This window comes from Prionailurus bengalensis, chromosome D4 (genome assembly GCF_016509475.1).
Source record: "Prionailurus bengalensis isolate Pbe53 chromosome D4, Fcat_Pben_1.1_paternal_pri, whole genome shotgun sequence".
NCBI lineage: Eukaryota > Metazoa > Chordata > Mammalia > Carnivora > Felidae > Prionailurus > Prionailurus bengalensis.
Genome location: NC_057359.1, coordinates 28,620,847 through 29,774,279, shown reverse-complemented (window position 1 = coordinate 29,774,279; position 1,153,433 = coordinate 28,620,847). Strand labels below are relative to the sequence as shown.

The 1,153,433-nt window shown below is 41.7% G+C and overlaps 6 protein-coding genes, 2 long non-coding RNA genes and 3 other non-coding genes across 28 annotated transcripts in view; 5 read left to right on the top strand and 6 right to left on the bottom strand.

Moving 5' to 3' along the window:
- Window positions 1-58, top strand: part of TRNAQ-UUG — an 85-nt gene extending 27 nt beyond the window's left edge. Inside the window, exon 1 of the tRNA in view lies at window positions 1-58. This exon is cut by the window's left edge and continues 27 nt beyond it. This is a non-coding gene — a tRNA (tRNA-Gln).
- A 213,268-nt stretch (window positions 59-213,326) lies between these two features.
- PTCH1 (patched 1) lies at window positions 213,327-277,490 on the top strand. The gene is given in 25 exon segments (XM_043566731.1): window positions 213,327-213,524; window positions 215,145-215,223; window positions 215,226-215,336; window positions 234,281-234,470; window positions 237,561-237,630; window positions 237,733-237,824; window positions 239,230-239,428; window positions 239,720-239,841; window positions 240,616-240,763; window positions 241,595-241,726; window positions 242,135-242,290; window positions 242,948-243,046; window positions 243,806-243,931; window positions 249,950-250,068; window positions 250,738-251,140; window positions 251,561-251,870; window positions 256,480-256,622; window positions 258,683-258,866; window positions 260,281-260,561; window positions 262,306-262,443; window positions 267,539-267,681; window positions 271,029-271,128; window positions 271,680-271,934; window positions 273,517-274,072; window positions 274,604-277,490. Coding segments are annotated over 24 exon segments (4,353 nt in total). The 3' UTR covers window position 274,072; window positions 274,604-277,490.
- Window positions 277,491-363,712: 86,222 nt separating this feature from the next.
- Window positions 363,713-627,413, top strand: FANCC (FA complementation group C). 2 transcript variants are annotated; one of them, XM_043566836.1, is made up of 16 exons: window positions 363,713-363,904; window positions 389,220-389,280; window positions 460,457-460,698; window positions 462,280-462,364; window positions 467,868-467,962; window positions 537,711-537,824; window positions 538,708-538,772; window positions 557,971-558,135; window positions 578,312-578,468; window positions 589,102-589,154; window positions 590,575-590,674; window positions 598,661-598,736; window positions 601,263-601,344; window positions 603,815-603,989; window positions 608,142-608,348; window positions 623,390-627,413. In XM_043566836.1, exons 3-16 carry the CDS (start codon window positions 460,462-460,464, stop codon window positions 623,642-623,644), a joined length of 1,866 nt encoding a protein of 621 aa, XP_043422771.1. In that variant the 5' UTR covers window positions 363,713-363,904; window positions 389,220-389,280; window positions 460,457-460,461; the 3' UTR covers window positions 623,645-627,413. The 2 variants fall into 2 exon arrangements, with proteins under 2 accessions (XP_043422771.1, XP_043422772.1); XM_043566837.1 differs by lacking the exons at window positions 598,661-598,736; window positions 601,263-601,344; window positions 603,815-603,989.
- Window positions 627,414-631,151: 3,738 nt separating this feature from the next.
- LOC122475130 lies at window positions 631,152-637,069 on the bottom strand. Its single transcript, XR_006295099.1, has 3 exons — window positions 634,798-637,069; window positions 634,069-634,291; window positions 631,152-631,264 (listed from the first exon to the last, which is right to left on the bottom strand). It is a non-coding gene; the product is annotated as an uncharacterized LOC122475130 (long non-coding RNA).
- A 2,916-nt stretch (window positions 637,070-639,985) lies between these two features.
- LOC122475127 (aminopeptidase O (putative)) lies at window positions 639,986-983,863 on the bottom strand. 15 transcript variants are annotated; one of them, XR_006295097.1, is made up of 18 exons: window positions 983,764-983,859; window positions 947,063-947,982; window positions 931,897-932,063; window positions 912,176-912,329; window positions 904,532-904,777; window positions 793,214-793,403; window positions 789,102-789,208; window positions 765,287-765,389; window positions 764,544-764,651; window positions 753,286-753,329; window positions 742,588-742,648; window positions 716,370-716,432; window positions 715,877-715,951; window positions 664,050-664,166; window positions 646,104-646,190; window positions 643,827-643,971; window positions 640,923-641,169; window positions 639,986-640,538 (listed from the first exon to the last, which is right to left on the bottom strand). XR_006295097.1 is itself a non-coding variant. In XM_043566826.1 (17 exons), the coding sequence occupies exons 2-16, from the start codon at window positions 947,848-947,850 to the stop codon at window positions 643,831-643,833; spliced, it is 2,451 nt and encodes an 816-aa protein (XP_043422761.1). In that variant the 5' UTR covers window positions 947,851-947,982; window positions 983,764-983,859; the 3' UTR covers window positions 639,986-641,169; window positions 643,827-643,830. The 15 variants fall into 15 exon arrangements, 13 of the variants coding, with proteins under 13 accessions (XP_043422761.1, XP_043422760.1, XP_043422762.1 ...); XR_006295098.1 differs by lacking the exons at window positions 639,986-640,538; window positions 640,923-641,169; window positions 643,827-643,971; window positions 646,104-646,190 and adding exons at window positions 652,778-652,894; window positions 653,289-653,418; window positions 654,924-655,022; window positions 657,015-657,156 and having other exon boundaries at window positions 983,764-983,862; XM_043566826.1 differs by having other exon boundaries at window positions 639,986-641,169.
- LOC122475544 lies at window positions 933,285-933,391 on the bottom strand. Its single transcript, XR_006295228.1, has one exon. It is a non-coding gene; the product is annotated as a U6 spliceosomal RNA (small nuclear RNA).
- On the bottom strand, window positions 974,405-974,549 carry LOC122475538. Its single transcript, XR_006295224.1, has one exon. It is a non-coding gene; the product is annotated as a U4 spliceosomal RNA (small nuclear RNA).
- A 59,433-nt stretch (window positions 983,864-1,043,296) lies between the features above and the next one.
- On the bottom strand, window positions 1,043,297-1,077,126 carry LOC122475278. Of its 3 annotated transcripts, none has more exons than XR_006295135.1 (4): window positions 1,077,013-1,077,126; window positions 1,074,876-1,075,169; window positions 1,062,644-1,062,753; window positions 1,043,297-1,043,802 (listed from the first exon to the last, which is right to left on the bottom strand). It is a non-coding gene; the product is annotated as an uncharacterized LOC122475278 (long non-coding RNA). The 3 variants fall into 3 exon arrangements; XR_006295134.1 differs by lacking the exon at window positions 1,043,297-1,043,802 and adding an exon at window positions 1,053,691-1,053,847; XR_006295136.1 differs by lacking the exon at window positions 1,043,297-1,043,802 and adding an exon at window positions 1,060,971-1,061,917.
- Window positions 1,077,127-1,077,293: 167 nt separating this feature from the next.
- Window positions 1,077,294-1,104,968, top strand: FBP1 (fructose-bisphosphatase 1). The gene is made up of 7 exons (XM_043567087.1): window positions 1,077,294-1,077,609; window positions 1,089,963-1,090,125; window positions 1,092,454-1,092,546; window positions 1,098,080-1,098,220; window positions 1,101,683-1,101,820; window positions 1,102,888-1,103,007; window positions 1,104,639-1,104,968. Exons 1-7 carry the CDS (start codon window positions 1,077,440-1,077,442, stop codon window positions 1,104,828-1,104,830), a joined length of 1,017 nt encoding a protein of 338 aa, XP_043423022.1. The 5' UTR covers window positions 1,077,294-1,077,439; the 3' UTR covers window positions 1,104,831-1,104,968.
- A 9,347-nt stretch (window positions 1,104,969-1,114,315) lies between these two features.
- Window positions 1,114,316-1,143,547, top strand: FBP2 (fructose-bisphosphatase 2). The gene is made up of 7 exons (XM_043565253.1): window positions 1,114,316-1,114,602; window positions 1,119,216-1,119,378; window positions 1,121,460-1,121,552; window positions 1,132,611-1,132,751; window positions 1,134,892-1,135,029; window positions 1,141,549-1,141,668; window positions 1,143,132-1,143,547. The coding sequence occupies exons 1-7, from the start codon at window positions 1,114,433-1,114,435 to the stop codon at window positions 1,143,324-1,143,326; spliced, it is 1,020 nt and encodes a 339-aa protein (XP_043421188.1). The 5' UTR covers window positions 1,114,316-1,114,432; the 3' UTR covers window positions 1,143,327-1,143,547.
- A 4,163-nt stretch (window positions 1,143,548-1,147,710) lies between these two features.
- LOC122474608 (procathepsin L-like) lies at window positions 1,147,711-1,151,845 on the bottom strand. The gene is given in 9 exon segments (XM_043565580.1): window positions 1,147,711-1,148,029; window positions 1,148,031-1,148,082; window positions 1,148,558-1,148,675; window positions 1,149,312-1,149,474; window positions 1,150,159-1,150,383; window positions 1,150,560-1,150,706; window positions 1,150,808-1,150,930; window positions 1,151,227-1,151,362; window positions 1,151,671-1,151,845. Coding segments are annotated over 8 exon segments (1,002 nt in total). The 5' UTR covers window positions 1,151,353-1,151,362; window positions 1,151,671-1,151,845; the 3' UTR covers window positions 1,147,711-1,147,981.
- Window positions 1,151,846-1,153,433: the final 1,588 nt, after the last annotated feature.

The following is a 1,153,433-nucleotide window of genomic DNA, read 5'->3' as shown; positions in this document are numbered from 1 at the left end:
CTGACTTTGGCTCAGGTCATGATTCCACGGTTTGTGGGTTCAAGCCCCGCGTCAGGCTCCGTGCTGACAGCTCAGAGCCTGGAGCCTGCTTCTATTCTGTGTCTCCCTCTCTCTCTGCCCCTCCCCCACTCATGCTCTGTCTCTGTCTCAGAAATAAAAATAAAAAAACATTAAAAAAAAAAAGAAATGCAAGGAAAAAGTGTGTCTTTCTGTTACCATCACCATAAGGCTCCAAGAACGTCCCTAAGTATATCATGGACTTGGAAAAAATTCTGAGCCTTCTGTTGATCTGGAGTTACTTTTTATTACTTTTATCTTAGACTCTTTTCTTTTGCACAGGATTTTACTGGGAAATCTTTAAAAATATTCAGACTTAAAGTCATAATTTGCAATGAGGTTAAGAGAAAGTATTGCGATAGTAAAAGTAAAAAAATTTTCAATAAAATTCCATCAACCATTCTTTTTGTGCTAATGTATAGCATATATGTCTTTTTTTTCTGGCCCTATGTTATCTTATTGTAGACATTCATTGATGTCCTATCATTATGGACAGTAACTTGTTTCTAACTTTTTGCTATTGCAAACAAATCTGGATTGAACAATTTGTTCATAAGATGAATCAAATCAATTAATTGCTTTAAAACCATTATTGGCTATGACCCTGTTGCCCTTTGGAAAACCCATCCTCTTAAATCTGGCACGTGAAGCTCTTTATAATCCAGCCCCAGTTCACCTTAGAGCCTCCTCTCCAGCCAGGCTTTACACCCCCAGTGCCTCCAGACTCAGCTCAGATGTCCCTTCCTTTGTAAAAAGCTCTCCCACCTTTTCCCAGGTCAAGTGTTATTTCCTTTCTCTGAAGAACCACAGATCTTTATTCCCACATCGATAAAAACTGGCATCATAATTATTTTTCAGGATACTTCTCTTGCCCCAGAGTCAGAGTTTAAGGCTAGTAAGTGGATTTACATTCCTGTTGTATAGCCAGTCTTGTTCACAGGGCCTGACACAGAAAAATAGTTGCTCAGTAAATGCTTGTTGAGAAAATGTATGATTATTTGATGGAGTTTTGTTAAATCACTGAGATTTTTGGCTGAAGTTTAAATTTTCTCTTGGGTTTACCCCTTTTTAAAAGTCAGTAGACTATCATCCAAGAGTAAACAGAGAAAATGAGACTGTAACATCAGTAACAGTCCTCTTATAGCTGCCTAGAGTGTTATAAAACCATCTCAAAGATCCCCTAGTCATGGTTTGGTGGGTTGGGCTAGACAAATGAGAGAGTGTGCTGGAAGGAAAAGAAAAAAAAGCCCGAAGTTTTTCTATGAGATCAGTCCCAGAACCATGTCTGCAACAGTTTCCCAGACAAAAGAATCCAAAGTCTACTGTAGGATGTACCACAGCATGTATCTAGGTAATATATTTTCTGAGGCCTGTCATCTTAGCAGGAAGTAGGAGTGTGGTGCTAGTTGGGGGACAGCAGCACTTTGGGACATGGAATTAGGAGTGGAAATGTTTTTGAGAAACTGGAAACATGGGGACATATAGGACCCTGAAATCTAGCAGGGCACCTGACACCAGCCCATGAGGCCAAGTCTTCATGGCAAAAACTTGCTTGTGAGTTTAAGACTTTGCTTTTCAATAATTTAGTTCAGTGGCTTCAGAACTTTGCAGTGATCCACAATAAGAAATACATTTTATGCCCCAAGCCAAAACAAGCATACAGAAATAGGCATAACTAAAACAAAGTTCTCATATTTATTTTCATATATGCAACATAGTCTGACCTATTCTATTCTATTCTATTCTATTCTATTTTAATTTTTAATGCTGGTCATGGCACATTGCATTGATTTCAGGACCTGAAGTGTGAAAATCAGTGCCCAAGGATAATGGAAAAAAGAACAATATCTTAATTTCATGACATTAGGAGTGGTTAGCTGCCAAATGGGAGGTCACTACACAAGGACGACTGTCATGTGTCCCATGACCATTAACCTTAAGTAAGTGATGAAGGCTCAGAATCCTCAGTTGTTAAGAAAACACTGGCCATAACTTGTAATGTTTTAATTGCGTGTTGGGAAGAGACAAAGAGATTGAGAAGGAGAGAGGAGGCGCACACTTGGAGAGAAGAAAGACCCTTTCAGAAAGTCCGTGTCTTTCACGAGTGGAGTGGCTGATGCAGTAGGAGGAAGACATAAAAGACAGAGCAGAAGGTCAAAAGAGTCTTTCTGAAGAAGAAATTACTCATACTCATCTTTTTGCTAAGCACACAAAATCACAATCTGCTAGTTGAGTTAATCTGGACATCGAAGCTCATTCCTGGTCCAGAGAAAGGAGGAGATTATAGGTAGGAGCTAAGCAGACAGCATGAACTTTTTAATAACAGAAAGTTCACAAATATTTTTTTCCCACTCCTGGGAAAGTAGAAGGAAATAAATTAGAGGCACATGCCAGGACCTTCAACCTCCCTGCCTCCCACTAACATCTAGAACAACTAAACATCAAGCATCCCTTAGTGGTTTCCTCTTTGTGTGAACATGCATGAGCGATGGGAAAGAGATATACTTGAGGCCAGTACATTTTTAACTCCCTGGGAGGTATTTTTTTAAAACTAAACAAGACTTCATTTGGACCTTCAAAGATGAAATAATGAAGCAACTTTCCTTGAGTGCCGTATCTTATTCTATCAGCAACTTTTTGTAGACTTGAACACTACATCAATTAACACCTTTTAACTCAGGATAAACTCCTCCTCTGGGAATAGTTCTATCCTAAAGGAATGCAGATATAGGAAGGGCCAAAGGTGTACTGTAGTTGTGGATTTAGGCATTATCCTCTATTCCAAGCAGCAACAGTAGAGTTTGCTGTGTTTAGAATATCCCACTGCCAAAGGCAAGTGTGCCAAAAACAAAAACAAAAGCAAAAACAAAAAAACAAGAAACAAAACAAAACAAAAACCCCATACACAATTTATTTTTTTAATGTTTATCTATTTATTTGGGGGGAAGGGGCAGAAAGAGAGGGAGAGAGAATCCAGGCAGACTCTACCCTGTCATTGCAGAGCGCGACGCGTGGCTCGAACTCATGAACCATGGGATCATGACCTGAGCCAAAACCAAGAGTTGGACACTTAACCCACTGAGCTACGCAGGGGCCCCTTATTATTATTATTTTTTTTTACATAAAACTTTATTTCTATTTGAAACCCTCATTCTACCACCTGGCAGAAGCGTAAAGTGCAAAATTCTTTTCAGCATTTTCCAGTTTCCCGTCTCTCTCTTGGGTTGTACCTTACATTCTGGAGGCCTTATGTTGGATTCCTGGCTGTCAGGGATGACAGCCTGCCATTCCCTGAGGCGCCACAGGCCCACCCGCCTACAGCTGGGCCGGCCACACACTCCTGCTCCCTGCTGCACACGCTCAGCTGAACAGCCAGTCCTTAGCAAGTCCGTGTGTCCCACTTTCTCCAACATCCTTTTGGTGTTTCAGGAATATCCACCTCTCCACTGAGGTGGAAATTCTCATAAGGTCCCAGAAAAACATACTTGAAGCTCCAGGATGCGAACTCCAAGTCTGATTTCCTTTCACTTGAAAATATGTGAAATGTAATAAGCAGGGAATATGCTACTTCCTTGGGACCGAGTCAGTGTGGTTGCTTCTGGCCAACAAGCACTTCAGGGTGAGGAAAGTGAGGGTGCTGAGTGTGATCTGCTCTGACCTCCTGCGTCCCACCGTGCTCTGTACTCTGCCATATCTTCCCTCGGGGCTCTGTCCCTGGCTCCAGCAGCTTCAAGCAGACAGGCACTGGCAATAGATCAAAGGGCAGGAGGAGGGGGAGAGGGAGGTACTGATCTCCCTGGCTCCTTTCTTTCTGAGTCACAGGTGGGCAGACACTGTATTCCTCTCCTGAAAGCCGTGTGGTTGTTGTGTGGCCGTCTCCTGCAGACACAGCCACTGTGATGGCTATAGCTCTCTCCAGGCCCCGGTGACCTAAAGATGGCCGTGGGTCTCCAACGTGTCACCACTTTATCCTGCCCACCCACAGCTTTGTAAACAGTTCCTTCACTGAACTCTCTCTAGTCACCCTGCTCGCCTGTTTCTGTTTCATCTGTTTTCTTCTGGAACCTGACAGAATGAGTTCATTTTACAGATATTCAGCAGTGGGAGGACCCTGCTTTCTGTAGTTCTAGAGCAACCCTTCTTGGATCCGGGGTGGGACAGGTGTTGGGTGACGGAGAACAGAGAGACTGTTCACACCCCATGGTACTATACCCAACACATCCATCCTGGTGACTGCCATATTTATAGCCCCTTCAAAGGGACCACCCTGTCCTCAGCCCCTGATGCAGAGACAGCCCTGGGTGGCCATTTCTTTCCCCATGTGTCTCTGTGCTTTTTTTTTTCTTGTCCCCATCTGTGTCCCTAAAGCTGGCTCAAGACCTCATACCTGGACCAAAGACAGTAAGGTCTTAGGCTCGTGGAAAGCTATGCCATACTCAGCTTGAAAAGTCAAAGCAGACCTATCAATATCTTCCTTCCAAAAACTGAATCTGAAAAAATATAAAGTGATTGGCAGCTGCACCTGAAGTGGAGAGGTGGACAGAGAGTCATTGGGCAAAACAAAGTCCACATGTTAGGGAGGCCAGCCTGGTCCTGCCAACCTGAGCCTCTGAGGAAGGTAGGAGGTGGTGGAGGGGAGTGGGGGGAAGCTGTGTATAGTAGAGGGAGACAGAGTGCAGGTAGGGGGTGTTGGAGGCCACAGAGTGACTCTGCTGAGCGGGGTAAGAGCAGAGCCCTTGAGAAGAGAGTCTTCTGAGCCTTTCAGAATGTTTGTCTAGAAGAAGCAGGGGTGGCCTTCCGGACTGCTCCTCATGAGGCCTGTGTTTACATGGGAACAACGCTGTTCTTACCTGGAACGTTGTGTCTATTTAGAGTGACTTCAGAGGACCTGATAGTGGAGGACCTCAGTGGGCCCAGGTATGGCCCCTGAGACCCCAAATTCCTCATGCTCCTACAGCTCCAGATCTTCTTGGAACAGTTGTCCTGGTTCCCCGGGGACTAGTTTCCTGGGAGATTGCCGAGCAAGGTCATTATGAGCGTGGCCTCTGGAGCCAGTCTGTCTGGGTTTCTAGCCCAGGTTTGCCACTTAACTACGTGGCCTCTGGGCAAACTGCTAACTTCTCTGTCTCTGTTTTCTCATCTGTAAAATGAGGATAATAATTGTATCCCTCTCATGGAGTCAGTGTCAGGATTAAATAAGTTAATACATACAATAGTGATTAAGACACGATGTTTCCTAAAATTGTTATTAGTATTACTTGCACAACCCCGATTCCCCTCATTCATTAGATGGTAGTGAAGGTGGGGGGCGAGGGGGTTGGGGGAGGGGTGGTCAGTGGTGATCAGCGGCGGGGGGCTGGTTGGCAGCAATGGTGCGGTGGTTAGCACTGGTGAGATGTAGAGGCTTCAACATTAGCCTGCCAGTTCACCATCTGTATTACTAGCTGCATGACTTTGCAATTTACCTCATTTTCCATTTCCCCACCTACAAAATCAGAATAATAATGCCACCTTGAAAGGTTGTTGGACGGGCCCAGTGAACAATGTACAGGGAAGGAAATGCATTGCCAGAGAAGGGCCCAACACACAATAAATGTGGAGGAAAACTGAAGTGTTCTTATTGCTCCAGTGAGAGTATGTGAACCTCTCTCCATTAAAGCGGTCTGTCTAAAACAGGACTATTCCACTTACATGGTGCTTTTTAGCCTAAGGTGTATCTTTGCTTTGTGGTAGTTCTAAAAGTGAGCTTACATTAATACTTACCTTCCAAAATATAGAAAACATATGTAAGTTATTAGTGATGTCAATGTCTAGATGCCTTCAAAATCTAAAATAATGAAATCTACTTATCAGACCCTAGAGTTGAATACATGCCTTCCTGTCCTATTTATTGAGCACCCATTGGCCTTGACCCAGAATAAAGATGAATAAGATCTTACCCCTGACCGTGAGGAGTTCATAGTTTAGGGAAGGAGATGGGCATGTGAGCACATAGTTCCCGTATGACATGATACTTCCTCTGAAAGAGAAATTCACAAAGGGGTAATGACAGCTCAAAGGAAGGAGTAATTGACTCTGTCTGCAGGTAGTGTTGGGAGCAACCTCTAGGAAACCTTAATATATCACATTTCAATTGGGTCATGAAGGCTGCACAGGAGTTCACCGGAAAGCCAAGGAAGTGAAAGGAATGCATTGCTAGAGAAGGAACAATGTGTCCGCAGACCTGAAGCTATCTAGGAAGAGATAGAGAGAGAGGAGGGGAGGGAAAGAGAAGAAGATGGAATGAGGTCAGAGCTAACTCAAGAAGGGCCGCCTAAGAGTGCAAAGGAATTTGGAGCCCATCTGCAGACAGTGGAGAGGAGGTCAGATGTTTTTAAAGACAGTGTGACCACTTTCTTGTTTCACTCTGGCAGTAAATATGGTGGACAAGAGACTAGAGCAGAAGAAGGTAAGAGAAGGAGGCATGGTGTGCAAAAATGACCTGATCCCAGCACACCTGAAATGCATATGTGGAAAAGTTTAAAAGCATAGATCTTTTCCATGGGATGTTTGGGAGCCAGTCCAATGTGAAATGTCTCACTCTCATGAACAAGAATCCACTTTGGGCTGATGGAGTTCAGTGATGCATTCTAAGGAGGAGGAGAGAGAAGGATGGGTGAGGTCCCCATTCCATGGCCTTAATTTGGTCAGGAGCTCTGTTATCACACTGCCATCAGGTGGTGATTAACTCAACCCAAGTTCAAAGACACCCACCACAATCCCAAGAAGACAAACCCTTGGACCTTCTTTCTCAGGTGTAGTGGATGCAAATCTTCTCCACTGTTCCCAATAGACATGTTTAAGAGTTTCTGGGTCAGCCGAGGGCTGGGCAGCCATGGAGAAGGGAGGAAAAGCTTTGGGACCACAGGGAGAGTCATGAGAAGGGCAGCTCTCCTGGGATTCACCAAAGTCAGAAGAAACAAGGAGAGCACTTTGTGAGAAGGCAGCCTCAGCTCCGTTCACTAGAAAACCAGCCAACGTAACTACAGTCAGCGTTAAATGATTTTGGCAGGTGAACACAATGAAATCACAGAGGAAAAGGCAAAACCCCAGAGACCTCTGGCCCAGGTGCAGATTTTAACCAGGCCTTCACCACAAGAGGGGTCCCCAGATGCTGCCCAGAGGAACTTGAACATGCCCACTCCTTTCCTTCTTCATTCTTCAAATACACCACAGGAAACATGATGCTAATTTTTCAGAGGAAAATTGCACCATACTTTACTGATCAAAATGGTACAAAATTGTGATAAGCTCTGTGTACAATCAGATTCTAGTAGCTGTTGTTCTCATAGCAATCTAACTGCTAGAGATCAGGGGCCCCTAGGCTTATTTGCGTGTTTGTTTTTTTAGTGCACCTATATACAGGTAATCAATTTAAGACCTACCAGGTCATTTCCAATTCCTGAACTGCAAACAACCATTTTAAATTGGAAACAGCCCACAACCAGCAAAATGGACCCCACATTTAGCTTTGGACCTCTCACCAAAGGCTCCGCCTGGGCACCACACACATACATCTGTGTCCCCATATTACAGCTGCATCAACAGAGGCACGCGGTTAAGGGACAGCCCCGGGATCGCCCAGAAAGTCCCTGTCTGAGCCAAGAATAAGATCTGGGCCTCCTGACTCCTGCTCAATTCCCTTAATGCTCTCTGCCCTTATAAGGTGATTAAATGGTCCTTTTTCTCCTTAAAAGGGGGGGAGTGGTGGGAAGTGGGGAGGGGGAAGAAGAAGGGGGCAAAATTAATTTGAATGCAACTATTTTGCACAAGCCTCAGAACACTGTAGTTCTTTTATTCGTTTGGAAGGAGTGGGTATACAGAACAGCTTTGTTTTTCAATTCATTCACTTCCACAGAAAAAGGCCACCCTTTCTGTTTATACTAAAGGGACTGGATGTCGGAGCCATCGCCATGTGTGTGGTGTAAATAAGAAAGGCCACCGATGGAGATCCGTCCCTTTCAGGATGGGAAAATAAAAGTTAGTTACTTGGGATCCAGGGGAAGTTTCTTCCTTACCAGATGTCAGCTTTTATTTTGTGTTTTCCAGTAGGTAAAAGAGCTGTGGTTTTAAATTCATTCCCTTTAATTTTTAGAGCCCTGGTGACTTCTAAAGCACTTCTACAGACATAAATGCTTTCATGGAAAAGGAAGGCATCCAGAAAATGCGCCCTAGATGAGAGACATCCAGAGAACAAAGTACTCAGGGTTATCATGGGATAATTACATCCCTGCAGCCTTGAGCTCAGAGCTGGGTGTTAGTAATTCCTCAACCAAGATAACCAGGCCCCCAAGGAGCTTGGTTATTACTGCTGTAACATCTCGGTGGGAAAGGGATGCAAGATTTGTGTACATCTGTTGCAAGAAGATAAATCTAGTTGTGCACGTGGGCCAGAGGTGACATGGGGATATCAATAACAGATCTGGACTTTTCAAATGCTCCATCTGTACAATTTGCTCCAGTCCAGTTCTTTAGAGCCCTTGCCCCAAACAGCAATTCTTGACAAGGTTTGCAACGAACACGATGGGGTCACTCATTTCATCGTCCAGCCCTCTCTCCAAACAAAACTCTTAACTACAGCATGTTTATTATTCATCTCCAGTTATACTCGCATAATTAAAATATATAGCAAAGAAAACATTTTGGTAATGTCAGTGTTGACCTTTGAACTTGTGCTTTGCTCCATCAGTGTTGTTTGATTTACAAGGAAGTGACAGTTTGTTTCTGTCTTAAGCTTGTAATTTTCACTCGAGTTCAGCAGTGACCTCCAAGGCACAGGCCAACTCTTGTGATCAGGGTGGGTCAGTGACTCAGAAAACAGGCTTCATGTCCAAGTAGTAACGCAGGGAGTTTTGAGGAGGCTAAACTTCACAAACTTCCAGGCTGGAGGTTTGAAGGCTGAGGTGGTTAATTATGTTTGAATAAGTTTGGAATAAGTTCCCAGTCCCTTGAGTCCCAGGATTGCACACCACCTAAGACAGGTGTGGACTTGAGAAACGAATCTCCTCCCTCACCTTCATAATGCCATTCTTTTCACCCTATCATTTCCTGTCTCGCCCTGGTGGCTCTGAGCCGGCAGGATGGCTGATAAACTGGCATATGCCCTTGTTAGCTTGGTTAAGGAGCAAATGCTGGAAGAACCTGGTCTGAGAAACCCATCTTAATTGTTCTGTGACTCTTCACTTTGATCCTACACAGGAAGATTGAAGCCTCATTAGCATTCAGAACCCCTTGTCCCCTATGGGTTGAGGCTCCCACAGCTAGTCCCCAGAAACAGGGTCTCCTGGTCAGTGTGCTCAGTGTTAATCATTCTACCCAGAATTCTCCCCTCTGCCTGATGCCCCTACATCCAGCTCTTATCCAAGACGCCTCAGTTCTACCTCCACTGTCTGTCCTTGACCATCTGTCCCCTGCCCCTGCGCTGAGAACTGCCTCTCGCCGCATCGCCTCAGGCCCTACAGCCAGCGCTCTCTACGCAGCAGGCAGCCGGGGGTGATCTTTCGGAAACATAAATCAGATGGAGCCAACCCCCCACTTAGAATCTTTTAATGGCTTTCTGTTGCACCAAGAATAAAGCACAATTTTCAACATGACTCCTAAAACTTCCGGTGATCTTGTTCCTTCCTGCCTTCCCAGCCTAGCTGTGGGCCTCTTTCCCCTGCCCACACTCCAGGCCAACAAGGCCGGCCTGTATTCGGCTGCTGGACCATGGCAGAGCCAAACTCTCCTGGACCCCTGGGATTTGCCAGTGCTGCACTCTCTGCTGGGAATGCCCTTCCTCCTGCTTCTGTGCCTGGATGATGCCTACCCACCAGTCACACTCACGATCAGAGTCGCTCTGCAAGAGCAGGGCTTCCTAAACACTCCTACCCTCCAAACATGGGCTTTGACTCACTCCGGTAGTTCTTTTCTTGTGCTTCTCACAGCAAATCATTATATTTATCACTGTTAGATTAATAGCCGTCTCTCCCTGTGGATGAGTGGATGAGCCTTTTCATTAAGGATGAAAAGTCTGCATTTCACACTCTTCCCTGTGGCTGGCTGTGGACAGTTAACTAGGTTCTGGATAATGACCTGTTCCCTTCCCCTTCCATTTTCTTTTTTGTGGCTGGAATGTGGTGGCAGAAGCTTGGGTGGCCATCTTGGACTTTGAGGTGAAAGTCAGAGGCTTACAATGCTGTCACAAAAGGAAAGAGCCTGGATCCCTGATGATACCAAAATAGCCTCTGTACCAGCCTTGGATTGTCAGATTTCATTACCCCCTTCATCTGAGAGAAGCAAGCTTCCATCTTGTTTAAGCTGTTTTTTTTTTTTTTTAATTTTTTTTTTCAACGTTTATTTATTTTTGGGACAGAGAGAGACAGAGCATGAACGGGGGAGGGGCAGAGAGAGAGGGAGACACAGAATCGGAAACAGGCTCCAGGCTCTGAGCCATCAGCCCAGAGCCTGACGCGGGGCTCGAACTCACGGACCGCGAGATCGTGACCTGGCTGAAGTCGGACGCTTAACCGACTGCGCCACCCAGGCGCCCCAAAGCTGTTTTTGTTGTTGATCTGATTGAATGAATATCTACAGAAAAGTGAATGCTCTATAGTGTGAAGGATAGGCTAATAATTGAGCCCATCTCATATCTTCTCTGGGGAAAGAAAGGGGAGCAAGGTTCTAGATCTTTAGAACTTTGGGGGTCTTTCATGTGCCATGGGTTTTAGATCTGTTCAACGTCTTTTTTACAGTCTCACACATCTTTGACAAAGGTTTCTTTTCTCTCTTTGAAAAGCTGAAATTTCACTTTGTTTCTTACCATAATCTGCTTGTAAATTAGGTCACAATATTTATTGAGCCAGCTTTTTTTAGAATGTATGTGAGTTAAGATTCTCAGATCTATGTTATATAGGAATATGTTCTAAATATAGCTTCATTTTAACGAATAAGTGAATTTGTAAAGAGAACACCTGCAGATCATATGTCTCAATAAGGTCCTGACATCCCTGAAAAGGAAACTGGCGTCCAGAGAGGCAACAGACTTTGTCCAAGGTAAGGCTCATGTTGGCTCAAACACAAATGCTCAAGGTCAGTCTGAAGTCGACATAACATAGTGCCTATAGAGTTGTCATCTACAAGCTTCTTAAGTTAATTTCTAACACCAATAAAAAAAGGGACTAGTGCTTTAGAAGATTGTATCAGGGCTTGGCAAACTATGACACACGAACCAAATCCAGCCAACTTCCTTTATTTGTAAATAAAATTTTATTGGAACACAGCCACACCCACTTGTTTATGTATTATCTGTGTCTATGCTGGGACTTTAATGTAAGTAGTTGAAACACAGACCGTGTAGCCCACGAAGCCAAAAATATTTACTATCTGGCACTTTATGGAAAAAAATTGTCAACCTCTGGTTTATGTGATAGGGACATGTCTTTCTCAGCTACGTTTTTATTGCTCTAATTAATGAGAAAATAGAATGTTCTCCCAGAAGTACACCTCACATGCCCAAGTGACACCCTATCCATGCCTGCTGTATGTACTTTGGATTTTTGAACTCCATCCTGTGGGGGGTCTCTCAGTTTGTTGTGTGTGGTACATCTCTAGCCCCTTCTGTAGAGACAGAAGGAAGGTGACCTTAGTCCTTCTCAGGAGGGGTCCTCCCTGCCCTCCCTATTTGGGGGCTGCTGATGTCCAGGGAGGAAGAACTTCTCCCTACCTATCCTAGGAACGGCCCCACCCCTTCCCTAGACTAAATCCACGTGGTGGAAGGTGGAAATCATTCTTTGCTGAAGAGTAAGACTGTGTGGATGCCCTTTAAAGGTGCCACCAAGGACAGAGTCCCTCTCCAGCTGTGGTCTTTCCTGCAGGGGTGAGGCCTCTCCCCTTGGTCCCCAGGAGGTCTCCAAAAGCCAGGACTCCAGCCTGGAGGATGGCTCATGTGGAAGTGCTCCTCTTGTCTTTGGTCTCCCCTCTCCTCAATCTCAGGGTGCATTTCCTCTGAGCTCTCCTACCTCTCCTACCCCTACCTCCTACCTTTCCTACCTCCTCTTTCTGGTAAAGCATGAGTTTGTCACTCCCACAGAAACTCCTCTCCTTGTCTCTTGGCGTGTTTTATCTTCAGAGGCTGCTGGTATGAGGTAAAAGGTTAGCACTGGCACCCCTGAAAGCTTCTATTTGGTTCAATGGTTTTTGAGACTCTATTTCTGGGAAAGGTTTGCAATGAGCCTTTCCAGGTTAGGGGGTAGAACAGTCTTTTTTATACCTCCCTCTCAAACAAGTCCTGTCCATACAAGCTTTTCCCAGTCATTGCCAGTCTCTCTGACCTCAGCAGATGGCCCTGGAAGAAATGTAGAAGCCAGGTTTATGAATCATTTGGCATTTAAAGACCCTGGGATTAGTGCTGAGCATGAAGGAAAAATATAATAACAATAATAATAATAGTATTAATAGCTGACATTTGTTAATTATTTACCATTTCAGGCTTTACATATATCCTGTTACTTGATAAACAATTTCATGTGGTAGGAACTAGTATTATCCCATGTTACAGAGGCACCAAGATTAATCTTCCAGGGTTGACTCAAGCACAGGAAATCTCCCTGCGAATTCCACCTGCACCCTGTGCTGCTGCTGCTGCTGCTGGCCCATAGGCGTGTAACTTTCCCAGGAGATTCATTACTGCCATGTTTCAAAGCCTTGGACCTGGCTTTTCTACATTCTGGAACTTTTCCAAACCAAACCAAAGATGTGGGCAAATATGTCTGTATAAGAATGCTCATAAAAATGTTTGTCATTCATGTAAACAATTAATAATAACCTGAATATCCAACAATAGGGCATTAATTAAGGAAATTGAAGAATATATTTATGATAGATTATCACAAAACTATTAGCAATTATGGTGTACAAAGATACTTATGGAAATGAAATACCTTTTATTCTATGTTGGGAAGGGAAAGCATCAGATTATAAAACAGTATCCCATAATCCTAAGAAAATGAGCACATAAGGACAAACAAACTGGAAGATCTCCAAAAATTAACAGTGTTTAACTCTGGGTGGGGTATTTTGATGTTGTTTCTTTTTTTTTTTTTTAATGACAGTCGGTAAAAAAAAGTTAACAGCAAAATTTTGACACTTACCTATGTAGAGGTCTATTCTCAAATCTCACACACTAAAAACGATTTGTTCTATCTCTCACTTTTATTTCCATTAAGCTACTACACTGTCTGGAAAATGAAATTCTCTGGATTCTGCATGGGCAATTATCTTTTCATCTCAACTCTGAAAAAAAAAACAAAATAGATTTTTCACTGGTGAAATTCCTTCATAACTGGAATCGAAAAATAATACCAAATAGAGTCTATCAGCAAAGACATATAATATACCCATCTATTCTAGCCTACCTCAGCCAGAACCAGTTATTCAAGACTGCCTTAATCTATTTATACAAAATTTAATTTATGCAAAAAAAGGGGGGAAGAAATTGCAGAAAAAATATGCATTTAACTGTTTGCAATGCCTCTGGCTCTCTAAGGTTTATTTGATAAATAAATATTAGTGCCACCAACCTAGATTTCATGAAGAAAAGCTATAATAACAAATGTTTGGGAAGATGTCTTTTGAGATGATTGAACTCAAAATACAGCTGGCAGATGGGAGGAGGAGGGAAGGAGAAGGAAAGACAAGCAGAGGAGGGAGAGAGGAGCAATGGGAGAGGGAGAAGGAGGAAGAGGAGGATAGGATAAAAAGAAATATGGACCCAGCTAGGATGAGATGTAAGCTCTATTTTCTATAAGGAAGCTGAATTGAGGCAATGTTCCATCTGGAGATCTTGAGCTCTTCCTGAACAGCCAGTACTGTAGCACCAACAGCATCATCATCATCACCTGGGAGTCTGATGGAAATGCAGAATCTCAGACCCCACCGTAAAACTACTAGGTCAGAATCTGCACAAAATTCCCAGGTTATTCATACACACATTAAAGTTGAAGAAGCACTAATCTGCATGTTGTCCAAAGCCCATGGCTATTCTGGAATACTTAGAAAAAATTGAGACTGTCTCCCATCTCTCTTTAGTGACCCCTAGTGGTAAACCCAAAAGATCTGTATAACAGAATGGCTGAATTTTGATCTCCAGCATAAACTGAAAGGTGTCCAACTTTCTGCCAGTTGATCTACCCAAGGTCTCAAGAATGTGGAAGATTAGAATCCTGGCCATCCTGGTGGAACATCGGATGTAGTCCAATGCAAGCTGTGACAGTAATACTTTTCTGTATATCGCTGCTGTTGGAATTTAAAAACAACATTCCTGAATGAGATTATTCTCTAGGAGTATCTGTAAAACACTGATAACTAACTTTGGGTCTCTTGACTGCAGACGCATCCATATAATCCATATTTTTATACTACCGAGTGCATCTTATATACTGCCTCTTGAATTGGCCCAGTGAAGTCTTTAAGAATAAAAATATGGGCAAGGCCTGGGTGGTTCAGTCAGTTGAACATCTGATCCTTGATTTGGGCTCAGGTCGTGATCCCAGGGTTATGGAATCAAGCCCCGAGTTGGGCTCTGTGCTGAACGTGGAGCCTGCTTAGGATTCTCTCCCTCCCTCTCTCTCTCTGTCTCTGTCTCTGTCTCTGTCTCTAAAATTAAAGAAAAAATTTTAGAAATTAAAAAAAATAATAAAAAAACAGTCTCCTTTGTGGCTCAGTCGGTTAAGTGTCCAACTGTTGATATCAGCTCAGGTTGTGATCTCTCAATCTTGAGAGTGAGCCCTGTGTCAGGCTCTGTGCTGAGCACGGAGCCTACTTGGGATTCTCTCTCTCTCTCTCTCTCTCTCTGCCCCTCCCCCACTTGCACACACATGTGCTCTTGCTTTCTCTCTCTCAAAATAAACTTAAAAAAACTAAAAGTATAAATTTCCAGGTTGATCAATGTTCAACTAGCCATAGAATTTATGTTATGGTTTCAGTTTTATGAGAAAAGTAGGTAAGTTCAAGGTCTTATAGAGGTGAAAGAACTACCTATACATCATCTGAAGCATTTCTCAAAGTGTATTTCATCTGCAGAATATTAATAGACATTACAAAAAAGGGGTTCAGGGTCAAATTAGTTTGGGACACATGGGGTGAATAAGAGTGGAAAGGTTTCTTTACTGTAGGAGTTCTCAGAGCTTTTATTAAATTAAGATGCCTTGTAGGTCTCCAAAGCAATTTTTTCATAGAACACACACACCTCTGTTTGTTTCTTTCTTTGCTTGTTTTGTTTTGTTTACTCTTGGGGAAATTTGGATATCTGGAGCCTCTGAGCTGTTGACTAGTTCACTGTCAGTCATCATACTGATAACAGTGCCCACACCTTCTGATTCACAGTCATTGCCCTTTGCACTGTATTATGTATGCTGCACCCTAAAATTGTTTCCCATTATTATCAGTTCTGATCTTATCCATCAACCTATCCACCATTTTGTGTTCTATGGTTAAATGCAGAAGTGTGGAGGAGAAAAAAAGTAGCAGGGATAAAAGAAAGGAAAGAAAAAGAAAAGAGAGGAAAAAGAGGAAAAGGTAAAATGAGAAGTTTGCATCAATTTGGAAGTGAGGATTTGGAAGCAAATCAACCAAATGGAGACTGACTTTCTTTGATGTTTTCCTCTCAAGCAATGAGCTGCTGTGAACTGGTCACAAAAATTCACATGAGACCACTAGTGCACGGTTCAAGTAGTCCAAACTGCTACCCCATGTTGATGAACACAAAATACCTTTTCTTCAGTTCACAAGGAGCCTGTAGACATCGCTCCCATACATGTCACTGCTGGATCCTTCAGTACTCTCGTGGCATGTCTTTACTGGTAGCTTCTGCTTCTTCAGAGGAAGTCTGTGTACCATAAGTATGCTCCAAAAGGATTCTTAGAAGTTATCTGGCATTGATGCCTTTTATTTGACTTGATTCCCACCAGATGATTTCAGATCTGCCCACTGTGTACTGGATTGTTCTATTGTTAACTGTGTGTCCTTGAATTCTCTTCTCTTTATGGTTCCAAGTTAGAGTTGACCAAAAATGTCTCTGCACAAGACTTGGGGTACAGTAGTGAAATAGTACTTTTGTTTCCTGAAGGTCATTGCTCAATGTGGAGCAAGCAGTGCCAGTGGGTTCCAGTTTCTCCTCACCCCTCCCCAACTCCATATCTATCTGTCCTTCCCAACTGCTGCCCTGATATCCAATGGCAGTGTCAGGTCCTCCACCAAATGCACTGCCATGAACTCACATTTCCATTAGCCTCAAGGGACCAGGGACTCCCCTTCTCAGTCCCAGTGCAGGACCTGAATGTGCTTCGCTTCAAGATTTCCTGAAAACTCTGACTCATTCGCCAGCATCAGGGCTTTTCACCAAACCTTCAACTCCCATTTTCAGATTCTTGCTTCTTCATCTCTGCCCACAACTGCATAAAGTCCAATATCTACACTAAATTCTTCATTCCATGATATTCATCATCGTTCAGCTTCTCTAAGCCCTGGCTGATAAAACCCTGAACCCTGGCTCTTGTGTTCTTCTGCTCAGATTTTGATATTTCCTATTGGCCTGCCCTAATATTAGAGTCCAGTTCACTCTGGTTTTCTTTCACAGGCCATTATGCTTATTCCCAGCCTTCACTTTTGCTTTGAACATCCTGCCCTGAAAATGGCATCTTTAGATACTGCCTCCTGCCACAAGTCCAAGATTTTTTCTACTTCTCACCCTCTCACCAGTGTCTGACAAAGGTCTCTAGTCAAAAAGAAAGCGAGTAACTTAACACTACATGCATACTACTAAAGAATCTAAAGACAATATAAAGGTTTACTTTCTGTGACTGAAAACTTCAAGTCAAAGATTTGTAGTAGAAATAAAGATAATAAATGTGGTTCAATGAGCAGAGATCCTTCTAGTTGGTGCTGTGAGAATAATTCATTGTAGGTTATAGCCTAACTGCTTCAAGTACTAATTTCTAGTCCTTATTAATATGTGATATCTGAACACTTCTCTTCAATCTTGGTGCAATAGCAGAATGCTAGTTTTTAACATCAGACTTGAGGTGATCATCTGATCATCAAATCCTTGGGAATAAATGAGTGCTCTGACTTCATCAGAGTTAATACCCTAGAATACAATGTTTAAAAAAGCAGGGGGATTATAGGCTGTTCTATCAGTGCAGTGCTACTGGGCATGTCCCTTTGGCTTCCCATTGACTAGACTATTTTACAGCTCTGTAGGAAAAGAGATTAACTTGTAGAACACTGATAGCAATGAGAAATGATTCTTGTTTGAGGGCAATGCAAATGATTCCTACGTATTACAACACAAATGAATTGTGCTCAGTAGAGATGCATTCAGTTTCCATCTAATGGAAAGGATAGCCCCAATCAAACCCCAGACATTACAGTTTATTACTTTGTAGAATACTAGTTTCACTCTGTTAGCAAGTTTATTTCAGCATTTTTTAGTCTGAATATATAAAGCTGTTCTTCACAAACTCCTTTGAACAAGTCTTAATATTCTACTGGTTCCCTCACCAATTAATGAGTTATATACAATTTTTAATGTATATAATTTATATTTGAATAAAAGAGTCATCATGTTTTTAACTTTTTGAAAAGTACATTGTATCAATAGCCCAAGTTCTAGTCATTATTTCATTTATAGTTGCTTGTGGTATTTATATCATGTTAATATAAACCAAGCTTGATGTTCTGACATCTGGGTGGCTGGTTTCAGGGACATCTGGGTGGCTCAGTTAGTGAAGCATCCGACTCTTGATTTTGGTTCAGGTCATGATCTCATGTTTTGTGGGTGGATCATACTCTGCACTGTCAGTGTGGAGCCTGCTTTGGATCATCGAGCTTATAAGAGGGAGCTCTCTCTCTCTCTCTCTCAAAAATAAATAAATAAACATAAAAAAAATAATTTCAAAGGGAAGGGCAGCTCTTCTGATCTTAACTTCTCTTCCCATACATTGTAAAATACTTGGATGCCTTATAGCCTAGTCTATCTCAATATTCCAAGTATTCCAACAATATGAAGTTTCCTCAAAAAAATTTTAAATTTAAATATCATACAATCCAGTAATTCCACTACTGGGCATTTACCCAAAGAAAACAAAAGCACTAATTCACAAAGATCTATGCACCTGTATGTTTATTGCTGCATTATTTACAACAGCCAAGAATGGAAGCAACTTACATATCCATCAATAGACGAATGGATAAAGAAGAGGTGCTGTATATATACAATAGAATATTACTCAGCCTATGAAAGAATGAAATCTGGGGTGCCTGGGTGGCTCAGTCGGTTGAGCGTCCGACTTTGGCTCAGGTCATGATCTTACTGTTCGTGGGTTTGAGCCCCGCGTGGGGCTCTGTGCTGAGAGCTCAGAGCCTGGAGCCTGCTTCAGATTCTGTGTCTTCCTCTCTCTCTCTCTCTGCCCCTCCCCTGCTCACGCTGTGTCAATCTCTCTCTCAAAAAATAAATAAACATTAAAAAAAATTTTTTATAAAAAGAATGAAATCTTGCCATTTGTGACACATGGATGGACCTAGATGGTATTATGTTAAGTGAAATAACTCAGAGAAAGACACATACCATTTGATTTCACTTATTGTAGAATCTAAAAAAAAAAATGAACAAACAAACAGAAAACAGACTCATAAATACAGAAAACAAACTGATGATCACCTGAGGGGAGGGTGTTGGGGGGAGGGAGTGAAATTGGAAGAAAAAAAATGTCAAAGGGCAGCTCTCCTGGTCTTAACTACTCTTCCATATATTCTAAAATACTTGGGTGCCTTACCACCTACCTAGCCTGTCTCAATATTCCAAGCACCATAACATACCTGGAGAGGTTAGAGACCCACCCAAGGTAGATTGGGCCATCCATCTTGACTCAGTTATCAATTACACTGATGAGAACATGTAGAAACCACTGGAGTTTGAAATGTCCAAATCTCTTAGTTCTTTTAGGATAAGATGATAAGAAGAGGATTCCAGGCAACCACAACTGAGTAGACTCAAGAGTTAAGAAGTATCACAGTATTTATTTTACCAAAACAAATAAGTGAAATAAACAAATCAAGCACACAAATTGTACAAGGCAACTAAAACCATAGGAATTCACTTAAGTTCCTCTTGTACTTTACCTCTGTAATGGCTCTTACCATTCAATTCTTTACTAGATTCATTTACAGTTGGATGTTACCCAATCGTTTCTGTATCAAGCCCCTTGATGTTGGGGAATGTGTCCCACAAGACCTTTCCTCCTGGCTTTCTTGCATTCTTTGCTCCTCCCTTCTTCCACATTCTACCCTGCTTCTGCAGGATACATGCTCTTTCTCTACTATCTGGAAAGTCCTGTGTGTATACACACACACACACACACACACACACACACACTCCATGACTCCTCCTCATCCTTCTGCTCAGCATTTCTCAAGGAAGTTTTTGTAGCCATTGCTGACCAGAGCAGACTGTCCCATTTTACACCCTCACAGACTGTGCTTTTCCTTCCAAGCTCTTGTATGTGATTATTTGTCTCTCTCCCTCATTGTCAATAAAATCCGGGATCATTGTATCACCACTGTATCCCCAGGCCTGGCAGAATGCCTGGTACATAGAAGGTGTTCTTGAATGAATTAATAAGGACTCAATGCCTATTTGTTACACGGATGAATAGATGGTTGTTTGGTCTGTTATAGTCCCTAAAAGCAAAAGAAGCTGTTAAAATAGTGTGACTCTGACTTACTGTTAATGTCTGAATAAAAGAGACCATTCAAATTTTAGACTGAGTTTGACAATGTACTCTGTTGGTGAATTGTGAAGAGTCATTCCCCTGCATTTCTAGGGGGAACTGGTAAACTTTTTTGGAGGACAGTTTGGCAAAAGCTTTAATGCTGACAAAATTCTTTTGACCCAATAATTCCACTTTCAGAAATATATTTTCTTTATGTGCTTCACATTCATGAAATAATCTTTCAGTGGTATTTATAAGTGACATCTTATATGATTGAAACAATCTAAATATCCAAGGATAGGAGATTAAAATATCTCATAAGAAATTACATATTATTATGAAATGAAAGTTCCAAGCAACAGAATACTCTGCAGCCATTAAAAAGAATGAGGTAGGTTTGCACATATTGATATGAAATAGTCTCAAGGATTATTATATCTTTAAGCAAAAGAGCAACTCTTATGTATGTGTGCATTTGTGTATGCATGCGATGTTTCTGAAAGTATCTCTAACGGATTGGTCCCAGGAGTTGTTTTGGGGAGGGGAGATGTGTGGCTGAAGGGCAGCAATAGGGAGATTTATGTTTCAGTGTATACACATTTTTAACTTTTAGTGATGTACCATTATCATGCATGATTTACTCCAGCAACTAACAAATACAAGTCTAAAAAATGTTTTTAAAATAATATAATTATTGGTGTAGTAATTTAAAAATGTTAATGAGAGTTAGAGCTAGATTAGGTTTTATTGATGTTTCTTTGACTTTCTCAATCCCAAACTTTCACACATGGACTCTTAACGCATTACTGATGTAAGCGGTTTTTTTCAGTCATTTCTTCTCTCCCTATCTCCCCCAAACCTTTCAGACTTCCCAGCAACCTCAAAGTCTTATCTAATTTGGAAACAGGGGATCCCTTATTTGGGAGGCCCCAAAACAAGACCATGCCTGGATGAACACCAAGGCTCTTGACATAAAATCTCACCACCGTTGTGAAACCTGCCCAGCACATCCTGGCCTACTGTATTGACTTTGGCAATACTTGTTGGCCAGGTCTTGCCAATAATGTTATTGAAACTAAATTGAATGAGCATGTAGCTATGTCCTCCAAATGTTTTCTGATACAGTTAAATGGAAAACTGTAGATTACATTTATTTATTTTGTGATAAACCCTTTGTTTATGTTGCTGGTGATCCAGAAAAAGTGGTCTCTTACAACAGGCTATGACCCAAACAATGACAAGTTGAATTACTATTTCATTTACCATAGGAGACATTCCACCGTGTATTTCACAGAAACGAATTTTGACACAATTTTAGCAATGATAAATTACACCCAACAGAAACAAAAGAGAAACTTGGAGTTTTATAGCAGATGATTGTAAAGAAAACAGTTATTTGCTTCTCTGTCTCCCACATTTTCAAAAAATACTATACTTGAAACAAAAAAGACCCAAGAATAGTAAAAACAATTTCATTTTCCTCTTATAATTGGAAACATTTGGAAATGGCACTTTGTCTACTCAGGCTGCATATTAAGGGCTTAATTGTACATAGGGAGTATTACTAAACCTTTTCCCCTCAATTCATTAGTATTCTAATTTTTACAAATGACAAGTATTATGTCATTGAAACAAATGAAACAAATACATCAGCATTCCCATACATGCACATACCAGCATAGCTGTCTTTTGCATTCCAAGGCATTCTGTTGAAGTATTTACCTAGTCTGCAAGTTCATACAAAAGAAGGAGGCAGGACTAGAAATGCTTTCCACACCCCTATCAGTAATAATAACAATTGTGTGGTCAAGTTGCATGAAAACAACATGAACTTCTGGTCATTGATGCACACACAAAGCTATCATAAAAATCAAGAATGGCATGAAAACACTCACAGGACATCAGGACATCAAAGAATAACTCTGATTTTAAACAGGCTTATGATGTTCTGCATCCTCCTTTTCCTTTAAATTATCTTTTAATTATCTGAAACTGCTTTGGAAGGAACTACATGCATGTTACCTGATTGTCAGACAAATACTTTTATTGTTAAGAACCATTTTATTGTTAAGGAATAGAACTGAGTGCTATTTTTCAGAAATAATGACATTAGAAGTGCATTAACTTTTTGGAAGCTAAAATCATTATATTTAAAAAATTTTTTTAAGATTGTTTATTTTGAGAGAGAGAGAGAGCAGGAGAGGGGTAGAAAGAGATGGGGACAGAGGATCTGAAGCAGGCTCCACTCTGACAGCAAAGAGCCCAATGCAGGGCTCGAACTCACAATCCCTGAGATCATGACCTGAACTGAAGTCAAGAGTCAGACGCTTAATTGACTGAGCCACTCAAGTGCCTCTAAAAGCATTTTCTTTAACAGTGTCCAGAATCAAATCTATTTGTATTTATTAACCTCAAGCTGGAGATGAATCGATTCAGTAATCCAGGGATACATTCTCCAGCCCAATTATCCCAGTAAGTTCACTGAGAAGCCATGTTTTTGTTTTTTTGTTTTTTTCCAAATCAATTGGTTCAAGATAGATATATTGAGGACTTACATGGCTCTAATGGGTGACTAATTATTCCTGTTTTAAAATTTTAGTGATCAAAACCTCTTTAGCCAGGTTTTAGGCCATCATATATTGAGAACTCAATTAAGCAATGATTCCCATACTGTAGTTGGCACAAAATTATTTCCTGAGGAAAATTCTGACTCTACGAATGTCCCATCTCTGTTTGCTTATGAGTTGGCAATCCCTGATTGGACTTTTTATTTTCATAACAGGATACTAACCTCATCAACTGCCTGGTTTTTTTTTTAAGCCCACAGATTATCTCCTCGATTATCTCCTCACAAAGGTTAAAGGTAGAACTGCTTTCAATAGCAAGAAATAGGTAACGCCTCACTGCCAGAAGGATAGACCATATTTATGATTTCTTATTATATTGCTATTACTTTATTGTTTACTTAAGAATCTACTAGTGGTCTGTCTCAAGATTGGACTGACAGCTCAGTGTCAGCTCTCTCTCTTTTCTCAAGGACTTCCTCCACTAGTTGGCTTTTCAGTCTCACACTTTTTGCCCCATGATAGCTACCACTGTGCCAGGCATCACATCCATGTTCAAAACATGAAGAAGAGAAAAGAGGCTTTTATAGAAAAAGACAGGCAAGAGAAATGAGGTTTGGAATAGAGGTTGTGTTAGCCAAGTGATGAGTGGCTGCTTCAATAGGCAGAGAACCAGGACTTCCAGGCTCCATCAGTACTAATCTCTCATCGAGCTTACAAGAGAGTCAGGCATTCTCTCCACTCCTCCAGAAACTCTGAGATCTATCCTTGAAGGTTGCTGAGTCACTAAGGATTACACATTTGTCCTTTGCAGAATCACTGTCACTTAACTGATGTTAGTGGTATATCTTAAATGCTCATGGAATCTCTTATACTATAGGACCCAAGCCCATGAAATCCATTATTGATATTTGCTGTAAAATTGTTCTTGAGGACAATTTCCACGCATTGTTCCTTATTCCCAAAATTAAGCCCTGAGAGATTTCTTTTAGAGCTCAGTGCTGGGAAAGAGTCTCTTGCTGTAGGGAAATTGGCATGCTGTCTTCTTTCAAACACAAATAATGTAAAGCATGGTCCCATCCACATAGCCTTGGGTACCAGGGAGTACAGATCCAATGTTGGACCACAGCTGTAACAGTGCATGGCCCCAGGAGAGGCTTATTTGTCTTCCTGTTCTTCCTGACATGGTTTTCATTTTCTTATTGTTTTATTGACTATATCCTGTTATAACCCACATCAATTTTTCTGTAAAAGGAACAATCGGTAGCTGGGGAAGAGAGAGAATTAATGTGTTCTTATTTCAACACGTTTTATCAAAGCCAACTCAAAAAGCTGCAGTCACCACAATGGTAAATCAAAGGGGCCATCCTCAAAGAATAATTTGACTGAAACACAGCACATTTTCTTACTATGTAAAATACTCCCAGCTTAAATGATTCCTTAATGACCAAGGACTGGGTTCTAAAATCCCTATTTTGAGGATGTGTTAAATAGGTGATGAGGATTAAGGAGGGCACTGGTGATGAGCCCCAGGTGTTGTATGTAAGTGTTGAATCACTAAATTGTACACCTGAAACTGTATGCTAATTATGATTTAAAAACTTTTTTAAAAATCCTATTTTTGTATTGCTTATACTTTTTATACTTTTATGTATTTCATTTCCCTAATTTCTTTCACTAATTTAATGCTTAAAAATCACCAAAAGATTGCTATTAACATCTCTTATCTTTAATTTTACAGGTGTCTGTGTCTGTGAAGGACCACCTAGTTATCTGTCAAAATGCAGCTTCTTCTTCCATAGAAACAGAACCTCGATTTAGTTGGAAGTGCCAAAGTGCCCACCTAAGAAACTGTATTATTTCCCAATTTCCCTTGAAGCTTGGAATGACCACACATCCTGATTCTGACCAATGAACTAGCTGGAGCTTATTAGAAAGGGTTCCTAGGAAAGCCCCTTAAATGGGGTGGACTCAATTGGTATCCTAGTTTGGGTTCTCCCAAAAGATCCTGAGATAAGGACTTAGGTGCAGGTGGTTTACTCAGATAGTGATCACAGGAAACAGAAATGGAAGGTAGAGTAGGAAGGGGAATGCAGAAGGGCAAAGGAAGGAAGCATTAGGGAGCCAGTTGCCAGTGGTGGCCTCAGTCCAACTAGCGACCCTAAGAGGAGCTGTGTAGAACATGCCTCATGACCATCTCACTGGAGGACAAGTGAGTTGGCACCCTTTGTACTCCACTGATTGAGATCTACACTAACCAGTTGTTCTTGCTTGTGGTTGAGTAGTCTTCTGTGACCCCAACAAAGCAAAGAGATGCTGCAGTGTGGCTGGTATGTAATGCTTATAATGTGTTGGCTGGCTGAAATAAAGGGGGCCAAGGGAATGTGGTCAGAGCATCGCAGCATCTACCAGAACCAGCACACATCCATGTGCATTCCACTTTTTCTTTTTCCTTCTGCCCAGATTGTAAACATGACAGCTGGAACTCTAGTCACCATGAGCATGAGACGAGGCCATACCCTTAGAAGGGCTGAGTGGAAAGTTATTAGAAATCTAGGCTCCTGAGTCACCATGGAGCTAATAAAGGCTTGGACCATATAACACTAAGTGTGTTACATGACAGAAAAATAAACTTTGATGCTATTTAAGCTTCAGTTACAGGTTTTCTTGTAAATATTGCTGAACTGAACCCTAAGTGATACACATCCCTAGTACCATCCACACTTACCAAGATCACCTACATGGGTACCATTAATAAACCACTGATTTCTCATTGTGACAAACACCCTCTGATTCAGTTCAACCTGGGTTCCTTCTCAGTGAAATCTACCCAGAGGAATCTTTCCCACTTTAATTTTCCTAAGCTGCCTGGAAATCAAGCAGCATCCTCCCCTCCATGTATAATATTAAAAACATTAAACATCTGAGTTCATGGAATTTCTTCTTTTCAACAGATTTTGTATCAGTCAGCATAGGCTAATTACTGCAACAAAAAATGCTAAACTCTCAGGGGCATAGCAAATAAAGGTTATTTCTTGATCACATTACAGTTCAAAGCAGGTTGGAGGAGGCTTCCCTCTCCCCAGGCATTTGGGGACCAAGCACCATTTTTGTGGTGGCTCTGCCATGCCCTCAGGCCTTGCAGGCCTCCACTGGATCATCCACGCCTGAGCAGGAGGAGAAAGAAGAACAAGAGGGCAGGGGATTCCACAGGTGGTTTCATGGTCTGTACTTACATGTGGTACACACCACACTATGAAGTGAAGGATGTTCCTTCAGCCACATCCTCTGCTCAGAGCTTGGGCCCATGGTCCCACATGTCTGCAGGCGAAATCTGGGAAACGAAGTCTATCTGGGTGCCCAGGAGGAAAAGAAAGCAGAGCTTAATGGACATTTAACGTGCCTCTGCCACAGATGTCAATGTTTACAAAAGGTTCCAAAAGAAGCTTTCCAACAGTGATCAGGGTGAGGACAATCTTGCTGCCATGACTCCAGAGATTTGCATTCATATCCCCCTAAAACTGTGCTCACAAATTGTGTACCCTTTTGCATTTTAAAGTTTGCACCTGAAATTTTTCACCATAAGTATAAAATAGTTGTGAAAGCATATAATCCTAGCATATTATAAATAGGATGTTTGTGATGGTTGCAGTGAGCTGCCACCCAGATCTCCCTTCAAGGAAAGACCTGCTGCCCCCAAACCCCCTGATGCTGCACTACAGCCCAGCCAGGGTCTGTCTCAGCTGCAGAGCTGCCTCATCCAAGATCACATCCTTTCCCAGCAACCTACCACTTCTGGATGATTGTGATAGGCATAGGGCAGGGGCAGGCAATGCTGACAGACCTTTTTAGTGGCAGAGCTCCCTTAGGATTGGCCAAGGCTGCACCAGGACTGTGCCGCAGGTTGACTTTTTCTGCCACTCCTGCTTTCCCCCTCTTCTTTCAATTGAGGTTCCTCTCAAGGGACCCCCAGAGGACATTCTTTCTGCACACAAAACTCAATGTCACAATCCCCTTCCCAGAGATTCAATCACAATGCCACTTCAAAATAAAATGGTCATCCTGGGGAGCCTGGGTGGTTCAGTCGGTTGAGCATCTGACTTTTGATTTTGGCTCAGGCCATGATCTCATGGTTCCTGGGATTTTCTTTCTCCCTCTCTCTCTCTGCCCCTCCCCTGCTTGTACTCTCTCTCTCTGTCAAAATAAATAAACGAATAAACATTTAAAAAATAAAAATAAAATGGTCATCCTATTCCTCTGTGGCAAAAATACATAAATCCAAATTCATTTTTTAAAACATTCCTTATGGGGTGCCTGGGTGGCTCAGTCGGTTAAGCGGCCGACTTCGGCTCAGGTAGTGATCTTGCGGTCCGTGAGTTCGAGCCCCGCGTCGGGCTCTGTGCTGACAGCTCGGAGCCTGGAGCCTGCTTCCGATTCTGTGTCTCCCTCTCTCTGACCCTCCCCCGTTCATGCTCTGTCTCTCTCTGTCTCAAAAATAAATAAACGTTAAAAAAAATTTTTTTTGAAAAATAAAACATTCCTTAGGACCATAAGGTTTCAAGTAATTAAAAATGTAGTCTGGATTGAGTTGTCATTTCATTGTTATTACAATTGATTGAAAGAAATGTTGATATTAATTTTGATGATCTTTAAAAAGAAAAAAGTAACTTTTTGGAAATGAATCTCTTACTGTGATGGAGGGAGATTTTGTTTTTTGGTCCCTAGAATGGAGGATCCACATTAGGAGACACTAATATTTTAACTATGACCTTGGTAGTCACTCTGAAAGTTTTCAGACCTTGAAGCAATTCACTTGAGAATATTCAGGAAGAATAAGGATACGCTTTGCTTTTGTAAAATGGGAGAAGGCTGATTTTAAAAGTAAAGATGAGCAAAGAAAAGCAGTAGAATATCTCCTGATCAGTTTTAGGAAGAGAACAATACAAGTTGACTCTCTGAAAACTATTCAGATCTGGATCACAGATCACACTGCTAGTGTACCTTTTGGAAAATGTGTGAACCCTACTTGAAGACTGCTGTCCACTGCACAGAATTCTACCTCCATTTGTTCTTCCTTTCATCTCTGTTCTAGACATGTTGATCATATCAATAAATTCCAAAGCATGTTCCCAGCGCAACATCCTTTCCATGGCCTTCTGAAATGGCATACCCTGCAATTGTGGTCCCAGGGACACCTGCCACAGCTATAGCACGGGTGGCATCTGATGGGACAAAAGCTAATCTATAGGTGGGCCAGCAATCAAAGGCCTGGCACAAGATGATAAGCTGAGCCCATCAGAGGCTCTCTTTCAAGGGGATTTGAAGAGGAGACATGGGACATGAAGAAAGCCATGCATTTAGAAGACAGAACAGAAGGTAAGGGGGCTCAGAAAGAGAGGACCCCAAGGGCAGACTCATGGCCACAAGGGCCAAAAGGCACAGAGCCTGTGTGGGGCAACTGTAATGCCCTGGATTCTCAGAGCTCTGAGTTCCTGGCCATCCATAGTCATAAGAACTATTCTGGCTCTCTGTTGCTGAGCAACAAACCACCCCAAAATTTAGTGGCTTAAAACAAGTCATTTATTTGGCTTATGAATCTGCAGTTGGGCAGAGCTTGGCAGGAGCTACTGGTCTCTGCTCCATGATGCCTGGGGCGTCAGCTGAGATGACTGGGGGCCCAGGTCACAGAGCCAGTGATCCCAATTCAGATCTCTGAGTTCTAAATTTGACACTCGTGCCATCTTCAGGCTGCTCTCTGGGTGAAAGGTGGACGTCACTGGGATGTACAAGTTGCTGGAGTTCTATCACTCCTTCCTTGTTCTTCCAGGAGCCATTTCCCCTCACACTTCACCTCCACAGCCAGCACAGAGTTGTCCACAGTTTCAAGGATGTAGAATAATAGCTGCAGTTAAAGTCAAATTGTCTGCAGTTTGGACTGAACATTGCTGATTCAGGGCACAGACAGAGATCATGTCCAGTGGGTGGCCTGAGGCACAACCTAGCCAAAAGAGTTCCTACTTCACCTTGGAAGACTTATTAACGGAAGTGCTGGGAGCACCAAGGAAAGAATACAGAAAGAGCACAGTGCTCTACAGAGGGTCCCAGCCAGCCTTTCATCCAGAGGCCTCAGAACAGCTGGTGGCCTAAACAGCCCACAGACATATTTGTTTGGTCCATACTGTACTTAAAAAAAAAACAAAAAGTAATTGCCAACTTTTATTGGGAGAAAATGTAAAACCTTAATATTTTATTGAGAGAATTTGCATTTAAAAATAACTTTCTAGGGGCTCCTGGGTGGCTCAGTCGGTTGAGTGTCTGACTTCAGCTCAGGTCATGATCTCACGGTCTGTGTGTTCAAGCCCTGCATGGGGCTCTGTGCTGACAGCTTGAAGCCTGGAGCCTGCTTCAGATTCGGTCTCTCTCTCTCTCTGCCCCTCCCCTGCTCGCCTCTCCCTCCCTCTCAAAAATAAATAAACATTTTTAAAAAATTAAAAATAACTTTCTAACTTCTCTTTAAAAAACTCAAAGTTGTAGAAACATGGCCTACTTTCTCATACATTGTGTGTCCTCTGGTGCCGAGTGTCCCTGAGTCTCCAAGTGGCCTGGTTTCTCCTCACTAGACCTCCTGCATGGCTCCTTTGAGCTTCCAAGTTTGAGATTCCTGTGTTTTGTAAGGAAACATGAGTTTAGAGAGAAGCACCTCTGTATGGTGAAGTACAAGCTCTCCCTTTTAAATGATGCCTGATGAACTTGTAGCCTGGCAGGTTAATTATGGCAAATCGGGGTCATAGGTCATAGTTTAGCTTAAAGATTATTGTCCAAAGGTTGGGTATGAGGACCCTGCAAGCATGAAAGTGGCACATTTGTCATGAGGCATTAGCTTCTCCTGGCCACATATTTGGACTATTTTTACTGCATTCCTCATAATAATTTTATTACCTATTAAATGCAAATTCCCAGGTCCTAATCTTTTACCCTATGACAACATTTTTGGCACAGCAGGCCATTTAGATCAGTCCCACTGCCTGCTGGAGGGGAGGCCTTTCTTTGTCAAGAACCCTGGAGGCTGTAAGTCTTGCCCTCACTCTGGGCTCCAGCAAAGCCAGGGGGCTTTAGAACTGAGGCTTAAAGCAGAGTGCTCTTGCTGAGTTTGGTCTTGTTTCCTCAGAACATACAAACCTGTGGGGTTTCTCCTACATACTGAACATGTAGCCTTTCAGTAAATTTGCCATCTTCTTCTTAGGATGCTGTTGCTCTCTCGTGGCACCTGCAGTTGAAGCCACTCAAGCTCCCTGGGGGCTATCATGTCCATATGTCCATGCAATGGCACATCTGGCATGCTGGCTACATGTGGCTCCAACAGAGACCCCCAGAGAAAGGACTGTCATCACCCCCAGCCTCACAGCTGCTCTGTCACACAGGGCAGTGAGGCCTGCGCCCCACACTGTGTAGCTCTGAGCTTGGAGGACTATTGCAGCCTCCTTTCCCAGGACTCAGCAATGGTCCCTGGGGCTGGGCTGAGGACAGTGTGAGTAGTTGACATCATGATACATATTCAGAGCCACCCTCCCATCCACCGGCCCATTGTTCTTGAGCCAAAGCTGGGCCCTCAACTGTTTCTGCCACAACATTTCCTCAAGTTCCCTCAGCCCCCACAACTAGTCTGGATACCAGGCCCAAACACAGATCAGGTTTCTACTGGGATCCTGCACATGGGACCACCTGCCTGGGGCTTTCCAGAATACCAACTACATGGGCTGTTTTCCTGACTCCCTCCAGATAAATGTCCCCCCACTTCTCCAGTACCCCCTTTCAGTGTCCTTCTTCTGTTTATGCTTTTCTCCTCATTGCTTCCTGTCATACAATATCTTTCTTTTTGGTTATCTGTTTCCTATCAACTAGAAGATAAGCATCATGAGCAAGGACACTGATTTTGCTGAATGTTGTATTCCTAGCACCTAAACCAGTGCCTAGCACACAGTAGTTGCATAATAAGTACATTGAGTGAAGAATAGAGGGGGATTTCTTTTCCATTCCAAAAACATGATTTTTTAAAATTTATTAGCCACAGTTAAGAAATGGAAGGCATAGAGAGTAGAAGATAGGATAGGAGATACTTCTTTTGTCTACTTTTTACATTCAGCATTGGCCGTAACAATGCCCAACAAGGAAAGGTTAGTATGTTAAGATTCTTCCCAAACTGATGCAGACTTAATCACTTTGGATGGTGATGGTGATCCTTTGTGGATGAGCCTCTGTGGGATGAGGAAAGATTTAGGTCTCCAAACCTGAGTGTAGGGGATTGTCTGTACCCAGTTTGCCTCCTGTGAACACAGACACACCCATATTATTTGCTATTATATTGCGTTGTACGATTTCAATCAATATCTGTGGTAGAATGATAATGTAACCAGCACTGTGCTAGGCCCTGGGTGCAGCACCTGGTGGGAATAGTTGCCTATTTGTGGCAACTTGACTCTGTTCTCAGAAGATTGATCTGATTTGGACTATGGAAGTAAACACTTTAAATTACTTTCTAAAATATCTAAATCCAACCAGGAAACCAAGAAAGCTTGACCTGGAAGCCTTCATAGTACTTACAAATTTACCGAAAATTCACTGGCATATATTATTTTCTTGTTAAAGATGATTTATAGGTCAAATCTGAGTTCATGATTCTATCTCACTTAGCTTACTCATTTCCAATTTTTTAAGAGGCTCTATTCTAATAGGTATTAGAATACTTATTTATTGAGGGTCTGCTCTGTGTCAGATATAGGAGAAAAAGATTCAGAAAGGAGATACATCACGGAAATGAGAGATTCTTCTTGGTGTAGGAGATTGTGCAGGGGCTTTGGAATCGAGCAGATCTGGTTTGGGAACCTGTCTCTTCCTCTTCCTTACTGGTTGCCAAATCTTGCCTCTGAGCCACGTTCTTCTTTTATAAAATAATCATACCCAACTTGTAGAGTTGTTAGCATATTTAAACAAGATAAATCATGTAAAGTACCAACCCCGATGGTATTACATAAAGGATGTTCCATCAAAGGACTCCCTGAAACGCTCTGAAACACTCTGGTTGCTAGGGGCCAACAGAAGTCTAGAGCAATTCAATGGCATTTTATACCGAAAACGGACCTAACATTTTAGGAATTGGTACAACTAGAGACTGTCAAATGTCATCCAGTTTCCCAGAATGGTGGGCAAAGGAAGCCATGGTATTGACTGGTGGTGGTCCATTTTCTGTTCATGGGACATAGACCACTCACCTGGAGGCAGTCAGCTTCTATGAGGGCTTTGCTCCCTTTGGGCACAATTATCATACTTCATGACAATATGGAATATCTAATAATAGTCTTTTTCCTCCCAAAAAGCAGGGGGCTGTTTTGCATAGTTTGAATCCTTTGTAGAGCCCTAAATCACTTTGTAATGTGAAACATGTCTGTGGAGAGCCTTTGTGTTGTTTGTTCTTATGGTTTCATGCAAGGATTGAGCAAGAAGAATTTGTTATAAACAGCTTGCAATTATTTCGTGAAAAAATATAAAAATAAAGTTGGGAGGGCATCAAGCAAACTTCTGGACAAATCCAAGCTCCCTCAACAAGAATGATCAAGTGCGGTGGTACACAGGGTTCTGACCACAGACCTACATTCATCCTACTTTAAAACGGAGGACTGTCTGCTTCTAGAGCCTCTGGTCTATACATGAGTGGCTTGGAACCATGGATGACTGAAAACACCTCCCCAGACCCCATACACCAGGACACATTCACCAACATGGAAAGTCAACCTCAGAAAGATTTGGAAGAGTGATTCTCAGCTTTAGGAGGCCAGAAGTGGGGAAATGAAGAAATTCTGTAAAAGGGATAGTGTGGGACTTCTCATCTACTTTTTTTTCTATATAATTTCTAGTTCAAATTTTCGTGTTTATGAGTTGCAAACTCAGTGTGGCTTTAGACAAGCCATCTGCTCCTTCTGCCACTTACTTCATCACCAGGAATCTCCTGGTGGAAAAAGACAAGCAGGGTGTGTGTGTGTGTGTGTGTGTGTGTGATGGAGAGAGTCTCTTACGGTTCTACTGCTGTGATATTTTTGAGAGTAACTGCAGTAGCAGCAAAAGTCTTGATATATGTGTTCAGTAAGCCATTGTGACAGAAGAATCGCTCAGGGAACTGATCTTTTGAGATGACGGTCAGACTGCCAAGTGCAAAGATATTTTGCTAATTGTGTCCATACCATTTTTGATAAACAGACTCTAGTCTTTGCTCTATCCTGACATAGTTACTGCAATTTGCACATGACATTTCCATGCTTCTGCTGAATTCATTAACTGTGATCGTTATCCTTATAAACTTCATAAACTACTTTGTAAATAACTGTATTAACTAAGAGTGAGCTCTATTTCCACTCTTACTATATCATTTTTCTGATTTCTGCCGAGAATGCTTTATGAACTTTTGATGTCTCCATAGTTCGTACTTAAGAAGAATAGCATGTTCTGCTGTAGATGAAGTTTAACATTTTTCTTTCCACAAATGGAACCTGAGAGGAGCTATTTCCCCTACATTCTTTCTCAAATGGAGCCACTAATGCAGACGATCTAAATGACATAATTGTATGTATGCTGTGTGTGTATGTATATTTTGACTAACCATGGGAATACTGTTCTGGTATTCCTGAGATTGATTACTTCTACTCCAAGATTTTTCCATCAGCTCTGGGCCTTTTGTCAGAGGCCTTTCTGGTCGAGTGAGAAAAGCAAGACAGCGATGCACTCTGCGGAGACAACACGTGCTTTATGTTCATGAGCGGGGAAAGGGTTTGCCAACCCAAGATGACAACGCGAAGATGAAGCAAACAGTCTCCACTTTCCGGATGCAGACAGTAGCTTTGGAAAATGTGTCTTCTGGAATTCCACCTCCCCCACCCCTGCCATCCAAACAAGGGCCCTTTCCAAGAGAAACATCAGCAGCTCCAACTCTGCTTCCATTGTCTTGCAAATGAAGCCTCTCCGATTAATAAAGGTACCTCTGGGTGTGTTTCAAGGTTTCCAAGAATGGAATAAGTCAGTGTGCTGCCTATTAGCCTTATTAGTAGTTGATGACAGCTATTTGTGACCCACAGAGAAAAACACAAGTGTGGAAGAGACCAAAGTTCTTGTGATATTTTAACAAAATCCTGCCACCCCACACCAGTCACACACAGACTTGGTCACCTCTGCATCTGCTCCCAGAGTTCTTCGTTCACACTGCAACTGGGGAATAGACATTTAACATTTCTGCCTGGGCCACTTAGCCATGACCTCCTCAAGCTTAAAGATTTGCTTGCTGACTTTTGATCCTCAGTGCTGAGGGCAACATCTAGGGCATAAAATAGATGCCTGCTGATTGAGTGGCCATATAGAATTTCAACCCTTTTAACACTTACAAGGACTTCCACATACATGAATATATCTGAAGACTCTAGAAGCTCTGTCCTTCCAGACCTCTTCTGGCTTTGGCTGTAGTAGCTTTTTGGGTCAGCCTCAGCCTCGCATTGACCCAAACCAGTAGCTCAGCATGGTGAACACCAAACAACTAATCAGTTAACTGATCTTCCACTATTCAGTTGACTTGATGCTTTGCCTGAACTTTAAAATCAATTAATTTATAAGTACAAAGCAGCTCTAGAATTGCTTTGGTATCTTGGGTTTTATCCCATACATTAACAAGAAAAATAGAATTATCTTTTAAGAAAAGTTACAGAAAAATATTTTTACATGTTTTATATGAACTGAATTTTTCTAGTAAGTGCTTTTTCACCTATGTTGACAGAAATAAAATAAATAAATAAAGCAAATAAATAAATAATAAATTAATTAATTAATAAAATAAAATAAAATAAAATAAAGTGGTTCTCAAACTTTAGTGAACATCAGAACCACCTGAAGTCTCTGTTAAAACACAAGTGGCTGGGTAGGTTGTGAGAATTTCCAGTTCTGGCAAGTTCCCAGGTGATGGTGATGCTGCTAGTCTGGACACCACACTTTGAGGACCACTTGATGTGGAAATGTTGGGGTTCAGAGCCAATGGCCAAGAAAGAATTCTTGAGACGTCTTTGGTGCAAATGGGTGGTTTTCTTAAGGCATGGGAATAGGACCTGTGGGCAGAAAGAGCTGCACTGGGGTTGTGAGCAGTGACTGATTATATACTTTCAAGTTGGGAGGGAGTTAGGGACAGCATAAGTCTCTAAGGAATTTTGGAAGCAAGGTTTCCAGGACCTTGAGGGGGCTAGCTGCTGTTAGGAAAAGGTCATTTTTTATTATCTAATAAAACTTCAGTCATGAGACCCTTCAGATGTGTATCAGTGGGCCATATGCTTGGACAATGATTGCTAACATATATCTTGGGAAGTAGAGATAAAGGAAGTTTCCAAAGGAATTTTATATGTTAAAGTAGACTTACAGGATCCTGGAGGTTGGGATAATGTTAAGCTAAGATTCCCTTTTGCCCCTAGCAAACTGTCAACATGGAGGCAGCTGAACTCTTAGAAGAATGTCACTCTGCCTGTCTCAAGGACTTGTCAATGTGCTATAAGTTGTAAGGAATTTAATTGTTTCTTTTTTGCCTTTGTTTCCCACATCACACTGACCTAGATAAAGAATTCAATCAGGCAGTGATTTTTTTGAGCATTTATTTATTTGAGAGAGAGAGAGCACAAGCAGGGGAGGGACAGAGAGAGGAGAGAGAGAATCCCAGCAGCCTCCGCACTGCCAGCACAGAACCCAACGTGGGGCTCCAACTGATGACACTTAACCAACTGAGCCGTCCAGGCGCCCCTAATCAGGCAGTGATCTTAATGGTTCAGAATTAAGTTTATCAGCTGTTTGACTTGATATAATTGGGTTGATGCCCCATCATTGAATACATAAAGGCCTCATTTTTATTTGTCTTATTTCCTTTCTTCAATGAGGAAAGGAAGGCATGTATTGGATGGACACATGCAATTAGTAGGATGGCAGAATAGTGCAGTGGTGAACAGAAGGCTCTCAGTAACAAGAGAAGCCCTGAATTGTAGCATCTGCCTCCTGTGACATAAATCCCCCTGTGGTGGACAAGCTACCAGCACAAACCCTGGGGTCTGGGGCTCAAAAGGGAACCACACACAGGGCTGGCAGTAGGTGCTCTGAATTGGAGAGGCTCAACCCTGTTACCTACTAGTCATTGACTCTGGGCATGTTGCTTAATCTCTTTAAGCCTCAATGTTCTTACCTGTAAAACAGGTAAGAAGAGCTCCTGGTACTGATGGGAGGGGTAGCAGAGCCTGCCAGGGGCACCTGGCACATGGCACTCCATGGGCAGCAGTCGTGGCATTAAAGGAACTGGCAGGCTGACCCGGTTCTCAGATAGTTATGCTTTAGCTGTCTGGAGTGTGGTCTTGTGTAAGAAGGCTGCTGAGAACCCGAACATCTCCAAGGTGTCTCTCATGTATGAAACCGCCTGTGGGTGTGCCCTAGTCAGGGCTTACCTGTGATTTACTTCATTTGCTCTAAGAGTTTGTTCAGCGACTCTCTCAGCTCTGCAGGCACGGCATTCGTCACAGTAAAAATTTGAGCTGAATGTCCTGTTAATGCTTCTCATTTCCACCTGCATCGTTGATTCGGTTCTTTGTTCATCACCTGGAAGATCTCATCTTCTGGGTCAGCCACAGAAGGATCATTGGGCTTTTAGCTACTTATCCCCTGCCTTTCTTGGGCAAATTTATAATCTGAACATTGGTCTAGTGCTTGGATTGTAAATTATCCTGCATTCTTTCCACACAACAGCATGCTAAGGGGTTGGCAACCTGTAAGCAGTTAAAAGTAGGCATGGGATTTATAATTGTGAAAAAAAAACCCAAAACTGGAAACAGCTCAAAGGGCCAACAATCGGGGATTGGTTAAGTAAAGTCTGTATAGCCACAGGATGCCCACTATGCAACAATTAAAAATGACATTTGTGATGTGTTTCTAAGAATATAGGAAAATGCCATGGCTTATACTGTAACAAAAACAGTACAACACACACGTACTGTGATCTCAACTCTGTACCAGAGACAACAATGCACAGAGAAAAGACTAAAAGAAAATATGTTAACATATTAAAGTTGGCTGTGACTGGGTAGAAAGATGAAGCATAATCCTTGCTCCCCCCATCTTCCTCCTATAATTTCCAGATTTCATGTAATAATATCTCCTGTTTATAGGGCACATGTGTGCCAGGCCCAATGGTAAACCATTTGTGGATATGGTCTCTCATCCCCAGGACAGAAGTCAAGGTCAGTTTGATCCCTCTTGTACAGGTAGGCAGACTTAGGTACAGAGAGATTGGCCACCTCGTCCAAGACGACAGAGCAGTTAATGAGAGAACCAAGATGCGAAGTAACATCTGTTCGACTCCAAACGCCACACTCTTTCCACCACACCATGCTTTGAAGATTATGCGTTGCTTTTATGATGTTAAAGCCATGTAACAAACATTGTTTTTAAAAAGCATAGTATGAAATTTTTGTTTAAATAGCTATGAAAGCCAAGGCTAGCACTCATTTAAAGGCAGAAACATATGGGTGGAGAGGGTTGTACTCAAGGCCACTGCTTAATAAATCTGTATAATTTAGAAAACTGCCTTTCCTTCCCACCAGCAGAGTCAGCCCCGCATGGAGGCACATGGCTCAGGGTGCAGGCTCTGGTTCAGCCGCTTTTCCCTCTTGGCTGAGTGCACTGGTGCAATAAGCAACCTGTGCTACTGCACCAGGCCACCACCCTGGCTGAGCATCACAAGCAACACACCCCTGAGAGATAAAGCCAGCATCTCTTTCATCTGTGTCCTCACTGTTACCTCTCAACATCCCTTTCTCTGAGCTTCCTGTCACCTGGGTTTCTTCCTGGCTGCCCTCCCTCCCTGTTCCTCTCTTTTTCCCTCTCCTTTTTTAGACAACACAAGCTTTATTGCCCTCTCTTTTTTAATGCCTTGTGTGCTGAGAAAGGTGTGTGCTGCTGTATCCTGCTCTTCAATGCTCTTCCTCAGATGGTAGCATCTTCAGCTTGTGTCTCAGACAACAGGTTTACGGGAAGAGGCTTGCAGTGTTTAAGATGATAGTTATTTGCCCTGAGGAGAATGGACTTGTATTACTTGTAAAGCGCGCCTGGGTGGCTCATTCGATTAAGCATCAGACCGGCTCACGTCATGAGCTCATGGTTCATGAGTTCAAGCCTTGCATAGGGCTCTGTGTGGACAGCTGAGACCCTGGAGACTATTTCAGATTTTGGGTCTCCCCCTCTCTGCCCCTCCCCTGCTTGTGCTCCCCCCCCGTCTCAAAAGTAAATAAACTTCAACAAAAATTTTTTAAGAGTATACTGTTAAAACCAATGCACTTAGACCCTAAGCTTAAACCCTCTCCACTATCACAGAGCCTTTCTTTTCTTCTTTCTTTTTTTTTTTTTTTTTCTAATTTTTTTTTCAACGTTTATTTATTTTGGGGACAGAGAGAGACAGAGCATGAACGGGCGAGGGGCAGAGAGAGAGGGAGACACAGAATTGGAAACAGGCTCCAGGCTCTGAGCCATCAGCCCAGAGCCCGACGCAGGGCTCAAACTCACGGACCGTGAGATCGTGACCTGGCTGAAGTCGGACGCTTAACCGACTGCGCCACCCAGGCGCCCCTCTTTTTTTTTTTGAGTGTACTCAACATGTTACATTAGTTTTAGGTATACAACATAGTGATTTAATTTCCCTGTACATTATGCTCGCCGCAAATGTAGCCACCATCTGTCACCATATGATGCGATTTTACAAGGTCATTGACTATATTCCCTATGCTGTACTTTATATTCCTGTGACTTACTCATTCCATAACTGGAAGCCTATATCTCCCCCTCCTCTTCACCCATTTTGCCCATCCCTCCACCCTCCCTCCCTCTGGCACCCATCAGTTTGTTCTTTGTATTTACGGGTCTATTTCTGTTTTTTGTTTGTTTATCCACTTGTTTTATTTTTTTAGATTCTACATATGAGTGAAATAACATAGTATTTGTCTTTCTCTGTCTGACTTATGCCACTTAGCATTATGCCCTCTAGGTCTATCCATGTCACAAATGCAAGATCTCATTTTTTTATAACTGTGTAATATTCTAGCGTGTGTGTGTGTGTGTGTGTGTGTGTTTGTATCATGTCTTTCTTATATCATCCTTTTAGCATCCTCTGGGATCCCATAATTCTTTGCCCATCTCTATTACTGTATACATCACACTTTATTGTGATGATCTGTTTTATGTATGTTTCTGCTGTTTGACCATGAGCTCTTTGAAGGCAGGACTGTGTCTTCCTATCTGTACCCCTGGCACATGGATTTGGTCAGAAAGGATATGAATGACTTCATCTCAAAAAACTAAGAAGCCACACATGACCTTGAGCATGTGTGTCCTAGACAAGAATCACGAATAATTGGGGACAACACAAATCATTGTTCTTAAGGTTGCTCATGAATTTATCTCTTAGAGAGCACAGACCTCTCCATGTCCCACCAAATCCTCCCAGCTTGGATCTCAATCCCTTCCCTTTTTTTCAGTCCTGAAGCCCACAAGGAATATTGATTGGTACTTATTTTGTAAAAACACTCACATATGTATATCTATGTTCACTTGCCTTGTTCCAAGAAAGATTTCAGTTGGCTTATAAGAATATAAAACCTCTGAGGCACGTGGGTGGCTCAGTCAGTTGAGCATCCAACTTCAGTTCAGGTCATGATCTCATTGTTTGTGAGTTTGAGCCCCGCGTCAGGCTCTGGGCTGACAGCTCAGAGCCCGGAGACTGCTTTGGATTCTGTATCCCTCTCTCTCTGTCTCTGCTCACACTCTGTGTCTCTCTCTCAAAAACAAATAAACATTAAAAAAATTTAAAGAACATAAAACCTCCGACATAAGAGCATGAAAGTAGGAAAAAAATAGAAATTAAAGAAAGAGAGAAAAACAAAAGTGGGGATATAATCATTCTCATATTGAAAGGAAAACGTTCTTATGAATATAGTCAGCAGCTTCTTAGCCAAATGAACACTTGTACAGTGTCAACTTTGACCTTACATTGAATTGAGCTGCCCCCACCTGCAGTTAACTATGTCATCTTCCAAAAAATTCAGGCATGGTGGTTCTGTGACACAAATTGAATTTCACCCCATTACCAATTCCCACCAAAACCTGCCCAAAGGACAAGATGACCAGATTTCTCTCAGTCCTGCTGCTGATTGGTTTGAAGCCTAATCTGAGTCATTGTATGCCTTGCTCAGGCCAATGAGTATGATGGTAAGACAAGAATGAGGCCATAGTCTCAGTCCTCTGGCAGGTTCATGTCAGGAAAGGAGGGATGCACAGGTATCGAGTAAGAACTTTCTAAAAATCCACAAGAGGTAGAGATTTCTTAGTTGTTTGATAAGCAGACAGACACCAAGAGGTGACCACAAAGTGTACAGCATTATCCTAAGAACTATGGATGTTTCCATTTTTAAAAGTTCTTTAACATAAAAAGAGTTGTATACCAAAGGAGGGTAGCAAAATATCCCCAAATCCTTGGGCACCAGACATGCACACATTTTAAGTATATAGATAGAGTGGAGTCATAAGTTGGCCTGAGAAACTTTCCTCCCATTTAGGAGAAGACAAATTGTCCTAAGTAACTCTGCATTACTTGGGCAACAGGAGGAGAGAGGGAGGAAACAGTGACCCATTCATCATGAACCTGAGGGACTTTCCACAATGGTTTTGTTCATTATTCCCTTATAATATCACATGGGCGAGAACTTTTATTTCAAAACTTAGAAATTCTCAGATATTCTTGATCACATATCCTGAGAAAGGGAGTTGATGAGGATGGGGAAGTCAAAGGAAACCACTAGATTGGTCAGATCCTTTGGTCATAAGCCACAGGAACCAGTTTAGCTCAGGAAGAATGCAGAATTTATCTCACAGACTCTGCAGGAGAGTTGAACAACCCAGTCATCAGACAGAGAAAGAGCTGGGGCTCAAAAAAACTAGAATATGGGGTGAACCCTGACAAGATTCTTGCACTCTCCCTCTCTTTTCTGCTTCTTTCTGCATTTTAGCTTAAATCATTCAGGTTGGCCTTCTCTACTTGGTAATATATATGTCTTCCAGGCTCTGCTATACCTTTTATCCCTCAGCATCACCATCAGAGAGTGGTCCAACCCTTTTCCACAGCTGCACTTAAAAAACTGCCAGGGAAGGGTACTGATTGGTCAAAACTAGATCAGGTAGTCAATCAGCTATGGCCAGATGTGTGAGAGCGGAGCACTAGGATTGATGAAAAGTTGGTCAGGGGACTTCTTTAGCCCAAGAAATGGCATTGAGTAAAAACTTGGAAGCCCTCACTTGAACCGACAAGCTGGAGAAGTGAAAGCAGCACTTCTCTGAAGAAAGGGAAAAAGAGTTGGACTGACAAAGACATTAGGTGTCCATCACAGCCACCAACCACCAACCTATAGGGCTCACATAAGGTGCCAGGCACAACAGAGTGGACAAGCTTGGCAGATGGAGTAAATATTATAATTTGTTATTAAAGCCATCTATTTGCTGATAGGATCCTCCCTCCCTTTACCTCCAGCAGGATAGACAGAAACACCCTGGGACAGAGAGGGTATGGGACCCTGTAGGTCAAAGACCAGAGTATCTTTATTCACATATGGAGTTCAGGGCATGGACCCAGAAGGGTATAGGAAGTTCTTCTTTCTCAACATTTTTCAGGAAATAAGTACTGGGTAGAAGATCAAAATAAGAAAATAAATTTATGTCCATATTACTTCCTAAATGCTACAGAAATGGTCTGAATGCAAATGACCAAATAATGTAAATGTAGTAATGAAAACATTTTTAAAGATTGCTCTACAGTAAATGGTTTTTTAAGTATTTAACAACAACAAAATACTTAATTGTCTGTAATAACTCTCAGTCTTTGGTTGGGTGTTGTCTCTGTGACCTACGACAGCTCTGCCAGGTATCATAAGACCTTGCTGCTAAAAAGATGGTGGCTTCAGTCATTCATTTGACAACAGTGTCCATGTTCTGGGCCAGCACTGTACTCAGTGCTATGAGACAGAAAGAGCCCTGCCCTCACAGAGTTTGCATTCTGATGGGGAGTACAACTGTAAATGAGCGTAGCAGATGTGATCCTAAGGAGAAAAGGTTCCAGGAACCATGAAAATTTCAAATGGGTGAACCTGCTGTCACACATGAAAAATGTTCATTATCATGGAAGAAAATCACAGGCCTGTCCTGGTCCAGGTTACATATTAGTAGACCTGTCCTCAGAGGACAGGACACCTCCAGGCACACATAGACCATTAAAATAGGGAAATACGGGTTGAAAGTGCCAGATGAGGACTTGTTCTCAGTGGTTCTCTGTATTCTCTCAGTTCCCAAAACTAAAATTAAACCATGGATTGGGGAGTTTTCATCCACTTGCAGCAAAAATGCTTTCCAGGTGGTAGCTGTGTGTTCAATTCATTGACAAATTGCAGGAGAAACAGAAGACAGTTCTTCTGTCTTGGATATGGGACAGTGAGCTATTTGTTCCCCTTCAAATTCAAGATAAAAAAGCCTATGCTTGTTATAAACAAACAACTGAACTCTCTAGACAACTACTTAAGAGAACATGGACATGAGATGTGAGATGTTTTCAAAAATGTCAGACTCAGAGCTTCAAGAAGATAGGTGTTTTTGAAAGATTGTGATTCTGAAGAATAACCATGTATCAGTCAGGATCAGTCTAGGTCGCACTGCGGTGACAATGACCCTCGTGGTCTCAGGGGCTTCAGCAACAGTGAATTGTTTCTTGCTAATGCTACATATACATCCTAAATTGGTGGGTGACCTGGCCCATCGTAATCCCTCAGGGACCCAGGTTGGTGATGCCGCCATCCCATACACATTTCCACAGTCGCTGGGGGTAGGAAAAAAGGAAATGGAAAATCATGTATTGGTTCTTAAAGCTTTTGCCTGGAAATGACATGTCACATTTACGTTTTATTTTATTTTATTTTATTTTATTTATTTTTTATTTTTTGGCCAAAGAAAGTCCCATGGATATACCTAATTTTTTTTCTTTTTTGAAAGGTGGGGGAGGGAGAGGGAGAGAGAGAATCTCAAGCAGGTTCTGCACTGTCAGTGCAGAGCCCAACACTGGGCTTGAACCCACAAACCATGAGATCATGACCTGAGCCAAAATCAAGAGTCGGATTCTTAACTGACTGAGCCACGAAGGCACCCCTATATCTAATTTAAGTGGAACAATAGAGTGCCTTACTTACTAGTGGCTGACTTTATAGAAAATGATAATAAATCAGAATGATACTTCTTAAGGATTGGAAATCTAATTCAGCTATATTTAATGTTCCATATGTTTTAATTTTTAGAAGCCATTTTCCAAGGCTTTAATCATTTTAAGTAGGCACTTGATTAATACATGGAGGGTTGGAGTCTAATTATCCCCTCTTTGAATCTGGGCTGGTTTCAGTAAACTGCTGGACTGACAGAATGCAGCAGCAGTGATGTTATGGGACTTCTGAGGTTATGGCATAAGAAGCTTTGCAGCCCCTACCCAGACAGAGCCTGTGCCAGCTTAGGATGTACATGTAGCATGAGGCATTTGCTCTTGGAGCCCTGAGTTGCCATGTAAACAGCCCAACTACCCCAAAGTCACCATGCTGGGGAGGCCACTGGAGAGACCACATGGAAAGCCCAGAGATTATGTGAGGAAAGAAATGCTCCCAGCTGGACACCAGCTTATTTCTTCAGTTTGAATCTTTTGGATTAATGTATTTCCGCCTTCTAGATGTTTAAAGTATAGGCATCCCCGGGCATAATCATCCATCTAATTGACTTCTTTGGACTCTAATTCCTAAGTATGAATAAATGGATCAGATTTTTTTCTTAGGAGTTTTGGAAGGAATAGAAGTCTTAGTTCTTGAACGGAAGGGAGAAGAAAGAAATAGTTTTGAGGCTTGAACTATTGCCTGTGGCAGGGCATACTTGTGTGGTGAGCTACCAGTAATCAGTTAAAAATGAAGCACACCCAAGAGTGAGATCCTCAGAGGACTTCCCACCCTCACCTCCACCCACGTTATGCTTGGACTGCCCAGAGCTGGCAGCAGGGTGGGCTCTGAGCAGATCTGAGGTGGATCATGGATTCAGTCTTGTCTCCTGGAACCCCCCTGTCACACCATGGAAGCTGTTTGGGTCTTTTGAGGAGAAACAATAAATAGCAGCCCTCTCCCCAACCTGAGCTTAAACCAATAGAGAAAAAATAATCCCCACGCCCCACCACCCAATGTGTGTGAGCCGGGGACTGGAACTTCACATTCCTTCTGATAAAGCTGATGAGGGGGGATGCAGCTTCAGGACTTATATGCTCATGGGCTTATGCTGTGAACCCCAGAATTAGGTAAGCATCATCATCCAGCCAAAGAAAGCACTGGATGACAGGGGGCTCCCAACGTGGTGAAACTTATGACATGGAGGAGCACAGGAAAACACATACTTCTGTGCGCATCTAAAAGAAAAGAGAGGGGCTGAAATGAGCAATCCCAATGTATTCCTCTCAGCTTTATCAAAAAGGTAAGTCCTTGGGGTGCCTGGGTGTCTCAATCGGTTAAGTGTCCGGCTCTTGACTTCAGCTCAGGTCATAATCTCATGGTCTGTGAGTTTGAGCCCTGCATCAGGCTCTGTGCTGACAGATTGGAGTCTGCTTGGGATTCTGTCTCTCCCTCTCTCTCTGTCTCTCACCTGCTTGCTCTCTCCATTTCTCTCTCAAAATAAATTAAAAAATAAATTAAAAAAAAAAGTAAGTCCCTGTATGCCCCTGGACGGAGTAAATAAAGTGGCAGAAAGAGACCAGGAGCCTACACTAACTGTGCACCCTCTATATGGAAAAAAAACAGTAAAAGTGGGAAGGAGCATCTCCCCCAATGGTAGAGTTGACGGTCACCTTGAAACTTGGGCACAGGCTTCATCGCAGCAACAGAGATCTGGAGCGATCACATTGGTCCTGAGATCTGAAATATAGGTTCACTGGATCTTATGCTTGCTTCTCATTTCATGTCAGCAAGCATTCATTAGATGTCTGTATAAACATTAGTCTTTGGTTGTATGATTCTAACTAAGACCTGTGTGAATGAGGGTATACTGCTATAACCAACAAATCCTAAATACAAAGGGTTTATGCCAGACACTTTAACTAGGTTCTGGTAAAAGGAAATAAATAGGACAATATCCTACTGTTCAGGTGTTGTATATTCAGTAAGTGAGATGGGCAGGTATAGAACAATAACACATCCTGGGGACATGTTCATGGCATCACAGAAATAAAGAAACGATCACTTTTGCTTGCTGGGTTGAAGGAGGTGCACAAGGGAGGTGATGGCTGAGCCAAGCCTTGAAAGAAGGGTGGGGATTTTGCCAAGTTAGGGAACAGCTTGAGGGAAGCCATGATAGTAGGAAAGAGCAAGTCATATGCCCAGACTACAGCAGGGTCCTTCACCCAACAGGTGTTTATTAAGTCCTCCTGTGGTTGGTTTTAGGGATTTGATGCTAAATGAAATAGGCACAATCTCTACCCACGGGACATTTATTATTCTACTCTGGAAAAGAGAGAACAGTGGGAGGCAAGACTGGGAAAGTAGGGAGGGGTCAGATTATGTAAGGCCTTGTATATCATGCCATGGAGGTTGGTATTTACCCACAGCCTGTTCCCAGTCCATTATTGCCCACATCATGCTACAGAACAAACTTGTGATGGGGATGCACCACATCCTCCTTGGGTCCAAAGGAGGATGGTGATGAGAAACAGGATTTTCAACAAAGCAACGGCCTTTCATGTTTGAGAAATTCTAGTACGAGGGATCTTTTCATCTTTTTTCTCAAGCCAAACCATAATGACAATGAGTGAAAACACTAGTGAAAATAAATCGAAATTAAAATAAGTACTTGCACCATTATTACATTTAACACTGAAAATCAGGATGTAAAAAATTTAGCAAATCTTTTTAAAGTGCTAAAAGGATTAAATTAACTCTCCATAGTCTCAGAATGTCTTTCTGGCCAACAGAGAAAGAAACAAAGAAAGGAGAGAGTTTTCTCCAAGTTAAAAGTTAAAGAGGGAAAAACCAACTCAACACCAAATTTTTATTGGACACCCATATGCTCTAGGTTTGGTGTTGCAGCATGGGAGAAAAGAACACTGGCTCTTTAATGAATATTTAATATTTAGTGTTCCGAATTTAATGAATAAAATGTCATTATGCTCAGTATAAATATGTTTTAAAAGTAAAGTTCCAGGGGTGGCTGGGTGGCCCAGTTGGTTAAGCATCCAACTCCTGATTTTGGCCTAGGTCATGATCTCATGGTTTGTGAGTTCAAGCCCTTATCAGGCTCTGCGCTGACAGTGCAGAGCCTGCCTGGGATTCTCTCTCTCTCCTTCTCTCTCTGCCCTCCCCTACTTGTGCTCTCTCTCCCAAAATAAATACATAAACTTAAAAAAAAACTTAAAAAAATAATAAATAAATAAGTAGGTTTGGATTTCTATAAGAAGAAAAGAGATATTTTTCACTGAAATTAGTTCATCTGAAACAATTGTGGGAGATACACTGCTGAAGTGTTTTAAGAATACGTGTAATCCCTTCTGAAAATTTCAAGTTTTTTCTGATGCTCCTTTTTAAAAAGAAAATATATTCCTTTCTGATTGGGGACACAAAGATAATGATGGGAATTCATATTGCTGACCTGTAGCTGTACTGTTTGGTGTAACTGTCTCTCTGTTCTGGCTTTTTTCAAGCTGTAGGGAGGGAAAAGTGTGGTCTCTGAGGTTCTCATCCCAGTTGTTAAGCAAAAGCCAGACGTGACTGCATTCATTTCCAACAACTTCCTGGATACGTGGTAGTCGTTAGGATTTTTCACAAATATCTTATTTCGCATCTCTCTTCTACCTCGCTGTAAGTTGGAAGCCTCTTTGAAGTGAGGAGTGGTCATGTGACTTGCTTTGACCAATGAAATGTGAAAGCTCCAACTGCTAGTGTGTGACTCCCCACGTTCCCTTCTCCACACATCCACAACCGTGGAGGCAGAGGGCAAGTTGGCACCTCCATGCCCCAGTTCATTTGATGAGAATCTTTCATTAAGAGCGAGATCTGGGAGTTTGCTATTCCGGTGTAATGGGACCTCTGTTGACAGTTGTCCACTCTGTACCCAGGCTCCAAGGACACCACAGTGGTCACACAGTATCCTTCTTCTGCAGAAACTCCTAGCCCAGGAAGAGAGAGAGAGAGAGAGACAGGAAAACAATTATGAGTATTAGATAGCCACAGGTGAATGGTAAACCCAGCCTCAGGGGAATTAAAAAGTGAAGAAAAGTGGTGAGAGATGTTTCTTCCCTTTAAATGTGAAGGAAAAAGATAAGGAAAATCTTTTATGTATTTAGTTACCACCTGATCTATACTTAAAATAGTCTCTCCAATTATAATAAAATGACAGAATTGTTCATGGAGAAAACTTGATATTCTACTTGATAAGGTTAACTATTTCTATGAAAATTCTAGTTCCAGGATGGCAAACAAGAGCCATATTTTGAATCAATTGCAATAGAAAAGTAGCAGCTGCTGGCATTTTATTTGAGAAAGATTATGATGCTGTATCTCAAGTCAGGAGCAGAGTAATGGGATCAATTAGCAATGTCTGTCTTGTGTTTAGAAGACGGGAGTAGCAACCCATATGTTACTATTTGCAAACCTACACCTAGCTGAAACAGAAGAATTTTCTGACAGCTTGTCATATTTCCCACCTCCATAAAAGAATGCAATAGCCTGGAACACTCACATCCATAAGCTATGGAATATGCCTCTGGAAAATAATAAGGAATATATGATGCAATTTTAGCTCCCTCCCCCCAAGCAACATATCTATATAAACAAGGCTAACATATGAAGAAAAAATACACCTATCCTCTTGGCTGTGCTCTCTTAACTCTATGTACCTGTGATGGAGAATAGGCTAGCTGCTGTGACAGAAAAGACCTCAAATACAGTGGTATTATTTCTTTGATGAAACAGTCCCAGAGCAGCTCTGCCATCCTTGTCCTGTGGTTTAGTCAGGGACAGAGGTGGCAGCTCTAGTCTGCATGGGTGGTGATGGCTCCCAGAGGCAGTCTAGGGGAAAAAGCCCTTATCTCTAATGAGCAGGAGTCATCTCTACTCACATTCCATTGGCCTCACTTTGGTCTAAAGTCACACCTAGTTTCATGGGAATCAGAAAACATAATCCCCGGCTGGACAGCCACATACTCAGCTGCACTTTGGGGTAGTCTATTACTAAGAGGAAGAAAAGAAGGGTTCTACTGGGAAGTCAGCAGTAACATGACTGCTGTTTGAGAACAGAAAGACCACTTTATTTTTTTACTTTTTTTAAACTTTATTATTTTTGTAGGTTTATTTATTTTGAGATAGAGAGAGCACAAGCAGGTGAGGGGCAGAGAGAAAGAGAGAGCTAATCCCATGCAGGCTCTGTGCCATCAGCACAGAGCCCAATGTGTGGCTTAAACCATTGAACTGCGAGATCATGACCTGAGCTGAGGTCAAGGTTCAGATGCTTAACCGACTAAGCCATCCGGGTGCCTCCAGAGAGACCAATTTATACCAAAGAATTCACGGAACGTTTTTATGAAGGGATGAATAAAAGCAATAAAGGATCTAAATTTGTAGAGAAGACAGGAGAGAGGCTCAAAACCAAGATTTTCTAAAATGTTCACCAATGATATTCACCAATTGTTCATCAGTCATCACCAATAATAAGACATATCAGTATCATGTACTTCCTGATACTATGCACTGAGAAAGGCACAACATCCTTCTGTATTCCTGCCAAAAACATATAACAGCAAACTAATCATGAGGAAATATTACATAAACCCAAACTGAGAGAGTTTTTTCAAAACAGCTGGCCAATTGTCTTCTGAAGTGTCAAGATCATGAAACATAAGGAAAGATGAGGAACTGGCCCAGATTGGAAGAGATAAGGAGACGTGAAAGTTAAATACAGTGTGGGATCCTGGAACACAAAAAGAACATTAATGGGGAAAAAACAAAATCGAATGAGGTGTGTAGATCAGTTACTGGTATTTTGTCAACATTAATTTCCTGGGTTTAGAGCTGTACTATGGATTTGTAAGATGTTTACTTTAAGAAAAACTGGGTGAATACTCTATAGGACCATACCTACTATTTTTATAACTTTTCTGTAAGTCTAAAATTATTTCAAGATGAAAAGTTTGAAAATGTCTCTGTCATGTCATATCAACACATTTCACATAAAAGGCTGAGGAAGGCCATGGAGTCAGAGACCCAGGCCCTATGAAGGACATCCGCCTCCTTTCCTTTCTCGGCTATTCGAAAAGTCATTTAACTGATCTGCATGCCTTTATTCACTTCCCAACCCCACAGCCTGAGCACTCTATTTCCAACACAGGTCTGATTATTCCACTGCCCTGCTTGGAATCCCCTATTGGCTCCGTTTGTCTGATGGATTAAACCCACACTCTTCACAACAGTCAAAGGCTGTTAATGTTCAAGCCCAAACCTGCCTCTCCATTCTCAACTCCTACCATTTCCAGACATCCACTGCCCTCTCAACCCCTCAGAACTTCTCATATATTTTCAAATATTCCACTTCTATCCATACCTGCTGAAATTCACACTTACTGTTTTGATTACCTACAATGCCTCCCCCAAGCTCCTCTTCCCCTTTGCTTTCTTATGAATTCCTATGTTTCCTATACCCTCTATAATTTTTCTTAGCAATATTGTTTCTTATCAGTACTTTTCTCCCCCAACTCTTATAGCTTTTATTATTAATGCTGTGATTTATCTATTCTTTCATGGTTAAGTGTTGTTCTTGGTTCTTGAATAACAAAGACGAAGAGCTCTGGATGGAGTGGGTGAGGCTAGTGTATGAGCCAGCAGTCATAGAACAGTGTGATCAATAGTGCGATAGAGGTCAACAGGGAATAGTTCCTCCTAGTAACAGTGAGTCAGGAAGCTTCTCAGGGAAGATTATCTATGAGCTGGGTCTTCAAGGATGAATGTGGATTTCCAATCTTTCCATTGAAAGGCTAGTTCATCCTATATCTTATTGCTTTACTTCTTACTACTTTCCTTATCCAGCTACTCAAATTCTTTTGGACCCATCTAGTTTAGTTGCCAGTTCAACTCAATTCAACAACTTTCCTATATATCCTTTTATGAAAAGCATGAACAATTATGACAAAAATTGACCCATACATGCTTAAATATGGTGGTATTCTCAAAACTATAGGAGACAGACAACTACTTGTCTTGACCCTCCTTACCAATGAGGAAATTCTTTGCTAGACAAGTATTACAGATGATCAAAACATTTAAACTTCAAACAAAATCACAATGAAACACATTATACAGTTTTCAAAATAACTGCTGAAGTATAATAAAAGTTGTCACTGTTAATGATGAACCAAGGGTGTTTATTACTATTGATTGTATCCATGGTTCTCACATTATGTATCAAGGCTACCGTGAACACCAAAGGACATAACAGAATATGTTAGATTTTTGAAGAAAATGTGGAGACACTTGACATCCTTTTGATGGTGCCATATCTTTGCAAAACTGGGTTTTTTGTGGTTTCTATGATTAAAAGCCAGTATTGCATGAAAACCAATGTGGAGGAGGAAATGAGAGGGTGATGGCCAATCTAATTCCAAAGTCTGAGAAGTTATGCAGTATCAATAGCCACACACACCCCAGTAGTAACTGCGGTTATTAAAGAATGAAATAAAATATTTTTTTAATGTATGTGTTTTATTTTTTCAAACAGTTACTAAGTTGTTAGGACATAAATATCTTAAGGTGTTTGGACTCCATAAATGGAATTATTTGTTATTTCTTTTGGCCTAGAGTGCCATGAAAAAGTTACTGTGACATTAAAGGAGCCTTGAACTAAAAAAGTTTGGGTATCTCTGGCCTATTCTGTTATTGAATTGACTGCTATATTGCTCTTTTAGTAACTATTTCATCTGTAGGCCACTGGGTGGATACTTTTGGATTCCAAGGACTTTGTTGGTTTTCTAGTGCAAAGACAAACGTAAAGACCTAACAGAATGAACTCTTTGCAAAAAGGAAATTCAAAGGACCTGTTTTGTTACCTTGGGTTTCACCAGTGGCTTCTTGCAACATAAAATGTCCCCATTCTGCAGTTTCAGATGCCATTCACAAGCCTTATCAGGGAGACACAACAATGGGCTTGGACTATCTTGCCCTGTCTACTTGTGACAAAAACCAAACCAAACCAAACAAAACAAAAACCCACTAGACTTGCCAGGTTTGAGGTCACTTTCTGTGACTGATTAGGATATAGTGAAATTTTTCTTGTTTTGCTTTGCATAAAACTACTTGCCTTGTTCAGGTTTTACCTCACTACCTTGACCTCAACAGCACTCTGATCACTGTGATTACTGTGATTTAATAGATAAAGCCACCAGCTCTCTTTTAAAGCTAACTCTGCTATGCAATTAAACCAGCTGATTGAGTCATTAAGTGAGCATAATTAGTCACAGGAGAGAGTCCAGATTGGGATTCGGGAGAGAAGGGGAAATGCTAAGTGCATTTATTTCAGCAACAATGAGTTAAGAACCTCACCTTTTTCCTATAACAAGAGAAGTAGGCAAAATTACAACTGCAGGGAAATAGTTGACTAATAAATGTACTAATAAAAGTATCAAAAACCTTTTTTTCAATATGTGAATAAAATTTTCAATTAAAGAAAAAGCCTGTGTTCTAACAGATCTTTATTCTTTTAAAGCTGAAACAAATATTTACTAATATTTCAGAATGTACCTAAGTAGGTGGACTAATATAAACAAGTTATTTTTGTATCCTGCGTGCCTCGCAGTACCAGGTGATTTACTTGTTTATTAAGGTCATTGTTGGCCATCCATTCAGCACACTTACTGAGAACCTGCCCTGTTCCAGGTACTGTACAAGGCCACACCACATGCTGACAAATCTGAGATTTGGGAAAGGCATGAATCCAAGTGGATTAGCCTCATCTTTCTTGCCCAATAAGGAGAATGTAGGGAATTACACTGTGGTTACACTAACACAGTGTCCTCTGTAGATCAAAGAAGGGCGTTTTCCCCATGAGGCTGAATGACACACGAATTTGGGCAATGTCAGAAAGACTATGTTCTTCCTTGGCTTAGAGGAATCTGTTCAAATATCATAAGAGTGTTTGTCATGAGTGTCCACCACTGATGAATTATAGAATTGTCCAAATGTTCTTTTTTTCCTGGAACCACATCCTGTTTCTAAAGATTGAGGCAGCAAATTAAATGAAGAGTTCTTCATTTGAGATTCTCCAGACTCTTTTTATTTGTGTTCAAATTAGGAGCAATAGATGTTTATGAATAAATGATACTATCTAAGAAATGCCTTTAGCCCCTTATAAAATGGGTAAAGTATACTATGTCACTCCAGGTTATGGAGACCTAGAAGTGATTTCCTTAGGCCAGCAGCAGGGTTAATACAATACTTCTTACGATATCAGGAAGAAATTACTTGGCAGATTCGTCATGATGCCAATGAATGTTGTTTGGATTGTAGCAATAGAAAACCAAACCCTGAAAAACTTAAATAAAAAGAAAATATATTGGCTCCACATGGAGCCAAACATTCACTACAGAATGAAATTCCCCCTTTCCAAGAAGGACCAGTCATAGAAGGTATCTTCATGGATTGTGAAGTCCATGAAGTAAGTTTTAAAACACAACTCTGTTTCAATTGCTCAAACATTGAAAGAGTAGTGATTCGAGGCAGAGTGTTGGGAAGTGTCGGACAGCCAGCATTCTGGAGAGATGATTGGTAGCATCTGCTGATGTCCATGGTATAAACACTCCTACCATGGCCCATTTCAAGTTACCAACATGGTGCCACTGAGTGTGTTGCCAGCCCTCATGAGCTGGTACAAACCAGTATAAGCTGGTGCCAGCACACCACTGACAATGAGTAATGTTCATAAGAGTTTTGCAAACTGAATACCTTACTTATGCCACCAAAGTGATAGCAAAATACCTCAAAACATACTAAATTAAGTCAGACATGAAGGTTGGGGTAGGGTTGGGTAGGGGAACAGTTACAAGAGGTATCTTTGTCACTTTGTCAAAAATATACATATTTTTAGCTACTTTTGATGGAAACCATGCAGATCCATCATTTGGTTGGTGTTATAGCCACATTAAAATAGCCTTCCTAAGTCTAAATAAAATGTTGGAGAAAAACAGCAATTATGTGGCCACAATCCCCTCTGTCCCTATGAACTGCTGCACAGTCAAGCATTTCTGCACACCATGTCCCCCGAGATGTCACTTACTCCTCAGGGTGGTCTCCTAGGCTCAAAATTTTCTGGCCACAGAAGACACATCTGTTTGTTGATATTTTTCTAGACTGCTAATTACATGAACCCTATGATTTTCCACTCTGGTGAATGAACAAAAACAAGGTTCGCAGTCAACGCTGCAACTCAGAACACTGGTGACTTGTTATGAACGAAGAAATGACCACAATGGCTGAGACTAAGGTAAAACTCTCACTAAGAAAAACCATCTTAAAGGTTTAGGCTTGTTCTTTGCAGTCTGCTCCTCAGACAGCACACTGAGTGGACATGTCCTCAGGTTTGTTTGGGGAATACAAATAAATTCCTCTCTCAAGTTTTTCAGGAAAACCAACTCTCCATGGCATGCTGTGTGTCCAGATCTTACCCATCTGAACCTGAGGGTAGGAGTGACCTCTGGAAAGAAGCAACCACCCTCAGATTGCTTCTTCTTCCATCCTGTTGGGCCCTGCTTTGGGGACATCTGAGTCATAAATACAACCAGTCAGGAGTGATTGGCAGGAGGGATGTATAGTTGGGGGAAAAAAAACTTCTCAAGATTTCTTCTTTCCCCCATCTTTCAACAGGGTTGCATACAATCTGGGGTGTTATCCAAATGTAATAAAATAACACAGTTCCAAATATGTGCTTTTGCATTTCAAATCCCAGAGCACCAAAATAGTGGAAAATCACCTAGTTCTTCCCCAAATGTGCATGTGGTCACACAATTTGCAGTAGCTAAAGTGAAGATTTACAAAAACAAAAACACAAACAAAAACAAAAAGCCAAATTATTTAGTGTGTATCTGAATGCCATCTAGGGTGGGGCATCTGAGTGGCTTAGTCAGGTAAGCATCTGACTTCAGCTCACGTCATGATCTTCCAGTTTGTGAGTTCAAGCCCTGCGTCAGGCTGTCTGCTGGCAGCACAGAGCCTGCTTCAGATCCTCTGTTCCCCTCTCTCTCTCTGCCCCCCCCCCACATTCTCTCTCTCTCTAAAATAAATAAACATTTTTTAAAAATGTCATTTTGGGGCGCCTGGGTGGCTCAGTTGGTTAAGCGCCAGACTTCAGCTCAGGTCATGATCTCACGGTTTGTGGGTTCAAGCCCTGTGTCAGGCTCTGTGCTGGCAGCTCAGAGCCTGGAGCCTGCTTCCGATTCTGTGTCTCCATCTCTCTTGACCCTCCCTGCTTGTGCTCTCTCTTTCAAAAAAATAGATAAACATTTTTAAAAATTAAAAAAAAATAATAATAAATTTTAAAATGTCATTTCAGGGAAGAACTTGAATTGAAATCCTTTTCACCTACTAACAGCAGGATAGTAACAAGCTTCTCAGTGAGTCAAACTGCTTCATAAGTCCAACCCAGCTCTTCCAAAGAATTCAGAGTCGATCTCTAAACGTAGTATTATTAATAATAGTAATAATAGCTAACACTTATTTCAGGCTTCTTTTGTGCCAGACACCAAGATATGCTTTTTATGTGTATACTTTAAATTTTTTTTTTTTTTTTTGTGAGAGAGAGAGAAAACAGGGAAAGGGGAGAGAGAGTGGTGGACAGAGAATCCCAAGTAGGTTCTTCACTGTCAGTGCAGAGCTGGATGTGGGGCTTGAGTTGAAATCAAGAATCTGACACTTAACCCACTGAGTCACCCAGATACCCCATGAGTAAACTTTAAAGAGTGGTTGAAGTAGGTTTACCCCCACAACAGCCCATGGGATAATGTTCTATTATCCTTATTGCATAAAGAAACTGAGGTTTGGGGCACCTGGTCGGTTAAACATCTGACTTCGGCTTAGGTCATAATCTCACGGTTCATGAGTTCAAGCCCCACGTCAGGCTCTGTGCTGACAGCTCAGAGCCTGGAGCTTGCTTTGGATTCTGTGTCCCCTTCTCTCTCTGCCCCTCCCCTGCTCATGCAGTCTCTCTCCCTTTCTTTCTCTCTCTCTCCTTCTCTCTCTCTCTCAAAAATATGCAACATTAAAAAAATTAAGAAAAAAAGAAACTGAGTCTGAAAATATTCAGTGTTTAGATGAAAGGTCATAAAATTAGTACAGCCAGAACCAAAGATTAAAATGAGTTCTGGGGCGCCTGGGTTGGCTCAGTTGGTTAACCTTCCAACTCTTGATTTCGGCTCAGGTCATGATTTCACCATGGTGAGATCTAGCCTGGCAATGGGCTCCGTGCTGAGTGTAGAGCCTGCTTAGTATACTCTCTCTCTCTTTCTCTGTCCCTCCCCCATTGTGTGTGTGCGTTTGCGCTGTCTGTCTAAAATAAAAACATTCAAAAAAATTCAAACTGAGTTCTTAATCGTAGTGGATTTCCAAGTCAATTAGACAAAAACCTGCAAAGTGCATAAAAGAGAAAGGATGAGGAAAAGATATTTGAAGGCAATGCAGCTATAAATACACGGACAAGTTCAACCTTTGGGTTAGAATGATAATAATTAACATTTGCACAGCATGCTTTAATTTGCAAAACATTTCCGTTACATTTGATCTTCATAGCAATTCTGAAACATAGAAAAAGAAGTCTGTGATTTTCATTTTGCAGAGGTGACGTTGAAGTTCAGGAAATGATTTATGACAACAGATCATTGCTCTGCTACTCTAGGTCAGCAGAAAAGTTCCTCCGTTCATTTTGAAGTCTAAGGCCGCCATAATACCAAAATCTGATAAAGATGGACAAATACTACAGACTAATTTCACTCATGAATATAAGTTCTAAATAAAATATTTTCAAATTAGTATAAACACAGAAATTCTAAATAAAATATTTGCAAATAGAATCCAGCAGCATATAAAATAATTACAGTTGACCCTTGAACAATGTGGGGCTTACAGATGCCAACCTTCCACTCAGTTGATAATCCACCTATAATTTTGGATTCCCCCAAAACTGAACTGCTAATAGCCTACTGTTGACTGAAAGCCTTACTGATAATATAGTCAACACATCGTTTGTATGTTACATGTATTATATACTGCATTCTTACAGTAAAGTAAGCTAGAGAAAAGAAAATGTTAGGAAAACTGTAAGGAAAAGAACATACATTTGCAGTACTACATTAAAAAAAATCCGTCTCTAAGTGGACCTGCAGAGTTCAAATCCATGTTGTTCAAGGGTCACTGTATATACTATGACTCCCTTGGTATACACCATTCTGGAATGACTCAACATAAAAAAGCTCTCAATATAGCATATCATACCAAGAAATTAGGGAAAGCATAATACAGTGTCAGCCTCCTAAAGACACATTCGAGGGGCGCCTGGGTGGCTCAGTCGGTTGGGCGGCCGACTTTGGCTCAGGTCATGATCTCGCGGTCCGTGAGTTCGAGCCCTGCATCGGGCTCTGTGCTGACAGCTCAGAACCTGGAGCCTGTTTCAGATTCTGTGTCTCCCTCTCTCTGACCCTCCCCCGTTCATGCTCTGTCTCTCTCTGTCTCAAAAATAAATAAACGTTAAAAAAAATTTTTTAATAAAAAAATGTAAAAAAGACACATTTGATAAAACTCAATAACCATTTCTAATTAGTTGTGTATGGGGGGACCATGATGCTTCTACTCAGTGCTTAGCACTCCATCTCATACTACACAGCAAGGTCTCAAGCATTTGGTAAATCAAGAACACACGCTCTAATATAAGAGAAGAAATGAGACATTTAGACCCACTATCAACTGAACATGAAGGATCAAATACACTATATATCTGACATATATGCTTAACTTATCTGTACAGGAAACGTGCAAAGCCACTAAATTAACAGGCAGCAACCTTGCTCAGCCCTTCCTGGCACAACCACCTGTCTATAGGAAGGTTTGGGGATGCATGCAGCTTTATCACTAAGCAGCTCGTGGTTGGATGAGGCGAAAGTCTATCAGCCATGATCAGTGGGTGCTCTCCCCCTCTATCATGGGATGATAAAGCCCTAATCAGCCCATGGGGAGATGACCCAGGGACATCTTTATTGGAGGGCACGCCAGCAGTCTCCACAGTCACTAGTCCCTAAAATCTAAGGTTGCAGGCAGTAGAAAGAATGGCAGTGACAACCTTCTTTCTCTTTGATGGGGAGTGGCAACAGCCCCAGCCAGATCATGCCTCACCCAGCCACGGAACTAGTACAAGCACTCCCCCACCATGGCAATCTCCGCTGTGCCACAGATCAACCAACCAGCCCCAGGGGTCAATGCACAGAGCCAGTTTTGAGAACAGTGGTGTCCATGCACACGTAGATGTGGCTGCTTGGTTCACGTGAGAGTGAGCATGGTTTGTGCACTTATGGTTTGCAATGAAGCTATAGGTGGAACACATCACTGTGCCATCTGTCTTAGGGGTGCAGAGAGTGGACTGAATGGTGGGTCGTGAGTGGTCTTGAGCCAAAGCCCAAGCTTCTTTTGGGAATCTTGTTAGCTCATCAGAGTGTTCAAGGAATGGGAAGAGCAATTAGTGTAAAATAAGCACTATTTTCTCACCTCCTTCTTCTCCTTCCCCAAGTCACAGAAGGAATACAGTGACCCAGAAAGTTCTACCTGACCTGCAATTTTTATTTCAAGAATGCTGAACAAGAAAACTGTTCATTTCCTCTGAGACCCCCAGAAAGAGAACTGATTATTAGCAGCTGCCTAATTGTTATACTAATGATCAAACTTCAACAAAAGTAAATTATTTTTTAAACACAGGGCTTTTCAAAAATTAAAACTAAACAAAGCAGCATTAGCCTCATAGCTAGAGAATATTATTTCTTTGGACTCCAGCTAAAATACAAGCCTCACATTGCCTTATGCCTTATTTGTTTATAATAATTTTATATAGAAACATCAGGTTCTTTAGCAGGTTTTGAACACTATGTAGAATTTTGTACCTGACCTGCGTGTCAGTATGCCTGTGCCAGTTGAAGTGTTCTAGTTCACTAACTCTTGTGTATCCCCAGATATTTGGTTAGCTGGGTCAAAATTGCAGAGGCCGTTTTAAAATGCATGACCCAAGTGTTTTTGCTCAGCAATATTATAAATCTAAAAAGGCAAAACTGACAATTAGACTAAAATGGATGCATAAAAACGAATCCTTTAACTTCTACATGCTTTTATTTAACCAATTTAAAACATGCTTACATGTTTGAAATGTCCTCAGTAGCAAAATCTTTCTTCCTAATTTTGCAACTTGGATATTCCAAAACAAAATAAATATTCTAAGAACTACTGGTCAATTAATTATAGTCCAATATGAAGAGATACCATTCTACTTTTCTCAGTTAGAAAACCAATTAATTTACTTTAAATATTTCCACTTGCTAATTTTCTCCCTAAAAGATTTGATGTATAGGAAATATACTCTTGTATTTTTTTTGGTTATCACAAAGACCCAAAGTTTCAACAAAATTTCATTCCTTTGTAGAGGGCCAGTATGTATGCTGAAGGGGAAGCAGTGTTTGTTGTGGAATTTGAAATCCCAGCTAATGTAAAAGATTAATAGTAATTATTTGAGTCTTTTCTTGGTTCATCTTTTTCATATCATGAGAGCTCCTCTTATATACACACTATCCATGGGCACATTTATAAAATACTGTATATTTACAGAGTTTAAAAAGCAAGAGGAGTGCAGAGACACAATAGAAAGACTAGGAGATAACCAAGTGGAATAAATCCAGTTAAGTGTTCCCATCAATTCTCATGAATTTGAGAGCAGAATGGTCCAGTTTGGGATGCTTCCATGGTGGCAAATAAGCCAAAGTTCTATGGATAAAAAACAGTCTTATAAAAGTTCAAGAGCCTATGAGTAAAAGGCTAAAAACTTAGTGAAACCTTTCCATTTGCTCTTAATACATTGGAAAGGTACAAGCCATCTGAAAGAAAAAAAAAGCTTCTGTTCACCATACACACAATAGTCTTCAATACGGTCTATTCCCCTCTAAATATCCCATGAGTTATACACAAGTAGGCAGCTAGGAAAGCTTAGCACTCATTCATACTTTTAATCAATATTTGGGCACCTCGTATTACACACACTCTGGCAAGTTCTGGGAAGACAGAGGGAATATCAGGATAAATAGGTAGTCTCTAATGAGGAATGCATGGCAGGTAAACTAATAATCATCACATAACATAATTTACTATCCAATGAGAAAGGAGAGTATGAGAGAGAGAGAATAGTTAACTGTTTCAGAAGAAGAGATGACATCCTAGAAGAAATACACTGAGTTGCACAAGAATGAGGATGCATTAAGGTAGGGAGTAAAAAATGATCACCCTGGGGTCACTCCTTGAATGAAGAGCAGAGAGATCTTAATGGCCACAGGAAATGAGGAGCTCTGTCTTTAACTTCTGGTCCAACAAATGCAGAGCTGAGAAATGGTGGTGACAAATAGATTTATAGACATGAGAGAAGAGTGGTGGCTTAGGATTTGGATGACAGGGCTATAGACTGCAGGGTCAGACAATACAAGTCCAGGCAAATTTGAGGTCGACAGTCTTCTCTGGCTTTCAGTAAAGCACGTGACCACTGTGACACACTGATTAAACTGGTGGTTTTAGCTTGGTGAGGATACAGAGCCCCTCCTCAAGTCCTCACTCACTGTGCCCCATTTGGCACCAATAAAATGGTGGGGATGAACATTCCACATGCAGATCTTTGTAATGATGTTATAAACTACAAAAAAGAAGAAATGAAAGGGAGACTTCACCCAATTGTTCATCCAAAACAATAATGAAATCTCTTTTAAGATCGTAAAATCTTCATAAATTTGATTTTGAAATTTTGCCTTCATCTTACAAGCTTTTGTCAGATTGCAAAATACCATAATATGACCCAATAATAATAACACTTCTACTGGAGTGTTCAGTGTTTATGGCAACATAATTTGTGATGATAAAACATTCAAAACAGCCAATATATAGGACAAATCAGAAATGTTAAATTATAACTAACCGCTGTCATTTAAAAATTATCTTACATTTAATGATATGGGAAACTGTCCATAATATGAAAAGAATTAAAGTTTACATGCTATATATCTCTTTTGGTCCCACTTTGGTAATACGAAAAGAAAAAAAAAATTGGAAAGCAATTGCCTCGGGATCAACAGTGATTCTCTGTAATCAGTGCAATCAGAGGTCAATTTATTTTTTTTCTTTACACTTTTCATCATTTTCTAATTTTTCTGCAATTAACACCTATTCACTTTATAATCAGAGAAATACTTTGCATTTTTAATCAACTGGATAATAATCAGAGAAATACTTTATATTTTTAATTAACTGGATAAGAATAATTAACTGGATAATAATTAAGGAAAACATAGACGCTCAAAACTCTACTTGCAAAAGATGTCCTGGAATTGTAGCGACAAAAGTTCATTTTCTACACTGCTGAAGCATTCATGCCAGGTTTTGACAATAGTAGTGATTAGGGCATGTTATGTGCTATTAGGGGAAGATCCTCCTGTTGACCCATATGATGAGGAAACTCAGTAATCTATGGCTGACAATGATGTTGAGAAAGCAGAGATAGATGACCGTCCAACTAATGTCCCTAGAGTCATGGGGAACCATAATACTTGGACCAAGCAACATGAATTCCATGTACAAACCAAACTTAAATGCTTTAAAATGTTCCAACTTAATGAATTAGAAACCATCTCACAAAATTCAAGCAGTAGCCTCGGACCACCTAAAGGTCCCTAACCACAATAGCAAAACTGCTTCAGCAGCCTTTTTGGAACGCCACAAAGGTATTCTAAGACTAATTTGACAAAAAAGCCTTAACTATGAGGCTAAAGACCAATGAAGCACCACAGAGGGAATTATCTCTAAGTTGGGAATTGTTCAGGAAAGGGTATTAGAAAAATAAAGATACTATATTGCAAGAAGGGAGAAGAGGAGGAAGAGAGGAGAAAAGAGTAGATTATTCAAAATAGTGATTACTTGCATGGTGAAAAAAAATCAACATGGGGAAAGAAATTTGAGTCAGACCCAGAAATGGGACCAGCAGAAACAGACACCAAGAGTGGGGAATCTAGATAGCTAGATGTTAAGTATGAGCAAAGAGTGGAATTTTTTTCCAGAAATCTACAAAAAGAGAGAGAACAAAATTCTATGCATTCAATTTCATTCATTAGCCTTTAAAATGCTCTGTCCAAAATAAAATTTATAGCACTTTCCAACTTCTAATGGTGTTCTGTAAGCCAAGCATGATCAAAGTTGGCTTTCTCCTAGTAGCTGGAAGCCAAGACCAGGTTCAGAGAATGACACAAAAGCTGAAAGCCTCCAGGCAGAAGAGGTGACCCCAGCTCTCTCCCTGAGAGGAGGTCAGACATCTGGCAGCCACAGCTGGCCCCGAGCGAGGCAGCAGAGAACGGTAGAGCCATGTGCAGATGGTTACGAATGAACCTCCCAAGGAGAAGGGCAGTGAAACGGAGCAGAGAGGAGTATCTGGACAGACTGGTTTACAACTCTACAACTCCGAGAGGTCCGAGGTGGCTGCAGCAGCTCCCAAAGAGGAAAAAAGGCCACAGCTTGAGAGTGGAAAAGGGCTCCTGGATCCTAAGAAATCTCATTTAGGAACTAAAATCTGACTCAACTGGTGGTCTTGTTTTAAACAAAACATGTATTTATCTTCCTCCACACACTTTTTAATGTTTTTTTCTTTCAAATACCAAAAAAGGACAATAAAAGACATTTGAATCTTTTTTTTTTTTGAAGTATTTTCCTGTGGTTTTAAACCAACCTTTTGAGTGAGTTTACTGTCATTGTAGATGACGCTCCTGGTTCCCTCGCGTCCTGTGTTCCGCACTCACCGGCACCAGCTCGGAAACCTGTGGTCTGCGTTTCCGGCGCTTGGAACCCCTAAGGTCCAGTGCTGGCAGGTGTAGTGTTGTTGCTCCAGGACTCCACCAGGGCTTACAGTCCACTGGTCTGCCTTCACCGTCCCTTTCTCACACCTCTCTTTAGAACCTAGAATCTAGGATTTGTCATTATGCACACCCCCTTGAATCCCTCCTCGCCTCTCTTGCCCCTGCTTCACCTTATACCCACGAGCTGCAGCGGGCGCTGTGGCCCGCTACCCTTTAGAATGGAGACCATGGTCCCATAGCTGCCAGAATCCCTGCTGCCTGAAGACTCACAGCTCACCTGCTCTCTGGGAATGGCTTTTGGCAATAGGGATTTGTCCTGTCCAATCATCCAAAGCATCACTACCACCACCCCCGCCCCTCTCCAAGGGCAGCTTGCATCCATGACAGGGGTGCAGAAGCCTGGCTCCCTAGCCTTGACCTCAGACAACACTGAACAAGCCCAGATCCAGAGTCTGGTAGGACTGGCTGAGACCTTGGTTGCACCTGTGTCACAGTACCTTCACCCTCTGCCCCATCCTGCTTCCCTTGCTTCTTTGTCAAAGGATTTCCCAATAAACCTTCTGCTCGCAAATGTTCTCTCAGAGTCTCCTTCCAGGGAACCAGACTTAACACCTAGCAAAGCCCAAGTCCGCCTCATCAGTCAGGGTTCTAAAAACAAAAAATGCCCTCACATCCAAGAGGGGTGAAAAGTGAAAGTCAGTTTTACAAAGTCATGAGCAAGGTTGAATGGAACAGGAGTGTTGTTGAAATGGGGGTTGATATAGAAGAAAGAAAAGGATCTTCTTTAGTTCTTTAGCTATTGATTCTAAGTCTAAGTCAATCCCACTTAAATAAAAATGAACATTCATGACAGCAAGGCTTTAGTTTGTTTCCCATTCCAGTTGTATGAAAAATCAATTAAATCCAAGAATATGTACTGAGCATCTACTATGTATCAGATATTATACCAGGCACAGTGCAACACCAGAATAACCAGTTATTAGCAGAAAGAGTCAAACATTCAGCAAATCTGGGTACATGATACTCATTGATTTGAAAATTAAATGTACCGAATCAACACATTCTTTTGGAATCTGGTAAACAAAACCATAAAAATATAATTGGCACACCATTCTCCATACAAGATTAAATTTAATCACAAGGATAAAATTGTCTTGCAGACATTTCTTTAATCCACCAACAAATGTAAATATACCAGCCAGCCTATAAGAGAGAAAACTACCTCTCTCCTCTGCCTTCACCTGTCATCAACTCTGCCTTTTGTTATGTTATACTGTGATGCTATATTCAACCCTTTACTTCTTAATTGATAAATAAAGCTCCTCACTATGTTCATGTTAAAGTTTGGGGGCTTGATTTTAGAGTCCAATAGTTGTGATTTTTAATGAAGACTTTATACTTTCAGAGAAGCTGCAGTATTACTTAACAACGACTTGAGTGTTTTGGCAACATCCAATTCATTAATTTCATTAAAGACTTCAGTCCAGTGTCTAATGGGGATGTCCATTTTCATAAATTTGTTTTCTCAGTGTCACCATTTCACTGCTAGAGGATACTCCTTACCTATTCATCATTCAATGAAGTAGAATTTCTTTTTTTTTTAATTTTTTTTAATGTTTATTTATTTTTGAGACAGAGAGAGACAGAGCATGAACGGGGGAGGGTCAGAGAGAGGGAGACACAGAATCTGAAACAGGCTCCAGGCTCTGAGCTGTCAGCATAGAGCCTGATGCGGGGCTCGAACTCATGGACCGCGAGATCATGACCTGAGCAGAAGTCGGCCGCTTAACCGACTGAGCCACCCAGGCGCCCCTGAAGTAGAATTTCTTGAGTATCTGCCATACTCAAGACTGTGAGGGCACTGTGGGATGTCAATGAATTAGAAACCATGATAGGACAATGACATGGACACTTAAATACTGAATGATAGTGACAAATCCTACACTTTGTACTAGGCTGCAACCCACTGGATGTCTCTTGCTTGTCAAAGGTAACTCACTGGAAACCACAGAAATGACCACATTTTTCTTATATTCATTACTTGATTTCAGGAGAGATATTTGAAATCTGTGCCCTGGAGTCAACATTTTAGGGGGAAGCCCACCAATCTTTGTTAATTGCAAAATAAACATCTTTCCAACAGAAATAGAGCCCACATTGGCATTATCTGTTGGGCATACATGTTCACTCTAGCTAGACTCCATGCTAAGTTTAAAGAGGAGAGAGAAATTTGAAGTGAGATTTGAAAACAAAAAGTGCTCTGGAGGCTCATTAAAGATGCATATGTCATGCTAAAGCAAGTATCCATAAATGGCATCGGACTGAAATCTGACCACAATGGAATTAAATCAGAGATCAATAATATGATGCTTTTAGCAAAGATTGCTAGAAAACATCCAAGTATTTAGAGATTAATGACACATTTCTAAATAACAAATAGTTTTTTTAAAGGAAAGAGTCATCAGAGACCTAGAAAGTATTCGCACTGAATAATAAAAACTCAGCATGTCAAAATTTGTATGTAGATGCAGCAAAAACAATCCTTAGAGAGAAATGTGTTCTTTTAAATGCCTATATTAGAAAAGAAAAATGTTTAAAATCAGTGATTTAACCATCTACCTTAAGAAGCTAGATTAGGAAGGACAAAGGAAAAGAAAGGAAAAGAAAGGAAAGAATATAGATAAAAATGGAAATCAAAGTAATAGAAAAAAAACAATACAGAAAATCAACAAAGCCAGATGCTGGTTTGTGGAAAGACTTACTTTAAAAAAAATGCTTCATCGCACATGTCCACTCTTATGTTTTGTTCAGAGGGGAAAATTGCTCCAGAAAGATTAGCCATTAATATTTATTCCATTAAAAAAGCAGGAAAAAAATCATATTTATGCATGCAATAAATAGTTTGGTTTCATATGTCTGGTCAAATTGAGTAGCCCACAGAAAAAGACCTAAACCACATTTTAAATTGAAACACATACACATACACACCACATGTGGGAATTTGCCCAAAATATTGCTATTTTTATTAGAAAAAAAAATAAGATCCAAGGTTGCTTTTAAAAATAGAGGATTATTTCATTTCTATATTTTTTCATCTCATATATGAAATAGAGCTGTTTGAAATCATTTATAACTACAGTGTAGACACTTTTCTCTCCACCCTTCTGGTAGTTTTCATGCTGCATTATTTTTTAGTATAAAACTCTCTACATAACTAAGAAAACTTTCAGGGTTCCATTAATGGCACACTTGTCAGAAATAATGCACTAAATATATAATTTTTAAAAGCTATAGTTTAAGCTGCTTAGAATTCATCTTGATGAATTACTGCCTATATTCAGTAGGAACAGGAGATCTTGGTACACTAGGGAGCTTTCCAAAAATCCAGGCTAATTGTAGACGAGTGGCAATTGCTCAGCAACATGGGAGGTGATTGTCGTCACAGTGACTGGATGGGCGCCCCAGGCGGTAGAGCCTCCTAGGTTGTGGGCAGAGAGACCAAGAAGGGGAGGATGGGAGTGCCAGGAAGGCCAGCCGTGGCATAGATGAACAAAGAAACAACAGGTCACTGTGAAGACCAGGCTTCCCTGTGCCCTTCTGTCAGCACTGAGGCCAGGAGAAGGCAACAGAAAGAGAAAACACCCAGGGGCCAGAGGAATTCAGGAACAAGTTTCAAGGCAAAGGTAGACTGGACCTGTCTTTACATGGACATGATGTGGGCAGGAACATCCAGGTTTTGACCAGTAACTCCAAATAAAGGACTGAGAAATGATTAGCTAGAAGGTTCTGTCTTGTTGCCAGTTTGCATGAGCTAGGAGAAACAGCAAGTTTACTTAAAACTATGCACAATAAATTCCCTTTTACATTTATTTATTCAATCAACAAATATTTATTGAAGGTCTTACATGTGCCAGCTCCCACACTAGGCATGGAGATAATTAGGACAAGCTTTTGTAAAGTTTACATTCTCGTGATGGAGGCAGACAACAAAAAGAGAAAACAGATTAAAGGGATACTTTTGGAACATAATATTGCTATAAGAGACATAAAATAGGGTGATCCGATATGGTGTGCCTTGCACAGTGTGTATGGAATGGTGCTATTTTAGATCCGGGATCTGAGCAGGTCCCTGAGACAATGCAGTCACATAGGACCCTATGTTCAAAGGGGCCTCCCCACTCTGAGATTAATACCCTGCAGTTGCCATATTAAAATTCTTGGTAATTCTATCTTTAGCTCTGTGTTTTGTAAGTGGCGTCTGATGGGTAATGGAGCATATGCTCGAGGATGGTTTCTCAGGGTCTGTGCCCAGCAAGGGCTGTGGCACCAGCGCAAGGAGGCGCGACGTTAAGCGTGACCCCCCAGGAGCCTGTGAGGGTCTGCACTTGGCCTACAACTTTCTTCATGCCCAAGGAAGCATGACATTAAATAGAAAATAAAAACCCCATGACGCTCAAAGAAGAGACCATAAGAAGAAAGGTACAAGCTTGTTTCCTGCTTTTAAAACCAAGGGACCCACATTTTCATTTTGCACTGAACCCCACAAATTACATCCTTGGTCCTGCTCTGAGAAGGGGCATTTGGAGTAGAGGTTGGATTATTCCAAAGAGGGAGAGCTGCAAGTGCAGAGGTCCTGAGGTGGGCATAAGCTCAGTGTGTTCACAGAACAGAAAGCTGACAATGGCAGGAAACTCTGATCAAGGCAGAGGCTGGAATGAGGGACAAGAAGAAGAGGCACAACCAGGGGCTGAGGGAGGACTCCATGGGGTGGTCCAGGAGGAGTTTTCAGCTCTGGAGAGAGGGGACAGTGATGGGGGAGGGGAGTAGGGGAGGAGCTCAGGTGTAAAGACTGTCCACTTCCCTTCCTGAATTGGCCCCAAAAGTCCCAGGGGGCCTAAATCTTCTGAGATCTGTCACCTTCCTGGGAAGCTGGGAATCCCATATTCTACACCCAAGCTGGCTTTGAGCTATGGGCTGCTTCAGTCGTCCACATTTGTCTCTCCATAACACACACTAAATGATGTGCCCCACCTCTGTGTCACAGCCTATGTTCCGTGTGCTGCTCTCCCCTGCCCCTGCCACTGGATCTTCATCCCAGGCTCCCAGGCCTTCTTTCCGTTTTCAGAAGGGCCACGCTTAACATTGTCCTGGGCTTGCCTCCACTCAATGACTTCTCCTCTCTGCCACACCCAGCCAATTCTGCTCCCCTCCTAAGACTCTGCATAAATGTCCCTTCGGAGTCCTTGTGCAAACCCCCAGCCTGGCTTGGGTCTCTGCATTGTTGGTCCACTTCTTCTGTAGCAGTTGTACATTTATTCATGTGGTCATTTGATTAGTATCTGTCTCTCCAAATGAACTGTGAGGTCTTTAATGGCAGGGAACAGGTCCCTTTTGCCTACACTGGAGTGCTTAGCACCCTGCCCAGGGGAGGCATATGCAGGCTGTCAGTCATGAAGGTCTAGAGGAGCATGGGGTGGGGTATGAGCCCTGCTGCAGAGCTGGTACTTTGAGTTGGGCTTTCAGAAATGCAAAGAAGGGAGTAAGGGATCTGCCTTAAAAAGGGATCTTAAAAAGATCGGCCTAGTTTAGAATGTACTCAACTATGAAGGCAGAGAGGAGGGAAGAAATAACAGGAGAAGACCTTTTCCCTATTGCATGCAAGGTCCTGGAATGTGAGAGGTGGCCAGCAGAGCAGCAGAGGCCTGCCAGCCAGGACAGTCGCCCATCCCTTCCTTCCTAGCCCTTTCAGATCTCCTCAGCAGGCTTTCTGGTCCTGTCTTATTCACCGGCAAAAAGCAGTAAACCAGGTCTCTCCTTGGAACATTTGGGGTGAAAACCCAACACCCTGGGCTGCTCAGAAAAAAAGATTCATGGAGTGCCTTAGGTGGCTCAGTCAGTTGAGTGCTTGACACTTGTCAGCTCAGGTCATGATCTCACAGTTCATGGGTTCAAGCCCCATGTTGGGCTCTGTGCTAACAGATGGGAGCACATCCCATCTGTTAAAAAGATCCCTTTCAAAAATGAATAAACATTTTTTTAAAAAAGAAAAAATGATTCATTGGAAAAGAAGCTTTAAGTATCATATCACTCTGATAAGAATATAAATTAAGGAGAAAATAGCTCTGTGTGGTAGGCAGCCTCTAACAGATCCCTTGGAACGCCCACCTTCACATAGCGACACCCTGTGCAGCTCCTCTCTCCCCGAGTGTGGGCTAGACTTAATGAGTTGTTTCTAAAGACAGAATGACAGCAATGATCAGGTGACCAGGCTGGGATTCGGTTATAAAAAGATTTTGCCTTCTGCCTTATCTATCTTCTTTCTCATGCATGGCTTGCCCTGGGGAAATGAGGCAGCAGCCTCATGGAAAGGCCCACATGGCAAGGGACTGAGGGCTGCCAGCAAACACCTGGGTGGGCTTCAGAGAAGGTGGCCCCCACAGACCTGACCTCAGCCCCAGCCAACAGATTCACAGCAACCTCATGAGAGATTTGCGCCAGAGGCACCTAGTGAAGTCCAACTCAGATTACTAATCCACAGAAGCTATGAGACTAGAAATGTTTGTTGTGTTAAGCCATTAAGTTTTGCAGTAATTCGTCACACAACACTAGATGCCATATACTGCTATGCATCATTTCTGAACTCTACACCTGTGCTGAGGTTTGAGACTTGAGCACCAACAATGTGCTCGGCACACTGCCACGTGGCACAGTGCGAGCTGGAATTTCTGCCCAGTGGGGTTTAGCAAATAGCAAACACAAAAGGAACTATCTTGCTGAGGAGTTTTTATAGTGCTGGTTATGTGAGCAATGTTTAGAAATCCACAATCATTACCGATATCCTTTCCTTAAAAAGAAACTCATGAAAGAAAAAGGAATTTGGGAGTTTTGATTCCCTTTTTAAGAATATATTGAAGCATGTGTCCACAATATGTAATGCTCAGTGGACTGGGCCAGTTCTTTCTCATCCCAAATTCACATTGTGAACAATCCATTGCATACGTGGCCTTTGAAGGTCTTGCCTGTTCCCTCTCTCTCCTTCTCTCTCTCTCTTTTCCCTTCCTTCCTTGCCTCTCTGCCTTCCCTCCTTCCTTCCTTAATATTACAGGTAAAGCATTAGGAGCCCTTTGTCCATTAAATAAAGTATCCCTAAATTATGGCAGCCCTCAACCTAACTTTTTTAACTTGGGCATCTCTCCTAACCCACGTAGACAGAAAAAGTTTAATACAAACAAGAAAAGTTATTACAAATCATATGTTTACTTTAGTACTAATCCGCCTCTGCAATGTAGTGAGCTCCTTAGAGTAGTGCTTCTCAAATCTTATTTATACAGATCACTTGGGGAATCCTGTTAAAACATAGTTCAGTAATTCTGGGAGGGCCCGAGATTTTGCATTTCCAACAAACTTCCAGTCAAAGCCCATGCTGCTGGTCCCTGGCTCACACTTGAAGGAGAAAGGCCACCCCAGATGGAGACATTTTCTTATTTCTGGGCCTGAGTAACTGCCACTGTCAGATGAAGGGTTGCGTTTACTGACCTCTTAAATCCTACAAACTCATGAGCTTCCCCTCAAGTCTGCCCTTCCTTCTCTTCCCCCGTGACCCTCATTGCAGTACTTGGTGCCACCACCTACAGTGCCACTTGTCCCCTCTCAGGTTCCCCTCACCCCCCGGCACACCCACATCTGATCCACGTGCAAGCCCTGTCGCTTTTATGTCCTGTATCCTTCCTTACATCTCCACCTACCTGTCTTTACCTCCAGTTCCAGCCTCCACTCCACCTGAGCCATTTGCCCTCCAACCCAAGCCAATGTCACCAACCCCCAGGGTCTTTGGATAAGGCTCATCTAACTACATCATCTCTCTGCTTAAACCCTTCAATAATTCCTTAAGGTGGCCTATGTGAAGTTCTTTTAATAACTCAAGATCTTTTCAGCTCAGAGGCCTCTGCACAGGCAATCCATTTGCCCTGAAAACACCGTTCCCCAAGTTTGTCATCCTGTGGGTGGGGCTCTTTTGGAAGGCCTGCCAGACCTTCAGAGTAACTTAGGTATCTTTATTATGCAGTCTTTCAACAGGCTGTATTTTTCCTTCATAGCATGTATTACAATTAATTCATTAAATCTCACGTGAGTGTCTGGTCTATGACCGGGCTGACATCCACACTCACTCTGGGTCGCTGATCTATCCTCAGTGTTCAGCACAGGAGTGGCACATGTGGGCATATGATCGAAACTCTTTGAATGAATAATTATTTCCCACCCACATTCAGAATTCCAGATAGATATCTCTATAGCGTATCTATTACGTTCTAATGGGAACTAAAGCGTTAGTTAAAGATTTAATCTTGGCCTCGCAACATGAGGATGTTAGACATGCTGCCTTATAATTATTGTACAGTTTCCTTTCTAGGAAGGTTGTGCATGCTGTGGCTAAGTGTGATAATAATTAGTGGATGGATGCAAGGGGCGTATGGCTCATACTGAAGTTCCAAATAATTGACACAGGAATTCTAAATATTGACACGAACAACGCATAGAGAACACGTGGTTTCCAGGCCTCCTCGTTTAGAACTTTAGTTTGCCTCTGCTTTTTTTTTTTTTTTAACAGTGAATTAAAGAAGTAAATCCCTTGTCTATCAAAACCCCGGACCAGTCGCAGACACAGACAAAATTCATGGCCAAGGGGTGTCTATCTGGGAGGTCTGAGTAGAGGGCTGGGGAGCCCCCCCCCACAACGTGTCCACAGTACCTTCCTAGTCACCTCAGTTCCACCAGAATAAATGTGTTTCTTTAGAATTTGAAGAGCCCTGTTAAAATGCAAATACCCTTTGGATAGCTGAGCCATCCAAGGTTAGAGAAACAGTTTCTCCTCAAGCCAGAGTTATGTGTACACAGACAAAATAGGTGCATTTTCCTAGAGTGTTTGTTTTTTCTACCCTAACAAACCCTAACGTAATTTATATTTTAAACCAAATACAGAAATATTATAGAATAATACCAAAATTTGCGTGAATCTTCAAATGAAAGGAGAGATTCAAGGAAATGTTATGAGGAACACTAATTCAGGCCTGAGGTATTAAGGACCTGTCTTTGGCATACTTACAAAGCACAAACAAGAGTGTTCTCTAACCAAACCAGTCAGCCGGTGGGGTTGGTGGAGGGCGGCATGGGTTTGCAGGGAGGGTGTGTGCTGGGGACTGCTGTTATGTACTGTCCTTTCAGAGTAATAGATTCCTTGTTTTGTTTTATTTTATTTTATTTTATTTTATTATTTTATGTTTTATTTTAGAGAGAGAGAGTGCATGCAAGCAGGGGAGAGGGGAGAGGGAAAAAGAGAGAGAATCTTAAGCAGGCTCCACACTCAGTGTAGAGCTTGACATAGGGCTCGATCCCATGACCCTGGGATCATGACCTGAGCCAAAATCAGAAGTCGGACGCTCAACTAACTGGGCCACCCAGGTGCCCCTACATCCCTCATTTTAACCTTGATCCGTCACCAGCCATGCCCAGTTCTGGATTTCCCAGCCTCCTTTGCAGCTAAGCATGCTTCTGTGACTAAATTCTGGCCAAGGTAACAAAAGATGAATTGTGATGAGACAATTTCTGAAATTTTCCGTAAAGACAACTGGCAAATGGCCCATCTTTCTTTTCCGTCTGCCTTCCTTCTGGCTGACTGCCGATTTCCTGTGGGGCTGAGGCTGGAACAGCCAGACCTGGCAGTGGGAACTCCTTACACTGGATGAGTCAGACAGAAGGGGCAAGACTTGCATGCAGGCCCTGGACAGTCGGCCCCAGACTTTACAAAAAAGAGAAACAGAAGCCAATCCCTTGCTGAGGCCGCTGCTGTTGGGAAAAACAACAAAATCTGGAAACCTAAGCCTAACTAGTACAAAAAGTAAAAAGAATTACAAAGCAATTTATTACCCCACCTGGGACACTTTTGGAGGGAAATGGGCATTGAAACAATTAAAGTTATGTCATTTTGAACTATTTTTTATTGACTAGCATTGGTGTTAACTATTTTGATGGATCTACAAAATAGTTCAAGAACTGTTTTCAAAAATAAACTTTTTAAAATAATAATTAATACATACTTGTGGAGTCAAACTTGAAAACTTCCTCATATTGATTATCTGAGTGCTGGAAAGTAACATAAGTAGAATTATTCTTGGTGCATAGCCCCTTGCTCTAATTAGTTTCTTAGCTAGCTCTCTCTTGAATGTCATGCCACTAATATTTTTGTCTGAAAAATATACTTTCTTCAATTTGGTTTTGGTATTACCTTTTATCTTTTTTATAAAACTGCCAGCAGTCTTCTTCAAAGTCACTTTTTGTGGTTAATAAGTCTTAAAGCATTAGCATCTTCAAGGCATCTCAATAGACCATAATATTTTTAATTGAGAAAACTTTTCTCTACACGTAAGTAGTATATAAATTCTGCTAGCCAGAGAATATTCTCAATTCTAATTTCTGTAATGAAAATGTGTAAATATTTCCACCCAAGCTTTTATAGTCTCTTTTTAACCTCTACTCAAAATAAAGTTTTACTGATTTCCACTTACCAAGGGGCAAGGAGCAATTGGAGAGCTAGTGGAGTGAATTTCACTGTTGCACATGGGAACATAAAGGAAACTTTTTTTCTAGAAGCACATCTTAATCCACAACTCCTACATTGAAAGAATAAACCACTTAAGGTTTTCAAGGTGCTTCAACGGATAAGTCTTCCTCAAAAGGACCAGGTTGGCCTAACTGTCCTCTTATTTTTGTATCACATGGGCCACCTATTATTTGCAATAAATAACATACATGCAGGTAATTCTAAACCACAAATTGGCCCACATCATGTCTGTGCTTAAACTTTTTAGTCACTCTGCAGTGCCTGCAGAAGAAAATGTTAAAACTCCTTAAGCTGACTTTGTATGGAAGCCCCCCTAGCTTCAACCTCTTCTCTCTTCAACCCCCTGCTCTTCTCTTACACAGTTGTGTTTTCTGCACTCTCCCTGCCTCAACATGCCCATCCTTAATCGTGCCCATGAGGCTAACTCCTCCCTGACCTTCAAGATTCAGGCCATGCCTTATTTCATCTTAAAAACAGCTTCCAACGCCTCTTTGCCATCTCCAACCCCTCCCCAGTCTTTCTCCAGGCCCCCATATGCTTGTTGTACATATGTTCACAGTCCTCAGGACGCAGATCTGTGTTAGGTGACTGTCGTGCTTGTCACCCCAGGGCCAGGAACCCCTTGAGGGCTGGCTATCAGGACTGTGTCCCTGGAAATAAACACAGCATCTGGCCAAAGGTGGAGACATTCATGGAGGGTTTGGTGGAGGAGAAAATCTCAATCATGGCTCTCAGCTGGCTTTGGATGCATTAAAGTTCAAAAAACTGAATTTATTCATCACAAGAATCACTTCTTATTTAACTTCAAGATCAAATTTCATTCAAGCTTGAAGCTGTATTTGCTGACATATTTCTTAGTTTAAAGTATGGTTTTATAAATAGTCTTCAGGTCTCTAATCAATCAGTATTGTCCAGCAACTAGAGGATCACCACACCAAATGCCTTCTATTCTCGTGCCTTTGAATGTGTCTAAAATAGAGCAACTTGGGAAACAGGGATGAGGGACCGTTTCTTCCCTTTCCAGCAGAACTTTCTGAGCTTCTGTGTGTTATTGAAATGAGAGACACTGAGAGATGAGACCACAAACCAAAAGTTACACCCTTTTGGTCTGAAAGGTTTGGACAGACACTAGTGTTTCTGGAAGACAAAGAGAATCCGCAAACATGAGAATGTGGGAATGGATGTTTGCACACAAAGGAGGGCACGTTCTGGAAGCATATTTGTAGACCATGGTGTAAAAACACTTAAAACTCACCAGTAAGAATACATGTGAGACAAAGGGCTTTGACTATAGGGAAGGGGCTCGAGCGCACTCAGAAGAAGGCTAGCAGATTCATACTTCCACGGATGAGCAAAACAAAGCATAAAAACGAAACTCCAATAGTCATTTTCCCTATACATTACATCCTGGTAGAATTCCCATCTCTTAAGAGGAAACCTCTGTGACCACATAAGAAAAAAAACGTTTTTAATTTCATTCCAGTTTTTAAACGAGTCCAAACTAAAACAAAGATTTTATGACTCTCTCAGTCTGCCATGCGGATTTCCGCCTCTGACAAATGCCAGGAATCCTTGTGGCTACTTTAGATGTTCAAACCATTTATTAAGAGTAAAAGAGTGCCATGTCGGAAATCGGGTTCCAGAAAGGTAGCTGAGGCCACCACTTTGGACACCAGCCAGAAGAAGATTTCTTGGCAACCAAATGGGCAGTTTTAGGAATTTCACAATTGTTTAAACTCTCCTGTGCAGTTTAAGAACAGTGTTTTCAGTGGCAAGGAGGTGCCATAGAGCTGTGCATACAGATGGAAGTATTTTCTCCAGATCATTGTATTAAGCTGAAAATGAAAACTAAAACACAATAAAATGATGCCATTATCCACCAGAGGCTTCAAGAGGAGCCAATTCTGTTCTAAGAATTATTGGGCCATTGGATAAGCAGAAAAAGAAACTGAACACGAATTTTGAAAAACACAGACTTTGATTTTCAGTCGAATCGACACCAGAATTTTGGTGGGAGGGAAAGGTGTATACTGTACATTGGACACAGCTGTCTTTAAGCCATGCAGTAACTGGACATTGAGAAAATTATCTCCTCCGGATCTATGTGAGTCCAGGATTGAATACCACTGGAATGCATTTGGATGTAGATATAAGGAGGCAGGAAAAGAAGTGAGATCATATGGTTAGCTGCCGGCTAGATGGAAGAAACACTTGGCAGTGATGGAGGCCATTCAGTTATCCAGACAGCCCCTGGAAGCAAGTCTACCACAGTGTCTGAAACGCACACACACGTTCACACACACGCACGCACAATAATGTCTCATTTGGTGAGAAGTAAGGCATATTTTCAAAAATGCAGGTGCAATCTGGTGAAAGCCACATTAGGTCCGCACCTGACTTAATAGTACTGTATCAATGTCAGTTTCTTCGTTTTGCTAATGTACTCTGTTTCTGTAAGATATAATCACTAAGGGAAGTGCAGGAACTCTTTGTACTATTTTTTGCCACTTCCTCTGAGTTTGAAACTATTTCAAAATAAAAAAGCTATATATACAAAAAAGTAAGGTGTAAGATACATTCTTGACATGCCACACGTTGAAGATGACAGTCTCCATCAACTTAGGCCCAGGGTGGCTCTGCTCAGGAGGACTGTCCCACTGCCTCACTGACCAGCCTAGTACCATCATGTGAGTGAGAAATAACTTCCATATTGTTGCCATTACATATTTAGGTATCTTTGTTACCACAGCTTAGCCTACCCAGATTGATATGGTCCCTCCTTCTCCCACTAGTCCATGACTGAGCTCCATCTATCAGAGTTCTAAAAGAAGAGAAGGAAGAAGGACAAACTTTCAAATGAACTAAGCTTGTGAAAAACATTGAAGGCAATTTAAATGTCTTCCTTTAGTTATGTTCATGCAGCAAGAGCTGACTAGGCAGAGCTTTAGCTAGAGGAACTGCAGTTCAAAAGTTGTCTTCTAGGCAGAGGGGCACCTGGGAGGCTGTCAGTTAAGCGTGCAAATCTTGATTTCGGCTCAGGTCACAATCTCATGGTTTGTGAGACTGAGCGCCACATCAGGCTCTGCACTGGGCGTGGAAACTGCTTGAGATTTTCTCTCTCTCTATTTCTCTCTCTCTCTCTCTCTCTCTCTCTCTCTCTCCATCCCTCTCCCTAGATCAAAGCTCTTGTTTTCTCTTTGTCTCTCCCTCTTTCTCAAAAAAACAAAACCAAAAACGGTTGTCTTTTAGGTAAGGACAGGAAGACCCCTCTGAGCAGGACAGAATAATGCGGTCATGGCTGTCTTGGTCTTTCAAATTTAGGGAGTCCCGGCCCCCTTTGCCCTAGGAGGGAGCATGATGGGGCTTTTGTGGCATGGCAGAGACTGCCTCTTCTCCTGTGGTTTGGAGACCTGAAAAACTGATAAACTTGTACTGGAGACCAGGACAAAGAACTCAACCCCCACCTTATTGGATTTGGGATGTTCTCACTGATGTCTGCAAGAAAAGCATGAAGGGCCTTGCAAAAGAATATATCATGAGGGAGGGGAATGTGGCTGGAGATCTGGGCTCACACCAAAGTCTGGGCGATCTTGAGAAGAGAACTCTTTCTGGGCCAAAGTATGGCTGAGCTCAGATGGACCTTCTGACCCAGCCACCCTGGTATTCAGACCACTTTGGACAGTGAATGGCTTAGGAGGATAAATCCAAAGATTCTTACCTTGGAAGACCAAGAATGGAGTATAATGCTTCAGGAGCCAGGACTGTCCATCTCAGAGGCACTGAACTAGCAGAAGAACCATCCCAGCAGTGCACAAGGGTAACAAACTGGTGTGGGAACAAGTGGAGCTAGTGAGTAAATCAGATTCTCCAACAGTGTGTACACCAAACAAAATAGCACCCTGAACTGGCTAAAACCCTGGAAATCTTGAAAAACTGTCACAGGAAGATGGGTTAAGCAAGTATTCCAGAGGAACTGAGTATCCTGCTAATTTAATACATATTTGACTCTGAAAAATAGCCATAAACTTTTTTTTTTTTGCAGTTCTAAGCTATGATGGATCATATCAACTTTGCTTGAAAAACATGTATAGAAGTAGATCTTCCATGGAAACCTATATTGTAATGTTGATGGATGGCAAAAAGCAAGTATGAGTTTGTATTCTCTTTCAAAGACATTACTTTAGCAAAAAGAGTATTGGTTAGAGGGGATTGAACTCTGTAGCACTCTAAGATGAATTCTAGTCTTCTGATCCAGATAAATCATACCTGAGGCTAATGGTAGAATCAATGCCTAGCCATGACCTTGGAAAATAATGAAGACCAGGAGAGGGGCCAAAAGACAAGAAATGGGCAAATGCTATTTCAATTTCCAGAAAGAAGAAAAAGGCATATTCTGAATACCATATGATTTCAATCTCAGGCAAGCAACATGAACAGATTATTTAAAGACCAGTGTGATTGTTATGAGCTTTGATAGGCTCACTGAGAACAAGCCATTTTAGATTAACCTCATTTCCTTTTTTGAAATGGTTGTTAGACTAGTAGCTTAGAGAACTGTGGTTTATGCAGAAAATGTTGATATCAGAAAAAACATTTGACAAAATCATGATAAAATGTGGGCAATGTGGATGAATGGGGATAGTGATGAGTGGGTTGATGTATGACTGAATCAATTAATTCATTCGTTTCATTAGTGATGCGTCACAAGATTCAGACCTGGGAATTGTCTTGTTCAACAGCTTTTATTTATTTTTAATTTTTTAAGTTTATTTATTTACCTTGAGAAAGAGAGAGAAAATGACAAAGAAAAAGGGAGAGAGAGAGAGAGAGAGAGAGAGAATTCCAAGCAGGCTCCACACTGTCAACACAGTGCCTGATGCAAGGCTCAAACTCACAAACCTCAAGGTCGTGACCTGAGCCAAAATCCAAAGTCAGACACTTTAACCAACTGAGCCACCCAGGTGTCCCTAACATTCTTTAATGATGTAAATGAAAACATAGACTATGTATTTATTAAAATCTCAGATGATGGGCAGACTATCAGAGTCCAAAATTATATCAAGTTGAATCAAAGGACCAACTAACAAGATAAGGATTTTAAAAATTATTCAATTTTCTTAATAATCAAGTTTTGATTCCTTTTTCCCCCTAAAAATAGTGAAAGCCAAAGCTAAAAATTTAAAACTGTTTTGTAAACTTAGTAAATCATTTCCAAATTATTCAGGTAAGGATATATTGCCCAGTGTACAACAGAACATAATAGGAAACGACATTCTTTTGAAAAGGCTAATTTCTTCTGAAATCTCTTCTAAATTAGTGCATTTTCATTTCTTGGTAATTCATAAAAGCCAGAAGAACCCTGTATTTTCTTTTTCTTAATCCTCTCAGAAAAGATTCTTTAAATGAAATTTTTTGTGCTAAACCAGATGGATAATTTGTTTCCCAAATGAATAATTTAGAGAACGCTTTTCCATGGAGCTTAATATGGATGGCAAGAAGAAAGTGTTCCACAGGCCAATAGATTGGGAAACCTTGGGTCAAACTTGGCTGATGCATTTCACTTCTGCAGAGTTTTGCAGTCTTGGAATGTGGTTAACTATGCTAATATAAAAAGGAAAGCCCCACCAGAGGCTACAGCAGGATTCCAACCAATCCCATGGTTGGTCTTTCTAGTGACCCGTCCCATCCTGAAACCATCTAGGAGTAACCAGGATTTCCTCATTAGCATAACAAAACACTTCTGAGCTGGGTGAATTCCAAGAGTTTTTGAAGCTCTGAGACAGGAAACAGGGAAAAACACTAGATATATTTGTTTATTATACTACACTCTGCATCCTATAAATTGATAAATCAAATCTAGACTTGACAAAATTTCGGGCTTGAATTTTTGGCAAAAATACTGCATAGGTGGTGTTTCATGCTTCTGTCAGGAGGCACACATAATGTCTGGTGGCTGGAATGGGACATTTTAAAAACCAAAACTAGTAGTCCTATTAGCTACAGAGGAAAGCTTTCTTTCAGCCAAGGTACCAGAGGTTTGTCATCATATTCTCCATCCATGGTGCAGTACCTGCTAAGTACCTCTTACCACCTGTAACTCATTTCCTTTTCTTAGTTACATTTTGCTGTTACCATGTTCAGTTCCAAACTGTGTAGCAGGGGTGTGAGAAATAAGTCCATTGCCACAATCAAAGGGGGGACATGGAGACTCGGACACAGTGCAGCAAGGTTTTAATCAACGTTCCTGCAAGAGCAGGTGTCTCATGGACAGGCATACTCCAGGCCATTACAGCAGGCAATTTATCTCCTAGCATGAAGTCCCTCCCCTGGTTCCTCATTGGCTGAGTACTACAGAGGTTACAGCCTCATCCAGAAGTCACCTATGCCCACATAAGGCCAAAAAGTAGTCTGATTGGAACAAATGTACATTCCTCGAGGTGATGCAGACACTTCAGTTCTTTGGTGCCTACTCATTGCAAAGCCCGTGAAAAATAAGCCCAAGAAATGGAGAGGGGAAGAACCAGGAAGTGAAGTGTCTAAGGGTTTGGGACTCCATTGTGGAGAGGGGGGGGATGGGTTCATACATCTTTCCAATAGGTTGTTTCCAATAGGTTGTTTCCAACCTATTCCAATAGATTGTAAACCTACTATTAACTAGACAGACAGCACAGCTTTTATCCGGTATTTCTGAAAATGAATCATCTCACTTACATCTCACAAAGAATAAGTCTCTTTTAACCCCTGCAGGAGAAACAGCTTATAATGAGAGAGGTGATCTACAGCTTTTCCACTCAGAATGTGTCTTCCTATTTCTTGGGATTTCTGTACCCAGTCAGTCAGAAAAAGAAATGGATGCTTACATCTTGATAAACACCTCCTACCCATAAGTTGGTATCTTAGAGAAGATCTACACAAACGGTCTTTCAGACTAAGTGGAAATACAGGACAGTGCTGTTGAGGTGTCACTGAATGTGGGTCAGCATCAGCAGCAGGGTGGCAGCCTGATGGCACAGAAGACATCAGGAACTCAAGTCCTCTTGAGAAACATAACCAATCACTTGTTTTGAAAGAAGGAAATCAACCTCATCCTTCAATAGATGGTTGATCATTGGGCACTTAGAACCCCTTTGATTTCAGAGATTAGAGGAAATACAGTCTAAGACTGTGCTATTGAGGATAAAGAGTGTCTGCATTCCAGGTGCCTGGGTCACCGACGATGCTCAGTCGGTTAAGCATCCAACTTGGGCTCAGGTCATGATCTCACCATTAGTGAGTTTGAGCCCCACATCGGGCCCTATGCTGACGGCTCAGAGCCTGGAACCTGCTTCGGATTCTGTGTCTCCTGCTCTCTCTGCTCCTTCCCTACTCATGCTCTGTCTCTCTAAATAAATAAATAAATAAATAAATAAATAAATATTAAAAAAAAAAAAAAAAGAATGCCTGCATTCCAAACCAAGATGCCATTCAGGGAATCTAAGCAACAGTAAATGGAGTAAATGAGATGGATGTAAAATTCTTTTTCATTTTCCTCTAATGCAGGTGAGCCATATGTCCACCTGCATGATAAATAATAACCCCTTTTCCCAGACAAGGAAGCCAGAACGCAGGTGAAATCAGCAACAAACACCATGGGAAGTAGGAGGAAGCCAGTAAGGCAGGAGCCCTGTGCAGAAACAGGGAGTTGAAATGCCATCTTGAGGACAGCTGCCACAGCCGGGGAAAGGGAATCCATGGGTAAGCACAAGGCTGCAAAAAGCAGAGTCTGTCCCTGCATGTCTAATACTATTTCAGGGGCTGAGGGGTTCTTTCCCCCAAATACCCCTCTTAACACATTTAGTATCACCTGAAACTCCTTTCAAGAGGAATCATCCCAGAAGAAGACTTTTGAAAGTCACTGCTACACACATATTACATGGCAGAGGTGTTACTACCACAGGTCTGACTAGAGCCATGGTGACCAGGCACTAACCTTGTGGATGTGTAAAGAGGAGAGTTCTTGGGACCAGTGCCTCCAGATCTCCCGACCAGCCCTCAAATTTTCCTCTTCTTTCTTTTTTCCCTCCCTTCTCAGCAGCAGAGGTGGTTTGGGAGGGAGAGAACCAGAGCTGAACTCATCTTCATACCCCCCTTCTCCCATAGCGGCATCTGGGAGGCTGGGGTAACCCAGTGTCACTTCCTAGCCTGGGACTGGGGTGACAGGAATTGCTGCAGTGAGCTGGTGCCATCTAGATCACAGGGCTCAGATGTTTATCCCTGACATTCAAACAGATTCCTCACACTGGTGTTGTGACTGCACTATGAATAGGAGATCACTTATAAACCATCTGTAGGACTTTGGAGAGTCAGCACAAGAATAAAAGCTGTGGCGTTCCCAGCCTCAATGGAACAATTGTTTTCAGCAGAGAATACTACCCTCTGCTATAAGGCTAGTCTTTAGGAGCAATCTAGACTTTTCCAGTCTCATGGCTCATCCCCAGTGTGTCCCCTACAATGCTTGGTCAAGTCTCCCTCCTACACATCCATGTGCATAAGCACACACACGCACACACTCCCACACACGCACGTGCTTGCATACACACTGCTAAAATACTCAGCCTCTCAGACTCCCAGGATGTCAAGTGAGCCATGAGATGTGGAGGTCCCTGGGATGGTCTTACCTTCCTGAATAAAATGTCAGTAGGAAACAACTCTTACTGGTCAGTCTGCCCCACCTTGTTCCGGCCTAGTGTTGCAGTAACAATCCTGTGACCCTGAGGATAAAAACCACACACTAAAGACAGTGAAGCAGCAGACAGAAGGAAACCAGCTCCTGGGGCACATTTGATCACATTTGGCATCAGCCAATTAGCTGCCTACCTACAGACTTCTGCTTATAAAAGAAAAAAGAATCCCTTTGTTGAACATATTCTTAACTGACAGTCCCCTGACACCCTGGATTTCACTGACATGCACATTGGCATCATGTCCTTGGCTGTCATTGAGAGATGCACTAGGCACTCTGCTGTAACTGTTGCTATTGATTCTATTGCACAATATAACTTGTCTCTGTGTCTGGTCTTGACCCCTCCAATCCACTCTCCATTCTGCGGTCAGGATGGCCTTTGTAAAATTCAAACTTGAGCATACCACGACCCTGTTAACAGCTCTCCAGGGGCTTCCTGCAGCAGAAAGAGCTGACTGTCCTCCAAATCCCACGCCCCCTTCCAGAGTGGGGAGATACTGCTGCCAAGTGGCTGCCCAGCCAGGGATTATCTTTCCACTCCCCCCTCCTCCAGCATGTAGGGGAGACTCTGGGACAATTTCTTACCACTTACCAGCGAATTATGTGGAAGCAACAGGAGTCATTTTCAAGGCCAAGGTGATTAAGACATACTTATGTTCTCACGACTTCCCTTTCACCCCCACTATCAGCAGAAGATGGAGGAAACACCCAACAGAGTCACCATCTGAGGTAAAACTGCCCATCTACCAGAAATACAGTGTCAGAGCACTATGAGGGTTCTAAGTACACTAGAGTGTGCACTGAGCCACCAACATCTTGGGTGTTATTCACTACAGCAACTGACAGTACACTAATACACTCTACATAAACCGTAAGGCAAAGTCCAAAATCCTTAACATGGGCACAAGCCTTATCTCCACCTTATCTGGAAACTTCCTTACCTGCTCTTAGACCCCTGTGCCTCGCTGTTCTTCCACTTCTTTGGTACTCACTGCACATGTCAATATTTGCACCCAGTGCCAGACTGTGAGCACCAAAAGCACAGAGGCATTTCTCTCTGGTTTACACCTCTCTTCCTAATTGACTAGTACAGAGCCGGATAGGTAGTAGGCAATCAGTGAATACCTGTTGAATGCATGAGTAAATGACCTGATATTGTTAGAACAACTTTAGTCTCCCTGTTTAGGGAGGTTCCTGGGAAACATCACTCATGTTGCAGGCATTCCTAGCAATTTTTAAAATTCTATTAACAATGTTATTCTTACATGATCATCTTTCCCTCTTTGCTCTTGCCACTAGCAAACTCAGAGACAGAATTACAGCCTACCTTTAAGAATTGCACAAGCCCTAAGCGTATGGCTTTACATATTTTCCCTTGATCTAGTTCCACATAGTAATTCAATCTTATCTCTCTCACTATCCTGAGTTTATTATTCTTTACCTACAAGTTCTTAAAGTACTTTTGTGGAGTCTCTGAATGCTTTTCTGTGCAGAGTGGCATGTAAAAATTTTTGTTTCATTCTTAATGAGAGGGTTGGCTTATAATTCCTCTATGCTTATGTTAACTTGGGAATGGTTAAAATTTATCTCTTCCTTTATTTTGCTGATAAATATTGAATCTTCCCTGATACAACTTAGCACAAAGATGCCTAGAATGGATTTATATTACTTACCATAAAGGTCACTGTGACATAAGGCAGATGTTTAAAAGATATTCTTTATCAAAATCATAAAATGTAAAGATGACAGAGCTCAAAAAGCATGTAGGGACCATATAGTCTAATTCCTTCACATCATAAATGAGAAAAGCTAAAAGCCAGAGAGGTAAAATGACCCTCCAAAGGCCATACATACGGTTCTGGATCTGGGGCCCAACTCAAGTGAGCTAGATCCTAAATTGGTCTTCTTTTTACAGCAGCCCCCAAGCCTCCAGTTACTTTGAACAGGGCAGTGGGAGAATGAACAATGGCCCCCAAGATAGCCACATCCTAATCCTTGGAACCTGTAAATGTACTTACATGGCAAAAGAGACTTTGCATAAATGATTAAGTTAAGCACCTTGAAATGGGGAGAGTATCCTCAGTTACCCAGGTGGACACTAAATGCAATCACGGTGTCCTTGTAAGAGGAAGGCAGAGGGAGATGTACCTACAGAAGAGGAGAAGGCAACGTGACAACAGAAGCAGGGACTGATGTGGCCACCAGCCAAGCCTGCTGCCATAGAATCCAGAAGAGAAGGGAACCCGAATCTCCCCTGGAGCTTTCAGGGTGAGTGCAGCCCTGCTGATATCAGCCTAGTGGTAGTGATTTCCTGCAGTGGGAGAGAAGAAAACTGTGTTGTTTATGTGCCACTAATCTGCAGTAATCCGCTACAATGTTAAGAAGAGACTAATACACGAGAGTTGGCAAATGATGGCTGATGGACCAAATCTGGTCTGTTGCTTGTTTCTTGTAAATAAAGTTTTATTGGAACAGAGCCTTGCCTATTCCTTTATGAAATGTTGCTGATTGTTTTTTGCTACCCTAGCAGAGTCAAGTGGTGTGACAGAGACCACATGGCCTGCAAATCTGAAGCTATTTACAACCTGGCCGTTTACAGAAAAAATTTACTGACCCTGCTTTCAGCTACAAATTATTTCCATCTTTTCTCATATTTTCATTGTCCTCTTGCGCTGGAAATAATGCATGTTCATTATACAAAATTAAAACACTACAGAGTAATGTTTTACCTGGAAAGTAAATTTCCCCTGACAACTCTCATCAAAAGTGTGGGGCATGTTCCCCATTGGTTCAATTTCTCTACACATATGATAACCTTTACCATTACAATTGTGTTATCAGTGTTTGTTACATTGATATATATTCATAAATTACAAAGGACTAAAAACTTAAGAAAGATGATACAGTCGTGACATGTTTTAATACGTGAGCCAGCGGCAAAAAGAATAGCATAAATTTGACAGGTGCCAAAGGTCCGTGCTGGAGATCCACGTGTGATGTCCAACTGGGAGCAAGTGGAGTGAGTGGTTAATGGCTGAGACTTTTCATCTGCCAGACCCAGTCCAGATACCCTCTCCTCCTGTGGGGCTGCCCCTTTGCCTCTCTGTGTATCAACTGCCTCATGGATAAAATGGAGATAGTAAGATACATGGAGCAAGGTCATTAAGTAACAACTGTAAGAGATAATAATGTGAAGCACTCCACACAGTGCCTGGCACACAGTCAGACTAGATACAAAATGTTGCCATAATGTAATAAATATTGCAATGTTTTGGTTTAAAATAGCTAAAGAAAATGATCTTTTAAAAATAACTGCACAGAAGCACCTGGCTGGCTCAGTCAGTACAGCATGCAACTCTTGATGTCAGGGCTCTGGGTTCAAGCCCTATGTTGGATTTGAAGATTACTTAAAAATATAAGCTTAAAGGGGTGCCTGGGTGGCTCAGTCAGTTGGACAACCGACTCTTGATTCAGGCTCAGGTCATGATCTCACCATCGTGAGATCAAGCCCTGCGGTGGGCTGGGCGTGAAGCTTGCTTGGGATTCTCCCTCTGCCTCTCCCCCCAGCCCACCCAAATAAAAAACTTTTTTAAAAACTGCCTTTTTAAATCACTCACTCAATCAATCAAATCTTTAAAAATAGATAAAATCTCAAATAAAGAAATAAAATTCAAAAAAATAAAAATAACTGCGCAAAACTTTTCAAGTTTAGTTTTTTCTAACTATAAAATTATTATTGTAGATAATTTGAACATAAGTGAAATCACAGAAGCATTAAAATTAATCTCATCACCCTAAAATTACTATGCTTACTATTTTATCGTATTTCCTTCCAGTCTTTCTCCTGTGTCTACATATTTATGCCCATTTACAAAAAAAGTGAAATACCGTTATAGGTAAAGTTTGTGCCTGGCTTTTTTCATTAAAACCATTTTTCTCCATGCCATTAGATGTTGTGGGAAAAAAGATTTTAAGACCCAAATACTGACTGAAGTGTTTTCCATGGGTGTATTTCAAGTATTTTAACCATAAGTATGTCCTAGGCACCTACCTATTCCATGTTAGCCTTTCTGGCTGATGTTGAAACATGAAAGAGGAATTAAATGTTTTGCCTGCCTTCAAAGAGCTTATAATTTTGCATATGCAAAAAATTTTTTAGAGAAGCAAGGACATTTGTAGCTCATAATACAAGATAGAATAAGGTAGATAAGCATGAATTTTAAAAATAACAGCACAATGGGCTCAGGGATGAGTACAAAGTAAAGTTTTTCTCCCCCTTTGAATTTTTGCCTACCTAGTTCCTCAGTCAGATTTGAAAAAAAAAATGTTACCATCATTTGAGGGGTCACAGAGCTAGCAAGAACATTTTTTGCCAAGAAAGGAGAATGCTACCCCCCAGTGAGCACTCTCTGGGAGATATTTTGCAAAATGCTACAAGTTCTTTTAAAGAAAAGGAAATGAGGAGATTGTCATGTCTGTCTCACCTTAAATAATAAAAGCTGGGTCGGCATCAGAAATTAGAAACAAATTCTAGGAAACGTCTCTGAAGTTTCCACAAGGTGATCCAATTAAGATATGACTGGCAGCCATGAAAAGCTATGATATTGCCAAACCACAGCGAAATTGTAGATGTAGAAACACAAGAAATATCTTGCTGGATAACCAAATAGTTTTTAGAAGAGCCATATAGTATAGACTTAAACTTCCAAGACATCACTGACTATTTTTCTTGCCCTCCAGCCAAAGATAACCTAAGACAAGGGAAAACACTGGCTATCCCACGAAAGCCAGACAAGTAAACAGAAATTTGCAATGAATCTTTCTTAGCCTCAGCAAAGGCCAGGCCTAAAATCCATCTTCAGCACATTAGAATGGAATCTCTTAGGTCAACTAACAAGACCCCCCTCCTTGCAGGGGTGCTGACATCGAGCCACTCTGGAATCCCCTGCTCCACACACCTCCATCTGCTGTCATAAAGCGCTTTGTAAACTGGGCACCAGATATTCCAGGCATCTCAGAGAGCTACCAGCTCCCCCTGACTCCAGGGAAAAACCAGCTCCCAGCTCAAATAACATCTGGTCCCATATATAGTGAACGCATCAAGGCGGTATCCTTCGAATTGGATCATTCTAGATGACAGGTGATAGCACTAATGAAGGCCGGAAGAAGTAGACATCAAACCCACTCCACAAGCAGGGACATCAATTTTTAAAAAGTCAAAGTTCTCCTGATTCTTTCGTATTCTTGGATGGTCACACTGAAGACCAAGATAAGCAGGATAACCTGGAAACTTAGGAAAATCCCCCCAAAACAGGATACTCTAGTTGGTTGTATAATAAAATCCCATTTTTCTTAAAAATACATCATTTTTATATGATTTCAGCTGTACTCTTATTAAACTTGTCCCATCAGTTAGAACATTTTGAGATCATGAAACATTTTGAGATTATTTGTTGAGTGCCTTTTGAGAAGAATTAGATTCTTTCTGGAATGTGATCAATCAAGCAATACTATGAAGGGCTGGCCTGCTGTGAGTACACAGTAGGCTATTCATTGTGTATATAGGGAAATGGGGCAAAGAGTCTCTATCCTCAAGTTTAAGTTTCTGAGGAAAACAGAACAAACACAAATGTCACTGTAGCAGATATTTTTAATTGCCAACCCAATATCCATCAAGACTGCCATTTCCAGTCTTCTAACAGACATTAATTATGGACAGGTATAAACCCTACAGTATATGCCCATGACTTCAAGGAGAATGGCCCAAGTACCACCCTCAGGGGAAGGGCCTGGTGAGTCTAACTCAACAATGACAGTCCCATTTCCCTTTGCATGTCAGGCCAATGAGATGGCCAAGTGAGGTTTGTTGACTGGTTTCTGAGAAAGATCCTCTTGCTTAAAAAAAGAAAAAAGACAATAAGAAATGGATCTTCATCCTCTAGATTTTTCTTTCTTGATGTGATGCCTAGAGCAGCAGCAGCTGTCTTGAAACCATGAGGTACAACCATGAATAGGAATACTTAATACCTCAGGACAAAGCTGGTTGTGTTGAGAATGGCAGAAAAGGAAGACTTTGATGAATTATTGAGCTGGTAGTGTAACCCATTCTGGACCTGTCTTCTCTGCAAACTTCTCGTAACATGAGATAATACATTTTCCTTAAAGAATATGCCATTCCAGGATGAATTTTTTAATACATACACCTGAAAGCCTCCTGGGTGATACAGATACATAAAGATGCTTTGTCAAAGCGTACTGTCAGCTGATGCAATGGAATAAGAATTCTGAAAAGAGCAACTTGGCCATAAAGGAGAGCATATGCAGAGATGTGTAACTCAGCTGTTAACAATCCAAGTGTTTTAGGGGACATTGTAAGAAATTCCTTTTCCTGTTTTTAGTTCCAGGTTACCAGTTAGGCAGGCCAAGCATCTTATCTAAACAGATATATCTTTGGAGAAAGAAATTTCATAACAAATAAACTAAGAAATCTTTCAATTTACACCAGTTAGAAGAATGTGTAAATTAAGGAAGTAGGTGAAGTAAGATGAGTAACTTCTTTAGGTTCTTCTGATAAAATGGAACCCAGTAGGTGAATTTTAAGAGCATTTTATATTTTAATTATTTTCCTTTTTTTTTTTTATTTTTTTTAACATTTATTTATTTTTGAGACAGAGAGAGAGAGAGCATGAACAGGGGAGGGTCAGAGAAAGAGGGAGACACAGAATCCGAAGCAGGCTCTAGGCTCTGAGCTGTCAGCACAGAGCCTGACGCAGGGCTTGAACCCACAATCTGCGAGATCATGACCTGAGCCGAAGTCGGACGCTTAACCGACTGAGCCACCCAGGCGCCCCTATTTTCCTTTTTTAAAGCATGACTTATACAGTGTAGATGTGCTGATCTTACATGTACCATTCACTTTTGAAAAATGCTTATCAAGACACAGAACATTTCTGTTGCCCCCAAAATGTATCCTCATGCTCCTTCTAACTTACATTATTTTTATGATCTGTGCTTTCTGTATCCTTTCCAGTGCATTTTTGTTTAGCCTGAAGTCATGAAGATATCCCTCTAGGTTTTCTTCTAGTAGATTTATTGTTTTAAACATTACATTGAGATATTACATCTATGTCAAATTGATTGTTCTGCATAAAGTAGGACACACATAATAGGATACACACATAATAGGATATTCATATACGTATGAGTCTCATTGTTCCAGTACCATTCCTTGGAGAGATTTTCCTTTCCCCATTAAATCACTTTAACATTCATATCAAAAACCATTTAGTCATATATTTGTGGATTTATCTCTGGATGCTCTATTCTGCCCCATGGATCTACATGTCCAGCCTGTCATCAATACCACTCTAATCTAATTAATAGCGTGGAAGTCAAGTAGCATGAGTCTACCAACTTGGTTCTTTTTCAAGATTTTTTGGGCTGTCCTTGGTCCTTTGCTTGTCCAAATAAATTTTATAATTGTCTTATCAATTTCTGGATAAAAGTCTTCCAGCAATATATTAAAGGTGATGGAACAAGGCTTTGCTATGAGAAAGATGAAACAAACTTTGAGGTGAATATCCTGGTGGCAAGCATGTGCCCGGGGATAAAGGGAGCAAACAACATGTGTGTCAAGGGCAATTAGAATCTTTTCTTGATTAAAATCTTGCACCATGAGCCAGAATGGGGACTGCTTAGACTGAATCATGTCCCTTCAAAAATCTGTATGTTGAAGCCCTTAACCCTCAGTGTGATGGTATTTGGAAATAAGGCTTTTTTTTTAATGTTTTTATTTATCTTTGAGACAGAGAGAGACAGAGCATGAGCAGGGGAGGGTCAGAGAGAGAGGGAGACACAGAATCTGAAGCAGGATCCAGGCTCTGAGCTGTCAGCACTGAGACCGACACGGGGCTTGAACCACAAACTGGGAGATCATGACCTGAGCCGAAGTCTGACACTTAACCGACTGAGCCACCCAGGCGCCCCGGAAATAAGGCTTTTGAGAGCTAATTAGGTTTACATGAGGTCATGGAGGTAGGTCCCTTATGATGGGATCGGTGCCCTCATAAGAAAAGATACCAGAGAGTTGCTTCCTCTCTCTCTTTCTGCCATGTGAGGACCCAGTGAGAAAACAACTGTTTACAAGCCATGAAGGGATTCCTTCCCAGGGACCCAAATCACCTAACACCTTGATCTGGGACTTCCAGCCTGCAGAACCATGAGAAATAAATTCATTGTTTAAGCCCCCACCCAGTCTATGATATTTCATTATTGCAGTCTGGGCTGGCTGGCACAGAGATCTTAGGGGAAATTATCATGGTCCTTAAAGTTACTGGTTTATTTTAAGTCAAAGGGCCATTATAACTTACAAATGGCAGATTGATTGTATGTATTTATTGCCATTCCCTTCCAAACCCTACTAAAATGACAGGAAAGACAAATATCCAACCCATAAATGCTAGAAGAATGGGAGAGGAGATATGTCAATCGACTTTTTTAAGGTGGAAAGCCTATGGGGAATAACTGACCTAAACAGAGCAGAGGAAGCAGAAGCCGTTGAAACCAAGAGCCTACGCTGGGGAGAAGCAAGTGATTTGCTCTGCATAGCCCAGAAAGGACTGGGAACTGGAAGCAATGGCTCCCATTAACACGTGGGGCTGAAACAGTAACAGTGTAGCCATGGGTCCCATCCCTGCAACCACAGAAGAACAGCTCTGTGAAATAGGAATATAATGCAAGCCACGGATGTGATTTCAAATTTTCCAGCAGCCACATTAAGAGAGGTAGAGCTAATCTTAATAATACATTTTACTTAACCCAATATGTTATTATTTCAATATGTAATCAGTATTTTTAAATGTGTAATGAGATATTTTAGTTTTTTTCATAAAGTCTTTCATGTTTGTGTTTTACTCTCACAGCACATATCACTTCTGACCAGCCATTTTTCTGTGGCTCCATGGCCACATGTAGCAGGGGATGATGGTATTAGACAGCATGGGTCTAGAGCAATGGAACCAAAAACCCCTGAACTCAAAGACACAGGCACAGGGCAGTCTCAGTTCCCAAACTGAACTGAACTGAACAGGAGTTCTCAATAAAAGTCTGCATTCCAGCTTCCTCGTGCTCCAAAACCAGAATATAAGCACCTGTCTCTTGGGGTGCCTGGGTGGCTCAGTTGGTTAAGCAGCCAACTTTGGCTGAGGTCATGATCTCACAGTTTGTGGGTTTGAGTCCTACATCAGGCTCTGTGCTGACAGCCTGGATCCTGCTTCAGATTCTGTGTCTCTGTCTCTCCCTGCCCCTCCCTCACTCATGCTTGGGCTCTTTCTCAAAAATAAATAAACATTAAAAATTTTTTTTCAATAAAAATAAAAAATAAGCGTTGGTCTCTTCTTTGGCCCCAATTCAAGAGATTGGGTCCTTCTTAGGGCCTTGGAAGAAACAAAAGCAATTTAAAGGGCTAAATAAAAACTTCAGAAATCACAAACCTCAGAGAACTAATAGAATATATTGTATCCATAAAGCAATACCAGGATACTGTAAATATTAATAAGAAAAGAATTTTGAAAATTAGAAAATATGGTAGCTAAGTAAAAATGTCCATGGAGAATTGGATAACAAAGACAAAGGAATCCCTTAGATGAGGGTAAAGATAAAGAGATGAACACGAGAAAAGATAAAGAATTTAGAGGATCAACCCAGGGGATTCAATATGCAAGGGAGTTCAAGAACAAGACAGGAAATTCACAAAGAAAATGAGGGAAAATTTCCCAGGAGATATTACTCTTTTTGTTATAAGCCTTATGGTGCTATTTAACTTTCAGAAGTATGTACATATATAACTTTGATAAAAATTTAAAATCATTTTTAAAAAACAAAAACTGTTATAAAAAGGAAAAAGGACTTTGCTTAGGATGGGTCTGACAGAATAATGAACTGTTCATGATGGACACGTGCCTGTTACTAGTACCTGATAAATATTACATGACCAGAGGCAACAAAACCATCAGAGAGGTGGCCTCCTCCCCACCCCATGCCTGGTTTTATAGCACTGTTTTAATGCAATAGCAACAACAAAGGTCTCTAGGCTTCAAACTGACGAAAATCTCAGGTGCCTGGCTGGCTCATTCAGCACAGCATGTGACTTTTGATCTCAGGGTTGTGAGTTCAAGCCCCACATTGGGCATAGAGCCTACTTAAAAAAAAAAAAAAAAAAAAAAACTCTAAAAAAATAATTTAAAAAATTGCAGAAAATCTCATTTGAGCTTCAAGACATTTTCGTTTCGATTCAGAACTTGTGATCTACACATTTCTGTGGCACTTGTCATCATCCTATCAGAGAAAACTCAAATGAAACAAAGGACAGAATATGCCTTGGCATCCCCAGGAAGGGTCTCTGCAGGAAGCGTCCACACCTTGACAGGCAGGGCCTGTCCCCAATGCTGACTGTGCCAAGGCTGCCAAGAATGAGGAAGGCAAAGTGGCAGCCAAGTTCCCATGTTCAGGGGGCCTCAAGGGGCGGCATTCAGGGGTTCAGGGGCAGGAGCATCCACGAGTGCCCTCAAAGGGTCTCCATCTTTGAGAACCAGCCATATCAGAATATGGGGCTGTCAAAGCACAGATTCCTGGCCCCATCCTGGACCTGCTGGATTGATATGTCTGGAGATGAGGCTCAGGAACTGGGTTTAAAAGGACCCCGTACCTCCAACGCTGCCCCCATTAATTTCCATGCATGCCAACCAAAATTAGAGAAACAGCATGCAACTGTGGGAACTCAGCATGGAAAAACCTAGCTTCAGGCTCTGAAGCTTACATTAACCTCAAACTGTGTCTCCATGAGGTCCTTCTGGTGGGCCTCTTGAAGAAAACATTTCAGATGAGATCTACAGGCCAGAGCAACCATCTACTTCATGGGCTAGAAGAACTTGACATGGTAATCTGGGTCCAAATACCCAGATATATCCCAAGCAAACACTCATCCATTGCATCTACACTCATGAGTTTAAAAAAAAGCAAAAAGAAAAAAAGACATGTTGCGAATAGGGCTTGCCTTGGACTTAACTATCAAGTCAGGAACTTTTATCCCATTTCCTTCTTGTTGGGTGACCTTGAGCACGTACTGCTGGGAGAGGAAGTATTTATTCTATCCATTTATTTAAACCATCTCTGCTGAAAAAATAGGCTCATCATATGCTTGGGATCTTCATGTTATGACGGTGGGTGGTACGGCCACATGTGTGAGGGTATGTGCGTGTTTATGCAAATGCCTCTCACACACAGCACTCGGGAATTGGAGCTAAGCCAAGGGCAGATATTAATGAGACACTTGATTAAGATCAAGCCCTGCCCACTCATTTGAAGTGTGTGTTAACAAAGCATCAAGAAAAGGGGCCTGAGTGCCAGTTCTCCAAGAACATGTGGGGGGCAGCCCCAGTCTGTGTGTGTGCTGGCCGGGAGGCAAACATTCACATTTCCAGCTGCTGGGAACCAGATGAGAGAGTGGCCCGTGTCACACCGCTGCTGCGGGTGAGGGAATGGGCCTCTTGAAGAAAACATTTCAGATAAGATCTACAGGCCAGAGCAATGCTCCCGGGAAGTTCAAAGGCCTGGGGAGAGAATGCAGCTCTCTCCAAAGGCGAGTGTTGGCCTTTGCCTCCCTGGGGCACTCTGGTTGAGGCTGTCAGCTCTGCATGGAGAACAGAGACTGAGAGGAATTATAAAAATGACCAGAATGAGGGTGCCCGTTGGTCTCCAAACAAGACAAAGCTGCCTGTGTCTAGGAGCTCTGGCTGCCCTCTTGCCTCCAGGAAGCAGGATGCACCACAGGCTCTCAAACTTGGGCCTTAATTAATCCTTCTGTGTCTCTAGGGCTCTGAGTGTGAGCATCAGGCAAGACTGCGTGCAGAAAATCTTACACCTAGAACATGTGAGGACTCGGATCGTACTCAGGGATGTCTTGGGCGCTAAACATGATCCAAGCCCATCTTTGGCAAGGTTTGTTAATGAGCTCTCACATTCTTCTGGAGAGAAAGTCTATCTGGGAAAGGTAGGTCAGATGATGAGAGATATACGTGGCATTTGGAGGGAGGGGACAGGTAAAAGTTTGCAAGACAGAAAGAGGGAGTGCAGTCTATGATTCGAATTTTGCATCAAGGATATTCTCAATGTATCAAGATTAGAATTTTGCACCAAGGTGATGATGGTGACAATGACACTATTTTCTGAGCACTTCCAATGAACCAAGCCCTAAGTACTTTACCTATATTTACTTTGTTTATTGTTACAAAAGTCCTGGTACCACCTCCCTTTTTTTTTTTTTTTTTTTTTTTTTTTTTGATGAGGAACCTGAGGCCCAGAGAGGTTTAATTACTCATCTAAGGCCACACAACTATTAGAACTGAAGTCGACCTCACACCAGTACCCCTGAGAGATACTATCACCACAGTTCTATCCACATGAAAGATAGCTTATTGTTTTTTCAGTTTTGCTCTTTCTTGGAGAGAAGAATAAAAATGAAAAAACTTAGAATGGTTTTGAGAGAAATCTGGGAGGAGTTTAAATGCAATGAAAGAGTTCTGGATATGCTAAGGAGTGAGAATGATGCAGCGAATCTTACAGGCACTACCTTCCTGGTAAAGGAAAATATTGAGTCAGATTGCTCCAGGGCCTAAACCTCACTCTTGGGAGTAACATAAACCCTTTTGGAGTACTCAGATTAGCCAGAGGAACATCTTTTGCCTATGAGCCTAAATGCCCTGAGACATCACCGCAGACTTCCAGGAGGGGTGTTCCATGCAGAGGCCTCAGCAGGACGACCACAGTGGGCAACTTTCAGCCCAGTGATACATGACTGGAGGGCGTAAATGTTACTTTTCTCAAGGTTGTTTTATGACACCGACTGTCTTCACTGCAGATTCCCACCCCCCTTATTTTTTTTAAAAATTCTGCATGGATTTCTTTGTTATAGAATATCTATTTAAATATTATAGAAGTGCCCCATGGACCATATGCTGGTCTGGGTGCTGTTGGTGGTAACAAACATGAGACAGGCTCTTCCTTCAAGGATCTCACACCCATTTCTGAGACAGGATTGACTCACATCATGCAACCAGAGAACGAAATAAAGAGAGTTCTTCTAGCCCATCAGATGCTCTGTGCAAACTGGAAAACAGAGATGCTCCCTACTCCAAGGGGATTTACTCCTGCTCCCACTGCTTGTGAGCAGAGAGCATGGACTGAATTTTTGTCTCACTTCATCCTCTTAGCCAGGTGCCCTATGTGCAGTGAACAACTTACACAACCTTATATGAAGATAAGACCCAATAAATTAAATTTAATCAAATTTCACTATGATTATCAATAGCTGAAAAGAAGATGACTAGGCTATAATTATCAAAGAGCATTCCACACTTTAACGTCTAAATCTACCAACGTCACTGTGCCTGCCTCTTATGCTCCACCTTCTTTCTGACTTTAACGTATGGATCATCTGGGCTTCTAACTTAAGGTGCAGCTTCATTCTCTGTCACTGACTCAGAGACCACACACCTATACTCGAACAAGGGCCTAGCTCAACAGTTTCCTTTTTCTATTAAATAATTCCAATCAATAAACAAATACTGGGCTATCTTTCAGCTTAAAAAACAAAGGCTGAGCTCATCTTTTTCAACTGTTGCCCCAATTCACTCTGCTCCACTTCTCAGCAAAACTCCTCAAAAAGTTGTCTAAACTCCATCTCCATTCCCCCACCCCCATTTGATTGTTTTCCCCTTTGCAAGCCTGGAACAAACCATGTCCAACCCCTCACTTACAACAGGGTGGTACCTGGCACTTACTGTATCCTCTATCCTTGGCCTTTGGGCTTTAGTCACAGCTGAGATAGAAAGAGTCCCAGTTTATCATCCTAATACAGGACTATCAAGGAGCTCTAAATCTGGGAAGCAATGAGACTCCCTGAGTTTTTCTTACAGCCTTCAAGGTTTTTATTCCTCTTTTCTTCTTTTGTATTTAAATATCTGTTAGATCAGTCTTTCCTTGTCTTAACTGCCTTTCAGCAACTTTGAGTTTGAGGCATAGAAGCCCCTTAGGGCATGACATGCGAATACCCACAGTGTCCAGGCAGGGGGCTTGAATGAATGAGACTTGCTAGGAAGAAGCAGGTAGTAGATAAAGAAGATAGACACTGGGCTTAGAGTTGGGGGTGCAATAAGGAGTAGTGAGACCACAGTCAACTGCAAGGGGACAGCCACTGTCTTATCCAAACGGGAAACCACTCACTAGTTCAAACCAATTATTGCTCTGCTGCTCTGCTAATGTTGCTTCAAATTTTGATTTTTCAAAAGAAGTCGTAAATCTGCCTTTTTACATGAAATCTCCAAGTATTTAGATACTGGCTACTAATTCAGATTGTCTACCCAATGCTGTGTGGACCAACCAACCAGAAGCCCATCAAAATATGTATGGGGACTGGAGCTGGCCTCCAGGTCTTCTGTTTGTAACCTCGATCTGATATTTTCATACTGAATTCAGCCTCTCGTTGTTTATGTCTCTCAAGTTTCCCCACGGTTTTATTATTTCTTCCTCATTCTCTCAAGCTCTTTTCTTGGTTCTTGGAAATTAGAACCAGGAAATGGACAGAAAGCAATGTTTTATCCCACACACCAAACGTAGAGCTTTGTTACTGATTCACATTATACTTGTGAGTCAAGATTTGTTGCCCTTTTTCTTTCTTTAGCTTATTTCTGTTCTCAATCAGAGCACAAAGAATAAAGTTCCAGGGTGACCTACCAGATGACAGAACCACCCAATGGAAATCACTCCCATTGTTTGTGAGCTGAAAAGCCCCAAGCATAAGTCTGACTAGAAAATTAAAAGGCAAATGAGACGAGCTCTGGACCCAAAAGAATGAGTGCCTAGCAGTTTTTCCTTCATTCAACGTATCACCAGTGAAACTTCCTTCTGTGTTGATTTCTTCTAAGAGTGATGGCTCTTCGAGCAAGGGTTGAGTACAGTGCAGCAAGCCATCCTTACATGCATTCGCTTAAATTTCAGGGGCCTGGAAATGAAAAAAACTCCAATGTCAACCAGTAAAGCTAGAAAAAGACCTCTCCCTAATCCCTTCAGGTTAAGAAGTTTAGCCTTCCCTAAAATAAGAAATTTCTGAGGCACCTGGGTGGCTCACTCAATTGAACGTCTGACTCTTGATTTCAGCTCAGGTCATGATCCCAGGGTCTTAGGATCAAGCCCCATGTCAGGCACTGCGCTGGGCATGGAGGCTGCTTAAGATTCTCTCTCTCACCCTCTTCCCCTCCCCTACTCATGCTCTCTCTCTCTAAAATAATTTTTTTTTAATTTTTAAAAAATATTATAAAATTCCTTAGGAAGAGGCCATGTTACTTTTGTACCTTAGTATCGAGTAGGTTTCAAACCGTTCCTGAAAGACTTATTGCAGAGGAGAAGTTTCACCAGGAGTTGAGAGGGACATTTACTGCAGACCTTTCAGAGTGCATTAGTGCTCACTGATATCCACATGCGCCTTCCTATTTCCCCTATTCCTTCATAGTTAAGTTGATTACATGACTAGTTTGGCCAATGAGCTAGCACTTCTGGTTGAAGTGATCAAATATCTGGTATGCCTTTTATCTTCTCTCTTCTGCTCACATGACTAGAAGCATTCGGCCCAGACAGCAAAGTCACGCGATGATTTCGGAGTCACTGCTTTGGAGGACAGCTGCCATGGACTTCACGGAGTGAATAAGAAACAAACTAGTATTAAGTCACTGGAATCTGGGGATATTTGTTACAGCAGCTATCATTACTCTAACTAACACAAAGAGAAAACAGAAAGAATAGTGAAAATTTGCTGCTAACCATTCCAGTAGCCACTATGCTACTGGAGTTCTAGGAAAGAGAAGCTATTTACTATTCCACACATACAGGAAAAAGTGCAACTTATAACTCATTACCCAAGTTCTCAGACCAAGTTATGAGACAAGGTCCATCTTTTCTCTGGGATTGTGTTGTCCAGACTTGCAGGTCCTTGAGACCCATCTCAAATGTGGCTCTCTCCACTGAAAAGCTCATATGGTTACCACAGTTTTTAATTGTTGGAACTTTAACATTGTTTGTAAGCCCCATGCAGTTCTGCTGAGGTAAGTACAGCTCACATCAAGGTTACCAGTGAGCTCAGGCAATGAAAAGTTGTTTTGAAAGAAAAGTGTCTCTCCAAAGCCCAGGTGGAACAAAGGAAGATTCACGCTTGACTGCAAGAAAACTATGCCGTCTGCCATAGGTGATGGAAGAAAGAGAGAGACGCCATGACTTAGGTCCTTCAGCTTGTTTTGTTCAACTGGTTTGACATACTTTCAGCACTGGCTTCAATTCCAGAGAACCTGCTTCAGAATGACGAATTTGGTTTTCAGACTCCAGTTATGGAAGCTGAACCCCTCAAACTCTGATCATCCAGAGATAAACAGAGACCCTTCCCTCAGCTAAATAGATACACTAAGACAAAGAACTGTTGCCTCAAAAAAAAAAGGTCCATCTTTGTCCATTAAAACAAAGAAACAAAAAAGAAAAAGAGGAAAAGGAAGAATAGGAAGAAGAGATTCATGCCCTGTCTTCCTTATTTGACACAAATGCAGAAAGGCGTGTATATTTGGCCATGCCAGAATCCAGTATCCCATTATTTGTTGAGAGTTCTCCCAGTATTTCTGACTCATATTCTCCCTCAGTCCACCACTATTTGAGGATTAACTTGCTCCCCCCAGCTCACCGATTCAGATAGGTAAGAAGAACTCTACTTCCTGCTAATTTAGCATCAGGCCAATAGGAAACATTAACTTTAGTCTTTCTCAGAGTCAAAATGAACAGGAACCATGGCTGCTGGGTGAGGGAGTGCATGTATCAGCTCCAACACATGTCCTCACTCGTGACACTGCTCCAGATTTGACACCTAACAGGGAGAATCCAGCCATTCCAACTTGAACAACAAGCCCACCTCCTGGCTGGGGAGAGTGGGGCACTATGATTGACAGTCTACCAACTCGGGTGAGCTAATTCCCTGGAATGCACAGAATGGGGATGAGGTAATTTCCTGGAAAGGAAATGGGGTGCTATTAGTATGAATGGGGAACAGCAAAAATAACAAATGTCCACCGCACCTCCTCCCTAAGTTAATATATTTGATTTTAACCCAAGGCTCCTGGAGACAGATTGACATCCATGGAAAAGCAGGAAAGCGTCCCTTGGCTTCATCATAAAGGAGAGAGCACCATCCCATAAAACATCCCAACACTGGAAACTTACAAGGTGCCTGTATGTATATTTCCTCCTGGGAAATTATTAGTCTCCTATTTCACAAATGAGGAAAGGCAGACAGGGAAGAGAGAAACCCTGCCCAAGATCATCAGCTAAGCAGAAAGCCTGCCTGCCATGCACCAAAGAACTCAGGCATCTCTTCCTATCGAAGGGAGAATTCATGGGTATCTCTGCAGAGCCCCTCACTACCATTGGAAAAATTTCCCAAGATACACATCCTTTTGGGGGTGGGCTGTGCAGCTGTAAGACAGGCCTCTATGTTGACTGTTACTGCAAGGGTTTGAGGGGTTAGGCAGCGGATGGGGAGGGGAAGGGACCCAACATGAAAATTTTCAAAGGTGAAAATATTTTCCTGAAATACAGTGTCTGTGTGCAGTAGGTGTCAATATAACTGACCTTCTGTCTTGAGCTGGAGCTGGGAATGGATTTTTTTACAGGAAAAAGGAAATGCATGGGTGTGGAGCTGCCAGCAGCAAAGGAAGTTTCCAGGCGACCTGTCATGGCGCAATTTATAGACATAAGTCTCTGAAGGGCTGTAGCGAGGCTGTGGAGAGGGTGTGATTTGTTGGTTGTGGAGCCTGGCACCTGGCATCCGTCCATGCTGACTTAACTCAGCATGCACGTGTATCGCCCCTATGCACAGCAGTATCTGGGCAGTTAGAATGAAAGGAGCAGAAAGAAAACGCACTCATCCAGAGGGAAAATTTAAAATGGAACCCAGAGAGGAGCAAAAATCGTGATTGTGGGGACGGGTTGCTGGAGGAAATGGCTGGAGGGTAATGAGCCTCCCATGGCCTGAGACTTGACTTAAAGCAGCAAATTCAACTTGCCTTTCCATCCCAAAAGACACATAGGACAGATGTTTCAAAGGTCTTCTGAAGAGAAGGCAAGTCCCTCTTAGCTGTTAAGTTAGGTCCACTGGGAAGTGAACAAATGAACAAAGGGACAGAACCAAATAACTTGACGCCCATCACCACCCCCAAAGCTTCCCCACAGAACAAGGGAGTCCAGAAAGAAGCAGCCCGTAGCTCTTCAGCAAGAACCAATTAGGCAGTAAGGCATGACAGTCAACACACGTCCTGGGGGAGAAGCCATGCAGTGTTTACAGAGCCTGGCAGCTGGTGCCAGAGCTAACAACCCACACGCACGGCCCATCTGGGCAAGTTTGAAAAAGTAAACTCGTTTCCTCTGGGTCTCGATGGCTGCGGCTCAAAACATTCTGCACAGCCACATTTGCTTCCCGCCTCTCAGATTCCTTCCAGAAAACCCACACATCTGTATACACACTTTAAAATAAATATGCATAAAAGCAGAATCCAAGCTGAGGGGAGTTGGGGGGGTGAGAAGGGCCTCTGAGGTTCTTCTCTGGGTGGACCCTGACCCAAAGCTGCTTTCCTCCCCAAGGAGAGCCACCCTGGACAGGCTCTAATTGTAGCATTTTCGAGAAGTGTGAGAACTCGTTAGAATATCATACCTGCTTTGTGGTTCCCCATTCAACACAAATACAATTTTGAGGTCTGCAGCACAAATTCCTCCCCCCCCAAGACATCTACAAACTTCTGAACTCAGCTCAGAGGGTAAAAAAAGCCTGAGTTTCTCTTCAAGTTCATTGGAAACTCTCCAACCCAAGACCCATCCCCACCCCATCCCCCCCACTTTACCAAAGGTTTTTCTTCCCACTAAGACAGGAGAAGCCAAAGCTCTGCTCCTGCTCTTTGAGAGCTTATTCTTGTCCATTGTCCAAATCCAGTCTCAGATTGACCCCACAGATCACAGGGATGGAAAATGCCGCCCCGAGTTGTGGAAGGCTGAGGATGAGTAGCTGCTCTTTTGATATACTGTGGGCCCTAAGATTGCACTTGAGGGCAAGAGAAAGAATGAGGTTGGAGCCAAGCTAATTCAGGGCACAGCTGAACAATGAAAAGGTGCTACAGTTTGGCCAACGGGCAGAGAAAGTGGAGAATAATACTTAGCGCATCTGCCAGCATATGGCAGTGTCTCCTGGAGGCTAAATTGTGGACCCATCACTTAACTTCTTCTTTCACTCAGGTCCCTATAAAAGGGCCAAGGTATTAGTTCTCACATTCATGAGGCTCAAAGTTATGGTAATGGGCATACTGGTGAAAATGTCAGGAGCTGGCTTCATGCCCATAAAACATCAGCCTCCCCAGGCTGGCAGCTGCCAAGGGCCCTCCTCCGCCTGGCAGACACCTTCCGCCATCTGTCTAGGTCCATCTCACACATCACTCCCTCTTAAAGCTCCACCCATCTGAGCAGATCTAGTTGCCCCTTGTCTGGCCCCCAAGAGCTGTGGCCTCCTAAGTTTTTGGTTTGCGTGCTCCCCAGAAGCGGTTTGAATATCCATACACCCTCTCACACAGTTTTAAGATGACATAAAAAACTTTTACTGGAAGTTTAAATAGTTCCAGAGGATGTCATTTCCTTAGTATTGTAAATATTAGCATTTTAAAATAAAATTATTACATTGCTCTTTAAATGTTGCCAAAGGGATTTAGGTATCCGAGCAATTCTATACTCCAAAATTTTATCAATTTAAAAAATATGTGAAAAGTCTTCTTTTTTATTATTTATTTATTTTCTTTATTTATTTTTAACCAATCTCTATGCCCAATGTGGAGTTGGGCAAGATCAAAAATCTCACACTCTTCTGACTGAGCCAGTCAGGCGCGCTCATGAAAAGTCTTTATCAACTTATTGGTCCATTTTCTACTTGAACTCACATTTCCATTCTATTTACTCTTTGTACACTTTAGCAATTGTCGTATACTTTCATGTTGGAATGTTTTTTTTCACAAGTGATCATTGTACCATTCTTTTCTGGAACAGAAAATGTAAATACGTTGAAATTTTAATTTCATTATCACTGTAAATAAGTCTGTGAGTTTTAAGCAGCTTTTTCTACACCAACTTATAACTTCAATAATTATTTATAAATAACCATTAAGCACAAAGGTAAATTTTATTAAAAATTCACATCTTAAAGAATTTAAATGGCACTTTTTTTTAACCCAATTAGATGTATCCATGGATGAAAAACATTTATTACTAGGATGAGATAGGGTTCAGAGTCACTTCTATTCCTATTTAATATTTCTTGAGGCACTTCTGGCTGGCTCAGTCAGTTGAGCATCCGACTCTTGATTTCAGTTCAGGTCATCTCAGGGTCATAGGATAGAGCCCTGCATCAAGCTCCACACTAAAAAATAAAGATAATAAAATAATAAAATTTAAAAAGTAACAAGGGAAAAAAACATTTCTAGAGAGGAAACTCTGAGAAACATTGTTCTCCCCAAAATAAGATATGAATGAGAAGTTTTATGACGCCAAAAATTCCATGACAATCTCTAAAGTTAGTAGTGACCTATCACCTGACAAACCAGTCTGATCCTTAAATTTTGTTGAAAGAAAAGAATTAGAAACCATAAGAGCTGAAAATACATTTGTTACGCAGTCATTAGTCATTTGCTTTCCTGATTCTGGGAAATACACCAAAAAGACTGTACCCAAACTTCTCAGATGACTGCTAATTATACCTGCTACTCATTTACTTAGAGCCTTCTTGTTTAAACTGAAAAGGTTGGGAAAATTAAAATACTTGTTATTTCAATACAACTTTGCCAATACAATATTTTTTTTTACTTTTGTTCAATGTTTATTTATTTTTGGGACAGAGAGAGACAGAGCATGAACGGGGGAGGGGCAGAGAGAGAGGGAGACACAGAATCGGAAACAGGCTCCAGGCTCTGAGCCATCAGCCCAGAGCCCGACGCGGGGCTCGAACTCGGAGCGCGAGATCGTGACCTGGCTGAAGTCGGACGCTTAACCGACTGCGCCACCCAGGCGCCCCATACTTTTGAAATTGAAATATAATTCACATATTATAAAACTCATCCCTTTAAAGTGCGCAACTTAGTGGGTTTTAGTGTCTTCACAAAGTTATGCAATCATTGTCAGTATCTAATTCCAGAACATTTTCATCAACCCAATTAAGAACTCCTACACTTTATGAGTACTATTTCTCATTACCCATCCCCCAACTCCAGCCAAAACAATTTTTAATAAAATCTCATGCTTTAAATATATTTGCTTCAAAAGCTTGGATTTTCAGATATAGCTGATTCTGTTCAGGGAAACGTCTCCTGTATAACCTGTCTGGCAAAGTAGTCCACACTGTCAAGCCAAGCAGGCAAACCAGACTTAGTTTCAGTTAGAAAAATGCTGATTTCAATTTCAAATATATGTGTTAGTATGCATCCCTAGCCAACAACCTTACTTCTGAATTTGAATTCTGAAACAAGAGATCAATACATAGGCAAATAAATGATAGACCAGTTGTCCAATCAAGAAGGCACGGCACCATGTCATGAATTATCTTGATGAAATAGGCCTTTGTTATTGCTTATTGGTGCCCCCTTTACTTCATGTTTGAGACTCTTTCTTTAGGAGGTATATATCCTTTGATGTTATTTTGAGGATGGAAGAGGAGAAGTTGTTGAGCAGAAATCCTCATCACTCCCACTGCCTCACTCTATAAAACATCTAAATTCACAGGCCCAAATACTTCCTTTCTGAGCACCACATTTCACCCTTAGCAGAACTGCATACAACACAGCAAAAGTGTGGTAGACATAACGATGCACCATGAAGATCCCCTCCAAGGAAACCCTGGCTGCCCAAGTGTGGGAAGTGAGCCAGCAGATGGCCTGCAACTGTCAGCTCCTTCAGGGCTGGCCTCAGCCTCAAGAAAGCCAGCCTTGTGTGCCTTTCCTGCCCAGTGAGGACCCATCTGGTAGCCAGTGCTTGCTCCAGAGCTCCCCAAGAGTTGCCAAGCCTTTGTCAGGCCTGCATCTCAGTTTGACTTCTTCTGCCCAATCTTGTTTCTTCCCCTCTCCTATGGCAGGTGTTGATTCCTATAAATAGCTGGCATCCCAAACTCTGTTTCAGCTTCTGCTTCTGGAGAACTCAGCTTATAACACAAAGACACTAGGTTCTCTGCAGGTCAGTGGTCTCCAGTTACAGAAGGTTTGCCAACACCAATATGTTGAATCATAATTTTACTGCCCCAAAGACTTTTACACCCCTGTGCAAGACCCCATGGAGAGACTCATAATGAGTAAGAGCCCATACCTCTCTCCGGCCAGGTGAATTGGGAGTTGAGGAAGGTGATAGGCAGCCATTTTTTCAGCCACTGTGGAATTTGAGCATCTGAATTTGATTCCCTTAAAACCAGCTCAGCCCACATGCACCCTGGAAGGCCTTTGGATTTGCAGTTCAAAACTCCTTCCTATACACATTGTTTGCCCTAATAATCACACACTATATTTTATTTTTTTTTTAACGTTTTATTTATTTTTGAGACAGAGAGAGACAGAGCATGAACGGGGGAGGGGCAGAGAGAGAGGGAGACACAGAATCGGAAGCAGGCTCCAGGCTCTGAGCCATCAGCCCAGAGCCCGACGCGGGGCTCGAACTCACCGACTGCGAGATCGTGACCTGAGCTGAAGTCGGCCGCTTAACCGACTGAGCCACCCAGGCGCCCCTCACACACTATATTTTAATTGATCTATGTGAACACCTTTCTTTTCCATTTCACAGAGAGCTTAATGGAAAGCACTGAGCTTCATTCATGCATTCATTCATTCATCCAGTCAATCAGTTACTCAATCAGTCACCAATAACTTTTTTTTCAAACAAACATGTCCTGAGTACTCTCTATGAACTGAGGGTCCATGGGTGAGTGACACCTGACATCTACCTGGTGTAGATGACCATGCTCCCTAGAAGCTCACAGTTTTGTAAGAGAAGGAGGGAAGAATGAGGGAGTGTAAAGAAACCAATGACCCAGAGGCAGTGAGAACGAAGGCAGACTCTAGACTCAGTCACACTGAAAAAGGGAAATGATGATTTTTATTACTTAACTCTTGAAATCTCAGTGTCTCCTTAGATAAAGTAAACATTGTCAGCTGCTTATCAAATAGAATTTTATTTAACTGAAGTAAATACTGGAGAAATATTGGAGCACCTAAATTTTCCCCCTTTAGTTTACACAGATTTGATTTGATTTGATGTGATTTGATTTGATTTGATGTGATTTTATTTGATTTGATTTTTAGAGAGAGAGAGCATACATGCCCATGAGAGGGGGTAGAGGAAAGATTAGAGGGAGAGAGAGACTCAGCACAAAGCCCAACATGGGGATGGATCTCACAACACTGAAATCATCACCCAAGCCAAAACCAAGAGTCAGATGTTTAACTGATTGAGCCATCCAGGTTTCCCAAACATAGATTTTAGTAAATAGTTAATTTACATGAATATTCAAGAGCTTTAGTCTTTAAGAGTTAGTAAAATATGGTCCAATTTACATTTAAATTTATCTCAAACTCCTGATTGTCAATGGTACTTTTCTCCTTTTTGCCAATTTTCACTTCAAATCTCAAAGTACTCTTAAAGAAAGGTAATATTACATAAAAACAATAGTAGCTAATGCTTATTGAAGCTTACTATGTTCAGACACTCAACTAAGTGGTTTTAACCTTCATCGTTATTTACTCCTTGAAATAATCCTATGACTCACATACCATTATTGTCTCTACTTTACAAATGAGGAACCCAGGCTTGAAAAGTTCAAGATGCTGCTGGAGGGAGGTGCTCTGCAGCAGGTTAAGGGGAGAAGAGAGTCACACCCCCACCTGGCTGCGTGCCTCACCTGCCCCTGCCTGAGATGCTCTGTGCAGGTCTCAGGTGTCCAGAGTCCTTCTCTGGCTCTTCAAAGCATCAGGTCCATGCCGCCCCAACAGAATGAAAAGGCACAGGTCAATGTCACCCACAAAGACCCAGGCTAAAAGGAACCTCATCTACAGGCAGGTGATTGGAAGTAAAGTTGTCAGTAGCTACTTCAGCTATAGCTCTGTCTTGACAAACTCATTTCCAAAATAGCAGAAAATGTTCCCCAAGGTCCCCCTCTTCTCTGTGACTTCTCAATGCTGGAGGTGCACAGCTCTTCTCTCGATGACATCCATATGCTACAGGCTGGCCCTGGAACATCTCCAGCCTGAGCCTTGCCCCCAGTCTCCAATCATGTATATCCACTGGCCCTTTCGGACATTCCTACTTGGGTGTTTAAAAGGCTTCTCACACTTAACATGTCCAAAGGGCGTTCAGAGAGTCTCCCAAAATAACCTGTCCTTCCACAGACTTAGTTCATGGCAACCATCTTATATTCTCTGGGGAGATTTTAGGTTCACACCCTACACAAAACCCATCAAGTCTATCAGAACCCAGTCACTGTGATCTCTCCTTTGATTAGTGCCCTGGCTCCCAGACTGTCTTCCTGTTTCTGCCCTTGCCTCTCTTGTGTCTCTTCTCAACACCAGCCAGTGATTATAGAGCACAGGACTCCACTGGTCAAACGCTTAACAGGTTCCCATTTCACTGAAAGGAAAAGCCAGACTCCTCTCAGATGGCCCTTGGGCCCTGAACAATGGGCATCACTGCCCCACTCTGCCTCCATAGCCCTCCCCCCTCGGTCCCAGCAATGTGACTTCCTTGCTGTTCCCTCTGCTGGAATGTTCTACCCCAGGTACTTTCCCGGTTCATCCCTTGCAGTCTCCGTGACTTTACCACATGGCATCCCCTTGGCAGCACCTCTCTGGCCACTCTGCTCCAAAATGCAACTCCTGCTCTTCCTGTCCCTCCTCCCACTTTCCTGCACTTATTCCTCTTCGCAGCACCTACCACCATGTGATACTCCACACTTTTACTTAAAAATCCTGCACCCTTGGGGTGCCTGGATGGCTCAGTCAGTTAAGCGGTCAAACATCTGAGTTTCGCTCAGGTCATGATCTCACGGGTTCATGAGTTGGAGCCCTACCTCAGACTCTCTGCTGCCAGCACAGGACCTGCTTCAGATTCTTTGTACCCCCCTCTCTCTGCCCCTCCTCCACTCACTTTCTCTTGAAAATAAACATTTTTTTCTTTAAAAATCCTGCATCCTTTGCCATTCGGACAGAGAGCTCTTGTCTGCTTTGGGCTCTACTCTTTCCAGATCCCAAGATATCAGGGCTGAGTAAGGAGTCACATGGCAGGAGAGCTGAGAAGGGCTGCCTGACCCCAGTGAGAGTTATAGGTGTGGAGTTTGTTCCCTTAAAGCCAGCACACCTTAACCCAATGCTTTGTGTTTGTTGAGGTTGCCCTTCCCTGAGAGGTGGCAAGTCAGTTACATACCTTCAGGCCACGGAATCACAACTGCTAATCGAGATGCTACCTTTCAAGTAGCTCCAATTCCCCAGCAAAGCTGTTTCATGAGCTCATAAGCTATAAAGGAGGTGAGAACAGGATTCTGCCAAGGGGTACACATACCCTTGGCTGGAGACCCAAACTGCCTGCACCTTGGTGCCATAGATGGGGAGAATGCCTACCTTGTCCACCCCAGGAAGTATTGTGGAATCAGATGGAATGAGGTCTAGGAAAGGATCTGAACTGTTCTCCACACTGTTAATACAGTGATAAGTTCACTTTGCCCCACAAGGTGTGCGTTCTTGCCTTTGAATACAGAGTACAGTTTACCCCAGGAGCTCACCAAGGACTTTAGTAAGCCGCCTGACACTTCTTGATCTTGGTGTGTGCCCCCATGAGCAAGACAGGGAAAAACCATCACAGTTCTTCACTAGCTGAAGAGGAATCCATGCATCTCTCTCTCTCTCTCTCTCTCTCTCTCTCTCTGTCACACACACACACACACACACAGAAAGCAAAAATAAAAGAAAAACTGGCATCCTGTATTCTTGATTTCCTTCTTGATAATCTTTCCTTCTAACAACTCTCGCAGAAATTTCCTAGTGGATCAAATGGAACCTCTCCCAGGGAAGACCCTCTACTCACAGGTGGCCACTGACGAAGCAGCCAAGAGCAATCTGCGGTGATTTTCCTTCCTCACACAGCCCAGCTCGCTCACCCCACTCCCAAACTCTGCCAACAGGAGATATAAAGAACCACCAAGCAAAGCTATTTATTTCAGACTCCCCACTTGGCTAAGACTCCTCCAATCACAGACTTCCTCTTTACCTTTGACAGTTCTCCCACCCAAGCTGTGGGTACAGATATTTTTCTCTTCCTGGTGTAATCCTGTCACCCTGGCACCTTATTGTGGCTACAGCTTTTGGGGGCCAACACCCACTGAGCATACCGCTTTCACTTCTCTCTTTTTAAACATCTCCAAATATCAGGAGGTCTCTAATCCTTCTTATTTAGGTTGGTGGCTTTCACGGGTAGAATGTTTTAGGTTTCTATATGAAAGGTGTTTAGGTTGGCACAGTCACAAATGGCACGCCAACAATGTCAATTCTAAAACTAGTTCTCCCCCTTTTGGGTGGCAATGGGGTCTATGAATTCAGACACTCCCTGAGATGCCAGACAGCCTCCACTGCTCCCTTCCAGTTAAATCCAGATAGCGAGAGATAAGCACCTCCCCTGTCCCATGAGTATCTCCCCCTCATGTTAATACTGCCAAGGGAAATGCCTCTTAGAGCCAAAGCCTGGCCAGTGAAGGAAAGAAGAGACGATACTTGCTAACGACCAATGTCAAGACATGATCCCCAGGGAAGACTCTCATGGGCCCTGAATCACCCACTGACTTGGCGGGGATTTATTTTTTCTCTTCTGGAACTCATCTTTGTACCATCCAAGAGATGTGAACCAAACTCAGTGTCTTTGAAAGAGGAAACTGAGAGCAAGAAAGTTTCCCTGTTCTGTGAGTTTGTTTCCAGAATAGGAGCTCTTTTCAGGAATGGAGAGGTGGCCACCAAAAAAGCAAAAGTAAGCTGAGCAAAGCCAGAAACAGGTAGCCATGCTGTGGTATAAATTAAAATCCAGCAGCCCAGAACCCTGGTTCCAATCTTAGACCTTCAAAACAGCCTGCTCTCTGGCCTGCCTTTCAGCTAAATTATAACACAAAACAGAAGCCAAGTAAAATTAAAAAAAAAAAAGTGTTCTAATCTTTAAAAGGCTTTCCAGAGCATAAATTAACAGGTCATGATAAAAATATGGGGTGAAGGAAGAAATTTAAGTGGCTGTTGAAAATTCCTGTCTGTATGATTCTGAGAGAGTCATCTCTCAGATAGAGCCTTGCTGGACACTGGGTTCTCATCTGCTTGGAGAAGGAGAGAGTTTAGTCTTTTCTGCCTTTCCTAATGAATTCTAATTCATTCATATATAATGTTGATGTGCTAGCAGTGCTGAGATTCTGAAACTTGCAGTGGTGAGATCTGACTCCCAGATCAAGCTGCAAAGCCTCTACATAGAGCTCAAGGAAAGGTTGGAGAGCAGGAAGGCCAGTTTTAGGGGCAGAGAAATGAATTCATTATAAGGCAGGTCACACCTCTGAACCACAACCCTAGATCCAAAGCAAGCAGTTAGAGAGAGTGTGTCTACTGGTTGGGAGACCTTGCTCTCAGATCCATAGAAAATGCTTGTGAGGGCATTTTGTGAGCTCAACAGCACTCTTTGAAATCCAGTTCTTATTTGGTGTTGTGAAAGAAGAACTCCTCTGGAGGCTTGAACCCTTGGAGTGTAAGCAGCTGACATTAAGCTTTGATTGCCAAGGCACCCATTTTAAAGACAACATCTCAAATAAAGGTATTGCCAGCTGTGTGACACAGCTACTAGTGAAACAAGCAGACAAGGAGCCAGGCTGCCCCCATCTGTGAGGTTCCCTGTTTAGAAAGCCTTGGATGAACTAAATAGGAGATTACTTAAGGGACCCCACGGCTTCCCATGGCTTAATTCCACTCTTATGTTTTAAATTCACCAATGAACCTGCAAAACCCTAGACACCAACCCCTCAGCCCCAATAATGGCATAACCCCAGGTCTGTTTGCCCTCTTTCTCTCTCCCTCCCCCACTCCACCCCACACCTCACTGCCCCACAGGCATGCTATGTACCCTCCAGCACTCCCAGGCATTCCTAGTTGATAGCATCTGTATTTATAGGCAGAGACCAACAGGAAACAACCCTTCATGACATCTGCTCAGGTTCCTTCTGCCAAGAAGAGCTTCCGCCAAACATGACCACTCCCTTCAAAATCCATCTCAATTTCCTATCCTTCATGAAGTGGTTTTAAGCTCCCAAAACATTTATCCTTTTCTGAATCCCCCAGAGCCTTTTATATATTTTCAGTAGCATTCATATTCTGTCTTGCATCAGTCGTTTGTGTACTTATTGTGCCCTCAGTAAGGGTTTGTGTCTCTATGTCATTGAGTTATGCTATTCAATCGTGGAAGTGGAGCAAATCAAACCCAGTGTTCTGTGATGGCAGGAGAACCTTCTAGCATGATAGGAACTTCCACTTTCAAAGGTGCTCAATTATACAGAAGGAATGGCATATGTCCTGGGGCAATATGCCTAAAGCAGGTTGGGGGCTTGGGGTGTCCAAGTTCCCTCCACATTGATTGTAAGAACTGAAAAACATTTTCTAGAAGTCCATTCCAATTGCTTTTAAAACTCCAGCATGGAGGCACCTGACTTAGTTGGTAGCGCATACAACTCTTGATCTTGGGGTCATGAGTTCAAGTCCTTTGTTGGGCATAGAGCTTACTTAAAAACAAAACAAAACTGCAACATGATCATTCACATGGAAATTTAGGATGTTGTCCACTTTCAAATTATAATCCTACGTATCCGTTAAGAAGTACTTGTTAATTTGCTCACTCATTTGCATTTCTGAAAAACTAGAGAATCAGAAAATTTACAAACAGCGATTAATGGCAACGCTCTGTGGAACAGTAATTTTCCAAGGCTGTCAATCATGCAATTAGAGAATCCACTGACACCATGCCCTTGTAATAGGAGTCTTTTGTTTGTGCCTGCCCAATATCTATTATCCCTTCTTCTGATAATGACACCCAACCCAGTTCTCCTTAGGATTATCCCCCCAAGCCTCCTTCTGGTTCATGTGAGTTTACCAGTCCCTGGATGCAAGGTCAGACACGCGACCACAGCATGACAAACATAGTCAAATATTCTAGACACAATAATTGGAGTAGAGGTAGGAAGATAATATACCTAAATCATTCACATTAGAATAATATGTGAGGTGCCTGGGTGGCTCAGTCAGTTAAGCATCTGACCTCGGCCTAGGTCATGAAATAGTGATTTTTGAGTTCACGCTCCTTGTCGGGCTCTGTGCTGACAGCTCGGAGCCTGAAGCCTACCTCAGATTCTGTGTCTCCCTCTCTCTCTGCCCCTCTGCTGCTTATGCTCTGTCACAAAAATAAATAAATGTTAACAAAATATTTTTTAAAAGAATAATATGCGAATATGCTAAGCAATTGGAAAACATGTCCTTTTTCTCCCAAGGTTGCTCAACTGTTAGAATATAAATGTGGATCTATTGATGTCTATCTTTGCTCTCACTTGAATGAAGCCAGCTCAAAGGGAAGCAGCCTAAGAGGTGGAGAAAAAGAAAGACTGAGTTCTCATGAAAACCAGTTTGAGCATTTAGATTAAGTCATGCTTGAAATTCTAGACTTTACAGTTAGATAAACCAGTGAAGTCCCTTTTGCTTATGTCTTATTGTGAAAAGGTTGACGTCACTGTGACTATGAATCCTGACGAATGCAGCACAAATGATGATATGTTAATAGTAGCTACCATTTATTGAGGACGTAGTATGTGCCAGGCAGATTAAACATATGTTCTCTCTAAGCTTTAGAGCCATGTAAGATGGCCATTATAAGATTGGTTTTCCTGGTGAGGAAACTGAGGCTCAGAGAGATGAATGTTTTGTCCAAGATCACACCATTAGTTAGTAGGAGAAGTGGGATTCGAACTCAGGTTTTCCTGCCTCCAGAATCCATATTCTTTTCCCTACACCAGGCTATCTCATCAAGGAAAGGATAATTTTTCACCAAATCTTTTGCTGTGTTGTGTGACTTCAATGACAACAAGGAACTCTGGCTGGTCTTACCATTCAGAAGGAAGGAAGGAAGGAAGGAAGGAAGGAAGGAAGGAAGGAAAGGTACATGAGATCCAGACTCCAACACCCTCTGTTAGGCTGTGTGGTTTGGACTCTTGGATTATGAAGACTGGAGCTCTATTACACAGCCAAGGGAGAGGTGAAAATTTTACTCTGACACCAGATCAACTTGCCAACTCCAGGGTCCCATCCATTCACTGGAGTCAGCACCAGAGGGAGACAGCTTATACTTCAGCAGGCATCTGGCTGCCCAAACCTTGATGATGTATGAGTCAACCCCATTGAGGACTGTCATCTTCAGTAGGGAGATTATCTGGGATTATCAGAGATTAAGGGGAAGGGAAAAAAGAGTACCTGTTTAATCCCATGGCTAATGAGTTGAGAAGGAATTCTCTGTTAAAACGAATCTGCCTGTTTTACAGACCACAAGTCTCTTTTCTCCCTGTGGCCTGAGGCAAAGCCAGATTCGAATGCCAGCTATGGGATCACTTGCATAAAACTGGGTTGCCAGTGTCCCAGACTGTGCTCATCCTTTCCTCCAGAATGCCTTCTTTACTCCTTAGTGAAATCTAGATGTGTATGGAAAGGAAGATTCTTTAAGCCTTTACTATTTATTCTTCCTGTAGCAAAACTGGTCAAAGACATTTAAAAATGAGAGAGTAGAAGGAGTAAAAAGCCTGTGAGAAAGCAAGGGGCCACCAACTCTGGGGAAGGACTTCCCTACTTTACTAAGGCTGCTGCTGGCCCAAACCATAAGAGCAATGGGAACTTGGCAGAGCCTCCACCTGTTTTGCTTCAGAGTCAAAGACTGAAGTTACAGAACTGCAGCAAGAATCCTCTGCGCCTCAGTTATTCAGGGGATGGTCAATGCAGAATTGTCAAAATGGCACCCCTCAACCAGTGATCATAGAATGAGCTGCTTTCTCTCTTTTAACCATCATTTTTAATTTAGTGTTTAATTGCAAAAATAACACACAAATCCACTCTACTTTTAACAATTAAAGTATTTGGATATTTCTCCAGCCCACCACTCCAATCCCACCCCCTGAGGTAGCCAGAGTTAGAGAGCAACTCCTTCTAGATACTTGTGTGCACACACGTATACATGCACATGTGTGCACATATATGCTCTCAGAAACCTTATAGCATTTTTGTGTGAATTATATGTCTTTACATAAATGGTATGTTACCCTTCTATGATTTGTCTTTTTCACTCAGAGAAGCATCCTGGGGGTCCATCCATGTTGAAAGCCACTGTACCCTCCACCTGGACTTCTTGAAGCAGAGCCAAGTACCATGACGTTGCATGGCATTAGCTCATCCACTCACCATGTTCCTGCTCTTTCTTTCTCGCTCAGGCCGGGTCAACACTGCTTCAACAGCATTACTTAATCCACATTGGGTCCCAGTTAAGTCCAGATAAAAGGACATGCCCACTGTGGCTCAGGAGTGTCCTCCAGCACCTTTCCACACCTGTGAATACCCACCAGTCTCTCTGCCAAGTGGCCTGAGGAGGTGGGCTTGGGGACACCACAGCCACTCCACAAGAGTCCTCTCTCACCGGCCCATTCCTACTATAGAAGATTCCCAGGGGCTGGGCCTTCCATGAAAGCCAGCATAGAACAGCGAAAAGGACATGTATTTCAGAATTGGCAGATTTAGGCGTAAATGCTTTCACCCAGCCCATTTACTTACCAGCTGTGTGTTCCTGGGCATCTTATTTAACTTCCATAAGCCCCAGTTTCCATGTCTGGAAAATGCAGTTAATTCTAGCTACCTTGCAGGGTGTCTCCTTACACCAGTATCTGAGAAGAGTAAGCTGTTCTTTTGATGACATCATGAGCTGATGCTTCTGCAGGGGGGCTCAAGTTATCCAGTTTAGGGGTCAACCCAGGAACTTTCCAGACCTTGACAGAGGGAACTTTGCAGGCAGAGTTGCAGATGCTTCACGGTTACATCAGGCCTGAGAATTCACCTAATAGGCACCAGGACCCCAATGAACCCCAACCTACCACCAGAGAAGCCTATTGGCCATGCAGCACCCACCACCCATGGCCTTCCAACCAGCCACACTATGGGGACATATGGCCTTGGGTGCCACAGGCCTTCTCTGAAGCATCAGTAGCTCAGGCTTTCTGCCTTTAGCCTCTCTCTGCCCCTTGCCCCTCGTTCATACATTGGTGTCTCGAGGCAAGAAACTCAAGATGAAATGAATCACGCCCTTGGACTTGCCAGTTCAGAAAACAGCCTGAGCTGTGATAGAAAGAAGGCAAAAGTGTTCTTCCCAAATTTAAATTTTTTAATAAATCAGGGGTAGATTTTGGGTTGGGTTTGACAGGCATGGCAATACAGCAGAGTGGTTAAGAAGCCGGCTTTGGAGACTGAGCCGTGTGAGCTCCATCGCAAGCTTGAGCACAGTATCCTCTGATCTGAGCCTTGATTTCCTCCTCCCTCACACCTCTACACACCAGCCCTGGGATTGGTGCATGGTCAGTGCTTGATAACTGGAATCTATTCTTCTTTTTCTCTAACACCCCTGACTCTTTGGTAACATGTGTGTCCATGAGCTGGCTGAACAACCAATTTCTTAAACCCTTTGCAAATGCTTTAATGTGAGTCAAAGGAAGAAAAGAAACAAAATGAACTCCAACCACAGGTTGTCATATTCCAAAATGAGGAGGACCACCTCGGAACCAAGATTTAATTCCACCAAAAAATAATGTTCTGCAAATTGTATGAGCACTGCAGAGTTAAACAGAAATCACAAGAGTGTGTCTTTGCCTGTGAAATTTCTAAAATCAATGTGAAAAGTGGCCTCACTATCCTCATACTGCTAGTATCTTCTCTTATTTACTGGGAATTCTAGTAACACCTTACTCGGGGACAAACCCACCATACACGTTTAATCTTTGGCACAACCTCTGAGATAGAAGTACTATTACCCCTGTTTAATGGATGGAGAATTGGGTGCCAACTCAGTGATTGGACCTCAAGCTCTCAGCCTCTATTTGGGGACTCCTTTCTTAACCAAGGTTCCTTCTCTGTCTCCTTAAGGTGTGTGTGTCCCACTGCCTCACAGCATTGGGACAACTTCATGACAGGAAATGGAGTCAGGGTGAACAGGCTGGGACTCCGCACCCAAAGGTCTGGCTTGTAGTCTATATCCAGTCTTTTGAGCATGAGTAAGCTCCCATCTCAGCCTCCATTTATTAATGTGTAAAATGGGCAAAACCATTCCCCACTGGGCCAGATGACATAATGCATGTAAATTATAGATCACTCCACAAATATAACGCAAGGCATGTAAATTATCAACAGTCCACAAATGTAAAGCTGCCAAGGCCTTGGCAAGAAGTGAGATGAAAACTGGACATCACGAAGTATCTCACCAAATATTTACTGGACCCACAAGACCTGAATCAGAATCTCTGAGGGTGAGGATCAGCATGTGAACAAGACCCGCAAGTGATTCTCATGCACGTTCAGGTTTGAGAGTTGCTAGTTCACAGGTGTCATAGGCCTAGCATACTTTCTGTCAGTCACAAACAAGTAGATTATTAACACACCTCACCAAGATGCAGAAGAGTCTTTAGGTTAAAGTGGACTTAGGGCAAGGATGCGCCTGTGACCCGGGCAGCTGGAGATCACTCACCATGAGGAGCTGGGGTCTGAATTTAGCTTGAGAGAACAAAGGTAGGGAGAAGTTAGTGGTGGGAGACAGCAGTGGGGGAAGCATGGGCCAAGGATTGAGATACTGATTTGAGGGGTGGTCTCCCTTGATAAAACAGCTGTGACTGGCCTCCCAGCAGATTACATGAGGCTGAGTGTCGTTGCAAGAATCATGCAAGGTACTATATGTAAAGCACATGGCAGGTGTTCAGTTAGCTCCTGTGACCTTCATTGTTATTTCCACAACAGCCTCCACTATCCAGCACAGGCTGTGTCCATGCACATCTGTATGAGTCAACTTCTCCCCTTCGTGTGTACCCGTGTTGAGAAAGAGGTCAGGAAAGGGCATTTGCATGTTTTAAAACAGGCCCTTTGATCATTTGTAGAAACGCCTATCGTCAATAGGAACCTCAGAGGGAAATTGGGGTCCTGTTTTGTGCCCTCCAGGCCTCTGCTAAGAGTGACCCCATCATCAAAGGGATCGTGGTAAACCAACTGCAAACCAAACGAAACTGGTTTCTATGAGGAGAAGTGATTCAGAGTGTGTAGCAGCTCATTAAAAAAAAAAAAAAAAAGCATTTGCTAATGAGTGCAGAAAATGCCAGTAAATGAGAAGGACCCCCTCCATTATGATGGTCCCAGAGTTGCTCAAACCTAATTTTGCAACAGCAAGGACAGAATAAAAGCACCGAGAGCCGGTTGTCCTGGGCTCAGAGACAGGATAATCTTGGAGAAACATTTTACGGTGTATCGCTTGAAGAAAAGTGCATTAGTCTTTCCTGAAAAAACATTTGGTTGACCTTGAAAATAAAAGCATTCATGAGAAGTATGAGCAGAAGTTTTCATTCTTCCTTAAGCCCTCGCTTCAGAGGGACAAAAAATTCCACCCTCCATTGCAACGCCACAATGCCAAGTTGCCAAGCAACTGATCTTTTATGGTGGATCGCCACGGAGACCGATGTAAACAAAATCATAAATCCCATTACCCTGCTAAATACTGGGTCTGGGTTAGAAAGGGAGCAAAAAAAAAGCTGCTTTTCAGGTTAAAAGAGATCATATGAAACGGTGAGCAGCGAGATTTTAGTCAGAGTAAATTGTCATGGGTGAGACTGTAATTAATGTAGCTCTTTTTTTTCTTTCAATGGACAACAGCCCTTGATTCTCCTGTATCAAAGAAAGCAGTCATAGTTGGAAGAGTCATTTCCACCTGAAAAATTAACTCCACCACCCCTGGGGCCCAGGCCTAGCCATGGAAGAACCAGTCCATTGTGGCTCTTCTCAGATGGCCTCCAAGTGGACCTTCTCCAATACCCACTCAGATCAGCTGTCAGCCATGACACAGCTCCTTGAAGAAGGCTCTAGAAACTACACTGTGTACTTTGTACCTTTTCAAACAAAGGGAGAGACAAATGGCATTTATGGAGTGTGACTCTGGTAGACACTGTGGCGATGACCGGTTTGTGGGATTTTATTCATTCTTACGACCCTTCTGAGAGGTAGACAGTGCTATTCCTACTGAATCTACAGGAAGCCAGAGGCCCAGAGGTTGAGGACATCTTATCCCAGGTCACACAGTTAATGATCAGAAGAACGGAAATTCTAACTCTCAAGTTGAATTAAAGATTCCATGAGGCCCCCACCAGCTTGGACCTAAGGCCCTCTGTGTGTAGAGTTTTCTGCCTCAAACTGGGCAACAAATCTCACGTTGGGAATATTAATCCCTCTGAAGGCCACAGCTCGTGTCACATTTCCCATTAGAATGACATGGGGCTCTTTAGGGGTATGCTGGTTAATGTCTAACAACAGGCTCCCTGGAGACACAGAGTGAGCTCTAGTCACTGCTGTGTAAATACTTCTACCACAGTCCATTTCAACAAAAGACACACCATGGGCTCTCCTGAGCTGTACAAGCCTACTCTGGCACGCACCAGCTGTCTTAAAAAATATCAGTACCTGGGCCAACCCCAGACAAGTCAAACCAAAATCCCTGGGGATAAGGCCCAAATATTGGTATTTTTAAAATGTTTATTTATTTGTTTTTGAGAGAAAGAGAGAGAAAGAGAGAGAGAGAGAGAGAGAGAGAGAGAGAGAATCCAAAGCAAGCTCCACGCTGTTAGCGCAGAGCCCCATGTGGGGCCCAAACTCACAGTGAGATCATGACCTGAGCCGAAGTTGGAGGCTTAACTGAATGAGCCACCCAGACACCCTGAAATATCTTGGTATTTTTAACAAGTAAGGCCAGGGTTTCAGAACCTCTGGACTAGAGCCTTCATACTCAAGGGCCTGTTGGCCTTTTTGGCTTTGTTCAGTTAAGAAGGTACCAGGCTCCTGAAATAATCATAGTCCATGCATCACCTAATAGCAAGCCCAGAGCTCAGCAGCCCCAACATCACCATTCTTTCAATGTGATTTAGCACAGGGCCATATGCCTTTGCCCCAAGTCTAGGACCCCGGCCATCTCTAGACAGGATCTCCTCAAGCCAAGGAAACCAACCAAACCAGGTCAGTGGAGATGTAGAAACCTGGAACACACAAGCCCCATCTGAAGGGGGCGGCAGCTGCTCAGTTAGGGTGGCTTGTTGGCATGATGAGAAAGTGCTGGCATCATCAGCTGCATCTTCCAACTTTTCCAGACGAGACACAAATGTGGACTTTTATGTGAACTCTTTTGGGTTTGGCAACTAAATCAAGTTCAAAAAATTACAGGGCAAACAAAATCATCCCATGGGCCAAGTCCAATCCAAGGGTCCTCTTCTGCAACCCCTGCATCTGGATCCTTAGGCTGTGCTTCCTGTCCCTTTGGCCTCCAAGAGAGGGGGTTTGCTCTTCTGTGTTCTCAGCAATGACACTGCAGGCCTGCAGGACAGCACAGGTCCTCATGTGCCTCTCTCACCCCTGCTCCTCAGGGTTTTCACTCAGCCAAAGATCTAACCCAGAGCAGCAGTGACCAAGAGGAGATAGCATGCTCTGCTGTCCTGGAACAGACCTCAAGAGAACGATTCCTGTGCTACTGTTTTACTTGGGAGGTAATTCCAAGAGATGCTGGTCGGAAAATGGGGAATCAGTAGAGGAGGCAGTAAAAGGTTTGCTTAAGCCAGCTATTCCAGAAGGCAATCCCTGGGGGAACCTTGGAGGCAGTGTGGAGCATCCTCAGAATTATCCCAACCAAGAGGCAAGAAGCTAGGGCATTTATCCGATGCCTTGTCTGTCTTCTGGAACATCAACTTCACAGCACTTCTGGCCAGTCTTGAGCATGTCCCATGACCAGAAAAAGCTTTCACAGGTGCCTACTATGTGCAGCCTTGGTGCATGGAGATGAATGTCAAGGGGAAGTGGGTGGGGCACGGGCAGCCTCTACTCTAAAAGGAAACCAAAACGTCAGTGTCAAAATCAGAAAGCTGGGTGAGGAGCTCACTCTGGGGTACAGAGAATAAGAAAGTGACCTTGACATCAAGTTTTAACTTACAAGATGGAGAATGAGGACCCCAGGCATGATAGAAGAGATAAGATCAACGGGGTCAGGGTCAAGACCTGCTACACCTCCCCAGTCTGGTTGTGGGGTACCGCCTCTGTTTCCTGGCCCTGCCCTTCCTTAGCCTCTTGGGTGGGCTTCCAAGGGAGGCCAGGACGCAGCACCTGAGAGAGAAATCCTAAAAAAAAAGAAGGCCCCCAGAAAGCTGTCAAGCAGCCGGATGAACCCTTGGGGCCTCTTTCTCTGCTTTCTTCTCTCCCTTTGGACACTCCAGCCCCTGCCTGCAGAATGTTCCAGCTGGGGCCAAAGCCAAGATGGCCAGAGACAACCACAAATTGTGGAGGAAGCGGCAGTTACCCCCTAAGAGGACGTAAGTACCTGTGTTGGTGCAGGTCTGAGAAGCAGATGCTGAGACAGGATGAAACATGCAAGGATTTTGTTAAGGAAACGCCCAGAGAGAAAATTGAGCTGGAGGCGGCTGGGAGAACCAGCAGACGCAAGGCAAGGCAGACTGGTTAGAGAGGAAAGAGGGAAGGAGAGCTGGGTGGGAGCAGCCCCAGGGAGGCAAGGCCCTCGGGGAGTCTTCAAGCCAGTCAGCTGTCCGGCTCTCTCCAGACAGGTCTGCCCTGCAGAGTCCTGGAAGCCACCTCAGCACAACCACTGTGATGGATTTCAGAGCCCAGAGGAGGAGGGTGGCCTTTGGCCAGTTAGCTCCCCCTTCTCCACTGCACACGCAGAATGCTGGGAATACTGAGAAGGGCACTGGATTCCCCCAATTCGAACTGATGAGGACCCAAGTAACTTTCACTCAGAGTTAAAGGAAAGAGGAAAGGATAATTAGGTATATAAAAAGGAACAATTATTATCTCTAAGTTGTGGGATAAATAATTATTTTTCCTTAACCTTCCCTATATTTGTCAATTCCCCTATAGTAAGAATTACTCCTGTAACTAGTGGTAGAAGGTATAGTAACTTGGATCCCATTCGTCAAGCCAGCACACCCACCCATCCCAGCCGTGTCCGCTAACAGCTTACAGCCTTCTCAGCCTGGACGCCAGCCGCTGGCCCTGGGTGTTCGCCCATCTTCCATCTATCTCCCCAGCACCTGACACAGGAGTGGGAAAGGGCGCCCCCTGCCTCAGTGGACCAGTGCTGCTGTGCAAGTCCAGCTCCAGAGTCCCCTGGGGCCGCGATCCTTCCCTGGGCCCTGCTTCCCTAGCCCCCCTCTCCTGAGACCGCCAGGAAACAGATCCCTTGCACAAGAATCTTTGGCTTGGGCTCTGCTTCTAGGAAACCCAAGCTAAGACAGGGAATTATTTGTTTCCATCCCCGCATAGACTCCAGTGAGGCCTTACTCTCAGGTTTACAGCCTTTGGTCTGCTGTACAATTTATTTGTGCTATGAAGCAATTGCTTTAATTTTCAAATTCCCATGCTTGCTTCTTGAAATGAAAGATTACTTTATCTCAAGAGTGGCAAAATCCAAAATCCAGAAGGCAGCGAATGGCAATACAGAAGGCCCCCCTGGTGGGGACTGAGATTGGCTGGAGAGTGATGGCCTCATCTCAAAGGGGCGCCCCTGGCTGCTGCCACACTGGAGTGTGGACTGGAATGCCTAGGCCTCCTGAATTGTTAAGACATTCCAAAATGCAGATATTTATGTGAAATCACCCGATTTTTAAATGTTGGCTCAGAGTTTTCTAAAAACCCAGTATGGGCCAAGCAAAACACGTCTGCGACTGAGTTTGGCCTGAGAGCTGTCATTTCAAGTCCTTTGTTTTCTTGAACAAGTTGGGAAAAAGAAAAAAATCCCCTCTGCCATGTACCCCCACATGCTTACTGAAAAGGGGGATATTTCTTTGCCATTGTCCCTTGTCCTTTCCCCAAACCCGACCAGAAACCTCTCAGGGGAACCCCAGGAGACTCTGATCCATGTAAGAGGAATTCCAAACACACACTCCATCTGCATTTCTGAGCTGACTTGGGGGTTCCAGAGGCTTGCTGTCTCCCCATCTGCACTGAGATGTTTCTAGGGTGTTCACAGAGGCAAGAAATGAACTCATTCCTATTTCCTGATCATAAACTCAGGAAATACTAAAGATTTCCCACACAATCTCCTCAAAATGCTTTTTCAGGTCAAACTTCCCAACCCTGGCCCTAAACTAGGGTTCTTTAGTGCAGAAGGCCCTGCTGCCTTCTAGAGGCTCTATGGGTCGGAAGAAGCCACACACACCCCCCCAAGGGTAGCCCCCACCTCCGCTCTGTGCCTGATGAATACTTTCCCCGAAGTAGTCAAAATTGACTTCAGTGAAGGGATTTTACCACTTCCTTGGGACCCAGTGGCACCATATAATCAGCTTTCCTGTGAGAGCATTTTCCTTTGCTCAATTTCACCCCATTACATGTAGTTATATCCCTCTGAGTTCAGAGACCACCCAGGACCCTCCAGTTGTTTGGGCTAGTTTTTAAAGTACTCCAACTTTGACCAAATATTGTTCCCGTAAAATCAATCTAATTCTATTCATCCCTTTGACTCATTTTCTGCTGTCCCATGCTGAGGCGGCTCCCAGGAGGCCGGGAGGGGAGGTTTTTCACTGATTCAGTCAGCAAACACAGAGCCAGGCACTGAGCTAGGCTCCTGTGACCTCTTGGGTGTCACTTCCAGTTCTGGGCCCTTGTTCTCCCAGGTGCCCTGGGACTTCAAACTGCCCAGGACCCTTGAAGGGTCAGATTGGACAACGTTCCATCCCTCTATAAGCTGGGGTTACAGTGTCAGGGAAGGACTCTCTAAGCCTAGAAGAACTCAGGAAGTGGCCTTGGGAGACCCCAGGACTCGGCCTAGGGGCACCCCCAGCGTTGGGGGTGACAGCATCTGACTCCTGAGGAGGTTGGAAAATTAGATGAGATAGAGGAGAGGAAGTGCTTGGCACAGGTAAGTAGAGTGTCAACATCAGACTTGATGCTGACAGAGGCTGTGTGGGACAAGCTGGATCCATCCCCAGGGCAGAGTGTGACAAACAGGGTGGCATTCACCAGAATACACTTTCCCTGAGCGTCTAGCTCATTCATTCATTTTACAGGTATTTATTGTGTCCCTTCTGCCCTGAGAATATGATTTTTGAGTGAAGACCTGCAAGAAGAAGCGAGGGAGCCACACTGAGTCCTGGGGAAGGAAAGGTATTCCCAGCAGCAGGAACAGCAAGCACAAAGACAAGGCATAGTCCGTGAGAAGCAAGGAGCCCAGCCAACTAAATGAAGTGAGCAAGGGGACGTGGGGATTTGCATATGTCAGAGCAGGAACTTTGTCTTTTGCTGTGAGTGAAATAGGAAGCCGAGGCACGACATATCTGACTTACATCCGAACGGACTCATTCTGTCCACTGTGTTGAGAATAGACTAACAGTGTCCAGGGTTTAAGCAGAGAGATGGTTAGTGGTTCATGGTGGCCTGAGCCAGTGATGTGACCTTGCTTGCAGTGAGAAGTGGTTGCATTCTGGGGCGCCTGGGTGGCTCAGACGATTAAGCGTCCGACTTCAACTCAGGTCATTTTCTCGCGGTTTGTGAGTTCAAGCCCCACGTCGGGCTCTGTGCTGACAGCTCAGAGCCTGGAGCCTGCTGCAGATTCTGTGTGTGTGTGTCTCTCTCTCTGCCCCTCCCCCAGTCGAACTCTGTCTCTCAAAAATAAATAAACCAAAAAAAAGCTATTTAAAAAAAAAGAAGTGGTTGCATTCTGGTTACGTGTTGAACAGAGTCCACATGATTTGTTAACAGATTGAACATAAAGGAGTGAAAGAATGGGAGAAATCAAAGTGGCTCTTTGGTTTTGGACTGAGCAATCAGAAGGATAAAATTTATTTTGAGACAGAGTGAGAAAGAGTGCACACACACAAGTGGGGCAGAGAGAGAGAGAGAGAGGGAGAGAGAGAGAGAAAGAATCCTAAACAGACTCTGTGCCACAACACAGAGCCTGACGTGGGGCTCAAACTCATTAAACTGTGAGATCATGACCTAAGCCAATATCAAGAGTCAAACACTTAACCAACTGAACCACCCAGGTGCCCCAAGGATGAAATTTCTATTCACGAGGATGGAAGAGGAAGCAAGGATTCTTTTGGAAAATTAACATCAGTTCAATGTTGGGCATGCTTAGTGGGTGAGAACTATTATACTTATCAGTAAAGTCCTCAAATTAACAGTTGTATAGGACTGGAGTTCTGAGGACAGCCCTGACTGAAAACTGATATATTTCAATTTGTCAGGTTCAAGATGGGATCTATAGACATGGAATTGAGTGGGATCACCCAGAGGGTGAATATGGAAAGAGAAATAGAAGTCCAGGCACAGAGGCCAAACATGTCGTCACAGGGTGGCTTTAAGAGGTTATTCAAATACCAGTTTACAAAAGAAGTAATCCTTTCTAACAAATCCACAGCCAGAGAGTGAAGAAAAGAAATCAACAAAAACAGCCCACATACACACACACAAACCATTCACTCCTCTCCCAGAAGGTAGTCTTGAGGAATTTAGTCCTGGAGAATATACATAAAATGTTCCTTTTTTTCTCACAGTATTTATTTCATGATTTTAGCTCAGCCGTGAACTTCACAGCCCCATTCATGACTGCTACATTTCATTCCCTCCGGTCCTTGCCAGGCCAGCTTTCTTAGATGGCCATTGCTGAGCCTTAAAAGTTATCCATAAATTCTGTATTATCAGATCTCATCGTTTGCGTTTCTGCATGAACAGTTCTACTGCAGGCCTGCTTGGGTCAACTGGAGACTCCTCCAAGCTACATGGTGAAGCTGTGGCGTGGGCATTCATGCTTTCTTGAGTTGTGTTAATGAAATAAAGGGCACAAATCTCATCTCTAACGACTCTGTGATATTTAACTTTATGTGTCAGCTTGCCTGAGTTAAAGGATGCCCAGATAGCTGGTGAAACATCATATCTGGGAATGTCTGCTAGGGTGTTTCTAGAAGAGATTAGTATTTGAATTCATAGCCTGAGTGAAGAAGATGGCGCTTGCCAATACAGGTGGGCATCTTGCAATCCACTGAGGAAGGGGTGGAACAAAAAGGCTGTGGAAGGGTAAGTTCGCTGTCTGCCTGAGCTGAGCTATCACTCTTCTCCTGCCTGTGAACATTGGTGCCCAGTTCTCAGTTTTTCAGTTTCAGACTGGAACCACAGTATCACGGACTTTCCAGAGCCTTCAGCTTGCAGACAGCCATGGTAGCAGGTCTCAGCCTTTATAATCACCCAAACCAATCCATCATAACAAACCATCTTCTATATATCGATATCTACATTGATATCGATATATAGATATAGATACAGATATAGATATACCTTATTGGTTCTGTTTCTCTCAAGAACCCTGATAGACTGTATCTGTTAGCTTTCTCAGTATCGCTGCAAAACAAAACGCCTCCAGCTGGTAGCTACAACAATAAGCATTTATTGTGCCTTCCAGCTCACATTTTTGTGGTCAGCCAGGCTTTGTGCTGAGCCTGAGTCCAGGCTGCAGATTTGCTTTGGTTCTGCTTCTCACATTTCCTTGTCTTTGGGGATGAACAAGATTTCCAGAGCACATTATCATGGTGACAAAAGAAGCACCAGAGGACAGATCTAATCTCACAAGCGCATTTCAAGTTTTTGGTTTGTTTGTATTATATCTGCTAAATAGCCCACTAGCCAAGCAAGTCACGGGGCCAAACCCTACATCATTTGAGCAGGAGAGCAGTCACCATGTCCAGTCAAAAGGAAAAGGACATACACAGAAGGAGAGGTTAAAAAAAAAAAAAATGGGAACAATTCTGCAATTGGCCATATCGGCTTTTCTTTGACTCTATAGCAATGCCACATGGTGTCAGACATTTCACAGTTGAGAATACACATGCGTTCATAGTCTTTGCAAGTCAGTAACAACAAGATCGAATATGGCCGGGGAACTCTGTTCTTTGGAAGCAGAGCTGCCGCCTTGAACCTGACTTGCTAATGCACCCAGAACGTTTGTGAAGTTGAATAAAGAATTACATCTCCAGGGGCGTCAGGGTGGCTCAGTCCATTGAGTATCTGACTTCAACTCAGGTCATGATCTCACGGTTCGTGGATTCAAGCCCTGCATCAGGTTTGCTGCTGTCAGCAGAGCCTGCTTTGGATTCTCTGTCTCCATCTCTCTCTGCCCCTACTCGACTTGTGCTCTCTCTCAAAAATAAATAAAACAATAATAATAAAAAAAAAGAATTACATTTCCAGATGAGAAAGCTGGGTCACAGAGGTAGACGAGTTTCTTACAGGATGGTTGGATTTCTGCAGTGTGCCGTAGAGGAGGCTGGGATAAGTGAAATAGGGAAACCACTCAAGGTATCCTGTTATGGTTATTAATATAACTTTTCTCACCCGGGTTTTACAAATAGAGGCCATAAGGAAATTGGCCCTGGACATTTCACACCCAAGTGTTTGCTGATTTGACCTTCTAACCACAGGATTAGCAAGACCCATTTACTCTGGCTAGTTCTGCAAATTCTTCCGGTTTCATAATTCAATCAAAGATAGTAGTAAAAAGGATGAAAGGCTGCTCATGGGAAAGCCAAATGCAGAGGGGGAACAAAAATAAGGGGAATCAAAGACTTAAATTTTATGGATGTCTTGAATTGGTTTGGCAACAAACCAAACAGAAAAAATTCCTTCCCCTCCTTAGCTGGCATATTTCCACATCACAAAAGCATTGTGCGGTCAGGTTCAGCTCTGAAGCTTCTTCTCACGGAAGCCCCAGCCTAAGGGAAAGCCCAGATGTGAAACACAACTTTCAGACTGCGGTGTGCAGGAAAACGGGTTGGTGGCTCGCTTCCTGTATCCAGTGATATCCCGTCCCCAGATGAAGAGGCTCCCAGGAACCCACTAGTTAACAATTCAAAGAAAAAAGATGTTGTTTTATGTAAGATCTCCTCAAGTGTAATGGTCAAAAGCATGTGCTTTAGAATTAAGGAAACCTGGGTTCAAACCCTGAAACTGTGATGTTGGGCACGTTACTTAACCTCTCTGATCCCCAATTTTCTCATCTGTACATTGGGGGAAATAATGGAACCTGCCTCGTAGGGTTGTGGTAAAGATGAAAGGAAATGGTGCATGGACAGCATTCACACAGTGCCTGGGTACCTGGCAGTTATTATACCTAGGAAGTTCTGGAGGAAATTTCGTGCAATCACAGGTACTGCTGTCCAAGAATCCTTCCAATTTCCTATCTCCCCTGCTTTTACTGGAACTGAAAACAAAATACAGATCATCTTCATAAACGCCAAAGACATACAAGGGCAATATTCCACCTACCTGTGGAAATCTATCCAAATCAACCCAAAGAAAGCACCCTCGAGGCTGGCAGAAGAGGCAGGCCTGCAGCCAGTTGGGATAGACACCAAGCTGGACACCAGTGGGCCCTGTGCCTCTCACACTTCAAAGGACTCGTTTGGCCCTTCTCTGACCACCCTGAGCCTCCCTGTCCTCCACATGGAGTGAAGAGGCCACAAGCTCAGGACAGGCCCACCTAGAGCCCAGATCTTCTTTTTCTAAACTACACTCTTGGTAACTGGGACCCAGGTTTCTCTGCCCAAAGAGTTTTCATGCCTGCTTCCGGGGCCTGTGGGTCTCTTTCCCTCATTTATCTCCCATGATGACTTTTGCTTCCTGTGCATACATGTTAAGCCCAAGAAATGACCACGAGGTGGCTGTTTGCAGGAGGCACAGATAGGGCTTGAATATGCCAACTGGCATGTTCACCCTCACACATTCAAAGCCCGTGTGGTGGGAACAGCTGGGCTGTGAAGCAAGCAGGGTTTGGGCTGAGGGCTGAGGACTGACTGGTTCTCCCCACTCAGGAACTCCCAGGATCCCAAGAAATCCCAATTCAAATGTAACCTTCCAGGTTGTTATGAAGAGTATTTGACAAAAGGGCAAGATAAGATATTTATTTAAGAATTAGTTCATAAATTTTATAAATACAATGTATGTATTTGTAAATTGTAAATGTTCAGACATCTGGTAGGTAGGCCACCATGTGTACATTTGCTTTGAGCCCTATAAATGTTAGGAGCGGGTCTATCACCTAATAAACCCCAGAAATTTGATGAATATTGACTGGAATCTGACGTTTCTTCCATTTATTCACTTAGAGATCTCTGAAGCAGAACTCTCTGGTAGCTCACCCAAACCCCAAACACCTCCACACCACCCGGGAGCATATGGAGCAGTCATAAATGGTGGTCTCACTTTGGCTGGCTAATTCCAGTGACAAATAATGCCAAGAGGCTCATGAGAGTTCCAGAGTTTGCAGAATCCCTGGAGTTGCACCCCACCCCATAGACCAGGGCCCAGTTAGGAGACCGTGGCACGTTACGTTTTCCAAAAATGGCTGTAACATTTTTTCCTTTCTCATGCTTTTCTAGGACCTTGCAACTAACCCACCAAGAGATGGACAAGCCTTGAACCTGCTCACACTGGTAGAGTCTGTGGAAGTGATGCCGCTTGATTTCTAAAGTTAGATCATAAATGGTGACAGAGCATCTCTGGGGTCTCTCCTTCTGGGGATTTGCCTCTTAGGAGCCCTGAGCCTCTCTCTAAAAAGTCCCACCGCTCTGACATGGACATGCTAGAGAGTCCCCATGGAAAGACCTTGTAGAGATAGAGATGCTTAAGGAAAAGACCCACCCTTAGAGTACTGACATGCAACCCAAGATAGGGCCGCACAGATAGAGGCCAGTGCCAAAACCACAGGAACCTACAATCAGATTTGCTATATTTGCAGAGACTAAACAATTGTTCTGATGATCTTTGATGGTAGCCTGTCCTGCATTCAAGGTGGGAAGGTGAAGTCTATACAAGTGACTGTTGTCACTGGTTTCCATGGCAACTGAGTACTGTGATGCTACTAATAGGTATCCTCAAATCTGTACAAGACCCCCAGCTTGGCCCCCTCTCTGCACTTGTAGGCCCCAGGTCACGCAGTGTCAGCAGATTTCTCCAGCAGACAGCACCACCAAGCCTTGGCCCCAGGCCAGGCCCAGACCAGAGACTTCACACAAGGGCTGGCCTGTTGAGTCCTCAAGTATCTCGGGCTTGGTCATGCAAGTCCGAGGGTCGGTCATGTGAGAAGGGGCCCCAGATCAAAGTCCTGGCCCCTCCTAGGTTTGAGGGAGGATAGAAGGAACTACATATATGATAATAATGGCAAGAGTTTTCAATACTCTCACAAGCCAAGCATGTGCAGGTCATAGCTCTCTGGGGAGAAGTGGGGGAAAAAATCCATTTATATCTTATTTTTCTTTATGCCATTTTTCATGGGTACATCAGGTCAGCCATTACTTATGCACCCTGGGCTGGGAGTTGTGTGGTCTCAGGCAAGAATCACAAATGTAAGCACCCACCAGGGCCATGGCAGAAATGTGACCAAGTGCAGGAGACTGGAAAGAGCTAGTGAAGAACTGGAATATAATCCACTTCCAACAAGTGGAAATGTCAGCCTACTTTTGCCAGATGTTCACATTGCTTCTTCAAGAAACCAGAAATTTGGGGCCCCTGGGTGGCTCAATTGGTTAAGTGTCCGATTTCGGCTCAGGTCATGATCTCACAGCTTGTGAGTTCAAGCCCAGCACCGGGCTCTGTGCTGACAGTGCGAAGTCTGCTTCAGATCCTCTGTCTCTCTGTCTCTCTGCCCTTCACCCACTCTCTCTCTCTCCCTTAAATAAACATTTAATGGGGAGCCTGGGTGGCTCAATCGGTTAAGCATCCGACTTCAGCTCAGGTCATGGTCTCTTGGTCCGTGGGTTTGAGCCCGGAGTCGGACTCTGTGCTGACAGCTCGGAGCCTGGAGCCTGCTTCGGATTCTGTGTCATCCTCTCTCTCTGCCCCTTCCCCTGTTCATGCTCTGTCTCTCTCTGTCTCAAAAAATAAATAAACAAAAAAAAATTTTTTTAATAAATAAACATTTAAAAAAAGAAAAAAAAGAAACCAGAAATTCATATTTTGCATAAAAGCTCTCATTTTTAAAATTTTGGCAACCAAAAAGAAACAATGGGTGCTATGCTCAAATCCTAGGGCCTCACTATTTCAGTGTGTGCAAGCTGACTTCCCAGCTGCCAGTAACAGCATCTCTGGGCCTGGGAGTTTCTCTGAAGCACTGGAAGGCCCTGTTGTCTGTGTGCAGAGGCTGGAATTATCAGGGAGTTAATGTCCCAGGAGCAGGCCTCACCAGCTGATAGGACTTGGTGTATAAATGCCCCAGCTCCCTCTCTCTAGGCTGGGATAATTCCGAGGCCTGTATTAGGATACTGTAGGCAGTGCTTCCCAGACTTTCCACCAGGAGACAGGACCATTACTAAAAAGTTTGATCATGGACCTTAATTGTCTTCTCAACTTTCTCTCTCTTGTGTCCATAATCCTCTGCTGGCGTTTTCTGGAATCACCTCCCATATAAGCTTTATGCACTTGAATCTTGAAACCTACTAATGATTTTTTTAATGCCCAGAGCCACTGTATAAGGTTGTACATCACATCCATTTTTCAAGGACATCCATGAAGGGATAGAATGTGTGGAGGGTAAAATCCAGCCTAGCTTCTCCCACCAAGCCCACTTTAACAGCACTTGAGTGAGAGTGGTGTCAGCCAGAGACCAAAGCACCTTTCTGGAATTCACACATAGATGTCAAATGTACTGCCAGGAGCCAGAGAAACATGTCAGAGGCCAGAATGGCTCCTGGGTGACCAGTCTATACCTTCTGACATAGAGGATGCCTGAGTCTGCCTTTGCCATGGAACAGAGCCCAGTCCTCGTTGCCATAACCCATCCTGCCTCCTCTCCCATGGATGACAGGTACCTTCCAGAGTTTTCTTATTTTCTCCACTATTTCTCATCAAAATTCCGTCTGAAGGAGGTAGTAAATTAACTCCTTTACAGGTAGGTTTATATGATGAGCCAAGGTAGCACTATTGCCCAATGCAGAGGTATTTATGTTTTTTGGAAATGAAAAAGTCAACACAAAACATCCCTGTATTCGTTCATATAGTAAATATTTACTGAGCACCAGGCATTGTTCTATGTGCTTGGAAATAAGTGAGTGAAGAACATAGATAAGGGGGCATCTGAGTGGTTCAGTTGGTTGAGCATCCAGACTCTTGATTTTGGCTCGGGTCATGATCTCACAGTTCATGAGATCAAGCCCCACATTGAGCTCTGCACTGATGGTGTGGAGCCTGCTTGGAATTCTCTTCCTCCCCCTCTCTCTGCCCCTCCCCTGCACTCTCTCTTTCTCTCTCTCTCTCTCAAAATAAAGAAATAAACCTAAAAAAAAAAAGAAAACAGGTAAGGGTCCCTGTCCTCATGTCACTTAAATTCTTATTAGAGGAGACAGTCAATAAACAAGCATACTTTATTTTACAGAGCTTTATTGAGATATAATGCACATACCAAAAAAATCCATTTAAAGTATACAGTTCAATGGTTTTTATTATACTGAGGTTTGTGCAGCCATCATTTTCTTCACCGCAGAAAGAAACCACATTCACATAAGCAGTCAGTCCCCATTCCACGACCCTCCCCCTCACCTCAGCCTCTGACAACCACTAATCTGCTTTCTGTCCCTATGGATTTGCCTATTCTGAATATTTTGATATAAATGGAATCATGTGACATGGGACTTCCTGTGACTGACTTCTTTCAACACTAGCCTAACGTTTTTAAGGTTTATCCATGTTGGGGTATATATCATTCATTCCTTTTTATAGCCAGATAATATTCCAATGTATGGATATACCACATTTGATTTATTCATTCACAAATTAATGTTTATTTGGATTGTTTACACCTTTGGGTTGTCATGAAGAGTGCTGCTGTAAACACTCATATACATGTATTTGTTTGGGGGACATATTTTCAATCCTTTTAGGTATATTCCTAGGGTGTAGGATTGGTAACCCTATGTTTCACTTTTTGAGGAACGACCAAACTATTTTCCATAGTCACTGCACCAGTTTGCATTTCCACCAGCAATGCACAAGCACTCCTATTTCTCCATACCCTTGCCAACACTTACCTTCTTTTCTTTTCTGTTATTGCCATCTCGGTGGGTCAGAAGTAGTATCTCACTGGGATTTTAATTCCTATCTCTGCAATGACTAATGACATTGAGCATCTTTTTTACATGCTTGTTGGCCATTTGTACATCTTCTTTGGAGAAACGGCTCAAGTCCTTTCAGCGTTTTTGAATTGGGTCGTTCCTCTTTTTGCTGCTGAGTTAAAAGAGTTCTGCATATAATCTGGATACTTCTCAGTTGTAGGATTTGATAAATATTTTCTTCAACTGTGTGGGTTGTCTTCTCACTTTCTATATGGCATCTTTTGCAGTACAAACTTTTTTCAATTTTGATGAAATGCAATTCATCTACTTTTCCTTTGCCACCTGTGCTTTTGGTATCATAAATAAGAAAGCTTTGTTAGCCCGAGGTCACAAAGATTCACTGCTCTGCTTTCTTCCAAGAGTTTTATAGCTTTAGCGGTTACATGTAGGTAGAGGTTTAAGATGCATTTTGAGTTAATGTTTTGCATACTGTATAAGGTAAGGGTCCAACTTCAGTCTTTTGCCTGTGGATATTCAGTTGTCTGAATTTTTCTTTCATCATTTAATTGCTTTGGTACCCTTGTTGCAATCAATGGAGCATAGAGGGGTTTATTTGTGGACTGTCAATTCTATCCCATGGATATATACAGCAAAAAAAAAGGGGGGGCAGTTAAAATTCAGATAAAGATTGTATTGTCTATAAATCAATTTGGGGACTATTTTCATCTTAACAGTATGATGTTCTCCAGACAGAAACAAGAGATGCCTCTCCATTTAATTCTTTGAGTTCTATTTTCTGACTTTCAGTGTACAAGTCTTGCACTTCTTTGTTAAATTCATTCTTAAGTATTCTATTTGTTTTGACACTATGTAAGTGGAATTGTTTTTTTAATTTCATTTTTGGATTGTCCAGTACAATTTTTTTACTTTTTAAATTTAAATTCAAGTTAGTTAACAATAATTTTTTTTTATTGATCTGTATCCCACAACCATTGGGATCTGTATCCCACTGAACTCATTTATTAGTTTTCATAGTTTTTTAGTGGATTTCTTAGGATTTTCTGTATATCATGTCATCCTCAAATAGAGATAGTTTTACAACTTCCTTTACTATCTGGCTGCCTTTTGTTTTTTCCTTGCTTAATTGTCCTGGCAGACATAATTTTTATTTATTTTTTTTATTTTTTTTATTCTTTACTTATTTTTGAGAGAGAGAGAGAGAGATACAGAGTGCAAGTAGGGGGGTAACAAAGAAAGAGGGAGACACAGAATCTGAAGAAGGCTCTAGGCTCTGAGCTGTCAGCATAGAGCCCAGCACGGAGCTCAAAGTCACAAACTGCAAGTTTATGACCTGAGCTGAAGTCAGACGCTTAACCGACTGAGCCACCCCAAGCAGACATAATTTTTAAAAAGTAAACAACCCAGTATGTTAGAAAGTGACATGTACAATGGAGAAAAGAAAAGGCGGGGGTGCCTGGGTGGCTCAGTCAGTTCAGCATCTGGCTCTTGGTTTCAACTCAGGTCATAATCTCACAGTTCGTGAGTTAAAAGAGTTAAAAGAGTTCTGTATTGGAGCCCCATGTCCGGCTCTGGGCTGAGAGTGCAGAGCCTGCTTGAAATTCTTTCTCTCCTCTCTCTGCTCCTCTCTGTCTCTCTGTCTCTCTCTCTCTCTCTCTCTCAAAATAAATAAATAAACTTAAAACAAAAGAAAAAGCGTATCCAGGTAAGGAGTATGGGGTTCCTGGGGGTTAGAGTTGTGATTTTTAATTGCTCCTCAGTGAGGAGGTGACATTTGAAGAAAGACCTGAAGGAGGTGATGGAGTTGCAAGGGTTGAACATCCCGGCAGTGGGAACAGCCAGGGAAAGAGCAGAGGCAAGAATGTGACAGGCAGGTTCTCGAGGAACAGCCAGAGCCACTCTGTGGCTGCAGCAGAATAGCAAGGACGTCCCACGTAGAGTCTTGTGATCGGAGGGGCTGGAGCAGAAGAGTGGCCTCACCTGACTTATGGTTTGGAAAAGATCGCTGAGGTTGTTGTGCAGAGAACCTTCCAAAGGGGTAAAGAAAGAATCAGGGAGGTTAGCTGGGGGCTAATGCAGTAATCCTGAGAAAGGTGACAGTGGACCGGGGCAGTATCCAGGGTGGTAGTGATATTGAATTCTACATATATTTTAAAAACAGAGTTGACAAGATTCATTGACAGTGTAAAAAAGAGGAACCAAGATGAGCCCAAAGTTTTTGGCCTAAGCAATTGAAAAGCTAGGGTTGCCATCAGCTCCCTGGTGACAGCTGCAGAAGGAACAAGTTGGGGAAAGACCAAGAGTCACTTGACACGTTGAATTTGAAATGTCTATTTGACTTCCAAGTAGAGCTCTCAGGTAAAGAATTAGATAAACAAGTCTAGATTCCAGAGAAAAGCCTGAGTTTGAAATATAAATCGAGAATCTTTACCAACTAGATGGCATTTGAAGCCATGCAATGGAACATGAGCCCCAAAGGACTGTGTCCATAGAGGAGACAGGAGGCCCAAGGTCTTAGGTGTGGAGTCTTCTGGTGTCAACAGGTTGGGAAGAAGAGACTGAACCTGGAAATGAGGCTGAGACGGAGCTGCCAGTGAGGTAGGAGGGAAACCAGGACTGTGCAATGACCTGAAGATAGGCGAAGAAAGTGTGTGGAGGAAGACCAAGTGATCAATTGTATCAATCACTTCTAAAGGTCAAGAAAGATGAAGGCCAAAGGTCTGACAGCTGGCAAACTGCCCAAGGAGGGAGCTTATCATTTTAGATATCACAACATGGAAAAAGAAGGCTTTTTTCTCTATATTCCTTATTGTTGCAGAGGGGCACAGGTGGGCAGGGCTATGGGACAAGGGTAAGGGCCATAACGAAGCATGCAGCCAGAGATAGTACCTGGTTCTCTGGGGTTTGTTTAGCTTCCTACTGCTGCATAACAAATTACACCCAGCTTAGTGGTTTGAAACAACCTTCTCATCTCAAAGTTTCTAAAAGTCACAAATCTGGGCATGGCTTAGTTGGGTCCAAGATGTAAGAACTGTGGTCTTAATCTGAAGGCTCCCTGGACGAAGGAGCTTGATTGCATGGTTGTCAGCAGGACTCAGTTCCCGCTGGCTGTTGGCCAGGAACAGAGAGCCGACAAGATGGAAGTCAGGCTTTTTGTTGCTTAATCACAAAAGTAACATCCCAGCACTTTTTTGTTTGTATGTCATTTTGTTTTTATGGGGTTTTTTTTTTGACATTCCAGCATTTTTGCTGTATTCTCTTTGTTAGAAGCAAGTCACTAGGTTGAGCCCACACTCAAGGGGAGGGATTACACTGGACCATAAGTACCAGGAGGCAGGGGTCATTACAGGTCATGACAGAAACTGCCCACCACAAGCAGGTCCAGTGCTTCCAAATGGAATTGGGGGGGGGGGGGGAGCCCACACCACATTGACTGGCATTTCTTTAGTGCATATAAACAATGAAAAACAAGGAAGTTATTTCTACTCAGGAAATGAACTTATCAATGAAGCTCTTTGTCAATACTTTTCATGTAAATCCAGGTCTTAATATGCCAAAAAAACTTACCAGAAGGAAATGTCTATCCTATTGATGGTTTTATTCAACTTAAAGCAATGATGCTCATCACGAGCACCACAACTAAATGGAAAGTTCTTTGAGCACAAAGATAATCTTCTTACAACTCAACCAGCACTCCACCTTGCATACAATTTGCATACGTGAATGACACATTTTGCAATGTGGTAATTCTCAAAAACAAGAGTGGCAAATTATAGAAGAGGTAGGTTGGGTCATTCCTGTGAGTCCAGTTCCATGAGGTCAAATTTGGGCTCTGTGACTTATCACCCGTGTGATGTGGAGCAAGTCATTCCACTTCTCTGTGCTACAGGAGCTGCATATATAGAATGCAGGTACTAATCCCCATCCCCCAGACCACTATGTTGGTTAAATGTGATACTGCATGCAAAGATACTGAACACAGTCTTGGACATCTGGTCTACCACAAGTGCTTGATCAAAGAAGGTCATCATTATTACTGCTATTTTAATGAACATAAACTGTATTTTTTTTATTTTTTTAATGTTTATTGTTTATTTTTGAGACAGAGAGAGACAGGGGAGGGGCAGAGAGAGAAGGAGACAAAGCAGTCTCCAGGCTCTAAGCTGTCAGCACAGAGCCCAATGTGGGACTCGAACCCACAAACCGTGAGATCATGACTTCAGCCAAAGTCCTATGCCTAACTGATTGAGCCACCCAGGTGCCCCTAATGAACATAAACTATAATAACTGAAGGCATTTGTATGGAATGAGATGACTAAATAAATTAAAGCATAAAAGTTCCTTTACAGGTATACAGTGTATACCTGGCTCATAGCAAGTGTTTAATAAGTGGACATTAATATTATGACTATTAGCTTTAGGCTGAAAATGATAATTATTGAAGAAATTTGCATGCATGCATACTCATTTACTCTTAACCATATCCATTCTTCAAGAACAGTCCTCAGCACACCTCTTCCTGGTATCCTTCCTGATTGGTCATATCTAGTTTCAGTGCCTTTAATAAAACTTTACCTATCATTTATCTGTAAGGAAAATTTGTCATGCTCTGTGCCTATGTGCCCCCAGATGCTGAATGCTATTCTCAGGCCTGTTCTGGGCATGCCCTATTTCCCTCATTTGGTTGTGGCACCTCAAGAGCTGGACCATGTTTTCTTCCCTCCACACAACCCCAGGACCTGGCCCTCTGTTGTATGCCCAGTCCTGAGCCACCCAATCCACGTGCCATACCGCCCCAGACACGGTCGTTCAGTGGCACAGCCAGATACTACTGCTGGGAGATCATTCGAGCAGGCTGCCCAGAGAGAGGGTGAACAGCAAGGCTGATGGAGGGCTTTAGAGAGGGCAGGAGATAGACGAAGAAACAGAAGCATGCCGCCAAAAGGGCAAAGGCAAGCTTCATGGTCACATTCATCCTTACAGAGAGTGGTGGCCATGGGTAACAGCTGCTCCTGCACCAAAGCCTCCCACATGGCCATGAAGTTGAATGATGGGGATTCAAACACGGCTCTGTCTCAGCCTGCTTCATGAGGTACAGTCATTCCATGGTGAGGGGAGCCTTTGAAAGTGAATTTGGTCAAAAGGAGAGGGAAGGTTCTTGAATCAGCCAGCACAGCTCTGTCAGAACCTGTGTGGCTTTAAGCAGCTAACTTAACCTCTCTGAGCCTCTCAGTTGTCATAATAGCTAATACTAAGAAATTCCCATGTACAAGGCACTGTTCTCAGCGTTTAATATCATGATAAGCCAAGTAGATAAGTATCTATTTTAATAATGAGGAAACTGAGGCAAGGGGAGGTGAAAAACTTACCCTGGCTCATGTAGCTCAGAAGTGATACAGGCAGGATTTGAATCCACATTCCCATTATGGTTCTAACTTCATGCACTAGTGAGGGCTTTCCAGAGAAACAGAACAAATGGGATATGCAAAAAGAGATTTATTATAAAGAATTGAGGCACACAATTAGGGAGACTGACAAGTCCCAAGATCTGCAGAGTGAGGTGGCAAGTTGGAGACTCAGAAGAGCTGTTAGTGTAGTTCTAGTTTGAAGGCCAATAAGCTCAAGATGCAGGAAGAACCAATGTTTCAGTTTAAGTCTGAAGGCTATAAAAAGCTGATGTCCCAGTTTGAAGGCTGTCAGGAAGAAAGAATTCTCTCTTAGGGGAAGGTCAGCCTTTTTGTTCTATTCAGGTCTTCATGATTGGATGAGGCCCACCCCCATTAGGGAGAGCGATCTACTTTATTCAGTTTTAATTTAAATGTTAAACTCATTCAAAACCACCTTCACAGATACACCTAGAATGTTTGATTATATATATCTGGACAGCCCATGAGCGAGGCAAGTTGACCGTAAAGTTAACCATCAGGTCTCACACGTGTTACTTAAGAATTAAATGAGACACTATTTGCAAACGTTTAAAAAAAGGGGGGGGGGGGGGCTGGCAAACAGTGATCAGTAAATGGTAGCTTAAAAAGAAAAGATGAGAATGCAAGCTGGTGTAGCCACTCTGGAAAACAGTATGGAGGTTCCTCAAAAAACTAAAAATAGAACTACCCTACAACCCAGCAATTGCACTACTAGGCATTTATCCAAGGGATACAGGTGTGTTGTTTCAAAGGGACACATGCACCCCCATGTTTATAGCAGCACTATCAACAATAGCCTAAGTATGGAAAGAGCCCAAATGTCCATCAGTGGATGAATGGATAAAGAAGATGTGGTATATATATATATATATATATACACACAAATATATATATATATATATACACACACACACAAATATATATATATATATATATATATATATATATATACACACACACAATGGAGTACTACTCAGCAATCAAAAAGAATGAAATCTTGCCATTTGCAACTATGTGGATGGAACTGGAGGGTGTTATGCTAAGTGAAATTAGTCAATCAGAGAAAGACAAAAATCATATGACTTCACTCATATGAGGACTTTAAGAGACAAAACAGATGAACATAAGGGAAGAGAAACAAAAATAATATAAAAACAGGGAGGGGGACAAAACAGAAGAGACTCATAAATATGGAGAACAAACTGAGGGTTGCTGGAGGGGTTGTGGGAGGGGGGATGGCTAAATGGGTAAGGGGCATTAAGGAGTCTACTCCTGAAATCATTGCATATATTTTCAATGTACCTAAGAGTCATTACATTAGCTAACTAATTTGGATGTAAATTTTAAAAAATAAAAAATAAAGTTAAAAGAAAGTTAAAAAAAAAAGAAATGTAATGACTCTTAGGTACATCAAAAATATATGCATTCATGAGACTGTATGCACACACAACTTTGAGTTGTCCAATTATAAAATTTAAAAATATATATTATATATTAATGTATATGTATTATTAATTATGTATTATATAACTACAGATTTTACTCAACTTATAATGGGGATGCCTCACAATAAATAAGTGCATCATAAGTTGAAAATAAAAAAAAAAAAAAGAGGGGCGCCTGGGTGGCGCAGTCGGTTAAGCGTCCGACTTCAGCCAGGTCACGATCTCGCGGTCCGTGAGTTCGAGCCCCGCGTCAGGCTCTGGGCTGATGGCTCAGAGCCTGGAGCCTGTTTCCGATTCTGTGTCTCCCTCTCTCTCTGCCCCTCCCCCGTTCATGCTCTGTCTCTCTCTGTCCCAAAAATAAATAAACGTTGAAAAAAAAAAAATTTAAAAAAAAGAAAAGAAAAGAAGTTTAAAAAGAGGTGAGTGACTCAGCCTCATTATTAATAAGTAGGTTTGAGGTTCAGGGTTTGGCATGGGTTTTACTCATTTGTTATTAAATGTGCAGCCTGGGATGCCCTCCTAGACCAGAAAAATCCATACAGTGGACATTAGACTTCCAATATTTGGTACGAGAAGGCCATGAGAGAAGGGTCACCCATTCATCCAAACTAAGTTTCAGCGGGCATTTATTAAGTGCTTGCTGCTTGCCAGGCAATGTGCTGGAATCTCATCTGCTCACTTCCTGCAATCTTCACAGTGCCCCATGCACAAGTCGCCATCATTCCCACATGACAGACAGAGACAGAAGCACAGAGAGCTGGAGTGCCTTACTCAGGATCTCTGAGCTGATGAGTGATAGAGTCAACACTTGAGTGCAGATCCGCAAAATATGTCCCTTCATTTCTATGCCAAAGATGTCTACCTGGTTTCCAAGGATCTGGCAAATGCACCCCAAATCAGGGCTAAGATCTTGCCCTAAGACCTTCCACAAACTCACTTTGGTCAAGACGAAATAAATATGCATGGGCTCAGGTTTTAGTAATCACCACTTTGGAACCTACTCAGTCTAGCAGAGGAAAAACATCAGTTATTTCAGTAAAAAACGTTTTTCTTATTCTAGTCCATCAGTGTATCGTCCAAAGTTACAGAGGAAAAAAAACAACCTGAGGTAAGTTCTGTCCCCTTCCTGTATGCTTACTCTACTCCAGAATCAGATGGATGTGCTAGAGAGGTTGACTGTCATACCAGCTGTTTTTAATGGTAACTGCACTGCCTTGCTCCCCACCTAAGAGCTCTCTGTGGGAGAGAAGAAAACCTGAACTCAGAGCTTCTCTGCGAGGCAGCCCACAGCAGGAGTCAGGATTCTGCTCTGCAGAGGAGGACCCAAGGATAGAGAGGAAGAGACCTGTTCCAGGGCAGAAGGTGGACACAGGGGATCTCTAGAGGTGAGCCTTAGACCACAAGTCTTTTAAAGAGATGGACCTTTCAAGGGAAGGGAGTGCAGATGGCCTGACCTATGATGGTGGCTTCCCACTATTCCCTGTGCTGTGAAGCAGCCTCACTGCTGGGTCTGTGTAGCCCTCAGAAGCACATCAAAAGTGCCTGGGGTGAGTTTAAACATTTGGAAACTAAGATAAGAATCAGAGGCAAGCAGCCGATGCTTTTCTCTTCCTCTGGGGTCAGTTCCATTTTCAGAGCCCTCCTGGGTCCAGTGAATGACCTTTGACTGCCTCCAGAGAGGCCAAGACCAGGAGGGCAAGTGGTCTGGCAAAGGGCATGAACCGTCTCCAGAAGTCCTGGGCGTCTTTTGTTACTTTCACACAGCACATGGGGTTAACATTCCTACTGACTCAGGGAAGATTCTCCAAGGATAATGAGTGCAATATGAAACAGGGCTTCCCCCTCCCCCCCCCCCCCCCCCCCCCCCCCCCCCCCCCCGCAACTGGGCTTGAAGGAGGGGAAACAGCAATCAGGACTCACTCAAGTTCCAGGCTTCTCCAAGGAGGGAAGAGCCCCCAGAAGTTTCATTTCTTTTGCTCAGTTTGGAGACATTTTCCCCCAAATCATTCTGTTCAGCCCATCTTCAGCCACAACTGGCAGAACCTACAACATGGTTCTCATGAGCTTTAGGAATCCAGCTTCCTAATTTTTTCCAATTCCAAATATAAAACAAACCAAAAAAGCATTAAAATAATTGTACTTCAAAGACTCTTTCTAATTCCTAGTGGCCACAATGAAATTAAATAAGAATCAGTCTCTCTCTCTCTCTCTTTCTCTCTCTCTCTCTCACTCCCTGTCTCAATCTCTCCCACTCTCTCTCTACTTTTTCTCCCATCTTTAAGGAAAGGAAAATAAAAGCTAAAGGACACAGGGCCCATGCAAGCCCAGGAAATACTTGCATGAAGCTTCTTTAGCTTCTAACTAGCATTTGTAACTGGGGATTAGCAGAGCAGCCTCTTGTAATTACTGTTGTTGCCCCATTTGTGGCTATCTCCGTGAGGCCAGTAAATCTTGAAATTACAGGCTGGCCACCCTGGAGAACTGAGACAGAGTCAGCCACATCTCTCAAAGGCACTGCCCTGGGCGATTCCCACCCCCCTCAGCTGACTTGCTTGCCAGGGAGAGGGCCCCGCCTGGGAGTGACTCCCCAGACCTCACAGTGGCTTGGAAGTAAATAAAACCAGGGTGGGTGGCCCAGGAGGCCCTGTACCCCTTGTGAGTAGAACATGGGGCAGCTGGCTCCTAAGGTCCCCGTCACTTCCATCACCCTGCCCCAGCTTGGACTCCTGGTTAGGGCCCCAGAGATGAACCAGGAGGACAGACACATAGAACTGAGAAGGGGAATGTAGAAATGCCTTGAAAAGGAGACTTTGTCTCTTGAAATACCGTTCCTCTCTGTTGAGGAACATGGTACCTGCAGAGGACAATTAGGTTAACATTACCTGTCATTTTGTATAAATAGAGCTCAACATATGACTTGAGATTTAACCACAATTGTGACCATGACTTTTTTTAAAAATTTATTTATTTATTTTGAGAGAGAGAGAAGGTGCCTGTGCGTGGGGGATGAGCGGAGAGACCAGGAGAGAGCATTCTAAGCCGACCCTATACTGTCAGCCCAGAGCTGGACATGGGACTTGAACCCATGAACCGTGAGCCAAAACCAAGAGTTGGACGCTTAACCACCTGAGCCACCCAGGCGCCCCTTGACCATGAATTTAAATGAGAAGTTATAATGGATCTTCATAACATGTGACTATTCTAAACCTCTAAAAAAATGTCAAAGTATTCAAAATCAAATAGCCAACACCTACTGACTGTTGCTCAGGATGCTGTCTGGGCTATTTTTGAAATGACACTCTTAGTTCACCTTACACCTTCACGAGGGCAAAGATCAGGAATGACATTTACATTTTCTCTCTGCAGGTCTTTTAAAAGGAAACATTTTTTGTTATTTCCGCCTATAGTCTGAGGCCTTAAACACCACATTTAAATACATTAAGACAGGACCAGGATTAGGAGATGGTAAAGGCCCTCCCAATGCCAAGAGCCTATGATAATGAAAGGCAATCTCAGTGTTCTGCGCCTGGCGATTTTGCCCCCTTACATGACGCATTTCATTCAGCTTTTTCAGTTCGGTTACAGATACGTACGAAATCTGCTTTACGACTGCCTCTTTCAATTCTGCCACTTACAAAAGCACAATAGCATATTATTTTGTGTGAATTCGTATAAATAACACATGGAGGTATACATTAAAATAATATTTCCCAAGCCATTTAGCACTTAGTAGTGGCTGGCTGTGCAGATAATCTGTCTTATCTACTCTCAGCTGAGGTCTGCCAGACCCTGCACTCAACGTCCTAATTCCCCACCTACACTCCCTTCAGCATCTCAGAACAGGTGCCACCGGGGGCTCTGAGGAACCCTGCCTGACAAGGCGTCCCGTAGGGCTTGAGTCTTTGCCTTCTTGCGAAGAGAATAAATAAATAAATAAATAAAATGCTTTCTTCCTACTGTCCCTTCTGCTGTCCTCAGAACACTGGAGGTCTGAGAAGCGCCCATTCAGATCTGGATACTGCTGCCTTTTCACTTCAGAGGGGAGATCCATCCACCACACTGATTGCCGCACTACACAAAAGGCTTTCTGTACACAGACAACAGGAAGTTCTGAATTATGATTCTTACACAACGTTGCATTTTAAAAAATGACCGAAAACGAAAAAGAGAGAAAGAGACGAAACAGGGCAAGAGGGTGGAGAGAGATGTAGGAAGGGAGGAAGAAGCGCAGCGGAAGTCCCAGGAAGCTGTTTTGCAAAAGAGGTCACAGGGCAGTCGCTCCAGGAGCTGCTGGGAGGGAAAGGGTGGAAGCCCAAGAATTCCCTGCCGGCCGGGGATCACTTTGGAACTGTTTACCGCGAGAGCCCCCAGGCGGGAGCAGTGCCCCCTGCGGCGCAGACTTCAAAGTGCCGGTCGGACATTAACATACTGATCCTTCCGCCCCTGCCACCCCCAGCCTCAGGGAGCCTCTGGGGGTGGCAATCTGCCGCGGGGAAACTGAGGAAGAAAAAGGAGCCAGTGGAGAAAGTGGGGATAGCTCCGCGACTCTGCCAAGACCCATTACTAACACCAGCCATCAAAGGTTACTGCCCTTTGTCATCAGCCGCCGGCTTGCACGCCCTAGGGCTTGAAAGAGACAGTTCTCTCTGCGGCCAGAGATACAGGAAGTCCCAGGTGAATAATAAAAATCCAGTAGTTTCCAGGCCCCTTCCATTCAAGGCGGGCTGTCTCGGTGGCCCACTTTGATACCGACCCTTACTGAATTCCTAAGGACTGGCAACATCCCGGCATGCCCTCCCGCAGCCCCCCAAATATTTGCATCCATTCAATGCTTGGATTCCCTCTCCGCCTCCTACAGAGAAAAGGCTGCTGGAAACCCAGACGCCCCGTGGAGGGGACTGGTGCCAAGTCGTCTGGGGCCCCCTCCCCCGGGGAAGCAGGAAGCACAGCCAGCCTTGTCACCATGCCCTAAAGTAGGATGGATGGCCCCGGTAAGCCGATCCTCGCTAATGTAACCATAGGTGCTATTTCATATAAATACATCCACCCAGACATTTCCCATCAGCACAGCGCCTTTCCCCGAGGCCGGCTCTCCCGCCTCTGCCCCCTCCACAGCCTCCAACCACCCGGGTTAATGACATGCTCCGGGTGGGGACCCGAGTGTGTGAAGTGTCTTTGCAATGGCAAATAAGGGGCCCCCAAAGCCTTCCTTTTCTTCATTTATCATTTTCTATAATGTACCTATCACATCCCCTGCTCCTCTCGTCTTTGCCAAACTAAACAGCCTTAGTCGGGCTAATCTCTCCTCAGATGGAGACCAGGGCCATAAATCTAATCACTGTGCAAAGAAGGCCTTCCCTGACCATGCCTTGGGCGCTCGGCACAGCACATATTCTAACACACACAGCAGATAATGGTAGAGCCGCTGTCACAGGGCACGTTATAAAATACAGATGTTGCAATAATGCCCCTGTTGTGAAGTTTCAGCTGTAAATTGGCCAGCCCGCTAAAGGGATAAAGGCCATTTAATTTGCTCATCAACCCCACCCTCTCTCTCCTTTGTCCTTTGTCTCCTTTGGCACATTATGTTTGAATGAAATTTGGGGTGGAAACTGGAAAAAGAGGACTCTGGCTCTGGCTGTGTGAGGATAACACGGAATTAAATCCTATTAGCTTCTTGAATTAATTTTAAAAGGTAATGACTTCAGTTAAACATGCTGTCTGGGTGCATTTTTTAAGAAACAGGATACCTTCTCAAGTCCCCAGATCTGATTTAACACTTCCCACACTCCCGTGACGTGCGGAGGCATACTTCCCATTCACCTTTTTCTCCCAGTTCTCCCAGTCATCCAGGCATTGACAAGGGATGTCGTGAACTTATTAATGTCTTTTTCAACAAATACTAAATTTTCCTGGTGTTCTGCTTTCAGAAAGTGAGAGGAAGGGAGACTTTTACACACCTTTAGAGAAGAGCAACAGTGGGCTAAATCTCACAGAACATATCTCAGAGATGCTAATGTAAGGTCTTCAAGGAAGGCAGGTTTACTGAGAGCTTCCCTGAGTCACCAAGGAAACCACATTCTCCTTTCATCTTTCTCCTCTCCCAATCCTCCTCAAAAGAGGCGAGTAGTTCCAAGAGATAGAAAGTACTGGAAAGAGGAAATATGAAGACTTTGTTACTTTTCATGCTTTAAAGGTCTGCCTGGAGCAAAGAGCTGAGTTTGAGACTTGGGAGGAATGAGTTATGGGCCACCACCAACGCCCAAGAAACAAATCACCTGGCTCGGCTTTCCCCACACAGGGCCATGGAACTGAAAAACCCCACTGTTTTGTCTGGCTCTCATCTTGAACAGTAAATAGTCTGGAAAAGACCTAGGTCCCAAGTTACCTGATGACCCAGGATTCCCCAACAGGTCAAGGTGAGAAGCTGGGAACTACCAGAAAACCCTCAATTCTAAGAGTAAGGGTGGACCATCTTATCGAGCCATCAATTTATCTGATGGTAAGCACTTGAAAATATTAACGCATACCTTAATTTTCTGTAAATGTACACACCTAATGTATGTACCTAAAACATTATGCATATATTTATTTTGTATTAAATGTAAAATTCACATAAACCTTTATAGAGAGATGGAACAATGCAACAAATTTTGAACGTATCCCTTTAGAAGTCTCACAGCTGGCAGGTGCATCCCTTCCTCCAGAAGTCAAGTTTGAGAAGCATCTTAGTGGGCCATAGCCCATCCCCTAGAAACACAGAGCCAGGAAGGAGTTGGGGCCTAAAGAAGAAAATTAATGCTAATATTGCAGAGGCCTGGGTGGGGAGTAGCTGAGCAGCACAGGAAGCTGCTCAGAGGAACACAGGTCCAGGATTGGAGTCCAGATGTTCCAAGAATTATCCCGATGAGGTACAGGAGCCATAACAAGATAAATAGCAAGAGCCAGGACCTTTCTTGTAGTAGATCAAAAGAGATCTTGAGAGAGCTTCCTCTCTCTCTTAGTTTGAGCTCCCCCTCCCCCACTGCCCCAAGCACACCCTGAGATAGCAAGCAGTTTACTTAGTAGGGGATCCTAGGAAACACCAATTGGGAGTGGAGAAGTGAGACGGAGTAAGAGAGGCCATCCATTAGGGATGCATAGTCAAGCAAGCTACCACAGTGAACAACTGGAGCTTGATGTCTCTGGGGAATTCTGGAAGATACCATAGAACACATGATTCCACAGCATCTCACTTGACATGCAAGGGCACTGGGGTACTTTACACGCCAACTTCCAGCAATCACTGGTTGGAGGCTGTTGGGGGTGAAGAGTGGTCATGAATTCCCTGCATTTGGGCCTGCTTGAGTAGAGCTCACTCCAGAAGACCAAAAAAAGCCCTCAGGCAAAGAGAGGCCAGGGCTGGCAGTTTGAGATGAACATGCCCTGAAAAGGGTAAGGGTGAGGGGGTATGGGCAAGGTGGACACAGCAACTGCTGTAGCCTCTGCATGGAGAGCTCTGATCCTCCTAATGATTGAGCATCCTACACGGTGGTTGATCTTTAGATAAAATGATGTACCATCACCACCAAAAGCTTTTGTATCAGGCAATGTAGATGCTTTCTATTTGGTTCTCCCAACAAACCTATGGGAAGATGCTGTGATTACAGACAAGCTAATTGGCCATTACAGTTGAGTAGCTTCTGCAGAGTCCTGCCACGGGTAAAGCTGAGATCTCAACCTCAACTCTGTGGTTATAACCTCTGCATATGTGGCCAATATAGAATGCCTGCCCAGTCACACCCTCTTTTGCAGGTTACTGACCTACCCATGGCCCTGCCAGGAGGCACAGTTAGGTTTTTGTAACATGTACCTGAGCTTTCCCACCTTACCTGTCACTTGAGGTCCCTCATACAGTTGTAGCCAGCCTATAGCTGAAGCTGAGTTCATCTGAAATCTTCTCCACTCACCCGCATGGTGCCTGGTCTGAGATGTCTGAAAACGCTTGAGACTGGCTGGGCATCTCTCATTCTCTCTCTCTATGGCCTCTTCATATAGCTAGCTTGGGCTTCCTCACAGCATGGTGATCTTGGAGAAGTTGGAATTCTTCCATGGCTGCTGGTTTCTCCCAGAGTGAGTGTGCCAAAGCATTGCTTTCACTGTATTCTATTTCTCAAAAGTCACCAGCCTGCTCAGACTCAAAGGATAGAATACGTTCCATCTCTCCATGAGGGAATGTATGCATACAGGGAAAGAGCAAATTGAGGGAGGGTAGCCATCTTGGAGACAAACCATCCCATAGCCACTGGCTTTTTACTTCAAGCACTGGCAACTCTATTTGAGACATTTCTGCCTATGGCAGATGGCATTCCAGAGAGTTCACACTCCCAGGAGCAGTTCTTAACTGCAACTCAAAGGGAGTCTAAATGTTCCAACTTCCTCACACTTGACTGAGCTAAATCAGAGGTAGAATCTGCATAGTCCCCAGAGTGATTGAGCCACAATCACCCAGAGTAGACACCTGCTTCTTGCCATACCCACAGTGGTTGCCTTACCCTCTCCAACTCAATTCTCCACTATTCTACCTGCACCTCCTGAGATCTCCTCTCCAAAAAAAACTTCACCAAAAAGACTATTAGAACTAGTACACAAATCCAATAAAGTTGCAGGATACAAAACTAATATACAGAAATCTGTTGCATTTCTATACACTAATAACGAAGTAGCAGAAAGAAAAAATTAAGAAAGCAATCCCATTTACAATTGCAGCAAAGGGGCGCCTGAGTGGCTCCCTTGGTTGAGCGTCCGACTTTGGCTCAGGTCATGATCTCAGGGTTTGTGGGTTAGAGCCCCATGTCAGGCTCTGTGCTGACAGCTCAGAGCCTGGGGCCTGCTTCAGATTCTGTGCCTCCCTCTCTCTGCCCCTCCCCCACTCACACTGTGTCTCTGTCTCTCAAAAATGAATAAAAAAATTACAAAAAATAAAAAAAATTACAATTGCAGCAAAAATAATACAATATTTAGGAATAAATTTAACCAAGGAGGTAAGAGACGTGTACTCTGAAAACTATAACACTGATGAAAGAAATTAAGAATGAGACAAATGGAAAGATATTTCCACCCTTACAGATTGGAAGGACCAATATTGTTAAAATATACATACTATTAACGCAACCTACAGATTTAATGCAATCTCTATCAAAATACCAATAATACTTTTCACAGGACTAAAAAAAAATAATCTGAAAATTTTTATGGAATTACAAAAGACCTGAATAGTCAAAGAAATCCTGAGAAAGAAGAACAAAGACAGAGATATCACAATCCCAATTTCAACATATACTACAAAGGTATTGTACTCAAAGCAATAAGGTATTGACACAAATATAGACACATAAATCAATGAAACTGGTTATAAAGTCTAGAAGTAAACCCATGCTTATATTGTCAATTAATCTTTGACAAAGGGGGCAAGAATATATGATGGAGAAAAGACAGTCTCTTCAATAAGTGGTGCTGGGAAAACTGGACAGCTACATGCACAAGAATAAAACTGGACCACTTCCTCACACCATATATAAAAATAAATTCAAAATGGATTAAAACCCTAAATGTAAGACCTGAAACTATTAAATTTCTAAAAGGAAATACAAGCAGTAATCTCTTAGCAACTTTTTTCTGGATACTTCTTCCAAGGCAAGAGAAACAAAACCAAAAATAAACAAATAGGACCACACCAAAATAAAAACCTTTTGCACAGCGAAGGAAACCATCAACAAAACAAAAAGGCAACCTGATGAATGGGAAAATATTTGCAAATGATATATACAATAAAGGGTTAGTATACAAAATATATAAAGAGCTTATACTACTCAACACCAAAAAAAAAAAAAAAAAAAAAAACCAATGAAAACAAGCAGATGACATTTTAATAAATATACATTTTCCCCGAAGGAAACATTCAGATGGCCAACAGACACGTGAAAAGATGTTCAAAACCACAACGAGACATCACCTCACACCGGTCAGAAAGTCTAGTATCAAAATGACAAGAAATAAGAAGTGTTGGCAAGGATGGGGAGAAAAGAGAACCCTCATGCACTATTGGCAGAAATCTAGACTGTGGTACAGCCACTGTGGGAAACAATATTTGACTATTCGGGGTCTTTTGTGATTCTATAAAAATTTCAGATTATTTTTTCTAGTTCTATTAAAAATACTATTGGTATTTTGATAGGGATTGCATTAAAACTGTAGGTTGCATTGGTAGTATGTATATTTTAACAATATTGGTCCTTTCAATCTATGAGGGTTGAATACCTTTCCATTTGCTTGTCTCATCCTTAATTTCCTTCATCAAAAAATTACTAGAAAATACCGTATAATCCAGTGATTCCACTACTGGATATGTACCTAAAGAAAATTGAGAAAACACTAATTTGAAGAGATATATGCATCCCTGCATCTATTGCAGTATTATTTGCAATAGGCAAGATATGGAAGCAACTTAAATGTCCATTGGTAGATAAATGGATAAAGAGGATGTAGTTTATATACACAATGGAATATTACACAGCCATAAAAAAAGAACAAGATCTTGCCATTTGCAACAACATGTATGGACCTAGAGGGTATTATGCTAAGTAAAATACATCAGGCAAAGAAAGACAAATACTATATAAGTTTAAAAACAATTGAACGAACAAACAAACAAACAAAAACAAAATAGACTCATAAATACAGAGAACACACTGGTGGTTTCCAGAGGGAAGGGGACTGGGGGGATAGGCAAAACAGGTGAAGGGGATTAAGAGGTACAAATTTTCAACTGTAACATAAATAAGTAACAAGGATGAAAAGTACAGCAGAGAGACTATAGTCAATAATATTGTGATAAGGTTGTACAGTGACAGAGGGTAACTACACTTATCATGACGAGCATTAAGTAATGTATAGAATAGTCTAATCACTATATTGTACACCTGAAACATTGCATGTCAGCTCTACTTCAATAATAAAAATTAAAAAAAAAAAAAACTTGCACCCAAATCCTTTTCTCAAAGTCTGCTTCTGAGAGAACCTACCAAACACATACTCCATATTCTCCCCAAATCTTCCTTTCTTGGGTAAATTAACCATAGTTGCTTTCTTTTGCTTTCAAGCAAAGAACCATGAGTGATAGAGTCTAGAAAGGAGACAGAGAGAGAGTATGAGAGCCACAATTGTCTGAGTGCCAGCCGGCATCGTTGAGGGACATAACAGTGAAGCCACAGAGGAGGCTGCTCTGTGGAAGAGATTGGGGCAAGCCCATACAAAAAGAAATGACCCTTCAGGGAGGCCATACTGCAGTTTTGTTCCACTTCTCACTTGTGACTCTCAGTCTCTATGGACTGTCTTGCCCTTGGAATAAGAATGTGATTGGGTTGCCTGGGTAGCCCAGTTCGTTGGGCGTCTGACTCTTGATATCAGCTCAGGTCATGATCAGAGCCCACTTGGGATTCCCTCTCTCTCTCTCTCTCTCTCTCTCTCTCTCTGCTCCTCCCCCTCAAAATAGATAAATAAACATTAAAAAAAAAAAAAAAGAATGTGACTCTGCCTCTTCTCTCCTGTCCCATCCCCTATAGGGATTGGCCTTATGTGTGAGCTCTGTGACTTAAATAACAAATGGAATGTCCTCTTGTCCCAAACATCTCACTAACAGAGACGTAGGAGGATTAACAGAAATAAGGACATTTTGTCACTTTCCTAAGGTATGTCTGGGGACAATAAAGTTGATAAAATTTGACCTTTCATGGGGTATAGTGAGAGATTTAGTGAGGGCTGATGGAAGAGGTTATAGAAGCCCAGAGGACAATCTGGGGGACATTTTGGCACGATTTGTAGGATTTCTGGTCAGAATTAGATGGTAAAGGATTGTGTGGGTATCTAACCAAGGCTTCTATTCTACATTAGGTATTTATATCTGGGGACCCCAAAACTCTAAAAACACAGACATTCCTCTTCCATAGAGGAAAACATTGATTTGAAAAACACGGAAGCACCTGATATAGAAAGGTTCAGTGACTTATCCAAATAAAACCTATGAGACTGGGTTCATAGTAAAGTATCCAGATAATTTATCATCTAAACTGGAACACTTTTGAAAGTGAAACAGGGAACTATGAATAATTAAGCCAGGACAACTGGCACAAACCAGGATGTTCCAGGCAAATTGTGACATGAGTTTAGGAGCCCAGGGCACATTCTGCTTCCCCAACTGGAAGACATGTTTGGCTGCAAGTGAAAGTCTAGGATCTGCAGTTAAATAAAACTGGTAAGTCCCATATTCCTGCTTGGTAGGTATGAAATCGTGGAAAATGTAGGAAATGTGCTGGTCTTAGAACTAAAAAGACCAGCATCCAAACCCAACTCTACACCTCCTTAACTGACAGGACTTGGGCAGATCTCTTTACCTCAATTAACCCAATTTCCTCTTCTGTAAAATTGGGGTGATTCCCCACCATTCACAGGGGGTGTTGTGGAGATCAAAGACTGATGTAAGAGAAAGCACTTTGTAGGCTCTCATCCAACAAATGGGCGGTGGTGTTGTTATTTGTCCATTCCGCAGCAAATCTGGGCAACCTCATTGCATGAAAAAGGTCAGATCTGATACGTGATTTCTAGCAAAGTTATGGGGAAAATTGCCCCCGCATTTCCATTCTGTTGACTTCATCTTGAGGCATGTCCTTTTTCAGACCACCAGGCCCCTCCTTTCACTCAATGTGAAGGCAGTTTTGACCCTTGAACTTTTAGCACCTTCCTCATTGGGGAGAAAGAACAGCTCCACATTTAAGTGAAAACGCATGTATATTCCTTGACTCTCTGCCTGACACCACTCACTTTCACCAAGAACAGGCAACAGGAGTAGCTTGTGTTCAGCACTTGGACGTCTGCGTGGCCAGCTTGAAGGGTAACATGGAAAAACTTATAGGGGCATGAGGAGAATAATATGGAGGTTTTCAGCTGTAAAAGAAGACCACACACATGGTCCCATGTGGATTGCGCCCTGGACCCTCTTCAAAAACATGGAAGTTGCACGCTCTGCAGCCATGCGTAGGCCTGGTTTAATTAACTGTAGGCCACAAACGGGCTGGCAAACACGACGTCGAAAGGCTGTCCATTTCTGTGGTAGAAATTTCCCATTGCTCTGTGTTCCCTGATAAGATAGTATGTGTGGAGAGTACAACCTGAATGCTTGGCAGATGGTTCCATCTGTTTTTCCATCATTTTGAATTTAGCAGGAAAACCCCAAGATGTGTTTTGACACAAGCATGCTTTTTTTCCTTCTCCGAATTTTGAAATGGCTGTGTTTGGAGGCTAATTAAATCCATATGCTTCTGATTCATTTACACTTAACTCATCAAAATGTTGTTTTGTAATAGTCATTTGAAGTCCAAGGCGCCTCTCTTGAGCCTTTTTTTCTAAAAACCAGGAAGCTATGGTTTGCCAGCCAACAGCAGGGTTCTCATACCAAAAGGTTCAAATATGGTTCAAGACAAGACCCTACACCCTGGAGATTCTAGCGGTTAGGAATTGTCCTAAAACATCACTGTCAAGTGTAGGGTGTGACTGAATCTGCTGTTACTCTCCAAAGACACTGTTCAGAATGGTAGAACACAATTTGTGAGAGGGAAAAATTGTGCTAGAATCACTGGGCCCCATAGGGAAATTTAGTTTAAGTGGCAATTGGGTGGTTCTTCCATTTTTGAAGAAGAGTTTTCATTAAGCATCACTAAGATTTATAACTGCAGGTTTCATGCCAACCCGTTAATAGCCTCCCCACCATTGATTTTTGCTATCAAATGTCACTTATGCTTCTTAAAAAAGTATCCATAATGCGGACTTAAAGCAAAATCATAACTCCTATTCTTTCAATGTCATAGCAGAGCATTATCTAACCAGCCCACCTGATTTCTGAAGTTGGTAATCTATGTTTGACTCAATATTTACTACAGTTTGGGGCCTAGACTCTGTAAAGTTGTAGAGTTGAAAATTAGTCTTGTTCACTAAAAAAGCAAATATCTCTATCCAGGAGAAAAGATATCTGCAAAACTTGCCATTTTGCTGGGCTGTAGGACATTAACCAGTTTCGTAGCTAACTTGGCAATATGATTTCAGCACTATTTTCTTTGACTGACTGTATACACCAGTCTTTCCTATCCTCCCTCAAACCTGCTTTACTATCTGCTTGTTTTTCTCATTAACACAAAGATTTATTTAATCACACTCAATGTGTGTAGGAGGGTCCTTTAACTTTTTGAAAATGATACTTTGAAATTTCCTAGGGCTCGATCCTGGCTCATCTCATAGACCCTTCCTTCTGCTGCTGCTAGTCGGAAACCTATGTAAAGCAAATAAGCACTCAAAGAGTTGAAAATTGAACAGATGCAGCACTAGAAAAGGCCCAGAAACTCAGTCTAGAAGGAGGGAAAGGAGAGGGTTTTGAACACTGAATGAGTTAACCTATGTGGTCTCCTTTCAGCCATGTAACAGCTTTGATGCAAAGGCATCAGCCCACTTTCTAGGTGAGAAAATTGAGGCAGGGAGTGGTTAAGTAACTTGCCCAGAATCACACAGCTTTTGGAAATGGCAACACCCAGGTTTGAACAGGGAGCTGTCAATTCCAAACCCATGTGTGCTCGTCCCTCCACATTCCCCTCTGCCATATTGTTAAAGACTTCAAGAGGTGAGGCTGTAAAAGAATCACTGAAGTGGAGAGAAGAAGCAGGCCCCACCAGGCCAGGATGGAGAGCAAGACAAGCGGGGCTTGTTCCACAGAGAAGCAAGTCACGCATGTTCACACTGACAGGAAGTATGCCCAAATGTCCCTGTGATTGGACAGTGGCTCAGAATAAAAATTTTTTTAAACGTTTATTTATTTTTGAGAGACAGAGCAAGACAGAGCATGAGTAGGAGAGGGGCAGAGAGAGGGGGAGACACAGAATCCAAAGCAGGCTCCAGGCTCCAAGCTGTCCACACAGAGCCCGATACGCGGCTAGATCTCAACTGCGAGATCATGACGGGAGCCAAAGTCCAAAGCCTAACGGACCGAGCCACCCAGGTGCCCCAGAATAAATGCTTTAAAAACAAAAACAGGGGCGCCTGGGTGGCTCAGTCGGTTAAGCGGCCGACTTCGGCTCAGGTCATGATCTCGCTGTCCCTGAGTTCGAGCCCTGCGTCAGGCTCTGTGCTTGTGGTGACAGCTCAGAGTCTGGAGCCTGTTTCAGATTCTGTGTCTCCCTCTCTCTCTGACCCTCCCCCGTTCATGCTCTGTCTCTCTCTGTCACAAAAATAAATAAACGTTAAAAAAATTTTTTTAAATAAAATAAATAAAAACAAAAACAAACAAAAAAAAGTCTTACAAACCTAAATGACAACCTGAGTTGTCCCTGTTGGAGTCCCTGGCTCCGGTCTGCAAAGGGTTGGGGTGGGGGAGGGGAAGGGGTTGGTTGGTTGGGAAGAACTGGGCATGCTCGGTGCTGCCCCCCCATCTGCTGGAATTGAAGGTGTCTGCTGGGGCTGGGTTGATGCTCTGCGGCATCTGTGATGCTATCCAGCTCAGTCTAAGGCCAGGTGGCCAAGTTCCATTCTGGGGTGACGTGTAACACATCCAGGCCACAACCTCCCATCTACCTTGTATCAGTTACAGAGCTGACATTTTGATCATCTGTCTGACTCCTGCTTTATCTATACTTGTTAGGTTTTACTGGTGTGAATCACACCTCTCTTCCTTCACTGAGTTTGGAGTACTTGATGCTATAGGAATATGCTACACAAATTAACAAATTATACATAAAAATCTATAGAATTCAAGGTAGCAACACTAATTAACATGATGTGAGAGATGGATTCTGTTGTCTCCTAGACATTAAACCACTGGCGCTCTTGTTGGCATGGTCCCCTAGGGAGCCCCACCCACTCCATCATTCTCTTTCCTACCAATTTGACACTTTCCTTGAAAGGTACACCTTGGTATCATTTTGCCTTCACTGAGTACAAATTCATCATTAATAAGACTACCTCAATTCTTGCCCTATTAACTCAAGGTAATGAAAATATTTCTATTTGGCACTAATATGTCCCCAAACATAAATGCAGACACAGGCCTATACATACACAGTAGTTCTTGGGTTATAAGGTGTTGACCTAGATCATTGTTTCTTGAGTTTTTCATTATTATCCACTCAATGAGCTTCTTGAGACATATTTTTCTCCTAATCCCATCCATGAAATTTTAATACCATAGACATACGGTATATTTGTTATATGCCATATGTATAGTTAAAGATTTTAAAAGATTACAAATTTTTCATCACACTCCTCTAAGAATCAATTCTTACCCTCTAAGGAACAATATCATGCCCTTTGATAATGCATAATCTAAATCAGTGCTGCCCAACAGAACTCTAATACAAGCCGCATAGTGCATATAATTTTTAAATTTTCTATTAGCCATATTAAGCAAATAAAAAGAGACAGCAAATAAAAATATATAATTTCATAATATATTTTATTTAATTCAGTATATCCAAAATGTTATCTTCCAGCAGATAACAAGTACGAAAACTTCCTAATGAGATATTTTATGTACTTATTTCTTACTCAGACTTTAAAATGTGTTCTACACTTCAATTACAACTCAATCTCTATTAACCACATTTCAAGTTCTCTATAGCCATATGCAGACAATGGCTACAGGTATTCACTTAACTCGAAATGATCAACTCATCCAAAAGCCAGGCTTACTTTCAGAAAGCTTGCAAACTGCAGAAGATAGGTGTGTGGACCTCCAGAGACCCATAGATTGCAGTTTGGAGAAGCACTGACTTGGACAGTAAGAGTTTATAAGAACCCATCTAGTCAAACTTCAGTGAGCAAAGGAACCCTGCTCCTGCTGGTCAGCAATTGCAGCAAATCAAATGGTCAAGAGAGACTCTCAAAACCACTTGTCTCCTTACTCAGCTCCTGAGTCCCCACCTCTACTCTCTACTCTCTGTTCCTCGCGTCATACCCCATGCTCCTCTGCCTCATGGCTTCTCATTCTTGTCTTCCTTCCAAGTGTACCCTCCCCATACCCCCCGCCCTTCCACTGGCTGCCTCCAATTCCAGCTCTGATCTGACAGGAGCTGATTGGGTGGGAAGGTGGGCATCTCTCCAGGATATGGCACCTCTTCGAAGTGGAGCGCTCCCTCCACCACCTTGATGGAGGTCCCCTCATCAGAACGGGCTCCAGGCAGGAGGACAAAGTGAGGGAAGAGCCTGCCTACGTTGCCCACTCTAGACCCCCTTTCTTGGAGCCCCAGCCAGCCTTCCTGGCTTTCCAGAGCTGAAGGTGTCTCCAGAGTCTTACCTCGCCAGCCACACTGAGAGGAAAGAGAGAAGGGGAAGTAAGAGAACAAAGAGACAGCCACTATCCTCCTAAAGTTGCAACTCAAAACTTGTCACACACACACACACACACACACACACGCAGTGGTCCCATTTTTTATGATCTTCAGGACTCTACTTTGTCCTTGACCTGTTTTCAGAATGCCACTTGCTTGAACATGGGTTTGGGTAGAAGAAAGGAAGAGAACGGAAATAAGAGAACTTCCAACCATCTGGTTTTGGATTGCATCAGAGAGCTATTTTTGTGGCACAACCCCCTACACACACAGACACACACACACACACACACACGTACATATAGCTACCAGTCTTCGTGTTTAGGAGAACATTAAATGCAGTTTGCATTCCTTTAGGACAGTGATTGGACTCTCCCCTGCCCAAGAGGATATTTGCAATATCTGGAGACATTTTTGGCTGTCATGATTAAGGCTAAGCATGCTGGTAGCATGTAGTGGGGAGAGGTCAGGCATGCTAAGTGTCCTGGAGTACACAGGACAGCTCCCCGTAGCAAAGAATTATCTGACCCAAATGTCAGTAGTGCAAGGTTGAGAAACCCTGAGCTTTAGGGAAAGAAAATTTGTTTCACTGGTGAGGGGTTAGGGAGACCTAAACGCAGAAGAGGGGGAGTAAAAGAATGAGGGGATCTCAAAGCATGTTGGACAACTGAGAGAGAGCAGCCTGCCATTGAAAACACAACCCCCATTTGTATGCTGGAGAGATGTTTTTGCTACGTTATTGCAATAGGGGGAAGACACGGGTTGCTAGGATGACCCAGAAATGGGATGGAATGTAAGCCTCTGAAAGTCTGGGTGCCACGCTTGGGCCAGAATCCAGAACTTGTTGAAAGATGAGAGCTTGTCTACTGCCCCTGATACTCCACAGAAGAAATGTAAAAAATACTGGAGTGGGGTGCCTGGGTGGGTCAGTCCGTTAAGCGTCTAACTCTTGGTTTCAGCTCTGGTCATGATCTCATGATTCTTGAGATCAGACCCTGCATCGGGCTCTGTGCTGGCAGTGTGGAGCCTGCTTGGGATTCTCTCTCTCTCTCTCAAGAGTGACTTCTCATCACACTCTCTCTCTGTCTCTCTCTCAAGATAGATAAACATTAAAAAAAAAAAACAAAATAAAATGATTAAAAAAAAATACCAGGGTGAGAGATGGCCAGCCCATAAAAGAACACAATAGCTTGTGTTAAACTTCTGAACCAGTCACGGGTAAATCCGAGGGGCTCTCCACCCTCTCTTCTCAGGGCACATTGCACATTGTGTGCACACACAGAGCCTTGTGGAGATGGGACTTCACGATTCCTGGTAGTTTCCCCATTTGTTCTTCTATGAGTCCAGCCTTCTTCTAAACTCTTTTCAACATGCTGGGGAAGGCCCTACTGCCATCTTCATCTTGCAGGTGGGAAATCTAAGGCACAGAGAAGTTAGGTCAGTGGCCCACGGCCATACAGCTGGTGAGACGTAGAGGCAGGATTCAAACTAGGTCTGTCTGATTTGATCTGTCCTGGCTTGACACTTGACCACCAGGCCATGATGCCATTCGGCATGGAGATCTCAGTTAATGGAGGCTGACACCTTCAGGTTATTAAAGCCAAGACAAGCAGATGTTTGAATCCACCGAGCATCTCCCCTAAACCGTAGCACTGACAGTTCACTGGGCCCAGGGAGAGCACAAGAGGCCAAGCTCTCACAGACTGCCGTGTTCTTCCCCTTCCCCTCTCCCCTTGTGCCTACTAATTGGAAAGTCCAGGCACCACACTTTATCTGCACGATAGAAAGCAAATTTCAAGGCACAAGAAGGCAAGCTTGTTCCCAAGGACTCTCTCAGTAGTTTTAAGGAGTAATTGAAACTCGTAGTTGACCCCAAGCCTGTGGAGTTGGCACCAGGAGGAACACAAGCATTTCATAAATGCTCTTCCAGGAGGGGAGGTGAGCTCACTTCCTGAGGGAATTACTGCAGGGGGTGTCTGCGGGGGCCAGCCAGGCCCGGCTTTCAAACATCTGAAACGGCCCACGGTGTAATCAGGCATGAATATTGATTCAAATAAATTATGCATGTTTATACACTCGTTTATTATTTTATTCACACGCTCGCTCCATGTAGTTAGCCTGGGCAAGTGCCATGGGGCTAGTCAGCTTTTGGATGCTGTAAAAATCAGTTGCTTTGAAATATTTGGTGGCCAAAAGGAAATCCAAGTCGTTAGTGAAAATTATAAGCAAAATGACAGCAAATTTCTATCATCTGGAAGGGCCTTGGCAAGTCCAAGTCATCGGGGTCAGACATTGCCCTATTCCTCGGGCTTTCATGAGACCATGGAAGAGTGAATATGGACGGCTCCAGAGCATTCTAGCAATTATCATTTTAACAAATAGGGCTCTTTTCTAATATTCACATTCCTTTCGCATGGCCTCATGAAAACACAAACATTCACTCCATCCTCAAAAAATGCAGGCGCTCTGGGAGGAAAGAGCTACCCGCTCAGCCCTGAAGCCAAGCTGGAGGAACCAGAGATTGGTGTCAAGTCTTGGGTTATGAAGCTGATGGTTTCCGACTCAGTTGATAAACTAAACCATACCTCTGGGGGCATTGTCATGCCCTGCTCCAGGGGCCCTTCAAGAAAGAAGACATCTCTTCCAGAAGAGACCCTTGGAGGCACCCTTCCAGAAGCTTTGGCTTACATGGGTGACAGTAGTCGAGAGTGGGCAGACAGGCCTGTCTGCTCCCAGATGGGAAGTAAGGTCACCAGGGAGAGCCAAGGCCCTGACAGTTCTGTGAGTCTAGATGTGCAGACTAAGACCCGAAGGAGACCCTCCACATGGGAGGCTGAGCTCTGATGGTCAGGGTCTGCCCTACAGATGGAGCTTTCCCCCAAGAAGCTGCATTTAAAGCTATTCCCGAAGCCTTGTGTTTTGAGGACTAAAGCTGATACTGCCCTTTTCACCCTCATCTGATTTCTGGTGTATTGTCATTCAGTTACCAGCCCAAAAGGGAAATAGAACAAAGAATTCTGCTTTCCACTCAATACATGATACAAGGAAACTTATATGCTTCTACTTACTGAAAAGTCCCTGAAATCAACCTCAGTACAGTATTTTTTCTCTTGATAATTATTTCAGAAGGTACTCATGCCCCAGAAACTTGCATTATGGGTTATGAATGTTTAAATTAATACATGAATTTACGTCTGTACTTTTTATGGATTGTTTTCAAATTTCATGGTCTGAGAGAATTGAAAGTAAAGTAGATAAAACCCAAGAACAACAAACTCATCTCTGAAAGAGATAAAAGTTTTCACTTTCTATGTTATGTGTTTCTACAGTTTTTTTAAAACAATGAGGTGAATTATTTATGTAATAGGAAAAAAATTGTTTTTAAAGAAATGAAAAAGCAGCAACACTTAATTGTAAACACTTAGACTCTTGGAGAAAAGAAACAGTATCCCAAAGTTGGGAGGGAGAGAAGGAAGGAAGTTTAAAAATTGTGTCACTATAATCCCAAAGTACAATTCTCAATAGTTTTTCACTGAAAAGATTGATCGCTCTGGTGTCATAATGGACCCAACCTCAGAGTTAGAATCCTAAGAGCCTGAGATGGAAAGTGGTCCTTAAGTAAGTGCCCTCAGCGGCACGTGGCTTCCAGGCACTAAATATTAATGGAATGGGCATCTGGACATCTCCGGACACCAGCGGAAAGGAAATTTTCTAATGGAAAATTCTAGGTGCTAATGGAAGAGAAAATGGTAAATGTGAACCAAATTAAGAAAAAAGATCAGCATCGGGCTAGTTACATCAGTAGAGTATATCTCTCTAATCACAGAAAACAGTATGGCCAACAGGCCTTTGAAGTCAAATGTCCAAGCGACAGATTTGAGTGAAATTAATCCCCAAAACTCATTGGCAAGCTACATGTTGCATAGTGTTTCCTCTGTAGCGATACCTCCTAGCGAGACATTTTTCTCAAGCTTTTCTCACAAGGAGATCCTATATTGGCAGATTTATTAGTCGGTGTTATTATCCTTACAGAATGTTCTATACAGAAAGGGAAATCACTTGTTCGTTAGCTTCTTTGTACATTCTTGACTTGGAAATAGTTGTTAAAAGAGTGATGAAATGGAGTGAGTCCTAGAGCAACGTCCCTCTACTGTGTCACTCCTTGGGAGCCCTCCTTCCCCTGGAACCGCCCCCCCCACACAAGTAGGCCAACACAGAGGAGGGGCTGGCATCCACACCCACACACACAGTGCATGCATAGGCAGACCACACGTGTACATGCACCACACACACATACCACATACACATCACACAAACTACACACACCACACACACACTACACACATACACACACACCACATACACGCCACGTATACCCACACCACACAAACTACACACATACACACACACACACACACCACATACACACCACGTATACCCACACCACACAAACTACACATACCACACGTACGCAGCCACACACACTACACTCACATGCCACAAATACATATACATCACAGACACACACTACACGCCACACACACACACACACACCACACACTATATACACTACACATACCACACACATACACACCACACACACCACATACACAGAAATACACCACATGCACTACACACACCACACATATAAACCACACACGTACATACATAACACACACATACCACATACACACATACACATCACACACACGCTACACATACCACACATACACATATACACCATAACACATACCACACAACACCACACATATACACACCACAGAAACTACACACACCACATAGATGCAACCACACACACTCCACACAGCACACATACACAACCCCGCACACAATCCATGCGCATACGCGTCACACACACACACTCCACACACAACACAGACACACCATACACACATATACACCACACACTAAACACACAGCACATATACACACACTGAACACATACCACATATACATACCACACACACACATACCACACACACAGACACACCACTTACATACACCACACACATATATATACCACACACACCCCACACACACCACGTATACACATATACAGCAACACATATACACATAAACACACACATACACATACCACACACACATTCACACACCACACACACACTACATGCCACATATACACGCACACCACACCTACACACACACCGCACACACACACAGGTACACACCACACATACCACGTGTCCACGTATACCACAGACCGCGCACACATACACACACTACACATACCACACATATGCACATGTGCCCATAAGCCCTGATTGCACAGGTAGCAACCCCACTGTGCCAGTCTGTGGTCAGTATCTGAAGAGTGAACAAGGGCTTAGCTAGTGCGGGGCCTAATTTCGGAGACCTTTGTGCCACTGGGTAGCCAAGTGTAACAACATCCTGTGCTACTTCCAAGAGCACAATAGGCTGGGCCTCTTTCAGCTGGGAGGGGTAAAGGGAAGGGGGAAGACATTGTGAGTCACGAATTTTACCAAAACAAAGTGGACTGCATTCCACATTCTAGAAAGTGTGAGCAGCACCGATTGTATGAGTGTGTGAAAAGGAGCAGGAAAGCCCAAAACAAGCTGAGCATTCTTCTCAAGCATTTTTAAAGCAAAACGAACACTTTTTTAGAGAGGCAAGCTGTGATTTGCCATTTTTCTGGGAAGTCCCTGCGTTTCCATCATTAAAGGAAGAGTTAAAAGATGGTAAATACTATGAGCCCTTAAATAAAGTGAGATTCATCTCCAAAATCTAGTGTCCAGCAGGGAAAAAAAATCAAGTGACAAAACCATGCACAGATTATCATCCCACTTCTGAGGAAAGAGAACTTTATTCCATGGCCACATCTATGTGTGTGAATGCACAGAAAAATGACTTGAAGGATCCACCCCAAACTGCTAACTGTTATCTCTGAAAAAGGAAACGGAATCCCCAGTGAGGAGAAGCCAGTGATGAAGAGGCTTTTCACAGTATTCCTAATTCATTTGACTCTCCAAGAAAGAAAAATTCACTCTGGTATTACCTGCAAAATGACAAAGGCAAGAAAAAATAATAGAGGAGGGAAAAAAGAAATTGGATTTACACACGTAAATAAGAATTACAACTTTTTTTTTAAACGTCATGCTTCAGTCGGCAGGATGCCCTGGTATTTTGTGTGTTTTTAAGCCGAAGGCACTTTCAAGGTCACTAGTGGAAAGCAAAAGACTTATAAGACACCGAGAGCTTCATTGTAAGTCTCTTGTGGGTCCCTAAGCTCTGAGACGAGCCTAGGAGCTCCAGGGACTTGATGGCAACAGACATCACTGTAGGCGGAAAGGTTCCAACTCCACTTCGGCCTCTTACTTGCTGGGTGGTCTGGGCTAGTCCCTTCCCCTCTCTAAGCCTCGATTTCCCAGTCTGTAGAATGGAGTTAAAAATAGTATTTACCTCACCAGTTGAAAAGAGTGACAGAGATAAAATTCTGTGATTCAGAGAGGCACTTAATGGGGCACTGAGGATATACAATAGTTGTTCTAGAAATATTGACTACCATTATTAAAGAAACACCATGAGGCATTCCCACCAGAATGCATGATATCATCCCAAATCCAGAATGAACAAGAAGACTCCACTCACACACTCAGCCGTCTACGAGGAGTTATTGAGCACTTTCCATGCACCAAACGCTCCTGGTACTGCACTCCAGGAGTACTCACTCCAGGAAATGAGTGGCAGTTCCAGCAGAAGGAAAGGTGCTAGGTGCCTCAGGAGCACATGGGTGTGGGTGGCGGAGAATTCAGGCCAGTCTTAAGAGAGGGGAATCAGGTCAGGATTCTCAGAGGAAGCAACATCTAAGACTGAAAAAAGTCAGGTAGAATGAGAATATGTCCCAGACAGAACTCAGGAGCAAAGCTTAGCCGTGCAAGCAACTCAGCAGGTAGCCAGCAACACAGATAGTTCAGGTGGAGCAGGCGATGCGAATGCAGGGGAGAAGCTCGGGAGGTAAGCAGAAATAAAAGATAGTGTATATCTAATAAATTCTTCTCCCCGGCACATTACACACCCAGTTATAGGTTTTCCCTGCTGGGCTGAACACTGCAGACTGGCTCATTGCTCTGTCAATGGAAAAACTATGTGTCAGGTCAGGGGAGGAGCCTTTACAGCAACGAAAAGGCAGGACCAGGTTGGGAGATATTGGGGGAAACTAATGCCCACAGGTAAGAAGAGACATCGTCGAGTGTTTGTGAGTGTCAGGTATGAGCCACAGACAGATGAGGGTAACTAAAACCTAAATGATATGAAACTCCCACCTTAGTCTCCCTTTGCAGACACTTGCAGGTCAAGATTTCCCAAGCCTCATCTCAGGGAGTTTCTAACGCAGTGTACTCAGCTGGGCCAACACAGTAGGAAAGTGCCAAGGTGACATGTAGTGGGGAACAGGTTCTGGCTCCTTCCAACAGAGCACTTGTGGTGCCCAAGAGAAAATCAACAGACCTACACTTTGAGTTTGAGCAGATGAGCACGGGGAAGGGTGAATTCTTGGAACTAGAATGAAGTCCAGGAAAATGAAGAGGTTGATCTGATCCCAGATTCTCTAGGTATCGAGAATAAGGTCATCAGTATTCCTACCTTACCTTTTGCTCCCTTTTCGGTTAGGTTAGAAAACTACGGCCCTCTGTCTAGTTTTCTTTTCTGTCACCAACACTGGTCTATGGATTGTTATGGACTCAGCTTCAAAGCAATAACAGGTTGAGGAATCCCAATGTCCAGAGCTCACACAGGCCCCACTGTCTCCAAAGACCTAGGAGCCATATGTTGTATCACAGGCTCCCACCCCCACCACCCACATGATCGGACCTGGGTGTAGCCACTCCTTGGACTAGCCAAGTGAGAAGAGCTGGGCCAGTGAGATTCTCTCACTCTTGCAAACTTTACTTGAGAGACAAGAGAATCCAAACTGAGAACCCGAGCCGAAGGGATGCAGAGAGAGGAGACACATGAAGTACAGTAGAAGCCACAAGAGGCCATAAGCAAACTGAAGTTACAAGGAAGCCACGTTTTGAGGAAGAAGACAACATGAGCTGAATGGTGAGGAGCTGGTTGGTAAACAAAAGAGGAGCAAGAAGACACCATTAGAAGGAAAGGCTGAGAGGGGCGCCTGGGTGGCAGAGTCGGTAAGCATCAGACTTCAGCCAGGTCATGATCTTGCAGTCCGTGAGTTCGAGCCCCGAGTCAGGCTCCGGGCTGATGGCTCAGAGCCTGGAGCCTGTTTCTGATTCTGTGTCTCCCTCTCTCTCTGCCCCTCCCCCGTTCATGCTCTGTCTCTCTCTGTCCCAAAAATAAATAAACGTTGAAAAAAAAATTTTTTTTAATTTTTTTTAAATATTTATTAATTTTTTGAGACAGAGAGAGAGCATGAACAGGGGAGGGTCAGAGAGAGAGGGAGACACAGAATCTGAAACAGGCTCCAGGCTCTGAGCGGTCAGCACAGAGCCTGACGCGGGGCTCGAACTCACGGACCGCGAGATCGTGACCTGAGCCGAAGTCGGACGCTTAACCGACTGAGCTACCCAGGCGCCCCGAAAAAAAAATTTAAAAAAAAAAAAAAAAGAAGGAAAGGCTGAGAGAAAGGCCATGAAGGAGAATGTAAAACACTCACAAAGAGATGCTGGTGCTCTCATGAACAATGCTGCATCAGGGAAGGAGCCCCAAATGTTTCCCAGATCGCCATCTTTCACCTCCAGAGAGGCTGGCTCCTTCACTAACATGGTGGGCTCAATACTTCTCACCTACCTCAGCCAGCCTGAATGCATTTCCTGTCCTGGGGTCCAAAGAACCTGGGAACACAGATGACAGACTCCGAGAGGCCTGGAGGAAGACATACACCCTAAGGACTAGGAGAACATGGGTATTTTCCACCAAGTGTCTGCTACCAATTTCTGAGGAACTGTGAAACATAGGAGTAATGACAAAAATACAGACATAGAAAATCTTTGTCTGGGTTTTATGAGGGTGGGCAGGTCGTGGATCCTACCACCTTGTGAACTTTGACTCTGTTTTGTGCAAGATTCTAGGGCAGAAAAATCAGACCAAAGGAGGTGGTCATAGGAGCCAACAATGGCTTATGAAGAATTGTTTGTGGCGGATTTAACACATCTGCTTTTCTAAAACTGGAATGGAAATTCAAAGAGTTTCTGCTAGACTATGCTTTTAGAGGAGTTGACTTTTTCCACCTTTGCCCCCGTGTGGAAGCCATTCTTTAAAATACAGACTTTAAAAAAAAAAAAAAAATACAGACTTTAGGGGCGCCTGGGTGGCGCAGTCGGTTAAGCGTCCGACTTCAGCCAGGTCACGATCTCGCGGTCCGTGAGTTCGAGCCCCTCGTCAGGCTCTGAGCTGATGGCTCGGAGCCTGGAGCCTGTTTCCGATTCTGTGTCTCCCTCTCTCTCTGCCCCTCCCCCGTTCATGCTCTGTCTCTCTCTGTCCCAAAAATAAATAAAAAGTTGGAAAAAAAATTTTTAAAAATAAAATAAAATAAAATACAGACTTTAAAATCAAACACGTCCCAAAATGTGGTGAATTAGGCACTATGACTCCTCAGTCCTTGAACATTGTGTCCTTCAAGTTTGACTTTCTACATCCAATAACATGTGATTTGTCAGCCTTCCTAAATTCTCCCTAATTACCACTATTTTTGTTAATAAGAGAACATACCAAATATGTACCAGATAGCCAGATAGCCAAATTTATTAGTTTGCTAAGACTCTTCCTCCTGCAAGTCCTCTTTTTTTGAATAGTAAGCAGCTTTTATCAGTAATTTATTTCCGGAAGCCAAAAAGGCTATATATCAACTTTCAACTACCTCCTGTCCCCAGAATCCCCCACTCTCACAAGCATGGAAAAACGAGTTTGTCTTACTGTTTTCAAGGGGCCCAGCCCTGTCTGCCTTCTCCTTGGGCATCCCAACTATGAAACCTGGCAGCAATTCTGGTTTTTGCATCAGTGCCTGATGCAACTCTTCAGTGAAACTGGGTTAGGGTGGGAGGAGATATGTCAGAGCTCAGGTCTTATTGGAAGCTGAACCATGACTAAGACATAGGAAATCAAGACTGAGGCTACCAAAGATCTCTCTTCTGTCTCAATAGCTTTGATCTTCACTGGTCTTATCATTCTTTATGTTTCTAAATCCGATCCAGGATTTCCACTGCCAGCCATGGACCCAGCTCATGAGATGAGCCAATAAACTTGAGCACATTCCTGGTTCAAAAGCTTGAAGTGATCAATAAGACATTTGCTACTGTCCCATCTATCTCATGGAATGAAATTTATGGAGCCATATTGGGATATATGGTGATATTGTCAAACCAGACGTCAGACTCATCCTTGAGGAGATCATGGAGGTATTAATATTTTGAGCCATCAAGATCTTTCTTGGTTGAACTCCAGTTGAAATCAATCGTTGTCCACATAGTCTTGTTCTCTTCCTATCAGATGAGGAAATGCTAGTACTGCTTGAACCACTGCATCACAGCCTCAGCACTGGGGGCTCTGACACAATGGGATACAAGATTTTTTTATTTCTGTCACTGTATTTTTGGTCTCTGACTTATTTTTGTTGTTGTTGCTGTTCCTAAGGATTTCCATCTTTCCACTTCCACCTGTTCTTGCATACTGTCTACTTTATCCATTAGAGCCCTTAGTATAATTTTTTGAAATTCCCAGCTGGATAATTCCAACATCCCTTCCATATGTGGTACTGATGCTTGCACTATCTCTTCATATTGTGTTTTTTGTCTTTTGCTATGCCTTGTAATTTGTTCTTGATAGCCTGACATGGTGTACTGGATGAAAGGAGCTGCCATAAATAGGCCTTTAGTAACATGGTGGTGAGGCACAGGGGGTGGGGGTGGGGTGGGAGGGAAGCATTCTATAATTTTGTGCTTAGGTCTAAGCCTTTTAGTGACACTATGACCCTGGACTGTGAACTTCACAAGTGTTTCTCAGTTTTTTCTCCTTAGATGGGACAGGATGGCTCTAGTGGGCTGGAGTTGGGTATTTCCTTCCCAGGGTCAGGCTCTGGTAAAATAGTTTCCACTGAGTGCAGGCCCTGTTAAGAAGAGCTAAGTGCTCTAGCCTATTTCAGAATGGCTCCTTTTCTCGTCCCCTGCTGGGCAAGGGAATTTTTCCCAGATATTTGATGTTTACTGTGAGGACCTGGTCAAGCTCCTGGAGGTAAATCTCACAAAATTGTGGAGAGTTCTCCCCCTGTAGAGTTTTTAACTCTTAGACTTGTCTACTCTGAGCCCCCCACCATTTACCAATTCCAGTTCCTGCTCTCCCAGGTGGCACTGGTTCCCATACAGCTTCTACTTGGCTCTGCTCTAGTAAGCCATGACCTTCTGTCTCCTCAGCCCTGGAGACAGAGGTTTGCCCTGTGTCCTCACTTCTCTTACAGATCCAAGAAGAGTTGTTGATTTTCCAGTCTGTTCAGGTTTTCACTTGTTCTTAGGATGGAGTGGTGGCCTCAAGCTCCTTCCACGAAGAGCTGGAAGCGGAAAGTCCCAAGAATTTTTTTAAATCCCCTTGTCTCCACCATTATACCATGAAACAAGACAGGGAGCATGACTACCACCATCCACATTTTATGTTATCTTTTTTTTAAGATGTACTTATTTGAAATGTATTGGGGAAGTTGCAGCGAGTGGGGAAAGCATGACTTTTAAAATTATAACAGTTTCATTACAAATAATTATCTCCATTACACTCAACTTTTTTTTGAGTTCATTTATTTATTTTGAGAGAGAAAGAGACAGCACAAGTGGGAGAGTAACAGAGACCGAGAGAGAGAGAGAGAGAGAGAGAGAGAGAGAATCCCAAGCAGGTTCCATACTGCCAGCACAAAGCCCAAAGCAGAGCTTGAACTCTCAAAACCGTGAGATCATGACCTGAGTTGAAACAAAGAGTTGGATGCTTAACTGACTGAGCCACCCAGGCGCCCCTCCATTACACCCAACATTTTATGTTATCTTGGAGTACATTCTAGAAATATGCTTGAGAAATAAAAAATACCCTCTGATCCATGATCTGACCTAAACCAAAAAACCTAACAGAAATCAGGGAAAATAAAGGCCACTGAGCTAAAAGTAAGTGCTTGACCCTTTGGTGTCCAAGGGCCTTTCATGGAAAGTAGGGATCATCAAAGTCTACTGGCTTTACATGGATGCTTAACTGTTGTGCTCTGTGCATAGTGACGCGACTGGTTCTGGCAGAGGGAATGCCTGAAAGGACAATATTTGGGAAATGCAGGCAAGACCCAGGTAAACATTTCTTCTGAATGGAATTAGTGCTGGGAGGAGGAGAATAGTGATCCGAGAAGACCGTTTCTTTTGGTGATTTTGTTAGTTGTCTGCGGCAGATACTGCATATTATTTCAAACATCATCTCCTACTCTGTCTAGTACAGGTCCCTGCTCTATAAAGTCTTAAAAGGGGGAAATCCATCCTTCCCAGACTCCCTGAAGAAGCACTTGTTGCTCTCCAATTGGATCTGATTATTGTCTGCATTTTTATGGGAGTAAGCAAGCGTTCTAGATTATACCAAACAGATGCATCCATGAGAGACTTGGAAAGCGTCAGTGAGTGATGGAAGGCAGCACTCATGAGGGAAGAGGGATCTGTGGCAGCCATGGCCAAGGTTTCCTCTATGGTCCCAGCAGCATGTGGTCTGGTTAGTTGGCAGTGAGGGCAGTGAGGTTTCTGCTAGAAAAGTCTCATTGTGTGGTTGGTGTTTCTTCTGGTTGCTTATTCCTGACTATGTAGTGTCCAAGCTTAGCTCCCTGGTCCTACCAGAAATTCTGTACTAACTCTGTTTGAACTATCTGGGTGGATTCTGTTGTTTGCCTTTGAGAAAACTTGGCCTCCTCATGGTTTCCAGGCAATGAGGTGGCAGGGAATGGCCACACAATCCATTCATATCTTTCTCTCTTCTCCAGTGCTTCCACATGACCAGATAAGGCTCTGAAAGATGAATCATCTGAAAGATGATTCTGATGGGCCAGCTAAGAGACCTGAACCTAATCTTTAAAAGACACTAGAAAGACCAATGTGAAAAGTTCAGAATTTCCTCACAAACTCTATCCTGAAAACACTGCTGATATCTTTATGTTTGAAGGAACCTATCTTGAAGAAATTAATCATATCCTATATTTTATACAGGAAGCCCACTTCAATGAGCTTCATAATAGTTAAAATTTTTTTAAGAAAAAGAACACTTAAAGGAAAATATGCAGTCCAATTCATTAGTGAAGAGTTTGATAAGTTGTTTTTCTTTCCCCTGTCACTTCTTTTACATCTCTGAATTCAGAACTTTTTATTAGCCTTTAACATAGGGTTTCCATGTTTCATTGAGGTTCTCCTCAAAAGATTTTTTTTAAGCAACTGCATTTATTCTGAGAACATATCTATCTCTGCTACCTTCCCTATTAGGGCAGCTTACCCTTATTTAAAATCTGGAAGTTGACCTAGGGCTATAGGTTTACATAATAAAAAGAACTCATGGGGCATCTGGGTGGCTCAGTCAGTTAAACATCCAACTCTGGATTTTTGGCTCATATCATGATCTCATGGTTCGTGAGATCGAGCCTGTATCAGGCTCTACACTGGCAGTGTGGAGCCTGCTTGGGATTCTCTCTCTCTCCCACTCTCTCTGTCCCTTCCCTGCTTGCTCTCTATATCAAAGTAAATAAATAAACTTAAAAAAAAAAACTCATTCACTGAGTCACACGTGAAAACCATGACCCAGAAGCTCTGGGCACAGAGCATATAAATACTCAGTAAATAAATAATAATTATGGAAGAGGGTATGAGTTTGTAAACAAAAACTAGATGCCTCTTATTTTGAGCCTGAGTATAGAACGATGTCAGGAGGATGGGGACAAGAAGGTTTTAGGCACTAGAAAAGGAATTTGATGTCCATAAAAAAGATTTCACCATCTTAGGAAAGGATAGCTCCTCTCGCTCAGTTACCGATGGCAGAAACCTGGTAGTTATTCTCCACTCCCGTCCCTTTCTCACTTCTCATAGATGATCCATCACCCAACTTCTCCGTTCCAGCTCCAACATGTTTCTTGAATTCATCCATGTCTTTCCAAGTCTTCTGGCAACGTCAAAGTCCAGCTGAATATCATCTCTGGCCTGGACAACCGAAGCAGCCTCCTGACCAGCCTGCCTGCTTCCTTGCCAGGCCTCCTACCAGCCATTGTCTTCATAGTAGCCAGAGCCAACGTTAGCCACAGGGCAGCAGGCCACACCTGCCTCCACACCATGCTTGGGTCCTGCCCACCTTGCCAGGTTCATCTCAGTACCATCCACCATGCTTCATCACGTTCCCCTTCCCATTAATTACAGGCCAACCTCCTTTTTTTCTCAGAGCCCACACAGGAGAACATCTTATCTGCCTGGAATGTCCTTCCCTGACCCTTTGTGGCATTCACTCAGCTCTGAGCTAACTGCCACTTTTCAAGCCAGGCTCTCTCCCACCCCCTCCCCCACACCCCCATACCTCACGGTATGTCCCACCCCACTGCCCCTTATACTCTCCCAGCACCTGTTCTTTTCCCACAGATTGTCTCAGAGTTTGTAATCATATATTTACTCGTATCTTATCCTGCTTATGTCACTTCCCCACTAGACTTTAAGCTTCTCAAAGACTGACCTTTCCCTATTTTATTCACCATTGTGTTCCTAGAACGTAACATTGTGCCTGGCACATAGCAGGTTCTTACGTGTATCCATTTTAACTTCTGGACAGATCAAAAAGCTGCTTAGGATATTAATTCAGAAGGATTTAGCAATAAGCAACAAAGGGGGAATTAAACTTAAATGAAGAAAACTCTGGTTGAAAAACGGATCTGGCCAGTACCTCCAGAAGCTGGCGGGAAGAAATGACAACTAATTACATATACTGCTCACTCTGTGTTGTTTCCACCTGCCAGTCTTCAAAAATATAGATAACGGTCCTTGAAATTGGAGTTGCAATAACCAGTTTGTAAAGCAGCTCACATTATCTACTAATGTTACAGATAAGTGTACCCAGAAATCCACTCTTACTGTATAAGCAACAGACGCATGTGCAGGAATGCAGGAATAATACTTCATTATTCGTAACAGTCCTAAACTGGAAACCACCCAGTGACCACCAACAGTAGGCTAGATACATAAATTATGGTTTAGTCATGCAGTATAACACAACTACCACCATAGACGGCAACAAGGATGAATTTCACAAACTCAATGATGAGGAGGCAAAAAAAAAAAGTCAGATGCTCAAGCCACAAACTGTATGATTCCATTTATACAGAACTCAAAAAAACAGACAAAATTAAACTATGGTGTTTAGGGATACAAGCTTAAATGTAAATGTATTGATCCTATTGATCCTAAGAAAGAGCAAGAAAGTGATTGTCATAAAATCGGGGTACTAGTTACCTTTAGGGAGCAGTGGGGCCATGAGGGGGGTCTCTAATTGCTGATAAATTTCTATTTCTTGACCAGGGTGGTAGCTAAATAAGTGTTTGCTTTCGAGTAAATATTGAACGGTGTTTTTAAAAACTAAATATGCATAAGAATCACTTATTTTTGTTTCGGAATAGAGAGAATGAGAGAGACAGTGGGGAAGGGGCAGAGAGAGAGGAAGAGAGAGAGAGAGAATCCCAAGCAGCATGGAGCCCGATGCAGGGCTCAAACCCACGAACCCACAAACTGTGACCTGAGCCGAAGTCAGACGCTTAACTGACTGAGCCACCCAGGCACCCCTAAAAATAACAATTCTCAAGCCCGAGACCCAGAGAGTCTGATTCAAAGAGTATAACTCAGGCCCAGGAAATTACACTTTTTTTTTTAAATTTTTATTTATTTTTGAGAGACAGAGTATGAGCAGGGGAGAAGCAGAGAGAGAGGGAGACACAGAATGCAAAGCAGGCTCTAGGCTCCGAGCTGTCAGCACAGAGCCAGACGCGGGGATCACTCACGAACTATGAGATCATGACCTGAGCCGAAGTCGGACACTCAACCGACTGAGCCACCCAGGTGGCCCCAGGAAGCTACACTTTTAACAAAGGACTTGAGAGATTCTAAGGCAGGTGGTTCTCAGGCCAGACTTGGGAAAATAAAGATTGACAACCTCAAAGTTGGAAAGGACTTTAAGGGACAGTCAGAAAGCTTACCCAGATTCCCAATTTATCGCTTGGCATGAAGGGCTTGGGGGCTTCAAGTTCCTTCCTTCAAGCCCTCCTTTGATCCAGGCATGGAGCCCATTGGTAGGGGACAGAGATACAAAGACCACTTGCAACCCAGCAATGGTTTAAGTAAACTTAGAAACAAAGTGAGGGAGAAGCTCAGAATTGTACTGCAGTGTCTCTAAGGTCACAGCTGTGTGTCTCATGAGAAAATTAACCATTGCAGAGTTTCTCCACTACATTTGATCACTTTTGTAGCTTTTAAAAGAGTGGCCTTATAATCATCACTGGGCTCAGCGTTGCTTATTTGTCAGGTGCGAAGGGCCATGATCTTGCGATGTGCGATATAGAAAACCAGGCCCGTCTTGGTGGAGGTGTTAAATCTGCAAGCACCCATGTCCAGTACAGCTGTGCCCTGCTGGAAAGACTGGTTTCCTAGGGAAATGCAGGCGGATGGAATGTGCAGACCCATTGTTTCCTTGCCTCTTAACAGAGAACTTCCCAGAGCTCTCTCTCTGGGCAGCAGCTCCTGGGCCCCAGGCCTCTCCCAGGTGCCCTCCCCACCCCCACCTGCACCCGCAGGGCTCTGTGCCTCACAGAATGGTATGCAAGCAGTGGTGATAACAGGGAGGCTGCCGATCAACTCTGCTGGGCTGAAGTCACCATTGAAAACCACTCAGCCAGAACTAGCCAAATATACCCATTCATCAGAACCACTTGCCTCTTAAAGTTAGGTCCTAATCCCTAATGCTACTCACCAAAGAAGCCTGTGTTGTGTTGTGTTGTGCTTCAGTTCCCTGGACACTTGTGATAGCTGCACGCGGTGGGGTCTTCCCTTTATTTTTTGCCTGCTCCTCAACCCCTCTTGGGTTCTATGATTTTTCAAGGACCTGTGCTCAGGATTCCTCCAATGTTGACTGGAGCCAGACATGTCTGGGCACATCTGGAATCCCTATCTTTCCTTTCCTGGATGGAGCAGACAGCTTTCTCTGAAAACCCCTCTGCTCTGATGATCCCACCTGCCACCTGGAGTCCTCTCACAGCCAGTCCCCAACCCCAAGCTTCCCAAGCCTTATTGTTGCCCGGATTGTTTCCCACCAGCCAGAGGAGTGTGTTTTGTGTTTCAACCTCACCCTCCCATCTATAACCCCATAAGCAAAGGGAAGCTGCTGGAAAGGGTGTATTCCTAAGCTGGAGAGTTACAATCAGGGTGGGCTTTGAGGAAAATGATCAGGGGGCAGTAAGCTTCCATTGCTTTATTGAATTTGGAAAGTCTGTGAAGGAAAAAGTATTATGCATATGCAAGCATAACCTCTTAACGCATTTTCCAAGGATCTCAAATGAAAAAATTTAATACACAAAATGGGAAGAACTGCAACTTTGTGGGTGGTATCCTGGAAAAAGCTTTGGGCCAGGACGAGAGAGAGAAGGATTCTCTTCTCATTTCTGCCAATAAATAGTTTGAGGCCTTACGCAAATTGCTTGGTCTTCGGTTTCTTTATTTCTACAAGGAAGCATTTGGATTTACCAACAATTTCTTCCAGCTCAGAAATTCTATAAATTTATGGGTACACATTATTCGTATTCTATTACATGTAAGGACTATGTGAGCAAAAACTTGACCTCAAGACTTAGCTGTGCTACTTGTCTCCACCCATCTTTTCCCTCCCTGTCCCAGCCAATATTAAATTTCCAACAATGCCTGCTGGGCCAGCGTCCCACCTGTGCACCACGCATGTATAGTCATTTGTGTCCTCAGTAATTAGCTTATTTCTCTCCCACCTCATCCCTGGATTGCAAAAAAGAACAAGCTATACAGTATAACATAACATAATAGGAGCAATTAGGGTTGGGGCAATGTCAATAAGCCTGGAAACTCCCAACGAGAGAATAAGATATTCAAGTCCCATAAAGTTGTTATCATTCCATCTCAGATTTGGCCCCAAACTTCCTGGAAGCCAAGGAGAAAAAGGAAGCCCCACAGATAGACAATTAGCACCTTAGAACAGAAAGTTCACAAACATATGAACCAGCACTTTCAGGGATGTGCGGCTTCCCTATATCCTATTTCCAAAAGATCTCTGGGGCTTTTCATATGGGAACAAAAATCAACAAAGTGGATCCTGCACTCAGCAGCCGGCCCTCAGTGAAATCGGTGGGAGAGAGCATCTGGCTTATTTTTGTACCATTTCTCATAAAACCTGCAGTAGTCTGACTATAGCTACAAAGTCAGGTGATAACCAGTGCTACACACGAAAAGGAAGAGGCTTAAGGGGGACAATGAGTGATGAAGTTGACCAGAACTGTTTTCATAGACTAGTTAGGCAAGTCCTTTCTGATTTGATGGCATCTGAGCAGAGATCTGGAGGAAGTAAGGGAGAGAGTCTCCAGAATCCCTGAAAAGAGCATTGGGCGCACAGAGAGAGCAGCAAGTGTAAAGGCCCTGAGGAAAATACAAGCAGGAGGCCAGGGTGACTAGAGTCGGGTAGGTGCTGGGACTAATGATGGGGAGATGGCATCAGAAAGGAATAAGGTCAGAGGCAGCATGGAGGACAGATTGTGTGTGGCCAGCAGGGCTTCGGCTTTCACTGTAGGTGAAATGAGAAGACATTGGAGGCTTTCAAGCCCAGTGTGATTGATGTATGTAGCCAGAAATAACTGCAGCAGGGGCATCTGGGTGGCTCAGTTGCTTAAGCCTCCGACTTGATTTCGGCTCAGGTCATGATCTCCGGGTTCATAGAATCGAGCCCTGCATCAGGCTCTGTGCTGACAGCATGGAGCCGCTGAGGGATTCTATCCCTCTCTCTCTGCCTCTCCCTTGCTCGCACTCTTTCTTTCTCTCTCAAAATAAATAAGTAAACATTTTTTTTTAAAGAAATAACTGCTGCAGCTTCTTCTTCCTTCTGAAACCCCAGAAGCTACAGAGAGAGCCAGGACCCCTCCTCTGCCATTGATGGGATCTTCGCAATCCAACCTGAAGATTCAAGGTATGCATAGCCCTGAGAGTGAGCAGCTCCTTAAATTTTGCCTCACCCTGGTCGAGAACTTGGCTCCCAAGACCAGAACCCCAAGAGGGCTAAGACAGTAGTTTCCAATTGGTCTTTGTTCCTTGTATCTTGAGGGTTCTTCAGAAAGATGAACACCCACCCCTGCTTGCTTGAACAAGTATGTTCTGTTTCCATCTGTGTCAGAGCTTCTGTTTTTTTGTTTTGTTTCGTTTTTAAGATTTTATTTTTAAGTAGTCTCTACACCCAATGTGGGACTTGAACTCACAGCCCTGAGATCAAGAGTTGCAAGCTCTGGGGCGCCTGGGTGGCTTAGTCGGTTAAGCCTCCGATTTCAGCTCAGGTCATAATCCTGCGGTCTGTGAGTTCGAGCCCCGCGTCGGTCTCTGTGCTGACCGCTCAGAGCCTGGAGCCTGTTTCCGATTCTGTGTCTCCCTCTCTCTGACCCTCTCCCATTCATGCTCTGTCTCTGTCTCGAAAATAAATAAACGTTAAAAAAAATTAAAAAAAAAAAGTTGCAAGATCTACCAACTGAACCAGCCAGGCGTCCCAGAGCTTACGTTCCCTGTCAGTCAGTTATTGCTTGCAAAAAAATCTGTCTGGGAAAAAGGATTGCAGGATATTCACCAGACTGTCCTTGGTTATCCGTGGTCATCATAGGTGGGTATGGGAGGGAGGATAGAGGAAGCCAGCAGGCAAAGGTAGAAGTTATTCTAAATTGTTGCAACTATGTACTATAACCAGGCATAAATTTTGTTCCTTTTAAGGGAACATGAGGGGCACCTGGGTGGTTCAGTCAGTTAAGTGTCTGACTCTTGATTTCTGCTCAGGTCATAATCTCACAGTTCATGAGGTCGAGCTCCCGAATAGGGCTCTGCACTGACAGTGGGGAGTGTGCTTGGGATTCTCTCTTCCTCTCTCTCTCTGTGCCCCTCCACTGCTCATGTTCTTTCTCTCTTGCTCTCTCCTCTCTCTCAAAATAAATAAATAAAAATTTTAAAGAAATAAAGGAAACATGGTATGAAAAAACTAAAACCTGTAAAATTATTGGAAGATGCTGGGATATGACCATTCTGAGGTGGTCTTTCGTGGGTGCTGTTCAGTCTGGATAAGGAAGAGAAAACTGGAAGGGAGAGAGGACGGGGAGTGCTTTGTCCTGGTGGACACCCCAAAACTTTCTGGATTTAATAGTAATAAAAAGTTGAACTTGATGATTCCACAGGAAGCGTGTTGAATTGGATGGTTGTCTGCCACAGACACAACTAAACAAGAAGAAGGGTATTGAGAAAGCAAGCCTCTTTATTGGTATCCTCAGCCTACCTTAACAAATGCTGCAAACTAAGTGGATTAAAATAAGCAAGTTGTATCCTCTTATCTTTTGGAGGCTGGAGGTCTGAAATCAAGGTATTACTAGGGCTGTGTTGCCTCCAAAGACTCATGGGGAAAAGCCTTCCATGTCTCTTCCAGCTTCCCACAGCTCTGGACATTCCTTGGTTTTTGGTTCCAGTTTCGGCCTCTGGCTTCACATGGCCTCTTCCTCCTTTTCTCTAAGGTGTCTCTGATAAGGATCTTGTGTTGGACTTAGGGCCCATCCTAAACCTAGGATGATCTCCTCTGGACAGCCTTCATTTAGATATGACATTCCAAGATATGACATATCTTTTTGGGAGCCACAATTCATCCCATCCAAGGGACACTTCTAGAGACAACAGCCCACAATAAATGGTAGATGTTACGGCCTCCACCACCTGGGAGAAGCAGGAGTGCAGCCCGAGGGTGTTGCCAAGATAAAGTGAGATGTTGAGCACAAAGTAACTGCACATAGTAAGAATTCAACCCCACACGTGTAAGAAGCAGGGGAGAAGCAGGGGAGAAACAGGAAGGGGCACGAAGCCAGAAAACAAGCAGCTAGATGAAGGCTCTGAAGTCAGGCGAGCAGGTGTGATGGGATCAGCAGGTCAATGAGGTAGCTGGCACAGGGGACAACGTGATGACTGGGTGTGGCACAGCAGTTTGGGCCCTGGCTGCACTTTAGAATCACCTGGGAACTTCTTTAAAAAAAATAAAAATAAAACTCAGTCCCCTCCCTCAAAGATTCTGATTTAATGGGGTTGAATTGGTGCCAGGGCATTCATACTTTTTAATGGTCCCCAGGGGATTCTAACGTGTGGCTCAAGTGGAGGAACACTGGTAGCTGAAAGAGCAGCTGAGGGAAGTTGTCCAAGACCTGGGTTCTTCTCCAGGCTCTGATGCTTTCATTGGACCAGTAAATTCACTTCTCCCTGGTGATGTGGTGTCGCTCAGAGAAAATAACCGAGGTTGCTTTTTTTGTGCTTGTTAAACACTCCCTCCACACGATCATCTTAGCTTTGCTCCTGCTGCAGGGCCAGTTTTGAGACCTTTCGTGAATGCATACTGCTCTGATTTTGCTTTCCATAGGCTTCTGCACAACTGGAGTGATTGCACTATGCTTCGGGACTCCAGCGTGGCCAGCTGTTCAAATTGTTACAAGATTTTAACATCCATGTGATGTGCCTATCTAAGGAGACCTGTATTCTTTCAGAGCGTTCCCCAAATGTCAGCCATGGTTATTTAAAGATCCCCTCCCCATCGACGGCACGGCACCATGGCTCACTCCTTTGTCCCTCTATTCTGAGTACTCTTTCCTCTGGGGTCTGAGGAAACGTCTTTTTTTTTTTTAATGTTTAAAAGAGAGACAGTGTGATCAGGGGAGGGGTAGTGAGAATTCAAAGCAGGTCTATGCTCTGAGATGTTAGCACAGAGCCCATTATGGGGCTCAAACCCACGGACCTTGAGATCATGACCTGAGATGAAGTCAGACACTCAACCGACTGAGCCACCCAGGTGCCCCTAAAAAAAAATCTTTTATTCTCATATCTAGCTTCAGCAAGAAAGAAGACACAAACTCACCAGAGCTCTTTGTATTGCAATACTTACTCATCTCTAGGCCTTAGAGTTTTATTACCCATGTAAAAGTGTTACGGGTGACCATACAATATCTTGAGATACTAAATTAAGTGTATTTTTTTTAACCCTCTCCCCCATGCAAGCAAGTAGTCAGGCCTGTGTTGATCCTCACAATCATGCCCTGGATCCTCAGAGGTCATCTCAAACAGAGCACAGTCTTGGGTGTGCCCTCTTGGGTGTGTTCCCCACGAGAAGCAAGCCCAATGAGCAACATCCAGCATCCTGGGCTTTGAGATAACCCACTGAGTGTGGCCAAGGAGCTCTTCTATTCAGAAGGGGCCCTGCCATCCTGTTTAGACATTCTAAACACCACACCTGAACTGAAAAACTAAGCTACATTGGGAACAGGATAAATAATCTGTCAGGGATTGAGAACTAACATAAGGCTGAAAATAAAGATTAAATGAGCTCCTCCTGGGACAGAGAAGAGGTAGAGGCAGGAGTTTCCTGGGATTGGTATCAGCATAAGATTTGAGTGACTTTTTATTTTTTTTAATGTTCTGAAATTCCACAGTGAAATATACAGGTTTAAAAATAATGCTAAGCCCTCCTAAGAATGCAAGTAACAGAGACAGGAAACAAACAAATCTCCTAAGTTACTGTGCTGTGGTAGAAGAGCACTGAATTGGGAATTGATATAGTTGGGCCGGCCTTCAGTGCTACCTTGTCATTAACTACTTATGCGACCTTGGGTAAGATTCATAACCTTTCCAGGGCACATGTTTTCTCACCTACAAATGAGGAAGTTGAATTACAAATTATTAAAATGGCCTCCTAGGACACCTGGGTTGCTCAGTCAGTTGAGTGTCCAACTCTTGGTGTCAACTCAGATCATGAGCTCATGGTTCGTGAGTTTAAGCACTGTCAGTGCAGAGCTGGCGTGGAATTCTGTCTCTCCCTCCCTCTCTTTCTGCCCTCCCCCGCTCACTCTCTCTTTCAAAACTAAATAAACATTAAAAAAAACTTTTAAAAAATAAAATAAAATGACTTTATACTGGCGCCTGGCTGGCTCAGTCAGTTGAGTACCCAACTCTTGATTTCAGTTCAGGTTATGATCTCATGGTTCATGAGATCAAGCCCCACATTGGGCTATGTGCTGACAGTTTGATGCCAGCTTAAGATTCTCTCTCCCCCTCTCTCTCTGCCCCTCCCCTACTTGCACACATGCACTCTCTCTCAAAATAAATAAATAAACTTTGAAATAAAAAATAAAGTAAAATAGGGGCACCTGGGTACTCAGTCAGTTAAGCATCCAACTTTGGCTCAGGTCATGGTTTCACAGTTCATGAGTTCAAGCCCTCCATTGGGCTCTTTGCTGTCAGCATGAAACCTGGAGCCTGCTTGAGATCCTCTGTCTCCCTCTCTCTCTCTCTCTCTCTGCCCCTACCCCACTTGCTCTTGCACACTGTCTCTAAAATATAAACATTAATAATAATAATAATAATAGATAAAATAAAATGGGTTTATACATTTAGAGGTACAAACTTACTTTATTTACAAGGTAAATAAGTCATGGGGATGAAAAGTACAGTATAGAGATTATAGTCAGTAAGATGGGAGTGGTGTTGTTTAATGACAGAGGATGACTACACTTATGGTGAGCACTGAGTAATGTATAGAATTGTTGAGTCATTATGTTGTATACCTGAAACTAATATAATAATGTATGTTAATTATACTTCAATAAAAATGAATAAATAAGTAAAAGAATTATGTTAGACTCTTAACAATGATAGGTAGATACACACATACATAGAAAGATACATAGATACATAAATACATAAGTAAATAGATAAAATGGCTTTCTACATACACCATAATCCAAATCCATGGGAGTAAGCTAAAAATTAAAAGGGAATTATTATTTGTTTATAGTGAGGACCAGCATTGAGCTGGGTGTTCAGTGAGATCTGTTACCTCAATAAAATTTTACAAGCTATAATGACACAGGTGGTTGCCCCACTCTATATCCCTTCTACAGCTGAGAAAACTGAGGTTTCTTGGCTTAAGTAATTTTTCCCAAAGTCACACAACTTGTAAGAGGTGAAGTTTGGGATTGCCTAGCTAGGTTTATTTGACTCCACAACTCGTTAAAACATGATTCGCTATACTTGCGATTTTGTTTGTGAGTTTTCATTGTTAGTTGGAGCCTAGCACAATCCATGAAACACAATCCATCCAAAAACATGGTTTTTGGGGAACGAATGTTGACTCTATAATCCGTGATCAAACTGGTTCACCAGAAACCCACAGCAGCTAGAATAGTGCCTAGCACACAGTAAATGGTCCATAAATATCTGTTGTTAGTAGACTACTCCCCCAACATATTAGCCCAACATGCTGCTACAGCTAAAAGGACCAACAGGTTCAAATGTTTGGTCTAGAAGGATACCGGAAACCATGAATAAAGCAGAAATAGCATATCCTTAACACAACAGGCTATGTGCTATTCACCATGCATTGTGGCTGGCCCTGCGAGGCTTTATCTCCCTCCACTCTCTACCTGCATAGAGAAGTGAAGGAACTGGAGAAAATTCAGAGTTGAAAGTGCTTTTGTGAGTGAACAACCTTAGACTATGGACTCTTCAGGGATCCTGGGTGCCTCAGGCAGTTAAGCGTCCGACTCTTGATTTCGGCTCAGGTCATGATCTCACGATGGTGGAATCAAGCCCCACATCAGGCTCCACGCTGGGCATGGAGCCTGCTTAAGAAACTCTACCTCTCCCTCTGCCCCTCTCCTCATTCACACTCTCCTTCTCTCCCCACCCCCCCCCCAAAAAAAAAGACTATGGACTCTTCAGTCTCCAATGCTCTCTTCTCAGTCATCATTGTCTCAGCCAATCAACAGAGTTGCTACTTTTTCAATCCGTGGTTTGTCTCTAGTCAGAAAGCTACCAGATGATCTCCAAGGCAATGTTTGTGTTCAAACATTCCAAAAAGCTAAGCTGAAAAAAAGCAATTGTGCTTGACATGACACTTACACTGATTCAAAGATACACTGAATTAGATCACCACAATCTAATTTTAGAATATTTCCAATGTCCCTCAAAGAAACCCTATACACATTTGGAGTCTTCCTGGTCCCTGTTTAGCCATCCCCTTCTCCAGGCATGGATTTGTATAGATGATAGATAGCTAGCAAGCTAGATAGAGATTCATTTATTACATATATGTGTTATGTATGTAATGTACTACATGTATATTTTGTTATGTATACACTACCTATATATTATATATTATATATTATATATTATATATTATATATTATATATATACACAGTTGACAAACAACATGGGGGTTAGGGGTACTCACCACCCACTCAATAAAAAAATCTGGGTATAACTTTTGACTCCCTCAAAACTTAACCACTGATAGCCTGTTGACCAAAAGCCTTACTGATAACATAAACAACTGATTAACACATATTTTATATATTATATATTATATACTGAATTCTTACACTAAAGTAAGCTAGAGAAAATAAAATGTTATTAGGAAAAGCATGAAGAAGAGAAAGTACATTTAGAGTACTATACTGTATTTATCGAAAAAAAAATCCATGTGTGAGTGGATCTGCCCAATTCAATCTTGTGTTCTTCAAGGGTCAACTGTATATTTTCCAGAGAAACAAAGTCAATAGTATATATGGAATGATGTAGAATATATGATATTTACATATATAAGGATATATATTATATGGCATATACAAGGATATATATCCAACATATTGAAATATACATTATATGAAACATATATTAAGATGTAGATGTTTCTCCAACTGGTAATATTTCTCTGAAGAACTCTGGCTAATATACCAATCTTTCCCCTGAACTGATTCATTGTCTGATTCCTGTGTCTTAGGCTGGATTTCTCAGGAAAGACTTCTGGGACTCAGATATATGTGGGCAAGTCAAGGAAGCAGCATACCTTGCTCAGGCAGCTTTCTTGGGCTGACATCAATTCCCAGAGAGCGATTTCCCTGTGAGTTATCAGCAACATTCCTGGCAGCTTGGAGAATGAGGGCCCTGTCTTGAAGGGGGAAATTGGGCAGCATACGACAGCATCCACTCTACCTTAAATGTTCCCATGTTCGCCAAATCAATGTGAAATTTGAAGATGTTTTGACTAAATCAATCGAGAGATAAAAGTCATCCTTTGTAGTCTGTGAAGAGGTCTTCCTTAGCTGTCTAAGAGCTCTAGCAAGCAAAGCTGAACAAGAAACGAAGAAAATTCGTCCTTGCTAAGGGACAAAAGAATTGTACAGCAACTGGCAAGGGCACGGAGAAGCTAGTGTTTAGATATTAAAAGAAAATCTTTACTTACACAAAACACTGGCAGTCAAAATGGAGTCTCACACACAAACACAGGCAGGCTGACAGACCGACAGAAAGACCAGTCGTTCTCAAGGCAAACATCTTAAGTTACAGCAGCTCTTGGCTTATTTATTTTCCCCATTAGGTAGTGCATTCAAAGGACCTTCATGTGATACACTGAAGATCAAAGTACATTTTTTCAGAGGAGAGAAAAAAAAAAAACCCAGAAAGGACCAACTATTCCAAATATACATATGTTCTGAGTTGTGAATATTTTCCATCCTTTGTTGTAGGAAAATAAGTTGAAGACAGGAAAGAACTAGGTGATAGAATCAATTGTGTACATATCTTTGTCAAGAGAGGACGACGCCAGATTCAGCACAATGTGAGCCTGTCTGGAAGCCGAAGCTTTCAGAATGTAAAATAATCAGTGACTCCCTTGCTGGCTATATCGTCTGCTGCTATTACATTTGAGACATTTGTAAAAGTCAATTTTCTTTTAAAGAAAAACAATAGCATATTGTGACTTCTAGATACCAAAGCATTTTCATGGTCTCAACCTTTTTTTTTTTAGCCACAGACAAGAGCTTTTTCTTGCAGAAAGTCCTATTTCCCCTTCTATTTCAAATATAGTATAAATTAAAGGGCCTCTTCTACATTACACTCGTGCTCCCACGAAAAGAAAAATCACACATTACATTCTTGAAAATTCCCCAATAGAAAAGTATTCTAATGTACATTTAGCAGCACAGTTCAACACATATTGATTATTGGCCTTCTGTGTGTCAGATATTACGGTAGGCACTGAGGCTATACTCATTGGCTAAGACACAGTTCTTTTACATATATATATATACACACACATTTATTTATTTATTTATTTATTTAGAGGGTGGGGAGGGGCAGAGGAAGAGGGAGAAAATCCCAGGAAGTCTCCAAGCTGTCAGTGCAAAGCTCGACGCAGGGCTCAAACTCATGAACTGTGACATCATGACCTAAGTCAAAATCAAGAGTCAGGCACTCAACTGACTGAGCCACCCAGGTCCCCCAAGATACAGTTCTTACTTTCAAAACATGAGGAAGACAGGCAACCCCAATGCTCGGTGGGAAGTTTCAAGACAGCACATAAAGGACCGCTCTCATGACGCCGTGGAAGCCACCTGCCCGGTCCTGGGGAGGGAGTTAGAGGACAAGGTAAGGTTTCATGGAAGAAATGGCACATGAGCCTACTCTTAGAGGCTGAGCAGCAGTGATGCATGGGATGCATGAAGCAGGGATGCATGAAGAATCCCGGGAAGGACCTTCTAGGTTTGGGGAATTGTAACCACAGGCCCCTCCTTGTTATTGTCCTTCAAAGAAAGGACAGGGTGGGAGGAGGTGAACTGGAGATGTGGGCAGAAGACAATCGTGGAGGGCTTTGAATGCCACATTAAGGAGCTTAGAGTCATTAAAGAGGATCACAGCCAGATCTGCTTTTAAACCAGTCTTTCAGGCAGTCGCACGGAGGAAGAATTTAAAGGATACAATACAGAATCAGAGAGACCAGCAAGGTAGTTCTTACAGTCCAGGCAAGAGATGGTGAGAGCCAACCAACTTCATTAGGCAGGGGCACTTGGGAGCCAGACAAAAGGGCAAATGTGACAACAATTTTTGAAGCATTAGGAAGACTGGATTACTGACAGGTTTCAGGAGTGAGGGACAGGGAGAAATTAAGGGTGGTTCCCAGGTCTCTGGATTGGGCAACTGGGTGGAAGGATGGATGCACAGGCTGTTGGACAGTCAGAATTCAAGGGAGTAGATAACAGAACAAAAGGATAAGGAGTTTGATTCTAGGTATCTTGAATTTGAGGAATAGTTAGATGTAGATGTGTCTAAATCTTTAAAGAGAAGTCTGAGCTGAGCATGAACTTGGGACTCATTCTCATTTTCAAGCATTTTAAGGGTATGGATTTTTGTCTATTGTTATGTGTTTTATTCACTGCTCTATATCCAGCCCCTGGACCAGTGCACACCATAGGTAACTATCAGGTGAACAGCAGTAAGTTTATGGGAGTGAGGGAATTGTTTAGGTAGAAATGCAGAATAAGAAGTCGCCAGAGGACACACGGTCACATTGAAACAAATACTCATTGGGCATCTCCACTTCTCACACTGCCAACACCAACTTTATATTTCAAGTTTAGTAGAAACTACAAAGGAATTGCCAGTTAAAATTACACATCATAATTTCAGTACTTACTGGGGCACCTGGGTGGCTCAGTCAGTTGGGCGTCTGACTCTTGATTTCAGCTCAGGTCATGATCCCAGGGTCATGGGATTCAGCCCCACATTGGGCTCATGGAGCCTGATTAAGATTCTCTCTCTCCCTCTCCTCTGCCCCTCCCCACATGCTCTCCCCTGCCCGCACACGCACACACTCTCTCTCTCAAAATTAAAATTAATAAAAATTTTAAAAAATAATTTCAGTACTTCTCATCATGCAATTACCTCCAGAGTAATAAAGCACAAGAAAAGAATTTTCTTAATCTACAGTTGGGGAGACAAATCCATTTTATGTATTTCAATGGATTTTTATGAGCTAACATGGATATTACAAATGGATGAGAAATGCACACAAGCCCTTGCAAACACAAACTCCTAGTGTTTCATCTAATTTTTAAAAACTTGGAAAGAACAAATTATATAATAATAAAAATGAACAGTTTGGTTTCCAGATCTATGTATTTGTGCCAGCTCAAGAAATCCACTTAGGTGGCACCTGGGTGGCTCAGTCGGTTAAGCGTCTGATTCTTGGTTTTGATCTCCATTTCGTGAGTTCGAGCCCCGCGTCAGGCTCTGTGCTGGCAGCGTAGGGCCTACTTGGGATTCTCTCTCTCCCTCTTTCTCAGCCCCTCCCCAACTTGTGTGCACACACTCTCTCTCTCTCTTTCTCAAAATAAATAAATAAACTAAAAAAAAAAAACCTTCATTTAGAAGACTCAAATGCACTTCAAAATTATTATGTTGAAGAGCGAATTTATGATCTTGCCCCCAACTCCTGGTGAATGGCACCATTGTGCATGCAGAAACACAAGTCAGAAAACTGGGAGCCATCTCCCACACCTCCCTCCCTCCTGCTTGTCATAGCTACACTATCCCCAAGTCCTGTCAGCTTCACATCTTACCTACCTCTAGAACCAAGTCACTTTCTCCCCCGTCACTCCACGCTACTCCAAGGAACTGCCATCTGTCCCCTGGACTTCCCCCACAGCCTAGTAATTCTCCATCCCTCCCTGTATTGTCTCTGACCTTCCCTCCCTCCACCCCAATGTATTTGGTGCCAATCTGAGTATTTCTGTTTTTTCAAAACACAAACCTATCACATTTCCCTCTTATATGAAGCCCTTCATTGGCTTCCCAAGCCTCACCCAATAAGGACAGATCTCCTTAAATGACCTAGAAAGCCTTCAAAACACAGCCTCAGCCTCTCTCTCCAATCTCAACTGGCCCACTGCCCACACTTGCTCTGGGCTCAGACTTTCCTTCAGGATCTAATTACACCATCCCCCTCCTACCCCAGGGTCTTTGCACTTGCTATTCTCTCCATTTGGAACATTCTCAGCCCCCACTCTGTAACCTAACCCATTTGGGCCTTGGTAACCCTACTATCCTTCATGTCTCAGCACAAACATTCCTTCCTCAGCCTAGGTCAGATTCCACTATTAGGGGATTTCACGGAACTCTACTGCTATTCATCAGAACACGTGTCACTTTATAACTATACACATTCTTCACTATATAATTATACATTCATTTGTTTAATTAAATAATATCTGTTTGTTGGATCATAAGTCTTATGTCTGTTCCTATTTTTTTTTTTAATTTTTTAAATGTTTATTTATTTTTGAGAGAGAGCGAGCACGTGAGCAGGGGAAGGGCAGAGAGAGAGGGAGACACAGAATCTGAAGCAGTCTCCAAGCTCTGAGCTGTCAGCACAGAGCCCCACGCGGGGCTTGAACCCACGGATCATGAGATCATGACCTGAGCCGAAGTCGGACATTTAACCAACTGAGCCACCCAGAAGCCTTCATATCAGTTTCTTGAACCCTACTATACACCCAGCTCCTAGATCAGTGCTTGGAACATAGTAGCTGCTAATAAATATCCACTGAAGTAATAAATGCATGAATGAGTAGGTCTGTGCATTTTTCCCTACAATGTCTACTTTGGATATTTGGGAGGATTGGGAATTATTAACCAAAAAATATCTCCCAAAACATAAGTACCACATGTTTTTGCACCTACCTCAGTTATTATACAAGCTATGCCCACACCTACTCCTTGACAAAAACATTTATTTATTGGTGATTCATCTGACTTAACCTTTCAAGTTGAAGTGAAAAACTAGATCAATACTCATGTAAGAATGTCAGAGTCCCTCCCCTTAAACATTCTGTCACTAAAAAGACGGAATCAACGAGAAATGGCAAATCAAAAGCTAATTCATTCCCTCCTTTACCATAATACATAATATGGACACTTTTTAAAGTCAAAATAAAACAAAAATATTTTTTAATGTTGCTTTGAACAATCCATATAACTTTATGGAAAGTTAATCAGGATATTACTGGTTAAATATAGAATTTTAAAAGTGTTAGGCAAGCTTTGTAAATATGTTTTAAAGAACCCATACCTATATACCTTAGTCAGTGTTTCACATGGTTGTTTTCTCAGCCATAGCGGGAGCAGGACTCACTGATCTTTTTATTGCCAAGGGCTCAGGCCCACATGCTCACCACCCACTAGCAATAAATGCTCCTGGAATAAATAACTGCCAGTTTCAAAACTTTCATTAAATGCTTCCTCTTTTTTCAAAAATAACTAGAAGGCATTCAGTTCAAAATAGTGTCCAGAGATTGAATCTTCAGTGTTTATATTTATTATTTTTCCTATCTTCCTCAAAAAAAAAAAAAAAGATACTCTGTTTAATCAGAGAGAGAGTTGTGATGTTTTTTGCACCACCTTCTGAGGTCAAAGCTGCCTGACAACAGATAACTCTGTTGCAAGGTAAGAATGATGGCAAATCGAACATCAAGAATTACTATGTCAAGAGAACAAATCTGGAAGAGATGGGTAGTCTTTTCACTGCAGCAGCCCCTGGAGAGTTGCCCTTTAGATCATTTGTGCTAATTAAGAAGAAGAAAAAAAAAAAACAATTTATGACTCAATTGGTTAAAAGGCCTCAAATCCTGCTGGCAAGAAGGTTTCTTGTAGAAATTTTGGGACCTGGACCTGTATAAATAGGCATGACTGAGTCCAACATTGACAACGAAAGTCTTTCCTCATGTTCAAGGTGAATGTCTTAATGTATGTTTCCCCAGAAGCAACTCTGAGGAAGGATTTGGGTACAAGTAGCTTATTTAGGAGTGGCAAGTGGAGAAGTGCAGTAGAGAGAAACAGAAGGGAAGACAGCCAGCAAAAGGTCCATTATCAAGAAAGTCATCCCTGTGTTTTACTGGAACTCAGTCCCACTGGGGAATTCCAGAGCCAGGCAGAAGCATGGGATTCTAATTTATTCCAGTCAAAAGGCAGGAGATCTGGGGTATGTATACACCAGTCTGACCTTACTAGAAGGCTACCTCCAGAGTTGTTCATCCCTCAGCTTCTCCAGCCTACTGTGAGGGCAACAGAGCAGGTTTGGTGGCCAGAGAAAGCCCTCTGGCAGAGATAATGCAGCTACCAACAGTTGGATTGGGCTAGCATGTGCTACTGGGGTAGGGACAGAGGATAGAGCAGGGGCACCCGTTCATAGCATCTGCCACGCTGATGAATGGTACAGAAATAATTCCTATGCCTTGAGTGCTTGCTCTGGGCAGAGTCCTTTACATTTATGATTTTGTTTTCCAAAGCAGAGAAGCCCTGGGAGGTAGATATTATTATGATAATTTTACAACTAAAGGGAGAGGGTAGGAACGTCTCCAAGGTCATGCACTAATGTACCGCTCCAAAGTCTAAGTTCCGAATGACTACCCTATGCTGGAGGGATTATCCCTGCACCTCAATAAATATACACATACCACCCATTCCTACACCGTGGAATTCACGCAGACCAGAGTATCCTTCCTAACCGTCGGGCCATTGCACTCTTTGCCTTTACTGGTTCTTTCACGTTGGCATCGAGAGCTGTGCCAATTATTCAACAGTCAGTTGACCAAATACAGGACAACTTTGTGCAGGGTAGCGGAGCTCTATGGGCCTTTCACTGAAACTTCCAAATGAACATTCCGTGTGGCCAAGTGCTCAGCGAGAAAGAAGGTCTAATGAATCTGCATGGCGTATGACTAAAAGCAGCGCCTGAACCACCCGAGCTTGAATACAATTATAAGGGGGTCGTCCCAGTGCTCAGGGCACAAAGTAACTGTTATCTGAAGTTGGAAAGGAATTTCCTGAAATAGCTGGTAATTGTACAATGAATCACATCATAAATGCTTCCTATCCCCCAGTCCCTGATCATGACGACAAAATTGGACCAGTTAGGGCATTGATCTAGACCATGAAATTATTTTCAGAGGCTTTCCCTCCAACAGAGAAAAATCCATGTACCTAAAATAGCCTCCCTTTAATAGACTGTTACAGTAATAAAGGGGTTTATTTGATGGAACTTGCTGTGTATACTCGAAGTGAATTTGAACCAACCAAATTTCCATCCTCCTGAGAAAGTATGATAATAACTTCCTATGCATTTATGCATTAAAGTCATAGCATTTTTATTTTGTTTTGGGAAAAAAGTTGAATTATTCAGAAGTTATACCTCTAACTTCTCAGAATCCTCACTTTTTCTTTTATAATTGCTTAAAGAATCTCCCTAAATTCTTTGACTCTATGGAAAGCCCACTACTAAGAAAAAAATAATAATCTGTCCCATAATCCTTTTTAAAACTACAAAACTATTAAAAAACAACTAAAAAGGTAATCGCATCCAATACAAGATCAAATGTTTAGGAGAAGCAGGAGCTAGGAGCTCAGCTGACACAAGGAATCTTCCAGGTTCTGCCTGATGCTGTTAACTTTCTCTGTCATGCAAAGTTTCTACCACGGTTTGCATTCTCCGGAGGCCAAAAAAAAAAAAAAAAAAGTGTGAACGGACCCCACTGTCTGCGACAATTAATTACTAGAAGTGTTACTGCAGAAAGGCATCTGGAACAACTTGAAAATCAAATTAGATCATGAAACATTAGGGTCTTCTGAATTCCAGCTGATGAGGAGTCCCCTGAGATCACCTCTTCTAGAGGGAATTTGATTTGTTCTTTTAACATAGACGTTGTAAAAAGGCTAGTGTGTAGTAGCATGAAAGAACATTTTAGCTACCCTTGGGAGGAAACCACCAAAACGTGGCCTTAGGAATGACTGTTTCATAAATGCAGTGGTGGGGACTCCTGAGGTCTCTGTGATGTCCTCTCCCATTTAACCAACGACCATCTCCTTTTCTCCCAGCCACAGCAGGCTTCCTTTAGAGACACACTCTTCTGAATACTAATTCAAACACACTGTGGTTCATGCTCATATGTAAAGGATGCCCTTTCTCTACTAAAATGTTCTCCTCCATAAAGCAGTGGAATAGCTCTAATTTTGAGACGAACTGGCTAGGCTTCACATAAAATAATAACTCCTAACTCATAAAAATTCAATCAGAAAAATAAATGTGGATGAAGAGTTTGTGGTATGGGGAAAGTCGCGAGGTATTGGCATCGCCATCATCAATGTTGTCGTCTTGATTGTGACTTGTGCCAGCCAAATACATCACCTGTGCATATCAGCACAGATGTGGCCGTAAAAGCACTAGGCTGTGCTAAAAAAGATGCTAAGAAATAAGAGACTCATTTTTTAAAAAATGAGTGAGGGCAAAGCTGCAGTTTATCTCATACCTAAAGAAAAGCAACTCCCTATCTTCAAGCTCAGCAGATAAAAGATAACACAAAAAATTAGAAACTATGTACATTGATATGGAAAGGAATATTTAAAATTTTTTTAATGTACAAGATAGAGCAGCAGTTTGATACATTACCTTTTGTATAAAAAAGGGGCATATATGTATACAGGCTTAATTATATTTAAAAAAATCCAGAGCCCCTGGGTGGCTCAGTCAGTCACCTGACTTCAGCTCAGGTCGTGATCTCACAGTTCATGGGTTCAAGCCCCACATTGGGCTCTGTGCTGACAGCTCAGAGACTGGAGCCTGCTTCAGATTCTGTGCCTCCCTTTCTCTATGCCCCTCCCCCGCTTACGCTCTGTCTCTCTCTCTCTCTCTCTCTCTCTCTCTCTCTCTAAAAAGTAAGCACTAATAATAATAAAAATAAAAATAAAAAAATTTTAAGAGATAAAATCCTAAAAGGACGTCTGCCTCTGCAGGTAATTTGGAGAATTTGAAGTCAAGAGTAGAACAAGGACATTTTTCATTCTCTCTATAGAGAGCTTTTTATCGTGTCCATATATCTCTTCTTTTTAAATACTGAATATTTGGAAATGCACAGCCTGTTTAGAAAGCAGGAGCAGAGGGGTGTCTGGGAGCATCAGTTGGTTAAGCATCCAACTCTTGATGTTGGCTCAGGTCATGATCTCATGGTTCGGTTCTTGAGCTCAAGCACCGAGTCGGGCTCTCTGATGACATCATGGAGACTGCTTGGGAATCTCTCTGCCCCTCCTCCCCCCCCAAAATAGATAAACTTAAAAAAAAATTCCTTATTATAAAAAAAAAAGAAAGCAGGAGCAGAGAAGCAGAAAATCCAACCTCACACATGTTAGAGTTCCAAAAATTACACAGATTAGAAAGAATAAGTGGCATGGAATTAGTATTCATTTTAGGGAAAATTAAGACCTTGATAAGACACTAATTTGGGGGGGGTTGGTGAAAGGCAGAATACTGGTTCCCCACATCCTAATCCTGAGATTAATAATTGGTTAATATGTTACGTTACCTGGAAAAAAGAGACATTGCCAATGTAATTAAGTTAAGGGTCTGGAGATGGCGAGTTTATCTCTTGGGTGGGTGAGTGATGGGAGAATGAAGCTTAACCCTGCAGGGAAACTCTGGGCACAAAACACAAGCCTCGGAATTATCCAACCCAAGCTGAAATAGCGGGGTGTTGATGCACCATCCTCCTGCATTCTGTCTGAAACAGACGCCTCTTTGATCTGCTACGTGGGTGGGGGTGAGGGTGGGGTTTGATTCCTGGGCGCTGTGGGGCAGTGTGGGTTTGGTTCCTGGGAGGGAGAAGAATCTTCAGGCACAGTACTATGATCTGTTTCTACTCACAACACTTCTGACACAAAATGTGTGCGGTTTCCCCGCCAAGTCTCTCATTCTCCATGGACACTAACTGGGTGTCCTACAAGTTGATTCAGTTTTGACCCTAACTACCCAGAATTAGCACAGATCCCACAGGTTAAGGGCTCAGCCCCACAGGATTGCCCCCCACTTCAGAAGCCAACCACAAGTAGTGGGTCCCCAGGTCATGCACACCTTTGTGAGGGGTTCCTACAGCCCTATCCTCAATTTGTTATAATGACTCTCAGGACCCAGGAAACTGTTTTACTTACTGTTTCCAATTTATTATAAAGAATAAAAATGAACAGCCAGGTGAAGAGGTACATATGGAAAGGTCCAGAAGGGTCTGGAGTACGGGCGTTTCTATTCCCATGGAGTTGGCACATGGATATGTTCACCAACTCAGGAGCTCCCCAAACCCCCACACTTAGGGGTTTTGTAGAGCTTCCATCACATAGGCACATTTGATTACATCATTGACCGTTGGTGAGTGAACTCAGTCCCCAGTCCCTCTCCTCTCCTCGCAGGCTGTAAAAAGCTACTGATACAAATGAAGGCAGGGAGGCGGGTGGTCCAAAACTTCCAGCCTTCTGATCACAGGGTTGGTTCCTCTGGCAACCAGCCCCCTCCCTAATGCCCTCCTGGGGCCCACGGAGAGTCAGCTCATTAGCATAAACTCAGGTGTGACTGAAAGGGGCTTATTATAAGACATTCTTCTCACCACTGTCACTCAGAAAATTCCAAGCGTTCTAAAAGCTCTTGTGCAAAGTCCAAATATGCTCCAGTACAGTATCACACGGAGAGATGCACATTCTAGCAGCTGGAAACTGAAGAACACGCAGATGAGTCATGGAGGTACGACGGAGCACTGCTGGCTACCACTCTTTAAAATTTTTTTTTTTTAATGTTTATTTATTTTTGAGAGAGACAGCGCAAGCGTGCACTTTTGCGCACGAGCAGGGAGCAACAGAGAGAAAGGGAGACAGAGAATTCGAAGCAGGCTCCATATTGTCAGTACAAAGCTGGATGCGGGGCTCGAAACCACAAACCATGAGATCGTGACCTGAGTCGAAAGCAAGAGTTGAGCACTTAACGGACTGAGCCACCCAGCCTCCCCTCCTGGCATCCATTTCTGAGGTCAATGTAGTGACCTACCAACCATCACTGGGTGTCTCTGGCAGATACCTGTGGATGGTTCCTAACATTTCTGGGGCTGCATCTGACCAGGAGCTTTGTTTATGCTTTTACAAGTTGTGACAGTGGGATCCGTGGAAAGCAACACAGGAAATAAAAGAGTTTAAAAAAAGGGTGAATGTTGAGGCCAGAACAGCAGTGGCAAACACGAGGTCCCTGTGCTGTCATCCCACTCATAGAAAACACTACTGATCAGTTATGTCACTCTCCTCTTTGACCTGAACTGACTCAAAGTACTCTTCAACATCAGATGATTGGAAGCCACTCACAGACTATCAAATTTGGCTCTTAAATTATTAGCTACAAACTTACCTAAAACAACACACACGTATTATTTTATTGTCTGTAGATTAGAAGTCTAACTCAAGTCTCACGGGGCTAAAATTTAGTGTCAGCAGGGTTGTGTTTCTTTCTCTAGACTCTGGAGAAAATCTGTTTACCTGCCTTTTCCAGCTCTTGGAAGCTGCCCATAATCCTTGACTTGTGGCCCCTTCCTCCAAAGCCAGCAATGGCAGGTGAGGTCCTTCCCAAATGGCATTTGACCTCTTCTGTCCCCCTCTTCTGCTTTTAAAGACTCCAGTTTGGACCCACCCATCCAAAAAATCCAGGATAAACTCCCCATCTCAAGGCCCTAACTTAATTACATTAGCAATGTCTCTTTTTTCCAGGGAATGTAACATATTCACAAGTTCACAGAATTAGTATATGGACCTCTTCGGGGAACCAATATTCTCCCACAAAATCCTCCCCCCCCCCCAGTGGTGTTTTATCAGTGTCTTAAGTTTTCTTAAAATGAATCCAGATTCTATGCCATCTCACTTATTCTTTCTAATCTTCATAATTTTTGGAACTCTAACATTCATAAAGTGGCATAAAATTTTTACCAAAGCTGTTCTGGGTGAGTAGGCAGAAATACTCTAAAGGTTTGTTAGCTATACATTGTGAAGACTAATTCAAATCGTAAAGTCATCTAAGCGTTTGAAGTAGACAGAACTCCCTCAAATAATGCAGATTGGATCAGAATCTATCTTCTAAAATCAGCTTTATTATGGGGCGCCTGGGTGGCTCAGTTGGTTAAGCATCCAACTTCAGCTCAGGTCACGATCTTGCGTTTTGCGAGTTCGAGCCCCATGCTGGGCTCTGGCTGACAGCTAGGAGACTGCAGCTGCTTCAGATTCTGTATCTCCCTGTGTCTCTGCCCCTCCCCTGCTCATGCTCTGTCTCTCTCTACCTCTCAAAAATAGATAAATGTTAAAAAAAAATTTAAAGAAAATAAAATAAATAAAAAACAAAATTAGCTTTATTATGGAGGAACTGACACCAGCAAACACTGGCTCGACCAAAACTCATATTGATGAACATGTAAATATCTTTGAGCGTACAAAGAGATATTCGCACACCCATGTTCATGTAAGTGTGATCAGTAATAGCCCAAAGGTAGAAGCACCCCAAATGCCCATCAATGGATGCATGGATAAACAAAATGTGGTAAATCCATACAACGGAATACCATTCAGCCTTAAAAAGGTATGAAATTATCACAGGTTACAACACAGATGAACCTTGAGGATATTACGTTAAGTGAGATAAGCCAGTCACAAAAGAACAAATACCGTTTGATTCCACTTAGATGGGATACCTAGAAGAGCCAAATTCGTAGAGACAAGAAGTCAAATGGTGGTACCTAGGGACTTGGAGGAGAGGGGATAAGGAGTTAGTGTTTCATGGGCACAGAGTTTCTGTTTCACAAGATGAAAAGAGCTCTGGGGGTGGATGGTGTGATGGTTGCGCGTCAGTGTGAATGTACTTCATGCCACTGAACCAAATACTTAAAAACGGCTAAAATGGCACGTTTTAGGTTATGTGTACCTTACCACACTTTTAACAATGAAGATCTTTAAAAAGTGTTTAAATATCTGTAAGCCTAATTGTTTTAAAAATTGTTTACAAAACAGCTGCAAGGTTTCCCATGATAATATGAGAATACAGAAAAGTTCTTTCCTACGAGCAGACGCTTTTCAGCAACGCAGAAACTGGAGAGTGAGATTTACATACACTTCCAATGCTTAACAGTCTGGAGAAAAGCTATTACCACATTGCCTCCACCAACTCCTTTGTCCTTTGCACAGGAAGTTACAAAGCCCCAGAAAGTCCTCGAGTTTTGTTTTATTTTGTTTTGTTTTAACCTACAGGCTCTGTGGTGCAATACCCAGGCAGCGATTATTGGTGTCTGGGCATGAGCACAGGTGAGAAAGTAGGTCACCCAGGGGAAGCACCTGGGGTCAGGGCTTCCAGTCAGTGAGCAGGCACTGAGTTAGACAAGGCTGTGGATGGACATTGATAGGAAGGTGCTGGCAGCTAGGCTGGGCATTCGCCTTCCTTCAAAAAGTGATGGGACCAATTGAAGGTTTTTGGCATAGGGCTTGCTTGAAAAACCTGTGCCTGAGGAATGGGATTTTGTCATCATGCATGAGCACCAGCTGGAAGACTATTATAATAGTCGTTGGAGAAGTCCTGAGTGCCGGGGGGCCAAGAGGCACCTATGAGGGAAGAGAATGAGCATGAGCTAAAGGACAGCGGGAGGGGTGGTGGGGTGGAGGGAGCCATGCGACTGCTTGAATGGGGGTAGGGAGTAAGCCGGCCAAGAGAAAAGAATAAAAACAGGAGTGTACATAGAGTGCCGGGCATGGACGGACATTGATGCCTTTTGGGTGGAGGATGGGAGGGAGAGGAGTGATATTTTGGCTAGAGCATGACAACTGAGATAGAGATTATAAAAGTCCTGAGTTATAAAGGAATTGAAGGACCAGAACGTGTGGCCATACAGCACCCACACCCCTGCATGACCAAACTCTGTCTGCTGGAGCTCAGTAGCTGCCGGTCCTTCTGGACAAGACGCAGCAGTTTGCAACACTATCACTCCCTAGTGTTTCCCCTAGAGAAGCTTGTGTTTCTCTGGCCACTTAATTTATTATATTTTTTACCACTCAAAAATATTTGAATTTTTGGGTTAAAATATGTCTTTTTCCCCCCTCTTGTTGACTGAATTTCCTACTTCTCTTAAAAGAGCTTCCTTGATGGGGCGCCTGGGTGGCTCAGTCGGTTGGGCATCTGACTTCGGCTCAGGTCATGATCTTGTGGTCAGCGAGTTCGAGCCCCGCGTCAGGCTCTGTGCTGACAGCTCAGAGCCTGGAGCCTGTTTCAGATTCTGTGTCTCCCTCTCTCTCTGACCCTCCCCTGTTCATGCTGTCTCTCCCTGTCTCAAAAATAAAATAAACATTAAAAGAAAAAAAAGAGCTTCCTTGGGGCGCCTGGGTGGCTCAGTCGGTTAAGCACTGGACTTGAGCTCAGGTCATGATCTCATGGCTCAGGAGTTGAAGCCCGGCGTTGGGCTCTGTGCTACTGTCCCTACCCACCAGCTCCTGGTAACCACTGTTCTGCTCTGTTTCTAGGAGTTCCACTTTTATTTATTTATTTTTTTAGATTCCACATATAAGTGCTACTATGTAGTTTTTGTCTTTCTTTGGCTATTTTACTTAGCATAATGCCTTCAAGATCTGCCTATGTCCCGCATAGCAAGATTTCTTTCTTCTTAATTTTTTTTTTTTTTTAGAGAGAGAGAGCATGAGTGGGGCTGGGGGTAGGGATAGAGAGACAGACAGACAGACAGACAGAATCTCAAGCAGGCTCCATGCTCTGTGTAGACCCAGATGCAGGGCTCAATCCCACGACCTTGGGATCATGCATGACCTGAGCAGAAATCAAGAGTTGGACACTCAACGGACTGAAACACCCAGGCACCACTTTTATTTTATTATTTTATTTTATTTTATTTTATTTTATTTTATTTTATTTTATTTTATGTAGAGAGAGATTTCCTTCTTTTTAAAAGCTGAATAATAATACTCCATTGCTTATATATATACCACATTTTCCTGATACATTCATCCATTAACAGATATTTAGGCTGTTTCCATACTTTGGCTATTGTGAATTATGCTGTAACAAACATGGGGATAGCACAGATGTCTCTTCAAGATAGTGATTTCATTTCCTTTGGACATATACCTAGAAGTAGGATTGCTGGATTATATGGTAGTTCTACCTTTAATTCCTTGAGGAATCCCCACACTGCTTTCCACAGTGGCTGCACTAGCTTGCATTCCCACCAACAGTGCCCAAAGGTTGCATTTTCTCCCCATCCTCTTCAGCACTTGTTATGTCTTGCCTTTTTGAAAATAGCCATCCCAACCCCTCACATATAGGTGATATCTCATTGTGGTTCTGATTTTCATTTCAACAGGTACAAATTTTACATGCTTAAATAAATTTTTAATGTTTATTTTTTTTGAGAGAGAAAGAGAGTGCACATACACAGGTGAGCAAGGGGCGGGGGGGCAGAGAGAGAAGGAGAGAGGACCCCAAGCATGCACAGCACTGTCTGCCGAGCCCGATGTAGGGCTTAAACTCAAGAACTGTGAGATCATGACCTGAGTCCAAATCAAGAGTCGGACACTTAACCGACTGAGCTACCTAGGTGCCCCTAAATTTTGCATGCTTAAAAAAATGTTTTTAGGGGTGCCTGGGTGGCTCAGTCGGTTGAACATTCGACTTCGGCTCAGGTCATGATCTTGCGGATCGTGAGTTTGAGCCCCACATCAGGCTCTGTGCTGACAGCTCAGGGTCTGGAGCCTGCTTCACATTCTGTGTCTCCCTCTCTGCCCCTCCCCCACTTGCACTCTGTCTCTCTCTTTCTCCAAAATAAATAAACATTAACAAAAAAAAATTTTAACGGTTTTAAATTTCTGCCACTTGCTCATGCAAAGTTTTAAAACATGGTAACTGGGAAGAATTTTAAGAAATCATCATTTAAACATCTTGAAGAGACCATTATTTAAACCTTACTCAGAGTCATTTTAGGCATAAAAGCTGACATTAAAAGTGGTATTCATGGAAGGCAGTCCAGATTTCTCAGTCAAACACTTGAAAAAGTTTCATTTGGAAGTTTTATACAAATTTCATATATAATGTTTTCCCTAAATTTTTATTTATTTATCTAGTTACTTATCTTTGTTATAATTGCATAACATAAAAAGATGTAAAAATTCCAAGCCCCCCACAGATAGGTGCCTTCACATCTCCTCCAGTTTATTCCATTGTGTTGTACCAATTCTTTCTATGTGCATCATGGCATAAAAACGTTGGAAAGCACTAGAAACACCAGAAGAGAGAGTATCAAGAAGTGATTGGTGGGGCCAGATAGAATTGTCTGTCTGCAGAAGAGGTGGGGGGCAGGGATATGAGTGGAACACTCAGTGGTGGGTGGGCTGGTAGCCTGTTTCAAATCATGAATGTTAAACAGAAGTGTTCACCTGTATAAGCAAATAATGAACTGCAATCCATAAGCTGCTTTCTCCTTGGCTTCCTCCAGGCCAATGCTTGTTTGTAACTGAATATTTCTTAAGCAGTCTGTCTGTCATTTTACCCATAGCTAAGTCACTTCTTAATAAAACATCCTATCAACATGCAAATTCACAAGGGAAGAGAGTTGAGGTCGCCATTTTATGGATTTTTACTATTACTCACATTTAGAACCCCTCATAGTGTTTATAGTAAATTAATAACATTGCCTTACATACAGAATAACTGAAATGTCATTGTAAGATGATCGCATCAAAGAGTTGGTTGACTTATATAATGCAGCGTGTTTTTTTTTTTTTAATCCAGGTTTGAGCCCATAAAGTGCCATCAACTACACACATTTCCTGACTTTCAGCTTGTATAGCCTCATTCCCCTGGAAAAGATTGCTCGGGTTTCTAGTCTTTACCTAGGGTATCATGTTGATACAGGAAAAGCATGAAGGTGGTAGCTCAGAGCTTAGCCAAGTCGGGGTCCAGAAATAAGGACTTCTAAGAATAGGGTTTTCTTTCAGGTGCCTCTGGTTCTCCCCCTCCCCCACCCCCCAAGAATGCCCTTTTTCTCTTCCTTTGACCCGGTCAATAACCCTCTTCCTTTTCTCAGCATCCCCCTCCCTAGACCCTGCCCTCTCAGGAGACAAGGCTCAGACTCACATTCCCTGTGCTCCTGGGTCCTACACCAGTCATGTTATTCTACAGTTAATTGTTCTTCTTCATACCCTGTTCTGCTATGAGTTTGTCTAGGACCAGGATAATGTCTTTTTTTAATGTTTTTATTATGAAATAGATCATGCATTCGAAAGTATATTTGTCACCTGTATGTACATTTTAAAGAACAATAATAAAATGAAAATTTTTTACAATTTCTTTCAGTAGGCCCCATGCCCAAGGTGGAACTTGAACTCACGACCCTGAGATCAAGAGTCGTGTGCTCTACTGACTGAGGCAGGTAAGCACCCCAAAGTGAATCATTTTTGAAGCTTCCCAATCCCTTTGCCTCCTGCACCCCTAGAGGTAACCACTTCTCTGAGAGGGTTTGTCAAGCTCTTGCTTTTCTAGGTGCTACCTGGTTTTGACCTTTGTATAAATGGAATTTATGTATGCATTTTTATGAGAATTGCATCTGACCTAGGTATTTCACCCAAGATAACGTTTGTAAGATTCATCCTTGTTGCTCTAAGGTAGCTAGGTCTCGTTTATTTTCACCTCTTGGTAGAATTCCATTGTGTGATTTCTCCATAGTTTACCTTTTCTACTTTGATGGACATTTTAGTCATGTCCATTTTATGCTATTACAAACGATGATGCTATGAACGTTCTTGAATGCACCTCCAGGGCCTCATCTTTCTCGTAGAGATATATCTAGGAATGGGATTCAACCTTTCTAGGGGATGCCAAATTATTTTCCAAAAGCAATTTTCCAGCCTGCACTCCAACCAGTGGTGCCCCAAAGTTCCCACTACTCACAGTCTTGGTTAAACTTGATATGGTCAGACTTTTAATTTTTTGGCCGATCTGATGGATATGAGATAGTATTTCATGGCGTTTTTAAGGAAGATGGCTTTTTCATTCCCCAATTCCCAGCACCCAACAGAAGACTGCAGCAGGAGCTCACAAATCTGTTATCTGATGAATCAACAGCAACAATGCAAGGTGACAAGTGCCAGTAGAAACGAGAATGTTAAGAACATATTTGTAAATCTTTCTGCGTATCAGGATCACCCAGGTATCCTTTTATTTTCTCATTGACATTTTATATGAAAAACTTCAAACGTACAGCAAAATTGGAGGATTTTACAGTGAATACCCAACCTGGATCCTACCATTAGCATTTTACCACACTTTCTCTAAGGAGTTTCTTTTGAAGAATGTCAGTTCCCCAGGGCTGAGACTCTGATTCTATAGCTCTGGGATGGGAGCAAAGAATCTCGTTTTGTTTCTTCGTTTCTGTTTTTAAACTCCCCAGGTGATTCTGATGAGCAGCCAGCCTTAGAAACCACTGCCTGAAGGAACTTGCAGCAATAAATAAAGAAGACAGATTTATAATTAGCCTAACAGGGATCATTCTTTGTGGGGGGATTAGAGTTCTGCTGCGTGCCTAAAGCCATTTTCTTAGACCACCAGCATTCCTCGGAAATGTGTCACCCCATGTCAGATTGGCGGAGGTGTGCACAGGTTCCTGGGAAGTGGTGGGTCAGGTCCTCCTCACCCCAGAAGCCAAGAAGCACCCAGGTCCTGTCCACCCTGTTCCCCACTCTGATAGTTGCAGGAACTTGCCCTTCAGATCCAAGCCAGCTCCTTTCAACGTTTGGGTGTTTTTAGGGGCTGAACTATATACCCCCCAAATTCCTGTGTTGAAGCTCTAACCAGTACCCCAGAATGCGACTGTGTTTGGAGTTAAGGTCTTTAAAGAGGTAATTAAATTAAAATGAGGTCCCATATGATGGGTCCCAATCCAATATAACTGATGTCTTCACAAGAAGAGGAAATTTGGGCATAGACACGCACAGAGGGAAGACTACGTGATGACCTAAGAAGATGCCAAAGAGAAAGGCCCCAAAGAAACCAACCTGGACAAGACCTTGATATTGGACTTCCAGCCTCTGGGACTGCGAGAAGATAAATCTGTTGTTTAAGCCACCCAGTCTGTGGTACTTGGTTATGGCAGCCCTAGCAATCTGATACAGGTGTAGATGGGAAGGCTCCAAGCGTGGGGTCAGATGGCAGGGCAGGCACACCCAGGCTCCCACTCCCTTCTCCCACAAAACAGGCCTCCATCAACAACTGGCCATGGTTGCAGGAGAAGGTGCCACTGGCCCCAGGGGCCTCCCCACGGGGCTGCTGGGAAATAGAACGTACCTTCACTCCAGGCCCTTGTTCCTCAGAGGGGTCTACCCCACAAACACAAGGAGGAGAACTGTCTATACGTAGGAGGGGTCTTCAGAGCTACCAACAGTCCCGCCTGCGGCTGGCTGGCCCCCCAGAGCACAGCACCGTGACAGGGCTCAAGAACGTTTCACCCCTTACACGTCAACCCTTCCCCCTAAAAGCTCACCCACACGGAGCCTTGATTCACACAAACTCTCTCACTCACAGCGTGAAAAATGAACTGTGGCTCATGCCCCCAGATTTTGAAGCATGTAGCTTAGGTAAATGCATTTCGGTTCTGTGCCTCTTCCCACCAGTCTCAATCGTGACAAATGATGAATTCTGAGTAGCAATAATGCCAATTGTGTAAAACAGCCCTTTGTGTCAGACAGAGGCTGTTTGTTTGTTTGTCTGTTTTGTATATACCACATTTAATATCTCTTTTAGTCTTCCTAGGTACAATTAGAACCTCATGGTAACTTTTCGGACCTGCTTGATTGCAATCAGCTGTTTCTCCTGGCCCTGACCCACCAGCCACCACCGTCACCCTCCCCACCAGCCAGCCTGGCCACACCTGCCTCCCACAGTTTAAAAATCTCTTTTGGCAGTTCATTTCTTACCACATTCTCCCTTGGCAAGGCTTGTCCCCTGCAGGTCTTGTACATAGGGGATTGTCATCAGGAGTCCTAAGTGGACTCTCTACACGAGCCCTACATGAGCCTCTCCACTCAGTAATGGGGTCCCCTGGAGCCTTTGGTTTCACACTTTGCAGATCTCACCCCACCCCTTTTGTTTCTAAACTGTTTGTTTGGATTCTTCTATTCTGCAATCCCGTTTTACTTCTTGTTGCTGTTTAAACAATTCTCCTTTTACTATTTCAGCATACTCAGCACTGCTATTCAATTGCTCACTCAGTCTCCTAATTCTAACCAACCACCTTTAAATATTCCTTACCCCTCCAGGCTTCAAAGCCCCCGCTCTTCAAGTTGGCTTGGCTGTGGGTATCTTCCTGACAGGAAGGAGGCAGAAGGTGGGGGTGGCTCATTTCAGAATTGGGATCCCTACACTGAACAAAATTGCTTTTTATGAGAGCTTGATCTGTCTATCCAGGATCAAAGAATGGCTGCACCTGAGGTGACTGTGTGCAAGAGTGGTGGATAGCTTCTTAGATGTGGACAAATGTTTCTTCTGAACCCTCAATCAGTCATCTGAAGCATTCCAGTCGCTGGAGGTTGCTCTGAGGGAGGGATTGAGTGAACATGTTTGGCACCCACTTTTAGCGGGAGCCAGGAAAGAGGGGAACACACAGTGAAGAATGTGTCTGGGAGCACCTGGGTGGCTCAGTCAGTTAAATGTCCGACTCTTGATTTGGGCTCAGGTCATGATCTCAGTTTGTGTGATCGAGCCCTGTGTTGGGCTCTGCGCTGACAGCATGGAGCCTGCTTAAGATTCTCTTTCTCCCTCTCACCCTGCCCCTCTCCTTCTCTCTCTCAAAATAAATAAATTTTTAAAAAGTTACAATGCAAGCATTAAAAACTAAAGAATATGTCTGTGTGCATGCATGTGTGTGTGTGTGTGTGTGTGTGTGTGTGTGTGTGTGTAAGTAACAAGGTTAACAACTTAATCTCAAGTAGCGACAGATAGTCACAAAGGCAGAGCCAGGGATGACCTTGCCCATCAACAGATTTGATTACGCCCATGTGATTTGTTTCAGACCTGTTTCAAGAAGTCCCTCTGTTATCTCCTCTTTTGATGTGTCCTTAATGTTCCCTCTGGTCCTGCCTTACTGCCCTCAAATCTCCAACTTTAGAATTACTTCTCTGGATATAGGACCACAAGTCCAAGTTGACTTGCAAAAATATTGCCTAGTAGCCTTGTCAACCATTAACACCTTGATGCCAATTGGCTTATCAGACTCACGGGCTAGAGCTGAACTCTGTTGCCTGGAAGCCTTGTCAGTCATTGACACCTCCATACCAAGTGGGTTATCAGACTGGACAGTGCTAGAGCTGGTTTTGCAGGAAGGGATGGGGCACAAACAACTTTAGAAGGGTGGAGGCAGCTGTTTGGTGACAAAGAGCCTGCCCTTGGTGGGGAGTCTCAGAGAAATGCCAGAAGGTAACAACATATGGGACTCTGGGCCCTGCAGAACACACATATTTCAGACTTGATGATTTAACATTTCTAGCATCTAGGAGTAGAGGGAAGAGGGGGACAGCACCGAGATTATTTTCAAAGGCTGATTTCAGAGGAAGGAAAAGACGGGCAGGGAGTTCTCTTGCTCTTGGGAGAAAGGATTTCCAGTGAGTTCCCTCCTTGCTGACCTTTTAGGTTCCAACACCACAGGCTTTCTCTCCCTGTTTCTTTACATCACCACTGGCCAATTCGAACTATTTACACTCAAACTGTCTTTGCTCCAATTATAAAGCATTTGACTGAAATAGAACATAATATGAACACATTCAGTATGAACTAATGGATGTAAGACCACAAAATCTGGGTAGCTCTGTAATCTCCCTGTTCTGCACTATAAAGGGGGACAGGGGGCTCACGCAGCTTCAGGGCTCTTCCCTGCACAGACCCCATCCAAAGTCAAGGACTGTTATTTTGTGTTTGTAATTTTGAGTCCCTAAAGAAGCACCCCCATCCCAAACTGCATAAGCTCAGGCCCCACCAAACGTGGACCCACCCCTGATTATCAGCCTTGGCCACATGCTCAAGGATCATGTGGCCAAGTGTGCTTGCTGAGGTTGGGGAGAGGGGCTCATTTTAATGAGGAAAGGCAAACTTCACAAGGTCTGCTGGAATTTCTCTGCAAAATTAGCATACCTAGTGACTTGATATTGTGGACCTTTTAAATATCCTTTGCTAAGCTGTTTCTCTTTTTTCTTATTCCCCACCCCCCTTTCTCTTTCAAATTCTAGACTACTCTATTTGGAGACGTATTTATATCTTCCTCTTCCTCACCCCACCCAAGTTTATAGGAGGTTCTGAATAGAGTCTTTTGATATGACACCAAAATGTAGTGTTTCCGGGTGAAACGTTGGTGGGTTTGTTTTTCCAATTATTATGACTCTTAGGATTCCTGCTCAGCTTGGATAAATGGATAATATCTATTTAAGACCATTTTTTACTTAAGTCAATTGGTATGAAGTGACTTTCTGGACCAGCCTAATTCACAGGGCTGCCCAGCATTCCAATGCTTAATTACCTAGTGTGTCTCAAACAGAAGCACTCTGGAAACTCAAATAACCCTGTTAAAGAATGGAATATCATCTTTGGGACAAGGAGACTTGTCCTAGGGACCTAGGGACCTAGGAGACAACTGTGACTCCTAGGTTGGTTGTATGCTTTTTTTTTTTAATAACACCACACACACACACACACACACACACACACACACCCCTCCCTAATCACACTGTCAGCCCAGAATGAGGTGAGAAAAGGCTGGTTTTACCTAAAGGGCAGCTAGTTAACTCTTTATATTTTCAAGAAATTATCTTACCCTCCCCCTCATCTGTAATTCATCTATATTCATAATGTGGACCATTTAAAATAGCACCTTTCATCTGTGTGTGAAACACAAGTGTAGCCTGCAGGTTTGAGCAGATGAAATGTTAAACACTGTAGCAGGGTCTCTCCGGAATAGGACTTTCCATTTAGGGCAAGAGGCTGAGAGCCCTTCCGCATGGAGGCACTTCCGTCTAACCCCATCACCCAAGCTTGCCTCGTTTGGGAAAGCAGCGTGGGTGGGAGCATTTGGGTGGCATACCCCAAAAACCACAGTAATTGGAAGGGGAAAAAAGCAAATATCAATTAGTAATTCCTCAGCCAGCTACCAATCTTGGTTTCCAAGGGACTCCACCTTGGGCTCTTCAGAAGCAGCAGCTTCCCAGGGACCTCGGACAGAAACGACGCGAATCTACATACATCTTGGTGCGCTGAACATTTCCCCAAGGGAGGCTCTTGTTATCTGCCCGGCTTCCCTGGCTCTCTGCCTCCCTGTCAGCCTGTGGGCCTGTCAACCAGAATGATCCCAGCTTCTCAGGGCTTCCGTGGGAATGCGAGCCGGAAAGGGCTTTGAGAATTGAGGACAGGCAAGGTGGTGGTGTTCGGCCGCGCTCTGGGCACCCCGCATTTCCCGGAGCGCTGGGGATGCTGCAGTGAGCTTCCCCACTCCCCTAGCAACCCCCGCCCCCGGGTTCGGGCAAGTGGCTAAAAGTTAGCAAATAAGGTGGGGGTGGGGGCAGAGCACAAGGTGGGGAAGGCGAGGTGGCGAGCCGAGACCCCCCGCCCAGCGGCCCCCCGCAGACAGGGCCGCGGGGGGCGGGGAGGGGGCGGCCGGGGCTCGCAGGAGCTCGCGCGGCTGGGCGCCTCCCAGGAAGGCGGGGAGGGGAGCGCCTGTTTACCCAGGAGGGCTGTGCTGATAGCACGTTCCTCGAGTTTACTTTGCTTTCCTTGAGTTTATTGTAAAGGGGTAAAGTTTTCGGATCTGTCACGTGACCCTGACAGGTCCTGCCTATGGCGCGGCAGACCACCCACGCCGAGGGCCATGGAACTGCTTAATAGAAACAGGCTTGTAATTGTGAGTCCGCGCTGCACTCCGCCGAAAGCCTCCGGCGGCCCAGCGCGCCGGGGTTTTTACACTTTCCGTTCCTTTTGTAAAGACGGAGGAGGAGGAGGAGAAGACGAAGACGAAGACGAAGAAAAAGACGACGACAGGGAAGACAAAGAGACCCGCAGCGACAAGGCTAGGGGGAGACGAGGGAAGACGGGGAGAAGACGGAGGAGCGGAGGACCAGGAAAGGGGGGCGAGGGGAAAAAAGGAATTGATGTGAAATCCAAGCCCAGCGTCCGCGCCATCGGCACCCGCGCTCCGGGCAGGGCTTGACGGCCGGCTATGGTGAGTGCAGCCGGCGCGGCCGCCGCCGCCGCCACCGCCGCCACCGCCGCCTTGCCCTCGCGCCGCGTGCGCCCCCGGGGCCGCGGGGTTGCGGGGCCGGGCGCCTCGCGCGGCGGACAGAGGGCCGGGCGCCGGGCGGCAGGGTGGGGGGCGGCGCGCCGGGGCCGCGGGGCTGGGTGGGCTGCGCCGCCGGGGCGCGGGAGCGCCGGTCCGCGTCTCCACGCTCGCTCGCTCGCTCCGGGCCCCCGCCCCCCGAGGCCGGCCCCGCGGAGCGGGGCGGGGGCCGACGGCGGCGGCGGGCCCGGCCGGGGAAGGGCTCCGGGGGGAGTTCTCACGGAGGGGGTCGCCTGGGATCCCATTTTCACGCTTGAAAGGGTCGCCACCTTGGCTTCCGCTCCGCAGCCTGCTGGTGGCTCCCGACTCGCCAGCGGAGGCAGAGCTGGGTCGGAAGGGCTGGTGCGGAGAGTGACAGCGCCGGGGGGAGGGTGCGGGCCGGGAGCGCGCGCGCATCGGACCTAGTCCTCTCGTCTCGGAGGCGCTGGTGGAGACCTGCTGGAGGGCACGGGCGCACGCTCCCGCACCCACACCCGGACGCCTGGAGTGCGACACCCTGGGCTAGGAGAGAAGCACCTTAAAATCCCGGAGCTCACACATTCCCCCCTCCTTCCGCCGTAGGTGGGAAAAAGGGCCAGAGGTGCTTTTCTGAGTTCAGGAAGGGGGCACGGGTGGGAGAGAGGTACGTGTTGACTCTTGCGCCCACGGAATCGGGCGTTCTGGTGCCTGCCACCCATTAGAGAGGTCGCCGGCTAGCCGGGTGCTGCGTGGCCTCAGGGGAGTCCTGAAGTGGGGTGGGCTGATTCAAACCCCTTTAGACCCGATGCCACACTGGGCCCACAGGACCTCCAGAGATTGTACCTCTGGGATGACATGTGCTATGCCTCCAGGTATTTAAGTTCATGCTAAAAACGACTCCTAGTGTGTGGATGAGCAATCAGTCCAAAGTTTTCAGATGTCAATTTACAACACCTAAGAAGAACCATATGGATTGTTGTCTATGGAAGACACCCAGAGACCAATCTTTTCCTAGACCTGGGAGAGAAGACTACTTTCTTCCGCTTTTATCCTCCCCGGGGAGGGGAAATCTAAAAGGACTAGACAGAAATAAAGACCCACAATGGGTGGCTCTAAATTTTAGTAATTGTGTAACTGAGGTCTTGAACTACAATAGTGCTTTTTCAGGACTATTGCATTCTGTGTGTGTTCCGTTTTTGTTTTGTTTTTCCTCCAGTAGTTCAACATGCAATTAATTGCCTCCACAAAGAAAGACAATGCTTTTTGGTGTCATCCTTTGTTACTGTAACTTATTATTTCTGGGTGGTACCTCAGGATAAATTGTTGCCCCAGGTGCATTGTGCACCCATGTTGTAAAACAAGGGGCTTTCAATTGAGAGTTTGTGTGTGTTCAGTTGTCACCCAGCTTCCTTCCACAAGGCTGTAAAATGCCTTTGAGTCCAAGACCTTTTTATATTAAAATGTTGAATCAAGGTGGACACCAATAGACCCATTCTCAATTTGGGGTATTAGCTTCATTTCAAACTCACTGTAAGAAGTGTATCTAATTTCTGGTTATAATCTAGTCCTAATCTAACAAGGTATTTGAATAGGAGTTCACACCATTTGGAATGATTTTGGGGGGGGGGGCTGTTTTTATATATTGTCTTCAACTTTCTACAGATAGCAAAACAATATGGATTAAAATATCTGTCTTCCCTGTTTTTATCCTCATTCCTCTCTCTCTCTCTCTCTCTCTCTCTCTCTCTCTCTCTCTCTCTCTCTCTCTCTCACACACACACACACACACACACACACCTTTTATTTTCTCCCGCCTCTGCCACAGTGTATAAAGCCCTATTGAGACATGTAGGCGTGATGTGTAAACCGGATTAGCAGTATGAAAGAAAGACACACAATAAGCTGGAATTGTTTTACTTCCCTTTCATTTCTCATGCCTATATCTCTAATAAATTTGTTGCTCCAGCAGTGGGTCAAAGGGATCATGTTGCTCAGCTTCTTTTTCATGCAAGACCCAATGGCAGAGATCACTGAAATGAATGGTGTGCCTTCTGCCAAATGCAAAGCTTGATACAGATATATTAGATGGGGAGATAGAGATGAGGCAAGAGAGAGATGGAGAAAAAAATGTTCAAAGTCTGGGTCTTTCCAGAATACATCTCTATCCACTGGAGCAATGTGGGTAAGAAAGATACTTGAGAAGGGGGGAATCAATACAAGGATCAATGCTGTGTTTTCTTTCAAGTTCATTGTAGGCTCTGGACATTTTCTCTGCTGCATAAAGTCTAATTCCCCTTTTCAAATTAGTATTTGAACCTGGAGTAATAAATGTGGATATTTCTGGGATCTTCTCAGGACATCTCCCCTCTGCCACCCCACCCCAGGCTCACTACAGACTCAAAAAATGCCAGTGTTCCTGGGTTTGTGCTGTAGACCCCTCATTTACTCCTTTGTGGAATTGGGAGCAGCTTCCCATTAAAGGAGATCAGGGGTAATTAGCAGCATTATTTTGACAAGTTGGCTAGAGCTGTTCCCTTTCCTCCAGTCCTGGGGAGGGGGGAATAGGGGAGGAAACAGAAGGTAGAAGGGGAAGGGGAGGGGAGTCATACTTAGGGGTTTCACATTCTGTGGCTGCTGAGTCTTTTTTTTCACTCCCACCCCTGAAACCTTTTAGACTCATTTTTTACCATCACCTTTTAAATAAATACAAAAACTGCCAATGAGAAAATAATAAGGCATTCTTAGGGAGCCAAGAAAATGTGGTGGATGGTGGCATACTTGCTCAAATAGAATAGACTAGTTATCCAAGGTACCTGCTTTGAACTGTTCAGGCTCTGGCCCATCACTCACATCTTGCACCCTGGGCTCCCCACCCAGAAACAGACATTACATCAAATCCCCAGTTCCTCTCCCCATCCCAGCCTCTCAACAGGCATACTGTGGGACTTAATATAATACTTGCACTTCTTTGCATTTGAAAAGAATATTAAACTCAGGCAAAATTATAACATGGCCCAGAGATCAATTGACTGGAATACATTTACCCCTTTATTCATTTCTACTCTGCAAAAACTAGCTAAATCACACTAGATTTTAAAGACCCATTTAGTTGCATCTGAGTAACCAGTGAAAAGTCAAATCTCACTATGGTTTCTCATTACTCAGCCAAGTCCACAATTGCTTATCATTGCAATGTCCAGATACAAAGGGCAGATATTTCATTTCCCAGTGTTATCACTTGGATATTTGGATGTCAATTTTGAGATGTGTGTGGTGTGGCCATGGATATTTGAAGTATTGGAATGGAGAAGGGAAAATATATGAAGGATTCAGATTTTAAAAGTTTAAGAATATCTGTTTGAAAACTACAGACTCCTATGAAGTCTTGGATAATGATGGGGAGACCCAAATGACAATTGATAGATTGAGACGATACATTCCCCTTTACTTGGAAAGGGGAAAGACAGCACTTAACTGTTGCTCCAAAGAGGGCCAGCAATTCCTGCTGGTTGAAAAGGCCCCAAGCTCTCACTTATCTGGTAACTCTCAGGAGGGGAGCCACCCTGCAGAAAGGCCAAAAGAGACTGTCTTCCTAGCAGACACCTTCCCAGGCCTGGCTGCTTCAGCCAGCCTCATTTCAGGTCTGGAGAATCCTTATGGCTAGTTGAAGTTAACAAACCCGGTGTGGCACAGCAGTCCCCTGCACAGGGCATGCATATTAAAGCCGACAACGCTTACAAATGTAAATAAGGGCAGATTGATTAGGAACAACATTATCGCTGGGAATGTCGCACTCGCATGCATCAGCAATGAGGCAAATTGGGGGCAGCCTCAGCCCTGACCACCCAAGTCGAGCAGGCTTTTACACTGGCTCCTCTTCCCTTTCTTAAAACGTTACAGAAACAAGGCCAATTAGATCCTCAAAGTAATTCATCTCTGTGTATGAAAAAAGCAGACCACAGGGGAAGCGGCGGGTGGGGGTGGGGAGATTAAGATAGCGCTTGTTAGAGCCCAGGCTGGGGACTGCGTCCTGGAACCGATGGGTAGAATTTACAGGCCTGGACTATTGTCTGAGATGCTGAAAAGTTAACCTATCAAACAGCGGGTGAGGAGGCTGAGGGCGCTGAAAACCCGGGAGATCAATGTTCAAAACGTTTAGGAATTAAGTCAAACTGAGGGAAATGAGCCCGAGTGGAAGAGGCTTTACCATTGAAATGGTGCACATGTAGAAGCAGTCAGAACGAGAGGATATGCAGCTGCGTGGAGAGAGTAATAAGTAACCATGATGTGTACATAGCCTATAATTTCAGTTTAGAATTCCATAATCCAAGTGGCTATACTAAAATTGCTATAAATAAAAGATTAGGAGGCACAACTAATGTTCTGGTCTCAAAAGCTGTAAAGGAATTTGAAAAGACAAACATAGCAATAGCAACCTATGGCTACATGATTACCTTGCTACATACATACAGCACGACTCAAATATCAAAAGACTGACATGTAAAACTAGGGGCACAACCCCCAACTCTCTGAAAAATAATTTCCAGCGGCAAGCACTTAAGAGTTTGACTTGAAACGTCTGCAGAACCAGTCAGTAAAAAAAGTTAGAATGAATCACCTTTCCTGCTTTATGTTCTTTATCAAACAAAGATCAGGATATCGCTTCAAGATTAAACTTGCTATGTGTCGAGCCCAATCTTCCTGCGATATTATATTTTAAGGTAGTGTCATTTTAATTGCACGGTGCTTGCCTTCCCTTCTGGATTTTAGCAGCCCTCCCAGAGCTGCGCACAAAATCACGTGCTCCTTCAGAGTTTTGAGTTTTGAATTTCCGCGCTAGCCGAGTGCTCCGGTCCTCCTGTTGATCTCGAAAACATCCTCAAGACACTTTTACTGTCTTTGTCTCTATTCTACGAGCCACCCTATTCCGCCCAGGGTCCCCCACACGTTCCGCCGTTTGGGATTCAGGAGACAGGGCCTCCCATTGACACCAGGACGGAGAAAAAGCTAGAAGGAAGGTGGTGAGGCTGGGTAGGGAGGAGAAAGGGTTCACGTGAAAGAGGAAAAAGAAAGGAAGAGGGAAAGGAGGGAGGGGGAAACCGCCAAAGAGGAAGGAAGAGAGCGGGGAGGGCTGCCGACAAGCCCCCCGCAGGAACCGCGTGGGCCGCCCGGGTGGCCGGCGCGCCCCGCTGCAGTCCCCTTCGGGCAGGGGCCGCGGACGCCCGGCAGCTGAATGGGAAGGGAACCCGTGCGCTCGGCCATTGGCCGGCTGCAGGGAGGCCGCGCGGACATTGGGCAACGTAAGGGGGCCGGACCGCCTTCAGGAATGTACTACGGCGCTTTCGGCACGTCCGTCCGCGCCGGCGGGGTGCGAGCCTCGTCTGGGCTCCCGGGAGGCCGCGCTGGAGACTTGGAGTCCGCCCGGCTCGAGCCAAGCGCACCAACTTCCCTACCTGCTCCGCCTGGGCCGCGCGGGTAGTCCCGGAGCTCGGGTGCGCGCGCAGGCGGAGGCACGCGCGCGCCTAGGCCTCCCGGCAGGCGAGTGCGCGCCCTGCTGGCCCGGCCCTGAGTCACGTGGCCGCATGGGCTCCGCCTTCTCCCTGCTCCTCCCCCTTTCCCTCCATCTGGGTTTCTTTCTTTCCTTTCCTCTCCTTTCTTTCTTCTTTTTTTTCAATGAACACACACCGTGTGCATCTTAAAGCCACACTGCTCCAATTCACTGCTGCGGTCGGCTTCTAGCTGCCGTGGGGTCCCCCTCTGCAGTTCAACCACGTTTTTAAAAAAGAAAAATACTAAAAGGAAGCAGAATCGAATTTGCGGGGTCTGGTCCCTATCTCAGGGAGGAATTTAATAACTTGCAAACTTAAGAAAAGCAAATTACACTCTTCAAAATTTCTATTTTGCAATAAAAAGCGGAACTGTGTAGATAGTTTAATTTGTCCATGGCCCCAGGATCTACTTCAGAGGGTCGCGTGTTTTCCTCCCCAACGGGAAGCGAATCCCCGGGATGTCTCGGTGACACTGGCCGCAGTGTCCTGACAAGTCCTCGCAATCAGCGCACAATTTGTTTCGAATGAATCCAACATCAAAGCCTTTATTCTCCCCAACGTCACGCTATTATTAAATATAACAGGATGCGTACCAATTTTTGAAAAAAATAATAAAACTTTAAAAACAGACTTTAAGTAAACAAAGGCACATGAGTAATAAAAGGGGGGCGTCCAAACGAACCCCAAATAGTCAGGAAAACTTTTTTTTCTTAAGGAAACAGTTCCGTTGCTCCGGATTGTTAAAAAGATTCTGTTGTTTCTCTTTTGCATATGTCATATTAAAGATTCAAATAAAAACGCCTCTGCCTCCACAAGACTACTTCGGTGTCTGGATTCCACGTTTTTAAAACACTGACTCCTTCAAACGGCGACTGTGCTGCCGTGGGTTTTGGTGTGGGGTGGGGGGGGAGGATTTTAAGAAAGGGTGGCTTTCCCCAACGTCCTTACTTTCCTCTTTAACTTTCCATTTTGTTTATCTTAATGCGAGGCGTTGTTCCCTGCGAGAGCCTAAGTCTTCTCTTTAGTTAGAAAAGAAAAGAGAGGAGAAAAAAAAAAAATCTGGCACACACTGGCGCACTATCCACCACCCTGTCATTATTGGTGCAGGCCTGGGAATTCAAGCCGGACCTCCCAGTATTTGCTGCAGCTTGAGGCCAAGGTGCCTCTGAAAGGGTTTTCTTTGAGGAATTTCAGAAATTGTTTAAGCGCTTAAAAAAATATTACATTTCCCCCCGTGTCTATCGCGAGGCAAATGCTCGTGGATGTGTGTGTGTGAGAGAGTGTGTGTGCGCGCGCAAAAGGCGTCTTACAAAAAGAAGACACTGTTGAAAAGAAAAGAAATAAGAAAGAAAAGGGAGGGGGGAGCATTCCTTAATGGAAGTATTGCATGCGAGAAGGTTGGCGCTCTCGGAGGCTCCCCCCGAAGCCGGGGATGCACACACTGGGGTTGCCTACCTGGGTGGTCTCTCTACTTTGGTGAGCTGTTGCTAAGCAGCTAATAATAGTCATGTTTGCTGAGTAATTTCTGCCCTCCGCGAGCCAATCGCGTCGCAGAAACCCAAGCCATCTGACAGCCCCGGGGGCGGGAGCTCCAGCCTTTTTCTCTTTCGCTCGGTCTCTCCCCCTCCACCCCCTCCCCTCCTCCTCCTCTTTCTCCAAATGGAGAGAGTTCTTTTTTTTCTTCTTCCATCTCATCTATTGAATCAAGGAGCTGCTGCGGCCGCTGCCCGCTGCACACACACAGAGCGGAGTCCCCAGGTCCCGGGAGCGAGAGAGGCGCGCTGCACTGGGGCAGAATGGTCCAGCGGGTCGGCGAGGAGCACAAGAAAGCAGAGTCCGGGACCGAACAGCCACCGCGAACCCAGCAGCCAGAGCCCGAGCAGCCCGAGCAGCAGCTTCAGGAGCCGCCACCGCCAGCAGCAGCCGCCGCGGGAGCAGCGGCGACGGCGGCTGCCCCGGCCCGGCAGCGCTGAGACCCGCCGGGCACCTACGGACCCTGCGGCAGTGGCTCTGCGCTTACCCTCCGCGGCCGCTCGGGCGACCCGGGAGGCGCCGAGGGAGACTGCGAGGCCGGCGGGAGCGGCGGGGATTTGCTGGCGCTTTCTGCAGTGAAGGGGTCGCGGCGCGGGGCGGGGGGCGGGTAGGGGGAGTTGGGGACCGCGAGGAGCTCCGCGCGAGCGCCCGAAGGACAGGCTGGCTCCGCGCGCCGGCTCTCGCCTTCCCGAGAACTGGATGTGGGCAGCGGCGGCCGCAGGGACCTCGGGACCCCCGCGCAATGTGGCAATGGATGGCGCAGGGTCTGACTCCCCGGCAGCGGCTGCGGCCGCAGCGGCAGCAGCGCCCGCCGTGTGAGCAGCAGCGGCAACAGCAGCAGCAGCAGGTCTGTCAACCCCAGCCCGAACAGCCGGCGGCCAGCAGCGTCCTCGCCAGCCGAGCGCCCGGGCGCGCCGGGAGCCCGCAGCGGCGGCGGCAGCAGCGCGCCGGGCCGCCCGGGAAGCCTCGGTTCCCGCGGCGGCGGCGGCGGCGGCGGCGGCGGCGGCGGCGGCGGCAACATGGCCTCGGCTGGTAACGCTGCGGAGCCCCAGGACCGCGGCGGCGGCGGCAGCTGCAGCGGGGCCCCGGGCCGGCCGGCCGGCGGCGGGAGGCGCAGACGGACCGGGGGGCTGCGCCGCAACGCCGCGCTGGACCGGGACTATCTGCACCGGCCCAGCTACTGCGACGCCGCCTTCGCTCTGGAGCAGATTTCCAAGGTGCATTTCAGACTCTCTCCTCTCCTCCCACTCTCTCTTCCCTCCTCTTCCTCTTTGGGATCGCCCCCGACACACACACACACACACACACACACACCTCCAGGAAAAGAAGCAGACAAGTGGGGATTGAAAAATTCAAACCCTCCCTCCGGTCCTAGGAGGAAAGTGCTGTCTGAGGTCCGCAGGGGGTGGAGGGTGGGTGTGTGTGTGTGTGTGTGTGTGTGTGTGTGTGCACGCGCCCTCCCCGGCAAGCCTTTTCCGGAGCACTGGAAAGCGGTCCACAGAGGACCACCTCGAGGGCGGCCTCAGCGCGGCACAGCCCAGTGCCCCTAGCCCCGTAGCCCCCTGCTCCCGCGCCCCTGCCCCTATTTGCAACCTAAACCCCTGTAATGCTGCCACATTTCTTAACATCTTGGAGGGGGAGGCGGAGTGGAGAGAGGCGGAGAGAGGAAGGGGGGGGAGGGAGCCGAAATAAAGGTGGTTTCCTCTTTTGGCAGCCGGTTTTGCTTTTGTTGAACATGAGATCTCTACCCCCTTAAAAATTATCCTTGGAAGAGGGCATCTCCCCTCTTCCTTTTTAGTTTTTGAGCCACCTCTTCTTAGAGCCTGAGGGGAAAGGGAAAGTTGTAAACAAATTGCCACCTTAAATCCGCGGTACTTGTCTGCCAAGCGGCCGGGTTCATTGTGTTTACGAGGCTCGCTGAAATGTGTGGAATCCAGGGAAGGCGAGCACCCAGACGGGGGCCCGCCGGGGCAGCGGCCAGCGCCGGGGAAACGCCGCCGCCGGGAGCAGCCAGCGCCCAGCCAGGACCCCCGCCTGCGCCGGCCTGGGCCCTTACCCTGTGCACTTGGCTACTTTTTACGTTTAACCAGATGGGAAGGGAGAGGAGGGAAAGATCCATGTGGCTGCCCTCTTCCGATCACAAATGTTGTCGTAAGTTGCAGATGGCTGCCCCACTTCCTAATTCAGCTCACACAGCGTCTCCCAACGCTATGGAAATGCGTCGCGAGTGAGCCCCGGCGGCCGCGCTCACCACGTGGATCCCCACTTACTACCACGCGGGGCGGGGGTCAGGCTCGGGGAGCCCGCAATACATTGTTCCCAGAGCGCGCTCGTCCCCCAGCCCCCATCCCTGCCGGGGCACCCCGAGAGGGGTAAAAGATGGGGCTTGACTTGCGGGGAAGGGACCCTTGGTTTGCTGGTTCTTAAATGGTGGACTCCATCGCAGACATTGAGCAGCCCCTCCCTTCCCGGCTCCGGGGTGAATATTGCCTGTGATGAGTGACTTCTCTCCTCTCTGCCTCGGCTTCCCTTCCCCCTGTTCTTGCAGCCCTTCTCCCCATCGCCCCCAAGACACCTTCGGGGATGTTGCGCGGGTCGAGCGGGGGGCTGCCCCTGCTGTCGCCAAGGTGCAGCTCCCACGCTGCAGCCCCACTTTGATTTATGTCCAGGCGCCCCCCACGCCGCTCGCCTTACCCGGGGCCAGCCTGGGTTCCAGTCCCGAGGGCACCCCCCACCCACGGATGTCGCGGGATCCGCGGGCGGGTGCGCGCAAGCGGGCGTGGGCGCGCGGGCCGCGACTCCCCGGCGCTCACTCCTCCCTTCTGCTTCATCCTCAGGGGAAAGCTACTGGCCGGAAAGCGCCGCTGTGGCTGAGAGCGAAGTTTCAGAGACTCTTGTTTAAACTGGGTTGTTACATTCAAAAAACTGCGGCAAGTTCTTGGTTGTGGGCCTCCTCATATTTGGGGCCTTCGCTGTGGGATTAAAGGCAGCTAATCTCGAGACCAACGTGGAAGAGCTGTGGGTGGAAGGTAAGAGACCTAGCGCCCGCCGCAGCGCCCTCTCGTCCCCCAGCCCAGGCCCCCTTCCCGTCCTCCTTCCAACTGATAAAGATATTTGCCAGCGTACACCTAGAGCCTTTCTGTGGCGAGCGAGAACCCCCTGCCCGCACCAGGGGGAATTGTTTATTGTTTGGGCGCCTGGCTGGGAGCCAGGCCCGCCCGACAAAGGCCGCGCTGTAATCTACTCGGGGCGCTGCGCTTTGCTAGGTGTTGTGGGAGAGAGTGGCGAGGGCGGGCCGGCGGGGGCGCCAGGCCCCTCCACGGGACGGACCACTCCGCGCGGCCGGGGACCCCTGGGGCCTGCCGCCGCCGCTGCTCGCCTCCGCCGCGCCGGAGACGCGGTCGGAGGAAGGCCTCTCGGCTCCTGGCTCTCTTCCTCGGCGTCCTTCCCTCCCCCACCCCCACCCACCACGTCCAAAGAGAAAGAAGGGGGGGGCAGAGAAAGGCCACCCCTCCGGCTGGAGGGAGTGCGCGCGCCCCCGGCGGCCGTGGCCGCCGCGCCGCGGAGGGCGGGGGGCGGGCGCAGCGCGGGCCTGCGGAGGCGGCGGCGTGTGTGGTCCTGTTTTTGGACAGCTTTCAACTCTGGGGGAAAAAAACATTTGTCTCAAGGTACAAAAAAAAAGTGGGGGTGGGGAGGAAAGGAGTTGAAAAAAAACAGTAAAGCATAGACTGGAACGCATGTTTGCAAAGTAGATTAATGTTTCCTCGCGGGTGGGGGCTTTTTAAATGGTATGATTTGGGGGCAAGGGTGCGTTTTGCAGGCTGAAAGAAATGAGTTTTAAGAACGCGGGTTTGGAGGGCGGGGCCACGCGGGAGCTCTCCAAGGCTTTCTGCCAGTGTTTTATACACATTCCTCAATTTGGGGGTTCTCGAAGTGTTTTTTTTAAGCAGTTGCAAATTTAAAATAGATCTTCCCCCCCCCCCGAAACATTTTACATTCTTTTGGTCGCACGGCTTTTTTGTTTCGGGGGGGGGGGGATGTTATTGGTGGTTGTTTTTTAATTATTTTCTGGAAAGTAACAGATTTGCTATTTGGAAACATTTAACCCCTAAACACTGCCTTGGATATCTCTGACAATAGGACGGGAAGGAAGGATTGAGGTAATTATGCAGATTTTTCAAAACAATATCTTGAGTATTCCTAGGGAAAGCTACCTAACCCAAAATTTGGAAGCCTAAGAGTTATATGTGTAATTACGTGAATGATTCCTTTTAGGATGCTGAGAACTAACCTTGGAGAATATTTTGTTAACTATGCCTTGTTTATGAAGATTCAGCTCTCTGTGTTGCAAGCATATGGTGGAGTCTTTAATTGAGAAGTGACAATTAAAATAATAGTCCAAATAATTAAGGCCAGAAAACATTCTTGCTTTAAGTAGCTTGATAATTAATACAAAAGTATTCTTTGGATTGAATCCATGGGGTAATTTACCTCAGTTGAGCACTTCAGCATCATTGGTAGATAAAAGAAGGGTTTTTTGTTGAACACCTATGATATCTTAACACCAAGCTTACTGAGCACCAATAATGTCCCCAGCACGTGTTAGGTACTGTAAGGGTCACTGAAGTCTGTGAGACACTCTCTGTGCACAAATCCACTCACTTACAAAATACTAGAGTTGAATGGGCTTGCAGTAAATTTGAGCTCCTGGTTGAAGTGGGCCATGAAAGTCAAATGGGGAAAAAAAGCTTCTGTGGAAGTGAGGCAAATTAGGGTGAACTGGAGAGAGAGAGAGAGAAGGAGAGAGGGAGTTCTGCACAAGAGCTCAGAAAGGGGGTCAAGCAAAGCCCAAGTGAGTGGAGGCCCCTAGTGTAGTGGGAATAGGGTGCCATGGCTCATGTGTGCCCTGGAGCGCAGGGCTGTAGTTCAGAAATGATGTGATTGGCTAGGCTGTGGGGAGCTGGACGAAACAAGGGATGAGCAGAGGGGCCTCCCAGCTCTGTCCATATGTTCACACTGCACCACTAAGACCAATGAATTTGCTAAGTATCAGTGATGATGACAAAAGATAATTTTTTGCTGTTTTGAGCAAGACTTTTAGGTAGACCTTTAATACATGTAAAGAGAAGTGATGCGATTTATTTTCTTAACATTGTATATTTCTGGAAGCAACTGTGTTTCTGCATTACACACTTCATTTCAAGTCCTGAAAGAAGGAGGAACATGATTAGGGGCAGTCTCCCTGAGCTGCCGCTTAGTGAGAGAGTATTAAGGAGTGATACCTCAGACACTCAGGACTCAGTTTGCCAACTTTGGGCCTCTGAGTTTTGGTATTTTCAGCGTGGCTCACAATTTCTTTAAGCAAATGTTATTTTACTTAATGCTATCACTTGTTGAGCAACTGCCATTACTGTTTTTTATCTATTATCACATGCCTTACAACTCAATAAAGTAGCCATCTATTTATTATATTTATTTTTATAACATGATAGTGTATGTGGTATTTCTGCATGTAATAGCTGAATTCTTGTTCCATGTTACAATGGCAAAATGTCCACTTTGCCTACTAATGATTTAAGTCAACTTGGCCTCTTGATTTGTTGATTTGTCATCACTCATTCATTCATTCATTCATTGGGTATTAGATTCTTCCCGGTAGAAGAAGCAATAGTTTCATAAATGCGAGTAAACCCCACCAGGGATCCCATGAGGCCACCATACCATCTTATAATTTTAACATAAATTCAAAGAAGAGGTAACAGTGAGGAGGACTTGTTTATGATGTAGTGAGCTTGGTGTTCATATCAGCAATAAATAGTGTAAGCATTTGTTTTCAGGAGTTGGAATTTCCTGCTGTCCTACACTGTAGCAGATTAAAATGAGCAGCAACTCAGAATTTAGGTTAATTTGTACTTTAATCTCTTTGATAAATTCTTCATCACTATCAGCACAAGAAGTCTGTTAGATGGTTGTTTTCTTAATGGAGACTGTAAATGTTCTGAACATAAACATGGGTGCTTACTACTCTAAATAAACCAAATGAATAGAGATTGCGTATTTCCCTAGTTAAAAAGCAACAGACTGAGAAAGCATAAGAGATTTTAAGGGGAGGGGAATGCTGAGGGACAGCTTGGAAAAATGCTATTTCCCTTGTGATATTTAAAAATATGACCTACCACACACACTACATAGATAAATATACAAAGGCAACTAGAGATACATATATCTACATACCTACACACGAATACATATTATATACCAGGTGATTCCTGCACAATATGTGGGGTTAGGTGCGCCAACCCCTCCACAATTAAAAATCCGTGTATAACTTTGACTCTCCAAAAACTTAACTACTAACAGCTTGTGTTGACTGGAAGCCTTACTAATAACATAAATAGTCAATCAACACATATTTTGAATGTTACACACATCATTTACTGTATTCTTACAATAAAATAAGTTAGAGAAAAGAAAATGTTATTACAAAAGTCAAGAGGAAGAAAATATATAGATATGGTATTTATATCCCCCAAAAATCTGCATATAAGTAGACCTGCACAGTTCAAACCTGTGTTGTTCATATATCTCCACTTATATTTGTATCTGTGTGTACACATAGACTTACTACATCTATCTTTGTATCTGCCAAGATAATTGTTATCTTTTTAATATTGCCGGCAAATTAAAGGGATCCACTTGATAGGCTACATCACTGATTTGACTTTTATGCTTTTAACATGCTGGGGAAATGTGGCTTTATAAGGACAGTTTGAATACATTGGCCACAATGTGCAGACCAATATAAACTAGATAAGTAAGATTCTGTCCTATTTTTATCTCATTGGTGATAAGAATTTTTTGATTCTCTTGTTAAAATGTTCGTACAACGATTGCTGTCATCATTGTAACAGCAACCAGTTTCTTTTAAGAAACTCAACATACATTAGATGTTAGCTTAGGTCTCAGGGTTAGAGTATTTGCAAGTCAGAAATACCAAATTTAGCTCACTTGTGAATAGAGTCATGAGGTTTAGGAAAAGAATATGTGGAATGATGTTGTGGACATCTGCTGTTACTGAAGCACATGCCAGTGGTGGCAAGGTCCGGGAGAGACTAATTGTTATTTAAAAATAAAAATATTTGGGGCACCTGGGTGGCTCAGACAGTTGAGAGTCTAACTTTGGCTCAGGTCATGATCTCACCGCTTGTGAGCCCTGCATTGGACTCTGTGCTGACAGCTCAGAGCCTGGAGCCTGCCTCAGATTTTGTGTCTCCGTCTCTCTGTCGCTCCTCTCCCCCCCCCCCCCAAATAAACAAACATTTTTTAAAAATTTTTTTAGGGATGCCTGGGTGGCTCAGTTGGTTGAGTGCCCAACTTCGGCTCAGGTCGTGATCTCACAGTCTGTGAGTTCGAGCTCCAAATCAGGCTCTGTGCTGACAACTCAGAGCCTGGAGCCTGTTTCGGATTCTGTGTCTCCCTCTCTCTCTGCCTCTCCCCCGCACATGCTCTGTCTCTCTCTGTCAATATTTATTTAAAAAATTTTTTTTTAACTTTTTAAATAAATAAAAATATTCAGCACATGTTCTCCATGCCTGCTCTGTGCCACGCATTGCATGAAGCTCCAGAGAGATGTTAGTGAAAGGCCACAGTCCCTGCCCTCAGGACCTCCACCCAGCAGGCACATAGACCACTGGCACTAGGGCAGGGATGCCTCCCAGGACAGCCCTGACAGGGGTCTGAGCCAGGCACAGGGGCTGGAGAGGTGGGGGTGCTGCTGGGGCATTCCAGAACAGAGGAACAGCTCCTGCAAAGGCTCAGAGGCTGGGGGTGTGGCCTCCAGGAGAACTCCCAGTGCTTGACTCCAGTTGGGACATCCTGTCTGAGGCGGGGAGCCTTGGGGCCTGGAAGGCCCAGCTGCATGGCAGAATGGTTTCTGCTGTGTGCAGGGCATTTGGCTGAGGGGCTACCAGCTCTTCCTTTTAGTCATTCTTTGCCTGTCTCATTATCTGTACTAGCATATTTGGCCTCTAGTGCCCTCCCCGGGACTGGAGTGCTTCAGCTGGATTTCTCTCTGGGCACAGAAGGGAAATACTTTATTTTTAATCTTGCCCATTTCTCTGTTGGCTTTTCCTTTTTTGCTTAGCACCCATATCTTCCTGTCTCCCTTAATAGCTACTACCCCCCACTCCAACCCTCTCTCAGATGCAAGTTTGTTGTCACAACTCTCCAGTGGCGGAACATTCATTTATCTCTTTGAGATTTGTTTTCCCCTCAAGCTTTGCCCAGCCCCTGGCATCCTTTACTGCAAAGGGTTATAACAGCCTTGAAATGAATCCATATTGCGTTGTGTTTGGTTATTAACATCAAAGGAAGAAGGCACAAGTTGTGACTCTGATTTTTTTTGTTGTTAAGGAAAATTTAAAAGATGTTCTTAATGCCTGCTTGATGCTTATAAGTGCTCTCAAGTTTGTTTCTTGCTGGTATGATGGTTTCATTGTTCTTGGCTTGAACTCAGGCAGTTGTAGGAGATAAATGAGCTTCACCATCCTTTCTTTAAGTTTAGAGCAAGTTTTCTCACTCTTGACATTTTTCTGGATAATTCTGTGTTATGGGGGCTGCCCTAAGCACCCCAGGATGTTTAGCAGCATCTCTGAACTCTACCCACTAGATGCCAGTAGCAGCCTCCCAGTTGTGACAACCAAAGATGTTTCCAGTCGTTGCCAAATGTGGCGGGGGGGGGGGGGGGAGCTGCACAAAATCACCCCAATTGAGAAGCACTGGTTTAGATAATAGATTCCAATTGGAAGACTCATGCTGTGCAAATGGAGGGCTTTTATTATGATGACATTGTGGCTGCAAATACATTGTCTTACATGCAAAGGAATTTTTTTTTCTTTAAGATAATGTCCCGTCCCCATCTCCATATTTACTGATCTAGGTAACTAATTTTTTATGCTAATAATTTAAGTTTTTTGTTTTTCTTAGAATTACATTAAATATCAAATAAAATGCATGACAAGTTGACAGAGGGAGGGAGGCAGGGAAGACACTGTGTGGGTGGGGGCCAGCTATGCAAGGAAGAGAAAGCTTTATATTAGAATAGATTTTCTTCAGGTAAGTTAATTTTGAAGACAGACCTTGTTGCATTTCAAGAAGCGTAGGATGAAGGTTTTATTTAGCATGAAGGTGACTTTGTAAAAAGCAGGAAAAGACACCACTAAACTTAGTTCATATTGAAATAAGAGCTCCTTTTGGAAGCCCGCTCAGTACATTAGCTCTTCGGTGGTCTAGCTCTCCTCCAGATGTTCCTATGACAAACCGCTTTTCCCCGGGTGCCCTTTTGCAGCAGAACCAAAGGGATAGTGAGGGGCTGAGACCTTGAGCCCATATGGGCAATATGAGCTCTGATTTTACTGCCAGTTTCTGCTCTGCAGGGCTGTCAGTTTGGGTGCATTTCACAAGGAACAAGGGACACAAGACCTAATGAAATGCTGCGTATTCTCCTTGGTCCCCTAAGCACTTTGAAAAATTAAGAATATGTTTATTAGCTAGGTATTGATTAGATTGCAGTAGCAGGCGCACACATACAGGTGCAAGGAATTGTGGTTTTTCTTTTACATCAGGAGAAAAATAGCTGAAAAATTTACATCCAACAATAATTGCTTTAAAATACCAAATAGCCTCAGGTGCCTTCTCCCCAGGGCAGCTGACCCTGGGAATCTTCCGCGTCTCTTTACTGCTTGCCACTCTTGACCCTGCCAAGGAGTGTAGAAGCCAGGTTGGGCAATGGGGTGTTTCAGATCCACGGACCGCCGCTTGGAGGCTCCAGAAGATGACAGCTTCCAGATGTACGAACCGCCGGATCCGTTTGTTTGGATTATGCACCACAGCTGATGGCGAGATTAACGCTGGCTGGACAAGCTATGGGAGATTTGTCTGGTTTCCACAATGCTGTGTTTATATTTCATTGGGATTTCTCCTTCAAAGCTGACCTCCCCATGACCCCCAGAGCTCTGTCCACTCAGGCCAAGCTGTAACTTGTCTGCCCTTCTTCTCGTGTTGGGGGGTCACAATTGTGCAGCGGAAGGGGCTGCTTTCATGGTTTACCACCCCCCACCCAGCTCCATGCCAGCTGTTCACCCAGATTTAGCCCCAGAAAAGTACTCCTATTTTATGAGGGGGGGAGGGGGGGAAGTGGAGGGGGGGTTGATTTTAAAAGTCTTTTTGGCTTTTAAAACAAATATGGAAATGTTTTTAAAATACTTAAAAAAAAATTTAAATGTTTTATTTATTTTTGAGAGAGAGAGAGAGACCAAGTGCAAGTGGGGGAGGGGCAGAGAGAGGGAGGGAGACAATCCTTAGCGGTCTCCAAGCTGTCAGCAAAGAGCCTGACATGGGGCTCGAACTCACAAACCGTGACATCATGACCTGAGCTGAAGTTGGCCGCTTAACTGACTGAGCCACCCAGGTGCCCCTAAACTTACTTTAAAGGACACCATATCTAATAGGGGCCGTTTTGCAGAAGTATAGTATTTGACTCAGCACTAGTGTGATACTATTTTGAAAAAAAGACATCCCTAAATAATCGCCATACCTGTGTGATTCTGTTATTATAACACTATTTCCTTTGCCCCTCACTGGCTCCCAGAACCTCTTCTCCCAACCCCCCTTTGCTCCCTCCCACCCTTCTTTCCCCCCACAGACTCCTAAACTGCCCTAATCATTTCTTCCCAGTAGATCTCTGGAGTTACTAGTGTGAAATCTGAAATGGTAGTAAATCTGGTTAATCACAAACTGACAGGAGGGAATTAGAACATGTATTATTTCAAACCAGCTGTGGGAGATACCAAATCCCAAGCTGCCATTTGCATCCTTGAGGTTCTTGTCTTGGTAACGGGTGGTACCCGGACCTCACTCTCTGATTGGGTCTTGTCAGCAGAAGATGTACTTCCCCTGTTGAAGAGTCATGGCATCCTATGGACTTTTGAAGTGCCTTAGAATTCATTGACAAATGGAGTGTTAAATAAGTCTTGGTCCCATGTGTTTAATGTGTTGTATGGAGTATGAAGAATTGGGCCCCTTAGCATTTCTTGAGATGGTAAGTGAAATGTAAGCCAATACATTCCAATCCAGGCACCATACTTCAGGCTTTGCATGGATGGAACTCTCACCAAAGGCAAAAGGAACATGGTGCTTGGGCATAGATGGAAGAGAACAGATTTCCTTATCCAAACTTTGGCCGACTCTGCAGCATTAGATGGTCCATCCCACATGAGAGGTCCCAGAGAGCAGAGGGTTTTGCTCATGAAGGCACTTCCAGCAGTTCATACAGAGAAAGCTCCCTGGGATTTTCTTAGTGGGAAGCTTCCCTGACTACACAGGTACCATCAGGGTCATCAGGATATAAGCACTTTTATTACTTGTTCTTTGCTTTAGAACTTTGAGTTTGGGCCCTTCATCATAAGACCTATTTATTGCATTTGTTTCTCTTAAACTGGATTTAGGATTGTGTTTTTCTTTAAATGGCCGTTTGTTTCCCTACATGTATGTATCTTTAGGTTTGACACAAATTTCATCTTCCAAAACAGTAGAATGCTGCATTGGGAAACTGCTTGACTGTCATAGAGATTTTTAGGAAAGATGCATCCTGTCCACAACCTTTCAAGACTCTGACTATTTTGTTGTATTTGGGTTCAGAGCATAGCTGGAAAAACAGCTGTCATGTGTTAGGGAAACTGTGTCGTTTGTGGGCAGTAAGGCACCTGCTCATGAGTGACAAGTTAGTTGCTGGGGAGATTTATAATGTGGATGTAGGGCCCTATTTCTAGAAACCCAGTTGTGAGATGACCCAGATAGTCCACACTGCATGTGGGTCCCAGAACACCACTGGCTATGAAGGTGAGGCTAGTGAGAAGCAAGTCTCCGTACCACAGCACAAGCTTGATTTATTCTCGTTAGGATAAATGAAAAGAAGCAGTAGATTTCCCCAATTTATCAGCCAACATAGTTTTCAGTTATTGATGAAACACGTACAAAAGCAAGCAAAAGGAACTGGAAGTAGGCTTTGTTAAGTCAGTGTGCATGATTTTTTTCCCCTTAAATCATTGCTTAAGGGCTTCTGGCCCCTAGCTCAGGAATCCTGCCCAAAAATGCCAGATGTATTACACAGTCAAGTACTGCAATGTAAACAGTGCTCTGTGCCATGAGGCAGGGTGGTCCATCTCCTATTAAAGAAGAACGAGACATTGAGAGGGAAAGAGAGGTAAGCCCTCTGCAGTGGCACAGTTGTGGTCGTGTTGTTTGTGTTTTTGGCTGCAGAGTCAAGATTTGGAAGTACAAAAACTTAGATGAATTAATACTTTTTACTGGCAAAGAAAAGCAGCTTGAATTGGGATGCCAAAGAGAGCACGATGTGGCTTGGATAATGTTGCTTCATTGGGTCAGATAAGTTTATAAAATGTTGGACCGAATGGGGAGGGGCTGATAGGAACGAAGCTGTTGTTTTCATAGCAGCATCTGTGAGCATCACCCTTTTCATCTGCTGTGAGCTCAATTGAAAGGTGAGTGAAGTAAGGCAGGGAAAGACCAGCTTCTTTCACCCCCCTCTCCCGTGTATAAGAAAGCCTCCTGGCTTGGTGCACCTTCTGTGTGTAAACCTAAGAGGTATCACAAAGCTTCTCTGGTGTTTTGTAGCGCTGGGGGGAGGGGTAGCCCAAGATCTATGTTGCAGAATAAATGGCCTTCCAGTTTGCTCCCAGTTCCTAGATTTCAGTAAAGCAGCTACTAATGATGTTCATTTGGAGGTAAGAAAGTAACTGGACGCTTTGAGCCACCCCTCCAAGTAGAACTTGTTTTACAGTGCTTCGGACAACCCAAGGAAATTGGAACGCCTAGGCATTAGCTGTACATCCAAATAATCTAATACTAAGCAGTCCTTAGACTTACTAACTTTAGGATGTTTAAACATTAATATGAAGGTATTTTGGGAGTTAGGAGGAAATGGGGTTTCAGTTTGAATTTGGGGAGTTGTTAAAACAACTTGCAACCTGCGATAATATTATCCTGATTTTAGAAATCCATTCTGTAGAGTGATCTGAGAAAATTGCTTTTAGAAACAGGGATGGGAAACAGGCGTTTTGAGATTCAGGAAAATGTAGGCTTCTTGACTCTGGCTCTCCCCCCACCTCCCTCCAGCACTTTTTTTTTTTTTTTTCTGTTTTGAACTCTCCCATCTCCCCACCCCCATTCCCTGATTTCCTTTGCTCCTTTAGTGGGGAAACCAGGAAATTTCACAAAATAGACATAAATATCACACAGTGTCTTTTGAAATAAAAGCATTCTAAGAGAATAACAAAAGAATTTTCCCTAGCTGCCTAAGAAATTATTTCTTCTCTTACCTGACTTTTCTCCATGAGGTTCATACATTGTTGCACTAAGTTTAAAAATGATAAATATGATGCCATCATTTTAGGCTGCACATGATCCAGAAAAAAAAAATTGCACATTTAATATGTTGCTTAATTGCAAACAAAGCTTGCAATTTGAGAGAATTGGGATTAGGGCTAAATATCTATTAACTGCTCTTTCTAGAGATTTGGGGAATAGGATGACCCTTTTTTTTTCTTTTTTTTTTTTTTAAATAGGCTACAGTTTCACATGGCTCCCAAAAGAAATCTCTCTCCCTTTTTGTTTCCCACACCAATTGATTTATCATTTTGCTTGCAAGCAGATCCAGAATGTTAGGGCAAGAACACACTCACTTTTTTCTCGTAACTTTTTTGTTGCGGACCGAAACCAGTTGACTTGAATAAATTTTTCTGAGGCCTGAATGTAGCCAGCAACGTGGAAAAATCTTGCCATTCAGGGCCGTCTGAATGTACATTTCAGCCACACAGTAAGCTGCATTGGTAGGCACTGGACTGCTAAATACAACCATTTTTCGCAGCAGAGAGTTAGACAGGTGATTAGCATAATTAGCACCGAGCAGCTATACATATGGTAATGCTGAGTGTGTAAATGCCAGCTGCGGTGTAAAATTTATGTCAGGGGTCGGCAGGGCTGTGCGAAAGTATTGTGTTCCAGCTGCAGGTCAGGGCCGCCAAAGCTTACCTCCTTTTCTCTTGTTGGTGAATACGCCAAACAGAAGAGAAAGACAGAAATATAACAGATACGGCTTTGATGGAACAGCCCAGTTCTGTGCAAGAAGGACTGTTCTATAAAACACACACATACACACACCCTTGCACACACTTGCAGAAATCCCGTTGCTTTCTCTACAAATTGTGTTTACTTCATGCAGGGTGCACGTAAGCGGCAGCCAGGATGCGGGTTTGGGGAGGTACAAGGACCAAGTGATTTTTCTGGGAGGAAAAGTTTCAGTCACTGAATTTTTACAAGGCGTTAAGAGTTGTTCTGTTTCTTTCCATCCTCTTGCTGACCGCCCCCCCCCACTCCTGCCCACATTGTTTTCCTTCAAATTAAATGGGAACACCCCTACCGCCCCCACCCCCACCCCATGGGATAGGACTGTAATATAAGGTTCCAACAGCAAGACTCTCTTCCCAAATTGCTTGACTGGTTTTAGCAAAGGACTAGAAGTTCCTTTGTGTTGTTTTTCTGAGGCAGCTCTGCTCACCACTTCACTGCCACTATCAGACCCATGACATCCTTTATAGATAAGAAAAGAATCAGTAGGGCTCTTGCAGGAAAGGAGGACAGTCTTGAATGGTTCACACCCTTGGGAATGCATGATGGGGGAATTTATGGCTGTGACGAGTTCATGCATTTTCTCTGCTGTCCCCTCCCCTTTTTTTCAGTTGGTGGCTATAAGGAGCAGTGGTGGTGACAGAATATAGTTCACACCATGCTGACCTGGTGATGAAACTTCCTCGAGGCACCAGGGGGTCCTTATGCATCAGTCCCTAATCCAGCTAATCCTGATGGCAACAAAATCATGAAAGTGGCCCCCAGGGAGGGTGTGGGAGATAAAGCAGGCCAGCGTGATGTTCCTCAGGGCCCTGGGAGCCTGCCTGTGGAGGTGGGGACTCACATTGTCTTCTCCCCTGTGCGTGCTCAAGTAGGAGGCCGGTGCCAAGAGGCCCAGGCCGGATAATGGCAAGAAGACTGTTGAGAGCAGAGAGGTGATGTCAGCCCCACAGAGGCTCAGAGAAGGGAGCTGGGGTTAATGTTATGCAGCAGCCCAAATGCTGGGGTAGAGAGCCCGCAGCCCTGGCAGGCACTTGGCTTTTGTCGTGGTTGTGTTGTGTTCTGTTTTTATTTTTTGAGTGAAGAATTTAGGAGGCCTTAACTAAGGACTTAAAACTTGATAACAACACTGTCTTTGGTCCCTGGGTTCTGCTTCTTGGTCCAGCTTTGCCTCTGAGCATGCTGCTCTGTGTCGAACCCTCCCAGGCTTGCTCAGCTCCTGCAAAAGGACAGGACTTGAGTTTGCATCTACTTGCTTATAGACTGGAGCACTCAGGTGAATCTTGGTAGCGCCTGGGACAGTTCCCAGTAGGGCAAGTGTGCAGTTAGGGATAGAGCAGATCTCCATCCCCTTCCAGCCTGCCGGAAGCCAGGAACATTCTTGAGTCCACAGGCTGTGGCTTCACTCGGCCTGTCTTTGAGGGGGCGGGGGGGGGGGGGGGTTGACCGCAGCCCTCATTTGCCACAGCAGCAAGTGACCAAAGAAGAATGGGTCTCCTAACAGATGCAGTGTGATCTTGGGAGCTGCTGGCCCTGGAGAGAATACCAGGTGGGGGGAGCTGTGGCAGGCAGCAGGTCCGGTGTGGGCACAGTGCTGGGCTGACCTGATCGTGTCCGACAGGGTGAGCGGGCAGCTCCAGGGAAAGCCATTCAGAGAAGCAGCCTGGGCGGTAACAGATGGCACCACAAACAGCTGGTGTGGGGGCTTGTGGTGGGCACATGCTCAGGCCTGCTACCCCTTCTACCACGTTCCGCCCTCCTCACCACCACCACCCCCCTCAAGCTGTCCCTGGGGAGGTGTGGGGATGTGTCCTGCTCTTGTCTTGTTTTTGTGGTTTTCACTCACTGGGCTCACTTCATGAAGGCAAATTCTCTTTGGGCTATCTGATTCTAGCATTTTCCCATGGCAACACCCAAGGGCACAATCCCACGAGGAGAAAAACAGCCCTGAAGCTTAAGCAGCAGTTGGCTAGTCATGAATAAAAGAGATGGCTGGAAGACTGACTAAAACTCACAGCTCAGGAGTTTTCAGCCAATTGCCCAAATTACGGAATCTTCATTTTTTTCAATTTAGAAAACGAGCTGGTGCTAATAATTTTGCAGTTACACCCTTTGGAGATTTGTAGTTTTTCACCCTCACAATAACTAATCGCAACATTGAAAGAAGGACCTGAAGTAACTAAAGGGGAAGAAAAAAAAAATCTCTCTAGAGGCTGTTAGATAATTCATGGGATTAATCAAATGCAAATGCTCCGCTTGCATATACACAGACCCCATTTTCCTAATTGGACTCTGAGTGGGTACTTTTCAGGCTGAAAGGGTCATTTGTTTTGACTGATTGACTTTTTGAGGCTTTGGGGAGAATTAATATCTTATACAGATGACTGCCTGTTCCCAAGGCTCTGTATTGAGGCTGTTCATTCATTTATTCCTCTGACACACTGAGTGTGCGCATGCGCCTGGTGTGCCGAGATAAGTGGGCAGCGGGCGGTGCCTCCCTGAAAGGACTTGGAATTTACTGGGAAAAATACTTCGTTTGGTCCCTCAGATCACCTTTATGTGGATCACAATAAGCTTTTGCTAAAAGTTTTGTGTATGAATGCTGCAGCCGTTTATTAAGCTCTGTGCAAGGGCCATGGTGAAGAATGGTACAAGGTGGGAGAGCATCATGAGGGGAACATCTCTTGTCTACCATGGAATGGAACAGCACTGGCCCAGAGGTATGGACCCCTGGGTGGAATGGTTTCTCACCTGTGCTGGCCCTTCTTCACCTTGGAAAACCATAATGGTTTGATTTAGGGAGGAAAGGATCAGCAGAGCTTGAGCAAGAACTTCTTTGGGGAAGTGATGCTTTTTACCCCAGCTCTTTCAAAGAATTGGTTTAAGCCTCAGATTTCTGGAGAATTTGCAGGTAAAGAGGCCTAAAGCTGTGTACCCTAGTCTCTCTAACCCCCTCCTCCAAATCAGGCCCCTCTGGGGATCCCAAGGAAAATGGGGGGCTGTTACTGCCACCCATGAGGTTCTACTGAAAAAACTATCTCCTCACAGTGGCAGTAAACACTGTGGGAAGCAATGTTGTCCTTTAAGCAACAATGCCAACCGTTGTCCTGTGTAATACTCTGATGCAGGTGCATTCTAAAAGCTCTAGCTATGAGCTTGACACAGTCTGGTATATGGAATTCAGGACTTCTAAAATCCTATCCTCAACTAGTACTCAGAAGCCACAAGGCTCTCTCCAGGCAGTTGGACTAGGGTTGAGGGTCGGTTCCACCTCCTCTCAGCTGGGGGACCTTGGACAATTGCAGCTACTTTTCCTCTTCTGTAAAATAAGGGTGATGATACATGCCCTGTGATGAATAAGCAACCGAATGAGTGGATGAGTTCAGGGTTTGGGAAATTTCACAACACATTGTTAACACTCACACCAATTTATGAGGTTAGTAGTATCATTTTCATCCCATTTCATAGAGAAGATTACTGAAGCCCAATTATGTCACAGGGACTCATCCCAAATCTCAGTGCTGCCTTTCTGGTCCTGGTTCCCACCACCTGACTGTCCAGTCAGCTTGCCCCAGCTTGATGAGGGAACAGCACCGCACTGAGCAAAATATTTATAAATAGGTAAAGAATGAGTGGGAAATGGGTTTGCAGATGAAAAACATACACAAATGTAAAAGGCTATTTCGTGTCCCAGGATCCTGAGATAACATTTTTCATGAGTCTTGTTCAAAGAGTTTGATTGTTATTTTATTGTTAAAAGTTATTGCATTTGGAAGAAGGAAAAGAATATAAGAGGACTTTAGAATTTAATGAATATGCATGTTTTGTTTTGTTTGCGTTGAGCTTAATTCAGATCCCTACCAAGTAGCTTTCTTATTTTTCTCTTTTTGTCACATGGAAGTCTTTAATTATATGGGTTCTTTGCAGAAAAATTAAGTAGTAGTGATAACCCTCAAAAAGGGAAATGGGTAAATATTATCCATAAACCACCACACAGCAGCAGTGGCTGTTCACATGGCTGTCAGCATTCATACATCTACATCACAAATACTGGATCGTACGGTTCATTCTGCTCAGTAGTTGGAAATAATTATGCAGTATTTCATGAACAGATTGTTTTTTAAATAGAAAGGACCTTGACCTTGAACATGGGACAGAGAAGGGAGAAAAACCATCTCCCCCAGACTGCACCTGTAACTTCAGTAGCTTGAAATGGGGTCTGTGGGGCTTCCTGCTGATGGAGCATCACGATGATGTGTGATGAGGAAGACTCACAAGAAAAGGAACAGCTTTGGGCTTTCACCCCGTTGTGATTTAGGATAGGCATTTGCTAGGGTAGCAAAAATCAGGGGAGTCCATAAAGTTGCTCTGTCCAGAGAGGTTTCTGTTTCTGGTAGCTTGCTCCAGAGCACCTTGGGTGAATACTGATGTAAGACCATACGAACGCTGAGCAGCTTATGACACAGGTACACCCGAGAAGGAGCTAAGTCTACCGGTGCAACCAAATGAATGACATAATTATAGTCTCACCAAGCTTCAGCCACACTGGTCTCCTTTCTCTTCCTGCAGCAAGCCAGACATGAGGGCTTAACAGTTGCTGGTTCCTCTGCCCAGACACTGTCCCCCCCCAGCTCATCAAAGTCAGCTTAAATGTTACTTCCATTTAGGTCTCCCCGGGCTACTCCATTTGAAGGGGGCTTCCCCCTTCCCCACCACCCGGTAACTATCCTGGCATTACCATCTGTGTTTCCTCCAAGGCACTTGTCATCCCATGAGATTATCCTATTGATTTGTTTGTCTACTGCTTGTGTGCTTCACTGGCCAGCAAGCCTTTTGGAGCAGAGAACGCACCGGTCTCACCCCGCATAGCACCCCGCTGTGTAGCACACAGCAGGCACCTTCATATGCTCGCTGGGTGAGTGTTAGGACTCTTTGTCAAGTAAAGCGGATGTCCACGAAACTTTTTAAAAAGTTACCAAATAGTTTTGCAAAAATAATAGATGGAATGTTAAATAAAATATGGCCATGTCGTATGTAAAACCGAATTGAACGCTACTGAAAAGTAGGATACGGCATAGGTGCTGGAGGCCATTAAGGGTTTTTGAACTCCAGTTGCTCAGTCTACCTATGATGAGAGTCTTGTCTTGGTTGAAAATGATTGTCACATTAGCAAAATATTACATTTATCACTAGAGCAAAGAAATGAAGGAAGAAAAAAATATTTTCAGTTCCAGAGACATGATAGACACCTTTATTAAAAAATATACATCTTTAAATATACATTTTAAAACATCTAAAAGTGACACTATAAAGCCCTTGAGGTACGTTTTTATATCTTGTAGGAAATAGCATCATTTTTGAAAACCCCTGTAATAAAATAATTGCTCGAATGTGAGGTTGGTCTGGAAGATGTAGACAGTTCTTTTCAGGAGCATGAACCTTGCATTTGATCTCTATTTTTGTGTGTACTCGTCTCTTGGATCCTCACCTTATCGGTTATAGTTAGAGGCAGCTGCTATAAAGCAGGAGAGGTGGGAGGGAGTGTCTGTGGTCCCACTCTGTTGATGTTTGTTTTTACCTCATGGTTGAATTCACCTGAAGCTCTAAGCGTCAGGAAAAATAAAGGAAGTAGGACTTTGTAAGCAGAATGAGGGATCGTGTGCTGTGCCAATGCTTCAGGAGCTGGTAGAAATATAAATGATTTATAGGTGTGGGGTATTGATGTCATATAGCCAGGAGAAAGGAAGGAGTTGAGCTTTTTTTCAAAAAGGCTATTTGGAGATCTTGGCATGGCAGTCTGTAGCTTTTCAGAAGTGACCTCTGGACTAATAATTGGCTTTTTAGCCTCAAACAGCCTTTTTATCTCCAGAGAATGTGGATTGAGTCTAATTCAGTTCTCTAGTTAATTGCTTGAAATAATACATTGTGATTCCTGCCAGAAGGAGCCAGACCCTGCCTGCAGGCAGCTTTAGAAGAGCATCCTGAAAAGGCCTAGGACTTCATGTAAATTTATCCTTTGTTGCAAGTTTCCTATGTTTTCCTGTAGTCTTTCTTTAACTTCAAATTGATTGCAGTATCCTGGGCAATTCCCCAGGGCATTTGTCAAAGTTTTCTGCACAAGGAATCTTAATACTTTCTGTAACTGACTGATAATATCCTTCCCTCTGCCCCTCCCCATTTCTCCTTGCCCCTCTCCGCTCCTTCTTCCTCATCCTCCCCCTCCTCTCTCCTCTTGGACACACCCAACAGTATGTTGGGCCTCACCTCACAGTATTCCGCAGTGGCCTTGGCCATCTGCGTGGACGCACACACATGATCCTGCCAGTCTGTGAATCTGGACTAGCTTTCCTAATGAGGGCATTATTTGCTTTTTAGCCGGCCCCCTTGTTTATAAAATATGCCAAGAGAACTAAACAGCCCGCTGTTCCCAGTACTTCCTTACTTGCCCAAACCAAATGTTTATGTCCTTGAATGCTAAACTTGAAGAAAAAGGATTCCTCCTCGTGGGAAAGCTTACCATGATTGCTGAAGGCTCTTTCTACACTGTAGCTGAAGGCCTGTTTTCCAGTAAACATGAAACTTACCAGTGACTTTAGGAACTCTTCAGACTCACTGTTCAGACTCATCAGCTGGCCTTGGAGTGTGTGTGTGTGTGTAGGGAGGGGGAGAAGGGTAGGGGGTGCTGCTTGCTCTAGGATTGTCTCTCTCCTGCCCTCCCGGGCCCTTCTGGAACAGCCCCTTCCCTGTGACCATATTGGATCAAAGCATGCTCTCCAGAGCACTCCCAACTGCATCCCCCCACACCTACCCTGTTGGGAAGTGACACTCCCTCCCTCCCCCCGCCCCCCATACCTCCCAGCCAGGTCCAGCATTCTGAGCTTGGCTTATTCTAAAGCCATAGTTGAAATATAACCTAAGACCTGAGAAAGAAAACAAAAAGCGTACCTTGTTGCCCTCACCTGTAGCATGCCCCACTGTGGCCAGCCTCCTGGAGGGCCCGGTGCTACTGGGGCAAGGCTTCTGGGCTTGCAGCAGGTTCAGGATCCCTGGGGAGCTTCTGGAACACAGGCTGCCTGCTCACAGGCAACTCAGAACCTGGTACCTTTGTTTCCGGATGCTGACCAGGTGAGTCTGATAGAGCCAGGATCCAGAGACTGGCTGTCCTGGCCACAGCTGAGACATTTGGTTCCTCTCAAGTACATCTGATGTAAATCACATTATTTATCTTCTCCTGGCAAGTTTTCTGCCGAGCACACATTTGCCACCTTTCTTTGTTTCTTTTTCAACAGGGAGAAACATTTCCTTGTTACCTTTACTAGATTATTTAGGAGAAGAGTGTAAATTGAAGCCATTTATCTTGAAATGTGCTGCCCGGTCACATTGTTTACACAAGTGAAAGAAATTGTAACAGGGGAATTTGGTCTGGTCTGCAAGGAAAAGGTGTCTCATGTTTTCCTTCCCCTTCCCCCTTTATACATATGGCACATTAGTTAGAAGGTGCACAAAGCACGTATGCATTAGGTTTGCATATGCAACAGACAGGACAGTTGTTCATGGCCTTAGTATTTTTTCCGTGTTTTTTTTTTTTTTAATTGGTGAAATGAACATTGCCAGTAATAATAAAGTGAACATTATCCCCCAAACATCAGCCCTCTATTTTCATGACCAGAGATAATTTATCCTGTATCCTGTACCTCTTAGTGAGATAACAGAACATGAATTCACAGGGATTTTTCTGTTCTAATTGAAACCTGTACATGTTTGTCAGTTGGTGGACGAGTAAGTCGCGAATTAAACTATACTCGCCAGAAGATTGGAGAGGAGGCTATGTTTAATCCTCAGCTCATGATTCAGACCCCGAAAGAAGAAGGTGCTAACGTCCTGACCACGGAAGCTCTCCGACAACACCTGGACTCCGCCCTCCAGGCCAGCAGAGTCCATGTATATATGTACAACAGGTAAGGTGGCGGGAAGAAGCGGCTGGTTTTACTAAATAAGGTTGTGCTGGAAATATGCTTCCAGTGTTCAAGTAGTTTTCTGATAAGTGGGATTTTCTTAAATCTTGAATTTCATTTCTAGAGTTTGGTAACAGATCAAATACGTTATAATGTATTTTCACTAAGTATCTTGGCACTATATACCCAAATGAGTATGAGTTTTCAAGCAGCCATTTGGGTGGCTATACAGCCATTCTGAGGACCTTTCCTGCTTAAGATATTTTTGGAGCAGTTACATTTTGAATTGCCTTTAGTCAAAAAGACAGAAAAGAGGGGCATCTGGGTGGGGCTCAGTTGGTTAAGCGCCCGACTTCGGCTCAGGTCATGATCTCGTGGTTCGTGGGTTCAAGCCCTGCATCAGGCTCTATGCTGACAGCTCAGAGCCTGGAGCCTGCTTCGGATTCTGTCTCCCTCTCTCTCTGCCCCTATCCCACTCACGCTCTCTCTCTCAAAAATAAATAAACATGAATAAAAATTGAAAGGAATGAGAAAAATGAAAGACTTTACGTATGGTTACTTTGTATTCACTACAGATATTGACAGCATGTGTCACAAAGCATATAGCGGTTGAGTCACTATGGTGAATTCTTACTGATGGGTAGGCAGATATGGTGGAATTATAATACAGCCTCACAAAATATTTCCCTTTAGCTTCAAAACTAACTTAACAGTGCTGTGGATATAATAAAAGCATATGAAGAGTTCTGGAACAAAATTGACAGTCCTTCTTCTCTATTTAAACAGTGCGTTATTCAGGGCAGGGACCACATCGTGTCCATTCTTCCACCCCCAGCATTTAGATCAGAATTTGTTGATTGACTAACTGCCTAGATTGATACATTTGAACTGGATCTTCTCCCTGAACTATTGGGATGACTGTCACTAAACCCTGTTTTCAGGGGACTGCTTACTCAGTTGGCATTTGCCTAACCCCAACCTGTCCCTCACCTCTTAACTGACTGGTTGATGACACAGTTTTTCACAGGGGAGGTGAGGAAGTGCCACTGTACACCTATTCAGAGGCCAGGGAGAGTGAAGGGAGAAAATAAAAGGAAAATCTGTACTTGTCCCTGCTACGGTAACCTCCACTCCCCATGGTCTTCACTGGATTGTCTCTAAGACCCATCTAGCTGGAGGCAGCACCCTAAGGTCCAGCATGAGTCACATATCTTTGACATGCTCTTGTTTCCTCATCTGTAAAGTCAGTTACTGATCAAGTGTGGTCTATTATCCTCAGGAGGTTCTGAGAACGAGATATATAATGTATGAAAAGGAGGTATTCTAGCACTCTTGTCAAGCAAACTTGGCTAGTGAGCACATCCCCAATCTTATCAGCACATCCCTCCCATTCTGCAGTGGAAGCAACTCCCCAGGGCAGTTTTGCAGAACTTTCAAGTAGAGGCCCTGCTGGGAATTTGGAAATAAATAAGTTCCAGGGCCACTGAAAGCATGCTGTGACCCATTCTTAACACAATGGGACCCTACCTTGAAGGACTTGTCACTTAGACACTTAAGGAGATGTGAGTGTCTGTACAATGAAATTATATTCTTAATCTGAGATGGAACCAGAGAACTTTTATGTGTTGGAATGAGCTTTAAAGAACACCTAGTTAAACCCATCTCATTTTTTAGACAAGAAAACCAGGAATTAGATTAACTGGACCATTTGTCCAAGTTCATACAATTTTTAAACACTAGAGACAGTTTTCAAACCCTTCCTTCTGGCTCCAAGCCCAGGGGCTTTTTTAAGGCACAGCCATGACGTCTCAAGCAAGTGTAAATGAGTTCACTGATCAAGTGATATTGACAACCTACTCAGGCTAGATGGTCTGTGTTGATGCTATGTGGAGTTCAATATAAACATACACATAGATACATGAGTAGGTGGGTGGGTGGATGGGTGGGTGAGTGGATGGAAGGATGGATGGATAACTTGGGCCCTGCATTAGGAGCCGATGGTCTAGCTAGAAAGAGGAAAGTATCACACCATAGATGGGCATGTACGAAGCCAAACACAGATACTCCCAAGTCCAGGTGCTCCACTTATCAAACAGATCAGACCAGCAGTATTCTGTGGTTCATGAGAAAGGGGTCATTTTCAATAGCCCTGGGCAAAAAAAAAAAAAAAAAAGCCTAGTGGGAAGGTGTGGCATTTCAGTGAGGACCCTGAGGGATAGATGGGAAGGTTCCACAGGGAAGAGGGCTAAGTCCAGAACATTCCTTTGGGTGACCAATAAAAAAAAAGAAAAAGGAGATGAATAAATAAATTAGAGCAATTTAGAGAGACTCAAAAAAATTTTTTTCTCTTGGATTTCCCATCCCTATACTTTCCAAATTTCTTCTTTTTTCAAGTTAAATTCCCTGATACACTTGGAAAGGCATGTGCTTATAGAGCATTTTTCTAGAGATGTCAGAGTTCTTTAGTATTCTATAGATAGATGATAGATAATAGAGATAATTGGTGATCAGTATATTTAATAACATTTCTATAGAATAAGAATAAAAAACTGTAAAGTAGGAAATCTGTCTACCTGGCAATGCTGTTTACAGCCGTCATGGTTCAGAGCAGAATTCGTTTGGAACACTGTCTGTTAATAAGGACGTTAACTGCCAGTAAAAATGAGTCAGTTACGTTTTCCCACCTAAATATATGTTAATACATTATAAACCTTACTAATTAGTCTCCACGTATTTTGAATTTGTGATAATTCAACTGAATTATCTGCCCTGAAGTTGTTCAGTGTATGTAGAAAAGCAGATAATGGCGTAAACAAGATTATTGGGAGAACACTTAAGAAAACAGGACTTTTCAAGTACTTTGGTAGCATTCATTTACATAAACACCCACATGTTAATTACAATTGAGTATTATCTATTCATTAAATTAAGCTTGTTGAGTCTTTACTTGCCAAAAGTTGTGTTCGTTTTGACAGATACCTAAAAGTGATCAAAATTGCAGTTCTTTCTATATGTTCTGTTGTCCTGATTTTGCATGGATTTCCATACTTTATTACAGTGAGAAATGTTTGTCTCTCCTTTCTATTTTAACAGGCAGTGGAAATTGGAACATTTGTGTTACAAATCTGGAGAACTTATCACAGAAACAGGTTACATGGATCAGGTATATTTTCTTTTTTTGCATACAATTCTCAAAAATTCCTCAATGCTATGCATTAGCCTAATGTGTGGCCTATTTTTGTTTTTTTTTTTTTAACTTTGACAGATAATAGAATATCTTTACCCTTGTTTAATTATTACACCTTTGGATTGCTTCTGGGAAGGGGCAAAGTTACAATCTGGGACAGCGTACCTACTGTAAGTATGTGATATCATTTTCTGATGTCTGATTTCTGAATTTTAGAAGGTTTCTGTGATGTTACTTCATCATTGTTTATTCTGTTTCAGTTTTGAACAAGAAATAAAAACATTGAGATTCCATGGGCATGTTTTGAGTGAATAGTTGGGGGAGAGGGGACTTTAGCAGAATGTTTTTCCTCTTTTCAAAAAAAAAAAAAGTTCTGAAGGCATCATTAAATTTCATTCACTTTTACCAACCTATTTATATGCAAATAAAATGCAAATTATTTCAGAGTATGTATGATTTTTAACTCTTTAATAAGATATTTGCAGTTTTGCTGACCAAGCCCTTCCATAGGTTTAGTTTATTTTTTAAGCAGAGAATTTATTAGTGCGTGCATGTCAGAATTAAACATATTGAGTTAAAGTTCAAGATCTTCCTGTGAAATAAAATACTAACCTTTCTTTGGATCACATTAATGGCATTTAAGGGGGAAATCCGCTATCTTTGAAGGCCGTGGCAGGGGATGCTTCACAGTTTAGCAGTTGGATATTATACATACCACGTCATTTAAGGAATAATTGTTAATTGGTGTAGACATTTTCAGTTAATTATGCAAGAGTTCGTGCTTGGGTTATTGTTTCTGTCCTAGCTTGCACATATCTGCAAAAGCAATTTGCAGTGGCCATATCCTGACCTTCAGTGTACAGTTTTAGATGGGAAATAAGGGGTTTTGTGTTTTCTGGTTGGGAGATTCTGAATAATGACTTCAGCCTGGTTAAGCAGCTACAGTGTGGTTTGAACCACATAACAGGCAGCCAAAAGCCTTTCTGGTCTGTCAACAGCACAAATTCAAAAGTGAGTGTGGGGGGAAGTGGCCTTGATGGTGGTGATGGCAGAGGCAGCGGGGGGCTTTCGGGGTCGACTGCCAGGCTGTCAGAGAGAGCTCATAAGTATGGGATTATTAAAGGTAATGGAGATCAAATATTTTGATTGATGACATTTACAAAGCATTTATTAGGCTGGCAAGTGCTAATTTGACATTGTGATTCCTTCTCCCACCCCCCCCCCACCCCCCCTAATTTTGGATCTCAGTCTTTTGCTAGGAAGTGCCCTTTGGCTAATTCTGAAGTAGGTATTAAATATGACATATCAGCCAGCAAAGATTCTTTGATCGCTTCATTAATTTATAAGCTCTCTGCTTGGCATTTTTGTTCATGAATTACTTTCCTGACTCAGGTTTGCATACAGATACACTGGAAAGGGGCATTTATTTTGTATGCCAGGGTCCCAGAATTGCAGCACAACCAGAAAGCCTCATGCAATCCAGACACAATATATACAATATATGCCGTCTTGGAGGCTTGGAAAAGAGGCTTGGAAGCCTCCTTTCATGGTCTCGCCTCCTAATTTCTTTCACAGAGGTAAGCCTCCTTTGCAGTGGACAAACTTTGACCCTTTGGAATTCCTAGAAGAGTTAAAGAAAATAAACTATCAAGTGGACAGCTGGGAGGAAATGCTGAATAAGGCCCAAGTTGGTCATGGTTACATGGACCGGCCCTGCCTCAACCCGGCTGATCCAGACTGCCCTGCCACAGCTCCCAACAAAAATGCAACCAAAGTGAGTACAGTCCTCGATTCTTCCCTGAGAGAGAAAAACTTGATGTCTTTCCCCCATTTGGAGTTCTATTATTTTCATTTTTAAGATTTGATTCTCAACGACTTTTTTTGTCTATGGAGCTAAGTTTGTTTATAGAGCTAAATTTTGCTGTAAGATTTGCCATACGCCTCTCATTAGCCTTGTTATTAATGTTCTCTCTGAAACAAACAAGCCCTTAAAGCACTGGATTTTAACAAGGCATGTGACCTGCCTACTGATTCCCATAATTATGTGGCTGTCTTTTTATTTTAGCCTCTTGATGTGGCCCTTGTTTTGAACGGTGGATGTCATGGATTATCCAGAAAGTATATGCACTGGCAGGAGGAACTGATTGTGGGTGGCACAGTCAAGAATAGCACTGGGAAGCTTGTCAGGTAATCCAACATATGGAGGAAAAATCCAAGCCGTCTATTTTTTGTCCTTTCCTCAGAAACCACTTCCCTTCTGACATCTGCAAGTGTATTTGCATTAATACCTAACTGTTATCCTAGCTAGCCGCCTGGTGTAATAGAATCTTAGGAAATATTACTGGACCAGACCAGCTTGAAAGAACACCTTGTGGGGAATTTTTCAAGAGGAGATTTGTTGTTTTCATTGAGACTCTAGTTAGTGACTACAGGTTTTTAGAAGACCTGTCAGGTAGAAGATCAGGACAAGTGTAAAGTGGGCAGAAAACATTGGTCGTAGCCAGTGGGGTGAAATGCTGTGACAGCTAAACAAGAATGATCCTCTGTGCACTCGCGGACTCTGCTCCGGCAAGCGTCAGGCTCTCTGTCTGAGATCTGTCCCTTGGGAGAGCCGTCGTCTGGGATTTCTGCACAGGCAAGCATGCAGCGCTGAGCCCAGCATATCTGGTCAAGCTATCTACTCCCCGACCCTTCCTGTTTCACTGAATAGAAACTGAGAAAGGAAATTGCCTATTAATTTAATTTCGGGGTATATCTGTAAAAGGTTCATAAGGTTACACCTTTAATATGGTACATCAATCTATTAAATAAAATAACCATCAGGCCCTGTTTAATGGAAACATGTGCTCACATAGAAGGAGAGAATGGCCACAAGTGAGTTGGGAGTGCTTGTTTGTGATTCTAAGCTGTGAGAACTACTTCCTGGAAATGCTGATGTTGTGTCTTTACCACCCATCACAGTGCCCATGCCCTGCAGACCATGTTTCAGTTAATGACTCCCAAGCAAATGTACGAACACTTCAAGGGGTACGAGTATGTGTCACACATCAATTGGAACGAGGACAAGGCAGCAGCCATCCTGGAGGCTTGGCAGAGGACGTACGTGGAGGTAAATCGCCAGCATTCCGACGCCTACCTTTGAATCTGGGTACAAACCCCTTAGTTACTAAATACTTCATTGTAGCAATGTTTTAAAAGATTTTTTTTTCATTAGAATTTATTTTTAAAGCAAATTGTCATTTTGGGTACTTGGTGGGATGGAAACTTTTCTTCCTTTCCTAGATAGACATTGAAAATCTTAATGTCTGGGTGATGCTAATTCTAATTGGGATGCCTGAAATATTCTGAGTAACCAGTTGTGAACTCCAGAACTAAGGCATAACAGTGTTTAAAACAACAACAACAACAACACTTGGTTAGCAAGAAAAGGTGTCTGGAAAACATTAGCAAGGCATAGAATCTATTCACAGCTGCAGTCCCCTTGGTTAGGTCATATGACAGGAGCTGGCCTTTGTTTCCCAAGCAGTGACCTCTGCTGAGCTGCATGTGACCTTTTAAAAATGGCCAGCAAACAAAGTGGGGAGGAGTCACCACAGGAATAAGTTGTTTTAGATTAGTGGGGAGCCGAGGGGACCCACAGATCAGTTGTACAGTGGCAGAGAGGTGAATAGGTGGAGTAAATAAAGCTTGGAGTGGGCTTCAAGGATTCTGGCTCACCGCAGCACCAGATTCTCACCTGATTAGTAATGGCCTTCATTGTTCCAGGCCCAGGGTCATTTCATGTTAGTCCAAGTTCAAACCTGGATCATGTAGAACTCTTTAATGCATCAGAAAAAAGTGAGGGTTGAGTGGAGGGGGCATGTCCCCCAAGATCTGTGCTGTCAAAGCCCATTGAAGCTTTAATTCCATGTCGGACTTTATCCTTATGTTGTGACCACAGGTAGTTCATCAAAGTGTCGCCCCGAACTCCACACAGAAGGTGCTTTCCTTTACCACGACGACCCTGGACGACATCCTCAAGTCCTTCTCTGATGTCAGTGTCATCCGAGTGGCCAGTGGCTACTTACTGATGGTAACAGTCAATTCAGTTCTCCTGGGGGATGGGGCGGTTGGTTTGGTTTTTAGTTTTTATCTTTCCATGACCGCTCCTGCTTTTTAACTGCTCTTAACACACACGTGCATCCAAGACAGAGAGAGCTCTGCTTCATAACGGTTTCAAAAGTGGTCGTGTAAAGCGTTTTCTCCCATTTGTAGTTTGCCCATTTCTGACTCATATCATTTCATGTGATGTCTGTAATGTAAATTTTTTGTTGTTGTTGGATTCAATAAGTTCTACTTTTTGATTTGGGGTGATGGGTGGGGGAAAACATTAGAATCCTTACACATTCTAATGTTTGGCTTTTGTTTTGTGTCTCCCCCCACCGCCCCCCATCCCCCCTTGTTCCTTCACCTGCCCCCCACCCTGTGGTTCTGCTCGCAGCTTGCCTATGCCTGTTTAACCATGCTGCGCTGGGACTGCTCCAAGTCCCAGGGTGCCGTGGGGCTGGCTGGCGTCCTGTTGGTTGCACTGTCAGTGGCTGCAGGATTGGGCCTGTGCTCATTGATCGGGATTTCCTTTAACGCTGCAACAACTCAGGTACTAAAGGAGACATCCATCCACTATTTATTGACAAACACCCCTCCCCAGGCTTAGCCCTGCGGCCTCCTATGTGTCCCTGTCACCTAAAGAGTCTTCCGTCCTTTGCCACCAAGATGCCACACTTCGGGAGAGGGGGCTGCTGCCTCAAAGTGGAGCTCTTGGCGGGGGGGTGGGGGGGGGTAGGTCTGAGTGGGCTTGTTGCTTGGTTGAGGCACTTCACTTATCAGTGAAATTAAGACCATTTATTAGAGCCATAGTTCCCAAACTTAGGTGTTTGCTAGAGTCACCTGGAGGGCTTGGACAACTCAGACTGCCCGGCTCCACCCCCAGAGTTTCCAGTCATCACTTCTCAGTGATGCCGGTCCAGGGCTCATGCTCTGAGATCTGCTGCTTTCCATGAGTCAGATTCTTTCTCGTTTATTAATTTTAAAAAATATAACGGAGCTTAGAAATAGAAATGCACAAGATCTCCTGTGCGCTAAAACAGCTCGATCTGGGGGATTTAAGCCTCAGAGAAAACTAGATTCAATGGTGTGAGCTGTCCTTTGGGGAGCTTGGTGGGGGGGTGCTCTGGGGGTAATGTTTTCAAGGGCTCGGGAGTGGTCAGAATTGGGCTTCACACATCTAATCTGCTGCCCTTTGTTTTTGCCGCAGGTTTTGCCATTTCTTGCTCTTGGTGTTGGTGTGGATGATGTTTTCCTTCTGGCACATGCATTTAGTGAAACAGGACAGAATAAAAGAATCCCTTTTGAGGTAATAGAAAAGAAAAAGAAGAAAGCTTTGGGGACAGCCAAACTCCCCTCTGTTCTTGAGTTTTTGTCCTCTAATTTTCTGTAATCTGGCCCAATAAATATTTCAGTCCCAAGTCAGTGACGTGGTACTGGCTCTAAATAAGTAAAAGAAATTAGAAGAATCTCAGAACACTTATTCTAAGGCCCAAATTTGCTTTTCTGTTTTGTGTGTGTGTGTGTGTGTGTGTGTGTCTCACTTTGTCCCCATCACACCCTCCCCCACACCTTTTTTTTTTTCAAGTGTATTTATTTTGAGAGAGAGCAATCGAGGGAGGGGCAGAGGGAGAGAAAGAGAGAAAGAATCCCAAGCAGGCTCCACACCTTCAGCACAAGGCCCAGTGTGGGGCTCCAACTCATTAACCTTGAGATCATGACCTGAGCTGAAATCAAGTGAGGACATTTAACTGACTGACCCACCCAGGTGCCCCTCCCCCACACCTTTTAAATCTGAAAATTTTACTTAAATCATTATCTTGCAGCTCTGTGCTTTGGATGTCAGAGCCGTGAACAACACATAACCATGTAGATAATCCTGAGAACTTTCTCAATGCCAGTGTTAGGGGGTAAGGCAGAGATCGCCCTTTCTTTCTTATACCCCAATGTCAGCATTATCGACTCTCTGCTGTCTTACTTTGTCATGTATGTGAATTGTTCACACGGTCTGTGCTCTGAGGGCACCCTGTCCTGTGCAGTTTTCAGCACTGTGGTTTCTCGTGCTCAGGACAGGACTGGGGAGTGCCTCAAGCGCACGGGAGCCAGCGTGGCCCTCACATCCATCAGCAATGTCACTGCCTTCTTCATGGCCGCATTGATCCCGATTCCCGCTCTGCGGGCGTTCTCTCTACAGGTGAGTCTCCAGTGATGAAACCTATGGTGAGCATCCCACGTTGACTTTTCTCCATTAACACGCTTCCAGTACTACTGTAGCATGTACCATATGGAGCTCGTGTGGGTGGGTGCTTCTTTAAGCCATAACCCTCACAGTCCCCCTGAAATACAGCCCAGGGTTCTTCCCTTCCTTTTAGTCCTGTAGCCCAGATGCCTGTGGCCTGGGTGTCCTCAACACCTGGTGCCTTAGGGAGCGGCTCTTTCCTTTACAGTTAAACTAAAATGACACCAGAGCTGCTCCATATAGGATGCCAGGAAGCCCCTGCTCCAGATATCCAGAAGTCCTCTGTTCTCATCCACAGTGCGGCCAGCTTCTGGCCATCCCTGCTTTGAAATCCCACTCGGTTTCTGTGCTTACCCCAACATGCCACCCTCTGTCTATTTCCCTAAAGCAGCCTCAACACAAGGCAGTTGTACAGAACACACTTCATTGACTATGAAGACGAGCTTGCAGTATAGACCAGGCTAGGCGATCACTTAGAATTGAACACATGGGGGTTATAATGGGTGCAGATCCTCCCCCACTCCTGCAGTCCAATCTACATATAACATTTTTTTTTCTGAGAGAGAGAGAGGCAGAAGGAGAGGGGGAGAGAATCTTAAGCAAGCTGCACGTCCAGCGCAGAACCCTTCATGGGGCTCAATCTCACAACCATGCAATCATGACCTGAGTCAAAATCAAGAGTCTGATGCTTAACCTGCTGAGCCACCCAGGCGCCCCTGCATATAATTTTTGACTCTCCCCAAACTTAACTAATAGCGGCTGTTGACTGGAAGCCTTACTGATAACATAAACAGTCAATTAACACATATTTTATGTTCCATGTGTTATATACCGTATTCTTACAGTAAAGTAAACTAGGGAAGGAAATGTTATTAAAATCCTAAGGAAGAGAAAGTACTTTTACAGTGCTGTAGTCTATTTATTGAAAATAGCCTCCAAGTGGACCTGTGTAGTTCCAACTTTAGTTGTTCAAGGGCCGGCTGTATTAGCTTCCACTGTGCAGATGTATTGGCCACCCTCTGCCTGCAGGGGGTTCATTGGTGGGCCCTTGCTTGCCACCTCTCTCCTAGTTCCCCCACAGTCTCTTCTGTCCTCTCCTCTGCCTTCTTTTGGTCTCCTCGTCCCCTCTCAGGCTGCACAAAAAGACTCAGAATTCCTTTCCCTTCCTTATGCGGAGCAGTTTGGCTCCTGCATTGTTCTCCTTCCAAACTAGGCCCTTTCAAAGCACCAAGATATTTTTTGAACAAAGAGCCAGCTTATGTGAACGGTAGGAATGGAGAGCTCCCTGGGCTGGGGCCACAGCAATGGTCCATTCTGTGCTTGGCCTGCAGTGCCGGTATCGCCCTTCAGCTGCTTGAAGCCCCCAGGGATCCGGAAATCGATCAGCACTGCAGGTGAAAGCTCACCGCCCAGTTTGAGATGCGGCCTTCCTGAGCCCGAGATGGTTTTGGGTTTTGATGTCTCAAAGACGTTATTGCAGTTTTGTGAATTAAATTCAAATTTTATCTTTCTTTTTCTCTTACAGTGTGATACGTAATTTATGAGATGGCCAGGTTTTTAAAGGAAACTACCTTTGGTGTCACTTTTTAAGCCTTATTACGTCCGTCGTCTTCATGTTGCTTTACTCTTGTAAATCACCAAAAGGTGATTGTGACCAGGAAGAGAAACGGACAGATGATAAATTATGTTTCTCTTTATACTTTGTCAACACGCTTCGCTCTTCTGTAGTCTTCATATTTGAATTTCACTTCACTAATGGCTAATAAAGACCTAAGCAAGTAATGATGCTACTGCATTTGGGATGCTAGACTTACTTAATATTTAGTGTAAGGCAAGACATGAAAAAAGATTTTTATACCAGTCACTATGACCACCACCCCCAAAAGAAAAAGGGTTTATTACAAAAATATATATAAAAATAGAAGCAGTAAGTGAATTAATGAATAAAGGTAAGCCTTTAATGACCAAAGCACAGGAAAATGAAAATATAAGTGCTCAGTAATGTGGAAGATGAGTGAACATTGCCACTAAATTATGGGTGCAACCAAAGTTCTAGAATGCCTTTTTGCATGGGCATCTGCGCCCCCGCATTTTGTCTTCCGTTCTTATTACATATAGAGCAGATTCTAGTATTGAAAAATTGTTATACTCCTTGGACAGTGGGACCCTGTCTCCAACCTCTCTCCTTTTCTGCTTGCCTTTTTCTCACTGTTCTTTATTTCCGCTCTGCCTCACACTCCTTCTTTTCTTCTTGTGTGTGTCTCTCATTTTCTCCTCTCCTCTCTCAGTATACACTGATGATTCATCAAGACATACTCTCCTTTAATGATATCCTATGGTGTGGTGCTGAAAAGCTACATGAGTTGTCCTTACGTCTTTTAGAAAATCCAGTGCGCTAAATTCTCCCAAGGTAAGCACCTTACCAAGAAGAGAGGAGTACTGTGAGTTTTGTATTTCTATTCTGAGCCACTGGGGTACCACTTTAGAAAATTGAAGACTTCCAGGAGTCTTCATTTATTAAAGACTGGCTCCGCCATAGCACTGGCTCACGCTCTGTCAAAAAACTAACAAAAGCAAAGAAAAGGAAAGAAAAAAGAAGATAATGTAAAAAGAAAAGAGAGAGAATGTGTTTTGCAGTAGCCATCAGAAATTTACATTGGTTTCCTTTTAAATACACTGACATTCAAAATCGACCATTAGGTAGCTTCTTCTCTTTCTTTTAGTGAATAACATTAAGTTGTGCCTCTGGGTATTCATTTGTGTTTATATTTTCAGGATACTACAGATTAAGCCTCAAAAGAGAGAGCTCTACAGTGGTTCGGTCTAATAATAAGTCCATGTTAATTTAGGATTTTTCCCTATGGAAATTTTCCAATTGTCTAACTTTACAAAAATAAATAGAAAAATTTTCCCCAAAGAAACCATCTTAGACTTCCTTGTCAATGTCCATCCATCTGTCCAAATACCACCTCTGTGCCAGAAAGCAGTGGCTTTGGTAACCAGTGCCCCGCACTGGGCTTTGCTGGTAACTGAGTGGTGTTTGTTCTTCAGTGAAAACTCCCAGAACAGAATGTCTTATTGTTCCAGACAGTATGAGGGTTTCAATGAGGGCCCCCCCTAGGCAGGGCCCAGTTGTCTCCGTGTCGCAGCAAGGCCACCATGGGTGCGTTGCAGGGGGCAGGGTGGAACACGGAGGATGGGGACATTTACCTTAAGCACCGGAATTAGAACTGATTGACAGTGCAAATCATCCCCATCATCTTTTCAGATTTTCTACAATTTCTTAAACTCCCCTTTGCTCCAGCGATGACACGTGTCCCTTGCTGAGAGACCTTGCAGTTATTTATTTATTTATTTATTTATTTATTTATTTATTTATTTATTTTTACTATTTTAGTGCACTTGAACAGGGCACTGAAACTGTGTCGTTTTCTTGTCAGAATATGTGCTACCTGTGTATGTAATATGCCACTTGACAGTAAGCATGGGCGAGATGCTACACTTTGGAGTTCTGGGGTTCTTCATTTCCCCCACAGACTCCTCCAGTGGATATGGCTGTTACCAGATGTGTTCCACAGTCACTGTGGAAGCATCGGTGTCATTCGGCCCAGAGCACCTGGGCCACTTGCGTTCCTCATCCTCAGGAACTTCTGTCCAGAGTGAGGCCCAGAGTGTTCAATCTGCATTCCACCCCTGAATTCTGAACATGCCTATCATAGAAAGAAAAGCTGAAGGGATTCCACCTCTGGGACTGAATTTTCCTGAAAAATCTCCTTGAGAATCAAATCCGTTCTTCCCAGCACCCCTGTGGTCAGATTGGTCAGGAGTCCTAACCCCGCCTGCATCCATCCCCTCAGGAGGTGACCAGGTGACAAGAACTCCCAGGTCTCAGGCTGAGGGCTTTGACATCAAGCCTGTATTTAAATTCTGTTTACTCCATAACCTGAGGCAGGTGACCATCCTCTGCACCTCGGACTCTCTGTTAGGTAATAGTGTCAACAGCAGTAATAATGGCTGACCTGGTTGCTGTGAAGACCGGATGAATCATGTGTTAATTCCCTGGTCTCTCATTACTCCCCCTTTTACTCCTTTCTCTTTCCCTCCACAGAATTTTACGTGTCCCCCTCAGACACCGCTTGTCAGTTTCCTCCACGTGGTACATCCTTCCTCCTTCCCCCCCAGAGTCCTATTTTTGTCTTCTACACCTCCCAAGTACCTGCCTTGACCACCCTCTGCCCGCCATCCCCACACGCACCCGCACCTGCACGTTCTTTCCTCCTCTGAGCTGCTCTGAAACCCTGTGCAAGCTTTTACTACTGTATATATCAGCCTGAATCATAATTTGTTTAAGGGTCTGGCTGTGTCGGTCCTTGGAGAGCACCAGGATTTTCTCTTATTTCTCTTTTTGTCTTTAGTACCCAGCTCAGTACCTTGCCTTTTCTTAAAAGTATTTGCCTCTTGGATGAATCCTCCAGGCAAAATAGTGATTTGCTTATTAAAACAAGTCTGACCTTCCATACGTTAGAGTGGTTAAGTCCACAGGTTTCATGTGTTTTGAGTTGATGAGGAATCTCAAAGCAGACTAAGAAGAGAGAAGTTTTGTAATTTTTAGCAGAAGACTTGATAATTTTTTGGTTTTGTAGACTTCACAGGGAATAAATTATTGAAGGTCCCTTTCCAGAACTTACACTTGCTCTCTCGCCTTGAGCATAAATTCACAATTACTATGAAAAGTTTTTTGCAAAGTTCTCTTCTAATTCTGTTAGGTATCAGTTATAATCAGTCAGGTTTTCTTTTCTCACCTGGAGATTTACCCAGTTGGAGAACGTTTTAGAACTAAGTAGTTCTTCAGAAAGCTTCCTAAGAATTTTTAATTTGCAAAAAATTTTCTGATGATTTCTTGGTTACTTAGCATTCCAGTTGCTTTTTTTCTTTATTGTGCCGCTTCTTTCCACGCTTTTCTGAAGGGGAGAGCCCTTTCAACTGTCCTCTGTTGACTTTCCCCTATTAACAGCCCAATTGTGTAATTTTTACTAGGTCAGCAGGAGATTTGCCAAAGCACTACAGAATCTAGCCCCATGTTTATTCTAGGTTATGGAGTGACTTTTGAATCTGTACTTATTTATTCTGCATACTATAATCACACGCAGGAATTTCTTTCTGCCTTACTCTCCTTGACCTTTTATGTTACTGTGCTCACATACCCCACAGGCTGCTCCAGAGGCTATTTGGAATGTGCCTATTAAAAACCTCAGGGGATGTGTTTGAAATTTTATTTCATGTTTTAAAGGTGACATTTTGATATACCCAATCCACTTTACATATAAATATTCTAAATATAAAATCAGAGTTGCGTGAAACTCTTAGAAATGTTCTGAAAGGGGAACGTTTGTTTTAAATTAAAACATCTCAAGTATATTCTGTATTCTGCCTTTGTAAATTTGGTTTGGTTAGGATGCTACCAAGACACTCATTTCATTCCTGTGTTTGTACATCATGGGTTCGTGAAATTCTAAGAGATGGAAAGGATCAGAACGATGGGGCCTGTTCTAGTCAGATGGTCTCTTAATGATGGAAGAGAAGCAAAATGATGAGAAACTCCAACATCTATTTCAACTTTCTTTCATTTCTTTACTGAAGTGTTTATAAAGATGATGTTTAATTTTTTTAAATTTTTTTAATGTTTGTTTATTTTTGGGAGAGAGAGACAGAGCATGAGCGGGGGAGGGGCAGAGAGCAAGGGAGACACAGAATCCGAAGCAGGCTCCAGGCTCTGAGCTGTCAGCACAGAGCCCAATGTGGGGCTCGAACTCACAAACCGTGAGATCATGACCTCAGCCGAGGTCGAATGCTTTACTGACTGAGCCACACAGGTCGCCCAGAAAGATGTTGTTTAAAACATCTTTATTTTCAGAGCAGTCCTCTGGCATATTGGTGACCTCTGCTTTTTTTTTTTTTTCCCCCTGCTTCTAGGCGGCTGTAGTAGTGGTATTCAATTTTGCTATGGTTCTGCTAATTTTTCCTGCAATTCTCAGCATGGATTTGTATCGGCGGGAAGACAGGAGATTGGATATTTTCTGCTGTTTTACAAGGTACAATTTCTGGCTGCTGTGACTTTTATTTGTTGGGTACAAAGTGGTAGGGTTTAGAGAGGTCTTTAGTCTGTGGACTTGGAAGAAAATGTAATCAACAGGGCTTGTACCAGTGTGATGGAGGCAGAGGAGATAATGGACGGAGGATGCTTTTTTAGGGATATCGAAAGACTGGGGCTCTCCCCGCCCCCTCTGCCCCGCCCCTGCCAACAGAAGACGCAATCACAGCCCCAGGGTTGTGATGTGCATGGCCATTATTTCTCCTGTGGATCAGTTTTGCTGATTATCAGGAGTGTGTCATATCTGTATGGATTCAGGCAGAACAAAGGTTTGAAAACCAACCATCCAGAAAAAATACAGCCCTTTGGGTGTTGTGGGATTGAGGGGGGGTGTTTTGGGGCAGTTTTCAGGAATTATGCTTTGAAGGGGTTCATCAGCGTGTAACTTGATTTTGTCAGGCAAATTCAGGTTCAGCCATCCATTTGGCTTCCTTTGACTTACTAGTGTCTATGTCCAGATGGTTAAATCAGGTGACATGTGTGAAGTTGTACGATATTTTCCTCCTAAATCCGAGCTATGTAAAATGGATCTTGTCAGTCATTGGCAAAAATGAAAGCACTTTGTTTCCCTGTTTCAGTTATACCACTGCAACATATTTTTCCCTCTCAGCCCCTGCGTCAGCAGAGTGATTCAGGTTGAACCTCAGGCCTACACGGAGACTCACGATAACACCCGCTACAGCCCCCCGCCCCCCTACAGCAGCCACAGCTTCACCCATGAAACCCAGATCACCATGCAGTCCACAGTACAGCTTCGCACAGAGTACGACCCCCACACGCATGTGTACTATACCACTGCTGAACCACGCTCTGAGATCTCCGTGCAGCCCGTCACCATGACCCAGGATACCCTCAGTTGCCAGAGCCCCGAGAGCACCAGCTCCACGAGGGATCTGCTTTCCCAGTTCTCGGACTCCAGTCTTCACTGCCTTGAGCCCCCCTGCACCAAGTGGACACTTTCATCTTTTGCCGAGAAACACTATGCTCCTTTTCTCTTGAAACCAAAAGCCAAGGTAATCTACCAAAACAGAAGATTCTTGTCTTCAAGAAATGGCAAAACAGTCTCCTTTGGAATTCATCAGGTTGCTTCTTTGGGTGTCGCTTCTTTCAGGCCTTCTAAAGAGTCCATCCATTTAGCATGTGAGGCCATTTTAATGAGCTCATCTTCTACAGCAGTGAATCTCTATGCAGCAAGTGCTTCTGTGAATTTAGTTCAACTTCTTACATTATAAACATTTCATTCTTCATGAGCTTATTTTTAAAATGTGCTTACTATGATTATTTGTTTTTCCCTGCGGGAGAATGACCCCTACATGCTGCATCCAGGCCATTGTGGTGATAAAAGTGAGGTCTAAACCAAACAGCTTGCTTTTGTTGAGGGAGAGTCGATCCCATCCTCTGACTCTGATCTTGTGCTTTTTACTGTGTTACAGGTCGTGGTGATCTTCCTTTTCCTGGGCTTGCTGGGGGTCAGCCTTTATGGGACCACCCGAGTGCGCGATGGCCTGGACCTTACAGACATTGTGCCTCGGGAAACCAGAGAATATGACTTTATTGCTGCACAGTTCAAATACTTTTCTTTCTACAACATGTATATAGTCACCCAGAAAGCAGACTACCCAAATATCCAGCACTTACTCTACGACCTTCACAAGAGTTTCAGCAGCGTGAAGTATGTCATGTTGGAAGAAAATAAACAGCTTCCCAAAATGTGGCTGCACTACTTCAGAGACTGGCTTCAAGGTAAGGTACTGCTAGAGGGCGTTCGCCCTTTGTAAACTCACCCTTTGGCCCTTGGTGTGTTCAGCGTCCACAAGTTCCCTTTGTTCGCTTAATTAAAGTGTTAGATTATAATGTAACACTGACGTGTTTCATTGACTCCTAAGTGTTGCTTAAAATTCTTATGTAGACTGTTTCTGGGGCAGCCTCCCAAATCTGGCTTTCACCTATTAAATGATGCAAACAGTTCACACGGGTGACTCAGGAACTTCCGTAAGAATTTATGGGTGCACATTAGAAAATGGGAAAGTATGTTATAAAATAGGGAGCTGGGTGCTTCTAGTGCTCTTTTTTGGATGGTGGTCAGTTGGATGACCAAGTGAAATCAGAGTGATGGAATTTCTAGACTGACTTCTTGTCAGATTATGGCTTACTATTCCAGCAGATTTTGCATCATTGGTGAATATAATGTAAAATTCCATATTTTGACCGTCTTTTGATTTGGCATATGAAATAAACTTATCAGTGCTTAACCACATCTCACAGTACTTCATACTGTAATAATGAGTCAAATTCTGCTGTAAAATGCCTTTCTTACTTCTTACCTTGTTCTTAGAAACATTTCTAGGAAACGGTAGTCAGCTGAAGAAAAAAAATGGCTTAAATATGCTCCTAACTGCTGACTGAATATGAATGTATTCAGTGATTCAAAGAACATCTGTTCATTTATTCCGTGTTGACACATGCAAAGTGAAGTGGGGAATCAAGATAATTATCCACACAATTCAAGCAAAAATGCTTTTACTGAAATACCCAAATAATTATGGCCCCAACATTTTTTGGCTTAAGTTATCCAAATGACTGTCTTAATTTCCCACTTAATTAGGCTTGTTTAAACACAGATTTGAGTGCCTTTTTTGGTCTTAAGTCAATACACTTGTATGTAAAGATTAAGCAGCCAATTTCCCTGTGAGTTTGCATGGAATGGTAAACAACTTGAGTTTGATTGAAAATTCTTCAGTACAGTTTTTCTGGCCTTGACTTCTGTTCTTACAGTTTTGTTCATACGTGTATACCAGATTTGACCTCTTTTTTTGAGGAAGGCAAAGAGAACCACATGATCTTAATACTATTTTTTAACATGCTCTGAGATTAACTCAAATTTGTTCCAAGTCTTATTTTTGACAGTAGTTTGGGAGGTAGTGTTTTTCAGATAATGGGTCAAAACAGGACCAGACAGTTGAGAGATTCCCTGCTTTTCATTTTTCCTCCGTTGGCCAAAGACATGCAAATAGCTTGCCACGAATGACAAAAGAGTGCACTGCCAGTATCTGAGCAAAGGAGGCTTGTTGTAGAATTGATTTCAGTGTCTTCAGCCATTCCTTTGGAAGCTCAATATGGCATGTTAGGCGGAGCTTGGGAAGAGGGCAGAGGGGTATTGTCTGCAGGCAGTGCTGAGGGCTAACCTTTTTATAGCGTATTGTAAATTATCCCTATGCTTTCATCCATTTAAAGACCTAAAGCAGTTGGACTTGATAATCACACTTTTTTAAAGGTGCCATTGAATCATGTTCTGATTGCTAAGTGAACAGCACCCACCTAAACCAAGTGAGACCTGTTCATGCTCCCAAGTCAGGGTCCCAGCCAGCTCTAGAACTCTGCTTGTGACTCTTAGGAGGTCCCGCAGAGATCACTGGACACAGAATGGCCAGATAATGGGACACTTGGGTTGCCTAGATACTTTTCAGGCCTGTCAAGTGGTTGATTGGGTCTTTGGACACTTCCTGCAAGGAATCAGCTCTCCTTGAATCGTTCAGAACTTACTGTGCGATTGTTAAGTGTTGGGAACCTTGTTGGTTTTTTTAGTGGAATTATCACTAAAAACCATGTCGTGCTGTTAATCTTTATCGACATTCCAGTAGTTTGGGAGGAGTAGTTAACTCATACAAAATACATAATGGTAATACCACATGTTATCTTTAAATGCACGTGCAAGGAAGGCTAAGTTGCAGGTAAAAACCACACTGTACATCATGTCCAAGTGGTGTTCGTTTATATTTCACACTGAATTATGCAGATAAAATTTAAATTAATGTTTTCTTTTTAAGGTTCCATATCAAGGAGAAATTGACAACTGGGATAGTTAGCTCAAAACTCTCACTAGAAAATGAAATTTAGTATAAAATTTAAAATGAGACAGGTTCTAGCTGAAACTTTTACGTTTTGCTATACGATGGCAGTGGAGGCAAAATCCGTGTGCCTCATTTTGTGTATAGAATCATACGTTATACATGCATCTTAGGCCAACTCATTGTTACTCAAGCTTTTTAGTAATTAGTCAGAAAATAAAATAATCTGAGTATACAGACTTAACTTTTCTATGAGGTCAGTGACTAGTTCTCATTGGTGTTTGTACTCCCAAATAGAGTGAATGGCATGGGGAGGCCGGCAGCATGGATGATGAGTTGAGCTGAGTTGCCGACAGGGTTGACCTCCCCAAATCCAATCTCTTTTACTTTGGTTTACTGTAGGGTGTCCCCAGATCCTTAGTGCATAAGTATCTTAAACTTACACTCAGATTTTTGGAACGCCCTGTTTGCCACTAGACATCATCGGTGCCCACGAGAACTCTGCTGATCTTATTCCTGCCTTCAGCAAATAACTTCCTGAGCACCTTACTGTGTTCAGGGCAATTTAGAGCATCCACGGTTCAAGCCAACCCTGGAACTCTGGATCCTGCTGCCTGGATCCAAAGCTTAGCTCCAGCCCTGGTCTGCTAGGTAGCCTTCATCAAGTTGCTTTCCAAGCCTCAGATGAGGAAACTGAGTGGAACCGTAATGCTAACAGGGCTGTCTCATGAGGTGGTTGTAAGAATTACATGAGCAGTGATCAGTGTAAAATACGAGACAGCTCAGTGCTCACTGAGCATGAATGGCTCCCTAGGATTAAAGGATCAAGAGGGAAAGGGTTAAAGTACCACACAGGCCATGAAGTGATGAAGTTTCTATTAAGGCGAGGAAAACAGACCAGGTCTCTTTTCTGGGGAGAGGAGGGGTTGTTTTTCCTCTCCTGTTTATTTTTTTTCAAAAACAAAAAAAGGCTTTAGGTAATAAAATAACATCTGTTCCATACGGCTTGTTGTGTGCATGCCTCACTGTGAAAAACAGTCTGTGTGAGAGTTGGGAGCGCGGCTGCTCCGGTGGTCCCCCCCGCCCACCGCTCCTCCACACTGGGCCTTCTTTCACCACCGAGCCCACGGGCCTCATCCCCACATTGTTCATGTAAAAACAATGCCCACAGCAATGTCAGCAGGAAGGTTTAAAGAGAGAGGCAGGGAGACAGGGTCCTGTGCCGCCCTCTCACCCTACTTCATACCCCAAGAGCTTAATTATTTTGAGCACTAAGGGAGCCGGTATTTTGGGGGGTGGTGTCTTTGAAGTCACTCGAGGCATGTCGTGAAATGAAAGGAACCCTTCTCCCTTCTTACTGGCCATGTCTAACCCGTGCATACGCAGCTTGTTCAAAAGATGTGGTTTCCTGAGCTGCCGGGGCTGGGGAGTTCTACTTGGGAGGGGATTTGGGGGAAGCAGGGCAGTGGGAAGGAGGTGGGGTGTCAGGGGGGTGTGGTGGGGGGAGAGTGTGTGCACACGGGATCACTCAGCCCCTAAGGCCGGGTCACCAGGGCCCTGTTTTCTCTTCCAGCACGCTTATCTCTTTACAGCTGTAGCCAAACCATCAGGTCTGTAATGATGGTTTTGATTACAGAGGCCAAGCACAGCTGTGTGTGGTGGGCTGGTGGGCTCGCCCATCCCCCACCCCCAGAAAGCCCTTTCCTTCCCCTCCCTGTGCTTGCGGTTTGTCATCTGTTCTCACAGAGCCCCCTTGTATTGGCCTGTGGCTTCCTGTTCTCAATCTGATCCAAATTTACCCCGTGAGGCATTTCCCTGTGCACACAGGCGCACCCGAGATCCCTCCCCTCCCCCTCCTCCACACCCCCCTTCTGAGGAAGGGTGGCAAAGAGGAACAGTCGAGAGTGAATAGGTGTTGGCTGTGATCTTTACACAACCTGGCAGCCGATCCCACAGCTTGTATTAGCTCCACAAGTCGAACAGATGGAACAAATTGACAGAATCGTGTTCACTCACCCTGGGCTCGAGAAGCAGCTGAGTTGCTGTTTGAAGTTGGGAGTTTGAATGCGTTTTTCCTTCTCTGAGTGTACTGAAGAACCCACGGCTTCAGCACCTGACCGTGGCATGAAGTGGCCAATGAGCCCATGCGTCATCCTCACCCAGCCAGCCGGCTCTCCCAAGCTCTCTCTCTCACTTTCTTTCCAAATAGCCATGGGGAAGAAGCAGGGGTTTCTTTTTTTATGTAAAGGTAAAACACGTATATTTGATTCCCAGAAATGATTATTCCCCTCTTCCACCTTTGAAGCAGGGATTGTTAGCAACCTGAAGTTCACTCATGAAAAGTCTAATAGTGTCACTTGAACTTGATATAGGAAAACAAGTAGAACAGAGAGTCTTTGAGGTTGACGTCAAGTACTTCCTTGTCCTGCTCAGCGTCCTCAGCCCATCCCATGGATCGTTTTGGTTAAGAAGTGTAATGTGTTATACACGTTTGCCTTTTCTAGGACTTCAGGATGCATTTGACAGTGACTGGGAAACTGGGAAAATCATGCCAAACAATTACAAAAATGGATCCGATGATGGAGTCCTTGCCTACAAACTCCTGGTGCAAACCGGCAGCCGTGATAAACCCATCGACATCAGTCAGGTACTCTCATGGCCTGACACCCTGGGGGTTTCAGAGGGCATCGTTGAGCAGAGCTTTGGGGAAGCTGCTATACTGAAAACTGTTCGACAGCCTACCATCCCAGCCTGCGCTGTCTGGAGACCTGAGGCATCAGGGGCTGAGAGAATACTGAATTGGCTCTAATTCACTTCATCCCATCAGCTAACTGTGTGACCGCAGGCAGAGTGCCTCACTCTGCTCCTCTGTCAAGTGGGGACAAGTGTGTTACCCTCCCTCAGGGGCAGTTGTTCTAACCAAGGACCCTCAAGGCAGTGCAGGCTCTTTCGGATCCTAGAAAAGCTGTGTTGTACTGTTCTCTTTTGAAAATAGTACTTGTTACCATGTTGGTCTTTATATTCCGACTTGGAGGGCTGGTAGCAGTCATTTGAATGAGCAGGATTTGGGGCGGATGTGTAAGTTAGGAGACCAGAGAGGTTACTAGAGGGAAGGATTGGTTGCATTCAACTCCTGGGGTCACCCTGGCCCAGCAGGTAGAGGAGGAGGCTAGGCATGTGGCTCTATGGTGAGGCAAACAGAAATGACGGCTGTTGGACCCTGAGCGCACCCACTGCTCTGATCACCCCGCTAGCTAATAGGAGCTGTTTCAATTTGGCGATCGTATTCTGCAACTGCATCTGCACCTTCGGTGATTGATGCCTGCATCCCTGCATATCCCTTTTGATTCCTCGGGCGTGTTGGGAGTGTGTTCGGACCCTTCAGATTTCACATGAGTCCAGCATTACTACCGGCTCTCCCCGGATCCCATTCCCTCTGCTCCTTGCAGCTTACTTGCTTCCCTCAGGCAGAAAACCGTCATGCTAATGATCTTCCCAGCAGCTCTGTTTATTGTCTCCCCTTTTTTGCTGGCATTAAAGGTGACAGATTTACAAAGTACATTGTTCAGAGTTATTATGGAGTGTGAACTTGGTGCTTTATGGCTGCATGCAGCAGGCTGTCAGGTTTGACAAGGATGTGGGCAGAGGAGCCTGTTGGAGAGATAGCAGGGGGATGCCCAGGGGCTGGGCCAGGCTTTAGGGACCAGGGACAGGGAGGAGCAAACTTGCTTGGGCCAGGCCCCCGGATATCACTTCCTCTGCCTGGGAGGGAGAAAAGCGTGCTGCGTGCACGGAGGCCACGAGCTGTGCTATGTAATTCCAGAGACGGCTTGAAGACATGCATTTGTTACATATCCCGGGGATTAATTGAATCCAGACCCCTGAAATTTCGTTTTCTCGCTCTACTCTTTCTTCCTTCACTCTTTCTCTATTAACTGCTGTCACTGGTGTTTTTCATTTTGTTAAGAAGGCCCAAAGCATTGGAATCAGGCCTGCACCTAAAGTAAACAGGAACAATATATTTGTGTGTTTGTGTATGTGTGTCTCTCTCACAGTGTTTTCACCTAAGCAAAGCCCACAGGACCTAGTATTTGCCATGCCCGGGATGGGGCATGCTAAGCGTGACTACATCCTTCAGAAATCAGGTTACCCAGAAAGAGCGGAGCCATGCACAACCCCTTCCACTCTCTGGCGATGGGCATTTTGTGAATACACAGGTCATAGGAGGCTAGTGTTAGCAAAATTTATACAGATGTTGTTTTATTTTTATAGCTCTCCTCCATTTACTGGGTGGCATTTCCTTCAGTGTTAACAGCAGAGGTTAACTGCACACAGACGTGTATGGGGATTCTTGCCAGGTTTTTTTTCCCCTTCCCCTCCTATAAATATGTTTCTCCAGATTGTTCATTCTCTGCCTTGGCTGCAGACAGTCTTTTAGCATTCAGATTTAATTGGTTCAGTCAATTCCTGGACCATCTGCAGAACTGTGTGTGTGTTATAAACACACCGATTACTGCACCCTCTGATAAGTGTGTTTTGAAAGAAAGCAAAGGTGCTCTGATGGGATTTTCTACATGTTCAAAGAAGGGGCATTCTAGTCATTATTGCAAATGCTGGGGCAGGGTTCTGCTCCCCCCACCCCTCCAGGGAGGAGTATGTTTACCTCCAGCCCCATTCTGAAGGACCCCTGTTCTTCCCGTTTCGCAGTTGACCAAACGGCGCCTGGTGGATGCAGACGGCATCATCAACCCCAGTGCTTTCTACATCTATCTGACCGCCTGGGTCAGCAATGACCCCGTGGCTTATGCCGCCTCCCAGGCCAACATCCGGCCTCACCGTCCTGAGTGGGTGCACGACAAAGCTGACTACATGCCGGAAACCAGGCTCAGAAGTAAGTAGCCCTCCAGTGGGGCCCGCCGGCAAAGGGCCTTACCCTGCTCTCCCAAGCTCTGTCATGGCCCTCATCTGCTGACGCTACCCAGGGTTCAAAAGTGTAAACAGAACAATATATTTCTTTGAGTTTAAAACTCTGGGAGACACATGAGGATGTGTAATGGGATACAACCCGTGCTCTGTCACGTTGGGAAGTGAGAGCCCCTAACCTCCGTTTGTAGCTTGCACTCTAGGATGTCCACCAGGCAGCTCTCTTTAATGCCAGCTGTTCCATGTGAAAGCTGGGGACGCCTCCAGGTTGAGTGGTATTTTACTATTGCAGAGTTTTATCGCTGGGGATTATATGTTTATCTTTACTTTGTCAACTCTGGCGTTGAAGGGATTTTTGGCAAGTTGGGTCATTCCTATAAGCCACCAGGCACCTGTATTCTGTCAAATCTGTTGAAACTGGAGCAGAATAGTTCTGTACACAGCAGCATCCTCTTCCTTTCCTCTCTCAGCCACGACCTAGAGAGGTGGTCCCATACGGATTTAATTTGCATTTATGTTTAGAGGCGTTAGTAGCTTATACCTTGGATATGAGGCCGAGGGAGGATGTGACAAAGAAGACCGGTCCCTTTGCAGACATGGCTGGAGAGGAAGCGGGTTGTGCTTCTCTGTATCTAAACCCCAGAGCCTTGTGGCAAGCAGCCAAGGCTTGTGTTAATGAAAATTTATAGTTGAGATTATAATAGGGCAAATCATGTTTAGCAAGTCAACTGAATGACCCCAAAGGGTCTGGAACACACAACGGCAGTAACTAAATGCTTGTTGTGTGAGGATTTCTTCCCCTGCTGCTGAAGACTTAGCATTGCATTAAAAAAGAAGCATGGAAGGTTTAAGTGTGTTAGATCACTAAAAGGATAAGAAAGTTAAGCGTTTTTCTCAGTAAAGCATGACTTTCGAGTTATTTTGTTCTCATAAGTGATTGAGTAAAACAGTTTGAACTTCGTATTTTCTCTTGTGTCAGTTGAACAAAAAAAATGCTCCCGCCATTGAATTCTTACAAAAGTGACTGCTTCTAGAAGATTAAAATCAAAGGTTAAATAAATACACAGATCCTGGGCTCCTCCTCTCCCCAAGCAAATTAAAAAAAAAAAAAAAAAATCAAATGTTGATTATTAAAACCTTTTTGAACCAAAGATTAAAACTGTAAAGGCCCGAAGACTGCCCTCGGTAGCTCATTAGGGGAGAAGTGCAGTGAGGGACTCTGTTGCACAGTTCCCTGTCTGTTCGTTGTCGTGGTGGAGAATGTGGGATACAGATCTGGGGATGGCCGCCAGCAGGGTTTGCCACGTCTCTTCCATGCCTGGGGCATGCCTGTTGACCAGAGCCTTCAGCCACAGCCCCTTCCCCCTGTCTTGTCTGTCCAGTCCCAGCAGCGGAGCCCATTGAATACGCTCAGTTCCCTTTCTACCTCAACGGCTTGCGGGACACCTCAGACTTCGTGGAAGCAATCGAAAAGGTCAGAACCATCTGCAACAACTACACGAGCCTGGGGCTCTCCAGCTACCCCAACGGCTACCCCTTCCTCTTCTGGGAGCAGTACATCGGCCTCCGCCACTGGCTCCTGCTATCCATCAGCGTGGTGCTGGCCTGCACGTTCCTCGTGTGTGCCGTCTTCCTCCTGAACCCCTGGACGGCCGGGATCATTGTGAGTTCATTCAGAGGGTTTTTGGGGAAGTCGGATTCCTTTCAGCCTAGCTCTTGCTGCAGCCGGGAAGTTGTGTTTATGTCTGGGCCTCTGGAGGAGGGTATAGATTGCATCATTCTTACTATATTTATTCTGCTGGAGGTGGCGAGGTTCGTGGTTAGGTAGTAGAGCCTTTAATGGCCTTCATCTTGTGTCCCTTCTCCTACAACTTTAAACTTTCCATGTAAAGATAGGGGAGTTTTTAAACACATGTTCTATAATAGCTCCTAGCATTTATTAAACACAAACACTCTGAGCATTTATTAAATACAAATGTAATTAACTTTTTTAATTTTTTTTTTTTTTTTTTTACTTAAAGGGCCTTTTTGTGACTATATCCCAGACCTAACATAGAGAAGATTCTTCTAAAACAGGGGAGGGGGAGTAATTAGAGAAATTAGGACCAGGGGTACAGAGGTAAAATGGGTTTTGAGATGGTTTTGTGGGTGGTATGTGTTTCAAACATTGAAGGATAATGATGAACTAGTATTGCTGACCGATTTTTTGGCATCCTTCTTCCAAGTATAATACTCTCAGATTTGAAGTAAGTTTCATAGAGAGTCTAATAAAATCATGGCAGTGTTTAAATTCCATGAACTGTGGTATAGACTTCAAAATGCCAAAATTATAAAAACAGAGACCAGGGCTGGTTTCTGTACCATAAGTCTGTGCAGCAGGTATGTTAAAAGGTAAATGTTTAGTCTGCAGGGGTTTTCATGGTACTTAAGCAATTGATGTTGTCCATCTTTCATTAGCTTACTAAAAGAAAGCAAAGGAAACTTTTATCGTACTTGCTCCCCACCCCCGCCACCACTGTCCACTGCCCCACCCCCAACAAGGAAAGACCTTGTCTTTCCGCCCGGGGAAAGTTTACCATTTTATTTGGATTTTCTCCCCTTTGACTCAAGAAACTCCAGTGTCTACCTCACAGATTTTCTTTCCATCTCTGCGCAAATTTTTACAAGGCAGATGGAAGGCAAATAAAAGCTTTTCCTTGGATTTAACTGTCTGCTGTGTCCACCCGCCTCTCTCCTCATTTCTTCAAAGTGAAGGCGCCTGTAACCTGACCCATGTCAGCTGACCAGAAGGTCCTCTTTTTCCCTAGCCATCCTCTCTTAACCCATGGGCTCTCCAAACAAAAGCAAGGCTGCCTTTTCGTAAAAGAACTTTTATTCACCCGTCCTGTCTGCTTTCTTTAGGATGCAGGGTACAGAAACCCAAAACACTAACGTTTCAACTCTGTTGTAAGTTTGGAAGGACACTTTCTGATGATTAAGATCAAAACAGAAGGAAATACCTTGTTTTAAACTGTATTAGATTTGTAGCTAGTGACGAGTCCATGTTTGTGTAATTCTTATATGCCTCAAATGGAATAATTGTCATTTTTTTTCGCTTTCTAGAGCAGGTGTGTTGGAAAAACAATTCATGGTAGAATACTAAGCGTTGCCTCTATGTACTCCTTGTACAAGCTGATGTCCCAAAGCAGCTGTCCCAAAACTGTCCCAAAATCTCCCTTGTCAGCAGGGACACAGTGAATTAGAAAGTAAAGGCAGGTGTCCAAGTTAAAGCAAGTCAGCGCCTGCCTTCTGTCTGGGTCCCGGGTGTTTGTCCATGCCCCACCTGCAGCGAGCCCCTCCCTCCTTTCTCTTCAGCACCTCCAGTGTGTGTGTGTGCCCATCCACTCATGCTGTGCATCTTCCTGAAGGTGACGGTCCTGGCTTTGATGACGGTCGAGCTCTTTGGAATGATGGGCCTCATTGGAATCAAGCTGAGTGCTGTGCCTGTGGTCATCCTGATCGCTTCCGTGGGCATTGGAGTGGAGTTCACCGTTCACGTTGCTCTGGTATGGGGGACCTCTTCACTGAGAACTTTATGAAGAGGCAGCGTGTTTCCTCTCGCTCTCGTAGTCTCCCAAGTTGGAAACCTTTCCATTTTCTCCAGTGTCAAGGAACACACATAATGACATGTCCTAGTGAAGAGGCTTCAGAGCACAGGCAGTCCTGTGCTGGGACAGGCTGAAATCTAGGCGGTGTCCTTCCCCACTGGGAAGGAGGGAGGCCCACTAAGGAGAAGGGCACGGAAGGTGAAAGAATACTGGGCCAGGTCAGCGTGGGCCAGGAAGGATTCTGCTTATTTGGTGCCCTTAGTGTCAGGTCCATAAGTTGTCACCTTGGTTCCTAAGTTCCATGCTGTGAGTGTGTGTGTGTGTGTGTGTGTGTGTGTGTGTGTGTGTGTGTGCGCGCGCGCGCACGCACACACACACGAATATACATGGGTAAAGTGAGACCACACTCATAGGCCTGGCAGGGATGGCGTGACTGAGGGTGAGGCAGGTCAGCAGCCAAGGAGATACCCTGGGGCCGATAAGGCAGAGGAACTCCTTCTCCCAGCTAAGCCCACCCAGTTCCTTCAACCTCCCGGCCTCCAAATTCATGAAAGGTGAAAGTAAGAGAACTGGGGTTGTTCTCAATGGCATTTCTCCCCACTCTCTCATTCTGTGCCTAGTCCCGTGAATGGTTTGTTGGAGGAAGTTAAACGTCAGGGTCTTTAATCCAAGAGGCAAACCAATTGTGTATATTTCTCAGAAAATGATTCAAAAGCCTCCTAGCAGTGTGTGAGTTCTGTGCACACTCGCACTTATTACACCCTCATCCTTGGGGTTATTGATAGGTGCTCGATAAATAGTTGCTGACTGAGTAAATACTCATGTTTGGAATGCCCTACCTAGGAAACCTAGCATTGAGCTTGGGTCAAAGTCCTTTTGGCCTTGCTTTCTCAGTCACTAGCATTGATTTTCTTTGGGCTCAACACATGGCATATGCATGCGTATATGTGTGCACATCTGCACATATGCTGTGTCTTGTACCTTCTTAGTTTCTCCACAGGAGTCTTTCAGGGCCATTTTTATGCACTTTGGAGACTGTAAACTTTTGTGTTTCACAAAAAATGTTTTGTTGAGGTTGTCCTGTTTTTCCTCAGTGTATAAGGAACAGCTGATAATACAGAAGCAATATTCTCTAAATTTGGAGCCTACCCAAATTTTTTTCCTCCATTGATCTGAGAGGAGGGAGAGGGTATTTTTTTTATGTAATGTTTATTTATTTATTTTTGAGAGAGAGAGAGAGAGACAGTGACAGAGAATGAACAGGGAAGGGGCAGAGAGAGAGAGGGAGACACAGAATCGGAAGCAGGCTCCAGGCTCTGAGCTGTTAGCACAGAGCCTGACACAGGGCTCGAACCCACAAACCATGAGATCATGACCTGAGCTGAAGTCCGATGGGGACTTCCGAGGGGATTTTTTTTAAAAAGAAGAGCCCACTAACCTAGAGCTTAGAATGTAAATATGTCAAATAAATGTCATGTTATTCTGATGTGAATGAAAATCACCTTTTTAAAAAAACTTTTGGCACAAAAACAGACACATAGACCAATGGAATAGAATAGAAACCCCAGAACTAGACCCACAAACGTATGGCCAACTCATCTTTGACAAAGCAGGAAAGAACATCCAATGGAAAAAAGACAGCTTCTTTAACAAATGGTGCTGGGAGAACTGGACAGCAACAGGCAGAAGGTTGAAACTAGACCACTTTCTCACACCATTCACAAAAATAAACTCAAAATGGATAAAGGGCCTAAATGTGAGACAGGAAACCATCAAAACCTTAGAGGAGAAAGCAGGAAAAGACCTCTCTGACCTCAGCCGTAGCAATCTCTTACTCGACACATCCCCAAAGGCAAGGGAATTAAAAGCAAAAGTGAATTACTGGGACCTTATGAAGATAAAAAGCTTCTGCACAGCAAAGGAAACAACCAACAAAACTAAAAGGCAACCAACGGAATGGGAAAAGATATTCGCAAATGACATATCGGACAAAGAGCTAGTATCCAAAATCTATAAAGAGCTCACCAAACTCCACACCCGAAAAACAAATAACCCAGTGAAGAAATGGGCAGAAAACATGAATAGACACTTCTCTAAAGAAGACATCCGGATGGCCAACAGGCACATGAAAAGATGTTCAGCGTTGCTCCTTATCAGGGAAATACAAATCAAAACCACACTCAGGTATCACCTCACACCAGTCAGAGTGGCCAAAATGAACAAATCAGGAGACTATAGATGCTGGAGAGGATGTGGAGAAACGGGAACCCTCTTGCACTGTTGGTGGGAACGCAAATTGGTGCAGCCGCTCTGGAAAGCAGTGTGGAGGTTCCTCAGAAAATTAAAAATAGACCTACCCTATGACCCAGCAATAGCACTGCTAGGAATTTATCCAGGGGATACAGGAGTACTGATGCATAGGGCCACTTGTACCCCAATGTTCATAGCAGCACTCTCAACAATAGCCAAATCATGGAAAGAGCCTAAATGTCCATCAACTGATGAATGGATAAAGAAATTGTGGTTTATATACACAATGGAATATTACGTGGCAATGAGAAAAAATGAAATATGGCCTTTTGTAGCAACGTGGATGGAACTGGAGAGTGTGATGCTAAGTGAAATAAGCCATACAGAGAAAGACAGATACCATATGGTTTCACTCTTATGTGGATCCTGGGAAACTTAACAGGAACCCATGGGGGAGGGGAAGGAAAAAAAAAAAAAAAGAGGTTAGAATGGGAGAGAGCCAAAGCATAAGAGACTGTTAAAAACTGAGAACAAACTGAGGGTTGATGGGGGGTGGGAGGGAAGAGCGGGTGGGTGATGGGTATTGAGGAGGGCACCTTTTGGGATGAGCACTGGGTGTTGTATGGAAACCAATTTGTCAATAAATTTCATAAAAAATAAATAAATAAAAAATAAAATAAAAAAAAAATAAAATAAACTTTGGTAGCTAGCAATGCAAATAAGAGCATTCTAGAACAGGTTGTTACAGTAAAAATGAAAACTGCAGCCTTCAAACTGTTGTGGCACCCTGGGCCTCACACGTGAGGTAGTGTGAACATAAATGTCCATACCGGTGCTGGGTAAACAATTGAGGAATGCTTCTACCAGTTGTATAGGTTTAATTCCAAGAATTTAAGGACTCTCAAGAGCCAACTCAGCTTTGCGAGCAGTAACCCCCCGCTCAGTGCTGGTAGCCCACACTTTCATTGAGACACTCTCTACACTCAGGATATGGTGTTCCTACCTGATCCTGTATGTGAAGATCTATTTAAAGCAGGCAGTTACTGCTCTTCCAAGGTGTGTAAAATTATGGAATAAGGTTGGTGAGGAGCAGTCTTCAGGGAATCAGTGGTTCCTGTCAGTTAGCTATTCCCACAGCCTAAGTTGTACATGAGATGATAAAACCCTGCTTGACCCCTGTGGCCTCATGGTCCAAGTATGGCACAAAATAACATGGTTCCAAACCATCTTGTTGCTTTTCTCCCAAAAGAAGAAAGGTAATTGTGTTGACCCTAAAGTCAGCCCCACTCTGAAAGAGCAGATACACTTTAGAGAAAGTATGGACACTCATAGCACATTTTTGTAAACGTTTCTTTCTCCATCTGCTCAGAAGAACAACCTTAGTGTTCTTCCACAGGCTACCTAAGGGATGGGAATGCCCCCAGTGTGTTATAGACCTTGATTTATTTTTTTTATTTTTTTTAACGTGTATTTATTTTTGAGACAGAGAGAGACAGAGCATGAACGGGGGAGGGGCAGGGAGAGAGGGAGACACAGAATCGGAAGCAGGCTCCAGGCTCTGAGCCGTCAGCACAGAGCCCGACGCGGGGCTCAAACTCACGGACTGCGAGATTGTGACCTGAGCTGAAGTCGGAAGCTTAACCAACTGAGCCACCCAGGCACCCCTAGACCTTGATTTTTAAGGGGCTGTGACCTGCAGTGTGCCCGAGCTGTCTCATCTCAGCATGTCCCAGGGCAGCCCTTAACTTTCAGGCAAAGAAAGGACTTGTGCCAGCCTCAGTCCTCTCTGTTGGGGCCCCGCTGAAAGGCCAGGCAGGGTATAACAGTAACTGACTCACGTTAAAATGGTCCTGGGTCACACTGTCAAGCCAATAGTCTAATTGGTGTCAACAGCATTCTTGACCTAGCAGAGCTTTAGGAAGGTAAAGGAGGTGGGGATATAACCACATGGAGTTAAAATAAGCTTGAATTTCTTTTTTTTTTTTTTAATTTTTTTAATGTTTATTCATTTTTGAGAGAGAGAGAGAGAGTATGAGTGGGTGAGGGGCAGAGAGAGAGAGGGAGACACAGAACTTGAAGAAGGCTCCAGGCTCTGAGCTGTCAGCACAGAGCCTAACACGGGGCTCAAACCCACGAACCGCGAGATCATGACCTGAGTTGAAGTCAGATGCTCAACCGACTGAGCCACACAGGCGCCCCCAAATTGGCTTGAATTTCAAGTCCTGTATTTTTCTTGTGATATTTCCAAGGTGTTTAGAGAACACAGCAACAGAAATGCCACGTCATCCACGAGGAAATACGTACTTAGCACCCAGTTGCATGCAACCCTCAACTAAGCCTACTCGGAAGTAAGATCTTGACCTGCCACAAAATCAGAAAGAATGCTGTCATTCTCACACCACAGCTCTCCCATGTGAATGCTGTGTGCTCAGTCAGGTTGGGGGGGGGGGGTGGGAACCAAGGGGAGTAGCAGTGAATAAAGGGACATTTTGCTCCTTTTTGTATAGTTTTGGTTTGGTTTTTAAAGTAAATATGCTTTCTGTCTTTTGTCGTTGTTCAAGATTTGCGTCAATATCAAATATGATGCAATATCATGAACAGGTCATTTTAGCGTAAGCCTAGATTTAGGTACCTGAGCAGCCCGGATTAAATAGCCCAGGAGCTAAATGGGAAGCTGTGAGGAGGTCCATACAGGTCCATACAGACCAATTAAAACAGCTTGTATGTAGCATGTTGGACCAAGCTGACCATGGACCAGGCCCAGTCCGGACATCTGCTCACCCCACGTCTTCTCCTTGCACAGGCCTTCCTAACAGCCATTGGTGATAAGAACCGCAGGGCTGTGCTTGCCCTGGAGCACATGTTTGCACCTGTCCTGGACGGCGCTGTCTCCACTCTGCTGGGAGTGCTCATGCTGGCAGGATCTGAGTTTGATTTCATTGTCAGGTAAGCAGAAGGGGAGAGAATCCTTATTTTTAAGAATTGTTACCACTGTTAGGATCTCTGTTGCTTACTTCCTTGTGTGTCCGGTAGACAGCAGCATGTCTTCATTGTGACTCTACTCTCCTTCCCCCTAGACTGATGGAGGTATAACTGACAAATCAGAATCGTAGTGTCTGAGGTATACAGCATGATGTTTTGATATGCCAACCAGTACATTGTGAAATGATTACCACAGTCTGTGACTCCACTTTCTCTTGCGTTTATTAACTCAGAGATATGCTGAGAGGTATAAGGAAAAGGTCTTTTTTAGAGGCCTTTTAGGGAACATCTTGGGGAGAAGAGACGGAGAGTCTATGGCCAGCAGCAAAGACAGCTCCACAGCTTGAAACCAGAGGGCCACCCAGCACCCCGGCGTTGACCTGGGTTCCCCTCAACTGCCCAATTTTGACCTTGACTTCTCTTCCAAAACTATAAAAAACTTAAAAATACCTGAAATTGTCACCTACATTTTATTCTTTCAGGAAGCAAAGGTGGCATGCCCAGATTTCACATTCAAGTTCTCACTAAGATTTAGGGAGTCTTGGGTATGTGACTCTGGTGCCATGTGTTTGAAATCCAGGCCTAGTTTGGATACTTCTCCTTGGAACCCAAGGCAGGCAGTTTCTGGTAGATTTATGAAGAATGCGAGTTTGTGAGGTAGAAAAGGAGAGCCAAGGTTTCCTTCTGAAAAAAACTTGACAACTGCAGGGAAAGACCATTTTCTTGTCTGAAGAGCCTCCACAGCATCGTAAAGTAGCTACTCTTGGATGTGACAGTGCTGCTCTGTGGAGGGACAAGGCCAGAATCATCAATAAGTGAAAGGCCAGAATTAGAACCGTGGTAAAGCAGAACCAAATGTGAGACATGACTGCATTGTTTGGGATGCTTCAAATAATCTGGAGAGAGAATAGAAAAAGGCTTTCTTGGTGTGCATGCCTGTAATAGGTCTTTGATTTTCAAGTAAAAAGAAGAGGGTTTAAAGTTTCAGCCCAAGTTCCCTTATTACAGAAAAAAGATCTATCCATTGGTCTGTGGCATACCCCATAACCCGTTGGGCAGTTCGGCAACAGAGAGTTAGCCTTCCTTGAAGGAGTGCCAGAGTTTACTGTGTGTAGTTTAGTACAGGGTAAATGAAGAGGTAAAATAGCTCTTGCATCGTGGACCAGTACTTCTCACACCACAGAGTGCTTATGAATCATCCAAGGCTCTCTGCAAATGCAGGTCGGATTGCACTGGGTGCAGGGAGCGTGTAGAGTGGGATTGGCATTTCCAGCCAGCTCCCAGGTGATAACCCAGGCTGCCAGTCTTCTCTGCACACACTGTTAATCACCTAACAAGCCAATTAGTACATTCTTGTTTGCCAATACCAGGTAGATAGATGTATGCCTAAATTAGATCAAGGTTTTGGCCTGAGTTTTATTTTCAGCTCTTAACTTCACTTTGGCTTTTCCTTTATTTCCTTAGCACACACATATTCAGGCATTAGTAGATGTTTCTTTATGGTATAAAACCCGTGTGTCAAGCAGAGTTTCTTCTGTGTTTTTCCTCACTCGACACAATGCAGTTACAAGCACCTCAGTGCCATTTTACACAACGAATAATGTGGACCCCAACGGCCTCCATGTAGCTTACAGTCTCTGTGGGGAGAGAGAGTTCATAGCACTTCAGAACCATGGGAAACACTGAGTGTGATGGGGTCTCAGAGAATCTTACTTAGCCCTGTGGGGACACTAAGTGAGACACAGAGGGGAAACGTAGCCAGAATTAGAGCAACCAGCTGGGAACCACGATGGAGGGCAGAATCCCAGCTCTCATCCAACCCATAACTTCCTGTTCTCTCCCAGAGATATCAGGGTTCTTGTTTCAAGCACTTAAAAGGGCTTCCCATTTTCTAGAACTGGATGGATTAACCTGATAAAGCCCTCTCTGAGGTCAACTAAATGAGCAGACATTGTATACGCTAAGCCGTCAGAAATCTAATTGGTCTGTTTATTCTACAGTTAGATGGATGGGATGCAAATGTCTTAATGCCTGCTGCTGATATATGCTTCAGCCTAAAGTTCCAGCAGTTTACATTAGAGCAAGACATTGGCGGCTTGGTTTTTACTAATGCAGTTCAGAAGTTTCTAGTGTTTACAATAGCTGCAAGGTATTTGTATTTTTATAGGGAATCTCTCTCCTTTCATCTAATGTCGAAACATATAGAGTCATGGCAAAGTTTGGTGCCTGTTCTGTTTTATGATCAAGAGGACCCTTAACAGATAGATATCTTGCCCTCCCTCTTCCCAGAACATCCTGAGCTCTCCGCCCCCCACCGCAGCCCCTCCTTGCAGCAAAATCACCCTACACTTAGTTCCAGAAATGCACGTTTGTGTGGAGCCCACTCCCTCCAGCTGTGTGGAGTGTCCTCCAGCAGCTCTCCCGGGCTGACAGGTTTACCTTGGTATTCATGAAGGATCCCAGACCTTAGCCCTCAATGGTGGGAAAGCAGGGCCACTTGCGCACTCTCCCCTTCTTCATGGTGCTGCGGCCTTTATGTTTGAATTGGCTGACGCAAAACAAGAGTATTCAGAGATGCTAAATTGTTCAACAAAAGCTTGGCCCGCAGAGCAGCCCCCTCATTGTGGACCGCCCTCCCCCACACAGAATGGGCAGCGTTTTCTCTGCAGAAAGCTGGTTCTTGTGTTCTAAAAAGGTTGCAATTGGAGCTGTTTGGTAAAACTGGAACTCACAGAATTCTAGGCAGAAAGTTGTGATTAATGAAAGCCCAGGGAAAGCCTTACCTGATACGCTAGAGACTTAATTAGAGATTCTGCTCTAAGATGCTGAAGCATTTCACAGTGGATTAGCTGCCTGCAGAAGTGGGCTGCTTTTCCTCCTGAGCTAAATTGTTTAAATTCTACACCCTTCACTTCATTTGTTTGCTTCTGCTGGGTTTTCACGGACGGGGCCCCTCTGCATTGTATTTGTGCTTCCAATCTGCTCAGCCATTCAGCTCACATTCCATATTTTTGTGTTTGTGTAACACATTCATAAATAACATTACATGCCAGGAGATTTCAGCAAATTAACAAACTAATTTTTCTCTCTTCCCTTCACGAACTAACACTTTGGGTTGTGGAATGTAGTCCTCAAGAGTCACAAGGTAAAAAGAGAAAAAAAACTAATGTCGTGCTGAACCACAGTCTTTTAAACTGTGTGGGTTTTGTTAATTTGGGGTTTTGATGCGCTGTGTAATATTTGGGCACGTGAAGGCTTGCTGCTCTTACTTTTGCCACAGTGAATGTTCCTGTGTCCCTTTTATCTTCAAGGTATTTCTTTGCTGTCCTGGCAATCCTAACAATCCTGGGTGTTCTCAATGGACTGGTTTTGCTTCCAGTCCTGCTGTCCTTCTTTGGACCATATCCTGAGGTCAGTAATTATGCCGGGCTGTAATGGACAGTCCCCAGGCCACCTGAATGCTGTTTTTCCTTGTGTCACTGTTCGTTTAGATCTTTAGGCAGACCCACATTGCCGATTGTTTACTTTTTCAAAATATTTCAGTAATTATGAAATGTTTTTCATAGAAAAACTATGGCTTTTTTCCTCTTCAATTTAATAGTTTGGGAGATGCAGGACTAGTTTTGTTTGGGTTTTTTAAACCAACTGATTGGCGGCCTGAGTCGTGTAGTTCGGTATCAGTGAAGCATTTTCCACTCAAGATGAATATCTGGGCTTGAATCAAAGGAAGAGGGGCACAGCCTGCCTTTCCAAAGTGTAAAAGCAGAGGGCAGCTCTTTTGCTCCAGCTGTCAGGCCTGATGGTCCTCGAGGTGGCAGAGTGGGGGAGGGGATAGCAGGAGAGGCTGGGGCAGTCGGGGGATGGGTGCAGAGACCCCTGAACAAATACTGTGCTTTGCACTTTAACTGTGACCAGCAGGTAAATGGATGATCACACTTTTAACATGGAATCTCCTTCAATAGGTGTCTCCAGCCAATGGGCTGAACCGACTGCCCACCCCTTCCCCTGAGCCGCCCCCCAGCGTGGTCCGGTTTGCCGTGCCCCCTGGTCATGCAAACAATGGGTCTGATTCCTCTGACTCAGAGTACAGTTCTCAGACGACAGTGTCGGGCATCAGCGAAGAGCTTCGGCACTACGAGGCCCAGCAGGGCACCAGGGGCCCTGCCCACCAAGTGATCGTGGAAGCCACAGAAAACCCTGTGTTTGCCCGCTCTACAGTAAGTCACCCTAGAGGCCAGCCCCTGCCTCCTCTATGCAGCAAATCCCAGACAGATAGGATTTAAAAATAAAGTATAGGTTAGGTAGAATCCTATGAAATTGCCAATCTTTGACTCCAACTATAAAAACATGAGTTGCGTGTGGTTCTATCTCATATAGATTGAAAAGGGCAGGGGCCAGTAACAGTAGCTACAAAAAGCATTGGTATGTGTCTTGTTTGGGCTAAGTATAATTTGAGTTTAAGGGCCAGAGGTAAAGCATGCTTTGCTTTTTTTTTTTTTTTAAGCCGTATATCATTTTAGAATAATACTTTTTGTTTTTAATGTAGTGGTATTTTTATTGCCAACGGAATTTTTTTTTCCTCTCACTTCTGTTACTTTTAATTGCCCTTGGTACAAAATTATTTCAATTATTAATGTCCAAGATTTTACCAGAAGGAGCTGGAGGGAGCAGAGAAGCTTAGCCTTCAGTAATTCAGGACAGCCATAAGCAGCCTGGGAGCCCCTTCTCGGAGGCTCTAAGAGCCGCAGCCATGCTCCCTAGGATGTCCTTAGCCCCCCAGGCCTAGAGCACAGCACACAAAACCTGAGGAAGGTTCTAAGGCGCGTGCTGCTCCAACTCAGGGCCTCCTGCTGTCCCTCCAGGAAATGGGTATTCCAGTCCCAGGCCAGAGCAGCCCTTCCATGAAAGAGAGAGAGGCCAACCAAATAACCTAAATTTTCCTCCTCTTACCCCCCGTGACGATGCCTGCTGAGCTGCAGTGTGAATCTGGTTTTGTTCAGCGGGAGCCTAAAAATAGGTACAAGCTGAACGACTTTGAAGTTGGTCACGGTCCTTTTGATTGATGTGGCCACTGTGTTGCTCCATGCTTTGTATAGAGACCCAGAAACCAGATTCCTAACAACCGGACAGAGCAGCACTGCCCCATGGAACTTTCTGCGATGATGGAAACACTCCCTCTGTGCTTGCCAGTATAGTAGCCACTCACCACATGTGGCTGTTGAGCACTTGAGATGTGGCTAGTGCCACGAAGGGACTGAATTTGGAATTGTTGTTAATTTAAATGCAAATAGGCATATGCTCCTAATGGCTACCGCCCTCAACAGCATAGGTATAGACAGTCCTGCCGACGTGCTGCATTTGCGCGAGCTGGAGCCAGATGCTCAGCAGTTCACAAAGAGGACGAGCTTGGGATCTGACTGTGCGGCACAGGGTGGAGTGGCAAACCGAGAGGGGGGCAGCCCGGGTGCTCTCCGACCACAGCCCTGCATTTATGGGCAGCAGCTGTATGTGTCTGGCCAGCTGTGCTACAGAAAGCCTAGACATAGGGTCCAAATAAGGCTTCTGCCACGTCGTGGAGGTTCTAAAAGAACAAGTTTTTCTTTTGTGGGTGGAAGGCCCAGTTGGCTCCCGGGGGCCTCTCCCAGCCATTTGTGGGGCTGACTGAGCACTTGGTGAAGAGCTGTGTGTGGGTGGCCAGCGGGAACCGGAGCCAAGAAGGGAAGGCTGGGAGCGGCGGGGGGCGATGCCCCGCCTGGGGTTAGCACCCCGCCTGTTTTAACCTGCCCTCGCCCTCTGCAGGTGGTCCATCCCGAAGCGAGACATCACCCACCCTCAAACCCTCGACAGCAGACCCACCTGGACTCAGAGTCCCTGCCTCCAGGACGGCCAGGCCAGCAGCCCCGGAGAGAACCCACCAGAGAAGGCTCACGGCCACCCCCCTACAGACCGCGCAGAGACGCTTTTGAAATTTCTACTGACGGGCATTCTGGCCCTAGCAATAGGGACCGTGCGGGCCCCCGGGGAGCCCGTTCTAACAACCCTCGGCACCCAGCATTCACTGCCATGGGCAGCTCTGCGCCCAGCTACTGCCAGCCCATCACCACTGTGACGGCCTCGGCGTCCGTGACTGTTGCCGTGCACCCGCCACCTGCCCCCGGGCCCGGGTCCGGTCGGAACCCCCGAGGGGGTCTCTGCCCGGGCTACGGGGACTACTCTGAGACTGACCACGGGCTGTTTGAGGACCCCCACGTGCCTTTTAACGTCCGGTGCGAGAGGAGGGATTCCAAGGTGGAAGTCATAGAGCTGCAGGATGTGGAATGTGAGGAGAGGCCCCGGGGCAGGAGCTCCAACTGAGGTATGTGCGGCTGGTGGGTGGGCCTCGGCAGCAATGGAGGGGCACCCAGGGGCACAGAGGGCAGAGCTCCCTGGGAGTTCTTTAGGCTGCATCCTTGGGGAGCCCCTGGGCATTGGTATGTCCCACAATGAGCCCCAGTGACCTCTCATCTCCCTGGCAAGGATGCCATGTCCAAGCTTTGCCATCCTCGGGGAACCCATGGAGCCCCAAACTGGGTGTCTCACCTCGCTGCTCACCTGTTGAGGGTTAGTGCAAGTTAACAAAGGCGCTAACAGCTGCACTTTTCACCTGGTTTTCAGGCTTTATAAAGCCCCACCACAGGTATGTATGCCACACATACAGCTCGATGCGTCGGTTACACAGTGAACACATCCGTGTCGCCAGGCCCCAGATCAGCCTCTCATGCCCTCCACCCAGCACCCACAGCCTGAGTTCTAATACCACTGAGCAGTTTGCCTACTTCTGTGCTTTCTGAATATACAGACTCGTATACCCATTGCTTAGTTTGACTTCCTTTTTTTTCTTTCAAAGGGTGAGTAAAATCTGAAGCAAAGAGGCCAAAGATTGGAAGCCCCCCCCAACCCCCCCGAACTGCTTGAAGAGAACTGCTAAGAGTTATACAGATGTGCGCACCGGGAGAGCAGTTCAGTGTTACTGTAACCGACTGTATTATTTTGTGAAATAGTTCTATAAATATTTAAGAGGTGTACACATATGTAATATACGAAGGAACCGATGTAAAGTAGTGCGATCTGGGCTCTCTCCACTCCTACCCCCCGAGTGGGCGGTGGGGAGGCCACAGCGGGGCCCCTCCTGATTTGTACATTGGTCTCTGTGCCACAACCAAGCTTAACTTAGTCTTAAATTTCAGCATATGTTGCTGCTGCTTAAATATTGTATAATTTACCTGTATAATTCTATGCAAATATTGCTTATGAAATAGGATTATTTTGTAAAGGTTTCTGTTTAAAATATTTTAAATTTGCATATCACAACCCTGTGGTAGTATGAAATGTTACTGTTAACTTTCAAACACGCTATGCGTGATAATTTTGTTGTTTAATGAGCAGATATGAAGAAAGTACGTTAACCCCGGTGGCTTCTCCAGGTGTAGTTGGATGCGATTCTGTTTGGCTGTGCGTGTGAACACGTGTGTGGTTTCCCGATGTACTGTACTGTGATTTTTTTTTCTTTTTTTGTTTCTTTTTACTGTCTGTAACCCTTTGTGGGCTCCGCCCTAGTTAGGCTAGAAGAGTCAGGATATCTTTATTGCTTGGTGCTGGTGGAAAGCTAGCCCTGAATGTCGCCTTATCCCTCTGCCCGACTTGCTTCAGGTACAGGGCGTCTCTTATGATCATTGGCTGCTATCCAGACACTCCTAGTTCATGCCTCAGAGGAGATGGGCTCCGCTGTGTGGGTCATTGTGGTGGACGTTGGAACCTCAGGGTTTAGAGCTAACATCTGTTCATCTTCATTGGTGTTAAAGAGTTCTAGAACGTGCTTAGTGGTGAGCCTCACCTGAGCCATGAATGTTACTCTAGAGTAGGCAGCATCATTGTACCTCTCGTGACACACACACACACACACACCCACACACCCTCAAACGTTCAAGAGCAGATTGGAAATCTTTTGGAGACAATGATCCTGCTATGAGTGGAAAAACCTGTTGATTCTGGGTCCACAATAAACCTGGAGGTGATGTTTTGAGTTCCTACAATTTAAACTCCCCTCTTCCTAAATTGCACAGTTGGTGGGGCTTTCTAGATCTCTTTGTATCTTCTTTAAAAATAAGTAGTGCGCATCCAGTGTGGTGGTATGGAGTCGGAAGTTCTACAGGATGAGAGCTTCAGAAGGATCCTTCTCAGTGCGTTAATGTTAACATTATGAGTACACGCTTCCTAAATAAACTGTGTCCCTCCTCTCAACCTTATTAGTGTTCTTTCAATGTGACATTGATCGAAGAGCAGGGAGATGTTAATTGCATACACCCCACTGAAGAATGTATACGGAGGCAGATCTGTCAACCAGGCATTATTTTTAAAGATTTGCTTCTGTATCAATTCTGTTGTCTTGCTTTGAGGTTTGGTCCTCCTCAGCTCTTAGCCAGAGACCAGCAACTGTCGGGGAAGCAGTGGATACCCGGACTAAGCTACTGTAGGAGCACAAAAATGGCAGCTTCCATTGTGCCCTCCTGTTTTACACGGAAAATCTCAGTCAAAAGTCAATGGGCTCCCAGTAGTACCGAGCAGTATAGTGACCTCAGACCCTAAAACTTGCCACAAAACTGTAAGATACTAATTGTAAGCCACCTGTGGCCACCAGGTGTGTGTGTTAATGTGCCAGGGGCCCCAACGGGCCCACATCTACTGTTTGGTGCCTCTGTCAGCCACACTGTCTGTCCACCTAATAGCCAGCTCTGCTCAGAAAACTTACGTCCTGCGTTCAGGAGAGAGATGATGCAAAATTCTGAGGTCTGCTTCCCTCTGGCTCGTGGCATGCCCTCCTTGCTCCTTTCCTGAGCCCAGCTTGTGTGGCGCATGACAGTTTGCACAGCCCTGCTTTCTGCACGGTGTAGAACTTTCTCCCGTAGTCACATTGGCAAAGGGAGAACTTGGGGGCTGGCAGGCAACTAGAATTTCTCTCTCTCTCTCTCTCTTTCTTTAAAATAGTTTTATTTTGTCTGTCTTGTTTGTTCATTTGGATGTTTTAATTTTTTTTAAATCTTTGCTGATATTTATAATTTTGTATCATAAGAATGTTTTCCTACAGTATTTGTCATGCCAGTTTATAACAAAAAATGCAGGGATTTTATTTCTATTGGAAACACTATTACAGCTATGTTTTACTTTTGAACAGAATTTTTATTTGTATAGAGTGCTTACTAATGTTAAATAGTTCAGAGTATATAACATCTTCATTAAAGACTCATGGTAGGTTTTAGTGTAAGGAGTTTAAAGGAAATAAATATTCAAACTGGGTCTCATTGTCTGCCAATTTTGGCAGAAATGGGTTTGTGTCATTTCAATTACAAAGATAAAAGTATGCCATATAATTTATTTATATGAAAATTTATTTTTGTAGTGTACATAGTAGTCATCAAGTCTTTTGACAGAAGTATATTTTTAAAGAATTTATATGTGATGAATCCATGATGTCTGGAACTTTGCTGAGACATGAGTGGGGCACGCTTTTCATTGTAAAGTACAGCAAGGAAAAGAAAATGCTTAACAGTGTTAAGAGAGTGAGATGGAGTAAATATTCATGCAATTGTGAAATGTGTATTAGTTACCATTTGTGACCTAGTGTGGTTCTCATTTTAAACCTTGGAAGGCAAAAATGTACAAACTCTCTAAATATTAATGTTCAAACACTGATAGAAATTCTAACATGAATAAAAAATAATATAACTTGTTGGTTATGTCTTTGTTCATGGAATGTTTTTTATTACAGTGTTTTATGTAGGCAGCACGTCAGGCCATCATAAACTTTGTTGATTTGTCTTAGTAACATTGCTAAAGAATCCTTTCTTGTTCTACCTCATGGAGGCATTGTTGATATATGAAAAGTTCTAGGTTTTTATTTTCTGACACCGAGAAAGTTCCTCAATTACCATTCAAAGGGATCCCCTCCTCATCACTTAACATCTTTGTATGTGATGCCTAATAATTAGAGGGAACATTTATAAAGATAAATTTGATGACTATTAAAATAAATGGAGGTGCCATACTTAAATAGGAGGGCTGATGATACGGGGCTGATTGAACCTGATCTAGAATGTTTTCTTCTGAATGTTTATATGATTACATCCCATCTTTACTAGAGCCATGGAGAAAAATAAGACCAGGAATATCCTAGCGATCTGAAAGCAAAGAGCGGTGGGGAAGAACTCAAGACCCAAACTGTTACAAACACATGGTGAGAGGTCGGCAAACTGCAGTCCATGGGCCTCCTCCTGTTTTTTGTAAAAATTTATTAGAAGACAGACACACCCATTGACGTACAGATTGTCTGCCTATGGCCTCTTTCCAGCTACAGTAGCAGAGTTGAGTAGTAAAATAATTTACCGAGTGGCCCTTGGGAAAGAGTTTGCCGATCCATTTTAAGATAGGGTCATCCTAGGCTGATGATACTCAAGAGGGGCTCATGGATCGGCAGCACTGGAGTGTCTTGGAAGTTTTCTAGAAAAGCAGAACTTTCACTGCCACCCCAGACCTACTGAGTCCTGGGAGTGAGGCCAGGAATTGTGCTTTAACCAGCTGTCCATAGTTCTGATGAACGAGCAGAGGCAATCCCTAAATTCCTTCCAGCTGAATGTGACCATGGTTCTATTATTTGACTCAGGCTACACAACCAATGCAGGCCAGATCTGAAAACAGCATAGACATCCCAACTCCTCTGGGTGGTCTTTCCACAAAAACGCATGTTCATCCCCGGGAAACAGTGGAAGAGACCTGTCAACTGCATTTGTGTCTGGGAGGCCAGAGAGAGGAATTCCTTTTTGGTGCTCTACTACTGCTGTGGGGCAGGACGGACCTCAGTGGAGGGTGTAGGCCTCAGACCCTCATCCACCCTTCCTGCTGAGAAGGTAACGGGTGACCAACTCTGACTTGGGCAATTCTCTTGAAACCCTGGAGCTTCTTTTTCCTCATCCGTATATAAACTAAAGATAACGCATATCCTTTACAGACATCTGAAGGTCAAAAGCTGTGATGGTTGTGATGAGGTCTGGCCCAGAGGGGAAAGTAAGAGTCAACTGAAAGAATTGGAACCTCTGTGGACCCTACACTGAATAAGATGCTTGGGTAATACAATGTCTTCCTTGATAGATGCTTTATCTTAAAAAAAAAAAAAAGTCATAAAGTGTTAAGCAGGATTTTCTATCTTATAACCTCATCTTCCTACCATGGGTCTAATCAGCAATCTGTTCCTAAAGCCCTTCAGTGGTAAATTTCATACATAATGCTCATTTGGTTCATTCAAAAGTCATGAGGAGTTGGTACTCCCTAAAACTGGCATGGAAAATATTAATTGCATTAATTGGAATTCAAATTGAGAGACACTGCCTTTAGACATGTTTTATACCACCAAATGCCCATTCATTACCATCCAATTTTATATTCTTTTAAAATTACATATACCTAACTAAGTAAGCTAATTTAGTTTTTCATGTTGGCCTAGGGAGAAGTTTTTAATCAGATTTGTGTCCCAAAATCCACCATATTTATTCAGGACTTAGGTAAACATAAGGCCCCATTATTTTTGGCACGATGGGCATATTTAACAGCTTTGGGAATGCTGCATGCTGCTAAATTTCGGGCAGCAGCCACGTTGATGTAAAGGCAGGTGTTTCATTTTTGGTAACTGGCATCTGACCTCCCAAAAGGAGAAGAGGAGATGGCCTATTAATCATCCAAAAAGAATATTTGCCAAATTTTAATTACTTTTAATGAAGGTTGCACCTAATGAGAACACACCTAGAACATGAATCTGTTTAATCGTTCACATTAGAGCCTGTTGGACGCCATTTTCTGCCTCAGTTCCCTGCCGGGAAATTACAACAACTGCCATTACAGGGGTCTTGAAGGGACATTCCAGTGTGTTAGGAACTCGGTAGACCTCAGGAAAACGGAGGGACCCAGGGGTCTCTGTTCCATGAAGAAGTGATCAGTAGAGATGACCCAAATTAAGTTTGGCCTGGCCAAAGCATGGGCGTTCTACATGGCAGGGTGTTTTTTATCATTGATTCCCACCAACTCTTTAGGAATTTCTTTTCTTGGGGCAAAGAGAACAAGCCTTTCAACTGAGAGGGAGCCTGTGCCCTGACAATGAGACCCCCCCCCCCACACCTGCCCAGGAAGCAGTGTAATCTAGAAGAGGCAACCACAGCCATATCTTTCTCAAAGTCAACCAACCCCTTTACATTCCTTTTTTTCTGGAGTGTGTTCTCTTCATTCATCTGCTTCCTATTTACAGGACTCAAGACTGAGGGCATAGGAGTGTGATGTAAGTTATTGATGAGGCAAAAAGGAAAAAAAAAAGGCAAAATAAGAGTTCACACTAAAGCAAGCCCAGAAAATACCTCTGTCGATAGTACCATCTTTGTACACAGTGGACAACAGCTTGTGTTCTCATGGAAAAGGGGGTGGGGGTAAGAACCGGTTTTATTTTTATAAAGAGAAAAATCATGTAGATGGAGGAGAAATTGATGAGCAAGTTCTGACTGGTGAGTTATTATAGGAGGATTGCAGCCTGAAGCCCACACTAAGATGCCAAAAGAATAATCTTTGTAATTACAAATTTCAATCAGCAGCAGCAGTGGGTAGACTCCTGGTGAGAGCCTCTTTTGCAGCAAGAGGAGAAGCAAGATGAGGCAGGAATGGAGAAAGGCAGGAGGCCCTCTGCTTCGCAGTGGGAGAGAAAACAGCTATCTATCAGAGGGCACGCAGCCAGATGTCCAGAGTGAGGCCAATACCGTGGAAAAGGCCAAAGTGCCACCCAAACTAGGAAAAGACTGTCAAAATGAGGAAGGGGCATGACAAAAGAGAGGAATAGAACACCGAGATACGAAGATCTTCTTCAAAACATCCACGGGCTGCAAGGGCACTTGCCAGCCCATAATACTTCCATTGTGACCAAAGCATCAATGAACACACCTGGCCCTTCCATCCAATGGATGCTTTTTCTTTTTTTATTCAGCTCCCAACTTACGTGGAATCATGGAAGGTTATCATGAATCATGAGAATTTGTCATGGATCATGGAAGGCTAAAGCCATAGGAGTCCTTACCCTCTGGGACTGGAAAAATCTGGAGAAGTGATATGACATTCTTAACATTAGCCAATGCCTTCAGTAGTCAAGTCAGGCTTCGGCCCTAGATCTGGTGCGGTCTGATGTTCTTATTCTCTCCTATTGCCTTCATTTCCCAGCCATTTGTTTTACGTGTTATTTTCAAAGGTATGGGTGACTGCTACACAACTACACAACTACTACAGCAGAAGAGCTTCTGGACACCTCGGCTCCCATGTGTGTGCCCGATCCTGTGCACAGAGAGTATATGTCTGCACTGAAGGCAAACAGCTGCAATGGACGAAGCAATTAGCAAATCTCTGAATTATCCTTCTGATTACACTTAAATTCCAAAAGCTAATTGGCTAAAATGTTCCTCCTTAATTAGAAGCAATTAATATGTGAAGCTAGGTTTGCATTTCACAAGAGAGTTTGCATTTCATGATTGAAATCTCATAGTTCATTTACTAATGGTCTCTAATGGCTCGTAATCATAAGGCACACACAATTAGGGTGGGATTTTCAAAGTGTAAGTAAGGGAGGATGGCTGGATTTATGACCTATTCTTCCACTGCTCAGGACATAGCCCGCATCCACCTGGGACTACAAAACACACATCATGCCTGCACACACTAGCCCAAACACACCCACACATGTAACAAGTCCCGACCTGCCAACTTTGACCCCTTCCGAATTTCCTCCCCTCTCTCTTGTCCTCTCTCCCCTGAGAAGGCTTGTCTTGTCTCCCTTACTTGGTCAAGTCAGACTCTCAACAGCAACGCCAAGAGAAGTCTGGATAGAGTACAGATAGATGCTACTGGTGGAGGCCCAGCCTGGGGAGCAGTAATACTGGTATTCTTGCTCGGCATGTGTCAGGCCATTGGTTATTTCACCAAACAAACCCGATACATATGACATTGACAGAGACTCCGAGTGCACAGCGAAATAGGGGAAATAGAGAAGGAAGAGATAAAGCAGGGAGCTGAGGAGGGAATGAAGCCACAGAGACATGAGGAATGACTGTGGTGAGTTAAGAAAGAGAAGACAGAGGGGCGCCTGGGTGGTTCAGTCATCATCTCACAGTTCCTGAGTTTGAGCCCTGCATCGGGCTCCATGCTGACAGAGCCTGGAGCCTGCTTCGGATTCCGTGTCTCCCTCTCTCTCAGCCCCTCCCTAGCTTGTACTCTCTCTCTCTCTCTCTCTCTCTCTCTCAAAAATAAATAAACATTTAAAAAAAAAAAAAAAGAAAGAAAGAGAAGACAGAGGCAAAGCCTGAGTCAGAAGCGTCATCTGAGGAGTTGAGGCCATGATAGGAGTCCCTCACCCACACCAAAGTAATTTCCTGAGAATAGTGGTGAATCTGAAACCAAGAGAGAAGAGAGAGAATAAAAGAACAGTTCCTTTGTTGTATGTGTTCGTTGTTTCCTCTTCTTTTTACTTTCCAAAATCTTAGAGAGATGTAGTGTAGGCCAACTACAGCCTATAGGCCAAATGCAGACTGTCACTTGTCTTTGTAAGTAAAGTTTTATTGGAACACAGACATGTTCATTCACTTTTCTATTGTCTATGGCTACTTTCATGCCACAGTGGCAGAGCTAAGCAGTTGTCATGGAGACCACGGAGCCTATGAAGCCTAAAATATTTCCTATGTGGCCATTTAGAAAAAGCTTGCCACTCCTGATTTAGAATATAACGCCTCCATATCAAATCAGGTGTCCACTCTGACCACTGGACAGACAACGATGTCAATCCTTGCTATTCCTCAAACAGGCCAGGCACTATTTTGCTTCAGGACATTGGCACTTACTCTTCACCCCACCAGAACTGGACATTTTGTCTCCCAGACAGACACAGGCTCAGTCCCTCATCCAATTCAGTCTTTGTGGAAACGTCACCTTCTCAGGGGGTCCCTGCCATCCACTTTAAAACTGCAAATACACTCCGCACCTCTCCCCCAGCACACCTCTCTCCCTCTTGTGCCTAATTTTCTCCACACCATTTAGTATTTCCTAATATCCTCTATATTTTGCCGACTTATCTGTTTATTGTCTTTCTTACCCTAATAGAATGTTAGCTCTTTGAGGACAGGGATGTTTGGCTCTGGTGTTTCCTACTGTATCCCTGAAGACTAGAACCATGTAAGTACAGTATTTGTTAAGAGAATGAACCCTACGAAGTACCTACTGTAATTACTCCCATTTTATGGATGAGAAAACTAAGTCCCTATGGGGTTACGAGACTTGCTAGAAATTGTAATGCAAGTAATGGATTTCTGAGCCTCCAGGCTTAAGTATGACCAGTGGGAACTCTTTCCATTGCTACTTTTTGCCTCTACTGTGCATTCTTTCCACGACTAGTGACTGAGCCTAATACCCTATCTAGATCCAGGCACCATTCCAGATTCTGGTAGGCCACAGTCCCTGATACAAAGAACCTTAGACTCTATTTCTATTTCCCTACGAATATATATAAATATAATGACACATATACGTGCATTTTTGTTTTGTTTTACTGTACTTTTTATTACAGAAAATGTCAAGTACACAAATATAGCATAGGATAATGAACCCCCATGTATCCAGTTCCAACAACTGGCAACATTTCCCCAGTTCCGTTTTGTCTGTCCTCCTCCAATTTCTCATTGTTTACTGGAGTACTTTAACACAAATCCCAGACATCATCCCATTTCACCTACAGATACTTCATTACGTATCTCTAACCAAGAAGGATTTTTTTATTATTGAAGTGTAGTTGACACGCAACGTTACATCAATTTCAGGTGTACAAAACAGTGATTTGACAACTATACATATTATGCTATGCTCACTACTTGCTAGCTACCGTCTGTCACCATACAACTATATTACAATACCATTGACTCTATTCCCTATGCTGTACCTTTCATCCATGTGACTTATTCATTTCATAACTGAAAGCCCATACCTCCCACCCCACCAGTTTTACCCAACCCCCTCCCTCTCTCCTTCTCTGGCAAACTAACCACCCTGCTATTATTACACCAAACAGAATTGCCAATAATTCCTTTAAGTCACAGAATACCCAATTCATACTAGAGCCCCCTGATTGTCCCAAAGTTGACTTGTGCATGTGTGTGTGTGTGTATTTATTTTCTCGTATGTTTTCATGCAAACCTTCCCATAATTATTCAAAATAAAACAAAAAAAGGTGGAGTGCCTGGCTGTAGTTCATCTGGAGGAACCATCCCTTTCCTGACCCTCAGCCTACTCACTGCAGGTACAGTTGTCCAGGGTCCAGGGTTTATCATTGACTCAGACTATCCAATAAGTGCATAATTACTTGGCCACAGTGGTTGGTTCAAGGACGGGAGCAGGAACCAATTAGGATCTGTTAGATGTTGTGAGACTTCATCTGAAACTTGTAAGAGTAGATGTGCTTTGAGAAGATGTGCTACCCAATGGGAAACATGCACCCATCTTGTGAGTGATGTGGAAGACCGCGTTTCTGAGAAAGGAGCCAGTACAGTGGAAGAAGGCACAGTCAAGGAAATAAGACGATGAAGTCAAAACTGCTTCCATCATTTGAACCCTGGATCAAGCTCTACCTAAAGCTCAACATTTTCAGTTCTGAAAGGCTTTGTGGTCTGGCCAACTGGAGGCAGGGTTTTTTGTCCTGAATGACCTAAACTTAGCATGGCATTGGGCTTGATGAAGGGAGCCACAGATTCACAGGACACTGACTTGGGATTGTCACTAAGAGAAGAGATTGAGGAAGCCAAACGCGATTGACATTGTTGCAGGTTGGATTCCATGAGAAGCAGACTCTGAGAAGGACATGTGTGGGGGGCGGGGGGTGGGGGGGAATGTTCACTGGAGACAGTGAAAGAAGCAAACACTGAGCAGAGGGAGAAGTTGAACTGCCACACAGCTGGTCCTATGGGGACTGAGATGGCCCTTCAGAGTTGGATCAAATTATAGCAAGGAGGCCAGAGCTCTACACTCTCACATTGACCAGTCACTGGATATAGGCTGCCTCCAGAAAAGGGGCATAATATTGGGCCAGGTGTCTTTCTTCCACCAAGTGCAACTCCCAAAGAGAGACTGAGCTGAGCCATCAGCCACCAACAACCCCACAGCTGGGGAAGAGTGCTGAATCTGGGTGCGGAAAGAGCAGCCCAGCATTCATGACATCCAGGTTTCCTGCCCTAGTGTGCAGCTGTGAGGACAGGAATGCCTGCAGTTGAAATGAGGGAGGGAGGAGGAGTTGATGCATCTGGGAGAGGGTGGAGGCAGTTTTGAATTGGTTTAAACCTCTGTTTAACCATTTAAGGAGATGTTCCCAGAGGTCCAGACTGACATCCATCTGGGGAGCACTGGAATAGAAAGCAGAGTTGACAAGCACCTGCCAAGAGAGATTGGAGGTTGAAATGGAGGAGGATGGAGACTGAGGAGTTCCCCATTTAGGGAGAAAGGAGAAGAAAAGGAAACTATGAAGGGAGAAATGAGGAGCAGTTAAAGAGGTAGCAGATTCAGGCAGTGCTGCAAATTCCAAGATAGTCATACTAATAGCAAATACAAATATTCCCTCCGTGCCAGGCTGTGATCATTTGTGGGCAAGGAACTTAAGGTGGTGGCAGACGAGTTGGGTGGGGGTTAATCTGTTGATGAGCAGTTAAATTAAGGAAAGAATCTGGAATCTGGGCATAGGACAAGTGTACTTGAAGCATATGTATTGGCTGACTAAAGTCGTCAGAAACAAGAGTATGTTTTCTGCATAAATTTTCTCTCTACTCTGTTTTCATTTAATAGCTTTATTGGGATAGAATTCACATACCATACAATTCACTCATTTAAAGTGTACAAGTCAATGGTTTTTAGTGTATTCACAGAGTTGCACAACCATCACCATGGTCAACTTTAGCACATTTTTGCTTCCTTTTAGCTGTGACTCCTCTAGAGCCTTCCCATCCCCCTCAGCCTTGAGTAACCATTAACCTATTGTCTGCTCTGTTTTGAACATTTCGTATGAATGGAATCATATAGCATGTGGTCTTTTGTGGCTGGCTTCTTTCACTTAGCGTAGTGTTTTCAAGGTTCCTCTGGGTATTAGTAATCTTCACTCCTTTTTATGGTCAAATAAGATTCCACTGCATGGCTATACCATGTTTGTTTGTTTGTTTGTTTGTTTGTTTGTTTGTTTTTATCATCAGCCAGCTGATGGACATTTGCGTCCTGTTCATTATCTCCTAAAAATATTCATGTACCATTTTTGTATGGACATCTTTTTTCATTTCTCCTGGGTACTGCTGGGTCATGCGGGATATCTGTTTGTTTAATCATTTGAGGAGACATTCATAGGAAGATTGGGAGTGTTTCCCATCCAAAAATGCATGATAATAATAAAACCAAACAAATGACCATCCTAAGGAATGACGACCTCTGAGATTCCAAATCTTCAGTCCTAAAGAGATAACCCCATTTGGTCACAGGGTAGCCATGAATTTAGCTGTTTCCCCACCCTTTCCTGTCACCACCTGTTCTTGGGGGTGGGATGAGTAAAAGAAGAATAGAACAGGTCCTTTGATCCTAATAATGTACATATTTTACTTGCAAAGAGTATTATGCTGCTTATGATAGAGTCTGGAGTTGGAGTCAATCTATCCAGTAGATGCCCTAATCTTTTTAAGTTCCTCTGTGGGAGCTGGGAGGGAGTAAATGATGCATGATACTGTGTATCAGATGAGAAAGGATACTAAATGGCAGGTCAGGTTAAACTTTGGGAAGAGGTAAGCAGAACCCAGAAATTCAGAAGCATGAAGGGTCATTGTGAACTGGCAGGGTCATTTTGGTATTTCTGTGGGAGGCAGGACTGGTTTTTGAGGTCACCGATCTGGCAGAGCTATTGGCACCCTATGAATAAATGTTCGGATCAGATGGGAGTAGAGAGAGTGTCCAAAATAGAGCTGACATATTTGCCAGGTGCTGGGCTTTACATTCCCTCTCTTAGGTAACCCTTAGTGCCAGCCTAGTGTGAAACCGTAAGTCCAATCATGCAATTAATTATACTAAGGCTCAGAGAGTCTGTCAGTTAGGGTCCAACAAGAGAGGCAGAGCCAATAAAAGACATGACAGATAGATGATAGATAGATGGGTAGTTATATAGGTAGAGACACAGGCGGATTTATTACAAGAAATTGGCTTATGCAGTTGTGGGGACTGGCTAAGCAAGTCCAAGGTCCTCCTTAGGGAGGACAGGAAGGGAAGATAGTGATCAGGCTGGAACCCCAGAGGCACGAGCTGAAGAGAATCTCTAAACTCAAGGAAAGCCTGAACCCTCTGTGGAAGGCCTTACAACTGATGGGTCAGGCCCACTCATGATAATCTCCTTTTTAATCAATTTAAAGGTGATCGATTAGGCATTGTAATCACAGCTGTAATACTCCTTCACAGCCGCACCCACGTTAGTGTTTCCTTAAATACTAAGAGAAGGTGCGTGCATGTTACAAAAAGGCCACTGCTTCCTTTCCAACCCCCCAATTCTCAAAGGAGAATAACCCAAGCAGAAACTAATGAAAGAGAATGCTGGGGACTGTAGTTGAGCCTTTACAAGGAGACACATCAGAAGTCACCACAGAAAGGTTAAGGAACTCTGTTGTCTCCATTATGAAGAACAGAATCCATTCTTACTGGTTTAAGCCAAAAGAGATTTCCTACAAGGTAACAAATGATTGAAAATAGTAACAATTACTTAAAAGGCTGGAGAAAAAAACTGGGAGCTGTGTTCTGAGAAGCACTGCCAAAGCCACAGAGGCAGACTACCAAGAGGGTTTCTGCCTCTTTTAGGATCAAGAAGCTGGGGCACCTGGGTGGCTCAGTTGGTAAGCATCCAATTCTTGATTTCTGCTCAGGTCATGTTCTCACAGGTTCATGAGTTTGAGCCCGCATCTGGCTCCTCCCCACATATGACTGTGCAGAGCCTGCTTGGAATTCTCTCACCCTCTCTCTCTGCCCCTCCTGCACATGATCTCTCTCACAAAATAAACACATAAGCTTAAAAAAAAAAAAAAAAAGGTTTTAAATAAGATCAAGAAGCCACCAGTGAAACCGGCCAGTTCTTGACAGCTCTTGACTGAAGCCGCCACAACCATGCTGCCCAGGAAAAACACCAGAAGCAACACAAATATATCCCCAGACTCACTTCTGCTTTCTGTCTTCTTTGCACCAGATGGGCGAGACTAAATCAGATCCTAACTCCTGGCTGCGAGGGGGCCTGGGAAATGCTTTCAGTTCCTCACCTCTGAGATGTAAGATGGATGTTAGGCATCAATCCACCACAATAATACGCAAGGTCCTCCAGCCATTAGAGAGCAAAGCCAGTATCCATGACAGGCTCTTAACCCCCACAGTACACTTCCCATGATCCAGAATGGTCTTTCCTCCCTTTTCAGATTTGGGACTTTTTTTCTGGGCCTTGTCTAGAGGTATTCCTGGTCTTTACTATCTAAATTTGCATTCACCTATTATAGACAGTTTTCATTGTTGTCATTGGCTGCAGACTTCTCTGAAACCACCTATCCAGGAGCAAATAAAAACAACCCACTGTGTTTCTACCTGCTCACATGGCCTCAGGCACTGGGTGAGGCTGCGATTATGTGGAACCCTCTCTTCCTGAGCCAGTCACTCCAAAATCTTCTGTTTATGGAAGCTAGCAAAGGGGTCACTGGGCAATTAAACCTAGTGGTCTTAGTGATACTTGGAATGAGAAGAAGCATTTCAAACAAACAAAAACCCTTCTGGCAACAGTGGAAGGAGAGTCAGGTCTTCTTGGATCTTCTATTTGTGTCCTGGTCATATCACTTCTGCACCCCAAAACTCCTGAATAAATCCCAGTGAACACACCTAGGCTAGCTAGGTGGGCAGTTCATGAATGAGGAAAGATTTACACATGGGTCAGTATGAAATTTAGTTCCTTTGTAGCCATGAGGAATTCAGAAATAGACATTTTAAGGTCTCTAGAGAGAACCAAATCAGCATTCCTGGCAAATATCCCCAATATCAAAGTTCTAGGTAAATGACACATAACTCCATAAATCTAAGCAAAGAGATTTTTCTGGCACAATTGTACAACTTCTTTCTGGGGAGGAATCTCCACAGTAAGTCTTTGTTTAAGGGAAATAACCGTGCTTCATGTGGCTTGTTCAGTAAATACCACACGTATATAATTTGGCTGTATACATATGAGGACTGATAAGTCACACAGCAAGACCTATGTACATATTTATTTGGAACAAGTTGATTTTCTGTAAGATCAGAAAAATCTTTGTGGGTCTGAAGAGATTATATGTTTACTGACACTGAAAAAAACTTCGTGGCCAGTTAAAAAGCAGATTACTGGGGCGCCTGAGTGACTCAGTTGGTTAAGACCTGACTTTGGCTCAGGTCATGATCCTGAGTTTGAGCCCCTCATCGGACTCTGTGCTGACAGTGTGGAGTCTGCTTGGGATTCTCCCTCTCTCCCTTTCTCCCTGTCCCTGCCACCTGCCCCCCACCCCCCACCCCCGCCGCTCTCTCAAAATAAACAACAAATAAACTTAAAAAAAAAAAAAGGAGATTACAGGGGCGCCTGGGTGACTCAGTTGGTTAAGCGCCGGACTTCAGCTCAGGTCATGATCTCACCATTCCTGAGTTCAAGCCTTGTGTCAGGCTCTGTGCTGACAGCTCAGAGCCTGGAGCCTGTTTCAGATTCTGGGTGTCCCTCTTGCACTTTGCCCCTCCCCCGCTCACACTTTCTCTCTCTCAAAAATAATAAAATAAACATTAAAAAAAATTTTAAATAAAAAAGATTACAAAAAAGTATGTACATTATAATCCTTTTTCTGAAAAAAAGTATCTTGACAGCAGAGGCAAAGTCAGAGAGAGAGTACGTTTTCATGATATGATTCTTACAAATAGTTTTCAGTATTATTTCTTGATATTAATGTAATATTATTTAATAATTATTATGTCATTACTTAATGTGTTGCCTTATTCATTGTTTCTTCTGTTATGTCACTTCAGTGTATCATTGTTTCAGGTGATTTTATGTTTTGTGTGAATCTGTATGTCTTAATTACTCTGCAAAAAACAGCTTTCATGTTATGAAGAGAGACTTTATTATTTTCCTTCCTCCCTTGCTTTCCCTCTTCTGTCCCTCTCCCCCACCCACCCATCTTTCCTCTTTTCCCCTTTCAAACTAGCATTTTGGAAACTAGCTTTCTTCAGGGATTGCTCACAAGCACCCATGGATCATCATGGAAGCAAGGAGCCTCCTAGAACTTCGTGATGACCACAGACATGCTCTGGGAGAAACGAAGGCAGCCTGGCCCCTGGGAGATGCAGTGAGGCAGGGCCGGGCTGGGGTCTGCCATCAGACAAAGGGACCACAGCACATGGGAGGCGAGCAGATGCCAACAGACAGCTTTTGTGAGTCCCTTCATGTTAATTAACTTTTGTGAGAACTTTCATGTTAATTAACTTTGCTTGAGCTTTCCCTGGACTTGAAAGCTTTGGAGTGGTTTGTTTTTGCAAAATGCTTTGACTCCAGGGAGAGCCGCTTCAAGAGAGAAAAAAGGAAAAACAAAAGAAAGAAAGGGAAAATTTTTAAGTGGGGTTTTACTTACCAGGAAATTTCTACCCTTGGCTCCGTCTCTCCCCTCCCCCTGCAAGGACTGACTCAACCATCAGAGAGAATTTTAATGGCCTTTTTCTTTCCCTAAAAAATAAACCAGAACCAGACTTCCATGCAGTAAGAACTAGCTTTGCCTCACCCAGGCGAAGACAGGTGTGTGTGTGCGTGCGCGCGCACACGTGTGTGTGTGTGTGTGTGTGTGTGTGTGTGTGTTAAAGGAAGCAATTTCAAAGTATGAAGAACTTTGGCCTAATTTATTTCAAGCTAGAGAAAAAGGAAAACAGAGCTAGATTTGTGAAGGCCAGTTCTGTAGGTGAATAACTTGCCCATCCACAAAGTAGCAGGACCCAGGTGAGAGACAGGTGGTGGTTTCATTCCTAGTGTTTCCAAGATTTTATGTGACAGAATGGGATGGTAGAAGCTAACAGGGGCCAAGTAAAAAGAGAAAGTGTTGGAAAGTGGAAAATCTAGTCAGCCGTCTAGTTATTAAAAAAGTCTACATAACATCAAACTACTTACTTTTCTTCCTTCCTTTTATTATGAACATGTTCAAACATATAGAAAAACAAAGTTGAAAGAATCAGATACCCACGATCTATATTCTATAATGAAAATTTTGCTCTATTTGCTTTTTTTTTAAGAGAGAGAGAGAGAGAGGAAAAGAGAATCTCAAGGAGGCTCCAAGCCCAGTACGGAGTCAGACACAGGGCTCAACACAGGGCTCGATCTCACTACCCACAGTGACATGGTGAGATCATGACCTGAGCCAAAATCAAGAGTCAGACGATTAATCAACTGAGCCACCCAAATGCCTCTGTTCCATCTGCTTTTATCATGTATGAAATCACCCATCCATCCCTCTCACATGTCCATCAGGCCATCTTATTCTATAAGATTCTGAAGTTGCTGACATTGGTATTCTTTACCCGTAAGCACTTCAGTGTGCACCTATTAATTAGAATTCAATATTTGTTTATGGTTTGTGGAATTTTTTAGATAAAATTTATATATGGAGGAATGAATACATCGTAAGTGGACCTTTGGATGAATTTTAACCAACGCATACAAAAAGTGATTTCAAATTTTAAAAAAAAGTTGCAAGAATAATACAAAAACCTCTCATTTGCCCTTTTCCCAAATTCACTACTTATTTTTTAACTAGTCACGAGTAAGTTGCATATGTCATGTACCCTTACTTAATAATTTTGTGTACATTTCCTAAGAGCAAGTCTATTCTTTTATTTAGGAAGTTTGACCTTGATATTACACTTTTAATCTAAACTACAGTCCATATTCCAATTTTGACAGTGATCCCAATTCTTCCTAGCATTTTCCCCTCTAATACAGGTTCCATTCCTCTGTGAATTATGGTTTTAAATCTATTGTGCCTTTCTTTATCTTGCTTAATGTTTTTTGGCCTAAATTCTACTTTGTTTTAAATCATAGTGATGATCCTTGAATTCTTATTGTTTCCATTAGCCTGGTAAATCTTTGTCCATCTCTGTATTTTTACTCTTTTTGATTCACTGTGTTTTAGGTGTGTCTTTTGTTTTTTAAATAATTTTTTAAGTTTATTTGCTTATTTTGAGAGAAAGAGAGAACAACCAGGAGAGGGGCAGAGAGAGAGGGAGAGAAAGAGAATCCCAAGTAGGCTCCCCTCCGTCAGGACAGAGCCCTGTGTGGGGCTCAAACCCATGAACCACAAGATCGTGACCTGAGCCAAAATCAAGAGTCAGACACCCAACTGAGCCACCCAGGCACCCCTAGGTGTGTCTTTTGATCACAGCATGGAGTTGGGTTTTGTTATAGAAGCCAATTTGAAGATATTTTCATATATAGACAAGTTAAACCTATTCACATTTAACAAGATGACCTATGTTTGGTCTCAACTTTGTCATATTTTTAAAGTTGTATTTTTAAAGTTGTATTTGCTATGCTTCTTTCTCTATTAAGTCTATGATCTATATTAATTTTAAAGGTTTTTTGGTATTTAAGAATTTTTGTTCTAACCTTTTTTTTTAAGTTGGCTCTATGCGCAATGTGGGGCTTGAACTCACGACTGAGAGTTCCATGCTCTACTGACAGATCCAGCCAGGTGCCCCAAAGAATTTTTTATTCTAGTTATTACCTTTGTAGTTATACATTTTATAGTTTCCCTAACTCCATTTTTTTTTTTTGCTTATTCTCTTATTATCTGACTCTTCAGTGGTATCTTCTTACTCCCACTCACCACCATACATAACGATTTTATGCTGCTTTCCCCCTCTTTGACCTGTCTCTTTGGATTTTTAGTTGTTTTCTTTCTACTTTGTCAGAACATATAATATTTATGCTTTCCACCCATATTTGCTCTCTAATTTACTCCCAGATCTGCAATTAACTATATTAAGTGTTCATCATTGGTTATTTGGCTTAAGTTTTCTCTGTTACCACTTAGTTGGATGAAGTTCATTCTCTGCTATATTCTTCAGGAAGGGCATATGCAACAGTATTTATTCCACAGTTTGGATAGTCTAGGTGAGTATAAAATCTTTGACTAGCATTTTCTGTCCTTGAGCATCATGAAAATGCTGTTTCACTATTGCCTTACTTCATATGCGGCTCATGAGAAGCCAATACCCTGCCTGATTTTCTAACCTGTAAGTAATTGGATCTTTTTGCCTGGAGCCTCTGAGGATGTCTTCTGTTTTTGTTTTTGTTTGTTTCTTTCTTTTGTTGTCTTAAAGTCTAATGGTTTTACTAGGATATGTCTTGGAGATAATTATCTCATATCAGTTTTCAAAGTTACACTGTGGTTGTATATGTAGACTGAAATGTTCTTTTATTTCCAGAAAATTGTCTTGGATGATAAATTTAAATACTAGTTCAATTACAATGTTTTGTTTGTTTCTTCAGAGATCACATTATCCATGCATTGGACCTTTGTTATTTGCCTTCCATTTTAGCCACTTTGTCTCAGGTCTTTTTAACCTCTTTATCGCATTTTAATTCTCTTGATTGTCTATTCCTTTTTGATATTCCTTAATAATTTTCCACTGAAATTTATATTTCACTGGGATTGTAATTTATTCTTTTTTTTTGTAATTTGTTCTTAATTTCTTAATAATTGCATTTTTTTCTTCAGTATCTTTCAATTAATTCATGTTGCCCTTCTTGTTTTACAACCATTTCTATTCTTAGGGGTTTAATTTCTTTAATTTTATGATTCGAGGATTTAAAAAAATCTATCTCTGGGGCACCTGGGTGGCTCAGTCAGTTAAGCTTCTGACTCTTGACTTTAGCTCAGGTCATGATCTCACAGTTGTGAGACTGAGCCTCATGTTGGGCTCTGCTCTGGGTGTGGAGCCTGCTTGGGATTCTCTCTCTCTCTCCCTCTTCCCTCTGCCCCTCCCCTGTTCACATTCTCTCTTTCTCTCCCTCAAATAAATAAATAAATAAATAAATAAAATTTAAAAATCTATCTCCATGTACGTGTATTTGCTTTAGGATGCTTAATTCAGTTTAGAGAGTAGCGTTAAGTTTTCTTCTGCTTTGTGAATAGTTTTTGTGAGGAGAATTTTCATTAGCTCAAATGTCATGATTAACATGCTCTGTTTTCTTTTTATAACAGTCTCATAGGAAGTCTGCTTGATTTTTTTCAATTTCTAACTACTTGGGGGCAGTTATTTTATTCCAGTTTACTAAAGTGTATCTTCTTTAACAGATGATATTGACAGTTGTGGTGGTGGCGGGGTGGGGTGGAGAACTGATTGGTGCAATAGTGTAGTGATAAATGTTTAACAACCAGATCTCCAGTGGAAGAAATAGTCTGAATTCTAACAGTTGCCAGTTTCTGTGGTGCATGTCCTCCCTCCATGGTGGATTTCAAACTACCAAAGGGATGTTGCTGAACACAGACTTGGGAAGAGATGCTGTCAGTCTTTGTGAGCCATTATATCTCCTGAACATCTTGTTTCTCTTTTATTTTTGCGTGACCTTTAACTTCCCCTCTCATTTCCTTCTTGTCCGTCTTGGCAACATCTTCAGGCACAATTCTCATTTTTCTGTTTGATTTTTTTCCATGGAAGCAGCAATGTATCTTCAATGATGCCACTTCTGGTGCTGCTTATCTTAAGTTTCTCTGCTATAGCTGGTGCTTTGAATTATGAAGTCCCGGACATGTGTTCAGTATTTTGACACTTATTGTTGGACTCCTCAGGAGTGATTTTGCCTATGCTTCAACTGCATTTTTTCCCTCTCTTATTTTTTATGGGTCACTTAAGTCTTCTTTCTAACCACCACAGCAGTGGTGGGAGTATCCTGGAACTTGGTATTTATTTCTTTGTTTACATGTAATTTGAAGGTCAAGGAATTCTCTGCGTGTTAGTAATGCTGAGAGAGTGGGTCATGCATGGTTTTATTTGCATTTCTTAGTAATTTTATATTTTGGGAAATAGATGTATAAGGATAGAAAGAGAGATTTGGATTCAGGCAGCCATCATTACCTCTCAGACATGAGGACTCTTTGGGCTTGACTTTTCATTACCAAATTCATTGACTCTTTCAAAGTCATGTTGATATAAAATGTGGGTTTTTCACTTTACCTCACTTCAGATGAGTTTAGCCCCTTAGACTAAGTCTGTGTGTCCCAGTGAGTAAACCATGATTTTAATAATCAGGCAGAATGTGAGTGGTGGAATCATCCCTACAATTCTGGGTCAGTGGGACTTGAAAATTGATCCAACCAAAACTTCAGATCAAGTCTCATCCAGCAGCTCATGTCAGCCTGACCCCAATGTGTACCAAGTAGGCAGAAATGCTTGACCTTTGATGGCACTAATAGAGGGGGAGAGAGTGAAATATGTCAAAATAATAGTAATTTAAAGCTATTTTGGGGGCGCCTGGGTGGTTCACTCAGTTGAGCATCAGACTCTTGATTTCGGCTCAGGTCATGATCTCAAGGTTCATGGGTTCAAGCTCCACATGGGGCTCTGCGCTGACAGTACAGAACCTGCTTCAAATTCTCTCTCCTCCTCCCCCCGCATGTACGTGCACATGCATGCACTCTCTCTCTCACACACACAAAAATAAACATTTTTTAAAAAGCGCTATTTTTAATTTTGGTGTACAATGGAGTAAGGTAAGTCTTCAGTTACAAGCTGTTCAATGTTCCCATGGCTCTCAGTATTCACAAATGCATTTAATGTTCATTTGTTATTTAATTTCATCGCAACGTGTTCCACACATGAAGATTTATCCATCTTTGTGTTTACAATCTCTGTAAAAAAAAAAAAAGTCTGTGTGCATGGATCCATGAGTAAATTTGTTGATTTGTTGACTTTATATTTTAAAGTTTTTTTTTTTTTTAATTTTTTTTTCAACGTTTATTTATTTTTGGGACAGAGAGAGACAGAGCATGAACGGGGGAGGGGCAGAGAGAGAGGGAGACACAGAACCGGAAACAGGCTCCAGGCTCTGAGCCATCAGCCCAGAGCCCGATGCGGGGCTCGAACTCCCGGACCGCGAGATCGTGACCTGGATGAAGTCGGACGCTTAACCGACTGCGCCACCCAGGCGCCCCTAAAGATTTTTGTTTTTGAGTGAGTGCCACACAGTCATAAAATCAGTGACTCAGCAAAACACATAGGCTACATCAAACAATTTATAGCACAGCCTACAACTCAATGTGCTCGCACACTAATTCACTCATTCATTCATTCAGTCCATCAACAAACATATTCTGAGCACAAGCTCAGGAATTGTTCTAAGGACTATAGGAAGAGGAAGTGACTCTGACATAGGCTCTAACCCGACATAGCTGGACACTCAGTTCCTTGCTGCCTTTCTGCCTCCAATTTCGATTTCAACTGTGGGTACTTACTGTGTCTATATAGCATTCAAGGACTTGAATAAAAAGATGGAAATTCTGAAACTGAAAGAGGGCAACACAAATCAGATGTCCATCCAAGGGATTTTTAAATGTATATATACATCTCCTTTGGATCTTCAACAATGTGATTTTCTTTGCAGAGATTGTCTTGCACATGATATAAGCCACTCTCAGTAAGCAGCTTGCTCTGAAGCAATCCATCATGCTCAACTCCTTCAATCTTGTAATTTTTCTTGCTCATGATACATTTATCAACAGAGCCCCTTAATTATACATGCCACTGCAGGGTCTTATTATGCAGTTCCAGCTTCCTTCACTGACTGGGTGAGGGAGACCCCATTCGATTTCCTAGTTTCATTGAAGTGGAGAAATGCTTCACTACCCCTCATCTTAAATGTACAGCTACAAAGCTCCCTTGGTTGAGTTGTATTAAAAAGTTTATAAAGAAGCAAAATGATTAAAGCTGGAAGGGGTCCACTGGCTTTTGAGATTATGGATGATTTTTTTATACTTCTCCATATTTTCTAATTTTTTTTTTAGTGCATGTGTATTGCTTTGTTCAAAACTGCACAAATTTATTTTAAATGCACACACACTAAAAATTGCAAGGAAATATACCAAAATTATACAGTTGGAGAAATTTTTATATTCTGCATGCTTTTAGTATTTTTTAAATATTATTTTTAAAAATTGGGGCGCCTGGGTGGCGCAGTCGGTTAAGCGTCCAACTTCAGCCAGGTCACGATCTCGCGGTCTGTGAGTTTCAGCCCCGCGTCGGGCTCTGGGCTGATGGCTCAGAGCCTGGAGCCTGTTTCCGGTTCTGTGTCTCCCTCTCTCTCTGCCCCTCCCCCGTTCATGCTCTGTCTCTCTCTGTCCCAAAAATAAAAAAAAAATAAACGTTGAAAAAAAATTTTTTTTAATAAAAATAAAAATAGAACAATTATATACAAAAAGGAGCCCATGAACTACTTTAAAAATTTTTCATGAAAGTCAATGAGCATTATATAGCATACAATCTAGCATTTAGGTTCCCATTGTTTACATACTCTATTTCAGATAACCCTTCTTGATGAATGTAAAGATTTAATTTAAGACCTTCCCAGCCTTATTGACAGTTTTAATATTTTCAATACACCAGACTATTCACTGAATCCCTGAGGCTTTTGAAAAGCAAGCCTATCTCCCCTTCCCTCCAACACACACACGCACATGCACACACACACACACACACACAGGCCACAGTGGTGATCTCTAGGTAGTAGAAATAAGATTTTGGTTTGTTTTTGTTTTTTGTTTATCTCTATTTTCTATTTTCTTCAGTGTTGCTTCCATATTAATAAACAGTTAAAAAAATAAATTGATCATGTAAATAACTGCCTCCCAGGCAATTAAATAAAACATTGCTCCATTTTCTTACCAACATTAATATTATCAGAAGTTTCCATTTCTAGAAATCTGGTGGGTAAGTAGTATTACCCAGAGTGATATTAATTTGCATTTCCTGATTATTAATAAAACAACCATAGGTATATTTGTCTAGCTCTGCACAAAGTTTACACTGTCATAATTACACCACTAAAAAAATAAATTTATGATATATGGTAGAGTAGCATATCTAACCTTGATCTAAATCTGCACTTAAATACAGTAGCCCTTGGGGCACCTTGGTGGCTTACTGGGTTAGGTGACCTACTACAGCTCAGGTCATGATCTCGTGGTCTGTGAGTTCAGCCCGCGTCGGGCTTTGTGCTGACAGCTCAGAGCCTGGAGCCTGCTTCGGATTCTGTGTCTCCCTCTCTCTCTGCCCCTTCCCTGCTTGCTCTCTGTCTCTCTCTCTCTCTGTCTCTCTCTCTCTCAAAAATAATAAACATTAAAAAAAGAACGGTAGCCTTTGAAACGTGGCTGGTTCAAATTGAGATGTGCTTTAAGTCTAAAATACACTTAAGTACAAAGGCTTGGTACCAAAGAAGAATGAAAAACATTTGTTAATAATTGTTATATTGATTACATGTTGAAATGGTAATATTTTGAGTATATGGATTAAATAAATTACATTATTAAAATTAATCATACCTGTTTCTTTTTACTTTTTTAAGTGTGACTACTAGAAAATTTCAAATTACATAGATAGCTCACATTCTCTGGCTCATGTTATATTTCTCTTGGACAGCACTATTCTAGAATAGTCAATTTTTTTCTATTTTTTTAATATCAAAATTAATGTTATACATTTTCTAGAAACATTTCTACCTTGTAGTTTTCAAATGTATTAATGTAGAGTTGTTCATAATATTCTTTTATAATCTTATTTATTTATTTATTTATTTATTATTTATATATTTTTGAGAATGAGAGAGAGAGCACCTACAGAAGGCACAAATAACAAAAATCAGGAATTTTATGAAGAAACATCTCTACAGATGCTGTAGACATGAAAAAGATTATAGGGGGGCCGGGGGAGGGGCAGAGGGAGAGGGAGAGAGAGAATCTTAAGCAGGCTTCCAACACAGAGCCTGACACAGGGCTCCACATGAGGCTCGATCACATCACTGTGAGATCACAATCTGAGCTGAGGTCAAGAGTTGATGCTTAACCGCCTGGGCCCCCCGGCACCCCTATAATCTTTTTCATGTCTACAGCATCTGTAGAGATGTTTCTTCATAAAATTCCTGATTTTTGTTATTTGTGCCTTCTGTCTTTTTTTCTTGAGCAGTCATGCCAGGGATTTGTAAATTATCAATCTTTTAAAAAAACCAACTTTTGATCTTATTGATCCTCATTTTATATGTCTGTTTTGCATTTCACTAACTTCTGCTCCTATATTTATGTCTTTCTTCATGCAAGCCTCTTCATGTTTACTTCACTGTTCTTTTTCAACTTCTTGAGAACGTATACTTCAGTTGTTTATTTTCAGACTTTTTTCTATTTTAATATGTTTTACATTCCCTATGTTTTAATATGTATTATTTTGTTCAGCTTACATATTTCCTAATTTCCACTGTTGTTTCTTATTTGACTCAATACATTTAGGAGTCTTTATCATCATTTCCAACCAAAGAGAAATTCTTTCTTTTTTTTAAAATTTTTTTAATGTTTATTTATTTTTGACAGAGTGAGACAGAGCATGAGTGGAGGAGGGGCAGAGAGAGAGGGAGACACAGAATCCCAAGCAGGCTCCAGGCTCTGAGTTGTCAGCACAGAGCCCGACTCGGGGCTCGAACTCACAGACTGCAAGATCATGACCTGAGCCGAAGTCGGACACTCAACCAACTGAGCCACCCAGGCACCCCTAGAAATTATTTCTTTTAATTATTGATTTAACTTTTAGTGACAAATCTCCAACATAATTTCATTGTGGTCAAAGAATATTCCTCTGTAAAATTTATTGAGACTTGTTTTTATGCCTTACTAGATTGTCAATTTTTGTATGTCTCCAATTTGCTTGAAAAAGACTGTGTACTCTGCAGTTGCTGGGGACAGATTCCATACATAATTTAGGTTGAGTTTGTTGATCATGCTCAAATCTTATTTTTTTAAGATTTTACTTTTAAGTAATCTTTACACCCATCTTGGGGCTCAAACTTACAACCCTGGAATCAAGAGTTGCATGTTCTACTGACTGAGACAGCCCTTTGCTCAAATATTCTATAGCGTGATTTTTTTTCATCTGCTGAGAGATATGTTTTTAAATTTCCTCCCATGATTATGAGTGTGTACATTTCTTATTTCAGTTGCTAAATTTTAGTTAAATATATTGAGTCTATACTATTAAGCATTTATAAATATAAAATTATTCTTGTAAGTCTAGTCTGTATCATTAGGAACTGGCTCCTCATCTCTCAGAGTGCCCTTTGCCTCAAAGTCCATTTTATCTAATATTCATAAAGCTACACCAGCTTTCTTTGGTTAATACTTGTATGGTATATGTTTTTCCATCCTTTATATGTGTCTCTCTTAAACAGCATACAGTTGAGTGTTTTAATATATGACAGACTGATAATTTTTTTCTCTTATCTGAAGAATTTAGTTCATTTATATTTATTATAATTATTGGCATATTTTCACTTAAATATACAACCTTATCATGTGTGTTCTGTTTATCCCACTTTTTCCTGCATATTTTACTGAAATTTCTTCCATGTTTTTCTCATGGACTATTTTTACATCCCTCTCATTTTTCTTCTTTTGCTAGCTTAGACGTTATAGATGTTTCTATTTTATAGTTATATAAAAAATTACAATAAGCGTATTTAATTGATGAAAGATAAAGTTAATAAATACTATTCCAAGCTTTCTCCAGTGTTCCCGGTCTCAGTTAATGATAACTTCCATTTTCCAATTGTTCAGGCCTAAAACCTTGATCAGGGTTGGCTTCACAGGTTTGTGACCTATGCAGTCACACAGGGCCCCACAATAAAAGAGCAGTGAGATTGGTTTAGTGCCTGCTGTGGCTGTCTTGAAATTCTTTATAAATTTTGAAGAGGCAGCCCTGAATTTTTATTTTTCCCTGAGCCCTGAAGATTGTGTAACTAGTCATGACTTTAATATGTTCTTGACTCTTCTTTTTCTTCATGCTTTACATCTATTCCATTATCAATTCCTATTGGCTTCACCACCTAAATATATCCACAACTTGACAGTTTCTCTTCACCCTCCTTCCCACTACCACCATCCTAGTCCAAGTCACAATCATCTTTTGACTGAACTAAGTAATCCTAAGCAACTAAGTAGTCCTCCTCAAACTCAAGTCAGATCACGTCAAACTCTCTGAAGCCTCCTTCTTACTCAGGGTAAACGTTACCAAGTCTTTATCATGACATAAAAGGCCCTACAGGATCTGATTTCCTATTTCTTTTCTCACTTCATTTCCTACTACTCTCCCTCTCTATTCAGATCCAGCCATGCTAGCATCCTTCTTGATCTTTGAGCACTCTAGGCATGTTCCCAATTCAGAGCTTTTGCAGCTTTTCTTCTTTCTACATGGAATGCTTTATTCCTCTATCCACCATCCTCACGTACTCACCCCACCCCACACCCCAGATATCCACATAGCTTGCTTCTCAATTCTTTCAGATTGACTCAGCAGTCACCTCCTTTGTGCAAATATACCTAGCTATCCCATCTGTAATTTAAAAGCCAAGACCCAATATTTTACATTCCCCTGTTCTGCTTTAGTTACTCCTATGCATATCACTTTACAAGATGAATTTTTTGCTTTTATTTCTTTTTCATTTTTTTTTGTTCTAACTAGAGTGTAAGTAAGCTCTATAAAGGTAAGGGATTTGTCTGTTGATCATTACATTCCCAGTGCCAAGAACACTGCCAGATACATAAAAGAAGCTCAAGAACTTTTGTTGAACAAATGAATGAATGAATGAATGATAAGACCAAATTTGAACACTCTGACTTCATGAATTACTCCAATATATTATTGTTGCCTTATATTTTATTCTATTTATTCTTTTTAAAAAGTAGACATTATTGTTGTTTCTTTACCATCAGAATCCATTTATATTTGCCTATATTTTTACCACTTTCTTTGCTCTTCATTCTCTCTTGCATTTTACACCTACCATCTATGATCAATTTCCTTATGCCTGAAATATATCCCTTAGAATTAAAGTTAATAAGTGTGTGCTTGTTATAAGATTTCTCAATTCTTTTCTCTAAAATTGTTTTTTTTCCCTAGGTAATAGTTACCTTCTTTCAGCACATCAAAAGTGTCATTTCTCTGACTTCTGACTTTCATTATTGCAGATGAGCTCTCAGTCTAACTATTAATCCATTGAAAGAAATTGTCTTGATTATTTAGTATGTGTGGTAGGTGGAAAATCACCCCCCAAAACATGTCCATGTCTTAATCTCTGGAATGTGCCCTGTTACTTTATTTGGAAAAAGAATATTTGCATATGTAGTTAAATGAAGGATCTTGAGATGAGAAGATTGTCCTGGATTATTGGGTGGGCCCTAAATGCCACCACAAATTTTCTCATAAGAGAATGGCAAAGGGAGACTTGACATACACACAGGAGAGGAGGCAATCTGACTATGGAGACAGAGATTGAACTGATTTACCTATCAGCCAAAGAACAATGAGTGATGGTAGCCATCAAAAGCTAGAAAACTCAAGAAATAGCTTCTCCCCCATAGCCTCAAGAGGGAGCAGCCCCACTGACATCTTCATTTCAAACTTTTGGTCTCCAGAATTGTGAGATAATAAATTTTTGTTGTTTTATAATTTTTAATTATAATTTATTGTCAAATTGACTAATATACAGTGTGTAAATTGTGCTCTTGGTTTTTGGGGTCGATTCCCATGGTTCATCGCTTACAATACCCAGTGCTCATCCCAACAAGTGCCCTCCTCAATGCCCATCACCCATTTTCCCCTCTCCACCATCCCGCATCAACCCTCAGTTTATTCTGTTTTTAAGAGTTTTTATACTTTGCCTCCCTCCCTCTCTGTTTGTAGCTATTTTTCCCCCTTCTCTTCCCCCATGGTCTTCTGTTAAGTTTCTCAAGATCCACATATGAATGAAAATGTATATCTATCTTTCTCTAACTTATTTCACTCAGCATAATACCTTCCAGTTCCATCCATGTTGCTGCAAATGGCATGATTTTATTCTTTCTCATTGCCAAGTAGTATTCCATTGTATATATAAACCACATCTTCTTTATGCATTCATCAGTTGATGGAGATTTAGGCTCTTTCATTAATTTGGCTATTGTTGAAAGTGCTGCTATAAACATTGGGGTACCTGTGGCCCTATACTTCAGTAATCTTGTATCCTTTGGATAAATTCCTAATAGTTCTATTGCCAGGTCATAGAGTAGTTCTATTTTTAATTTTTTGAGGAACCTCCACACTGCTTTCCAGAGCGGTTGCACCATTTGCATTCCCACCAACAATGCAAAAATTTCCCGTTTCTCCACATCCTCGCCAGCACCTGTTGCTTCCTGATTTGTTCATTTTAGCCACTCTGATCAATGTGAGGTGGTATCTCAGTGTGGTTTTGATTTGTATTTCCATGATGATGAGTGACATTGAGCATCTTTTCATGTGCCTGTTGGCCATCTGGATGTCTTCCTTGGAAAAGTGTCTATTCATGTCTTCTGCTCATCTTCACTGGATTAGTTGTTTTTCAGGTATTGAGTTCGGTAAGTTCTTTAGGGATTTTGGATACTAACCCTTTATCCAATATGTCATTTGCAAATATCTCTTCCCAACCCGTCAGTTGCCTTTTAGTTTTGTTGATTGTTTCCTTTGCAGTGAAGAAGCTTTTTATCTTGATAGGTCCCAACAGTTCATTTTTGCTTTTAATTCCCTTGCCTTTGGAGATGTGTCAAGCAAGAAATTGCCTGCTTTCTCCTCTAGGGTTTTGATGGTTTCCTGTCTCACATTTAGGTTTTTCATCCACTTTGAGTTTATTTTGTGTATGGTGTAAGAAAGTGGTCTAGTTTCATTCTTCTGCATGTTGCTGTCCAGTTCTCCCAGAACCGTTTGCTAAAGAGGCTGTCTTCTTCCACTGAACACTCTTTTCTGCTTTGTAAAAGATTAGTTGGCCATACTTTTGTGGGTTTAATTCTGGGGTTTCTATTCTATTCCATTGGTCTATGTGTCTGTTTTTTGTGCCAATACCATGCTGTCTTGATGATTACAGCTTTGTAGTAGAGGCTAAAGTCTGGGATTGTGATGCCTCCCACTGTGATTTTCTTCTTCAATATTACTTTGGCTATTTAAGGTCTTTTGTGGTTCCATACAAATTTTAGGATTGTTTGTTCTAGCTTTGAGAAGAATGTCGGTGCAATTTTGATTGGGATTGCATTGAATGTGTAGATTGCTTTGGGTAGTATTGACATTTTAACAATATTTATTCTCCCAATCCACGAGCATGGGGTGTTTTTCCATTTCTTTGTGACTTCTTCAATTTCCTTCATAAGTTTTCTATAGTTTTTAGCATACAGATATTTTATATCTATTCCTAGGTATTTTATGGTTCTTGGTGCAGTTGTAAGTGGGATCTGTTTATTTTCTTTCTGTTGCTTCATTATTGGTATGTAAAAATGCAACCAATTTCTGAACATTGATTTTGTACCCTGTGACTTTGCTGAATTCATGTATCAGTTCTAGCAGCCTTTCTGTGGAGTGTTTTTGGGTTTTCCATGTAGAGTATCATGTCATCTGCCAAAAATGAAAGTTTGACTTCTTCTTTGACATTTTTTATGTCTTTTACTTCATTTTGTTGTCTGATTGCTGATTCTAGGACTTCCAACACTATGTTAAACAACAGTGGTGAGACTGGACATCCCTGTCGTGTTCGTGATCTCAGGGGGAAAGCTCTGTTTTTCCCCATTGAGGATAATATTAGCTGTGGGCTCTTTATATATGGCTTTTATGATGTTTAAGTATGTTCCTTCTACCCCAGCTTTCTTGAGGGTTTTTATTAAGAAAGGGTGTTGTACTTTGTCAAATGATTTTTCTGCATCTATTGACAGAATCATACAGTTCTTATCCTTTATTTTACTAATGTGTTGTATCACATTGATTGATTTGTGCATATTGAACCAGCCTTGCAGCCCAGGAATGAATCCTGCTTGATCATGGGGAATAATTCTTTTTATATGCTGTTGAATTTGATTTGCTGGTATCTTGTTCAGAATATTTGCATCCATGTTCATCAGAGTTTTTGGCCCGTAGTTCTCCTTTTTTGTGGGTCTCTGTCTGGTTTGGGAATCAAGGTATTGCTGGCTTCATAGAATGAGTCCAGAAGTTTCCCTTTTATTTCTATTTTTTGGGGACAGCTTGAGAAGGATAAGTATGAACTCTGCTTTAAATGTCTGATAGAATTCCCCAAGGAAGCCATCTGGTCCAGGACTCTTTTTTGTTGGGAGATTTTTGATAACTGATTCAATTTCTTTACTAGTTATGGGTATGTTCAAATTTTCCATTTCTTCTCGTCTGAGTTTTGGTAGTGTGTGGATGTTTAGGAATTTGTCCATTTCTTCCAGGTTGTCCAGTTTGTTGGCATATAATTTTTCATAGTATTCCCTGATAATTGCTTGTATTTCTGAGGGCTTGGTTGTATTAAATACAGTTTCATTCATGATTTTATCTATTTGGGTCCTCTCTTTCTTTTTGAGAAGCCTGGCTAGAGGTTTATCAATTTTGTTTATTTTTTCAAAAAACCAACTCTGAGTTTCATTGATCTGGTCTACTGTTTTGTTTTCTTTTTCTTTTTCTTTTTTTTTTTTTGGATGCTATATTGTTTATTTCTGCTCTGATCTTAATTATTTCTCTTTATTATTCCTTCTGCTGGGTTTGGAGTTTCTTTGCTGTTCTGCTTCTAGTTGCTTTAGGTGTGCTGTTAGATTTTATATTTGGGATTTTTCTTGTTCTTTGAAATAGGCCTGGACTGCAACGTATTTTCCTCTTAGGACTGTATTTGCTGCATCCCAAAGGGTTTAGACTGTTGTGTTTTCATTTTCATTTGTTTCCATATATTTTTAATTTCTTTAATTGCCTGGTTGACCCATTCATTCTTTAGTAAGATGTTCTTTAAACCTCCATGAATTTGGAGGTTTTCCAAACTTTTTATTGTGGTTGATTTTAAGTTTCATGGCATTGTGATCTGAAAGTGTGCATGGTATGCTCTCAATTCTTTTATATTTATTGAGGGATGTTTTGTGACCCAGTATGTGATCTATCTTGTAGAATGTTCCATGTGCTCTTGAGAAGAATGTGTATTCTGCTGCTTTAGGATGAAAAGTTCTAAATACATCTGTCAAGTCCATCTGGTCCAGTATATCATTCAGGGCCATTGTTCTTTATTGATTCTCTGTCTAGATGATCTGTCGATTGTTGTAAGTGGAGTATTAAAGTCCCCTGAAGTTACCACATTCTTACTAATAAATTGCTTATGTTTATGATTCCTTGCTTTATATATTTAGGTACTCCTGAATTCGGTGCATAAACATTATAATCGTTAGCTCTTCTTGATGGATAGACCCAATAATTATGATATAATGCCCTTCTTCATCTCTTGCTACAGCCTTTAGTTTAAAATCTAGTTTGTCTGATGTAAGTATGGCTACTCCAGCTTTCTTTTGACTTCCAGTAGCATGATAGTTCTCCATCCCCTCAATTTCAATCTGAAGGTGTCCTCAGGTCTAAAATGGGTCTCTTGTAGAGAGCAAATAGATGGGTCTTTTTTTATATATATATCCATTTTGATACCCTATGTCTTTTGATTGGAGCATTTAGTCTATTTATATTCAGTGTTATTATTGAAAGATATGGATTTAGAGTCATTGTGTTATCTGTAGGCTTCATGTTTGTAGTGATGTCTCTGGTCCTTTGTGGTCTCTTTGCAACATTCCACTCACAGAGTCTCCTTTAGGATCTCTTGTAGGTCTGCTTTAGTGGTGATGAACTTCTTCAGATTTTGTTTGGGAAAACCTTTATCTCTTCTCCTATTCTGAATGATAGGCTTGCTGGATAAAGGATTCTTGGCTGCATGTTTTTCTTATTCAGCACACTGAAACTTTCCTGCCACTCCTTTCTGGCCTGCCAAGAGAGTCAGTAGATAGGTCTGCTACTACCCTTATGTGTCTACACTTGTAGGTTAAGGCCCCGTTTGCCCCTAGCTGCTTTCATAATACACTCATTCTGCCAGTTTCACTATGATATGTCATGTAGATCAATTCAAGTTATGTCTGAAGGGAGTTCTCTGTGCCTCCTAGATTTCAATGTCTGTTTCCTTGCCCAGATTGGGGAAGTTCTCAGCTATGATTTGTTCAAGTACACCTCAGCCCCTTTCCCTCTCTCTTCTTCTTCTGGAACTCCTATGATACAGATATTATTTCATTTCATTGAGTCAGTTCTCTAATTCTCCCCTTGTGGTCCAGAATTTTTTTATCTCTCTTTTTCTCAGCATTATCTTTTTCCATAATTTTATCTTCTATTTCAGTTATTCTCCTCTGTGCCTCTTCAATCCTCACTGTCACTGCCTCTAGTTTATTTTGAACCTTACTTACAACATTTTAAAATTCATATGACTATTTTTTAGTTCCTTGATCTCTGCAGCAATTGATTCTTTTCTGTCTTCTATGCTTTTTTCAAGCCCAGCGATTAATCTTATGACTATTATTCTAAATTCTTGTTCAGTTATATATTTTTTTATCTGTTTTGATCAATTCTCTAGCTGTCATTTATTCCTGGAATTTCTTTTAAGGAGAATTCTTCTATTTAATCACTTTGGCTAGTTTTCTGTCCCTTAGTGTTTTAAAAGCTTGTTATGTGTCCTGCAACTGTGAGCACTACCATATAAAGGGGGGTCATACACTGTCCAGGGCCTGGCCCTTCAGGATGAGTTTTTTGCAGTGTGTTACTTGCTCTCTGTTGTTGTGTCTTTGGTTGGTTGCTTTATCTCCCTACTTGTAGTGATGTTTTGGACCCTCCACCAGATGTGCTTTGATTTGTTCATTGAAGTAACCCTGGAAAGGAAAACAAACAAGCAAACAAAAACAAAAGCAAACACACAAACAAAAAAACCCAAAAACAAAAAACCAGAAACACCAGCTGCAGCAAAACAACAGGGTGGAGACGTTGTTGATGGAAGAGGCCTTATATGATACAAAAAGAGAAATGACAGGGGCAAGGAAAAAGAAAAGAAAAGAAAATTGAGCAGGCAAAGAAACTCTATCCAGAGAGTTAATGGCTTAATCCAGAGAAAGAGAGAGAGGAAAATAAAGGAGATATAGAACAGGTATAAAGGGAATAGATTAAATACGTCTGCTTAAACAAACCAACAACCAGAATAACCAGACTAGAGGAGGAAAGAAATATGAAAGAGAAAAGGAAGGGAAAATATATATATATATATATATACATATATACACACATATATATATATGTATATACATAATATAATGAGAATTGTCCAGGAATTAAATCCAGAAAATGCAAAACCACTGGGTGCCTTGGAACCAGTGACAAAGCTGTTTGGGAGGAGAGGCTGTCTGGTTCATTAGCATCAATTCCTCTCCAGTAGATACCAGGCACAGAGGGGCATGGTTTGGTGTAGGCAGGTCCTGCCTTCCCTGTGGGCCTGCTGTCCATCCCCTGAGGCCCCACCTGGCGACATCCCAGTCTCTCCTCCACTAACCAGGTGTCCCAAACCACTCTGTTCAGGCTGTCCTCACTGTGCCACAGGCTCGAATGAGTTTTTCCCCGCTCCACTGACTCCCACACCTCCCTAGTGTTTGGCTGGGATTTAAACCCCGATGTCTTTAAGGGTCCTGCTCCATGTGCCCTGGTTGGGGGAAGTGCCACTCCTCGTCCATAAATGGTCTCCAGCTGGTGGGCACAGCAGTCTTTGTCTTTTGAACAGTTACATACCTCTTCCCACAACACTCCAGTGAGGGGATCGCTTTCTCCCACTGTGGACTGTGTCTCTGAACTACTGAGCCCAGGGCTGGATCCCCTACTCCCCAGGTGTGCGAACTGGGCAGCTGGCCCCAGTCCAGAGGAAACCCCACAGAGATTGGATCTTTCTCCATCCTGGTCCGTGGCTTTTCTCTTGTCCAAATACAGTCCTACACTTCCCCAGCCTCTCTTTCTCTTCCCTTTGTCTCTCCGCAGAAGGGGATCCCTCCCTTCCATTCTTACCTGGCCCATTTTCTCTCTCCCAGTTCGCACTCACCCAAGGCCTGCCAGCTTGTCCCGGTGAGTCCCTGGAGGCATCTCTGTCACTCTTGGAATTCAAAGTCCTTTGGCCTCAACACTGCTATGTTTGAGAGACAAGGGAACTTTGGGTCCCCCTACTACTCTGCCATGTTAGATCCCCCTCCTTTGTTATTGTTTTAAGCCACTATATTAGTGATAATTTCTTACAGCAGCCACAGAAAATGAATACAGCATGTTTGAGGTTCAGCGTGCCTCTTAAATATGTGAATACATGTCTTTAGTCAGTTCTAGAAAATTCTTATCCATTATCTTTTCAAATATTGCCTTTGCTATTTCTTTCCTTCTTCCTCTTTTGGAAATTAAATATATGTCAGATTTTTCTCAGTACATTAAGCTCTTAACTTCTTTTCTATATTTTCCATTTTCATATTTTTTCTTTATGTTACATGTTGTTTTTGTTTTTTAATTTTTTTTAACGTTTATTTATTTTTGAGACAGAGAGAGACAGAGCACGAACGGGGGAGGGTCAGAGAGAAGGAGACACAGAATCCGAAACAGGCTTCAGGCTCCGAGCTGTCAGCACAGAGACCGACGCAGGGCTCGAACTCACAGACCGTGAGATCGTGACCTGAGCCGAAGTCGGCCGCTCAACCAACTGAGCCACCCAGGCGCCCCTCTTTATGCTACATTTTGGATATTTTGTTCTGTTCTGTACTGCAGTTCATGGATTCTGTCTTCTAAAGCTAGTAATTTATTTACTGATTTTATTAAAGCATTTTTTACTTCAACGAGTTTTGTTAGACTCATTTTTTACCTCAATATTTATTTATTTTTGACAGAGAGAGAAAGAGAGAGAGAGGGAAGGAGGGGCAGAGAGAGAGGGAGACAGAGGATTTGAAGCAGACTCCATGCTGACAGCAGAGAGCCTGATCTGTGGCTTGAACTCACCAACCATGAGATCATGACCTGAGCCAAAGTTGGGCAGTTTAACAAATAGAGCCACCCAGGTGCCCCAACTCATTTTTGTATGTGTAACATGTTTCCCATGTTTTATAACTTCCTGTTCCATGAAGACAAATAAGTTGGCATCTAGAAGACCCTTTAAGCTAGATAACAGAGTTCCTAGGAGCCCAAAGGGTGCATGGTTCCACAACAGTTTGATGCACCTAATTAACAATAACTCCAGAGAGAAAGATGTACCTCAAAAAGAATTGTGACTTTTGCCACGGAGTGGAATGAAATACATAGAAATCTATAGTGCTTTTAAATTCATATTGGTTAAAGTGATGCCAGCTCAGACTAAAAGAGGAGATTGATGTTATGATCCTCATTTTCATAATAGGTTGTAAGATTTTAACTGGTACTGATAGTCCTCTCCCCACACCAATTCCACTATTCAGTCTATGTTTCCTTTTAATGGAGAGCTTACTTTCCAGGGTTATTTATCCAATGGACTGATCCAAATCTTTATTAACAGAAATGTAAGCCTTTTGTCTCACTGCACAGGGTTTCTGTGGTCTTCCACTAATTTTTTACCATTGAACATGGTCAAACCAGTAGATGGGTCTTCTGACTTTCACTCACACTCTTCCCTATTCCTGTTGTGTGACATAAACCCTATTCCCCTGGAAAATCAGAATAAATCAACCCATCCAATGCTTAATCTAACTATTTCTTGATTACTTAGTGGTTATAGAAGGCTCAAATGATCAAGATGAAAGTCGTAGCTAACAATTAAGTGGTTGTGTACCCATTGGAAGCATTCATTTCTTCAATATTAAGATTCTAAATCAAGAGACCCTAAAGTAGCAGAGCCAATAAACAAACTTTGCAAGTGACAATAAGGGAAAAAAATTGAAGTGGGTGATAAATATAATAGTGAGAGGTGTCATGCCTTCTTCAACTCATTAATTCTGGCAATGGGAGAAACCACACTATTGGTCATTGATTCTGAGTATATAATGTATCCCTTAAGATAACATGTCAACCTCATAAGATGTTGGCCACACACTCAATCTTTAATTGGCTATTTTGTTGTAAAGTGAAATGCTTTTGAATATGTGGGAAGTGAAACCTATTTCATTTTTCCGTTGCCTTACTTCTTTATGGAGTGAGCTTCTTTGTCAAAAGCACAAAGATCATAAGGAATTCAGTAAGACCATGAATGCAATTGCTAGAAGAAACATGGTAGTTGGGAAGCAAACCCAAACCCAAAGTATGTATCTATTTAGACTCATCAATTGTAACAAATGTACTCCTGTGATGGGGAATGCTATTTATGGGGGAGCTATGCTTCTGTGGAGGCAAGGAATACCTGAGAAATAGCTGTATCTTCTGCTCAATTTTGCTGTGATCCTGAAACTGAGCTAAAAAATAAAGTCTATTTTTAAAAAAAAAGGTACCTACTTCATGATCATGCCCCCTTCTCTGTAACCAACTTGCCATGGGTCAGGCTGGCTTGTCCTCCCAGGCATAATTGACTGTTTGTTATTGGGAAGGCTCCTAGTCATCAGCAGGCTATTAGTAGTTACATTTTCTGGAAATCAAAAGGAATGCAACATGGATGAATCTTAAAAATATTATGCTCAGTGAAAGAAGCCAGATTTCCAAAAACACTTTTTATATAAAATTCTAGAACTGGCAAAACATACTCAATTTATTGTGATTGAAATTAAATCAGTGGTTACTTTGAGAGTGTGGGGTGGGATAAACTAGGCAGCAGAACAAGGGAGCTTTCTGGTGGATAGAAATTTATTTATTTATATTTATTTTAAGTTTATTTATTTTGAGAGAAAGAAAGCACAAGTGAGGCAGGGGAAGAGAGAGAGGGAGAGAGAATCCCAAGCAGGCCCCCCATTGTCAGTGTGGATCCTGATGTGGGGCTCAAACTCACAAATGTAAGATCATGACCTGAGCCGAATTTAGACACTTAACTGACTGAGCCACCCAGGCGCCCCGGGGATACTTTCTATATCTTACTCAGAGATATTAATTTGTTAAGTCCTGTGGAGAAATAAAGTTAAGATCTGTGCTTTTTACTGGATGTAAGTGACATCTCAATAAACTTAACACATGATATATGTATGTGTATGTATACAAATATATGTGTGTATGTGTATACGTATATCTGTTCTTTGTCCCACTCCTTTCCATTCCTCCTTTGAGAAGATATAAGATCTAGGATCTAGATAATACAATCCCAGAGAAAGGAAATTCCAAGGCCCAGATGGAGAATAGAGGTCTGCAGGAGGGAATTCTCTAAATAATGGAACAGATAGATCCCTTCACAAGGAAGCCTTTGGACTTCTTGTGGAAAGTTGTACTGAGAGGCAGGTGTGGGAAAGAAAACTAAGGAAAAGAAAATGAAAGGCAATCATTAACTTCAAAAAGGAAAAGTAAGGAAACTACCATGATCAGAGTACTCTATAATACTCAGCTGAGGATATGGGGCACCTGGGTGACTCAGTCGGTTAAGCGTCCGACTTTGGCTCAGGTCATGATCTTGCGGTTTGTGAGTTCAAGCCCCGCATTGGGCTCTGTGCTGACAGCTTGGGGCCTGGAGCCCGCTTTGGAATCTGTAACTCCCTCTCTCTCTGCCCCTCCCCTGCTAATGCTCTGTCTCTGTCTCTCAAAAAATAAACATTAAAAAATTTTTTTAAAAATACTCAGCTGAGGATAATATTTACATAATCATAATAATGTAAATACAACATATTAACCAATCCTAAAATTTGTAACATAATTATATTGGGGGACAGAGGAGGGAAGGCTGAAGGGATGGATCCGCTACAGTAATATGAGGTGAGTAGATAAAATGGATGAATGAAAAGTAGGGTACACACATTAGAATTACATACATGTAAATGCCAGGAAAAAATAGCTTAAAAAGTTGAAAGTAGTTGCTCGGAGGAAAGGAATGGAGCATGAAGAAAGCAGGAAACACCGTGTTTTGGCACAAACTATTGACTATTATTTCTCTTTATGAATATTATACACATGCCACATTGATAAAATAATAATTACCTAAAAACTGTTGTGGACTTTAAATTGTATTTACAAGTAACATTAGCCTTTTCCAACTATAGAGTTCAACCTTCTAAGGATGTTTCTAGAGCAACTTGAAAACAAATCTGAAGCCATTTACTAAGTAAGGTAGTTTATTAATTCAAGAGGCTCTGGAGACACACACAACAGACACTGCAATTTATCTTTACTCATTTATTTGTTTACTTGTTTCAGAGATTCAAACTGAAACCATATACACAAACAAACAAAAACATTGAAAGCAGCTCAGCAGGAAGGAAGAAATGGGAACACTAACCTCCCTGCTGTGAGTGGGAGTAAGGACACTCTCTCCTTAGGCAATTTGCAGACTGGAAGATCCCTTTACCACCATCAACCAGCGATTAAATAGGGTACTTCCTCAATTCTAAGATCATCCATTCTGATACCCAATATTAATTTAATAACAACTTTGAGTCAGGCAGAGGAGGGGTGACTGGCAAGCCTACTTTGGCATGAATTGCAAGATGCATGCCAGGTTCAGAAATATTAATATATGAAGACTGTGCATCTTTCAACTGAGGGAAACTTTAAATACCTTGTTTCTTGATTTTCCACATGTCCCATCTGGGGCCTATTGGTTTCAATATATACATATTTTTCAAATTTTATTTGAGAGAGAGAGAGCGAGAGAGAGAGAGAGCATGTATGAGCAGGGAAGAGGGGCAGGGGGAGAGAGAGAGTCCCAAGCAGGCACCATGCTCAGCATGGAGCCGAATGCAAGGTTCCATCCCACGACCCTGGGATCATGACCTGAGCCAAAATCAAAAGTCAGACGTTCAACCATCTGAGCCAGCCAGGCGCCCCTGGTTTCAGTATTTTTATACAGCTGTTTTACTGGAAGCAGTCTCCAGGGTCTAACTGAGGACCTTGCTCCCTCAGCTGTACTGTCAGCTGCCAACAGCTCTTGACAGAGTCCTTTCCTATGATTTGCCTTTGGCTCAGAAGAGACATTTTCCCCAAGTTCATGCCCCCTCCCCAGAACAGCTCGCATCGCAGAATGGTGGGGGAGGGGTGTGAAAGGCCTTTGAGCCCCAGAGCTGCCTGGGAGTTGGCTGAGGCCTTTGTTGAGACTGCTGGGCACCTCAGCTTCTCCCTCTGCCCAATCCTGCCTGGAGGATCCCCTCCATGCATGTAAATCCCGAGAACACTCCCCAACAGAGCACCAGTATGCAAATCCCTCAGAAACAGCTTCCTGGGAAGCCAACCTGGAACAAAGTCGAAGTCTAATTTCAGATTTTGGCCTCCTTTCATGCCAAAGGTAAGATTCTCTTGGCATGTAAGGTTTTTAGGCCTGAGGACATCATCCGTCTCAGTGTGAAAATGAAAGCATCATACCTGAAGCCTTGATTTACTTCCTAAGGCCCAGGGCTGGTGCTTTTCTGGGCCAAAGCCATTCTCTTAAGTTCCTGAAGATGTGACTCAGAGGCAGGCTACCATCCTGCTGTACCACTGAAGTGACAGAATCTGACTTCTGAAAATTACTGTCCCTGAGCCTTCATGTCCTTTTGTGTAAACTGAGGGTAAAAGAAAGAATTGCTGGAAAGCATTTAGCACAGGCCTAGTGTGTGGCAAGGGCTCACAGAGCATTCTTTCCCATTCCCAGTCATCCGCCCTCACCCATGAGGGCGATTTGCTCTCAACATCCTACATAAGGTCAGGGAAATGGGCTCAGCCTGGCTCAGAGAGGATGCCACTTGGGGCCTTCAGTTAGGGATAGAATCAACCGGACAAGCCTTCCAAGGTGCAGCAGGCCACGGAGGGTGCTGCCTGGGGTCTCACCCCAGCCCCAGGGAAAAGGCCACTGCATTCAATGACCCAAGAGGCATTGAGGAGAGAGCTTAGGCTGCCTCTTGTTCCCTTGGGAACTGGAGGGGGTGTCCGGATGTGTCCCCTTTCTGCGTTCAGCTGGGAATGAGCTGGTGGAGTATTTTCCCCTCCAAGCAGAGAATTATCTGTTCCTCCCCCGCCCCTCCCCCACCTCCTGCCCCATCCACTCGTAGCTCACTGGTTCTCTGGGCAACCCCAGTTAGCAGTTTGGGCCTTTCTTCCTGCACACAATTGACATGGAGCTCCCGAATCTGGTCCATTCAAACATCACATGGAACACTCCGTTTTTGTCACTGAGCTTCTAGAAACGTGATCTTATCCAACCCAGGCAAAATGGAACTGGCTTGTCTTCTCCCAGTGACGGTGTGTTTCCTCCCATGGCATGGCATTTTCTGTAACTTTTAGATTTAACATTTCAAATTATTTTTAATGGGGGCTCCTATAGATGCTAGCTTCTGGTTATTTTTTTTTTCCCCAAATGCTGAAAGGTTTGATTCTTCCATCTATCCATCAACAAATCTCATTGAATGACGGTGCTCAGTGACCCAGGATGCCACCGGAGACAAAACAGACCATACATATTTTCTGGTCTCCCTGGAAAATTAGTGCAAACACTTTCATCACTGCAGAGAAGGAAAATATGCACGGGGAGGTGAAGATTTGCTTTTGTTTTGTCTTGTTTTGTTTTCCTAAGAAGAGACTTCCCCCTCATCCAAACAGTGAAATTCATATTGTTCTTATTTGTCTGCAAATTAACCAGTTAACTAGAATCCCTACATTCACTCATTTTTGCAAGCCAAGGCCCTTTTTTCTCTCCACCTCCTAGTCACACTTATTCTAGGATCACCGTCTTTCTCCCCTCCAGGACTGTTTGGAATTCATTCTGGTTTTGCCCTACCGTGTTAAAAGTAACATTTAAAATATTTTAATTTGATTTCTTATCCCATCTGTCTTCCTTTTTTAACCCCATTTTAAAGAATCCCCTTTACTCTACGAACAGCCTGCTTTTAATTCGGTGGAAAACTGGTTGGATTGCACAGTCCCTTTTCTCTCTCCTGTTAGATTTTCCCTTTTATGAAAGATACAATCTAACCCTCTGGAAATGAAGCAGGAGGAGAAGCAGGGGCTCCTGGCCTCACTGCAGCCCTCACGTTATGCTGTCTGGGAAGTCGTCCCCTCTGTTGGGTGGAGAGGACAATTAATCTCTTCCTACATGGAAGTGGTGCCTGAATGCTTTAAGATGAAAATGTTTGTGTACAGGGTGGTCTATTTAAAACAGTTCCCATATGATGCAATGCAACTTGAAAAGGAAACCCTTTCAGATGACTCACCCATTTAACAATAATAATTAGCATTGGAGAATCTTGTTTAGAACACTCAGAAGAAGAATAGTTTATGATTTCTTAAGAGTTCACACACTCTCTGGAGCTTCAATCAAGGCAGCGTATTAAAGCCTGACATTCATTTTCATTTGTAAAAATTTGGAGAAGAGGAGACCAGGTTTACCGACAATTCAAGAGAAAAGGACTTAGGGAATTTAGGAGACTTCAAATCCAGCTAAGCCATTAGGGCAACCTAGTTATTCAAACAGCCAATAAGATGTTGGGATGCATTAATAAAAGCATAACGAATGTCTCAAACAACAGAGGTGATGATCCCATTGTACTCTTTAATGGTCAGGCCATATTTGGGGTATTTTTTCAGTTATAGGTGATGAATTTTAAAATAGATATCAATAAACCAGAAAGCAGCCAAAGAGGACAGCCTGAAAAACGAAAGATCTAGAAACCATACAAAATAATCACTCCTAGATTAGCTAGGAGAACAAGGTTCAGAGTTAAACAGAATTGGGTTACAGGCCCAGCTCTATAAATTACTAGTTGTGACCTTGGACAACTCACTTAACCTTGCCTCTGTATTATCATCTATAAAAATGGGTATAATAATACCCAGGAATAAGATCATTCATGTATACCTGATGCCCGGTGCCTGGCATATAACATGTGCTCAATAAGTATTAGTATTATTGTTAACACTGACAACAAAAATCATCATTATGCTATTACTTTCTAGTTGTGTAACAATTTATATGTAACACATAAATTGACTTTGTATTATCATGTTTTCTAACATACACATGTAATATGAGTTGGGCACTGCTATTCTCATTTTCAGAAGTAGAGAACCTCCTTGGCCCCAAGGATCCTTTCTTTTATGCTCAGCTGCCAAGCACCAATCGCCTATGCCGCTGCCATAAAGTCCTCACAGCCGGCACCAGCAGCTGACAAAGTGAAGCCACCGTAAGTCTGAGGAGGGGCTGTGGACAGCCCCAGATGGAGAGTCACTGTGATCACAGAGCCTCTAGTCAACCTGGTCCTAAGTGTCCACTGATGGATGAGTGGACAAAACAAATGTGGTATATACATACAGTGGAATATTATTCAGCCTTAAAATTTAAGAAAATCCTGTAATATGTGACAACACTGGATGAACCTAGAACATAATGCTAAGAGAAATAAGCCAGTCACAAATATGCATGATTACCTAAATTAATCAAACTCATGGAAGCAAAGAATAGAACTGTGGTTGCCAGGTGCTGATAGGGGGGTGAAAATGGAGTTGCCAATCAATAGGTATAAAATTTCAGTTATGTAAGATGAATGAGTTCTAGAGATGTACCATACAATAATTGTGCCTATAGGTAACAATGCTGTATGGTACACTTAAAAAAAAACAGGTTAAGAGGGTCCATCTCATCTTAAATATTCTTACCACAAAAAATAGAGAGAGAGAGAGGGAGAGGTCTAGCCAGCAAGAAAAGGCAACTTCTTAAAGTGATATGTGTGTGTATGTGTGTGTGCACCCATGCACATATGACAGAAAGAGAAAGAGAGAGATGAATTGATGTATCAGTTCAAATTATACCAGCATCCTTTTAGGTTGACCGAGGTCATATCAACACTCTGCCTTAAAATAGAACAAATAGGAGCACTGGGGTGGCTCAGTTGGTTAAACATCTGACTCTTGATTTTGGCTCAGGTCATGATCTCACGGTTTGTGAGTTCTAGCCCTGAGTCAGGCTCACACTGACAGTGTGAAGCCTGCTTAGGATTCTCTCTCTCTCCCTCTCTCTCTCTCTCTCTCTTTCTCTTTGCTCCTCCCCTGCTTGCTCTCTCTCTCTCTCTCTCAAAATAAATAAATAAACTTAAAAAAATAAAATAAAATCAAGCAAACAGTATGGCAATGCCAGGAATAAAAATAGAGGCATTGAGAGTTAACCAACTGTTTTTTAAAAAAGTATTATGTATGTGAGTGTGTGTGTTCATGTTTGAAAGGAAACATATTTTAGGGTTAATATTGGTTCTCTCTACTTAATAGATTAAAGGTATTTTTTCTGTTTGATCTCAACTGCACTTTCCAATTTTTAATTTTTTTACAACGAATTTGTCTTACTGAATAATAAAGGACAAGACTTTCATGATGGTCTTGGCTATACTGATTCACAGAAACTAGAAATGCCCCAATTTCCAAAAGATGGCGAGTTGACAGAGCCTACGAGTGTCCATCCAATATCCATTGTCTCCTTGTCCCTTACCATCAGCCTGAGACTTTACATGGGTCAGCACTGGGCCCAGAAATCACTCACTTTCCTTTGCATCCTGGGCTGGTCACACAACCCACTTCTAATAGATAAGATGTGAGCAGAAGTCACTGGGTGGGTTTTAACTTTATTCGCCTGTAGCAATAGGAAGAGTTTGTATGAAACATGAATTCATGCATTTTTCCTACCTAAGAAAACTAAGACAGAACTAAAGATCGTGAAAGCCAGGTGGGCAAACACCTGGAAATAGCATATTGGACAGAATCCTTAATAAGGTACAACCCCCCTTTGCCTTCATTGCAAAAATGTAGAACTGCGGTTAGACTCCACCATTTTGGGGGTCTTTTCAATTGATCTAGACAAAGCAGTGGTAGAAACCAAGGTAAAGGAGGCAGGTGAGGTGTGAGTCTTTTCCTCTCCTAAATTTGGTAATTCTGAATGTCACAAAGGTCCTTTGTTTCAGAACACTGTGTGTTCCAAGCAATTCCCGGAATTTTTTAAATGGCTTCCATTTTCCTGGAGGAGTAGCTTGTAATGATCTGCTTGGCTCTCTGCCTTTAACAGCCCTCTACTGGAGTCACTTAACCCCCAATTTGTAGATTCAGCCCTGCTCCCAACCCTGTCCTCAGGCGGAGGGAAGGTATGTCCACCCAGCCTCTCCTGCCTGTTTTTACTGGTCACCAGCTCATCTATGAAGAGCAAGGATCCCTGTTAGTCTCTGGCAGAGACGGGCATTTACTCCTGGCTAGGAATGAAAAACAAAAGATGTATTTATTTTTAAATGTCTGTTTGTAAATGTAAAACAAAGGTGAAATCTTAGAAAAATAAGTACTCCCAAACACTTGGCAAGTATCAGCCCTCCTAGGTGGTCAAGGCGTTTAGTGCATGGGGACCTTCTGCTTCCAATTGGTCACAGGAGGCTTAGGGGATCCTTTAGGATTTATTCTAATTTTCCAGGAAATATCCCACTTAAAGGGAGAAAAAAATACTAAAAAAATAATTCCATGAAGCCTCCATTATACAAGCCTTAACATACAGCCTCTTCCTTTAAAAACTTGCACATTTCCATACTATCCTATTTTTATTCAGCACAGTCAAAACTGTGCTGCTTTTTTTTTATAATTTAAAGAAAGTAATTTGATGAAATTTAACAGCCCTAATGAATTAAGCTGAGGAAAATGCAGAAGGCTTTAATAACAGCAAACCTATTGAAATGAAAGAGCCTATACATTGTTCTACTGACAGACTTACTAGCAGAGCAAACCAGATGTAGGTTGCCAAGGGAAGTTCAGCTTGTAAATTGTAAGAAAAGAATATATTGCCAGGCTCTGCTGGGCTCTGTTATTTCTTCATTAAAATGCACTGTCAATCAGGTTGAAAAGAAATGTCTAATTAACACCATAGGGCACCAAAAAATTTAGTGTCAGAAACTCAGCTGCTATCCCCCTTTACAACTGTATCTCTCTAAGCAACTCCATTCCTCTCTTTCAACCCTCCCCCAACAACAGAACCCCTCCCCCATATCCTACTTGCTTATGATCAAAAGCGTCAGAGAAATTGCAAAATGCATTGCATTACACAATTCCCTCTTTATAGCTGTGAACCAGCTAGAACTAAAGTTTCCAGCAACTTCTCTTCTTTGTACGCCTGGTATCCATGCAAAGACTCAAATACAATGGAACATAACGAAAACCAACGGTCCATCTTGAGATCTCTCCTTCCAAGATACGGAAGAATTAAAAGAGTTCTAGCCTGGCAGAATCTAGTCCTGGCTTTACTACGAAGCCACTTGTGGGTCTTGGGGGATGTTCCTTCATAGTACTGAGCCTCAGTTTCACCATTCATAAAACAGAGGTAAGTAATAAAAGGTCTTGTCAGTCCATGTCAAGGATTGCTTCAAGGATCAAATGAGACAAGGTGTATACAAGGGCTTTGTAATATTTAACGCACGATTATTGTTACCCCAGTGTCAGCAGAGTTGTCTGAAGTCCATATGTGTTTGGTTAGTAGGAGGCTTACTGCCTCCAGAAGGGTCATGGTCCCTCAGCTCTCCTCTGCTCATACATTGCTCATGCCCAGTGATGGGCACTCTTAGGGACTGAGTGGAAGCTGAGTTTGGAGGAAGTTCTAGAAAAAGGAAATACAATGTTAATTAGAGACTCTGAAGTTTAGACTAGAATCCTCTCCACTCCTTCAACATCCAGGCACCAAGTACTGTTGGTTTCTCCATCATAATGCCTCTCTTCCTTCCACACATTCTTTCCATTTTCATCTTTCTTAGGATCACACACTGGCATTCCTGCCATGGACTTGCTGATTGATTTTTGTGCCACCTTCTCCCTCTAGTCTCTTCTGCACATAGCTATCAGATTAGTCCTAGTTAAACCCCACTCAGCATACATCAGTCTCACTTCTGCAGATTTCAGCGATTCAATTGGGTCTCTATACAAAGGACCATATTCTTCACCTGGCATTTGAGGCTCCCACATATGCCAGTATGTGCATCACAGGTTCACCTCCCATCACTTCCTTTCTAAGTCTGTTTGGTCATTTTTAAGCCTTTTATTCCTTACTCATACTTTTAATAGCCCTTTTTATTTCTTCAAATATAATCCAACATAGTTATTGTATATTCTGTGTGTGATCATTCTAATGTTTGATGTCTTCTCTGGTCTGGTTCTACTGTTTGCTGTTTTGCAGACTCTCATTCATGGTACCTTGTTTACTTACATGTTTTCTGATTTTAAAAAAATGAAGTATTATCAATAATAACCAAACTATGGAAAGAGCCCAAATGTCCATTGGCTGATGAGTGGGTAAAGAAGATGTGATACACACACACACACACTGGAATATTACTTAGCCATCAAAAAGACTGAAATCTTGCCATTTGCAACAATGTGGATGGAGCTAGAGTGTATTATGCTAAGTGAAATAAGTGAGAGAAAGACAAATACCGTATGATTTCACCCATATGTGGAATTTAAGAAACAAAACAAATGAACATATGGGAAGGGGAAAAAAAGAGAAAGAGAGAGAAGAAAACAAACATAAGAGACTCAACAATAGAGAACAAACAGCATTGATGGAGGGAGGGAGGTGGAGGATGGGCTAGATGGGTGATGGGTATTAAAATGGGTACATTTTATGATGAGAACTGGGTGTTATATGTAAGGGATGAATCACTATATTCTGCTCCTGAAACTAATACTGTACTCTATGTTAACTAATTGGAATTAATATAAAAATCTGAAAAGAAATTGATTCACATTCTCTATAATTTTATCTAAAAAATTATTTGAGGACTGAATTTAAGGTACATTCTTCCAGAGAGAATTTTAGTTTGCATCTGCCATGCATCTGTGCATTTGGTTCACTTTGAACGAAATTCTTGGCTTCAGGTTTAACTCTCAGCAACTTAGGAATGCTTGGCTGGCTCAGTCATAGATCATGTAACTCTTGGTCTCAGGGTTGTGAGTTTAAGCCCCACATTGGGCATGGAGTTTAAAGGGAAAAAAAACAGTAATAACAAACCTGCAGCATGTTAGGAATACAGGGAACTTCAATGATTTGGTAAAAATATCTACAAAAAAAGCAACAAATAACATCATATTCTATAGTGAAGTTCATAACAGTTTCCCTCTAAGGTCACAAACAAGACAAAGATGACAGTTCATACCCATCTTATTCAGCATAGTACCATAAGTGCTAGCCACTGCAATAAGACAAGAAAATGAAATAAAAGGTGTACAGAATGGAAAGGAAGAAATAAACTGTTTCTGTTTGCAGATGATATAACTGGCTATGTATCCCAAGGTATCTATACAAATTTCCTAAAACCGATAAGTGAGTTCAGCAAAGTTGTAAAATGCAAGAGCAATATATAAATATCAATCATAGGTTAACAATGAGCCTATGAAAAATGATATTATGCAGTATCAATTATAATCACTGCAAATAAAGCACAGTATCATTTATAATCATTGAAAATAAAACAAAATACTTAGGTATATGCTTCATAAAGCATGTGCAGAATTTGTATGTTGGAAATTACAAAATGCTGATGAAAGAAATCAAAACAAACCTAAATATATGTAGATACATACTATATTCATGAATTATTCCCAATTGAAAAATATAGTAAAGATGTCATTTCTCCTTGAATTAATCTATAGGCTTAATGAAATACTATTAAAATCTTCATGAGACTTTTTGTAGACACAGACAAGTTTGTCATAAAAATTATATGGAAAGGCACAAGCCCTAGAATAACTAAAACAGTCTTGACAAAAGAATAAATTGGGTAGATTTACTCTATTTGAGGCTTACCATAGTAACTATGGTAAGACCATGTGATAGTGGAGAGGCATAAACACAGAGATGAATAGAACAGAATAGAGAGCTAGACCCACACAAATATGCTCAACTGATTTTTGACAAAGTTACAGAAGCAATTCAATGGAGGGAGGATAGCTTTTTCAACAAGGTGCTGAAGCCCTTGTGCATAGACATAAACTTTATAACTGATGCAAAAACCAACCCAAAATGGATCATGGAATTCAATGAAAAATGTAAAACAATAAAACTTTGGGAAAAAATATAGAAAATCTTTAGGATCTAGAGGTAGACATAGAACACTTAGATTTGATTGTAAAAGCACAGTACACTAAAGGACAATTTGATCATTTGGACATTATCAAAATCAAAACCTTTTTTTCTGTGAAAGTCCTTGTGAAGAACATGAAAAGACAAGTTACAGACTGGGCAAAAATATTTGCAATCACCTATCTGACAAAGGACAAGTACCTAGAGTATATAGAAGTTTCAAAACTCAACAATAAAATAAATAAATGAAAAAATAAACAAATAAATAAATCCAATTGAAAATAAGCAAAAGATACAGATATTTTGCCCAAAAAGTATATACAGGTAGCACATGAAATAAGCATATGGAAAGATGCTCAACATCTTTAGTCATCAAGGAAATGCAAACATTTTAAATACAATGAAATATTATTATACACCTATGAGATTGGCTAAAATAAAAAATAATGAGAATACCAAATACTAGTAAGGATGTGGAGAAACTGAATCACCCATATATTTCTGGTAGGAAGGTAAAATTTTACAGCTGCTTTAGAAAACAAATTGGTAGTTTCTTACAAAATTGAACATGCTATCACTGTATGACCCAACAATTGCACTATTGGACATTTATCACAGAGAAATGAAAACTTATATTTACACACAACTTATACATAAACGTAGGTAGCCCCTATATTTGTAAGAGCCAGGGTGTGGATAGTTAAACAAACTTTGCTGCATCTATATCATGAAAAACTGCTCAGCAACAGGAAGGAACTATTGATACAGGCAACATGCAACAAGTTGGATGAATGCCCAGGGAATTATGCTGAGTGAAAAAAAAACCCACAACAATCCCCAATGGTCAAGGAGGGTGGAGAGGTCACGTGGTGTGCTACGAAAAGGCAACAGAGGAGATCCTTGTGGTGGTAGAACTGTTCTGTATCTTGACTGTATTAACATCAGTATCTTGGTTGTGACACTGTACATAGTTTCTAAAGATGTTACCATTGAGGGAAACTGGATAAACACTATACAGATCTCCCTGTATTATTTCTTATAAGTATATGCAAATCTATAATTATCTCAAAATTTAAAAGCTTAATTAAATTTAAAAATATTTGTGCACACATGGTAATAGGAGACAGAAATGTACATAGAGGAAGGAATGTAATTCTTCCAGTGTTAAGCAGGGAATTAGGAAAGTTTTCATGGATAATATGGCCTTTGGCCTGATTCTGGCAAGGTGAGTGAATGTTCTCCAGATGGACAAAGAAAGAGAGAAAGAGCATCGAATCAGAGGAAGTATTCCTCCCAGATGGGTAGACAAATTTGTCCACTGTGGGGGAAAAATATTTCATGATGTATTCCCCCCCCCTTTTTTTTTAGTTTATTTATTTATTTTGAGAAAGAGGCAGAGAATGGAGAGAGAGAATTCTAAACAGGCTCCACACTGTTAGCACAGAGCCCACTGTGGATCTCAAACTCACAAAACTGAGATCATGACCTGAGCTGAAGTCAAGAGTAGGATGCTTAACCAACTGAGCCACCCAGGTACCTTTGTATTATTTTTTTAATTGGTATTTCCAGGGATGCGTAAAATCCTCCAAAAGAAATCGTCTAAGAACAGAAGTAATCAGGTCAATTTAGCTTAAATGAAACTGTGTCTCTTTAATCCATTTTAGTAAAATAAATTAACTTGCTGATAAAGAATTCGAAATTTGGAGGTAACTTCTGAGTTATGATCAATGTAATTATTGTGTTGATTGAATTATTTTTTTAAGTTTATTTATTTTGAAAGAGAGAGAGAGAATGAGTACACAAGCTTGCACAAGCAGGGGAGGGGCAGAGAAAAAGGGAGAAAGACACAATCCCAAGCACGCTCTACACTGTCAGAGCAGAGCCCAATGCAGGGCTCCAACTCAAAACTGTGAGATCATGACCTGAACCGAAACCAAGAGTCAGACGCTTAACTGACTGAGCCACCCAGGCGCCCTGAAATCATTTTTCCTCAAATATAATTAGGAGAAATAAATGGGTCAATGCTTTCATTTGAGACTCTGTGACACAAGAGATTTCTATAATAATGTATTTATTATAGGGGTATTTTATTTATTTTTAGCAAAGTAGCAATGCCTTTGAGGGCGTCTTGCCCCTCTGTTCTGCCTGAACTCTCCATAGGGAGGTCTGAGATTCCAAAACACACCATCATTTTGAAACACAGGTTAATACAAAGATGGGATTAAGATAAACAAATTACCTTAATATCCACTTTGGAATGCAAGTCTTCCAAACAGTGGAATATTTCTCTGCTTACTGTGATCTCATCATCTCATGAATTAATCGGCCTAGAGAAGAGCCTCCCTGACTACCACGTAACTGGAGATAGATTTTAAACCACAAAATCTGATGACACTCCAAAACTAGTTCATGAGACTCCTCTGAGCATATCCGATTATCTACGAATAAAGGAAATATTTGCATTGTTAGGTGGAAAATCTGCAAGTTATTTCATCAGCTCTTAATACATCCATGAGCAAAGCAATGCCAGCAATCCGAAGCTGGCAAGGATGCAGACCTCAGCAGACCGGCAACTGCAATACTTTACCCAGGGCTGGGGGCACCTTTTAAATGTTATTCAGTTATTTTTTTGGTTTTCGGTCATCTAGAATGCTTCATTTATTATCAGACCCCAGACTGAAACTAACTTGTTGAGGTTTATCAGGGCTGACCGGCCCTAGGAAAATGGAGAGAGAGACACAAGCCTCGTGTTTGGCCTCCATCCCCTCTTCCAACTGGTTATTTTTTTCCCTTCACCTTTCTTTAAACTCCCCACACTCTGGGACACCCCTCCCAATCCACCTGCCTTCTCCTAGAGATCTCCTGGAAATATGGATTTGGAGTGTCACCAGCCTGACCAAGGCAGAGCATCTGCAATACAGTTGAGTTGTAGATGGCCTTTTGTTTTATTCTTATTTTTTATGTATTTATTTACTTCAAGTAGGCTTCACGCCCCCTAACCTCTGAACTCAAGACCCTGAGAACAAGACCTGCGCTGAGGTCAAGAGTCAGGACACTTAACTGACTGAGCCACCCAGGCACCCCAGTGAGCTTTTGTTTTAAATCAGCTTTGAGAAAAGGCACAAAGCAACATGTGTGGGGCCTGGAGAGATCATTGATTTGGTGGCTATATGATGATCCAATGTGGCTGATTCCCAATTGTCAAACAGCGTGGTGGTGTTCTTCCAACACACAAGAAGTCTTTAATAGGCATCTGCCCTGTTCCGGAGGCTCTGCTAGGTACTGGGGACAACAAGAAGATGTAATACATGCCCTCAGGTGGCTCAAGTTCTACGAAGAACACAGGGACTAACGGAAACAATTAGAACACACAATTAGTTGCTCCACCTACTAGTTTCCACTGCACTAGGCACAAACGTCTGTGGGCACTTACCTCACACCATGGCTTCTCCAGCTTCTAACAGTGTCAGCCACATAGGCTCTCAGAAGTACCTGATGAAATAATGAATGAATAAACAAATGAACAAGCAAAACATTATTCATGTTACCAACACAGAATGTGGTAGAAGCAATTAACTGGCTGGAGGAAAAGGGAAGTTTTATAAAAGATGGTGATTTGAATTGAGACTTAAAGCACATACACAGTGTCTGACTTTGAATGAGCTTATAAGCAAAGATAGTTTGATTAAGTGGAAGTTCAAGTGGAGAACAGGCATTTGGAGGCAAGTGGAGAAGGTTTCAGGCAGAAGTACCTTCAGTAACTAGCTTAGGACCTGGCACATGGTAGGAACACAAGAAGTATTTATCGAAAGAACGCATGAGTGAATGAATGAATTGATGAACGTAACAAATAGCATAGACAAAGTCACCGGTATTGTAAAAAAGTCAGCATATTTAGGGAATGGTATATTTGGAAAATTATATAATCACAGAAGAGAGAAAGAAGACAGGTGGTTAGAACAAAAATAATGGAGGATACAAGAAAAGCATAATGCAAAGAGCAGAGCTTCTTGGAAAGAGAGGAATTGGACAGGGAGAAAAGAAATTTTTTAAATGAGAGCATGGGAATAATTCAGGTACTACAGAACCAGAGGTCTGGTTGTTGTGAGAAATGAACTTAACGATTGTATATCACTAGTCAAAAGAGCTTTCAGGCAACAGGACTCTGAAAAGGAATAGAAGTACATAATTAAGAAAAGGCAAAACCTAACAATCATGGTCCAGAAGGAGCTGACCCATAGGAAAATAAAAATAAGAAGAGTCAGGAGAAAATTGATTGTCTTTAAGCCAAGACAAACCTGAGTGCGCTTTCTTAGACTGTGTATTAGTTATCTGCTGCTGCATAACAAATTAACTCAAAAGTTAGTGGATTTAAACAGAAATAAACATTTACTACCTCACACAGCTTCTGTTCATCAAGAAGTTTAGTTGGTGGTTCTGGCCCAAAGTCTCCCATGAGGTCGCAGTGAAGGTGTTGGCTGGGGCTGATGTCATCTGAAGGCTCTACTGAGGCCAGAGAGTAATCTGCCATGTATTTGTGGGAGTCCTCAGTTTCGCCCTTCAGGGGAGTCTCCACAAAGCTACTGATGTCCTTAGGGAATGAAGCTGGCTTCTCCCCAAGCAAGTATCTCAAGCAAGAGGGCAAGGTGGAAGCTGCAATATCTTTGATGACTGAGTTTTGGAATTCGAATTCCCATTATTTCTGTAACATCTTATTTATTACACAGATCAGCTCTATTCAAAGTAGAGCCTTCACAAGGGTGAATAATCATCCAGGGACTAAGAGACTTTCTTGGAGGCTGGATTGGAGGCTGGTTATCACAAATTACACTCTATACCTAATCTGATGTTCTCTAGATTTCTCAGACAGGTAGGTTCGATGGCAGGTGACAAAAGTGGCCTTCTACAGATCTGAGATTATGACATCTTTCTCATGGCTGGTAATCCTCTAAAAGCAAAATATTGGTTCCTAATCATTCTAGCCAGGCTTTCAAAGATGGGACTCATTGGCCTGGCTTGGATCCAATAAGCAACTATGAATCAAATCACCATGATGGGGTGGAGGTGAGGTTTACACACAGGAAATTCCATCTGTACTGCATGTATTGAGCATGAGGGATCTACCAGCAGTGTGGCAGGAGCTAACTCTGGTCAGTTCTGGTTCTGGCCTGGTTCCCCCAAAAAGAAAAGATGCAGAGCAATTAATGAAAAAGGTGGCAGATGCTCTCTATACCCTCAATGTTAAAAAAGACTCACTCTGCTAGGTCTAAGGTCTTCATTGGCTGGCATAACATCACACATGTATCTCCTTGTCTCTTTTTCATCATCATATTTTTACCATCTAAGCATATTGAAAATATAGGTATATCATTTAGCAAAATTGTGCAAGACTTATACACTGAGAACTGTGAAACATGGTTAAGAGAAGTAAAGAAAAACTTTAAAAAATACAGAGATATACTATGTTCATAGATTGGAAGACAGAAGATGGTTAAAATGACAGTTATTCCCAAATTGATCTGTAGAGTCAATACAATACAAATCAAAATCCCAGAACATACTTTTTTGTTGTTCAGATTGATAAGGGGATTATAAAATTCATATGGAAATGCTAAGGACCTAGAATAGCCAAAACAACAGTAAAAAAGAACAAAATAGAGAACTTATATTACCTAACTTCATAAAGCTACAGTAATTTACACAATGTCTTATTAACATTAAGATAGACAAATATATTAATGGAAGAAAATAGAGTCCAGACATAGATAGATAGATAGATAGATATAACCAGATGACTTTCAACAAAAGTACAAAGGTGATTCCATGGATAAGGATCGTCTTGTCAATAAATGGTGCTGTAACAGTTGGCTATGGATATGTTAAAGAAGGAAATTCAATCTATATCTTACACAATATATAAAAATAAACTCAAAATGGATCACACACTGAAATTTAAATCCTAAAACTATAAACGTTCTAGAATAAAATCTTTGAAACTTTGGGTTGATCAAAGCTTTTATAAAACAGCAAAAGAATAACACATTTTTTATTTTATTTTGTTATTTATTTATTTTTACATTTTCAAGTTAATTTTTATTAGTTCCTATAAAAAACAGAGAGCACAAGGCAGGGAGGGACAGAGAGAGAGGGAGACACAGAATCCAAAGCAGGCTCCAGGCCCTGAGCTGTCAGCACAGAGCCCGATGCCAGGCTTGAACTCACAAACCATGAGATCATGACCTGAGCCAAAGGCCGACACTCAATCAACTGAGTCACCCAAGAGCATAATACATTTTTTTTTAAATGATGCTAGACTTCATCAAATTAAGATCTTCTACTCTTCAAAAGACAGGTTAAGAAAGTGAAAAGATATGCCACAAAATGGGACAAAGCATTTGCAAATTATGTATTGATAAAGGATTTGTATCCAGAATATGAAAAAAAAAAACCTCTCAAAACTAAGAAAACAATCCATTCTTCAAAAGTCATCAAAAGATTTGAACAGACTAATGAAAATATTCAGATGGCAAATAAGCCCATGAAAAGATGGTCAACATATTAGTCATTAGGAAAATGCAAATTAAAATCACAACAAGATACTAATACATACCTAATTAGAATGACTAAAATTAAAAGGACTAACTATACCAAGTGTTGGTGAGGAGCAACTGAAACTCTCCTAACTTTCTGGTGGGCATATAAAATGCACAGCCAACTTTGGAAGACAGTTTGGCAGTTTCTCACAGAGTTAAGCAGATACCTACTGTAAGACCCAGCCATTTGATTTCTAGGGATTAAGATCCAAATTTCTTGGAATTTATTCAGAGGACATAAAAGCATAAAAGGAGTTGTACATGAATATGCATAGCAGCTTTATTTATAATAGTCCCAAACTGAAAACAATGGAAATAAAAATCAATAGATGAATGAATTAAAAAATTGTGATGTTATTTCATGGAATATTATATATATATATATATATATATATATATAATGCCATGGAATATTATTCAGGGATAAAAAAAAGGCATGAACTATTGATATAATACAACATGGATGAAGTTCAAAATAATTATGTTGAGTGTACACCCTCTATGATTCCATTTTTATAAAATTCTAGGAAATTCAAACTAACCTATAGTGTTAAAAATACCATTGGTTACTTGGGAATGGGGGAGAGGCATAGGGAGGACCAGGAGGGAGGAATGACCAAAGGGCAGGAAGACTCTTTTGGGGTGATGGATATGTTCATTGTCTTGATTGTAGTGATGGTTTCACAAGTATATATATGTGTAATTTCTTTTAAGTCAGTTATAACTCAAGCTGTAAAAAAAATTATGAGATCTTAATTTACCTCCCACTTTTCCCACTTCCACCCTCTGCTTTTGACAACCACTATTCTGTTCTCTGTATCTATGAGGTTGTTTCTTTTCTTATTTCTTTTGTTTTGTTTTGTTTTCTTTTCTTTTCTTTTCTGCATTGACTTTGTTCATTGTTTATTTAATTTACATTTTTCAAACACATGGTATGCTGCTCTATACTAGAGGACTACAAAGATAGCTGTTAGGGGAAGAAGATAGCAATAGAAACCATCAGAGCTCAGAGGAAAAGTATTGGAGAGTTCGGAAAAAGGTGTTATTAACATTTTCAAGGAAGAAATACCTGAAGAAGGTTGGAAAGACAGTCTTGAACTGATGCTTGAGGAATGAATATGAAGCTTTTTAATGTTATAATCTTTTATCATCTATTAAATTATAAGCAATTCAAGACAAGCACCATGCCTTATATTTCTCAGCTCCCCTTATACCTGCCAGCCTTGCATGGAGTGTGTAATGAATATGTATTTGTGAATTAATAAATTCATATGGATGGACAGATACCCAGACTTCTCAACTTAGAATTTCCATTTATACTGAGCAATTCCCACAGTTATCACTAAGCTTTGCAAATTTGTGTTCTTTGACACACACTGAGATAATCTAATTTTTTGAGAATGTGATGGTGACGTTGCCAAAATAAAAATGGGAGCATCTTAGACAATATGGAGATAACAGCTGCCCTTCTGTTATATTAAAATGTTAATCTTGTTTCCTTTAAACATTTTCAATCTGAGGGCAGAAAACATTCATTAAAATGTGAATGGAGTCATATGCCACTAAGGTGTGAAATATTTCAGGTTCACCTTTCAAAACCAAAGTCCACAGTGACCGTGTGGGGCAGGTCATTACTGTTAAAAAATAACTTATGGGTGTCCACCTGCTGTATTCCAGCAGCTACACCTCAACCGGGAACACCATGAGTCTACTAATTACATGCTTGTGATAGCATCAAGTACCAAGTCAATGAAAGAAAAAAGTGTTAGCAAATCTGTTAACAAATCTGTAAGACACAAATCATAAATTCTGCTTTCTTGTGTGGGTGACTGCCTCACATACCTACTTGTTATTTTTACCTCTGGGTATTTCCTGAATCAAGAGAAAGAGAAAGAAATATAGGGATTGAGGGTGTTGCATGTTTAAATGGTAACACCACACCCCTAAGTGACCCCAGGTGGTGAGTAGGAAAGAAGTTTCTGGCCTGTGGAATAAAAACCAGGTTGATACTGGTTATATAACTCTATTTCAACATGGAGAGACAGTAAATCATATATAAACTATTAGCAATGGTTTGCCCCAGACCATGTGGGTTCTGGGAAGCTAAAACAACGTAAATAACATCTGAAATTTGGAACTGGCATAAAGTGCTCCATGTCATTCAATTCTTTTAAAATTGATACCAATTTTATTTACAAATTGAAGCAAATTCCCTCCCTTGATGTTTAAGAACTTACTGGATTTCAATTTTAAATAACCAATTCTATCTGGCTCCTAGCTACTTGAACCTGTTCCAAGTAAGAATTTTTTCCTTGCTGCTGTCAATGTATGCAAATATATTAAGTACAAAATAATTCTCCAGGCTCATTCTGCCCACACATATTTTGAATTCTCACTCTTCACACAATGAGATGCCAGAAGTACCATAAACAAAATTGGCATGCTGTCAAAACGTGGTTATTCAGAAAGGACAAGTGCACTTGTCAGATGGAGACACTGTAAATGTAGTTGGGAAAGATGATTACAAAGTGTTTCCCAGCATTTGTGCCTGGTCATCGAGAAGAGATTCACTCTCAGGCCCTCCGACTCCGCTAGCACAACTTCTTGCCCCGGTGATTTTCTAGCCTGGTCTCAAAGTGGTGGTGCGCAGGGGGTGGAGTACATGACCTCCAGAGTAGATCTCCACACCTCATGCTGAGTTTCCACAATCAGGAAAGTGACAGAGTGCATCTTGTTGACATAGGATGTGGGCATATTTATGTAGGGCTCCATTAGACCCACAGCTTGCCAGCCTGGCTAACTGCCCAGGCATTTCCTCTCAGAGGAAAATTTCCAGAGGAAGTGGGCAGGGTTGGGCACACTGGGATATAGGTATGGAGAGATTCATGTGGCTCCAGGTGTGAGGAAAGGGATGCCAGAAAACATTATCAAGCCCTGAACTTCTGGAAACACTGGAGTCTGCAGAAGGTGAGGAAAGTAGGTTTTTATTTCATTACTTGTAGAAATATCAAGATATAGCCTCCAAAACTGTTTTCATAATGAATTCAGGAAACACTTATTGAGTCCAATTGAACCAGAAGCTGTGTGAGGTGCTGGGATCGTGAAGATGTTTCTCTTTGGCAAAAGTTAAGCAGATACAAAATTACTGAGGAAACATTGATGGATATACAAGTAACTGATGCAGGTTTATGTATCAGCTAGGATGCTTCTGGCTGGAAATAACAGAAGCCTGATTCACTGTCAATGATCAGTGAAATATCCTGGCTCAAAGAACTGAAAAGTCTATAAGCAGGGCTATCTTAAGGCTTGATCCAGAAGCTAAGTCGTGTTACCAAGGCCTCAGCTTCTTTCTCATTCTCAAAGCTGACCACCCTTCACTGCTTTCCCCTGAGATTTGGTCCTCTCATGGTTCCAAGATGGCTGCCTCCAGATTCTAGGGCTACAGTTTGTCTACATCCAGCAGGAAAAAAAGAGTGGTGTTGTTACACCTTTCCCCTCAATGTCCTGAGCACAATGTTGACTGAACCAACACGGATCGTAAGACCTCCTGCCGCCATGCAACAATTACTGTGGCTAGGAGATGAAATGTATTATCTGAATTAACCTCTAGATCACATGTCAACCACAAGGGTAGGAAAATAGTTCAATTTATCAAACACTTGGTTGGAGATGCTGGTGCAAAGGATGGGGCGGGTGGTGGGGGGGAGAGACGGACTTCTGATTCTGCCTGAGGAGGTGTAGGTGTGAGTGGGAAAGACGAGGTTGGGGAATCCTTCTCCAAAGAGGAGATGACAGATGGGACCAGAATGTGAAGAACCTTGAATGTCAAGCTAAGAAATTTGGACCTTCAAACTATGAGCAAAGAAGTTGGTAAAGCAAATCCATAGCATAAGTCAGATGGACTTACCAGTGTCAAAGCATAATTTTCAGTAAGTTAAAACATGACTCTCACATAGATATAGAATAAGAACATGTCAAAAAGTCTATTCAGTTCATTAATTAATGAGGAATCCACTAATAGTGTAAAGAGTATCAAACTGGTTTGAAGAACATCTGAGGGACAAGGGTTTATATAGCTCATCAGGAGAGGCATTTAAAAAAATAAAAAGGATATTAAAAGAACAGTACTTGATTAGAAATGAAACTTGTTAATGTGTTTTGGGACAATGAAATCATAACCCTTGGGGTTATCTTCTCCACCTGAGAGAAATGACTTGCCTTTCTACTGGACAGGACACAAGTTAATACTTAAGTCTGCATAGAGTCTGAGTCTTAAAAAAAAAAAAAAAAGTAGCAAGCAGAGGCAGCTGGGTGGCTCAGTCAGCTGAGCATCTGATTCTTGATCTCAGCAGAGGTCGTGATCTCAGGGTTGTGAGTTCAAGCCCCGCCGTTGGGCTCTGTGCTGGGTGTGAAGCCTACTTAAAAAATAAAACAAAACAAAACAGTAGCAAGAAAAGTAAAATAATAGTACAACCTCCTAGACCTAGAGAATTAAATAATCCTTAGGTGGGCCTGTTAAAGAATGCTTTAGTATAATATTAAAAAGATGGCTATCTTCTTGGCTTTCTTTCTAAGTTTTCAATAATGTTTTTCTTAACAATCTATTTAAGACAGTTTGAGATTTCTCTAGGTGGACTTGAACCTTATAGAACTTGCATACCAGTGAATACTGCTAATTACAACCAGTTTTAATTAGTCAGTAAAAGAGGTTTGAGGAAATCTATTCAAAGAAAGACATTTTGACTGATTTCTGGAGGGGAAGGTAAATCAATTCAGCCACCCTTCACTGGAAGGGGAGGTCCCCTGCTACTGTCAGACAAGAGAAGAAACAAGAGAAGCCAGTAGAAAGCAGAAGTCCTGGTCCTCCAGCACCCACAGAGATGACTTTTCCAGGGGGTTATTCAGAAAGCAGCTGGAGTGGAAATTAGGGTCTATTTCAACACTGCCAGTCAAAGAAACATCACTTCTGAACCCATGTTAGCCTGCAATAATCCCACCTCCTGGTCCCTTTCTCACCCATAATGTGTTTTGGTTAAAAAGGAAAGACATTCTATACATTCAGTAATTAAGTACGGCCAAGCTAAGCCATGTTTAGACCCACATTTTTGAATAACAGATTTATTAATGATCTGGTTGAGAGAATCGAACCATTTGGTGTTTGGAAAAACTGGAAATGTTTAAAATAAATATCTGACATCCTTATTCTCTGACTGCTACAATATGTCCAGTTATTTTTAGGGGTAAAATGTCCATACTGAAGATGAATTTAATAGAAATTACATAGCAGTTTTCCACTAAAAATATGGCACATAGTATTAAAAGGCTAATATCCATTTTTATAAAATAGAAACCATTTATTTCAAAAGCAGTTCACCAGTGCAAAAATAATTTTTTTTATTGCTAGAGTCTTTGGTGTAATATTTATCATGCCGTAGAAGATACACTCTATCGATGTTCCCTAAAAAGAGGGTCGCTACATTTAGCAAATAAAAATACAATATGCCCAGTGAATTTGAATGTCAGAAAAATACTGAATCATTTTTTAGTATAAGTATGTCCCATGAATATTTGGGACATACTTGTGATTGAAAAATGGTCCATGAAGATGTCCACATTCTAATCTCTGGAACCTGTGAGTGTGTTACCTTACATAGCAAAAGGGATTTTGCAAATGTGATCAAGATAAGACTCTTCAAATGGGGAGATTATCCCGGATTATCCTGGAGGGCCCAAGGCAATCATAAAGGTCTTTGTAAGAGAGAGGCAGGAGGGTCAGAGACAGAAAGAGATTGGAAGATGCTACAATGTCAGTTGTGAAGATAGAAGGATTCCCAAGCTGAAGATTGCAAGTGGATGCTAGAAGTTGGAATAGGCAAGGAAACAGTATCTCCTTTAGAGCCTTCAGAAGGAACACAGCTCTGCCAACAGCTTGACCTTAGCCCAGTAAGACCCAGTGGAATCTCTGATGTACAGAATTGTCAGGTAATAAATTTGCTGGGGTGCCTGCGTGGCTCAGTTCGTTAAGTGTCCAACTTCAGCTCAGGTCATGATCTCACAGCCCATGAGTTCCAGCCCCGCGTCGGGCTCTGTGCTAACAGCTCAGGGCCTGGAGCTTGCTTTGGACTCTGTTTCCCTCTCTCTCTGCCCCTCCCCCACTCATGCTCTTGTCTCTCAAAAATAAATAAAGGTTAAAAATTTTTAAATAAATATGTTGTGCTTTTAGTCACTGAGTTTGTGGTAATTTGTTACAGGAACAATAGGGAAAGTCATACAAAACTTATACTAGAAAATTATTTGTCATTAATTTGACATTCAAATTTTATTTGAGTGTTCTGTGTTGTATCTGGCAATTTAACTAGACATTGAAGCAGTGGGGTGTGGCAGAAAGCACTCTCAGAGGAGACAGGTGACTACAGGGATAAAATTCTTAATTTTGGGCCTGATTCCTCAGGTATAAAATGAGGGGTTTGACCTAGCTGATCACTGTGGTTCCCTTATAGTCCATGATTCCACTGAAGAAATATTCTATTGCCAATACAAAATAAAACGAACAAATTTTTAAATGTTCATAGTTCAACACCAATAATGAAGAAGCAGAAAGAGAAATCAAGGAATCAATCCCATTTAAAATTGCACCAAAAACCATAAAATAGAATGAATGTAACTGAAGAAGTAAAAGATCTATATGCTGGAAACTATAGAAAACTTATGAAAGAAATTGAAGAAGACACAAAGAAATGAAAAAACATTCCATGTTCATGAATTGGAAGAATATATATTGTTAAAATGTCTACACTATCCAAAGCAATCTACACAATCAATGCAATCCCTATCAAAATAACACCAGCATTCTTCACAGAGCTAGAACAAACAATTCCAAAATTTGTATGCAACAGAAAAGACCCCAAATAGCCATAGTCATGTTGAAAAAGAAAACCAAAGTTGGAGGCATCACAATCCTGGACTTCAAGCTGTATTATAAAGCAGCTTGTAATCATCAAGACAGTATGGTACTGGTCCAAAAACAGACACATACATCAATGGAACAGAATAGAGAACCCAGAAATGGACCCACAAGTGTATGGCCAACTAATCTTTGACAAAGCAGGAAAGAGTATCTAATGGAAAAAAGATAGTCTCTTCAGCAAATGGTGTTGGGAAAACTGGACAGCAACATGCAGAAGAATGAACTTGGGCCACTTTCTTACACCACATACAAAAATAAACTCAAAATGGATGAAAGACCTAAATTTAAGACAGGAAACCATAAAAAAAAAATCCTAAAGGAAAAAACAGGCAACAACCTCTTTGACCTTGGACATCTTTGACCACAGCAACATCTTACTTGACATGTCTCCAGAGACAAGGGAAACAAAAGCAAAAATGAACTATTGGGACCACATCAAGATAAACAGCTTCTGCACAGCAAAGGAAACAATCAACAAAACTAAAAGCAGCCCACAGAACAAGAGAAGATATTTGCAAACAACATATTGGATAAAGGGTTAGTATCCAAAATCTATAAAGAACCTATCAAACTCAGAACCCAGAAAAACAAATAATCCTGTGAATAAATGGGCAAAAGAAATGAACAGACATTTCCAAAGAATACATTCTGATGGCTCACAGACACATGGTTCAACATCACTCATCACCAGGAAAATCCAAATCAAAACCACAATGAGATACCAACTCACACTTGTCAGAATGGCTAAAATTAACAACTCAGGAAACAACAGATGTTGGCGAGGATGTAGAGAAAGGGAATCCCTTTTGAATTGTTGGTGAGAATGCAAACTGGTGCAGCCACTATGGAGAACAGTATTGACTTTCCTATACCCCATACCCTATACCCCAGAATTGCACTACTAAGTATTTATCCAAAGGATACAGAAATGTGGATTTGAAGGGGCACATAAACCCCAGTGTTTATAGCAGTACTATCAATAATAGCCGAATTATGAAAAGAGCCCAAATGTTCATCCACTGATGAATGGATAAAGAAGATGTGGCATATATACACAATGGAATATTACTTGGTGATCAAAAAGAATGAAATCTTGCCATTTGCAACAACATGGATGGAACTAGAATGTATTATGCTAACTGCAGTAAGTCAGAGAAAGATAAATACCATATGATTTCACTCATATATGGAATTTAAGAAACAAAACAGATGAACACAGGGGAAGGGAAGGAAAAATAAGATAAAAACAGAGAGGGAGGCAAACCATAAGAGACTCTTAAATTCAGAGAACAAACAGGGTGGCTAGGGGAAATCAGTGGGGGGGGGGATGTGCTAAATGGGTGGAGAGCATTAAAGACAGCACTTGTTGGGATGAGCACTGGGTGTTATATGTGAGTGATGAATCACTGAATTTTATTCCTGAAACCATTATTACACTACACATTAACTAACCTGCATTTAAATAAAAAAATTTTTTTAATTAAAAGAAATGTTCATAGTTCAGGACGATTGTCTTCAGTTGCTGAATGCATTTGTGTTCTGTCTTCTTGATCTTTAGCCACTCACCCTAAAATGACCTACCCTTTGAGCTGTCTGTGTGTGTTACATGACCAGAGCATGGTCCTTTCATGGCACTATGTTCTCATACTTCTTTCTGTCTCCTCACTGCAGCCCTCTTCACCCCTTCTCCTTCTGAGCTCTGTGGCAGACAATACTATTAGATACTGTATTAGTATTCTATGACAGCTATAGCAAATGACTCCAAATTTAGTGGCTTCAAACACCACAAGTTTATGTTATAGTTTTGAAAGTCAGAATTTCAAAGTATGTTTCACTGGGCTGCAATCAAAGTGTCACAAAACTGCATTCATTCTGGAGACTCTAGAAAATCCATTTCCTTGCCCTTTTCTACTTCCAATAGCTGTCCACTTTCCTTGGCTTGTGGCCCCACCTCACTTGGACTTGTTTCATCCTCACATCTCCTTCTCTGACTCTGACCTTCCTGCCTCCCTCTTCTAAGCACCCCTGTGACTATATTGGGTTCACCCAGATAAACCAGGAAAATTTCCCCATCTGAAAAGCCTCAACTTAATCACATATGCAGAGTTCCTTTAATCATGTAAGGTAACATAATCACAGATTCCAAAAATTAGGACACAGACATCTTTAGGGAGCCATTATTCTGCATACCACATCTACCCAACCTCTATTCTCTCCTAATTCCTTTCTGACAGAGTATATATTTGTTCATGGAGATGGTAAGATTGGCTTCAAAATTTATTTCAATCTCTTGAAGCTACATATGTGACATAGTCTGGCCAATGAGATGTTAACAGTCTACTGGCCAATGAGAAGTAACATTCTGGCTTCCAAGAAAGCTGTTATTTTCTTGATTAAAAGAAGGAGATTCAGCTGGTGTGTACCTTTTGCCCTCTGCCATTAACTCTTCATTCCGCTTGGAAAATCAACATGATACCCAGAAGGACAGCCACTATATTTTGAACATGGGAATGAAAATCACACATGAAAGATAGTGAAGCCCAAACAGTCAAAGGATCTGAGATTCCTGATGGCATCGTGGAAATGCCACATTAGCCTGAGCTTGCCAATCTATAGACTTGTTACCTGAGGAAAAAGTCACCCTTAATTGTTGGTGCCAGAATAATCAGTTTATGCAACTGAATCTGGTTCTAATAGACACAAGTTCTATCCAGATAATCACTAATCAAAATGTGCCCCATGGGCCAGCAGCAAGGATATCAACTGCCAGTGTTGGAATGTAGAATCTGTGGCCCTTTTGCAGATCAGCTCAACCAGAAGCTGCATTTTAACAAGAAAGTTAGGCACTTTCATTTTCTAGGAGTGATATGTATGCACTTTAAAGTTGGAGAAGCACTGACCTGAGACTCACAGAGGTCAGAGAGGGAAATGGCCCTGAGTTCTTCTGCCCTAGGCTGGAAGATACGGTCTGTCTGGAAACAATGCTACCTTTGGGATTTACTGGGATAAATTTCAAACACTGGAAGGTTGGTGCAAAATTGTATATACACAGTCATTAAGTATGTTTCTCACACACCACCCCCCCACCAGTTACCTTGATTACTTTCTTTCCTTGTTTCTACTATAAAGTTATATTTCATTACTAGTCAACCTAAGACCCTACATGTATTTTATTTAATCAAGACCAAGTTGATAAGGAATTGAAGGCAGGGTGAAATCAGGAAAAGGAGGAAGATTACCTCGTCATTTAAATTTTAATTAGTTTACATTTTAATTAATATTTAAATTAATCTTTAAATTTTTATTAATTTAACTTTCTTTTAAATTTTAATTAATCTTTAAATTTTAATTAATATTTTAAATAGGTAAATCCAAAAGATACAAACGAGTATACAGTAAAAAATCCCTCCCTTCTTCAATCCTTCTGTCCAGCTGCGAAATTTTTCTCCCTTAAGGCAACCACTATGACCAGTTTCTTGGGAATTCTACCACATGGGACCTTTGCACGTTAGAAGAGGCAAAGAAATGCAGCTAAAAATCAAAAGTGAAGGTAGATTGCTCTGAATTGTACTTGCAAGCATACATTAAGATTAATCTTCCTCATTATCCAACTGCTTTCTGTTAAGATCTTTGCTGGCATTTTAGTTTTCTCTGTCATAAATAAAATATCTGTCAAGGAAAGATCAAGGATCTTAGCACCCACTCATCCCAGAGGATTAAGGAGATAGCATTTATAAAAGCTTTGAGAGTCTCAGAGGAAAGCTGAGTGGTTGTTAAAGCTGTAGCCCCTTTTATCTGATTTGCATTTTATAATTGTCCCCTCATCCCCAAGCCTACCACACACTCCCCTCCACCCTGTCCCCAACACCTTCTAAGGGTGAGAGGCTCATAAGAAAGGATGATTGACATAGGGCAAAGTTACATAGAATGTTTATGTAGAATGAGGACTTTTGTTTTGTTTGCCTAAAGCTTCCCAACTCACTTGTTCTCTAAGAAACCTGGAATTTCTTCCAAAAGAGAGACACCTAATTGCAAACTTCATAGTTTTCTGGCTTTATTTAATAATTCAAATAATTTAAGACTATTTTCTATTCTTTTTAAAAATAGTTTAATAATTCATATTCTTTCTTCTTTCACTTAGTAATATATTATGGGCCTCACTGTTCTGAACAGCTGCATTGCATGGCATTTGAAACTAAGAATGCCTCCTGTGTTCAAAGACACATACAAGGAGACTTGGTTCACATTTACACAGTCCAATCAATGTTTTTGAGGGCCTACTGTGTGCTGAAAATAAAGTGTATACTGAAGAGACCCAGGGTGTTTTCCTGTCCCAGTACAAAGCCTGTAGTGACAAGTGTGAAATTGAAAGATTCAGGGGGAGTTCTCTGGGACCTGAGAAATGAGAAATGCTTAAATTGCAGTGGTTTGGGAAGACTTCTTGACTTTGTCCCAGATCATTTTGAGTACCCAAGTAGACTTACATACAGATGGCTAGACTTTTCTAATCATAAACAACTAAAGTAGACAGAAATTAATAGACCTATGTCCTTTTAAAACACAAGACCTTTAATTATAGCACTGTTGGGCAGAATGCTGAATGATGGTTTAAACCATCTGATGGGCCAATGTACAAAACAATAATTGCCATGTACATTCCAAATTAAAGGGCATAGCCCATAAAGATAGTATTAAGAGTTTATATTTCCTTCTCCTTAATCTTGTACTATAGTTAACCTCTTAGACCCAAGACATTTCTAGCAATTAATGATTGGTTGAGGTTAATAGTTCTGACAAAGCTTTGGTTCATTGATCCTCCTCAGATGGTCATTAACCTCTAGAATCTGGTCATTAACCTCTAGAAAACAGCTAAGTAGGATGCAAAAAAGCATTTTACCTGTATTCTTTAAAAGGTTGTATAATTGTTTCATACACATAGTTCGAATGCAAGAAAATGTCTCTCTTTTATTGTGTAAGTATATACATGATGGATTGAAATTTTTCTACATTTTTATTTCTAGGATTTTCTTCCAACACAAAAGAACAATTTGACATAAATATACTACCTTATGTAGAGAAAACTATTACCAAGATCTGGCATCCTAAAATGTTTATATTGGCCCAAAGAAAAAAGGGTGTAAAATTCACTTTAAAAAATGGAAGTGATTGTTTTTGTCTTTAATACTGGGAATGATTTTATTAAAAGTTACAGTGAGATGAAAATTGGATTGTACGTGGGTGTCCCTTGAAAATGGTGCCATATGTGTCCCATGTTCTTAAAAGAACAGAGTATAAAGTGTAGTTGAAACATTACAAACATAGGACAGTATATTATTGTAACCACAAATCACATTTTTACAATAATTTGTTCTGATACAGGAATTTTCATAAGGAAAGATACAAAGTCTCAGTGGATCACAATGTTGCTCACTCCCGATTCAACATTTAATAGGCTTTCTGCTGATTTTTACATCCTGAGTCCATAAAGCTTATTAAATGACACTTCAAAATTTCTTTCGATGGTGGAAGCTCTGGTTAAGTGAAAAAGCCTGTTGGGGTTTTCCCCTGTAGTTTCCTAATTAGGGCTTCCTTATTACATCACGAACATTAATCACCACATTATCCAGTAACAGATCAGACTTACCCTATCTTTCAGATCCTCATTAATCTACCAGTAAAGTTATGAGCTCCATTAATATGGTTACATTTAGAATGTCTCCCTGAAGCACAGTCTATTCATTACTGGGCTGAATAACTCAAAAGCCATACGTATCCTCCAGGCTGAAGATGTTTCTAAAATGTCAGCTCTGGGCAGACCAGCCTTCCCCACACCCTCCACATTAAGATTCCTACAGAATGTTTATTTACTGCTTTGCTTCCTATCTTAGTAGGAGGAAAATTCTCTGAGCAGGGTAAGTGTGCATCTTGCAAAGACCAAACCATGTGTTGCTGTCCAGAGTTTGACTGTTTTCCACTTGGAATGCAGAGCTAGCCCCACTTGAGAAAAAAATGTGAGATCTTCCTACAGTGGGATCACCCCATCTAGCAGAGGGAGCACTGCCAGTTCCTCACAAGCCTAAACTGGCCAGAGCTTCCTGAATACAAATTTCCTTGGATGAATGACAGTGCAAATGGCAGAGCATGGAGTTCACCTGGCCACAGTCACATTGCTGAATGTGGCCAGTTCAGATGCAGAGCCTAATGTGTTCCTACAAGAGTGCCAGTCATAGAAATGAAAGACTCTCCAACCATTCACAGTCTGTGGGGCTCCCATAAATGCCTATCATTTTATTGGGAGTGTGGGATTTTCTTTAGGAACATGACAGGAAGAAGTCTCTGAGTCTCTCAGGTTGCCTTAGAGTTCAACTCGCTGCATCCATGGCTGGATTCAGCAGTTACTTTTTGCATTTTTATTTTCTGTAGAGCAGTGTATGGATTAAAGCATTCTTTTGCCAACTAGGGGATGTAAAAATGAATAAGTAGTTAAGATATATCCTATATGCGTATGGTGTTTATCATAAGACTCATCCCAGAGAGCTTAAATGAATATAAAGATACTCTCAAGCAATTTTAGAATATTAAAAAATATTTTTCTGAAAAGAAAATAGTGAGGTCAATAAATATTTTGTCCAAAATGTCACATGGATAAGACAAAACTCAAAGACAGACAAGGTGAAAGAAGGAAAATATCAGTAAAGGCAGAAGTCTATTAAAACAACTCAGCGATCACTTTTTTAAAGACTACATGTCAGGGGTGCCTGCGTGGCTCAGTCTGTTAAGCATCCGACTTCAGCTCAGGCCATGATATGCTTAGTGGGTTTGAGCCCTGCATCGGGCTCTCTGCTGTCAGCACAGAGCCCGCTTTGGATCCTCTGTCTCCCTCTTTCTCTGCCCCTCCTCTGCTTGTTCTCTCTCTCTGTCTCTGTCTCTGTCTCTCTCTCTCTCTCTCTCTCACACACACACACACACATTCTCTCAAAAATAAATAACTAAACTTAAAAAAATCTTTGAGGACTAAATTTCAAAGACCAGAAATTATAGTTTTGTGAGCAGAATAATGTGAATATCAAAAATGTCAGCAAAATAATCTCATCCTGAAATTTGGGGGGCTCATTTCATCCTGGAGATCAAGGAAACGCCTGTATTATTTAGTGAGGTATAATGAAAGGTGAGGAAAAATTAAACAGGTCTGGAAATAAATGAACAATTTCCGGGTTTCAGACAGGCATTTCTCAAAGTCTGTCACAATTTTCTTGTGGAACATGGGGAAAACTAAGGCCTGGATAATGGTACAGTTTGGTGGACTCACAGCTGATCACACCATAAAGGCCAAAGGAGCAACGTATTAATATTACATGGAAAGGAAGGTCTGTAAAGGAGAGGTCTAGGGTTCTGTATTTGACCTTGTGCCAGAGAAGTGTGCCTCTCAGATTTGTAAAGTATGTAAAACTCAGGATTCAAAAAGATCTCTCAAGATTATACAGCTGGTCAGAAATCAACAAAATGAAACGTAATGCAAACAATGAAACTAAAAACCTGCATTTAGGCTGAAAAATGCCACTGTAAAGTACACAAACTGCATAAGAATTTTATATGAAATAATGTACATGCACATGTGCAAACACACTCTAGATGTTTTAGTTGATTTCAAGGAGAAAATGAGCCAAAAGTGTGAGCTGGCAAATGAACTGCCTAATGAGATCTTAATTTATATTAACAGAAGGATGGCGTCCAGATCAAGGGAAATAATCATCCCAATAGGTGGGTCTCTGGTCAGTCCACATCTGGAGTTGCAATTCTGTGTGCCACCCTGGGGAGGCCAGGCTGGGCCGAAGGGTAATGGAGAACAGGCAGAGGTCAGCTATGAGGGAGGTCGAGGGGATGATTAGGGGGGATGCTGAGAGAAGCAGGCTAATGAGAACCTAAGTCTTTGAAAACTTGGGAATTTCCCATAACAGGAGACCAGACTTATTTTTTCCAGAATGAAAGTGGAATGTTAAAGGGGCTAAGAGAAAATTTTAAATAAAGGAAATTCACTATTATATAGTTCTACCACTCCAATGCAAGTTCAACAGCACCCTGATGTAGTGATTAAGAGGCTCCTTCAACAAATAAGTGACCTGAGAAAGAGAAGAGAAATGGATGTTTTAAAAGAGCCTTAAGATGGGGCACCAGGGGCGCCTGGGTGGCGCAGTCGGTTAAGCGTCCGACTTCAGCCAGGTCACGATCTCGCGGTCCGTGAGTTCGAGCCCCGCGTCGGGCTCTGGGCTGATGGCTCAGAGCCTGGAGCCTGTTTCTGATTCTGTGTCTCCCTCTCTCTCTGCCCCTCCCCCGTTCATGCTCTGTCTCTCTCTGTCCCAAAAATAAAATAAACGTTGAAAAAAAAAAAAAAAAAGTTGGGGCACCTGGGCAGCTCAGTCCGTTAAGCATCTGACTTCGGTTCAGGTTTATGATCTCAAGGTTTGTGGGTTTGAGCCCCGTGTTGGGCTCTGTGCTAACAGCTCAGAGCCTGCTTCAGATTCTGTGTCTCCCTGTCTCTCTGCCCCTCCCCCACACTCTCTCTTTCTCAAAAATAAAATACTAAAAATAATAATTATTAAATAATAAATAAATAAATAAATAAATAAGGCTGAAGAGATATATCAGCCAGCCAAATCATGTGGATCTTGTTAGATCTTGATTCCAACAACTACCTGGTAAATCAAAGAATTTTGAGATATTTAGGGAAATTATTATTGTGTTTTAATTTATTTTTTAAGGTTTTTTACAATTTTGTTTTTTGAGACAGAGAGAGAGAGTATGAGGGTGGTGGGCAGAGAGAGAGGGAGACACAGAATCTGAAGCAGGCTCCAGGCTCAGAGCTGTCAGCCAGAGACTGATGTGGGGCTGGAACTCGTGAATGGGAGATCATGACCTGAGCCGAATTTAGTCACTCAGCCGACTGAGCCACCCAGGCACTCCTAGGGAAATTATTTTTCAATAATAGCTCTACTGAGATATAACTCACATGCCAGAAAATTTACACTTTAAAAGTGTAAAATTCAGTGATTTTCAGTATAGTCAGTATATTGTATACCACTCACCACTATTTAATTCCAGAACTTTTTCTCACCCCACAAAAAACATCCCATAGTCATTAAGAGTCACTGGGCATTTCCCCATTATCCCAACCCATACTAAGAATTAATCTATTTTCTCTCTCTATGGATTTGCCTTTTCTGGACACTTCATATAAATGGAATCATACAATACGTGGTCTTTTGTGTCTGGCTTCTTTCATTTAACATAGTGTTTTCAAGGTTCATTTATGTAACATGGTATCGGTACTTTATTTGTTTTTTATGGTTGAATAATATTCCTTTGTATGGATTATACCACCTTTGTTCATCCATTCAGCAGTTGACAGACATTTGGGTTGTTTCCACTTTTTGACTATTCTGAATAACACTACCATGAACATTCATGTCTAAGTTTTTATATGGCCATATGTTATCAGTTCTTTAAGGTATATACCTAAAAGTGGAATTGCTGGGTCATATGGCACGTTCATTTTAACATTTTGAGGAACTACCAAACTGTCTTTCCAAAGTGGCTGTACATTATACATCCCATCAATAATGTGAAAAGATTCAAATTTCTCCACATACTCACCAACATTTGATGTTATACCTTTTTATTACAGACATCCTAGTAACTATGAAGTGGTATCTTATTGTGGTTTGGATTTGCATTTCCCTAATAATCAATGATATTGAGAATTTTTTCATGCACTCATTGGATGTTTGTATATATTCTTTAGAGAAATGCCTATTCAAATAATTTGTTGATTTTTATATTACTTTATTTATCTGTTTTTGAGTTGTAACAATTCTTTGTACATTCGAGATACAAGTCCCTCACAGCTATATCATGTGAAAAGATTTTCTCCCATTCTGTCAGATTTGATGTTTCTCTTTCTTGATGATATCACTTGGCATAGAGTTTTAATTCTTGATAAAGTCTCATTTATATAATTTTTCTTTCCTCAGTTGTATGTTTCTCTGTGTTTCTATAATTGGATTTTAAAAATAACTTTTCCAGGGGTGCCTGGGTAGCTCAGCAAGTTGAGCATGGGACCCTTGATTTCAGCTCATGTCACGATCCCAGGGTTGTAGGATTGAGCCCCATGTCCAACTCCACACAGAGTGTGGAGCCTGATTAAGATTCTCTCTCTCTCTCTTCCTCTCCACCACTCATGCTCTCTCTCTAAAAACAAAAAAATTTTCCACCAATTAATTTCATGTAGTGAATTAAATAAGTTATTAAAAACATGAAACAACAATCGTGTTGTAGTTGTGGAGATGTTAAATGCAACACATTTGATTTTATAATGGTAACTTATGAGACTGCTTTTCATGATAAAGGCGTATACCTAGTCAACTTCAGTTTTTAAATCCACATTATGTCAGCAGTTCAATTATCACAATGATTTAGTCAAATCTGAAAGGGAACGGACTCCTCTGAAAATCACCATAAATAGTAACACACTCATATCATTTGACAATTGTTTCCCTTGCCCCAAATTTCACAGAACAGTTGTTCATGAATAAGGAGGGGAGGGAACATCACTTCTAAAATTATCCTGAACCTAGTAATATCAACCTGGGAAGGTCACCTGTCCTTCCTCCCGCCCCCAGAAGGGGGAACTAATTAGAATCAGGAAAAGTGAGAAAATGTGATTTGAAGTGCTTTATATTCAATACTTTATATTTGAAAATAAAAATAAAATCTTAGTTTTATAATTCAAAATATAAAAGATGCAGTTCAACAAATATCTTCTAGGCTCTTAAGAGAAACGTTGCAGGGGTGCCTGGGTGGCGCAGTCGGTTAAACGTCCAACTTCAGCCAGGTCACGATCTCGCGGTCCGGGAGTTCGAGCCCCGCGTCGGGCTCTGGGCTGATGGCTCAGAGCCTGGAGCCTGTTTCTGATTCTGTGTCTCCCTCTCTCTGCCCCTCCCCTGTTCATGCTCTGTCTCTCTCTGTCCCCAAAATAAATAAACGTTGAAAAAAAAATTAAAAAAAAAAAAGAGAAACGTTGCAGAGGGGGGATGGATGAAGTAAGAGAAGGGGATTAAGAATGCACAAGGTGATGAGTTCTGAGTAAGGTGTAACATTGGTGAATCATATTGCACATCTGAAACTAATATAACACTGTATGTTAATTATACTCGAATAATAAAAAAGAAAAAGAAATTCATCAGAAATGGCAAGGATGGGGGGAAATGGTGAGTTTTTTATTTGTCCAAAAGAGATGTGAGTTTTAAAATGTTGGGAAACAGGGGCACCTGGGTGGCTCAGTTGGTTAAGCTTCCGATTTGGACTCAGGTCATGATCTTACAGTTCTGTGAGTTCGAACCCCACAGCAGGCTCTGTGCTGACAGCTCAGAGCCTGGAGCCAGCTTCAGATTCTCTGTCTCCCTCTTTCTCTGCCCCTCCCCTGCCTGTGTTCTGTCTCTGTCTCAAAAATAAAATAAAACATTTAAAAAAAATGTTGGGAAATAGTGACCCAGTGGAATAAAGGATTGTTGTAAAGGGTCAAATCACAATGCTTCCACCCATCATTTAACCATGTTTAAATGTCTTTAAAGAGTAGATACTTAAGATAAACTAAAAGATAGTATTGCATAAAAAATATATATGGAGTAAAACGGTTCCATTCAATAATCAGTGTCCTCACATTAACTCAATTCCATAATCCCTGGGTCATTATATATAACTATGTGCTAAAAATTACATACCTTAAATACAGATATTAATTTTAATTAAGTCAGTGATTCATCTTCATAAAACGAGCAGGTTTTTTTTCGAGCAGTTTTTTTATAATTACTACAACCAACTGCTCTAGTTTAACCTTGCCCTATGGCTGATTCTTATTTTCACCAAAAACTGAAATTCACATGGGTCATAATCTTATGATTATGTCTGGTGTCCAAACTATACCTATTTTCTAGAAGTCGTGTCAACTGTAAATTTTAATTAGTTTTCAAAGAGATGGGAAATCTGAAAAATGACCCTTCAAAGAAAAATGGAAGTTTTTTTTTACATAAATATTATTTATATGGGACATAATTAAATATGGTGATTAATACATTTTCATTTTTGCCTCCTCTCAAAACCCCACTAAAACAGGGCAAAATAAGTTAAGCAGGCATGAACCCAGAAGAATAAAAAAAGCAGCAATAGGTAACAAAGGCGAGATCTCCACAAAACTTCGGAAGCCCGAAAGCAAATCGGTGGATGGCACCTGTCATAGTAAACCAGAAAGTAAAATCTCCGCCTGCTGGGAAGATCAGCAATGAACAAGTTTGCACTGCTAAACCCTGGGATGGCTCGGGAATCAGAGGTGCTAGGTACTTCAGAAGCATGAATGCAGAGCAGGGCTAAAGGCGGGAAGAAAGTTGGTGGTGTTTGTGAGAAATAGACCCTCAAGCGGCGCTCCATCCCTTGCCACCCACGCAGGCAGAGAATCACCCCCGCTCCTTCGCTGGCAAAAGACAAGGAGGGGGTTCACCACATGGACTCTGATATTGGGGACACACCATCCAACCTAGGGCAAGGATAAAGTTTGTCCTGAAAAACGCAAGTGTAAATGTACACACGGAACCGAGAGGCCCCCAGCCCCCTGCCCCTGCTCACGTCCCCTAAAACTGGCAGCCAGGGGTATGCTCCCAGGCAAGAGCCAAGCTTATTACAGTCTGCTGGGAAAATAGCCAGCCCCCTTTTCCCAATTCTGTAGATACTGATATTTGAGGTTCCCCTATGGAAAGGACAGGTTGACACCTATCAGGACCCATTGGGGTCCACTCACTGATAGGTTCCACCCAGGTATGTGGAGTTTCCTATAAGCCCTAGTGCCTCAGTCTTAAATATGAATAGACAAAGTTTGTCATAAATTTGAAACAATCTTTTGGTATGGAAAATAAAAACAAAAACAGAAATGCAGAGAAAACAGCTAATTCAAGAAAACTTCGAAATAAGAAGGTATTACATCCATGATATGAACAGATTATAAACATGGGATGTTTGGGGGCGCCTGGGTGGCGCAGTCGGTTAAGTGTCCGACTTCAGCCAGGTCACGATCTCACGGTCCGGGAGTTCGAGCCCCGCGTCAGGCTCTGGGCTGATGGCTCAGAGCCTGGAGCCTGTTTCCGATTCTGTGTCTCCCTCTCTCTCTGCCCCTCCCCCGTTCATGCTCTGTCTCTCTCTCTCTCCCAAAAATAAATAAACGTTGAAAAAAAAAAAGCTTTAAAAAAATAAACATGGGATGTTTGGAAAACAAGAAAGCATTTGACAATAATATATGATGGCAGAAATGTAAATTTTAACATAATATTCAAAACTAAACTTGACGAAGTATCCCAGTAGTTAAAAGGAAAAAAGACAATTAGAAAATTAGAAGAAAAATTATAAGACAAGTAGAGCATCACTCATTCATTCAGTCAGTCAGTCAACCAATACTCATTGAATGTCTGCTTTATGCCAGACACTGGTCCAGATATTCAGGCTACAGCAGTAAACAAACCAGTAGAAGATCTCTGCCCTCTAAGATTTCACATGTTAGTTGGAGGAGTCGTAAAATAAACAATAAACATAATAAATAATTAAATTCTATTTTGGGAGACAATCCATGCTTTGGTCAAAACAAAAAAAATAGAGCCGGGTAGGGTATTGGGAGCATGGAAGGTTTTTTTGCTGTTTCTTGTTTTCATTTTAAATAAGACAATCAGTGTGTATCTGATTAAGAAGGAACATTTGAGCAAAGACAGGAAAGGGGCGAAAGGAACAAGAAGCAACAGCTGGTACAAAGGTTCTATGGTGGGACTTTCCATGGCATGTTGAAGGAAGAGAAAAAGACCAGTGTGCTGGAGTACAGCAAGCTAAGAGGGGTTTAATAGGGGCTAGTGGCAGAGCAAGAGCAAGAATTCACACCCTAAGGGCCCTTGTGGGCCAAGCTTTGACTCTTTCATTTGAGTCAATATAGGGTACCACTGGAGGAAGTCCGGTAGAGGAATGCCCACTTTGGCTTTTAACATGACTATGTGGGGCACCTGGGTGGCTCAATTGGTTAAGTGACAACTTTGGCTCAGGTCATGATCTCAAGGTTTTTGAGTTTGAGCCCTGCAATCAGGCTCTGTGCTGACAGCTCAGAGACTGGAGCCTGCTTCAGATTCTGTGTGTATGTCTCTCTCTCTGCCCTCTTCTGCTGACTCTCTGTTTCTCTCTCTCTCAAAAATAAACATTTAAAAGCTTTTATTTAAATAAATAAATAAATAAATAAAATGACCATGTGGCTGCGGGGCATTTGGGTGGCTCAGTTGGTTAAGCGTCTGACTTCAGCTCAGGTCATGATCACATGGCTCAGCTTGTGAGTTCGAGCCCCGCGTTGGGCTCTGTGCTGACAGCTCAGAGCCTGGAGCCTGCTTTGGATTCTGTGTCTCCCTCTCTTTCCACCCCTCCCCGACCCATGCTCTGCCTCTGTCTCTGTCTCTGTCTCTCTCAAAAATAAATAAACATTAAATTTTTTTTTAAATAAAATGACTGTGTAAAAAAATAAAAATAAAATAAAATAAAATAAAATAAAATAAAATGACTATGTGGCTACAAGGTGGAAGCACAGAAATCCAAGAGCAAGGCATCACAGTGATCCAGGTGAGAGACAGTGCTAGCTGGAACCAGACCACTAGCAGTGGAGTGGGCCTCTTAGGGGACAATGCAGATGTCGATAAATTTAAGAAATCAGTAGTGGTAAATAAATACAAGTACAACGGCTGCTGAGAAAAAATATTGTATAACTGAAATAGCAGAAGAAATCTCAGAGCATCCAATGGAAAGCAGGAACAGAGAACAGAGTTCATGGATTCAGGCATATAGAACAGAGCTTTGGGGCGTCTGGGTGGCTCAGTCAGTTAGGCGTCCGACTTCAGCTCAGGTCACGATCTCATGGTTCATGAGTTCGAGCCCCAGGTCGGGCTCTGTGCTGACAGCTCCGAGCCTGGAGCCTGTTTCAGATTCTGTGTCTCCCTCTCTCTGTCCTTTCCCTGCTCATACTGTCTCTCTCCACCTCTCAAAAAATGAAGAAATGCTAAAAAAAAAAAAAAAAGAACAGAGCTTTGAATTTGTTGAATTTATTTTTATTTATTTCTGACTAGTCTATATTTCTTCAAATAAACCCATATTACTTTTTAAATGTAAAGAGCTTGCTTTTGCTCTTAGGGTCAGGTCCTGTTGTGAGTCACTTTGGAAAACTGGACGTGAACCTGAGAACTACCTCACCTGCCCAGAGTTCAGCATATAGTAGCAGAACTGGGGTTGAGGGGAGGGAGTGGTTAAAGCGAGAAGGAAGGAGGAGGAGGCCCACCTCTGTGATCTTGCTCATTAACTGGTTCTGCAGACCTTACTCAAAGTTTCCCTCCCCGAGGTGCTCCCAGCACAGAGCTGGCTCAGTGCTTCCCAAAAACAAGGCGGAACGCCCAGAACAGGGGCCACAGACTCAAATACTTTTGGGGTCAGCCAAGTAACAAATGTGGCAAGGTTGAAACTGTTCAGTCATATTATAACTCGGGAGGGTGGAGAAAATGCACGTCTTAGGTTGGTTATCCAGAAACAGGCCTGGTGTGTAAGTGATTTACTAAGGAGGCCCCTCAAGAAACCAAGGAGGGGATGGAAGATGGACAGGAGAGGGGAAGAAACCAAGCAAAGGTTCAACGTCAGAGTCTGCACCTGCAGGTGAGGTAGCTCCTGGAGCCCACGTCCAGTTTCCAAAGCAAATCACTGCAGGGCCTGACCTTTAACACAAAAGCAGAGAAGGGAAAAGAGGTAACGGGAGCTCCAGCAATTTCTTTGAGTCTACTTAATAAGATCTCCTTCATGATTCCCTACCCATTGGTTTGTGGTAGGGGTACAGAGCAGAGAAAGAGTTAAAAAAAAAAAAAAGGAACTGTTAGTTCTATCTGGCTTAAAGTTTCTCATCTGTTCACTTGGTGTAATCAGTCTTTTTAGGTGGGCTTGGCCTTCTCAGATAGAAATATTTACTTGTTCACTTGCCCCACCCCTCCCCCCTTGCTTCTCTTCTTAAGGTGGTATCTTGAACTGTAGGGGGTAGAGTATGCTTTCTATAACTCCTATGACAGAGAAGGGCTGGGGGCTCCAGTTGAGGAGTCCTTTGACTTCTCTGGCCTCTGGGATGACGGCTCTTAGTCCCTCTGTAATTCCCCCAGATGTCATTCACCCCTGGTTTGGTCTCTGTCAGTTTGATCACAGTCTGGGGTGATTCCCTCCTGACTTGGTGTCAATCACACTGGCCTCCACCAGCTGTAGATCCTGGGGTCTGTGCCATGTTGTCCTTCCATCCTTCAGGCTCAGCAGCCACAGGCTTATTTACTGCTTACTTACTATCCACTCATTCAAGTCTTAACTCACCCCACACTGGTGTGGGGAGCGCCAGAGGCAAAAAATGTGTTGTGGCAAAAAACAATTTTTATTGTGGTAAAATTATATATAACTTGAAATTTGTCATTTTAACCATTTTAAGTGTCAAATTCAGTAGCATTAATTCAATTCACTGTATTATACAACCATGACCACTATTTCCAAAACTTTTTCAACGTCCCTAATAGAAATTCTGATTACCCCTTTCCCCCCAGCCCCTGGTCATCTCCCACCTACTTTCTATCTCTCTGAATAGAGATATTCTAGATATTTCTTGTTAGTAGAGTCATACAATATTTGTTCTTTTGTGTGTCTGGCTTATTTCACTTAGCACAACGTCCTCAAGTTTCATCCATGTTGCAGCATGTGTTGGAACTTTATTCCTTTTTATGATTGGATTATGTTCTGTTGTATGTATATACCTCATGTGGTTTATGCATTCATCTCTTGGTGGACACTTGAGTTGTTTCCACCTTTGGCTATTGAGAATAATTCTGCAGTGAACACTGGTGCACATGTATCTGATTGAGTCCCCGTTTTCAATTCTCTGGGGTTAGAATTCTTTGGGGTAGTAGCAGATTTTTGGGTCACATGGTCATTCTCTGTTTGAGGAACTAACTGCTAAACTGTTTTCCACAGCAGCTGCATCATTTTATATTCTTTTTTTTTTTTTTTAATTTGAGAGAGAGAGACCACACACACACATATATGCAGGCAGGGGAGGGGCAGAGAGAGAAGAAGAGGGAGTCCTAAGCAGGCTCCATGCTCAGGGCTAATCCTGATGCGGGGCACCATCCCACGACCCTGGGATCATCATTAAAGCTGAAATCAAGAGGTGGACGCTTGAACGACTGAGCCACCCAGGAACCCCGATTTATATTCTTACCAACAATTTATGAGAATTCCAATTTCTCCACATCATCAGCACTTGTTATTTTGTTTGTTTGTTTTTGTAATTTTTTTTTAATAAGAGCCATCTTAGTAGGTATGAAGAGGTTTTGATTTGTATTTCCCTACTGACTGATGAAGTTGAACACCTTCTCAAGTGCTTACTGGCCATTTGTGGATCTTCTTTGGAGAAATGTCTATTCAAGTTCTTTGCCCATCTTTAAATAATGTTGCTTGTCCTTTTGTTACAGGCAGATTTTAAGAGAAGTATGAGGACAAGAGACCCTTGTGCCTTCAGTGAGGGCCTTACAGAGTCCAGACGGCTCACATCCCGGACTGAGTGTCTCTCATGTCTCTGTATTCTTTCCTGAGTTCTCGGTGCTAAAAAAGGTTGTGCTTTTCTATTCCTTTTCCTATAATATACTCTCTTTCTGACATTAAGAGTGATAGGTAAATTCCATAGGTAAATTGGGTTTTCCTGGCCTAAGCCAAGACAAGTTACCGCATTTTTTTCGTTTGGATATTCTTTGTTATTTTAAAACTCTTTCTATCCATGTAGAAGAATGCCTCTTATTCTGCACTTAGACAGGCAAAAGAGAATGGCATGTTAATAATTTTCAAAGTATTATTTCCATGACACATAAATGAGTTAGGCCTGGCCTTAGTGGTGTGTGTGTGTGTGTGTGTGTGTGTGTGTGCGTGCGCACGTGCACGCGCGTGCACACGTGTGATGGGAGCTATAAACTCCATCTAAAGCAGTACTTCTCAAATTTTAATATATATTCAAATCACCTGGGTATGATCCTTGGTTCACAAGACCTTTTAACAAGCTTCCAGTTGACAGTAATGCTGCGGGTCTGTGGTTTATCCATTGATTAGCAAGGTTTTAGAGGACAACTTACACATTAGAAACTTTTTGTGAATATGCCCTCAAGTAGCTCATGGGCCAAATATGGGTTTAACAAACAGTTTCCATGCTTGAAAAATGAAGGGATATGCTAGATCACTAAAGATTTCCACAAGGTACCTAGTGCAGGAATCTCAAACTCAAGTGCTTATAGGCATCAGTTTGGGTTCAGTGGAGACCATTAGGCTGGAGAATTTCTGCGTGTGGACAGTGCACTCTGCTCTTGAACTCTAGCTGATGGTTCCCAGGCAGAAATGCTGGCACAGAGTGTCCATACTGTCCAATTTCTTAAAGAGAATTGGGATATAGAAATTTTTGTGTGTGAAATCCTCTAACTTCTATATTTTCCATTAATTTTTTTCCAAGCATCCTTCAAGCTAAAATAAGTCTGTTGGCGAGATGCGAACTTCGGGGTGCTTGCTTACTCTCTCTGGTCCAGTATTTTGCCAGACCCTGGAGAGATGTTTTAAAAAAGGACCTGGTTTCAGCTACTAAGATAAGTGTGGCCTTGTTGAGAGCTAAGATGGATACATATGAGATAGCCAGGAAGCAATGCAAAGATGTGTCTGCAAGTGTGAGGAAAAAAAGATGTAAGCCGCTTAAGGAGGCTATGAAACCCAGCCCCAGTCAGAACGCAGAAACTGTCCCAGAGCTGAATCTTATGATTTGTAGAAATGTCCTATGGATGGAAAATAGCTGTTTATTTTGTCTTAATGGGTTAATTAGTGCTGATGGATAGACAGTGGAGCTATTACTGTTCAGTACCAACTTTGATAGTTAAGTAGGTAACAGTGACTTGAGGCAATTCTGGTTTAAGAAATAAGGGGGGCTGCAGGGCAGCTGGGTGGCTCACTCGGTTGGGCATCTGACTTAGGCCTAGGTCATGATCTCGCTGGTCCTGAGTTCTAGCCCCAGGTTGGGTTCTGTGCTGACAGTGTGGAGCCTGGAACCTGTTTCAGATTCTGTGTCTCCCCCTCTCTCTCTGCTCCTCCCCCACTCACACTGTCTCTCTCTCTCTCTCTCTCTCTCTCTCTCTCTCTCTCTCTGTCAAAAATAAATAAACATTAAAAAAAAAAAAAGAAAGAAAGGGGGCTGGGTGGCTTATTTGGTTAAGTGTCCAACTCTTGGTTTTAGCTCAGGTCATGATCTCATGGGTTTGTGAGTTTGAGGCCCACGGTGGGCTCTGTGCTGACAGCTGTGGAGCCTGCTTGGGATTCTCTGTCTGTCTCTCTCTCTCTGCCCCTTCCCCTCTGACACTCTGTTTCTCTCTCAAAATAAACAAATAAATGTTAAAAAAAATAGATTCATCTGCAAATATTAGCGGAATCTGTCATGAATACTACAAGAAACAGAGTCCTTGCAGAAAGAAAAAGATTTTCTAAATATTGTATGGTTTGCAACTGTCTTCAGTATTATGGAAACATACAAATGGTATTATGATCATTATCTGAAAAATGGAGTCATAAAACTTCATTTGAATAAACAGATGGGGTGTGGTAGGCTGAAAAATGCACCCCCCCCCCAAAGGTGTCCATGTCCCAGTTCCTGGAAATTGTGGATGTGTTAACTTATATGGTAAGTAGGACTTTGCCGGCATGATTAAGTTAAGGATTTTGAGGTGGGAAGATTATCCTGCATTATCTAGGTGGTACGATGTAGTCATAAAGGTCTTTATAAGAGGGAGGCAGGAGGATCAGAGTCAGAAAGGGAGAACTGGAGGACGAGGCCATTAGCCAAGCAGTGCAGGCAGTCTCCGGAAGCTAGAAAAGACAAGGAAACAGATTTTCCTCTAGGACCCCAAGAAAGGACATAACCCTGCTGACACCTTGTTTTTAGTCCATTGAGATGACTTGGGACTCCTGACCTCCAGAAGCCCAACATAATAAATTTGTATTGTTTTGAACCATTAAGTTTGTGGTAATTTATTATAGCAGCAATAGGAAATTAATACAGATGACAAAGAGATACAGAAGACATGAAGTATGAAAGTTTCTGAAATTTTTTAAGTCTCAAACATAAACAGAGGAAAGTGGTTTTCTATTTATGATACACTTGTCACTTGCTGTCTAGAATATTTTTTATAGTTAAAATGATTTCTTGTGATATACCAAATCTCTATTGACTTGCATGCAAAATAGGAGTGACATTTTTAATACACTGCCATGGGATGAAATTATGTCAGAGAAACTAAATCAAAAGAGACAATAAATGTTAATGTGGTTAGCAAAATGCCTTATAGCAAGTGCTCATTAAATGTTAGTTCCCTTCTATTTGTCCTTACAGAGGACAGATCTTGAGTAATAAAAGCATAATATTTATACAAGTTGTTGTCATGCTTGAAGTTTGTTTTTTTATCATACAGTTTTTTTAGCTTGATTGAAATAAAATACTTAAAACATTGTATAAGTTTAAAGTGACAACGTGATGATGTGATATATGTGTATATTGCAAAATGATTACTACACACAATAGGGTTAGTTAACACCTCCATCACCTCACATAATTACCTTTTCTCTTTTTTTATTTCTTTGGTGAGAATTATTTCAGATTTATCCTAGCAGTTTTCAAGTATATAAAACAGTATTGTTAAATATCACCACCAAGCTGTACATTAGATCTCTAGAACTTATTCATCTTACAAGTGGAAGTTTGTACCCTTTGACTAACATCTTCTCATTACCTCTACCCCATGCAATTGTTTTATTGTAGGGCATGAATGTACCGAAATCTTAATTTACTACATCAATAAATAGAAAGATGAAGTTAGCTAGTCTTGTTGGAAAACACTAGGCAATTAAAGGTTTAGTCTGAAACAGACAAAAGAATGGGATGAAACTTATTTTTGACTTAATAGTTGCCAGAATTAATCGAATCATAAATGTGCATAATTTCTTTTCATTTGGAATTTTAAAGCACCTATTCTTAGCAGTTCTTTAATATTAATTTCATGTTAAATGAATCATTATGAAATATGAGGAAAAATATTTTCAAGCCATCTGCTCATTTAAAAATATAATTTATTACTTTCTGCAGGCAATAAAAATATGCTATATTAGTTACAATATACCATGATGGGTGGGAATGCACGTTCCATATAGGAATGCATTTTACTGAACTAAAGAAAATCAGATTAACACTGCCTTAATATGTGTATACTTTTTGAAACACAATGTATCATTGCTCAATGAAAAAAAGACAGATTTTTGTTTTCTGGGAATTCTGTGTCAGAGATTGTACAATGATAACGTCATTTCCCCATTCTACAATGTTGACAGAATTTAAGCAAGTGGTTATGAGAGTCCCTTGCCTTCCTCTCTCTTGGTGTGGTTTAGGTCCCCTCCCCTACTTTTACTTGAAATGTGCTATTCTCTTGAGTTAATCTCATTTTAACAAACATATGTCTATTGACCTATGCTGCTGGAAAACAAGGTGTTGATTAATTAAAGGCAGACTCCCTTCCCTAGAATGAACTTCACAAGACCAGAGAATATATATATATATTTTTTCACCATGTTAATCCCAGACCCTGCTATAGTGCGTCAGCTGAGTTCAGCTACAAGCAACAGAGATCTAAAATAATGCTAGTGGAAACAGATTTATTTTTCTTTATTGTAAAAGAGCTCAGTTTTAGGCAAACTAGGTGACTCCCATGATTACTGGGGACCTAGAATACTTCTACTTCTTTTGCTCTGTCATCCCTACTCCATGACTATCATCCTTGAGGATACCTTATGTTCCAACACTGTTGGAACTCCAGCCATCTTGCCTGACATTAGTTAGGAAACAGCTGAAAGGGGGAAAGGGCTAAAATGAAAAAGCTCTTTGCCCTTTTCTTTCTACCTTTCAAGAAGCCTTTCTGAACGTCTCCTCCAACAGTTTCCCTGTATCTTTCACTGGCTACAATGTAGTTACATGGCCTCCTAATAGCAAGGGCGTCTGGGAAATGTAGTTTTGTTTTGTTTTTAAACTGGGCACATTGCCTTGCTAAGTAGTGTTCTCATACCAACAAGGGGAGGAAGTGGTAAAATGAGATCAATAAGGACAATGTAATAATTTTTCTGTGAAGCAAATTTATTGAATTAACAAGAATATTCCTTGATACTTGTACCCCCCTTTTCTTAAATTTAAAAATGTTTTTTAAAAACTGAAATGATGGTAATTTTCTTTTTCCCTCCTAAAGTCTTTACTTGACCAGATAAAAAGTTGTTAACTGTTAGTCTTCTAATATTATTGACATTTTACTGGTCCAAGAAATTAAAAATCTATGGAATTCCTGGGACTGTATAGGTGACCTAGATTTCTGGGTTCCAAGATACTCAGATGGATCTGTCTTCAACATAGCCTATGTGCTTCATGCCTTCTGCTTAGAAGTTCTCACTAGTGCTTAATTTATGAAGTAGCCTCAGCCAGTGCTAATGCTTAGAGACAGAGGAGCTGCCACCTCCAGGTCCTTAGGGATTTCTTTTGTGAAACTGAATAAACGTCATTTAAAATGGAGTCGGGGGTGCCTGGGTGGCTCAGTTGGTTAGACGTCTGACTTTAGCTCAGGTCATGATCTTGCCATCCATGAGTTCAAGCCCCATGTAGGGCTCTGTGCTGACAGCTCAGAGCCTGGAACCTACTTCAAATTGTGTCTCCCTCTCTCTCTCTGCCCCTTCCCTGCTTGCACTTTGTCTCCCTCTCAAAAATAAACATTTAAAAAAAAAAAAGGACTTAAAATGGAATCAGTAGGTTAGAAGGGGGAGCTCTCACCCTACCATTTGTCCTCTATTGCAGACCCCAACAGAACTAAGCCTATAGTTTCTTACCTCAACAGGAGGAAGATTTTCTCCTTTCCCAGCAACAGTCTAGCCAATGAGAGACTGTCGCAACTCAACCAATGAAAAGTGACTACACTTGGAACTCCCACTTTGGACTTTTTATTTATAACAGCACCTCCTAACTCCCCCTTCCTCCTTTCTTCTATGAAAGAGTCTTTCTCTCCTTTGTTCTTCAGATTTGCCTATGGTTTTGCAGAAGCTTGCATGTTTCAAATTGCAGTTCTCTGCTGTTTCCAAATAAACTTTTTTTTTCTGGTCAAATAACTGACAGTTTTATTTTTAACATTAACACTTTGCAGCAAGTGAGAGAAACTCTTTGAAAAATTAAAGGAGTAATTGTTGTGAGGATATGGGGGAATCTCGTGGAGAGCTATGAACAGAAAAATAGTCAGTTTGCCTTACAATTGGGCTTTAAAAAGCTAGGAATGGAAGCTACCTGTATTTCTCATGGCATGACGTGGCCTTTCAACATTTTTTGCTTTTCTTGGTGAACCAACTTTCTTTACTCCTTACATATTTTTTCTTCCCCCAGTAAGTTTGGTTGGCATGGGGGTTTGGCTCCTGTGGTATAGAAGAGGTACAGTCTTTCAGTTCTGCCATTCCAAATTCCCCAGCAATAGCTTCATTGAATCAGTGCGGGTCAGGTTAGCATTCCATTGCAAGGAGTGAGGCAATTAGTACCAATGTGTCCTCCTAAGGTGCAGTCTTTCAGCAGCCCCTAGAGAGTGAGCATGTGAGGGGAGGGAGATGTACCTGCAACAGTTAAAATACATTTCCATTTTTCCATTAATTTCCACCTCTGGCTGCCCTCTGTTTCCTGATCTCAGGTGTTTTTCCCCTATCAGGGTGGGAGATCAAAGACCTTCACTATTACACCATTTCTTAAAGCATTTTGTGCACATTCTTATTGTTTTCTTCTAATTCCATGTACATTTCCGAAGACAGAATGCTTTAAGAGGAAAGCAATGTGGTGATTACCATATATAAGCCTCCAGGGTCACATCATCTCCTCCCCCACTTCTGCTCCACCAAGAACTTAGAAAAGTACTCTAGTTCTCAGCCTGGGGCATGAGCAAGAACACAGCAAGTGGTAATAAGCAAGGCACCAGAGTAAATCTATCTGGATTTGAAGGTGCAACACCTTCTAGTAGAGTAGCAGGAAGTAGAGCTCTGCATCAGGGAAATTGGAATACTACCTACCACATAAGATCACGGTAATAAGAAAATAATCACCCTAAGGAATCAGCCCAGTGCCTGGGACTTAATAAACACTCATTAAATACTCACAGTTGAAATACCAGAGGCAAGTATCAGAGCAGGGGACAATACAGTGTTGAGGCATCAAATGAAAGTTGAAAACTAGGTGCGTGTCTGGACGAACCCTGGAAATATGAGTCTTACTACAATAGCTAGAATCCAAGACAGTTGATTCTATTTGTTGTTGAATTTTAAAGATTTGATATCAAGAACTTTATTTCTTTAAAGTTTATTTATTTTGAGAGAGAGAGCGCGAACACATGTGGGGGAGGGGGACAGAGGGGGAGAGGATCCCAAGCAGGCTCTATGCTGTCAGCAGGGCTCACTCACAAACCATGAGAGTATGAACTGAGCAGAAATCAAGAGTAGGGTGTTTAACCAACTGAGCCACCAGGTGCCTCTGATATAAGGAACTTTGCAGCACTCAGCTGTGATATTTTCCCCTCCAGAATATAAAGATTCTAATGGATAGATCCCATTAGAATAAATTCTAATTATTTCTGGAATGAAGTAATTTTCACCTACACATGATATTTTTCATTTTTGCCACATTATTTATGATTAGACTCCGTACTAATTGTTTCTAGACCCAAACAATTGGGTCTAAACCCAAAATTGTTTCTAGAGGTATGCACACTCAATTTTGTGTGCCAATTAAAACTAGGATTTTTATTTAGGTATTTGTTTCTCAGGAAACTTTTCAGGCATTTTACAAAAAGTTCATTTCATTACTGCTTAAAGTATTTGGATAATTCTATGCATACGGATGCCAAATAAAATGAGTATTTATAAGTCTCCATAAATTTACATTTATGTATTTATACATGTTACTAATTTAGGTCTAAACTAGGCCTAAACATGACATCTTTTCATCTACTGTAAAGTTGAATTAGTCTAGCAACACTTTATTAACCACTGAATCAAAACCACATATAACTGCAATATGGCAAGACTTCAATTATTAATACTACAAATACTAGAAAAGGACCTGAATACCACAATAGCTATTTTCTCTAAAGAAATAAATGGCTTGTTTCCTTTGCCAGTAGAAGCAAGTCTTTAAACATTAACTTGCTCACATTTGTCCCCACAAACACAATGACTTTCTTCTTATCGTCAAGGTACCATGATTAGTGTCATTCAAGCATGTATCTAACACAGACTCTGCTTTGGATTTACCCACAAAGAACTATGCACATTAGTATAGCACAGACCTCTTTAGCGGGAAGGGTATATTTTCAAGAATGAATTCCTTAATACAGTTGCAGATCCTGCCAATTTTGTCTCAAATTCCCAATTGGGCTCCTTTTGGATCTCCCTTTATGGGAGGGAAAAAAAAAAAAGATTGTTGCTACTGATGAGGCTTTTGGGGTGATAGTGGGGTTCATGGGGTCTGGAGCTGATGGCCAAGAAGGAATTCTTGAGACATCTTTGGTGCAAAAATGGTGATTTTACTAAAGTACAGGGACAGGACCCATGGGCAGGAAGAGCTGCCCTGGACCCTGCAAAGAGACAGGTTATATTTAGGAGTTGGGGAGGTAAAGTCAAGGGGAACTTTCCAATGAGATTTTCATATGCTAAAGAAGACTCACAGGATACTGGAGGCCTAGTTTATTGCCAAGCCAAGGTTGTTCTTCCCTCTAGCAAAGCATTAAGAGAGTAGGGAGTTCCTGGAGAAACATTTCACTCTGCCTGCCTCAAGTATTTGTCAGAGCTGCAGGTTATAAATAAATTTAATTTTATCTACCATTTCCTTCTGCTTTTGTTTCCCACATCACTACCACTAACCTACAGGCTGTCACTTACAACTTGTGTAAACTTGATAAATTACGTAATCCCTGTATTCAATTTATTCTTAGGTAAAATGGGTATTCCTTCATCATAGAAGGCTAGAAGTGCTTGAGTATTTTCATTACATGCATACACTGCTTTGCAGTAAGTTGTTTTGAAAGCAACTATTAAATTGTAGTTTTAAGATTATAAAGCACTGATTTAAAAAAATATATAAAGCTTAAGGTTAGATCCCTGATTATTTCTTTTTACAATTTAAACACCTATGAAAAACCTCAATACACTGCTAAGTTAAAGAATAAAAAGAAAAAAATTCACCAAGACGAGGTAACATTAAGAGGAATGGAAGTTTACCAAAAATGTTTTTATTTAAGTGGTTTCGTTGAACTGATCTGAAACCGAAACACACTGTATGGAATTGATTGGGAGGGGATGGGTAGGATTATTGACGCCCCCCAAAGATTCCTTAGTTCTGTATGACCACAGCTAGCAAACCATATTCTAGTCCGTGTTCAGAGGTTTTATCCCTGGACAAAGACTCAGTTTTTCTTTTAAAAAAACGATTCCCATTTTACGTCTTCCGCATTTTGGGCTGAGTCTTGCAATACCTGGGCAGCAACCTGATTAATAACACCAAGTTTTTCCTCCCCGGGTCCTTCCTGCCATCTGGTTCTCGGCCGTGAACCCAGCAGCGATCCCGCAAAAACTAAGACATCCGCTGCTTCCCCCACAGGTCCTGCAGAGCTCCCGGCTAACTTCCGGCCGAGCCGGGGCTGCCCCGCCCCGCCCCCACAAGCGCGAGATTCGTTGCAATTTTCCCGCGATGCCGCGGGGGCGCGCGGCACCGCTCGCCAGGCCCCAGAGTGCACTGCGGGGAAGAGCGCGTGCGCGCGGCTCCACTGCCGAGCGACCGCGGGAAAATTCCAAAAAAGTCAAACAAAACAAAAAACCAGTACGGGGCAAAGCCAAACTTGCAAGCCACAGAACCCGGGCGGAGGCGTCCTTTCTGCCACTGCCCAAACTGCTGAAGCAGCTCTGGCTGGCGCAGACCACCCGGTAAGCGAGAGGCCGCAGAACGAGAGCAAAGACGGCTGATTCCCTCGGGGGTCTGGCCGACACGTCAGCCGAAGGGTGGAGGTAGGGTAGGGGGAGGGTAGGGAGGGAAGACTCGCGAGAACGTTCGCCGCGCTTTGCGCATCTAGTTAGGTGAGCTGCGCCCCGGCCGTGTGCAGGGGCTGAGGGGAGGAGGTGGGTAGGGGCTTGATGTGGCGCGAGCCCGCGGAGGGGCGGAGCGGCGGGCGAGGGGCGTGGCCAAAGAGTGGGCAGGCTTGGGGGTGGGCCCGGCGTAGGGGTCACGCGGAAGAGAGCCCCCGGAACGGTGAGAACTGGGAATTGGCGCTTTGGTTCTTTTGGTTCATTGAGTGCTGGCAGCTATGTCTACTTAAAAGGAGAGGAGCAAAGGTGAATTTCTTCGCCCCGGATCCGTGGGAGCTGTGAAAAGCTCTCGTCTTCTACCCCATCACCCTCTACAGCTGGCCGCTTGCTCTCCGTCGCCCTGCCTCTAGGGCGTTGGGAGGGGGCGAGCCTGTTACCCCTCTTGCCTTCCAGGTCTTTTGTCGCTGAAGGGCAGAAAGGTTCTCATGGGTGATTGTCTCCTTGCAACTTTCTTTCTTTGACCGCCAGGCCAAATCACGTCCAAAGCCCTGATATTTTGGGGGGTTGTTGTTTGTTGGCTTGCTTTTTTGTATTTACGTGGGCGCTTTTACAACCGTGAACCCTCTGTGGTCATCGTGTATGGGCTAAAGGTTTGGAGGGCAAAAGATTAGGAGTTTTTGAAACATGACAAATTTGGGACCAGAATTTTGAAAGAGGCCGAGGAATTTTCCTTCAAAGGCCTCCATGTGCCAGTGATTTTGTCCTAATCTGAAACTCTCGTGCTCCAGCTTTCACTTGTAACTTCTGTCCCTTTTAGTGCATCTTAACTGTGATATGATTGACTTACCATTTATCACATGAGCAGGGCACTTTTGGGCCACTTAACTTCAGCTATTTATGGATGTCACTCACCCTCAGTGATGTGCAGCTCAGAACCTTTTCTCACTATCCTCTTCAGGAGGGGAGGAAAGGTTGTTACAAATGGTAGAATTCATACCATGTGTTGGGATCATTTATTACATAAACATATAGAAAACGTTCATTGTGACTTTATCCATTAAACTTAAATTGATGTTTCAAAATAATGGGCTGTGCCAGATTCACATGGAAATAAGCATTCATATGCGTATACAAGAAAGACCACTTCAAAACAATTTGCTTTTCCTAGTTTTATCAGAGGCCTTTTCCTGTAAAAGTTAGGTCCTGCTTCTTTAGAATTGGACTAATTATACTTTAGTATATATTACACTTTAATTCATTTTTTCATTATTCAGTCCTATTCTTGTTTTCTTGAAAAACATTTACCAGAAGTCCAGAAAAGAAAGGCAAACTCTATATTGGAATTTTTTGTTCTCTAATAAAAAGCATTAACTTGATTGATTGGCTGGGTGTGGAAGATGTGTTGCTGCATGTATGTGAAACTGTGCATGTACATTTTAAAATAAATGGTATTTTAAACCAGTTCCATATTTCAGCAAGTAGTTCCAGTAACAATTATACAAATTTTGTATTTATGAAAACCAGCTACAAGGAGGCCAGCCTGGCCAGTAGAAAGTTGGATTGATTACCTAGGCCACAGAGAGCGCCAGAGAAATCTCACATGGCGTGGCAGTTCCAAGTTGGTAGTAGTGGAGCTTCAAATCAGGCTGGAAATCAGTACCAAATGGATTTGTAAAATTTTAGTCTGGGGTATGAATATTCTCTGTTCTTGTTTATGGATCCTGACTGACTGACTTTTTCTTTTTCAATTTTATTTATTTTGAGAGAAAGAGAGTGCAAATAAGGAAGGGACTGAGAGAGAGGGAGATAGAATGCCAAGCACTGGCAGCATGGAGCTGGATGTGGGCTTGAACTCACAAACCCTGATATCATGTGAGCCGAAACCTAGAGTGGGACACTTAACCAACTGAACCACCCAGGCGCCCCTGAATGACTGATTTTAATATGAAAGAACACCTATGGGAGAAGTACATTGAGTTTGCAGTGTTTTAATAAAAATGTAGTAGAAATTGAGAAGAAAAAAACTTAAAAATTCATCAGAAAAGTTAGATAACACTGTAGTCTTGAGCATTTTATTTTCTAAATATCAATTATTATTATTTTTTTGTGCTCTGGAAGAGACCTTGCAAGTTTTCTGGTCCATTCTCTTAGACTCTTCATAAGTCCTGCTGAGCATGTAGAAATTTCTCTGTTAAGATCAGTGATGTTCCTAACATCTATAATCTTGGTACCTTTCTCTAGTTATAGGAAGGCAGAGTTTTAAAGGAAATTACCTTTTTTGAAACTGTATACTATGTATACTCTGTTTTCTAAAGAATTCAGTGGTTTTCAGTAAATTTTGTAGATTTTTAGAATTGTGCAGTGATTAGTACAATTCATTTTTAGAACATTTGCATCACCCTAACAGCTTTGCACGTGCAAATTCATAGTCAATCCTAACTCTGGCTTTCAGCCTCAGGCAACCATTGATTTGCTTTCTTGTCTCTATAGATTAGCCTTTTGGGGCATTTCATATAAATAGATTCATAAAAGTGCTGTCTTTTGGTTTCTTTCACTTAGCATGATGTTTTTGAGATTCATCCATTTTGTAGCATGTATGGATAGTTTGCTCCTGTTTATTGCTGAATAATATCCCATTGTATGTCTCTACCACATTTTGTTTATCTCTTCATCAGTTGGTGGACACTTGAGTTGCTTCTACTTTTTGGTTATGAATAATGCGCTGTGAGTATTCATATGTAAGTCTTTGGACGTATGCTTTTATTATTTTTGGGGGGTGTTTATGAGTGGAATTGCTGAGTTGTATAGTAAGTTCATGTTTAACTTTTTAAGAAAGTGTCAGACTTTTCCAATGTGGCTATACCATATTATATTCCCACCAGCAGTGTATGGGGTTTTAATTTTTCCACGACTTCATTTGTTAATTGTGTCTCTTTAAATAGCCATCCCAGTGGGTGTGAAAGTAGTATCATTGTGGTTTTAATTTGCACTCCCCTATTGGCAAACGATGTTGACTATATTTTCATGTACTTATTAGCAATTTCTAGGTCACTTTTGAAATGTCGAAACATTTTGTCCATTTTTTAATTGGGTATGTCAGCCTTTTAAAAGTAAAAGGTTTAAGAAGTAAAAGGTGATTCAGGCAGCAAAATCAGGTTTACTCAGGAATAGCAGAGGAATTGCAATTCTGGACAAGCAAACTATGGTGAACCTTAGGTGAGTCCTGAGAACAAAGCGGGAGAGTGTCCTTTTATAGAGGAAAGGAGTTTGAGAGGGTCTGTTTTGAACAAAAGTTCATTGGAAGAAAATGAGAATTTGAAGTGGTGGTGGCTTCTAATTGGTTGTAGGTGAGGGCAGCTTGCTGTTGCTGGGCAGAAAGGAAACCTTCCTTCTTCCTGCTGGGAGTATGCAAGTTGGGATGAATGATATGTGTATTAGTCATCTCTTCATGGTTTCCAAACTCCAGTTTTCAGTTAGGGTTCCTTATCATATTTTCACACTTTTCTTCCAATCAACTCTTCGCCAATCAAGAGTTGGGTCATCTGTTCCTCGTTAGAATTGTTTTTGTCTTTCAGTGTCAGGAAGGACACTTCCTGAATGCCATGTCCCACATCAGAGGGAAGTGCACAGATTGGAAATCATGGAAGCCACGTTTGAGTAACAAACAGTGGGAGGGGAAACTCTCAGGTATTTTACATCCGAAATCTGTATCCATTCAAAGTTATAAGCTAAAAGGAGCAAAGGACCCTACCTAGATCTTCAGGTGGAATTTATTGTAGTCAGTGTGCTTGTTCCCTAATTTTATGTGATCGGGTTTCTACTTTGGAGGGTTTGTCCATGTGCAACAGGTGGTGTTTGCTATTGTATAAATGCTTCGTTTGGCAAGTAGGTAATCAAAGGCTATAATGCATATCTTGAAGATATTGTGGGTTCAGTTCCAGAACACTGCAATAAAGTGAATATTACAGTAAAATAAATATTGCAATAAGGTGAGTCAGATGGATGTTTTGGTTTCCCAGTGCATATAAATATGTTTATATTGTAGTCTATTAACGTGTACGATAGCATTATGTCTAAAAATATATATATCTTAATTAAAAAGTACTTTATTGCTAAAAAACGGCTAACCATCTGAACTTTCAGCAAGTTGTAATAAATGATCACAGATCATTGTAACAAATATAATAATGAAAGAGCATGAAGTAGCATATTACTAGAATGTGACACAGAGACACAAAATGAGCAAATGCTGTTGAAAAAATGGCACTGATTGACTTGTTTGACAAAGGGTTGCCACAGACCTTCAGTTTGTAATAAAAGAATATAATATCTGTGAAGCACATTAAAGTGAAGCACAATTAAATGAGGTATACTTGTACTTTAGCCAGTGAGTTAAGTGTTGTTGGGCTGCTGTTGCCTTAGGGCTGGGGTTGGCAAGTTTTCCCAATTCCAGAGGGAGATTTCTAATCATTTGTTCGTTGTGGTGAAAGTCCACAAAACGGGTAACAGCCGTTCTGATGGAGGCAAATCCAGAGTCACATATGCCTCCTGGAAATTATCTTTTAATGTGGTGATGAAGTTTTAATGGGGAAAACCTGAAAGACTTTAGATTTATTGTGGATGTCCCTGGGGACAGTTAGAACCACCCCCCCCCCCCCCCCCCCCCCCATGCATTGTCTTACAATCCCCCAGTGGTCTAAACATTCACAGGCCCAGTGATTCACCACAGAGAAAGATAAAACCAGGTAGTGCATACATAATGTATGTACACACATACATACATAATAATCCTGCTAGGGTTTGATCACTAATAATGATGTTAATTGGGATTATTTAATTGGCCCTTTTGAACCAAGGGTCAGAGGTGTTTAGGGAATAATTAGGGAGAAACTATCTTGTTCTGTGGACTTGGTTCTTGAAGGCTGTACAAAGGGGGGTTATTTTGCTGCAGCAGGTAGACCTAAGGTAGTAGTAAGAATGAGGAACTGTGTAGATGGAATGGGTATGATTAGTTGCATTGAGAGTTATGACAGGACAGGTCAAAGCAAGGTACAGGAAAACCTGGTTGTAGAAGTTTGACTCAGAAATCTCCCAAGGGGTGGTGGCATTGGAGATGAGGGAGAAGTTTGCTACAGGGAAGACTAAAGGTTCACAGCTGTCAGGGACAGATCAGGGTTTCTGAGGACAGATCTAACAGAAATGTTTCTTCCTTTGGCCAAGGATTGGGAAATTTGTGGTGTGTCTCACATGATCGGATGGGGCCCCTAAAATGTGGGGCCACCCGATGGGGTGGAAGCTGGCTGTGTAGGCAATGGAAAGATTCACCTGAGGCATAACAAAGGAGACATTTATTGAATACATTGCAAGGGAGCATCGGGCAGGCAGGATAGCAAAGGAGAGATTGTCTGCTATGAGGTAGTGGATGCAGGCTGTTTTTAAAGGGGGTGGTGAGGAGGTATGAGCAGATGGAATTTTCCCAAATTTATTACTTGTGCCTTATTGTAAGTATCCCATTGGTCAGTTAGGGCTTATGGGCATTATGGATATTATGTTGGCCTAAAGGGCCTGTCTGTATTTAGCCAGGTGGTTGCTGTGGGCCCTTGTGCCTTGATTAAGTTTCCATTGTTCAAGTCTGTTGTCTAAAAGTGACCTCTACAAAATGCAAACAAGGTCATTGTCTCTCCAGCATAGAGAAGAAGAAAATAAATTGAGAAAAAGCAGAAAGGGGAGAATATACAGGTCTAACCTCATCATCTTGGGAAAACTGTTTCAGCTGTTGTTTGATTCAGTTCCTGGATATCTTTAATTTTAGGTCACTGTTGGTGTGCAGGTTTAGTCAGCATTTGGGCCTTCCTTTAGATGAGACACATGGGTCCAGGAGTCAACTCTGGAGTTTTGATGGCACAAGAATTGGTCAGGAATATGCCTTTCCAGTGTGGTCGAAGAGAGTCTTTTTGAAGACCTCCTTTCCAATGGATGAAATCTTCAGGTTACAGGGTGTGGTGCTTGGAGTCTTCATTTCCTGGGAATGTGCCATGAAAACATTGCCCTATAAGCGCATGATTACTTTCAAGGGATGTAATGAAACCTTTGCAATACTGAAATATACCTTTTTTTTTTTTAAGTTTATTTATTTATTTTGAGAGAAAAAGAGAGAGAGCATGAGCAGGACAGGGGCAGAGAGAAAGGGAGAGAAAGAGAATACCAAGCAGGCTCTGCACTGTCTGCACGGAGCCCGATGCTGGGCTCCAGCCCATGAACTGCAAGATCATGACCTGAGCCAAAACCAAGAGTCAGATGCTGAACTGACTGAGCCACCCAGGCGCCCCTGAAATATACCTTCTTTTATTAGCTGTAGGTCAAAAAAGAATGAAGCTGGATGCATGGGGTACTCAATAATTATATCAAAGGTGCAAACTTGTGGGTTCCACAGGGGGTGGATCTGAGATTAGGATGGACCAAGGCAGTTCTTTTGGCCAGGGTGTTTGGAGGTTTTCAACAAATTTTGCCAATTGAGTTTTGATAGTGCTGTTGATTTGTTCAGCTAGTCTTGAAGACCGAGGATGAGTGAAGGATGATAAGTGACAGTGAAAATGCTACAGAACTGGTCATATAGCAAAGACTCACCATAATAATCTGCCAATAAAATGAATTTCTTGGTCACTATGGAGCTAAGAAGGGTTTCTCCAGTAGGTATGATTTTTTTTTTCCCCAAGCAGGATTTTAGCTACTGAAGAGGCAAGTAGCTTGTCTATAAGGAAAGGCTTTGACCCAGTGGGAAGAAGTGAATCACTGCCAGGACATATTTGTATCCGTGAGATGGGGGTAGCTGAATAAAGCCAATTTTCCAAATCTCGAATGGTCCATTAGGCAATTTAAAGTACCCAGTAGCAGTGAGGATAGGTTTCCTTGGATTGTATTTTGGGCAGGTGGGATGATCAGAGTAGACATTTTTTGTGGTTTTCTTACTATTTTCCCCACTAGTATTCAGAAACCTTATCATTTTATCCATAGACCAGTTGTTTAATGCATGTACAGTGGTCAATAATGGGAACTTTAAAAATAAACTAAAAAAATTGAGGGCACCTGGGTAGCTCATTTGGTTAAATATCTGACTCTTGATTTTGGCTCAGGTCATGGTCACAGGGTTGTGGGATTGGAGCCTCACATTTGTGTTGTCATCGCAGAGCCTGCTTGGGATTCTCTCACTGTCTCTGCCCCTCTCCTGCTTGTGTGTGCCCGTGCACGTGCACTCTCTCAAAATAAATAAACATTAAAAAAGTCAAACTCAAAATGAACTAAAGACCTAAATGTGAGACCTGAAACCATAAAATTCCTAGAAGAAAACAGGCAGTAATTTCTTTGACATTGGCCATAGAAACATTTTTCTAGGTATGTCTCCTGAGGCAAGGGAAACAAAAACAAAAATAAACCATTGGGACTACATCAAAATAAAAAGCTTTTGTACAGCGAAGGAAAGCATCAACAAAACAAAAGGTACCCTACTGAATGGGAGAACATATTTGCAAATGGCATATCCAATAAGGGGTTAATATCCAAAATATATACAGAATTTACACAACTCGACACCAAAAATAATCCAATAAAAAATGAGCAGAGGACTTGAATAGACATTCCTCCAAAGAAGACCTACAGATGGACAACAGATACATGAGAAGATGCTCAACCATCAAGGAAATGCAAGTCAAAACCACCATGTGATAGCACCTCAAACCTGTCAGAATGGCTGAAATCAAAAAGACGAGAAATAACAAGTGTTGATGAGGATGTGGAGAAAAAGGAACCCTTATGCACTGTTGATGGGAATGTAGATTGGTGTAACCATTGTGGAAAACAGTATGGAGTTTCCTCAAAGTATTAAAAATAGAATTATCACTTGATCCAGTAATCCCACCACTGTTATTTACCTAAAGAAAATGAGAATACTAATTTGAAAAGATATATGCACCCTATGTTTATTGCAGCATTATTTACAATAGTCAAGATATGGAAGCAGCCCTGTGTCCACTGATAGATGAATGGATGAAGACGATGTATTTGTGTGCATACATACACACACAGAATGGAATATTACTCAGCCATAAAAAAGAAGAGATCTTGCCATTTGCAACAACATGGACGTACCTAGAGGGTACCTAGAGGGTATAATGCTAAGTGAAATAAGTCAGGCAGAGAAGAGACATACCATATAATTTTACTCTTATGTGGAGTTTAAGAAGCAAAAACAAATGAACAAAGAAAAAAAGACAGACAGACTCCTAAGTACAGAGAACAAACTGGTGGTTTCCAGAGGGGAGGTGGATGGAGGGTGGGTGAAATAAAGAGTGAGATTAAGAGTATGTTTTAAACTTGTGGTGCTTGGGTGACTCTGTTGAGTGTCATACTTCAACTCAGGTTATGATCTTGCAATTCATGAGTTTGAGCCCCGCATTGGGCTCACTGCTGTCAGTGATCCTTGGTCCCTCTCTCTCTCTCCACCTTCCCCACTTGTGCTTTGTCTCAAAAATAAACATTTCAAAAGGAGTAAACTTCTCTTGATGAATACTTAATAATGTCTAGAAGTGTTGAAGTATTATATTGTACCTGAAACTAATAAAACACTGTATTTAATTGTACTTTAAAAAGGGGAATAAAAAATGAGAGTTAAAGAATTTCTGGTGGAACTGGGTTTTTATTTGGTCCTCAACATGTTTCTTTTTTTATCATATCAACAACCATTTGTTTGTCAATACTGTTTTTCCTTTTCTGGTGGAGATTGTTGTGTGTCTCTAGTTAGTTTCTCCAGACTACCATCTGGAGGTGAGTTCCTTTGGACTGTAACAGAGGTTTGACTTTTGGACCTTTTGAAGGCAGCATTTTTTTGTGGAAATGTCAGTGAAGCAATTTCCTTTACCTTCCAGTGAATGAAGCTTAGAATGCTCCTGGACTTTAGCCAAAGCAGCAGGTAAGAATATGGCATCCAATAATTACTGAAAGTAAGGGCTGTTTTTAATGTTATCTCTGCTGGAAGTAAAAAAAAGCCAGGTTGTTTATGTAACATTCCAAAATCATGAGCCACTCCAAAGGCATGTCAGTGCAAATGTTGCAATTTTGCCCTTGGCTAGGATATAGGCCGGTAAGAGTGCATATAATTTGGTCTGTTGGGCTGAAGTAACCAAAAGCAAAGGTGCTGCTTCAATTATTTCAGAGGTCAATATTGCATATCCAGCACAATATTTACTATTTTCATCTTTCCAATATGAACCATCAGTGAACTATGAAAAATCAACATCTGAAGTTTTATGTAAATAAATAATCACATGGATCAGAAGGTGATCTGTCAGTATTTAGCAGTTGTGGGGGCTTTCATAAGTAGAGGAGGGGAGAAGAGTAGCAAGTTAAGGTTATTACAACAAGCAAGAGTGACATAAGGGGCATTTAACAGGGCAATGTCCTAGGAAGTGAAATGGCTTAATGAAAGATACTGAGTATGATGAGAGTTAAGAAGGGCTTTGGCAGCATGTGGCACAGAGATGGTTAAAGGGGATCCCATGATCATTCTTTCAGTGGCTTTACAGGAAGGACAGTAGCAGGTATAGCTATGGGGGGGGGGGAGATATCTCTGGGCTATGGGATTTAGTTGTTGTCTCTAATATCCTGCGGGTCGGTGGTGATCTCCATGCTCTTGGGTGAGTACCTCAAGGGCATTCCCTTTTCCATATACAAAAAAGAAAGGGCATTGATAATTGGGGTGTCTAAGGGGGGGGGTGTTATTAAACCAGATCTTTTAAGATTTGAAAAGCCATGTCATCTCAATCTTCATTGATTAATACATTTTTAACAAGGTCTATTAAGGTTAGGCCATAAGGGAAAAGTTTGGGATCCAGCTGCAACAATATCCTGCCACTGTGAGAAAACCTCTCAGGGGACATTGGTTTTGTTTGGGCTTTGAGAAGTTTAGGATGCCATGAAGCCTGTCTGGATCTAGATGCAGTCTTTGTTGTAAGATTAGATACCCTAAGTATCAAACTTGAGTTTGAACAAATTGTAATTTTTTGTTTTTCATTTTGGAGAGAGAAAGCGAGCACACGTAAGTGGGGAAGGGGCAGAGAGCAAGGGGGACAGAGGATCCAAAGTGGGTTCCGTATGGACAGCAGAGAGCCCAATGTGGGGCTCAGACCCACAAACCATGAGATCATGACATGAGCTGAAGGCAGACTCTTAACCGATTGAGTCACCCAGGTGCCCCTGAACAAACTGTAATTTTTTAAAGAGATTTCATATCCCTTTTTGGCTTGGAATTATAGCAAATGGATGCTATCTTCTTGTGAGGAGGCTTGGGAAGTGGAGCAGAGAAGTCATCTGCATATTATATTAAAGTGGAGCATCCAGGGAACTTGATATCATCTGGATCAGCCTTTAAAGTTTGTGAGGAAATAAGAAGGGCTTTCTGTTAGGATGTCCTTGGAACCACAGTAGAGGGGATGGCCATCTTGCCAGTGCAACCCAATGAAAAGCCACTAGCGGCGCATCAGAATGAATTGAAGGTCAACCAGTCACCCAGCGCCAGCACGACCTGACGCGAAAAGGGCCCACCCGGACCTAAGCCCGGAACCGCTGCAGCTTAAAAACCCCACCCCACCACACCGGGCGCGACTTCCCTGACTCCTTTCTCTCTCCCCCCCCTGAGTCACAGAACCTCGCCCCAGACCTTAGTTCCCAGTAAAGCCTTTGACTGCTAAAATTTTAGTTCTTGACTCTTACATTTACCCTAGCCTACACCTGACCCTAACACTTTCCATGAAACCCTGGGGCATTACTGTCCAGGTTAATTGCTGTTCTTTCCAAGTAAAGGCAAAAAGATATTGACTAGTTTTAATCTACTGGGATACTGAAGAAAACACTACATGAATCAGTCATGAAAGAAAATTTGCTCTCAGTACAGATGAAGGTTACTAAGGTGAATTGGGGACAACAGAGTGGCAAAGCAATGACAATATTGTTTATGACTCAGAGGTCTGATGAGCTCCATCTGTGGCCATTTGGTTTCTTCACAGGTAAAATGGTGTTGCAGGGGATAATGAGGCCCTGGGTCTTAAAATCTATTATTGACTTAATGACATGAAGGGCCTCTTTATTTACAGGATACTGGTTAATTCTGGGGAGAATTTTTGAGGAATCTGTTTGGATCTTTAACAGGTGGGGCACTGTGGATTCTGCAAGTTATCAGTTGAGGGTTTTGCCCACAGGGACGGTGATAGCTGATCCATCAGGGACAAATGATTAGTGTCCTTGGAATTAGCTATATTGGTGTCAGAGACAGAGCAAATGTTGAAGCATCATTTGACTTATCTAGTTGGCTATTTTGGTTGCTGTTATCAAATTCTAGAATTATTTCCCCCTTTTGGGAGAGAACTCCCAGCATGATATTTTTCTAAGAAATGTTGGCCCAATAAATGAATAGGGTCAGAGAAACTTCAAGGAGAAAAGGGTGGGTATCTTGAAATGCCTAAGCAAAAAGGGATAGGGTTAGAGATAGGAACCCATTGAGATTTATTAGAGACTCCCACTATTTGAACTGTTTTAGTACTCTGAGGTAGAGGATGTTTAATGGTAGTGGAGTTGAGCACTGGGAATGTAGCTCTAGAATCAGTAAGGACAGAGAGAGATCGGTTCCTAATCTGGAGAGTGGTTTCACCAGGTCAACTAAAGGAAAGGACTGGGTAAAGTCTTGAAGTTCATTGGAGTTCCTTCACTGGGGTTAGGAGGACATTGGAAAGTCTCGTTAGAGGGCTGAATGAAGGTGCCTGGAGCACTTGAGCTTATAGCAGTCTTTCTTCCAATGTTTTGGCTTTTTGCAATAATGGCAGAGACCAGGAGGATTTTAGTTTTGTTTAGGAGACTTCATTTGTTGGGGTTCAAATGAAAGGTTTTTGTGCTTTTCCTTTTATTTGAATCATCTAGGATGTAGGTGACCTTGCTTACTAAATTAATTCAATCTGGAGTAGACATACTTTTTCATTCCATCCTGATCCTTTTAATTAGAATAAAAAGATCCCAGTTCAGCCTGTTAACGAACATAGCATTAAAGGCTATCCAGGTGAACTCAACATCCAAAGGAAGACCAGAATTTTCTTTAAAGATAATTTGGAGCTGGCATAATATATAATAGTCATGCATGCGCTCATTGGGCTTCTGGGTACAAGCCTGAGTCTTACTCCAGTCAGCTCACTTTGGGAAAGTTCCTGAGAATTACCAAAAGGAGTCACTTGGCAGTTCCTCAAGTCTGATTATAGAATAAGGCAGCAATGGTTTCTTTGTCCCCATGTTGTAATTCTAGACTTCTTGGAATCATTCCATTTGGTAGTTTTCATCCAGTGTTGGGCCTTGCCTTCACTAACAAGCATATGGACTAGCTGATACAAACCAGAGAAACCAGGTTGATAAGTTTGAAAAACTGCACTAAATTCCTCAGCAAATCTATGGGGATCCTCAGTTACTTTGGGAAAATCTTTGACTATGGCTTGTAGTTCAACTTTAGCCCAGGCAACATAAGAAATTAAGGGTTTAGCATTTGGATTGGCATAAGATCTGATTTTAAAGGGGCAGGTTTGTTTTTTTTTTTATTTTTTTTCAACGTTTATTTATTTTTGGGACAGAGAGAGACAGAGCATGAATGGGGGAGGGGCAGAGAGAGAGGGAGACACAGAATCGGAAACAGGCTCCAGGCTCTGAGCCATCAGTTCAGAGCCTGACGCGGGGCTCGAACTCATGGACCGCGAGATCGTGACCTGGTTGAAGTCGGACGCTTAACCGACTGCGCCACCCAGGCGCCCCTAAAGGGGCAGGTTTTAATAGGTTCAGGGCAGAAGGTTGTGGGGAGAGGTTTGGAGAAAAAGGAAAGTTCAGTGAGGGGATCAGAATGAGAAAGCCGAGGATATAAAGGAGGTGGGGATAGTGCAGAAAGAAGCTGTCACCAGAGACAAAGAGCACAAGGGAGGGGGAAAAAGAGGCCTTAAAACTTTTTTGACTTTTCTTTCAGTTGTTTGCTTACCTTAGTTAATTTGGAAATGGTATTTTGTAAAAAGGTGATTTTAGAATCTTGGATACATTTGGAAGCCTCCAGGTATCAATTAAAATAGGCACCCCATTCAGTCTGTTTAATTTCAAAGCTATGGTCTTCTAATTTGGTTCTGAAAAATACAAGTTTGGGTGGTTGAAGATTCCCCATGATGGCGTTTGGAGTTCTAAGTTATCTTTGGCCAAGTTGTTACACTTAGTTAAGGATGCACAAGAGGAGGGACTGTAGTTTTTTTTAACATAAAACTGGCCGGGGTCCCAGAAGGAGGACCATCTTGAGAGAATTTAGAGGATTGAATCTCAGAGAAGACTTATCAAACTGAAAGGGAGAAGACAACTCACAGAAGCACAAATTGGTGCCACACATAGTACTAGGGGTTGTTAGTTCCTTGCGGGTTCATTGCCTTTGAATCCCACTTCTGACACCATGAAATGTCAGTTTTTTAAAAGGAAAAATATAAACGATAACCAGCAAAATCAAGTTTATTTGGTAATAGCAGAGGAATTGAAACTCAAGAAAACTATGTTCATGAACCATAGGCAAATCTTGAGAACAAAGGAGGAGAGCATCCTTTTATAGAGGGAAAGAGGTTGGAGGGGTTGTTTTGAACAATGTCCATTGGAAGAAAATTAGAGTTCAAAATGTTGATGGCTTCTAATTGGCTGTAGGTGAGTGAAGTGGTGACAGCCTCTCATTGGCCACAGGGGAGAATGGTTGCTGTTGGGTGCCTGCAGCTTATTGCTATGCAGAGAGGAAATCTTCATTTTTCTTGCTGGACTAAGCAAGCTGTAATGAATGATATGTATGTGAGAGCCCTCCCTTCATGACTTCCCAGTTCCGATTTTGACTTGGGTTTCCTTAACACATTTTCACAGTAGTTTGCCTTATTATTGGATTGTAAACATTCTTTGTATATTTTGAATAGAAGCCCATTATCAGACATGTGTTTTGCAAATAATTCTTTCTGCTTGTCTTCATTTTCTTCATGGTATTTTTTGAAATACATAAATTTTAATTTTGAGAAAGCCCAATGTATCAATTTTTTTTCCTTTTTTTTGATCTTAGGTTTATGATCAGTTTCCATGAACTTTTGTGTGTGGTATGAGATACGGATCCAAATTCATCTTCTTTCTTGTATGTGTATATGCAGTTGTGCCAGCTTTGTTTGTTGGGAAAAAAAAAATACTGACTTTTCCCTGCTTTTGTCAAAACTCAATTGGCCATAAATTATTCCTAGACTCATTTTTGTTTCAGTGATCTGAACACCTATTCTTATACCAGCACCACACTGTCTTAATTATGGTAGCTTTATAGTAAAGTTTGAAATTGAGTAGAAACTGTCTAGTATTCTTATTCTTTTTCAAATTGTTTTGGCTATTCCAATTTCCTTACATTTCCATGCAAGTTTTAGTATCATCTTGTCATTTTTTTTTCTTTTGAAAAAAGCCTGCCGTGATGGATTTCAGTAGAAATTGCATTGACTTGGTAGGTCTCTTTTGAGGGAGAAATAAAATTGTAATGTGAACATGGAATGTCTTTTCATTTGTTTAGATATTTAATTTATTTGAGCATTGTTTTGTAATTTTCATTGTACAAGTCTTGTCCTTTTGTTATCTTTATTTTATAGTGTTTCCTTTTTGATGCTTTTGTGTATAAAATTTTTTTTCATATCCCATTTTTAGGTTTCTCATTGCCAGTATATGAAAATAAAATTGTTTTTTAAATTTTTTTTTCAACGTTTATTTATTTTTGGGACAGAGAGAGACAGAGCATGAATGGGGGAGGGGCAGAGAGAGAGGGGGACACAGAATCGGAAACAGGCTCCAGGCTCTGAGCCATCAGCCCAGAGCCCGACGCGGGGCTCGAACTCACGGACCGCGAGATCGTGACCTGGCTGAAGTCGGACGCTTAACCAACTGCGCCACCCAGGCGCCCCTAAAATTGTTTTTTATATATTGGTCTTGTACCATGCAACTTTGATTATTACTTCAAGCAGGTTTTTTTGTGAATTGCTTAGAATTTTCTACATATACTGTCATGTTATCTGTCAATATAAGCAATTCTATTTTTTCCTTTACATTTGGATGCTTTTTTTGCCCCTTAAAACTTACAGTACATTGCTGAATGGAAGTGGGGAGAGTAGACATTCTTGACTTGTTTCTGATTTTAAGGGGAAAGCATCTAATCTTTTACCAATAGGTCTGATGTTAGATGTAAATTTTTCATTAATGGTCTTTATCAAGTTGAAGAACTTTCCTTCCTATACTGTTGAGAGTTCTTATTATGATTAAATGTTGGATACACAAAATAAAGAGATGTAAAAAAGGATATCAAAATATAAAATGTTGGAAGAGGTAGTAAAAATGAGAGTTTTAAAAAGCATTTACACTTAAGTTGCTACCAACATAAAATATACTATCAATATATGTATATAGAGAGGCTGTTAATGTGAACTTCATGGTAACCAGAAAGCAAAAACTTGTAGTATATGTACAAAAGATAATGAGAAATGAATGTAAATATGATACTATGAATAAAGTCATCAAACCACAAGGGAAGAGAGCAAGAGAAGAAGGAAGGAAGAGAGAGGAACTACAAAACAGCCAGAAAGCAGTTAACAAAATGGCAATAAGTGCATACTTATCGATAGTTACCTTAAATATAGGTGGATTAAATTCTCCAATCAGAAGGCATAGAGTGGCTGAATGGATTAAAAAAACCAACAAGACTCATCTATGTATATTGCTTACAAAAGACTCCACATCTAAACAAATGTACAGACTGAAAGTAGAGGGATGGACAAAGATATTCCATGTAAATGCAAACAAAAAGAAACTATTTTACCTAAACTCCTGTCACACAAAGTAGATTTTAAAAACAAACTGTAATAAAAAAAAAACAGAGAAGGACATTGCATAGTGATGAAGGAGTCAATTTAAGAAGAAGATTTGGGGTGCCTGGTGGTGGCTCAGTTGGTGAAGCATCTGACTTCCACTCATGTCATGATCTCATGAGTTTGTGAGTTTGAGCCCCACATCTGGCTCACTGCTGTCAGCACAGAGCCTGCTTGGGATCCTCAGTCCCCCTCCCTCTCTGCCCCTCCCTTGCCCTCAAAAATAAATAAATAAAGCATTAAGAAAGAAAAGAAGATATAACATTTATAAATATTTGTGTACTCAACATAGGAGTTGAGCTGAGCAAATATTAATAGACTTCAGGGGAGAAATGGACAGCAATGCATTAACAGTAGGGAACTTTAATGGCCTACTTATATCCATGCATAGATTATCCAGCTCCCCTAAAAAAACCAGGAAGAAAACATTGGGCTTAAATGACCCATTAGATCAGATGAACATAATACATATATACAGAACATTCTATCCAAAGCAACAGAAAACACATTTGTCTCCAGTGCATATGGAACATTCTCAAGATAGGTCACATTTTAGGCCACAAAACAAATCTCAAAATTTAGGAAGATTGGAATCCTGTCAAGCATCTTTTCTGACCACAGTAGTATAAAACTAGAAATAAGTTACAAGAAAAAAATTGGAAACCATACCAAAATGTGAAGATTAAACAGTCTGCTACTGAACAACCATTAGCTCAACAAAGAAATCTAAAGGGAAATTAGAAAATACCTTGGAACAAATAAAAACAGAAATAGAACATTGCAAAATCTATGGGATGCAGCAAAAGCAGTTTTATTAACTTTTATTTATTTTTGAGAGTGAGCGAGCGAACACATACAAGCAGGGAGGGGCAGAAAGAGAGGGAGAGAGAGGATCTGTAGCAGGCTCCATGCTGTCAGCAGAGAACCCAATGTGGGGCTCGAACCCACGAACCATGAGATTATGACCTAAGCTGAAGGTGGATGCTTAACTGACTGAGCCACCCAGGTGCCCCACAAAAGTGGTTTAAAAAGGGAAGCTTATTTACAGGCCTACCTCAAGAAACAGAAAAATATCAAACAATCTAACTTTTCACTTAAAGGAATTTGAGAAAGAAAAGTAAAAGTTAAGCCCTAACAAAACCCAAAGTTAGTTGAAAGGATGAAATAATAAAGATCAGAGCAGAGATAAATGAAATAGAGACTAAAGAAAAAAATAGAAAATATCAGTGAGACTAAGAAGTAGTTCTTTTTTTTTTAAAGACGAGTTAAACCACTTGAGTTCATTTTTTAAAAGTTTATTTATATTGAGAGAAAGAGTGAGGAGGGGAGGGACAGAGAGACAGAAAAAGAGAGGATCCCAAGCAGGCTTTGTGTTGTCAGCACAGAGCCTGATGAGGGGCTTGATTGCATGAACCATGAGTTCATGACCTAAGCTAAGATCAAAAGTCAGATGCTTAATCAACTGAGCCACCCAGGCGCTCCTAGTTTGTTTTTTTTTTTTAAGTTTATTTGAGAGAGAGTGTGCACACACATGCAAATGAGGGAGGGGCAGAGAGAGAGAGGGAGAGAGAGAATCCCAAGCAGGCTTTGTGTTGTCAGCACAGAGCCTGATGAGGGGCTTGATTGCATGAAGCATGAGTTCATGACCTAAGCTAAGATCAAGAGTCAGATGCTTAATCAACTGAGCCACCCAGGTGCTCCTAGGTTTTTTTTTTTTTTTTAAGTTTGAGAGAGTGTGCACACACATGCAAATGGGGGAGGGGCAGAGAAAGAGAGGGAGAGAGAGAATCCCAAGCAGGCTTCACACTGTCAGCCTGGAACGTGACAATGTGGAGCTTGATCCCATGACCATGAGTTCATAACCTGAGCTGATATCAAGAGTCGGACACTTGACTGAGCTACCCAGGTGCCCCAAGAACTAGTTCTTTGAAAAGATAAACCAAATCGCCAAACCCTAGCTAGACTCACCAAGAAAAAATGGAGGGCTCAAATAGATAAAATCAGAAATGAAAGAGAAGTTACAATTAATACCACAGAAATACAAAGGATCATAAAAGACTGCTGTGAACAATTATGTACCAATAACCTGGACAACCTAGAAGAAATGGATAAATTCCTAGCAACATAATTTTCCAAGACTGAATCATGAAAAAATTAAAAATCTGAATAAATTTATTATTAGTAAGGAGATTGAATCTCTAAACAAAGCACTCCCAACAAAGGCCCAGGACCAGAACGCTTCACTGGTGAATTACCAAATATTCAGAGTAGATTTAATACCTGTCCTTCTCAGACTCAAAAAATTGAAGATTTGGAAAAATGTTTCCAATCTCATGAGGGGAGGAGTTAGATGGTGGAGTAATAGGGCGACCCTGGGCTTGCCTCGTCCATTGAAAATAGCTAGATCAACATCAAATCATTTTGAACATCTAGGAAGTTGGTTGAAGGATTAAGAGAACAATCTGCATGTTTTGAGGGAGAAAACTTGGCAGGTACAGGTATGGAGACTTGAATTGGGAGAAAGAAAAGCCTCAGTACTGCAGAAGAGAGGGAGCCTTTTTTGTGGAGAGGAAAAGGAAGAGGGGAGAAGAGAGCAGGATGTTGGGTTCACACAAGAGAAGCACTCCCCCAAAACCATTGACTGGGGAATCAGGAGGAACTATCACAAGTTTTTGCAAATGGTGGAGCTCAAATTTGGAGGTTTTGAAAGTCTGTACCATTAGCTGAAGTCAATCTGGGTGGGCAGCTGTGCTTCTCGGGAGAAGGGCAGAGCCCTGGGAGTGGACAGCAGATAGCGTGGTGTTGGGGTCCCCTGGGTTGCACTGGGAGAGAATGTTCCCTTTCCCAGAGTGCATTTGGAAGAGGGTGTATTTCCTCTCCAATGATTAAAGACCCAGCTGGTGCCTTTGAGCAGCCGTTCAACAGCAAGGGACAGAGGCACAGGTAGAGGGCAGATAATCTGGTTGCAGCTTTCTGTTGTCATTCACCGTAAACTCCAGGCAACTCTGTGGCTGTGTGACTACTTTTCTGGAACAGAATGGTGCTAAGCACAGTGCTGCAAGGCTCTCTTCTGGAGGGGGGCAGCAGTCTGCCTTTAACTCCTTTAAGATTTGGAGTTTTGAATCCTGGCTGCACACAAGAGATAAAACACAGGAGAGCTGTGGCTGTGTGTGTGTCAGTGGCTCAGGCACAGAAGGGTTGAGGGCAGGGTTCTGATGGTAGTCTGGGACACAGAAGGAGAGATCATGCTTGTCTGGACTCCCTGAACAGTGGCAGGTGCAAGCTACCCTCCCTAAAGATAAGAGAGTGGGGTGATGCCATCTTCCCTTCCTGCACCAGCACAGCTGGACTTCAGTGAGCAACATAGTGCCCCCAGTGGAGGCTGCAGCCTCTTACACCAAACCCCACCCCCCTGCACCCTGCTAGGGCAAGTCTGACTGTGTGAGCCAGTGCAGCTGGCCTCTGCCCCAGAGGACCAACACAGCCCCCACTGCCGACATGCACCAAGTCTACTGATCATAGAGTGCTTAGTTCTGGTGGAAATAGGACCAAACTCATTTTATAAGGCCATCATTACGTTGATATTAAAACCAGACAAAAACAAGATAAAAAAATCCTAGGTTAATATTTGTGATGAACTTACATTAAAAATTCTCAACAAATGTTAGCAAACCAAATTGAAAAAGGATCATACACCATGATCAAAGGAGCTTTATTCCAGGGGTGCAAGTGTGGTTCAGTGGCCATAAGTCAATCAATTTGATACACCGTGTTAACAAAATGAAGGATAAAAATCAGATAATCATTTCAATACATGCAGAAAAAGGACTTGACAAAATTCAACGTCCATTTATGATAAACTCTCAACAAAGTGGGAATAGAAGGTGGTATGTACCTCAACATAAATAATGCCATATATGGCAAACTCACAGCTAACGTCATACTCAACAGTGAAAAGCTGAAAGTTTTTCCTCTAAGATCAGGAGCAAAGACAAAGATTCCCACTCTTGCCACTTTTATTCAACATAGAATAGAAGTCATAGCCACAGCAATTAGGCAAGAAAAAGAACTAAAAGACATCTAAGTTGGAAAGGAGTTAAGTAAAATGTCACTGTTTGCAGGTGCTGTGACACTGTATAGAAAACCGTAAAGGTTCACCAAAAAAACTGTTAGAACCAGTAAATGAATTCAGTAAAATTTCACAGTACAAAATTAAAATGCAGAAATCTGTTGTTTTTATACACTAATAATGAAGTAGCAGAAAGAAGAAATCCCATTTACAATTGCAAATAAAAGAAATACCTGTGAAAAAATTCAATAAGGTGAAATATGTACAATGTAGACTATAAGATATCAATGAAAGAAATTGAAGAACATACAAATAATGGGAAGATATTCCATGATCATGCATTGGAAGAATTAATATTGTTAAAAGTGTTCATACAACCCAAAGTAATCTACAGATTTAGTGCAGTCCCTATCAAAATTTCCATGGCATTTTTCACAGAAATAGAACAAATAATTTAAAGATGTGTATGGGCCTCAAAAGAGCCTGAATAGCTAAATCAATCTTAGAAGAACAAAGTTAGAGGTATCATGCTTTCTGATTTCAAACTATACTACAAAAGCTATAGTAATTAAAACAGTATGTTATTAGCATAAAATCAGTCATTGATGGGATAGAATATAAACTTACACATATATGGTGAATTAATTTCTGAAAAGGAGCCAAGAGTTGCAACTGGGTAAGTCTTTTCAGTAAATTGTTTTGGAAATGGACAGCCACATGCAAAAGAATGAAACTAGACCCCTATCCTGTACCATACAAAAAAATGAACTCAAAATAGTTTAAAGACTTGAATGTAAGATCTGAAACCATAAAACTCCTAGAAGAAAACTTAGGTGGTAAGATCCTTGACATTGGTCTTAACATTTAATTTTTGGATTTGATTTCAAAAACAAAAATAAACAAATGGGACTACATCAAACTAAAAGAGCTTCTGCACAGCAAAGAAAACCATCAACAAAATGAAAAGACAGTCTACTGAATGGGAGAAAATATTTGCAAATCATCCATCTGATAAGGGGATAACATTTAAAATAAATAACTCAAGCAAGTCAATAGCAAAAAAGCCATACATTCTGATTAAAAAATGGGTAGAGTATCTGAATAGACATATTTCCAAAGAAGACCAGCAGGCACGTGAAAAGATGTTCTACATCACTAATCAGTGAAATGCAGATCAAAACCACAGTGATATATTACTTCACACTTGTTAGAATGGCTACTATCAAAAAAAGTTTTTGAGGATGTGGAGAAAGAGAACCCTTATGCACTGCTGTTGGGAATGTACATTGGTGCATCCACTAAGGAAAATAGTATGGAAGTTCCTTACAAAATTGGAAATAGAACTGCCATATGATCTATTATCTGAAGAAAATGAAAACACTATCAGAAATATATTGTACCCCTGTGTTCATTGTAGTTCTTATTTACAGTAGTCAAAATATGGAAACAACTAAAATATTCATCAATAGGTAAATGAATAAAGAATATGTGGTATATATACAATGGAATACTACTTGGCCATAAAAAAGAATGAAATTGTGCCATTTGCAGCAACATCGATGGATCTGAGGGTATTATGCTAAGTGAAATAAGTCAGTCAGAGAAAGACAAGTACATGATTCCGTTTATATATGGAATCCAAAAAAATGAAACAAAAACCTCATAGATATGGAAAATTGGTGGTTATTAGAGGGGAAGACGGTGGTGGGGTGGATGAAATGGGTGAACAGGGCAATTTTATGGTGGTGGATGGTAGCTAGATTTACTGTGGTGATCACTTTGTAGTGTATACAAATAGCAAATCATCTTGTATACCTGAAGCTAATATAACATTACATACCAATTTTACTTCAAGGAAAAAAAAAGCGAACCTTGTGGAATATATTAACGTAAGTCATAGTATGATTGAAGCATTAAAAAAAAAAAAAGTCACCAGGGGTGCCTGGGTGGCTCTGTCAGTTTAGCATCTGACTCTTGATTTCATCTCAGGTCATGATCCAGGTGGTGGGATCGAGCACCGTGTCAAGTCCTGTGCTGAGCATGGAGCCTGCTTGAGATTTTCTCTCTCTCCCTCTGCCTCTCTTGCACATGCTGCTCATAAAAATAATAATAATAAAAAAAAAAGGCACCAAAGTTCGTGTCTACCTTGTAACGGTATTTTAAGTAAATCCATATAAAACATGGTGGAGATGATAAGGCAGAGAGCGTATCTGCTTTGCATTTAAGTTTTGTGTGGCTTGCTTGATGTTTAAGATTTTTTGAGTCATTTACAAACATTTAAACACTAAGCAGTGTTTAAATCCGTATTTTCTGGGTTTCTATTAAGGCAGTCTGGCAACTACATCTGACTTCTCTTGGCAGCAGCTGGTAGGAGCTAAGTTCTGGCTATCTTCTTTGGATGGTGCTCTTGTCTTCAGTAGCCTCAAGCCCATCTGATTGCTTTACTCATTTAACTTACCCATTCTGGTTATTTTAATTTATGACCTTTGTTTGAAGTAATTTAGTAACACTTGAATCATTTTGAAATGCATTCAGTTGTCAAAGTAATACCTGGGGGGCGGGGAATGGGTAATTCTGAACAAATTTATCATACTTACTGTGGAAATTGCTACAATAATCTTTGTTCTCTGGTAAGTTCAAAGTTCATACTGTAGAAACTTTATTATTCCTGAACAATAATATGCTATATATCCTTCAGAAATCAGAGCTTTTGCCCTATTGGTTTTTAAAAAAATTAATTGATTTTATAAGCATGGATTTTTTTAAAAACTTCTTTTGGTTTCTTGGTTCATTTGTAGTAGTACTTGGTCATAAGCCCTGTTCAATGTGTTTTGCACTTTCCAAATTATTCTCATACAGATTGTATTTGATTCTGATAGTAACCACATGTGCCAAGGTAAGAGAAGCATTAAAAAAAGAAGAAAAATAGAGTGGAGGCTTGATTAGAAGTTCCTGAGAGATGGCCCAAAAAGAGGATAGTGCTGAAGAACTTCTGGGGTTACTTCTGTTTTTGTAATTTTTGAATATGTCTTAGTTATTACAGCATGATAACCTTTTCAGTTTCTAAAGGAGCCGAGCATTTCTGGTTACCCATACTCAACTTATTTTAGCAGAAAACATTCACCTTCAATAATAACTTCTCTTTGAAATGTTTACAGAGAAGGAAACTGAGGTTAGTGGCAAAGCTGTTGATCATTACCCCCAGAAACTGACTCTGGTCTGGTGCTCTTCTCACTGCATCGGCAGCCCCATGGCCAAGGATTGCTGATGCTCCCTATTGGAATATTCTTGAGCCAAGTCTTTGGCAGACTTTTTTTGTTGCATCTTTCTACTGTGTAAATAAAGGTATTAGAAGAAATGTAGTTTTTTGAATACTGCCCAACCAGTTTCTGCTTGGTAACTTGCCCTGAGACCCTGTGAATGCCAGCAAGTAAATTAGATCCACAGTGTGTTTGATATGCACATTTTCTCCCCAAACAAAATTTGAATTCCACAAACACAAATTGAATCATTTTCTAAATGTTTGTATATGAATGGAAGTTTCTGTCCTATCCTTCTGTAACCAATACCATAAAACTTCTTAAGGTCTATGATGCATTTGTTGTACAATGTTAATCCAAAACAAAACTTTATTCTGACTAAATTTGTAGCTATAGAGAGATACCAAACTCATTTCCATTGATCAGTACAACATGTTTGTACCAACCAGATCTAAAAAATGTGTAAAGGAGTGCCATGCTGTAAAGATCTTATTATAGTTGTAAACACAAGTGCAGCTGTTACAAATCTAGCAAAACCTCAGATTAAACAATTTAAAATTTACTGAAGATGACATTCCAGAGCCATTTTTCATAATATAAACACTCTGGGACATGCCTTTGAAATGAGTGGGATTGTCATTAATATTAATGCCACTGAATTCAAGGCTGGGAAGTCATTTCTTTTTGAGCTTTATTTTCACTTCTAATTTTGGAATAGAATATGTTTTTAACCTGAAGTGTGGCATGTTTATTCACACCCTGAAAAAACTTGATCCTATTGCTTTTGAATTGTAGGAATGCAAAAATACGGTATAAGTATTTTATTCTTTATTTAAGGTCTCTTAAATTAGTTTGTTAGAATTAAGTTTGGCAAAAATTAGCTGTTAATGGAATCCAATTGCCTTAGTCAATTAAAAAAAGTAGAAGGAGTTGATATTTTAGAATTATATCAGTTTGACAATTTAGAATGCTGTATTTAAGGGAAGAATTTTATTCTAAATGATTTTGAGCATGTTTCTTGTGGTCTTGTCTTTCAGCTAGACTGCGGTAGGACAAGTTTTCAAAATCTGCACTACTCTAATTTGTTTTTCTCCTTATTTTCCACTTAAGTGCGGTTACTGGTGGGGTATCAGTTGAGCAATATAGTATTTTCTAGAGCTACGTTCTGTGCTTTGATTTCTTATGAAATCTGGTATGATTTTTTTGTGTCAAATTTAAGAGTATACAATAGTCCACTGGAAGCTCTTTGAATGAACTGGGTCAAATAGTTCTGGGAGTGTGTGTGATTGTTTTGCTTTTGTTTGCTTATTTATTAATGACTGCGTTTTAAAATTCCATTTGCCTTTACTGAATTACTCTACTGGACTGTTGAGGAAGCCTCTAATTTGGGTAATAGAACAGTTAAATGATTATTACTAAACTATCCTTAGTCCTTGATTAAAAAGAGGCAACATTTTTATCAAGAGGAGGCAGTTGACTCTCCCTTATTTACACTAGTTCTTCAATTTCTGTTAAACATTTTCTGATCTGAAGAATTGAAGCCAACCATTGTCAAATACCATGTTGTAACCTAAAGTTGGTAACTGTGGAAGCTCAGAGCTGATCAGAAGAACTGGCTTTTTCTGTCAGTATAGAAGACTGGTGTATACCTCAATGATTGCTGTTGCTTTTGTCTCCTGCTTTCTTCTTTCCTTTTTTTTTTTTTTTCTTTTTAATTTAAGAGTTTGTGGAGGTTTCTTTGAATTCTTTCAGCGTTTACATAAAATTCTGCATTTTGGGAAGGAAATCTGGGCAGATACAAAAGCTTCTTTTCCTGTTTTAAAACTTTTCTCAGTAATTCTAGGATTTTCCTTTATTATCATCTATTCTTCCATCCTTTCTCTGATACCACATCTTCTTGTTTCTCTTTCTAGGTTTATTCCCTGCATTTGGTGATGGATATCCTCTAGTATCTTCTTAAATGGTATGTGAAAGGTGAGTTATTTACTGGTCACTGCCTATTGAATGTATCATTATTCTAGTCACGATTGATAGTTTGATGAATATAGAATTCCATGTTGGAAACAATTTTCCTTCAAAATTGTGAAGGCATTGTTGCATTTCCATTTACCTTCCAATGTTTTTACAATTTTATGTGGTGTGCTATGGTGTGCTATGATGTTCTTTTCATCCAATGTATTGGGTACTTGGTTTGCCCTTTAAATCTGGAGACTCTTGTCTTTTAGTTCTGAGAAAATTTGTTTTCACTGTATCCTCTCCTCCATTTTCTTTGGAGCTCTTTGTTTGGAATTTGACCTCCAGGGCTGATCCTCTGATTTTCTTATCTTTCTCCTGTTTTCTCTCACATTGTCTTTTTGCTCTACTTATGAGAAATTTTTTCAAGTTTAAATTCTTTCTTTTCTTTTAACAAATTTTTTTTAATGTGTATTCCTTTTTTTTAAAGAGAGAGCGCGCATATGCATGTGTGCCAGTTGGGGGGTGGGGGGTGGGGCAGAGAGAGAGGGAGACATAGAATCTGAAGCTGGCTCCAGGCTCTGAGCTGTTAGCACAGAGCCTGACGCAGGGCTCGAACTCATGAACCATGAGATCATGACTTAGCCGAAGCCAGACACTTAACCGCCTGAGCCACCCAGGCTCCCCTAAATTCTTTTTTTTTCTATTGAGTTTTTCATCTCTACTATGGTATGTTTAATTTCCAGAATCATTCTCTGAATGTTCTTTTGTTAATATTCTGTCCTTATGTCATGGGTATAGTGTTATTTCTTCTGTATTCTGAAAATGTTAACGTTAAGACTTTTGGAAAAAGATCTTAAAGTCTCTTTCCTTCCCCCCATCCCCCCTTGTGACTTCCATGTTGCTTTTTATCTGTATATTTTGGTTTCCTCTTTTATGTTAGAGGTTTCTTCAGATGTCTGGTAATCAGTCCTTGGTTGTATGCTTATATTTGCAACAGGGAGCTAAAAATCTCATTCTGAGTGCATGGGAGACACTTAACTGACTTAGATTCCCATTGAGATGGTCAGGTTTGGCCAAGTTTTGGGGAACTCTCACATATCAGTAGGCATATCAGAGTTGCTTGTCAGCTGTAAGTCAGATTGAGTGGGGTAGGAAATTTGGGGAGGGGGCAGATTTCAGCATTCAGTATCCCAGTTTACATGTTTTTATGTAACTCCTAACCCTGTACCTCTACCCCATCCCATTCACTGCCCCCATTTGTTGAATTGTAGCTCTGCTCTCAATTGTGGCTATTGACTCCTGGTCCAGAGACCCTGCGTTTTATAATCTCCAGAAAATAAATCACCTCTTTTTGGTCAGGTTGGGGCTGGACTGCCAAGAGTTGGAATGATGTGGAAATGTGGATATCTAACTGCCTCTTAGATAGACTTTAAACCAGTTGACTTTATTTTTGGTCTCCTTCATCCCTATTTCCAGATGTCCCAGATTTCTTTATTTCCTGATCTTGTTAGTGGTCCAGCAGTATAAAATGGGATGTACAATGAGCTGGTTTTAGCTTTCTTGTTGTCCCTCTGGGATTCTGTTTTTCCAGTCTATTAAGTCAGTCACCACTTGTCTGTCTGCTTTCTAGCTTGTGAAATTCTATTACTGTTTTCTCCTTTTCTATTTTCCTCATCCATGTAAGTTTATGCCTTAAAAAAAAAAAAAGAAAAAGAAAAGTAAATTTCTTTATTGTCATCTTTATAGGGTTTCAGGAAGGATTGAAACCTGTGTTTATTAGTCTGGCCATCTGTATCTGGACGTTCCTCCAGCAAACACCTCTCTTTTTTCTTAAATATATGTTTTTATATATATTTTCTCCCTAAAATGGCTTGCTTGTTATTCCAAACTGTGTTTTGAAAATTCTAATTCATATATAACTAATAAATTGGGATTACCAGTAGTGACATTTCTATATGCAGCCATGCTACCAGCAAGGTGTTCCATTCTGTTTGCTGCAGGTCTGATAGATGGATGATGATATTAATTTATTGAATGAATATTTATTAAATATCTGGTCTGTGCATAGCTTTGCACCAGGCTCTACTATAATAGTGAACTACTAAATAAGAACAGGGTAGGCTGTAATACCAAACAGACATGTTAAAGAAAGAATTCAGAGTCTTCTAGAACTTAGGATTGCTGTGATATAGTAGCTGTAGACATATCAATTGAACTGTAAAGCAAACAGACCTAGATGATCTTTTTGAACACACATGTTAAGAAGAATATCAGTCTGAGTGATTGGTAGGCTCCATAGATATATTTGTCCTCTAAGTGGTTGGAAGTAAGATTCTGGGGCTTAGGACAGGTGATAGACCTGAACTGAAAGGTGGATGGATCATCAGTAGAAGCTCATGTTATGAAAGTAAATGGAGGGGCGCCTGGGTGGTGCAGTCGGTTAAGCGTCCGACTTCAACCAGGTCACGATCTCGCTGTCCGTGAGTTCGAGCCCCGCGTCAGGCTCCGGGCTGATGGCTCAGAGCCTGGAGCCTGTTTCCGATTCTGTGTCTCCCTCTCTCTCTGCCCCTCCCCCGTTCATGCTCTGTCTCTCTCTGTCCCAAAAATAAATAAAAAACGTTGAAAAAAAATTAAAAAAAAAAAAAAAAGGAAGTAAATGGAATGGTTTGTGGAAAGTGAGATGAAAGAGGCCAGAAGATGGAACCCCCTGGATCACTAACATTTATGGGTATTTGGAGGAAGAAAAAGTTTACAGGCAGATAGAGTGCTCTGTAGCTTCTTCCCTTGTAGAAAGATCAAGTAAAATGAGGCTGAACATGGAGAAGTGCTTGGGAACACTATTTTTACTAAAAGATTTAGGAAAACAGTTTTATATTAAAAAAACCCCACCCCTATCTCTTAGAGAATATTCACCCCAATTATAGAAGCCCTGATATATAGAGAGGTGATGGTCATCTTAGCCTGATTGTGATAATTGTAGAAAATGGACTGGATAAGGCCAGGGCTGAAAGAATTATGGGTTGGAGTGGAACCTGGGAAGATTAAAATATAGGTATATGGAGTTCTTTTAGTAGGGATAGATGTTTGGTGATGTGAGTTAAGAAAGTGCATTGATTGAAGTGTTAGAGGTCTTCCAGACTACTCCAGCTTTGATGATTCACTAGGAAGACTTCACAGAATTCAGCATGTAGTTATCCTCATGATTATGATTGATTACAGGGAAAGGACACCAAGCAAGATCAGCGATGGGAAAAGATGCATGGGATGAAGTCCGGAGGAAACCAGGCACAAGCTTCTAAAGAGTCTTTTCCCTTTGTAGTCACACAGGACATATTTCCTCCAGCAGAATTGTGACAACGTGTATAATGTCATCCCTCAGGGAAGCTCATTAGAGAGAATCAGTGCCCAAGGTTCTTACTGGGGGCTGATCACATAGTCATCCTCTGCCTAGCAGGTACCAAATTCCAGACCCTTAGTAGGAAAGTAGATGTTCAGCATAAATCACATTGTCTGTACAGCTTAGGCACTGTGAGTCCCTCTTAATAAGGAGGCGGGAACTCTTCCAGTATCCAAGTTCCCAGAGTCTAGCCGAGTACCAGTGTTACAAACACCCCTTTCTGAGGAGATGAGTTTTAGGCCTGCTGTGTTAATTCTTTTTTGCACAGTCATTTTAGGAGTTAAGCCATTTTGAGGGTCCAAGTTAAGTTTTAACCTTGGTAAATTGCAAAGGTGTCTGATGGCAGGGTTAGAGTCCTGCACAGGTGTAAACTGGTGGTGTGGTAAGTGCAGGCAAACGACTAATAACCTTCTAGAAGATTATGAATTCAGGGTGAGAAATATATTCCATGGAATATTAGAACTCATGATAAAAAAGGTAATTATGGGTGAGTGGAAGGTTATGCTACGGACTGAATTTTGCCTCCATCTATTCCCTGCCGATTCATATGTTGAAGCCCTGATGTGACTGTGTTTGGAGATCAGGCCTTTAGAAGCAGGAATTAAGCTTAAATGAGGTCATAAGGGTGGGGTCAGAATCTGGATTAGTGCTTTAAAGGAAGGGGAAGGGAGATCTCTTTCTCTGCATGTGCACAAACAAGAGGTCACGTGAGCATACAGAGACGGTGGCCATCCACAAGCCAGGAAGAGGAACCTCACCAGGAGCCGAGTCATCCAGAACCTTGATCATGGGCTTGCCAGCTTCTAAAACTAAGAAAATAAACGGTGTTGCCACGCTGTTTTTGTTATGGTAGCCTGAGCAGCGTAAGGCAGATTGGGATCAGATGAGGACCTCAGCTTTATCAAAGTGAACTCTGTGTGGAGCAGGAGAATATTAACATGGCACTGGGTTTCTGTTTCTGTTGATTTTTGGTGATTTGCTGGATACTTTTTTTGTCTGTTTGCTTTTTACTTAGCTAACTCATCCCCATAACCACCCTTTTTGAATTAGCATAAGTTATTAAACCAGGGTTCTGGATCTGTGCCTTCCAGTATCATAGTCAGTAGCCACATTTGCTTCTGTAAATTTAAATTCATTGGAATAAAATAAAATAAAAAATTCATTCCTTCACTTGTACCTGCCACATTTCATGTGTTCAGTAGCCACATGTGGCTAGTGGCTATCTCAGTGGATAATATAGATATGGATAGAATATTACCATCATTGCATACAGTCTTGCTGGGCAGCACTTTTCTAGATTGTTGCTTCACAACAATTCTCTCTTCTTTATTTTCTGTCTTGGTGGTTCTGAGCTTTTCCAGGTTCAAGGCATACTTCTGACTACTAAGATTTTTGATGGGCTTCTGAAAGATTTTAAAACAACCCTAAGAAATGAACAATAGTTGCAGTGCAAATTCGGCTAAAGCACAGTATGTCAAACAGAGTCTATAACAGTATCTGTGATTATCATGCTATTCATTTGGTCACTTTTCTGCAGTATGTGCCTTTAAAAGAGATGTTTTCTATCCCTAATGGGTTTGCTTATATATCCATAGGACAAATAACTTGGATAAGCACACATTTGTTCTCTGATACCTGTTTTCCTGTTTTATTCTCCTGGAAGTGATAAACAGGAAGCATCAGTAACCAGGCTGATTTGCTGTGAGCACTGGTTAGTCTGAGGAATCCTAGGCCAAGGGTAGGTCAGTGAAAGCTGCAAATGATCTGGCATTGTTTGGAACAGATTGTTTCATGAGATAGTAAGTAAAATAATGGTCAGAAGCCTCTTAATTCTCCATGGTACTCCATTCTACCAGTCCATGTCGTATGTGGGAGCTGTTCTTGAGAATCCTCAGAACAACCCTGTGAGGTAGGTATTATTTCATTTCTGAAGCCAAGTGAAGGCAGCATTCAGAAATTTCATATAATTTGCCCTGGGTCACCAAGCTAGTAAACAGAGATGCTGGATTCAAACCTTTCCGTTGGTCTTCACAGCTTGTGTTTTTTCCACCATAATGCAGCTGGACTTGGCCAGGGGCCCCATCTCCCCACTGGGTGGGAAATAGCTCTCTCAAAGCTGTGTTCTTTACATAAGGGGTTCTTTGTAAATTCCAAACACATTTAACTCCAGGTAAAGACTGAATGACCTAGAAAGGGATATTTATCCTTTTATTTTAAGGGATCATTGTTTTTATTTTAATTACATTGAAAAGAGAGAAACTTTTTTTTTTTAAAGGAGAAGACTCACTCATTATACCAGCACTTATTTTGGAATCATTTTCCCCTGCTTATACAGACACATATCATGTATTATACATATTTGTCTGCAGCTTCCTCATTTGACTTAGGAAGTTAGGATGAACATCTCTAAGTCAGTCAGGAATAGTCATTTTGTAGTTAACTGCTCTGTTACTTGAAAAATGTATTTTGTTTTTTAAATGGTTATTGTTATACCCACTTTAACTACTCTTCTTCATTTTAGCCTCTAGGTCTGTTTTTTCTTTGTATGGGGTTAGTGAGAAACAATTGCAAGACAGGAACAAAGTCTTAAATTTGGTGGCACTCAGCACCAAATAATTCCAGATGTTTGCTTTTCCCTGCATATAGAAAGAACTCAGTCTGATGCCGTGTTTGTTCTTCTCATCCTCCCTTGTCTTTATTTCTCCTCCATTTCATTTAATTTTAACCTCAATACCAGACTTGTTTTGTGCAGTCCTTGGCCTGCTGCTGTGCTGTCTTTGCCACTGGCTCTCCCTCCAGCCCCCAGTCACTGATGTGTTTCTTGGCAGGGAACGGAAATGATGGTGGTCCTCTCGGTTGACTCCGGAGCACCCCAAGTCAGCAGTAATACTTGGCATAACAAGTACCAGGGTGGGATAACCACACATCCCTGGCCTGGGATTTAAAAGTTGTTAGTTGTCCTGTGAGCTGTGGTTTAGCGATCTACTTAAGGGAGAGATTGAATTTATTTCTTACAGGCTTCTTTTTCTTGGTCATCGTCTGATATTATTGCCTTATTATTATTTTATTCCTTTTTATTATCTTTGGCTCAAATTTTCCTTTTAGCCATTTTTCTTTGATCATTTTTTCTTATCTTCCCCTTTGTGACTCTTCAGACTTCTCTATTTTATTTATTTTATTAAAAAAAATTTTTTTAATGTTTATTTATCTTTGAGACAGAGACAGAGCATGAGCCGGGGAGGGGCAGAGAGAGAGGGAGACACAGAATTCAAAGCAGGCTCCAGGCTCTGAGCTGTCAGCACAGAGCCCAATGCAGGGCTCAAACTCATGAACTACGAGATCATGACCTGAGCCCAACTTGGACATTTAGCTGATGGAACCACCCAGGCGCCCCTGGACTTCTCTTTTTTAAATCAGCCTTATGCTAATCTGATTTTGCTTCTGCTTGAATCTAATCTGATTTTTCATTGGCTCGGGACAGGGAGGGTAAGGTGAGGAAGGTGGAGGTAAATACTCCACCTGAGAATTATTTAATACAAAACAAAGTATTTGATTCCTTGTGTTTGAGAGACCATAGAATAAGCTAGCCACTAATATCAAATGGTTTTTGAATGCAGTCTTACAAAAAGAAGACTGATAAGTCCCTACCTCCTAGGAGTTCAGTATGCATTGTGGGAGAGAGGAGCAGGCCACATAGGAAGTGTAAGAAAAATATGTCAGCAAAGGTAAACCAACATGTGAGGGAGAAACTGTACTAGGAGATGCATTGTGAATGGCTGATAGAGAAAAATGGAAAGGCTTTCAGAAGCAGATAAGTTTTCAGCATATAGAGATGTTTTATGTTGGTGATAAATAGAGCTATACTGTTAACTTTTATTTGAAGAAAGGTTAAATATTGACTACGGGAAAGAACCTATTCTGGGGCTTGGAAAACAAGGTTTTGTACTCAGAAGACAATTAAATATAGCTAACAACTTTAGTACTGAACTGCCTAAGTTTTTACTTTTTTTAATTTTTAAAATGTGGCTGGAATATTGTTATTTATTATATGTAACATATCTAGCAATAGAATAATTGTTAGTGAAGCATTTAAAGAGATATACAGATGAATCAGAATTTCTTAAAATAACATATTTTTCTTCTTTGGGGAAATCCTAGTTAAAACTGGAAAAACTTCAAGCTTTATTATAGCTCATTACAAATTTTGGGAATTTTGATATTGTCCAGCAAAAACTTCAGTAGATTTTAGAAACTAGTTATTAATTGACCTCAGTTCTGCACATTTTTGTTGTTTTGCAAGAGTACCCTTAAGGTTTAAATCAAGTTAAAAGTAGGGTAAATGGTGTGTGCCTGTAAGGTCAGACTAAAACTATATTTTTTCCTGTCAGCACCTGAGTAGAAAAAAACTAGTTTAAGAACTTGACTATAGTTTAGAATCTTACACAAAACCACATATACTATAGTACTTTTAAAACCTGGATCCAAAATGTAGAATCATTTTGTTTTATAGAACTTAAAACTACATCTGATATTACTATGTCTGTGCTGTCCTGATACAGTTTTGGGTTGCATTAGTGGTACAAGAATGATTCCTGTATTTAAGTAACATACACTGCACAGATGGTATCAGTTTTGAATCTACTAAGTAAAAGAAAACTAGAACAACAATGATTTGCCAGTTCATTTTTACTGATTTTTATTTATTTTGGATGACTGTAGTCACTGTAAAGGTGGCAGACTGAACCTGGAAACTAGAGCCAAGAACAGAGTGGGTGGGCGCCCCTCCTGTTCTCTACCACATGTCTGCTAATTTTTCCTGGGAGAACTAGCGTGAGTTCTCTCAGGGTCTAAGACTTTGCTCCTTAACATAATACTGCCATGATTAACCCCCTCTCCCCTCCTTGTTTCTTCAATTAAGTGTCTACAGGTCAATTAAACCCTCCGTAGTTCTTACATCCCTATTGTCCTTTGCCTAGTCTTTTTTTCTTATCATCCCTGGATTATGTCATCCATTTCCATGGCTTTCATTACTTTCTATGTGTGGATGGTTCCCACATCTTTGTCTTTAGCTCAGATCTGTCTCCTGTAGCCCATTGCTTGTTGGACATTTTCGTTTGGAGGTCCCAAGTATCTTGTACTCAATATGTCCTAAACTGAACTCATCTTTCTATCCAAGCAAATCCTTACTCCTCTGTTCCCTCCTTCAGTACATGATGGTACTGTACACCTAGTTCTCTAATCAGAAACCTGAGCACCATCCTTAACTCCTCCCTATACTTTTTTTGCTGTGTTCAGTCAGACACTAAATATCGCATTACCCTACATCTTAAGTGTTTCTTGGGGTGCCTGGGTTGCTCAGTCGGTTAAGTGTCCAACTTCAACTCAGGTCATGATCTCGTGGTCCGTGAGTTCAAGCCCCACATTGGGCTCTGTGCGGACAGCTCAGAGTCTGGAGCCTGCTTCGGATTCTGGGTCTCCCTCTCTCTCTGCCCCTCTCCCGCTTGCACTCTGTCTCTCCCTCTCAAAAATAAATAAACATTTTAAAAATGTTTTTATAAGTGTCTCTCATATCTAGGCACTTTTCTCCATTTTTTCATGCCATTCAACTAGGCCTTGGGTAACTAGAAGATAGGTCTTTCTGTTCTGTTTCCCCTTCTAGCCCATTTTCTACACTGCTTCTGTGTGATCTTTCTAAAACACAAATCTGATTATATCACTTTGGTGCTAAACATTCTTCAGTTGCTCTTACAGGAGCATTCCTATTGCTCTTACAGGAAAATCCAAGGTCCTTACCACATCTTATAAGGTCCTTTCAGATTCATCTGCTTACCTGAGCAAGGTGACAACCTTGGTTAGATTTGCTTTTCAGGCACTTAGGTGGCTCTGTTGAATGTCAAACTCTTGATTTCAGCCCAGGTCATGATCCCAGGGTCGTGGGATGGAGTCCCTCATCAGGCTCCATGCTGAGGTTAGGGTCTGCTTCGGATTCTCTCTCTCTCTCTTTCTCTCTCTGCTCCTCTCCCTTGCTCGCAATTTCTCTCTCCCTCTCTCTCTCTCAAGTTAAAAAAAAAAAATTGCTTTTATAGTCCGAAGTCCCCCTAACACCATTCATGAAATTTTATTGTGATCTATTGTCCCTTAGTAAGCCCCTGTCAGATCTGTGCACCCTTCTTCCTAAAGATAAATCATGCATATTGCAGCAGGTAGTTGTAATGGTTGGCAGATTCCTCTGAGAAGTCTCCATCTAGAAGTTATGCTTGATATGCTGTTTTTATTACAAACTATAGAGAATCTATCTGCTGATCATGACAGATAAAGTAATGGAGGTGATTAGATGTCACCACAGCCTGTCATTTTCCCCCAGAAGTAATAAAAGAGTTAACCATCTGCTACTTGTGAAGCAGGTTTTCAAACAGGCCAACAGAGGTTGACTGTAGGAAAGGTACATTATTTCTCGCCCAAGAGAATGGGATTCCTGAAAGTCTTGGGAAGAAAAGAAGGAAGGAACAAAGGAATGAATGTCACCAGTAGAGGGATAAAAATGGTGAGGTACAAAAGCATTAATAGAGTAGTCCTTCTGCTGGTCTCTATCTTGAGATGCCCTAAAATGTTTGTTTTCATTATTAAAAAAGAAGTCAGTGTAGGCGTCTCCCAGAGAAGGGGGCAATCTCTGATTTTGGCAAGACTGTAAAACAACTGTGTTATGTCTTATTAATCTATGCTTTGTCTGAAGACAGGTCCTCTTACCTCAGTCTTTTACAAATGCTCTTCCCTCTGCTTGGAACATTCTACCTACTGTTTGAACACCTGTATATGGTTCAGGTCTCTTTCCCTGTAAACCTTGCTTGACACCCCAAGTTTAGGTTAAGTGCTCTGCTGAGTGTCCTGTGCCATAGAATGCTTCTTATACTGCAGCTTTAGTTTATGGTTTAAGTTCACTGATATGACTAATTTTATTATTTGAAATGAAAGGGTTTCAGGAATGTTTTCCAGAGGATTGACTAGAGTCATGAGACATTTCTCCACTCCACCACTAAAGCCATGAATTTTCTTTAAACTTAATTACAATTTTGAAATATTTGTGATATACCATACTATAAGATATTCTGTGAATGAGAGCCAGCCAATCTAACCAGTTGTGAATGTCTTGAATGTGAATGCCAGTATTCACATTTGATATTCTTTTTTTCTTACGTTTATGTATTTATTTTTGAGATGGGGGGAGGAGCAGAGAGAGAGAGGGAGAGAGAATCCCAACAGGCTTCGTGCTGTCAGAGCAGAGCCTGTCACTGGGTCAAACCCATGAACGGTGAGATTGTGACCTGAGCCGAAATCAAGAGTTGAATGCTTCACCACCTGAGCCACCCAGGAGCCCAAATAGTTCTTTCAAGTGTGATTTTCTTTTCTACTTACTTTACCAAAGCCATCTTTGTCATCCAAAGGACATCTGGCTCTTTGTTATTTTCCTAGAAATGAAGCCTCCTCATACATTAAATCAGTATATTTTTATTGTTGTATCATTTTAAATAGGAATTAATAAAGAGAGGTTTTAATATACAGTAGACTCTTGATATTTTCAGATTTAACTCGTGTGGTTTTGACGGTTTGCAATTTTGATCTAAAAAATTGATGACATACACTAAGTTGTGATTTTGCTAAGTCTCATATTTGAGTAGAAGGTATGATAAGACAGATTTGGGGGCGTGGGACATTGAGATAGTCAGTAAGCCTACCATACCCCTCAGAGTCTGCCTCTTGGGGTACCTTTGCTGTATACACATAATCAGAGCTTATACATTACTTCTTATGAAATAATAAAGCATTTTTTCATGGTTTCATAAAGCCAACTGCTAGTCCTTTGATGAAAGAGAAGAAATAACATTAAGATCTAAGGAAATGTTGGTTCTTGGTGTGAACAGTAAAGTTTTGGGTAAATTGAAGACTAGGATGTCTAATTAAGTTGTGGTTGTGAACTAAAATGAGAGTGAGTCCATGATAGTCATCAAGTTGGTGAACCTGTTTCAGTGAGTACCCTAACCAGTGTGAAAATTGCTCAAGTGAGTGGGAGAATGTGGAAGTTGGGTAGGTGATTCATTTGTGCTCTGAGGATATGAAGAATTTCATTATTCTTTATGGAAATATCTTTCTGTAGAAAGTCAGGGCTGGATAACAGATACAAAATATCCAGTATTGAAGGTACTTGTCAGTTCCTGAAATAAATTTTAATGTGAGTACAGTTTGATTTCATTATTTTAACATGATTTGATTTTCTTTTTGTAACACAGATTTAATGTGAAGCATCAACCCATCATAGTGCTAGGGACAATTTTCCTTTTGCATTCTAGAAGATGAAGATGTTATAGTCTGGAAATGTGCTCCACAGGATAACAAAGGTGGAGACAAAGACAGTGATGAAGAACATGAGTAAGCTATGTGTGATGTCCATAACTCTAGTGAAGTAGTCTAATATTAGAAGTTGCTAACTGACATGTTCATCACTTGTGATATATTAATGAAGTGGAGTTTTAAGAATGCGTGAGTGGGGGTGCCTGGGTGGCTCAGTCGGTTAAGCATCCGATTGTTGATTTCAGTTGAACAGTTGTGAGTTCCAGCCCCATGCACTGACAGTATGGAGCTGCTTGGGATTCCTTCTCTCTCCCTCTCTGTCTGCCCCTTCCCTGCTCACTTGCTCTCTCTCTCAAAGTAAATAAACTTAGGTTTAGAACATGCATCAATAAAAGAAAGGACAAGAACCATATGATCCTCTCAATAGATGCAGAGAAAGCATTTGACAAAATACAGCATCCTTTCTTGATAAAAACCCTCAAGAAGGTAGGGATAGAAGGATCATACCTCGGGATCATAAAAGCCATATATGAACGACCCAATGCTAATATCATCCTCAATGGGGAAAAACTGAGAGCTTTCCCCCTAAGGTCAGGAACAAGACAGGGATGCCCACTTTCGCCACTGTTATTCAACATAGTATTGGAAGTCTTAGCCTCTGCAATCAGACAACACAAAGAAATAAAAGGCATCCATACTGGCCAGGAGGAGGTCAAACTTTCACTCTTCGCAGATGACATGATACTCTATATGGAAAACCTAAAAGATTCCACCAAAAAACTGCTAGAACTGATTCATGAATTCAGCAAAGTTGCAGGATATAAAATCAATGCACAGAAATCAGTTGCATTCCTATACACCAAGAATGAAGCCACAGAAAGAGAAATCAAGGAATCGATCCCACTTAACAATTGCACCAAAAACAATAATATAACCTAGGAATATAACCAAATCTAACCAAAGAGGTGAAAAATCTATACACTGAAAGCTACAGAAAGCTTATGAAAGAAATTGAAGAAGTCACAAAAAATTGGAAAAAAGATTCCATGCTCCTGGATAGGAAGAACGAATATTGTTAAAATGTTGATACTACCCAAAGCAATCTACATATCCAGTGCAATCCCTATCAAAATAACACCAGCATTCTTCACAGAGCTAGAACAAATAATCCTAAAATTGATACGGAGTCAGGAAAGACCCCAAATAGCCAAAGCAATCTTGACAAAGAAAACCAAAGCAGGAGGCATCACAATCCCAGACTTCAAGCTATACTGCAAAGCTGTAATCATCAAGACAGTACGGTACTGGCACAAGAACAGACACTCAGATCAATGGAACAGAATAGAGAACCCAGAAATGGACCCAAAACTTATGGCCAACTAATCTTTGACAAAGCAGGAAAGAATATCCAATGGAATAAAGACAGTCTCTTCAGCAAGTGGTGCTGGAAAAACTGGACAGCGACATGCAGAAGAATGATCCTGGACCTCTTTCTTACACCATACACAAAAATAAACTCAAAATGGATGAAAGACCTAAGTGTACGACAAGAAGCCATTAAAATCCTCGAGGAGAAAGCAGGCAAACACCTCTTTGATCTTGGCCGCAGCAACTTCTTACTCAACACGCCTCCGGAGGCAAGGGAAACAAAAGCAAATATAAACTACTGGGACCTCGTCAAAATAAAACGCTTCTGCACAGCGAAGGAAACAATCAGCAAAACTAAAAGGCAACCGACAGAATGGGAGAAGATATTTGCAAATGACATATCAGATAAAGGGTTAGTATCCAAAATCTGCCAAGAACTTATCAAACTCAACACCCAAAAAACAAATAATCCAGTGAAGAAATGGGCAAAAGACATGAGCAGACACTTCTCCACATGAGAAAATGCTCCACATCAGTCATCATCAAGGAAGTACAAATGAAAACCACAATGAGACACCACCTTATACCTGTCAAAATGGCTAACATGAACAACTCAGGCAACAACAGATGTTGGCGAGGATGCGGAGAAAGAGGATCTCTTTTGCATTGTTGGTGGGAATGCAAGCTGGTGCAGCCACTCTGGAAAACAGTATGGAGGTTCCTTAAAAAAACTAAAAATAGAAGTACCCTAGGACCCAGCAATTGCACTACTAGGCATTTATTCAAGGGATACAGGTGTGCTGTTTTGAAGGGACACATGCACCGCCATGTTTATAGCAGCACTATCAACAATAGCCAAAGTATGGAAAGAGCCCAAATGTCCATCGATGGATGAATGGACAAAGACAATGTGGTATATATATATACAATGGAGTATTACTGGGCAATCAAAAAGAATGAAATCTTGCCATTTGCAACTGCGTGGATGGAACTGGAGGGTATTATGCTAAGGAAAGTAGTCAGAGAAAGACAAAAATCATATGACTTCACTCATATGAGGACTTTAAGAGACAAAACAGATGAACCTAAGGAAGGGAAACAAAATAATATAAAAACAGGGAGGGGGACAAAACAGAAGAGACTCATAAATATGGAGAACAAATTGAGGGTTAATGGAGGGGTTTTGGGAGGGGGGGATGGGTAAATGGGTGAGGAGCATTAAGGAATCTACTCCTGAAATCATTGTTGCACTAGATGCTAACTAATTTGGATGTAAATTTAAAAAAATAAAATTAAGAGTTTATAACATGCTCTTTTGGATGTTTCATCTTGGGTGCAGCCATAAAGCATGAATAGTAATATAAAGCACTGTCATTCATCATTTAGAATCACTTTGATACCTCTTAGTTCAGTAAATGGATGCTCCATGCTTCTGTAGTAATGATGTTATGTAACATTGAGTAGATTTTAATGGCAGAATTTTATATGACTTGGCTTTTTTTTTAAATGTTTATTTAATTTTGAGAGAGGGAGAGAGTGTGAGTAGGAGAGGGTCAGAGAGAGAGGGAGACACAGAATCTGAAGCAAGCTCTAGGCTCTGGTTCAGATCAAGCCCGAGGCGGGCCCCAAACAAACGAACCTTGAGATCATGACCTGAACTGAAGTCGTAGGCTAACCAACTGAGTCACCCAGGTGCCCCTGAAAAAACAATAAAAAAAAAAAAACCTTCTTGAGATGGATACCTAACTGATTAATTTTAAAATATTATTATAAAATATACATAAACACAGAAGTTACCATTTTAATCATTTTTAAGTATACCTTTCAGTGGTATTAGGTACATTCGCATTGCTATATAACCATCACTACCGTCCATTTTCAGAAACTTTCATCTTCCCCTAGTGAAACTGAACCCATTAAATAACAGCTCTTCTTTACCTCATCCCCCTGACGAGCCCCTGGCAACCACCATTCTACTGTATGAATTTGACTATTCTAGCTACCTCTAAGAAGTGGAATCAAAATATACTTGTCCTTTTGTGTCTGGTTTATTTCACTTAGCATATCTTATCTTCAAGGTCCATCCCTGTGGTAGCATGAATCAGAATTTCATTTCTTTTTAAAACTGAATAATTTTCGTGTGTGTGTGTTCACTATGTGTGTCAGTTCATTCGTTGATGGACATTTGTATTGTTTCCACCTTTTGGGTTTTGTGAATAATGCTGCTGTGAGCATGGGTGTACGTTTCAGTCCCTGCTGTCAGTTCTTTTGGATATACATTCAGAGGTATTTCCAGTTTCCACAGCGGCTGCACCATTTTACATTACCTCCAGCGGTGCCTACAGGTTCCAATTTCTGTAAAACTGCCAGCACTTGTTATTTTTTGTTTTATTTGTTTTGATGGTAGCCATCCTAATGGGTGTGCAGTAGTATCTCGTTGTGTTTTGATTTTCATTTCTCTAATTAGTGTTGCTGAGCATTTTTCATGTGCTTATTTGCCACTTGTATATCTTGTTGGGGTTATATCTATTCAAGACCTTTACCCATTTTTAAATTGTTTATTGTTGTTGCTTGAGTCATAGGAGTTCTTAAAAATATATTCTGGTTATTAACTCATCAGATACATTATTTCCAAATATTTTTCTCATTCTGTTTGTTTTTTCACTACATAGTGTCCTTTGATGCACAAACGATTTTAATTTCTATGAAGCCCAGTTTCTTTTTGTTTTGTTACCTGTATATTTGATGTTAGAGCTAAGAAAATTGTTTGCCAAATCCAGTGTCATGCAGCTTTTCCCCTATGTTTTCTTCTAAGAGTTTTATAGTTTTTGTCCTTATATTAAGGTTTTGATCCATTTTGAATTAATTTTTTTATTAATAGTTTTAAATGTTTATTTTTGAGAGAGATTGAGACAGAGTGTGAGCAGGGGAGGGGCAGAGAAAGGGGAAGTCACAGAATCTGAAGCAGGCTTCAGGCTCTGAGCTGTCAGCACAGAGCCCAACACGGCATGAACCCACAAACCGTGAGATCATGACCTGAGCTGAAGAGGGAGCCCAACCGACTGAGACACCCAAGCACCTCTCCATTAGTCTATTTGTATTTAATATGACTGGTGATACCATTGGATTTAAGCGTGCTTTTTATTTCCTTTTTTCTTTAACTCCAACTATTCTACATTTCATTTTCTTTCCTTTCTTGTATCTTTTGATGATTTTAAAAAGCCATTCCATAGTGTATTTCTTAGTTTCAAAATTATATACTCTCTTTTTTATTTTTAATTTTTTAAAAGTTTATCTTTGAGAGACAAGAGTGAGAGCAAGGTAGGGGCATAGAGAGAGGAAAACACAGCATCTGAAGCAGGCTCCAGGCTCTGGGCTGTCAGCACAGAGCCCCACATGGAGCTTGAACCCACGAACTGTGAGATCATGACCTGAGCCAAAGTTGGGTGCTCAATCAACTGAGCCACCCAGGCACCCCTATGCTATGTTCTCCTTCATGGTTATCCTAGAAATTGCAGCATGCATGTGTAATTTACCAAAGTTTACCTTTCCTTTTCTCTCAGACCATATAAACACTTTATAGCATTTCACCTGCTAGCTTATGTGCTATTGCTGTTGTCAGTTTTCTACATTGTATACATGATCGCTTTCTTCTTTGTTACATCTTCTGCCTTCTGCCTTCCTCCTGGGGTAATTTTCCTTCTACCTAAAGAACATTCCTCAGAATTTTCTTTGCAGGAATGAACTTTCCCACTTTAAAAATCTACCTGATAATGTCTTCATTGCATCTTTATCCTTAAAAAATATTTTTGCTGTGTATAGAATTGTAGGTCACCAGTTTCATCCAGAATATTGAAACTTCCTGCTTTTAGGATTTCCTCTTTGCCTTTAGTTTTCTGCAGTTTTACTATATATTTTGTTTCTAAGGAGTGTGTTTGGTACCATTTCCCACAGAATGCTCTTAGACTGAGCCCAAGTTACCCACTCTGGTGTTGGCTTAATAACTCTTTCTTTATTAGCTCCCTTTTTCTTCCATCACTTCTCTACTTCCCTAACAGTTGTCACCTTCCAAATAAATGACCTCTACTGAAATCTTTTTCTCAACATCTGCTTTGAGGGAACCCAAAATAAGTCATTTATCTTTCTAGGGATTAATTAAGCTTCCAGGATCTGTGCATTAGTGTGTGTATTGGGTGACACAAAGATATACTTGGGAGATGTTCAGTTTCCTTAATGGTGAAAGATTTGGAAACCTGTGGATCAAGATAGAGCATACTTGATCCCAGACAGATATGTAGGTTTCTCAGTTCCCCCCGAGTTTCCCAAATGGTGGATCTACCATGCATGAGAAGCGCTGCCCCCACCCCCAGCTGTTCTCATGAGGTTTTATACATTTTTGGCCATCCTCCCCACCCCTTGCTTGAGTGTTAGTGCTCTGGAACCCAGTAATATGCCTGCCCACCCAGGCGGTTGGAGTAACTGATGAACAGCAATCCCCAGACATTCTTCAGAGTTTACTGCAAGACTGGATACACATGAAGACTAGTTTTCTGGGAGCAGTGTCTTAGCAGGCCTAACCTTCAGGCATGTTCAGGCTCCATTCTGAAATAGGGAATATCCTACAGTTAAGGTTAAAATGAAAAAATTTTTTTTAATTTGAAAGAACAGAGAATTTATGAATATTGGGGGTTTATATGAGTTTTGTAGAGAGGAATGATTTATGAATTTTAGCATGATCATAAGCTTTAAGTTAACTTATCAGTGTTAATGCATGAAATTATTATTCCCCTCTGAAAGACAACTGCCTTTCTGTAGAGTGCTGTTTCTATAGTATACTCATGAGTATTTCTTCAAGGTTCCATTGGGTAGTTTTTCAGTTCCCACTCCTAACCCAGTGGATATGCAGATATATAGTGATGATGTGAAAACCTTACTTGTTAATTTATGTATACTTCACCGTCAGTAGACAGATAATGCTATATGTAAGAATTACATACGCTTCTGAGCATATACCTCGCCAGGTATTTTAAAGGTTCAGGAGGGGCGCCTGGGTGGCACAGTCGGTTAAGCGTCTGACTTCAGCCAGGTCACGATCTCGCGGTCCGTGAGTTCGAGCCCCGTGTCGGGCTCTGGGCTGATGGCTCAGAGCCTGGAGCCTGTTTCTGATTCTGTGTCTCCCTCTCTCTCTGCCCCTCCCCCGTTCATGCTCTGTCTCTCTCTGTCCCAAAATAAATAAACGTTGAAAAAAAAATTTTTTTTTAAATAAAAATAAAAAAAATTAAAAAAAATAAAGGTTCAGGAAATTTAAAAAAAGAAGAGCTGAAGTACCTGCGAGAAACTTTAGGAGACATATAAAAGGAGAAACCATAGATTGAAATAAAACTTTTAGATGAACAGAGAACAGTGAAGAGAAGTACAACAGGAAATAAGAAAAAGAATGAAAAGTTATAGGACTAATCAGATGGAGGCAGGAGATGTAAATACTCAACAAACTGTACTCAGGGTGGAAGAGCATAGAAATGTATGTCATGGCAAGAGCTTGGTAATTCAAGCTATCAGGGACCAGACTTAAACACGTTGAATCCATGTGCTAAATACTGTAACTATTACCTATTATGAGAACATGCAAAAGGAAATTTATGGAAAACACAAAACCGTAAATGCCTGCATGAAAGTACAACTTGCCAGTGGAGTTTGGATCAGTGCATGCTAAGATTAAGTCACCACCTTGAAATGGTCCGGTGGTTTTCAAGTACGTGGGCAGATAAAATACTTCTGGAACAAAATTACCCTAGCCATAGTAAGTTGAATTTTCTTCTATATATGGTCTTAGTAAAGACAGATTATCTTATGTAAAGAAGACATTATCAGCATGGACAATGAAATTGTAAACAAAACACTACTTTACAAATTGTACTTTTTTGCTGGAGCATTAGTCTGTGTTTTAGAGAAAGCAAGAATGTTTTTAGAGAAAAAGAAATGGGGTGCCTGGGTGGCTCAGTCGGTTAAGCCTCTGACTCTTGAATTTGCCATGGTCATGGGTTCAAGCCCCATGCTGGGCTCCGTGCTGGGTGTGAGCCTACTTAGGATTCTCTCTCTGCCCCTCCCCTCCCCCTGCTTGCGTGCATGCTTATGTACACTCTTTATCTCTCTCAAAAAAATAATTTCTTATCCCATTTATTTTTTATGTTTATTTAGTTTTTGAGAGAGAGAGACAGAGCACGAGTGGTAGAGGGGCAGAGAGAGAGGGAGACACATAATCAGAAGCAGGCGCCAGGTTCCGAGCTGTCAGCACAGGGCCCGATGTGGGGCTTGAACCCACAGACCATGAGATCATGACCTGAGCCAGAGTTGGACGCTCAACCGACTGAGCCACCAGGCGCCCCTTTATCCCATCTATTAATATTAAATGCTAAGCATTGATATTGTTTGATATCCCTTTTCTAATATATAGATTATTAAGAATTTGGAACATGAATCTTTTCAGCTGAGGATTAAAATTTCAGAGGTCTTGAGAGAAATTTTGAATTGAACTTGGGTGAATGAGGGAAACTTAATCAGCTGGAAAAACTGATTTTACTACTATATGGCAATGGTAGAAAAAAATCTATGCCAAACCCTTATTTTGGATATCTGTCTTGAATTTTTATATGAGGGGAATAGAAACAAATCCTTATTCAGGAAAAAAAAAAGCATATTGCAGATATGTGTCTCTTATTTACAATTGCCTGGTTTTTTGTTGTCAACAAAAAAGAAAAAAAATTCTAGTTTAACTCCTTGAAAATTTGAATGATTTCCATTTTGGAAATTATGCAATTTCATATTAAATAGTGAATGGTAAGGTAGTGAGATGGAAGTGTTCTGTTCATCTAGCATCACTGGATTGATGTGACAAATGGAATTCTTTTAAACTGTGTGGAAAACACTTTGCTCCCTTTATCCTTTGGCAGAGGCAGACGTTGTGGTTCCCCTATTGAAGTTTGGGTGGGTAAACTTGGGATGTGTAAACAGAAACAGAAGACAGAGAGATAGCCTCTGACTGTTGGAAGGTCCCACTGAGATCTTAGCAGGAGACTGTTTGCACTGAGGAGGGGGGATGAGATGGGATGGGATGGGGTGGGATGGGGCTGTTAGAGAGACTTAAGGGAGGAATTAAGCAATGTGGACACAAGTGAGGAATGCAAATGCTCATAATAAAATGATAGTTCCTTCTCAAGCAAGAAAAGAAGCCAAATATTCTGAAGAATTCTGCTTTTGACACAAATAAAAACAAACAAAAGTTACTCTTCATGTTGAACCTTCATTTCTTTTTGTGACAAGTTATTCCATCATAACATCCTACTGGCTATAGATTTCACCTTTGATATTGAATGAGAAATAAATTCTTTCCAGATTCCTTCATCTTCTTTAGTTCACGTATGTGACTCCTACCCATACTTCTTTGCTTTGGCAACATAACATTTTATTGATCTTCACATTCTTCCAGGTATCAAAATCTATATAGAAAGAATTTAAAATTATTTTTTTACTTCTTGGCTTAGATTTTTTTCTTTTTTACTGTAATCGTGTGTGTGTGTGTGTGTGTGTGTGTGATTGACTAAATGACATTTTCCTGTTTATTAATGGTAATAATTACTATTTACTGTTAACATTTTTCTCATTTAATCTCTTTTGGTTCTATGAGATTAGTATCAATACCCCTTTCTTTCATAGAGAGATGAAATATTTTGGGCCACACGCTAATAGTGGTTGAGTTGAGATTGGAACCTAGTTTGTTAGTGATGTGTTTGGATATCACATTATAAACTGTACTGTGTTTGGTCTTGCATGTAGAAAGAAGGTGAGCTGAGGTTTCCAAGTTATGTTGAAATTTATAATTTATTTAAATTTGGTTCTTGTTCTCAAGTAGACTCTTCTCCCTATTATTTTCAGCTAGAAAAATAAAAGACCTCAAATATAATTTAATAAACCAGTAAGAACCATAGTACTTTTGTAGTAATTTTTGTTGTAAACTAATGTTTATACAACCCATGACTTGACAGCTGACCAAACCATCTTATATTTCCATATTTTGAATGCAGCAGGAACTGGCTTAGCAAAGTCTTGAAACCTCTGACTCTAATATTTGTGGTACAATAAAATAAACAATTTTGGGGCATTCAGGTTTGTATGGCGCACAGCCTGTCCAGGATATTGATACTTATGCTCATTGTTGACTCCCTTGCTTTCATGAGCAGTTTTGCTGACATTTAGGCTTGACGAGATATTATTTCTACCTAGTGGAGAAATTTTGGAGAAACCATCAGCTGCTTTTTATTAGAAATGATAATATCTAACATTGCTTGAATGTTTACAGTGTGCCAGGCACAGATCCAAGTCCTTCTCTATATTGACCCATTTTAAAATTCACAGTAGCCCTGGGGAGCCTGGGTGGCTTAGTTGGTTAAGCATCTGACTTTGGCTCACGGTTTGTGAGCATGAGCCCCATGTTGGGCTCTGCACTGACAGCTCGGACCCTGGACCCTGCTTCAGAGTCTGTGTCTCCTTCTCTCTGTGCCCTTCCCCTGTTTGCACTCTGTCTCTGTCTCAAAAATAAATAAACATTAAAAAAAAAATTCACAGTAGTCATATTAGGTTTTTTCCTATCTTTCAGATCCCAAAACTAAAGAACAGACAGGTTAAATAACTTCTCAAGGTCACAGGGCTAGTATATGGCAGAGTGGGGATTCAGACCTTGGCCGTCTACCTCCAGAGTCAGCCTCCTTCATCATTCTGTTATACTGGCATTTATTAGATGGAAAGAAGGAGGCATAGGTGACTCATAAATAGCTGTTCACGTTTTTGGAAAGGTTTGACTTTATGCCTAGGAGCAGCTCAAAATAGTTAAGTAATTACCATTCATTAAATTCTTAACTCATATAGGATGAGTTGTCTTGTATCTAATCTTACGGTGGAACATAATGAGTAAATCATATTTTTTGTGTTTATATAAATTTAAGTAAGCTTGCATTTCCAGTAAACAAAATGACTTTCTAGAAAGATAGTGTTTAAAACAAAATTTTGAAAAGTGGATTCAGAATCATAGTAATAGTCACAGAATGATCAAGTAGTGTAGACCATGCCTTATTGGTCTTGCACTCCATCCTTATCACTGAATATTTCAGAAATGGCAGGCTGAATATTTCAAAATTGCCCAGGTTGGCTATAGGCAGAATTTGTCTTTGACACCTTCTCATTTCACCCACCACTGGCACGTTGGTCTGTTCTGCCTTTCCCGTTACTGGGTAGGGTACCCCGCCATCTTTACTCACTGTCAGTAAGTCCCTTCTAAGACATTCATATTAATGTTTAAAAGTATGGGACGCCCTTTCTTAGGGCATTTACATTTAACAAAAAAAATCAAAGGCTAGGCTATAGGGTTACTTTTGAGATTTGCTTCTTCACTCCTTCCTGAAGCTCAGGAGATTTTTCCTTCTCATCCTTGTCTGTCTGTCATCAGTCTGTCTTGTTCTCTTGCCAAGTCTAGTTCCAAGAAGGAGGAATCTTGGCCCAACTTACCACCAGTGACATGCTAATAATGATAATGGTGAATGATTGGAAGTGATTCATTATAGACCACTGTTTTGATCTCACCTTCCCCTTCTTCCCATGGTTGAAATCTAGTGGGTAGTTTATCATCTTTGGGCATTTAATATTACCCTGTGTCCTGTACCAGTCCTCCTCATTGTCATCAAAACTACTGAGGTAAATGAGTTAGATTAAACTGAAAATTCCAACCCAGTTTTTGAAAATAGCTGATTGTGCAGTTTTGCCAGTTTGCCAGTCTGTTGCTTAAAGTGGTCCTTGGTCAGATAATAATTGGTCAGTTCGGGTGTGGTACAATTGATTCTCCATTTGTTCCCAAGGCAGTAGTGTGTGGTGCAATCAGGTGTCACTAGCAGGCCTGGGGGAGAATATGGAGTTAGGATCATAAGTAACACATAGAGGGTAGAGGGATCCAGAGACATAAATCTCTCCCTATTCTTTGTCTTTTGCAGAGGCCTCTCTTAATATCCCTTTTGGTCTTAGAATTAGAGCTTTTGCTTTGGTAATGGTTAAGGTCATTCTTCCAGGGCAAGGACATGGAGAGAATGTCAGCCTAAGTTTTTAAAATGGCATGGGGATAGGCTTTTGTGGTATGTTGTGTGTGTAGAGGTGGGATGTTTTACAGTTGAAGATCTGCAAGGACAGAGAATCAGTCCTGACAAACATGTTTTGTGTGATGGCCAGAGGAAGAAGAGCCCTCAGAAGGACTGACTTAGAAGGAGGTGCTGGAGAAAGGAAGAGTGGTGTTCATGAAACCGAGGGAGGAGGGCCCATGTAGGGCAAGTACTAAGCTCTTTGTTGCTGCAGAGAAGGCAAACAAGGTAAGGCCTGAACAGTTACTACCGGACTTGTCCCAGGAGGTTTAGTAACACAGAGTTGCTGTTGATCTTTGTTCACAAATCTTCAACATGATGGTGGGAGCAGAAGTCATTTCTGGAAACTGAGGAACAATTACTGAGGAAATGGAGACAGCAGTGAGTGAGTATAGACTGTTCTTTCAAGAAGCTTGACTGTGAAGGAAAAGAAGGAAGTAGGAAGTAGGATGACATGATCAAAGAAAAGGTTTTCGCTTTATTCTTTTTAGGATGGGGAAAGAAAAGTTTATAATAGGCCAAGAGAAAAGGAGATGATGGATAGGGAGAAAAGTCTTAAAAGAGATGGGAAGGAAAAGATAGGGGTAGTAGAGCATGGGTGGGAAAAGACAGGGGTGTCAGAGCCCTCAGGGAAGGGTGCAATTTCAGCTGACAATGAGGCAAGTGTGGGGAAGTTGACATTCTAGACAGTTCAGAGGGTGGAGAAACTGCCTCTGACTGAGTAGAATACAGTGAATACAAAAATACACGTAATTGGGGCGCCTGGGTGGCTCAGTCGGTTAAGCGTCCGACTTCAGCTCAGGTCATGATCTCGCGATCCAGGAGTTCGAGCCCCATGTCAGGCTCTGTGCTGACAGCTCAGAGCCTGGAGCTTGTTTCACATTCTTTGTCTTCCTCTCTCTCTGACCCTCCCCCGTTCATGCTCCGTCTCTGTCTCAAAAATAAATAAACGTTAAAAAAAATACACATAATAGAGTTTCAAAAGATTCTGCAATAAAAATGCATGGAATTTAAGATTATACATTTAAAGTTTCTTCTGAATTATATTTTTAATTATTCCTAATACACAGTTGATTAAAATGATGTAAACATTTTACAAATTTTGGAAATAATCTGTTAAACGTAAAAGTAAGATTTTATGTGAACTGCAGCTCTTGATGGATGGGATGGTGGTGATATTTTCCTTAAGAAATGTGTCAGTGCTAATCTTTTGAGTGGTCCCTGTTTGGAGCCCTGGTTTTGACATCTTAGCACTACTATGTACCTCAGGGAGAGTCAGGTGGAGTAATAGTCAGGAATAGCTTCTGTAAAGGGAAAACACATTTCCCTTCCTTTGCCTCTCCTCTGCTGTTAATACTGTACTCACATAATACTTTATTTCACTTCTCACACTCTGGGCACCAAAGGTGTAGCGGTTTCCCCACACCAAGCAATTCTCAGACACCAGGTGGAGACAGTGTTAGATTGCACAGGTTAAGAGCTGGCTCCTACAAGATTGCCCTTCCTCCTCACCCTTCGGACAGATTACAAGTCCAGGTTGTCACCCACACTTCTGACCTACCAGCTGTAAATTGAAGGTTCCCATCACCCCCTCCTTGGGTTTGATTCATTTGCTAGAGCAGATCATAGGACTCAGGAAAACAAGTTTACTTGCCATATTACTAGTTTATTACAAAGTATATAACAAGAAACAGATGAATAGCCAGATGAAGAGACAAGCAGGGTCCAGAGGGTGCCTAGTACAGGAGCTTCAGTCTCTGTGGAGTTTGGTGTATACCACCCTCCGGCACGTGGATGCATTCTTTTTTACCAACACAGAAGCTCTCCTAAACCCCAAAGTTCAGGGATTTTTATGGAGGCTTTGTTATGGAGGCATGATTGATGAAATCATTGGCCATTGGTGATTGATTCATCCTCCAGCCCCTCTCTCCTCCTTGGAGGTATGTGTGGAGGGGTGAGGCTGAAAGTTCCAACCCGTGAATAATGATTGGTTCCCCTGGCAACCAGCCTCTATCCTCAGGAGCTTTCCAAAAGCATTAACATAAACTCAAGTATGGTTGAGTGTGGCTTATTATAAATAACAAGACGCCCATTTCACCTTTATGTCTGTGAAGCTATTTCAGTAACCAAGAACTAGAGACCAAATAGAACAGAAGATGTTCCCATTACTCTTATCACTTAGGAAATTCCAAGGGTTTGGGAGTTGTGAGCCAGGAACATTGGATAAAGACCAAAAAACATATTTCTTACTTTACAGTATAGCATCACAACTTTCTTCTGCAAAGTGGGAGAGAAATGATTATGACAGGAGAGGGAGGAAAACAGGAGCTTAGACTTCACTTGTTCTTGCAGAGTTTTTAGGAAAGAGAATGATGCCAAATTCATATTTTGAAACTTTATCCCCAAAGTGATGGTATCTGGAGGTAAGGTTTTGAGAGGTGATTAGGTCATGAAGATGGAGCATTTATGAGTAGAATTACTCCCTTATAAAAGAGGACCCAGAGAGCCACATAATCCCTTCTAATGTGTGAGTCCACAGCAAAAAGATGGCTGTCTGTGAACTAGGAAGTAAGCCCACACTAGACACTGAATCTATGGTGTCTTGAACTTGGACTTCTCAGCCTTCAGAACTGTAAGAAATACATTTCTGTTATTTATAAGCCACCCCACTTGCAGTATTTTTTTTAACAGTCACCTGAACAGAGTAACAGTACATAAGAAAGGTGAAGAACTAGAAGTTGATTTTAAAACTAATTGTGCCTGTGTATTCCTTAGAAAATCTCTGTAGATCCCCAGTGGAGGTGTACCTCAAATTTAAGGCAGTAGCATAGAATAAAGACTGGAAGTGTGGCAATGACAGGGCTGGGTCAAGGTCATCTCCCTCTCTTCAGTGTGTTTTTATTGCTCTATAATACGTGGCATTAAAAAAATTTTTTTTTCTTAACGTTTATTTATCTTAGAGAGAAAAGAGACAGAACACAAGTGGGGGAGGGGCAGAGAGCGAGGGAGATACAGAATCCGAAGCAGGCTTCAGGCTCTGAGCTGTCAGCACAGAGCCTGATGTGGGGCTCAAACTCATGAACCACAAGATCATGACCTGAGCCGAAGTTAAACACAACTTACTGAGCCACCCAGGTGCCCCTATGGCTTTTGACTGTCCTTAAATCATTCTAGGTTTAGTTGGGTAAGTGACTGATACAGGGTCCGAGTCTCCTCATTTGTGAACCTGGGAATTTGAGTTTAGTCAATCCCTAAAGTTGCTTCCAGTTCAAAAACTATGATTTTATGACCTAATTATTTGTATAGGCCACCCTTGAATTTGGTAATACATAAAGATTGAGACAGTTTCATCTCCTTTCCTTTTTTAAATTTTTTTATTTTTTTTTAATGTTTATTTATTGAGAGACTGAGAGAGAAAGCATGAGCATGGGAGGGGCAGAGAGAGGAGGAGACATGGAGTCTAGAGCAGGGTCCAGGCTCTGAGCTGTCAGCACAGAGCCCAACATGGGTTCAAACTCACAAACTGGGAGATCATGACCTGAGCCGAAGTCGGCCACTTAATCGACTGAGCCCCCAGGCACCCCTCCTTTCCTTTTTTTTTTTTTTTTTTTACTTTTATTTATTTTTGAGAGACGGAGAAACAGAGCACACATGAGGAGGGGCAGAGAGAGAAGGAGACAGAATCTAAAGCAGGCTCCAGGCTCTGAGCTGTCAGCACAGAGCCCGATGCAGGGCTTGAGCTCGCAAACCATGAGATCATGACCTGAGCCCAAGTCGGCCGCTTAACCAACTGAGCCACCCAGGCTCCTTTTTTTAATGAAATGTAAATCTGGTTAGTTTTTGCCTTCTATACTATGATATGTTGAAAATTATTATTTGATTGTTTGAACTCTGGAGTCTGTTCTTAAAATATATTGGTAAAAAGGTCATCTCTCAAGATATTAAAAGTAATATTCCTTATATATAAGAAATGCTGACAGATTCTCTTTTTTTTCCATTTGCTCTTGGTATGCCACATATTTAGCTGTTGACTGTGGATGACATTTTGTTAGGGAACTAATGTTTGCAATTAATGATAACCCAGGTTCACAGACCAGTGTCCAATTTGATGTCACAGTGATGGTCATTTCTCTGAGTTTTAAGACTCCCTCTTCTCTCCCATCTACAAGTACAATGAAAGAAACTAAAGAGTCTGAGCCAAGGAGCAAGGCAGGGTGGGGGGAGCAAAAAGCAAAAAAAAGAATAACTCCTACAGAGAGGAAAAAAATATTTTGATATCTAGGAGAAAGCAAAATAAATGGAAAGACTTGTTGGCCAAAGATAAAAAAAATGTGAGAATGAGTGATAGGTATTTACTCAGTAACCAAACATTCTGGAGAGAAATCATTTTTTAAAAATTTAAATAGGTTTCAGATAGATAACTATATAATTCAACATTGTGTACACTACAAAATGATCACTGAAAGTCTAGTACCATCCATCACCATACAGTTGACCCCCTTCACCCATTTTGCCTACTGTCTTCCCTTCTGGTAACCATTAGTCTATTCTCTGTATCTATGAGTTTTTGTCTTGTTTTGTTTCTTAGATGTTTTAGATTTCACATATGAGTGAAATCATATGGTATTTATCTTTCTTCGTCTGGCTTACTTGGCTTAGTGTAATAATACCCTTGGGGTCAAATTGTCACATATGGCAAGATTTCATTTTTTTTTTATGGCTGAGTAGTATTCCATTGTATAAATATGCCCCATCTTCCTTATCCATTCATGTATCAGTGGACACTTAACGTTGCTTTCATATCTTGGCTATTATAAATAATGCTACAATGAACATAGGAGAGAGTATAACTTTTTGAATTAGTGTTTTCTATTCTTTGGAAAAGTATGCAGAAGTAGAATACCTGGGTCATATGGCAGTTCTAAATTTTTGTAGGAATGTTTTACATAGTGGCTGCACCAATTTACAGTCACACCAATAGTGTATCAGGTTTCCCTTTTCTCCAAATCCTTGTCACCACTGGTTATTGGTTTTTTTTTGTTGTTGTTGTTGTTGTTGTTGTTTTGTTTTTGATAATAGTCATTTTAACAGATGTTAGTGATATCTCACTATGGTTTTGATTTGCATTTTCTTTAAAAAAATTTTTTTTAATGTTTATTTTTGAGACAGAGGGAGACAGAACACGAGCAGGGGAGGGGCAGAGAGAGAGGGAGATAGAGAATCTGAAACAGGCTCCAGGCTCTGAGCTGTTACCACAGAGCCCAATGCGGGGCTCGAACCCATGAACCGTGAGGTCATGACCTGAGCCGAAGTCGGACGCCTAACCAACTAAGCCACCCAGGTGCCCCTGATTTACATTTTCTTAACAATTAGTCATGTTGAGCATATTTTCATGTGCCCATTGCCCATCTGTATGTTGTCTTTGAGGAAATGTCTATTCAGATCCTCTGCCCATTTTTAAAATCAGGTTTTTTTCTTGTTGAATTATATGAGTTATTTACATATTTTGCATATTAACTCCTTATTGGTTATATGGTTTGCAAATATTTTCTCCCATTCAGTAGGTTGCCTTTTTGTCTTGGTGATGGTTTCCTTGGCTGTGCAGAAGCTTTTTAGTTTGATGTAGTCTCATCTGTTTATTTTTGCTTCTGTTTCCCTTGCCTTTGGAGTCAGATATATCACTCAGACTGATGTCAAAGAGCTTATTGCCTACATTTTCTTCTAGGAATTTTATAGTTTCAGCTCTTACATTCACGTTTTTAATAAATTTTGAGTTAACTTTTATGTATAGTATAAGACAGTGGTTGAGTTTCATTATTTTGCACATGCTCTCCAGTTTTCCCTGAACCAGTTATTGAAGAGACTGTCCTTTCTCCATCATATGTTCTTGGCTCCTTTGTCATTGATTAATTGTCTATATATGTGTGTGTTTATTTCTGGATTCTCAATTCTGTTTCATTGATTTCTATGTTTGTTTTTGTTTCAATACCATACAATTTTGATTACTGGAGCTCTGTAGTATAGTTTGAAATCAGGGAGCATGGTACCTCCAGCTTTGTTCTTTTTCAAGATTACTTGATTATTCAGAATCTCTTATTCTATACGAATTATAGAATTATTTGTGCTAGTTCTGTGAAGTATGCCATTTGAATTGTGATAGGGATTGCATTGAATCTATTGGGTGGTTGTGGACATTTTAATAGTATTCTAACCCATGAGCATGAAATATATTTGTTTATTTGTATCTTTTTCAGTTTCTTTCTTCATTGTCTTATAGTTTTAGGTCTTTTGTGTAGTTTGTATAGTTTTAGGTCTTCTAGTATATAGGTCATTTGGCTTTTTGTTTAATTTATTCATAGATATTTCATTTTGTTGATGCAATTGTAAATGGGATTGATGTCTGTATATTGACTCATTTTTAACTTTTTAAAATGTTTTTATTTGTTTTTGAGAGACAGAGAGAGACAGATCTCAAGTAGGGAGGGGCAGGGAGAGAGGGACACAAAGAATCTGAAGCAGGCCGCAGTCTCTGAGTTGTCAGCACAGAGCCTGATGCGGGGCCTGAACTCACAAATTGCAAGATCATGACCTGAGCCAAAGTCAGACACTTAACCAACTGAACCACCCAGGTGCCCATGTATATTGATTTTTCATCCTGCAACTTTACTGAATTCATTTATTTGTTCTAACAGTTTTTTTGGTGGAATATTCAAGGTTTTCTGTATATATCATCTCATCTCATCTGCAAACAGTGACATTTTACTTAGTCCTTTCCAATTTGGATGCTTTTTATTTCTTTTCCTTGCCTAATTGCTGTGGCTTGGACTTTGAATACTATGCTTAATAAAAGTGGTAAGAGTAAGGGCATCCTTGTTTTGCTCTTATTCTTAGAGGAGACATTTTCAACTTTTCATTATTGAGTATGATGTTAGCTGTGGGTCTGTCATATGTGGCCTATATTATGTTGAGGTGTGTTCCCTCTATCCCCACTTTGTAGAGAGTTTTTATCACAAATGGATGTTGAATTTTGTCAAGTGGGTTTTTTCACCTATTAAATGATCATATAATTTTCATCTTTAATTTTGTAATGTGATGTATCATGTTGATTGATTTGTGACTGTTGTGCCATCCTTTCATTCCTGGCATAAATTCCAACAGGATTGTGATGATGATCCTTCAAATACATCGTTGCACTGGGTTTGCTAATATTTTGTTGAGGGTTTTTGCATCTGTATTCATTAAGGATATTGGCTATAATTTTCTTTTTCTGTGGTGTCTGACTGTGGTTTTAGTATCAGGGTAATTCTGGCCTAAAATGTGTTCAGAAATTTTCTCTCCTCTTCAGGTTTTTGGAAGAGTTTGAGGAGGACAGGTATTAAATCTGCCTTGAATGTTTGTTAAAATGTTTCACCTGAGTGAAACAGGTTCTGGAGTTTTGTTTGTTGGGAATTCTTTGATATTATTTCAGTCTCCTTACAGTCTATTCAGATTTTCTATTCCTTCATGATTAGTTATGGAAGATTATATGTTTCTAGGAATTTATCCATTCCTTATAGATTGTCGAGCTTGTTGGCATGTAATTGTTCATAGTAGTCTTTTATGATCCTTTGTATTTTTGTGGTATCAGTTGTAATTTCTCTTTCATTCTATGATTTTCCTTATTTGAGTTCTATTTTTCTTGGTAACTCTATCATAGAGTTTGGCAATTTTGTTTATCTTCTCAGAAAACAAACTGTTAGTTTCATTGAACTTTTCTGGGTTTTTTTTTTTTGTCTCTATTTCACTTTTCACTCTGATCTTTATTTAATTTCCTTTCTTCTAGTAATTTTGGGTTTTGTTCTTCTCTGTGGCATAAAGTTGAGATTTTTCTTGTTTAAAAAAATTTTTTAATGTTTATTTAGTTTTGAGAGAGAGAGAGAAGGAGAGGGAGAGGGAGAGGGAGGGAGGGAGGGAGGGAGGGAGAGAGAGAGAGAGAGAGAGAGAACACGCAAACTGGAGAGGGGCAGAGAGAGAGGGAGACAGAGGATCTGCACTATCAGCTCAGAGCCCCATGTGTGGCTTGAGCTAAAAAACTGTGAGATCATGACCTGAGCCAAAGTCGGATATTTAACTGACTGAGCCACCCAGGTACCATGAGATTTTTCTTGTTTCTTGAGGTAGGCCTGTTATTGCTGCTAACTTCCCTCTTAGAATCACATTTGTTGTATTCCATAAATAACATATTTGTTTTCATTTTTGTCATATTTGTTATGTCATATTTCTATTTTCATTTGTCTCTAGGCATTTTTTACTTTTCCTTTGATTTCTTCAGTGACCCATTGGTTGTTGAGTAGTGTGTTGTTTAATATCCATGTTTTTTGGTTTTTCCCATTTTTTGCTTGTAATTCCAGTTTCATACCACTGTGATCAGGAAAGATACTTGACATGATTTCAGTTTTCTTGAATTTATTGAGACTTGTTTTGTGGCCCATAATGTGATCTGTCTTGCAGAATGTTTCACATTCATTTCAGAAGAATGTGTATTTTGTTGCTTTGGATGGACTGTTCTAAATATATCTCATAAGTCCGTCTGGTCTAATATGTTGTTTAAGGCCCACTTTTCCACATTGATTTTTTTTTTTTGTCTGAATGATCTATCCATCAATAAACACAGGGTATTAAGGTCTTCTCTGTTGCTTTCAGTTGTTCCTGTTAGGTCTGTTAATATACACTTCCTATTTTTAGGTACATCCCTGCTGGGTACATGTGTAAGTATTGTGTCTTCTTGCTGGATTGATCTCTTTATCACTAAGTAATGCCCTCCTTTTTCTTTTACTACAATATTTGTTTGAAAGTCTATTTTGTGGGGCCACCTGGGTAGCTCAGTTGGTTAACCAGCTGACTCTTGGTTTTGGCTCAGGTCGTGATCTTGCAGTTCCAGGAGTTTGAGCTCCACACTGGGCTCCTTGCTGATGGTGTGGAGCCTGCTTGGGATTCTCTTTTTCAAAATAAATAAATAAACTTAAAAAAAATAGTCTATTTTGTCTGATGTGATTATAGCTCTCTTTCAGTTTTATTTGCACAGAATATTTTTTCCTATCCTTTCACTTTGAGTCTATGTTTGTTCCTACTTCTGATGTGAGTCTCTTATAGGTGGCATATGGTGGATCTTTTTTTTAATCCATTCAGCCTTTCTAATGTCTTTTGATTGGTGAATTTAGTCCATTTACTTTTATTAGTAAGCATGTACTTATTACTATTTTGTTAATTGTTTTCTGGCCTTTTTAAAAAAAATTACTCTCTGTTCCCTTTCTTCTTTTCTTTGTGTTTTGATGGCTTTGATGTTATGTTTAGATTCCTTTCTCATTTTTCTTTTTGTATTTACTTTAAATTTTTTTCCTGTGGTTACTCTGAGGTTCACTTAAAATAGCCTGTGTAAATAACAGTCTATTTTAAGTTGATGGCAATGTAATTTTATTATTTATTTATTTATTTATTTATTTATTTATATTTTAACTTGTTTTATTTTTTATTTTTTAAATTTATACCCAAATTAGTTAGCATCTAGTGCAACAATGATTTCAGGAGTAGATTCCTTAGTGCCCCTCACGCATTTAGCCCATCCCCCCCTCCCAACCCCTCCCGTAACCTTCAGTTTGTTCTCCATATTTATGAGTCTCTTCTGTTTTGTCCCCCTCCCTGTTTTTATATTATTTTGTTTCCCTTCCTTAGGTTCATCTGTTTTGTCTCTTAAAGTCCTCATATGAGTGAAGTCATATGATTTTTGTCTTTCTCTGACTACTTTCATTTAGCATAATACCCTCCAGTTCCATCCACGCAGTTGCAAATGGCAAGATTTCATTCTTTTTGATTGCCCAGTAATACTCCATTGTATATATATATACCACATTGTCTTTGTCCATTCATCCATCGATGGACATTTGGGCTCTTTCCATACTTTGGCTATTGTTGATAGTGCTGCTATAAACATGGCGGTGCATGTGTCCCTTCAAAACAGCACACCTGTATCCCTTGAATAAATGCCTAGTAGTGCAATTGCTGGGTCCTAGGGTACTTCTATTTTTAGTTTTTTTAAGGAACCTCCATACTGTTTTCCAGAGTGGCTGCACCAGCTTGCATTCCCACCAACAATGCAAAAGAGATCCTCTTTCTCCGCATCCTCGCCAACATCTGTTGTTGCCTGAGTTGTTCATGTTAGCCATTTTGACAGGTATAAGGTGGTGTCTCATTGTGGTTTTCATTTGTACTTCCTTGATGATGACTGATGTGGAGCATTTTCTCATGTGGAGAAGTGTCTGCTCATGTCTTTTGCCCATTTCTTCACTGGATTATTTGTTTTTTGGGTGTTGAGTTTGATAAGTTCTTGGCAGATTTTGGATACTAACCCTTTATCTGATATGTCATTTGCAAATATCTTCTCCCATTCTGTCGGTTGCCTTTTAGTTTTGCTGATTGTTTCCTTCGCTGTGCAGAAGCGTTTTATTTTGACGAGGTCCCAGTAGTTTATATTTGCTTTTGTTTCCCTTGCCTCCGGAGGCGTGTTGAGTAAGAAGTTGCTGCGGCCAAGATCAAAGAGGTGTTTGCCTGCTTTCTCCTCGAGGATTTTAATGGCTTCTTGTCGTACACTTAGGTCTTTCATCCATTTTGAGTTTATTTTTGTGTATGGTGTAAGAAAGAGGTCCAGGATCATTCTTCTGCATGTCGCTGTCCAGTTTTTCCAGCACCACTTGCTGAAGAGACTGTCTTTATTCCATTGGATATTCTTTCCTGCTTTGTCAAAGATTAGTTGGCCATAAGTTTTGGGTCCATTTCTGGGTTCTCTATTCTGTTCCATTGATCTGAGTGTCTGTTCTTGTGCCAGTACCGTACTGTCTTGATGATTACAGCTTTGCAGTATAGCTTGAAGTCTGGGATTGTGATGCCTCCTGCTTTGGTTTTCTTTGTCAAGATTGCTTTGGCTATTTGGGGTCTTTCCTGACTCCGTATCAATTTTAGGATTATTTGTTCTAGCTCTGTGAAGAATGCTGGTGTTATTTTGATAGGGATTGCACTGGATATGTAGATTGCTTTGGGTAGTATCAACATTTTAACAATATTCGTTCTTCCTATCCAGGAGCATGGAATCTTTTTTCCAATTTTTTGTGACTTCTTCAATTTCTTTCATAAGCTTTCTGTAGCTTTCAGTGTATAGATTTTTCACCTCTTTGGTTAGATTTGGTTATATTCCTAGGTTATATTATTGTTTTTGGTGCAATTGTTAAGTGGGATCGATTCCTTGATTTCTCTTTCTGTGGCTTCATTCTTGGTGTATAGGAATGCAACTGATTTCTGTGCATTGATTTTATATCCTGCAACTTTGCTGAATTCATGAATCAGTTCTAGCAGTTTTTTGGTGGAATCTTTTAGGTTTTCCATATAGAGTATCATGTCATCTGCGAAGAGTGAAAGTTTGACCTCCTCCTGGCCAGTATGGATGCCTTTTATTTCTTTGTGTTGTCTGATTGCAGAGGCTAAGACTTCCAATACTATGTTGAATAACAGTGGCGAAAGTGGGCATCCCTGTCTTGTTCCTGACCTTAGGGGGAAAGCTCTCAGTTTTTCCCCATTGAGGATGATATTAGCATTGGGTCGTTCATATATGGCTTTTATGATCCCGAGGTATGATCCTTCTATCCCTACCTTCTTGAGGGTTTTTATCAAGAAAGGATGCTGTATTTTGTCAAATGCTTTCTCTGCATCTATTGAGAGGATCATATGGTTCTTGTCCTTTCTTTTATTGATGTGATGAATCACATTAATTGTTTTGCAGATATTGAATGAGCCCTGCATCTCAGGTATAAATCCCACTTGGTCGTGGTGAATAATTTTTTTTAATGTGTTGTTGGATCCATTTGTCTAATATCTTGTTGAGGATTTTTGCGTCCATGTTCATCAGGGAAATTGGTCTATAGATCTCCTTTTTAGTGGGGTCTCCGTTTGCTTTTGGAGTCAAGGTAATGCTGGCTTCATAGAAAGAGTTTGGAAGTTTTCCTTCCATTTCTATTTTTTGGAACAGTTTCAAGAGGATAGGTGTTAACTCTTCCTTAAATGTTTAGTAGAATTCCCCTGGAAAGCCATCTGGCCCTGGACTCTTGTTTTATGGCAGATTTTTGATTACTAATTCGATTTCTTACTGGTTATGGGTCTGTTCAAATTTTCTATTTCTTCCTGTTTCAGTTTTGGTAATGTATATGTTGCTAAGAATTTGTCCATTTCTTCCAGATTGCCCATTTTATTGGCATATAATTGCTCATAATATTCTCCTATTATTGTTTTTATTTCTGCTGTGTTGGTTGTGATCTCTCCTCTTTCATTCTTGATTTTATTTATTTGGGTCCTTTCCTTTTTCGTTTTGATCAAACTGGCTAGTGGTTTATCAATTTTGTTAATTCTTTCAAAGAACCAGCTTCTGGTTTCATTGATCTGTTCTACTGTTGTTGTTCTTTTTTTTTTTTTTTGGTTTTGATAGCATTAATTTCTGCTCTAATCTTTATCATTTCCTGTCTTCTGCTGGTTTTGGGTTGTATTTGCTATTCTTTTTCCAGCTCCTTAAGGCGTAGGGTTAGGTTGTGTATCTGAGATCTTTCTTCCTTTAGGAAGGCCTGGATTGCTATATACTTTCCTCTTATGACCGCCTTTGCTGCATCCCAGAGGTTTTGTGTTGTGGTGTTATCATTTTCATTGGCTTCCATATATTTTTTAATTTCCTCTTTAACTTCTTGGTTAGCCCATTCATTCTTTAGTAGGATGTTCTCCAGTCTCCAAGTATTTGTTACCTTTCCAAATTTTTTCTTGTGGGTGATTTTGAGTTTCATAGCATTGTGGTCTGAAAATATGCACGGTATGATCTCAATCTTTTTGTACTTAGGGCTGATTTGTGTCCCAGTATATGGTCTATTCTAGAGAACGTTCTGTGTGCACTGGAGAAGAATGTATATTCTGGTGCTTTAGGATGAAATGTTCTGAATATATCTGTTAAGTCCATCTGGTCCAGTGTCGTTCAAAGCCATTGTTTCCTTGTTGATTTTTTTTATTAGATGATCTGTCCATTGCTGAGTGGGGTGTTGAAGTCTCCTACTATTATGGTATTACTGTCGATGAGTTTCTTTATGTTTGTGATTAATTGATTTATATATTTTGGTGCCTCCACATTTGGCACATAAGTGTTTACAATTGTTAGGTCTTCTTGGTGGATAGACCCCTTGATAATGATATAATTCCCTTCTCCATCTCTTGATACAGTCTTTATTTTAAAGTCTAGATTGTCTGATATAAGTATGGCTACTCTGGCTTTCTTTTGTTGACCATTGGCATGATACATGGTTCTCCATCCCCTTATTTTCAATCTGAAGGTGTCTTTAGGTCTAAAATGGGTCTCTTATAAACAGCTTATAGATGGATCTTTTTTTCTTATCTATTCTGTTACCCTATGTCTTTTGATTGGAGCATTGAGTCCATTGACATTTAGAGTGAGTACTGAGAGATATGAATTTATTGCCATTATGATGCTTGTAGAGTTGGAGTTTCTGGTGGTGTTCTCTGGTCCTTTCTAATCTTTATTGCTTTTGGTGTGTGTGTATATATATGTATATATACATATATAGGGCTTGTTTAGTGGTCACAAACTCCTTTAATTTTTGTTTGGAAAACTTTTTCTCTCTCCTTCTATTTTGAATGACAGCCTTGCTGGATAAATAATTCTTGGCTGCATATTTTTCTCATTCAGCACATTGAACATATCCTGCCACTCCTTCCTGGCCTGCCAAGTTTCTGTGGATAGGTCTGCTGTAAACCTGATATGTCTTCCCTTGTAGGTTAGGAACTTATTTTCCCTTGCTGCTTTCATGATTCTCTCCTTGCCTGAGTATTTTGTGAATTTGACTATGATATGCCTTGTTGATCGTCGGTTTTTGTTGAATCTACCGGAGTCCTCTGTGCTTCCCGGATTTTGATGTCTGTGTCTTTCCACAAGTGAGGAAAGTTTTCCACTATGATTTGCTTACATAACTCTTCTACACCTATTTCTCTCTCTTCCTCTCCTGGGACCCCTATAATTCTGATGTTGTTGCTTTTTAATGAGTCACTGATTTCTCTCATTCTTAAATCGTGCTCTTTTGCCTTAATCTCCCTCTTTTTTTATGCTTTATTATTCTCCATAAGTTTGTCCTCGATATCACTGATTCTTTGTTCTGCCTCATCCATCCTTACTGCTGCAGCATCCATTGGAAATTGCAGCTCAGTTATAGCATTTTTTATTTCATCCTGACTAGCTTTTACTTCTTTTTTCTCTGCAGAAAGGGGTTCTAATCTATTTTGGGGGCGCCTGGGTGGCTCAGTCAGTTAAGCAGCCGACTTTGGCTCAGGTCATGATCTCTCGGTCCATGAGTTCGAGCCCTGTGTTGGGCTCTGTGCTGACAGCTCAGAGCCTGGAGCCTGTTTCAGATTCTGTGTCTCCCTCTCTCTGACCCTCCCCTGTTCATGCTCTGTCTCTCCCTGTCTCAAAAATAAATAAAATGTTAAAAAAAAAATCTATTTTGGACTCCAGCTAGTATTCTTTTTTTTTCAATTTTTTTAAATGTTTATTTATTTCTGAGGCAGAGAGAGAGGGAGACACAGAATCAGAAGCAGGCTTCAGGCTCTGAGCTGTCAGCACAGAGCCCGATGCGGGGCTCGAACTCAAACCGTGAGATCATGGCCTGAGCTGAAGTTGGTTGCTCAACCGACTGAGCCACCCAGGTGCCCCCCTTTTTTTTTTTTTAATTTTTTTAATGTTTATTTCTGAGACAGAGAGCACGAGTGGGGGAGGGGCAGAGAGAGGGGGAGACACAGAATAAGTAGCAGGCTAGACTCTACTTAGTATTCTTATCATGGTTCTAAATTCTGGTTCAGACATCTTGCTTGTATCTGTGTTGGTTAAGTCCTTGGCTGTCGTTTCTTCCTGCTCTTTCTTTTGGGATGAATTCCTTCGTTTTGTCATTTTGAAGGGAGAAAGGAATTAATGAGGTAGAAAAATTAAAATTAAAAAAATATTAAAATTAAAAAATTAAAAACAAACACACACACACAAAATTGAATAAATGATGCTAGATCTAGGTGTGTTTTTGTGTGGGTGTTGAAGGTTGCTTGATAGATTAGAGGAAAAAGGGGGAGAAAAAGGGAAATTGTTTGAAAATTTGAAAAAAAATACTGAAGTAGACTAAAATGAAATGATGGAAGTAAAATAGAATTTGAAAAAAGTTACACAAAAGTAAAAAGTATAGTAGAAAAGATAAAGAAAATATTTTTAATAAAAATTGAAAATAAAAATGAATTTTTCTTTCTTTATTCAAGAAAAAAGAAACAAAAAAGAGAAAAAGAAAGAAAGAAAGAAAGAAAGAAAGAAAGAAAGAAAGAAAGAAAGAAAAAATAGAATAGTTGGACCAGCTAACATTCTGAAATACGACTGAAATTACTTTGATTTCTCCTAGAAGTCAAACTATTAAGTGCTTTATAGTCTATAAACTAAGCAGGCAGTGAGACTTGTGTTCTTGAAGAGCAAGGTTGACACAGTTGGGCAGGTTTTAGTGTAACGGCTCTGTTCTCCACCAGATGGCGCTGCTACCCTACTGGGGTGGATTGTTGTGGCACTTGTAGGTGCCTATGTGCATGCGCAGGAACGGTGAAAATGGCGTCACCCAGCTACCCAGTCTGTAGTAGTGGAACTCTGTTGTCCCCTATCAGCAATTGCATACCCGTCCTTCATCTTTGGCTTCTGCCCACTCCCCACTTCCACACTGTCTATGACCATGCCCCAGGCAGCACCCCCCTCCCAAGTTTTGTCTCAGATGCAGCTGCCTTCCATTGCCCCCCACTTCTGAGGGACTGTGGCTTTGACCCACTCTGCCCCTCACTGAGCAATGGACAGGTGCCAGCTGTACCCAAAAATGCTTGTGGGACCGCACTGCTGCGGGTGCCCAGAGACTGCGGCCAGGTGCCAGCCCGCCCCAGAAAAAGTTCATGAGATAGTGTAGCAGCAGCCCTCAGGGATTATGGAAAATCACAGCACACATCTGGCACCAGGCTTCACCCCCAACGACCTTGTTCCAGCACCAGTGACTGTGGCTGTTCTTTGGGGTCTGCTGGGCCCAGGTGGCCTCAAAGCCTCTACCAAATGTCCTTCCAACAGTGGAATCACTTCTCCCCGTGTAGCCCGAGAACCTCCCGGACCCCACTCTGCTCCTGGGGATTTGCCCTTCCCACCAGAGCACCAGGAGGTATAGAGCTGAGGAGATTCCAGACTCTGTGCTCCCCCTGTTTACAGTCTTAATGGAATTTAAACCTTCTGCTTTCTCCTTTCTCCCTTTTTAGTTTAGTCCCTGTGGCTGTTTCCACTTTTCCACTTTCTTTGCAGCTGCTTTTGGCAGGGGGGTGCTTTTCCTGAACTCTCTCCCCATCTCTGTCCTCTGTCCACAAGCAAAACATCTCCCTGTCCTCAGTGACTTCTCTTTCCCCAATTCACCTCTCCAAGCTGTGTACCTGCTGAATTCTGTGGTTCAGGTTGTGCAGATTGTTGTGTTAATCCTCAGATCAGTTTTCTAGGTGTTCAGGATGGTTTAGTGTTGGTCTGGTTGTATTTCATGGATGCGCGACACACAAAATACTTCCATTTTGTTCCACCATCTTAGCTCCTCCTCCCCTCATTGTTTTTAATATAGGCATTTACAGCTATAAATATTCCTCTGAATTCTGCTTTAGCTGCATCCCATAGATTTTGGTATATTGTGTCTTCATTTTCATTATCTCAAATCATTTTCTAACTTCCCTTTTGATTTTTTTGACCCATTGGTTATTTACCATTGTGTTAATTTCCACGTATTTTTGATTACTCCAAATTTTTCCTGCTACTGATTTCTTATTTCTTTGTGGTCACAGAATATTCTTTATATTACCTATCCATTTATAAATATATTAAGGTGTGTGTGTGTGTGTGTGTGTGTGTCTTTTGTTAGCAGGTATATTCCCTAGCATGTGGTCTGTCCTGGAGAATGTTCCATGTGACCTTCAGAAGTATATATCCTTTGGGTGGGTGAAGTGCTCTATAATTGGCTCTTAGTCTAGTTGGTTTATAGTGTTATTTTAGTGTTTCCTTAATGATCTTCTGTCTAGTTATTCTATGTATTACTGAATGTGAAGCTTTGAAGTCTTCAACTATTAACATTAAAGTATCTATTTCTCCCTTCATATCTGTCAGTTTTTGCTTTATGAGCTTTGGTGCTCTGTTCGCTGCACACGTTTATACTTCTTATATATTTTTCATGAATTGATACGTTAATCATTATAAATATCTTTTTTTATCTCTATTAACATTTTTAAATTTTAAAGTCTGTTTTGTAGGGTGCCTGTCCGGCTTAGTTGTTAGCACATGCAACTCTTGATCTCAGGATTGTAAGTTTGAGCCCCACAGTGGATGCATAGATTACTTAAAAAATAGAATCTTAAAAAAAAAGTCTATTTTCTTTAATATCAGTGTGGTCATGCCACCTTTCTTGTTTTTGCATGTTTTCATGATACATCTTTTCCATTTTTTTTTTTTACTCCCAATCTACTTGTATTTTGAATCTATAAAGTATGTCTTCTGTAGGCTACATATAGATTTTTTATATGTTTTTGTACAGTCTGATAATCTCAGACTTTTGGTTGGATTCTTTATTCCATCACATTCAGTGATGTTACCCATATATAGTTGACCTTGAATTACAATGGGTCCACTTATAGGTGTGTTTTTTATAAATACAGTACAGTACTGTAAATGTATTTTCTCTTATGATTTTTAATAAACTTTTTTCTTGCTTTATTATAAGAGTACAGTATATAACACATATAGTATATAAAATATGTGTTAATCAGCTGTTTATGCTACCTATAAGGCCTCTGGTCAATGGTAGTTTTTGGGGAGTCAGAAGTTATATGCAGATTTTCAACTGCATGTGTTATCCCTTCTCCCCCTATGTTGTTCATGGGTCAACCATAGTTGGATTTATTTTTGACACATTTACTTTGTATTCTCTGTATGTCTCTTGTCCTTTTTATTTGTCCTTTATTGCATTTTTTTTTACCTTAAGTGAATATTTTTAAATATAGCCTTTTAACTTTTTTAAATGGTGTTTTCACTATACTTTTTGAGTATTTTTATTAGTGGTTTTCTAGGGCTTACCATATATATCTTATCAAAATCAGCTTCCAATTTATACCAGATTAATTCCTATTCAGCAGTATATAGACGCATTATTCCTATATAGCGCTGTTCCCTTCTCCTCCAACACAAAAAGCTATACACATTGCGTCTTTTAATGTTATAAACCCAAAAGTGTATTGTTATAGATACTACTTTACCATATGTAGTAATTTCTTTGGCCTCATACAACTGTGTTCCTATATACCTCATTTGCACTGGTATTAGCAAATATATCACATATATCTTATTTTTGTATGTTACTGGCCTAATGACATGTACATAGTGTTTCATACAGTTGATACTTATGTCAATTATGATATCCAGGAAGAATATGCATTTATAATGACTTTTAGTGGTGTTCTTGTTTTATTATGTGGATTCATATTACCTTCTGTGGTTACTTGCTTTCTGTCTTAAGAACTTACTTTCATATTTTTTGTAAGGTACGTCTTTTAGGAGCAAGTTATCTCAGTTTTTGTTTATCTAGGAAAGTCTTTTTTTCATATAAAGTTTTGAAAGATAATTTGGCTGGATATGAAATTTTTGGTTGACAGATTTTCCTTCGAATATTTTGAATGTGTTATCCCATTCTCTTTTGACTTGTATCCTTTCTGCTGAGAAGTCTGTTGTTAATCTTACTGGGGTTCCCTTGTAAGTAATGGGTTATATTTCTCTTGCTCCTTTTAAGATTTTTTTCTTGCCCTTGACTTTCATCGTTTTTATTATGACATGTCCATTTGTAGATCTCTTTGCATTTATAATGCTTGGAGTTTGTTGATCTTCTTGGATTTTTTTTTTCAGTACATTTGATAAGGTTTAACCATTTCTTTGAATGATTTTTTTCCCCTCTTCTTTCTATCCGCTCCTTGTGGTACTCATTACAAGTATGTTGGTGCACTTAATGATGTCATACATTCTTCTGAGGCTTTCTTCATCTTTCTTCATTCTTTTTACTCTGTTATCTCTCTCTTGATTTCTATATCTTGAAATTTGCTTATTCTTCTGTCAATTCAAATCTGTTGAAGCACTCTAATGAGATTTTTTTGTTTTTTTCTGTTACTGTATTTTTCAACCCCACAATTTCCATTTGGCTCTTTTTTGTAACTTCTATCTGTTTATTGATATAATTTATTTGATGCAATATTGTCATCATACCTTCCTTCTTTAGCTATTGTTTTCTGTAGTTTTGAGAATATGTTCATAATCATTGTTTTGAAATCTTTTTCTGATAAATCAACATCTTATTATTCTCACAAGCTGTTTCTGTTGCTTGCTTTTTTTCCCTGGGTATGGGTCATGCTTTCTTGTTTGTTTGCATGCCTCATAATTTTTTGGTGGGAAATTGGACATTTCATGTAATATACTGTACCAGTCCTGGGCACTGGTTGTCCTTTACTGCTCCCTTTCAGGACTTGTTATGTTATTTGTTTGTTTATTTATTTATTAACTGGCTAGTCTATTTCACTTCCTACAGTGTTAAGTCTCTTATGTTGCTCCTCAGCTGCTTTGGATATGTCCATAGTTGCCCTGGGATGATAGTGATAATGGTAGGGCTTTCCTAAACTCTTTCTCTGACTTCACCCAGCTGTTGTGCTCCACTGATAGCTGGATAATTACCCTATTGTTTTTAATAATGCTTGGAGATATAAATTGCTCTATAAATGAATCCTGTCAAATTGTGTCTTCTTTGAAGGAATCATTTCTAAGGTCAGTGTTTGATATTTGTTCCAACCCCAGGAGGGCTTCTCAACTTATTTCCAGTTCTTTCCTGCAAACTAGCTGGCCTGCAGTTTAGCGTGTATCTTGAATCTCCTCCCAGTTGCCTTTCACCACAGTCTTTTTACTGTTTTGCAAACACACTTAGGTTTGAACTTCTCTACACTTTGTTGCAAATGAAATAAGTTCCTTTGGGTAGGGATTAGAAGCTATCTGTTATGGCCTGCTTCCCCCTTCTGGCAAAGTCTCTGAGCCAGGGCTCTGGAGCTGGGGTGGTGATAATGAAAAGCTTCTCTCTGAGTGACCTTCTTGCTCCAGGAGGTGAATGCTTAGTGTAGGTGCAGCAGCCTGAGGTCTAGTCAGCTGCCAGTCCTGGTGTGGAACCACGGGGGCAGGAGTGTTTAGGGCCTCATTATTTTCAGTGTGACACACTCAAGTTAGAGCTGTCATTTCACAAGTGGGGTCTGGGTGGAAGAAGGGAGCCTCCACCTAATAGTCATTCTCCTTTGGGACTTAGCCTCAGTAACAGGTGGCTGGCAGTAGTTCCCCTGAAAGAAAGCCCTTCTGGCTAGTAGCTGGAGGGAGAGGGAGCTGTTCTGGCTGTTGTAGTGTGGAGTGTCTTCTTGCTGAACTGAGAGGAGAGAGGAAGTGTTCTTGGTTCAAATATCACAGACTCTTTCTTATCAAATTTTCATTGATTTTCTTGAATAGATACATTTTTTTTCATTTGCTATTTATCCTTGGACCATTTCCAGAAACTTTAAATAGTTGTTGTTTTAACAGTTTTCATCAGTTTCGGGGGGAGCAGATCAGCAGAACTCCTCACACTGTCATGCTGGAAGTAGATCCTTTTTTCCATAGGTTTTTAACAAGTGTGAAGTGATAATGTGTTTAGGCTCAAAAAAGTTTGGGGAATGTTCTTTGATGTTCCCATAGTATCCTCTACTTACTCTTTTATAAAATACATTATATTATCATTTCTTGTGTAATATAGTTCTTCTGCTAGAGCAGAGTTTTTAAAAATTTTTCAATTATGTTCCATAAGAAATATACATATATCCTATCTTGAACACATACATATATGTATTATTTTTTTACAAAAGTTTCACCAAGCACACTTGCTGTTTCTATGGATGATATACCTGTAGTATTTTCTATTCTGTCTTTTACTTCATTAAAAAAAATTGCTTGGTTGCTATTAATTGATCTCACAACTTGCAATTTAAAAAACACTCTCTAAGACTCCTTGAGGCAAAGGACTATGCTTGAGATTGAGATTTTATCACTAATTTCTGGCACAGTGCCTGGCACATGGTATGCACTTAACAAATGTTTCTTGAATGACCGTGTGAATGCTGGACTTCTCAGAGTTAAGTTATGGTGTACTGAGATGCCCTAAGAGAGGTTACAGCATAGAATTAGAACCCTCGTGTGACCCCTGAACCTCTTGACTAAGGAGTCCCTATAAATATCTCTCAGAAATGGTGCTTGGGAATTGTTTTAGCTGACTGAGAGTATGGTTTGGTAAATTTCTTTTTCCAATGCAAATAAAGGGTAAAACCCAGGAAAATACCATGTAAACATTTTGTACTTTCATTGGATCTTTTCTTCCCAGATACTTAAAGGAGGAAATCTGTACTATATGGAAGGAAGCATAGAAACAAGAAAATGTAGACAAAATTATGTATGGACTAGTTTATTCTCAAAACTTAACTTTAGTTAACCAAATGTTACAATTATGCTTTTTTAGCTAGTGGACATTTGTCAAGATCTTTCCTCACAGTTAGTAGGCAAAGTAACTCATACTGTTTCTTGACTTAGTTATTTTTTTGAAATCCCCCCCAAGTGGATATAGTTAAACCTTTTGAAGATTGCCAGACCAAGTATAGTTCTTGGGGTATAACAAGGAATGAGCAGTAGAACTTTATTAAGACTTAGGCTATGTACATACATACATACATAATCAAGCTGTTACTTAAGATTACCTTGCCCCTAAATGAGTGGTCTTGAAGATGATGCAGGGTAGGGTAAGAGAAAGACCAGGTTCCCTGTGACAGAAAGAGAAGCATCTATTAGAGGAAAAGTTTAAAGAAAAGTCAGCTTGTGGAATTAATAATGCCGGAGGCCATATGGTACTGTTAGATTATCTCATAGTCTAAGTCAAGATGAGAACTTCTTTAAGAACAAACAAAGCAACAAAAAAACTTCATATGTTAGATGTGAGAGGAGATCTCTGCTCTGAAATTCTTAGTTGACATTAAAAATGCATATTACCTTGGGGGTAGAGTTAGGGGGAGAACCAATAAAAACTTTTGTATTTAATTTCCTGGTGGTTGAAGAGTTCACATTCTAGACTTGGAAGCAGATAATACCTCACAGTGCAACTTCTGTGAATTATCCTGTCTAGAGAAACCAAGCATCTGGCTGTATGAAATTGGAACTCAGAGAACTGATTAATTTTATTATATAGGGTGTGAGGGCTGTGGCTCCTGCCAGATGTAGTTGAGATCTTTCTCAGTCTCCTCTGATATTTCTGTTCTTTATGCCCACAGAGTTTAGAGTAGTTTTGAATTTTGTTGGTCCAGAGTAGCCCTGCCACCATGGCCTTTTTAAATACCCTTTTCTTACAGATGGGAGTGAGTGTGGTGGGTTTAGGTTTACAACCAAATGAAGCAGGAAGTACAGAGTTCCTATATATCCTGTCCCCCTCACATGTATAACTTCCCCCACTATTGACATCCTGTACCAGAGTAGTACATTTGTTGCAATTGATGAATCTACATTGACTCATCATAATTATCCAAAGTGCATCGTTTGCCTTAAGGTTCACTCTTGAGGTGGTAACTCTGTAGGTTTAGATAAATGAATAATGACATGTACCTATCATTATAGAATACAGATTGGTTTCACTGTCCTAAATATCCTCTGTACTCTTCTGTTCATCCTCCCTTCCCCTCCACCTCTGTGAGCCTTTTGCTTTTATTTTTAAAATTACTTATGGGGGGTGCCTGGGTGGCGCAGTCGGTTAAGCGTCCAACTTCAGCCAGGTCACAATCTCGCGGTCCGTGAGTTCGAGCCCCGCGTCGGGCTCTGGGCTGATGGCTCAGAGCCTGGAGCCTGTTTCCGATTCTGTGTCTCCCTCTCTCTCTGTCCCTCCCCCGTTCATCCTCTGTCTCTCTCTGTCCCAAAAATAAATACACGTTGAAAAAAAAAAATTTTTTTTAAATAAAATTACTTATGGAACCAGTTCTGTTATAATTTCACTCCTGTGTTGAACTGTTGAACTATATGTACTTTGATCATAATGTAGTTCAAAGAGTTTCTCCTTAACTAAAGGACTGCTGATATCTTCCTTTTATTCCTTTCTCTCCATTCTTTCTCCAAATGGTAGCATGTCAGCATATATTGTATAAAAGAGATATGCTTTTATTTTCTGAGATTTCCTTGATGGTCTGCTAGTTAGAGGTACTTCTGGACAAGTGATAAAGTCTGATAATACAGCCCTAAGTAGCAAGGTTTTGCTCTAGGCCCATAGAGCTAGAAGAAGATTTAAAAATGGTTCCTGTTCTCTGTTTACAGGTTACAGTCACTTCTTGTACAGATCTCAAATACAGAAATGGTATGTTCTTCCTACATAGCCTTACCTAAAAGAGCTATATATTTCTTGGGTACCTTAATGTACATGCTTATCATTTCCTCCCTGCTGCACCCTTTTTTGAAGAATCTGCCCAGACTTTACTACCCATTGATCACCAATCTTTGCCAGATGAGCAAGTGATCTGGTGGAAACCAATCTAGAGATTCCATTGGCTGAATTGAGCCCACTAGATTCTCTTCCCTGAAAATGGGGACCTTGAGATACTGAGTTAATGAAATGATGATGAATCTTTGTGCTGAAAGATCACCTAGAGCTGTGACCAGGCTCCAAACTATACCATAAACTTACATAACTTAACATGTGCAAGCCAGGGGGATCAAAAGTGATGAGTCAGTAGAGGAAGGTGGTCTACACAGAGGAGCTGACAGTGGAGGACACATGTGGAGACCCATGAGCAATGGTGACAAGAGTTTCTAGTCCCAGTTTTCATTTGGTCCAGCTTAACTTTGTTTTCTTTCCTTGAGTATCCTTGAGATCTTTTGTTGTAGCATTTTCATAACATTTCCCTTCCCCATTTGACTCAATCTAGTTGTGTGGGTTTTTGTTTTACAACTGAGATGTAGTGCCAGTAGTAAAATAGATTCTTATAGAATTAAAATCTTGAAGACTCTGGATTGTAAGACACAAAGAGAGATAGAAAACCAAGGTTTGATTATCAGTGCAAAGTAAGTGTATATGGAGTAGCCTTTTGTCAATGTTTTCTTTACTTGCTGGCATTTATTAGCTCATTCACTACTCTTCCATTTTCTAGGCTAAAGAATGCCTATCATTTCATCTTTTCTCAAAACAGTAAAAATTTCTGTCCTTTTCTGCCTCTTTAGTTATCACAGTTTTCTTCAGTTTCTTTATATAACCTCAGGGAGATTGCTGAAGTAGGTGCTAGGAGACCTGGATTCTGTTCTTGCTGGGACTCCAACCAAATGGAGATAGTCTTAAGAAAGTACTTCAACTCTCTGCACCCTATTACCTCTTCTATGAAATGAAAGGGTTGGGCTGGATCACTGATTTCTACCTGTAGCTCCCGGATTTCTTAAGGGTAATATTCATAAGCTGTGGGGCTTAGGACAGGGACATAAATTTTGGGCATCACTATTTAGCCTACTACAAATGAGATGGCATAGTTAAAACCAGTTTTTAAACCTTTCTGTTCCATTGGACCACAAGAATACTTCCATTCTTTATCTGAAACATAATGTGGAAATACTGTCTTATAGTGATTTACTTAGTGTGCTGTAGCATGAATCACTGCTTTAACCCAATCAGAACCCATTTTTGTCTCCCCAAAATCTGCTGGCTAGAAAATTACAAGTCTTGTTAGGAAGCAAGAAGGTAGATAATGGGTGCTAGACAGGTAACCACAAATGTCTACTACACCTAAAATTCTAATAAGGACCAAAAATGGGTCAAATCTGGAAGGCTTGCTAAATTTTGCTAGATCTCTGTTAGTGTATTCTAATATTATGGTCTTTTACCCAATATTATGCTTTAAAAAAAAAAATCCTATGGGGCCATGAATCCCAAGTTGTTGGTTTTGTTGTTGTTGTTGTTTGCTATATTAATGCCAACTTACCAGTTGCTCCTTATCTTAGAATTTTTGTCCCTGCATAACTTCATTCTTTTTCAATAGGTCTCTTCCCTGAGATTTTCACATTCAGTAGATTTATCCTCCTTGCAACGCTCTTGGTTGCCCCTTGCCATGGGGCATTAGCAAACACACAAGAGTAGTACAAACTGCATTTAGCATCGCCGTTTATGCACTAGAGAACTGTGACTGGAGTTTTTATAAGTGTTTTTACCCCTTGTGAGGTAATTGAAATCGAATACAGACATTTATTTTGTTTCGAAGTTTCTGTGATTTACATATGAACAAATCTATACTTCTTTAGGTATCAGATGACTGGTATTTTGGGGGGTATATGTTTTTCTTCGTTGACTGTGCTGTGTAGAGATCTTTTCCCTATTTTCATGAGAGTGCTCTGGATCTAGGACTGGATGAGAGGGTGTGCAACATGATTGGGAATAAACACAAGCTGCTGCTTTTTTATTACAGCTAAGGCATAGTAGAGGTCATGCATATAATGGCTCATAAATAGAGTGCCCTCCAGCAGATCGATAAAGTATAACAAAGGGAATGACATACAGGCTAGAATTTATACTAATTGTTCAAGTCAGGCTATGTCAGCGTTTTTGTAATTGGCAATACCTTGGTGTTTCACACAAGCCATAAAGGGCTCTAGAAGGAACTCTTGTTTTTGTTTGTTTGTTTGTTTGTTTGTTTGTTTGCCATGGTTTTAGTTATATTCTATATGTGTACAGCATAGCAGAAACAATCCACTCTACCCTGCGTGTTACTTATCCCATAAATCATCTTCCCTACATACTATTTCCTGTTTACTAATAGATTATTTGGCTTCCAGCTTTGCTGGTGTAGAACCTTTATGTTCATCTTAAACTCCTTCAGGGTGGGTGGGGGGTACTATATTATAACCATCTTTGAGTGAATTGAAAAAGCACAATTCCCCATTTGGGCTTAAAATGAAAGACTTAACTGAGGGACTTGACTTTACATATATCCTTCCCAGATCTGTTAGAACTACTGCAGCTTCTCCCCTTGAGTTTTTGTCAGCTTCTTGGAAAACTAGTAGGGGACGAGATCTAGAAGTAGCAGTATTCACTAAGATAACTGAAGATGCATAGGAGGGAAAAGAGGACATTGTACTGGAAAGATTTGTTTTACTATGGTTATTAAAGCAAAAATGGGAGGAGCAAGGAGAAGGCATACTGTTTCTTTCTGAGGAGGTTAAAGTTTTAAGAGAAAGAGACAGCCAGTTGTGTTGAAATAATTTGACATCCATCCCTCCATGGTCATATTTTTTTGAAGCCAGGGTAGACAGTTGGGTAGAGATAGGTATATATAACCCTTTTTTTTAAACAAATGGACTAACCCTTTTAACCCTTGGAACTATTTCAGTAGGTGGTGCTCTTGTGCCATAATGTAACATAGGTTTTAGAGAGGTTCTGAGACCACGGTGGGTAGTTCTAGGGCCCTTGTCCCTGTTGATCTGTGGGTCACTGCCAAGTGCATCACTTGGATAGCAGCGTATGGGTGCTTTTTTGTGAGAGATTTTTTCCTTTTTCTGGAAATGAGGTGAATTCAGGTCTGTACCTTCTCTAAAGCTACCTGAGCTCTGCTTTCCAGGAGAACCTAACTGAGGGGTTTACTAACCTTTCAAAAATGTTGTGGCTCTAGTTTTTATTCAAACAGCCATGATATGTGGTGTGTTACCAGTTTTCTATGACCATTTTTTTTTAATTGTAAATCATCGGTGACCTCCACATCAAGTTCCTTTCCAGATAACTCAGGCATTCTTGTTTCTTTGTTTTCCTTTCCTTTAGCTTCAGTAAAGGAAGTTTATTAAATTTAAATAGTTAAATTTAAATGTAAAATTAAATGCAATAAAATTAAATATGTGGTAGAGAAATTTGTAAATGATGAAGAAATATGGATGAAAAACTTTGAGTTCAAATAGCAGCCAGTGATAACTATAGCTGACAGTGAACCTGGTTGGCATCAGTCCTTTGCCTCACTTCTTTTGCTATATATTGAGATCTTTTGTTCGGAGTTGGTTGCAATATCATGATGGTGAGCAAGGTATCTAGTGAAGTCCACATTTGGTGCTGCTGGCAGAAGTGTAGTGGGCAAGGAAGAGAAATTTAAATCCAGCTATCCAAGCAGGACAAATCTCTTATTGCCAGTAGTTGCCAAAAATATTTAGGGTTCTGCTTTTTCAGGAAGTTTCTTGGGGTTGTCTCTAAAAGTGAAAAACAGTTGCTTCACCTTGTGTTTACCAGCCATTAAGTAAGAGGCAAATGCTTGCTGGGTGTGCTCACCTGAGCTGCTGATTCCTGTTGTCTCCCCATTGAACTTGACTGGCCCTGACTGCAGTGCTGGCAGCCAGCCTGTTGAGATTCATGACCCAGCAGATCCAATGGTTGTTCAGGACACTCTCTTGTAGCTTTTGAGATTTTCTTTTTATAATTAATACTTTAACTTGTGTAGATTTGTTATTGACTTATTTAGTTATCTGCTTGTTTTTTAAAATTATCTTAGTATTCAGAATGTGCTTTTAATCTGAGAACTCAGGTATTTCTTGAACATTCTTAGCTTTTATCTCTAAACATTGCTTCTCTTCTGAACTCTCTTCACTTTCTTTTTCTGTGACACCTCTTAGGTGTTTGTGGAGCTATCACTCAGGTTTCTTAACTGCTTTTCATTTTTTCTCTTTTTTTTTTTCTGGGCTGCATTCTGAGTAAATTCCTTAATATTATCTTCAGATTGACCAAGTCTTTCTTCAATTCTGTTCAGTCTGAGGTATCTTGTTTACTGAGTTTTTAAACTTTTATGACTATATCCTTCACATAATTTCTAATTGATTCTTTTTAACCATCTCTTATTTTAATTCTGCCTTCTTGTTTTATAATTTTTATTTATTTTTCAATTAGCTTTCTAAAAGCATCTTAAATATACTTATTTTATTGGACTGTTTTGTAATATTAATTTCATCTGAAGTGAATTAGTGGCCTGATGACTGACTTTGTTAGTTGCCTTTATTAGCATTAGATTTCTTCATGTACTTTAGAACTTTGGTTGAAGGGCATGATTTGTTTGAGATCTATTTTGTATTGTTTTTATTCATTTACTCATTTTCCACTTCTTTCCTCTTTGCTCACTCTTTGTAGCTATTTTGGAGTTGTCTTGGGTGGCTTCCACAGAGCCCCACTCTAGACCTGCAGTGGTGGTTTATACTTGGGCAATCACAGGCTGTTTCATTGGGTTCCTGATCGCTGGTTGGCCTGTGTCCTCCTTCCTCCTTATGTCACTGCTCCATATGAAACAAGGAGCTGCCAACCTTCTTTCAGGAATGGAGGGGTCTCCTCCTCCAGTTATCACCTTGACTGTGCTGTCACACAGCTTTGCTAGGTCTGACTCTTTGTGGATTATGTTTAGCCTCAGAACCGTGTAGGATTCATATTTCCAGTTTTAGTGCCTGAATCGTGATCTTAGAAGGCTCAAGGCTTTCAGTTCGAGGACTTTCCTCTTTGAGTTTCTGCCCCATGTCTATTTTACAGCAATAGTTATATTGTTTGTTAGCTTGCCTGCATCCTTTTGGTTTTCTCTTCTTATGTTTCCCCTCTCTGTGCTGTATGTTTGGAGTAGAGAGGATCCATCAGAGTAAATTTACTGTGCCATCTTAACTGGAAGTCATGTGGGCTGAGGGATTAAAGGAAATAAAGTGAGATATTTGGTTTTACATAGCACTAAAAGCTAACCACAAAAATGCTTTTTTGTGTGAGTTCAGTGACCCATAGCATACGGTTATTTAAACTTCTCCTTCAGAGCCTTGTAGACCCCAAAAGATGAGTAGGATTAAGCAGGTGGGATTTATTAGGATTCTATGGTTCTCTGCAAGGATTTCACCTTTTATTTTTCATTTGGATGTTAATTTAAAAATCCAATTGTTCCCAAACACCTAAATGCCCACAATTCTAACTAAATAGTGTCTTAAGATGTCAGTGCCTGCAGCTGTGTTTGTAGTGGCACTAAATAGCACTCCTTTTAGATATTGAAAACAAACAGAGGTAAAAAGGTAAATAATACGTTTGAGCTGAGTGAGAGATTGCTGTTTCACAGTAGTTCAAAAAGAGAAAAGGGCGAATTAAGGCATCCCCACTTATGGTAGGACCAGCAAATAACAGAAGCTGCTGGTAGCTTTTGGTAGCCAGTACCAAGTTTACATGACCAGTCCAAGTGAGATTCAGTAACCTGGATCATTGATCACATTGGATTCATTTTGTTGATTGAAATTTTATTCATTTTGTAGATTTGTTGGTATTTGTGAATGTAAACATTTTGTAGATGTATAAGAGCTATATAAGCATAATGGTTTTACTAGTTTTGTACTTATTAGTACAGGATAAAAATTCTTTTTCAGTTAGCTTTTTAAAAGTATCTTTAAATTAGCTTTTAAAAAGCATCTTTTAAAAGCCGTCTAAAACAGCTCTGAGAGCCCCCAGCAGTTTTTTTCTTCAAGTTTGAGCAACAGGGATCAGGGGTAACTCTTCCTATGCAGTGTAGGAACATCCTGTGTTTGGTTTTTATGTTTTTGCCTGGCTCACCCTGCTCATACTTCATGGTTTTACTTAGCTTAGGCATCCTTTCTACCTGGAAGCGTCTGACACCCCCGTGCCAGGTGAAATGCCCCTACTCAATGTTCCTTGTAGCACCCTGTTTCCTTTTTCCCAGCCCTTCCCGTAAGGGATTATGTTTTTTCTGTTTATAGATCCTGATTTTCTCATTAACAACAGGTTGCTTGAGAGCAAGGAATTATACTGCCATCTTTTTACTTTCAATGTTTTTGAGAGTTTCTGTCATAAAGTTGTCTCCCAATAAATTTGTGGGATTTTTTGTTTTTGTTTATTTAGTAATAAATTTTGAGTACAACCAAGGGTGGGAAGAGGCAGAATAACTTAGAGCTGAGTCACCAGTGACAAAGGTAAGAAGATTTCTAATATTTTAATATCTAATGTGCCCCTCAGCCCATTTGTTAAACTTGTGGTCTCATTGAACACCACAGTCTTGCTGTAAGATAAGACAGTTGAGGACAAGAATGCAAGGAAAGGAAGTAACCACTATTTATTCCTAACAGAATGTATGTGGGAAGACTGGCATTTAAAAAAAAAATTTTTTTAATGTTTTTTGTTTTATTTTTGAGAGAGCGAGACAGAGCGCAAGCAGGAAGGGGCACAGAGAGAGGGAGACATAGAATCAGAAGCAGGCTCCAGGCTCTGAGTTGTCAGAACAGAGACCGACGTGAGGCTTGAACTCACGAACTGCGTGATCATGACCTAAGCTGAAGTCGGACGCTTAACTGACTGAGCCCCTCAGGTGCCCCAAGACTGGTATTTTTTTGAGTCCCATTCGTTGCTCTTTAGTGCTCTGATGGAGAACAAAGTCAGGGGTCTCTGTCTTAGTAGATCCAAAAAACACACACTATCATGAAGGGCTGTTTCTCCTTGGAAGCTAGGTCTGGAGAGCAAGCTCTTTTCTTCACATGACTGGGGACATGGGCTGGAGAATGGACCTCCATAAATCCCTAGACAGTTATCTGCTAGATTAAATTTCCTTAATTCTTTGCAAAGTCATCTGAGGAGTGCATACACTCTGCACCTGGATTGCAGTTGACTCCTCTGATTCCTTAGACCTAGATTTTGTTTATGATTGAGGTTTGTTTGAAATTATCTGCAAATTTCACGTCTGTGTTTTTGATTAGACCATCTTGAGGAGAAACACTGCTGACTCAACAGAGAAAAAGCCAGCTCCTCCTAGTGGAACTTTTCTTAAAACCTCATTGTTTTTAGAGAGAAAATATCATTTCTTAAGCCCTTCATGTGGAAACAAGAATATATTATTGTGATTTTTTAAAAGTTACAAACACAGGGGCAAATTGATCACTCTTACTTAGTGAAGCAAAGAAACATTACTTTTTAGTAAATTAAAAATACTGGTATCAGGCTTTCAGTAAGGCAGAGGAAGAATGTTGTCAACCTTAAGCATAGTTGAACATAAATTTCTTAATTTTAGATTTTATTATATTCCTGGAGGTTTTAAATATTTCCTGATAAGGGCATTGTGTCCCTAGTTGATGACATTAATTGAAGGCTAGGTATTTAATTTGTCTTTTTCTTCTTTCATAAAGTGTATTTTGTAGCATTCTGTCCTTAAATCTGTTTGGTGCTTACTTCATGGGAGAAGTGACTTCAGTTGATTCATGCTCAGAGGAAATGGAAAAAAAAGTAGTGTTTTTTGTTTTTTTTGTTTTTTTTAATCAGTTTGCCACTTTGGTTATGGGCCATATTTGGCATGTATAGACTTAACCTCTCATACCTCTGGCTTGGAGATGGGACAGACCATAGGAAAGCAATTTCTAACTTTTTTGGCCCCCGACAGGTATGATACACATCCACTTTGATACCACGAGGTTTTAAATGAGCTTTGAAATGTTGACAATCTGGGAGCTACACGGGCTTCCATCAACACAAAATCAGTTCAAATTTTATCTTAGTCTCTCCTCTGCAGTAGCCTTAGTGGGTTTATATTCACACATTTGTTCAAATATTTATTGAGTTTCTGTGTGCCAGGTACTGTGTACAGCAGTGCTTTTCAGAACTCCTAGGTTCTGAGGAGATGTACCAGTTAAGATGTGTTTGACCGCAAGTAACAGAAAACCCAACAAAGTGTGGCTTAAACCAAAAGGAAAATAAAATTCCAAGGTTGACTACTTTATTGCCTCAGCTGTGCTCTCAGGCTTACTTACTGCTGGGTCCCAAGGCGACTACTGCCATTCTAAGTGTCACATGGAGACCACAGTGTCTAATAAAAAAAAAAATGTGAATTTATTCTAGGTTGAGAAAGACTCTGTCAGAAACCTTCCAGCCCGAAGCTCAGTTCTCATTGTTATATGTAGACTAACATTGGCTGTTCCTGCATTGGTAGGAGGGCAAATGGAAATGCCATGACTGGTCTGCATACACCAGCCATTCTCAAAATGTGACTCAGGAAACCTTGGGTATCCCTGATTCCCTTTCACGAGGATCATAGGATGAAATTATTTTCATAATAATGCTAAGACATTATTTGCATTATCCACTCTCATTTTCTCACTAATCGACCGTGGAGTCAAAGGTTACATGACGTATGATGATCTCATTGCTCTAGCAGCTAATTGAATGTATGTGTGTATAGTTTTGGGTCTTAAATTTTTTTTTCAGGTTTAATTTCTAGTGTGGTATATATTGATAAATATAACCCACATTAACAAAAGCCTCTCAGTAATGTCCTTAGTAATGTTTAAGGATATGAAAGGATCCTGAAAATGTTTTTGATTTACTGGTCTACATTAATCAAGATGTTCACCCACGGCGTTGGGGCACATCCCAGCTTCCCCAAGACTCATGCTGAGAGATTCCTCGATTAACTGATTCTGTTAACAAAGAAGCAGTTGGAAGGGTTAGGGCTGTCAGGTAGACAACCAGCATTGTGTGCAGGACTATTCTGAGGAGGGGCTTGGAGAAGAGGACATGGCAGGGACATAGGATATACTCCAGGCCCTGCTTTGACCAGAGCCACTCCAAGTCTGTGTTTATTTTTGTAATTGTAGCACAATATACATGACATAAAATTTACCCTTTTAACTGTTTTTTAAATATATAGCTTAGCGGCATTAATTATATTCATAGTGTTCTGCAACTATCACCACCATCCATCTCCAGAACCTTTTCATCTTCCCAAACAGAAACTCTGTATCCATTAAATAATAATTCCCCACCCAGTGCCTGACAGCCACCATTCTGTTTTCTGCTTCTGTGAGTTTGACTACTCTGGGTATCTCCTATAAGTGAAATGATATAATACTTGTCCTTTCATGTCTGGGTTATTTCTCTTAGCATAATGTTTTCAAGGCTCATGCATGTATGTATCAGAATTTTCTTCCTTTTAAGGCTGAATAATATTCCATTGTATTTATTTTGTGTATTTATTCATCTCTTAATGGACATTTGTGTTGTTTCCACCTTTTGGCTGTTGTGAATAATGCCAATATGAACATGGGTATACAAATACCCATTTGAGTTCCTATTTTCAAATCTTTTGTGTGTGTGTGTGTGTGTGTGTGTGTGTGTGTGTGTGTGTGTGTGTAAGTGTATAAAGAGAAAGAGAGAGGTGGAATTGCTGGGTCATTTGGTAATTCAGTGTTTAACTGTTTAGGATCCGCCATACTGTTTTCCACAGCAGCTACACTATTTAGTATTCCCACCAGCAATGTGCAGGGGTTTGGTTTTTCTATACTCTCACCATTACTTGCTATTTTTTGTATTTTGTAAGTAAGTCACCCTAATGGGTGTAAAATAGTATCTCATTGTGGTTTTGATTTGCATTTCTATAATGATTAATGATTTGAACATCTTTTCATATGTTTCCTGGCCATTTTATCTTCGAGAGATACCTATTTAAGTCCTTAGTCCAGTTTTTTAAAACTGGGGGTTTCTTTCTTCCTTTGTTTCTTTCTGTCTTTGAATTGTGGGAGTTCTTCATATATTCTGGACATTGATCTCTTCTTTCATATATAATTTCCAGAGGTCTGTCCATTTTATATGTTGAATTTTTATGGAAGGTTTCATTTTAGGGGTGCCTGGGTGGCTCAGTTGGTTAGGCATCTGACTGTTGATCTCAGCTTAGGTCGTCATAGCAGGGTCATGAGTTCAACCCCTGCATTGGGCTCCACACTGGGTATGGAGCATACTTAAAACAAAAAGAAAACAAAAAAAACCCCAAGGTTTCATTTTACTAAAGATTTTTTAAAAAGCTTTAAAGCTCTGTGCCATTGTTGCCATTCTCACTTTTGTGACCTCATCCTAGATGTTTACCTGCTATACTGGTTTAGAAGATATGGATGGTAGGACCTGGGTAATTACCTCATATTATAAATTACTTAGTAATTTATAAGAACTACTTTTGAATTTCTCACACTATTCAAAATGTAGCCCTGGCTACTCTTATTTGTGTACATGGCTTTATAGGTTACCAACTATTTGCCATGGAAGAAAACAGACTAAATGGTTTTTAAAATATTTTTCCTTTACATCTGTGGCAATCGTAGCCTTTGACAGGACTTTACAGGCACCAGATTCCTCACCATATCAGCTGATTAAGGAGTCTTTTTAGACTCTTCATAAAATCTAAAAACAGTTGAATTCTTTTTTTTTTTTTTTAATTTTTTTTTTCAACGTTTATTTATTTTTGGGACAGAGAGAGACAGAGCATGAATGGGGGAGGGGCAGAGAGAGAGGGAGACACAGAATCGGAAACAGGCTCCAGGCTCTGAGCCATCAGCCCAGAGCCTGACGCGGGGCTCGAACTCACGGGCCGCGAGATCGTGACCTGGCTGAAGTCGGACGCTTAACCGACTGCGCCACCCAGGCGCCCCAAAACAGTTGACTTCTAAGTTGTCTCTAGATGGGACAGCCCTTTGAGACACAGAAGTGCCTTCAACAGCAGTGCTAATGGAGGATCAGAAAATTAATTTATAGAAGGGATTTTTCCATCCTGAAACTTCGTAAATCAGGAGAGGATAATAATGTCACATAATGTTAAATGAGAGGCTGGAGTTGCTGGCTCATGTATTACTGGTCACTTCCAGTGCTGTGGTAGACTGGACATCTTGCATGGGCCTGCCTGGGCCTGCAGGGTTTACTGTTTGAAGTCAGGGCTGCTTAAATGCTCGGTGTCAACATGGAACTTTGGGAACCCACCTTGCTTTCTGAAAGTTAATTTGAGAACCACTGGTCTAGGGGCTGTCCCTTGCTAGGGGCTGTTGTCTTAACAGTTGATTTCTAAAGTAAGGGAAATGGGGGGCTCATGGGTGGCTCAGTCAGTTAAGTGTCCGACTTCAGCTCGGGTCATGATCTCACAGCTTGTGAGTTTGAGCCGTGCATCGGGCTCTGTGCTGACAGCTCAGGCCCTGGAGCCTGCTTTGGATTCTGTGTCTCCTTCTCTTTCTCCCCCTCCCCTGCTCTCTCTCTCTCTCTCTCAAAAGTAAATAAACATTAAAAAAATTTTTAAAAAATTAAGAGAAATGGTGTTGTTTTGTTTTTCAGTGAATTCGGATACTTTGCCCCAGTTTGTAATGACAGGCTTGTTTCTTTCTTCTTAATTATTTTCTTCAGACACTGCTCAAGTGTTGTTGTGATACTTTTATTTCCTTTATCACCTCTCAGGAATTGTGCTTGGTAAACTCCATGTTCTTTGTGAAGCACATTTCCATGAAGTTTTTGAATATCCTTTCCCCAAAGAATGTAAATCACCAAAATGGGGAACCTTTTAGCGCTGAAGCATTACCTTTTTCACTTGCTGTACTATGAATCCAAGCCATGCTATCCTAGCAACTCAGACTGTGAACTCTCATGGACAGTGGTGTATCTTTGTGCCATGGTGATTTGAGTTCATAAAACAGTACTTGCAAGCAGTAGAGTAACTTTCAAGCAATTTAAAAATGAGAGAAGAGGGGAGAGACAGTGATTCCAAGCAGACACCATTTTGAACCAGCCCTGTTTCAGTGTCTCTGATTGCTGGCTCTGATGGCTGGATTTCCCTGCCACTTCATCCCCCTTCCTTCTGCCTCCTTCTGTAGGATCTCCTCTAATAGCGGGAAACAAGGATGTGAACAAGCACATGGGCATCCTTCACTGGATAGTGGTTTGCACGCAGGTTTAGGACATTTCTTATCTTTTCTCTATGGCAATTTCTGAAGGCCATTTTATTTTCTCCTGGAAATATACAGTGAGGGGACTAAGACCTTTTGTTATTTTTAGTCTGTATATGTGGAGAAGGTGAAATCCTGGTTTTGATTCCTTGGGACTGGGTAAATGTGCCAAAAGAGAAATAACTCAAGAAATGGAAAATGGGGATTTCCTTCCAACTTTCCATGCCATTTGCTTTTGCTACATTAATATATACAGTTTGTGTACAAAATGCTTGTTAAAATCCCAAGTTTTAAGGAAATAATGTGATTGACATCCACCTTTTTAAAAATGCTCTTAAAAGATGCTTAAAGAGTATTTCTCTAGTTGCTCCTCTGAAATGGATATGGGCATAGACATCCATGTGAGGGCATGCACACTAAGCAGAGTCCTAAGAAAGTCAAGGATTTACATTGGGGCTAGATGAAGGATTTGGTATCAATCAAAAAATGTATAGTCAGATCTCAGTTGTCTAATAAGTGTGCAGATGAACTAGGATAAAAAAATTAATGCGTTTGTGAAAAAAGTTAAAATCGCCATCAATCTGAAGAATCCTGTCTTTTTTATGAGGCAAGCTTTGTTTTTTTTTTTTAAGCTGCCTGGACACCGCCTTATTTTATCTGCTTGAGTACAGACCTCTCACTAGTTATCCTTCCCTGAGTGATGAATTGGAAATCTCTTCCTCCTTATGACAATAGCCCTCTCAGGGCAAAGCAGTAGCCACATAGCTTGGGGAAAGTGGGAGCAGATAGAGAAGCCTGTGGATTTACTTCTCCTAGGAGCCGGGGCTAGGAAGATGGAGCTGTTATTTGAGGATGGGAAGGAAGAAGAGAAAACAAACCCTAGGTTTGTACCGCTGGCCAGTTCTGATAGTTGTAATATTTTCAGAGACTCAGCTAGAAAATAGAAAATACTTACAGAATCTTTTGGTAATTAAAATTTTTAATTGTATTCATCAAGTATTTTATGTATTGATTAGCATTTATAAGCTATGACAGCTTTTATTTTTTCTTTTGAGGTAATATGTGTGTGGTAAGTGTATATCTAGAAGTTAGAGAATTTGTGTGTGTGTGTGTGTGTGTGTGTGTGTGTGTAATGGAAAATAATACATACAGGAAAGCACATAAACATGACTTACAGTTTTTTAATTATTGAAATGTTAACACACACGTTAGTGGCATCCAGGTCAAGAAATAGAATATTGCCAGCATCTTGAGAGCCCTTCATGTATACCTTCCCCATAGTACTTCTTCTCTTCTTCTAAAGGTAATACGTTTCCTGACTTTTCAGAGTAATCACTACAGTTTAGTTTTACCTGATTTTGAACTTTATGTAAATGAATCACATCTTATATATTCTTATGGGTTGGTTTCTTTTTCTCAACATTATGATTGAAAATTCATCTCTATGCCTGTGGTAGGTCCTGCATTGTCATTGCTGCATAGAGTTCCCTTATATGAATATATCACATTTAGTTTATTCATTCTACTCTTGACTGGCATATGGGTTCTTTTCAATTTGGGTCTGTTATGAATAATGCCCCAGTGAACATTCTGCTAGTGTTCATAAACACTTAAGCTTGGAGTGTTCTTTGAGGGAGAGTTTGTAATTTGTGGATTTTTGTATGATTATGATTTACTGAGAGAGATGTGTGAAAATTCCCAGTATGAATGGAATACTTTATTTTTATAGTTACATCAATTTCTGTGTTATATTTTGAGCTTTATAGTTTGTTTTGTATTTCCATATTACTGGAGCGTACAAATTTACAATTGTTTAATCTTCCTGGTGAATTGAACACTTTATCATTATGAAGTGACCCTCTTTACCTCTGGTAATTCTTTTTGCCCCAAAGTGTATTTGAATTGATACTGTTTTTTTATTTGATTCCTTTGGTTAGGTTTGTATGTTGTTGTTGTTGTTGTTGTTGTTGTTTTCCTATTTTCCTTTTAGCCTCTCTGAATCACTATATTCTTATGTTTTAGATGTGTGTTTTATAACATGTAGTTGTTTCTTTTTTTAATTCAAAACTGATATCATTGTCTATAATGGCCCAGTTATGGAAACAGCCCAAGTGTCCATCAATTGATGAATGGATAAAGAAGATGCGATACACACACACGCGTGCGCACGCGTGCGCACACACTGGAATATTACTCGGCCATGAAAAAGAATGAACTCTTGCCATTTGCAGGCTAGAGAGTATTATGCTAAGCAAAATAAGTCAGAGAAAGATAAATACCATATGATTTCACTCATATGTGGAATCTCAGAAACAAAACAAATGAGCAAAGGGGAAAAAAACAGAGACACAAACTGAGAAACATACTCTTAACTACAGGGAACAAACGGATGGTTACTAGAGGGGAGGTGGGTTGGGGATGTGTTAAATAGGTGACGGTGATTAAGGAGTACACTTATGCTGAGCACCAGCTGATGTACAGAAGTGTTGAATCACTGTATTGGACACCTGAAACTAATTATTACCCTGTATGTTAACTGACTGGAATTTAAATAAAATCTTAAATAAAATAAAAAATAAAAAATAAATAAAAAATAAATTTAAAAAGTGAAAAACCTGATAATCTTTGGGATGTACTTGGGAGTTTAAGTCATTGGCATATTGTATAATTACTGATATATTTTAGTTTAAATCAACCATCTTACTGTGCGCTTTTTTAAAATTTTTTTAAAGTTTATTTACTTATTTTTTCAGAGAACACGCGAGTGGGGAGGGGCAGAGACAAAGTGAGAGAGAGAATCCCAAGCAGGCTCTGCACAGACAGCCCTAGTGTGGGTCTCTAACCCACCAACTGTGAGATCATGACCTGAGCCAAAATCAGGAGTCAGATGCTTAACCAACTGAGCCACCCAGGCACCCCTGTGGTTTTTTAAATCTTGTCCATTCTGTATTCCTTTTTCTCTCCAATCTTGCCATTTTTTTATTATAAATTTTTCTCCTTTGATAATTTGGAAATTATATATTACCTGTTGATATTCTATTAGTGGATATCCTAGAAATTACAGTATGCATACTTGAATTATTTAACACTTTCATCTTCCTTTTCCTGGAAAATGCAGGGACTTTAGAACTCTGACTCTATTTTTCTCCAGGTATGCTATTGTTTTTATATATTTTAATTTCTGTATATATTTAAAAACCCCAATGACACTATTCTTATTTTATATCATAAATGTTAATTTAAATTTTTTCATGTATCTACCATTTTTGTTGTTTTTCATTTGTTCTTATGCCTGCAGAATTCTGTCTGGGATCATTTTCCATTTTTCTGAAGAGCATCCTTTAGTTAGATTAGGCTTACTGGCATCAGACTCTCTCAATGTGTCAAAAGATTTTATTTCACTTTATCTTGAAGAATATTTTAGTTAGGTATAGTATTCTAGGTTGGCCATTTTTTTCCCCCCTTTGACTGTATTGAAGGTATGTTTTCTGGTCATCTTGCTGTATTTTTATGTATCTTACCCATTCTTCTGTGTTTTCCATTGTTTTTACTTTCCATGTGAATTCTGGATAGTTTCTTCTGATGTATGTTCCAAGTTCACTAATTCTATTTCCAATTGGGTCTGATCAGCTATTAAACCCATGTGTTGAATTCTTTTTTTAAAGTTTATTCATCTATTTTTAAGAGAAAGAGTGAGCGGGAGAGGGGCAGAGAGAGAGGGAAAGAGAGAATCCCAAGCAGGCTCCATGCTGTCAGTGTGGAAACTGATGTGGAGCTCAAACCCATGAACCATGAGATCATGACCTGAGCTGAAATCAAGAGTCAGTCGCTTAACCGACCAAGCCACCCAGGCGTCTCTTCATCTGTTGAATTCTTAATTTCAGTTCCTTTTTTCTTTCTTCCGGTTTTAGAATTTCTACTGTATTCTTTGTTTTGTTTTGTTATCCTCCATTGGGTTCTTTCTTGTGTGTTCTTTTCTTCCTGTGTGCTTGATTGTCTTTCATTATATAATTTTTGTTGTATTTGAAACATTATTTTTGGGGAGCACCTGGGTGGCTCAATGGGTTATGCATCTGACTCTTGGTTTCAGCTCAGGTCATGATCTCAAGGTTTTGTGGGTTTGAGCCCCGCATAGGACTCTGTGCTGGCAGCATGGAGCCTGCTTGAGATTCTCTGTCTCCTCTCTCTGACGCTCCCCCACATCTGCCGTTTCTGTCTCTCTCAAAACAAGTAAATAAAACTTGAAAAATTATTTTTAGAAATAGTTAGAAACCTTGAAGTTATTTTCCTTCAGAGAGGATTTTTGTTTGCATCTTCCAGGCACCTGGCAGCAGACCTAGAAACCAGGGACCACCTTAGTTTAGCTTTAGTTTCATAGTTAGACTGTAGTATATGCAGGTTGGTTCATTTCTGGTTTCACCTATCCTCCCAGGGTGTACCCTCATAGGAACCAACTGTAAGTGTGGGGTGGTTTACCAGGACCTCACTTTGGTAGGCTTGGGCTCCTACTTCTACTTTCTGGCAAGGCTGCAAAAAAAGCTTTTTAACTTTTGCCTTTAACCACCTCTTCAGGATCAGAAATGCCTTCCTAGGCCTGTATAACCCCATGTGTCAAGATCTTTCTCAAATAATTTAACACTGTCTTTCTGATTCTTTGTTGATCTTTTAAAATTTTTTTAAAATGTTTATTAATTTTTGAGAGAGAGAGAGAGATGCAGAATCTGAAGCAGGCTCCAGGCTGTGAGTTGTCAGCATAGAGCCCCACGTGGAGCTTGAACTCATGAATTGTGAGATTATGACCTGAGCTGAAGTCAGATGCTTAACTGACTGAGCCACCTAGGTGCCTTTTGATGATTTTTTTATTACACTTCCATACTTCATGTAACCATATAAAATAGTGTTCATCAGGAAGGTTGGTTTCAATTACAGAGTCTACCGTTATCTGAAGTAGAACTGAAATTGGATGCAATTTTACTAAGTGTGTTTACACTTAAATATATTCTGTACTTTTGTTTACCTCATCCATCCTGGTTAATCAAGAAAACTTACATAGACTTTTACTTCCAGCTTTTTAGAGTGGCTAGAAGAACCAGATAAAACATCTTTTGAAGCCATGGGAAAACTGCAGAGATGCCCAGTACTCAAGGGGTTAAGACCCTGGCAGTGAAGGGAAGTGCAGAGCACTGAGTAGACATTCTTTTTTTTTTTTTTAATTTTTTTTCAACGTTTTTTATTTATTTTTGAAACAGAGAGAGACAGAGCATGAATGGGGGAGGGGCAGAGAGAGAGGGAGACACAGAATCGGAAACAGGCTCCAGGCTCCGAGCCATCAGCCCAGAGCCTGACGCAGGGCTTGAACTCAGGGACCGCGAGATCGTGACCTGGCTGAAGTTGGACGCTTAACCGACTGCGCCACCCAGGCGCCCCTAGACATTCTTTAGCAGCTTTTCACCCTTAGGGCAATTTGCCATTTCTGGAGAAGCTAGGGGAGACCCAAGAACCTGCAAGAGGGCCTATGCTACTGAGTCAGTGAAGTTAGCAACTCTTTTGGCAGTTTCACGGGGTTGGGCAGACATACATTGGATTTCCATAGGAAAAGATTGTTATTCTTACTACCTACAACTGTAAGGGTTCTATACATCTAGAAATATCATAAAAATAAGCCAATGATAAAATTAGAAAATCACTATTTTTCAACCCCTAATGGATCTAAAATGATCATCAGTGGATCCTAAGACCATTCAGGAAAGAGTTGATAGTGAAAGGAAAGTATAATGGATGGATTAGGTTGACAGTACCTGAAACAGCTGATCTGTTTAATTCAAAGGACACACCACTACAAATGAAGTATTCTTGGAAAAAGATTGACCCTGAATCTAAAAAAACCTCTAAATTGTGCTCTCAGTTTGTACGCAGTATAGGGGAGAGCAAACAAAGCTAACACCACAGGAATGCAATCAGCCAAATACACAAGTATGAAACTTTCTATTAGTCAATACAATGGATTCTATTAGCCTTTTCGATTGGTTGGTTTTTTTTTTCAGGGGATAAATAATATGAAAAGATTAAAAAATAAAAGAGGGGCAATTGTTACAGATTAAGGGAGACTTATTTTTACATTATTTTGTTACAGATTAAAGGAGAAATATCAATATTGGCCATATGTAATGTGTGGATCTTGTTTGGATTGTAATATAAACAACCCATTATGAAGGAAAATTTTAAATTTGAACATAGATGGGCCATTAGATGATATTTATTGTGTTTATTTGGCTGGATTTATTAGGTGTGAAAGAGTGTACTCAGGTTTCTTTTTTTTTTTTTTAAATCCTTAGAAAAAAAGAGAAATCAAAGTATTTTGGATAAAGTGGTGTGATGTCTGTGATGTGCTTTAAAATGGAAATTTTTGATAATTGTTTGGACTAGTTAATGGATACATAGGAGTTCATTTGGCTGTTTTGTCTACCTTTTTGGTAAATTTAAAAATACTCATTAAATAGTTATGAGAAAGAAACATCATAAACAAAATTCGCTTATAACATAGCCTGTGCTTTAAGTGAGACCATCATAAGCTGTTCTCTCTATTGGGTAAAAGTCTGTTGTGTATGAGTGGTGTCAGAAAAAGAGACAAACTTCATTTTATTTGCACAGCATTCTTTCCTGTTAGTCTTATCTGTTAGACCTGTGTGGACACCTTGATCCATAGTCTCAGATTATATGGAAAGGAAGAAGGAAAAGGAAGAAGCAAAAGTAGGGTGAGCTCATATTGAAGGAACAGGAAAAGGGTGCTAGGTGGGCAAAACCCACAGAACTCCACTACCTTTCACTTGTTGGTTACTCAGTACACTCAGACCTACTGCTTTCTACACAAAGAATTTTTAAAACACTTCCAACTAACATAATTTAGCTTTTCCTTCGAAAAGGGAGATAATCTGAAGTAATGCCTGGTTGATGCTTCTGACTTCAGGTCCAGGAATTCTGGATAATGTCAGTTCCTCTTCCTATCTCTGTTATAGTCTGTCAATTATAGACTTGGAAAATTTATCTACTAATGATATACTCTCTAGGTTCACTAGTAGCAGAGGGAAAAATGGAAGGGAAGGGAATTTTTAAAAAAAGTATATGACACGGAAAGCAAGACATACACACAGATAGCATCCAAAAACCTCACTTGTGCATTTTGCCCAAGCAGGCATAATTTGCACATTATGATGGAGTGCTGCTGGGCACACCCGGCTTTGTGGCTTGAGCGATCAGTCCAAGTCACTGAGGCCTGCTGTAGGCTCTTCACAGAATCCAGATCTTCACACACACTTGAAGCAGCATTGGATCTGCTGGGTCATATGTGCTTAGTGGCAGAGCGCTTCAGCATGGACCAGCTATACAGTGATTCTTGCTCTGGGCCCTTCCCATATTTTCTCATTGCCTGACAAGTAGGTAAAAGCAGATAAACAGTCTAAAGCCCAGACTTTATGTTCAGAATCCCAAATATATCAGCCAAATGTTTTGCCTTTTAGCAGGTGTGAGGTATAGCAATTTTTCACTTTTTTGTTTGCTCATTGTTACAATTTTGAGTCAGTAATTAGTGTACATAGAATTAAATTGAAAAGGTGCAAAAAGGTGTATGGTAAAACCCGAGTTTCTTTTCTGCACCTGTCTTTCAGCTACCCAGGTCTCCACATCGGAGGCAACCACTGGCACTAGTCTGTTGTTTATCATTATTTTAAAGGACATATCCTGACTTGGCACGGACCATTGGATCACAGGAGACTTCCTGAAATGGCAGGCCCTGTATGTTTATGGGATTTATATCCCACCATCTGGAATACATGCAAGGTACCTATGTCTCCTTAGTTTCCAGGTTCTGTTAGCAGCTAACTTCACTGTGGTAGACCAGTGTAGTAACACCATGTCCTGAGTTGATACCTCCAAGGGAGGTAAAAGTGAACTGCTTTCTCGTATCTTCTGGTTATCTTTATGGAGAAATACATTTACTGCCAGCTTCATAACTGCATTCTAGGTGACTAGGATGGTTTTAATTTGATCCAGTTGGGATCCATATCTGAAAGTGCAGTTTGAGCTGGAGTCACCATTTGAGTATGTTTATGATAGCCTAATATCGTTGACTAAGACTCACTGGTCCCTTGGTCGGAGAAGTGGGGTTTTCTGCAAACCACCAGACATTGTTTTTTGATAATCCAGTGGCTTTCGCTTGGCTTCACTTTATACTAAAAGAGTATAATGAGGTAGTGGCCCTGATCATAGGCAATACCTCATTGATCTACATTACCTTCTTGTTCCATGGACTTCTGGTTTCCAATACCCTAATATGAACAGAAGTTTCCCTGCCATTTTCCATGATTTGGGCCAGTAACCAGTTCTAAATTCTCCTTCTTTCTTCAAAGTTTTGCTGCCTGCAGCCCGCTCTCTGGTTTGTATTAGATATTGTATCAGTATATATTTGACGATATTAGTTTGTGAGTTTTTTTTAAATCACAGAAGTCAATGGTGGTTAATTTAAGAAAAAATAAAAAAAGGATTTTGTGGCAAGCCCCTGGGCAGTGGACAGAATTAAAGAGAGAGCTGAAGGGTGCCTGGCTGGTTCAGTTGGTGGAGCAGGTGACTCTTGATCTCGGGGTCATGAGTTGGAGCCCCCTGTTGGGTGTAGAGATTACTTAAAAATAAAATCTCAAAAAAAAAAAAAGAGAGCTTAAAACTATACCTTGTTAAGGACGTGATGTAGGGTCGCCTTAGGGATCTAGACTAAGAGAGTCTTTGGAATGACTTAGTTCCATCCTTATGTCCATATATTCAAGACTCAGATTCCCAGCACAGAGTCTGGTTTGCCTAACTTGAATCACTGCCTCACCTCTTAGCTGATGCCACAACGTGCCTTGATTAATAGACTCACCAAGACTTGTAGAAGGGAGGAGAGGTTCTTTCCTCAAGGGAAAGAAGGGAGGAGGAATACGCAACCAGCCAATCAACAGATGCCCCATTCCAGAGTGTTCAGATTAGGTCAGCAGCAGTAAGGTTGTCATTGGCTTTTGGGGGAAGACCATTTCTCTTCGTGAGCTGCTGTCCCAGAGTATTGCAGTATGTTCAGCATCCCTGGCTTCTGGGCACTAAATGTCATCAGCACCCCCACTGCTAGCCTTCACAATCAGGGCACCACTTGTTTCCCAGCTATCACCATCTCCCCCCTAGACATGCTGTGGAACAGCCCATCAGGACCACTGCACTACATGATCCCTAAAACTGTTTGCATTTAAAACAACCAGATGCATCCCCATTGCTAGGCAAAATGTTGTTTGTAATTTGGCTATAATAAAATAATGTTTCCTGTCACCTCTACCAAAAAGGTCTTCAGTTTAGTGTCCCCAAATATCTAAACAGACCTGCATCTAGAACTGTATGAAATATATAAGAAATTCATTAATTTTCTTCAGTTTATTTCTTTGATTAAGGGCACAGACTTTAGAGCCAGATTCTTTAAATTCAAATCCCACAACCTGTAGCTCTGCTATTTACTAGCAGTTACTTCCTTTGGGCTTTTACATAATCTTACTTTGAGCAATTACATAATCTCTCTGTGCCTCTGTAAAATGAGGACAATAATAGTACCCATTTCATAGGGTTGCTATGAGGATTAACATAGCTAATGTGCATAAAGCATTTAATATATTGTCAAGAGCATAGTAAGTGTATGTATGTATAAGCTATTACTATATTTATAAAATGGGATATTAGTAATTAAGTTTCCCATAGATATGCCTTTAAAATTTTTTTTCTGGGGAAGTTATCTTTTAAAAAGTTAATTGCTCTATCGGGAAAAGCATTTTGTTATTTTGTTATTTTGTTACAGCAGTTCAGAACTATACTTTGAAAAATATCCGTGAATTATTCATTTCTTTACTCAGTATTTATTGTTTGCCAGGCATGTGTTAAATCTTTTTTTTTTGTAAGTTTGTTTATTTTGAGGTGGGGGGGGGCGGTGAGGGAGAGAAGGGAGAGAAGATCCCAATCAAACTCCGAGCTGGATGCAAGCTTGAACTCATGAACTGTGAGATCATGACTAGAGCTGAAACTAAGAGTTGGATGCTTAATTGACTGAGCCACCCAGGTAGGTGCCCCAGGCCCGTGTTAAATTCTAAGAGACAGGGAATTTATATACTGGTGGAAGAAGCAGTAACTAAATGAGCAAATAAATGTCCAGGATAATTACTGATGTGATAAGAGCTGTGGAGGAATCAACAGAAAGCCCCGGAAACAGGGAAGGATTCCCTGTGTTGGTGGAACAGAGGAGAGGCCTGGACTGGACAGTGAGCAGCAGAGGAGAGGCAGCATGGGAAATGGGAGGGTGTGGGCCATGTTTTTGCAGGACTTTAGAGACTCCAACAAGGAGCTGGGGTCTTTTAAGGAGCTATTGAAGTTGGGGTGGGAAGGTTTTAAGCAGGAGCGTGCTGGGTCTGATTTCCTTTTGGGAAAGTTGGTTTTGTTGACTGTAGACAATAAATTACAGAGGGCCAGGTGGGACCAGGTAGAAGCCTCTAGGGAAGAAATGAATGGGGATGGAGATGGGGATGGGATGGGATAGGATAGGATGGCAGCAGTGGAGCTGGAAAGAAGTGGATGAAGCTGAGTGAGATCATGTATTTATTTTGGAGGTAGAATTGACAGGTGTTGATGGCTTAGATCAGGAAGTCAGTGAGAGAAAGGGAGGAATCAGGGAGAAGGCCTAGATTCATGGCTATTATGTGCCGTTTGTCACTATTGCTAAACTTTTTTTTTTTTTTTTACCTCATGGTCCTTTATAAAACTAAATTTTTAGTACCATTTAGTACAATTTTTAGTACCTGGTCTCAAATTTTTTGCAATGCAACCAAATTTTATGATCTCTTTAAATTTTTTTGCTTTCTTACTTAGTAATGAAACTCTGTTTGTTGATGTTTTTGGCACTTAATTGGGACCATTTTATCTGTTAATTACTGCTGCTGAGAATTTGAACTCACTCACCATTTGCAGAGCTGTCTTTTGAAATCAGATAACTGAGTATCACCCCTGCCCCTAGAAAGTAGGAGAACTTGCAAAAGCCTGCACCTGATGAGAAGCAGCCCTCCCTTCTCTGCCGGGTGTGGTTCTTATAGGCGAGGACGGTGAGGAGCTGGGATGGTGGTGGGGCACCTGCGGTTTATTTACCTAGCTCTGCCTGAGGTGCCTGCTCACTTCACAACTCCACTCTTCTTTTTAACATGTACTTCCCATGTGGTAGGTCAAGTTTATGAGCTATTTTCTGTCATGTAGGACTAGTACACCTCCTCAATAATTGCAGTTTTTCATGTTTCACTAAAGTATTTCTTCTCGTGAAAGAATTGAGATCAAGCATAAACACTAGTCTTTAATGAAATAGATTGTTCAAATTGATCCATATGGAATGAATTATTTTACTCTTTTCTAAAAAATGAAGAGAAACTGGGAAGAAATGTCAGTGGACAGTAATGCATAGAGATTTTCTTTAACACGTAAATGAGAAGCCAGAAATGCATATAAAACATGGGAACTTCAAAAACATTTTTTAGACATAGACTATTATTAACACACATGGATGTTTTTGATTTCCCATTACATTAAAATATCCAAATGAACTTCATGTTCAGAACATTTAAAAATAGCTCTATCTTGAAAAGTGGATATAAAGTATTATCAGCTGTGCTTTTTGTGCATAATTAGTATGTGTCTGTGAAAGTATAATGACTTCTAGTGTAATATTACTCTGATAAAAAATTCAGATGGTAAAAATTGGAGCTACAGCTGGGTGACACATTTTAAAATAATTCAAAGGTGACTCCATAAAATCATGCTACTTTAGTCCCTTGTACTCCCCCTTTCACTTGTCAGTAGAACATGAAGTCACCAATAAAAATCCCTTAAATAATGTTTCATTTTTCCCCTCTCTTATAGATTTGATGTGTGCCCACTGTTTCCTTCAGTGCTTGGTGGGCTGCTGTGAAGATACATTACCTTTTCCCTTTTCCAAGATGGCTGAAGATTCAGTAGGCTTTTCTTCTGATTACCAATTTTGGATGCAGAAACTTTCATTGTGGGACCAGGCCTCCACTTTGGAAACCCAGAAAGACACCTGCCTTCATCTGCCTCGATTTCAGGAATTCCTGAGGCAGATGTATGAAGTCTTGAAAGAGATGGTAGGTAGTAGACCAAAATAATGAATCTCTACTACATTTCACCAAGCTTGAATGTTATCTAGGGTCAGGAACTTGTGGTATTGACCTGATGGATTAGAAAGACAAATTACCTGTAAGTGATATGGACGGGATGGTTTCCTTATCTCTGATTTCTTATGATTTCAGTCTTTTCTTCTTGATTAATTACATTGTCACATGAGACTTCCTGACCAGTAAAGTTTTTTTTTTTATAAAAAACAAGACTGTGACAATCGTCAGGTAAGAATTGGAATTCTTTTAAAGACCTTTGCATCTATTAAATATTGAAAAGTTTTCTGAAATGCTTCTTTATGTTGTTCTTTAATGCTGTCCTAGATAAGGTTCTACTAAGAGGTAATAGGTATTAAGATCTCTTCTTATGAATATTTTAAGTGGTCTTTTCTGGTGGATATTAAGATTTTGAGTATCTTCACTATTGTTGTATAATGTATTGTTCAAAATTTGATATATTTTCATTTTGACATGATTTCTTATTTTTACTTCAGTGGATATTTTTATGAATTAACATGCTTTCATATTATGAAAATATTATTTGTTTTACACCTACTTTGTAATTTCAAAATGAGAAGCAAAATTGTCATTTAATGTAAGTGTTCTTGTGCTACGTTTTTCTTCTCTTAATCTAAGAAGCAAGTCAGAAATTTGAAGAATTATTCATGTTGATGATATGAGTTCATATGTCTTTAGCAACTAGAAGGAAAGATATGGTCTGTGTGATCAACCAAAGGTAACTTTTAAAATTGTTTCTCTATAATTCGACTTCTGCAGCTTGGCTTTAAATTGGTCCCAGAAAGTCTAGGGCTGGCCTTGATGCTAAGACAAATGTGAAGAATTTATTGGTACAGCAGCTTACATTTCAGCTTATGTACATGTTACCTCATTTAGGTCTTATTTTTGAACTTTCTTGAGAGGTAAAGAAGTGGGGAGAGGACCAGTTGTATAACAGCATGTACATTTTTTAATCTTAAGCTGTTTTCTATTTGGTTGATCTTTTTCATCTCAGGTTTTAGGTTGTTGTAGATTAAGTATGATGTCATTAAGCATGTAGCAACTGAAATAGTAATGAACAGAGATATATATCTTTATGCTTGGGCTGCTTTTATTTCTTTTTACAAGTTCCAGAGTTCTTGTCCTCCCAAACCTTCTTTGAAATAGCCCTAGTGAAGCTGAGTTAGGAATCTCTCTTATGTTAGAGTGAAAAACCAGGTTGAAAACATGGGATCATAGAACTATTAATTGCTCACAATATTTTGTTCACTGTTATGCAGTCTTTGTTATTTTTAAACAAATTGACCTTTCCTAAGTATGAGTAAAATAAAGTTAATTTGTATCAAGATTTTACATAAATGTGCTGTACATTTTAGTTTTGGTGATGTGGTTTAAGGATGAAATAAGATGGTTACTTGTTAAATTTTATTTGAATCTCCTACTTTTCCAAAATACATACTAAACATTCAAACTCCCTCAACCTGTAGTGTCAGTTCAACCTTTCTAAGTTGCATATTGTCTTTTTATTGACCAAAACGTAACTTTCTTTTACAGGATTCAAATATGATCATTGAAAGATTTCCCACAATAGGTCAACTGTTGGCAAAAACTTGTTGGAATCCTTTTATTTTAGCATTTGGTAAGAATCCAAAGCCTGTCCTCTCAAAATATAAACTTCTAATGATAATTTTAATCTTTGCATTGTTTAACAAAATACAGAGTTTCAAATTATAAATTTTCTCCTATTTTTATGAAACAGCTATTCAAATGTATTCATTGTTCCATTAGAAAGATAGCATCCTTTTCTTGTCCGTATATGTTTGGATAGATAATCACACACACACACACACACACACACACACACACACACACAGATCTGCAAGAAAATAGGACTCCTTATATTATAGAGTAGACTCTTCAAGATGATTATCATAACTTCATTTTTAATTCAGTATAAAATGGTTATAATAATGAAATAATTTCTTGTTTCACAATTTCACATTAACTTGCACACTACTGTTTTCCATGTGTAAAGTCATTCTTTAGTATCTGAATCCTTCTATGGCCCTGACATTATTTAGGGGTAACATTTTGGTTTTACCTAAGGTGAAGAGGAACCTGGGGACACATTGGGGGAGGTGTTCTTTACCTGACCTCCTGTCTACCTGTCCAGCCTCATTTCCTATATAATCCTCTGCAACCACACCACACACATGGTAGCCAGGTCAAGTTACTAACAGTGCCTTGAAAGCACATGATATCAGGGCCTGCAACATGTGATTCCTTTGTTTGGAGCTCTGTTCTCATCTCCTGTCCTCTTAAACTTTCTTTGAAATAGTTTTGCTTGGGGCTGCTTTAGGAGCTTCTTTAAGTCTCTTCGTAGCTGATAGCATCCCCCTTAACCATAAAACTTACTGTACTGTTTTGTAATTATTGGTTTGCCTGTCTGATGTCCTGGAAGACTGAATGCCTCTCAAGAGCAGGAACTGTGGTTTTAGTTCTTTTTGTCATCCTAGGGCCTAGAATAGGGTGGAGGAGGCACATCTGAAGGTGTACAGTTGAGGTTTATTGCCTTGACTTGGCTAGTTTAATATTTACTTTTCATACTGTTTAAAGTCAAAGACTAATTGCATAATATAATGAGATGAGAATAAAAAAACAAAGTCAGTATTACCCTATGATATTTTAAAGAATTGTACAATTTCTCTTTCCTAGCCTATCATAAATAATTGTAAAAAACATGAACTCAGGGGGGAAGAGACAGGGCTGCATTAGGTCCCGGGAGCATACATTACATGGATGCACTACACAGACAAACTCACTCACTCTGTCCCAACCCTCATCTGTCCCTCTTCCTCTCCACTTAGTCCTCTTGCTTCCCTTCCCCTTTGAGTGGACTCTTCCTCCCCTACCCTTCCCCAGCTTGTTGAAGTTCTTGATCTAATATGGCCAAGTCATCACTGTATTTGCCCACCAGGGCCATACCTATCTGCCCTAAGTTCATATATTTTAACCACGCCAGTGTTTCTCAAATATCCTTGACCAGAAATACATTTTCTGTACATGTATACATGTATATACGCATACATACATACACACAGACGTGTATACACACACACATTTCATGAAAGGATGCTTGTTTTGATTTTGTGTAGCCACATTCACTATACTATTTTAAAAATAGTTTTCATGACCCCAAATTATTTTTACAACCCCCCGGATGGGTCATGACCAAAAATGTGAAAAACACTGAGCTAGACCAATGATACTAATGGCAGGAGAAAGGGAAAGAAGTTGTTGACGTTCCTCCATTTAAAGGCACCATCCATTGTGAGATACTTCACACATTGAATAGCCACTTTTTAGAAAAATAGATACTACATCCTTTAAGTGTATATGGTGAATGTAGAATACAACTCTAATTCAGAAATGTTAAGATGTGGGAAAGTTTGTGCTATACAATAAAGAAGTGGAATGAGAGGCATTGCTGATGTTGTGCTAGGCACTGTTCTCTGTGGATTGCAGAGTGGATCTGAGTCCTTGATAGTTTTGTGTATTTATTTTGAGACAGAGTGTGAGGTGGGGAGGGGCAGAGAGAGACAGACAGACAGACAGACACAGAGAATTCCAAGCAGGCTCTGCAGAGTCAGCGCAGAGCTGAATGTGGCTCTCGAACTCAGGAAACCATGGGATCATGACCTGCACCGAAATCAAGAGTCCGACGCTTAACCGACTGAGCCACCCAGGTGCCCTGAGTCCTTGATAGTTTTGCAGGATAGGCAATTATGGATTAGAGTAAGTAAATCACTTTCCCCATAATGTAAAACTGATAAAAGCCAGGATCCCACCCCTCTAAAGCCTGCATTGTTGTGATGATCTGGCCTGTGGATCACACCATTGTGGTTGAAGTAGTCTAGTTCTGGCTTTAACACTAGCCAGCCTCACATGAAGTATATATTCACTGGGCAGATATTTGCTAAGCTTTTTTTTTTTTGTTCCCCAATATGCCAGGCCTAGGAAAACATGGCTCATAATTTCTGCCCACTGGAAGCATCCAGTCAGAAAAGAGACCTCAGCGAATCAGCCTGACTCAGGCATGGCTTGTGTTGTGGAGCCATGAACAAAGAGCTAAAAGAAAAAGGAGTTTGAGTTGGGGCCAACTCTTAGGGGACAGTAAATGAGATGGGATTTTTCTGAGACAAGCTGCCAGACTTGCTAGGTTTCAGATTCCTTATTTGTAAAAGTGAGAGGCTAGACTGATTTATCCCTATGGCCTTAAACTTGTAAGTGTCTGTGGTCTTTCCTTAGCACCTATCCTCATTACATTGGGCCCCTCTGACAGCCAGAAACAAATTCTCCATCTCTTTTTGTTTCAAAGCTTGTGTTACGTTTTGAACTTTGAGCTTCCTGTTTGAGGTGTGCCTTTGGTTCTGAGCTTAGTGGAGACTGATAGGCAACAGAACTCCATGATGAATCAAGTCTTGCCTATGTTGCTACTTTTGTTTTGCTAGTTGGACATTGTCCAGGAAAGGATCTTTTCTTATGGTTTTAAATTTTATCAAAATCACTTTTTAAATACAGGAAATATGACAGTTTCTATCAGAGAAAGAAGTAAACCTCTGGTAATGTTAAATGAGAATTGGATCAGAGATAAAGACAATAAGGAAGGAGGAAATTTGGAAATGTAAAGACACCACAAAGAGACCAGAAAAAACATAATAGAAAGGGAGGGTACACCTTTTATTCAGGGTTGTTCTTTGCATAAAATTACAGATTTCACCTTCTTGGAATTCTGGCTGGTTGTTTCTAGTTCTGCCCTCAGGATTAAGCATGTAACAGTTATAACCTCACTATTTGCTATTTATTTGTATATAACAATTTGCACCCAAGCTTGGCAGCTTAAAATAATAAATATTTATTGTCTTAAAAATGCTACCTTCACACTTTTAAATTACAGATATAAAGTTTACAGAATTAATTTAGCTTTTCATTTGGAATTTTAATTCAAGATATCAAAAAATAGGGGTGCCTGGGTGGCTCAGTCGGGATAAGCATCCAACTCTCTGTTTTGGCTCAGGTCATGATCAGGTCACGGTTTTGTGAGGTCAAGCCCTGCATGGGCTCTGTGCTGAGAGCATGGAGCCTACTTGGGATTCTCTCTCTGCCCCTCCCCAACTCATGCTGTCTCTGTCTCTCTCAAAATAAATAAACTTAAGTAAAATAAAATATTAGGTGGCAAATGTATGTTGGTATATTGTTTTCCCTTCTACTCATTTTTAGAATCCAAATTTGCACGAAGATCTGCTGTCAGTGACTGCTTGCATGATGAATCCCAGGCATTTTCCCATCTCATTTAACTGCCCTGCAGGATGTCCACTCTGGATCTAGGGGAGGAGCCTGACAGATGCCTTCTCCCCTGTAGTTGAGTGTTGGAGGCGCTCAGGAATAGCAAGTGATGGCTTGCACCTACCTGTAAATACCTAAAGCAAAGTAAACTCATTAGCAGTACATTTCAGTGAATTTCAGTACTTTGAGCAAAGTAAGACACCTCCTAAAGATTGGGTGAACATTTCTCTGGCTGCTCTCTCTCTCTTTTTTGTTTTTGTGTTTTTTTGAGAGAAAAATTAAAAAATGATACATTTGTTGAACTAAATGTGCAGACTCACTCAACACCTAAGGAAAACTTCCATTTTTAGATTCTATTAGATTTAAGGTCCATAAAATAACATTTTCTTTCTTTGTCTTCTCCTTCTCCTCTCCCTCCTTCTCCTCCTCTCTTAGAGGTGAGTGTCTGCTTTTTGGAAATGCTACGCATTGGGTTGCATTTTTTCTAACAGGGGAAGCCTTATGTAGTAAGCATATCATGGGATCTGCCCAATACCCTGTGACATGAAGATAATTAGAATTTATTCTAATATTTAAAGCATTGGAAGTACAACAGTCACAGTTTTAATCAGTGACATTGGTTCAACCTCAAGAATCCTAGGACCTTCAAAAGTTAAATTACATGATTTGTGAGATAAACTTAAAATAGGCAAGCCAGTGATGTATTTGAGCTAATAAAAACTAGGAAAAAGAAAAATGAATGTCCCTCAGAATAATGCCTGATAAAGTTTGTTCAGAGGTATTACCAGGAGAGCACAAACTTATGATGTTTATGGCGAAAAAAATGGGTTTAAAAATTACTATTAGTGTCCTTTGGTGTGTGGTTGAAAGTGCAGAGGTAGCTTGCTGTAGTTTGTATTTTCCTTATTTCTTGTTAATGTAACCCTTAGAAATGCTGTGTTTATGAGATTGCAGAAGGTAAGAAGGTCAAGGGCAGCAGGTGATTCTGCAGCGGATTGAGTCCAGGTGCTTGGTTTCCTCAGCTTCTTCTACTCAATGGCTGTCCAATAAAGGCCATAGTTTCTTGGCTCTAGTTTAGGTACTGAATCTTCCATTTGAGGCATCATTCTTGCTTCCCAGTTGTGTTGTGAAATCTCCAATTGGAATGGACTCAGTTACCAAAAGAGGAAAAAGAAAATGGCTCACTGAGTAGATATTCTTGCCAAGTATAAGATTTCCAAGTTCAGTGTTTTCAATACATGTTTGGTAAAGTTTTCAATTTTAGAGTAAAGAATGAGGAACATGTAAGAGGCTTCTATTTTATCCAAGCCATTTAGTGCTAAACAGAATATATTTTAAAATGATCATTTTGTTAAATTTTTTTCTAACAAGTGAGGGTATTTTGGGAAATTAGAAAATTAAAAGAGTAAGACAGAAATGTAGACTACTATCTGTAACAGTTGTATTGCCTTAAAAAGGTTGAAATTACTAATGGTTTGAAATAGGCTTTGAAAGAAATGATCTTGAGAAAAGCCCAGTTCTTTTAGTTATTTCCATCATTCTTTTCTGGCTTTATCAGAAAGTGATTGACCACACAAGGGCTAAGCATAAGTGATCCCAAAACCACAAGAATAAAAAACCCCTGCAAAGTAAAGTTTCACACATGGTCCTGGATGCTTGTTCAGTAACTTTAGTAGTTTGATATTTTCATAAAATATGGTAAATATATTTCCTTTAGTATAATGTTTAAAAATTTTTTTATCCTGATTATCTTTTTGTATTTGCTAAAACCTAATTTTAGTTTTTCTTTTTTGCAGATGAAAGCCAAAAAATTCTACTATGGTGCTTATGTTGTCTGATTAATAAAGAACCACAGAATTCTGAAGAACTGAAACTGAACTCCTGGACACGGGTAAGAGTAAATCTTGTCCTGCACTGCTTTGCATTAAATTGATTGTTTAAATGTGCTGCTTTAGTAGTGCAGTTCTGTGACATTTTAGAAAATTTTTCAAATACAGGCTTCACTGTCCCATTATCTTGCTGGGTGTAAAGTTATTCAAGAGATTTCATTTTTGCTTGATTGTTAATTCCAGAAGATAGTGGACTTTAAGGTGAACTTTCCCTTGCCTGGAAGACCTAACTAATGTGTGATTTTGTAAAGTTACTTTCAGGTAATTAAAAGAATGTTCTCTCTTTCCTTTAAGCAACTGGTATACTTCAAAAATTGTTTTTCCCTACTAACCTAGTTTGTTTGTTTGTTTGTTTGTTTGTTTATTTATTTATTTATTTATTTATTTATTTTTCTACTAACCTAGTTTAAATACTTACATAATTTCTAAGTACTTCTCTGCGTCTCTTGGAATCTAATCTGTAGTAAAACAAAAATTCAGAAAATTCAGTTGCTGCCTTTATTTTATGTCCTGAAGTTGGTATCCAGGCCAGGGTGCTCAGACTAGCACCTGGTGCTTCTTGGCTACCGCTGCTTACACCGTCAAATCGGTCAGTCAAATGTGCTAGTGCATGTAGCTGACAGCTTCCTGCACCCCCCTGTCTGTTTCTGCTGTCTCTTGAAGGGCAAGCACAAGTTGGCGAATGTTGTAGGGCTGGGCTGTGGCTGCCCTCACCACTAGCAAGTTGCCTGATTTTTTTCTCATGCCCCCCACTGTTATGCTGTAACAACCCTAAGGACTTGCTGATGCCTGTCAGACTCCACTTAGTATGCATATGGTTCAGATTAACTGCTTAGTATTATGAAATCACCCACCCAGGTGCATATGGTTTTGTCTATCAGTCTGACTGGTGATATCATTCCATTCACTGCTTTTTACTATTCCTTTGTTTTATACAAAATTGCCGACTGAGCTGACAAAGACAGTGTTTGTATTTTACTGTTAGATTGAAAGAAGAATTGAAGGGACAGTAGAAGTGAAAAGGTTTGGATCAGGGAAGGAAAGGGTGCAGACTTTAACTGGAAGGTAAGTTACTGTAAAGAACTGAAGAAAGGTGATTTAAGTAGAATTAGGGGAGAAAAGCTATGAAAAACAAGGCTGTATCAACAGAATAACGTATTTAGTCTTTAATCTTTTTAATTGTTGCTTTTATAGTTGATGTTTCAATGATTATTTAGAATATATGTTTGTATTCGCTAGTTTATGAAGTTCTGAAATAGGCCATCTAATAAAGTGTTTTTAGGGTGATCGGACTAACTTTCTTCATTTAAACTCATGACTTTATTAGCCTATTTTAAAATTTTTACCTTATATTTTATTCTGTGGATTTCCTTTAATACTGCATCCATTTATCAATAGGTACATATCAAAGTATAGCAGAGGAAGGTTAAATGAGACTTAATTCCTGCTGCATCAGGGAATTCATAGACTGGTAATCAGAGTTACATATAGGTGTGATGGTGACACAGAGGACACTTGCTCAAACTTGGGGGTTTGGAGATGTGTCCTGCAGGAGGTAATATATCAACTGAATTTTGAAGGATGACTAGGAGAGCAGGAATAGAGCTTTAGGAAAGGATATTCTTGTCAGCAGAAAGAGCATGCACAAAGATGGTGGCAAGAAAGCCAATGTCATATTCAGGGAACTACAGGTACTTAGATGTGCTTGAGCTTGGGATTTTGTAAGACTGGTGATGAAGCATGAAACCTTATGTATAATAATAAGTTTTTCTTTTATTTTGAGTCAGTGGAGAAACCAAAGTATTTTAAACAGAGAAATCATCTGGCCAGGTGTGAATTTTAGAAGCTTAACAGCAAAGGGAAGTTGATTTGGAAGGAGCAGGGATAGCATTTTGGAAGCTATAGTAGTGATCAAGTGAGAAATCATGCAGCCCCGAAGGAAATGGAGAAGAGGGGCCAGATTTATAATACGAATGAGGTAAATATTCAAAAGGTGTAATGGCAGGCTAAGTGCAGATTGCTTAAGTGTAGGTGGAGTCAAGCATACCCTTCTTAGGAGAAGAGCTGATTTATACTTAGAGGGTTGACAGTCTTCAGGGTATGGGAACAGTGGAGCCTTGGGTGAGGGTGAGGTTGCCCAGGGCAATGGGAAAGGGAAAAGGCCTGGGACAACCCTGGGAGACACTGGCATTCAGGGAGTGAGTGGAAGAATAAGCTACCCTGTAGGTTAAAAACAGGGAGTCAAAGAAGTAGAGGAGAGAAGCAGCAGTGTTTTGAGAAGGAATGAGTGGTCATTCATATCTGATGCTATGGTGCAGCAATGTCCAAAATTTAAATGGATAATTTAAATTTTCTAGTACCTGCTTTAAGAAACAAAAAGAAATAAATGAAATTAATTTTATTAATATTTTATGCAACTCAGTATTTCCAAAATATTATCATTTCAACATATAATCTATAAAAATTATTAACGAGATTATTTTATAATCTTTTTGCACTAAGTCATGGAAATCCAGTGTGTGTGTTACACTTACATTTTACATCTACATGTTACATCCTAATTTTCACTGGAAGTTTTTTTTAATGTTTGTTTATTTATTTTGCAAGAGACAGTGTACCAGTATGAGTACTGGTACTCATGAGGGAGAGGCAGAGAGAGAGAGGGAGAGAGAGAATCCCATGCAGGCTCTGAACTCTCGGCACAGAGCCTAACACGGGGCTCAATCCCACCACTGTGAGATCATGACCTGAGCTGAAATCAAGAGTTGGACACTTAACCTACTGAGCCACCAGGTGCCCCTCCCTGGAAGTTCTTGATCTGTATTTCAGTTTCACAAAATTTACAGTTGAAAGAGTAGGTTCATATACCCAAATTGTTACAGAGAAACTTATGACTGAACCAAGTGTCAGTTTTTAAAGTTAAATTTAATTAAAATTTTAAAAATTAAAAACTTCCTTCCTTCCTCGTACTCACTACATTTGAAGTGTTCAGTAGCTACGTGTGGCTAGTGGTCACTGTATTGGACAGGGCAGCTTAGAGCATAAAGCAAGGTAAGGATTGAAAAGCAGTGCTTGGATTTAGCCTCTAGGAGGAATGACCTGGGTGGGAATGGGTTGAGTGGGCGGTGCAAGGAAGTTGCCAGATTGCTATAGTTTGAGGAATGAAGGTAGTAAGGTAAGGAAGTGGAGATGATAAACTTTGGTTTTTTTTGAAGAAACTTAGCCCTGAAGGAGGGAGATAGGAGGTGGTAGCCAGACCAGATCATACAGTTGACTTTATTGAAATTGAGAAGTCCTGAATATGCTTTACCCTGAAGAGAAAATGCTAGTAGGGAGGGGTCGAGGGCATATGAAATTGGGAAAACAGTTTCCCTCCTCAATGTATTAGGCATGCCTGTAATATTACCTGATAAAAACATGTATAAGAATAATACTGTTTAACTTTTAACAGTCTAAAGCTAATTGCATATACCTATCACAAATCAGTACCCACACAGTTGTATATTTTTTGGCCATAATTGCAGTAAGACAGAAGATGTTTGTTGGTTTATGAATCAACTTGTCTTGGACAAGTATATCACTTGTCTTGGATATACATTTATCTTAGAAGTGACATTTTCTTCCTAAAAGTTTTAGAAGGACATATTATACATTAAGTATATGTAACTTGTCATCCAATATCCTTCTGAAAATTATGCAAGTCATATATATTTTTTTGATTTTCTATATCTTTATTTGCTTTCTTTTTTTTAATATGAAATTTATTGTCATATTGGTTTCCATACAACATCCAGTGCTCCTCCCAACAGGTGCCCTCCTCAATGCCCATCACCCACCCCCCCACTCCCCATCAACCCTCAGTTAATTCTCAGTTTTTAAGTCATATTTTAATAATATTTGTTAGTTCACTCAATGAGCATTTATCTCGTGCCCGCTACATGTGCTAAGCAGTTCTAATTGTGGTAATAAAATCTTGGGTCATTCTGTATTCCTGGAGCATCACAAGTGTGATTGAAACAGCCTAAGTCAAAAAGTAAGAATTTCCTCCGTAAACTGTAAACTTTAGTAAAATTCAGATTATTAAATTTGAAAATGTTAGATTGAGTTGTATAAGTTGTATTTTTAGAGCAGAAATGAAATAAGGGGCGCCTGGCTGGCTTAGCTGGTAGAGCGTGTGACTCTTATCTTGGGGTTGTCCTTTCAAGCCCCATATTGTACTTACAACAATAAAATCTTAAAAAAAAAAAAAAGAACAGATGAAATTAAAATTACTTGCTGGCCATATGCTAGCATATGTTAACATGTTATGTTGGAAATACATTAATACAATGTGGGGTGTTTTTTTTTTGAAGTTTTACTGGTAACCTCAAATGTACCATCAAATAACTACCTCAGTGGCTATTAAAATTTAGAGATTTGTTGAAGTCACAGGACTCTTTTACATCTTTTCAGAATACTTGATTCTTGTAAAACTTAGTTTTACTGGTGAATCAATTGAACAGATATTTTTTGAGCACCTACTGTTTGTCAGGCACTATAACAGAAGCTGAGGATACAGTAGTAGATTTAAAGATAGTCTGTTCTGAGAGTTTATAACCCAAGGGGCAGATCTCCAGGCCTGCCACATTTAGGAGATACCTGTCCTTTCTGGGCAAGACCATACCTCTGTAATTTTTATTTTGAAGAGAAGAAAACAACAGAATACCAGGGGTAAGGTCAGTTAAAAGGGTTTTACTTTGTCTTTTTTCCCTTTCAAAATGTAATGCTAAGCAGCATCCAGATGCTACATGTATTGCTTTAGTCTTCTACTTCATCCCTCTTAAAAACAAAAAAAAAAACAAAAAAAAAACAACCCACATAACTTTTAATTTTTAACATTTATTTATTTTTGAGAGACAGAGAGGGACAGAGCATGAGCAGGGGAGGGGCAGAAAGAGGGAGACACAGAATCTGAAGCAGGCTCCAGGCTCCAAGCTGTCAGCACAGAGCCCAGTGTGGGGCTTGAACTGATGAATGGGGAGATCATGACCCAGGCCGAAGTCGGACACTCAACCGACTGAGCCACCCAGGTGCCCCCACATAACTTTTAAATTTTAAAATCTAACACATGTGCAGAAAAGTGCATCAAGCATAAATGCCAAGCTTAAAAATCATTGCAGAATAAATACCTTTGTAACTACCGCCTAGGTCAGGAAATAGAGCATTACCTGCCTCTTATAAGCTCCCTGCCCCCAGGTGCTCCTTCCTGCTTCTGTGCTCCTCTCTCCCCCTCTGGTGGTAACCACTAGTCTAGCTTTTATTTACATTGCTTTGTGGTTTTACCACTTAATTATGGAGTTTGGCTTAAGATTTTAACTTGATATAAATGAAATAATATGTAATATATTGTTCTGTGCTTAACTTACTTTGTTCAGTATGATGTTTGTAGGGTTCACCCATGATCTTGGATGTATTTGTCACTTGTTCATTTTCACTACTGTAGAGTATTCCATTTTATTAATGTACTATAGTGTGTTTATCCATTCTGCCTTTGATGGGAATTTGTTTCTGGTTGGGGAGAATTAGGAACAGAGTTGCTGTAATATTCTCTCCTGTATATCCAAGTTTCAAAGCATGTATTTTTTTTTAATGTTTATTTATTTTTGAGAGAGAGACACACACACACAGAGCACAAGCCTGGGGGGGGGGTGGGAAGCAGAGAGAGAAGGAGACACAGAATCTGAAGCAGGCTCCAGGCTCTGAGCTCTCAGCACAGAGCCTGATGCAGTGCTCAAACCCATGAACCGTGGGATCATGATCTGAGCCAAAGTCGGCACTTACCCACGTGAGCCACCCAGGTGCCCCTGTTTTTTGTTTTGTTTTGTTTTTTAGAGAGAGAGAGAGAGAGAGAGAGAGAGAGAGAGAGAGAGGATGCACAAGCAGGGGGAGGGGCAGAGGGACAGGCAGAGAGAGAGAATCTTAAGCAGACTCCACACTCAACATGGAGCCCAATGTGGACTTTGATCTCACAACTGTGAGATTATGATCATGAGATCATGACCTGAGCTGAAATCAAGAGCCAGATGTTTAACCGACTGAGCCTCCTAGGCACCCCACAAAGCATGTATTTTATAAAAAACTACAGAGGAAAAGAAGAGCAGCTGGAGAAGGAAAGGATGTGTTTTGTACATAACTTCAAACAAATACTTGTGAACATGCCTTGCACATGCCCTGTTGTGTCAAAATAAAGACCATGCAAAAAAAAAATGGAATTGTAGGTTATTTAATATGTATATCTTTAATTGTATTAGCTTGTACTAAGTTGTTTTCTACAGTGGTGGTACCAGTTTAAATTCCTATGATGAATGTGTAAGAGTTCCGTAGCTTCCTGGTCACTTGGCATTGTCAGACTGTTAAAATTCAGTTATTCTAGTAGATGCATGTGGTAGTGTCTATTATGGTTTTAATATTTCCCTGAAGTATTTCCCTGAAGTTGAGCACATGTTCGTGGAATTCCTGTTCAGATTTCTTAATAACTTTTCTACTTGATTGTCTTTCTTACTGATTTGTAGAAATTCCTGTAGATGTACTGAATCTAAGCACTTTTTAAATTTATATATATTGTGGCTATTTTTTTCCACCTTGTGGTTTGTGTTTACATTTCTTTATTTTCTTTTAAGGAAGATATTTTAAATTTTATTGTAGTCAAATTTATCAATCTTTCCCTTTGTGGTTAATAATTTTGTATTTTGCTTAAGAAAATTTTCCCCACTGCAAGGTCATGAAGACCTTCCATATTATTTTCTAAAAGTGTATTGATTTGCCTTTCCCATTTAGGTCTGTGGTCCACCTGTAACTGTTCCTTTGTATGGTCTAAATAGGCATCCATTTTCACTTTGCTTCCACACGGATACCCACTGTCCCAACACCATTATTGAGTTCTTTCCTTGCCGGTAGATGGTGCTACCTTTGTCATAAGTCAAGCATCTTTGTATTTGCACATATTCTAAATCTCTCCATTGGTCTCATTGATCTGTGATGATTAATTTTGTGTCAACTTGACTGGGCCATGGGGTACCCAGATATTTCATCAGACATTATTCTGGGTTTTTCTGTGATGTATTTTTGAATGTGATTAACATTTAAATAGATTGAGTAAAGTAGATCATTCTCCCTAATGTGTGTGGGTATCTCATCCAATTAGCCAAAAAGGCTAAACCCTCCTCTGAGGGTTTTCTCTGTATTGGAATCTAATAAACAGTGGTTTTTGAGTGAACCCCAAATTGTATGTTTTGTTATTTTTGGTGTAACACATCATTGTCAAGGCATTCTACAGTCCTGACTTTTTAGAAAACTAGTGGTTTCAGAGATGCTGGTATTGTATATAGCAAGTTGCAAGAAAGGTAAGGGGCTTAGAGGAGAAAGTAGGTTTGGAACAAGTGCACTTGGGACTGGCCAGCCAGGGGACAGACACTGGTACTTGGGAAACGTGATTGTGTCTACACTGTAGATAATTTCTATTATTATTCATTTTCGTGTTGTTTGGGATTTGAAAATGCTAGCCTGGCTCAGTTAAGATGTTGAAACCTAGGGAAAGAATTATTGCCCAAGTTTTAAATGGTAATTTAAAAGGGAAAATATCATATTTCTTGAGGGCAGTTAGTAAGACAATAGAGGCAAGGTAAAATTCAGGGACAAGGCTGGAGATGCTGGAGATTTCTCTTCCACACCTCTACTCTGGAAAAACATTGGCAATCCTGTATGACTGTGATCTCTTTTGTTTTGGTTTTACTTTCAAAGTAACAAACACAGAACTAGTATCTTTTTCTTTGAATTTTTGTATTCACACATACAGTGGACAGTAATTAATTGCTTTCCCAGTATCTATCTCTGTCCTTTCTTACCTTCTTTTTTTTTTTTATGTTTTTATTTATTTTTGAGACAGAGAGAGACAGAGCATGAGCAGGGGAGGGGCAGAGAGAGAGGGAGACACAGAATCTGAAACAGGCTCCAGGCTCTGAGCTGTCAGCACAGAGCCTGACACAGGGCTTGAACTCACGGACTGTGAGATCATGACCTGAGCTAAAGTCAGACGCCCAACCAACTGAGCCACCCAGGTGCCCCTCCTTTCTTACCTTCTTATAGTACCCTGCATTTCTCAGCTGTGCACTGTGCATCTGAGGTGAGACTTACTGCACCAAGGTCTTAAGGTTAGTCTTACCTTGCTTAACCAAGACCACCCTTCCCCTTTCCCTGGCCACAGTGATTGATCAAGATGGACTTATAGCCCACATTGGAAAGTCAGTCCTACACCTTTTGTTTCAATGGTTGGGGAAGTAGATTTTATCTTTCCTGCTGAACATGAATTAGGTAGCACATAGTCCCTGAAGTTGCTGTCAGTCATTGTGGGACCACGAGGACAGAGCCTGCCTAGGAAAAGAGTTAGTCCTGAGGAAACACAGCTGAAAAAAGGAGAAAGAGGGTCACGTTCGGGTTGATTTTGTTTGGGCCCAGGACCAAGCCACTCCTGGACTTCAGTGCTCTAATACATTCCCTTTCCTGTCGAAGCCAGTTTGGTTTAGAGGTTTGTTTTGTTTTGTTTTTCTCTAGCAGCCAACAACATCCTAATGTAGAAAACAGACTTGTTTGGGGTCTTCATAAACTATTTTTTTGAAGGGTTTCGAAACTCAGGTATATGTGTACGCAGTTGTAAAAGAAAAAAAAAATCTTATTTCCTCAAAGGATACTATGAATAAATAGTGAATTTGACAAAATATTTACAGTTGCTTAAAAGTTGCTTTAATTCATACTGGGCTCAGAGTCGTTTTCCACCACCACTGATTATGAAGATGTGTGTTAAAGAAGTCATCCTGGGAGGAGATGGCAGCGTCATGGCAGCATAAGATGTTCTCGTTTTTGTTCCTGCTAATCATTTAAAATTCGACATTTTTCCGTGAACAGAAATGCCTGTGTGGGAGCTGTGAGATCCAGTAGCATATGCCAAGGGACCCAAGTGGAGTCTCATCCACTTTTGTATCAGATAATAGGACAGACAGACCCCAGTTTGGGCTGTGGACCTGGCTGGAGCCTGTGAACTGGCTTCAGCCCCACAGCAGAGGCACCTGGAAAACGCTGACTTAAGCAGATACCCACAGATGCCAGAGCCTTGTACAAGTCCAAGTTTCTCTCCCAACTAGGTTACAAGGCCCATGTGAGTAGAGACTTTGTTCTAAAAGTGTAGAACAGTATCTGCCACATAGTAAATATTCAGTGATTATTTGCTGAATAAGTGAATAAATGAGTATGATTTTAGATGGTAAATGCTAGTGGTGGTGGGGTTCCACTTGGAAAGAAGATAGTGAACAGACAGAAGGTTGGGTATAGTCAAAAAAGAATGATTATTCCATTTAAGCTTGGGAAGAAAAAAAAAGCTTAGGGAGAAAAGCAGAAATTAAGGTTAGAAAAAAAACAGTTTGGGAAAAATTTTGGAAGGCCATGAATGCCAGTTTGTGAGCTCGTTCATAAATTAGCATAGGGCAATGGAAGGAGCTACTGAAAGTATTTTAACTGTGGCATTGCGAGAGGGGCATTTGTTGTGATTCATATGCTTCCCTGTTTTCTCCCTTGCTCTCCTCTAGTCTTTCGCAATCCTTCATTCATTTATTCCATAAATATATCCTGAGTGCCTACTGTGTACAAGAAGATATTGGGGGATATGAAGGCCTTGCCTTGAAAGATCATGTGGTTTTGTTGTAATGTAACAAGTGAAGGAGTAGACGAACAGCATATAGAAGGTACTGTGGTAGCCCAAAGAAAAGGGGAAAAAGCCTTGTTGGGAGTTGGGGAGGTGTATAGGGCTGGCCAGGAAGGCTTTCAGAAGAAGACAGTTGAGGCCAGGGGCATACATGGAACTGGAAGAACTGAAAGTGATATGAGATGCATGTAGGAGAGGCGGCAAAGAAAAAGCTAGAAAAGGGCTTCCTGGTAATGATAATAAGAACGGGCTATCCCATGTGTCATATACTGACTAGGCATGAGAGTTAGGGCTAGATCCTGAGGGCTCAAGTGGCCCACAGTAAAGAATGTCTGTCCTTAATCTGGGAAGCAAGGATTTTAATTGGAGGGGTTTAAACTGGGAGTGAGGGACACTTATATTATATGAATATGAATTAGATAGTGACTTAAATGCTGAAAATACATTTGAGAGTATAGGAGGGCAGGACTTGGTACTGATTGGTTGTTAAGGAATGGATAGAGGAGCAGTTAAGGATAATGTTGAGATTTTAGGGGAGTAATAAATAACACTTCCATCTTCTGAGTTAGGAACTAGTTGAGATACATCAGAGTTAGGTAGTTGGTTATGAAACATTAGTCCCTTAACTCTTAAAACAGATTTAAGAATGTAGCTTATGTCTATGGTTCAGTCGGGCCCATCTACCTATGGTAGCCAAGTCAGCTAGTCACAGCTAAGATGGACCACAATAGGCCTACCTGGCAGGGAATGAGCCTTCCTGGCTAAGCATGGTGCAGCAGTAGACCAGAACACATACTTTTTGCAGGTAAGGCAAGTTGGAAGGACAGAGTCGGGAGAGGAATGTGTGGTGCTGGGCATTTTTAGTTTCTTCTCCCAAATTGACCAACTAGTTCAGTTCTTTTGGGGAGAAGAGAGTGACAGGACTGAGAGATGATGTCATAGGTTGGGCTTTCTGGAAATCTGGCCTTGAGATGGAGAGGGCAGGGGGTAATAGCTGTGGAGGGGAAAGGAAGGATGCAGGATTGTGCAGAGGAAAAAAATTCAGCTATAGTGCAGTCTCAGTGGAGACCTCTCCTGTGCCTACAGGGACAGAGATAGGAGACCCTTCAGAGCTTGCCTGCTTTTGGGACAGGAGGGCTGGGCCTTAATGCCTCTGCTTCCATCAATCATTCGAATGTGGCCATTGTGGGAAGGAGGTGTGACCTTGGGCAAGGCAGAGATGGCTAAGAATGATATGGATGTGACATCACAACATCCTTCGCAGATACCCAAACTGTTCCTAAAGCTTTTTGCACCTAAGGAGTGAGGTGGACATTCTTTCTTCTCTGGAAACATGAGGATGGGCAATTTGTTTCCCTCTAATCTAACAGAGAACTCCTAGGTTTTTGACTTGAACATCATGGTGGATGGTATGACCATTCACTGAGAAATATAAGGGAAAGATGTGGCAGAATCCCTAAAATAAGCCAACTAAGAATGTACAAGAGGGAGGAGGAGGAGATCTGGTAGCCCAGTAGCTGTTGCATATTCCTGTCCTGCACCATCTTCCAGGACCATGGCATGCAGAGACCCTGTTTTCTCTCTTGCCTTCCTCACTGTCATTTGGTTTCCCTTTACCTCTTGGGACTTACATAATGCAGAGACTGTAATACAAATTGAGTCCTCTTCCTTTTCCTGTCTGTTATTCAATAGAACTGGCTGGGAACACGCAACTGAAAAAGGGAAAGCGTGGAAAATTTCTTTATAGCTTTGTAAGTGTGTTTTCCCCAAGGCTTTTGGAAACCACTGAAGCTGTCTGCCATACTGTGTTAGGGCAGTGATATCTAGTAGTAGGTACTAGCAGCAGGTACTTCAGTAACTCCATGAAATAGCATCTGCCTTATTAAATATCATGTTCTTATTTAGTCTGATAAAGTTTCCTCAGCATTCCATGGTTTTGCAATATAAGTATGGTATTTAGCATCTTGCAGCATTCTGGAAAATGTGCAAACCCTGCTATTGTTATTCCCAAGTATTTTACATCCATTCGATGTGATCAGCTGTTCATTCCACACACACACAAAGTTGAATTGTCAATGTTTATCTTTCTGTGTTTTAGGGAGTGGTAACTGTCTCCTGAATCATTAATGTGAAGACACTGAACTTCCTGGAATAAAAATTTGCTTCCTCTGAGAGGGCAAAATGAGATACCATTTGTGTTCTTGGCTAGGTTTTTCTTTCTCATTTCATTTAGGTGGATTTCTAATTCTAAATTGTAGCAGATTGTTTTTTAGTAAGTTGCTGCTGCTCAAATAGGCCAGATCAAGACATTTATTGCCAATTAGGAACAGGATGTTTGAGATGTTTGGTGATGTTCTCCGGATGACCTGTTTTATGTTTTCTGTTTATTTTGTTTTATTTTTGTTTTATGATCATGTTGGCTTTTCCATTAAACTATAACTTTAATTGACTTGGCTTGGTTAATAGAACATTGACCAGATCCCCTTCTGTAACTCCCAGCCTTCTCCCTATTACAACCCCCTCACCCAGTTCTCCTGTTGTGCCCCAACCTCAGTCTGGAGTAAAAGGGGAATTTTTAGGTCTGTGTGTTACAGGTGTAATATATGTTTCTAAGACATAGGCTCACTGTGTTTCAATCTAAATTTTCTGGATGGTGCTCCTTGGACTGTTTTGGGATAAGTCCCTATGAAAAGCAAATTTAAACAGTAATGTCTATAGTAGAGTTATTTCTTAGTGAATAGCCACCATTGAGGGCCATGTGGATGTCTGCACTACATGTGGTGACATGATCTGTACATCTGTTTTGAAGTTCAGTTGTTTCCCAGACCACATGTGCATTTCTTTAGGAGGCTGACATCTATCCCTCCCAAGATCCAGGCATTGTAAGCTGGTAACTATAACTGGCTTACTCTCTTTGACCTAGAGATTGTTACACTTTATCTTAGTTTGACTGTTGTTCCTATCAGATCTGGTTCTGTTTAATATTGACAACATTGGAGTTTCTATAAATTAGCAGCATAGCAAAAGAACCAGGCATATTTAAATCCATAAATCTTGATTTCCAGGTATTTTAAAGGCTTTGTGGTTTAAGTAGTCCTTCACTCAATGGTAGACATAAGCAGTACTTATAAAAATGCTGGCTATCAGGCAGCTTTTGTAGCTCAACTGGAACTAAAAAATAACCTCACATGAGTCACTCTTTTAAGAATCAGGAAATCCAGATCTCTTCTGGCTCTGCTAGTGAAATATTACATAAATTATATACCTTGTTTCCATATCTTAAAAAAGGAGAATACTACATGATTCTACTTACATGGGGGTATATCTAAAGTAGTCAAATGGATGGAAACAGAGTAGAACATGGGAGTTTCTAATGTAGTCAAATTCATGGAAACAGGATGGAGGAAAAGGGAAAAGGGATTTGCTTAATGGGTATAGAATTTAATTTTGCAAGAAGAAAAGTTCTGGAGATCTGTTGCACAATAATGTGAATATACTTAACACTGTTGAACTACATATTTGAAAATGGTTAAGATGGTAAATTTCATGTTACGTGTTTTTTATCACAATTTAAATTTTTTTGAGAAACTTTAATGGATAGTGTTACTGTTAATTGAGTGTTTAGTATGTGTTTTAGATGAATTATGTTACTAAATGTTCACAACTCCATGAAGACCGGTATCATTACCCTTTGTTATAGACAAGAGAGTTTAGATTTAGAGAAGTAACTTACTGGCTAATGAGTGGCAGACCATTTTGGAGCTAGGTCTGACTCTAAAGCCACTCAAAAAATATATTGCCGCCACCTAAACTTAAGCCAGCCTATCTCTAAGGCTTTTTAGCTCTGGAATCTATGATTCTATGATTCTGAGATGTCTTAGGGACCCTGCAGAGATCCTTCAAGTGAGAAAAAAGAAAGTTCAAATGTTTAGGTGTTCAAAAATCACCCGTTTACCATTTATAGTGAACTAAAATTTCATGCTGGGGGGTGCCTGGGTGGCTCAGTCAGTTAAGTGTCTGACTTCAGCTCAGGTCATGATCTCACAGTTTGTGAGTTCAAGCCCCATGTCAGGCTCTGTGCTGATAGCTTGGAGCCTGAAGCCAGCTTCTGATTCTGTGTCTCTCTCTCTCCCTCTCTCCCCATCCATCATTCGCGCTCTGTCTCTCTTAGAAATAAGTAAACATTAAAAAAAATTTTTTTTTTAATTCATGCTGGATTTAGTCTTTGGTACATCAGTAACACCAAATGCTGTTTATGAGAGGCCAAGTTGGTCTTCAAATGTTTGAATAGTTAAGGGGTTAATAGCGATTACTCATGTGGAAAGTAGAGACTGAGAAGAGCCTTTACTGTTTTGTTATATTTTTTTCTGCTTTTTGAGTTTTTAGTAACAAGTATAACTTCTGTTTTGGGTTGAATTGTGTTCCCCCAAAATTCATGTACATTCAAGTCTTAAATCTCAGAACCTTAGAATGTGGTCTTTGTAAATAAGATCTTTGCAGGTGAATTGATTAGTTAAGATGAAGTCAGCTGAAGTAGGGTGGGCCCCTAATCCAGTGTGACTGGTGTCCTTATAAGAAGGGAAAATTTGGACACAGACATGCACAAAGGCAGAATGCCATGTGATATGAAAACAGAGATTGGGGTGCCAGCCAAGGAATGCCAAAAATTGTCAGGAAACTACCAACATTGATGTCACCTTGATCTCAGAACTCTAGCATCCAGAACTGTGAGACAATAAATTTCTATGGTTTAAGCCACTCAGTTTGTGGTATTTTGTTACAGCAGCCCTAGCCAAGTAATACAAAATTTGACAAGTGAAAAAGAAAAAAAAGTTAGCCATGACTCCTGGGAGTTTATCCCAAACAGTATGCAAACTAAGAAAAGAAGTTTATACATGATGTTCATTTTAATAATTTTTATATTTGGAAAAAAATGAGAAGCAATGTGCATGTCTAAAGATTAGTGGATAACTAAATTATAGCATATCTTTTGAAGAAATACTATGTTGTCATTTTGTATAGCCTAAGAAATAATGTGAAAAATGTGTATTGTAAAATTAAATGTTGGATGTCAAATTATTTATACAAAACAATAATAGCTGTGCAAAATATATATGCATTGACTAAGATTACAAGCAGAAATGAAAAAGCTTTGTAAGGATAGTGGGATATGGGTGGATTTTTCCTTTTAATATTTCTTTTAATTTGTTGCTTTTATTTCATTGAATTATGATAATGTATTGTTGTGGTTATAATATTATCTTAAAAATTGACATTGTGGCAAACTTTACATACAATAAAATGTATCCTTTTAAAGTATACAGTTTGGTAGTTTTTATAAATGTATATACATCCCTCTGACCACCACCACAATCAAGAAATAAAACATTTCTGTCATCACAAAAAATTCTCTATTGCCCATTTACAATCAATCACTCTTCAACCCTGGCCTTAGTCAATTACTGATCTTTTTTCTATCACCACAGATTTGCTTTTTTCCTATTATTTCATATAAACAGAGTAATACAGTATTTATTCTTTTGTCTGGCTTCTTTCATTCAGCATAATGTTTTTCGGATTTTTTCCATGTTGTAGTTTATCTGAGTAGTTGATTCCTTTTTATTGTCTGGTATTCCCTCGTACCAGTACACCACTTTGTTTATCCATTTATGTGTTGATAGCAGTTTGGATTGTTTCTAATTTTTGGCTATTATGAATAAGGTGCTATGAACATACTTGTATAAGTGTTGCATAGTCATATTTTAATTTCTCATGGATAAATGCTTAGGATTGGAATTGCTGGATTGTGTGTGATACACATATACATAATGGCATAAGAAACTGCCACATGGTTCACATTCTTTTTCCAGCACTGCATGAGAGTTCCAATAGCTCCACATATTCAACATACACTTAGTATATGTATACTTAATATACTCAGCAACACAGTATACTCAGTTTGTGTTTGTTTTAGTCATTGTCATGGTTGTATAGTGGTCTCCTTTTGTGCTCGTAATATGCATTTCCCTGATGACTTGATGTTAAAACATCTTTTCATGTGCACATGATTCTTTTGTGAAGCGTCTATTCAAATATTTTGCCTAAGAAAAAATTGCCTTAAGTGTAAGCATGCTTTAAAAAAATGTTTGTTTGTTTGTTTTGTTTGTTCAGAGAAAATGAAACTCAAGCAGGCTCTACATTCAGTGTGGAGCCCAATGCGAGGCTCATCTCACAACCGCAAGATCATGACCTGAGCCGAAAAGAGTTGGTTGTTTAACTGACTGAGCCACCCAGGCACCTCAGCGTGCTTTTATTTATTTATTTTTTTAATGTTTATTTTAATTTATTTTGAGAGAAAGAGAAAGAGTGAGAGAGAGAGAGAGTGCACCAGCATGGGGAGAGGCAGAGAAAGAGAGGGGGGAGAGAGAGAGAGAAAATCCCAAGCAGGCTGTGCACCATCAGTATGAAGACCGACTCAGGGCTTGATCCCACGAACCTATAAGATCATGATCTGAACCGAAATCAAAGAGCTGGGGGCCCAAATGACTGAGCTTTTGAAAAAATATTTTAGATACTGTTTCTTTGTCATATATATATATATATATATATATAGAGAGAGAGAGAGAGAGAGAGAGAGAGAGAGAGAGGCATATCTATGTGTGTATATATATGTATAGACATATCTATGTGTATAGTGTATATATGTATATATATGTATAGACATATATGTTTCATATATATATAGATATATACACGAGAGAAAAAGGATATTCACTTCATCTGTGGCTTGCCTTTTCATTTTCTTATTAATACACTACAAAGTCCATAAGTTTTAAATTTTGGTGAAATCTATATTTGTCTTTTTTTTTTATGAATCTTAACTTTTTGTGTCCTCAGAAATTTTAGCCTGTACTAAGTTTATAAAGATTTTTCTCTTGTTTTCTTCCAAAAGTTTTATAGTGTTAGCTTTTATTTATATTTAGATATATAATCTACTTTGAGTTAACTTAAAAAAATTTTTTTAATGTTTTATTTATTTTTTTGAGAGAAACAGAGCATGAGCAAGGGAAAGGCAGAGAGAGAGTGAAACAGGATCTGAAGCAGGGTCCAGACTCTGAGCTGTCAGCATAGAGCCCAACGTGGGGCTCAAACTCATGAACTGTGAGATCATGACCTGAACTGAAGTTGTATGCTTAACCAACTGAGCCACCCAGGTGCCCCAAGTTAACTTTTTCATATGGATGTGAGGTAGGGGTAGAGATTTGTTTTCTAAATTGATATCTAGTTATTCCAGATATATTTATTAACAATTTTTTCAAAAATGCTTCAGAAGATTCTGATTGGAATCTATAAATCAATTTGAGGAGAATTGACATCTTAATATTAAGTGTTTCAACAGAGGAGCATACTATAGCTGTCTGTTTGTCTTTCTTTAATTTCTCTCATCAGTATTTTGTAGCTTATAGTATGTCTTTTTTAATTAAAAAAATGTATTATTATCTTCTAATTTCAGTGTAGTTAACATACAGTGTTCTATTAGTGTCAAGTGTACAATATAGTGATTCAACAATTATATGCATTACTCAGTGCTCATCATAAGTATATTCTTTTTTTTAAGTGTTTATTTTGAGGGAAAAGGAGAGCCACCAGCATGGGGAGAGAGAGGGGAGAGAGAAGGGAGAGAGAATCCCAAGCAGGCCCATTGTCAGCATGGAGCCCAGTGCAGGCTCGATCCCATGAACCTGTGAGATTGTGACCTGAGCCCAAATCAAGAGTCGGACACTTAACTGACTGAGCCACCTAGGTGGCTATATATATTTTCTATCTCTATCTCTATCCCTATCTCTATCCCTATCTCTATCTCTGTCTCTATCTCTATCTCTATCTCTCTATCTCCATCTCCATCTCCATCTCCATCTCCATCTCCATCTCATCTCCATCTCCATCTCATCTCCATCTCTATATAGCTTGTCTATCCCCTTGCTTTCAATCTGCATGTGTGTTTAAGTCTGAAAGGAGTCTCTTATAAAGACAGTGTAGAGGTGCCTGGGTGGCTCAGTTGATTAAGCGTCCAACTTCAGCTCAGATCATGATCTTGCAGTTTGTGAGTTCGAGCCCCGTGTTGGGCTCTGTGCTGACAGCTCAGCTGGAGCCTGCTTTGGATTCTTTGTCTCCCGCTCTCTCTGCCCTTCCCCCACTATACTCTCTCTGTCTCTATCAAAAATAAACATTAAATTTTTTTTTAAGTATTAGAAAAAAATAAAGGGAGTATATAGACATGTCTTGATTTTTATCCATTCTGTCAGTCTGTGTCTTTTGATTGGAGCATTTAATCCATTTACATTCAAGTAATTATTGATAGGTATGTAGCTATTGACATTTTGTTACTTGTTTAGGGGTTTTTTTGTTTTTGTTTTTGTTTTGTAGTTCTTCTCTGTACCTTTCTTCTCTTGCTCTCTTCTCTCATGGTTTGCTGGCTATTACCAGTGTTTGATTTGTGGTTACCATTAAGTTTTTATATCAAAACGTCTTATGCAAATAACAGTTTATATTAAGTTGATGGTAGCTTAAGTTTGAATCTATTCTTTGCTCCTCCCACACTCCACGTTTTAGGTATATGGTGTCATATTTTACATCTTTTTATTATGTGAATCCTTTCACTGATTTTTATATACATACTTGATTTTACTGGTTTTGTGCTTTCTATTCTTCTTACTCCTGCTTATGGTCTTTTTTCCCCAAAGAATCCCTTTTAACATTTCTGTGAATTTCTTTAACAGTTTTTGTCCGGTGAACTCTTTATCACTCCTTTTCTGAATGATAGCCTTGCCGGATAGAGTATTCTTAGTTGCAGGGGTTTTTTTTTCAGGATTTTGAATAAATCATGTCACTTTGTTCTGTCTTGCAACATTTCTGCTGAAGAACCAGCTGATGGTCTTATGGAGTTTCTCTTGTATGTAACTGTCTTATGCTTCTTTTAAAATTCTCTTTGTCACTACTTTTTGCCATTTTAATTACTGTGTGTCTTGATATGGACCTTCTTTGGTTGATTTTGTTAGGGGTTCTCTGTGCATCCAGATCTAGATTTCTTTTTCTTTCCCCAGATTTGAGAAGTCTTTAGCTATTATTTCTTGAAATATATTTTATGCACCCTTTCTCTCTTTTCTCCTTTAAGGATCCCTGTAATTGAAATGTTAATACATTTGGTGGTATCTCTGAATTCTCCTTGTCTGTTGTTATTTATTATTATTATTTTTTTCTAGCTCCTGTTCAGCTTGATTGCTTTCCAGTTTTCTGTCCTCCATGTGACAGATTTGTTCCTCTGCTTCATTTAGTCTGCTATTTATTCTATCCAGTCTATGTTTAATTTCAGTTATTTAGTTCTTCATCTATGATTGGTTCTTTTTCATGTTTTTAGTCTCTTTGTTAAAGGTCTTCCTTAGGTCCTCCACTTTTTTGTCAAATCCAGTGAGTATCTTTATGACTATTTGTTTAAATTCTCTATCAGGCATATTACTTATTTCCATTTCATTTAGGTCTCTTATGATTTTTGTCTTTATGACCATTTGTTTAAATTCTCTATCAGGCATTTTTCCATTTCAGGTACTTATTTCCATTTCATTTAGGTTTCTTAACGATTTTTGTCTTTTTTTTTTTTTTTTCATTTGTGACATATTCCTCTGTCTCCTCTTTCTGTTTAACTCTCTGTTTCTATGTCTTCTGTTCTTGAAAGTAGCAACCTTATGATGAAGAAGAGGTCCTGTAATGCCCTGCAATGCATTGTTCCCTGTTTACCAGAATCTGGCGTTTCCGGGGTATATGCTATGTGTGTTGCATGCAGCCTATTGTTTTGGCTGAGCTGCATTTATTTGCCTTCATTCCAGTCATCTGCAGCAGCTCTCTTTGCCTGTTGTGGGCAGGGTTTGATCCTTGTGTTAATGGCCAGTCTGGGGTTGCCTTGGGCTTGAGTTTAATCATACTATGTATTTGTCAGAGATGCAAACTGCAGGGTGCTCTCCCTGTGTTGTCCTTATTTTCTTTTTTCAAATGTTTATTTATTTATTTTTGAGAAAGAGAGTGCAAGCAGGGGAGGGCAGAGAGAGGGGTTGGGGGGAGACAGAGAAACCGAAGCAGACTCCAGGCTCTGATCTGTCAGCACAGAGCCCGATGCAGGGCTGGAACCCACAAACTGTCAGATCATGACGTGAGCTGGAGTCCGATGCTTAACTGAATGAACCACACAGGTGCCCCCCTGTGTTGTCCTTTGAAAAGCTTTCATTGGCAGGCAGAGCCTACAGTCAGATCTGATACCTGCCTCCAGCCCACTCCTGGACTGCAGTTGGACTGGTGTGTGTTATTTTCCCCTCTTCTTGGAACAGGAGTCACTTTGTGGTGGTGCTGGCCACTGCTTGATCACTGCCAGGCTTGTGGCACTGCCTTGGATAGGCTCTGGCCAAGGGTATATTGGTGCAGGTTCATAGGAAAACACAGGGACAGAATATTAGGTGCCAGCAAGGTCAGTCTGGTTTGCTAGTATTTTGTTGAAGATCATTGCATCAGTGTTCATCAGAGATGTTGATCTGTAGTTTTCAAATTTCTACTTTTTTTTTTTTTTGCTTATTTAAAAAATGTTTTTGTTTTTTTTTTTAACATTTATTGTTGAGAGACAGAGAGAGAGCACGAGCAGGGGAGGGGCAGAGAAAGAGGGAGACAGAATCAGAAGCAGACTCCAGGCTCTGAGCTGTGAACACAGATCCTGGCGAGGGGCTTGAACCCATGAACTGCAAGATCATGACCTGAGCTAAAGTTGGACACTTAACCGACTGAGCCACCCAGTCGCCCCATTTGTTTGCTTGTTTTTAAGTAGGCTTCATGGTTAGCACAGAGTGTAAGGTGGGGTTTAAACTCCTGACCCTGAGATTAAGACCTGAGCTGAGATCAAGAGTCAGACACGCAACTGACTAAGCCACCCAGGTGCCCCAAAGATTTAATTTATTTATTTTTTAAGCAATTGCTACACCCAGCATGAGGCTAAGCTCACAACCCTAAGATCAAGAGTCACATGCTCTACTGACAGAGCCAGCCAGGCACCCCTATAGTTTGTTGTTGTTGTTGTTGTTGTTGTTTTATAGTGTCTTTATCTGGATTTGGTGTCAAGATAATACTGGTCCTCATAGAATGAAGTTGATAGGTTTTGTTGTTGTAGGGATTTGTTTATATTATCGAAATGATCCAATTTGTTTGTATACAGTTGTTTAGAGCACTCTTTTATAATCCTATTTATATAAAATGTCTTCTATTTCATATCTGATTGTGTTGAGTCTTCTGTCCGTCTCTGTCTCTGTCTCTTTCTTATTCAAGGAGGGTAAACATTTGTCAGATTTTGTTCTTTTTGTGTTCTTTTCATAGAGCAAACTCTAGATTTCATTGATTTTTGTCTGTTGTTTTTCTATTTTTTGTTTATCTCTACTCTAATGTTTATCGTTTACTTCCTTCTGGCAACTTTGAGTTAGTTCCTCTTTTTCTGGTTTCTTAAAGTTTAAAGTTAGGTTGTTAATATCCTTCCCTTTTTAAAATATAAACACATCTATAAATTTCCCTCTTACCACTTCTTTTGCTATATCCTGTACGTTTTCATATGTTTTGTTTTTATTTTCATCTGTCTCAAAATGTTTTCTAATTTCCTTGTGATTTCTTCTTTGAACTAATGATTGTATGAGAGTGTTGTTAAAAAAAAGAGTATGTTGCTTAATTTCCACATTATTTGTGGATTTTCTAGTTTTTCTACCATTATCATCTAATTTTGTCTCATTGTGATTGGAAAAAATAGTATGATCTCAGTCTTTTAAAACTTATTAAGATTTGTTTTGTAGCTAACAGGTGGTCTATCCTGGAAAATAGTGTATGAACATTTGAGAAAAAGTGTATTCTATTACTGGGAAGAATGTTTTGTATATGTCTCTTAGGTCCAATTAGTCTATAGTGTTTTTTTAAGTCCTGTGTTTCCTTATTGCTTTTCTGTTTGGTTATTCTGTACATTATTGGAAGTAGGATATTGGGGTCTCCTACTCTTATTTTAAGCTATTTTTTCCCTTAAATTCTGTCAGTGTTTGCTTGCTTTATAATTTTAGGAGCTTTGATGTTTGGTGCATCAAACATCATATTTATAGTTGTTATATGTTTTTGGTGAATTGGCACATTCATCATTATATCATGTCCTTTGACTCTTGTATTAGTTTTTGACTTAAAGTCTTTATTGTCTAATGTGGTATTTCTACTTTTCCTTATTGTTTGCATGAAATTATTTTTTTCATTCTTTTGCTTTCAATCTATGCCTGTCCTTAGGTCTAAAGTGAGTCCCTTTTAGACAGCATATAGTTGGATCCCATTGTTTTTGTTTCTGTTTTTTAACCCATTCTGCCAATCTATGTCTTTAGACATAGTTTAACCCATTTACATTTATAGTAATTACAGGAAGGACTTACTGTTCTCATTATGTTTTTGTTGTATGTCATAAGTTTTTGTTCCTTATTTCCTTCCTTACTTCCTCTTTTGTGTTTACTTGATTTCTTATAGTGATGTGTTTTGATTCCCCTCTTATCTCTTTGGTTCAGATTCTATATGTATTTTCTTTGTTGAGTCGTTTGTAAACTGATACCAGCTTAACTTCAGTCACATACAAAAATTCCTTTATAACTCTGCCTCTTCACGTTATGATATAGATATCACAAATTACATTTTTATACATTGTGTGCCCATTAACTTTGATTTATTTTCTATGCTTCTTTCAAATTTTCTGAAAGAATTAAAGTGGATATACATATCTAAATTTCAATAATACATGATTTCATGCTTGTCAATGTATTTAACTTTATTGTAGAACTTTGTATTTTCATATGGTTTTCAGTTTCTGTCTAGCATCTTTTCGTTTTAACTTGAAGTACTCTCTGTAGCATTTCTTGTATGGTAGGTCTCGAAACGAATTCCCCTCACTTGTTTATCTGGAAAGGTCTTAATTTCTCCTTTGTTTTTGAAGGATATTTGTGCCAGATATAGTAATCTTTGTTAGCAGCTTTTTCTTCAGCACTTTGAATATATCACCCACTCCCTTCTGGCATATAATATTTCTGCTGAGTATCCCATTGATAATTTTATGGGAGCTTCCTTATTTGTGGTTAGTTCCTTTTTCCCCTGCTGCTGTCAAGATTCTCTGTGTTTAACTTTCAACAATTTGATTATATGTCTCACTGTGGACCTCTTTTGGTTCATCCTAGCTGGAGTCCTTTATGTTTCTTGAATTTGGATCTCCAGTTCCTTCCGCTGGGAAATTTTTGACTTTTATATATATTATCTGTGCCTGTTTCTCTCTCTCATCTCCTTCTGGGACTCCCCTAACGCATATATTGGTTTACTTGATGGTATTCCATAGGCTTTCTTTACTTTCTTCATTCTTTTGTTGTTATTGTTCCTCTGACTCAATAATTTCAAATGACCTGTCCTTAAATTCGTGATTTTTTATTCTGCTTGTTTCATCTGCTATTGAATCCCTTCAGCAAATTTTTCAATTCTGTTCTGTTTTTCATATCTAGAGCTTCTACTTTGTAGTTTTTAATGAGATATTTATCTCTATAGTGATATTCTCATTTTGTTCATTTGCAATTTTTCTGATTTTCTTTAGTTTTCTTGTTTTTCCTTAACTTCTTGAGCATATTGAACACAGCTTTTATGTCTTCTTTTAGGAAGTCCAAAGTCTGTGTTTTCTTAGGATCAGTCTGGAGATTTATATTGTTCCTTTAAATAGGCCATATTTCCCTTTTTCTTTGCATGCATGGTTATATTTGTTGGAATTTTGTCATTTCAAAAAGCCAATTTTCTTAATCTTAACAGATTTGCTGTACGTGAGAGAAAACCTTCACTAGTTAGCCTGGCATGAAGGCTTAAGGTTTTCTTAGGCCTTTTCTGGATGCATTTTTTCTGGGCCTGTACATTTCCTTTTTCCAAGTTTTCTGTATACATGGCTTCTTTAAAATGTCTTAGTATGTTTATGAGTCTCATTCCTGCTTCAGTATAGGATGTTGGGCATTCTACTGTTTTTCTTTTCCTACAATCTTACCTCTAGGTGTCTGTAGGTCTCCCATCTTCTGTAGTTTTTACAGGTTGTAGTAAAAACTGCCTTCTATGATTTTAAACCTGAAATCCAAACTGTACCACCATTTGCATCTGAGCTCTGAGTCAGGCAATAGAGAAAGCAGTCCCTTGGACAGGCCACAGGCAGGCCTTAATATTACGAACAAGTTTCACTCTTTTTCTGTTGTTGTGAAGGAGGAAACTAGAAATTGGATCACTTCCTTGTCAGCTGCATCAGGGAGAGGGTGGGACAAGGGCAAGCAAAAACACCATGAAATTTCCTACTGTTTTGAGTGTGGCTTTTTCTTGATTGTGTATTTGTTTGGTGCTGCAAATCCTTGACTGCTTTTCAAGAGTTCCCACAAAGTTGTTTTAGTCAGTCGGTAACTATTTTCTTGATATTAACATTGGGAGAGATGAGGGCCTGGAACTTTCTAGTCTGCTGTTTTGATGACATTACTCCATCAAATCTTGAATATTGTAAAAAATGCTTTTTATGTATCAATTGAGATAATCATATGACTTTTCTTCTTTATACTATCAATGCTAATATAGCGAATATTGCATTATTGCAATTTATTTTTTTCTTGTTTTTTAAAGTTTATTTATTTTGAGAGTAAGTGGGGGAGGGGCAGAGAGAGAGGGAGACAAAATCCCAAGGAGGGTCCCTGCCATTAGTACAGAGCCCGAGGTGGGGCTTGAACCCAGGAGCCACAAGATCATGACCTGAGCCAAAACCAAGAGTTGGATGTTCAACTGACTGAACCACCCAGGCACCTCCCATCATTGCAGTTTAGATTAACTTCACCTCTCACTACTGGGATAAACCCCATTTAGTGATGTAATGTTTTCCTTTTTATATATTGTTGCTTTCTACTGCTAAAATTTTGTTACAGATTTTTGCATCTATGTTCACGTGCATTATTTGTCTCTCATTTTCCAATAATGTGTTTATTGGCTTTGATATCACAGAAATTCACCTTTATTTTCTAAGTGAATGTAGAATTTTTTCTTAAATGTTTGCTTAATATCAGTATTGAAACTATCTGGTCCTGAGATATTTTTTTCTGGGAAGTTTTTATTTATCTTTTTTTAAGTTTATTTATTTTGAGAGAGAGTGAACGAGTGGGGGAGGGACAGAGAGAGAGGGAGAAAGACAATTCCAAGCAGGATCTATGCTGTCAGCACAGAGCCCAGCATGGAACTTGAACTTATGAACCATGAGATCATGACCTGAGCCAAAATCAAGAGTTGGAGACTTAACCAACTGAGCCACCCAGGCACCCCTTTTCTGGGTGCGAAGTTTTTAAATTTTGAGTTCAGTTTCTTTACTAGGTAAATTCTGTTAAGGTTTTCAATTTCGTCTTGAGTCAGTAACTTTTGTCTTTTAAAGAATTTACCCATTGCACCTTTCTTGACATGATTTTTTTTATATATAATGTTTTTTAATATCTATAGGATATGCAGTGGTCTTCTCTCACTTTCACTTCTGACATTAGAACTTGCATCATCTTTTTTTGTTTGTTTTGTTTTACAACTTGCAACCTCTCCCTTTTTTTCCCATGACTAGAGTTTAACAAATTTACTAAGTTTTTAAAAAGAACCAGTCTTGGGCCTCACTGATTTCTATCTCTTGTTTGTACATTTTTTAAATTTCTTTTATTTCTGCCTTTGTATTTCTTATTTCCTTTCTTCTTATTTTGGATTTGCTTTGATCTTTTCTTTCTAACTGTTAAGCTGAAACTTAAATGGGACCTTTCTTCATTTGAAACCTAAATCTTAAAGCTATAAATTACCCTGTAATCACTGCTTTACATCTCTTGAGTTTGGGGACATTGTGTTTTCATTTTAATTTTCCTCAAAATATGTACTAATTTTCTCTCATAACTTTTCTTGACTCTGGTTATTTTGAAATGTTTTGTTTAATTTTCAAATATATGAGGATATTTCAGATTTCTTTCTTTTTAAAAAAGTTTCTTAAACTTTATTTAAGAGAGAGAGAGAGAGTGTGTGTGAGTAGGGCAGGGAGGAAGGGCGACACAGAATCCGAAGCAGGCTTCAGGCTCTGAGCTGTCAGCACAGAACCCATTGCGGGGCTCAAAGCCGTGAACCATGAGATCATGACCTGAGCTGAAGTTGAATGCTTAACTAACTGAGCCACGCAGGCGCCCCCAGATTTCTTTCTTTTAGTAATATATAATTTAATTCTGTTGTGTCTGAGAAAATATTGGTATTATTTTAGTTATTTTTAATGCTCTGGGATGTGTTTTATGGTTCTGAATTTGGTGTGTTGTGGTTACTTCTATGTAAAGTTCATAGTAACATTGGATGGAGTATTCTGTAGATGTCAGTTGGGTCAAGGTGGTTGATAGTTGTTGAAGACTGTGAAAGTCTGAGATTTTTTTTCCTCCTTGAATCCTAAGAAGTTAGTCTGTCACTTTAAAAAAAAAAATTTTTTTTAATGTCTGTTTATTCTTGAGAGATAGAGACGGCATGAGCAGAGGAGGGACAGAGAGGGAGGGAGGAGACACAGAATCAGAAGCAGGCTCCAGGCTCTGAACTGTCAGCACAGAGCCTCCACACGGGGCTCAAACCCACGAACTGCGAGATCATGACCTGAGCTGAAGTCAGATGCTCAATCGACTGAGCCACCCAGGCGCCCCAGTCTGTCACTTTTTAATGACTGTTGGTAGAAACAAAGGGCTATATTACTCCTAGCAAAGAGTATGACTTTGATGTATGTGTCTTTTCTCTTTGTCCCCTGTGTTCTCTGGTGGGGGGGATGCAGAGTTCCAGGTACATACTGTTCATGTATATGGATATGAGTCACAGCTGAGAAACCTTCAGCTTGGAGTAGTGAAATCTTCTGTAATAGGCTGCACATAAACTTCCTTTTACCCTGGAGGGAGATATTATTTTAGAAGTAAACAAACCTGCCCTTTGCTTCTGATTAAGACCCTACCTCTTTTCTTCCAAAGCTGTTTGCTTCCTTGAAGAGATTGTATAGCACAAAGGCAGTCACTGCTTTGGCTTACAAAATGTGCAGAGATGCAAGAGACTTAAGGAGCATTGTCTCCCAATAATACTGTTATTCGAATCTTTTGTAGCCTTACTGATTTTCTGTTTTCTGCCAGTTACTAAGAGATGATGTTGAAGTCTCCAGTTACAATTGTGAGTTATTTCTATTTTCAGTTTTGTCATTTTTTTGGTTTCATTTATTTTGAAGCTTTGTGATTGGGTGTAAGCACATTTAGAATTGTGACATCTTTGATGAATCAACCCTTTTATTATAATGAAATGTCTTTTTTCTGGTAATAATTTTTGTTCTGAAGTATACTTTGATTTTAGAGAGAAAAACAGAAAACACACTTTCTTTTGATTGGTGTTTGCATGGTATATCCTTTTCCATCATATTATTTTTAGCCTATTTGTGCCTTTATAAAGTGGGGTTTTTGTAGGTAACATATAGTTGGTTCTTGGTTTTTATCCAGTCTGACAATTGCTGCCTTTTCATGGAATGTTTAAATATTTCTCCTGATTATTGGTGTGCTGGGCTTAAATCTTTTGTATTTGTTGTTGTTGTTAAGTCCCAAACCATCCCAAAATTAATAGTAAAAAATAGTAATCATTTTAATTCCTTTTTGTTTTCTATCAGTCAGGAACTCAGAGAGGACACAATGGGGATGGCTTTCTCCACTTCTCAATGTCAGGGGCCTCAGGTGGGGAGATTTGAATGCTGCTAGTAACCGAATTGAATGACTTGGGGTGGAATCATCTCAAAGCTTACCCTGTTAATTAATGGTGGTTGATGATGGCTCTTAGCTAGTACTCGACTGGGGCTATTGGCTGGAAACCATCTACACACAGCCACTGTGTAGGGCATCTTGGCTTCCGCACAGCATGGTAACTGGGTTTCAAGAAAATTTCTCCAAAAGAACCATGTAGAAGCTGCCTGTTCTCTGTAACTTCCTCTCAAAAATCACAGAATGGCACTTTCACTTCAATCTCTTAGTAGCAGGTACAAGCCCCTACCAGATTCGAGGGAAGAAGACAGAAACCCCACTTCTCAATGTGAAGAGTATCAAAGATGTTTAGGGCTGTGTTTGAAAACTGCCATGTCTAGTATCTTGCTTCTTGTTTTCTCTTTTTCTAATTTGATCTTCATCACTTTTTCCTATACTCCTAACTTTAAAAAATATTATTTTTGCTATTCCATTTTATCTCTACTATTAGCTTAATGGCTATACCTTTTTATTTTATCTTGTAGTGGTTGCTCTAACACAGCACTGTTTATTAGAAATATAATGTGAATCACAATTATGTACTCTATATGTAAATTTAATTTTTCAATAGCCACATTAAAAATTAATTAGAGACGAAATTAATTATAAAAATATTATATTTAACATAATACAACCAGATTATTATTTCAACATGTAATCAATATTTACAAACAAGATATTTCATTTTTTTCTCTATACTAATTCATGAAAATTCAGAATGTAACTTATTTGTAACAAATCTCAATTCAGACAAGTCATGTTTTAAGTTTCAATTTGCTACAGGTGGCTAGTGGCTACTGTATTGGGCAGCACAGCTCCAGGATTTATAATATTTTGTATCATGTAAGTCTTTATTTTATTGGAAAGTATAATATATACATATAGTACATATGTGTATATTAGAACCTTACAGCAATTTACATCCATTTCTTCTAGATTTTGTTGATCGTTATGGTAGATTTTACTTATGAAAATTTTATGAACCCAGAATACATTGTCATTAATTTTGCTTTAAGCAGTCAATTATTTTTTTAACAAAAGTGAAAAGTAAAGAAAAAATCTTTTAGGAGTGCCTGGGTGGTTCAGTCAGTTAAGCAACCTGACTCTTGATTTCCACTTAGGTCATGATCTCACAGTTAGTGAGTTTGAGCCCCACATCGGGCTCTACACTGACAGTGAGGAGCCTGCTTGGGATTCTCTCTCTCCCTCTCTCTCTGCCCCTCCTGTGTGTGTGCTCTGTCTCTCTCTCTCAAAATAAGTAAATAAACTTAAAAAAAATCTTTTCTATTAATACACATATTTGCTGTTTTCAGCACTCTGTTTCTTTGCGTAGATGCTCATTTTCATTTGATAACATTTTTTTTTTTTTTTGAAAAACTTAATGTTGCTTGGAGCATATGTCTGCTATTGAGAATTCTCTCCATTTTTGTTTGTCTGAAAAAGATGTCATTTCATCTTCATTCTTGAATGACATTTTCACTGAATATACAATTCTGTTTTGGTAGGTTGTTTGTCCTTTTATTTTAAAGATGTAATTTGATTGACTTCTGTCTTGCATAGTTTCTGAGAAAGCTATTGACATTCTTATCTTTTTGTTTATCTATGTCTTTTTCTCTCCTGGCTGCTTTTAAGATTTTTTTTTTTATCACAGGTTTTCAGAAAATTTATTATGATGTATCATGGTATGGTTTTCTTTGTGTTTATCCTAGTTGGGATGTTTTGAGCTTTCTGTATTTGTGCATTTATAGTTTTTATCAAATTTGAAAGAAGTTCAGCCATCATTTCTTTAAATGCTTACTGTATCTTTTCCTTCTTTTCTAGGACTCTAGATACATTATACATTAATGTATTTGATATTTTCCCAAAGGTCATTGAGATTCTTGTCATGAGTTATCCTATCTTCTCTCTGTGTCTGCTTCATTTTGGATAGTTCCAGTTGCTGTGTCTTTTAGTTTAGTGATCTCCCTTTTGCAATATTTAATCTGCTTTAATTCAATTCAGTGTATTTTTCAGTTCAGGTATTGAAGCTCTAGAAGTTCAGTTTGGTTACAAGAATACCTCATTTTGCTGCATTTTGCTTTGTTATGCTTCACAGATACTGCATTTAAAAAAAAACAAACAAATTAAAGGTTTGTGGCAACTCTGCATCAAACAAGTCTATCAGCACCATTTTTTCAGTAATATTTGCTTACTTTGTGGGTTTTTTTGGCCACATTTGGTAATTCTTGCAAGATTTTATACATTTTCATTGTTACTGTATTTGTTATGGAGATCTGTGATCATTAACCTTTGATGTTACTATTGTAATTGTTTGGGGGCTCCCTGAACCATGCCCATATAATATACTGAACTTCCACTGGTGCTGGTGCTCTGCTAACCAGCCGTTCCTCATCTTTACTCCTCACCTTAGACCTCCCAACAACACAACAATATTGAAATTAGGCCAATTAATAACCCTACTTACAGGCTTGTAAGTGCGCAAGAGTCACAGGTCTTTCACTTTAAATCAAAACCCAGAAATGATTAAGCTTAGTGAGGAAAACATGTCAAAACCTGAGATAAACCAAGAGCTATGCCTTTTGCACCTGACAGTTAGTCAAGTTGTGAATGCAAGGTAAAAATTCTTGAAGGAAATTAAAAGTGCCAGTCCAGTGACCAACACACAAATGATAAGAAAGTGAAACAGCCTTATTGTTGATATGGAGAAAGTTTTACTGGTCTGGATAGAAGATCAAACTAGCCACAACATTTCCTTAAGCCAAAGCCCAATACCGAGCAAGGAAGGCCCTAACTCTCTTTAATTCTATGAAGGCTGAGAGAGGTGAGGAAGCAAAGGGAGGAAAGTTTGAAACTAACAGAGGTTGGTTGGTTCGTGAGGTTTAAAGAAAGATCCCATAGCCATAACTTAAAAGTATAAGCTAAAGCAGCAAGGGCTGATATAGAAGCTGCAGCAAGTTATCTAGAAGATCCAGCAAAGATAAAATATCGAAGGTAGCTACATTTAACAGATTTTCAGTGTAGACAGAACGGCTTTCTGTTGCATGCAAATGTCATCTAGGACTTTCATAACTAGAGAGAAGTCCTGGCTTCAAAGGACAGGCTTGAAACTCTTGTTAAGGGCAGCTGGTGATTTGAAGTTGAAGCCAATGCTCATTTAGCATTCCAAAAAAGTCATAAGCCCTTAAGAATTATGCTAAATCTACTCTGTGCTCTAAATGGAACAACAAAGCCTGGTGATAGCACATCTGTTTATAGTATGGTTTACTAAATATTTTAAGCCCACTGTTGAGAACTACTCCTTAGGAAAAAAAATCTTTTCAAAATATTACTGATCATTAAAAATGCACCTGTTCACCCAAGAGCCCTGATGGAGATGTACAGTGAGATTAATGTTTTTTCTTAATGCCTACTAACATAATATCCATTCTGTAGCCATGGATCAAGGAGGAATTCCAATTTTCAAGTCTTCCTCAGATGGATCTGGACAAAGTCCATTGAAAACCTTCTGGAAAGAATTCACCATTCTAGATGTCATTACGAATATTCATGATTTATGAGAAGAGATCAAAATATCAACATTAACAGGAATTTGGAAGAAGTTGATTCCAACCCTCATGGATGATTTTGAGGGGTTCAGGCCTTCAGTGGAGGAATTAACAACAGATCTGATAGAAGTAGCAAGAGAACTAGAATTAGAAGTGGAGGATGAAGGGGGGCCTGGTGGCTCAGTTGGTTACGTGCGTGACTTTGGCTCAGGTCATGATCTCGCAGTTTGTGAGTTCAAGCCCTGCTTCAGTCTCTGTGCTGACAGCTCAGAGCCTGGAGCCTGCTTCAGATTCTGTGTCTCCCTCTCTCTCTGCCCCTCCCCACTTGGCTCTGTCTCTCTCTCTCAAAAACAAATAAACATCAAAAAAAATTTTTTTTAAAGTGGAGTCTGAAGATGTGACTGAATGGCTGCAATTTCATGATAAAATTTGAAGGGAAGAGGGGGTACACCTTACAGAGAGGGAGCAAAGAAAGTCGTTTCTTGAGATCTAATCTGTTCCTGGTGAACATGCTGTGAAGATTGTTGAAGTGACCACAAAGGATTTTGAATATTATATAAACTTGCTTGATAAAGCAGAGGATTGACTCCCAATTTTGAAAATTCTTCTGTGAGCAAAATGCTATCAAGCAGCATCACATGCTACAGAGAAATTGTTCATCAATAGACTATCAAGCAATAGTCCGTTGATGCGACAAACTTTATTGCTGTCTCTTTTAAGAAATTGGAATAGCCACCCCTGCCTTCCGCATTTGCCACCCTGATCAGTCAGCAGCCGTCAACATCATCAAGGCAAAACCTTGCACTAGCAAAAAGATTCCAGCTTGGTGAAAACTCAGATGGTGGTTAGCATTTTTTGGCAATAAGGTGTTTTAAAATTAAGGCATGTACATTATTTTTTTAGACATAATGGTATTGCACATTTAATAGACTACAGCATAGTATAAACATAATTTTTATAGGCACTTGGAAATCAGAAAATTAATTTGACACACTATATTGTGGTATTTTCTTTATTGCACTGGTCTGGAACCAAACCGACAATATCTCCAAGATATGTCTGTGGTTTTGTTGTTGTTGTTTTTAAAGTAAGCTCTGTGCCCAATGTGGGGCTCAAACTCACTACCCCAACATCAAGAGTTGCATGCTCTACTTGACTGAGCCAGTCAGGCGTCCTGGTATGCCTGTGTTTTTTAACCACCCATGTCTCCCTTTATGATGTTCATAATTTTCTTTAACATCTATAATTGTAATATATGCAAATACCTGCTAAGGTCTTTGCTTGCTAATTGCATCATCTCTGTCATTTTCAACCTCTTTATTTAGACTGATTTTCTTCTTGGTTATGTGTCATACTTTGTTGCTTCTAGGCATATCTAGTAACCTCTTATTTGATGCCAGATATTGTGAATGTTACATTGTTGCATGTTTTGATTATGTTGTCTTCTTTTTAGTTTTGTTTTGTTTTGTTTCGACAGACATTTATGTTCCTTGAAGATTAGGTCAGTCCTTCCCAGGCTTCATTTTATTTAAACTGTATTGCGGCGGATCTGTAGTAGCCTTCCTCAGGGCTAATTTTAGCCTACTATTAAGATGTGACCCTTTCTGAGTGTCTAATGATTGCCTGAACACAGAATTCCAATGTCTCCCAGTCTTGTGTGATATCTGGGAATTGTTTATCTTTTTGTTATGGAACCTGGTTTGGATCACCTGGTGGAAGAACCCAGGGGCACTCAGAGATCTTGGCAGGCAGGAGGTTTATTTCACACTGGCGGTCTCATAGGAGATCACTTTCCAAAGGTCTGAGTTCCAAACTCGAGCATGGGGGACAATTTATAGTCTGTTACTTCCATATTAGTAGTAGTTTGGCGTGCGCTGGGCAAGCGGGGTAGGAAGAAGAACCTGGAAGGGGGAGTCTTTGGGCGGGGACTGGAATCCCCTGATCAGGCCTGTCAGCCACCTTATAACATAATTTTTCCCTATCATTATCACTCCCTGGCAGTTTTTTGTTTGTCCTTATGGATTTTCACCTGTATATACATGAATTATTGTTCAACCAAAGGTACAACTTCCATGTTGATTTCTGGAGGTTTTTCTCTGTCTGGCTCCCTTCTTTGGAAACACAAAGGCAGCTGGAATTTTAGGGCAAAGTCCATTATCAGTCTCCTTAACTTAGTGAGGCTTCTGTGCTCTGCTTGAAATGGCTCTCCCTGCTCCATGCTTCAGAAAGTGCATCCAGGCAGAAAGCCAGCCAATCATAGGACTTACCTCATTGGTTTTTCTACTTTCAGGGATCAGGCAGCCTGGTGCTTCCTCTTGTCAAATGTCTGAAAACATTTTGTCCAGTTTCCTGTCCAGGAAGAGAATAAATGCAATAGCTGCCTAGGATTAGAAGTGCGGAAGATAACTGGAGTACTTTAAAAACCTTGAACAAATTTGTAAGAGTTTAGGAAATTGACAAGTCAGTTTTACAGATTAGCGTATGTATTAATATGCTACTTGCTGTCTGCGTAGTTAACATTTTCAGGTTACAAAGCTCTATTGTAACCTGTTCATTAGCATATGAATTTTAAGAGTTTACAGAATGTCCAGGAAATACTTTAAGAGTCTTTGTTTTTGTTCTGTAATCATTGTCCTTCCTTAAGGTTGTAAAATTAAAAAAAAAAAATTGTTGGGCCTCTAGATCAGATCAAACAGGAATTACAACGTTTTGCGACTGTGTAATGCAGAATGATTATGCACAGGCACTCTGCAACAGACTCCCTGAGTTTAAATCCTGGATCTACCACTTAATAGTTTGGTATTACCTGAGACAAGTCACAGAACTTCTCAGAAATACAATTTCCCATCTGCATGCAAAAACAATTTTGCTACCTTATAATATTGTTAGGAGGATTAAATTATTATATATGGTGAGTGTATGTGTGTAAAGTTTTAAGAGCAATGCTTGACGTTAAGTGCTCAACAAATGTGAGTTATTATTTCATTGTTGTAATTGTCGTACTAAGTTTCTGATTAGATTAAGATTTATTCCTTTAAAGCTCAGAATTTTTTTCACCACTTTAATTGGAACATCCCTTGTTTTTTTTAACATGTACATTGTAGAATTTAAAGAATAATGAATACTTGTCTCTGCCATTCAGCATTAGCAAAAGAATATTATTATGTTCAAAGTCATCCATACAATTCAACTCCCATTATCTCTTACCTTGAATTTTCTTTTTATGATTGCCTTGCTTTATAAAACATAATTTGACTACATATTGAGTCATAAAGAACATATAATTTTTCATGCTTTTTTAATTTTATGTAAATATAATGACATGTATTCTTCCACTAGTTTTGCTCAGTGTTTTTTCATTTTTGTTTTTTGAGATTCATCTGTACTGGTGTACATCAAGCTATAGTGCCTTCATTTTCACTGCTGTATAGTATTTTCCTTATTTCTAGGTTTTTGCTGTAACCCACAGTTAGCTCTGAGTATGTCTGTACAGGCCTCCTGAGTTAGAGTTTCTTTAAGTACATGTCTAGAAACAGAAATTTCAGGTTGTAATCTTCAGCTGGCTGCCTGTGGGAGCAGATCAGAGTGGAAGTAAGTTGTTGCAGTATTCTAGGCAAAGGATTATAGGGGCTTGAACCAGAATGGTTGTTAAGTGATGGAGGAAAGCAGGTGTATTTCAGATTCATTTTGGAAATATAATCAACAGGTGTTGACATTTCATTTCACAAAAGTGGGAGCAGGGTGAGGAAGAGGGAACATCAAGGATGACTCCCAGAATTTTTTAAAAAGTTTTATTTATTTGAGAGAGAGAGAGAGAGATAGTGGGAGTGGGGGGAGGGGCAGAGAGCAGAAGAGAGAGAATCCCAAGCAGAGGTTGGGAGAGAGAGTATCCCAAGCAGGCTCTGCACCGCCAGCACAGAGCCAGACTTGAGGCTCAAACTCACAAGACTGTGAGATCATGACCTGAGCCAAAACCAAGAGTTGGATGCTTAACTCACTGAGCCACCCAGGTGCCCCGACTCCCCAAATTTTAAGTGGAGGTGCATTTACTGAAATGGGTACTGCTCCCAACAGATAAGGCATTTTATTTTGTTTTAATTCATACATGGGTATTTCTTTTTTCCTTTTTTTATGGTTATCTCATTAGCTGCCATTCCTAATGTCATGGTGCTTGCCTGTAGAATTCTTGCCTGTAGAATTCTGTTTCCAATATGCTGCTTTAGATCTGATCTAAACATAGTAAGAACTAAGTAGTTTGCAGTTATATGTAATGACACTGAATAAAGACTCAAAAGGCTCTCAGGAATATCCTAACATTTGGACTTGTTATCTCTTGAATACATCTAGTACTGAGCTGTGTTGGTGGAAGTTGTTAATAGTTAGCTAAGTTTCAGATAGGTGAAGTATGATCCCATTAAGGTCTTTTATTCATACTTAAGTAATTTTAAATGCATTGACACTTAGCGGTGCCCGGGTGGCTCAGTAAGTCAAGTGTCTGACTTTGGCTCAGGTCATAATCTCATGGTTTGTGGGTTCGAGCCCCATGTCCAGCTCTGCACTGACAGGTCAGAGCCTGGAGCCTGCTTCGGATTCTGTGTCTCCTCTCTCTCTCTGCCCCTCCCCGTCTCATACTCTGTCTCTCAAAAATAAATAAACATAATTTTTTTTTTTTTAAGTTTTAAATGCATTGACATTTAGAGGTAGAAAACAATAATTTATATGCCAAGGGACATGGTAAGTACCAAGTCTGAAGCTGTGGACTTGAATCTTGGCCCTGGTGCAAATGAGCTACATAGTAGTTTCCTATTGCTTCTTTAGCAAATTACTGCAAATTTAGTGGCTTAAATGATACATTTTCATCTTGCAGTTCAGAAATCCAGGGAAGTCTTGCTGGACTAAATTCAGGTGTGGGCAGAGCTATGTTTCTTTTGCAGGCTCTAGGAAAGACTCCATTTCCTTGCCTTTTCTACCTTCTAAAGGCTACCCCACTTTCTTTGGCTTATGGCCCCTTCTTCCACCTTCAGAGCCAACAAGCCCTTCTCAGACTGCCGTCTCTCTGATTCTCCCGCTTCTGCCTCCTATTTCTACTTTTAAGGACCCTTATGATTATACAGAGCCCATCTGGTAATTCAGGATAATCTTATCATTAGCACCTTAAATTCCATCTGCAACCTCAGTTCCCTTTTGCCTTGTAAAGAAACGTATTATAGGGGTGCCTGGGTGGCTCAGTCGGTTGAGCGTCCGACTTCAGCCCGGGTCACGATCTCGCGGTCCGTGAGTTCGAGCCCTGCGTCAGGCTCTGGGCTGATGGCTCAAAGCCTGGAGCCTGCTTCTGATTCTGTGTCTCCCTCTCTCTCTGCCCCTCCCCCGTTCATGCTCTGTCTCTCTCTGTCTCAAGAATAAATAAACGTTAAAAAAAAAAATTAAAAAAAAAAAAAAGAAACGTATTATAGACTCCAGGGAATAGGACACATGTGTGCATGTACACACATACCTGCCACAAACTTGGTGCTCACAGGTCAGTCACACGGGCAACTTGAGTAGCTTTCTTATCTATGAAACAACAACAACAGTAATGATGATGAGATGATGATGATAATGATGATAATGCCACCAGTATCACCTCCAGATTTAAGTGTACAGGTGGGGTTTTTTGGGGGGCAGTACTTGTTTAAAAAGTAAACAATTTGCAAATGTAGCAGGTATTATTTATGTCATAGTTTATACTGAAGCCAGTATATAATTCAAGAAAACACTTAAAGGCTCATAATACACTTTAATCTTTTATCTCTGTGTCCATAAATCAGGCACTTTAAAATTCAGGAGATATGTATGGATTTTAGTGTATTCTGTATAATGTGTATAAATGACATATTTAAAGTATGCATAAGCTCTAATCCCCATTTTATTTATTTAAAAAAATTTTTTTTAAGTTTATTTATTTTGAGAGACAGAGTGCAAGTGGGGGAGGGGCAGAGAAAGAGGGAGAATCTCAAGCAGGCTCCACACTGTCAGCACAGAGTCCATGCAGGGCTTGAACTCCTGAAACTATCAGATCATGTCCTGAGCTGAAATCAAGAGTCAGGTGCTTAACAGAGCCATCCAGGTGCCCCCCCCCCCCCATTTTATTTTTATTTTTTAAGCTAAGTAGGTGGGAACAATAACTTTATGAGCCCAAGACCAGTGGCTGTATTGCAAACTTCTTAAATTTGAAATTGTATCAGATTTATCAAAAGGAAAGAAAACAGCTTCCATATTAGAAGGCATGTAGTAAAGAATATATATGGATGATTTTTATCTTAAAATGCTTGTGGGTTAGCACGAGTCATTTAAAGAGTTTAATGCTTTACTCCTCTCTGAATCCCTCCCTCTTCCCTGAAAAGTTTAGTAGAAGGTAGAGACGAAGAGCCTGACTGCAATCAGAGTTGTTTGTGTCCTACTTATAAATGTAGTCTAATCTATTAGTAAAGTTCTAAAATAACATTGAAAAGGAACTGTGAATCAGCCTGAGGCATTTAACTCAAGTGCATAATTTTATGAACATATATATGTATATTTTTTTCTCCATTCATTGGAACAGGGTAAATTTTGTTACATTAAGCCTCTAAACATAAACTGCTTTATGGTTGTTAAGGTCAATGCATAGCTCACACAGCTTTGTGTCATTTTTTACTTTGTAGCATTTTGCCAAAGATAAAGCATATAATGAAGTAAGTAGGGGAAGGTTGTAACACTGTGAAAGAGATACTTGGGACCATCCCTTCTTGTCCCTGCCCCAGCACTGAGTAATGGAGCCATCTGCAATCCACGGGAGCATACGTCCAGGAGAGAGATGGAAATGTTAAGGCTCCTGGAGGCCAGCACAGTTCAAAGTTGGTTTTCTCAGTCTCGGGCTTGTGGTTTTGGGAGATTTTATGGCTTTCTGAGGTATGTTTGGGAAAGAAGGATCCTCATTCCTTGCTTAACCTATGCAAATAATCTTCAAGGACTTTGATCACTAGGAAGAGGGAGACTGTCATCTGTCTTCCAGATGAAAGGCTTGTCTTGGCAGGAACGTTACAGAGATGGGTCACAATTTTTTGGTTGTTTTGATTTTATGCTTCTAGAAAGGATCTTTAAAAAAATTCTTATGGTTGTTTTGTTTTCTTTAATTCTTCTTGGTTTCTTTCCTTTTTAGTGATGGAAGCCACCGCTAGCTCTCTGTGTGAGCTCACTCACACACCCCTTCCTTCCAAGGGCCAGGGCCCTGATGTAGATGAGTTTAGGTGGAGGTTTGGAGGTCTTACCCGCCTTTAGGGCAGGCCTACCTGCCAGTTTCTGGTGGAGCCGACTTGTCCTTTTTAAAAAAAGACTTTTAGGAAAAACTTTGTATTGCCTTACTCCTACAGAGAAGACCTGCCATTCCTAGGTGACAGCTCCTTCAGCGAGGGTGGGAGGGTGGTGTCAGGTAGGTTGGTGAGCCAGGATTTGGGTGTGCTCCCATCCTTTTCTGAATGCCTGTTCTTGGGTGTCCTGACTGATATTTAAGCACCACCTGGGAATAACACTCCTCGAAAAGCATGTGTTTAAAGCCATATTACTGTCGTAAACACAGTTACACAGAAAGGAAAGCAAATTTTTGATAGAAAACAAAAGTTTGGGTTAAATAGAGTTTTATTTAACTCTACTGTATCCCTTAGTATTCTTTTGTGTGTTTAATCATTGGACAGAAGTAAGGATAAGTTGTTCCTTAGTATATGTTTAACCTACATCTTAGCTACTTATTAAGGAATTTAACTTGGGCTGTTTATCTTCTTTAAGAGGATTGAAAGGGAATTTGGCGTGGCATATCTGTTTTCATGGTAGTGTTAGATGTATGGTTAGTTGAACCATTTTTGTGAAAGTTGAAATTGTAATATTAAAAGTATCCAGTTTTCTAGCCACTTGTGCACATTAAAAATAGCTTGCTATTCATGTTCAGTGGTTTTCTTGTTAGACAATGTAGGGGACTTGCCACAACACATGCAACAGATTATAAAAAGACTGCAAATTTAATAATTACAACATGGCGCAGACTGTTCTGGCAGATACTGGAGTACAGCACTCTCTTTAATCACGGTGCTTCCCATAGTGTGGGTGGTCACGGTCCGCAGACCTTTCAGGCAGCCCAGTCCCCTTTTGAGAGGGATTGTGAGGCAGAGCTCAAGTAAACAGCATTCCACAGGCTTTTCAGGATTTTCGTTTTGAGAAAGGATAGCATTTCTTTTTAGCTTGCTTTTTCCTCTCTCTTCTCCTTTTCTAGACTCCTCCTCTAAATGTTTGTTGCTTAAATTGTTTGCTTTTATCAGAGGAAGCAGATGCTATTGCTTTCCTTGTCCAGTGACTTAAATTTTTTTTTCAAAATTATGTTTTACACTTCAAAATTTTCTTTCAGCACAAAAGCTGAAAATGACCTGTAGGATATGGTGATCATTACAAGTTAGCAACTTCTACTAGAAAGCCTTGGTAAATGAATTTAATCAGTTTATTTCCTTATTTTATTTTTAAAACATTCAATGTCTTTCCCTTGTTTCCTTTGATGTTTGAATGAAAATCGGAATCATTTGCAAAGTTTTTTCTTCCTTATTAAAACATGTTGTCCTTGCTGGCCTGTTTTGATATTTAGTAATCCATTTTCCCCTTTTATAAGCTTTTATTACCCTAGCCTTTAGTGTTTATGAATTATTAACAAAAGGAGCAAGTGATGGAAATGCAAAGTCATTAGTTTTTGTCCATGAGAATTAGGAGTTTATTAAAGCTTTGGTCAGTTTTCCTGGGGAAGAGTTATTTTTAATGATAAAGTGTATAAATGGCAATGTATTATATGAAGCTTTAACATTTTCTTCCTAAAAGAGTGATTTTTAAAAGAAAGCCTTGGAAAAATAGATATGTTAATAGGAGACCAGTTAATATTACAAATGTATACCCTTACCTCCTCACCCCTATTGATTTCCTTAAGGGGATAATGTCTTATGGCTTAAAATTATAAACAGCTGTTCCTAGTCTTCAATTTGTTTTTTATAAAACAATACTTTATACTATTTTATATTAGCATACATAATTAAGTAATATAAAGGAGATTTTTAAAAACCAGAAAATAGTTTGCAATTGTATTTCATAAGATACAGTCCCTAATAAAGTCATATTATACTGTACTTTTTTCCATAAACTGATTATAAATAAATTGCCTACAATTACAATTGTTAATGACATTGTCAAAACCAGCTTAAAGAGAAAGCAGAATGATTATACACTTTAGAAGGAATATCTTCCTTTTAAAGTCATACCTGTAAAAAATCCATTGCTATAGTAGTTTTTTGGAGAATTTAATTGTTTTTCATGAAAGCACTTACAAAATACTTCAGTCATTTTCATTTATGATAAAGCTAATCTAATTCTCTGTTCTGATGCTACTAGCCAAGCTTTAGATCACCACGGCTTAATTTAAGAAAAAAATTGCTGGCTAATCCCCTTTGGTATTTTGAAGCTATTTTGGGCACCCTTTGTTCTGTGGTACGTTACAGTCTGTATATGGGGAGCCATCCTGTGTTTGATGTGGGACCCTCTGGCAGAGGGGATTGGAACTTGAGAGTCTGGGTGCAACTGGGACAAGTTAACGATGCTGAATTTAACTTTCTTTTGGAATTGTCTTTCATCTATAAATTGAAGGATTACGTTTAATTTTAAATGGAGTACGGGTGAGGCAGGTTGGTTTTGGTTTGAGAAATTACCATTTGGAGCTTAGTAACCATATCAAAAGCAGGGATGTTGACATTTTTTATTTTAATAGTACTGGTTAACATATACTTAAGACTGAGTGTTCAGTCTCCCTTTCCCTGAGCTTCCTGATGGGTCTCAGAATTTGCCTTAGGACACCAGGGTAAACCCTCCTCCACAGAAAATGTGCTGTAGAGTTCTTAATGCCTCATTTCAGGCACATGTTGTGGTTCCCACGGAGTGGCCTGTTTGAGACCCAATGAAGGTTCAGCAGGTTTCTATTTATAGATGTGCTTTCAGAACATTTCCCTAGTTACTAGTATGTAATTAAGCTGATAATGTCCTCATAGCAGAGATTCATGGGTATATATAGATGTACCCCTTGAATGCCTTTCATAAAAAAGATGCTTAGCAATATGAGAGACAGAAGTAATATGAAGACTAAAAGACTGGATGTACTATATACTTTTTGGGGTTTCTTGAATGAAATTAAAGTGAATATATTACATGAATTTAGATTACTATTCTTGAAATTAATTTCCTTTCCTGGTGTTTGGTCTATAAAGAACATACTGACATAGTACAACATGGTGTTTAATATGCTCCCAGTGATGTTTGCAGTTCTGTATTACCCTTACTCCACCATAAGTGTAAGTATTCATTATTGTGTTTTGTGTTATTGATTAGTGTCTCTCAAAGTGTGGTTCAATGATGCTTTGGTCTCTAAGAGATCTGCCATATCAGTCCTTTTCTAGCTATGTATCTTTGTGATGCTGAATTTTTTTCAAATATTGAGCCAAAGGAATGTATCACAACAGATTGAATGCGGCAGCAGATGTGAGAATACAGGTGTTGTCTTTAAGCTAGACATTCAAAAGATTTGCAAAAAATGTGAAACTGTGTCACTCTACTCAGAATTATTTTGTTTTGGAAAATATAGTATTTTCATAAACAATATTGTTACATGTAAAGGGTTTTATTATCTCTAATGAATAGATAACATTGTAAATATTTCTGAGATTTATTTTCCAATAGGGTAAATATTAATAGATAAAACCTACGTAAACAAAATCTCTTTGGGGATCATAGGACCAAAAAATATAAGAACTGCTATTATAGATATTGGGACTATCGGTGTGGTTCTTAAATTAATACTCTGTTGGTTTTTCTGAGAGTCTGATCCAAGTGAGCCTGTAAAGCATATGAAATTAGCCCATAGCCATGAGGTATTAACTGTCCACTTTACACTTTCAGGACATTTTCATGATGTGTCTTTCTATAAATGAAATATCTATCAAGTAAAACTTCCAGCGTCCTCTTATAAATTTAAGAAGGAGCTATAGGTAACATAGTTATGATCCCTTTCACTTATTTAACGGATAATTCATTCTAGTTTGACATCATCTGTACCCATTTGTATTTTAATACATGGCTTTTATTTTAACAAACATAGATTGCCATCTTTCATGACAATTCTTTGGCAATCATAGAATCTATAGCAATTGAAATAAGTGTAGAATACATCAGTCTTAGATGTAGTTGGGATATTTCTAACCACATTTGTCTCAGTTACCTAAATTTTTAAAAATTTTTCTATTGATTTCCAGTTTAGGGATATAAAAGAAAAAGAAAGTAACTGGCAAAATAGCCATTATTTTTGCTTTTATTCTTACTTTAAACCTTCTATTTTTAGTTTATCTTGCTTTGTAAATGAATCCTTTAGAATGTGATTACTTTTGACTTGGGAGGGGCTAACTGCCCCATGGAGCAAACTTCTGTATTGAAAATGGAGATAGATAAGATTTCACATGGTTCCATTGCCTCTATTTAGAATTGCCATAAATCTTTAGAACAAGTGATTGCTTATCTTCCAAGTATCTTCCAGAAACAGACTATGCCTTGGAAAATTATGGCAGTGTGGATTCACTATTTGTGTAGGAAGTTGTGAAACTTCTGACCCATACCGGGAGAGCTGGCTCTTTCTTCAGACCAGCCTTTCTCCAATTAACCCCCTGTCCTCTGTGCTCAGAAATCCCCACTTCTGCTGGGTAGATTTCCCCAATTCTCCTCATAGCCAGCAGCACCCCTGAAGTCTTCCATTGAGTCTCCAGTCACATGGTTGGGGAGGAAGTTTTCCTCTTTCTCTGAGCTTAATACAGCAATTTTGTATATGTGGCATTTTAGGTGATTTGCATGATAATGAGCTTACTATGCTGTTTATTGAGTTCTGCCAAGAATCTAATTAATTTTTTCAGTTTTCTTCCAAGATTATAGTAGTCAAGAGCCATCTGTCTTCTGTATTACATAGTGCAGCTGCAAATGCTTCTTTAAGCAGAATGTAGGTGTGTATCTTATAGAAAGCAATGCAACATCGCTAATCTGAGGTTTGGAGTATATTAAGGGACTTGGTTTCTGGAAATCTTTTAAAACTTGGAAACCTTTAAACCTGCTATTACCTATCATTTAGAAAGGAATCTACAACTGTCTAAGCAGGTGGCCTTCTGTGTCTTGGCTGGTATTAGAGTGTGGTGTTTCTTAGGCAAAGGGAACAAATTTAAATCACTAGGTGCTAAACCAACAGATTTCAGTGTGGATTAGTTAAGAACTATTGTAGTTCTTGTTATGTGGTGGCATAAATGTGGTTTTGTTCCACATTTAATTCATATAGAATTTGTCTTTGTTCCTTCTTCCTTCCTCCTTTCCTTTCCTTTCCTCCTTTTTTTTTTTTTTTTAACTGAAAACAGAAATAGCAATTTTGTTAGTGGATTGCTTTGAAGGAAAATGCAGAAGGAAGGACAGAACTGACTGGGCCTGTGATTACATTTTGTGAGTGTGGATAAGCACAGGCTTTAGGGCTTGCCAGGCCTCCAGTTATTTGGCTTGTTTTTTTTTTTTTTTCTTTAACATTTCCAAAGGTTTTGTTAGTGACTTTCAAATGGAACTTCAAGCCTTGGAACAGTTCCATTAAAAAGTTGTGTGGTCTCAGCCACAGTAGCAGCACAGTTTATTTTTCCTGTACTAGTTTCACAGAGGTTAACTGAGCTGGAATTGATGAGAGACTAGCAGCGCAGGGGGGACGAATGTGTTATATGTAGCTTTTCCCCTCTTGACTTATTTAAAAAAATGCATTAGCAGAGTTAACATTTGCCTCTTTCTGAAAAAGGAAACAAATCAAACAATTCTAAAATGCTTAATACTATACTTATACTACTAAAGTTTAAAGCTTTCAAAAATGACCTCTCTTTTGCTAATTGTATTTAAAATTTTTTTTTAACGTGTATTTATTTTTGAGACAGAGAGAGACAGAGCTGAATGGGGGAGGGTCAGAGAGAGAGGGAGACACAGAATCTGAAACAGGCTCCAGGCTCTGAGCTGTCAGCACAGAGCCTGACACAGGGCTTGAACTCATGGACTGTGAGATCATTACCTGAGCCGAAGTTGGACACTTAACCGACTGAGCCACCCAGGCGCCCCAACTAATTTTATTTTTATATTACAGAGTACTAGATTGCATTATATGGATTTGCTTTCTTGTTGGGAGAAGTACTATGCTTTACAATTTGGCATCATCTCAGGTGACTTGTTCTAGAGAGTACATTTTGATTGTCTAAATCCAGAAGAACACTTGACTATTACATTCATGATTGAAGCAGGCTTATTCTTCAGGTGCCTTTTATTCCTTAGATTTTTATATGTTTTAAGAAAAAGTTATCTTGGGGCACCTGGGTGGCTCACTTAAGCATCTGACTCTTGATTTCGGCTCAGGTCATGATCTCACGGTTTGTGGGATTGAGCCCTGAATTGGGTTCTGTGCTGACAGCATGGAGCCTGCTTGGGATTCTCTCACTCCATCTCTCTGCACCTTCCCCACTTGTGCACTTGCTCTATTTCTCAAAATAAATAAGTAAAAACTTATAAGAATGACACAATAATCTGTTATTTATATGTGATCTGCTTATTATACATGTATGTTACTTGAGAAATCACTAGATTCTAATAAAAATAACAATTATATTAATACTTTAGATTTTGATGCTGTTTTGTAGATTTCAAAGCAAATCCACATCTCATTTAATTCTCAGGACGACCCTATGATACCTGCAGGACATGTAAAATTATCTCCATATTTTAGATGAGATGAGACATGTAAGGAATTTGCCTGAACTCCTCCCCTTCCCCCCATTTGGTATGTGAAAGTACTCCACTAAACATCTTACTGTGCTTCTATGAAAGTGAAACAGCCAGTCTGGCTTCTGGGTACACCTCCTCTGTATTTTATAAGATGTCATGTGGATGAACAGCAGGGCTATTTTTTATAATGCACATTTTTTGACTGTTTACAAAGTGACACACACTTTGAGATAATGTCTAAGATTCAGGATTCCTAACCTCTGTACTACATTAGCTCTCAATAGTGACTCATTTGCACAAGTATTCAAATACCAAATATTCACTGATATTTCTGATAGCATCTGTTTGCATTTGTCTGTAATTTTGAAGATTTGACAATGGAAATTTAGAAATGAGAGATTTTAGCCTTTAGATTTATACCAAAATAAAGAAAAACAGTTTTATATATATATATATATATATATATATGAAATTTATTGTCAAATTGGTTTCCATACAACACCCAGTGCTCATCTCAAAAGGTGCCCTCCTCAAGGAAAAACAGTTTTAAATGCTATTATCAGTAGCTATACTACATGGAGTAGATAGATGGCAACTAGTATAAACCATCCTAAAAATAAAACAGGTGTTTCCTAAGGAAAAAAGAAAGCTCATATGAGCTGTGAGAACTTTTCACCTAATAGATGACCATTTTCTTGTATAGAAGGTTCTTATAATATAAAACTTTGCAGGGAAAGTAAAATATGGAAAGATCTCATCTAAACAAGAGTCACTGTACCAAGGTGAATGTGCACCTTTCAAAACCTGGAAGTAAATGCTCATTCTTTTTTTCTTTTTCTTTTTTCTTTAAGTAGGCTACATGCCCAATGTGGGCTCAAACTCATGACCCTGAGATCAAAAGTCAGACACTCTACCCACTGAATGCTCATTCTTAGAATGGAAACCAGGGACCAGTGTTTTTCCCCTCCTTCATTCTCCAAATGGTATGCCTATGGACACTAGGCCCTACCTGTGCTATGCTGAACACACAGTGGCACTCAAACTGACCCAGGCACTGCCCTGTAGAACATATTGTCCAGGGCACAGATTGCCATCAGTTAGTGCTGACTCACACCCAGCGACCCTGTAATCTACCATAGTAGCAAGCAAAGGAAGGGGTGGCGCCTGGCTGGCCCAGTAGATGAAGTATGTGACTCTTGATCTCAGGGTTGTAGGTTCAAGCCCCATGTTGGGTGTAGAGATTACTTAAAAAATAAAATCTTTCGGAGAGCCTGGGTGGCTCAGTCAGTTGAGCGTCCAACTTTGGGTCAGGTCATGATCTCACACTTTATGAGTTCAAGCCCTGCATTGGCCTCTGTGCTGACAGCTTAGAGCCTGGAGCCTGCTTCAGATTCTGTGTCTCCCTCCCTCTCTGCCCCTCCCCTGCTCACATTCGCTCTCTCGCGCTCTCTCTCTCTCTCTCTCTCTCTCTCTCTCTTTCTCAAAAATAAGCATTAAAAAACATAAAATAAAATATTTTAAGAAAAAACAAGGAAAAATCATATTATCATATGATAAATCATTATTATGTCCATTAACACAGCAAAAAGCAGTTGATTAAATCTAACACCCATTCATTACAAAAATTTCTCAATGAGTTAAAAAGAGAGGGGGATTACCTTAACTTGATAAAGAGCATCTACCAGATATCTAAACTAAGAGCGTCATATTTAATGGTGGAAAGTTGAATGTTTTCCCCCTTTTTTCTCATAGCACTGGAAGTTCTAGCCACTGTTATCAGGCAAGAAAAAGAAATAAAAACCCTACATACTGGAAAGGATATATATTTTTTAATGTTTATTTTATTTTTGAGAGAGGGAGAGAGCACGTGCTAGCGGGGGAGGGGTAGAGAGAGAGGGAGACAGAGGATCTGAAGCTGCTCTGCTCTGACAGCAGAGAGCCTGATGCCAGGCTCGAACCCATGAACTGTGAGATCATGATCAGAGAGGAAGTCAGACGCTTAACTTACTAAGCCAACCAGGCACCCCACTGGAAAGGGATCTTAAGGACTGTGGGGACTTTGAAAGTGTGGCCTGAATGAAGTATTGTTTTAAGGACGGTGGTACATAGCAGAATTCTCAACACTTTTAGACTCAATGCCAGTTTTTTAGAAGACATTTTATAATGTCTCCTTAGCTATCCTGAAGTGAAATTCATACTCTTCCAAAACAAAGCAAAACAAAACAAAAACCAAAAAAACCCACACAGTATGTCACCTTTACTATAAAATGTATGAAATAATATACATTTCAAAATGTAAGTGCTTTGACATGACCTTAGAAGACATAATAAATAATCTGAGGTATGTATCTACACACACACATATGAGAATGTAACCACCACACACGTAGACTGATATAAGAGAGTGATGTGGCAGTGGGGAAAATACAACGAGTGGTCTTGCCTTCTGCAGGGTGATTTTCCAAAATGACAGACAACTCCTGACAAAGCTCTGACTAAAATGCACTAAAACCTCCCCTGATAGACATTGGAAGTTACATTTTTTGAGAAGTAAGAGGATATCAAAACATGCAAAAAATGCTTTGTGTTTATATGTAAAATAAATTTAGGCCCTAAGGGTAGGTATTACATACCTGAAAGTACAGTGGGACATATGAAAGTTGTGTCTGACAGTTCACTGTTACAAAACATATTTCTAACCCTCCTTGACTAGTAAATACCAGTAGAGCCACAAATTTGGGAGGGGAAAAAAGGTGGGTTTTGATTGGCCCCATTGAGAACCACTGTTCTGGTCTACAGCCCTTTTCTGCCTAATATCTACAGTATTTAATGCCAGTCAAGTGTGGTAGCGTTTTAGAAATTCCATCATCCCTAGCTCCTGCTGGGTCATGAAGCATGTCTTACTGCTGTGAGTGCTGGCTTTGGGTGCCTTTAGTCCATCTCTAGACCTACAAAGCTATGGCTATTGCATCTGGCCTGAAGCCTTGTGCCCATTCTAGGGGTCTGAGTCTCAAACCTCTGATTATATTTTTGCTTGTAGGCCATCTACCTTCCTGAGGTTGGCCTCTCCTTTAGGGACTCCGGAAATTGGTCATTGTTGCCCACTTCACTATAATTTTGGGGTCCTATGGCAACCTCTGCTATTTTGTTCCACCTACCAGGAAGGTCTCTTTGGATGGCTCCATCAGTTTATTTATTTTTTTTTTTAATGTTTATTTTTGAGAGAGAGAGTCAGAGAGCAAGTGGGAGAAGGAACAGAAAGAGAGGGAGGCACAGAACCTGAAGCAGGTTCCAGGTTCTGAGCTGTTAGCACAGAGCGCAACGAGGGGCTTGAATTCATGAACCGTGAGATCATGACCTGAGCTGAAGTTGGACATTTAACCGACTGAGCCACCCAGGCGCCCCATGGATGGCTCCATCAGTTTAAAATGTGCCCAGATTTGCACATTGTTTTCTGGCCTCTGCATAGTAGCTCCTTTATGTTGACTCAGGGTTCAGTGTTACAGCAGCAGTGGTAGCAGTAGAAAGTTCTCCTGTCCATGCACCACTGGTTTTCCTAAGGAGCCAGCCCAGCACTTTCAGTACCAACAAGCCATGCTTCCTGCAGAGACTATGAGTGTGTGCAAAAATAAGCACGATTGTAGGGCTGTTAGCATAATGCCTAACACAAAATGGTCAGTACCTGTGGACTCTGATTAGCATGCAGTTCCTTTTTCTTTTTACTATATTTGGCTTTTTAACTTGAGAACTTTGAACCTGGGAGTTCATAGATGGGCTTCAGAGGGTCAGCAAATTCCATGAAATTGTATTAAAAGGTTATTGGTATGGATAGCTTTCCTGGAAGTGTGTTCACAACTTTCATCAGATATTCAGAATAGGTCATATGGAACTTCTGTTTCTAGCTATTGCAAACTCACTCTCCTCCTGAGAATGAGAAAGCCTGGACAATATATTAAAAACATGCCTGAAGGCATGGAAAAGCCCATAAAATAGTAAAGGCTTACCATATCAGGATCCAAGTAAGGACAGAGGCCAAGGGAGGTGAACCCATTGTTTGGGGCTGAAGGTGTCCACAAATTCCGGAGGAATCAACTTAATAAGGAGCAAGGTGCTTTTAACAGCATTGTGGGGTGAGGAGGATACGAATTAGAGTCCATGGGCTACCAGTGAGGAAGCCCTGTGGAGCCCTTCACTTTAGGTTGGGACCTTGAGAGTAAGTATGAACTGAAGTAGACGGGTCCTCACAAGGAGTGCAGCTTTGCTTCAGATCATCTTAGTTTGCTGAAATTGGATTAAGATGGTCCTGAATTGCTCGTGCTTCAGGTCTAGTAGAAGCCTCCTTGGAAGAAGCTCATATCATCTTGGTACCTCAAATTATTTCTACCAAGATTTAGTAAATGTAATATTGGCACAAAATAAAAATAACTAGGCACACAAAGAGTCACAACAGCAAAATTGAATCCATAGATACAACAAGACAGCAACACGGACACATAGGAATTTTAGATACTGGCATTATAAGTCTCAGACTTTAAAATACCTATACTAGGGGTACCTGGGTGGCTCAGTTGGTTGAGCATCCGACTTCAGCTCAGATCATGATCTCACTTATCTCACTTATGTGTTTGAGCCCCACATCAGGCCCTGTGCTGACAGCTCAGAGCTTGGAGCCTGCTTTGGATTCTGTGTCTCTCTCTCTCTGCCCTTCCCCTACTCACACTCTGTCTCTCTCTCAAAAATAAATAAACATTAAAAAATTTTTTTAAATGCTTATACTAAATCAATATGCTATACCATTTTAATAAGCAAAAGAAGACAAATCATGTTTTCATATCAATTGATGCAAGTTAAAAACATTTGAGGAGATCTAGTACCCTTTTATGACAGAAATCTCTCAGTGAGTTAGGAATAGAGGGGAATTAACTTAATACAGAGCATCTACCAGACACCTACAACTAATAACATCATACTTGATGGTGAAAAATTGAATGCTTTCCCCCTCTGATCAGTGACAAAGCAAGGGTGTTTATTTTCATAGCACTGGAAGTTTTAACCACTATTATAAGGCAAGAGAAAGAAATAAAAGGCCTATATTGAAAAGGAGAAATAAAACTATCCCTATTTGCAAATGATATTACTGTCAATATAGAAAATCCCAAGGAACCTACCAAACAAAAAAAAAAGGAAAAGAAAAAAGGAAAAAACTCTTAGAACTGATAAGTAAGTTCAGCAGAATTGCCAAATACAAGTTCAACACACAAAAGTCAACTACATATCCATATACTAACAATGAACATGTGGGAACTGAAATTAAAAACAATATCACTTATAGTCACCCCTAAAGAAAATGAAATGCTTAGTTATATACTTAACAAACACAGGGCTGTATAATCTAAAAATGATAAAAATAATACAATGCTGATTAAATTAATTTAAAAAGACCTAAATCCACAGAAAGACATATAGTATTCATGCAGTGAAAGACTCAACATAAGAAAGATGTCAGTTTTCTTCAAATTGATCTGTAAGTTTAAAGCACTTCCCAGCAAGGTTTTTGGTACACATAGACTTATCCTAAAACTTATATGGAAAGGCCCAGGCCCTAGAATAGGTATAACCATCTTGACAAAGAAGAATAAAGTGGGAGTAATCACTCTTTTCAATCATAAGGCTTCCTATAATAGCTACAGTAATTATATCAGGTGTTATTGGCAGAGGCATAAACACATAGATGATTGAAACAGGATAGACTCTAGAAATACAGCCACGCAAATAGGCTCAACTGATTTTTGACAAGTACAGAAACAACTCAGTGGAGGAATTTCAACAAGTGGTGCTGGTGTACTTGGACATCAGCCTAAACATTACAACTTACACAAAAATTAATTCAAAATGGATCAGGAACCTAAACATAAAATGTAAAATTATAAAACTTTTGGGAAAAAAAATAGAAGATCTTAGACTTACTACCAAAAGTACAGTACATGAAGGGAACAAAAGTCTCAAAACTCAACAGTAAAACCACAAGCAATTCAATTAGAAAATGGGCAGAAGACATGAACCGACATTTTACAAACAGGAAGTACAGATGGTAAATTAAACACATGAAAAGATGTTCAAATCATTAGCCATCAGAGAAATGCAAAAAATAAAATCACAATGAGATATCACCACACACCTGTCAAAATGACTCCAAAATAGAGCAGTTAATGCTCGTGAGGATGACGAGGAAGTGGATCACTCATATGTTGCTGGGTAGGGACATGGCAGTGGATCCAGTTTCACACTAAAAGCAAGTGCCTTACCTCTGTCACTGTGGTACTGGCTTTGACAATTAGACTGACTACTGACTTCTCAGAGAAGTCATGAAGGCTAGAAGACGGTGTAATGAGATCTTCAAATGCTGAGGGGTGGGGGTGAAAAGGCTGTCATTCTTTTCAGAATTAGATATTTTCAGACAAAAAGCAAGAGAATTTATCACCAGCTGACCCACAGTAAAGGAAATGCTAGCGTTGTTCTTCCGGAAGGAACATGACCAAAATAATCTTCCACCCAAAAAACAAACAAAATCAATTCTGGTTTTATACTCTGTTTGGGCCAGTGAGTTTCAGCCTTGGCTGCACATCAGAATCACTGGTGGGATTTTTAAAAAATAACTTCCGTGTCCTTCTTCAGGGGGTTTGATGTGTGGCCTGGGGTCTGATGATACTGATGCCCAGCCTTGGGTAAGAAACAACTAGAGTGTTGTTGGGCTGGAATAATACAGTGAGGTAGCAGAGTGGTAACTGTAGAATGAGAAGCAAGTGGTATCATGGCTAAAATTGAATCTTTCCTTTGCCTGGGCCTCTGCCTTTATACTTTGTGTGTCTTGGTTGAAAACTTCCCCACAGTTCCTCCTCTTCTCTTTCATTCAAACCAAGTCCTGTGCATCCCACCTGTGTGGTATGTCTCCCTTTCATCCTTTCTTTTCAGTCCTTTGTTATCAGGGCACTTCAGGCACTTGCTGCCTTTTGACTTTACGTGATAGTTGGCTGTTAATGGCAACCTCCAATGTCTTCTTCCTCTTCTAGTATGCCTTGCACAGTGTTGCCAACCCAGTCTTCGTAAAGCATTGCTTATGCCAATACCCTCCTCAGAAACATTTTCATTGCTCTTCATTAGCTGCAAAATAAAGCTTAAATTTAATAGTTTTAAAAATATAAATCAGATCATTTTCATTCTAAATACCCTTTAGTTTCATCCTGTTATGCTTGAAATGACATCCCCAGTTCCTGTTACCACAGCCTTCAGGATCCTATGTGATTGGAACCCTGTTTTACCTCCATCCTGTAGCATCCCATTCTACTCCCTGCTCACACGGCCTAGCAACACTGGCCTTCTTGGGGGTTCTGCAGTGTACTTTCTTATTTGCCATTGATCTGAACTTGCTGATTACTGGCCTGAAATGCTATTTCTTCCTTTTCTTTAAGGCCTTGGTCTCATGCTCAGCCTTCAGAGTTGCCTCCCTTCCTTATATACAGTAAGCCTACTTTTTCTCCCCTTTTTTCTAGTCACAGCATCCTGATCATCATCTCTTATCATTGTGTATTTTATTTATCCATTCCTTCCTACTTCTCTCCTCACTGGAAGGTAAACTCCATGAGTGCAGCAACTTAAACTGGCTTGTTGACTGTTACATCTCCAAAGTGAGGTACATATTAGGTGCTCAGTGCCCTCTAACTTATTTTGAATATAGATACATTATGGTAGAGTTTTAATGGTAAAGCAACTCTCTCACAAGAGACTCTTGTTTTTCCACTGGTGTTAACAATATATGAATTTATGGTTACTGACTGAAATCCATTCTCACATGTAACCTTTGGATGAAGGGAGGCCAGGGAGTGTGGTGGAAAATGAAACTGTGTAGGAAAAGACTGACAATCTGGGGGGAAACAAGCTGGGAATAGAATTCTGTATTTAGGCCAGTTCCAAGAATCTTCACTTTGTGTGCATAGTTGTGTATCTGTGAAATTTCCATAATGATCTTTACTCTGTCGCTTCTATAATTGTTAGTAATAAAAAGTTCAGTTGCATCAAAAGTATTTTTTGCTTAAAGGGCATGTCAAAGGGGGTTATGTTAAAAACTCAAATTTGTGTGGTGTTCTACAGTTTGTTCATACATAAATGCATTTGACAATTCCTTGTGAAAAATATATCTTCATTTTGAAAATGAGAAAGCAAGGCTCTAAATGTTAAGAAACATTTAGAAAGCTGACTGGGTTGGAAACCAGGACTTGGGTCTTTGGACGTGTAGTCCACTTTCTGTTTTATTACTGGGTTTCCCATTATTGGGTGTCAAGTTTCAACTGAAAATATCTATGGCAGGAACTAGAGAGTGAACAGACTTTCTTGTCCTTGAATCCTGGAGTAAGTGAAGGTGACTACTGCCAGGTCAATGCTCTGAACCACGTGATGGCTACCTAGTGATTTCCTCCTGTTGTTAGCTCCAGGAAACGAACTGTTTACCTAGGTTTAGCTGAACCACAGTGGTAACTGAGCTTCTGATTTTCACATTCTGGGGGCTGATCTCATTGTTCCCTGGATCTCCATTCCATTAGGAAACCAGTCTCATCAAAACTGTTACTGCACTCAAAACTCACAGAATTTCTCGCTATAATATTGTTTTGCCCCTGAGAAGACTATATCCTGACACCCCTTCTTGTTGCCTTATGGAAAATGGATCTGGGTGGAGGAGGCAAGAATAAAAAGAGGGAAAGCAGGTAGCAGGCTATGACAGCATCTAGGTGAGAGATCATAGTGGAAGGGATCAGAGTGAAAGCAGTGGTACTAGATGGGGCGCATAGGTGGCTCAGTCAGTTGAGGTCCGACTCTGGGTTTCAGCTCAGGTCGTGATTCTACGGTTTTTGTGAGTCTGAGCCCCACATCAGGCTCCATGCTGACAGTGTGGTGTCTGCTTGGGATTCTCTCTTTCTTCCTCTGTGTCTCGCTGTCCCTCCCTGGCTTGCGTTCTCGTTCTCTCTCTCTCTGTCTCTCTCTCTCTGTCTCTCTCTCTCTGTCTCTTGAAAAATAAACATTAAAAGGAAGGAAGGAAGGAAGGAAGGAAGGAAGGAAGGAAGGAAGGAAGGAAAGAATGGTACTAGAGAGAAGGACACCAGGACAGCTGATAGATCAGATATGGAGGATGAGGGAAAGGGTATGAAGGATGAATCAAAGGTAACAGCTAAAATTTTGACTTGAACAACCATGTGGATGGTGACATTTACTCAGATGACAAAGATGAAAAAGTGGTTTGGGGAAGGTTGGAATAATAGTAGTCTTAGACTTGTTAAATTTGAGAGATCTGTTCCACATTCAAAGACATCAAGTAAGCCAGTTGCATATATGGATCTGGAGCATAGGAGAGGGAGCAGGGCTGGAGCTAGAATTTTGGAATGTGTTGCAGTCACCCAACAAGAGTGAGATGGACCTCCTGACGCCCTCCCTAAATTTGGTTCTGATGTAGAGATCAGTGGCTCACACTTAAACCAAGAGGGCACTGCACACATACTAAGAGGGTATGAAAAGATTTAGTACTCATATAATGGGGCTTTCTAAGGAGATGAGAGCTGGCTCCCCAGCTGTTCCAGAAATGACTTGAGAGAGGAAGAAAGGAGACTGGTTTGACTTTTATGGTGGTTAGAGGATGGACTTGGGCAGGAGTTGCCATGTGTAAGCCACAGGAAAGAGCACCGAGGCTTTCTTATCAGCTTCCTTGTTAGCTGTTGAGATATAGAGCAGAAGGGGGAAGGGAGCAGTGGGACTTGAAAGCTCATAGCAATCTGATATCAAAAGTGGATTTAAACTCTTTATAACAGAAGACTTCAGTAGTAAACGGTGTCTAAAATGATAGAACTAGAAAAGATCTCCTGGAGGTTCACAATGAGCTCTTGAGGGCTCCAAAACTTAAAAATCAGGTTGAGGAAAAAGTACCAGCATATTAGACTGGATGAAGAGAGAAACGTGTATAGTGTAGTATGCCACCAGCTAAAACAAAAATGTTTCAAGCGAATGGAAGTTGGGGACACAGTGTGCCCACACTGGCTGTGTGCCCCACCCCACTGTGGCATGTGCTGGGTGTGTGTAGAAGGTGGTGGCTCTGGGAGAAGAGCCAACACCTAGGATGCTGCTGAGGAGGTGAGCGGTCTAAGGATAGAGGCGGGTCCGTTGGTTTGCATCATGGAGTTTGGATAAATGAAATGGTGGAAGCCAGATTGGAGAAGACCGGGGAATGAATTTGAGGTGGGGAAATAGAGAAGGCAAGTTTAGACAGCTTCCTCAGGAGACTGCTAAACAAGGAGCAAGAAATAGGCAGTAATTAGGAGGGAGATGTTGGATTAAGGAGAACTTTTTTTTTAAGTTAGATCTTAGAGCATGTTATGAACTGATGTGAACAGTCCAGTGATGATTCCAGAGAGCATGAGGATCACTGCTATAGAGAGTCCTGGCGAAGAAGGTAGTAGGGGGTCAGAGCCCACTTGGAACCTGTACTTTGTAGGAGCAGAGACACACTTCTCCCCTTCAGAATAGGGGGAAAGACAGAAAACGGGGCTGTTCATATAGGTAAGTTTATGAACTGGTTGGTGACAATATGAGAGAGTTCCAGGCTAATTGCTGTTTTCTCAACTATGAGACGAGGTCCTTAGCCAGGAGTTGTGGGAAGGGGGCAGTGGTGTGATGAGAGAGGAGGAGATATGAAATAATTGCTCACAAAGTTGTGGAGCAAATTGACCACAAGCATAGGAGGGTTGTGAGGCGATGCTGAGCCCATTCATGGGGTGTGGTGATGAAATCAGAGCCAGAGCAGGCGGCTCAGGTGTCTGATGTTCTCACCAGTGTCAGGTGTGTGGGGTCTGGTGGAGACAAGGTAGAGATGGGTTCACAGGGTTGGGATTTTACAAGGCAAGTACTTCAGCACATCAGGGTGAGGGTGGCAAGCAGGGAACTGAGGGTGCTTGCAAAGGAGTGATCATTTAAGCTTGGCAACATGGTTATTAAACACGTGACCTGCTTACAGTAAGTATAAAGCGTACGTTTCTATGTCTTCCTACCTATGTCTTTCTATAGTATGTGATTATAGATATATTTCAATGCCATTGTTTGAATCATTCATACCGCTATTTTGGTTCAGGCTTATTTTCTAAAGCCTTTTGATTTTGGTTTTTGGAAAACCAACTGTATTTCTCCCCCTGCCTCCCCTCCCCCCGCAGTGAGCAAGCAAGAGGTTCTGTAAGCAAAAGTAAAAGTTGAAGACTTTGTTATGATTGGACCTGTGTTTGGAAATTCTGTGAATTGTGTTATGTCAGCATCCTGCTCATGGAATAGGCTATGTAAACAATGGGTGTTGGGCGGTTCTATGAATGAGCAGCCTTCCTTCTCACTTAACACACTTAACCACTGCAATTCTCCAGATTTCTGAGTGTTTATTTCATAGTAAAAAGGGCTCTAAAAATACCAGGCCAGTTAGGTTTTTATTGTAGATCATTTCATTGAAACTGCAGTGGGACGTATAAATTTTAAAAAGAAAAAAAAAAAACCCTGAAAGCAGGATTTTGAAGGAAAAGCTACAGAAATCTGTCTGTAGTAATTTGTTTTGGCTATGGATGTGAAAGTGTAAAAGAGATGTGAGTAACTTTGCTTCATCTTATTGAGATCAATTGGTACGTTTAATTGATCTACAAAGGATTTGAATAATAGCACACCAGAATGTCCAAATACTATGCAATCATGACAGTGTTGCATATACCAAATTTTAAATTAAAAGAAATTCTCTTTTAGAAGTTGATTTTCAATTTATTTATAACATTATTTTTTTTAATTGTAGAGGCATGTCAGACCATAATTTTGAGTGTTCAGAATAAAATGAGAAAAGGATTAGGGTGGATTAAGCATTAGGAAAGGGACCAGGACCACAAGTCATACCAGGAAAGATTATTAGTTGGGGTATGCAAGCTAGACATGAGACCCGGGAGCACCGCAGGGAGTAGAAGTTAGTAGGAAACAAAGAGATAACCTATAGAGAAAACAGACTCAAACATTTCATTGTTTCAGACTGCCAGATAACAACAGGGATAATAAGTTGTATTGATTATGAAGATTAAAAGTATGGACAGGAATACAAAATACAAAGAAAACTAACATTTTCCTTTCACTGGGCAGGAATTTTTGCCTTCCAGGAACCCTGACCTTCTTCACTGGCCCTGTGGACTCTCTGACAATGTCCTCTCCCCAGAAGCAAGGACAGCTGAGGTGGGAGGGAGGGTATTTTGAAAATGAAGTCGTGATAGGAGGGAGGTGGGACAAGAGCCAATGAGAATTTTTTATGGAGAGGCCTGCATGAAAAATACCAGCTTGCGTGCATCCTGAAGCTGTGGCCACAGTGACACCACACTTGCTTTCCTGGGAACCCCAGAAGACAGAACTTAGGGAGAGAGAGTGCAAATCATGTCTCTAATTTGGAGACATTGAAAATATTTAAGTTCGATAGAAGCAATTGTTAATATTTGATTTGTGGGCAGATTATGAAACAGAATGCATCAAAGACTCCTCTCTCTCTCAGTCTCTGTCTCTGTCTCTTCCTAAAATGGGCAACTTGTAGATATTCGGCCTGTCTCAAAGAAATTGGGTTAGCCCTGGCACTGAACCATGAGAATTAACATTTATTTAGCACCTACTGTGAGCCAGATCTCTAGCCGGATGATTTTCCTACCTGATTTTTTTCAGTCCTCCTAACCTTGAGAGGTATTATTTTCTCCATTTCAAAGATATCTTAGAAACTGAAGCTTAGTGACAGTAAATGATTTTCTCCATTGAGCAACAGAGCTGCTAGGTGAACCTAAGTGTGTCTGACTCCAAGTTCCGCTCTGGTATATTTCTACTCTGAACGTATTCTCATTCAGCTGCTTGAGTAATCTTACTACATGGGATGGTGTAAGGCTTGTTTGGATCATTGTTAGAATAGATTTTGGATCAGAGAAGGATTAACTCCAGCAAAGGTAGGGAGGTGATCGGAAGATGTGGGCTTCTCTCTATTGTCTCAATTTTCCCGCCAGTGCATAAAAGATAAATACACAGGTGTTCAGGTTGTGGTCAGCTGCTAGAGTGGTGATCCTTAAACTTCACAGTGCAGTGAGGTGGGTAGTGGTCCTCTTAGAGAAGCTCTATACCCAGAGGTTTTGATTCAGTGGAATGTCTGCATGGTATTGAGAACCAGATGATTCTGATTGAAGTGTCTCCACATCACACCAGGAGAAACACTGAGGTAGGCGACCTCATTTTCACTGGTTCTTCCTCGGTCTCTTCATCTGTTTCTTACTTGATTATGAGATGATAAACCTGAAGATGATAGCCCCACTGTCAGATGAATGTATGCAAGACCCAGCATTGTGGTGATTCAGAGGGCAAAAGGTGGACCTTGACCATGATAATGAAGACAGAGAAGGTTAAAGATACCCCAAACCCAAGAACTGAGTTACTTGGCTGTCTGTTATATTCCATCCTAACTCAAACTGAGATTTACAACAGAGCAGCTACCAATGATCAGGGACGTGCTATGAGCCAACACTCTGTGCTGGCTACTTCCCATGCATGTACCTATCTTAATTTTGTAACAAATGTATACAATCAACTTTATCATCTGCATTTAATAGAAATGGGAACTGGGGAGGCTATTTAAAAAAAAAATTACCCCAAGATCATATAGCTAGAATCAAAATCAAAGTCTTCCTTTTTCCTTCCTTTCCTTTTTAAATTATACAAATAATACATCAATATAAATGTCTCACAGACCAAAAAACAAACAAACAAACAAACAGAAAACAATTTAAACATAGGAGCCTTCATATCCCTCCACAGAAGAAATATCTGGTATCAACTGACTGTACAGATAGTCCCCAACTTACAAGGGTTCAACTGACAATTTTTTGACTTTATGATGGTATAAAAACGACCACATTCAGGAGAGACCATACTTTGAATTTTGAACTTTAATCTTTTCCCAGGGTATCAGTGGGTGATCAGTCCTCGTGATGCTGGGCAGTGGCAGCTCCCAGTCAGCCAGCGATTGTGAGGGTGAACAACCCCGTACACTGACCAACATTCTCTACCCACATGGACAACCATTCTGTTTTTTTCCTTTCAGTACAGCACTCCATAAATTATATAAGATAGTCAACTTTGTATTATAAAATAGGCTTTGGGTTAGTTGATTTACCCCAACTGTGGGCTAATGTAAGTGTTCTGAACACATTTAAGGTAGCTCTGGCTAAGCTGTGATGTTGGGTAGGTTAGGGGTATTACATGCGCTTTCTGTCTTATGATATACTTAATGGGACATAATGCTATTGTAAGTCATGGAAGATCTATAGATCCTTCTAGTCTTTACGTTTATATATGAAAATACATTATTTTTTATGTTTCTTTTCATATAAATGGAAGTATGCTACATGTGTTATTCTGCAACTTACTTTCTTCACATAATACTAACTTCTGTAATTCTTCCATATCAATTACAAAGTCTTCTTTATATTGCCAATACTCATCTTTATACCAGAAACAACAGGAATATGCAAAACCTCTAATCCAAACTAATTTTAAAAAGCAGGTGTATGTTTAAACCAGAGCTTCTTAGCTGGGACTATTTTGCTCTTGAGGGGATTCAGCAGTATCTGGAGACAGTTTGGGTTATCACAACTTGGAGCGGGCATGGCTACTGGTGTTTAGTGGGTAGAAGCTAGGAATACACAGGACAGCTCCCAACAACAAAGAATTAGGCCCAAAACGTCAATAGGGCAGAGACTGAGAAGAATCTAATCATCTTAAGGGTATTTCAATAGCCCCATGAAGGGGCTAGATCAGTACATAGTTTCTCAGCACTAACCTTTACTTAAAAGAGTGCTGAGTAATAAATCCATTTGTTTTAAATGGTAGGATTTCAAGTTTTCTCAGGAAAAAAGCAATTGTACTCTGTCCTCTTCCCTGATTTGGAGTCATATTTGAACTTTAATACCTCACAGTGTATGGTTTATGAGAATGGCAAAATAATAAATGACTAACTACTTATTGAATCTTGCTTCCTAGTTTCTTGAACCATACTTCCCCATGTGATAGGGAAAGGTGTTTCTCAGTACATGTTTTGTATGATTAATTTTCTTTCATAGTAAATTGCTCACTAAATTAGACTTTGTCCACTTTGGCTTAAGTAGATACTCATTCTAGAAAATTAAAAATCATTTAATAGTTTCAATATTGAATTGAAATAAAAGGAACTATGGTAATTGCAGATCTATTAGATTGAACCTATCATACCCAAATGGGACTAATAAGACTGTTAACTGTTGGAAACAAATTGTCGTGTTCCAGATTGGATACTGGCATTGTTTAGGTTAATTTATTCAGACTAGTGTTTTGGGTTGAAAGAAATAATGTAGTAAGTTCTTTATTTTTAAAACTTTACTTTTATTCTAAAGGAATAGTTTTGTGTGTGTGTGTGTGTGTGTGTGCGCGCGTGCATGCGTGTGTTGAAGTTTATTTATTTATTTTGAGAGAGAGAGAGTGTGCATGTGGAGGAGGGGCAGAAAGAAAGGAGTGAGAGAGAATCCCAAGCAGGCTCCATACTGTCAGCTGGGAGCCTGATATGGGGCTCAATCTCACGAACTGTGAGATCAGACCTGAGCCAAAACCAAGTCAGGAGCCTAACCAACTGAAGCACCCAGGTGCCCCTCAAAATTATGTTAAATTAAATATCTGATTTTTAGAAAGAACATACTAGAAATAAATCCATATCTTTAACTTAGGACTCATTTCTTCTTGATTTGGATTATAAATTATGCTAGTATCTGATGGTATGCCAGTTACATGTGCCAGTTGCATTTTGAAATATTTTTTAATTCTTAATTTATAGAAATAACAAAAAAAATACTGTGGAAGCTTGTAAAGTGTTTTTAATTTACAGAATTCTAAATAACTTCAAGCATTTGTATCTTATTTCTTTTTAGTTTTATCAACAACAGTGGGTATTGCATTATATCATAACAGTCTGCCTTATAATTTTAGATAAGGATTTCAGATTTTAGAAGAGTTAGCAGTGAAACTACATCACCACAATGATATTTTTTCCCTGAGAAATCTCACTATTATGGGTGCTTCAGACAAACAGGCACAGAATCATTGCGATGGTGTAAAATACTTAATTTGCTTTATCTCACTCTATTTCTTAGAACCTTTATCCAGAAGTAATTTGCAGAATTTGTAGTTCTGCCCCTTGTGTATGTGTCCCTGAATAGCACCTTGTTTAGTGTACCTGCTTTTGAACTTCATGGAAATGGAGTCATGCTGTGTGTTTCTGTAATTTTATTCTTTTCCTTAGCATATGTTTGAGTACTTGCTTTTCTCTGTGAGTTTTAGACAAGCTTCAGAAGTCCCACCAAACAAAAACCTATTTAGGATTGTTAATGGCACTCCATTGAGTTTGTATGAGAATTTACTTCTTCATGACATTGAATTTTTCTTGCTGAGGCTATAGTATATCTTTCCATTTAGGCAGGTCTTTAATATATGCTTTTTAAAGGTTTGTAACATTTATCTTCTTTGTTGTTTTGTCGTGTAGTACTATGCACAGAGCACTGCTGGTCCATTTTACTTTATAGAGGATTTTTCTTCTTTTTCAGTGAAGTAATGTATTTAGGTAGTGCTTAGATGTTAGTGTAGATTCTAGACTGTGTTTCTTGTCAGGGGGCAATGATAATTTAAGATTGTGTTATTAAGAAAATTAGCCAGTTTTCACTATGGTATCTAATTTAGGAAACTAAATCACTTGCAATGATATAATTAATTGTGAATTTTAATATTACTTAAGTATAACAAACAGGATAATAACATAAATGTTTTACTAGATATTTACATAAAATGCCATGGGAATATAAAAAAAAGTGACTAATTCAGTATTTGGGCACATGTATTTTTATACAGTAAAGGAATCTGCCAAGTATTCAAAATGGTAGCAGTTCTATTGGCCGACAACTGATAGACCAGATGCTTTGGTAAAGGCTTGAGAGAAGATAAGATTAAACATGTTGTGTTATACCTTGAGGATTAAATTTTTTGGTCAAAATTTATTATTTTATCCTGTAATGAGGTCACAGAGGAATCCTGCAGTGATTATATTGTTCAGTAACTGTAAATGAGCAATTCATTCTATTTATTTTTATTAAGCTAGTGTTTATTTTTATTTTTTTTCTTAATTTTTTTTATGTCTTTATTTTATTTTGAGAGAGAGACAAAGTGCAAGCAGAGAAGGGGCAGAAGGAGAGGGAGACAGAATCTGAAGCAGGCTCCAGGCTCTGAGCTGTCAGCACAGAGCCCAAGGTGGTGAACCCACAGAAGTCTGGCGCTTAACCTGCTGAGCCACTCAGGAGCCCCAGGCTAGTGTTTATTGAATGCCTATTATGTACAGTGTAGTGGGCTAGCTTTTGCTCTAAGGAATATAAAGATAGTAAGACTGTCCCTTTCTTGGGGAGCCGGTGGGCCAATGAGTAGAAGAGGAAACAGGTAACTACGGTGCAAGGCAGAACTTGGTAGGCACTGTCAGAGAACTACAAAAAGGGTACCATGGAGATTTCAGGAGAGTACGATTTCATCCTGTCAGGCACTGGAACAGGAGTTTGGAGAAAGATGGATTTTTGAAAAATATGTGTAATTTTGGCAGCTAGAAATGTGTGGAGGTTGTTGGATTTCTCAGGATAAGGAAATGGTATGGAGGTGGGAAAGGGGAGGATGAATGTGGTGACCAGCAGGGAGCCTGCTGTCACCAGATTGCAGAGATCAAAGAGAAAGACCAGGAGAAGTAAGTTTGACCAGGTGGGCTGAAGCCCTGTGTGGTGCAGGGGTGGGAGAGGTAGGGGGTGAGCTGTGCTGAGGCATCCAGCAAGGGCTGGGAGCAGGAGGATTGACAGGAGTATTTGCCATGTGTCTTTGCTCTGCCTACTATGGCCTTTCCCATAGTTCTTTCCCACCAGTTCTCTCTCTCCTTCCCTAGTTGTTTTCTCTGTCCGTCCCATTACACAGCCTATCTTCTCTCTTTCCCTGCCTCCTTCCCCTCACTCTTGCTGTCCTTACCCAGCTATCAGAATCAGCTCAGAAGTCATCATCTCTGGGAGCACTCTGAAACCCTACAGTTGGAATTAATCATTACTTCCTCTGTTCCCACAGTGATTGTCTTACCCCCTCGTTGTAGCACTTACTGCATTCTGTCTTCTATTACGGCTGTTTCCATCTCCATCTCCCTTCCGTGGGCTGCAGGGGCTTCATACCCCAATACCGTAGGAGAGTGGCTTGAATACAGATCACACTCAAAATGTTTGTTGAATGAATAAGGGATCTTTGTTTAAACAGTTTTTTTATTTATAGTATGTATAAAGAGCTAGATGCAATAGAGACCAAAGTGATGGAAATTCTAAAAGACTTTAATGATCAGATGAAGAAATTGTTTGGAGAAGCATGAAATATGTGCTCTGTCTCAGTTCAAGAAGATTGACCACAGTTTGGCTCTCCTAACCCTCTGCCTGAGCAGAAACCACAGCCCTTCTTCCACAACCCAACAGTGAGCCAAACCACAGCCTCATTGGTCCAACTTTCCTAACCCGCTTGTGAATGTGCTGCCTGTTCAAGATAGAGCAGATACAGTGAGGTGAGGACAAAAAGAGCACCTGAAAACAAGGGCAGTGGATTTTCCTCGGGTTTATTTAAAATGTCTCTCCTTAATGAAAGTTCACCATAAATGGTATAAGCATTTTTAAAATGGCTTTTTAAATACTAGCAGAGTTCTTAAAACTCCTGCATGAATCAAAATTGGACTTCAGATGTTTTGCCCACAGCTGTGTTCATTACTGCACCTTCCACCCTTGAAGGATCTTAGACCACAGCCAGGATGATTGAATGATTTGCACTTTTTCTTTAAGCCCTTCAAGTCAGAGCCTGTTTGTTTACATTCATGTCCTTTTTGTTGATATTGATTCCTGTATTCAGAAACCCAGTTCTTCATCAGTTCATTAGTCAAATGAGAAGATTGAAATAGAGAATCTCCAAGACTGCTCTGTTGGCATTTACAAAAGAATCAATTATCATACGACTGTAGGAATGAATTTTTGTCCAGGCGTTAGATGCCTACAGAATCTTGAATGGTTTTGTGTTTAATGGTTTTCTGGTAGCCACTAGGTGGCAGTAAAAAAAAAAAATTCTTAACAATGAGAACTGCTTGTCAGTTTTTAAGTTTACTTTAAAAAAGAGATTTGAAGGTCTAAAGTTTGAGGTGTCTGGAAGTTATGTAACCATAGCCAGACCTCAGTATGCTGTTTCTCAGGACCTATGCTTATTTTATCCAGGAATAAAACTCTCTTGGCCCTCCATAGCAGTTTGTATTAGGGAATCATGGGGAAAACAGACATAAGTTAAAGCATGTAATTTTATTTTATTTTTTAAATTTTTTTTACATTTATTTATTTTTGAGAGACAGAGTGAGACAAAGTGAGAGTGGGGGAGAGGCAGAGAGAGAGGGAGACACAGGATTGGAAGCAGGCTCCAGGCTCTGAGCTGTCAGCACAGAGCCCGACGCTGGCCTTGAACCCACAGACCGTGAGATCATGACCTGAGTCGAAGTTGGACGCTCAACAGACTGAGCCACCCAGGCGCCCCGCATGTAATTTTATTTTACAAAACATTTTTTTTTAAAGTTTATTTATTTCTGAGACAGAGAGAGACAGAGCATGAGTGGGGAGGGGCAGAGAGAGAGGGAGACACAGAATGTGAAGCAGGCTCCGGGCTCTGAGCTGTCAGCACAGAGCCTGATGCGGGGCTTGAACCCACAAACCATGAGATCATGACCTGAGCCGAAGTCTGTTGCTCAACTGACTGAGCCACCCAGGCACCCCTACAAAACATTTTTTATGATAAAAAGTAAGCCGTAGAGGATCTTAAGCTGAAGACCAATCAGATTTGCATTGTTATGATAAAAAAATTATTCAAGCTGCCTCATGTAGAGTGGATATAGGGAGGTTCCTTATAAGTTTTGGCCATAGAGTAAGTAACCCCAGCTTTGGTAATAGTAGAAACTTTGGAAATGCAGATAGTTTAAAGGAGAAATTTTAAATCACTACTAGAAAAAAATCCGTTTTAACTATTTGTTACATTTCTACCTAGCATTTTTTTTCCATACAAAATTAAAATCACATCAAACACAGTTTGACACCTTGCTTTTTAAATTGTTGCATTGTCATTAAATATCTTTTTACAACATAATTCACACTGTTGGATAAACCATGATGAATTCAACCAGTTCAGTGTTGTGTGGAGTACTTTTGTTTCTTGCAGTTTTTCACTGTTATAAGTAATGCTGCTTATGAACCTAAAACATTCATTAAGATATATTCTTGGAAATTAAATAACTGGGTAAAAGGATATGAATTTTAAGGTTTTGGCTACATAACATCAAGTGACTTCCCAGAAAGGCTTTATAAATTTGTGCTCCCAACAACAGCAGAGTACCCCTCTCACCACATCCTTGCCAACACTGAATATTACAGTATGGGGTTTTTTGTTTGTTTTTGTTTTTTAAACAGGTCAAGAGGTGGGGTGGGGAACTAATATTTATAGCATTTGATTTTTTAAAAATCAGTTTCTACCCATATCATTTTGGGAATTTAGGCCAGGACAGGTCTGACAATTAGGTTGTTTTCATTTTTCCAAGACCTTAGGTGTTATAGTCAGCTTGCATAATACAGGCATTGTGAATACTGTCTAGGGAACTGTTTATGGCTACTTTAAATATTTCTCAGGAATTAGTTACAATCCCTGGTCACCCCCTCTGAATCTATTGAATGTCCTAGATTTTTTTTTTTTTTAAACTTTCATTGGCTCAGCTACCAAAGTAACTCCTGCACTTTTGGGAAGCCAGCCTCCACTCACTGGTCCAAGGCCCAGGATGTGAGTGCTTCTGGAGGCACTGGATTTATAGGGGAAAGCCTTGGCATGGTTTTCCTTAGGATCTACAGTCGTAACTGATTCTTAACTATTGCAGCCTTGAAATCAGTTTCCTTCTATTGTACATACACTGCATTACTTTTTATACCAACTAGGTCTGTAGTACTTTGTGCTTTAACTTTTTTTTTTTTTAATTTTTTTTTCAACGTTTTTTATTTATTTTTGGGACAGAGAGAGACAGAGCATGAACGGGGGAGGGGCAGAGAGAGAGGGAGACACAGAATCGGAAACAGGCTCCAGGCTCTGAGCCATCAGCCCAGAGCCCGACGCGGGGCTCGAACTCCGGGACCGCAAGATCGTGACCTGGCTGAAGTCGGAGGCTTAACCGACTGCGCCACCCAGGCGCCTCGAGTGCTTTAACTTTTTAAGGGTCAATCGTGTGAATTATAATGATAGTAGCCGCCTGTTTATAGGTGGCTTAATTGAAACTTGCTTAATTGAATTTTTATTAAAAATTTGATTTATGGGATTTTAACTGAGATGCCATACTTAGAGAACTTAGCACAACATTTCACACATGGAAAGCACTCAGTAAATTTTAGTTGTCTTAACTGTTAGAATTCCCTCAAGAAGTGACCTTTAAACAGGTCTGGAAGAACCTTCATGGCAGAGAGAGTAGGACATCGTAAAGTCCTGAGGGGCCAAAGAGCCTACAGCCCCTATGTAGCTTCAAACAAGCCAGTGAAGGAGAGTCAGCCTTTGGTGTTTTTAATGCTTATTAAGTGTGATGGTAGGTGAAATTTATTATATTATTTTATTTCCCTAGGTTTAGTCCTATCTAAGTATATGTGTATGGACTCACAAATTTAGATGCACATACACAAATTTACTTTATCTTGTAATGTGTACTTACAGAATGCAGTGCAGGAGTTAAAAAAATAAAGTGGCTTATTTCCCTATGAATATACGAAAAACCACTGAGTTGCATGCTTTATTTTTAAAAAAATTTTTTTTAAATGTTTTTATTTATTTTTGAGACAGAGAGAGACAGAGCGTGAACGGGGGAGGGGCAGAGAGAGAGGGAGACACAGAATCCGAAGCAGGCTCCAGGCTCTGAGCCATCAGCCCAGAGCCCGACGCGGGGCTCGAACTCCCAGACCGCGAGATCGTGACCTGGCTGAAGTCGGACGCTCAACCGACTGCGCCACCCAGGCGCCCCTGAGTTGCATACTTTAAAGAGTAGACTTCATAGTATATGAATTATATCTCAATAAAGCTACTACTAAAAAACAAAATGTTTCCAAGTATAACACTTTTTCAAAAAGTAAATTTTTTTCCTGAGTATAAAAATAGTACACATACATGCATAGGAAACTGGAAAATATACCAAAGTAGAAAGAAGGAAAAATATAGGGGTGCCTGGGTGGCTCAGTCGGTTGAGCGACAGACTCTTGGTTTTGGCTCAGACTGTGATCCCAGGGTTGTGGGATCAAGCCCTGTGTCGGGCTCCGTGCTGACCGTGAAGCCTGCTTGAGATATTCTCTCCCTTTCTCTCTCTCTCTGTCTCTGTCTCTGTCTCTGTGTCTCTCTGTTTCCCTCCATCCCTCTGTCCCTCTTCCTGCTTGCACTCTCTCCCTCTCTTAAAGGAACAAAAAAAAAAAAAAAAAAAAAAAGGAAAGAAAGAAAAAATATATATCCATAATAGCACCATCACAGAGACTATTAATATTTGGTGATAGTTTCTTCATTATTTTTTCATTTCCATGTATGGTGTGGATTATTTTTAAATTGATGAGATTGTTTCTGTGTATTAAAATTTGCATCTTCCTTTCTTCATTTAAAATTGTAATATAACCATTTAAAATGCTCTCATAAATTCTTTATAAACATTTTAATGGTTTACAATGAGCCACTGAATGAAGGTATGATAAATTAGTCTCTGCTGTTAGACATTTTTCACTAAGAAAGAACATTGTAGTGAACATCTTTTGAGTATAATCCCCATCATCATTTTAGGTTTATTTCCTTAAATGTGTGCCAGGTACATTAAAACTTCTGAATGCTTTTAAAAAACCTTTAATATATATTTTCAAGTTGATCTCTATAAGGCAGGCCTCTATTAATCTATAAGGCGCCTTTGTTCAGGTTATAAACCTCTGGGCAGACATAGCCCTGTCAGTCCAAGCTTGGGGTGGGTTATAGGCTGTGTTATACCCACTCACACTCTCTGGGGGTGCCTCAGTGTGGTTCACAGCAGCAGGATATATGGATACCCATTTATATTTTAATAGCTCACACAGAGTACCTGTTTCAGAGAACCCAGATGAGCATTTGGTATTTAGGTCTGTAAAAATCTTTAATTCATTAAGTGAAAAATGGTATGTTGATGCTTAAATTTACCCTTTGAGTTTATGAGGGTGAAGAATTTATCCATGTGTTTCTTGCACGTTTGTATTTTGTCTTACGAATTATCTGTTCATACTCATTTTTTATGTATGTTCTTAGTGTTTGTCATATGATATTTTGCACAAGAATTTGACTACTTATGGTTATATGTTATTGTTAAAATTCTTCCTAGGTTTTGCTTATATTATTTTCTGAAGACACACAAGATTTTATTTCTATTTAGAACAGCCAATGATTTGCTCTCTTAATTTTCAGTTTACAAAGTTCTTCTCCATTCATTAAAAAAAAATTTTTTTTGATGTTTATTTATTTTTGAGACAGTGGGACACAGCATGAGCAGGGGAGGGGCAGAGAGAGAGGGAGACACAGAATCTGAAGCAGGCTCCAGGCTCTGAGCTGTCAGCACAGAGCCTGATGCGGGGCTCGAACTCACAAACCGTGAGATCATGACCTGAGCCGAAGTCAGACCCTTAACCAGCTGAACCACCCAGGCACCCCTTACTTAATTTTTACATTGATCCCTTTAATTTACATTAAGTTCAGGTATATTTTAATGAATGACATAAGGTACAAATCTAATTTTTTTAAATATTTTTCCCAGAGCACCATTTATTAATTCATAACCTTTCCCTAGTAATTTGTGGTGTGTTCCTTGTCATGTGTTAAATTATTGTATCTACTTTGATAAAAATATTTTGCTGAGTTAAAAACAATAAAGATCACATTCTTAATATGGGTAAGCATTGTTCATTCATTATTTTTGCTTCACTGTTAACATTTGTTTAAAATGATCTATTTTGGGGACACTTGAGTGGCTCAGTTGGTTGATCATCCAACTCTTGATCTCTTGATCTTGAGCCCGTGTTGGGCTCTGCCCTGAGCATGGAGCCTGCTTGAGGTTTTCCCTCTCCCTCTCTGGCTCTCCCTCTCTCTGGCTGTCTCTCTCTCTCCTTCCATCCCCCCCTCCTTCTCTCTTTCTCTCCCTCTTTCCCCACCCCCCCAGATGTTCTCCCCCACCTGTGTGCTCTCTCTTGCTCTCTATAAAAATAAAGAGAAAAAATAGAATAGTAAAATAAATGACCTATTTTAATATGATAATTTTAAGGCCAACTTATTTCTTTATATCTTGAATCCACATTAACTGGGTATTTGGACAAACTAAGGTTACTCCTTTCATAGAGATCACCGCATTTACAGAGGACATGGGTTCTAGGCATTATATGTAATAGGCACATGCCACTTGCACTCACTTTTAATAACTTTTTCTGTTCATGTTTTTAAGGGCTTGCTATCTCATGTACTGTCAGCCTTCAAATTTGATACAAAAGAAGTTGGTCTTTTTATTCAAGGTCTTGGATATGCACCTGCAGATTACTATCCTGGTTTGCTTAAAAATGTGAGTATTTTTAATGTATTGAAATTTTTGTTGTTTAATGTACCATCAGCAAAAAGGGTAAATGGAAATATTTCACTCTTCCAGGAGAGATGTTTAACTTTTCTCTGTTTATCTCTTCTTACCTTGGGCAGACTTATAGCCATATAAGGAAGAAACCTGAGGCGGGAGATTCTGAGAAAAAAGAGGGAAACCAGGAGAGGTTATTCTAAATCACCCAACCCCTTTCTTCTCTTAACAGATCTCATTTATTCTCTCAAAGATTTTTGGAAGAAGAGATTTCCTTAAACAATGTAAACACACCCTTTTACTGTTGGATGCATTTTGTATTTAAAATTCCTGATAGGAATTTATGTTAAAGCAAAAAATTCAATAAATGACAGTGTTGTAAATAGTGTTATATATTCTCATCTTCTTATTAAAGCTATGTTTTCTTCTGCCTTGAATTTTAGCCAAATTCAAGAAATTTTATTTATGATCTTAACATAACTCTTCTAAATAATGTTTGTTAACTTTTCTGGTCTTTTGAAACTTTATACATAAATAGAATTTTTAAAAGATAAAGTACTAAATTAGGCAAGAAAAAATAAGCTAACTTTAATGTGGTTTTTTTTTAACAGGTTTGGTTTTCTTAGGAAATTAATGATCTATTGTTCATTTGCTTACATTGGAATGCAGAATAACAGACATTAAAAATAAAATCCAAGTTATTTGTAAATGTGACTTGGCACTGCTTTCTTTTCATTTTGACAAAGTAAAACAAGGAGAGGACGGGTAGGGGAGAGTAGGGAATCTCAACGGAAGTATCACTCACACCAAGAAAAATAGAACTGATGTAATCCTGTTTTGCAGTGTGAGTTAACCTGCAACTGATCTTGTTTTACAGATGGTTTTATCGTTAGTGTCTGAACTCCGAGAGAATCATCTTAATGGATTTAACACTCAAAGGCGGTAGGTGTTAAACTAAACATCCCCCTTCTCAAGTTTCAAAATGTATCAGTTTGGTTATGAGAGAAAAATTTTATAATTCTTAGGAAATTCATGTTCATAGTTACAGTTATATTCTGTGTGAAGAGATTATTTATACATGGCAAATTTGTGAATTTTATGAAACTTTCTTTTTAAATCACTATTCTTTCAGCTTTTTAGGGCAGTAAATCCTGCAACGTCCCTTGTGACCCTGAGTAAAAATCCCTACACATACAGTAAGGGATACACAAACAAAGGAAGGACTCAGTTCAGAGAGTGTGTATGTGTTTGTGTTATACATACAGTATACATACACATACAAACAGTATTTCCAAGGCCACAGATAGTTGATGTGCATATATGACTTAATACAGCATCCTTTCTTAATAAAAACCCTCAAGAAAGTTGGGATAGAAGGAACATACTTAAGCATCATAGAAGCCATTTATGAAAAGCTGACAGCTAATATCATCCTCAATGGGGAAAAACTGAGAGCTTCCCCCCTGAGATCAGGAATAGGACAGGGATATCCTCTCTCATCACTGTTGTTTACCAGAGTGTTGGAAGTCCTAACATCAGCAGTCAGCCAACAAAATGAAATAAAAGGCATCAAAATTGGCAAAGAAGAAGTCAAACTTTCACTTTTCACAGAAGACATGATACTCTACATAGAAAACCCGACAGACTCCACCAAAAGTCTGCTAGAACTGATACATGAATTCATCAAAGTCACAGGGTACAAATTCAATGTACAGAAATCAATTGCATTTTTATACACCAGTAATGAAGCAACAGAGAAATAAAGAAACTGATCCCATTTACAGTTACACCAAGAACCATAAAATACCTAGGAATAAACCTAACCAAAGATGTAAAAGATCTGTATTCTGAAAACTACAGAAAGCTTATGAAGGAAACTGAAGAAGACACAAATGGAAAAACATTCCATTCTCATGGATTGGAAGAATAAATATTGTTAAAATGTCAATACTACCCAAAGCAATCTACACATTCAATGCAATCCCAATCAAAATTGCACCAGCATTCTTCTCAAAGCTAGAACAAACAACCCTAAAATTTGTATGGAACCACAAAAGATCCTGAAAAGCCAAAGTAATATTGAAAAAGAAAACCAAAGTGGGAGGCATCACAATCCCAGACGTTAGCCTCTACTACAAAGCTGTAATCCTCAAGACAGTATGGTATTGGCACAAAAACAGACACATAGACCAATGGAATAGAATAGAGAACCCAGAATTGAGCCCACAAATGTATGGCCAACTAATCTTTGACAAAACAGGAAAGAATATCCAGTGAAAAGAAGACAGTCTCTTTAACAAATGGTGCTGGGAGAACTGGACAGCAACATGCAGAAGAATGAAACTAGACCAGTTTCTTATAGCGTACACACAAAAAAACTCAAAATGGATGAAGGACCTGAATGTGAGATAGAAAATCATGAAAACCCTAGAGGAGAAAGGCAACAACCTCTTTCACCTCAGCCGTAGCAATTTCTTTACTCGACACATCTCCAAAGGCAAGGGAATTAAAAGCAAAAATGAACTGTTGGGACCTCATCAAGATAAAAACCTTCTGCACTGCAAAGGAAACAATCAACAAAACTAAAAGGCAACCGATGGAGTGGGAAAAGATATTTGCAAATGACATATTGGATAAAGGACCAATATCCAAAATCTATAAAGAACTCACCAAACTCCACACCCGAAAAACAAATAATCCAGTGAAGAAATGGGCAGAAGACATGAATTCCAGAGACGATATCCAGATGGCCAACAGGCACATGAAATGATGTGCAGTGTCACTCATCAGCCAGGAAACAGAAATCAAAGCCACGCTGAGATATCACCTCACGCCTGCCAGAGTGGCTACAATGAACAAATCGGGAGACTATAGATGCTGGTGATGATGCGGAGAAATGGGAACCCTCTTGCACTGTTGGTGGGAATGCAAACTGGTGCAGCTGCTCTGGAAAACAGTGTGGAGGTTCTTCAAAAAATTAAAGATAGAACTACCCTGTGACCCAGCAATAGCACTGCTAGGAATTTACCCAAGGGATACAGGAGTGCTGATGCGTAGGGGCACATGTACCCCAACGTTTATAGCAGCACTTTCAACAATAGCCAAATTATGGAAAGATCCTAAATGTCCATCAACTGACAAATGGATAAAGAAGATGTGGTTTATATATACAATGGAATACTACTTAGCAATGAGAAAGAATGAAATCTGGCCATTTGCAGCAATGTGGATGGAACTAGAGGGTATTATGCTAAGTGAAATAAGCCAGGCAGAGAAAGACAGACACCATATGTTTTCATTCATATGTGGATCTTGAGAAACTTAACAGAAGACCATGGGGGGAGGGGAAGGGAAAAAAAGTTACAAACAGAGAGGGAAGAAGGCAAGCCATAAGAGACTCAAAACTGAGAACAAACTGAGGGTTGATAAGCGGTGGGGGAGAGGGGAAAGTGGGTGATGGGCATTGAGGAGGGCACTTGTTGGGATGAGCACTGGGTGTTGTATGGAAGCCAATTTGACAATAAATTATATTTTAAAAAAAGAAACATAATATTCCAAAATCTAGACTAAACAAATCAAATAGATTCAAACAAATTAAAAGGCAACTAATCACATTACAAAATGTTCTTCACTGTGTAAGAGAATTCAAAGTTGTCTTCATTGGTGAGCATTTCATTTTTAACGAATTATTAACTAAGAGAAGCTGGGAACAAGGGACTTTTGTCCCTTTTTGTTTTTGTAAAGCTATTGCCAATTAAAGCTATATCACAAATTGTCTTTGCCTTCAGCTTATAGGATCCTTTGGATCTGAACTTTAAAGTAAACTATAAAACTCTTAAACAAAAACACTGGAGAAAATCTTAATGACATTAGGTTTGGCAGTGATTTTTTTTTTTTTTTTTTTTTGGATAATGACCCCATAAGCATAAGCAACCAAGAAAAAGTAGATAAATTGGACTTCATTAAAATTAAGAATTTTTATGAATTTACAGGATACTATCAAGAATGCAAAAAGGCAACCTAGTGAATGAGTGAAAACTTTTGTCATGTATCCAATAAAGGATTAAAATCTAGAGTATATAAAGAACTGAAACTCAACAATAACAAAAAGCTCAATTCAAAAATGGGCAATAATTTGACAATAAAATATATTATAAAAAGCAAAACAAAACAAAAACCCCAAATGGTCAGTAGAGTTGTTTAAACATGTCTCAAAAGATGATATAGAGCTGGCCAATAAGCACATGAAATAATGTTCAACATAACTAGTTATTAGGGAAATGCAAATCAAAGGCACAATGGGTACCACATCACATGTACCAGAGTGGTCTGTCATTTAAAAAACAAACAAACAAAAAAGAAAAATAATAAATGTTGGCAAGTAAGTTAAAAATGTAGAGCCCTGTGCATTGTTGGTGAGAATGTAACAAACTATAAAGATGATTCCTGAAAGAATAGTCTTGCTGATGGGAATGTAAAATGGTACAGCCACTGTGGAAAAGCTTGGCAGTTCCTCAAAAAATTAAACACAGACTTAAAATAAGACCCAACAATTCCACTCTTAGGCATATATTCAAAAGAAATGGAAGAAGGGACTTGAACAGATATTTCTCCGTACACCAGTGTTCATGGCACCATTATTCACAAGAGCCAAAAGGTGGAACACTTCAAGTTCCCATCAATGAAATATGAAGTGGAGAAAGAAAACAAGGTATATAAGTACAATAGAAAATACTGTTCAGCTATAAAAGGGAATAAAATTTTTATATATGCAAGAATATGGATGGACATTGAAAACACCATGCTTAGTGAAATAAGCCAGACACAGAGGGGAAAATATTGTGTAATTCTATTTATATGAAGTACCTAGAAGAGGCAAACTCAATAGAGACAGAAAGCAGAACAGAGGTTATCAGGGGCTGGAAGGAATGGAGTTACTGTTTAATGGCTCTATAGTTTATGTTAAGGATACTGAAAAGCTTTGGGTATGGATTGTGGGACAGGTACACAGCATGTGAGTGTATTTAATAGCACTGAATGGTTACCAAATACAAATGATTAAAATGATAACAATTATGTATGTTTTACTACAATCAAATAATTAAGCAAGAAAAAAACCCAAAAATGATACCAAGTATATCTCCCTCAAATGACTAAAATTGGGAACACTTATATCAATATGTGTTGGAGAAGATCTAGAACCACTGGATCTCTCATATGCTGTCTGTGAGAATGTGAAGTGGTATGACCACTTGGTAAACAGTGTAGCAGTTTATTATAAAGTTAAATATACACTTGTCATATGACCCACCAACTCTATTCTTGAGTATTTACTCACTACAAATGAAAACATAGGTAGTCACAAATATTGCTATACAAATAATTTCTTTAAAAAAATTTTTTTTAATGTTTATTTATTTTTGAGGGAGCGAGAGAGAGTGCGAGCAGGGAAGGGGCAGAGAGAGAGGGAGACACAGAATCCCAAGCAGGCTCCAGGCTCTGAGCTGTCAGCACAGAGCCCAACACAGGGCTTGAACTCATGAACGGTGAGGTCATGACCTGAGCCGAAGTCAGGCACTTAACCAACTGAGCCACTCAAGCACCCCTCTATACAAATGTTTGTATACAAATGTTCATACAAATATTAATTTTGTAATAGTTCAAAACCAGAAATGATCCAAAGGTCCACCTTAACTGGATGGATTAAACAAATAAGTATTGTCTGTTACCACCATTTAAAAAATGAAAAGGCAAGTCATAAACTGTGAGAAAATAATTTCAAATTATGCATCTGATAGAGGGTTCCTATCCGGAATATATGAAGAACTCAGTAATAAGACAACCCAGTTAAAACAATAGGAAGGGGCACCTGGGTGTCTCAGTCAGTTGAGCGTCTGACTTTGGCTCAGGTCATGATCTCCCTGTTTGTGAGTTCAAGCCCCGCACTGGGCTCTGTGCTGACAACTCAGAGCCTGGAGCCTGCTTTAGATTCTGTGTCTCCCTCTTTCTCTGCCCCTCCCCGGCTCTCACTCTGCCTCTCTCTCTCTCTCTCTCAAAAATAAGTAAACATTAAAAAATTTTTTTAAATAGGCAAAAGATTGGAATACATGTCATCAGAAAATATGTACAAATGGCTAATAAGCATGTGAACACTTGTATACAGATATTCATATCATTATTCATAATAAACAAAAAGTGGAAGCAACCCAAATACCCATCAACTCATGAATGGATAAACAAAATGTGTTATGTCCACACAGTAGAATACCATTCCTCAGTAAGAAAGGAACAATCTACTGATTCACACTGCAACATGTGTGAACCTCAAAACATTATGCTTAGTGAAAGAAGCCGGCCACAGAAGACCATATATTATATGATTTCATTTTTACCAAGTGTCCAGAATAGGCAGATCTATAGAGACAGAGTAGATTAGTTGTTGCCTGGGGCTAAAGATAGGAACAGAGATTTACTGCAGATGAGCCCAAAAAATCTTGAAGTGATGGAAAAGTCCTAAAAGTGGATCATTAGTGGTAATAGTTGTTCATATATAAATTATACCTAAAAAGTAATAAGAAGAATTCCAAGGGGGACATAGAAAACATTTACAGTCATTTGTTTACATGTCGGGTGCAGACTTTGATTTTACCTTGAGATGAATGTTGAATAATAGAAATTTATTAAGAGGGGTACCTAGGTGGCTCAGTCAGTTAAGCGTCTGACTTCGGCTTAGATCATGGTCTCACAAGTGGGTTTGAGCCCCATGTCAGGCTCTGCACTGACAGCTCAGAGCCTGGAGCCTGCTTTAGATTCTGTGTCTCCCTCTCTCTCTGTCCCTCCCCTGCTTGTGCTCTCTCTCTCAAAAATAAAATAAAATAAACATTGAAAAAAATAATTAAAAAATTGAAAAATTTTCTTTAAAAACAAATTTAGTAAGAGACTTAAAACATCAGTAAGAGGCAATGTGTATGTACTCTACACCATCCTCCCAAAATATGTCAAGTTGACGATTTTTTAAAAAACTCAACTAAGAACAAACAAACAATAAAACAAAAACACTGTAAAGTGGAAAACATCAGCCACAGAATTGGGAGATAATTTGAAACCTGTAAAACCGATAAAGGATTAGTATACAAAGTATAGTAATCCTCCTGCAAATCAGTCATAAAGAGGCAAACACTCCAGTATAGAGATAGACAAGAAGGATGCCTGAGTGGCTCAGTGAGTTAAGCATCTGACATGGTCATGATGTCACAGTTCGTGAGTTCGAGCCCTTCATCTCTGTGCTGACAGCTCAGAGCTTGGAGCCTGCTTTAAAAAATTTTTTTTAATGTTTATTTTTGACAGAGAGAGAGAGACAGAGCATGAGGGGGGAGGGGGAGAGAGAGGGGGAGACACAGAATCCAAAGCAGGCTCCAGGCTCTGAGCTGTCAGCACAGAGCCCCACACGGGGCCCAAACTCACCACGAGATCATGACCTGAGCCAAAGTCGGACGCTCAACCGACTGAGCCACCCAGGTGCCCCAATAAAAAAATGTTTTTAAAGGAATGGACAAGAAATATAAGCAAGTTATTACCAAAAGAGGAAAACTAAACAAATAAACATTTAAAAAATTCAAGAGTGAGGTCAGCAAGACAGAATAGGAAGCTCCAGTCCTTGTTTCCCTATAGAAACACTGACTCAACAATAGTATATGACCCAAAGAGCCTTTATTTGAAAACTCCAGAAACAATTAAGAAGTTACAATACTCCAGGCAAGCTCAAAGTCAAAAATGGCCATATTGAAATGGGTAAGAAAGCCATTTTATACCAACCACTGTAGCCCTTCCCCTAAGCTGGCTCAGCTTGGTGGGACTGGGAGGAAAATTCTAGCTTTCAGCTTGTCCCTTGAGGGAGAAAGAAAAGAATGGAATATGTTCAGTGTTCTTGCTTTTGGGGGGGCTGCCTGAGGGACTGCCTCAGGTAGCTTACCTGACTCTGACCACTGATGGGGAATGAGCAGACTTCCAATACCTGGAGAGCATGAATGTTAGAGAGCCCTACACTGCTTTTTGTAGCCCCAGGGAGCTGGCAGTGTTGCAGATGGAGGTTGGTGTAAGGAGAAAACACCCAACTCACAGCTTCTGTCTGGGTGGGTTGGGGGGTGGGAAAGAAGAGTAGAATGTGTATCTAATGTTCCAGCTTCTGAAGGGGCTATCCTAGGGATTGGTTTTTGTCTCCCCTGACTTGAAGCAGCCCACTTTGAAGGTCAGAGGGGCTGCAGAGAACAAAAACTTAGTGGCTTGTTGTAGCACCAGAGAACCTGCAGTACCACAGACAAACACCAGAGGGAGGAAGAGATTGCAAACTCCTGAAAAACTGGCAAGCTCTCTGGGAAATTACATAAGCCCAGAGAAGACACATCCCCAGAAAAGATTCAAAGGACCCCCAGATTCTCTCACCAGGTTGATTAGTGAAAGTTCCCCTGTACAAAGCCAGTGCATAAAGACTAGAAGAAGTGGCTTTCTTCAATTGCATAAAACACAACAAAAAATAAGGCACACAAAGAAACAGGTAAACATGGCCCAAAGGAACAAAATTAATTTGCACAAACCTACCCTAAAGAAATGGAGAGCTATGAATGAACCACCTGACAATTAAAAATAATCGTCCTAAAGGAACTCAATGCACTACAGTAGAATACAGATAAACAACTAAATGAAATCAGAAAAATGTGTAAACAAAATGAGAATATCAACAGATACAAATTATTAAAAACAACCAAACAGATATTCTGGAGCTGAAGAAAAAAATAACTGAATTGAAAAATTCACTAGAGAGGTTCAACAATAGACTGATCAAGCAGTTAACTTGAAGACATGTCACTTGAAATTATCAAATCAAGGAATAAAAAGAAAAAAGAATGAAACGTTAATTAAACCATAGAGCTTATGAAACATCATCAAGTGAACCAATTGTATGTTTTGTGGGAGTCACAGAGGAAGTGAGAGAGAAAAAGACAGAGAACTATCAAATCTGAAGAAGGAATTAGACATCCAAATTCAAGAAGCTCAAACTCCCAACTAAAATAAACCCAAAAAGACCCATGGCAAGTTATGTTGTAATTAAACTGTCAAGAGACAGAGAATGTTGACAGTAGCAAGAATACAAGGAATGTAACACATATAAGGAAACTCCAGATTGTCAGTGGATTACTCAGCAGAAACATTAAGGCCAGAAGGGAGTGAGATGACATAGCAAAGTGCTAAAACAAAAACCTGCCAATCAAGATTATTATATGCTGCAAAGTATCCTTCACAAATGAAGGAGAGGGGTGCCTGGGTGGCTAAGTTGGTTGGGTGTCTGACTTCAGCCCAGGTCATGATCTCACAGTTTGTGGGTTTGAGCCCGGCATCAGGCTCTGTGCTGACAGCTAAGAGCCAGGAGCCTAATTCAAATTCTGTCTCTCCCTCTCTGCCCCTCCCGCTCTCACTCTGTCTCTCTCTCTGTGTCTCAGAAATGAATAAACATTAAAAAACTTGAAAAAAAAATAAAAGGAAAGTGGAAAATTCACAAATATGTGCAAATTATACAACACATTTTTGAACAATGAGTCAAAGAAGAAATCACAAGGGAAATTAGAAAATATGTTCAGACATATGAAAACACAGTATACCAAAATGTATAAGATGAGGAAAAAGCAGTACTAAGAGGAAAGTACATAGCAGTAAACATCTTGTTTAAAAAAGATGATCTTGGGGCATCTGGGTGGCTCAGTTGGTTAAGCGCCTGACTTTGGCTCAGGTCATGATCTCAGGGTTTGTGAATTTGAGCCCCGCATCGGGTGGCTTCGGTTCCTCTGTCTTCCTCTCTCTCTGTCCCTCCCCCGCTTGTGCGTGTGTCCTCTCTCTCTCTCTCTCTCTCTCTCTCTCTCTCTCTTTTCTCTCTCTCTCTCTCTCTCTCTCTCTCTCTCTCTCTCTCTCTCTCTCTCAAAAATAAATGTTTAAAAAAATAAAAATAAAAGATCTCAAATCAGCAACCTAACTTTATACTTCAAGGAAGTAGAAAAAGGAGAATAAACTAAACCCACAGATAGCAAAAACAATGAAATAGTAAAGGTTACAGGAGAAATAAACTAAAGAGAGAATGGGAAAAAAACAAAGAATTCGATTTTTTAAAAGATCGAGAAAACTGTCAAACCCTTAACTAGACTAAGAAAATCAGCAAGAAGACTAAAATAACAAATATCAAATGAAAGAGAAGACATTACAACTCATTGCAGAAAAATAAAAAGAGACTACTATGAACAATTATATTGCAACAAATTGGATAATCTAGAAGAAATGGATAAATTTTTTATAAACATACAGCCTACCAAGAGTGACTCATAAATTTAAAAATCTGAACAGATCTACAACAGGAAGGAGAAAGCCCAGAAAAGCCCAGAACTGGATGGTTTCACTAGAGAATTCTACCAAATATTTAAAGAATTAATACCAGTCCTTCTCAAACTCTTTCAAGAAATTGAAGAGGAGGGAACACTTCAAAACTCATTTTATGAGGCCAGCATTACCCTGATACCAAAATCAGATAAATACACTACAAGAAAAAAAAACCTGCAGCAATATTCCTGATGAATATTCATGTGTAAAAATCCTCAGCAATATACAAGTCAACCAAAGTCAGCAATTAAAAAGATTCTGCATCATGGTCAAGTGGGACTTATTCCTAGCATGCAAAGTTGGTTCAACATTCAAAAACCAATTGGTGTAATACACCATATTAACAGAATGATGGACAAAACCAAATGATAATTTCAATTAAAGCAGAAAAAACTATTTGATAAAATTCAACATCCTTTGATGATAAGAACATTCAGTAGAGTAGGAATACAGGGAACGTACTTCGACAAAATAAAGACAATGTGTGAAAAGCCCACAGCTAACATCACACTCCATGGTGAAAGACTGAAATTTTTTTCTTCTAAAATCATGAACAAAGCAAGGATACCCTCTCTCACCACTTCTTTTCAACACAGTACTAGAAGCACTGGAGCCATTAGGCAAGACAAAGAAACAAAAGGCATCCAAATTTTAAAGGACCGCTTATTCTGCTTATACATGACATGATGTTATATGCAGAAGACCTAAAGATTCCACAGAAAAACTATTAAAACTAGTAAATTAACTCAGTAAAATTACAGGATACAAAATAAATACTCAAATATCAATTGTGTTTTATACACTAGCAGTGAGCAGATTTACAAAGAGATTTTTTTTTATATAAAAAGCCCATTTACAGTAGCATCAAAAAGAATAAAATGTTGAGGAATAAACTTAAGGAAATGAAAGACTTATATACCGGAAGCTACAAAATGTTGCTGAAAGAAATTAAACATGACACAAATACATAAGAGGCATTCCGTGTTGAGGGACTGGAAGAGTTAATATTGTTAAAATGTCCATACTACCCCAAGCTGCCCATAGATACAATGCAGTCCTATTAAAATCCAAATGGCATTTTTCTTTTGCAGAAATAGATTTTTTTAAAAGTCCTAAAATTCATATAGAATTTCAGAAGACCCCAAATAGTCAACAACCTTGAAAAGAGAAACAAAACTAGAGGCCTCACCCTTCCTGATTTCAAAACATATTACAAAGCTAGTCATTAAGCCACTTTGGTACTTGTATAAAGCCAGACACAAAGACCCACAGAACAGAATAGCAAGGAAGTGGCAAAAAGATACCTGTAATGTCATCATTACATAAAGTTTTAAAACACTCAAAACAATACACACATATAAAGTAAAAGTGTTAAAACTAGACAGAAAGAGGGAGCCTGGGTGGCTAAGTCTGTTGAGTGACTCTTGATTTAAGCTCAGGTCATGATCTCATAGTTCCTGAGATCAAGCTCCACATCACACTCTGAACTGACAGCTCAGAACCTGCTGGAGATTCATTCTCTCTCTCTCTCTCTCTCTCTCAAAAATAAATAAACATTAAAAAAAAAAAAAAACTAGACAGAGAGGACTCCCATCGTTAGGGGAGTGCTAACTCCTGGGAAGGGGAAGAGAAAATGAGACAGGAGAGGGTGTTTCAACTGTAACTGAAACATTTTTATTTCTTTAAAACGTCAACTAGAAATATCACTAAAATGTTGGCATTGTGAAATCATGGCAATGAGTGCACAGTTGATGTTATAGTAATTCCCTATGTTCTTCCATACATCATAATTTTATAATCAACCTTTTTAAAAATGAAAATACAGTGCTAGCTGGCAAAATACCAAAAATTAAAAGATAACATTCATAATAAAGGAATAATTTCCTGCCACAGGGTCTTATTTCCAAAATGGCAGTTGTAGTTCATGAAAAAAAAAATCATTTGTAATCAGCCTTAGATTGCTTAATATTGATTCCTCTCTGCACTCTGCAGTATTTTTTCTCCTTTACAGTGTCTTTCTGCACTGTACCCATTTTTGACTATACTGGTCTTTCAGATTCTTTCTTCAGAATGTGTACTTTTCATTTTCTCACCCTCAGGACAGAAGAGGACAGCAGTTCAGAAAGGCATCTAAACTCCATTGACCACAATTAGGAAAGCCTGCTGGAAACTATTAGCTAATATACTCTTTACATCTGAGAAATTTCCATTTGTGCCAGATTGGGTCATTTTGTGGGGCAGGTTAATTCCCAAGTTTATGATTGCTTCTTCAGTAAAGATGTATGTTTTTAAAAAAAATAATATGCACATCCCCTGGCACAGAGCAGTTTTCTGAAGGATGCCCATGCTGGCACCCCAGCTGGCAGTAGCATCAAGGATAACATGGTGATTAATTTGGTAATAGTTTAAAAACATTTTTAGTCAAAGCAAATCATTGATGTAATTAGTAGAACTCTTAACTGAATTTACCAAGAATATGAGATGCATATGCTAGTAGAATGTCCTTTGGACACTGATACATCTGATACATTCCTAATTTGCTCTTTTGAATGGTGTTTACTATGGAGTCTTAATTTTTAGAATTCAACAAGAAATTTTTGCAGGTATTTTTTTGAATGTGTTGAATTTTTAGAGAAATTCAATTAAGTTCATTTATAATTATCAGAAGATTGAATTTAAAAAAGCAATTTGATGCTCAGCATTCTTTTTGAGTCTCTTTATGAGCGTTTAAAGTTCTACTTTTAAGACCTCAAGCCAGGAAGTTCTGTTCTCCATCCATAAAAGAACCTGGATCCTTTAAAGCTTATGTGAGACTCAGAACTCCACATCTACAGCTCTCTAGTGAATTATAAATCCAACCAAGTGTGTTCTCTTGTCTCAGTTAGAAACTGGTTTCATGAAATCAGGTAGTGAAATGCCATCATGATAACATTTGAAAGAGCTGCCAAACATGCTGTAGCCATTATATTTGTTGCTGTCATAAGTTATAATAATAACTAAAATATGCATCATAACAATATAAATTTGCTATATATATATATATATATATATATATATGAAGTTATCTGTGCATTTCTAAGATTTAAAAATCAAAAAAGTTGAATAAGAATATAGCATACTGGGCAAACTACTTTCCAGTACACTTGAATGCAGATATTCCCATTATTTATGAAACTTGAATTTTATCATTACTTACCTTCTGCTTGGAAGACTTGAAATGTTCAAGTTGCCAAGGGCCTCTCAAACTTAAACACCATACAAACAATGCTATTCTGTTTTTCTCTGTTGTTGTTTTTTTTTAAGAGGGCATCTGTACATTTTTTTCACTTTTTGCTACTTGAATGTTTCAAGTTCATTTCAAAAGACTCAAAAGTCTCTTAGAAAATATAAAAGTTAATCTCATAACTTTGATGCATAAAATGTCAGAGGAACAAAAAAAATAGGAAAATCTGTTTGGTTTCCTTTTGCATTCTTTATAGACGCCTGATAAATGGCCTTGTCATAGCATTTTAAATAGAATTTCACTTGCCACCAACTAAAATCAACAATTCAATGACAGAATGTTTAAATTCTCTCCTGTTCTTTGCTATAAACCGTCTAGAAGGAATGACATTCTGGACTTTCTGAGCATCATCAGTTTATCTTGTAGTTAGTTCTGTGGTTTGCTGCAGATGGTTTGGAAACTTCAACATAGCCACATGAGAATGATGTTTCTAGCAGTATATGGTTACTGTTGAACCTTCTGCAGTTGAATTCTTGTGCAAAAATCATTTGGAAGTGTTGCTCTGGCAATTAATCAAGACATAATGCTTAGTGTACTCCAGTCTGGAAAGTGTTGCCTAACTCTAGTTGAAGTTGGATCTCCACACTCTGGCAAGCTCAAGACCAAAAGAGGGAGCCATGAAGGCTGTGAGCACCTTGAAGCCCTTCAGAACATTATCAGTTGACCTGCATTTAGGTAGGTCAACTGAAAAGCTACTGAAATTTATATGAAACTTTAGGGTTTTTTTTTTAAAGTAGGCTCATGCCCAGCATGGAGCCTAATGCAGGGCTTGAACTCACGACCCTGAGATCAAAACCTGAGCGAGATCAAGAGTCAGATGCTTAACCAACTAAGCCACCGAAGCACCCCAAAAGACTTTAGAAATTTTCACAAAATTCTCTTGGACCTTTTCAGCCTGATTGGGAGATACAGTCTGCATCCCATAAATTTCAGTGCTTGATAAATGCCCTTGTTGCCAGGATTGTCTTTTCCATACACCTAGTAGCCAGTGATAGTCTCTGAGCCCTCTCTTCTAAGGTAATGAGAGAATGGTAAAAATTTTAAGATAATGAGGGAAAAGTTGGACTTAACAGGTTCTTCCAGAGAGGATTGCTGAAGGGCAAGATCACCACCTCCCTGCTTCATTCAGAGTTCTAGATTTATTGAGTACATGTAACTATTTTTCCATTTCTCAGATACACATCAGGCCCTTAATACTCTATGCAAAATATTCTGCTAGATTCTGTGCAAAATATACATGAAAAACAGTCCACATTACAGACATACACACAACAACTCTTCCCTTCTCCAATCCCACCCAGTAAGTTCATAAATTCCAAAACTTTATGGTATTTACAACTCAAGCTAAATATCTTTTCATTAAACTTAGATAATGGACTCAAAAACACAATTATTTTTAAATCTAAAACCACCTTGGTGGTTAGAGAAAGACAGTAAAGCATAGTGGAAGATACCTGTGGTTGAAGAGACCTCAGTCATTTAGGAAAGTGGTAAAGAACAAGAAGTGGATTTTGCAAAAGGTAATTACTTGAGGAGAAAAGACAAACTGTTTGCACATAAGAAATCATTAGTGTAGTTTGACAAAAAATTTATCTCTGAGAATTTTATTGTTGATTATCAAGAAAATATAGCTAAACTAAAACAAAAAAGACAAAACAAAAAATCTTAAACATAGTTCTATCATGTCTGTTAAAGTATTCAGATTGTTACTAGAGATTGATAATCATCTAGTTCCGGGACTGCTACTGAAGAAGTAGTGTGAAGCAATGTTTCTCAAATTACAGTAGGCATAAGAATCACCTGATGTTAAGATGTTAAGGAACAGATTTCTTGGCCCCATTCATAGGGGTGCTGTTGCTGGTGATTCTGAGGACCATATTTTGAGTAGCTCTAATGTAGAGAACTTGGCCAGATCCTAAAGATTAAAGTGCAAGAGAGTAAGATGAAAATGTAATATAAGAGACAAAATCAAGTGGTGAACTAAACTCATGCATGACCTAGCATTCACTTTATCCTCCCAACTCTTAGCGTTGATGGAGAAATTTTAACAAATATATAATACTAATAAATAAGGGAGCATTTGATGACCCACAAGTTACCTTCAAGTGGCAGGTTATGGGATATTTTTGAAGGAAAATATCACAGCCCAAAAAGCTTGCAAGATAAAACTACTGCAAAAGGTAAAAGTAACATTGGAGTGGATTCATGGAGCAGGAGGTACCTGGCAGCCGACAAGACCGCCTGTTGCACTGCCTCAATTTACAGAAGCCAGCTAAGGGCTAGACCCTCATGCAGTCCTTATCCGCTGCCTTCAAACAAGAGACAACAGAAGTGTCCTGTTTCCAGCAGGAAGGAGGGAGAAGATTTGGAAGAGGAATGAGCATCAAATGGCTATTAATTCCCAGCCATTCTGGGGGTGCTCCAATGCCCAGAGTGCAATTTATTGGCAACCCCAACCGGGAATACATCCTGACCCTCTCCACAAGTACCAGAGGAGGCTGTGGTAAAAAGCAGTCATGGAGAGGCTAGTGGGAAATCCCAAATTCCAGAGAGGGGAAACAAAAATCCTTAGATATTGATGGAAAACCAACACCATAAGGAAAGATGAACTAAATGCCACAAAATGGAAGATACATTACCTAGGACAAGCAAGTGGTTTAAAAAAAAGGGGGGGATGATAATTAATGTCTTAAAAATAATAAGAGAAACTATCAAATCCTTGAAATAGAAATAAATTGGTTATGTTTTTAAAAGAGGGGACTCATAAATGAAAAAAAAAAAGTAAAAGACTGAATGGGGGGGGCGCCTGGGTGGCTCACTCGGTTAAGTGTCTGACTTCAACTCAGGTCACGATCTCGCGGTCCGTGAGTTCGAGCCCCGCGTCGGGCTCTGGGCTGATGGCTCAGAGCCTGGAGCCTGCTTCCGATTCTGTGTCTCCCTCTCTCTCTGCCCCTCCCCCGTTCATGCTCTGTCTCTGTCTAAAAAATAAATAAACGTTAAAAAAAAAAGTGAATAGGAAATACAGCTGAATAGTAAGTAATGACTTCAAAGATTGAGCCAAATAGTTCTCCTAGGATAAAGTACAAAAGGGCAGAGTAGTAAAAAGTAAGAAGGTGAGGGTTTGTTTTTGTTTTTCTTTTTCTTAATACAAGAGATCAGAAGGGGATGTCAGGGAAGATGATGGAGGAGGAAGTACCAGGAATCCATCCTTTACTTAGACAAAAATTTTACTGACAGACTGTGTCTGATGTAACTGTTCTGGAACTCTGAAGTCTGTTTGAAGGCTTACAGCTTTTGGGGGAAGGCTTGGCCAGTAAATTGTTCATTTCAGCTATTACCATGGTAGAGACTACCCATAACCAATCCCCTAGACCCGTGGTGGACAGTTGTACCTGCATTTCTAGACAGGCTTGCAGTAGCCGGGGTGGACAGTGCTTGAGTTTTGATCTCGTATCAAAAGATAATACACACATATGAAGCAGCCATTATAATACTCCTGCCTTGTGGGGCAACTATATGGTTCAGTCAGTTAAGTGTCTGATTCTTGATTTCGTCTCAGGTCATGATCTCATGGTTTGTGAGTTTGAGCCATGTTGGGCTCCATGTTGACAGTGTGGAGACTGCTTGGGATTCTCTGTCTCTCCCTCTCTCCCTGCCCCTTCTGAACTCACTCTCGCATGCTCTCGCTCAAAAAAAATAAACTTAAAAAAAATTTTTTTTAATGTTCTTATAAATTAATCATGAGAGATTGGTCATGAAAAACTTAATAAAAGGATTGGAAGATAAATTTGAAAAGTTCTTTTAAATCTAGAGTAAAAAGACCAAGAGATGAAAAATAAGAAAGAAAAGACAGCAAAGTGTCCAGGAAATTCAATATCCAGAATCATTGGAGTTCTCATAGAAAACAGATTGAAAAATGGATAGGAAATTGTCAAAGAAACAATCTAATAAAACTTTCCTTATTTAAGATCCACTGAGTGCTGACCACAATGAATAAAAATAAATCCATACCAAAACATATCAGTGTAAAATTTCAAAAAGGATTTCCAAAAGCCTCCAGGGAGTGAAAACAGGACTTATATAAAGGATGAAAATTCATAATAGCATGGAGCTTCTCAGAAACAACACTGGAGGAAGCTAGAAGGCATTAGAACCACACCCTCACAATTTTGTTGGAAAATTACAAGATTTCTATACTCAGCCAAAGTGTTAATCAAGTGTGAGAGTAAAATAAAGATATTTCCAGACATGCAAGGTCTCAAGTACTTTATCACTCATGTACCTTTTTCCACATAAGAAGAATGAACCAAGAAAGAAAAAGATATGGGGTTCAGGAGAGAAGTGAAGGAAATCCCCATGACAGAGACCAAGATGTTAACTGTACAGAGGGAATAAAAAGCAATCTGCCTGGATTGGAACAGGTCAGAGGGTTCTAGGAAAAATTTCTTTAATATGATGAAAATGGTAGTATGTCAGATGTATTTGAATGTATTGCAAGGAGATTATGCACTTGGGTTGGAGTTTGGGGAAAAGTAAACTGGTAGTCTCTTGGAATGCAGTTAATATGCAAATACTCACACAGGGTCACTGATAGACATACGCATAGATACCACTGCAGCAGTGTTTTTAGTAATAAACTATAGCAGTAATAGTAACAGTAATTCTCAGCAGTAATATTGAAAAATTAGAAATAACCTAAATGCCTATAAATAGAGGCTTTGTTAAATTATAGAACACACATTTAAAAAAATTTTTTTTAATTTTTTTTTAATGTTTATTTATTTTTGAGACAGAGAGAGACAGAGCATGAATGGGGAGGGGCAGAGAGAGAGGGAGGCACAGAATTCGAACAAGGCAGGCTCTAGACTCTAAGCTGTCAGCACAGAACCTGATGTGGGCTCGAACTCAGGAATCATGAGATCATGACCTGAGCTAAGTTGGACATTTAACCTGAGCCATCCAGGCGCCCCTAGAACATACATTTTTTAATATGAGGCAGCAAGTAAAAAAAAAAAAGTGAGGAACAGCTTTATGTTCTCTGCTATGGTTCCATTTGTGTTTCAAAAAGCACATGCTAAATTTCTAGATTTATATATGAATATAGCTAGGAAAAGCTCTAATAGTGTACATCTCAAACTTTCATTTTATTGATCTCTAGTTGATTTATTCATGTAACATCTATTTCTTGAGCATATATGTGTATGTGTAAGGAATCATTTCCTGTATGCTAGAAACGGAGCAGAGATCAAAATAGAAAACGTATCTGTCCTTATAAAGTTGATATCCTAACAGGAAGAAACAGATGATGAACAATAAATAAATAAATACATTATAGGTCAGGTGATGAAAAGTACTCTGAAGAAAAGTAAAACAGGGTAAGTGAGATCAGAGATACACAGTGGGGTGAGATGGCATTTTCTCTATTAAGCTCTGCTTAATAGAGCTTAATAAGCTTCCTGGAGTTATGGACAAGTTCTGGAAATTTGCAGTGTTCAGTACTGTAAGCCACTAGCCTCATGTACCCGTTGAACATTTGTTATGTGGCTGGTGAAACTGAGAACAGGAATTTTGAATTTTCTTTCATTTAAATTAAATTGCCACATGTAGCTGATTGCTACCGTATTGGTAAGTACATTTAAATGGGATGGTCAGGGATGCCGTCACATAAAGCAGCATTTGAGCTGAGATTGATATGGAATGAAGGAGCTAGCTAGCCATGAGTTCTGGGCAGAATGAACAACAGGACCCACCTGGAGTAGTTAGAGGCCTAGAGGACTGGAGTAGGATGAGCAAGGGAAAAAGTGGAAGGAGTTGAAGCCAGAGAAACAGAAGGGGCCCTGTCATGGAAGGCCTCAGAGGCCAGTATAAGACTTTGCTAGTTCTCTGAGGTGGGAAGCCATTGCAAAGCTTTGAGCAGACAAGTGAAGTGATCTGAATTTTTAAAGAGTTGCTGGAATTGTTTTAATGATAAACAGTGGGAGTGAAGACAGAAGCAGGGAGAACTTAGAAGGCTCCTACGGTAACCTAGGCTGGAGGTGATGGTGAATTAGGGGGTAGTGAAGCGCATGTAGGGAAGTTGTCAGATAAATTGATGGTATTTACTGTTGGATTAGGTAAGGGGCATGAGAAAGGGGGGAATCAAGGATGGCCTTCAAAGCCTGAGGAAATGAGATTGTCAGGACTGGGGAAAGAATGTTTGGGGAAGGAATTCAAGAGTTCTGTTTTGGGCATGGTAAATTGGAGGTGCCTAGATAGTTATGCCAAAGTCTTGAGAATAAGTGGTGTTAAAATGGGACTAAAGGATTTCTTCTAGAGAATGGAGTAAGAGAAGAATTTATAGATGGTGTTAGGGTAGCCCCCTTTATGTGAGGCACAAAGCAAGTAACTTGTCAATCTTAGCATGAAGATTTTTGTTATTTGTTATTCATTCCATAGAATGGCTCCTGAAAAGATAAGGTTCCTGTCGCGAGTTTGTGTACCACTTGTAACTCTGCCAGATATCCAACCACTGGTGGAGGCTCTGCTCACCTACCATGGACATGAACCTCAGGAAGTGCTCTGGCCTGAATTCTTTGATGCTGTGAATGAGGCCTTCTTGCTGTAAGTGATACCATTTACTCTCTCACCCAGCATTGTTTTTCCTTTTCTTAGAATACTTCAGCATATTGGAAATGCGGTTTTCAAACTTTGGTTCCAGTACCACTCTATGATCGTAGAGATTATTGAGGATCCCAGTGAATTCTTTTTTTAAAAAATGTGCATTGTATTTATCAATATTTTATCATATTTGAAAATAAAACGATATTCTAAAAGTATTCATTTTCAAATAATAAATTGATTACATGTTCACATAAATAGCTTATTTTTATTAAAAAGTGATCTTTTCCAAGAAAATATGTATACCAGAAGCAGCATTATTTTACATTTTTGCAAATCTCTTTATTGTCTGATGGAAGACAGCTGGGCTCTCATACATGTTTCTGTGTGCAGCCTGGTACAGCCTGGTATGTTGTTTCCACTGAAGTGTAGAAAATTCAGCCTCATAGAGATATATTGGAACAGACAGGAATACTGCAGTAGCCATCTCAGATAATTGTAGATTTTCAAAATGTTTTGAAAATGTTAGTGTTGTAAGGTTAGTTGCTATGCTGAATCTGAAATTATAACAATGAGCTTTTCATACTGTTACATTGAAACCCATTGGATGTCTGTGGTATACTTTTAAAAGCTCTTTTGCCCAAGCAGGATCTTGTAGCTTTATGCATGGTTCATTTGGAAAATACTGGTTTATTAAGTTATGTAGACCTTTTCAACCTTGACATATTTCATTTTATAGTATCAAAACTTACATTCATTCTTGTCAGCACCAAGCCCATCAGAAATGTCTTCAGGTGTTGGGGAGCTGTCAAGCTCCCACTGACAGGAGTGAATTTTCCAGGATTCAAAGTCTGCTTAAACACTCACATTTATCATTGGCTACAAAATACTGTCATTTGTTTTCCTTGAAGTACAAGGGTCATTTCACTAATTTTTGATAAAATGTGTGCCAAATACTCAACTCTGAGCAGCCACTGTTTGCCATTCTTCCATGTAAATTTCCATGACAAAAAGGTGGCCAGTTGATCTTGCAGCTCTTACACTTGCAAGTGCTTTTCCTCGGGACAACCACCCGGATTTGTCATGCAGCAGAAGGGCATTATGCATGCTTTCCTTTTCACCACACACAATGTTTTTTTTAATCAAAAGTATTCGCCAGTGTAAAATTCAGTAAGATTAATATTTTACGCTGCTTCATCAAACACATTTTTGTGTGAAACCGGCAGTGTTACTACTGTACACAGAGTGAAGGACACGGTGACCGTTTCCCTGCTTGACTCGTGCTGGGCACAGTGGTTTTGCTCACTAGTGCTGCTGCACTTCGAGTGCAAATGTCAACACGGCTGTCCCAGGAAAAACCATGAGCTTCGGAATAGTTATTCAACACGTTGATATTTCTCTACGACATGTGCGTACTGCCCAGTTCTCTTAACAGAACTCCTGTTGACACCTGTTGTTGTTGATACCAGATGAATACGAGCAACACAGCAAGTTCATTCACCTCTAGAGATTCAGTTTTAAGGCAGCAGTGTAATCCTCTTGATGAAATATTAATGTATTACATCTATGTTTGAATTATTTAATTCCTTTTTGTTTAGACTCTGAATGATTGGTCTCAAATTGGTGCCACAGTTAACTAGTACTACAACAGTAATTTGGAAACATTCTATTGAATATGGCACAATGAGGTAAATTATTAACATCTCTGAAGCCAGGGGAAAAATCGCTTTCCTCATATTTGCTTTCATTTATAGTTTAGTCCAGTTCCTTTGGAGTAGTTGTCTCCCTGTCATGAGTCAAAAGAAATACCTGATGTATTGGTTTCATCTTTTCACAAACAGCTGGAGATGAGAAAGCAAACATTTTAATTCTCCTTCATAAAGTCAATGATCCATTCTTAAGTGTAAGAAAATATATTATAGGGGTGCCTGGATGGCTCAGTCGGTTAAACATCCGACTTCAACTCAGGTCATGATCTCACAGTTTTCTGAGTTCGAGCCCCACATCGGGTTCTGTGCTGACAGCTTAGAGCCTGGGGCCTGCCTCAGATTCTGTGTCTCCCTCTCCCCCACTCATGCTCTGTCTCTCTCTCTCTCTCTCAAGAATAAATAAATGTTTAAAAATAAAAAGAAAATATATTATAAATGAATTTTATTTTTGAATAAGATAACAAATTATGAGAAAATCTAAAAATGTCATATTTATATATTTCTGAAGAATATCTAAGTATATGTACACCTAAAATAATTTAGATAAAATTTAGAAGAGTTTTCCAAAAATGTTTAAGTATTACTGCAAAACTAGACAATAAAGTGTACTTGCTTCCTGTTATGTTTCCATGTAGGTACAAGAGGAAATATCAGTTTGTTTAGTTATTTATCTACTTAATTATTTACTTACTTACATCCCCTCCACCTCCCCCCGCCCCCGCTTTATTGAAATATAATCGACATATAACATTGTGTAAACTTAAGATGTACAAGTTAATTTGATACACTTTTTATGTTATAAAATCATTACCACCATAGCTGAGCTAACACGTTCATCATGTCATAATCACCATTTCTTTTTGGTGGCAAGAACATTTAAGATCTTCTCTCTTAGCAACTTTAAATATTGTTTCAACTAAAATTATATCAACTATAATCACTATAATGTATTAGATCCCCAGAATTTATTCATCTTCTAACTGGAAGTTTATACTCTTTGACCAACATGTCCCCATTTCACCACACCCTAGTTCCTGGTAACCATCTTTCTAGTCTCTGTTTCTGTGAGTTCAGCTCTTTTAGATTCTGCATAAAGTGATATCATACATTATTTGTGTTTCTCTGTCTTATTTCACTTTACTTAATGCCTTCAGGTCCATCCGTGTCACAAATTGCAGGATTTCTGTCTTTCTCATGGCCGAATAATATTCCACTACATAAATATACCACATCTTCTTTATTAATTCATCTACTGATAGACACTTAGGTTGTTTCCATATCTTGACTAATGTGAATGCTGCAGTACACATGGGAGTACAGATATCTTTTTGAGATACATTTTCATTTCCTTTGGATATATTCCCACTAATGGGATTGCTGGATCATAGAGTCATTTTAATTTTAATTTTTTGAGGTATATCTGTTCTGTTTTCCATAGTAGCTGCACCAATATACATTCCCACCAATTGTGCACAAGGGCTCCCTTTTCTTCACATTCTAACCAACACATTGTTATTTGTTGTCTTTCTGATTCTAGCCGTTTGGACAGGTGTGATGTGATGTTTCGTTGTGGTTTGATTTGTATTTCCCTGATGATTAGTGATGTTGAGCATCTTTTCATGTGTCTGTTGGCCATCTATATGTCTTTTTTGGAAAAATGTTTATTCAGGTCATCTGCCTATTTTTTAATCAGACCATTTGTGGGTTGTTTTGTTGTTTTTTTGTGATGAGTTGTAGAAATTCTTTATATATTTTGAATATTAGCCCCTTCTCAGATATATCATTTGCAAGTATCTTCTATTCAGCAGGTTGTGTTTTCATTTTGCTGTGCAAAAGCTTTTTATTTTGGTATGGTCTCAATAGCTTATTTTTGCTTTTGTTTCCCTTGCCCAATGGAACATACCCATAAAAATGTGCCTAAGGCTAATGTCCAAGAGATGACTGCCTATGTTTTCTTTTAGGAGTTTTGTGGTTTTTGGTCTCACAGTTAGATCTTTAATTCATTTTGAATTTATTTTTGTGTATGGTATAATAAAGTGATCCAGTTTCATTCTTTTGCATGCAGCTGTTCAGTTTTCCCAGCACCATTTATTGAAGGGACTGTCTTTTCTTATTGTATATTCTTGTCTCCTTTGTCAGATTAAAGGACCATATAAGCATAGGTTTATTTCTGGTCTCTCTATTCTATTCCATTGATCTATGTCACTGTTTATGTGCCAGTACCGTAGTGTTTTGATTACTACAGCTTTATAGTATATCTTGAAATCTGGGATTGTGATACCTCTAGCTTTGGTGTTCTTTCTCATGATTGCTTTGGCTGTTCAGGTTCTTTTGTGGTTCCATACAAATTTTAGTATTATTTTTCGTGTTCTTTCCCAGCTTCATTTATTGATGAGACTGTCCTTTCTCCATTTTATATTTTTGGCTCCTTTGTCATAAAATGCATATATGCATAGACTTATTTTTCAGTTCTCTGTTCTATCACATTAATCTGTATGCCTGTTTTTATTCTAATACCATACTGTTTTAATCACTATAGCTTTGTAAAATAGTTTGAAATCAGGGAGCATGATGTCTCCAGCTTTGCTCTTTCTCGAGATTGCTATGGCTATTTGGGGACTTTCAGAGATACATATAAATTTTAGGATTGTTTGTTCTGTTTCTATAACTACCATTGGAATTTTGATAGTTGATGCATTGAATTTGTAGATTGCTTTGGGTATATGGACATTTTAACAGTATTAATTCTTGTTAGGTTTTTATAGATATTCTTTATCAGTTTGTGAAAATTGTCCTCTGTTCCTAGTTTACTGAGTTTTTGTATTGAATGGGTTTGGATTTTAGCAAATACTTTTTCTGCATCTATTGATATGATCACATGATTTGTCTTTTTTAGCCTGTTGATGTGATTGATTACATTAATTCATTCTAAAAGTTAAAACAGCCATGCATACCTGTGACAAATTCCACTTGGTTGTGATGCAGAATTCTTTTTGCACTGCTAGATTAAGTTTGCTAATATTTAGTTGAGGATTTTTGTTTCTATGTTAAGGAGAGATATTGGTTTCTAAGTTTATCAAATTTATCCCCATAGAGTTGCTCATAGAGTTCCTTTATTATTCTCTTAATGCCCATAGTGATGTAGTGAAGTCTTCTCTTTCATGTCTGACATTAGCAATTTATGTTCTCTTTTTCTTTTTTTTTTTTTTTTCAGCTTAGCCTGGATGGAGACTTAAATTGATTGTATTGATCTATTCCAAAAACCAAGAAAATCATTGATTTTCTCTATTGATTTCCTGTTTTTCTTGTTAATTGTTATTATTTCTTCTGTTTACTTTGCTCTTCTTTATCTTAATTAAGAGCTTAATTTGCTCTTCTTTATCTATATAGCTCCCTGAGGTAGAAACTTAGGTTGTTGATCTTAGATATTGCTTATTTTCTGAATATGCATTTAGTGCTATAAATTTTCCTCTAACCACTACTTTTGTTGCATACCACAAATTTTGATGAATTGTGTTTTCATTTTCACTTAGTTCAAGATAATTTTAAATTTCTCTTGAGGTTTCTTGAGCCATGGGTTACTTAGAAGTGTGTTGTTGAATCTCTACATAATTTGGGATTTTCAAGTTATGTTTCTGTTACTGATTTCTGGTTTATAATTCCTTTTTGGTCTTAGAGGAGATACAGTATGATTTCTATTAATTTAAATTTGGAAAGGGGTGTTTTATAGCCAGAATGTGGTGTATCTTGGTGAACGTTCCTTGTGAACTTAAGAAGGATGTGTGTTCTGCTCTGGTTGGATGAAGTAGATTACAAATGGCAATATATATAGTTGATTGATGGTTTTTTGAGTTCAACTATGTCCTTACAGATTTTCTGTCAACTGGATCTGTCCATTTCTGATAGAGTGATGTTGACATATCTTCAGCTATGATAGTAGATTCATCTTCTTGCAATTCTGTTATTTTTTACTCATATAATTTTATACTCCATTATTAGGCACACACCAGTTAAAGATTGTTATATCTTCTTGGAGAATTTATGCCTTTATCTATATGTAATGAACTTCTATATTCCTGATAACTTTGCTTGCTTTGAAGCCAGCTCTAAAATTAGTATACCTACTCCTGCTTTCTTTTGATTAGTGTTAGTTATATTTTTCTCCATCCATTAGTTTTAATCTGTTTCTTTATATTTAAAGCTGGTTTCTTGTAGACAAGGTATATATAGTTGAGTCTTGGTTTTTGATCCACTCTGTCAGTCTGTATCTTTAAATTGGTGCAGTTAGACCACTGAGGTTCAATGTGATTATTGACATAGTTGGATTAATATCAATTATATTCCTTACTGCTTTATATTTGTTGCTTTTGTTATTTGTTCCTCTTTTTGTCTTCCACTCTTTTACTGCCTTTTGTGTTTGAAATATACATTTATAGCTAATCTAAATCCACTTTCACATAACACTACACCACTTCACAGATAGTGTGAGTACTATTCAATAATAAAATAATCCTAATTCCCCCTTTTTGTTTCTTGTATCATTATCATACATTTCACTTATACATAGCATACATAAGTGCACACACACACACACATAATTGATTACCTTTTTCCTATTTAATATTATTTGAACAGTTTGTTTTCTGTTACATCAGCTAAGAATGGGAAAAATAGGGTTACCCATGTGGCTCAGTTAAGCGTCTGACCCTGGATTGCGGCTCAGGTCATGATCACACGGCTGTGAGATCAAGCCCTGCATCATGCTCTGTGCTGGGTGTGAAGTGTGCTTGGGATTCTCTCTCTCCCTCTTTCTCTGTCCCTACCCTGCTCATGATCTAACTAGATAGATAGATAGATAGATAAAATAAATTAAATAAATAAATAAATAAAATATTGAAAATAGGAAAATAAGTTTTTATTTTGCCTTTATTATTTTTTCTTTGATGCTCTTTATGTAGATCTGAACATCTGATCTATATTATTTTTCTTCTCTCTTTTTTATGTCTTTACTTAATTAATTTTTTTTAAATTTACATCCAAGTTAGTTACCATATGGTGCAACAATGATTTCAGGAGTAGATTCCTTAATGCCCCTTACCCATTTAGCCCATCCCCCCTCCCACAACCCCTCCAGTAACCCTCTGTTTGTTCTCTATATTTAAGAGTCTCTTATGTTTTGACCCCCTCCCTGTTTTTATATTATTTTTGCTTCCCTTCCCTATGTTCATCTGTTTTGTATCTTACAAAACATATGTCCTCATATGAGTGAAATCATATGGTATTTGTCTTTCTCTGACTAATTTCGCTTAGCATAATACCTTCTAGTTCCATCCACATAGTTGCAAATGGCAAGATTTCATTCTCTTTGATTTCTGGGTAATACTCCATTGTGTGTGTGTGTGTGTGTGTGTGTGTATGTGTATGTGTGTGTGTGTATATATATATATATATATATATATATATATATACACACACACACACACACACACACTATATACACACCACATCTTCTTTATCCATTCATCCATGGATGGACATTTGGGCTCTTTCCACACTTTGGCTATTGTTGATAGTGCTGCTATAAACATTGGGATGCATGTGTCCCTTCGAAGCAGCATACCTGTATCCCTTGGATAAATAGTTAGTAGTGCAATTGCTGGGTCTTAGGGTAGTTCTATTTTTAATTTTTTGAGGAACCTCCATAGTGTTTTCCAGAGTGGCTGCACCAGTTTGCATTCCCACCAGCAGTGCAAAAGAGATCCTCTTTCTCCACATCCTCGTCAAGATCTCTTGTTGCCTGAGTTGTTAATGTTAGCCATTCTGACAGGTGTGAGGTGGTATCTCATTGTGGTTTTGATTTGTATTTCCCTGATGATATGTAATGTTGAGCATTTTTTCATGTATCTGTTGGCCATCTGGATGTCTTCTTTGGAGAAGAGTCTGTTCATGTCTTTTGCCCATTTCTTCACTGGATTATTTGTTTCACTGGATTATTATGTGTTGAGTTTGATAAATCCTTTGTAGATTTTGGATACTGACCCTTTATCTGATACGTCGTTTGCAAATATCTTCTCCCATTCTGTCGGTTGCCTTTTAGTTTTGCTGATTGTTTCCTTCGCTGTGCGAAACTTTTTATTTTGATGAGGTCCCAGTAGTTCATTTTTGCTTTTGGTTCCCTTGCCTCCGGAGATGTGTTGAGTAAGAAGTTGCTGCGGGCAAGATCAAAGAGTTTTTTGCCTGTTTTTTCCTCAAGGATTTTGATGGCTTCCTGTCTTACATTGAGGTCTTTAATCCATTTTGAGTTTATTTTTGTGTATGGTTTAAGAAAGTGGTCCAGGTTCATTCTTCTTCATGTCTCTGTCCAGTTTTCCCAGTACCACTTGCTGAAGAGACTGTCTTTATTCCATTGATAGTCTTTCTGCTTTGTCAAAAATTAGTTGGCCATATGTTTGTGGGTCCATTTCTGGATTTTCTATTCTGTTCCATTGATCTGAGCATCTGTTTTTGTGTCATGTCATTCATTCACTCATTCATTCATTTATTATTTTGAGAGAGACAGAGGGAGAGGGTGGGAGCAGGGGAGGGGCGGAGAGGGAGAGGGAGACAGAGAGAGAGAGAGAGAATGAATCCCAAGCAGGCTCTACACTGTCAGTACAGAGCCCGATGTGAGGTTTGAACTCACAAACCACAAGATCATGACCTGAGCCAAAATCAACAGTTGGTCACTCAACCAACTGAGCCACCCAGGTGCCCCTCTCCTTCACTTTTAAAGAATAATTTCACAGGGTACAGAATTTTAGGTTGTGTATTTTTTTTTCTCACAACCCTTTTAATATTTCAGTCTACTCTTCTTGCTTGCATGGTTTCTGAGAAGTTGGATATAATCCTATCTGTTTTCCCTATAGTTAAGATGTATTTTCCCTCTGGCTTCTTTCAGGACGTTTTATCTTTGATTTTTTTTTCTTTTTTTTTTTTTTTTTTGTAGTTTCAAAGTGATATGCTTAGGAGCAGTTTTTGGCATGTATCCCACTTGGTATTCTCTGGGCTTCCTGGAATGGTGATTTGGTATCTGACATTAATTTGGGAAATTTCTCCGTCATTTTTCAAAATTTTTTTGTTTTTCTCTCTCCCTCTTTTCCTTCTAGTACATCAATTACACATATATTTTTTGTAGTTGTCCCACATTCCTTGAATATTCTGTTCTGTTTTTTTCAATCTCTGTTTCTTGTTTTTTGGGGTATTTTTGTTGTTGTTTTTTGTTTTTTTGGGTTTTTTTGTTTTTAAGGTTCCCATGGATATATCCTCTAGCTCAGACATTTTTTCCTCAGCCAGTCCACTATTTAGCCCACCAAAAGCATTCTTCATCTCTGTTACTGTTTTCATTTCTGTTAGTGATCTCTAATACTACTTTTTTTTAAAGATTCCCTTCTCTCTGCTTATATTGCCCATCTGTTCTTACATGCTGTCTATACATTAGTGCTCTTAGCATATTAATCATAGTTGCTTTTAATTCCCAGTCTAATAATTCTAACATCTCTGCATGTCTGGTTATAATTATTGCCTTGTCTCTTAAACTGTGTTGTTGTTGTTGTTGTTGTTGTTGTTTTCCTTTTGCTATGCCTTGTAATTGTTTTCTTGATAGCTAGATATGCTGTACTAGGTAACAGCAACTGCTGTGAATAGGCTTTTGTATTTTGGTGGTGAGATATGAGAGGAGGGGAAGTGTTCTATAGTCTTTTAATTAGGTCTCAGTCTTTTAGTGAGCTTATGCCTCTGGACTGTGAACTTCATGAGATTCCTCAGGTTTTTTCTCCGCCTAACTTAGATGTCCAGAGCTGACTGGAATTGGTTATTTGCCTTCCCCTAGGTCTGTTAGGTTCTGATAATACCATATGAGGTTAGGCTCTGATTAACTAGTTTCCCTTGAAGGCAGGCCTTGTTAAGAATGGAATGCTCTAGGGGTGCCCGGGTTGCTCAGTCAGTTGAGCGTCCGACTTCAGCTCAGGTCATGATCTCACAGTTCGTGGGTTCAAGCCCCACATTGGGCACTGTGCTAACACTCAGAGCCTGGAACCTGCTTCAGATTATGTGTCTCCCTCTCTCTGCCCCTTCCCCACTCATGCTCTGTCTCTCAAAAATGAATAAACGTTAAAAGAAAACAATTTAAGAATGGAGTGCTCTATTGTATTCAAAACCTAAAGTAGAAGTGGAATTACTCCCACTGTTTACTCTGAGGACCTGGTTAAGCTCCTAAGTTTCATAATTTTGTGGGACCCTTCCATAACTGGATCCCACTGGAATTTTTAACTCTCAAGAGTTATCCACACTGGGCCTCCAACTACTCACTAATTACAACTCAGGTTTTCCTACCTGGGCACTGGTTCCCATGGCAGTTACCACTTGTGGATCTCTACTCCAGTAAGTCACAATTTCCTGTATTTGCTTGTCTGTCTTTCCAGTCTTGGGGGCCAAGATTTGTCCTGTGTCCTGACCCTCTCTTAAGGATGCAAGAAGAGTTGTTGATTTTTCAGTCTGTTTTGCTTTGTACTTGTTGTTAAGACAGAGCGGTCACTTCCAAGGTCCTTTCATGCACAACAGGAGACTGGAAGTCTCCATATGCCGTATATGAAAATCTATATAACTACAATACCATTATTATATTTAAAAATTGATACTAATTCCATAGCACCATTATGTATTTATTTTAAATTTTCTTTAACATTTATTCATTTTTTGAGAGAGGGAGGGAGGGAGACAGAAAGAGAGAGAGAGAGAGAATGTGAGTGGGGGAGGGACAGAGAGAGGAGACACAGAATCTGAAGCAGGCTCCAGGCTTTGAGCTGTCAGCACAGAGTCCGACTCAGGGCTCCAACTCACAAACCATGAGATCATGACCTGAATTAAGTCGGGTGCTTAACTGGCTGAGCCAACCAGGCGCCCCTAGCGCCATCATGTATTTAGTCAGACAGTAAATTCTCTTGATTGTCCCCCATTTTTTTTTACAGTTGATTCTTTTGGAATCAGAGGTCAAAGCTGAATTTGGCTGATAGGTTCAAAAATCTCTTTCAATCTGTAGGTTCCCAATTTCTCTTTGTTTTTGTTTTGTAAAGTATGTGTTGAAATAATATGGTTACTTTTCCCCACCGTCAGATTATAGAGCATTCTGCCATCTCCAGTGTAATAAAAGATGCAAACTCCTCTCTCCCTTAATCATACATTCAATTTCTGTGTGCATTTGGGCCTATTTTGTTATTTTCTATTCTCTCCCTCTTTTTTTTTTTTTTTGACCTGTTGTATATTCACACACCAGTACCACTTTGTTTTAATGGTGGAGCCTTTCTAATATACCTAATATAAAATAGGGCTAGTTCTCCATTTCTCTTACTTTTCAGGATTTTTCTGACAATTCTTGCTTGTTTTATCTTTTAAATAAACTTTGAAACCAGTGTGCCTAGCTTTAGGAAAGATAGCTAATGTTATTTGGGGGAGGCTTATGTTAAATATATAGGTTAACTGAGGGACAACTGACATCTTTCTGACATTAAGGCTTTCGTCTACCTATCCAGGAACACTTATGTCTTTTGGTTTGTTCAAATTTACTTTTTGATCTTAAAAGAGTGTTTTAAATATTTTCCACATATATAGGTGTTAGGCATTTTTTACTCCCAAGGTTTTATTGAGTTTTGGGGCTTGGGGGGATTTTTTTGCTCTATAAATTGATTTTTATTATATCATCGTATTTGGAAAATAACACCTCAAAACCATCATCATTCTTTCAGTTAACCCAAAGGAAGTAGTTACCAGTGGAGTATATGCTGTTTTTCATGTATCACTCTTTTTTTTTTTTTTAATTTTTTTTTCAACGTTTTTTATTTATTTTTGGGACAGAGAGAGACACATGTATCACTCTTAAAAATTAATGTAAGAATATAAGTTTTAATTTCATTTTAGATGAAATGTTATAGTACAGGAATTTGTTAAGGTAATATCTTAGAAAAAGAGATAGAAGGTTAAATTATTTGATGTTGAAAAAGAAGTCAAAACATAATTCTCATGGTTAAAATATGCAGTCTTTTTTCTATCTACTCTAAACCTCTGTCAAAATGTACCCAAAAAGTGAGTTTCCTTAAGGAGTCTGATCAGTTATCTTTGTTATTTATGTAAAAGACTGAGTAATAATCAGTTTAAAAGCTTGTATAATGTGATAAATGTGCTCCACATGTGTGTGCCCTTCATACCATTTCATACTTCAGTCTCCAATGGCTTACCCCACCAGTTTTCATTTTCCAAAGCAGTTTTTCAAAGTATTTATTTTTAAGTAAAATGCTCTTTGTCTTTCACCATGGCAGCTCTATTTGTGATTTATTTAGTAATACATTTCATCAAATTATAGGGTCTTAGCAACCTATACTTTCAGCCTTTTTCAGCAAGAATTTAATTAAAGGGAAATGGGAGGAGAATGCCCCTAGGTATTCCCTGTGAAATCTCTCAAAGCTGTTTCAGAAATTACTGGTGAGGAAGAGACGTGCTCAGAAAATAGCTACTTTTGCTCCACCCACAGTGCTCAGATGGAAAGCTGAGGGCAGTGGCTTCATGAGTGGGCCTGAACTCCTTTGCTGTTTATTTTAGTTCTGATAGCATGTTCTCCCTCAGCAACTAATAAAATTTATTTGGTTTGGAAAATTGTGTCTGCTAATCCAAAGGGGACAGACAGTCCAGAAATGCTGGGTGGCCTTCAACTTGTCCAATTCCTATGGCTTCAGCTCAGCAAGTTCCCCAAGCAGTGGCGTAAGGGCTGGAGCCTTTCCATGGACACTTTCCCATGGACTGAGCATCCCAGCCACATGTTGACATGGGGAGGCTGATTCAATCAGTCAGTGCAGATTACCACCCCCACACCCAACTCTTCTCCGCGTGCCCCCCCCCCCGCCCCTTGAACAGTTCCCCACATGTGCTGTGTGGTCATTTAGAAACTACATACTTTCTTTGACCAGTGCACCCTGCCCTACGTTTAGACTTCCAACTATTTGCCTACCACAGTACACCAGTGGAATTTCATGTTTTACCATTGGCCGGGTGTCTTTGGCCTTGGCTTCCAAATACAGTCATGTATTTTCAGAAATGGGCTGCCTGTGTTCTTCTAAACAGCAGATGGTTGTCCCTCTCTGTGGTTTAGATAACCTAGAAGAAATTTTTTATTCTTGGCCTAAAAATCAAACCTAACTTCTCCAGTCTATCCCTGGTGTTGCTATCACAGCCCCCTGCAGGCTGCAGGTTGCAAAAAACCTTTCTGGGAGAGCTGCTGAAATCCTTCCATAAGTCTGTGGAGTATAAGTAATTCAGCATGACCTGACGTCTCAGGTAAATCTAAATCCATTGCTTCAAAAATATTGAGAAGTTTGATGACTGGATGGAGAGTTTTTTCCTACATACTAGAATGAATGGTTCAATTGAACAAATCAAAGGAAGAATGGATGCAGGACTGACGAACCAACTGGCCTCACGGTGCGACTGTGAATGTGCTTTTTTAGCTCAGATAAGAAAACTCAGGCTTTCAGTGTTGTTGAATAATATAGGCGAATGTATATAAATGAAAGGCTAGTGTAATACCATGGACAGAAAGGTAGCAAAGAAGTATAGTAGTAACTAAAACTCCCATTTCTATTTATTTATTTATTGAGACTCCCTGAGAGCCTCTTTTTTTTAAATTTTTTTTTTTTAATTTTTTTTTTCAACGTTTTTTATTTATTTTTGGGACAGAGAGAGACAGAGCATGAACGGGGGAGGGGCAGAGAGAGACGGAGACACAGAATCGGAAACAGGCTCCAGGCTCTGAGCCATCAGCCCAGAGCCTGACGCGGGGCTCGAACTCACGGACCGCGAGATCGTGACCTGGCTGAAGTCGGACGCTTAACCGACTGCGCCACCCAGGCGCCCCTCTTTTTTTTTTTTTTACATTAATAGGATAACAAAATTAGTCATTGAAAAAGTTGACTTTTCAACTAAAAACCTGCTGATACTGATTTGTAATAGACATTACAGTGTGTTTGGGTTTGTGTTTGCTTGGTGTTGCTGCTGTTTGCTTTGAAAAGTAATCTCTCTGCACATGTAAGTGGTGATAATGGCACAGTCCTCAAATTTGGCATGCTTCTTAGATCAAGTTTTCATGGAAATACACTTTTGGGAAAGAATACATTCTAGTGCCTTGGAATTAAGTAGTTATCCAGAAAAGCTGACCCCAATTTTTGTGGGCTTCTCTGGCAACCCAAATGGCCCTGATCTCTTTCTGGTTTGGAAAGGTGAATACTGCCTGTGTTTGTCTTGAGTGAGGAAGCTTCTTCCTTCCCTTTGCCTCTCTGGCATTCCCTACCAACAGGCACTGCCCTCATTAGGAACTGTTCTTGCAGAGAATTGAATTCCGTGTTCTATTTTTATTACAGCTATTAAAAAACATTTGGAGCCAAAATTATTTAATAAGCACCTGAACTAATTTCTTTATTATACTGCCTCTTTTTGGAAAAGATGGGGCAAACAACAGTCTCAGTATTTTGGAGAGACAAAGTACAGTTTTCTAAATGCCAAGGAGCCATCTATCTAGAAGACTCTAACAGCAGAAGATGTTGGACACAGCAGAGTGCCCTGTCAGGCTTCCCTGCTTTGTGTTAGAAGTTGTTACTAAGGCTCAGATGTTCTACATGAAAGCACTGACTGGGAGCCTCTTCCTCGTATTTTAAATGAGAAAATTATAATGTACCACACATAAGTCCCAAACACCCAATCTCATTTTCCTAAAACATAGCTATAATGCAGAAAACCTCCCCTGATTAGCTAGAAGTCTGAGAGAGCCAAGTTTTTAGCTTATCATGTTTTTCTTGAATCCATTATTTTGATCAGTATCCAGGCTAGATACTGATAATTGGCTTTTTAAATTTCCATAGAAATGTATATTCATTTTATCTGGTCAGACAATACAGTACAGATGTGTATGCAGAAAACTTTAGTTATCCCCTCATTATCACCCTCTAGTACTTCTGATAACCATACCTTATACTCTTGGAGACATAGACATCTGTATAAAACAATTTTTCTCTTTTTTTAAGTAGTTATATAAACAAAAAACAAAGCATCACACCCTACACATGACTCTGGAACCTGTTTTTTAACCAATATATCTTGGATAACCTTCAAGGGATATAGATCCAGCTCATTTTTATAAAATAGGAACATATTCCCTGATATGAATGAACCTTAATTTATTCAGCTGCTTGTCAATGGATGCATTCAAACTGTTTTTAATTTTGTTTTTATAGTACTGCTGCAGTGAATATCCTCCCAGTGATGCCTTTATTTCTGCCAGGCAGAGTCACAAAAGTATGGTTATGAAGGCCAGGAAGATGTCTGTTTCACAGTTCATTATGTGGTATGACACAACCAAATGAACAAAACCGTTCCCTGTCTCACCTCTGAGAACATATGTCCCCTGTACCTACTTCAGCATGGATGTCATTCTTTGAAACTTTACTGATGTGTGAGGATGAAAATGATAGCTATGTTAGTTTACCTTTCTTTACTATTAACAAGGTTGAAATCTCCATATTTTTATTGGCCTTTTGCATTTCTTCTTTGGTAATTTGCCTTTCCCCCCTGGTTTTATTGAGATATAATTGGCATATAATGTAATTTGCCTTTTTTATTTCAAAACCAACCTGGTGCACTTTTAGAACATTTTATATAATCTGAATATGTTGGTCCAGTCAAATTCTGTTATGCAAATATATTAAGATCATATTGATTTGGTGATTTCTGCAACCAGTATTGATTATAAAAAGTTATTTTCTGGTGTTTTGGGGGCAAAATAGATTGTTTTCATTCAAATATTAAGCATGGGTCCATAAATTTAATAATTCACAGCAAATAATCGAGTGTAGTCTGAATCAGAGGCAATAAAAGATAATTGTGCGGGGCGCCTGGGTGGCGCAGTCGGTTAAGCGTCCGACTTCAGCCAGGTCACGATCTCGCGGTCTGTGAGTTCGAGCCCCGCGTCAGGCTCTGGGCTGATGGCTCGGAGCCTGGAGCCTGTTTCCGATTCTGTGTCTCCGTCTCTCTCTGCCCCTCCCCCGTTCATGCTCTGTCTCCCTCTGTCCCAAAAATAAATAAACGTTGAAAAAAAAAAAAAAAACTAAGTAAACATTTAAAAAAAAAAAAAAGATAATTGTTAACATACACATTTTTTAAACTGTGAGAATAGAACAAAGGCATTATGTATTTGCTGACTTGAATGTGTAATTTTGCAGATCTTATATAAATTTTTAAGCAATATCTTTTATTTCAGATATTTGGCGGAACTACCATTTTACCCTAGTTTCCTTGTTACATGTGTTCATGTTTATCTACTGCTCATTCCCAACAGCTCCTACCTTTGTGCTGCCAGGCATCACTCAGCCACTGTGACCTGATGGTAAAAATCACATTTAATGCACACAGCTGCTCTGAGAGCCTAGGAATGGTGCTGCCTGAAAACTGTCACTGAAGTGAGAAACTTCTCTAATGATGTACATAATTATTTCATATGGATCCTGAAAAAAGATAACATGTGGTGAATGCAGGTCAAAAGACATCCCTGCTGTTTGGGAAGGGAGGAGCCACTGAGCAGCCATGTTCCCTCTGCACCTCAGAGTTTCCTGCCTCTTGGGGGCTTCCTGGCTCCATGACAGAGGCTACAGATCCCCTTAGCCCCTGCCCAGTAGTGTTCTACTTTAGAAAGCTGGATGGAAACCGCTCCCAAGGGTCTACTAATGTGACTAAAACTGGCTGACAGCCTAGACTTTGAAAAGACTTCCCTAAATACTGGAGGGAGTGAACACAGGGTCCAGGCATCTGGGCATCTGGCTTACATGGGAAGTCCATCTGCTTGCTCCCCTGGGCCCGGGCCCCTGTTCCAAGCAGCACCTCCACTCTTCAGTCTGCAGAGTGGAGAGGCTCATGTATAACCTTAGGTAGACAACCAGCTCCAGCATCAGACCTCCTGGGTTCAGATTGTAGCTGTGAGTCCTTGGTCTCTCTCCAACTTCAGTAGCCTTTTTCTGTAAAATAAAGATAATAATGGTACCTGTTTTGTAGGATTAAACTACAGTTAACATGCTTAGCATGGTTTCAGGTGAATGCTTAATAAATGGTGGCTACCAGTCTTTAAGCCTCTCCTGTTCCTCTCCATCTGGCTTACCAGTCAGCTTTGCTGTCCCGCACACTACACCTCTGTGCAGCCTCCTGGTGTTGCTTCTGTCACAGCTGTCCCTCTGAATACCTGTCACCAGTAATAGCTGCACTTCCATCCTCTCTCATTGACTGCTCTTGGCTTCTATCAAAACCATGACCTTGGGGAAGTCAGAGGGGGCCTGTCCAGTGCAATGCATGTGGTTCCCTCCCCTCCCATGTCCTCAGTCTCAGCAGTGCTGATAAGAGCCAGACCTTCCTTCTCTTCCTGGATGACATTATTCTCTGCTTGTGTATGTCCTACCTCCTCCATCTGCAACTCCTCCTTATCTACCTGTTGTCACTGCTCAGGGCACAGACCTGGGCCCTCTTCTTCCCTGATGGAGTTCCCCAATGGGCCCTTGGAGTTCTCCACTCTTGTGTCACTCCATGCTGGCTGACGGTTCCTTAATATGTATCTTCAGCCCAGATAGCTCCCCAGAACTTTGAACTTGGATATTCAAGGGCCTACTTTATCCCTCTTTTTTGAGCGCTCCTCAGATATTCTAAATTCTATTAAAAAATAAATTTAAAAAAATGGGGCACCTGGGTGGCTCAGTCAGTTAAGCATCCGACTTTAGGTCAGGTCATGATCTCCCAGTTGGTGAGTTCAAGCCCCATGTCGGGTTCTGTGCTGACAGCTTGGACCCTGGAGCCTGCTTCAGATTCTGTGTCTCCCTCTCTTTTAGCCCCTCCCCTGCTCATGCTCTCTCTCTCTCTCTCTCTCTCTCTCTCTCTCTCTCTCTCTCTCCCTCAAAAATAAACATTTAAAAAACAAGTAAATTCGTACACCCCAAACTGAGCTCTTAGTAAATCCTTCACAAATCTTCTCTTTCCTTCTTTCCATTGGAGTAATGCTAGATCCATCCAGCTCGTTGCTCAAGAAACCTGGGACAACTTTGATTCCTACCTCACCTTCACCACCTCTCATCAAATTCATTGCCAGTTCCTCTTGATGTTACTGCTAAAATACATTCCAGATACTCTTCACTTCTCCACTGCCACCTGGGTCACGCCAGCTACCAGCTCCCCGTGGGCTCCCTGCACCCATTCTAGTCCCGCACTCTGTTCTCTGTGCTGCAGCTGGAGTGATCTTTGACTGTAACTCACATCCTGGCACTCCTCTGTGTAAAGTCCTTCAGGCCAGAATAATCACTGAATAGAATCCCAGAGCCTTCCTTCCTTTGGTACCGCCTCATCACAGGCCACCTCACCTTTGCACTCTGGGGTTTCTCTCTTCTTCTGACCTTGCTCTTCCCTGTCTCGGGACCATCACAGCTGCCATTCCCCCAGCTGGAATGCCCAGCTGGAATGCCCTTCTGGCTACTCTTCACCTAGCTAATCTCAGCTCAGCTGGAGAGGCGGTCCCTGACCACCCAATCTAAATTGGGACACTTTATTCTGTTTTACCTCAGCCTGTCCTTTTCCTTAATGCCTTTTTCTCAGTTTTGGTGTGTGTATGTGAAGTGTACCTCCCACCGGGCCCCAAAACAGACCTAGTCTGTTTTGTTCCCAGTTTTCTGGCCTGTACCTGGCACACAGAAGTGTTCCGTCATCTTCCTTGAGTGAATGACCACCAGCTCCTTGCCATTGATTATAACAGGGGAGGTGGCATGGGAATTGCAGCCTAGAGCACCGGTGGCATCCATGGTGTGGCCCCCAGATGTGCCAGGTGATGCAGGGGTGGGGGCACCATGGCAGTTGTTCTTTGCCAGGCGTGGGGAGATGGGGGAAAGGGGTCCAGCAGGACTTCCCAGAAGAGTTGAAGCTCAGGGTGAGAATGTGAGATCAGAGAGTCAGAGGGGGGCCTTTATCCTGCCCTCTGTTTGCTTCTGTGAGACTCATTCCAACTCATCAGCTTTGTCTAGCCTTGCCCCAGAGTTAATCCAGGACAGAGGTCTGCAGGAGTTATGCTGAGGGAGAAGAAAAAAGAGAAATCACGAGAAATTGCACCGTGACTCCGCCTATTCATTTCCTGCTCCTGCACCCATTCCCTGGGCTTCACGCCAGCTCCTGCAGAGAAATGGCCCAGAAGCCATGGTGAAGGGAAAGCCCTGAAGGGGTTTTTGGGTAATAGGGAGGGTTTGTGCCCTCAGCTTTTGTTTTTCTTACTAAAGGCAGTAAACATCTTTGGCAGAACCTGGAAAGCACTCTGCTGTCTGTGGTGCTGCAGGTGAAGAGGCAGGAGGCCTTCCTTGGGAAAGTAGGGCTGAAAGAAGAAAGAGAAGTCTCACCAGGCCAGAACAGGCCCACTGTTCACAGGGGTGGGGACGGCCACCAGTGGCTCAGAGTTAGACAGGTGTCTCCTCACTCTACCTCCCAGGAGGTAGAACCCCTGATTCACCGACCTGACACAGGAGGAACCTCCACATACCTTCTTCTATGGAAACACAGCTCCACAAAATGTTTGGGGCCCAGAGTACCATGGTAGGGATCAACTCTGGATCTACCAGGTCATAACCACCATATATGAAATTGTTACTAAAGGAAAAAAATTTTTTTTAACTTTCAAGCAACAGATTTGCAAATACAGTTACTGAACGTTTACTAGATGTCAAGCATTGTGCTAATCTTTGTACATGTATAATTACTGCATTTGATACCTCTGAGAACACTATGAGGGAGATAGGCCCATTTTACAGATGAGTAAGCTGAGGTTTGGAGGTTAAATAATTTTCTCAAAAGCCATCCAGGTAGTCGGTGGTAGCTCTGGGACTCAAACCCAGGTCTGATTACACATATTAAATCTTTATGATGTACTTTAAAACATAATTTTTTTTTAATTTACATCTAAGTTCATTGGCATATAGTGCAATAATGATTTCAGGAGTAGAATCCAGTGATTCATCCCCTACGTATAACACCCAGTGCTCATCCCAACAAATGTCTTCCAAACATAACTTTTTTTTTAAATTAGGGATGTATACCTCAAGGCCTTTTTCCATCTTATTTTTTATCATTTTCTTCCTTCACTGATATTTGTTTATCCTTTTTGAAAGCATTTTTTTTCCTTTGAGCATTTCTCTGATTTCTTGAGTTGAATTGGAAGCAAATTCACATTATTTTGCAAATGGACACTTGGTGAATTTCATGGATACTATAAATATTAACTGCTGCTGACCATGATGAAAAGATTCACAAGCTGGATTCGTGACTGCATTTTGATCTCTCTCAGTAACCCTTTTCTGTTTAAAATTTTGTTTGTTTTTTGCTGAAAGGAAGAAGATTTCTCTCCCCACATCAGCTGTCATCTGCCTCTGGCTTCGGCACCTTCCCAGCCTTGAAAAAGCAATACTGCATCTTTTTGAAAAGCTAATCTCCAGTGAGAGAAATTTCCTGAGAAGGATCGAATGCTTTTTGAAAGATTCATTGCTGGTACGTGCTGGGCTTTGATTAGGAGAAAACTCCTTAAACAGGATGCTGGGTATCATCTCTTTTTCTCAAAGCAAGGGGAAATGTAAACAGAGAATTTTAATGTATCTGCATTTTGTTGTAGAAATACCAGTGGCCGGGCTTTTCTGCATACTTGGAGCGTGTATTGAAAATGGGGGCTTCTAGATTTACTTGACTGATGCACCTTCTATTGCATATTCACAAGAATTGATATTAGAGCACACTGTTTTCAAACAATATTTCTTATTTCCATATGAAAAGTTAGTTTTAAAAAATGAAGATCTTATGAATGAGAGGAGGAATAAAACAAAACCCTAGAAGAAATATTAAAGCAACAAAAACAAGGAAGAATTCTGTAAGTTTTCTTTTGGTATAAGCCTTCCAGCCTTGAACCCTCCTCCCCCGATGTGGCTCACCTATCCTCCCTTGTACTTGGGCCTGGGAATTTGGGGGCTCAGTGGGCCAAATGGAATGGCCTCATTGCCTAATCCAGTGTTAGGTGGCAGGGTTCACAGGCAGCCCCCAGAACTTGAGGGGTGGGGCTGTTTTCCTTTTGTAGGAGGCAACTCTGTGGAATTCATGTGCATTTTTGTAAGAGCAGGAATAAAGACCAATGCTGCCTGAAAAAAACAGTCAAAAACTAAGGGAGGTGCCTTGCTCCCTGTGCCTCTGTTTTACCAGAACCCCTGTGGTTTCTAACATGCTTTCTCATTAGCTGTCATAACCTGGGGAAGATAGGGTGCAGAGATTTTCTTCCTGCTGTACAGACGGAGAAAATTAGTTCAGAGATGGGGAAGTCAGATCTTCAGTTGGGGGCAAGGAAACTGGCAGGAGAGTGTATTCACCTCCCCACTTGAGCTGAGACTTTGGAAGGGGGAAGCTCTGAGGTTGGCTCAGTTTCCACAATGCCCACCTCCCAGACACCTTCTATTTTTTATAATTCAGTTGGAACGTCCTGTTTTCTTTCTCTTTCAAATTGGAGGCTGTGTTAGGGAATCCTAATTGAAACAGTTGCCTTCTTCCTATGTCCATTGTTCCTTGTAGGTACCCCCCAGCTCTCATATGTAACTGTCCAAGCTTTCTCTCTTACTCCATAGGCTTCTTTCTGCCTTCACGTTCTGGGGCCTCCCAGGTGACTGTGGATGGTGCTATAGTCACCGTTGGCCATGGACCTGTAAGTTAAGTGGCACAAACTGAACCCAGCTGATTTGAAGTTTGCAATGTTTGACAGGAAAAAAAAAAGTAAGGAAGGGAGGAAGGGAGGAAGATAGGGACAGAAGACTGAGAGAGCAGCAGAGAGGTTTTTGTTTTTAGGAAAATGACTGCTTGACCTCACCATTCAAAAGAGTTGCATAGTACCTTACTAGGTGAGAAATAAGAATGCACCTTACATAATAATAATTATAGTAAAATTCAAAATGAACAAAGGTGTTTGTTTATATAGCCCATTTCAAACATTACTTTTATTATCAGGTAAATCTCTATTTCTATTTTTAACGTAAATGTGATGGTATAATTTAATTTTCTCTAGTCCTTTTTCCGTGGCAAAATATAGTACCTGAGTTATTTCCTTGCTGTCAGGGTCCTTATTAAATTGTCTTTAGATCCTCTCCCTGTAGATAAATTCCAGTTCTATCGACATTCTGAGTTGGTTTGATTCTGCGGCCCTTCATTGGTCCTGTGGTTCTTCTCTGAACCTCCCCCATGTCCTTTTTACCTGGGCCCTCGGGCTTGAGAGCCAGGAAGCAGGCACCCCCACGGAACAGTGCCCTTACACAGCCTTCAAGTCTCCAACTTTTATAGTTTGATCTCCCCTAGGCAGACAGCTTCGAAGGCCGTTGATCTACAAAAGTATTTATCAGGATCATGTGTGTAGATTTCAGAGCTTCCATTATGGTCAGAGGAGGATTCCAGAGGGTGTTATTTGGTTTAATTTATTGTGGCATTGGCAGGATGTGACCTCTCTATGCCTTATCGTTCAAGGAGGTAATTACAGTGCAGAGTTGCAAGTCCCTGGTTGGCGTGGGCTGTTCTCCTCAGGCATCCTGGGGCTGCAGTGCTAGAAAACCAGGCAGGCTGGAAGATGGCTATGACGTGACTGAGTGATTAGAAGGGTAACCTGAAGAACCTGCTTCCTAATTGCATCATCTCATTCGTTTATCACAGCATGTATCTCCGTGCAGTGACAAGGCCATGCAGAAGTATCAGAGAGATCTCCTAGACTCTGCTAGCAGGGTCCTGCTGTGTTTGCCTCCAGAAGAAACTTGATGCCTATTACATTAGGGTTGGATTCTGAGAGTAATTAAAGTGTGATGGTCTACGTAACTTGTATTTTATATGGAGCACTGTTAATTATGTTTCCATCTTTTGGGACTGTCCAGAAATAGCCCTGGAAATTCTATAGTTACAAGATGTTGCAAAAACAAAAGATAAAAGTGTGGTATAGGTTGTACAAAGGGAAATGATCTCCCCAAATGTTCTTTGGCCTCTCGGAGACTTGAAAGCTTGGTATTTTCTTTTCCCCTTTTTTTTTTTTGGTAGTTCATTTTTTATTATTTTAAGTTATTAAAATTTTTTTTAATGTTTGTTTATTTCCAAGAGAGAGAGAGACAGAGCGCAAGTGAGGGAGGGGCAGAGAGAGGGGGAGACACAGAATCCAAAGCAGGCTCCAGGCCCAGAGCTGTCAGCCCAGAGCCCGATGTGGAGCTCAAACCCACGAACTGCGAGATCATGACCTGTGCCAAAGCTGGCCTGTGCCAAAGCTGGAGGCTTAACCAACTGAGCCACCCAGGTGCTCCTTAATTTTAATTCCAGGTAGTTTACAGACAGTATTAATATTAGTTTCAGGTGTACAATATAATGATTCAACACTTCCATATATCACCCTGTGCTCATCACAAGTATACTCCTTAATCCCCATCACCTCTTTAACTCATCCCCCACCCACCTCCCCTCTGGTAATCATCAGTTCTCTAGAATTAAGAGTCTGTTTTTTAATTTTTTTCTCATTCTCTCATTTTTTTCCCTCTTTGCTTGTTTGGTTTCTGAAATCCACATATAAGTGCAATTATATGTTATTTGTCTTTCTCTGACATTATACATTAAGCATTATTCTATCTCCATCCATGCCATTGCAAATGGCAAGATTTCATTCTTTTTTATGGCTGAATAATATTCCATTGTGTATATATATATATATATGTGTGTGTGTGTGTGTGTGTGTGTGTGTGTGTAATTGTGTGTATATATGTATATACATATATATATATATTTTTTTTTTAATTGGTGTTCTTGTATTCTTTGGGTAAATACCCAGTAGTGTGATTGCTGGATCATAAGGTAGTTCTATTTTTAACTTTTTGAGGAATCTCTATACTGTTTTCCATAGTGGCTGTACCAGTTTGCATACCCCCCAACAATGCCCAAGGCTTCCTTTTTCTCTACATTCTTACCAACACCTGTTGTTTCTTATGTTGCTGAGTTTAGCCATTCTGACAGGTGTAAGGTGTTTGATTTGTTTTTCTCTGATGAGTACCTTTTCATGTGTCTGTTGGCCATCTGTATTTCTTTAGAGAAATGTCAGTTCATGTCGTCAGCCCATTTTTTAATTGGATTATTCATTTTGGAGTATTGACTTTTATATGTTCTTTATAAATTGGGTACTAACTCTTTATCAGTTATGTCATTTGCAAATATCTTCTCCCATTCCATAGGCTGCCTTTTAGTTTTGTTGATTGTTTCCTTTGCTGTTCAAAAGCCTTTTATTTTGATGTAGTCCAAGTAGTTTATTTTTGCTTTTATTTCCCTTGCCTCAGGAGACATCTAAAAAGAAGTTGCATGTCTAGAAGTTGCTGTAGTCAATGTCAAAGAAGTTACTGGCTGTACTCTCTCCTAGAATTTTTATGTTTTCAGGTTTCAGATTTAATTATTTAATCCATTTTGAATTTATTTTTGTGTGTGGTGTAAGAAAGCGGTCCAGTTTCATTCTTCTGCATGTAGCTGTCCAGTTTTCCCAACACCATTTATAGAAGAGACCATCTTTTTCCCATTGGTTTTATTCTTTACTTCTTTGTCAAAGATTAATTGACCATATAATTGTGGGTTTATTTCTGAATTTTCTGTTCTTTCCATTGACCTATGTGTCTATTTTTGTGCCAGTACCATACTGTTTTGATCACTACAGCTTTGTAATATAATGTGAAGTCCAGAATTGTGATACCTCTAGCTTTGCTTTGCTTTGCTTTTTCAGGATTGCTTTGACTATTCAGGATCTTTTGTGGATCTATACACATTTTAGAATTGTTTGTTCTAGTACTGTGAAAAATGCTATTGGTATTTTGATAGGGATTGCATTAAGTTTGTATATTGGAAAGCCTGCTATTTTCCATTAAGACAGGCACCAACCTAATATTACCTGAATTCTAAATGCATATATATCTTTTTGACTTCCAAAACAAAAACAAGTTTTCAAAACCTGCTTACTTTTGAGACTCACCCTTTGGCTTCCATGGGCTAGGCTGGCCCCAAGTTCATGGCCACCTGCTGCATGTGGTGGCTCCTAAATAAATTGCAGTATTAACCTCAGTTTGTCATTTACTGTGCAGACTGACACCTTTCAAAGCAGATGGTCTTGTGTTTTCCTTGACAGAATACACACTTCAAGACCATAATCTATAGCTTCAGACCTACCTTAAAAACTAATGTCACCAAAAGCAGTGAAAACTACTTGCTAATTATACAGGGGTTTTTTTTGACACTGGTTTCCCAAGGCTGACCCAAATCAGAAGGATGTTATGTTTTCTAGTTACAATTCTGTCTGTGGAGCCCAGAAAGCTATTGTTTATATTCCACATTTGAATGAAAAGTGCTGGCTGGGTGGCACAGTGGCGCTGTGCTTGGCTGCCCTGCTGCATGCCAGGGCCGGGATGTACCCTCGTTCCCATGCCCTTTCATTCTACTCCTCTGTTGGCTGACCCCACATGCTGCCTGCCCCCCCAGCTGGGTACAGAGGAGCTGGTCCCTCATCTTCACAGATAGATTTGCCCATGAAAGAAGGGAGGAGAGGGGGAAGGGAGACTGGGTTCATTTTGTTTTTGTTTATTCGGATTTTAAATCTGAAAATACTCCTCATATTCTCTCCTACCCAAAAGTCTTCACAGCTCAGTTAAAATTCTTTATCTTGTCAAGTATGCCTCAATAAAGCCGGGGGGAAAATTAATTCGTAATCTAATAACAACTTAAGAATAAAAAACATGAAGGTATCTCAGTGTCCTTGTTAACCTCCCTGATGTGAGATAGAATATGTTCTTGTCTTCATCCTCCAAAGAGCAGTTGTAGCTACTTCAAAAAGAAAAACTTCCTTTACACAAAATTCCAAGCACAGTTCCCCATTAATAAAAGATTATACTAAAGAATTAACTCCAGATCCCAGATGATGTCAGTTTTCTGTACTTGAATAACTTCTTACCAATGTTCTAGGGTTTTCTTTTCCATATTTTTCATTAGAAGTTTTTTAAGCATTTCTTTTTTGAGTGCTTTAATGTGGCGCATGAATTTAGCAGTGATCGAATTGAAAGTGTGGTGGCTTATGCTTGTAACAGAAAGGTAAAGAATCTGCATCTCGTACAGTAGTTGCACTTCCCATCATTGACCTCTGGGGGGCACCAGACCCCGCTCCCACCCCCCCCCCCCCACCCCCGCCCCAGCATTGTCTCTGCAAAGGAGGCCCAGATTGCAAGTGCTGCTTTACTGTTGGGGGGTTCAGGACTTTGCAATGGACCAGTCAAATGAAGGGAGAGAAAAAACAAAAAAAAGCACAGTGTTCGACCTGGGGTTTTAGTGCCACTTAGTCACTGAGCCAAGAAGCAGCTCTCAGGTTGAGGGACCATCTTCCTGCTCAAGCTGCACAAGCTAACTATATAGAGTCCACTGGGCGAGGCTAGAAAGAACTTAAGGTTTTAGGGATCTTGTTCAACATCCAGAGCTGGCATCCCTTTGTCTTAACGCCCTTGGAGAGCATGGGTAAATTTAAAATTTTAAAAACTTAAGTTTTTCTTTAAGCCCAGAAATGATACATTTATCACTAACTAAACAATAATTACATTATGGAATATGGAAAAAAATTGCTTGTAGTATAAACAACATCTGGTAAAGATTTAAAAGAAAGAAAAATTTTCCAAGCTCAAATTTATTGAAAGAAACTTGAGTGTTTTGAAACAAAATGGGTCCTGAAATGTAAAAGGGATATTTACAGTCTTCTTTTTAGCATTTTGGAAGTAGAAAAGAAGAAAATGGCATCATAAAACATACATATTTATAAAGGTGCCTTATTTTACACAATAGATACGAAGATTTTATATAAGTAGATATTTTAAAAACCAAATTGTTTTTCAACTCAATAAAGGAGCTTACTATTGAAATGAATCTTATGAAGAATCCCCTTTTTAAAAGAGCAAAGTTATTTTTTGATAAATACAGTCACCCTTTAATTATATTACAAGACAATATATTATATTATATATTATTATAATAATATATAATATTATATATTATAATATATAATATATAATAATATAATTATATATAATATATTATTATATTATTATATAATATATTATATATTATATATTATATATCTTAAAATATTATATTAAATTAATTATATACATATATTAACACAAGGGTTCCCACCTGTCCGGGTTTGGAGGCTGCTGGGTCAGCTCAAGGGGGAGCTTCTAATCATCCACTTCTTTTTAAAAGAATGATCATTCCTAACTAAAAATAGTTAACTATATTAAAATAGACCATGAAAGAGAATCTGTTCCAGGCTTCCTGTACCTCATTTTACCTCTCACCTCTCAAATCATATTATAATATCCCTTTTTGGTTTATATTCTCTTTTTCCCCTCCTCCCCATACTCTATCTTAAACACACAAGGAATCAGAAAATGATAAAAAAGAGGAAAGATTTCTTCCATGAGAGTTATGTTCTTCCATGTTCTCAGGCCTCTCTTAAGTGACAAGTGGCTTGTAATAATCCTCGATAAATTGGAATGGAAGTAACAGATTGGACGTCAAGGACAGTTGGCCTCTCCCTCACCTTCCCCCCACGACACAGGACTAGAGCACACCGCCGCCACACATTTCTTCTGTGTGGACTTTGTCGTCCCTTGTTTTGTTGAGGGATGGGAATGGGCTGTCCTAGGCAGAGAGGAGATACACAGGGCATTTTGGAATCGCTGTGGGAGATCGGAAGGGGATACACACCCAACAGGACAATCTGGTCCGTAGGAAGAGGAAGTCAGAGTCTGGAGCCCTCCATCATCATCCTTTGTTAGTCCTCTGACATTCACTGAAAGGATTGGGGTGGTGTGAGGGGAAGAGAGAAGGGCAAAACACGTGTTATTGATGGCCTCTTGGTGACATAGTTTCCCTAGATTTGAAATAATCTGAACATGGAAATCATTAGGCCAGTTGGAGAAGAGCAAGCAGAGCTTGAGAAGGAACAGATTTTGGTAGGATGGAGAAAAACAGATAAACAGATGGAACCCAAGAAAGTTTTTCTTGCCCTCATTTTTACAGGAAAGATAATCCCCTGGATTGTAGGGCTTCAGAGCTAGGGTTCGAGCTGGGTTGCAGAGTGGCCTGTGGTGTGTTTACTGTAGGGTCCCCTTCCACAAATAAGCCAGGACACAGAGGGGTTAAATGTTCGCCTCGTCCCTCACAAGGATGCTGTAAAGATTCAGAAGGGAAATTTATGGCTTCCAAAGAAGCATAAATTAAGACTTTAATTCTATTTGGAGGATTCTCTTGATAGGAAAAGCAGCTTAAGTTTGCTTTTGTGATTTGATGTCACTGGGACACATGCCTGGCCTGTGAGCACTCCAGGCTTCATGAGGGGACTCACTGACCCTGAAATTATGTGCTCGGGAAGTGTAAAGAGTCTTGTTTTAAAAACCATCCGTAAGGGCTGAGGATGAGAAAGAGCTGTTCACGGCTCTGGAACAGCAAGGAAGACTGCTTTTTAAATCAAAATCTCTGCCACTGCTGTTTCAGCAAGGCTTCCCTGCCTCCTGGCATCTTATCTGTTGTAAAAGCTGAAATGGGTTGTAGAAGCAGGTTGAGAGCAACCGAAAATCTGAAATATTTAGACAGAAGGAACTCTAAGAGAGTCCATTGGCATGGAGAGAGCAGGCAGCTCCACACATTCTGGAGATATTTAAAACATTGGATTGAGTGGTTTTGATAGAAAACACTGCATAAAATAGAAGTATGTCCAAACTCGAATTCTCTTTTAATGAATTGAGTTACAGCGTCCTTTCTTCTCCCCCTTGAGTTTCATAGTAGCCCTGTTCTACACAGTGGATCATCCTCTCCTTTGCCATTTAGAAATCTGTGATCAGTGTTGAATGATTTTCTACTAGCATCAAATGTATAGAGTGGCTCTAGATTCGTTAGACCATTCTCAAAAGGAATGGTTCTGTTTACCATTTCTAGTTTTGGTTTTCTATCAGTGCATTTTCAGGCTCTGTGTATCTGTCTGCCTGTGGACATTTGACAGTATTTGGTCTTAAACACTTAAGAGGCATATTGTCCATCTACGAAAGTCTGAAAAATTTTTGGCGAATTTGATGAATCATTTTAAGACATACAGTGTGCTGGGGTGCCTGGGTGGTTCAGTTGGTTAAGCATCCGACTTCAGCCCAGGTCATGATCTCATGGTTTGTGAGTTTGAGCCCCACATCAGGCTCTGTGCTGAGAGCTCAGAACATGGAGCCTGCTTCAGATTCTGTGTCTCCCTCTCTCTCTGCACCTCCCCCACTCGCTCTCTCTCTCTCTCTCTCTCTCTCAAAAATAAATAAACATTTAAAAAAAAAGACATACAGTGTGCTTTTCCCTTCTTGTTTGATTTTTCCATTATGAATATGTAGAAACTTTTATGGTATTTTCTGGGCATTTATCCAGTGACCTGTTCATAACTGTTATTATTTACAGTGGGTCTGAGACTCCAGGAGATTAACAGACTTGCCTGAGATCAAAGCCAAGAAATAACTTGCATCTCTTCTGTTGAACTGTGGCCCTGCCAGATTATTTCTTGAGTACATAATGATTTTACCTATGAGAATTTTTAGTTGGTCTCTTTTAGATAAAAATTCACATCAGTGAAGGATGAGGGAGCATGGGTTACTCTACCTAGAGAGTAGAGATTTGTAACTTACAAATCACAAATCTCTCTCTTCCAATAATTAAAAGAAGTTATCCCATCATTTTATAAGTGGTGGTGCTCTTGCCTGGAGCCTTCTGTGGCGGGATGTAGTGACGGTGTATGAACACTAGATGGCACACGTTCAATGTTACAACTCAAAATGCCCAGCTCAAACCAGAGAGTAGAAAAGAAAGTCTGTGGAGATAGGTTCCATTCTTTCTTCAGCGTGGTCCGGAAAACTTGAGAGGCAAAGCATATCCTTTCTTCTTTTTTTGTTGAGGGGGCTTTGAAAAAATGTTTGCCAAAGCTGGTCATATCAAGTGTGGTATGACTCAAATTCCTTAATCCACTCACATTTGGATGCTACTGTAAAATATGTGTTTGTTTCACAAATGGCATTTTTCATCTGGCTAACTCTCATGCTTTGAGCTCTGGCTGAAAAGACAGGGAACCTGAGTCAGGCCCATTAAAGCCCTACCTAAGCTATGGTGGGTCAACTTCTGCAGGCTTGAACCATCAGAACCATCACAAAAATATTCATAGAATAAATTAGATCACTTCCCTTGTTCAAGATGATGGTATCTATATTTTGTGTTCGTTGGGTTAATGAACTTTTCCATTGTAAATAATAGAAGCTGCTAAATTCTTTTCTTTTTAATTTTTTTTTTTAATTTATTTTTGAGAGACAGAATGTGAGCAGGGCAGGGGCAGAGAGAGAGGGAGACACAGAATGTGAAGCAGGCTCCAGGCTCTGAGCTGTCAGCACAGAGCCCAACGCATGGCTCGAACCCATGGACTGTGAGATCGTGTCCTGAACTGAAGTTAGACGCTCAACTGACTGAGCCACCCAGGCACCCCACTAAATTCATATATAGTTCCAGATGGTGGTAGTCCCCGCTTTCTTTACTAATAATCGTCAATTACTATGTTGTCACTGCTCAGTAAGGAGGAATGAAAAGATAGCAGGCCCAGACCTGACCTTGAGGCACTTCTAGGCCATGGGAGGTGGTCAGGTCCATGGGCACTTTGTGTAAAACTGGCAACGCACACAAGCTCTGCCTTCACTACAACATGCTGGTGAAAGGCATTTTTAAATTTCCCATGATACTTATTGACCATGATACTTACTTTCCCATGATACTTATTGACTCTTTTTTTTGGATCGTATGGGCTTATTGTGGAAAATGTGGAACATACAGGAGTATAACAAGGAAATAAAGCTTGTCCATGATCTCTTTGCCTCAAGAGAACCCATTTGCTCCATGCACTTGGATTTTTTTTTCTAACCCAAAGAAATATGCCCATTTTCTAGACACCAGCAGTTCTAGACAACTCATCTCCCCGATAATAACCAGTCATTATGTTATCAGTGAAATGCTTCTGATATTTTACTTTTGGTCTCTTTTACAGCCTGAAGCAGCCTGCTACCCTGCCATATTCAGAATTGTTGATGAAATGTTCAGGTAAATGGGGTGCTATTTCTGCTAATAATTGGCCTAGAAATGCTCAGTTTCCAAATATGAATAAAAGAATTTGTGGTAGTCTCTGGCTATACCATGGGGAAGTTAGTTTCTGATTCTGTCTTACCCATCCAAGCTATTTGGTAAAACCCAAATGCCAGTGTATATTTAAAAGCCAATGCCTAACAATTAAGATAACTTTATTTTTTTTAACCATTTAAAATTCTAATGATGGTAGAGGGGGGTGGGAGGGAGGAGAGGGTGGGTGATGGGTATTGAGGAGGGCACCTTTTGGGATGAGCACTGGGTGTTGTATGGAAACCAATTTGTCAATAAATTTCAGAAAAAAAAAAAATAAAAAATAAAATAAAATTCTAATGATGGTAGAAAGGCAGAATTGAATTCGATATTAAATCATTAAATATTCATGTAGGATTTTTCTCAGCTCAAAATAAAGTGTAGCAGTGTACTCCCTTCACCACATGAGGGCTGACCAATCTTTTTAAAAGATTTTAAAGCTAAGAAAAAACAAGAAAAATAAGTAAGGCAATTCTTAAGAGAGCTCTTCTGAAAGGCAAAATCAACTATGCGTGTTATCCTCTGACACATTAATTTTGCAAATGTGAGTACTTCTTGGGAAGTATGTTGGATTTATAGATGGTGAGAGGTGAGAGCCCAATGGATACGAGGCAGTGGATACCATGGCTGGCAGTTAGTGGGAGCTTGTTACCCAGAGAGGGTTTCTGTCCTCTTTTGTGGGTACTGGTGCAGCCCTGGTACTCACCCTCCCCCACCCGTCCCCCTTGGCATTCACCAGTAGAGCCTCCAGGGCAGACAGTAACCCTGGGGAAAGGAATTTTTACAGCAGCCCTTAAGTTGGTCTTGAAACATACCAGCTTCAAGCTAAATGAGCATAGGAATAAGTCACAATGCGGTTTTTAGTTTAAAGCGGGGAAGGTTTGAGTTGATTTCTTTTGTTTCAATATAAAGTTAGTTGTGTGAAAATGCGCAGAAACCAATCCAGGTACACACAGATTCTTCCACCGTTTACTGAGTAGATTTGACCCTGACAGTTTACCCCCTTGGAGCTCTTTCTCCACTTGAAAAAGAAAACGGTCTGTTGATTTTGCATACCTGGGCATACAGTGTACAAATACTTCTAGAGAGCACTCACGCCTATATGGAGGGGATATGCAGTGCTTCATAATTTAAAAACCAAGCAAGGAAGCTTTGCAGATTGCTACCTTAAAGAAAGTATTTCGGAAAGGAGTGACGCACAAGGACCGAAATCTAATGAGCTAGGATACTGCTGAAGCTTATGGCACACACAAAAAATGTTTCCACTCTTCCCTTTTACAGTTCAGAGTCACATGTTTGCCAGATTAATCATTAAACGTGTGTAATCTGGCTTTGCATTGCTCAGGTATGCACTCCTGGAAACCGATGGAGCCCCAGAAGTACTAGCCGCTATTCAAGTGTTTACATGGTGCTTTGTGGAAGCTCTGGAAAAACAAAACAAGCAGGTTTGTTATATTGCACATATTAGTCATTCCCCCCAAGCGGGGGTGGGGGGGAAGGCTGTTAAGAGTATCTGGCTAATCACCAGAAAGGAGCACTTAATTTTTAGTGATTTTGATAGACTGTTTTGCTTATGAAGAAAGCTTCCAAATGAATGCCCCAGCAAAGGTAAAACCATTTTAATTGAAAATGAATCCAGATAGTTCTTGTCTGCCCTGTGCCCTGGTACCCGGAAGCATTTATCTACTGTTGTGTAAGAAAACTGGCGTGCCAGCATGTGCCACCCTGGAGGACACATTTTCCAGGCCCTGTGTTGTATGCTCTCTGCTGAGCGGGACTCTGCCCTTGTCAGGCCAGCAGTAGTGTATGTAGTATGTGCTAAGAAGGAAATGCCACAGAGTACAGAGCAGTGCTGGACATTCTTAATCATCAGAGTTTCCCTGCCTGGAGGAACCCAAATGTGAACTGGGTTCCAGGAGAGAAAGGAGCCAGTGAGAATGACGAAGAGAGATTTGAATGATTATAGAGAAGCAGCTAGGAATGACAAAGACCAAGAAGTGTGAGGTGGTCACAGTCAGTAAGAAGCCACGCGTGGGGGGCTGCAGGAAGGCTTGTACTGCAGGGCCCCCTCAGCAGACACCAGGCAGCTGCTGCCAAGGGCCAGTGACCAACTAGAGGGACCTTGTGAAACAGGAAGCATTTCTACCAGAGCTTTCGCTTTGGGATATTTTAACTGACCTTTACTGTGTGTGGGGTCCACTGCAGCTCCCCAGGAGGTGGGCCATGGTCCCCTCCTGGTGGCTTTCTACAGCCTCACATAGGAGAGCAGTGCTGTGCGATGCTTGGCCCTGCTGCAATCCCACACATCCCTACACCAAAGAAATCTCTCAGGTTTTAGCAGATGTTCTGCTTTTTAAGACAATCATAAATATTTATGATTTTCTCTCATCCTTTTTCCCTAGAGAGGTTAACTAGACTGTAGCAAACCGCATTTCAATACCCAGCCTAGAATTTGGGAGGAGAGCTCTGCTGAAAAACACTTGTTGGCCCTCACACCTATTTTGAGGCATAACTATAAACATCTTTTATCCTTCCTATACATTCTCTGTATTCCCAGTTAGGAACCAACCTCTAAAAAACCTGCCCCTTTGAGTCCTGAAGACACCTAGGTTAGGGCAGATGACACTGGTTAAAGCATTAGCTTAAGGGTGTTTTTCTTATCAGCGTTGCTCCTGACTGTTGGCCTTGGGCACTGTGGATTTGGACTAGAGTTACAGTTGCTTTTAATTAATTTGTTAAAATTATTATTTTTTTAATGTTTACTTATTTATTTTGAGGGAGAGAGTGCACGAGTAAGCGGAGAGAGGAGTAGGGGCAGAGAGAGAGGGAGAGAGAGAATCCTAAGCAGGCTCTGCACTGTAAACACAGAACCTGATGCAGGACTCCATCTCATGACCACAAGATCATGAGTCATATGCTTACCTGACTGACCCATCCAGGCACCCCTTAATTGATTTGTTTGTTCTTATTTTTTTTAGTCTTTTTTTTTTTTATTGAGGTATGATTAACAAATACTAGTTTCAGGTGTACAACATAATGATTTGATATTTATATATATTGTGAAATGATCACGATAAGTCCAGTTAACATCTGTAACTAGAGTTACAAAGCTTCTTGTGATGAGAACTATTAAGATACACTCTCTTAGCAGCATTTCAATATGCAATACAGTATTATTAACTGTATACCATACCATACATTACAGCCCCAAGACTTACTTATTTGTTAACTAGAGGTTTATACCTTTTGATCACCTTCATCCATTTTGCCCACTCCCCAGCCTGCCTCTGGCAACCACCAATCTGTTCTCTGTATCTGTGAGCTCAAGTGGTGTATTGCTCTGTTTTGTTTTTTTGATTCTACCTGTAAGTGAGATTATATGGTACTTATCTTTCTCCGTCTGACTTATTTCATTTAGTAATGAAATAAGTTCTCAAGTTCTATCCATGTTACAAATGGCAAGATAGCACTTTTTTTTTTTTTTAAGGCTGAATGTGTAGAACACATTTTCTTTATCCATTCATCCATCCGTGGACACTTAGGTTGTTTTCATGTCTTTGCTGTTGTAAACAATGCTACAGTGAATGTGGGGGGTGCAGATACCTTTTTGAATTAATGTTTTCATTTTTCCTGGGTAGATACCTAGTAGTGGGATTATTGGATCATATGGTATTTCTGATTTTTTGAGGAACCTCCATACTGTTTTCCACAGTGGCTACACCAGTTTACATTTTCACTAACAGTGCACAAGGGTTCCATTTTCTCCACATCCTTCCCAGCTTGTCTTTTTGAAAATAGCCACTCTAACAGGTGTGAGGTGATATCTCATGGTGGTTTCGATTTGCATTTCCCTGATGATTAGTGATGCTGAACACCCTTTCATGTACTTGTTGGCCACCTGTATGCCTTCTTTGGAAAAATGTCTATTCATATCTTCTGCCCATTTTTTGATCAGATTGGGGTGGGTTTTTTTTTTTTGCTATTGAATTTTATGAATTCTTTATATATTTTGGATATTAACCTCTGATCAGATATATGATTTGCAAATATTTTCTCCCATTTAGTAGGTTGCCTTTTCATTCTGTTGGTGATTTCCTTTGCTGCACAGAAGTTTGGTTTTTCTTTAAGTTTATTTATTTATTTAGAGAGAATGCACATGTGTGAGTAGGAGAAGGGACAGAGAGAGAAGAAGAGAGAGAATCCCAAACAGGCTCAGCACTGTCAACACAGAGCCCTACACGGAGCTCAATTCCACAAACTGTGAGATTATAACCTGAGAGCCAAAGTCAAGAGTCGAACGCTCAACTGACTGAGCCACCCAGGCTCCCCTGTGCAGAAGTTTTTTTAGTTTGATGTAGTTCACTTACTTAGTTTTTCTTTTGTTCCCTTTGTTTTTGTGGAGTCAGAACCAAAAGTCATCGCCAAGACCATTGTTGAGGAACTTACCACCTGTGTTTTCTTCTAGGAGCTTTATGGTTCCAGGTCCTAACATTCCAGTTTCTAATCCATTTTGAGTTTAGTTTTTGTATATGTTGTTAAGATAGTGGCCCAGTTTTATTCTTTTGCATGTGGCAATCCAGTGTTCCCAGCACCATTTATTAAAGAGACTGTCCTTTCCCCTTTGTATATTCTTGGCTCCTTGACCATATATGTGTGGGTTTATTTCTGGGCTCTCTTCTGTTCTATTGTTCTGTGGGTCTGTTTTTATGCCAGTACTATACTGTTTTGATTACTGTAGGTTTGTAATAAAGTTTGAAATCAGAGAGTATGCTGACTCCAGCTTTGTTCTTTCTCAAGATTGCTTTGGCTATTCAAGGTCTTTTGTGGTTCCATATAAATTCTAAGATTATTTCCTCTGTTTCTGTTGCTTTTCTGTTTTCCTTTCCTTTCCTTTCCTTTCCTTTCCTTTCCTTTCCTTTCCTCTCCTTTCCTCTCCTCTCCTCTCCTCTCCTCTCCTCTCCTCTCCTCTCCTCTTCTCTTTTGCTTTTTCTCTTCTCTGTTGCTTTTCATTTAGAATATTACCCTGCTCAGGGTACATGGGTTTAGTGGTGTGGAGGGGCACATACTGAGTCCCAGGGGAAAGCAGGGCAGAGATCAAAAAAAAGAATTCATTGCCCTGACTTTGGACTCAGAATAAGAGGGCAATAACCTCTTACCTTTGCACAGGGCTTCATATACGTATATTATATCACTTCCCTTTCTAGGGCTGTTCCTAATTGTCTGCCTTTTTAATTGATGGCCGTTTCTCATCACTGATCCCCTGCCTTCTCAAGTGCCCATTTTAGATTAGTCATAATCCTTGATGCATAACACCCTGTGTCCTGTGTGATCCATGCGTAACGCTCTTTGCTTTCTGTGTTTTATTCATTCATTCATGTATTTATTCTTAATAAAATGAATATGAATCCAATATCCAAACAAGACCTGGACTGGTAATAACAACTTAATATGTATACATGTAGCCCATCTCTGTTTTATAGCCCTGCCTTTCTCCTCCGCTTTAGCCATAAATGTTTTGAATTTATGTCTGTCATTCCTTTGCTTTTTCTGAAAATAGTATGATCACATATATATGATTTCCCAAACCATGCTTTCTTTGCTTTTTTGCACTTGAGAAAACAAATAACAAACAAGAGTAGTATACTGTATGCAGTCTTTTGAATCTTGCTTTTTCCACTCCCTGTGATCACTCTGTGTTGTGTGTGGCCATGGTGGGGTGGTGCCACGTAATACTTTGTTGGGAAAGTGGTGGTAAGCATCCAGATTTTGTTTTCCTTTAGAAATGGTGTCGTTCTGGACATTCTGGGATATGTTTAGGAGTGGAAGTGCTGGTTATTAGGTATGCGAAGATTCAGCTTCTGTAGATGGTGCCAAATTGTTTTCAGATGTGGTTGTGTCAGTTTATACTCCCCCCAGCAGTTCGTGAGAAATCCCCTTCATCCATGTTCTTTCCCATTGTCAGAAATGTTTATCTTCAGTCCTTCTCATTCTTTTTGTCCCTTCCTCGCGCCTGTCGTATTTGATGAGTGCGATGCAGCTCCGTCAATGTGCCCAGTTGAACTAGTGTTGCCACGACAAACCACTTTTTGGTAAACTTGCAAAATGGCTCAGTACAAACAGCAAATCACTTCAGGTTCTGGTTCCAGCAGTGGCCGAATCTGATAATGTATTAGACTAAATTTCCAAAAAAAAATTATAGAGTCTGATCAAGATATATTTAAAAACTATTTGAAGGTACTAGAGAACAACCAAAAAAGCAGATGGAAACTACAGGAGATTTAAGCTTTGAAAAAGGAAACCACATTGGGGTCTCTATTAACTGTCTCCTTAGGTTGCTCGTGTGAGGAGTGGGAGGGGGTTGTGTGGGGCCAGGGGTGCCCGGAACTGAAGGCACAATCTGATTGACTTGAGGTGTCAACAGACAGGCCGTGAGCTGCCAGAGGAACAAAAACAAAAACAAAACAAAACAAAAAGGACTAACATCAAAAAAAGAAAACTAACATCAAAAGATAGACTTAAACGCAAACATACTAACAGTATGTTAATGGCAAAAATTAAATAAAAATTAGCTAAATATGCTAGTACAAAGGTGCAGATGTCAGCGTAGATAAAAACCAAGATCCTGGGGCGCCTGGGTGGCGCAGTCGGTTAAGCGTCCGACTTCAGCCAGGTCACGATCTCGCGGTCCGTGAGTTCGAGCCCCGCGTCAGGCTCTGGGCTGATGGCTCAGAGCCTGGAGCCTGTTTCCGATTCTGTGTCTCCCTCTCTCTCTGCCCCTCCCCCGTTCATGCTCTGTCTCTCTCTGTCCCAAAAATAAATAAACGTTGAAAAAAAAAAAAAATTAAAAAAAAAAAAAAAAAACCAAGATCCAACTGTATGTTATTTTCAAGAGACTCATTCTAATGGTAAAATCGTAGATTGAAGTAAAAGAAAGGAGAGCTAGGTTGTGCAAATAATAAGCTGGATGGCACTACTAGCAGCCAATGGCATAGACTTCACAACAAGGGGTATGACCAGAGACACAGAGAGACGTTTTCTAATGCCACAGAATGGTCAGGTCATCAGGAGAAATACCAATTAACGATGGATATGTGCTTAATAACAGTTTCAAAATACATGAAGCAAAAATTGACAGAAGTAAGAAGAGAAAGACAAATGCACAGTGACCTGTAAAATACTAAGAAGTAAATTTAACGACAGATGCATAAGACCTCTACATTGCAAACTATAAAACATTGCTTAAAGAAACTTGAATATGTAAGGAGAGAACCCATATAATTCCAGAACAACGGAACAACTTTGAAAAACAAATGCAATAAAAAAAAAGAAAGAAAAGAGCAAAATCAGAGGACTCACACTACCTGATTTCAAGACTTTAAGCTACAAGACAGTGAGGTATTGGCAAAAGGATAGATTGGTGGAACTAAAAAGTCCAGAGAGATATATCCATACAAAGTTTATACGTGTGTGTGTGTGTGTGTGTGTGTGTGTGTGTGTAGTAAATTGATCTTTGAGAGTGACACCAAGGCAATTCAATAGGGAAAGTTTTGAATAGTTGTGCTGAAACAGCCAATTATCTAAATGAGAAAAAAATGAACCTCTTAACTCACCAACACAAAAATTAATTTGAGGTGGATCATGGACTTCAGCGTAAATGCTAAAACTATAAAGCTCCTAGAAGAAAACATAGGAGAGTATCTTTTTTATATTGGAACAATCTAAGATTTCTTAGGAGGGATGCAAAAAGAGCACAAACCATCCAAAAAAAATGGGTAAATTATAGATTTCATCAGAATTAAAATCTTCTGTTCTCTGATAGACATTGTTAAGAAAGCGAAGAGGCAAGCCACTGAGAGAAATTCTTTTCTTTTTTTTTTTTTTAATGTTTATTTTTGAGAGAGAGAGCGCACGTGAGCACGTGAGTGGGGGAGGGGTAGTGAGAGAGGGACAGAGGATCTGAAGCCGGCTCTGCACTGACAGGCTGACAGCAGTGAGTTTGACCTGGGGCTCAAACTCACAAACTCTGAGATCATGACCCCAGCTGAAGTTGGACACCCAGCCAACTGAGCCATCCAGGCTCCCCAAGAAATTATTTTTAATACATATATTTGACAGAGAATTTGTGTCCAGAATAAAAATCTCTAAGTCCCTAAGAAACAATTCAGTTTTGTGAAATGGACAAAAGAGATGAATACACACTTCAAAAAACATATATAAGTTGGCAATAAACACATGAAAATTGTTCTACATCATTTGCCATCAAGTAAATGCATAGTAAACCCATAAAGTGGTGACAGTTCATACCCACTGGAATAGCTGAAGTTAGTAAGATTGAAAATATCAAATGTTTGCAGTGTGTGGAGCAACTGGAATTCTCATAAATTGCTGGTAGGGGTGTGAGATGGTACAAGCCGTTCTAGAAAACTACATGGCAGTTTCTTATAAAGTTAAACAGCGTGTACTCCATGATCCAGTAATTCCATTCCTGTGGTATTTACCCAAGAAAAAGCACATGTCTACAAAAAGACATAAATATGAATGTTAATTTGCAGCTTTATTCATAATAACCCCGCACTGGAAACAACCCAGGTACCCATCAATAGGAGAATGAATAAACATTATGGTATATTCATACAATGATTATGTCAACAATAAAAAAAGAATGAACTACTTATGCACATTAACATGGATGAATCTTAAAAAAAAAAAAAAAAAAAAAGTTTGAGCCAAACCAGACACAAAAGAATACATACTCTATGATTCTATTCATATGAAATCCAAGAATAAGCAAAACAAATCTCTTTTGTGGAAATCACAGTATTGGTTGCCAGGGAGTGGTGGGACCACAAAGGAACTTTTTGGGGTGATAGAAATGTTCTCTATTTTGACTGGGGTGATGGTCACATGGATTTACAGATTTACCAAAACTCATCAAAGCCTATGCACTTCACTGTTTCTAGATTTTCCCTCAATTTCTTACAAAGTACTTCAAAGCCTCTGTGCCTTCTGAAGGCGTAAATAACTATAGCACTTTGGCCCTCAAAGTATAGCGAGCACCATTGTTGTTTCATGCTTATTTTTGTTGTTAAAAAATCATGCTGGAATATCTAATATCACAACTGCCTTGGAAACTCTCACTTAAATGGATTTATGTGCATAATCTGGTTCATTTGAGGTAAAGACCTGCTGTGAAGACATCAGGAGGATAACTCTATTTTTCTTAAGCTCCAGAAGGTGATTTCAAAAAGGTTCATTTTTCTAGAACATATTTACAAGTTTATTGGAAAAAAAATTTTTTTTAATAAATGTTTAAGAAAACATTCTGACCATGTTAGTACTAAGCAGTCATTTTGGGGCAGATGATGCAAGATTTTGTTCTTTCTTAATACCCCTTTCAACCCTAACATTCATTTGGTTTTGAATTATTGTAGCTGAAGTTTACACTCAAGACCTACTTTCCTTATGCTTCTCCATCTCTTGTTATGGTGCTGCTTCAACACCCAAAAGGTATGTGAAAGTTGATTCTGCCTATATTAAAATAATTTCTGAGAAAGAGGGCTGACAAATCATAACCCTTCCCTACCAGTTCCTTCTCTGTAAAACAAGGGAGATGGAATCAGTCATCTCTAACATCCTTTTAAGCTCCCAGGGTCTCACATCTGTGGGATTTTGATATGAGAATTTGCTGGACTTCCCAGTTACCATTACTTACCAAAAGAAAGAAAAAAAAAATGTCCTCTTGTTAGGTTTTGATAGCCTGCTCAGGATAACCCAGGCTTATGCTGGTGCCAGCTAGATCCACCTGAATGCCAAGAACAGGCTAAGACTTGGCTGAGGTAGGTTAGAACAGTACATTTATTTGTATTTCATTCTTTCCGCTCTGTGCCCCTTGTTACAGAAGAAAAGATAAAACGATGAACAAAGCCAAGGAAATTTAGGGGAAATTTCTCCTAACCAAGCCAAGGGAAAAAGACTTTTGAAAGAATTCAGTAAGTGTATTAAATCATGGCCTTCTCTGGTCTCATTTGCCAGCCTTCCATTGGCCACATCCAGTTGGGAAATTGATGATCCCATCTTTAATCCAACTGGCATTGGTCTGTTAACATGTCTGAGAACTTGTGTTTAGGAAACATTTCAGGCATAGAGAATAAAGGTGTCCTTCCCCTTCCACTAAAGCCTAGAATCTGAAGGAAAGGCAGCACTGACACAGCACTGGCTCTGTGCCAGAGAAGAAGGCATTTTTAACTGTCTGTGGAAGGAAAGAGGGAAAGAGCCAGTGATATTTCCTTTTTCATGCCATTTTTACTTGCCTTTTTCCTGAGGAGATTGATTCATTTGAGAAAAGTTTCAAGAGTATTTTACAAGAGTATTTCAAGTTTCAGAGTATTTTACAAAATTCAAATTCCTCTTCATTTTCCTTTAAATATTTTATTTTATTTTATTTTATTTTATTTTATTTTATTTTATTTTAGAGAGAGAACAAGCAGGGAGAGGGGCAGAGAGAGAGAGAATCTTAAGCAGGCTTTAGTCTTCAGCTTGGAGCCCAATGTGGGGCTCGATCCCACAACCCCAGGATCATGACTTGACCTGAAATCAAGAGTTGGACGCTCAACTGACTGAGCCACTCAGGCACCCCTTCTCTTTGTTTTTCTGAAAGATGTAGGTTTTTACCCAGAATGACCCATCTGACACTGTCCTCTCAGATGCTAGTGGTGGAGGTGGTAGTGAGGCTGCTGGGACCTCTAATCAACAGTTTGGTGAAATTTAACCTGTGGGAACACAGTGGGAAAACTTGGATAACAAATTTCTCTTTCTAGAAGTACACTTTACAGCTTAGGTCAGATTAGAGAAGCCTGGGGTCAGCCTGTGAGCTCCATAAGAAATATTGGAGTTATTATTTTGTAAGTTGGGAAACCTATAAACACAAGACTAAGGGGGTACCTTGGGCATGGAACTCACCTATTTACCTTTTCCTTTGTGTGATGGTCTTAGATTTGTGTCCAGAAATAAATAAGTAAATTTAAGCAGAAGTTGCTCCTATGCTACTTTTCAGCCTATTCTTTTTGGAAAAAATGAATGTTTAATTCACAAATTGAAGTATTTTTTAATAGTAGAATCTTCTATTCATCAGAAATTGATTTGGGGCCCTGTGGGACATAAAAGTAAAGTCCTGTGGGGCGTAGAAGATAGATCACTTACAAGTCCTGACTATCCAAGAGCTACAAGTGGGGGGACATGAAATAAGTATCTAAATAATTAATACAAAGAAGAAAATGAAAAATGCTTTCAAAGGCTACAAATCAAGAGTAATGGGCATTCAGAGGAGGGAAAGATGATCTTTTCATCTGTAACACTTACGGGGTAGTTACAGTGGCTGCCTTATCACTTACATTATCTTCTCGTGTATTTAATTATAGAATCTATCACTGTATGGATATGTGGTAACTTTTTCAGATATTACTTAGAACTGCAGATACGTGCGTATCTAAAACCTTGGGATAATTATGAAACCGGAAAAACTAAGAAAAGACATTTGTTCACATGATACCCATGTATTATTTTTCTGGCCCATTCTTCCCTATAAACCTGTAATCATATTCTGAATTCAGCACAGTCATAGAAAAACAATTGAGCAGCCTATCCTTAGTTCCTTGTTGACTTTTATTACCATCTCCATGTACTTTGAAATCACAAATTGTCAGTGATAAGGAGTGAGGGGTTGGGTAGAAAAGAAAAAACGTGAGGTATCTGCAACGTAACATTTTCAGTCCTAGGGTGGGCTGCTTATGGAGTTTGTCTACTTCTGTGTACCTGAGTTAAAGAGCCTTTGAAGTTTAGTTCTGTGTAACACTGAGGATCTTCCCAGGCCTAAGAGATGCATGCTGCCTGGGAACAGCGGGAGACCAGTGGTATGGGTCCCAAGGGCCAGGAAAAATATAGCCTTTTTCCAAAGCTCTTTTGGTCTTAGCTGCAGACGATCCTAATAGGTTTGACTTTTCTTCAGCTCCCTCTGGTTTGTCTCTCCACCCACAGATATCCCACAAAAACTGTGGCACCAGCCACTGAAACATATTTCTGAAATGCTCAGAGAAATAGTTGAAGACCAGACTCATGGGTAAGCAAATCCTAATGACGCCTAGGTCCATCTCACAGTGGTTTCTCTTGATCCTTATCATCTGTTTGAGGAGGGCCAAGGGGAAGGCATTACTGGTCTGTGACCACGCCCAAACAGGTAAGCACCTTGCTGAGTGAGAAGTGGAAGAAGCACATAGCTGCACGTGTGTCACTCTGAGCAGCTCAGCAGCAGTGCATATGTAAATACCTTGTATAGAAACTGTCCTGAGTAGTATCGGTATTGGATCTTGAGATGTACAAGCATAACGAGAAGAAGAGCAGACCCTAGGAAAACAGCAGAGCCCGCATGCTGCCGCCACCCCCAGCCATGCAGAGGACCATGCTCTCTGGGCCCCTTGGTCTTCTCCCTTCCTCTGTGCTCTCTAGGGAAGGAAATTCTAAACTTCTCCTGCATAGTAGGGTAAAATGTCCCTTTTTCCTCCTCTTTTTAATAAATATTTGTTTAGGGGCGCCTGGGTGGCTCAGTGGGTTGAGCGTCTGACTTTGGCTCAGGTCGTGATCTCGTGGTCCGTGAGTTGGAGTCCTGCATCGTGCGCTGTGCTGACAGCTCAGAGCCTGGAGCCTGCTTTGGATTCTGTGTCTCCCTCTCTCTGCCTCTCCCCGACTGATGTTCTGTCTCTCTCTCCCTGTCAAAAATAAACTTTAAAAAAAATTTTAAATAGATATTTGTCTAAAATCAGAATTATATTCTAACATAAATTAGTTTCTAACATGATATTAAGTACTCTCATGGGTTAATTTTCCTAAAAGCAATCCCATTTAGGCTTTACTAACTTCTTTGTGACATAACACCCTGCACCTTCCTCTTGATTTACTTTTTTTTAGAGTACAAATATTTTATTTGTTGTCTGTACTAACTTACTAAGACCGTCTCTATTTGTTCCTTTTGCCACTATTCCCTCTTGAAATTCTCTGTAATCTGCTCGCTGAGCCATCACATATTACGGTTGGTGCTCCTTATGTTCATGATCACTGATGCACATTTGGTGCCGGTTACTCACCACCCCGCACTCAAGATTCTTACCAATAAAGGAGACAAAAAGAACTGGCAGACAAGTGGGGTTCAGAGTATCAGCATGGTAATGGCCTGTAACACCTGTCAGTCCCATGTGCATGCTTTCAGGTTGTCTCTGGTGAAGAGCAGGACCTCAACGCAAAGCCTCATGGGACTCTTACCTAACTTAGATCTGCCTTAACTAGATTTCTGGGTCCACCTGCAGGGAGGGGCCAGTGAACAGGTTCCGGTGCTTTCTTAGCCAGCCACTAGGACTGCCTCACATGCTCAGTTACTGGTAGAAAAGAGGAAAAAGAACCTGGCCATTTCTGCAAGGCAGGCCCTGTTGCCCCTGTCCAGGGAGTGTGAGAGAGCCCTGCTGCTCAGCTTATAGTGAGGTCTGTAGGGAAGATCCTGTGTGGAACCCATTCCTGGCTTTTCAGCCATCATAACCCAGCAGACTGCTAATGTGGCCCACAGAGCACCAGTTCTTCCTCTTGTGGGACAAGTAAGATTAATACTCACTCCCCTTTCTTCTTCTCTCCACTATTCCACAAGCTAGGTGTTAAAACATTTAATCACTTGCTCTCAGAACAGACATAGCAGACCCAGATCCAACCAAGAGGGGCCCAGAGCTCTCCTGTTCCAGGAATCTCCCCGGTTCAGAAGAGAAGTTCTGATCTTAGGCCAGTCCCACTCCATTTTCCCCAGGGGAGATGTTAAGCTGCTGACACTGTCACTGTGCATATTAATAGGTCCTTTCCTTGAACAGAGTCTATCTTTTAAATAGCCAGTGTGCCTGTCCATTCCCGGCATGGCAAAAGGATAGCTTCATAAAAGCTTCTAACTTTTCAGCTTCCCATACATGACAGGAAAGAATATACAGTATGCAGCCCGTTCAAAGTTCATCATTGCCAAAATACTGGCCAGAACCTTGTGTTTTGTCAGAAAGGAAATAACATATGTTTTTGTCTGCATCCCTTCCTCGTCTCCATCTGGACCCCAGGGAGCCCCCTCATTTCTTGCTCTGGAGCTACCTGGGTGGCTGCCTCAGGGCTGGGAGGCCCCCTCTTCACAGCAGCCCAGCTGTACAGGCCTTGCAGAAAGCAGAGGGGGCCTTAAAGCTCTCATCTTGTAGCATTCCTGTTGGTCATGGCCCAGAACCTTTCTTTGTCGAAGCCTGTAGCCACTCATGGTCCTTGGATATAAAGATTTAAGTGTCTAAAGTCCTCGGGACACATGGGATTTTGAAAGACCTGCCTTTGAAGGTCCTGTGATGGGTTCAGAATGGCATTGTGAGCTATTTTTTAAATCTAACTTGTATTCCTTGCAAGATGTACCTCAGTGGATAAGAACAATTTAAGCCAACCATTCGCAGACATTACAGCTGCTCTAAGAACCAAAAAGAGAAAGAAGTCAAGTTGCCCAGCTGCCATGTGTTTTGGTTCTGTTCCAGGTCCTACGGAGGCCCCTTTGAGTGCTGGTTTTTGTTCAGTCACTTTGGAGGATGGGCTGACATCGCGGCTGAGCAGTTAGTGATGTCAGAAGCTGAACCCCCGGAAGCCCTGCTGTGGCTCTTGGCCTTCAGCCACAGTCCACGTGACAGGAGTCAGCAGCGAGCACAGACCATGGTGGGTGGCAGGACGTGCTGTGTGTGGTGCTCTGGGTTTGTCTCTTGGGATCAGAAAAGATGCTGCAGGAAGGGGCCTGTGGTGGGTTTGGCCTCCAGTAACCCCCAGGCACCTAAGCACTGGCTGTTCACTGTGCTCACGTGTGGTAGCATGTACACATCCACCCAGATGGATGAGTGCATGCATGCTAGGTTTGTGGTTGGAGACATCTTCTTGCCTCACAGAAGCACCTCTCCTGGGAAGCACCACGGAGATGAGGCATAGCCCTTCTGTCCCCTACATTGTTTTATCTGTTCTTGCTCAGCTGCCACCAATGCCCTTGTTTACAGTCAGCCCTGGCCCAGGGGCCAAGTCCTCTAGCATTTGCCATGCAGAATCTGACCGCTCCTCTAAGGAGCACTGTCCTCTCTCTGATCAGCAGCCTGTCCCTGTCTGCTTCCGTCTTGACTTACCGCTTTCTTGGATCAGACAACAAATCCTCACATTACAGGCTTTGTTTAGCACTCTTACTAAAGTAATCTGATATTAACCCCTTAGCTTCTGAAAAAGGACTTGGGCATTCCCTAAATAACAGAGCAGCTAATACAGGACTGGCTGTCTATGGCAAATCGAGTTTTTATTTTATGCAGAGTATAATGACTACAGGAAGCAGTGCTTTGATTAAAGGCATTGGCACCCCCCTTGCAAATGTTTATTTGCTGGTTTTTAAAACTTTAGCTGCTAACACTTTTTGCTAATTTTAATAATTAAAGGGAGCAAGTTTCTTTATGTAGAGAGTAAGTTTCCTATTTGCTTCATGTTTTCTGTTTGAAAAAAGCAGAGACTAGTACAGATATGTCTGTATATTTTTCTTATTTAAAGACTCACATGGCATGGGATGCCTGGGTGGCTCGGTTGGTTAAGTGTCCGACTCTTGATTTCGGCTCAGGTCTTGATCTCACAGTTTGTGGTTTCGAGCCCCATGTCATGCTTGAAATTCTCTGTCTCCATCTCTCTCTCTGCCCCTCCCCTGCATACACTGTCTGTCTCTCTCTCTCTCTGTCTCTCTGTCTCTCTCTCCCAGAAATGGATAAACATTTAAAAAAATGAACGAATACTTGCATGGCAAAGGAAAGAAAGAGTTTTAGATTTTAAAAAGTTGAAATTTGGTGATAATTTATTTTGGATCAAAAATACGTTTTTAAGAAATTATCATAATCCACATATGTGTTTGAGGGTTGCTTTATGACTAAGAAGAAAGCTTTCTATCTCCCTTTTAAAATATCACATTAAACTTAAACTTATTAAGAGAAATCCTAATTATGTTTTCATTATCTTATTTTTAGTGATAATAGTTAAAATGTATATAGCACTAATGATTTTCAAAGCCCTGTTATATATACTTTATATTTGATTCCTTATAAGCTAAGTTGGTAAGTTATATGTTAAATTCCTGATCAATCATTGAAACGGACAGAGATTCACTTTTGAAAGGTAGAGAAATAAATTGTCCAAAAGAAAGGTAATTTCTAGAAAGTTCTGCATTGGCATGTCTAATACTTACCTTGGCTTTTTTTTTTTTTTTTTTTTTTTTAAATCTGTACATAGTTCTTACTGCAGGGATGCTGTAGTATACTGGATAAAAATAGATTAGTTCACTCAGAGTAGTTTAGCACCAGCATGTTCGCTTCCTTCTTAGCTATCCTGTGAGAGGGGCTATCTGTCTTGTGACTGAAGACACGTTTCATGTTTGTGAGCCTAAAGCCTCTTCCTCCTTGGTGCCCAACCTGAGGCACTGGTGTGTGTGACATCCTGGGGAGCAAGTGAGCCCAGTTTTCCTAGTTTAGTAATACATACCTCTTTCTCTCCTGGGTTTTGTGAACTTTAAATCCCTTTGATGGTCTGTTGGGTGACTTGAGAAACAAACTGTGAGCTGCCTTTGAACGCATGTTTATTGTGAGATTTGAATGAGCCTGACAACATCTGTGCCCTTTCCTCAAAAGGTGTCATTAAATCCTGGTTAATCGCTCAGCCCTGACAGCGTATTGTGGGCCAGCCTCCACTGGCCATCCTTGAGGTTCAGTAACGGGGAAGCAAGGGCAACTGCCACACAAAGACGCGCCCTTCTCTCTGCAGACCCTGTTTGCTGCCAGCCAGTGTTCATCTTCTTTTGCTAACTTTGAATTTAATCATGATAAAAACACAAAATGCCAGGGGAGGGTGGGTGATGGGTATTAAGGAGGGTACCTTTTGGGATGAGCACTGGGTGTTGTATGGAAACCAATTTGATAATAAATTTCATATATTGAAAAAAAAAGAAAAACACACAAAATGCCTGTGTTTGAATACCCATAAGAATTAAGCCAGGGTTCATACTCTGACTTTGTTATTCCACCTCTAGGAATTATCCTAGGGAAGGAATTAGAGATCCATACAAAGATTTATGTATAAGAATATCATTATAGCATTGTTGTAATTGCAGATGTTAGAAATGGCCTAAACTTTCAATAGTATGGAACTGACTAAATAAGTTGTGACATATTCTAACCATGGACTAACATTCTGCCATGAAAAATCATGTTCTCAAAGACTTTATGTCATAGATACGTGAAATTACTTACAGTGCATTGTGAGAAGTGTAAGCAAACATGGCACATAGTGAGCTCTGGGTTCACAAGGCCTGGGGAAAAGATGAGAAGGTTGTGAACCTGGTTTCCTCCATCTCCCCTGGAGAAAATGGAGCAAGACCAGCCTGAGATTAAGTTAGATCAGATCTTTCATTTGGATGGTGGAGGTACATCATACCTTGTTGTTCAGACTTTCTAGTGAACATATGTAAATTTTTATAATGCAGGATAAAAAGTAATCCTTAGAAAAGAAAGCTTATCTCTTTTACTAAAAACAAATTAAAAAGCATTTAAAGTTTTGGCATGTCAGGTGAAAGCTTATGGATGTGGAAGGCATTTGAAGGGAAAGATGGTCTGGGATGAAGACAACCAGTACTGAACAAGGGTAGAAAATCAAATGCCAGTCAAGAAGAAAATGGATATGAAGGCATAGCTTCCTAAGCCCTGACATTTGTGCAGACCTTTTAGATGGTAAGATGGTCTTGGGCTCCCATAGACGCCATCAGATGAGGGCAGGCTGGGCCCAGCTGACAGAGGAGGTGGTGAGAGAGTAGCCCTCTCCTGTTGGAATGCTGCCATTCTCCGTGGAAGAGCCCCATGGTACAGTTTCTCACGGTCTTGGATTGTGGTCAGAATAGCTCACACAGCACTCCTAGTGTATTGGAGTTTATGACAGACTTCATTGAATGAGGCTTTAACTTCCAGGGGAAAAAAAAGACGACTCACACAAAATCCATAAAATTGGTCATGGGAATTCTCAGAATAGGCCTGAGTACTCTTTCGAAAATGATGGAACATAGCTGTTCATGAGTTCCATGTGGCATTTTGGATCTATGGCTTTCAGTTTTTCTTTGTTTTCCACGTCACATCTTGATGTACTATTCTTATAGCAAGCAGAAGTCTCAGCATGAAATAAGTATTTTTTATGCAAAAACAACCCACAGACCTATAACGATCACATTATGTGAATTCTACAGACTTGTGACCTCTGCTTATGCTTTCAACATGTATGAACACTGTCCCAGTGTCTAAAACAAAACAAATGTGGTGTGTGTGTGTATGTGTGTGTTTCCTCCCCTCAGAAATAACAAAAGGCAAAAGGCAAACCTCATTCTTATCAGAACATTGGCTCAGTGGAGGTCCAATTGCATGGGGCTTTAATTGATTTGTGGCTATGATAGAGAGCAAGTCTTCAAGGAGCCTTTTGTTCCTTTTCCCACAATATAAAAATCTGACTACATTCTGCTGAGGATTTTTCTCCGTCTCTTTTCTTACAAAAAAAAAAAAAAAAAAAAAAAAGTCAATTCCTGGCGTGGTGCCTTGGCTGCTTAGCAAGACGAAAGAAAGTCAAGAAATTTCCATTACGCCCATTTGGGTTTGTGTGGAACAGAGTATAAGCTCAGACATGAGTCGCCTCAGTCTGCCTTCCCTAGGTCGCCAGTCCTCTCCTCTTTCTAGGGCTTACTTCAAAGTCCCAAATAAATCCTAGAACCATACAGGTCCTGACTCTTCCCTAATCTCTCACCTTTGAAATTATACTTCCCAGGTAGAGGTAAAGGCAGTGCTCAGCCACCTCAAGAAGCTGCTCAGAAGTCCAGCTCTCTCAGCCAGGGATCTACAGGCAGCAGCTGCAGAGAGCCAAGACAGAGACCCCAGACCACCTTCATGTCAACAGCTGATAAGGCACCTCCTCCTGAACTTCCTGCTCTGGGCTCCTGGAGGCCATGCGATTGCTCGAGAAGTCATCACCCTTGTAAGTCTCCCCTTTAATAGTGTGCTAATTCTCATTTGCATTCCAGGTATGAGGATTGCCTGCCCTTTGACAAGTATGTGTACCAGGGTGCTGTCCAAACATGGATGGACAGGCAATGAAGTTGAAAGTTGGGATGGACCCCAGAGCCTGCCCCTTGTGACACCTTCATAATAAGGAAGAAAATGGAGGCTCTGAAAAAAGAGGTCACAATTACTGTCAGAGTCCATAGTAAAGCTAGGTCTTCTGTCTTCCCATGTACTTACTCTTTCAGTTACATTTGTCATGAAGACAGACAAGACTTCAGTGAGAAGTGTTCACTATAGCAATCCAAAAAATTTTGTTAATTAAAAAAACAGTGTTTGCTAATTACAAAGAATTCTTTCTGAAACCCAGCTGACATGAGGGATAAAGAATGGTCCAAGTCAAAAGTGAGTATCATTCATGGCATTGGGTTAGGTAATGACTTCTTGGATAATGTCCCCAAAGGCACAGGCACCACCAACAAAAAATAGATAAACTGAAATTCATCAAAATTAAAACATGTTGTTCATCAAAGATACAAGCAAGACACTGAAAAGACAAACTCAGGAATGGGAAGAAAATATTTGGAAATCACGTATCTGACAAAGGGGTTAGTATCCAGAATATATTGGGAATTCTTACAACTCAACAACAGCAAAAACCCAATTCAAAAATGGACAACAGATCATAAATAGCTAATAACCACCTGAAAAAATGCTCAACATTATTAGCCATTAGGGAGGTGCAAATTAAAACCCATGATGAGGTAACATTCCACACCCTCTAGGATGGCTATTACAAACAAAATGGAAAAAACAAGTGTTGGTGAGGATGTAGAGAAATTGGAACACTCCTATATTTCCAGTTGGGAATGCTAAAATGGTACAGCCGCTGTGGAAGAGTTTGATAGTTCCTGAAAAAGTTAAACATAGAATTACTATATGATCTGGCAATTCTACTTCTGTGTAAAAGAATTAATAGAATTAAACACTTGGCCACCCTGTTCATAACAGCATTATTCACAATAGCCAAAAGGTAGAAACAACCCAAGTGTCCATCAACAGATAAATGGATAAATAAAATATGGTCTATATATACAATGGGGTATTTTTGGGCCTTAAAAAAGAATGAAATTCTGATATATGCTACCACATGGATGAACCTTGAGGACATTATTCTAAGTAAACTAAGCCAGACACAAAAGGACACATGCTATATGATTCACTTTTATGAGGTACCTAGAATATGCAAATTTATAGAGACAAAATGTAGAATAGAGGTTACCAGGAGCTGGGCAGGGGAGAGGAATGGAGAGTTGTTTTGGATAATGAAAAAAAGTTCTAGAAATGGATAGTAGTGATGGTTGTACAATATTGTGAATTTACTTCATGCCAATGAACTGTCCACTTCAAAAGGGTTAAAAGACCAAATTTAAAAAGCGTCCACATGCTAGCTTTTGGAATTTTTATTTGCTTTTGTTTTTATTTTTTACTGACATATAATATACATACAGAAAACATACAGCTTGATTAATGTTCATAAACCAAAAATAACCATGCAGCCAGCAACCAAATCAGGAATGTTCTCAGCATCCAGAGAGCCCCTTCTTGCTCCTTTCCCTGGGCAGGTTCTGTTTGAATGTGAATATGAAGAGAGTCCCAGTGATAAGTAGGACTGCCAAGAACCTCAGAAACCAGCACCCAGGAGGTTCTCAGTCCTGCTAAAACAGTCAGCATGGAGCAGGCATGCCACAGCAGCCAGCCTGTTAGTCCTGCCTCTCATGTTCAGACAGAAGGCTAAGAGCTAAAAAAAATGTCCATGTGTCCATAGACCTTGACATCAACCAACATTACCTCTGGCCAGCTATAAGTAATAATAGTCACTTTTCAGCCACTATCTCAGCCAAGTGATCAAGGTCAACATGACAGTCATAAGACATGTTGACTATAAGTACCCTTAATATAATGTGATGAAAATGGCACTTCTGTGATCTTCCTCCCCTAAACTTTTATAATCCCAGTCTAATAATGAGAAAAACAAATGACAAAAATACCTATGTAGCACTCTTCAAAACTGTCCAGTCCATCATCAAAAGGAAAGTGTTAGAAACTGTCAAAGCCAAGAGGAGCATAAGGAGACATGAAAACTGAATATAATGTAGTATTTTAGATATTATCCTGGAACAGAAAAAGGACATTATGGAAAAACTGGGGAGATTAGAAAAAGTCTGTCCTTTGGTTAATAAAATGTATCCATATCAGTTTATTAATTGTGATAAATGTACTATACTAATTTAAGATGTTAATGGAAAACCAGATGTCGGAGATATGGGATCTTTCTGTATTATCTTTTCAGTAAACTAGAAGTCTAAAACTGTTCTAAAATTAAAAGCTATTTCAAAAAGTCAACAGCAGATGCTTTTGAATCATGAAGATATTAGAGCCATTTTTGTCACCTGAAACAAATGAAATACTATGAGACAAATGAAAATGGAAACAACTTTCCAGAATTTATGACACACAGCAAAAGCAGTTGTAATAGGGAAGTTCATAGCAATACAGCTCCTAAGATCCAGGAACAAGGCAAGGATGCCTACTCTCACCACTTTTATTCAGCGTAGTACTAGAGGCCCTGCCCATAGCAATCAGACAAGATAAAGAAAAGACATCGAAATTGGTAAGGAAGAAATAAAACTGTCACTATTTGCAGATGACATGACACTATATTTAAGAAACCATAAAGACTCCACCAAAAAACTATTAAGACTAATAAATGAATTCAGTAAAGTCACAGGATACAAAATTACCCTACAGAAATGAAACATCAAAAAGTGAACAATCCCATTTACAATTGCATCAAAAAGACTAAAATACATAGGAATAAATTTAACCAAAGAGATGAAAGGCCTGTACTCTGAAAACTATAACATACTGATGAAAGAAATTGAAGACAGTACAAATAAATGGAAAGATATTCCATGTTCATTGATTGGAAGAATTAATATTGTTACAGTTATTACCCAAAGCAATCTGCGGATTCATTGCAATCCCCATTAAAATACCAATGGCATTTTTCACAGAACTAGAACAAACAATCCTAAATTTTGTATAGAACCACAAAAGATCCCAAATAGCCAAAGCAGTTTTGAGAAAGAACAAAACTAGAGGTATCACATGCCCTGATTTCAAACTATACTACAAAGCTTTAGTAATTAAAATAGTATGGAACTGGCACAAACAGACATATAGATCAATGGAATAGAGTTCAGAAATAAATCCACATATATACAGTTAGTTAATCTACAAAAATTGAGGCAAGAATATACAATGGGGAAAAGACACTCAATAAATGGTGTTGGGAATACTGGACCACTATCTTATACCATATGTAAAAATAAATTCAAAATGGATTAAAGACTTGAATGTAAGACCTGAAACCATATAACTCCTAGAAGAAAAAACATAGGCAGTAAGTTCTTTGACATCATTCTTAGTGGTATTTTGTTGGACCAGTTTCCTCAGGCAAGGTCAACAAAAGCTAAAATAAAACAAATGGGATTATGTCAAACTAAAAAAGCCTTTTCGTGGTGAGGGAAACCATCAACAAAATGAAAAAGTAACCTACTGAATGGGAGAAGATATTTGCAAATCATACATCTGCTAAGGGGTTAATATCCAAAATATATAAAGAACTTTCACAACTTTAAAAAAATTGATAAAAGTTGGGCAGAGGACTTAAAAAGACATTTTTCCAAAGAAATACAGATGGCCAAGAGACACTTAAAAAGATGCTCATCATCACTAGCCCTCAGGGAAATGCAAATTAAAACTACAATGGGATATCACCTCACACCTATCAGATAGGCTGTCATCAAAAGGACAAAAAGGAAGAGTTGACAGGGATATGGAGAAAAGAGAACCTTATATACCCTGTAGGTAAGAATGTAAATTGGTGCAGCCACTATAGAAAACAATATGGAAGTCACTCAGAAATTTAAAAATACAACTACCATACCATCAAGGAATTCTACTTCCAGGTATTTATCTGAAGAAAATGAAAACATCTATTCGAAGAGATAACACGTTGCACCCCTATGTTCATTGTAGCGTTATTTACAATAGCCCAGATATGGAAGCAACCTAAGTGTCCATCAATAGATGAATGTATAAAAAGGTTATATATGGTATGTATATGGACTGTTATTACTCAGCCATAAAAAAATGAAAAAAAATGAAATCTTGCCATTTGCAAACACATGGGTAGACCTTGAGGGTATTGTGCTAAGTGAAATAATAAAGAGAAAGACTAAAAAATAATAATAAAAGAGAAAGATAAATACCAGATGATTTCACTTATATGTGGAGCCTAAAAAACAAAACGGGCGCCTGGATGGCTCAGCTGGCAGAGCATGTAACTCTTGATCTCAGGGTCATGAGTTCAAGCCCTACAAGAGCTTACCTTAGATAGATAGATAGATAGATAGATAGATAGATAGATAGATAGATAGATAAAATGTCTTTAACTATTTAAGAAAAAAGTAAAAATTAAAAACAAAACAAATGAATAAGAAAAAGTGGAAACAGACTCATAGATACAAAGAACAAACTGATAGTTACCAGAATGGTGGTTAGGGAGTGCGGGGCAGGGCAAAGTAGATGAAGGGGATTAAGAAGTACAAATTTACAGTTATAAAATAAGTAAGTCATAAATTCTGGTTCAAGATGGCAATATAGGAAGACACCTATTCCACAGACATACCAAACCTATGCCTATTTATAGAGCAATTCCTCCTGAAAAACTGAAGGCTGACTGAAAAGCTTCTGCACAACAAAAGATAGGCCATAGAGAATGGCAAGAGAGATGGAGACATAGTAATAAAGGGAACACACACTGCAAACTACAGTGGAGAGGGTCCCTCAGTACCATAAGTAGATTCATCTGCCCTGGGGCACAGAAGAAAAAAGTCATGGTTTAAAAGGCTAACTAAAATATAGAGGAATTAGCCCTAGACCCCTGCCAAATGGTGGGGGAGCTGCTGGAATTCTTTGGGTTTGAGAGGCTGGTGAGCACCATGATTTACGTTCTCCCTTCATCTTCATAGCATAGACTGGCCAGTGTTTGGGCACCACAGCCAGCCTGCCACCTCAGCAAGCCCCATGCCTCTAGCCCACACAGCACCAGACACCTGTGAAATAGGAAAAAACAAAAACAAAAAACAAAAACCTGTGGTTTAAAAGAACAATTAGAACATAAAGGCTCCAGCTCTAGAACCCTGCCAGTGTGTGTGTTTTGGGGGGTAAGGGGTGAGGGGTGGTCTGGTGGAACTCTCTGGATCAAAGGGCCTGTCAAGTGCCATGGTTTACACTCCCCCTCCACCTCGGTAGCATGGATGGGAGCAGGGTCCAGGTGCCCCAGCCAGCCTATCACCACAGTGAGCCTGGGTCCCTAGCCCATACTAACCCAAGCCTTCCCACCAAGGTGGCCTCAGCACAGTGCCGACAAGGGTACCCCTGGTCAGCATTCACTGTAGCTCTAGCCATCTCACCAAGGTGACACAGATGCAGGACAGCACTACTTTGGTTCCAGACAATTTGCTAAGATACCCCCAGTGCAGGGCATCCTGGGCCCTCCCAGCCTATTCCCACCTTGGCCTCTGCTGCCCCATCAGGAGCCCCTTGTACTGAGCATCTTGGGACTGCAACCTACCTAGACACAGATCTAAGCAGCCAGCCAAAGTCACCAGGCCTACATTGTCTACACAGAAGATGGCCATTCTTTCAGGTTGAGGAGAATTAACTGTTTAACTGAATTCATCAAAATACAGGCCAGGCAAAATGAAGAGATGGAAAAATATGCTCCAAACAAAATAACAAGCACAAAACTCAGGAAAAAAGCTAAATGAAATGGAGATTACCAGTCTTCCTGATAAGGAGTTCAAAGTAATGATCCTAGAGATACTCACCAGAATGGAGAGAAAATTCAGTTAATTTACTGAGAACTTTAACAAAGACATAGATAATATAAAAAAGAATGAATCAGAGGCACCTGAGTGACTTAGTTGTTTAAGTGTCCAACTCTTGGTTTTAGCTCAGGTCACAATCTCACAGTTCATGGGTTAGGGCTCCATGCTGACATTGCAGAGCCTGCTTGGGATTCTCTCTCTGTCTCTCAAAAGTAAATAAATAAACTTAAAGAATGAATCAATGAAAAATAAATAAATGAAAAATACATTAGAGGAAATCAACAGTAGATTAGAAGAATGGATCAGTGATCTGGAAGACAGGGTAATAGAACAACAGCCAAGATGAACAGAAGACTTTTTTTATATGAGGTTAAGGGCTGTCTTGGACAACATCAAGTGAACAAACAGAAGAAGAGAGAAAGGGGCAGAAAATTTATCTGAAGAAATGATAGCTGAAAACTACCCTAAAGTGGGGAAAGAAACAGACATCCAGGTTAAGGAAGCACAAAGAATTTCAAACAAGATGAACCAAAGGAAGTCCACACCGTGACCATACTAATTTAAAATGTTAAAGATTAAAGATGAAGAGAGAATTTTAAAAGTAAGAAGAGACAACTAGTAACATAAAGGGAAACTCCATAAGGCTTTCAACTGACTTTTCAGCAGAGACTTTGCCAGGTCAGAAGGGAGTGGCAGCATGATAGATTCAAAAGGATGAAAGGGTAAAAAAAACATACAAGCAAGAATACTCTCTTGGAAGATTATCATTCAGAATTGAAAGAGAGTTTCCCAGAGAAAAGTCAAAGTAGTTCATCATCACTAAACCAGCCTTACAAAAAAAATGTTAAAGGGAATTCTTTAAGTGGAAAATAAAAGGCCATAATCAGAAATAAGAAAATTATAAAAGGAAAAAATTTCATGAGTAAAAGGAAACACATAGTAAAGATAGTAGAACAATAACTTATAACTTGAAGGTTATGAGACAAAAGTAGCAAAAAGTAGTAGTACATATATAACCTTGGATGGGATGGTAAAAAGGAAGTTCTTTTAGAATGTGTTCAAACTAAATGACTATCAATTTAATATAGATTGCTATATAACTAGAATGTTATGCACGAACCTCATTGTAGTCATTAACTAAAAACCTATAGTAGATACACAAAAAATAAAGAGAAAGAAAGCCAAGCATAACACTAAAGAAAGCTGTCAATCATAAGGAAAGAGAAGGAGAGATGAAAGAAATAGAGAAGAACTACAAAAACAACAGAAAACAATGAACAAAATGGCAATATATACATACCTATCAATAATTACTTTAAATGTAAATGGTCTAAATGCTCCAATTAAAAGACAATAGGTGATGAAGTGGATTTAAAAATACTCAAGACCCTCATCTACATGCTGCCTACAAGAGACTCATTTCAGACCTAAAGACACAGACTGAAAGTGAAGGAATGGAAAAAGATATTTCATGCAAATGGAAACAAAAAAAAAGAAAAGTGAGGTAATAATACTCATATGAGACAAAATAGGTTTTAAAACAAAGACTGTAACAAGAGACAACGGCATTATGTAATGGTAAAGGGATTAATCTACCAAGAGGGTATAATAATTATAAATATCTATGTACCCAACACTGAAGCATCTAAATACATAAAGCAAATATTAACAGACATAAAGGGAGAAATTGCTAATAATAGTAGGGGACTTTAATATCCCACTTATTCCAATAACTAGATCATCCAGGCAGAAAGTCAATAAGGAAACAGTGTCTTTGAATGACCCTCTAGACCAGATGGACTTACATATATACAGAAAATCACACCCCAAAATACCAGAATACACAATCTTTTCAAGTGCACATAGAACATTATCCAAGATAAATCACTCGTTAGGCCACAAAACAGGTCTCCGTAAATTTAAGAAGATTGAAATCATACCATGCATCTTTCCCAACAACCATGGTATGAAACTAGAAACCAATAACAAGAAAAAATGAAAAGAAAAATAAGAAACAAACATGTGGAGGCTAAACAACCTGCTGTTAAACAACCAATGGGTCAATGAAGAAAATCAGAGAGGGCTATCAGAAAAATACACAGAGACAAAATGCAAACACAATGGTCCAAAATCTTTCAGATGCCATGAAAGTAGTTCTAAGAGGGAAGTTTATAGCAATACAGATCTACTGTAAGAAACAAAAAAAAAATCTCAAACCATCTAAACTTACACCTAAAGGAACTTGAAAGAGAACAAAGCCCAAAGTTAGTGTAAGGAAAGAAATAATGAAGATCAGAGCAGAAATAAATGAAATTGAGAGTAAAAAAAAAAAAAATAAAGGAAAAGAAAGGAAAAAAAAGATCAGTGAACCCAAGAGCTAGTTCTTTGAAAAGTTAGACAAAATTGGTAAACCTTTAGGCAGAAAAAGAAAAAACTGAAATTAAAAAAAAAATCAGAAATGAAAGAGGACAGGGCAACTGGGTGGCTCAGTTGGTTAAGCACCCAACTTTGGCCCAGGTCATGATCTCATGGTTTGTGAGTTTGAGCCCCTGTCAGGCTCTATGCTGACAGAACCTCCTTTTGATTCTGTGTCTCCCTCTCTCAATGCCCCTGCCCCGCTCATGCTCTGTCTCTCTCTCAGAAATAAAAAAATAAACATTAGAAATGAAAGAGGAGAAGTAACAATCAGAACCACCAAAATACAAAGGATTATAAGAGACTATTATGAAAAATTACATGCCAACAAATTGAACAATCTAGAATAAATAAATTCCCAGAAACATAATCTTCCCAAATTGAATCAGGAAGAAATAGAAAATATGAACATACTAATTACTATAATGAAATTGAATCAGTTTTCAGAAAACTTTCAGCAAACAAAAATCTGACCAAATGGATTCACTGGTGAATTCTTCCAAACATTTAAAGAAAAGTTAATACCTATTCTCTTCAAACCATTCCAAAAATATGAAAGAGGAAGGAAAACTTCCAAATACATTCTATGAGGCCATTACCCTCATACCAAAACCAAAGGCACAAAAAAAAGAAAATTACAGGCCAATATTATTGATGAACATAGATTCAAAATTCCTCAGCAAAATATTAGCAAATTGAATTGAATTTTCAGTTTCACATGGAACATTGTCCAGATCACACATTAGGCCATAAAACAGAATGAAAAGTACAGTTTCCCATGGGGTGCCTGGGTGGGTCAGTCATGGCAAACGCAGTCAAAAGCCATGACTTTGGCTCAGGTCATGATCTTGAGTGGTTTGTGAGTTTGAGCCCCACGTCAGGCTCTGTGCTGACAGCTCAGAGCCTGGAGCCTGCTCCAGATTCTTTCTCTCTCTCTTTGCCCCTCTCCCCCTCATTCTCTCTTTCTCTTTCTCTCCCTCCCTCCCTTCCTCCCTCCCCCTCCCTCTCCCTCTCCCTCTCCCTCTCCCTCCCCTCCCTCTCTCAAAAATAAAAACAAATCTTTTAAAGTACAATCCCCATGATCAAGTGGGATATATGCCACGGATGCAAGCATAGTTCAATACTTGTAAATCAATCAATGTGATATACCACATTAACAGAATAAAGCATAATAATCATAGTCATTTTAATGTTTGCAGAAAAAGCACCTGACAAAATTAAGCACCCATTTATGATAAAAACTCTCAACAGAATAGGTTTAAATGGAAGGTATCTCAATAAATGACAAACCCACAACTAACATCATACTCAATAGAGAAAGTTAAACTGAGAGCTTTTCCTCTAAGATTGGGGACAAAACAAGGACATCTACTGTTGCCAGTTTTATTCAAAATAGTACTGGAAGTCCTATCTACAGCAGTCAGACAAGAAAAAGAAATAAAATGCATCCATATTGATAAGGAAGAAGTAAACTGTCACAGTTTGCACATATGACATGATGCCATACATAGAAAACCATGGACTCTACCAGCAAAACTATTAGAATTAATAAATGAGGGGTGCCTGGGTGGTGCAGTCTGTTAAGTATCAGGTCAGATCATGATCTCATGGTTTGTGAGTTTGAGCCCTGCATCAATCAGGCTGTCTGCTGTCAGCACAGAGCCCGTTTTGGATCCTCTGCCCTCCTCTCTCTCTGCCACTCCACTGCTCATGCTCTCTGTCTCAAAAATAAATAAACATTTTTAAAAAAGTAAAATTAAAGAATAAATGAATTCCATAAAGTTTCAGGATACAAAATTAATATGCAGAAATCTGTTGCATTTCTATATACTAACAAGAAAGTAGCAGAAAGAAAAAGAAGACAACTCCATTTACAGTTGCACCAAAAAGATTAAATACCCAGGAATAAACTTAACCAAGAAGTTGAAAGACCTATACTCTGAAAACTACTTTCATCAATGAAAGATCTCAAACAATCTAACAGTACTACTTTGATGAAAGAAATTGAAGATGACTCAAACTGAAAAATATACCATGCTCATAGCTTGGAAGAATTAATGTCCATATTACCCAAAGCAGTCTGTAGATTCAGTGCTATTCCTATCAAAATACCAATAGTATTTTTCACAGAACTACAACAAATAAACTGAACGTTTGTATGGAACCACAAAAGACACTGAATAACCAAAGTAATCTTGTGAAAGAACAAAGCCCAGTCCCAGATTTCAAGATATACTACAAAGCTATAATAATTAAAACACTATGGTACTGGCTCAAAAATAGACACACAGATAATTGGAACAGAGCAGAGATCCCAGAAATAAACCCATACTTATATGGTCAACTAATCTATGACAAAGGCAAGAATCTACAATGGGGAAAAGACAGTCTCTTCACTAAATAGTGCTGGAAAAACTGGACAACTACATGCAAAAGAATGAAACTGTACCACCGTCTTACACCATACACAAAAAAAAGACCCAAAATGGATCAAAAACAAATATGAGACCTACAACCATAAAACTCCCAGAAGAAAACATAGGTAGTAATTCCTTTGACATTGATCTCAGCAACATTTTTCTAGATATGTCTCCTCAGGCAAGGGAAACAAAAGCAAAAATAGACAATTGGGATTATACCAAAGTAAAAAGCTTTCAGAGTGAAGGAAACCATTAACAAAATGAAAAGGTAATCTACTAAATGGAAGAAGATATTTGCAAATGATATCTGATAAAAAGCTAATATCCACAATATATAAAGAACCTACACAAGTCAACACCAAAAATGCAAATTATCCAATTAAAATGGGTAGAAGACCTGAATAGACATTTTTCCTAAGAAGGACATACAGATGGTGAACAGACATGAGGAGATGCTCAGTATCCCTAATCATCAGGGAAGTGTGAATCCAAATCACGGTGAGATGCCACCTTAGACCTTGTCTGAATGGCTAAAATTAAGACAAAACCAAGTGTTAGTGAGGATGTGGAGAAAAAGGAAACCTCGTGCACTGTTTGTGGGAATACAGATTGGTGCAGCCACTGTGGAAAACAGTATGAAGGTTCCTCAAAAATTTCAAAATAGAATTATTTTACAATCCAGTAATTCCATTACTGGTTGTTTACCTAAAGAAAACAAAAACACTAATTTAAAAGATACATGCACCCGTATGTTTTTTGCAGCATTATGTACAATAGCCAAGATATGGAAATACCCTAAGAGTCCATCAGTAGATAAATGGATAAAGAAGTGATATATGTACACAGTGGAATATTATTCAGTCATAGAAAAGAATGAGATCTTGCCATTTGTGACAACATGTGTAGACCTAGAGGGTATAATGCTAAGTGAAATATGTCACACAGAGAAAGACAAATATCATACAACTTCACTTATATGTGGAATCTAAAAAATAAAACAAATGAATAAAGTCCATGAGGCTGTCATGTACAGCATGGGAAATATAGTCATTATTGTAATAACTTTGATGACAGATGATAACTAGATATCACATCATTTCATAATGTATAAAAATATTAAATCACTATGATGTAAACCTGAAACTGATAGGATATTAGTTTTTCAACTAATTATTTTTCAACATTATAAGTCAACAGCAGGCACTTTTGAATCATGAAAGCATTGGTGGCATTTTTTGTCACCTGATCTCTGACCTTCTGTCCGTGTCCTCAGTACCTGTGGATGGAACCACAGCCCTGAGGGGAGCCTTCTCAAGCCTGGCAGCTGGGACTCAAACCCTTCCTCCCGGAGCCTGTGCCCTCCTTCTCCCTGGGGAACTCCTGTTCTGCTGGTCTCCAATTCTGTCACCTTGGGAATAGAGAAGCAGACCCTTGCTGGAGTTTGCCTTGCTTTACAGGCCAGAGAGATGATGGTGGGCCTGGCCTTGCTCATGGGGTGTGAAAGGAAGAAAGTGGCCCAGAGAATGCTCCTCAGAGACACCCAGTTATTCCAGTCACATATTCACCCATTCTGGGGAAACAGTCACATTCAGAATGGACCACCTTTAAGTCTCTCCCACAGAGAAGCTGCCGTGAATAAGGAGCTAGGGTGTTCCACAAATTCAGGTTGTGCCGTGCATTCTCACAAAATAGTCCAGCTGCAGACCTGTGCGTGAGGCTGAGGGAAGTTTGAAAACCCGGTGAATCTTCATAAAGTATCGTAAGTCAGCTGAGCTGCAAAAAAAAAAAAAAAAAAAAAAAAAAAATCATTGAAGGAAAAGCACCAATGTTCCTCTTTACACATTGGCCTCTTAGCAGGTGCTAGCTGTCTGGGCACCTTGGAGCCCATCATGACCGAGAGAGCCTCCTAGACACTGTCCTTGCAGGTGTTTTGAAACTATTTTTAGTAACATACCACACTTCTTAACTGGAAGGCTTCCTGCAGTGGCCCCATGACAGGTTGAAGACAGCCTGGCTAATGCAGCTACAAACAGAACAGAGGGCAGGAGTCCTCCACACGGTGCCAGCTTCTCATGGGTTTCTCCTCGTCCCCCCATTTCATCAGTTCCTCTCTCTGGAAGCACCCTGGCAGGAGCCCTGGGCCAGGCTGCTTGGCCGGGAGCAGGCAGTGACCAGATGGTAGAAGTGTTGGCTTTGGTAGGACGGCCTTTCTCTTCCAGCTGCCCTGAGGACCCCAGCCCTGACCCAGCTTTGATGTGAACTCAGGCCCAAGCAGAGCAGTTCCTGGGCCTGTGCCCTATCTTATCCCTCTTCTCCCAGCACCAGCTTTGGGGAGCACTCTATGCTGTGGACAGAGGGGGCTGCGTGTCTGAACCCTGTCTCTTGAGGCCTCCATATGTTCCTGTGCCCCAGCCTTTGCCGTAGGACACTCCCTACGAACCACTTCCTTTGGCTCCTGCACAGGCCCCAGCGATCAGCTTCTGCCTGTCCTGGGCTTCTGAGAATTTCCACTGAACTCATTCTTCAGAAGCCCTGTCTCTTCTCGTGCAGTCTTCTCCTCCTCTGGCTCCTACATTTCTTGCCCCACTCACTTGTTTGCCATCTTCACGTGCTCCCTTCCTCTGCACCTCTTTGACCCGGATGAGGCACAAGCAGCTCAGGCGGTGTTCGGTTTCCTCCTGCCCCTGAGGCTTGCTCTCTCTGCCTTCTGTCCTGCTCTGAGCTCATGTTTCTCCCTCCTTCTCCTTCTGTCTTTGTTGCTGGACCACAGCAGTCACAGGTAAAAAGTTAGCTAGCATCTGAAACGCAGAGTTAAGTTCTGTAGTTGTTGAACTCAAATGAACTTAAATTCAGCCAACAATGCAGATTGCCTACTTCAGCTGCAGGGAGGTGGACACGTGTGACTAGAGATCATGAGTGGAACAGTGTGGAGGTTGAGCTGTCTCATAAAGATGACACGAGGTCCAAGTGGCCGGCCTCCACAGTCAGCTGTCATGGCTGTGCCACCGCGGTGCTTCCAGCCCAATGGAGGCCCTGGGATCAATGGCAGTCTCTCTGCACTTGGGGTCTAGGAAGTACATTAACTCTTTTAAGGTGTCTCAGGTAGGCTTATGCAGTTTCATCCACAGAGACAGACTGTGTCTGACAGAGGTTACCCACAGCATCTGTGATTCTGAGTAAAAACCATGTAGTGGTAATATGGACACCAAGAGCCACAGTGAACCCCACCTAGGCTGGTGGCCTGCCCTCCACTCCCCAGCAGAGCCCCTCCCAGCTGAGGTTGAAGAGAGCTAATGCCATCAAGGTATGCCCCACGGTATCCTGTGCTGCCTGAGCATGTGCCTTGACTGCCGGTCAGAGGTGGTGGCCCTGGATTGAAGGGTATCCAGGGCCACGGGATAGTCCGAGGGCGGTCGGTCACCCTACCAGAAGGCCCTCTGTGGCGACGGAGAGGAAGCTGACCTTTGGCTGCTGTGGCTAATCAAATATTTGAGTGGTCTATAGAAACTGCCACACACAAAATGAATATGTAGATTACTGTCAAAATCAGGGCTTCTTAATGTGCTTGTGTCTAAAAAAAATCACAGCAAACTCAACACAATTCAGTTGTGAGATTCCCACCCTTCCCTTTTTGCTGAGCTGAAATTCTTAGGAAAATACACCTAATAATGCCTTGAGGCTGTATTTAGCAGAACTAACAATTCCTGTGTTTCCTGCTTCCCTTGAGAATCAGGTGTTAAAACCTTAGATGTCTATTAAAAAGCAAGTGGGCCCAGGTTGCTAGCCCAAGAATGCCATTTATAAAGCTGTTTGTGTGAAAACAGGTGGCATTTTCCTTTCAGCACTTTCCAGTTCTCATATTCGTGTGAGCCTTTTGCAGACAGGCTGCAGCACGGCTTGCCTCTGCTCCCCCACAGCAAATACTCGCACAGCCTGTGACTGGCATTCCAGGAAATGTGGGGCTTATTTGTAGCCTTTGTGAGTCTGGGGCCATTCTGTCAGAAGAGGGTGATCATTAGGAAATGACTCTGCTCCCTGGATGGCCAACCTCTGAGAACAGACTGGCTTTGCTCATCACCTTGAAAACAAAACGAGAGTCATTGAAAGCTAACAGGAATGCAGCTGCTTTTCGGGGAAGGACGGGTCCGGTTGGTCCACTGGACAAAGAGATGAATCTGTCTAGTTAGTGTTTTAGTTTTCTTTCTCCTCTGTACTCATTGCAGATGGCTCCAACCGATGAGCTAAGCAACGAGATTGCTGGCTTTCTTGACCAGACCTTGTACAGATGGGATCGCCTCTGCCTGGAAGCACCTAGGTCAAGAACACTGGCCCGAGAGCTCCTGGCTGAGCTGCACGCTCACATCCAGCATCGGCCGGCTGCACATGGAGCTGCCGTGCATGCAACAGGCTCCCCGAGATCTCGTGACGAAACAATGAGACTGATGCATCGTGGAACGAGTAGTGAGGATGAGCCATAGACATCTTGGTGAGAGCTGCTAGAACATATTTTATGAAGTCAGAAGACAAATTCCTTAGCCCAAACTCAGTCTGGCTAGATTGTGCCTTGAGCATTCCCTACCTGCTCAGCCCAGCTGTCAGAGAATCACTGAAGACAAGCCTTGAATAGGAGAACACTTTCATTTCCCTTTTTCCTCATATCAAATGAAGATACACAACTGTTACTTGAGTGGTTCAAAGTCTTTGGACCGAGAAATTGGTCATGAACCACTGATCAGTTTAGAAGTAACTTAGTCCTTTTCCACAGATCTCTTTTTTCAGAAATCAGGCTACTGTTATTGGTGTTTCTTTTAATCCACAGGGCTTTGAGATAAAGCCGCACTCTTGCTTCCCTAAGAAATTCTTCACTAAGGAGTCTCTCGGGCACCTCCGAGGGGAAGCAGAGGCCATCAGGCCCAGTAGCAAGTGGTAGTGACTGGGGCCACTGCTGTGGTGGGCAGTCAAGCCAGCTCGGCTGTGGAGAACAGCACTGCTTAGCAATGAAATAAAGCCGGTTCCAATGCTAACTCTTTTTGCTTTGTTTGCTAAACACTCCCACCAAGGGAGCTCACATTGCCTCAGAGAGGACTGATGTGAGAATATAGGATATGTTCTGGAAGAAGACATTATATTTCAGTTGTCTAATTAACTGAGGTGGGAATTAGAAATTCCTAATAAAGAATAGGTAACCCCAGGGGCGCCTGGGTGGCTCAGTTGGTTGAGCATCCGACTTCAGCTCGGGTCATGATCTCACGGTTTGTGGGTTCGAGCCCCACGTTGGGCTCTGTGCTGACAGCTTGGAGCCTGGAGCCTGCTTCTGATTCTGTGTCTCCCTCTCTCTCTGCCCCTCCCCTGCACATGCTCTGTCTTTCTCTGTCTCTCAAAAATAAATAAATATTTAAAAAAATCCAAAAAAAAGAATAAGTAACCCTAATATTTATTTCACATCAATTGAAAATTTTTTCCCCTTCCAAGTTTGTTTTTTTTTCTTGAGCTAAAATCCTCCCAGGACCTCACTTTTTTTTTTTTTTTTAAGTTTAATCTGCGAGTGAGCAAGCAGGAGAGGGGCAGAGGGAGAGGGAGAGAATCCCAAGCAGGCACTATCAGTGCAGAGTCCGACGTGGGGCTCAAACTCAACAAACCATGAGATCATGACCTGAGCTGAGATCAAGACACCCAGGTGCTCCTCAAGTTTATTCTTCATATGCATTGATTATGTACTCTTTTGTGTGTACACACTCTTTTGTGTGGGTCGAATCAGTCAGGACTTTTATGGCTACTTTGTTAGTGTTAGTAATCTCTGAGTCTCCTGCAATTTGAGCTCCTATTTGAGGTGTGAGTAGCGTTTTGTTGTATTAGAGGTCATGGTTTTAGGGGAGTTTCCGTTTCGGTATATGGATCTACCTAAAGATCTGAAAAATTCAAGAACTTTTAACTTTTGAGAAATACTGCAGTTTGAACAGTGCACTGATAAAATACTTTAGTCATGACTACCAGCATTCTTACTTTCATAGAAAAAGTCTTCCTCAAAATGTGTAGTAGTTTTGATAAAGGAGTTTTAGGCTTCATTTAGAGTCAAGGATATCTCTCCTATGTTGTTTGCCATGGAAGCTGTGACCAGCCTCTGTGGGCATGAAGAAGGGAATCTGCTTAGTGGCTGTCCCTAAAGCTTGATTCCCACCAGGAATCAAATTCCCTTGTGGGTGTGCTCCCACTAGAAATCCAGTCATGCTGTATTCCACAGCAAACAATATAAACAAGACTGTTACCCACTTCAGACTGTTGAAGCTGCCTTTCTGGAAGGTTCCTTCCTGTCCTGACCTTACCTCAGCCTGTTGGTAGTATCTTCAGTTCCTTTACAAAGCCTCTAAGTTCTCTCAAGCCTTGGACATGTGAGTCAGCACCTGACCAGACTATCTGATCTGGCAGCCAAGCGGTTCTTGGGTCTCAAGTGAACCTTCATTGTCTGTGAAGGCTTTCATGAAGGGAATAGGAGGCACTGGTTTGTGTACTGATTTTGTTTTCTCTCCTTGCCCTTTCCCACTAACAAGAGGGAGAATGCTCCACGGGGGAAACCAAGGAAAATAGGACTGCTCCGCAAACTGGAGGGGCAGCTGCAAAGCCTCACAGGCAGTCAGACCCTGGTCATCACTTTAGAAGGGGTTACCCCATCATTCCATTCACTTCTCTGGGGGGGAGGGAACCTCCCAAAGGGCAGATGGAGGGGGGCACAGGGCAGAAAGGTGGGAAGCGACGCCCTCCACTTGACAACCCCAGAAGACAGACACCTTGTGCTCCCTCCACTCCCGAGCAAGCCCATACCCAGCTACCAGTAAGGAAACCCAGTCAGGGCAGAGAAAGCCAGGGGCAGACTGGAAACTCCACCTCCTCATTCAGTTGCCTTGGATTTGGGGGGGAAAGTCTGGAGACATGGGTGTTTTTCAGTTTCTTGAAAGAAGATCTCGCTAGAAAAGGGCTCTGGTGAGAATACACATCAAGGCAGGTGGCATGAGCGAAGCGAAGGCCCTGTAGGCCACTGAGCCTTGTCCTCCCTCCCCCCGTTGGAGAGCCAGGAGCACGGAGGCCTACGGCGTGCATTAAGCAGCAGGGCTGAGGCCCAGAGGCTGTATGTGGGGTTGACCGGACTGGGTTTCTTTCCAGCACAGGGTCTGTGCCAGGCACGTGCCTTTGGCTTCCGCCAGCAGAATATCCAGTGAAGAGTGGCTTAAACAGGCAAGACACCTGATGGTGTCAGACACACAAAACCCAGAGAGGTGGCTAATTCAGCCATTCAACAATGTCATGGCTGCAGATCAGCTTCACTGGATTTCTGGCTTTTCTCTCCAAGTTCAAGAAAGCTGCCAAGCCCAGGCCTGACAGCCTCCAAGAAGGCTCTCGTGTCTCTGCTCGCAAGCCCACACCAGACCCTCATGTCATTGGCAGACCCAGCCGCCGCAGAATGGGGCTTGCTGCCACCCTGTTGCTAAGATTTATCGGGACACTAATGAGGCTTGAGCTTCAGGGCCTTGCACGACCTGGCCCCTCCCCAGGCCCTGGGAGAGGCCCCGGCATTGTGCTCCCATGGTTGTCTGTTTTGTAAAATCTGTAAAGAAACGTTAACTGCAACTGGCAAAAATGCCTCCGTGTGCTCCTGTCCCCCCTGCCCCTGGGCAGTGTGCACCTTCTGCGATCCAGCTGAGAGAAGCCAAGTTGGTTCGGCACCACTTCGGGGCACAGTGAAGTTACTGTGGAGGACCAGCTTCCAAGAATGCCGGCACCAGCCTGACCAGTTCAGCTGGTGCTGGCCCGGGGGCCGTGGCACAGAAGGGTGGCCTGTGCCACCACAGGCCCGCAGGTGCACAGGAGCAACAATGAAGAAGTGTGAAGAGTCCTTCCAAGACCTCTGGCTTGGGTCTGGGGCGAACTTGATAGAGGTTTTCAGAGACCTGACAACAGCTCTACAATTCTCTCTTCCCCACAGCAAGCCGGGAAGCTGAGTAGAGCTTTCTAAAGTCTTAGTAATGAAGTTTTAGGTAAGTGTGCTGGAGAGACTGTGGGAATGTATAAAATCACTGTGCCAACAAGAGGTGATCAGAGAGGACAGAGCTGCCAAAAACTGGAGAGGAAAGGCATGACTGGCCACGTATTAATGCAAAGGCTGTCACCCACTGGTACTTCATGGCGTGTGGCATGTTAGCTCTTTTAAATCTGTAATTTGTTTTTTAATTATAAATAAAAAGTCACAATACATGTGAGTTTGTATTCACTAAAGAGTACAGTCTTTCTCAGAAAAAAGCTTCCCTTCTCTCCTCAATTATGGAAGCTCAGGCCACACAAAACCTGTATAGACCTGCCCCTAGAAAAGACCAATTTGGCGTAGCCTTTGGGCCTGAGAATCTTGCCGTCAGATACCTACAAACTGGGGTCCCACAGCCAGGGAAGAAGGGAGGGGGCTGCAGGGAGGCAGTTGGCAGGGGCTGCTGAAACAAAACGTGCATCATACAGGTCTTTCTCTTCTATAAGCCAGCCTCCCATACTACCACCCAGTGTAAATGGAACTGGCCTGTATACATTGTTCTTCCCCGATTCTAAAGATGGAGCTCGTCCGACAAAGCACAGCCCACACCCGCTGTGCGCACCACTGTTTCCCAGACTTGTGACCCTCATGCTGCAGCCTCCACAGGGTCCCCTAGGAGTCATGGGATGGAATCCCCCCGCCCCCCCCCCCCCCATTCAGTGGCATCTGCCGGACCCAGCCCACCCTGGTTCTGCAGACAGCTGGCATGGGTTTCCTGGATGGTCGCTCTGCTTCCTGATGTGCCACCCCACACCTCTCCGTTGGCCAGAGGCACCTGAGCAAGCAGGGGGCAGGTGGCCAAGATGTGTCTCTGAATAAGCCCCTTGCTGAACTGTCCTGGGCTGTTCATGTCATTGTGCATTTTTAGCACTTCTTGGCCCCGCTGCTCACTGGTGGGACAAGGATGCTGGGACAAAAATGGAAACATATCTAGAGGGCAGGAGGAAGCCATACCTTCTGTCACGGTGGAGAAGTCACGAGCAGGGGCTTGAAAGGGGGGACCACCGCGGTGGCCAGAGATGTGAAGGAAATCAGAACGGAGCATGTCCTGTTACCCAGAGGGGCAGGGGGCGAATGTGAGGAACGCTGGTCCTTGTTTGACAAGGAATGCGAATTGATTTTGCTTCCAGGGAAGCAGAGACATGAATTTTCTGTGCTTCTCTCCCTTCTTTTACTCTCTTCCCTCCTGTCCCCCTCCCTCCCGCCCCACCCCGTCAGCAGTGCTGGCAATATCCTTTTCCTTGCCTGACACTGGTTTTCACATGGATTCCACAGAGTGTCAAAACACTTGTCACTTATTACTCCACACCAAGCCACTTTACTCCTAAAGAACCAAAAGCAAGGCAAAATAAGTATGTGTGTGGTAAGGCCTTCTTCTTAAATCCAATTCCACAATTTTATACCGTGAGTCCAAATCCTATCCCTCATACACAGACTGGTAATGAAGTCTACAATGTCAGCCTTTCCTTTTCCCCAGTCGCAACATAATCATGATGATAACTTCCTGTATTTGGGGTTTTGGGTAGGACACTCGGATTCTTTTATGCGGAAAGTTTCACATTTAACTTTTCTGTAGAAAAGCAGAGTTAAATCAGTGTTGAACATCTCACTGGCCTCTGGTGTTTCCCTCACTATGACGAATCCACGGATATCAGCCGGGATTCTTGGTGGCAAGCCACAGGATTGGACACAATGTTAAAAGTAAAAGGGAACTGATCAAAAGTATCTAAAAGCCCACAGAATTGTCAGGCAGACAGGACTTGGTGCCAGGCAGCTAACAGTGCCCAGACCTGGCTTCAGAATGACCTGTGAGGAACCTCCTGCTGTCGCCACCAAATCCTGCCACATAGAACCTTTGTGGCTTGTTTGTGCGAGGCCCACCACCCCCACAGGGACACAGTCCCTGTCCCCACTCTGGGGCACCAGTGCATCTGACAACCTGTACGTTGGCTGGAAGGGCACCTGGAAAAGCACCTGTCTGGCTCATTTTGCTTCCATGACATTACTGGACACCTTGGATACCAGTGGTCTCCTACTTACAGGAAGGGGTCAGGGCCTAGGCAGCTAGAGAGAATAAAAACTCCACAATATGTATCACCTACTCTTTAGCATTCGAGAAGGTTGAGTACCATGAAACAGCCCGACTACTAATCCAGAAGAGGTAGAGAAGGGCCCTTGGCAGAGAGCCAGTGCGCAGACACCTGAGGCCGAGTTTCTCCAGTGTGGCGCAATTGACAGTGTAGAGCAGGTGCATCCATGTGGGGGTGTCACGTGCGCTGGAGGGTGTTAGCAGCATCCCTGGCCTCTCCCCACTACATGCCAGCCCAGCGGCGACAAGACTCTCTCCAGAATGGGGGGAACCCCCCTCACCCTCCGGTGGAGAACCATTGCTCTAGCTGGGGGGTTGTTGTTTCCGGAAAGACATCCTGGAGAGAAACACAGTTTCAGACATGTAAATTAGACTTAATAGGATCCTAATAGAACTAGATAATCTGAATCCAAAATTCTTAGGGAAAAAATAAGCAATCAGGAACAGGCAGGAAAAATCTGACAGTAAAGTGTAATGCGGTATAAAGAGATGGAACAAGCACTGGCATGTGCTTTAAGGCTGCAGTGTGACCGCAGTGTGGTAGGACCAAGGGAGCCGCACACAAGAGACCCCCATCTGGGTGGCGAGCCCCTCCTCATGGACCCAGCCAGAAGTCCTCAGGTCCCGCACAGGCCTGGGCAGCCTCTAATCCCGTCAGTCCCTGTTTCCTCCCTGCCAGTTTTCCCTTGGCTGGCAGAACATTCTAGGGCTTCCCCTCAGCCTGAGAGCTGGTCCCTGCTTGTCCCCTGACCTTTTCCCGGGGAGCGCTCCCAGGCTTCATCTTTGCACCTCTGCCCTGTGTACTTTCCCTGCACTGGGCTTTCACGTAGTATCTTTGTGCAGAGGGGCCACGCCCTCTCCTGGACCACAGGCCTGGACGTCCCACTACCCACTGGGCATCCCCTGGAGGTCGGATGACCATCTCAAATTAACATGTGCAAAGCCGATGCCACCAGTTCCATGCCATCCCCCTAAACCCACGATCTTCCCACATCAGTGGATGGTAACTCCATCTTTCCAGTGACTGAGACCCAATTCTGTAGTTACTCTTGATTCTTCTCTCTCTCCCACATCCAAGCCATTAGAATATTCTGACCATTTCTTGCCCTCCACTCTTAGACACCGTCATCTGCCTGGCCTCCCTGCTCCTGCCCACCTTGCTGCAAGCAGCCTTAGAGATCTCTCTCCAGTGCAACATGGCATGCCACTGTTCCAGGCATTCCAAATGCTCCGCACTTCACGCTGAGTAAAACCCAACATTCTTAAAATGGCTTTAAGGCCCCACACAATCTGGACCCCTTTTACTCTCTGACTTCTCCTAATTTTCTCTGCAACTCCTTCACCCACCTACCACCACCACCACATGGGCCCCCAACAGTGACTCCACACATGGTATACTCCAACACCAGGGCCTTTGAACGGGCTGTCCTGAACCTCCTAGACATGCAGGCCAGTTCCCTTGTCTGCTCACAGGTCACCGTCTCCATGAGGCCTCCCTGACATTGACAATTGCACTCCACTCTCCTCCACTTCTCACCCTGCACCTTGGCTTTTGTCCCCGACACACCACTCCTAGACACCAGGTAATCTGCTTACACCTTTTGTCTATTCTTGTCTCCACTACAGGTACCTGAAATAGTTGCAGGCATATCAAAGATGCCCAATAATTATTTTTTGAATTGATCTGTAAAGGGATTTAGTATATGATAAAAGCATTTTGATCAACAGGGAAAAGATGATGATGGGAAATCCAGTTGGATCTCCACTTCTTTGATGAAAAGACACATTCCAAAATAAAATGTCCAACCCTCTTTCTTTACCAAATGTCAGCATCTTGAAGTCTGGGCTGGGGTTCTCTCCACAGAAGGCTCTGGTAGTTCTGCTTGGAACTGGGTGGTAGGAAGGCTGCTGCTACTCTGGGAAGAGAGCCTATTACTAAGATAAATAAAAAGCCGTTTATAGAAGCAGAACCTCCCTGATGTAGAAAGAATGTTTTTCTATTTCATTTAGAATTCCTTGCTTCCCCCTCCCCCCACACCCACGTCCCTGCCTGGGTCTGCAAGTCGAAGTCCCAGGGCCACAGCTTCCAAGAAGGCCTCTTAGTCCTTTGTGGGGAGGCCAGGGAGGAGGGAAGGGGTCTTTCCCTGCCCGAGGTGGGGAGGGCCTGAGGTCCCACCCATATCATATGGAAACTTCCACAAATTCTCCATTTGGGGCCCTTCAGCCAAATGGGAGCACTTTCTATGTAAGATAGAAAACCCACGGGCACCTGGGTAGCTCAGTCAGTTAAGTGTCCAATTCTTGATTTCATCTAGGGTCATGATCTCACAGTTTATGAGATTGAGCCGAGTTGGGCTCTGTGCTCACAGCATAGAGCCTGCTTAGGATTCTCTCTCTCTCTCTCTCTCTCTCTGCTCCTCCCCTGTTCACATTCTCTCTCTCTCAAAATAAGTAAACATTAAAAAAGAAAACCCAGAAACCAGGACACCTGGGTGGCTCAGTCGGTCTTGGTTTCAGCTCGGGCATGATCTCACAGTTTGTGGGTTTGAGCCCTGCATCGGATTCTGTGCTGTCAGTGCAGCCCTGCTTGGGATTCTTTCTCTTCCTCTCTCTCTGCTCCTCCCCTGCTGGCTGTGTCTCTCTCTCAAAAATAAACATTTATTTTTTTTAAAATTTTTTTTTCAACGTTTATTTATTTTTGGGACAGAGAGAGACAGAGCATGAATGGGGGTGGGGCAGAGAGAGAGGGAGACACAGAATCGGAAACAGGCTCCAGGCTCTGAGCCATCAGCCCAGAGCCCGAGGCGGGGCTCGAACTCACGGACCGCGAGATTGTGACCTGGCTGAAGTCGGACGCTTAACCGACTGCGCCACCCAGGCGCCCCTAAACATTTTTTTTTAAAGAAACCCCAGAAACCACAGAAGACAAATAAAATTGACCATACAGAAACTTTAGCCAATAATCCAGGGCACCTGCATGGCTTAGTTGGTTGTCTGACTCTTGATCTTGGTTTTGGCTCAGATCATGGTCTCATGGTTTGTGAGATAGAGCCACATGTCAGGTTCCACACCTAGCATGGGATTCTCTCTCTCCCTCTTTCTCTGCACCCCCCAAATAAATAAAAAAATAAAAATTTAAAAACAAAATAACCAAAAATCTAAATAGAAATAACACTCTGGGGGAAATCATTTGCAACACATGACAAATAACTAAGTTTCTAACTGTAAAAGCTCTTTTACATCAATAGAAGGCCTCCCAACCCAGAGACTGATGGGCCAGTGATACAAACACTGTACACAATTAACAGGAGAAATACAAAGGACTCTGGCAAGACTTTTAAAAAATATTTAACACGGCTATGAGAAACTCAATTTTTTGTCCCATATCGATATGGTTGGAAAAGCCAAAAGGACTGACACGGCCAGATGGGTGAGGGGTGGGACACAGGCACTGTGTCCCACATACAGAGAGAAGGACAAGTGGTCATGTTGTAATATTTAAAATGTATACATCCCTGGGGCGCCTGGGTGGCTCAGTCGGTTAAGCATGACTTCAGCTCAGGTTGTCATCTTGTGGTTCGTGAGTTCAAACCCCACATCAGGCTCTGTGCTGACAGCCTGGAGCCTGCTTCAGATTCTGTGTCTCCCTCTCTCTCTCTGCCCCTCCCCAACTCGACCTCTGCCTCTCTCTCTCAAAAATAAAATTAAAAAAAATTTTTTAAGTAAAATTTAAAAAATAAAATATATACATCCCCAAAACAGTGTGGTAACAGAATCGCCATATGATCCAGCAATTCCACTTTTAGGTGTATCCCTGAAAGAACTGAAAGCAGGAACCCAGAGGAGTATTTGTCCACCATGTTCCCTGTGGCTATACACAGCAGCCAAAGATGGAAACGATCCAAGGGTCCATCGACAGATCAGTGGATCAACACAGGGGTCTATCCGGACAGAGGAATATTACCAGGAATGAGGCTCTGACACCTGCTATAGCATAGACAAAACTTGAGAATATTTTGTTAAGTGAACAAAGCCAGACACAAAAAGACAAATACTGTGTGATTACACACAATATTTATAAGAGGTGCCCAGAGTAGACAAATTTATAGAGACAGAATGGAGGTTGCCAGGGGCAGGGAGGGGGCGGTCTGGGGATGGAAGTTAGTGTTTAATGGGGACAGAGTTTCACCCTGGGGAGATGAAAAAGTTCTGTGGTGATGGTCGCACAACACTGGGAAGGTACTTAATGCCACTGCACTGTATGCTTGAAAATGGTTAAGACAGTAAATTTTCTTATGTAAATTTTCCAAAATTAAAATATTAAATAAAAAAATTTTACATATCCTGTTCTCCATTAACAAATATCCAGTTCTTCAGAGCCACCGTTTTCCATTTCGGGTTGCGCGGACCTCGCCGGAACCCACCCAGAGACACACTGGTGCCGTGAATATCCAGAATGCCCAGGGAGACTTCCTGCAGCACTGTTTCAAATAGGCACTCACTGAAAACAGCTCGAAAGCCCCGCGGTAAAGGGACGGTTAAACAGATCAACAAATGAACAAAGAGGAACACACACCCTAACAGTTGATGCTAGGCCCTGTTATCAGGGTTTTACATCAATTCATTCATCAAATTCTCACAACCACCTAACAGTTATCCAGTTTACAGATGAGGAAACAAACCCAGGGAGATGCACAGATGACGTCTGGCAGGGCCGGGCTCTGAGCAAAGGAGCCCACCAGCTATGTGCCACTACTGCCTCCTGAAGGATGTGATGTTCAGACCACAGGAACGTCCAAACAGAAGTCAAGCTCCTCCTGCGAGCCAATCTTGAAAGTCTGTCACATGGAAAGATCGGTGTGCGCTCTGCTCCCATGTGGGCACAGAGCCGGGGCCGTGGACGTGCGCTTACCGGAGTGCATCTGTGGAGTCAGTCTGTGCGGGGCCAGGCCCATCAAGCTCCTAATGGTGAAGGTTTCGGAGAAGGGACCAGGTGAACATGTGGCGGGAAACCTACTTTTTGCTCTACATATTGTTTCTATTTGTTTGCATCTTTGATGTATACCAAGAAAAAAAAATTGTATTCAGCAACACATACAGGTGGATTCAGGTTTGCCTGTTGCAAGACAGGCTTGTGTCAACCGGTGCTAGGAGGGAACGGGGGTTCAGGGCCACCTGGAGCTGCACAAGGGGACACCCTTCCTGGTATTTCCCGCACTTTGCTCAGCACCATGCCATTTTACAGCTTATTTAAGGGACTTATGTTCTAGCATTGAACATTGAGTCTTCTACTAAAAGACAACGTGGTTGCATCCAGATGCCAGACTTACAGGGAAGATGGCCTGAGGACTGGGGTTTCCCGAGCATCCCCGGTAGAAGCAGGGTGTGGGCCATGACCCAACATCCCAATTATCCTCTCATTTATCCCCATGACACACACTTACTTTGAGAGCCTCTCCTTACCGTACCTGATGTTCAAGTCCTGGGAGACTGAAATCAGGCGGTCGGGTGGTGGAGCCTGAAGCATCAGGCTGAGGAGCGCTGAGGTCTTAGCCCAGAGGGCTTCCTTTCCTTCTGCCTTTCCCATCTCCGGGAGTATCCTCTCCAGTCCTAGGACACTCCTGCCCCCGAGGCCTGTTCTGCCAGACCCGGTGCAACAAGGGAAGACTGTTAGAACGGAAAAGAACTTTCTGGAACACGGGGCTCTTGGCAGTACTGCCAGGGCCCAACCACATGCGGTTCCGGCACCTCCCGCACCGCCCACAGACAGGAACGCCTCCTGGGCTGGGCTCCGGCAGAGGAGCCACAGCCATAGGCCGGCAGAAGGAGCACAAGGAGGCTTAAGAAAAGAGAAACCGCGGCATCCTGCACCCCCTCAGTGTGACAGCGGCGTAAAGTGGAGCTGGAGCAGGTGGCGGGACGAGCCTTTTGAGAGTTCTCCGTCCCTTCCCAGTCCTGGGGGCTGAGGAGCCAAAGCCCTGGGCTCATTTTATCTCCACCAGGGCAGTTTCACGTGCGCTGTGTGGGACAGATGGAAATCTGCGGCCGGAGAGGCTTTTACCTGCATTTCTGCGTTCTGCTTTGCATCACGCATGCGCGCGCGCACACACACGCACACGCACACACACGCCGTTCTTGTTGCTATCACCAGCCCTTCCCAGGCCCGGCTCCCAAGCGTGGGCTGCTCCGGCAGGTCCTCTGCACCCGTGCTCCGACACCAGGGTGCCCGATCCCCACCCGCCATCCTGGCAGGAGGCTCTCAGCTACCAGTGCTGGTCCTGGGAACGTCTAGTTTTACGGGAGTTTCCTTCCGCCCCCGGGCTCGGCTGATGGCCGCCTCCTTCTTTTTTCACACCCTCTGGACTGGAACAGAAATGCCTTATTAGCCGATCAATCTCCCAGACAGCACCAAAGGGTGGGAAAAGATCTATAAAACCCCCCGCCTGTGAATAGCCCGGATCCGCCTCTCCTCCCATTCCACCCTGTAAACCCCCAGGGCCCAGCCAGGGAAGGCCCAGGTCATTGTCCTCAGGACAGTGGCCTGGGGCGGGGGCCATGAGTTCATGCCCTCCCCGCTGAGCTTGGCCTCGGGCACCACCCTGGGAGGTCCAGACAGCCCTTTAAACCCACACCTCCCTCAGGCTTCTCTCTACCCGCCCAGCCCCGACCTTGGGCTGAAGGGGCTCCAGAAGTCTAGGGTCCCTTAGGTATGGAGTCTTTACCATAGCTGGGCACCCCGCCCCCACCCCGCACTGAAGCCCCCCCACCTCCCCCTCTGTAGCAGGAGCCGGTTCAGCCCAAGGTGTCCTGAGGAGAGGGCACTCCAATGGACCATCTAACCCCAAAGCAGCTGCACTTTGTCACCTGCCTGTGACAGCTGCAGCAGCCCCTCTCTTACTTCTCAGGAATGGGGTGCGGTGGGCCCTGTCACCCCAGGCAGGCTGGCTAGCAGAGGCCACAGGCCTGGGGTGCCCAGAGATCTGTCAAGCAGGAGGCCCGCTGGGACAGACTACTCACTCACCAGTGTAGGTCTGCCCTGCTGAAGGGGTGGGCAGACCCCCTTCGTGCCCCTCATTCTCCTAGCCGGCCGCTCATCTACTGAATGAGCAAGTGGTTGGCCCAGAACATAGAGCTCTAAAAGCACTGGCCCTTGATCACAGCTCACTCAGCTTTTGCTTTCCAGCTGCCCGGTGGGTTTCAGGTGTCTTCGGTGAGGCCGACTGAGGCCGAGGCAGGCACTGTGAGATGGGCCGCCCCACGCGGCTCCCCACAGCTCCAACCCAGGCCAAGGCGCAGCCTGCACTCACCCTTTGCCAAGTGTCCACACTGAACCAGGCAGGCCAGGGAAGAAAGCCAGAACGCACTGGAAACATCTGTCTGAAGCCTCTCTTTTGGAGCTCTGTTCTTCATTTTAAAGGGATGGTGGAAGGTTAGGGACACAGTTTACTATTTCTGGTTCCTATACTTGGGGTACCGGGTTCTTCTTGCTATTGTGACATGTCTGTACCTCATTTGGGATGGAGTCTATTACTTCGATGTTTTGATTTGAAATTCCAATAAAAATAAATGCTTTGAAACCCTGTAATCCTAAAATAGAGGCCAAGAGGGAGAACTGAAACATCTTCCCTTGTATTTCTTCCCTGCCTCCTCCCCCACCTCCATTTCCAGTCCTGGTACAGACAGAGCTCCCAGCACTTTGGCCCTGGCTGAGGCCCAAAGCTGGGTGGTGGGAGCCGGACAGGCAGCAGGGGCTCCTGGGGTGGGGTGGGGGCTCCCACACCTCCTCCTTCTGAAGCTCGGACCCTCAGCCTAACTGCAGAAGAGGGGGCACAGGACCACCTCAGGCTGGCCAGGGGGTGGCAGCCAGGCCCCAGCCAGCCCAAGCACAGGGTGGAGGACCCAGGGGACACCAGAGGCCTGCTGGCCGCTGCCAAATATGCTGGAAGCCAAGGTGAACCGGGGAGATGGGCTCCTGTCCCCAGCCTGACTTGCTCTTGGAAGACACAGCGTCTGCTCACTGAGGGGTGGAGGCCCCTGGTTCTAGAGAGGTGGACGGTGTTTGGCAGTGCACCAGTCAACTCAGAGAACAAGACTGCTTCTTGGATAATTTCTGGTAGAACACCACCCGTCCTGTGTTTGACCGCCTGGCTGGGGCGGTGGCAGGCTCCCGCAGTGTCCCCCACATCCCTTGCAAGGGCTCGGCAGGCCTGGGCTCCTCCCAAGAAGGGAGACTGCTTACAGACTCCACTCCTGGTGGGGATCCCCCAACAGCCCCCATGAAGCGACTGGTTCCTGACGGCCAGTAAAGGCTGAGTGTTTCGGGGTCAGAGTTACCACTTAAGGAAGCTGTAAGGGGCAGGGACCAAGGTTTCTAGGTGTTTCTTTGCTTTGCTAGACCAGGGAACCCACGGGGATTTGTGGGACCCTCTGTTGGGGATGTGCGATCTTGCTGGTAAGAGGCTTGTTCCTCTTGGTTTACTTCCCACGCTCATTCTGGGGATGGTTCATCCCGTCACATCTGCTTCACATGGGAATCATGGCAGGGGTCAGGGGAACCACCAAGGCCAGAAACGGGGTCCGGGAGAGCAGACAGCAGAAACTGTGGCACCGAGAAAGTGTGCCAGACTGCCATGCAGTTTTTTTGTGACTCCTCCACAGCGACTTGAGTGCATCTGACTCAAGCTGCCATTTTCCCAAAGCAGGTCACCTGGAGTCACCTGACCCCACCCTGGCCCAGGCCCATTCTGACAGCAAATCGGATGAAGAGTGAGGCCTGTCAACCCTCAGCCTGTTGTGAAGAGGTGGGCCGTCCCTGACAAGTGCAGCACTGAGTGCACAGGCCACAGCATGTGGTGCAGTCCCAGGGAGGAAAATCCTGAGGCATGTGGACCCACATTCATACGCTGCCTGTCACTTAGTAGGACACCTCGGGGATCTGGCCTGTTAAACCCGTCGAGGCGAGATCCACAGTGGGAACCAGGATAGGGCAGGCTCACACCCAGATCCTGGTCTCCACCACAGCCCATCTTCTGTCCCCAGGGCTCCTGGGTCTTCTGCGAATTCTCCGGCCTGGACCGAGGCCACTCTTGGGAGGTGCCACGTGGTCGTGTGAAGAAAAGCAGCCCAGGGAGGGCAGGGTGCTTTCTAACTCAAATCCTACTACATGCCCTAGGTGACCCGCCACGGTTACCAGCATGAAGCTTTTTTCTGCAAGCAGATGAAACATTTAAAAAAGTAGCATGCCGGCCTTAGAGACCTGCCTCCTGGCTGACGGCGGCCACTCTGCAATCCAGCAGCCCCGCCAGGCTCTGGCCTTGGGCTCCTCTTCCGCACCCTCGCTGCCGTCCTCTTAGGAGATGCTGAGGTGCAAGCTAGGAAAACCTGTTCGAGATTCTGAAGAAACTCGGAAGGGGTGGATAACGGGGTGTGGTCAGAGCACCAACAGGAGGTCTCCGTGCAGGCCCACTCACTCTTCCTCCCTCACCTTCCCTGTGGTCCCTGTGGGGACCACACCCGACACAGGTAAGGATGCCCGCGTCTGCAAGCCGAGAAGGCAAACAACCCACGGGACTCAGCCGAAGCCGTGACCAGGGGCGTCAGTTCAGATAACCCCAGAGGACTTGGAATCACGGGAGCAAGGCAATTAGCTGTCTTGGTGCAAAATCCCGTGCATGCGGTAGCTCAGCTCTGCCTCAGTGGTTTCTAAGGACAAAGGAGGCTTTCACAAGAAGAGGCTAAGCACTGGGCCGGCTGGTTGCCCACAGCCCACGAGGAGGTAGTGAGTGGCTGTTGTGCACACAGCCAGGTGGGCAAGCACTGTCGGTGCCTCTGGGTCTCTTCCCGCTCCACCCGAGACGGCCGAACACTCACACAGACCAGAGGGAGACAGTGTCATTTATCCCAACGCTTCCCAGGAAGCATTGTTCTTGCATTTATTCAAATTCACAAATAAAAATCTTTTTTGAGGGAGAGAACATGCAAGCCGGGGGGAGAGAGAGAGAATCTTAAGCAGGCTCCACCCTCAGGATGGAGCCCAACAAGGGGCTTGATCCTATGGCCCCGGGATCCTGAGCTGAACTCAAGAGCCAGGTGCTCAATCGAGTGAGCCACCCAGGGGGCCCCCAAAATTTGAATCTTGTACCACTATGGCTAACAAAGCACATACAATCATATGCAACGCATGTAACAGAGAAGAGCAAACCCCTAGGAAACCTTCTAGAGTAACAGTCACCGTTAAAAGAATTCTGGAGACCAAGAGCTTTCAATGAAGGAATGTGTTAAAACCACGCTTCCTCCCACAAGCCCGATGCAGAGCCGGGTGAACACAGCCTGGAGCTGCACTTGAGGCTGCTCTCGTCCAGCTTGGGCTCTGGCACAATCTCAGGATGGTACCAACCACTAGGGCTTCCCGCGGTTTCACACCACCCTCCCTCCAGAACAGCGCCTGGAAGCTTGGTTTCCATGTGCGTACGTGTGCGCCATCAGAGCAGGAGCATACCCTTCACGCTCCCATGGCCACCTGGAGGGTGACAGACCAACCAGTGGACAGGAGGGACGGTATCAGGTTGCAGAGAATACCCCTGGGGTAACGTCATTTTTCTTTTTAAACAGTATTAAAAAATAATAAAAAGTATGAAATTCAGAAGCACGCAGGAATACAAAAACAGCAATCATGTTTTATTATGAACACATCTTGGATTCTTACCCTGCCCTTTCAGAAATAGCTAAAGAACAAGACCTAGCAATCAAGACAATCCTGTAGGATCTTTCTGAAATGACCCAGAGAAGAATACCAAATGGTGTTCACTGATCCCAGTATACAGAATCTCTGACTTCCTGGAATTCTAAAAAACATCCAGTGCAGCCATATGCTGAGAGGATCCATGCAACAAGTTCAGCAGTTTTTCTGATTTTTTCTCAGACAGCTTTCATCGTTTGTGTGAAAGAACTGCCTTGACCTCACAGAAGAGATCCAATTCAGATTCCGTGTCTTGGGGTGGCAAGTTCAGGGCGGGGGACAAAGGCACCACGCGGTCCGTGAACTCCAGGGACAGCAGCCTCTGGAAAGAGAAGCACCAAGGCCTGGACGCTGCTGGCTGATGGCTTTAGCAGCCCCAACACCCTTCCTTTGATGTCCAGGGTCAATGCGATCCTGGTCCCACCAGGGCTAGGAGTAGATGCATGAAAAAGAATCTCGCTGTGACCTTTCCTGCAAAGGAAACAGCAATAAAATTTACAGCCTGGTAACAACGGAGGAATTCTTGTAAACCAGTACCGCTGCGTGCCTTCGCTCTCCACTTTGGAGACAAGACTGAGAGGATGGGATGAGACCCGCCGCACCTCACGACCCCACAGTGGGGTTCACAGCCGCACTGCTCACACACGGCTGTGAAAGCCAGCGACCGTAACCCGGGCCCCATTCTTTGCACCTGCTTCCGCAGCCTGAACCCAGCGCACAAGGAGGCAGCGTGGCCTGGGTCCCGTGAAGGGCTAACCGCGTTCTGCCTTTAGGAGCGGAAGCCCGTCCCCTCGTCCCCTGCGTGTCAACATATCACTACGATGCCACCAACATCCACACCCCAGGGCCACATACAGACGGGCGCCGCCGCTGCCGGGGGTCCAGGCGCGCGGTCTTCGGTGAGCGCAGTCCCAGCTCCGGAGCCTCCGGGCACTTACACACAGGAAGGCTTTTTGCTCTAGGGCTCGACTCCTGTTCCTGCTGAACTGAGCCAGTGTGTAAAATGAGAACTGATATCAGCTCAGTAGGCACCGGAGGGCGGGTCCAATCGACAGCCCGGAAGCAGTGCCTCAGCTGGGAGCTCCTGCGCCGGCCCACGGGGCTGCGAACACAAAAGAGAGGTTACCATGCTCGGGAAGAGGGGGAGACAACAACCAGGGGTCTCCTCTGAAAGCAACAGCCCTACTCACATGCAACCAACTGCTGACAGTTTTGTCTGGACTTTTTGCCGGCGCATTTAGCTTTAGTTTGTATGTAAGAAGAATTTTTGCAGCTTTCAATACATTTGACCGTTCAGACAGGTGTCCAATCAGTGGACTGATATTTCCGCAGACTTTTGGCACACTGGTGCATTCACGACAGGAGAAAGTGCATCCTCGGAGCCACGTGGGTGTCGCCTCGTCCGGAGTGGCGCCCGGCGCCTGAGCGGACCACCCGGTGGCGGCCTCTGCCCCAGCAGCTCCAACTTAACTGTCCCCATCTCACCTTCTCTTCAGGTGCAGAACTTAGCCACTGTGAACAAAGCGGAAACCAGTCACTGTTCACCAATCAGCTAAGCTCTGCACCTTGTCAGAGAGGTCGTCGGCTGGGCACACTGGGGGGGGGGGCTGGCGAGCATCTTCCACAGCCGTCGGCTTCTTCCGTTTCTGGAGAAGAGCTACAAGATGAGCATCTTCTCCGAACTGCAGAGAGAGAGAACTATGGCTTCCGGAGGAGCAGCCAAGGTCGTGGTTGCGTGGTAATCCCTGGCAATGTGATTTTAATCTGAAGTCACAAATCAGCATGCCAGGAACCCAAGCAGCCAGAGCACTCGGAGCAGCGCCGCGCCTGCTCACCGCCCGCACCGCCTTCCTCACGCACCAGGCGCCGACACCGCTCCGCCCGCTACCGCGTGGCCTTGACTTCGCCTTGTTGCACGTTTACCTGGCGTCCCAGAGGCCCAGTGTCTTAAATCGAAAGGGCTCTGTGCAGCCTTGGAGCACAAAATTAAAAAGGCAACGAGCGGCTGCCCCTGCGCAGTTTGCCGTCTGCACCCGCGGGGCCGGCAGGTGCCGTCGTCGCTGAGGGACGGCCGAGGGGCAGGGCACGCACGGGGCCCCCACGTTCACCCACAAGGGGCAGGAACGGGAAGAGTTCCCAGGAAGGAGCAGACTCGTGACCACCTCCCTGAAAACTCACGACGAGGAACGGAGAGCCATGGTGCCCGCTGTGGTTCTCCACAAGCTGGAACAGGGGACAGTGGGCCGAACAGCCCGCCCCACTGTGTTTCAGTCTTCAAGAATCCCAAACTCTCCATGAAACCAAAAATCTAAAGAGAAATATGATCTATACTCTTACTACAGGGGGCCTACCACAAGGGAACCGGTCCCTCTCAACTGGCCCGGCCCTGAAGGACCCGAAGCCACCAAGGAAAGGTCTGGGTCCCGCTATACAGGATGCACAGCCATGGCAATCATTTCCACTACTCTGTTTCCTGGGAAATGTGGTTCCTGCACTCTTATGGAAAAAGAGGATCCTACTTTAAAAATCCCTTTTCTAGGGGCGCCTGGGTGGCGCAGTCGGTTAAGCGTCCGACTTCAGCCAGGTCACGATCTCGCGGTCCGTGAGTTCGAGCCCCGCGTCAGGCTCTGGGCTGATGGCTCAGAGCCTGGAGCCTGTTTCCGATTCTGCGTCTCCCTCTCTCTCTGCCCCTCCCCCGTTCATGCTCTGTCTCTCTCTGTCCCAAAAATAAAATAAACGTTGAAAAAAAAAATTAAAAAAAAAATAAATAAAAATCCCTTTTCTCCCCTTCATATCACAGTTCTTTCAAATAACTAAGACACTAACACATGTTAGAAATGGTCTTAATATACAGCAAAACATCAGAAGCAAACAAAATCTGACACTGGGTTAAGAATACCAACATAAAATATTAAATAACCATTAAGAATTCTACCTGTCGATAAGCTGTAGAACATGAAAAATGCTTGAGATCTGATGTGAAATTAAAAAAAAAGAATTAGACGGGCCCCATTACATCATGTGAAACCATGAAGAAACACTGAGAAGGTAACAAATGACGACAATACACCCACAGCCCCACAGCTGTACTTAACAAAGCAGCACATACCTCTGCTACGTGACTTGTGAAATGCAGAAACCCACAGTTAAACACTCCTAGAATGTACATCTAATAGGTCAATTCCAAGACAATTAACAGGAAGCAGCTTAAATCACTTAGGACTTGCACTGCAGCGTAGACCAGGAGGAGATTCCACTCCAACGTGAGGTGAGAAATAAACCAGGCACAGCGGGGTCGAGGAGCACATGGCACACCTTGGCAAGAGGCCCTCAAGTTGGTCAGAACCCTCATGTTCTCATACAGATGGTGGGCTGGGGATGGACCCAGACGCCTGCACGGAGCTCAGGGTTCGAGGTAACCCAGCAACGTGCTCCCGTGTGAGCCCTCACCAGAAGACTGGATCAGTGCTTCCACCGTCCAAACCTATTCCAAATGCTCTCTTGTGTTTTTGTCCCTACAAGTAACAAAACCTAAAGTGGCCAAAGCAGTGCCCAGGGAAGTGATTCCGCCGGGGTGGGCAGCCTCTGCTCCTGGGGCCAACCTGGCCAGCCTGGAGTGGGTTCTGCCTGCACTCCCAGGCCACCAGCCACTGAGGAGTGGAGGACCGTGGCTCAGCGCCTCCTTATCGACTCACGTGGCTCCTACGAGGAATCTCTGGTTAGAACCGAACAGTGGAGAAACGGAAGAGAGAGAATCACCTCTTCAGAATAACATCTCGGCCACCACCTGGGCTGAGGATCTGTCCATCTGCTCCTTGGTCAGCTCGAAGCAGCGGCGGGCAACCTGCTGCTGCCGGGAGTCCTCGCTCACCATCAGCTCCCCGTAGAGGTAGATGCCCATGGCCTGTGGGGCACAGAGCACGGAAGGGAAAGAAATGACACGTCCACACGCACACGGTCTGCGCTGCTGGAACACACACTTGCCCGTGTGGAAACTACAAAGACCCTAGAGAAGACGGCCGAGTGGCTGTCCTCCTGAAGCCAACAGTTTTCGATCCCTTCACTTTCTTGTTCACACTGAAGCCCCCTGGAATTCTTAACAATCAATTCCATCAACAGGACTGTGGTGGCAATCTAATCGGTGACAGAATGATGCATGAGCATTTCTCCAGGGATGACTGTGTCGGGATCACCAGGGAGAGTCAGGGAGGTCCCCACAATGCCCACCACGGAAACGTGCGTGGCTGAAAGTGGCCTCCGAGGCATGGTGTGAGTGTCACAGGGTTGCAGGACCTCTCTCAGGGAAGTACGCCCTGAGGTGCGGCTGGGGAATGAAGACCAGCACGTCACATGGCACCACAGCAGGGAGAACGTCACCCCACCCAGGGAAATATGTCCGCTGCGTCAGCCCAGCCCGACAGAGCCCCTCAACCATCCCTGCCGTGGCAGCAAACACCGCCTCTTCAGTTCCCAAAACAATGTTCTCCACACATACTTTAAATTAGAGCCACTGAAGACATGGACACATACTGTGACAGCTAAGCCACGGCCTGACCCAAGACTTGGGGATGCTGTGAGTCATTTGGTATTGACAATGGTCCACAGACATGCACATCTGCATTTTTCCTACAGTTTTACAAACAGCCAGTTAGGTTCTGGAAGACCAAAAGAACCCTTTGGTTCTGCCTTTTCTCTGATTCCAAGCTTACTTATGCCACGGGTTACATTCTGTTGGAGCAAATTAGAGGGCGGATCTCAAAAGATCCTTTTAGCACAAGATAAAAATTTGGTAGTATGGGGCTCAAAAATCCTTTCCTTAAAAAGCTGAGTTACGGTCATCCTTATTTGGCAACGGTCTTGGCTCTAAAAAGGAGTTACTTCTGGTTTTCAGAACAGACCTTAAGTTGCTCTTATATTTTGTCTTTGTTGTCTGTGTTTCCAAACACCTCTGCTCCAACTGTGCAAATGTGACATTTCTCCTAGTACAAAGTCATGTACTTTTCTTTGTGGGAAGAACGAGCCCTTACTTGCCGGCTGCCCCCCATACTCAGGCCCTATCAAAAGTCCCTTTGTTTGCCCCACCCCCACTGAAGCATGGCTCCATTCTCTAGCCCACAGTACCCGGCAGAAAGCTCGCTCACAATGGTCACGCTAACAGCAACCAGCTGCAGTCTGCCTTCCAGCAGCTGACAGAACCCACAGAACACACATCACCATGCACGGCCGTGCGGGGCAGATGTGGGTGGTGCAGAGGACGCAAGGCAGACACCCCCCAACACGTTCGTGCGCATACATGTTTCCTGCAGGCTCCTTGGAAGGTGACTGCCTTCCCCTGGTGAACAGTGAGGTGTGGCAGGGTGTGGCTGGTGCAGGTATAGACCAGACTGTCCTAGCCAGGCCGGCTCTCCCTGACTAGTCTCATGTCCACACATACTTTAAATTAGAGCCGCTAAAGACACGAACACACACCGTGACAGCTAAGCCACGGCCTGAGATTTGGGGATGCTGTGAGGTCTGCATGCGTGTCATTTAGTAATGACAGTGGTCCACAGCTGGGTCAAACCACCAAAGCCTTTAAGAAGAGGTGTAATTCATGTTTTAGAGGGACAAAGTTGGGGGAGACGGGGAATCAGCTCCAAAATGTGTTAGGTAAGCTCCTACCTACTTCTTAAAAATCTTTGGAAAATGCTTAAGTATTTGTGATGAAGAAGATGTTAACGACCTGGGTCCCTGTGTTAGTAAATGCACTGGACAGTCAGGAGACAGCATTAAAAGAATTCCCAGGGGCGCCTGGGTGGCGCAGTCGGTTAAGCGTCCGACTTCAGCCAGGTCACGATCTCGCGGTCCGTGAGTTCGAGCCCCGCGTCGGGCTCTGGGCTGATGGCTCGGAGCCTGGAGCCTGTTTCCGATTCTGTGTCTCCCTCTCTCTCTGCCCTTCCCCCATTCATGCTCTGTCTCTCTCTGTCCCAAAAATAAATAAAAACATTGAAAAAAAAAATTTAAAAGAATTCCCATCTGCTGAAAAATGAAACTTACCTGATCCTCCTGGAGGAATCTCTCCACATCTTTGTACGCTTTTGTGTATTTATGCTTTATGATGAGTTCACACCACCGATGGCGAACCTTAAGGAAGGAGAGAAAATCCAGTAAGCAACAAGCTGGTGGGTTTCCTTAGCCCATCTTAATGACAGAATTTGTATTAGCAAAAGTTATACTCTCAAGAATATTAATGATACTTCGTTCCAAATCTCATTTTAATTTCTTTTGCAAAGAAAGGAACCATGTCCCTCACTGGAAGGCTGTCAATTTTAGGAGAGCAAAATACACGTTTTAGTTAGGTGTTTTGATGTTTTTAAGTGCAATTCTGCAAGACAAAACAGATAAATGCAAAACATAAGTGGGAAATGAAGTGCACATCCCAGCCAGGTGACTGCTCTGTCCTCCAGCGTGCAGCCAGTGACGGTTCCCTTTAAAACCGCAACTGCTTAATTTCCTGCAATAACCAATCTGGTTCAATGCTGCTGTTAACAATAAACACGGTAAATTCAGGAAGACACTGCTCTCCACATTCCCGAGAAGATGCACAGCTCACCTCGGCAGCATTTGGGGAGGGCGCCCGGGGACAGGAAGGAGAACAGGGCACTGTGCCGCAGGTCTGTGCAGCCTGCCGCCAATGAACAAGCTAAATGTGGGCGTCGTTCAGTCCAGATCCACTTGACTAAAGGTTTACCAAAACGCACTTGCCAGGAGCTCCAGCCCCTACAGACAATATAGGGGTCTAGTCCCAACACTAGCTAGCTCTGCTGATGCAGGCAGAGCCCCAGCCAGCTCTTGGCACTTCTGGCACATTCTTTAGCTGGATAGAGAGTCTACCCGAATTTGGTTTTCAGAATCTAGTTGCAGGCCAATGCCTCAAAGCCCTCTCAATTATCCCCAGTGAGGAGTTCACCACTTTCTATTCCATTCCTGGCTCAACATCAGCCATACATGGAAGTGATTACAAGCACCTAACTTCCTTCCTTCCCTCTTTGTTTTTCGTTGTCTTTGAAAAAAGGAGACCCTGCATAGTAATCCATTTGTGGCAATGGGATAATGTAAGCAATTTCAACATTCTGACTGGGGCCCCTGTAAATTATATCATTACCCACTGCTGGCCGGCTCTCTCCTTTAATCTACTATAAATAGATTTGCACACAAACAAGTAAGTATGAAGAAACAAATCTTCTGGGAAGAATCCTTCCCCTGGGCTACAGTCCTCTCCAAGACTGGGTGTTAACTCGGGGGATCTGGTGGTGCTGCTTTTTGCTTGTGGGCAGCCGAGCCCTTTGAACTTCTAAGGACAGAATGCCAATGAATTTATATCTACGAAGGAATTTCAGAGGCGAATGGAAATGAGCTAATAGCCTCAGAGCATCACAAGAAATGGGAAGAGGTTGGACTGCACTGGTCTTGGCAATCTTTCCATCTTCCACAGAATGTTCTTTCCTATACAGCCAATAGAAATGAACAGACCATGAAGGGCAGCCCCTAAAACGGTCTCACAAAAAAGACAACTGAACAGAGCTCCAAGCCAGCTCGTCCCATTACACTAATCAGAAGCCACCAGAACCACCAGACCCCTGCTCCTACACTCTGGTTCGAGTACCACAGGCTGAGCCCTGGAGAGGACCTGACCAGCACCCTTATACGCCACCCCCTCCCCCCCCGCCCCGTTTTCTCCCTATCACGGTAACCTAAACACCTCAGATACCGCTGGCCATATCTTGAGACCTTGGTGAAAGCGGGGGCCAGCTCCCCAAGGTCAGGAGAAGAACCGGCAAGTCGGTGTGGCCTGGTGGGATGCCCCCTGGGGAAGAGCAATCCCCTCTCACACCTGCACACTGGAAGGCTTGCACCAGCTTTTGGTGGGGTGATGGAGAGCTCCGTCGGCTTTCCAAGTGCTCTGACCTGACCGCCTAGGTGTGTGTGACGTGCCCACACCATACCTCTCTGCACTCTAACACCTGGGGAGGCTGTATTTTTTAGACCTGATTTTCAAATGGAGGGTTCAGCCTCTCATTTCCTCTTCCCGTGCTCTCCTCTCCCAATCTACACAGACAGAGATAACAAGGCCTAAACAAGGGCCTATTTCCTGGTAAAGTAAGACCCCCCAGGCTGGCAGAAGGTGGGGTGGTCCCACCACACCGGGTAAAGGTCCAGGAGCCCCAAGTGAAGGCTCCTTCACACCAACATGAAGTCAGTATTGCCACTTCTCTTACTGTTAAAAAGGGTTTATTGTCACGATTAATAAGAGATCTAGTCTTCTGACCCCTGAGGGCCAACACGGCATCCAGGAAGCACAGCCCAGGCTCCCCTCCCCTCCCCTCTAAGAGCAGAAAAAACAACAAGCCTTTTCTTTACAAAAGAACTCAGTGCATCTCAGTATTTCAGTGACAGGATGTTTAAAAGACATCACAGACATGCTGTGTGAGGCTAAGGGCCTGACACATTTCTTGCTTGCGCACAGGGTTTTTACCTCTCTTCATATTTCGCTGACAAAGAAAACTCTCACTTTTTATCCCCTAAACTTGAGGACCCAATTCGCATGGCCACTTGCCACCACACGTAATGGGGGTCTTGCTGAAAAGCTGGCAGCAAAGTCACACCTATCTTAATTTTTCCTAGCAATTATTTCCATAGTGGGCACTGCCAGAATAGTCCTTCTCCAGATCACTGAGAAACTTGAACAGTCCTTGACAGAGGCTGTCACATACTCGTACTAAGTTCCTGCCCCCTCTGGAAATGGGGAAAGTGAGGTTCTCCATGCTGTGGAGCCAGAGCCAGAGAATTTCAAACAGGTCTCTGAGGAGAGAGCTGTCCATCCTGTACATTTGCTCTTATTTCTAATTAATTAGTTAATGGGGGTAGTGGTCACTTGGACTTTTAACTTCCTCCATGAGATGAAAAATAAACATCGTGCATGTACATGACAGTGCGGGCCCAGCAGCCCTCCCACAGCACCTGTGGCTTCTCGACTCTGCTCATTTAGTTCCAATGTTGCAGGTGCACACACACGCCAACACTGACCAAATTACACTTCAAAGAGTCATGTTTTATTACACCGCAGTTATGCTAATAGAGATGAAAACTTTTAATGACCTTTTGAACTAGACTCAAATTCACATCACTCCCAGTCCTGCCCCATAGGAATCACCTGAAAACCCGGAGTCAGCCAACAGGTTAGCCCCGAACACCGTCAATGTGATCAGGCTGGATGGAGAAGTAGGGGTGAGGACCACGTGGGGAGGGAAGGAAAGGCCAAGAACCTGAAGAGAATGAGAAAAGGGACAGAGCTGCCCACGGCAGCAAAGAGGGGAGTCCCAGGGACCTTGAGTGCCCGTGCCCCCTCTCTGGCTGCCTGGGACCGAGTGTGTGTGGGAGGGTACCGGAGGCCTTGTTTCCAAGGACGTGTCCACCTCCCCACCGTTGCGTTTTCAGGATGGGTCCTGGCCCACCTCCCCTACCAGTGCCGGGACAAGCAGGCACACCCCACAATGGCCACGCAGGGGTTTCCCAGCACACACACGGAACACTTAGCAGAGCATGTGGCACGGGACTGACGAAGGATATGGAAAAAGAGAACTTAGGTTCCTGGTTCTTCCCGAAATGTCGCAATGAAGTTGTGGTAGACAGACATGCATATACGGTTGTGTGCCCACAAATACTTTGGTCCGATAAAAATTAGTCTGAAAATCTGCTTTCTAGAGTTCTGCTCAAAGGACACTCTGAACAGAAAAATGATGTGGATGCTTCAGTGCACAGGTGGGTTTTAAAACACATGCTAATCTGCACCAATGGAAATGGATTCCAGAAGTTTCCAGGTTTCCAAAGCCCCCACGAACAATGATGAGTGCACAGACATCATTGTTCTCCCCAGAGTGCCAAACAACGTGACTGGTCCTTTGGGGTTGGGTCCAGATGGGCAGGTCTTAGAATTGGGAGTTGGGGGGGGGGGGGGACAATGAAGGGTAGGTGTGCAGAAGCAGATTCATCAGACCCACTTTTGGTGACAGAGAATGAAAACCCTCCAATAATCCACATAACTGCTCCAGGATGGTGGATCCCTGAACCTCAGCAGGGACTTCTCCAAGAGGATGGGCTGTGTCTGTGACAACAGGCCTGAGCCTTGGGGGACGTGGTAGACATGTGGCCTAGGTGTCCAAACAGTCCCCTGCATGTGATGTGTATACATGTGGATATACATGCACATAGACAGAAACATGGTTCTTTTCTTAATCCTTTCCCCTACTCAGGTATTTTGTTCTTCTTTATGCTAGTTGGTACTCAATTGATTTCATGACCCACTGGGCCCTGAGTCACAGAGCCTGAGGCACCAGGCTGGAGACCCAGGTAAGCCACTCAGCAGCTCTGTCAGCTTGGCCCTGCTCCCTGGGGTGGGGGGTGGGGGTGGGTGGGTTGTAAGTGTGCATCCCCTCTGGGCTATTGTGAAAATGAGGTCACCCACTGTGAGTAGCAAAGAGTCCCATATACTGTCTGTCACTTTAGCTGGAGTGCCAGTTTCTGGCTTTTTCTACTTCAGAAGTTCTGTTATTTATTGAAATTATGAAATCTTGGGAGTATCATCTCCAAGGAAGTGTTTGTTAACTGGTGAAATGACAGAGCAAGGCGCCTGTGCTGAAGGTAGAGAGGGCAGCCTGGATGGTGTGTGAGGGAAGGCAGGTGTGTGAGGGAAGGCAGGTGTGTGAGAGGGCTGGGCTCTCTCGGGTGGGCTGGGGAGGGGATTCAGGAGTCTGAGATTCCCCCTGGGAGAAGCAGCAGGGGCACCACCAGGGAGCGGCCGAGAGGCCCAGGGAAGCTGGCTCTTCAGTCCTGCCCGAAGTATACCCAAGGGCCAGGCACCTGGGAGTTTCCCAAACCACCTGTGAAAACAAAACCCTTAGCTGTGCCCTAGCCCCCTGGCATTTATGCCATTTCAAGAAAGTTATTACTACCCAAAGGGCTTGGCCAAGCTGAACTGCTTCTGGCCTGCTCCCCTGATTTCCAGCAGTGCCCAAAAATTGGCACCTGCCTCACAGGGTCATTTGTATTCCCAATCCATGTCTCAGACTCAAGGGGACAAGTCCCATGACCCAGTGGGGCCTCCCTGTGATATGACCATGACCTTTGTTAGGACGTGCTGGTGCTCCCTCTCATGTAATTATTCTCTCCTGGAAACAGCAAAGAGAGATTGCTGGAGAAGAAGCCCACCCCCCCACAACCCCAATCTCTTTTCAACCTGACAATTTTCATGCATCCAGAACCAGTTTTGTATCGAACTCTGAACAAGAGTTGGCAAATTTTTCCTGTCAAGGGCCAGAGGGTGAGTGTTTCTTGGCTTTTCAAAGCCCATCTGCCATTGTACTGCCAAAGCAGCCTGGACAGTATGTAAATACATGGTGTGAGATCTGCTATCTTCAGATAAAGCTTTATTTACAAAAACAGGGTGGGCTGAGTTGGCATGGCTACATGCTACAGACTGGTCACCTGCTCTAGGACAGAAGGAAGCCCAAACCCCAGGCCCCTGGAGTGAGGAAAGGTCTAAGTGTGCTGGTAAAATGTTCAACCTCCAAATCTACCTGCACCATGTCACAGAACACAGAGCTGGGAGGTCCCCGTGAGCTGGCTCAGGCCTGCTTCAGCCCGGTCCTGCCCGGAAATCTAGGATGTTCCTGAATGTGGGGCTTCTGAGTCCCATTTTGCCTGAGTTAAACTCCTTCTGAAATAGAGCGTCTCTTGAGCTGGTGGGCCCAGCCCAGCACAAACGCGGATGGTTAGGCATCACGCATGGGTGAGTGACAGGACACTGAGGAAATGAGGTCTTTAGGAAGAGTGATCCCCTCAACCAGCTTGCTCGTCTCCCCACACTGCCGGGGCTCCCCTCTGTGAATCACCACACACCCCAGATCCCATGCTTGCTAACGCTTCACAATTCCCAAGGCTCTTTTACAGCTTTTACCTAATTTTCTTTCTTTTCTTACTTCAATTTGAGTGTTTTCCATGAAGCTAATTTCAAAGAACAAAAAACTCTTCTATGGGAATGCTCCCTGACAGCCTGCTTATTATCTAACAGACTAATTTTCTGAAGTGATTTTTAAACTTTTCTTAAACGTAGTTTTTCTAACTTTTATTAAAAGTGTACTCTGGGGCACCTGGGTGACTCAGTTGAGGGTCTGACTTGATTTCAGCTCAGCTCATGATCTCACGGTTCTTGGGATTGAGCCCTGTGACGGGCTCTGTGCTGACAGTAGGAGGCTGCTTGGGATTCTCGCTCTCTGCCCTCTCTGCGCCTCTTGCACATGCATGTTCTTCTCTCTCCCTCTCAAAAAAAAAAAAAAAAAAAAAAAAAGGTGTACTCTGGAACCTCCTAAAGACCAGTTTGAGAAAAGAATTTAAGTGGTTCTTCAAGCAGACTGAACCTCTGTGTCAGGTAGGAAACACCTTTAAATTAAACAGTAAACTCTGTGGGGCCTTGCAGGAAGAGTTTGAAAAACAGAGTCTCACAGAGGAGTTACTGTGCCTGAAAAATAAATGGAATCACACAGAATGAGCAGAGACTGCTGTATATGTAAGACAAGAGATTAGTTCCAGTAACTTGGCTAATACCTTAGACTTGGCTCTGATAGCCACTGTGTCACCAACACCATACATCAGTCAAGGTCAGAGAGAGAGTCAACCATGTTGCTTCTGTCGCTGTGGTTTGGGAGCCAGGGTTTGGTTTGATGCACGTCAACATCCAAGCCTGAGCAGGCACCTATGGCTCCTGTAGGAAGCTGCTTCCCTTGCTTTATCTTTAAATGTTTAAAAATTATAAACACGTTAAGTTTGCACAAATGGAGAACCCAATGAACATGAAATTCTAGCCATTCAGCCAAATTCATTTCTGATCTTAACAGCAGCATTCAACATGGATATATTATTTTGCATTTCTCCTTTTCCCTACCTGCCGCTGTCGGGTTTGCTTGCTGAGTGCAGCCTGCATACCATCACTTAAAAACAACGGCAGGGAATGCTCCCCTGCTAATGTAAAGTCTCAGTGTGTCCCAGAAAGTCTCAAAGTATGTTAAGAGACTATGGCTTTTTAACAAGCAGGCTGTGAGAGGCCAGCACACAGGAGGGGAGGGGACAAGGACTTCTGCTGTGACACTAGACGGCCCTGCTGTGGTCCCACTCTTCCCAGCACACCTGTTTGCTCTTTGGATCTTGTACATGTGCATCCCTGACCTTGCCTCTGTGGCCCAAGTTCATCAGCACTCCACCACCACTGGCCACTCGGTGTTGTGCCTCATGGAACAGGTTGCATCTCCTTGTTTGCCTGTGTATGCAGGGTACAAGCTCAGTGAGAGCAGGGGCCTGGGCCTCATCTCAGTGCCTGGCACACAGTACACACTTGATAAACGGTTCTGAATGAATGAATCACTATTAAAGACTCAAATGCTTCCCAGTGACTTTGGAATTATAAGGCGCAGTTGGAAGCTGTAAAACGCTGTGAAGAATACCACCCATCCTATTTATGACAGGAAGTACTCCCCTTTCTTCTCAGTCCTTTTGATTTCAAAATTGACTGTTAAACGGGAAAAAGTCTGTCTGGGGAACATGATCTGGGAAGCCCATTAAACCTCATTTAGAGTTCCATTTTATATCTGTAAACAGAAAGATGAAGGCCCATGGCTTTTGGGAGTTAATAAGTCTAACACTGCAATAAATGAACCTGCTTTTTCCATTTGTGTCTGAAATTAGATTTAACTTTGCTTTAAAGTGGCTTTACGGCTGGTGACGGAGGCCTGCCCAGCAGCGCAACGGCAGGAAAGCCTCTGCAGCGACTCCGGGACAGACGGCATCTCCGACCAGCGTTCTGTTTGGGGCTGGGCACGCCTCATCCGCTCTCCCTCACGAGGAAACATGGAAGATCCTTCAGCCGTGTGGCCCTCACATCAAGACCCCTAGCACTTCTCCTTTTCTCTTGAAGAGCAGAAGTCTTTACGCGATTTTTTGAAACAAAAAGAAATGAAAAGTTTCTGCACTTGATGTCACAAAGCCAGGTGGGCAGATCCCTCTGCCCAGGGTAAAGGCAACACGGGAGGCCTCAGAGGCTCTCAGCAATTTCTCGGGGCTCCTACCAACCATCCATCACGCTCTGGTTATGTAAAACCGGTCATAACTGGTTACAGCCAAATACAACTCATGCTGAGGCAACTTGCAAAACAGAGATCCTTCAGACGGCTGTGGGGACCCCCACACTGGACACGTCCACAGAGAGTGACAGGGAGGATAAATGTACGACAGACATCAAGGATTATAAAGGAGGCAGCCCTATTCAGAGTTCTCTCGGGCAAGTTCTAACCCTTCTTGCTTCTCCTGTGGATATACTATTTGTTTTAATGAGCAAATTATTATATTATTTATATAACATATAAACATACACATAAATAATATATAAATAATAAATATTTTATATTTATGTATTATAAATTATATTATTTCTCAGAGCTGTTATTAAAAACAACTCAAGAGCCCAACTGGGGAAGGCTGTTTCAGCAAAGGGGACTACTATGGGGTCTCTTCTTTTTAAAAAAAAATTTTTTTACATTTATTTGTTTTTGAGAAACAGAGTGAGACAAAGCGTGAGTGGGGGAGGGGCAGAGAGAGAAGAAGACACAGAATCCAAAGCAAGGCTCCAGGCTCTGAGCAAGCAGTCAGCACAGAACCTGATGTGGGGCTCAAACCCACCAACTGTGAGATCATGACCTGAGCCGAAGTCAGAAGCTCGACTGACTGAGCCACCCAGGTGCCCCCAGGGTCTCTTCTTGAGGGAACTACCTGGTGTCCTGACAGCAGGGCTGGGGCAGGGCCGGCTCTGGCCTACTGCTTCCTGGATGGCAGGCTCCGCCTGTGCTCAGCACAGTGGGCTGCTTCTCCCTACAGAGGGGCGAGACGGTTGGTCTACCGAACATGGGTCCACGTGGTTCAAGGCTGCAGTGCAGCAACATGCAGACAAAGTAGCTTAGAAGAACCAGTTACACTGCCATCCCATAAGGTTTAGCTGATCTTTAAATTTCTCACACACACACACACACACACACACACACACACACACACACACACAAAACACATGCCATCATTTGCATATAAACAAGGACTCTTAAATTTTTAAACAATTTAAATCCAATATCATCTTCTCTTTGCCATCAGGTACGGGCACAAACATTCGCACGTGAGAGGCACACGCTGCCAGGAAACTGTGTGGGGTCCACAGAACACTGCCCCCTGCCTGCAGCAGCTGTCCTGGGGAAGGCTCCCTGCACACACACCCCCAGGAGAGGCTGTGTTCTGTGTGTGGTGCATAGGTACTGACAGCTCAAAGGCTACTAACCCAACCTCAACTCCTGATGTGCCATGGAACTAGAGAGCAAGGAAAGTGTCCAGGCAAGGCACTGGAGAGAAGAAAAGCGATCTGGAAAGTGGCAAAAGTGAGTCCTCTATTTTAGGGCACTTATGGGACACTTTATGTGTGAACATGGCTCATTTTATAGTTGTGGGGGAAAAAAAGGGCAGTGTCCACAAACAATACAGTGCTTTTTTGGTGTGTATTTCAGCACAGAAATATAAAAATATGTAAACTACTGGAGGTATAAAGAGCCCAGAAGAACGAACAAAACCCCCCAGTGATTTCACTCATGAGCCCTTTAAAGACAAAATCGACATGAGCTGTAGCTGGGTTTTGGGCTCTACCAAAAGAGCATTAGGGCAATGTTATCTGTAACCCCAGAAAATGTGTTCATCTCTGCATCTTGCTGAGAAAATCTGTACAGATTGGGAGTGGAGAGGTATATAGCAAGATTAGATGATGCCCCTTAAAGTTTCCATACCACAAGACCTGCTGCTGAGCACCAAATGGCCAAAAACAAAGAACAGGAAGAGACCAGGAACTTTTCTAATCAAGTCTGGCTGAGCCTATGGCTAACCACCCCTCTATTAAATGTTCCTTTCCTTTTTGTTGTATTTACAGATAAATTATAAATAGTATGAACTGATGTTAAGTGTTTATTTAAATGGTCCTTAGAAGAAAAACTGAGACTATGCCATTAAGTGGCTCACTTTTTCCTTTATCTTCATCATTTAACACATATTTCAGCAGCCCCAACATACTGTAACAATTCAAGGTAAATAAAACACAATCCCTGCCTTCAGAAACAAAAAGGAATATTCATCTAAAAAATAAAAGTCTTTCAACTCTGTCACTTTAGATCACTTTTTGAAAAGTTCCTTTATCACACTATAGCAGGGGAAACTAGTCATTGCAAGATTTCCCCAGGAAAATTCTAGAGGCACTGAACTGAATAATCAAGAAAACTCCAAGAAGGAAAGACCTAGAGAGATCTTCCTGACTTGGAAGGAAATATTCTAAAACATTGTTTCATAAACCAAATACAACAAAGAAAAAAAATATAACTAAAGAATTATATAAGAGCTCTGTTCTTTCCCACATCATAAAAGGCACAAAGTTTAAAGACAGGTATATATCTAAAGCAACTAAAGAAAATTACCCTGATCTCTTTTTTCAACTTGTACCCCACCCAGCTCTGAAAACTAGAAAAGGAAATACGATGCTGTGTCAAAGGGGCAGCTGAGTGCCCCCCCACAAGCACGGTCTTGGCCTTTTAAAAAGTGGGTATTATTTCACACTATTTATAGCTCACATCCTAAAGTTTGGGTTCATTAGCAGTTGACCGCTTGATTTGCAACCTGAGCTTAACCACATCAAGGGGCCACCAAGCCAGACCCCTTGTCCCTGCAAAAAAACTGTGACAAAAAGCCCAATGCTGGATATGGCAGATGCCAACCTGCCTTTCTGGAAGCTCCCGCCCCATATCTTACCCTGGTAAACCATCTCACTAATTATTACCACACCATTCTCACTCTCCATAATGGTCTCTTCTTTCACGTTTAATCCCAAAACTGCCTCGTGGGGCTCTGGGCCAGGATGGTGCCTCTTGACAATGCTGGTTGAGGACCTGGAGACGTCCTGGGGTACGTGTACAGAGAGCAGCCTCTGGGAGGGAGGGAGGGCAGGAAGGGTGTCACTGCAGGCGCGTCTGGGGCATGCTGAGCCCCGGCACTGGTCCTGCCCAGTGTCCCTGCACCATGCAGCTCTCACACGGCACCAGGACTACGGGGCCAGATGTCAGCAAGGCCACAGCATCTGCCTTCGTGCTGCTTAGATTGTGCGTGGAGCCAGAGCAGAAGGAGGCATGGAGTTCAGTGGATTGCATTTTAACAAATGCAACCGACAGAGCAGCCTGAGGCGGCAACAAGACCTAAGTGATCACATCTAATCTCTCCTCTAAACTGTTCTGTGTGGAAAACAAAATAGGAGTGCTTTATTTATTTTGTAGCTGGAATACTGTGGGAAAGCAAGCAGCCTAGGAAAGGGGTACTGGGAGCTCTGCATGACAGGGAACAGACCGGAACACCCTGCAGAAGAAGATGGTAACCTTGAATGGAAGGAATGTTAGCATTAAAAGGAATGGGCAGAGTCACAACTATGGATCAATTTCAGAATTCAGAGATATAACACCTTACACTAAACTTTTATTCTCTGCCCTTTTATAACATGTCAAGGTCTCCGAACCATGAAATTCTCTCAATTCATAGAAACTATGTTTTGGGCCCAAACAAAATCAGAAATGGGCACCAGAGCTGTCAGACCCTTGCATTCCTGGAATTATCCTGTCTACCTCTGGACTTCAAAGAGAGCCTGTCGTGTTTTCTGTTCAAGCAAATGAAAAATTCTCTTAGTAACGATGTATGCAAATACGTGCCCTCCCTGCATAGGCAAAGCCCACCGTGGGAGAGGGTTCAAGGGCTCTTCATCGGGAAAGAGAGGAAAGGCAGCGGCGTGGGAAAGGCCTGCAAGGTTGGATGTTTTTCCATTTGCAATCAACCTTGAATGTGTCCTTTTCAGAGCAGAGCCCACAGATGCTGGCAGGGCTTTTTCTGCACACTAGTGGTAAAACAGGTTTGCCCTTCTTTGCTAATCTGTTTCCTCGGCTTTATTTGCTACTACTACTTTAGTCATAAGTTCCTTCTTTTTCTTCCCTGTAAGAGATTTTGTTTTCACCTCTCCCAAGGTTACACTGTTTGGAGCCTCATGAGTACGATGACTCAGGATGGCCCTTACATGTTGTTAACGATCTTTCTAGCTCCTCCATGTTGTGTTGTAACCACTCATCAGACGCTTTATTAGATGAGAGGAAAAAATTGCCTTTTGTGAATCAGTTGGGGCTATAGAGATGGGGTTCTTAAATGGGGTGACTCTGCCCCCCAGGAGACACTTGGGTATGTCTGGAGACATTTCTGCCTGCCAGATCAGGGGTGGGTGGGCAGCACACCTGGTAGCATGTGAAGGCCAAGGATGCTAAAGTTCCTGCAATGCCCCGGCCACCCCACCACAGTCCAGAAGGTTGGCAAACCGTGATTCAGAGCCAGTTCTCCCCGGCATTGTACCCCGCAAGCCCACCACACCCCCAGATCAAGAATTCTGTGACCAGATGCTTAAGGGCTCCCAGCAGTTAGGTAGCCTATGTTTCTTTTCTTTCTCCCTGACAGATTAAAGGAAGGAGAGAATACAAACGTTGTCCAAGCTAAATAACATAACTTGACCATTTCACAACAAATGAGAGACTGTGAGTCTTACATGAACACACATTACGTTAAAGCCATGGATGCTCACAGACGTTTTCTCACAGCATGTTGCTGATGGTCCCATGAAGAAGGGGTTCATGGCTCTACTTTAATCCTGAGAAGGTGGAGGCACAGGATCGTCGTCCACAGTCCGCAGGGCGGAAGCAGGGGAGCTGGTGAGGACCCCGACATCACCTCATCCGGCATTTTTCAAACTGTGGCTGGCACCCATTTGGTGGGTCATAAACTAAGTTTACGGCATCACAATGCACGTTTTAAAAGAAAACAAAATAGGAAATTTTTTAATAGACAATGTAAGAGTAAAACTGGTTTTGTGAAACTCTTTTTGCCAGTTGGCTGTGGTCATTCAAGCGGGAACACCTGATGTCTGGTCCCGGCTACAACTGTGCGGACACGAAGACGGAACCCAGCAGGGGGACGACTTGGCTGTGGTCAGCAGCCTCTTGGGGGCCTGGCACTTGAGTGTAGCTCGTTCCTAAGTCAGTGTCTTGGCCAGTACCAGATGCTCTGCGGGGGTGTTAAGAGGAGATCATGGCATGGAGAGTGGCTCCTGAGGTCAGGAACAGGCGCCATCCTTCCCTTCGTGTGGCCAGTCATGGGAGCACATCCAGGGAGACTGAGGGCTAGCGCCCAGCTGTCCCATTCCAACCTAACCCAGGAGACCTCTCCTTTCAGCCTTCAGTACTTCCCCAAACGCAATGATGGGGGGAGCTGATGCTGGTCATGGCCTCTCGCAAGAATTAATTTTCTGGCTCAATCTACCAACTGAAGCACCAGGGCAGGGCATGACACCTTGGGGACCTTTCTAACGTCCCCCACTCTTACCTAAGACAGATAAGACACTGAGTTGCTGATTCTGAATTTCCTGAAAGTTCATCGGAGGTGTGCCCCTAATTTTGAAGTGCTTGGCTGTAGTCTGTAGGAAGAAGTTAACTTTGTGGCGCCTGGGTGGCTCAGTCGGTTGGGTGTCCAACTTCGGCTCAGGTCATGACGTCACAGCTCGTGGGTTTGAGCCCCGCGTCAGGCTCTGTGCTGACAGCTCAGAGCCTGGAGCCTGCTTCAGATTCTGTGCCTCCCTCTGTCTCTGCCCCTAACCCACTTACATTCTGTCTCTGTCAAAAATAAATAAACATTAAAATTTTTTTTTTAAAAAACCAAAACACTTGTTTAGAAAGAAGTTAACTTCCAGGTCAGTTGTGGGGCTCTTGGGGAGAAAGGTCCCAGAGCCACCTTGCGTGGACCCTCACCTCACTACCACAGCAGCTATTTTTACACTTTTGAAGGACCTGCTGAAGAGGGCAGGAAAGTCTTCACTTAGAAAGGAACTTAGAAAAGATCTTTTGTTTCAAGAATCAGTTAAAACTTGTATTTTTAAACTTCCATAGCTCTTTATTTGGGCCAATATGGTCAAAAAGTGTAGACATCATATTTCTGTGAACTAAATTTTCCCTCAGCTCATTTTCCATCTTGGTTAAAGCAGCCCCACAATAAGGTTAGTAGTTTCGGTAGCTAAGGATGTAAAAGATGGGTGACCCTTGTACTCAACGATACTTTCCAGGCTAAGGAAGGCAAACATTCCCCCACCACCAGTGCCCGTTTCAGATGGTGGCAACGAGAGCGGGCAGGCAAGGCACAAAGTGGCCTAGGAGGACACCCATGACTGCCCAGCTTCCAATCTCATTTGTACTCCGGCGCTATTCCTGTAAGACTGGGAGCAGACCCGTGTATTCACGCCACAGGTGACACGGGCACAGGGAAGTCAGAAGGCCGACACCCACCAATCTGACACACAACACCCTGGTGAGCAGACGGCACCATGCTCGGAAACCCTGACACACAGAGCAGACGCTCTACCACAGCTGACACACAGAAGCTGCACAACAGGCACCGACACTGAGCTACCTGGAGAGAACAATGAGACACAGACTTCCTCGTGGGCCTGCACTAGGCTGTCCACACACAGGGAAGGAAGGAGGGAGGGGCCGAGGAGGGTGACAGCGAAGAAGCTGAAGCAGCTACTGAACAGAGGGGTCCCATTTGCGGCAAGACAGGCGCCTTAAATAGGTGAGAATCTTCTGGTGGGATGCATCAAGGACGTGCTGTTCTGCCAAAAAAGGAGGGTTGCAGTGATCAGGGGCATGAACAGCTGAAGACCCCACTGCCGCAAGCTGTGGAAACACTGTAGCAGCAAAGCCCGGGGAAGTGGGCTCCCCTGTCCAAGACGACTTCACACATATGCTTTCAGGAAATAGGCCTGTTCAAGAATAAGGGGAGACACCTTGGAAACATGGGGGATAACACTCCCTGCTGTGGGCCATAGAGCCCGGCAGTTCCTGGGGCTCAAGTCTTGATCCCAAGGTCACAGCACCCTGAACAAGGATCACGGGGCTTTAGCCTACACTGCTCCCGGGGAAGCCCATCCAGAACCCTTTCCCACAGGCGTGCTCCACACACAGCCTGCCACACTCAAGTTCCGCCAGCTTTCCACCAACTGCTATTTACTACATGTTTAAAAGCCCCAATAACAACCAAAGAGGACTATCCTTATTGATCTAGGTCAAGGAGAAACACTGAGAATAAAGTCAGAATCCTCAAGCCCTTCCAACCAAATAACAATTCTTTCTCCCATGAAATGTTCTGTCATTTAAAATAAAGGCAGATGGTTATTCAACTAAATTCCTGCTAATCAATGTCACAAGAAATCACACTTAACTAATGAAGTTTCTAGAAAACACCCTGGTTGGCCAAAATCCTGTTGCTTTTCTGGTTCTGAGTGACATTTCAAGGAAACTTCACAGTGAGACAAGCTGTCAGCATAACCAACTACATGCCAGGACCTCAGAGAACCTGGGGAGGGGGCGAGGCGAGGGCACATTGTTAGAAAAAAATCCCAACCATGCACCACGGCCCCAAGGCCCTCCTTGATCTGGCCCCTGCCCACCCCTGACCTCAGCCCTGCAGGCCTCAGCACAGGGGTCAACAAACCCCGGATAAAGCAGGCCAGATCAGCCTGCAGCTAGGAGCGGTGTGTATGCTTTTAAATGGTTTTTAAAAAGAACAACAACAAAAGGAGTATCTTGGGACATGTGATAATTATATGAAATTCAAGCTTCAGGGTTCACAAAAAGTTTTACCCGTGCACGGCACATGTTTGTTTACATGCCATCTACGGCAGCTTTTGGACTACAACAGCAAAGTGGAACAGCTGCAAAAGAAAGCGTATGGCCTGAAATATTAAATATCTCCTTTACAGAAAAAGTTTGCTGACCCCTATCCTAGCACATGCCGAGTTCACACCTTTGTACTTGTGGTCACCCCTGTATGGAAATCACCCCTGGCCCTTGGGCTTGATATGGCCAGTTCCTTCTTGTCCTTAGGTCCTGGCTCAAATGTCACTTTCTCTGCGTGGCCTTTCTGGAGTACTCTATCTAGAGACACCTAGCCCGGCTTCATCCTGTGTATCTCTTGCATAGTTCTTACCTGAAATGGTCTTATTCATTTACTTATGAGCTGTCTTTCCAGAAGACTATAAACTTCCTAACGGTGACCCTCGCTGCTCATGACCACTGCTGTCACCCTAGTGCCTGGCAGAGCTAAGTATCTGCAAAGAGCAACAGGGACTGCACTAGTTATACAAACGGACTAAAGCAGGCCTCAGGCCCCAGGATCTCGCCAACAGAGACCCAAGCTGGAAAGCCTGCCCTGGCTTCAGGTATCCTGGTTTATAAGTTTTGTGAGATATTGTAAGTAACCAAATTAAACCTGCCCTACTTCTCATAGGTTTAAGAGGTTACAGGTAACAACTTTGTTGAGCTGTAAGTGAAGAACACGATGTGTTTTATGCCAAAAGGAAGGGGGAAAACAGGGTCTCCCACCTCCTGGCTTCCGGGCAGAGAGTGACAGGTGCCCGGCGCCTGCTGTGATCCGCCTGCCCTTGCCTTGGCCGCTGCCGGTCACAGGGGCCTGGCATTTCAGCAGCATTCAGTTCTGATTAAAACATAACCTCATGCCTATAAATAAAAACGTCTTAAATACTAATTAAAAATAACACGCTGGCATTTGGAAACTCCCATAAGCAAAAATATAAGAGCTGAAATAAACAGCAACCGTTGCACATTGATCTGTGCTCAGATGGGTAAAAAGCTACATGGGTCTTCTCTGGAGTTTTCGATTAATTCCCGAATTTATGGGGCTTTAAAATGCATAACAATGTCCATCTTACCTTTTAATCTAATAACGAGGGGGCTTTTCTCAATTTACTCCATTTTAATGACTGTAATTAGTTTTAATAATATTTTATTTAACCCAACGTACCAAAATATCATTTTGACATTGTATAAAACAAGAAGAAATTATTAATGAGATAATTTGCTTTTTTACACACTACGTCTTCAATATCCAGGGTGCATCTCACGCTCTCAGCACGTCTCAGTTCACGACAGCCATGTATCCATTACTCAAGAGCCACACGTGCCTGAAGGCTGCCACGCTGGCCTGGACGGTTTTTAAATGTTCAGTTATTTCAACCAGACACAAACCAGACTTACTTGCATTTTAAGGGTTTTACATAAAAAAGCTTTTCTCTTTTTGATTGGGTGCTTGTTTTTTTCTTCAGATGACTTACTACAATAACTATTTACTATTTTATATATAAAAACTCCTGGAATTCACCTTAGGATTCACACTGCATTCTTCACAATAAACTAGAAGATATTATGAACCACATCATATTGCTTTCCACAAGCATCCGATTTTGCTTTTCAAACCACGGCTGTTAGATTTAGTTTTCATTTCCTTCACACATGGCTCCTTTCCTGTCCTAACTGAACATGACCGAGAAGCTGTGGCACATCTGAGCCAAGTTTCCTTAAACGTGCTGCGGGATGGTGCACATCGTGCACAAAATGACCGCCTGAGTTATAATTCAGAAACACCGCACCCTGTCTGCTCATTCCTTTAGGAGACTTATTCGAATCATCCTCATGATTTGAGAAGTAAAAAGGGAAAACTTAGGACGGCAAGATACTCTGGTGAAATGAGGAGCAGAGGCCCCCTGCTGGAGCAAACACAACCGGGGGAAGAGCTTACGCTCGGCTCCAAGTACCTGCTCTTCATCATAACCACACAGCAAGGATGCTGCTGATGGAAACAGAAGCTTTAGCAGCATGGGGGCGATGGGACCACCTCTCTTCCCCAACAGCGAGGGCCCAGCGTCTAAGCTCCAAGAGCGCTCCTGGTTACCTCTGCATCCTGCTGGGTAAGGCGATATGCCCTTTCAAGGCTTTGAAGAGTCCGGGGGTTCAAAGTCTTCTGCTCCAAGAGATGCTCCAGAAGTAAGACAAGCTGGTCTGGAAGGAGCTAAAGGCAAAACCGAAAAGCTTGTGTAAAGACTACAAACTTGACCTTGGTAAAACCTCAGGGCTTACACTGTGTTCCCAAAGACACTGCATTCCGGGGCCTGATTAAGCCCTATTCTCCATGGCTTTTCATGTCAGTTCTAAATTTAGAGCAGATCAAAAGATCTGGTGTTTATCTTTTTATTTTTAGGTTGTACAATGTGATTTTTTTTAAAGGTGTGCAACATGACAATATACATATACACTCTGAAATGACAAAAACTGTACTTATCTTAATAAAACAATATCATGGTTTATTAAACCTCTTTCTTTTTGGCATATGCCAAAAAATGCCATTTAACCTAGGTAAAGATTCAAGAAGCCATCTGATATTAAAAAGCAGCTTTCAGATTTCCTTTGTTATCCCCTAAACATTGCAAATGTACACCAAGAAATAAAAAGCACATAATGGAGAACCATATCTCACAATCCTCCATTATAAAAGTTGTAAGTTTATTATTCCATCAAAATTTTAAAATGATTGTACACGTGATTTTACACATGGATGTACGTATGTATGTACACACACATACACACACAAGGTCACCCTTATTCCTGAGTTTTTCATAAGGATGGGTCAAAAGAATGGTGTTTAATACTTAAAGGCAAGGAGAGAATGTTTTTATGCAACATAAAAGCAACAAAAACTAATTTGTGAGCAAACGATATTTGTGAAATCCAAGGAAAAATGTCTTTATTCAAAACTGAACCGCACGCAATGCCTAGATCAGCCTCTATCAAAGAGCAGCACTCAAACAAAGGAGGAAAAATTAATCTCAGATACATCTTATAGGAACTGAAAAATATCCATTCTAAAGTCAAGGTTTTAAAACTATTATGAATTCCATTATTCTCCACATTAAGCTGCCCTGCCTCCTTGCTTGCACCCAGATAATCCCTGTCAGCAAACTCGATCTTGTCAGTGTGCAAGTCAATGCTAGATCAACAGCATGTTCATACCACCACCTGGATGTTAATCCCCACTTTCTGTTACTTTAGAAGAAAATTTAAAAATCATTGGCTTCTCTAGCTACCTTTCTGCCTTTTTGTCCCCAAGTGGCACTCCGCCCTACCCTCACTCCCAAACACCACATACACTTGCCCAAAATGTACGTGGAAGAACATCAAGCAGCTTTGCAAGCATAACATTCACCAGGCAATTCCACAAGGAAAGCATTTCTTGTATTTTCTCACTATGCCCATCTAAGTGATAATAAAACTCCCACTTTTCCTACAGATAGACACAGAAGCACATCACTTGATTCCTTGGCATTTGTATTTTACAGCAGCGCTTCATCTACCTTAGAGTCATGCTGTGGATCCTCTCTCAGGCTGACAGGATCAGAACAAGGTGCCTTCAGCAAGAATAGAGGGTTACTATTCTCACTGACCTGTGAGGTCCTGTAGGAAGACTCAAAGAATAGCTAACACTTCATTTTCCTTCATTATTAAATCATGTGCCTTTAAGATGTTCCAAGGGATCAAATCACTACGTAACAACAAGAAGTAAAAATGCCAGTTTTTCATTTTTTATAGTTTCAGACACGAGACTTTTATATTTTCAAAAAATTTGTTTCTAAAACAGCCCAAATCCAGGACCACCAGCCTCTAGGGAGCCTCCTCACCCACCAGTTCACACCATGAACAATTTCCTTAGGCCCTGCATGTACCCAGGCTCTGTCAGCCCTCCTTCCCACCCACACCATGCTGCAGCTCCCTCTCTGGATCCTTCCTTCCCCCATTCTAAGAAGGGCTCTTCCCTAGTGGAGGCTAATCCTTCAGCACTGGCCTTGAGTACAACCCCTCAAGTCGCCTTAGGTCAACTCCTCAATTGTCCTCCTGCATTTGAACCCTCTTCAGACAGCTGGCCTTTCTGCCCCATCAGGGTTCCCACCCCCTCACTACCTTCCTTTACAAAGTGTGCCCCAGTGGCCCCCACCTGGCGGTGACCTAGCCTGGCATCTGACTCTGTGGGGGCTGTGGAGGGGAGAGCCCCAGACTGACTCAGGGGCCCATCCAGCCCTACACTCCCTCCCCCCAAAAGGCACTCTCAAAACTGGTCCACAGCACTTCCACAGCTGGCCAACACCAGGAGCAATGGCTTCGTGTCGAGGCCACTCTGGATACAGGAAGAGGGCTTCTGGGGAGGGGCCCACCTGATACAGCATAGAACACTACTCATCAGCTGGGGGTGTGGGATTTGTTAGCTAACTAAATACAGCAGAAACTAGCCTGCCAATTTGCAGAGTTACAGGGAAGGAAAGAGAAAGAAAGAAAGCATCTCCTTATTATGTGCACACACGTACAAAGAGGCCTATTGTTACAACTCAAGTCTGGGATTTGGTTTAAAGTACAGAGACCCACGGAGGAAAAAACCCTTGAGTAAGACGAGTCGCTTGGTCCTTAACTTACCCCCAACTGGGTTTAACCAACAAACACAACTCCAATTTACAAATGAAGAATTACTAACGTGAATCTATCAAGATACCTGGATTCACACTTTTATATCTCTCGCAGTTTTCTTCTGAGCAGAAAGGTCACACATCCACACAGAAACAAAACCACAAGGATCACTGAAAGCTTTTGTCCTCTCCAAATTTTCCTCAATGGAAAAATATTTAAAGCCAAGCCCCCTGCTTTAAGACAGACGGCGGAGATGGATTAGGGAGAGGTGTGTGTGTGAAACCTTCAGGGCTCTCTAACACGTTTCATTTCCTCTAACTGGGGAGAGGCACAGAGCAAGCTGCACACCCCGCCAGGGAGCGCCCCCTGCCTCTGGCCCCTACTGATGAGAGAGCAGGCAACGAGGGCCCACACAGAGACTTGAGACCATTCCTAACACAGGGAGATCTGCGAGTCCTACGCTTCGGGATGGACTCTTCTAGATGACTCTCCCTTAGTAAACAACCTGTTTACTAAGCCGAGTCTGGCTTTCAGCTGCAGCTCTTCTAATTCACCAGGAAAACTGTAGTTTCTAAACAATGGGAAAACTAGAGAAAACTCAGTAATCAAATGCTACTTTAGTACACAGACAATAAAACTGATCAAAGGTCTTTCATTCACAAGTAAACGTGACATAATTTTTTTACATGACATTACAGACACTGAAGCGACGATATTAAAGCAAAGATGTGGTAAGTTGTTCACTTTAATACAGTACATTTCCCATTGTAAAATCAACATTTACTCCCCGTAAAGCCACCCTACAATGAGAAAGAAGTACTACGTAATAAAGCGAAATGTTTTGCACAGCAGTTCAGAGCTCACACACCAGCCAGTGCAGTGCTGGGCACCACTGGCCCGGCAGCTGGTACGGGAGCACTGGGAAACGTGGCGTGGGTCACTCCACTTCCACCCACGTACAAATCAAATCAGATTTCACGTGATTTCTAGGCCAACTGTGCTTTAACGCAGCAGTGCTGAGAGCTTCCGTTGCACTACGAGGTAATTAAGAAAAATAAAGTACGTGTTTCAGAGCGTTATCTCCTGAGAAAGCAGCTCCTCTAAACATTCTGAAAAGAACTTGCCTTTACTTCTGAGGGTCTAATGGTGCTTACACCCACAGTTCAACAGTGACAAGAATAGAAGGTCCTTTCCTTTTGCACAAACAAGGAATTCACGACGGGGTAATTATTTTTTCCATAGGGAAACTGGCTCGGTATTTTAAAAATTCATCTGCCACAGAAACTCCGACAAAATAAGACTATGGGGTGCCCGAGTCATGTGCGTACTTTGTGTGCGAAAGAGAACTTCGCAGCACTGTCAAACTTACTCAAATACAAAAAATAAAACGGTAAAGGGGGGTCAGTCAACACAAATGCTGTTTGTTAAGGATTTAAAAGTCTGTGTTCGTATTTTAAAGAGAAAGGATTCCATAGTTGTTAATTACCCAGAAACGTACAAAGAAAAAAGGAGTCTACCTGGTATTTTCCCAGTCAACTTAAGAACTGAGGCAAGCCACACAACTCGGAATGGTTTTAAAGAGTTTCCACACAGGCTCTTGGAAAGAAAATATGAATTTTCCTAACCCACCCTCCTAGTCTACAAGCAGCACAAAGCAAACAAACCCTGACTCTTCCAGAAGCCCCTTACTGCTGTCACAGGGACATCACTCACTCCTGGCTCCCAGAGGACCACCCACGCAACTGAGCCCCTCCACCATTTCTTCCATTAGCAGGATGCAGAAAAGGCCAGCTTGCCTCCTAGATCAGAAAATGTCACCAATGCGTCTCACTACTGACCTTCCAGAGGCAGGAACCGACACAAGGAACCCGGTGCCACCAACGTCCAAGTCGCACCGCCTGCACCCCTTCAAAAGGAAGGGACCTCCCCTCCCGGCCCAGCTGGCCAGGTTGCAGCCGCACACGAAGGAAGTCTCTGAGAGGCTCCCAGGCAGGGAATGAGCCTGGGACTAAGGCAGCCACCGACTGACAGTGGCGTGAGTTCTATTATTACCCCATTATCACTCTGGATCTGTGCCTAAATGAAGCATGCTTCCTCCCTGCTGCCATTTCCTTTTATCCTGGCTGGAGACTAAAAGCGGATCAATGGGGGCAATACATATGATGTCACTTCAATTTACAGCAACAACCTCCCTCCTTCAGTGTGTCTGAAATACACAGAAAGATCAATTCTTCCCAAAAATGGTTAAAAAATGCTTAGGGAGCATTCTTCTTCCAGAAAAGCATTCTCTGCTATATTTGTCTATGTTACTACGGCAGGAACTGTTTACACTGAACAAAAACAGAAGAAATGGGGGAGGGAGAAAAATCTCAAATTCTCCTGTATGCTGGAGACTTGCTGGCTGAAATTCAACAGAAGCAGGGTCCAACCAGAATTGAAGCTGTTGACCTTTCAAAGTCACAGGCTCTGGGGTGTAGGGGCACAATAGAGACAGCAGTTCTCTGGCCTTTGGATTAAAAAGGTAACTCATAGATATAAAAAGTCATTTTTGTAAGATTTCTCCACAAGTCCACCAAATTCCTTTCCATTCTTCCCAGAAAACTCACACCACACTACATAGCCTCAGGTGTCCCCACAGTCCAGAGCGAGAACAACAGTGCCCCTTCATGCACTTTTCTAAGGGCAACAAGGGACTGACTACAGGACACAAAGATGGAGACTTAAGTCAGCTTTCAGACGGTGCTCTGACCCCAAATGAAACAAAATAAATAAAAATCTCTAAGTTGTATAAATTTTTGTAAGATGATTTTTGGAAATGGGTAAGATTTATACTAAAAAAAAAAAAAAATCCTCAAACCATAAATGCTCCTTCTCTACAACCCCAAAAGACACACAAAATCGTAAGAGTATCAGAACCTTGGTGAAGTTGACCTTATAGACTCCAGACACTGGGCAGGACTATGGTCTTCACACCATTAGTATATAATCTTCCTTCATCTGTCACTTTTTTTTTTTTCCAGTTTATTTATTTGAGAGAGAGAAAGGGCGCGCACGTGTGTGTGAGTGCGTGTGTGCGCGTGCGCGAGCAGGGGAGGGCAGAGAGACAGAGAGAATTCCAAGTAAGTTCCATACTGTCAACGCAGAGCCTGACACAGGTCTTGATCCCATGAACTGTAAGATCATAACCTGAGCCGAGATCAACAGCAGATACCCAAATGACTGAGCCACTCAGGCGCCCCTCTGTCACCTTCTTAATGATAAACGTTGTTAGCTGACAAAAATGAATTATGTAATAACATTTACACAGGAAAGTCTCTGCCTAAGAGCTTTTATCAACTAAAGTATCATGATAGAATTAAAATATTTCTAGTTTAAACTGGTAACTTCTGTAGAGGAAAAACAATTGGCTTGAATTTCTGCTGAAAAACTAAAAACAAAGCCTACAAAAGAAAAACCATCCCCTACATGCTAAAGCAAAAACTGAATACATTTTAAAGAACTGCCAAATTTAAGAAAAGAAGTCATAGTTCACATAATATTGGGGACATGAACTTGATTTACCAACAAATGAAAATCACCAAATAATTAAAAGCAAAAATAATTTCCTTCAAAATAAGAAAGCAATCTATCTATAAATAAAAATTCATATAGCACAGTTTTGATTGTCAAACATCTTTTGGGAGTAGGTCTGTGGTCAAATTTTAATAAGAAAATTTAAGCAGAAGCAACTGTTCATATAATTCATTTCACACCAAAAAAAAAGCGTATTTACTACAAAACAAAAATACAGTAACTCCCCTCATACACATTTCATGCCATCTTACCACATTACGGGAACAGTTCCATCTTATTCTTTTTAACAGCTGCATACTACTCCATTATGTGGTTATATACCATGGCCACAATCTGATGTACAAAACCAGCTGACAGTTCTCATGATAAAGGTACTTGCATGCTGGACTTTAGGGGGTCATAAAATCATATGCAACTAGAATTTTGAGTTAGAAGCTATTACTATGTACAAGTTAGGCACTCTAGCTCATAAAACACATGCACTTATTCAAGACAAAGACATCAGTTATTCAAGACAACATTATTAATTTAAGTGAGACAATTAATTCCAAGGAAACAAAAAGATTTCTGTTAAAAAAAAAAACTGCAAATGCAAGAAAAGTTAGAAGTATCCTCTGATACTTTCAAGTGTTCCAAATTCTTTAGAAAGCTTTATGAAGCCCTATACTGAGCATGCCACTGTTGTCATGCCAGAGTGAATAGACTGCATCACTTAGGAATTTACAGTTTCTTCTTCACGAGTGAGGATTTTTTTGAGAAGCCTAAAATTCAGATCAGGAATGGTCACCCTGTGGCCCCTTTGGTTACTGATTTGGCAGGTTCCTGGGTAGGGGAAACAGACATAAAAACTCCTAAGCACTCTGGTAAAATTCTGGTAATTTTCAACATTGAGTGTTTACAAAGATTTCTTTTCCAAAATATATAATGCCATAAATGATTAACGTACATGTTTATAAAAGCTGTGAGAGGATTGCATTTTATGTAATTTAAATAACAGGCTTTATGTCAGCATATAGCCTGGATAATACTTTGATAAAAGTTGGTGACATTAAGTTAGCACATGAAAATGTGACTCTTATATAATGTGTACACATGAGACTGACTTACGCCAGTAAATTATATCAGATACTATTTATTTGCTAATGATGGTGTCTGTTTTAGTCTCTGTGGGGTCACTTTTGGAGGTACGACCCCACCCATGACTCAAAAGTACAGTACATGAACTGCCTGGTCTTGGTCTTTTCCCTTTTTTCTGCCTCCAGCTGAAGCGAACCGTTTTTCTTAAGTCAAAAAACATTTCCCAATTTACTTAATAAAGAGAAGATCTACTTTATGAAGAAATTCAATACCGCAATCTAATCTAAGCACTGAAATGCATAAACGATTGAAGCACGTGCTCTAACAAAGCCTGCACCTGGAAACTGGGGGCTTCTGTGAAGAGGTTCAGTCAGTACAGGCAGAATCTCTAGCACTAGTGTCACAAGAAACCTGTTGGCAACCCTCTACTCTTAGTCATAACAACAATATTTGAAAATAACCCAGATCTCAAAAGTTCTGATTTCAACGTTACTATATAAAGATGAATGCTAGCACCGTTAAATATAAGATGTTAGTTCTGTGCAAGCAAACGGCTAGAATTCTACAACCTTGAAATGCTTTCTGTATATAAAGCATTGCATCAAACAGCTGCACGCTCAGATTTTTATGTTGTCATTTACAACACAGATGAACTATCAAATACGTTCAGTTTTTCCAAGAGAAAAAAGCAAACAGTAATTTCATTCAAACCGAGAATTTTCTTCCCATCTTTCTCTAACTTCCTGCATTACCCCTCAAATGTCAAAATCAGATAGTCTGTGGAACATTATTTATTACAAATTAAATACTTTAGTAAATAATAACTATCAACTTTAATGCCTCTTTGTAACATTTGGTTGAATATATTTCAGCCCTATGTTCCTGGTAAAGAGTGATCGATCTATGTAACATGCACAAAAGGTGTTCATAAGTACAAATATGTAACCCTTAGGAACATTCAGTCTAAAAACATACTTTATCCTCTAAACAAGTAGTTAGCAAATGGGGGGGGGGGGACTTAAGTTACTGAAAATATTCTCTTCAGTATTTTATGGACAAAAATAAGATCCTTATAAGTTTAATCAAAGAATAGCCGAGTCCAAACAAAACTATATTTTAATTTCCGTAAAAAGTCTAATAAGGCAACTCCTTTCAGACTGGAACCGACAGTGCTCATTTATTGCGCCATCTACCCCAGGCCTGACATGCACATGTTTATCAAATTTAAACAAAGGACTTAATGTACAATGTAGTAGGTGGAGTAATATAGTAAAAATGATGGCAAGAATGGTTGTCAGTCAACGATTTGGTGATTTAAATCTATTACAAAAAAAACTTACAGCTACAAATGAAAATTCTAGCCAGGAGTGATTCTCATGTCTAACCTAAAACAAATCCAAAAAATACAGACATTCAAATACATCAATTTAAAGAGTTTTTTTTTAAGCATTCTGTATAATAATAGACGTGGTAGAGGATTCTTAAAGGGTAGAAATGCCTCTTCAACTGTAATCGACTGTATTCAGTGAAATGATGGCTCTGTAATGTTCTTAAAGAGCTAAAAAGTAAGTTACGCTGTATGAGGAATTGCAATAACCCGTTCTGCTCTACGTGCAAAAACTTGATAGCATCTCTAAGAGAAACCTGCCTTTTGCTTTCCAGTCTCCTTGTTAAAACTTGCTATTCAAGATTTTTTTCAAATTAGAAAATTACCTGCCAAAAAGAAAGTAAGTCACAAAATCATTTTAGAGACAATGACACATATGAACAAGACTTTAAGGTGAGAAAGAAAACAAGAAACAGGAGGAGGGAGAAACCAAGTCAACCACTGGCCTCAGCTTACAAACCGACTCAGGCACAGAGGGACACACACATTGGTGTTTTTAAAGTGCAGAACGTAATTTATAAACCAATTTCATCTTTGGGTGTTTATTCTGGTCTAGAATGCTCACATTCCATTACTGCTAGTTCCTGCCCTTTCTTCTTCCCAGGCATGTAGTCAAAACAACAGAAATATCTTTTATTTTAAATACTTTATTTTCTAATGGTCTTTCTATATTTTCTACCAAATTCAAACTAAGCATGAATTTAGCCACATGCCTACAATGTGTTGCGGTTTCTGTCATGAAGTTGACATGACACATATCCCTAAATATACGTATAGCCAACCACAAGTAAGGAGGCATTGTGGCAGTGGGAGGCAGACAAGGGTGGGGAGCCAGACTGCGTGAATGACTCTGGGGCAATGAAACAAAAAGTTATTTTTACCTACTAAAAATGCGTTGAGAGTACAGTTCAATGGACTGTCCAATGTCTCAGGGTTATTTCACAGAATGTATATACAGCACACGAATCAGATTTCACTCAAATTCTGTATACTTCTGGATTCAAGTCCAGACATTTTATATCCACGACTAACTGAAAATTTTTATGAAGAATAAAGGATGAACTGGTTAAGGGTCACTTTGACACTTACAGCAATTCGTATTCTTGAAAAAGATGTGGACTTAAGAACTTCAAGAGAAAGAAAGGTAGAGAACAAGTTTCACATACTTTCAAGAAATGTTTACTTCATTTTTAACTTCTTTTCCCCCTCCTCCATATTAACACCTGAGGGAAGCGACAACCCTAGAGGTCAGAGCTCTATATAAAGAGAAGGGGATGTTTTGTGGTTGCACATCATGTAAGAAGGTGAAACAGTGAATGGGAAACAACAATAAAACCACACGGACACCATCGATGCCAGATTTGTTCACACCAAGTTGCATGCTCTGTACAAATGGTCAAGTAATTCACAAATTAATGTACTTCTCATCACAGCAGAAACTATTCCCAACTGAACAAGTAGATTAAAATAGTAAGCTTAATAAAAATGTTCTTTTGGAGCAAAATATCCACTTTATCACTAGGAGAGTTCACACACTATAATCTTAAATCTACTGTGAGCTCCAGCTGGGACTTGAGGCTCGCCGCCCCTGAGGGGGGGGGGGGGGGGTTGCAGCCTGAAGCTGATATGGGAACAGGAAATCTGAAATGCGGCCCTGTTTCCTGCCATGGAAATATGTTCTCATCTGAATTCAAGTACTGGAAAGTCAATCCAACAGAAGTAAGTCTTCAAAGATGCAAACAGATACTAACCATGGATCTAAAATCCTGGTAGGTCAGAGACCTTTCTAATGCGTGTTGGCACGAACATGGTTAAACCCCACAACGTGCTTTCTTGTGGCAATCTAAAATCTCAAGGATGTGCGAGTTATCCCTAATAGATTCCTAAAGAAATTTCATAAAAATTGTTTTAGATTTTCCTTTATTTATGTATAATGTGCTCATGTAAAAAAAAAAAATCAGTATTATTTTACTGGAGTAATACATTTTAATAGCACAGAACAACTCTTGGAAGTTACAGAACATGTTAAGACATTTCTAAGTTTTCTGTTTATTTAATTTCAGTGGAAAATAGTCCACTGGAAAAGCAAACTTTCCCTTCCCCCTAGTATCCTAAATTATCTGTATAAGTTAACTTGGAATTTATCTCTACAAAAAAAAAAAAAAAAAGATTTTCAAAAATTTTTTCTTACAGAATTAAAACTAAAAAGAACTTAAAAAATATTTACTCTCAACATTTTAACACAATTTTTGCTGTCATTATATCAAAGTTACAACACACCAATCATAATCTACACGTTCTATATCAAAGTGAAGCTTGACTTATTTAAAATAAATTAATTTGAAAAAAGTCCTCACAGATTCCCCCCAAAATGAAAAAGAAAAATGGATACACATACTTTTTTTTAATGACTAAATGCAACCTTACAGGTTGAGAACCATTTCTCCGCTGATTTCACAACGTAGGGTCTCATCTCAGAACTTTGTTAAGGAATAGTTGAGACACAAATAAAAAACAGGTTGCTCCTTCCTGGGCAACCCAAACAAACTTCTCTTTAGAGTCAATATTTAAAACGCAGGTTTTTAAAAATTGTTTGTGGTCAGCTGCCCAGCATTAAGTCTACATTTCCATCCAAGAATGCCTCCTAGGAATTCAAAGACCAGAACCCCTCTGGATCAGCACACACCCTTGACAGAAGAAGAAAAAGGAGAACAGTTCTCTAGAGACTAAAGTTACCCTGTAGAACATTTCTAAAGAAGGCTCCCGCCAGAAGCAGTAATTTTTGTTACTCCTTTCCTGATGGATTTGTCCTTTAAATGAGTTTTCTTGTGTGCATCCGAACACACTTGTTTACCTGGTCTTTTTTCCTTGAAGGCTTGGTGAATATAACACACCAAAAATTACAACACCGACGCAGAGGCCATGGAACACGCTCTGAAAGTTAAAATGTTTACAGCGACTACAAAGGCAGGATAACAAAGGCAACAAACAGCCTGTCAGAAGCCCCCTACAGCATTTCTGAAGGCAAAGGAGAGCTCCCATTCACACGGAACGCTATCACCACGGTGGTGGGAATGCAAACTCCACAGAATGGGCTGCTAGCTGTCAGCAAATAAGGGCACGATTATGAAGCAGAACGAGTAACAGTAAAGAAAACTTGGCTTCCTTTCCCGCTAAAGCTCATCTGGTGGAAAGACTGAGGTTAAAAAGAGGCAAGCAAGAAGGGATTTGGTAGAAGGAGAAGAAACCACTCTAATTCTCCTAACGAACACCACTTGACGACCCGGGCCCCCGCAGCTGTCAGACGGGCCGGGCTGCGGCGGGCGGGGCAGCCGACCTGCCGGGGGGAAAACGTCTTACTTACTGAGGCTCCTGTCGGGACGTGGGCCGGAGCCTGGAGTCCGCTCAGACGGGTCCCGGCGCCGGCTGATATCTCCCGCGGCCGCCCCGCGCACCGCCTCCGCCTCTGCGGCCAATCCCCGGAGAGGTCGGCCGCCGCGCCCCGCCCTGCCCCGCCCCGCCCCGCCTCGCGCCGCCAGTCCGGGCCCGGCTCCCAGCGCGCAGCGCCCCGGCCCGGCCACACCCCTGGCCCCCGCCCCGCCCCGCCAGTCCGCTCCCGCCCGGTAATTACTCTAATTAGAAGTCTTAGTCTCAGCAGTTAAACAATGTACGAACCAGTCCCAACACAGCCTGCAATTCAAGTGGCTTTGAGAACAAAGACAATCATAGCTGTAGCAATTTTTCCCCTAATTTATAGAATGTGAAGACTTTCTCTCTCTGAACGTTGTACTTAAAAAAAAAAAAAAAAAGTTTAACCTCTGGTATACATGCCCTTTCACAAAGATATCAGCATTTCTGTGGAAAAACACCAGCACATACCAGCTACATGTAACAAAAGAAAAAGAAACAAATGAATATTAAACTTGTAAGTTTGATCCCTCCTGCAGAACCAACGTTCTTGGATCACTTGGAAATATGTAAGATGTACAGAGACGTGGAAGGACTGTTTTTCTAACAGTTTATAGATTATATGAATGAAAGGGAAACAAACTACCCGGGGCATCTTTCTAGCAAGCAATCTGCACAATTCTTTACTAGTACCGGTGAAGGTTGCTAACTGTTCATACTAATATCGGCAGAGTGGCTACCTTCCTATCCAAGGGAGGAAAACACCACAGGATTGTTTCCTGGGTGCAAGAGCAACAAGCTTTAATGCCTAATGACTGGCATGTTCGCCAGAAACAACCAGAATATTTCAACAGCACACAAGAGGCCAGTCTTGTTTCCAATCTTATAGCAATCCCAGTAGATAAAGGTCACCAGAACAGATTCCAACAACAAAATCAAACACTGCAACTACCATCAACTACAGTAACTATTTCAAAGATTGGGAGAAATGTATTTATCAAGAATAAGGCATTTCTCAAAGAGAGATATACTTCACAATAAAGTCAAAAAGATAATATGGCCCCAAACCCAAGGAACTCTCAGGAAGGGATGCGATCAGGCCTGTTTTCCCTAGAAAATTATAATAGCCCATTCACAGCTCTTCTGGGTATTAAACTCTTTGTGCTAGCTTAAATGTACACTGGAATTTTCAGGACGAGTAAAATTATAACCGTAAAGTATGTGTTAGAAAGACTTTAAAAAACATCAAAAACAAAAAAGCCTTTCTTACTTTACTTTCCAGTACTAATTTGATCTTTAAAGCAATGTGCATCCATTTTAGAAGAATTACTCAACAACGTAGAAGTTTACATGAATGATTAAAAAAAAAGGCAATGAACTACTGGAGAAATAAAAGCAACCACTACAAAAATGTTGCACAAAATAGGGTATATGTCTCAAGTCTTTCCCTTTCATTACTTTTTTTTTTCCCAAACACAGATTTTAACTTTTTCAAAATTTCAGGCATAAGTACAATTTTCAGTTCCACTCCATGCATTTACCAGGATATGCCTGAAAGTTTCTCCATTTTTAAATGAAGGAAATCTTAACTGTTCACATTATGAAACACTAATTTAGTGCCTTAGTTTGTTACAAAATGTGATTTTTGTTTAGCAGCTGTTTGCCTCTCTAGATGTTAATTAAGACAAATACCTAAACACAACTTAGTTTCATTGCAGTAATCATTTAAAAAGTTAATCTCTTTTAACAAGGAAAACAACTAATTCCAAGTTAAAACAAAGAAACAACTAAAACCAAATGGAAACACTTTCAAATGCTAATGTGCCTACCCCGTTTAAAAGGATAAAGCCCTGAATATAAGATAAGATTCTTAATTAAACACTTAAAGTAGATCAGGTGCTTGCGAAATACATAGAAAGGACTTCCCAACACTTGTTCTGCAGATGAAATAAACATAGTGGGCAACTGAGAACCAACACAAGGAGAAACCTCTTTCAGAAAAAAAAATATTTCCCCCAAAACTTATCCTTCCAAAATTCCCCACTGAGCCAACATCTAAATATTTAAATGGCTTTAAAGTCTTCCTTAGCTAAGCCATCTCTTTGCGTACAAGACAGGACAGCCTCCTTTAAATTAGTTAAGAACATTAATATGCTTTTCAAAAGTGTAAGAACGTAAAAATCATTCAATATAACACTTTTTTAAAAGTTTGTTTGAAAAATCCGTGTTATCTTCCTTCAAATAATAAACATAAATATTCCGCAATAAGAGACAGAAAAGAATAAAGAATTTTTACAAAATATACCAAAATGACTCATAAAAGCAAACCCCTAACAGCCAAGTACCCATGCTATCAGCCTCATCACTGACACAAACTTATTTTAACATTTACTTTTAAAAGCAAAAAGCTACTGTCGATTAAGCTATTGGTCAAAGCTGCAATTTTGCTTTACATTACATTGCAAGGTAAAGAGCAAGAGTTAAAACAAAATACCACATACCGTCCTGAAAGTATCTCCACTTAAGGCAGAGTTCTCAACATCAGAGATTTCATTTCTCGTTGATTCCAAAACTATTTGCTCAAGCTATTATTATAATTACCATTTCCCCCTTTGGAAGCCAAATCAATAGCCCTACTCCATGAAATTGTTATTTATTTGGGGGGGGGGAGCAGTATTTAGGAAACGTTTGCCACCCCCCCTCCTAAGCAGAGCGCTGTCCTCTGAGGGCCAGCACTGCGAAACCACCTGCGCAGCACCCTGCGCTCCCACCTCTCTTCAAAGCAGGGTGGGGTGGGAGTGGGGGTGACACCTCTCCAAGGCTTTTCAAAAGCAAGTCCCCAAACGCCAGTATCAATTCCACAGGTCCCGCTGGACGATGCTGCCCGAATTCTACACGTCTCGCTCCACGCTGTCAACCAACTTCACCTAAGTTTAAAACGAGGTAGGACTACACTGACATCTGTCCCCGAGCACATTTGTCTCTGAAGCAAAGAATGACCTAAGTTAGAAAGCAGGGGACAACAAATTATGAAGGGTGGAGGGAGGCACAAAATTAAAGTACCTAGCTCCTAGGCGCCTACGGCTGTTGCGTAGAATCAATGCGCGAATAACGCTCTCCGGTTACGAAGCCGAGACCCTGGGTGAGCACGCCGGGTGCCTCCACGATACGCACAGAAGCCTTTTCGCCAGGAGAACGGAGCACCCAGCGTCCACCAGGAAGGCGCAGTCGGTCCCCGCAGGGAAGAAGAACAAAAGGGATTTAGGGAATCTCTGGGGTGCCCAAATGCCTGGATCCGAAGCCGGGAGCACCCCTAATACAAGAAGGTTTCAACCAAAGCAAGTCGTGTTGGCTCTGGTGCCCCACCGGCCGCGGTTCGTCTTCCCCGACCCGGACCCTCACGCGACACGAATCGCCAAGCCCAGATAAAGTCCGCTCCCGCGCCAGTGTCGGGGCGGCCTCGCAGCCCGAGAGTGGGCCCATGCGCCGCAGGGGTCAACCTACCGAGGGAGCGGGTGGTGGGCGGGCTGCCGGGGCTCTCACGGAGGGGGCGGTGTCCTGGTTCCGCTCCGGCCCCGCCCAGCCTCCCCCCCCCCCCCCCCCCCAGGCCTGCAGGTGTCTACCCGGCCGCGGCACCCTCCCGCACCTGGCTGCACCGGGCGGGACGGGGGGGAGGGGCGGCTCTCGCCTGGTGCAGGCGGTAAGACTGCCTTGCCTCTCTTTAAACACGAGCGTCCTTTTCCTCCGAACACAAACAGCAGGGAGTAGGGGCGCCTTCAGCGGGCGAGTCAGAACCCGGGTCTACTTGCCTAATGACCTTGGGCGCAAACTGCGAGTTCCATTCTCGCATCCCCAAAAACTCTACCCAACTCTTAAGGGTGTCAAGAAATACTGGCCAGCGTACTTCTGGGCTCGTGACCCACTTTGGTCCTTGGCGTGAATTTACAACGGCCCACCCTCCTCCCTCATGCTCCCCAAGAACCAATTGTGCCCACAAGGAGACAAGGAGCGTAGAGCACGGAGTGAAACCGGTGACTCTACCAAAGTTAACCACCAAACGTAAACCAAAGCAGCTCTTCATTCTCCCTCCCTCCGTGGTTTGTAGCGCCTCCCGTTGTGCGGGCCCCAGGGCCTCGTCAGGCCTGCGTGACGGCATGGATCTGGATTATAAACCCATGTTGCCCAACCCCACCGGGCAGGTGAGTGTCGCTTACGCACAACTCTGATTCTGGCCGCCTCTTCTCTCTGTTCTCTGACACAGTGACCTGTATGCCCCAATGTGTGTCATTCAATACGTTCATTTCCAGTTCCAATCCTCTCAGCCGGTCAAGCTTTTTTTGCAAACTGATATGAATTGCTAATAACCAGTCCCTCTGCCTGGAATGCCCTCGGATCCCCCTAATCACTTTTCAGGGGCTACCTTTTTCAAGAACCCTTCCAGAAACAGTTTGTGCTTCCTGGGTTTTATTCTCTCACCTATTCCCACGTGGGTAGTCCCGCTCTAACGTATAACAGAACTGTCAGTGCTGCTGTGCACACACGGAGCTTCTGAGCTCCTGGAAGGGCCCCGGGAGGTCTTTTCTTTCAGTGGCCCCACCCTCAGCACCCAGCACAGCCAATTTGCATGATTCGGAATTAATGTAACCTGTCTTGCAGCAAGATCAAAGTTTCAATCTTGTGCCCATTAGCACTGATTTTAGCAACTAAAATGACGAACATTTGTTAAAACAGGATCAACTTTAAAACAGAAATTCAAAGATAATTTTTTTTTTCTTTTTTGAAGCCTTACACCATTAATTTCACAGGCAAAGAAAGCCATTACAGGTAAATGTCATATCTACTTCAGGGACATTTTCTACTCGGAAGCTGTTGACAGCTTAACCACTGCAGCTCTGCTTTATGCAAATACAGATGGTGCTTTTCTCCCAGAGAACTTCACACATCTGCTATCTCAGTTGATTTTGCCATGGCCTTGCAGACATGGGCTCACACCACCCAGGGCCTTCAAAAGAGATGACTGGGGCAAGGGCCCACAGAAAAGTCAAGCCACTTACACACAAGAAATGCACACAGTGCTTAAAACTATGTAAAACTTTTACAGATGTGAGCACCAAAAAGGATCTTTATAGTGCTAAAAATAGAGTATCTTTGTTTTTTAAATAAGAGTATCATTTTTATTGGACATTCTATGAAGTGGGGTGTTAATGACAAATTATAACACAAAAAATTCACAAGACAAAACATTAATTCAATTATTCTCAAGTCAATGAAACTATAATTGGATCATTCTTTTGAATAGAGAAATGCCATTTCCCCCCAAACTAAAATTATAAATATGTGTATGTCACACTTAAAGTGTCTTTATATTTACTAGTTGACATTAGATATTACAGTAAAATAGAAACCCACTCAAGCTAAAAATAAACATCTTTTTATTTATTGGTGTTACATACCATGTGTTCATGTACATATATAATTTTTCCAGATAGTAGTTATAAGAAACCTTAGTAAGAAGCTATGAAAACCCACTTCTAATACCACACAGCCTGTATCTACTATCCAACTCTATGAACTCCTAATTCACTAATCTCTTACATTATCAATACTCTCTAGTGTGGTAAACAAGATAATGGCCACACCCTGATCCCTGGAACCAGTGAGTACTTTAGGTTGCCCGGCAAGGGAGAGTTAAGGTTGCTAATCAGCCGATTTAGAGATGGGATGATCCTGGATTACCGAGTGAACCTGATGTAATCACAAGGTCCTTAGAAGTGAAGAAGACAGGCAAGGAAGAGAGAACCAGAGAGACAGCAGCGTGAGAAAGACTGGCCGGGCCTTGCTGGTTTTGAAGATGGAGGAAGAGACCATGAACCAAGGACTGCAGGGACCTCTAGAAACTGGAAAAGGAAAGGAAGTGGATTCTCCCAGAGCCTCCAGAAAGGCCTACTGACACCCTGAACTTCGCCCAATGAGAATGATTTTGGACATCTTACCTCCAGATACTGTAGGTAATAAATCTGTGTTGTTATAAGTCACAGAATTTGTGGTAATCTGTTACAACGGCAACAGGAAACTAATACATGTGGGTTCTAAGTTCCTCTTAGAATCAACCTCACTGCTGGTTTGTGTTTGGCTCAATATGTGAGGAAGATAAAAAACATTCTTTAAAGGCTCTCAGCTACACCTGCACTCTGATCAGTTTCCTCCTAAGAGGGGAGGATTCCTTCCTGGGCCCTCCCCTCATCCGCAAGGACACAGCTTCATAGGGAATCTCAGGCTTGACTCTAGTGGCTGAGAAGTTTGCTGGAGTCGGTGGGCTGAGATGAGAAGAAAGCTGGATAGGGGGTCTAAAAGCCCTTTAGGGTCTGGTTCCTAACTGCTTCACTGCTTTTCTAGTGCCATGGAGGCCAGGGCAGAGCATGTCAATGAAACAAAGGACAAACATGAAACAAAACGCCATGGGCAACCACGTCTTGATCAAATCTAAGAGTGATTCAAGTTAATAAGTAACATAACCCCACCACCTTTTTCATGGCTTTAATTATTACAGCCAGTAAAAAATATTCAGGCCATCCCTGTTTAGTGATGTTTTATTTACCCCTAAAGGCTAAAGTCTTCATTAAAAGCAGAAGAGTTGTGTTCAATTCAACACATATGGTGAGATCACAGCCCAGTTTATTATAGTTTTTTGAAATGTTCACTCGTCCTCCCCCCAAAACATATATACACACAATCGAGGAATCTGAATACACAGCACTGCAATTACAATTGGCCCGTATCAAATTTTTAGTACATAATTGATTTAAAACACAAACTTATTTTTGAATAGATCCCCATGGTTTCTATTTTTCTAGCACAAATCAATCTTTTCCTAAGGCCATTTCTTCCACTGTTCAAAGGGAACAAAGCTGCTGTTGAAGGGGTTTTCCTTTGCCCCAGATGTTTCACTCAGGTGTGCTAAACCTGGCCAAGTTCCTGAATAGCCTGACACCGTGTGGTTGCAGAAGACAGACAAAATGCCTGAGCTATAAAGGAACAGGTTAAGAGGACGGAGCAATCCACATGTCCACAAGATCAGTGCCATTAATTTCTTTTTTTTATGGTATACAGACTTTATCACGGAACTGCCCAATTATGTTTTCCAAATTTCACACTTTATGTTTTCCAAAGAGAATTAATGAGCCGTATCTTTCCAGGTAAACTCTTCACTGAGGGAAGAAGTATAATTCTTTGTCATGTCCTATATTAGAAAAGCAATTGTTTCCAATCATACCTCACTTGGATCAGTGTTTTTTTTTTTTTTTTTTAATACTTTTGGCATTACTTGGTCTGTGAAGCTAAACCAGCAGGAGAGGAGCTGGAATCATTCCAAATTAAGACCCTCCCTCCTGCAAGAGAGGAAGGCTGAGCAGGGAGGAGTAGTTCTGTCACGAATGGCCTCACCTCCATGAACACTCAACCGGAGGGAGGGGGAAAGCATCCTTACCAGTAGGTGTCTCTTGGAGCACTTGGTCAGAAATGAGCAAAGGAGTCCGATCTCCCTGCTCTTTAATCCCAGGGATGGAGGCAAGTTCTGGAGAAGAACTGGAAAATGTGGAACCTCAGGCACTGGGAAGCAGCCCAAGATGAAACACACTTGGACCTGGGCCTTGACATTTTTCTTTAGAAAAAAGTGCTTATCATGTGGCTGTACAACTTGGCTAAAGTTGAGGCTTTGGGGAAGCTAAACTTGGCTTTGTGTTTGACCATCCATTTTTATTAGCAGAATTGCACACCGTGAAATACAGCCCTCCTTCGTCCCTAGTTCTCAGAAAACCATTCCTGATAGCAATGTAATTCTAAAGGGGGAAAAAACCCACAGGAAAAAGAGGCCGGGCATTAAATTTTACAAAGCACAGGAAAGTAACTGATGTTTGATTATGTGTGGACGGTTATTCCTATCAATGTAGACACAAGCCTATGGGAAGGGCTTAGGGAAGCAGGGCCCTCTGGTGAAGCTGTGGCCTCAAAGCCACCTGACCCCTGTGCTCCCCTCCCCTCCTGAGGTCCTCTGGAACTGAGGAGAAACCGTCTCCACCTGGTGCTGCTTGTGTTCGAGGAGGGCTAACAAGACCCGTGCTTCCTCTTCTAGCCCTTCCTACAACCCCCTAATGCTATTCTTATTATATTCCCAGAATTAAATTAAATTAAATTAAAATAGCATCCTTAACATGCTTTAGTTCTGTGGGAAAAGGAAATATATCAATCATGTACTAACTTAAGAAATTTAACATCCTGAAAAGTTTTTACAAACTCTGAGAAATAAAAAATAATGTCAGCAATCTTAGTCTGCTGTTACAAGTCACTGTTCTTGAAGTTAAATAACACCAGGGGCCACTTTAAAGACTTAAAAATTAATAACATGAAAAATGAAGGAATGACAATAAACAAACATGATGTCCATAGCAGGGGTAAACAAATTAGTAAACTCTTAAATTGTTTCTATTGTATAGCCTGCCCTAAAGACTTTAGGAGAAGTATTATTAAGTAAAATGTTGTGGGTTTTCTTTTTGTTTTTAAGTAGGTTTCAAGCCTAGTGTGGAGCCCAGTGCAGGGCTCGAACCCATGACCCTGAGATCAACATCTGAGCTAAGATCAAGATACAGCTGTGTAAAAATATGAATTTATTAACCGTTTCTATTAGTAACACAGTATATTGATTTATAATTTGCAAAAATAGGACTCTTAAACCCGCCAGTGCAGTTTAAATCACTTCATTTTTGTCCTGTGAAAATAAAGATTATCTTGTGGACACATCCTTTGAATACAGGACAAAATACAAAGATGGCAGGATGTCTGGCTTCCTCACTACAGGAGAGTTTTGAGAGGCACTCAGTGACTTGTCCAGAGGCACAAAAGCTAGAACCCTGCTGGCAGTTCATCCCCAAAGCCTCAAACATTGCTGCTACTAGACAGAAAAACTCTCCTCATAGATCTTAATGTTTATTCTCTAATATTACCTCTCTTTGGACCTTTCCCAACTGATCCACACTCCTCGAGATGCAGACCCCCAAAGTGCATAAAGCATACTGTCTGATCCCCTCCCAGCCATTACACTATTAAATATTTAGAGGCACTGGGCAAATCCCCACAGGTGTCCCATTCAACTTCTGTCTGCCCAGTGGATCCACAATAACCCTGCTTTCAAACCTAGGGCTGGGAGTTTCCCACATGAATCTAAACAGTGCCTGGTCTACTAAGATCACTGCGACTGCCACATTTACTGGCAACTTTATTAAACCTGCCTCACCTATAAACTCGCCACAGTTATCTTGAAGTCCAAATCCCCAACACCAACAGTCAGCCACAGTGATTCAGGGACTGCTCCTATCATTTCCCTCCCTGTGGCAGTGTAGGCCCTGATCCATCCAAACAGGACTCTGTGAGTCCTGAGAGCCGCTACAGGAAAAGGTAAGATAAGCCAGTATTCAAGAAACCATCCAGTACCCCTTCATGGACAAAACATGCTGCTGTCAATAAAGAGATCTACGACTTCTAACAATCTTAATACAGGACAAATTAAAAACACAGGAAAAGAAATCTCCCTTAATGAAAGAAACCATTTCCATGAGGAGATCCCTTCTCTTACAGGGGATCCTGGAAGCAGAATACCCACGATTTGTTCGTACCATAGAAATATTAATCATTTTGCAACAAAAGGAGTTATTTACAGCTGCTTTGTCTTCACTTCCTAGATTTAACCACCAGAATCTCTAAATAGCCAGGTAGTGGCCTGGATTTGTTTGCTGTAGTTACCAAGAGTTGTGGCAAACAGGGGTTATGTCATTAGGCTTTCTATCATTGTATTCAGGAGGGTTTTTTTTTGGTTGGGGAGGGGAGGGGAGAGTTTATATGTTTATATTCAGATTTAAAATTTGTGCAAGTTGCCTAGAAACCAAAGCACAGAAGAATTCACAGTCTGATGTATGTGAAATTGCAGCTGCTGGAAACAGCATGTTCTCCCAACTACACTCTGGGCTGGGCTCATTCCTATCCAGCTCTGTCATTCAAGGTTGATGGGATCTAGTTTTCCAGGGCGTTTGGTTTAGTTTATACCATCACCTTTGGTATAATGACAGGAATCAGTGTTGTTTTCCACCTTGCTTGAATGTACTTTATTCTTTAGGAAACTTCCGTTCCTTCTCCTGTCTCAGGACAGTACATACATGTAGCTTTATTTTTGAGAGATACAGGGCTTGCACAGAGTGAGGATGGGTGGATGGGTGGGTGGGTGGGTGGATGGATGGATGGTTTCTCACACTGAAAGCATTCTTCATGCCAAGCAACTTTCACTGAAAGAGCTCCATGTATTCTGTACACATTGGAGGTGCCAAGATTCCCCACCATGGCACCATACTCCTGGTCACATTCGGTAAGTAGGGGCCCAGTAATAATGCTGCTCAGGATCACGATGAATCAGCAAGTGAAGCCAGATAAACGTTCAGGAATTTATGAGCTTGTCTGCCAGGTAATGGGCTACACTATACAGATAAATCACTTATAATGTTGCCATAGTTTTCAGGACTAAGCACTTCCTTCTCAAGGAGCGTCTGAAGGCCTGCAGAGAGCAGCTGAAGAGAAATAAACAGCACTTACGGGCTTTTCCTTTCTAGTTTAGCAAACTGGACGATTTTCCATCCTGTCCCCGTCCCTCAGCCATCTCCTGGAGGCACTATGCCCAGAACAAAGATGATGCCTTATTTACTCCACAAACTGAGAGGTGGAGAAGAAAGGTGAATATTCTAGGGAAAAATGCAAGTTAAATTTCTGTAGCACACCGGAATTCATCAAGCTCTGGTGCCCAAGACGGTGTTATTTTTTATACTATAATCTCAAACAATAAAACCCTGTACAACCTTTACGACCGAATGTGGCAATACTTCTGATGACTTATATGTCCTAAGGACACAAATATTTTCTGTAGTTACTTGTATAGCCTATTATTTTCTATCAATGAACTCTAATCAGCTTTTGGGTAAAATAAGCAAAGGATGACTTCAGAAAAAATTCTTAAGATAAAATAGACACTGATAAAAGAAAATCCTTTCTTTTTTTTCCCCAACTTAAAGGCGAACAAAAAAATACAAAGATGAACAAATAAATACATTTTTCCTGAAACATCATAAAACAGTTATTCATAACCAAACTACCAATACTGTTCTGAGGTCATGCTGGTAAAAAACTTCAAAAGCCTCTGTAGGCTCTCTACAATCTTCATGCCCACAGTAAGGCTGGAGACACCTCACACATGTGTGATGTTCCAACAGAACAGTGGCATCCAGGTTTCAAATGAAAAGTTTAACAGATGCTACCACTTTCTGCAAGTAGCGCATTCAGAATGCGCAACCTGCCCAAATGCAGTGAGTATCTGATCCCCTAACAGTTGAGTTGGCAAGAGAGGGACATTCAGGGCCTGGACTGCTAAAGTGAGCTGTGGCCAGGCTGGGACAAGGAGGCCAAAGGGCTCTCAGAGCCACAGCCCTGCCCCCACCCCGGCTGACTTCCAGCCCTGTGGTCTCCAGGTCAGACCCGGAGCTCCGGGGCCAGGTTTCCTCCACTTCTCCGTTGTGTCACGCCTGGTGACGTCTGCAACAAACTAGTGTTCTCCCTGCTTAAAACAAAAAAATCCCCACCATTCTGGTAGCTGCTGAAAGGAATACAACACCACACTTCTGGTTTTTAAGAGCAAGTAAATACACACGTTTTATGGCCAATTACATATTAAGCTAATTAGGGAGCAAGGAAAGATTTTTTACAAAAAGATTAAATATCTTTATAAGGGATGAAGGACATTCCCCCACCCTCCATTATGATTCCTGTCATTTTAAGGGTTGCTACCCTTAGAAAGTTATTTAAAATTTAGGATTTTTTTTCCATAGGTGACAATTAAAAGCAAGGACCTTGGAACCTGGGTGGCTCAGTCGGTTAAGCGTCGGATTCTTGGTTTCGGCTCCGCCCTGGCAGGGCGGGGCCTGCTTGGGATTCTCTGTCTGTCTCCCTCTCTTTCCCTCCCCCACTTGTGTTCTGTCTCTCTCAAAAATAAACAAACATTAAAAAAAAAAAAAATCAAGTGAAGCCTACCAAATTCCATCTTCAAGAATTACAACCTCAGATAATAAAATCAAAAGATTGTATTTTCATACTTTCAAATAATTAAATTACAAAAAATGTCCTTCAGAGAAACCAGTAAGATCTTGCAAAAGCAAGCAAGCTCACTGGAAGATTCCAACTGCCCTCAAGCTTAGAGAAGCTTAGGCTTACAGGAAATGTGCACACACAAAATCACAGGTGCATCCTCATAAAGGAACCCTTAAACACAGCAGGAATTCTTAAAAGACACCTCAATTACGAGATAGCAAAAATCTGGGGAGATTTAAAACACGAGTATTTGTACAGTCTTTTGTATTCAAGAGAGTTCAGTGTGACCAACGTCACAGGAGCCTCTCCCCGGGGTCTGCAGTCTCTCATTTTCATTTTCTGGATGAAGCATCTGAAAGCATGTGGTGTAGGGGGCGAGTCTGGGTCAATGAATGATGAAAGGGCAGTGCCTGCTCTTACTGACAGACAAGCTATGCTACGCACTGATTTCTTTTAGAAAATATTGTTGGGCGGCTGGGTGGCTCAGTCAGTTAAGCGTCCGACTTCAGCTCAGGTCATGACCTTGTGGTTCATGAGTTTGATCCCCGTATCAGGCTCTGTGCTGACCACTCAGAGCCTGGAGCCTCCTTCGGATTGTCTCCTTTGCTCTCTGCCTCTCCCCTGCTCACACTCTTTCTCTCTCTCTCAAATAAATAAACATTAAAAAAATTAAAATATATATATTGTGTGAATCTGGTGTCAACGGGATTCATTTTTAAAAATAGCAAGGCACCAGTTCAAAGGAAATTCCTTACAGAGTTACTACTGCTTAGATCTTCAAGGTGTTCCAACTGGTCCTGAACCTGAGTTAGTTTCTGACTGCTCCCATAGGATGCATCTTTGGGGCAGATTTTTCAAATATGCCAACAATTAATGTCCAGTTTCAGGGAAAAAATGAAGTGTGACTACTGTTAGAAATGTTTTTCTTCCAAATTATTAAACGAAATGCTAGATGTATAGGATGTCTTCCCACTTCCCTCCCAGGTTCATAACAAAACCAGAAACATATCAATCAATCCAATCTAGCCTTTAGCAAGAATCACAGCAAGGCCTGCCTGTCAAGCTTCTCTTTCTAGAGATGTGTATTACATCACCGAAACAGTATGTGCTTTCTCTCAGTGTGGCTCATGTGAAATCAAGGACCATCAGTTGATCAGAATTGAAGGCATAATCGTTCCAACCTTTCTCCATTAAAAAAACATGAGGATATTTACATCTTCCAAACAAGTGCCTTTAGCCCACATAAAAACTGATGAGCCTGTGGAGGCCTCACAGGCCACAGTGCATGGTTTAAGGGAGAAATTATTAATGCCCAAGTACAGTTTCAATACTAGCTCATCTTTACTGTTCAACTGTTTCACCCTCACCCTTTATGCCATTTCTGCCCCATTTATTGTCTCAAACTGTAAGGAACATGGTCTCAAATTCTCTCACCTCTGTGATCTGTGTCAGAAAACTCAATTTGTATTTACCAGTTTTGCCCTTTCTTATATCTTGATGTTATTTTTCAAATCAACCTATATTACCAGGAGGGAGAAAATGGGGGTGAAAAAGTATGTTTTAGTGGTTGTCTGAACCCATTCTCCTTTGTGAAGGATCCACTTTATGAAGATACCTAAGCTCTTATTCAAAAGTGTAATAAGAATAAAGATGAAGTAATCACTACTTACATTTTGGCTTTGAACAAGAAATAAAAGTACGATTAAGTTTCAAATATAACTGAAAACCCCTGGTTTTCAAATATGCACCCTAAAGAGAAAACAACATGAATGCCAGGACTCGGAACCAAATCTCTAAACAGAAGACAAAGCAGGGACACGTGTCACCAACAGGTCACATAGAAAGCAAGTCTCTTAATTTAGGGGACAGAACTGCACTAACACAGGTGACAGCAAAATGGGCAGAGAACATACAACATGTTAGAACCCCTACTTGATTAAGCAAATGATGTGGTTTGACATTATAAACTGCTATGTATAGTATACTAAATTTAATGCCCAACACAAAGAACTTTGGACATTTGACTTCTGGCTATATGATTTTTATCATTTCTGTATATTAAATTGTTATGTAACTCATACTCTAGTCCCATTTCTGATATGGCACAAAATAAATACAAAAAACAGCACTGTGATTCACTGAATCCTGCCAGATTCAACATAAAGCTCATATTCCTAAATGTCAAATATTCCCAACGGGATCCTTCTGGTGAAAGGAATATTAAGTAGACTAAATTTATTATTAATTAGTGTCAGATAATTAACCTAGTATTTCATTTTCAAAGAGGGGAAACTGAGTTATGGAGTTAACACGAAGAGTCACTGACCGATACAGAGAGGACCACACACACGTAAGCCCATCAGTGCTACTGGGTTAACACGTCACCTGTGGTGGAGAGGCCATCTGGTGGAACATGACTGGGTAGAAGGAGAGGGAAACCGGACAAGTAGATTCCGCAGGACGGAAGGAGTCACCATGTGGGGTGCAGGGGAGCGGGGATAAGAGAGGAGAATGGAGAGAGGAATGCTGGGCACCCTGAGGGGACGAGCCACCCAAATCAACAGGTGGGGGGAGAGGCTAGCACCAGAAAGGGGAACAAGGGTATCAAAAGAAGGGGTGAAACGAGGACACACTAGGTGGACACCTTGGACGTGCCACCCTCCAGCCTCTGTGACCCAGTAGGAGAGAACTGCCTCTGAGATTAACAGCACATGGTAGCAGGGCTATTCTTAGCGATCTGTGCTGACTAGAGTTGCAGGTACCTGCCCTCAAACCACGTAAGGCGTTCCTCTGACTCCACTGTTTCTAACTGAAATCTCCTCAGAAACTACACTGGTGCTCTAAAACACAGCCATTCTAAAACGAACTCGGGTCTTCCAGCACTTGGCACAGTATCAGGAAAGCCCGTCCCCATTATACACACACATGCACACGTACATCCACAGTCAGTAAAGACCTCTGGGAATCTTTCAGGGCAGCACAGCCTATAAAATCAGCGAGAAGGCTATTTTATCATAGAGTAAAGGCTATTTCATCACAGCACACAACTGGGTACAAGAAATCACCCTGCCCTGACTTTATTCAGTCATGTATTTACCGATTTGTTTCAGAGAATGTGTCTCTATTCCTCAATAGCACCTACTGTTTACTGGTTACAAAAACTAGCCTCTGGCACTCCTGAAATGTGCCACGACTGAATCCCGTGCCTCAGAAAGACCTACAGAGCAGAGAGTATGCTGGAGGAACATCAACTCTTCTCACCAGTCCCACTGGACACCCAAGGTGAGGGTGAACAGCGAACACTGCTGTCTTTCCAAGGACAGAGAAAAACATCTCCAGATTTTAGCCAGTGGCTTCTGTGTCAATAGAAATACCTCTGAATGGCAGAACGGCAGACCGTACTTAACTGAGAACATACCCACGAGGCATGTTTTAAAAACAGGGCTACGGGACCCTCTTGTTTCCCTGGAGGCAAAAGCCCACTCTGCTCCAGAAGGGATAGGCTTTCTGATGAGCCACAAGGCCCCACAGACTGCTGGGTGTGGAACAGCTCCTCCGCACCTGAGGAATACCTGGTCGACCCCAGGGCCCCAGGGGGGCCAGGACTTGCACCTACAGCTCCAAGAGGGGTGACCCAAAAAGGAAAGCCACACGCCGGAAGCATTTGGCCCTGGTTGGTCAGGACCAATTGGGCTTTCTCAGACATACACAACAAAGTGTGTTTTCTGGGCCACTACACATGAGTCTGATATCCTTGGACTTGTGCCTTCTGATCAGGCCCCTTTCCATGTTATGGTTAACACAACAGGATGAGAGAAACCACAAAGTACAAAAAACTACAGGGGACTGAGCAACTTATTCATGCCCCCTATAAGCACTGGAAAAAGATGTCTTTAGCAGAAACACATGTAATCAAAAGAAAGGGTGGGGGCTGTGGAACACCAAAGCCCCTCAGGGTGGCACAAGGTCCACAAACAGGATAATCCTCCAAATATTGGGGACAAGTTGAAAGATGGGGGAGCAGATAGCATTTGCCTGTTGGAACGGAGATACATTTCCAAAAATGACCCTCAATGACATGATCGAGTAACAGTTTAGGAAGCTCGTGTTTTAATTCTGCCACCCTCTGGGAGCTGGGCTGGGAAGAGTATTCAAGATGCACAGGGAAGCTTCTGCAATTCTTTGGTTCCTCGGGGGACTAAACCCCAGTGGCCCCTTTCATTTTCATGACTGTGCAGCTCTGACATCATGCTCCACCAGCTGGCACTGTTAGGGCATTGCCAAGGAGCTGTGCACCTGACCTTTCACGGAGAGCCACGACTCGGCAGGTATCAGCTGCTGTAAAATTTTTCTAAGGGACTTGCTTTCTTCTCATGTTAAAATGAAGACCTACTGGACATCACATTCTGGCATGCTGGGAACATGTGGGCCGTGCCTAACCAGAATAAGTCCTGCAACAAAAGAGAGCCTACCTAAGACTCATGACACTCTTTTTAAACTAAAAAGAGTAGATGCACCAAGAGCAAAAGCAGACAGACACACTGCCTCCATTTAAGCCAATATTGGTAAATACTGAAAAATCCATTCATTGCCAAAATAATCGCCACTATTCACCCACACAGATTTGTGTATGACATTCACTTTGTGTGGTAACACTACCAGGCCCGTGACGATATGTGTGTGTTTGCGCACACATGTGTACCTGCACATCCCAAGGATGAAATGGGCAATGCACATGCCAGACTTTCCACTAGCCTGGGACGAAGCCTCTCTGGGAGGGGTTTTCACCAATGTGGAGAGCAAGATAGCCAGAAAAGCCAGCCTGGCTGCAAAAACAACAACAACAACAACAAAAACAGAGGCACGGCATCAGTTATACCCCTGTTCAGGACTCAATTATACTACTTTGAAGTTAAGACTATTTGCATTTTAATAGAAGCCAGAAAAGACAAGATGGCTGTGTAACTGCATATTCCTTAGAAACAAGATGGGAGTATCAATTTCAGCATAACTCCTGAAGTGGAACAGAAATAGCCCCATATTTAACTGCTGAACAGAGGCTCATCTTCCATAGTTCCCATACTGTGACTGCAAGCTTGACCCACAAGTCATGAGGCGAGCTGGTAGCATACCCTCAGATCCTGAAATGGATGTCTGTCTGATTCACATCGAGAGAGGAAGCAGAGACACACAGCATGTTGCTGCCACTGTTTACACCAGCGGCCACACGCAGAAAGTCAAAGGTAAAAGGAGTAACCCACAAGCGCTGGACACCCACTCCTGCCATCCATTCGTGAGATAGTGACATTGCGTTTACAAAGGTTTACTCTAGTACACACAGGGTCATTCCCACACGGATTTAGTTAAGGTACACAAGTCCCTGGGAAAGCCAGGATTCCAGCATTCACTGTCAAGCAAGTTAACTTTTTATGAAAGGTATAAAACAGACCTTTCCAAAAAAGCAGAATTTCAAAATCACTGAATTCAGTCAATTAGGAAAAAATAAAAAGTAGCCTGAATGAACCACCTTTGAAGTCATAAACACAAAACACACTCCCATTCTTTTTCAATAAGTTTTTTCACTAAGAGACTTAAAAGACAAACACCAAAATGTTAAGAGTAAGTAGCTCTCCGGGTGACTGGATTACTGTCAGTTTTCAACCCTCTTCTTGATCCTTTCCTGTATTTCCTAAGTCTTCTCTAATTGACAGTATACCACTTTTGCAACAAAAAAATGTTGATTTTCTTGGCTCACGTTGGTTTGAAATGGGAAACAGAGCTAAACATGCTGAAGTAAAAATACAGGAAAGGTGCCACACAGGAGAACAAACTGAAGTTACTTTGTGTAGAAACTGGGGACATACCACTCTGCACCAGTTAGCTCAGCACTCGATCTAGATGTCCAACAATTCGAGCAACATAAACTGGATCCCCAGAGAGCCCACCCAATCAGCCCCGTGGGGCGGGCATACTGTGGCCCAGGCTACCCTGCAGTGTCATTCAGATTTTACCAAGAAACTCTCAAAGGCCTATGCATGGCTTACTGGAAACTCAAGTTGTTCTATTAACAGTGGACTTGGGTTATTACAAATAAACTAAATTAAAATTAATTCCAAGTCCCTGCCCCAGTAAATCTTTCTCAGGAGCTTCAATGAAAAAGCTGAATTAATTTTTTCCTTCCTTGTGTCCCTAATAAGCTGTTGGAGAAGGCACTTATAAGCACTGAAATGCCCAAAATATCAGTAACAATTAGAAGGAGAATAATTAGTATCGGAAAATCTGCAAACTTGAATCAGTGTTAAGATCGTTAGGAGCCGGTCAAATATCACGTCTCGAAAACCCAGGGATGAAGAGGGACTGGCATGGCACAAAGTGGCCCAGAGTGATGACAGGCTGGCAGGTGTCTGAGGGCCCAGGAGGGGAAACCGTCACTCACAGGGAGAAGGACACTTGCAGGTGAGGGCTCCGAGTTACTGCCCTGCTAGGAAAACACAGGCCCGAAGGGGCTGCTCCAGTGTGTATCAGGGGGCACAGCTCCTTGTCAGGAACACACACAGACAGAAGGGCCAAGGCTGTGAAAACTGAGACTGGTAAGATGATTTAATGTGTGCGTCTATGCAGCGCCCCTAAGGAATTAGGTAATGTCATCATGAAGCCTGACAGCTCAGTTCTTCACTCTCCACTCTGCATCTCTTCTCAGAAATATGTGACTAGCCTCGTGACCATCCCCCCGCCCCCCTTCCCTACTGAGGGGAGGGTTCTGCACTGGAGGAGACAGCAAGTAGTCCCAGGGAGTACTACAGAGCCCACAGGAGAATCCATTTACAGCAAAGTAAACATGTAGCTCAGTGACATGCAGCACCCAGCCCTCCACAGGTATCTGCAAACTCAGCTCCCCCTGCACCTCCCATCACCTGGGACACCCCCTTCCACACACACCTGTAACATAGACTGGAAGCCAATTGGAACGTGGAGCCAACGGCTCTCATGGTATCAGAAACAATGCCTTGCTTTTAAAACTAACTCAAAGAGAAATCTTTAGATAGCCTAACACACATACCACAAATAATGGGAGGGAGAACTTAACAGAATGCCCCATCTGTAACATAAAGGAGAAGTCAAAGGAAAGCAGGTCCAAATGTAGTAATGTGCACTGCGGTATTTACAAACCCGTGAACCCTAAAAGACATAATGAAGCACTGAGAGGCCTGAAGAATCCCCATACACACACAGCTATTAACGCAAACTGAATCAAGCGTGCTGTGTAGTTACTCAGACACAAAAGCATTCCCACTGAGGACAAAGTTTTCTGAAATGGCAAGCACTTTGGGGAAAATTCAACAACATACAATCCTCACAGATTTACTTGGCAGTCACATTCCTAGAGAAAATTGGTAAATATTAAAACTGTGCATACCAGAGAGTTAGATTAGAGCCAGGATTTTCACCTGTGTAACTCTCCAGCAGGCACCTAGACGCTGAGGAAAGCAGCTGATTCCTCACCACCCTGAGAAGAACTACGACTGTAGGTACACGGTTCCTGGATGCAGCCCACTAATGGCCACAATGCCCCCCAACTGCTGTGATAACCACATCATCCTCATGGGGGCAATTCTGCCCCTTGAGAACTACTCCTTTATACCAAACTGCTCCCACATGTCAAAGTGCCAGAACAGATATGGAGACTAGGACAGTTCATGCCAATTGTGTTCAGCTGCGGTGGTCTCTTCAGCCATCAGGACACAGGAGAACATCTCTGCTGCTGTTTCCTTCCCATGGACTTCTGTCACTTGGCACTCGGGTACCCCTCTCATCCTTTCTTCTTGGGAGGTCAGGTGCTCTCATCCCTGAAAAACCGTTATCTTTATCCAGTCACTGCTAAAGCCAACTCTGGACAAGCACAGATTCAAAAGACAAGCAGGCCTGCAGGTGTCCCGAGGCACCCATGGAGCGGCCACAGACATCACCCAGGAAGCTTGGCTGTGACTAGGACGTGCTTAGAAAATGCTTATTTGATAAGCTCACTGCCAGAATAAAACACACCTGAAAATCCTAGAGTACACAAAAATAATAAGCAACTTTTACCACTTGGTCTTGAAAGTGCACAGAAATACCTGCCATGTCAAATTATGTGATAAATTATTCCTGCACAACTTTTGTGATGCCTCTGGAAATGGCCCAGATTCATACAAAAACCTCTACTTGCATTTTTAACAAAAAATGCTTAAAAGCTACCTAATTCTATAAACTAGAAACTTACCATTTGATTATTTAAAGTACCATAAAACATGGTTCTACAACACATGTGTCTACTCTATATTAAGACAATCTGTATAGTTAGAAATATAAACTTGGGGCGCTTAGGTAGCTCAGTCGGTTAAGCATCTGACTCCTGACTTCTGCTCAGGTCATGGTCTCACGGTTCGTGGGTTCGAACCCCGAGTCAGGCTCTGTGCTGACAGCGTGGAGCCTGCTTGGGATTCTCTCTCCCTCCCTCTCTCTCTGCCCCTCCCCCAGTTGTGTGTACTCTCTCTCAAAATAAATAAACTTAAAAAAAAAAAGAAATATAAACATAACCTTTTGTCTGAACAGAGAAACTACAAAGTCCATAAAATAAAATCCCTTCTCAAAGTAAACTAATTTAATGTTGAGACAATTCACAGCACACATACACACATACCCTGCATACTTCATATCAAGTCCACACACACACACACACACACACACACACACACACACAAAACATAATTAAATGGAACACTGTAAAACTACTGCAAATTATTGCACCACTGACTGGTGGTAGACCCCGGAGATTAGAGAAGACAGAGTACCAAGGACTACAATTTCGGTTAAATTGTGTTAACAATGCTTGAAAAATTGCAAAAACACTAAAACAGTTTCTACCTTTCTTTTATGCATAGAATATCAAATAAAAGTTAAAAATTAAGGTTATTCCTTAAATATAGCCTGTGGTTAGGGTGTGGAGAAACTAGAACCCTCATACATCACTCACTTCTGGGAATGTAACAGGATATAGTTTTTTTGGAAAACAATCTGGAAGTTTCTTAATAAGTTACACATAAATTTACTGTAATACTCCTAGGCACCTACCCAAAAGAACCGAAAACACACGTCCACACAAAAAGTTGTGTGAGTCTTTATAGCAGCAGCATCTATGATAGCCCCAAACTAGAAACAACCCGAATGTCTATCAAAGAGTGAAGAGACAGACAAAATGTGGTATATCCATCCAACAGAATACTACTCAGGAATAAAAAGGAACAAACTACTGATACATGCTATAATATGGGTGAACCCCAAAAACGTTATGTTAAGTGAAAGAAGGCAAATGTATTAAAACCACATTGATTCCACTGATAGGAAATGTCCAGAAAGGCCAATCTGTATGAAGAGCAAGTAGATGACTGGTTGCCCATGGCTGGGGAGCAGGGGTGGGGGGAAATGGGGAGGGAGCCACTGCTAATGGGCACCAAGGATCTTTCAAGGATGACGGAAATGTTCTAACACTGGAGTCTGGTGATGACTGCACAACTTGGCAAAATTATTAGAAACCAATGAATTACACACTGAATTTCACACTATTTACATTACACCTTACACAAGCTGTTGAAAACATATACACACATATACCCATAGAGCCTACAGCTGAAGCTCTGGACAGCTATGAAATGTTAAATCTGTGTTTTGGTCATCCCTCTCTCTTGATTCCAGACTGGAAAAGATGACATCAGGCCATTAACATTATGAGAATGCAGAATTTTGCTATTCAATTTCCTCTTAAAGATAATAAAGGAGCATGGCAGGGAGGGAGGCACACAGGGGGAGCAAATAAATCTGCTCTTTCCTCATTATGGAGTTCAAACCGGGTCATGGCCCTATTAGCCGGTAACTACGAGTAGCTTACTTATTACTGCACACTGCCGGCGGGGACTGTGCTGGGGCCTGGGAACGCAGAGTCCACTGCCCTATGAACATAGGACCTTTGTAATGGGCAAACCTAGGCCAGGCACTAGGATAAGCATGCTAATGGACACTCTGAACAATTAAGAAATGAGAAACTAGGGAAATGCTTATATTCAGTTTATGTGCCGAAAATCTAACACAAGCCACTTACCTCCCAAACCTCAAAGTTAGTTTTATTTGTTAAAATGGGTACCTACTTAATAATTTTACGTAACGACAAACTTCAGTCTGGTAAACAGGCACACCGTGTACAATGCCCTAAGACGACCTAGCCTGCCTTCCCCTCCCATCTCCTACCAAGTCCACTTTTGCCAAGCACCTCCTAAATACACTCACTGCTTTGCTCAGCTGGGCAGGGCCTCGCAGCCAGGGTGCTAGCTGCCTTCACAGCAAGGTAACACACTGGATGGCATCCGGCACCGTTCCTGTGCACAAGGAACAGGTTCTGGGCACTGTGGGCTGATGGAAGGGGCAGGGTGACAAGCACATGGAATAGCCCTCTAGAAAATGGGTCATGGAAGAAACAAGGACAAGGACAAGGTAGTCAGTATCCAGAATCTCTGACCATTCATAGCTAGGACACCAAGACTGCTCCTGCCATCTACTCACGGGAGGTCCCGCCGCAACCCACGATACCTGTGCCACATCTACGGACAAGCACCTTCAGGACCACCTTGTACAAAAATTTCTGAGTAGGAAAAATAAACAAACAACGGTAAGTACACAAGTGATGAGAGGGCCAATCTGATAGAAATGGTAGACAATTATCTTCTGTTGAAGTTGGAAGGATAAAAATCCATCTTAAGAAAAATGAAATGCTGTGAAGAACAGTAGAATGAGCAGGAAAACGGAAACGCTATATTTATCCTCCTCTCTCCCACCACTCTTGAGTATTTCCTCTATTTTCAGAAGCAATAAAACCAATAAAACTGTTCCCCCTACCAGCAATCTGCCTGTACTCGGAGACACACTGGCCGGCAGGGCCCCCACTTGGCCCAGAGTATAGGAACATGCCATCTCTGGGGCAGTCAGCGCTCACACGGGGTCACAGTGCTGCCCTCTGCTGAGCTCCCCCCATCCCGCCCCACCCCCCATGAAATCCTTCCAGTGGCTCTCGCCACTCACAGAGAGGTAAGGCACTGCTTGGGAGAAAACGGGGACAATGTTCCAGCGACTGCCTCCTCAGGGGGCCCCACAAGGCCCCTTACTGCTAGCAAGCCTGCAGCTGAACTGCTGCTCTCTGTCAACAGAGGTAAGAATATTCCAAGAATGCCAAGGACGAATGAAAAGGACCAGCAGTGTTTTCCCATGATTCATTCCCCTCGTTCCAAACCTACTTTCTCTCTCATTCTTGAATCTCTTATTTAAAGTAAACTTCACAGAGGAAAAGTAGGGATCAGGTGAGTAAAAGCAGCAACGTGCATAACCTGATAGAGCTAGCTGGCTAATATAACGTTGACATGAAAATTATCCTACATAAAAAAATAATTTCTTTCCCATAAAAAATTCAAGCCTGTTCATAATTTAGAGGGTATGTGGAGTTTCAATCCTTAGCAATTAGGGAGCAAAGTCAGTCCACTGGGTTTTGTCCAATGACCCTTTTAACTACTTGAAAATGATGTCTGATTATCAAATAATGTGATGGCTTATCTATAAAAACTTCTTTCTAAAAAATATTGATTCTTGATTTACATAAGAAGGACATTCTGAGAAGCCTTTTTAAATCATGCATAATACATTACTTATAGTTGAGAAAAACACTGGGCCCATTTCTTCAGTGTCTAAGTGGGTTTCTATTAGTAAGTCTGCGCCTGGGGAAACTCACTATTCGGAGCCAGCTCTACATAAGAATAATAGTTATTGTAAACTCAGACCTCTATGGTTGCTGGGGGGCGGGGGTATCTCAACGCTTATTTTTGATAACTTCCTGGAATTCTACAGTGCTCAGACACCAGCACTGTATTTCTGGATAGCCAGACCTTTTGATGATTGAGATGACTTTAATTAAGACCTCAACCCAAATCAATAAAACCTCTCTGAGGACTTCCAACTAAAACTGTCTCGGAGGAGCCTAGTGGAAACTTCCAACAGAACCCAAAGCAGCATTTGTCTAAAGTAGAGTGGCCCCACAGAGCAGACTCCTGGGTCAGCTTGGGAGAGAGGTGCACATTTAGGCATAGCTGAGACCTGCCAGAGAAGTCACTGGGCTGCCTCCCTGGTCTTAATGCTGGGGACACTCCAGCTGGTCCAGAGATGCCAGACTGATGTTCCCAACGTGGCCATTCTTCTGTGGCTACATTTCTTGATCTATCCTACTGCTTCTCAGGGCTCCTTCTGCTCTCTTAATACACCACATATGATAAATGCCTTTCACCCCTGACGATGGTATTGGAAAAGCCTATCACCAATAACGCTAATAACTAGTATCAGTGAACAATGATCTAGTGGCAGCTCTTTGCTAAATGCTTTACAGTAACCATTTTACGGATGAGGAAATTGAGGCTTACACTGGCTAGTTTGTCCAGGGTAAGACAGCTAGTAAGGGATAAAGATGGGATTTCAATTCATCTATCTGACTATGAATTCCATGTTGTGAAGGACAATAGAGGGGGAGAAATGTACTGTACCATTTCAATTCAATTCTAGGAGCGCAGATGACCCATAGGCATCAGTGGTGGCCATCTCCAAAGTTCTGTGGAGAAAGAAGTTAATGGAAACCACACATGTTCTGAGAAGAGGGGAAAAAAAAGTGTCCATCCACAACAGATTAACATTTTTCTTGCTAAGAAAACTAGAGTCAGAAAACTGTTTGGGAGGTAAATGCTCTTGACACATGAACTCTTTCTACTGAGCTATTATTAAAATAACCACTTTATTTTGAGTTTCAACTATTTCTGATACTAAAATGAATGGTCTTTAAAAAACGAGGAAGTGTTTCCATATATGCTGGTAACTGTTTTTCATAGGAAAAAGTCCCATCAAAAATAGCATAGAGATAACTTCTTTATTCTTAACCCTCTTGTAAATGACATGCCTCACCCTCCCGATTATTGGAAGTTCCTTTTGAATACAAATAATTTGAACACTGAAGTTTGCACATATTTATAGTACATCCCCTTCTGTTCTCTGCAACAGTACACGATCACAAAACAGGCTCGATACAAAAAACTGGAAACTGAGAAATTATGGATACATGTTCAAAATCTACAACAATCACTTAGTTTACTCTCCTCCCCTCCTCCTGTTTTAAGAATGCGAACACAAGAGTGAGGAGTCCTGCAGCAATAAGCCAGATCTCTCTTCTAGCATCTCCAACTCTAGCAGGATGACGGCAGTTCTCAGAAAAGTGACTATGAAGTTCAGCGAAACTAAACAAAAAACATATCTTTCACCCCCTGTTCTGGAGCTTGCTTTGCTCCACCGTCACTTTTTCCACCAAACCTCTCCCTCATATGGCTCACAATGACAATGACTTTGCATTACGCACAGGGAGCATGAGTCAGACTCAAACAGTGCCAGCTGTGGAAACAGAGCCTGCAGCTTCCCTCTGAGATGGGAGACAGTGGTCACAACAGCAGGCCTCAGACCTAACCTCCCCTGCTTGGAAGCCAGAGGTCGATGGAACAGGTAAATGTGTGTGCACATGCGTGTGTGCGTCTGCATGCATACCAACCAAGTTATATGTGCGTGCGGATGCAGCAGTAATCCTTTGTTGAAGGACAGTTCAGCATCATCGAAATTTGTCTTATGATAATCTGGTGCTCTAGGACTGGGTAATGCTACTGTTGACCAAGCCAGAGACTTGATCTCCAAAGAAGACTCAAAGTATACCAGATCAGCAGTGCAGGAATCTCATCCCGTGCCTTCTCTCCAGCCCATTTCATTTTGCTGGAGTGAGGGGACAGGGTGCCTTCTGCAAGTCTGAGGCAGCTCAGTACCCACTCCCCCTTTTCGTCTGCCCATTTGGGGCACTATCCTTCTGTATCTGCCAGCTGTGTTGCAGATAAAACACAAGCAGTTTTTCCCCTAGATCATAATATTCCTACTCACTTTGCCCTGCCAACAGTACAGCAAGTTCTGGGAACTAAACCTTTCATAATCCAAGTTCAGCACTGGTTTTATCAATACTGTTTTGGAGGTGGAGGTGGTTTGATTTGGCCTGTAAGCCACGAGCCAAGTCAGAGACACTGAAGAAAAACATAACTCTAAACGTGCGATACATCGAGGTAGGAATATGTAGAAACACAGAAAGCAGCCTTGCATTTTAGAATAAACATTGAAGATATCTGCACAGACTGAAGAAAAGGCATTTGTGGGTGTGCCTTTACCACATTCCAAAATAAAATGCCTAGTAATCTGGTCACACTTATGTCTGATTAAAAAAACTACCCCAACAACATTTTCGTGTTGCAGTTGCCTGGCCTGTGATAAGCATCACAAAAACTTCAAATAATCTGTGCCTTGTAAAATTCACTCATTTATTATGAAAAGCAAATGTTCACGTCCACCCTTGCAGACACCCAGTTGTCTCACCATGAAGTCTTTCTCTGCGTTCGGACATGACTGAGCCCTCAAAATCAGACCTGGCCCGTGCCTATCCAAGCCTCTGTATGCTAGGAAAGGGCCCTCACTCTGGATGTGTTTCTAGGTGACAAGGAGTGGCCTTGTAGGGACATTCTGAGTCCCCCAGACCTTCTTTCCAGGCCTCCCTCAGCTGTCCATGCCCTACAACAAAACAAAGACCAGCGGGACCCACTTCTCACCTGGAGTCCAAAGCCGCTCTGCCCCCATACCCTGCTTTGGGGGAAGTACCCAGGTGAAGACAGCAAAAATGGGGACAGACGCGGGCTCTGGTTCCAGGCGGGCACTCCAGCCTGGGACCGAAATGTTCTCAAGGCCCCCGTGTTTTCACATGTAGAAAGGCTGGCCTTGGAGAAGCTGTAAGGTCTTCCCTGTGTCTAACAGCTCCATCCCATATGGCCTCCCAAATAAAGTGATGTGAAACCGGAGTTGTTCAACTTTCCATGGGACATTCCCCTCCATTTCCCCCCTCATGGTCCTGCGCGCTTAGGACCTCCAGTAGCTCTCATAACATTACAGCCCCGCGCACGCTCCTCCAGTCATTTTAGACAGCTCCAGGGGTGGGGAGGCTAGTTTCTGAAGTTCTCAACCTTTTAGCCCCTGTTCTGTGCAGCAGCCAGAGACCAAGATGAAATTTTTCACAGATCCAAAAATGAAATTTTTCACAGATCCAAAAACCACGTTCCCTTTTAACACTTAGAAACTCAACGTGACCAAGATTCATTTCAGAGAAAATCATCATCTCACAGAAAACTATCTAGAATTCACTTTTTGTCATGAAATAAACACTACAACTCTGGCCAGCAAAAGGCAACAGAGGTTAACTGGAACCTTCTCTTCAACATGACCTGCAAAGTGACAATGGAGTGGGGAGGTGTGCCCCATATTTAAGTGCTTTTCATTAGCTGGGTATTTGTATAAACCCCACCAGCCTTCAAAGGAACTTCATATCAGAACATTTTGGTCCAAAGAAACAAAAGCAATGACACGCTGAGTGTAAGAAATGATTATAGACTGATCTAAAGCCGAACTTTGCTAGAACACAGATCTTATAGCCTAAAGAACACTTTGAGCACTTCAACTTGGAACACGAACAACAACACCTTATTCTACCAGAGTGGACAAACCGAAGAGAGACCCACATGAACTGATCCAGTAGCTCTGAGAAGTAGGATTAGTCTTCTTGAGTGAAGCCAAAAGACAGGGATTAAACATACAAACTTATAAAAGTACTACTGCTTGCTACATTTGCTGCAGACCAAAGAACAATAAGAAACTATGGCTGATTTTTTTAATTAGTAAATAAATTTAAGAATGTTTTCCTGCCTCACTGTACAGACAAAAAAAACCCCATATGACTGGTGTTACCATCCACACACCACAAGATAATCAGCCCTTCACAGTCATCTGAAGAGGTGCTGTAAAATGTATTAAATATTTAGTACATGCCAGATGTTTTCGATAAGTTACCTCACTTGACTCCCACAAAGCTCTGGTGAGGCAAGCATCTACCCCCTTTGACAGGATGACACGTGGTGGCACAGTCCACAGGGCCCACCTTGGGAGCCAGGCCTGAGCCACACAAGCCTGTGTACTGCAGCTAAGGAGCACCTCTCCAAGACACTAGCACATCTCTGCAGAAAACAACTGGATTTCATCAGACAAAATTCCAGAGAGGGTAAGAATGGATCATTCTACAAAGATCAAAAGAAAGCCACACCCAACAAAGCTATGAGGACAAAGAAGGCCCTGAGTCACAGGGAGCCATGAGTTGGAAAACAGGCTGCTGTGTCCCCAACTGCTACATGAGGACTCTAAGCTCAGTGATTCATTTGGGGATCTTGGGTGAGACATTTAGATTCTCCAGGTACTGCTCTACTGCCTTCTGATCTGTAAAATGCGGGACACAAGCATACTGGGGTATACAGATACTTTGAGATCCTCACAAGAAATAAAAGTATAGAAAGCATAGTTCAACTCCCATGAGAATGGTTAAAATAAAGACGTCTGACAATTCCAAGGGCTGATGAGGAGACAGAGAAACTGGGAACCTTAGGAGCGCCTGGGTGGCTCAGTTGGTTGAGCATCGACTCTCGATTGGCTCAGGTCATGATTCCAGGGTTGTGGGATTGAGCCCTGCATCAGGCTCCATGCTGAGCATGGAGCCTGCTTAAGATTCTCTCTCTGCCCCTCTCCCCAGCTTGCACTCACTCTCTATAAGAAAAAAACAAAAAAACCAAAAAACCACACACACACACACAGACACACACACAAAACTGGGAACCTTAAACACTACTGGTGGAAATATGCTGCAGCCACTTTGGAAAAACAGTTTAGCAGTTTCTTGAAAAGTTAAACATACCCTTACCCTATGGCCAAGCCATGCCCAAAAGAAGTAGGTCTACATAAAGACACTTAAACACTATTCATAATAAGCCAAAACTGCAAAAAACCCAAATATCTATCAAGCAGTAAACAAACAAAATGCAGTCCACCCACACAATGGAATACTACTTGATAATGAAAAGGAACAAACACAAATATACGCAATACTTCTGATACTCAAAACAGGATGATAAATGGAAGCAGCCAGGTCCAAAAGACTAAAGTGTGTATGATTCCATTTATATGAAATTTGTGTAAGATGCAAAACTAAAGACAGAAAGCAAATTGGTAGTTCCCTGGGGCTAGGGGTCAGGATGGGGATTAACCACAAATGGATACAAGGGAACGTTTTGGTGATGGAAATGTTCTAAAACTAGATTGTGATGATGGCTGCACAACCGTGTAAGTGTCTTAAAACCCAACAAACTGTATGTGGGTGAATTTTATATCATATAAAAGACACAGGACATTAAATTCAATGATTAAAATGGTTAAAAGAGAGAATCAGAACCATAATCTTCTGTTGTCTGTGGAAGCACTCAGCATCCTTTACCATTAGCGTCAGGAATAAATGCTCACACCATACCTTCGACACTGAAAACTAGAGTTTGTGTGGCTGACAGTAAAGGAGAAAAAGTGAGAAACCAAATTGTACACGAACTCAGTCCAGAGCTGTGACCTGCTTCTCTTCTAGATTTGTGCTGTTCCTTTTTGACTTCTCCTGCTCCTCATGGAGACCATGAATTTCTTTCCTTGGACATCAAATGAAAATGGTCACAGAAAGCGAACAGCATAAGCTTTTTTCAGTTATAAAGGCGGCTGCCTAAGAGGGCTACTGTTCCTGTTTTCTGCGAAAATGCCAGAGAAGTACAAACATATTCTAAGACCATCTTTTCCCACTTTACATAGTTTCCTTGGTATTAACCACTGCAGATCAGGTTGTTTTCCCGCTTCGTGTCTATGAAGTCTGAACCTTCACGTACCCATGATTTAGAATTTAACACTCTGAAAAACAAACCTTTCTTGATTTGTAGAGAGACATTTAAATGTTAATGATTTGGATGTGCACTTAATGCCATTCAGTGGCTCGTTCGATGAGTCTGTGCTCATCGTCAGAAAGGTAAAAGGGGCATAGAATTATTTCCTTAATACTTTTCTTTTTTTTTAAAGGTCATGCTATATTTCTGGTGCTGAAACAAGCGCGATGCTTTGTGAATAACACGATCCAACGTTCAAGAATCACAAGAGGAAACGGGCTCTAGAGCTTGCAGTCACCATCCCTGATTCTGAAACCGAAAGTTTAGGGAAGGAAAAAACTCCAAAACTTAATGATGCAAATAAAAGGGCAAAAATAGAGTGAAACAGACTGAAAACCTGACGTCTTCAAGCCCAGAGATAGCATGACCTGGCGGTGGCACTTTGCAAAAGCCGAAGGGAAGTGCTAACTGCAGCATCAGTATGTTCTCGGGAAGACCATCAGAATCTTGAGAACCGAAATGCTGGTACCCTCAATTCTACAAAATAACAAAAGCTGAATAAACTCGAACAAATATTTATACCCTGCTATCATCCGGGACCAGACTTACGGATAACGCAAAATGCCCAAAGTGAGAGGGTTCCCTTTCCTTACAGAGATCCAAACTACTCTGTGCACATATCTGCGTTACCACTCACAGACGTTTGATTCAGTTCTGTTTCCCACTTTGTATAGGTTTTCACACCAAACTGTAAACTAGTTGAGGCCTGTTTTCCATTCATCTCTGTATTTATGCATACTCCTTATTCGGGGTTTTGTGTGCTATGGATATGCAGTTAAGTCAGTAAATAAATGGTTCAAATAAAAATAGAATTTAATAAGGAATGTGTTAAACATGGAATTATAGGCAGTATTATATTTCTAGCCTTGGGTTTTTGAATGATTCTGGTTCATAAGTGTCAGCAGAATTTCTACGATAGGTTCCAGCCTTACTTGCAAAACATGGATGAATTTATTTTTAAGAATCACATTTTCAAATAAAGACACTAACACTATTTACATGTACGTCAATCAAACCCCTATCTGTGCTTACAAATCATGTAAAAGCATTAAAATGGATTCAGTTAATTCAGTTACCCAATTTCCCACCGCAACTTGCAGGCTGCATGTGTAAAGGTTGCTTTATCAAAACAAGGCCCAGGCGTGGAAACTCGAGTCCAGGGTAGCCTCAGGTAAAATGCATCATATACTCATGTCCTTAGTTTGTGCCACACTGGTTTGAATTTATTTATCACATGCTGCTTTGTAAATGATCTTTGATATGTGTGTGTTTTATCTCCCATGGCCAGAAATGACATCTCCTGTGTCTCTGGTATTTTCCAGCAGCTTCTTACATAGGACTTATGTACAGCAAATCCAAGAAAACATGTTGGCTGATAAGAACTGACTTGAGTTTTCAGCCCTCATTATTTGAAAAACAAAAATTTTTTTTCCTGTGTATTGTTCTACACGTAGACCACGGTCATGTAAACCCAGTTTTATGTGGGAAACTAAGTGTGAGAAGAGTGTGAGTAGAATATAATGGAGGAAGTGTTTTCTACGTGAGATTCCTTCAAAAAGCACCACTGTTTTTAGGCCAGAAGTTCTCCACGCATGGGCACAGAACACCTGCTTACCACAAGGAGTCGGCATGCATTTATACATCGCTAAAATGCAGACAAAAGACTTCAGAGAATCCACTTTAGATTTATCCCAAATATAAAGCCAACTCAAGTCCAAATGCCCATAAAATACTCTAAATTTTAAAGTTCCTGGGGTGCCTGGGTGGCGCAGTCAGTTAAGCGTCCGACTTCAGCCAGGTCACGATCTCGCAGTCCGTGAGTTCGAGCCCCGCGTCAGGCTCTGGGCTGATGGCTCAGAGCCTGGAGCCTGTTTCCGATTCTGTGTCTCCCTCTCTCTCTGCCCCTTGCCTGTTCATGCTCTGTCTCTCTCTGTCCTAAAAATAAATAAACGTTGAAAAAAAAAATTTTTTTTTAAATAAAATAAAAAAATAAAGTTCCTAACAACAGGGGACTTTGAAGAGTCACAGAAACTAAAATAAATGTAAAGCACTTTATATACAGTATCTTAGGTGGTCTTCAAATCCACTTTCTTGAGTAGCAAAAAAAAAAAAAAAAAAAAGTTACCATTATTCTCATTTTACAAATGAGGCAAATAAAGCTCAAAAGCCAATGGACAACTGTGAAAACTAGCCCACAACAAGACATACCCAAGTAACATTTTTGGAATTTAAAGAAGAAATGATCTGGATGTCCAAGAGAAAAGACCAGGTCACTCTGAGGGGAAGAATTGAGACCAGCAGAAGACTTTATGCAAGACAATGGAGTAACATACTCAAGACACTTAAACAAAGAAAACATGAATCCAAAATTTTGTGTCTAGTTGAACTGACCCTCACATGGACAGAGCACAAACTTATTAAAATGCAAGACCTCAGGAAATATAGTTGCCCCAAGCTCTTCCTGAGAAATCCACTCTGGAACTAGCTTCAAAAAATCCCAATTGCTGAAGATCAGTTATATAAGGGCAGCTGATGAGCATTATAAATTTACTTGCAGAATTAAATGTGATATATGATTATAATATGTGATTTTATAAAGCATATGGTATACTATGTCTACATGCGCTGACACTGTAAATCTAGTACAACTATCAAAAAAAAAAAAGAGGAGGAAATGGGAAGACTGTATAAATACTGTCAGCTTGTTGGCTGTGTTAAAGGTGTTTAACTGGAGCAAAAAAACAATTATTTCAAGTCACATGACAGAAGATCAAAAGAGGAGGGGCAAGAAAAGGTTAACATCTAATTTCACTACTGCTCACAGCAGGAAATCAATACACAAGAGCAAAAAAATAAATAAAGTGAAGAAAAGAAACCAAAATGTATTATTATGTCAAAGTAACCACTAGAACAAAAATATAAGCCTCCTAAATACCAAAAATGGACGAAAGAAAAATTACATCATCAAAGTATAAGAAAGAGTCAAGGCCAAACACACACATTAATCTTATCATTAAGGTACACTGGCCTAACTGGTCTGTTAAATGAAAGGATTTTCAGATGAAAGCAGAAGTCAAGTGACAAACTCAAGGAGCACATGATTGGGTGGCAGAGTTGGGACCAGGGTCAGGTCTTCCTGGCTCTGAGCTCTCTTTATAGAAGAGATGAAAAAGATGACCCATGACAACCAGGAAAGCTCTCCCCAATGTGCCTTCGTGAAAACCTCTGTCATTAAAGATCAAAATAATTAAACAAGAACTGGGACATTACAATTTTTACAAAATGTAATCGCCAAGTATGATTTAGGGAGGTAAGTGCCATGTGTGGGAATCATTCATGTAACTCACTCAACAAATAGTAATCAAGGCTGCATGTAATCAGGTCCTTCCTAAGTGCTGGAGATAAAATAAAAGGCTTGAGTGTCAGTTCTGCTGCACTCAGAGACCCAGAAACGTAAGTGAAATACATGTCAGCTATACCTAAAGACACATAGTAGTGTCCGCCTCCTGAAATAGAAGATGAATGGAAACATTCACAGGTCCTAAATGACACTGACATCAGTAGGTACTACTAAAATAATGCATCTTATTACTGTCGTATGATGCTAAGCACAAAACAGCAATCATTAAAACGCCTGAGATGAGAATGATAGCCAAGTAAAGCATTCTATCACAGGAATGTAACTAATGCTTCCTATAAAAGTAACTAAAAAGGCACGAGATTGTTCTCTGCCCGCCTCCCTGTTCCAGCCACACTCATGTTTTATATTAAAATGGCTTTCATCTTTCATGGCACAGAAGAGTTGCTGGCTGCTGGCATCAGATCTGCTAAAATCAACAATAGTGTAATTATCTGCACACTTTCATGTGTTTTCAAAACATTCGCTGGCTAGGATTTTCCTCATTTAGAGATGCGTCCTTTATGCTCATGGTCTAGGGCTATCAATAGCCTGGGCTAAAAAAATTTGTTTAAATCTTGCCCAAAGCATTCTTTTCTGCAGCAATTATTTGATTTGTTTATACCTCACCTACTTTCACAAAGCGTTTGCCCCCGTCTACAACATCCTCATAGCACATTGCTGGTTGGTGGTACTACTGTAATGGTACATTTACATGAGTGGGGTACATGCAAAGCACTTAGAATAGAGCTTGACACATGACAAGTGTCAGCTATTATTATATTAATAGTCCCATTCACAGATTCTTTTTAAAATACGTGAATAAGTGCGTGAGGTAAGTGGATGACTGTACTTTAATTTTCTCCGTTATGCTAGTTGAAAATGGAAGGAATTTCAGTACACTCAAAATTCTTAGAACATTTTCTTAAAGGTGCAGATTCTTAAAAAAATAAATCTATGGAACAGATGAAAATTTAATGGCATAAAATTATGCAGATCAGCCTTCTTTCCCGAGGCTACCAAAAATACATTTTCTCAGCCATTCTTCCTCCGTCCAGTTTAAAAAAAAAAAAAAAGGCAGAAAAAGCCAAGATTTTGTAAAACCAAATCTACTTTGAGACCTAGGTATAGAGAATTTAATAATTATGTATTTGCCAGAGATTTACAAGGAAAAAAGGGAGACCCACAAATAAGACCCAGTTCTAAATATTGCAGCAATAAAATAACGAATTGCATATTAACAGCGCTGTAATTACTCTTTTTGTTAGGTTTCTTTGTAATTACTTTTAATAAATTACCCTGCCTCTCTCCATCACTCAAGTAAGTTGTCATCCAAAGGCACAATCAGTACAACACAGGACACAAAGCCACTCACAGATAGGGAGGGCGGCTGGTGCCTCAAGAGCAGTGACTCATTAGAACCCATAAAGCTTTTCTATGGAGATCAAGTATCAATGAAGCTATTGTAAGAGATTACAGCTATATAAATGTAGACTAGTTATGAATTCTCACAGGGCAGGAACATTTTCGAAAAGAGGCAAGGGCACCGATGCCTGGGAAACCACTCAACACCAATGCTGCCTCAGTTGCATAAGAGTGGCTGCCTGCAGCCTACCATTTTGCTAAATGTGGGGTAGCTCCTGTAAAGTGAAGGGACCCTTGGTTCAGCACTCTTTAAATTCGTCTTGTGCCATTTTCTCAAGCTTTGTATCCTGATCGCTCCAGAGTCAAGCCTAACACGGTCACCGTCTGCTGTTACAGGTCCAAGAAAGAGCCAGATAATTTTTATTAGTCTTAAATAGTTTTCCAGAAATCATAAACTTAATATAAAACAGACTTTTGTCACAAAAGGCAAACAGCAGTAAAGCACTTTGTTAAATAGTTTAAAATTTGTACCTACCTTTAACGTGTTGAATATTTCAATATTAGAATTGTAATAAACGCATTTTCTTAGAACATATAAAATTTTAAAAGGAGCAATAAATGTGGCAAAATGCATAAGCCAAAATGGGTTCTATACATATTTTTTAATCTGTAAATTATTATTCATACCAAGATAATCACTGCAGTTCAGAATCAAATGTGAGGAAAGAACACATGAAGTAAAACTGAGGGAAAATGCTCCAGATCACAAAGAAAACTGTCCGCATTTTCTCTTCTCAAAGACTCTGAGATGGCGACTAAATACTATAAAATCCACATTTTCACAACCATCTCTCTAGATCTTTATGTTTCACTCGATATTTCAAGGAAAATTTCACCACATTTTTAACAATCTTATGCTCTGGAGTATTGTTTTTAGGGTTCTGGCAGGAAAGAACAATTAAGGTAACCTTAAAGGGTGCTTTTGTTAGAAACCATTTGCACCTCGTGTTCCTTATGACTAATCGTAACACAGGCCAGACACTCAGCCTCGCCAAGACCACTAGCTTGGAAACAAACACACATAAAAGATAGCTTGTTAATAATAATAGCCAACCTTAGTATCACTGAATTTTCAATGTTCTGAAAGTCTGCCAATGAATACCTGTGACATTATACATACTCGATGATGACCAGAAATGAATATCTTAAAATTTATCCTCTGTACATTATCAGGTACGTATAAAACATGATTTCAGGTGCTTCTCTGCAATCTGAAAATTGGCATTTTCTTCTTCTAAAGGAATCTTACGTCATTCACACATTCTTCTCCTCAATATACTATTTATTATTGTGTAGTATAGTATTACTAACCCTTAAAATTAAAAAAAACACTATTTAAAATCTTTATATTTCACATATATTTATAAAAGTATATTTTTCCTTAATCTTTGAATGTGATGGATAATTTGAATTTTTGAATCAGTGAAAGATAAAAGCAGGGAAAAAAATGTTCCTCTTCCAAAACCAACAGCCATTTAGAAAAATCTATTAACATTATTTAAAAAAATACACATACAATTCACTTTTGCAACCACCATTGTTTCACTGCCCCTTGCAGAGCTGAACCATTCTCCCTAATTGTTCTTTGTGTAGTTGTTCCTGCTCTCCTTGCCTTTCTGCTGCACAAATTATTGAAACTAAATAAAAGGAACTTGAAATAACATAAAAGGAAGAACATCATAATGTAAGGAGAAAACACCTGAGGACCAGAAGCAAAAGAGAGGTGAGTTTGTAATTTAAAATGAAGAAGACAGAGAACAGTATAAAGGATCTGAGCTGCACCTAGTGGGAAGGGGGCTAAAGTATGAAGAGAAAATAAAATGAAAGTAAATATCAGGGAAGACAGAAGCCGAGTAAGACAGCACTATGAGCTTCAGGAAGAGGAGAAGCGAAACCTGTAAGACAGCACTGGGCCTCCGGTGGCTGGGTGGGAGGGAAGGACTCAAGGACTCGCACAGGAAGGAGAACAGCCTGGAAAGGCCAGGAGAGCATTTTAAATCACTTTTCCCGGTAGAACCTCTCACTCACCCAGTTTACTTTATTTCATTATTCGTTATTTTAACCCACAGCTGAGAACAGGGTAAGTTTGTTTTGCTTCCCCTTCTGAGTTCACTGAAAAACTCAACTCCTAGATCAGGCCGTGCCTACCACTTAGCACCTTCGTGATTTTCTTTACGGGGGGTGGGGTGAGGGGGACAAATACCTCCTGTAAGATTACATTCGCCACCTATAATTCCTCGCCCGCTGCCCGCTTCCAGACTGTGGCCTCGCACTGCTGCTCGGTTTTCCTTCCGCGGGCAGGTCAGGAGACTCTGCTCTCCACAAGTCAGTAAACACTGCAGGAGAAATGTTCCGACCCTAGCACAGTAAAACACAGACTAGTTAACCAAGTTCAGTCAGATCTGGGCTGAGTCCCACGTGAGCCTGGAAGATGTAAATACAGACTTGGGGGATGGAGGAAGGGCGGCGTGGGGGAGAGACGGGGCAAAGAAAACAAAGTAGGCAAATAAAAGCGATGGGTAGACTGAAAATTATGCCTACCAGAAATGACTACCACTCGTTTTCATATTTTACAGTAATATAAAATGAATAAAAGCTGAAAATACCACAGTGTTACTTGAATGTTGTAGAAATAGACAGTGGATGGAGGAAAAAGGAGAAACTGGCTAACGTGCCTCTACTTGTCGTGTGGCAGACATTTAAAAACCCTTACTAAACTCAACAGAGAGTTAACTACTGAGATTCCTACTAACAGGTTCAAATCGTAGCAAAAGGTTAACACATGACCTCGGTTTAAATACTCATTACCACACAGAATTTGATCTGTACTTCAGAATAGACACTCAGGCAATCAGGGGACGGCACCCTGGCTTCCAGCTGCAGGGTGGCCTCTGTGCCTTTCAGAACTTGCTCTGATGCCCTTGGTCACTGATCGCACTCCATTTCACCTTGCCCTTGAAAATATTGCAGGCTTTGCCTCAGGGAGCTCCAAACCCTCTCCTGGCTGTAACACAGGCAAAACAGTGGGCAAAGGGCTCGGCTGCCTCGCAGAGCCAGGAAGAAAGACTGGACACGCTGATAATTAATATTCTCTGATCCAACTCTGAAATCTCCCATCTTCTGACCTCTCTACCTCCTCCCTCAAAGCTTCAGCTTTCAGCTTCATTCTTTGAAATGAAGTTCAGTGTGTTGATCCCAACCTACTTCATTTTCGTATCCTCTTTAAAACTGTTGCCCACGTTTTGTAAGAAAAGTCAAACGTGCACCTTGCCCATAAGCTCTAATACACAGCCTCTACGGAGCCGAGAAGGCTCAGCAAAGAACCCCATTTTCTTGGTAGGTGAAATCCTCAGCACCCCCTTCTCATTCTCTGAAGGCGTCACAATACTTCAAGTTCAGATTTGGGGAGTGATGGTACCTAGTAATCCACAAAGGTAACGGCTTCCCTTCATTCACGCCTGGCATACGGTCTACTTGAGTAATCTTATTTTTGGCTTAAAAAAATCATGGCTGGAAATTTTTTTTTGCAATACTAAGCAAGCCATAAAACTTTTCCCTTCTTTGGACATTTTATGATCAGATTCATCACCTTACATTTTTTAAAACACCTAAAGCATGAAAGTTAAACAAACACAACCTACCACAGCATGCCGAGGTATGGTCAGAAAACTCAAGTCTCTTCAAAATGACACCTTTTTCTATTATTGTTTAACTGAACTGACAGATATGACTCTGTTTAAAAGGGTTAGGGCTGGGGTGCTACTTTTCACACACTGGATGTCTCCCTACAAATGACCAGGATCCTAGGCCAGTTCTTTTTCCCATTCTCTTAGAAGCTGGCCTTGGTATCCTTACATGCACTCTGGAACTCTGGGATCACCTTCATTATGATGTGCTTTGTGCACATTCTCGGACGCTGCAATGCCCATACTAAGGCAACACATCACAGAAGTCAGCAGCAATGCTATCAGCAAGAACTTGGCTTCAGAACCAGGAGTGATTCATCATACATTCTAGCAGCAGAAAAACAACACACATCTATTTTAATCCCCTGGTGCTATCAAGAATCAAAAAACAGTACAGTAATTAAGTAGGCGCAACAAAAATTGTATCTGCTATAACATTTGTGAAAACGTTATTCACTTTTAAGAGCTTTCAATAAAAGTCACTCAGAAAACAACAGCCTATACTTACCTTATTTCATACTACTTATTACAATGACAAATCAAGTTTTAATTTAATATAATTTCAGGAGAAAATAGGTAGTCCAAACTTCTGCAAAGTAACATATTGAAATTCTAAATTTAGAAAAACAAGTTTTTCATGTGCTTTACAGTAAATAAAATCCCTCCTAGGGTTTCAAAAGAAATCCATCATCTCCCTCCATTTTTTAAGATTACTCTAATTTAAAGTCCCAAAGCTAAGCGAGTGTGCTGTGTCTATCACAACCGAACAGAGAAACCCGATATTGTGGGCAATTTATTCAGAACGCCCCCCCCCCCCCGCCCGTCTAGAAGTACCTTAACAACTGCCATAATAACTACTACTGGTCTAACATAATAACGGAACCCGCTTATGTCCCATTGCTCTATTTAATGGACATGAAACATAGCTCCATCCGGGGTCATCCTCTTCCTGACAACACAGTACGGCCATAATCATTAGCACTGTCAACCAATTTTTCTGTGTAACTATCCACGTTAATTTACAGCCTACTGTAAATTTAATTAAAACTTAAAAAAAAAAAAACGCTACTCTATTGTTGTGACCAAGTCCTCTGGGGCGGACAGGGAGCTTTCTCAAGAACTCCACCCGGTGCTCTCTCTCGGGGGCCCTACCTTTTCAAACACTTCTTCGGTCTCCCTTCGCTTCCGTTTTCGGGGTCTCCGGTTCATTCGAATCCATTTCTCGACCTGAAGTTCAAAAACCACAGAGCATTTTAAACAGGACGACGGGTCGTCAGGGCCCTTCCTCGGCGTGAGAAAGAAACGATCGACCGCCTCGCGACGCAGCCTTCCTGCGCTTCACCTGGGGAAGCCACGGGCACCTTCCGGGCCCACTGGGCGGCCTCAGCGCCGGGGGCCCGGGAGGCGCGCGGGGGTGCGACGCACCCAGGCCGTGACCTTCGCCCGGGCCGCTCCCTCCGGTCACGGGCCCGGCTGCCCGCCCCCGCGCCGGTGCGCGCCGGAGCCCCCCGAACGGGGCCATCTTACCCACCGCGGTCGCGCGTCGCGCCGCGGGGACTCCGCGGCGGGGATGCGGCGCCGGACCCACCGCCCCAGGGAGGGAGAGGAAGGAGGGGAGCGCGGGGAGCGCGCCCCCCGCACTCACCTCGACGCTCACTTGCCGCGCAAGCCCGCACTCCGCCCCGGCCTGGCGTTCCCTCTGCAGCGGCTGCGGGGGAAGGGGACAGAGTCAAGTTTACCCCGGGAGCCGCCCCAGCCTCCCTCCCCCGCGCCCCACCAACTCGGCGCGCTGACCCACTACCTCGACCGCGGAAGGTGAGGGTGGGAGCCGGGACCCCGCCGCCCGCGCCCAGCGCCCGCCGCCCGGCCAGCCCGCTCGAGAGCAGCGGGCGCGCGGGGCCCGCAACACCTAAGGCGCAGCGCGGGCGGCGGGCGGCGCGGGGCCGGGGCGGCGGCGCGGGCGGAGGGCGGGCGCTGGGGCGGAGGCGGGGCCTGCCTTAAAGGTATAGGCGGCCGGGCCGGCCTCCCCGCAGGTCGCGCCCGCCCCCGCCCCCGCCGGCGCGTCCCTATTTTATTGTTCTCTTTGCGAACGTCTTTCTTCTTCTCCGCGAGTCCCGCCCGCGCCCGCGCTCCCGCGTCCTCCCACGCGCGGACCGACCCGGGCGCGCACGCCTTACCTTTCCAGCCCCCACCCCCGCGGGCTCTGGGGGACCCGCGAAAGGGTTTCTCAGCCGCTGAGCGTGCCGGAGCGCGGCCCGGCCGCAGGAGAAAGGGCTTAGCTTGAGAAGTGCCCCCACCCCCGCGGCCAGGCCACCTCGCTTCTCCGGTCAGAAACCTAAGTGTCCAGATGGCCTATGCGGAGCGGAAAGGAACTTTCCTAGTGGACTTTTTTTTTTCCGGGAATGGATTAGACCCCATTAAGTAGACATTTTTCAGTGGCCCCTCCGGACTCCGGGGCTGTGGCAGGTGACCTCCCCAGGGAGAAACCGGGAGCGCGTAAAGGCGAGCCCCGCGCACCGCCCGCGCTTCGACGGAGCCTACACGCTCCGGTTAAGCGCAGTAGGCACCGCACGCGCTCTGCCCATGGAACCCCACCTCCACCCCACCCCCGCCAGCGACAGGGGGAGAATTTAAAGGGGGACATTCTGTATTCCTTATTAGGGGAAAGTTTCCCCTTAGTTTGTAAAAGTCTGCGATACTCCAAGTTTTTCCGCCGACCCCCAAAAGACTTTCTTCCCATCCGCATCAGAAGTTGGCTGAACCAGAATGGGGGTGAGCGCTTGGGGAGAGGAGTCGGGTAGCATTTCTGTTTGTTGATCTTGACCATCCCTTTAACTTTATCGCATTTCTTTAAAGAAAATCTGTCTTGCCCTCTCTTTATTGCTACCCCATCCTTCTTTCAAGATCAAAAGCTTTAGATCAAAGCCAAGATCAAACTCACTACTTTAAATAGAAGCAACTTTGCCACGGAGTATTTTACACAAAGAGGAGCTTCTTAATGGACACATCAGAGTGGAAAACTTTATTTTATCCCTTCATCCCATATTCATAACTGGACTACTTAAAATTACATTGATGATGCACTTATATGTCCTAAAATAAACAACAGGTCTGCTCAAATGGGGGATTCTTAAGTGTTTGTGCTTCCAGGAATACAAAGAAAAAAAAAGTCACTCTATAGAGTTAGATAGGCATATTAGCCATTTTGTATCATTATTAGCTAAGTACTATGAAATGCGTGCTCATTTGGTAAAGATTTTTCAAAGTGGTAGTGAATCCTTATGTAATGTACAACTATCATATACAATTTTTCACTGTAAAAGAAATGCATAAAAATAGTGAATGTCTTGCAAATTTCCAGTGCACAGTACACGTATAGGCAGATAAAAGTTACAAATGATGAAGTGGATTATGTATATGCAGAGCTGCTTAATTTTAAATGGAAACAAAACCTTGAACTATTTGAGCTTCCACGCTGCTAATTACAGTTCCAGAATCAATAGAAATCTATATACTGGTAAACACTTCCCTTTACTCACTAGAATTTTTTTCCTTGGGAATTCACTATCCCTAAGAACTCTGCTACAAATCGTTCAACACTGACGTATTAAAACAGCACCCTGCCTAAAGTGGACCTTCCTTAAGTATCCTTTTTGTTGACTTATCAAAAAATTTTTGACACATAGCCTTAAAAGAAACAAAAAACAAAATAAATTCCAACAATCCAGTAGCAGGAATGGATAACTATTGAAAATTAAATCCGACACAGATTTCTATGAAAGTCTGTTATTACAGCTGGATAGTTAGTACTTGAAGGCTTGTTTTCCCTTATAATTCTCATCTTATTGTAGTCTCAAATACACACACACACACACACACACACACACACGGTTGTTCCTCATTCTAAAAATCCCACTGAGCTGCTGGAAAGATCTTAGGAATGGAGACCTGGGAACCCCGTCTTGCTGCCAGTTAACAGTCTTCTGTCTTCCTAGCCTGTGGCTCATGGAGAACCTAATGGCTTCTGGCATAAGCTGAGCAAAGGAAAGAATCCTACTGTCATTCTGTTCTACTACTACTTTAAGTAGATAAAAGCTATGGTCCATTCTAAGTTCCTCCTAACTTGTCTCCTTTGTACTCATGCACCCTCATGACCACACCCATGATCCATCCTCCATGGAGAAGCCAGAAGAATATTTCCAAAGGTAGTTCAAATGATATCACTTTGCTTCACCAAGAATGTACTTCTTTCTCTTCTCTGCCTGGCTGGCTCCTACTTATTCTCTAGTTCTGACCTTAAACAACTCCAGAAAGGTCTTTCCTTATTCCCCAATCCAAATTATGTCACCCCTGCTATTCCTTCTAATAGCATCCTGTTTATTTCTTTTAAATTGCTTATCTTTTAGAGCTATTAAATTTTTTTTATTTTTAATTAAGACTTTATTTTTTAGAGCACTTAACAGAAAAATTTATGCAGAAAGCAGAGTTTTCATATGCCAACATAACACACAGTTTTCTCTGTTACTAACATCTTGCATTACTGTGCTGCATGTTACAATTCATGAACCAATATTTGATCCATCATTAGTAACTACAGCCCATGGTTTACATTAGGGCTCGCTCTGTGTTGCACATTCTATTAGAGCTATTTTTTATTAATTTGTTGAATGTCTATCTCCCAAACTGGCTTTAAAGTCCAGGAAGAAAAAAAAAAATAAAGTCCAGGAAGAAAGAGATACTGTCTCTTTTGTTGTTGATTTTTGTCCAGTCAATAAAAACACTGCTGGCACATAGTAGATACGAAATACATATGTTAAGTAAGTGAGTGGAAGACATAGGAACAAATGGCTAGATGAATAGCGTATGAAATTTCAAGGGGAAGAGTCTCAAGATGAAGATCTTTCTAATTAGCTCCTGTTTGTTTTTCCACTAAAATACTTTGTTTTGTAAAGAGCACAAAATTGTGCATTTTTTAAAGAGAAAGACCATGGACATCAGTTCATTGCTAGGGTACTTCTAAAATGACTTAAAAAAAATAAAAACAGAAAAGCAAAAAGAAAATAAAAATAGAAATGAGAAATAAAGATTCCTAATTCCCTAATATTAATCATAAAAATTATATTCTAAAATGGTGCTAGCAGCTGAATTTAATTTGGAATAAAACAGTAACATATTTCAAAATTATTGGGAAAATATTATTAGAAAAATTTTAATTCTTTTTTTGTGTTCAATATAACTTCCACACATTTCTCCTTTTGCCCACCTGAATCTCTCTTCATGGGCTGACCCTGACAAAGGTAAGGTGTGGAGAAACTGGAAGAAGACCACTTTTTAAAAATTGGAATTCTGTAGTCAGGGATGGATAGTCTAATAACTATCTTTACGAAAGTGGTGAAAGCACTTTAAAGCTATCTTTTAAAAACAGATGTTTTCTATTTGAATTATGTTTTGAAAAATGTTTCGTCTAGTAGAGATGCAAGTTTTGAAAGGAAGTTGTTCTAAGAAACTTTCTTGTCAATGCAGTTTATAATAGCTGAAGACAATTTCAGAGGCTGAGAAAAATGCCATTGCTTTAGAATAAAAGCATTACTTAATCTAGTGGCTGGAGACTACTTTTGGAGAGAAAACCTTTTTCTGTTTTTTTTTTTGTTTTTGTTTTGGTTTTGTTGTTGTTGTTGTTGTTGTTGTTAAGAGGAAATGACTCCTTTCACTGTAATAAGATAGTGATATCAATGTCGTGTTGTTAGGATGGATATGTGCTTCTGTTTCATGAAGAGCTATAGTCCGGAGGAATGAGAAGCAGCAGCACACTTTCCTAGTCACCTAGAAGGCTGAAAGGGCAGACAAGGGGAGCCCTTTAATTAGTCCAAACAGCCTCAGATGGCAAATTACACTCCCTTGGGCACAGCAGAGGAAAAACTATCTACTGTAAGAAGTCAAAAGACCTTTTAATACCAAACAAGGTAGAGAGGTCCAGAAGCTTTTGCTGGTTTCAGAAGGGATCCATAGCCAACATATATCGAAGGTAAATGGAAAAGTAAGCATCTACACAAAACTGGAAATAAAATCAAGGCTAGTTTACGTTGCAAATAACAACAAGGAAGTAATCCTGATTGGGGTCAAAGTTCTCATATGTCTATGTCTTTAAACTTTGCTCTACCATTTTAGAATGTAGCATTCCTTTATGATATCTTTTGTTTGATTTTAGAAAAGCTATAATTTCTATTATTGCCCATTTTGTGTCTGTAAGAATGAATGCCTAATTCTCTCTCACAAGGATTTTGGCCCTGCCCAATGGACCTCTTAGTGGAATCCTTATAAAGCATGGTTTTCAAAAAAGGAAATCCTTCCCACATTTGTTCTGCAGTGAACGGGCTCACAGAACCTCTTCCTCTCAGCTATCATAACCCCAAACTGTTAGAAACTTTTACGGAACGTGCCTGAGGGAACATGCTTGGTTCTTGCATTGGTAGATCCCCTCTGAGAATCTGAAGCATTAGCTATCAGCTGTTGGCACCCTAGGAAAAAAAATACCCCTACAACACACACGGTCCCCTACCCACTTCCTCCACACACATCAATTGTCAGAAGGTTTATAGATTTTTCTGATTGCCCAAACCCTTACCCTAGATACTCTAAGATCCTTTTGGATTAGAGCAGACCACCATACAGCTGGCGCAGGACTACATCTTACTGGTGCTCTGTGAAATTCCTTTTATCGCATTATGTTCTGGTAAGAAGCCATCAACCTTTATTGAGGCGCATTATAAGAAACAGCCCCATAAAATCCATCACAATGTTTACCGTAAGGATGGTTTCAGAGGATTGTTTATTACATTAAAGAGTAATTTTCTGAGAGGACCCACAGGAAAAACTTCTCCCTGGTATCAACATCAGGAATAGCTGGACTGAGGCACCTGGTTTGTTTTACCTCATGAACACTGCAAATTGATCCCTTTTCCCTCTTCTAGAAAATTCTGTGACCTTACACTAAACCAAGCATAGGAACTGCAGGGAGTGCATACTGTATGCTAATTTAATTCCTGGCCCCATCTTATTTTCTTGCCATTATTTTCACATTGCTTCATTTTTAATATTTTAATTTATTTTTATCATGTTGTATTTTGCTTCGAAAGCTGTCTTAACTCTGCTTTGGGCAAGGAGGAATAAGAATAAATAAAATATTCTTGGTTTATTTTTTCTTTCTTTAATTTTCTTTTTCTTTTCTGGGAGAGGAAGGGGGTCTGGAAAAAATGTTATGGTTCTAATATTTCTCTCCATTAAAAACACTTAGAAGTGAAGTACAAAAGGTAAGGATGTATGATTATAGTCATAAAATTCAAGGGAAAAAACTGTTAAAATATAAAACAAAAGTAAATACAATGCTATACAGACATCACACTGAAATACTAGAAAAATGTTAACCAACCATTCTATCTTTTTTGATATCAAAACCAGAGGAAATGAGCTCTGACCTCCAGAAGAAGAATGTAGACTGGACATATGGACAGGTTAGTCACTTAACAAATGTACTGAGAGCCTACTGCAAAACAGAACACTAGATTGTGAACACAGAGATGAGTAAGACACGGTCCCTCACCTCAGGACACACATGTGACCAGGCAGTGACACGGCATGGTAGAAGGAGCATGCAGACAGCCTTTGAATCCAGGCTCTGCCATATATCCATCATGTGAGGTCTAAGCCTCCTTTCTTAGAGAGTTGTGAAAATCGAGAGACACATGTGATGTGCAGTTGTTATTTATCAAATTCTAGACTGTTAAAACTAAGAGTACAACATCGCTAGAAGCTGGACAGAAGAGACCTTAAGACACAAAAAGTACTGAACTGCTACGTATATCAGAGATGACGGAACCTCAGAACTGGTAGAAAGAACCAGGGTGGTCAATTTTGTAAGGTTTGCAAAGTGCTTCCACATGTAGGCCATTCTGTTTGTTTCCCACACAGTCCCATTTCCAGGATGAAGAAACTGAGTCTTGGGGAATTTTTGGACCTTAAAAAAATTTTTTTTCATGTTTATTTATTTCTAAGAGAGAGAGAGAGAGTAGGGGAGGGGCAGAGAGAGAGAGAGAGAGAGAGAGAGAGAGGGAGAGAGAGAGAGAGAGAGAGAGAGAGAGAGAATCCCAAGCAGGCTCCATGCTGTCAGTGCAGAGCCCAACATGGGGCTTGATCTCATGAACCCTGAGATCATGACCTGAGCTGAGATCGAGTTGGACACTTAACTGACTCAACCACCCACGTGCCCCTGTATCTTTTTTTTTTTTAAGATTTTATTTTTTTCAACGTTTATTTATTTTTGGGACAGAGAGAGACAGAGCATGAACGAGGGAGGGGCAGAGAGAGGGAGTCACAGAATCAGAAACAGGCTCCAGGCTCTGAGCCATCAGCCCAGAGCCCGACGCGGGGCTCGAACTCACGGACCGCGAGATCGTGACCTGGCTGAAGTCGGACGCTTAACCGACTGCGCCACCCAGGCGCCCCCTTTTAAGATTTTATTTTTAAGCAATCTCTACACCCAACGTGGGACTTGAGCTTACAACTCCAAGATCAAGAATTACATGCTCTACCAACTGAGCCAGCCAGGTGCCCTAAATTTTCCTGTATTTAGTACTTAATATTGTGTGGCCCTTAGATCTCCTGGCTGTAAATGTAGTACTCTTTCTACTCTAGCATGAGAGCTTAAGGAACATCTAGCATGACTGTCTTACTTTAAAATAGTTGCTTATTATGTGGATCCGATCAACGTCAGATCAAAACACAGCCCATAAAATATTATCCCATACCATAAAAATCCATTGAAACGGCCATTTCAGAAAACAGATATTGTATACCCCTTCAGCACCTGTATGACTGCAATTCTTTACAGAAGCTTAACATTCACGGACACTTTGACCTTAAAGAGTTTCACAGGTGAAATATAAAGTTATTTAGGTGTGGCTTTAGATCAGTGGGTCCCCTGACTGCTTCTTAGAATCACCAGGAGGGTTTACAAACCCCAATGCCCAGGTGGCACTCCAGACCACTTAAATTCACATCCTGAGAGTGGAACCCTGGCATCAGTCATTTTTAAAGCCTTCCCCACCCCCATGCCTCCCCCGTGATTCCACTGTACTGCCAGTGGTGAGAACCCCTGGTTTAGATCATTTTAATGATGACCTATCTCTAACAAGTTACTATTAAGAAATTCCAGATGTTTGGGAGACATCTAAATTTCAAGGCCAGTGCCACAGAGGACAGCCATCTATTAAGTTCTATTTCAATAAGTCTCTGGGTAGTCAGCAGACACAATGCTGTCAGCCTGACCCAGCGTAGCATTTCCTATAGTTTACACATAGGGATGAACTTCTCAGCAAGATTAGTTAAGTACACACATAGACAAAAGATTGAAAAGAAATGGAAGATCTCAACACTAACCAGAAGGGAGGCAAGAATGGATGGGTATTTGGCTTTTCAGAATTTTTTCCAGGTTCGCAGTTAATACAATTCTGGATCCTGAGTGAAGGCAGCATAGATCCTTGCCTTTCAGGGAACCTGGAAAGCTGTATATATGAGGTGGTTATTTCCCCACTCATCCCCTGTAGACAATGTTCTAATTATGTCGACGGCTGCCACCTATTCCCTGGAAACAAATATCTTGCATTTGGAAGATTTCTGGCCATGATTAAGGGTCAATGTGAACCAATGGAAAAGACCCTTCGTTATGTGCAAAAGCTACTGTTCTGCACAGGAAGCAACCCAGGTTGATCCTGCTTAGTGTTGGACACCATCCTCTTACCAGATAGGCTTCCTTATTTAGAAAAACACACTACAATGATGCTATAGGAAAACTACTCTGGCAACAAGCCTTACAGAAGATATCAGTTACTATTTTTTAAAAGCATAAACATATATGTTAATATTTCAGTAGCTTGAAAAGCAAATGCTCATGCCTAGGTCCCTTTGGTTATTCCCTAAGATGGAGTGGGTGTGGTACCTGTAAATATTTGCACTGGGAGTGCCTTGTGCTTCATGGTACCTTTAAAGGAGGCTATGCATTGGGAGTCTGGGGCCCCAGCATGTCTATTTTTAAAAACATTGGCACTCAGACTGGCTTGCCTCTCATCTGGCCTCCCAAGAGAACCCAATGAAGTCACAATTTGCAAACAAGCACAATGGGCCTAAATCATCCCACCTCTGTTCAGAAGTAAGAACACACACACACACACACACACACACACACACACACACACACCACACACAGAGTAAGGAAAGTAAAATCCATCACAATGGGAGGGTGGGTAGGATGGCTGTCCCAAATATAAATAATACATGAGACAAAGCTATTTTCCAGACTGTTTGTTCACCAAACATTTAGATCCATAGAAGAGGTGTTCCAGGAAAACAACGGGAAGGGCCGGAATTAATTGGCTGCTAATCTCTTCACTTTTTGTAGGATGTTTCCTCCAGCAGTGGATTAAATCAATGTTTAATGCTACACAGGCTCAGCTGTGTCCATATTAGGAAAGCCCAAGCTCACATCTCTTTCTCAGTGAAGAAAGGACCCAGCCTCCCTCCTTTGCTCCGCTTCCACCCCCCTGCCTGTGTAGGTGGGAGAGTAGGAGCCAGAGAATGTGAACTTGATCCAGCATTGATCAGCCAAGCAGCAAACTCTCATTGTTCTTTAGATACCAAACATAACTTCTCTCTACTAGGGATCAACCCAGCCATTCTGCATACAACACAGCTTTTGTGCTCAGTAGTAGGAGAGATGAAAAAGAACCACAAAGAACATTAAAGCTTTATTAGCCTCATCATAAGCACCTAATATGCAGAATTTAAGAATCTACCCAGGGAAATCATATTCATATTAATATTACGTATGTTAGATTCTCTTAAACCTAACAATCTGCTGGTCATTTCTGTCTTTACAATTATGGATTTCAATTTATACCATAAATACTGAGGTCTGCTTTAGTTTTGCCTTCCATCTGAACATTTCTTACCTCACTGCCTTGCTCTCTGAGGTCCAAGAGCATTGGAAACCAGGCTAATATACCACTAGATATGCTGTTGTTGCTTTTAAGTGCTGTCTTATGAATGTGGCTTAACAATCTTTGAACAAAGCCATGTGTAATAAGAAATATACAGTTCAGAATTTAGACCTCAGCGACCTCCATCCTTGCCAGCTAGAAGCTGTGTAACCTCGGGCGTGTCACATGACCTCTAGGAGATTATGCTGTCTTGCAGAGCTGAGGATGAAATGAAATAGCCCATAAAGCAAGAGGCACAAGATGGGCTGGTAGATGCTAATTCCCTTCCTCTTCCTCCCACCCCCCAGCCCCAGAACAAAAGCCTGGGCCTTATGTCTGATATTCTGAACTTAAGTAAACTTTCAAAGGTATCAAATCAATGAGATGTGACATCATGATACAAAGCCTCACCTGACCACCGCACAGATGTGATGCCACTGATGGGGCCTACGGTGATATGGCACGGCTGAGCTACAACCAACAAGTGCCTGTCCCTTCCCAAAGGACTGGTGGACGTGAGGAAGCAAGTTCTCTTTCTCATGTGCCTTATTATAAAGGGGATCATTCTGTTTCTGGTCCCATCTCTCTCAAAAACAATAAGCCCACTGTTGTTCTAAGAATATTGTAAAATGAAATTTGATATTTCCAAATTGTTCTCTGAAGGTACCAATATGATCAGGTGTTAGATGCAAAAACATCTAAAATCCTGATAGTAGCTACGTGCATTTAAAGCTAATGTAATAATTAAGAAGAGAGAAAGATTAAATTGATAAATACAATTCTACACAGAGCTATCTAACCTACATGTTCTTGGATTTACCCATTTACAGTTTTTTTTTAAATGTTTATTTACTTATTTATTTTGAGAGTGAGAAAGTGAGCAGGGGAGGGGTGGAGAGAGAAGGGAGAGTCCCAAGCAGGCTCTGCACTGTTAGCACAGAGCCCGACACACAGCTCCACCTCACAAACCGTGAGATCGTTACCTGAGCTGAAATCAAGAGTCAGACACTTAACCAACTGAGTCACCCAGGCGCCCCCATTTACACTTTCATTCACTAGATGCATTTATACAAAACTCAGGCAGACATCTTTCAGTCACAAAATCACCGACAGCAATGGAGAAATACAATCTGAGGAGGAGAAACTCAGCAAGAACTCTGGAGAAGCCAACTTTCCAATAAGTATAACCAGGAAGAGTCTTACAGAGAATGTATCTTTGCCTGGCCACAAGGAATATGAAAAGTGACTGCACACACAACTGAGGAAAAAGGAAGAGAATACAGAGCAAAGGAGATGAAGACCAGAGGAGCTGCCAACACGGAAGACAACCTCTCCCCATAAACAGGCCATGGGAGTGAGGGCCTTTCTCTCCAGTTCAACCCAATTATCACTTGTTGCCCTGGAGTCTTAGCCCCCAAGTCTGATGTATTGACTCTGGTCTCCCTTCCATGCATTTTCATGCCAATAAAGTTGCTGAGATTAAGAAGTGAATTGTGAAGGTTCCTGGCATAAATAATGTCGTATTGCAAGGTCAGGACTAATGACAACCAGGATGCCCTAAATGCTCTTTAAGAAAAACCATCTGATCTATGTAGCTCTCAATGTGGTTTGAAATTCCCTTAGCCTACAAAGGAAAATATTTTTAGCATGTAGCACACTTTGTAACAGACATATAAATGCACTGAAAATATAATTTTAGGAAAGCATCTGGGTTTGATCATTTCTTGTTATACCTCAATGCCAAATAGGTTCTACTTTGTCAATATAAGGAATATTGCAACATTCTGTTACAAGCTCAGAGATCACTGTAGCAATTTCTCATAAACATTTCATTACTGGCTCTGCTTGGTTTTATTTTTTAAAGTGGTAAATAATCTACAGATTTAAATATAAAAGCAGCATAAAAAATGAGATGCTCCTTCTGGACCATTTGGCCCCAATGTCTTCCTCTCCCAGAACTCACTGGACATTTTTCCCCCCAAGGTCATCTGGACAACAGACATAAGTGAATACTTATTTTTATGGCTCAAAATGTGTCCTAGAAATAATAGTTGCCTCTGTCTAAGGTAAACTCACCTGCAGCTTTTATTGATCTGCAGGCATTTCAAGACATCGACAACCCTGGCAAAAAATTTTTTTTCACCTCCTGCTGGCCAAACAGGTCTGTGAATAACTGATTTGCAATAGAAGTAAATGCCTATTCTTCAATGATCAGCCAGCCTAAACACTCTTGCAGATTGATTATTACCTATGATTTCTCCTAATAATCATTTCAAATAGCAATTTGCCAACTGAAGAGCAAAGAAATGCACACACGAGATTTCTTGAGAGTATACCTTTGTAAAACACCACTCAGGAGGAAACATACGAAAACTCTCCCAATACCACTCCAAACTAAGGGCAATTTCACAGATTCCCAGGTAAGAAAGGAAGATGCTTAGAGGAAAAGCAAATCCCACCTTTGTTCCTCTCATAGGCCACCAGGCTCATCTGGAGCTCACAGCTCAGCCAGGTACTGGGCACAGCATACGGTAAAAAAGTGGCTCTGGCCTTCACCCAAGCCAGTGCCCCCCATTCCCCAAAGAAGCAGGAAGGGCTCAGAGAAGGCAAGTGGTTCACCCAAGGCCACACAGCTTAGTGCAGTACAGGACTGCTTGCAAAGCTGCATCTAATGTATCAGTTGCCTCCTGCATCCAATATAGGATTAAGTTTGCAGAACAAAAATTCACTACAGCGTGCTTTGTGAAAATAGCAAATTGGATACAACACAACTGACTCTCCTCTCCCACCCAGCCTCTGTTCCTGCTCCTTAACCTCAAAATAATGCAGCCTTGCATTTTATGCATCAAATTGTCTGGACCCCACTTAGATATGGTGGTGGTAGTTATAAATAGGACCAGCAGCAGAAACACTGAGCCTGTGAAGGCCCAAGCTGGAAGGCCGACCTGGAAGGACAGGGTCTTCTGTTGAATGAGCCGAACACACCCACTGCCAAGTGCCAATAAATCACAGACAACTGCCATACAGAGATATGTGTGTGACATGCTGTCCTGTTTTAAACACGTATTTGGATTTGGGAAGTTTGACAATCACGAACTATTATCCTGACCTGCGATACACTTGCTGGTGGGTCACCATCGGGCCGTGCACCCCAATGCTCTCCTGCTCTGGGGAAGTGGAGGGGACAAAATGAGGGCAAAAGCTAGGGACTCTAGTTGGAATTTGCTTTTGAATGCAAGTAAGAAGATAAAGGATGCATCCCTTAAATGCTTTAGAAAGTACATAAGCACACATTTTTGTTAGACCAATTGCTTTTTCTCATTTGTTATCTTGGTGACCTGATATTTATTACCTAATTTAGTTGCCATTTCAAGGGAGGAATAGCTATGTCTTTCTAAAGGCAAAGACCTAAACTCATCTCTACACACACTCCTATTTTTCACACCAAAAAATGCCGTAAAGCCATAAATTTCCCATGCAAAGTAATCAGTCAGATACACAGGGCTACTATTTAGAAACATCCATTGGAAGAAGGATGTATATACACCATGGCACACACTTACGAAAAGCCCTGGAAAGTAAGGTTCATATTACTGCATGCACAAGGCACATTTTTGCCCACTAAAGAATAAAGAACAGATTTAGGAAAAGGAGCTGTCATTAATTACATTAAAAATCACCACCGCTCAGAGCTCCCTGCTGTATTCATTTGTTATCTCTTCATAAGTCTTGTAAAACTGAAGACAAGGATGGGATCAAGCTGATTTGGATTAAAAGTAACCCTGCTAAAAACACAAAATACCTTACTTGGATGGACAGATGATTAAGGGTCCTAGAGCTGAGCTGTGGCACTGTCATCCACAAGAGCTATCAGCTTGGGCAGATCAGGCCACCACTCCTGGGGTGCAGCTCCCCCATAGGAGAAAAAATGAGCTCCTCACCAAGACTTGCTCCTGTCTAGGATTCTAAAGCAGACTGAAGGCTGTGCAACACCAGAAAAGACTAATATTTAACCAGGAAGCAATAGAGGCCACACCCAAGAAGCACATACCACGCGCATAGTAAATATACACCTATTTCATACGACATAATGTCTTTCCACAAAAGAGAAGGGGAAAAAAAGGCCTGTGGCCTAAAATCAGCCAAGTGTTCCTAATAGCTTTCCTTGTCAGCAGGTGCTCTGGTGGCAGGTGCTGGTGGAAGTCCCTGTGAGCATCGTGGAGGGCCACCATCAGAGCCGCTGCCCAGAGGCATGGGATGCAGAGCTGATCATCAGTATGTGCAACAATGCTGTGCAATGTCAAAGTGCCAAGGGGCCCTGTGTGTGTGTGGGTGTGTGTGTGTGCAACAAGTGCACAAGTCACCACACTACTGGGTCTCAGGGCTTTCCCCAGATGTGGGAAGAGTACAAGGCAAATACAGAATAACCAGCCTTTGATAAAGAGTCTACAAGAATATGCCTTCAGGCTAATAAAACAGAGAATAGGGGCAGTTCTTCAAAAGTAGAATCAAATGCTTTTCTATTGACATAAAGGTTTACAACCTAAAGCTGATATCTTTGTGCTAATTCTTTGAGTTTACATTGCTCCTTCTTTCCAGCGATGTCTCTCTATGAAATAGATAAAGCACCATTACAATGAAGTCCTGATAAGTGGTTATCACTACGATTGCTTCGATGTCCTTATTTAGGTGAATCTCTCTCATGGGTACACAGTATATATGAGCCTGAAAAACAAGTAACACCTGTAGATCCAAACATGGACTACCAGACTTTATACCTTGAGGCCAGTCATACTGGCTCCCTTGCACATGAGCTGGCTGAGTCTCCTGCCTCCAGGCATGCAGTCTTCCAATGGACTTAGTCTCCTAGCTGAATGTGGCAAAGAAGTCAACCTCTTTGATTCCCCTAACCCTAACCCTAACCCTTTTGCACACCTGGAAAAAATGGTTGGTTTGTAGATGCCCCCATGGACCATGGGCTCATGAGCAGAGCTGTGTCCTTTCCGCTCCATAAGCCCACTGTCTAGCACAATGCGTGGCATAATGGTTGAACAAATAAACCCGAACCATACTGCCAAATAATTGGATTGCCCAGGAGGAATGTAAGACTAAAGGATCCTAAGAGCTTAGATTATACTCAGTGAATAAGAAAACTTCTTTTGATTCAATACATTCCAGAATATGACCTAATTATGGATTCTGTCCCATTTGGTCCCAGCCCCACTTATGGAGAGCATCATTCACTAGGTAGGGTCTGATTCCAGGGTCCGTAGTTTTAAACAGCTTCCTGGATGATTCTGATAACCAGGTCTCAGCACGACTGGGCTTCGTGGACTTGTGGATCTCTAACCCAAGCCTACAAAGCTATGGTTCTAGAAAATACCCACACTTATCTCTTTATTAAAAACCATGTGTGTACACAAGCCCCTACCAACTGTCTCTATCAACTGGATGAAGCCAAATAGACTTTTCAAAGCTAGTGGCTCCTGCTTCCTTTTCCTTCTGATTCAAAAGGAAGCAAATATTGTTTTTCTCTCCATAGTGTCATACCCTGATCATGTTAGTGTCCCTCTGGGCCAGTTCAGAATTTTTACTCTTTTTTTTTTAATTGTTTTTCACCATTTATTTTTCAGAGAGAGAGAGAGAGAGAGAGAGAGAGAGACAGAGACAGAGACAGAGTATGAGTGGGAGAGAGGGGCAGAGAGAGAGGGAGACACAGACTCTGAAGCAGGCTCCAGGATCTGAGCTGTCAGCACAGAGCCCAACATGGGGCTCGAACTCACAGATTGGACTGTGAGGTCATGACCTGAGCCAGAGTTGGATGCTTAATAGACTGACCACCCAGACACCCCCAGAGTTTTTATTCTTTTTAAAGAAACAAGTTATTAAATGCTCTTTACCCCCCTGAGACAGCCATTCCCATATGCCTTCCTGAGCTCACTTTAAAAATAGGTGTCCAGGGCACCTGGGTGGCTCAGTCTGTTAAGTGTCCGACCCTTGATCTCAGCTCAGGTCATGATCTCACAGTTTGGCAGGGGAGGGTTGGGATTCTCTCTCTCCCTTTCTCTGTCCCTCCCCTGCTCATGCAGATGTGTGCACTCTCTCTCAAAATAAATAAATAGACTTAAAAAAAAATAAAAATAGATGCCCAATCTGAGATCCTAAAGGATGCAGGCCTCCGTCTAGGTCAATATCCTCAGTGTTCTCCCTCATCACTTAGCAGGATTCAGGCATGTTATCTGCATTACATGAACTTGTGCCTCTTTCACATGGCTTCTTACTTATTTCTCTATCTGTTGGCCCACCGCATGTGCTTTCTGGGGAGACACCATTGGCCATCCAGATACGGAATGATGCTTTTAAAAAGCATCCATGTGAATGAACAGTTCCTGGACATAAGAGTTCGAAGTTAAAAACCATGGGGTGAAAGTCACTCCCTCACTGTTCCTCTCACTTCGCGAAACTCCCTAGAACCCGAATGGAGGAGTGAGGCTTGGCCTTTCATCCGGGAGTCTTCCTTTTAGCCAGGCTGCTTGCACATCTGCAAGCCTCTGGCGGCCCTCAGTGGCTCTTGAATCTTGTGGGAACCCTCCAGCATCACATCCAAGTTCCTGTGCAGTCTGGCAGGGTCCTGCCTAACTAATCAATGCCCTTTGCAGATCCCACTCTCCACGAAAAGCAAGCAACAATAAACCCGTCTCTGACAAGGGAAATGGAAGGGGGAAAGATCACTATTCCAAACCGTGGCCAAAATGCATTCACCTAGAGCCCCTGGGTGGCTCAGCTGGTTAAGTGTCTGACTCTCTTGATTTCAGCTCAGGGTCATGGGATTGAGCCCTGTGTCAGGCTCCACACTGAGCATGGAGCCTGCTTAAGATTCTCTCTCCTTCTGCCCCTCTCCCCTGCTTTTGCACACTTTCTCTCTAAAAAGAAAAAAATGCATTCACCAATTATATTTTTTTATCGCTACAAAAAAAAAAATGCACTGACCCTTCTATTACTGCGGGCAGAATGACCTTGTTTAGAATGTGGCAGAGGCTGGGAGGGAGCAGGGAGTGACAGTGAGGCTGGCTAGGAAGCTGCTTTCCCCCCCTCCCTTCCATCAGGATACTGCCTCCATTCCTCTGGGATACTGCCTCCATTCCTCCATTCCTCTGGGCACTACCCACCGAGCCTTAATCATGCTTATGACAAACTGGTTCCTCAGCCCCGCCTCCCCATCATAGAGCTCTGACTCCAACATACATGCTCAGTTTTCCACCACCAGACGCTGGTTATGGCTCTCCTCCTGCCTGGAATGGCCTTCTCTCCTACGTGTCCTTCAAGATTGCCTTCAAATGTACTTCAGCCCTCCCCGCTTCCACACATGGGAAATGACCTCTTTCTTCCAAATGCTAAACTTTAGTTCATTTTTCACAAGTTACTGCTTTCTGCCTTAGGTTGGTTATTTGTGTATCTGTTTTCCCTACTGAATTATTAAGCATGTTGAGGGCAAAGCCTATGTTCTCTCATCTTTGAGTCATCCACAGTCCCTCATAAAGGACAGCCGTACAGGCTTTATTTGTGGGAAGAAGGGAGGGGACAGAGGGAAGGCACTGGAGTAGGTATGATTTCAGACCCTGGAAGATTCCTCTCACAAATCTCATCCATCTGGCCTGGGATGCTTCACAGCTCTGTAGAAGCCTAGGCTCCAACAGTTACAAAGGAAATCTTCAAGGGAGAGGAGACACTTTTCATCCTTATTATTCCCTTGGAGTCTCCTCTTAGACTCTTGTGAATGAGATTCAAATTCTTTCTGGAAATCGGGTTTTGAAAGGGAGAGAAAAGAAGGAAGGACACAGAGCTTTCATTGGCACACCAAAGGGAAATGCCTCCTGTTTCCTCATGGTGCCTTATGCATTTAGACAGTGTCAGATCAGATGCCCCCACTAACACACAATGCCCAGCACAGACCTTCAGTTGCCTAGTACTCTCTGGGAGAACAGACCCTTCCTTCCCATATTTCTTTCTCTCTCATTCCACAAGACAGAATGTCATTTGGGACCCCCCCCCCAAACTATAGACACCCAAAATATACATCCCTAGGGGAATAAAATATAGTGAGGTTGACTTGAGTGATTTTTATTGGCCATTTTGAAGGGATTCACAAGAAATGTGGAACTAATCAGGGAAGTGTTGGGAATAAACATTGCTAAGTACTGAAGTTTTCTCCCCAAATTCGCATGTTGAAGCCCTAACCCTTAATACCTCAGAATGTGATTGTGTTGGAGATAGGGCCTTTAAAAAGGTGATTAAGGTAAAATGAGATCACATTAGTAGGCTCTAATATAATCCAACTGGTGTCCTTATAAGAAGAGAAGATTAGGACAGAGATCTGTACGAACACAGAAGAGACCATGTGAGGACAAAGCGAAAAGGCGGCTGTATGTAAGCAAGGAAAGAGGCCTGAGGAGAAACCAAACCTGCCCACACCTTGATCTTGCACTTCCGGCCTCCCAAACCATGAGATGATAAATGTCTGTTGCTTAAGCCTCCCAGTCTGTGGGATTTTGTTGTGGCAGCCTGAACTGATACGAGCATGAAGGCACAGACGCCTTCATGTAAAATGAGGCTACAAACGAAAACTCTCCATCTCTTGTGACTGTGGAGCAGTGTATCACTCTGAGGGGTTTATTCGATAAACCATGGTGACTCAACATTACAGGCCCTGCCCAAACTGAGGCCAGAGAATCTAGTCAATGTATCTCAAAGTACCCCTTACAAGATGTCTACTCACTTAGAAAACATGAGTCGAACCACTGGACAAAAATGACAGCAAAATTATTAGGAGCCCCCAAAGCTCACCTCATAATGGTAAATGCTATTATTGATAAAAAAAAAAAAAAAAAGAACTAATACAATTTCTCTGGAATTTGTAAAAAACAAACCAACCGGTCTCGGTTTTCTTGAATGACCATTAAATGTAGAATTCTTGGGGCGCCTCGGTGGCTAGGTTGATTAAGCGTCCAACTTCAGCTCAGGTCATGATCTTGCAGTTCGCGAGTTCGAGCCCTGCATCAGGCTCTATGCTGGTGGCTCAGAGCCTGGAGTCTGCTTCGGATTCTATGTCTCCCTTTCTTTCTGCCCCTCCCCCACTCATGCTCTGTTTCTCTCAAAAATAAACATTAAAAGAATTTCAATGTAGAATTCTTATAGACACCACTGAGATGGAGTATCCCAACGGGCCTTAAAATAATGTTGGTGTTATGGCACAAGAACAGACACTCAGATCAATGGAACAGAATAGAGAACTCAGAAATGGAACCACAAACGTATGGCCAACTAATCTTTGACAAAGCAGGAAAGAATATCCCATGGAATAAAGACAGTCTCTTCAGCAAGTGGTACTGAGAAAACTGGACAGCGACATGCAGAAGAGTGAACCTGGACCACTTTCTTACACCATACACAAAAATAAAAAAATGGATGAAAGACCTCAATGTAAGACAGGAAGCCATCAAAATCCTCGAGGAGAAAGCAGGCAAAAACCTCTTTGATCTTGCCCGAAGCAACTTCTTACTCAACACGTCTCCAGAAGCAAGGGAAACAAAAGCAAAAATGAACTATTGGGACCTCATCAAAATAGAAAGCTTTTTTCTGCACAGCAAAGGAAACAATCAGCAAAACTAAAAGGCAACTGACAGAATGGGAGAAGATATTTGCAAATGACATATCAGATAAAGGGTTAGTATCCAAAATCTATAAAGAACTTATCAAATCAACACCCAAAAAACAAATAATCCAGTGAAGAAATGGGCAAAAGACATGAATAGACACTTCTCCAAGGAAGACATCCAGATGGCCAACCGACACATGAAAAAATGCTCAACATCACTCATCATCAGGGAAATACAAATCAAAACCACAATGAGATACCACCTTACACCTGTCAGAATGTCTAACAATAACAACTCAGGCAACAACAGATGTTGGTGAGGATGCGGAGAAAGAGGGTCTGTTTTGCATTGTTGGTGGGAATGCAAGCTGGTGCAGCCACTCTGGAAAACAGTATGGAGGTTCCTCAAAAAACTAAAAATAGAACTACCCTACGACCCAGCAATTGCACTACTAGGCATTTATCCACAGGATACAGGTGTGCTGTTTCGAAGGGACACATGCACCCCCATGTTTATAGCAGCACTATCAACAATAGCCTAAGTATGGAAAGAGCCCAAATGTCCATCGATGGATGAATGGATAAAGAAGATGTGGTATGTATATATACAATGGAGTACTACTCGGCAATTAAAAAGAATAAAATCTTGCCATTTGCAACTACGTGGATGGAACTGGAGGGTGTTATGCTAAGTGAAATTAGAGAAAGACAAAAATCATATGACTTCACTCATATGAGGACTTTAAGAGACAAAACAGATGAACGTAAGGGAAGGGAAACAAAAATAACATAAACAGAGAGAAGGACAAAACAAGAGACTCTTAAATATGGAGAACAAACTGAGGGTTACTGGAGGGGTTGTAGGAGGGGGGATGGGCTAAATGGGGAAGGGGTATTAAGGAATCTACTCCTGAAATCATCGTTTCACTATATGCTAACTAATTTGGATGTAAATTTTAAAAAATAAAAAATAAAATTAAACAAACAAACAAAAAATAATGTTGGTGTTATTACCTAAACCGTGCAAAAACAAGCTTACAAGTTATTCGCCTAATGAACCACTGACTTTCTTTGTGCTACAAGCACCACATCTTATCAAATTTCCTGTTTTGTAACCGGCACACTTTCCCTAGGAGACTTGAGTTTTCCATCATTTGCTTGTGTGGCCTTTGGCAACTTGTAGATGTGTGCTTAAAAAGAAGTGGTGTTTTCCAAGACAACACAATAGTCTGCTGTTGTAACTTCTGGGATGCAGGAGCAAGTCTGGGAGCTTGAGCTGCTTCCTGCCTATTTCCCAGACACTCGATGTGATCAGCTCTCCCCCATCTTCTCTATCCTCATCAGTGCCACTGCTGCCTGTGATTTTGCCATTTCACATGTGCTGAGCACTTCCCCCAGAGCAGACAGAGCCAGAGATGGGCCGTGAGGCGCTCTGGCATCTGTGTGCTACTTAATAGTACCTCGGGAAACAGGTTGCCTGGGAGTTGAAATGAAGAGCTGAAATGAGGCTGGTAATTAGTTCATGCCCTTCTGGATGTCCACTGTGAATAAGCGCTCCCATCCATGCATTATAATCATCTGTGCCGTCAGAGCAGATTGAAGGGCGTGTATGGGTTGGTCAAGCTGTATCTTTATCCATACATCTGACAAAAATATAGATGTTTTCACTTACATTTATTTGGTGGGGGATTTTAAGGCATGGTGCACTCAGATTTTAATTCAACTAATAGCTTTAGAGCAGCACTGTTCAATAGGAATATACACAAGCCACATTTGTCATTTAAAAATTTCTAGTTGCTGAATTTAAAAAGTAACATGTAACAGCTACAATTAATTTTAATAGTATTTTTTACTGGGTGTATATGCATTGGGTTATGATGTAGCCAAAATAGTATCATTTTGACATGTAAACAATATTTTAAAAAACATTAAAGAGATATTTACCCTTCATTTTTTTATATTAAATCTAAATCTGATGAGTTTTCACAGTCCACCTCAAGTGCTAAATTTTAACCAGAAATGCTTGAACTGTATTTAGATTTCATAAAATTTAGTTTAAAAAGTAGATTCATTAGGGTGCTGGGGTGGCTCAGTCGGTTAAGTGTCCGACCTCGGCTCAGGTCATGATCTCACGGTTCGTGAGTTTGAGCCCCACGTCAGGCTCTGTGCTGACAGCTCAAAGCCTGGAGCCTGCTTCAGATTCTGTCTCCGTCTCTCTCTGCCCCTTCCCAGCTTATACTCGGTCTCTCTCTCTCAAAAATAAACATTAAAAAAAAAAAGTAGATTCATTCACATACCCAAAGTTGTTCCAAACAAAAACTGAATTATTCTTTTAACTTTAGATTTAGATTCAATTAAAAATTCAGCTCTTCAGGTACACTAAATATTTTTCAAGCACTAATAAGTGCATGTAGCTAGCAGCTGCCATATTGCCATAGACCCTGAGCACCTACTATGTGCATCACAGCAGGTAAGGCAAGGATGAGTCAGACACAGCCCTTGTTTCCTCTGGCGGGGGGGCGGGGGGCGGGGGGGTTGGGCAGCCTGTGGATGAGGCACAACGCAAACAGCAATAATGTAAGGCAGGCTACCACACTTGCTAAGGACACAGAAAGGAAGGCATTGCAGGGAGAGAAAAAGGCATGCGCAAAGGAAGGCTGGGGGCAAAGAAACGATCATGTAGAGATTGGAAATTATGGTTGGACATATGCCTAGGAGGGTAGAAATTAAAGTTTAAAAAGACAGCCTGGGGCAGTTCTGCTGATAGCCTCAAATAGCAGGCCAAAGAGTTTGTTCTCAATCCACTGTCAGTGGGGAAAAAAGTTCCTGGTGAGGATGAGTCTTTTGGAAAGATTCACTTGGTATTGATGCAGCAATAGATGGGGGATGGTTTGGTGGCTAAAAAACCAATTAGTTACTGAACCAGTCCAAGCAAAATACAATGAAACAACGGGGGAGGTGCTAGGAAAGGAAAGAAAATTCAAAATTTAATAAATATGTACATAAGGATACCAGGACTTGGCAATGTGGCCAGGAATTCAAAGAAAAAGAGGAGTCGGAGAATTCTGTAGCAGCTAAAATAAGGAAGTAGAGATGAAAGACTGGATGGGAAAAGTTATTTCTAATGTATCTGCATATAAATGTTTTAAAAGGAGATTGGAATATGTGTACATATGGGCTGGTAGGGGGCGGGAGGAGACCTTTGGGCAGACATGAAAAGAAATCAAAATCTATTTATAGAATGGCCAAATTAGCAGAATGGGTGACTTTCTAAGAAATAATGTATACTATTCCAACAGTGGGGACGAGGAGGGAATCTGAGTAAATTAAATTACAGTACCATTTGTTAGAAAGCTATGCAGCTGCAGGGGCACCTGGGTGGCTCAGTCGGTTAAGCCTCTGACTTCAGCTCAGGTCATGATCTCACAGACCGTGGGTTCGAGCCCTGCGTCAATGCTCTGTGCTGACAGCTCAAAGCTTAGAGCCTGCTTCAGATTCTGTGTCTCCTTCTCTGCCCCTCCCCCACTCACACTCTTTTTCTCTCTCAAAACTTAAAAAATTTTAAAAAAGAGAAAGTTATGCAGCTGTTAAAAATTATGGCTCTTAAATTATATCAAAGGATATGGAAAACTGCTTAATATATACTTTTAAATGAGAACTTTCAGTTTGAATAAAAAGATTCCAATTTTATTTAAAAAAGGTATGCACCTAGGGATGCCTGGGTGGGTCAGTTGGTTAAGCCTCCAACTCTTGATTTTGGCTCAGGTCATGATCTTGTGATTTGTTAGATAGAGCCCTGCACTGACAGCACAGAACCTACTTGGGATTCTTTCTCTCCCTTTTTCTCTGCTGCTCCCTCGCTCTTTCTCTCTTTCTCTCTCTCTCAAAATAAATAAATAAACATTTTTTTTAAAGATATGCACCTACATTCTGTATATCACATAAAATGTGTGGAAGGACTCATACTAAGTGGTTAGCAAGCATGGATGAGCTCTGGGGAGTAAGACTGAGGGGGCAAGGGCTTTTGCTTTTTATATTTTGCTACTGCTTGAACTTGCTACAGAGAACATCTTATTTTGAGTTTTAAAAAGGGAGACAGGGTACCCGGGTGGCTCAGTTGGTTGAGCATCCAACTCTTGATTTGGGCTCAGCTTGTGATCCTGGGGTCATGGGATTGAGACCCATGTTGGACTCCACACTGAGTGTGGAGCCTGCTTAAGATTCTCTCTCTCCCTCTCTGCCCCTCTCTCCTTCTCACGCATGCACTCTCTCTCTCTCTCAGAAACAAAACAAAACAAAACAAAAACAACAATAAAAAGGTAGACAAAGGTCAAACTATGTATTCATACATCAAAAAAAAAAAAACGACTGAAGGGATTTATCCCAAAAAATTATCTCTGGGCCATTTTAATTTTCTTATTACAATTTTTTTTATATTCTAAAATAAATATGTAATACTTCTATAATTAGAAAAAAAGTCATAAAAGGAAATAACCTATAATACCAATGGTACAATCAATTTTAAATCTGTTTGCAAAGCCAAAGGTTACAGGGTTGGGTGTTCTTTAAAGAGGTTTGGATCCAATTTCTTTTACTTCTTTGGGGCTCATGCTTACTTTTATTGCTGCTGAAGTGATTTCCACATTTTTTTTAATGATTTCCATTCAGTGTGGCCAAAAAGGAAAATCGAGGCCAACCACAAGGCAAGCCTTCCTGAGAGGAGACAAAAAGCCTCTGTAACCTGTGGAATGAAAACTTTACCAGGAGAACGTGACTCTTTTGTCATGAATGACTTCAATTGCTGGTGGACAGAAATTTTTAACGAGAACAAAGAACATCGAAGCGATTTCAGTGCCCTGGTTGTCAATCCAGGCCAAGCACACTAGTAACTTTATATTATAACGATGAGGACAAAGAACAAGGTGTCCCATTCACTGCCAGGCTCCTGCAACCAGAGGGTCCCGGGCCTTTGCAGAACCTTTCACTGAGGTGGAAGGGAGAAGGAACTCTCAAGGAGCACAAAAAGGGCTGTGAGCAAGTAAATCAGCATCAGCCGTATACATAATGGCAGAGAATGGGTACAGAGATGAAACGATGTCGTCTGATCATTCACCAATGGAAAGATGTGCACTAAATCAGGGTCTTTTCTGTCTGACGCTGTTGTTTTTACTGAACAGTTAAGCGCCCAAGGAAATACCAGTTGGGTCTTAAAGACAATTTATAGCTGGGTTGGCCTCATTGCACCTGGCTGTGTTTTGACAGCAGGTTTCGTCAGTTTATAGCAGAAATTCTTGTCTACACTATAAGCTGTCACAAACGCAACTAGACCTTGGAAAAAATGTACCACTCAGAGGCAAATCTCCCTTTCGCCGCACCCCTCCCACTTTTAATGAAAAGCAAAAGCCTCCTGCTGGTGGCACAGCCTCCTTCTCTTCAGGGGAAATCAGGGAACCTCCTGGGACCAAGAGGGTCAGCCCCAGTGTTACAACCCAAGCAGGGTGCGCCTGCTTCTGGGCACCCGATTAAGGACTCTTTCTTTCCTCTTCCCTGAGGGCTAACTGCTGAATACAGCGGCCTTGTTGTTCGGAGCCAGGAAATTTCAGGATTCTGCTCTCTGAGCTCCCTACTCTTCCCAGCTGCCAGGCCGCGGAAAGAATGTCTGGGCGCCTTGCAACCGCCTGGCCTCGGAGCACAAGGCATGCAGCTTTGGCGAATGCCCTCTGCCCCCATCTAAAACAAGAAGGCAGTGCTTGGCTAGTTGGGATCAGACAATCCTTAACTTTGTTTTTGAGATTTTTCTAGTCGGCAAATGGCCTGGCAATGACTTCGGCAAATGACTTCCACCACCGTGGAAGTCACAGAACCTCCTTACAATACCTAGGAGGTGAGAGCACTGGCTCCCGGGACAAGGTGCTGCCTTATCCACTCCTGTTTTGTTTCGCTTTTTTAGACCTCAGGATTTTATTCTTTTCTGCTCCCAAGGACTGGGCCAAACAAATAACTTTTAACAGGTGCCACGCATCCCCGAACAGAAGGCAATGCGTCCTTTTTAGGAATGAGTTCATGGTGGCTGGTGGCCGACATCTCCCCCCGTGGGACAGAAAGGACAAAGATGCAAAGAGAGGATGAAAAGGTAATGGAGAGCAGCCCCTCCTGTTCCTTAATTTCATGGTTCACAGACATTCATTGACATTCAGACACTCCCAAGGGGAAGCTCATATAACCAGCCATGAAACCAGAAACGAGCAAGCTAAGGGGGCTGCTTGCCTGGACCCAGGGCAGAGTTTCTCACAGCCATGGGGGTCCACTCCCAGACACTAGGGCCCACTGTGATGGGTCTGCAGCTGCTCGGGGGACCAGCCCAGATTGGGAAGCTCCAGGCCTGCAGAGTCCTTTGACCAGCCCCATGCAGGATGCCTCCCTCGACTTCCCAGGGCCCATGCTCTAGTGAGGGTCAGCACTCGGGGGCTGCCCTTCAGGCTCCAGGAAGCACAGGACCTGGGAAGAGTGGAGAGAGAGGAGGCCTCAAGCCAGGTAGTTCCTGTGGAGCCGAGGCTGGGTGGGAACGTCTCTCCCACAGAGGTGCCCATGGGCCGAAAGAGGAGGAGACAGCAAAACCTTCAGGAGGGGCAGGTCCTGGTCCCTAAGACAGAGAGATGAATCTAAATAGCGCATGCAAATAGGACCAGCTTGAGGCAGGGATGCAGAGCCAGAGGAGGAAGCTGAGGAGCTAGCTGCACCGGGGAAATGATGGGGAATGAGGACACAACAGGTCAGAGGAGAGCTGCAGGTGAGCCAGCTCACTCATTCATCTGGCTGTGTCCAAAGAGCAGAGCTGGAGGCCACCTGCTCAACCCACTAGTAGCCTCGAAGTGCTGCCTGGTGACAGCACCCAAAACATACACCACACTTTGCAAGATCTCATTTAACACACTGCTCAAGGTCAACCAGGCGCCCTCCTACAGCAACACTTGAGGCAGAGGCCAGAGGCACACGTCATGATGGCAGGCTGACAAGGGTGGGAGACTGTCATTTTCCCGACTCAGGGATACTCCAACTCAGCCAGATGATTAATTTTATATTTACACACATAAGTAAATCACTGTCCTAAGCAATACACCAAGCAGCAAGCTTTACTATCCTCCACAGACTCTCCTGAGCAGCAATGTTGGGCGCACCTGGGGTATTCCAGAACTCTCAAGCCAGTCTCGGAAGATGTTCTCCACAGACAACTCAAGCCTTTAAAAATAAAATGAAAAGGAAAGGATTAAAAAGGTACAGAGCACTTATTATATAGCACGTTTCTATGGTACCTCACAGCATCTGTCTTCCAGAGAGGTAGCTGCTCTCTGGAGAAAGCAACGCTGTCCCAGGTTAAAGTGCAGGGGGGTACCCAGCCACACTCAGGACAGCTTCGGTCAATAGGAAGGTGCACCATGAAATCTAAACATCAGAGGCACACCATTGTAGGTGCTCTCAATGCCTTGGCAGGAACTGTTTGGTTGGGAGTACCGATTCAGGGACGATAGGGCATGTCCACAGGACACATCAGGCGTGACCACTTCCCCCAGAGCTGACGGCACAGTGAAATCCGAATGCTGTAGCACTAAGTACACCAAAGTGACATTTGAACTTTATCGTGACGAGGGGCTGTGACAGGCATAAATGGTGCAATTCACCGTCAGAGCACAGATGGGCTTGGCTGCAGGAGTGCACACGGTTTCCACGCCTCTGTTTTAAGCAGGCCCACATTCTGCTTTATTTGAAACATTACAGTTGCTTGTTAAGTCTGACCCAAAGTCAGCTGAAATTCTTTTTTTTTTTTTTTTACGTTTATTCATTTTTCAGAGATGGAGAGAGAAAGAGAATGAGCGAGGGAGGAGCAGAGAGACAGGGAGACACAGAATCTGAAACAGGCTCCAGGCTCCAAGCTGTCAGCACAGAGCCCGATGCAGGGCTCGAACTCACGGACCATGAGATCATGACCTGAGCTGAAGTCGGCCGCTCAACCGACTGAGCCACCTAGGCGCCCCAGCTGAAATTCTTTTGGTTTCAGGTCCTGCTGATTTGAATACTCCTTACATTTGTGAAATATCCAGTATATTTAGGGTCAAGAGACCTTAGGTTGTGTCTTCCTGTCTTCCTGGGCTAATGATGTTTAAAGCAACCCCAGCCCACTTCTAGATAACTCCCACTCATGCCCCGTATCTCTGCTCGCAGAGGCCTTTCCCAAGCCCTCTCCCAGGCTGTGTGTGACACCCACTGTGCTCCCTGTCCCCTGCGCCACAGCATTCATCAGTTTGTAACTGTCATTTATTTAACCACTTGCCCTTTACCTGTCCCCTCGCTGGGTTGAAGCTCTCTGAGATCAGGGTCTAATGTCTGTTTTACTCACTTCTCTAAATCCAGAACGGAGACCAGTTCCTGGTGTAAGACGATTCCCACTGGTATTTTTTATTGGAATGAGTGAAAACACATTTCACAGTAGACTCAATAAAAAATATTCCCTTTTAATTTAAAAATTACCTTTCCCAGTAAGAGATTCCCAAGGTGTTAGGCTCCAAAACGTTAAAAAACTGTATATATATAGAATATCCCTTTCCTCCCTCCCTTTAGGGCTTGCAGAGAAGCCGTGGAAAGATACAGTGCTGTCTGCATTGTGAAGGTACTGAAGGCCAGCGCTCCTTTCACCTCCCAGGCTGGGAAGTGGTGGGAAAGGGAGGAGGGAAAAGTGGGTGGGGGTGGGGAAGAGGGGGCCGGACTGATATTTTCACTTCTTTTTTCTTCCCCAGTGAGAAGCAAGTCGCTGGGTGCCTTGGTCTTCCCGGGGCCAGGGCAAAAGCAAAGGTTGCCGAAGGGCTCAGCTGTTGGTATTTCCAAACAAAACAGGGGGCAAGAGGGACTACACAGACAAAGCAGTTTGGATTCATTTTCAAGCTGATGTCCATCTGTGGGATGAACAGCAGGAGAAGGGGAGAGGCCAGCGGTGGAGAAGGGGAGAGTGACGACCTCCCAAGGCTGCTCACCCTGGGCTCATCCAGGTTCCCAGACTCAGTGGAATTATTGGATGTGCCTCGTGTGCAGGTACCACCGGGTGCCACTGTCCCCGAGCCTTGCCCCACCTCTTTGTGGCCAGTTAGCCACATCAATCCAGGTGTGAGTGGCCAAGCTCCCCCTCATGACCATGAGAGTGTAGAGATGTGTGTGCATGCACGTGTGCACTCATGTGCCTGTGTGTGTGTGTGCAGCACATGGGGCAGGGGTGGGTGGATGACTGGAAGAGAGGAGGTGGCTCCCAGAACACCTTAAATCCAGGTCACTGTTTCTTTTTGAGCTTGGTTGGTGGCACGGAGCAGTGCTGGAAATGCCTGTAACAGGCCTGATTGATCTGCTGGGGGGAGTAGGCAGGGCTGAAGGGGCCTCTTGGAGAAGTATCTGAGGAAACTCAAAGTGGTCTTATTTTCTAAGGAAATGTGAGGGGCTGCAAAGGCAGAGACTGTATAATTTCCACTGAAGACAAGGTGCTCCATGCAAGGCCTGCTAGTTTGGAACAAATGCAGACCATTCCCACCTTGTCTGGCACTCAGGAGGGCGGGTCATTTGGTGGTGCTGGGTTCCTGCCCTGGGGCCTCAACAACTGTGGGGGGGGATCTGCTGGTGCTCTAAGTTGTCTGTCCTGATTGAGAGGCATGCCTGCTTTCTTCCTGTCCTTCCTTCCCAGAAGCTTTGCTGAAGCTTCTCCTAAGCCGCCCATTCATCTGCTTCCTTTCCTGGGTCAGGAGCCCTGGGGCCAGAAGCTCCTGTCGCCATCCTTCCAGCGAACTCAGGAAAGCCAAAGCAAGAGGCTCACTCTGACCTGAGCTCTGTTGTGCTGTGGCATTCTAGAAAAACAGGCATTCTTAAATCTTGCACAACTTGAGAGGAAGACAGGGAATTTAGAAAGGATTTAGACAAGAGTGGTAGTGAGGATCAAAGGGCCGAGTGCATTGGATCCGCAAGGGAGGTCAAGGGAACTGGGATTAAATGTCCTGAAGAAGAGAAGTCTGGGAGTGACTTCATGGCCATTTTTGAGTGATTTTACAAAAGATGGCGAACAGCTGTTGTGCCTCCCCGTGGAGGAGTAAGAGCACGGACATAAATTTCCTTCAGGGAATTTTAGCTTAAAAACACGTTGTTAGGGGTGGCATGGGGAGGGGCTGAGGAGTTGAGTCCTGGAATGCTACTGAGCAAGGCCCAGTCTTCACCAGAGAAAACTGAAGAACAGGCAGTGCCTCCTGCCTGCGGGCGTTCATTCCCTGCATAGATCTATAGGGCACAGGTTTCTGGGGAAGGCTCAGATTGGAAACCCTGGGGCCTGTCTGGTAGGGACACACAACAGACATAGTCACCGTGCTGCCAGGGCCTGCGTGGAGAGGTGGGACTATATGTGGAAGGGGCACCGGCTGCATCAGGTGCGACAGCTAGAAGGAGGACAGTGGGAGGTGTGTTAGGGGAGCTTTTTTTTGAAGCTTATTTATTTATATTGAGAGATAGAGTATGCTCATGCAAGCAGGCTGCTGGCAGAGAGAGAGGGAAAGAGAGAGTCCCAAGCAGGCTCTGTGCTGTCAGTGCAGAGCCCTACACGGGGCTCGATCCCACAAACCGTGAGATCATGACGAAATAAAGAGTTTGATTTAACTGACTGCACCACTCAGGCATGCCAGGAGTCTTCCTAAAGGAAGCAAAGCTTGGACCACGTCATGGAGGAAGGCTGTGCTGTGCCCAGTGATGGAGCAGGACCAGTAAAAGAGAAGGAAAGTGCATGCAGGTAAAGGGAGCTGAAGCAGGAAAGCGCAAAGCCATGGTCACCTGGGCTGGCACACGGAATGAGGTGAGGGAACAAAAGGGGTAACCTGTGAGAACGCTGAAACCCTGTCCCTGGGCCTGGGCTTCATCAAAGAGGCACTGAATATGGCTGCAGAATGGCACAAACAAAATGGAGTCGAGGAAGAGTACCTGAGGGAAAAGAGGCTGGAGGCAGGGAGACCAAAGTGGAGGCCGTGAATGTGTTCACATGAGAGGCTATGTGAGGAGGATTAGACAGACGTGGTGTGCCGGGGATGGATGTGGAGGGTGGCACTGGATGAGTGAGAGACCATGTGCAGACACTGGGCCCCATTGCTCTCTGCAGGATGATTCCCCATGGAATGAATATACATGCTGGTGAACAATTTGTGCTATGGTCTACAACCTGAACAATGGACCAGGCCAACTATGTGGGTTATTCTGTTGGAAAGTATTAAGGCAAATTTTGCTTTGCCATATTTAGTCTTTGAACACACAGGTACTACTATACCATGGCACCAAAAACAAAGCAAATAAGAACTCCTCTGTCCACTATCAAGTAAAGGCATAAAAGTAGCAGCTACTATTTATTGAACACCTACTATGTACCAGGCACTGTAGCGAAAATCTCATTTACACTTTACAACATTTGTGCAAGACCAATAGTATTATCCCCATCTCAGAGATGAGAAAATACAAATTCCAAGAAGTTAAGGGATTTATCCAAGGCCACACAGATGGTACTTGAAGAGCTGGGATCCAAGTCTATGCTGCCTGGCTACAAAGCCCCCACTTTTCTTTCTATGCTGAACCTAGGCATCGTGATATGTTGGTCGTGACTTTCGGTGCAGGCAAATCTGTGGAAAAGAAGGGCCTGTGCTTGCTCCCAACACTCCTGCCTTCTTGCTCATGTCTCTCCTGCTGAAGGTGGCCTGGCCCCTGCTGTAGTCACCCTGTTTGTCTGCCCTTCGATTTCAGTTCTAAAGAGATGGAGAGACCCTTAGGAGGGGCAAAAGTGCGAGGGCAGGAGAGTTCATTGTTCAGCTGTATCCAGGGGCAAAAGACACTCTTCCTTGAATGAAAAGAACATGTGTTTTCAGATCACTTTCCTTTGGAAAGGTTCAAAGCATCTTATAACCATTATCACTTCATTCCTCATAATATCCTTGTGAAGTGGGTGTCAATTGTTGTGTGTGGCTTGTAGCAGATGGAGAAACTGCAGCATGAGAAGACTGGCCAAAGTTGGGCCAAAGGGCCAAAGAAAAGACCCAGGTTTCTCGACTCCCAGTGCCATGCAGATGTCAAACCGCACTGATGCATATTTGGGAATTGCTAATGGGGAATGGGACTCTGAACTATGAGAGAAAGATGAAAGCAGTAACTCCAGCTGCTAAAAAAAACATTATTTTTTTAAGGTACTAGAAGTGGCTTTCCCTCCCAAAGAAGTTATAAGGGATGTGTGATTAATGCCTACTTTTTTTTAAGTAGGCTCACTGCCCAACATGGGGCTTGAACTCACAACCGCAAGATCAAGAGATCTACCGACTGAGCCAGCCAGGTGCCCCAATAATGTTTCATTTGCAAGGAAGAAATGGACTGCATCTTTGGAGGGAAAAAGTGACAATTACGTAGTTTTTGCTGTTTTGTCATAATTATTGAGGTGACAGTGCCGGTGAATTTTTAGGTCTGGACTTGGATATACAGCCATGGTAAAGCAAAAGTTGGCTTTTTCAAATCAAGACACTGAGTCTAAGCCAGTGGTGAATGTTTCCCCTCTGAGATCATGTGGCTTAAAGCATCACAACAACAAGCAGAAGCATTTCCACTTCGCTGGGACCCAGGACTTACAGGAAATTACTCTTCTGCATGTCTGATCACTATGGAAATTGATTTTATACAGATAGCTAAAAGTACACAGGCCCACGATGCATGCCCCCATATTTGTACTAGCGAGCGGTACTTCTGCCTCATTACCCAGGCCTCCTGGATATCTGGAACAGCACGTTGTTTCACCCTCCGGCTGGGAGAGTTCCCTCTCTGTACTCCTACATCCTGTAAGGCAACTCTGCATTTCAGGCGTCTGTCTCCAGTCCCTCTGAGCTATAAATGTGGTCACACATAGTTAACACGGCAGGGGAAAGAATATGCTGGACGCCCTGGCATAATGCTGGCTAAAGAAATAAGCTGTGTTTAAAGCTGAGAAAGTTTAAAGGCAATGGCTCTTCTCTCTGTGAGGTTAACATGCATAGAAATAGACCCAGGCTTGTGTGAAAATGGTATTGCGCTTGTGGTATTGCTTGTTCAGTTGATATCTGAGGGCGGAGTGACGAGGCTGGGTGGGCTGACCATCAGCTGTTTCTGCCACTTGTGCCTCTCAGCTTGTTGCTGACCAGAAGAGATGTCTTTATCACTCTGGCTCCCACCTGCAGCCTCTTGAGGTTCCAAAGATCACACACTCTCCATATCTCTAAAGGAAAGCACAAGTTGTGCAACTTTCTAAAGCCCCTTGCAAATTTCACGTGAACTAAACTACAGATGGGATGGACTTTGGAAGTGCAGGTACTAGATGCACTCAAGCACCGGGACCCTCAGTGCTCTAGTCTAAAATGGAAATGCCCTTGTTTGGCACATGACTGACATTCTGCATGGATTTTCAAATTTTAGTAATTTATGTTCTGGTTTTTAAAATTTTTTTATTTTAGAGAGACAGGGAGCGTGAGCAGGGCAGAGGGGCAGAGGGAGAGAGAGAATCCCAAGAAGGCTCCACATTGTCCGCACAGAGCCCAATGCAGGGCTCAGTTCTGCAAACCTGGTATCATGACCTGAGCTGAAGTCAAGAGTTGGACGCCCAACCAATGGAACCACCCAGTTACCCCGATAATTTGTCTTTAAGTTTTCTCTCTACGGTAGATACAAATAGTGTGCATCTCAGAACCGTGCACATGGTTACTTGTTTCTTGATCAAAAGGAGTCATTTGTGCTCGGGTAGATAATGAAGATTGCTGAAGTCACATTTATAAGCAAGTACTCCCTAGCTCTGTGGGGGAGGAAGGGTAGTGAATTAAACCAAACATAGGAACATGCACACACAGACATAATAATTGATGAGACCCACTGTTGATACGGCTGCAGTATCAGGTGGGCAGGGTGCTCTTGTATCAGGGCTGGTTGGCACCTAGGATCCGTTTGGATTTCCTTCTAAGCCCTTTCAGCTTTTTCTTCCCTTGGTCTCATAAAACATTAGCATTTAAACAGAAATCTCACGTTGAAGATGTGTGAAACACAGCTCCTCACCTTCCTCCCTCCACCTTCAAATCCTCTCCCTTTCACTCCCTCTGCCCCATACTGGTTCCTGAGACAAATCTCCCCTCCCCGAGCTATGTTTCCAGCGCTACCTCAGAGAATAACTGAGTGGCCAAGAAAGGTAGGTCAGGTCGTGCTGGACTCCTCCCTATAACTCCAAAAACAACCAACCAAGTCTTACCTGTGGCCCCCCTGGAATATCCCGCAGATCTGCTCATTATTCTCAAACCCTCCTGCCACAACCCCTGCTGGGTTCCAGCTCTAGATCTTGCTGGGTGAACAACTGTCTTGGTTTCTCATTGGTGGACTTCCAGTCCCTCCCACCCACATCTATCTTCCACAGCAATTCCCCCCCACCCCCCGCCCCAGTATCTTTCAAACCTGCTGATGGCACTCTCCTACTTTAAACCTTCAGAGGTACTTCCTTGCCTCCAGGCTCCAGGCTAGGACATGGGGGGCCTTTCCCTGTATACCGAGGAGTCTGAAACTCCCAGGAGCACTCCCAGGAGTCATAATGATCTGTTTCACGTGTGTCTTCAGCAGTGGATTAGGAGATCCCTGCGGGCTGGGCATGGAATCTATTCCTTCCCATCCCCTAGTGTCCAGCCTTTATATAAAGCTTGGTATGGGAGGTGCTCAAGAGATAATGTTAAATTAATCAAAGCAAAAGAACAACGCAAAAGCACTATGACACACAGGATGCTGGCTCCTGAACACTAACTGGTCTAATCTGAAGAACCTTGTCCCGATCAGAATGGCTCACGTGCCTAACAGATGTGCCCAGGGATCAGTTTGCAGCAGAGCCACAGATTAGAAGCTCTGGGGGTAGGTGTGGGGCCTTCGGAGACCCAGATAAAATTGGTACAATATGCTGCATAGGTAAAAGGGCAAACGGTCTGTTTTAATAGCTGAATTAGATTCTCAGTTTAGTTAGCAGGAAAGATGTTTGAGTCTCAAAAACTATTCTGGTATACTTGCTGAAACAGATTCCTTGTAGGGAGGAAATGATGTTAACTTTTAAGGGGACTTTCACAAAGAAGCTTAAACCTGCTAGCCAACACATGATCCTAACTGGGAGAGGCATCCTCTCCAATGGTGAAGGTTGGTGGTCGGTGGCCACTATCAAACAGACGGGGCTCTTCCACAATCGCAACAAAAGTCTCTTGATGGGTCCAACAGAATGTCCCTCAATAAATATTCACAATGATAAAATCCAGGTCCCCTGGAGCCAGAGGGCTCTGGGCCATCCAAATGCACTTCATAACCTCAGTAGCAAGAGGATGAAAAGAAAGACCTCCCAAACCAAAAATGCACTTTGTTGCTTCCATGAAATTTGCTGTATTTGTGCCCAAAGAGGTTCTTCTGAAAGAATGCATAGTAACAGACTTCGGTAACAGCAATAGACCATTTCTATTAATTTTCTTTTCTTTTTTTTCTTGCATTAGCTTCTAAGGAAACTGCTTAATTCTACCAGAGGGCATGAAAACTTATTTCAGGGAGGTACAGAAGAAAAGAAAAAAAAATACACACACACACACACACACACACACACACACACACACACACATATATATATATATATATATATATATATATATATATACTGTTGTTCTTGACCTTAGGAATAATGGCCACATCTGATGTGATTTTTGCATAAAGAAAACCCATATCTCTGCTTTAAAAGAAAGGATTGTAAATCTGAAACATTTTAGACTTTCCAAAACAAACCACACTTCCTTCAGGAGCAGCCTCCTGAAAAGCTAATTATCTTGGCCAATTACTAAGCTCCATGCAATCTCCCTGTATAAGACTTCCTACAGCATCAAAAGGCATGAACATGAAGAGGTAGAAATAAAGGAATTTATCAAATAATAGAGGTATGTTCATTCTGTATGGTGCACTGGTTTGCTTTATGTGTGTGTGTTCACATCTAATTTTATTTTATTTTTAAAGTTTATTTATTTTGAGAGAGAGAGACAGAGTGAGTTAGTAGGGGAGGGGCAGAGAGAGAAAGACAGAGAGTCCCAAGCAGGCCCTGCACTAACAGCATGGAGCCCAATGCGGGCCTCAAACCCACGAACTGCACGATCATGACCTGAGCCAAAACCAACAGTCAGACGCTTAACCAAATAAGCCACCCAGGCACCCCCACATCTAATTTTTAAAAGTAAGTGGCTAATTGGAATTAGAAGTAGAATTGGAATTGGAATTAGAAGGTGAAAGATGGGAGTTAAGACAAAAGGGCAGGCAAAAATCTAACACTTAGAAAAAAATCTTCATGTCTTCACAGCCCCTGGAAACTCCCCTGAAACTATATGTCATCTTCTGGTGGCATAAACCCTGCCACCTTCCCTTTAAGACATTCATCTGGACTGCCTGTAAGACTGGCCCACCTACATGGAAGACGACCTTGTGTGGGTCCAAGTAGTGTCTGTGTGAAAGAATTCATTTCCACATTTGGAGACCCAGTGTGAGCATAAAAACATAGTTAAATCTGTGGGTCAGAAACGAGAGGAACATTGGCTCCACTTCAAAGAAATGTTTGATTTCTCAAGATGCCCCCCTTTAAGGTTAAATACCAATTTTGCTATTAGAAATTATGTTTCAGGGTATTCACTTTATTCACTTTTACTGTCTAAATGAAGACAGGAAATTAGAAGGAGAGGGTTGGAATGAACCTAGTCTAAACTTTGATGTAGGTCCTAAACCTCCTCCTCCTGTACGTGGTCAGCTCCTCGTGCCTCAATCCTCTTACTGGTAAAATAGGGGCAGGCGTGTAATGCACCAAACGGTGTTGGATGGAAGGTTAACTGAGTGTCTGCATATAGAAACCTTCCAATGAGTGCTGGCTCACAATAACCACTATGATGGGGCGCCTGGGTGGCTCAGCCAGTTGAGCATCTGACTCTTGATTTTGGCTCTGGTAGTGATCTCATGGTTGTGGGATTGAGCCCCACGTTGAGCTCTGTGCTGAGCATGGAGCCTGCTTAAGATTCTCTCTCTCCCTCTCTCTGCCCCACTCCCCTGCTTGCTCTTTCTCTAAAACAAAATTAAAAAAATAAAAAAAAAATAGCCATTATGATGATGGTGGTGGTGGTGGAGGACTGTAATAAGGATTAAATGACTTACTATATATATAGATCCTATATACAGTGACTGATGCACGGAACATGACTACTGTTTTAACTGTATCAATCATTGATTGAGCACCTACTTTTCACAGGTATTATATCCTTTAATCCTCCCAAGGGTGAAAAACTGAAATTTGGAGGCATGAAGTAACGTGCTCCGAAGCTCAGATCTAGGAAGGAGCCACAGTGATGTAAGAACCTAGGAGAACTTGACTTCAAATCCCAGGCTCTTATTACTACACTATGCTTTTACCTTCAATTAAACAGTATTTCCTTATATTAAGCTACATTAACTAGAGAACCCTAACCTAGAACTCTCCTCTCCTCCATTCTTTTTCACAGTAACTAAGGCCACAAAGTGTCCTTGGCTTGCCTCTTACACTACTTTCAGGGCTCATCTATTCTGGGCCCTCCCAAGGCTGCATGCCCTAACTCCCAACACCCACCCGGGCCTCACTCTCGGTCTGGTTGACTGTCCTGGGACTCCCTCCGCCTGGGAGGGAGTTAGTTAAGGGAGGAAGATTGAATTTTCTAGATTGTAACAAGCCAAACAATGACAGGATCCTTTTTTAACATTAAAAGTAAAACCGGGCTCTTAATTCCTAAATTGGTCCTCACCTTTTTTCTTCTGGGATGTTCTCCAACAGCATTTGAAGGAAATCCTGGAATAAGAAAAAAGCAAACCATTAAAGATGTCCATCAATAAATAACTCTGTCCGGAATCATGCCAGAGACCGGGTGCTCCCAGCTGCTGACAGCTTACCTGGTAGGGAAGCCAGGCCTATGTTGACTTATTATATGATATATTGTATTTATTAATTTACCAGGGCTTCAATCCAATCAGTTAAAGAGATTTGTTTTGTAAAACCCACAAACAAATTGAAAAATGTACTGTTTGTTATTTTGACCTAAACCGCCAGTTTATTTTATTTCATGTTTAACTATTTTCAAAAGGCACCATCCTCTCCCTACTCAACCACGTTCTCGTCATGAGCTTTCCCTAGAGATCCTGTTACAACTGGACAATCACAAGGCCAAGGGGCTAGTGACTAACTTGCAACATTCTTGCATTACTCTAAGGAAAGATAAAGACAGGCACCTGGCTCGCTCAGTTGGTGGAGCATGTGACTTTTGATCTCAAGGTTGTGAGTTCGAGACCCACGTTGGGTGTAAAGATTACTTAAAAAAAAAAAAGATGAAGACAAAAATCAAGACAATTAATACCCCAGTGGAAGAACAAAGATGTCACAATTACAAAATGTTTCATGGGCCCATGCCTCCACCTGCAGCCTCTTCCATGCTGCTGTGAAAATGTCAATTATTTCACATTTAGGATCTTTCACTAATAGATTTTTCTAAACTAAAGGTATGACTTAAGACACACTCATTTTTCCCTTTATGATGGAAAATTTCAAACACACTCAAAAGTAGAGAAGAGTATAATTAACCTTCATGTACCCATCAACCCATGGCCAATCCACCTTAACCTCTTACCTGCCTCCTGTATTATTCAGAAGTGAATCCCAAATGTTACACAACTGCATCAATCAATGTTTCAATAAATTATCTAAAAGATAAGGACTCTTTAAAAAAAAAAATAGCCATGGGGCGCCTGGGTGGCTCAGTCAGTTAAGCGTCTGACTTGGGCTCAGGTCATGATCTCACAGTTCGTGAGTTTGAGCCCCATGTCAGAGTCTGTACTGACAGCTCAGAGCCTGGAGCCTGCTTCTGCTTCTGTGTCTCCCTCTCTCTCTGCCCCTAACCCACTCGCATTCTGTCTCTGTCTCTGTCAAAAATAAATAAACATTAAAAAAAAAAATAGCCATGGGGCACCTGAGCGTCAGTCGGTTAAGTGGCCAACTCTTGATCTTGGCTCAGGTCATGATCTCACAACTCATGGGATGAAGCCCCTCGTCAGGCTCCTCGCTGATAGCACGGAGCCTGTCTGGGATTCTCTATCCCTTTCTGCCCTTCCCCTGCTTTCAGGCAGGAGCTCGCTTTCTCTCTCTCTCCCTCTCTCTCTCTCTCTCTCAAAATAAATAAATAAACACACATTAAAAAAATAAAAATAAAAACATAATCACAATACCATAGGCCTAAAAATTTCACATATAAATGTTTAAAGTTACATTTATATTTAATTGGCACCTTAAGTACTGTGACCAATCTTTTCAGCCCATCTAATTCTAGAATCTCGATTTGGTCTCAACTAGGTTTGTCAGATAAAATACAGGATGATCAGTTAGATTGGGGGCATACTTACACTAAAAAATTATTTGCTGTTTATCTGAAATTTGAATGTAAGTGGATGTTATACATTTTTATTTGTTGAGTGACCCCAGACTAGTGTTAACCCTAAGTTATCTGCAGGGTTTGATAATACTCAGTCTGGATAAATGTAGAATATGAAAGAGAGAAGATGAATATTAAAGTTTCTAGGGGCTTGATACTGAACAATAAACAAGGTCTACGCATGAAGTTTTTCTTTTAATAAATTGAAAACAACCTTTTAAAATAGGTCCTTTAAAGAGGGACCTGTGTGTAAGCCCAACTGATCAAATAAGACACCACCAAATGACTCTCTTCAGAAAGAAGCCCCACCCTCTGCCCCAGCCCCAAGAACCAAGTCTTCAGATCCAGGGTCAGCTCGGGGCTCTGATGAGATCCATCTAAGTCACGGTGCAAGATGGAAGCAGCACTGACCTTCATATTACAAACAGATGGAACTGCAGAGGAATGGAAATCTGCAAACAATTTGTATGACAAGGTGTTCTCTCTCCATCATGGCACCAAGCATAGCCGCCATCCCTTTCTGTGTGTTTACAGGTGGTTAAGGCCATTTCTTCCACAGGCAAAGTCTCTCTAGTTGGAATACTAATGAAAGGTTTATTTCTCCTAACCTCCCTTCTCCTTCCAAGTTATTATTTGTCTACTGCTGCTTCACCTACAATAAATGATACAAAGAGCAACAAAACTAATTTTTAAAAAATGTATTGTGTAGTCAGAATGGAAAAGGACAACTCCAAACAGAATAATGCCTCACATCTAAAGTCCTTCCTAGCACCTTCAGTAGATATATGGAGAAAAAAGAGGAAATGAATAATATCTAGAATGTGAGGAATTATTATTTAAAAAAAATTTTTAATGTATATTTATTTTTGAGAGAGAGAGACAGAGTGTGAGTGGGGGAGGAGCAGACAGAGAGGAAGACACAGACTCTGAAGCAGGCTCTAGGCTCTGAGCTGTCAGCACAGAGCCCGATGCGGGGCTCGAACTCATGAACTGTGAGATCACTGCCTGAGCTGAAGTTGGACACTTACCGACTGAACCACCCAGGTGCCCCTGTGAGGAATTATTTTTGTTTGAGGTTATTAAAGTCATTATTTTTATAATTTAATTTTTTTAAATGTTTATTTATTTTTGAGAGAGAGAGAGAGAGAGAGAGAGAGAGAGAGAGAGAGAGAGAGAACGAGAACAAGCAGGGAAGGGGCAGAGAGAGAGGGAGACACAGAATCCCAAGCAGGCTCCGAGCTATCAGTACAGAGCCCAATGCAGGCTCAAACCTGTGAACCATGAGATCATGGCCTGAGCCAAAGTTTTATAATTTAAATAATTATTTTGTAAAAAAGTTAATTTAGAAATTAATTTGTCACAATCTGGTATACTGATTACTTTGCAAATATTTCTTTCATTGGCTTACCGATAGTATTCTTGCTTCTTAAAAATCTGAGTGCTGAGGCATGCCTGGGTGGCTCAGTCAGTTGAGCATCAGACTTCAGCTCAGATCATGATCTCACAGCTTGTGGTTTCAAGTCCCACGTCGGGCTCTGTGCTGACAGCTCAGAGCCTGGAGCCTGCTTTGTATTCTGTGTCTCCCTCTGTCTCTCTTCCCCTCCCCTACTCACACTCTCTCTCTCAAAAATAAATAAACATTAAAAAAATTTTTTAAATCTGAGTGCCATAATTATAATTTACTAAGTTTGCTTCATCATCTCCTTATAGTCCATACTGACTCATTCCATATTCGTTCAGTAATTTATGCTCAATTATATAGGAGAGAAAGTGACGTTAATGACAAGGAGGAGAATTTAACTGCAGGAGAAGCAGGTAATTCAGAGTTAACTTTAATTCTTCCCTTTTGCATTTTTCAATCACAATTGGATCTTTCTTTATAGGACTATGGAACACAATGTTCCAGAATTTTGTGTGAATATAGGAAAAGTATAGGAGATCTCCAAGAAACCTTGCTTCATTTTTAAGAAAGCAGGTGGTCATCTGCCTCATCCTGCCTTAGGGTTGAGACCTGCAGGTCACATGGCAGCTTGCTGGTGGCTTCCAACAATGCTGGGGACAACAGGTCTAGAGGATCACGATGGATCACAAAACCCCAACACCTCGAGCATCTCTAAGTCATGGTGCCTGTATTCCCATGGGCTGTGTGAATGCCATCCACAGTGCTAGATCCATCCAATCCAAAGACATTCTTGTCCCCATTGCTGTATCAATGGAATCAACCCTGCTGGTCCTTCTTACTCCTTTTATAGACCTAATCATTAACCACAACCTGCTAGTTTTCCTGGCTCTTTTTGGAAATTGGCATATACCCCAGAGTGGACTCATGATAGAAGCTTTCCCCCTCTTCTCACAACAGGAAGACATAAAAGGAAAAATGTCTCCTATGGTTATTCTTTCCTTCACTACCTCTTTTCAATTCTTCCATCCAGCTTCTTTCTTCTCTTCAACATGTTGGCTGAATTTTAAGTTACAAATCTTAACTGGACAAGGAGGACTTTCCTTAAAGCCTGATTCTAGGATCATTGACAAAGTTAGCTAACAACAAATGCCAGAGTCCCAGTTTGTCACCTCTACAGTATGCCTGAAAAAAAGATTAAAACCAAAGGCAAACCAAACCAAACCCCAAACCCAAAACCCCTGTTGTTTTGACAGTGGGCTAGGATAAACTTTTATCTGGATCCTTGGAAATTGTTACAAGCCCTCATCCCAATCAAAAAATACATTCCTTGTGAATATTTTGTCATTTCCTACTGTCATAATAATCTATATTCCTACTCTTGTAATAACCTATATAATCAGGTCAGTCCCAGATAGCTTAGTTTGATTAATACCTAATAACAGTGAATTAGGCATGATTAAAAAAAATACACTAATTTTTGGCACAAGGCTAATTTGGTAATTTCTTTTTTTTTTTTTAAGGCCTGGTAAAAATATTCAATAAAAAGCAGGTACACATATATTCTACCAGACAAACTGACAATGGCTTGATAATTGCACAGGACTAGTGATTTCTTTCAGATGTTTTATGAATAATTACCATGGTCATGGGGAGAGGGAGGTAGGAGAGGCAAAACAAATAACCAAACAATTTAAGCAAGGACAGGGTTGGCAGGGTAAGAACTGAGAAATGAACTGGTCAGCAAGAAGTCATTGTTAACATGTAGTGGGGACTGGGAAGATGGTAATACCATAAAATATTGGACAGGTGGGGTTTCACAAGGGATATGATTAAGAAGTAAACTGGAAAAAGAAGAAATTGAAGGACTTCTTCTTTTTAATTTTTTTAAATGTTTTTATTTGTTTTTGAGACAGAGACAGAGCATGAGCAGGGGGAGGGGCAGAGAGAGAGGGAGACACAGAATCCGAAGCAGGCTCCAGGCTCCGAGCTGTCAGCACAGAGCCCGACGTGAGGCTCGAACTCACAGAGGGCGATATCATGACCTGAGCCGAAGCCAGACGCTTTACCGACTGAGCCACCCAGGTACCCCTGAAGGACTTCTGAGCAAAGAACCTGGATCACAGCCTTACTCATCATTAACAAGTAAAAAAAACCCAAAAAACAAAAAACCATCAAAAAATAAAAATTAAAAAAAAAAAAAGACAAAAAATGGCACCGGCAGCATCCAAACAAGGAAAGACGTACAGCGTCACGGCATAAATTTGAAAAGGAGACAATACTAAGGAAAGAAACATAAGAATCCAACACAGCCTTAAGCCCTCCCTCTGCACCACGCAACCTCATGCTTAGCAGTAGTGGGACTGGTAAATTGCCCAAACCCTGAAAATTCTCACAGATACCCACACATTTGGAAAGAAACAGGACTATCTTTACCTTTCCTCTACCACCACCACCACTGAGTCCTCTTCCTCCTTCTTCTTCTTTTTATTTATTTTTTATTTTATATATCTTTTTGACCATGAAGGGACTAGAAATGTTTACTAGAGAGAGATAAGCAAAACCTGGGAAATAAACAACTCAGGAGGATGCTCTTTGATGGACTGTATAGCTTCTAGAGATCCAAGCAGAACTGCTGGAACACTATTGAGAGAGTACCTGCAGTGGGAAAAAGCTGCACCCAAATTAGGTGATGAGAATCTTTGCTGGGGACATTTAACAGAATTTCAAGAGTTAGTGCAGCCAAATTTTTGCAACAAAAGCTGTATGTAGCTCCAAGTGGAGCTCTTGCCCTTCACTCTCTCCGTGCATTAACACCCAAGGTTTAAACTATAGCTCAGAGGGAAAGAAAACATGTCTATGACAAGTTGGGAAAGAAATCAAGAACAAAGTTCTAATACATATGAGAATAAATAAAAGGTCAGGACAGGGCTTCTTATACTGAGAATGAGCAAGAAGAAAAGTATGGCAACTATGCAAATTAATGCAACAAAAACCCACATAAAGAGAGAGAAAGAACTGAGAAACATAAAATAAAAGACAAAGACTCCAGTCTTGAAAAAAACCTAATCTAAGGAACAGAAGAAAATTCTCTATGAACATTTACACTATAAAATAATTTAGAGATTATAATAAGAACATAAAGTCAGTAAAATGAAAGCTCAGACACAAGATGACAAACCAATGAAATGAGATGAAAAGAGAGATTTCTAAGCAAAGAAAATAAATTAAGGACCAAAATAATACCAGTACAGGAGCATCAATAATACAGAAACAGCAATAAAAACAGACATTAAAGAAAAAAAATTGCTATAATGTTATAACAACATTAATAACAAAAATAATATCATTTGAGATAAACACAGGCCATCAAGAACAAAAAGACAAAAGCAATTAGAAAATAAAAGATATGGAAGGCAAAGATGATATAAAATAGAGGCAGGTGCCTGGGTGGCTCAGTTGTTAAGCATCTGACTTCAGCTCAGGTCATGATCTCATGGTTTGTGGGTTCAAGTCCCCACATCAGGTGATCTTAAGCCCTGCTTTGGGTGAACACAAGCCCCACCTTCAGGAGAGGCCCGTTTCTCTCTCTCTCTCTCTCTCTCTCTTTCTCTCTCTCTCTGCCCTCGCTCACTTGCATCCTCTCTCCCAAAAAACAAAACAAAGATGATGTAACATAAGGATAACTGGTAACCTTGAAATTCAGGACCCTTCAAGGGAAAAAAACCCAAATGTGTTCAAACATACAGCTAAGACAATTTTACTAAAAGAAGGAAGAACAGAAGGTAAAACTGGAAGTGCACACTCCTTTCTAGGGAAAAACAAAAACATAAAACTGATGCAGACTCATAGACACCGAGCTATTTTCTGAGTCAATTACTAAATGTCACAGATAAAAGAAAAAGAATCCTTCTTTCATCTGAGTGGTATATAGAGGAAAAAGTAGTTTCTACAGCTTTATTAATGTCAGGAGGCAGGTTAAGCAATATCCACAAAGTTCTGAGGAAATGAAAATGTGACCCGAGAATCTTATACCAATCCAGTTTGTAATTCAACTATGAAGGCAACAAACATTCTCAAGCACATATGAACTCAAAAATCACAGAAGCAGTGAGTCTTCAACTTGAACATCAATTTGATAACAAGTCCAGCCAACAAAAAGTCAAATCAAAATATGGCACTCCTAAATACACAAGCATGAAACAGTGACAGGGGGTGAAAGTGAAGTCCTTTACATTCAGAGCTAAGACTATACAACTGTGAAAAGTATGGCTACAGCACATACTGTAAAGGATATAAACCTTAACTATGTGAAAATATTCACTAAGAAAAGTTTCAAATTGGGGGAAAAGTAGTAGAAATACATAACTGCTAATTTCTTCAGCTTTTACAGAAGTGAATAAACAAATGCTTTCTAAAAAGAAAATAAATAGCTAAAGAGAAAAAATAATTTCAACCTCAAAGACTTTTTTGTAATCATCCTTCTTAACTATAGAAGACTCTTTTCTCTCTTACATGTATCTGAAGTTCAGGAAAGTTTTTTGTATTCACTAGTTTCTTTTTCATTTGTTAAATTCAAGTAAAATAAAGTTGAAAACACTTCATTAAAAAGCACATACAATATAATCCTATTTTTATAAAATTATTTTATTTTATTTTATTTTTAATTTTTTTTAACGTTTATTTATTTTTGAGACAGAGAGAGACAGAGCATGAACGGGGGAGGGTCAGAGAGAGAGAGGGAGACACAGAATCCGAAACAGGCTCCAGGCTCTGAGCTGTCAGCACAGAGCCCGACGCGGGGCTTGAACTCACAAACTGCGAGATCATGACATGAGCCGAAGTCGGAGGCTTAACCGACTGAGCCACCCAGGCGCCCCTATAAAATTATTTTAAAATATATCTTTGTGTCTATACATGTGTACACACAAACGCACACATATATACACTATATACAGATATACATCCAGATACATGTATACATATCATCCATAACATATAGAAAGAGAGAAATAGAGTGTAATTCCTGGAATGAAGTTCACCTAATATTCATTATGGGTATTTATAGGTGGTGGGATTTTAAATATTATTTCACATTCTTCTTTGTACTTTTATGTATTGCTTGAATTTTTTTTTTATAATGAGTATGTGTCAGTGAAAAAGCCATAATTTCCAAACTTATTGTGGTACTGGCAGAAATAGAGATTGACGAATGGAATTAATAGTCCAGAAATAAACTGTAGATAAAATAAAGTCAACTGACTTTCAGCAAGGATGCCAAGACAATTCAATGGAGGGAAAGAATAATCTTTTCAACAAATGGTCATGAGACAACTGAATATTCACATGCAAAAGAATGGAGTTACATTCCTACCTCACACCATATATAAAAATTAACTCAAATGGATAAGAGACCTAAATGTGAGAGCTAAAGCTATAAAACACTTAGAAGAAAACATAAGAGTCAATCTTCACAACTTTCAATTAGGTAATGGTTTCTTACATATCATAGCTAATGTATAAGCATCCAAGATAAAAAAGATAAATTGGACTTCATCAAAATTAAAAGTTTTTGTGCTACAAAGGACATTATCATGAAAGTGAAAAGACAGTCCATAAAATGAGAAAGAACATTTGCAAATCACATATTTGAAAAGGGACCTGAATCTAGAATATACTAAGTATTCTTAAAACTCAAAAATAAGAGACAACCCAAATGAAAAATTGGCAAAAAATATAAATAGACATTTCTCCAATGGAGATACACAAAAGGCCATGAAAAGATGCTCAATATTGGGGTGCCTTGCTGGCTCAGTGGGTAGAACACCAGTCTCTTGATCTCAGGGTCATGAGTTCGAGTCTTGAGAGTGGAGCCACTTTAAAAAATGCTCAACATCATTAATTCTCAGAAAGATGCAAATTAAAACCACTTCACACCCACTAGGATGGCTATTACAAACAAAACAAAACAAAACAAAACAAAACAAAACAAAACAGAACAAGTGTTGGTAAGGATGTGAAGAAATAGGAACCCTTGTGTACTGCCGGTAAGAATGTAAAATGATACAGCTGCTGTGGAAAACAGTATGGCAATTCCTCAAATACAATTAAAAGATAAGAAGGCAGGGAGTCAAACAGATATTTGTATACTAATGTTCAAAGCAGCATTATTGACAAGAACCAGAAGGTGTAAATAACCCAAGCATCCATCAACAGATGGATGGAAGAACAAAATGTGGTTAGATACATACAATGGAATATTGAGTCATAAAAAGGAGGGAAATTCTGACATGTGCTCCAACATGGATAAACCTTGAAGACATTATGCTGAGTGAAATAAGTCAGACATAAAAGAATAAGTATCGTACGATTCAAACTCATGAGTAGTCAAACTCATAGAGATGGAAAGTAGAATGATGGTGGCCAGGGGCTGGGGGAAGAAAAGAATGTGGAGTTACTGTTTAATGGATACAAGTTTCAATCTGGGAAGATCAAAACATTCTAGAGATGGATGGCGGTGACAGCTGCACAACAATGCGGATGTACTTAATGCACCGAACTACACATTTCAAAATGGTTCCAATGGTAAATGTTGTTATGTACATTTTACCCAAGTTTAAAGGGTAAAAACTAAAATTAAAAAAGAAAGATGAAGTACTGCTACGTGCTACAACACGAACCTTGAACACACTGTACTACATGAAAGAATCCGGCGCAAAAGGCCACATATGATATGACTCCATTTTCACGGAAGGCCCAGAACAGGCAAATCCATGGAGACAGAAAGTAGGTTAGTGGTTGCCTAGCACTGGGGGGAGATGGAAACGGGGCAGTGGCTGCTAATGGATTGGAGGCTTCTTTTGGGGGTGATGAAAATGTTCTGAAATTACAGCGTGGTGATGGTTGCACGATCTTGTGAATATACTAAAACCACCGACTTGTACACTTTAAAAGGGTGAAATTTATGGTATGTGAATTATATCTCAATAAAGCTGTTATGTGAAAACAATAAAGCTGTTGTTCACAGAAGATAAACAACAGAAAAACCGAGCAATTTGGTGGAGGGGGGCACTAAGTATTTCACGGGAAGTTGAAATCGGAACCTCCGAAGTCACGGTAAATGTGAGGCACTCATTTAACAATGCAGAATCTTGGTGAGAAGTGGTTTTAATCAGTAGGAGTTTGGGCTAATCAGTCAACCAAGCATATAAGACTTCTGAGCCCCTTTTCGAGATGTCTTTCCAAATATATGCTTAGGAACACCTTCCTTTCCCCCGCAACCAAAAGAAAAAAAAGAACGTAGAGGCAAGGAACAGCCATCCAGTCTTGTCACATCATGCTATTCCCTCCACAAGTGTTTAGACTGTGCATGCACATCTGTTACATCTAACACTGTGGGCAATGTGACTTCAAGACTGTGTATGAGCACCACTGTCAAATAGCAAAAATACCCATCAGACCAATCTGTGCTGAGGCTGCATCTTCTATTCTCTATCAGTTATGAGTGCTGTTTTCAGAGCCTCTCCCTCTTTGTTAACTTTCTTGCTATGTGCAGCCCGGCCTCATGCCAGTATAAGCTGACAGTGTCTTTCTCTGATAGTTTTGTGGCCAGGCTATCTGACTATGTCAGTGTATCTTTTTATTAATCTATTTGTTTATAAAATATATATGGCACATGTACCGTACCAACTGTATATTAGGTACTGGTGACGTAAAGAGCATGGCCTGGCCTTGTTGAACTTATACGCAGAGTGGAGGAGACAGAAAAAAGCAAATGGACCCACAAATGAAAATATAATGATAAATAATGGGAATGACAACGAAGGTTATGATAAGGACAAAGGGGAAAGAATAACACGGTGGGTGCACCTTCACTTGCAAAGATCATTCCAGGTAGAGAGAAGAGAGGCACTGCGCTGTTTCTGTTTTTAGGGTCACTTAAGGTGCAACTATCCACACCACTGTGCACAGGAACAGCTTTGGGTTACAGCCTGTCCCAAAGCTATAGGGAGGTCAGCCTCCCTGAAACAACACTGCCCTGTGTCCACTTCGTTAACTTCCTATTTTTCTTACTGCATTAAATCGTAAATCTTTCCCCTACTTTTTAATACTCACATAACCTAGTCCCTACATACCACACTCCCTCCAATTATATATCATGGACTCATGATGACTCATAAATTACCTGAGAAAGAATCAGCTGCCCATGAAAGGTGTGCACAAATTTTCTTAAAAATGCAAAATAGGTGTCATCTCCAAGTCTTTGGGCAAGGAACCGGAGAAGGAAATAGCCCTAGAAGAAAGGAGGGGGAAAAAAAAAAAAAAGATGCCTGTCATGGGTTTGTGAGAAAACACAGCCAACTCTAACTCACCCACCAGTGCTTTATGCACATGTAAAGTGTTCTTTCTGACCTATCCTGGGCTGCCTTCCATACCCTTACCAGTAAGGCGGGTCCTGGAAATTAAGGAAGGCCTACTTTGCTTGCAACTCTTCGGTTAATGGTATCACCATCTTGTTTTTCCTTTGTTTACATGAAGCCTGATGTCCATCATGGACCAAAAGTGAAGAGGGGCCCAGCTCCTGCCACCCTCAGCTATGAGGAAAAGCCTTTGCAATGTAAAATACTTCCTTATTACTCCTGTCTTCTACTTCAAACCTAACAGCAATTTCAAGATTCTGTTCTTCAAAAGTGACAGGAAGCAGAGAGAAGGGAAGCGCAGGGTAGGGAATTTGATTCATGTCTCATTTGGGGGGTATGACATGTTTTAATTATGCAACAATCAAGATATCTGCCCAGTCAAGTGACATTACAATGTGGATAATGCTTTTGTTTGGCACCAGCCATGTGATTAGTCTTCCCTGTTTACATGTATAACCTAAAAAGTGCTGCCCCGTAACAACTGGCCTCTGCCACTAGCTACACGTACCTTTAAATAATGAACCTGCATGAAGACCTTCTCAGGATTGAGCCCATGTTTAACGACAGATGATCCTGAGTCACTCACATGGCCAGTCTTCTCTTTATTGGGCCTAAAATGATGCAGAAAAATTTTAAGTATGCACATTCTGAACTAATTAAACCGTAACATCATCTTATTTCTTATTTTCAAAGTTGCTCAATAGTGTCTGAGTTCTGTTCAATTGTACCAGGTATAATTTAAAACAGTTTATATTATAAATTCATGTACTAAACAAGGAGGGATTTATATTTGGGTTGGCAACTTGAGGTTGGCTATTGGCAATATTTTACATCATCTTATCCAAGATTAAAGCTTGCCAGACCCTCAAGGAATCTGAGCTCCAATATGAATTATTTAAGAACCGATGGGCTTTTCTTTCAGTGGGAGTGATGAACTGGGAAATGCAATGGAAAATGCAGCTTTACTTGGAAGGATAAAGAATTAATATCATTTTCAAAAAATTCTGAAAGCCCCAATGTTATCCACTTCTCTTAATTTGCATTTAAGTAGTTCAAGGCTTAAGAAATGTTTGTACTCTGAGGCGATTTTACAATCTCAAAAACAAAAACAGAAGTTGTAGAAGCCCACGTTTTTAGAACTGGAAGACATTAACATCCTACATGTTAACTTTCTTGCTTCACAAATGAGGGAAACTGAGGCACACCAAAATTAAGTCTGCATCCCCAGTCTCCCAGCTTGTTTCGACTTGTGGTGATATCAGCATTGAGACCAATGTCTGCTTATTATCTATCAGGGTGCTTTTCATTTTGCTCTACAGTGTCAAGTATGTTTTAAAAATCCCTTTAAAAATATAAGTGCATAACAAAGAAGCTTCAACAACTAGCTAAAATCAAAATAAGTGGCAAGGTATTTGCAGCCTTCAGCTGTTCTAAAACCAGTCACTTATTGGACACACTGAAGAGCATGATTTGGGGTGAGGGGAGGGAAGGGCTGACCAGAGGGCTGACATATCAGACGGGGGGGGGCACTTATTTTTCAAAAGTAGTGTGGTGTTTCAAGGTCCATGGCCTTTAATCTGAGAGACCTGGTGTCGAATCTCAACCCCACTTCTTACTACTTGTTAATTACTGGCAGATTACTTAAATTCTCTTGTCTTCAATTTACTCATCTGCAAACCAGGACTAATCCTACCTAACTCCCCAGGTCCTATGGAGAATAATTGAGAAAATACATGCAAAGCCCCTAGCAAGGGCCAGGGATACAAAATTTACAAAAATTTACAAAAAAAAAATTTACAAATATTAATCAACTTAATAAAATATTTGAAAGCAACAAATACTGCTAAATTCAAGGTTGATCATCTGATATTAGAGGCAATGGATTTCAGTGGCTCACCCATGCAATCCATATGCTCACAGACACAAGGGTGTAAGGACGCTGTACCCAAATGGAAGTATCTGAGGATGGCCCAGCTTGCCAGTCAGTACCTTTGCAGTGTGTTCAAGCTGCCAAGCCAGAACCTCTGATTAAGTCTCTGCTGAATATTCCAGTATTTTATCCCGGCAGACACAAGGCACGGGACCAGCAGATTCCTAAAGGAGAGACAACAACTGGCCGATGGAGCTAACTGCATAGTTTCCATTTTTGTGCTTGATCCCTGACTAACATACATGACCATACTTGCGGCTATAACTAGTCTCTTTCATCTTCATTTAAGACTCCATTGAAACGCATCGGCTTTATTCCTGCTCTCAAGTTTGTCCTGGGATTGAGCGTTTTTATAAAGAAAGCCGCACTGGCTTTGATAGGGAAAGCCCACCACCCACAGCCTTGGCAGGAGGAAGGCTTCTCAGAGTCGGCTTGAATTCAAACCAGCTTTCCCAGCCCCAAGAGAGGCAGACTTGGCTGTGAGTGTCTTAGGCCTTAAACTTTAAACTGAGACTATCAGAAGGGGAGGGACACAGAAGACCAATGTAAATGTCTGCTCTGAAGGTTGCCTTCTAGCTCAAGTTCCTGACAACACCTTCATTTTATTTTATTTTATTTTATTTTATTTTATTTTATTTATTTTTAAAGTTTATTTATTTTTGAGAGAGAGAGAGAGAGAGAGAGAGAGAGAGCAGGGGAGGGGCAGAGAGAGAGGGAGACACAGAATCTGAAGCAGGTTCCAGGCTCTGAGCTGTCAGCACACAGCCCGACGCGGGTCTCGAACCCACAGACCGTGAGATCATGACCTGAGCCAAAGTCGGACGCTCAACCGACTGAGCCACCCAGGTGCCCCTGATGATGCTTTTAGTTGGTGCTTCTTTTTTCCTTTGCCTAAAAATGTCTTTCCAGAAAGCGTCCCTCTCTTACTTTGTTCTTCCACCTTCTCCAAATGAAGAGGTGTTCAAGAAAATTCTTTTATGCTCACAGCATCCAAGGCAAACGTACAGGTCCCCAAGAGGTTCCTTTTAAAGTAGACGTTGTGGCAGAGAGAGCAGTGTGCAGGCAAGCTTTGTGAGAAATCAAAGGGAGTGGTTTTTACAAGGAAAAGATACTCCATGAGCGGGAAGAAGGTGACTTGCTCTGCTGTCCTACTTTGGTTCTCATGATGCCATTTACCCCCAGGTCTGTGCAGAGAGACAAAGCACAGAGAGAAAGCAGGAAACAAAGGAACTACCATTCCATGCAAAAACAGATGACTCTCCTGGGTGAGTGACAGGAGGCACACCTAAAAAGAGCACATGCCAATGTATGATTGCATTTAAATAATTGTAGTCAAAGAACAGGCAAAACAGACCTGTGAGAATGGAGATCAGAACAATGGTTACCCTTGGGAGCAAGTACTGACAGAGCAGGGAAAAAGAGGAGGGTCTCTGAGATGCTGGGAACATTCTATATATTGATCTCAGTGGTACTTTCACAAGGATACATAGGTAAAAATATACTGAGCCATCTAGAAGTATCTGTGTGCTTCATGCATGTTACATTTCAGTTAGAAAGTTAAGAAAAAATAGACGCACGTGAAGCAGTACACATTTTGTGAGAATAAAAGGGAATCTGTGTAGAAAGGGAGTTTGCTGTTCATGTGCTGAGAACACATGACTAGCATTAACGAAGCCCTCTACACCTGAGGACCAATGAAGTATGTTTTTCTTTATTTTAATTTTTTTTTTAATGTTTAGTTACGTATTTAGAGAGAGAGAGAGGGAGGGAAGGGCAGAGAAAGAGGAAGAGAGAGAATCCCAAGCAGGCTTCGTGTTGTCGGTGCAGAGCCCAACTCAGGGCTTGATCTCACGAACTGCGAGATCATGACTTAAGCCGAAATCCAGAGTTGGCGGCTCAACCAACTGAGCCACCCAGGTGCCCCTGCAGTATGTTTTTCAAACGACACTGTGAGAGGCAGGAAGAGCTGTGGCAAATATAATTTGGCTCAATCCCATTCTCATCCACCTTCTCTCCTGCCTCTTATACAATTAAATCTGAAAAGTTAAATGCTCACTTTCCAAGTGTCCTGGCAGCTATGAATAGTCAGAAGACACGGTCCAGGTCAATGAGACAAAAGCAGATGTCTACTGTGGCTTTTGCTTTCCTTACAAAAGAGGGAAATATGACTGGAAGATGGAGGTACAGCAGCCACCTTGCAACCTGGAGGCAGTAAGTCAATATGCTATGGAGACTAGAATCAACCAAAGAAATAACGTAAATAGTCTTTAATGGTATCATTCAGCTGCTGCCCAGCCCGATACTGACTGCCTTCAAACTTTTTATTGTCTGAGAAAAAGAACCCTCATTTGTTGAAGCCAAAATCGCTTTACTATTCTATTAATTGTAGCCAGATTCATTCCTAATGGATGGAAAATGGAACTAATACTACCATTTCCTGTGCCAGGTACTCTGCAGAGTTCTTCTTACATATGACATCCTTCTACCCTCACAAGAACCTGCTGGGACAGGTACTATGATTATGTCCATTTAAAGTGCTGGAAAGTGAGGCCTGGGGAAGACCACAAAGCCAGTTAGTGGCAGAGTTGAGGCTGGAACACTGAAGTCCTTGCTGAACTCTGAGGTGTCCCCAAGATCCAGGCCCCCGTGGTGGATGCGCCAAATAGAAGTGGAGAAACTGGGACAGGTGGCTTACCCTCCCTGAAGCTCAGTTTCCTCACCTATCCAGAGCGTGATGACGCTCAGATAACATGAAGGCACTTTGTGAACATAAAAGTGTTAAGCATCTCTCTAACATGACACACCAGTGTTTATTTCCTTGGCTGGAATACATGGAATGTGGGAGATCAAGTTACCAAGGTCGTTTGGGCTTAAATGTCCTTGGTCTCTGTTGGACCTGGCACCAAATGCAACAACTGAGATTAGCATGACCTTTCCCTTCCTTGTCTCCTTCCTTTTCCGCTGCGCTCAGAAGCAATATGGACATTGAAAGAACTGTCAGATAGCAGTGATATTTGATAACACAGTGATTTCACTTAGACTCAAATCTCCCGAAGAAAGGACCGATTCTGTAGGAGTATCACCAAAGGTGGGATTTGGGAAAATGCCTCTGAAAGGTGCTCAGGCGTGTCAGCTTGGGTCTGAACACCTCCTGTTCTGCCACCGCCCAGACGGGCCATCTGCCAGCCTTCTCCATCTCTTACCCCTTGGCAGTAGAAGTGAGAGCCACGAGATATCTTCATCTATAAATTCTCCACTGTTGTGCCTGAGCCAGAAACTAAGCATCCCAGTAATGAGAGAGAAAGAAATGAGACCACAGGCCATTAGTTTTTCAACATGCCTATCTGTCTATCCATCACAGCTGACCTGCCAGGTGTGAAAGGCCAGGAGTTGGGCCTCACTCATGCCCCCACAATGGAGGAAGTTAAACACTACCTTTGTCCAGAAACTGGCCTCCTTGTACTTATCTGAGCCCCACATGCGCATGTGGGACCTACAGAGGAAGCAGTGTAAACACTGGGTAAGAGTTTGGGTGTGAATTTTAACTCTGCCGCTTAAGAACCACGCAAGTCAAGCAACCCCACGAAGCCTGTTCTTTCATCTGTAAAAAAGGGGACAGCGATCGTGACCATGACACCTCATCAGGCTGTTGTAGCATCTAGTAGCACTTAGCCAGAATTCCTGTTGGCATTTTGTAAGCACAGCATGAATGCTGTCATCGGCATAATGCATTCTGACTGGAGTTCAGGGAACACCAGCTGACCCCGCCTATGACAGGCAAAGGCATTAACAAAAGACCTCACTCTGTGGTCCTACACGTTATCATTAGGGGAAGCTGGGCGAAGGGTACACAGAACCTCTTGTTTTAATAACCTCGTGTGAGTCTAAAATTATTGCAAAATAAAAAGTATTTTAAAGAAGATACAGCACATTAATGAGGACTTACACCTTCCCTTTGAGAAACCCAATTTTGAGTGTAAACCCTGCAGGGGACAGTCTTTAAATCTGCTCCTTGAAGAATCAGCAGAAAACGAATAAAAAACAACAAATTTCAGGTGTTGCCTAAAGTTCTTGTGAGCTAGGTCTGGGCATATTTCTGACACACAAGCCCATAGTCTACACCACTCTGTGAGAAGATTTCTAAAATCCTGGGTAAAAAATGAAGGTGGAAATAATTCAAAGTACAGGAATCTTATATTCTCCATTTGTTTGTGCAGCAACTTTCCCATCTATAAAATGTGCATCCTTGCCACCGACCCGACTTTGGACTGTGCTACCAGAGAGAAGTGGACAGAAAGTTGTGCACACCTTTAACTAATGAAGTTATATTGTGTCAGAGCTACCGTTCGGCAAGTTTGATTATCTGTGTGCTTTTCACAATGGATTTAACAGTTATCCAGACTGAAGGTTCTCTTCCCCATCAGGGACCATTATCCTGTAGCAGACACAGCAGGATATTACTCTGGTGTTGAAAAAGGCAATTGCTAAGATGATTTAAGACAGAAGGAAGCTTCCCTCCAAGGATCCAGAGAAAAGTGCAGACGTATGTTGTAACCCCTGATGGTGAAAGGAGCCAGTGGTCAGAAGAGAGGTCAGTTGCTGAAGGTGACCAAGGAAAGATCTGTAGTTAGCGGAACTGTAGAAAATACAAAGTCCACCAGCTCTGAAAAGCAGGGTAGGAAAATGAAGGATGAAATTTCGAAAAGTGGGAAGCAATGAGCATCAGTACAAAACCAAAATAGTCCTCAGGTTTTGAGGGCCCATAAATCAGAACTCCCTAGGAAACAAAATCCCAGAGGAAAAAAAATAAAATAAAATAGAGATTAATACAATGGTCTGAGCCGTATATCACCACAACATAGCCAGAGGTAATTTGGACATGTCTTCAAAGGACATAAGGAAGACAACAGAGAGCAAAGACACCAAGATGGCTGCCTAGGAGGTTTCCGATGAGGTGAATTTTCAGAGGCCATATTCGAAAGATGAAAGCGGGGGATGCTGGAGAGAGAAAAAAACCAAAGCTAAATATAAGAGCCCAGAAACTATAAAATCCTTGTCAGGAAGGCAAAAATTCAGAAGGAGCTGATGTTAACGGAGAATGTTTAGGACAACAAAAGGGGCTTTAGCGGGATTGTTTGGAGCATAAAAAAGACCAGGTGTGAAGATGCAATGGAACCAACAGAAGTACTTGAACTCCCACTTTGCTTCAACTTTCCTGCCAAGGAGAATGATTTTCAAATTGCACATGGCAGAACAGCATTGTTCTGTGGGAACTGATGCCTGGGACAGGTGACGGGGGCTCCCTCCTCCTTGAAGAGTTCTGACGCCAGGCCCCAGTAAGGGACATGTCACAACTCTGAAAGCTTCCATTGGCAATCATAGACCTCTGGGGACATCACCAACGGAGACAACAAGAAAGGGACTGGTGGGGACAGACAAATGTTATTCTCATTTGCTAAGGAAGAGGGGTTAAGAGGAGGAAAGACGAAATTCGTGACTGTGACTCACACAGAGCTTGTGAGCTCTTAGAACAGAAAATGAGGAACTATAGGAGTGAACATAGAATCTGGAGGGCCACTTCCAGAAATTCACTGTGGGCATCAGGCATCCTGACAGAAGTCAGCTGGCAGAATGGATGTAGCAGTGGTGAGTGCATAGTGGTTGTTTCATGCCTTTTAGGTTAAAAAACAGAACTCAAGGCTGTTGATTAATTACTGGCTAGAACCAGGAGGGAGTACTACTTAGGCTGAGCCCCAGGAATGACGATGTACTGGTGTAACAGATTTGCATTTTAGTCCAAGCTGGGAGTCTAGCTGGTTGATTGACAGCATCCACAGGCAAGAACAGCAAGCACATGCTGACATGAAGATCCAAAATTAATAAGACAATAGTTAATAAGAACAAAGAGGTTTGAAAGAATAAGTCTTTCCCCATAAACTCAACAGCGATTGATGTGACTTCCAAAATAATAACCACGCTGGTAGGTGGGCTCAACAGGAGCAACGAGAAGGTAGTTGGAAGTACTGCTGGGGAGGGCATCAGACAGCGTCCAGAGCAGTGGTCAAGAGCTGAGCTCTGGAGCCAGACTTTCCTCTACTTGCATCCCGGCTTGCCACCTACTGGCTGTAGAAAAGTGGCCAACTGCTTAACACCCCTATGCATTGGTTTCCTCATCTCTCACATGGGAAGGAAGATGGTACCAGAACCCATCTCATAGGGCCATTTTGAGGACAAAATGAGATCATGTACATAGAGTGCTTAGAAAAGTGTTTGGCACATCGGAAGCACTCAATGAACGTTACTGAGGAGAGAAAAATGTGTGGGGATTGGAATGGCAGGACCACCATTAGAAGGTGTAGGATACTGGCTTAAAAATGAAATATTATATATATGTGAGTGCATCCAACTTGATCAGTACTTGTCCATTCTTTTCTGGCCTAGCCGGACAAGAGAAGCAGGAATAGTCCCACTGAATTCTTCAAAGGTGTAACTGCAAACAGCACTGTGTTCAGTTCAGGTGTCGTATCTGGAGAAAGTCACTGTCAATGAAGACAACAACAAAGGACCAAGCCCAGGAAAGCAAGGGTTCTCCCAACCTTGCATTAGGTATGACAGATTTCCAAATCTTGGGACCTAGTGACCAGGAAAGGAAAGACAATGGTCTTCACACATGTGGATTTGTTTGGGTGAGAACAAGGCAAATCCTGTGCAACTCTGGAGGTAAATAAGATGACCTGGCAGAACTTACAAGGAGGCAGTTCCAGCCCAGTCTGAGGAAGGCCATTTTAAGATGGGCATACCCACAGGGAAATTGCTGCTTGCCAGAGAATTGGATCCTGGAAATCCTTTGGTAGAAGCTGGGTAGCTGTCTGTCAGGGATACAGAAGGTTAGGCAGAATCACTTTCAAGGTCCTTTCTGACCCTAATGTTTTAGGATTTTAGGAGATAAAATAACCCAGAATTATTTAAGCTGCAGTATTTAGATGTAAAACATTATTCATCCACTATAGTGGAGTCAACAGGTTTGCTATGTAGCCTTGGTCATGCCAAATCAGCATCAAGGGTGATTCTGATTAAAAATTCTGATTAAAACAAGCACACAAGGAGCTTGGTGGTTCAGTCAGTTAAGCATCTGACTTGGGCTCAGGTCGTGATCTCACATTTCTTGAGTTCAAGCCCCGTGTTGGGCTCTGTGCTGATAGTGTGGAATCTGTTTCGGATTCTCTCTCTCCCTCCCTTTGTGCCCCTCCCCTGCTCTCTCTCTTTATCAAAATAAATAAATAAACTTCACACACACACACACACACACACACACACACACACACACACGTAAATGAATTAGAAGAAACTTAATTTTATTCAACCACATATATTTGGGGATAGATGTAGCGTAAGAGTATATGATCCAAGCATAAGAGGCTTTCATTATATTTTTTACAGAGTTGTAGTCTAGGAGAGAGGGCGAAGGCAAGAGAGGTGCATATGCAGTAAACCTGAACTGGAATCCTCAGAATCCAGGTTAAAAGGAGCCGCATACTCTATTCAGGGCTAGGGTGATCATGACGAAAGGCAAGCTGTCCATCAGCTATACACATTCAGAACATAGGAATACAGAGAACTTGGAAATTACAGGAGGTGATTTCAGGAGAAAAGGTAATAAGGGAAAACTTTTTTGTACTGCATCAAAAAAAAAAAAAAAAACCCATGACACTATCCCAGAAAGAGACAAATGAGACAAACACTGGCTTCATTTTGTAAGGGGGGCTGGAAGCACTTTTTGAACACCAACAGCATGTGTGCTGCTGTGTGCTGAGATGGTGGGAAGATTCGTCTCATCTTATGACTCAAAGAGGAGCAGATGGTCTGTGGGAGCTGGAGAAGGACTTTCCCTCCTTGGTGGAGAATGGCACAGAGCTGAGGACTGGTAGCCACAGGGGGGTGGAGGGCTTGCCTGGGTTTGAAGCCCAGTATGCACCAGGATGTAAAACAAGATGAGTAGTTGGGAGAAGAGCTCTCTTCTCAGCCTTGCGGGCAACTGAGTACTATTTAGGTCTTATATTTAACATGCTGTGCATTAACAGTAAGACCATTCACCACAGTATTGTTTGTGCATTAACAGTAAGACCATTCACCACAGTATTGTTTAGAAAAGCAGAAAGCTAGAAATCACCAAAATGTCCAGTGGTTGACAAGTGGTTAGTTGGTTGTGGGACACTCATATCCTGGAATATTCTGCAGTAGTTAAAAAAAAAAAAAAACAAAACCTACATGTGTTGATAATAGAACTAGAGTCAGGACTATATTATTATTATTTTTTTAGTTTTTATTATGGTTGTTAATTTGATAGAGTGTGTGAGCAGGGGAGAGGGGCAGAGGGAGGGAGAGAGGAAGACACACACACACACACACACACACACACAGAGAGAGAGAGAGAGAGAGAGAGAGAGAGAGGGAATCTTAAGCAGGCTCCACACTCAGCATGGAGCCCTATGCAGGGCTTGATCCCATGACCCTGGGATCATGACCTAAGCTGAAATCGAGTTGGATGCTCAACCAACTGAGCCACCCAGGCACCTCAGGTCATTAAGAGAACAATGGAAGGGACGGTATGTGGTGGAAACAAATTGACACGCACACTCACTCATGTGTATATACTTGTACTTGAGGGATGCTTTCTTGGAAGTGACTCATCTCTAGATGGGGTTGTTATACCACAAGCCCCATGGAGATAATCTTCCAGGCATCCAGTGCTAGATATGGCTCCTTGGGGCTCATCCAATGCCCTGAGGAAATCAGTTGCCTTCTGCCATAACTTCATCTTCCATCTCTCCTTCAGACACTGATGGTCAACCCTGCTAAGGCTGAAATGATGTTATGAAATGTTATAAAATATGCAATGATTTCCATCAATCCCTCTCTTAAAAAAAATTGAGATATAATTCACATATCATAAAATTCACCATTTAAAAAAAGTCCAGGGGCATCTGGGTGGCTCAGTACAGTTAAGTGGCCAACTTGGGCTCAGGTCATGATCTCATGGTTTGTGAGTTTGAGCCCCACATCGGGCTTGCTGCTGTCAGCACAGAGTCCGCTTCAGATCCTCTGCCCCCTCTCTCTGCCCCTCCCCCACTTGTGTTCTCTCTCAAAATTAAACATTAAAAAAAAACCTAAAAACAAGTATAATTCACTGGTTTTAGTATATTCATAAGGTTGTGTAACCATCACCAGTACCTAATTGCAGAATATTTGCATCACCCCCAAAAAAGATCCCACACCCACTAGCAGTGGTTTTCCATTTTTCCCTTCACTCCAGTCCCTGACAACCATTAATTTACTTCTTGTCTCTATCCATTTGCCTACTCCAACTATTTCCAATAAATGAAATCATACAGCACATGGCCTTTTGTGACTGGCTTCTTTCACTTAACATAATGTTTTCAAGAGTCATCTATTTTTGTAGCACATAACAGTACTTCATTCCTTTCTATGGTTGAATGATATTCCATTGCATGAATATAACACACTTTATTTATCCATTCATCTGCTGATGGACATTAGGGTTGTTCCTACTTTTGCTATTAAGGACAATGTTTCTATGAACATTTGTGTACACGTTTTTGGCTGGACTTATGTTTTCACTTTTCTTGGGTAAATACTTAGGAGTAGAGTTGCAGGGTTGTATGAGAACCCTATGTGCTACATTCTGAGGATCTACTAGACTGCTTTCTAAAGGAGCTGCACCAATTCACAATCCCACCAACAATGTACAAGGGTTCTAATTTCTCCAAATCCTCTGTGGCACTTGTTCCTATCTGACTTTTCAGGATAGCTGTCCTAGTAGGTATGAAGTGATACCTCACTGAAGTTTCAATTTGCACTTCCATGATGGCTAATAATGTCACATTTTTTTATGTGCTTATTAGCCATTTGTATATCTTCTTTGGAGAAATGTCTATTTAAATCCTTTGCCCATTAAAAAAATCATTTGAGAGAGAGAGAGAGAGAGAGAGAGAGAGAGAGAGAGAGAGAATGCACATGAATGGGGGAGAGGGGCAGAAGGAAAGAGAGGGAGAATCCCAAGCAGACTCCACACTCAGCATGGAGCCTGACACAGGGCTTGATCCCATGACCCTGGGATCATGACCTGAGGCAAAATCAAGAGTCAGATGCTCAACTGACTGAGCCACCCAGGTGCCCCTTTTTGCCCATTTTTAATTTGAGTTGTCTTTTGAGTTATAAGAGTTATAGGAGTTCTTTATATATACTGAATACTAGTCCCTCATATATGATTCACAAATATTTTCTCCCATTCTGTGGGTTGTCTTTTTAGTTTCTTGATGGAGTCCTTTGAAACACAAAAGTTTTTAATTTTTATGAAGTCCAATTTATTGATTTTTTTCCCCTTTGGTCACTTGTTCTTTAGTTTAAGAAACAGTTGCTTAATCCAAGGCCATGAAGATCTATACCTATGTTTTTAGCTCTTACATTTAGGGGTTTGATCCATGTTGAGTTAATTTTTGTATGTGGTATGAAGCAGAGGGTCTAACTTCATTTTGTGCATGTGGCTATCCAGTTACCCCATGGCCATTTGTTGAAAAGACTATTCTTTCTCCCATTGAATGGTCTTGGCACCCTTGTCAAAAACCAGCTGATCATAAACAGAAAGAACAGTTTGTTTCCAGACTCTCAATTTTATTCCATTGATCTATATGTCTGTCCTTATGCCAGTGTCACACTGTGTTGATTACTGTAGCTTTGTGGTAAGTACTGAAATTGAGAAGTATGAGTCCTCAATCTTTATCAAGATCATTTTGGTTATTCTGGGTCCCTTGAATTTCCATATGAACTTTAGGATCAGCTTGTCCATTTCTGAAAAAAAAAAAAAAGGCAGCTGGAATTTTGACACTGAGCATTGCCATTTTAACAATCTTAAGTCTTCCAATTCATGAAGACAAGATATTTTTCCATTTACTTCATTCTTCAGTTTCCTTCAACAATGTTTTGTAGTTTCCACTGTATTGCACTTCTTTTGTTAAATTTATTACTGTTTCATTATTTTTGATGTTATTGCAAATGAATGTTTTCTTAATTTCATTTTCAGATCATTTATAGCTAGTGTATAGAAACACAATGGACTTGTGTACATTGATCTTGTATACCGCAACCTTATTGAACTTGTTTATTCTGCCAGTTTTTTGGAGAGAAAATTCCTTAGGATTTCCTATATATAAAATAATTTTGCCTGCAAAAAGAGATAGTTTTATTTCTTCCTTTCCAATCTGGGTGCCTTCTATTTCACTTTTTTACCTAACTGCCTTGGCTAGAACCTCCAGTGCAATCTTGAACAGAAGTATAATCCCTCTTTTTTATTCTTTATCTCCTCCACCACTGACTTGAAAGAGGAAGAAGCCCTTATAAAACTTAACACATAGAAGATTCTTTTTATGTGTCCTTGCAGCAGTCCAGTCAAATACCTATATTGGTTGTCAGCCATTCTTGGTCAAAACTATTGGCCAAAACACAAACTAAATGATGGTGTTGGGGGGAAGTGTACAGGGAGGATGAGAGTTTTTCTGAGCGGGCAACTAACACTCACTAGCCATGAATGTAGTGTACATCATGCTAGGATTGGCTGAGTGCGTGAGATATCCTCAGAGGCAAAATAAGAGTGAATTATTATAGATTGGTTTATATACATGAATTATTATTATACAGGACTAGTATTATGTTTTAGGAAAATATTTCACAGGCAAATAGTGTTATAATGAATCAGTCGCACACGGGGGAGCAACACAGAAGTATGCGTGTATACTTACAAAATTTATTTTTGGAAGGATTCACAAGAAAATGCTAGCAGAGATTATCTTAGGGTGAATGAAGACTGCAATGGTGGGGATGGAATTAACACCTTTCTAAACTGTCTGGGTTTTCCTCTTAGTACTTTTATTACAAAAACAAAACAAAACAAACCCACCCCCACACCATGGTTAACTAAGCAGTGATTATGAACTGCTTTATTTCTTCTTTAAGTTTTTCTATATTTAAAAAACCCTACTAAATGTAATTGTAAAAATGAAACACGATGTACAGTAAATATGTAATTAGGGGCCTATCAAGGAGAATTCTATCCCTCCCTTAGAAATACCTGAGTGATGAGTAACCAGGGAATGGTTCAGAAAAATGAACAGGGAGTGCTATTTGAGTTCAAATATTCAGGACATGTCTATCATCTTTGCCGGGTAAAAGAAGTGTGAACTGAGGGTGTCCCTCCAACAGGAAACAGGAACTGAGTGGGCAGCTCAGGGGGAGGGAGCTGGCCTTTGAGACAGGAAAGGGCAGAGTCTGTTTCTGGCTAGCTGAGAGCCTTAAGGTTTTTCAGAAAATGCTGGCACAGGTACAGCACCATCCTGTCACGAAAGGGTAGAAACCGTCTATACAGCTAGCTTGCTAGTGTGCGCAGCTCAAAAAAAGAGAACAAGACAGAAAAAATGGGGTGAAGGGGGTCCCGGGCTTGAGGGATGGAGTGGAGGGTAGGAGTTCCAAGGTATGTATGTAGAGATCCCAGGAAGTGCACAGGCCAGTGCCAGCGGTCAGAACTCAGGTAAGAACGCTTGAAGCCATAGAGGCCAGAATTGTTTTCTCCTCAGGGCTGTGGTCAGATTCTGCACAGAATGCCAGGGGAACTGTACCAAGCGAGCAGCACCAGAGGGGACACCAGTGTGGCCCTGATGTACAGATGAGACCAAAAGTAGGTTCCAGGAAGGTATGAAGATTCCATTTGTCTTAGAAGCATTGCCGAGATAATTCTTGCCTCAAGCTATTAGTTTAAGCATCTTTGTTTAATGTTCAAACTTTTTGGGGGGGTTTGTTTTTGTTTTTAATCCCATCTTTTTCATTGGTAACCAGGCATTCTTGCTCCCCCACCCCCTCTTTAAACATCCTCTTAACTTCTTGGGGCACCTGGGTGGCTCAGTCAGTTGAGTGTCCGACTTCGGCTCAGATCATGAGCTCACAGCTCGTGAGTTGGAGCCCCGCGTCAGGCTCTGTGCTGACAGCTCGGAGCCTGGAGCCTGCTTCAGATTCTGTGCCTCCCTCTCTCTCTGCCCCAACCCACTCGCATTCTGTCTCTGACTCTCTCAAAAATAAATAAACATTAAAAAAAATTTTTTTAAAAATCCTCTTAACTTCTTAATACAATTAACTTTTCGGGGTGCCTGGGTGGCTCAGTCGGTTAAGCATCCGACTTCAGCTCAGGTCGTGATCTCGTGGTTTGCGAGTTCAGGCCCCATGTTGGGCTCTGCACTGACAGCTCAGAGCCTGGAGCCTGCTTCAGATTCTCAGATTCTGCCCCTCCCCCGCTCTGTCTCTTTCTCTCAAAAATAAATAATGAAAAAAATTTAAGTTTATAAATTAACTTTTTGAACATTCTTGCCAATTCCAAGTTAATCAAGAGGAAAAGTAGTGTTTCCAGGCTCCAGTTGCTAAAGAGACAGGAGAAGAGTGCCTTTGTGTTTGCCAGAGGAGGACAGGAGCAGTGAGAGAAGAGACAGAAACCAGAACAAACCAGGAGAGAGAGTGGGGCTGGCTGCGAGGGCTGTGTCCTTGTGCCCTCCATCACTCGTTGGGTAAATATTGACCAAGTGTCAGAGGGTCTATATGACAGTACCTAACATGTGTTGAGTGTTTACTGTAGGTTGAATCATTGGAAACTGACACTACTGAGCCATTTTAGATCTACCAAAATGGCAATTCTCTGTGACTCAACCCAATATATGTGTTCTAAGTGATTTGTACATATTCATCACATTATCCCTCTTACTCATCTATAAAGTAGAAACCATTGTGTTATCATCCCCATGTTAGAGTGAGGAGACCAAAGCTTATTATGCTGTGTACCTCTGTCAAGGTCACTCAGCAAGTGGAAGAGTCAGAACAGGACACAAATCCAGGCACTCTGGCTTCCTAAACCCTAGACTACTCTCTGGGGTTGAGACCTGAAGACTGACAAGCTCTGGAGAGGGTCCAGACCTTCATTTGCAGCTGTTGTTTCTCTAAAATGAGGCAGGACAGACCAGGCTTTGGTCAATAAGGAGCTGGGACTATTGCCTTTCACTCTGTTAAAGTCATAACAAACTTCACAAAGCCCACATATTCAACCACTTCCTTTAGTGGGTCAATCCAATCCTTATCTGCAATCAGAGAAAGCTTTACATCCTATTATTAGGAGCCTTCTCTGAAGTTGTATGGACTCTCCAACCAGTTTTGAATAGCCCCAAATGAGCCACTTAGAGCCCTAGGCCAACCAGGAAGAGGATCCTAAGCTCTTCTAAATTCAGGTGTGGGTTCCTGAAATGGCTTCTAGTCTCTGTCTCTCTGATCATGTGTGATCTCACAGGCTGGGTAATCTTCCCAGAACTCTCATTTTCATTATGTCATTCTTGGAACTGAAAATAGCTCCCCAATGCCTGGATGGTCACATGCAAACTTTTGAATCTGGCATCTAAGGAACTCCATTACTTAGCCTGTCCTTCCCTGGCCCCCTTCAGTCTCATGGGGTTCCTGATGGCTATCCTTTCCAGGAAGCTCATTCTCACTTTAATGTCCATTTCCACAATTAATTCACTGTTTATGCCTGCCATGCTTTGCTCCTTGAGTTCCCTTCCTTCCAGCTCTTTCCCAGTCTCAATGTTAGCCTTTCTTTCCATCCCAGTTCAAACCTCACATCTTCCCAGCCACCCTTTCTAGCTAAACCTGCCAACAGTAATCTCCCAGTCCTTAGAACTCTGAGGATACAGCCTAGGGTTTTTCTATCTACTGTCTTCTGACCAATATTTCAACGCTGCAAATAATATAGAAAGAACCTCAGGGACAGAGATCATTGTTGTCTAGGACATTCATTTCTTCAACATTTATTGAGTATCCATTTAGTGCCAAACCCTGTGGTATACAGAGGTGAAGAAGTCCCTGGATTCACAAGGCTCATGACTCAGAAGAAAGTTGCATTAGGTTGGACCATATGAAACTAATGTGTTTGTAGGTTAAAAAGGGTTGATAATTGGCAATATAGCATGGCTCATTCTGAATTTAACTATCAAATAATGTAGTAAGATGAGGGATGGAGATACAACCAGAGCATTTAGGGGGTACAGATGAGGGTCACATGCTTATATTGTCAGGAGAGAGCCTGAGACTTTTGGAATGTGGTGATATCTGTGTTGAATCATGATGATTTGGGGTCATACAATAAGGGGAGGACATTCTAATAGAGACCACATGAAAACAAGGCAAGGAGGTTAAGAAAGAACAGGCAGACAGTAGATGTTATGGGCTGCATTACATTTCTCCAAAATTTTTATGTTGAAGCCCTAACCCGCCCTACTTCAGAATGCAACTAGATTTAGACACAGGGCCTTTAAAGGGCTAGTTAAGTTAAAATGAGGCATTTGGTTGGTACCCTTTACAAGGAGAGGAGATTAGGACACACAGAGAGACACCAGGAATGCAGGCACACAAAGGAAAGACCATGTGTGGGCTCAGAGAGGAGAGGCTGCAGAAGAAGCCACACCTGCTAACACTTTGATCTTGGACTTCTAGCCTCCAGAAGCATAAGAAATAAATTTCCACATACCAGTCTGTGATATTTTGTTATGGAAGCTCTGGCAAACTAATACTGTAGGGTTCTATATGACCTCAGTGAGGGGGCTGGGGTGAAGCAAAAAATGGCAAGAGAAGGGACTGTAAAAAACAGGTAGGAGTGGTGGCATGAAGGGCTGTGCCCGCTGTATTAAGGAACTTGGAAGTTTTTCCAGGAGGTGAAGGGAAGCTTTTGGAGAGTTTTAAGTAAGGAGGTGGTGGAATTAGAAGGTGTTTCAGGGAAAGCTCCACGGTGGCAGTGAGGAAGGCGGACTTGACGACTAGAGACAGAAAGAACAATTCGGGAGCTGTTGGATTGGTGCCAGCGAGTTAAGTTCTAACCAGGGAGACAGCAGTATTAGGAGTGGAGAAGGGCCCAACTGAGAACACTTGTGAGAGAAGTTCATAGTGATGACTTAAACCCTCCCAGGGCAAGGAGGAGAGAGGAGGGAGGAATTGGAAGACCCCCATTTTCGACCTGGGATGAACGTGAGAACCTGAGCCACCACTGATGGGCTCACCACCATAGGAGGTGAGCAGATGGGGCCCATGGGACAGGGTTACCAGTGTGAGATGGCTGTAGGGCCAGCAGGAAAAGAGGATGTCAAGTGGGCAGCTAAGCAGTCACATGTGATCTTTAAGAGAGAGTGGGGCTGGCCTGGGGATGTGTGAGCCTCCAGCACAGAGAGGAGGTATAGTCAGCAGTGCCCATGCCCCACTCACATTCTGTGGGGCCTTTTTATTATCTGTGTGCACATTAGCTCTTGTCCTGCTCTCCATGACTCTGTCAGATGTGGCTCTCTGTAAACACAAGAGACAGAAGTACCTCGGGATGTACATCTGTCCAAGCAATGAGGACAGGCAAAGGGATGTACACACGCTGAGCCACACCCTGGTGGGGACAACTCTGAGACTGACCTGCACTGCCTCCACAGCAATCCTATGTGACTTGACTTGATATCCTGGCTTGGCCTCCTGTCCTTCTCCTCACTTCTACTTCCCCTCCTGGGAACACTTCCTAATAAATCTCTTCCCCATGAATCTTGTCTCAGGGTCTGCTTCTGGGGAATCCCACCTAAGGCAGGGGGTGTAGATGAGACTACTCCAGAGGAATGAGACTACTCTAAGAGTGGAGCCCCCGAGAAAACAAGAACTCTGAAGAAGAGCCAGAAGAGGTAAGCCAGGCAACTGAGATCCCCAGAAGGCAAGAGTTATCAATAGTATCAAACAAAGCAGAGGAGTTCCAATAATATAAAGACTGGAATACATTTACAGAATCTGGTGGTCTTAAGGGCAAAATGGCCTTAGGAAAAAAGTTTCCCTAGACTCATGACCCCAGCCCATGGCCCAAAGTGATGGCAACTTCATTCTCCCTTCATATATGGATCCCCTCCCCCCTTCCCTTCTTCCTTATGGGCAGAAGGTTTAAAGCTCACCTAGGTATATGCAAGTTCTAGACTTGCGTCGATGCACATGCATTTCCACTTCTACCTCTGGAACTAGAAATTTGTCTGTAACTGTATTAAGACTGACAGGTTGCCTTCAGGCATCTGAGAGGTCAGGGAGAAATGGATGTTGATGCATTTATAGAATTGAAGGGAGAACATGGCTGATGGCTTCAGTTTTCCCTGGGGAACAGGAGGCAAGAGAAGAGAGAGCAGGAAAGGTCTGGAATAAACACTGAAGACCATGGGGAAGGGAGCTGCCCAGGAAAGAGTGAACAGATTTGTTCCCAGGCTGTGGGGCTGGTGGAGACTGAGGTGGGCACGCTGGGAGTCTTGGCCCCAGGATGGAGGAGCGGCGGAGGCTGAGCCTCTGGGCTGGAGGTGGGTGCGTGACGGCAACAAGGGACTCTGGAAGGACGGGAGCTTTCCCATGAGGCAGCTTTGTGTGGCTACGAGTGGCTGAGTTCCCACATGTGGGTGGGAAAAGACTGCTGTGTTCTTCAAGGATCAGAAATAAAAATTTTGAGAAAAACTTTAAAGGCAAAAGCTTCATGCATACCAGAGGTGTACACATAGACTGATTTCAAAAGTCTTACTGTTTTATTATTATTTTTTTTAATGTTTACTTATTTTTGAGAGAGAGAGAGAGAGAGAGAGAGAGAGAGAAAAGACAGAGAGCAAGCAGGGAGGAGCAGAGAGAGAGGGAGACAGAATCTGAAGCAGGCTCCAGGCTCTGACCTGTCAGCACAGAGCCCGATGGCAGGGGTCGAACTCACTGTGAGAGCCGCGAGAACCGTTTGATCATGACCTGAGCCAAAGTTGGACGCTTAACCCACCGAGCCACCCAGGTGCCCCCAAAGTCTTACTGTTTTAAATGGAACATCCAGTGTTCAGGTGTCACGCAAACCCACAGAACCAACGGCACGGCACGCACACTTCGTCTTGGCTGTGGAGAGCTGCATACGTGGGGTTCCCCCCATTATTATGGGATGTCTTTTCGACCAGGGAATGAGACATTTATGAGGAAAGTAGGAAAAGATATTGGTGTTTCTCTAGAATTATATCGTCTGTGGAGGCAGCAGCTAGGAGAAAGAGCCACATCAGACTCTGGGCCTGTCAGCGCCTTCTCAACATGACATATTTTCACGTTTTTCTCAGCATGAGCTTGACTTTAACAATGAATCCAGAAAAGAGGGGAAGTGATAATAAATCACAAACAATAAAAACCAACAGAGATTTCTCCTGACCCTGCCACTGTAGCTCTTCCGTCCCGCAGACCTGTCAGAGTATACTAACACTCACAGGGTAAAGCTCTTTAGAGAGAGAATGCCAGAATCCAGCAGCGCCCCAGGGACCAAAGGCATGGGAGTCTTACAGAAGGCCCTTCGCATCTTCCCTGGCAAGAGTCACGACTGCTGCACAGTCAAGAGTGGGGCGGGGGTGGAAACAACAGGAGAGCAGAGTGGTGGCGGCCAGGCAGAGTAGGACAGCAGTAAGATCAGCTTTGCCTCATACAGTTCTGTCCAGGGTCAGTGGACAGGTGAGGCGGGGGGGGGGGGGGGGGTCTGGGGAGAGTCGCCAGGCTCTCATCTATGGGAAAAGCATCTTTAATAATTAACAAATGAGAAAAGACATGGAGTGAGTAATGTGACCCCTAGCATTTTGAAACTATGAGCAAATCGTCATGCCGCAAGAGCCTGCCGCCACATTACAGGCTCCCCAGCCAAGGAACGCTGAGAAGGAAAACACAGGAACTGTTGTAACCAAATGAAATCTTACAACCAAGTCAATCCAGGACATATCCGATGAGAGCCATGTTCAACACCGGGTGTATGGAAGACACAATTGGGAAACAGTTATAACATTAGCACGTCAGAGCCAAATACAATTTTAGTTTTTCTCTTCTCACTCTGTTAATACTCCAATATCTATAATCAACACAATGTTGAGGTTTTTTTTTTTTCTTATAGCTACTGAAATAATCAGACACATGCACTCATGTGTAAAAGACAAAGATGCTTGGCCCAAGGATACTTTTTTCTTTTAAGTTTTTTATTTATTTTGAAAAAGAGAGAGAGAACGCAGGGGAAGGGCAGAGAGAGAGGGAGGGAGAGAATCGCAAGCAGGCTCCACGCTGTCAGTGCAGAGTCCAACACGGGGCTCAAACTCACCAACAGTGAGGTCATGACCTGAGCCGAAATCAAGTCAGATGCTTAACCAATTCAGCCACCTAGGCGCCCCTAATGATAATTTTTTTAACCCTAACCTTCGTATCCTTCCATGGTTCAAGATACCTTCAGGGTTTGTTTTTTGTTTTTTGTCTTTTTTTAAAAATGCAACTAAATGCTATACCGAGTTCCTTGAAAGCAGAGAGAGAGAGGGAGACTAGGGAAAAGAGGGTCGTTTCCATCCCTAGGTTTAAATCTCTGCTCTGCTCTTTATCAGCTGTATGATGTTGGACACCTTAATCTCTCTTTCTGAGCTGTGAGTCATCTAAGTGAAGATGTTGAATAGCCAGCAGGAGGGGTGGGGAAGGGCTGGCATCAGAGCAGAAGGAAATCAGGGAGAGTGTGACACACAGAAGCCAAGTGCAGAAAGTGGTTTTAGAAGGAGGGAGTGGTCAACCATGTTGAAAGCTACTGCAAAGATGAGTAAGAAAAGTTTCCATTTTGTCTGTCAACACCAAGGAATGAGGAACGTAGCAAGACACAAACCAAACTTCTAAATTGTTGTTGGTCCATCATTTCAAGACCATGGGGTATCTTGAAAGAGAGGGAGGAGAAAGATAGCGTCTTTGATTATGGTCTTGTCTTAAGCGATTTCTTTGCATATTAAACCAAAATAAAACCTGAGAACAAATTCTCATAACTCTGATTCTTTTTTTCTTTTTCACTTTCAGTTATTTCTAGGCTCTCCGTTCCCATTTAAGGGAGAATTCCACAGGATGGGAGTAAACTAAACCTAGACTATGTAACTCGGGGCAGGTTCAGAAACATCTCATCTCCACCGTAAGCGCATCTGATAGCCCTGGTTTCTATACTGATGTGCAACAAATCTTCCAAATGCAGCCATTTCATGGTTTGCCTAAATTTAGGCAAACACGATTTCTGAATACTAAGACAAAAACAAATGCCATAATAAGCTTTCCAGCACAAGGGTCTAAATATAGTGTATTTCTTCTCCTGGCTCTATACACACAGGAAAAGCTCTTGGCCCTCAGAGGCTGGGTTGATCACAGCCCCATGGAGTGCAGAGATAAGGCTCTCCTCATGTGTGTGATGACTTCTCTGTGTGCGGTTGGCCTGCTTATAAATTGGGAGCACATTTCATCAACTCACGTTCATTACGATGCCCCAACCCCCTTCCACACTGATTTCTAGAGTTCCTCTGCTGGCTCCCCACCTTCCTCCAACCTCCTCCCTTGCCGTCCTCTCTCCCTGGTGATTTCAATGTGCTCAGTTTTAAGTATTTATAGTCTGAATGTTCCAATCTCTCCAGTGAGCTGCTGACTTGTAGACCCCACTGAGTTCTCAATATTGAGTATCTATTTGGCATCCCAAACTTAACACATACAAAACTGGGATTTTTATTTTTCCTTCCGGTATCTCGGTTGTCTCACCAAATGGCCTCACCGTCTACCCAGCTGCTCAAGTCAAAAGCCTGGAATCATTCTGGACACTCCCATCTCCCTCTTCTCCACATTCAATGACCAAAGATCCGGCAGCTCCACCACCCAAACCTGTCTCAAATGGGTCTATTCCTTGCATCTGCCCCCCACCCCCAGGATCTCCTGCATGGATAACTGCAAGTTCTAACCCTTCTCCTTGCCATCCCTCTGCTGCCTGTAGCCCACCGCCCCCCAACTGCCAGAGCAGCACTGAAAACACAAGACAGATCATGACCCTTCCCTGCTGCAGGCACTTGGAGTAAGGCTTGCTGACCTGACTCCTGCCTGCCTCTCTCTGCCCATCTGGCTCCACCATCCCTCCGGCACCAGCATGTCAGGCCCTTTCCTACTTCAAGCCTTCATGGTCCTCAGAGACACCTTCCCTTCGTGCCACTTCTCAGCATAACTAGCTGTGAATATGACAGAGTCCCGCTAAGTCGAAGCTCCATGAGATCAGGGACGCTGTCCATATCAGTCCCACGGGAGGTATAGCCGTCCCACTGGCTGAGCGCAGAGGTGTACAAACAGTGGTGTTGGGTGGGGGACGCGGGGCTCCTGGCTCTGGCTTTGGCTCTGGCTCTGGCTCTCCTAAACAATGGATGAGTCAGCCGACCGCAGAGGTTTGCGTGCGAGCTGGGGGGACTTGTCTGTGGGAAGAGTGGCCACGCCCAGGCTGCAATGCTGCTCAAAAGCACCAGCCAGCCTCCCTGGGGTCGGGCTGGGCCCCATGCATTTCCCTCAGACTTAGCCTCAGTGGACACTCACTGTGGAGTGGGGGTGTTCATTTAAAAACAACAACAACTGAACCATTTCAGGCCGGCCCTGCTGGGGAGGCGGACTGGCCTTCAGGGTCGTTATCAAAAATGAGGGGCTATTGCTGGATGGCTGCCTTCCCACCTGTCAGACTGAGGATTCCACATGCTTGGCTCTAGCAGGATGAAAGCTTCTGTTGTCATAGCAATCGTGGCGTTCCTAGGGCCTAGGCTTCGGGTTTCAGAATAACAACTATTTAGAGAAGTGAAGGAAATGAGCAAAGCAGAGAGGGGCAAAAAGCAGAAAAAGCGCAAGAAGTAATCCTACAAGTAAGTGCTACAAGTCACACTCTGAAAACAAAACTCAGGAGCTAGGAGTAGAATCTTCCCCAGGCACAGGAGCGGCCTCCTGCTGGGAAGACGGGAAACAAAAGGCCCCATTGACACAAACATCTGTTATTACTAAACACTTAGGAATCAAGTTTTTCCTAAAGTTTTTTTTTTTTTTTGGCTTTTATTATTTATTTATTTATTTATTTATTTATTTATTTACTTATTATTTTGTCAGGTCATCAGACCCCAACCTTGTCTGAGTCCTCAGCCACCACATAAAGTGACTCTTAGAACGTCAAATGAAGAATTTGGTCCTGGAAACGGCCTTGTGTTAGTTTTTTCCTGGCCAGAGACACCAGGAAAATGTCAGAAGGCAAAGCCCTGAAAGACGCAAAACAACAATCACATCCCTGGGATGGGGAGGGTGGTGGTGACCTAACCCAATTTGATTTAAAAAGGAAACTCAGCAGATTTCACAGATGGCCAGGAGGTGGCTGGAAGGAGAGAAGGAAGGAGGTGGCAGGCAGAGGATGAGAAGGTAAAGAGATCACCTGGCGCTTTACCTCAACACCTGCATCTCCTCCGGGGAGTTCCGCACCTCGTCCTGGAGACGACACCAGCGTAGACAAGCCTTCAGCTCCTGCTGCTCCTGGGCCTCGTGGGGGTCCAGCTGCTTGGGCCACAGACACACAAACACATGTGCACAAAACACGGTCACTGTTGTCCTTGTGTGGGTCACAGCCGCCCAAAGCAGCAGCTTGCTCAGTTTCAGGGTGATGGTCTCTCCACCGTGCCTTGTGCCCCACCAGAAAAGTCAGAGGGCAGAGGGGGTCTGGCGGGTCCTCAAAGAGCCAGCTGCTCACTCTTCTGCTGGTGACAGAGCTGGGCCTGACTGTTTGGAAGGCGCCCCCTGGTCCTAGACCCACCCTTCACACAACCCTGGCCCCAAGAGAGCAGGCTTCCCTAGGGGGCCATTTCCACTCTGATTCCATCCAGACCTTTCCTGCTTTGTCTTTCTGCACAGGGTGGGGCAGGTCCCCTCCATTTACCTCCTACTTTTCCCAGCCCTCAGTTTTGTTAAGGGCTGTTTACAGTGGAGCCTGCTAATGCAGCCCAGATGATGCTGTCTGCATATAACCAGAAAGAGTGTACTGCCTGGACTGAGTCTGGGGGAGGGGAGCACCATCACTCCCTGCCCTGCTAGTGAGAATCGGGCGGCTGTCACTGGGCTCATGAGGCCCTGCGGCTAAAGTCTCTGTAAGGGAGGGCAGCAGAACATCCACTAGGGAGGGAAATGTCAGTATCAACAGGCATTTCTGGAAACTAAAGAGCCTTAATGGTTCATTCAACAGATATTTACTGAGTCTCTGCCAGGCCCTGGGTACATTACGGACACAGTCTGTACTCCAGGAAGACTGATAAGAACACCAGCCATTAGAGTGCAGTCATGGTAGAGGTTAAGGAAGAATCTAGATGCCCTCTGGCCAGCCAGGTGAGTCAGAAGGCTTTCCTGAGGAGGTGCTGGGGCCTGTGCTGATCCCCAGGGACAGGAGGAGTCAGCCAGGGGAGGAGGAATTTCAGGCAGAGGGAAAGCATGTGCAAGGTTCATGGGGCCTAGAAAGAGTGTGATGTGTTTACAGAATGGTGAAGGATATGGTCAGGCTGGGAGCATGCTATTATTGGGGAGGTGTCAAGTAGCCAGCAGAGGCCAGATGATCAATAGGTTCTGTGTGCTCTGTTGCTATGGAAAATTCGTATGTTGAAGCCCTAACCTCCAATGTGACTCTATTTGGAGACGGGACCTTTAAGTAGGTAATTAAGGTTAATGAGGTTATTAGGATGGGCCCTGGTCCAACAGGAATGGGGTCCCTACAAGTAGAGGAAGACACGCCAGAGCTCTCTCTCCACATGTGCAGAGGAGAGGCCATGGAAGGACATAGTGAGAGGTGACCATCACCAAGCTAGGAGAGAAAGGTCTCCCCAGAACTCAAGCCTATCAGCACACTGACCTTGGATTTTTAGCCTCCAGAACTATGAGAAAACAAGTGTTGTTTAAGCCTCCCAGTCTGTGGCATTGTGTTATGGCAGCCTGAGCTAAGACACCTGTGAAGGAGTTTAGATTTTTATCAGGGTTGATGACAAGTTATATGATACAATCTTGCAGCTAACTCAATTCACTTCTCCCTATGGAATGCCACTTTGTATCTCCTCATTCAGTGACTTCCCCCTCCCCACTTTGCCCTGCTTGCTAATGTTCAGTGCTGCACAGCACAGTCATCTGGGCAGCCAAGTGGCCAGTGTGCCTCATGACCTCTTCCCTGGTGACATCCACTGCTGGCCAGGAGAGTCCTGTGAGCCGGTGCACCCTTCCCTGCCCCAAAGAGCCCTCCTCTCATGCTTGGGAGGTCTGCTGCACACACTCAGACCTCCCTTCAAGGAAGGAGCTACAGTGATCCACGTGCTCTGGAAATGTTTCCAAACTTTGTGCTAAAATCTGGAATGGCCACTTTATTTCAGACCAAAGTGTTTTCACATATAGAAGAATTATTGCCCAGAGAGTAAAGGATGATGAGGTGGGTTGTCTCCTGCGCCAGGTTAAGGGGAAAGGAGGGATAAAGAAACCTCAACTCCTGCTTTCCCTTTGAGGCCCATGTCAGAAGTCACCTCCTCCAAGAAGACTTTCTGGATCAGCTCAGACCTGACCTCTCCCACCTTTGAAGCCATACAATATTCGGTGTTTACCTCTCTCTTCTAACTTATTGTCTATTGTGTGCTTTTCTTATCTTCACAGTTCAACTATGACCTCTTTCAGAGCAGGGTTGTGTCTTACCCATCTTATTATCTCTACAGGTCTAACACAGATGGACACACAGAAGGTATGCAGCTGTGAGATGAGGCCAGACTGGCTTCATGTCTCTGCTAGTGGAGATGAACATATTCAGGGCAGTAAGAGGCAGGACCTATGCAATGAGACTCAGGCGTGATCCCCTGGAACTATGGGCAGGGGCAAAGCCAAAGGAGGAGCGCTTCATGGGGATGGAGATGATGAACAGAGAGATCATCATTACATGCCTGAAATAAATTTCACACTTATCAAGAATAGCACAAATCTGATTGTCTCAGGACAGAAGCACCTGAGAAAAGGGATGTTGACAGAGGCTCATTGATATTAGCCTATTTAACCCTTGCTAAATGTCTACTGTGCGTCATATGGTGGAAAATACAAAGAGAAAGAGAGCAGAAAAGGAGAACTGGTATTTCTTGCACAAGCTCCATGTGTCATTCATAATTTTCCCATTCACAGTGCAAATGTTTATTCTTATACCCATTTTCCAAATGAGGAAACTGAGGCTCAGGGAGGCTACATAAATTACCCACACTTACAGAGCTGGTGAACAGCAGAGGTGGGATTCCACACCTGGTCTGACTCCAAACCCAGCCACCTTTCCCAAACCTGCCACGTGGCTGCTCTTCACTGTGTGGCAGGGGACACAGGGTGCATGCTGCAGGCCAAGGGGCAGAGAGGGTGGGAGGGCGAGTAAGATGTAGCTCCATTCGGGAAGAGGTCACAGTCTAGTTGCGAGGTTTGAGGGAAAAAGAAAAAAGTGAGGGAAAAGAGGCAGGTACCAAATACTGGGGGGAGTTCAAAGCTTCTAGAAGAGTAAGTATTGAATTGGGAGTGGACTGATCAGTCTGGGCTATTCAGAGTAGGTGATCTTGAGCTGGTTAGTGAAAAATAAACAGGATTTCAACAGGCAGAAGGAACTCGAACAAAACCACACAGGTATGCACAAACTTGAAGATTTCAGAAAATGTTAACTAGTCCAGTAAGCATGTAAAGGGTGGGGATGGCAGGGAAGAGAAGTGACCAAATATTCGGAACTAAAACATAAGCAGGAACCAGTTTAGCTGCCATATCCTCATTAGCACTGGCATCCAATTCTTTAAAGCAGAGGTTGTAAACTGGGAAAGTGTTGCCCATACCTCTGGGTATGTTTGCTTGGCATAGTATTCTTTAAATTACTAAATTTCACATAAAAATCCAGATTGAGAACTTCCTTTAAACAACTACGAGTCCAGGCTCCCCCGAGCCCTCCCGTCCACACGATGACAATTGGCCCTCACTGATGCGCAGCTCCCAGTTGGCCTGAGGCCTCACCCCTCCCTAACCTATTACACCAGCCGCGTTTCAGTCTTCATTAGTTGCCAGCAGACATCTGAGATGACAAATCCCGATTTAAATTTTTATCTTATTAGTAAAGAACCAAAACCATACACAGTCAACATCACCACAACCATAACCACAAGGGAGTGCCTGGGTATGCCACAGCCTGACCTGAGCTCCTAGTCTTTGCTCAAATGTCCACTATCAGAGAGCCCTCTAGTGCCTTCTAAAACTCAGCTTCCCACCACTCTCTCTGGCTTCATCTGCCTTCCAGTCCTCACCACCTGACGTGTTACAGATGTGTTTGTCTGTTTCCCCATTCTCTCTCCTATCCCTGCATTGAGAACCCCCAGGGCTCAGGGACTTTTCTCTGTTTACACAGCTCTCTCCCCAGCAAGCAGCACAGTCCTGGTGCACAATAAGCCCTCTACATATCTGTTGAATGAACAGATGCCTGTGAAGAGAATCTGACTCTGGGTGGGGAAATGCTTAGGGTCACTGTAAACCTACCTGCTGTGCTTTGGCCCAGAACACATCTTCCAAGTGAGTGGCGAACCCTTCGCTCAGCCACTCCTCCGTCCAGTCCCGGGCCCCGATGGCTAGGCCAAACCAGGCGTGAGCGATTTCATGGCAGAGACGGGTCCCACAGAGATGGCTGTTTCCCGTCAAGACGCTCTGAGAGAGGAAGATGATGTGTGGGCTGTGGATAATGGGGGAGAAAACACACGGAGTCTTGTTAGAGCCTGCCCTCGTGGTTGCCCCATGGGGCGGCTTTCTCAGCCTGGCGAGCCTGTTATTATCATGTGCATGCCAGATCATGACGGATAGGCTTGCAGCTTAGATGCTTTCAGAAACAAATAAAGTGGCAGTTTACGTTTCTGGCAGCGGTTCAGGTGGCCGTTTGTGCCAAGCAGTCGTCTCCGTCACCCAACGGCTATTACCTGTAATGAGTAACCTGCACCAAAGTTTTATGCCGAAGAAATTACAAGGCAATGGAAGCATTTACTCTGAAATCTGGACTGTAAAAGAAGAGCAGGTGTGAGACTGTGAAGCCCATGCTGTCAACAGAGTGATCAAAGAAGCCCCTTCAGCCAAAAATCCGAGCAGCTTACACGCAAATTGAGAAGTCATGCAGAAGGACAGGAAAGGCCGAGAAGAATGGAACCAAAAATTTTCCATTTCGGACTGGGGCTGGTTATGGAGTTAACACACTAACAGGTGCCGTGGATGGGTGAGGTTTCTGAGAGACTCAGATGAAGGCCCAGTCTCTGTAAGGCAAAGATTTTCAAAGGTATCATCTCCTATCTGTAGCTGCTTATACATTCACATGACATAACAAAATTAGGCAGGGGGGTGGGGGGAGCCAACACACCCAGGTGTGCAAACGGCCCCAGGGCTGGCCCCAGCTGGGGAGATTTATCTAATCTCATTTTCCATACCTTGTTTTAAAACCCCAAATACCATGATTAGATTGCATAGACAAATGGGAGGAAGGGAGGCTGAAAAAAAGAAGAGGCAGATAGAAAACCTCCTCTGCTTCCACCTTCCACATTTTTCATTTATCCAGGACTTGTTTACACTTTTATTAATGAAGAATTTGCCTTAAAAAAAAAAAATCCCTCCTCCTTCATTTGAACAAGAACAGTTGGGAAACCTCCCAAATTAAGAAACTGTACACACAGGTTCCCTCCTTCAAAAGCCATTTGTTTGCTACCACGCCGGCTCTGCACAAGCCGGGACTGCTTGCAGATTTGTCCTCCGCCCCCACGGCCACCAGTAGAGAAAACCCCACCTGTATTTCCCTTGCACAACATCTCCCATTCAGCTCGGAGAGCTCCACTGAAATCGTAGGAGCCACGTGTGCCAAAATAGACAGCTTTCATGTGAAATAATAACAGGGCAAGCACGCAAATGAAGTGTCTGCCAGGCCCTCAGCAGAGTCCACCAGAAACCCCAGGAATTAAAACGTGTGGTTGGGGCATTTAGGATGCGGCGGGTGGGGGAGGGGGGCAATGCAGCAGCCACCAGCAGTAGTTCAGAGGACAGAATCAGAAAACAAAAAAGGAAGGCAGGGAAGAAGGGAGGACAGGAGGGCGGATGGAAGCAAGGGAGGAAGGAACTGACAGGCACAGGAGCTAACCTTCTTACTGAGAAAGTCACCCCATAGAGAAGACAAACTGTGAAACCTGGCATTTTCGAGTAAATGACCCCTTGCTCTGGCATGTGCAGCGCTACAAAGGAAAGCCACAGAAATGTACCAAGTAAATAACATTCCAGACATACTGCTGGCAGCGCTTGGCCCTTTTGGCTAAAACAAAACAGAAGTAACTGCAGGCCTTGTAAACAGGCTCAAAGAGGAGTCTGCATCGGAAGGGTCTGCTGGCCAGAGACACAGACGGTGCGCACGTAGTTACAGAGACTGGACGACTGACCACTCCACTCAACCCACGAAGGTTACACAAGCTGATGACTGTGAAGTCACGGCCAGACTGTCCACGAAGAAAATGCCTGCCCCGTCCTCGGTGATGGCTCGCTGTTCTGTCCCAACGTGGAAGTCCAGCCAAGGCCCATTTATGCAAATATCAAAGTCTAGAGAGCCTGAAGGAATGCACAAAAGCAGCTGCATGGGGGGTGAGGGGTGGCTGTGCGCTTTCCTGCCCTTTAATCTTTTCCCTCCAACGGCCTTTGTTGTCTCCGCCAGACCTCCCTCCCCACCTGCCAGTGCTGTGGAGACTCCACCCGGCCTGGCCTCCGTGCGTCTTGGCCGGGCTCAGGACGGGACCAGCGTGGCTGGAATCCTACATTCCCACTTCCCATCCCCAGGCCCTTCTTCCTAGCCAGGAATATAAGGATTTCCTACTGTCTTCGGAGAAAGATCAAAGCTTAAACATCCTCCTGGGCCGGAAGGAAGGGTGTTTCATTTGATATAAGTGACCCTATTATCAGTGGAAAACATGACCTTCTCCCTGAAAAGCAATTTTCCAGTTGAGAACCAGACCCCAAATCCTCCTGCAGTGGAGTCTGCACTCTGAGCTTGGCTTTTTACCTGTGGGCGACTCTGGGGTGGTATTTCCCTATGAAGAAAATGGCTTCTTTCTTAAAACTAAATTAAAAACATGGATTAAAAATGGAGTAAGGTTTTGATAATCTTTCTCAAGGGTTATTAACAAAATTCTGACACAAAAGGACCAATAGAATTTACTTTTAAGGAGAATTTCCTCCTGTCGACCCTAAATGTCAGAATTGCTCATGTTACGTACGATTTTTACCCTGTTTTTTTTTTTCAACAGTGAGTGAGGAAAAGTATAATGCTCTTAAACTCACTTTAAGGAGTAATATTAAATACTCCTTTACTGGCAGATAATCTACTTCCTGCCCACCTTCAAAACAGGATGGATGTTTAGAATTTTCTACTTCTACCTTAACCTTGATTTATAAGTTTCACCCCTGGGCTCCTCACACATTCCCGCATTCTCAGAACCTTATTCATGGTCCTAATCAGCCAGTGGGTCATCCGTCTTCACTCTGACAAGGCCCATTTGAAAACAGGTTGTCTTGTTTCCCCCTAAAAGGGCCTGTGTCAGCTGCCTCTACAATATGCCAAATTGTCGATTCATCACTGCAAAGGATGAAGATAATCACTTCAATGATATCTTCATCCTAAAAACTGTTTTCTTTTTAAATTCACAGAGTTTATCACTTTTCCCAAATAAGAGATGGGCAGAAAAGTAATACTTCCAACTCTCAAAAAGCAGAAGCCTCCTGGGTTGTATCATAAATTCTCCCTTGCTACAAGTGGTCGGAGGAGGACAGGGGGCAGAGGAGGGGGGCGGCACAGAGCGACAGCAGGACACGTGTTCCCATTCTTTCCCAGGGGACCACCAGCAGGGCTGCTCCCGACAGAGGCCACGTGGTGGTGGATGTCTGCAGCCTTGCCCCTCGAGATTAAAAATATCATTTCTGGCCTGAAAACAGCTTCCCAGGACTGTTCCTAAAAGCTACCTCTCCATCCAGATTAGAAGGCTGTGTCTGTTAATGTAAAACATGCTTCTAGCAGAGGAGGAAGGAGTGCCTTCATTACTCTCAAGAGCTGCTCCAATCCTTCGGGAGGAATTCAATTTGGAACGGAAATGGAGAATTTCATCAGATCTTAAGCAGGGGCTGGTGTGTGATTTATTTCAGCTTTGTCCAGGGAGACGTGACCAGCGTGGCCCATCTTGCTGCCCAGGGAGAGGTACAGCACTTAGGGGCTCCAGCTCCACGTTGCCGCCCAGCGGGTCAGAGCAGGCTGCTGGTGGGACCGAGACAGGAAATGGCTTTTGGTTAAGGCCACCCCTCCCATCATACTGGAGCTGATCCCAATTCCCCCGGGGTGGGGGGGTGGGGGGAGGAGGAGCAGATTCACTTTTTCTACAGATCCTTGGGAGGGGCATCCAGGAAACAGATTTATAGTCTTCGAGCTTGAACTTCTTAGCGGTTCAGTTTTTCACAATCTCAACAATACGTGGACTCCAATGTCCCATTATGGGGAGGAAGGAAGAAACCAGGAAAGAGGCTCTTTTCCCTGCAAAGTCAACCTGGATAGTTTTAAGGGTCTCATAATCATGTGAAAGCAGCTTTTGCTTGCATGACTTAATTACTTGCTAATTTAATTTGGACAGCTAAAAGTAAGTTCATAGTAGCCTGGGGCAATCTGCAAGGGAGACCAAATCTTAGTTACCACTCCCTAAGATTCAGAATGTGTTTTCTCTTTCATCCTTAAGGTTAGCGTGATACATGTCAAGCCCTTCAACCAATGTGTTTACAAACAAAAATGCTCAATCTGGAGCCCCTCTTCTCTGCAATGAAATCCTGTAGTCCCTATCTCTGGCATGCAGTCTGATGTAGGGGAGGCATGTGGTCCCAAAGGCAAAGGGGTGGCCCAGATGACCTGGAGAGCCCCTGCTCCCATCTGGCTCTGAGACTGCTCAGTAGGAACTAGTTATGCTTCATTTGCCCCATCTGGCATCCCACTGTGGTCACACAAGGTAGTCTTTACACTGGAGCTGTAGGAGATGAGGGAATGTTCTTTCAGGGATATGGGACTTTCAGGAACTTGGGGTAGAAACCAGCTCTAAAACCTTGAAGAAAACCTACTACATCTGATCAACACTGAGATCTAGGTTTGGGAGAAAAGGCTAACATTAGCATAAATTTTCCTTTAAAAATTCTGAATAGCAAACAGGTGGCAAAACATCTACTCATTTTCCTAAATGAATTCAGGTTTTTAAGTTTTTATTTATTTATTTTGAGAGAGAGAGGGAGAGGGAGAGAGAAAGAATCCTAAGCAGACTCTGCTGTCAGCGCAGAGCCTGATATGGGGCTCGAACTTATGAACTGTGAGATCATGAAATGAGCCAAAACCAAGAGTCAGACGCTCAACCAACTGAGCCACCCAGGCACCCCTACCTAAATGGATTTTGGCTGAAACTACCAAATAACTACAGCAGAGAGTGACTAAGAGGATCCCCAGACCACATTCCAGAGGCTTCTACCAAAAGCAAATCTTCCTTCTAAAGATTCATATTGCTTGAGTGCTTGCTATGTGCTGGGCACTATATGATATATATATATATATATATATATATATATATATATATATATATATAATCTCATCTGATCTATCTCATGACCTCAGGAGATAGATTTTATTATTATCCCCATTTTACAGATTCTAAAAGTGAGGTAGAAAAAGGTAAAGTGACTTATGGAGTATTTCTATTCATACAGTCTTGACCCTGAAGCCTTACTCTGCCCAACTCTGCCCAGGGTCATTTGGTTTAGATCTGCAACTTCTGGGCTCCCATCCCTCTGTGCTAGCTCAAGCCCAGTGGTGCAATAATGTCCTTGATGGAGCCCTATCTTCAGAGTCCACCCAAGGGAAGCCACCAGCCATGCCCTGGGACCTCTGTTCCCTAAATGTATGTCACAGCCAGAACCGGCCAGGGTTACCAGACTTTTGATCGGTAGACCTTCAGCCTCTTCCTTGTGGGAAAGCAGGTGAGGATGGAAGGGACAGGGGGCAAAGCGAGGAAAACATTACCACTCCACTTCTGATGCCTTCAAAGGGCCTAAATTCCTGAATGTAGCACCTCATTCTTTCTAACCCTGTCCTATGCCAGGAGTCCCTCATGGACCACCACAAGGGGATGCTTAGACAAGCAGGTGCAAAGGTGCTTAGGCCCATCCCTAGGAGGCCAGGAACACGCCAGACTCTCCCTGCCTTCTATCTCCCACCCATTTTTGCTAACTCCTGATGTTCCTTTTCCTAAATAGACTTTATTTTTTAGAGCTGTCTTAGGTTCAAAACTTAGGTTCTGCAAAACGGAGCAGCAGGGAACAGAGAGTTCTATATACCCCTCTGCCCACAAATGTATAACCTCCCCTACTATCAACATCCCCCACCAAAATGGTGCAATAGTACAATATTGCAAAATGGTGCAAAATGTACAATAGTAATTGATGAATCTACCTTGATGCATCATTTTCACAGTCTACAGTTTACATTAGTTTCACTGTTGGTGTGGGGCATTTTCTATGGGTTTGGACAAATGTATGACATGTAACCACCATTATAGCATCACACAGAGTAGGTTCATTGCCTGCAACAATCCTCTGAAATTTTTTTCAAGAAGAGATGGTTTAAAGCAGGTCGCAAGCTCAAAGGTTTACAGGAGCCAAGAACATAATACAATGAGGGATGCAGAGATGGGGGAAATGGATAAAAAGATAAGGGGAGTAGACAAAAAGATGGGAGGAGCACACAAGGAGACAGAGAAATAGACAAGGAGAGGGGGAAGCAGTCAAGGAGAGGGGGAAACAGATCAAATGAGAAAAGCAGATTACAAAAGGAAGGAGGAAATAGACAACAAGATGGGAAGCAAATAACAAGATGAAGGAAGTAGATTAGAGGGTGATAATAATATAGGGAAACAGGTAACTACAAGATGGAAGTAGAAAACAATAGGGGGAAATAGGCAGCAATTTTTTCAAACCCCAGGTCAAAGCAAATAAACCTATGGACAGGGGCTACAATCTTTCTCCTCTCTGGTTTAAAGCAGTAACCTTAGGTGAAGAAGCTCATGGTTTCATTGCACACTGAGGTGTGCATCCTACCAGGGTTCAGTATGGGGCTCATGGAGGACAGAGAAAGGCTCAATAGCTGAGCACAGATGACAGCTGGGAGGAGAGATGGGGTTCCAAGTGAGGCACAAGGAGGGAAAAAGGGCTGGCGCTGGGGACACCAAAACATTTTTGCCCGCTTCACAACTTTGTTTAGTGTTGGCCTTGGCCTCTTGCTAATGGAAAAAATCATAGCATGGCAGCAACAAAACGCAGAGACCACCTCTCGTTCTAGCAAACACAAAGATCACTTCCGACTTGAGAAAACAGAGATTGTCTTTGGCAGAGTGCTTAGCTGTCAAAAAGCAGAGCAATAGACACCGTACTCCTGCACCGCTGGGCAATCAGTCCATTGGGAATGCTGTCTAGACCTCAGCCCTGAACGAAAAGTGGAGACAGTGCTAGCAATGAGCTATCAGGAGTTGGCTACATCTAACTGGGGCTACCCTGCCTGAGGAAGGCGGTGGTGGTTGGTATCTCGTGGTTATGCTGATCTAAAAAGCTAAATAAAGCCACAAGTGAAGCTTAAGAATCATAGGTAGAACTAGTATTTGAATTATCCAACCAGATTTGGACTCCTTTCCTTCTGAATCCTAATGTGCAATGTCTACCTAAGGAGTCTTTGGATTTTCACAGACGAAAACAAAGAAAGAGCTTTTTTTTTTTTTTTAAGTTTATTTATTTATTTTGAGAGAGACAGGGAGAGAGCACATGAGCTCGAGTGGGGCAGAGAGAGAAGGACAGAGAAGATCCCAAGTAGACCCCCTGCTATCAGTGCAGGGCCCCACGTGGGCTCAGACCGTGAGATCGTGAGATCATGGCCAGAGCCAAAACCAAGAGTCGAACACTTAACCAACTGAGCCACCCAGGTGCCCCAAGAAACAGGTTTTTTTGAAGTTACTGAACACTCTGATGTTTTGGACACCGGGGACCTACCCATACCAAAACTACATGAACAATATTTATTGTAGTTGAGCATGTCTTTTGAAATCACTAAATTACTTATGAACCAAGAGCTGTGTCCTGCAAGATCTGGAGAACTCTCCTGGTAAGTAATTACCAATTAAAACATGTTGGCAGCCTCCACAAAAGCACACAGATGACAAAATGTGATTCCACTCCTTCACCCCCTGCTCCCGTCCTCCCCAACCAGGGTGATGATGTTTGTTCCCATAAAAAGAGCTAATAAAATTAGCTTCCCCTGTGATACAGGGGAAATTTTATTTAATAAAATAATGCATTTTGCTTCATTCTCATATTAGCAACAAAATGGCGCAACTCAGCACCATAATATCTTATCCAGTCGGTTTTTGCTGCGTGTACAGGTCTGTCATTCGTGGCCAGGTGGAAGCCTGGAAAGCTGCTTCGATGAAGGAATATGTTCAGGCAGTTTGCACCACCCTCAGTAAGAACCACATGGTTATGGGTTTCCCTTGAAATATGGTGTGAGCACTCTTTGGATCCACAAACCACGTCCTCCCATGTTCCTTGTCTAGAGAAAGAAATTGCGGGAATTTCCCCAAGAGTACTTAGAAATTTAACTGGGGTGGAGGGGAGGTCATCAGTTGCTTCCACCACTGAGAGGCACTCTGGGAATCTGAAACCTCAAGATGTACTTAGGAATATGTTTAAGTGCTGTGCAGGGGGCTGATGAAAGCATACAGGGGGCAAAAAAGGTGGGTCTGGACAGCGATAGGCCTGAACACAGCAGGGTGCTGCAAACTGATAGAATGACTCCTGGAAGCAGATCTATGCAGAAGGCACAGGGTCCTCCTGCCAGACAGCCACACTGTCAGCTAGCTTCCAAAGCACTAGGGTACTCTGTGTAGGAACAAGCACCAGAGCTACCTTAGGGTATGAGGTAACTCAGATCTCTAACTAAATCAAAGGTAGATCCAGGAAGACAGAATTAAAGGAAGCTGAGTTCAAGTACTCCCTGCTGGTTGGTCCAATGGTGGTGGCGGTAGTGGAGAAAAGTGAGAGGAAAAACAAAATAATGATGATGGTAAACTCTGAAGACCTTGCTTACTCTCACCCAGGCATGGTTCTAAATACTTTACATTCACTAACCCGTTCAATTCTAACAATCCCGTGAGGGAGATATTACTATCCCCCATTTTACACACAAATAAACCAAGCCACAAAGAAGTTACATCGCTGGTCCAAGATCCCATAGCAGATGTCAAATCTGACTCAAACACAGGCAGCCTGGCTTATGTATGTGTTTTGCTTGATCAACACCAGTGTGTTTCAGAATCATCCAGAGGTAGGGTTGCTAGATAAATACAAGACACCCAGTTAAATGTGGATTTCAGATAAACAATGAATAATTTTTTAGGGTATGTCATGCCCCGTGCATTATCTGCTAAACCTGGCAACCCTACCTGGAGGGCTCGTTAGAATAGATCATCGGGCCCCCACCTCCAGAGTCTGACTCACAGGCCTGGTTGGGGTCTGAGATTCTACATTTCTATGAGTTCCCAGGTGATGCTGATGTTGCTGGTCCAGGGATCACACTCGGAGAGCCACTGATTTACATTGTGGTGGCTGTATTGCTCTAATTAAAAAAAAAAAAAAAAAAATCCACCGTCAAAGTTTCTAAGTGGGAGTATTTCACCTTGAGATCCAGATTTTCTAATTATACTGAAAATTTGAAAGATTTGTCCACACTAAACCCATATTCCCATGTAGCAACTGCAGCTGAATAGCAGGTGACCCTTTGAGTGGGAGCCTGGGCCCTCAGACCCCAGCTCCCCACCACTCCTTTCTGTCTCCCCACCACTGGCTGAGTCCACTTGTGTGTTTTTTCTCCCCCTTTCTTACAGCAGGATTAAGGGCAAAGTGAAATATTTCTTCTACCTGCGTCTCTATTAAAAGTAGGCAGAGAAGACGAAGTGTTCTAGGGAATCCTCTGCCATGCACTCATTTTCATCTGCTGCCTCACTCCTTATAAGCATGTGGATTTAATCTCTTAGTTTTTCATGAAACATTCTACTGTCAAACTTGTTGGTGTCTATAAAACAGTTTAGCAGACTCTTGCTTCGTGGAGAGGACAAAGACACAAACTCCTGCCTCGCTCAAGCCATTCACTACAAATTCCATATTACTAAGAGTGGAATTAATCAGGTTGATTGTATTTTTGAAATCCAAACACAGTTTCAATTATTACTAGTCACTAATGGCTTATAATGAAGGCAGAGCTTGTTAGCTAAGCAAACAACTGGCATGTTTGTTTAAAGTGTAAATAGAAGGGAAATTCATGAATTAAATGAATGAATTCGCTGATTGTTCTCTTTAGGCTGTAAAAAAGCATTCAGCTGCCACAATATATATCACCACCTTTGCTGAAAGGATTAGCCTGCTCAAGTTGTCTTTATCCGGTCAGGGATCTTCTTAGTAATTGCTCACGAAGTAAATGTCTCTCTGAGTTTTTGAAAGTACTCATCTGCATCAGTAAGTGCCATTAAGGACAAGGGATCACCTGACTGTTGGAGGTTCATAAATAACTTTGCTTTTAAGAACAATAGCCATATTCCCTAATCTTTATTTGACTCCACAAATAGACTAACAGCATGCTTGAGGATATAAACAGACAATATGCCTCATATTTTCCAGGGTGGTCCTAGAAAGTATGGGGCAGAGGGTCATTCTCAGAGGTTTTGAACTTAACAGCATTTCCCTTTAAAAGGTAATAAAGTGCACCAGAAACGAAAAATAAACAAATAAAAGGTTTCACTCTTCAGTCTTCTGGTTTTTAACTAAGCTTTTCATTTAACAGAAAAGACAACTCACACTGGTACACACGAAGAGGGGTTCTCTTCTTTCCTATAACAAGACGTCCGGAAGAGGGTGGTTGCTGGGGTTGGTTCAGTGACTCAGCAATGCCAGTCAGAGCTCTAGATCTTTCTATCATCCCATTCTGCCAGCCATCCTTCCTATTTTCACTTTCGTCCTCACACCTGCCATCTCATGGTCTCAAGTTGGCTACCGCAGCTCCAGGCATCACATTCGTGTTCAACATAAAACAAAAAGGCAGGAGAAAAGGGGTGCTGTGCCAGCAATATCTATTGCTTTCATCCAGAAAGCAAAACTTGCTCCAGAAAGCCCAGAGCAGATTTCCTCTCACTGGTTACCCAAGGCTGTAAAGCAGCATGGGGAAGAGTCTCTTTGGCTTTTTCTGATTCCATGGCAGAGGTGGGCAGGAAGAAGGGGTTTGCATATAGGTGTAGGGCCAGCCACAGCACCCGAGTTCAGCCGGTCCTTCTCATAGATGTTAAAGAGCCACTCCTTGGGTCTCTTAGAATGCAAATACTTCCAGAAGAGCTACTGTGCTAAAAGAATTCACCCTTAAGTGTTAGTAACGTATCTCATATTTTTCTAGACAGGAGGCAGTTTGAACGCAGGGACTGCAGGATGGGCAAGAGTATGTACTTCAAGGCCATATTCTACCTATTTCCCAACTTACCCTGATGCTGGCTGACATCTGGACTCTTATTTTACCTTCTTATCCTCCACAGAAGACTGAAACCCATTCAAGCTAAAGGTAATGCTATCTATATATTATGGTGATTTTTAAGAACTCAAGCTTTGGGGACAGAGCCATGGGTTTAACTCATGGTTCTCCCATTTACCAGCTGCAACACTGTATCAGTTTCCTGTTGCTGCTATAACAAATCACTACAAATTTAGAGGCTTAAAACAACACAAATCTCCATTTTACCATTCTTCAGGTCAGAAGTCTGACATGGGTCTCACTGCTTTTAGAAGTCAGGACATTGGGCCTTGTGTGTGTCAGGAGGGAGGTGACTGGAAGGAGGGGGGGCATGGGTTCTTCTGGGGCATTGGTCGCATTCTGCTTCTTGATCAGGGTGCTAGTTACAAAGCTATATTCAGTTTGTGAATGCTCGATGAGCTGTACACTTAAGCTGTGCACTTTTCTGCAATGTGTTGTCCTTCAGTGAAAGGTTAAAAACAAGCAGACAAATATCTTGGGGGGAGCTGTCTCCATTTTCTTCTCGGAAAAATCAAGGCAAAGATTAAGCCAGAGTCCCATCAGTAGGGACAGGAACGAGACCAGAGACTGGGAAGCCTTCCCCTAGTTCTTTGAGCTGAATGTAGTCCAGGCCAGTTTCCAACACTAGTTATGTATATACTTTAAATCTCTTGAGAAAACTTTTTTTTTAAATTTCTTTTGCCATAGAGTCACATTTCTATTACAAGTAAAAGGTACCTTGTATCCTTCAGACACACCTGTAAAAACAGAACTGATACTGCCATATATCCATGTCTGCTTCATTTTCTTTCAGACACAGTGGAAAACATGCCACAATAATAAGCCCCTTTTCCATCCTGGCCAGCTGGAAAATTACGTTATGATTGAAATGACATCATACAGCTATGACACTCAGCCAGCGGCGGCTCTGAGAAATCTGGGTGAGGCAGTGACAGCATGGATGTGAACGCCACTCGCAATGAATCCCACCTTTTATTAGCAAGTGACTTTTTTATTGCCATGACATTTTGAAAATGAAACTGTGGCAGCCACACTGTCGGAGGCCATTGATCACCCAACGTCCCCTATCGCCATAACTAACCACACTGGCCAAACAAGACAAGAACGGGACTAGGAGAAAGTTCGTTTTAAATAACTAGTTCCAAAGGCAAAAGACCAGGGGCTGAGGCCATGCCCGCAGTGACTCTTAGGGGGTGGTTAGCATTCCCTCTACTGCTATCAATTGTTTCTCAAGTGACCTCCAGTAGTGGTCATCATAATAATAGCATAAGGAGTAGCAGTAGTAGTAGAACCTACACTAACATCTTTCGATGTAGAATACTGACATTTCTGTAACGTAACACTCCAAGCAAAACCCAGCATGCTGATTAGGCAAATAAAAACAGGACAAGGCCCTGACTCTCCTCCATCTTTACAACTTTTGGGACGAACCACATGAAACTGCTGATATTTGACCATTCTCAACGTCCAAAGATGAGCGATCTCATATGGCTCATCCTATCGACTGTCCCTCCCCCACCCAAGATCCTGCTCTGCAGCAATGTCAGGAGCTGCCACGAGATCTGGGAAAATTCCCATACTTCTCAAGCAGCAGGGAATTAGAAACACTGTTGCATCCCACTGCGGAAAAGTGCAGATGACAGATCCTGGGCAAATGACACTGCGTTGTCCTCAGAAAGAGGTGGACCCTGCCTAGGTCAGTGCCCCAGATCAGAGCCCTCTCTGGCCAAGGCCAACTCAGTGTGAAGCTGGGCATCTCAGGTCAGGAGCAGATCCTGAAGTCAAAAGCAAAAGCAGGAGTGGGCCAGAACAGGGAGACTGGAGCAGCGATCACTCCCACGCCCTGAGGGAAGCCGAGTGTATCCGCAGCTGATGCGCTGGGTGCCTTACGGCCACCTAAGACCCATGTCCGGAAGCCAGAGGCAATGAGGCTGGGGTGTCATGGCAGAGAAGCTGGAATGGCAACCGAGTGGTGTGATTTTAGTGACCCAGCCTCACAAAGACACCTGACCCTTCCGTAATAGAGTCAGCCCCCATGGATTCAGGTATCACATGGTCCCAGGGCCCAGGGGGAGATAGACAGCACACTGTTTCATAGCCACTGTGCACAGGATGAACATGCACGTGATATTTGTTTAGCCAGCTGCCAGGAAGGGCTCTGGGAAAGAGAACAGGTTCATTTTGATGGAGGACTGGAGGTGGGGAGGAAAGGTGAGCACAGGGAGCACTGTCAAGGAGAAAAACTCAGCCCATGGGGGTCATGGGGGTGAGTAAGAGGAGCAGATCCGGGGCAGGAACACGGGATTCAAAGGCCTGGGTAGAATCTGGCTCACAGGTGGGAGATGGGCTGGGGCAGGGAGATGAGCTAACACTGAAGCTGGGGAAGGTATGAGACTGGTTCTGGAATCCCTGGACAGTCCATCCAAAAGCGATCTTAGAGACCTGCCCCTCCCCATTCTACATATGAGAACACAAAGACCCAGAGAGCGAGCTCATTCATTCCACATGGTGAGAGCTGCCTGTGCCACAGCTAATTCATGTCAGACCCAATTCTGCCAGACATTTTATTCTAAAGTGTTTCACAAAATCCCAGTTACAGCAGAACCAGCGGAGCCCCCTTGCCTGAGACTGGTGTCTCACTCAAAGCTCGTGGCGACTGAGGGCAGACATTGGTGGACGCCATCTTCTCTAGCCATGGTCACAAAATGCTTCTGAGATGGATGTTACCCACCTAACAGCCACTGATTACTGGGATGCGCCCTCTGGTAAGATTTGGCTTTTTCTCCTACTGACAGAGGGCTACCCTGAAGGAAAGCTTCAACCACATTGTTTTTGTCTGTTGGGTTTTTTTTTTTTTTCCGCTCACCAGTTTCACATAGGAGGAAAAGAACAACAAACAAGAAAAAGAGAACACTTCATGCTATTTTCTTGGTATAAAAGGTGTCATACCTTCAGTGTGTAACTAACGGTTTACTTAACTGTTTTCAAATTTTCTCTCTCGTTCTTTAATTCATTTTTTTAAGGCTCTGCAAACTGACCTTTGGGTTGAACACATCTATGAAAAGAAAGCCTGGCGTAAAGAAAAACTGGGTTATGATGGAGCGTCAAGGCAGGTAACCTTAACTACAGTGTTTGCAAAAGCAAACACTGTAACGTATGAAATAAAATATTAATAGCCATTACCTCAGTTCTTCTGAGAACAGACCTGACTCACAGTTTTTGTGTGGCGTGATTTCCACACGAGCCTCACCGTGAACACTGCTCACGTTACCAGGCGATTGAAGCCTCAAAGCAGGAGAGACCAAGTCGAGTGTGTGTTTTTATTCCATAATGTCATGGGCAACGTTGCTTATTTTGGCGACCAGGTTCAGTTCTCCTGAATTTACCACCTAGTGCACATTTAAGACTAATCACCTAAACATATACTAGGAGGGTTGGCAAAATTATTTTCAACTTAAAAAGGAAAATATTGGAATAAGATGAATGTCTCCTGGTGATTTATCAGTGGCTAGAGATGCAATCACTCAGCTGAACCCTCTGACATTTGAAAGCACAAAGAGGGCAAAATATTTGTGTTAGTGGATGTATTTCCAATGCCTCATATGTGGGAGTTGCGAATGAACATAACTAGATTTTTTAATTCTGTGTGGATGGTGTTAACGTACGGCAAACACATTCAGCTTCTCGGGGGCTTATGGTAGGTCTGGTTTCTCCTTTTCTCCCTCTTTCCACTGTCTTCCTGAAAAGTTTTAGGTTCATAGTGGCCTAAAAAGCAACTGTTTTGACAGTTTTGTATATGATGATTATTTAGCTGAGTTAAATAAAGAATAAGAGTCAAGTGCCTACCTCAGTACCGGCACACAGAAAACTTGCCACAAATGTTAGTCCCTCCTTCTTATGCTGTCTCTTAGACCGCTAAGTGCTTTCAAGTCCGTGTTTAGAATTGATTCTTCAAATCCCCCATGAGATAGTGTAAAGTGAACAGTCCGCTTTTATTGGCGGGGGGCCCAGAGGGAGAGGATGGCTAATTTACTCCTCCAGACGGGATGCTGGCACAGTCCACGGCTGGACTGAAACTAGCTCTCTCGGCCACAGCTTAGCGGCAGGGGTTCCTGAGCTAAACTGCTTCTTGAGGTGGCCTGCCACACCGAGGTGTGTTTTTTAAATCTGTGCAATAAAATTTGGTGTGGTTGGAGAGGTGGCGGCGGACGGGAACCCACCCACAGGCAAATGACGTCAAAAAGCTAGAGGGAAACATTGGGCTTCTCTGTTCTCGAGAAGCTTCTGCTATGTTAAGCAACCTGAGAAGGAAGCTGACTTTCCATTAAAAACCAGCCGCTTTGGCAGTCGTCAGAGACAGCCTGGGGTCTATACTTCCCCTCTCAGGAAAAGTGGGGAAAATAATTTCCATAAGTTGGAAAGGAAGAAACCTGGAGTTCAAAGAGTCTTAGTGCTGGAAAGGCACTTAATGGTCATTTGGGGCAACTACCACTTCCAAACAGCAAGGAAGGAAACTGAGGCTCAGAGCAGGTTGGGGACTGAGTCTTGGCTTCTGGATGTCCAGGGCAGCTCCTTCTCCAGACTGTCACAAAGACAGCTGCCTACCTACACCTTTGTGAGTGGCTCAAAGGAGAAAATACCTTGCACTCCAGTTTGCAGAGGGATCGTTTCAATAGAAGTTCATGGATGACTGAAGGGGTAAATGTGCTGTCCCACTGATGCTCTGAGGCCCAAGATCTTGCTTGGGAAGAAGCTCTGGAGAGGCTGGGATGTGTGTGTGTAAGGGGCACACCTTTGCCCATAACAACGTGATGTGTGGGGTTGAGCACACTTTGCAGTGGCCCCTGCACCCTGAAACTCTGGGAAACCATACTGCGTGGGAACTGGGGCCAACCACCAGATCTCTCAGATCTTCAGCTTTCTCCTTTGCAGAAAGGACCCTGAGATGACAGCTAAGGGACGACTGGGAAGCAGCATGCAAAAGTCACCAAGCAGCATTGTCCACACATTCCACACGAGGCTGCAAGTTCAGCTTTACTCTGTGTGTTGGGAAATCAATAAGCCCGATTTAAAAATACCATTATGTCACTCACAAATGTGTTTGTATTTTCTTTAGTAAATTAACTCTCCCATTAGTGACTTCCCAAAAGAGACATTCTTCAATTAATAAATCGCAATATCCTTATAATTTTAAAAGGCCATTCACATCCATCTGTTCTTTCTCCATCAGCTTAGTGAGGATTGTGGATTTTTTCCCTTTGGGGGAGAAAATGAAGGCTCAGAGAGAGGAAAAGACTGACCTGAAACAGCAAGCTCATGGGTAGGAGCTGGAACTCAAGCCCAGCTCCTCTTTCTAACTGGACTCTGGACATGTGTGCAGTAGGACCAGCGTTGGTTCCATGGTCTACAAAGTGAATTCACTCAGGGAACAGAAATTCTTGGTCCAATACTGGGTTGCACAAACAGGACACATAGGGTGGACACTGGTGCTGATCCATCCATTCACTCAGCAGATGTTTACTGAGAGCCTGCTAAGTGTCAGGCTCTGTGCTGGGTGCCTGGGATACATTCATGAACAAAAGGGGCAGAGGCTGGGGTGGTCAGAGAGATCACAGTCTAGCAGGGGAGACATTCAGTAAGTGGTACTTACTTTCCCTCCCTTGGTTTGTGTTTTTTGTGGTGCAAAATCAGATCTGCACCCCCCCCCCCCACCTGCTTTATGTTCTGCTTGCTCAAGGGCCTCTGTAGCCCTCCCCTCAGAGGCCCTGATCTCCACTCCCTGTGGAAATGACAGTGGTGATGGATGGTTCTGCACAGTGTCTGACTGCTTTAGTTTGAGTGGTGGCAGTTGTTAGTGATGGACATTATTATCTGATCACTGATAGATTTCATTATGTGTAGCTTTCTATCATGGCATTTACTGGAAGTGTGTGTGTGTGTGTGTGTGTGTGTGTGTGTGTGTGTTTCCCAGAATACATTTTATGGTAAGTTTTAAAATGGTTGGGGCAAAAGTGTGAGGTGAGCAACTTTCCAATAAGGGCTCGATGATGCATAGACAGAAGGTGCATTTGAACAAGGTTATCCCTGTACATGTAACTATAGAAAAGAGATGACAGAAGAACATGTGTTTTTACTGTTTTGATTAAACTAGACTTTTAAGTCAAATTTTTATCTTTTTTCTTCTCTATATGCAACTCTTAGTTTCTTGATCCACACAGGCTGGCTCCTTCCTCTTACCTCTATTATTGGAGGGGTTAGGACAGTTATTTAATGCAATCCCTACATAATAACTGCTTTTATAACATTTTAAAACCACTTTTCTTAAACAATATGTAAGTGGAGCATAAAGAAACCAATATTTTAAATTTACTAAAAGATCACTGATCGCTCTGGAGCTTGTTCCTGTGGTGAATGAAATGCATTCTTTAATCAGGGGGGGGAAAAAGGATGAGAGGGAAAACAGCACATAAAAGCATAAGTAGCAACTCAAAAATTATTTTCTTGGTTTATTTTATGTTGCAGCTACACAAGCCATCCCTTTTTGTGTACCCATCAATAAGATATCTGTTGTGCTTTTGTACAAAGAACAAAGATGCTTTTATCAATTCTCAAAAGTCTGCAGGACAAACCATTCATGCTGTCAAACCCCCTAAAACCCTTTCAGCAAATAATGAAATCCATCAGTGACAAATGTCAACATACTAATTTGTTAAATGCAAAACAAAAGCAACATTCAGACAAGGCGCTTCATTTCATGTTATATCAGCACTCCAATTTGTACCAAGTTTATGGCAACCCACAGATCATGCAATATTAAACAGGACTGTATTATAATGACTAAAACTGGAACAATAAACTCTCCTTAGCTAGAATGCTAATAGCAGCTGAAATACTGGCTATGATTTTAGTACATTCAACTGCTTCCAAACTATCAGAATTTCCATGAAGACACCTATTTGTAGTAAAGAGTGGTGGTGTACATGACCCAAATACATGGATTCCTCGTGGATAAAAAAAGAAATTTGAAAAATAAAATGGAAGTCATAGGGAAGACTTAGAACTCAGTTCAACAAGACCACTTGGAGCAAAATGAAATTCTTAAAGGTCTGAAATGTACAATGGAAGGATCTTCCTGATTTTTATTGTTGATCATGATAAAAGGACATGTACTTTTTAATTTGTTCCTTTTTTTTTTTTTAGTTTATTTATTTATTTTGAGAGTGAGAGAAAGAGTATAAGCAAGTGAGGGGCAAGGAGAGAGAGAGTCCCAAATAGGCTCCACACTGTTCAGCGATGTGGGGCTTGAACCCACAAACCATGAGATCATGACTTGAGCTGATATCAAGAGTCAGACACAACCAACTGAGGCACCCAGATGCCCTGATAAAATGGATATTTCAACTGAGGTTGTCATATTCCGCATTATGGCAGATTTTAAAAAGAAAAGCCAGAAGAGAAAAGGGGATGGGTGATGCTGAGAGGTGGGGCTCTATACTTAGTGTGAGAGAGAGAGAGAGAGCCATTGACGTTTCCTATGATTTTTTTAAAAAACAGCTTCAGATGATGCCCAGTGCCCTAGAGGACTCTCAGTGAAGTAGTCAAAGAGCTAGTGGGTCTGGCAGGCTTCGAGGCCAGACAGAACTTGAGTACAAATCCTGGTTCAAGTGCATGACAAGTGTGTGACTTCAGGCCAAGTTCTTTACCTCTCTGGGCTGCAGTTTCTTATCTCTAAAATGGACATCACACCCACCTTGGCAGGGAAGCTGTAAGGATTTCCAAAGTCATGTACAATATTGATACATGAATGTCTTGGCCAGACTTCCCTCAAATCATTTCATTTTACCCCCTTTACTTTCAGAGAGATTAATTTAGTTGGGCTTGTGGGCACTCAACTGAAGATATAGCAAAGAGCACCATTTTGGACAAGAAGAAGGCTAAACTGTGTAGTTATGGTGTGCAGTCAAATCGCAGCAAATGGCAATCACATGGCAATCTCAAGTGTTTTACTGATATTTTAAAAAGTGTATCTAGTTTGGATTTCCATGTATCTTCAACCAATTCAATTACCATAAAGACAGGGTAAGGATGACACCTGCTATGTATGACCACAGATCCATTTGCTACCATTCTCCCCCAGCACTGGGGCCTGCTGCCCTTTTACAATCTTTAAAACAGAAGCAAACAAGCAGAACTACTTCAAGAAACAGAAATATGAAAAGTTATCACAGAAAGATAAAAATGAGCTTCCAATTTTCTTCCCTAAATGGAGTGTGTGTACACGTGCGCATACATACACATTAAGAAAATCGTAGCAAGCTCAGGGCCAGAAAATGTGCCTAAACTGTGATGAAAGAGGTAGACAAACATATCTTTGTAGAAGATAAGTTACACAAATCACACCACTAATGTGTTGGGTAAATTCCCAACTGGGCAATTGCCACCTGCCTGTTTAAAGTCCCATTCCTTGTCATTTCTTTTGGATACAATACCTGTCTATGCTTCCACTCCTAAAAGGGGGCATGCTGTTGGGGAAAACACTGAGCAGCTGCTGTGTTTTGCCCACGCACTAACCTGTGTTTTGGCAGCTGACCCGCTCACCTTCCTCAGGAGCTGAAGCAACAACACACAAAGCAAAATCTAGCCAGCTTCATTATTTTTTTTCTCACTTTCTGAGCATCATTCACACGTAACCCTATTCACCCTTTTTCACCCCTTTTCATTTATGTGTGTGTAAGAAACAATAAATGACATACTCACTGGAAATTGAAACATGACTTTCTTTCCTGATTAAACAGTTAACAGCACACACAAGTTCAACTGCAACACTTTGACACTCAAAATGTGGTCTGGAACGAGGACCATCAACATCTCCTGGAAGCTTACTAGAAATGAAGAATCTTGGACCTATCTCAGCACTGCCAAATCAGGATCTGCATTTTAAACATGATCCCCAGTGGATTTATACACATATTAAAATTTTAGAAGCACTTTCCTAAGTGAAAAGTGCATGTGTTTTAAGTGAAATCAATTGAAGAAGTCAGATTTTTTTTTTTCATTCTCTTATGGATAGCAATATGGGTGTGAGACACTGGAGGGGGTGGGGGTTAGTCCTAAGGACTCAGGGTTAATCCCACATTCAAAAGATAAAATTCACATTTAGCAATCAGAGGAATACCGGCCACATATGGAACACTGAGCCAAGTGGAAGGGGTTTAAGGATGATATATATAGGGTCTGTCCTTCCATTTAAAACACTCACTATATCCTCAACATAATAAAGGCCATTATATGACAAGCCCACAACTAAAATCACAGTCTACAGTGAAAAGCTGAAAGCTTTACCTCTGAGATCAGGAAAAACACAAAAATACAACTTTGGTCAATATTAGGAGTCCTAGACTTCTAATAATATTACAAGTCCTAAACAAAGCAATTAAGAAAAAGAAATGCAAATTGGACAGGAAGAAGTAAAACTGTCACTGCGGATGACATATTATATAAAGAAAATCTAAAAGATTCCACCAAAAAACTAGTAGAGCTAATAAATAAATTCAGTACAGTTGCAGGATACAAAATTAATATACAAAAATAAATTGCATTTCTATATACCAATAACAAACTACCAGAAAGAGAAATTAAGAAAACAATCCCATTTACAACTATATTGGAAAAAAATAAAACAGCTAGGGATAATTTTTTTTTAAATCATTTTATTTTTTTCATCATGATAAGGGTACTCTTTAATTCCTATCCTCTATTTCCCCCATTCCCTCCCCCCAACTTACCCTCTGGTAACCACCAATTTATTCTCTATACTTAAGAATCTGTTTCTTGGTTTGTCTCTCTTTCTCTTTTTCCTTTGCTCATTTGTTTTGCTTCTTAAATTCTACATGACTGAGATCACATGATATTTGTCTTTCTCTGGCTGACTTATTTTGCTTAGCGTTATACTCTTTAGTTCCATCCCTGTTGTTGCAAATGGCAATTATCCATTCATCTATTGATGGACATTTGGGTTGCTTTCACAGTTTGGCTATTGTAAATAATGCTGCAATAAACGTAGGGATGCATATATCCCTTTGAATTAGTGTATTTGTATTCTTTGGGTAAATGCCCAGTAGCGCAATTCCTGGATCATAGGGCAGTTCTATTTTTAGTTTTTTGAGGAACTTCCATTCCATTTTCCACAATGGCTGCACCAATCTGCATTCCCATCAATAGTGCTTGATGATTCATTTTTCTCCACATCCTCACCAACACTTGTTTCTTGTGTTTTTGATTTTAGCCATTGTGACAGGTGTAAGGTGATATCTCATTGTGGTTTGATTTGTATTTCCCTGATGATGAGTGGTGTTGATCATCTTTTCATGTGTCTGTCGGCCATCTGAATGTCTTTTTTGGAGAAATGTCTGTTCATGTCTTCTGCCCATTTTTTAACTGGATTATTTGGTTTTGGGGTGGTGAGCTGTATATGTTCTTTATGTATTATGGATGATAACCCTTTATTGGGATACATCATTTGCAAATATCTTCTCCCCTTAGTAGGTTGTGTTTTAGTTTTTTAAATAAATGTTTATTTATTCTGAGAGAGAGAAGGGGAGAGAGAGAGAGTGAGCGCACATGCAAGGGAAGGACAGAAAGCAGGGGAGAGAGAATCCCAAGCAGGCTCCACACTGTCAGCTACCCAGGCACCCCAGGTTGTATGTCAGTTTTGTTGATTGTTTCCTTTGCTGTGCAAAAGCTATTTATATTGATGTAGTTTGAATGGTTTATTTTTGCTTTTATTTCCCTTGCCTCAGGAGACATATCTAGAAAAATGTTATTATAGCTGATGTCAGAGACATTACTGCCTGTGCTCTCTTCAAGGATTTTTATGATTCCACGTCTCACATTTAGGTCTTTAATCCATTTTGAGTTTATTTTTGTGTATGGTGACAGAAAGTGGTCCAGTTACACTTTTTGGCATGTAGCTGTCCAGGTTTTCCAACACCATTTGTTGAAAAGACTGTCTTTTTCCCCACTGTATATTCATTCCTCCTTTGTTAAAAGTTTAATTGACCATATAATTGTGGGTGTATTTCTGTTTTTGTTGTTGTTGTTCTATTCCATTGATCTATGTGTCTATTTTTATGCCTGTATCATACTTTTTAATGCCTTGTAATATAACTTGAAGTCTGGAATTGTTTTGAAGTCTGGAGTTTTGTTTTTCTTTTTCAAAATTGCTTTGGGCCTATGAATAAATTATTCAAGAAGGTGAAATAACTACACACTGAAAACTGTAAGATATTAATGAAAGAAACTGAAGACACAAATAAATGGAAAGACATTCCATTATCATGGATGATAAAACCTAATACTGTTAAAATGTCCATATTACCCAAGGTGATCTACATACAATGCAATCCCTACTAAAATTCCAATGGCATATTTCACAGAAATAGAACAAATAATCCTAAAATTCGTATGAAACCATAAAAGACTCCAAATAGCCAAAGAAATCTTAAGAAAGTAGAGCTTTCTTCTTTCTTCTTTTATATTTTTAATTTTTTAATGTGTATTTGTTTTTGAGAGAGACAGAGACAGAGCATGAGTAGGGGAGGGGCAGAAAGAGAGGGAGACACAGAATCTAAAGCAGGCTCCAGGCTCTGAGCTATCAGCACAGAGCCCAGCGTGGGGCTCGAACTCACGAGCCGTGAGATCGTGACCTGAGCCAAAGTCAGACACTTAACCAACAGATGGCCAACAGGTATGTGAAAATGTGCTAATAAACATAATTAATAATCAGGAAAATGCAAATCAAAATCACAATGAGATATCAATCCACACCTGTATAGGATGGCTATTATAAAAAAAAGACAAGAAATAACAAGTGTTGGCAAGAATGTGGAGAAAAGAGAACCCTTATGCTCTGTTGAAAGACATGTAAATTGGTGCAGGTACTATGGAAGTTATTCAAAAACTTAAAAAAAGAAATACCATATGATCAAAAAAAAAAAAGATACCATATGACCCAGTAATAACACTTCTGGGTATTTATCCAAAGGAAATGAAAACAATAACTCAAAAATATATCTGTACCCCCATGTTCATTGCAGCACTATTTACAATAGCCCAGACAGAAACTACCTAAGATAACCTAACATTCATGAAGGATGAATGGATAAAGCAAATGTGGTGTACATAACACAAATGGAATATTATTCAGCCATAAAAATTAATCCTGCCATTAGTGACAATGGGGATGGACCTTGGGAATAGTAGGCTAAGCGAAATAAGTTAGAGAAAGACAAATACTTTATGATCTTACTTACATGTGGAATCTAAAAGAAAAAAACTGAACTCATAGATACAGAGAACAGATTGGTAGTTGTTAGAAGCAAGGTGTGGGGGGATCACCAAAAGGGTGAAGGTGGTCAATAGCTACAAACTTTTAGTTATAAAATAAATAAGTCCTGGGGATATAATGTACAGCATGGGACTATAATTAATAGTATTGTATATTTGAAAGCTACTATAAGAGTACATCTTAAAAGTTCTCATCACAAGAAAAAACTTACATCACAAGAAAAAAACTATATATGGTGATGGATGTTAAATAGACTTATTACAGTGATCATTTCACAATATATACAAATACTGAATCATCAGGTTGTACACTTGAAACTAATATGTTATATGCCAATCATATTTCAGTTAAAAATGAAAAACAAAACTAACATTTACTACACTATACTATACTAGGTTAGGTTATTAAAATTGCTAATGAATTGAAAGAATGAAAGAATGTATTGAGAGGTATGGGGGCCCAGAGGAGGAAGCAATCAATTCTTTTTTAATCTGAGCAAATCCAAATACTCTATTTTTTGTCAGTGCCCATTAAAAGGTAGAATTTGCCATAAATACAAGCCAACTCCACACGAGTCAGGGAAGATTATAACATTTGACTTCCTGCTTGTTGACCGTGAGTACCACATTCTACTTAATTGTTTTGATGATATCTCCCATCTAACCACTTAGTGAAGTGATATTTTGTACTAGTTACTCAACTTTGAGTGGGTTAGAAATAGAAGCCCAAATGGTACCCACCTCCTGACATTAAGGAATACAGAAAGGTCAGTTTTGCCAAGATCTGAGAAAAAGTGAGCTAATCCAAGTATGGAGTTATTGTAGGAAAGACTTGAGCAAGGTCTAAGAAACGGGGCACCTGGGAAGCATCCCACTTAACTTGTGAGTCAGATGTATCCTCACAGCGAAGCTTCGTGATTTTGTTTAAAGTCAGTTCCCAGAATCTCAGATATATCCAGAACTGGAAGCTAAGTAGAAAACACTCTGAAGCCAAATATAGATGACATTTGGATGATCAACACTCCCCATTCTCTTCTCTTAGGGAGAAACCTGAAAGTTGATGAAGATACAGATATGCAGAGAAAAATGTTTCAAAGAATTATCAGTACTGAATATTATGACAGAAGTGATAGCTTGTGTCCCATGATTATCTTCTATCCAAGTACCATAAAATACTTTCCTAGTGCAATCTGGGGCAAGTGCAGTGAGAAATGGGGAAGAAGATGATAACAACACAAGAGATTCTCTGGAGAGGGAGGAAAGCACAGGGAAGTCCTGAAAGGCCCAGAAATGTAAGAAAAGGGACCTCTGTACTCCCCTTCATGAGGTGTAAAGAACCACCAGCCCTCCGTAAGATACCAGCAAGGGTCTAGGGATACTATTGTTTTTGTCCGTTAAAGGTGCACTTTGCTTTTTTGTGCATGTGTCTTTTTGTTTGTTTCGAAAGTTTATTTATTTTGAGAGAGAAAACGGGAGTCAGGGAGGGGCAGAGAGAGAGGGTGAGACAGAGAATCCCAAGCAGGCTCTGCACTGTCATTGCAGAGCCAGACATAGGGCTCAAACCCAAGAAAGGGGCACTTTGAAGAATAATGTTTACGTTAGCTAGCTAATGTAGTCATCACAATCGCTTTGGGGACATTAAAAGTTTACAGAGTGGAATGTACATACACCACAGAATTTGATAACTGGAAGGGACTTTTGCCATCACCTTTTACCCAGGGGTTTCATTTTACAAAGGAAAAAAGAGCCTCAGAAAGGATAAGGTGCCTGTTAAAGTCCCACAGTGAGCAAGCTGGTCGCAATTAGTAGTTAGTGGTGGCATTCATTGTCCTGACTCCCTGTCCAGTGCTCTTCATATTATAATAGCAGTTCCCATCCTGGGTTCCCCAGACCCCTGTGACTCCTGTAAGTCCATGGGAATAAACTATGTTCAATATTTCAAATGAAACTATATTCAGATTCAAATGAATCCATATATTTGCTGGAGGTAAAAAGAAAAAAAAAAGAAAAAAAACAACACAGATTCAAGTGCCAAGTCTCTGCTTTTCGTTAAATTTATTTTAACTCTGTTAATTCTAGTTAGATAGTAATTTGGGACTCAAGCAATGTAAGTTTTAACACTGTGATACTTACCGAAAACGGTTGTCTGTAATTTGTTTCTATTTTTTGTTTTTGTAATTTTAATAATGAATAACATGTGCACCGTAAAAAGATCTCAGTGTAAAAAATTAAAAAACGATGAGGAAAATTCTCATCAGTCCTCCCCTTTGAGTCTTTCTTCTCCAAGACGAAGTGTTAAAAACTTATTGTGAATCTTTCCAGAAAATATGTTCAGGTGTATAGGAGAAATCATAATGCCTCCTGCATCTTGCTTCTTAAGACGATACCGTGTTTTGGAGCTTCTCCCACTGTAGTTCTTCTACCTTATTCCTTGGAAGGCTACAGAAAAGTCCACTGAATGGTGTGGCAGCATGCACTTATCCTGGCCCTACTAATGGACACTTGGATGGCTTATAGAGTTTTGTTTTCACCAGCAATACTAAACTGAACATTCTCGCCCATTCACCCACCCATTCTTTGGTGAAATTCCTAGCAGTGGAGGTGCTGAGTCAAAGAGAATATGGTTTTGAAAGTTTGGTAAATATTGCCAAATTGCCTTAAAAGTAATTACAGCAATTTCTCCTCCCACAAAAAAAAAAAAAAAAAAAAAAAGTCAATGCCAAGTTCATGTGCCCAGTTTTCTTTTGGGTTACATTAGATTTTCATTTTGGGGAGAGAGATTTTTAAAGTACTTGTTAGAATACTTTAAAAAATAAGGAATCCAGCCCTTTATTTGTCATGCGTTATATATACCCCCCCCTTTTGTTTTATTTCTTCCAGTCTTGTTTATGGCATTTCTTTCAATAAAGAAGTTTAAAATTTTGATGTAAACATATTTATCACCATTTCTTTATGGTTTCTGGGTTTTATCATTTGACTATAAAAGGATTCCCACATTTTAAGAGCATAAATAGTCATGTTTGTATATTGATGTGGTTTGTTCATTTATTTGCTTCCATTTGATGTTTGGTCTGGATTTTTGTGAAAGAAAATATGGTGTGCAGCTAAACTTCCAAATTGCTTATAAGTTATTTCACTAACATTTACTGATCAATCCATCTTTTCCTTGCTGATTTGAAACGCTACCTTTCTCACATAAAAATAGTTCTCAATGTATTTGAATCTAGTTCCTAGTGCTATTCTATCACATTTCAAGTGTTTAGTTCCATCTCAGTAACAGACTGTTCTGACTAATGTATCTTGGTAACATGTTTTCATGTTTGATAGAACTAGAACCCTTTATTAATCTTTAAAAAATGTTTCCCCATTCATTCTCACGTTTATTTTTTCAGATGACTTTTAGTGTTTTTCTTCCTTTTCTTTTTAAAAATATTATTTTCATGGGAAATTTATTGAGGCTGAGCTACATACCTTATTATTTCTTACATTCAATTTGTATACTTTTTTATTTATACTTTTTATTTTAGAGTTGTTTGATTTATGGAAAAGTTGGGGAGACAGTAGAACCCCCATCCAGTTTGCCCTATTGTTAACGTCTTACATTAGTACATTTGTCAAAATGTATACGCAGTTGTAAAGGTATTGGTCCAATTGTATACTAGTACCATGAACCAATCTTAATACATTATCATTAAAGTCCATAATTCACACAGACTGAACAAACTTAGCTTTTATTGAATGTCCCCCCTTTTTTCTTTTTTTGTAGGATCCTATTCAAGGGCACATTACATTTAGCTGTCATCTCTCCTTGGCCTCCTTTATTGTGACAGTTTCTCAGACTGCTTGGTTTTCAAGAACTTGACAATTCTGAGTGGTCAGGTATTTTAAAGAATGTCCTTCAACTTGGGTTTGTGTGATGTTTTCCTCATAGTTAGAGAGAGGTTACAGGTTTTGCAGAGGAAGACCATAGCTGTAAAGTGCTGTTCTCATCACACCATATCAAAGGATGCGATATCAACATGAGTTATCACTGTTGACATTGGCCTTGATCACAAGGTTGAAGTGGTAGGACAATCTGTCAGGTCTCTCCACTGTAAACTTCCTTCTTGCCTCTTGCCATGTGATATTTTGGAAGGAAGTCACCATGCACAGTCCACACTTAAGATGTGGGGCATTATGATCCACCTACTTAAAGTATAAGGTATTTGGAATTCTGCACAGAAGATGTCTTTCCTCCCTCGTTTATTTGTTCAATCATTTATTTATATCAGTGTAGACTTAAAGGTATTTATTTTGTACTTTGGGTTATAATCTAATACTGCATTATTTGTTTATTGCTCAAATTATTCCAGATTTGGACAGTGAGACTTCTTTCAGTTGGCTCCTGCGTCCCACTGACATAACCACATCACTGTTAGGGGCTTTGATGTTTTCAGTACTTCCTTAGTTTGTGGCATTCTATAGGTTTCTATAGGTTTATCTTATATATTCCCGGTCCTAGCCCTAGAATCAGCCATTTCTCCCTGAGGAATATGGCTCCTTTTACTGGAAAATATATATTTTTTTATTTTTTTAATGTTTATTTATTTTTGAGAGAGAGAGAGACAGAGCATGAGCAGGGGAGTTACAGCAACAGAGGGAGACACAGAATCTGAAGCAAGCTCCAGGCTCTGAGCTGTCAGCACAGAACCCAATGCAGGGCTTGAACCCACAAGCCACAAGATCATGACTTGAGCTGAAGTCAGACGCTTAACTGACTGAGCCACCCAGGCGCTCCAGGAAAATGTTATTACTAATGCCCAAATCTATGCTGACTATGATTTTTCCTGCTGGGGTTTTCTTGGCTTCTAGGTCCTATGAGCTGACAGAACCATGAAATGGAAGTGTGCATACTAATCCATGTATATGTACATATTTCCATATGCACCCATCTGTATCATAATATTTAATATCATTTAAAAGTCCCTCTTCCTCCATCAGTTCAACCCAAAACCTACTGATACTTTAATTGGTATCAAATTGAATTTACAGATGACTTGGGGCTGGGTTTTTTTGTTTTTGTTTTTTTATAAAAGGCTAATGTAAAATAAGTGACAATGAGAAATATTTTTATAAGTCTTTCTATCCTTTTTCTTTTGTTCTGATCCTCAAGAAAGTTTTGGTTTTCCTTCACATGTTTCCATATTCCAAAAATATTTTTTTCTGTGATTTTCTAAAGCTCTTCTTCCATTGTAACTTTTTATTGTTTGTAAAGCAATGATTTTCAAGAAACTTACTTTGTAACCATCCGTCCTGTTGAATTTTCCTATTATATTTATTTTCTGTTCAGATGATCGTTTTGGGTTTTATATGTATCTTTTGCAAATAATGATAGTTTTGCTTCCCCCTTGCAATATTTATATATCACTTGGTCTTATCTATTTGTATTATCTAGAACAGAGATGAGAAAATTTTTTCTATGAAGAGCTAGATAGTGAATATTGTGGGCTTTATCACATGTACCCTCTGTCACATCTGTTCAATTCTAGAATTGTAGCGTGAAGTCAGCCAGAAACAAAATGTTAATGAATGGGCAGTACTGTTTACCAATAAAATTTTATTCACAACAGGCAGTTGGTACACAGGTGGTATAATTTATTGACCACTGCCCTAGAATACAAATTATGTTACATAATGATGGTGATGGTGGGAACCTTTCCTTGTCTTAATCTTCATTTTAAACAGCACATTCTTGGGGCACCTGGGTGGCTCAGTCGGTTGGGCGGCCGACTTCGGCTCAGGTCATGATCTCACGGTCCGTGAGTTCGAGCCCCACGTCGGGCTCTGTGCTGACAGCTCAGAGCCTGGAGCCTGTTTCAGATTCTGTGTCTCCCTCTCTCTGACCCTCCCCCGTTCATGCTCTGTCTCTCTCTGTCTCAAAAATAAATAAACATTAAAAAAAAATAAAAAAAATAAACAGCACATTCTTCTGTTTTACTATTAAGCATAATGCTAGCATCTGATCACAAATACACACTATACATACACATAGTTTAAATAATGTTTACAAAATCCACCTTGCCCTATTTTCTCTAAGAGTATTTATTAGGAATATTGTTGAATTTTGTTAACTGCCTTTCTTTTTTTTGCAACTACTGAGCTTTGATGTCTTTGACCTATAAATACAGTAAGTTATGTTAATATGTTTCTTCAGATGTAACCATTCTTATACTTTTGGTATAAAGTTCACCTGGTTTTGGTTTATCATGCTTTTGAAATATTATGTATTACTCCATTACACTTGCTAATAGTCTGTGTATGATTTTTACATCCATATTCACAAATAAGAACAGTTCATAGTATATGATTATTTTAAATTGTCAGATTATGGTTCTAGTATTTTGCTGGCTTCATATATATAATTTAAAAGACTTCTTTTCTATGGAAATATTTTTATGACTAGGACTTACCAGTTTATTGAAAATCTGAGCAAATTCATGTATGAAACCCAAGTGGGTCTAGTGTTTTTCCCAGGGAAATCTCAGGTAACTTTCTCTATTTCTTCCATGGATATTGTCTAGTGATAGTTATTCTGATACCAATTTTTGGTGATTCATTTGTTCTTAGAAAATCATTTCTTTCACCCAGATTGTCAAAATTATTTGCTGAAAAGTTCAGAGAGTACTATATGATTTTTAAAAAAATTTCCTTGCCATCTGTTGTTGTTTGCCATTTTTCATTTCTAATCTTCTGTGTTAGTTCCTCCCTTTCTCCTCTTAAGTAAGCTAGCCAATGTTATCTTTGCTTTATTGGTGTTGACAAAAAAGCAACTTTTGGATGCATTCATTAATTTTGGTTTTCTTTTTCATGCTTTCTAATTCGTGTCTGCTTTGACCCTTGCCTCTTCTGTGTTCTTTAGGTTGACTTTATCACTGTTTTCTAAACTCTTAAGGAGTGATTTGGGCTACAAATTTTTCACCAAGAACAATTTTAGTGGCATCCCTTAAATTGGGCTAGATGGTGTTTCATGTGATTTCTAGATATTCTCTGCAGTTTAGGTTTTAATTTCTTCTTTGATGCAAAGGTGAAGAAAGAAGATTTTATTTTTTTTATTTTTTTTATTTTTTTTTCAACGTTTATTTATTTTTGGGACAGAGAGAGACAGAGCATGAACGGGGAAGGGGCAGAGAGAGAGGGAGACACGGAATCGGAAACAGGCTCCAGGCTCTGAGCCATCAGCCCAGAGCCCGACGCGGGGCTCGAACTCCCGGACCGCGAGATCGTGACCTGGCTGAAGTCGGACGCTTAACCGACTGTGCCACCCAGGCGCCCCAGAAAGAAGATTTTAGGGGAGAGAGATATTGGTCCTCTTTTCTGGTTTCCTAATTTATTATTTTATTGCATTGGGATCAGAGATAGTCTTATTTCTTTTGAAGAACCGATCAACATTTTTAGTAAGTCCCAATATGATTAGTTTCTATAAATGTTCCATGAACTAGGAACACTTTTTAAAGCAGACAATTATAAGTGCACCTGGGTGGCTCAGTTGGTTAAGTGTCCAACTCTTGATCTCACCTCAGGTCTTGATCTCAGGGTTGTGAGTTCAAACTCCACACTGGGCATGTATCCTACTTAAAATAAATAAATAAAATAAAGCAAACAATTATACACTTCACATTTTTCTGTCTAAGAACAGTATAGAGTTGTTTCTGTATGACTGGTTTCCTTAGAGCAGGAGACCTATGTGATTCATGTTTGTATCTCTAACACCCGGTACTATGCTCGGTACACAGTTGTTCCGTAAGTGTTGAATTATTGAATTAATGAATGAATGCTGCCTGTATTCAGTGAGCTTATTTTTCTGGGGTTAACTGGCTCTAGACAGTTTCTCTTCACACCAATACAAGACTGACTGACTACTAAGCCATTTGCTTCATACCTATCCATGGTAAAATGTGTCAATAAAAAGGTTAAAACGGGATTTGGTATGTAGGTTGTTAAAAACCTAGTTGTATACTCTTCTTGTTTCTTAAATGTCTTCTCTTCTGCTCATTTTATACTCATCTTTTAAGGCTCAAGTCTTCACTCATACATGAAATCAGGCCATCTGAGTTTACTGAGTCTCTAGTCTTGTGACTTTCATTGACTAGAATCATTTTGGCATGTGATTTAAAGGGCTCTGTACTGTTATCCAGCTGTTTATTATCTCTCTTGTCTTCCTGGTAAAACAAAAAGCTCCTTGAGAATCTTACATTCCTTTCTATCCTTCAGTGTACCCAGAAGAATGTTCAGTAAACACCTGCTGTATCAACAAGAGAAAAGTTCAGAGAAACTAGTACTTTGGTTGACATTCTACCATATCACGTTCTTGTGACTTCAGCTATTTAATTTTACATCTCTGGAGCTCAGTTTTCTAAAAGGGCACACTAAAGCCCTTTCAAAGCTTAAGAAACGCAATCATTTTTGTCATATGTTTGATTCTATGAAGGAGAAAGAGAGGCAATCACATGAAGGAAACAGCATAAAACATGCATCCAGTTGGTCAAGCAACAATAACACCATTGCTCTACACAGACGTCAAAAACCACCCTGTTCCATAGTTTGTTTCTACTCTGCTCTTCCACCGAGGCCCTCCTCAGCTTTCACTCCTCCTTCTTGCTCCACTCACTCACAGAATGTCAACTGTCACTAACATGTGTCTCTAAAATGTGCTCCCTCTGGGCCCACCTCTCCAGAGCAGCCACAGACATCCAATTATCAGGCATTATGCTGACAGATACACAATGTATCTGGGTGTTGTGCTGGTTGCGCACATTCATTTCACAGAAGCTCATATTTTGACTCCCCTATCCCCCAACCCATAACCAATTCCTTTCCCTGATGTTCCTACTTGTTTTAATGCCCCTACCATCCTTCTCAGAGTCCTCTTTGGTTCTATCCTATCCCTCAACTCCCATATTCAATCAATTGTCATGTCATCAAGAATCTACCTCTCCACCGTCTAGAATCCATGCTTTCATTTCTATTCCCTTTGTTACCACCTTACTGAGGCTTGCATCACCCACTTCTCAGGGCAACTCTAATTGCTTCATAACTAACCAGTTTCTGTATGAGCCAATCAATCATATGCAACACTGCCAGATTAATCTTCCTACCGTACAGTTCAATATGATGACATTGATTAACTGCCTATCATGTCTCTGTGTTGGCTTAATTAACCAATCAACCAACCAATGAAACAATCAATCACAAGTAATTCTCCATGTTCTTCTAAAACAATTTGATATACAAATTTCACTCTGGAATGAACCTGTTTGGATTAATTTGCCACCTGTTAAATATACAACTGGTGTCCCTGGGCAAAGTAGTGAACCATTCTGTTTTTACAACTGGGAAAAAAAAAAAAGAAAAGGACAATAGAAAATAATGACTAACACTTAATGAATATTTTTTATCTGCCAGGTACTATGCTAAATGATCTATATGTATTAAACCACTTTAAACCTCAAGCAGCCTTATAGGGTAGATACTGCTTTAATGCCCACTTTTTAGAGGAGGACACAAATCTCAGAGAGGTTAAATACCTTGCTGAAAGAGCAACTGTTAGTAAATGGTAGAGGTGAAGCCTAGAACTCGGGTCTCTCTGAGATATTTAGTGAGCTTTGGGTTTTTTTTTTTTTTAAATTGAATTAAATTTTATATACAATAGAATGAACAGATCTTAAACAGTTTGATGATTTCTGATAATTGAATACACACAAGTAACAACCACCCAAATCAAAATTTAGAATATTCCCATTACCCCAAAAGTTCCTTCATGCCTTGCTCCAGTCAATCTCACCCCCTCCCCAAAGATAACTACTGAGCTCCAGTGCCTAGATTAATTTTCTCTGTTCTTGAATTTCATATAAGTGGTCATATAATATGCGTTCGTTAGTAACTGGATTTTGCTCACCAGAATTTTTTTTTAAGTTTATTTATTTTGGGACACCTGAGTGGCTCAGTCAGTTAAGTGTCCAACTTTGGCTCAGGTCATGATCTTACAGTTTGTGGGTTCGAGCCCCACATCTCCCTCTGTCTCTGCCCCTCCCCTGCTCATGTTCTGTCTCTATCAAATAAATAAATAAAGGTTAAAAAAAAGTTTATTTATTTATTTTGAGAGAGAGAGAAAGAGGGGGTGGGAAGACAAAGAGGGGAAGAGAATCCCAAGCAGGCTGTATGTTGTCAGCACAGAGCCTGATGTGGTGTGCCATGGAACCACGAGATCATGAAAAGAGCCAAAATCAAGAGTTGGACGCTTAACCAGCTGAGCCACCCAGGTGCCACAGAATGTTTTTGACATCCATGTTCTCTTGATGAGTAGTACTTCATTGTACTAACATACCATAATTTGTTCACTCATTCTCTTATTTTTTTTTTCAACGTTTATTTTTTATTTTTGGGACAGAGAGAGACAGAGCATGAATGGGGGAGGGGCAGAGAGAGAGGGAGACACAGAATCGGAAACAGGCTCCAGGCTCCGAGCCATCAGCCCAGAACCCGACGCGGGGCTTGAACTCCCAGACCGCGAGATCGTGACCTGGCTGAAGTCGGACGCTTAACCGACTGCGCCACCCAGGCGCCCCAACTCATTCTCTTCTTAGGAGGCATTTGGGTTGCTTCCAGTTTGGGGCTATCAAGTATTAGGCTGTTATAAATATTTTTGTACAAGTCTTTTTGTAAATACATTTTCATTTCTTTTTATAAGTTCTTCAGAGCAGGATTGCTAGGTCATATGGTAGGTGTGTTTTTAACTTTGTAAGAAAGTACCAAAAAGTTTTTTAAAGTGGCTGTATCATTTTACAATTCTATAGGCAATGGATAAGGATTTCAGATGTTCCACATACTTGCTAACATAATCCTATCCACCCATTAGTCATTCTTGTGGGTATAAATGTTATCTCATAATGGCTTGAATTTGCATTTTCCTGATGAGTGACGATTTTTTTTTATATGTTTTCATGTCCTTTTGACCATTTCTAATTTGTGTATGTGTGGGTGGTGACTATTCAAGCCTTTTATCATATTTTAAAGTGAGTTGTCTTCCTTATATATTCTGAATATAAGCCCTTTATAATGTGAATAATTGTGTCCCAGTCTATGGCTAACCTGTTCATTTCCAAATATTCATAATTAGAATTGTTAAGTTTATTAATTTTATCATTTATTGTTAGCACTTTTATGTCCTAAGAAATCTGTTTGTATTCCAATGTCACAGGAATATGTTATATTTTCTTCTAGAAGAGTTAGGACTCTAATTTTCATATGCAGTTTTTGATCCAACTCAAATTAATATTTGTTTCTGGGGTGAGGGAAGGGTTTAGATTCATTTGTTTCTATAGTGATATCTAGTTTTTTCAGCCCACTTCCCCACTGATTTCCCTTGGCATTTTTGTGAAAAACAAAGTGACCATATGTGTATGGGTCAGTTTCTAGATTCTGTATTCTGCTCCACTCATCTGTCATCCTTACAGCAATACTGCCCTGTGTTCAGTTTCCATTGTTTCTAAGAAGAGGTCTGTCATCATTTTTAATGTTGTTCCTCTGAATGTGATAATTCTTTTTAATCTGGCTGCATTTTAGATATTCTATTTATCTTTGATATTTAGCATTTTGACATGATATACTTAGATGCAGTTTTGTTTGTAGTTTGTTATCCTGCTTGGGATCTGCTGAACATCTTAGTAGATATGTGGGTTAATTTCTTGGATAAGTTTTATAATATTTTTGGCCCTTACTGCTTCAAATATTTTGTTTCTTCATTCTGTCTCTCTTTGCATTCTGCAACTTCAACTACACATGTGTCAGACCATTTAATAATGTTCTATACAGTTCTAAGATGCTCCATTCATAAAATGAAAAAAATGTTTCATCTTATTTCAGATAAAATCTACTGATTTGTTCCTAAGTTCATTCATCCTTTTTCCTCTGTGTGTAGTCTATTCTTTACTCCATTATATAAATGTGTCACTTATGATATTTTTAATTTTTGGAGATTCCATTTAGTTCTTTCTTAAAGTGTCCTTTGTTGTTGTCGTTGATATTCCCCATCTATTCATTCACATTGTCTACCTTTTCTATGAGATCCTTTAACATATTTATCCAGTCATTTTAATGTCCTTGTCTGCTAACCCAACATCTGGCTGTTCTGTGGTCTGCTTCTAATGACTGATTTCTTATTCCCCTTCCTTCCTTCCTTCCTTCCTTCCTTCCTTCCTTCCTTCCTTCCTTCTTTCCTTCCTTCCTTCCTTCCTTCCTTCCCATAATTTTATTTTTTACTGTATACTCAACTGAGAGTATAAGAAAAGTAAAAACTTAAGTAGATAATATTTATTCCAGGAAAAGCTATTCCCCTTTCTTTGTCAGGCTAAATCAATACACCCTGTAGTCTAACTGCAGCTTTGTTTTGTTGCTATTTTAGTTTGATTCAGTTCACCACTGACTTTAAAATGTTTTGAGGTTGGGATCATTAATTTCCCCTCAGTTCCAAGAAAAATCAGATGCTGGAATTATCTCATGAGGATTTTAAAGCAGCTGTCATAAAACAATGCTTCAATAATTAATTAAAAATTCTCTTGAAATAAATGGGAAAAAATAGAAAATCTGAGCAAAGGAAGAGGAGTTATAAATAAATGGAAATTATAGAGTTGAAAAAAAACCCCAATAACTAAAATGTTAAACACAATAACGCAATAACTCACTGGATGGACTTGACAGTAATTGGAGATAATGGAAGACAGAATCAGTAAACTTGAAGGGTAGATCAATAAAATTTACTCAATTTGAACAGTTAGAAAACAGATAGAAAAATAAAACTATAGAACTTTGGGGCTCCATGGGAAAATAACAAAAGTTCTAACATTTATATCATCAAAGCCTCAGAAGCAGAGGGGGAAGAGTGTGGGACTGAAAAAATATTTAAAAAATAAATATTCAAAGAAATAATGATTGAACATTCCCCAAATTTGGTGAAAGACATAAATCTATAGCTTCAAGAAGCTAAGTAAATTCCAAATAAGAAAGCCAAAGAAACCCACAAACACATCATAATTAACTTTCTGAAAAGCAAAGAGAAAGAAAAAATCTTGAAAAAAGTCAGAGAGAAATGACACATTATTATAAAGAAACACCAATGGAGCCTTGTGGTAATGGTGTACTTAAGTACCTTGATTGTGATGGTGGTTACACATGGTGGAAACTACATACAGAATGTAATTGCAGAGAGCTACAAACACACACACAAATGTAGAGAGAAATAAATGTATGTACAGCCGATCCTTGAATAGCACAGGTTTGAACTGTGTGGGTCCACTTATATGTGGATTCTTTTCAGTAAATACAGTATTGTAAATATATTTTTCTCTTCTTTATGATTTTCTTAGTAATATTCTCTTTTTCTAGCTTACTTTAAGAATACAGTATATAATACATATAACAGACAAAATATGTGTTAATCACCTAATTATGTTATCTGTAAGGTTTCCAGTCAACAGCAGGCTATTAGTAAAGTTTTTGGGGAGTCAAGAGTTACATGTGGATTTTTGACTGTGTGGAGTCAGTGCCCTCAACTCCCACATTGTTCAAGGGGCAATTGTCTAACTGCTAAAATCTGGATAAACTGTGTAATGTATCAATGTCAACTTCCTAGTTTTTTCTACAGTTAGGCAAGATGTTAACACTGGAGAAGGCTGAGTGATACATACATAGGACATCCCTGTACATTTCTTTGCAATTTTCTGTGACTCCATAATTATTTCAAAATAAAACACACACACACACACACACACACACACACACACACACGTGCTTCGTCTCAATTTATTCTATGATGGATTAACTTTACATACGCGTCATGGCCAAAAATGCTTAAAGTCTCATTTTTATGGAGAAGGGAATAAAATTCTAATTGGTTGACACTGTCACCTCAGCTGTTAATAATAGATTTTTTGTCCACTTTCATTTTTACTCCTTTCCTTGTCATTAATTATATGCTACTATAATTAAAGTAATCCTCTTTTTAAGATGTAATATTGGAAAAAAGGTGAAAGTCTGGTGAACAGACATATTTTTAACAGTCCGTCAAGGCAAACAATGGCCTTATGATTAGAAAACTTTCAGCATGACAAATCCGTTCCCAATAAAACCCACTGCTCACAGCCTAATGAGGGAAACTTCCAGTGTTTATACTGGATTTCTCTATGGACTTATTTCACTTAAACATGAATAGCTCTAGCTTCTCTTTGTACAGGCTGAAGTTCAAGAAAAGAGTCTAGTTTGCCCTCATTACTTCAGATATGTTAACACTGTTCTGTGCATAAGTCCATCTGATTATGTCTGTTCCTGGGCAGAAAACACAGGACTGAACTACTTCCCTGGTTTGGTCATCCAACATAACTTCCAGCACAGACTCATGAAAATTCACTAGCAGTAAGACTGACATGGTGCTTGCCCTTCTGATACTCTCAATCTAGTAGGGACCTCTTGATATGTATAGCCCATTAGAGTTTACATACCATTTCATTTGATCTTTAATACAACTTACGAAATAAGTAGTAGCCTCATGTTACAGGCAACAGAGGTAAGGCTTAGAAAGAGCAAATGACCTGCCCAAGGTCATAAAATGTCAGGACTTCCAACTCAAGTCCAGTATTTGTTCCTCTACACCATGGAACTCCATCATGAGGATTTAATTTACATGGATTAAACCACACCCACACATAAGAAAAAACAGACACTAATAATTTAAATAGTACCATGAGATAATACGTGCAAGTGTATTTCATCACCGTATACTAATCTGCATTATACATTCCTATTACATGATAGATTATATAAACATATCTACATATAGTATATTTTATGGATGTTTTAAGGCATTTTAAAGATAATTTCAAATATTGGGACTTACAAAACTTAATATAAAGTGTTGTATTAACCCTGTCGAAAACTGACCGTACTGTCCCACAAATTACAACAATACTAAGGAGCAAAGAACAATCCCACTGTAGGAAATCAGTCTAAAGCCATTTTTAAAAGAAATTTTGCATGATATCACCTTCTTTTTTACTTTTTTTTTAAAACTGATATATTTGAAAAGAAAAAAGCATGAAGTCAGGCCATGTCTATTCCAGATTTTTTAAATTATCACAAGTTTGCTTTCATACACATATAACGTGACCTGATAGGATGACCTACTTCAAAAAATGAGTAACTACTTAGGCTAATAGACCATGGAAATAAAAGGTTTAGCCTTTTTTGTAGGACTTGATTACATAGATATCTTTTTTATTATTTAAAAAAATTTTTAAATGTTTATTCATTTGAGAGAGAGAGAGAGAGAGAGAGAGAGAGAGAGAGAGAGAGAGAAAGAGAGCAAGAGCATGCGCACGAGCAGGGGAAGGGCAGAGAAAGAGGGAGATACAGAATCCGAAGCAGACTCCAGGCTCTGAGCTGTCAGCACAGAGTCCAATGCGGGGCTTGAACCCATGAACCATGAGATCATGACCTGAGCTGAAGTCGGATGCTTACCGACTGAGCTACCAGGTGCCCCATAGGTATCTTTTTTAAAGCATTAAAACTGGATTTCTACAAATGCAGTTTATAGACATCTTCTCAAAAGTGTTTATACACCCAGCAAAGCACATCTGGCCCTTGGCTATATTTTATTTGTATGCTTTAATAACTGCCAAAGAAACTCCATTGCCTACCACCTGTCAGATGCACATTACTTTTGCTTTTCTTTGGGGTTAGCTTTTTCATCAGACAATTTTCTACCGTTCTGACCTTTGTATTCCATCCAGATCTCTCAATTTTCCACAATGCTTTGTGGTTTTAATTTTCACCAATACTTTCTGGTTTCAACTGCACTAACCTCAGATTGTACTGACATTGACCCTGGCCATGGAGCCAATGGAGTGAATGTAGATTTTATTATAATGGTGGGTCAGTTGTTACCGAAAAAAGAATGTGTTTCACATCTTCTGGCACTGCTTTGATTTCACACATTGATATCCTTTTCAATTAACATAACTCTTTAAATATGAAACCAAACTAATTTAATTTTGATGATTTTGTAAGACTTTTCAAGTAAAAAATTTAAGCCACATATTTCAATGTTTAGTTAGCAAAATACATGTTTTATTACATGTATCACATGTAATTTACGCACTTGATCTCTTGAAAAAGCAAAAAAAGCTAGGGGATTACTGATGGGTTTTAGGGTTGTGGCAGAGGATTCTCTTCACCAAAATCCACTTGTTACTGGACTCTCAATGTTAGGCTATATTTTCTAGCTTCCCAGGGAGTTAGCTGTGGCCATGTGACTGAGTTGTAGCCAGCGGAATATGAATAGGGAGTGATGTTCGCCATGACCAGGGCTCAACTCATAAAAGCTTCCTGTGTATACTCCATGCTCTTTCCCCTTCAACGATCTGAATGTCAGTAGATAACTAGTATAAGCTATCTATCTATCTATCTATCTATCTATCTATCTATCTATCTATACAAAACAACAATGACAATAGTAACAGCAGCAAATATTATTATAGCATCTACTTTGTGCCAGTCCCTGATTGTAGAGCTATACATGCATTAATTTCTTTCATCGTGACAACCCTGTGAGATAGGTACTATTGTCCCCACTTCTCAGATGAGGAAACTGAGATGCACGGAGATTAAGTGACTTCCCTAAGATCACACGGTTAAATGGCAGGGCTGAGGTCAGCACCCTGAAGTTCCAACTCCAGTGTCTGTGCTCAGTCTAATTCTTTTTGAATTGCTAACACATGTCTCATATTTTGTGATAATTCAAGGTTAGCCTAAATATGTGTCCAGTCTGAAAGCCCTAACTGCCTAAGAGAATCTCATCTTCAGCTTTCCTAGAAGTCAAGTTGGGGTGCCACAGCCAATTCCTTAAGAATTCATTCTTTTTTTATTTTTATTTTTATTTTTTCTCAACGTTTTTTATTTATTTTTGGGACAGAGAGAGACAGAGCATGAACGGGGGAGGGGCAGAGAGAGGGAGACACAGAATCGGAAACAGGCTCCAGGCTCCAAGCCATCAGCCCAGAGCCTGATGCGGGGCTCGAACTCACGGACCGCGAGATCGTGACCTGGCTGAAGTCGGAGGCTTAACCGACTGCGCCACGCAGGCGCCCCAAGAATTCATTGTTTAGTTGGTAAAACAGCTTATCTTGGGCATGGATTTCAAAGCCTCACTGAAGCATCTTTATTTAGCAATATTACCTGCTAATATATGGGGGGAAATCTGAGACAAAGGAAGAAGTAAACAGCAGCATTAAAAGGGATTTTATGGTTTCTTTGGTTTCTTCCTTTCTCCATCTCTCTCCAGACCAAGAGGGGAAGGGCTTTTTCCTGGGCTTGTGGTCTGCTTAGTGCGATGAAGACAGAGGCCCCCAAGGAAGATCCAGGTGGCAATTTGCATCCCAAAGCAGATGACCATGAGTTAGTGATGCTCCTCATGAAATTCTAAGCCTTGAGTGCCTCCATCTTCGGGTATAGTTCTGAGAAATAAAGTGGTGGCCAGAAGGCTGCCCTAGGTCCCAGCTTTCAGAGCCTGTGCCTGGGATGGAGGTCTCAAATACCCATCATTCTGTGGGGTCTCTCCTCTCACTTTCTCTATATGGTCTCTAGTATGTCAGACAATATTAATCTGATCTCTATCTCAACCCTCAATTCACGTTTAAAATTTTTAACTAATATCTTCTGCCACTGACCTAAATTATTTCATAGGAGTATACTTATGCTAGACACATAGACGAGAGAGAAACATATTTTTCTGATACTTAGAAGTAACTACCTTATTCCCATTACTTTATTATTCTCATACTAATGATCCATACTCATAAAAATATTTTCATACTATTCTTGAACTGGAAGTGGAGAAGTTAAAAAGCATGTGGGTGAAAAACTATGGACCCTGAGTTGAAAAAGAGCCCCCAACCTAGTCTTCTACTTTAACAACTCACAAGTAGCTAGACGGGCCATTGAAATCTACCTACCACAGGAAATCAGTAAGACAATAAAGGCTAAATCTTGAGACTGTTAGTCAACAAAATCTTAATGTATACTTCATAAGCCTTTTAATTATTGGCAGCTTATTTTCCTATCCTTGGCCTGAGAAATATTTACAATATTTACAATATTCTTCAGCCAAGAATCCATCCTTGATTATCTTTCCCTACACAGGTGAAAGGCATAAATTCATGTTTGGCAGGATTATGAGAAATAACATAACTGCCCTATTAAAAAAATAAATAAGAAACATACTCATTAAAAGTCAATTCAGCAAAGCAGTCTGCTTTCTGAATCTTGGAGTAATTCAGGCCTCGAAATCTCCTGAATGCCTTTCTGGACCTTCAAAAACGTGTAGAGATTTCCATCTCTGGTTTTTAAGTTGTAGCATGTGTTATTGAGAATTTCGAAGAGCTTTTCTATGGCTCCTTCCTTCATCCACAGAGTGCCTAGTGGGTTGGGATAAAGCCACATTTCTTCTGGCTTTAACAAACAAATGAACAAAAGAAAGAGAGAGAGAGAGGAAGGGAGGGAGGGAAGGAAGGAAGGAAGGAAGGAAGGAAAAGGGGAGGGAGCAAGGGAGGATGAAAGGAAAAAAAAGAAAAAAGAGAGTCCACATGTCTTAGGACACAGTGAGTTCTTTGAAATCAAATGGAAGCAGAATTACTGCCCAATCTTCTAAGTGATGAGTCAACATTTGAAAAGTGCTTGAACGTTTTGAGATGAAAGACCACAGATCTGTATAAAGTATTATCATTATAAAAATAACTCTATTTTCCTGTGGTTATTTTTTTCTTTAAACAAGAATGTTCTTTTGGTTGCTGTTTATAACCAATTAAAAAAAATAATAAAAACCACCAAAAGGAGGATATTCTTGTAGAAGAACATTAAATCATCAGTACTTTTCTAGGATTAAAAAAAAGGGAGTAGGTGGTTGAGCAATGCCTTTGAGAATGCCAGGATGGGAACACTGGAGAATTGTATAACACACTCAAAATTTTTTAATAATCATATCAATGACCTTTAACAAGTAATTTTCTAATCACAGTTTTCCACCTTTTTTCTATTTAGTTTTAGAGGGAACCCATATTTCTCCATGGTCACAAAATCGAACATAATTCTCTCATATTCTTTACATGCTCCGGGCTGTACCTTCTGTTTTTGAAGAGAAGCTGTGTTCCTCGTCGAGGCCGCACACAAGACGGAATGTCCTCAGTCAACTACTAATGGTTTACTCACCCTCCACTGAGAGCAGGGCATGTTATCTCATCACTTCACTGAGCACAGTGGCCGGGACTACACTGAATTATGTCAGGAATTTAGCATTTACTACCTACAACGTTTTATAGCCATGCTGGTGAAACAGAGAAGATATTACTGTTTCAAAGAAGCAGTTTGAAAACAATTATACTAAGCATTTTCTCAGCCTTTATTAAGTTAGTGTATAACACATGTAAGTCAAACAAACAGAATAAAGAAAACAAAAAAATTTTTGATGGTCCCCAAGTAATTGCTCTAGGTTCTGCGAGTTGGTGAATTCTTGTGAACGAACCAAATATGGGAGAGAAAAGTGAAATGAAGAGCAGCAATTTCCCCTCCTCTTTGTTCCTTCTTCCAACTTGGCCAAAGTCCCTAGCTCCTTCGCAGAGTTACCTCCTAACCACCCAGGCAACTGTAATTTATTAAGTTATGCTTTGGCTCCAAAGACGTCAGGTGCTTCCCGAAGTGATGAGATAAAGACCACACCACACGTATGTTAATTCCAAAGAATTCTAGAATCAGAACTTTCAAGTCATATTCTTGGGCAAATAGTATAACGCCTTCTTTCAAATCAGAGAAATAAAAGTCGAGGTTTGGGGAAAGCATTCAAGTATTTTCGCAGGGAGTTTTCGCCTCGGTTTCCTTTGGCCACCAAACCAAAGCATTTTTGACAGATAATTGGCCTGGAAACAGTGGCCCTGGAAACCATCAGCCAGCATTCCCACCCATTAATTAGGTGATTCATTTTCATCTTTTTTTTCTTCCCCATTTTTTTCCCCGTTTCCTTTTCCCACCCTTCCTTGTTGGTTTTTTCTTTGGATCGTCCATACCTCTGCTATCCTTCTTGATCTATTTATTTGTGTTATAACTCACTACCCCCTTGGATATATTTTCTGTTCTTGTTGCCTCTCCTGACCTGTGGGTTCCTCTTTGACAAATCTTCCTGTCTTGCTGCTTAACTTCCCTGTGGAAAGCTTAACTATCCTGCAAGTGAGAAACCGCTCCGGAAGCCTCCCCTGACTGCTCCAACTTGCAGTGATTTTCATTTCCCTTAAAGTTGCATGGCACTAATGATTGGTACCACACAATTAGCACTTTATTACTGCTAGATAATCTTTTGTGTCTTTTCTTTCCAAATGAGCATTTCCAAATTATAATCTTTTTTGTCTCTTCTTTCCGCTCAAGCACAGGGAATAGTACAGCTAAGTCTCAGAAAACACGCAGTATCACTTGAACAAATGGTCACTGATTGAGTAGGACAGTGAACATATCTCATGGAAATAAGTGATGGCCTCTTTGGGGGTAACAGGATTTGAGGTTAAATGAATTTTAGATATTTAAACTCTTTTACTTGATAATATAGGAAACACATAGCTATGAGGATAAATAATAAGAGTATAGAACTCTGGCCTCAAAGAGGCATTTCTATTGCTTCATCAGTTAGTGACCCAATATTATGTGGAAGTGAGGTTTCAAAATTTCTCCTAGAAGTTCTGCATGTATGAACTCATGAGCCCTGGGTTTGAGCTCATTTCTGCTATGAGTTATATGAAAAACCATGAGTAGGTCAACCTTTCTTGGCTTTGGTTTTCTCCTCTGTAAAATGAGGGAGTTGGATAGATGACATTTAAAAACCAAACAAGCCAAAAAAAAAAAAAAAAAACAAAACCAAGACTAAAGAATCAGTACCCCCGTTCCAATTTTTATCGGAATAGTGTAATCTATCTAAACATATGCCCCATTCGGAGGACCACCTTTTCAGATACGCAAAGATATGCCACCCAAACAAGACCTGGAGAAGAGAGGATGAAAAGTCATATGAAAATTCTAGAGTCTACTTTTTACTGTCGTAGAACCATTTAGTTCCTATCTTGTTGGACTATAAAAAACTAGTAAAAAAAACGTCAACTCATCATATTTCTTATTATTCTATGAGATACAAGACAAGGAAAAAACCTAATTGTCATACTAGCAAATATCAGATAGGCAAAATACTTTTAAGTCTGGAATGATCAGGTTGGTAAGGGGTTGCAGAAATTCAAGCCCAACTTGACACATCAATGTTAGTAAAAATAGTACATGCCAGAGCTACTTTCTTAAATCAAGCAATCACTGTGGTAAAGCAAAAAGGATCAAAATATCAAGACAAGCATGCCATTGGCTTGAGGTATGTGTCAGATTTATTGTGGCCTAGAAGATTGAAATCAGGCAACATTAAGGAGGGTGTGTACGTGCCGCATTCAGATGTCAGGAAGTCTGAAAATTATGCCATCAACGCAGAGAGGTTCCTGGGTGGATGATAAATGAAAGACACATTTAAAACAGAAAGGCCGAAAAGCACCCATGGCGCAGAGATCCTGTGATCGCTTGAGTCGCAGCATTACCTGTGGCTATGGTTAAGAGAGAAAAGCTAAAGATAGCAAGATGAATCAAGGTCATATGAAAGAGCTATAATGAGAGTGAGTAGAAAAGTTGCTGACACAGGCTCAAAAATATGATGTCAGGGTGGGGCACCAGAATGTACTCCAGCGTACAGACCTTTTTAGAGAATGGAATTGGAAGTTACTCCCAGGTTTCAAGAGTTGGGGCAGAAGGCCGAGAGAGGGATGGAGAGTAAGAGGAACGGCTGGCCATTATTTCTGCTGGAGCAGTGGATACTGGCCTAACCCAATGCAGGCAGAGAGAGGCGGGTGATGGCTCGACCACCCTTCAGAAGCCAGCCAGCTACTTGAGACAGACCTCAAGTAGGGCAGGGATCCTTCCAGGCCAAAGGCGGGTCTGTAAAAACCCAAATCACAGTGACTTTTTAGTTTTTCTGGCTCTTCCTTGGAAACCACATAACCACTAACATTCTACTTCTTTTCCCACTGAGAGGACACACATCCAACTTATATATTCCCGATCCACAAGAGACACGGCATACATGCAGTCATTGTGCTGTGCCAGGCACCAGTGGTGATTCCTGCCTAAGGCAGGGCTGGGTTGTTGCTAAACTGTGGCATCAGCAAGCTTGGTTTACTGGCGTGTGGAAAGAGCCCTGCCTCTGTGGACACATACATCCGGGTCCAATTCTGGCCCTCCCATTACCAATTCTGGGACTTGGAGGGAACTGTCTTAATGTCTTTGAACTTTTTTCATTTATCAAATGATGAAACACGTATTTATTCTGCAGGGTCATTGTGAGGACTAAGTGGAATTTGAATGCATGTAAAACACTTAGTATGTGCTGGGCATGTAATTGGTACTCTAGAAATGGAAACAATTATTACCAACTCACTGTACTCTTGTCCTTTAAAAAAAGTGTAAAAAAATAAATAATTAAAAATTAAAAAAAAAAATCGTGTTTTGACCATTTCGTCTCCCTTTAAAAAACATTCATGGATTTCTCCTGCCCAAGTGCTGAGTGCCCTTATCGTGCTCTATCTTTCCTGTCAGGAGAGAAATCAATTTGATAATGTTACTCATATCAAAGGACGATGCTCAATATTACAGACTTTAAAAAGCAATGCATATAATGGTATTGGGCAATGATTACATAAAAGAGTAATCTGTGGAGAGATAGTCACAGCAGATAGGCTGTCCCCAAATGGCACTCTATAGATGAGTAATCATTCATTCTGCTTTTAGGTGAGATGAGTCTTATCTGGCTTGGATTCTGTATCTCAACATGCTTCCTTTTATACTAATTCAATCTAATTTAAAGGTAAATGGTGTGATTAAAAAAAAATTACCCAGCTCATTCTACACGGCTGTGCCATCCACAGCAAACGACTGCCAAGAGATACTAGTAAACTTTTCCAACACATATTTTGCCCAGACAATAGGCTGAATGGAAAACTCAATGGAACAGATAAGAGTTGATGATTCAAGCCTCCAAACAAATTTTTGGTTACATAAAGTTTCAAAGGCTAATCACTAGATGCAATCCACCCAAGCTAGAAATACGGCATTCACTAACAATCAACAACCCTGTACAAGATCAAAAACTTGGAACTTCGGAAACATAAAATTAAACTGGACACAAAGGCTGCCACAGCAACATGGACACATTTCAAAAACATACAGTTTTTGAGGGTAAAAAACAAGCTGTCGGATAGGAACTGAATTCACATTCATGTTAAGCTTTAAAACATGACAAGAAATACTAAATAAATGTTTTGAAAGTATATACATATGAAGTAAAATTGTAGAGAAATGAAGGAGAATGAGAAAGAATAGGGGTTGCTGGAGGGAGGGGCATGGAGAGAAATGAAATTGGGGAAGGTAACACAGGGAACTTCTGTTGTATTTGTAACGTCTCAGGTCTCATTCGGATGATGGGTGCCCCTGGATACTTACGTAATTCTCGAAATCTTTTTCTATTTCTGAAATATTTCATGCTAAGAAAATACAAAAAATAAAAATAATTCCATGGTGGGAAGCTGTTGACCTAGGAGAGAAATAAAGTCTGATAATATCTGTAAGCTCTTAGTGATAATAAAATGGACCCCTGTAATTCTTATTTCCATTTCACTAGGTTGGGTGGGGAGTAAGACTGGATGAAGGTTTGATAAGAGCTGAGCTAAAGGGAATAAGACCCCCCTGATGCTCCCCCCCCCCCCCACCGTTGGATCACTTGTTGATGGGGGCAACCTGGGTCAGGTTGGGGCATCAGCCTCTGGCATCTTCTTGTTCTCGAGACCTTCCCATCAGGAAAGAAAAAAAAAAAATGAGACCGGTGAAGCATGAAGCCTTACACCTTTTAGGATCTTGGTCTACACTGGAAGTCAGCTAAAGCACAGGAGTACTCAGGGCAAACTTCATGGGTGTGCCACCTGTGCACAGGGCCCTGTGTCCCCTGTGCTTGGTTTAATGTCTCAGTCTTGAAATTCTTAAATAATGTTATCTTTGAACTTGTGTTTTGTAAGCCAAGACAATGGGACAATGGAGCATGCACATGAGCAGAGAAGCTATTATGTGCATCATATGTGTCTGACTATGGTCCCTGCCACTCTATCCGCACAGAGCAGTCACAATGCCCATGAACAAAGAATTCTGGTGGACCCACACTGCATGGGAGTTCAGGAAGACTCAAAGTGAGCACAAGGTAGCTGTGCTATGGCTGAGACTGAGTAAGTAGGATTGCCCAAGAGGCTCTGCTTTCCATTTGAGCCAGAATTTTCTTCGGAAAATCTGAAGCCAGATTTCAGAAGCCAGAAATCAAAAAGAGTTCTAAGAAACACTAACAACTGAGAAACCCCAGCTAATCATTTTTACTCCTGTTACTTCCCTGTATTAGCCAACCACAGATGCTGAAAATGATGGGACAGAAGAAAAGGGTAGGATAGGGTGAGCTATAGTTCATTTTCTTCTTAGTTCTTCCTCAGTCATCAGGAAGTCAAAAGTAGACAGTGTTGGTAGAATGTGTATGCATCGAGAAGTGAAATAAAAAAGAGTGAGCTAGTTTTCTGCAGCCTTTCCACTTCTGGTAAGAAAATCTAGGTATGTATATGCTACAAAGAACTATGTGATTTCAATGACTTTGCATGTGAGTTGACTGTTCTTATATTTGCATTAAAAATCAGTTAGGGACGCCTGGGTGGTTCAGTCGATTGAGTCTAACTCTTGATTTCGGCTCAGGTCATGATCTCACAGTTCCTGGGATCAAGCTCTTGTAGGGCTCTATACTGACAGTGTGGAGCCTGCTTGGGATTCTTGCTCTCTCTCTCCCTCTGCCTCTCCCAGATCTCATGGGCTCATTCTCTCTCTCCCTGTCTCTCTCAAAATAAATAAAAAATTTTAAAAAGCTTTTAAAATTGGTTTTGCATAATATAAAGATGAGTTGTAATAATAATTAAATTTGTAAAATTTTTCTTTACTTAAAAATCACATCAAGCAATAAATAAAACATAGAACAAGTTGAGACCAAGACTGAGGAATAAAAGGAAAAGTCCTCTATATTAATACCTTTCTCCTGGCATTTGAATAAGGGGTCCTGAATTTTGATTCTGCACCGAGCCCCACCAATTATGTAGCCAGTCCAGGGAATACTTAACTACCAACTTCTGTCCCAAAGAAGTATGGTTTCTAATAGTCTCAAATGAGCAATTAACTGATAGTATCTGTATTTAAGGGCAACTCCTGAATAGCATCTTGGACTGTGTAAGTTTTGAATACATGCTTTGAAAGACAGCAAAATTAAAAAGAAAAGTCAGCCATTTTATTCATTTTCAAGATTTAAAAAACATTTTTTTTTTCAACGTTTATTTATTTTTGGGACAGAGAGAGACAGAGCATGAACGGGGGAGGGGCAGAGAGAGAGGGAGACACAGAATCGGAAACAGGCTCCAGGCTCTGAGCCATCAGCCCAGAGCCCGACGCGGGGCTCGAACTCACGGACCGCGAGATCGTGACCTGGCTGAAGTCGGACACTTAACCGACTGCGCCACCCAGGCGCCCCTAAAAAACATTTTTAAATAATCTCTACAACCAACATGGGGCTTGAACTTCCAACCCTGAGATCAAGAGTCACATGCTCCACTAGGCCAGCCAGGTGCCCGAGTCTGCCATTTTAAAGAGAAGGCAAGAATCTAATTGGAATATATCCTTCCTTCCCTAATGTTATTTGGTAATGCTAATCACATTCTCTTCTGGAACCACCTTTTCCCCAAATGTCATTAAGTAGTTATGGTCATACTTTGTGGTGAAGCTACCTTGAATACCTCTGTGTGAGAGAGAGAGAGTGAGAGAGACGGAAAGGGAGGGAGGGAGAGGGAGAGGAGGAGGGTGAGAAAGAGAGAGAAAGAACACTCAGAAGTGCACACTCAGCAGAGTGGGGCTTAGAGGCCTAGTTCTGGGCTGCTGGTAACTCCCTCGGGCGCCTCCTCAGATTCCCAGCTAAGAATCAGGGCCCCTAGTTTTACCTTCATTTATCCTACTTAAAGCATTTCACAAACATTCCTCAAATGGCTCAGAAGCCCGAGAGACATGTGATGTGTAATGGCAATGACTGGAAAATCAACGTTTTGAAACATTTTCTCCAAGTGCAGAAAGCACAGTCCTCCAGATCAAGGACCGGCAGGTATTCTTACTACAGCAGACTGCCCTGCCCACACTGCAGAACTGTGCTAAGTCTGGAAAAAAGATGGAGCCACTTGTGGCTTTCCTGGGGACTGAGTGACACAAAGGCCTGCCCACCCTGGCTGTTATGCTCATTAATGCTAATGAATCTTGGGAATTGCTAATTTTGGTCAACTGTTTCACCCAGCACGGGTTTGTTTATTTGAGCTTTGCAATTTTCCTTAATAAATAATCAACAAATCCTTAAATTGGTGGCCACTGTCTGTAGGCAAATCTCGAGAGTGTTCTGACTGTCAAAATGGAAAACAGCCAGGGAACCAACGATTGGGAAAACAAGAAGGATTTATATAAACATTATGTATGTATATGTATATGCATACATATACTTATATTATACTATATTATATTATATTATGTTATGTTACATTATATTATATTATATTATATTATATTATATTATATTATATATCATATCATATTATATTATGTATAACATGTTAACTCTCATTTTCCTAGCTGGTCTGATGTCATACCTTTCTGTGATACTTTGGCATTTTTGAAATGAAAGGCAACTGGCTTAAACCCAGCTATAGGAAAATCAATGCGCTAGCACGTAAGTACCCAGGTTCATTCACCAAGAGAATGTTCCTTGGTGTTCTGAGTCAGAATGGATCCTATCAGAGCTGGGAGGACTCTGGTGACAGTCTTAAGGGGTACTGACCTAGTGGCATTCCTAACTTCAGGCCAAGGTGTTTGGAAAGGGAGCAGTCAGCCGTCCTAGCTAATAGGCCAGGTGCCTCCCAGGCAGGAAAAGAGTCAGACAGGATAGGAAATCAGACAGAAAAATAAACCTACTCTTCAGAATATGAGGTGAATTTTATCACTCTTTCAATGTATATTCAAATAATTTAGGTTAAGGAAATGAAGTAGGGGGGAATGCTTGGATAAAATATTTTCTTTTCCTTGGCCAATTGCATGGAACAGGCAGACTTATGTGTGTGCCAGTGAGGTTGACACTGAAGTGACCTCTGAAAGCAAACACCCCAGTGAAACTGTTATGTAAACCAAAATGACTAGACATTCCAGGCCACCACAGCATAGGGCAGGCTGTGCTAATGACAACCCGCCACCTGTAAATAGCAAGTATTTCTGAACACAAAGGGGATGGATGGATGGAAATACCCTCTCTGATTTTACATTAGTGATAACATTCTACGTTGGATACAATTTTGTAAGTAATGGAGATCGAAAATAGCTCAAAATTTTAGAGAAAGGCTTTATAAACGGGATAGGTGGTAACAGGAGGACTTTGAGGTTTCAAATCTGAATGGCAAGAACCAAATTTAATCAAAACAGCAGGCCACAGGCTGGAAAGGGTATAATATAATATGGACTAATGTGTTATTAGCCCATGTTCACGACAATGAGATTAGCTCCCAACAGCATCATAATCAGATCTTGGTATTTTGCTGGGTTAGATCTATGTCCAAAGGACATACAGCCAGAAGTAAGTATGATGCATTTCACACCAAAATTCTGACTTACTTAAGTAAAGTTGCTTCTAAAACAATCCTTGATTTTATAAACTGATTGTGAATCACCAGATCCTTCAAAACTCCTTAAGTAAAAGGTCTAAAGAAAAAAATCCTTTTGGACAGTGGTTACATTGATGCTGCTTATATTTTTAATCAACCAATGAGCTTTCCTAAATCAACGAAAGACTTGGTTTAAAAAAGCCACAAAAATCTGCATATCCAAGTGAGCTGCTTTAAAAACAAAATAATCCAAAATCTATACACTGATTGAAGTCATCAATCTCTCCTAAGGGTTTTTCTTAAAGTAAACAATCTAAGATAATTTTTTTTGAAAAGTGGCTTCACTGATGCTTGCTATATTTTTGATCAACCAATAGGCTTTATTTGTAAAATTCAAGACTTGGTTTACAAATGCCACCAGGCCTGGGCAGAGAGGAGCCCTGCACTTCCTTTGTGCATGAGAGTTAATAGGATTAAAGCTTGAAGAATTGAATAAAAACCCTGAGCTGGTTAAGATGGATGTATCACATTTCAGGCTTCCCATTTCATAACCGGCACGCCCCACGTTTCATAAAATAAAACATGCTGGTGAGCTTATTTAAATGGTTCTTCAGGAATACATTGATTTCAGAACCTTGAAAAGGGAACGCGTGGCCATTTCCTCTCTTGAGCCATATGGCTTTTTGTGTACTCAGCCTGCCAGGTTTTAGGCTTGTTTCTGCTTCACAGTCAGGGACTGACTCGCTGCTCCCGTCCAGTTACATGGAGAAGACAGTCTACACCTTTTGTGCTCAGCGAATTTTTGTTTATGAATTAATCGTTCCTAACTTTCACAACGATGCAATTTGCACTGGTCTTAATCATCTATAAATATACCAAAGCCAAGCTAAAATGCCAAAGCCCTGTTATCTTCCTCCAGATCATGTAATGGAACTGGGGGTCTGCTGCTTTCTGTTATCAAGGTGGTTATTATCAAGTATAATTTGTGGTTGGGAATGTTTGGCATTCCTGTCTAGCAGTAGCCCAGAATGTTTAGAGTAGATTTTTACATAGGAGTTCAAACATCTGTCCGTTTTAGGTCAGGTTTCTGTGAGAACTTATGCATTACAATCTCTAAACATCTGCAGCTGTCTGTCCCAGATTAAATGGGAATGGTTTCTTACATTACGATGACAACAAAGGGTCAAGTTTAAAATTAAGAATATAAGAATAAGGCTAGGAATGGTAAGCAAAATGTGTTCCCATTCTTCCAAATGCCAGATAATGTCACCACTTATAAGTTGGGCTGGAAGGCTGTTTAAACGCCATCCCAGCTAAGACTGGTTAATGAGCAGTCTATAACACCAATTTGCCTACGGACTAATATGCAGCATTGCAATTTCATTATAGATTCCTTTCATTTGCAATTCCTGTTATAGGAACCTGGTTCGTCTGAAGGGAAGAGCGCTTATTAAATGAAAGCTGTATATAAAACTGCAAAGAAACATAACGTCACATGTTGGAAAGGAAGTTAAAGAAGAATTAAAACAAGCTGTGATGATCTTAACAAAGACACACAAAACCTGTTACGAGGAAGAGTTGTTTGGTCAAATTTCCTGTTTTTCCCTAAGCCCTGGTTTGTTTTAAACACGTCTTCAGCGCACAGTTTACTGCTGCTGATTAACATTCCTACGTGTCCAGTCCAGAACTGCTCTCCAGGACTTTTTACTTAAAGATACTCTAAACAATGTGGATGTTCTCTTTCTTCTTCAGATTGAGGAGTTGACCATAATTAGAAGATGATAAACCGTGGCCTGAAATAGCTGAAAATTACTATTAGAAAGTAGAAAGTTATTCAAGTATGGGTTAATAAAAGAGTCACACAATGAAAGTTTCACAAAGTGTCTCTTTAACCCTAAGCAATCTTACCATAGGATTCGAGAAATCAGCTTGGACTGCTACAAAGCACATCAAATCAAAGCCACCCAACTGTTGCTGATGGCTCTTTGTTTTGTTTTATTCACTTAAAAAAAAATCCTTTGAGGGGCGCCTGGGTTGTGCAGTCGGTTAAGCGTCCGACTTCAGCCAGGTCACGATCTCGCGGTCCGTGAGTTCGAGCCCCGCGTTGGGCTCTGGGCTGATGGCTCGGAGCCTGGAGCCTGTTTCCGATTCTGTGTCTCCCTCTCTCTCTGCCCCTCCCCCGTTCATGCTCTGTCTCTCTCTGTCCCAAAAATAAATAAAAACGTTGAAAAAAAAAATTAAAAAAAAAAATCCTTTGCAAAGACATATCTAACTCTGATGGCAACCTATTATAAAATTTAAATAACTTAATCATATACCATTGTGTCTGGAACATAGGGAAATAAAAATTCCTCCCTTGGGGAAAAAAGTATAAAACATTAACATTTTTCTAAGTATTTTATAAATTACACAGCTTTATTAAACACATAGCATCAGAAGTCTCTTCTAGAACTGACAACACTTTGCTTAATGGTCGTTACATGTTTAAATAAATGACTCCTGAAAATGTGCATTTACATTATATAAATAAAACCCTAATTAATATAAACATACTCAGATATAAACTTTTTAGAAACGTGAGCTTAAAACTATCCAGTCTAAATAAATCTTCCTATGACTGGTCTAGTAAAGCAATTTTAACACATTTATTCACCTAAAAAGCTCATAGAGATTTAGAAGCACAATCCAAGAGAGAAACCAAAATAGCTTTGCAGAAGACTGTTTCCTTCATGTAGTAAACAACTCTAAGCATACCCAATGGATGGATAGTTTTTAAAACCAACCAAGGCCATGTGATTTTCTTTTCTTTTCAGTACTATTTATTGCTCACTTATTTATTCTCCTGCTTACTGTTGTCTCCCCAACCTGAATGTAAACTTCCTGAACGTAAAGACCACATTTGTCTTGTTCTCTTCTCTGTTAACACACAGCATAGTAACAGGCACACAGTTGATGCAAAGAGTGGCGCACTGGAGAATTCTTGAACGGCCTGATGAGACAAAGCTAAAAGGACTCAGTTATTCCTGTGTACCTCACTTTATCTAATTGGTCGCATGTGTCAGAGTCTCTAGCTGTATTTCCCCTTCTTCCTTAATACCCCCAAGTTTCCACTGAATACATGGCCACCTAGAATAAAGCCTACATTTTCCAGCCTCCCTTGCAGCTAGGTGTCACTAGGTCTGAACTAATAAGATGCAAACAAAAGCATTCTGCAGCAGCTTCTGGGAAAGCTCCTTAGGAGGCAGCTGATGTGAGCCTTTTGTCCCTTTTTCCTCCTCCTCCCTCTCTCCCTCTTCCTGCCTAAAATGTACTCCTAAAATGGTTGGAGCTCAATCAGCCACTGTAGATTATGTGTTGATCTCGAGAATGAAAATCACTTGTTATGGGGCAGAGCAGCAAGAAAGAGAAGGCTAAGGGCTAGGTGCTTGCCCTGTGGGGTCCCACCCACCCTGGACTCTTCCCTCTGCCCTTCCATCGCATGGAAAAAGAAAGAATGTCCTATCTTAATTAAGTCATACTTCCAGTTTTCTGTCTCATGCAGCCACATTAAATCTTAGCAATATGATTTTGAAAATAATTCGGAAAATGAGACACAGGTAGACTTTACACGTGGCTTGAAAAAAATCTATTACTTGACAAAAACACTGACAACCAACAAGTAGGCAAGTACTTGTGAGCACGTATTTTGTCCTCAGAATTAAGTCTGATACTGTCAGAGGATACAGAGTAATTCAAGACTTAGCTCTTCCCCTTAAGATGTCAGTGATTTAGCCAGTGAAAATGAACACCCACAACCTGCCCATCTTCCCGACAGCCACCCAGAGGAAACAACACACAGCAGCAAAAAACAAAGTGAAACTATGTGCTAAGCCTGCAACTGTGGAAAGAATGCAGAAACCAAAGGGCCAGTGAAGACAAGGGTTCTTGGCGAAGGTTCCAGGGATGAACTGGCCCTTGAGGTGAGCCTTGCAAGAGGGGCAACCTGCAGAAGCAGTGTAAATGGGCTGGGTGTCCCCAGGGTGGGGACCAACAGCAGGGAAGCCTCTGTTTCAGTAATGAGCACAACATGTTCAAGGAGACTGGAAGGAGGTCAACCAGATGTGTGGCCTCTGGAAACCGAGCCCTCCCTTTTCTCAGAATGTGGTCTCTCAGCCTTAAAGAGGATCTCGTAAAGGATGGCTCACCTCACCATTCACCCCCCTCCTCCCATTTAGGAGAGGAATCTCTGCTCCAGATTCTCCCTGCCTGGCATATAACACATGCCTGATATTGCTTACAAGTCCCCTGAGCCTCCTCTACAATATGCCTCAGGCCCAGGACCCCTGCTTTTCTTTAAGGATCCTGCTCAGACCTCAGCCCAGTAGTGACTTCTAGAGAAATGTGCTTCCTCCCATACAACAGACCCATCTGAAGTCTTGCTTACATCCTCCGATGAGGTGTTTTATATTAAACTGTTAGGTAGGGGTAGGGTGCTGTGCCTCCTACGTTGTGAAATAACAATAAAGCCACAGACTGACCGCTCATTGCTTCCAAAGAAGAGGCCAGGGAATTAGATTACTCACAAGCTAACCACAATCACAGGATGAGGCAGCAACTTTCCTAATAAGTTCCCTTTCAGCTGTTCCTCATCAACAAAGCCATTGTTCAGTTTTTAAAAATCAACCAATCAACACCTGAGGAAAAGGAAGGTGCTGTCGAAGCTAATGGAAGACCTGGACACAGGCTTCCCTCACAGGATGTGTTTCAGGAGAGCAAGTGCCCTTATGACCACCAAGGAGCCCAGACGAGGTCAGCTGAACAGAAGGAGCCCTGTGGAATCAGGGCCCAGCCAGGTTTACTTTGAGTAATAAAGCACTGACTGAGGAGAAGAGCCCAAAGTGTAGCAAATTACATACAGTGTTTTTATATCTGGGGGTGTGGAAGAATGAATAATCTCTCAAGGGGTGGGCTCTGAGACAAATGAAACCAAACTTGACCCTTTTTCCAAAATTGGGCCTAAAATGGCTCCTGGAAACCATCCCTAGCATCCTGGTGGGGCAGGAAAGCACGGGCCAGGTGTGAAAAGACTTGAGGGCGGGCATGGTTCTGGGGCTGAGGAACTTGGTGTTGACCTTGCTTTCTTTATCTGTCAGTGATGAGGAGTTGGACTCGAGATGATCTATCCCTGAAACCCACTCTGCCAAGAACAGACGAGTGCACAGGAAGGAAGGAAATAAGATTTTCTTTCTGACTTCATCTTCTTTTCTGCCCGTCGCCATTTCTCCATATGCCCCAAATCACATTAATTTGCCAATTAATAAGCAGCCCTCCTCGGCCACAATCTCCTCTGCAGCTCAGCGAATTTCATGCTTGTCTGGTGACAGCAGCAGCTGCTGGTCTCCTCAAACCACATCCTTCCCCTTCGTCATGAGGCCTCCTCACTAGCCACAGTTTGCCTTGGCCAGGGCTCCCCCTGCGTCAGCTTCCACCAGAAACTGCCACCCATGTGCAGGGTTCTAGTTCATCGGCCTCTCTGAAGCAGATCCAGCTGGCCAGAGCAGCGTCCAGGTGGTCAAGACCAAAGAATTTCATAGCATCGTAGGCATATTAAAGCTGAAAGGGACCACAAAATGCATCCAGTTCAACTGCCAATTTATAGATGAGGACACTAATGCCTAGAGAGGTTTATTTATCTGAAGTGGCCTAGCCAGGGCTAGAACCTAAATGTACAGACTTAAAGGCCAGTTATGATTCGAAAATGACTAAAATAGAAGCTCCTATTTCCAGTGTGCTCTGTGCCAGGCACTGTGCCAACTGACTTCTTCAAGGTTAGCATATACAAACTTGAACTCAGGATCTTTTGTCTAAATCTGCTCCTCCATATGTCCTCCTGCTTTCATCAAATGGCACCCCCTCATCCATCTAGCTGCTTATGCCAGGAGCCTGGAGTCATCCTTGACACCTCCCTCTTCCTCATGACTCTCTCACATAAAACTCTTGAGTTTTTGAGACCCCCCTGTCATTTCTCCGGGGCATATTTTGCATCTCTCCAACGTTCTCCACCATCAATATCGCCAGTCCTGGTCCACGCCAACTTTGCCTCTTGTCTGGAACTATGGTCACACCTTGGATCTCACCATGCCACTGCCACCACCCTCATCCTGTCAACCCATTCTCCAACCAGAAGGCAGAGTAATTCTGTAACAACATAAACAAGATCATGCCATGCCCACCTGTTCCCACCCTGCCAATATTTAAGCTTACGGTCTTCCTAGTGCACTTCGGATGAAGCTCACATTTCTAGAAGGCCCTGGCTAGTCTGACCCCTGATGACATCTCCAATCTCATTTCACTCCAGTCTTCCCACAGCTTTGTAAGTTCTACCAACACTTCTTTCAGTTTCTCCAAAGCTCCAAGTTCCTTCCAGCCATAGGCTGGCCCTTTGCATGAAATGCTCTCCTTTCTATTCCTAGTCTGGCTTACTTCTCACTGTCCTTCAAAATCTCAGCCTAAACATTACTTCCTCTGATGGACCTTCCTCAGGACCCTGCTAGAAGCTACCCCTTCTGTGTAGCATTTACCAGTATGTGGTACTGTATTTTTTCAAGTATTTGTTGAATGTCCATCTCCCCAACCAGACTATAAGCCCCATGAGGGAAAGGGACCACATCTATTTGTTCATCATTGTAGCCAAAGAATTTAGTGGCAGGCACATAGTAGGTCCTAAATAAATATGTGTTGAATTAATATATGTTTGCTTTTAACACTTACCAGATTGCATGGGAAGAGAGAGAAGATATAGGAGCCTTGAAGGTTAGTTGATTCACTTGGAACAAATGGAGTTTGGGATAGGCTAAAAAATGACCCCCCCCCCCCAAGAGATATCCATGCCCTAATTCCTGAAGTCTATGAATGTTTACTTATATGGCAAATACATAAGAAAGAAAGAGAGAAAGGGAAGGGAAGGGAAGGGAAGGGAAGGGAAGGGAAGGGAAGGGAGGAATAAGGGGGAAGATCTTTTAAGAAGTGATTAAGCTAAGAATCTTGAGATGAGGAAATGATCCTGGATTATCCAGACAGGCCCTAGATACAGTCACAACTGTCCTTAAAAGAGAGAAGCAGAGCGAGATTTGACACACAGAAGAAACGGGGATATGAAAATAGAGCAGAAAGGGATCTGAAGATGCTGGCCTTGAATGGTGAAGTGATGTAGCCACAAGTCAAGGAATGTTGGTGACCAACACAAGCTGAAAGAGGCAAGAAACAGGTTCTCTCTATAGACTTGGGGGAAGAGTGTAACCCTGACAACAGCTAGATTTCAGCCCAGTCATACAGATTTTAGACTTCTGGTCTCCAGAACCACAAGAGAATCAATTTCCATTGTTTCAAGCCACCAAGTTTGGGACAATTTGTTACAGTAGACCGTGGAAACTAGTACACAGTCCATAACATTACTTTGCTAAAACGCAGCGGTTTACATCTGGAAAAGTTTTACCCCTTCCCAACATCCCCCGTCTGTACTGTGCCATACACTGTTCAGTCACAGGTAAACATGGCACCACCATGGCACTCGTGGCACCACCTCTACCACACACGCCCTAAGTCAAGAATTAGCAGTGAGGAATGAGAAAACTGTAAGGCAAGACAGAAGAAACCACTGACCACTAGGGGTAAAAATGCCTCAAAGCTGAGGACTTGTATAAAAACCAAAGTGAACAATGTCTTAGTATTGCTTCCAAAATGTTTAGGATCCATGAAGATCTTTTGTTTTCACCTACATAATACAGTAAAACATTTATAATAGATGAACAACTGCTTTAGAATAGCTTGAGAATTCAATTCCATGAAAGTAAAGGCCTTGTACTTTCAGATTCGTCCTTCGGCTTGCCTCTTGGTCATGGTCCTGCCTCATATATTACTAGTTCGGATTTGGCAGACAGATAACGTACGCTGCTTTAAGACAATCTACAATTTTGTAAGACAAGATGCCTAGAAATATAAATTTCCAATGACTCATTTTAACATTATAAAATAAGTCAAATAATATTTATGAGGTGAGACACACTGTGAAGAAATACATTTTAACATACCCTCAATATTCCCACCCAGAGGACAGGGATAATAGCCCTCTTGCCGGAGCAGCCATCTTGCTATTATTCCGTTCAGAGCTTCCAGATGGGAAAAGGATATTAAGCCGTTGGAAATTAATCCTGCCAAAGGAAATCGGAAATTTTCAAAGCTGTTGTCAATATGGCTCTGCAGTTAAAGATGAACATACATGAGGTGAATTCACAGCAGTTAAAATCTGGTTGAAGAAACGATGATCATAAGAACTGCTGTAAGAGAGCATAAAGAAAGCTCCAGATGAGAGGGAGTGAGAAAATATGGTTGAGACAATTAGGTGCAGTGGTTCAAGTTTGCTGAGTCTTGACAGAGGGCAGGGCAGGAAGGTGAGGACATTTCAATGTAAGAAAATCTCAGCAAAGATGATTCTCACAGAGCCCAGAGCTTATTTGGGAAGCAGTCAGATATATTATAAAGCACTTCACTTGTCATGAGATTTTGAAAGTAAAAAACGAAACAAAACTCTGAAGATCATTTAGCTCAACTGCCCCATTTTATATATGAGAAACTGAAGCCACCAAGGGTTTCTCAAGGACAGTCTGCTATCAAGTGGCCGAGCTGGGGCTCAAACTCAGGTCTGTTCGACCCTCCTATGGTGCCGTGTGCTTTGCCCCTCCACATTGATATCAGACGTGAGAGGTGCGTCTGCTAGCTTAAATAATGACAAATTACCTTTTATTTCTAGAGGCAAATTGATATTTAAGCACCGTAGACCTATTCTATAATGAGCTATTTCAAGCTGATTGCTTTTTATCAATTCTTTTCTTTTTTTTTTTTTTTAAATTTTTTTTTTTTCAATGTTTATTTATTTTTGGGACAGAGAGAGACAGAGCATGAACGGGGGAGGGGCAGAGAGAGAGGGAGACACAGAATCGGAAACAGGCTCCAGGCTCTGAGCCATCAGCCCAGAGCCCGACGCGGGGCTCGAACTCACGGACCGCGAGATCGTGACCTGGCTGAAGTCGGACGCTCAACCGACTGCGCCACCCAGGCGCCCCTTATCAATTCTTTTCAATATGATGTTCAAACAGATGTAGCATCTCGTCATCTTCCTGCGTCTTCCTTTACCCTTGGTCTCCCCTTAATCTCCTGGGTGGTAAATAGCTACTTGGCCAAATAACTTGTTTTCACTGAGACGATCAAGTTTTTACACCTGAGTTATTATCAGCCACCCTGAAGACAGCAGCCTATGTTGACAGGAGCAGATGCTGGGTGGGTGTGCTCGTGCATACTGGTCTGTGAGCATGTGGCCTGAGTCGTATCACTAGATGATGTGTGCCCAGCTGCAGTGCTCAGGGGCACTGACCTCCCTGCTGCTGTGCCCCTACTCCAGAGCTGATGCCCAGGGCATCAGCCTCCCTAGCAGGAGCTTGCTTCTTGGCCTTTGGTAGAAAGAACTTTGGTGTGTAACCCTAAGGTATGAACCCCATGTAGATGCCCCTTTGCCAGGTTTATATTCTAATGCTTCTTCAGTGATGACTCATGAACATCTGGTGACAAGACAGTGTCTCTCCTTTGTCATATATTCTTTGGGTCTCACGCCAGAGTCCAAGAGGAAGACACCTGTGACTTTGTATAATGTAGTTTTTATAAGGATAAACTGCAAATACATTCTTTTTATCTATCTCTAGGCCATTATTTATCAAACATAATGGGCATTTGACCCACACATCGACCAACAGTTCTAGGTATATGAAAAATAAAATTCCTCATGACCCTGGGTGGATTAGTCAGTTGAGCGCCAGACTCTCATGTATGTTGTTCTTAAAAAATGTTCCAGGGTGCCTGGGTGGCTCAGTTGGCTGAACGTTCTTGGCTCAGGCCATGATCCCAGGGTTGTGGGATTGAGCCCCATGTTGGGCTCCATGCTGATCATAGAGCCTGCTTAAGATTCTCTCTCTCTCTCTCTCTCTCTCTCTCTCTCTCTCTCTCCCCCCCCCCTCCCTCTCTCTCTCTCCCCCTTTGCCCCTGATCCCGGCTTTCTCTCTCTCTCAAAAAAACAACAACAACAACAAAAAATAAGATTCATTACAATTTTAAAGATAAACTAAAGCATATTACAAAATTATCATTTTTTTAAAAATTTTGTTTAATATTTATTTATTTTTGAGAGACAGAGAGAGAGGGAGACAGAGTGCAAGCTTGGGAGGAACAGAGAGGGAGACACAGAATCGAAGAAGGCTCCAGGCTCAGCTGTCAGCACAGAGCCCGATGCGGGGCTTGAACTCACAGACCTGAGCCAAAGAAGGATGCTCCACCCACTGAGCCCCACAAAGTTATTTTAAATTAGTTCACATCAGTGAGAGGGATGATATGGTATATAAGTATTTACCTAATGTATATGTGACATTATATCTATAATGACAAACTAATTTGTCAGACATAAAATGACAAATAGTTTGAGCTGTCTTCTACGTAGTTTCTTATTCTGTATTTCTACTAAATCAGAATCCTTGTACGTAGAGACTGTCAGAAAGGGCTACAAATGTTTGGTAGCTCTGTTAGATACATTTGGATATTCAGATTCAGCACTGTCCTAAAAATTATGGGGTGATTTCTCACCAAGGAAACATAAATTGGGCTTGGTAAACACAAACTGATGAGCACATCAGATCCAAGAGTTGGAACATAGGGCTGAATGTTCCATCAGGGCAGAGAGCAGCCGATAGACGTCAAATCTGTTTTTTGGTTGCATTTGGCAAGCATGTAGCAGCATTTGGATATGGCTTTAAAGCGTAACTTACAATACACCATTAGTTCTTTCTCTGAGGAATAAAGATCCATTCACTCATCAAATATTTATTGAGCTACTGCGGACACTGCTGGGCACTAGGGTCACAAGATAGGGTCTCTGTCCTCATATATCCACAAGATAACAGGATTTCTTGTACTTAACATTAAATATCTTAATGTTCAGCCCCCAAATAGCATATCACTTGAAAAAGCCACCTAAATAATAGAAATGGCTTTTACAGACACTAATCAGAGTCATGAAGACATGCTTATAACTCATATCATGTTCTAAAATCTTTTGAGAGGGACCTTTGCCTCCACTATGCTACATGCTGCCCATTTTCTTCATTTATGAGAAATTGTCACACTTTTTGCTATTTTTTTTCAACTGTAATCAGGATCAAGAGGCATGTTACAGATCACAAACTGTTCTCTGAGAATAAAATAATGTTATCACATTCTAGTGTAACTTCTTTTATTCATGTGGCAGTGTTCTTTTTCCTCCCGAATCTGTCACTACTGGTCCCTCCTTACCTTTTTCATTGCCCTTCATGGCTCACAATATTATCATTAACCAAAGCAAACCTTTTCTGGTGACATGGGTTTTCATGAACAAAAACTCTTCAAGCAATTCCTTTTCATATAAGTACTGCATATATGCCAAGAGTCTCTTAATCTGCACATCACTGGCTTTGCCCAAATGTGAAGTAAAAGATCGACTAACGTGTACATCCAATAGTAACTGCTTTTACACATTTGTACCATGGATGTTTTGCAATTTCCATTTCATAAGAGAATTTTGCCAAATTCCCTAGTCTGCTTTCTTTGAGAATTAGACTCGCCACTAACTTGGGAGAGAGTCTTATGAACTCTTTAACAGTAGTGTGACTTGTGCCTGCTTTTCTCTACATGAAGTGGGGCACCGAATATTGTCTTGGTCAGTGACAGAAAAGCCACTATTTGATAAAAAGGGCAGTTTACAATGAGGGAGGGTTGAGGGGATGGCTGTCTCAATAAAATCTAATTTTAGATATCCATCAGCATGCTTTTCATCCTTATTTGGTCACTTACGTTAAATCATCCTACTCATGGAATCATTTGTCCCACCAGCTACAGATACATATTCTATGTTTTCCACTGGTGTCCTGTTCACTGTTAAAGTTCTAACATTACTCTGAGTGCTAATATGACTCATTCCATTCTACTTTTTCCCTTCACCATTGAGCCATTTTTTTTTTCAAATTGGCGGATAGCTGTGATACATGAAAATTTATGTGAACAATAATGGCAGATGAAATAAAAACATGTCAACTGAGATGAACTTCATTCAGCTGACCAAGTATTGTCTAAGACAAAGTGACTGACAGTCTTTCTAGCACAGATACTATCTTTAAGAGGGTAAAGATTATTAAGAACAGGATTCCCATGAAAATAATATTATTTCTAATAAGTAAAATGTGTATGAATAAAATGACTTCATTGGTTTATCCCCCAGAACTGCCAAAGCACCTGCAGACCACCTGACGGAATGGAATGGGGGTGGGGAGACCCAGATGAGCCACACTGAAAAACTGCTCTCAGACTTCCAGCTTGACTTGGGTCTATGTAACACTCCACCGAAAACTGTCATGGATCTCAGACCCACTGTCAACTCAAGCTGAACCTCATGAAAAAGTTATCTTCATATCTTTTCCCCTCATCCCTTACCCTATGTCCAACTTCCAGCCAGCCCTCTTACCACCCCTGGTCTATGCAAACTTACCCTCAACATCTCAAGTCAGGAAGCTTGGGATAACCTCTGCTCAATTTCTCATATCGAAGTGTGGTCAAATTCTATTGGTCTTTCTCTAAGGCAGTAGTTCTCAATCTTGGCAACTCATTAGAATCACCTGGAGAGCTTTAAAAAGATTAAAAATACCGTTGCCTAGACTCCACTCCATATCAGTTTGACCACAATCTCTGGGATGAGGCCCCAGTACTTATGTTTTTACAAAGCTTCCCCAATGACTCTGACGCGTAGGCAGAATAAGAATCGCTGCCATAGGTGGCACTGCTCGAAGGCATCTCCCATAGTGGCCCCTCCATTACTATGTCTGAATATTCTCACCCACCTGCTGGGATCACCATCTCTCATCAGGGCTACTGTGACAAGCCCCCTGCTGGATTCTCTGGCTAGTGGATCTACTGATGCTGGTGCCTTTTACACCTATTGTTGCCACAGATCTCAAACGGCCTTCATCATCTTTCCCTCTGGCTGTTCTTCTCTCCCTCCAGGATGGTGGTTCTCAACTTGACTGCGCTTTGGAATCGTTGGGGCCTTTCAAGTACCAGCATCCAGGCCGCAACCCACACCCAATACATCATCACCTCTGGGGATGGGAACCAGGCACAAGTGTTGCTAAAAAGCAGCCCAGATTGAGAATCAATACTGTGGGACCTGAAGTATCTTTCTATGACCACGTCTAGCTTCATTTAGCAACGACTACTGAGCTCGGTTCTGGCTTCCTGACAGCCATTCTCAATAGGGAAATTTCTTCACTCAAGAACTTATAGTCCTACTGGCAGAGACAGACTTGAAAAACCAATCTTTAAATCACAGTGATGTCAGTACTACAATGGAAATATGAAAAATCTTTTATAGGACACAGAGGAGGGAGCAATTAAAGGCCTGAGGAAGGCTTCTTGGAGGAAATTATACTTGAACGGGGTCTTGAGGGTGTCATCAGACTGGAAGAGTAAAAGGGAAAAAGGATGTTTTCTTAGAAACATATGTTTATCTTTTAAAATACTTTTATTCTTGGGGTGCCTGGGTGGCTCAGTCGGTTAAGCTTCTCTCTCCCCTCTCTCTGCCCTTCCCCCACTCATTCTCAAACAAATTTTTTAAAATATATTTTTATTATTGACACACTGATGCAGAATATATTTTTTAAGTTTTTATTTTTTTAATGTTTATTTATTTTGAGAGGGAGTGCACAAGCGTACGCAGCTAGCAAGAGGGGGAGGGGCAGAGAGCGAGAGGGAGAGAGAAGAGAGAAGGAGAGACAATCCCAAGCAGACTCTGTGGTCAGCACGGAGCCTGTTGTGGGATTTGATCCAGCGAACTGTGAGACCATGACCTGAGCCAAAACCAAAAGTCCGATGTTTAAGTGACTGAGCCATCTGGGCACCCCTAAGTTTTTATTTACTTAAGTAATCTCTACACCCAACATGGGGCTCAAACTCATGACTTCAAGATCAAGAGTCGCATGTCTTCCAACGAAGCCATCCAGGTGCCCCCATAATACTTTCATTATATATTTTTGATAACTTAGGACAGGGTTTCCCAACCTTTTTTTCCAACCAATATAGCTAACTGCCACAGCCATAGGTACATTTTCAACTTACTTCTAAGGCTTTTTGTGTATTTTGACTTTTTAAAATAGACTTTATTTTTTAGAGTAGTGTTAGATTCACATCAAAATTAAATGGAAGGTACAGAGATTTCCCCTATAGCTCTTAACCCTACACAGGCGGAGCCTCCTCCATTATCAGCTTCCCTGCACCAGAGTGGTACATTTGTTACAACTGATTAACCTACATCGATACACTATTATAACACAGAGTCTACAGTCTACATTAAGGTTCACCCCAGGTGTTATATACTATGGGTTTGGACAAATGTAAAATGATATGTATCCACCATTGTAGTACCATATGGGACAGTTTCACTGCCCTAAAAATTCTCTTCACTTTTCCTATTCATCCCTCCCTACCCTCAATCCCTATTAACCACCGATGTTTTTACTGTCTCCATGGTTTTTGTTTTTTTTTTTTTTTGTCTTTTTCAGAATGTCATGTAGTCAGAATCATACAGTATACTGTAAATTGGCTTCTTTCACCTAGTAATATGCATTTAAGGTTTCTCCATGTCTTCATGGCTTGATAGCTCACTTCTTTTTGGTGACGAATGACACTCCACTGTCTGGATGTACCACAATTTATTTATCCAATTCACCCACTAACGGACCTTTTGGTTACTTCCAACTTTTGACAATTATATGAAGAAAGCCTTTATAAACACCAGTGTGCAAGTTGTTGTGTGGACATGTTTTCAACTTTGGTTACAATACCAAAGAGTGTGATTGCTGGGTCATACGGTAAGAGTGTGTTTAGTTTTGTAAGAAACTGCCAAACTGTCTTCCAAAGTAGCTGTGCCATTTTGCATTCCCACTGGTAATGAATGAGAGTCCCCGTTGTTCCACCGCCTCACCAGCATCTAGTGTTTGGCCATCCTAATAGGGATATGCACCTCCTAATGGCATCCTAATAATGCACCTCATTTTTGTTTTAATTTGCATTTCCCTGATGACATGTGACGTGGAGCATCTTTTCATCCTCCCAACCTTTTCAATGCCACGATACACATAGAAAATATCTGTAAATTCTCTGGATTAAACACCAAGCTTGCCTGTGGCTAAAGGTAATAGGTCTGGGACTCCGGCTGCCCCTGGTCCTTCCCGGCCACCTGAAAGCTGAGGGCATCTAGATTTCAGCATACCTGTTACACATCTACAGAACACCAGCAAGCCATGGCACACCTGTGGGGATGCTCCGAATGAGGATGCCTTTAGCTACCAGTAACAGAAAGCCAATTCAAACTAACTTAAATAATGAGGGGTCTTATTCTCTCATATAACAAGACAGGCAGGAGCTAAGTGCCTCCAGGTATAGAATGTCAGGTCCTGTTCTGCTTCTCAGCCACGGTCTCTGCAGTGCCTTACTCTGGGTATTGGCTTCCTTTTTAGGTCAGTGGCAAGACGGCTGCCACATTCCTAGGTATCACATCCAAATGTGATCGAGAAAGGTCAAGAGAAAAAGAGAGGTGTCCTTCCTTATGTGTCTATTTCTCTCAGTGAAGAAACTCCTTTCTCTTTCTCGGAAGTATGTAAAAAGCCACCCCTCATAGTCCTTGGCCAGAATCTTGTAAAATGCCCCTGCCTAACCACATTCTTGACAAGGGGAAAGAGGACACCATGACTGGCTCAGATGAAGCAGGATTTACTAAGGGAAATGTGGACAGGATTCATCTTCTCTGAGAAACATAGAGGGGCAAAGAACCAAACAGAATCAAGGCTCTTCCAGCAAGCAAGACAGTGGAACTGGATTTTAGGCAGGCAATCAATGGGGTCAGCCTCAGTGTACTTACTTCATGTTGGAAACAGGCTATAGAGCACAGTGGCCAAGGGAGTCAGGCAGTGGGCTCAAATCCCACTGGACCATCGACTAACTGGATGTGCAGCCTTTAGTTTCTTCTCTCTGAAAAAGGAATAACCAGAGTCCCTAACTAAGAGGGTTGCTGGCAGGAATAAATGTATAGTGCTTAGAACAGACTCTGGCACACATTAAGGCTTAATCAACATTAGTGGTCATCTTCACCTCCAAGGCATCTGTCATAGATTATAAACAGCTAATGGGCAGGGACCAGATCTGTAGGGGAGAAGACTTCTCTCTGATGAGTACTGAGACCAGTACCATGCTCAATTAGGCATTCAATAATTCATTTGTGCATTTTTTGCATATTAATAACTTAATTAAACGGTAAACTTCTTTTTTTAAAAAATGTTCAATGTGTATTTTTGAGAGAGACAGACAGACAGACAGAGCATGAGCAGGGGAGGGACAGGGAGAGAGAGGGACATACTGATTTCAAAGCAGGCTCCAGGCTCTGAGCTGTCAGTAAAGAGCCCAACACAGGGCTTGAAATCACAAACCGTGAGATCATGACCTGAGCCAAAGTCAGATGCCTAACCAACTGAGCCACCCAGGCACCCCAAAAGGTACAGTTCTTCTTATTGCTAGAAAAGCTGTTACTGACTAAAAGTAGCATTTTACCATTACAAATACTTCAAAAAATCTATTGCTCACTGAAAAATATATTAAGAGAAATACAATAATTATTACTACTTACAATGAGTATTTACTGAGCCTTTACTATGTGCTGGAGACTGCTATCAATGCCTTACATACATTATCTCATTTAATCCTAAAACCAATCCAAGGAGTCAGGTTTGCCAGTAAAATACTTCTTTTTTTAGAGAAAGATAGAGAGTGCGTGAGCAGGATACAGGGCCAGAAGGGGAGAGAGAGACAGAGAGAGAGAGAGAGAGAGAGAGAGAGAGAAAGAGAGAGAGAGAGAGAGAGAGAGAGAGAGAGAGAGAGAGAGACACTCTTAAGCAGGCTCCATGCTCAGCACAGAGCCCTATGTGGGGGCTCGATCCCATGACCCTGGGATCATGACCTGAGCTGAAACTAAGAGACACTCAAGTGACTGAGCCATCCAGGCATTGCTACCAGTGAAACTGTCTTAAAGCTAACCTCAAACAAAATACAGATTTGTCTTCAAAGTGTTAATGTTTCCACAGTACAACATCAAATGAAAACTTGAGCTACCTAATTTCTAGTTTTAAGACATGTTTTCTCTTCTGCCTCCCTTCCCTACTCCTATTTTAACATTGCTAAAATCAGAATGCATCTTACATTCAATGTTTATATTTACTAGAGTGTGTGTGTGTGTGTGTGTGTGTGTGTGTGTGTGTGGGCGCGCGCGCGCGCGTATGTATCTGCCTGGTTATGATCTTGGAAGTGCACTTGCATAAAGAAGGAAACACAGGGGGGCGCCTGGGTGGCTCAGTCAGTTAAGCGTCCGACTTCAGCTCAGGTCATGATCTCACGGTGAGTTCGAGCTCCATGTTGGGCTCTGTGCTGACCGTTCGGAGCCTGGAGTCTGCTTCAGATTCTGTCTCCTTCTCTCTCTGCCTCTCCCCAACTTGTGCTCTGTCTCTATCACAAATAAATAAATCCAAAAAAAAATTAAAAAAAAAAAAAAAAAAGAAGGAAACACAGCAGTTACAGCCATCATGGAGGCAGCCTCCATGTTTTACTCATTAACCCTCATTAACCAAATGTATGCTGATGAGATGCTCTCTTCTACAGAGGGCCTTAAATTGGGAACTGAACAACTAATTGGAGTATCACATTTCCCCTGGAGCCAGTAGCCAAACAATTCCCATCTTAATTGTAGAAATTATTGTGAAGAATAATTGTGAAGCAGTGAGGGCCTGAACGTTAAAGAGTGAGGATATGTCCCCGATCCTGCAGGTGGTTTACAGTCAAGATTTAGCACTTTGCTTCAGTCCAGGGACCAAGTGATGAACTAGAAATTCAAGGACACCACTTAACTCCTGGATCTATCACTAATTTGCTGGATGCTATGGGCAGTTACCGAAATGCCCTGGGCTCTCATTCTTCATCTGCTAAAGGATATCAACTGTCCCTACAGAATGTCTAAGGATATTAAGAGTAACTAATGAGATTGTTTCGGTTCCAACATAACTCAAATTTTCTCCCACTCATATCTGTTTCCTCTCTTACCGCACAGAAGGCCCCCATCTCCCACCCCATTAATGATTCAACCCATTAAAGAAATCAGCTCCTCGCCTGGCACCTAATAACACAGTTCTGCTTCATTACTTTTTGAATGAACTTCATTCTCTTCAATCTTCTATAAGAATCTATTCAATTTCAAAAAAGTAGATGTTAACAAGAAATCAAGAGCATAAAGAACTAAAGAGAGATGTCACCTGTTCCAAGCAATGGCCTCTGAATGTCCTCCTGCCCCCAGGCTTTCTCCACCTAGTCCCATGTGGGGAACAGAAGCAATCGACACAGGACTCCCTCGCTCTTTCACCACCAAATTTACCACCCTACCTGTACCCACCTCCATGTTTGCCTCCTCTTCTCTGACAGGGAGGTGAGCCTCTTCTGCTCCCATCGAAGGTCCACTCTGCTCTAACTCTGGACCCCCATCCCTTGTGCCACCACCACGCATGTGCCACCATCACCCATCCTTTCTCTCCTTTCTCATCACTTCTTCCTCTTTACTCAGATCATTCTCATCAGCACACACGTGTGCTCTGATACAGTCTGTCCTTGAAACATGTTCATGGGACTTCGCAGGTTGCCCAGCAACTTCCCCAGCCCTCTGGTCCTCTTTACAACAGAACTCTTTGAACAAGCTTCCTGTACTCATGTCTCAACTTCCTGCCCCCATCCTCTCCTTAACTCTCTGCAAGTAAGCGTCCTTTTCCACCATTCCATCACCATTGCTCTTTTCAAGGTCACCAGTGACCTCCACTGGACTAAACCCCACAGTCCTCATGTAATCCACTTCTCAGTGGCTCACACTCTTGCCCACCACATCTCAGTGTTCACACCTCTTATCCTCTCTTTCTACCTCCTTCCACAACATGCTCTTCCAGTCCCATGACTTTAAATACCATCTGCATCCTAAACAGTCTCCAAATGTATATCTCCAGTCAGGGGCTTCCCTTTGAATTCTAGTGACAGTTCCACTTAGACATCTCAAAATCAATGAATTTAAAACGAATCTTGATTTTCTCTTACAATCTTATTCTTTCCCTGCTGTTTCCATCTCAACAAAATGGCATCAACATTTTGTTCAGGCCACAAATCTTTAAGTGGTCCCAGTCTCCTCTTTCTTTCCTGTCTTACACACAATCCTCTCCAAAATCTCATCAGCTCTATTTTCAAAATATCCCAAATATGAACACTTCTTACCTCATTCACTACCACTACCCCAGTCCAAGCTATCATTTTCTCTCACATGGATTTTTCCATTTGCTTTCTAATTTGTTTGCCTGCTTCTTCTCTTACCCGTCCCTATCCCCCAAACCAAAATATCAGGCATCCATCCAGAACGACCATTTCAAGGTATAAATCAAATCATGTTACTAACTACACAAAACCTTCAGGTGGTTCCCCCTACCACGCAAAATGAAAGACCTAGAAGGCCTTACACAACTGGATCCTCAGCAGCTTCTCCATGTACACTTCCTGCCATTCTTCCCTTTAGTCATTCAGCATAAGAAACCTGGCCTTCTTGGCAGTTTTTCCAACTTGCTAAATACATGTCTACTTCAGGGGCTCTGCTTCACCTGGCCCGCTCAGCTGCTTCCAACAAGTCTGTGCTCAAATATCACATCATTAGAGAGTTCCCCCTGAACTGGCCATATACAATAGCAATTTCCCCCCATAGCCAATATCATACTCAATGGTGAAAAGATGAAAGCTCTTCTTCAAAGATCAAAATAAGACAAGGATAAGGATGCCCACGACACCACTGTATCAACACAGTATTGGAAGTCCTGGCCAGAGCAATTAGGGAAAATATAAGAAAGAAATATAAGGCATCCAAATTGGAAAAGAAGAAGTAGAACCACCACCATTTGCAAAAGAGCAAGTTCCATACTCTTAGTGCCCTTACCCTGCTTTATTCTACCTAGCACTTTCATTATCTCCCCACATACGCACTCATTTATTATTTGTCTCCCCCAACAGGACTTAAGCTCCATAAAGGAACGAACTTTGTCTGGTTTGAACAACTAGAACAGTATGTACTACATAGTAAGTGTTCAACAAGTATTTGTTAATTGACAGACTGCATGGATGACTAAATTCTTGGGCTTCTTTACTGTTTTTCTGAAATGGACACTTTTTAAGTTTCTACATGGTATTCACTGACTGGCACAGGTAACTTATGCCCTGCCTAACAGGCTTCACACCATTCCCCCTGAACTCCACGTCCACAGGCAGCCCCACCCTAGCCCCTCAGAGCAGACCCATCTGTCCTTGGGGACCGTGAGTTCCTCCAGGGCACATTTTCTGCATTAACTTGCATCCCCTGTGCTAAGGGTTTCTGGCACCAAGTGGCTGTTGACTACGTGTTTACAGATTTAAATAATATGCCCGGTATGACTCGGCAACTCTGGGGAGGAAAAATAAATAACCCAGCTATAGTGAGATAAAGCAATACTGTACCTAGATTTATCAGAAATTATTTTCCATAGCATAGATCTTACCAATACTGAGATAGTAATAGTTGAAAAAAATAACACTGAGATGCACATAAAAAAAGAAGGGAAGGTATACTGGAGGGAAATAAAAAGCCAAGTGTAAAATCTAAACTTTGGCTTGGGGGGGGGGGGGAACAACAAAAAAAAAAAACCAAAACTATGAAACAACATAATCTTTTCTGTTCTGAAGAGTAATAGAGTATTCAAAAGCTATAATCATTACAGCAATATCAGACAAAGCAAAAAAAGAGTCTTGGTTAAATTGAATAAATTTTATCTATAATTTCCAAAAAAAACGTGGTTTCGAAGACTCACAGGCATTCTGTGTCTGGTACTCAACTTACCCAGGAGACTGAAGGAGCAAGAATGGCAACAATAACAAACTAGTTATACACGGTTGAGCCTCGTCTAGATGCCAGACACTGTGCCAGGCGCCAGGGACAGAAGTACAAATAAGACACAGTAGACTGTGAGTTCCTTGAGAACCGGGCCAATGGGAAGTAAACATGAACACAGACCAACACAAGAATGAAAAGTACAGTAATAGAAACATGTAGAATGTACCATGGGAAAAGAGGAGGCTGGGATGAACTCGCGCTGAGGGATCAGAGATGGACCACTGAGGACGATACGCCTGAAGCAACTTTTCAGAGATGAGTACAAGCTTGCCAGGCAGCAAAGGGGGTGGGGGTGGGGAAACAGGGACAAGTTGGGCCCAAGGAACAAGATGTAAGAAGATGCAGAGGCCCAAAAAACCTGGATGGGGGAGGAATCTGAGCTGAGAAGAAATCTGGTTCTGTGGGGTGCCGTATTATGACCTGGGCACAGGCAGGCAGGAAAGGGCCTTGTATACTGTGCTAAGGTGATCAGCAGCCAATTCTAGTCACTTTTCAGACAGGTTGGATAATCAGGTTTGCGATTTAGGAGGACGGTTCCGTTATGGTGAAGAAAACAGATTTTGAGGGGAGCAAGGCCAAAGGCAGGGGCACCCAGGAGGAGGCTTCCTCAAAGGCCAACTGAAATGACAGGGTTTCTAATCAGGAAACACCCTCAGAAGGGAGAAGAGAGGGCTCAGAAATACTTTGGAGGAAAAGCAGGAAGCGTCTGATGACTGACTGATGGAGTGAGTGGGAGGTCAGCAAGAGTTCAGACTCATGTGGAGCTTTGTGACCTCGGTCACTGAGTGGATGGCAACGCCACTAACCAAAAGAGAAGAGGGGAAGACGGAAGGGAGGAGGGTGACAACTATTAAAGAACTGGTGCATCCATGCACTCACCTTGGCCGGAACGTGGCAGTGGGGCCTCCATTACACTCGGGTTGTTCTCTGGAGCTTCCAGAGCCAGCCTGAGGAGAAAGTAGGTGGGACAGCCCTGCCTGTGGCCTCTCTGGAGAGATCTGGTCTCACAGGGTCAAGGGCATTGTTTCCCTGGTACTGTGCCCCTATACTTGTTGCACCACACAAAGGTCACAGTAAATAAAGCAGAAGTGACATAGTTGACCTCACCTGCTGAGAGAAAGTGAAAAACCACAGGACTTGGCTCCCCACAGCCTTCAAACAATACAATAAGTTTACTGGCACATGAGTAAGTTGTTTGGAAGGAAGCATGTAATTTTTGAAGACTTCAACATTTTCTTACTACCTCTGTTTGTTTCTTCTTCAGTATTATTACTTCCATATAAGATAAACATTTCAGTCATAATATGAAAACATTTTGGAATTTTATCCAGTTTTGGTGAATAAAAAAGAATTAATAAATTGTTAACCTTCTAAACTACCACTATAATCAATTTCAGTAAGTTCTTATTAGTGTCATTACAATGCAAACTACAAGCAAAAGTTAAGAATACCATAAAGTCCTTTGAGGAAAACTCTTGGTCCACACAGAGGCCCCACATGTTAATGAAAAGAACACAGGCCCAGAGGATTTCTGGTTGCAAGTCAGGTGGAATAAGCTCCCATCACCCCCTCTCTCCCAATGAAGGCAAATCTGAGATATTGACAGATGCGTGGAATGACTATTTGAAGACTCTGAAAAAGAAATAGCAGAAAAAGTTGTAGATAAAGACTAGAACTCAAAATACTATGGAACCAGTGAAATCTCCATTTATCATGCAATATTCCCCAGGCTGGACTCAAAGCAATGATAAGGTACTAAAGATCTATGCGGGGAGGGGGGCAGATGACAAATTCCCCATTTCCTCTTCTTTTCTTTTCTCTGTTTGCTCACTCCCTAGCCCGAGGCAATCTACAGTGGCTATGGTGACAGGCAGTGGAGACAGCAGGGGGGAGGAGGGGTGGTGGAAAGCACCTAAAACTGAGGGAGGTAAGCTTCCTTTGAAGCCTTGGTCCAAAAGGCTGGGGTAAACACCTATTGCTTTTTTTTTTTTTTCCTATGTCAATACTTCTGCTGTTTGACCCTGGACAAGGGCACAGATGTGGGCAGTGTATAACATAAGGGGGCAACCAAAGCCCCAGCTTTCTGGTCAGAGGACCAAAAAAAAGGAGACCCAGGTAACCAGATAGTAAAGGAAGACTGCAGAGACGGAAGGGCCCAGCACCCAATAACACTGTTTATAAACTTCTGAGTTTACTCCCAACCCAAGCCATGTATGTGGGGATCTGACCATAAACAGCATACCAAAGAGTTTGAGAACTGCACAAAAGACCACTAGGCTTCCCATAGGGTGGTACAGAGGATGGACAAATCCAAACAGCAGTGCAAAGACTTTTAAAACAGGGCAGACATTGAAACCGTAATCTACAAACGACTGGTCAGAATTTCTAGCCTAAACCTAACTGCACTGGTTGCATGCTTAAAAAAAAAGAAATTATTCATAGATTTAAACAAGACACAAATCTCATTAAAATTTGAAATGTCCTGAATATAATCCTAAATTATTTGTCACGTGAAGAATCAAGACGATGTCAGTCACATGAAAAAGACAGTCAATGCATGACAATGCAGAGATGACAGAGACGTTAAAATTATCTGAGAAAGACTTTAAAGTAGTTGTAAAATGCTCAAGGAAGTAAGGGTGAACACTCTTGAAATAAAATGGTAGAAAGTTTCAGCAAAGAAATAGAAGATACAAAGCAGAAGCAAAAAAACAAACAAAAACCCTCACTGGATAGGCTCAATAACAGATTAAAAGTGACAAAGGAAAGATTCAGTAAACTTGAAGATATAGTGATAGAATCCAAGCTGAATAACAAAGAGGAAAAAAAAATTTTTTTAAATGCTCAAAGCTTCAGGTGCCTGTGTAATAACACTAAAAAAGTTAACATTGTGTCATTTAAAGTCCCAAAGAGAAGACAGACTGCAGTGCAGGAAAAAATACTTGAGGGGCGACTGGTGGCTCAGTTAAGTGACCAACTTTGGTTCAGGTCGCGATCTCACAGTTTGTGAGTTTGAGCCCCGCATTGGGCTCTGTGCTGACAGCTCAGAGCCTGGAGCCTGCTTCCAATTCTGTGACTCCCTCTCTCTCTCTGCCCCTCTCTTGCTCTGTCTCACTCCCTGTCAAAAATAAATAAACATTAAAAAAAAATTTTTTTTTAATATTTGAAGACATGATGGCTGACAACCCCACAAATCTGCCAAAAGATATAAACCTACAGATTCAAAAAGATGGGCAAGTTTAAGCAAAATCAACTGAAACAAATCAATTCCAAAACAAATCAGACTCAGACTGCTGAAAACTATAGACGAAAAACTCCTGAAAGCATCCAGAAAAATCACTTATAAGGGGACAATGATTTGAATGACTGTGGATTTCTCATCAGAAACTAAAGAAGCCAGAGGAAGTAACAGTATTTTTAAAGTGCTAAAAGAAAAGATATACCCAGGAGTCTACGTGAAAATATCCTTCAAATAAAATAATGACACACTCAAATGAAGGTAAATTAAGAAAATTTCTTGTTAGCAGATGTGCTCTAAAATTGGAAAAGAAAGTTCTTCAAACACATAAAAAAAGACACCAGAAGAAAATCTGGAATATTAGAAATGAAGGAAGAACAAGAGAAATGGCAAATGTCTCTATAAATATAATACTTCTCTTACTGAGTTCTTTAAAATATGTTTGACAGTTGGAAGTAAATATAACACTGTCTGGTGAGATTTACAATCTTTGCAGATGTTATATACAAGACAAGTACAACACAAGAGAGACAGGTAAAGGAACGCTTATACAACTCTGTCTAATAACAGCAGAACAGAAACTCTTTTGAAGTGCATGTGGAACATTCACCAAGACACAACATATCCTGGGTCATAAAAACCTCAAATTAAAAAAAAAAAATTGAAACCACAAAAAATTTGGTCTCTGACAATAACAGAATTAACTAGATATCAATAATAAAAGAGGAGAGTCTCCAAACAATTGGAAATCAATCAACACCTTCTAAACAGCCCATGGGTCAAAGAGAAAGTCTCAAAGGAAATTAAAAAATATTGAAGTGAACAAAAATGAAAGCATAATATATCAAGATGTGTGGAATACAGCTAAAGCAGTGCCTAAGGGAAATTTATGTCATAAAGTGTTTATATGAGTAAAGAAAGGTCTCAAATCAACAAGCTAAGTTTCTATCTTTAGAGATTAGAAAAAGAAGAGAAAAATAAATACAAAGCAAGCAGAGGAAGGAAGTAATAAAAATAAGGGCAGAAATCTATTAAACTATAAACAGAAAAAACAACAAGAGAGAAAAATCAAAGAAACCAAAAGTTCGTTCTTGGAAAAGATCAATAAAAGTGATAAATCTCTACTCAGAAAGACAAAATAAACAAACAAACAAACAAATAAAGATGAAAGAAGCAAATTACCAATATCAGGAATGAAATTATCATTACGCACTCTGCAGACATTAAGAGGATAGTAAGGGAATACTATCAGCAATTCTACACACAAAAATTCAACAACTTAGATAAAAGACAACAATTGCATGAAAACCACAAACATCCAAAACTGCCAAGATGAAACCGATAACCTGAATAGTACTGTAACTTTAATAAAACTGAATTCGTAATTAGAAAACTTCTAAGAAAGAAATTCTCTAGGCCCAGATGGTTTCACTGGTGGTTTCTACCAAATGTATAAAGAATAAATAACATCAATTCTACATAATCTCTTGCAGAAAACAGAAGAAGAAAACAAAACAACAAAACAAAACAAAACAAGCAAAAAAACCTCCCACACTTCCCAGCTCAGTTTGATAAAGCCAGAATAACCCTGATATCAAAACCAGTCAAAGATAATATAAGAAAACTGTAGGCCAATATAGCTCATGAACATAGATACAAAAGCCTCAACAAAATATCAATTAATTGAATCCAGCAGTATAGAAAAAGAACCATACACCACAATCAAGTGTGGGTTTGTCCTGGAAATGCAAAGGTGGTTCAATATTTGAAAATCAGTCAGTGTAATCCACCATATTGACAACCTAAAGAACAAAACCCAGGGGCACCTGAGTGGCTCAGTCCGTTGAGCCTCCGACTTCACCTCAGGTCATGATCTCATGGCTCGTGAGTTTGAGCCCTGCATCGGGCTCTGTGCTGTCAGCTCAGAGCCTGGAGCCTGCTTCGGATTCTGTGTCTCCCTCTCTCTCTGCCCCTCCCCCACTCATGCTCTCTCTCTCAAAAATAAACATTCCAGAAAAAAAATTAAAAAAAAAAAAAGAACAAAACCCAGATAATCATATCAGCTAACACAGAAAAAAGCATCTGATAAAGTTCAACATCCATTCATGTTAAAATTGCTCAGCAAACTAGGAACAGAAGAGAGTATACTCAACCTGGAGAGGACATGTACAAAAACCCATAAGTAATATCACACTTAATGGTGAAAGACTGAATGCACTTTCCTGAAGATCAGGAACAAGGCAAGGATGTTTACCCATACCAGTCCTTTTCAACATTGTATTGGAAGTCCTAAGTGTGCAATAAGGCAAGAAAAAAAAAGTCACACAAAGTACACAAGAAATAGAACCACTCTTTTCCTCAGACTCCTAGAACTAATAAATAAGAAATAAGATCGCAAATAGAAAGTCAATGCAATTGTATGTATATGTACTAGCTATGAAAACTGAAAACCACAGTTTAAAAAGAATACCAGTTATAGTAACTGTAAAAAGTGAAACACTTAGGACTTGATCTAATAAAACAAGTATAGAATCTGTATGCTATAAAGTACAAAACACTGATGAAAGAAATCAAAGAAGACCTAAAAAAAATGGAGAGATACACCATCATGTTCATGAATTGGAAGACTCAAAGTAAGGACTCACAGTAAAGATGTCAACTCTCCAAATTTATCTCTGGATTTAATGCAAAAATGATCTAAATTCCAGTATATGTATATATTTTGCAGATACAGATAAGTTAATTCTAAAATTTATATGGAAGGCCAGAAGAATTATACTAGCTAAAACAATTTTTGAAAAGAATTAGAAAGTTGGAGGAATCATACTCCCCAATTTGAAGAATTATTATAAAGAAGCTTCAGGAATCAAAGCAGGTATGCCATTAGACACAGATCAGTGGAAGAGATTAGAAGGTACAGAAATAGACCACAAAAATATGGTCACTGATTTTTTGACAAAGGTGCAAAGGCAATCCAATGGAGAAAGAGTAGTATTTCAACAAATGATGTTAAAACATCATTGGGCATACATAGGCAAAAAAATGAACCTTGACCTACACATTACATCTCACCAAAAATTTTTTCTCAAATTGATCGCAGATCTAAACATGAAGCATAAAACTATTAACTTAAAAAATTTTTTTTAAATGTTTATTTAGTTTCTGAGAGAAAGAGAGAGACAGAGCATGAGCAGGTAAGGGCAGAGAGAGAGACACACACACACACAGAATCTGAAGCAGGCTCCAGGCTCTGAGCTGTCAGCACTGAGCCCCATGTGGGGCTCAAACCCATGAACCATGAGATCAAGACCTGAGCTAAAATCAGATGCTCAACCGACTGAGCCACCCAGGTGCTCCTATTAACTTTTTAAAAAAAACATAATAGAAAATCTCCATGACCTGGAGTTAGACAAAGAATTCCTAGACATAACACCAAAACAGAATCTATAAAGAAAAAATTGATAAATTAGACTCCATCAAAATTAATATCACTTTCTCTTTGAAAGAGACTTTAACAATATCCATGAACAATATGAGGGAATGAAGAGACAAGCTACAAGCGGGAGAAAATATTAGCACATCACATATCTGACAAAGGACTTCTATTCAAAATAAATTATGAACTCTCAAAACTCAACTGTAGGAAAACAATCCAATTAATAATAGGTAAAATATCTGAACACACATTACACCAAAGAAAATAAGCATATAAAAAAATGTTTAACATCATGAACTGTAGGGAAATGCAATGAAAATCACAATAAGATACCACTATCTACCTAAAAGAATGACTAAAAATTTTTTAAAAAATTTTTAATGTTATTTATGAGAGAGAGAGAGAGAGAGCGAGCGAGCATGAGCAGGGAGGGGCAGAGAGAGAGAGGTAAACACAGAATCCGAAGCAAGCTCCAGGCTCTAAGCTGTCAGCACAGAGCCCAACAGGGGGCTCGAACTCACAAAGCGCAAGATCATGACCTGCGCTGAAGTCAGACGCTTAACCCGCCCAGGTTAACCCGCCCAGGCGACCCATGACTAAAACTTTTTAAACTGACAATACCAAGTGTTGGCCAGGATGTGGAGCAAGGGGAACACCTGTTCATTGCTAATGGGAAGGTAATACTGCAAAAACAAGTTAGGAAGTTTCTTAAAAAGTTAAACATATACTTAACATATGACCTAGCAATCCTGCTTCTAGGTATCTACTCTAGAGAAATCAAAACTTATGCTCCTACAAAAACCTGTATATGAATGTTTGTAGAAATTCTATGCATGTCTTAAGTTATGTGGCAATTACCTTTTCCTGGGAAAAGGTATGCACTTGCAAATATGCATGTATGCACACACACATGTGCACACACGCACACAAGCCACGAGGGGAAATGGTCAGCCAAATGTGTGCAATCTCATCAAGGTGCTTTCTCCTGCAGATAAACATGTCCAGCTACACATCCCTCCCCTACACCACTACATCTCTGAGTTCAAGATCCCCTCAACTGGGATTGACTGATTTGGGGATGCAAAGAGAACAAAGGCAAAAACAAGGAACAATAGAAGAATTAAGAAAAACCCACTAAAACATCAGAGCCTCTGAACTCATCACTTGGAAGACACACTTGGGACTAGTCATAAATACAGAATTGCCTTGGCTGTCTACTCCCTCCACTCACCTGCTCTTTGGGATTTTACATAGATACCATTTCAACTGAAGCAAAAAGAAAAAAAGTTCAAGCACTCACCTAACTCTGTGTTAAAGTCTTTGCTCTTGTCTGGTTAATAGACCAAAATTTAAAAATAAGCTTAAGTCTCAGTGCATCTGGGTGGCTCAGTTGGTTAAGCATCCGACTTCGGTTCAAGTCATGATCTCATGGTTCCCGGGTTCAAGTTCCACATCAGGCTCTGTGCTGACAGCTCAGAGCCTGGAGCCTACTTCGGATTCTGTGTCTCCCTCTCTCTTTGCCCCTCCCCCGGGTACACTCTGTCTCCCTCTCTCTCAAAAATAAATAAACATTAAAAACATTTTTTTTTAAATAAGCAGGAGTCTTAATGCATTTCTTAGTGAAGTTTCATACCTCTAATTTAAGTCACTGAGAAATGCAGGAAATTAAGTTAGAGACCACGAGGGTAAGTTAGACTACTTTTTTTTGTTTGTTTATGTATTTTTGAGAGAAAGAGTGCAAGTACAGGCACGCTAGCAGGACAGGAGCAGAGAGAGGGAGACAGAGGATACAAAGCAGGCTCTTTGCTGACAGCAGCAAGACATACGTGGGGCTCAAACTCACAAACCGAACCATGAGATCATGACTTGAGCCGAAGTCAAACGCTCAACTGACTGAGCCACCCAGGCGCCCTGCTTTTTTTTTTTTTTTTTTAACGTTTTACTTATTTCTGAGAGACAGAGAGAGATGGAGTGTGTGCAGGGGAGGGGCAGAGAGAAAGGGAGATACAGAATCTGAACCAGGCTCCAGGCTCTGAGCTGTCAGCACAGAGCCCAGTGCAGGGCTTGAACACACAAACTGCAAGATCATGACCTGAACCAAAGTCAGACGCTTAACTGACTGGGTCACCCAGGCACTCCTTAAAAACATTCTTTTTAATGTTTTGTTTCAGGTGCCCCAATTTTAAAGGAGAAAAAATAGAGGCTCATTTGATGGTGGAATATTTTCTGTGCTCTCTTCCATCAATCACCAAATTCTCCCCAGTGTCCTGTTGTTTCTAGTGATGTAAAGACTAAAGGAAAATATTGGCTAAAGCTAGGAAGGCACAGACCAAGGATGACCGCACAACAGGCAACAGTTGAGCCAAAGAAAAACTCTGACTCCATGAACCCTTAGTAAAGAGTTAAATACACATTGCTGGGGTGGGGGGTGGGGGACAGAGGATAGAATCACTCCTGTACATCCTGTGGTGGCACTCCCCTAGCTGGACTCTTACCCATCCAATCTATTCTGCTCACTCTATTACATACAATAAAATGCACTGGTTTAAAGGGTACATTTTGATAAGTTCTAACAAATATGTACACCCACATAACCACCCAACAGTCAAGATACAGAATATTTTCTATCTTGCCAAAAAGTTGACTTGTGCCCCAACTCAGTAGATCTGATCTGCTCTCTGTCACTAAAGATTTACCTTTTCTAGAGTTTCATATGAATGTAATTATACCATATATACTCTTTCATGTCTGGCTTCTTTTAGCATAATGCTTCTGAGATACAACTATGTTGCTAGATGTATCATTTCTTTTTATTGTTGAGTAGGTTTCCCATTATATGGATAGCATGGATATACCAAATTTGTTTATCCATGCACATAACGATGGACATTTGGTTGTTTGCAGTTTAAGCAGCAATGAATACTGGTGTGTAAGTTATTGTGTGGACATTTACAACTTTAATTTCTCTCGGGGAACTAACTAGGAGTGGAATGGTTGAGTCATTTGGAAAATGTATATTTAACTTATAAACTGCCAAACTGTTCTCCAGAGTTATTTATAATTTTGCATTCCCAGCAACAATGTAGGAGTATCTCAGTTGCTCCGTATCCTTGCCAAACTTGATATTGTCAGTCTTTTTAATTTTATCCATTCTAATATGTAGAGGTCAACTGAGGTATCACTGGGGGGGTCAATTTGCATGATCCCTTTTCAAGTATTTGTTGACAATCTGTATATCTACTTTTCTAAAGTATCTGTTAAAAAATACTTGTCATTTATTGGATTATCTTCTTATTGAGTTGTAAGAATTATATTTATTGTGAATAAAAGTCCTTTGTCAGACATATGTATTATGAATATTTTCTCCCAGTCTTCTGGCTTGCCTTTTTAATTGTCTTCACTATATTTTTCAAGTCGGAGAAATTTTCAATTTTGATGAATTCTTATTTATCAATATTTTCTTTTATGGTTCATGTATCTTGTATCCTAAGAGATATTTTCCTATCCAAAGGTCATGAAGATTTTCTCTTCTGTTTTTTTATAGAAGTTTTATGTTACCTTTAATTTAGGTTTATGATGTGTTTTAAGTAAATTTTTGTGTATTGCATGAGGTTAAGGCCACTATTCATTTTTAGTACAGTAATCTAGGGTTGTGGGGGTAAGGCAAATGGGTTAAGGGGGTTAAAAAGTACAAACTTCCAGCTGTAAAATAGTAAAATATATAAATATAAAATATAAATTTATATAAAACACAAAAAAAGTCCTGCAGTTGTAATGTACAGTATGGTGACTATAATTAATATATAATACTGTATTATATATTGGATAGTTGCTAAGAGAGTAGATATTAAAAGTTCTCATCACAGGAAAAAAATTTTTATAACTATGTATGGTGATGGATGTTAAGTGTACTTACTGTGGTGACCATTTTGCAATATACACAAACATCTGATCATTATGTTGTATACCTGAAACTAATATAATGTTATATGTGAATTATATATCTCAATTAAAAAATGTTTTAATAAAAACAAAGTCCAAGCTTTCTACTGAAAAAAATTAATTTTTAAAAAAAAGGCTATCTGGTTGTTCCAGAACTATTTATTGAAAAGATTCTTATCCTACATGAAGTAACCTGGCATCTCTGTCAAAAATGAATTGACCATATATTTGTGGGTCTTTTTTTTTTTTTAAGGTTTTATTTATTTATTTTTTTGGAGAGAGAGAGAGCACGAGCAGGGGAAGGGCAGAGACAGAGGAAGACAAAGGATACAAAGCGGGCTCTGTGCTGACAGCAGCGACCCTGATGCAGGGCTCAAACTTATGAATCATGAGATCATGACCCGAGCCAAAGTCAGATGCTCAACTGAACTGAGCCACCAGGTGCCCCTATTTGTGGGTCTTCTTATAGCATCCCTGTCCCCTGTCCTTTACCATGTCTCTTCCTTTTTCAAGGATCTATAATGGCTCCTCATTGTCCATCAAAACAAGTATAAAATTTCCATTCTTAACAGTCAAAGTACTTCCAACAACTTTTGGGTTCAGTTGGACCTACCTCAACTCCACCTCCCCGCCCCCCCCACCTCCCCCCCCATTCCATTCCCTGAATACAGCATTATCAGCACTGCCCTATCATCCTGGGGATCCATGCCACTCTTCCTGTCATCCTAGGATGCTCCTCTTACCATCCTTAAAACATTGCCTGCTCTTCTCCAGCCATGAAGCATTCCTTGATAATTGTATGTATCAAAAGATTTCTTCTCTCACTGTCTATAGTTCTCATTATACTTACAATACATGCCAATATCATACTCTTCCATCCTTAAATGTGATTCAATATTCTTTCCAAAGAGCTACTGAGGCTCTACCATGGCAAAGCATGGTGGTAGGCACCTCACGAGGAGAAAGAAATGAAAATAAAGGGTCATTGCCCAGAGACTTACAGACTAGTGAGGAAAGAATCAAGTAAACAGACAAAAATAATTCAATATATGCTCTCTCATACCATTCAGTATAACACGTTATAATTGTTTCATGATGTACATTTTGTGTCCCTCAAATAAATATTTCAGTATGTAGCTCCAGAAGGACTCATTTTTTTCCTTAAAGTTTATTTTGAGAGAGACAGAGACAATGCGAGTGGGGGAGGGGTAGAAAGAGAGGAAGAACAGAGAATCCCAAGCAGGCTCTGCATTGTCAGCACAGAGCCTGACATGGGGCTCGAACTCACAAAACCATGAAATGGTGACCTGAGCCAAAACCAAGAGTCAGACGTTTAACCAACTGAGCCACCCAGACACCCCTAAAAGGACTCATTTTAAAACAAAGCTACAATACTATTCTTATACCTTAAATATTGTATTTACATCAATATCATCAACTACCTAGTGTTAAAATTTCCTTAATTATCTCATAAATGCTTGTTTACAGTTGGGTTTATCTATACTGAAATCCAAATAAGGTCCATAATTAGAACTGGTTGGTATTTCTCTAAGTTTCTTTTTAGATTCCAATGCCCCTCTTCTCTGCAATTTATGTGAAAAACCAGATTGTTAGTCTTTAAGATTGCCCGGATTTTGCTCATTATATGCCTGTAGTGTCTGTCATTTAATTTGTTTCTCTGTCCTCTGTATTTCCTGTAAATTGATAATCACATCTAGAAGCTTGAGCAACTTTAGGTTGGTTTTAGCTGGCTAAGAAAATTTCAACAGAGGTGTGCGCCTTTGTCCCCCGCATTAGTAGGCCTAAATGATCACTGCCTACATCCATTAATTAAGCAGGGGTTGCAAAATGGTAATACTCCATTCTATCATCACTTCTTAATTTATGAGCTGGAATTCTTCTATAAAGAGAAACTCCCTTTCTTAACAATTTGATTATGCTGAGATACAGCTCATGCAGGAAAGACAGGATAAATGCTTGATTCTTTCTCTTTATTTATCTGTTTTCAAAATAATGAATTCATTCTCTGGCACCATTAGAGGGTGAGCAATTATGTGAGTTTATTATTATTAACTCATGGATCTAAACATGTTTGATGTATTTTAAACCATTGCAGTTACTATCCTATTAATGCTCAAATTGCCCCAGTGGGCAAAGTCTTCAGTTTGGCTCTCAAGTCCTTTGATTGTGGCTCCAGTTGTCTTTGACAGCTTCTTTGCTTTCTGGTATGATAAAAAAGAAAAAAAAACAAAAACAAACAAACAAACAAACAAACCCAAAAACCTTCAGGCACAAGTTGTACATTTCCTGACCCAAATTTGGAAACAATCATTTCTACTAGGAGTCCCAGGTCCCTTTAGTGAGAAATGGTATTTAGAAACCACAAACTATGTGCTAGAGATGCTCACTGCTACACTATCCCTTGGCCTTCCAGTTGACACAGATAGGAAATTTTTTTTTCTCAACACGAACTACATGATAAGCCCATAAACACTTCCATTTCAAATTCATAACTATGGAGTTTTTACTTAACTTCCATCAATTTTACATCTGGATCTTCTTTCTCCAATGGCTTAAATCTCAGTCCTCAAAGACCCCAACGTAATTACTCATTTGCTTTATCCTACAATAGACAACAGCCTCAAATTAACATCATCACTACCACTCACGATATAATAGAACAGAGTAACTCCACTGGAAGTATACAATCAAACTACTGTACTTTAAAGTACTTGGAATAGTTACTCTGTATAGTCATGCTGCCAATCTGAAACACAGTTAAGTTCATTTGTTTCATTTTGCTTTCAATTTTTAGGGATTGCTTAAAAAAATACCATAGGTTTACAATTATGTATAATATTTTCTCAGTTCCAAAGTCGAGTCTCCAACACAAGGTATGGTTAAAAGAAGTCTAGCTCCTATCTCTGTCCCTATCATCTGATTCCCTTCCACCAAAAGTAACCATTTTAAAAACTTTTATCATTTATATTCCCATTGTTCTTGTTAAATATCAAAGGAATTGATGTTTAGTATCAATTTAACAATTGATACTGTACATACTTTCTCTACCTTGCTCTTTTCATGTAACAATATATATAAAGATTACATGGCCTTTGAGACAGTCTGCAATTTTTTTTTATAGCCACATAGTGCTCCATTGTGTGAATGTACCATAGTTTCTCTAAGTCAGTCAAATTGGTGGGCATTTGGGCTACTTCGGGTCTTTTACTGTGCCAATAAATAACCTTCTACATGAGTATTTTCCTGTTTTTGCCAATGTATCTGTAAGATAATTTCTTACAAGCTGGACTGTTGAAGAAAAGGACTATCTAATTTTGTTAGATATGTAAATTCCCCTCTATGGAGGTTAAACTGTTTTGCATTTCTACCAGCAATGTAAATTGCCGGTTTCCCTGCAGCTCCAACAGCAGTGTATGTTGTCAGACTCTTATCCTGATAGGTAAGAAATGATAGTGGTTTTAATGTACACTTCTTCTATGATGAGCAAAGTTGAGTGTCTTCTCATAGCTTTAAGAGATACTTGATTTCTTTTCTGTGAACTGTTTGTTTATATCTGTAGTTCATTTTTCTATATGGTTATTGGGGGTTTTTTTTTCCTCTTTCATTTTTAGAAGCTCATTATTTATTTGTCTACGGCATAAAGTACAGATTTTTTTTTTTCCCAATGAGTCATTTGCTTTGCCTTTTTTTTTTTTTTTTACATGCAAAAGCATTTTGTTTTCAGGTGCCCTAATTTATCAATGTTTTGTTTTATTGGTTCTCTATTTTTGAACCTAGAAGTTTTCTTCAGCTTGAAGTTAAAAAAGGAATTCACTTGTGTTTTTCTTCTAGAACTTAACACAATATTTTTAATGATCTTCACCCTTTTGCCTTCAGGCCCTTAGAGTATATACAAAAAGTCTTATATCCAATCAATTCACAAGTTGTAAGCAACTAATTTCTCATTTTAAAAGTCAAACGTCTGATGTAGTTCACGTAGTCTTTCTGGTAATGCTGTTCTTTCACATGCATGATCCCTTGGATTGTACAGGCAAAGCACAGAGACATGCATGTGAATGTATCATTTCCTTTACGGAGCTCCCCTGTGTCACCTGCAGTCATAACGTCAGGTGAAATCCAAACCACCAAGGGCCTCAAATACCAAGAGAGAGCTAGAGTCAAGGCATTTTATTCCATCTCTATCCAGGGAATGAACAGCAAAGGAAATCTAGGAGCAAGGGAATAATGAATTCTACCTAGGGCCAATCGGGATCTGCCAAGTGGCCAGGGTGAGTTGGGGGTACTCGTGCAGTCCTTTTGTGGAAGAAAGAACTTTGGCTGAATGAGCAGCTGCAGCCAGCTGCTCAGGGAAACTCTGCCCAATGCCCTGGCATCATGGGCATGGCCTGTTTTGTGAAGTGCATCCAATTTAGGAACGGGGAACAGTTTCTAACGTCCCTTTCCAGACACAGATCATGTTTCCCATCTACAACATTTCTTCGTCAATAGGCTTTTAGGAGAATGACTTCCACAACTGCAGTCTGGTATGTGGTTAGACAATAGCCTCACTTCTTTGGATTTCAAAATAAGACCACAAAAAAGATCTGATTTTTTTTTTAATGTTAAAATATATAAATCAATGTTACTCAGATATTTGATAATAATCTAAGAGGAAATAATAACCAGGCCTAGCTGGCTTCTAATATAAAGCAGTGTATCTTAGGGGCGCCTGGGTGACTCAGTCAGGTTGAGTGTCCAACTCTTGATTTCAGCTCAGGTCATGATCTCACGGTTCGTGGAATTGAGCCCCGCGTGGGCCTCTGCACTGACAGCACGGAGCCTGCTTGGGCTTCTGTCTCTGCCCTTCCCCGTGTGTGTGCATGAGCGCTCTCTTTCTCAAATAAATGAACATACGTTTAAAACAAATTTTAAAAAATAAAGCACTGGGGCGCCTGGGTGGCGCAGTCGGTTAAGCGTCCGACTTCAGCCAGGTTACGATCTCGAGGTCCGGGAGTTCGAGCCCCGCGTCAGACTCTGGGCTGATGGCTCAGAGCCTGGAGCCTGTTTCCGATTCTGTGTCTCCCTCTCTCTGCCCCTCCCCCGTTCATGCTCTGTCTCTCTCTGTCCCAAAAATAAATAAACGTTGAAAAAAAAAATTTTTTTTTAAAAATAAAAAAAAATAAAAATAAAAAATAAAGCACTGTATCTTATACCTAGTCATAGAAGAATCACATATATATAAAATCACTCTGCTCTCCTGACAAGTATTCCAGGTAATCCTAATGCAGGTTTCCTCATTTCCCAGTTTTTTGGGAAAACCAAATAAAACAAAACAAAAACAAACTCTGCTCAAAAGTCTAAATCCTCTGAAAGTCTACCTTACCCGCAAATTTCTTTTTTTTTTTTTTAAATTTTTTTTTCAACGTTTATTTATTTTGGGGACAGAGAGAGACAGAGCATGAACGGGGGAGGGGCAGAGAGAGAGGGAGACACAGAATCGGAAACAGGCTCCAGGCTCTGAGCCATCAGCCCAGAGCCAGACGCGGGGCTCGAACTCACGGACCGCGAGATTGTGACCTGGCTGAAGTCGGACGCTTAACCGACTGCGCCACCCAGGCGCCCCACCCCCAAATTTCTTAAACTGCCTTTTTTGTCCCCAGGTTCTGAAACACTCTGATACTGATGATTATTTTGTTGACGGTTTTCTCCTTGGCAGGCATCTTTCACAATGCCTCGCACACAATATGTATGTCATACCTGTTTGTTATATGAAGGAATGAGAATCTAGGGCAAGTGGGCATCTACATGCAAGGGATGACATTCTCATGCCACACACAACACTTGACTCAAAATGGATGAAAGCCCTAAATGTAGGAGCTAAAGCTATAACACTATCACAAAGCACGGGTGCACATCTTCATGACCTTGGATTGGGCCATGGTTTCTCAGATGGGACACCAAGGGCACGAGCAACCAAGAAAGAAACAGATATGTTGGACTTCATCAAAACTAAACCTTTATGCCTCAAAGGATATTATCAAGACAAGTGAGAAGACAACGCACACAACAGGAGGAATACACATCTATCGCCTGCTTCCATGCTTCCTATAAAAATATTCCCCAGCACCCACTCCAAAACCACTATTCTCCATCATTTCTTTTCTAGCCTTCTGTCTCTGGTCTTTTCCATTTCTTCTCATCTTTCTTTTCTTTTTGCTCCCACCCTGTTCCTCCTTTTTCTTATTCTGTGTCTAGGGAATGCAATTTATATTTTTATTTTTATAAGTAGGATTCTGGTTTTTTGTGTTTCTTTTCTTTTTTCTTTTTTTCTTTTCTTTTCTTTTTTTCCTAACATCACCAGGAATTTGTTTGAGGGTTAAAGATCCTGGGTACCACAGAGTCTTTGCCATACTACAGGTCGCCCGCTTCTGTGTACTTACCCAAGGCTCACGAACAGACACACACAAAGTAGGCCTTTGATCCTGAAAATGGAGGGATCCCACTGGGATGAGGATAAATATTTATCTCTATTTGCTTTTTTCTGTTGGGCCTGGTTTCTGGCTTGCCCAATGTCCTATTTGGCCAAAGACCAGCCAGGTCAGGAAAAGATCACTCCACAGTTCTAGCCTTGAAAACATGCAGGAAGAGCCTCCAAACAGTTCCCATATGAATCTTAACAGGGTCATCTGAGTACACGATGAGTATAAGGAAATATGTAGGGAGCAAAGACGTTCTCTGCACTCATGCTAAGTTACAGCAGAAAACCAAATATAGAATAATCTCTTATGAATTTCTTCCCATACCCTTACCTAAGGAAAGATAAGAGATATTCCAGAAAGTCCTAGGAGGACTGAAAAGCTATCTTGCGGCCACAGTGGAGGAAGAAGTAAAAAGGGTTTGATGTCACAAAGGTCACCATTTTCAAGCCCCAGTTTTGCTACCTATGAGCCACGCTTCACTTTCCTAAGCTGCAAAACAAAGATAATAAAAGCTTGCCTTACAGAGTTGTTGAAAGGATTTACAGACATGATGCATGGAAAGCACAGGGTGTAGCTCCTGGGACATAGCAAGCAATTCAATTTTGGTAGAAATATTACCTATGTCCCGCTGTGTCTCTAGTAACAGGTCTAGGGTTCTAAAGCTTCAGATCACCATGTTCCTAAACTGGGAGCCACAGAAAAGAAGATGAGTTGTTCTCTGGCTCTCAAAGGGAGACCTGCCCTTTAAAAAGGGCATGTAATCACCTCTCCTGCAAACCAAACTCATTGTTCACTGGAAGGCGAGATCTATCAAAAAGCCAGTTGTTGGCTCCACTGGGCATACTGCGTGTTGGGAAAGCACAACAAACAGATTCCCAATGCCACTGCCTTTGCAAAGAGCCTGGGCAGGCAGAAGTTTGTCACTCCCAGTGTTGCCATCACCACCATCACTGCAATGTTGGTACCGCCATGACAACCACTGTGGCCATCGCCTCCTCCACTAGTAATACCATCAACCCAATCATCAGGACCTTCCCCCATCACAACCACCACTACCATCATTATCACCACAGGGCATCAATCAAAACCCCAGCTACTAAAGAAGGAATGACTGAAGGTAAAGCTGTTTAGCATGAAGCCTTAAGGAAGGTTCTATTTGGTGGACTTCTGAATCACGTGTGCAAACAGGATCACACCCATCTCTCAGCAGGAACAAAAATGGCCCCACCTAAAGCTACTTGCCGAAGCAACTGCCAGTGAGCTTAAGAGAGATTCTCAGAGGGGCAATCTCCCTCTTCCCCTTCCCTTCACTCACAGAGCAACGGCTGGGAGACGGTTCTCAGGCCCCCAAGTGGATCTCTAACATGGTTTTGTACCGGGGCTGCTCACCGTATCCCCACATGCAGGGGCCAGAAGGCTAGGGCTGGGTGGGATGCGAGAGTAGCCCCGGCCTCGTAACCGGAAGGACTGGCTGTGTTTCCACGCGCGCGAGCAAGAGGCTGCTGTGCACTCCTCAGCCAGGAGTTCTGTTCCAATGACTTGAAGTCCAATGGCAAAACAGCTTTGCCAGGACTCCTATGGGAGGCTCATGTCTTGGAAGACGAGGCAGGCATTTACTAGTGCCCCGCCTGTCGCCATGAGGAAAACTGAAACAATATCCGTTTAAAATATCTTTCACAGAGATTTTGCCGTATTTTCCTTTGAAGACGTAACAAATCTCAAAGAACCTTGCCCACATTTTTAAAAATGGGTCACACCTTTTTGCTAAAATAAAAAGAAGCTATTTTTATTTCCTTGTATCCTTGTAACTTAACAGTTATAAACAGCTAAACTGAATTTTTAATTATCCTTTTTAAGACTTTTTAAAGCGTAAAGGTTATTCCTAGGCTGACATTGAATATGCCAGGTCTGTAGCTAGAAGCAAATTTTTATAGCGGGTTATAAACCCCTAAAATATGAGTTTATATTGGAAAAGCTGAAGCAACCTTAACTCTAAGTACGCCGATGGGCGCCACTTTAATTACAGTCCCAGAATCGAATAAAACACAGTCTCTCTTCTACAGTAGCATCACAAAGAACCCCATTAACTCTCCAATTACTAAATGAGGAAACATTTTCTAGAACCCAAGCCAAGGAAAAAAAGAACAGTGCATGTTCCAACTTAAAACCTTAAAACTGGGCTTCAAAGTCACAGTCTGCCCAAGGAGGCACTCCCCTGCACGGTAATGTTTACTTCACTTATTTAAAATAAGTGAGTGTCTTTGCCAAGGCTCACATAAGGCTATTTGTTTAACAAATAAAGATGTGTGTTTCCTGGAGTGTTTCTAATTGGGGTTTCAGATCCCACCTCCTAGGAAATTCTGGGCTTGGATACCTCCCGCACGCATGATGCCTTTGACCATGTGGGTATCCCATATTGAGGGGAGTGGAGGGTCTGGTGTTCATAAGGGAGCAGGCACATGGCAAAATCTACAGAACAAATGGTTTGTGTCCCAGCAACGCATCCATCACGCTTTCAACAGGAAAGAAAACTGGGGAAGGTCAAAACGATATCCAGTAGGATTGGTAAATCGAGCTATTCAGTAGGCAAGCAAACATTAAAAATAGCAACTTGGGGGAGGCCAATCTTCCCTCATCTCCTCCCTTCTCTCTCTCCCTCCTGCCTCCCCAATCTGCCCTCCTGCCCCCGCTGTATTTGCAAGAGCAGTTAAGCAGCCCAGTTCTCAAAGCCACGATAACTTCTTGGGAAACGCCAGGGCAAAATCAAAGATTCTTTGGCTGGGCGTGTAATGTAAAACTTGAAGTTGTTCCTGTTAAATAAAAACAGCCATGTTAATTTTGGTGCCATTGAAAACACAGGAAAATGCTGTTGCCAAATGGAAAAGGGGGGAAAAAATAGCTTACCAAATGGGAAGCAGTTGTATTTTCAAGACTTGAGAAGGGTAAATGACAAAAACTAGACAGTGAAATTGAAAGAGGAAAAAGAGATGTAAAAGAATGGTTGTTTTCTCTTTTTAATTCTCTTCCTCCATCAAGGTAAAGGAATGCACCCTCAGTTCCCTGGAGGAGACAGGGAACTCAAGTCTCGGGGTTCACTGCCTTGCTCTGTAAATAACGAAAAGCCTTCCCAGCCCAAGCTCCTGGTCCCACCCTTCTGCAAAGTGCTCTCAATAACACACTCCCATGGTTTACAGATTCCGTGAGCCACGCGGCAACCAGAAAAAATATTCTGTACTCAAGATCCTGCTCTGAGCTGAATGTGACAAACAGTTGGAAGAGCATAATCGTGGAGGCAGAAGTTGTTGGGGCGCCTGGGTGGCTCAGTCGGTTGGGCGACCAACTTCGGCTCAGGTCATGATCTCACAGTTTGTGAGGCCCCCGTGTCGGGCCCTGTGCTGACAGTTCAGGGTCTGGAGCTTGCTTCGGATTCTGTGTCTCCCCCTCTCTCTACCCCTCCCCTGTTCACGCTCTGCATCTGTCTCTCAATAATAAATAAACGTTAAAAAAAAAAAAAGAAATTGTTTATTTTCTGGTTCCACTTGAAAGTTAGCAACTATTCCCAGCAGTGTTTCCAAGTACTTCTGAGTTCTTAAACGCAGTAGACACCACACTGTACTTGTAATGATGGGTATAATTGCAAGCGATTTGCAGGAGACCATCCTTGGGGGATTTTAACATCTTTGGGCAAGAAACCAGAGAAGGAGAGAAGGAAAGAAAAGCTGAAGACCAGAGACTCTCAAAATCCTTGTTTCAGGGGCATGAGGAGATTCTGGAACATCGACGTGTTGTTGTTGCTGCTGCTAGTCCTAAAATATGTGTCACGAGAACTTTTTTTACTTGAATTGTAATTTGGAAGATAACTGTAATGGTGATTCCTGTCTTGTCTTCTCTTGCTTAAACTGCTGTCCAGACACTGGGGAGATTACACTAGCTATCTTTGCCAAAAGTAAAACGACCTTCATCACTATTGCTATCCCTACGGGCATTCATTCTTTCCTTCACTTTTTTTTTTTTAATTTTTTTTTTTAATGTTTATTTATTTTTGAGACAGAGAGAGACAGAGCATGAACAGGGGAGGGTCAGAGAGAGAGGGAGACACAGAATCTGAAACAGGCTCCAGGCTCTGAGCAGTCAGCACAGAGCCCGACGCGGGGCTCGAACTCACATACCGCGAGATCGTGACCTGAGCTGAAGTCGGACGCTTAACCGACTGAGCCACCCAGGAGCCCCTTTCCTTCACTTTATAAATAATAAATAAATCAACTGAATGTCCTCTATACGCCTGGTACTGCGTAGCGTGCTGGCTGTGATACAATTCAATGTCAGGTGAATATTTTTCATAGGTGGTATTTTTTCATTCCAAAGGCATGGCTTCCACAAAATGCTATCTTGGCAGTGCCCCAGGTTCTCGGTGAGAGCCATGAGTGCATGATAACCCTGGCCTTGAAACAAAATGCAAGTTAGTTTTCCCCAGGTCTGAAGTTACTGTGAAATTCTCCCAAATTTGGACTGGGCAGCCCACACTGTGGCTCACGCTACACATCCTTCCGTTCCATATGCCATGGAAACCCAGGGAAGGACCAAGGGAAGTGTGCGGGTGACATCAGGGAGGGCACTGGTCACCCAAGACTCCTAGAAGGCACTCGCCAGGTAAGAGACTTCATTAGATCCTCCAGGCAATCGAGCTAAGAGAGGTTAACAGCTTCTTGAAAGGCTTGAATTCAAATTCAAGGAGCATCAAAGAGCTTAGAAAAGTAGTTAAATAAAATGAATTTCCAGGAACATGTGCAGACCAGTCTGAAGTAAGGAATGATGAACCATGTGCTAATAAAGTAGAAAAAGGTGGCCATAACAATCTTTAAATGGAAAGCAAGACAGCTACCCAGCACAGTTGTCAAACATAAGGACCTGGGATTAGTGAATGAAATCACGGCACCGGGGAGACATGGCTCAAACTGCAGCCTCCACAGTCAGATACCCTGGTTGAGTTTCAGCCTTGTAACTTGGGAGACTGAGCAAGACCCAACTAGTCTTTTTGGTTTCCTCATCTATCAAATGCCAATAATACTAGCCTCCACCCAGCAGCGGTTGTAAGGCTTACATGAGACAGACACACATGAAATGTCCCCAGCAAGTGCTGGGCCTAGAATTAAGTGCTCCATAAATGGATCCTATATTCACCAAGGAGATACACTTTTGTAGCTTCCTGGGCCTGGTTTGGACTTTCCAATTTCTGGGCAATGAAGAGAACTAGAAAGTGATCCAGAAGAAGGCAAGTGAGATGATTAAAGAAAAGGAAAACAAAAATTACGAAAAGGAGCTCGGTAAAACTGTTGGGATTATCTAGGCTGGCAAAGCAAAAGCTGGAACAGGCTTAGCAAGAAAGCAAAACAGCAGTAAGGCACCCCGTTATTCAGCATGGGGTGACCAGCTGTTCTGCTGCTGGAGTTCGGTCACGGTAGGACGTATGTTGCTGCAGCAAGAGGAGCAAGGGTTAGCTATAGAAAAGGACTCGCTTATAATTTTCTTTTTATGAAGAGTCATTTCCCTTGGCCTCAGAGTCAGACAAGCACAAGTCTATTTCTCACCAAACCAGACATCCACGTGAGAGCATAGGAAAAATGACCTTCCAGCTTCTAACAAGATCACCACATCCCTAAAGGGGCCTAGGGGTCCTGCCAGGTAGGGGAAGTAACACAAATGGCCAGTAGCTCCCCTCACCGTGCTCTCCGAGCCTCTGAGCCTTTCTGTGATGGCTCTCTTTGTCTGTTCCCCGCAAGTGATGACTGTCCTTAACAGTGTCACACACAAAATACAGTGTCCTGCCCAGCCAGGATCACTGTATTTTGTGTATCTCTGGTAAATATGTACCAGGGAGGTCAACAGGCTGAATGCTTGTGTGTGTGTGTGTGTGTGTGTGTGTGTGTGTGTGTGTGTGTGTCTGCGCACACGCAGCACAAAGGCCTGCAGTTCGTATCAATTTTGAATCCACTAAGATGGTTGCCCTTTAGAGATTAAAAAAAAGTATTTGCTATGCTAATAAAGAACATCTTCTGAATTTGTTCTTCAGTGTCATGCCTTATTAAAGCTGAGATAAATCACATCCCTTGCTTACCTCCCGTTGATGTCACTGAAAAAAATTAGATTATTCTAGCCAACATGAAACCATAATGGGGTAGCTGCCTAGCCTCTGCTCACTATTTAAAATTGAGTTTTGGGTGACATGCTCTAGAATTATGTGGGGGGTGGTATATGGACATTCATCTGGACTTAGAAAAACATGTCTCAGCAACTCTGCCACAATTCAACCCATTCTTTGAGAAGCCGGGAAATTCGGACACGTTTGGTTGTTTCCATATCCCACTACTTTCCACTTCCCTTTCTGGCATTTCATTCCACTTTTTCTGTTTTCGGATCATGCTTGGCTTTCTGCCCAAGTCTGAAGATTAAAACCATTAAAAATCTCTGTCTTCTCAACATCCTCCTATTTACAAAAAAGAGCCCGCATTGGCTTTCCCCTTTATTTTTCTCTCTTACAAGGTTAAAAGCATATTTCTCCTTTTCCTCTTTCAAACTTTTTGACTCGAAACCTACACAGCAGCACTATTTTGTAAGACGGGTTGCTGACCTTTTGGCCTGGGCTCAGCCCGGCCCCTTGCCTGCCCACCTCCGTGTCTCTGGAGTAAACACCCGGCTGCCGAGAGCCCAGCTGTGGGTCCCTCCACCAGCTACAACCATTCACTCAACACCAGGGCACAACCCAAATAAATAAAACCAACAGTCCAAATTGTATAAACAATATTTAGTTCTCTTAACCAGAAAAATAAATGGCATTTCTTAATGCGGTTGAAAAGAGATAGCTATTAAATGGGCTATTTAAAAATGTCAAACATGTACGTTCATTTTTAAAAAAGAGGCTCTCTCTCAATTTCCCAAGTTACTGAGAATGGGATGAATACATCTTTAAAATTGCTGAAATTAAGAAATCTGAAAAACAACATCATTACCAAACACTGAGAAGGGATCATCCATTGTGGCTTGGGTCTAAAGGAACAAGAACCTCACCATGGAATGTTAGGTTTGAGGTGAAGATTATTATTCTCGTTTCCATCCCTGCTTTATTGCATGTAGGTTCCTCCAAGTTTTGGAGAGCCACACGAAAGTGCTGACATTTGACTGCTTTTGAAACTTCCCGAGAAACTTCATGTGGTCCCACCTGTAGTGGGGGATGAATAAGATGCAGGCACAGCCCTAATTCCCACAACTAGCAGGCAAATTAATGGAATCTTTGTGCATTTACTGACTCCTCAAAATGCACCAAATACTCAGTGCAGCATTGTTGACAACAGCCAAATACTGGGGGGAAAGCTCGAAGATCTGTATTTTGGAAAAATAAAAGGGTAACATCCTCAGAGTAGAACACCAATGCCACTAAGTTTAAAAAAAGAGAGAGAGAGAAAAAAAAAAACTTACTAGGACTTACTGGTAGAAAGCAGCCCAGGATGTAATGTGAAGTGATAAAAAGCACAGAGTAAACAGGGTGTGTGTGTGCTGCCTCCTTTTGTGTAAGGAAAGGGAGGGGTGGTAATATCCATATAGTTTTACTGGGTGTTATTGCATTTGCATGAAGAGACACAGGAAGTTATATAAAAAGCTAATAAAAGTACCTAAAGAATGAGGAATGAGGTATATGGGAACAGAGGTTAGGAACAAAAATAGAAAACAATTTCACTATAGAAACTTACTATTCAAAGGCCTTTTAAGGTTGATTCCTTTGCAAAAGTATCTTGAGCCATTCCCATTCTGGCCTACAGGATTATCTCAACCAACACAGGAGAGTACTACTTACAAAATGCTGTGTGTGCTTCTGGGAGAGGGGCCTTGGGAAGTCAGCCTGAGCAGGGCTGGCATTCAAAACAGAGCAGAGCAGGACATCACCCCACCCCGCCGCTGCTCGCCCCTCTCCAGCCTGGCCTTCTTCCTGATTCGGAGCCTCTCTGGCTCCATTTGGAAGTGGCGGGGTGGTGACACAGGTTTTTTTTGGAAGTTTCCATCACATAGCCCTTTCAAGCATAGGTCAGATAATGCCTCCGATACCACCGAGAACGGACCAGACACTGCTGCCTCAGGAGTGGACAGGGCTCCATCTCTGATCCAAAAGCCACAGGAAAAGGGGTCAAGGACACAGAGCTTTCTCCAACTGCTGGACCCAGAGCCCAGCTGGACAGTCCAGCTGAGTCCGGGTGGGATCCCAAATCCCCAGAAGTTCAGGATTTCTTTTAGATGTGGAAAAGGAACTAAGAAATGAATGTGACCTGAATCAAAAATGTCTGCTGGTTTTATTCTGCTGCCATCTTCAACTTTTTTGGGGAGGAGGAGAAAAGTTAATATGTGATCTACTAAAGTTCAGCTACATCCTTGAAGGGAGACCTAACAAGAATGTAGGCGCTACTCTAAAATGCTCCACTGAATTGAGAAATTCCATTTGTACGGTCTGAGTAATCTGGGCTCAATAACTCTTTGTAACAAACCATTCATGTTTTCATAGTACCATGGTAACTTATCACACCTATTTTTATTTTTTCCCTGGAGCTATTACTTCAGAGAATCATGGACATCCTGGGTTGGTAGGGAACCTTAAATTTTGTGATTCATACTAGTAAGCAGCCAATCATAGAGGTGCTTTCTGATCCATAAAACTACCAAATGTCTCCAAGCCTACCGAAGCAAGGGACTGATATCTGCCAAGAGCCTACTATGCACCAGCTGTTACACGTGATCTTATCTGATGCAAACGGGAGTCCCGGAGGTGAGCAGCCACAGAGATTTTACAAACGACTAACTGGGCCGAGTGTCACAACAGTCAGTGGCACAGCTGCATGACACACAGTCTTTCCTCACTCCAAAATCTGTGTCTCCTTCCATCATCTACGTCCCAAGGACGGAAGGACTGATATAGGCTCTGAAAAAGCGTGCAGTAACAGCACAATGGTTCAACAGGCTAACCAAGGAGAAATAAACCACAGGAAAGGATATTAAGTGCACGTCTTGCCCCTGCTTAAGCTCACAGTCTGTGCATGGGTCTACAGGTTTCTATTCCTCACCTCAAGCAAACAACCCACCATTAGAATCCACTTGCCCTTGGGGCGCCTGGGTGGCTCAGTTGGTTAAGCGACCCACTTCGGCTCAGGTCATGATCTTGCAGTCTGTGAGTTCGAGCCCACGTCAGGCTCTGTGCTGACAGCTCAGAGCCTGGAGCCTACTTCGGATTCTGTGTCTCCCTGTCTCTCTACCCCTCCCCTGCTCACACTCTGTGTCTCTCTGTCTCTCCATAATAAATAAATGTTAAAAAAAAAAATTAAAAAAAAAAAAAAAAGAAAGAAAGAATCCACTTGCCCGATGCCTCAGAGGCTAAGAGTGACAGAAGCCCAGGTCCTGATCCTGGCTGTCGGCACCTGCTGAGACTCATCGCCCCACAAGATAAACTCCTGGGCCAAGCAGAAAGCAGAGCTTGCCCTGCCGGGGGGCAGGGGGAGAATGGAAAATCATGACAGGCGCTGGGCAGACAGGCCTCTCTGAGTAGGAGGGATTCCATGAGGAGAGCCATGGCAGGGCTGGTCCTGAAGGTAGCTTCGGGGAGCCTGTGACAGCTGGGCCATCACAGGGCTGAGAGCTTGTCTGTGAGGAAAGACCCTCCGCAAGCTGGGAAGAGTTGGTCAATGGTATTACCATGTAAGAATTGGAAGGGAAAGGATCCCAAGTTGCTCAAAGCCACTGACTCACCTTTGCAATCCTAAGGTCTAATGATGCTTTGTCTGTACATGTGAAAAAGAAGTAGCCCTTGTAAATTCGTCAGGGCCCTGGGTTGTAAATGACAGAAAACCAACTCAACCAGCTTGGACCAAACAGAGCCCCGTGGGAAGGTTCGCAGACCCACGGGAAGAGCAGGGGCACACACACGAATGCCATTTCTCGCCCAGATTTCTGCTCCTCTTCCATTCTGAGACCAGGCTCCTCCTGCTAACAGAGACCCAGCCGGGTCACTCCCACCCCACACACTCCTCAGCCCCCTCTGCCCCTCATCCCCGACTGGGAGATCCCAGGGAGGAACTCATGCCCATCTTAAGGTTCCAGTACACAGGTGCCTCGGGGGAGAAGTTATGAACATGAGTAGCACGTGGCCGTGGGAGGGAGGCACTGTGAGGTACAGCCACGGCCTGGGAAGGTTCCTGGGGTCTGAGGAGGACAGGCTGACAAGCACCAGTCTCCTCTCAGACCCTGAGTCAGACCTCGGTGAGACCCCCTCCTCTGGCCACCTCTGTGAACACATCGTGCTGGTGGCAATGCCGGTTAGGTGACTGTCTAGATCTGGGCCTCTGGAGGAAGTATTACAGAGCGAGAAGATAGACACTTGGTCTTGAGTCTTGACAACAAGCATCTTCTTTGTCATCTCTTCTTTTAAAAAAAAAAATTTTTTTTTTCAACGTTTATTTATTTTTGGGACAGAGAGAGACAGAGCATGAATGGGGGAGGGGCAGAGAGACAGGGAGACACAGAATCGGAAACAGGCTCCAGGCTCTGAGCCATCAGCCCAGAGCCTGACGCGGGGCTCGAACTCACGGACCGCGAGATCGTGACCTGGCTGAAGTCGGACGCTTAACCGACTGCGCCACCCAGGCGCCCCTCATCTCTTCTTTTAGAAATGAATTTGACCTGAACCAAAAATGTCTGGCGGTTCTATTCTGCTGCCTTCTTCGTCGTTTTTTGGGAGGGGGACAGACTTCCTTCAACAACTTGGGGCCTCAGACATGGAAGCCACAGTAGAGGCATTAGAGGCAGTAGAGGATACATTTGTATCCTCAAATAACACGAAACTACCTCGGTGCTGGCAGGCACGAGGCTGGATCCAATGGGCTCCTTTTGTTCGTCCGTTCACTCTCCTCACCCCAAGTTCCAGCACCACCATGCACAGCTCAGAAGCAGAGGGGAGACTCGAAGTTGTAAAAGATAAATTTCAAACAGATACCAACAGAGGTGACCCTGGACCACACAGGTAAGGTAAGACTCCTTCCCAAACATGTCTCCCCAGATAGCACTGAAGCTGAGGAGGTGCCCCCGCCCCCTGCCCTGGGGAAGGGGGCCAGGCTGCAGGGTCCTGGAGGCGGGCAGGCTTTCTGGGCCCGATTTCCTGCGGTGGCCTGGGGCCTGAGCCCCCTACCAGGCAGTGTGCCCTGCTGAGCTCTGGGGCCCATAATCTCTTGATTGCTTGCAGCTCTGCAAGAAGATATCAAAGCCAGGAAGAAATGGTTTGAAGCCAAACAGAGGGGTGAGAGAGCAGGAAAGCCTGATTGGGGGTGGAGGGAGTCTGGAGGGGATGGGTGGGGAGGGCCTGAGGGTGGGGAGGGTTAGGCCAAGGGAGAAGAGAAATCAGAATTAAATGAAAACAGTGTCTGTAGCTGGGCCCCTTTCAGTAAAGTCCTGCCATGCATGCATTAACCCTCCATCGATGAAAACAAAATCCAGGGACCTGGGGCTGGCCTGCTGGGGCACATAAAGCTTAGGGGATATAATATCTTCCAGGTGGGTGTGCCCAGAAGCACACAAAGGTGCTTGACAGGTCGTTTAAAACTGACTGTCAAGGTCAAAACAACACCACCTGCAGGTACAACTAAAATGTCTTCATCCATCCCCTCCTCTGGGTTCTCTGTTGTTGTTTGTTTTAAACCAAAGCACAGTTTGAGCGGCAGACAAGCCTGACAACTGTTCAAACATATGTACGTGCAACTTATTAGCTTGCAAATGGAGGTATCTGGAGGCTAAAAACAAGGGGTGGGGGGAACAAGTTAGCTGCCATCTCAGAGGGGGTGAGGGGAGGGGGTCTCAGTTGTAAATGGCTGGGCTGGAGGATGAAGGCCTTTATCCACGGAGCGTGCTCCTGATGCGGTATTTGGAAACGCTGTTTTGCACTGACGGTGCGCTGAGCAGAGGCAGTTATTATGAAAGGAAGGGGCCCTTGCCCTTGAGATCTGTTTATTTTGCAATTAACCAGGACTAAGAGAGGCCCCTTCTGAACCTTCTGCTTGCGGGCCTAAAATTTAAACGCCCACTGCTGCCTAGGTGCCCAAGGAGTACAAGAAAATCCCAAGCTTATGACTAACTAGCTCTTACATCAAAAAGAAAATATATGTGTATGTAAATTGCTAAATGAAATTGAATCACCTCCACTCCTGTTCAGCATAAAAACTCAGCATAAAAACCTAATTAAATCAATGAAGGTTAGGGCTCTAAGACACTCTGCAGGCAATTCTAAATCGGCCCCTTCCTTTTTCCTGGGATCCTGGCCTGTCACTGGGTTCAGCTCCTCCAGAACACCCCTTCCTTTCGAGTAACAGACAAGCAGGGAGCCTTACCACGGAGCATCCCTGCTATCCTCTTTCCTCAGTCTGACATTCTCACCTGAGAGAAGATGGCAGGGTGTGGAGTCTCAGAGCTTCCCAGGAGAATTTAACCTGTCCAGAGATGCCTGCCAACCCTGCACAGTCCCCAGTGCACACACTGCTCTCTAACACCTGAGCAGAATCACCTGTGTGGACGTGTTAAATTTGCTGATGGCAAGACCCCACTGCAAACCCACCGAATCCGAGTCTCCATGGTGGGACCCAGGTTCTAGGGATGCCAGGGCTCTAGCCAACCCACTCTAGATGCAAGGAGAAATAGAAACTCCTTAAAATTTTTCTCATCGTATCTCATTTCCATTTTTGTGTGCATTTTAAAGTGTGCCCAAGTATATTAACGCTGTATGAAATGTATATAACTTATAAACACCTATAAATTCCTCGTGCGGGTGACAGTTCAAAAAGAGATGTAGAATCAGAAAAGTGTAGGGCCTCCTGCACTAAACTATGAGCCCATCTTCCTCACTGCGATAAAGCAAGGCTCTCACCAGTGCCTGACACATGGCAGGTCCTCAACTGACACTGACACTGACACAATGAAAGGTGGATTCCACAGCCAGCTGTACAGTGGGCTCCAAGATATTTTGGAATAGAATCCCTTCTCAAAGTTCTGTTTTGAGGAGGTTTTTTTGAGACCATAAGAGGAATGTACACTGTAAAGGAGAATCCCTGGGCACATAAGGAGGGATACTGCACCTTCTGGCCCATCTTCAGTAGGCACATATACACCAGGATATTAAATCAGGATAATAGGATATTAAAGGCTTTCTTAGAAGTCCTCCAGCAAAGACTCCCATTTTAACTCTGTTTAATCCATTCATTTCCTGAATTAATTACGCCACAGTTCCTTTTCCCACATTATTAACATTCCACAAAACTAGTCTTCCTTGGAACCTACTGTAGAAAACCCTAATTTAGACTAAAGGTCTCCTACTTCCTTGCAGCCACAGAATCACCAGCATTCAACCTGTCCATTGATATGCATCTACTGAATGAATTCTTGGCTTTGCCCATCCAGGCCTTTCCACCTGCCAGCTTTCAATAGGATGTTCAGAAATTGCACATGTGTGATAAAAGCCAGGAACTGCAGCTGGCTCATTCTCAAAGCAGGTTCTCAGGGTCTCTTCTTGGAGTGGACCAACTCAAATATGAGGATCTGCCAACCACAGTCCCCACAACTCAGCAAGCTGGCCTCTAAGGAATAAAGGCCCAGTGATGGGCCCCCAGGATCACAAGAGCACCCCCTCTTCTTTGCCCATCCCAAATCCTGGCTGAGGAGCCCAAGTATCATTCACACTTTCCTGAAATGGAATTCTAAGTTTTCCATTTTCTGGTGAGAAGGGGAGGTGGTTATTTTCAGCAAGCTAACTGGGAAAGTGAAGGGCAGATCTGGCATTCTGTCTTCCCGGAACAATGTCTAGACTTTCTGAGGAGTCACCTCTATAAATAGCATGGTTAGTTAACTAAGAAATATAACATGCTCTACTCTGAGCTCCACTCGGGTTAAATCAGGGTGAACTTTTGCATTGTACCCGCAAGTCCCACAAAGCAATCAATTTCTTAAAAAGTAATCCATTTTCGAAAGGATCCCATCTTTGGCCTTTTAAAGTGAATACTACTTTTTATAAAAGGTAGCTAGCACACTCTTCCAGTTACATTTCAGTGGTGGGGTAAAGTGACAATCACCCACTTTATGCACACAGGCCTCTGTGGCTCAGATGTCGGGGGGTTGCAGGTGCATATTGGCTGTAATACAACAGAGGCAATGTTCCCACCGAGCAGAGCTATTCATGCATTGTGCCTTGCTTGAGGACTGTTTCCAGAGTTGGTGTTTTCCCCCAAAGGAGTCTACTCTATGCCCACATACATATATAATACAGTCCAGAAGCTGGTAGCATTTGCTCACTCTGTGTAGTGGTCTGAGGAGTGAGAACCCACAAGGTTGGGAACATTCCAACTCAGGCAACTTTGCGCACTGAATTCCATTGTTCTTTTTCAGCCAGGGAGTGTATGTTCTATTTAGTAATGATGCTTCTGTGGAGAAATAAGTGGGAGGGGGAAAAAATAAAAGCCTTTTCTTTGCAGTGGAAAAATGGAAAGGTAGTGCCGACTGGCCATCTCAGGCTCAAGGGCTGGAAGAGATTAGGGGCCTATGGAGAGAAGAAGATTACAAATGTAGGCAGAGGGATGATTGCTTCAGGAAGGCCTTTCAAAGGCCTGACAACTTCTCTTGAAGGATGGCCCCAGCAGTGTTCTGTGAAGGTAGGACTGTCAGTCTATGTGTGTGGAGAACAGTTCAAAGAAAACAAAACACTTAAGCCTAATCTTTCAGAGGGTGAGGAATCGTGGCGTAATGATGATAAAATGCTACTTCTGGGTCTGACAAGCCGCACAGCTGTTTGATGGCAAGAAGAAGATTCTGGCTAAGCCAAAAGCTGTGAGTTCACTCTGCTGTTGTTCCAACAGAAGAGAGAGAGAGAGAGAGCCTGGCCCCAACTTACTCATGTGATCCAGGAATCTGACTGGTTACCCAAACTCTGTGGCTGCCTCAAAATGGGCCCACGGTGAAAGCTGAGCTTCAGGTAGACTCCATGACACTAGGATTCCCAGGGAGAGACCCTGAAGCAAATACATACACCTCAGAGAGGGTTCCAGAAAACACTCACCTAAGTCTGAACCCCAGACTCTGACAGCCATCCCGTGATGAGGCCGTTTTACTTCTCTCTCTGACGTGCTGGCTTTAAGTGACTTGGAGGCATCATAGATCCTCCTGCACCTGCGCCATGAAGAACGGAGCACACATACACCTTCTCACTACCTGCCCCACTCAGTATAAACTCGTATTGTCAAAACTAACCAAATAATCACGGCCAAGGGCTTTCAAGGTCTCAGAAGAATGTGACTGTAGGAATACCAGTTTCCATTTCAAGAAAGAAAAACAGAAGAACTAGAACATGTTAGAACCTTCTCTGTAAGACAGTATGGAAAAGAAGTCAGATAATTTTCTCAAGAAGAAAAATGGAGATCAAAAACGAAATGGAGGAATGAATACAAAGGAAGCCACAAAGGGGACACTTGTGAGCTAAGCCTCCTTGCGTGGGACCTCACCACTCACCCACATGTTGCTTGTTCATCACTATGGCAAGGGCTGGCGTGCCAGTAAACACAGGATTAAAGTCTTTCAGGAAAAAGAGAAGGATGGTTCGAGCTGCTTTCTATCATTCACACCCACCTACTTGAAAAAACACAGAAGCGTTATGCTGGAAAACACGGGAACGAAATGCCCCTTCAAGACATTTTTAAAACCAATCCACTCAGAAAGAAATTTGAGAATTTGAGAGTTTGGGAAACAAACAGCAACAACAAAGAAACAAAACCCACACACAGACCCCCCAAATCCTCAGCACATCAGAGAGAGGGGAAGAGCTGGCAGCCTTGGTGAACAGAAAGGTGCCCTCATTTACAGCTCAAATCAGATTCCTGAATGGAAGAATCACTACAGTTGCATCCTGCATTGAAACCATGGGGTCACATCCCCTAAAATTTAAAGGGCTATTTAAAAATATGGCGGTTTCGGTTTGGGGGGAGGGGGTGAAAAAATTCAAGTAGAAGCCAACAAAGAACAAGCAAAGAAAAATTCCCAAAGCTGTGAAACCTTGCTACTTAAGATAATGACAGAAATTTATGACTGCTTCCTTCCCCGGCAAAAAGGAGCACAATTAGAAGGCTGAAAACAACAGGCCCTTTGTACCAGCATGTTATGTTTTGCTTATTCTATTACACACTGGCTGGGAGATAAGAATAAACAGGACAACACCCTGTCTAACCCCAGGAGGAGGGGGCGGAGGGAAAGCTGGTGACGTTCATTCTTGGGCATGTATGTGCACACCATTCATTCCCAAATTGAGGTACTTGAGAAAATTGTGCCTGCAATAGTCAGGAACTAGTATAAGCACCCAGAAGCCTTTTATTGCACAATCACATCTTTTAGGATAAGCCATGTATAATAGGGAGCTTTATAGTTTTTCTCTGCTGTGAAGTGCACTGAAGATATTTAAGTAATTAGTGATTATTTCTCTATGTTCTTTTTCGATCCTATTTTTGTTCAGTCTTTGAAAAACTTAAAAATTAGGATGAGTAGGGGCACCTGAGTGGCTCAGTTGGTTAAGTGTCCTACTCTTGGTTTCGGCTTGGGTCATGATCTCATGGGTTCGTAGGATCGAGCCCTGTGTCAGGCTCTGTGCCAAGTGTGGAGCTTGCTTGGGATTTCCTCTCCCTCCCTCTCTCTCTGCCTCTCCCCCTCAAAGTAAGTAAGTAAGTAAGTAAGTAAGTAAGTAAATAAATAAATAAATAAATAAATAAAATTAGGACGAGAGCATATAAACACGGCCTCCTTCCCTGGATCCAATGTGTCAAAAAAGCTTGGAAGGAATCAATCAGCCACTGGTAAAGGCCATGTGGTGGCCTGAGACTGTGTTCTCTCTTCTCCACAAGAAGAGAGTTGCCAGTCCTTGCTCCAGGTGTTCTGATGCCCTGCGATGGAGAATTCTGCTCAAGGACAGCAAATGCTAAGCCAAGTCAGGTTCTAACTAGCCAATCACAAGATGGTATGGCACTGTTGGTCCTCACAAAACGGAGAAAAGATCTGACTTCTCTTGCAGCTCTCTCCCCATAACACCTCACTGCCTGGAACCATCAATCCCCACTCAATCTCTGCCATTTCTTGGTCGCTCTTCCTAGTGCTCCTCATGAGGGTGTGCAGGTGGCTCGGTGACCCAAGCACTGAGGGACCATGGAATCTCCTGGCACCCAAAATGAGTTTATGGAAGGAGCTAAGAGAAGCCATTCTAAAAGCTCACTGCTCTCTTTCTGCCCCTCCAGCCCATTTCAGTGGTTCTCATCTTGGGGCCTTTGGACCTGCACTACCTCAGCCTGGTGGTTGCTTTTCCACCAGACCGTCACAGGCTGGCTCCTTTCTGTTCTTCTGTCTCATAGCAAACATCACTCTTTAAAGAAGTCTTTGCCTCCCCTCCCTAACGATCACCCTGTCACTTACTTGGTTTTCATTCTTCATAGCACACATCTTAGTTTCTTGTTTTTAAGTATACGATTTTCTCCCCTGACCAGCATGTAAGTTCTGCAATGACAGAGATCTCATCAATCTTGTTCACCCCCATAGACTCAGCATCTTAAATCCTACCTGGCACACAGTATGTGCTTAATAGAAATTTACTGAAAGGATGACTAGATAAATAAATAGGCAAACAATGGTCAGACAAACAAGACAATCTGCTATGAAACCAGTGGAAAAACAAGTCAAAGCAGAATTGTCACCTAAGGTCAACCACAATGCCACTGTATTTTTTTTTTCAATTTTCCAAGCCGAACCAGGGGTGAAGCTACATGCAAACAGTAGATCTGAGAAGGAGACTCACAGAAAACACAGCTTTTTTTTTTCCAGTGCTCTAAACACAAAACCGCTCTGAAATGATGGCAGAAGATTCTTGAAATTCAAATAGAGGAGGAAAAAAAAGAATGTATTTGGATGTCAGCAAGGTAGTTCTGCCAACCTAATTATGCCCCGTGACATGTAATTGTGAACCGCTGAAAGACAAATGGCAAAGCAAAGCATTTATTATAAACACACACAGAGGTAAGACTGAGGTGTTAATTTTTAAGCAACTGTCATCAATCTGGTTCCAGGATATTATTCCATTAACATTATTATTATTATAACAAAGAATGTAAGCACGATGATGAGTTCCTTTCATGTATTTCTCAATACCTGGGAAACGAGGCTTACTCGTCAATCTCTAGCTGAGACACCTGAGAAAAACATGAGGACACAATGAAAATGGCAGAACACTAATTATACCCACACAAAGAGAGTGGATCTATACATTGGAGATTCACTTAAAATGCATTCACGTCTTTGGCTAGACACCCTATTACTCAATCCAAGAAAGGTATACTCCTTATATGGCAGATTCAACCTCTATGGAAGGCACAAGCAAAATGAAACAAACAGAAAGCGTACACGCACCAAGTGAGAAAATTAAGGGAATGGGACTAGTCAGTAGTGTCTCAGGGGCAAACCGGTGATTCTTCTCAGAATCAGAAGAGAATGAAAGCATCTCTCCCAGGAACAGTGACTGAGAAAAGGAGGTTGATAAGTAATGGCTCCTATTCTATTAAAGGTGACCCAAAAAATGAGGTGCAGTTTTTTCTTTTTAATTTTTGTTTTAATGTTTATTTATTTTTGAGAGAGACGGAGACAGAATGCAGGTGGGTTAGGGTCAGAGAGAGAGGGAGGCACAGAATCCGAAGCAGGCTCCAGGCTCTGGGCTGTCAGCAGAGACCCTGACGTGGGGCTTGAACCCACAGGCCATGAGATCATGACCTGAGCTGAAGTTGGACACTCAACTGACTGAGCCACCCAGGTGCCCCTCTGAGGTACGGTTTTGATAGATGTTCTAGTTACTGCTATGTTTGAAAAGCCCGCCAAATTCTAAAACACTGTGTACGTGTCGTTTGCCTTCTTATAAATTGATTTGTCATTATCATATGTTCAAAATATCATATTATACAAGTGTGTTTCTCCCTACTTTACTGAAATATCAGAATCAGGCTCCAAACAGACTCAGAGAGGAGAGTTTTAAGATTTTTCCATACAAACTACGATATGTAATATTTGAAATACAGTAGAATCTTTATGGATATCATCCAAAATTTTTGAAAACTCTTGAAAATGGTTACCAACAATTTACCCATTTTAGTTCATGTGGGAATGTTTAATGCCATTCATCAAAAAAGAATACTACAATGGTAAAAAATGGTATTCATTATGATTAAGACCTAATCACTCGAGAAGTCCAGAGGTATGGAATTTATGATCTTGCTTACATGTTTATAAATGTGGACTCAGCAAAGAACCATTTAATCTACCAAGAAATCCTTTGATCTCTAGTGCATTGCAATTAACAGGACAATGGCAAGTTTCAGTGCAGAGGTCTTTTTGGATGGCTCCTACTACACTTGGGATTTCTCTGTTCCTGTTTAGGGTACAGGGTTGACCTACAAGACTGTCATTTTTTGTTCCAGCTTTGCTTTTACAGAGTCCCAAGCAAAGCCCTGACCATAAATAAGGCAGCAGGGCCCCCGGAGCCAGCTGAGTCATAAACCCCACTCACTCGCATGTGGCTCAAGGTGTTGGGATCCCGCGAGAGTCAAGCCAAGCAAGTGGAATCAATTTAGGCCACAGTTAGGAAAAACAGAGTGCTCCCCCCACCCCTGGCTGGCAGTGGAAGATACAAAATCCCCCCTCCGCAGCTCAAATATGGGCAACCGTAACTAAGCCCAGGAAAACATCTAGACCAGGGCAGACTACTTCCACAGTCTAAAAGGGAAGAAAAAAATGGGGGGAAAATGATATTTGACAACCAACCACAAAATTTTAAATGTACGGGTCTCCTGTTTTTAAAGCATAAAAACGGTCTTGTTGCTGCTGAGTTATAACCATCACATTTTCTGACATTTGTGCCCAGTACCATTTGGCCTTAGGGTTCTTAGGCTTATTACTTTCAAAATACAGAGCAAAGCATGTTTAAGTCACTTTAAATATCTCAAAGAGCAGCAAACCCACTGCCTACCTGCTTAGGCACGCAAACTCGAAAAGAGAGGCTTTCCAGAATGGCCTGCAGGTCAACAAATTCTGGTTTTGGCAGACTGCTGTCAGGAAGGAGCTACAGAAAATGAGGTCCTCTGTACGAAAAATACTCTGCCTTTGGTTCCCTCACGTCAGAACTTGGAACTGTTAGCAAACATGCCCTGAAAAGCTACAACTCTCATAAAGTGCTAAAAACTCCCAAATAAATAGAGCCCCTCAAAACTAGGTACAAATGAGAAACATTTAATGAACAACCCTTTCTTCGCCAATAATTCTGCTTAAATTAAGTCCAGCAGACTCTTCAAAGGGACCAAAGAATCCCCCTTGTTAAGACAAATTCTATATATAGACATCCAAAACAATATTGATGCACATAACCAAATATATATAATTATCCTAGTTTCTACGTTCTCATTATCTTCATAAATACAGGATAAAAATCAGCCAAAATGACTTTCTCAGACCTCCTCAAGGATTAAGACTAGCCAGCCAGCTTTAAAAAGTATACGTATGTAGTAAAGATCAAAAGCAAATGTTCTGGTCAGTTCTTTTCTACTCATGGGTCTTACTAAGAATGTATGCAGTTTTCAGGGAAAACACCACAAATGACAGCTGTTCAAAAGCATGGAAATTAATTGGCAGCAGGAATTTCCTTGACTAATAGGGAAAAACTTAAAGTCACATGTTTTGATGAGCTTATTTTTCCTATCTTCAGTCAAGCATATTCACTGTTAATGATTAAGATTTTCACATAGAAATATAACCAAGTGAAATCCTGAGTATGTAACAAGTAAAATGCTGAGTGGAACACAGGTACCTATTATTGAAGGAACAATAGCATTAACGAATGGGTTTTAGGTGTCAATAATATATAGGGAAAGGTTCACCTTGCAGGCCTGGATTATTCACGAGAACTAAAGTGAGAAAACAGTAAGAATAATGCACTTATTACATTAAAAATATTAGCAAGACAAGTGACCCCCCCCCCACACAGCCCCACCCCCCGGTAAGCCATCTGCTTTGAGCTGTTTTTCCAGCAGTGGTGATGGATTTACACTGATCCATCCACAGTCTCTCTGACACAGGGGCTCTCAAGTCGTTGCCCTTATGACCAATGGCGAGAATGGATGAGACAGCTGGTCAGGATTAGGCGAGCAGCCTGTGGCCCAGGAACTAAGTCGTGTTCCTCTGCCCAGAGTTGTGACCTTGGGCCCATTAGCATTATGCTCTCACCACAAGCTAACCAGTCACTCATCAGCCACGATCCAACATACATCACTCTGGGGGCACAATGTGTTTTCAATCCAAGCAACAATGTGAGCTTGTTATTTTCAGAGCAGCTGATTGAGCCCACGACACCCAAAGGCTCCTGCATGGTGGAGGCTACACACAAACTGTCCCTCGAGGCAGCAATGAGATGTCCAAGCATGAGCAACTGTGGCCCTTCCATCCTAATGGAGCCCTGACAGAGCCCAGGGAAAGCAAGAAATAGTCAAAGGATGTCCAAAGCATGTTATCCAAGTGCCACAATAGAACAACGTACCTGGCCATCCCCAGACTCGGAAAATTGCTGGGGACAATGAGTATGTCCAGCCTGGAGAACGGGTGTGTTCCCAGGACACGGTGTGCTGCTGAGAGGCAAGGAGGGACCAGTTGCAGAAGGGTCTCTTGGCAGGCACCCTTGAGGCACAGTGGGGCAAAGACCCGATGAGGAATAATTTCCTGGGTGGTGGCAGAAGGATTCTGGAAGCGGCAGGGGTATTCCATGTGACCACAAATGCCAACATTCCTGGGAACAACACGAAATAAATAGATGCACTTTATGGTAAATCAGGTTTATTCTTGCCATGGAGGTGGGGAACTCTCACAGACATGCACAACTTCTAAAGACGGCACTTCAGATGGGCTCAAGATCAAGACAGTTCAATGGAATTCTTGGCTTGTCTGTTTCTCTGCAGCAGTGAAAAACTATAGGTCAAAATACTTATTGATGTGCTGAATTGACCGAGTAGCTTCAATCTAAACTAAGTGAAAGTAGATTTTCCTACTTATTTTAGAGTAAACAAGGAAAACCTCCCAAGCCTCAAAACAACAAAACAACCCCCTCCCGAAAATAAAAAGCAAAATTTCTGCCCCTCAGAAATGTGCTTTTCAAGTATCACCATGGAAAAAAAATCTCCAAATCAGAAACAGTTCATAACTTAGAAAGGCAAGGATGGTGCAAAGCCAAATTAAGGATCCCATTCTAGAATTTCCTAGAATAAAAAATGAACCAAATGACAGGACAGGTTTCGACTTTCCAAAAGAACACAGTCCATTTTACTAAAAAAGTAATCCAGATGCTCATGTTAAAAGCCATCAGAAGTTGTGCTCTTATGGAATACAGAGACACTTTTTTATTTTCCCCAATCCACTTTTGATACAAATTGAACAGAATCAACCTTTTAAGGAAACAGATCAGAGCTCAGCCTGTACCATCTGATCGCTGCCAGTTATTCTGTCAAAGGTGGAGCTGAAAAAGAATTCTTAGAACTTGACTCACAGGCCTCGAGAGAACTCATCTACCCAAAGAAACCCACATCAAAGGGAACTCTATTTTTTTGCCTGTTAGCACGTCCTTTATTCAAACACAATGGAAAACCCCTCTAATTTTAATTTACAAATTATAATTTTACCTATGGGTGCTTGTTGGATTCACAGTGAATAATGAAAAACCTTAAAATGCTGGCATGTCCCAATAGGGGCAGGCCACAACAATAATTCCTCTCCAAGTTTCTGAAGTGGCTTTCACTTATCCAAGGCCAGCACTGCCCAAGGAGATCCACACAGCTATGGAGATGAGCCTTGCCCTCCCACAGCCTGGTGCATAGAACACAGCTTCCAGCACCAGTGACATTTCACCGCTGTTGAGGGTAAGAAAAATGGGTGGAGACCCATAAACACTTCTGCCAGGATAAGGCAACAGGGAGAATATAATTATTGACATTGAATGCTAGCCAAAGCCCCTGGGTTGATAACCTTGCTTTATGGAGAAAGTGACTAAAGGTGCCTGTTGGTAAACATTTACCTGAAAAGGCTTCAAATGTCCACCTAATGACAAGTACTGTACTGGTGTATATATTCAAAGGTCTCATTAAGTAAAGAAGTCTATTTATTAAGGGGTGCCTGGGTGACTCAGTTGGTTGAGTGTCTGACTATTGATTTCAGTTCAAATCATGATCCCAGGGTAGTAGGATCAAGTCCCACACCGGGCTCCACGCTGAGCATGGAGCCTGCTTAAGATTCTTTCTCTTTCTCCAACCCCCTTCCCCTGCTCATGTGCTCTCTGTCTCTCTAAATAAATAAATGAATAAAATAAAAAAGAAAGCCATTTATTGAGTTAACCACCTAAGATATTTACATAGGGATATAACGGGCTATAATAATTAAAGCTTACACTTCCTGAAAAACTTTCAGAGCACATTAAATAATAGAGAAACTGGAGGTGCGGAGGCATCTTCAGTACAAATTTTACAATACAAGTTTACAGTACAAGTTTAAATTCTATGTGTCAGAGCACAATTTCGCAACGAGGCATTCCACTGGCCTATCTAGACACATACCATGGGGCCAGACTATTTCCTGCAGCCAAGAAAGATCAGAAAATAATTTGAGGTATCAAAAAAAGTCAACTTGTTGAAGAGAAAAGGTGAGTTAAATTCTCTCTGGACATGAATGGCACTAGCCAGGGGGAATGAAGGTTATTCCAGTTGTGTGTATTAGCACCATTTTTTAATAATCAAAGCCTGGGAGAAAATGCAGGACTTTAAGGTAATCAACCTATAGATAAATGAGACTATTAAGGCTCTCCCAATAAAAATGTATGTGGCATCAGGGAAGGCCACACATAAGTTCCAACGTCGGGATCAGGAAAGCTGGGCTTCAGTGGCTGTTCTCACACGGGCTAACTGTGATGTGAGGCAAGCAACTCAGTGCCTAGGGCCCCTTTCTCATCTCTAATGTGGTCTCATGAAAATGGCTGCAGGGGGAGGGGAGGAACTGACCAGAAAGGAGGTGAGGGAACTACTGGATGCTGGAACGTCCTCTATTAGTTTAGGGTGTAAACAATTGGCAAAAACTCAGACTTAAAATCTGTGCACTTTGTTTTATGTTAATTATACTTTCGTTAAAAACAAACAAAAAAAATGGCTTCCAAGGTTTCTTCTGGTACTGTGATTCTCTGACAACTCTCCACATGAGGCCCTCGCCCCTCTTCATATTGTACATTTATGAAGTCATGAATAGTCCTCTATGAAAGCAGTATGAACTCAAAGATGCTTTTCTCACACTCACCTTCGACCGTTCATTTCTATAGCTGTGCCTGCTCCAACCCACTCTTAGTATCATCAGCAAGTCAAGCATTTGTAAATAGCTATTCCCTGTGCCCAGGCTCATAATCAGGGTAAACATTTTAATAGTTAAAGATTAATAATAATGCTTGATTGTTATTTATAAATAATCCATACTGATGAGAATTAAGAATAGTAAACAATAACTCCTACCACAACTGCTATTGAACATTCACTGTGTGCCAAGAACTGTTCTGAACACTTCATGTGCATTATCCCAATTAATCCACACAGCATTCCTGAGGAATAAGAACTGTTCTTTTCATCACATCGTGAGTCATCACAAGCTCCTCCCTCCCGACCTTCCTTCCCCACATACTCCGTTAATCTTCTTGAGTAAATTTGGATCCTAGATTTTTCTAGAAGCTGAGCTCAGCTGCCCTGTGGTTCTCTGGTTTCCTGCTCCTCCTTGTCAATATTGCCCATTAATATTGCCAAGAGTGGGAAGAACTGGTGAAATAAATGTTAGGTTGGTAAATGATGGGAACCAGACCACTGGTTCCCTCTCCTGCGATTCCTGGGCTGAAATCATTTCACATGAGGTCTTTCCAAGGAAGAAGAGTGACCAGGTTTTATTCAGAATCACAAGATTGGACACTGCCTACAGAGGTTCTCCTCTGGTCCTCCTCTTGTTTCCAGAATGAGATGTATGGAAACTAGCTGACAAAGACATTTCCCTGTCATAGGCTCAAAAGGAATCACCAAAATTTCCCTTAGGGATGCAGGTCCTTTTTTGACAGTTCAACTCAATCATTTAGTAATGATTTCCTGCATTCTTGCTCTACTCGAGGCACCCCAAAGGTGTGCCACGTATACACATAGGAATAAATTTCTGACCCTACCTTTGAAGAGTTTACAGTTTTAATGGAAGAAAAAATTTAAAATTCTGGTACATACAATGACACTCTAAGATGTTTGGACAATTTATTAACATATTTTAGCAAGCAGAGTAGATGCTTGCATACCGTAAAAATCACAAGTGTTCAAAATGCCACCACCAGCCACCAGTGAGCTGTTGGCAATGATGACAATACATACGCAGTGATGCAGTCGTATCTGAAAGCTGGAGGCATTTCCTAGGGGAATTCTCATATAATGCAAAGCAAAATGCAGGATGTACAATAAAAGCCAGAAAGCTGAAATATACCAGGGAGCGAGAGCTGGAGAAATCAAACCAAGCCAGGAAGATTTGGAAAGGCTTCTCTACAGCAAAGCGTGTACTGGAAATTGGCATCTTCCCCTATGATTTATATATCATTCGTTCTTTCCTAGCCTTCCAAAGACACAGAAATAGGGCCTCACCCTGCAAGGTTCACAAGGCAACTTTCCACAGACTCCACAACTCTAAAGAAAACTGCTTCCCCCCCGCCCCCCGCCCAAGCTTTCCCTTCTTTAGGATGAGCAACCTCAATGCCTTTTCTTTGTGGTGCCTATTTTCCATGCTTTTAATCATTTTTCCTGAGTTTCTCTGGACTTTATCCAAGTTTCCGTGTCATGCTTAAATTGTATGGGCCCAAAGCAAAGACAATGCTTTAACAAAGGCCTCCAGAGGTTAAACATAATAAAAAGATTCCTCTGTGGCCAGAGAAAGTTATATTGCAGCCGAAGAAAATTAATAAAACTTTCAATGGTTTACCTAAGTGCCTTCTAATTAACGTATTTATGAAAATGCTCACCCAGAGTGGGCTGGAGCACGTGTGGAATTGAGCTGGAAGAGGGAATGTTCTTCCTATAATTTAGCCCACATGAACAGTGATCAAAAGTTCAGTGACCAATACTTTGGCCAAATTTCTGGGACCCAGATGAACACTTTAGGTAAATGAAAGCCTGTGGTATATAAGGCCCCTATAAAAGTTACATTTACGTGCATTGAACTGGTGGTCTTGGGAAGGTTTGAAGTAGAAGAGGGGGGTGGGGAAAGTAAGGGGACCAGATGTGAACATAACCGAAAACACTGTTGCAGTTGGCACTTCAGAGTACCTTTGTTGGCAAACGTAGCATGGAGCCAGAGATTTAATGGATAAAAACACAAAGCTACCCTCTGATGACTAAAGACAGCACACATGAAGCACGCAGCCAGGGAAGGATTAAGCAAATGCAAGCTATTATTTTATCAGCAGTACATTTTTGATAGACAAGCACAGTGATAAATGAAGGGAAAACTTAGTCATAGCATGTCAGACATGGAAGGGAGTGTGGGAAGGACTCCGTTCCTCAGGCCTCTCCACACAAGGACATGCTCCCCTGGAGTGGCACCTCTGACCTCTCTCCAGCTGCTCTGATTGGCTTGGCCACTCTGGGCTGCCTCTTTTCCTATCTGCTTGCCCACAGACGGGGTACTTTTTGGCCAAGTGCCAGGCTGCGTGTATCTGTGTTGTGGAGGCCGGAAGCCGTCCAGGTAGGCAGGTAACTGGACGGGTAAGTTTGTCTAGTTTGGAAATGGAGTATTAGAAAGCCCACTGTGACTGTATACCTGAGTATTCCCAAGTCCAGCTTCTGTCAGTAACAAAACCTTTACTGTGCTCTCCTTCTATGGTGTCTCAGCTGGCTATAAACTCTAAAGGACAACATCCCCTTCCCCTGAACCCCAACGGGAATTTCAGATGCCATCTGTTCCCAGAATGCCCAATGGAAATGGCCATGGCTTCCTCCTTCACAATTATGGGCACAAAGTGAAAAGCCATCTCCGTTGCTACGGGCAGTAGACAGAGCACATAAGAAGTGGTCCTGCCCGCTCCCCAACCTCGTATCCCTGGGAATATGGCTAGAAGGAAAAAATAACAAATGTCTTTCTTTGCCTTGCACTACAGCGCACGGTTTTCAACTGCACACCTCCTCTAACAGTCAAGCAGCCCTGAGGCTGTAGGTGAAGAGCACAGTGCTTCTTCATCATGAAGAATTTGACAACCCCAAGCAAAGTCTTTATTCTACAGAGCAGCACAGTACAGCTTTGCCCCAGGAAACCTACCCAACCAGTAGGGACAGCACCCTCATGCTCAAAGGCAGAATTCTCAATTTCTGTCTTCCGTTCCAAGGCGACTCATTCCAATCAATAAGAGTGACTCAGACATGGCAGTGACTCTCCAGGTGGGAAGGTGGATCAGATTCCAAGTAAGGCATGGACATTATACACAGTTTTTAAAACTCCCCAGGAAAGATTCTGAATCACGTCTATAGGGGATCAAGCCCAGATGGGAATCCAGGTGTTGTAACTCAGTAGAGATATGAACATGGACACATTGCTGTCTAAAACCTCAATACCTTTATCTATAAAATGGAGATAATAAAGCCTATCTATCTTATAGGCTTATCCTCAGGACTAATCAAGATGACATTTAAGTCAAGACTTTTCCTGATTTCAAGCATCCAATGACTTCTCTATCATTTTGGGATAGGCTAGGGTATGTTGCAATAACAAACATCCTCAGTGTTTCAGTAGCTTAACAACAGAAAAAAGTTTATTTCTTGCTCCTAACAAGTCCACTGAGGATCGCACTAACTCTCTAGAGCACCTGTCCTCCCTATGCAGAAATTTTGCCACCCAAAACAGAGTAGGCTACATTGGCCTACTCTGAGCTCAGTGGCAGGAAAGGGTCTCACGTGCAAGTAAGTATTCCCACGTGAAAGTAATAGTGTCACTTCTATCCACAACTCTCCTCTTCCCAAGAGTGCATAAGTAAAATCCAATAAGCAATCTAGGATACTGTGTATAGCTCAGGGAAGACTAGTCCAAAATAGGCAAGTTACTAAGCAGGAAGTGGAAATCCCTTCCATTCCTCCAAAAAGCAAAATGCAAGCGGTAAGACATGCCTGTCATAGGAGAGGGCTCAATGGCTTTATGTCCTAATAGTACCAACCACCACTGCAACCACTGCAGTAAGAGTGAGAACAACATGGCAAAACACAACCAACACAAGGGAATTTGCACTAAAAGCGTATCTTGGTTGGTTTACTCTGGGCTTTCTCTACCAGAAGGTACTGGACATAGTGACTGTGTATAAACAGGAAAAGTGGGTAAACTAAGCTGGGTGTACAAGTCCCAGGAATGAAGCATGATGCAATAATGCACAATTTGGACACTTCGTACCTCCTATGTCCATTCCCTTCCTCCCTTTTGGTTCTCAAAGCTAGAAACAGTTGAAGGTCTGGGGAAGCTGCAAGTGAATATCCAATGGCCCATGCTGATTTTTAAACACTTTAAACCGATTTTCTCTGATCCACTTTGAAAAAGAAGGAATCACTATTCAAGTTAATGGAGTCCTAACCCAGGAGGTTACTTGTAACCATGACCTTGTGACAAGCTACCTTGTGTCCTGTGCTCCAAAACAGACTGACAAGCCCCACTGACAGAGGGCCACCCCTACAAATGCACTGCTAACAGCAGTCCTTGGAACGAAAACAGTAGAGTGGCCTACAAAGTAATCCAGCAGACAAGCAACTCCTCTTTATTGTGTTTTTGACCAAATTGGCATTGAAAACCAAAATTAAAAAGTGTAGAAGGAGGGAAGGCATTGAATCTGAGGATTGTGTTGACTTAACCAAACACATAAAAATATTTCACCTGACTTCACAGCGGATTTCATATATACTTCTTTTCTTTTCTTTCTTTCTGCATAAACAATATGCCCACATTTCTGCCTCTCAACTCCCTTTCCCTCCCAGTAGGGTTTTCCTGCTTTGATTAATCATATTTTGGTTTAGTTTCTCAGCAGGGATGACTCACATTCCCAGTGCTTGGAATAAATGCATCATACTGCTCCCTTAAGTGTTTGTTTTTCAGCAAGTTCCCAAATACCAACCTGAAGTCGGCCTCGGAAGGTGACAGAGATCTCTCTGCTGCCAGATCATTGGATGAGCAGGTCTCTGGCTTCATTTCTGTCCAGGATCCCACTGCGATTGTGAAGGTGGAGGCCGGCATCGGCATGGTTACATAGTAATGCCAGCTTGAGCACCCTATAAACAGAAGGAGAAAAACCATAATGAGGCCAATGAATGGTTCTGGACGTCACTCTGTACCTTTTCGCTTTAGGCACTTAAAGAATTTGTGTGATAAGATGGCATGAGCTACTCCTGGAGATGGGTCATATCTACTAAAGGGCATCACTGCAGTTCTCAGGCAGAGCCTAGAGGGATGACGGTTTCAGGGCAGCTAAGGAAGTTTGTATCTCCTTAAAGACCAGGGATCAGTTTGAAGCACTTCAAGTGAGGCTATAAATAAAGGGTAGTACTTGAGATGGTCACGTAAGGGCTACAAACACATAAAGGGCACAGGCTGTACGCTGCTATAGAGACAAGAACATCTTTTGTTCATACATATTGCCTAGAGCAGTGTTTGGCATAAAAAAAAAGATGCTCTGCTGAATACACAGATGAAGAAATGAACACATGCACGATCACTACTGTGTTGCTAAACTATTTTGTCTAAATTCAATTTAAGTCCATCTAAAATGGATATACTAGAGAATGGAGAGACCAGGGAAGGAAGATACCTGGGTTTTAGTCCCAACTCTGAAACTAATTAACTGTGGAAGCTTAGGTTTATCCCTTATCCTTTTTATCTGTTCAGGTATTGGGCTGCTCCCCCATTCCTTAAGGAGCAGATGAAAACCAGGCCTAGAGAGTTTCAGGGGAGCCAAGGACTCCCAGCTAGTTTGTAACAGGCCTGGAATTTCAGCTGAGGCTCCCCACCCCAGCCAAGGGTGTGCGTTCCACTTAGGCCAAAACATAGTGAAGGTGTTTACAAAAAAAACAAATGACTGATACCTTATAACACTATACTTCTTACTTCTACGATGGGAAAATGCTTTCACTGTTTCTGATATCTGAATGCACCCTACAACCTGATCTAATACAGTATTTTTTTTTCCTGAGCATCTGCTATAAATTGATGATGTCGTTAAGGAGAATTCATATCACCTCTTGTTGTGGAACACACTTCTCCTTTCCTCATGTTCCATGTAGGGAATTTCCATTACTCAAATAGCCCTAGCCTCTCTTTCAGCCCCATACTAATTCTTTTGCAGGAGCTATTCTTGTCATTCTTTTTTTTAAGTAAATATATATATTTTTTTAACGTTTATTTATTTTTGAGACAGAGAGAGACAGAGCATGAACAGTGGAGGGGCAGAGAGAGAGGGAGACACAGAATCTGAAACGGGCTCCAGGCTCTGAGCTGTCAGCACAGAGCCCCACGCGGGGCTCAAACTCACAGACCGTGAGATCATGACCTGAGCCGAAGTCGGACACTTAACCAACTGAGCCACCCAGGCACCCCTTTGTCATTCTTGTTAAAAGTTTTAGAGGGCCATACACTCATGGAGTGGCCTGTGATTGTCCAATATGATCAGTGAGTGGATAAGATGTCAAATTCAGAGTCAAATAGTAACATGCCCACATTGGCCAGCAGACCTAACATGACATTTTTCAAAGTGTTTTACTTGTAAAAATCAATAATAAAGGTTAGATTTCGATCTCCCTATGCTTGTCTTCTCTGTCTCTCAACTCATTTGAAACTCCAAAAGCTAGAGGGGTCATTATTTATTATCCCCTGAAACTACCAACTTAGATCCAAAGAAACAAAATTTTAGGGGCGCCTGGTTGACTCAGTCAGTGGAGCACAGAACTCTTGATCTTGGGGTTGTAAGTTCAAGCCCCATGTTGGGTGTAAAGATTACTTAAAAATAAAATCTGGACCAGCTGGGTGGCTCAGTCAGTTAAATGTCCAACTCTTGATTTTGGCTTGTATCATGATCTCATGGCTTGTGGGATAAAGCCCTGCGTTGGGCTCTGTGCTAACAGCAGAGCTCTCTCTCTCTCTCTCTCTCTCTCTCTCTCTCTGCCCCTCCTCCCACTTGCACACACCCACTCTCTCTCAAAATAAACTTAACATAAAATCTTGGGGCGCCTGGGTGGCTCAGTCAGTTGAGCGACCGACTTTGGCTCAGGTCATGATCTCACGGTTCATGGTTTGAGCCCCGTGTTGGCCTCTGTGCTGACAGCTCAGAGCCTGGAGCCTGCTTCTGATTCTGTGTCTCCCTCTCTCTCTGTCCCTCCCCTGCTCATGCTCTGTCTCAGAAATAAATAAACATTAAAAAAATAATAATAAAATCTTTTTTTTTTATGTTTGTTTATTTTTGAGAGAGAGAGACAGAGCACGAGTGGGGGAGGGCAGAGAGAGACGGGGAGACACAGAATCTGAAGCAGGCTCCAGGCTCTGAGCTGTCAGCACAGAGCCCGATGAGGGGCTCAAACCATGAACCGTGAGATTCATGACCTAAGCCAAAGTCAGATGCTTAACCGACTGAGTCACCCAGGCACCCCAAAATAAAATAAAATCTTAAGAAAAAAATTTAAATAGAGAACAAAGGCTTAAACATAAAGAAAAACTATGATATCAAGTTTGAATAAGTATGATAGGACATGAAGTTTGGAAGTCACTGGAGGAGATATTTGATGAAAGAATATAGAAGGGCATACTCAGAACTACTGGAAACCCATCACAGAGGCAGCCATGCTCCCAAACCTGTTTGTAAGTTCATCCTGCTTCTGGAGTCAGAACAGCCACTCTAAGAAGCTGAAGGCACACTCCTCTTTAAAGAGACAACCAAATCCAGTGATGTTGGAGCCAATCCGGTGATGTGTGTAGCTTCTACTCAGCTTGAAAGAAAGCCACAGCTTTAAAGAGAACAGCTGCTCTGATCCCCAGCCAGTAAGAAGAGGGTAGAGACAGTCACAGCAGACCTAATAAAAGCATGACATGGACTCAGCATGACACGTTGCACTGAGCCCACCTCCCTCGTTTTCCTACCTTCCCTTAACTACCTCATTCCCTGCAACCTGATGCCGCCCCATGGTTGCTCCATGAAGACCTTCAGTTTGGACTGAACACGATGAGAGGTTGAGGGGAGGCTGGAGATGAAAGAAGAGGAAAGGAGTTGTGGGTGAGGAACTAAATCTTTGGAACAGCCTCAGTTTAAAAGAAAAATCTTGACTAACAAAATTCTCTTAATCAAAGGGCTGTGGTCTGGTCATGCTTTCTGTGACGTACACTTTGCAGTGTTTACCGTGGGCCATTGAATTTTCCTTTTAAAAACTTCAGACACTGGGCATTCGATAAATGGCAATGGTGAGGCTTTCAGGTAAAAATGGAGGACTGAACACATGAAGCTACTTTTGCCTCCTCCCAAAGCCCAATTAAAGGACAGTAAAAGGATTTTTTTTTTTAAGATTTTAAAAATTTTTAAGTAATCTCTACACCCAACATGGGGCTCGAACTCACGATGTCAAGATCAAGAGTCGCACACTCCAATGACTGAGCCAGACAGGCACCCCGTAAAAGGATTTTTTAAAAAATCCATACACCAAGAAGAACAGGGAGACTAAAATAGGAGACAGTAGCTGCAAAATACTGGAAGCTGCCATGCGGATGGAGGCAGGGCTAATGACGCAGCCGATCTGAATCCTGAGTTGGCAACAGAGAAAGACAAGAGCCACCTCATTTTATCCTCTAGAAACCCCAGAAAGCTGGGGGTGGAAGAAGCACAAAACTAAGCAGGCCTGGCTGAACGACCATCTAAGAAGGGCTTAGATCCCCAGATGGACTCCCCTACTCCACACACCTGTGCTAGTTCCCCCCCACACTGCCCCCCACAACACCCCAGCAAGTAACTGGAGATTTGTTTTCTATAGAGAGTAAGAGAAGGCCTCTAGACTGGGGGCGGCTGTGGGTGAGGGTGGGGAAGAAGGGAGGAAACCGGCACAGTTGAAGGCAAATGAATGGGATTAGATGAACATATGCATATCAGATGCTGAGACCACCAGCCAGCTTCTCATTTGGTTCCCAGAGTGCAGGCAATCAGTCTTTTACCCTCCAGGCAGAGGAATGAAAAAGCTGAACAGCCCAAGAGAAGGCAACTAAGGAGACTTAAGTTGGAGGTGTCCTATGATCAGCCTATGGTGAAGCTAGCTCACAGCTGAGAAGCCCTACGTGGGCACAGAGCTTCCGGTCAGTATTTTAGTCCCTACTCCTGAATGCCTACAGACAAATCAAGCACCTCCAGGACATCTAGAAAGCCTCTGACGTGAAACAGAGATGAAAACGAGCAACTTGAAGGTCAGTGGTCTTGCGAGGAGAAGAAAACTTCAAAGAACACCAAACATATACCCACTAAGTATACACTGCTAAGTATTGCAGTGCTGAAATAAGAAGAGTATAATATAAAAAAGGAGCATTCCAAAGTAAAGAGAATTAAAACCACGATCGAAGAAAAGAAAAATTCAATAAAGGTGTGAGATGGAATGGAAAGCTAAGGAAATCTCCCAAAAAGTAGCGAAAGAAGAAAAAAAAAAAAGAGGGAAAAATAGAAACCAGTTCCGCAGGCCCAATATCCAAGTAATAGAAGCTCCAGAAAAAGACAACAGAGAAAAGAGAAAGGGAAAAAAATCATCAGTTAAAAAATTTGAGAAGATTTCCTCAAATTTAAGGGGCCACGAGTTTCCAGATTGAAAGGGCACATAACCCAGGACACTAGATACAAATCAATCTACATCAAGATACATCATTTTGAAATTTAGAACCCTAGGGACAAAGGCAAGATTCCACAAGCTTCCAAAAAGAAGGAAAAAAAATCAACATATAATAAGGACATTTTCAGACATGCAGTTTCACAAAAAATTCACCTCCCACGTATCCTATTCTCTGGAAGCTACTTAAGTATGTAAAATATGCTTCACAAAGATATAGTAAACCAAGAGGAAGGCAGACAAGCCAATACAAGAGAGAAGCACAGGGAATCTGTAGACTAATGGAGAAGGGTGATCCCAGGTGCCAGCTATGTGCCCAGCAGAGAGGGTAACCCAGCTCTTCAGCAGATTCCAGGACCCTGGGAAAGACTGCTTCAGGAGGAAATTGATAGGCAACTTGATGTATTCGAGCACCTTAGAAGACTGAAACAACTTTCAACACCTCTGGGGTTGGTAAATACTAAGCAAATAGGAAAAACAAACAATAAAACAATGATTAACGCCATGAAAAACTAACATGTTGTACAGAAACAATAACATAATCAAAGCTGTACAAGACTCAGCTTCTAAGAACATAGATATAATGATGTGAAGAACACTGATCTAATCAAGGTTATGAAATTTATCACATCGGGATGATGGGATTTGGGGAAGGGGGTATGTGTGTTACGAGGGCATGGAGAGAGCTAAATCCTCACCTGCCAGAGTGGGAAGATCAACCCTGAACAGTCCTGCATCTTACTGAACAACATGGACATATATATCAGATAATCAGCTAAAAGATGTGAAAGGGGTTACTTCTGAAACAGAAGAAATACAGTAGAAGTATTTTGGGGAGGAGTATAGTAAACCCAATAGAACTATTTCACTCTTTGAATATGTGCCTTTTTAGTATAAAAAAATAAAAATAATCAGTCAACTAATGAAAAAAGAACAATACTTTTGGTCCTAAGGTTATACTGAAATGATAACATACAACTCAGAAGTAAGAGGCAATTTAGAGATAAGGAAGAGGTACTAACCTATTAGAAAGTCCTTCTAAGAATAAAGCACTGGCAATGACTCTTTGGATATGACATGAAAAGCACAAGCAACAAAAGCAAAACTAGACAAGCAGGACTACATCAAACTAAAAAGCTTCTGCACAGAAAAAAAAAAAACCCACGAAAATCATCAACAAAATCAAAGGGCAACCTACAGAATGGGAGAAAATATTTGCAAACCACCTATCTGATAAGGAATTAATATCCAAAACATATAAGGAACTCCTACAACTCAACAGCAAAAAATACGATTAAAAATGAGTAAAGAACCTGGATAGACATTTTTCCAAAGAAGATATTCAAATCACCAACAGGTACATGAAACCACGCTCAACATCACTAGTCATCAGGGAAATGCAAATCGAAACAACAGTGAGAGATCACCTCCCACCTGCCAGAATGGCTACTATCAAAAAGTCAAGAAACAACAAGTTTTGGTGAGAATGTGGAGCAGAGAAAGGGGCCTGTTGTGCACTGTTGCTGGGAGTGTAAATTGGTGCAGCCCTGTGGAAAAGAGTATAGAGGTTCCTCAAAAAAATTAAAAATAAAACTAACATACGATCCAGCACTTCCTCTTCTGGGTTTGTGCCTGAAGAAAATGAAATCACCATCTCAAAGAGATTTCTACACTCCTATGTTCATTGCAATGTTCTTTACAAAGGCCAAGGCATGGAAACAACCTAAGTGTCCATCGACACATGAATGGATAAAGAAAGTGAAGTATACGCGCACAACGGAACACTACTTGCCATAAAAAAAGAAGGAAATCCCGCCATTTTGACAACATGGGTGGACCTTGGAGGCATTATCCTAAGTAAAACACATCAGACAGAGAAAGACAAATACTGAATGACCTCACATATTTGTGGAATCTAAAAAAATCGTCAAACTCACAGAGACAGATTATAAATTGGTGGCTGCCAGGGGTTGGGGGGCAGGGGAGGTGGCAGAGAAATGGGTGAAGGTGGTCAAAGGAAACAAACTTCCAGTTACAAGATAAATAAGTTCACAGGGTGTAATGTACAGCAAGGTGACTACAGTTAACAATCCTGTATTGCATATGTGAAAGTTGATCAGAGAGTGGATCTTAAAAGTTCTTAAAAAAAAATGTACTTACATGGGGTGATGGAGGTGTTAACTAACATTATTGTGGTAATCATTTTGCAGTATATACAGATATCAAATCATGACGTTGTACACCCTAAGCAATGTTATAAGTCAATTATATCTCAGTAAAGCTGGGAGGGAAAAGAGAGGAAACCGTGTACACAACAGGCTTTCTCCCTACACTTTGCATTGAAGTTTTGATCTGATGTTTGCTGTCTCTTTGGTTCTTGTACCATACAACTGGCACATGGGCAAGAGGAGGCTTCTGGAAACAGCAAGAACTAGAACTGCTTTCCAGAGAGAACAGTGCTAATGGAATAAGTGGTTTCTGCTAGATGCCTATACAAGGTCACAGAGAGGGCCTAATCACATCCTGTCCCAGGGCCTTTACTGGAATGTCTGTATCCTAGAGGTGATGTGGGGAGGGCACTGGAAGCCAGAAAGAGATGTGGCAGGGAAGAGGGAGAGATCAATGTGTTTGTTTTATTTTATTTTATTTTTTTCGGGCAGAAACCTTAAACGACCTAAAGTTTGGGAGTGAGATAGCAAAAGTGATAGCAGAACCTCAGTCAAGCCCAGCAAAAATATATCCAAACTGCCACTGCTCCCTTGTAGTCTTCTCTGAAGTTAAACAATGGAAAGAAAGGATTTGGGGGGCAGGGGCAGGATGTATTGAAAATATCACTCAAACCCATATCTTAAATGTTCAAGATGATTTTCTTCTATATGATCCTCAGGATTTTTCATTTTTTAAGATTCTTAAAGTTCCTTTACTTAGTGGAGGTCATTTAGAATAAACTGTTTCATATTTCGAGCCTTAACAGCAAAAAAGTTTCTCTAGGCTACCAAGTGACGGTTAAACAGGGGCGGATCAGTGCGCTGGGCCAAATAAAAACTGGCTAGAAACACGTTTCCCAAAGACCCTTGTTGGACCCTTCACAGAGGCTCCCCAAAGCTGTCCAGCCCTGGGCTTCTTGCCCAACCCTGGGTGAATGTTGGAGCGACCGCTGTGACAACTGAACGCTTTCAGTTCTCTGGGGGAGGTTTTTACTAGTTTCTTACTATGAGGGCATGTCTGGTAGAAAAGTCTCATTGGGGTTGTCTGTTAATGGATTATTCCACTGAGCTCAATCTTGTATGAAGACTGCCCACTGCCACAGGGAGCTAGCTGCTCAAGGAATACCTGATCTCATCTTCGAATCCAACGGCAAAAAATGCAAGTAACAAGGTGGAAATACTGCCCCAGAAAGCAGAGCATGCATTCCAAAGACAAAGAGAAATAATTTCTGGATTATCTATTGTTTGGGATAAGCCTACCTTGCAAAGAGAATTGATGAGAGCTTATTTTTTCTGAATATGTCCATTGATTGAGTTCCAGCTCTGGAATCTGACTGCTGGGGTCCAACTCCCTGAGCCACACTTACCAGTTTGGGCACATTGCTTAATCTCTCTATGCATCAGTTTCCTCATCTATAACAAGGGAATAATCATAGTATCTGCCTCATAGGATTATGTGAGGATTAAATTAGATAATATATATAGAAATCACTCGACATAGTAATTGGCACATAATAAGTGTTGAAGAAATGTTAACTGCTGTTGTCTTTACAACTACCTCCCCCTGTTGCTTGGGCTGACTGTCTGGACACAGAGACAAAGAATGTTGAAGGTATGGCTGCCACATGTGCACCAAAGCCTGTGGCCTGATGAGGCCCACATATGGGGGTTTAAGGTTGAATGGCATTAAAACGCAGTGCACACAAAGCGATCCATTTAAAGGAGAATGACAGCCCAAAGGGGGCATCCTGTATGACTTCATATAGAATGGGCCATTTGGAGACTATTTAAATGGTGTTTACTTTAAATGAGCCATCCTCGATGAAACAGACAGTGAATGCCTTCATTTTCCTTTTTGATTCAATCCACTTGCCCTAGACTCCCTTGCTACACCAGCTGCAAAACAAAGAGAACACGCTGTACTTGAATTAACCCAGAGTTTTTCCTCTGCAAAGGCCAGAAGCCCATCACACCACTGGATGATTTCACGGCCAGGCCGGATTCATTAGCAAGACTAACAGGGAGGGGGGAGGTAGGAAGGGGCCCAGAGGAAGTGGCACTCCCTAACCAAGCAGGCTTGAGCAGCCACCCATCTTGCCTCCCTTCTGGGCCTCCTCAGAAAGCTCCTGAATACCCCTTCACCACCTCCTCAAACTGGAACTTACTAAGGGTGGAAAATTCTTATACTCCGATGGTCTCACGGGTAAGACAGATACATCATATCAAGTATTGTTCTTATGATCACAATAGCAGCTGCTATAAGATCCAAATAGACCTGTTCGTGTCCAGAACGGAATTGAAATTTTCTTTGAAGATGATTGTATTTTTTGTAGGTATGATAAGGATTTGAAATAGGTCACTTTTTAAATCATAAGAGGCAGTTCAAAATTTAGTTTTAAAAATTCTTATAACTGGAGTGTTAAAAAATTCCCTTAATTATTTTCTTATTTATCACATTTTAAAACACCGTCCTACGAATAGTTTTAAAGGTTCAGTCTTCCTCCGTCGGAAGAGGAAAGAGGAAAAAGGAAGAATTTGATGGAATCAGCCCATGGAGGCAGAGAGAACTTTTTTACACTAAGCCTGTAAAAAACCTTGCTCATTATTTGGGAAGATCACTTTTATAAAAAGAAAAGCAGAAGAAAATTAAGATACTGTAGTCATTTTGACATATCAGTTATGCCCACTAATAGTAAATTAAATACAAAATATATGGAAAGTCATTATCCTATTCTTAGGGGAGTCTTGGAAATACAAAACACACTGTAAAAATACAGCCACCCCATCCACAACTACCCTGCTTCTAGAGGCAAAGGCAGATAATTTATCTTTGCAAAGTTAAACATCTCACAGAATTTTTTTGTTATTTGAGGAGTTATTGTTTTCCCTGAAAATTAAAACAGGCACTTAAATTCTTCCTATTAAAAGCTCTCACTTTATCTTTTAAACCCTTCCACTGTAGGTTAGACAAATAGCATGAAGCATTTTGGAAACATCAGATTGATACATGCTTTTACTTAACATATCAGGTTTCTTTCCTCAATTCTTCTGTAGCCCCTGCTTGTTTCCTACCTCACGACTGATTTTTTTTTCTCCAGCCCCTCTTCTTAATTTCAGAATTTCCTGCCCAAATTATTCCATGTATCAAGCTATTTTATGATTTTGCAGTATCTTTGTATTACAAATTAAAGGTGCTTAGCAAGGTGTATAGGAACATGTGTATAAAGGAAAATGTGTATTTTTACGTGTATAGAGACAGTCACACCATACACAATGCGCAGGTTATATACGTGTTGTGTTTTTTTGTTTGTTTGTTTGTTTGTTTGTTTTTAATAATCACAGATACATAAAAAGGAGGGAAAGGTCCCGGTTTGGGTTGCTCTTCCTCTCTTGGCTTGCCTGTCCAGTGCTTGGGTCTTTCAGCAAACCCCAGCCCTTTCTCTTTCAGTACTTTTGAGCTGCTGAGTCTACACGTTCTGGTTTTATGAGCTATGCCACCCTCTTGAATACCCATGGCGTGACTGTCTTTCGTTAGTTCTTCTCTGCTGTTGCTCAAGGGCGGGAACTGGCACCAGAACAAAGGAGACAGTAAGAATGCCCTGGGCTGGTATGCACCGGCACTGCCTAACCAGGGCCAAGTGCCAGGTCATGCCACCACTTCTCAGGCACTGATGCCACCCAGCAGGGCTTCGGGTTTCCTTCCCCGCAACATGGTACTGCCTGCGGCACAGGACTCCCCGAAGAGAATGACCTTCAAGATCATTCTTGTGAACCAGGTAAAAGAGCGCCACCTACTGAACTGAGAACACAAGTCCCTCCGTTGGTTTTGAGGTTTTCCCTCGCGGTTAATGAATACCTAAAGGAATACATTGCATTTCACCACGCTTGTTATTCCACATCTCACCCACCATTCTGACCTGTGACACAGATTACCCAGTTCCCCTTAAACTTAAGTACAAAATGGGTCAGCAAACCAGGCACCAAATCATACTGCTCCAGATGGTCACAGGTACACTTGAGAACTTTATTCACATGAGAAAATTCATGAATGTCAAGCCTAAGACAAAAATCCATAGCAAAAAGAATCGGTCCATGCCTGTTGTAATCATCATTACCCAAAAGACATCATGATGACTTCCTGTATGCCAAATATGGTAAGTACAGCACTAGGAGGGCAAGCAAGAGCCAGTCAGAAGCAAGTCACAAATGAAAAGAATGAATGGACAAAGATTTAGAAAGTGCTGAGTACATGATGTGAGGCCTTAAAGTGAGGGATGTAACAGAGCACAACACTGTCTCGATCACCAGGAGCTTTCTAAAGAGAAAAAGGTGAATGCATTCACTCTGTACTCCTATCCCTTGAAACATATGTATGTGTGCTAGCTCAGAATACAGTTTCCTCAGTTCTAGAAACAAGGAGCTTTCTCTACGTTGCATTCTCTCTTTGTGGTGAAAACTCTTAATCATAACCATTCCTAAACGTCTTTTACTTTGTCATTTCCTTATACGTAATTCCTGGTTGCATACTGTAGGAGCAGTCTAAGTAGTATTGCTCATTTTGAGCCATCAAGAGGAAAGAAAGTTGGCTTTCAATTGCACACAGGAGGGTCTGGACCCTGAAATCCTGGCTTTTTCCTGGAATTTCCACACACAAAGTCAAGAGAGAGAATGTCAGAGACTTAGTCTATTGGGCAGGCCAGAGTAGCATTTTGCCCAGGATGAAGTAATGTCTACAGTTTCTTACTTTTGCACAGAAAAATGAAATCAGATACTATGCGAGGGCACACAGAGTTTTTAACACCTTTCTCTTGTTCATATGCTTCTTCTCCTACTTGTGTAAGCAGCTTAGGTTAGTTTTATTCATTTACATCAGGCTTTCCATGAAAAATAAGTGGAATGTTTTATTTATCTAGTTAGTAGGAATACACTAAATTAGACTCTACAAAAATAAAACTAAATTAGACTCTACAAAAATAAAATTAAACTAAACAAAAGAATTGCAGAACAGGGAAAAATAAGAATGTTGTGCCACTTCTTTTTTCTTTTATTATCTATTGAGCCTAGGAGAAAAGGCATAAACTCTAAACAGAAGCATAAGTACAGAAATGACCCCGAAATCTTTTTTGTTACTATTCAGTAGTGCTTTTAAATGCTCCTTCCATGAACTTCTATCTGATTATACAGAACACATTTTTTTAAGCAAGTATTGAGCACCTATTACATACAAAGCACTTTTGGGGGCAATGGGTCTCTGTGCATAATAGTTGAGCTACATTTTGGCAGGCAACAGAGGCCAACCGTAACATACAAGCTAACATTTCTATCTGCCCAAATGAAATTATGCTGGGGAAGTTAAATAATAAAGGGGCCAAACCAGCCAATCTAAATCGATAGCTTTGATGTAGCCTTCTTGAAAAAAGGCTAGTGACTTCTGAGCTAATAAAATTCTTATGATGGTCATCATGCTGCAATCTAAACCATTAGCCTTCTTTTTGTAAAGAGCGAAGAGGAATGATTTCCCTCCTGTAGCAAGGGCTCAGAGGTCCATCTTCTGATGTCTGTCCCCTGCCCAAAGGCTGCTGTCATTTCTGTTGCTGTTATCTGCCTCATTACATTATGCTGCTCCCAGGTGCTTTGCTTCTTTCGGGAAATCAGCTGGTGCCTGCCAAATGTGCTAATCACGCTGATGTGTCATTGTGATGGCAACTGTGACTTGGGGGCCCAGTTTTCCGCGCATGTTTTTGAGGGGAGCTCGTCATTTTAAAGGGCATTGTGCACAACAAAGTGGAGGACCTAGGAGACCACTCTACAAACTAGAAAACATAAGAAAGGTTATGTTTAGAAAGGAAGTAGTATCATCTTGTAGCCACATACCCTTTTTCTCTAGGGAGCACACAGAAATTTGGAGGCATTATTCCATCCTCAAGATAGCCATTTTGGAACTAGCAAAGAGCTTTGCTAGTACTCTTTTCCGGTTGTCCTTTGGAAAACCTCAGCTGTGGTCTGTAGGGGAACTGCAGTATTAGATATTAGTATGAGTATTTTTCCTTGTCTCACTCAATCCTTTCTCAGTTTGAATTGGTAAAGTCTACTCCATGATATCACGTAAGTGTAAGTGGTATGAACATAAGCAGATCCCAGTAGGCATCTCCTTTATTACAATTCTGCCCTGAGTTGGTTAATTCTGAAAAAAAAGATTCTCAGATATATTCCTGCAGGCATGAAAAATTTCCATGAAAATTTTAAAATCAATTCTTGTTCTAATTTTGATAATCTTCAAATAGACAATTATAGACAGAAACGAAAGGGGTCAGAAGGCTTTTTTTCTGTAATAAGCTAGTTAATAAACATTTTAGGCTTTGCAGGCCATACCATCTTTATCACAACAGTTCAGCTCTGCCATTGTAGCACGAAAGCAGCCATAGGCGATGGCCATGTTTCAGTAAAACTTTATTTACAAAAACAGGTAGCAGGCCAGATTTGGCAAGCAGGCTGGATCATCCAGATATAACTGAGTACTGGTAAACAATTTCACAGTTTACATCTGCACTAGTGTATATGATTGCACAGGCACATGCAAAACTGCTTTAATTATTGAAAGATAACAAGAAAAGAACATAAGGATGATGTTTTTGGTGAATAAGGACTAGATGACATAATAGTATGCTGTGTAAACAAAAGCTTTACAACACGTGGAAGAAAAGCGGTGGAGGACAAGATCCTTGTGTGGCTCAGGGTAGAAGACGCACAATAATCTCAACAGAACCTTCATGGAGCTGTCCACACTACAGTTATAGTGAGGGGCAATTTCATTTCAGCGAAATAATAATCTTTACATTAAATTAAGTTGCTAATTTGAATTTTATTGATTTAATAGTTTGGTCTATGTTTAGTTTATATTTGATTTTGGCTTTATGGATGTGTAAGAGTTATTACATAATAATAACATATATAACAAATATTATCGAAATAGATAATAATAAATATACTGACCATATCACATATATCATAATAATATATATCATCAATAATATATCCATAATGTAATATAACATATATTATGTAAAAGTTTATACCCAGTCTTCCATTTATACTTATTTATACTTTCTAAAATATCATTCTAAAACAAGTAATTTAAGTCAACTCCAGTGAATCAGGGGATTTTTTTTCCCCTCTAAAAAGACAAATAATACTCAAGTTTGAGAAACACTGCCAAACACAGCCTTTATATCTGAACTGCAGAGCCAAATTATGAATGAGGAAGTATGTAGCCTTGGTGAAGTGGGAGGAGGGAGAGCCATACAGCATCTGAGGAAGTGTAGTTATCACAAGTAAACCACAAAAGGCAGCCACAGAGGCTGGAGGAGTTCAGGTATCAGTGCCTGCTTGAGGCTGTGGCATTTCATTTACTCAATCAATTCAGCATGTCACGGAACCACATAGGGAGGGTAGAAAAAGATCCTGTGTGAGCCCAGCAGAAGTTCATCAGACAACTTGCAAGAAGGCACCAGAGCCTGGATAAAGGAGCGGTGTGCTTTGTAACCTCTCCTGTGATTAACAGAGAGAAGGTTTTAGGCAGCATATAAGTAGACAGTGAATGGAATGCAGGGAAATCCATAGACTTTATCCTGTCTGTTGGTACATAGCAAAGAGGAAAGCCATGAACACTATTAAAAAACAAAAAACAAAAAACAAAAAACCTCAAAATAAAGGTCAAAGAAAACATTGTTCTAAGGACTCAGAGGAAGAACAAGCCTTGGAAGTCAATTTACTAGACCCCAAACAAGTTCAGCAAACTGGCATTCCAATTATGATACAAGATATAACTTCTATTAAAAAAATAGTAAAAAACCACGTGAAGGCAACAGGCTGAGACAGTGTAACATAGTGAGATCAAAAGACAACAAAGTAATGAGATAAAAAAGATGAGGAAGGATTGCAAGAAACTGTTACAGAAACAACTTAATCTGTAATGGAATTACTACAGAACAAAACGTCTCTAAGGAAAATCAGTGTTATATTATAGACTACTAGTAAAAAATGAAAAGGCAAGCCATACAGACTGGAAGAGTATATTTGCAATACATATATCGGACAGAAGGCTTATATCTAGAGTATATAAAGTATTGTCACAATCTAATAATAAAAACAACCAAAAACCCACATTTAATAAATGAGTGAGTTGAAGAGATGTTTTTTTAAAGGAAGATATAGGAATGTACAAAAAGCACATGAAAAGTTGCTCACCATCATTAGCCGTCAGAGAAATGTGAATTAAAGCCACAAGGAGAAGTTTTTTACCACCAGCTGGAGGGCTAAAATTAAAAGGACTGACAACACCACGTGTTCTGCTGGTGGAACAGAAAATGACTCCATCACTTTGGAACTAGTCTGGCAGATACTTACAGAGTTAAAATATACATATATGATCCCACAATTCCACTCCACGATTACTCAGAAATAAAAACCTATATCCGCAAAAAGACTTATAATTGAATGTCCACAGCATATGCTCTGTGATGGTCAAAAACAATTCAAATGTCCCTCACCAGGTGGGCAGATAAAACAAAAAACAAACAAAAACCCCTGCAGTTCATTCATATAATGGGTGACTACTCAGCAATTATCTTATTTAAAAAAACAAAAATGTTCCAAGCAAAGTCTACCCCCGACATGGGGCTCAAACTCACAACCTTGAGATTAGAGATATGCTCCACCGACTGAGCCAGCCAAGCCCCCCCCCCCCGACCAATTTCCTTAAAAGAGTAAACTATTGGGGCGCCTGGGTGGCTCAGTCAGTTGACCGTCACTTCAGCTCAGGTCATGATCTCACGGTTCGTGAGTTCAAGCCCCGTGTCAGGCTCTGTGCTGACAGCTCAGGGCCTGGAGCCTGCTTCGGATGCTGTGTCTCCCTCTCTCTCTGCTCCTCCCCTGCTCGCGCTCTGTCTCTCTCTCAAAAATAAAGATTAAAAAAAAATTTAATAAAAAAAATAATAAAAAAGTAAACTATTGACACCAACAACAATATGGATGCAACTCACAAACATGCAGAGCAAAAGCAGCCCAACATGAAAGAATAAGTCCATTTATGTGAATCCACAGGAGAGGCAGAGATATGGAAATCAGAGCAGTGGGAGACTGGTGTGCGGCTGGGGAGAAATGACTTAAGGAGAGATGGCAAAGGCATGGGGAATTTCCAGGGGAACAGAAAGAGTCTACGTCTTCATAGGGGGGCTGATTAATTACACAGAGATATATATTTGTCACACCTCATGAACAAGGCTTAAATGAACGAGGTAGAATACAAAAACAAAATATAAAGATAATATCAGTCCCAAACGACAAACTGTATTAATTAAAACTGGGGAATGTGGTGAGGGAAGAGGAGAGAAGTAAATGCTCATTAAATTTATTATTTGATAAAGAGTGAAGTCAAGAGCTATCAGTTAACTAAATTGTGAAACATCCATTTACAGAATACTCTGTAGTCATAAAAATAATGAGGAAGTTCTTTATTATGTTCAGATATAAGATTAGCTATAAGACACATTTATTCTAGAGGAGGAAGCATAATACAAAAAGGTGTATAGCATGTTATGATTTGTGCAACAAAAGAGGAGAAACTATACCATCCACAAAGAAAATTGGTCACCTTGATTGCCTTGGGGGACAATTACTGGGTAGGTGGAAATTAGGAGCAAAAAAGGTAACTTTACTGCAATTTTCTTGTCCTTTGTTCATTTGTTTAAAAAATTTTCTAATTTTTTTAACATTTATTTTTGAGAGAGAGAGAGAGAGCAACAGAGTGTGAGTGGGGGAGGGGCAGAGAGAGAGGGAGACACAGAATCTGAAGCAGGCTCCAGGCTCTGAACTGTCAGCACAGAGCCTGATGTGGGGCTCGAACTCACAAACTGTGAGATCCTAACCTGAGCCGAAGTAGGACACTTAACCAAAGGAGCCACCCAGGCACCCCGGTCCTTTGTTCATTTCCAAATGAGCCACGTAAATGTGACCAATTTTTAAAAGTAAAAATTTACTTACTATTTTTTAAATTAAAATTATAATTATTTTTATTATTATTTTTGAGAGAGAGAGAACGTGAGCTGCGAGGGGGCAGAGAAAGAGGGGGACAGAGGATCAGAAGTGGGCTCTGTGCTCTCTGTACAGAGCCCAACGCGGGGCTTGAACTCACAAACTGCGAGATTGTGACCTGAGCCAAAGTCAGATGCTCAACCGACTGAACCACCCAGTTGCCTCAAAAATAAAATTTTTAAATATATTGCTTGTTTTGTTTGGCTTTGACCTTGGGAATCAAGTAAACAGTCACTGAACCCTCCAGTACATGCATAAAACTAGTTTCTGACACAGGAGATCTCACAAATCAAAAGATAACACTTGTCATGATGAGCACTGAGTACTGCACAGAATTGTTGAATCGCTAGATTTTACACCTGAAACCAATGTAACACTGTATGTTAACTATACTGGAGTTAAAATAAAAAACTTAATTTAAAAAAAGGAGAGGGGTGAGCCTGAGTGGCTCAGTCCGTTGAACGTCCAACTTTGGCTCAGGTCATGATCTCATGGTTCCTGAGTTTGAGCCCCACGTGGGGCTCTGTGCTGACAGCTCAGAGCTTGGAGCCTGCCTCAGATTCTATGTCTGTCTGTCTGTCTGTCTGTCTGTCTGTCTGTCTGTCTCTCTGCTCCTCCCCCACTCTCCCTCTCAGTTTCTCCCTCTCTCTCTCTCTCTCTCTCTCTCTCTCTCTCTCTCTCCCTCCCTCCCTCCCTCTCAAAAATAAAGATAATTTTTTTGTTTTAAAAAAGGAGATACTACAAGTCAGCAAAATCTAATAAATGATCTTGGAGCAACTGGTTTCCTATTTTGGAAAAAAAAAAGTTTAGTTCTCATTTCATACAGCTGACCAGAATAAACTGCCAACAGATTAAATTACAAAAATTAAACTAAAATTTAAGTAAAAATATTAGAACAAAGCAGATGAATCTCAGAGCAACAAAAGACTTTCTAAGAGAAACTTGACAGATTTGACTACATAAAAATTAAAATCTCCTCTAGGTCAAAAACATTATATGAAATTAAAAGGCATATTATAAACTGGGAAAAATACTTTCCACAAATATCATAAGTGATTAATAATTTTATTTTATTTTATTCTTTTATATAGGAGATGAGCTTACAGATTTGTTTAATATAAGTTTTATGTGATGAGGGGGCCCCATAAGGAAACAGCCAAAGAAACCCTCAGCCAGTGTACTTCTCTGCTACGTTTGATGAAGAGTAGACAACTCAGGAACAGCTAGATGGAAGAGACACATATGAGAAGAGACGTGGGAAGATGCACAAAACATCCATGCCTCTCCCTGCATCTTCACGTTTACCAACTTGAAGGCTCCAGTGTCTTTATTTTTTAAAGACCCAATCAAATTAAAAGGTGAAACAAACTTTCGAAAAGCTTCACTAAGGCTTATTTATTAGAATAAAAATGGGCAAAGGAAGTGAATAGGTAATGAAAATGGCTAAGAAACCTACAAGGACAGGTGCAACCTCACTGATAATCGAAGCGATCCAATTAAAGAGAGACTTTCTCTTGCCTGTCAGACAGGTGAAGCTCCAGGTTAACCTCAGAGCTAGATAGGTATGGAAATTGGTGCAACCTTTCTGGAAAATAACTTGAGATATGTATCAACAACCTTAAACACGTTCAAAACTTTTGACTCAATACACACTATCTATCTCATTTTATACACACTATCTCCTCAGGAATTTAATGCAACTTTATTCGTAATAGGAAAAACACCCTGGAAATAATAAAAATGCCTGATAACATGGAAACGTTAAATAAAATCTGATATATATACAACAAAATTATTATGCAGACATTAAAATCATATTTTTGAAAAATACTTAGTGGCCTAAAAAAATTCAAGATACAGTACAAGTGAAAAGAGTGGGATATAAAACTCTTACGTGCTACGACGACAATTTTGAAATGATAACACGTATTATACATACTGATTTCAAACACTGGGGGGAAATGCAGCAAAATGTTAGCAACCACTTTCTCTAAAGTTATTTTGTATTACTTCTGCTTTTCTATAAGTGTTAAAGTTTCTATAATAAGTACATAGGAGGAGACACCATATTTTAAATGAAGAAATAATATATAATATAATTACAAAAGTTTTGTGTCAACACACTCTGGATCTTAACTGAAAATGTTAGCCAGTGCAATAGGCACGTGACTCGCAGACAAAACGTTGATGCGTTAGCACTTGCCTTCCATCTTTCTTACACACCTTTGGTTCAGAACCGAATCGGCAAACAGTGTGTAGAACAGATGCCTTAGCAGGGCATCTCCGGTGGGTCAGCCAACAGGAGTTTGATTGCTCAGTGCAATGAATAACCTGGTACAGGCTCCACGACTGAACTCCAGACAACCCAACTGTAACAGTGTTTCTGTGACACATTTGCCTGCCCAAAAGTCTTCAGCTGAGACCACCCGCTTATGGCCCACAAACCACCAGGTGAAAGCAACTGCTAAAATAATCTAGGAATTGATAACTCTGGCATGAAGAGCCCCGCATGCTTTGTCCAGACTCTCAAGTGCCCCTCCCCATCCCCTGCTGTTTTCTCTGGCAAAATGTTTTTAGTAGGTTCATTCCAACCCAACTAATCAAGGAGCTCTTTAAAGTTGAGAAAAACATTGCGTACTGGATCCCTGGGTCCAGCATGTGCGCAATACAGAAAGAAGCACAGAACACATGTACGGTACCTTCCCGAAGCTGTGTTGGCTTGGCAGAATTTTCCCCACTCATTAAAACAACAAAAGATGCAGCTGCTCGAACTGTAGCTTGCCATGTTGACATGGCAACGGGTGGCTCCTGGCAGGGAAAAAGGGCCCTGTTGTTTATGGGAGATCCCATAGTATAAACACATGGCCTGCAGAAGAAAGACAAAGAAACAAAAGGGGAGAATCTTTAAATGAGTTGTCACTTTTCTCACCACCGCCATAGTGAAGGTTAAGTTGAGCTTTTAAAGAGAAAACATTTGAGGCTTTGTAGTTGACTGGTTTCAAAGCATTTTGAACTAAAACTGCCAAGGGCTGGCTATGTGAATAGCTGGATAGTAACTTCTCCCAAATGAATTACTTAAATATGTAAAGAGAATTGTTGTTGTTTTTTTTAAGGGAAGAATATATTTTTAGATATAGCTTTAAATACCATTCTGTCAATTTATTTTAAGTTTATCTATATATCTATTTTTGAGAGAGAGAGTACAAACAGAGAAGGGCCAGAGAGAGAGAGAGAGAGAGAGAGAGAGAGAGAGAGAGAGAATCCCAAGCAGGAAGCCCTACGTGGGGCTCGAACTCACAAACTGTGAGATCATGACCTGAGCTGAAACCAAGTGGGACGCTTAACCGAATGGGCCACCCAGGTGCCCCACTATTCTGCCAATTTAAAATTTATATTACCCATGCCCCTCCCCTTAGGCCCTTAATACCTTCAGAAGAAAACAAAAAGGTTTAGAGACATTCTTACAAACCTTTTGGAAAACATTCTGGAAAAGAAAATATGTTTAGAGATCACTGAGATATTAATGTTTGGAAAAACAAGCTGGTGGTCTCAAATCCAGTTGCTGGCGGGCAGATATCTCCAATGTTGGAAACCACCATCTCAAATGGAACCCTTGTGGGAATCCTTGTGTGGAGGCCAAGAACAGGGGTTGGCATATAAACAGGACTGTAGGTCACAACAACCAAGCTTGTGATGGGAAGGCCAAGTAGAGTCATTACCAAAGCGAGTGGAGGAAACCAAATAGTATGACATTAGGGCTCGTTCTGCAACAATTAAAAATTACAAACCCACCCATCCCAAGAACGATCCTTTCCATGATTAAATCAGAGGACAGAGATGGAAAAGATCCAGGAGATCAAAGAAATCCATTCTTTTGACACCAGAGTTGAAGGCACACAACTGACCCTCAGGAAAATGTCTTAAGAAAATGTCTCCACTTTTTTGCTTTTCAGGAATTATGACAAACATGATGTAGGGTTTTTTTTTTTTTTAATTTTATTTTTTACTTTTTAAAATTTGCATCCAAATTAGTTAGCATATAGTGAAACAATGATTTCAGGGGTAGATTCCTTGATGCCCCTTACCCAAAAATATGGAATGCTTCACGAATTTGCGTGTCATCCTTGCGCAGGGGCCACGCTAATCTTCTCTGTGTCGTTCCAATTTTAGTATATGTGCTGCCAAAGCGAGCACAACATGATGTAGTTTTAATCAGCTTGATTTATAGAGTAAAGGAATAGAGCAGAGCACTAACTCTCTTGGGTAAACTGGTTTTCCTTTTTCATTAACATGATTATGACTCAACATTTATTGTGTTCCTATAATGTGAGGGAACACACAGAATGATGGTCCTACTCCATCATTCAGGGCCCAGTAAGGAAAGGACACACCAGTCTAGATCTTACCAAACATAAGTAATTTAACATAGGCAACTGGCTATACCAATAATAGAAGAGCTGAGAAGCCAGAGGAAAATGAGGCAACCCGGGGATTAGCTGAAGGGGTAAACAGCAGTGAGTCCTCAGGCTGAGGGAGCTGGTGTTACTGGGAATTACTGGGTTGCAGCTCAAGGGGTCATGTGGCAGAAGCCAGAGGCACAGTGGGGACTGTCCAACGGGTGCTGGGACCAGGGGAGACTCAGTCACTACTGGAGATGCCAAAGAAAGCAGGGAGAGAGGAAGAAATACCTTGTTTCTCACCAATTCCTGCTCTCAAATTTTCCACCAGTTCCCCAAACCGTGGGCCAAACCTAGTAGGAGGCAGAAGACAAGGCAGCCTGGGAAATGAGGTTCCTTGTCATTCAGAGGTCACAAGGAGGGCAGAAACTGGATGTCAGAGCAAACAGGCAGCTGCAGCCTCTCTGTCCAGGCAGTGTGCATGCCACTGTGCTCACACGCCCAACACAGGGCAGGGAAAGATTAGAAATGATGGAGCCCATGGTCCTGGCCAACTTATCAAATGACTGTGAGAAAGTCCCTTGACCTCTCCGAGTCCCAAGTCAAACGGCGATGGAGGGCAGAGCCGACCTCTATTCTGGGCCATAAACTTATGATTCTGGTCCCAAGTTTATAAATCTAAGAACAAAGGTAAATTTTCATAGAAGGCCCAGAATCTCCCACCAACGAGTTCTGAACTCCCACCTTGGCCTCCTTGGACCCTTAGTCAGTTGACTTAATCTTGGTTAACCATCCAGCTTTAGACTGTTGAAGAACCTAATGAGGTTCTCCCAGCTTCCTCCCAGGTGGGGCTGGTAGTGGTGGGTGCATGGTGGGACAGAGCTGTAGCAGCTCAAGTAGCTCATGGAGTTGGGGTTCAAGGTATGCCTACTTCTGAAAACTCTACTAACTGTTTTGCTTTTTCCCCCAAAGCCCATCTTATAGGAGGGTCTCAAGGAAGAAAGGTATCATCAGTGGAAATGGGGTGTATTCCCACCAGTTAAATGGCAGGTATAAACTCATTTCCTCTGACAATGGTAGACATTGAGAATCAAGGCTTTCTTCCTCACTGAAGCAGAATGGATCCCACAACTTTTCTCAGTTCAAGAGCTCTAGGAAGCCACTTCCAATCTAAGTAGACATGTGGAGTTAAACCTATTTGTGATATTTACAAGGAAGTGACAGACCTTTGACTGGAGATCTCCTAAGACTTTCTCTGCCCAAGGGGCGCCTGGGTGGCTCAGTCGACTGAGTGTCTGACTTCGGCTCAGGTCATGATCTCACGGTCCATGAGTTCGAGCCCCGCGTCGGGCTCTGTGCTGACAGCTCAGAGCCTAGAGCCTGTTTCAGATTCTGTGTCTCCCTCTCTCTCTGCCTCTCCCCTGCTCATGCTCTGTCTCTCTGTCTCTGTCTCTGTCTCTGTCTCTCTCTCTCTCTCTCTCTCTCTCAATCTGTCAAAAATAAACATTAAAAAAAATTTAAAAAAAAAAAGACTTTCTCTGCCTCATGCAAAGGGGGAGCTGACCTCATATTATGGTCTTAAATCCTAGGTGCTTTGGTCAAGTCTGAAAGCACCCGTGCTCACTTGCTATTGTGCTCAGCACCTGGTTTCTGTAGGGTGACTCTAGTGTTACATGTCTCCCCTTCCCTGCACAGGGAATGAATCCTCCCCAAAAGACTGGCTTGCCAAGAGGTATGCTCTCCTTCTCCCTATAAGTTTGGGCTGGAGCATAGTATTATATATTCCCCCTATGCCCTTAGGTGTGTGGTCCCCAAGGCTTCCTCCATCAGCCTCCATGCCTCTTCCCTGAAGAAACAGATTTCAGATGCTGTCATATCTGAAAAACACTGTAGAGGAAGAATCAGAAGGACTTAATGATCTGCTGAAGGAGAAGAAGGAAAGGAGCCGCTCAGAGATAGCTGCTTCCAAGTGGCCCCCAATAACCCTTGCCTCCTGGTACTCATACCCTTATGGAGTCCCCTCCCACACTGTAGCAGGGTTGGTCTGTGTGACCAATAGGATATGGCAGAAGAGATGTCATTTCTGAGATTAGAGAATTTAAAAATCTGTGACTTTCATTTTAGGGTCTCTCAGTGTCTCTCTCTCCCTCCCTTCCTCCCACCTCCCCACCTGCCTCCCTCCCTATCACTTGCTCTGGAGGGCACCCAGCTGCCATGTCAAGACAGTACTCACACAGCCTCTGGAGGGGCCCATGTGCTAGAATATAGAGACCTCTGGTGTACAGTCAGGGAGGACCTGAGGTCTGTCAATAACCATGCAAATGAATTTGGAAGAGAATTGTCCAGCTGAGATGCCTGTGGCCCTGACAGATAGCTGACTGCAACCTTGTAAGAGATCCTGAGCCAGAACCACCCGATTAAGCTGCTCCTGGAATCTTAACCCTCAGAAACCCTATGAGATAATAAATGTTTGTTCTTTTAAGCTGTTAAGTTTGGGGTAATTTGTTATGCAGCAATAGATAAGAGAATTTTCTCAGGTTTCTGGCTCAGGTGATAAGATGGATTGCAAAGCTATTAAGCAAGAAAGGAAACTCAAGATGACAAGCAAGGTCACAGGAAGGGACAAGGAAGAAGAATTCCTAATTAATTTGCCCGTACAGGGCTTTACACACTCTATGGCAGAGGACACTTGTATGGGCACAGAGATCATAATTTTCTAACCACAAACAGTACAGTGTTCAGCAATGGGACTGAGTGTTAGAAATCAGACCAATCTTAGAAAACTGAGGAATGATCGGTTTATGAACTAACTACTGATGCTGCTGGCAGATTTGAGTCTGGGTACCACCCACAAATCAGGGAGTGTGTGGGGAAGGAAATCCTTCCATTGGCTGGATTTTTTTTTTAATTTTTTTTTTAACATTTATTTATTTTTGAGACAGAGAGAGACACACCATGAACGGGGGAGGGGCAGAGAGAGAGGGAGACACAGAATCGGAAGCAGGCTCCAGGCTCTGAGCCATCAGCCCAGAGCCCGACGCGGGGCTCGAACTCGCGGACCGCGAGATCGTGACCTGAGCTGAAGTCGGACGCTCAACCGACTGAGCCACCCAGGCGCCCCCCACTGGCTGGATTTTTAAAAAGCACTGTTATCACCATCCTTTCTTCTCCCATTCTCCATTATTTACTCTCTAAATGGTCTAGTTCTAGATACTTTATTCTAGAGTTCTGTCTTGACCTCCCTGGCATCCTCTTGAAGGCTCTTTCTGTCCTATTGTCACTGGGTTCCAGGACTCTCCCATCAAGGAGATTAGTTACGCAGCCAGGCCCCCAGAAAGCTCTTGCCTCCCACCCCCCCCCCCCCACTGTCCTCACAATCCTCTTCTGCAACCTTCTCTTTACATGGGGGCGGGGGCATCCTTGCTACTAGAATCTATGTGTTTTTGGGGAGCCTGGGTGGCTCAGTCAGTTGAGCGCCCAACTTCAGCTCAGGTCATGATCTCACAGTTTATGGGATCAAGCCCCGCATCAGGCTCTGTGCCAAAAGCACAGAGCCTGCTTGGGATTCTGTGTCTCCCTCTCTCTCTGCCCCTTCCCTGCTCTCTCTCTCTCTCTCAAAAATAAACATTAAACATTTTTTTTCTCTAATCTATGTGTTTTCTATTTTCTGTAGAGGCCACTTTTAGGCAACAGGCTTCAGTAATGGAATGTAGAGGAAGGCAAAAGGGCCCACAGCAACCACCTGGCTCATCAGGTGACAAACCTCAGAATATCCACAGGCCCCAACTGACTTATGAGCTACTTACAACCAGGTGCAGGTACGAAAAAAGGGGAAAATTCCTTATGTCCCCATATGTCCTCACCTTCCCCCTTAAAAACAGCCCCAACCACAGCCTCGATGCAGACAGTCTGTCCTTTGCTGTCCTCCCTTGGGCTCCCTTGCAGTGTATTCAGTAAACTTCTATCTCCCTTGCTCTGCCTTTGGTGAATTCTTTCACTGTCCATGCTGCCTGCCCCCACCCTATCAGGACGCCCCACATTTGGGGAGCCCCCCCCCGCACCATCTGATTAGGAGAAACACCACACTTTCCCCTTGGTCTCCAGAGCAGTAACTCTGAAAGTGTAAAAGCCCCATCCATAAATATAGCCACGTCTGATAGAAGACCTCATTGCTTTCTTATTGGAATGTTTTCGCCAATAGGAAAATAATCACCAAAGAGGGAGGTCCTAGGCAAAATTTCTTGAAATCGCAGATTATCTTCGTGCTCTCAGCCTCTTCCTTTCTTGGCCTTTTCTTCTTTCTCAGTTGCAGCCTCTCTCCTTCCTTCCCAACATGCCCAAACCAAGCACCAGGGACTTTATAAGCAATGGCGCTTTGAGCTTTTACAACCTGGTATCCTTATGCATGTCACATGCCCTAGTGCAAATATCTAATACAATTTAAAGTTATGTAACTATATTTTAACAGAGATGAAAACTTTAACCTCTGGATAAAACTCTAATGGTGGAATTTGGGGCATCCAACAAAAAGTGGAGAATGGGTGAATGTAGGGACTTCACTGAATCATCAAAATCTTACTCCCCACATAGTGATTCAAGAGTAAAGATGGCTCCCATCATGCACACCTACAAACAAGAACTACAGACAGCTGATTTCCTGTCCCCCACCCCTGGTGCCCCAAGAGGGGAGGAAAATCTATGTGCATTTATAAACATGCTCTGCAGCTATCTGGATGTGTAATCACAGAAATAAATGCAGCTGTGTTTATTCAACATGCACAGCCTTGCACCTCGGCCATGTTGCTAAAACGCTCACGGGACAGATGTGCAGGCGCCAGTCTCCAATGCTTAGAACTTCATTATTTCCAGACTGAAAAATTCCTTCTAGCACGCAAAGGAAAATTCTCCCACACCAGGGCTCAATCCCACATGCCCTGGGATAGCCACCCAATGAAAGACTTCCTGGAGAGCGCAGTTAACTGCACAGGAGTTGTGGGAATGTGGAGGAAGACACTGAAAATCAGAAAAAGAACAGGGTAAGACAGCATGAGAGCGGCCCCATGACTTGCTGCCATTAAACAGCTTCTAAGTTGGGGGGTGCCTGGGTGGCTCAGTTGGTTGGGCATCTGACTTTGCTCAGGTCATGATCTCACAGTTCGTGGGTTCGAGCCCCACGTCAGGCTCTGTGCTGACAGCTCGGAGCCCAGAGCCTCCTTCAGATTCTGTGTCTCCCTCTCTCTGCCCCTCCCCCTGCTTGTTGTCTGTCACTCTCTGTCTCTCAAAAATACATAAACGTTAAAAAATAAAATAAATAAATAAATAAAAGAGAACTTCTAAGTGGAGGAAGAACTTGCCAGAATGGTTACTACTTCAGTTTGACACGTTTGTGTTCGTGGAGTGGTCAAACAAGGGTGAGACACACTATGGTGCTATGGGCTGAATGTGTCCCCTCAAATTCCTATGTTGAAATCCTAATGCCCAATGTGACTGATGGGATTATAAGGTGGGGCCTTTGGGAGGTGCTTAGGTCACATGAGGACAAGGATTGCATGAACGTGACTGGTACCATTAGCCCCTAAGCCCCTTCTCCCATGCTAGAAATCAGCAGTCTGCAACCCAGGAGAGTGCCTTCATCAGAACCTGACCACACTGGCACCCTGATCTTGGACTCCCAGCCTCCAGAACAGTAGGAAATAAATTTGTGGCATCTTGTTATAGTAGCCCAATGGACTATGACCTATGCCTTCCAAGGTAAGAGGTCGGCAAACACTCCCATGCTTGCTCATTGTCTTAAGGAGCCACCTTATAGATAGAAGATAAACTTCTAGATAGAAGGAACACTTGAAGGGGATTGATTCAAACCACATATTTTCTTTTTCTTCAGGTGATGATTATATGATTTGTCTTTTTGCAGTCAGTGTGAAAAGGGGGTTATTCTTAGTTTAAATAACATTTCAAATTCCACCGCTTTCCATAAAATCACCTGTTTTCAGAGACTTGGTTCAGTGACTGGGGAGAGGGCTGCTTCAGGAGAAGCGGGCAGGAGGTGATGAGCTTGAAGCTGCCATGAGTGTAGCTTGTTGGGGTATTTTCCCATAATGAGATACTGATCTGGTCACTGGAGGCTAGGGGGCCACAGATGTTAACAGTGCCGGTGGGTCGGATTCTTTCATAAACTTGCCAGGGTGACAAAGTCATCAGGCCTCTTCCAGTTCATTACCATCTCTTCCCTTTCCAGCACCTGATCTTTTGTAAGACTCCATGTTTTCCTTAAACCCAAGTTATAGGCAAGCAACCCTCTTGCTTTCTTGTGCCACAAAAACCAAGAACCGAACTACTAAAATAGGAAATGTCAACTATGACTCACTCTCTCCCCTCAACTCTCCACACACACCTTCCTCATTATATTCTCCTTCATGGCATAATTACTGAAACCAGGATCCATCAATCATACTGGACATGTGGCAGGTGCAAGGAGAATGCTACTTTGACTCAGATTTTGTGTACAAAATGAACTGGACTGAATGGAAGTGGCTTTGAGTCAGAAACTCACCATTTTTCAGCACAAGTGTTTTGGGTACAGAATAGGCAAGTTGTTTATAAAGGCAAAGACAGTATTTCTCATCTGGAAGTCTTATCTGGAGATCCTACAATGAAATCTCTTTTAAGCACATGAGAAAATTAAGCTCCAGGGAAGTAAAATGCCTTATCCGAAGTCAAACAGCTAATGGGCAGCACGGCTCGGACAAGGGACAAGTCCTCAGGTCTCCTGGCTCTCACTTTCCAGCTTCTTTCCAACATACTATGCTCTTTGGTATAGGTCATTGTGATTTGTTATTTTCTACTGATGTTTGGTTATTCAGGGTTTTTCTGTTTGGTTGGTTGGTCATTTGGGTTACTTTTGTAAATTAAGACAGTCCATCCTTGCCTTTTCTCCTGGGATTCTAGGAAACAGTGATAGATCTAGAATGTCAGCAAGGGGAGAAAGAGGCTAGAGTAGAACGCTTGCAAACTTTTAAGTTTGGGACTATCACTTCCTCCTCTTACAATGGTATCACAGCATTATTGTGCATCCCTACCTCAGTCCTCTTGAATTTTGTATTGGTTTCTTGAAACAAGCAAGAAAAAAAAAGGATTAGCTGTAGAAATGTTCCTTTCAGACCTGAAATCTCTTCCAAAAGATCTGCTCAATTCTCTTAAATCTTTCCTTTATACTGAGATATTAAACAATGAAACTACTTCAGTGGGGGAGGGGGAACATGTTTTAACATCTGGTTTTGCTATCAAACTAAAAATACTCCTGAAGTCTACATTTTCCTTGGTCCAATAGCTAAATAATAAACATAATTGAAAAAAATTATTCTCTTTAGTATCCTGTCAACTTCACTCTGGTCTTGTCTAAAACAACATCACAGTGATGTAAGGAATTAAAAACTTTTAATATTACTTTAAATTATAGTGTATTTTCCTAATCAGTTTCCTTATCTTTAACGATGATCCAAGTAAGTGGGGCTTTAAAAATAAATTTCCTATATTTAACTGAATTTCAACTCCAACTCCTCTTCAGTGATGTCGTCAGCTTAAACCCAGATTATCTACACCACTTGGCTGGTTCCACAACTATTATAATGATCCTAAGGGAAAAGAGAATGGGTTACCAGAGAGAATGCTTTGGTTTTAAGTAACATTTTATTCAGTGGAAAAGAAAAGTAAATGGAAACGTACATAAACTTTGAATTAAAGATTTCCATTTCTTTTTTTTCCCTTAAATTTATTTATTTATTTTGAGAGAGACAGAGAGAGTGCAGTGGGGAAGGGGCAGAGAAAGAGGGAGAATCTCAAGCAGGTTCCACACTGTCAGCACTGAGCCCATGTAGAACTAGAACTCAAGAAATTGTGAGATCATGACCTGAGCTGAAATCCAGAGGCAGATGCTTAACCGACTGAGCCACCCAGGCACCTCTTCTTTATTTTTTTTTTTTTAAGACTTTTTTTTTTTTAAAGCAATTTTTTTTCCCAACGTTTTTTTTATTTATTTTTGGGACAGAGAGAGACAGAGCATGAACGGGGGAGGGGCAGAGAGAGAGGGAGACACAGAATCAGAAACAGGCTCCAGGCTCCGAGCCATCAGCCCAGAGCCTGACGCGGGGCTCGAACTCACAGACCGCGAGATCGTGACCTGGCTGAAGTCAGACGCTTAACCGACTGCGCCACCCAGGCGCCCCAAGACTTTTTTTTTTTTTTGAGAGAGACAGCATGCACGGGCTCCAGCAGGGGAGGGGCAGAGGTCCAGAGGGGAGGGGCAGAGAGAGAGAGAGAGAATGAATCTTAAGCGGACTCAGGCTTGATCTCATGGCCATGGGATCATGACCTGACCTGAAATCAAGAGTCTGACACTTAACCAACTGAGCCAGCCAGGCACCACCCTTAAACATTTTCATTTCTAAAAGTTTTTTTCTTAGGTACACTAGGGATCTAGAACCAAAAAGATATTAAGTCCCCTTCCTTCCCAGCTTAACAATAACTCCTTAACACATTCTTGACTCAGTCCCTGTTCTGAAATAGTTCTTCAAAATAGTTTTAGAGGGCACACACACTCACACTACACAACGTAAACAGGGTTTTCAAGAGGCATGTTGTATCGAATTGTTACATACATGTTTGTTTCGGCAGCCCATTTTAAATGTCACCTGTAATGACTGAGGCAAGAAAGAGCATTTCAGTTCAAGATCTTCCATAATCCCACAATGGCTAAACCTAGGTAGGAAACTGTAGGTTTCACACTACCAGATATCTCACTTTATTTTTTTTTAATGTTTTTAAATGTTTATTCACTTTTGAGAGAGAGAGACAGAGACAGAGAGAGAGACAACGCATGAGCGGGGGAAGGGGAGAGAGATAGAGACACAGAATCTGAAGCAGGCTCCAGGCTCTAAGATGTCAGCAGAGAACCTGACGCAGGGCTCCAACTCACGAGTGGTGAGATCATGACCTGAGCGGAAGTCGGATACTTAATCGACCGAGCCACACAGGCACCCCCAGATATCTCACTTTAGAACTAGAATAATAATGGGGAAGAAGAAATTACTGAAAATTATTGGAAGAAATACTCTATTATAGCTTCAAATACATTTTCAGTTCCCCAGAAAACACCGTCACTTGATAAAAATCTCCCTTACAACAAGGAGATTTTAAGGTATAAAGATGGTGACTGCTTTCCAAATTTGTAGTTTATTTTTTTAATAAACATTATTTTAGATCAGGTTTAGATTTATTTTTACAAGAGCAAAGATAATACATAGATTTCCCATTTACCCCATACTCACTTTTATTAACATTTTCCGTTAGTATATTTGTCACAACTGATAAACCAGTATTGATACATTATTAACTAAAGTCTGTATTTTATTCAGATTTCCTTGGTTCTCCCTAATATCCTTTTTCTGTTCCAGGATATACTATTTTTATCTTCTTCATGTCTCCTTAGGCTTCTCTGGACTGTGACAGTTTAAGACTTCCTTTTCTTTGTTTATGTTAGCCCTGAGAGTTTTGAGGAGTACAGGTTGAGTATTTTTTGAATGTCCCTCAACTGGGATTTATCTGATGTTTTTCTCTTGGTTCCATTGGGATGATGGGTTTGGAGGGAGGACAATCACAAAGATGTCATTTCATCACATCATACCAAGGGTACACACTATCAACATGACTCATCACTACTGATGTTAATTTTGACCTCCTCACTGACAGGTCATGATTGTCAGGTTTTTCTAATGTAAAGTTACTCATTTTTCTCAGTCCATACTTGGTAAGGAGCCAGGAGTTATGTTCTATCTCCTTGAGGATAGAGTATCTACATTATTTGGACAACTTCTATACCTTAGATTTGTCTGTTCGCCTCCATTTGTTTATTCAAATGTTTATATCAATGTGAACTCATGGATATTTATTTTATACTTTAAGTCATCATCCAAAACTATTTTACACTGTTGCCCAGCTTTGTTCATTAGGAGTTCTTTCAGATGGCTCCTTGGACCTTGGGCATATACTTGCAATTGCAGGCTACTCCTGCTGCTGTTTGAGCACTTCCTTATTTTCTGGCACTACAAGGTGTCCAGGGCTCATCTTGTCTATTTCCTCCAGTCCTAGCCATTCCTCCAAGAAGCCCTGGTTTCCTTACTGGAGAATGGTAAAAACCAAGATCCAGGCACTGTGCTTTTAGACCCTCTTGGCTGACAAGCAAGGAAATTTATGCTTTCATGCTAACCCTTGGAAAACACCTACTTATAATTACAGTATTTCTACATACAACCATCTGTATCCCTCTTAAGCCAAACATAAGTTTACAGTGATGCCTCCAATTCTAATCTATCAGCACATAGATCATTCTAGGGTCCTCCCCTGGCTCTCCGTAACCTCCCACTTCAAAAGTAGGAAACCTGGTTCCCAGGTTTACATAATTGACTGAATTGCTCAATTCCAGTAGACACGTATAGTGGTCCTGGACTTGTTAACCTGTATCCCCATGGGAAATACCTTAATCAACTACAGCACAGTACTGAGGTGCACTGCCTTTTGCCTTTAGTTTTACAGACTCCCCTCATTTCCAAAGTGACAGGTCAGCACCTTCTCCCCCAACCCCCCGCCAGCGAGGTTGTTTCATACATTTTTAATACAGTTAGACTGTTTGGTCACAATGTGCATTCCAGCCTGGGATCCTCTGATCTCCTAAATGACAATTATTTATATATTATCAAATGAAATAATTTAAGTTTTATTTTCAACATGGGGCAGGGGGAGGGTGACAAGGGGAGAAGGTACTGATGGAACTCAAAAGGGAAGGTATTAACAATTTAGAGATTTTCTTAAGTTTCTACTATCTGATTAAAAATAGAAATTTATTGAAAACTAATGTAATTATTTTTTAAACATATTGAAATCTTTGCACATAAAAATGGACATGGTAAAGATCAAAAGTAAGAAACATAGTTCCCTCTTATAATTGAAACATGGATTTTTCTAGAAGCTTTCAGTAACTTTATCCAATTTTCCTAATTGTAAAATGAGAATAAAACATTTCTTATCCAGGACTAAGAATTTATGGTAGGTATGCAGATAGTATTCTGCCACTCAAGGATAAAATGTTAGTTTTAATAAAAGCAGACTCTATGCCTTGGAGAAAATAAGCTCTACCCAATTATATTTTTCATACAATAGTAAAATTTTCTATTTTCATACAATCATATTCATAAAGTCTAGTAACCCTGATGATGATTAACAACTTATCACTGAGGAATTTTTTCTGTCTAGCAACCTGGGATCCTTAGGCATTTTAAAGTCCTTAAACTATCCAAACAGTTACCAATATACACTTAGATTTATTCTTAAGCATGTGGGAGAGTTTAAAAAGATTTAGTGGCCATAAATTACCCCAAAAAAAGACAAAAGGGAGAGGAAACATCTTTTGAGGATTTCTTTTTTAAAACAAAATTTATTATCCTCGTAAGGCTGCATAAATGCCATTTATTTACTAACAGATAATCACAAATTTCCAAGGATACAGTTTAAACTCCTGCTATGATCATGCATTTTATTGAATTATCAGAAGAGGAAACATTACAAGTAAATTTGCCAAGACAACCTTTGCAGGAACAAGATGTGCCCAAGCACCCCTTCAGTTCCTTTACAGAAAGCAGCATTTATCCATACGTAATTCACACCTGACATGGAACGTAATTCAAAAATCTAATCTCTTTCTGTGTAGTGAGCACTGAGAAGGAAGCCATGTGTGAGGCCATTAATGAATATTTCTTCCAATTACTATTAATAGATTCTTCTTCTCCATTATTTTATTTCAAAAATGAAATATCTAGGAGTATTAAAAACCGATTTCCTAATCAAGTATTCAGAGACCATATGTTGTTAAATCTCATTGAAAACCCTATCCTTAATAATTTCAAAAAATTTTAAAGATACAATTAGAACACCTGTTTCTTTGAGCCTGGGTGGCTCCGTCAGTTAAGCGTCCGTCCAGCTTTTGATTTCTCCTCAGGTCACGACCTCCCGGTTTGTGAGATTGAGCCCCGAGTCAGGCTCTGTACTGACAGCACGGAGCCTGCTTGGGATTCTTTCTCTCCCTCTCTCCCTGCCCCTCCCCTGCTGGCGCTCTCCCTCTGTCTCAAAATAAATAAACTTAAAAAAGAAAAAAAAAAAAAAGAAAGAACACTTGTTTCTTTCTCTCCTGGTTTCCCAAGAATATCCAATAAGTTATTCTATACATAAATCAGTATGCTTTTGTACTGGTGTAAGTTTGTACCAACCCTGCAATTTCCCAAAGACTGTCTCAGACTCCAACAGAAATAAGACAAGAACTGAACTCATTGTAAGTAGAGTGGGAGACCAGAGCAGAGAGGTAAGATTGGAGGCAAGGAATCGGATAATTAGAGCCCAAAATTAAAGTGATGCTTTAAAAAAAGCAAATCTAAAAGGTTTGAGGGGGAAGGGGGTTAGGGAAGAGATCTAAGCAATTTCCAGAGACGATCACTTCTGTCAAGGGAGTCTGATGCCATAAAAGAAGGCGCTCAAAACAAGATTATGGAGATCAGCATTCCTATCGATTTGCAGTACATTAGCACAAAGAAATAGGTAAAATAATGAGGAATCAAAAAAGTTTGATTTAAAAATTCTCAAATTCTAAAAACCTCGAACAATTGTGGGAGGAAGGGCAAGAAGAACAGAACAAATGGCTGCCTAACCTAACGTGCCCTTGGAAATTGATGCTTCATCAATTCCTTCTCTCCACACGAAAAACCCAGAGGCTCCTGGTGTCAAATAGGAAGAATCAGCGCCAAAGGAGCAAGTGTGCAGTCTCAGCAGGACTGCCACACCCCACAGAAACACACCATTCCAGTGTTGTGGGGGTTCATGCTACCTGACAACTGACAGTCTGGGAGGCACAGCTGCCAAGACACAGGTACAGTAAGAAAAGTCCCCAAGCAGAGCTGGCGTTATTTGGAACCACTTTAGCAGGCCTCACACCAACAAAACTTGGCGGCAGTTTGTTCCCTCAGGGGGAATCTGAAGGAACTTTGAGAAAGTATTTGCTCAGAGCCACATATCGCTTCCATCTACAGCACTCAAGTCGCCAGCAGAGATCCCAACAGAGAGGTAGGCTCGGGATTTAATCATTAGGCTTGCCTTTCAATCTCCTAACTCAGAAATACAGGGGCTTAATAAAGTAATCTTTTCATCCTGACTTAAGGGAAATAATCCCATTAAGAGTTGAGCATGCCTGGGAATTTACCTGCCTCACCGTGGGTCTAGGGATTTGAGGCTAGATGGGTAATGCCACAGAATAAAGAGGAGCATCTTTGCAGAGACGGTCCCCTGTCTGAGAGTGTCCCTGCAAAGGCTTCTCTCCCAGTGTGTGAGATGAAAGGGCAGGGGGCTGTGGGGCGCCCAGATAACCTACCTGCCACTCTGGTCTGAGGTCCAGGTAACTGATCGCCCCTGGGGTTTGGTGCTGTACCGTATCCTTATGGCGTGAGGAAAGTCAGTAGCTGTCTGAGCCCCTGTCTTCCTGATCTGCAAGCTCCAAGTGTCAGTGTCAAACAGGAGTTCCCCACAGCCAGGAGCCTGGCTGCAACGAGCATAATAGTCTAACTGCTCCCTCCAACGATCTGCAGGCAGAGTCACAAGTTCACACACAATCTGATTCCTGAGCTCCTCAGAAACAACTGTGAGCTTGGGAGACCTTGTCAATTTTTCAATACCTGGCACAGCAGCAACATCCACCTCCTCAACCTTTAACACAGATAAATCACAGCAGTCCAACACTAGCAAAAAATCCTCACTCCCATGATTCCCTGTGTCACAGCAGTACTTTGAGCTAGAAATCCCAGAAGCCTGTTCCCGGTTGTCATGGTTACCATCTTTACCAGAAGTATCTTTTTCACCTTTACCACAGATTGTAAAATCATTAGATCTTGTTTTAGAGGAGAAGGTCCTTGTATCTGTCACAGGACTATGGCAGGGTTCAGGCATCCTAAATCTGCAGGCTTCGTTTGACTCTGATCGGCAGGGTTCCTTGGTGGACCCACTCTGTTTCTTTCCAGACTCAAAGAAAAGCACTATGGTGCCCTCGATGATTTGACTTTCAAAGTCCACATCTAAATCCAGTACATAGTGCTTCACAAGTATGTGGCTGGTGTTGGCCATGAGAGGTAGGTCATCCCGGGAAGGGTCCAGCTCTGTGTCCATGGCGTTGGTTGTTGTTCGAGAGCTTTGTTAAAATCTCAGAAGGGGCTTCCTAGCTGCCTTAATCTTCTGGAATCATAAATGGCCGCTTACCAAAAAAACACCTGATGTCACAATTATGGCTCTTTCAGTCCCCTGGCAAAGAAGAAAAACACCATTAGACAAAATTCCAAATAAGACCCTAAATGTTCCTACAACCACTGCTTCACTTCAGCAAACTGACTCCCTCCTTAAATAATCCCCCAATGTAGTAGAAGCTCATGGCTAGAAGGCAGACTAATCTTTCTGACTGACATCAAAGAAGGCTGCATTATGGGTTTCTAAAAATATTTCAATTACCAATGGAATGAAAGGGGCCTCCACAAAGCCTGAAGATTCTTGCTCTTAACTAGAACAGTCCTTGTTCTGGGAAAGAGCAATTGTTATGCAAAAGCATAACTGAGCATCACTGCGCCTCTTGTTTTAAAAGATATTAAATGCATCATTTCTAATTTTGTGCATCAAAGATAAGTGATTGTTTCTCTACTGTGATTCTAAGTAACAAATGTGAACGAAGGCTAAATGGCCTCATACATTTTATTCTTTGAGAGTAATAATTTAATACATAAAATGTAACTCCAGGGATTAATGTACTTTTCACATTAGGCCTGCTCTCATATCAGCACTTCCAGTAAATTACAGGAAAATGAGCCAATTTACCAGGAGTGCATTCTAAGTATTCCTTTGAGATTGTTCATGGAGATTTTTCAAATTTATAGTTAAATACTCAAGGTATATCATTACATCTTAATAGCTGAAAACCCATTAACATTCTGGATAATAGCCTTCTTGTGGCAAACAAAAAGGTCTTCTCATTTGAAAAAAAAATAGTATGCAAATACCTATAAAAGGAAAAAGAGAAATTAAAATGTAGAAACAGATGTTGTAATAAAATGCCCAAGTTCTTCATAAAAGTTCTGAATCAAAATGTATTCTTATTTTATAATAGCAATCCGGCTACAAGAAAAATTATTTGAAATTATTTCAGTCCCTGTTGTGTACCTAATTTCTTTCAGCGTATGCTGTCCTTTATTTTTTATTCTTTTACCAAAAATGAAAATGGGGGAAAGAAATAACAACTCTGACAGGGTAGATATATTTAAAATAATCTTTGTATTTCTACATATCAGGAGGTATTCTTGTATCAACTACAAAACAACATTGCTTGCTTGACTTTTCAAGTAAAACTGAACCCTCCCTTTTTATTCTGTTTAACTCCTCCTCACTTCCCCTCAGATTTTATCTGCCTGTCTACTAGACTCTTATTTCCTTCCTTTTAGAATCTCATTCCAGAAATCAAACCTATTGAATTTTCATTTTCTACCTCTCCACAGGCTACTTCCTCAGGAAAATCCTACCTACCCTAAGCAGGGAGGGGGGTGGAAAACCTGGCTTCCTGCATCCTTGTCCAATCTGGTTTCAAGCTATTTTCCCGGCACGGAGACCATACTCCCTTTGCATCCGTGTCCTCTAGCCAAAGGGCCTGCTCAACAGTCTGTCCATACCTGGAGTGTTCCCATAGCCACCTGCCAAATTCCATTCTGTCTCCGCACCCAGTTCAAGTGCAATCACCTCCTGAAATCCTTCCTTACTCTCTATTCTCCCACTCTTCACCAAACTGTATGTGGCAATATACAGTTTGACTTTAAAAGTAATAGGAACTGAGAGAAATCAGGGATGCAAAGAATATTTTGAGATTACTTTATAAAGAAGTTGGCACTCGCCTGGGCTCTAGAAGAATCAATAGGCCAAAGGAGGAAGACAGTGTTTTCTTTTCTGCATGAAAGCAATTGAACTTGTCATGTAAAGAATAATTCATAGTCTAACCCTAATAGATCCTTTCAATTACTTGTAAAAATTAATATAATTTAAGAATAAAATGTATTCTATAGAGCAGTTGTCACCACTTTTGTCCCTGGTGGCCGATAATAAGGCAGCCTGAGAATCCCATCCATCCAAGCCTGTTAACATCACCTTGTCACCCTAACTGGAATCATTTGCTTCTCTTCCATGGATTCTTGAGTACACTCCCCATAGCTGCAGTTCTAAATCTTTTCTTCTTTTAACTTTCCAGTTCCATGCCTGCTGACTCATTCTCGGCTAATTATTTGGCCTCCCACTTTACTGAGATTATTTCAAATCTCTGAAACTCCCTCATGGCTCAAGTATCTGTAGTTCTTCACAACTATTGCCTTCTCCTTTTTGACTCAAAGAAAACAACAGTATCCCTTCTCCCCAAAGCTAATTCCTTTCCCCTTGAATCCTAGCTTCTGGGGTATGAAAGGGCCAAATGAATAGCACTCTTCTTGCCCACTCAAATTCTGAACACACTGAAATATAAGATGAGGATATGGCAGAGGGATACCAAAATATCACTATTATTACAGGTGGAGGTTAAACTGGAGAATATGGTTTAATGTGGGAGCCAAAGGTACCTGAAAACTCAATCCCAAAATTCAACAGATTTACCCCCACGGTCACAGGAAACACTGGATCAGGTCAAAGCTCCCACAAAAGGTACCCTCTCCAGGTAAGAATTAGGGCCTGGAGAAGTAAGGAGAATAGCCCTCCAAGGTCAGGACTGCTGGCCCAAAAGCAAAAGGGAGGAACTCAAAGGAACAGAACATGCTCGATTTCTTCTTCCCGCTCCACCTCCTTTAAGAGGGAAGGAGTAAAGTGATCAAGAATTTTACAGTAATTAAGCACCCTTCACAAGACAGGAAATATCAGAAATAAGAAGTTTTCCCTCAAACTCTATCTCCTCCTACTAATTTGGAATCTTCTTACATTTGACAAAAAATGTTTTTCTCTCGCCAACATCTTCTTCCTCTCAGTGTTTCTATCCTATTCCCAATGTTTCAAACACTCCCAGGGGCTGCCATCTTCAAAAACAAACATTGCAATATATCCATATCAAAGCACTATGTTATACACCTTAACCTAACACAATGTGGTATGTCAATCACATCAATTAAACTGGAAAAAAATAAAAACAAACAAAAACATTCGACCCTGCTGCCTATGTTAACTAAGTTTTTATTTCTTTGCATTCTGGAACTGACAGATTCCTTAGGGCTTAGTGCAACTGTCTAGTTCTACAAATCATGACAATGAGGCCCAGAGAGGTAAAGCAATGTGCCAAGGTCACTCATTTCTGATGCTTTTCCCTTGCCAATTCTTTCCCTTGCAATTCTCATCCTCCAGCTCTTGTGGCCATTTTCTTTATGTTGTCCAAGTCATAAATCAAATGTCACCTCCTAAGACTGTCTTCTGTATTCCCATGCTCCCTTTCCTATCTTTCAAGTCATATGGACTAGACTCATTTCATACCGTAATAGCTTTGTGGGGAAAGGAGAATTTTTAGGCCAGCCCCAGAAGATTCAGAAGATCACGGTCACCTCTGCATGGTTTCCAACCTAAGCTGTGTACAATAGGTATGTAAGTCCGTTAAACTCGCTGCTTATTACACCTATTTCCTCCTTGCCTTGGATTCTTAGATGACCTGAATCTCCTTTCTCGACAAGTTCACAACTCTCACTGATGTCAATCAGGGTCACAGCCCCACATTTAGGGAAGAACTGAACTAACTGTGGTTGCAAATGCGAGTACGTGGCCACCTTGTAAGGCTTCTCTCAGCAAATAGTAACCATATTTCTAAGCAGTCTGTTGACTTCAGCACTTTTTGCTATTATTGTGCTCCAATTTAAAATGCCAGTTTGTCTCACTGAAGCATTTTTCCATTCTCTGTCATAAGCCATAACATATAAAATTCCCCCCTTTATCAAACCCAATGGTTAGTTTCCAGTGGCTAACCACTGCTGCCTCTAAAATAAGTGTACTGCGTGGTATGTATTTTAAACGCTTAAATGATTGTCTTAGCAACACCATTAAAGGCTTCAAAAGGATTAACATACAGCAATATTTTTCTTGAGCAAGGTGGGAGGAGGGGGCAAAAGAGAGGATCAAATACTAAACAGTTATGGCACACTGAAGAAACTGCCCTGCCACTTTCACTCGCCAAACAGAAGTGCACACATCTACAAATGTGTAAAATAGCCTCTGTAGAGCCATTCCAGATACCTCTAAAGAAAATAATTTCACTCTCCTTTCAAGCTACAAAGCCACATGTGTGATTCTCATGACCCTTCCCTTATCCTGCCTCATTCTGCAGTTACCTCTACCCTTCCATGGTCTAAAACCAACTAGAGATTCCTGATTCATCTTTGTATGCATGGCCACGTTGAGTAGAACGTACACAGTAGGTTCTCAGCAAATATCTGTGGAATTGACATCTGAGGTCATTTATGACTTCTATGTCTAGCTATCTACAGAGCAGGGATTCTGGCTTGCATAGGTTCTAGGAGAAAGTTATGGCTTAAAAAACATCTTTCTCCAAATGGTTCTCACTTTTTCTTCTCATACCTGTCCCTCTTTATGCCACATCTCTTTCCTTGTAAGCAAGTCAAGGGAAAAGGAGAAATTTACCGTATACCACTGAGCACACTATGAGTGGTTACAAAATATTTCATTCTACAGACTACTTGTTCAGAGGAAGATAGCTTTCTGCTATTCTAAGTGTGTTCCTTCTGTAGAATACAGTGATTGCTCTTAATAACAGCCAGTTTACTTGCTGAAGTATACTGTTTCTGGGCACAGTTCCTCAGACACTCAAATGCATATAATCATAGGAACATAGCTTATTGCTGTGAAATTTGATAAAATAATTTCAGAATTAGAAGGAATCTTAGAAGCACAAATGTATTATTTTGTATTTAGAAATGTCACACTGACATATTACTCTGTAACTTATTTCTTTCACTCAGTGGTTTTGAAATACAGCCATGTAGATGCACATAAATCTGGCTCATGTCTTGTAAATGCTGCTTAGTGTCCCTATATGAATATTCTACAATTTATCTACACATTTCCCTACTGATACTTAAATCCTTTTAAATTTGTCATTATTATACACCATGCTACAATGAACATCCCTATATAGGTCTCCTGGTGCAAGTGTTCCCTGGGTGAAACACCTAGAAATTCCATTTGGCCTCAGATTAGTATTGTCACACCAACTTTCTTTTGGTTTGTTTTTAACTGATACATCTTTTCTATCTCTTTATTTTTATTGTTAACTGCTCTGGGTTGTTTTGCCTTGAATATCCTTTTAAAGATTTTTTTTTTCCAACGTTTATTTATTTTTGGGAGAGAGACAGAGCATGAACGGGGGAGGGGCAGAGAGAGAGGGAGACACAGAATCAGAAACAGGCTCCAGGCTCTGAGCCATCAGCCCAGAGCCTGACGTGGGGCTCGAACTCCCGGACCGCGAGATCGTGACCTGGCTGAAGTAGGACGCTTAACCGACTGCGCCACCCAGGCGCCCCTTGAGTATCCTTTTAAAGCAACAGTTGGCTGTATTTAAAACATATAATTATCATTTTTAATAACTGAGGTTAATTTACTTACATTTATCATGATTACTGCTATAACAGCACTGATCTCATCTCAACCAATTTATTTTGTGTTTTCTTTCTTTCTTTCTTTCTTTCTTTCTTTCTTTTTTAAATGTTTATTTATTTTTGAGAGAGAGAGAGAAACAGATCGTGAGCATGGGAGGGGCAGAGACAGAGGAAGACACAAAATCCCAAGCAGGCTCCAGGCTCTGAGCTGTCAGCACAGAGCCCGACTTGGAGCTCAAACTCATGAACCGTGAGATCATGACCTGAGCCAAAGCCAGAGGCTTAACTGACTGAGCCACCCAGGCGCCCCTATTTTGTGTCTTCTATCTACCATGATTTCTTTGCTACTTAGCTTTTACTTTCTGCTTTTTGCTGCATTTTTTCTGAAATATTTTTTCCCTCTACTGTTTCATAAGTTATACAATCTATTTCTTTAACATGCCTACTTAAAGTCAATCTCTAGTAGTCTTCTAAATAATAAGACCCTAGAAAGTTTTACCCTCAGTCTCTCCTCTTCCCCACTCTCTATCAGCTTCCACATTATTGTTGCTAATGTCTTAATATCACATTGTGGGTTTTTTTTAAGTTTATTTATTTTGAGAGGCCATACACGCAAGAGGGGGAGGGGCAGAGAGAGACTGGGAGGCAAGGGAAAATACCAAGCAGCCTCAGTACTACCAGTGCAGAACCCAACACTGGGCTCAAACTCATGAACTATGAGATCATGACCTGAAGTGAAGTCAAGAGTCAGACACTTAATGAATGAACCACCCAGGCAGCCCAATATCACATCTTTAACAACCCTCATCCAACTTAGAAAAAAAAAAAAAAAAGTTAATACTTGTGTTTACCAGATTCCTTACTCATGACTGATTTATGCATTCCATTCATCCTGTCAGGGTTCAATTTTGTCCCAGTTGCTATTGCTACCTGAAAAATCAACTCAAGACTTTGTGGCTTCAAAAAGCAACCATTTGATTCTGTTCTGTGGGTCAGGAATTTGGGTAACACTCAGCTGGGCCATTTTCTGTATCTTATGAAAATGACTACAGCACTCATTGGTAAGAGGATGGCTCATCTGGGGGCTCTGATGATCAGGAGCAGTCATACACAGCCCATCTAACATAGAGGTTTCAGAAGAGCTGGACAACTTATATGGCAACTGGTGGGCCTCAGAGCACATGTCCCAAAGGACCAGTTGAAAGCTGAATGACCTTTTCTGACCTAGCCTCAAAAGTCACTGTGGTATCACTCTACCATATCCTATTGGTTTCAAAAAGAGTTGTATAGCTAAGCTAGTCCAGATTCAAGGAGAGGGAACTCAACTTCATGTCTTGATGGGAGAGTGGCTAGGTCATACTGCAGAGTGGCCTGTGAGAAGGTAGACACTGTTATGGCCATTTTGGGAAAATACACTCTGCCACAATTTCCTTGTTACTTAAGTATGTCTTTAGTAATTCTTTCAGCAGTCCATGAGTAGTAAACTTTCAACATCCATATGTTTGAAAATGTCATTATTATATCCTCACTATTGAATGATCACTTAACTAAGTGTAGATTTTAGGCTGATAGTTATTTTCACTTAGTACTTTGAACATATTACTATACTATATTCTGACATTTCTTTGTGCTGATAAGGCATTTGATATTAATCTGCATTTCTTGATATGCATCTGTTTTTTTCTCCCTAGTAGCTTTTATACTTTTTCTTTATCTTTGATGTTCTATTGTCTCATTTGATGTATTTAAATGTGAATTTATTTTTATATGGCTTGCTCAAGATTCAGTGTGCTCCTTTAGTCTGAGGAATTCTTTCCATGTATAATGCCAAGTAGACACAAATTTTCCTTGCCTCTCTATTGAGACAGTGTAATGGAATTTTCTTTCTCCATTTGCCCCTTCATGGCTTCTGGCTTTATACAGGTATCTCAGTTTCAGTTCTCCACAGGTACTAGGTCTATGGCCAAGCACCTCTTCCTTGGTATATATCAGGATCCAACCCCCTTGTGATTAAGCCTACACTTTCCCTCTCCATTTTGGTTAACTAGGATAACTCTTTCTTGGTTGTGAATCTGCATGTGTGTGTGTGTGTGTGTGTGTGTGTGTGTGTGTGTTGTTATACTTTGTCCAGCATTTCTAAATACTTGGTAAGTTTTTTGTTTGTTATTGTTGTTTTTTAAGTAGGCTCCACACCCAGCATGAAGCCCAACACGGGGCTTGAACTCACAACCCTGAGATCACAACCTGAGCTCAGATAAAGAGTCGTACGCTTAACCAACTGAGCCACTCAGATGCCCCCAGCATTTCTAAATACTTGAAGGGGGGGGGGGGGATTCCTCATAATTCAGTTCATCATACTGACCAGAAACCCACGAAATCCACTTTACCAATTAAATGGTACACAGCCACAAGTCCCCTGGCTTAAGAAGTTTTCATGCAGGCCATGGTTTGCCGTATAACTTTCTAGGCACCATAGCGACAGATTCCCTTTCATCATCACAGAAGCCTAAGAGATGATTAAAGACTGAGGGGATAAGAATACATGCAAAGAAAGAAGCCAAGATGCAAAGAACGCTGGAGTATATTGCTCATTCATTCAACAACTATGTGGAATCCTCTTCTATTCTCTTTATTAACTTTTTCTCTCTCCCAACCATGTCCTCAAGGAAAACTTTCCAGACCTCACCGATTAAGTCAATTTCCCTATTATTAGATCTCATAGCACTGTATACTTCTTTATAGCACTATAGTTTTCATTTTACATTTTTTGTTTGATTGTTTAATTAATATTGTTCTTCCTCTTAAATGAAAGAGAGTACCACTTCTGGTAATAGCAGAGTAGCTTGTATCAAACCAATCCTCTTATTGATAGCACTTGTAAACTCTAGACAACAACAATAAAAATCTGAAGGTACATGAGAATGAACAGAAAGCTGACAGAAACTGTAGGGAGTTAACACTTGGGAGAAGGGAATGGCACTCAGTTTCCTGGGTTATTGCTTTTCATCTGAGGGCAGGCCCTAGTTGGCACTATACTACTAAAATTCAGACTGAAACCTGCAACCTTACTGGCTAAAAAATCAGAAAACAGAGTTCAGGACTGACTCAGTACCTGGAAAGTAAAGAAGGAAAACTTCAGAAAAGGTATGAGGCCCATATTCTGCATATATACTGCCTAATTTTCTATGGAACCCCTGAACCATGCATTTAGAGGCAGACCAAATAGTCCAAGTATGGCTAAATGAACTGAAGTAAGATTTCTGCTGCTGCCCACTTCAGGGAAGGCAAAGTTGAAAGTTTAAGTTCAGCCAAGTTAATTGCCTCCTAATACAAATACAAAACATTAATACTCTTCAGAGGAACATAAATCCAGTTTCTACTAAAGTATCAATCACAATGTCCAAGATAAAATCCAAAATTATTAAACACAAAAAGAAACAGGAAAATATGACCCACACTTAAAAAGCAATCAAATGGAAACTGACATGAGTGGACCCAAACAAGGACTTTAAACAGCAAGAAACAGCAAACAAGGACTTTAAAGCAGTTATTAGTATCATAATTAAGGACACAAATACCATAATGAATGAACTAAGGTACACTCAGCAGAGAAAAAGAAATTACTTAAAAAAAAAAAAAAAGGAAATTCTAAGAACTGAAAAATACTATATCTGAAATAAAAAATCCACTGAAGTTTAACAGAGATTATAGAAGAATAAGTAATCTTGAAAATATTTATATAGCAAAAATATTTATATGGCAATATTTATATAGCAAATATTATTATTAGCAATCTGAAGACCAGGGAGAAAAAATATGAACCAGTGAACAAAGTCCCAGGTACTTTGGGTCAAAGATTTAACATATATAGAACTGAAGTCCAAGAAGAACAGGTGAATAAGAATGCTGCAGCAAAGAATACATTAAAAAATAATGAGCAGTGACAACAACCAGCCCCCAGATTACGGTTCCTAAATACCATTTTCCAATGAAAGGAACTCCTAGGAGGAAGGGCTGATTCTAGGACTGGGGCAGGAAAAACAGAAGATGAGCCTACAGCATCATATAGATCCCAAAAGTAAGAAAGCTTAAAAAAAAAAAAAAAAAAAAAAGGCAGTGGGTGGGGGAGAATGGGCATCTCAAAAGGACACAGGAACTAACTGCAGGAGCTTCCAATAGCCAAAAGTAGAACAACCTGAGCAGGAAAATAAATAATGACAGTATTGGATTAGAACCCAAAGAATAAAATAAACACCTATAACTCAATTCTGATAAAAACAAATGATTGATAAATGGGGAAGAAGGGAACATCTTCCTTAAATAATTCCAAATAACAGAAATTGATACTACCTCTTCCAAAAGGCAGGGGTAAGGCTTAATTTCCTTCCCCTTGAGTATGAGCTCCGCTTAGTGACTCACTTCCAAAGAATAGAGAATGGAAAAGAAGAACTACAAAGTTTAGAGTAGAGAAATGTGGCAGACATAAACTTAACCACATTATCGAGGTTAGTATCACCAGTGATAAGTCATTCTGGTATCATTATCCCATCCTATGATTCAATCATTGAGAAGGGCACCTGACCTCTGTAGTATTCTTCCCCAAATCCATAAGCTCAGTTTAAGTATTATAAAACATCTGACAAAGCCACACTGAAGGACATTCTAAAAAATATTTGTCCAGTATTCTTCAAAATTGTCAACACAATGAAAAGTGAGTAAAATCTGAAAAATTGTTACAGATTGAAGGAGGCTTAGGGTATGATGATAAAATGTAATGTAGTATCTTAGACTGGATCCCAAAACAGGAAAAGAAGAAAATAAAAAAGGACACTAGTGGGAAAACTGTAGTTATTAGTGGCATTGTGCCAATTTACTTTTATAATTTAACAAATACACCATGATTATGTAAGATTATGGGAAGCTGGGTGATACATATATGGGAACTCTATAGTATCTTTGCAAATCTTCTGGTAAATCTGAAAGTATCAAAAAAGAAACCATTTATTTTTACAATAGTTAAAATTTTCCAAATTTGGTGAGAGATATAAATCTAAGGATTCAAGAATCTGAGAACTCAAGCAAGATAAATGCAAAGGAAACCACAGCTAGGTGTGACACAAACTGCTAAAAACCAAAAATAAGGGAAAAAATCTTGAAACTAGCCAGAACAAAATGATATTACATACAGGAGGAAAATGACACAAATGACATCTGGCCTCTCATCAGAATAACACTTATCAGAAATCATGGTAGCTCAGAAAACAATGGAATGATATCTTGTAAGTGTTTAATGAATTTGGGGAAGCACAATTGCCTCAAATATATTAGTCCTAAAATACTATTTATAAGAACAATTTGCTAGGAAGCTCTTGTTTTTGTGCTTAGCATGACGGCAGCCCATTTCCGCTTAAATTATCCAAACTTCTGAATAAAGGGGGCCTGGACCAATTTCTACTTTATTTAAAATTGGTATTTCCTCTTATTTACTTTTAAATTTTTAATTCTTTGTATTTAAAGACAAATGTATACTCTAAAAGACTAACCCTCTCTCCAAAATATCTGGCTCTTTCCTTCCTCAGTAGAAATGCTCATGAATCACGGACAAGTTGACATAGCATGGAGCAGGTTTTCTACCCAAAAGTTTGAGTAGCTATTAAAGTGTCTGGCCCCTCAGAACTCTTCTTTCAGCTGCTCATTTTAATACCTTTGATAGCAATGGTTCACTGATGCCTTAAACAGTTAATAAACTTTCAAAGTTGAAGTTATTTTTAAACAGCAGAAACAAGCCAATCAGATAATCACCATTATCTCTGGTACAGTTTTGATCTTTGAGTTTAGGATATGCCAATATGCCTTCAGTCACTTTATTTGGTTTCCAGCGTTTTAACATTAAGCTTTTCCCTTTTGTTCATTTCTTTTTATTTTTTTTCTACTTCAAGTAAAAATGCAGTGTTAAAACAACATTAAGCTATATGTTTTAACTGAACAAAGTACCAGGATATTCAGAGTTTAAATTCCCTCTGGAACCCTAATTCTAACAGCCTGCACTGCACCCCCACCCCACCCGCGGTATAAATATATGCTACAATAGGGTCTTTCATTGCAAAACTCATACCTGTGAGGCAATGTCATTTATCACTGAGTAAATAATGCAAGATAACATACTGAAAAGGGGATTTTGCTTTATTCCCTTAACTATAAATAAAAATATGTAGCACTTTTCAGGATTACCATGTGGTATGATATGTATGATTTAATAAAGATTAAATACCAATCTTTAAACCAAACTGTAAATAAGATAAACTATGGTCTCTGGTCTCAAGTTTTAAATAGACTCTCTTTTCTTTAAATTTACTGCTTTCATGAAGCATATAAGGGTGACTGCATATAATTTGTGATCCTGCAATGAAAGAGCTATTGTGATATGTATATGTGGGGAAAAAAACACAACAACTGGAGTTAATGTTGTTGTGGGAATTAAAGAAAGTGCCTGTGATGAAGATCAGCGCAGTGAGGCCAAGTCAGAACTAGAGTCAAAGGCCTTTTTCCAGATAAAGAAAGCAAATCACTGTCAGCTGTGGCTTGATTTATATATTATAACCAGTCGGGGCGGGGGAGCGGGGGGGGGGGGGGGGGGGGGGGGGAAGGGAGAGAGGTCTAACATGTGAAAACAGAAAACAAAAACTGATTTTACTCACATCAGTATATGACTACCCTGAATTATGTTTGAACATGATGTGATATGATGGAATTCAGCTTCCCTGATGGCAGCTTGTGTTTATTCTGGCTATTCTGATCCCATCTCAGCATCCAGATGCCATTCCTCTCTGGTGCCTAATGTGTTTATGCTCACAGTATCAGCAGGCATTGGGTTGCAAAGATCAGATTGGAAGTGATTTCACTCTATTTTCAAAGAGAAAAGAATTTATCCCTTTGATTGCTACTTGCTTGCAAAGTAGAACTTGTTCCAGTTTTCTAAAAGTGCCACTTAAACTAAATTATAGCAGAGTGATCGCAAAAGGATTCCTAGGAGAACACATTACAGTTACAGAAAATGGAAATTTCACTTTTCTACTCCTTTTTGAAGAAGTCATACTGACCAGCAAAGGCACTGGAAAAGTTCTTTACCTGCTGAACATCTCATTCCTCCTTAGGAGATGTATCTTCATCAACACTGATTTGTTCCTGGCACTAACAACAATTAAAGGTTTCATATAAACATCTAAACTTTAAAACTAGAAAACAGCTTTTCTGTGTCAAAACTGTTAGACATGTCAATAGAACACAACAAAGAACTCATCAATCATAGCGTGGCCTGTTGTGGATACACCTCTCCAGACAAGCTGACTTTGTCCTCACAGAATCCCTTTATCCTTCCCCTTTCCCGTGCTCTTTGCCGTCTTGCTGATGGCACAAGACCTACTAACATATACTGACAACTCTCCATTATCCAGAGGCAAAGACCATGATTTGTCAGGTTTTTTTTTAAGTGCCTTTATGAAAAACTGGACACTAGCGAAAAGCAATGAAAACATCTGTTAGAGACAATCTACCTAGAAGAAGAAATAATTGATGTTTACTGAGTGCTTACTATGTATCTGACACTCTCCTAATCCCTGGCAATCTTTTTTATTCTTACTATCCCCTTTTACAGATGAGGAAATGATGTGGGGAGAAGCTAAGTGTCCAAGATTACCAAGATTTGAACTCAAGTAGTTGGACTCCAGAGTGTTCTTGCCCTCTACTGCAGGGCAATCCTACAGAGTAACCACAGCATGCCACCATGTGTTAATGTCACAGGTAAAACCAAACAGAAGCCCATCATAGAAAACCGCAAAGGTGAGGGGAAAACCTAGAACTGGGTACAGGAGTACGAAGGGAGCAAAATTAAGTCAGGGAAGGGAGGGGTGAGGACAAACAACAGACACTGCATCTCTGCCCAGCTCTTGTCCCGTTCTAATACTTTTTTTTAAGTTGTTTTTGTTGTTGGTGGTGGTGGTGGTGGTGGTGTTGTGTTTTTTGTTTTGTTTTGGGTTTTTTTTTTGAGAGAGAGAGAGAGAGCACAAGCAGGGGAGGAATAGAGAGAGAGAATCCCAAGCAGGCTCTGTGCTAGCAGCACAGAGCCTGTTGTGGAGCTCGAACCCACAAACCATGAGATCACGACCTGAGCCAAATCAAGAGTCAGATACTTAACCAACTGAGCCACCCAGGCGCCCCTCCCCAATTCTAATACTTAAAAGAAGAGAGAAGTCCATGAAAATGAGAAATTAATTAACAGATGATTTTGACAGGTAGAGGGTTTTAAGGTGCATTTCAAATATTATAATGTTTACAGTACCTAAAACATACTTGTATTTTTTCATACTTTTAATGAATAACAATTGTGTTTCTAAATATCAGATGTAAGTTTAATTAAATAATTTTATGTTAAGTCCATTTCTTATCACATTTTTATTCTTCTTTGAACCATGTTGGGGATTATACGACACCCACTCCCCATCTCCCCAGGACTCTGTCTCTCAGTAGCTCCTATTTACTGAGCAGTGATTGGACTCTGAAGCTGAATTTCCCAGGCTGGACCCATGCTGTTTTGAGCCATTTCACCAATGCTCTCACCAGGGCTTCTGAGTCCCTGCTCACTGAACTCAGACCACATCAGTGTTTCACCCCTGTAATGCCCTACCATGCATTTTCCGGTTTTGAAGCCACAGAGACTTGCGAGTTCCCATCCATTTCTCCTGCTAACCACCCTCAGTTTGCCATCTACCAGCAGTTACTGGGTTATTCTCCATTCCTGTTCAGGCAGAGCCCATTCCCACCCCCCAGCCTCACTCATGACCTCTGCTCTCCACTCCTGCTCCTGCCATGAACACGGCCACCACCTCCTTCCTTCCCACATCTACTCTCCCACCTCCCAGCTGATAGGAGCCTTTAAAGCTGCTCAGGTTCTCCTACAGCAAACAAAACAAAACAAAACAACAACAACAATAACAAAAAACAGTAACAGCAAAATATGTTTTCCCTTACTTGGCCCAACAGTACCATTCTAGCTTTTGCCTCTGTCTTACTATCAAACTTTCCCAGCCCCCTTCTATTTTATGATCACACATTTCTTACAATGTTGAAATCTGGTATCTGACCATACCACTTCACTAAAAGTTTATTTTTAAACATTCACAGGGATTTTCTTCTTGTCAAATCTAGCTTGACCTCAGTCCTTTTCCTTGACTCTCTGTGGCATCTGTCACTACTAATCTCCCATCACCTCCAATGATTCCTAGGAGACTATACTGTCTACACCCCCTCTTACATCTCTGCTCTCAGACATTGGATGTCCCCCAGGCTCACAGTCCTGGGCCCTCTTCTCATTCCGGAATCTGTCTTTTGCTCACATCTCTGGTACTCAACTAACCTCCCTATGGAAAGGACTCAGCTCCTTACCTCCAGCTCTGTCTTTAAGTCCCTGTCCTTACCTTCAAAGCAATACTTCTCAAACTATCTGTGGCGAAGGGCTAGTTATTTTTTCCCGTTACAGGTCAACACTTTTGTAAAACATAATGAAAACAAATCACAAAAAGAAAAAAAAACCTACAAAACACAAGCCCTGATTATTTTATCATCGGATTTAACATAAGCCCAACCAGAATAAGCCATAACATGGGGAAGAAGAAAATAATTACTATAATAGTTTTTTAAATGTTTATTTATTGAGAGAGAGAGAGAGAGAGAGAGAGAGAGAGAACGAGAGGGGGAAGGGCAGAGAGAGAGGGAGAGAGAGAAATCCAAGCAGCGTCTGTGTTGACATGGGGCTCAATCTCAGGACCATGAAATCATGACCTGAGCTGAAATCAAGAGTGGGACACTCAACTGACTGAGCCACCCAGGCACCCCACTATAATAGTTTTTAAATGATTACTCTCTATTTGAGCACCGGCTGGCAGACTACTCCTTAAGGAGTATCGCTCCAGAGGCCTGCAGGGCATGGACTGGGCCCCTACCATTCCCTAACACATACCAACTTCCACACTTCTGTCTGCTATGGCAGCATCACCTTCCACTGGGTCTAAGAGTTCTGCCTCATCTTGACTCCTCCCTCCTTTGTAACTCTACCCAATCAATTATCAACCTTTAAATTCTACTCCTTCAAATTCTTTCTTTTATCCAGCTCTTCTCCACATTGCCTGGGACAACTCTAATCCATACACTAAGACCACACACTTGAACTATTATACAACAACCCTCTAAATGAGTCTCCATGGGTGGTGAGCAGTCATTAGTGCTATTTACAAATATTTCCAGTTCTTCTTCCCCAGTCCCTAATCCTCATACATACAAGGACTGCAATTTCTGGTAGCCTGTGACTGCCATCTAGTTCTAGCCAATAAGTTATAAATGGAAGCATGAGTGTCACTTCCAGGCCTAATATTTAATTGCTAGTGCATGACCTTCCAGAGTGCTCTCTTCTCTCTTTGGGCAAACAAAACATGAGAGGGTGGCTATTCTGTCAGCCTGGATGATTATAAGTAGAGTCCCCAGTTGAGCTGTGATAGACATGCAGCATTAGCAGGAAACATACCTTTACCTTGTTAAAACCACAAAGATTTTAGAGTTATTTGTTACTATGCTAACTTAACCTATTCTGACTCATACACTCTGTACCAAGCCTCTCCTCTCTCTAAAACCATACTTACCACGACCGATTCTTGAAGTGTGAATTTAATATCCTGGCTCTACTAAAAAAAAAAAAAAAAAAGCACCTTGAATGAATTTCTATTAAAGAAAAATGCAAACTCCTTGGCATTCAAAATTCTTACCAACCTATTTTTTCAGTCTTATCCTACCAGACTATAACCTCTCACTTCCTGAACTGTCAGGCTCCCTTCCAGTCACCCACCAACCCACGCCCCCAAAAAAGGAACACTTCCCTTCTCTCTTCTCTTTATGGTAAATAATCAATTCTATCTACTCAAACTTTCCCCCACAGCTCTACCAACAGCTAACACTGAATACTTGTTAAGTGCTAGGTTTTGTTCTAAGCATTTGTCATGTATTAACTAATTTACTCCTCAAGTAACTCTATGAGATGAGTACTATTATTATTAAACTCATTTTACAGATGAGGAAACTAAAACATGCGGATTAAGTAACTCGCTCAAAACCACACAGCGAATAAATGACAAAGCCGGATGAACCCAGCAGCCCATCCTCCTAACCACTGCCCTCTACTGCTTCCAGGACACTCTGTCTCCCCTTCCACTGAACTTCCAGGACACTCTGGAGATCTCCCCAGTACATAACCTTGTGCCCTGCATGACCAGTCACTGATGCGTGCAGGCTTTCTCTATTAAGCTAGACTGTAAGTTCCTGAAGGTCAGGGAGCCACGTCACCATGTTTTGTATCACTCAGTAAAACGCTGCTGAAAGAGTCCCTTCTGTGATAAAAGCACAGGTCTACCAGACAGGGGATCTGTTAATCATGGTTTTCATTTTTTGTATTTGATGATGCTTTGACATCTTGGGGCCCTGCTGCCCCCAGACAGACAAGTCTTTCCAGGGCTAGCCGATATGCAAATCAACCAATCCAGAATTCACATCCCCAACCACCTCTTTTTATTTTTATCTTTTTAATTTTCTCTTTATTTTATTTTTCTTAATATAATTTATGGTCAAGTTAGCTAACACACATTGCATACAGTATGCTCTTGGTTTCGGGGGTAGATTCCCATGATTCATTGCTTACATACAACACCCAGTGCTCATCCCAACAAGTGCCCTCCTCAGTGCGCATCGCCCATTTTCCCCTCTCCCCAGCCCCCATCAACCTTCAGTTTGTTCTCTGTATTTAAGAGTCTTTTATGGGTTTGCCTCCCTCTCTGTTTGAAACTATTTATTTCCCCTTCTCTTCCCCCATGGTCTTCTGTTCAGTTTCTCAAGTTCCACATATGAGTGAAAACATAGGATATCTTTCTCTGACTGACTTATTTCACTCAGCAGAATACCTTCCAGTTCCATCCACGTCATTGCAAATGGCAGGATATATATAAACCACATCTTCTTTATCCATTCATCAGTTGATGGACATTTGGGCTCTTTCCATGATTTGGCTATTGTTCAAAGTGCTGCTATAAACATTGGGGGTATACGTGCCCCTATGAATCAGCACTCCTGTATCCTTTGGATAAATTCCTAATAGTGCAATTGCTGGGTTGTAAGGTAGTTCTATTTTTAATTTTTTGAGGAATCTCCACACTGTTTTCCACAGCGGCTACACCAGTTTGCATTCCCAACAGTGCAAGAGGGCTCTCTCATTTCTCCACATCCTCACTAGCATCTGCTGTTTCCTGAGTTAATTTTAGCCACTCTGACCGGTGTGAGGTGGTATCTCAAGGTGGTTTTGATTTGTATTTCCCTGATGATGAGTGATGTTGAGCGTTTTTTCATGTGTCAGTTGGCCATCTGGCTGTCTTCTTTGGAAAAGTGTCTATTCATGTCTTCTGCCCATTTCTTCACTGGATTATTTGTTTTTCGTGTGTTGAGTTTGGTTAGTTTTTTATAGATCTTTGGATAATAACCCTTTATCCGATATGTTTGCAAGTGTCTTCTCCCATCCTGTCGGCTGCCTTTTAATTTTTTTGATTGTTTCCTTTGCAGTGCAGAAGCTTTTTATCTTGATGAAGTCCCAATAGTTCATTTTTGCTTTTATTTCCCTTCCCTTTGGAGACATGTTGAGTAAGAAGTTGCTCCCAACCACCTCCTTTAATACTCACACACCAAGCCAATATTCCCCCAGCCCCAATTCTTCCCAGGGCAAGCTATCAAGGACTAGGGACCACCCAAAAGCCCAGACCCCTCCAAAAGGACTCAAACTAGCCAGTCCTAAGTCTGCTGACTTTGCCCTGCCTGGTCTTCCCCAGAAACCACAATAAAGGCTCAGGCTCCTGCTCTACCCTTGCTCTTCTGCCTCCTGACCAACCCTGGTGCTCCCATGTGTGGCCTTAGGGGTATGCCCCCTCCTCTTGGGAACTGTAAATAAGAAACTATTCTTTCAAAGACAACTCGTCTCATGTCTGTCACCTGATCATACCTGATTAAAACAAATGCCGGGTCCATGTTAAAACATGTTATCATCCTATCAGGAGCTCTTTGGGAATGCAAACTACATACTTGATATCAGGGAGGATTCTTAAGTCTCTCTCTTGATTCCATCAATCTCTGTGTTGTTGGAAAGAAGGATTTTCACTGGGGATAGAAGAGATAGAAAAAGGATTTTCAAGGGGGTAGAAGAGACAAATAATATAGAATAGAATATATTTGGTGAGCTTCATGTTCAGCATAAGGAAAAGAGAAGAAGCCCCAGTTATTTTTTAATTGTCTTTCACTCTTAATTGTAACAGTTACTATCTTAGCACTGAATTGGTAATTATAATTGTAAAAACACCAAATCTTTAAATGACTCTGCATTTGTTAGCCGCCTTCTATTTTTTCCATAAGGATGAGCAGTAAAATCCTGAATCCCACAAGGATCCGAAGATAACCATAGGGGCAACAAGGAAAGGTGAAAGCTAAAGATAGTGTAGCCTATCTGCAGCCAGTCTTGGGAAAAATAAAATCCCAGGAAAGGAGTGGGTGGAGGCAGTTCTGAGAGAGAAAACCAGGATAAGCCCCTGAAACCTGCCACCAGGAAAAGAGCATGAAGATCCTACCTTGATTTGAGAAGCAGTCTTAGCAATAAAAGCCAAGGGGTTTCCTAACACTCTCCTAGCTAACTAGGACTCCAACGGGTTTCCTAACACTCTCCTAGCTAACTAACACTCAAAGCTAACCAGTATGAATAAGTGCTTAATCGACACTTGTTGAATGAATACCTCAATCTTATAAAATTGAGTATAGTTTTATGACACTCATGAAGATTTAGACATAGTACACTTTGTCATCCTATTAACTTAAACTCTTTGTGTCCTTTACTATATCTCCCTTGAGACAAATATACTGCTTTTCTCCTGTAGCATAAGGTGGTACAATTTTTCAAAGTGCTCTGATATATTTCAAAGTGTTCTTGCAATATTTCTTTGGAGTATCTGCACATTCAGCCATGGACTTTGAAAAAATGCCAGAGAAACTCCCATCCCACAAATGCTCCATGTTTCAGAGGTTCCAGGAACAAAGTGTGGAAGATATCCAGATTATTGCCAGCCAGGAGAATGCCATTCACCCAAAACTTCCCTAGAATGTGTTGGTCCCAAACAAGCAACATGAATCTAAAAGTCCTTGGAAAGACCAAGAAGACCAGAGTCTTTTTCCTTTGGGGACTCAGTCAATTCAGAACTCATATGGACTATTTAGAAATCTTTGAGAAGGAACTTGACCTTTATATCCTGGTATGAATAACAATTAGCAACTGCATCTAACATCTATTGGGTGCTTGCTATGAGATAAGCAAGGCATATTAAATACATAATTTCATTTACTCCTCACTATCCAGTGAGGTCCGTTATCTCCATTTTACAGCTGAGTAAACTGAAGCCCAGAGAGGTTAAGATAACTTCCCTAAGTTCACAGTTATTAGATGCCATAGTTGAAATTTAGATTCTTATGGTCTGGCTCTAGACCCCAGATCAGCACTACACTGTATTACCTCAAGTACAGTCCAAGCCTAGATCAAAAATACCCATTTCAAGCGCAGCAAAGCTCATTGGATCCTAACCCTGTAAGTTGAATGACACAAGCAACAGTGAAACAGGTCAAGAACTATCCCCATATCCCCATACAAACATGGACACCCACTGTTACCAGAGTCTTCCCCACCACTCTTAAACAACACCATATTCTGTTGTTTATGGGCAAGGGGGTTTATACTATTCTATAGATCCTACATTTCAAGGAACAACAAAATCTTCCTCATACACCAAATGCAAAGTAAATTTAAATCCTGACCTAATAACACAACTACATAAAACTGCATTATACCAAACAATGCTACATGTTTGTATTCTATGTGTTGAAGATAAAGTCATGCATTCATGTAATAATGTAACATTCCATATATCCATGAATAGCCAAAATACTGTCCAGAAACCATTCTTACCATCAGACACTGGACAAGATATTCTAGGAACTGGAAGATGGTGGAAAGGTATTTAAGGATGGAAATTAGAACACAAGAACACAAACCCATGTTGTAGGCCTCCTCAGCTGGCAGAAGTACCAGCCTTGTTGACATATGCATCTTTCACGCCAACTTCCCCCACCACTCTCCAGAACAAGACAAACTCGGAATGGCTGGGAGAGCCCTCATGATACTGCCCAAGTCTTCTCTTCCAAGCTCAGTTCTTTCACCTGCTACTCACCCGACAATGGTTCTAAAACCTTCATAATCCCAGCTCATGCTCAAATTCATTCGCTGTCCTCACTGCAGAATTTGAGTACAATGGTTGAAATCAGGTAGGACTTCAGCAGAAGCAAAAGGAAGGGCTATTATTCCATGAAGTGCTTTGTACACTACAGGTCCAAGATAAATAACTATTGAACATTTTAATAGACATAATTCAGTTAATACAGCCTTTAAACATAAAAAGCCACCTGGGTGGCCCAGTCGGTTAAGCATCAAACTTCACCTCAGGTCATGATCTCACAGTTGGTGACCTCGAGCCCCACAGTGGGTGAACTCGAGCACTGCTTTGGGCGAGCCCCGCTTCTCTCTCTACCTCTCTGCCCCTCTTGGGATTCTCTCTCTCTCTCTCTCTCTCTCTCTCTCTCTCTGCCCCTCACTGCACCTTCTCTCTCTCTCTCTCAAAAAAAAATAATAATAATTAATTAAAAGAACTGGCTTAATATTTAATAAAGATGAGGGTTTTATCAGACCACCCAGGAATTTTTGTGCTAGGATAAAAGTTAACAAAACTTTTCAAACTCCATTAACAGAATTAATATAGTTTATTATTATCTATAAATATTCATAGAGTGGAAACAAGATCTAGATTAATAGAGCTGGGTTACAGAGTTCAGTAGGGTAAAAATAAAGAAATCGGAAAAGAAAATATAGACAAAAATATCAGCTTTTTCCGTAAGATTTCCTCTTCTAGGATTGTTGAAAAACACTATTTTTAAATAGAAACTATTTTGGAAACTCAGTACTTAAAGAGGTATTGTGAAAATAGTTTATTAATGAACATTCTGCTACGGAGAAAAAGTCACTGCTCTGGCTCATAGGAAAATACATTTTACTAGCAAAAACAGATGACAGATACAGACTCCTTGAATCCATGACAACAAGAGACTCAAAATTCAGTTCCCACTCACTGCACGAGGCTCCTCTACAACACACCGACAGAGTCATCTAGTAGCTATTCAAAGATTCCAGGTATTTCAATTTATTTTTTTTTAATTTTTTAAAAGTTTATTTCAAGAGAGAGTGAGAGTGGGATCGGGGCAGAGAAAGAGAAGAAAGAGAATCCCAACTAGGCTCTGCACTGTCAGCACAGAGCCCAATATGGGGCTCGAACCCATGAACTGGGAGGTCATGATCAGGGTCAAGATCAAGAGTCAGACACTTAACCAACTGAGCTACCCAAGTGCCCAAAAGACCTCAGGTATTTTAAAATATTGTTTAGGAGTCCAAAATATCTTTTGGAGTGATGATAATACCTGAAAATTAGACAGAGGAGATGGCTGCACAACTCTGTGAATATCCTAAAAGCCACTGAATTATACAGTTTTAGAGGCTAAATTTTATGGTATGTAAATTACATCTCAACAAAGCTCTTTGTTTAAGTAGGCTCTACACCCAATTTAGGGTTTGAACTCATGACCCGGAAATCAAAAGTTGCATTCTCTACCAATAGAGCCAGCCAGGTGCCCCAAAGCTATTATTTTTAAAAGTGGCAAAAAAGAACAGCAAACTGTTTCAACAAAGTCTTACAGTGGTTTTCTTACCCATGTCCTACAAAAGATAGAAAATCTTACATAATTTAGAAAAGACTCAGTAAAAACGTATCAATGATATTAGCAAGGATTAGTATAAGCTTCATGTTTTAAAAGGGCCATTTAAAAGAGATGTACATTGGGGCACCTGGGTGGCTCAGTCGGTTAAGTATCCGACTTCGGCTCAGGTCAAGATCTCATAGTCTGTGAGTTTGAGCCCCATGTCGGGCTCTGTGCTGTCAGTTCAGAGCCTGGATCCTTCTTCGGATCCCATGTCTCCCTCTCTCTCTGCCCCTCCCCCACTCATGCTCTGTCTCTCTCTGTCTCTCAAAAAATGAATAAATGTTAAAAAAAATTTTTTTTAATAAAAGAGATGTACATTGACTTGAATAGGAACTTGTAGTTAAAGATCTATGCTACACCCAGTGCACATCTTCCAACATGGCATGGCATTTCAACCTCAGAATTTATTTTGTATATTGCTTTAAAGACTATTTCAAAAAGTGTAAGCCCTGAGTATCTCCCAAACTTCGGTCGTGTATGTACCACCTTCAGTATTTTTGCCATCTTCATACCACCTTGTTATTTATTAAATACTTTTTCTTCAATCCACTTTACCCCTGACTCAACTTTTATAATATCCATGAAATCATGGGTTTGACTGGCTAATTTACAATTTTCCACCGTATATTAAAATGGACACATAACTATTAAAATTCAAAAGATGCTTATCCATGTACCACTTTAAATCATCTTGCACACAAGTCAAGAAAACACTGGTTTTAAAAAATCAGCTGAGCCTGGTAACATATCTGTATCTACACTTTAAAAACTGTTAAGGAAATCAGAATGTTCAAAAGCCACTTTGCAGCAAAATTTAGGACTGTCCTACTCTATGAAGGCACATTATCAGTGGGAGCCACAAGGCTGGCATTCAGCCAAGAAAACGTATTTGAGAGTAACACTGGAGTGGATGGTACAGAAAGATGGCAGGCAGTAGGCCTCCATGAGGGAAGCAGCTGAAAGAACAAGGATGCTAGGTCCTCTTTACAAATTCTTGGGTTCTTGCTACAGCCATGCTCTGCTTATCAAACAGAGCTGAACTTGGCAGAAGACCGACTGCCTAATGGACAGGTGGGCAGGGCTTTTTATTTATCCTGCTTCCTTCCTGCCAACACCAGTACTGAAAGCCTGCAGAAGGGCCCACTCCTAAAGTAGTACTCTAGGGCAAAGAAAGAGTCTGGGCTCTACCACACCTGTTCCTCCCATCGAGAAGAAATATGGGTTAGATTTCATTCTGAAATATTAGCACTGTAGGTGGTTTGAAACAGCTTCCTGAAAGGAGCTTACCCCCATTCCTGATGGGGGATGTCATGATACCATGCCCTCACACCCCTCAAAAAAAAAAACACCCTGAAGACACTGGATATTTAACCACTTTTTTTTTTCACTTCCTTTTCACACTGCAAAGAGGACTACCTCTTTTTGTAGTTATCTATCCTAAGTAGGTGACACAATTACAAGTCACTGCCTTTATTCTTATTCATTTCAAGAAGCCCTAACTGAGTCCTAGGTAGTGAGGCATAGAGAAAGCTGGTAACTGAGGCTGTCTCCAAAGAGAACTGGGAGAGGGAAGAGGGCAGGGTGAGAGAGAGAGAGAGAGAGAGAGAGAGAGAGAGAGAGAGAGATGCTTCCTGCCCCAATTTTTGTTCTTGAATCATTTTTCTGGTAACTAGATAAAATAATTTTTATATAATTCTATGCAGTAAAAAATCATACATCATTTTAGATAAATCTACTCCTGCCCCAACAGTGAACTTAGGGTACTAGCCTATAGGCACACTGACACAGTATTTTCTTAATACTATTGATCCCTTTTTGGCTTCTAACACATGGCTTGGAGACTGCAAAAAGATATACTTTTCCAGTATTTTCTCAATTAAATCCATTCCTTTTCTGTATAAAGTTTTAATATGTAGCCCCATAACTATAAACATAGGCTTCCTAAAGACTATTTGGAAAACATGAACTATATAACAACAAATTTTTAAATCTGACTGGTTTTGTGTTATAATGTTATACTGTCCAACTGGCCTTTGGGGGGCATCTTTAACCTAGGAAGGAAACTCATGATTTCTAGAACTTTATCCCAAGCATCTCTATACAATTTACCAGTGAGTATTAAATATTCAGAGAGCTTCACTGCTAGCAATTAAGATTCATATCTGTAAATATCTTCAGCAATTCAGGAACACATCTGTATCTTAGAACTCCTCAAGGATAAAATTGTAATCCAATAAATTACTGCTTTTCTCAAAGATCTAGCACAGTGTTTCTCAAAGCGTAGGCTGAGGATCACATGCATAAGAATGATCTGGTGCGGGGCACCTGGGTGGCTCAATCCATTAAGCATCTGACTCTTGATTTTGGCATAGGTCATGATCTCATGATCATGGTGGGGTCAAGCCCCGTGTCATGCTCTGCAAGGACAGCACAGAACCTACTTGGGGTTGTCTCTCTCCCTCTCTCTGCCCTTGCCCTGCTCATGTGCTCTTACTCAAAATAAAGAAACTTAAAAAAAAAAAAAATAATAAGATCTCGTTAAAATACCAACTAGTGAGCTCCAAGAATGTGCATTTCTAACAAATTCCATATTGATGCTGCTGGTCTAGCAACCAGACTTTGAGAACCACTGGCTTAATCTAACTCTGGTCTCTTCCCAATCAACACTGTTTAGGATTCACTGTGGAGTTCAATGATGCTAAAAAATGGCTCCACTTGGCAAATTCTCTAACCACTTTCCATAGGGCTTCTTGTGTAAGACTCTTCTCAGTATCTTCAAGAAGTTTCCATCATTCAGAACTTGTAGTATGGGTGAAAAGTTTGTCCTTTCTTGGCATCTGCAGGGATAAATACCCTTCACATCCCTCCCCTACTTCCTGGACTCTGTCTGACCTTACAGCCCCCACTTCCTACCCTGCGTGGACAACCTTCTGTCCTCTATAGGAAACCATACTTCCTACAGCAGGAAAGCTGTAGGAAGGGCAAGAGGTCACTCTGTTCCTCTTAGGAAACTACATTTCCTTTAGCCAGAAATCAAGACAGACTCCCTCTACTTAGTGATTTATTTGGTGATTGTCACAGGGCTACAGCTACAGACAACCAAGGACAAGGAAACGAGTACTGTACCCAAAGGCAAAATTTGACAAAATTAGATTCTTTAGAAATAGCATTCAGATCTCAATATTTACACTCTGCTCTTCCATGGGAATAAATATATAACAGATTTCTCCATTGAGAGATAGGTCCACAATTTACACACTACAAATAGGTGTCCCATTCTCTGTAAATGGCTTTCAAATCCATCTCACTGAGGTTTAAAATATACTCCTAGTGATTATCACGGTCTCAGTGGTGAACTGAACATATATGCAGTTCATCCTTCCCAAGAAAAGAGATTTCAACTAATTCCTAGAAACTGAAAAGCATTTGGGAGAAAGATAAGAAAGAAAACATATTTGATATAGCTTCAATATCTTAGAAGATCTCCAGGATCTCCACTATCTTTTCAATTTGAATATACAACTGAACATATGTAATTGGAGACCATGTTAAAATTAATTAGGATGATTTAAAAGGCAGGTTAAACAGTTTATTTTTCAGGGCTCAGTTGGTGGCTCAGTTAAGCATCCAACTTCGGCTCAGGTCAATGATCTTGCGGTTTGTGAGTTCAAGTCCTGCGTCGGGCTCTGTGCTGACAGCTCAGAGCCTGGAGTCTGCCTCAGATTCTGTGTCTCCCCTTCTCTCTGCCCCTCCCATGCTCTTGCTCTGTTTCTCTCCGTTTTGCAATAATAAATAAACGTTAAAAAAAAAGAATTAAAAAAAACAATTTATTTTTCTTTGAGACTTCGATATATGCTTAAGGAAAAAGTGTAGACCTGGAGAATGATACAGAACAATAGCAACAGGGAAGGATATTAAAAAAAAAATTTTTTTAATGTTTATTTATTTTTGAGACAGACACTGACAGAATCCAAGTGGGTTAGGGGCAGAGAGAGAAGGAGCCAAAGCAGGCTCCAGGCTCTGAGCTGTCAGCACAGAGCCAGACACGGGGCTCGAACCCACAATCTGCGAGATCATGACCTGAGCCAAAGTCAAATGCTCAACCAACTGAACCACCGAGGTGCCCCAACAGGGAAGGATATTTTTAGGAAAGTTTTCAATTAGCAATAATCGCGCCTCAGATAAACCTCATTGGCTACGATACTGCCACTGCGCAAAGCTGGAAGGATATTTTTAAAATGTTAGCCATAAACTGGTTAAATGCTGCAAATACTGCATAACATTAACAATTTACCAAGGAGTGTGAAAAATATGACTTTCTTAAATCATTGTAAGAAAATGACTAAACAAAACATATTCTATGACCATGATATTTCCAGAACCTAAAACACTCTATTAGAAAAGTCATTAAACCATGTTCAGAATCAAAATGATTTGTTACTAACAACAAAGTCCTTGGGCATACGTGTGTTCGAATGCCATCACTGAAGAATCTTATATTTGTCCAATACTGAGTGTGGTTGCAGACTGAGCACAAAAATCGTCAAGTGTCATCCACCGCTAGAGAACAACCGATGGGGATGTAATGCTGCTGCTTTTTAAAGCACAACTTCTGCAATAAAATGTTTCTGGCCTGCTTTTGTACTTAGGATGAATGTCCATTTTCGTGGTTTGGAGAGAACAACTCATTTCTCCTTTGAGGTGTTAGATCCTAAATACCAAAATTAAGTCCTCAAGAAAAACCGGTCATCGTTCTTTATTGAAGTAACAGATTAATCTTTTTCTTGGAAATCCTCATATTTAAGTATAGAAATAAGGTCATAAAAAATCACTTCATCACCATTAGGCGATTTAGCCATAATAGGATATTCCTAGACAGAGCTACTTATTATACTAGATCAAATATAGTATAATACTGATCAAATAGATCAGCACTCACAAAAAATAATTCATGTAAGAATCAAGTAAAAATGTCAAGGCTTTTAATGCCACCTACTTACTTCCTATTTGGCAAGACAATACTTGGGATATTACAATAAAACCTACATCAGCTGATATCTGTGGATAAGTTTTTTTTTAATGCCTTGTAAAAGAGGTGGGAGTTATTGCACTCTTTCTTGATGAATAATGCAAAGTAAGCATTATTACATAGGAAAAAGCATCTAAAGGTATATTCCATGAATATGTCCAGCTTACTGAGTCCACTGTAATTACTTCTCAATCAACACCACACATACATATAATCACAGCTTAAAAATAAATATGAAACAGGGGCGCCTGGGTGGCTCAGTCGGTTGGGTGTCCGACTTCGGCTCAGGTCATGATCTCACAGCTTGTGGGTTCGCGCCCCACGTAGGGATCTGTGCTGACAGCTCAGAGCCTGGAGCCTGCTTCAGATTCTGTGTCTCCCTCTCTCTCTGCCCCTCCCCTGCTCACATTCTGTGTCCCTCTCTCTCTCTCTCAAAAATAAACATTAAAAAAATTTTTTAAATAATAAATATAAAATAATAAAGAGCAAAAGAGAAAACAATGGGGTGGGGGAAGGCAAGGGAAAAGAAGAACATCTCTAAGAGGTTGTAAGATTTAAGAATATGTTCTTCTGCCAAAGATAGCAGACTTCATAATGAGGTGCCCAAATGCAAAAGAAATACCCTGAAATTAGGTCACACAGCACAGAACCTGGGCTTATTGAAAAGTAATATAGTTATAAGTAAAGGATCACAAAATCAGATCAAGAAAATATTGAAAAAGAAACAAAAAAGAACTCCTCACCTAAAAAATACTACAAAAACCAAGCTGAATAAATTCCATGACTTTTTAAAAAATATTTTTTTTTATATTATTCATTTTTGAAAGACAGAGAGAGAGACAGAGCATGAGCTGTGGAGGGGCAGAGAGAGAAGGAGACAGAATCTGAAGTAGGTTCCAGGCTCTAAGCTGTCAGCACAGAGCCTGATGAGGGGCCAGAACCCACAAACCATGAGATCATGATCTGAGCTGAAGTCGGATACTGAGCCACCCACGTGCCCCCCCCCCCCGCCCCCACCATGACTTTTTAAAACACTACAGAAGGAAGGTTCATGGTCAGGGAATTGATAATGTTAGAAAAAGAACTGAGAAACACTTAATGGATAGAGTAAAGAAACAAACATCCAAAAAATCAATTCTGGCAGCTGCTTTCCCAGCTTGTTCCGTAACTATAGGCTTTCTCTCTCTCCCCAAATTACCTACTCAGTGCCAACAACCTTTGCCTTCACTCCATTCGGTGAACCAATGGTCCATTCTTGACATTTTCACTACTTGGAACAGTTCCATCACTTAAATACTTCATTTCCATAATCTTATATCAGAGCATGGCCTCCTATTCTCCCTATTCTTTCTCTCAATTATTCACCAACTCTTATTATATTGAAACTCCAGTCCCTCAGCTTTTCCATTATCTTCAATGCATCTGTTCCCTCTGGTTCTAGGACAGAGGCTCCAATCGGGGAGTGATTTTGCCCCTCAGAGGGTATCTGGCAATGTTTGGAGACATTTTTGATGGTCACAACTAGAGGGGAAGGCATATAGTAGGTAGAGGCCAAGAAGGCTAAACATCCTACACCGCACAAAACAGCCCCACAGCTTCTACATTTCTGAAGTTGAGAATCTCTACTCTGTGGTCTTCTTTAGATAATGTGGTTCCTTTCTTCAATCACTCTTAGAACATTTTAACCTCAATTCTCTTGCTCTTTCATCCTTCTGATACCTATTCTATAAAACCTTTCAACCAACTGAACACCCAAGTTTTCTACTTCTAAAGTCAGTGTACTGAACTCAACCAAAGCTAAAGAAATAATTAAATAAATATCACACGACCATGCAAAAGGTGGATGCTACATATTCACAGATTCCAACCTCAATGAGACCCCCAGCATTACCAGGCAGGCAACCTTTCATGTGTCTCTCTCTAGTTGCCCCCTCAACTCCTGTTCTTTCCCCTCAGTGACTACTCTAAACTTTTACCTCTATCCCCAATCCTCCACCGAATCAGCACTCAATATCAGCAAATTTACCTGCTTCATTTAGGAAAGTTTGCTACCATCAGACAAGAATTTTCCCATATTCCCTCCCCACCTACAAACTTATTCACATTTATCCCCACCCTTTCCCAAGCAGTCCCTTCCAGGAAGGTGGAGTAAGTGTCCTTCCTGTCCCAGGACTCCCCGATCACAGCCTGTGACATCCTCTCCCACTGGCCTTCTCTGGAACCCTGCTTCATCAATCATCCAGCCCCTAAGGCCCCTCCCTCAACTTCATCCTCTCTCTCTCCACCCTTTACATCTCAGAAATAAGTGATTGTTCCAATCTCTTCTTGGGGGGGGGGGGGGACATGAACAAAAACCCTTCCTTACTCCCACATTCCCCTCCAGCTCTTCTCTCTCTCTCCCCTCACAGCCAAATTCCTAAAAAGGACTGTCTTCACTCCCCACCCCCATTATTCCGTCTCCCTTCCAGTCCACTGCTTACATCCTACCGTGCCACAAAAATTCCACAGTGGAGGCAAATGACTTCCTATTTATCAACTGCAGTAGGTTCTTCCAGTCCTGAATTCTGGAGCATTAACACACATGACCGTACCCTCCTTAAACTTCTCTCCTCTTTTGGTATTTGTGATACTATTCTCCTCTATCCCTTCCTGCCAATTTGGTGCTTCCTTCTCCCCCTTCGTAGATGCTGGTGTGTCCTCCAGCTCTAGCTTCAGTTTTTCTCATGTGCAATCCATGCTCTATTCACTCTGACCTCATACACCCAGTCCTGATCTCCTCTAAGTTTTCCTAGTGAACAACACCACTATCTACTCAGTAACCCAAGTACCCCAGATTTCTTACTCTCAGCCACACGTAAACAATTGCAAAGTCTTACTGATTTAACTTGAATATCTCTTGAATCCATCATATCAATTCATTCTCTTGGCAACCTATCCAATTCAAGTCATTCTCTCTCACCTAGAACGTATTATAAGATTAAGTATATATGAGTAAAAATGGGAGTCCCTCTTACAAGTAAGGATGCTACATACATACAATGAGGTATGATTAAAAAGAACACAGAACATTGGAACTCTTTTTTAAAAAATGGATTCTAATACCATTTGAATATAGGGAAATCATTTAAGCATCCCAGGCTTCAGATTCCCAACTGCTGAATGAAGGGTATGAGAGAAATATCTAAGGACCCTTTGCAGCCTTAACATTCATTCTATAATTCTATTTCTGCCAGACATTACTCAGACAGACAGTTGATACCTCCAAATATGCACCATACTTGCTACATATGCAAAACATTATTACTGCAAATGAAATAGGCTGATATATCTCTCTTTTGCTGCCAAAATCTATCAAGCATATCCCAATTCCCATCAGTTTCAAAAACCAAACCTTCAACTGCAAGTGTCAAAGAAATAAAATGTAAACAAAGGAAAAAGCCAAGAAAAAATTATAATGAAATTGATTATATATATAAAAATGTTATCTGAAGATAATTTCTTCAGGAATCAAACCATGCAGAGTAATGAGTTAGCAACAAAATGAATGTGCCATAAACCATCCTGACAGTAACGTTATAAACAAAAAACTCTTTTTACACACAGAAAAAGAGTGCGGGAATTGTGCGACATCTAAAGTCAAATGCCAACAAAATATATATGCAATATGAGATCTTAAAACGTTTCAAAATCTGTTTTTTCAAAGACAGGCTCTCAGAGAAAGATAATATGAACTAAGCTTTGAAAATGCAGTTTGAATGCCATTCAAATGTTATCGCCCAGCCAAAGAAGAAGCACCTGTCATCCTTTTGACAATTTGGGCTCAGAGGCTCTTCTGTTACCTACTGAGCTCAGAAGTAATGTTCTATTTTAAAAATGGTATAAAAAGAGAAGGTAGAGGAAGAGTGTGGCAGGCAAGAGAATTTACCTTGCAAAACTGGTAGTGAGCCAAATGTCAACACAAAACATAGGATAAATCAACTCTGGAGCCACCCAGCCTGAGTTCAAATCCCAATTTCACCACTTTGCCAGCCTTGCAATTTTAACAATTCAATTACTTTTCTCTGTGCCTGGTTTCTTCATCTATAAAAGAGAATGGTGATAGTACCTACTTCACAGGTAAAGTGCTTGGAATAATGCCAGGCATGCTGTAAACACTATAGAAATACTATGTAATGTTATCATGATTATTATTTCCCTTATTATATTTAGACTAAATAACAGGTGAGAAGAAAAATTACACTATAATGCATGCTCAAGCTCCAGTTTAACACTATTAACAGGCATTTTGTTTACTGTTCAATAACATTATTTCAAGTATTTCCATTCCTATCCTCTAGAAGTTCACAAACCAAATCACCAAGTATTAAATTCATACTATATGGAATGAGAAGTCTATAATAGCATGATTCAATATGCATCAAAAGTATAGTATATGCTATACACATACAATGGAATGTTACTCAGCCATAAAAGGAATGAAATTCTGATAGATGCTACCACATAGATGAACTCTACTACAACATGGGTGAACACTGAAAATATATGAAGTGAAATAAACCAGATACAAAAGGATAGTGTATGACTCCACCTAGAATAGGTAAATTCATAGAAACAGAAAGTAGAATAGAGGTTACCAGGGGCTGGGGGGAGGGGGAGAGGGGAATAGGGAATCATTTTTTCATGGGTATAGAGTTTCTGTTTGGAATGATGAAAAAAATATGGACATGGATAATGGTGATAATTAAACAATACTACAAATGTGCTTAATTGCAATGAATTATATGCTTAAAAATGGTTAAAATAGTTAATTTTATATCATGAATATTTCACCACAATCAAAATCTTTAAAACATACAACCTACATTTTCAACAGAAAGTTTTAACATGAGTATCAGCTTTAATGGTACTAAAATTAAAAAAGTAGATCACTTATTCTCAAGTTCCTGACTAGGGATACCAAAGGAGTCAATATCAACTCCTAGCTTGAACTTGGTTTAAAATACATGCTTGAAAATGGGTACACACTTTGTAAATTCAATAAGGAACATTATTTCATTTTGCTTATAGTCAATTTTTTTTAGCTCATTGAAGACAGAAAAAAGAGAATTACACTGAGAAGGTAGCTTTATATGTGACCAATGCATAATGGTAGTTCTATGAGGAGGTATTTATCCACATAGAATCATAACATGAGAGCAACAGCATACCTGTGCAGAGCACAATAAACAGATGTATAAATCAACTGGTATTCAATTCAAAAGTAGAGTGGGTTCCCATATATTGGTAAACCATAATTTAAACCACTGAAATATCCCCCAAATTCAAAACAGAAATTAAAAGTCTATTATTTTGATACATATAATAACATGAAATATTTGAAGTCTTCACTCCAAACAGTGCAACCAAAAAGCATATTGCATTTCAAAGACAAAATGAAAGTAAATTTAATAAATTAGCATTTTCCCAGAATGGCTAAGGTTAAGGCACTCTAGTTAGGATAATTTAATTCTCCAGTAAACTCATAAATATTATATATCAAATATCATTCAAAGAATAACAATTTCCAGAGAACTAGAATGCAATTTTCAAAGAACCTAAGGCCCAAACTAGACTAATAATATTAGCAAACACTTACATGGCTCTTCCAATATGCCTGATTTGTTCTAAGCTCTTTTCATAAACTAACTCACTTTATCCTCACAACATCTTCTGATAAAAAGTATCTTATTATTCCCATTTTACAAATGAGCAAATTGAGGTGTAGAGGGGTCAACTGTCCTGTCTGGGCTCACTGAGCTGCTAGTAAGTGACAGAGCTAGGACCTGAATAATGGAAGTGTGGTTCCCCAGTCCCTGAATGTTTTTTATTTTTTAATGTTTATTTATTTATTTTGAGAGAGAGAGAGAGAGAGAGAGAGAGAGAGAGAGAGAGAGAAGGCAAAGGGCAGAGGGAGAGGCAGAGGCAGAAAAAAATCCCAAGCAGGCTCCACGCAGCCAGCGCAGAGCCCAACGAGGGGCCTTAACTCACAAACCGTGAGATCATGACAGCCACCCAGGAGCCACCCCACGCTCCCCCCAACCTCATCCCTATGGTTAATCACTATGGTTTACTATCTCTTGGTGACAGTGAGGAATGGAATACATAAAGTATAGGTAAACTCCAAATGCAAAGCAGTTTGGGTGGTCAAATATAATAAAATCTCTGAAGAAATTACCAAATTATAACACAGGACAGTAAGAGGGCACTTGGGATGAGCACTGGATGTTGCATGTAAACGATGAACCACAGGAATCTACCCCAAAAACCAAAAGCACGTTTCACACACTGTATGTTAGCCAATTTGACAATAAATTATATTATAAATAAATAAAAATAAAAAATAAATTTAAAAATTTTTAATTAAAAAAATAAAATGACTGCTCTGAGCAGCATCAGGGTGGTTCAGTTAGTTGAACGTCAGACTTCAGCTCAGGTCATGATCTCATGGTTTGTGAGTTCAAGTCCCACATTGGGCTCTCTGTTGTTAGCACAGAGCCCACTTCAGATCCTCTGTCCCCCTCACTGTGCCCCTCCCCTGCTTGAACTCTCTCCAAAATAAATAAATATTAAAGAATAAATAAATAAAATGACTGCTCTAAGACATTAAGAAAAGATTAAAATACATCAGTATACTTAGTATTTAAGAAGGCAAGGAATTGTTTAGGACATTAAAAATTTTTCTATCCAAAACAGTCGATAGGATTTTCAATTCTTAAAGGGGTAAAACTTTCCAAAATCATGAATTACACATTCCCTGAGGGGTCTAAAAAGAAGGAAGAAGGGTTGTACTGAGCAATCTTGCTTCCCACTTATCTCATTCTTAAGGAGTGTGTGTGTGTGTGTGTGTGTGTGTGTGTGTGTGTGTGTATGTATGTCTGGGGGAATCATAAATTAAGCTTTCCAGGCATTTTAATTCCAGGTATATAAGAACTTAATACTAAAGATATTACAAAGTGTCAAATCATTTAGATAGATGAGTGAATAAACTCACACAATTAGATGTGACTACTGTGAAAAGGCTGGAATTTTATCATTTATAGTAGAGTCATTTAAAAACAAACAAACAAAAAAAAGGTATATGCTTTGAAGTCATACACGGACCTGAACTTAAAGCCTGGCTCCAGCATTTAGTTAGAGTTTTTGGCAAGTTAACCTCACATACCTGAGCTCGTTTCCTTCTCTGTAAATTTAGGATTAGTAATTCCTAACTCACACAAGGTTGTTGTGTGAGCTAAGAAGAAAACATATGCAAAGTGTCAAATGAAGTCCCTGAGACACAGCAGATGGTTAACAATGAGTGACTATTATTATTCTATAACCTTATTCTACTTTGCCCCCTGAATATTAGAAGAATCTAATCTTACCAATTAGCAAGTAATTGGCAGGCTTCTCAAAATTATATGAAGATATGCCCTATTCAAAAATGGAACATACTTAAAGACAAACACAAAACCAAACCATCACCAGATCATAGATTTCAGAATCCTGCCTTTCCTCCCATATCTATTCTGGTTGGTTTTGTAACAACCGGTGTCCCACTATCAACAATATGAATTTTTTTTTTTATTTTTTGCTGTCTACACATTCCCAGTGGGGTTCTGATACTTATTTTGCTGACTAACTTTGCAAAGGTACTTGTCACCACCGCTTGAAAACCAAAAAGAAAACTAGGAATAAGGAATATTTTAATGAGATGCTGTAACTGTTCCATCCATCTCAGCAGTTGATTGGATCCCATGTGGATCATTTATTATCACACTAGATTTTCACATTCCTTCGCCATTCCCTTATTCAACAAATACCTGCGTTAAGGAGTAAAACTGACTAACAGAAAGAATGCTCTTTAGGGACACCCAAATTCAAAGCTTGGTGATCTCAGTAAGGATTCTTGGGGCGGGTGTTGGGGGTGGTACAGGGTTGGGGGGCAGGGAAGGTGGTTGGGCTTCACTGCAAGTGGAAATTAAGAGAACTGTAAACTGTTTTTGTCTCCTTAAACACGACTGGAGATGAGTCCTGTGGAGCTAGGAGCGGGGGGGGGGGGGGGGGTGGTGAAGTGGGCCTGGAGGCAAAAGAAGGAGACAAATGCAGGCTGAAGAAGGGTCTGTGCCAGTGGGGAGAGGAGAGGTCAGTGCCCATCGCCACCCCAAGAGCTGAGGCGGAGAGAAGTGGCAGCTCAGCCCAAGTCCCCAGGACGGGTTCAGCCTCAGGAGTCTGAGACGACTCAGAGGGGATAGGGACCCCACCGACGGAAGATGAGGATTGAGGAGAGTTCCCGGTCGCCTCTAGAACAGGATGCTGCTGTCCCCGCCGCCATCGCGGCGCGAAAGGAGAGGAAGGCAAGGACCCAACTGGGAGCGTACAGGTTACCTGTCTCAGTCGCCTGCCCACCGGTCTCCACTTCCGCAGACTCTGGGTTACCACGGGCTACCCCGGCCGCGTCGAGTGACGTCATCCACGCGCGCCCGGTCCGCTGCCGGCCCGGCCCACCCCTTCAGGAAGACTGGGCGGAGTCTTCGAGGGGAGGTCTGCGCAAGCGCAGAGCTGCGGCGAGCGTGGGCTGGTAGGGAATGTTCGGCTGGTTTTGGGAAGTGTGGGGTTGCCCTTGTTTCTCGATTATTTCTAATTGCAAAGTCTTACAAGTATTTAGGAAAGGAGAAGTTACTGAATTACAGTAGTGCACTTTTTTTCCTTATGTTTTTTCGGCCTCTGTTATATATGAGTGTAGTGTACATATTCACTCCACCACAATTTATTAAAATCCAACTATGTGCCCGGCAAGCAGTCTGGGGTACGGCAGTGCACAAAACAGTAATCTCTTTGTGGAGATTCCTTTCTAGTTGAGAAAGTACATATTGAGTAACTCAACAAATCTACATGCATTCGTAGAGATCAGAAGTGTGTGGAGGGAAAAAGTTGCCGCAGAAACTGAAGGACAGAGAGTGCCCTATTAGTTTGAGATGTTAAGGAAGTAACTCTGTAGAGACTTGTTGAACTGAGAAGAAGCCAGCTCTGTCAAGATCTGGAGGAAGAACAACCAAGAGAAGTGTTGACATGTTCGCAAGCTATGAGGAGGGAATAAAATGTGGTGCCCTTGAGAAAGTGAGATAGTAAGGGTAGGGAAAAAAAACCGGAGAACAACAAGGCAAGGAGAGTCCTGATATTGCAGAGCCTTTCTGGGTTATCATAAGTGGCATGGGTTTTATTTGAAGTGTAATGGGTAGACAGTGAAGAGGTTTAGACATGCAAGTAACAGGATCTGATTTTATAAAACCGCCCTAGCTGTTGTGTATACAATGAACGATATTGTGTATAGTAGCTCGTTGGAAGACAAGAAAAGATGCAAAGAGACAATTGCTTTTGCAGTGATGGTGTAAGGAATGATGGAGGAAAGTTGACAAATTTAATAATTTGGGGCTAGAGATGACAGCCTTGGAGATGGATTACATAAGGCGATAAAGGGAAAGAAAGGTGTCAAAAATTACTCCTAAATTATGGGCCATCTCGCGAATAGAGACTATGGAGAAATGGAGTTCATGGTTCCTACTTAGCTCTAGATGATTTTTGCCAACCAGGAGTGCTGGCTTGGTGATGTCAGAGCCTCTCATTTTTAAAGATAAATTGATATACGGATAAATATACAGATACTTACATAAAATTTCTTAAATTTTAAATGTTAGTCACTAATTCAAATTTTGTTAAATTTTTATTTTGGACCAAACAAAACACATCTGCAGGCTACAACTTTGCCTCCTTGGTGGATATTTTCCCAGCAGGGTGACTTCATCTACTCTTGTGGGACTACAACTTGTAAGCTTATAACTCCCAAGTCTGTTTCTCCACCCAGGCCTTTCTAAAATTTCCTATCGAAATACTCAAACTTCACCTAGACATCCAGTTCTCATCTCAAACTTGACATTTAAAACTGAACTCATCATCTACCCTCACCCTCAAACCCAACCTACTTAGTTATTCTCTGTCTCTGTTAACAGTATCAACATCCACCAAGTCACCCAAGCCTAAAATCCAGGATGATCCCAGACTCGTATCTCTCCCTTATCCCACAGTCCAACTAAACATGTGCTGACCTTGCTCTTCTCAATATTTATCACATCTGCCCATCACCTCCATTCTTAACTGACTACTGCCTTTGATGAAGCATTTGTATCTCTTTTTGGGAAAGTCACATAACCTTTCTGCGCCTCTGTTTTTTCACTTGTAAAATGAGAGGATTGAGCTAGTTGATTTCTAAGATCTGTTCCATTTGTAAAATTCTGTCTTCTAAAGCCACCAAACATATCACAATCACTGCCTAGAATTTTTTTGTGGTTTTTGCCTGGCTGTTTTAATACCAAAGATATTGTGAATAGGTTAACAGGGAAAAAAAGGACTTGATTAAAATAAGCAATACAAAATGAAATTAACAAATAGCTAAAACTACTCACAGTTTTGTTATAGAATAAAAAATGAAAGAAATTACTGGTTGGTAATATTGAAAACTGGAAAAATTGAGAAAAACAGACATGGCAAATACAATTTCTCTTTTATTAAATGTTGATGGGAAAACAAATATTCTTGACAAAATTTAAATCTACAATGTTTGTGCAGAAAAAAAAATCTGTCTTGGTTAATTAACCGCAAAAGAAAGTTTGTAATACCAGAAGCTCTAATGGCTATAATTTTTCATGAAGAAAAAAAAATACTGAATTTTAACTTTAGTGTAAAGTTTATATGTAAAAAAACTGAAACTGATTCCAGTAAAAATAATTTTGGTACAATGGAAAAACAAGAAACAAATTTTATATAAAATCGAACATGGCATTTCAAAAGCATGATGAAATTTGCCCTTTTTTTATTCTAAAGAATTTAATATCTGATTTTAAAGATTTTGAGTAGAATTTTAAAACCTGGAGTTGAAGTTGAGAGTATGGTGATTTCTGATATTAACAGTCATTAAAAGTTGGTTTACATGCAAAATTTTTTCATTTTGGGATGCCTGGGTGGCTCAGTTAATTGAGCATCCAACTCTTAGTTTCAGCTCAGGTCATGATCTCATGGTCCTGGGATTGAGCCCTGCATTGGGCTCTGCACTGGGCATGGAGCCTGCTTGGGATTCTCTCTCTCTCTCTCTCTCTCTCTCTCTCTCTCTCTCCCTCTTCGCTGCCCCTCCTCCCCCCACCCATCTAAAAAAAGGGGAAAAAAAGAGTTTTCTCATTTTGATGATTCAGAGTAAAAAGAACTCAGAAAAGTGGACAAGTACTCACTTAAAACTCTGTGTATGGCAGCTAACCAACAACTATAGCCAAGACAACAAACCACATGGTAAAAGCTATCTTGTTTTTCTAAGTTATTCATGCATTACCAATTATATTGTTGTTTGTTACTCGGAAGAATAAGGATAAAGGTCCCCTTCCACTGTCTTTTTTCTTCCCACCTGTTTCTCATGTTTATATAGGATAAATTATATTTTACAAAGTAACATTATGAAAAAATGGAATCTTTTTTTTAAAGGAATAGATTTCTAGGATTTGACTCTGGCCTATGTCAAATGGGTATGTTCTGTGAAGACTTTTTGCACAACAGTTAAGACTATAATTACATAAGTGCCATCTTTCCTATACAGAAGATGCATTTAAATCTGAAACATTAAAAAGTCCAAATATTTTTGTGTCAATTTCTCATATCTCAAAATACATAGACAAAGATATTTTTAAGTCACTTTATATTCTTCATACACAAACAGCTATGTGATAAATGTTTTCTTTCAAATACGATTTTGTAAATGTCAACAAATTTTCACTCTTCACACAAACATAGATTAAAAATGAATATTTAAAGAATCAAACTCACTGCCTTTTTAAACACTCTGTCCCTAGTTCTACATTTGTAGCTTCAGTCTTTAGATATTTTAAAATACGGTATTTGTCTTTTGATGGAAAAGAATCCCTCAGCTTGTAAAGCTGAAGCATCCAGGCCACCAAACTGCAGAAGTCCACCCATCCCTGCTTTTGGCTTACCTTAACTTGCATGTTACTTCTTTTTTTTTTTTTTTTATGTTTCTTTATTTTTGAGAGAGAGAGAGAGAGAGACAGAGCATGAGTCATGGAGGGGCAGAGAAAGAGGGAGACACAGAATCCAAAGCAGGCTCCAGGCTCCTAGCTATCAGCACAGAACCTGACATGGGGCTCGAACTCACGAACCATGAGATCATGACCTGAGCTGAGGTCAATGCTTAACCAACGGAGCCACTCAGGTACCCAACTTGTGTGTTATTTCTTAAAGATAAATCTCAAAGGTCTCTCAAGAAATTTCTCACAAAAAGCAAGTATTTTGATTGGGTCCAAGAGGGTTCAGGAAGTTTATTTTGAATGCTGCCATAATCCATTTAAAAAACAGTTTTCTAGAAAACACTGTTTTTCTTTAAAATTGTTGATGTAGGTATAATTTTGATTTAAATGTTTATGATCACATATACAAAATCATCATCCCACAGAATCAAAATGACAGAGTCAACATCTTATATTTATTCAGTAACTCTTAAAAATCTTTAGCTGGTCTTTCAATTCTAAAACTCATATTTATGAGTATTTATTCATGCAGCAAGCAGAGGTATTTCCTAAGTTCTGGAATAATTGGAGTACATATAGCAGATATGCTTTTCATTAATGACTGTTTTTCCCCTTGAGGCTATCAGCCCATGAAATCTGTTGATATCCACTGCAATTTAGTGCACTGGAACATTTTCAAGGGAATTTCTGGCTTGGCTCAGGTGAACTCTGTACAATAGAGGAGGGGAAGACAGAGACTGCTGGCTATTCCTCAATATCTAATCTCTTTTTTTCATAATAATAGAACCCTCAAATTTTAAATAATAGAAAATCCTATCTTAGCCAGACACATGGCCACTCAACATAAAGACAGTTCTGGGGCAGCTGGGTGGCTCAGTGGGTTAAGTGTCCGACTTTGGCTCAGGTCATGATCTCTCGGTTTGTGCATTCAAGACCCACGTCAGGCTCTGTACTGACAGCTCAGAGCCTGGAGCCTGCTTTAGATTCTGTGTCTCCCCCTCTCTCTGCCCCTTCCCTGCTCACACTCTATCTCTCTCTCTCAAAAATAAATAAGTATTAAAAAAAAGTATCTAGACTACCTTTCAGCCTCCCTTCCAGCTAGATGTGGCTCTGTAACTAAGTGCTGGATAATGGCAGTAAGAGTAAGTATAATGTAGCAACCATCCTTTCAAAACAGATGGGACAGGGGCACCTGGGTGGCTCAGTCAGTTAAGCATCTGACTTTGACTCAGGTCATGATCTCATGGTTCATGAGTTCAAGCCCCGTGTCAGGCTTTGTACTGACAGCTAAGAACCTGGAGCCTGCTTTAGATTCTATGTCTCCCTCTCTTTTGCACCCCCTGCCACTCATGCTCTGTCTCTTTCTCTCTCCCTCTCATAGATAAGAAAACATAAAAAAATTCAAAACAGATGGGACATAGTTTGTGTTCTTCCCATCCTCCTGTCCATTGATTGGAACACAGATGTGTTAGTTATTCCTTTTTTTTTGAGAGAGAGAGAGAGGGTGCAAGTGAGTGAGGGAAAGAGAGAGAGAGAGAAGCGGGACTCCCCCAAACCTGGGCTTGAACCACCAGAAGCAGGGCTCAAGCTCACCCAATGTGGGACTCAAACTCACGAACCATGAGATCATGACCTGGGCGGAAGTCAGATGCTAACCAACTGAGCCACCCAGGCGCCTTGGTTATTCCCACAGTAGCTATCTTGGGTTATAATTCAATCTTCAGAACCTTAAGGAAAAGCTCCAAGATGGAAGTCCAGACCCCTGAGGACTTTGTGGACAGAACCACCATACCAGCTCTAAACTATCCATCTCTGCACTTGTACCAAGAGAAATAGGCTGCTTTCTTTTTAAAGTCACTTTATTTTGGGTTTGTTTCTTCTACTAAAACTAACTGATATGAGGACTAGGGGTCAAAAGAAAAATACACAGTAAAGGCATTTGTGGATTTAATGTAGACCTGAGTACCAAAAAGAAAAATCCTCTCAGAGGAAGTGGAGGCTCACTTTTGTAACCCCAAGCCCCTGAGAGAACATAACAGAGGCCTGTAAGAGATCCTGTCTGAAGGCATTAACTCCTAAATTCAGTTTCTTGATAAATCAGGCACTTCCCTCTTGTAGCCTCACTCGTGTCCTACATAATATCCCTCATTTCCCCTGGTTACAGAACCCTGATTTTGTAGAAGAAAATCCATTGACCTCAAAGAAGGTAGGCCCCTCCTTCAGTCCCAATGATGAACAGTTACAAATCTAAACTGGTTACGGAATCCGGTTCCTCTTTGCCCTTCCTCATGGTCCCAGCTTTCCTTACAGCTAAGTTAGGCTATGTGGGACCATCTGGGCAATGAAAAGGAAGGGGAAGACTGCTAAGTGCTCCCGGGACAGATTTTACCTTTCTAACAAAAAGATAGTCATAAAAGAAGAGCTAGCTGGCCTGAGGGCAAAGATGCTGGAGTGTGGCAGCCATCTTGACCTTGGATGGTAAGCCTAAGGAAGAAAAGGTGGGAGTCTGGGTGGCTCAGTCAGTTAAGCATCCAACCCTTGATCTCGGCTCAGGTCATGATCTCACAGTTCGTAAGTCTAAGCCCCGCATCAGACTCTGCGCTGACAACACGGAGCCTGCTTGGAATTCTCTCTCCTTCTCTCTCTCTGTCCCTACCCAACTCGTGCCCTCTCTTTCTCAAACTAAATAAATACACTTAAAAAAAAGATAAGAAAGGATGAAAAGTCAATGTGCTGACAAAGGAGGAGGAGAAAGAGAGTGGATCCTGAGTCATTGCTGACATTGAGATGCTGACCCTGATATCTCTTTGGACTTCTTAGTAAACAATGCTGTTTCTGGTTTTTGCCCGTTAGTAAGGTTTGTTGTTGTTGCTGCTGCTAGTTGCAATTAATTTTATGTTGTGTGCAATTAAAAAGGGGGCATAGGGGTGCCTGGGTGGCTCAGTCTGTTAAGCGTCTGATTTTGGCTTGGGTCATGATCTCTCAGTTCATGAGTTCGAGCCCTGCATTGGACTCTGTGCTGACAGTTCAGAGCCTGGAGCCTGCTTCAGATTCTGTGTCTCCCCTCTCTCTGCCCCTCCCATGCTCATGCTCTATTTCTGTCTCTCGATAATAAATAAATGTTAAAAAAATGTTTTTAAAGAAAATAAAGAGGGGGATAATTCCAGCATTTGGGGGGTTGTGGATTTACCTCTTCACTCTTTTCTATACCAAGCCTTCTCTTCCATGTTTAAATAGTACTCCGTGCTGATGCTTCTGCTGTTATAGTTGTTCTTGCTTTTTTTTTTTTAATGTATTTATTTATTTTTGAGAGAGACAGAGAGCATGAGCAAGGGAGGGACAGAGAGAGACGGAGACAGAGAATTGCAAGCAGGGCTCCGTGCCATCAGCTCAGAGCCCGATGCAGAGCTTGAACTCGTGAGTTGTAAGACAATGACCTAAGCCAAAACCAAGAGTCAGACGCTTAACCGACTGAGCCACCAGGTGCCCCTCTCCTGTTCTGTTTTTGTTTTTGTTTTTGTCACTGCTACCATCTTACTCTTTGAATGTGCTAAATAAACACTTATCCACAATTTACTCTTCTGTACACTAGATTTAAACAATCTTTACAATACCCTTTTGCCTAGCTCTAATACCAGTGCGGTTTTTGATAAGCCATTACCACTATTTTAGGATGAACCATAAAGAGTTCACAGAAAGGAAATGGGTCTTCGTGTTCTCCAGAAGATAAAGTTTGTGCTTTGCCTTGTTATAAGAGGCCCCAGGATTTCTGGTATGAGTGGTCTACTAAATTCCCATTCACTAAAGGAAAATTCATAATTATCTCTGATTCTGTCACTATCTGCATGGCCCCAGCAACTTACTCATCTTGTCTGAGCTTGCATTTTCTTCATTTGTATAATGAGAAAATGTCACTAAATGATTTCATGCTTGTTGTCATTTTTTCTTAATTTCAAATTTCTACTTTTCTAACTTCCCCTAACTACCAAACATAGTTACATAATCCTCTAAACTCTTAATAGAATTTCCTTAAGAATAAGAAATTAGGGGCGCCTGGGTGGCTCAGTTGGTTAAGCGTCTGACTTTGGCTTGGGTCATGATCTTGCAGTCTGTGAGTTCAAGCCCTGCCTCGGGCTCTGTGCTGACAGCTCAGAGCCTGAAGCCTGCTTTGGATTCTGTGTCTCCCTCTCCCTCTGCTGCTCCCCTGCTCACACTGTCTCTCTCTCTCTCAAAAATGATAAATAAACATTAAAAAAAATTCTTAAAGAATAAGGAAATTAGCCTAAAGCCTGTGTGCCATGTCTCTGGCCCATTTAATGTCACCATAGTCCAGCCACATGTCACACCAAAGGGAGTGAGCATGTTAGAACCCAGCATGGGTTGCATGCCATCATTTCCTAAGGCAGGAGTTGTGGCAAAAAGAATTCTCTCTAAAAATCCCTATGGATTGATGAGAGACAGGTGGGGTGAATGTGTCAAAATATAAATTCAGGATATGAAATATTTGCAAGTTTTTAAAAGGAAAATCATACCAGAGAAGGATGGTTGGTAAATGAAAGTTGAATATGATTGGCCTAGCCAACATGGGCCACAGGTCATCTCAGTGACTTGGTCAATATAGATTGAAGAGATTACTATAGATTTTATATACAGTCAATCCTCGAACAACAGGGATTTGAGCTGTGTGGGTCCTTTTACCACAGATTTTTTCTTTGATAAATACAGTTCAGTAATGTAAGAAGTGTATTTTCTCTTCCTTATGATTTTCTTGATAACATTTTCTTTTCTCTAGCTTACTTTATTGGAAGATTACTATATGTATTACATATAACATATAAATATATATCAATAAAACCAATTTATGTTATTGGTAAGGCTTCGGGTAAACAGTAGGCTATTAGTAGCTAAGTTTTGGCAGAGTCAAAAGTTATATGTGTATTTTTTGACGGCACAGGGTTGGGAGGGGGTCAGTGCCCCTAACCCCCAAGTTGTTTAAGGGTTAACTTTATACTCATATAGCAGTTTAGACCACAGATCTTATTGCCACATTGAGGCTGATGTGAAAAGTAAACACAGAAGAGATCCTGTGGCTTAGAGTGACAGGGTCATTTCCAAGAGCACTAAAACTGAAAATGATGATCCTTTTACTAAAAGTAAGAAAAAAAAGGCACAGGAAGCCATCAAAGTATTGTCAAAATGGATGGAATACAGTGATTCCTAGAAAGAAAGAGAGTGGCATTCATGATAAAATATTTATTTTTACCAGAGAAGGAAACAACAGTTTTCAGAGGATTCCAGCGAAAGCAAACACTAACGTGGCTCAGCCATAGATGGCACAGAGCCTCTGGCTTCTAGAAAAGAAAGTCCTTCTACACTCATCTCTGGTCTCTCTTTTCTTCTCTAACGCAGGAGTATGTTCAATGGAGAAGAGGATATGTGAGACATAAGATTGATACATTCCTTGCTAACTGGACGTGTGTCATATAGCCACATTCATTCTTTTTCTTTTAGCAACATTTCCTGAGTGCTGCCATGTATTGGGTACATTTCTGGGGTCTGAGGATACAAAGATGAAAAATATGTCCCTGACATCAAAGAACTTCCAGGCTATTGTGGAGATAAAAGGGGTCTATTTCATTAGAGATCAGAGCTCTGGTATTGTGTCCTAGGTGGGTTCTGAATAGCAAATCCAGGATGGTGAAAAAGACAAACCAGGACATGAAGATAAAATTGGGCAAGGGAGATGGATATTGAGGAACCAAGAAAGCTGAAGACAATCCAACATGGCAGAGAAGTATGGAACCAAAGTTCCCCTGTCCCTCAAACATAGCGGTGTTGAGGCCAAAGGACCTTGAACTCCAAGAGTCTGGGCAGCAAAGTGAGAGGGACGCCTCCAGGGACCCAGTGGGACAACATGACAGCCCATGGCAGTGTGACTGCGAAGCGGGAGACATAAAATGGGCGGCGGAGGAACAGAGGGGAAGGATGCCCTTCCGCAGAGAGACAAAGGGAAGAGAAAGAGAGGTTGGAAAGCGTAGGACTGTATCTGGACAAGAGAAAAACCACAGATGGGAATTGGAGATAGACCCAATCTCTAACTGGGAGGCTATCTCTGGACTGGGACTGGCTGCCCTGTTCCCACACCTGGGGAGGAAGGGAGCCAGCCCTGGGCTCAGTAACTAGTTCAGAGGCGTAATCCACAGTAGGAGAAAGCAATCCCCTCCCTGGAGTGCTGTGGGAAGAAGTATATAACCATTCAAAGGACAAAGACTGTCTGCACCCGCAAGTGCGTCCCTTTAAGACATCGGGGTTTAAATTCCAGCCAAGCACCAGGGAGGCGTGGGAGTTGGTGGAGCAGGAAAAACCGCCTCATTGGTGCCTGAGGCGCAGTGAGAATGGGATGAACACAGTGGTTTGGACACCCAGTCTGTGGAGGAGAGACTTGGGTGTCTCCATTTTTCTCCCCATCACCAACAAGATGGGCCTGGGACAGGGGACCCACAGGGGAGGCCGTACCCACCTGCACCAAACCACGCCCCTTTGCACCTTGTAACTCTGCATCTAAGAGAGCAGGATTGATGCTGAGGAACCGGACAGCCCTTCCTCCGAGCCAGACCAGCACTGCCACGGGTTCCAAGGCACCCAGCAGTTTTGCATTGCCTGATTTCATTCTCAGACAATTCTTATATATATATAATATTATATATCTTTTATATTATATTATATTTAATATAATATAATATATTATATTATATTTTAATATATTTATATTATATTTTAATTTAATATAATTATATTATATTTTAATATAATATATTTATATTATATTTTAATTTAATATAATTGTATTATATTTTAATATAATATATTTATATTATATTTTAATTTAATATAATTATATTATATTATATTATATTATATATATTATATAAAATATAATATGCAATGATATAATATATAATTTAATATATTTACTATGTTCTATTATATATATTATATATATATATATATACATTTATTCCTTCCTTTTCTCCTTATTATCTCTCCTCTCCTCTAGTCTGGTTATTCAGGTTGTTGGTTTATTTAAGCAGACATATTTAATCTATTCTCTTTATACCTGTTCTACACCCCGTTCTTTATTTTCCTTTCTCACTCTCTGGATTAAGTCGTATAGTTTCTCTGTCTGGTCAGTTTTATTTTATTTTATTTTTCCTTGCCTCTGTCATTTCTATCTTTGTATGGGATAAGACCTCTTCCATCAGCACCACCCCCAGCCTGCTGTTTACTTGTAGCTGGTGTTTCTGGTTTTTTGTTTTTGGGTTTTTCGTTTGTGTGTGTGTTTTTGTTTTTGTTTATTTTTTGTTTGTTTTCCTTTCCAAGGCTACTTCAGCGAACAAATCAAAGCACACCTGGTGAAGGGTCCAAAACATCACTATGAGTAGGGAGATAAAGTCATCCAAGTCACAAAAACAGAGAGCAAATAACACTCTCCAAAAAACACCTCCTGAAGGGCCAGGCCCTGGACAGTGTATGACCCCTCTTTAATATAGTAGTGCTCACAGGTGCAGGGCACATAACAAGCTTGTAAAACACATAAGGGACAGAAAACTAGCCAAATGACAAAATGGAAGAATTCTCCTCAAAAGAAATTCCAGGAAGAAATCGCAGCTAAAGAATTGATCAAAACAGATATATACAATATAACTGAACAAGAATTTAGAATAATAGTCATAAGATTAATCACTGGGCTTGAAAAAAACATAGAAGACAGCAAAGAATCTATTGCTACAGAGATCAAGGAACCTAAAAATAGTCATGATCCATTAAAAAATACTGTAAGTGAGGCACAAAATAGAAGCAGTGACAGTGAGGATTGACGAGGTAGAGGGGAGAATAGGTGAAATAGAAGATAAAATTATGGAAAAATATGAAGCTGAGAAAAAGAAATAAAAAAATTCTGGACCATGAGGATAGAATTAGAAAAGTAAGTGATTCAATGAAACATAATAATATACGTATCATAAGAGTTCCAGAAAAACAAGAGAGAGAGAAAGGGGAAGAAGATGTACTTGAACAAATCATAGCTGACAACTTCCCAGTTCGGGGAAGGAAACAGACATTGAAATACAGGAGGCACAGAAAACTCCCTTCAGATGTAACTTGAATCGATCTTCTGCATGACATATCATAGTGAAACTGGCAAAATACAGAGATAAAGAGAGAATTCTGAAAGCAGCTAGGGACAAACAGGATTTGACCTACAAGGGTAGACACATAGGGGTAGTAGCAGACCTATCTACTGAAACTGGGCAGGCCAGAAAGGAGTGGCAGGAAATTTTCAATGTGCTGAATAGGAAAAATATGCAGCCAAGAATCTCCCTTACCGAGCAAGCCTGTCATTCAGAATAGAAGGAGAAATAAAGGTTTTCCCAGACAAACAAAAACTGAAGGAATTCATCACCACTAAATCAGCCTTACAAGAGATCCTAAGGGGAACTCTGTGAGTGGAATGTTGCAAAGACCACAAAGGACCAGAGACATCACTACAAGGATGAAACCTACAGATAACACAATGAATATAAATAGTTCAATAATAACACTGAATATAAATGGACTAAATGCTGCAATCAAAAGACATAGGGTATAAGAATGGATAAAAAAAAAAAAAAGACCCATCTATTTGCTGTCTACAAGAGACCTATTTTAGACCTGAGGATGCCTTCAGATTGAAAGTGAGGGGATGGAGAACTATCTATCATACTACTGGAAGTCAAAAGAAAGCTGGAGTACCCATACTTATATCAGACAAACTAGATTTTAAACTAAAGGCTGTCGGGCGCCTGGGTGGCTCAGTCGGTTACACATCCAACTTCGACTCAGGTCACGATGTCGCGGTCTGGAGTTCGAGCGCCACATCGGGCTCTGGGCTGATGGCTCGGAGCCTGGAGCCTGCTCCGATTCTGTGTCTCCCTCTCTCTCTGCTCCTCCCCCGTTCATGCTCTGTCTCTCTCTGTCTCAAAGATAAATAAACGTTAAAAAAATTTTTTAAACTAAAGGCTATAACAAGAGATGAAGAAGGGCATTATATCATAATTATTGGGTCTATCCATCAAGAAGAGCTAACTATTATAAATGTCTATGCACCGAATTTGTTGGCACCCAAATATATAAAATAATTAATCACAAACATAAGCAATCTTACTGGTAAGAATGTGGTAACTTCAGGGGAATTTAATACTCCACTAAAAACAATGGACAGATCACCTAGATAGAAAATCAATAAAGAAACAATGGCCCTGAATGATACACTGGACCAGATGGACTTGACAGATATATTCAGAACTTTTCATCCTAAAACAGCAGAGTACACATTCTTCTCGAGTGCACATGGAACTTTCTCCAAGACAGATCACATACGGAGTCACAAAACAGCCCTCAATAAATATAAAAGAATTGAGATAGTACCATGCACACTTTTGGATCACAATGCTATGAAACTTGAAATCAACCACAGGAAAAAGTTTGGAAAACCTCCAAATACATGGAGGTTAAAGAACATTTTACTAAAGAATGAATGGGTCAACCAGCCAGCTAAAGAAGAAATTAAAAAATATATGGAAACAAATGAATTGAAAACACAACAGTCTAAACGCTTTGGGATGCAGCAAAGGCAGTCCTAAGAGGAAAATACATTGCAATCCAGGCCTATCTCAAGAAACAAGAAAAATCACCAATACACAATCTAACAGCACACCTAAAGGCACTAGAAGCAGAAAAACAAATAAACCTCAAGGCTAGCAGAAGAAGAGAAATAATAAAGATCAGAGGAGAAATAAACAATATAGAATCCAAAAACAAAACAAAACAAAACAAAACAAAACAAAACAGTAGAACAGATCAATGAAACTAGGAACTGGTTTTTTTAAAAAATTCAATAAAATTGATATACGCCTAGCCAGACTTCTCCAAAAGAAAAGAGAGGGAGCCCAAATAGATAAAATCATGAATGAAAATGGACTTAACACAACTAATCCCTCAGAAATACAAGCAATTATCAGAGAATACTATGAAAAATTATATGCCAACAAACTGGACAACCTGAAAGAAAAGGACAAATTCCTAGACACCCACATGCTACCAAAACTCAAACAGGAAGAAATAGAAAATTTGAACAGACCCATAACTAATGAAGAAATTGAATCAGTTATCAAAAACCTCCCAAGAAATAATAGTCCCGAGCCAGATGGCCTCCCAGGGGAATTCTACCAGACATTTAAAGCAGAGTTAATACCTATCCTTCTCAAGCTGTTCCAAAAAATAGAAATGGAAGGAAAACTTCCAGATTCATTCTATGAAGCCAGCAATACCTTGATTCCAAAACCAGACAGAGACCCCACAAAAAAGGAGAATTACAGGCCAATATCCCTGATGAACATGGATGCAAAAATTCTCAACAAGATACTAGCAAATCAAATTCAACAGCATATCAAAAGAATTATTCACCACGATCAGGTGGGATTCATTCCTGGGCTTCAGGGCTGGTTCAAATGCAGAAAAAGCATTTGACAAAATACAGCATTCTTTCCTAATAAAAACCCTCAAGAAAGTTGGGATAGAAGGAACATACCTCAACATCATAAAAGCTATATATGAAAAACCCACAGCTAATATCATCCTCAATGGGGAAAGCCTGAGATCTTTCCCCCTGAGATCAGGAGCACGAACAAGATGTCCACTCTCACCACTGTTGTTTAACATAGTGTTGGAAGTCCTAGCATCAGCAACAGACAACAAAATGAAATCAAATGCATCAAAATTGGCAAAGAAGTCAAACTTTCACTTTTTGCAGATAACATGATACTCGACATGTAAAACCCAAAATACTCCACCAAAAGTCTGCTAGAACTGATATGTGAATTCAGCAAAGTTGCAGGGTAGAAAATCAAGATACAGAAATCAGTTGAATTTCTATACACCAATAATGAAGCAACAGAAAGAGAAATCAGGAAATTGATTCCATTTACAATTGCACCAAACCCATAAAGTACCTAGGAATAAACCTAACCAAGGATGTAAAAGATCTGTATGCTGAAAACTATAGAAAGCTTATGAAGGAAATTGAAGAAGACACAAAGAAATGGAAAAACATTCCATGCTGATGGATTGGAAGAATAAATATTGTTAAAATGTCAATACTATTTAAAGAAATCTACACATTCAATGCAATCCCAATCAAAATTGCACCAGCATTCTTCTCAAAACTAGAACAACAATTCTAAAATTTTTATGGAACCACAAAAGACCCTAAATAGCCAAAGTAATATTGAATAAGAAAATCAAAGCAGGAGGCATCACAATCACAGACTTTAGCCGCTACTACAAAGTTGTAATCATCAACACAGCATGGTATTGGTACAAAAAACAGACACATAGACCGATGGAATAGAATAGAAACTCAAGAATTAGACCCACAAAAGTATGGCCAACTAATCTTTGACAAAGCAGAAAAGAGTGTTCAATGGAAGAAGACAGCCTCTTTAGCAAATGGTGCTGGGAGAACTGGGTAGCAACATGCAGAAGAATGAAACTAGACCACTTTCTTACACCATACACAAAATAAACTCAAAGTGGATGAAAGACCTAAATGTGAGACAGGAAGCCATCAAAACCCTAGAGGTGAAAGCAGGCAATTTCTTGCTTGACACATCTCCAAAGGCAAGGAAATTAAAAGCAAATTGAACTATTGGGACCTCATCAAGATAAAAAGCTTCTGCACTGCAAAGGAAACAATCAACAAAACTAAGGCAGCTGACAGAATGGGAAAAGATATTTGCATATGACATAATGGATAAAGGGTTAGTATCCAAAAATCTATAAAGAACTTACCAAACTCACACATGAAAAACAAATAATCCAGTGGAAAAAAAATGGGCAGAAGACATGAATAGACATTTTTCCAAAGAAGACATACAAATGGCCAACAGACACATGAAAAGATGCTCAACGTCACTCATCATCAGGGAAATACAAATCAAAACCACACTAAGATACCACTTCACACCGGTCAGAGTGGCTAAAATTAACAACTCAGGAAACAGATGCTGGAGAGGATGTGGAGAAACAGGAACCACTGTTGGTGGGAATGCAAACTGGTGTAGCCACTCTGGAAAACAGTGTGGAGGTTCCTCAGAAATTTAAAAATAGAACTACCCAAGGATCCAGCAATAGCACTGCTAGGAATTTATCCAAACGATACAGGAGTGCTGATTCATAGGAGCACCTGTACCCCAATGTTTATAGCAGCACTTTCAACAATAGCTAAATTATGGAAAGAGCCTAAATGTCCATCAACTGATGAATGGATAAAGAAGATGTGGTTTATATATATGATGGAATACTACTTAGCAATAAGAAAGAATGAAATCATGCCATTTGCAGCAACCTGGATGGAACTGGAAGGTATTTTGCTGAGTGAAATAAGTCAGTCAGAGAAAGATATCGTATGCTTTCACTCATATGTGGATCTTGAGAAACAACAGAAGACCATGGGAGAAGGGAAGGGGAAAAAATAGTTTCAAACAGAGAGGGAGGAAGGCAAACCATAAGAGACTCTTAATTACAGAAAACAAACTGAGGTTTGCTGGGGGTGTGGTGGAGAGGGGAAAATGGGTGATGGGCACTGAGGAGGGCACTTGCTGGGATGAGCACTGGGTGTTGTATGTAAACCATGAATCATTGGAATCTACCCCGAAAACCAAGAGCTCACTTTACACACTGTATGTTAGCCAATTTAACAATAAATTATATTTTTTTAAAAAGCTGAAGACAGATTGAGTGCAAGAAGCCAAAGGAAGATAGCCTGCGTGGCCCTAGGATGGTTTTTGTGGTTGTGGTTGTGGTTGACAGAATGGGAGAGACTAAGTGGTTTGCCAGCCTCAGGCTAGTGTGAGCAGCTGATCTCAACACCCAGTTCTGACTCATCCAGAAGGTGCTCAATATGTTTATTTATTAAAAGAATGGGCAGGGGCACCTGGGTGGCTCAGTCTGTTAAGTATCCAACTTTGGCTCAGATCATGATCTCATGGTTTGTGAGTTCAAGCCCCGTGTTGGGCTCTGTGCTGACAGCTCGGAGCCTGGAGCCTGCTTCAGTTTCTGTATTCCCCTCTCTATCTGCGCATCCCACATTCACACTCTATCTGAATGCAAAAACTTGCTATTTGTCTCAACCTAGAGAGATATATTCCTAAGAATCTGTAGGATTCAACTTGATTGAAAGCCCTTCAAAAGTCACTAATTTTTTCTAGTTCCATTACTGTCAGTAATAACTGGTTTTCAAACCCACTTAAAATATAAACACTTCCATAAAAGGATTGATAAACACTAATCTCTTGTCTTGTAACAAAAGGTTACCACTGGCTGGATGCTTGTATTAGTTGTGACTCTGGTTTCAAGTATCATATAAGGGAATTTCTTATAAAAACACAGTAGTGACTCAGAACCCAAAGGCAGGAATGTATCTGGGTCAGAGGAACCATGGGAAGCCTGTAGAGCTGTCTTCTCTCTTCTCTTGTTTTCAAGTATTTCTGCTTTACTCTTTTTTTTCTTCCTAGATACACTTTTTCTTGCTCTGTAGCCATGTAATAAGCAAAGATGGTCATCTCAGAATACTCAAGTTTATATCTCTTCCTTCCAAGAGATAGCAGATCTCTTAATTCCAATTCCAAATCACTGAAAGAAAGAGCACGATTAAGACCATTTTAGGTCAAGTGTGTATGCCTAATCCACTCATCTCTGGCCAGGGAACACAAACATCGCTGCTGAGTGGCCTTCTCTGGAAGAGGATGGGGGGAGAGAGATCCCCAAGTCTCATGTTTAATTGCCAGGAGTGTGAAAATACCCCACCCAGCAGATGAAGCAAATTCCTCTGCTAATCATGCAAATTTTTAGATAAAATTTAGACACCCGGCTCTAGGTAATCATTGGCCTATCGTATAGCAATATGAGAATGTTGGCTTACAGAGAGGACAAAGATAAATCTTGGCAGCTGGACAGTATTGCTGCCTCCTATCCTTCACTGCACCCCTGGAAAAGCTTGACTAAAATCTGCAGGTCACCAGATAAGATCCCAAGTTAAATGCTTGCATACCCCTTGGGCTGTATAACCGTGGTGTTCATTGTAAATAAGACCAACAATAGCACAAGAATTTCAGAAAAATTTCTTGCACTGAGCACTGTTTTACTTTTGCTGCCAGAAAACTAACGTGATTAATCACATCACGGAGATCAATAGAGATTATACGGTCTGGCCTATTTCTATGTTCTTTCTCATAAGCTTCAGTCTCTTTTAAGTTATTAAAACCTAATTTCAGAGGAAATTTTTTTTTTTTAATTCTCAAGAATGGAAAAGATAGAATCAGTTGAGGAGAATCACAACCATTCTTTCTCTACCTACCTTTAGCCTTTTCAGAGGAAAATACCCTGTGATGAAGTTGCATGTGGGACAACGTGAACATTCACTGTTCTGGTTGGCGGTGTTTATAGATTTAAAAAAAAAAAATGTAGCTTTCTATTACTAAGTTTTAGAGAGCAGGAATCCAGGGACAGAGTCACACTGCAGAGGCTCTTGAGAGATTCTTTTGAACACAGGAAAAAAACCACATTAATATGTTCCACCATATCTCCTATTCTCCATCAGTGTTTTTGGTTTTCATCCAGAGAAACTGATAATTCAATATTTTCTTCTGGATAAATTAAAAGAAAAGCAGACATGAGTACGTATTTTCATTGACTGAAATGTACTCAGAAAAGGCCAATGGTCAAAGCAGCTGTTGACTGTGAAGTTCCTCATTACGGGGAAATATAGTAATATTTTGAAAAGATAATGTGTATAAAAGGAACTTCAAGCAGTAAGCAATTTTTCTTCCTACATTAATAATGAATGGATATGGGTAAGATATGAAACCAGCTTTTGATGAGATGATTATGGTAGGATATTAATTTGGGGTCTGTTCTTAGTGCTGTAGGAATGAGTGGGGAGTAGCTGTCTTTCCCCATCCCAAGAAGTCTTCGTGTTCTGCATTTTATCTCCCTAGCCTTAGAATGGATTTTCTCTTGGAAAGCTGAAGTTTAAGGTGCCTGGAAATTATCCCCCTGCCATCCAGTGATGATAATGGGTGATGGGAGAGCCAGGGTAGTGTGGGGTCAAGGCAGAGCTGGCCCAAGCAAGGAGAAGAGTGAGAAGAAGAGTTAAGTGGTGAAAGTTCAGGTTAGCCTAAGGATGTGAGGGCTGAAGAGCATTCCAGGAGGGACAGTATATGCAAAGATCCTGTGGCAGACAGGTACATCCAAGAAACTTACAGAAGAGAGGAGGACAAAGGTAGGAAAGAAGATTTGAGTTAATAGGGAGGGTGTCAGGTTTACATGGTCTTGTGCCTTGTGTTGGTCTTTTCCCTAAAAAAAAAAAAAAAAAAAAAAAAGGCATTTCCTGAAGGTAATGCAAAGCCATTGAGGAGTTTTAAATAGGGGAGTGATGCAATCATATTTGCCCTATAGGCATTTCATCTTTACAGTATTTCTCTAAGGTAAGTACAATGGAACTAGCTTTAGGGAAGCTTAGCAACCTTGTAATCTTTACCAAGCACCCCAAATAAACATGTATTCTTATAATGCAACAGTGTGCTTACATGGAAATGCAGCTTCTAGACAAGTCCTTAAGCACTCCTTCCTAACACCCTGGGATCTGGAACTGCCACTAGGTGTGCACTATTATTATCCTCCCAGATGAAGAAATCAAGGCTGAGAGAGATGAACCACCTTAGTCAGGACCAAACAGCTAGTAAGTTTCAGAGTGAGGCTTTGAATCGAGGTCGGCCTGACCAGAGTTCTTGTAGCAGATGTGATTGGTGCTCCACCAATACCCCCTTGGCCCACCAGGAGGGTACCTGCAGATGACCCCCCTCACACCCACCTCTGAGGCCCCCTTCAGTCAGCCCCCACACACCCACCTGGGAGGTCATCTGCAAAGAGTCTCCCTCTATGCCCCACAGGCTTCTTGGATATCTCTGCATGAGGGTCTTCTCTGGTTACTGGCACCCACTTGACCTGTGCACAGAGATTTAATTCATAGAAGTGACACTCAACCAGTGAGGACAAGAATTGGTAAATGAAAAGGTCAGCTTCCTCACCCCTCACTCAGGTGATTCTGAGGTATGCTGTGCAAAGTCTCTCAGAGGATCCCCGGTAGAAATTAGCCTTACTTGCCCACAGAGATAAGTTGATCAGTAATTTACATTTTATTGGCCTTCCTCCCTCCTTAATTCTCCCTCAGTGCTTGATCAGCTTTGGTATAAGTTACTTGCACTTAAATCCCTGTCTCAGGGTCTGTTGTTGGGGGAACCCAAATTAAGACAACTCATAATGAGTACAGTCTATGCCTGTCTTAATAGCAGTTGGAGAATTTCCAAAAACTTCCCTTATTTTGAGATCAATTTAATGAGACTTTAATGCGTACATGGCCCTGTACCAATGGGTACAAAGGAGCCATTTATGACTCCTAATGGGTCCATTACTTTGGGTAGAAGGTGACAACTTCAAAGAAGGAACAGAAACAAATGATGGAAAGAGAAAGATGACAATTTTGCATGTAGGTGGCCATATATGGGGGTATGATACAGCAATAGTACTTATTTTCTAATATATTCCTCTTTGCTCTCATTCCAGGACATTAAATATCTCCATCAGTGAAAATAATGTCACACCATTAAGAATTAATAATATACACTCTTCGATGACATTACCCTATTAATTCTAGTTCTATCTCCATTGAACACAAATGCTATTCAGTGTTTGGATGATTTATCAAGATATGAAGTAAAGCTTGCCAAATCTCTAGCTACAGTCATAAATAATTTCACCATCTTTTATTTCACATTTTCTATTTAAAAGACCATATATTGGCAAACATGTCATGGGTGGGCTTTATGCCTCAAATTATAATTTGAGCATGAACTCCAGTCTTTGAAAGTGGTATGCATTTGGTGGCTTTTCTAAAAGTACCTATCCAATGGCACAATATAGTGTCCTACTTGAATCTTTCATAAGGTTTGCAAATCTACTTTACTTTTGCAGACACAGTGAGGGTGGCTTTAGTCGTTCTTAGAGGGAACAGCAGATGGCTTGGCTTGAGCCATGCCAGCTTCCAGAAAGGAGTAGAGTTTACTGCACAGTTGATTGAAGACACCTTGACTATTCCAGTCTTGGATTTCCACTGACTTCTGAACTTTGTTCAAATAAGCCCCCATGGCTTTAATTAAAGGAGCATCTGTGTAATTTTGTCTGTGTGTGAACACACAGAACTCTAGAATGTCCCAGCATATTGTTACCATTCCTAGTGTGCTGGGGTCCTAGGGAAGGAATTCTTTTACTTAGGGGAGGGAGGCTTTTAAGGTACCTGGAAGTGGAAAAAAACTATGGTCACCTTAAACTACTCCAAAACTGTTGTCGACTCAAACTAGTACAAAATACCAATTGTAAGAGAAGAGAGTCTTCAGAATGTTTAATGTCCCATGAGGATCCAGATCACTTGCGACCACCCTGGAGAGACTTTTTCTGGAATCAATTTATATTGCAGCAAACCTAGGGTGAAACTAGGCAGTCTTGAGTCACAAGAAAAAATTGCATGAAAGGCAGGGTGGGACAAGGTTATAAAATCACAGGTTCAGTGGTCCTGAACCAGCCAAGGGAAACTTCTAGATATCCTCAACAATTTGAGGGCAGAGGTAATGATAGAAAAGAGGAGAGACAAAGATAATTCGCAGAGATACTGGAGAGGTAGGGGCACTGAAAGATTTCAAGGAATAATTCTTTGCTGATATCATACTCAACTGACTGACGTTTCCAAGAAAGAAACTACACATGATCATGGTTGAAATTTTTAAACAACCAAAAAGGGATGAAAAACCACACACTAAGAGATGGAAAACTGTGTAAGTGGCAACATGCACCTACAAATCAATACTAAAGGAGGGGTGGACTGGGTCACATAGACAGCAAGACTGTCACCGCCAACCGAACACACGAACAGCTCATGGCATTATTTTCTACCTTGATGAAAAGTTTGCAGTTTTTGCATTGTTGCAGACCCACTGCATCAGCAGCTAACATTTCTCAGTGTGCGTTGCCCTTTCCATGAACTTATTTTGATACTTTAGTTTCTTGACAGTACCATCATGCTTCTAGGAGTTACAAAAACAATCTCCTTTGCTGTGAAGCTGCCCAAGAAAAGCACCCCCCACATTTCCCCTCAACTCACATAACACCATGATTATCAGTCAGTATTTTTTAACAGCTTTATCAAGGCATAATTGACATATGACAAACTGCACACATATTTAAAGTGTACAATTTGGTATTTTTTTGATAATTTGCATACCTGAGACGTCCTGTCATCCCAGAAAGTTCATCTTGTCCCTTTGTGATCCTCTCTTCTCTCGCACTCCTCTACCTTCCTAGGCAACCACTGATCTTTTTTTCTTTGTCACTATAGATTGTGTGCATTTTCTAGAATTTCACATAAATGTAATCCTACAGTATGTATTCTTTCTCAGTCTGGTTTCTTTGACAGCATAATTATTTTGAGATTCAGCCATGTTGTAGTGTGTGTCAGGAGAGTTGACCTTTGAACAATTCAGGGGTTATGGGAACTGATTCCCCAAAACCTTAAGTACTAATACCCTACTGTTGATTGGAAGCATTACTGACAACATAAACAGTTGATTCACACATATTTTGTATATTTTATGCGTTATATTCTATGTTCTTAAAATAAAGTTAAGCTAGAGAAAAGACAATGTTATTAAGAAAATCATAAGGAAGAGAAAATACATTTATGGTATGGTACTGTATATATATATATAAAATCCACATGTAAGTGGACCAATACAGTTCAAACCCCTGTTATTCAAGGGTAAACTGTAATTCATTTCTCTTTATTACTACATAGAATTCCATTGAATGGATATGCCACAATCTGTTTATCCATTCACCTATTAATGGACATTGCATTGTTGTCAGTTATTAGTTATTACAAATAAGGCTGTGACAAACATTTATGTACAAGTCTTTGTGTAGACATACACTTTCATTTCTTTTGGGTAAATACCTAGAAATGGGATGCCTGTATCATGTGTTTAATTTTTAAAGACAAAAACATGACCTGTTAGACAAAATAAAATTGACAAATTGGATTTTATCAATTTAAGAACTTACACTGTTTGAAAAACACTTTACAATAGTGAAAAGACAAGTCATACACTAGAGAAATATTTTCAAAGAATATACGTGATAAAGACTTATGCAAGAATATATAAAAAGTGCTCAGTGATAAGGAAACAAGCCAACAGAGAATTGGCAAAAGATTTCAGGGGCTCTTGGGTGACTCAGTTGGTTGAGTATCTGACTTTTGATTTTCGCTCAGGTCATGATCTCACTCATGGTTCATGGGATTAAGCCTTGTGTTGGGCTCTGTGCTGACAGTGGTGAGCCTCTCTGCCCCTCCCCTGCTCTCTATCTCTCTTTCATTCTCTCTCAAAATAAATAAACAACAACAACAAAGAGAAAATGGGAAAAAAATTTCAACAGACACTTCACCAAAGAAGATATATGGATGGCAAATATGTGCATGAAAATGTTTGATATCATTAGTCAATTTTGATATCATTACGCTTGACATCATTACAGATATGCAAATTAAATCACAACATTGTACCACTACAAATTTACTGAAATGGCTAAAATTTTTAAAAACCTGACCATACCAAATGTTGGCAAGGATGTAGAGGAACTAGAATTCTTATACACTATTGGTGGCATTTAAAATGGTATAACTACTTTGAAAAACAGTTGGACAATTTTTTAAAATATATTTTTTTGCATGTGGATATCTAATATCTTAGGCATTTTAGATAAGTTCCCACATGGTATTGATTGTTGGTCTGTGGGATCATACTTTGAATTGCACTATAATAGAATGTATGCAAATAATTAAGGATATAAAGCTAGAAAAAAAACAAAGAAAATCTTATCTAAAAAATTAATAAAAGAAATAAAATGTAATCATAATACATTATTTGGCTCTGCAGTGAGTATATGTATGGTTACATCAGTCTACTCAGGCTGCTATAACAAAATACCACAGAGTGGATAGCTTTAGCAAATATATTTATTTCTCAAAGTTCTGGAGGCTAGGAAGTCTAACATCAAGGTGCCAGTAGACTCTGTTCTTGGTAAGAGCTCTTTTCCCATCTTGTACACTGCTGCTTTCTCACTGTGTCCTCACATGATGAGAAAAAGGGGGAGAGGGAGAGAAAAGGGGGGTAGGGAGAGAGAGACAGACATGGAAACAGAAGAGAATGAGCAGTCTGGTCTCTCTTCCTTTTCCTGTAAGGGCACTAACCCCATGTGGGGCCCCACCTTCATGACCTCATCTAAACCTAAGTACTTCCCAAGGCCCCTGTTTCCAAATACCATCACATTGGAGGTTAGGGTTACAACATATGATGTTGAAGGACATGATTCATTCCATAGAAGTAATGACAATGATGCAAGCATGTGATTATTGATTTCCCTAAAAGTGGTAATAAAACCAGAAGGACAGAATGAGAATAGTGGGAAAGAAGTGAAATCCCTACTTACTAAAAGGAAACTCAATATATAATGCCAAAAACTGAAATAACATTATATGGCTATTTTTTAGTGATATGAAGGTAGCCACTGGACTGATGACTTCACCTTACTCTTGGTTCTAAGGAGTGAGTGGATCTAGGGTTCAGAAGAGGGCATGGCAGAAGCCTAATATTTTTTTTATTATCAGCCTTTTAGTGTTATTTGATTTTAACAATGTATATATGTTCTTTGCTTAAAATAAAGATAGATTTGAAAATACAGGTATTCTACACAGTTTGGTGGTTTTGAGTAAAGTTGGGCCTTTTTCAGTTCATTGTTTTACTGAAGGGCAGGGCTGAAAGGCTTTTCAGGATAATTAAACCAACTGAATATGGAAAATCATCCTTTAATTAATTAATCAACTAATCTAACTATTGGAGCTATAAGCACCATATAAACCCCAAGAATAGGGTTGTCAGATTTAGCAAACAAAAATGAATATGTCCCACGTGGGTATTTGAGACAAAATTCTATTTAATAAAGGATTATTTAATGTTTACCCGAAATTCAAATTTAACTTGCCATCATGTATTTTATCTAACAACGCTATCCAAGAAATACATGGTTCACGAAAATTGCTAGAGTGGAGCACAGCATGGGGGTAGGAGGTGGAAGATTTTTCATTTACTCATCCTCAGTGGAGGTGTTCCAGAGTTAGCTCAATGTATTTCTGGGGTGAGATCCTGGCATCACCATACACTTCTTTCCTTTGTCTACACAGGTTCTCAGAGTGTGCCATAAATAATTATAGCAAATGTGCTTATAAGAGGAAATGGTCAGGTTGTAATCCTTGAAAAATGAATCTTGGCCCTCAGAAAAGTGACAACTTCTGAGGGTCAAGAAATGGCATGGTCAGAAGTGAAGCAAGTGTAGGGGCGCCTGAGTGGCTCAGTTGGTTGAGCGTCCCAGGCTCAGGCTCTGTGCTCAGGCTCTGTGCTGACAGCTCAGAGCCTGGAGCCTGCTTCGGATGCTGTGTCTCCCTCTCTCTCTGACCCTTCCCTGCTCACACTCTGTCTCTGTCTCTCAAAAATAAACATTAAAAAAAATATTTTAAAGAAGTGAAGTGTACATTTCTTTCTTTCTTCCTTTCTTTCTTTCTTTCTTTCTTTCTTTCTTTCTTTCTTTCTTTCTTTCTTTCTTTCTTCTTTCCCTCTTTCTTTCTTTGTTTTTTTTTTTTTTACTTCATCCCAAAACTACAGCATTGTGGGTGTTCTGAGCAAAAGCAACTTTGATCTGTGGTTTTACATCTTGTTGTCCAGTTGTGACCCTTACATCAGATTATTCTCTTCTGGGAGCTCCTGGGTGGCTCAGTCAGTTAAGCATCCAACTGTTGATGTCAGCTTAGGTCGTGATGTCATGGTCTGTGAGATCAAGCCGCACGTCGGGCTCTGCTATGACAGCATGGAGACTGCTTAGGATTCTCTCTCTCTCTCTCTCTCTCTCTCTCTCTCTCTCACTCTCTGTCCCTCCCCTATGCAATCTCTCCCCACCTCCAAATAAATAAACATTTTTTTAAAAAGGATTATTCTTTTTGTAATGTAAAGAAAAAATTTAATTATATGTGGAAAATTTAAAACATACAAAAGTAAAGGGAATAGTTTAACAAACCTTCATGTATCCATCGTCCCAACAACAATCAACTCGTGGCTGGTCTTTCTTCATTTTAATTCCTACTCTTTATCCCTCCCCAGTTATTGTGAAGCAAATTCCAGACATCACCTAATTTCATCTGTGAATATTTCAGTATGTACTTCTGACATACAAGGACTCTCCCTTTTAAACATAACCACAATGCCCTCATCACACACGCTCCAAAATCAACAGCAATTCCAAAAAAGGCACTTTAAATAAAATTTGCTGGATGAAATAGAAATGCTCTCCCAGGATTTTAGCCAGAAGAAACCTTTCTGGTATTAATTACACAATGTGGACAAGCTCAAATACCATTCTGTTACCACTTCAGGGGAGGTAAATTCAAGCACACCAATCAACTATTCAAATAGCTTGCCATTTTTCAAAGAAATATTACTATTGTTCACTTACTCATTAATTCAACGGGTATTTATTGAATGCTCATCTTGCTAGATGCAGGATACCAAGATCGACAAGATCTGACCTTTGCCCTTGAGGCCTATGGAGTATACAGGTTTACATCCAAGTACATGTGACTCAAAGCAGGAGGAACCAGGCGTGAATGAGTGTACACGTAGCTTGAGCAATCAAAGAGTTCTGAAGGATCTGTGCCTCTTCTGAAGTAGCAGAAGAGGGCTTTTCACTGGAGGAAGGAGCGTGAACAAAGGCATAAAGAAGACAAAATCTGGGGTGCCTGGGTGACTCAGTCAGTTAAGTATCCGACTTCGGCTCAGGTCATGATCTTGCAGTTCATGAGTTCCAGCCCCGCGTGGGGCTCTGTGCTGACAGCCCAGAGCCTGGAGCCTGCTTCAGACTCCTGGTCTCCATTTCTCTCTGCCCCTTTCCCTGCCTGTGCTGTGTCTCTCTCTCTTTCAAAAATAAAAACATTAAAAAAATTTAAAAAAAATAAGACAAAATCTCCTAAATTATTTATTCTTCAAGAGCAAAGACTAGGCCTTCCATCTTTGCAAATCTGCTGCCCTGGCCTGTGACACCTAGCACAGTGCCCGACATGCAGTGGCTATTCAACTAACATTTACTGAAGAAATGAATGTAAAATTCACTTTTTACCCAAGGGACTATTAATATTAACTCTCAGCCAGTTCGAAAACTCCTATGTGATATTGCATTGTTTTCATACACAAAGACTATGCCATAGGACCCCTGCAACCACTACTGGGAAGAAGTAAGCATTGAGCTATTTTACAATAAGGGATGGATTGCACTGGACACTTTCAGAAAGAAACTGCTCTCCTTAGACTCGGAGTTCCTTCAGAAGCCTAAGCAGTTAGTTGGTGAATTTTTGCTGATCTCCTTTATTAGTTTGAAAGATGATCAAACTGTCTGTGCTTCCCCACCTGTCTTGACCTGCCCATTGGCCTTCTAATGAGCAGCTATGAAATTTGCTTCCCTGACCATTTTCTCTGAAAATAAAAGAGTGAAGCTTTGCTAATCCCATGACTGAAATTTATTTCCACAGAAAGGATTTCTCGTGTATTTGTTTGTGTGTGTGCATGTAGGTTTTGGCTATAGCTCTAAATTAAAACTTAAATAGCTATCTGTAATCATTACAAAGGGACTGTACTGTCCTGAGTAAGATTTAATCCCATCTGTTCCGTAGGAGAAAAGGTCTGAATATTTACCAGCTGGCCAGGCACAGAGTAAATTTGTATGGACTTATTTTCCATACCATTTTGTTTATTTATATAGGCCCGATTAGACCCTTTTAAAGGCTTAACTTAGTGTGGCTGCTGCAGACAGCTAGTTTACACCAAGTCCTGCTTGGCAAGACTTGAAAGCAAACAGTAAATGGTGTAAACAATTGTATGTGATTATACACTGCCAAATAGTGTGCATCTGGGAAGACAAACAAAACTTATTAAACAGACAACAAATAGCTGAGGTAAATATCAAATATGTTAACTCTACAAAATACAGGGCTGGATTTCGTCAAAGTCTTATTAACTCAGCACAGCTGGATTAAAATAAAAAGCATTTAGACTTAAAAGCGGGAGATCCCCAAGTTAGAAAGTCTGGATTCTGTTCCTGTCTCCATCACTAATTCACTAAGTGACATTGATTATTACTTTGATTTTTGTTTGAGTTTTCCCATCAATGGCAAGGGAATTTCAGGCCTGCTCCTGAGAGTATAGGAGAATGGTCGCCATATGCCTTCCCTGGAAAGGAACAAAAGAGAACTGCGGTCTGGTCACCTCCCAATTTATCTTGCAATCTCTAAGACCTTGAAGTCCCATGGAAACTGAATTGGCCTAGGCAAAAATTGATGAAGGAGATGACACTTGCAAGTTAGGTCACCACCTGGCCATGGCAGGCTTTGAGGGCAAGGCAACAATAATTACTGCTGACCAGATCTGCTTCTGAGTGTATATGGGAAAGGGAAGCAGGAAGTGGGGGAGGCTGTGGCAGCCCCAAAGTTTGTAGTCATGCAGAACACTTGTCCTATCTCTCCAGAGCCAGAGGCTTTGGAACCATACATGGTTATAGCCATCTCTGAGTGTTTTAATTTTTTTTAACACTTATTTATTATTAAGAGACAGAGACAGAGCACAAGCAGGGGAGGGGCAGAGAGAGGGGGAGACACAGAATCTGAAGCAGGCTCCAGGCTCTGAGCTATCAGCACAGAGCCTGACACGGGGCTCAAACTCACAAACTGCAAGATCATGGCCTGAGCCAAAGTCAGACGCTTAATCGACTGAGCCACCCAGGCGCCTTCCCCATCCTTTTTTCATCTCTGCGTGTTTTTAATAGGACTTGCTTTAACAACAAAGCTTTGTTGATGAATTCCTTGCCCTCATTTATCTACTCTTGTTCCTTTCCTGCCCCATGCCCTGAAATGTTACCTCTTCGCACCCCAGCGTTCCCACTATTCTCTAAAGGAGACTTTAAAATTAATGTCGGGCTCCTGGGTGGCTTAGTCAGTTGAGCATCCAACTCTTCCTTTTGGCTCAGGTCATGATCCCAGGATTGTGGAACTGAGCCCCGCATTGGGATCCATGCTTAGCCCGGAGCCTGCTTAAGATTCTCTCTGCCCCTCTCCCCTGTGGGCTCTCACTCTCTCTCTAAAAATAAATAAAAAACAAACCAACAAAAACCCAGTGTCCAGGCCTGTACTCCCATAATCTCAAAGGATGGGACCAAAGCGTTAGTATTTTTTAAGTCCCCTGGGTGCTTACAAAGTGCAACCACATTGAAAAACTCTGAACTAATAGTCCAAATGACTCATCATAATGTAAAGTAGCAGTGCTCCTTAATCTTGGAGATTCCCTTGTGACGACACCGGTAATGATTTTAAATGTCACATTTGCCTGGGTCACACCGTCTGGATATAGCCTAAATGTGACAGTCCCCTTCTCTACTGCTCCCATCTTAATTCAGGCTACTAGCATCTCTCTCCTCTACTTCTGCAACAGTATCTCTATTTGCACAGCACCCACAGTGAATCTGAAGTATAAACCTGATCACTTAACATCCTGCTCACAATCTTTCACACTTAGAATAAAATCCAAGGTTATCACCACAGCCAATGGGCCCTACGTGACTAACCCCTGCCTCTTTCTCTCTAGCTTCATTGCCTCCTACTCTGCAATTTACCTAATTGTCTGCAGCCTCTGTGCTATGCCTTTGACCTGCCCAGCACATTCTCACCTCTGGGTCTTAGCGCTCGCTCTTTCTTCTACTTAACATCTTTCTTCCCACATATACACAGGGCTTCAGTTTCTTCATTCAGGATTTTATTCCTTACTGGATACTTTCTCTTGACTATAGCTATTGCAACACCTCACTTCATTTTGGCCTCCTAACCTGCTGTATTCTTTTTCATGGTTTATACCACTCCCAGAAAACATGTTACTTGCTAGTGTATCTATTGAGTGCCCATTTCCCCCCTAGAAAATGTAAGCTCTAGGAGAACTAGGAGTTGGTTTTATTTGGCTGTAACCTAATATCTGGAATAGTGCCTGGAACATAGTAGGCACTCAACACACGGTGAATGAATGAATGAATGGGTAAATGTCCCCTACTTTCATTCCATTCTCATAGCCAAATATATCAGAATTACAACTCTATCTCAGAAAGAGGCTATGTAGATCAACCAGGTTGCTCAAATAAAACAACACGTGGATGTATTTTTGCTCTAATTTATTTGGTTTCCTTTAATTTGAAACCTGTCTCGCTAGATCTCACCAGCCCATAAATATACTGGGCCACATAAAGCATCAATAAAAATTTATTTTTATTGGAACAGGTGATTGCCCCAAACTACGACCATCAGATTTAGCAAATAAATTATAAGTTGTCCAGTTAAATTTGAATTTCTGTTAAACAATGAATAATTTTTTAGGATCAGTACGTCCCATGCAGTTGGGAACACATTACAAAATTACTTGTTGCCTTTCTGAAATTTGAATTTGATTTGGTGCCTTGTATTTTATCTGACAACCTTAATCTAAAATGCGATGGAATTTGTTTTAATATGGGAGCGAATATGGACTCAGATAACCTGGGTTTGAATCTTAGTTCAGCCACTTAGTTCTGCAAGCTTGGGAAGTAATTTGACTTTGTCAGGCTGTAGTTTTCCCAACTCTAAAATGGGGATACTAGTAATGCCTACTTTGCATGGTTATTATGAAGGTTAATATTGAAAACGATCTAAATCACTTACCATAGCACCTGGCCCATAATGAACACAAATAATATGACTGTCATCATTGTTACCATATGCAGGGGCATCAACCATCTCAGACTTTTCCAGGATTCAGGGCTTCCCTGGGATGTGGGCCTTTCAGTGTTAAACCTGAGGAAGTTCCAGGCAAACTAGGACAGTTGGCCATCTTAGCAGCTGCTCAGAAAAAGTTAAGTACTGCTATACTATTGCACTTACTTTAAACTTCAAGTAACATATGAAGATTGTTTTCTGTCAATTATCAAGAAACATTGGGTTGCAATGGAAATTTTTCCAGCTTATATTTTAAAAAGCAAATTTATTCCTATTAACCCTAGTCACGTTTAGATCTCCATTACTGGAAAGAGGTGTGTTTGAGTTCTACATATTTAGAAGCTTGCTCAAGGGGCACCATTAAATGTTGATGAATACACTTGGAGACCATTAACAATTAAAATGGGGCATTTGACTGCCAAAAGTTCTGTGTGTTTGTAGTTTGGTGCTTTGTTCCCTGCATCAGAAAACCTTGGGTGGTGGGTTTGTTTGGCAGGTGAAGTGGTGTTAATTTACACAAAAACAATGATTGAAGAAGCAAGGTTCAAGGTTATATCTTGAAACTCTCAGGCAAATGAGAGTTTCCTGAAACTCTCAGGAAAATGAGTAGGATGCTAAAAGTCTCTGTTATGATTGTCTCCCCCAATCAAATAGGTGCCTCTTTGAGCTGGTGCTTGGTAATATAGTTGACTTTGGAAAGGAATACATCTCTTTGGCAGGGACCAAGAGTAAAAGAGTGGTCACCTCTGTGCATTGGATTTCCAGTTCGAGAACTAGTCTCAGTCAAAGCACAGAAGACATGGTGGAGGTTTAGGCCACATCTTGGTGATATAATGGAAAGTCTGTAGCCAACAGAAGGCAGAGAGCAAGAAGTGGGGAGAAAAGGAGACAAGCCCCAATTAGGCAACATCCTCATCTTATAAAAGAGGAAGTTGCTGGAATAACTAGAGATTCAAGTATACTATTTATTATCTTATAATAATATTTAAGTATAGTATATTATTTATAGTTAAACAATCACTCGTAGAAGATCTAATAATCACCATCTAACTCTCAAGCACTAAAGAAGTAGAAAGAAGTGATGGGGGAGACAAAAGTCAACTGAAACATCATCTTTCTTACCAGAGTTAGTAAAAAAGTCTCATGTTAAAGTCAAGAAATTGAGAAATAAGCATAAAATACGGAGTTGTGATAGAAAGCGCCAGAAGAACTAAACACAGAAATATCACTTTATTTTTTCAATGACTGGAGCAGAATGAGGGGGGCTGTGGGGAAGACTACTGATTTTATCAGGAGCTGCTCTGTGTCACTCACTGTCATGGGCACAGACTGATAAAAAGTCAAGAAAAAGATGTTGCTGTTGTGGCACAAAGATGTGGTTGTCCTGTTCTCTTTAGGCAAAAGTGAGCAATGTCGTCAATGGCATCTGCTTGGTGAGCTTTCAGAAAATTGAATTAGAGTTGTTTGCATTTGTTTTGTGCCTCAAGGCCCTTAGAAACTAGTTGGCAAAGCTCAAGCTACTTAGCAAAGAGATATTTTAGAATAGGGAACAATGGGGAGAGAAGGAAAGGGAAGAAACAAGTCCAAGGCCACTTCCTTGGTACCATCAGTAGTGGAAATAGCTCCCACTAGCTTTAAATGTCAAAAACCTTAGTACTGACCAAGTGCTTGATACACTTGGGGAAAAACATTCTATCATGTGTCACCCATCCCGGGCCTCCTGGCTTCCTCTTGTTCTCATTCTCTGCCTCTCTATACCTAGGCCCTGTTTATTTGGCACTAAGCAATTTGCAGATGTTCATTTCTCTTCACTTTTCATCGGTATCAAATTTTTTCAGACACACAGTATTATCTTCAATGGGTCATTTATCAGCTGCTGTGTTTAAGAAGGGCGCGCCATCTGCATGGGGAAGACGACTTTTTTTTTTTTTTAAACCTGGAGCCTTTGGTCTTAGCATCAAATCAGCGTTCCTTATTCTGAGTGTGTTTACTGCCAGAGAGGATAAGAATAAATCCCTCTCTGTCCAGCTGTTCAATGAGTACCAACAAGCCTAGGCTGGGAGTGGAAGACTCTTGCTTCACTCCTCATTTTTCTTTCTGACTTGAACTTGCATTTTCCTTCCCAATCAAGAGCTGTGATGGTTCAGCCTGTTCGTGTGAATTAAAAGCCTTCCATACATAAAGGAGTTCCTCTTAGGGTTAGAGAATCATGTCAAGCTCAGATGCACTTGATAAGGGACACATCTCCAATCACCATTAAATTGTCTTCTTTAGAATTCGCTGTCCTTCCTTCAGTCAACCCTTCTCATTCAAGGATTTTCTCCCAGCACTGCTTAGTTTCACACTGTCCTGGGACCTGGGACTGCATTCGTTTGCAAAGAGCAGATAAGTAAGTGTTGGGGGGAGTGTGAGCCTCTGTTGTAGGAAGCCAGGTGGGGGACACCTGTCTCTCTCCCCCACCCCCAGAAACTTTGAGAAATACAGACACTAAGCCCTCACAATTGTTGCTGTGGCATTGAACTATGGTGGCAACGACAGTTGTGACTTCATTGAAGAAGGCAGAACAGCTGGCAAGGCCTGGTGGGTGTGCTCCTAATTTGTGCGCAGATAGCTTTGTAGTTCACAATGGGTTCCGGCTGCAGTGACTGAAGCCAGACAAAAAAAATGCCCTTCTATTGAAAATGTGGCTTCCTTCTTCTATTGAAGTCAGTGTCAAAATTTGCTTTTGTGAGGGCCAAAGGGCTGAGCCCAATAGTTTAAAAAAAGGAACACACACACAAAAAGGCAGTTTTCAAGGCCGACCATGCTTTTCTCATGCATCCTGAATGCCCACTGCCTTCTCTTGGCTGGTCAGTGTCCAGAATAAACTTGAAAACTATGGATATGATTTCTGAGTAATGCTGACATCTCTAGAAAGATAATTCCTTTATTTCCAAATAAAAATGTTAATAATTCTTTCTACTTGAGAAATCACCCTTGGGTCTGGTCTGAAATCACCACCTTGGTAGACTGGTCTTGCCTATCACATAATGCTTCTTTTATTGTGTTATTCCCTCTAGTGGACATCTGTCACTTTCTAGCCACCCAGTAGCCATTCTTTCTTCCTAACAGTACCTGGATATTCCTTTATGAAATCTCTCCTTCCTCATTTTGAGCCTTATGGTTTAGAGGGGATAGACCCCACCTACTTCTCCTGGCTTAGACTCAGCTTTTTTCATTTATCTTACTTCTTTCACTGGTTCCCAGATATGCCAGTAACCCAGTCAGATCCATCAAGGCACAAGGAGACATTGAGACCTCTATCTTACACAGGTGCTACCAGAAAAGATATTCATTCTTCCTCTGGAAGATGTGGGAGGGGATCTGGGGTCTGGGATTGCTACAGCCATTTTGCTACCACAAGTAGCCTGGAGCTGCCAGTGAGGCAGATGGGATGGGAAGGAGGGACAATATGGCATGTGAGGATGGAGATGACATAGAGGAGTCCCCTGATGTCCTTGTTGGGACTGCTAGATCAAGCCTCACTGGAGGCCAGTATCACCTGTGGATATTTCCATTCTGTAAGCCAACAAAGTCACTGTATTGTTTGGGCCAGGTCAACTTGGCTTCTCTGTTGCTCGTGATAAAATAGTCCCAGATAATATAAGTCCCTTGTTAAGAAACTTCTATATCTCCCCATTGTCTATAAAAACAAATTTAAATTCCTCAGCTTTGCAGTTGAGATAGTCCATAAGAGGAACATAACCAACCTTTTATTCTAGTCAGATGTCTGGTAACAGTTTCCACTTGTTTGTTCCTTTTCTCTGCTTAACCATCCTTACAGGTCACCACCCTTAAATTTTACATCTTCCCTGATCTTCATAAGCTATATTTACCTCTTTTGACCTTGTTTCCATTCATGTTCTTCCAGTTATTAATTTAAACTGCCGCATTTCTCTGCCCTTTTCATAGGCTTATGTTATTAATCATCTTGATGTGTGTTTAGTTTATTTTTTTGTGAGCAGGTGTTATTGCTTTTGGATTAATGGCTATCTCCTAGCACTTAGAGCCATGCCTTACACACAGTACAGGTTAGTAATATGGGCTGGGTAGTTGGTAATAGTCACATGTTTTGATCAACATCAACACAAATGGTTATATCTGGGTAAGGTTAAGGACTCAACTACTGCTTAGACACATGAAAACAATAAAAGCAGAGGAGTCTGACTACATAATTTTCACCTGAGAATGAAATCAAGCTATCCTAATTTAAGGAAATCAATTGTATGAAGCAAACTTGGTTAGTGGATTATAACCTAACTCTTAACTCTTCAAATCACAGGGTTCATGCAAACAAATGAGGTAAACCGATTTGACTAATATATCTCAATTATGAAAGCCCACTGGAGCTTGCTCAATTATAAAAAGGTATCAAGGGGCCACGTAATAGAGCCCTATAACTCAAGAGCCACCTGTGGTCAAGTATATCTGCCAAGAAGGTGTGTGATTTGGTAGTAGTCCCAATCCTCAGTTCTACGTAAAGCCTTTGAGTCATTCAAGAGGCCTCCAGACCAAAAACCCTGCAGAGTGGCAATGCAATGCTGTTCACTTCATTATTTCCTGCATTGCTTCCCACCTAGGTTCCTTCTGGCTTCATGGAGTCTGTTTACAAAGAGAAGTAAATGCCCAAACTCTGCTTGGCCTCCGTGTAGGTTTTATTGTAGCGCTGTAAAGCTTTATGACATTCTGTGGCATATTTCCCTGGCATTCCAGCATGACCCATAGTACAGTGGAAATAGGCTGTCCTTGGCATTTCATAGTCTGAACATTTAATGACATCATTCTGTGAGATGAAGGGAAAGCTATAAGAAAAATCCAATTTGGCTTGCTCTCTCCCCAGTTGCCTTAATTAGACTCCGTTTCTAATGCAATGAAAGGAATAAACCTAAAGATGGCTGGCCAGGAAAATTATGAGCTTTCAGGTATGCTTGGTTACTGTGATTTTTCTGCTGGTAGAAAACATTGTAAAGCCACAGATTTGCTCTCTATCTTGAGAACACATACTAGAAGGAGAAAGGTACACACATAAATTTTTAAAAAGGCATTAAGGCATGCTATGTGGTACCATCCCCATATTGGCATCTCCTTTTTTCCAGGAAGCAGGAGCACTTTCTCTCTGTGTTGGTTCCTCCTTCTCCTTGCTGTGAGCCTTGTAATTTTGTGAAATATGAATAGGTAATATTGAGCTGGATTGGATCTACTTTTCACTATAAAGCTGCATTGTCTGTGCTGGCATCTCTGTGGAGTAATCCTTAAGCAAAGAAGCATTTGGAACATCAAATAAAATAAGGCACATTTTCTCTTAAGTGTGGGCTTTATTCTTCTAAGTAAATAGATGCTTCAAAAGCAGCCAAGTCTCCATTTGGTGTATCTGAGTAGGAGTCTGATATTTGCACTGAGAAATACTGAATTCCTAGAACACCAGGAGGTGATTCAAAAATTTTCTTACAAATCAGTTGGACTTTAAGTCAATGATTTGCATATTTGTGAACAGATATATTTCTTTCGTATACCCTAAGCATGAAGAAAAAGAGCATCAGCTCTCAACTCTACCTTTTCTATGGGCATGTCTTGTGATATACAAGAATCTTAGGTTACATGGTTAAAAAAAAAAAAAGTAGATTGAATAGAAGACCCTTGGGGCAACTAACTACCCAGACCTTTAATACCCATGCAATTACAGCAGTCTTAGCCTGGCTAAGATCTCGGATATGTTGTGACCTGTGGATTTGAATCGTATGCTGTAAGTCAGCAAGTTACTGGCTGGTTGTTGGGCCTAGCCAGTCACCAGTATTCACTCCCAAAGCATCTTTATTGCTCTTTTTCTCATGTATGATATACAGTAACTCTGATGACTCATTACAAGGGTTTATCTAGAAAAGTGACAACTCTTCTCCTCTTTTATCCCCTCTAAAGACCATGAATACTGCCAATAGATATGAAGAAGGAAATGAAAAGATTTAACAAAGAGGTGATATTTACAGTCAATCTTTCTTCAATACCCAGGTTACTGTGGTTACAGGGCCTTGGGCAAGCCACTTCACCTATCTCAGTTTTACTTTCTTTCCTTCCTTCCTTCCTTCCTTCCTTCCTTCCTTCCTTCCTTCCTTTCTCTTTCTTTTCTACAACCCCTCATTTATTTAACAAGTAGGTGTAGTCTATCTACTATGTGTTGGGCGCTGGTCTAGGCACCAGGCATATAATGGTGAACTGAACAAAGTCACTGTCCTATTTGAGCTTATTTTTTAGTGGTGGGAGAGAAGACAGACAGTAAGTCAGAACACCTGATTATTTTTGGTCAGTTCAGTGGGACAAATGAAGCAACTTTATTCTGATTCTACAGGCAAGATTTCTATTTAATTACATGAAAATAGGGAGTCTGTCTTTTAATTAGCCTTTATGAAATATTCTGAAGGGCTTATTCTGATGCTTTCCTTAGGGCAGCTTGAATGACCTGGAGGCAGAAGAGGAAAAGGGGCAGAATCGCCTCCACTTCCTAACTACATTATTTACAGGCTTCATTTAGCCCCATAAACTTCTCAGTGTGGCAATAACATTTTCCTAATCACCTCTTGGGTTAGTTGATGAACCAAACTGGGGTGAGCCCTGGGACAGAGCAATGAAATACAAAGACTCATACTGGCAATATTGATTGGGGCAGTGATGTCAGTGACAAGAAGCGGGGGCAGGGGTAATGTAAGGTCATTTCTCCCTGAGTTTCTTTTCAGCCTTGAAGGGAGTCCAGATTCAACTTAATATGGCACCATTGACGATATGTGTTAGGCACCATATACGTAAACCCGTAGACTGTTGACAGACACTTCCCTATGGGCTCACTCGTTTCCTTGAGGGGCACTCGTTTCCAGCAAGGGGCATTAGCAGACCAAATTGACCAATCTGATAAAACCCCACCTCACCTGCATCTCTGTGAAATTCTAACTCAACTTGGGCTCCGAATGTTGCCTTTGCCTTGTGTTCTTTAGCGCCAATATTATATTCAAAGATATATAAATGATTGTCATTAGTGGAAATTGAACAGACTATTGAAATAAAACTGTGGATAGAATATATCTTCCTTGATTCTCAATCTGTTTTGGATCAAAGACAAAAAAGACCATGTTAGTAAAAGAAAAATTGGCCTAAATGTGAGACCAGTTGGCTTAAAAAAAAAAAAAAAAATATATATATATATATATATCATTAAGTAGTCACAGAATGGCAAGAAGCCAGGAAAGCACTCAGTGGAGTTTTCCATTCCACTCCCCATGTCTTGTTTGCAGCATGTGTACTTTTTGTGTTAAGGCACCATGTTCCCAAATTGAGAGAGTAGTCTGTCTCTCTTATTTCTGTGTAAATAAAACAGTTAATTATGGGACAAACAAATTTTGATTGGAAGGACAGATAAATAGATTAATGAATGTTAAGCTAACAGATCCTTTTCCCCTCTAGGACCTTGTCGTTGTTAGGGATGACAGTGTGGTCTGAATCTAATGCAGCTGAAAGCTAATTGACTTTATAATTCCCCAAGCATGGGAGCAAGGCTGGTAAAGAGACCAGGATCAGAAGTCGTGCTGGGAAGGAAATGATTTTTTGTTGCTTCTGCTCTAAGTGTGAGGTTAAAAAATTCCTTTCAACCCAAAAAAGATATATGTCATGACACAGCAATAAAAAGGGATAAACTGCTGATACAAGCAATGTAACATGGCTGAGTCTCAAAAGAAGGCACAAAAGAGTGTATGCGGTGTAATTCCATTTATACGAAGTTCAAGAATATGCAAAGTAATCTATAGAGAGTTCAAAAGAGTGGTTGCCTCTGGGAGCGGGTATTGACTGAAAAGTGGCATGAGGGAACTTTCTAGCGGTGGTGGGAACATCTTATATCTTGATCTGGGTGGTAAAGAAGTGTATGCACACCTGTGAGAAGTCATTGAGCTATACCTTAAGATTTGTCCACAATACTGCATGTAGGTTATATCTCATTTACTTTTTCAAAAAGGGCATCACATTTAGAAGCTACCTGAGAACACTGTTGTTCATAATAATAACAATGGTTGATAGATTTTTAACATTTGCCATTCTACAAAAGTCTCTCATATGCATAATGTCTTGATTCTTGCAAGCATCTGTGAGCTTAGATGAGAAAGGTGAAGTTCGTTGGAGTTAAAGATAAAGAGAATGTCTCGCCTATCCCCATTCCAACAGCCCAGAGATGCTGGAGTGCCTCAGTAGCCATGTTTCTCAATGGAAGTGTTAATGGCATTTGGTCAGGACATGTCTTCATTGTGTGGGTCTGTTCCATGAATTGTAGAATGTGTATCATCTCTGGCAAATGCACTTCCCTAAAGGCCAATGGGCTGACCAGAAACACCTTTGCACATTTGCAGATGCTGCAGGACACTACAACCCTTGGCTGAGAACACTTGGGCTTACTGAATTCCTGGATAATGGGACTTGAGTATAAGTTAATCCCTAACTAACAAAAGAACTGGATCCAGGATTGTGAGAGGCGTGTTTGGGCCTTCATGCAAATGGATTGGATGTTGGGTGGGGACCTCTGCTTGGAACCACTGTCACTGCATTGGCTTGAGGTCCACCATATAGGTCCCTTTACATAATCCATGGCCCAGTATCACTAGGCCTTCAACATGGTGTTAGGGTGGGGTTTAAGCTCACAGTTTGTTCCCTGGGGTTCAATGCTCTAAGTATATTCCTTTTCTCTATTGCTCTGCTAGGATCAAGTATCTGGAGCTCCCTTTGGCCTTGGAACATGGGAGGTCAGCCAGGATTCCTAACTCTACTCCATCCTCTCAGAAGCAGAGACTCTATATTGTAGAATCTCCATGGGGCCTTCTGCACTAGAGGAGGCTGCCGAGGATCATGTGATAAGTGACCAGGTATGGGCTTGAGCCCAGCTCTCCTTGCCTCAAATCTTGCTCCCAATTTGCTACACCCTGGCTTGGCAAACCGTGACCCATGGTCCAAATCTGGCCCACTGACTGCCAGCTCAAGGATGTTTTTAAAAAATGTTTCAAAGGTTGCATTTAAATTGGTTATATAAGCATCTACACAAAATATTCTCAATTTTGCCTCTTGGCACACAAAGTCTAAAATATTTACTATTAATCCCTATGTAGAAAGATTTTACCAATGCCTGCACTGCCTTTGTGCTTTATTCCAGCTTATATTCAGTAGGACTGACTGAATCTATGAACAAAAGTTTCCCTGTTGGGAGCACTTGTGACTTCTTTTATACTGGACATGGGACAAGAAAGAGACAACTCTCTTAAGATGTCAACAAAGCCTATTAAGGAACAAGGAGAATTAAATGGTGGTGTAGAGACAATCCAGTGCATGTGCTGTCCCATTATTTTATTTTTATTTTTCTAATTTTCATTCCAGTATACTTAACATACAATGTAATATTAGTTTCGGGTGTGCACTGTAGTGATTCAACACTTCCATACATCATCCAATGTTCATCACAAGTGACTTCTTTAATCCCCATCACCTCTTTCATCACCCCCCCCCCCGCCCATCTTCTCTGATTTGTCTTCTCACCTATGTCTCTTTTTCCTATGACAGCTTGAGGACCATCTCCTACACTGAGCTGGTTGAAATCAAGAAGATCACTCAAGAATTGGCATAACACTGATGTAAAACTTCAGCAATCTGCTTAATTGATTGGATACTTACCCTGGGGTTCTTAGGGCCCACAGATCATTCATCCATCAACAGACATGAGTGTACAGAAATAGAGAGTAGAAGAGTCCATTCTCCTGAGGAACTCAGTGACAAGCAAACAGATATTTACCCAGCAGTTGAGACAGAAGCAAGAAGAGAGATGTGTGACCTTGCTGGGATGGAGAAGGTGATGTCCAGTAATCTAGGTCTTGAAGGAGGAGTTCACTTGCCTGGTGAGCAAAAATCAGGGGGAAAGACATTTTGGGCAGAGAAGAGCAAGAATGACTATTGTGTATATATATTTTTTACTTTGTGTATAAAAAAATGAAGTAAAGGCATGGAAGCAAGACAAAAACTTGGGGTGTTAGAAAAGAGTGAGGAATCTGGCATATCAGGTACCAAAGGTGAATGTGAGGGCCAGAGATGCCCCTAGAGATGATCAGGGGCCAGATGCTAAAGGCTCTTGTAGGCTGTTGTGTCAGGTTGGGTTCCCCCAGCAGCAGACGCTGAGACAGGTGAGACAGGTGAGTAGATTTGCTACTTCCCCCACTGAGACAGGGGGAATCTTATTCCCAACACTTTGAATCTGGACTGAATTTAGTGACCCTCTTGAACAATAGAATGCGTTAGAAGTGCCATCCTTTAAAAAAATTTTTTTTAATTCTAGTGCAGTTGACACACATTGTTACATTAGTTTCAAGTGTACAACGAAGTGATTCGACAAGTTTATAGCTTGTGCTATATTTGCAAGTGTAGCTACCATCCTTACAGCACTATTACAATAGCATTGACTATATTCCCTATGCTGTGCCTTTATCCCTGTGACTTACTCGTTCTACAACTGGAAACCTGTATCTCCCACTCCCCTTTACCCATTCTGCCCATCCCCCCATCACTCTCCCCTTTGGCAACCGTCAGTCTGTTCTCTGTACTTATAGGTCTGATTCTGCTTTTTGTTTATTTATTCATTTGCGACCTTCTGGGACTTTTGACGTCAAGTCACAGAAAGCTTGCATCTTCGGCCTGGGTCTCATGGAACACCTTTTCTCTGGGAGCCCTGAGCTGCCACATATGGACCGTGACAACCCTAAGATAGCCATGTTAGAGAGACCATGTGGAGACCTTCCGGACAATTGTCCCAGCTGAGTCCAGCCTTCTATCCCTGAAATCCCTACCCAAGTGCCAGACACATGAACGAGTTGTCTTGGATACTCTGGACCTGCCCTGTTATTAGTTGAATACCAGTGAGTAACTTCAGTCAACAGCACATGGGACAGAAGACTGTGCTGAGTCCTTCTCAAATTCCTGACCCAGGAAGTTGTGAGATAAAACAAAATGGCCGTTGTTTTTGTCACTGAGTTCTGAGGCAGTTGTTATGCATAGCAATAGATAACTGCATTGATGTCCCTAGGGTTGCCATGACAAAGTACCACACACTGGGTGGCTTAAAACAACAGAAATTTACTATCTCATAGTTCTGGAGGCCAGAAGTCAGAAACCAATGTGTTGGCATGCTCTCTTTGATGGCTCTATGGAGGAATCTGTTCCTTGCTTTTCTCTTAGCTTGTGGTGTTCCTGGAAATCCTTGGAATTCCTTGGCTTGTAGATGTATTGCTCCAACCTCTGCCTTTGTCACATGGCATTCTCCCTGTGTTGTTGTCACACATGGCCTTCCCCTCACATGGCCTTCTCCTCCCTGTGCGTGTCTCCCCTCTTCTTAAAAGAACACACTTTGGGATGCCTGGGTGTCTCAGTTGGTTGGGTGACCAGCTCTTGATTTCAGCTCAGATCATGATCTCACGGTTTGTGGGATTGAGCTGACAGCGCAGAGCCTGCTTGGGATTCTTTCTCTCCCTGTCTCGCTGCCCCTCCCCTGCTCGTACTCTGTCTTAAAGTAACTAAACACACACACACACACACACACACACACACACACACACACACAAATACACACAAGAACACACATCATATTGGATGGATTAGGGCCCACCCTGATCAAGTGTGACCTCATCTTAATTACATCTATAAAGAAATAAGGTCATATACACAGGTAGCTGGGAGTTAGGAACTCAACATATGATTTTGGGAAACACAATTCAACTTACAACAATAACAAAAGCACAAAGTTTTGAGTACAAGTAATTTATTTGGGAGAGGTGATTCTATGAAGCACTGGTGGAGGAGTGGGGAAGCAAGACAGAAAAGGGAAGGAAGCAAAAATAATGTGCATTATGGAGCAGACTGCTCCTGTGGGCCATTGGGGTCGATTCCATTGGGAAAATCTGGGAGATATCATGGACAATACCTCAGTTATTCTCTCCCTCTTCCCCTGCTTCCCTGCCCCAGGGGCCAGGAAGATGGAGAATTCATCCTTCAGTTCCCATTTATCATTGACTGAAGCCTGCTGCCCAGGAGCATTAATTTCCTGGCACTTATGCTCCATTGCTCAAACTAAGAACTCCCTCAAGTGAAGAGCAGCAGGTGCTTACAGTAAGATGCTCTGGGCATATCCTGGAACAGCCAGTGCTAGCGGATAGGAGTAGGGCCCTGATAATCTTTGCTGCAGCCATGCTGAGAGGGTGGGATTTTACTGTAAGTGTATGGGGGTTGGAGGGAGTTGGTTGAGCTATTTAGTGCAGCAGAGCAATGCGTTTGTATTTAAATTCTAAATCACTCAGATGGGGACTGAAGCGGGCTGGACTCTCCAGTTGGGAAGCAATGTCTGTAATTCAGGGGAGAACCCATGAATGCAGTGGTAAGTCAGATTGAGAGGAAAGGATAGACTCAAGATATATTTAGGAGGTACAACCAAAAGGATATACAAAAGGAAGGTAAGGATAAATTTGAGGAACTTCTGGGACCCTAAAGGAACTCTTAACATTGAGCTAAGCTAAAAGTGAAATCTTATCTTTCATGGAGATAGAATACAGTTGTGATAGCAAGCTGCCTGGGGGTCTTTACACAGGCTCATTCTTCTGCCTGCAACATCATCCCCCCATGATCTCACGATCCATTCCCAAGCATGTTGCTGGTCTTTGCTAAAAAGGCTCCTTCTCAAAGAGGTCTTTCTTGACTCCTTAGCATAAAATTGCAAGCTACCTTCCCACCATCATTTCTTCCTATTGCCCTATCTTGCTTTATCTTTGTCTACTTCTCATACCTGGATACATTCCTTTTAATTGTGCGTTTGTTTATTGTCTCCCCTGCCCCCTGCTCTAGAGTAGAAGCTCCACAATGGCAGGATTTTTGTCTGTTGTGGCTGCATCTCAGCATCTAGAACAGGACCTGGCACATTGAAGGAATTCAATACTCATTGAATGAATGAACAATTGAAAAAAATTGTTAAAAACAAATGGACTATATAGCTACTTCTGTCTTCTAAGGGGGAGGGGTGATTTTCACAAACTTTACCCTCCAGGAGAAGATAAAATTTCTTTATCGCTCCCTTCCCCTGCAAAGACTGGGGGGTGAAGAAAAAGAAAGGGAGACACCTGGTGATGGCGACTTGCCTGGATTGAGTGCAGGGAGCACGGTTAAATACGGAGGAGGAGGTCTCTTAGGCAGTGTAGCAAGAGACCAGGAAGAGTGTCAGCAATGTTGGTTTTGTGAGGGAAATAGATCAAAGAGCAGGGAGGAAAACTTCACTCAGTGACTCAGTTTTACGTTGTTTGGAGTTTCTGCAAACCCACTTTGTTTCCTTAAAAACTTTAGCAAAGTCTGCTATGAGCACAGGCCTTGTGTAAAGTTTGGGGGGAAAAACTGAGGAAAGGACCTGAATTCCACATCTGGGTTGCCACATTATGGTGCAGGAACAGCAAATAGGGAATCTGAAATGATACAGAAGTGGGACTCAGAGGAAGCAGAAGGAATGACAGGCTTCTTGGATGAAGCCAGGGATGACACTGAGAATACAGAGCCTGGAGAATTTGTGGAAGATTCAGGAAATGCTTTGGAGTGAATGGTCCCTCCTCATACCAGTCACTCGGATTGCCATGATACACTCTATAAAGTGCACATGGCATTTTACAATTCACAAAATGTTTTTGGACATTATGTCATTTTTATCTTCACCTTGTACAACAGAGAGGTTGGGTAATTTACATAAGATCACATGTGTGTCCGAGCTGGAGCTAAACTTTGGATCTTCAGACCATAAGTGAAATGTATTACTGCATTACTCCTAGTTGTTGCAGATTCAATATTTGAGCTTTGAGCTATTTCAAGTGGTGCGGTAGCTTGACACTTATGCCTTGGCATACAATGTGAGCCTTGAATCCTCTGTTCTGGGAAGCTGGTCTGTAGGAGGGAGCCCCCAAACTAGTGAGTGAGGCTGTCCCCTTGTCCATCAACCACAGCTCAGCTCAATCCCATTGTTCCATCCTGTGGTACATGCTGGAGGGTTTGCAGAGTTGGAAGGTCTTGGGATCTATCTATGGCAAAGGGCCAAGGGCCAAATATTCTCTTCCAACCTGTTTTCTGGAGGGGAAATTAAGGGGTGCTTTTAAAGAAAAAAAATGATTTCAATTTCTCATGCTTTATTTGGGTCTTTCATGGTTAAAAGCATGAATGGAGCATAAGTCTGGGTTTGGAAAGTGTGGGAAGATATATTTCCACAATCTTTTCTCCATTTAAGCTGTTGCTATGACATCTTACCCAAAGTATCCTGACTCTTTTCCCAAGAGATTGCTCTTCTGGGAAAAAATGCAATGATACTCAAGTTAGAAATGGAGTGTGCCACAAATTACACTCAACTCTGCTTCTTTGGGTTGAGGAAGGGAGGTATTTGTAGTTATAGTTACGATTGGAACAAAAATGTCTTATATATGGAGCCTAATTAAAATGAGGGAGAAATGCCACTTAAAATTTTCTTTCACATATATGCTTATGAAGCAGGCTCGTAGAATGAGAAATAAGCACATCTATTTTTCTTTTCTTTTTTTTTTTTAATTTTTTTTTCAACGTTTATTTATTTTTGGGACAGAGAGAGACAGAGCATGAACGGGGGAGGGGCAGAGAGAGAGGGAGACACAGAATCGGAAACAGGCTCCAGGCTCTGAGCCATCAGCCCAGAGCCCGACGCGGGGCTCGAACTCCCGAACCGCCAGATCGTGACCTGGCTGAAGTAGGACGCTTAACCGACTGCGCCACCCAGGCGCCCCAAGCACATCTATTTTTCAATCCAAAAAATAATCCACATATAGGATTCAGGCTGGCAATGGCATGAAACTTAATTATTTACCCAGATCCATTACAACAATTTTCTCCTTTTTTCTGTGGATGGATAGAAGGTAAATTGGTGGAAAATTAACACCGAATCTATTTCTGGTTAGTGAGACTAAGTAAATGGGATTTGGGGTTATTTCTTTGCTTTCTTCCTTATACTTTTGTATATTGCTCAACTTTTTAGATTATGAGTGTGTATTCAATTTCAAACAACAGAGCTATTACAAATTAAATTGTTGCCATTTCTGTCAGGGTCCAATGAGGAAAAGGGAACCACCTTGCGTTATGAAAGGCAGGTTCTGTTACAGGAATTTGGCCTTACAAAATGGTGGGAGGTGTTGAGAAGTGAAGGCTTAAAAGGAAGATCAGGGGATCACAGGAGTCTGGCATCATCAGTCCCAGAAGCCAAGCACATCCAGACCCCCCAGATGGGATCACCAAGAAGCAGCTGGAGGAGAAACTGTTGTGTTTGGGGCTACACAGCTAGGCATCTGATGATGGCCCTGGGGGCTGCCATTGGTCATTGGGGCCGGAAGCCAGGAAGAAGAGTGAGATATGGAGCACAGGAGACAGAACAATCTGGAATCTTCCAGCACCTGTAAGAATGTCTGTCACTGCATCTAACCACCGTGACCTTCCAAAAGGTATGGCTGTTGCTTCACGTCCTCATGTAAATTCCTCTTTTGAGCTAATCTAACCTGGAACCACACAAAGAGGAGATTCTGGAAAACAAGTTTTTATCTTTTTTTTCTCATTTTTTTAATGTTTATTTTTGAGAGAGAGAGAGAGCGAGCACGAGCAGGGGAGGAGCAGAGAGAGAGGGAGACACAGAATCTGAAACAGGCTCCAGGCTCTGAGCTGTCCGCACAGAGCCCGACGCGGGGCTCGAACTCAAAAACTGTGAGATCATGACCTGAGCCAAAGCCAGATGCTCAACCGTCTGAGCCACCCAGGTGCCCCAACAGATTTTATCTTAAACGAGGTGACACTGGACACCACTGATACCATGAAGCATCATATGTATTTGATTCTGATCAGGATCCTTCATTAAGTGAAGTTGGACATAAGAATCCCCATTATAATCCGTTTACCCCATTCCTTATACATTTAACCCTCTGGCACAGCTACTTGTGTGCCTCCATCTTGTCTTGTTACAACTTGTCACAATTAGAAAAAGCCAGTTATTGGAGAGTGGCTATTAATACTGTGGAAATGGCAGGATTTCTACCCATTGCATGTGAATGAGGATGTCTAAACTGACCAACTCACGTTTTTACCCCTCTTACTGCTGTAGTGTCAAAATCTCGTGAAGTCCAAAACTGTTTCTGTTCTGTTCATCCACCAATCAGTGTCGGATCACAGAAGTTTCATCTTGAGACATACAATGTGAGCAGCCAGAAACATGTCTAATGCTGCTTTATTTTCATCCCGGTGTTTAGCACAGTGGTTACCACCTGCCTGAAAAAATGATACCAAGATGTTCGTCTTTCAACATCACTTACTTGTGCCATATTTATTAAGCTTCTAAGTAGTGCCACGAAAATGTGTGCGTTTAGGATGAAACAACACACTAGAAGGGAAGACTTACAACAATGAAACCAGAACACTGAAGACAAGACCCCAAAGATTCCCATCACAGTTAACTGAAAAATCACCAACGTCTAGACTATTATCATTCAGAGATATGATCAAGAGTGTCACAGGGCGCCTGGGTGACTCAGTCAGTTAAGCGTCTGATTTTGGCTCACATCATAATCTCGTGATTAGTGGGTTTGAGCCCCACATCAGGCTCTGTGCTGACAGCTCAGAGCCTGGCACCAGCTTCATGTTCTGTGTCTTCCTCTCTCTCTGCCTCTCCTCCGTTCGTGCTTTGCCTCTCAAAAATGAATAAAAACATTAAAAAAAGAGTGTCCTTAATATGTACCAGATTAATTTTGATCACGTTTTGTTTAGTTCTCTGCTTATATTACTTTGTGCTTTATCTACTCTTGCTTGAGGATTATGTGCTTAGGATTTTAAAAAATTTAGGGCATTCTGAATATTGTCACAAGGAGGGACTGGCTCTTGTTCATCACTCTGTAAAAACAGGCTTATTATTTTATAATCACATAATGAGTTCTTGGAACATTCTCTTTAAAAGGCTCGATGCAGTATTGCAACAAAATAATGTTATTAAAATTTGATAACCTGAAAACAGCCATTTGTGGTTCTTTCAGTACTCAGGCTCCTTCAACGTTGTACATACAGTTCTCCTGAAGTGCATTATTTATGACTATAAAGGAAGAGTAAAGAACTATAAGTTATTAAAAGAAATGTTGACCAGTACAATACAAACTGGCTTTTTATGGCTTTTCCTAAGCTTCATCTTCTTTCAAGAGCCTCATAATATAGTGGGAAGGGAGCGGTCTTTGGAGACTACCAGATCTGGGTTCAAAATCTTTTACTCCATAGTTTTCTAGCCAAATGCTTGATGACAGGTTATTTATCCCCTCTGAAGCTCATTTTCCTTATCTATAAGATGGGAATGATAATTTTTAGTTTAAGCAAATGATATTGCTGTGCTCAACCTTTTTTTGACTTATAAAAATGACAACTTCATATGGTACAGCCTAGCGTATACTTTATAGGGTAGGGAATTAAACGTTCCTGAAGACTAAGCACTCGGCTTGCCACCTGCAACGTTGTCAGTGTTCAATGGTTGCTAGTTCCACTAATACTGCCTTTAAAAGAAAAAAAAGTTTATTTATTTATTTTGAGAGAGAGAGAGCACACACTCAAGCAGGGAAGGGACAGAGAGAGAGAGAATCCCAAGCAGGTTCCACACTGTCAGCACAGAGCCCAACGCGGGGCTCAATCTCACAAACTGTGAGATCATGACCAGAGCCGAAATCAAGAGTCAGATGCATAACCGACTGAGCCACCCAGGTGCCCCATAGTACTGCCTTTTAACTGGACTTCGGGAGCATTTATTTGGGTGTGCATATCTTTTTTCTTCAGGTTATACTTTCTCTGAGCTTCTGGTTCCTCTGAGCCTTCTCTTTACAACTTCCTAGTCTATTCAGGCTCTTAGTGCAGAATCTTAATCATCATCTTGAACCAACCTTATGATCAGTTCCATCCCAAAACCCAAATCACAAGTTATAGGATCAGAAAAAACAGAATCTCAAACTGGTAATAATAGCTACCTAGCCTTGACCTCAGAATCCATAAAATGTAGAAAATGCAGCAGCACTGTCATTTTTGGTAAAATCTAAATACAGTAAACCCCACCTCATGCTCTAAACGTGAACTGAGTACCTGGGTTTTATAGTTCATTGTGGTTAGTGTGTGTTTCCCTAAAACAATGCCACAGTCCTTGTGGTCATCCTGGAAGGCGGTAAGTAGGCTCATGTGTGCTTTGTGGAATCAGGAGTGACTGGAAAAGGCAGGGCATGGCCAGCATTTATCCATTCATTCAGGGCAATGTTTGTGCACCTCTTATTCACTGGCCACTGCTCTCGGGACATACTGAAGTAAACAAAACTCTTGCTCCTTATATCTGGGGGCAGAGAGAAAGATGGTAAACAAGAAATAAACCTAAGAAACAAGAGAAAATTGTATTATAAGACTTGGGGTACTATGGTGAAAATAGAGCAGGGTAAGGGGCTGGAGAGCCAGCAGTGACCCAAACACTTCCAACCACTTCTGGTAGCATTCCCAAGATAGGTGTTTGTCTTCACTGAGCTTCCCTTCTGGCCTTTGAGGGAACCCTGAGGGCCACATTGGTCCCACTAGGCATGCAGCAACCATTAGCTGGTGGTGGCAGCCATGGTGGGTGGACTATGGCAGATACCATAAGGCAAAAACACCTGCTCTTACAAATTATAGACCAGCAGAAGAGACACAATCTAAAAGATAGTTACATATTTGACTACATCTAGGTATTGACCACACATACACACAGGATAAAGGCTAGGACACCATTTCCCAATGTTTTGAAAATAATTTCTTTAATTTGCATTAAGAAGTAACCTAGAGGTGTCCTCGAGAGCTCTCGAGGTGTCCTCCTTGACAGCAGCATTAGTATCCCCCCGGGATTTGTCAGGGCTGCAAATTCTCCGGCCCACCCAGACTTACTGAATCAGAAACTCTGGTGGGGCGCCTGGGTGACTCAGTTGGTTAAGTGTCCGACTCTTGGTTTCGGCTCAGGTCATTATCTCGTGGTTTGTGTGTTCGAGCCCCATGTTGGGCTGCTCACTGACAGTACGGAGCCTGCTTCGGATTCTCTGTCACCCTCCCTCTTTGCCCCTCCCCTGTTCATGCTCACTCTCGAAAGAAAGGAAGGAAGAAGGAAAGAAAGAAAGAAAGAAGAAAGAAAAAGAAACTCTGGGGCAGGGCCCAGCAATCCATTGTTTAGTAAGCTGTGCCCGTGATTCTAATCTAAGATAATGTTTGAGAATTACTGCTATGAAAATAATTGATAACAAAAATATTTTATAGCTTTAATAGTCATTTCTCATTTGATCTCTGCTATGACAGTGCAGGATCAGCAGAGCAGACATTCTGCCTATGAAAAACAAAATAAAAACAGAACAAGAGGATACTTAGGCTCAGACAGGTTAAGTGAGAACCCCAGAATCACACAGCTAGTAAACACTGAAGAAATAGTGTCCTGGTGTTCTGTCTCCTTGCTCCTTCCAAGCTTTCCCTGCTTCATACTTGCTGAACCGTCCCTTCTTTTATGCACAGTCTATATACATGGGAACTGAGATGCCTGCCTTAAACCCTTAGATCAGTAAGGGACAGATTATAGAGATTGTAGCTGATACGCCAAAATATTAGTGACAACAATCTCCAATGTCTGAATGGGAAATTTCTTCAAGCGAAGGGCTTAGAGTGGCAGTTCAGTTTCTCTCTTTACCAAGAAAGACCTTGCAGGGCACCTGGGTGGCTCAGTCGGTTAAGCATCTGACTTTCAGTTCAGGTCATGATCTTACAGTTTGTGGGTTCAGGCCCCACATTGGGCTCTCTGCTGTCAGCAAAGAACCTGCCTCAGATTATCTGTCCCCCCCCTCTTTTTGCCCCTCCCCTCCTCATTTTTTCTCTCTCTCTCAAAATAAATAAACTTAAAAAGTAAACAAAACAATTTAATTATAAAAAAACAAAACAAAACAAGAAAGACCTTGCAAAGCCTGAAAATATTCACTCCAAGTGGCCTCTCAGGCTAATTAGCGGTCTGATTGCTGTTTCCAGTATCCTTCACAAAGGTCCTTCCTGGAGCCTAAGGCCTGCCATCTACCAGGATTCACAGGCTGGTGGCTAAGTGGCCAAATGTGGATGGCATGGTTTTATGATGCACACTGCCATCTTCTGGGGACCTCACGCATAGCCAGTTGTTCCATTGTTTGTGCCAATGTTCCACACCACAGATGGGTCCCACCATCATCTCAACCAGACCAATTTCCAGGAACTGAAATGATGAGGATGAGGTTGTTGATGATGATGATAGAACACAGAGGATGCTGGCGTTCACAGCTGTTTTCACTATCCTAAAGGAACATCCCGTAAAGAATACAGCTGACCAAACAACAAAGGAGAAGAAAATACACAATAGTGCTGGTACTATTTTTAAACATAGAAATGGGTGGAATGGACGTGGGGAGGAAGTAAAGGGAGCCTGAAATGTAACAATCCACAGTGGTTGGCTCTGGAACTTGAGATCAAGTAAATTCTCTTTGAAATTTTCCAAAATTTCAACAGTAAACAGGTTGGAGAGTATGTCATGGGCTGTATTAGTTTCCAAGGGCCACCGTAGCACAGTACCACACAATGGGTGGCTTGAAACAACAAAAATTTTATTGTCTCACACTTCTGGAAACTGAAAGTCAGTAAGCAACTTGTCAATAGGGTCATGTCCTCCCTGAAGCCTCTAGGAGAAAATCTGTTCTGTGTCTTTCTCTCAGCTTCACGTGTTACCAGCCATCCTCATCACCCCAGTCTCTGCCTCTTCTGTCATCACGTGGCATTCTGGAGCTCTGTGTTTCTTCTCTTTTTATAGACACCACCATATTGGGGTAGGGGCCCACCCTACTCCACTATGACTTTAATTATGTTTGTGATGACCCTATTTCCAAATAAGGTCACATTCTGAAGTTCTGGGAAATAGGTGAACTTGGGGAAACACTATCCAACCCAGCACATGGGTGTTAGATTCACATCTTTTTATTAATCAGTTACTAATTAGCTGTGTAATCTTGAACAAGCCATTGGCTCTTTCTGAGCATCCATTTTCTCACCTATAAAATGAGGACAAGAACACTAACCCCCTAGCCCTTTTGCAAGGATGAATGTAAAAGGGTTTAGGATGTTCCTGGTGCAACGTAAACCCTTAGCAGGCGACAGTTATTATTTTTGCCTTCACTATCAGAAAAAAAGCCAAACAAAACTTAACAAATTTAAAGAGGGGGGAAAACAGGATCACACGGTCTCTGGACCAAAACACACTGTTTAAATCAAGAGAACATTGGTAGAGCACCATTTCTACCTAACATTCTTTTCCCTCTCACATTGTATTTAGTATCTGGAAAAAAATAAAATTTAGTTCAAGAGACACTGGATTGTAGTTAACTGAGTGCTTCTGATGCAAGAGATAACATTTGGGTCTATTTCAGCCTCGTGTAAGAGGCTCAGTAGAGAGAAACTATTTTTTTTAAGTTTTATTTATTTATTCATTTATTTTATTATTATTTTCAAATTTTATTTTTTATTTATTTTTTATGTTTTTATTTTATTTTTGAGAGAGACAGAGAGACAGAGAGACAGAGTGCAACCAGGGGGAGGGGCAGAGAGATAGTGAGACACAGAATCCAAAGCAGGCTCCAGGCTCTGAGCTGTTGGCACAGAGCCTGATGTGGGGCTCAAACTCATGGACGGTGAGATCATGATCTGAGCCGAAGTCGGACACTTAACCCACTGAGCCACCCAGGCGCTCCAAAATTTATTTATTCATTTTATTTTATTATTTTAAAAATGTATTCATTTTAAGTAATCTCTACACCCAACGAGGGGCTGGAAATTACAACCCAGAGATCAAGAGTTGCATGCTCTTCCAACTGAGCCAGGCAGGTGCCCCGAAAGAAAATATCTTAACATCTAAGAGTACCTTTGCCACCTTTGCCATTCCACGCGTTCCACCACTGAGCTCTGTGTGGGCCTGAATTTCCAGGACAAGGTTCACTTTAACTTGACTCCAAGTATGTCCAAGACCTTTGGTGTTCATAGGAGGGAGCTATAAAATCTTCTTGGCGGAAAGTAGGCACCTCGTCAATCTAACTTCTCTTCTTTAAGGCTGGGTACATTTAGAGATGTTATCTGGAAACCATGATATTGACTTACTAGAAATCATTACCATTTTAGGATGCATCAGTTCCCCAATAAATTAGACGCTCTAGAGGCCAGGACATTCCGAGAGGAGGAGGGAGATTGAGAAGAGTCCAGAGGCTGACCTGGGTGTATTTTTATTTGGGAAAAGTAGTAACTGAGAGCCTCTGAGTGGTAACCGATTTGCCACCTGAGAAAAAAAGCCCCAGAGGCATCAACTGTGGTATTTACATGTGCAAAATGTTCCATGTGCTCTTCTAAAAATGTCCATGTGGCTCTGTGTATACATGTGTTTACAGAATGTGTAAATAAATATGAGAAGAATATGAAACACATGCGTCTGTGTTTATAAAATATGCATCCACTTATGCTAATGAAATTACTTCCATCTGAGAACAAACGGTCATTATCTACGGAAGTGCTGTGAATTAGGGAGATTACTGGAATTTTTGTCCTCACATTTGGAGAAACTGAGTCACCAAAGTAATGTTTTTGTCATCAAAGGCAGGAAACATGGCTTATGTCAACATTGGAAACTTTATTGCTCAAAGATCATATAAGTTGGAACGAAAGCTAACCTCGGAAATCCTATCTTCACAACAGAGGAACTTTTTAACTCAAATTCACTTCCAGTGTTGTAATTGACGTCCTGCATATTCACGGATCGGGTTTCAACAAGCTTCTCAAGCCAACGTGGTGCACATAAAAACCTCTGGCAAGCTTGTTTAAAAGTGTATATTTCTGAACACCGCCTCCAAAGAATCTAATTAAGTGAGTTTCAGTGAGTAGCAGGAATCTGCATTCATAGCCTTAAGTGAGGCAGGGGGCCAACGAGGCGCTTTGAGAAACAGTGCTCTAATGTCCGAGCGGTGGAATGAGGATCAGTGTCTTTTAACTTTTTTATTTTTTATTTCTGAGCGAGAGGAAGAAAGAGTATGAGCGAGGCAGGGGCAGAGAGAGAGGGAGACACAGAAGCCGAAGAAGTTTCCAGGCTCTGAGCTGTCAGCACAGAGCCTATCGCAGGGTTCCAGGAACTGTCAGATCATGACCTGAGCCAAAGTCTGACTCTTAAGCCAAAGTCTACTCTTAACCCAGGTGACCCAGGATCAAGTGTTTAAAAAAAAATGGGGGAAGGATAGGGTAGGGACATTTAGAGGATGACACACAAAGAAAATGAAATAAAAGTCTGTCTACTCTGTGCAACCCCTAGCTTCCCCGTCCACTGGCAGGGGTTGAGGCGGGGGCTAGTGAGACTTAAGGTTGTGGAGTCCCAGCCAGTTCAAATACAGGTCTGCACAGGTCGATGTATCTCTTCAGACAAATCAGTTTATGTAGGCACAGTTGCTGCTGATCCAACATCCACTCTTGGTGAACCAGGGTTTCATTTTTAAACTACGGATTGTGACCTTGAGTAATTTAATGGGTCTTGAGTAATATTCAAAACATTTTTGTTTTGAAATAGACATGCACAAGAAGTTGCAAAAGTAGTTCAGAGGGGTCCCGTGTACCCATCGCCCAGCTTCACCCAATAGACATCTTAGCTGACTATAGCACCTTATCAAAACCAGGAAACTGACACTGGCCCAGTACATTTACCTACTACAGACTAGTGGCCTTACTCAGATTTCCCATTATTACGAGCACACCTTTATGTGTGTGTGCAATTCTGTCATACATATATACGTGTATGATCACTGCCACCATAATCAAGATACAAAACTCTCCCTCACCACGAAAGGCAAAATTACCTTTTTATAGTCACTGTCTCCTCCTGCCAGGCATACTGTTCATAACCCCTGGAAACCACAGATTTGTTTTCCATCTGAGCGACATTTTAGAAATGAAATAGAATAGAGCAGAATAGAAAATGAGAGAAAATAAGCATATTTCAAAGGGGAGGGGAAAATATTGATTTAGGAAATTTCTGTTTCCATTATATATATAGTTATATATTATATACATTTATATTTCTTACCAAAAAATGTAGGCAAAAAAAAAAAGTTGAGAAACACCATGATAATAGACAGCCTGCAACATCAGCAAAACCTTCCTGCTTTCCCAGTGCTCAAGGTCATGGAGTAGAGACCTTTTCCATTGGCCAGTAGCTGCTATTTGTCTCCAGGCCTTTAGTGACTGTCTCCTCATATCTGGATGGAATTTCACCATCTGGATCTTAAGTGTTTGGATATCCCTGCTCAGACCTGTGGACCAGGAGACAAAGGGAACAGAAGCAGGTAAAAAGACCACCAGGGAGTCAGGGACTATGACTTCCTCTTGGCCCAGCCTCCCCTGGGGCCTAGAAGTTAACAGAAGCCAGAAGATAAGCCCTACACTTCTACTGACTCCTCAAAGGCTATTCACAGGAGCAGCTAAGAATATTCCTGGAACATCTTTTCATTTATGAGCCATTTAATGATATGCAATGCATACTCAGGCAATTTCAGGAAAACTTAAAAGATTCATCATGATTTTAAATAAAAGCAGTTAACATTTTAGATAATATATTTCATATTAGTGACAAGGATAATATTTTTATACTATTTCACCAAAAATATGTATCTGGCTAGGAGGAAAATGGATTTGTGCATAGATGAGCACCCCCCCCCCATTTGTTATTTTCTTATTCCGTATTTCTAGAGCATCCTATCTCAAGGGCATAGGTCATTGAGAATGGCAAATGTGTGGTGACTTTGTCAGAGTTTCTTTATGAGGAGATTTCTCCTTAGGACACCTCATAGTACCCTGCAGTTGTGATATTGACAGGAAGCTGAAAGATGGAATGTTTCAGCCTGGAAGGTAGTCCTGAATGCTTGGGTACCTAATCCATTCTTGGGTTGCATATATTCCTAGAAATAATTTCTTCATGTTCTGTCACAACATTTGGGCTTGAATTTTTAAGTATGCCCAACAATATGCCATCAATCTACTCCACCGATAAGCGAAGGAAATCACCTAGAGTTGAGAACAGTCCAGCTCTCAGGGACTAAGTTGTTTGCAATTCGGCTTGGTTGTCTTAATGAAGTCTGGATAGCCTATTCTCAATGCTAAGAATTTTTCTAGTTTGGGCCTGAAGTGATTGATTCAGGTCTTTCAAGATACTGAAAAGTTTGCTGCCAGATGTCCCTTGAATAATCTTTCTGAAATCACAGAAATGATCTTTGCTGAAATTATCATCCTTCACTTCAAAACCTCATGTGAGCCTTCTTTACTTTGACAGCTGTCATAATTCATTTTGGAAAAGCAATGTCTCGTATTTGCTGCTTGTTTCTTGCCACAGTGGAAATTGCATCTATAATTGAAACATACGTACTGAAAAAAAAGGTTCATGCATTTGGATTACAGGTGGAATTTTCTCCGTTTTCTTAAATACTGATTCAAGATCAGGAATATGCTATCGACTACTGGCTGTTCTCTGGGGATAACGCTGAGTGTGGATTGGCATTCATATGTAGCCTCTTTTCTTTGTTTTATTTTCTTTATTTTTTTCATCATGATACTCTTTAATCTCCCCACCCATTTCCCCTCTAGTAACCAGTTTGTTCTCTATAGTTAAGAGCCTGTTTCTTGGTCTGTCTCTCCCTTTTTATCCTTTGCTCATTTGTGTCAGTTTTTAAATTCCACACATGAGTGAGATTATATGGTATTTGTCTTTCTCTGACTTATTTTATTTAGCATTATACTCTTTATCTCCATCCATGTCATTGCAAATGGCAAGATTTCATTCCTTTTTATGACTACATAATATTCCCATTTGTGTGTGTGTGTGTGTGTGTGTGTGTGTGTGTATACCATATCTTCTTTATCCATTCATCTATTGATGAACACTTGGGCTGCTTCTGTATCTTGGGTATTGTGAATAATGCTGCAATAAATGTACAGATATATGCATCCCTTTGAATGGGTGTTTTTGTATTTCGGGGGTAAATACCCACTAGTGCAATTCCTGGATTGTAGAGTAGTTCTATTTTTAATTTTTTGAGGAACTTCCATACTGTATTCCACAGTGGCTGCACCAGTTTGCATCCCCACCAGCAGTGCATGAAGGTTCCTTTTTCTCGATATCCATGCCAACACTTGCTGTTTCGTGGATTTTTTAATTTTATTTTAGCCATTCTGACAAGTGTGAGGTGATATCTCATTGTCATTTTGATTTGCATTTCCCTGAAGAAGACTGATATTGAACATCTTTTCATGTGTCTGTTGGTCATTTGTATGTCTTCTTTGGAAAAATGTCCATGCCTTCTGCCTATTTTTAAATTTGATTATTTGGGGTTTTTGAGTTATATAAGTTCTTTATATATTTTGCATAGAAATCCTTTATCAGATGTCATTTGCAAATATCTTCTCCAATTCCATAAGTTGCCTTTTAGTTTTGTTGATTGTTTCCTTTGCTGTGTGGAAGCTTTTTATTTTGATCAGTCCCAATAGTTTATTTTTGCTTTTATTTCCTTTGCCTCAGGAGACATATTTAGAAAAATGTTGTTATGGCTGATGTCAGAGAAATTACTGCTTGTGCTCTCTTCAAGGATTTTTATGCCTTCAGGTCTCACATTGGTCAAAAACTTTTTCTGCATCTACTGAAATGATCATATGGTTTTTATCCTTTCTTTTATTGATGTGATGGATTACATTGGTTGTGTTGCAAATATTGAATCACCCTTGCATCCTGGGAATAAATCCCACTTGATTGTGGTGTATGATTTTTCTAATGTATTGTTGGAATGTATTGTTTGCTAATATTTTGTTGAGCATTTTTGCTTCTATGTTCATTAGAGATATTGGCCTACAGTTTTGTTTTTTTTTTTTTTTTGTAGTGTCTTTATCTGGTTTTGTTGTCAGGTTCACACTGGCCTCATAAAATGAATTTGGAACTTTTCTTTTCTATGTTTTTGGAATAGTTTGAGAAGAAGAGGTATTAATTCTTCTTCAAATGTTTGGTAAAATGCACCTGTGAAGCCATCTGGTCCTGGACTTTTGTTTGTTGGGAGTTTTTTCATTTCTGATCTAATTTCATTGCTGGTAATCAGTCTATCAAAATGTTCTATCTCTTTCTGCTTCAGTTTTGGGAGGTAATGTGTTTCTAGGAATTTATCCATTTCTCTTCTCTTTACCTAGTAATGGCCCCTCTTGTGGACATAAGACTCACACCCCATCAGTACTGATCACATGACTGCTCTTCCAGGTCACATGACATTGCTCAGGTTATTTAATCACACACACACACACACACACACACACACACACACACATCATTTCCCCATAGCATGGATTCTTATTGGTAATCAGCAGTGATAAAGTCATTAATTTTTCTCCCTCATACAAATACTATGGCAAGGACAGTGTTATGATGTCCCCACATTGTTTCCTCCCAGCATTTCCCATGGTGTCATTTCCAGGCCAGTGTATTTAAGAGCTGGTGTGCCTTTGCCAACTCTTTCCATGCTGCAATGATCTTGGAAGACCCTCGTTCTACATGGCCCAGCTACAATACAAGAGGGGATCACCCAGCTGCATCAGACTTTATAAAGGCGTGGTTTCAGGGTTTATTTGTTGCTCCATGTAGTCCAGTCTAACTTGGCTTGTATGTAGGCCAAAAGTTGACTCATACTTTGGACATGAGCATTTTTATCCAGCTATAAAGTAAAATATCTGCTCATACACATACGATAGTAATGGCTTTTCCACATTTTATGCCATTGAATTTTATGTGATGTCCATAGAGATGTTTTATATAGGAAATTTATGAATAAATTTTTCTGCTTTTTCTCCTGGCATAACATTTGTAAATTTGGGGCTGGTTTCATAATAATCTTGGCAGAGAAGCAAACTACTTGTTTTTACTAAAAAGGAGTGGGAGTTCAAATGATGTCTCTATGGTTTTTGTCTCTTCTTAGGCCTTAGCAACAAAATTGCATACTGGAAAGCATTGTCTTGTACTCATTCTAGAAAAACTCAGTTGTTCTACTAGAGAGCCCAGAATGTTTTATGTGAACATAAAGCAAAAGTTTGACAAAGCCTCAAAGAAGACAATACGTGTTCAACTTGACTTTTACTTTTATGTGAAGTAATCACTTGTCTGATCTACGCAGATTCATATTCCATATTCATAAGGGAGTCCTACCCACTGCTTCTATTTGAGATGCTTTTCTGAACTGTAGTTTATGATACTGTGTTCCATTTTCTATCCAGGCTTCACTGAACCATTTTATTTTATTTTTTATTTTTTTATTTTTATTATTTTTTTTAAGTCTCCCCCAAATGGGACTTTAAAAAAAATTTTTTTTAACGTTTATTTATTTTTGAGACAGAGAGAGACAGAGCATGAACGGGGCAGGGGCAGAGAGAGAGGGAGACACCGAATCGGAAGCAGGCTCCAGGCTTTGAGCCATCAGCCCAGTGCCCGACGCGGGGCTCGAACTCAGGGACCGCGAGCTCGTGACCTGAGCTGAAGTCGGACGCTTAACCGACTGAGTCACCCAGGCGCCCCTAACTGAACCATTTTAAAACAATAACCTAACTTTTTAAATTGGGAGTAGAACATAATTGTCTTAACCCGGGTCCTCAAGAAAGTGAAGCCTGAGGCAAGGATGAAAGTGCTGATATGTCATTTGGGAGGTGCAGACCTAGGGCAGCAGGGGTAGAGAAAAGGGAGCTATAAGGAAAGAAAAGACGTGATGGCATCACAATGACCCACGAAGAGAACCAGCAGACTGTACAGCAGGCAGGCACATCCACTGTCCAAGGGGGATTTTCTGGAAGGGTTACAACTCCATGGCAGAGGTAGAACCTACCCACTTCCCAACTCCATCTTGTCTCTTGCATCTCAGTGGTCATCCCTAGACGTCCATATGCCCATTACTTCCGGGTTGTGCCGTCTAGCTCTTTGGTGGTTTCTGAGTCTCATTTCTGTTCTTTGGTCAGATGAACACAATTATACAACATGCTCATGAGCTGTTTTGAGGATGAAACAGGATAATGAATTAAAAACCTTAGTATTCAAATAAATGGTTGCTAAGGGAAGAGATGATGCGAACTCCTAAGTGCTCAGCCATTGACCAGAGAGCTCCTAATCATCTATGAAATGATGAGGAACCTGTGATCAGTAGGTCACAAGGAAACAGGGCAGACACTTGGATGTGGTGACAGACTTGGATCCTGGTCCAACAGTGATGTGCAGCTGTTATGACTATATTCATGAAAGTGGTGGGATAGGATGGGATCCAAAAATATTTCTGCAGAATAATAATAAGCAAGAATTAAATAACTTTGGATGGAAAAGACTCAACTCTGTAGTAGTCAAACACAATAGCTTCTAACAGCTCCTCAGGAAAATGTCTATTTCAACATTGCTTCAGGAATTCAGAGAATGCTGGAAATATTTACTCCACCTTGTTTCTACCTTTAAAAAAAATATCATGTAGACCTAGAGCAAAAGTTCACATCTCCATCTGTTGTCTCACTGGGGCAGGGTTGTTCTTTTAAATTTGGGAGATAAGAGCATCAAAGTTCCCAGAGCAGGCTCTTGACTTTTCCCCTCAACATTCACTTATATTGAATGGTTGCAAGTTTCACTACAGAGCGGCAACACACTGCATTTCAGCCAAGAAACTCACGTTTAAGAAAAAAAATATTCCAAGCCACAATGAAAACAGATCCAGTGCTAACAGCTGAATTAAACCTTGAAGCCAAAACATTTAAAAATTGGTATTCTCATGTTGCTTGTTACTTCTTTACATGGCATACAACTGGATGCCTTAATTCTCTGTCGAGTCCATTAAGAACAGAACTTTTCATTCCACAAATACTCCTTGAGATTTGGGGTTGGGGCTATGGACATTAATATGCAAGCATTGCATGAGCTTCCTACAATTTAGTTGCAAATATGTGACAATTAACCAGTACAATTGTGAAAAGGATGGTATAAGGCAGTCTGAGAGTCTGGACTAGTGAGGGATAAAGATAGCTAAGGGCTCCAAATTTACAAGAGAGAACCCCACATGTTGGACAAATCAATGGAGGCATAGGGTGGAGGCAGAATTTGAAAGGATGGAAAGAGCCTAGGTGGAGAAAAGGGGCTGAAGAGAGCTAATATTCTAGGCTAGAAGAGAGTTATGAGTAAAGGCATAGAGGGGTAATGTGCATGCCATGGTCAAGGGGCAGAATGGGAAATAATAGTGTTTATTGAGCACCTACAGTCCATTTGGTTGTGCTAAGCCCTTCAACATTATTCTCATTAAATCTTTCAATAACCCCACATATAGGCATTCTTATCATCTCATTTTTACAGAGGTAGACACTGTCTTTGAAAAGGCTGAGTGACTTTCCAGGGTCAAGGAATTATCCACAGGCAGGATTTTGAATTCAGGATGAGGGCTCAGGTGAGACTAGGAGGAGCCTTACATGCCAGGCCTGTGCAGGGTAATGGGTGAGGCAGAAAAGAGACAAAGAGGAATGAGCCTCATTCCTCAGGCTCACAGTCTAGTTGGGAAGAAAGACAAGATGGCAAGTCAATAGGATGGTGGTGTGCAGGATGGACCAGAGCAGGGAAATGCAGCGCCATCCATGGGGTTAGAAATGCCAACTCTCAGGCTGTACTCCAGACCTACTGAATCAGAAACTCTGGGGATGGGGCCCAGCAATCTGTGTTTTAACAGGCCCTCCAGACAATGATGGAGCCTGAGAACCATCTAGCAGTGGAAGTAGGGATGGAGAGGGCCACCTGGTGAAATGTTATGAAGGATGAACCAGTGCTAAATTTTTCTGTCCACTCAGTCCTTGGCTCACACAGGCTACACCTTGCTGAATGGCTGTGGAGGGCTAGAAGAAATGGAGGACAGAATGTTTCCTCATAGGTGTGGACATTTGAGACCTGGGTTGGTTGTCCTGGATTTGCCACATCCTTCACCTCTTTGAAGTCTCAGTTTCCTCGTGTGTAAAATGGAAAGAGCAGTAAGAGCAACCTCACAAAGATCTTGTTGTGAGTGCAAGGAGGTTGTATGAGAGTACACACTAAACTTGCATCAAAGTGGAAATACAGGCTGTTACTAGTGACAGACAGAAAGAGAGAAGAGAGGCTCTCCTCACCACTTGGTTTTATGAAATATGAAGTATCCACCTGGATAGAGGGAGTGATGGTAGAATAGCTAATTGTGAATGCCCCTGTGGACAGTTGAAGACTCCAAGGTCAGGGATGGAAATACAGGTTTTAGAATCTTGGCAAAGAGATGAGTAAGGGTAGGGTTGCTCTTTTGTCACAAAGAGGGTCACAAATAGAGAGTTTATATTTATATAAAATACCACAATCCACAAAGCTCATCATGTGGCATCTCCAAGGTGCTTTTGGCACAGTCTCAGGGGGCCCCAGAGATGAAGATGTGTGGGGAGACTGTGGCGGACACACGAACCCTGAGGATGCACAGGGCAGCTAAGACCACTGAGAGAGAAAATTTCAAAATTAAAATAGGGGAGGGGCACCTGGGTGGCGCAGTTGGTCAAGTGTCCAACTCCTGATTTCGGCTCAGGTCATGATCCCCAGGGTCGTGGGATCAAGCCCTGCACTGGGTTCCACACTGAGCATGGAGTCTGCTTAAGATTCTCTCTCTCTTTCTCTCTCCCTGTCCCTCTGCCCCTCTCCCCAATTCATGCTCACTCTCTAAGAAAAAAAGACAAAAAATTAAAATAGGAGATTTCTCAGATAGTTGTGGCCAGTATAGTATTCAGGCTACAAACTCAGGTCTGCAAGAAATAGGACATATTTAATTAGTCAATTAATTTTTTGCTTTTGTGGTTTATTTAGTATTAATGCTTAATCTGAGAAACATTTTTTGGAAGAATAATTGAAATATGATTTATATACAATAGAATTCACTCTCTTAAAGTGTATAATTCAGAGGTTTTTACATATTTACAAAGTTGTACAACCATTACCACTATTTAATTCCTGAACATTTTCCTCCCCGCAAAGAGAAATCTCATAGTCCTTAAGGGTCACTCCATTTCATCGAGCACCTGGCAACTATTAATCACTTTCTGTCTCTATGGATTTGCCTATTCTGGGCATTTCATTTAAATGGAATCATATAATACGTGACTTTTTGTGACTGGCTCCTTTCACTTAGCACAGTGTTTTCAAGTGTTTTCCATATTGTTGCATAAATAAGTACTTCATTCCTTTTTATTGCTGAATAATATTCCATTACATAGATACATTTGTTTATCCATCCATCAATCAGTGGAGTCTTTGGCTATTTAAAATAATGGTGTGGGATGCCTGGGTGGCTCTTGGGTGTCAGACTCTTGGTTTCAGCTCAGGTCATGACCTCACAGTTCGTGGGATTGAGCCCCGTGTTTGGCTCTGTGCTGTCAGTTTAGGATTCTTTTTCTCTCCTCTCTCTGCCCCTCTCCCAACTCTCTCTCTCTCTCTTGCTCTCTCAAAATAAATGAATCATTAAAAAAAAGACTATTAAGAATAAATAAATAAAATAATGCTGCAATGAACATTTGTGTAAAAGTTTTTAAGTGGCTATATGTTTTCATCTCTTTTGGGTATATACCTAGGAGAGGAATTATTGGGTCATATGGTAACCCTGTTTAACTTTTTGAGTAACTGTCATTACCACTGTTGTTTCCACAACCTTGGTAACAGTTACTATTTTATTATAATTATCCTGATTTGTGTAAAGTGTTATCTCATTGTGGTTTTAAGTTGCCATTTCCCTAGTGACTAATGATGTTGACCATCTTTTCTTGTGCTTATTGGCCATTTGTATGTCTTCTTTGGTGAAAGGTCTTTCAAACCCTTTGTCTATTTAGTGGGAGGGTTATTTGCTCTTTTACTGTTGAGTTGTAAGAGTTCTTTGTATACTTTTTATACAAGTCCCTTATCAAATGTATGATATACAATTATTTTCTCCCATCCTATGCATTCTTTTTACTTTTTAAATTATGACTTTTATAGAAAAAAAGTACTAAAATTTTGATGAAGTTGAATTTATAATTTTTTTAAAAAATTACTTGTGTTTTGGGGTAATATCTAATGCCTAATTTAAAATCAAAGATTTACACTTACATTTTCTAAGAGTTTTATGGTTTTAGCTCTTACATGTAGGTCTTTGATCTATTTTGAATTAGTTTTCATATGTGGTGTGAGGTAGGAGTCCAACTGCATTCTTTTGCTCATGGATATCTGGGTGTCTGAGCATCATTTGTTGAAAAGATTGTCCTTTCCTCATTGAATTATATTGTCGTTTGTTGGAAAGCAGTTGGCCATAAATGAATGGCTTATTTCTGGACTTTCAATTCTATTATGTTGATTTATACAATATGTCTATCCTTATGCCAATACTATTGTCTTGATAATTGTAGCTTATAGTAGAAGTGTGAGTTCCTCTACTTCGTTCTTTTTCAGGCTTATTCAGGTAATTTTGGATCTCTTGCATTTCTACATAAATTTTAGTATCAACTTTTCAATTTATGCAAAAAGGGAAGCTGAGGTTTTGATAGTTTGTGTTGAATCTGTATAACAATTTGAAAAAAATAGCCACTTTACCAATATGAAGTCTTCTGATCTATGAACATAGAATGTCTTTCTATTTATTTAAGGTCTTTAGTTCCTTTAACAGTAGTTTTCAGTATACAAGTCTTACAATACTTCTTTTGTTAAGTTTATTCCTAAATAATTACTCTTTTTGATGCTGCTGTAAATTGAATTGTGAATTTTGTTAATTGTTAAATTATAAATTTTCTTACCTTATTTTTTGGATTGTTCACTACTAGCGTTTAGAAATACAATTGATTTTTGTATATTGAACCTATATCCTGCAAACTTGATATACTTGTTTATTAGTCCTAATAGGTCGTGTGTGTGTGTGTGTGTTCCTTAGGATTTTCTATATATAAAATCATGTGATCTGTGATTACAGATGGTTTTACTTCTTCTTTACCAGTATAGATGTCTTTTATTTCTTTTTCTTGTCTAATTAGCCTGGATTTACTTTATTTTTAAACAATAATTTCCTCTTAAGCTTCTATTTTGCCAAGCCATGGAATCATAATTATCAATTTGGATCTGCTGTGCATTTTCTGGACTTGTGCCTAATTTCTTAGGAAGCTTATACGGAATTAAGTTATCAATAGAGGAGAGCAGTGGCTGGTCCTTGGTGCCAACTTCATTCCTGTTTCTATTGAGTGTTCAGCCCTTGATGCGTGGAGAGCACTGCTTTGTCCTTCCTGGCCCAAGCTGTTGGCCTTCTCAGATTTCTAGCTCTCTGTGCTACCTTGTTATAGCCCTTGGGTACTCACAAAACATTCAGTAGCTCCCAAGTTTCTCTGGTTGCAGGAAACTCTGTTGAGACTGTCTTAGATCTGTCTGCTTAAACATAACATTGCTCTCTCGCCCTGATGGGCAACAGGAGAACATGTACCCTGGGCTCTTCCTGGATATGGTGAATATGAATTCCTTTGGAGTCCCCAATAAACATGGAGCTTTGGTCATTTGACCCTGTATCCCAGGATCTGGTCATGGGGTGGGACTGACTATGGAGCCCATCTCACAGGCATCTCATTCCATGCTCCTGTATTCCTTTCTCACTCTCTTAATTTCCCATCTAGAGAATTTTCATGTGATTCAAGCAGTTTACATGGGCTCTTTCCTTAGTCTTCGAAACTGGTGGTTCTCAGTTGTGTCTCAGGGATGTTGGCAATGTCTGAAGATATTTTTTTGTTGTCACAACTGGGGATGAAGTAGGTACTACAAACATCTAGTAGATAGAAACCAGGGATGTTGCTAAACATTTTACAATGCACAGGACAACTCCCACAACAAAGAATTATCTGGACTAAAATGTCTATAAGGTGGAGGCAGAGAAATCCTATAGTAAATCTATTGTTTAAGCTTTAAATCTTTGAAGATCTGGGCTTTTGAAGTAATAATTTTTTAAAAAGCATTTTAATCTGATTTTCTGTTGTTTTATTGCCATCCTTAGGGCATGAAAGCAGAAGGTCTATTTGATCAGGGAAGGGTAGGGAGCAGAAGGAAATAACAAAAAACACATTAGTTGAGTATCACATAGCAATGAAACTGAATGAGCCATAGACACACACAAAACCCAACCACAAAATAATGTTGAATGAAAGAGTATATACAGTATGATTTCACGTATATAAAGTTCAAAAAGAAGCAAAAATATTTTATTGGGATATTCACAGCTGGATGGTAACATTATAAAGGAAAGCAAGGATATCATTGCCACAAAATTCAGGGTGATAATTATCTCTGGGGTGGAAAGGTGGAGGGAAAATGTGATGGAGAAAGGATACCAAGTGAGGTTCAAAGGTACTAGTGGTGTTCTATTTCTTGTTTCTTTTAAACACTGCATTTTTGTTTTATAAGATTTTATGTATGCTTCACAATTAAAACCAACCCAACCACATTAGTCAGAATTCAGAAACTTTACCCTTCCAGAACAGAAAAAGTACATAAATGGAAAAATAGGTGAATTTCAAACAAAAGCTGGGTTTCAGTTAATAGTAATGTACCAATGATAATGCCACAGTTTTGATGCCTATACTATACTAATGTAAAACGTTAGCAATCAAGGAAATTGGGTGAGAGATACATGGGGTCTTTCTGAACTCTTTGCAACTTTTCTATTAATCTAAAATTAGTTCAAAATAAAATGTCGACTTAAAACAGATCTCATGCTAATATTTATAGATCTTTCTCTAATTCTTGATCTTTCTTTCAGTTTTTGCTGATTTTCTTTTGATGATATGAATAACAATGAACATAATGAGAGCTAATACTTGCAAAGCACTTATTTTGTGTAAGCCACTGCTCTAAGTACTTCATACATGTTCACTCATTTCATCCTGACAGGATTCCAACAGTTAAATGTTATTACTATCCCCAGTTTACTGATGAGGAAATAGAGACATGGAGAGAACTGTGTGCAGTGACTAGCCCAGCTGGTAGGTGGCAAAGAGGGTAAAACACCAGTACAGCCGCAATCTGGCTCCACCACTTGTGCTCATAATACACTGTGGTTACTTTACTGAGGGTTTCAGAAGTATGAGAAGTACAAGGAGACAAACAAAACCACAGCCGCTCAGATGCAACCACGATTTACACTATAGCATGTTTCCTTCTTCCCTTTTTTCTCTGTATGTTTTCATTTGGCATATACAAATTTGTAGCTTGATTTTCTTCTTACTCCAAACATCATGTCAAAAGCCTTTTTCATGCCTCTAAAAATCTAAAGTAAACATTAAAGGCTATGCAATATTCTGTGTACAGATATGCAGTGTTTTACACACCCGTATCTGGAATGCTGGGCATTTAGGTTGTTTCTAATTTCTTTTTCATTAGATACAAAGCTGCCATGAACATCCTCATTCTTAATTTATGCCTATATTTTGATCATTTGCTCAATTTCTTCTTTTTTGTCATTTTCTTTTTTCTGTTTTTCTTACCCTTACTTACTAACCCAAGCAGTTCTATAAATTCACAGGGTAACACTTTAGAATAAAAATTTTCAAGCTTTTGGGGGCTCCTTCCTGGGTGACTCAGTTGGTTAAGCATCAGACTCTTGGTTTTGGCTCAGCTCATGATCTCACAGTTTGTGGGCTTGAGCTCCACACCAGGCTCTGTGCTGACAGTGCAGAGTCTGCTTGGAACTCTCTCTCTCCCTCTTTCTCTGCCCCTCCCCTGCTTGCTTGCTCACTCTCTCTCTCTCATAATAAATAAATAAACAAACTTAAGATATTTTTTTCAAGCTTTTACAACTCTGTTTCATACCATTCGATCAATATTCCCCCTTATCCTTTGAGAGTGAATGGCAGATTTTCCATGCTATGAAGATGAGACAAACAACTGTGAGTAGTATCTTTCTTTACACCTGAGGGAAGAGAGGTGCCAGGGTGAAGCAGGATTAGGCAATGACACCCATAATGATGAGGAAACAAGTAACATTTCAAAGCTCCTAGTAATATACCAAGTGCTCTTGGCATGTAGTATCTTACTTATTCTTCTGACCAGTTCTATAGGTAGATATTTCTATCCCATTTTATAGATGAGGAAACTGAGGCCCAAACCCAGAGAGCTAGATTCAGAAGAAAGGGTGGGCAAGGAAAAAGTTATGATATAGGAAGGGGAGCAACTGTTAGACCAGACCTATTTGTCTATGTGTCTCTGAGCAACACATTGTGTGGTGCCTATTACATCAGGATCGGTACTTAATATTTACTGGGGAAAAAAATCCCTCAGCTCCTTATCTTCAGGGTTCTTTACAGAATCCTCAATTTATGACAGTCTATCCCAGATATTTGCATTTAAATCAGCCCACGTGGGGTGAGGCTGGTGGGAGTGTGGTGCGTGCAAACCTAAATCTTGCCACTCAAAGCACGGTCTACCAAGCAGTGGTCGTGGAACCTGAATTTGTCAGACATGTGTAATCTCAGGCCCCTCCTCACACACACTGGCTCAGGATCTGCATTTTCACAAGATCCCAAGGCTCTGAATACACATGGAAGTCTGAGAAGCAGTGCTCTGAGAGTTTCTTAAGAAGAAAGATTTGTCTTAGGCTGTGTGGAGGCCCAATGCCAAACCTATGGGCCCTGAAACAGGTCTTCAGCTCAGTTCTGTTCACGAAAGTGGCTCAAAGAATATTGGCTGATGGCAGAGGCTATCTAGGGACTCTTGGAAATTCAGGTGTGAGATCAGAGAACTTCGGCCCTGCCAACTTTCTTTTTCTTGCTCTATTCCTACTTCTACCTACACCCAACTCCATCATATTGTAAAGTTCCAAGGTGGGATCTGTTGGAGGACTTCTAGAGGAATCTTCTAAGCAGAGAACAGCTGAGTTCCAGCTGCCACTATCAGCTTCCAAGAAAAGACAAGAACCACGAAGACAAAAACAATGCTACATTTGGGAAGTAAGGGCAGGAGGATGGTGAGAGGAGATGGTTTCTCCTCATGCTTTTTATAGAAGTGCATTTTTGCTTCAAGAACTGACAGGGTTCTTAGAAAGGGTGTAGCCCAACCTCCTTGTTTTACCTGTGAGGGAACCAAAAGCTTGCACCGCAACCACACAGCTATTGGCAAGGGCAGAGTCGGGGGTCATGTGTGGCTCTTCAGTTTCCAGACCCAGTCCCGTTCCACACCACATGGGATGCGAGGGTGGTTATACTACTCATCATCATTTCCAACCCCTTCTAGCAAACCTTCCTTCACACCTTCACCTGCACCTCCTTCAGAAGTAAGAAAGCTCCTCTCCAGACACTCCTATAGTTGGGTTCTGGATACAGTTGGGGTTACTTGGAGTAGATGTGCTCCCAGGATGTCTGAAAGTGGAAGTTATCACAGAGCACATTTCTACTCTTTCCGTTGGCAAACCTGGGGATGGAGGTGAGACGCTACAGCACAGCCACGTGGGAATCAAGAGGCGAAGGACACTCACCCTTGCCAGTGCAGATGGAGGACAAGAGGTGTGGTTCTGGGGAAACAGTTGAGACCACGAGGCTTTCTGATCCCTGACCCGCATCAAAGATACCCCAGAAGGCAGCTTCTCGATTCCCAACCTTTCTGACGATGGTGAGGCAAGAAACAGCTCCTGGAAGGCGATTCCTCCTACCTTTCTGATAATTTGGTAAACACATAACTCACATAACATTAAATCCTTTTGTGCTTCAAGTGCCCAGGGCACTTCTATTTTCTGCTGCTGATACATTTCACTCTCCTAAGTGTGAGCCATATATTCACAATTAATCATGGTCAGGAGGAGCTCTGTGAAGACCCATTTTTCTCCTTTTCTCTCTGAATATGAATGCACATTATTTGAAACACATTTTTCACAATGTATTCTTATTTTAGAATTTATATTACGTCATCACCTAAACATCCTGGAACTGTAGGATACTGGAATACAAACATTGTCACATCTCAAAACTTTAGGCATCAGGAGAAATACCAGAGGTTTCATTCAGTTTGAAATTAGGGTGCCTGGCAAAAGAACAAACACACCTGACTCAAGAAGAGTTACTGGAGGATAGAACATTTAATTTTTTTCTTCTTAATATTTGTATGAGATATTTCTAATTTTTTTAAATGTTTATTTCTGAGAGAAAGAGAGCACAGGCAGGGGCAGGGCAGAGGGAGAGGGAGACACAGAATCCGAAGCAGGCTCCAGGCTCTGAGCTGTCAGCACAGAGCCTGACGTGGGGCTCGAACTCACATACTGCAAGATCATGACCTGAGCCGGTGGGATGGTCAACTGACTGAGCCACCCAGGTGCACCATGAGATATTTCTAATGCTGAGTACTTTCTTGCTATGTCACAGTATAGCATGCATTTATTCATATGGCACATTTGGCCCAGAAAGTGGTTTGTATTAAAGTCCATGTAATGGTTTGAAGTTAATCATTTAGAGAAAAAATTTATTCCAAAATTCTAGCTTATTTTAATAATAATGATAATAGTAAGAGCAACAATGACTGCCATTTACTGACATCTTCCTATGCTCCAGTCACTGTGCTAAAACGCCTTTTATCTCATGCATTGGATGTTTCCATAGGGTAGATGTTATTGTTCCCATTTTACAACTGATGACACTGAGATTGAACACCTTCATGGTCACACAACTGGTAACTGACAAATCTAGCATTTGAAAACCTAGACATTTTTGACCCCCAAGTTCATAACCATTCCAACTTTGTCTCCCAAAATAGCACCTGCTGGAGAGAATAGGGTTTCACGGAGTTTTGAGAAGTTCAGGCTGTGGGCTGCAAATTCTAATGTAACTAAAGGGTGTTAAGGGGATGGATTTTTTTTTTCTTTTGAATCTTATTTCTTTTCCTGATGAAAATTTGGGTCATGTAAAATTTTTTATATATGTCCAAGTTCATGGAGTTCTAGGGGGAAGGAGCCAGTAATGCATACCCACAAGAAAATAAATTAGACCAAAGTAGAAGGACAGGAAATTTTCCTTTTTGTTTCTCTCTTGACTACCTGAGGATTCTGGGCCATTCACATTTTTGCAGAGTTTCAAGAGGACCTGACACTAGGTGAATCTCACTCTTGGCGTCGAAAGAACTCACACGCAGAGGGGTGTATGGTACAAACTCATTAGTCATCAAGAAAACCTCTTCTTCACCTGCACCCACAGAATGGCTCTGTGCACATTCCTGCAACATCCCTCGTTTCCAGTGCTGTGCTAAGAAATACATCAGACAGACTCTCCCTTGTCTATTCAAATGATCTTTCCTGTTTGCTTGACGCTTTTGACAAAAAAGGATGGGAGGAAAAACTCTGCCACCCACAGCAAAGTGCTTCATTCACCTGGGCATTGGAGTCAACACCTTGGCAGCCAAGTGCTGGAAGGGGCTGGGTTCAATTTTGAATGTTGTCCAGTACTCAAGCCACGCAGTTAATCACACACAGAGGCTGACTTCCCTTCCCAGGTTACGAACGTCACGGAGGGATCAGGGGTCAGGGGTCCTCGTTGCATCATCCGCTTTTTGCAAGAACGGCTGACACCAATGGCGATTTCCCCGTGCACAGACTGGTGGCCCCCCGAGAGGATGGGGCCCCCAGAAGCTCCACTTCCATCTGGACCTTGCGCTCCCAAACACAACCCACTTGGCGGGCGGTGCAGAAACCAGCTGATGCAGCTCTCGTTGACCCTTCAGACTCGACCTTTCTCCTGTAATCTCTAATCTTGTTTTTAATAAATGTTTAACTTCTGGATTAATTTCCATGATTTCTGAGGGTAATTTTTCACAACTCAGATAATGCGTTCTACGTGCTTGCTGAGCTGTTGCTGCACTCAACACTGTAAACACTTCAGACTGCTGTTGTCTTCCTAATACTCTCCCTTATTATGTGGGCTTGCGTCGTCAATGAAATTTCGTCTTTATTCTTTCTGCCATCTGTATAATCGCCAGAGTTTAGAAATGCTTGCTCCTTCCTTTCTTTGCCTCTGGGAGAAGAATTGTTTGTTCAACCTTCACTAAATTAGTATTTTTCTGGCTTCTTATCTCTCATTTCTTGAGCAGTGGTATATAATTAACTCTGAAATTTTAATGTTTTTCACTTTCCTGCCTTTTCTTTGGCAATTCACCTGTTTTCTACTTTCTTCCTCTCCATCTGCTGATCCCAGGGAGGGGTACTTCTCGCCCACATCATTATTCTATTTGTTTTTTAAAAGGCTCTGTGGTTTGTTGGAAGAAGAAAATGTTATCTGCTGCCACAGAGCCTGACTGGTCTCCTTTGTCATTTTGCCCGAGTTCCTTGGGTCACGTCTCTTATCCTCTGTACGTGGCCATGGGACTCGGAGGCGCCGTGTAATGCCATAATGGAACCACATTTAAAAGCCGGACGGATTCCTCAGAGTACTGCTGCTCTAATATGCTCCCATTACCGGCGTGTGTCGATATGTGCCCGAGACAGCAAAACTGCTGGGAGGGTATCTGAAAACAACGGAGAACATCAGGATGATGTGGATCTTGGCAGATTTTTTCCAGTGTTTCTTTTTGCCTCCTGTCATACCACAAGCAGCCTTATTTTATTTTTTGTTTTGTTTTGCTCTTTATTATGTTGCCTTTTCTTATAATAGCAAGTGATTTAAACAAGAAGTCCTGTGATATGATTTTCCAATCACTTATATACAACTTTTAAAACACAAGCTGAAGAATGCTGCGCATACAGTCACACATTTTATTACTGTTTTTCTTTTAAGCTTGTAACTTGAAAATTATTCTAGGGGCACCTGGGTGGCTCAGTCGGTTGAACGGCCGTCTTCGGCTCAGGATATGATCTCGTGGCTTGAGAGTTCGAGCCCCGCATCAGGCTCACTGCTGTCAGTGACGGAGCCCACTTGGGATCCTCTGTCCCCCTCTCTCTGCCCCTCCCCAGCTCGTGCTCTCTCTCTCTCAAAAACAAATAAATATTAAAAAGAAAATTATTCCAGTCTTTCCCTCTTTTTTAAAATTTACAATATTGTTTACATTTGCATTACTATTTTCACATACTAACATACAGAGATCATGTGTCCATGCTTATAAATATCACTTTTCATGTGATTTTTAAGAGGTCGAATTTGCCTTTTTTAGGACCTGTCTTAGGTGTCAGTGACCATCCTGTGTCCTCCGAGGACCATGCAGTTACTGGGTGCTCCACCAACATTTGAGGACTGGATGTGAATTGAATCAATGCATTCAACGGAAAAAGTCAAACGGTAGATTGCAGTGGTCTGAGGGGGGATATGAAGAAACCAGATTCTGAGCATCTAAAGGTATCCCACGTTTTTTTAGTTTCCTGTTTTTCTTGTTGTTTAATTTCTTTAGAACAAGGAGAACATTTTCAAACCTCTAATCAGTGGTGATGAGTGTCCTTGTCAGACCAGAGAAGACGGGAAGCTGGTTCTCAGGATCAGCATTGGCATGTGATTTGGGTATTTATCTCTCTGAGATGATTTATGTCTGGACCTACCTGGAAGTCTGCAGGTTGGACCACATGTTCTCTTAAGGTCTTTGCCAAGCCAATATTTTTTGAATTCCTTGGTAAAATGTTAGAATTACCAACTCACACTTGCTTTAGATAAAACTCGGCAGACAGCGGAGATATGAAGGGAAGTTACCCTGCATGACCCTAAAAGCTTACAATTTGCCTTTCTTCTACAAGTGGATAAGATCAACCCTTTAGTATCATGTTATTTTAATTGCTCTGAGATAATAATTTTTGAAGTGTGAGTCAGATCCTATCATTTCCCAGTTGTAATGCTCCAATGTCTTCTTTTGCAAATGGGATAAAATCTAAACCCTTTACTGTGGCTCTGCATTGCTCTCCACCACCCAGGACTCTGTTCATGCTGGTCTGTGTTTTACTCATCTTCAGTGGCACCCGAGGGTTCCTAGCAGTTGCTCTCTTCTGGGGAATATGCCTTAAATTCCCCTGGATTGATGTTTGAAAATATGATTCCCGCCTGCCCTTCCTCTCCTCCACCTTCTGAAATGAAACTTTTCTGGGAGTGAAGCCCTGGGGTAGGTATAATATTTTGAAGCTTCCAGTAGATTCTGATACACACCCACATTTGGGACCTACTGCCTCACAGGGAAGCCTCTGGACCTGGCTGCTGGCCTGCCCCCACATGGCTGGAACCATTTTCCTTATCATTCAGGGATGTTGTTAACTAGCCTAACTCTTCAAAATCCGGGCCAAGGAAAAGAAGGCACAGAGACAGAATTTCCCTTTCCCATCTATCTGGGGCCCTGCCATTTGACCTCTTGCTTCCAGTCTAAGGTGCAAGCCCCACTGCTCTGAGAGAGCCAAGCTCCATGACCTTCTCTCCTACCCTCGGCCCTGCCTGCAGAGGTGATCACATAGAACTTCTGAGTGATCCTGGTGTCCCTCACCATCCCTGACACAGAAGGTGAATCCTCTAGGATCTCCTGAGGAACATGACCTCTGGGAGCTCTGGGGTGCTCACATCACCACCCCAGCACCCACTGCTCAGACTTTTGTTCTTTGGTGGAAATACACTATTCAAAAGTAAACGATTCAGTGGCGTTTAGTACAATCATAATGTTGTGTGACCATCACCTCTATCTAGTTCCAAAACATTGTCATTGCCCCCAAAGAAACCCCATAACCCTGAGCAGCCACACCCCACCCCTCTCCCACAGCCCCCGGCAACCACCATCTGATTTCCATCTCTATGGATTTACCCATTCTGGACATTTGGGCAGGGAATGCAGGAATTGCTCCGGCCCAGCTTAGACACTGCCTTTGCAGGAGACCAGCGCCAGCCACTGTTCCAGTTTACTTTACCCTGAACCAGTAAGCTGTGGCTGGTGGGGGACTGGGCTGAGGCCAGGTCACAGGGCCTCCTAGGCAGGAGGGGCTGTTGACTGTGTAACTTCTCTTGGAAGGAAGTGTGAGAAAGCATGCCAATATGATATCCTTAGAACAACTCTTGAAAATAATTTGCCGAAGTCTGCTTTGCTAGAGAGAGAACTGAGAAACCAAAGAGCCTGAGTAGAGAAAAAAATGAAGAATAGGAACACCGAGGAGACAAGTTTTACAGCTTAGTGGTTTTCCAAGTGGCTGAACCGGGTGGTTCACAAGACTTGGCTGTAACAGAGGTGCCTACACTTTGGTATATAACAGATTCTCCTGTGTAGTGGCTTAAAAATACAGGTTTCCTGGATTCAGCTTCCTTGGGTGGGGCAGAAGTTCTGCTGGGAATCTATATTTTAAAAATAAGCTCCTTTGATGATTCTGATGCACACCAGAATTTGAGGAAAGCTACCCTATGGGAATTTTCAGTAACAGGAGATTTAAAACAATAGAGAATCAAGCCTTTACCCTGGTGCAAAAGTTCCTTCTCAACTGCCTGACATCTGTTCTGGTTCTGGGGTGTAATTACAGCAAATGAGAAATTACAATGCAGTTTGAAGCTTAATAATCATAATGGTAATGATAATAATTATGATATAATAAAAAGGCAGTCAGGTGCTAGGAATGGAAAGGGATACAGCCATGTAAGAGAATAAAGAAATCCAAATTCTAATTAGGAACTTTCAAAGAGGACTTCTGAGCCAACAGGGAATAACAGGGAATAACGGGGAATATACCTGGAAATACCTGGAAAAGGCTGGACAAAACAACAGGTGGTCAGACACAACATTATATCAGTTTTTCCCTCTACATATACTAGCAATGAAGTACCAGAGGTTGAATTAAAACAAAAAACCATGCTATTTATTATAACATCAAATTATAAAATAGGACTAAATATGACAAAAGATGAACAAATCAGGTAACCTGAAAACTACAAAACACTGCAGACAGAAATGAAAGAATAGCTAGATAAATCAAGACACATGCTGCTGTAATTGTGGGTCAAAATGTCAATCAAAATTCTTGGGGGATCTTGTGGGATGCCTGGGTGGCTCAGTTGGTTAAGCATCCAACTTCAGCTCAGGTCATGACCTCATGGTTCATGGGTTCAAGCCCCACATCAGGCTCTGTGCTGACAGCTCAGAGCCTGGAGCCTGCTTCTCTCTCTCTGCCCCTTCCCTGTTCACACTATCTCTCTCTCTGTCTCTCAAAAAAAAAAAAATTCTTGTGGGATTTTGTAGAAATTGATAAACTAAAATTCATATGGAATTGCAAGGACCTAGAATAGCCCAAACAGCTTTTAAAGAGAAGAACAAAGTTGGAAGACTAACACTACCTGACTTCGAGACTTATTTTAATGATACAATATTCAAAACATATGGTATTGCTATAAGACAGACAAACAGATCAATGGAACAGAATATAGAGTCCAGAAATGAGATGCACATATATACAGATAACTTTTTTCTCACAAAGTTGCAAAGGCAGTTCAGTGGAGAAGGGAAGGTACAAAACCACTGGATTTCCACATGCCAAAATTTCAACTTGGATCTCTACCTTGCACCAAAAAGAAAAATTAACTCAAAATGTAGCAGGCCTAAAGGCACACCTGAAATTGTAAAACATGTAGAAGAAAACATAGGAGACAATTTTGCAAGCTTAGGCTAGGCAAAGATTTTCTTAGATAGGACACCAAAACACAATCCATAAAAAACAAAACAAACAAAAAAACCAAACTTGGTCAACAGAACTTCACCAAAATTAAAAACTTCAACCCTTCAAAAGATACTGTTAAGAGAATGGAAAGACAAACCACAGTCTGGGAGAAAATATTTGCAAATCATATATTTGATAAAAACACTTGTATGCATAATATGTAAAGAACTTTCAAAATTCAGTAAGAACACAGCTAAATTTTAAAAATGAGCAAGAGATTTGAGCAGACACTTGGGAGAGGAAGACACATGTTGACAAATAAGCATATGAAAAGATAGATATTCAATATCATTATCATAATTGAAATGCAAGTTAAAATTACAGTGAGATACCACTATTAGAATGACTACAATTGAGGGGTGCCCTGATGGCTCAGCCAGTTGAACATCTGACTTTTGATTTTGCCTCAGGCTGTGACCCCAGGATTGTGGGATCAAGCCCTGTGTCGGGCTCTGTGCTGAGCATGAAGCCTGCTTAAGCTTCTCTCTCTCTCTCTCTCTCTCTCTCTCTCTCTCTCTTCTGGCCCCTCCCCCTTTCTCTCTCAAAAGAAAAAAAAAAAAGAAGAAGCAAAATTGAAATGATTAACTATAGCAAGTGCTGGTGAGAATGCAGATCAACTGGAACTTTCCACACAATGCTGATGGCAATGTAAAATGGTACAATGGCTTGGAAAACAGTTTGGTGGCTTCTGAAAAACAAACCATAAAGCTCTCATATGATCCAGCCATTCTATTCCTATGTATTTTGCCAAGAGAAATGAAAACATATGCACATAAATTGTGTAGCATCTTTGTCTGTAGCAACCCCAACCTGGAAACAGCCCACATTTCTCAACATCTGAATAGAGAGACAGTCTGTGGTATAGCAATTCAATGGAATGCTATGGAACAATAAAAAAGGATCAATTATTGATACTAGAAACAACTTAGGCAAATGTCAAAGTAATCATGCTCTGTGAAAGAACAAGAGTACCTATCGTATGATTCTGTTTATGTGAAATCCTGGAAAATATAAATTATCGTGACAAAAAACAGACCAGTGTTTGCCTGAGTGTGTGGGGTCAAGGTGGGAGAGATTACAAAGGGATATGGGGCAATTTAGGAGAGCAATGGATATGTTTATTTAGTTTGATTGTGAGAATAATTAAACAGGTATATACATGTGTCAAACTTATCAAATTGTGTATTTTAAATGTGTTTGTTTTGTTAATTATATCTTAATAAAGCTACTTTTTAAAAAGGAAGATCTTGTAGACAAGCTCACTTCCTGTGAGTCTTCAACAGCAGCTGGGAGAATAGGTCTAGAGCAGAGTCTGATGACAAAGCAGCCTTCGGTCACTTGGCTGGCCACATGCCACCTGGAACATCTCTCCCAGGGATCCAATCACCTCCAGCACCCACAGAGGCAAGAAAATGTTCCAAAATGTGGCTCTGGCTGTGTCTGGATTATAATTAAAGCTACAAATAACCCAAAATGAATTAAGTCTCCCCAGCTAACGTGTCACTCCTAATTTAATCTAATTGGCCTCTGAATGAGAGTCTCAGCCTGCCTCAGAGGCAAAATTTTCTAAATGAAGTGAATTTAAACTGCTAAGTAATTGCAAACTGGGGGCTTTATGGTTAGAACAATTGTTATTGTTCGTTGATTACTTGCTCAACTGGATTATTCACTCATTACCATTGGAACCACTGAGACTTTGAAGTGGGGCCCTTGTAGCACATAAATAAAGCATTTTATAAGACAAACCAGAAGGCAGGGTCACCCAAACCAGCTTGTCCTTGGGGAGCTGTTGATTATGTTGATTTTATGAGTGTTTGGAGAATCTTAAAGCATATTTCATGAACAAATGAACAGCCTGTACCACCCATTCAAATAACTGGTGGCTTACTACCCCTGCATTTGGAGGCATCAATTTTTATTTAGCCCCAGGATCTAAGCAATGAGCTTTGAAGTCATCCCATTTAATCAAATTAACTTACTGTTCAACAGTTTTGACCTTAAGATGCAACTGTCATACCTGGGTAGACCCCCTACAGCAGCCATGGGGAGAAAAAAAAAAAAAAAGATCTGTGTTCTAGACAATTTCTCATCCCCTGTGTTATATGGACATGTTGCTGCACATCTCTGAACCCCAATCATGGAAGTTCTGTGGGAAAAGTATCAGCTTTGCAGGAAGAACCCACCTGCTGTGACTGTTGCCCAGTTAACTTCTTCTTGCATGAATCATTGAACTTCTTTGGGCTTAAGTTCCCTCTTGAGCAGGAATGGCCACCTCACGGAGCTGCTAGAGAGACTGAACATGATCAGTTATGTGAAACATTTCATACTTGTGAATGCTGTTATTTTCCTCATCTGTAACAAAGGAATTCAATCAGGGGATTTGAAGAGTCCCTGTGTTAGTTTCTGTAGCTGCCATCACAAGGTACCATGGCCTAGGTACCGACAGAAATGTATTTCCTCACATTTGTGGAGACTAAATCTGAAAATCAAGGTGTCAGCAGGGCTGCGGTTCCTTTAATGGCTCCAGGGGAGAACCTTTCCTGGAAGGAGTCAGCTCTGCATGCTCCTCAGTTTGGTGGCCCCATCATTCCAGGTTTTGCCTCTCTCTTCATATCACCTTCTTCTCTGTGTGTCTCAAATCTCTTTCTGCCTTTCTCCTGAAGGGGCACTTGTCCTTGCATTAGGGCCCACCTGGGTAATCCTGGGTGAACTCATCTCAACATCCTTAAATACATCTACAGAGAACCTTTTTCCAAATAAGGCCGCATTCAGAGGTTCTGGGTGGACATATCTTTTGGAGGGAGCCACCATTCAACCCACTACATTCCTCTTTAGTGCTATTGTCCTCATATTTTGGTCTGGATGTCAACATTTGGTCAAGCTTCAACAAGTTCAAGTTGTCTATTGAGTAGCATAAAAGCTATGATGAATTTTGACATTTTCATATTGTCTGAAAATACGTTTCTTCAACATAGCCATGTAAAAAATGCATCCAATAATTTGCTATGGTGGGAGGAGGGGCTATGTTGAGAACAAAAATTTATTGATGACAAATTTATGCAAACTGGACAAGGAAGTAAAACTTTCAAGCAGCCTGTGGCACCATAACAACAACAACAACAAAATGTGTGGCCAGCAGGAGTTGTATTCAATTATTAAGGAAGTAGAAGGAGCAACTGTCAGCACTGAGCCAAGTTTGCCAGAATTGGTGCCTCTTGGTTAATAACTTTTGTATTTCTCCTTCAGCTGGTTGATGTCTACTAGTCTTAAAAGCTTCTGTGGAGGGGAGCCTGGGTGGCTCAGGCAGTTAAGCATCTGACTCCTGGTTTCATGACCCACGGTTCATGGGTTCAAGCCCCGCATTGGGCTCTGTGCTGACAGTGTGGGGCCTGCTTGGGATTCTTTCTCTCACTTCTCTCTTTGTCCCTCTCCCATTCTCTCTCTCTCTCTCAAAATAAATAAATAAATAATGTTCTGAAAAAAAAGTTTCCGTTGAAAATAGAAAGAGGAAGATGTTGGAAAGAATGCTCATAATAGATAGTAACAGTTCACTGTACTTCCTTTGCAGATGGTCATTAGAATTATGCAAGTGTGTGATGTCCCCATGTTCGCTGATCCTCATTTTGGAGAGTGAGACACTGGGGAAGTCTAAGGATATGGGATGTGTCATAAGAACCACAGTGGCCAGATTTAAATCAGGGCAAAATGGACATTAGGTGAGTTCTCAAATGACCTGTTTTAAAGTATAGGATTGGATCCATAGCATGAGTCATAAAAGTGGCTGGATTTCATATTCCCTCCACCCTGTGGATGAATAAGGTCAGGATAGACTCTTCTTTCCTCCCTTCCTCTGGATCCCCCTAGACATGGATACTGGGAAATTGCTGGGTTGGTGACCACCCTGATATGTCCTCTCTGTACTTCCTATATCTCCTGGACCACTGCCCATGCTGTCCCAGTTAATGACTCAGTCTCAGAATATCAACTCATCATTACTTGGCTGGCAGAAGAACTCAACTTCTCTGATCTCCATTCCAAGAAGGTGGTTACGTGCACAACGAGTCTATGTTTTCTGAGGGCTCTGGAGGTGGGCAGCCTAGACCTTAGGGGGAAGAGAGCTCTGTCTCTGAGGGCTGTGCTCTTGGGACTCGTGCTGCATGTTTCTAGTTTTGCATCTCCAGCTCTATTCTCCATCCTTCCCCAGATGCTGTAGGCCTTGGGAAGCTGAACTATAATACAGCATCAAGGATTCCCTTGCTCTCTGGCTTCCAGTTGGGTTCAGCCAATGTAGTCTCACAGAGAGAGGGAGGAAAGTAATGTTGGGGCATTTTATTCATCTTCCTTCAGGGTCACTGTCATCCCTCCACCCCTGGTCTCAGCTCCTGACTGGCAGCCTCCTCCACCCTGCCTTCTTTGTGGTAAGGAGGCCCTGGTAACCTTCAGGTCTAGGAATAGTAATGAAGTCCTTCCAGTCCTTACTTGCCCTAGAGTATTGCATCCTCTCTTGTGTCTTACTTTTCCCCTGCACAAAGCCTTGTCAAGAGTCCCTTTATGTAATTCTTCTGAAATCACCCTGAGTTGAGTGTGCCATCTTTCTCCATAGAGATCTGAACTGATGCAGCCCCTTCATTTATAAAAATTAAATAAAATAATATCCATCTCATAATGTCTTCAGGATTAAATCGGGTAACACATGAAAATCACTCAGCATAATAATGAGCACATAGTTCTCTGCTCAGTAAATGACAGCCCAAGACATATTTCAGAGTGGAGTTGGTATGGCACTCTGATTAATAGTATGGAGCATCAATTCAATTCAGTTCAGTCCTACCAAGATTTACTAAGCTCCCACTAGGTACAAGGCAGTTTCATGATCATTTCAAGGTTTTGGAAACATCACTTTGGATGCCACACAGGGAATAGGGTAGATAGAAGAAGACCAGTTAGGGGTTTTTGCCATAGCCTGGATGAAAGATGGTAGCTTGGGCTGGACTGGCACCAGAGGAGCTGAAGAGAACTGGACCAATCCAAAAGGCATGATGAAGATAAAATGAGTAAGAAAATTGAGGGTGGATTGAATATAGAGAATGAGGGAGGAGGGTATCAAAGAAGAAACTTAGGTTTCTGTTTGTTGGTCATGTCATCATCCAAGAGATAAAATATTGGGCTGAAGATCTGGTTTGGTGTGGAGGGGGTGGGAAGACCATGAGTACAGTCTTGGGTTTGATCAAGGTAGGCATCTAGGTAGGGAAGTCAAGAAGCAGTTGGAGCTGATGACACCAAATGCTGACAAGATGTGAAACCATAGGAACTCTCATGTGTAGCTAGTGGGAATGCAAAATGGCACAGCCACTTTGGAGGGCAGTTTGGTGATTTCTCACAAAACTATACATACTCTTACCCTGTAATTTAGCATTTACACTCCTTGGTATTTATTCAAAGGAGTTGAAAACTTAGGTCCACCCAAAAATCTGCACAAGGACATTTATGGCAACTTTATTCATAATTGCCAAAACTTGGAAGCAATCAACATGTCCTTTAGTAGGTGAATGGATAAATAAACTGTGCTACTTCCTGACAATGCAATATTATTTGGCACTAAAAAGAAAAGAGCTATCAAGCCATGAAAAGAAATGGAGGAAGCTTAGATGAATATTACTAAGTAAAGAAGCCAATCTGATATGGCTACATACATATGACTCTAATTATATGGCATTCTGGAAAAGGCAAAACTGTGGAGACAGTAAAAGAGATTGGTTGTTATCAGGGATCAATTGTTGGGGGGAGGGATGAATAGGCAGAACACAGAGGATTTTTAGGGCAGTGATAATTCTCTATGTGATACTGTAATGATGGATATATGTCATTATTCATTTGTCCAAACCATGAGATGTACAATACCAAAAATGAACCCTAAGGTAAACTAAGGACTTTGAATGATTACGATGTGTATATGTAGGTACATCCTTGGTAACAAATGTACTGTTCTGGTGAGTGATGCTGATAATGGGATAGGTTATGCACGTGTGGGGAATAGGGTATATGGGAAATTTCTATACCTTCCTGTCAATTTTGTTGTGATCTTAACACAGCTCTAAGATATAGGCTTAGCAAAACAGGGGAGAAATTGGATATATGGATCTGGAGCTCTAAGGGGAGATGTAAGATGGAGACTGGATTTAGAAGCCATAAGAAAACAGATGGTAATTAAGATCATGAGCTAGCCTTGGGAGACCACCCACTGAGAGGGTCCATGAAGAACTCGAGAGGTAACAGGAAAAGCAGGGGAGGGTGTGACAAACTCTGAGAGTTGCAAGAAAAAGGGTGTATGTCGGGTATGTGTTCCTAAGAAGTCAAGAGGAGAACTGAAAATTATCTGTTAAGTTTAGTAACATGGAAGTCATCAGTGACATGACCCTGGCAAGAGTTCTTTCAATGGGCGAATAGAAGTGAAAGTAACCTTTTTCCATTTTCTCAAGAGATTTGACCATGCAACTGTAGCTGGAGAGGAGTAAGGGGGTTAAGAGAAGGATTGTGAAGGGTGCCTGGCTGGTTCAGTCCATAGAACATAGGACTCTCGATCTTGGGTTGTGAGTTTGAGCTCCATGCTGGATGTAGAGATTACTAAAGAAAAAAAGAGAGAGAGAGAGAGAGAGAGAGAGAGAAGGATTTTGGTTTCCTTTTAAGATGTGAAGGATTTGAACATATTTAACTGATAATGAGAGGGATCCATCTGAGAGGAGGTAGGTGAATATGCAAGAAGGAGAAAGGGGAGGTGGGGCAGAGTTTACTGAGAAGGTCAGTGGATGGGCTCCAAAACTCAGATGTAGAACGGGCTTTACAACGAGGGAAGGAGAACTGGTTGCAGAAGATGTAGTTAGATTTCTAGCTGAGGCAGGAGAAGTTAAAGAATTGGTTGGGGCAGATATAGTTAGATTTCTAGCTGAGGCTTTTAGTAAATCAGTGAAGGACGAGGTAAGTGGCTGGAAGTTTTAGAATAGGTGAGTGAACTGGGTGGAGACATGTCCAACAGTGTTGAGAGAAAAGTGTCGCCTTATGAATTTATGGTGAACTCCAGGTATCCAGTTGGTGTGACCTCCAGCGGTGCCCAGTGGGGAGAGCAGATGGTTGAGCGTATCTAGGGGGAGGTGATGGAAGACAGGAAGGTAAGGCGTTGAGAATATTGCCAAGAAGGACGCTGCATTGATGCCTTTTGGTATCTGGAAAAGGAAGGCTGGAACAAAGAACTGGATTAGGAAAAAATAAAAGATGACGAGCAAACCTGAGTTCACTCGCTCTGTGAATGTTTCCCCAGTTGTCTTGGGGAGAAGAGATTCTCGCCGGGATGCCCCCCTGTTCTTCAGGCATCCATGGAGATATTACCCCTCACCCAAGGCAGTGGTTGTTTGTGTTTATGATGCTCAACAAAACTTTGCTGAACCTACTACATGCTGCCAAAGACTAAAGCAGAGTTATCAGAGCCATTCATAAATAGAATGATTAATCATAACCATAAGTCATAATAATGCTGAATTTTTTACTTGCCAGGCAAGGGAACACACCAGTGAAGAAATTCACTGACATGGTTTCTGGGAGGAGGAAACTTGGGGTTTGTGTTTTAAGAATTAGGAAAAACAGGGGCACCTGGGTGGCTCAGGCGGTTAAGCGTCCGACTTCAGCTCAGGTCACGATCTCGCGGTCTGTGAGTTCGAGCCCCGCATCGGGCTCTGGGCTGATGGCTCAGAGCCTGGAGCCTGCTTCCGATTCTGTGTCTCCCTCTCTCTCTGCCCCTCCCCCGTTCATGCTCTGTCTCTCTTTGTCTCAAAAATAAATAAAAAACGTTTAAAAAAAATTAAAAAAAAAATTAGGAAAAACTGGGGCACCTGGGTGGCTCAGTCAGTTAAGTGTCCAACTCTCGGTTTCGGATCAGGTCATGATCCCACGGTTTGTGAGATCGAGCCCCGCACCCAGGTCTGTGCCAGAGCCTGCTTGGGATTCTTTGTCACCCTCTCTCTTTGCCCTTCCCCTACTCATTCTCTCTCTCTCTCTCTCTCTCAAAATAAATAAATAAGCTTAAAAAAAAAAAAAAGAATCAGGGGCACCTGGTAGCTCAGTCGGTTAAGCGTCTGACTTCGGCTCAGTTCATGATCTCACAGTTCGTGAGTTCGAGCCCCGCATTGGGCTCTGTGCTGACAGCTTAGAGCCTGCAGCCTCCTTCAAATTCTATGTCTCCCTCTCTCTCTGCTCCGCTCCCGCTGATGCTCTGTCTCTCTCTCCTTAAAAAATAAATAAAAACATTAAAAAAAAAAAATCATCCTCTCCTTTAAAAAAAAAAAAAAGAAAGGAAAAACCAGTTTCAAAGTGGCTATGCTAATTAAAGATTGACAATAGTACCCTGGATAGGATGGTTTAGAAAAAGTCCTATTGTTCTTTGGTCACAAAGGAGTCTTCAGTGACTGCCATTATGGGCCTAGCGTCTAGGGTCACATCAGCCGGTGAGAACCAGTTGAGGGGAAGCAGCATTCAGTTTTGCTGTCTCCTCAGCAAGTCCTGCTCTTAAGTGAACACATTTTCTTTCATGGTACAGTGTGTTGTTCCATGCCCTGGAGAAGCAAAGGCAGTTCCTGCCGTCCTTGGATCTTATAGCCCAGTGTGGAGGGCAGAAGGGAAAGAGCAGAGTAGGAAGAAAATAATGGAGGAGATCCAGGCAGCAGGAGGGACCACAAGAGGGTAGCTGACCAGCACAGGGGCTGGGCCTCTGGAGACCGGTCTGGTGGAAGGAAATTACCAACGACTAGTGAGCTGGTGGAGGTGGGTGGACGGTTTCAGTGAGGAGGCAGCGGGTGGTCCAGCCTTGAGGCTGGAGAGAGCCAAGCCTCACACGAGACCTGGATTTGGAGAGTCTGGGAGCCAGACAGGCTGGGCATGGGCTCTGGAGTCAGCCCGTCTGAGTTAGAACCTGGTTCCCCTGCTTATTAACTGTGTGACCTTGGGAGAGCGACTTAACTTCTCCAAACCACAATCTCCTCCTTTGTCAAAGGGCAATCACAGCTGCACTTAGTCACAAGGCCTTGTGGGATCAAATGAGATAATTGGTTTGAAAGCACACTTAGCATGATGCTAGGCGTGTAAAACACACTCAACAAATAGCAGCTATTATTATTACACAGGGTCAAAGAATGTAAGAGAAGGAAGGAATCCTTGCAAAAACATGTAGTTCTACCTCCTTATTTTTCAAAGAAATTAAGTGACATTCCTAAAGTGAGTTGGTTTCTAGACGAGCCGGTCCTGGAATCCGGGTGTTCACTTTCTCAGTCTCATCTGATGATAAAGAAGCAATATGCTTAGTGCTTGGGCTCAAATCCCCACTCTGATAAAAGATACTAAGTGACATTCCTAAGGCAAGCTGGTTTCTGGCAGAGCCGGTCCTGGAATCTGGGTGTTTCCTTTCTCAGTCTCATCTGATGATAAAGAAGCAACATGTATAGTGTTTGGGTTCGAATCTGCTACTTACTACTCCATGGTATTAGACACCACAGTAAACCTGTCTAAACTTCTGCTATAAATCGGGTTAAACACCTCATTACGTTGTGGGAACCTCCTGAGTAGATCAGCAACTATGTACCCAATTCATCATAATTCTCCTTATATGTTGAAAGTCTTACATAGCCAAAATCCTGGTAAAAAAGGAGGCTCTGCCCTGATCCCCTCCTTTTCAAGAAGGGATTAAACTAGATGACAGGCAGCTAGGACATCAGCAAGAAACCCAGCCAAGGCAACTTCCTTATGCCTCCTTTGTGACCTTTCTTCTCATTAGCTAAAATGATGAAGCCGTCACACAGAAGCCAGGTCTCAGGTGAGCACCCCGGCAGACCATGAAATGGTCAAATTTCCCTATGCATCCTTTGGCTCGGGGAGTGGCCTTGGAGTTGGTTCAATGTAGTAGGTACAAATTCATTGCCGCTGAGTGAGATGTAGGAGGAAGGGGGAAAGGGCAGGAAGCTGTTCTGCAGCAGCTGGAACACTGGGAGAGGGAGAAGAGGGAGTTCACTGGAAGGAATTGTGGGGTTTGGTGACATGCAGTGGTGGTCTTACACGTCCTGCTCAAGAGCTGGGTTTGTTTTTCCCAGACAGTGGGGGGCCATGAGAGATTCTGGAGTGAGGGAGTGACAAGATTTGAGCGCCTTCAGGGGAGATAAAGCATTAAGGGCAGAGATGGACGATGACAGAAAGGAGACTGGAGAGAAGTAGGGGGATGGGAGAGCTGTTTCAGAAGCAGAGCAAATGTGGCCTGATTGGGTGTGGGGCCCAGGAATACAGCAGGGTCAAGACTCCACTGAGGTTGCGGGTCTGTGTGATCAGACAGGTGGCAATGTCATCTTGTCCAAAGGTCCTGCTCGGAGTCCCAGGTTTACTCCACATGGTGTCTGGAGTGTGGGGGCCTCTAGGTAGGTCAGTACCTACGAAGATTATAATTCTCCTTGCACATAAAGGCTCCATGCAGTCAAGACCCTGGTAGAGAAGGAGTCCCCGCCCTGATTCCTTCCTCCCCAAGGTCTCTGCTGCCACTGGCCGGTACAGACTCTAACCCAGACGGTCACGGGAGCCTCCTGCTTGTTTCTTGCTCCATTTTCTCTCCACTTCAATCTACCCTACGTGTTACGACTAGGAAAAGTAGTATCCTGCACATGTTACTCATCATAAAACTTTGATGGCCCTCTGCCGGCCTCCGTGTTGCTTCTCAAACTATCTGGGGTGAAGGACCAGTTTTAAAAAACATTTCCAGTCCATCATGGGTCATTGTTTTCATAAAATACCCTAAAAGTTAATTTCCAGAAAAATGAAATAAAAAAGATGTAAAATATACATCCCAAATATTTATTATCAGATTCAATAGACATAAATTTATTCTGCCAAATTGCTATGGCTTTTTGCGCTCAGTTTCTGTATTTGTTATGGGTGGACAGGCGACTTTGCGGAGCAAAGTCACTGCCACCCACAGTGGCAATGGTCTACAGGACAACATTCCAACTCCTTATCCTCTTGTTCAAACCCTCTGTAGTCTCAGGCAAACTGCTTTCCAGGCTTGCTGGCCATTGGTCTCTCATTGACACACTCCACCATGTCAATCTGGCTTGCTCACTGTCCTTCAGATTCATCTTCAGCTTTCTCAGGCTATTTCATGTTCCTCTGGCCCTAGAATGTTCCATCCTGGCTACCAACCCTTGATGCCTATTTAAATTCTAACAGCAGCAGCAGCAGATGTAGATTGAGGATTTCCTAATTTGCAGGCCCGGTGCTTTTACTCACGATTTCACTGAATCTGTGTAACAGGTAGTTACTAACATTTGTAACATCTTTTATAAATCAGAGCAGATCCAGGGTTCTCGCTCTAACAACAATCATCGGCTGAGGAATGGTCACCTATCTGGGCCAGTAAGAGTTCAACACCAATTTTTGCTGGAAGAGCAAAATTGGGGGAAGAGCTCAGCTGATAGAACTTGGGTCTGGAAATGCCTGTGGTCATACGCGCTACTGTAAGGGGACGGATGTCTGAAAGTGGTAACACACAGAGGAGAGGGAAGCTGAGCGATGCAGGGGCAGCCCCTGCCTCCAGTCCTGGTCTTCTTTGCTTATTCTAGTGGATGCTGGGATATGCCACCCGGTTCTTCACTGAGGACAAAAAACTTGTTCTCCAGCCCCTGGCACTGTTGCCCTGGCAGAAGAGAGCCACCTATCCTGTGTCATGCCCCTTTCCAGGGCAGCCTATAGCTAATGATGGGTTGACCTGGGGATGTAATTGCTGGCCCTCTTGCCCCCAACCCAGGACAACTCTGAAGGGTCATCCCAGCTTAGAGCTCTAGGCAGGGCCTGCTGGGCTCCTTACTGCAACCGCACCGTGGCTCAGCTTCTCCCCTCTGCCCACCCTGGTGCTGCGGTAACCAGCCTGTTGCTAATATTCTCAGGAGGGGTGAGGAAATAGGGCTAATTGCTTTACATAGGAGAATGGACCACTGGGGTATGGGGTGGAGCAGATTTGGAGAAGAGGAGGAACCACAGAACTAGAACATGGTTTGGGAAGGAGTTTCAAGAAGTCAGTGGGTCCAAAGCAGGATGGGGAGAACTTCAAAACCTTGCCACAGGAGAAACAGGTGAAGGAAGTGAAAATATTTGGTGGAGAAGGAGAGATTTGGGAAGATTATGACTGCATTCTTCACATACTTACAGGCAATCAAGTAGGGGCTGGATCAAACCCTTCTGCTGGGTCTTCCCTTTGACCCTCTACAGTTCATTCCCACACATTCAGATCAGGTCATATCGCTCTCCAGCTGAAAATCCTCCAGTGGCTTTTCACCATACTATTTATACTCTTTTTTATTCCTTTGAGAGAGATGGAGAGAGAGAGAGAGAGAGAGAGAGAGAGAGAGAGAAGGAGAGGGAGAACCTGAGCAGGGGAGAGGCAGGAAGAGAATCTTCAAGCAGGCTCCCAGCACAGAGCCTGACATGGAGCTCGATCTCACAACTGCGAGATCACGACCTAAGCTGAAATCAAGAGTCAGATGCTTAACCAACTGGGCTACCCAGAAGCCACTTGGCATACTATTTATAGAACACAAGGGTCTTTTCAATGACCTGGAGGCCTTTCCTAATCTGGTTCTTGCTTTCACTTTCCCACCTTATCTCTACTGTATCTTCCCCTCACTTACTCTTCTAGCTGCACTGGCCTTCTTTTTGCTGTTCGCTGAATACACCAACCCATTGCTACCTCAGGACCTTTGCACCAGCTGCTCTCTTTGGCTGTTCTTCTATGAGCTCTTTATTCACTCCTTTCCCTGTTTTGTTCAGTCTTGAACCAAAGGTTATTTTGTAAGAAATATTCCCTTAACTAGTTCCTACTTCATTGCCATGTTTTGTGTCCTTCCTAGGACTCTTTGCTTCCTGAGATGGTTTTGCTACACCAGCCAATTGCTACTTCAGGATCTGTGCACCAGCTGCTCTCTTTGGCTGTTCTTCTATGAGCTCTTTATTCACTCCTTTCCCTGTTTTGTTCAGTCCCTACCTCATTGCCCTCTTTTGTGTCCTTCCTAGGACTCTTTGCTTCCTGAGATGGTTTTGCATCTTTGCTTCTTATGTGATTCTGTCTCCCGACCATCTCTCATAGAGAATGCAAACCTGACATGAAAAGAGATATGTCTGTCCTCTTCACCACTGTACCTAAAGCATGTGGTATGGTTTTGGCACACGACAGGTGCTCATAACTATTTGTTGAGTAAAATAATGAATGAGCACAGGCTTCAAAAGTAGCTCTAGAGCTGAGAGGTGGACAATCTGTAGAGCAGACTTTTGAAGCTGTAGCTGGCAGGCTCAAAGCCTCACCATGGAGGTGAATGTCACTTAGCAGGGAACCAGTAGGCCACTGGGAATGTGGGGTTTGCAGTCAGATAGATCAGGGTGTACATCTTGGCTCTGCCACTTCCCAGCTGGCCACAAGCCTCGGACAGGTTCCTTGACCTTGAAAAGCCTCAGTTCTCTCATCTGTAAGGATAGGAGTACGAGCTGAAGCCACTGCCTAGGGGCACTGGGATGACTAAATTTAGGAAGCCCTCAGTGAGTGCTGGGCACTTAGCAAGTGCTCAATAGATGTTAGCTCTGCAGTTTGGCTGTTCAGTTTCTGTTGCTTCGAGATTACTGGTCCTACTGCCATTACCTCCATGAGGCCACAAGAGCTGGGGACTCACATGGGGACCGTGCTGCCACAATCCCTTCCCAGGCAACCAGCTGATATTATGTTCCCTGTCACACTAACTGCCCTGGGGGCCGGAAGAAGCAAGCAGAAGTTCCCTGGGTTCAGGGGTGGGGGTGGGGGTCGTGAGTTACCATCTAGACTGTAACTTGTCCACTTCTTGCCACTGACACAAACCAGAGCTGATCTCCTGGGGTTGGAGCCAGGTGAGGAAACAGTGAGCGGTTTCTTCGCAGGACTTCTAGCTGTTACAAGAGTCCCAATATGGCACACGTTACTCCAATCTGCGCTACTGTGTGAAGCTGAGTGTGTTTTGTGATGAGGCAGCAGGAGAAAGCTGGGGTCCTGCTGGGAGCAGCTCTGCCACGGGGGGTGGGTGGAACCGGGAGGGAGAGGTCCTGTGTGTAGAGGAGCCCACCTTCCGCTGGTCCTGCACCTTCCTTCCTCTGGCTAACACGCAGGTGACGGGTTTATGCATCCTGACCCAGAAAAGAGCTGGTCACAGTCAGCCAACGTGACAGAGGGGACACTATTGCACAATAGGTAAATACAGGCTGAGGCTATCATCTCTATGTCCCTTCTGCCCCTTTGTGACGGCAAGGGAAATGTCTTTCTTCTGTTCAGATGACAACAGCAGCTGACACTATCCATATAAAGAAGGAAACACCTACACGGCATGCACTCACGGCAGCCTGGGCATGGTTCTGCAGCACTTCACCAGCGTCGCTTGTATAATCCTATGCGGTGGCCAGCATCATTACCCCCCATTTACAGATGAGTGAAATGCTCCTCAGCGAGGTTAGGAACTTGCACAGGCTTATGCCACCGGCGACGGGCAAGGCCAGGACGGTAACCCAGATGGTCTGGCTCCGGAGTGCGTACTCGATAGCCATGCAAACGGGCCTATGTCTAAGGGGGATGGTTTGCCTTGTCCACGGTGGGCTTCCCGTCACTGTGGTGACAGTCTGATAGGAAAAGATACGATTCAGTAGGCAGAGAGGGAAAGGACAGACCTGAGGTCCCTGGGTGGGGAAAAACACATAGTTTGGAACAATGCTGGGAGGGTCTGACCACAGCAAACCCCCTCGGGCGTCAGGTTCCCCTTAAGAATGTAACAGACACCACCTACTCCCCCTCAAGTTCCCTCAGGAATTTAAGAAAGACCTAACTGAAAACAAGTAGACCTTAAAACGTATGACCCACAAGGAACGGTCCTCACGATGAGAATGAGCCAATCGGGAATGGACGGCCACAGATGCCCCCTCCCCCCTCAAACGAGCCAATCAGGAATGGACAACCCAGTACCGAGAGCTTCCAGTCAGTAAGGGTAGGACCTGAGAAGAAAAAAGGGGGAAGGGAAGGGGACATGACCAGAACCTTATGAAACAAGGACCCTCGCCTACAGTCCTCAAGCATTCACTTTCGAATGCCCCCTCTCTGTAAAGAGAGCTTTCATACTATTCTTCCTTTCTGATCTTATACTCTAATAAACTTGTGCCTGCTGCTCATTTGGTGCCCACCTCGTCATTCGTCCAAGTAGCGAGACAACGAACACTGGGTATTGCAGTAAAAAATCCTTCAACGACAGGGGTCAGCAACCGAGCTAGACAGAGAGGTCTCTGGCGTGTATTTAGTGTATCCTCTGTGTCTGGCTTGGAGCTGAGCACTCTGGCAACAGCGTCTCACGTCATGCTCCTGACACCCCTGCCAGCTAAAATGGTCATCTCGCTTACCAGGCAAATATACTGGAATTAAAGAGATTGGGTAACTGGCCTAGGTCTCTGGGCTGGTGAGGCTGGAGCTGGGAATCCAGCAGGCCTGACTACCCCAATCCAGAGTTCTCGAGCACTCACCTGGGCCAGTTTCCAAAGGATTAAACATCGGAGGCACTGGATTGGACCAGCTGACTTCTGGGGTCCTAGCTAATGTGAGATGTCCCGGGGGCTAAGTTTCTGACACAGAACCCCACAAACCCTTGAATGGAGCTGCTATAGCTGGTTTCTAGGCCAAAGAAGAAGTCGTTACGTTTCAGATATTATATTTAAGTATTTCGCTTCCCAGCCTTTTTTCTCAGTGAAGGCTTCCTTCGCTACTCTAACCCTTCACCCTCAACATTCCCTGTCTTGGTTTCCTATTTCATTTTTCTCCACAGCTCCTATGGCTCATCTAACATACCCATCTATTGTTTATGTTTTATCGTCGCTGTTAAAATGTAAGGTCAAAAAAAGGCAGGAGTCTTGTCTGTTTTGTTTAGGCTCTGTCCCCAGTGCAGCACAGGACAGTGCCTGGCACATGGTAGGTGTCCAATAAATGTTGTTCCACGAATCAGTGTATGAACTGACTGAAGACAAAAGCTCGTGGCTACAAAGAGATCAGGATGTGGTCTGCTGAGTCTCTGGCCTCAGTGGGGGCATTCAGGAGGCATTTCCCTGTGTCGGCGACTGTTTTTTTTCTGCCACACGCAGACACTGAAAACTGTAGTCTGCCGATAGCTCTGGGATTATAGAACTCCTCAAAGCCCGAATGAAGGAACTAGCCAGGGCCATCAGGCAAGTGAGGCACAGGGAAGCCACTTCTCTGGAGGTTGGTGAGAAGAGCCAGATCACAGGCCCAGCAGGTTGGTAGAGGGCAGGGGCCAGGTTGGCAACCAGGGGGCAAGTGGGGCGGCGAGCGGCAGCCGGTAGGAGCGCGAGCGCAGACACCCGCAAGTGGCCTAGAGCGCGCACCCACCAGCCCGCCGCAGAGAGCACTAACGTAACCTGCCGAACTTCCGTTTTATAACGAGGGGAGGGGTGTTCAGGGCTGTACCTCGTGGCAGGGTCGTTGCGGGGACTCGCGGAGATCGTGCAGGTGGCCCTGAGCCCCGCTCCGCAATGTCGGAGGCCTAGGGCAGGCGGCGCGCAAGCGTGGTGAGGCGACGGCGGAGGAAGGACAGGTGGTGGCGCCTGGAGGCAGAGCCTGCGGCCGGGATCCCGGACGTCAGCCGCCGGTCGGCGTGGGCGGAGCCGCAATCTGAGCAGGGCGGAGGCCCGGGCGCGGAGGTGTTCCCGGGGGCGGGAGGCGGCAATCTGTGTCTATAGGCTCCCCTAGGACACACCGCCTGAACCTGGCCTTGGCCAGTTACGCTCCGAGTGGTGCCGACACGCTGCGCGGTTGCTCACTCCTCTCACGGCGCCCAGCCGTACGCACCTGCTGCCTGCACCTGCTGCCCACCCCGCCGCAGCCCGGCCTCAGCATGACGGACCGGGCGGCCTTCGACACGGATATCGTCACCCTGACCCGCTTCGTCATGGAAGAGGGCAGGAAGGCCCGCGGCACAGGCGAGATGACCCAGCTGCTCAACTCGCTCTGTACTGCGGTCAAAGCCATCTCCACCGCCGTGCGCAAAGCGGGCATTGCGCACCTGTGAGTCAGGCCTCTGGCCATCGGGCAGCAGCGTCCTGTCTGTTCCGCTGGGGATGTGTGGTCCCCTTCCTCCTAATGCCAGCCTGCCTGTCTGTCTGACAGATGGGAGTCTGTCTCTCTCTTTCCCTTTTCCTGGTAGCCTCTTTCTCCCAAAGCCTGTCCAACTGCACTTATGCCCTGGCTTCCCTCCCTTGAGCTTGGGGGTGCCCCAAGGTGGGGGGGACCTGGCTCACAGTCCACAGCCGTCTCCATTCTGCAGCCCTCTCCTCTGGGCTGAGCAACCTGCCTTTGCACCCACTCTCCGCCTCTCCCTGGTGAAACTGGCTAGCCAGGCTGAGCACCTGGCCTGCCCACCATACCCAACCGGGCCTCCTACAGGAGAGTGCTGGCGCGAGTGCCTCCTTTCCCTTTGTCTTCTTTGACCTCCTTCACTTCCTCTGGAATTGGGGTCCCAAGCTCAGGTTTCTGATTTAGTAGTACCTCCCTGACCCTAAACAAGTCCCGTTAGGAAGAAAGGAAACCCAAGGTAGGCTGGGAGGAAGCCTGCATGCCCAGAGCTCCCAAGAGTAGCAATGATTGTGAGCAAAGGGCTGCTATAGGTCTGGGGTGTCTGAGAGTCTGCATTTCCAAGAAGCTCTGCGGTAGGTGGTGCAGATGCTGAGAATCTGCACATCATGTTGTGTGTGTAGCAGAGGAATCATGGGACATGGGATTCAAAGGGCGCCTTTTTATGAGGCTTTTGTAAGTAACACAGATACCCTTCGGTTTACTCTGGTGTGCACAGGTACTTTATATTTAGATTGGTCCTTGCCTTAGCTGAGATGTCCCTGGGTTTTCAGACTGCCCACACTGCTTCCTAATGTTTCCTACACTTAGGAATACTGTAAAAATGTGTATGATGCTCATAGCTGATCTGAAAAAATATAATGTGGACGACCTGGATTCCTTTTCTAGTGAGCTGTTTGGCTTTGGTCCCATACAGTGGGTTGGCGGAGCTAATTCTTAAAAAAAAAGGGGGGGGTGTGTGTGTCGATCACATTTATTCAGATGATAAGCAGAGACGGGCCTTGCTGGGATTGGAACAAGTATGTTAGGAAGGTGGTGGTTCCATTACTATTTCACCTACAGCCACTCTTAATATGTTTCTAAGGAGCCTTTGTTTTAGGAAATACTCAGTTAACATCTTCGTTCAGATTTAATTTACAAGTATAGGTGCCCTCACCACCTTTCTTGCCTTTGAGGACCAGGGAGCTTTGTGAAAAAGGGTGCTTGGCATTTCTTGTATTATTTAAAAAACATGTCAGTACCTTTCAAAATCCTCAAAAGACTCAGAAACCCAAGATGTGCTCTGATGTGTATCTTTCTCACCTTTAAAATAGCCTCAGCCTTAGAGGGACCTGGACAAAAGGGTGCTAGATAAGAGTGTATATTTAAAAAAAAATTTTTTTAACGTTCATTTATCATTGAGACAGACACAGAGTATGAGCAGGGACACAGAATCGGAAGCAGGCTCCAGGCTCTGAGCTGTCAGCACAGAGCCCGAGGCGGGGCTCGAACTCATGACCTGAGACAAAGTCGGATGCTTAATCGACTGAACCACCCAGGCGCCCCTAGAGTGTGTATTTTAGACCAGATAGTTGTAAATACCAGATTTAAAAAAATATTGCTGTTGTGGGGCACCTGGGTGGCTCAGTCCGTTGAGCGTTCAACTCTTGATCTCAGTTCCGGTCTTGATCTCAGGGTTGTGAGTTCATGCCCCACATTGGGCTCTGCGTCAGGCGTGAAACATACTTGAAAAAAATATATTGCTGTTATTACTATAAGCTACCTAATAAGCTGTACTCCTTGACAAAACTTCAAATCACTCAAAAGAACACAAGGGAAAAAGTGAAACCCATCTCATATCCATTTCTTGGGGTATCAACTATTAATAATTTACTGGTTATCTTCCCAGATACTTCTTTATACTCATACAATTTTATATATAGATAGTATTTACATATGTATATATATGTAATATAGCAAACAAAATGGCATCACACTTAATATATTCTTCTGTAGTTTGCTCCCATCATTTAACATATATAATGAAAAGCCTTCAATGTCAGGACATATAAATCCACCTCCTTTTTACCTGTTGTGTAGTGTTTCATGAGCTATTTAGTGTATCATGGACTATTTAACCCTTCCTCTATGGTAGGGCATTACACAGGTCTTTGTTTCAAGCAGTGTTGTACCTATGGAATAGGGGTTGATGCCTGGTTGTGTGGGTAGTTGACAGGGGAGGACCAGGAACTTGGACACTTCTGAACCCCTGTGGGAAAATAAGAACTTGGTTATCTCAGTATGACATGGTCAGTTGGGCAGGCAGCAGTAAGACAAGATCTCAAGCCAGGCCTCCAAATTACATTCATTATAGGCTTTGATGAAAAGGCCGTGCCTGCAAATAACTTGTTACTGCTGAAGACTTGCCTTTAGGAGGGCATGTACCCAGAGGAACAACATGATTGCAAATTTGCAGGAACCTCACAGAAACCATTTTATAGAGCTCAGTCATGTCTCACCAGGGACACATCAGTTTAAAAGTAGAGCGTGGAGTGCGGTATCTCTCTTGCTCTCTCTCTCTCTCTCTCTCTCTCTCTCTCTCTGTCTGTCTCTCTCTCTTTCAACTGATAGTTGCTGTTGTAGCCAGCTTCATTGTAGTTGATAAGACATTCATAGAATCACAGAGTTTTGAAAGACTCAAGTCACCTAGTCTAGCCCCTCTTTGTACAGATGAGGGCCCTGAGGGCGGGGGGGGGGGAGTGGGAAGGGGAGGGCTGAGGGCTGAGGGTGAGGTGCATAGACCTGTTGCCCAGGCTGGGAGTCTTTTTTTTTATAAATTTTTTTTTTTCAACGTTTATTTATTTTTGGGACAGAGAGAGACAGAGCATGAATGGGGGAGGGGCAGAGAGAGAGGGAAACACAGAATCGGAAACAGGCTCCAGGCTCCGAGCCATCAGCCCAGAGCCCGACGCGGGGCTCGAACTCATGGACCACGAGATCGTGACCTGGCTGAAGTCGGACGCTTAACCGACTGCGCCACCCAGGCGCCCCAGGCTGGGAGTCTTTATACCACGTGTCTCTGACTTTATTTTCCCCAAGTCAGTTAAAGCTCATCTGACTCTAAACCTTACCCATTAATTTTATTTTTGATGCAAATTAAGAATTGTACCTCAAGAAGCCATTGTGCTTCTAGAAAACCTGTTCTTGAAGGCTTATCTCTGTGCTTCTGCCTCCCCTCCATCCATTCTCTGGAGGGAAGGTAATGACATTCATACAAGGGGCAACCCACCTTCTGTTCTCCCAAGGAGAACAGTCAGCCTGTAAGTGGATCTGATGAATTTATGGTTCAAACTGAAGTGATTGCTCTTGTCTTTGTTTTCACTCCTTTGGGAGAAAGTGTTTCTCCAGTGGTTTAAGCTTTTGCTTAAGGCATATGAAGTTGATTTCCCTTTGTACGTGTTTCCAAATCATTGCCTGAAGAATTCGCTGGTTCTGTTTAATTCAACAGAACGTTATTGAACACCCACAATGTGCAGAATTCTAGGAGAGATTGAGGGATGAGAACAACAGAGAGTTTATGCTGTAAGACAAGTATAGAATTAGTTACAAAACACAATAGAGTTCCTGAAAGATGCTTTCATAGAGATGCCAAAAATACAATGTGGATGGATGCAAAGGATTGTGGGGCACTGAGATGGGCATTGGCAGTGAGCAGGGAAAGATGATCCCAAGTCCTGATGGCTAGAGAGCATTTTGAGGTGAGCAGTTGTGTGAGGGAAGGTAAGCGGTGGTGGGAAGATATTTCTGGAGAATGTGCTCATTTAGTTTGACTAAAGCAAGGAGCACATGTGGTGGGGCATTTGTGGATGTTAAATTTGAGTGTGTTGGGAGCATCCAATGGCAGGGGTGAATATATTTTGCAGGTGTATGCAAAGGGGAGAGAGTGAGTACAAGTTGTTGAGTGGGTCAGTGGCATGATTAGCAATTAATCTGGGGAAGATATGGCTGGAAGTCTAGACTTGGAAGGCAGCTGAAATATTGGGAAAAGCCATTGAGGGTGGGGAGTGAGGAAAGCACTGAGCTGAGCTGGAGCATTGGAGGGGAGTGGAGAGAGACCCCAGGGAAGTCTTGAGTGTGGATTGGGTGAGAAAGGGCAGTGAGGTTCTCAAAGAGAAGGTTCTAGCAATTGAGGGTAGGGCCATGCCATCCAAAAACAAAGCAAAACAAAACCCCAAAACAGAATTCCAAAGCAGAAGCTGGTTTTAGAGGCTGGGGATGGATGAGAAGGTGATTTCAACATTTTGGAAACGTTAAACTTGTTATGTTGGAGCGCTATCCAGTTGGAGGTGTTGTTCAGCCTGCTGTTGGATGGGCTGTGTGGGATTAGGGCAAGAAATCCTGCCTCACGGTTTGGCCACTGGATTTTGGCACCTTTGCCCTGAGGCAGAGAGGAAGAGGGGAAGAAAATCAGGACTGGATTTAACAGAACATGCAGGAGTTCAGAGCATGTTTTGGGGAGCAGTGGAGTTGGGCTTGGAGTCCTGCTGTGCCATTCAATTTCTGTGAGGATTTGGGCAATTGATGGAATATCTCAGAGCCTCAGTTTTCCCACTTATAAGATGGAGACCACTGTTTTTCTTCAACCTCAGAACGTTGTGTAAGGATGAATTGAGTTCATTAAACAGGTACCAATATGGTCATTACTTTGTTAGGCTGAAGATTATTATTATTTTTGTTATAAACTGGTATGTCTTTCTGTTTTGCCTTTCAATCCATAGTAGTTACCCATGTGCACTCATACATTCCCAGGCATGTATTTCAGGATGGAACGTTATATATTAGAGCAACGTTGCACCATCAGGTTGATTACAGGAAACCTCCTATACTGCTCATGTGGTATCCAGAAAAGTTGCTTAAAAAAAATTTTTTTTTAATGTTTATTTTTGAGAGAGAGAAAGAGCACAAGCAGGAGAGGAACAGAGAGAGAGGGACACAGACTTCAAAGCAGGCTCCAGGCTCTGAGCGGTCAGCACAGAGCCCGATGTGGGGCTTGAACCCACAAACTGTGAGATCATGACCTGAGCCAAAGTTGTACACTTAACCGAGTGAGCCACCCAGGTGCCCCAATAGGACTTAAAAAAAAAATTTTTTTTAATGTTTTTATTTTTGAGAGAAAGAGATACAGAGCACGAGTGGGGGAGGGGCAGAGAGAGGGAGACACAGAACCCAAAGCATGCTCCAGTCTCTGAGCTGGCAGCACAGAGCCTGATGCGGGCCTCGAACCCACAAACCCTGAGATCATGACCTGAGCCAAAGTTGGACGCTCAACCAACTGAGCTACCCAGGTGCCCCATAAAAGTTGCTTTTATATATGGGGTTCTCTTGGTTGTTTGATGGAAAAAAATAATAAGGAACCTCAGTTTTAATTTTGGAATTACAGATGTGTTAACATGTTTATTTTCAAATTTGCAGAGTTTATGATATTGAATTTTTCAAACTTTATCAGATTTATTTTATATTTCTTAAATTATCTTCTCCTTATTACCAGAGAGTGAACTGTAACTTCCTTTCCATACGAGAAGCACAGCCAGTCACAGGGAATCCTATTTGTCTGCTTTTGACTGGCAGGAACACAAGCGAAGGTTGGGGTTTGCGACTTTTGAACGCTGTTCTGGTTGGCATCTCTTCTTCATCGAATTTCTTTTTCTTTTTCTTTTTCTTTTTTTTGCTCCAAGCATTTGTGTCAAAGTTTTTTTTTTTTTTTTTTTAATGTTTATTTTTGAGGCGGGGGGAGGGGCGGAGAGAGAAAGAGGGAGACACAGAATCCCAAGCAGGCTCCAGGCTCCAAGCTGTCAGCACAGAGCTTGATGTGGGGCTTGAACTCACAGACCCCGAGATCATGACCTGAGCCGAAGTCAGTTAACCGACTGAGCCACTCAGGCGCCCTTTCAACAAACTTCCGATGTGACCCTTGGATATCCCTGTGTGGGTGAACAGTTGGTCATTTACCTCAGAATCAATCAATAACAGGTCTTATTACGTTCCACTGCAGTGATAAGGTGTAAATAGTAATCTGTCTTCCTTTCTCTTCAGGTGGGTGTTCTGAAAATGAGCTCTTTCATTTGGTTCTTTTGCTTGCTGTCTGCTGTCCTGTTGACGTCAGGAAGAAATGCTCTGGAGAGTTCTTCCCTGAGAGGGGTGTTGGCTCCAATCCTGGTCTCTCGGGCTGTGCTACAGAAATGTTGCTAAAGGCGGCTTTCCCCTGATCATCATAAATCACAAACTTTATGGCTGCGAAATGGCACATCCATTCTAGAAGTCATGTGTAAATTTGAAACACAATGCTAATATTTAATCCAAATGTCTAAGGCTTTTAAAATACTGGCCAAATTTAACCTATCCTTTTAAGGAGTTCCCTATTATATGAATTAAAGCAATGTAGCTTTTTCAAATTTTCAGGGAGGTTTACAGTGCCAGTGAAAGCAGATACTTTTCTTTTCTTTTTTTTTTTAATTTTTTTTTTCAACGTTTATTTATTTTTGGGACAGAGAGAGACAGAGCATGAACGGGGGAGGGGCAGAGAGAGAGGGAGACACAGAATCGGAAACAGGCTCCAGGCTCTGAGCCATCAGCCCAGAGCCCGACGCGGGGCTCGAACTCACGGACGGCGAGATCGTGACCTGGCTGAAGTCGGACGCTTAACCGACTGCGCCACCCAGGCGCCCCAAGCAGATACTTTTCAAGTTGATTTTTGTTCCCCAACCTCCAAAAAGAGAACTCTTATGTGTCTAGGCCTTTAAAAAGGAACAATTCACAAGGACTCAAACCCTGACAGGATGCTTCCCACCCTTGAATTACTTAGACTGCAAGGCCAACAATTTGAATAAAAATGGAGTGCATTTGAAGGTATTTCAAATGCAATACTATCCCCATTAAGACTCTTCAAATGCAAACTTTTGAGCACTTTCTTTTGTTGCCAGTTACCTGTGACACAGTTCTGCACTGGCTGACTTCTCAAAAGTTGCCGGCAAAACTGGTTTAGAGGTCATGGTTGCCCCTCCCCCATCATCAACTAACATTTACTCAGTGGACGCCTGTGGGGCTTGCTTGAGAACATCATGGCTGCCGTTTGGCTGCTGTGAACCAGGTGCATTGGTGGATTAACCCTCGTCCTTACAAAATGTAGAAGCAGAAACAATCCATCAGGGAATTGAGGCACCTTGATAAATACTCAGAAGGAGAGACAGAATTTGGACCCAGGTGTCTCTGGTGCAGTGTTCTTGCCAGGACCCACCTTGGTTCTTAGCGTGGGTGTATTATTTCCAAGGAAAATTAGGGATGAGAATGGAATGATACCAATTCTTGCTCACTCACCTATATATGCCAGGCTCTATTCTAAGCCTATATCAATTCATTGACCCTCGCTTCCCCCATTTATTACCAAGTAGATGTACTTAATTTTCATTTTTACAGATGAACCAAAGGTTAGATTTTAAGTGACTTTCCTTGGCTTCCTTAGCCTGTGACAGAGCCAGGACCTGAACTCCAGTAATCTAGAGTCCTAGCCTGTGTGATGAGGTTTTGGGGTGACGGTGGGGTTCAGAGCTGACGGTTAAGAAAGAATTCTTGAAGACATCTTTGGTGCAAAAAAGGTGATTTTATTAAAGCATGAGGACAGGACCTGTGGGCAGAAAGCTGCACTAAGGCTGTGAAGAGTGGCTTTTTATATACTTTGGGGCTGGGGGAGGTTATGTCAAAAGGGAAGTTTCCAAAGAGATTTTCATATGCTAAAGACTCACAGATTACTGGAGGCCTAGCTATTGTCAGGCCAAGGTTGTTCTTCCCTCTAGCAAAGTGTTAACATTGAGACCAGTAGGGAGTTCCTGGAGAAAGTTTTACTCTGCCTGCCTCAAGTATCTGTCAATGGGCTGTAGGTTATATGGAGATTCAATTTTATCTGCCATTTTCTTCCTTCCTTTGTTCCCCCACATCACTATGGAGGAGAGGGTGGTGTTGGGGTTCCAGGAAAGGGAGGCTATAGGTTTCTGGAGATTTAGGCTATTGATAAAATTGCCTTTTTCTTGTAATTGACTAAGAGATTTGTAAACTGATGGAGACTCTGACCAGTCCAGCCATCTGTTTTCTGTCCTTTCCTTTGTTGTTGGGCAGCCAGGATTGTCTGAGGAATGTCACACATATCCTGCCTGGGGAAGGCAGGGGTAATGCTACTTGGTGCTTGCCCCTCAGCTTGACTTATGCTCCCTCATCACGTGGAGTTAAAGCCCATGATGTGTTCCCTTTCCCTCTGTGATAACTTGCATTTAGGAAAAGCTTCTTTGGCAGATCAAATGACTAGCTCGGTCACAACTGATGACCCCATCTCTGCATGATCAGTGCCCAACTGAGTCCTCTGTGTGGGGTGGAGGGTGGAGCTCAGCCTAGAGGTTTACAGCTTGCTTAGGGCAACCCATTTTTTCACCTTTTGGCTTGATTCTCTTTCTCCACTGATCGTAAGGCATAGTTGGACTCTGGAAGGCTTTTTTTGACAGAGTTGTATTATGGTTTCCCCACAACCTTGCAGCCTCATTTGCTGCCTGATTCTGGCCCCAGGGAACTGCATATTGGGAACTGATGTAAGAAAGAGCCTGGTGGTGTGTGAAAGGGTAGTTGGTTCCGTGCCCTCCTGTTCACAACAGCTAGCACGAAAGTTGCTTCTACACCAGGCTAGGCTTCTGGCCTCTGCTGGGCTCTTCTGGAACCTGTCTAGAATTCTGGTTTGGGGAACACAGTTGATTCACTTTCCAAGCCCTAGTTAAAGTGGCCGGGCAGAGGCATGGGCCGCCTCACTAGAAGCCAAGGCCCACATCTGCTGTCCATCCCAAAGGCGGGTGACGCTGCTCTCTCCTTGTGGCCATCGGAATACACAGTGAAGGCTCTTTGTCATCTATCCTTTGGGGCCTTTGAGGAATGATGACTGATCAGAAGGCAGACATTTCTTGTTTCAAGAGGGTTTCTGAAAACTTGGGAGAAAATAAGCTCCATGTGTTGTTCAGCTAATTAGTTCCTTGAGGGTATTTCTGAGGACGTTTCTCCTCTGTCAGAGTTGCAGGAGCCCTGCATGCTTCTGGCTTTTCATTGGGCTGTGGAAATGTGTTCCCTCAGGGACATCTTGCAGCTCTTCTGAGGACCCCCCCTGTGGTGTGTTGGGGAGAAGCCCGACTGAGCATTTGTCCTGCCTGGGTTATCATCCCTGAGCGGAATAATGCAGGGGACAAACACGAGTCAGGGTAACTTTGTGTGCTAAGACAAAACGCAAAGAACACCCAGTGATAGGATATGAACTTGGTTGTAATTACTATCAAAGCGGCAGTCTGGGAACTCATTATCCTGAGCTCTGATTCTACCTCAGAATCACTTTCCTATGCCTTTATAAAAGACTTTCTTAAACACCAGGTGTCACCAGGGGAAACCCTGCCACAAGATGACCTAAGAAAGTTGTAAAGTACCTGAATTTTGAGTTTGAGGGGCCTAGAACATTATATCTCCATATATTTTGTTTTCATGTTTCACAAGCAACTGGAGGATAGTTGGGAAAGGGTCCTTCTCGTTAGAACAGAGGAGGGACCCTCGATGGCGTAAAGAGGAGAAAGGGAAAGGTAACCACCCAACCTTGCAGGGAGTTGGAGCCAGAGAGGTGGCCAGTTACCTGCACTGGTTTGGCAGGGAACATGGCCATTTCAGTGCCAGGTGTAGCACGTGTCCCCAGAGTGTTATATGGCGTACCTGACACCCATTACAGAGAGGTGGTGTCACCCGCTGTGACCCAGAGCAGGAGCTTAACACTCGGGGCAGCAGTGAGGAACCAGGCTGGTGGTCTTGACCATCCCAGAGCACTTACTGTTTCTTGTTTGTCTCACTCACTTGAATATAAGCTCTATGAGGGCAGTGGTCTCATCTGTCTTGCTCCACACTGTACCCCCAGCACTCAGAACATCCCCTGGGGGCATGATAAATATTGTGAAATGAATGGACACTCACACGAACCTCTAGGAAGCCTTGGAGTCTGACTCTTCTTCCCCCATACTGCTGGACGAGGTACCTGAGCAGGTGGGACATAGGCCGAAGTGTGAAATAGGCCTTTCCCATGCCTACCTCAGGTGCCTCGTCCCTCTGCCCCAGGCTTCCAGGCCTCTGTGGAGCTGTCCCCATAGGCCTGCCCCTCTGGAGACCGTGCCAGTGGCTTTCCCCGGCATTCTAAGGCGTGGAATGACCTTGAAAGTCCATTGCTCCTGTACTCATTCCTTCAGGCTCAGGTTTCTGCTCTCCTGGGTGTATGCCATTCATTCATGCAGAAAGTGTTTATTGAGGGCCTACTATGTGCTGGAAGCCGGGACACAATGGAGGAAAACATACCCCTGTCGTCCTCCTCACAGGAGTGAAGGATAAACCATCCATGCTAACATGATGGGGGATGAAGCCTGGGGGCTCTCCGAACCCACCCCCCCCCCCCCCCGCTTCCCCTCCCTCAGCAGGTGCAGATCCCTAATGAGGGCTCCCTTGAGAGAGCAACCAAGATAATTAACATTTTTTCTTACTACTACATGCCAAAGGCTGTGCTAAGCCCTTTGCGTGCCTCATCTCATGGAATCCTCTAGCACCGCACAAGGTATCACTGCCCTCAGTGGGCTCATGCACCAAAGGAGGCACAGAGAGGAAAGCGACTTGCAGAGGTGAGGTGTGAGCTGGGTCTCTGTTAGAGAGCTCAGGTTCCTTTCCACAGCCTGTTTCCCTGCCTGAATTCATAGTGACTTTAGAAGGAGCAGCAGTGAGGGCCAGTGGGGCTAGGGAGGGAGGTGTATTTGGGTTGGTGGCCCTGCCAAGCCCCTCTCATTCCACCCAGAATCTGGCTGCCTTCTGTCTCCAGCAGCATCGGCCTCACCGTTGAGGTGAGAGAAAGATTATGTGGGGAGAGGACCCAACGCCTGGACCACGGGCTACAGCTGTGGGTCTGACAGATCCCTCGGTCTTTGACTCATGAACGAGGAGCGACACGGTGGGAAGGGTGGCAGTGGGCAGAGGGCTGGTGGGATGAGACACCATCCCCAGGTGGGCAGGTGAATGACATTGAGGCGGCACTAATGGTGGGCTTGCTGGGAAGCCGGAGTTACCTTCTGGAGACGGTCAGGCCAGGTCAGGCCAGGCCAGGCGTTTTGGGTGGCACGGTTCCCAGTGTTGGCTCAGGTTTGTCCGTCCAGCCAGAGACATGTGAGTTCTGTTTAGAGAAAACGCATTTGCAGGAGTTGAAGCAGGGGCTCCTGGGACCACCGGTTCCCAGGCAAGTGCTCCTGGCAGCCTCAGCAAGGGCTGCCACTGTGTCCCTTGTCACCCACTCTCAGCTGTTTGGCGGTGTCTTCAACGCTCCTACTTGCCCTCCCCACACGCAATCTCTTCTCTTGGACTGTGCATTTTCTCCAAAACGTTTCCCTCTTCTCAGTGTTCCTGCTCAACACCGGGCTAGAACAACCTGCCTCTTACTTCATTCTAGCAAACTAGGCTGCATTTTGCACAAGCCACTCCGCTTCTGGAATTCTGCAATTACTGACTTACAGGTACCTTGAAAATAAAGTAGAAACTCCAGATTTTCCACTTCCTGCAGCTTCTCACTTCTGCTCTGCTTCTCTGGTTCAGACAAGCCTGTTGCTGTCTGGGTGTGAGCTTCCTTCTCTATAAAATGAGGTGATGCGACCAGTCGATATTTTCTTTCAGGAGCTTTACAGCTCTAAAATCATAGCATCCCTTGTCTTTGCTCATATCTAAGTCTCCCTGCCCCTCCCCCCCCCCCGAAGTTTCCCTTGCCTGCTGTACCTCTCAGCAGATTCATTCTGCATTAAACCTGTGCTTCCGGGAGGTAAAGATTGGTTTTGGGGGGAAGTGAGAAAGATCAGTCTTTTTAATATATAAAGCACAGATATACACTATATTTGTAGTATTCAAATTAAAATTTCATGGAGGAGTGTGATTAGGAAAAAAAGCTAAAAAGCCTTCTTAGGGGCCATTAAAAAACGGTTCAGAAACATGGATGTAACCACAAACGTGTGCTGGGAAACTTGATAGGTACTGGACAGATGAATAATCCAGGGAGATGACCGTTCTTCTTGTTTTTTTTTTTTTTTTTTTTTCCTCCCAAACCATGTGTCTTCCTTCCTGTCTTCTAAATCCTACTAATACCCGTTTCCAATGGGTTTATAGGTGCATTAGCATATTCTGGTGGTCATGGCTTATATTTTTGTGGCTTTTCTTTCCTCTAGCTATGGAATTGCTGGCTCTACCAACGTGACAGGTGACCAAGTGAAGAAGCTGGATGTCCTCTCCAATGACCTGGTTATTAACATGTTAAAGTCATCCTTTGCCACCTGTGTTCTTGTGTCAGAGGAAGATAAGCATGCCATTATAGTAGAGCCCGAAAAAAGGGTGGGTCTGCATTTCTACTGTTGAGGGGTTCAATGTAACCATTTTCTTCCTAGCTTTATAAATGGCTCCACTTGTTCAGCCAAGGTGGATTCCTAGGAATCATCCTATCTTCTTCTCAAACCATCAGTCATCATTCACAGACTGCACCTCACTTCTGTATCTGAAATTTACTGTCTACACCATAGTTCATGCCAATACCACCCCACCACTGAACTCATACATTGGAGAGACTCTTATGTACTCCTACTCATCCCCAACCCTAAATTTTTGTTGTCATGTTCAAGGCTTTTCAAAGTCTGGCTTCTGTTAACTACCTCTTTTGCTTCATCTCCACCCACCAAATAGCCAACCTTCACACTCACCTTTCTTGCCAATTTAAACTGCTCAGGTTGCCTGGGTGGCTCAGTCAGTTAAGTGTCTGACTCTTGATTTCAGCTTAGGTCATGATCTCACAGTTCGTGGGATCAAGCCCCGTGTGGGGCTCCATGCTGACAGCATGGGGCCTGCTTGGGATTCTCTCTCTCTCTCTCTCTCTTTCTCTCTCTCTCTGCCCTTCTCCCACTTGTGCACTCTGTCTCAAAATAAATACACTTAAAAAAAACTGCTTTCAATTCCTATCGCTGATTTATGCATTATAATCTATTTGGATCCCACTGATTTGATTGCTTCTTGAAGTTATTGATGGGTTATATTCTTTTATGTATCCCAGCATCTTGCCTGGCAGCTTGTAGGGGCTCAACAATAAATTGTTGTTGAAGAAGTGAATGAAAGAGTATAGCCAGTTTTTGAAGAACAGCAATCATGATTTGAAAAAAAACCTTTTGAGATGTGATGTGCACTTATATGGGCTTTCTGCCTTTCCCTGTTTGAGATGAACTGGCGACAGGAAGGAGTAGCATTAGAAAAAAGCAATTGGAGGATTAATTTAAAGAGGTTGGCTGCTACCCAGTTTTGACCTTTATAAGAGGGGTGGGAAGCCATATCGGATTAACTTGTTTTACATCATTCCTAAAATACCACTTCATGTCAGATTCAAAGTTCATGTTTTTCTCTGCTGGGCTTCTCAAGGTACTTGGCAGTTTTAGGCATGTGGATTGAATTTTGTGTTTAATATCCTCTATCAGTTACCTCAAACTTCCCTGACTGTAACATGCCTTGATAATAGGCATGTTTCTGTTTTCCAGATGACAGCTTCCTCTGCATCAGCCAGGGTGATTTGTTAAGAGCAATAGGTCAGGGAATCAGAGAAACCTCTTAATTTGATGCAGAACGTTTAAAAACCACATCTTAAAGTGGTGGATTTGGAGATGGAAAATCCCCAGTGGTGTACTGGTAAACTTTCTCCCTCCCTCTCTCTCTCTCTTTTAAAAAAAAATTTTTTTTTTAACATTTATTTATTATTGAGAGACAGAGTGTGAACAGGGGAGGGGCAGAGAGAGAGGGAGACACAGAATCAGAAGCAGGCTCCAGGCTCTGAGCTGTCAGCACAGAGCCTGATGCAGGGCTTGAACTCATAAACTGCAAGATCATGACCTGAGCCGAAGTTGGACGCTTAACTGACGGAGCCACCCAGGCGCCCCTCTCTCTCTTAAAAAAAAAAAAAAAAAAAAACTCTGATGTGTAGCACATGCCAATTTCAACTGTGTCAATACTCCCATAGTTTATTTCAAGCTACCAACATGACATCACTGAAAGCACAGTTGGGAAGAGATGTGCACCATTAGCTCTTGGGCACCCATAGGGACCAGCTCCAGCACACCGCTGAAAATCCAGTTCAAAGAGTGACATTTTGATAGTCCAACTTCCACAGAGAGTTATGCCCTTTGGGAATCACAGTAGGGATATTGCTGAGAGATCTGTGCGCTATAACCTCAAGTATCATTATTTATCTGCACGAGAAGATTTTTTACAGATCTTAATTCTGTCTTTGCTTCACCTAAGGAATTGTTACGTTTTTTCCCCCTTATGAATAAAGAAAAATAAGTGACTAACCTTGTTTCTTTTTTTCCTCTGGCTGCCAGGAAACTCAAACCAAAATCATGATCCATCTGTATCAACAGTGTAGGAATTTTTGACTTATTTATCTGTATTTCATCATTTTCATCTAGACCTGTTATTCTGTGTTTTCTTTGCCTAATGATCTTTTGGGATGTATACTTTGTTGTTGTTTTCATTCTGTATGCCACCTTATCCCTTCCATGACAGAGGATAAATGACTCACATTTCTTGAACTTCCCCCTAGAGTCCCTTGTTTTATCCCCTTAGTGTATTCTTGTTGTTTTGCTATAATTTTAAAAGTAAAGTTGTATTTCCTTTTTCTCTGCTCAGGGTAAATATGTGGTCTGTTTTGATCCCCTCGATGGATCTTCCAATATTGACTGCCTTGTGTCCATTGGAACAATTTTTGGCATCTACAAAAAGGTAACATGTAATATGTCAAGCCCCTTGGTTGAGATAAAAAGAAAAGTTAAGGTTGAGCACCCAGTACTATTTCTCTATGGGTGAAGCTGTCAGAATGTATATCATGAAACTGGGAGGCTTGAAATGGGTTTGTATCTCAAGTTCCCACTTTTCCAGCATTAACGTCTTGATGATGATCCATTAAGTCGTTTAAAAGAAAATATAGGAAAACATGGGTGGGTGGGAAGAGAAAGCTATTTCTCTCTTTTAGCTATATCTTGCTTTCTTTTATGAGGGAAAATGAGAATAAAAATAAGGGTCAATATAGATTTGTCACAGTGATCATACTATGTGAACTGAGAATTATATATACAACAATAAAGTAATAGTTATGTCAAAATTGTCCTTTAAAGACCCTGAATCAGGAGTCTGCAAACCATGACTCCCTGGGGCCAAATCCAGCTCATTGCCTGATTTGTATGGCCTGTGAGAAGAAAATGCCCCTTTGCATTTTTATTTTATTTAAAAAATTTTTTTAAGTTTATTTATTTATTTTGAGAGAGACAGAGATAGCACGAGTGGGGGAGGGGCAGCGAGAGAGGGAAAGAGAATCACAAGCAGGCTCTGCACTGCCAGCACAGAGCCCCACGTGGGGATCGAACCCACAAAGCTGTGAGATCATGACCTGAGCTGAAACCAAGAACCAGACCCTTAACAGACTGAGCCACCCAGGCACCCTAGCCCCTTTGCATTTTTAAATGGCTGAAAAAAAAATCTAAACATTTTGTGACCCCATGACATTCATATAAAATTTAGTTTTCACTGTCCATAAATAAAGTTTTAATGGCATATGGTCAACTCGTTTGCTCACATATTGCCCTTGGCTGATTTTGAGCTGCACCAGCAGGGTAAAGTAGTTGTGATGGCGATTGTGATGGTGAAACCTAGAATGTTTACCCTCTGTCCCTCTGTGGAGGGTTTGCTGCACACTGGTACAGCATGGGGCCCCAGACTCCTGGCCTGGGTCTCTCGCTTATGTGAACTGGGTGGGTAACTCTACCTCCAGAGCCTCTCTTTCCTTCTTTTTTGGTGTGCGTGTGTGTGTGTGTGTGTGTGTAATAACTCAAGTACACAGACTGGTAAAAAATAGAATGGGTCCCCATTGCCCATCATAAACATTATGAAATCTAAAGTATGTCATCTTGACTTCTGCCCCTCTTGTTTATTTTAGAAATAAAACCTCTGTAAAGCCTGAGCCCATTCCTTCATCTCAGTGGATGAGGCAGCTTCATTCAGCTGACCTCTGAGTTTCCTCCCAGCTTTCCTGTTCGGGAGACAGAGGGAGGCCACAGCTTGAGAGGCAGGACCACAGTTTGCACCTTATTTCTCAGAGTGATTTGTCTGGTGTTGCACATAATCTCCTTTTGAACACATGGAAAGTAGGACCACCGTGGGATGGTTTTCTTTCATCATTGGTGTGGATTTTGGTTTTCTGTCTTGGCTGAGAGGCAGATCCACATCAAAATCAGTTTGGGTAATAGAGGATTCTAATGCTCATAACAAAAAGGCAAAGGCAACAACTCAGTTATTTTCCAAGTCATACCATGAAACACACGTTCCTATTATAGACATGGAGGGAGGTAATTTTTACCTATCAAGTATCGAATCCACAGTAGAGCAAGAGAGGTTTCTAGCAAAATTCTTCCTATGATGGTAGACTCCTTCCTGGTTAATGACTTCACCAAAACTAAAGGAGTGTTGATGTTTGCCAGCCACAGTCTCTATCTCAAAACCCTAAATAAAGACTCTTTTAAGGAAAGAAAAAATCCCTAGAAAACTGAGAGCCAGAAAACTAGCTATCAACCAAAAAAAAAAAAAATATATATATATATATTTGATATATATATATCAAAGCAGCTTGCAACAGCAGCTTGAATGATGAATGCTAAAACTCAACAACAGGTCTCCATGCTCTTAATAAACCTGAAGTGGCTCTCTTAAGAGCCAAAAAAAAAAAAAAAAAAAGAAAAAAAGAAAAGAAAAGAAAAAAAAGAAGAGTGTGACACCTGCCTTTATGTCATTTCAATTTTCAAACATCTTATTGATTCTTTGAAACCATTTGAGGGCTTGGGGTGGGGGGTAAACATCCATGTGTCTGATACTTCAAGTGACACATTTACTGCTGTCAATGTGAGCTGTCAGCCCAGAGCCTGATGGGGGGCTCGAACTCACCAACTGTAAGATCATGACCTGAGCTGAAGTCGGACATTTAACCAACTGAGCCACCCAGGTGCCCCTCATTTGGCCTTTTAAAGCATCAGAAAATAAGGTTGTTTTTGTTTTACATGTTTGGAAATGGCTTTCCTGCCCTGCCCTGTCCTCCTTTCCTTTAAAAAAAAATGTTTTTAAGCTAAACGTGTTTCATATGAGATGGTTTTGGAAATATCCAGTCCCCACAACTAAATGTAGTTTCACAAGTGCTCGGGCAGTTTCAGAATCCAATTCAAGTCCTTTGAGCACAGGGAGACTTATTAATTAATAGCCATATGGAATGCAGCTTCCTAACACTGACACTTACCAGTTCTATAGGACCTTGGGCAAAGTAACTAACTCTCTGTACCTCTTGTTTCCTTATCTGTAAAGGGGAGGTACTGAAACTTAAAAATAATGCCCCCAAAATAGTATCTGGCACAAAAAAGTGTTTGATAAATGTTAGCTATTAATATTACTTGGTTTGTATGTGAACATTCAATGGAAAGTATCAGAACTCAAACTAAAGAACGGAATGAAAAAAGGGAGGGAGTGAGGGAAGGAAGGAAAGTAGAAGAAAATTATTGGTTCTCATAAGTAGAAAGCCCAGTGGATAGATTTGCTTCAGGTGCAGCTGCATTCAAGGACTCAGACCATGCAACCAGGAGACGCGTCCTCTCCATCTCTACTGCGCTCCTCCTCTCTGGTGGCAAAACAGCGCTTAGCAAATCCAGGCTCACACCCATTCCTCTCAATTAAGTCGAGCAGAAGATGGAAGCCTCTTTTCCAACAATTGCAATAAGAATGTCATCTCATTGGGTCTGATTGGCTTGGCTTTGATCACCTGGCCATCCCTCAACCAATCACTATGGCTTGAGGCATGCGATGATTTTGTTGGCCAGGCCAGGGTCATGTGCCCCCCCTGAGAGCTGAGGGCCCGGGAGTATGTTAAGGAGATTAACAGTGAGTGCAGTTATCAGAAGGATTGTGGTTGCTGACCAGGCAAAACTTACCCATGTTCACTAGTGATTATAAACCCCTTGAGGGCAGGGGCTTTGTTTTATCTATTTTTTGTAGGCTAGGTTGTCTAGTGTAATAGTAAATGAACAATATTGGCTGAGTTATGGGGGACTCTAAAATGCCTGTGAGCCCTTCCAAGGAGGGTTTGGCTGCCCCTCTGAGGGAAGACCAGATAAGTGACAAGATAGCATAGCTCCACTCTTGCCTGATATTCTCTTCCACTGCCTTAAGTCTCCAGACTCCATGATGTCTTCCTCATGAAGTGGTGTGGAGTAAAACAAACCCATACCTGCAGCAGGTGGGGGCCTGGGATAGGTAGTGAAAGGTAGGGTCTAGAGACTTTCTCTAATTTTGCCTAGGGCTCATCGGTGGGTCCATGAGCATCTGCATGGGAATGTGATGGATCCCTTGGAACAAAGGCCTTCACTGCTGGGGTTTGAAGGAGGGAACCCATGCATTAGAAAGATCAGGCTAGGAAAGAATTCCTCCTAATCCATGATTCCATGGCATTATTTTCTCTTGAGTGTGTGGATCATAGACAACGTGACCATTTCTTATTCTATGGAAGTCAGAGGGTAAGTTTTTCAGGTGGCGACATTTCAGGAAAAGCTGTTTACTCTTGCACTGTTGGCACAGGCAGGCACAGATGGTTCCGGGTGAGATGGATCTTTGAGGGACTTTTCTTACTGGAGAACTGATTATTTCAAGACTTTAGTGGCTCCCAGTCAACTCATTCATTTACATATTGCTGTTACCTGATTTCTCACTGCATTGGCAGGGTTAAGTAGTTGTGATAGAGGAAAATTGGAGGACTGAGTCCTCCCCTATGTCATTGGCCTTGAAGAAAGCTGGTTTTTTTTTTCAGGTTGGACACTGGCAAAATTTGGAGTTTGGGAAAACAACTCAAAATCTTGATAGCGTGATTGGTCTGTGTTTAGATGCAATGCATTGCTCTATGAACACAAACCAAACTAAATCAAATAACATGACCCAATCCAGCCAAAAAACCAACAAACCGCCTTAGTGAAAACCATTTATTAGACACAGGAGTGGGAATGAGGGGAAAAAGGAGAAAAAATGGCTTTTGGACTCTTCCTTTTTTATAAACTACAGTGCAAGAGTCATGTATGGTGCACAGTAAAATACAGATTCCCCCTTAGAAAGTCTGGCTTAGTAAGCTTAGGCTGCACCCCCAGAATACACATTTTTAATAGGCGTACTGAGTGATTCTGATGCAGATGGCCTCTGGGCCACAGTGTCAAAAGTTACAGGGAAAAATTACCAGGGATGTTTTTGCTGGGATGACTTCCATCTCCAGCATTGTGATACAGATGTGTGTACTTATTTTCAGCTACTGGAATCTCTGATTGGGGAAGGAATAAATGAAATTGGCAGAAATTGCTCATTTTTTATTCTGTTTGAATCCAAGTAGAGAGTATTCGAGCTGAAAGATTTGTTTGGGGCTGTTTTGAGGACTGAAGAAGCCAATCAGGTGTTAATAAAGAAGATCCCCTTAAGGCGTCCCCTTCCTTAGTATCAAACTATGGTCACATGACCCAGTGGGCTATGTTTTTAATGAAAAACGAAAAGATTAGGGTGCATGTAATGTTCTAAGTGTGAGTATTGCTTTATTAAATTTGTGTAGTCGTGTGTGCATGTGCACGTGTGTTGGTACTGGTTTGTGGTGTGAGTGTATTTTTTTACTGTGGGGTGTGGTCAACAAAATGGAAAGCAACTGCCCTATCCTGGAATGACTCTGGAGAGATCTTCTAAATTCCCGTATTTCTGAGAATTGCTTGGGTGTGTGAGGCAATAGGCCGCACTGCCCACTAAGGCACGCGCAGCAACTGGCCAAAGCCCACAAAATTGATTTCCTCGCCAGACTAACAGTCCTGCAGCTCAGGCTTAATATGTTTAAATAAAGATGGAGTAGGCAGGTGAAAGACATTGATGCCTGTAATAAGATTAAATTAGTGGGAGCTGGCAAGGAGGCATGCTCTTTTTCGAAAGTGATAATGGAGAAATGAGGGAATATCAAATTAGTAAAATTGGAGGAGGCCCCTGACTGGAAAGAAGGATCCAGATGCAGGAAATCTGCAGTATGGGGGAAGGCTGCTGTGGTAATGTAATCAGGATATTACTGATGTGTGGAGGAAGGCCCTTCTAGGAAGATGCCCTGTTGTATTAGGAGAGTACCTTGATAATGCATCTTGCTAATGATTGAACTGGAAAAAGGAAACATAAAACAAAACAAAAACATGTTGTGTTTTCTTTCTTATCCCAGAGTTCAGCTGATGAGCCTTCTGAGAAGGACGCTTTGCAGCCAGGCAGGAAACTGGTGGCTGCCGGCTATGCCCTCTATGGCAGTGCCACCATGTTGGTCCTGGCCATGGCGAATGGCGTCAACTGCTTCATGCTGGACCCGGTGAGAGACACTGTGTGAAGTTAGGTGCTTGGCTGGTGACTGCAAATGTCTGTTATTTGTGTGGGAGGGTGAAGGGGGGGTATGTAGAGGTGGGAAATGAGGCCCACAGTGGGGCAGAGACGATGGAGTGGGGAAAGAGTGAGGGAGATGGAGGGGCACTGTGTATATCGTGAGAAGCCTACTGAGGTGAGAAATAATATTTGTCCAGAGCATAAGCGGGGGACTTTGTTCCAAGATTAATTCTTTAGAACAGACATTACCAAATGGATTCAAATGTCCACCAAGTCCAGGCAGGCCACGTAAGTGAATGCAGTGTGCTGGGGAAGGAAGACTGGGGCAATGGTGGGGAATGGGGAAAGCTAGCTGGAGAGGTCTAGCAATTGTTACTATTTGGGAATAAGGGTCCAGTCTTGCCAAGGCTTCCAATGTTTCAAGAAACACTGGATTTAAAAAATGTATGTGCTAGCCAACTAAAACACATTTATGGACCAGATAGGGCCTGTAGATGGTCTGTTTGCCACTCAGTATCTCCGTTAACTAGCTTGTTTTGCAGAGGTGACTGGGTGTCCCAATGCAGTGGCTTACATTTTTTCAAAAATAGCTACCTAATTCATTTGATGTTGTGCTCATGCATGCACACCTTCTGTGAACCCTTGAAGTTTTGATAAGGCTTTGAAAAACTCAAGGAAGAGAACTTAAAGAAGGCAATGAAGATAATTCCTCCTGCCACCTTATAGAGAAAAGCTACCTCACAAAGAGGAGTCCAGGGTGCCGTGAAAATATTAACAGTTTTAATTTGTTGGTAATTCCTTCCACATGCCTGTTAATTGGAATTATCTCTTTATTCAGGTAGATGACAGTTTCAACAAAGCAGATGAATTGGGGAAAGAAATCTCTCTAAATATCTGGCCCACTTAAAACCTACTGTTGAATGTAGAATTCAGTAGGTTGGCACGTTCATTGTGCATTTGATACAGTGCCCCAAAGGGAAAAGAACTGGGCTTATAAATACCTTTTAGTTTTCGACGAGTCCTCCTATGACAGTAACGAAACTTCATCTATTTGGTGCTTTTTGTTGACGCACTGAACACAAGGTATAGATGCCTGGCTGGCACCTGGCGGGAGACAGTTTGTTCCTGGTGAGGCCCTGGACTCTGTGCATGGCAGATGGTATAAATGAGAACGTAGGCTGCCTTGGCCCCCTACAATCTTGCACAACTGGACTTTGCCTCCTTGGAAGAACCGGTGCTTAATAGATAAACAAGGCTAAGGGAACAATACCAGATTAAGCCTCCAAATGAGGTGACCTCAGGGGAAAATAGTGGCAGAACCAGAGCAAAGTTCACCCGGAGCCCAGCGGACAGTTTCTGGAATCACTGATGTTTGCAGATTTACTGTTTTGCCAGAGATGTACTGCTTCCCCCAGACATTCTTCTGGTGACTTCTCTGTTACCTTTGAGTTGGTGGACGTGTAGAAAAAATGAAATCTTTTCTTGTTTCCAGATCGTAGACCGGTGTCTCTGGGAGTAAGTTTCTGTGTATTTGATAGTCTTTTGCCATCCTGAGACCTAATGGCCCCTCAGTGTCTGGAAGAATGGTGCATGCCTGCTGTAATGGTCCCCTGCTGGGGACACCATCTCATTAACCCACTGCTCTCTGGTGCCTGCGGGGCGAACCTCGGACCCCCTTAGCGCTTTCTTTTCATTTTGGCTGATGGTTTCTGCTAAAAATACTGAGACAGCTCTCTCTGCGTTTCCAGCAGGCTTTAACTTTCAGAAGGCTTTTTAGTCTCTTGTCTGCACTTGCAAGAGACTTTGCTCCTTCATGTCTCGCATGCTCTGGCCAGGTACCAGGGCAGGGCATCTGGAAGCATGGCTTCATGAGCTCTTGGCACCTGTTGTGTGATGGATTTGTTTTCAAGACTTTTTTTCTTTCTTTTTTAAAATGCTTTTTTTTTTTCTTCAAGTTTATTTATTTTTGGGACAGAGAGAGACAGAGCATGAATGGGGGAGGGGCAGAGAGAGAGGGAGACACAGAATCGGAAAGAGGCTCCAGGCTCCGAGCCATCAGCCCAGAGCCTGACGCAGGGCTCGAACTCACGGACCGCGAGATCGTGACCTGGCTGAAGTCGGACGCTTAACCGACTGCGCCACCCAGGCGCCCCTTAAAATGCTTTAAAAAAAATGTTTATTTATTTTGAGAGAAAGAGAGAGAGGGGAGGGAGGGGGAAGGGCAGAGAGAGGGGGAAAGAATCCTAAATAGGCTCTATGCTCTCCATGCAGAGCCCAACTCGGGGCTCAATCCCGTGAACATGAGATCCTGACCTGAGTTGAGATCAAGAGCCAGTCACTCACTGACTGAGTCACTCAGGCGCCCCTCAAGAATTCTTTTCTAAATATAGTTATTTATTTATTTAGTTTTCTGATTATAAAAGAATGTTTCTACATAACTGTGGTCAGAATTTTTGGGAAAAAAAAAAGCATAAAAGGAAAAAAGAAGAATCACTCACAATGAAGCCTTTCAATGACCACTGTTAATTCCAGTCTCTTTTTCTCCTTTTCCTCATCCTTCCTGTTCTCCTTCCATTCTGCCTTCCCTCCCTCCTTCTATTCTTCTCTTTCTAGGTCAGACACACTCCCTGTCTGCAGGAACCACTCTCTGCTGGGGGGGAGGTAAACGGCTGGAGACAGGTGTATTGATACCTCCTTTCTTCCCTCTCACCTCCGTGGAACAGCCCCCTCCCCACAGGACAGGTCTTCAAGCGCCCTCTTCTCAGGACATGTAGGAGCCCCAAACAACCCTCAGTCCAGAGCAGTGGGAGTTAGGTGACACTTTCCTTCCAGATTGCCATCTCCTCTAAAGTACCTCAGCCCTAAAGGCATCAACTCAGCACTGGGACTTGGTGGCAGGACCGAGTTCTGAGAAACACTTTGCAGACCCCATCTCCTCACTGAACTCCCCTCTGGTAACCATCAGTTTGTTCTTTGTAGTTAAGAGTTTGGTTCTTGGTTTTGTCTTTCTCTCTCTCTTCTTTTTTCCTTTGCTCATTTGTTTTGTTTCTTAAATTCCACATATGAGTGGACACACAATTCTTAATCTCCCTCAGGTTTTGCTGCTGTTTTACCTATTTCTGCCCTCCCTGTTTTTGTATGGTTTCTCTCTTGTTTTACTGAAACCATTTGAAAGCAAACCCAAAAATTTTGATCCCCTAACAACATCTGCGGCAGCCTCTTCTCTTCTTTCCTTTTCGCCCACTGACTCTTCCCTTGTCCTGTTCGCTATTACTGAAGTGGCAGGCTGGGGACATAGTGTCCCAGCTCCAGGAGAAGCATCCTGTGCCCCCCAGCCTCAGGACCCCCAGCCCAGCTCAGTCCAGCTCAGCCCAGCCCAGCCCAGCCCAGCCCTCACACAGGCCCCTGGAGGAGGCAGCTCATCACCTCTCCCTCTCCTTCCTGTTTCCAGGCCATTGGAGAGTTCATTTTGGTGGACAGGGACGTGAAAATCAAAAAGAAAGGAAATATCTTCAGCCTCAATGAGGGCTATGCCAAGGAATTCGACCCTGCTGTCACTGAGTATGTCCAGAGGAAGAAGTTCCCCCCGGTAAGTGAGGGCTCTGGGCAAGGGCCCGTGAGTTATGCACAGATCTGTTGGTTCATGATTTAGCCTGGAGGCTAAAGGTGGCAGGGATCACAGGGCCTTGGATTCCACTGTGCACTGACCCCATGACGAAATTCCCACCTAGTCCTGGGCACTGGAACCCCTGCCCTCAGAAGTCAAAGTCCGAGGGTCCGTGTCAGCCTTTGCTACTTTCTCTTGGCAGAAGAAAATTAGGATAATAAAGTCGCCGGATGAATGAGTTCGTTAATGGCAGTAAAAAATTTCACTTCTGTAGTCCCTGATCTCAGATGGCACAGAATGTGGTTCTCGTACCCAGGTGGCCACCTTGTGGTGTCCGATGGATTTCTATCCACCATCTCAAGATTAAGAGTGTCCATCTTGGCATCTTTCTGAAGAGGTTACAAATTACCAAATACAAAGAGAAGGAATGGCTGTTTATAGAGCTGGTTCTATGCAGGAATATCCAGTTTTGTCATACTCCTACTTAAATGCCACTGAGGAGGAAGCCCAGATACTGTTTGGCATTCAGGGCCTCAGAGCTGGCTCTCTTTCCAGCTTTACTATCTCTCTTTCCACCTTACCCTGGATTCCCCTCCCACCCCTGAAGCCTGCACACACACGCACTGCACCAGGGTCCTCCCCAGACCCTGGTGGACAGCATTTGCATTTGGCTTCTCTGTGTTGCCATATTTGCTTGGGTGGTTCCCTTCCCCCCTTGCCCAGCTCCTTAGCTTGGTAAAATCCTTCTCAGCCTGCAATGTCCCGTTAAAACGTATGATTTTGTGATGGCCGTCCCAACCCCATAACCAGAATCAACCCATCCCCGGTTGGGGCTTCTGCAGGTAATTTGACCTATTGTGAGATGTGTAAGAATGGGGCTATTTGTTTCTGCTCCTTGGGAACAGGATATTCCTCACATTGCCTATCACAGCCCCAAATAAGCGCCTCGTAGGTGTTCATTAAATGACTGTTGAATCAGATGAGCATAGAGGACACAGAACTCATTTTCTTTGCGGCAACCCTAATTATTGTTAATCTTAACCTTGCAGGACAACACAGCACCCTATGGCGCCAGGTACGTGGGCTCCATGGTGGCTGATGTCCACCGCACCCTGGTCTATGGAGGGATCTTTCTGTACCCAGCTAACAAGAAGAGCCCCAATGGAAAGGTAAACAAATCACCCCTGAAAGGTGATTGAGAGGCAGTGGAGTTCCTTTGCAGCCCAGGGAATTTGACTTCGGAAGAAAGAAAGATGACAGTAGCTATTATATTGCCATTGTGCCCCGCAGTAGGATGCTGAGGATATGTGTGGCATCTTCTTTCCTAGATTAAAGGTTGTCCTCATTAAAGCCAGGTGATATCAGCTCAAAATGGTCTCTTGAGAGCCCTTCCATCGCTAAAGATAAGTAATAGTGTCATGGTGAGGACGGGTGCTTCCAGTGGGTGCGTGGTTTGGCCTGGGAAAAATGAATGCCATTCATAATGTGAAATGAAACAGTTCAGCTTCATTGCCAAGGCAGAAAAATCGAATATGTATCCAAGTAAAGGTTTCCTTTGATTGCTTTCAAGAGGCATAAAATAGAAATAACTAATGAGCTGACATTGGCTGCTTGGAAAATGAAACCTTCCTAGGGAAAGAAAGACTCTCTGGGGAAACCTAGAGCTTTCAGGGAAGCCGTTACCACTGACTGCACTGGTCTAATGCCCGCAGAGTCCCGAAGCCATGGGGTGAGCTGTGCTTGCTTAACACTGGCTGAGGGATGCCCCGCTTTTCTTCTACACAGTGACAGTGTGTTTCCTTCCCAAGTATTGTCCCTTTGTTTTCCCCGATAGACAGACTGTCTTTTTTTTTTTTTTTTTTAATGCAAGAGAAGGAATGGGAACAATAATCCCCTTAAGATAGTTAGAAGTGTATATATTCCAGATATGTTCAGATCTCTGTTTACAGCTGGTGGTGTCCAGTTTGCTGAAGGTATTCTTATTTGCTTAAAACAGCGCCCTTGCCACAGCCACATCAGGCATCTCAGCCTGTGTGATTAGCCTGCTCCATAGCACTTTTCTTTAATGCCTCAAAAAATTGTTTCTGAACACAGATATTGAGGTGCCTCCTTTTTTCCCCCTCAATTTTGCAACTCTGGCCATGACACCTGTATGGAAATAGAGTCAGGAAACACCTGCAAAAAGCTGTCTGCTCAATAGGCAGACTGCATGAAAATGAACACAATAAAAAAGTTAATATTTAAAAGTAAATGCCAAGATGTATAACATACTAAATCCCAACCCTGAAGCCTTTGGAGAATTGTAAAAGGAACGTGCACAGCGTTGCAAACAATATCATACTGTTTGGAGGAGCCAGTCTGCTTTCCAGATGTCTGCAGCCAGACACTACCATGGATGTTTAATGCTTTTAGAATAGGCAAAGCTCCATCCAAAACACACACCGAGTCACTCATTAGGTCCAGTTTCCGTGCTATAAAGAGAAGGGAACCATCAGTTCTGCCAAAATGTCATTCAGTCCTGAGTCCAGGTGGTCTGTCTCCCATTTGCATCAGGCCATCTATTGCTGGCTCTGGCTCTGGCTTGATGAATGGCTTAATTTAACCAAATGGTTAAGTTAACCATTTGGTCTTAGAGGCAGCCTTGGGGGTGGGGGCTATTACAACCTCATAGAAGGAAAGGGAGAGTTACATGTTACCTTGGAAACTCCCACTAGCTCTGTATTAGTTTGGTATAGAACGAATCCCTTTTCTATGTAATATTTTCTGGTGTGAGGGCGCTGCTCTTGGGTCTTTTTTTCAGTTGAGACTGCTATACGAATGTAACCCAATGGCCTACGTCATGGAGAAGGCTGGAGGATTGGCTACCACTGGCAAGGAAGCTGTACTGGACATTGTTCCCACTGAGATCCACCAGAGGGCGCCAATCATCTTGGGGTCGCCTGAAGACGTGAAGGAGTTCCTGGAGATCTGTAAGAAGCACGCTGCCAAATGAAGAAGTGGCCTTGCCCACACCAGAAAGAAGTGCCATTTACCTGGACCTTTTATCCCACACGGTGCTACCCCTTTCTGACTGCGCATCATACATTCCTAAACAGCAGAAATAAAAAGCATGCATATTTTCACTGTCAAATGCTGTGTAGTGCTTGGTGCTGCCTTACTATCTCAGTAATGCTATGGATGGCATGTTTTGAGTGGATGGGAGAGAAATAAACATCTTCTTTCTATTTCTAAAAAAAGAGTCGTCCTTGCTTTGTGTCAAACAATAGTAGTAGTGATAATTATAACAATAACAGTGAATGCATAGAAATTAGATAGCTGATTTAATCTTCACAACCTTACCAACTAGGCACCATCTATAAATGACCCATTTCACAGGTGATGGAATGAACAGAGAGGTGAAGTAATTTGCCCAAGGTCTCCAACCGATGCGCGGCAGCGCTGGGATACAAACCCAGGTACTCTGGCCACTGAGCTTAGAGTTAATGTGTCCCTTGTTCTTTGTGTTGCCCTTTCAGGTCTGAGTGCGCAGAACTAACCTGAGCAGAGCTGTTTATGCCTTCCTGGGAACTGGACAGGTGAAAAGTTAGGGGGCCACCTGTCTATGACCTAACCTTCTGAGTCTGAAGACTTATGTTGCCACTCGGTGGTGACTTTTCAATAAAAACGTAGCACTCTATCGAACAACAAAGCCTAATAATTCCTAAGGTCTAATTACCTTAAGTAAAAAGATTCATCATAAAACGTAATTTAAGGAAATACAATTTATTGTAAGCAAGTCTATTTCTCACTAGGCTCACTGTATAAACAGTGTCTCCCTTAGCTGACCCTGGACTAGAATTCCCAGATCATGGCAAGTTATATGTTAAAAAACATCTGTGGGCTTTCTTGAGCTCTAGATTTAAACAGATATGTTAATATATAATAAATGTTATTTGCTATATGAATCCATAATTATATTGATATATTAAAATATTTTATCAAACATTTTTACCATATTAATTAAAATATTTAATATTTTAAATACTTAATATATTTAATGTATTAATAAAATATAGATATGTAATAGATAAATATATATATATTTTTACTTGTAAGTTTAAATATGTGTCTGTAAATCCTGCTCTTTTCCCTCCAAATAATCCCTGCCAATTTCATGTTTTCCAACAAGGAACTTAGTTTGAGTTTAAGCATTGGGTCCGCTTTTGTCCACTGACTAGACCCAAAGCTAGTATTTTTCCCACTCCAGCTGTGGCTGGACCTCTCAGGGAAGTCTCCTGAACTCACAAAGGACCTTTTGATTTTTAACCTTGTAGCTTAGGTCTTGTAACTTCTGGTTCTCGAAGCACTGAGGGAGATGTGGTGGTCTGGGAGCCATTTCCTACTATAAAGACAGCTAGATGGGAAATAATAGTCTCCTACCCCGCTGCCGTGAGGAAGCCAAGCAAAATCACAAAAAGATACCTTCTCCCTGTTTTTGTTTTATGTTCTGTATGGTGTCTTTCGATGGGGCCGTTGGCTTATTTAACTAAGGGTTTTCATCTGGTGCCTGTTTTCTGCTATGGATGCATTGAGTCTCTTTTTCTCTGAGAAAGGAAGACAGACACAGAATCAGCAGCATGAACAGTGATTCTCCTCTGATTATCCATGAAATCTCAAAGTTGGATTTGACCTTGGAAACCCTGAGATGCCCTTCACGGATAAGGGCGAAGGGATGGTGTTTGTGGTGCATTATGTAGAGACTTGGCAGGAACTCAGGTCTGCTGGTTCTCAGGCTCCACATGTCATGCTGTCCCTAAAATGGGAGCTCTCTCCTAATCAAAACACATAATGTTCTCTTTGCAAAGGAAAGCATCCCCTTTAACCACTCAAATATTTGACTGCTAGGGATTTTCTCTTAGGTTCCTCAGTAACATCATTAGCAGGATTGGTAGAGGTCCCCACGCCTCCCTGCTGCCACCTACAGGTCTGACTTTGGTACCTAGAGTTTCCATAGCCTTACTCCCCATGTTCCAAGTTGAAACCATTCCTGGAGTTAAACCTAAATTCTAAATATTTTAAAGTAAATCAATAGAGAAGTTTCTCCACAATGATATACTTGCTGCTTTGTGTCTTTCACCCAAAGCTAAGTCCAGTTTGACTTGAAGCACCTATCTGCCATGGTTTGCCACCATACTATGCTACTGGGCTTTCGACAGGACACCCTGTGACCAACCAGGAAAAGAGTAGAAACCGCGGATGAAAATCACTGTTTCTCAAAATTCTCAGAGCGACTGTGGTCCCCAGCTTCAGAATTGGAAATAATTTCAAGATTACTATAGCAGGTTGAATGGTGTCCCTCTGCCCACCCTCCTCAAAACAAACAAACAAACAAACAAACAAAAAACAAAAAAACCCACCACATGTCCACATCCAAACCTCTGGAACCTGTGAATATGAACTTATTTAGGAAGAGGGTCTTTGCAGATTTAATTAAGGGATTTGAGATAAGATCATCCTGAATTACCTGGGTGGGTCCAAAATCCAATGAAATGTGTTTTTAGAAGAGACACACAGAGAATGCAATGTGAAGATGGAAGCAGAGACTAGAGTCTCCACAAGCCAAAGAAACCAAAGAATGCCAATAGCCACCAGAAGCTGGAGAAGCCAAAGAAGGATTCATCCCTAGGTGAAGCACCCAACACGATTAAATACTTAGATATAAATCTATCAAAATATGTATAAAATCTACAAAACTCTGAAGCATGAAAGTTCAAAGATGAACTTAAGGGAGAGTTATTCTATGTTCATGGATAGAAAGACTCAATATTGTCAAAATGTCAGTTCTTCCCAACTTGATTTATAGATTCAGTGCAATCCCAGCCAATTTCCCGGAAAGTTACTTTATGGATATTGACAAACTGATTCTAAAGTTTATATGGAGAGGCAAAAGACCCAGAATAGCTGACACAATTTTGAAGGAGAAGAACACAGCTGGAGGACTGATGCTACCGACTTTAAGATGTACTATAAATCTATAGCAATTAAGACTGTGTGGTATTGGTAAAAGAATAAACAAATAAACCAATGAAACAGGATAGAGAGCCCACAAGCAGACCCCCATAAATATAGTCAACTGATATTTGATAAAGACAATGCAATGGAGCGAAGATAGTGTCTTGAACAAATGGTGCTGGAACAACCAGACATCCACATGCACAAAGTGAATCCAGACACAGAACTTACAGCCCTCACAAAAATTAAACTCAATATAAATACAAATATAAAATGTGAAACTCCTAGAAGGTAATATAGGAGAAAACCTAGATGAGCTTGGGTGTGGCAATGACTTTTTAGATATGACACCAAAGACATCGTCCATGAAAGAAATGATTGATAGGCTGGACTTCATTAAGATAAAAAGGTTCTTTGGGAAAGACAGTGTCAAGAGGATGAGAAGACAGGTCACAGACTGGGAGAAAATATGTGAAAAAGACATATCTGATAAAGGACTGTTATCCAAAATATATGAAGAACTCTCTAAAAATTCAACAATAAGAAAACAGCTGATTAAAAAATGAGCCACAGGGGGCGCCTGGGTGGCGCAGTCGGTTAAGCGTCCGACTTCAGCCAGGTCACGATCTCGCGGTCCGTGAGTTCGAGCCCCGCGTCGGGCTCTGGGCTGATGGCTCAGAGCCTGGAGCCTGTTTCCGATTCTGTGTCTCCCTCTCTCTCTGCCCCTCCCCCGTTCATGCTCTGTCTCTCTCTGTCCCAAAAATAAATAAAAAAGGTTGAAAAAAATTAAAAAAAAAATGAGCCACAGATCTTAACGGATACCTCATCAAAGAAGAAATACAGATGGCAAAATGGCAAATAAGCATATGGGAAGATGTCATCAGGGAAATGCAAATTAAAGCAACACCCCTACATACCTTTTAGAATGGCCAAAATCCAGAACACTGACATCACCAAATACTGACGAGGATGTGGAGCAACAGGGACCTCCCATCCATTGCTGGTGGGAGTGCAAAGTGGTGCAGACACTCTGAAAGACAGCTTGGCAGTTTCTTACAAATTAAACATACTCCCCACATGATTCAGCAATCACAGGACTTGATACTTACCCAAGGGAGCTGAAAACTTACACTGTACAAAAAATCTGCGGAAAGTAATTTATAGCAGCTTTATTCACAATTGCCAAAAATTGGAAGCTATCAGGATGCCCTTCCATGGGTGAATGGATAAATAAATTGTGGTACACTTAGACAATGGACTATTATTCAGCACTCAAAAATCATGAAAAGCCATGAAAGAAACTCAGATGTATATTTCTAAGTGAAAGAAGCCAATCTGAAAAGGCTACAGGGTGTATGATTCTAACTATATGACCTTCTGTTATACAATGGAGACAGTAAAAAGATCAGTGGTTACTAGGGATAGGCGGGGGAGGACAGATAAGTAGGAAGAGCACAGAGGATTTCTGGGGCAGTGACAATACTCTATATGATGTTATAATGATACATGTGTGCCATTATACATTTGTCTAAACCCATAGAATGTACAACATCAAGAGTAAACCCTAAGGCAAACTATGGACTTTGGGTGATAATGATGTGTTCATCATTTGTTTATATATATATATATATATATACATACACACACACACACACATCACTCTGGTGAGTGATGTTGGTCACAGGGGAGGCTGTGCATGTGTGGGTGTGGGAGGAAATGTGAAATCTCTGTATCTCCTCTCAATTTTGTTGTAAGCTTAATCTGCTCTAAAAAACGAAGTCTTAATTTTTTTTTAAATGCATAGCATGAGGCACAGTGGTCAACACAGAACTAAAATACAGGTCTGACATAGGTCAGCTCTGCTTTAACTTTGTTTTTTCCATGTGAAGAATGTATACAGCACTTTCCTATGTATTTTTTATACAGTGAAGACTGAACTTGGTATAACCATATTACAGGAAAGTAGAAATTGGATTCTTTATTTTCCATCTTTGTGTTCTGTTAATCCTACAAAGTTGAGGCTTAAGCCGATTTCATTAGTACATGAGGAAAAGTAGGTTGACCTGCAAGGAATCAGATTCCCCATGAGGAGCAGCTTATAAGGGCGCTCCGTGTTCCATGCTCAGGTACATAGGAAACACTGCAGTCCTACGAGGAAAGATGTATAGATATTTTTAAACATTGTGCCACAACTGCATTGCTTTTCATTTTTACCTGATGGCATCATTCTTAGAATAAAATCTTTTCTGAGTGAAAACTAAAAAAAAAAACACACAAAAAAACCCCATATGTTGACATTGCCTGAGAGAGTGTACGTAAACTATCTCAGTAGAGTTTGGCTAACAAAGAATGGTCCCTCCATTGATACCCTAAGTCACATTTTAGATCCCTGCTTTTGTCTTCAGATCTGATGCAAGAGCAAGATTGTCTCAACTATCAGGAAGGTCTGCTTGCCCTTACTCACTTTGACTCAGGTCTGTGAGCATCTTTCCCAAAGTGGAGCAAGGCCATAGAGAGCTTTGGGGTCCCCGGTGTATCAGTGGCCCTGAAATAAATGTAAGCTGGATGCTCTCTCCTTTTCTCCAGGCTTTCTCCACGGCTGTTCTATGTTTCCACCCTGTCGTGTGCCCTGAAAGAACTTTGGCATTTGCTGAAATGTCATCAGTTGCAATTTTAGACCATTGGGTAACTCGAACTCCTAACATTTAAATGTAGCTGCAAAAGGGTATGATTGCTGTACTCAGCTGCCAGCCTAAGCCAGACAGTGGCAAAAATAGCAGACCCTCCCCAGTTCCCTTTAAGATGAGTAATTGACCGCTTATAAATGACACTAGCCAATACTTCTCCTTCCTCGTCTCCAAATTCTCCAGTCTTCTGCCTACTCTTAGCATCTGTAGTGTGCTGGGCCCAGAGCTTCTCCAGGGAGTTGTGCTGAAGCACTGATTGGTTGGTTTCACTTCCAATCTCTTGTTAACAGATACTTTATAAAATGTAATATAAAGAATTAAAGGAAAGGCCAAGAATGAGAGTTATTGTTTAAGCAGAGTTTCAGCTGGGGGAGATGAAAAAGTTCTGGAGATGGATGGTGGTGATGGTCGCACAACACTGTGAATGTACTTAATGACATTGCACTGTATGCTTAAAAATGGCTAAAATGGTCAAAAAAGAAAACCTGGAAAAATGAAATAAAAAACAATTACCTACAAAAGGCAAGCCCCAACTGTTTAGTGTTAGGTTGTAACTTCATTTAAATTTAAATGACATTTTATTGCTAGATTTAAATTGCATTTTAATATAGTCAGAGCAAATGTAACACAGAGAAGTTGCTATAGAAATTTCTAAATACTGCCAATTTTTCTACTAACTTTGTCATGGCCTAGTACAGTTTGCAGACTGTCCATGATCCACCTTGCATTTTGTTTTACAGTAAAATGAATTTTTAAAAAAATGTAGAATTATTTGGGTTTTAAATAGATTCAAATTTTCATAATTAGGATATAGAACAGTTCCATCAGGCCAAAAAACCCTCCCTTGTCCTGACCCTCCCCACATAGCCACAGAATTGTTCTCTTTGTATATAATTTTGTATTTTCAAAATATAAATGGAATCATACCATATATAATCTTTGAGACTGGCTTCTTTCTTTAAAAATTCTTTTCATTTATTTTAGAGAGAGAGAGAGAGAGCATGAGCCAGGAGGAGGGGCAGGGGAAAGAAAGAGATAATTTTAAGTAGGCTCCATGTTATGCATGGAGCCTGATGCAGAGCACGATCCCACGATCCTGGGATCATGACCTGAGCTGAAGTTGAAAGTTGGATGCTCAACCAACTGAGCCACCCCGGCCACCTTGACTGGCTTCTTTCACTTAGCACGATGTCTTTGAGATTCATTCTAGTGCTGCGTGTAGCAAGGTTGTTCTTTTTTCTTGCTGAATAGTAGTCCATTTTATGGATCTACCCCAGTTTGCTTATCCATTCACTGAAGAGCATTTGGGGTTGCAGTCTCTCACATAAATAGAGCTGCTATTAATATTTGTGAATGGGTGTTTGTGTGAATATACATAATCATTTCTTTAGGAAAGATGTAAAGGTCCACTGCAACTGGCATTGTTTTTCATTCTCAAATCCTTTGAAGACAATGTTGTACTTCAAATCCTTTGAAGTACAAAGGATTTGAAATCCTTCAAATCCAATGTTCACCTTCAAATCCTTTGAAGACAATGTTGTACTTCAAAGGAAACCCGGAAACCTACAAGCAGGACACCCTCTTCTCTTATATTCACTTACTGGCCCAGAACTCCTAACATGCAGCCACTGGTCTTCCTATAATTATGTCAGAAGAATCATTGTTGATCTCTCACTTGAAAGACAAAGCTTAGTTATTTGTTAATGGCAACATGACACATCAGGATCAAAGAAAGTTCCCTTCTATAGTTCTTACAGTTCCCTGAAGCTTTCCGAAAAGAATGAGAGCTTTCTGGTTTAGATCCTGGTGATGTCAACATGAAAATGTTCTGACTGAAGACCTCGCACAAGAGCATGCACAAAGATAAGGAAGCTTGTGGAAGCATTATCTCAAGGATGCACATTTCCAAAGTAAATTAATTGTTCACACACTAGAATGCAGCATACTTCTATGTACCAACATGGATGTGTATTTCCAAGATGGTAGGCTATGGCAGCCACCTTAGATTGGTTGATCCAATACCAGTGCCCAACTCTTGCAATGAGGGGTCACCATGTGAAACAAATCTGGCCGAAGCTATGGAAGTGGAAATCTACTGGTGCGTGTGTGTGGGGGGGGGGGGGGGGGGGGAGGGTGTTCTGAGGAAATATTTCTTTTCTAATAAAAGGGAACTGATGTGATTAGAGTGCCCTTCTCCCCTCTTTGGGCCTTCAGTGTGGGCTAGATGGGCAGAATGGTGGTTGCCATTTTGTGCTCATAAGATGTTTCAGCTTGGAGGCAGAAGCCAGCTGACCCAGGGTAACAGAAGAGACAGAGGGGCCCCTAAAATGGAGCCCTTCAAAAGAGCTAAATAAATGCCAGCAGCCACCTCCTCGTGAACGCATGAGAAAATATGAGAACAATAACCCCCTACAATATTTATTTCATCTGAGTTTTCTCTTACTTGCAGCTGAACACATTCTGATTGAAATAACCATCAAAAGAAAAATCATATTGCAGACCAATGTATGTATTCTACAAAGCAGCGTGCATATTCCTCTATTTTATAAAGTGGAGTTATATATGTATACATAATAATTATATATGCATCAAAAATTTGGAAGGGTAGTAATAACTACCAAGTACTGGGAACCTGCTCTGTGCCAGGCACATCTTATCATTTTTAATCCTGAAAACCACTCTATAACATAGATGTTTTACTTCTATTCCCATTTATAGGAGAGGAAACTGAGGCTTCAGGAACTTTCCCAGGACAACTAGCAGATAATTAGGTTGGGACTCAGTGCCAGGTCTATGTGCCCCTAGAGAAAGGTCTTGGTCTATGCTACCCAGGCCCCTGCCAGTGCCTAATACCAGTACAGACCCCCACCAGCTCAGTTATTTCTAGAGAGTTGGCTGGGGGATGGGCTGGTGGTGAAGACTCTCACTTTTTCTTTTATATACTTCTGTAGTGTTTCCTTTTCAGTAAGAAAGTAGTATCTAAAAATTTTTTATGTTTATTTTTGAGAGACAGAGAGAGAGAGAGAGAGAGAGAGAGAAAGAGAGAGAGAGAGAACACTAGTGGGGGAGGGGCAGAGAGAGAGGGAGACACAGAATCCAAAGCAGGCTCTAGGCTCTGAGCTGTCAGCACAGAGTCCGACGCAGGTCTTGAACTCATAAACTGCAAGATCATGACCTGAGCTAAAGTTGGACATTTAACCTATTCAGCCACCCAGGCATCCCAAGAAAGTAGTATTTTTGAATTAGATGTGCGAATCTAAAGAAATTAATAAAATAACCTGATGCTAGGCACTGTGCTAGGAATGTAATTTTTTTTTCTTCTAGATTTGGGTGGCTTTTAAGGATACTCACTCAGGCATATGTCTTTTTGGAAATAAAAAGCATCCTTTGCAAAAGTATATAAAAGACCCCGGGCTGAGAGGTCCCAGGATTCCCATATTTTATTGTGTGACCTATACCCTAGGTAAGATCTGCCAGTCTGCCTCTTAGAGTCATTGGGGAACTGGATTCTACAGTAGATATATGCAAAAAAATCCTTCTGAGTCCTTGAATGAGAGGGTTCTAGGGATCATTTTTTAGTGGCTGGATTTCTCATCTTCCACCAGTTTCTAAATGGCTCCTTCTTAGGATCTTTAAATAAAAAGGTTCATCAAAAGAAAGTAGGTGTGTTTCTGGGCTGCCTGATTCTATTTACAGCAGCTTGCTTATGGTGCCTTGGCAGCCTTCAACATCAACCTTGCCAGAGAGATTTCCTTGAGGGTTTGCCCAGTTATCTTAATCACGTGGGTTGGGGCACTTTTTCGTTAAAGGTCCTGGCAGGGCTAGTGCAAACCAGCTCTGATACCAAAGAGCCACAGACTTCAGAGATAAACAAGGCTTTCCAGGAGAAGAAGATTTTGAACACTTATCCGCCACCATGTCGGACAGCAGCCCCTTTGAAACGGACATGCTCACCCTGACTCGCTACGTTATGGAAAAGGGGCGTCAGGCCAAAGGGACCGGGGAGCTCACACAGCTGCTGAACTCCATGCTGACAGCCATCAAAGCCATATCCTCAGCTGTGCGCAAGGCCGGCCTGGCCCACCTGTGAGTCCTGGGGGAGTAGGTGTGGGTGCACAGACCTGCCCCTGATGTAGAGGGATTCGGGCCCAGGTGGGGCGTGGGCAAAGCCGCAGGTACAGGTCACTTGGGCAGGCGACCATGTCAAAAGCTATTTGCCTCTGTGCTCTGGAGGGAAGGCGCTTTTAAAGTTTCTGTCTGTTGATAAAGGGGCCTTTGACTTGTTTCCAGAAAGGAACGAAATACTTGGAGACGTGGTATGAAGAAAAAAATATATAATTTTTCCAGTTGCCATGTATTATAACGATGAGAAGCTCAGTGGCTGGTTGCATTAAAAACATAGATTGTATTATCCCGGCTTGTTTCTTATGGCAGAAAGAAACAGCGAATAGGACTTGAGATTTTGCTTTATGATCTTTGCAGGTAGTAGCATTTTATTGCCATGAACTTTGCCAGTGTGTTAGGAGCTAGCAATCATTTACAAAATGACTTCCTGCCCTGCGTCTCTGTCCTTACTGAGGGAAGGAGTCTTTTGCTTTCAAAACAATTTTTTATTTCTTCTCTGAGACTCATTATCTTTTTCTCTACTTGGTGTGCAGTAAGCTGGGAGGTTCTGGGTCCAGGAGGAGGAAATGAAGAGCATTCTTCCACTTTGTTCTCTTCAGTACTTTATCCAAGCACAGAAGAAGGCCAAGTTCATACTATGGCTGCTGAATGTCACAGCTGCTGACCTTAAAAAATAAGCCAGTTATTTTATTTTATTTTATTTTATTTTATTTTATTTTACTGTAAGAGAGAGGGGGAGAGAGAGAGCACAGGAGGAGGGGCAGAGGGAGAAGCAGAGAGTGAATCTTAAGCAGGCTCCAAGCCCAGTGCAGAATCCAATGTGGGGTTCCAATCTCATGACCCTGAAATCACGATCTGAGCTTAACGGACTGAGCCACCCAGATACCCCAATAAGTCAGTTATTTTACCCCCCCCCCAAATGAGTTTATTTGGGAATAGTAAGAGAATTACAATATGGGACAAGTGAGCTACGCCAAAAACCATAGGCTGGTTTAACAAAGGAGAAGAAGGTTATTTTATGAAGGAGGACATTGGCAGGAGCTGTTTTGAACAAAAGTCCATTGGTGAAAAGCAAGAGTTCAGGGCCATAATGGTTTCTTATTGGCTGAGTTGGCAAGTCAATTTCTTGCAGGAGAGGCAATGTACATCCTTCCTTCTAGGAGCCCATAACTGATGATTCTTTCCCCGGAGGATTTTTGTGTTAGTCTGGAATTGACACTTCCTGCAATGACCTCCAGTGCTACAGTGTGAGGGCTCCCCCTTCTGGCCTCCCGACTCAATTTTAGTGAGGTTTTCCTTAACGTTCACACGGCCAAGAGTCCAGTTTAAGTCTGTGCTGAAAAGAAGCTGACTTTCTTTGCACTTCCATTTTTTTTTGTAGCAAAGGTCCTCTCCAAAGGTGAAGGGGCCCATTATTATTATTCCCCCAAATGAAGAAATAAAGTCTAATATTTAAGATAGTAATTCTTAACCATTTAGTACTTTTGAACCCAAAATTTGATAGCGTTATATCACAAGATGTAATTCTCACAAGATAACTATAGGATTTATTTATAACGGATAAGGTTTTGTAACTCAGTAATGACATCCAGTTTAAAGACGCATTATGATCGGCCCTCCCTGATCTCTGTGTATTGCTATAACTGTATTGCCTCATAGACCAATAATGGCCAATCTTTACTTGTAACAATCTTCATGAATGCGAGGTGCAGCCATTTGCCTCTGTCCTGATCCCACCAGGTGATGGGCTGTGCTGAGTGACACTAAGTAGTGACTTTACCTGTCCCTGCATATGGCTCTGCTATGCTTAGAGCCATTTTCTGGGCATCTCCACTGCTTTTCAGTATTATTTACCCGCCTTAATGTGCTCGTCCTCTGTGCAGGACGCTTAGCTAGGCAGTGGATGCGGTGGTACAGTTGTACTACGCGGCTTCAGGACTCTAACTTTGTGCCTGTCGAGTGTCCAGATGAAGTAGACTCAGGAACTGGTTAATAAGGTGTTCATTTAACTTGGCTGCCTTCCATGTGACTGTCTACTCTTGTTAGGACCTCAGTTTCCCATTTGTAAAACAGAGGGGATGGGAATAGCCCCTATTATAGGGTTGTTGTAAAGCTTAGTGAATCCATGTGATGATAACTTCAACAGTGCCAGATCCATAATAAATGCTCAGTAAATGCTCATTATTACAGTGGGTCCAAGCCCAGATCTGGGGAAATTTGCCCGCTGGCTGGTCCATGCTGCTGAATGTCCACTAGGTGGCAGGTGTAGCCCATGGAATCAAGACTTCAGGCTCCACTATTTTCTCAGAGGCTGAGGCAGGGGTCCTCAGGCTGGCAGAAGCCCCACATTCTACCAATTCAGATGTCATCCTTCTCCTGACCCCTCACTGAAACACCAAAGTGGCAGTGTGAGATGCCCATTGCCTGGAAATTCCTTCTTTGTAACAAAATGCTGAGGTTATTTTAAGAGGACCCTGGAATTGCTTCTCATATTGCTAAAAGGTCATTCTCTGTCCTGGAACAATTCTCCTGAAAATAGGATTTTCACATGCTCCTGCCCCTTTTCTCATCTAGGGAGCCTCAAGCCCCTCATTCTTTGCTTCCTTTTTTGGGGAAGACATTTTAGGTACAAGCTCAATGAATGCAAACGTGATAAAAAAAATGTTCATGCTTTTTCTTCTCTTTTGTCTGTTCATTGCTGTAGGAAGAAGGGAATGCTAGAATCCTTCTCCTGGAAGCATCTTCATGGGTTTCTGCCAAAGTGGTAGAACATCCCATTCAAAAATTATCAGTAAAGCTTTCAAAAAATAGTAAAAGATATTGTCCTGTGGATTATAAAGCTCTGCTGTATCCATGATCTAACTTGGAGCAGGTGTCAGACAGATCTCATTATGAATGTGCTTCCATTCTTTCTGGAAGGAGGGGTGCTAATGGGGGTTAAGGGCAAATGGCACCTGGAGGAAGGTTGTCAGTCAAGGAAGAGGGTGGGAAGTGAATTGTCCCCTGCTTAGGGTACATCAGTGGTTCTCAACTGGGCTACCTGTTAGAGCCACCTGAGGATTCCTTCAGCAAATACATGGCTTTAAAAAAGGGGTGGGGATGTAGAGAAATTATTTTCCTGCCATGCTTTCTTCATAATTCAGTGAACGTATATTGAGCATTTACCACATCCTTGGGTGCTGTGGAAACCAGTACAATAAGCCACCGTTCTAGCCTTCAGTGAGCAGATAATCTACCAGGAAAGGTATTCCCATGAACAGATCACAAACTGCTGTGGAAGGATGACAGGGGTGTGCCTGGTGGTGTTGGGGCCAAGGAAGCCTTTGGAATGGATCAGGAGGGAGAGTAGGGAGAAGCTCATGGTAGGCAGACAGCATTCCTGTGGAGTGAACACCATAAGTGAGGGTGAAAAAGAGAGGAGCATCTTGCTGGGTGCTGGTGGCCACAGGACTTTTGTGGCTGTTGAGATGAAAAAGGCTTGAGTGGGTATAGCCATGCCACTCTTGGCGGGAAGAGTGCGGGGATGGGGCAGCCAACTGAGGGGTCCGTGTAAGACAAGTGTGTGCCTAGTGGATTCCAGAGGCTGAGACTGGCTGAGTGAGGTCAGTGGGACAAGAGGCAATGCCAGCATGGGAACAGGGCTTCCTTGGTGAGGCCTGAAGTCCACCATGGGGAACTTGGAGATTCTGGGTGAGACCAGAGTGATCTTGTTGGTATTTTAGAAGGACCCTGCCCATGACGGTGGAAGTTAGGAGACCTTTGCATACTGATATTCTAAAACATAAAGCTAGATAGAATTTTTCTTACGTCGCTTGAAATGGTAATGAAGAACAAAATTAAATTAGTTAAGTCTGTCCCCAAATTTCCATCTTAAGTAATGCAAAGCCACCACAGGGCAAATTTCTCATTCAGTCCACCAGGCCATTATTTGAGGGTGATCAACAAATACTTGAAATTCCTGTGCTGGGAAGCCATGGTCCTTTAGTTTTGGGGTTAGTAATGATGGCGACATGTCTGACTTTATGAATTGGCTCTTTCCCTTCACCTCCCACTGCCCATTGCAGGTTTGTGTTTTTATAAGATTGAATTCCAGTTAGCGTTGTTGGGAGAATACGGGGCTATGACAATATCCTCACGGTGTAAAGGAAGCAAGGTTGAGAATCACAGCTTTGAGAAACGTTGCACTTGGTCTGTATAAATTGGAGATTTGGCAGCAATGAAGGGAAAAGTGGCTTATAATAATGGTGTCTGGGCCTTTTTTTTAAAGTTTATTTATTTTGAGAGAGAGAGATTGAGAGAGAGAGAGAGGGAGAGAGAAAGAAAGTGCAAGCAGGGGTGGGGCAGAGAGAGGGGGGACAGAGGATCCGAATGAAGTAGGCTCTGTGCTGAGAGCAAAGAGCCTGATGTGGGGCTCGAACGCACAAACCGTGAGATCATGACCTGAGCAGAAGTGGGATGCTTAACCAACTGAGCCACCCTGGTGCGCCCCCTCCCCCCCCCCCCCCCCAATCTGAGCTTCTCTGATGGAGTTTTGGATTCCCTTAACCATTTCATTCAGTCTTTCGTCTTCTTAGGTATGGAATTGCGGGAAGCGTGAACGTGACCGGGGATGAGGTGAAGAAATTGGACGTGTTATCCAATTCTCTGGTGATCAACATGCTCCAGTCCTCCTACGGCACCTGTGTCCTGGTCTCTGAGGAGAATAAAGACGCGATTATCACCCCCAAGGAGAAGAGGGTGCGTGTGGGGACGGGATGCAGTTCCCCTAGCCACCAGTAGATGGTGCTACTGAGTTGGGAAGAATCTGGTTGCTTTACTTTAGTTCCTGGGATATTCCTATTCCTTAACTTTTATTTTCTGGGGGGGGGGGGGGGGGGGGGGGGAAGATTGCATACTTTTTAGTTAGAAGTCTTATGCTGTCTAGTGGAAAAAAAAATCCACAACAGGGGGGTGATTCATTCAGGGTAAAGAGTAATTTCCTGAAAATGCCTCAGTGGGTGGGGTTTTGTCTTCATTTGCCAGGAACAAGTGCTGCATTTTTTGTGGTTTCAGAACCATCGAGTCCAGTAAAAACTAGAGCTCCTGGGAAGAGCAGACCTGTACTCTTCCCATCCCCACTTCTATTCTCCCTCTCCCCAACACACACTTCTCCAAGGGGCTCTGGTTTCATCAGAGATTTCTTCATTCCTGACAAACTGTTAGCCAATATAGAAAAGAAACCGTAAAGATCGTGCTCTCTTGCCTTAATACAATGGCAAACTTGGTTAGTGCAGGGCATGACCAGGCAGGGTCTGTAGCTACTCTGGTTTCACAAAAACAGTTCATTAAAGCCAGAGGTTTGCTAGTGGCCAAAAATTCAACCCATGTCCAGCTGTGATACAAAGTAAATACTGGGACTGGGCCTTGTTTTATATATTGGGTGTTGGAGACCATTTCTTCATAATTAGCTGAGAGGATGAAAAAGGTAAAAGCAAATGTATGAAACATCTACCTTATACCAGAGACTGTGCAAAGCACTTTACTCTTGTTGTCTCACACAATTTAAGCTAAATCATACTTATTATTTTCAACTTTCAGTTCCCACTGTTACATGCCTCTCAATCATCTCTCCTATCTAATCTATTGTTTTCTTCCCCATTTGGCCTGATCTATACAGGTCTTAGTGCTGGTTCTTGAATATTCTATGCCTACTTCCACACCAGTTCTTTGAATATTTTCCAGCATATGCTAGATGTTCAAAAGATATCTGTTGAATGAATGCATGAATGATTGAATGGGTTCAGTTGAATTATCCACAGGGAGAATGGGAAATTTCCAAACTTATGGATTATCCCATTTTTTAGCCCATCTCCACCCCCAGTGAGAGAGGGAAAAAAAAAAAAAAAAAACAGCTTAAGCTAGGGCATTAAGTCACCAGAAACTCAGGGAAAAGTAATTTTAGTGGTGGGAGAAATGACTTCCATCTTACTTGATGTTATATTACCAGTATTTAATTAGCCTAATTAGCCAGGAAACTCTGGTCCCCATCACTACAGCTCTCCCAGAACCTTGCACATAGGAGGTCTGTAAAAAGTATCTGATGATTTCTTCCCACGGAATGTTGGCTGGAGCAGCCTGTGAGAGCGGTGTGTGTGGGCTGGAAAGATCCAGATCTGTCTTCTGGCCTTCACACAGGACAGGTGGGTTGGATGCAGCAAAACCTGGGACAGTATTTTTATTCTCCTGACGTATGTATACATGCCAGCTCTCTTAATAAGACAGATCCAGAGGCCCTGGGACATTGTTCTGAGATTTTCTGAAGTCTTTTGGCAAAATTGCTCCCCAGTGAGAAAAGCCTGTCTGCATAGAGGTTCAGAAAGAATCATGAATAAATCCATAACTGACTTTACTGACTTTACTGTGGATATGGGTAGAGCTCGCTCAGGTTTATCTTCGGCTCCTCTACCTCTTCCCGGCCAGGTGCCAGTTTCAGACATGGTTTCCTCTCACACCCTCCACTGCTATGAGGCCCCCATGGGCCCACCCTGGAGGGAAGGGCAGAGCCAGAGGAGGCACGGAGGTGGATGGGATTTCCGTCGCCCATGTGGGCATTGACTCATCTGTCTATGGGCACATTGGCCCCGAGCTCAGGATTCATAGATGCTGAATCCCTCCTTAAGGGATACTTTGCCCTCCTTAAGTAATTGCAGTTTTTGGTAAGGATATCCCTTTGCTCTAGGTCACTTTTGATGTAGTGGTACTGACCATGCACTGCCACTTCACAGAGTGTATTGGTTGGAAGGGCACCAATCAGGTGGTTCTTCTCTCTGTGCATTTAGGGGAAGTACGTGGTCTGCTTTGACCCACTGGATGGATCTTCTAACATCGACTGCCTGGCCTCCATTGGAACCATCTTTGCCATCTACAGAAAGGTGAGTCTGATCTTTAATGCCTTTTCCCTCTTGGTGGCTTCTGGAAGGTTCCTGGCCTGGGAGCCACAAGTTTGGAGTTCTAGCCTCTATCTTCCCACTGACCAGACCCACCATTGTAAGCAAACCATAACTCACTCTGGCCTCGGGCTCCTCATTGGAAGAGCTGATATGGTAATTTTCCATCTGCCTTCTTCACTGCATGGATGGGAAGGTAAAATAAGAGGACAGATGAGTCTTGGTTTTAAGAAAATGGGAGTGACACAAATATCAGATAGAGTATTAGGTTCCAGGTGGCATTTGAGGACTCCTCTGTTTCTTCTTTATGTTTCTCAAATCTTATTGCATTAGTTTTCTATTGCTGCTGTAACAATTAACCACACATTTGGAGGCTTAAAATAACCCCCATTTAGTATCTACCATTCTGTAGGTCAGAAGTCTGAAAGGCATGACTGAGTTCTCTGCTCAGGGTCTCATAAGGCCAAAATCTGGGTGTCAGCCAGCCTGGCTTCCTATCGAAAGGCTGGGGGGTGGGGAATTAGCTTCCAGGCTCTTTTAGGTTGTTGGCAGAATTCAGTTCCATTCTGTTGCAGGATGGAGGTCCTTGGGTTTTTTTTTTTTTTTCTGGCTGGTACTGGGGTCATTCTCAGCTTCTAGAGGCTTCCTATATTCCCAGGCTTGTGCTTCCTTTCTCCTCCAAGGCAGTGAAGGCAGGCCAAGTCTTGTTCAGGCTTCTAATCTCTCTGATATCCCCACTTTGCCTTGTCTCCCCTGCCCTCAGCCACAGAAAGTTCTCTGCTTTTAAGGGCTCATTTGATTAGATTGGGCCCATCTGGAAAATCCACAATGATACCTCTCTATTTTAAATTAGTGACCCTAATTGCATCTGCAAAGTCCCTTGTGCCATGTAATGCAACCTAGTCACAGACTCTGGGCATTAGGACCTGTTTGGGGCCATTTCGCGTATACACCACATACCTGCCAACAGAGGATTTTATGGGTGGGTTTGCGACCACCCAGTATTACCAGAAACTTCATGTCACACAACATAGTCCACAGTATATCTCAGTTTGAGATCAGTCCTCACTCTAATCAGAATGGCTGGGCCTTTTCCCCAGGGGGGCTGTCAGGCCGAAGGGACACTACAGGCTCTGGATGGTCTTAAGGATTGTTCGGTTGGGTAATCTGCCCTCTGGGCTGGTCTTAGAGGCCCATACCTCTGGCTCCACAGCACACATTCTTTCCACTAAACTATGATCAAACACACACAGGCATCACTGATTTCTATGCTACCAATTTGGCACTAATCATGTAATGTGTATGTAATTAACTTTCTATGAGTGTTTTCCTTCATGCTCTTAGATTATAAATGTGGGGGAGGATTGGGTACATCCCATGTCACCCAGTGTGTTGTCTGTAGATATTGTTATTGCAAGATTATTTGTGCTTGGCTGATGGTTGTCCAAAGAAAGAGGCCAGAATTTGATTTTCAGGGGCAAAAGCTTAGCAGAAACCTAACCTTAGCAGAATATGTGAATTAGCCTAAGCTTTCTTTCTGTGAAGAAAATCAAGGAGCAGGATGGGGGCTCTGTTACTTCTGTTTTGGAGAACCAAATGTAAGCCAAGCCAGCCCAGGCTAGAGGAATACTCTGAGAATGTTTCCCAATTGGTGTTTCTCTCTCTCTCTCTCTCTCTCTCTCTCGCTCTCTTTCTTTTTTTCTTGTGAAGAGAGAAAAGGAGAATTTTGCTGAGGGAGCAGGAGAGAATGACCCAAGACACTTTCTCTGGTGTTTGAGAAAGTGAAAGACTAATATGATGTTTGAAGGTTAAGCCAAAATGAGATAGGTGTATAAAGGAACGTTACTTCTCTTTTTGAAGTAAAGCTTGGAAATAAAAATAAAGAGATAGGTGGTATGATCTTTATGAGATTCTGAAAAAAGACACCAGTTGTATCTTTGAGGTGGCTTTCAACATTGGCTTTTTCATTGTGGCCAATACTCTTAACTGCTGAGCATGAGTCAGGAACTCTTCTGCCCACCTACAAGCACAGTGCTCCTGGGTCACTCATCACCTCAGCCCATGAAGCAGGTGCACACACTGCTACCAATTTTTTTTTTTTTTTTTTTTTTTTTTTTTACTGGGGAACAAATTGAAGCACAGAGAAGTTAAGTAACTCAACTAAAATCACCAGTTGGTACGTGAAGGACAAGAATTCAAACAGGCTCTCCAACTCTGCCATCATGGCTCTTAATAGCTCCTTGCCCCCACTCCCAATTTTACTGAGATCTAATTGATGTATAGCATTGTATTAGAATAGGTGAACAACATAATGATTTGATATATATATATATATATATATATATGATAACCACAGTAAGTTTGGTGAACATCCATCACCATAGTTAAACAAAATTTTTGTCTGGTGATGAGAGCTTTTAAGATCTACTCTCATAGCAACTTTCAAGCATACAATCAGTATTGTTAACTATAGTCGCCACACTGTACATTACATCCTTAGGATTTATTCATCTATTAACTGGAAGTTTGTACCCTTTGACTACCTTCACTCATTTCCCCCTCACCCTTCCACCCCTGCTTCTGGCAACTACCAATATGTTTCTAGAAAAAAACATAGGACAATATCTTCCTGACTTTGGGGAAGGTAAATATTTCTTAAATAGGACACAGAAAGCACTAACCATGAAAAAAAAGGTTAATAAACTGTAGTTCATTAAGATTAAGAACTTTCATTCATCATAAGACAAGATAAGTGAAAAGACTGGCAGAAAAGATTTTCAATACATATTTCCAACAAGGAACGCCTATGCAGAATAAATCAAGGACTTCTACAAATCAATAAAAAAATACCATCAGTATAATCAAAGGGATGGGCAAAAGCTTGAATAAGCACTTCACTAAAGAGATATTTTCCACACAACTGGTTAATAAGCACAAGGAAGATGCTCGAAGTCGTTAGTCATCTGGGAAATGGATGTTAAACAATGAGACATCATTCATCCCCACAAGAATGGCTCAAATGAAAAATGTATACCAAGTGTTGATGAAGAAATTGGAATTATACATTGTTGATGGCAGTAAAAAGTAATACAAATACTTTGGAAAAGTTGGCATGGCACCTGTGATGATAAACATGTAGTAATACATTGTGGCCCAGCAAGTCTACTGCTGGTACGCACCCAGGATAAGCGAGCACTTGTGACTGCCCAAAGACATGCACAAATTATTCATACTAGCCCCTAACTAGAAAACAAAGCCCAAGTGTGTATCAACATTAGAATGGATAAATAATTGTGATATATTCATATAACAGAAAACTACATAGCAATGAAAAAGAACAAGAAGTTTCTGAATGCAAAGACATAGATAAAATTGCAAAGACGTAATGTTGTGAAACATAAGCAGATACAAAAGAACACATGCTTTGTAATTTCATTTATATGAAAACAGGCAAAGGTAATTATCCTTTTGATGTCCACATGATACCTTTGGAGGCTGTGATAATGACTGAAGAGGTACCCAGAGACTGCTAGGTTGTTGGAGATGTTCTGTAATTTTTTTTTAAATTAAAGTGTATTTATTTTGAAAGAGAGAGAGAGAGGGACAGTGACAAGAGCAGGGGAGGGGCAGAGAGAGAGAGGAAGAGAGAGAGAATGCCAAGCAGGCTCTGTACTGTCAATGCAGAGCCCAATATAGGGCTCAAACCCACAAACTGTGAGATCATGACCTGAGCTGAAGTTAAGAGCCAGATGTGTAACCGACTGAGCCACCCAGGTGCCCTGGAAATATTCTGCAAGCTAATCTCAGTAGTTACATGAATATATACTACACATATATAAAAATTCATTGAACTTAACAATTCAGATTTGTGTGCTTTGCTATGTTTAAGTTATACCTCAACAAAAAGAAAAATAGTCTACTTTTCCATACCCTCTACCACCAACACATTGAGTCTTTGCAATTGTCACTAACTTTACTGGTAAGTTGCCATATGATGCATCCCTTCCTTTACCCGTGACAGATTTAGATATTTTATTGGGGTAGGAAGAAATAAAAAGACCCGAGAGGGGCACCTGGGTGGCTCAGTTGGTTGAGCATATGACTTTGGCACAGGTCATGATCTCACAGTTCATGGGTTTGAGACCCGCATCAGGCCCCCCTGCAGTCAGCCTGTCAGTGCAGAGCCTGCTTTGGATCTTCTGTCCCCCTACCTCCCTGCCTTTCCCCCATTTGTGCTCTCTCTTTCAAAAAATAAATAAAACATTAAAAAAAAAAAAACACCTGATAAAGATAACACCAAATCATTTGCAAACTATTCTGAGATTTTCTGAGAAGTGTCATGGCAATAGAGATTACTAATGTGAAGTAGATTTTTGAAGTCTCAGAACCAGAAAAAAATGAGCCTTTCTTTTTTCCATGCACTAAAGTAAATTACAGATGGTTTAATGGACTTGATGTAGGGGAAATTCTATCTAACCATAAAGACAAGAGAAGAAAATAATGTGGGCTGTCGTAAATAATTTCAATTACTAGAAAAACTGCACTGCGAAAGAAAAGGACACTGTAAATAAAATTAAAAAGAAGATGACAATTGAGGAAAATAGGTGTAACAAATATGTGGCATTAATATCTCTCATATGTAAAAAGGTATTACAATAAACAACAAGAATACAAACACCCTGAGAGAAAAATATGCAAAGATATGAAACAGGCAACTTACAAAATAAAAAATAAAAATGGACAAGAAGGCTATGAAGTTTACTTTGTTAACTATAAAAAAGGAAATTAAAACAAAAGAAATATTTTTTTTCCAGTCACCAAATTGGCCAAGTTGAAAAGATAGTGCTCTTTTATGTTCATGAGGTTGAATTAAAGTGAATGCTTTTATCACTGATGGTAAAGCTATAAGTTAATGCAGTCTTTCTGAGGGGCAACTTTTCAATATATATCAAAAGTCTTTCACCCAATAATTTCATTGTTTGGAATTTCTGTGGGGAAAATAATCATGGAAACATGTATTTGTTCACTAGACTGTTCATCTCAGAGTTGTTTTGACATTGAAAAAAAAGGAGACATCTAAAGGATAAAAAGGGAATACTATAAACACCTCTACCTGCATAAATTGGACAAGTTAGATGAGCAATTCCTCAAAAAGCACACTCTGTAAAGAGGATGAGCGCACAAGCTACAGAATGAGAGTTTGACAAAGGACTCAAAACTCAACAGTAAAAAACTCAAAACAATCCAATTAGAACATAAAACATAAAGAGACATGTCACCAAACAGGTGAAAAGAAGTTCCTTGGCAAAGAAGCACATAAAAGATGTTCAACATCACTAGCCATTAGGGAAATGCAAAGTAAGACCATGATGAGTCATCACTACATACCTAATAGAACACCTGAAATAGAAAACAGTGACAATACCAACTGCTACAAGGGCATGCATTGTTAGTGGAAATGTGAAGTGACACAGCCACTCAGGAAAAGTTTGGCAGTTTTTGCATTTTTCCCAGAGAATTGAAGATTTATGTCCACACAAAAACCTGCACGTGATTGCTCATGGCAGCTTTATTTGTAATAGCCCACAGCTGAAAATAACCCAAATGTCCTACAACAGATGAATGGTTGAATAGTGATACATTCATACCATGGGGAACCACTCAGCAATAAGATGGAATAAACTATCAATACATGTAACAACTTTGATGGATCTCATGGGTTTCACGCTGAGTAAAAAATTTAAGAAGTTCACAAACTTTATGATCCCATTTATGTGATATTCTCTAAAAAGCATACTTATAGAGCTGTTGAAAGATCAGTGGTCGCAGGGGTTAGGGATAGCAGGGAGGGGCGGAGTGTGGGAATGACCATAAAGGGGTAGCATGAGGGAGACTTCTGTGCCTGATGGTATAGTTCTGTGTCTTTATATGGTGTCTACACATGTGACAAGATGGCACAGAGTGGTACACAGACTTAATACCAATGCCAATTTCCTGGTTTTGATATTGTACTGTAGCAAAATATTTACAGTGCAACTATTGAAGGAAGTTGGATGAAAGGTACATGGGATCTCTGTACTATCTGTGCAACTTCCAGTGAATCTTTAATTATTTTAAAATAAAAGGTTAAAATTCAGGAAAATCTAAATTTATATAAGAGGTTGATGAAATTTGGGAATGCCTTGCAATTGCCTGTCCAGCATGCTCCTGAAAATGTATGTATGCATGCATATATATGCACATGTATTAACTTGCATGGATGTTTGCATGTGTGAATCAACTGAATGCCATAACCATGTGCCAGATTGCACCTCATGGTGGGAAAACAGGCCTGAACAAGACAATTGGCACCTGCCACCATGCAGCTTACAGTCTATTTAGGAAGGCAGACATTAAACAGCACTAATGAAGGTGTGTTGGGAGCTTCCCAGGAGAAGCACTAAGTACCTGGAAGACTAACCAAGAGGTCAGAGAAGGCCTCCATGGAAAGATGATGCTTCACCTGGGATGTGAAGGTTAACTATGAGTTCCTCAGGCAGAAGGTGTGAGGAGAAAAGATTGGGCCATGCTGGCTAGAAAGAAGGTCATATACAGATTCTTGGAGCTCAGATGCAGGGTGGTGGAATGTTCAAGAAGAGAAAAGAAGCTCGGTATTTTTGCGGTGGGGGCCTGGGTGTGGGGTGGAGGATGGTGTTGGACAAGGCTGGTCAACCAATGGGGGACAGATCATGGAAGACCTGGTAAAATGAGTTAAGAATATCAGACGTTGAGGCAGTGGGAAGTCAATAACGTGTTTTAAGCGAGAAGTGACATGGATCAGAGTGGGGCAAGGGTGGAGTTGGGGGATCAGGAAGGAGGTAAAGGTTACTTGGGGCCAAGCGGTGATGGTAAGGATGGAGAGGAGGCCATGGAGTTGTGAAGAGTGGGTGCAAGGAGAGACTGGGCTCAGTGACTGAGTGGAGGACATGGGGTAATGGCAAGGAGGGTGGTCAGTGAACGGGAGGGGCAGGTGACCCTGAGGTTTCTACTGGGCAAATGACAGTGCCATTTGCTGATACAGGAAGCAATGGCAGAAGAGCAGGGATTTTGGGGTTGAGATGGGGCAGACAAATTCCATCTTAGATGATACTGAGTTTGGGGTACCTGTGGGATACCTGACTAGGGATATCTGGTGGGCAGGTGACTCCAAGGCTGGGCTCTCAGGGGAGATGAAGATGGAGAACTGGGAGTGTGTGTAGGGCTTTGAACTCTGGTTGTGGGTGAGATTACCGAGCAGTGTGTAGACTAAGAAGAGAGCTTTATTAGTTAGGGCTCTGGTGTAAATGGCAGGAATGGCAGGAATGGCAGGAATGGATTAGGAAACTCCAAGGTAGGAATATGGCCAGCCTCAGGGAAAGCTAGGACCAGAAAAGAGTCTCTTATCTTGCCTTCCTGCCACATGGCCAGTTCACTCCTTCTCTCTGTGGACCAAGTTTTCTCTGCTTCTTTGGCCAATGGCAGAAGAAAGGTGCCATCCCACAGCTCCCAAGTTGACATAAACCAGAGTGTTCTAGCCCCAAATCTGGATTTCTGGGTAGACTGTGATTGGGGCAGTTTGGGTCAGGCATCTACCCCAGACCTCATTAAATTTTTCTGTCTCACAGCAATTCAGAGTTTCCACATTGGATAGGGTGGCAGTTAAGAAAGTCCATTTTGCACTGCGGAGAACCAGGAGGAGTACCTGCATTAAGGGATTGGAAGAATAGGGGATGGCAAAAACAAATGAGAAGGCACAGCTAGAGAGTTCAAAAGAAGTCCATGAAAGGTTCCTGGACCCAATTCCAACATGGGGATGCCATGGGGTCCCCACATAGCATCAAGCAATTCTCAGACACCAGCAGGTGCCCAAGAAATCAACTCGATTCTGACACTATCTATCCGGAGATAGCATCAGATTCCAGGGTTTAAGGGCTCAGTCCTACAAGGCAAGCCTGTACTTCTGACCAACATGCTATAGATTGAAAGTTCCAATGACTCTCCCCGCCGCCCCTGCCGGCAACTCAATTCAGATGCCAGTCGAGAGCCCAGGTTTTTCCTGTGCTTCTGACTGGTTACAAATCAGAGGTTCCCAAGACCCCTTCTTCAGGTTTGATTAATTTGCTAGAGCAGCCCACAGAACTCAGAGAAACATGTTGTTAGATCACCAGTTTATTATTAAAGGATATAACTCAGGAACAGCCAGATGGAAGAGATCCCTAGGGCAGGGTAAGCGGGAAAGGGTGCAGAACTTCCCTGTCCTCTCCAGGTACACCACTTTCCTTGTATCTCCAGATGTTTACCAATCCAGAAGTTCTTCAAACCTTGTCCTTTTCAGGTTTTATGGAGGCTTCATTACATAGGCATGGTTGATTAAATCACTGGCCATTGGCAATTGATTCAATCTCCATCTCCTCACCTCTCCAGGAGGTCAGAGGGTGAAGAAGAAAGTTCCAGCCTTCTAATCACGTGATCGCGTGGTTGATTCTCTGGGCAACCAGCCCTCCTCCTTAGGTGCTGTCCCAAAGTCACTCATCATCATGACAAAGACACCTTCATCACTCTCAACACTTAGGAAAGTCTGAGTGTTTTGGAAGTTGTGAGCCAGGGACTGTGGGCAAAAACCAAATATATAGGAGAAATGCATTTTGGTCATCTGAAGGAGCAAATACATATTTCTTATAAATCACAATATTGCAGTCCAGAAAAGAGGGAAGTGGACAGATGCTTAGGAGAGACCCATGTCTCTCACCTAAGAAGGTGACAGTAGTCAAGGGACCCAACATTGCCCAGGGGTAGGGTCAGGAGGACTGGACAGTGTGCTCCTGATAGAGTGGACAGCTGGTAGCCTGCGGTGGTAGCAGGAGAAGAAAGACAGCTACTGTAGACAGGCATTTCAGACTCCAGGATCTACATGAAGACAGAGATAGGGCAATGGCTAGAGGGAAGTTTTGGGATCTGGAATGTATTTTTTGTTATTTCTTAAATTTTTTTTTAACGTTTATTTATTTTTGAGACAGAGAGAGACAGAGCATGAACAGGGGAGGGTCACAGAGAGGGGGAGACACAGAATCTGAAACAGACTCCAGGCTCTGAGCTGTCAGCACAGAGCCCGACGCAGGGCTTGAACCCATGGACCGTGAAATCATGACCTGAGCCGAAGTCGGACACTTAACCGACCAAGCCACCCAGGCGCCCCTTTTTTGTTATTTCTTTAGACCAGAGAGTTCTGCCTGTTATTAAAAGCTAGTGAAGCCAGGGGGAAGGAGTGGTTCTCCTCCAGCCATGGGGAAGAGGCCAGAGGGCCACGGAGAGGGTGCTACCCTGTGCAGGGGCTACAGGATCACAGCTCAAAGATAGAACAGCCTCTGGTCAGGGAAAAATCAGTGGGAAGGAACCCTAGTTTCATACACAGAAAATGTGGTCCTTCTGATGGCCGAATGGAGGTGTTTTAGGAGCATCAATTGTGAAGACTAAAAGTTTTCATTAAAAACCTTTCAATTTTCTGGAAAGTCTTTAGAGCTCATTCTTTAAAGCTGTGGTTCCCAAACTAGCATGTTTCAGAATCACCTGGAAGCTTGACTCTGGAGGCCCAGAGTTTCTGATTCTGTGGGCCTAGCCAGATTGGGGGAGGAGGGGGGACAAATATTTGTTTTCCTAACAAGATCCCTGGGGATACTGATGCTGCTGTTCCACTTTGAGAATCTGCTCTGGGGTCTGGTTCTCAGAATCTGTATGTGACCAGTAGATCTGGAAGTAAGGCCAATTTATTGAATATGTGTCCCAGTCAGATGGAAATGTAATTATTTGTAAAAAAAAAAAAAGTTATTTGAAAGAATGTAAGATGGGAAAAGGAAAAATTATTAAAAGGAACATGCCATTTTTAAAGAAGGGTAAGGTTTGGTAATTATAATCAAGTTGTTAGGATATTGTTTGTAAAGGTCAGACTAGCCCCATGTTCTGTGACAGTGTTGAAGGATGAAGGATGCTGGCTTAGCATTGGGAGATGTGGGTCTGTCCCAGCTTTATCACTCACTGGTTTCAAGATGTTGTGTGGGTACTTCTCTTGACCTCCATCTCTTCTCTTTTATTTTATTTTTAAGAAATTTTTTAAATGTTTATTTTTGAGAGAGAGAGAGAGAGAGAGAGAGAGAGAGAATCTGAAGCAGGCTCCAGGCTCTGAGCTGTCAGCACAGAGCCCAATGCAGGGCCTAAACTTACCAACCATGAGATCATGACCTGAGCTGAAGTTGGACACTTAACCGACTGAGCCACCCAGATGCCCCACCAAACTCATAAGTTTTGATAAACTTGCCTTTTAGAGCATAAGGACGTGGGGAGGGAAGGAACCTTCGAGAGGTATGGGGGAAACTGGGTTATGAAATAGAGTCTCAGCTGCAGCTCTGTCCCTCCATCAAGAATATTTGTTGCTTCTTCCTTGGCATCCCCACCTGTCCTGTCTCTGAATTCTCACTCACACCTGCATTGCTGCCATGGCAAAGGGGGAGGCTTCCTGAAGAAAATGTTCCGAACTATAGACATGGGCTCATTGTGGTGTGGGGATGGAGGTGGGGGGCAGGCAAGGACTAGGCCTTCAAGGTACAGCACATGGAACAGGGAAGAGCCCTGGGCCAAGCTGCCTGGGTTTGACTCCACCTCTGAGGCTTCTTGATGTCAGGTGAGTTATCCAAACATTTAGATTCTGAGTGCTTCATTTACACAATGGAGTTGATAAAGATTTTTCCCTCTTGCTTATGACTATGAAGAGAGGCTGTGGTTTTAGCATCTTGAGTGATTTCTTGGCAGGATGCAGACGAATGTGTTCAGAAACCAGGGAGAAGTCCAAGAATGGCCTTTGCAAAATGACTCAGGTAGAACCGTTCATTAATATGGCAGCTCATTCCCTCCAGGTGCATGTGCTTCAGCTCAAAATGCTGAGAACTGCGCTTCCTTCAGTGCCAGCGGCCTCTGGCAAAGGGTTCTGTCCAGAGACAATAACACACCATGTTCCTCTTTTCTCTTCCGCAGACCTCAGATGACGAGCCTTCCGAAAAGGATGCTTTGCAGCCAGGCCGAAATATTGTGGCTGCGGGCTATGCCCTCTATGGCAGTGCAACCCTCGTGGCTCTTTCCACTGGGCAGGGAGTGGACCTCTTCATGCTTGACCCTGTAGGTACCCAATATGGCAGCATCAGTACTTAGGACTCCATGTGCCTCTGTGCTTTAATTCCAGTCCCCTGGGATAATTTTCTGGTCATTCTTAATACTTGCTTTTTGGGGCCAGAGAGTCTAGTTGGTGAGCCAACACCAACATCAAAAAACGTTAAAGACTTTTGTGTAATGGAGGGCATTTGAAGGGTTCTTAGGGGTGTGTCCTATCAACCCAGACCCTGTCCTTAAGGAGTTTCTAATCTAAAAATGTGTTAAACCTTTTTGGCTTATGGGAATACAATGATTTAAAAAATCATAATGTTGCCAATGTCTGGACAGTAACATGGACTTTTTAGAGCAGCACCATCCAATAGAACTTTCTGTGACCATGGATATGTTCTATAATCTGTGCTCTCCAATTTGGCAGCCACTGGCCCCATGTGGCTATTGAATACTTGTAACGTGATTAGTGTGATTAAGAAACTAGGTTTTAAATTTTATTTTATTTTAATTAACTTAAGTGACTACCCTATTGGACAGCTGGGTTTGTAGGACTGCCTCTAACATACATGTTCTTGCCAATTAAATAAAGGATGTTACTGCATTAATGGTAAAGCTCAAAATGCAAGCTTAAATGGGCAGGTCTTGAGGACCAGGAAGCAGGAGTCACAGGAATGGGCTTGCAGCTTGGCCAGTCTGTTTTGGACACCATCTCTGATTCTGTGTCTCTCACTCCAGGTTCACTTGCCAGGGAGGAGAATTTAATTTGCCAAGATAAGTCAAATGCATGAACTGAGCTAGAGGAGGCTCAGTCTAGTCTTCCTAGACTGGCATCCACTGAGGAGAGTTAGTTCTTCAAAGGGAGTCAGGCTGCTTTTAGGAAGTATTACTCCACACTGGGCTGTTCCAAAGCAACAAATGTCCACAGCAAGTTACTAAATTTCATGAACTAAAAACCACCAAGAACTTTCCTCTAATAAAAAGAAGTTGGGTTTACTGAACAAGGGAGGATGTGTTCTAGAGGAACAGTAGAGTGTTGTGGTAGGAGGGAGTTGGGATGGACTTAACTATATAGCAAGTGGGCTTTTGCTTGATCTCAGGAGGATTCAAGAAAGAGAGGGTTAGTTCTGGTTTGGGAGTTGTCTAGAAGTGGGCACAATTAATGATTGTATATCAATAATTTTTATCTAGGAGGTGGGAAGATTAAAGTGAGGGTAGAGATTCATTGGGAAAGAAGCAGTCATCACATACAGAAGAGAGGGATGCTTAGTTACTTTTGTGGCTGTTGAGTATTCTTATCATTGTCTTATTTCAGACATGGTCAACATGGTCTTGCCTCTTTATACTCTTGGAAGGTAAATTCCTATGTTTATTAGGAACCTTCTAATCTAGCTGCCAGCTGTGGGCTGTCATCGTGGGGGATTTTCACTTTCTTAGTCTTTGAAGTTCATTAAAGCTGATTATATTTCCAAGCCTGGTTTTCCTCTTAGTGACTTAGAGAGATATCTAGCCTTTCAAAGTGATACCTGCAACCACCTAATCACATCCATAAGTACTCAGATAAACAGGTACCTGAGGGATGTCCTTATAATACCAGCACTCAGATAAAGGGGTACACTGGGGATATCCCGCAGAGCAACCACAGTGGGGGCACTGCCACATTTTTATTAATGATTCTGAAGATTTAAAAATTTTTTATCCATTTTACTCCTTATGTCAAGTGAATACAGTTTCTGATGGAAGGGATTTCCTCCTTAACTTGTGTAAGAGTCACTGGGATATCAGGAACTTTTAATGGTTTCTAAGACTGAGTCATTTACATAAATGGACCACCCATTGGTAGGGGAACTACATCGCCCACCCTTATGACAAACCCAATCCATGAAACTTCTTCCTTTCATTGTCTATGGCCCAAAACTCCCTTGAAACGTTAGGAATTAACTGGGGATGAGAACTTGGGGGGATAAATACTGCAAGCTTCCCTATAAATGAGTAACTGGGCAGGCAGTGAACATTACCAAGGAATGTTCTCCAGCAGTCCCACATTTTCTCCAGCAGTCCCACATTTTCTGATGCTCTCTGATTGTTCGGCAGTGTGCTGTGGGCTTCTGTTTCCTGGTTTCTCTCTTCTTCCAGGTGTTTCTCTTCATCTTTCTAGGCTCTCGGTGAATTTATCCTGGTGGAAAAAGATGTCAAGATAAAAAAGAAAGGAAAGATTTTCAGTCTCAATGAGGGCTATGCCAAGTATTTTGATGCTGCCACTTCGGAATATGTGCAGAAGAAGAAATTTCCAGAGGTGAGTGAAGGAAGCCTAACACAGTAGCAGGGAGAATGCTGCCTCACTGGATCCCTGTTTGGGTGGTGGCTTTGGGAGCCTGGCTGACAGAGGTTGGTGCCACTGATTATGGCTCTGGTTGGTATGAGAATGACTGACTCTGCCTTTCTTCATAAATGACCAAAGTCTTTTACAGCTAAAGTTACCTACTCAAGATAATATTCCCCAGTTAGTTTTTTAAGGAGACATTGTTTATGAAGAAGACAGACTACATTTTCAAAATTCAGGATTCAGGCCTGAACTTCTCAAGTCATTTGTTTACTGAGCTCCCACCTATGTAGATTCTGGTCATTCCATTAAAAATTTTTTTTTTTCAACGTTTATTTATTTTTTTTGGGACAGAGAGAGACAGAGCATGAACGGGGGAGGGGCAGAGAGAGAGGGAGACACAGAATCGGAAACAGGCTCCAGGCTCTGAGCCATCAGCCCAGAGCCTGACGCGGGGCTTGAACCCACAGGCCGCAAGATCGTGACCTGGTTGAAGTTGGACGCTTAACTGACTGCGCCACCCAGGCGCCCCAAGGTCATTCCATTTTAGATGGAATAATTAATTCTATTTGAAAGTCCCATTCATATGCCCTAATATCAGGGCCTTGTGTTTACCGCAAGCTTTAGGACGTTTTTTGCTCTCAAAGGGATTACCACGTTCTAGACTTCATGTGGCTGTTAATGCAGCCCAAACACTCCAGTCAGTATGTCCACCATACTAAGAGAGCTTTTAAGACAGGCATGGGAGCAGAGTCAAAGAATTTCTAGACCAGAAGTGTAAATTCTGGTCTAAGTTGGAAGAGGGGCTCAAGCTTGTTTACAAGTGGAACCCTCTCTCACCAAACTCTAGGGCATGTCATTGGAATTAAAAAGTCAGTGTTCACTTATCACAGAAATGGTAGACTGCTGAGCCCAACATATTAACCAATATTTCTATACGGATTCAAAGATGAGACCCTTTTAAACAGCAAAGGAAGGTACCTATTCCCCAATATAAAGCAAATCTCCAGAATCCTCCAGTTGCCCTTTAATGTGAAACCTGAGATTTACTATGTATCTGTTCTTAGCATAAAAGGCATTGTTTTGCCTATAGGAGGTTTTGGTTTTGCTTGCTTACTTTTACATAAAATCCCTTACAAGTTCCATAAACTGAAGACTAGGGATTAGTTGTTAGGGAAAGTCACTTTCTGGCTTCAGAAAGTTTAGTCTACATGCAATGGCTGGAAACTAGTGTGAATGCTTGATAATTTTCTCAGGCAATGCTTGAGAGTCCAGGGAGGTACTTTCTTCTGGATGTAAAAACAATGATCATTTTGACTCAAGTGCCGGATGGTGTTGGGAGCGTCCAATTCTGACTGATCAGAACAGAATGAAACCTAGAGTTGGATCCCAGAATTTCTACCTAAATATACAAAAAGGAATTTTGACTTTGGACAAATGGGAATACACTCAACAGGGTGGTGGGCATCCTCCTGGCTGTAGTGGAGGTTTGCAGTGATCCCTTAAAGAAATTAAAAGAAAATTAGGGAAAATAATCTGTGCCCCCTTCCTCAAAAATTCTCTGTGAAGAGAGAGGGGCAGAGATGAAAGCAGGAGAGGTTGGCCTGATGGGCGTCGGCTTGAAGCTGTTGCTTTATTTTATTAAGTACTTCTCACTATTTTTAAATAAAGGAAGGCCCAGGGTTACCTGAGTGGCTCAGTCAGTTAAGCATCCAACTTCATCTCAGGTCATGATCTCATGAGCTACAGCCCCTCATCAGGTGAGCTCAAGCCCCCTTTGGGCTCTGTGCTGTCAGCATGGGATTTTTTTCTCTCTCCTGCTCTCTTTCTCTCTCTGCCCCTCGTGGGATTCTCTCTCTCTCTGCCCCTCTCTCATTCATGCCCCCCCAAGTAAAGAAATAAAAATTAAAAACAAAACAAAAACAAAAACAAAAAAGAAAGGTCCAAAGAATAAGGCAATAAATAGTTTGCAATGTTTCTACTTGACTGAAACTCTGATTTCTATTCTTGTTAACAAAATTTAAAAAGTAATATATCTCAAAAGTTAAACATAGAATTGCGGTTTGACCCAACAATTGTGCTCTTATGTATATACCCCGGATAACTGAAAACAGGTATTTAAACACACACACACACACACACACACACACACACACAAAGCCCCACCTTATACACAAATGTTCATAGCAACGTTATTTATAATAACCAAAGGTGGAAACAATTCAATGTCCATCAACTGAAGAATGGATGAATAAGTGATGGTACATCCATACACGGTAATATTATTCAGTCACAAAAAGGAGTGAAGTACTGTTGCATACCACAGCATGGGTGAATCTCAGAAACATTTATGCTGAGCAGAAGGAGCCAGATGCAAGGACAAGGTTAATGTATAGAGTCAGATTAGTGGTTGCCAGGGGCTGAGGGAGGGGATGGCAGGGACTACTTAATGGGTGTAGGGTTTTCCTTTGGGTGATGGAAATGTTCTGTAACCTGACAGTCATTGTTGCACAACATTATGAATGTGTACTAAATACCACTGAATTATGCACTTTAAAGTTGTTAATTTTATCTGATGTGCATTTTACTTCAATTTTAAAATGTGATCTAAGATGAGGAAATGTAAAACTTACAGAAATATACAAAATTAAAAGCAAAAGTCTCCCCCCTCCCATACCCCCAGCCAAGTTGTTCTTTCCAGGGATGACCACTGTTCAGTGTTGCTTCTATTCTTTGAGCTGGGATGGCAGGAGGGATTATGCACATCCATCTCCATATCTACCCCTTCACCCCTTCAGAAGATCAGATAGAGCATATTAGTCTCACCTGATTTTCTCTTTCATGACTTGAAGATTGTTCTACACAAGCACAGACAGATTTGTGGCATTGACTGAAGAGGCTGCCCAGCCTTGTGTTGAGAGGACAGAATGAGCGAATTCCTTATGGAGAAAAGCTTTGCTTGCCTCTGATTTTCCACCAGGAGACCCAGAGCTGCAATGGAGATGCCCAAATGTGTCCACTCATGACCTTGTGCAAGTAGATGTGCACAGCACATTGCTTACTGGGGTTACTGGATCAAAGTATATGAGCACTTAACATGTTAATGTTATCAAATACTCTTCCACAAAAATTGCATCAATTTAGTCTCTGGTGCCATATGAAAGAGTACCCGTTTCCCTGCATCCCTGATGGTGCTAGATATGGTGAATCTTTAAAACTTTCTGTCCATCTGATGGTAAACAATGAACCTTGTGGCTTGACTAGTGTGTAATTAATTATGATTTATGTCATACATGTTTCCTTGTATTTATTGAGCATCTACTTTTGTCTTGGTAAATTGCCTATTTCTATCTTTTCAAATATTTAATTAGTATTATCTTTTTCTTGTTGCTTTGTATAAGCTCTTAGTAAATGAAAGAAAATAGCCTTTGTGTGTTATTCATATTAGAAATATATCGGGACTTTCAACTTTTGATCCTATAGAGATGCTTACAATTTCATGTTATATTTATTTATTTTTTATTTTATTTATTGATTTTTTATTTTTTAAAATTTACATCCAAATTAGTTATCATATAGTGAATGATTTCAGGAGTAGATTCCTTAGTGCTCCTTACCCATTTAGCCCATCTCCCCTCCCACAATCCCTCCAGTAACCCTGAGTTTGTTCTCCATATTTATGAGTCTCTTATGTTTTGTACCCCTCCCTGTTTTTATATTATTTTTGTTTCCCTTCCCTTAGGTTCATCTGTTTTGTCTCTTAAAGTCCTCATATGAGTGAAGTCATATGATATTTGTCCTTCTCTGACTAATTTCACTTAGCATAATACCCTCCACTTCCATCCACATACTTGCAAATGGCAAGATTTCATTCTTTTTGATTGCTGAGTAATACTCCATTCTATATATATACCACATCTTCTTTATCCATTCATCCGTTAATGGACATTTGGGCTCTTTCCATACTTTGGCTATTGTTGATAGTGCTGTTATAAACATGGGGGTGCATGTGTCCCTTCGAAACAGCACACCTGTATCCCATGGATAAATGCCTGGTAGTGCAATTGCTGGGTATAGGGTAGTTCTATTTTTAGTTTTTTGAGGAACATCCATACTATTTTCCAGATTGGCTGCACCAGCTTGCATTGCCACCAACAATGCAAAAGACATCCTCTTTCTCCGCATCCTCACCAATATCTGTTGTTGCCTGAGTTGTTAATGTTAGCCATTCTGACAGGTGTAAGGTGGCATCTCATTGTGGTTTTGATTTGTATTTCCCTGATGATGAGTGATGTTGAGCATTTTTTCATGTGTCAGTTGGCCATCTGGATGTCTTCTTTGGAGAAGTGTCTATTCATGTCTTTTGCCCATTTCTTCACTGGATTATTTGGTTTTTGGGTGTTGAATTTGATAAGTTCTTTATAGATTTTGGATACTAATCCTTTATCTGATATGTCACCTGAAAATATCTTCTCCCATTCTGTCAGTTGCCTTTTAGTTTTGCTGATTGTTTCCTTCGCTGTGCAGAAGCTTTTTATTTTGATGAGGTCCCAGTAGTTCATTTTGCTTTTGTTTCCCTTGCCTCCAGAGATGTGTTGAGTAAGAAGTTGCTGCGGCCAAGATCAAAGAGGTTTTTGCCTGCTTTCTCCTCAAGGATTTTGATGGCTTCCTGTCTTACATTGAGGTCTTTCATCCATTTTGAGTTTATTTTTGTGTATGGTGTAACAAAGTGGTCCAGGTTCATTCTTCTGCATGTTGCTGTCCAGTTTTCCCAGCACCATTTGCTGAAGAGACTGTCTTTATTCTGTTGGATATTCTTTCCTGCTTTGTCAAAGATTAGTTGGCCACACATTTGTGGGTCCATTTCTGGGTTCTCTGTTCTGTTCCATCGATCTGAGTGTCTGTTCTTGTGCCAGTACCATACTTTCTTGATGGTTACAGCTTTGTAGTATAGCTTGAAGTCTGGGATTGTGATGCCTCCTGCTTTGGTTTTCTTTTTCAAGATTGCTTTGGCTATTCAGGGTCTTTTCTATATATTTATTTTTTGTTATATCTAATGGATTTTGTGTACCAAATTATAAATTAATGTATTCATGTTTCCTTTTTCTGTGCTGTCCAATACATAGCTACTACCCACATGTGGCTATTTAAATTTAAATTAATTACCATTAAATAACATGTAAAATTCCATTTTCATCTATACTAGTCTCATTGCCAGAGCTCAACAGCCACATGTGGTCAGGGGCTGCTATGTTGAACAGTGGTAATAAAAAGTATTTTCATCATCACAGAGAATTTCATTGGACAGCCTTATTCTAAATTATTTGTGAGTTTCTCCTTTTAAGTGTCTCTCCATCTTGAAGTAATTTGGTTGTCAAGAATGAGGGTAGGAGTCTTACACACCTGTTTTCTAAGCAGCTAGCCCAGTGCTGCTCTCTATATAGTGTTCTTCCATGTTGATTGGAAGGTCATGTTTACCATAAATGAATTTCTTGTCTATCTTTAGGCCCAGGACCACGCTCTATTCTGATCTACTGTTTGGTGTTTGCATTTCTTCTTTGAATATGTAAGCATTGTTAGTTCACTATATGTTCTTAGATTTGGTAGAAATACATATGTTTCTCTTGTTCGTCATTTTCATAAATGTTCAGGTTTACTTTGGCAGATAATTTTAATGCCATTTCTTTCGAGTATCTTCCCCAAAAAGTCTTGATATTTTCTAATAGTTTTAGAGTCTTAGTTCCTATGTTTAGGTCATCTATCCACTTTGAGTTAATTTGTCATATGGTATAAGGTAAGCTTTTCGTTTTTATGTAACATTGGATTATTCACCTTCTTACCATTGAATTGTAAATTCATTTATTTTTATTCATTTATGTATGCTAGTCTCCCCCTTTAGTTGGTGATTTCCTTGGGACTGTCTTCCCAATTTTGGCCTCCTCGGGGCCCAGCGTGGTGCCTGGCATAAAGAAGATGCTGAAAAAAAATTGTTTTAATGTTTATTTATTTATTTTGAGAGAGAGAGAGAGAGAGAGAGAGAGAAAATCCCAAGCAGGCCCCATGTTAGCATGGGGCTCAGTCTAATAAACCGTGAGATAATGACTTGAGCCAAAATAAAGATTTGGGCACTTAACTGACTGAGCTGCCCAGGTGCCCCTGAAAATTATTTATTGAGCTGAGTTTATACAAGATTTCTGAACATGGCTACTCATGTTGTCACCTAGGAGAGCATATTGCAGATTTTGCATTGGATCTAATACTCAGGGTTTGGAATCACCTACAGTGCCTGTTTTTATTGCATTTCAATTTGTTTTGTTGGGTGAATTTCTCTTGCTGTCTAATCCAAGCCTAAATGCTTTTGGGGTCTCCCTCTTTCCTTAGAAGCCTTTAATAGTTAATTTCCCGTGCGTTGCACACTTCCTAAACCAGGATACTTGGGTAATGGAGTATGTAAATCAGATGAGCATCTTATCTCCTCTCTCTGCCTTTTAGGATGGCAGTGCTCCCTATGGGGCCAGATACGTGGGCTCCATGGTGGCTGATGTGCACCGCACCCTGGTGTATGGAGGGATCTTCCTATACCCAGCGAACCAGAAAAGTCCTAAGGGCAAGGTAATTCTCTTTTGTCCACTGGCTCTGGTCAGTAAGCCAGTTGGAGTTCCCTTTCTCTTCATGTGTGCTTTTTAGTTACTGCTCTGTCCTTTTCACGTCCATTTGTGAGTGGGCATGTGGAAGAGAAATGAGGGCTATTTCCCATTAATGAATTTGAGGCTGTGGGAGAGATGAAAATTGTTGTTGTTGTCAATTTTCACTGGCCTTCACTTCCCCTTTTCCTCATGCCCATAACTCACCATGAGTCAACTGTGTTCATCTACCACTTTCTACATATTGTGCCTGAACTGTAGCTTCAGCACCACCTGATTCTAGATTAAGGATCCTTTAAAAATCTAATGAAGAGTATGGACTCACTTTCCAGAAAAAAAATGCACATAAACATACACACTATATAGGTTTTTAGGGGGTTCACAGATGACCTGAAGTCTACCTATGAAGCCCCTAGAGAGTTCCCAAACTCGAGAATAAGAACTGGTCAGAACTTATTCAATATTTCTACAAAGATAGCTCCTGGAAGATCTTACTGCTACTTTATGACACAAACCCCAAAATACTTGTATTATTAGGTGGGAATCTTATGATCCAAGTGCATCTGTCTTGAATAGACCCTCCCATGGAAACGTGTCTTTTTTAGCCAATCACAGAAATCATAGGTAAGTAGACACATCAAAACACAGGTCTACTGTATTCTTGGGGCACAGCAACAACTAGCCACATGTATATATGTCTCCCAGTGTGTGCAATTTGAATTATTGGAATGCCGGATTCAAAGCCAATGACCAACCAAGACAGACTCTGTTCCTGCCTTCAAGGGCGAGCATATAAGGAGGAAGGCAGTTACTAAACAGAGCTCAGTGTGACAAATATATGAAGAGGGACGTGCTATTGGAGTGCAAGCAGTAGAAGTTAATTCAGTCTCGGGGGCTAAGAGAAAAGACCATTTAAATACTAGCAATCTACCTCGTCAAGTTGATGCTTGAGATGTGGAATTCCTCCATATGATCTTGGACACTGAGGTTATCCTGAGAGGCTACCTAGTATTCTCCAGGTGACCTCCCATCCCACCCAAGTGGGACTCCTTCCTAGTCATAAGGCCTCACGTACAGAGGCTCCTGACCAGGCCTCAGTGTCAATTTGCCTCATTGCCAAACTGTAAGAAACTAGTATCTAGATCTCATACTTCCAGACAAGGAGGCAGGTCTCCTATGAACACAAAGGTCACAAGATGGGTAGATACTGACCAGCAGTGCCCCAAAGATGTGATGATGAACAACGTCTGATGCACCCAGCCTTCTGGAGGGCCCTGACCTCAGGAAGCCCACTCTGCTGGGGTGCCCAGTGTGCTCATGCTAATGAGACAGAAGTTCAGCAGTTGTAATTCCTTCACTGAGCTTTAAGGGTGTGGCATGGGACTTTTGGCAGCTTGCCAAGCTTGTCCACCTAACTCTGTTTCTCCACAGCTCCGGCTCCTGTACGAGTGCAATCCCGTGTCCTACATCATAGAGCAGGCGGGAGGCATGGCGACCACAGGCACCCAGCCTGTGCTGGATGTGAAGCCAGAGTCCATTCACCAACGAGTTCCCCTCATTCTAGGATCCCCGGATGATGTGCAGGAATACCTCACCTGTGTACAGAAAAGCCAGGCAGGCAGGTAGTGGGTTTGACCCTGCAAGCTGTCTTCTCTTTGCCTTGTCCCTTCTATTAAGGGCCCTAAAGGAACGATAAGTGGAAACAATGGTGATGAGTAACAAAAGGCAAAGCTCCTGAGTCACATCCAGAAGAACAGCAGTGAACTGCTTGTCACAGATCCAGACGCTAGAGGTGGTTCTGTGCTCAGTGTAAAGGGCTCAAAATAAAAACCCACATGTGAAAAGAACAACTTTGATTTGTCTTCTTTCATGGACGGCAGCTAGTAGAGATATAGTTATAAGTCTGCCAGCCAGGGAATTGGCAACTACCGACTTGCGGCAAAAAGTCCAGAGATTAGCTAAGAATTTGTCTTGGTTGGCTTATAATTTGAACCTAATGTATTATCCTGTAGTGATTCATTTCCTTTCTTGTGAAAGAGATAGACGTATTTAATATATATTCTATATTTAAATGTATATTTACATGTACTTAAATGGCTGGCAGTTACGGAAGAGCTTTTGTCTTACTTTGGATAAGTTTTGAGTTAGAAATCTTATGTCTATTAAATTCTGAAGCTTCAGATTGAGCCTTTTTCGGGAGCGATGATTTGGATGACCAATAATTGTTTGAACAGAAAGGTGTGGTCACCTGTTGACTAAGCCACATATGAAACAGAGTTAAGATTTAAAAATTAATATCTACTTTTCTCAACCCCTTAACTTTGAATTTTCATTTTGGGGAGAAGATTTTAATTTATCCTAGGGCCTGACCAGAGTGCATAGTTAAATATCAATCATTTTTTCAAAATTATGTCAGCATTGGGATTGGGGTGGCATATACATCAGGAACCTCAGCTTGTTTTCACAAGAATTACTATATATGTATATGGATCCAGAGGACAAAAATCCTTAATGAAATATTGACAAATCAAGTCCAGAAGTACTTAAAACAAAGGTGCATCAGGACAACATCAGGCTTAACCCAGGGATTCAAGAGTGACTCAACATTAGAAAATCCACTAAAGTAATGCATTAGGTAATGGTGGTGGGGAGGTGGGGACTAGGAGGAGCCATGGGCGGAAGCAAGGCTCTCCTTTCTCACTGTGGCTTTGGGTGGGTGGTTCATACAACCCAGTGCAGATGTCAGCATGTGTATAATTCAGGACTCAGCGTTGTTCCTCAGCTAAATTTGGCTTGGCAGCAGTAACAATAGCGGCAAAATTTTAATGTGTAATTGAAATGCTTTCAGCCTCTCCAAAGGACACATCAATTTTCTTTTTTAAAGAAACATTCTGATTTTAAGCAATGGGCTACTTTATTATAGACTTCATCTGAAATGTATATCTCAAAGATCCCAACTGAAGTCTTCACTTCAAAATCTCTTAGGAATACTTTGATTTGGTGAGCGTACAGCACTTGGTCTAAGGACTGCACAGCCATGAGGAGAAGGTTTTGCTGGAAACAGAGGTGAGAGACAGCACCTTCGGTCATGGTGTGTGTTGCTTTGATAAGTGTGGCGGACGCTCAGAAGATCCATGCACGATTCATACGCCTCCTTCTTCAGGCTGAGACCATGGGTCCCTGTAAGTGAAATCCTGAAACAAGGAGCTGGGAAGAGCTTGGGACTCCCTCAGTCCATTCTCAGAGGCCACATATCAAAGATTGGAGGGAATTGGTGGAATGGTGCCTGAGTGACTGTCCTTCCATAGGCAGGGGACAGAAGAATTATTGGTGGGATCTCTGGTCTAAGTGATCTGAGGATCCCTTTCTTCTTGGTTTCTCATTCTCTCCTGATTGCCTTCCCAGGTTAAATGTTTGGGCCTGTCTCAGGGGGAATCCAGGTGTTCTTTCCATTTTCTAAAAAAAAAAAATAATAATAATGTTTATTTTTGAGAGAGAGTAAGAGAGAGAGAGAGGAAGGGGCAGAGAGAGTTGTAGACAGAATCCGAAGCAGACTCCAGGCTCTGAGCTGTCAGTACAGAGCCCAATGTAGGGCTCGAACCCACAAGCCATGAGATCATAACCTGTGCCGACATTGGACACTTAACCAACTCAGCCACCCAGGCGCCCCTTGGTTTGCTTTCCATTCTCTAGCATTTCCCAAAGTACTCTTTATGGGTCTGGCCCCACTTGGGGAAGGTGGGACTATTCACTGGTTTGCATTGTACTCTGGGCAAATGGGCTTCAGCAACTGGAAAGCAGAGCCATTAACACAAGGAGAAAAGCCATATGATTATTTTAATAGATGTTTTTTAAAAATAAGAAGAAGGCATGCTGTTTCAAATCAGTGGGAAGAGAATGGTGAATAATTAGCTAGTCGTCTGGGAAAAAAATAGAAGTGGATTCACAAAACATATTACAGATGGATTCCAGAATTAAACATAAAAAACGGAAGTATGAAAGGGATATATTTATGACCCTAAACGGGACCAAAAGACAGCAAGAAAAATGTGTAAAGGAAAGAGATGCGATTTAACAACATCCCCCACACAAAGTTAAGCCACTCCAAAGTGCAGGAGAAAATGTTTGTGACAGGTAATAAAAGGCACATTAAGGATCATACATATTAAGAGAAAAAAGATAAACCACCCTCCCAGAGAGATAAACTAAGGATATAAAACTGCAGTTTGTGAAGAGAAAAATACAAATAGTCTATAAACTAGTGGGAAGATGGTGAGACTCCCTAAGGATCAGGAAATGAGAAAACATGGCCCATCTGTTCTCACTTAGCAGATGCACAATAAACAGCAGTGACTGATCCTTTCAGATGTCCTCAGGTGCTGGGACACGGCCCTCTTCTGTCTGCTGGAGAGACAGATCACAGGATGGCCACGGGATGGCAATGTGGCAGCTCTGTGGACATTGAGAAGTTTAGATAAGCAGGCCCTCTGACCTGCGGGTCAGCAGGAAAACCTAGATGAGCCTTTCTAAAGTTACATATTGTCTGTAAGAGCAAAAAGATGGGAAGGATCGAAGTGTCCAGCAGTAGGGAGATGGTTGACTGTGGAAAGCTCTTCAGTGGTTTGAGAAAGTTGCAAATTACTTAGAAACCCGCTCCAGCTTTTATGAACATGGAAATAAATCCCTTCCCTAGTTCAAGGGACATCACAATAGACAAATGTGGAAAGAAATAAATATATTGGCACCATGCTAAGCCCTTTTGCTCCACCTAACCTGATGACAACACCATCTTTACTCTCTGTATTTACTTCCTGTAATGAAATCTAACCACCTTCTATCATCATTATTATTATTTGCAAAGAAGGGGAAAAGGCATGAGAAAGATATGCAGGAAAGTAGGACATGGTGGGTGGGTCTATAAGATGGGTCTGTGTACCAGTCTGGGTTCTCCAGAGAAACACAACCAATAGGATTCAAGCCTTCCTGCCCTGACACACACAGACAGACACACAGACACACAGACACACACCCTATGCCACAGTCTTGAGGCTGAATTCCTTCTTCCCTTGGAGACCTCAGTTTTGCTCCTAAGACTTTCAAATGACCCAATAAGGATGTAGGGGTTCAGGACACGCTACTCCAAAATAAGCCACAGTGGCATATTGGTTATTTTGAGATGAAGGCACTTGAGAAGCAACAGATAGATGCAGGAAGGGATCGCTGACATCCCCTTTCCAGAAGCAGGTCCTAAAATTTCCCTGAGAAAGGTGTTCTCCCCTGAGAAAGTTTCCAGCAAGAGAACATCCTGATCACTGGAGGCTGGAAGTCAGCACTGAACACATCTCTGTGCAGACACAATTCCTAAATAACCCTCATCTTCCACTAGTTTTGCCTCCTGCCCTCAAAAGTATTTCCTATTTGCTCCATTCAAGGGTTGGGACAGACACAGCCAAAGGGCAGCTGAGATGACATGTGCCTATTTACAACTACAAGAGCCAGACCCCATCCAGCATTCTCCTAGTGGACCATGGGCACATTGTTAGGTCTTTTGAGCTACAGGCCCAATGTGGTAGCACTTAGGTAAATGAAGCAAATCAGCAAATGAAGACTCAATATCTAACCTAACTGCAGTTTCAACTCCCTTCCCACTGAAATATAACCTTTAACCAGTAATGGGAATGTCCTGGTCAGCACTAGGAAATACATCAATAGACTCTTTGTCTTCTTAGGAAAGTGATCTTGCCTAAAATAAGATTCTTTGCTAATAATTTCCTTTTTTCTGTTCCCTCTCTACCTTTACAAACCTTTCTTTTTCTGTAGCTCTTGGAGCTGTCTTCTACTTGCTAGATAGATGAGAAGCTGCCTGATTCATAAATCCTTCATGAATCCTTCATGAACCATAAATCCTTCATTGAACCAATTAGCTCTTTATAATTTACTTGGTTGAGTTTTTGTTATTTAACAGCCTTATTCTACAGAAAGTTAATATATTGAAAACTGACCCCACTTCTACTTCGAAATGGTTTTATTTTAAAAGGTAAAACTTTATACATCAGTACAAAATATAAAAATTCAGAAGTTATTAGGGAAATCAATCATACAAAGCTGTTCAAAGCAGTATTTAAAGAAGTGACATTTTACTGGTATAAAATGTCACAGAATCAAATCACAAGTTCGAGCTCCAAGTGTTTTGTTTCACACAATAAGGTGTGGTCAGTTGTAAGATAAAATTCTTTTTCGTAGTATTCTGTTCCCAATCAAGGTCTTCTACAGAGATCATCTCATACAACAGGAAAGCTGGCCATGGTGGCGATTCCACAGTGGTTTTTTCCGGTCTTTGGCCATCTTTATGTAGCCATCTATGCCCCAATTTGCACCCCAGCTGAAAGAAGACAGCATTTTCCATTTATTACAAACAAACACATTTATCTTTATGAACAACAATACCCGATACTGAGCAGTGCACCAGAGGCTACGGCAGATTCAGGAAGAATCAGGAGAGGCCATTCTTGTTCATGATTGGATTCTAACCCAGCACAGAATTCTATCCCCAGACCTTTCACAGACTGCAAAATGAGAGACCCCAAAGCACTTGGGATCAGATGTGTTTCTGAAATAACGAAAAATTTCCAATTTAGAAATGCAGTGGTACCAAAACTATAGCGCTACCTCAGCAAGCTTGAGACAGTGTCTTCATGTTGTTATGAAATGAATATGTCTGTGTTTCCCCTACGTAGGGTAAAGACTTCTGTGATTTCAGAAGTGTGCTCAAGGGTTTGAGAACATGCCTCCAAACACTGATTTCTGAAAGGATTCCCTTTTCAATTTTAAAGATAAGTATTTTTGGCTTCTTATACCTGTTCTTGACAATCCAATATGTTTTGTTTATCGACTGTCCTATTTCAGTGCCATAGCCAATCACCAGAACACCATGGTCCAGGTCTTCACTGCTGCAGTCTGGATCATAATAAATGCCTGAAAAAGTGAAACTCAATGCTAGGGTGAGGATTCCCATGTGACATGTGATAGCAACCCAGCCTATCAACCAGAGTAAGGGAGGCATTTCAACCTTCAGCGAAATGACATAACACCAGATAAGAGTTAAAAGCAGATCTTTTCTGAGCTAGGCTAGGGATTGAGGCTCTCATCTAGTACCGGCAGAAAGACAATTTGGCAAGAAGCATAAAACAACCTGTCAAGAGGCTTAAAAGAGCACTCATTGAAACCTTGTGATTTGACTTTTAGGATGTCAGCTTAAGGAAACAGCACAGAACACTAAATTACTTGAGCCAAGGGATTCTGTCCAATCTCAACAACAGTGGTAAAATTCTTTGGAATGTTTCATAGTCTAACAATTGGAAAAAAGTAAATTAAAGTATGCCAATTGAACTATATAGCCATTTAAATATATTTATGGCGTACTTAAAATTGTGGGGATGTGGTTCAAGTCATGTGAAACAAACAACAGGCACAAAAATTACATGTACAGAATGATGTTAAATCTACACCCTCCAAAATTCTACATCGACTTCTACATAACAAAGAGTCAATCTTGCTGTACCTTATGGTGGTTTCCCCATTTTTCTGCCTAAATTTCTACATAGAGCTTACCTTCATGATAGAACTGGAAGGTAAAATGGCTTGCATCTATACCAACAGAGATGGGACCCTTGGTTGCTACAGCCACCATGAGGGCCTTCTCCTGCTGAGGGATGTCAAAGAAGCCAGTGTCATTGGCAGCAGAATCCTGGGGCTTGTATTTGCAGGATTCATCCTTTCAAAGGTGAAGGGGAAAAGACTTGATTACTACCATCCACTGGGAACATGACTTCAAGACAGCTTACAGGTAAAAGATTTCCAAGTCAGGTTTGTTAATGCTGAAATGCTATTGGTTGTTTTGAAATGAAAATATTCGCTGCTGTGTATTTAATGAGACACTCTCAGTCTACCTGTCCATAAGAATTTTGTTGCTCTGAAGAAATTTGCAATATATATAGAACGGTATGTATATCACCACATAACATAGAAATAGGAACAGCTATATGGTAACGATCTAAGCAGAGAAATGTGCCCGGCCGATACAATTTAACGACAGATCTGACAGTTTGCAGATCTAGAGTCTACAATTTAAAATGTGCATATTCATATTAAGCGATGCCTGGGTGGCTTAGTCGGTTAAGTGGTTAAAGTGTCTGACTTCAGCTCGGGTCATGACCTCATGATTAGTGAGTTCGAGCCCCGCATTGGGTTCTGTGCTGAGAGCTCAGAGCCTGGAGCCTGCTTCAGATTCTGTGTCTCCTTCTCTCTCTGCCTCTCCTCTACTTTCTCTCTCTCTCTTTCTCAAAAATAAATAAACGTTAAAAATGAAATGCACATATTAAATGTGGTATCTGTTTTCTTCAAATGTATTTAACTCTAAAAAACAGAACTGGAATGACAGGTAAAGAGCTCCACTTACCTGTGCATGATATGGATAGGATTCCTCTGAGTCCAGGCCTCCGTTGTCCTTAACATACTGGAAGGCATTATTCATTAGGCCACCATTGCAACCCTCATTGCCTTCAGCCTGAGAGCAGTCCACCAGGTTCTGCTCACTCAATGAAACAAGGTTGCCAGTTTTCCGGAACATCTGTCCTTCAAGAGCACCAGTTGCACTAAAAGCCCAACAAGAACCACACGGACCCTGAAAACAAATCATAAAGCTCTCAGTCTACAAAACAAATATCAAGATTTGACAACAGCCCACAGATTTGAAAACTCTTAAAACATGGCGAACTGCACATTCTCAGTCTACCATAGCAAGGATACTGATTCCTTTAGCCTTTACTCTTGAGAGGGACCTGCTGAACATTGTCCCACCTGATCCTTCACGGGAGTTACATAGCCTTTCTCTCTCCAGTCCACAGATGAAGGGATCTTAGCAAAGAGAGGTGCTTGGAACACTTTCCCCTTCTTGTGCTTCTGCATTTGAAGGCCATTCATCACCTGCTTGAATTCTTCATTGGTCTTCAAGGAAAAGGGAATACAATGTTTGACAAACATGAGATTTTTTGGTAAAGTATTGGGGAGAGGAAGCACAAAAAGTCAGCAATCCATGCCACACTCACCATGTCACCAAAGCCATTCATTGCCACCGTGAAGCTGTGTTTCCCTTGGCTGTGTTCCCAATTGTGCTGTCTGATCATTTTCATATTCTTCTTCCACACCTCTCTCCTCCATCCTTCTTCATCCTGGAGACAAACATATAATTCATCATCTTTATTTCTATTTAAAACCAACTCACCTGCACCAAGCGGGTGTGCTCACAGACAGGAGGATAAACCACAGCCAGGGATGGCCTGATGCTTCTGCGAGCTGTTCTCCAGCAACCACACAGCAGGACATATGCCCACGTTGTGTACAGTCAAGGTGCCCCGCTTACTGCCTTGGTAAGAGCGGCCTCAAGAAGCTACTCCCTGCTACGAACTCCCACCAGCACAGACTGTTCTCTGCGGGGGTCCCTCTGTGCAGCTTAAATGTTACCAACCATGCCATATAGCTTCCCGTGTGTTGCTTTCCAGTGGGACCATAGTTCATCTAAGCTCTGGTTGAGTTGCGGAGCAGCTGAGGCTATTCCCAAGCAAAGGGCAGCCAGGAAGAGAGAAGGATGCATGCTTCAAAACCTAGAAAGGGAAATGAGTTTCTAATTAGACCAAGCCATCCTCCTTTCTTCTGAGATGTTAGAGCCACTAAGGTGGAATTGAATTTATCCTCCCGAGTGTTTGCACAGGGCTGGGAAGGAAGCCTGAGGATGTGGGATGTGCTGGGGGCCTGCTGCCCTGCTCCCCTCCCTGAGACCCGCCTCCCACTTTGCAAGGGATTTCGATCTTGGCGCAGGGAGGGGAGGGCCTCGCAGCGCGGCGTCGGAGGCTCAGGCTGCCGCGTAAGGAGAGGTCAGGCCCGGGGACAGCGCCTCCTGGGAGCCACGAACCTCCGACCCCCAAGGCAGGTGGCCTCGCTGGTTCCTCGGATGGCCCCCCTGCTCAGGTTTGGCGGGGGCAGACCAGCTGTGGTAGGTGCAGCTGAGCAATCTCAGTCACAGGTGCAGGTCGGGGGGTCCAGAAGGCCCTGCACTGGGCCCGCAGCCGCCGGTTTAAGACCTAGGATTCGGCCCGGCCAGCCCCGCCCTGCTCGCCTTGCTCAGGCTGCGAGTGGCTGAGCCAGCCTGTGGGCGGGGCCTCTGTGCCCTGGAGCTCTGCGCGCCCGGGGAGTAAGTTGCCAGGATCAATTGTCCCAGAGAGGAGGCCATACCTGCTTCAGTGGCCCCGGGGGAGGTGAGCCGGAGGACCAGTGACAGCCCCGTGGAAGGGTCCGGCGTCTCCCTGGGGACCCGGATCAGCTAATTACCACGAATTTATGTGTTGGCAGGTGTTTCACGTAAAGAACCTCACAGGGAGCCCCAAGTGGATTTTCAGCGTCACCCTTCCGGTCCTTTAGTTCTAGCGTTTTGGGTTAAAATCTCCTGGAGGGCTGGCGGAGGATGCAGAGCCCACAGGAGGAGGTGTTATCATTGTGTCAGGATGGGATGCCCCTGGGTTATGGAAGAATCTGGAGAGGGCTGACAATGCCCCACACGGGGCATGCGCTGGGCAAGGCTCAAGTCCTTTCAGGGAAAGGGGCAGACGGGGAGGGGTGTCCGGGGAAGGCGTGGCATTTGGTAAGGCTCCTGTCCTGCCTCCCCCAGGCAGGGATTCTACTTCCCTCTTAAGTCTTTCTCAGAACTGACAGAAACGTGTCATTTACAGAAAAATTTGGCTTAATAAAAGAAAGGCAAAATGTAGAAACTGCTTTTTCTTTCCCACTCTCTGTGTTATGGAGTATTATGTTCCTCAGTATCCGACATGTTTTTCTTTAGATTTAAGAAATTTGCTTGAATGAGTTTTACTTCGGTGGTTATTACTTTAATTTACATGTAATGCCAGGATTTCCATGGCAGTTTGTAAGAATATTTTCAATGGAGGAAAATATGTTTATATATGAATATTAATTTATGTAACTAAGCGTTTAAGAAACACAACTGGAAACGTAACTAGCTGGGGAATGTGCCAGGATTTTCAGGAGATGTTGAAATTAAAAATACATTTGACTGAACTAGCTCCTGGTATCAGGGCAAGCTACTATTACCGGAGGCTTCTATTTGTGGGAGGTTGGGTGGAGAAAGGGGCAGAAGTGCATCCTGCACTTCCAATGTAATTAATAATGACTCTCATCTGTGGGAGAAAGTCAAGTCCTTCTCCCATGACGTGGGGTCGGAGGGACAGGCCCTGCTGCCTGGGGCATGTGGGTCCCGCCTTCTTATCATGCTGACACAGCCCTGAGGGGTCACCGCTGGGCCCTCCGCTTCCCTCAGCCTCCTCCATCTGACCATTTCCTTTATGCTCCCTGGTGCTTCAGCAGTTCTGTCCCCAGTGGCCAAAAGAAACATTCAAAAAACCTTTCTAGAAAGTTGTCAGCAATCCACGGATGACCTTAAACAAAGCTAGCCATATTTTTTACAGGAAGTGATATTTTGGGCAAGGAATTTCCATTTGAGCTAGAGTTAGTTTTTTCCCTTTTGAAAATCATTTTGTTTATGTTTTCTTTTATTTTTTTTTAAAGTTTATTTATTTTTTTTTTTTAATTTTTTTTTCAACGTTTTTTTATTTTATTTTTGGGACAGAGAGAGACAGAGCATGAACGGGGGAGGGGCAGAGA

What these genes read in the sequence shown, in the direction of transcription:
- FBP2 (XM_043565253.1), top strand. Translation starts at nt 1,114,433, where the DNA reads ATGTCGGACAGCAGCCCCTTTGAAACGGACATGCTCACCCTGACTCGC. An exon ending in AAGGCCGGCCTGGCCCACCT is followed by an intron (nt 1,114,603 to 1,119,215) that starts GTGAGTCCTGGG and finishes TCGTCTTCTTAG; the next exon opens with GTATGGAATTGCGGGAAGCG. An exon ending in TCACCCCCAAGGAGAAGAGG is followed by an intron (nt 1,119,379 to 1,121,459) that starts GTGCGTGTGGGG and finishes CTGTGCATTTAG; the next exon opens with GGGAAGTACGTGGTCTGCTT.
- LOC122475127 (XM_043566822.1), bottom strand. Translation starts at nt 947,850, where the DNA reads ATGGACACAGAGCTGGACCCTTCCCGGGATGACCTACCTCTCATGGCC. An exon ending in TGCAGGTTCATTATTTAAAG is followed by an intron (nt 764,652 to 765,286) that starts GTACGTGTAGCT and finishes CCTTTCTTCTAG; the next exon opens with GGCTATTTCCTTCTCCGGTT. An exon ending in AACATCCCAGAAGAAAAAAG is followed by an intron (nt 742,649 to 753,285) that starts GTGAGGACCAAT and finishes TTATTTTTAAAG; the next exon opens with GCTTGAGTTGTCTGTGGAGA.
- FBP1 (XM_043567087.1), top strand. Translation starts at nt 1,077,440, where the DNA reads ATGACGGACCGGGCGGCCTTCGACACGGATATCGTCACCCTGACCCGC. An exon ending in TAGTAGAGCCCGAAAAAAGG is followed by an intron (nt 1,090,126 to 1,092,453) that starts GTGGGTCTGCAT and finishes TTCTCTGCTCAG; the next exon opens with GGTAAATATGTGGTCTGTTT. An exon ending in ACTGCTTCATGCTGGACCCG is followed by an intron (nt 1,098,221 to 1,101,682) that starts GTGAGAGACACT and finishes TCCTGTTTCCAG; the next exon opens with GCCATTGGAGAGTTCATTTT.
- FANCC (XM_043566836.1), top strand. Translation starts at nt 460,462, where the DNA reads ATGTGTGCCCACTGTTTCCTTCAGTGCTTGGTGGGCTGCTGTGAAGAT. An exon ending in TGGAAAAACAAAACAAGCAG is followed by an intron (nt 590,675 to 598,660) that starts GTTTGTTATATT and finishes GAATTATTGTAG; the next exon opens with CTGAAGTTTACACTCAAGAC. An exon ending in GTTGAAGACCAGACTCATGG is followed by an intron (nt 601,345 to 603,814) that starts GTAAGCAAATCC and finishes GTTCTGTTCCAG; the next exon opens with GTCCTACGGAGGCCCCTTTG.